This window comes from Dermochelys coriacea, chromosome 6 (genome assembly GCF_009764565.3).
Source record: "Dermochelys coriacea isolate rDerCor1 chromosome 6, rDerCor1.pri.v4, whole genome shotgun sequence".
Classification (NCBI taxonomy): domain Eukaryota; kingdom Metazoa; phylum Chordata; order Testudines; family Dermochelyidae; genus Dermochelys; species Dermochelys coriacea.
The window spans coordinates 12,000,243-12,976,681 of record NC_050073.1 but is presented as its reverse complement, the minus strand read 5'-3'; the positions used below and the strand labels follow the sequence as shown (position 1 = coordinate 12,976,681).

Below are 976,439 nucleotides of genomic sequence, written 5' to 3'. Positions count from 1 at the left end.
CACGTGGATTTAGAAAATGCTTGGAAAAATCATCTGTAAAGTGCAACACAGCCTTAGCTATGGGGCAGCTCTTTTCCCGCCATAATTGAAAAAGGGCCTGTGGGAGAATCCTAAACTACTTTATAAAGGGTGACTATAGGGGAAGATCCATTACATACCCAGTGGGCGCTTGTACAGCATTCTCACACCATACGATCGTGTAAATGGAAATTTGTAAAGTTTTGAAAATAATCCTGAGACATGAGATATTTAAGGGAGAGCCCCAGGACCGCTGGAAAAGTTATTGGCCATGAAATCTGAGCTTCCCATGCTTGTGGAGACAGAATTCAATAGGCCATGTCTGCCACGAGGTGCTTGGTGACTGGTAATGCCTGGCTGAGAGGTAAGTAGCAGTGAGAGTGCAGAGAAGGTGACACCCACTTGTCTCCAAATGCTCCTCATCTCCCCTTGTTCCATGGGGGTTACTGCATATGTTTGTTTTCTGATTTAAAAATATTTCTGTTAGAAGAAATGTGTTTGTTCCCTTTCATACTGAGGGCAGCTGAGCTCCGGAATTGGCTGTTTCAATGTGTGAGTTTATAGCAATTGGAGCAGCCGTGCAGCAGTTTATCCTGCTAACCCTGTGTTGTTTTACGTGGTAATTCCTCTCTTACCAGACTAGGGTGGAGACAATTGGTTGCTGTGACACAAGGGCCAAAATCTGTTCTCAGTTACATCCGTGCAGCTCCACTGAAGCACAGATGTTACATGGACAAGACCTAGGATCCTAGGGCTAGTGCAGATCAGTTCCTGGAGAAGCCAAAGATGCTGCATGGGGTAATTCACGGTGGAATTTGACCCTAACACATTAAGGGGTGATTCTCCCCTGCACGGCCCCATGTCCAGACAGCTGCATCTGAGCAAAGCTGGCATGAAGAGCAAATTAAACTTTACTGGGGAATTTCACCTGCTCTATAGGCCTAATACTGCTGCCATTGGAGTCAACTGCAAAACTCCCTTTGACTTTGTCTAGTCAGGAATAGGCTTTATGAGTCTGCTCCAAAGCCCACTGAAGTCAAAGGGAATCTTCCCCAAGCTTTGGATTCATCTTTATGTGGAAAAGCAACCTCTGGAGTAATCACCATGTCATATCCGCATTGGATCTTTTTTTTTGAATGTGACCGGTCTGATTTAGAGCTTAGGTTGGTGAGAGCTTTTTCCCCTCACTCTAAGCCTATGCCCCCATGGGTGTCACATACTCATGCCCAAGAACCCACATATGCTGTGATGGAAACAAATGTAACACTGTGTGACGTTATTAATATGAGCTGGGGCCATATAGATCATTGTTGCAACCAAGGTTCTGTAGTGGCACCAAATCTTGTATAAAGGGGGTCAAATAAGGTGTCTAAAACAAGGTTATGATTTGCTGGTTATGATTATGCTATCTGTATGCATGTATCATTTTTGTGTTTAAAGTTATAAGTCTTGGCTCTATACTGTCTGTATTTCAAACTTGTGCTATGCTTCTGGGTGACACCCCAGACAATTTGGTGTCAGCACTGCCTAGCCTGCTCGATGACCATTAAGGACCATCAGCTATACAATCGATCCATTAAGAGAAGGCAGATATACCTTGTGATTCAGCAAGGTATGCAGGGACATGTCTATGGACAGAACTCTGAGGTTTTTCCATGCCAGTTGCTGGATAGCTTGTCTTTGGAACAAAGAAAGCAAGAGACTATAAAAGGCTGCTGCATCTCCTCCATTTTGTCTTCAAACCTGCTCCATACCTCTGGAGGGACTTTGCTACAAAATGAAGCTCTGAACAAAGGACTGAATGACCCATCCCAGCTGTGGATGTACTCCAAAGACTTGATTTGAACCTACAGTTTATACTATCACTGCTACAAGCCTGAAACAAGAACTTTGCCTTTACTGTATGTAATTGATTCCATTTAACCAGTTCTAGCTCTCATGTATATCTTCTTCCTTTTATGAATAAACCTTTAGATTTTAGATTCTAAAGGATTGGCAACAGCGTGATTTGTGAGTAAGATCTGATTTGTACATTGACCTGGGTCTGGGGCTTGGTCCTTTGGGATCAGGAGAACCTTTTTTCTTTTACTGAGGTATTAGTTTTCTTAACCATTCATCCCCATAACAAATGGCACTGGTGGTGATACTGGAAAACTGGAGTGTCTAAGGGAATTGCTTGTATGACTTATGGTTAGCCAGTGGGGTAAAACTGAAGTCTTCTCTGTTTGGCTGTTTTGGTTTGCCTTGGTGTGCATAAAAACCCCAGCCTTGGGTGGTAACTGCCCTGCTTTAAGGAATTTGTCCTGAATTGGTACTCTCCGTTAGGTCCCACCAAAGCCAGCATCGTTACACACTGTGTGGATGCATAGTTCTGTGGCCACACTGCCACTGTAAGTACACAGCAGTAGCCCTGCCATTTCAGGGGTGGTCTCTCAGGGTTCTATGTGTCACAGGGAGACACTACAAGAACCGCTTTGCTGTGAGGTATTGGTACTGTCCTCCGCCTTCACACATTTGCCTATGGCAGTGCTTGATCATGTCACTTTCTGATTGTTACTCCCTACAGAACAGGTTAGAAGACATGGAACAATTGGAGGATGAGCTGGTTCATCTCCTGTTCCTTATTGAGGGATAAACGGTTATGCAGTGAAGTGGGTGCTCAGCAAGATGCTGGATGGAATTTGGGCACATTTTCTGACACATGAAAGATGGCTGACCTTGTGGAGCACTGACAAGTCAATTCTGCTCACACTGTATAGATATGTGAATGCCCTTATTGTCATGGTATGCCCTTTTAGTGACTGTCACATCTAGAGAAGGAGAACCAGCACAGTGTGGTAGGAATGAAGTTTTGTGCTGAATGAGACAATAGACCTTCATGGAGCACATTGATGAGGTTTCACTAACTGTCCAGCACCAGAACACTTGATTCAGGGAAGCTGTACCAGTTCAGAAGTGGGTGGCTATTGCCCTGTGGATGCTGGTTACACCAGACAGCTATAGGTCCATTGTAAACCACTTTGGGGTTGACCCATCCACTGTCAGGGTTGTGGTTGTGCAAGTTTGTGAAGCAATGAACACTGATTTACCCACAGGTGGTTGCCATAAGAAAAGTTCCAGCACTACTACTTGGTTTTCAGAGAATGGGGTTTCCGAACTGTCCAGGGCCATCGAGGGCACCCATATCCCAGTACTTTGCCCCTTGCACTGGGCAAGTGAATCAGTGAACTGAAAAGGTCATCATTCTGCAAGGCTTAGTGGATCACAGAAGCAGATTCCTGAATACAAACTGGGAAGGACTGGAAAGGTTCATGGCACCACAGTGCTGAGGAGATCAGGATTGTACTTGGAGGGGGGAAAAGGATCTTTATTCTCCATAAAAAACTATGGTTCTGTATGGTGTGTCTTGGACAGCTATTATTTGAGGGGACCCCACAGGCATGAGCCCCTGACTTGGCTCATTGAACCTTGGGTCCAACACTGATGACCCTGGAACATTCAATTATTACATGCAAAGTAGCTGCAAAATCGACATGGAGAGCTCATTTGGTGGACTGAAACATTGGTGTTGCCTATGCAGTCAATTGCCATTGTGGCAAACATCATTCATATAATTGTCACCTGCAGCACACGACATAACTGTTGTGAGGAAGAAGGGGACGCTTCCAACCAGAGTGGGCTCAGTGCACATCTGGTTTACAAACACCTGCATGTGCACAGTCATCCTGGCTCCCAGCGGGCGGGGAATCAGGGCTGCTGTATGTGCACACATCCTGGCGCAGCAGGGAGGCAGAGGCTGATATCTGCCTGTGCTGAGGGACACCTTCCCACCCTGTAAAGCTGCTGGAAATGCACATAAGGGAACATTAGTACATACTTATGGGGTTACGCAGCTTTGGGAGGGTTTTGTTCCCTTGTAGCAGAAGGACATTAGCTGTTCGTTCAGGAGACACTTCTCATAATAAAGACAATTATAACAGGGCACCTCCCTTGGATTATCACACTGGGGTTGGGTTTGTGCTGTTGAGGGTGCCAGCTGAGTTGTTATGCAGTCATTGTTCAGTGTTTTTGTCTTCACTATTCACACTTTTTTAGAACACTCTTGTAGTGGGAGCACTTCAACTTTTTTAATGAGCTGATGATGGGATACTTTGGGTGGGGAGTACTGCAGCCATTGTGGGTTTTTTTTTTACTTTATTGTCAACAGTGCAAAGTGCAATTAACAGCTGTTAACACTAAACCTGATATAGCTGATATTGCTAAAGGTTTTGGGTGGGGGAACAGAGCGGGTACTGATCGATGCTGTTATTGCCAGTATGTTCTTTCTGTCTTTGTTATTGTTCTTGGGGGTTGATTTTCAACATGTGTAATAAAGCCCTTAAGACACTGATCAACCCCTTTTGTGTGTTTTAGACATCTGCTTTGTAGAGAAATAATAATGCTTTTTAAAGCACAATGCCATACACTGTGCCTTCCCCATCCCACCTGTGTATCTGTGAGACTTAAGCTGTTTCTGAACCACCTGAGGAATACTGAAAATATTTACACTATGATGCACCAGATTTTTACACACTATTCCATTATGTGCAGTAGGAAGCTTGAGACCCCTTCAAAAATGAAAAACCATATTCAGTTCATCATTAGGATGGAGGACCAAAACATAGTTAAAGCATAACATTTATTAAAAAATATTTGGTAGAAGGTTTAATGGAAAGATTGTGAAATCTTGAGAACTGGGGATGGCCTGTGCAAAAGGTTTCAGGGGATAGAACATGGTGGTGTTCCAGGTTTCCTGCAGGCTCGGTGTTCTTCTCTTGATCAGTCGTGGCGGGTGTCACTGTAACAGGATCCTCTGGATTGGCAGCACCCGGATCGGCAACTGGAGAAGGAGGTGGATCATGGAGTAGTTCTGGGGTCTTGACAGCAGATGAACGCCACACGCTTTTGATCAATATTGAATGAGCCTCTCCTCTAGAGAACACTCCCATTCCCTATGGCATGTCTCTGTGTCCATGAAATGGTTTATAAGGCACTTTGCCTGCTGAAGTGCCCACTCCTGCTGTGCCCTAAGGAACTCAAGTTGGTCCAGGTCTCTCCTCTCCATCCCTACAAGCAGCTCCTCCATGGTCCATCTCTGTCTATCTCTGCTGTCTCTGGGGTGCTGCTCCTGCCCTCCTGGTGGCATGGTTTCACTCTTGGGCCCCGAAGGTTCTGCCAATTGAAAGAGAAGGAGAGCATGATACTTTTGGTCTTTGAAACATGCTGAGAAATCCCCCCACATTATATGACTTTGCTGTAGAGGCCAAAATTTTGATACTTTTCAGCATTCCAGGAATGTCATTCTCTCACAATCCTGGGTTCTCAGAAACCTTTTGCAGCCCATGAGGAAGGAGCAGAGGCTAGTTATGGTAAGAAAACTCTACTAGGCTTTTTAACAATTTAAAATGTTCATGGTGTTTCAACAGAGGTGGGAGGAGGTGGAGGTCATTTCTTCCTGGGGCTAAATCACCAGTTTACAATTTATTCCCTTAAGGCTGGCCAACATTTGGAGAACATAGCAGTTTTCAAAGTACAAAATGGAGAAGAGAGGTGGCTTTCCAGTTCTGTGGAAGAGATCTGGCAATCTATGCCAGAGATGCTTCTGCTAATAGTTAACCCTTCTGCATACTACTGAATGGAGCGATTTGATCATCTATGAAGGTGGACCAAGCAGATTTGCACTGCCGATGAACCTGAAGGACGAGCTGGAGTTTTTGCTGCAACAGAAATTGGCTGAAATATGCTTACAGGGAGGAAAAGTCAGCGCACAATACTTTAAGTGTCCTTGATCTTAAAACTGAGAATTCAGCACCAGAGCAAGAGGGGATATTAGTAAGGAGAGTGAGGGGGCATCGTAACTTAGAAGCCTCAGGTTCTGATTCCTGACACAGCTCAGGGTCTTCCTCAGTTTGTCGTGGCGGGGGGAGTGGGAGGGGCTTCTTCAACCTTCTCTTGCAGGTACAGGTGTAGAATCACATGCTCCTTGTCCTCCAAGTCTTCTGGGATGTCCTTCACAGTCCCTGCTGCCTCCTCTCCCTGGCCCTCAGCAGTGTCCTCTTGGAGAATAAAGCCAGCGTGGTTGAGCAGGGGATCGTGAGCCCTGGACAGCCCTCCTGGGGGAATTGCTCCATCCTCCGTGAAATTTCCCGATACAGGGAAATGTTCTTGCTGCTCTGGGCAAATTCATGGAGCGCAGTGTACTGCACCCATGCATTGATCAGCACCCGGGTATTCTTGGTGGACCAAGCTGCTGCTTTCAGAGCGGGATCCATTTTCACCAATAAGGCATGCAGTGGAAAGTCATTCTGCTTTCTGTGGCCAGTCGGTGCCACATGCTACCACCAGTGCTCAGGGGGCAGGGACCTAGACTGGGAACGGTCAGGAAGAAAAGGATCATTGTGGGAATGGGGGTGGAGGACTAATGAATCTCAAGAGCTGGTACATTCCCCCTGTTCAGACTGAAAAGTGGCCCATGGGTCTGGCCCCATGCCACAGTTAAGGCATGTGCTTACCCACGCCCTTCAGGCTTGCTAGCTCCCTCACCCTCTGCTTGCCTTGAGACAGATGTTGCTGGAGTATAAGTGTGGACAGTAGGGGGTTATAGCACAAGCCTGAGCATATACATATGTGGAGTCACTAGTGTAGCTGTACCCTAAAGCAGAAGTCAGGGTGAGTTGGGGGGGGGGTGACAGTCTCATTCTCTGGCTGTGTTAGAACATCCCCATCACCAGGATGTCCCGTGTTCTATGCAGTCTGGCAGGGTGAAGGCACCTCTTCCAAACTGCAGCCAAACACTATCTGGTGACACCAGAGGATAGGAGATCCAACTTGCATTTTGCAAAGGGTAGAGAGTATGCCCTGCTCCATGGCTGTCCTTCTCCCTCTGCCCCTGCTGAGACCTGTGTCCCTTTCCATGCTCCCCTCCCTCCCTGCTTTTTCTGTATATGATTATTGCCTGGCACATAGTCCATGGCAATGCCAATCTCTTTGCTTTGTGCAATATAGAGGATCATCCCCACAGACCATGTTTGATTGCAGGCAATATGTGACAACCAATGAGGACTGGTGCAGAAAGGAGATGGGGGAGAGAGCAAAAAGTGGCAAAGCATCTGAGCAGTTGATCAGCTGCTAAACTGAGGCCCCCTCAGATCACAGCCAGTGCTTGTCAGAAAGGAGGGGGTGAGGTCTTTGCATGCTAAAATGTGGGTTCTGTGCTGGTGCAGATCCAGGGGAGTAGCATGTTCCATGCACCGGTTCAATTTGCACCCACTCATTCAGTTCACATATAACCCCTACATGTCATACCCTGTCGTTCTGTGCACATATCCCAGCACCTCAAACAGTAGCCTCCACTGAGCCAGCCCGCAAGCTACACAAGGAAGGGAAAGCACAGTCGCAGGCCTGATCCTTCATAGGTAGAGACCAGGGCAATGACAGGGCTTCCGTGTGTTCAGGGAAGTCCTGTCCTTCCCAACAAGCACCCTAGGCCTCTGGCTCCCTGCCCCTAGCCCTGTCTCCCATTTCCCTGGGAAAGAAACTGCCCCAGCCTTAGTCCCCCAGGGCCCTGGCTTTCCCCAGTATCTGGTTTCGCAGTTTGCAGACTTAAGGCAGAAAGGGCTGTTGTGATAATCTAGTCTTACCTCATGCAGAAGGCAACACAACGTCCCTGAATTAATTCCTGCTTTGAGTCCAATAGTGGCGCTTGATCTAGAGCAAGTCCTTTAGAAAAATAACCACTCCTGATTTTAAAAGTGCCAGTTATGAAGAATCCAGCACAACCCTTGGTCAATTATTCCAATGGTTAATTCCTGCCCCCTCTCCCCCCATTAAAACTATGTGCCTTACTTCCAGTGTGAATTTATCTAGTCTCAACTTCCCACCATTGGATCCTCTTACACTTTTGTCTGCTAGATTGAAGACACCTCTGTTATCAAACTTCTGTTCCCCATGTAGGTACCTATAAACTGATCAAGCCACCCCTAAACCTTCTGTTTGACGATATGTTTTCCACTCCATTCATTCTCGTGGCTCTTCTCTGAACCCTCTCCAAATTTTTCAATATCCTTTTTGAATTGTGGACACCAGAACTGGACACAGTTTTCCAATACCACATACATAACCCTCTGCCTGGATTAGCTCTGCTCTGCGCACTGCTGCTCTGTACAACGTCATTAAAGGGTTTCTTGCAGACTGACTGGTTAAACATGAGCACCTATGACTCTGTCAGTAAAATGTCCAATCACCAATGATTTGGGAGTTTTCAGTATAAACAATGAATTTCTTTGTAACCTGGTGGTGGGAAGATGCCTTCAAAGGATAAACGAATCACTAGAGCTGTGAGCTTGTGGTTTCTGCTAAAATCATTGGTTGATATTTTCAGAGCAGTCTTGGGACATCAGAGCTGTGTCTAAGGGCCCATCTCCATTAAGACATTCACTCTGAGGTCATCTACTTTAGTGACACCAGGATGAGTCCCCAGAGCACACGCTGCCCCAGTGCAAAGTGAGGGTCACACAGGGGCAGCACAATCCATAACTCCTGGGGGAGAAAGGAAGTTTAGACTCCTGGGAATCTGACGGGAGAGAGGAGAACTGTGGGTGGTAGAGTTTGTAGGGGTTACTTAGAGAAGGGGGTGGGGAATCTTTGTGGGGACCTGCAGGAAGGAGGATGAGGGACTGTCAACCTGCGATGACAAAGGAGGAAGTGCTGCAGCAAATTGATAAATTGAAGAGCAGCAAGTCCCCAAGACCAGGTGATACACCTGAGAGTGTGAACGGGAGATGAGGAGCAGAGCTGCTAACAGAATACATGTGTAAGCAGGATCTGAATGAATGCTTCCCTGACAGCTAGCTGGGAGGGGGGAGAGATCCTGGGTGTGTTTATGTAAATACAGTTTGCTCCTGCTTTGCTTAGATTTGCTAGATATTCAGCTGATGGAGCAGTATTTTGCTCATTGTAATTAACTTGGCCGGTATTGGGTCACAAATTATGTTAGTACTGAATGCGGAGGTAGTGAAATGTTTGTAATTATTGTGGGAAAACAGAAAAGAAAGACTGTGCTTAACCTGTCCAAAGAAGGGAGTCAAAATATTTTGGATCTGGGGCTTTGTTCCTGAAAGCTCAAAAATTTCCAAGGGGGTAGGTGGGAATTTTGACCAGCTCTACATAAAAGGCCTCTGTCATAAATATAAAGGGAAGGGTAAACACCTTTAAAATCCCTCCTGGCCAGAGGAAAAACCCTTGCACCTGTAAAGGGTTAAGAAGCTAGGATAACCTCACTGGCACCTGACCAAAATGATCAATGAGGAGGCAAGATACTTTCAAAGCTGGAGCGGGGCAGAAACAAAGGTTCTCTCTGTCTGTGTGTTGCTTTTGCCGTGAAGAGTTGGACTTGAAGAGGGGCATCCTCAGAGACAGTTGGTAGTTCCAACTAAGTACCGGGTCAAGCTCTTGAACTTAGCCCACGATCATCCTAGTGGCCATGCTGGGGTGAACAGGACCAAAGACCGCTTGGGGAGGTCATTCCACTTGGAGGGAAGGGGCAAGGATGTTTCTACCTATCTCCAGGCTTGTGAGGTATGCCAAAGAGTGGGAAAACCCCAAGACCAGGTCAAAGCCCCTCCCCATAATTGAAGTTCCATTTCAGCGAGTAGCTGTGGATATTCTGGGTCCTTTTCCGTAAAAGACACCCAGAGGAAAGCAATACATACTGACTTTCATGGATTTTGCCACCCGATGGCCGGAAGCAGTGGCTCTAAGCAACACCAGGGCTAAAAGTGTGTGCCAGGCACTAGCAGACATTTTTGCCAGGATAGGTTGGCCCTCCGACATCCTCACAGATGCAGGAACTAATTTTCTGGCAGGAACTATGGAAAGTCTTTGGGAAGCTCATGGGGTAAGCTCAAGGGAAGCTTGGTTGCCACTCCTTACCACCACCAAACAAATGGCATGGTGGAGAAGTTTAATGGAACTTTGCGGGCCATGATTCTTAAATTCATAAATAAGCACTCCAGTGATTGGGACCTAGTGTTGCAGCAGTTTCTCTTTGCCTACAGAGCTGTACCACATCCCAGTTTGGGGTTTTAACCATTTGAACTTGCATATGGCCGCCAGGTTAAGGGGCCATTAGAGTTGGTGAAGCAGCAATGGGAGGGGTTTACACCTTCTCCAGGAACTAACATTCTGGACTTTGTAAACAACCTACAAAACACCCTCCGCACCTCTCTAGCCCTTGCTAAAGAAAACCTACGGGATGCTCAAAAAGAGCAAAAAGCCTGGTATGATAAACATGCCAGACAGCATTCCTTCAAAGTAGGGGACCATGTCATGGTCTTAAAGGCGCTCCAGGCCCATAAAATGAAAGCGTTGTGGGAAGGGCCATTCACGGTCCAGGAGCGCCTGGGAGCTGTTAATTATCAGTGAGGAGACAAGATACTTTCAAAGCTGGAGCGGGGAGAAACAAAGGTTCTCTCTGTCTGTGTGTTGCTTTGCCAGGAACAGAACAGGAATGGAGTCTTAGAACTTAGTAAGTAATCTAGCTAGATATGCGTTAGATTCTGTTCTGTTTAAATGGCTGATAAAATAAGCTGTGCTGATTGGAATGGATATTTCTGTTTTTGTGTCTTTTTGTAACTTAAGGTTTTGCCTAGAGGGATTCTCTCTGTTTTGAATCTGATTATCCTGTAAGGTATTTACATCCTGATTTTACAGAGGTGATTCTTTTACTTTTTCATCAATTAAAATTCTTCTTTTAAGAACCTGATTGCTTTTTCATTGTTCTTAAGATTGAAGGATTTGGGTCTGTATTCACCGATGCAAATTGGTGAGGATTTTTATCAAGCCTTCCCCAGGAAAGGGGGTGTAGGGTTTGGTAAGGATTTTGGGGGGAAAGACATTTCCAAGTGGGCTCTTTCCCTGTTATATATTTGTTAGACACTTGGTGGTGGCAGCAGTAAAGTCCAAGGGCAAAAGGTAAAATAGTTTGTACCTTGGGGAAGTTTTAACATAAGCTGGTAAAAATAAGCTTAGGGGGTTTTCATGCAGGTCCCCACATCTGTACCCTAGAGTTCAGAGTGGGGAAGGAACCTTGAGAGCCTCTATTAACAGTGAGGATAATTAACCCTTGGAATGATTTGCCAAGGGTTGTGGTGGATACTTAGTTCATGGATAACTTTAAATTCAAGATTGGATGATTTTTTTTAAAATATATGCTCTAGTTTACAATTAAAAATATTGGAAATAATTATGGCCTATGTTATACAAGCAATTGGACTAGATCAAGGGGGTTGAATTTGTTGTCTGTGAATACCTTGGGGTTCACAGGCTATATCTAAGGGGTCCTCAAAGGTTGTTGTTACCATAGAACACTGGTTTTCAACCAGTGGTCCGTGGATTCCTAGTGGTCCACAGATTATGTCTAAGATTTCCACCTCCATTCAAAATTTTTGATTGGTCTGCAAATGAAGGGGAAAATAAACAACCCACCAACACTGGTCAGAAAATCAAAATGTTTCCCTTGGGCTGTGGAATCGATGACTAAATTAAATTTCTGTTGTTTAGGCATCTCTTGAGAGAACACGAGTCTCCACTGTACCTCAAATTAATTTTTGTGGTACTCATTGCTTCTATCCCCTCCTCCGCCTCTTCTTTCTCACAGAGCACAGTGACAGGAGAAATGGCTCCAGGGAACTGCACCACTGTGACTGGCTTCATTTTCTGGAGAATAACAGACAGTCCAAAGCTTCAGAACATCCTCTTTGTGTTTCTCTTTGCCATTTAGTTCTGCACCCTGGTTGGGAATGGCAGGATGATTGTGCTGATTAGGGTTGACTCCCAACTCCACAGCTCCATGTACATTTTCCTCAGCAATTTGTCCCCCTACACATACCCCACCACTCAGGGCAAGGGGCTGGCCTGGGCTGGGCTGGACTGGGAGCACCCCCATGACCCCAGTTCCCTGCCCTGACTCCTGCACCCCCCCCCACACACATACCAAGCCCCGCCACACCCCATGCCCTGACTTCTGCACTTCACCATCCCCGCCTTGAGCATCAAACTGGAGCTCCTGCACCCTCCCCCCACATTCCCACCTGCACCCCTTGCACCAAATGGGAGCTGCCCCAGGTAAGCACTCCACACCCCAACCTCCTTCCCCAGCCCTGAGCCCCCTCCTGCATCTTAACTCCTGGCCAGACCCTGCACCCCCCAGCCCTGACTCCTGCATCCCTCACACCTCCTGGGAGCCATAAGCAGTTATGGAAGATGGGGTCAAACACCCATAACTCACCAGGCAGTGTGGCCATTTCCATAACCTACTCCCAGAGTATCACCCCAGCTGGACAAAGAGGGTTCACTCTCTGCTCAGAGCAAAGCAGGAGCAAAGTGTGACAGCACCAAAAACCAGGAAATGAACCTGTCTGTCCAGGGCATGGCCCCTACACAGCACCCACTTTGGGATACAAGGGTGTCTTGTATCACCCAGCCCTTCGTCAGCCGGCACAGGCTGTCAGTAGAACAGGCTGAGAGACAGAAACTCACCTCTCCACCTGGTTCCACCGGAGCTAACCCCTTCTAGGCCCAGAGAAGGGGAAAACCCCAAGAAAAGCAAACAGCCCGTCCCAGATGTGCCGTAGCCTTCCCCTCCTTAACCCCGCCCCAGAGGGGGAGAGGACTAGATGACCTCGTGAGGTCCCTTCAGCTCTCCAAAGACCTCAGTGGCAGAACAGGCAGATGAAGCAGGATCACCCCTCAACAGCTAGGTCGGTGATCTTGGACTTCCTTGCCACCGGACACAGGTGCCTCTTCCGCCAAGACCTGTGTGGCTGCCGGTGTGCAACGGCTGCCCCCACATTAAACTGCTCACGCGCAGGCTTCTTGCACAGGACCAAGGCTTTTTTATAAAACTCGTGGAAAGGTCATCCTTGACCTTGAGGGATCGACAATGATGACAACAACACTATGTCTGAGAGTCCTTCAGGGAGCCTCTGGCCAGCCACAGCCCCGCTCAGTGTCCTCTGGGCACCCCCAGAAAGTTTCCTGAGGTGACTGTTTCTAGCCCAACTCACCTTCCCCTCAGGGTGCCTGGACCATCTGCAGCCATGGGAGCAGGCTCTGTCCTCAGCCAGGCCTCGCCCCTGGATCTGGGGACTAGAGGTTTGTGCTCCTCCCAGAGCCACCTCCTGCAGGGCCGGGCTTCTCCCCTTTGAGCCTCCCTCCAGTCCTGACATGCCTGGCAGGTGCGGCAGTGCAGGGCTACTCGAATCCATGACAGATCCCTAACCCCTTCATGTCTGGTGCGGGATCTGGACACCCATCTTCACACCAGCCTTGCTCAGACACAGCTGTCTGGACATGGGACTGTGCAGGGGAGAATCACCCAGAGTGTGTTAGGGTCAAATTCCACCTTGTTACCCCCTGTGCAGCCCCTTTGGCTTCTGCAGAAACAACCCTGCACTGGCAGGAAGATCCTGGGTCTTGTCCATGTGTAACTTCTATGGGTCAGTGTAACTGAGGGCAGAATTTGGTCCTTGTGACCCAGCAACATATTGTCTCCATCCCAGTCCTGTAACAGAGGAATTACCATATCAAGCAATCCAGGTTTAACAGGATAAACTGCTGCAGGGCCTGCTCTAATTGCTATAAAATTCACATACTGCAAAATCCAGTTGATGGCTTTTGAGCTAAGTTGCTTTTGGTATGGAGGGAAACAAATACACACATCTTCAGAGAGCAGAAACATGTTAAAAGCAGAAATAAGATGCTCTATACATTCCCCAAAGAGCAAGGAGAGATGAAGAGCATTTGAAAACAGGTGGACGACACCTTCTCTGCACTCTCATTGCTAGTCACACCTCAGCCAGGCACTACTGTCACTCCAAGCACCTGGAGGTAGACAGAGCCTAGGAAAATCCACCTCCACATGCACTGAAGGCTCAGATTTTATGTCCAATAACTTCACCAGTAGTCCTGGGACTCTCCCTAAAATATCTCACCCTTCTGCATTGTTTTCAACTCTTTTGATAAGACTGTACGGTATGAGAAAGCTGCAGAGGTGCCACTCAAAGTGTAATGGATTTTCATCCACACTCACAGTGTGTGAACTAGCTTAGGACTCTCCCTGAGGCCACTTTTCAATTACCGGAGGGGGCGGTTCTGTTGCAGTTGTCATGAACAGCTGAGTTTTGAAAGTGCTTTAAAATCCACTTGTGTAATTATCTAAGCCTGGAAATTGCTAGGCCAGTAGAAGGTCCAGGGTAGAGTTTCTGGTACAAATTTGGACTCATTTGGTCAAGAGGTTTCCACGGTACATCATTCCCCGTCCACCACATGAACTTACTTTCAAAATGCAATAGTCTTCTAACACTGCTTAGCACAGAGCTAAGGTAAGTCCAGTTCTCCTCCTGCCTGGTCAAACCCACAAACAAATACCCCCAAACACACAGAGTGTGCATCTTAATTGTTGTGTAATAGGGTCTGTATGTGTGTTGTATCCATATGAGCAAGGGAGTAGTTGTGAGGTGAGTGTGTTCACTTGTGCTTCCTTGGTCATGCACCAGAGCATCAGCATCTGTCTGGGTGCATGGGGTGCCTGTTAGGGCTTTTGAAAATACTAGGTGATCGGCCACCTTGTCCTTTACCATCTCTCTGCCCTGCTCATTTGTTCTCCCCTCTCAACTGGATATTCTGGGTCCTTTGTTGTTACTCTCACCACTTTTCAGAAAAAGTCAGGAGCACCCAGAAAATGGGGGAAAAATAACCCCCTCCCCCTTTTCCCAGCCAAACCGTCATTTTGCCAGCTTCTGAAAGTGTTGACTGGAATGGATAAGAAACTGGGACCATGACAAAATCTCTGTGAAACATCCCTGAGGACTCCCTCCCCCACCAGCTCTGCAGAGTATGGGAACATTTTTATGCATTAACAGAAATTCTAAAAGTGCAGCATTATTTCTTGATACATGATCTTTATTGGACTCCAGCAAAACTGACAGAAACATATATCTAGGATAAAACGCTGTTGGAGATGGATAGAGAAAATTTCCACTTAATAGCTGTGGAGTTGTGTAAAATTAGAAGCCCCTTGTAAATAAACACATAATAGTATGAACCATTGTAGCAGGACAGTTCCCCTTCAGATCCAAGGATGGGTCTTGAGTCTCCCCCATGCACTGACAGACTGAAAAGGGGAAGTTACCAGAACTCTCCATCTCATAATCCCACATCTCTCCCTCTCCTAGGTCTGATCCCTTTTCTCCCTTCTGTTCCCCGCCCTCCCCCCCAAAAAACAGCTACCCCATTGCACAGTGAGAATAGAGCAAACCCACCTCCTACTCCTAAGTCTTTTGCCTTCATGCAAGAGGGTTGCCCCGACAATCTCTACCCAGCCCGTGCCACAGATGTTGATATGTCCTGCTAGAGTCCCTGGGGATGGCACAGTTTAATTTTAATAGGGGCAGGTGTTCTCCCACTCCCCCAGCTGCTCCTTTAGCTAGTGGCAGAGCAGCCAGGTCAGAGCTGCATTGCTGCAGTGGCTCCCGCTCACCAGCTCTACAGTATCTATATGACCAGGTCAGGTTTTCTGTCTTTCACAGCATCCAGCTCTGCCCGCATTTCTTCAGTTATACTCAGATATTTCAAGGTGCGGGGAAAACAGGGAAGGAAAAAGACATGTTAACTCTCTGCAGCCATACCACCTGAACCCACAGCCCCTCGGAAACACCATGAGCTGCACCCACAGGATCTGTGTCAATGTCACTCCCCTGCCTGCTGAGTTCACGGCCAGCCGGTGCCTCTCACTTGGGGGAGGGGAGAAGCGCTGGTGCAGTCTGTAGCCTGGTCTGCTCCCCCACACACACACCCCACTGACACATTGAGCTCTGGGCAGTGACAGCTGCAGATAAAGGGCTGGATTATGCAGCCCTTGCTCATGGTGGTGAGCACTTACTGACACGGACATTCCCGTTGATCGCTGTTGGGCTACTCAGTGCTCACAGGGAGCAGGGCCTGCAAAATCCAGCTCACAGAATCTCCCTATAGAAGCAGCCTGATCTCAGCTCTCATTGCTGCAGGGGCTCCTCACACCCCCCTCCCCTCAGTAACACAGCTCTTGAAGAGGGTGAGTTTTTAGCAGCTGTTGTCATGTAGGCTTGGCCTACTGCTGCTAAAATGCAGGTTGGAGCTCAAACTCCAGCCTGGTTGCAGGAAGACAGAAACATTTCACTTACTCTTGTATTTACTTTTACAGTCAGTTCAGGAGAATGGGGTTTGTCTGTATGCAACGAGTTTGGTAGAGCAGGAGCCAGTGCTCAGTTCAGAGCATGGTGCTTGTGATGCTGATAAACCAAGGGCCAGCTCTGGCCAAGGCCATAGGCATCAGCTAAGAACTGACAAACTCACAGCTGGAAGCCAGACCAGCTGACTCGTATTTTAGTATTGTTCAAAGGAAATGTTAAATGTATAAGAATGTGTTTAGCATTTAAACTTCATGAAAATCTGGTGGGATGTAGCATGCATTGTTTTCACTTATCTGTACCCTGTTCTAATGGAATAACAAGCATTTACATTGAATATGCCTCTGTAAGGAAGTAACTCATCAAACGAGAAAGAAGCTGTGTAATGCCAATTAAGAACTCTAACAGACAGAGCCGGATTTACACCTTACACGCCCCTAGGCACAGCATCTTCAGCACCCCCCCATCCAGATACCCCCTCCACAGCCCCCCACCACAACTGCACAGCACCCTGCACACACACCCCCACTGTCCAGTGCCCACCCCCCCCACAGCCCCCCCACCACAATTGTCCAGCGCCTCCTACAGATTCCCAACTGCCCAGCGACTCAACACACACAGATCTCCAGCACCTCCCACAATCCCTGCCAGTGCCCAGCACCTCCCACAAGCCTCCCACTGCTCAGCACCCCAAACTCCGTCAATGCCCAGGCCCCACCCCACACGCTCCCTCAGAGACCCACTCTCCTGTGCCCTTTCCCCCAGCCTCACTCACCAGCCTCACTGGGAAGTGACTGTATCTGCCGGGCTGAGCTGGCAGTGCAGCCAGGACCGGGTGGGGATCGCTCTGGCCCCTCGGGAACAGCGATCAGCCAGGCTGGAGCAGGAACAGGAGTGGGGCTTACCCAGGCCGGGTTCCCTCAGGACCCACTTGCCTGGCACGGCCCCCTGTGTTGGTCTGCTGAGCTCTTCCCCTGCCACAGGGGGCTGCTTTGCCTTCCCTGCTGGCAGGAGCGCTTCAGCCGGGCTGCATGAGGCCATCCCCCCTCCCCAGCTTCCCCTGCCAGGGCCCGGGAGTGGCAAATGTTGAATTCTGAGGCACTACTAGAATGACAGCGCCCAAGGCACGTGCCTACTGTGCCTAATTGGAAGCCCGGCTAACAGAAAGGTGTTAATTTCTGCACATGGAAAGCAAATGGCCATTGTTATAGAGTTATAGAGGGATCTCACAAAACTGAGTTTCAGAGTAGCAGCCGTGTTAGTCTGTATTCGCAAAAAGAAAAGGAGTACTTGTGGCACCTTAGAGACTAACAAATTTATTAGAGCATAAGCTTTCGTGAGCTACAGCTCACTTCATCAATGCATCCGATGAAGTGAGCTGTAGCTCACGAAAGCTTATGCTCTAATAAATTTGTTAGTCTCTAAGGTGCCACAAGTACTCCTTTTCTTTTTACAAAACTGAGTGACTGGGCAACAAAATGGCAGATGAAATTCAACACTGAGAAGTTCAAAATAATGCACATAGGAAAAATAATCCTGACTATACATATACAATGATGGGTTCTAAATTAGCTGTTACCACCCAAGAAAGATCTTGAAGCTACTGTAGATAGCTCTCTGAAAACTTCCACTCAGCGTGCATTGGCAGTCATAAGAACATCAATGGCTATTAGCCGGGATGGTGTGCCTAGCCTCTGTTTGTCAGTAGCTGGGAATGGGCAATAAGGGATGGATCACTTGATGATTACCTGTTCTGTTGATTCCTTCTGGGGTACCTAGCATTGGTCACTGTTGGAAGACAGGATGCTGGACTAGATGGATCTTTGCTCTGACCTAGTATAGCCGTTCTTATGTACCACTTCCTTGCTGGCCAGGCCTCTTCAGCTCCTCCTCATTCCTATCCTGCTGTATCAGTTCCTCTGCCTTCTAGAGCCCATTCCCTGCCCATGTGCACTGACTCCCTGGCACCACCTCTTTCTGGGTCAGTATCTATATCCACACATCTGCATGTGCTGCTTGAAACATTTCCCCTTCCCTTCTCAGTACTCACTCCATCCCCCTCCCCCACTTCCACTTACAGCTGCCACTGATTTCCCTTCTCTCTGTGACATTGTTCAGGAAGGAGTAAATTCAAGTCTCTTGTGCAGCAAGGCTGTGAGCAGTGGCTGATTCCTACTGCCAGCCCCTAACTCGCAGCAGGTGGGGACTCCAGCATTAAGGTTTAATCACATGCTCTTTGTGAGGTAATGGGCCCTGCATGAGAACCCTGTGCACAGAAAAGGGTAAGAACTTATCAGGCAGGGTAAGAACTCTCTCCTGGTACTGAGCAATGCTGATCTTTCCAGGAAAAGCCCACCCCTTCTCTTCACTCCTTGGGTTTATTATAAACAGCTTAGATGGTGGAATTTGATCCTTGTTTGCAAGAGGTGGAACAGAGAGACGCTGCCCTTTCTCCTGGTCTCCATGGGACACAACTCTTGTTCCCTAGCCTATTTACAGAGAAGAGAGCCCTCCCAGCCTCTATTCTCTAAACCCATCACGCCCCTCCACTGCTAGAGACCTCAGACCCTCTGGTCTGGCCAAGCTGCACTTGGTGCAGGGACAGAGTTTAGGGGAGAGGGTGGAAGGCTCACACATGCCTGTCAGCTACCTGTGTGTTCCCCTCACGCTGGGGCCTGGCGTGACTTTGAGAACCTGCAGTGTTCCTGGATAGGCACCTTAATGAGATGTGGAGAAACTCTTCCTTGTCCCACACCTCCTGAAATATGCAGAAAGGAGACAGCTACTGTGCATCTCCTCAGGTTCCCAGGGCTCAGCACTGTTCTGCTGGCCCTCTTCCAGCCCTGATGGGCTCAGCCTCCTCTCTCTGTTCCCAGTCCAAGAGCCCCCTCCTTCTAGCCGCTAATCCTATATCATCTTCCCCAACAGCCCCTCCTCCATCCTTTGTCTTCGGTCCCAGGTAAACAGGCCACCTGGACCTCTTCTCCTCTCTTCCATCCTTTGTTCCCCCACCAGCTAGAACCAGCTGGTCAGGTCTCCGGGGTCTTCTCTCCTCAGCCCATTGTCCTCCCACTGGCCAGAACCAGCTGACTTCCAAGCTGGGGGGGCCTCCCAGGCACCAGGTCACCAGTTGCTAGGGTACCCAATCTCCAAGCTGTTGTCTGAGGTCCTGACTTCTACACAAGGTCACCCCAGTCCTCTGCAACAACAAACACCCTCTCCCACCACCTTGTTAAACACACAGCATACATGAGAAACTGAGACACACTCACACACAGTGTTCATTCAAGACACTAAGAAAATTCCCCACTTCTGCCAGAACAAAATGGTGTACTAGTCAGCTGGAACACAGCATAGGAAGTCCTTGGTTAGCACAAGAAATGAAGGTTAAAGCATTGTCCATTCTGGGTAGCCAGCATCCAGCCCAGCTGTAGTGAACCCCCACAGGTCAAGCTCTGTCTCCCAGTCTCTGACCAAGGAGGTCAGACTCCCGGGTGTGCAGCTGACTCATTCCAGCAGCCAAGTCATAACTTCTCCACTTCACTCCCCCTCCGTTCTTTGTTCACCAGCTGGGCCAACACTGCTTGGCTTTCCGCAGAGAGGTGGTCATTGGTTGCTAGGTACCAAAGTCTTGCTGATTGAGGTTGCCATTGTCCTCAAAGATTCCCCATTGATATGGGGTCTACTTCAGCTAGTCCTCTTCCAATGACTTATTCAAGTTTCAGACAGGTAGGTGGCATTCACACCTATGTCTCTTAGCCCACCCTGAGAGCAAACTGTCCTTTTTCACCCATTGGTAAGAGTTCAACACACCAGGGAAATTAAGACACACATAAGGGTCATACAAATATTACAGAAAATCCCACTTTGTCACAGTTGGTTAATATGTTCCCAGCTGATGAGTGATTCTTCCTTGCAGACTCTGTCATAATGAGCACTGGTCTCTCTTTCTTGTCACTGTGACCTGAATAAATGCAATGTTTCCTCTCTTGCTGGAAGTGCTTCTTTATCTGCATCTGGCAGTCTCCTCTCACTGATGCCCAGAATTTCAAGTCTATAGTTATCTGTTTCCCTCCAGATCTGCGAGATTCTCATGTTCCAGTAACCAAATGTGAAGTGTTTCCTTACTGCCAGCGTCAAATGTCCCAGGGTCCTGGCTTCCAGAGACTGGCTTTTATCGGGAGCCTTCATGCAGCACGAGGGGTCAGCAGTGCTGTCTGCTCAGCAGCCATTTTTAGTGGATTGGTAGCCGGGTTCCATTTCTATAACCAGTAGGGTTTTTACAAGGGTGAGTGGCTACCCTTGAGCTCAACCCTCCCCATTTTATCCAGGCTTTGGACCAATAGCTAAATCAAGGTGCAGCACACGGGGTTAAGGGTGAACAATCAGACAACAGACTGGTGCAACATGGATGGTCCATACATCTGAAGAAGTGGATCATAGCCCACAAAAGCGTATGCTCTAATAAATTTGTTAGTGTTTAAGGTGCCACAAGACTCCTTGTTTTTATAGATGCTTATGTGAAACAAGGCTGCATTATAGCTCCACTGTTGTTTGGCATTTTCTTAGACTGGATAATTAGCAAAACAAACACTGGTATAGTAAGGGTAGATGGCAAATGCATAGATGTTCTCTTGGCGACCCCAGCTACACAGCCGTGCATGCACGTCCAGGATGCATCTATCTCTACCCTACCCTTTGCCAGAAGGACTAAAGAGCGTATCACCTGTGTTGCCAACTCCTTCACTTACTCCCAGAGCCTGGTAGCCACTTCTGATGGGCTCAAGGTCATACCTCGCAGTATCATTAGTGCCCACATGGATGAGTAGCATAGGAAATTAGTCAGAGGGCCAGATGATCCTCAACAATTCCTTCATAACAGCTCAGATACAGGGCCTGGCAGACCTCACACCTCCAGAGATGCCACGTCAGACTGTCAGATGGGTGGCTCCATCCCTCTCTGAAGGAAGTCGCCGACCACCACTACCTTATGTTTCCTCTTGGGAGTGGCGGCCGTGATCCTCCCAACCTTGGGGGTACAGATCTTCTCCTCTTCCACCTTTGGGGTTGATTCCTCATCCCTCATTGCCAGAGCAGCATAACGGTTCTTCATCACTATGGTCAGTGGGTTGGGAGCAGGGGTGGAGCACTGCCTGCTGCCAAAAGTAACTAGCAGCCAGTGTCCTCCCTCTGAGAGACTTGTATCCTCCTCCTCCAGTGGTGTGACATCAATCCTTTCTAGGTGGATAGCTTCCTCAGCCTTGGAGGTCTCCTTAGGAATACCTTTCATGTGCATGGATGTTCCTCAGCCTCACTACTTCCTCCTGTAGCTTTGTCACCTGCTTCCTGAGAGATTTCACCAGCAGCCACATTTCATACTGGATGGGCTCCCCAGCTTGGCTTTCTATGAAAGGAAAATGTTTCACTCTAGTCAGTCTGGTGTTGATGTGTCTTCCTTGATGGGCAGGGCACAACCCCTTCTGTTAGAGACCAACCTCCATCTGGCAAGCGGACCTGTAGACATATTGGGAGATGATTTACTGCTCATGCATTGGACTCTTCTTCCATGACTGTCAAGCATTATTGACTGACTGACTTCTCCATATTTCCTTTCATCTGTTAAGATATTGGATGACCATAAGAGGTTTACAATGCAAACATTCAAATATTAACTTACAATATAGGATACAGATGTTATAAGTGAGAGTATGTGAGTTGCTGCATGCACTGACATCTAAACACATGGTTATAATTCTAACAGCTTTCACAATACCAACAGAGAGATGAGCTAGACAAATATATCTATATATACATGCCTAATAGAGCTTATTTAGGTCTATCTTTGAATAGTGGGAAAGAACAGGTTAAACCAGACCAGGGACCCTTAGATAAAGTCCACACCTCCCGACAGGAACACTTTGTCACCCCACAACCCCCCTAGGTGGCTGGTATTTGAGCCCGTGGCTTAACGAGATCCTTTTTGAGCTGAGGATGACCTCCTTGTCTGGGACAGGTTAAGCACAGTTCTGCTCCCCTTTACTCATACAATAAAGACAACAACACTGGTAACAACATATCACTTCCCCTGCATTCAGTACTAAAGTGATTTCTAACCCAACACCAGCCAAAGTTGATCACTTGGAGCTACACAGCTCCTGCCTGCTTGGTACCTATGCAGAGTAGGTGTGTTCATGTAAATGGAGTTTGCTTCTGAAGTCTCTACCCCTCCCTAACTGTCAGGGGAGAGTTCATTCAGACCCTGCTTACAATAATTCAAATTGAATGAACTCTCTTCAGTGCTGCCTGGTGAACGAAACATGAAATGCCGTACTTGGCTAATAGCAGGTCAGATCAGGGATTTTGCTTGTTAAAGGACAGTCATGTCTCTGGTTAGGAGCGAAGGACTTGGGGGAGCTGCAGCTCTCCAGTTTAGCCATTCTCGGGCTATGGGGTGGGACTTCCAAGAAAGGTGCAGGAATGTGTCACGGGAGGTGTGAACTGCATTTGTGTGTGGGGGTATTTTTTCTATTTTTATTTTTTAAAAGCTCTGTAAGCCCTGGGTGGCGGAGGCTCGTGCAGAGGGTCTGTGCACACCCGAAAGGTGGGGATAAAAGGAACAGCCTGAACACCCGGGTTTGGTCTCTCCTTCCCATCTGTCCTCCATCCTCAGTCCCTCACCAAGGGGCAGCCCGGGCTCAGGCTCTCCTTCCCCTACCTCTCCCACCTCATTTCCTCACTGGGAGGCAGGTGGGCTCAGGCTGTCCTCCCCGCACCAACTCCTCACCTGTAGGCAGCGGGGCTCTGGCTGTCAGCCCTGGGATGGCAGCAGCAGTCCAGAAGTAAGGGTGACAATGGGGTGCTGAGTGTGTTGTGAAAAGTGATATTCACATTGCCTCCTTTACTTCTGTGCAGCTGCTGGTGTGGCACGGCCTTCAGAGCTGGGTGGTGGTATAGGTACTTGTGGGAGGGAGAAGGTACGTGACTACAGACACAATGGAGGGGAGCCTGATCCAATAAGTTTGAGACCCCATGGCTCTAGTGAGTTCTCCACTGTCTCCTGAAGGGGAGCAGATCTGAGCCCAGGACTGTATCTGCTGTAGTCTGTATCTACACACACAGATATCTAACCCAGAAAGGAGAGGAATGTTCTACCCTTTGCTCTAGTTCAAAGATGTCTCAGCAGCTCTGGGTGTGAGTGAAGGGAAGGAGGAAGAGCGAGTTTGAGCCTACAGGGAGGAACATTGAGTGCAGGTTGAGCCCATGGTATGGGGGGTTGTATCCTGAGAGCCGTGATTCTGAAATTGATTTTGGAGTCATAGAGAACAACTCACCATGAACCCCAATGTGATGCTGTGGCAAAAAGGGCTAAAGCAGGGTCTCAAACTCCTGGCCCTCAGGCCATTTGCGGCCCGTGAGCCTCCCCAATGTGGCCCACGGGGCTCCAGCAGTTTTGGGGCCGGGTCTCTCCCTTGGCCCCACCTGCCGCCCCTGGGCGCTCCCCCCAGGGGCCTGGGCAGCGCAGCGGAGCTGAGCGGTGTCTGCTTGCTCACTCCAGTGGCTGCCGACTCCTCCCTGCAGTCCTGGGGTGGGGAGGGGCTGTGCCTCCGTGCGCTTCCCCCGCCCCAAGCGCCCCTGCGACCAATGGGAAGCTGCGGGGGTGTAAGGTGACCAGACAGCAAATGTGAAAAATTGGTACAGGGTGTGGGGGGTAATAGGAGTCTATATAAGAAAAAGTCCCCAAAATCGGAACTCTGCCTATAAAATTGGGACATCTGGTCACCCTATGGGGGCGGTGCCTGGGGGCAGCAGTGCACCAAGGCCCCCCGGCCCGCCCCGCCTTGGAGCCATAGGTAAGCACCGCACCCCCGACCCCCTCCCAGAGCCTGCACCTCCCCCCATACCACCTCCCACCCCCAAACTCCCTCCCAGATTCTTTACCCCCTCCCCCTTCTCACACACCCTCTCCCGCCCCCAAACTCCCTCCCAGAGCCTGTAGCCCTCCCAGACCCTGCAACCCCACCCTCTCCTCCTGTACCCCCACTCCCTGGCCCTACCCAGAGCCTGCACCCAGCACCCAAATTCCATCCCAGAGCCTGCACCCAGCACCCAAATTCCATCCCAGAGCCTGCACCCCAGACTTCCTCCTCCACCCAAAGTCCCCCCCCAGAGCCTGCACCCCAATCCCCTACCCCAGACCTCCTCCCCCACCCAAACTCCCTCCCACAGTCTTAGGCAGGTGGGGGGCAGAGTTTTGGGGGGCGGGTTCTGGGCAGCATGAGTGACATTATTGGCCCGCTGGGAGGATTTGAGGACTGGCACGGGCCCTAAGGTCAATTGAATCTGAGACTCCTGGGCGAAAGGAATCCTTCTGAAGTGTGAGGAGGCGATAGTGAGTAGGGGTAGGGAGATGATTTTATCTCTGTGTACGCAGGTATTGGCTTCTCATTTTCCCTGGGGTGCTCAACCCCCGCTCAGACACAGGTCTCCACACTCACTCCACCCCTTCCCCCAAGACCCCACCTCTTCCCACCCCACCCCTGGCCCTGCACTCACCCCACCTCTTCCCTTAAGTTCCCATCCCAGTCCCACCTCTTCCCCATCTCTTTCCACCTTCTCCACCAAGTGTGCCCCATCCCTGCTCTTCCCCTTCCCTCCCCATGCCTCCTGCACGCTGCTGAACAGCTGTTCCATGGCGCTCAGGAGGCGCTGGGAGGGAGGGGGAGGAGTTGATCTGCAGGGCTGGAGGTGGGCGGGAGTAGGGGTTGGGTGGGAAGCTTGGGGGAGGGGTGGAGTGAGTGAGTAGTTTTTCCCCCTGGGTGCTCCAGCCCTGGAGCTCCTACCATGGAGTCAGCCCCTATGTCTGTGTATATGGTATTGGTCAGTGGTGAGACCAATACTGGAATACTGAGTCCAGTTCTAGTGTCCACATCTTAACAGTGACACTTAAAAATTGGAGAGCCACAGTTCTGTGTGAGGGTTGGAGAAAAATGCCTTACAGTGAAATTTAAAGAGCTCAGGGATTACCAGTCCCCCCTGCTATTACAGAGACTGGGAATGAGCAGAGGATGGGGGCGGGCGGTGGCTACAGGGCCCAGATGTTTGGCTTCTCCTGTTCCCCACAGGAGCTTCTGTTTCTCCATTTCTTGTCTGAAACCTGCTGGAGAATCATGATGGTGCGATTTAAGGGGTTATATCCATGGGAAAGTTGCACAAGTTTAACTTAAATGAGTTTTTGCAAAGGAAGGATGGTGCAAGGTCAGCGCGCTGGCCTGGGCATTAGGCACCGGTTTCACTTCTCTTCTCTGCAAGAGACTCCCTGTATGACCTTGGGCAAGTTACTTAGTTGCTCTGTACCTCGGTTTCCCCATCTGTAAAAAAGGGATAACAGCACTGCCCTACCTCAAAGGGGGTTTGAGAGGAGAAATACGTTAAAAATATTGAGTTGCTCAGATACTATGTTGACCTGCCAACATTTGCAAACAAAAATAGATATTTACATATATTTGCACAAATCTGAGATGGCCACCTGTGCTGGTTTTACAGTGCCCATGAAAATGATGGATTCACCATCTCTTACAGTCTTCAAGACTGTGTACCATTCTGGAAGATCTACTTTAATCAAATGTAAGCTTCGGTCTCAGTACAGGGGAAATTATGTGAAATTCAGTGGCCTCTGTTATACAGGAGGTCAGACAAGATGAAGTAATGGTCCTTTTTGAACTGAAAATCTCCAAATCTGTGTGAGGTTCAGTTTTCTCACCACTTTTCTTAGTTGTTACTGTCCCTATTGTATCATCTCCTTCTTTCTCATGTTGATCCTGGTTTCTTTGTATTGGGGGTTGAAATGGGGATTGGCTTGTAGCTCTGTCCAGAATGCTATTTAAGGACATAAATGCCTGAGCTGCCTCTGGCTGCTCGGGGCCGCACTATTGTAACTTCCCCAAGGTGCAAACTATTTTCCTTTTTCCCTTGGACTTTATTGCTGCCACCACCAAGTGTCTAACAGATATATAACCGGGAAAGAGCCCGCTTAGAAACATCTTTCCCCCCAAAACCCTCCCCAAACCCTACACCCCCTTTGCTGGGGAAGTCTTGATAAAAATCCTCACCAATTTGCATAGGTGACCACAGACCCAAACCCTTGGATCTTAAGAACAATGAAAAAAACATTCAGTTTCTTAAAAGAAGAATTTTAATAGAAGAAAAAGTAAAAGAATCACCTCTGTAAAATCAGGATGGTAAATACCTTACAGGGTAATTAGATTCAAAACATAGAGAATCGCTCTAGGCAAAACCTTAAGTTACAAAAAGACACAGAAACAGGAATCTACATTCCATTCAGCACAGTTTATTTTCTCAGCCATTTAAAGAAATCATAATCTAACGCATATCTAGCTAGATTACTTACTAAATTCTAAGACTCCATTCCTGTTCTGTCCCCGGCAAAAGCATCACCCAGACAGACAGAGAGAACCCTTGTTTCTCCCCCCCCTCCAGCTTTGAAAGTATCTTGTCTCCTCATTGGTCATTTTGGTCAGGGGCCAGCGAGGTTATCCTAGCTTCTTGACCCTTTACAGGTGAAAAGGGTTTTTCCTCTGGCCAAAAGGGATTTTGAAGGTGTTTACCCTTCCCTTTATATTTATGACAATACCTCTCAAGGCATGCTTAGTACAAAATAGCATAACCATATGCAAGTGGTGAATATGGGGGTTACAGAGTGTTATTTTGAGGTACACTGTGTCACAACTATAGAGGGGTGATAAAGGGTGGGTGAGGTAATATCTTTTTATTGGACGGATTTCTGGTGGTGAGAGACAAAGAGCAACCAGAGACCAGGAGTCTGGACCAGGTTGTATGTAAACTCTCCTTAAATTCAGCTGTTATAGTGGAGGCTTAGAGAATAGTAAATGTTGTACCCTCCTTTAAAGAACAGTGCTAGGGGTATCCCTCAGGATTACAGACTAGAAAACCTCAAAGCTCTACCTTGTAAACTGGTTGAAACTATAATTAAGAATAGAATTCTCAAACATCTAGATGATAGGAAAAAACCAGGACAGCTTGTATAAAGGAAAATTATGTCTCACTAGTTTATTAGATTTTTTGGTGATGTCAGTAAAATAGCAAGCAGAAAAAAAATTTAAACATAGAAAAGCAAGTTGAAATAGTTTATATAGACTTACGAAAAGCCTTTGACAAAGTCCCTCACACGAGATTGTAGAAGAAACTCTCATCAAGTGAGAGACAAAATATTGTCATAGGTCAAAACTGATTATGAAACAAAACAAAAACAAACAAAAACAGGGTAGGAATAAGTGGCCAATTTTCATGATGGTAAATAGGTATCAGCAGGTGCCACATCTGTGTCAGGAGCACTGTTTAAAGTATTTATAAATGACCAAAAGGACGGTGGGAATATTGAGGTGACATTTGCAGAAGAGAAAAAATTTATTTGTGTTAGTCAAGAGTAGGGAAGACCATGAGGAACAGCAGAGGGGCCCAACTATGCCAGGCAGATGGAATTCAGTATTGACAAGCACATAGGAGGGGATAATTGGAACCACTTGTACACGTTGCTGGGCTCTAGATTAACTACAGAGCAGGTCAAAACTGGGAATTACTACCGGAGAAAATATTTGAAGGAAACAAAACAGTTTGTTTGTTTGAAAATTTTAATGCAATTTTTCAATTTTTGTTTACCTGGAAAAGGTAGGAGAGGAAGAGATGGGCGGAGGCTCCCCAAATATTCATCTCTTTTTGAACTGAAGTACATTTTTAATTTGAGAGAAAAACTGGGCTATTTTGAATGATACAAAAGTTAGAAAATTTTCATGTTGTTCAATGATCCAATTTTCCATTGAGAGACTTTGGTGAGAAGATTTCAACAGCTCAGAAAAAAGACCTCAGACACATTATGGACAATTGAGTCTCTTAATGTCTAGCCCTCTAACCCCATCCCACACAGAACCCTTGTGAAGCCCCCTGAAGGAATTGTTGCCAACTCTCATGATTTTGTCATGAGTCTCATGGTAATTATTGTTTTCCTTAAAGCCTCTGGAGTCAAGTGGATATGTGATAATTTCTGCCTTCATTCTTAAAGAAAAAGTAAGTTTCTAGCCCTCATGGCTGTGAAGAAAGCTTCAAAATGTGACCCCAGTGCACCTTAAAGGTTCAAAAAGTAGAAGGAAAATACAAAGAACACAAAATCTATGATTTTTGCATAATCTCCTGATTTTAAAGCCAATCTCATGATTTTTGGTGAGCCCAGTTCACAATTTTTGAACATTTAGGGTTGGCAATACTGGAATCGTGGACGTGGAGGGCAGGAAGTGATCTCAAGCTGTTGTCTAGTCCCTCCTCCACACTGGGCCAGGATTAAGGATGGGAAGGCCTGCGGCTTGTTTGTGAACAGCTGTTTGTCCTTCCTTTGGTTTTTTTTTCCTCCTCTGAGTTCTGGAAGGGGATAGCTCCAATGGAATCAGCCGGAGGGGTGAGTTTCCATCCATGGGCCTGTACTGCTGACTGCCCTGGGCCAGCCAACAAGGGGCTGGGTGAGTACATGACCCTGTTACACCCCAAAGGGGACACAGTGGAGGGGCTGGGCCCTTGACAGGTTTCTGTTCCTCGGTTCTCATGCTGTCCCACTGCTACCAGCTTTCCAGTTTCACTCTGAGCACAGCAGAGAGTCCTGTTTGTCCAGCTTGGGTTACAGGTTTGAGCCTTAGAAAGAAACTTCTCCTGTGGGAAAGTTACTCAAAAACTGTCCCCTGTGTGGTTTCTTGCATCTTCCTGTGGAGCACCTGGCACTGGCCACTCTCAGTGAGAGGTCACTGGACTGCTATGGCAATTTCTCTGTTTCCTGTTGCATTTGTTTGTGTGTGTGTTGTCTATTCATTTGGCGATGGAATGAAGAGTGACAATGTGGGAAACCAAAAAGAAAAGGAGTACTTGTGGCACCTTAGAGACTAACAAATTTATTAGAGCATAAGCTTTCGTGAGCTACAGCTCACTTCATCGCATCCGATGAAGTGAGCTGTAGCTCACGAAAGCTTATGCTCTAATAAATTTGTTAGTCTCTAAGGTACTGTAAGGAGAGTGATCACTTAAGATAAGCCATCACCAGCAGCAGGGGGGGGAAAGGAGGAAAACCTTTCATGGTGACAAGCAAGGTAGGCTAATTCCAGCAGTTAACAAGAATATCTGAGGAACAGTGGGGGTGGGGTGGGGGGGAGAAATAACATGGGGAAATAGTTTTATTTTGTGCAATGACTCATCCATTCCCAGTCTCTATTCAAGCCTAAGTTAATTGTATCCAGTTTGCAAATTAATTCCAATTCAGCAGTCTCTCGTTGGAGTCTGTTTTTGAAGCTTTTTTGTTGAAGGATAGCCACTCTTAGGTCGGTAATCGAGTGACCAGAGAGATTGAAGTGTTCTCCAACTGGTTTTTGAATGTTCTAATTCTTGATGTCTGATTTGTGTCCATTCATTCTTTTACGTAGAGACTGTCCAGTTTGGCCAATGTACATGGCAGAGGGGCATTGCTGGCACATGATGGCATATATCACGTTGGTAGATGTGCAGGTGAATGAGCCTCTGATAGTGTGGCTGATGTGATTAGGTCCTATGATGGTATCCCCTGAATAGATATGTGGACAGAGTTGGCAACGGGCTTTGTTGCAAGGATAGGTTCCTGGGTTAGTGGTTCTGTTGTGTGGTGTGTGGTTGCTGGTGAGTATTTGCTTCAGATTGGGGGGCTGTCTGTAAGCAAGGACTGGCCTGTCTCCCAAGATCTGTGAGATTGATGGGTCGTCCTTCAGGATAGGTTGTAGATCCTTGATGATGCATTGGAGAGGTTTTAGTTGGGGGCTGAAGGTGATAGCTAGTGGCCTTCTGTTCTTTTCTTTGTTGGGCCTGTCCTGTAGTAGGTGACTTCTGGGTACTCTTCTGGCTCTGTCAATCTGTTTCTTCACTTCAGCAGGTGGGTATTGTAGTTGTAGGAATGCATGATAGGGATCTTGTAGGTGTTTGTCTCTGTCTGAGGGATTGGAGCAAATGCGGTTATATCGTAGCGCTTGGCTGTAGACAATGGATCGAGTGGTATGATCTGGATGAAAGCTAGAGGCATGTAGGTAGGAATAGCGGTCAGTAGGTTTCCGATATAGGGTGGTGTTTATGTGACCATTGCTTATTAGCACCGTAGTGTCCAGGAAGTGGATCTCTTGTGTGGACTGGTCCAGGCTGAGGTTGATGGTGGGATGGAAATTGTTGAAATCATGGTGGAATTCCTCAAGGGCTGCTTTTCCATGGGTCCAGATGATGACAGATATTCTTGTTAACTGCTGGAATTAGCCTACCTTGCTTGTTACCATGAAAGGTTTTCCTCCTTTCTCCCCCCCCCCCCCTTTGCTGGTGATGGCTTATCTTAAGTGATCATTCTCCTTACAGTGTGTATGATAAACCCATTGTTTCATGTTCTCTGTGTGTGTATATAAATCTCCCCTCTGTTTTTTTCACCAAATGCATCCGATGAAGTGAGCTGTAGCTCACGAAAGCTTATGCTCTAATAAATTTGTTAGTCTCTAAGGTGCCACAAGTACTCCTTTTTCTTTTTGCGAATACAGACTAACGGCTGTACTCTGAAATGTGGGGAACTGTATCTTTGGGATTCCTGCATGGTTGCTTAAATTTTCAGCGTAAAGTTTACAGTATATTTTTTTTTTTTTTTTTGCAGAGAGCTATAAATGCTGTCTTGTCTGTGAGTTTATATTGAGGGTGTGCCACTGCGCCCTGATAGGTGGGTGAGGTTTAAACAGGGGCTGCTCTCCTTCACAGGTAATTTAAACTAGTCACCATCATGAAACATCCCTCGATGTAGATTCTGCCCAGCTGGGGGCCCACTCAGCCACCCTGTACTGGGGCAGATTTATAGATTTCAAGGCCATTCTGATCATCTGGTCTGACCTCCTTTGTAACACAGGCCTAGAACCTCCTCACAATAATTCCTATAGAAGATCTAGAAAAACATCCAATCCTTGAGGTGGCGACGTGGGTTGGATCACGGGGGCTGCAGCGTGGGAAGCAGGATAATGGGCTCTATGTTGCAACACAATCACTAAATGTTTTTTGCTGCAGCTTTTGTGAGTGAGGTAGGAACACAGTTGTGGGGCCAATCTCTGCTCTCCATTGCGCCTGTATAAAGCTGGAGTGACTGAAATCACGGGAGTTGAGCTAGTGTAAATTGGGAGTAACTGAATGCAAAATGTGAACTATTGATCAGGCTGCAGGAGTCTGGCAGGGGGTCATTGCCATAGCCATGCACATCAGAAGGGAATCTGTTGTCTATTGTATCTGTCTAACCTGCATAGTCACATAGCAATCTCAGCATTATGGCATGTGAGCAGCGACAGAAGAAGTGAAAAATCCCTTAACCAAAAATGTTTTCCCTGTTTTGTGGGAATTTTGAGAGTGGAATTTTTATCTTTTGTTAGTAATTTATTAATAAGCATTTTGAACATCATAATGGTTATTGAACAAAAGCCAAGATGAAGACATAGATTTTATCTACAGTAGTGAGGGAACACAATAGCAGAGTCCTTTAGCTATGGGCCATGGGATATATGCTCTATGGTAGCTCTATAGCAATGGAGGGGCAGGGGCTGGGGGCAGTGGTCATGATACATCTGGTGCCAGATGTATCAGACCTATGATATGAATGTCAGCTGTTCTTTAATGATGTTGCTGATATTTGAATAAATATGCTGGCACACAGCTTTTCCAATAGCATGGACACCACTGAGAACCCATCTAAGGGGCATACAGCAGACCAGTGATATAAAATGCTATTCATGGAGCCTTTATTAGTCATTATCTGTGAACATTCAGCCATGGGCCAGATTAGTGATTTTGTTTTTTTCCCTCCTGAAGAATCTGGAAACTTCACAAATGTCTGGACAGATAATTATTCACGTGAACATCTGTGTGGAAGCTCATTATTCACTGTGTGAGCTCTCTACTGTTTAGAAATGTCAAATATCCATTCATGGAGCAGAAACAATGCTGTGCCATCTCGGTGCCAATGTCGCTGAAAATAACATTGCAAACCATTTGTGAATAACTCAGAGTCTGAGAATTGTTTGTCCAAACTCTTTGGTGAATAGTTAGAAAAACAGAATCTGGGAAGAATTAGAATTATTTCTTGGGCCAAACAGGGCCTGCAATGGCTTGGAGCATTCTGTGTTCTGAATCATTCTGTCCTGCTCTGACTTTCATTAACTGGGGCGTGGTCAGTAAAGATGTAGGGCCACATGCTGCTGGCTTCACTCTTACAGGTGGTACCATTGGCTTCAACAATGTTTCTCAAATAAAGCTACCAGGATTTGGTCCGTGATCTGTAGTTCAGTGCTTGGGGAGGAAGCCAGCCTAGCTCTTTTATATAGACCCTTGCTGGTAGAAAGGGCAGTTCTCTTGCGCTGATGATGCTTCAGAGGAGCTTGCTGCCATTGCTACTGACACAAACTCCCTGTAGTTGTTTTGATCAGGAAGGTCTCCACTTCTGTCTAATGGGAGTTCGTCTTTCTGGCATATCTCAGGGAAGCACCTGGATTTAGGATTAGCTTTCTAGGGCTCCTGGTATCTGTCATGTTGAAGCATTTCATTTAAAATCTTGTGTTCAAGAATATTGTCTAAAACTCCAGCTGGGCCAGTAGCTTTTTGAGATTTAATTCCTGTTTGAAGGGCCTCTTTGATTTCCTTGTTGTTAAAAGGGGATTTGAGCCTTAGGTTATGTCTACACTGCAGTCACAGGGTGTGATTGCAGCTCAAGTAGACATAACGGAGCTAGCGCTGATCTAGCTAGCTCAGGGACCGGAGCAGTAAAGCTGCTGCAGCATGGTAGTGATGAGTAGGTGTTGGGAGGTGATTTGACCACTGTATAGGGGATTGGTGAGAAGAATACTGCAATACTGAGTCCAGTTCTGGTGTCAGTATTTTAAAAATGTCGAAAAATTAGATGGTGCAGAGAAGAGCCACAAAACTGTTTGAGGGCTGGAGAAAATGTCTTACAGTGAGACTTAAGAAGCTCAACCTGTTTAATTTATCAAAAAGATCGAGGTGACTTGATCATTGTGTAAAATACCTTCATGGTGGAGAAAATACCAGTTACTAAATGTCTCTTTAATTTAGTAGTGAAAGGCATGACAAGAACCAGTGGCTGAAAGTTAAAGCCAGACAAATTCAAATTTTACCTAAAGCACAAATTGGTAACAGTGACAATGATTAGCCACTGGAGCAAACTACCCAGGGAAGTGATGGATTCTTCATCTCCTACAGTCTTCAAGACTGCTGCCATTCTGGAAGATCTACTTTAATCAAGTGCAACTTATTGGGCTCAATAGAGTGGAAACTGGGTGAAAGTCAGTGGCCTGTGTTATACAGAAGGTCAGACAAGATGATGTAATGGTCCCTTCTGGATTTAAAATCTGTGTGTGGCTGGATTTTCTCACCAGTTTTCTTAACTGTGTTACTGTCCCTATTGCACCATTTCCTTCTTTCTCATTTGAATCCTGGCTTCTTTGTACTGGGGGTGAGATGTGGATTGGTTTGTCGCTCTGTGCAGAATCCTATTTAAGGGCAAAAATGCCTAAGCTGCCTCTACCTGGTCTGGTTGCTGTGAGATTGCAGCCCCTGTAAGCCGGGCGTTCTCAGGGCCGTATAACCAGAGGGAGTGTGTGACTCCGAGGAAGCAAGGCCTGCTGGGAATGTGGAAGCGGGGTATAAAACAGCTCTGTGGGTGCAGGGGGGAAACCAGGTGAAGCAGTGGCAAGGTGGGCTAGAGGAAGCTGGAACTGTAGCTAATGAGGGGCTGTGATTGGCTGATGCTGTCTGAGGAGGCCTAGCAGGAGGCCAGTGGGAGAAGTTTGAAGCAGCCCTGGGTCCCGTAAAGCAGAACAGTTTGAACTTTGAGGGTTGGCAGTTGCTCCATAACACATGGTCCCATGGAGCCTGGAGCAGAGGGAGGGCTTAGGTACCAATTAGAGGTGCAACCAAGGGATGAAGAACTTTGTTCTTTATGTCAGCACTCAAGGGACCCCTGTAACCAAGGTGTGGAGGACTTTGGGAACTCCCTGCCTTGAAAGAGACTGCAAGAACCTCTGTGCCCCCTGGAATCTAGGAGGGGAAGGATTAGTGGAACCCCTGACAGAAAGTGTTAAGGTTTGTGTGGAAGTTGTGTATTGAAGGATTGCACACACCCTCCCAGAAGTGGGCTGTGGAAGACTGAGTGTTTATGGGAACCCATGGAGGGCTTGAGCCTGGAGGGCCTAGTGCCTGGAGCACAGATAGCACGGGCCTGGAGCGTGTGTGTTATGAGAGGAGATGCAGCACTTGTAAAGCAGAAAAAGGAGGAAGCCACATCATGGAGAAGTGGCTGCTGTGGGCATCCATGGGAAGAAGAAGGGGCCTTGGAGCAGTGATGAGAGGGGGAAACGGGAGGTTTGTGGTATTATTTTGTAGGCCTGTTTCTTAGCCTGAGAGAGAATTTAGGGTTTGACCTTTTGATACTCTTATATCCTTTACTAATATGTGTGAACAAAGACACTGTGTGTTAAGTCTGCCCACAAGAGATGGGGTGATAAGAGATGGAGTTAAGTGTTACATGGTGTGGTGGGAGTATAAAAGATGAGCATACACTGGAAGGCTGTCTGGCTCTCTCTCAAGCCAAGGTCAAGCAACCAGTTAGGAGGGGCTGAGGGAATGGGGGGCAGGCATAAGAAACACCAAAAGCCAAAGAAAAGTCTAGCCTTGGCCAGAACATGACCTCACTCCTTACCCCTCCCATGGGATACAGAAGAGGTGGGATGAAGATCCCAGACTCACGACCCTCCGAAAGGGAACATGACCATAAGTTGTAAGAGGTGGGACTAGAGGCATGTACTGCAAGTATGTCTGGGCCTGTTAAGAAAGAGGAGCTGGGAATGGGGACACAGGCAAGGCCCTGCGGCATCAGATCTGGGAAGGGGGACACGGACAAATGCCATGCGGTGTCAGAGCTGGGAACAGAACACTGGGAAGCAGGCTTTGCCAGTGGATAGAACTATGGATATTCTTGCTTGGAACTAACCCCAATAAACATTGCATTGCCTACACTTCGGACTTCTGGTCTTCTGCTTTCTCTCTGCGTGACAAGAACCAGGGGAGATGGTGAAGGGAAAGCCCTCTAACATCTTGGTGCCCTGACTTGGAAGCATCATGCTGGACAGATAAGTAGCAGCCAGGTAAGTCCCCCTCCCCAACAGTCCACGCAGTTGCTTGGAGGGGGTATGGCAAGTCTCATAATGGTAGTCGCAATTCCTGGTCAGTCTTTTTGGATAAGTGGATATGGAAGAATCAGGGCCCATTCCAGGTATGGGGGTCAACCTGGGATGAGATTAAAAAGGAAATGGGGGTGGTGTTAGAGGACCCAGAGGGATGGGAGCTGGCTGAGGAGCCCACCCTCCTTGATAAATGGGTAGTGGAAGGAGGTCTGAGTCCAGGGGACAAAATGCCTTCCAGGGAAAGGAGGCACTCTAAGTCCACTTGTAAGAGGTTTGAAGTAAAGGCAGCATTATAGGAGGCTGCCAGTAATCTTTCAAGTTTGATGCTTCTCCAGCAAAGGCCACTGGAAGATTGTAAATTAGAGTTAAGGGTGGTTAAAGATAGTTTGGCACTATAGGGTTTGGAGTCAGAAGCAGAATTAACAGACCACCTTAAAAGACAGACGCTGCCACTTGGTTGTAGGGGCTAGTGGCCTATTATTGAGTATACTAATCCTGCAATGTACATTGCAGTGGTTAAAGGGGGCCACAGACCCACAAAGCACAACCACTGATTGTCACATATAAGTAATGTACTAGGCCCTCCACAGAAGTGTAACAGATAACCCGGACCTAACCTTCTTGGGCCCATCACTATGCGAAGTCTGACACACAAATTGGAATATCCATTCAGTATGTGCATATGAGGGAAGGTGCAGGACACTATACTGCACAAGGGGCAGAGGGGCAAATGGAGCACTGACCCATTCCATCTTGATACATGGCCCTATCAGGAAATGTGATGCCATATGTCCCATGCTTCTCCCGGGATACCTGAACAGGCAGATCCCAGAAGAAAAACAGAAGGGGATGGAATGTTGATATATAGGCCTGTTTGTTAGCCTGAGATAGAATTTTAGGTTCGATCTTTTGAGACTCTCATATCTTATACTAATACAGGGGTAGGCAACCTATGGCACGTGTGCCGATTTTCACACACTGCCCGGGTCCTGGCCACCGGTCCAGGGGGCTCTGCATTTTAATTTAATTTTAAATGAAGCTTCTAAAACATTTTAAAAACCTTATTTACTTTACATACAACAATAGTTTAGTTATATATTATAGACTTATAGAAAGAGACCTTCTCAAAACGTTAAAATGTATTACTGGCACGCAAAACCTTAAATTAGAGTGAATAAATGAAGACACGGCACACCACGTCTGAAAGGTTGCGACCCCTGTACTAATATGTGTGAACAAAGAACAAAGACGTGTGTTACATCTGCCCTCAAGCAGATGGGGTGAAAAGTGTTACAGGTTATGGTGGGAGTGTAATATATGAGCATACACTGGAAGGCTGTCAGGCTCTCTCTCAAGCCAAGGTCAAGCAACCAATTAGGAGGGGCAAGAGGGAATGGGGGGCAGGCATAAGAAACACTAAAAGCCAAAGAAAAGCCTGGCCTTGCCCAGAACATGACCTCACTCCTTATACCTTCCATGGGATACAAAAGAGATGGGACGAAGACCCCAGACTCATGATCCTCCAAAAGGGAACATGACTATAAATTTTAATGGGTGGGATTAGGAACGTGTACTTCAGGTATATTTGAGCCTGTTAAGAAAGAGGAGGTGGGAATGGGGATACAGGCACAGGCTCTGCGGGATCAGAGCTGGGAAATGGGGACATAGGTAAAGTCTCTGTGGCATCAGAGCTGGGAACAGAATGCTGGGAAACAGACTCTGCCAGCGTGTAGAGGTATTGCTTGCTAAGGAACTAACCCCAGTAAACATTGCGTTGCCTGCACTTTAGACTTCTGGTCTTCTGATTTCACTTTTAAAAATAAGACCAACAAGAACAGAAGGTTGTGTGCACACCGGGGGTGGTATGTGGATACTTGCAAACCCACCAGTTATTCTGGACACCAACTGTCACTGCATAATTAAAACCTTAGCTTCAATTTAAGAGTGTTTTTTCCCTACCGGGGACAGGGCTAGTTCTGCTTTCGAAGTGACTGCTTTCGAAGAGACAGGAAACGCAGGGGCCACATACAAAAGTGAAACTAAGCTCTGATCATAGCAGATTGCAGAGAACCGATATCCTTTATTTTTGGTTGAAAAAAATCTCAAATTGTGTCTAAAGAAGCTCTCTCCAATGCCTGAAGGTGAGTCCCCAGTGCATGATATTTTTATTGAGCTAAGATCATATTACAGTCAGTTAAATTCTATGGAGAAAGCCAGAATCTTCAGTGCAAATAGATAAAGGAATATATGGGTGTGGCAAGCTCTCTGCTCCCTTCTGGAAATGGAGAGCATATGTTTGCAAGTTTATATATTTGTATAGTTTGTTTATATATTTGTATTAAAGCCAGAATGGAGAATACCATATGCCATTTGCTTGGGTTCCAAAATGTCTTGAAAGATCTCTGGATCTGTGTTAGAAGAAGGTAACTGGGGTGGGGCAGCTGGGGTAGGAGCTGTAACAGTATGAAGGGTGAAATGTTCCTCTCTGCTTCCCCAAGTGAAGGGACAAGTGAACCAGCCATTCATGCCCTAAGAGTGAAGAAGGGAGGAGTGCCTGAAAGTCCCTGAAAGCCCTTTTGTGCAGGTCTGGCTCCAATGAGCTGGAGTAGGAGCAGTCATGAGCGATGAGAGAAATAGCTGGTCTCTCTGATATTCTCCAAACTTATCAGGCAACTGGTAACTCCTCCCTTTTGAAAGAATGTTTGCAGGAACTGGGGGTAGCAATGGAATGTACATATAAATTTTGCCTTAGTAAGGACTGCAGGATTGGGTCCCTACTCTGTTCTTCTACCTTTGTGTTTTGTAGATGAAGTAGTTTGTTTAGGTGGCCTGATTTGCAAGATTATATCCACAGGTTTCTCTTAACATATATGATAGAGCAATCGGCTCCACATTCCACTGAATTAAACATTGTGCATTTGAAAATTGGTAGAGTTAGTAAAATGGCCCCTATAATGCTTACAAGATGGCCACTGTAATGTCAAAAAATAAACCCTGTCAGATTTTGCTTCAGTATAGTGAGGGTGGGAAAGCAAACATTCTTCCTACAACTTAATCTTCCTCATCAAGAAATGTTACCAAAAGGAAAAGAAGTAGAATGTGTATATTTTATTTTTACTAGAAGCAGAAAATTCAGAAAGCTCCCACAAAAGTCCTTTCCTTCATTTTCTTCACCAGTGCAGTAGGTAGTATACCAAATACCAATGAGTGTCTCTAATGTAAGATTATTCTACCCGTACCCTCCTTTTGTACAGTTAAACTGCAAATTCTCCCAGGGAATATTTTAAGGCATTTGTATAATAAGAAAAATAAAAACAAATCACGAATATCCACAAATTACTACAAATGTGTGGAAATTCATATTGCCGTGTAAGTGGGGACACTGATTTACTGTGAATGAATGAGCCCCGTTCTATTTTCAACATTTATCTGTGTTCATTGAATCCTAAAACCACATTTCTTTGGAGACTTTTCCACAGTATAATATGGTAGGTCTCACATTGAGGAGGGTTTCCCTGGGCTCAGTCCAGTCTAAATTTTCCTTCTTAATTTCAGCCCATTACTCCTGGTTGTATTGTGCTGGACCAACGTAAAGGACCCCTTTCCTTTGGAGTGTGCCTTTCTGATACAGTGTTTCTGGAGAGTGATCATGTTCTCATTTAGTTCAGGTTTAGTCATGCTCTACAGCTGAGCCCCATTCTTGTGTCCAGCCCAGCTCCAATTGTCACAGTACTCAAGGGGGTGTCCAAGACAGCTGTAGCCATGTTATGTTTCACTGCTAGCCAGGGATTATCGGAACACAACAATGCTCCAGCTGTGCCCTCTTTTCTTGGCCATATGACCTAAATCAGGGGCTGGGGTGATGGTGGTATAGATCCCCCACTGGGGAACCCACTTGGATGGGGCAATCCTGACATGGCCATCTACTATGGCTTCACAGTGCCTTTGCTTTGTCCACAGTGTTGCAAAGGTTCCCCAAGGACAGGGTGTCTTCTCTTTCCCTCCCCCTCCAGCAATAAAATTTCCTACTGAATGGTGAGTGCTGAGATGGGGTGTGAGGATCAGGAGCTCCAGGGAACCAGCAGTGCAGTCACTGGGCTGGGTGCAGTCAATGGGGAAAGGAAAGAGTCTGGGAGCACGTATTTGCTGGGGCCAGGGAGGGGGAGAGCAGGCAGTTACTGAAAGAGGGAGGAAGGTGAGCTCAGGCATCTGCTCCAGTCACAAGAAGGCAGGAGCTCTTTAGGATATTGTGAGAGCTCCTTCAGCAGGGAGTTACATCATGCAGCCTTAACCATACTTTATCCCTGTTACTGCTCACATTGACTGGAATGTATGTAAAGAATGTAAGACAAGGTAAAAAAAATAGATTTCAAACATTTTGAGACAGAGACAGTGTTTTCATATATGTTTTTGGGGTATCAAGCATGTTTGGGGAGTGACATAACACAATTCTGGATTATATTTCAGATAAATCCCATATCAAGAGAAATTACTTTATTTAATTAGGTTAGTTAGGAAAAGTTGTTACGAATCCTACAAAAAATGGAAACATGGACAAATTGCTAAGGATCAGAGAGGCTAAAGCACAAAATGAGTTACATCTAGCAAAGGACATAAAAGGCAATAAGAAGAGATTAATTTAATACATTAGGATCAAGAGAAAGATGAAGGAAAGTGTAGGTCCTCTACTTAATGCAGAAAGAGAGCTAAAATTTGATGATATCAAAAAGGCTGAGATGTTCAATTCCGGTTTTGCTTCAGTCTTCACTAAAAAGGTTTATGGTGACCAGATATTCCACACAATTAGTATCAACAACAAGAGGGAAGGGATGAAAACCAAAACAGGGAAAGAACAGGTTAAAGAATATGTAGATAGATTAAATGTATTCTAGTTGGTGGGACTTGATGAAATTCATCATAGAATCATAGAATCATAGAATATCAGGGTTGGAAGGGACCCCAGAAGGTCATCTAGTCCAACCCCCTGCTCAAAGCAGGACCAAGTCCCAGTTAAATCATCCCAGCCAGGGCTTTGTCAAGCCTGACCTTAAAAACCTCTAAGGAAGGAGATTCTACCACCTCCCTAGGTAACGCATTCCAGTGTTTCACCACCCTCTTAGTGAAAAAGTTTTTCCTAATATCCAATCTAAACCTCCCCCATTGCAACTTGAGACCATTACTCCTCGTTCTGTCATCTGCTACCATTGAGAACAGTCTAGAGCCATCCTCTTTGAAACCCCCTTTCAGGTAGTTGAAAGCAGCTATCAAATCCCCCCTCATTCTTCTCTTCTGCAGACTAAACAATCCCAGCTCCCTCAGCCTCTCCTCATAAGTCATGTGCTCTAGACCCCTAATCATTTTCGTTGCCCTTCGTTGTACTCTTTCCAATTTATCCACATCCTTCCTGTAGTGTGGGGCCCAAAACTGGACACAGTACTCCAGATGAGGCCTCACCAGTGTCGAATAGAGGGGAACGATCACGTCCCTCGATCTGCTCGCTATGCCCCTACTTATACATCCCAAAATGCCATTGGCCTTCTTGGCAACAAGGGCACACTGCTGACTCATATCCAGCTTCTCGTCCACTGTCACCCCTAGGTCCTTTTCCGCAGAACTGCTGCCGAGCCATTCGGTCCCTAGTCTGTAGCGGTGCATTGGATTCTTCCATCCTAAGTGCAGGACCCTGCACTTATCCTTATTGAACCTCATTAGATTTCTTTTGGCCCAATCCTCCAATTTGTCTAGGTCCTTCTGTATCCTATCCCTCCCCTCCAGCGTATCTACCACTCCTCCCAGTTTAGTATCATCCGCAAATTTGCTGAGAGTGCAATCCACACCATCCTCCAGATCATTTATGAAGATATTGAACAAAACGGGCCCCAGGACCGACCCCTGGGGCACTCCACTTGACACCGGCTGCCAACTAGACATGGAGCCATTGATCACTACCCGTTGAGCCCGACAATCTAGCCAGCTTTCTACCCACCTTATAGTGCATTCATCCAGCCCATACTTCCTTAACTTGCTGACAAGAATGCTGTGGGAGACCGTGTCAAAAGCTTTGCTAAAGTCAAGAAACAATACATCCACTGCTTTCCCTTCATCCACAGAACCAGTAATCTCATCATAAAAGGCGATTAGATTAGTCAGGCATGACCTTCCCTTGGTGAATCCATGCTGACTGTTCCTGATCACTTTCCTCTCCTCTAAGTGCTTCAGGATTGATTCTTTGAGGACCTGCTCCATGATTTTTCCAGGGACTGAGGTGAGGCTGACCGGCCTGTAGTTCCCAGGATCCTCCTTCTTCCCTTTTTTAAAGATGGGCACTACATTAGCCTTTTTCCAGTCATCCGGGACTTCCCCCGTTCGCCACGAGTTTTCAAAGATAATGGCCAAGGGCTCTGCAATCACAGCCGCCAATTCCTTCAGCACTCTCGGATGCAATTCGTCCGGCCCCATGGACTTGTGCACGTCCAGCTTTTCTAAATAGTCCCTAACCACCTCTATCTCTACAGAGGGCTGGCCATCTCTTCCCCATTTTGTGTTGCCCAGCACAGCAGTCTGGGAGCTGACCTTGTTAGTGAAAACAGAAGCAAAAAAAGCATTGAGTACATTAGCTTTTTCCACATCCTCTGTCACTAGCTTGCCTCCCTCATTCAGTAAGGGGCCCACACTTTCCTTGGCTTTCTTCTTGTTGCCAACATACCTGAAGAAACCCTTCTTGTTACTCTTGACATCTCTTGCTAGCTGCAGCTCCAGGTGCGATTTGGCCCTCCTGATATCTTTCCTACATGCCCGAGCAATATTTTTATACTCTTCCCTGGTCATATGTCCAACCTTCCACTTCTTGTAAGCTTCTTTTTTATGTTTAAGATCCGCTAGGATTTCACCATTAAGCCAAGCTGGTCGCCTGCCATATTTACTATTCTTTCGACTCATCGGGATGGTTTGTCCCTGTAACCTCAACAGGGATTCCTTGAAATACATCCTTAAGGAACTCGCTAAAACAATCTCAGAATCGTTAGCAATTATCTGTGAGAACTCCTGGAGGACAGGTGAGGTCCCAGAAGACAGGAGAAGGGTACCTATCTTTAAAAAGGGGAGCAAAGAGGACCTTGGCAATTATAGACCAGACATCCTAACTTCAATATCTGGAAAGATACTGGAACAAATGATTAATGAATCAATTTATAAGCACCTAGAGAATAATGTGGTCATAATGAACAGTCAGCATGGATTTGTCACAAACAAGCCAGCCTAATTTCCTTCTTTGACAGGGTTACTGGTCTAATGGATAGGGGGAGGCAGTATATCCCACATGACATTCTCATATGCAGACCAGGGAAATGTGGTCTAGATGAAATTACTATCAGGTGAGTGCATAACTGGTTGAAAGTCCCTACTCAAAGAGTAGTTATCAATGGTATGCTTCAGACTAGGAGGGCATATATAGTGGGGTCTTGCAGGGGTCAGTCCTGGGTTCGGTACTGTTCAACAGTTTAATTAATAACTTGGATAGTGGAGTAGAGAATATGCTTATAAAATGTGTGGATAGTACCAAGTTGAGAGGGGTTGCAAGTACTTCAGAAGACAAAAATGGAATTCAAGATGATCTTGCCAATTTGGAGAATTGGTCTGAAATCAACAAGATGAAATTCAATAAAGACAAGTGCAAAGTCCTTTACTTAGGAAGCAAGAATCAAACACCCAACTACAAAATGGAAAATAACTGGCGAGGCGGTAGTACTGCTGAAAAGGATCTGGGGTTATAGTGGATCACAAATTGAATGAGTCAACAATATGATGCAATTGTGAAAAAGGCTACTGTCATTCTGGCTTTCAGAGTAGCAGCCGTGTTAGTCTGTATTCACAAAAAGAAAAGGAGTGCTTGTGGCACCTTAGAGACTAACGTATTTATTTGAGCATAAGCTGTAGCTCACGAAAGCTTATGCTCAAATAAATTTGTTAGTCTCTAAGGTGCCACAAGTATTCCTTTTCTTTTATCATTCTGGGGTGTATTAACAGGAGTTTTGTATGAAATACCTGCAAAGTAATGTTCCTGCTCTACTTAGCACTGATGAGGCCTCACCTAGAGAACTGTGACCAGTTCTGGGTTCTACACTTCAAGAAAGATGTGGATGCATTGAAGAGAATCCAGAGGAGAGCAACAAAAATTATAAAAGGTTTAGAAAACCTGACCTATGAGGAAAAGTTTTAAAAAGCTGGACATGTTTAATCTTGAGAAAAGAAGACTTAGGGGGGAACCTGAGAAGAGACTTTAGATATATTAAGGGCTGTGTGATGGGGTGTTCACCCCACACCAGAAAGGAAGTGGTTAAAAGCATCTTAGGGGAGCTGCACAGGGAGAAGCCAATAGGAGAGAGGCTACAAGGAGCAGCCAATCAGAGCCCAGGAGGCTCTCGTAAAAGGAGCTGCAGGGCATAGCAGTGTCAGTGGCTTCAGGGAGCTCAAGGAAAGAGGACTGTCTTCCTAATGGGCTGCAGGAAGGAAGCACCTTGAACAGAGCTATATGTGGCAGACACTGGGGGAGCAAGAGGTATCTCCTAACTTGCTGTGGGGACTTGTGGGCTGGAAGCTCTGAGAACATAAGAATGGCCATACTGGGTCAGACTAAAGGTCCATCCAGTCCAGTATCCTGTCTACCGACAGTGGCCAATGCCAGGTGCCCCAGAGGGAGTGAACCTAACAGATAATGATCAAGTGATCTCTCTCTCCTGCCATCCATCTCCACCCTCTGACAAACAGAGGCTAGAGACACCATTCCTTACCCATCCTGGCTAATAGCCATTAATGGACTTAGCCTCTATGAATTTATCCAATTCTCTTTTAAACCTTGTTATAGTCCTAGCCTTCACAACCTCCTCAGGCAAGGAGTTCCACAGGTTGATTGTGCGCTATGTGAAGAAGAACTTCCTTTTGTTTGTTTTCAACCTGCTACCCATTCATTTAATTTAGTGGTCTCTAGTTCTTATATTATGGGAACAAGTAAATAACTTTTCCTTATTCACTTTCTCCACATCATTCGTGATTGTATATACCTCTATCATATCCCTTAGTCTCCTCTTTTCCAAGCTGAAAAGTCCTAGCCTCTTTAATCTCTCCTCATATGAGCCCCGTTCCAAACCCCTAATCATTTTAGTTGCCCTTCTCTGAACCTTTTCTAATGCCAGAATATCCTTTTTGAGATGAGGGGACCACATCTGTACTCAGTATTCAAGATGTGGGCATACCATGGATTTATATAAAGGCAATAAGATATTCTCTGTCTTATTCTGTATCCCTTTTTAAATGATTCCTAACATCCCGTTTGCTTTTTTGACTGCCGCTGCACACAGCGTGGACATCTTCAGAAAACTATCCACAATGACTCCATGATATTTCTCCTGATTAGTTGTAGCTAAATTAGCCCCCATCATATTGTATATATAGTTGGGGTTATTTTTTCCAATGTGGATTACTTTACATTTATCCATATTAAATTTCATTTTCCATTTTGTTGCCCAATCACTTAGTTTTTTGAGATCTTTTTAAAGTTATTCATACTCTGCTTTGGTCTTATCTATCTTGAGCAGTTTAGTATCATCTGCAAACTTTGCCACCTCACTGTTTACCCCTTTCTCCAAATCATTTATGAATAAGTTGAATAGGATTGGTCCTAGGACTGACTCTTGGGAAACACCACTAGTTACCCCTCTCCATTCTGAAAGTTTACCATTTATTCCTACCCTTTGTTCCTTGTCTTTTAACCAGTTCTCAATCAATTAAAGGATCTTCTCTCTTATCCCATGGCAACTTAATTTACATAAGAACCTTTGGTGAGGGACCTTTCAAAGGCTTTCTGGAAATCTAAGTACATTATGTCTACTGGATTCCCCCTTGTCCACATGTTTGTTGACCCCTTCAAAGAACTCTAATAGATTAATAAGACATGATTTCCCTTTACAGAAACCATGTTGACTTTTGCCCAACAATTTATGTTCTTCTATGTTTCTAACAATTTTATTCTTTACTATTGTTTTAACTAATTTGCCCGGTACTGACGTTAGACTTACTGGCCTGTAATTGCCAGGATCACCTCTAGAGCCCTTTTTAAATATTGGTGTTACATTAGCTATCTTCCAGTCATTGGGTACAGAAGCTGATTTAAAAGACAGGTTACAAACCATAGTTCCGCAATTTCACATTTGATTTCTTTCAGAACTCTTGTGTGAATGCCATCTGGTCCCGGTGACTTGTTACTGTTAAGTTTCTCAGTTAATTCCACAACCTCCTCTAGTGACACTTCAATCTGTGTCAATTCCTCAGATTTGTCACCTATAAAAGGTTTGGGAATCGCCCTAACATCCTCAGCCGTGAAGACTGAAGCAAAGATTTCATTTAATTTCTCCACAATGACTTTATCGTCTTTAAGTGCTCCTTTTGTATCTTGATTGTCCAGGGGCCCCACTGGTTGTTTAGCAGGCTTCCTGCTTCTGATGTACTTAAAAAAACATTTTGTTATTACCTTTAGAGTTTTTGGCTAGCTGTTCTTCAAACTCCTTTTTGGCTTTTCTTATTACATTTTTACACTTAATTTGGCAGTTTATGCTCCTTTCTATTTACCTCACTAGGATTTGACTTCCACTTTTTAGAAGATACCTTTTTATCTCTCACTGTTTCTTCTACATGGTTATTAAGCCACGGTGGCTCTTTTTTAGTTCTTTTACTGTGGGTTTTTTTAATTTGCGATATACATTTAAGTTGAGCCTCTATTATGGTGTCTTTGAAAAGTGTCCGTGCATCTTGCAGGGATGAAGAAGAGGGTGAAGAAGATGCTGGGGCTGCAGGGAAGTGGCTCAGGGAATAGAAGCAGCATGGAGTGGAGTTAAAGAGACGCAGCAGGAAGCTGCTGCCTACAAGATCCCCGGGTCAGAACCCGGAGTAGTGGGCAGGCCTGGGTCACCCCGACTTGCCACTGGGGAAGTGGATGGACTATAGAACTGGGAGATTCCTAACCCACCCACACCCTCCCCACCCCCAGAACGGGGAAAATGGATGGTGGCACAGTTGGAGGCCCGAGTGATGAAAAGGACGCTGCGGTTCCTGGGTTGAGATGGGTCTGTAGGCAGAGAAGGTGGCCTGACAGACACCACCAGGAGAAGTTGCGCCAGTTGAAAGAGCAATTCCCCAAGAGGACCAGCAGGAAGCGCTGCGCTGGTGAGTGAACCGCACCAGAGGCTGTTATAAAGAGGATGGTGGTCAATTCTGCTCTATATCTGTAGGCAGTAGGAGACAAAGTAATGGGCTTAATCTGCATCAAAGGTGATTTAGGTTAGATATTAAGAAAGTCTTTTGAACAGTAACAATAGTTAAGCTCTGGAACAGGCTTCCAAGGGAGGCTGTGGAGTTCCAGTCATTGGAGGCTTTTAAGAACAGGTCGAATGAACACCTGTCAGGGATGGGCTCACTTTACTTGGTCCTTCCTTCATGAATGGGGCAGGACTTGACATCCTCAAGGTCCCTTCCCGCCCTACATTTCTATGATTGAGTGACTGAGCTTCATTGAGCTTGTTATACAATACAAGGGCTTACAAACAAACTAGAGACACAGGGCCCGACCCTTCTATCTGATGTCTGGAGTGTGCATGAAAGGGAACAAGAAACACACACGCCTCTAAAACAGAAAGTGAGTTACAGCAAAGTGAATTCAGCCCTCTCTTCTCCTCATGAGCGAGGAGCTGGAGACAATACAGAGTACGGGAATTATTCATGTCTCTGATGCTCTGTAGAAAGAGGTGTGGGACTGATTACTCTGGCGCTGCTGTGTGTGCACAGTAATCAGTCAATGGAAACTGAGTTGCGACAGTGAAACAGCAAGAGGGTTGAGAGTTTGAGTTCCAAAAAACTAGGCATGGCCAGAGTCAAGTCCCCGTACTCATTATGTTGGAATCCAGAGGCACTGGGATGTACAGTTAATATTCAGTTTAGATCTCTGATGGGACATGGGGTGGGGGTGATGTCCATGGCAGAGCTGGTTCCACTCCTCTCATATGAATATGATCTGTTTCTTTAATGGTATTCCTGGTCTTTCATTACATTTGCCTGCACCTGGCATTTCCTTTACCATGGACATCAGTGAGAACACAGCTGAGGGCCATATACAGATACAACAGACTAGTGATTTAAAATGCTATTTAAGGAGTCTTTATTAGTTGTTATCTGTGAACATTCAGATAAGTTCCATATTATTCAGGAAAATAATTCAATAATCAGAAATTCAATAATCTGAAATGACAGATGTCTGACAAATAATTAATCAGGGTTGTCAAGCAATTAAAAAATTAATCACTAATCGCACCGTGCTTCAACCACCATTCCAGATGACATGTGTCCATGATGATGATGATGGATTCTGCTCGATAACAATCCAAAGCAGTGAGGACCGATGCATGTTCATTTTCATCCTCTGAGTCAGATGCCACCAGCAGAAGGTTGATTTTCTTTTTTGGTGGTTTGGGTTCTGTAGTTTCCACATCAAAGTGTTGATCTTTTAAGACTTCTGAAAGCATGCTCCACACCCCGTCCCTCTCAGATTTTGGAAGGCTTCAGATTCTTAAACCTTAAGTCGAGTGCTGTAGCTATCTTTATAAATCTCACATTGGTACCTTCTTTGAATTTTGTCAAATCTGCAGTGAAAGTGTTCTTAAAATGAACATGTGCGGAGTCATCATCTGAGACTGCTATAACATGAAATATATGGCAGAATGCAGGTAAAACAGACATACAATTCTCCCCCAAGGAGTTCAGTCACAAATTTAATTAACACATTATTTTTTTAACTATTTTTTTTAAATGAGCATTATCAGCATGGAAGAATGTCCTCTGGAATGTGTGGTCAAAGCATGAAGGGGCATACGAATATTTAGCGTATCTGGCATGTAAATAACTTACAATGCCAGTTACAAAGGTCCCATACGAACAACCGTTCTCACTTTCTTGTGATGTTGTAAATAAGAAGGCAGCATTATCTCCTGTAAATATAAACAAATTTGTTATCTTAGTGATTGCTGTGCAAGAAGTAGGACTGAGTGGACTTACAGGCGTTGAAGTTTTACATTGTTTTGTTTTTGAGTGCCGTTATGTAACAAGAAAAAAAATCTACATTTGTAAGTTTCACTTTCATGACAGAGATTGCACTACAGTACTTGTATGAGGTGAATTGAAATATACTATTTCTTTTGTTTATAATTTTTACAGTGCAAATATTAATAATAAAAATATAAACTTTGATTTAAATTACAACACAAATACAATATACATGAAAATGTATAAAGAACATCCAAAATATGTAATAAATTTCAACTGATATTCTATTGTTTAACAATATGATTAAAATTGCAATTAATTGGGATTAATTTTATTGAGTTAATCTCATGAGTTAACTGTGATTAATTGACAGCCCTAATAATTATTCACTTGAACATCTGTGTGAAAGCTCCTTAGTCATTATGTGATCTGTCTCCTGTTTAAAAAAATTAAAATATCCTTTCATGGAGCAGGAACAGTGCTGCACAATATAGGTGACAAATAACACTGTAAATAATGATTCTGAACATTTGTGAATATCCCAGTATCTGAAAATTGTTTGTTTAAACTCTTTGGTGAATAGTTACAAAAACTGAATCTGTTTACACAAATCAGCGAAGAGTTAACATTGTTTGCTACCCCAAACAGGGGCTGGAATGGTACAGAATGTTCTCTGTTCTGATTCATTTTGACCTCCTCTGAATTCATTAATCAGTAGATGAACATTAAAGATATGGAGTCAGATGTTGCTCGCTTTCCTCTCACAGCTAGTACCATTGGCTTCAACAGAATTACTCTCATTAAAATAGCAAAGAGGATTTGATCCCTGAGCTGTAATTCAGTGATTGTGGAGAGAGCCACTTTGACTCTTATATAGGCCCTGGCTGCTGGTTAGAAAGGACAGTCCTCCTGCGCTGATGATACCGTAGAATAACTTGCCGCCATTGCTGCCTACACAGAAACCTTTTGTATTTGCTTTGATCAAGAACATCTGCACTTTTGTCAGTGGATGTTTGTCCTTCAGACCCATCTGAACAAAGCACCTGGAGTTTAGAAGACTTGCGTCTTATGCCCACCAACAATCTCTGGGCATAAAAAGACTGACAGCAGGTTTCTTCCATGTGTTCTGAGACATTCTCATTCAGGACCTCATCCATGTCTGGACTGAATCTCTGGGGAATGGAGTGCTCTCGCTTTCAGGCAGTGCTTGCGCTGGCGCCCAAGAAGCGGGATCTCCACGACCTGAGGAATTGTCACCTGGTATCACTCCTCTATATGGACTAAAAGGTTGTAGTGAAGGCCATCTTGCTTCAATGGCAGTTCGTGCTGGTGCTATTGATCCACCCTGACCAGACTTGTGCCTCCAGATTAGACCGTATTCAGCAGTTAGTTTCTAGACAGCAACTTCATCTGTCATGCACTTCATTGACCCTCAACCTGTAAAAGGCATTGGACAGGGTGGATCACAAGCATATCCCGGCAAATCTGTTTGCGTTCAGCGTTGTTCGTGCTCTGTGTGGTCCTTCTGGGTACTGTGCACCTCTGTGCAATGCTTGGTCAAGCTCAATTGGGCCCTGACTGAACCCATCGCCTTCAGATGAGGTGGTGTGTGTGTATAAGGGAGGCCTTCTGTCCAGCCAGCTCTAATCTGTGGACATTGAGCCCTCCTCCGATGGCGTTGGTGCTCAGAGACAGCTGTGGGCAGAGCTTTGCCTGTGCTGGTGTTTCAGAGAGTACCACCAGGTGTCTTGTTTCCAGTCTGATCTTGGGTCACAGGGCTGCCAAGTATTGAACGTCTCTCAGGCAGCCTTGTCCATAGGTGCCCATCCTCAGTAACTCCAGCACTCATCCACCCCACATCTCCAGCTACCCCAACGTGCCCCAGCACCTACCCAGCAACTCAGAGAGCCACCAGCTTCCCCCAAGCACAGCTGCCAAATTTTGTATAGCAGTGTGATACCCCTGCCACTGTTTGGGCCAGGATGTGATCCCCACAAGCTGAAGCTTGTTATATTGAACTTATAAATGTACAAATTATCTCAGTAAGTAACTTGGATAAAATGGGACACATGGAATTGCACAAAATGTGGTAGCTGTGGGTACATGGAAAGGTGTTTTTGTGCAGTCACTGGGTACTTAATTGTTGGGATCACAACTTTATGATGTCCAGAGTTTAGCGTTTAATCCTCTAATGTTCTTGTTCCCATTTCAGATAGTTCTTAATATCCTCATGATGAGCAGAAAGAGACGGACTGACGTCCTCCTGCAGGGATTGGAGGACCTTGCGGAGCAAGACTTTAAAAAATTTAGACACAAATTATCTGAGTTTGCCTTTGACGACAAACCCTCAGTCCCCTTCAGTGTAAACTGGAGAAGGCTGACAGGATAGATGCTGCGAGACTCCTGAAAGAACACTATGGTCAGGAGAGTGCTGTGGACGTAGCTATCAACATCTTCTCTACCCTCAATCTCAACAACTCTGCCAAGAAACTCAAACAGGAAAAAGCGACAGGTAAAAAAAATTCAAAGTGACTCTGACTCCTGTGAGTCATTTCTCCATGAATATCCCCTACAGCACCAGTAGCAGGAGCAGCAGCAAACTAATGACACCTAAGAGATTTTACAACCTGAGGGGGAGTCAGAGTGAATCAGGGGAAACTGCAGAGCAGGTGAGGCCTGACCTCCCAGATTACACATGCATTTTTAGGAACATAGGAGCTAGCATGCTACCACTAGTCCATCCAGTCCAGTATTCTGTCTCTGACAGTGGCCCCTGCCAGATACTTCAGAGGAAGGTGCTAGAAACCCTACAGTAAGCAGTTATGGGATAACCTGCCCATTGAGTGAGTTTCCTTGTGACCCCAATAGTAAGGCAGGTGTGGAGGGAGTTGGGAAAGGGATTAGATCTTATGCCCTGAAGCACAAGTTTATATCCTTTCCAAAACTCTTGTTCGTTTTTTAAATGTTTACTATTATAACTAGATAGGCCTATTATTCCTATGAATAATAATTCTTTGTTTAATTCTGCTAAACTTTCAGCCTCAATACACTGTGGCAATAAGTTCCACAAGCTAATTAAGTGTGTGGAAAATTTATTTTTATCAGTTTTTAATTTGCCATCTTTCAAGTTCATTAAATGTCCTCTTGATATTGTATCAGACTGGGAACTTCTGTTCCCCCTGTCTTCTATCTTCTCTATACTAGACATTGTTTTATCATGACTGTTTTCTCATTTGTCTTCTCTCTGTTCGGTCTATTCATTTGAGTTTTTCCACGCCCCGAATCTTTCTTGCTGACTTCTCTGAACTCCCTTTGATTCTGCTATGTACTTTTGGAGTTGGGATGAACAGTATTCCTGGTTAGGGCCCACCACTGATTTTGGTAATGCCATGTATTTTGTGTATTTTTTCCCACCCTATTTCTTATGTAATCTAACATTTTGTCTGATTTTTGTACCATTGCTACTCATTGAGCAGAGGTTGTTTCTGAGCAATCAGCAGTTGCCATTGAGCTGTCCATAGTGAAGCCCAGGTCTTTTTCCTGAGTTGAAGGGGCAACTTGGATTTTCCAGGGCTTAATTTGGCTTTTGTGAACCAACGTGAAGATGGGGCTTTGCCTTCCCTTCAGCACTTTGATTTCATATGCTACAAGGGAGATTTTGCCTGTGGTGAGGTAACTCCCTTTCCAACTAGGTTGGAACTTTTTGACCCTTCTCTTCTTTTTGATATAGTCAAAATAAAATACCCTGTCCCAGTATGATGTTCCCTCAGAAGCGTTTGTATCATTACAAGGCTTTTGTTCCTGGGCACTCTCCTCTGGCTTCTGTCAAGCAAATGAAAATATGGTTTGCAAGAGATGCTTTAATTCTACTAAGAATTGTTGGATGACAGTCGTAATTCTTGTGTCTGGAGTCTGGAATAGCAGATTCATGGGGAGGACTCTAGTCATACCTGTCAGAAGCTTGAAAGGGGTGACATTTGTGGATTATTTGGAATTGATTCCATGGCCAATTAATGCTAGTGGCAATTTCCGGTCCCAGCCAGTGGTGCACATTTTCTGAGGCCAATATCTTCATGATAAATATCCTTGTCCGGTTCATGTATGTATGAATTTGACCTATCAGGAGGATTGAGGGTGATGTAAAATATGGAGCTTCTGTTTTAGTCCTGGTGTCTTGCACAGCATATGTATCTCCTCTGAGATAAAGTGAGATTCTCTGTCTGAGTTTCTGCCAAGGGGCAGACGCTATCTACTGAAAACATGATTTAGTAGTAGTGTGGCTGTTGTATGAGCTATATCATTGGCAGGTAAACCTTCCTCCCACTCTGAGAACTGGCAGGTTATTGTGAGCATATACGGATTTCATTGGGAGAAATGGGTCTCTGGGTCCACCCAGTCGGTTTGAATGTCTGAATGGGGAAGGAGATTCCCTAGCCCCGTGGGGTGCACAGTGTTTAGGTTGTGCAGGCTGGAACTTAATGCAGCTGAGGCTTCCCTGGACACAGCTAGCTACTTTCTTACTCAGATCAGAAGGAGACTGTTTCAGATGATCATACATGGTCTGGAGGCAGGGATGTCCTCAGCATGTCTCACTATATGCATGGAGTAGCATAATTCCACAGTAAGACATGGATACCACATGCTGGGGAATGTGGTTTCATTCATGGCTGTAGGTCAGGATTAGTCTGCATAAAAAATCCTCTCTTAGATTGAACATGATCTCTGGGTGTTCATCCTTTTGCCAGTTTCTCAGGTGTGATAGGATGGGTCACAGGGTCCTCTATGTATTGATAAAGCTTGGGCACCATTAGGTCCTTTTTAGATGTGCCTCTGCAAAATCTTCATAGGCAAAGACCAGGGTGCTTTGAGAGGATCCTGTCTTCAGGAGTGACTACCATGGTTTCTGGTTCCCAGTGCTTAGCTTGCTCTTGGGTAACTATGGTTACTGTAGCTTTAGGAAGAGCTTGGAAATCCAGGGAGTGCAAGTCAGGACTCTCACCCAGGTTAGCTGATTAAGCATGTCATTCCCTGTTTGTCAGAGCCTTTCTTCTTCCAGTAGATTCCCAGGTCATTATCCTGAAATGATTGATCCACTGTGGAGATTAGTTTGGTGCGAGCATGATCTTTTCCTTTCTGGTTTTTGTATTCTCCCCCTCCCCATCATAGAGAATACAGGGGAGAATCAGAACAGCTCACAAGCTCCTGAATGAGATCATCCAGGGCTGACTGAATAGTTATCTCTATATCGGCTGTTTTGCACACTGACTGGATTTAGGACCTAATTTAAATTTCTGGGGTGATCCACAGAATGAAGTCTTACTCCTGCATGCACATCCCCTTCTAGGCAGAAGCCTTGGTCATGTGAGAGCTCACCTCTTGGTAAGGGAGGTGTCACAATTCCTGCAGGGTGGGAGTCTCAATGGGTGCAGGATCTGAGGGTCTGATCCAGTAACTCTACGTTGGTGTAGATGAGCTAAACTTGGAGCTTTCCTGATTCTCTTGTTCGGGTTATATCAAGCCTCCAGGTTGTATCCTTCCAGCATCATGCAGTGTGGTCCTGGCACTGGTGATTCTCCCTTCCTTGATTTTCTGCCTTAGTAGTTATTTAAAAGAGTGGTGAGTCTCCATGATCATTTTCCCTCCACTGATGATAGGGGTGGCTCCAGGGCCCCCACATTGTTGTCAGAAAGACTTTCTCACCCTCTGCTGAGTGAGCCAGTTCTCTTGATCATGGACCTGTCAGAGTCTCTGCCCATACTGTACTCTGTTTCCAGGATAAACCCCTTGTCTTTCAGAGGGTAGATCCAACAAGGGGCTTCCATTTGCCTTTTTTGGCTTTCTTGCTGAGCCCTTTCTAGTTCAGGTTCCCAATCCCATGTTTGTTCGTGTCTCAGCAGTGTGCTGAGCGACTGAAAAATTTCCACTTAATCTTCAGTGAGCCACCAGGAATATTCTCACATGCCCATTAAGAGGAGAAATTTATATGTTGGAGTTAGATATTTCTTCAGTGTAATCCTGTCTATTTACAAAGAAAGTACAAAGTCCTGTTTTCCTGAATGCAGGAGGGCACTGTCTTTGCTCACAGTTCTAAGCCCCTTTCCAGCCAGCACTTAGCCCTAAAGCTTTCTCTAGGCTTTTTCTCAGGGACACATTCCCAGTGATTCTGTGACTGTCCCTTGGGCTTTCTGCTACTTGTCTCCCCTCTTCTCTATTTTTTCTTGCTGCTTCTGTCACACAGCTGCACCAATCAATGACCTAGCTTCCGCATTTGTTGTATTAGTCCCAGGGAAAACCTGCTTGGACCACATGGTTCAGCTTCTGCTCAAGGCTTGCCGTACACTTGTGTTTTGGATGGCGCTCCTATTATTTCAGCCATCTGGTTCCATAAAGGAACACAGTTGCTTTTTACACTTATCCTGAATGAAAGGCGGCCATTAAACTCACTAGCTTTAATGGAGTTTAGTCCAACACATAACAATATTATAAGTCATTATGTAAATCAATGTTATGCTGCCATTTTGAATACTGTCTGCAGTGCTGGTCAACCCACCTCAAAAAGAGTATTGTGTAGTAGAGGGTTCAGAAACAGGTGAAGAGAATGATTAGGGAGATGGCAAAACTCTGATATGAAGAGAGGTTGAAAAGATTGGGATAGTTTATCTTAGGGCTTGTCTACATGGTGCATTTAACTCACTGTGAAGACCAGCCCTTAGAAAGGAGAGGATTGAGGGAACGTGGTAAAGTCTATAAGATAGTGAATGGAGCAGGGAAAGTAGATTGGGAGCTTCTGTTCTCCCTGTCTCATAACACAAGATCAAGCGGGCATTTAATGAAACTGAAAGGTGGTAAATTCAAAACTAATAAAAGGAAATACATTTTCCTTGACTGTGTAATTAGACTAATAAATTTGTTAGTCTCTAAGGTGCCACAAGTACTCCTTTTCTTTTTGCGAATACAGACTAACACGGCTGCTACTCTGAAACCTGTAATTAGACTGTGGAACGTATTGCCAAGAATTTTGTAAGATTCACAGAAAGATGGGATGTTTATATGGATAACAGGAATATCCAGAGTTGTAGTTAATGTTAGAAAATGAGTTTTGGAAGGGATATAAAGGCTCATACTTCCTGGTTTAAATCAATCTCTACTAAGGACCAGGAGGAGTCCTTCATGAAGGGCAGAGGAGCCCACATCTGCTCACTTCATGATTATTGTACACTCCTCTGAAACATCTGGAGCTGGCTTCCTTTGGAGACAGGAAACTGGACTACATGGGCCTTGGTTCTGATCCACTATGTGCATTCCTGGGTCCTTATGCTTCACTAGGGCGGGTTTCCATTTTCAGAAGGGTATCTGTTTGAGAAAGATTATTGGAGTCAACTTGCTGTTTAGCCATATTGGTTCATTTCTTGCCTTCCTGTTTCCTTTTATTTATGGCCATTCATGCTTTTTTGACTCTCATGGTGTGAGGGAGCACAGCAGAGAAATTGCCATCTGGCACAGTGGGGGTTAAAGAAAATCTTTGGGTTCAGCTAGCCCCACCCACTATACCTGTGGCCAATGCCAGGCCTAGAGAGGGGGAGAAAAGAAGGGAGCCTGTCTCAGTTGGAGGCTCACTGGCGAGGAGCTCTCTGTCTGCCTGCCCAAAGGGATGGATCAGTGACCTGCCAGGCAGCACAGCCACTTGAGGCAAGTAAGGGCTCCCCTGCTAAGGGGAGGCTGCAAACAAGTCCCAGCACTCAGGGCAATTGGACTAGTGGGGCCATACCCCACACTGAAGAGACTTGTAGGAAGTAGCCCAGGGAAGACCCATCTCCCCTGTTTAGAGGGTTGATCTACACAAGGCCCTGGGCTGCGACCCAGTAGAGAGGAGGGTCCAGGTCCCCCTACATCCACCCTCTTAGCTGGTCTTTCAATCTGTAAGGCCAGAGATCTAGCCACTAGGCCACCTGGCCACAGAAGATCCTATCAGAGAGGCTGAAACCATCACTGCTCAAAGATGGTCCAAATGAAATCAGACTCTGTGTCACAATTGTTATGACTTGGCAGGCATTCAGCCCCCTGAAAATATTAATATTTACTCAACTAGACCTAAGGCAATTTCCATAACATGCTTTCTTACTGTATTCATTAGAGAGTTTACAAGGTTGCTATCTGAAAATCTGTACATACCTGAGGCAGTTTTTTCCCTTCAACTGAAATCTGATTTGGAAGAGCAGGGTTGCAATTGTTACTAATAATCTTAATCTGAGACCCAGAGCTGCTGTATGCAATGTAGTTGTAGCCTCATCCAGAGCTGCTGCACATTCTTCACCTGGAACTCCTCAGCCCTGCTTCCTGGGGTTGTACTGCTTGCTAAATGCACACAGGTGGAAATGGGTAGAGGCACCCTGAAGAAGAAGTTACCTATCAATAACTAGTTCCCTCTGCGAATTCACACTCCCCACCCACCTCACTTCTTTAGAGCCTTAGGTTAAATATTCCTGAATTAGTGGAAGAGCAGTGGGGGAAACTCCCCACTTTATGCCCTAGGAACCCTACATGAGGGAGGGAGAGAGAGGAGTGGCCCCAGTGAATATTGCTCTTTAGAGGATTATGGAAGCTCACAGCACAGTTCCTTTGCAGGAATCAAGTCTGAATACGCAGGGGCAACACTCTTGAACAACCCCCAGTTACTGTTCAATAACTTCTCTTTAAACACCTGAAAACAGGGCTAAGGATGAAAATTCTATTGCATCCAGAAATAATAGTATTATGTTAGCCACACAACATTCCAGGATGATGTGGTGTTAGGAGCACACTAATGGGCCCGATTCTAACTGCTTTATATTTTGTGTAGCCATTAATCTCTGTGTAAAATGAGCACTCAGTGGAGGTCCAACACTACATTAAGTATAAGCTGAGGGGAGATTTCTGATTTGGTAGCTATTTGTAACCCCTTTGCACTCACTGGGCTCAGTCCTCAGATGTGCTAGAGCAGCACCTGGCGCAGCTGGTGGCGGGAAGACAAAGGTGGTTTTACAATAGCCTATTCTGGCAGCAGAGCCATAAGGATCCATTCAGGCAGCTGGCAAGGCACACGCTCTTTCCCCAGCCATGCCCCCAACACAGCTCCTATACTGATGTGCAGTTGGGGTACTTCTGGTTACATTGGCCTTCCCTGTCCCTCTCCCTAAGGATTCCCCCCCACATTGGAAATCCCCAGGAGGCTGCTTATGATGGCTATATGGCCGTCGGTATCCTCAAAGAGGCACAAATGAGCCATATCAAGGCTGATGATGTGGTGCGCTTTGCACAGGTATAAATGGCTACACAAGGTGCAGGACAGTGGTGAATCAGGCTCCCTGTTTTCAGGTATTAAAAAGTTCCATAAAATATTATTTGGGGATTAAATTCCTCATGCTGTGTGACAGCCCAAAAATAAATTTTAGGAAGTATCATAATAAATTTACCCTCTTGAGCTGTTTCAGAGTAGCAGCCATGTTAGTCTGTATTCACAAAAAGAAAAGGAGTACTTGTGGCACCTTAGAGACTAACAAATTTATTAGAGCATAAGCTTTCGTGAGCTACAGTTCACTTCATCGGATGAATTTGGTGGAAAATACAGAGGCGAGATTGATATTTTCCACCAAATGCATCCGATGAAGTGAACTGTAGCTCACGAAAGCTTATGCTCTAATAAATTTGTTAGTCTCTAAGGTGCCACAAGTACTCCTTTCCTCTTGAGCTGCTTATCTGTGGGGGAAAATGGTCTATTAAAAAAACTTCTGTCCTGCGTATTATATATAAAGAAGGCTTGAGTGTTTAAAGTGTTTTTTGTTCAACACAAGCTTCTGATATATATATATATATGAGAAAAGATATCTTCAAAACATCTGCCCCTTTAACTATAGGGCTGAGAAAGCTTCTGCTGAGCTCGCAGTGAGACCCCCGCCACAACGGGGGATGACTAAATGCAGCAGTACTGAAATTTCTGGTTTTTTTTTTTTAAGAGAACTCCCACTTTGTTAACATTTTTCATTTTGTTCTTTGGTGGTTTGCTTCCAACCCTTTCAGCTTGTTTGTTTTTTATAATTATACCCAGCTCTAATACAGTGCTTTTCATTAGCAGATCTCAGTGCTCATCTATCATAAAGAAAGACACTGTGAGTATGTCTACCTAGAAATGTAAGCCTAAGGTTAGAGGGACTTGAGTCAGCTGACCCATATCAGGGAACCCTGGGTTTGAGCATCTACACTTCATTTTAACCTTAAGTTAAGGATTCTCTGATCTGTGCTTGAACCTAGGGTTCTAGCCTCTACACTGCAGTGCACAGACCTGAGTCAAAGTAACCCTAACCCAGAGTGCCTGGTGCCCCCCCATCCCAGTGTCAACACTCTAGCCCTACAAATACATTGCATTGTGGGAAAAATCTAATGCCCACCCTGTTTCTTAACTGTAATGGTGCTGTTGATGGGATTCAGGTGTCCATAAGGACACATGAGTACATCAACTGCATAAATAGCACCATTGGGGCTGTCTCAGTAGAATGACTGCAGTTTGTGAAGGCTTGATACTGAAGTACCATCTAACTACCATCTGTGCCTCTAGGCTGAGTCACAGTGGAAGGAAAATTCCCATGTGCTCCTGTTCTGTGGATAATAAGGACGTCAGTCTCCAGGACTGTCAAACTATTAAATGAAACTTTGCAATTCTTATTTTTTTTAAAAAATGGGATGTTCTATTAAGCTGTTTTTATTTATTTTTGTCTGTTTTGAAGTTTGACATAAAATGACAGTATAAGAGGGAAAACACACTTACATCCCAGGCTGGCTGCTGCCCGCTATGGAGCGTTGCAGTATTTCCCCAGCAGTTGGGGTGCAGTGTGCTCCATCACCCCCCAAGGATCCCTTATCCTTGCCCCCACCGCACCTTGGGAGGCAGAGATAAAGGATCCTTGGAGTCTATGGGGATGTTTTGGCGCTGGCTCCTACTCATTGCCCTCACAGTGCACGCTGCTCAGGCATCTCTACACACGCAGCCCCAGGGAGGGCAGTAAGGGCCCGGGAGCAAGGGACAGCGAGTAGAGTGGACCAAATCGCTGCCCTGCAGGGAGGGGGAACAGCAGAGTTCCCGTCTCAGCATGGCCAGAGCAGGGATGACTCTGAACATCCTGGCAGCTGGGAGCCGTCTCCCACCTCTCAGTATTTCTCCCTGCTCTGGGCAAGCTCTGCACAGCAGCAGCAAGGAGGAGCTGGAGCCAAAGCCACCACCATAGGAGTGTGATTGGGTGGACTAGGCCCAGAGGCCCCCTGCTGGAGGCCTCAGTGTCCTGCCACTCTTGTCCCAGAAAAGGAGAAGTAGAGGAGTCCTCTAAGCAGCCTAGAGTGGCTGCAGGGGAAGTAGCCAATCAGGGCCCAGGAAGACTATATAAAAAGAAGCTGCAAACCCAGAGACAGGCAGTTCCTGGCTGGAGCCAGATGAATGTAGGTGGTGCTCCTGGCTGACCAAAGGGAACTGCAGCAGCAGCAGCAGCAGCAGCAGCAGCTCAGTGCCAGCAGGGCCTGGGGGAGCAGAAGAGGTCCTGGCTGGCTGCTGAGCCTGAACATAGAAGAGCCCTGAGCTAAGGGTGAAGCACTGGTGAAGGCTGGGGCTGTGGGGAAGTGACATAAGGAACTGAAAGCAGCTTAGTTAAAGGGACACAGTGGCGTGTGGCTGCTATTCTTAGGGTCCCTGGGCTGGGACTTGGAGTAGTGGGTGAGGCTAGGTTCCCCGCCATAGGCCACTGGCAAAGTGGCCTACAATTTGGACAGCTGTAACTCTCTAGCCGGGCCACTGGTTCAGATCCCCTTCTTAAGAGCTGGGGCCAGAAGGGCCCAGAGAGGACATATCTATTGCTGCCAGGAAGAAGCCCTGGGGCTACAGCCTGATACCAGGACTGGAGCTATTTAAAGACTGAAGATGCACCTGACCAGAAGAAGCTCTTTTGAGAGGTGGGTGCCAAGCCATTCCAAGGAGGCTGCGGGGAAGGTTTGTGGCTGGTTCTCACTTGCCACCCTGACAGTGCATGCAGTCTGGGCACTCCTGCACATGGGGCTCCAGGGGGCCTGAGAACAAAGGCCAGAGAGCACAGCAGGAACAAGCAACTGCCATGCAGCAAGGAGGAACTGGAGCTGCCACCAGTGAAGGAGGCTGTGGGGGAATTTTGGGGACTCACTCCCTTGACAGTGCATGCAGCCCAGGCACCTCTGCACATGAAGCCCCAGAGGGGCTGGGGTCAAGGGCCAGAGAGCAGAGTAGGGACCAAGTGGCTGCCCTGCAGGGAGGGGGAGCAGCAGGGCTCCCGGCTCAGCATGGCCAGGAGAGGGATGACTCCCAAACTCCCAGTGGCTGTGAGCTGCCTCCAGTCTGGCAGCTTTGCTCCTTGTTTTGGGGAAGCTCTGTGCAGCAGTGAGGAGGAGCCAGAGCAGGAGCTGCTGTCCCTACGAGAGGAGTAGGAATAGGGATCGTGTTTGGCCAGGCAGTAATGGTGCTTCCAGCTGCTGGTCTGGCTGCCTGCAGGGCTGCTCCTCTGCCACCAGGATCTCTGGGATACACCCAGAGGGCCTCCAGGACCCAGCTTAATGTGGGCTCAGACCCTCCAGCCCTGCAAGGTCCTGGGACCCTAGATCTGACCTCTAGGTTAGCAGAATTGGTGTGTGGACCTAAGGGGGATTAGACTTGAGCTCAGGCTTGCCTTGTTGTGTAGATATAGCGTAAGTGGCTACTCTTAAAAACAACCCACTGAAGAGTATTGCTTCTGATGGCCATTTTGGACCGATTGCTGAACTAGTGTCAGCAAAGAAATTCTCTTTGCCTGCCTCAGACATGGGTTTTCTAGGAAGATTATTACTGCAGAGAATCCTGAATGAATTACTTGTCCCAATGTCCTGAACTGCATGACACACTGTGATTTTTTTTTTTTTTTTTTTTTTTTTTTTTTTGTTGGACTAACATTCATGTGAAATTTCTCTTTCAGCTTTGGGTCCTCAGCAAACACCTGAAACATCAGCAAATGGTATGTGACATTCCCATAAAGAATTGCATTGCATGATTACCAGTTATTACCAGCATTAGGCTAAATCAGCCAGACATTGGGTTTGCTAGTAGAAATAATAAGTAACCCCTCAGAGTGCAGACTCATCAGATCACACAGGTTATGCAGGGTTGGATGAGGAAATGAATGGGGAGATCTCCAGGAAAGAATCGGGTGCTGCAGAACATGGTGCTGGTGAGTAGGTGGAGCTCTTGTGTCAGAGGCAGAACTGACCCAGTGCAGCAGCATGATGCTGGAAGCATGATGCTGCTAGGGATGCCATTTTTAAATGAGGCAAAATAAGTAGAGGTCAGCATTTGTGGTCACTGAAGGTGCTATGGCACTTTTTTAAACCTCTGGTCCATGGACAAATTTTAGGTTATACTTTAGTTATATTCTTTGTACCTAAATTCCCATTACTGTTTCAGTTATACCTGTCATTCTCCATCCCTTCATGCCCTAATTTGTTACGGAGTGCCATTGTGCACTATTAATATCTGACAGGTTTCACCCTAGAGGTGGCTACATTTCAGTAACTGATGAAGTGATACTTGTGTATATATGCACAGAAGGGCTGAGCCTACACTTTTCTCCCACATCACTGATTTCAATGGGACCACTGATGTGAGTAATGACTAGGACGATAGTTAATTTATGTGGGGACACTTTATGATGAAAGGTGCAATATAGACTTAGAATACCAGTATTATTGTTTAAATAGTTTGATTGTACCATTACAATACTATCTAATGCTGCTTGTCACTAACTCAGCTTACAGAGAGACATACAGAGAACATATTAAAAACAAATACAGCACAATAAAAGACATGAACGATCTTCTTGGTGAGAATGTGAAGCTAAACAGGAGATACACAAAGCTGATAATTGTAAATAAACATCATCACAAAAAGCAGAGAGAACATGAAATAATGGCCTTGGGACCGAGATATGCAGAAATCATGGCTAAGCACGCTAGTCCTATCACCATGGGTGATTTATTTGAATCTGATGGAAATGGACAATCACCACCCCCCAATTGTCGTGCTGCAGGGAGCTGCAGGGATTGGAAAAACACTGAAGCAAAAAAGATCATGTTGGACTAGGCAAATAAAGAACTGTATAAGTAACCCCTCAGAGTGCAGACTCATCAGATCACACAGATTATGCAGGGTTGGATGAGGAAATGAATGGGGAGATTCAGGTTTGATTATGTTTTCTACATAAATTGTAGGAAAATTAACTTTGTCAGAGGGCAGAAAAGTGTTGAAGATTTGATTTTTAGAAAATTGTCCTGATCAAATTGGACCAACTAAAGAGATTCTGATGAATCCAGAAAAACTCCTGTTCATAATTGATGATTTTGATGAACTGAGATTTTCCTTTGATCAACCAACAAGTAATCCATGCTCTGATCCCTGTGAGAAACAGCCAGTGGAAATCATACTGAGCAGTTTATTTAGGAAAAAAGTGCTTCACAAATCCTCCTTAATAATTACTACGAGACCAGTCGCCCTGGAGAAACTTGGGCAGTGTTTGGAAGATGAACATTGTGCGTATGCGGAGATCCTAGGATTTTCTGAGAATAAGAGAGAAGAATATTTCTACAACTTCTTTGGGAATGAAGAACAAGCAACAAAAGCCTTTAGCTTTGTAAAAGAGAATGAAATGCTCTTCACTATGTGCTTTGTTCCCCTTGTGTGTTGGATCGTCTGCATGGTACTGAAACAACAGATGGAAGCAGGTGAAGATCTTGCACAAACTTCCAATACAATCACTGGAGTGTACATGAACTATTTCTTCAGTTTAATAGAGGGTCACATCAGCAATTCAAAGCAAAAGGTACAAGGTAACTTGAAGGGACTTTGCTCCTTGGCTGTAGATGGACTCTGGAGGAAGAATATACTGTTTGAGGAAGAAGTTGTCAAGAAACATGGCTTAGATAAACCTGATTCCCTCTTTCTCAATGAGAACATGTTTCAGAAAGGCATTGTCTGTGAACTTGTTTACAGCTTCATTCACTTGAGTTTTCAAGAGTTTTTTGCAGCTTTGTTTTATGTATTGGAAAAAAGAAATAGTGGAAATTTCAGAAACTGCTATACAACCCATGGAAAAATTGTTTGAAAAGTGTGAAGAACCTAGGAATTATTTAATGTTAACAGTGTGATTCCTGTTTGGTCTCTTAAATAAAAAGAGAATGGAGGAGATGGAGAAAAATAAAAATAATTTACTAACATGGGTTAAAGAAAAACTCTCTCTGGCATTGTTCAACTATGATAAGTTTTCTTATGACAGAACAATTTTCTATTTTGAGTATTTTCACTGTTTCTATGAAATTCAAGAAACAGAATTTGTGCAGAGTGCAATGAATCATTTCACTGATCTAAAATTAAGTAGTTATACCTTTACCAAAATGGATCAAATTGTTCTTCAATTCTGTATAAAGAATTGCTCTAAACTGGAGTCAGTTGATCTAGATGTGTGTCTGTCTCTAACTGAAGACCTGAATGAAGATTCCCCAGGACCAAGCAAGCGGCCACATTGAGTGTTATCTGAGCTCTAAAAATGCCTGCATAATTTTTATTTTTTACTTTTTTTTTAAACATTGATTTTTTCCCCCCCTGGGGTTTCATAGCTCACAAATGGCCAAATGACTCACCATAAAAGTGACTCTGTTTAGGGACAGACATTTAAGACTGGGAAAGACCATGCCCCATCCTCCCCCAAACCTTAAAAGCATGGAAATAAGTTAAGGGGAAAGACTTGTGCACTCCTTTCTACTTTCATGTTGCGTAAACCTTGTCAGTAAGGCTGCAGTGCTCCATTTGCCTTTCACCTCCATCTCCAGTAGCTACCAAACACAATATATACCCCAACTTCATCACACTTACAGTCCAGTGCAAAACCCTATGGAGTGCTAGAGTGTGGAGCTGGGAGGAATGAGATATGAAAAGGTTGTGGGTGGCTGAAAACTTTTTAGAGATGTAGTGGGTGTTCCGGAGGCAGCTATAGAAGGGGAGGGAGGGAAAGGACAGGGGTGGGCATGAGGTTAGGAAGGATGGCTGCAGAGGGGCCAAGGTTGGTGCGGGGGAGGGAGGGAGGCAGAGAGGGTGAGGATCGAGGGAGGGCCCTGGTTAGGGCAGATATCAGAGGTCAGGAGGCAGCTATGGATATGGGACCTACATCTATCTGGGCTGGTGGGAGGAGAGGGAAGATTGGATGGAGTCGGTAGAACAGGTGGGAACTGTAGAAGGGCGAGGGAACACAAGGAAGGGGAATTGAGCCCACTGAAGGGAGAGGAGGACAGCTGCTGTGAAGGAATGGGGGGTGATTGATTGACACGATTACAAACAGCAGCAACAACAAAATCTCAGAAGAAATTTAGCTACAAAGCTCTAACAAGTCTCTACAAAGCTTGTGCAAATGGAGATTTTTTTCAGAGGCTTATAACTTGACTATATTTGGGTGGATTTTCATGGGAACAGCAAAAGGCACGGCCCTGACACAAAGACCACCCCCCACCCTTGCCAAATTTGAAGTCCCTGCTCCAAAACATGGGGAAGCTAGAACTTCTGAGGGAAAAGGTTGGAAAAAATTTTTTAACACTGATAAAACAACCTAATTCTCAGAAATGGCTGAACCATTTTTGCAGAAACTTTCAGACTATTTAGCCTGATGGAAATACCCGGCATGGAAAATTTGCCAAATTTTAACCATTTGGGCTGAAAGTTATAAGCACCGGAAAACAGGGACATGTCCAGCAATCCTAATAACAGGAGTTGCTATCAGATCTGTGTATAATAATTTTTATATAAGCACTGTCTGTTTATAATGTATAGATATGGTGCCTTGCACACTAGGACCCTAATCCTGGCTGGGGCCTCCAGGGGCTATGGTACGACAAATAATCAGTGATAATAACTTTGGTTCTGTGCACTTTGGTTCTGATCCTAGCTAGGGGAATCCACTGAACTGTTTTTACTTCTTTCTTCTTTTTGTTGTTTGACTGGAAAGTGGCAAAACAAATACTCTTTGACCTAGGTTGAAGATCTCTATTTTACTGTCCTAATCCAGGAACCTCTTGTCCAATTCACTTCAAATTTGATAGGTTTGTGGTGAGGGTTGAATTTTTCTAACTGGACTAGTCAGCTAGTGTTTGGCCTTCCACTTCCCCTTTGGGGAAGGAATATTTAAGTTGTTGGATCTCCAACGTTGCTTGAGCCCTGGCAACATGCCAGAGACAGTAATTTGCACATATGCAATTGGTCTGGGCTCTTTGCAAACCAGAGTGTTTGCAGGCAGCCTGATGTGTAGCTCAATTTTGTATTTCCTAGTTTTCAGATTGTGCTGGGGCATACAGGCCCCATGCTGACAAGGAGGAGATTAATGAGGGCCTGTGGACCCAGTTAGCTCCACCCTACGACAGCTGCAGCAGACGTCAAGTGTGGAGCAGGCAATTAAAAGGAGACAACCTAGCTCTGTTGAGTTCTGTCCAAGAAGGAGAATAATGCCCTGCTTCTCCCTCTGTGAGGGAAGCCTGGTTACGTCCAGGAGGAGGAGGCAGTGGCAGCTTCCCAGTTGGATGAGCTTCCCATGGATGGGATGACCGAGCACTGGGGGACTGACCAAAGGACTAGCTATAAACGGGCAGGGTCCTGCCGAACACTTGTGGGATGACCCTATTAAGAGTTTGGGGTTTTTGCTTCTTTTGGGACTTGGAAGACAGGAACTGAAAAGTGGCTTAGCCAGAGGGCTAACGCACCACGGCACTGGACCTCACAAGAGGCAGTGACTGATCATTGGAGGCCTGGAGGCAGGGTGCATAGTGCTCTGGCAGGCCATGAGGTTGCTGTGGAGAAACCCCTGTCGCACAGAGGATTAAGTGTAACCACTCTCCACATTCTGCAAGGGTACAAGGCAGAGCTGGGCAACCTTAACTCTCTGCATTAACAAAGTTTTTTTTTCAGCAGCTCATACCAGTTATACATAGGTACTGTTTTGTCTGTGGAGCATTTTATACCATTTTAATCATAACAGTAAATCTGTGCACCAAGACAAAAGTGCCAATGTATCTGCCACTGCCCAGATGCCAATACTCAGTTTGAAGGATTTTCTCACCAAGTGCCACTATAGCATGGGGCAAACTTCCTAAGCCTGGAAAACAGGATCCCAGGAGTTCAAACCTCACTCTTCTAAGTTCTGCTTATAGTATATTCTCAGGCAATTCATTACCCTTTTCATTGACCAAAGCCATGACCCCCAATCTTAGAAGGCAGTTCCCAAAGACCTGCTGAACACACTCCATTGTTTGAAGAAACTGGCAGAGAGATTATGCAGGGTTACTGCCAGGACAGACCCCAGCTCTCTAACATAATAAACCCCAATTTCATCCACTGAAGCATACTGCCTCTCATGTTCGCTACACCAGTTTTGCTTATCCTATCTCTAACCACTAGAAACCACATTTCTCACCCTGAGTGAGGGATAGAATCCAGGATTCCTGATCAACAAAATTCTACTGCTGATTAGTAAATACTTGAGTAACCCTCTGTGAAATTTTGTCAAGACCTCCAGTGGCCGGTCTACAAGATGGCTAGCTCCTCTAGCTCCCTTCTCCACTGATTCTGGTGATCTGCTATGTGGTGGCCATGGTCTGAACACTGCTTGGGAACCACAGGCTAGGGTTTGGGAACCATGACCTCTCAGATCACCCATGTCCCTAGTGTGCCCCACCCCAAGCAGTAGTGGTCTGAGTTTTCCAGTGTGGTTTCTGTGGAAGTTGTTTACCAGGTCAGTTGTGTGAACACCCTGCACCAGTTGCCAGAAGTATATGGAAAACCAGGTGTATTTGGAGGAAACGGGTTAAGTCGACTTGAAAGATGACTGTGTTTATTTGCCAGGGAACTGGGTGGGGCCAAGGAACTGGTAGTCCAATTAGGAGATGGCCTGTCCATGTGTGGGTATTTTGTTGAGAACCATACCCTCTGGCCTATCAAAAGGAGGGGCTCCTCCAGTCATTGATGGTCAGCATAATGTTTGTAGCTCTCCTTGGCATTCTCCAGGTGAACTAGGTCATCTTGGGTTTGGCGTAGCTGTTGTATCCAGTCAAGGGCTGCTGGGTTGTGGAAAGCTGTGAATAGCTCAGGTAGATCCCAGGATAGAACCCATAGTCCAAGAAAAAAGGGGCTTTGCCTTATAGAGGTATGTTCTGCATAATTGTAAGTGAACTCTGCCTGAGGCAGCAGCAAGGGTCAGTCGTTTTGGTGGCATTTTATGTAGCATTAAAGATACTGTTACAGGATCTAGTTGGTTCTTTGCATTTGATCTTTTGTCTGGTAGTGGTAAGTGAAGGAGAGACAGCAGCAGATGCCCAGAATCCAGAGAGCTCCTCATCGGAAGTGGAAGATAAATTACACACTGTGGTCATGGATGATGTGCTCCAGGAGGACATGGAGGTGGATGATTTGCTCCACCCAAAGCCAGGCAATTTCCTGGGAGGAGATTGGGCCAGTGCAGGTGATGAAGAGTGCCCCCTTTGTGAGGTGATCCACTACTGTCAGAATGGTCATGAATCCACTGGACTCAGGTAATTCTACTCCAAAATCCAGGACAACAACTGTCCAGAGGCCGGATGAAGTCTCAAGGGGCTGCAGGAGTCTGAAGTGTTTATTGTGCAGTACCTTGGAGTGGGCCCATGCATTTCAAGAGACCCATAGGCCTGTGCTCTGGCCCACATGCAAGGCTACCAGAAGAGACAAGAGACTGGGCACAAAATGTCCTGCCAGTGGGGAGTCCTGACATACTTGTAGATTTGTAGTTCTTGGGGGGGGGGGGGGGAGGGCAGGGGAGATATGTATATGCCCTTTCATGTAGGTGTCCTGTTTTGGACATCATGGAGTTCATGATGAACAGCCAATAGAAGTTTGCAAACCCTGGGAAATGTAGTTCATGGCAGCACCATGGAATGCTTCACTTGAGGCCTCTCTTTAGCTTGTGCAGGTCCATTTCGATACCAGTGGGATGTAGGATGAACCTTAAGAATTCTATGGAGGATTGATCCAAGGCACATTTTTCTAGCTTAGTGTAGAAGCCATGTTAACATAGCCTCTTCTGGATGGAACAGACGTGCCATCCACTGTAATTCACTGTATTTGGATGGAAGTTGAGGACCAGTTCAGTGGGTGGCTTTGCCAGGCCAGATATCCTGGTTTGTGACCACCAGAAAACTACTGTCCACTGCCAGCTTCCTGCCACTAAATTTGCTACTGGCAGAATACTGAGTGAAGTTGACTTTTAGTGCACACCAACAGAGAAGGAGGTTGTGGAGGGCCAGCTACGAGATTACCAGGATCAGAGCGAAGTGTGGGGAATGAATAGCATTTCATTGTAGGGTGTCTGAATGTCCTTGGATAGTATAACCTCAAGAGCAACATTTGCTGCAGTCACTGGCTCAGAGGATAAGTGGGACCAATTGATTGCCTACTAGGTCCAGAATGGGCTTGGGCCACAGGGGACTCTGTAGTATGCATGCTGGTTCTGTGGTGATACAATTGTCTGCTGTGCCCAAGTCAATGAACAGGGATGCCATTTCAGACTTTGGTGGGATGGGGACAACTTTAACCATGATTCCAGGGGCTACTTAAGCACCTGAAAACCCAAGTTTTTTTTGCAGATGACAACTTAGAAATTAGCTGACAGGAGCACGGTATCTAATTCCTATATAAAGAAACAAATATACAAAACAATTAAATCCATATTTTAAATTTATATTTAAATTTAGAAAATACAGCAAGATATTCCCAATCCCAAACTTTGAACTATGAGTTATGAAGTTTTGACACTGATATCAGAAGTACACGTTAGTGTACAAAATATCTATCTTTAGTAAAGATTAAAAAATAAATTCTGCTGACTTTATCTGACAGACACATTCTGTCTTACTGCCATTATCTACTCTATTTTAGTCAATTGTTTTTCACTCCACTAAGAATGTATTTATTTAATTTTAACATACATGATTAAGTTTTTTTTTCTCTTTTTTTTATTAAGAATGGGAATTTTTCTAATTATTTTGGCGTTTGTTTACCAATCACGATCATGTACATGACTCACTAACATTTGATTCCATTTCTATTAGTATCAGATTTGGAACTCTGTTTATTTTCATACAGATTTTAAGTTGTTTTACAGATCTAACTAAAAATACAATTTGAAAATAATCAACCTTCATCTGCACAGTGTCTAAAGTTAAGTGGGCAGCTATTTTTTTTAAAAGGGGCATGGCTAAGGTGAGCCAATCTGCCAGTGCTTAATTTGTGCCAAGGCTGAGCTCTGGCAGCTCTTTCAATACAAATTAAACACTGGGGGAGGCAGTGGGGCCCAGAGATGATGGGGGTGGTTGGGGAGCCTGTGGGGGCCAGGAGTGATGGGGGGAGGGTCCCAAAATACAAGTTTGTCCAGGGCACATTTTCCCTAAGGTCAACCCTGCTTTTCTCAGGTACAACTTGGATCTGGGGTACCACTGAACCCTCTGTCTCACCAGCCTGGTCTCCCTTTCAAACTGCTGCTATAACAAACTGCAGCTCCCTCCAGGTCCTGCACTCACACAGCCTTACACAAATAGGGATACACCCAGCTGCAGTTACACAAATGCTTCTCCTAGCCATTCATGAACTAACAAGATAGAGGTTCTAGCCAGCTCTCCAGCCTAGGACCCCAAAGCTGAACCATCCAAACCTGGTCAGAAGCCTGACCAGTGTAAGTTATTACCCAGTCTGCCCCTCTCTCCTTGTGGAGAGGACAATGCACCAGCCGCTCTTCCTGAGCAGATTCCCCTTTGTTTTAACACACTTTAGGTAAAAATATAAAACAGATTTATTATCTACAGAACAATAGTTTAAGCGATTATAAGTAATGTTATACAGATCATGTAAATTGCCACATGAAATAAAACAAAAACACAATCTAAGCTTTATAAACAGGATAGGATTTGTATCAAGCAGTGTCTCACCCTGTTAGCTAGTACAAGCAGGTTACAGCTTTTGCATACACACCGGATGAAATTCTCCACCTGGGACCCCCTTCTCCCCATTCAGTCTTTATTCCTTAGGTGTTTTGAAGTGTTGTGTTGAAGTGGGAGTGAGATCCAGTGCTGATGTCACTTCCACCTTCTATAGGCTCTTCCATGTGGAGGGAACTTGATTGTCTAAAACAAAGTTAGTGGAAAAATACAGGCACAAAGTGGAGTCCAATATCACATGGTTCAGTCACATGCCCTTGCATGCTTTGAGTCATGGCAGCCATTATTTATACACTGGCTGAAGTGTCCACAGGAAAGCTTATCAGGGGATGCTAAGCTTTTCCTGTGGCCCATTAGCCTGGGTAGCCCTTTTACAATGTGCTGGTTAGACTGGATGTAAACTAACTTATGGGAGTTACCCAGGAGCAAGTACATTTGGAATACAGATGCATAGTCAATATTTATAATTCCAGATACAAAAATGATACCTGCATATAAGTAGGATAATCATATTCAGCAAACCATAACTTTTTCATTGACACCTCATATGACATATTTTGTACAAGATGCATCATAATTAGATCCTAATCCTATCGTTGTATCACTGTGGTGAATATGGGATGCAGAGTGTCACAACTGGGTATGCAGGCAGGGGGAGGGGGACACCCTGACATCAGTCTCCGCCAGGTTCTGTGCAATAGATCAGGAGGCAAGCTCCCAGTTCAGAGCAGTTTGGTCAGTGGTGGCTCCATGATGAGGCAGGGGGTGGGGATGGACAGGGGCAGTGCTGTGGCTGCAGATGGCAGTTTAGCAGGGAAGCACGGGAGGAGGGAGAAGGGGCAATATCTTCCCTCCTGCTGCAAACTTCACCCAAATGTACAAAACTCAGGGTGGGGGAAGGTTCACCCCTACCCTCCTTAAATGGTGCCCCTGTCAATGAAAGCCCATTGTGGGGGAGTGGTTGGGGATGCCCTGGGATCCGTAATTCAACTGGCACTTGTAAGTATGGTGCCAGTCAAAGAGACCTGGCATGCATTCCAGTCAGGACTTCAGTTCAGGGATCAAGAGGATGCTTTGTCAAGATGCCCAGGCTAGCCCCTTCTTTGAACCTGGGCTGGCTTGTTTCCCAGATTCCTTTGGGATGGGAGCCTCATGGGACAACTGGAGATAATGTAGCCCAGCTCGCAGCAGACCAGGTCTACCTGCATTGGCTTAATGGACAGAGCAGAATTTGTTAGTGGGGTCACTGTTGTGATGCCCCTCTTCTTTCCTCCTCCCCCCCCATCATTCACTTAGACTATTGTCAATTCAAATAGCAAGATCTATGAAGGTGTCCAGACCTTCTGAGGTCTCAACTCAGACCAGTTCATCCTTGACCTTGTAATGCAAGCCCCATCAAAACTGAAACAACTGGGCTGCCTCATTCCATTCTGTGTGCAATATTAGAATGTGGAAGGGAGCCACATAGGATCCTTGTAGGAGTTTCTGCGGGACTGCCTTAGTGGAGTGGGCATGGTTGATAATACCCACTGGAAGGCATCCCAGTTGGATAGCACCTGCTTTCAGGGTTCCAACAGGAGAGAGGCCCGTCTAACGCCTGCCCAGTCAGCAGGCTGACTACCAGGCCTACCTTGGCCTGGTCAGAAGAGTTTGTCTGTGGTAGAAGCAAGAACAAGAGGCAGCACTGATTCATGAAGGCTCAGAACTTGGGGCTGCTCCCATCAAAGTATTTGGGCAGTGGGATAGCAGGTCCAAGCTCAGGTGACAGTGCAGCTGGACAAGCCCAGAGCACAGCATTCTCTGCGTGAAGTTGATAGGCTTACTCCAGCAACACCTGATTCTCAGTAGCTTTGGCTGCACCTTTTGTGTCTGCAATACTCAGTTGTCTGCATAGATATGGATCATCTGATTGTGCAGTGCTGATGCCCTGTCCTAGGCTGGGCCCACCCAGAGGAGTTGGAGTGGTGTGAGCAAGCTTTAAGGACCAGGACATGGGAGGTCATGCCTAATGGTTGGAGTCAGGAGCCAGGGGTTGGAGATGGAGTCAGGAGTCAAGCCAAGAGTCAAACCTGGAGTCAGAATCACAAGTCAAGCCAAGGGTTGAAGCTGGAATCAGAGTTAGGGGATGAGCCAGGGGTCAAATTGGAATCAGAATCAGGCATCAAGCCAAGGGTCGAAGCCAGAGTCAGGTCCTTGTTGGGCCTGTCCTGTAGTAGGTGACTTTTGGGTACCTGTCTCGCTCTGTCAATCTGTTTTGTCACTTCCTCAGGTGGGTATTCTAGTTTTAAGAATGCTTGATAAAGTTCTTGTAGGTATTTCGTCTCTGTTTGAGGGATTGGAGCAAATTTGGTTGTATCTTAGGGCTTAGACAATGGATCTCTGATTTGTCCTGGAAGGAAGCTGGAGGCATGTAGGTAACTATAGCAGTCAGTACGTATCCGGTATAGGGTGGTGTTTATGTGACCAGCACTTATTTGCACTGTAGTGTCCTGGAAGTGGATCTCTTGTGTGGACTGGTCCAGGTTGAAGTTGATGGTGGGGTGGAAATTGTTGAAATCATGGTGGAATTCTTCAAGAGCCTCCTTCCTGTGGGTCCATATGATGAAGATGTCATCAGTGTAGTGGAAGTAGAGTAGGGATGTTAGGGGACGAGAGATGAGGAAGTGTTGTTCTAAGTCAGCCATAAAAATATTGGCATACTGTGGGGCCATGCGGATACCTATAGCAGTGCCGCTGACTTGAAGGTATAAATTGTCCCCAAATCTGAAATGGTTGTGGATGAGGACAAAGTCATAAAGTTCAGCCCCCAGGTGTGCTGTGGCCTCATCAGGGATACTGTTCCTGAAAGCTTGTAGTCCATCTTTGTGTGGAATATTGGTGTAAAGAGCTTCTACATACATGGTGGCCAGGATGGTGTTTCCTGAAAACAAGATCACCAATGCATTATAGTTTCCTCAGAAAGTCGGTGGTGTCTAGAAGATAGCTGGGGTGCTGGTAGCATAGGGTCTGAGGAGAGAGTCCAAATAGGCAGAGAACCCTGCTGTAAGAGTGGCAATGCCTGAGATGATGGGGCGTCCAGGATTTCCAGGTTTATGGATCATGAGAAGATATTGGATCTTCTAGGGGTGTGACCGTGTACATTTGTTCCCGTGCTATAGCAGGGAGTTTCTTGAGCAGATAGTGTAGTTTCTTTTGATACTCCTCAGTGGGATTGGAGGAAAGTGGCCTGTAGAATGTGGTGTTAGAGAGTTGTCTGGCAGCCTCCTGTTCATAATCCGACCTGTTCATTATGACTATAGCAACTCCTTTGTCAGCCCCTTTGATTATAACAGGGGTAGGCAACCTATAGCATGTGTACCAAAGGCAGCACACGAGCTGATTTTCAGTGGCACTCACAGTGCCCGGGTCCTGGCTATCAGTCTGGGGGGCTCTGCATTTTAATTTAATTTTAAATGAAGCTTTTTGAACATTTTAAAAACCTTATTTACTTTACATACAACAATAGTTTAGTTATATATTATAGACATAGAAAGAGACCTTCTAAAAACATTAAACTGTATTACTGGCACACAACCTTAAATTAGAGTGAATAAATGATGACTCGGCACACCGCTTCTGCAAGGTTGCTGACCTTGATTATAATGTTAGAGTTGTTTCTGAGGCTGTGGATGGCGTTGCGTTCTGTATGGCTGAGGTTATGGGGCAACTGATGCTGTTTGTTCACAATTTCAGCCTGTGCACATCTGCGGAAGCACTCTGCATAGAAGTCTGGACTAGCATTTGTTCTCCTGTTGTAATTGATTGCCAATTGCTTGTTAAGTGACTGTAAATGCTAATATAGATTCATAGATACTAAGGTCAGAAGGGACCATTCTGATCATCTAGTCCGACCTCCTGCACAGCACAGGCCAAAGAATCTCACCCACCCACTCCTATGAAAAACCTCACCCATGTCTGAGCTATTGAAGTCTTTAAATCATGGTTCAAAGACTTCAAGGAGCAGAGAAGCCTCCCTCAAGTCAACCATGCCCCATGCTACAGAGGAAGGCGAAAAACCTCCAGGGCCTCTCCAATCTGCCCTGGAGGAAAATTCCTTCCCAACCCCAAATATGGCGATTAGCTAAACCCTGAGCATATGGGCAAGATTCACCAGCCAGATACCCAGGAAAGAATTTTCTATAGTAACTCAGATCCCATCCATCTAATATCCCATCTCAGGGGATTTGGCCTATTTACCCTGAATATTTAAAGATCAATTACTTACCAAAATCCCATTATCCCATCATACCATCTCCTCCATAAACTTATCGAGTAGAATCTTAAAACCAGATAGATCTTTTGCCCCCACTGCTTCCCTTGGAAGGCTATTCCAAAACTTTACTCCTCTGATGGTTAGAAATCTTCGTCTGATTTCAAGTCTAAACTTCCTGGTGGCCAGTTTATACCCATTTGTTCTTGTGTCCACATTGGTGCTGAGCTGAAATAATTCCTCTCCCTCTCCTATATTTATCCCTCTGATATATTTATAGAGAGCAATCATATCTCCCCTCAACCTTCTTTTAGTTAGGCTAAACAAGCCAAGCTCCTTAAGTCTCCTTTCATAAGACCAGTTTTCCATTCCTCGGATCATCCTAGTAGCCCTTCTCTGTACCTGCTCCAGTTTGAATTCATCCTTTTTAAACATGGGAGACCAGAACTGCACACAGTATTCTAGGTGAGGTCTCACCAGTGCCTTGTATAACGGTACTAAAACCTCCTTATCCCTACTGGAAATGCCTCTCCTGATGCATCCCAAAACCGCATTAGCTTTTTTCACAGCCATATCACATTGGCAGCTCATAGTCATCCTATGATCAACCAATACTCCAAGGTCCTTCTCCTCTTCCGTTACTTCTAATTGATGCGTCCCCAACTTATAGCTAAAATTCTTGTTATTAATCCCTAAATGCGTAACCTTACACTTCTCACTATTAAATTTCATCCTATTACTATTACTCCAGTTTACAAGGTCATCCAGATCCTCCTGTATAATATCCCGATCCTTCTCCGAATTGGCAATACCTCCCAGCTTTGTATCATCTGCAAACTTTATTAGCACACTCCCACTTTTTGTGCCAAGGTCAGTAATAAAAAGATTAAATAAGATTGGTCCCAAAACCGATCCCTGAGGAACTCCACTGGTAACCTCCCTCCAACCTGACAGTTCGCCTTTCAGTAGGATCCGTTGCAGTCTCCCCTTTAACCAATTCCTTATCCACCTTTTGATGTTCATATTGATCCCCATCTTCTCCAATTTAACTAATAATTCCCCATGTGGCACGGTATCAAATGCCTTACTGAAATCTAGGTAAATTAGATCCACTGCATTTCCTTTATCTAAAAAATCTGTTACCTTTTCAAAAAAGGAGATTAGGTTGGTTTGGCACGATCTACCTTTTGTAAAACCATGTTGTATTTTGTCCCATTTACCATTGACTTCAATGTCCTTAACTAATTTCTCCTTCAAAATTTTTTCCAGGACCTTGCATACTACAGATGTCAAACTAACTGGCCTGTAGTTACCCGGATCACTTTTTTTTCCTTTCTTAAAAATAGGAACTATATTAGCAATTCTCCAATCATTCGGTACTATTCCTGAGTTTACAGATTCATTAAAAATTCTTGCTAATGGGCTTGCAATTTCAGGTGCCAATTCCTTTAATATTCTTGGATGAAGATTATCTGGGCCCCCCGATTTAGTCCCATTAAGCTGTTTCAGTTTCGCTTCTACCTCTGATATGGTAATATCTACCTCTATATCCTCTTTCCCATTTGTCATGCTACCATTATCCCCAAGATCCTCTTTAGCCTTATTAAAGACTGAGGCAAAGTATTTGTTTAGATATTGGGCCATGCCTAGATTATCTTTAACCTCCACTCCATCCTCAGTGTTAAGCGGCCCCACTTCTTCCTTCTTAGTTTTCTTCTTATTTATATGGCTATAGAACCTTTTACTGTTGGTTTTAATTCCCTTTGCAAGGTCCAACTCTACTCGACTTTTAGCCTGTCTCACTTGATCCCTACATGTTCTGACCTCAATTAGGTAGCTTTCCTTGCTGATCCCTCCCATCTTCCACTCCCTGTATGCTTTCTGCTTCTTCTTAATCACCTCTCTAAGATGCTTGCTCATCCAGCTTGGTCTACAAACATTTGAAAAGTATCAGGACATGGTAGCTCAGCCTCAGGCCTGGTCTAAACTGGGGGGGTATAGATCTAAGTTGCGCAACTTCAGCTATGTGAATAACATAGCTGCAGTCTACGTACTTAGATCTGCTCACTGTGGTGTCTTCACTGCGGTGAGTCAACTGCTGATGCTCCCCCATCGACTCTGCCTGCACCTCTCACGCTAGTGGAGTACCAGAGTCAACAGGAGAGTGCTTGGCAGTCGATTTATCACGTCTAGATTAGACGCAATAAATTGACTCCTGCTGGATCGATCGCTGCGCATCGATCCAGCAGGTATTGTAGACAAGCCCTCAGGCATAACAGAATAGGTTAGGGTAAAAGAAAGCTGATTGAAAAAGGAAGTCATCAAAAAAATCTTGTCTTGAAAATAGTCATAAGGCTGGTTTAGTAGTCAAGATTTTTGAAGTTGTTTAAGTGAGATACAGTCCCACTAAAATCATCATGTAACATCCAAATTTTACACATTTTATAACTTTTTTTTACCACATACTTGGGGCTCAAACTATGGCTCTGATCCTGATATTACTCTCTCGGGATCAATCGTTGATAATTTCCACTACCCACTTCCCTTTTGGGGAAGCAACTATTAAAAAGCTATTCAGGGACTGGGGTAGAATTTATGGTCAAATTTAGACCATTTGATCAAGAGGTTCCCAATATACTTCCTCTCCCTGCATTATGAGCTTCTTTTAATTTTCAAAATACTCTAAAATTCACATGCACAATGAGATTGTCTAGGATATTGGTATCCCTGAAGTAGATACCAAGTCTGGGGCTCCCTGCTATTCCTCTTGCTGCTTCCAGCTGGTCGATGTGCTCTTCACAGCCCATCAGTTTCCATCCTTCTTTCTTCCCCTGGCCCTTCCAGCCCTGCCGGAGGCATGGTGGGGCCAAGAGGAGGGCAAAGCTGGTAGCTGAGGTGACAGAACATTTCCTTCCCACAAGTGCCCTCCAATCAAGCCCCCTATCTAACACCTCTTCCTCAAGAAACAAGGGAAATTCACTGCCCAAAAACATGATTAATGCAGGTCTTGTTTACACTACAGCGCCTTTTCCAGTGTAGAATCATAGAATATCAGGGTTGGAAGGGACCTCAGGAGGTCACCTAGTCCAACCCCCTGCTCAAAGCATGACCAATCCCCAATTTTTGCCCAGATCCCTAAATGGCCCCCTCAAGGATTGAGCTCACAACCCTGGGTTTAGCAGGCCGATGCTCAAACCCCTGAGCTATCCCTCCCCCCGTATAGCTCTGCCAGCTAGACTCACCCCTGCTTAGTACCCTCTTCCATTCAAGAAATGTATTTCAGATTCCTGCTGGCACTGTCAGTCTGCAGTGCCTTCTCTGGCTTGTCAGATTAGGGTTATATCTGCTGGTCAGCCACAGAGCCACTCATTAGACTACTTCCCAGCCTGGTGAGCCACCTGTGATTCATTAATTTTATACCAGTGTAACTCCACTGGTTTAATTGGATTGCTCCTGATTTACACTGCTACAAGTGAGGAGAGAATTAAGCATAAGCACTGACTCCGTGGGTACTCCAGGGATCAAGCACCCATAGAAAATAATAGTGGGGGTTGACCACCCCCACTAGCCACAACTGTTGAGCTTGGCTGCCTTCAGCTGTTTGGCAGCTTGCAAGGGGCCTTGATGGAGAGATTGAAATGGGGGCAGGAAGAGGCAGAGGGCGGGACCTCGGGGGGGGGGGAAGCAGGGACAGGAAGAGGTGGAGTGAGGGCGGGGCCTCAAGGGAGGGTGTGGAGTGGGAGTGGAGCACCCACCAGAAAAAATAAAAAAGTCAATGCCTATGATATAGCCCCAAATAGAGCACATTTCAGTAATCCAGTTCTGAGGTGAGAAAGGCATGGATTGTGGTTGTGAGGACCACATCTGACTGAAATGGTCACAATCTCTTTGCACTTGCAGCTGGTAAAAAGCATTCTTGGACACTACTGCCATATGATCTTTCAGTGGCAGCTGAAGATCCAATACATCCTCAGATTGCAAACATGAAACGTTCAATCAAAGGGGGAGATATCAACCTCGTCATATCATCCTGTTGCTTCTCCCAGTCTGAGAATCACCTCAGTCTTATCCAGACTGAGCTTCAGACAAATTGCTTTCATCCAGGCCAGGGCTCTCTTCCCGCGTTCGCCACCTTCCTGCTGGGTGACTTTGACCTATTACTTCACCTCTCTGTGCCAAAGTTTCTCCATCTGTACAAGGAGAATAATGGTGTTTCCCTCCTGGAGATCTATTGATGAAAAGTGCTATGTAAGAGCTAGACATTTGTTACCTGTGCACAGGAACATCTGTACTGCACATCTAAAAGATAATTAAGCTACTTAAATGACCATTAACAACATTTCTTTTCTGTTCAAAAACTAGAAAATTAAATGGCAAAAAGCATTGTTAACCCAGAGTTAAGGTTGCCCGGTCCCCTTCCAGAACATCAGGTTCAGCAAATCTCAAACTTGTGAAAACCAGGAAATACAGTTAAGGTACATGCCCATGCAAACGGATGTGTATCCTCTGTGAGCAGTGCCCCAGTAAATCCATAACATATGCTCACACTCTGCCTTTGCTTGGCACTGAACAGGAGCTACCTACACCTTCCCTCTTGTACACTTAGCCCACTTCACAAAAACAATTACTAACTTTTACACCTTCAAGCCTGTTTTACAACATCACCTTTATGTACTCAACACCATCAAACATGGTAGGTTCACTTACCTTTCATTAAACCCACAGAACGCATTCATCTGCTACCTAACTGGTGACTATCCCCATGACAAGAAGACCCCTGTGCCCTGCTAGTGGAACAGCCTACACAACACAACCCTAAAATGGGACATACTGGATCTCCCAAGGTTCACATTCACCTGTTTCCTTTGGTTACTCACACAGGGGTCAGGAAGAAAGGCTCACCCCGCACCCACCTAGAAGGCCAGAGCCTCACAGATCACCTCATATCACAGTCACAGCTCTTCCAACCTGCACTAACTAACCCCACCATAATTCAATAGAGCAACACCTAACACAGTGAATGCAGCTGGAGTGCATGCAGATAATTCCTAGTGGCTATTGCCAGCCTCAGAGAAGGTAGAGTTATGATTGTGTGGACGTTTACATTCACGGTGTATTTTCTGGTTTACACACGTTTGAGACTTGCTGAATTCAATGTTATAGAAAAGCATGAGCTATCACTGAGAGGTGATAACACATCAAGGCAAGATGGCCGGGTCCCCCACAACATAGGCACAAGCATGAAGTCCAGCATCAGTGCTACTCCAAGTCAGAGAAGTGCAAGCAAAGCTAGTGGTCTTGCATGAGCCCTGTTGCTGGGGAAGACCTGTGTGCCTGGGGAGTCAGAGGCCTGATGGGTGACGGCTTCTGGAAAAACTGAGGTACATTCACAACACTGCTCTGTGAGGTGATCATCAGTTGTAATGCACAATTCAATCAGACTGTGCAAACTGGATGGAGGCTCCACGTGGTAAAGCTCATCCTTAATCTCCTTGTTTAACCCAGGAGCAAATGGTGGCGCTGGGTCACCTCATTCCACGCAGTGTCAGAAGCAAAAAGACAAAATTCAGTAGTGTACTTGGCTGTGGGCTGATCCCCTGCTGTAAGGCTTGAAGGGCTGCCTCGGCGGTCTGCATTCAATTGGGGTCACCAAAGATGACGGACACAGCTTGAATTAATACCTCTAATTGCTGCAAGAGGGGACTGGGTTCCAGATGTGGGGAAGCCCTGGCCAAGGCTTCCCCAGTCAACAAACAAGATGAGCTTCACCTGGGTCTGATCCGTGGGGAATGTTTGGGGGTGTAGGAGGAACAGGAGCTGACATTGGTTTAGGAATCCCCAAAAGTTGTCCCAACCTCCATCAGATATGTCTTTGGCTCCAGGAAGGGCACACTAGGAGGACCCAGCTGAGCAATCTGTGCCTGCAGAGCTGCATTCTGCAATTGCAGGTGTGATGGGTTGGATCACAGAAACCCCCCTGGGGGCTGCCAACTGATGTGCCAAGACTAATTCTGCTTTTGCTTTCCTGCCCTGGCAGCTTGGGACTTCGGTACCCTGCCTGGTTTGAACCAGACCTGCTAGCCTGCTGCAAACCCAGAGCCAGGTTTGAACCACATCCCCTAACAGCTGTAGGCTTAATTGAAAGCAGCTTAAGAAGTGTTCCTGTCTTTAATACTCAGATGCCCAACTCCCAATGGGGTCCAAACCCCAAATAAATCCGTTTTACCCTATATAAAGCTTATACAGGGTAAACTCATAAATTGTTTGCCTCTATAACACTGATGCACAGCTGTTCACCCACCCAGGTATTAATACATACTCTGGGTTAATTAATAAGTAAAAAGTGATTTTACATACAGAAAGTAAGATTTAAGTGGTTCCAAGTAGTGACAGATAGAAGAAAGTGTGGATTAAGTTTAGAAGTGTGTGCAACAAGAGTGATGTCATGGTGGGAGTCTGCTATAGACCACCGGACCAGGGGGATGAGGTGGATGAGGCTTTCTTCCGGCAACTCACGGAAGCTACTAGATCGCATGCCCTGATTCTCATGGGTGACTTTAATTTTCCTGATATCTGCTGGGAGAGCAATACAGCGGTGCATAGACAATCCAGGAAGTTTTTGGAAAGCGTAGGGGACAATTTCCTGGTGCAAGTGCTAGGGGAGCCAACTAGGGGGAGCGCTTTTCTTGACCTGCTGCTCACAAACCGGGTAGAATTAGTGGGGGAAGCAAAAGTGGATGGGAATCTGGGAGGCAGTGACCATGAGTTGGTTGAGTTCAGGATCCTGACGCAGGGAAGAAAGGTAAGCAGCAGGATACGGACCCTGGACTTCAGGAAAGCAGACTTTGACTCCCTCAGGGAACAGATGGCCAGGATCCCCTGGGGGACTAACATGAAAGGGAAGGGAGTCCAGGAGAGCTGGCTGTATTTCAAGGAATCCCTGTTGAGGTTACAGGGACAAACCATCCCGATGAGTCGAAAGAATAGTAAATATGGCAGGCGACCAGCTTGGCTTAATGGTGAAATCCTAGCGGATCTTAAACATAAAAAAGAAGCTTACAAGAAGTGGAAGGTTGGACATATGACCAGGGAAGAGTATAAAAATATTGCTCGGGCATGTAGGAAAGATATCAGGAGGGCCAAATCGCACCTGGAGCTGCAGCTAGCAAGAGATGTCAAGAGTAACAAGAAGGGTTTCTTCAGGTATGTTGGCAACAAGAAGAAAGCCAAGGAAAGTGTGGGCCCCTTACTGAATGAGGGAGGCAAGCTAGTGACAGAGGATGTGGAAAAAGCTAATGTACTCAATGCTTTTTTTGCCTCTGTTTTCACTAACAAGGTCAGCTCCCAGACTGCTGTGCTGGGCAACACAAAATGGGGAAGAGATGGCCAGCCCTCTGTAGAGATAGAGGTGGTTAGGGACTATTTAGAAAAGCTGGACGTGCACAAGTCCATGGGGCCGGACGAATTGCATCCGAGAGTGCTGAAGGAATTGGCGGCTGTGATTGCAGAGCCCTTGGCCATTATCTTTGAAAACTCGTGGCGAACGGGGGAAGTCCCGGATGACTGGAAAAAGGCTAATGTAGTGCCCATCTTTAAAAAAGGGAAGAAGGAGGATCCTGGGAACTACAGGCCGGTCAGCCTCACCTCAGTCCCTGGAAAAATCATGGAGCAGGTCCTCAAAGAATCAATCCTGAAGCACTTAGAGGAGAGGAAAGTGATCAGGAACAGTCAGCATGGATTCACCAAGGGAAGGTCATGCCTGACTAATCTAATCGCCTTTTATGATGAGATTACTGGTTCTGTGGATGAAGGGAAAGCAGTGGATGTATTGTTTCTTGACTTTAGCAAAGCTTTTGACACGGTCTCCCACTGCATTCTTGTCAGCAAGTTAAGGAAGTATGGGCTGGATGAATGCACTATAAGGTGGGTAGAAAGCTGGCTAGATTGTCGGGCTCAACGGGTAGTGATCAATGGCTCCATGTCTAGTTGGCAGCCGGTGTCAAGTGGAGTGCCCCAGGGGTCGGTCCTGGGGCCCGTTTTGTTCAATATCTTCATAAATGATCTGGAAGATGGTGTGGATTGCACTCTCAGCAAATTTGCGGATGATACTAAACTGGGAGGAGTGGTAGATACGCTGGAGGGGAGGGATAGGATACAGAAGGACCTAGACAAATTGGAGGATTGGGCCAAAAGAAATCTAATGAGGTTCAATAAGGATAAGTGCAGGGTCCTGCACTTAGGATGGAAGAATCCAATGCACCGCTACAGACTAGGGACCGAATGGCTCGGCAGCAGTTCTGCGGAAAAGGACCTAGGGGTGACAGTGGACGAGAAGCTGGATATGAGTCAGCAGTGTGCCCTTGTTGCCAAGAAGGCCAATGGCATTTTGGGATGTATAAGTAGGGGCATAGCGAGCAGATCGAGGGACGTGATCGTTCCCCTCTATTCGACACTGGTGAGGCCTCATCTGGAGTACTGTGTCCAGTTTTGGGCCCCACACTACAGGAAGGATGTGGATAAATTGGAAAGAGTACAACGAAGGGCAACGAAAATGATTAGGGGTCTAGAGCACATGACTTATGAGGAGAGGCTGAGGGAGCTGGGATTGTTTAGTCTGCAGAAGAGAAGAATGAGGGGGGATTTGATAGCTGCTTTCAACTACCTGAAAGGGGGTTTCAAAGAGGATGGCTCTAGACTGTTCTCAATGGTAGCAGATGACAGAACGAGGAGTAATGGTCTCAAGTTGCAATGGGGGAGGTTTAGATTGGATATTAGGAAAAACTTTTTCACTAAGAGGGTGGTGAAACACTGGAATGCGTTACCTAGGGAGGTGGTAGAATCTCCTTCCTTAGAGGTTTTTAAGGTCAGGCTTGACAAAGCCCTGGCTGGGATGATTTAACTGGGACTTGGTCCTGCTTTGAGCAGGGGGTTGGACTAGATGACCTTCTGGGGTCCCTTCCAACCCTGATATTCTATGATTCTATGAAAGTGAATTACCTAGGAAAAACAAAACGCGCAAGTCTAAGCCTAGTACAATAATAAAACTGAATACAGATAAAAACTCACCATCAGAGATGTTTCTTTCACAGACTGGACACCTTTCTAGTCTGGGCACAATCCTTTCCCCTGGTGCAGCCCTTGTTCCAGCTCAGGTGGTAGCTAGGGGATTTCTCATGATTGCAGCCCCCTTTGTTCTGTTCCACCCACTTGTATATCTTTTGCATAAAGTGGGAATTCAGAGGTGGGAACCCAGAGGGACAAAGTTTCTCATTTGTTAGTCTTTAAGGTGCCACAAGGACTCCTTGTTGTTTTTATTGTAACTTTAAGGTACTACTAGTAAACACCAAATTGAGTAGGCATTAGTGGTCTTAAGCCTGATGAAACTGAAGAAAGTATTTATTTCATGTACCTAAAATACACCATATAAGAAATTATTTATTTATTTTAGGTACATGAAATAAATACTTTCTTCAGTTTCATCAGGCTTAAGACCACTAATGCCTACTCAATTTGGTGTTTAACTAGTAGTACCTTAAGTTACAATAAAAGCAACAAGGAGTCCTTGTGGCACCTTAAAGACTAACAAATTTATTTGAGCATAAGCTTTCATGGGCTAAAACCCACTTCATCAGATGCATGGAGTGGAAAATACAGTAGACAGGTACACAGCACATGAAAAGATGGGAGTTGCCTTACCAAGTGGGGGGGAGGGGGTCAGTGCTAACAAGCCAGTTCAATTAGGGTGGAAGTGGCCTATTCACAACAGTTGACAAGAAGGGGTGAATACCAAGGGAGGAAAAATCACTTTGTAGTGCTAATGAGGCTAATGTAGTCAAGATGACCCATTTCAAAGAATTGACAAGAAGGTGTGAGCATCAGCCGGGGGGCAGGGGGGAATTAGTTTTTGTAGTGACCCATTCACTCCCAGTATTTATTCAGGCCTAATTTGATGGTGTCCAGTTTGCAAAGTAATTCCAGTTCTACAGTTTCTCATTGGAGTCTCTAAAAGAAAAGGAGTACTTGTGGCACCTTAGAGACTAACAAATTTATTAGAGCATAAGTCTCTAAGGTGCCACAAGTACTCCTTTTCTTTTTGCGAATACAGACTAACACGGCTGCTACTCTGAAACCTGTCATTGGAGTCTGTTTTTGAAGTTTTTTTGTTGAAGAATTGCCACTTTTAAGTCTGTTATTGCGTGTGCAGGGAGATTGAAGTGTTCTCCTACTGGGTTTTGAATGTTACAATTATTGATACACATCTGATTTGTGTCCATTTATTCGTTTGTGTAGAGACTGTCCAGTTTGGCCAATGTCCATGGCAGAGGGGCATTGCTGGCACATGATGGCATATATCACATTGGTAGATGTGCACGTGAATGAGCCCCTGATGGTGTGGCTGATGTTGTTAGGTCCTATGATGGTGTCCCTAGATATGCAGACAGAGTTGGCAATGGGTTTTGTTGCAGGGATTGGTTCCTGGGTTAGTGTTTTTGTTGTTGGTTGTGTAGTTGCTGATGAGTATTTGCTTCAGGTTGGGGGGCTGTCTGTAAGCGAGGACTGGCCTTTCTCCCAAGGTCTCTGAGAGTGAGGGATCCTGCTTCAGGATAGGTTGTAGATCCTTCATGATGCACTGGAGAGGTATGAGTTGGGGGCTGTAGGTGACAGCTAGTGGCATTCTGTTACTTTCTTTGTTGGGTCTGTCCTGTAATAGGTGATTTCTGGATACCCTTCTAGCTCTGTCAGTCTGTTTCCTCACTTCACCAGGTGGGTATTGTAGTTTTAAGAACGCTTGATAGAGATCCTGTAGATGTTTGTCTCTGTCTGAGGGATTGGATCAAATGCAGTTGTATCTTAGGGCTTGGCTGTAGACAATGTATCCTGTGACTTGGTCTGGATTAAAGCTGGAGGCATGTAGGTAAGTAGAGTGTCCAGTAGGTTTCCGGTATAGGGTGGTGTTTATGTGACCATTGCTTATTTGCACTGTAGTGTCTAGGAAGTGGATCTCTTGTGTGGACTGGTCCAGACTGAGGTTGTTGGTGGGGTGGATTTTGTTGAAATCCTGGTGGAATTCCTCAAGGGCCTCCTTTCCATGGGTCCAGATGATGAAGATGTCATCAATGTAGCACAAGTAGAGTTGGAGTATTAGGGAACGAGAGCTGAGGAAGTGTTGTTCTAAGTCAGCCATAAAAATGTTGGCATACTGTGGGGCCATGTGGGTATCCATATAGCAGTCCCGCTGACTTAAAGGTATAAATTGTCCCCAAATCTGAAATAGTTGTGGGTGAGCACAAAGTCACAAATTCAGCCACCCAGTTTGCCTTGACATTATCGGGGATACTGTTCCTGGCTGCTTGTAGTCCATCTTTGTGTGGAATGCTGGTGTAGAGGGCTTCCACATCCATAGTGGCTAGGTTGGCGTTTTCTGGAAGATCACCGATGGATTGTAGTTTCCTCAGGAAGTCAGTGGTGTCTCGAAGATAGCTGGGAGTGCTGGTAGCATAAGGCCTGAGGAGAGAGTCTACATAGCCAGACAATCCTGCTGTCAGGGTGCCAATGCCTGCGATGATGGGGCGTCCAGGATTCCCAGCTTTATGGATCTTGGGTAGCAGATAGAATACCCCTGGTCGAGGCTGTATGCGTGTGTCTGTGTAGATTTGTTCCGGAGCTTCTTCAGGGAGTTTCTTAAGCAAATGGTGCAGTTTCTTTTGGTAACCCCCAGTGGGATCAGAGGGTAATGGCTCGTAGAATGTGGTGTCAGAGAGCTGCCTAGCAGTCTTTTGTTCATATTCCAACCTATTCATGTTACAATGTCATTTTAATATCCCATTAAAATTATTTTAGGAATAGTTTTATTTAATCCTTTGGCAATGCTTTGCCAAAAAAACCGATTTATGCTTGAAGCTCATGACATTCATTCATAGACTGGGGTTGGTTTGCTTGGTTTTGCTAATTTCTTTGCTGTTGCTACTTGCCTGTGGATGCATTAGCTCAAAGGTGAGAGCTGCTGTGAATGCTGAAGTAAAGAGATGGGAGCTAAGACAGATAGTGGGTGAAACCCTGGCTTCAATGACAATTGCTCCCATTGACTTCAGTGGGTCCAGAATTTCAACCAGCGTCTCCTTTCTGCACAGGGAGGGGACCCAGCTGGCAAACTCTGGAAGAAATCTTGGTTGGGGGGGGATATGTAACCCACGTGCCCCTCCCCCACGAGTCACCTCTGAAGTTATAGATATTAAGGCCAGAAGGGATCAATAGCTCATCTAGTCTGACCTCATATATAACATAAGCTGTAGATTTTCACTTACCCCTATGTTGAGTCTAATAGGTTGTATTTGACTAAAGCATTTCTTCCAGAAAGGCATCCAGTCTGGATTTGAAACCATCAAGAAATAGAAAATCCATCACTTCCCTTGATAGTTTGTTCCAATGGTTAACCGCCCCCACTGTTTGTTTTTTTAAAGTGTGCCTTATGTCTAATTTGACTTTGTCTGGCATTAACTTCAAGCCATTGGGTCTCGTTATGCCTTTCTCCACTAGATTAAAGAGCCCGTTAGTACCTACTATTTCTTCCCCGTTAAGGTACTTAGACACCATAATGAAGTCATATCTTGATCTTACTTTTGCTAAACTAAAAAAAAAATTGACCTCCTTCAGTCAGTCACTGGCATTTTCTCCAGCCCTCAAAAAAATTGAGGCTCCTTTCCAGTGTTTCAACAGCCTTTTAAAAATGCTGACATCAGAACTGGACACAGCATTCCAGTATCAGTCTCACCAATTTACATTTATAAAATCACTGCTGAGGAAGGCTGAAGAGTGGTGGATTGACATTTTGTCTTTGTCGGTTGCTCCATATTAAGTGGCAGGACAAACTCAGCAATGGTTTGGTTTCAGCAGCTTTCTTGGTGTCGACACATTAGGATGGAAGATTCATGAATTGGAAAACATGTTTACCAAGGAAAGCTACTAGATGGTTGATGGTCACATGGGTGCCAAAAGCTTTGTTGGCTCAATAAGACTGCCAATTGTGTACATAAATGGAGAATCCAGCCAGACCATCCTAAGGTCCCAGGTAGAGATTGATCTGGGTGCTGCTCGATCTGCAAGGAGGCTATGTCAGTTTAGGATTTGCCATGATGATGATAATCCAGCACTATTTGTTATACAGATGCTGCCTTAAAATTAACTTGCCCTGTTACGCTCTTGGTGTCAGGATCTAATAAGCCACCATTTCTGTTTAGTTATGGGGATGTACTTTCAGAAAATGTAACAGCAATTACACATCGCTGAGTGATAGTCATCATACTTTAAATTATAAGCAAATACTCATCTTTTTGGTTCTTACTTTAGTGGGTAAATTAAAGTCAACTCTCTCGGTCAGAGAAACACAATCATTCCTATTGTATCTCCAGAACTGATTTGAAAAACACAAAAGCATAAAACCACTGGAGACATTCCCATTGGTGTGAGTTCTTAGAACTACATGTGAATGCTCAGAGTACCACAAGTTCAAAAAATGAATAGGTTACACTTAGGAGAACCTATTCTATTTGACTCTGTATTTAAATACATCTTAATGTACTGGATATATTTTTGGTTTGGAGGATTTAGTATGAATGTAATGCATTGAAATGGCAGAATCTCACTCAATGTATGATCACACATATAAAAGCCTATTTTACTATTCAGGAAATAGATTTAAAATGTGTGTCCAGAGAACAACATAGGAAATGTCTATTCTCTTTTCAGGGCAGAACATCAGCATGAGCTGCATCCTTCGCCTATTTACCCGCTCTGTGAAGCACTGGCGGATCCAAACTGTAAAATAAAGACACTACGGTAAGAAATTGTTCCTTTCTTTTTTAAAATCCCCTTTTTACTGCTGTTATCTCAGAAATTCTACAGCTGTGCAGCTCTTCACCATGGCTGCTCAGGAATTTGTTTAACTGTCCAGTCAATGGGGCAGATACTCAGCTGATGTAAAAAGAAAAAGAGTACTTGTGGCACCTTAGAGACTAACAAATTTATTTGAGCATAAGCTTTTGTGAGCTACAGCTCACTTCATCGGAGTGAGCTGTAGTTCACGAAAGCTTATGCTCAAATAAATTTGTTAGTCTCTAAGGTACCAAAAGTACTCCTTTTCTTTTTGCGAATACAGACTAACACGGCTGCTACTCTGAAACCTATCAGCTGATGTAAACTGTCATAGCTCCATTGACATCAAGTTTCACCATCTGAGCATTTGCTGGAATATATGTGGATTTGGCTTATATAGCAGCCTAGCGGTTCAAGGACATTTACCCCAGTTCCCATAGCAACAGGTGAGCAGGAGAGACAGAGCTAAGCAGTGTGACTGGGAGTGGTTTAAGGTCAGGAAAGACTCAAGAGGTTGGAGGAAAATTTTAGGTATTTTAATCTTGGGTATTTCTAAGATGCCTGTCACCGTGGTGTCTAAACCCTGTGCACATCTATTTGTTTACCATTCATGTGTCCTCGTTTGATCTCATTTCTCCCTGATTCAAAGGTGGAGTTTGGGGGGAGAAGAGGGTGGTTTTGTTTCTCTCTCTCTCTCTCCCGCTATGATGGTTCTCAGGGCACCCAGGACTGAATGTCACTTCATTACCCCCTGAGTCACTGAAGTACTCAAATAATGTTTTAAAGACTTCAAGTTACAGAGAATCCACCATTTATACTAGTTTAAACCTACAAGTGAAAAGATAAATTTATTAGACAAAGGAAATGCAGTAGATCTAATCTACCTGGATTTCAGTTAAGGCATTTGATACAGTTCCACTTGGGAAATTATTGAATTGGAGAAGATGGGGATTAATATGAGAACTGAAAGGTGGATAAGGAAGTGGTTAAAGGGGCAGCCACAACAGGTCATACTGAAAGGTGAACTGTCAGGCTGGGGTGAAGTTCCTAATGGAGTTCCTCAAGGATCAGTTTTGGGACCAATCTTATTTAACATTTTTATTACTGACCTTAGCACAAAAAGTGAGAGTGTGCTAATAAAATTTACAGTGAAACAAAGTTGTGAGGTTTTGCCAATATGGAGGAGGACCATAATATCCTACAAGAAGGTATGGATGACCTTGTAAACTGGAATAGTAGAAATGGGATGAAATTTAATATTGCAAAATGCAAGGTTGGGCATTTAGGGATTAACAACAAGAATTTTTGCAACAAGCTGGGGATTTATCAATTGGAAGTGACAGAGGAGGAGAAAGACCTGGGTGTATTGGTTGATCACAGGATGACTATGAGCCATCAATGAGATGTGACTGTGAAAAAGGCTAATGCAGTCCTAGGATCTGGACTGGTGAGGCATTTCCAGTCGAGATAGGGAAGTGTTAATACCATTATACAAGGCTCTGGTGAAGCCTCATCTGGAATACAGTGTGTAATTCTGGTCTCCCATGTTTAATAAAGATTAATTCAAACTGGAACAGATGCAGAAAAGGGCTACTAGGATGATTTGAGGAATGGAAAACCGACCTCATGAGAGGAGTCGTGGGAAGCTTGGCTTGTCTGGATTAACCAAAAGAAGGCTTAGGAAGATACGATTGCTCTCTATGGATACATCAGATGGATGAAAACCAGGGAGGAAGCGGAGTTATTTAGATTAAGCACAAGTGTGGACACAAGAACAAGTGGTTATAAACTGGCCATCAACAAGTTTAGGCTTGAAATTAGGCGAAGGTTTCTAACCATCAGAGGAGTGAAGTTGTGGAACAGCCTTCGAAGGGGAGAAGTGGGGGCAAAAAACCTACTAACTTCAAGACTGAGCTGGATAAGTTTATGGAGGTGGTGGTATGATGGGACTGCCTCCAATGGCATGTGGCCCATCAGCGACTGCTAGTAGCAAAAATCCCCAACTGCTAGACACGAGACAATAGGTTGGGAGGGCTCCAAGTCACTACAGCCTATATGTCAGAAAAAATACTCATTAATGTGAAATAAAGGCCCAGAATGGAGCTTCTTAAAGCAGCTGTACTTGCAAGGGTATCTATGAATAGTGAAATCAAGGAGCTGCAAGAGGAGAAGTTTGTTTTTGAAACGGGTAGTATTGGAGCCAAAATTTGACAAGCTCAGTCAAGAAACAAAAAATGGCCAACCTTACAACAACATGAAAAAATAATTCCAAATGGCTGGTCAGGGGAAAAATCCCAGGTGTCCCCACCGTAGAACCATATTGGTACAAAATATATTGTAACAGCAGGGGGATTGGAAGGAATGAGGCGAGACATTATACACAATCCAAAATGTCATGAGAGCCCTAACACAGCAGCGACTGCTTCCCCTGGAGCCGGCAACGGGCAGTACCACCAGCCATAAGAACACTTTGTTTCAATTTCCCATTCCCTCAGCCTCTCTTGCCACAACCCCCTGCAGTCCAGCCACTGGGGGAGAGGAAGCCCATTACAATTTAATTAATAATAATAATAATAGAGATGAAATTGCTGCACATGGTGGGATTGTATACAAGGGAAACTGTCCTAATGCCACACAATATGAAATGCCAAGCATAACTCTCAGCTGTAAATAAAAATGTGGGGCTATTTTATGAATTTGCCAAGGGCCCAATTAGATTTTAAAACTGAAATCTAACAAATTATATTAGCCAATTTGATAAGTGTTGTAGCCAATGAATTTAATTAGGAGAACCTCTTTTGTTGAGTCCAGGGAGTGTTAGACTAATTTTATTGCTAGGTTCTTTTCAGGTCAGCTTTTACACTGGAGTGTATTTCTCAGATGAGGATACTTGGGGCTCTTAACTGACCAACAGTTTATTAATTCCCCCAGAACCACATACGTATATATGCATCAGTTCATCAGTCATGTGTTCATACAACAAATGTTCTAGGCATACAAGTACATATTCAGTCTTGCCAAGTGAGTAACAGACCAGTGTTGGGGTTCAGCCACTACACCAAGGAATAACACAAATCTCCAAAAAATTCTTATTACATCTATTTATAATAATTAGTTATCAATTCTTTAGTATCGCTCACAAATTTGTCCCACATTAAGCAACTGTAATAATTCTCCAAGGAATAACCATACAGTTTTCTTAAGGCACTTTTACAAATATTACTCCTGAGGGAATTCTGTGTGACAGTGCGCCCACAGAAAACAGCCTCCCCCCTGCAGAATGCCTGGGCTTCCCTGCAGAACATGGCAGGGAAGCCACGGGAAACCGCATGGGAGTGGGGGAATGACCATGAGCACAGTTTGGGGGGGACTGCACTGCCAAACCGCAGCAAGCCGGGGGGGGGCACACAGGGTTACCTGCCACTGCCGCCCCCTCCTCCTCTCATTTCTGCCAGTGCAAAGCTGCCCAGGAGGCAGTGTCTCAGTTCTGTTGACTCTGCAGCTGAACATCACCTCCTGGGTCCAAGTGCCAGTTAGCTCCCCTTCTGTGTGCTGGGAACCTTCCTGTTGTCTGTGCAGCAGTGAGGGCTCACAGTGGGGCTGGGTAATGGGAGGTGGGGGAAATGAGGGAAGTGGGTGAAGGGTTGGGGAAGAGGCAGTGGGAAGAGAAGGGGTCGAATAGGACAGGGGAATGTGGGAGTGAGAGGAGGGAGAACGGGGCAGTGGGGGAGGGAGGTGAGATGGGGAAGAAAAAGGGATAGGGGAATCGCGGGGAGAAGTAGGAGCTCGGCAGCAGCTGGGGCTCCCCGATTAAGCAGGCCCATCGAACCATCACCAGCCATACCACGCTACACCTGGATCCCTCCGACGAGCCACACGCACCCAGACTCCCACTTCACTCATCCCCAACCAGCTGCACTTGGACCCCTACCCCATCAAGCCCTACTCCCCAGCACTCAGACCCCCCCACCCCTAGACCCCCCTCACCGAGCCCCATCTCCCCACACCCAGACCCCCCCATGCTGAGCCCCAGCCATCTTCACCTGGATCACTTGCAGAATCCCATTTCCCTGAACCTGGAACCCCCACAACAAGCCACTGTGCATACAGGTCTCCCACAGAGCCGCCCGCACCCAGATTGCCCCACACAGAAACCTCTCACCCCACACCTGGATCCTGTCCACACTTGGATCCTGCAGAGCTGAGCCTGCCTACCCACACCTGGTGCACACGGTGCTCAGGGGCAAGGCCTGGGGTATTTCTGGGGCAGGCCTGGCCCCTGCTCTTTGTCAGGGTCAGGTGTAGCCTCACTGCGGAGTCCCTGACCCAAGGTAGGTGGCAGCTTCAGGGTGATCTCCCACCTCAGTGCAGCCAGTGCCTGTGCTCCTCACTGCCATGCTAGAGCCACATTTATTTACTGAAAGAGAAAATGTGTAGAATTTTAAAATATTGTGTGCATAATTTTTAATTTTTTGGCGCAGAATTCTGTCAGGAGTAGAATATGGTGCCTGCTATTGGAAGTGTTTGGTATGAAAGAGACAAGTTTAAAATATCAAAAGCAATTGCTTAAAGCTGTATTTTTGAGGTTATCTTTGGCCAATATACTGAGGCTTAAAAAGGAGAAACGCAGATAGCGTTATTTAGTAAAAATCCATAACATGGTTACTTGAGATCTCATTAACAAGAGTGTACATGGAACAAGATAAAGTTTAGTTTCATATATATAAACACATAAAGAACACAAAGAGAAATACAATCTCTGAAAATAATTCTCACTGCTTCTTCTCAGTCCTGGTAACCCTAGGACGGAAAGAGTTGGTTTGTGTGGTTGGTCAAGTGCGTGGTAGTGCTTCTTAGTCCTGCAGCTTCTTAAATGGGTTCAGCAAATCTGGAGTCCCACACAATGACCTCAGCCTTATATACCCTGATTACAGGGCTCATTGGCCAGGGCTACTCTCTGATACTCTATTGGACATTTGACCCGTCAGTGCTCAGAGATAATGGCAAGTGTGGATCTCCAATAGGTGGTGTTGATGTACAACTAATCTCTCAGAAGCTTTTCTTAGTCAGAGGGATCTTATATTTCATTCATTTCACAGATTGTATTTCATTATTAGCCCAGACTCTCAATTGAAATTTCTCCCCTTAAGGGATTTCTCGTTAGGTGCTTATCTCTTTTAATGTTCCTTTCTCCTTCATTTCTATGACTTGTGTGGTACAATTATAGTTTAGAAAGAAAACAACATTCTGTGGTTATATCTAGTTCCTTTCATTTCACGTCTTTCAGGACATATAGTAGAACATGAGGCATGACATGGGGGGAACAAGACAGATTATTCAGAGATGGACGTATCTGATTCCTAGGATACATGAATGTTGAGCTTATAATTCAGGGTGAAAGAAATATTGAAGGAACAAAACAAATTATCTATGGTATGTTTGATTTATATGGGAGATAAATGTGCAGCTTTGTGATGAAGATATGTGAACTGGACTTCTTTGGGAAAACAACAGGTTTGACCCACATATACATTCTTCTGTGTTTTTCATAGATTCATAGATACTAAGGTCAGAAGGGACCATTCTGATCATCTAGTCTGACCTCCTGCACAACGCAGGCCACAGAATCTCACCCACCCACTCCTTCGAAAAAACCTCACCTATGTCTGAGCTATTGAAGTCCTCAAATCGTGGTTTAAAGACTTCAAGGAGCAGAGAATCCTCCCTCAAGTGACCCGTGCCCCATGCTAGGAAGGCGAAAAACCTCCAGGGCCTCTCCAATCTGCCCTGCAGGAAATTCCTTCCCGACCCCAAATATGGCGATATGCTTGCCCATATACTTAGGGTTTAGCTGATGTGTTCTGGGTTCAAAGCAAGTTATTTCTAGTTAATTTAACCCCAATAGATTCTTGACCATCTCTTGATCTTGATTCACTCGCAGTCTATAATGGACCACTTTCCATTATAGGAAAGCAGGGTGTTACTCTGTTTGGCAGCATTTGGGGGGTTCTTTTTAGCTATGTTGCGAGGGGGAGAGCAGTTTTATCCATATGTAAATCATGCAAGAGTTTTGCCTAGGTGCTTGTAGTAAGTAGCCGGCCCCTTACATGGAATAGGGTTGAGTTCTCCTGTTCCAATCCAGGTGTGCCCTAGTTTTATGTAATGAGGAGGAGGAGACTACCCCTGGAAGTTATCAATGAGTTCAGAATCCTGAGAGGGAGGAGTCCAGATCCCAGAGAGGGAGCCCAGAAACAGAACTGGCCTGAGAGTTTCAGGGCGGGGGTCCCCTGGATGGGGGGAATGTGGAGCATTCCCTGGTTCAGCAGTGGAGCCAGGGCAGGCTGATGAAAGCTGAAGGCAGAAAGATAGTTGGGGGGCCACCTGTAAACTTCCCCAGGCCAGAGAGCCATGGCTGGAGTGGGCTGAAGGTGTACAGCAGCAGAGGGAGAGGTGTTGACTAAACATGGTCAGTCATGTTTCAAATCTGTAAAATACAGGAGTGGTTTGAACTTTGGATTCCTGGCCTTTAGGCAGAGAGATGCAGTTTGTGCTCTATTTTTTTACTTGCTGCCCATGGCCCAAAGGGGCTCTTTCAGAAGCTGGTGAGTGCCAGAGTTTGGGGGTGCTCCAGCTACACCTCATTCCCCATACACCCATACCTGTGGTGGGATGCAGGAGTGGGGGCATAGTGCAGGAAGCGCTATTGGACAGAGCTGCCATCATGTGCCTCTCTACAGAGAGAATCCTTCTCTGACCATGGCAGCTCACTTTAGGATTGCTTTGCATTGCTGGGCCATCAAGTAGTATTTTCTTTTGTCTACTCAGTTTTGATCTTCTAAGAAAACCTTCCTGACAAGGGGAAGTGTAATCACTTCCATACAAAAAGACATAAGATGATTTAAAGTCATAAATGCCTCTCAATGAGTTTGGAAGACTACTAGAACACTGGCAGTATGTAGTTATGCTGGAAGGTGTTAATGGCTGCCCTCAGTCACAGGACAGGTTAAAGCTGATGGATCTGCCAACCAGCCTTCATTCAGGCTAAAGAGGAAGACCAGTTAAATGGCCTTTTGTATAGTGATAGCAGAAACAATAGGAACCCCTGCCTGAAATAATGGGCCATATGGAAGGGCAGATGGGAAGCTTAGCCATGGAGCCTGAGTGGTTTTTCTCAACTCTGGTTGAAATGCAGGGGGTAGGAGACTTGGTTGGTGGCAGCTGAGTCTGTGTGTTAGAGCCAGTAAACTACATAAGACAAGAGAAAGTGATCAGAAGATGAGAGAAGCAGTGTGGCACTGGACCCTGAGAAGGAGCCCCGAGAGACAGAGCTCCTTGAGCACTACAGTGTCTGGGAAGGCAGGCTTGGGGATTTCTGAATCCAGAAATCTTTTTAAAATGTGTTAAAATATTTATTTCCTTTATGGCTGGAAGATAAATCATCAGGCTGTCAACATTTCAATCTCCACTGAGCCCACTGTTATTCATAACCCAGCTGTTGTGCCCTTTAAGAAAATAATGTGTTCTTCCTCTTCCTTCATTTGGTCTTTAATCTGAAAGGGCATGTGTTCAGCGACTATTACAGCCCCTCTTTTTGTTTGTTCTGCTTTAAAAAAACAAAAAAAAAGCTCTCTGCAGAAACTAATTACTTCTCATGCCCATAATTTCACCCCCCCCCAATAATCAGTTTCTTGAAGTAGGTGGTTTTGGGAGTGGGGGCTTTTTTCTTTTGTTTTTTCTTTGATTTCTGCTAGTTCATTTGACATTCAAGATGTTGTTTTAAAGGGCAGAACTATTAATAAAATGGTTTAGTTTTTTGAAGATTTTATAAAGTGTGTATGTGTGTTTGAGTGTTTGACATATCATTGTACAATCCAGACTAATGACAAGCTGTGTACACCTGAGCTGCAACTAGGGTGACCAGACAGCAAGTGTGAAAAATTGGGACAGAGGGTGGGGGCGTAATAGGAGCCTATATAAGAAAAGTCCCAAAAATTGGGACTGTCCTTATAAAATCAGGACATCTGGTCCCCCTAGCTGCAACTTTCAGTGCCTTATGATGCCTTGCTGAAATAGCTCCCACCTGGGCTGATCACAATCCGCTTTCCACCATTCAAGCCACGTAAGTGTCTGTGTGTAACTGCAGCCTGCCAGACACACCTAGATTACTCTCTGGCTCTCACTAGTTTTGGTTATATTTCAGGGTGACCCCAAAATACCCCCATTCCCAGATCTTCTCCCCAAAAATGCATCTTCTGTACTGCCCAGCCCTTTCCTGGACAGTACAAATTATATAAAGTGCATCATTTCCTTAATAGAAGTCGTATGCCAGTTTACTATTTCAACTAGTCCTTCAAACACTTCACTATAAACATACTGGATTAGATACAACAGTAAAACAAGTTTATGAACCTCAAAGAGAGATTTTAAGTGAGTAGAAGTAATGAGGTATAAAAGTCAAAAATGGTTACTAGAAAAATAAAGATAAAACATTTACTAATGGCTAACTTAACAAGCTACATTAGACTGAAAGCAAATGCTTCCCACCATATGCTTCAACAGATGACTGACCAAACTCTTAGGTCAGAAACCCACCCCAAGTCCAAGTGCTTCCTTTGTCTTTCAGGTGCCATGAATGCAGTGGGCAGGGGCAGGAGACATATCCCAGGGTGTCTTCCCCTTCTTTTTATAGTCCAGTCCCCCCTTTGAGAAGCAGTTCCAGCTGGGATTCAGGAGACAAAGTCTACGGGGATCGATGTGCCCTGCTGCTATTCCCTCACCTGTTTTACCCTCTTATCTCCCCTTCCTACCTCATGTCTGTTTCTTGCTTGAATGCAAATTGAGCAGAGCACACATTCCTGTGTTTGAGGCTGACCTGTCTGCCAACCTCAGTTTGGAACATGTATTAATAACACCATACAGTGGAATCTCATAATTTTGCACACAATGGTGTGACACATTTTCCCAGGACATTGCAGGTCATGCATGCCACGTCTCCTTTTGGGACCTTTTGGGCGCGGGTTATTATAGGCCCACAGGCAAGTCTGTACAACTCCTCTGCGATGTGGAGTAATGTGTCCTTATAGCCAAAGTCAATCTGCCTGCCTTCCCTATAAGGGCTGGGCAGACTCATGGCCAGAGTCCGTAGAGCGGCCCTCACAAGCAGGGCTGGGCAGCCTCACAGCCAGGGTCTGTAGGGTTGGTGCAGCCAGCTGCTACCCTAGAGCAGGTGGTGGCCTGGATAGTAGGTTCTGGGCCCTCCCTCCACCAGGTCCCAACCAAGGGCCCTGTTGGCAGTGGGGTTGCCCGCTACCAGATCTGCCGGAATCCATCTGAAACATGCCGAGACAATCTCCAGGTCTCCAACCAGCTCCCTGCAAAACCTCCCTGGGTTACTTCCTACCCACCTCTCTGCAGCCTGTGATCTCATGGTTCCCCGGTCTCTCCACCCTCTGAGGCATCTGAAGCCTGGGGGTCAGAGTTGGGAGCTGGTAGGCTGGGGGCAGAGACATGAGAGAGTTGCTCCCTGCAGGGCAGCAGCAGAGCTAGTGCCGAGGCATAGAGGAGCAGGATCTCCCCTCCTCTGAGCCTGGCGAGGGTTCTCCCCCTACAGCCTCCCTGTAGCAATGGGCCTGCTCTGATTGGGTTGCACCATTCCAGGGTTGATCAGTGCCAGGTCCAATCTGATTGGCTGAGAGCTGGGTAGGTGGGACTTAGGGTGGCCAGATGGCTGCCCCTTAAATTCTGGTTGGTCAGTGGAAAGGGTGAGGGGCGGTGCTTAGTGATAAAGTCTTACCCCAAACCGTAATCCTCATTGGTCAATGGCAGAGGTTTAAGGATGGGGTGTCTGGGCCATTCACAGTGATCATTGGTCAAGAGTGGAGTGCAAGGGGTGGAGCTTAAGCAGGAATTTCCCCCCCCAACACCAGTTCCTTATTGGACAAAGGGTGGGGCTTGGGAAAGAGGGGTCCTGGCTCACTCTGGGTGCTGATTGGTCAGGGAGAGGGGCTAGGGAAGCCTGTCACAACTGCTGTGACAAGCCCTATTCACACCGTGATCCCTCTTGTCTGTGTTTCTCTCCTCTGTAGCTTGAGCCACTGTGATCTCACATACACTGCCTGTGGGAATCTCACCACTGTTCTCAGAACCAACCAGAGCCTGACAGAGCTGGAAACGAGTGGTGGAGATGTGGACGATAGCATAGTGCAACTACTGTGCAAGGGACTGACGCACCCAAACTCCAAACTTCAGAGACTGCGGTAAGTAACATTTGGCCATCTCTGTGTATTCACAGGCATCCTCTATGTAAAGCGCTTGACAGGTTGAGAGATGATGGAAGGGACAAAAGTGTTTTTCTCTCTCTCTGCCCCACTCTGATGGTTCTCAGGGACTGAGAGTCACCTCGTTATCCCCTGCCTACAGCCAGAGGGGGTCTTACTTGTAGTAGCTGGGCACCAGTTGCTTAACACCACCAGCCCTTCACTCACTCAAGCACTCTCCTCTGGGCTTATGCCAGCCCCAGCTTTGCCTTACAGGCTAACAAGGGGGCACCCTAATCACTGAGTCCCTTTGAATCATTCTCTTGTGATACCCAGCCCCTGACTCGTCACATAAATACCATATACTCTGCACCAAAATGTGCCCTGTACCCCAGTTTACCAGATTTACCTTAAATCACTGCTCTGGTACACCACTCAGCACTTGTGAACTCTTGTAATAAAACAAAAGTAGGTTTATTTAAGACAGAATAAAGATTTATCTAGAAATGGAGAAAGTGATGTAACCAGTTGTTTCCAACAGAAAACAAAATCTTAAATCCGTGAACCTGGGTCTACACCAGTAAGTAGTTACCTTTCCTAGCTAATAAAGTAGGTTTTCCCCAGAAAGTTTAGTCTGTTGCAGAATTAGCTGGTTTCATAAGAACCAGGATCCAAACATTCAGGACAGCCCCCACAACTCTTCAAGCGGTTTCCTTAGTGAATAAATACAGAGCGCCTTTCCCTACACTCTGTTCTACTGAGAACCATCATCTGCTGTATTCGTAGCCTGGTGGAAGGTTCTTTTTCGTGTCCAAGCTTTGATCATTTAGCATTGTCTTTGATAGTTTTCCATTGGCTGTTCTGGGATGTGGAAAGGGTAGATAACATAGCTTTCTGTAGATGTGTTACATGTTATGGATAAATATCCTATAAGATGTGTTTGGTATATTCCATTTGTCAGGTCTAAGGTGAGACCTGTTTGCAAAGAACAAGGGACCCTTTGCCACACGCTCTGTGTCACACCTGCCCCGTTTTCTTTTCTCTTATTCTTTCTTTCCTCTTATTACATCAACTCCATCTCATGCTGACCCTGTTGTTCCTGGCAAAGGCTTTAGCAAAGAGGTGATCTTGCATTTTGCTTTGAAGACGGCCAGGTCAGGATGCAGTCTGATCCCCTCTAAGAACAAGTTCTACACCTGTTGAGTTCTAGCTGTTGAGAACCCTCTGTACCAATGCTCAAAAGTCTGATTCTGGGCTTCTCCAGGGGGATTGTCCCTGTGGAGCACAGTTGTGCTGCAGGGTGCTGGATGAATAAATCAATCCCTGAGACTGTCTGCTACAGGCCTTTGGCTTGGGCAGCAACAGCACAGCTTCCTCCCCCGACCTGTACCACCACACAAACTTGCGTACAGCAGTGCACCAGGAATCCCATCACCTTTGGTGTTTAACCTGCTCAGAGGAAATACAATCACATTTTCCACCACCACATCCTTCTGTACTGTTTCAGCACAAGCACTGGCAAAGCAGCTAGTCATACAATGTGTCTTCTCCCAGTAAAGTTCCACATTGGCCCTGCCCATCCTCCCATGAGCCCTTTGATAACTCAGAATCACTGGGTTCAACAAAGGGGTACTTTAATGTAAATGTAACAGCCTGTGAGTTGCAGGAGGGCAGACTAGATGAACTAATGGTCTCTTCTGGCCTTAAACTCTATGAAGTTGATTCTGTCACCTGTCAAGCTGCTCACTAGAGTTAGTTGGAAAATGTCACACTTGATGAAAAAAAATGGATGAAGTATTAAGCAAAATATTCGAAAGGGAATTGTTTCCATTTTTCAGTGAGCTCTGCCACTCGTATCCCTGCTGCATGCCAGCCCCAGAGCAGTTGACGGGAGAATGGCTGGTCTCTGCTCGGCCCAACCCGCAACCCCCCCCCCCCAGAATAACAAAGACAATGAACGAGAACAACATCAGAACTTCAAAACACATGTCAACGTCAAAAAAATTTGGTCCACTGGAAATTCTTGTGCAAAAACAAAATAATTAAATCAGGGGTTAGTGAGCATGGCCATGGTGCATGTGCATGGACACAGACCACCCCCCCCCCCAATGCACAATGGCTCTGACAGGCTCAGCAGGCTCCTGAGATTGGCTAAAGAGAGCACAGAACAGGGTAATACTTCACAAATTAACATTCACAGGACCCCTACCCTCTGCACTCCCACACCTCAACTAAATCCTCTTACTTTTCCATGGTTCTCCATCATCCTCTGATTGCACCCATCCTGCCAACCCTAAGGGATTCCACTATGGCAGGTGGGGAAAATTTCAGTGAGCATGGGGTGCCTGAAGGACCATGAAGGATGTTCTTCCTGTGGGTCCAGAGCACTGTCATCTCCTAAAGGAAAACATAGGATAGAGAGAAACTGAGTTCAGCTACTAAACAAACCATGAAACAGTAAAACTATTGAAAAATTACAAAAATTTAAACAAATATTATTGAAGAAATTAATTAAGAGAAAAAAATCCTACTCCTCACCTCCATGAGCACCAGCACCCAAAGCTGCTGGTGCTCTTCATGATCCACTCTGGGCTGCCAGGCCCAGAAACTGTATGTGGGTAGAAGTGGCAGTAGGAGGTGCTGAACCTCTGTCATAGCATCTACAAGTGTCAGGTTGTTGCTGCCGACAACCCAGGATACAACCATTTAAATCAGGCAATGCTGCAAACCAAAAATACTGACTAAGTGCACACATATGCTATAATCTGTAGACTCTAGGCACCTGCTCCAGGAAGCAGCGCTAGGAAATGTAGGGTAGATGCAACAATCCACAGGCCCTGCAACATTTGCAGAATGTTCTTTGAGGATGTAGTGCATTGTGTGCATCCGAGAGGGAATGGCTAGTGTGACTACACTGTGTCATTGCAGCTTCCAGTTCAGTCACACTGATGCAAGTTGCAATGTGGAGTTCTGTAGTGTACACGTCAGATCATAACCTATTTAGGGTCTTGCAAATTAGTACAAGGACTTTGAATCAGTTTGGAAGGGAATGGGAAACGAACTGAGTCTGTGGAGCATCAGAGAAAGGGGCTTGCATCAGCCACCATTGCTTTAAAATGGAGCTGCTGCCTTCTGAAAGTGGTACTTGTATCTCCCCCAGGTACAGTGAATTGTCAGTCTAACAGTATGCTTGGCAATATTAAAAATACTTGAGACCAAACAAACAAGCTTAGCCAAATTTATTAATAAAAGACAAGGCAGTACAATATGAAAAGGAGGCATACATACCACTCCTTCCGGGAAGCAATGAATGTCACAGCATGTTCCCCTTACACAGAAGTTATGCTTCAAAAATATGCACCCAAGTTAGCACAGTATGGTTATTTCCAATTAGAAGGCACTGAATATGTCACCCAGGACTAGACTTCACTAGTCAGCTTTTTACCTTTTCTTCTGGTATCCTGGTGTACATTTCTCTTTCTTTGAATACTACATTACAAGAGCTATGAAGGGCTCTACCCAACCTGTACTAGGATTTTACAATGGCTGTATCATGCCTATGATAGGTTTTATATTTGCTAATATCAAAAGGTATACTTTGCTTTGTAGAGTACATATCTTTTAAGTGAAGCTGGAAGTGCTACCTGCTGTTATTGTAGCCGGGCACTTCCATCAGTAGTTTTCTGTTGCTTATAACTTTGCTAACTTTAACCATTTTGAAGTGAGATGTAGCTCACGAAAGCTTATGCTCTAATAAATTTGTTAGTCTCCAAGGTGCCACAAGTACTCCTTTTCTTTTTGCGAATACAGACTAACACGGCTGCTACTCTGAAACCTGTCATTTTGTCTTAAATTTTCCATGCTGGGTGTCTGCTTCAAGCTAGATATTTTTGTGAAATTTCAACCTAAATGGTTCATCCATAGGCTAGGGAAACACACTGCTTCCCCCAAGTTTCATAGATAGATAGATACTAAGGTCAGAAGGGACCATTCTGATCATCTAGTCTGACCTCCTGCACAGCGCAGGCCACAGAATCTCACCCACCCACTCCTATGAAAAACCTCACCCATGTCTGAGCTATTGAAGTCCTTAAATCATGGTTCAAAGACTTCAAGGAGCAGAGAAGCCTCCCTCAAGTCAACCATGCTACAGAGGAAGGCGAAAAACCTCCAGGGCCTCTCCAATCTGCCCTGGAGGAAAATTCCTTCCCGACCCCAAATATGGCAATCAGCTAAACCCTGAGCATATGGGCAAGATTCACCAGCCAGATACCCAGGAAAGAATTTTCTATAGTAACTCAGATCCCATCCATCTAATATCCCATCTCAGGGGATTTGGCCTATTTACCCTGAATATTTAAAGATCAATTACTTACCAAAATCCCATTATCCCATCATACCATCTCCTCCATAAGCTTATCGAGTAGAATCTTAAAACCAGATAGATCTTTTGCCCCCACTGCTTCCCTTGGAAGGCTATTCCAAAACTTCACTCCTCTGATGGTTAAAAACCTTCATCTGATTTCAAGTCTAAGCTTCCTGGTGGCCAGTTTATACCCATTTGTTCTTGTGTCCACATTGGTGCTGAGCTGAAATAATTCCTCTCCCTCTCCTGTATTTATCCCTCCGATATATTTATAGAGAGCAATCATATCTCCCCTCAACCTTCTTTTAGTTAGGCTAAACAAGCCAAGCTCCTTAAGTCTCCTTTCATAAGACAAGTTTTCCATTCCTCGGATCATTCTAGTAGTCCTTCTCTGTACCTGCTCCAGTTTGAATTCATCCTTTTTAAACATGGGAGACCAGAACTGCACACAGTATTCTAGATGAGGTCTCACCAGTGCCTTGTATAACGGTACTAAAACCTCCTTATCCCTACTGGAAATGCCTCTCCTGATGCATCCCAAAACCGCATTAGCTTTTTTCACAGCCATATCACATTGGCAGCTCATAGTCATCCTATGATCAACCAATACTCCAAGGTCCTTCTCCTCTTCCGTTACTTCTAATTGATGCGTCCCCAACTTATAGCTAAAATTCTTGTTATTAATCCCTAAATGCATAACCTTACACTTCTCACTATTAAATTTCATCCTATTACTATTACTCCAGTTTACAAGGTAATCCAGATCCTCCTGTATAATATCCCGATCCTTCTCCGAATTGGCAATACCTCCCAGCTTTGTATCATCTGCAAACTTTATTAGCACACTCCCACTTTTTGTGCCAAGGTCAGTAATAAAAAGATTAAATAAGATTGGTCCCAAAACATTTCAAAGTGGGAGCAAGTTCTCCCACTTTTACAGACTTTGGGAACAGGGTGAAGTGAGAGATTGAAGAGGTTCCCTCCATCAAACACAAGGGTCAAGAGTCTCTATTCTGAGTGGCTGCTCTGGTGTTTAGTAAGATATGATGAGCGAGCTGAAAGTAATTCTGGTGAACTTTTCTTTGAGAAGCTTTATCACCCCCATGCTTTGGAGCAGGAACTAGAAATTTGGCAGGGGGGAGCATTTGTGCCAGGGATGTGCCTATTTCTGTTCCTATGGAAGTCTGCTCCAGTTTTCCGAGATTATAAACCTTTGAAAAAAAAAATCGCAGTGCTGAAGCTCAGTAGAGACTTATTTCAGCTTTGCAGATACAACCTCCAGAGGTCCCTTCTTCACTCAGCATGCTCCAACCTGGGGCTCCAGAGGGCTGAGCAGGCCCTGCCTGAGACCGGTGGGAAAATCAGGATTGGATTGGGGGATCCTGAGTTCAGTCTTGAGGGGTGGGTTATATGGTTGGACAGAGATTCCCAGCCTAGTCAGGAAGGAGTTAAAGAACTCCTCCAGGCACAGTCAGCCCCAACCTGGCACACCTGTGAGGTCTATTGCACCTGCAGAAGGGTGGTTGCTTAAAAGGGAGGATCCAAGCCCAGTGCAGGGTAGCATTAGAGGGAAGCGGAACTAGCGTTCCCTAGCCCCACAGGGCAGGGACTGCTCACCAGGGAAGCTGCAGAAGAGATTCTTCTGCCTGGACCCTCTTGAGAGGCAGAGGAAACATCTTTACTCTGCTTTGCTTTTCATTAGCGCCCCAGGGGCTCATCCTGGATCACTCAGGGTGTTAGGAACCCAGCCCCCTTCTCAGAGACTATTTACTTCTTACCTTGAGAGGAACAGTGGGGTGAGCCCAGACTGTTTCCTGGGCTGCAGGATTATTTTCTTTACCTTTTTCTGTCTTGGACTGTGGCCACGCCTTAAAGGAGGGGAGGCCACCTCCCAAAGACTGACAGCCAGGAGACTACACCCTGCACTCCAAACCAGCGCTATAGTGACATCTCCAGCCAGAAAGGGACATTGGGGTGAGAGAGATGCCCACCCTCACCTCACAGGGATGCCCTAGAGGTATGACCTGTGACAAAGTTTGAATAGGAATTGCTAGTTTGCTGAGCAACTTCACACATTCTGTACAGACGAGGACTTAACCATATAGTTTCAGTTTACTTCTCTTCTCCAGACAGGATCACTGTGCCTAACACTGAATCTAACAGTGCATATGTTCCAGACAATAGAAAGAGCCTGTCCACCTCTTCCATGGTTTATGCCACTGTGACCACATCAGGTCTGTGCTCCAGTCCCTCCATTGACTCCCAGTCAGCTTCTGCTGCCAGTTTAATGCCATGGTCTTAATCCTCCATGAAACTCCAAAACCAAGCCCAGGACCAGAGATGAATCCTAGTCAATAGGAGCAGACAGAAGCAGCCTCAGCAGGGATTGTTGGACGCTGATGTTATCAGACTGCCTGCTACCAGTTGTCACCCTTGATGTTCTTTTCCTTGTGCTGATTGGCTGTTTGTTGCAACCCTGTCTTTTTCCCTCCCTCACAGTCTGTATCTTAAAAAGAAAAGGAGTACTTGTGGCACCTTAGAGACTAACAAATTTATTAAGGTGCCACAAGTACTCCTTTTCTTTTTGCGAATACAGACTAACACGGCTGCTACTCTGAAGTCTGTATCTTAGTCTCTTTCCACGCTCCCCTCATTTCTTCCTTCCTTCCCTTTCTCCCCTCTCCTTTCATCTTTCTTTCATTTTCCCACCTAACAGCTCCCACACACAGAATTAATCAAAACCCAAATGCAAAGACTCACCCACCTTCCCCCCTCCCTAAACAAAGTGACACTACTGTGCTATTCATTCTGCTTGTGTGTTCTGTCCCTGTCCACTCCCTTTAGTCTGTCTTGGCTAAATAGTCCCTCCCCTGAGAAGTTTACAGTCTATCTACTACTCTGTACAGCTCCTAGCACAATGGGGCCCTGTTCTTGGTTGAGCCCCAGGCACTGATGGAGTTACTACATTGTATTCTTCAATGTTGGCACATGGCGTAAACCACTCTCTTCCATTCCTCTGTCATTTGCTGCTGCTTGCATTTGCTCTAAGGCAGTGTTCTTCACTGCATGGCCTGCAAGCCAGTGGCGGCTCCCATGGACCTTAAGTGCAGCTCCCTGTCGATTGCACTCTCCGGCGGCAGTGGGGCTGCAGCTAAGGCAGGCTCCCTGCCTTCCCCGGCCCCATGCCACTCCTGGAAGCCGCCAGCACACCCCTGCAGCCCTGGAGAGAGTAAGGGAGGGAGCAGAAGTCTCCGTGCACTGCTCCTGCCTGCAAGTACCACCCCCACTTGCTCCCATTGACCAATAATGGGGAACTGTGGCCAATGGGAGTTGCAGGAGCGGTGCCTGCAGAGAGGGACAGGGCACAGAGCCACGTGTCCCACCCCCCAGGGGTGGTAGGGGCTTGTTGGCCTCTTCCAGGAGCAGTGTGGGGCCGGGGCTGCCCAAAGTAAGTGCGGTTCCCTTCAATCAGCAGGTTCTGAATAGCTCTTCCACCACCCACTTGCAGCCTCCCAGAGGCTGCACCCCATACCCCCTCCTGCACCCAAACACTCTGCCCCAGGCTGGAGTCCCCTCCTGCACCCAAACTCCCTCCCAGAACTTGCACCCCTCACCCCCTCCTGCATCCCAAGCCCCTGCCCCAACCCTGAGCCCCCTCCCAGAGCCAGCCCCCCATACCCTCTCCTGCCCCCCAAGCAATATTACTAATAACGGTAATGTTACCATATCAACTAACAAAGAATTCCGACTGTTCAAACATCTGTGTCGGGTTGATGTGGCTCTCACATTGGAGATTTTTTTGCCAAAGTGGCCCCCACTTCAAAAATAGTGGGGAGCACTGCTCTAAGGTGTTGAGATTTACTATTTTGCCCCTCCCTGCCAAGACTTCTTCTCAGGCACCCTTGTTTTCTCACAGCAGTTGTTTTGCCCTTGATGACGTCATGTGGGAGTCTGTGCTGGCATCTGCAGTATATGCCCCAAATATGTCCAGTGCTCCCCTCAGATTGTGTTGGAAATGAGCTGCTGGTTGGAGATTTCTCAAATCCTTTTGTTGGTCTTTTCAACCAGTGCCGAGATTCCTTTGTAGGCACTTATTCTGGAAGGCATATAGTTTTCTGTCTAAACTTTTGATAGTGCTCCAGCTCTAGCAGCCTTATGTTACCATTGAGATTACGTTTGTATTAAAGATTCTGGGTTTTGTGTTGGTGCTGTATAGCTTTCATTTCCATACATTGCGGAGTTTTGTAAATGCTGTGAATGAGTTTCCTATATTTGATGTCACTTGCTTCTTGAGGTATCTGTTGGTCAATATGGTGCTGCCCAGGTAGACAAGTTGTTCTACTTTCTTGATATTTTTGCATTCTCATGAGATGTTACTGTTTGACCTCTGGGTTTCAAGGATGTTTGTTTTAGCCTAATTAATTCTGAGCCCTACTTTGCATGCTATTTTCCCCAAGTTCTCTGACTTTGTAACTTCAGGGCTGTCACTCAGTAACACAATATCATTAGCTAAGTCTCAGTCTTCTTGGCATTGCTGTCTACCTATGCTAGACTGGTGTTTGTGTTGTTAATACACTTCTGCAATGCTGCATCTTTTGCCTGTGTCTGCCAGTCCCAAGCCCAGATAAAATGGGGAGGGTTGAGTGCAGGGCTAAACACGTAGTCTTGTAAAAACACCTCACCAGTTATAGAAACAGAACTAGGCTACCATTCCGGTGAAAATGAACACTGCTGCCCCTTTGTGCTTCAGGAAGGCTCCTGGTGATAGCCAGTCTTTGGAAACCAAGGCCCTGAAAAGTTTGATGCTGACAGCAAGAAAGTACTTCAGCGCTGGTTACTGCTTTACTGGAATGTGAGAACAATGTTTCACACATCAAAGATCTTGCAGATCATGAGGGTTATGGACAAGTATAGACTTGAAATCCTGGGCATCGGTGGGAGAAGATGGATACGTGTGGATAAGTAGTACTTCAGGCAAGAGAACAAATATCTGATTTACTCAGGGTGTAGCAAGCAGCACTCAGAGGGAGTAGCTCTAATTATAACAGACTCTGCAGAGAAATCAACTGGGAGCCTACTAACTAGTGCCTCATCTGTGCCAGACTCCAAGCCAGATTCCTAAAGATGTCAGTCATACAGTGCTGTGCTCCAACAGAGGAACACAGCGATGAGGATAAAGATGAGTTCTACCACTGTCATACAAATAATAAAAATACAGATATAACCCTAGTAACATGAAAGACCAAGTTTTGATCTGTGAACAAATTTTGATCTATGATCTGAGCCCAGCTGACATTGCTGGGCTCCTCTGGGATACTGTGGCTCACAAAGCCCAGGACCAAGTATATGAGAGCAGGGAACAAAGCACTCTCAGCCTCAGCAGTGCCAGCTCTGCTCTGTGTCCAGCTGGATATTGCAATGGATGGGTGAAGCTAGATGCAGTTATTCAGTAGTTTCCTAATCAGGTTGCTCAGAAATGGAGACCAGAGGATGTTTCGGTGCTGCTCCTATGCCGTTGTTGGAGCTCTGGTGTTGACTTCACCAGTGTAGCCTGTAGCATCCTGATTCAGCAGATCTCAGTGTTAATCAAAGAAAGACCACAGGCTCGGTTCACTGGTGAAGGTTCAGCCAGGTTTATTGTCGACAAGGTGCAGTGGTTACAGGTACACTGACCTTGCCACAAGCATACATGTGTATCAGCTCAATCAACATAATGTTGTCCCCTAGGCCAATACAAAGCTGCCCCGTTACGACTTTTTATACATTGATACAAACATCTTACATGTTTCAGAGTAGCAGCCGTGTTAGTCTGTATTCGCAAAAAGAAAAGGAGTACTTGTGGCACCTTAGAGACTAACAAATTTATTTGAGCATAAGCTTTCGTGAGCTACAGCTCACTTCATCGGATGCATTTGGTGAAAAAAGCAGAGGAGAGATTTACACACACACACACACACACACACACACACACACACACACACAGAGAGAGAGAACATGAAACAATGGGTTTATCATCACTCTCCTTACAGTGTGTATGATAAACCCATTGTTTCATGTTCTCTCTCTGTGTGTGTGTGTGTGTGTGTGTGTGTGTGTGTGTGTGTGTGTGTGTGTGTGTGTGTGTGTGTGTGTAAATCTCTCCTCTGCTTTTTCCACCAAATGCATCCGATGAAGTGAGCTGTAGCTCACGAAAGCTTATGCTCTAATAAATTTGTTAGTCTCTAAGGTGCCACGGGTACTCCTTTTCTTTTTGGAAACATCTTACATATTACACTCCAGATGTTATTTACCATCCTTGTATCTGACAGAATAATGCATGAGTGTTTTTGTTGCAACTGTCATTCTCTCCTTATCTCACAAGGAGTCTCTGGGTTCCTGTACCATCCTCGCAGGTCAGGAATGGGCTTACTTGTTTTTTTGACATGGTCTACTTTGCTCCACAACCTTACTGTGGGTCACACTTTTAGCCATGCATAGGCCTCCAGATGATACCGGGTGGCGAGCCAGTTGGAACTGGCTGTTATGTTGTGCAGATGCTCATGTTAAGCAAAGCAGATCAGTTAGCACTCTTACACTGAATGTATCAGAGCTCTGTCAGGCTGCCTGGCTCTCCATGATCATGGAACAGCACAGGAGATGGCTTGTAAGTCAGTCTGCATCAATCAATGAATTCTTAAGTACTAGCCAGAGAACTGCATGCTCAGGCATGGTGGTGGGGGATAGATTTCCCCCCTAAAAGGCGGCGGTGACAGTACTGGTTAGTAGGGGCCCTAGATGCTCTGACTGTCTTTCACAAGCCAAGAACATCACGGATCAGAATTGTAGGTAGAGGATCAGATTTCCTGTAGTGATTCCTGTTCTGAGAATAGTCAGAATTCTGAGGAGGTGGCTGTCATTTTATCCCTGATGGTCACTGCAGCCATCCTGGAGGTGGAAGAGCTTCTTGATAAAGTGGGTGCCCAGTTCCTTGCAGTGAGTGGTGCTGGCCTCGAGAGAAGAGCGGAGACAGCTAGGTTGACAAAGTGATTAACAGTGAGGTGTGATTCAGTGGTTGCTATAGCAAAGAAAGAGGATCTCTTGGCCTCTTTATGGCCAAGGAGCTGGCATGCAAAAATTCTTTGTACGGATGTTTATTTCTTCTTGGGTTTCCCCGACAGCACTTGGGTTTTCATCTCCTGCTTCATCTGTCACGTCTAAAAGAAAACACAGACCTCTGTGAAGGCCAAAGAGGGGAGGAAGTACTTAGGACCCAGTGCTGATGGCGGTGGGCAGTCAGTGATTTTCATGTCTCACTGGTTCTTCTCATCCTTGTCTGCTGGGCTGGGGTACCAGTGATTTGTAAACTGTAACTCACTCCTTGAGTTCTGAGGCAGACCATGAAGGTAAGACTAGACCTGGTTGAAAGTCAGAGTTTCCATTCTGAGGCAATTTCTGAAAAAAAGTTCCATTTTCAGAATGAAAAGTAGCAATTTTGAAGTTTCCCCTGGAATGGAAACAATGAAAGAACTGTTTTTTTAAATAAAAACATTTTGTTTCAAAAATATATAAAAGAAATTAAGACTGGGAGACCAAGAGCCAAGTCACCCAGCTCAGCCATGGCACTCAAAGTTTCAAGACTCTCCACTCCCCATCAGTCTGCTACAAGCCCTGGAGGCAATGACTAAACTGGGAACTTTGGAACTCAGAAGCCATGTCTCCCTGGGCTTTAAGGCTCCCAGCTCTGTGGCAGGGATCCAGGAGCTGAAGCACTCTTCAGCACCAAATACAGTGTTCATTTGGTCAACAGAACCTCCATGTGCTTGTTCCTTGGTTGTGGTTTGTGGCCCACCAGTTTGATAATCCAAGTGATGCTCATCAGCCACTGTCATGTATGTGGGAGGAGCTGTCTTCTTTAGGTTCCAGTGTCTCAACCAAAAATGTTTCCAATGAGCTTTTCTTGTCACCAGGAAGGGTGGGAAGGGATAGCTCAGTGGTTTGAGCATTGGTCTGCTAAACCCAGGGTTGTGAGTTCAGTTCTTGAGGGGGGCCACTTAGGTATCTGGAGCAAAAATTGGGGATTGGTCCCCCTTTGAGCAGGGGGTTGGACTAGATGACCTTCTGAAGTCCCTTCCAACCCTGATATTCTATGAACTTGTTGTCACTTTATTCTTTCCTTTGCAGACTCTGGACCTCAGGTGGTAGGAGAATAAATTCCATATTTTGTTTAGGATAGTTGTATTTTTTAATTACAATCAAGTGACAGTTCTGCTATAGTTAAGGTTCTGACCAGCTTCCCATTGAAAGCTAAACCCCCGAGAGGTGTAAAATTTACATGGTTACTCAGATTGCCTTGAATTTGGTGTTCCTCATGGATGCATGATGTTCTGTTAATCACCCAACTTTTGGATTATTTGACCAAGGAAATCCTGAGATACAAACCCCACCTCCCCCCAACCCCGCTGCCCCCCAGCTTTTCTTAAAGTTGACAGATTCTGGCAACTTATTTATGTTCATAGATAAAGATCAAGCTGGGGTCAGCTCATCAGACCAGAGTCTCAAATGCTCGAGGATCCCCAACAGAGAGCCTGGCACCCACTAGCCCTTTGGGGGAATCAAATTAAAACATTTCAGAAAGAGTTTGCGTCTCCAGTTAGGCACTTGAGAAGGCTTTCACACCTATTCATTTGTGTCAAGGTTCCTTCCCCACTCTGAACTCTAGGGTACAGATGTGGGGACCGACATGAAAACCTCCTAAGCTTACTTTTACCAGCTTAGGTTAAAACTTCCCCAAGGTACAAACTATTTTACCTTTTGCCCTTGGACTTCCACTGCCACCAAACGTCTAACTGGTATATTATTAGGAAAGAGTCCATCTGGAAGTGTCTTTCCCCTGAAAAATCCTACCAAAAGCTACCCCCCCTTCCTGGGGAAGGTTTGATAAAAATCCTCACCAATTTGCATAGGTGACCACAGACCCAAACCCTTGGATCTTAACAATGAAAAAGCATTTAGACTCTTAAAAGAAAAATTTTAATAGAAGTAAAAAGAATCACCTCTGTAAAATCAGGATGGTAAATACCTTACAGGGTAATTAGATTCAACACAGAGAATCCCTCTAGGCAAAACCTTAAGTTACAAAAAGACACAAAAACAGGAATATCCATTCCATTCAGCACACCTTATTTTCTCAGCCATTTAAAGAAAATAAAATCTAATGCATATCTAGCTAGCTTACTTACTAAGTTCTAAGACTCCATTCCTGTTCTGTCCCCAGCAAAAGCATCACATAGACAGAGAGAGAGGCTTTGTTTCTCCCTTCCCCCAGCTTTTGGTCAGGTGCCAGTGAGGTTATCCTAGCTTCTTAACCCTTTACAGGAGAAAGGGTTTTTCCTCTGGCCAGGAGGGATTTTAAAAGGTGTTTACCCTTCCCTTTATATTTATGACAATGTGCCTAATGGATTAAACTGAGCATGTGCAGAGAGAGAGGCTACTATCTGTAAAACCACCTAACACAGGACCTGGTCAGCTCTGTGGATGTATTATCGCAATTGCTTTTGAGTACCACCCCTGGCACTGTGAGTCCAATCCAACCTGGGGCAGAAATCTGAAGTAAAAGAAGCAGGCATATTGCTCAAATCTGCCTCTTTTACAGGGGGATTTTAATTTGGGGGAATTAGAATCCGAGTATTGCAGAATATGCAGAAGGTACTGAAACTACAATTTGAAAAGAAAATAACTACACAAGCAAATGCTTCCAGGAGGGGAGGGTGATTGGGGTGAAAGAGCAGGTGGGAAGAGGGGTTGAGGCTTAGGTAATGGGGCTCTAGGGGGAGTGGGAAGGAGAGGGATGGGAGCTGGGAAGGGGAACATGAGGGTGAGAGACGGGAATAGGTAGAGAATAGTTTGTGTGTGTCACAATCTGGGTTTTCCCAGACCCTCTACAGGGGTTGAGCTCCCCCTTCCCTGCTCCCCTCATATGAGCCATTTGACAGAGGGCTTGCTTGTTGTGGGTGTCTGAGCCCATTTCCCCACCCCCCAAGTGAGCCAGGATTTCTTCGGAAGCCCTGCCCTGTAGTTTAGAACAGGCATGCTGAGAGCATACACCAAGAACACAGTGCTGAGACTAGGGTGAGGAGCCAAAAACGGATACACTTGGCGCCTATCAGAAATTCTGCAGCACTGTGGCGGGGGAAGGGAACAATCATGGAAATCAATGGAGCAGTTCACATGTCTCAGAGCTATTTTTTCAGGCTATCCTCATCTCCATGTTATATTCTCTTTCAGCTGAGAACATCTCATTGAGATGAATGGGCCATGTACTATCCATCTGAGCCTGCAACTTTGAGGTGTAAAAATCACCCTGGGTAGAAATTCTCTAAGGAATAAGCATGCAATTTTCTTAAGATCCTTCTATGAATATGGTGCCTGCTATTTGAAGCATTTGGTATGAGAGGGACAAGTTTAAAATATCAAGAACAATAGCATAAAGCTGTATTTTGAGATTCTCTTTGGCCAATATACTTGGGCTTAAAAAGGAGAAACATGCAGATAACATTTAATACAAATCCAAAAATTGGTTACTTGAGGCCTTATTAAAAAGAGTGTACATGCAGCAACATAATATTCATATAAAGAACACAAAGAAATACAGTCTATGAAATTAAATCTCACCACTTCATCTCATTCCTGGTAACCATAGGATGGGGAGAGTTAGTCTGTGGGGCTGGTCAAATGCCCAGCAGTACTTTTCAGTCCTACATCTTCTTCAATGTGTTCAGCAACTCTGGGGTCTCATACAGTGACCTCAGTTTTATATACCCTGATTTCAGGGCTCATTGGCCAGAGCTACTCTCTGATTTTCTATTGGACTCTTGACCTGTCAGGGCTCAGAGAGAATGGTAAGCGTGGATCTCCAGGAGGTGGTGTTGATGTACAACTAATCTCTCAAACTTTTCTTAGTCAGAGTGATTTTATATTTAGTTCATTTCACAGATTGTATTTCATTATTATTATTATTATTCCAGACTTTCAAATGAAGTTTCCCCCTCTTTAAAAGAAATTTATTTTAATATTCTAAGTGTGGCAGAGCTCTAACCTTGTCACCGTGGGTCCCGCAAATTCAAGGTGGTTTATACTAGCTTCAGAGGCTCACTCCAACCCTCTATGTAGCCCTTCTCTCTCTCTCAGGCCAGGGATACAGTCTACTGAGCCCTTTTCATCATAAGCCAGCAAGGAGGTTGGTGAGAGAACTCCCACAGTCTCTCTTGCTCCTACAGCCTCATTCCAAAACAGTTTAGTCTCCTGTCCTGACAAGGGCCTGTTTTCACCTCCCAGGAGGTGTTTCTGTAGTGGTGGGTTGAGGGGAACCCAGGCCTGCCCTTAACTCTGGGTTCTGGCCCAGGGACCCTAATGGTAGCAGCTGTTGGTAGCTAACCTTTCACTGCCAGATTTACTACATTTTCCTGGGCCACTTCCCCACAGCTCTCCTGCTTCTCCTTTCTTCACCCTTACCTTAGGGCTCCTTTACCAATGACTTGAGGACATCTTCATTAAGCAGCCCTTCAGCCATATTTGCTCTCCTCAGCCTGACTGAAGTGAGCCCTTCTTTACTACCAGAGGGGCCTTAAATTAGAGACAGGTGGTCACAGTAGCTTAATGTCCTCACCTGACTCTTTGCAGGTTAATTGGAGTCAGGTGTTCTCATTAGCCTGGAGCAGCCCCTGCTCTGGTCAGTAAGGGAACAGAAAACTGTTAATCCAGTGACCAGTATATCTGCTACTCTGCTGTACCCAACTGGCCTGGAGGGAGACTACCACTCCTGGGCTCTTGTTACTCTAGCTGCTCCCCTATCTGGGCCAGACACCACCCACCTCTGCTACCTGGTTGCTGGCTAGCTACCGCCCTCTCTCCCACCCTTGGTTGCTGTTGCTCCAGCCCCTTGCAGGGGACCTGCTGGCCCACTCCCCAGAGAAGGGGAGTGAGGGACCCCAGGCCTGGCCGTTGCTGATGTGGACACCACCACCACCACCTGTGAGGTGTCCTTTCTGCCTGCCTGGTCACTGGCCTGCCTGCTGGAGCTGCTGCTGCCTTTGCTGCCTGGGAGCTGCTGGAACCCAAAGGAGGAGAAGACGAGGACCATCTGCTGCTGGGGGAGCGCACAGGGACTCTGCAGACCACTGTGGAGGGGGCCTTAAGACTGAGTAACTTTTGAACTGTGCTCTTGTGGTGGGGGTTATTTGACTGTGTTTGTGGGGACACAGAGGGTATGGTGTGGAGCCTGCCCCTTAGTTCATTGTGTGTCCCCCTTTTCCTCCACCACCACCATTGCTGGCCCATCCACCACCCCCAGTGGATGCTTACCATCGGCCTTCAGCTCCTGCCTCTGGGACTCTGCTGCTTACCTGGCTTGCCCCACCCTTTCATCACCATTTGGGCCAGAAGCAGCAGCCAGCCCAAATTACCTTTTTGTGCAAGTGCATGTGGGTTGCACATGCCCCCCCCCTTGGAATGATTGTCCTCCCACAGCTTTGCCCCTTGCTACCTGCCCCATTTGCCCCTTGCAGCCTTTTGCCCCGGCCCCCCTTGCTGGCTTCAGTTTGTTTGCCTGCCCTGCCCTTTTCCCTCTGGCTGCAGAAGACGTGGCAGCACTGGAGGGCAGTCCCGCTCCTCCATTGGAGTCCCTTCCCTCCGAGGCCCCTGATGGAGCCCCTCCTGCTCCATTACCATCTGAAGACCCTGTGAGCCCTGAGGCGACCGTCACTTCGGGTGCAAGTGGGGAGAACCCTGGGGTGGTGGAAGGCGATCTCGCCTCCATTTATGAGGAGATCAAGGCCCTGGGTCTGACCCCGGTCACCCATGGGGAGGACGACCCTCTGCGAGTGGGCCTCGATCTGAGCAACCTCACCCCGGCCCCCCTTTCCTCATGCTCCCTCCCCCTGACTGCTGCTTCTGCTCCTACCTCCGAGGATCCCCTGGGCTCCTCCATCTGCCCAGCCACAGGTGGCACCCCGCTGAAGGCCACTGAGCTTACTGAGGCGACAGCTGGTGCCACATGCCTGGGACCTGAGTCCCATGGGATATCCCTCGTAGGTGTAGGGCAATGGACCTCCTTCACGGGCGGGGACCCCACTGCAGACCGTCCACCTCCCAATGCCGTGGCTTCCACACCAGCCAAGGAGCCAGAGCCTGGCATCATTGGGGGTCCCTTTCCCACCCCCCAAATCCCTGAGCCTGACTGAGGGGGGCCTCCTCCCAGTGGCCCAGCTTCTGGGGTCCAGGATCCTGCCTCTGTCCCTCTCCCCAACTTTGTTCCTGACCCCTGCCCTGCCCCTACTCTTGATCCCTGCCCTGCCCCTGATGCCAACCCCGTCCTTATCCCTCCACCTCCCGTGATGCCATTGATGCCTCTGGGGCCATCACTTCCTCGTTCCCAGAGGATAGCCCCCAGGGAGTGGCCTTTGTATTTCCCTGTCCCGACCCACCAGGAGCTGCTATCTTCCCTCCGCCGCCCCCAATTGAGCCAGAGTTTGAGGTGGGCTGCGTGGCACTGGCCCATCGGGCGCCACATCGGGGGTCCACCCCTTGCCTGCCCGTCTTGGTAGCTGGGCTGTGTCAGAGGCCCCTCCAGAGGATAGCCGGGGGAAAGTGACCCCGGCCCCCCATACACTGCGAGAAGAGCTGCTGGAGTTCCTTGAAGATGTCCATGGCTCCCGTAATAAGGTGCAGCTCGCAGCGATGGGGGGACTTTCATCAAATCCTCTGGGCTGCGAGGGCCCTCATGGGGAGGGTAAAAGGACCAGGAAGCAGGCCATTGTGGCCTACCAGCAGGTCTGCCTCTTCCGTGACTCCTTACTCGCCTACGGGGTAGGTCACAGTTTGTTGCGCAGCCCAACGGGGGCCGCAAGGGACCCTGCAGGCGAAGATCCCCCCCCTCCAGCCCTCCTCATGGCACCTATCATCTTCACAACATTGAACACCCGGGGCTGTAGACTGGGTCTCCGCAGGTGCCAGGTGCTCCCCTTCCTTCGGGAGGTGATACTCTGTGGTTTTCCTGCAGGAGACCCATACAGTTCTGGTTGCTGAAGACAGCTGGTGGCTAGGGGGAACAGGGACCACTTTAGCCATCTCACAGTTCGTATGGCTGGAGTGGTGACCCTGTTTTCCCTCGACCTATGGCCCAAGGTGCTGGTAGTTACCGAGGCTGTGCCGGGTCACCTGCTGCACCTCCAGGTCCGTATGGAGGGGTTTGTGATCAATCTCGTCAATGTCTATGCCCTGACATTGGGCCCAAAGCGGCTGCCTTTTTATCAGCAGGTGTCTGCCTTCCTCGGCACCTTGGATCCTCATGAATGCCTGGTCCTGGGCGGGGACTTTAATACCACCCTCGAGGAGATAGTCGAACATCACTCCCTGGTGCATGTCTGGCACGACCAGCACCCAGACAACATCTTGACGTCCACCTTTGTCTGGGTGGAGGCCCATCGGTCGTGTCACTCCCGGTTGGATTGTATCTATTTATCACATTTTCATCTCTCACGGGCCCACTCCTCCATTATCCTGCCGGCCCTGTTCTCTGATCATCATTTAGCCACCGTAATGGCCCCTCTCTGTGTGGAGAGGCTGGGGCCGGTCTATTGGCATTTCAACAACAGCTTGCTGGAGGATGTGGGCTTTGTGACATCCTTCCGGGAGTTCTGGTTGGCCTGGCAAGGGCAGCAGCGTGCCTTTCCCTTGGCGCGGTGGTGGTGGGACCTGGAAGAGGTGCGCGCCCAGCTCTTCTGCCACGACTACGGCCGGGGCGCCACCCAACAGAGGGATGTGGTGATAGAGCAGTTAGAACGGGAGGTCTTAGAGCTGGAGAGGCGTCTGGCCACCAGCCCCAAGGATCCATCCCTCTGCGGAGTGTGCCGGTAGAAGCAGGAGGAGCTCCTCTCGGGCCAGCTGTATACTCTGGCAATCGACCCCTTCCTCTGTCTCCTCCGTAGGAGGCTGATGGGGTTGGAGCTGAGAGAGCCGGAGTTGTAGCTGGTCCTGTCGGCATACACCGACGATGTGCTCCTCGTGGGCCAGGACCCGGGCGACTTGACGTGGGTGGAGGCTTGTCAGGCTATCTATTCGGCAGCCTCCTCTGCCCGGGTCAATTGGGTCAAGAGCTCTGGCTTGGTGGTTGGGGACAGCTGGCAGATGAGCTCCCTCCCACCCACACTTCAGACCATCCGGTGGAGCGCGGGTCTGCTGTTCTATCTCAGCGTTTACCTTTCTGCCACGCATCCCTCTATGCTGGAGAACTGGCACAGTTTAGAGAGTAGGGTGATAGAGTGGCTCCGGAAATGGACAGGACTACTCTGGTGCCTCTCCCTTCAAGGGAGAGCGCTGGTGCTTAATCAACTAGTCCTGTCCATGCTCTGGTACCGGCTCAACACCCTGTTCCCAGTACCAGGTCTCCTGGCCCACCTCTGGACATCGATGTCTGGAGTTCTTCCGGTCAGGACTGCACTGGGTCTCTGCAGGGGTTCTCCATCTACCCTGGAGGAAGGAGGGCAGGGCCTAAAGTGTCTAAACACTCAGGTCCCTGTCTTCCACCTCCAGGCCCTGCAGAGGCTTCTTTATGGTGCATGTAGTCCGGCATGGAGCGTACTGGTGCACGCCTTGCTGCGCCGCTTCTGAGGGCTCCAATATGACTGGCAGTTCCTTTACCTCCATCTGAGGGGTCTTCTGTGAGACCACTCCGGGCTGCCGGTCTTCTACCAGGACCTCCTCTGGACCTGGAAACTGTTCTCAGTGACCAGGTCCTTGGGGACAGATCTCCTCATGGAGCCCCTGCTAAACAACCCCCAGCTCCATCTGCAGGTGATGGAGTCCCCCTCAGTGCGCCAGAGGTTGGTCCTGGCAGAAGTCACCAGAGTCGGAGACCTCCTGCACTACGACCAGAGAGACTGGATCCCCTGATGCTCGCTTAGCGCATGGGGCTTTCCAGGCCTCATACTCCCTGGTGCGTACTTCAGGAGGTGAGGTCCACTTTGCCACCCGCTGCTTAGTTTTACCTCGACCGGGTCCTAAGAGAGAGTGTGCCCTGCCCACCCTCCACCCCAGGCCCTCGAGACCTTTTAATCGGGCCCCTACCCCGTGGACCTGACCGACTGCTCTGCCCCTTCACCATGAGCCGGCTGCACGACTTGCAGCCGGTTCGTTTCCAGACTGCGCCAAGGAAACATCTATACACGCTTGTGCTTCGCGTCCTGCCACCTTTAGAGGATGAGGAGCCCCGGTGGGCCAGCCTATACTCCACCCTGGTTCCGAGGCCCGCCAGGGACATTAGTTGGTGGCTCCTTCATGGGGCCGTGAGTACGGCCGTGTACTTGGTGTGGTTCACCCCTATCCCAGACACCTGCCCCTTTTATGGCCTGAGGGAGACCCTGGCGCACGTTTACCTGGAGTGCGCCAGGTTGCAGCCCCTATTCCGGCTCCTCACGGATATTTTGTTACGTTTTTGGTTGCACTTTTCCCCTCACCTCTTTATCAATGCACTCCCTATCCATGGCCCCACAAAGTCACGGGACCTCCTGGTCAACCTCCTCCGGGCCCTGGCTAAAGTGGTCATCTATAAAACCAGGGTGAGGAGGTTGGCCGATGGAGTCTCCTGTGACTGTGGGGCCTATTTCCGATCCTCCATCCATTCACGTATCCGGGCAGAGTTCCTCTGGGCGGCATCCACTGACTCCCTTGATGCCTTTGAGGAGCAGTGGGCGCTGTCCAGGGTTCTCTGCTCAATGTCCCCATCTTGTTCCCTTCATTTGACCCTTTGACTGCACTCCTGTCTCTGTTATTTCATTAGTTGTCCCCCATAATTGTTTGGTTTCCAGGTCCTGTGGACCCCCCTCTTAGGCTGCAGGGGGATCCTTTAGCACTTCCTGGATCCCAATAGGGCTACTCTGCTATACGCAACTGGCCTGGGTCTATCACATAAGGTTATACCCTGACTAGGTGCTTATCTCTTTCAATATTCCTTTCTCCTTCATTCATACCACTTCTATAATGCAACAACATTCTTTGGTTATATCTAATATCTTTCATTTCACATCTTTAGGGTTTATAGTGGAACGTGAGGCATGACATGGGAGGAAGAAGACAGATTATTTATGTATAGAGAGATCTATGTGTTATTTCTAGGATAGACAAATATAGAACTTCTAAGGGTGAAAGACATATTGAAGGAACAAAACAAGTTATTTATGATAAATGTGATTCATATGTGAGACAAATGTCCATCTTATAATTTGGGATGAAAATATGTGAATTGAGGCATCTTTGGGGAATCAAGAAATTTGACCCTTGTATACATCCTTCTGTTTTCTGGGTTATTTCTAGTTAGTTAAACTCCTATATTTTCTCCACCCATCTCTTGATCTTGATTCACTCACAGTCTATAATGGACCACTTTACATGATGAGAAAGAAGGGTGTTACTGTGCTTGGCAGCATTTGGGGGTTCTTTTTAGCTAGGCTGGGAGGGGGAGAGAAGTTTTATCCATATGTAAATGATGCAAGATTCTTGCCTAGGTGCTTGTAGGAGGTAACTGGCCCCTTTCATGGAATAAGGCTGAGCTCTCCTATTCCAATCTAGGTGTGCCCTACTTTAGTGTAATGAGGAGGGCAGAACTGCTCCTGGATGTTATCACTAAGAGTCCAGAACCAAGAGAGGGAGCCCAGAAGCAGAGCAGAAATGGGCTGTGAGCTTCAGGAAGGAGATAACTCCCCATTCCCTCCATTGGGGTCTCTGGTTCAGCAGAAGAGCCAGAACAGGCTGTCGAGTGTGTAACATGGTCTATGAAATGCACAGGAGTAGTGGACACTAGCTCAAATATAAGAATTATTGGACCAAACAGGTTAACGATGCTGGGGAACAGGACAGTGGCTCTCAACCTGCAGTACACAGCTGCGGCCCTTGTGACATCCCCAGGGCCATATAGATAGGCCATATAGTATTGGATGTCTACAATGGCAGTCTACAATGGCAAATAGGTTGAGAACCAATCAAATAGGGGATCTAAAATTGAACTGCCTAATTAGTCTCAAATGGAGAGAGTGCCTGGGGATCAAACAGTTATCCAAATTGAGGAAAACTAGCTTTGAAAATTGGACCTTCCACAATAGCTGGATAGTCTGTATAGCTGAGATAGTGGATGAGCTAATAATTTGCTTGGATTTTGTTATGGCTAATAACTGTGTAATGAGTTCTGTCACAGAGACCCCCTTGGGACAGTCACATGATGTGCTGAAACTATCTCTGAGCCAGCTTGAGACTCCAGAACCTTGTCTTGTTGAGCCAAATCCATGAGCCTGCTGCAACAGAGACCCACGGTCTGAACCACACCCCCAAAGCCGCAGTCTTAACTGAGAACAGCTCAGCAAGTACTCCTGTCTCCAGAACCCAGACACCCAGCTCCCAATGGAATCCATATCCCAAATAAATCCGTTTCACTCTGTATAAAGCTTATACAGGGTAAACTCATAAGTTGTCCACCCTCTATAACACTGCAAGAGAGATATGCACAGCTGTTAGCTCCCCTAGGTATTATCCACTTACTCTGGGTTAATTAATAAACAAAAGTGATTTTATTAAGTACAAAAAGTAGGATTTAAATGGTTTAGGTTCATAGATACTAAGGTCAGAAGGGACCATTCTGATCATCTAGTCCGACCTCCTGCACAGCGCAGGCCACAGAATCTCACCCACTCACTATTACGAAAAACCTCACCTATGTCTGAGCTATTGAAGTCCTCAAATCGTGGTTTAAAGACTTCAAGGAGCAGAGAAGCCTCCCTCAAGTCAACCATGCCCCATGCTACAGAGGAAGGCGAAAAACCTCCAGGGCCTCTTCCAATCTGCCCTGGAGGAAAATTCCTTCCCGACCCCAAATATGGTGATCAGCTAAACCCTGAGCATATGGGCAAGATTCATCATCCAGATACTACAGAAAATTCTTTCCTGGGTAACTCAGGTCCCATCCATCTAATATCCCATCTCAGGGGATTAGTCCTATTTACCCTGAATATTTAAAGATCAATTACTTACCAAAATCACATTATCCCATCATACCATCAAGTAATAACAAGTTCCAAGTAATAACAAACAGAAGAAAGTAAGTTACCAAGCAAAATAAAACAAAACATGCCAGTCTAAGCCTAATACACTAAGAAACTGAATACAGGTAAACCTCACCCTTAGAGATGTTCTGGTAAGTTTCTTTCACAGACTAGACTCTTTCCTAGTCTGGGCACAATCCTTTCCCCTGGTGCAGTCCTTGTTAGTTCCAGCTCAGGTGGTAACTAGGGGATTTCTCATAACTGGCAAAAAGAAAAGGAGTACTTGTGGCACCTTAGAGACTTAGTCTCTAAGGTGCCACAAGTACTCCTTTTCTTTTTGCGAATACAGACTAACACGGCTGCTACTCTGAAACTCATAACTGGCAGACTCCTTTGTTCTCCCTTCTCCCCCCCTCCCCCCCATAGCTTTGTCTTTCTGGGTCTCCACCCCTCCTTCTAAATGGAAAAGCACCAGGTTTAAGATGGATTCTAGTATTAAATGACATGGTCCCATGTCCTGTGAGACCCCAGCCTCCATTCTTCCCAGCCTGACTCGCAGGAAGGCTTATAAGTTAACAGCCATTTTCAACCAATTGTCCTAGTTAATGGGAGCCATCAAGATTCTAAACCACCATTAATGGCCCACACTTTGCATAATTACAACAGGATTTCAGAGTTATACTTCATATTTCTAGTTTAGATTCAAGAATGATACATTCATACAAATAGGATGAACACACTCAGTAGATTATAAGCTTTGTAATGATACCTTACAAGAGACCTTTTGCATGAAGCATTTTCCCGTTACATTATATTCACACTCATTAGCATATTTCCATAAAACATATGGAGTGCAACGTCAGAAACTGTATAATAAATGTCAGGAAAAGTGTCTTATAAATTCAGTCTGTGGAAATTCACTTCCCCAGGTGAAACAAATGATTCATAGGCAACTGGTTTGTTGTCCTGCCTCTAGGAGCAAAAAGCATAACAACAGCTACATGCTGTGATAGCTTTTCAGCAAGGGAAATATGGAGAGTGGTTGAGACTTGCTTTGAGCCCCAGGATCCTAGCAGGATTTTAGCTGCTAAAATGCATGTGGCTCTGAAGTAGGAATGGATTTCTGTTCTTTGCTGAACATTTCTGACAATGAGCAAATAGTAAAAGGGAAACCACAGTTGGAAAATGTGAATCAGAGAATCTAGTACATGTAGAAGGAAGCCATTGCATAGGTTGGGATAGAAAGGGAAACCATCTCTGTGATCAACAGAGTGTGATTTAGCATTTTCCAAGTTGAAAAATGCTCTTGTGACTGTTTGTGCTTGACCTGCCTATGTTTCAAAAATCCTTTCATACTGGGCACAGATGCTACCACTTACAGCTTGGGGGCAGTATGGACATAAGGACCATCTGAGAAGGTATCATGGGGACAGAATTTCATCTTGGCTGCCCCCAGAAACCGAGGATGTCTTAGTTGAAGCTGAATCTGGAAGAGTTGTGACAGTCATGAATTCCCCATTAGAACAGAGTGGGCAAAGTCTGACCCAACCAGAAGATTCCACAGAAACAAGAGACATGCTTCAGGAGCCTATTGAAAGAAACCCTTCCCAATTGGTTGAAAGGAAATCGGGCAGGGAGAGGAAAGCTCCAAGGAGATTTGGACAGGAATAAAATTGGTTTGGTTGGTAATGTGAAAATGCCCTGACAGAAGATCACCATTATACAAGGCACTGGTGAAAACTCACCTGGAATACTGTGTGCAGTTCTGGTCTCCCATGTTTAAAAAGGATGAATTCAAACTGGAGCAGGTATAGAGAAGGGCTACTAGGATGATCCAAGGAATGGAAAACTTGTCTTATGAAAGGAGACTTAAGGAGCTTGGCTTGTTTAGCCTAACTAAAAGAAGGTTGAGGGGAGATATGATTGCTCTCTATAAATATATCAGAGGGATAAATACAGGAGAGGGCGAGGAATTATTTAAGCTCAGCACCAATGTGGACACAAGAACAAATGGGTATAAACTGGCCACCAGGAAGTTTAGACGTGAAATTAGACGAAGATTTCTAACCATCAGAGGAGTGAAGTTTTGGAATAGCCTTCCAAGGGAAGTAGTGGGGGCAAAAGATCTATCTGGCTTTAAGATTCTACTCGATAAGTTTATGGAGGAGATGGTATGATGGGATAATGTGATTTTGGTAATTAATTGATCTTTAAATATTCAGGGTAAATAGGACTAATCCCCTGAGATGGGATATTAGATGGATGGGATCTGAGTTACCCAGGAAAGAATTTTCTGTAGTATCTGGATGGTAAATCTTGCCCATATGCTCAGGGTTTAGCTAATCGCCATATTTGGGGTCGGGAAGGAATTTTCCTCCAGGGCAGATTGGAAGAGGCCCTGGAGGTTTTTCGCCTTCCTCTGTAGCATGGGGCATGGTTGACTTGAGGGAGGCTTCTCTGCTCCTTGAAGTCTTTAAACCACGATTTGAGGACTTCAATAGCTCAGACATAGGTGAGGTTTTTCGTAGGAGTGGGTGGGTGAGATTCTGTGGCCTGTGTTGTGCAGGAGGTCGGACTAGATGATCAGAATGGTCCCTTCTGACCTTAGTATCTATGAATAGTTATACTTCTGTGTGTCAAGATTTTAAACTCCACTGGGAGCATCTACTGAGCCTACTGTTGTTCATAACCCAGCAATTGTGCCCTTTAAGAAAATAAAGTGTTCTTCCTCTTCCTTCAATTGAGCTTTAATCTAAAGAGCATATGTTTAGGAACTATTATGTCACCTCCTCTTCTTGCTTCTTCAGTTAAAGAAAAAAAATCTGCCCATAATTTGCCCCTCCCGAAAATCATCTCTTGGAGTAGAATTTTCTGGAAGTGGGTTTTTTATTTTTATTTAGTTTTTTCTTTGAGTTCTGACAATTCTGACATTATTCCTTTGATATTCAAAGATGTTATATTAAACTAGAACTAGTGATAATAATAATTTAGTTTTCTGAAGATTTTAAAAAATAAGTGTGTGTGCACGCGCGCGGGTGTGGGGTGGGGTGGTTTTTGTTTCGTTTTTGTCCCTTTTTTTTCACAAAAATACCAATCCAGCTGGCCTTTTCCTCTTCTTTATGCCCAAGCATTGTTTGCAGAGAGGCTGTCTGATGAATTGAACCCTTCTGTGACAAATGACTGTCTCACTTTTGATTATATTGTATTACAATTCTGTGCCTGGATATGGCTTGATTTCTGTTTGCAAACTTCCAAGCTATCTTCTCTGATAATTTCCATCCCTGCTCTTGCATTTCCCTTAATTTAAATCCAAAAATAAATACCAAAATAGCATATAAAACAATCTCCAAACAACATTGCTTTCCTGAACCCAAGACCCTATACTTTCCCCATGGACACTTGGAATGAAAAAGAAACAATCCAAGGGAAGTACATTATCCAAAGATGGGACCTCAACCTCTGGGATAAATTACCATCTCATTTGAGTTACATGGCAGGATTTACACAGAACCCCACAGAGCCCTTCTTATTTCCTCGAATCTCATCCATCTCTGACCCCGCTTTTATGCACCCCTCCATAATATCCTTTATTTTATCTATATTTTAATACAGAACACAACTACCACACAGTTATGCAAAGTACCCACTCCAATTAAACCAAACTTCAGACTGTTTGATTACAGTGATGAGATAAAAAGAAAAGGAGTACTTGTGACACCTTAGAGACTAACAAATTTATTAGAGCATAAGCTTTCGTGAGCTACAGCTCACTTCATCGGATGCATTTGGTGGAAAAAACAGAGGGGAGATTTATATACACACACAGAGAACATGAAACAATGGGTTTATCATACACACTGTAAGGAGAGTGATCACTTAAGATAAGCCATCACCAGCAGCAAGGGGGGGAAAGGAGGAAAACCTTTCATGGTGACAAGCAAGGTAGGCTAATTCCAGCAGTTAACAAGAATATCAGAGGAACAGTGGGGGGTGGGGTGGGAGGGAGAAATACCATGGGGAAATAGTTTTACTTTGTGTAATGACTCATCCATTCCCAGTCTCTATTCAAGCCTAAGTTAATTGTGTCCAGTTTGCAAATTAATTCCAATTCAGCAGTCTCTCCTTGGAGTCTGTTTTTGAAGCTTTTTTGTTGAAGTATAGCCACTCTTAGGTCGGTGATCGAGTGACCAGAGAGATTGAAGTGTTCTCCAACTGGTTTTTGAATGTTATAATTCTTGACGTCTGATTTGTGTCCATTCATTCTTTTACGTAGAGACTGTCCAGTTTGGCCAATGTACATGGCAGAGGGGCATTGCTGGCACATGATGGCATATATCACATTGGTAGATGCGCAGGTGTACGAGCCTCTGATAGTGTGGCTGATGTGATTAGGCCCTATGATGGTATCCCCTGAATAGATATGTGGACAGAGTTGGCAACGGGCTTTGTTGTAAGGATAGGTTCCTGGGTTAGTGGCTCTGTTGTGTGGTTGCTGGTGAGTATTTGCTTCAGATTGGGGGGCTGTCTGTAAGCAAGGACTGGTCTGTCTCCCAAGATCTGTGAGAGTGATGGGTCGTCCTTCAGGATAGGTTGTAGATCCTTGATGATGTGTTGGAGAGGTTTTAGTTGGGGGCTGAAGGTGATGGCTAGGGGCATTCTGTTGTTTTCTTTGTTGGGCCTGTCCTGTAGTAGGTGACTTCTGGGTACTCTTCTGGCTCTGTCAATCTGTTTCTTCACTTCAGCAGGTGGGTATTGTAGTTGTAGGAATGCATGATAGAGATCTTGTAGGTGTTTGTCTCTGTCTGAGGGGTTGGAGCAAATGCGGTTATATCGTAGCGCTTGGCTGTAGACAATGGATCGAGTGGTATGATCTGGATGAAAGCTAGAGGCATATAGGTAGGAATAGCGGTCAGTAGGTTTCCGATATAGGGTGGTGTTTATGTCACCATCGCTTATTAGCACCGTAGTGTCCAGGAAGTGGATCTCTTGTGTGGACTGGTCCAGCCTGAGGTTGATGGTGGGATGGAAATTGTTGAAATCATGGTGGAATTCCTCAAGAGCTTCTTTTCCATGGGTCCAGTTGATGAAGATGTCATCAATGTAGCGCAAATAGAGTAGGGGCATTAGGGGATGAGAGCTGAGGAAGCGTTGTTCTAAGTCAGCCATAAAAATGTTGGCATACTGTGGGGCCATGCGGGTACCCATCGCAGTGCCGCTGATTTGAAGGTATACATTGTCACCAAATGTGAAATAGTTATGGGTCAGGACAAAGTCACAAAGTTCAGCCACCAGGTTAGCTGTGACAGTATCGGGGATACTGTTCCTGACGGCTTGTAGCCCATCTTTGTGTGGAATGTTGGTGTAGAGGGCTTCTACATCCATAGTGGCTAGGATGGTGTTTTTAGGAAGATCACCAATGGACTGTAGTTTCCTCAGGAAGTCAGTGGTGTCTCGAAGATAGCTGGGAGTGCTGGTAACGAAGGGCCTGAGGAGGGAGTCTACATAGCCAGACAATCCTGCTGTCAGCGTGCCAATGCCTGAGATGATGGGGTGTCCAGGATCATACCACTCGATCCATTGTCTACAGCCAAGCGCTACGATATAACCGCATTTGCTCCAACCCCTCAGACAGAGACAAACACCTACAAGATCTCTATCATGCATTCCTACAACTACAATACCCACCTGCTGAAGTGAAGAAACAGATTGACAGAGCCAGAAGAGTACCCAGAAGTCACCTACTACAGGACAGGCCCATCAAAGAAAACAACAGAACGCCCCTAGCCATCACCTTCAGCCCCCAACTAAAACCTCTCCAACACATCATCAAGGATCTACAACCTATCCTGAAGGACGACCCATCACTCTCACAGATCTTGGGAGACAGACCAGTCCTTGCTTACAGACAGCCCCCCAATCTGAAGCAAATACTCACCAGCAACCACACACCGCACAACAGAACCACTAACCCAGGAACCTATCCTTGCAACAAAGCCCGTTGCCAACTCTGTCCACATATCTATTCAGGGGATACCATCAGAGGGCCTAATCACATCAGCCACACTATCAGAGGCTCGTTCACCTGCGCATCTACCAATGTGATATATGCCATCATGTGCCAGCAATGCCCCTTTGCCATGTACATTGGCCAAACTGGACAGTCTCTACGTAAAAGAATGAATGGACACAAATCAGACGTCAAGAATTATAACATTCAAAAACCAGTTGGAGAACACTTCAATCTCTCTGGTCACTCGATCACCGACCTAAGAGTGGCTATACTTCAACAAAAAAGCTTCAAAAACAGACTCCAACGAGAGACTGCTGAATTGGAATTAATTTGCAAACTGGACACAATTAACTTAGGCTTGAATAGAGACTGGGAATGGATGAGTCATTACACAAAGTAAAAAGAAAAGGAGTACTTGTGGCACCTTAGAGACTAACAAATTTATTAGAGCATAAGCTTTCGTGAGCTACAGCTCACTTCACTTCACTACACAAAGTAAAACTATTTCCCCATGGTATTTCTCCCTCCCACCCCACCCCCCACTGTTCCTCTGATATTCTTGTTAACTGCTGGAATTAGCCTACCTTGCTTGTCACCATGATAGGTTTTCCTCCTTTCCCCCCCCCCCCGCCCGCTGCTGGTGATGGCTTATCTTAAGTGATCACTCTCCTTACAGCGTGTATGATAAACCCATTGTTTCATGTTCTCTGTGTGTGTATATAAATCTCCCCTCTGTTTTTTCCACCAAATGCATCCGATGAAGTGAGCTGTAGCTCACGAAAGCTTATGCTCTAATAAATTTGTTAGTCTCTAAGGTGCCAGAAGTACTCCTTTTCTTTTTGCGAATACAGACTAACATGGCTACTACTCTGAAACCAGTGATGAGATAGTTACTGTTCATCTGATTGTTTTGGATGACTCCCAGTAAATCCCTTCTGGTTAATCTTTAGATTACTCCTCAGGTGTCTGAGTTCCCATATTCTGCTTCACTTCTGTCATTACCAGTACATTCTTTAGTGTCCTGCATCTCTTCTTGCCTTATTCTCCATTTCTTAGGTTTCATCATTTGCTAGGATTTTTTTCCAGGAGTTTATTATTAGTTAATTATTTCTACCTCTGTAGTGTCTTCGTTTGTGACAGAGATTCGGCTCAAACTATCCCAAGCAACTGGAGTGTCATTTTTCCTTGTTTAAAGTCTCTCATTGTATAATTCTGATTTTAACACTAATTAATAGCTTAGTTAGGAGTTGCCAGTGTAACCCTTCTGCCAGGTGCAGCCAGCAGCAACCAGCGCCGGGTTCCATAGCCAGGGGATCCTTTCCATCAGTACAACGCAAACCTGCTTGAGCTCTCACCCAGTAACCTGGGAAAATTACACACCACCTCTGGGCGCCTCTGAGAGGCAATACTTCCCCATTTGCAAGCACAGAGTCTGAGTGTAGAAAAGAAAGTTTTAATAAAAGGATGGAAGTAACTCAGAGATAATTTGGGAAAACACCACAAACAGTGTTCATAAACCATGAGTAAAAAACCCACCCCAAATAGGTTGGGCAGTACCCTTTCCCCTGAGGTTCTTAAGTCCAACAACTCAAAAATCCCTCTCACATGCCCAGCCCTTCTCTGCACCCCACTCACAGTCACTGCCCTTTGTCTGCGCAGTCCCAGAGTTTAGGGGTGCATCTGCGTGGTTCACCTCCTGCCCTTGGGGGGTGGTGTGAAGAGGCATCTTATTCGCTCCACTGGCCGATCACTGGTCACCCGCTCACCGTCCCCGCTGCACCTCTCTGCCACCACCCTGCTGGCTGCTCATCACACCTCTCCACTACCTGTTGCCTACTCCCCACTGCAACCTTTTCCAGACATGCTCTCAGTGACTTTTAGCTCTGGATAGAAAAACAGTCTGACCACAAGTGATTTCAACTCTTATTGTGCAATTAAAATAATAACAAAGAGGCTCCTAATGGTGGCTGTTTAGTTCTATTCTTTGAACGGTGGGGAGGACCCCAGGGAAGGGGGCTGACATCTTCTGACCCGGGGCACTCCTGTCCCCACCCCTCTTACTCTCCCAGGCCTCTGACAGTCGAGCCCCTGCTTAACGTGATCCTTTCTGCTGAGAGTGAGTGATTCCCCTTCCTTTGGAACAGATTAAGCACAGTCCTGCTTCCCTGTATTCCTACAATAATTACACATCATTAACAGCATTTCACTACCTCTGCATTCATTCAGCACTAACATGATTTGTGACCCAACACCAGTCAAGTTGATTACAATGAGCAAAATACTGCTTCAAATGTTGACTAGCTAAGCAAAGCAGGAGCAAACTGTATTTATATAACCACATTCAAAGTTTCTCCACCTCCCAGCTAGCTGTCAAGAAAGAATTCATTCAGACCCTGCTTACACCTGTTTACTCAGAAACTTCACACATTCTGCCCAGACAAGGACCTAGCCATATTGTTCAGTCCACTTCTCCTCTCCAGACTGGTTTCAGAGTAGCAGCCGTGTTAGTCTGTATTCGCAAAAAGAAAAGGAGTACTTGTGGCACCTTAGAGACTAACAAATTTATTTGAGCATAAGCTTTCGTGAGCTACAGCTCACTTCATCGGATGTTCCAGATAGTACAAGAGGGACTGTCCACCTCTTCCATGGTTTATGCCACTATGGCCACATCAAGTCAATGCTCCAGTCCCCCCACTGGCTCCCAGTCAGTTTCTACTGCCAGTTTAATGCTATGGTCTTAATGATCCATTAAATTCCCAGTAGAAGCCAGACCTGGCCATAGAGATGAACAGGTAATATTGAAAGCATTTTATAATTAGGTGATAGGGGTCTTATTATCTGCACATCTTCATAAAAACAGCGGACAGTCGGGCTCCAGCTCCTGTTGAGCGGATCAGCCCATCCTGGGATGTGCCTGCTCCCCCGGACATTGGCACGCGTGTCCGGTACTTGGCAGTACCGTCGATCCCAGAAGCCCTGCAGACTGTGCAGGACATCATGTCCCTCCCGATGGCACCCACACCGATGACAGCAGCACCTACGTCTAAGAGTAAACATGCCTTGGGACCTTTTCAATGGTCCCTGTGACAGGTTTGATCACAGAGACCCCCTTGGGACTGTCACCTGATGTGCTGAGACTACCTCTGAGCCCATTTTTCCTGACAGCTTGGGACTTCAGAACCCTGCCTTGTTGAGCCCGATATGTTAGCCTGCTGCAAACACAGACCCAGGTCTCAACCACGTCCCCCAAAGCTGCAGGCTTTAACTGAAAACCACTTAGCACTCCTGTCTCCAGCACCCAGATACCCAGTTCCCAATGGGATCCAAACCCCAAATAAATCTGTTTTACTCTGTATTAAGCTTATACAGGGTAAACTCATAAGTTGTCCACCCTCTATAACACTGATAGATATGCACAGCTGGTGCTCCCCCAGGTATTAATTACTTACTCTGGGTTAGTTAATAAAAAAAGTGATTTTATTAAGTATATCAAGTAGGATTTAAGTGGTTTCAAGTAATAACAGACAGAACAAAGTAAGTTACCAAGCAAAATAAAACATAACATGCAAGTCTAAGCCTAATACATTAAGAAACTGATTACAGATGAAATCTCACCAACAGAGATGTTCCAATAAGCTTCTTTCACAGACTGGACTCCTTCCTAGACTGGGTCCAGCAATCACTCACACCTCCGTAGTTACTGTCCGTTGTTCCAGTTTCTTTCAGGCATCTCTTTGGGGGGTAGAGGCTATCTCTTGAGCCAGCTGAAGACAGAATGGAGAGGCTTCCAGGGCCTTTTATATTCTCTGTCTTGTGGCGGAAATCCCTTTGTTCTTCTGTGCAAAGTCACAACAACAAGATGGCATTTGTAGTAACCTGGGCAAGTCACATGTCTATGAATGATTCAGCTTTTTTGCAGGCCGACACCATTGTTTACATGTTAGTTTGAACATTCCCAGGAAAGCTCAGATGTGGACTGGCATCTCCCAAAGTCTGTTGTCACTTAAGTGTTTCTTGATTGGACACTTACTGAGAATAGTCCTTTTTCAAGAAGGATCACACTGTAAGGAGAGTGATCACTTAAGATAAGCCATCACCAGCAGCGGGGGGGAGGGGGGAGGAGGAAAACCTTTCATGGTGACAAGCAAGATAGGCTATTTCCAGCAGTAAACAAGAATATCTGAGGTTTCAGAGTAGCAGCCGTGTTAGTCTGTATTCGCAAAAAGAAAAGGAGTACTTGTGGCACCTTAGAGACTAACAAATTTATTAGAGCATAAGCTTTCGTGAGCTACAGCTCACTTCATCGGATTCCGATGAATCACTTCATCACTTCCGATGAAGTGAGCTGTAGCTCACGAAAGCTTATGCTCTAAGAATATCTGAGGAACAGTGGGGGGTGGGGTGGGGGGAGAAATAACATGGGGAAATAGTTTTACTTTGTGTAATGACTCATCCGTTCCCAGTCTCTATTCAAGCCTAAGTTAATTGTATCCAGTTTGCAAATTAATTCCAATTCAGCAGTCTCTCGTTGGAGTCTGTTTTTGAAGTTTTTTTGTTGAAGGATAGCCACCCTCAGGTCTGTAATCGAGTGACCAGAGAGATTGAAGTGTTCTCCAACTAGTTTTTGAATGTTATAATTCTTGACGTCTGATTTGTGTCCATTCATTCTTTTACGTAGAGACTGTCCAGTTTGGCCAATGTACATGGCAGAGGGGCATTGCTGGCACATGATGGCATATATCACATTGGTAGATGCGCAGGTGAACGAGCCTCTGATAGTGTGGCTGATGTGTTTAGGCCCTATGATGGTGTCCCCTGAATAGATATGTGGACAGAGTTGGCAACGGGCTTTGTTGCAAGGATAGGTTCCTGGGTTAGTGGTTCTGTTGTGTGGTGTGTGGTTGCTGGTGAAACTGGGGGGCTGTCTGTAAGCAAGGACTGGCCTGTCTCCCAAGATCTGTGAGAGTGATGGGTCGTCCATCACAACCAAGGATAGGTTGTAGATCCTTGATGATGCGTTGGAGAGGTTTTAGTTGGATGAGTCATTACACAAAGTAAAACTATCTTAAGTGATCACTCTCCTTACAGTGTGTGGGGTGAAATCCATTGTTTCATGTTCGCTGTGTGTGTATATCAATCTCCCCTCTGTGTTTTCCACTAAATGCATCCGATGAAGTGAGCTGTAGCTCACGAAAGCTTATGCTCAAATAAATTTGTTAGTCTCTAAGGTTTCACAAGTACTCCTTTTCTTTTTGCGAATACAGACTAACACGGCTGCTACTCTGAAACCTGTCATACAGTGAAAAAGGTCCACAGTAATTATCTTCAATACACAGCTGTTTATTGAGAAGGAATTACACAAGCAGGAAAGGGTTATATCAAGCACATAACTTCTATGTTATGCATTAAGAGCTATACATTCCCCTTAACGAGTCTCTGTTTCACAAACATACACATACAGGCCCTGCGCTGGCCACACGCAGTTCCTGCTTGGCAAACAGAGAAGGTGGTTACCAATTTTATAGATGGAGTCTTCTGTCCTCATCTGTTCTTCTCAGCCCTCTGGTATGTCTTGGAGTCCCTCGAGGCAAGGCCTTGATTGCCCTGAGAACCCTCCAGTTCACAGTCCTACTCGAGCCCATGGAACAGAGTTTTGACTACTCTGTCTAGCAGAGTTGCAAGCTTCTTCAAGTGTCAATTAAGAAATCCCAACAGTAATTTAACTTGCTTGATTTTTATACTCTTTTTCCTCGAAGGAGTCACATGTCTTAAAAGCAAGCCCAATGGGCACGTGTTTACTAATTTTTACCTAAGTAGTATTTTTCAGAAGGAGCTGGAGGGATGTTACCAAACGAAGATCACCCCACGTTTACTCACTCATCAATCATTCACTCTGGCTCTCCGTGTGACATTCCTGATATAAGGTCACTATAACGAGGTCGACTTGTACTCCATGCTGGAACTTTATACATGTGATATTTACTTTTGCATGGCCCCATATTTCCCGACTAATAAGTTCAATATCGATCGTACATGCAGACTTTACCAGTTCTTTATCACATTTGCTTCTGCTTAAAGGGAATATGCTCCCAGGAGCCTCTGCAGCCATTCAGCCATATTTAAGTCATGTCAAGTTATGTTCTCACCATTCATTCACTAGGGCCACACCAATTTGACACCATCCCAACACATGGTCAGCCTCGGTACTGTCAAGGTCCACCAGACCTGGACCATCCTCCTCGGGGTTGGAGATGGACCAGAAGTCCCTACCAGTGGAACAAGGTCCTCCTTCAGAGGCTCTGGTCCTCTCCACGGTACCGCCAGGAGTGTCATGGTCTCAGAGCCAGCGTCCCACTCCATGGCACCCATGGAACCCCTAGGGGTTCCCACACCCATCTCAGGGGCACAAGTCAGTCTCAGGCGTCTCTGACAAATCGTCGGCCACGGTCTCCTGCCCGCCCTTGGAGGCGGAGGTGACTCTGCAAAGGACTGCCCAGATTGGGCCAGCCACTACAGAGGGTCCTATGGAACAGATTTCAGGGGTGACGGAACCACCTGTACCTGCCTCTTCCTCCTCATTGCCAGATGAGGCCATCATTGGGCTCCTTCCCGTGGTGCCACAAGACTTTTCTATCCTATCACTCTTCACCTTGTGTCTGTCTGTTTGTTAAAAAGCAGGATAAGTAAAGTATACATGAGGACTGATAATAAAATTACTCCTTTCCTTTTCACCAAAGAAAAGTTGTTCTGAAAATAAGAGACTCTGATATTTTGCCTCCAAAAAAAGAAAGACTTTGAAGATTTTGATTAAGTTTGGTTTGCATAATCACTCAGTGACATTTTCAATATAAATGAGTGTTTTGATTTCTTGTTCTTTCTTGTGGTTAATCAATAAACTTTTAATTGGAATGAATGCTTTTGGCTGTTTGCCAAATAACAGAGTAAAACCAAGGCTTCTGTTTAAAGTAACCCCAACCCTACCTATCACTGTTTAATGTTGGGCAGAGAAAGAGTTTATAAACACCTTTAACTCTTTGGGCTTTTGAGATCAATAACAGAGGAATAACAGAGACTTGGTGGGATAACTCACATGACTGGAGTACAGTCATGGATGGTTATAAACTGTTCAGGAAGGACAGGCAGGGCAGAAAAGGTGGGGGAGTAGCACTGTATGTAAGGGAGCAGTATGACTGCTCAGAGCTCCGGTACGAAACTGTGGAAAAACCTGAGTGTCTCTGGATTAAGTTTAGAAGTGTGTGCAACAAGAGTGATGTCATGGTGGGAGTCTGCTATAGACCACCGGACCAGGGGGATGAGGTGGATGAGGCTTTCTTCCGGCAACTCACGGAAGCTACTAGATCGCATGCCCTGATTCTCATGGGTGACTTTAATTTTCCTGATATCTGCTGGGAGAGCAATACAGCGGTGCATAGACAATCCAGGAAGTTTTTGGAAAGCGTAGGGGACAATTTCCTGGTGCAAGTGCTAGGGGAGCCAACTAGGGGGAGCGCTTTTCTCGACCTGCTGCTCACAAACCGGGTAGAATTAGTGGGGGAAGCAAAAGTGGATGGGAATCTGGGAGGCAGTGACCATGAGTTGGTTGAGTTCAGGATCCTGACGCAGGGAAGAAAGGTAAGCAGCAGGATACGGACCCTGGACTTCAGGAAAGCAGACTTTGACTCCCTCAGGGAACAGATGGCCAGGATCCCCTGGGGGACTAACATGAAAGGGAAGGGAGTCCGGGAGAGCTGGCTGTATTTCAAGGAATCCCTGTTGAGGTTACAGGGACAAACCATCCCGATGAGTCGAAAGAATAGTAAATATGGCAGGCGACCAGCTTGGCTTAATGGTGAAATCCTAGCGGATCTTAAACATAAAAAAGAAGCTTACAAGAAGTGGAAGGTTGGACATATGACCAGGGAAGAGTATAAAAATATTGCTCGGGCATGTAGGAAAGATATCAGGAGGGCCAAATCGCACCTGGAGCTGCAGCTAGCAAGAGATGTCAAGAGTAACAAGAAGGGTTTCTTCAGGTATGTTGGCAACAAGAAGAAAGCCAAGGAAAGTGTGGGCCCCTTACTGAATGAGGGAGGCAAGCTAGTGACAGAGGATGTGGAAAAAGCTAATGTACTCAATGCTTTTTTTGCCTCTGTTTTCACTAACAAGGTCAGCTCCCAGACTGCTGTGCTGGGCAACACAAAATGGGGAAGAGATGGCCAGCCCTCTGTAGAGATAGAGGTGGTTAGGAACTATTTAGAAAAGCTGGACGTGCACAAGTCCATGGGGCCGGACGAATTGCATCCGAGAGTGCTGAAGGAATTGGCGGCTGTGATTGCAGAGCCCTTGGCCATTATCTTTGAAAACTCGTGGCGAACGGGGGAAGTCCCGGATGACTGGAAAAAGGCTAATGTAGTGCCCATCTTTAAAAAGGGAAGAAGGAGGATCCTGGGAACTACAGGCCGGTCAGCCTCACCTCAGTCCCTGGAAAAATCATGGAGCAGGTCCTCAAAGAATCAATCCTGAAGCACTTAGAGGAGAGGAAAGTGATCAGGAACAGTCAGCATGGATTCACCAAGGGAAGGTCATGCCTGACTAATCTAATCGCCTTTTATGATGAGATTACTGGTTCTGTGGATGAAGGGAAAGCAGTGGATGTATTGTTTCTTGACTTTAGCAAAGCTTTTGACACGGTCTCCCACAGCATTCTTGTCAGCAAGTTAAGGAAGTATGGGCTGGATGAATGCACTATAAGGTGGGTAGAAAGCTGGCTAGATTGTCGGGCTCAACGGGTAGTGATCAATGGCTCCATGTCTAGTTGGCAGCCGGTGTCAAGTGGAGTGCCCCAGGGGTCGGTCCTGGGGCCCGTTTTGTTCAATATCTTCATAAATGATCTGGAGGATGGTGTGGATTGCACTCTCAGCAAATTTGCGGATGATACTAAACTGGGAGGAGTGGTAGATATGCTGGAGGGGAGGGATAGGATACAGAAGGACCTAGACAAATTGGAGGATTGGGCCAAAAGAAATCTAATGAGGTTCAATAAGGATAAGTGCAGGGTCCTGCACTTAGGATGGAAGAATCCAATGCACCGCTACAGACTAGGGACCGAATGGCTCGGCAGCAGTTCTGCGGAAAAGGACCTAGGGGTGACAGTGGACGAGAAGCTGGATATGAGTCAGCAGTGTGCCCTTGTTGCCAAGAAGGCCAATGGCATTTTGGGATGTATAAGTAGGGGCATAGCGAGCAGATCGAGGGACGTGATCGTTCCCCTCTATTCGACACTGGTGAGGCCTCATCTGGAGTACTGTGTCCAGTTTTGGGCCCCACACTACAGGAAGGATGTGGATAAATTGGAAAGAGTGCAACGAAGGGCAACGAAAATGATTAGGGGTCTAGAGCACATGACTTATGAGGAGAGGCTGAGGGAGCTGGGATTGTTTAGTCTGCAGAAGAGAAGAATGAGGGGGGATTTGATAGCTGCTTTCAACTACCTGAAAGGGGGTTTCAAAGAGGATGGCTCTAGACTGTTCTCAATGGTAGCAGATGACAGAACGAGGAGTAATGGTCTCAAGTTGCAATGGGGGAGGTTTAGATTGGATATTAGGAAAAACTTTTTCACTAAGAGGGTGGTGAAACACTGGAATGCGTTACCTAGGGAGGTGGTAGAATCTCCTTCCTTAGAGGTTTTTAAGGTCAGGCTTGACAAAGCCCTGGCTGGGATGATTTAACTGGGACTTGGTCCTGCTTTGAGCAGGGGGTTGGACTAGATGACCTTCTGGGGTCCCTTCCAACCCTGATATTCTATGATTCTATGATTCTATGATCAATATCCATACATGTGGGCTGGTGGGAGAGACAGAGACAGTAGAACGTGAGAATGACCATACTGGGTCAGACCAATGAGGGTCAGGCGGTGCCTCTGAAAAGCAGGCCTACTGGTTGAAGTGAAGGCTGCAGCTAGGGTTGGGTTTGGGCCCAAGGTGGCACTGGAAATGAAATCCAGGGACAGGCCGGAATCAAAACTGAGATCAAAGTCTGTAGATAAACCAGACTGAGAACTGTATCCACAATCCAGGGGTAGGCAAGAGGTTGAGGGTGGATGGTCAGAGTCCAGGGACAAGCAGAGTCAATATTGGATAGGTCGTTGTTGCATGCCTGAGGACTGATCAGTGCAGGCACTGTTGGTAGGGCAGTTGAGTGAACAGCCTGGTTTGGCTGAGAGTTTGGCTCACAAATGGTCCATCTAGCCCAACATCTTGACTTTCAACAGTAGCCAATGCCAGATGCTTCAGAGGGTTGTGTTTTGCAGAACTAGTGCTGGGGGCATGGAGGAACTGGATCTCCCCTGCTCTGAGCCTGACCCAGCTGCCTGGGGAGGGGACACCCCTACAGCCTCCCTGTAGCGATGGGCCTGCTCTGATCGGGCCATACCATCCTGGGGCTAATCTGTGCTTGGTTGAGAGCTGAATGGGCAGGACTTAAGGGACCTAGTTCCCATCCTGAATTCTGGTTAGTCAGTAGAAAGGGCTGGGGAGGGCTGCATGGGGAGGAACCTTAAAGCAAATCTTATTCCTCATTGGTCAGTGGCAAAGTTTTGGGGATTTACATATCTGGGCCATTCTCAGTGCTGATTGGTTATTTCTGAAGGGGAAGCAGTGGGGCTTAAGCAGGAAGATCCATCCAACATTGGTTACTCAATGGCTAAGGGGTAGAACTTGAGACAGGACCTAGGGCAGAATTTCTGGCCCATTCTCAATGCTGATTGGTCAGGGAGAGGGGCTGGTGGGCGGGGCTGCCTGTCAGAACAGCTCTGATGAGCCCTGTTCACACCGTGATTCCCCTTCTCTGCGTTTCTCTCTCCTGCAGGTTGTGGGCCTGTGAATTCACAGAGGCTTGCTGTGGGGATCTCGCCGCTTTTCTCAGAACCAACCAGAGCCTGACAAAGCTGGATCTGAGTGATAATAATATGTAGCCCCTCCTCCCTTTTCTCTCCCAGGAACTTGCTATCACCAATATTTGGGGTATTTTCTTTCCACTCCTTGCACGGGTCAAGTTCTGGGTTCTTTTTCTTTTTTGGCTCCTGGTATCTCCACTCAAAGAGACTCTGAACTGTGCCCAATGCACAGGGTGGCTGTCCTTTGATAAATCCATGCTAATACCTCAAACTGGAAAGAAGTGTAAAGCCCAGTATACAGGGGAGAAAAGAGTAAATAAAATAAACTTCAGCAAATGAGTGACATACCAAAAATAACTCTATAACAGAAATGTGAACCGTACTGGTCACAGGAAAATAGGATCGGGGCAGGAAGGGATTAAGATTATCTAATAAGATCTAATAAGAAACTTTATTAACACAATTTCCTGCCTCCTAATGCTCACAAACTCCTCTAACCCCAGCTCCTACCCTGGCATCTTCCCAAGGTGGATAGTGTCCTGAGATGGAGTGTTGCAGGCTATGGTGGTGGCTGACTAAAACAAAAGTCACCTTTTAATTCATGCCTTGATAGGGCAGACTCCTCTCCTGACTCCATCCAGGTTCATTAGAATCTCTTGGGATCTCAGCTAGCTCTTGGTATCCTGTGCTGGGTAAGAACTTCTCTTTCTGGATTCTCGTCATTTCAGTGCTGGAGACGCCATATCCCTGAAGCCACAATCTAAGAGTAATACAAACTCCTTTTGCGGGGAGCAGGAATTTAGCAGGGGCTCCCTGATCTGCGCTGTCTCTCTCCCAGCTTCCAACTTTAAGCCCTCTCTCTTTGTCAGGCTGCCCTTTTCCCTGCTAACTTGCTGATGGGGATGTACAGCCCTGGCTTGTCATTGGACTGGTGGATGGTTTGTCCATATCATCCCGTGCAAAAGCCTCTCAACCTAGGCCCAGCAATGGCTCCTTGTTTCTTCTGTTCTTAGTCCTGACTCCAAGAATGCCGAGCAGAACATTCAATGGGCAGGGAGAGAGGCTCAGATCCCTGCAAAGGGGTAGGGCTGCCAGAGATCCCAGCACACACATGGAAAGGGAGAATTCAGGGCTTACAGGCCTCCTGCCCGTAAACCCTCAATATTGTTCCACTACCACTCATGTTCTCCAACCCTTCCCACTTCTCCACTCCCACTTCCTCTAATCCCTACCCCTCCCTCTTACCTGAGCCCACCAAAGCCTCTTCCCTCCCCTACCACCCGTTCCCATGTCTCCCTCCCCATAATACCCCCATCCTTTGCTGCAAACCCAACCCTCTCTTCTCATATTACTACCTGCTCGTGCAGCCTTAATCACCTTTCCCACGCCATGAGCAGTCACATGTCATTTGTTTTCTTTTCAACCATAGTGTCAGCGCCTTCTGAATATTCTGCTCTGCTCAGGTGACATTTCTCCAAAATAACCAATAAAATCTCAACAGAGGCAGATTTTTCCCAAATGTTGGAAGTTCATTCTGAGATTTCTGCCTAGGATGGGTTTCAAACTTCAGCCTTACAGACTCAGAGAAGTGTTAAGCGCCACATTAATCTCAATGAAATGTTCTCTCCATGGAGCTGAACACAGCCTGAAACAATAGCTCTGAGATGTGTGAATTGCTCCATTCGTATCAGTGGATGTCCCTTCCTCCCTCCCCAGTGCTGGACAATTTCTGAAATGGGTCAAGCTCAGTACTGGTTTTATAATGGTGCCAGGCACACACTGGGAAGGGGCCCATTATGGACCCATCTAACCCATCCATATGTCTGGGTCTGGCCCCTCACCCTGGGGCAGTCCAGAGCCCAGGCCTTGCTGAGTGAGGGGCTCCCAGCCAGCAGGTCCCGCTCACATGCCCAGCAGCCAGGCTCCACAACGTGGGCTGGGCAGGGCTGCTGGCCACGGGGCCAGTGGGTGCAGCAGGGCAGGACAGGATTTTGTGTGTCATGTCCCAGGGGTCTGTCCTGCTCCCCACTGTGGCTCTGGCTCCGAACTCTGCTGACCAGCACTTGTGGGACCCTGCCTGCCTCCCCAGGGACAAGCCACCTGGGACCAGTGCAGAGGCTGGACCGGTCTCAGCCAGTATTTGTGGGGGAGACATGGGGGCTTGGTTGGGCCCCACCAGGGAAGTGGGTCCTGAGGGAGCCTGGCCTGGTCAGGCCCCGCTCCCGCTCTGGCCTGGCTGATCACACCACTCCCGAGGGGCCAGAGCGTTGCCTGGGATAGGCTCCGCCCATGCTGCCATCTCAGCCTGGTGGACATGCTCATCTCCTGTGGGGCTGGTGAGTGTAGCCAGGGCGGGGCAGAGTGTGGGGGAGTGGGTCTCTGAGGGATTGGGGGAGTTTATGGGCAGTGGGATTGGGGGAGGCTTGTTTGTTTTGGGGAGCTGGGCATAGGGGGGTCTTGGGGAGTGCTGGGCAGTGGGGGGATCTGTGTGGGACCCTCTGCAGTTGTGGTGGGGAGAAGTAAGGGGGTCTGTGGATGAGATAGTGGTTTGCAGGGAACTGTGCTGTTGTGGTGGGGGAGTCTCTGAGCGGGGGTGGAGCTGGGCATAAGTGTTTGTGGGGGTGGGGGTGTCTCTGGGCAGTGCAGGGCCAGGCAGGCCAGTGTACGTGGCTGCCGGTTTGTAAACAGTGCCCTCATGCTGGGCTGGGTGGAGTGGGGCTGCCACGTTGTGCCCCGTTGCCTCCATCGAGGCCCATAAATATGTTTGGTGCCAGGCCCAGAAAAGGTTAATTCGGCCCTCGTCAAGTGTACCCATGCCCAGCTTCTCCAAACCCTGGCTCACATGAGGGGGATAGGAAGGGGGTCAGATACCCTAGATCCTGGCACATGAAAAGAAGGGAAGAATGTGAGGCTGACAAGCACCCTTCCCCCTATTCTCTCTGAGCATCCTGCCACTTACCCCGTGTCCTTCCCCCTCACCTGAGTCCTCCAGCCCCCTTATCTGTCTTACCATGCATCCCCATTTATCACCCTCCCCTCACTGCAGCCCCAATTCCCTCTCACCTTATTCCCCCATTCTCCACCTAAAAATGTTCTTTCCTGCCAGCAAGCATTCATGTAACTTTTTTTTACAAAAAAATACTTTGATTACATTTCCCCAAAATAATGCTCCCCAGACTCAGGTTTTATCAATCTGCTCTCCTACCTTTTCCAAATTTCTCCCCTAGTAGGGGTTCAAACAGACTTGGGATCAGGATCAAAGGACTACTGACTAGGCCCTTGAGCTATCCAGCTGCTATAGAATATGAAAGGCTAACAATCCTGTTACTCCTCTGTCCACACATGATCCATTTAATCCATTTGGGAGGGGAGACTTCTGATACTTTAATGTAGAGAAACAAAATCTGTTTCAAAGAAAGTTTTAATTTGATTTTCTCCATATGGTGGGTGGGTGCCAGACTCTCTGTTGGAGGAATCCTCAAGCACTGGACACCCTGGTGCAATGATCTGAGCTCTGGTTTAATCACTCTCTAGGGGTATGTCCACACTGTAATTAAAAACTTGTGGCTGGCTGGTGTCAGCTGACTTGGGCTTGTAAGGGCTGTTTAATTGCAGTGTAGATTTCCAGGTCTGGCTGCAGGCCGGGCTCTAGGACTTTCGAGGTCGGAGGATCCCAGAGATCAGGTTGGCAGCCAAAGCCCAGAAGCCTACACTACAATTAAACAGCCTCCCTGGAGCCCAAATTAGCTGGCACAGGCCAACCTGCAGTGTAGACATACCCTGTGAGCACAAAAAGGCTGCTGAAATCTGCCACGTTTAAGAAAAGCTGTTATTTCCCTTGAGATTGCATCTTGGGACTAACTGGTCAAACATCTAAAAGTTTGGAACACGTATAGAATCCCTGGCACTCATGGGGCACACCAACTTTCAAGACAATCTGAGTAACCCTGTAGATTTTAAAACAGAAGAGTTGAATTTTAAACAGAAACCTGGTCTAAACCTTAATTATAGCATCACCCTGCTATAAGAGACTAGAAAGACAAAGGATGGGGGAAGGAAATATAATTATTCCTATTTTTCAGAAGGAAAATTGAGACCCATATAGATAGAGTGACTTGCCCAAAGTCACATGGGGGAGTCTGTGATAGAGCCAGGGTGTTAATTACAACAGCTGCCTTTCTCCTGCAGAGACCTGTGCTCATTCGCTTGTGTTTTTTGGACTCAGAAATGTGCTTTTTGGATTGGACACGGGCCTCTCTTTTATATGGTTATGGCTTTTAAACAACAAAAAACTTAACAATCAGCATTTAAAAATTAGGGCCAGTACTACTGATGAATTATTTGACCACGATACACACTGTGATTGTAGAAGTGTGTCAGAAAAATTCAAAAAGTTCTGACCAGACCAGACCCAAACAAACATCTGAAAGCTATGCAGTGGCAAAACAAAATCCAGGTGGGGTTGCCTGGAGGTGGAGGGTGAAGGGTGGCCATCTCCCAAACTTTTTTGAAATGTCAGGTGCTATTTCCAGTATATTTGAAGGCCTTCAGACATTTCAAAGGTAAAATTCTATGCAATTAGAATAATAAGAGCATTCCTGGTATTCATCTGGAGTTCTGCACTAGGAAAGCTTTCTAGTGTCTCAAAATACATATTGTTAATATAGAAGTGCATCAAAACCATGAGACCCTGAATAGATACAATTATTTGCCAACAGATGCATACACAACTATATTCTAAAACCCAGCAACAACTTGAGTTGATGGGAGAATGTAGGGAAGGACATGAGCAGTGCCAGGATTAAGTTTGCATTCAGATTTATACTTAAATCAGCACTGAAAACCCTTTATTTTACACCTCATTTTGTTAGGAAGAAAAATCAGGTTATTCTTGCCTCTGATCTCAGTAACGATGGACTCTCATCCCCTCTACCAATCTCAGCCAGGCCTCTGAGTCCCCTGTTACACCAGAGAATCACGTTGTAATACATGACAATGTTGCCATCTTGCGGTTTTATCACAAATCTCTTGATATTTGGTGTATTTCTGAAAGTCCTAGCTCCCAGAATCATGTGACTAAGTAAGACTCTCCAATTAAAAAAAAAATGAAAGCTTAGTTTCTACTCTTGTGGTTGCAGAGACAGCCTGAGAGCATGAACCCTAAAGTCTGAAAAATCAGAAGCCAAATAAAAGGAATTCAGTGTATTATTTTTTTTTAAATCTCATGAGTTTTAAGACAGTCACATGATTATGCTCAGTTTAAGACTCTTTGCAGCCTGACTCATGATTTTTGAACATTTGGGAACATACAGTGAGTGTATATCTTAGTGCAATGTTTTGGCATCAAACTTACTATAAAATATCTCAAAAAATCTAAGTGCCACTCTGCCTCCCCTTTTAAATTTTTTTTTATTTGTTCTGTTGTTTCTCTCTTTGCTCAGATATTTTCTTCTCTCTTCATCTCTCTTTTTTCCCTTCAGGCTTTTGAGTGTCTATGTTTACCCTCAAATTTAGCCATTTTCTTTTTCCTGCCATTCTCCCCACTCCATCTTCTCCGTTTTCCTTCTGCTGCTCCCTAGAGACTCCCTCCATGCTTCATTAATTCTTTCTGTCTTGCTCCTTGTATCCTTATTAATTCTCCTCTGTCCCCCATATTACTTTCTAGGGGATTCTCCTACTTCCTTTACAGTTTTTCACCATTTCAGTACTCTAGATGGAGGTCTGTTTTCCTCTGCACCATGGTGGGTATTTCCTTACACTGCCTTAGCCTTATCTCTTCCATCAAAGATATCAGGATGCGGAAGTGTATGGGGGTGTCTTTCCTTACTCCCTTCACTATTCCCTTCACTACCCTTCACAGGTTGCACTTTGGGGGTCCCTTCACACCTCCCCTATTGGGCAGAGTAACAATACTTTTAAGGCAAAGGTGGTCTCCTTTTAATCCCAAGTGAGGTCCATTCCCCTCACATGTTCTCCCCACACTTTGGGGTGTCTTTTCACCTTCTCAGGTGTCTTCTGTCTCTCTCTCTCTTTTAGCCTTTAAATCTCGTGGTGTGCTTCTCTTCTGCTTCAGCTTGGATGCCCTCTTCTCTTCTCCCCTCCCCAAATTAGGGTTTATCCCCTCAGATTCCCACATACACCTTTGGGTTTTTTCTCCCCCTCTTCAATCCAATCTTAGACTCTCTCCTTCCATTGCAGGCTCCTCTTTTCATACCTCCAAAATACCTTGGGGGTTCTACAAACACTTACAGACTCTGGGGACTCCCAGAGGCTCATAGACTCATAGATATTAAGGTCAGAAGGGACCATTATGATCATCTAGTCTGACCTCCTGCACAATGCAGGCCACAGAATCTCACCCACCCACTCCTGCAATAAACCTCTAACCTATGTCTGAGCTATTGAAGTCCTCAAATCATGGTTTAAAGACTTCAAGGTGCAGACTTGCACTTCAGCAAGTGACCTGTGCCCCATGCTACAGAGGAAGACATGGGGGCTTCTCTCCCTTGTACAAATTCAGGGGCTCTTTCCTCTCCCAAATGTTGGAGTTCCCCTCCTGTGACACTCTGCACCCTGGGGGAGCGCCCTGTAACCCCCATATACATCATGTGTATATAATTGTGATATTACATATAAAGCAGGCCATGTAAGGAATCTTGGGAAAGGTTATGATTTCCTGAAACCCACTGTTCCATCTAACTTTGTATATCATTAATGCATATGAAGTTATGAAAATTGTGTTGTATGGTTGTCATTAAAATATGCTTTGGGTTTGGGAAGCGCCCAAATACTAGCTCCCCAGAGACAATAACCATTAACAGACCTTATCCAGGAAGGGAGTTACAATTCAATGACTCACTTGCACAAAGCCACACCAGGGGAATTGCTCAACTTTGCCTGGGGACTCAGCAACGTCCACCAGACATGTCTGGACTTATGTTTTCCAAGCATATGGAGTAAGGGTATAAAACAGAACATTGTGGCCCCATGCTTCGCCTTTTCTCCTCCCCCCACCTACGGTGCAAGCAACAACGACGCTCAAAAGACTGAAGACTCCAACAGAGGAGACTGACCCAGGTTTCAAGGATAAAACCTGTGTATTATGAACTATTAACATCTGGTGGGGTGAGAAAACTGCTTGCTCTAAATACTGCCTAGTGTTTTAAGGTTTCAGATACAGATTGTGCTACTAACTCTGACTTTTTGCCTATCACTTATAGTCACTTAAAATCTATCGTTTGTAATCAATAAACTTAGTTTAATGTTTATCCTTACCAGTGAGCTTGACTGAAGTGCTTGGTAAATCTGCTTAGGATATGAAGGCTGGTAGATGTCCACTTTCCATTGATGAAGTGGTGAACCAATTAATTAACTTGCATTTCTCAAGAAAGGGTCTTGAGCAGTGCAAGACATTGTATACTAGGGATTTAAAAGGTTAAACGGTTAAGAGGTAAGAATGCTCCGACCCCGACCGGACCCTAGCCCTGACCCCGGCCAGACCCCAGCACTGGCCACACCCCAGCCCTGGCCATGTTGGCTCCTGGCCAGACCCCAGCCCCAGCGCCAGCCGCATTAGACCCCGCCACACTCCAGCCATGTCAGCCGGATCTCAGCCCCAGCCTCTGCTATGGCTGGCCAGCCAGAACGACTCCTGCCCCTCTCCATTTAAACAGTTAACTATTTAAATGCTATAATTTTTATCGTTTAAATGGTTAACATTTTAATCAGTATTTACATCCCTAGTATATTCCTATATACGAGTCTGGGAGCTGGGGGGATTTGGCTGGTGCCTTTCTCTGTGTGATTCATGAGTGGCTCTGGGAGCATTCATGCAATCTAGCTGGGTGGGGGGCTCCCCCTGCGGTTGTACTGAGTGGTAACAGCACTTGGAGGGGGTTGCTGCTTGCCACCAATAAGGCATTGTGAGAGACAACCCAGAATAGTCATTAAAGGGGACACAGTGGTCCCACAGTCACAGGTTGCACCCTCGGTCACACCTCTCCATTGGGCAGAGTAACAATATTTTAAGGCAAATGAGGTGATGAAGGAGGCCATGCAGGTGACAGTTCTGGTGGAACAGCGGTCTCGACATATGTGCAAGATTTAGCAGCTGTTAGGGCTGAGGAGGGCTCATGTTTGGGTGTGCAGGGGGCTCACTGTGAGGCCTTGGAGGACAAAGACAGCCATACTTGTGGGTGGTCCTTGAAGTACACATGGTCATAACCATGATTACGCATTCAGCTGGCTAGCAGCTCCATCAGCTCTTCAGGGAGGGTTACATAAACCAGCAGCACTTCTGCTTTAATAACCTCATCAGAGACTCTGGAACAGGCCCTGCCAACAGGGTGACACAGTCACCCCCTTTTCAGGGGCTTTTCCCTCTCCAAACCATGGGGAAGCCCCTGCCAGGGGGCCCGTCTTCTCTTTTTCTCCCCCTCACTTTGATCCCTGTTCTCAGTGGAAGGTGGGTCTGATGCTGCCAGTACTGGGCCTGCCAGCTGCCTCCCCTCCCCAGGCCTGACAGTCAGAGTTGGGAGCTGGTGGGCCTAGGGCAGAGACTGGGATAGGAGATGGCTGCATCCTGCAGAGAAATAGCTGAGCCACCTCCTGCTCTCAGCCTAGCCCAGCTGCCTGGGGAGGGGGCTCCCCCAACAGCCTCCCTGTAGCAATGGACTTGCCCCGATTGGTTCGCACCATCCCGGGGCTCATCAGTGCCAAGTCCAGCCTGATTGGTCAGGACCTGAGTGGGCAGGAATTAAAGGGAAACTTTTTACCCTTTCTGAATTGTGGTTGGTCAATGGAAAGGATGGAAAAGGGGGCAGTGCTTAGTGATGAAGTCTTACCACAAACCTTATTCCTCATTGGTCAGTGGCAGAGGTTTTAGGTGTCTAGGCCATTCTCCCTGTTGATTGGTGAAGGGCAAAGGGCAAGGGGTGGAGTTTAGACAGGAAGTCCCACCCACTGCTTGTTTCTCACTGGACAAGGGGTGGGACTTGAGTCACAATTTGTAGCAGGACTTCTGACTCATTCTGCATGCTGATTGGTCAGGCAGAGGGGCCAGTGGGTGGGGCCACCTGTCAGAACAGCTTTGACGAGCCCGATTCACACCATGATCCCCCTTCTCTGCCTTTCTCTCTCCTGCAGCTTGCGGTTGTGTGGTGCCACAGTCGCTATCTGTGGGGATCTTGCCGCTTTTCTCAAAACCAGCCAAAGCCTGACAAAGCTGAAGCTGACTGATAATAATCTGGGAGATTCTGGCTCTTCCTTTTTCTCTTTCAGTGCATTTCTGTGTGTTTCTTCTTCTCTCAAGGCAGAAGGCCCACCCATGCTTGTGTGAACCTGGGAAACTCTAGGGACTTGAGGTCAGATTTTCAGAGCTCAACACTCAGCAGCCCCCACTATAACACTTCTGCCCAAATTTTCAAAACACCTGTACCCTGGAAGCTGAGTTCTCTTGAAAATCTGCCCCCAAAGCACCAGCAGAATGAACAGCAAAATCAACTTTCTTTTGCAGCAGTTGTTCGTCACTGGGGTTAATGACACTAACTTCTAATGTCCACATACCCCCATTCTCTCCCAAGAACATCAGATTTGCTGCCTGGAGGACTGAGGTACTTCTGCTATCATCTATCCCCACCCAAACAAGGCTTCAAAGCTCCACCTGGCAGCATGTAGATGGATACGACTCATCTCCAGGCTAGTTGTTTTCTTCTTTTATTCCCACCATCGGTGATGTTTGGCCTCTTCCTTCTCTCTTGGTGATGAGCAGGTGCAACTCTCCATTATGCACCCTCCAGAGGAGAGAAGTCACCAGCTGCTATCAAAGACCCCCTGGGTCAATAATTTCACTGACCAGGCAAGTTGATGGTTATGAGGAGCAGGTGATATACTGCCCAAGGGTTAATTTTAGATTGGATTTGTCAGACATAGTTGTGTATGGAATGGGGGGAGGGGGAACTTGATGTACTTTCAGAAAGGTCTGCATCTCTTAGCAAGACTATGGGTGGGAGAAGAGAATGAGAGGAAGGAAAGAGGGATGGAGAAATGAGGGTGTAGTGTGAGGGACGAGCAAGAGCTCACACACAGATCAGAGACCAGAATGGGGCATTGACAGCTGGGGCAGCTTTGCCCAGCGAGGAGCGAGAAGACAGAACTTCTTACAGATGTGACATAGATCTAGTGTATTGTTTGTAACCCAAAGATGTTTAGCTTGGTGAGCTGGGAATTTGCAAAGTTCTAGGCCCAGCCAAGCGATAAAAGATAAGATGAATTTGGAGCAGCTGAGTTAACACCATATTCCTGAGCTGTCAGAGCATTTGGGATTAATGCAGCTCCCTTCACTGGGCTAGTGAGATCTACTATCCCAACTCCTACCTGATCCTGCTTCCTTACACCATAGAGGAAAGTCAAGAGGGCCTTGTGCGTACCTGAGTTACAGAATAAATTACAGAAGGAAAAGGATCCCCTGAGGACCGGGACTGCAACAGCCAATCTCGATGGCATTTTTTTGGCATTTTTGAGGGGGTCCAGATTTTGGGGTCTTATCCTGGGACAATGGGACCAGCACAGTGAATCTCTCCACAGAACTGGTTTGGAGAATAACAGGACATGTAGGAACCAGCTGCTTATTCTTCTGCTGCTGGAAGGTTTCCATCTTGAGTTATTCTTACAGAAGCACTTGTGACTCCTGTGCACTGTGCATTTGGGGCCTGTCTCCTTGTGCACTATCCAGGAAATAGGTCTCAACCCTTTGCACACTATCCTGTCCAAGGGGAAAGAATAAAACAAAACTGGTCTCATTGCTTTATCATTCTCTTCCCCCAAGGAAGGAGGCACCCATGGCTTGGACAATTATCCAAATGCTCGTTTTACACATCAGAATAGCCTGGTGTGCAGAGCTGCCCAAAACACTGATCCTGGCTTCTTCCCTTTCCCCAAATGGGTACTTTTCTGTGAAGCTGTAAAAACACATTTACATCTTCTTCTACTTACTAGCAGGGGCATCATTTGCTATGGGGCAGTTGACTCTGCTCCCTGCCAGACTTTCCATAGGTCTATCGGCTCCATTATGTCTTCTACTCCCTGCCTCTGTAGGATATAATATAACCACATATAATGTTCTATAAGCTGATACAACTTTGACCCCCACTCCCTGAATTTTTCTGAGATGAGGCCCCTGCTGACTAGCCCTGCTCTGTAAGTTCCCACAAGGTCTGCCTCAAACTTTTCACAACACACTAAGGGTTTGGTTATCCTGTTTGATAAAGGGTGGCCTGTGTTTTCAGGGTATGCCTTGATGACAGACTGTTGCATGAACTGGAAGAGCAAAGCTGTAAGAATGGCTTTGTTTGATTATGTCCTCCAGGCTAATAACCTCTGGACAATTTAAGAATCTCATTTAAGGTCTAATCTGTGAACCACTCCATAGATTCTGCTCTATGTGCAGTGGAGTAGGGTAGTTTGATTTTAGCTGCAAGAAGTGAATCCACATCCAAACTAGTAATATGCTCATATAGACTACCATGTGGAACTTCATACTAGCAGTATAAGCTTAACTACACCAATATGTCCTGTTTTCTACTTCTCAACAACACTGGCATAAGTGCCACTAGAATGACAACCTAGCAGTGAGCAACTGTTATCAACCAAGTGTTCTCTGCACCTCTCCCAAGAAAGGTTCACCTGTGGCTTGGGGAATAGCTAAGGCTGCATAGAAGATGAGCATCTAGATTCTACTCTGACTGATATCTCAGTGCAGTACTTAGGTAAAGCTCATCAAGCACACAATGTTTCCTGCTTGCTTTATCCCAGGACAGCCTGAATAATGTATCTGCCCCCCAGGAGACAGCCCTGACTCAAATGCATGTTTGCATTGGTGTGCTCCTGAAAGCAAATCCCCCCTCTGCTCTGGAGCCCTGCTTGTCATCAAGAGGCACTCTCTGCATTTAGGCCCCAGTAGTTTTAGAAGAGGTCTCTGGGACTAAACCCAATCTCTGCCCGTAGTGGGATTGAAAACATTTTGTCACTCCAGACTGTAGACAGAGCCTTGGCTTCCTTCTCAAATGCAGTCCTGATTTGTGTCTATGAGTCACACTTTAAGGACATAGGATTTTAGGGTTTAATTTGAATACACCCAACTTCCCTCCTTCCCCTGTCTCTCCCACCCAACACATACTCTAATTTTAAGTAACAAATAATTACAACATACTGCAAATATGTCTTCTCCATAATCCACTAGTTTGGAAACTGATGGATTGGAAGTATCAGGCAGACTATCAAAAAAAAAAAAGCGGGGAGAGGGAAAGCAGAATGAAATGAGGAGACAGATCAAGGAAGAACAGCAGACTGAAAGGTCTGGAGACTAAAGGCAGCATCTGGTGAACATGTATCTACTTGTAGTGTCTGGTCATAAAATGCAGAGATTGTCAGGCACTCACTCTATAGACCTCTTCTATCTGCTGAGTTTTATAGACAGATCTTATTGAAAATGCTCTGAGGTTTGACAGCAGTGTCTCTCGAGCCTTCCTGTAGGCTTCTAGATTAGCAAATCTGACCCATTTGGAGATGATTTCCTTAGAAGTTTTTTGAGACCTTTGTTCTTTCAAACACAGGAGAGGAACAAGGCATCAGATTTTGTCCTGCACAGGGAGAATCTGATGCCCCTGTAGGCATGCAGACATATGCAGACAAAGCCAGCTGAACCCTTTAGAAAGGTTGGTTTAAGAGAGAGGTATTTTGATGGAAATGACAAGGAGAACTCCATTAAGCAGGAATTCTGGAATAGTTCTGAGTGCCACTTTGTCTGGTAAAAGCTGAGAAAAAGGGGATTTATTAGATAACACAGTTAACTCAGTGACCCTTCTGGTGCAGTTGATTGGAATTGTCTCAGTTCAGGGAACTGCACCATTATTTCCCCTCAGTGGTCCATCAAGGACATCCCCTCTTAGGCTTCCAACTCCCCTAGCCACTGCCTTTCCTGGGAGGAGACCCACGTCCCTCTCCTTTCTGATTGGGATATTTTCAGGCGGCACAGTTCCCTGCCATCATTGTATTATTCCCAGCAAACAACAGTCTGCCTAAGCAGGACTGCTCCTCTCCTCTCCTCAGTGTAATGGCCGCAGTTATAAGTTACCATGCAGTTCTTTCTAAGCAAGCATATTTTATTCTGAAGATAAAAGCAGTACAGAGAAAACATACTACAACTATTTAAAGAACCTACATGCATGCTATTAAGTGTAACAGAGATCACCTTCTCCCATATGAGCTCGGCAGGAGCAGTCCTTCAAAACCCCATCCAGGGGTTTTCCTGTGCTTTCAAGTTTACCACACCCTTTGCTCAGAACAAGAACTCAGTCTTATGGGGCCTCACTAGGCCAAGTCTTTCCAACCTTCCCTAAGGATTGAGACCCTCCATGGACCAGAGGTCCTATCCGTTTGGTGGATCAGAAAGAAGGCCTTGAATCAGTTTAAACACAAGTTATTTATCACCAAGTCCCTTCTTTTTCTATGGATTCCTGGAGAATCCAGTTTGAACTAGTAAATGCAAACTCTGAAGAGGGTGGCTTCAAACAGCTGCTGACCAGAGGAATTACATTAGCATACCACCACCCCCCAGCAAAGTTATATGCAATCTTCACAGTAACACAAACAATTACACTATAATACAATGGACCCCAAAGGTATTAAATTTAATTCAGTAAAGTTTATCTTCATTCAGTAAGGTTTGTCCATGGTATTACAGGACTGTCACTACTTTAAAAAGCAACACATCTTGAATGGAAGTATAGGGATGAGGTAGCCACTGATACAAAGAGCTATTCCATTAGATGTTGCAGAACCAAGTTGTGACAAGTTGGATCACAGAAACCCCCTTGGGAGCTGCCAACTGATGTGCCAAGACTACTCCTGTCCCTGCTTGCCTGCCCTTTCTAGCTTAGGATGCCAGAACCCTGCTTGGTTTGAGCCAGACTCGCTAGCCCACTGCAAACCCAGACCAGGTCGTACCACATCCCCTAACAGCTGTACGCTTGCCTGGAACCAGGTTAGGAAGTGTTCCTGTCTTTAGCAGTCAGATGCTTAACTCCCAATGGGGTCCAAACCCTAAATAAATCTGTTTTACCCTGTATAAAGCTTATACAGGGTAAACTCATAGATATGCACAGCTGTTCCCACCCCCACCCCAAGGTACTAATAGGTACTCTAGGTTAATTAATAAGTAAAAAGTGATTTTATTAAATACAGACAGTAGGATTTAAGTGGTTCCAAGTAGTAACAGACAAAACAAAGTGAATTACCAAATAAAATAAAATAAAACGTGCAAGTCTATGTCTAAGAAACTGAATACAAATAAAATCTCACCAGTTCCAGTAAGTTTCCTTTTACAGACTAGTCTCTTTCTAGTCTGGGTCCAGCAATTGCCCATGCCCCGTGTATTAATGTCCTCTGTTCCAGTTGCTTTCAAGTATCCTTGGGGTGGAGAGGCTATCTCTTTAGCCAACTGAATGGAGGGGTTTCCCAGGGGTTTAAATAGATTTTCCCTTGTGGGTAGAGACCCCCTCCTCTCTCCTGTGTAGAAGCCAGTTGCAAAATGGAGTTTTGGAGCCACATGGACAAGTCACATGTCTGCAAGACTGAGTTCCTTACCAGTCAAGCCACATTCCTGGGAAAGCTCAGATGTGGATTGGCATCTCCAAAGTTCATTGTTGGCTTGATTGGTTCTTGATTGGGCATTTACTGAAAATAGTTCCTTCTCAGAAAGCTGCCCAGCTGCTTCACTGAGGCTATTTAAAATTAACCAAGTACATAGCCAATATTTATAACTTTGAGTACAAAAATGACACATGCATACAAATAGGATGAACATAACCAGGAGACCATTACTTTTACATAGATATGTTACATGGCACATGTAGCAAAAGCATATTCCAGTTCTATCATATATACATTTGTTAGTATCTCCCCATAAAACCTTATGGGGTGCACCATCACACAAGTTAAGTGTCCAGCTGCTGATAGGAGCTTCCAACTGGATGAGAATGTTTAGCCACAGACTTTTGAAATCTGGCAATATGAAGGCGAGATACCAAACTATCTTTACTGGGAGAAACCCTTCAAACTCTCAAGGAGCTACTTGTACTCAAAAGGTGCAGTAGTAGACTCTGCAGGAGAAGTCTTTTCTGGTGTGAGGATGAAAATTCACCTACTGATAAAAGAAGTCAAACTGCTGCTGGTTCACCCTCTCTACCTGCAAACTGACTAGCAAACCGAAGCCTCTGTGGCAAGCCTGGTACCTTATCCTATTAGTAGCAGCCTGCCAGGAAACAACAAGAGATAGCAGGGGATCAGAATCAGGAAAGTGCTTCAATTCCTTAAATGCTTATTCCTTTTCAAGGGAAATCTTCTAGTCCTGGGCACCTCTGCAGATTGTCCCCTGAAAGCCCAAACTTCCTGTTTAATTTAAAGATGAGGGAGTAAACATCTAAGCCGTAATCACTAGACCCAGTGAAAGAAAAAAGACCCATGAGAGGAATCAGAGGAGAAGGAGAACAGTCCCTCATCCTTGGGGGATAAGGAATCGGAAAAGTTTAGTCTCACCTGTGAACATGTACAGTAACACAACAAACATCATGTGCTTCACAATCACTGTAATGCAATTTTTTTACTGTGATCTCAGGAATGTATGTCTGCTAGACATCCATGTGCAGGTGAACTGCATGCTGTGCTATTTACCCCACGGGGAAATAGGAGGTCAGAGTTAAGGGTTGCATTACAGTGTGACTATGAGGAATACAATGTGAGTGTATTGTGTTATTTATAGTGGTATGAATGACTATTCATTAATGACAGTGAATAGTCATTGGGCCAAGGGAAGACAGGGAGAATGACTTTATTGCCTAAGGGTTGGTTGGGGCACTCAGCTAGGATGTAGAGTATCAGGGGTAGCCGTGTTAGTCTGTATCCACAAAAACAACAAGGAGTCCGGTGGCACCTTAGAGACTAACAGATTTATTTGAGCATAAGCTTTCGTGGGTAAAGACTCCACTCTTCAGATGCAACACATTGTCTCCCAGCAGCTGGGAGAAGTCTTGAGGGAGACTTCTTGGATGGATATAAAAGGGCTTCCAGTCATATTGGAGCCCTCTGAGGTGGCAGAGGAATGCATGCACCTGCACACTTCATGCCGGACTTCGAGCACCATAAAGGAGTCTCTGCAGAGCCTGAAGGTGAAACATGTGGGCCTGCCTATAGATGAAAACAAGGCCCTGCCTGTCCTCTCCCAGTGGGAAGCTCAGACACCCCTGGCCAGAAGAACTCCAGGACCGCTGGAAGCCGGCCAGGACTGTAGGGACAGGCTCAGGTGTTGAACCAGTGCCAGGACATGGATAGAACTAATTGGATGGTCAGCTGTGTCCTCTCCTGAAGCGAAAGGCTCTGGAGCAGCCCCACCATCTCCACAGCTGGTCAGACATCCTGGCCTCCAGATCAATCCAATTCTCCAGTGCAGAGCGATCGGTGTGTCATGCGGGGGATTCCCAGAGTTGTGAGGGGGGTTCCAGGTCCCAGCCATGTGCCTCTGCACAAACACCAGCCTTCCCTCCTAGGAGGTCAGAGTCAGCCCCTAGATCAAGCACCACACTTAAGAATGAAACACCTCTATTATCTTAGTCAGGAAAAGCCAGGAATACACCCTGGTCTGGTTCTGTAGCAGGAGTTACACAGGCTCCCTTGCATTTGGCACAGCATACAGCCAGCAATTGTCCTTCATGCCTCGCTAGACACACACAGACTCTCTGTCCTGTGCTAATGCAACACTCTCCCTCCTCCCCGGTTGGATCAATCCACCTGTCCGTGCACTCTGATGCTGGCGTGCGCTCTGAGTTCAGAATGGTGGGTCTTGCTGTGTGGGCTCAGCTGTCCTGTTGGCTCCAAGCTGTGTGTCTGTAAGAGTCCCCTTTGGCAAACACCAGGAAAGCATCTGGCTCACTCAAAGCAGTTTTTGGTTCAGATTCTGTATCTCCCCAGCTCAGAGCTGCTGCTTCTGCTGCTGCTCAGGTATTTCTTTGTTCTCTCTTCAAATCTTCCCAGGCTTGCTCCCCATCCTACCCCCTGTGTGTTCATTGGCTCAAGTCCTCCCAGGTGGTCTGTAGTTAATTCTGTGTTCTTGTTTTGGAGTGGCACCCGGTCTCCAGCCAATCACGTTTGCACAGCATATCAGGGAGTGGCCGGGGGAAGGGGGGTGAAGGGACTCTCTACCCAGTCCCACAAGTGGCAGAGAGGTAAACACAGAGATAGAGCAGCAGAACTTCTCCCCACTGGATGGCATGGAGCCACCTGCCACATCTCCCTATCAGGTCACAGGAGTTGACCTGAGCAGAGGACGCCTCTGAATACATGGCTTTGCAAGCTTCCACCTGCACCAGGTCTCCCAGCTGCTTGCCACAAGGAGTATGTCATCAGCATCCCCCAACAGAACCATCTGTGGGCTCAGCTTGTGGAGGTGGAGAACGTCCTGGAGCAGCTAGAGGTTGCTGATGATGGTCTGTCCCTGCACAATGTAGGTCTGATCGGGATGGCTAACGTTCACCAGCTGGAATATCAGCTGCAGCGAGGTGGCCTTTGCTATGACTTTATATTCTGTGCTGAGCAGGAAAACTGGTCACCAATTCCTCAGATCGTGGAGGTCTCCATTCTTCTGCAATAGAGGAAGCAGGGCCTCCTGCATGACATGGGGAGCACCTTGCTCCCCAGGGACTTGGCCCAGACAATGGCAAGGTCCAGGCCAAGGTTGTCTCAGAACATTCAGTAGAACTCCAAGGTCAGCCTGTCGATGGTTGGAGTTTGGTTGGTCGGCATCAGAAGAAGCGTTTATGAGCACTTGGCCAGAGTAAGAGAAAGCTCCAGCTGATCCCAGTTACCCACGCTGACCAGAGGGAGTTCATCCAACAGGACCCTACATATGTGAGCGTTGGTTGGATCCAGGGAGAAGAGGTCGGTGTAGAAAGCCCTTGTCTTTTCCTGCATCTCCACCAGATCCATAAGAGGGGTGTTGTCCTCCTCCAGGAGACAGATGACTTGCTTTATGGCATCCCTGTTCTCCAGGCATAGATGAAGCAGGGGCTGCAATCCATCTCCCAGAGGAGCTAGAAACATGACCAAACAAAAGTGCTTTGGGCCTGATGGATGTCGACGGTCTGGAGCTTGACATGACACTCCCTCCAGAGGGATGGATCCCTGGGGCAAACAGCCATGCTCCGATCCAGCTCCAAAACCTTCCACTCCGACTGCTCTGTTATCAGATCTCTCCTTCAACAGGCCATGGGTGTAGACATGGTTGAAGAGCCCAATATGCACCTTCTCTATGTCCCACCACCGCAGCGCTGAGGGAAAGGTATGTCCCTGAGCCGCCAACCAGAACTCCCAGAAGGATGCTACAAAGCCCACTCCTCCAGCAGGCTCTTATTAAAATGCCAGTAGGCAGGTCCTGGCCACTCAGGTGTTAAAATGACCATCACAGCCACCATGTGATGATCTGAGAAGGGGACTGTCCATATGCTGGTGGAGTGGGCCTGCAAGATGGTAAAACAGGAGATGTAGATGTGTTCCAAGCAGGAGTGCCATGACTGAGACTCCTCCACGCAGACATAGGTGATGGTGGTGGAATCATCCAGGTGGTGATTGTGCCAGACTTCTACTAGGGAGTGATAGTCAATGATCTGCCTGAGGATGTCAATGAAGGCCTCGCTAATTTGTTTCCTGGCACAGCCTCACAATTGGAAAGCGTAGGGGACAATTTCCTGGTGCAAGTGCTAGGGGAGCCAACTAGGGGGAGCGCTTTTCTTGACCTGCTGCTCACAAACCGGGTAGAATTAGTGGGGGAAGCAAAAGTGGATGGGAATCTGGGAGGCAGTGACCATGAGTTGGTTGAGTTCAGGATCCTGACGCAGGGAAGAAAGGTAAGCAGCAGGATACGGACCCTGGACTTCAGGAAAGCAGACTTTGACTCCCTCAGGGAACAGATGGCCAGGATCCCCTGGGGGACTAACATGAAAGGGAAGGGAGTCCAGGAGAGCTGGCTGTATTTCAAGGAATCCCTGTTGAGGTTACAGGGACAAACCATCCCGATGAGTCGAAAGAATAGTAAATATGGCAGGCGACCAGCTTGGCTTAATGGTGAAATCCTAGCGGATCTTAAACATAAAAAAGAAGCTTACAAGAAGTGGAAGGTTGGACATATGACCAGGGAAGAGTATAAAAATATTGCTCGGGCATGTAGGAAAGATATCAGGAGGGCCAAATCGCACCTGGAGCTGCAGCTAGCAAGAGATGTCAAGAGTAACAAGAAGGGTTTCTTCAGGTATGTTGGCAACAAGAAGAAAGCCAAGGAAAGTGTGGGCCCCTTACTGAATGAGGGAGGCAAGCTAGTGACAGAGGATGTGGAAAAAGCTAATGTACTCAATGCTTTTTTTGCCTCTGTTTTCACTAACAAGGTCAGCTCCCAGACTGCTGTGCTGGGCAACACAAAATGGGGAAGAGATGGCCAGCCCTCTGTAGAGATAGAGGTGGTTAGGGACTATTTAGAAAAGCTGGACGTGCACAAGTCCATGGGGCCGGACGAATTGCATCCGAGAGTGCTGAAGGAATTGGCGGCTGTGATTGCAGAGCCCTTGGCCATTATCTTTGAAAACTCGTGGCGAACGGGGGAAGTCCCGGATGACTGGAAAAAGGCTAATGTAGTGCCCATCTTTAAAAAAGGGAAGAAGGAGGATCCTGGGAACTACAGGCCGGTCAGCCTCACCTCAGTCCCTGGAAAAATCATGGAGCAGGTCCTCAAAGAATCAATCCTGAAGCACTTAGAGGAGAGGAAAGTGATCAGGAACAGTCAGCATGGATTCACCAAGGGAAGGTCATGCCTGACTAATCTAATCGCCTTTTATGATGAGATTACTGGTTCTGTGGATGAAGGGAAAGCAGTGGATGTATTGTTTCTTGACTTTAGCAAAGCTTTTGACACGGTCTCCCACTGCATTCTTGTCAGCAAGTTAAGGAAGTATGGGCTGGATGAATGCACTATAAGGTGGGTAGAAAGCTGGCTAGATTGTCGGGCTCAACGGGTAGTGATCAATGGCTCCATGTCTAGTTGGCAGCCGGTGTCAAGTGGAGTGCCCCAGGGGTCGTCCTGGGGCCCGTTTTGTTCAATATCTTCATAAATGATCTGGAAGATGGTGTGGATTGCACTCTCAGCAAATTTGCGGATGATACTAAACTGGGAGGAGTGGTAGATACGCTGGAGGGGAGGGATAGGATACAGAAGGACCTAGACAAATTGGAGGATTGGGCCAAAAGAAATCTAATGAGGTTCAATAAGGATAAGTGCAGGGTCCTGCACTTAGGATGGAAGAATCCAATGCACCGCTACAGACTAGGGACCGAATGGCTCGGCAGCAGTTCCGCGGAAAAGGACCTAGGGGTGACAGTGGACGAGAAGCTGGATATGAGTCAGCAGTGTGCCCTTGTTGCCAAGAAGGCCAATGGCATTTTGGGATGTATAAGTAGGGGCATAGCGAGCAGATCGAGGGACGTGATCGTTCCCCTCTATTCGACACTGGTGAGGCCTCATCTGGAGTACTGTGTCCAGTTTTGGGCCCCACACTACAGGAAGGATGTGGATAAATTGGAAAGAGTACAACGAAGGGCAACGAAAATGATTAGGGGTCTAGAGCACATGACTTATGAGGAGAGGCTGAGGGAGCTGGGATTGTTTAGTCTGCAGAAGAGAAGAATGAGGGGGGATTTGATAGCTGCTTTCAACTACCTGAAAGGGGGTTTCAAAGAGGATGGCTCTAGACTGTTCTCAATGGTAGCAGATGACAGAACGAGGAGTAATGGTCTCAAGTTGCAATGGGGGAGGTTTAGATTGGATATTAGGAAAAACTTTTTCACTAAGAGGGTGGTGAAACACTGGAATGCGTTACCTAGGGAGGTGGTAGAATCTCCTTCCTTAGAGGTTTTTAAGGTCAGGCTTGACAAAGCCCTGGCTGGGATGATTTAACTGGGACTTGGTCCTGCTTTGAGCAGGGGGTTGGACTAGATGACCTTCTGGGGTCCCTTCCAACCCTGATATTCTATGATTCTATGATTCTATGAATTCCATGCCAGTGTTAAAATCCCTACCCGGGATCAGGCACTTGCAAGGATCCAAGGTGCCGAGGAAGGTGGATGCCTGCTGATAGAATCACACCCACTCTGCACCCAGTATCAGGACATAGATAACTATGAGACTGAGGATCAGCTGCTCCACCCGGATCCAATGATCCAGCAGGTGACCTGGCAAGACTGCGGTGAACCTCGGTTCGTCCAGGGAGAGCAGGGTCACCACCCCACCCAAAGACTCAGTGACATGGTTACAGTACACCCTGTCCCTCACTACAGCTACCAGCTGGCTTTAGTGGTGAGTTCAGATTAAGACTCTTGCAGAAGGATCACAAACACCCTGTGTGAAGGTAGGACAGTACCTGGCATCTGTGGAGACTCACTCTGTTGCTCCTGATGTTGAGAGGTGTGATGGTGTAGGTCTCATTGCGGGAGTTGAGGATCCTCGCAGCTGGTGGTGCTGCCTGTACCCACAGAACCACACAGCAACCTGTGCTCGATGGCAAATGTGACTAGGGAGTCGTGGAAGTTGCAGACCCACTGGTAGGCTGCAGAGCCCTGCCCTTTGCTCCCTTTATCCTCCCCAGTCAGGCCATCACACTCTGGAGGATAAGATCAAAATCTCCCCACTGCTGGAGAGCGAACGGCACCTTCCTCCTGGAGCCTTGTGAGTCTTCCAGGAACAAATACAGCTTGTCCCACAGCACGGTGGGAGCTGAGAAGTCTGCAGACTCACCAAGCCCACGGACACCCCTTTGCCCTCCAGCGGCCTTGGGGAAGGGATGGCAGGGGAGAGGGAGCTGCAACTGATAGCAGGGCCACAGCAACTGCAGCCAACACTGCTGTGGCAGGAGCCTTCTGGGCAGGGCTCTTGCTCTTTTTTCTGCCATGGACCTTCTTACTGACTGAGGGGCTCCCTTGGTGGTCATGGGTTTGGCAGCGGAGTCCCTGCCTCTGCCTTTTGCTGCTATTCCAGAGGGGACGATGATGGTACCAGCAGAGATGTCGGTGGTAGCCGTGGGGGCAGATGGAGGAGAAAGCCGAGGGGGTGTCAGCGATGGCCAGGGGTCCCCCCCAATTCAGTCTCCCCAGCTTCTGCCCCCCCCCAATGGACGAAGCCGCTAAAGCAGAAGCCTCGCCTGAGGCTGGGTCAGAGTCTGCCATGGAGGATAGGAACAGCCACTGCAGGGGGATATATGAGAAAGGACACAGAGGGATGCTAACGTCTTCTCCCCACTAGACTGCAGTGTGGTGAGGAGGGAGCAAATGTCAGATGGGGGATTAATCAGATAAACAGTATGGGTGTATGTGAAATCTGCTTCTCCAGCCGCACTGGGAGTGAAGGGGAGTGTGTGTGGGGAGGGTGAAGGTGAGTAGGACTCAAACAAAATGTGGAGAAACACCTACACAGGCACACATGGATGCACAGGACAAGTGGGGCTGGGTGGAGCAAAAGACAACAAGTAGTGAGGGGTCTGGTTGGGAAGGGCAGGGGAAACAGTCAACACATCATGGGGGAAAGTGGATCACCAGGGGAACCACGTGAGATGGGGGCAGCAAGGGGGGCATTATGTGGGGTGGGGGTAGAAGGGACTGCTGGACAGCCAGAGGAAGACAAGGAGGCCCACCAATCCACTAATGCAAATTGAGGGGAGAAAGGGGAGGGAAGTCTGAGGGGCAGTATGTGTACCCCAATGCACTTGCAAAGAAGAAAGGCAACAATTCTACAGCATCTCCAGGGGGAGGTAGGCCAGAAGGTGGATGGACAGCAGGAGCGGTAAGGGAAAAGGGAGAACTCCACACCACTTATCCCTACCCCACCCCAGCACTAGCAGCAACAAGAATTCCCTGCCCAGACTATATCAAAATGTACACGCAGAAAGGAGCTAAATTAAGGTTGCCTAGGCAGCCTAAAGCTTGACGGTTCCTAATGTTTGGGTGCTTGATCTTGCAGCCCTAATATTCTCTTAACATAGGGGGTTTTATATAATTAATTATATCATAAGGGTCTACAGCTTTCAATAGGCATCTTTTTTGGTTATTTCAATCAAAATAAATAGATAACATTATTCCTAGACACTGTCTTGAATTAAGAATCCCTGCGGAGATACACACGGGTATCAGTGAGGGGAAATGCAGAGAATGGGTCATACACAAGTCATTTTACTTTGTATGTATCTGTCTCCTGCAGGCTGTGCGATTGTGGTCTCAGTGCTGCATGTTGTGGGGATCTCTCCTCTGTTCTCATCACCAGCGAGACCCTGACATACCTAGATCTAGCGTTGAACAGTCTGAAGGATTCAGGAGTGCAGCGGCTGTATGAGGGGCTGAAACATCCAAAGTGCAAACTACACAAACTAAAGTAAGTAACAGCTGGCCAGGCTCCCTTTCATCAGTTCCTGGAAACACTGTGATGTTGTGAGTTAAACTCAGTGTACCAGGATCACAATGTCCTACAGTGCATGGAACCCAGCCATTGACCAGCCCCACTCTGCTCCCCAGGCAAAGAGCAGAGACCCACTGATGTATTCACTGCTTGTATTTTACTAGTTAAACAATTGAACAACGTAATGGGCTTAGGCCTCAGCTTCTGTTGAGCAGCTGGAAAGCAGCTGGGCAACTGCTCTAAAGGGGCAGCCAAGGTTTCCCCTGACTCAGGGTAATCCTCGGGTGGTAGAAAGCAGGTATAACGACTCTGTACCACCCATGGCCTGCATCCCACTACCCCCATGTACAGGGTATGGAGGAGCATGGAGGTGTATATCCGGGGCAGAGTGCATGGTGCTCCACCTCTCCTAGGCCAGCACAGCATCTGGAGTAACTTAAGGCAGCCCTCAGGTTCCTCTGTGTTAGATCAGAGGCCATTTTGTCCCCCACCTGGCCCAGGATCAGTGGAGTACAGAGGTGGCTTATAACCAGTTTCTTCAGTCTCCTCATAAGCACTGAGTGTGAACTTGGTGCAGTTGACATAGGCACCAACTCCGTGAGTGCTCTGGGGCTGGAGCATCCATGGGGAAAAATTGGTGGGTGCAGAGCACCCACCGGCAGCTCACCTCCACCTTTGCTCTGCTTCCGCCTCCTCCCCTGAGCAGGCCACCGCCTCCTGCTTCTCCCCCTCCCTCCCAGCGCTTGCGCCGCGAAACAGGTGTTTCGCGCAGCTAGCCTGGGAGGGAGGGGGCAGAACGCAGTGGGCTTGGGGAAGAGGCAGGGCCAGGGTGGGGATTTGGGGAGGGATCCAATAGCTGTAGGGAGGGGTGGAGTTGGGGTGTGGCCAGGGCCAGGGCTGGGTGGGGGGGCGCGAGCAGCCACCGGCGCCAACAAAAGTTCGCACCTGTGGCAATTGAGAATAGTGTCCAGTGGTTTTTAGCAAATTCCAGATGCAGCATGTTTTGATGTTACAAACACTATTATTTTAAGGCAATAAAAACTACAGCCCAGTATTGCCAACATCAAAAGAGCAAAAATCATGAGTTAGACCCCTGAAAATCATGAGATTACAAAAAAATCAAATTGTGGAGTTTTTTTTAGTGTCTTGATTTTTAAGTCCCTTCTACTTCTTTGTCAATTGTAGTCAGATGTTTGTCTGCATGTGTGTTCCCTCTCTGTGCTGTCTCAGCTCTGTGCAGATATTTGGCACAGCAGACCTCAATGGTACCACCCAATGAGACCCTACAAGACCCATTTCAGTTTTAAAGGCACCCAGCCAGGTTTATTGCCAACAAAGCCTGATCCTAGCTCCCCAGATCAATGTCTACAGTTACACTAGCACAAATATCCCTGTGATAATTTATGTAGCTCAGTGAATGGCAGGACTTTCCATTCTTCTCTTGGTGGGCCAAAGACACTCCCTCTGAGACTTCATTTTATACACCGATACAAACAACTTATGTATTGCCCTCTGACATGGCCAGGTGCCACCCATCTTGTACATGTTGGTTTGAGCCAAGCATCTCTGTTCATCATGCTGTCATCCTAATCCTATTTTTAAGATGGGTTAACATGTTCCTGTTATCTTTGGGGTCTGTGTTAGTATCGACGTGTTCTGGTATCACCCTTCTGGAATGTGGGTGTGTTCGGTGCCTAGCACTTCTTAGGAATGTGTATTTCTGCAACATCAGCCCTGTTCTTGCCAGATTCTGTGAGCAGGGTCTGCCTCCAGTTCACAGCCTGACTCTGTTTTATATTAGCAAAGCTTTGACCACTACTTTAGCCCAAGCCTCCGGCCTCTGATGCAAGGCTTATGTCTCAAGCTCTCTTCCTACTACACCAAGGAGAGTGAAATAACAGGTTGAAAAATCAACATTCAATGTACACAAAAATGCATGTCTCTCCCTGGTTGCTCATACGGAGCCTGCATTTAATCTCTCCTCACCCATAATGTAGAGGAATCTCTATCCTTTTCCTATCACTGTCTTGACTTTCTCCCCTCCACATTTATTTCCTCAGATAAAAGAAGGGCTGGACTGTGAATAGTTTGAGAACCACTGACCTAATTAATGATTCATGATTCACACTCGCACATGGAACTTATACTACTTTTTAGGATTGATGAGTTACAGATATGCGTATTAAAGAACTTGAAATGTATTCAAATAAGGGTAAAAGCAACAAAGTCCCAGTAAACATACCATGGGATTGGGTTAGCCTTTTCTAAGAAGCAGCACTACCCTGATCGCCCAACCACCACATCTCTGCCAGAGACTAGACAGCACCCCCCAAATACTTCTCCTCTTCCTCCAGATGCCCCCTGTAATCTGCTCCCTCCTGTCCCCCACATCGTCCTGCAACCCATTTTCCTGTACCCCCTAAATCTGCCTCCTTCTCTCCCCATTTCCCTGCTCCCCATCACTTGCTCCATCTACTTTTAGCCTTGTCCTTGGAGCACCTCACGGTCCTTATGTCCTGTCTAGCCCCCGGAACAGAGTGGCAGCCATTTTGCCTGTGGGCCTGGCTTCCATCTCATTGAAAACAGTGGGAGGTGGGCGCCAACTTTATCAAGGGCAGCCTCACTTCCATGTGCAGATGGACTGTAGGGAAATGGCAGCCATATTGCTGGCTTCAGCCTCATTGGCAGTAATAGGAGATGGTGGCCATTTTTAATAAGGGAAGAAGCACCACAGGGTCCACCCAGTCTCTCTGACCAGAGTGAACGAGGTTTCCAGTTCTGATGACATCAGCCCAGACCATCCTCTGGTGCATCAAGGGAGACTCCACTACCGAAGGTCTTCCCCCTTGGTGATTGCTATGTACCAGGTTGCTGAAAATAACTCTCAGGTCCTGCTTGGACCAGCAGCTAGGAGAAGTCTTGAGGGAGACTTCTTGGATGGATATAAAAGAGCTTCCAGTCATACCAGAGCCCCTCAGAGGCAGCGGAGGAACGCGTGCACCAGCACACTTCATGCCGGACTAGGAGCACTAAAAAGGAGTCTCTGCAGAGCCTAAAGGTGAAACATGTGGGCCTGCCAGTGGATGAAAACAAGGCCCTGCCTGTCCTCTCCCAATGGGAAGCTCAGACACCTACAGATTTCCTGGCCAGAAGAACTCCAGGATGTTGGAAGCTGGCCAGGGCTCTAGGGAAAGGCTCAGGTGTTGAACCAGTGCCAGAACAGGGATAGAAATAATTGCTTGCTCAGCAGTGACCTCTCCTGAAGTGAAAGGCTCTGGAGCAGTCCGACCCATCTCCACAGCTGGTCAGACATCCTGGCCTCCAGATTAATCCAGTTCTCCAGTGCAGAGTGATCTGTGTGTCAGGCGGGGGATTCCCAGAGTTGTGAAGGGGCTCCCAGCCATGTGCCTCTGCACAAACACCAGCCTTCCCTCCTAGGGGGTCAGAGTCAGCCCCTAGATCAAGCACCACACTTAAGAATGAAACACCTCTATTATCTTAGTCAGGAAAAGCCAGGAATACACCCTGGTCTGGTTCTGTAGCAGGAGTTACACAGGCTCCCTTGCCTTTGGCACAGCATACAGCACACAATTGTCCTTCATGCCTCGCTAGACACACACAGACTCTCTGTCCTGTGCTAATGCAACACTCTCCCTCCTCCCCGGTTGGATCAATCCACCTGTCCGTGCACTCTGATGCTGGCGTGCGCTCTGAGTTCAGAATGGTGGGTCTTGCTGTGTGGGCTCAGCTGTCCTGTTGGCTCCAAGCTGTGTGTCTGTAAGAGTCCCCTTTGGCAAACACCAGGAAAGCATCTGGCTCACTCAAAGCAGTTTTTGGTTCAGATTCTGTATCTCCCCAGCTCAGAGCTGCTGCTTCTGCTGCTGCTCAGGTATTTCTTTGTTCTCTCTTCAAATCTTCCCAGGCTTGCTCCCCATCCTACCCCCTGTGTGTTCATTGGCTCAAGTCCTCCCAGGTGGTCTGTAGTTAATTCTGTGTTCTTGTTTTGGAGTGGCACCCGGTCTCCAGCCAATCACGTTTGCACAGCATATCAGGGAGTGGCCGGGGGAAGGGGGGTGAAGGGACTCTCTACCCAGTCCCACAAGTGGCAGAGAGGTAAACACAGAGATAGAGCAGCAGAACTTCTCCCCACTGGATGGCATGGAGCCACCTGCCACATCTCCCTATCAGGTCACAGGAGTTGACCTGAGCAGAGGATGCCTCTGAATACATGGCTTTGCAAGCTTCCACCTGCACCAGGTCTCCCAGCTGCTGGCCACAAGGAGTATGTCATCAGCATCCCCCAACAGAACCATCTGTGGGCTCAGCTTGTGGAGGTGGAGAACGTCCTGGAGCAGCTAGAGGTTGCTGATGATGGTCTGTCACTGCACAATGTAGGTCTGATCGGGATGGCTAATGTTCACCAGCTGGAACTTCAGCTGCAACGAGGTGGCCTTTGCTATGACTTTATATTCTGTGCTGAGCAGGAAAACTGGTCACCAATTCCTCAGATCATGGAGGTCCCCATTCTTCTGCAATAGAGGAAGCAGGGCCTCCTGCATGACATGGGGAGCACCTTGCTCCCCAGGGACTTGGCCCAGACAATGGCAAGGTCCAGGCCAAGGATGTCTCAGAACATTCAGTAGAACTCCAAGGTCAACCTGTCGATGGCTGGAGATTGGTTGTTCGGCATCAGAGGGATGGTTTTTTGAAGCTCCAGCTGATCCCGGTTGCCCACCCTGACCACTTCAGGGCTGGTTACTGTCAGCGGACAAGAGTTACATTCAAGGAGTTTAATAGCAGCATTTCATATTTTGTCAGTCTGGAGTTGGTAAAGTGCTGAGTTTTACTTTTAAGGAGTAAGGCAGTCACAGCATGTAGGACAGCGATGCAGAGGGTGGAATCCAAGACGAGGGTAGCTGAAGTTTCTACAAAAGCAGCAGCTGCAGCCACCACACGGAGACAAAGAGGAAGTCCCTCTGCCACAGGGTCCAAAGGTGTACTGTACTATGCAATGTGTCGTTGCCTGTAGCCATGGGTCTGAGTAAGAATGCCCAAAGCCACACCCTCCTTCTCGTGGCAATACAGAGTGAAAGGCTTCTGATAATCTGGTAGGCCTAAAGCGGGAGCTTTGGTGAGGGCTTGTTTAATCTGAACAAAGGCTTCCTCAGCCTCAGTGGACCATGGAAGGGGCTCCCGCACCCTATCATGGGTAAGTTCTTGCAGGGGCTTGACAATGGCTGCACACCCGAAAATCCATTGTCGGCAATACCCAGCCACGCCTAGGAAGCCTCGCATTTGGTTTTTCGAAGTGGGCTTAGGGACCTGGAGAAGGGCCTGCACTCACAAAGAGGATAAGTGCCATTCTCCAGCTGAAATATTATGTCCCAAGTAATGGACCTTAGGCAGGCAGAGTTGCAGTTTAGACTTGGAGGCTTTGTGGCCCTTTTGGGCTAAAGCTTGCAATAAAACAAGGGAATCAGTCATAGAGGCCTCAAGTGAAGAGGATGCCAAAAGCAGGTCGTCGACATACTGGACCAGAGTAGACCCCACTGGGAATGTGACATCATCCAGATCCTTTTTGAGAATCTGGGAGAACAGGGTAGGTGACTCAGTATAACCCTGGGGAAGCCTAGTCCAAGTATATTGGAGGCCTTGATAGTTAAAGGCAAACAGATACTGGCTATCTCTATGAATGGGGATAGAGAAAAAAGCCGAACAAAGGTCTACAACAGTGAAATAAGTTGCAGAAGAGGGAATGTGGGAAAGGATCATGGGTTAGGGACAACAGGGAAGGTAGGAAGAACAGCAGCATTAATGGTGCGGAGATCCTGGACAAAATGCCAAGTTTGTTTCCCAGGTTTCTTTACAGGTAAAATGTGGGTCTTACATTCACTAACTGTCGGTACAATAACCCCCAGATCCCTGGTCTGATTCCTTTCTCAGCCTATTTTGAGAGAGGGTACTGATGTATTCTGGGAAGGGGTTTTGCTGGGTTCAGGTGAATTTTAACTGGTTGGGCAGTCCCAATGCGCCCAACCTTGTTGGCATGCGTAGACCATAAGGCTGGAGGGACCTTAGCCAGCAGTTCCCTCTGCAGGAGGGAAGGGCTGGGGTCAGGGTCCTCCGCTGGAACATCTGTCTGTAAAACTTCCAGGACCTCATTGTGGCTGAGATTGGGGATGTCGAAATGCACACCATCCAGGGTGCAATAGATTATACATTTCAATTTACACAGCAAGTCCTTTCCCAAAAGGTTAACCAGGGAACAGGGACTGAGGAGGAAAGCATGCTAGTCAGACAGAGAACTGATAGAAATGGTCAGAGGCGAAGAAATGGGATGGGAAAAAAGAGTATTGCCCACCCCTACTGCATTTACTATTTCAGAAGTCACAGGGACAGAAGGGAATCACTGGACCACTGGAGAGTGGATCGCGAAGCACCAGTATCCAATACGCAGGAGGTGGGATGCCATTAATGATACAGGTTACATAAGGGCCAGCTTGGTCCAAGGGAATAAGTGGGGCAATGATGTTACTAATCTCCTGGCTATCCTAGTGGCTTTGAGAAAGGAAAGGATCTGGGGGGGAGGAAGAGTTCGTGGACTGGGGTGTGGGCTGAAAGGCAGTACAAGCGGGTTGGATAGGACGGTAAGGACACTCACTTTTCCAGTGGCCCAGTTGTTTGCCATAGTGACAAGCACCCTCGTTTGGGCCCTGGGAAGGTGAATTCTGGAGCCCTTGGTTTGGCCTTCCCCCGCCTTCCACGGAATAGGCAGTTCTTGCGGGGTTCTTGAAAGTTCCGAATCTGGAGGGCCATCAATTTAGTTTCAGCATCGTCCTTTCTCTTCTCTAGCTGGCGATGGTAATGTTGAGCGGCTGCTAGAACCTCATTTAGATTTTTTGTTTCCCATCCCACGATGCCAAGTTTTAATTGATCCCCTACCTTTGGATGGAGTCCCTGAACAAAAGCAGCTACTATGGCTTGGGTAGCGCCTGCCTCCACATCGTCTATGCTGGAATGTCTTTCAAAAATTTGCTTGAGACGCTGCAGATAATCAGCAGGGTCCTCTCCTTTGTTTTGTTTACAAGTGTTAATTGTGAGAATGGCATTCAACAGCTTATTTCTATAGTTATTTAACCTCTCCATGTTCTCGTGGCCCAGGTTGTTGGTGGGTCACTGGGCCGCCAGACAAATACGTGTCAGTGTTTCCCTGGACAGGATGCCTCTGAGGAGCTGGTTTAAGTCTGTCCAAGTGGAGTTGTAACAGCTTATAACAGTCATAATTCCTCCTGAAATTTAACAGGGTCTTCCCTAATTTTCGGAAACTTTCTGATCAAGCTGTACAAATCTGATGGAGACCAGGGTACGTGTACAGTCATTAAAGATCCCCCTTCGGCCCCTATGCCTGGGAGTTGACGCAAAGGAGCAATTAACGGCTTAGGGGTGGATGACCCTAAGGGCTCCTTGAGCCAGGTATGTAGGAATGGTCCAGATTGATTTGCAAGGTCTTCTGTTTTTCCCACAAATTTATCTAGACGTTTAAGTGAAGTCCCCATGGATTCGTTTGGGCTTGCAGAATCTAAAAGTGAGGAATCAGAACCCTGTGGTGGAGTTTGTTCCCCAGGTGAGAGATCTCGGGTGGAGTCAGGCTCCTGGACATGGGCGTAGATTTGGTCTGACCTGAAAAATCCTTGGGCACCATCACCTAGCGCTAGCTCTGGACTAGGCTGGGCCCCAGCTTGGTCCTCACGCTCAGCATTTGCTGGCTGAAGTGGGGAAGGGGCAGCTAATTGTCTGTATTCCAAATAGAAGTCTATGAGGTCCTCGGATGGAGCCGATGGGGCAGTTGGAAGGGCTCTCGAGGGGTAGAGAGCTACTTTTTGGCCAGGAGGGGTATAATAAGGTGGGGAGAGGGTCAATTTTTCTCTAGCCTCTTTCACTTGTGTTTTAAGTTTCTCTTGGGAGTCCTTAAGATTCCTCAACTGAGATTCATGATGCTGTTTTTCCATTTCCTCATACCAATCAAAATATGCCTCAAACTGGCCTTGTCCGACCTTATTGGCCAAAAGTGCGTCTCTGAGGTGCACAGTCCTGTCAAAGTCAAAGCTTCCCTCTGAGGGAAACTGCAAATTTGGGTCATCCCTGGCATACCAATTCTATTTTTCCAGATACTTGCAGGACTTGTTAGGACTGTAATTTTTGTACATATAGTACGCAGGTGTGCCTTTTGGCGGGACGGGGATTGATTTGGAACCACCGCCCCCCATTTTTGCTTTTTATTCACTCACACAGGAAGGGTTTGTCAAGGATGTTTATGACCCTCCTACAACCCCCATCAGCAAAGAGCGTCAGCTAGTCTCAGAGAGAACGATGCTGCGTACTCTAATTGCTTCAGGCGAGATGTTTAGACTGGTCAGTGGCTCATGAACCGCCTCTTAGCGGGGAAGGGAGAAGGAAGAAGGTTACAGGGCCGTCGGAGGACGGAGAAAGGGTGGGATCACACATTCCTAGACCCAGGCAGGCCCCTCGCTGGTCATGCCATGCAGAGTCAGCCTGCCTCGGTCAGGGCCTTTTACCGGCCCCACTAAGGTTTTGTTTACAGGGCTTGCATTAGAGACACTTCTGGTCACGAGCTGGTGTGCTTTGCAGAGGGCTCTGGGCATCTTCCTGTGACCCCCACTCACACAGGCACACACAAGCAGGCAGAGTCCTACCCAGCCACACTTGTGGTTCTTCCCGAGGCAACCAGAAGGGCGTCAGGTCTGTCTGGTAGAAAAAGGCCGAATCCAGCACGTAACTGACCCAAATCCAGAGCCTACAGGCAGTCCTCCACCAGTAACCAAATAGAGATTTAAAAGGTCTCTTACCATTCAGATGGGCCCTAGGTCCGTGGGAGACGATCTGGTCAAGGCGGTACGTCGAGGATCCAAGTCACACAGCACCAGAATTGTCATGGAAAAGAACCACTTATGTGCTGTGTTTTAAATCAGATCAGCCTGAGTCCCTTTATTGTGAAACAAGCATATACAAGGAGAGTCAGCCGCATGCGTGATACTGCTCTGCCTTTCACAATTTCACACAAGCCTTATATAGGATTTTGTTAGCATTCAAACCAATATACTTCCTTGTTAGTAATTTTCCAAAAAAACCCAAGCTTCAGCAGTTATACCTTATAAGGAATATAGAAAAACAGATTTCTGCAATAATGACATTTTCTATTTACAGCCAGTTCTGTGGTCAACAGTAGTCTAAAGGTCGGGCATTGCAATATTGCAGTTAGGGGCTTTTTTGTTTTGCAAGGCCGGCTGGCACAGGTCATCTCTTGACCTAACCACTGTCCTCTTCCTTTGCTGACACATACACTTAGTCTGGTCAAAGGTATAGGCCTACTTAGTTTGCTTCTACACCATCTTTGTACCTGATAACTCAAACCAAACATTCTCATCCATTCTCCTGTCATTCTCTCCTTATTTCACAAGGGGTCTCTGGGTTCCTGTACCATCCTCGCAGGTCAGGAATCAGCTTACTTGGTTATCTGATACCTAGTGTTACTATTTTGACATGGCTTATTTTGGTCCACAATCTTGCTTTGGTCCATACTTTCAGCCATTTCTAGGCCTCCAGCATGGCTTTCAGATGATACCAGGCGGTGAGCCAATTGGAACTGGCTGTTATGTTGTGCAGAGGCTCATGTTAAGCAATACAGATCAGTTAGAATTCAGACACTGAATGAAGCAGACCTTTGTCAGACTGCCTGGCTCTGTGTGATCATTGAGCAGCACAGGAGGTTGCTTGTAAGGTGAGTTGCATCAATCAGTGGATTCTTAAGAATAGCCAGATAGATTTCCCTCCTCAGAAGCAGGTGTTGAGAGTACTAGTTAGTAGGGGTCCTAGATGCTCTTACTGTCTTTCACCACCCAAGAAGATCAAGAATCATAATAATTGGTCAAGGATCAGATATCTGATTCCTGTTTTGTGAATAGTCAGAATTGTGAGAAGGAGGCTGTCATTTTATCCTTGACGGCCACAGCAGCCATCTCGGAAGTGGGTACCCAATTCCTTTCAGTAAGAGGTGTTGCGCTCTGAAGATGAGAGGACACAGCTAGATTGATACAGTTATTGACAGTGAGGTGTAACTTAATGGTTGCTATGGCAGAGAAGAAGGAAGGATCTCTTGGCCTCTTCATGGCCAAGGAGAGAGCATGCAAAATTTATTTGTACATATGTTTATTTCTTCTTGGTTTTCCCAACACTGACACTTGGGTTTAATTGCTTCTGCTTCATCTGGCACGTGTGGGAGAAACCAAAGAGCTCTGTGAAGGCTAAAGAGGGGAGGAGGTACTTAGACCCCAGTGTTGAGGGCTGTGGTCAATCAGTGATTGTCATGCCTCACTGGCTCGTCTAGTCCTTTTCTGCTGGGCTAGGGTACCAGTTTTTTGTAACTGCAACTCGCTCCTTGACCACTCTGAGGCAGACCATGAAAGTAAGGCGTAGACTAGGTTGAAAGTCAGAGTTTCCATTTTGCAGCACATTCTGAAAAAAAATCCATTTTCAGACTGAAAAGTAGGAATTCTGAAGTTTCCATCTGGAATGGAAAAAAATGAAAGAACCATTTTTTAAATAATGAAAACCTTTTGTTTCAACAACTTGTAAACGAAATTAAGACTCGGGGACCAAGCGCCGTGTCTCCCAGCTCAGCCAGGGCTCCCAGAGCTTCTAGGCTCCCAGCTCCCCATCAGTCCGCTCGAAGCCCTGGAGGCTCTGTGGCAGGGAGTCAGGAGCTGAAGCCCTGCTCAAACTGAATTTTTTAGGGCTCGCAAGGCTCCCTACAGCAGAGCCTGAAGCCAAGCCCCAGCTAGAGCCAGCATTCCCAGGGCTTGCTGATGCTTAGCCAGTGACTTACACCAATTCAGTGGTTTCACTTTCTGTTAAAATGTCAGCAGCAAACACATACTGCTTGGATCTTGTCTTTTAATTTCATGTAAATGACGTATGTAGATTATAGTAAATTTAGGCCTTAACATAAGATGTCTTAATTTCAAATTTAATTTTAAATGCATTTTTCTTTTTAAATATAAACATATAATTTATATACCACTCTGATTTGAATGAAATCTGACTAAAGGAATATTATTTTATAAACTACTTTTTTTTCTACACCCTACTTACTTGCAGTATCAAGTTTGAGGCAAAAGCAGAACATGACAATAGGTTATTTCACCCATGAGCCCTTTGGGGGAAATCAAATTAAAACATTATTTCAGAAAGAGTTTACATTACCGCTTTGAAGTCAAGACTAAAAACATTTAAGTTTGTGGAAAGGGGGATTTTTTTTAGCTAACATTATAAAATATTTGCTTGAGTGGATCTTGTTTCATCAACTCTGACTGGAAGCCAAACACTCTGGCTACTGAGCTACCAAATTTGGCCCTTTTACAGAAACTCTTCCGCAATTTTAGGCTCACTTTACCTGTTATTGGCTCCCTGCATCTCACGGTTCACCACCAGATACAGCATTGATTTGTTCAGCAGGACTTCCATTTGTTTGTCCTTTAATCATGGTTTGTGGCCCAACAGTTCAATGTGTGGTGGAGAGCTGTCTTCTTTGGGTTCCAGTATTTCAACCAAAAGTGTCTCCAATGAGCTTCTCTTGTCACCAAGTGAATTATCACCAATTTATTCTTTCCTGTGCAGACACTGGACCTCAGGTTGTAGTCAAATAAATTCCACATTTTGTTTAGGATAGTTGTATTTTATATTACAGTAAAGCGACAGCTCTGCTATAGTTAAGGTTCACACCCGCCTCCTGTTTAAAGCTAGACGCCTGAGAGGTCTAAAATCTACACGGACAGTCAGAGTGCCTTGAATTTGGCATACCTCACGAGTGCAAGGATTCCGTTAGTGACCCAACTTCGGGGTCATTTGACCAAGGGGTTCCTGCTATAAAGCCACCCCCCTCCCCCAACAAAAAACCCAGCTTTTTTTCAAGTTGACAAATTCCAGCAACCTATTTATGCTCATAGATAAAGATCAATCTAGGGCTCAACTCATCACAACAGGGTCTCAAATGCTTGAGGGTTCCCCAACAAGCCCTTTAGGGGAAATCAAATTAAAATATTTTTTCAGAAAGAGTTTGCATCTCCAGTTAGGCACTTCAGAAGTCTTGCACACCTATTTAGGTGCCTAATGGATTAAACTGAGCATGTGCAGAGAGAGAGGCTACTATCTGGAAAACCACCTATCACAGGATCTGGGTGGCTCTGTGGATGTGTTATGATAATTGCATCTGAGTACCACCCTAGCACTGTGAGTTCAAGTCCAATACAGAGCAGAAATCTGAAGTAAAAGAAGCGGGCATATTGCTCCAATCTGCCTCTATTACAGGCGGATTTTAATTTGGGGGAAATAGAATCTGAGTATGGCAGAATATGCAGAAGGTGCTGAAACTATTGTTTGAAAAAAACCTACACAAGCCAATACTCTCTGGGAGGGGAGGGTGATTGGGGTGAAAGAGTCGGTGGGAAGAAGGGTTAAGGCTGAGGTATTGGGGGTCTAGGGGCATGGGGAGAATGGCTTGTGTGTGCCAAAATCTGGGTTTCTCCCAATCCATCTACAGGGGCATGACCTCCTGCTTCGCTGTGCCCCTCATGTGAGCCAGGTTCTGGTGGGTGCTTGCCTTTCTGCTGTCTGAGCCCTTCTCCCTAACCCCTCCATGTAATCTGGAAGTCACTGCCACTTTGGGGGTGTCTGAGCCCCGCTACATCCCCCACCTCCCTGTGTGTACTTGGTTCTGGGAGCACTTGCCCATCCTTTGGAGTCTGACCCCATCCCTTCCCCCGCATCATGTGGTGACGCTCCTCAAACTAATCCCTAGATCTCCTCGTATCACAATAACAGCTCTTCCAAGCTGCCTCAACTTATTCCTCCACCATTCAATACAGTTACACCTAACACAGTGAATGCATCTGTAGGGCATGCACTTAATTCCAAGTGGCTATTGGCAGATCCAGGGGCCAGAGTTAAAGTTCTTTGGGTGTTTACCTTCACTCTGTATTTCCTGGTTTTCTGAAGTGTGAGAAGGGCATAAGCTATCACCAGGCAACCTTAACTCTGAATTAAACAAGAATTTTGTCATTTAATTATTAGTGTATGTCATAAATATAAAGGGAAGTGTAACCACCATTCTGTATACAGTGCAATAAAATTCCTCCTGGCCAGAGGCAAAATCCTTTCACCTGTAAAGGGTTAAGAAGTTAAGGTAACCTTGCTGGCACCTGACCCAAAATGACCAATGAGGGGACAAGATACTTTCAAATCTGGAGCGGGGGGACAAAGGGTTTTGTCTGTCTGTGTGATACCTTTGCTGGGAACAGATCAAGGATGCAAGCCTTCCAACTCCTGTAAAGTTAGTAAGTAATCTAGCTAGAAAATGCATTAGATTTTCTTTTGTTTTTTGGCTTGTGAAATTCGCTGTGCTGAATAGAATGTATATTCCTGTTTTTGTGGGTTTTTTGTAACTTAAGGTTTTGCCTAGAAGGATTCTCTAAGTTGTGAATCTGGTTACCCTGTAAGGTATTTACCATCCTGATTTTACAGAGGTGATTCTTTTACTTTTTCTTTAAATAAAATTCTTCTTTTAAGAGCCTGATTGATTTTTCATTGTTCTTAAGATCCAAGGGTTTGGGTCTGTGTTCACCTGTGCAAATTGGGGAGGATATTATTATCAAGCCTTCCCCAGGAAAGGGGATGTAGGGTTTGGGGGGATATTTTGAGGGAAGATGTCTCCAAGTGGGCTCTTTCCCTGGTCTTTGTTTACATGCTTGGTGGTGGCAGTGTACCAGGTTTTTAACCTAAGCTGGTTCCCAAGGCAAGAAAGAAATCTGTGCCTTGGGGAAGTTTTTAACCTAAGCTGGTAAAAATAAGCTTAGGGGTTTTTTCATGCAGGTCCCCACCTCTGTACCCTAGAGTTCAGAGTGGGGAAGGAACCTTGACAGTGTATTACAGTTTTGCTTAAGTGCCCCAGCTGCGTTCAGGGCCTCAGTGTGTTCGGCACTGGACATGTTGTAATGGCAGGTGTCACCAGGTGGTTCTGTTATAGTCTTCCAAGTTCTTTTTTAGCATGTAAGCAAGATTTTAGTCTTGGGACAACATGTGCTGTGTTAGTTTTACTGCGTTTTGCAAGATTTGATGGAGATGCAGTTTTGGGAAGGAGGGAGCTGTGCAAGCAGCCAGAGAGTTTGCTGTCTGCCTTGTGCTATGACTACAGTCTCTTCTGGGCATGTTTCTGCTTGGGAGTTTGGTGTTAGGCTGAGATCCCTGAAAGATGAGACAGCTCTTTATGCTGTGTGACTGTCTCATTGCAGGACAGACAAAGGGGAGGGGAAGGAAATATTACAATTCCCATTTTTCAGATGAAAAAGTCGCACAGGTGGTGTATGGTAGAGCCAGGAACTGAACACAGATCTCCAGAGTTCTGATCCAGGGCTTTAACTGCACAACCAAGCTCTCTCGTACAGAGAGCTGTGCTCATTCTTGTGTTTCTCAGTTTCAGAAATGTGCTTTTTTAAAATGGATATTGTCTCTCTTTCATATGGTTAAGGTTTTAAGGCAGAGCTACTTAGTAATCAGAGTGTCTCTTGGGCTTTGCTTTGGACTACCGCCGCCAGAAGCCCTCATTCAGGGAAGAAACCAAGGGTAGTCTACACTATGAAATTAGCTCGAATTTGTAGCGGTCGATTTTTTAGAAATCGATTTTATATAGTCGATTGTGTGTGTCTCCCCTTAAAACCATTACGTCTGCAGAGTGCGTCCGCAGTACTGAGGCTAGCGTCGACTTCCAGAGTGTTGCGCTATGGGTAGCTATTCCACAATTCCCGCAGTGTCTGTCACCCATTGGAATTCTGGGTTGAGATCCCAATGCCTGATGGGGCAAAAAACATTGTCGTGGGTGGTTCTGGGTACATGTCATCAGGCCCCTCCACCCCTCCGTGAAAGCAACGGCAGACAATCGTCTCGCGCCTTTTTTTCCTGTGTTACCTGTGCAGACGCCATACCATGGCAAGCATGGAGCCCGCTCAGCTCACCGTCACCGTACATCTCCTGGGTGCTGGCAGACGTGGGACTGCATTGCTACACAGCAGCAGCTTATTGCCTTGTGGCAGCAGATGGTGCATTACGACTGGTAGCCGTCCTCATCGTCTCCTGGGTGCTCTTGGCCAGCCTCGGTGAGGTCGGTCGGGGTGCCTGGGCAGACATGGGTGCTCCTGGCAGACCTCGGTGAGGTCTGTCAGGGGCGCCTGGACATAAATGGGAGTGACTCAAGTCATTCGCTTCTTTAAGTTTTGTCTAATGGAGATTCAGTCCTGCCTAGAATATTGGCAGAGGGATAGCTCAGTGGTTTGAGCATTGACCTGCTAGACCCAAGATTGTAAGTTCAACCCTTGAGGGAGCTATTCTGCCTCAGGCTCCTCTCCCAGCCAGCAGCACCACGAGCACCCAAGAGACAATGAGAGTAGCAGTCGTACTGCACCGTCTGCTGCCAGCCTATCACTTGCTCCCCACTCTCTCCCTCTGTGAAAGCAACGGCCAACAATCATTTTGCACCTTTTTCCATGTGGGCACCATATTGCTGTCAGCATCGTCATCCACCCACCGCTTCCGCTGCCACTCTGCTCTCCTGCTCCCCTGCAAACGCCATACCACAGCAAGCATGGAGCCCACTCAGCTCATCGCGGCAGTTATGATCGTTCTAAACACCACGCGCATTATCCAGCTGTATATGAAGAACCAGAACCTGCAAAAGCAGGCGAGTAGGCGACGGCAGCGCGGTGATGAGGACACGGACACAGACTTCTCTCAAAGCACAGGCCCTGGCAATTTTTCAGCCGGAGCCTCGCGAACCAGCTGAGCGGCAGCGAACCAGCGGAGCAGCGGGGACAGCAGAGCAGCTCACAGCAGGAGTTTGCCTGGGACTGGTAAGTATCCGAGTGTGTGTGTTTGCTTGCTGAGGAAGTATCCGAGCGTGTGTTTGCTGGGAGGGAGCCTGAGTGAGTGTCTGATTGGCTGCTAGCCTGCAGGGGGCGGGCATTAGGGTGTCTGTGTGTTTGCGTCAGGGAAGCCTGGCTGTTTAAAAATAGCCGGAGCCTCGCGAACCAGCTGAGCGGCAGCGAACCAGCGGAGCAGCGGGGACAGCAGAGCAGCTCACAGCAGGAGTTTGCCTGGGAGTTCGCCTGGAGTGAGCCCAGTGAGGCTTACATCTTGCCAACGTCTCTGAGGAAGCTCCGTAGTAGGTAGGTGATATGGAAGGGGGGAATTCAGCTGTTGTGACCTGCACTGGATGTGCCATGTTTGTCTTTCTTCCACAGGACAGAAGCGACTTTGTCTGTACGAAGTGCAAGCTGGTCTCCATATTGGAAGAGAAGATTGAAGGTCTGGAGCAACAGGTAACGACCCTGCGTTGTATACGAGAGACTGAGGATTTTCTGGACCAAACTCAGGATAGCCTTCTAGGGGCACAAAGCTCTAAAGATGTAGAGCAGGTTGCACAGAGGAGCCAAGAGGCCAGTGAAGAAGCTTGGCAACATGTGACCTCCAGAAGAGGTAAGCGGAATGTCCGGGTTCCAGTAACACAGACACAGGTAACTAACCGCTTTCATGTTCTCTCCACAGGTACCAATGCGGAGAGTGGACCAGATGATATGTCTGGGGGGAGAAAGCGGAAGGAGACTCCGCTGGTTGGGAGGCATGAGATGCGATGTCCTGAGGTTGGGGGTTCCACGACCACCACTCCCAAGAGGAGAAGGCGGGTGGTGGTGGTCGGGGACTCTCTCCTCCGGGGGACTGAGTCATCTATCTGCCGCCCTGACCGGGAAAACCGAGAAGTCTGCTGCTTGCCAGGGGCTAAGATTCGTGATGTGACGGAGAGACTGCCGAGACTCATCAAGCCCTCGGATCGCTACCCCTTCCTGCTTCTCCACGTGGGCACCAATGATACTGCCAAGAATGACCTTGAGCGGATCACTGCGGACTACGTGGCTCTGGGAAGAAGGATAAAGGAGTTGGAGGCGCAAGTGGTGTTCTCGTCCATCCTCCCCGTGGAAGGAAAAGGCCTGGGTAGGGACCGTCGAATCGTGGAGGTCAACGAATGGCTACGCAGGTGGTGTCGGAGAGAAGGCTTTGGATTCTTTGACCATGGGATGGTGTTCCATGAAGGAGGAGTGCTGGGCAGAGACGGGCTCCATCTTACGAAGAGAGGGAAGAACATCTTTGCCAGCAGGCTGGCTAACCTAGTGAGGAGGGCTTTAAACTAGGTTCACCGGGGGAAGGAGACCAAAGCCCTGAGGTAAGTGGGAAAGCGGGATACCGGGAGGAAGCACAGGCAGGAAGGTCTGTGAGGGGAGGGCTCCTGCCTCATACTGGGAATGAGGGGCGATCAACAGGTTATCTCAAGTGCTTATATACAAATGCACAAAGCCTTGGAAACAAGCAGGGAGAACTGGAGGTCCTGGTGATGTCAAGGAATTATGACGTGATTGGAATAACAGAGACTTGGTGGGATAACTCACATGACTGGAGTACAGTCATGGATGGTTATAAACTGTTCAGGAAGGACAGGCAGGGCAGAAAAGGTGGGGGAGTAGCACTGTATGTAAGGGAGCAGTATGACTGCTCAGAGCTCCGGTACGAAACTGTGGAAAAACCTGAGTGTCTCTGGATTAAGTTTAGAAGTGTGTGCAACAAGAGTGATGTCATGGTGGGAGTCTGCTATAGACCACCGGACCAGGGGGATGAGGTGGATGAGGCTTTCTTCCGGCAACTCACGGAAGCTACTAGATCGCATGCCCTGATTCTCATGGGTGACTTTAATTTTCCTGATATCTGCTGGGAGAGCAATACAGCGGTGCATAGACAATCCAGGAAGTTTTTGGAAAGCGTAGGGGACAATTTCCTGGTGCAAGTGCTAGGGGAGCCAACTAGGGGGAGCGCTTTTCTTGACCTGCTGCTCACAAACCGGGTAGAATTAGTGGGGGAAGCAAAAGTGGATGGGAATCTGGGAGGCAGTGACCATGAGTTGGTTGAGTTCAGGATCCTGACGCAGGGAAGAAAGGTAAGCAGCAGGATACGGACCCTGGACTTCAGGAAAGCAGACTTTGACTCCCTCAGGGAACAGATGGCCAGGATCCCCTGGGGGACTAACATGAAAGGGAAGGGAGTCCAGGAGAGCTGGCTGTATTTCAAGGAATCCCTGTTGAGGTTACAGGGACAAACCATCCCGATGACTCGAAAGAATAGTAAATATGGCAGGCGACCAGCTTGGCTTAATGGTGAAATCCTAGCGGATCTTAAACATAAAAAAGAAGCTTACAAGAAGTGGAAGCTTGGACATATGACCAGGGAAGAGTATAAAAATATTGCTCGGGCATGTAGGAAAGATATCAGGAGGGCCAAATCGCACCTGGAGCTGCAGCTAGCAAGAGATGTCAAGAGTAACAAGAAGGGTTTCTTCAGGTATGTTGGCAACAAGAAGAAAGCCAAGGAAAGTGTGGGCCCCTTACTGAATGAGGGAGGCAAGCTAGTGACAGAGGATGTGGAAAAAGCTAATGTACTCAATGCTTTTTTTTGCCTCTGTTTTCACTAACAAGGTCAGCTCCCAGACTGCTGTGCTGGGCAACACAAAATGGGGAAGAGATGGCCAGCCCTCTGTAGAGATAGAGGTGGTTAGGGACTATTTAGAAAAGCTGGACGTGCACAAGTCCATGGGGCCGGACGAATTGCATCCGAGAGTGCTGAAGGAATTGGCGGCTGTGATTGCAGAGCCCTTGGCCATTATCTTTGAAAACTCGTGGCGAACGGGGGAAGTCCCGGATGACTGGAAAAAGGCTAATGTAGTGCCCATCTTTAAAAAAGGGAAGAAGGAGGATCCTGGGAACTACAGGCCGGTCAGCCTAACCTCAGTCCCTGGAAAAATCATGGAGCAGGTCCTCAAAGAATCAATCCTGAAGCACTTAGAGGAGAGGAAAGTGATCAGGAACAGTCAGCATGGATTCACCAAGGGAAGGTCATGCCTGACTAATCTAATCGCCTTTTATGATGAGATTACTGGTTCTGTGGATGAAGGGAAAGCAGTGGATGTATTGTTTCTTGACTTTAGCAAAGCTTTTGACACGGTCTCCCACAGCATTCTTGTCAGCAAGTTAAGGAAGTATGGGCTGGATGAATGCACTATAAGGTGGGTAGAAAGCTGGCTAGATTGTCGGGCTCAACGGGTAGTGATCAATGGCTCCATGTCTAGTTGGCAGCCGGTGTCAAGTGGAGTGCCCCAGGGGTCGGTCCTGGGGCCCGTTTTGTTCAATATCTTCATAAATGATCTGGAGGATGGTGTGGATTGCACTCTCAGCAAATTTGCGGATGATACCAAACTGGGAGGAGTGGTAGATACGCTGGAGGGGAGGGATAGGATACAGAAGGACCTAGACAAATTGGAGGATTGGGCCAAAAGAAATCTAATGAGGTTCAATAAGGATAAATGCAGGGTCCTGCACTTAGGATGGAAGAATCCAATGCACCGCTACAGACTAGGGACCGAATGGCTCGGCAGCAGTTCTGCGGAAAAGGACCTAGGGGTGACAGTGGACGAGAAGCTGGATATGAGTCAGCAGTGTGCCCTTGTTGCCAAGAAGGCCAATGGCATTTTGGGTTGTATAAGTAGGGGCATAGCGAGCAGATCGAGGGACGTGATCGTTCCCCTCTATTCGACACTGGTGAGGCCTCATCTGGAGTACTGTGTCCAGTTTTGGGCCCCACACTACAGGAAGGATGTGGATAAATTGGAAAGAGTACAACGAAGGGCAACGAAAATGATTAGGGGTCTAGAGCACATGACTTATGAGGAGAGGCTGAGGGAGCTGGGATTGTTTAGTCTGCAGAAGAGAAGAATGAGGGGGGATTTGATAGCTGCTTTCAACTACCTGAAAGGGGGTTTCAAAGAGGATGGCTCTAGACTGTTCTCAATGGTAGCAGATGACAGAACGAGGAGTAATGGTCTCAAGTTGCAATGGGGAAGGTTTAGATTGGATATTAGGAAAAACTTTTTCACTAAGAGGGTGGTGAAACACTGGAATGCGTTACCTAGGGAGGTGGTAGAATCTCCTTCCTTAGAGGTTTTTAAGGTCAGGCTTGACAAAGCCCTAGCTGGGATGATTTAACTGGGACTTGGTCCTGCTTTGAGCAGGGGGTTGGACTAGATGACCTTCTGGGGTCCCTTCCAACCCTGATATTCTATGATTCTATGATTCTATGATTCTATGAATTTGGCCATCCTGGTGGCAATGGGGCAGGTTCATGCCTTGGAACACTGATTCAGGACCCAGGAAACAAGCACAGACTGGTGGGACCGCATAGTGTTGCAGGTCTGGGACAATTCCCAATGGTTGCGAAACTTTCGCATGCGTAAGGGCACTTTCATGGAACTTTGTGACTTGCTTTCCCCTGCCCTGAAGCGCCAGAATACCAAGATGAGAGCAGCCCTCATAGTTCACAAGTGAGTGGTGATAGCCATGTGGAAGCTTGCAACGCCAGACAGCTACCGGTCAATCGGGAATCAATTTGGAGTGGGCAAACCTACTGTGGGGGCTGCTGTGATGCAAGTAGCCAACGCAATCACTGAGCTGCTGCTACCAAGGGTAGTAACTCTGGGAAATGTGCAGGTCATAGTGGATGGCTTTGCTGCAATGGGATTCCCTAACTGTAGTGGGGCGATAGACAGAACCCATATCCCTATCTTGGCACCCGAGCACCAAGGCAGCGAGTACATAAACCGAAAGGTGTACTATTCAGTGGTGCTGTAAGCACTGGTGGATCACAAGGGATGTTTCACCAATATCAATGTGGGATGGCTGGGAAAGGTACATGACGCTCGCATTTTCAGGAACTCTGGACAGTTTCAACAGCTGCAGCAAGGGACTTTCTTCCCAGACCAGAAAATAACCGTTGGGGATGTTGAAATGCCTATAGTTGTCCTTGGGGATCCATCCTATCCCTTAATGGCATGGCTCATGAAGCCATACACAGGCAGCCTGGACAGTAGTCAGGAGCTGTTCAACTACAAGCTGAGCAAGTGCAGAATGGTGGTAGAATGTGCCTTTGGACGTTTAAAAGCACACTGGCACAGTTTACTGACTTGGTTAAACCTCAGCGAAACCAATATTCCCATTGTTAATATTGCTTGCTGTATGCTCAACAATATCTGTGAGAGTAAGGGGGAGACATTTATGGCGGGGTGGGAGGTTGAGGTAAATTGTCTGGCCGCTGATTATGCGCAGCCAGACACCAGGGTGGTTAGAAAAGTACGGGAGGGTGTGGTGCACATCAGAGAAGCTTTGAAAACCAGTTTCATGACTGGCCAGGCTATGGTGTGAAAGTTCTGTTTGTGTCTCCTTGATGAAACCCCCCGCCCCTTGGTTCACTCTACTTCCCTATAAGCTAACCACCCTCCCGTCCCCCCTTCGATCACCTCTTGCAGGGGCAATAAAGTCATTGTTGCTTCAAATTCATGCATTCTTTATTAATTCATCAAATGGGGGATAACTGCCAAGGTAGCCCAGGAGGGGTGAGGGAGGAGAGAAGCACTGGGTAGGGTGGGGGAAGAGGGAAGGACAAGGCCACACTGCACTTTAAAACTTATTGAATGCCAGCTTTCTGTTGCTTGGGCAGTCCTCTGGGATGGAGTGGTTGGGTGCCCAGAGGCCCCCCCACTGCGTTTTGGGCATCTGGGTGAGGAGGCTATGGAACTTGGCGAGGAGGGCAGTTGGTTACACAGGGGCTGTATCAGCGGTCTGTGCCTTTCATGCACCTCAACCATACGCCGGAGCATATCAGTTTGATCCTCCAGTAGCCTCAGCATTGCCTCCTGCCTTCTGTCAGCAAGCTGACGCCACCTATCATCTTCAACCCCACCACTTATTATCTTCAACCCGCCACCTGTCCTCGCATTCATATTGTGCTTTCCTGGACTCTAACATTGTGTGCCTCCACACATTCTCCTTGGCTTCTTCAGTGTGGGAGGACTGCATGAGCTCAGAGAACATTTAATCGCGAGTGCGTTTTTTTCACCTTCTAATCTTCGCTAGTCTCTGGGAAGGAGATGATAGTGTGAGTGTTGAAACATTTGCAGCTGTGAGAGGGAAAAAAGGGAAAGTAGTAGTTAAAAAGACACATTTTAGAGAACAATGGGTAGACTCTTTCACAGTGAACCTTGCTGTTAACATTACATAGCACATGTGCATTCGGTACAAGGTCGCATTTTGCCTCTTATATTGAGGGCCTGCTCGTTTGGTGTGAGAGATCACACACGCAGGGCCGGTGGGCAACAGAATTCGGCTTGTAGGCAGCCATGGTAAGCCACAGTCTTTTGGCTTCTTTAACCTTCATAACATGTGGGAATGGTTTCAAACAGCAGCGCCCTCATTTCCCATACCAAACAGCCGTAGGGTTGGCCATTTAAAATGGGTTGGCCATTTAAAAGGACGGGCTGCCATTTTTGGGTTAATGTGCAGCACAAACCCAACTAAGCCACCCCCACACATCCAATTTTCTGGGATGATCGCTTCACCCCTCCCCCTAATGCGTGGCTAACAGCGGGGAAGATTTTTGTTCAGCCACAAGCAAACAGCCCAGCAGGAACAGCCACCTCTGAATGTCCCCATAATAAAATTCCCCTATTTCATCCAGGTGACCATGAATGATATCAGTCTCCTGAGGATAACACAGAGAGATAAAGAACGGATGTTGCTTGAATGCCAGCAAACACCTGGACCATACGCTTTCCTGCTTTTTTATGCAATGACTCCAGACTACGTGCTACTGGCCTGGCATGGTAAAGTGTCCTACCATGGAGGACGGAATAAGGCTGCCCTCCCCAGAAACCTTTTGCAAAGGCTTTGGGAGTACCTCCAGGAGAGCTTTATGCAGATGTCCCTGGAGGATTTCTGCTCCATCCCCAGACACGTTAACAGACTTTTCCAGTAGCTATACTGGCTGCAAATTAATCATTAAACACGCTTGCTTTTAAACTATGGATTATATTTACAAAGGTACACTCACCAGAGGTCCCTTCTCTGCCTTCAAGGTCCAGAAGCACATCTTGGATGGGTTTGGGGGGTATTGGCTCCACGGTTTAAAATAGTTCCAGGCTGTCGGGGAAAACGGTTTCTCCGCTTGCTTGCTATGCACTATCTTCAACCTCCTCCTCCTCCTCATAATCTTCCTTGTCCCCAAAATGTGCATCCCTGTTTCATGATAATCCATTGATGGAGTCAAAGCACAGGGGTGGGGTAGTGGTGGCTGCACCCCCTAGAATGGCATCATGGAAGCGGCCTGTCTGGGACTCTGACCCGGAGCGGCCGTTTGCTTCTCTGGTTTTTTGGTAGGATTGCCTGAGCTCCTTAAGTTTCACATGGCACTGCTGCAGGTCCCTGTTTTAGCCTCTGTCGTTCATGCCCTTGGAAATTTTTTCAAATGTTTGGGCATTTTGTCTTTTGGAATAGAGTTCTGATAGCATGGATTCGTCTCCTCATATAGCGATCAGATCCCACACCTCCAGTTCGGTCCATGCTGGAGTTCTTTTGTGATTCTGGGACTCCATCATGGTCACCTCTGCTGATGAGATCTGCACTCACCTGCAGCTTGCCACGCTGGCCAAACAGGAAATGAGATTCAAAAGTTCGCGGGCTTTTTCCTGTCTACCTGGCCAGTGCATCTGAGTTGAGAGCACTGTCCAGAGTGGTCAAAATGGAGCACTCTGGGATAGCTCCTGGAGGCCAATAGCGTCAAATTGCGACCACACGACCCCAAATTCAACCCGGCAAGGTTGATTTCAGCGCTAATCCCCTCGTCGGGGGAGGAGGACAGAAATCGATTTTAAGAGCCCTTTACATCGAAGTAAATGGCTTCGTTGTGTGGACGGGTGCAGGGTTAAATCAATATAATGCTGCTAAATTCGACCTAAACTCATAGTGTAGACCAGGGCCAAGACCACAGAGCTGGACCTGGCAGCTCCTCTGAAGGGACAGTGCCCTCTGTGACAGCATGTTAACATGTCTCAGGAAATCCACCCTTAACTTGTCACAACTGGGTGTTCTACGAAGAATGCTGTTTGAGGGTACTAGAAGATCTCACTGGGATGACAGACAAGAGAAAAGATTTAGGGAATTTTAAAAAATGTTGTCATGGGGCATTGGTACTGAATTGCTTTGAGATTAAGAAAGAGCCTAAAATTGCAGTTGCTTGGTTGTGGATGGGGGTTCTCCTCATGAACATTTGCTTCAAAACGACTGAGTAAAACACGACACAACTCTGCCCATTGAGAGACAAATTTTGGCTCTTCTGTCTGGTGGTGTATTCTAGCTCTATTCATTTTTGACCATAACATGTTCATGAAATTTAAGAGCTGTAAGCCATATTACTGAATCCACTGTGCAAAGAACCACCTAGCATTGCTAATTCTTGCCATTTTAATGCTAGGTTTACAATACTTGATGGGATTTTTATTCAGCCTCAGTTCCAGGAGTCATGTGACTATTTGAGAATTCAGCTTAAATTTTTATTTATAATTATGTTTCTAGACCCTTGTGATTGTGGAGAAAAGATTAAAAAGGTGACCCATGTGCAACCTACACACTCAGGAACTAGAAGGCTAAGAAAATGAAGCACAAAAGCATAATCTTTAATCATGATTTTGGGGACATTTTGAACATCTGGAATTGGCAATACTGCCTATATGTCAGAAAATAACTATGACTTTGCAAAGGTTTTTATTAATGTCAGAGAAAGGCCCAGAAAGGAGCTTCTTAAAGCAGCCATGCTTTGAAGAGCATCTATAATTAGTGAAATCAGGGAACTGCACGAGGAAGAGTTTGACTCCAATACTATGCATTTCCAAAACAAACTTTAACAAGGTCAAACAAGAAACAAAAAATGACCAACCTTACAGGAACATGACAAAATAATTGTACACGGTCGGCCAAAGGAAAAATCCCTGGTGTCCCCACTATAGAACCATATTGGTACAACATATATCGTAACATCAGGCATATCGGAAAGAATGAGGTGAGATCACATTATCTATAATCTAAAAAACTGTAATATCATGAGAGGCCTAACACAGCACTGCTTGCTTCCCTTGGAGCGGGTGATGGGCAGTATCACTCACCATGAGCATTTGTTTCAATTTCCCATTCCCTCAGGCTCTGTCTCTCGCCACAACCCCCTGGAGCCCAGGCACTGTGGGATAGGAAGCCCATTAAAATTTAATTGATAATAATAGAGATGAAATTGCTGCATGTGGTGGGATTCTATACAAAGGACACTGGCCTAATATCACACACTATGAGGTCAGAAATGCCAAGCATAACCCACAGCTGGAAGTGTAAATATGGGGCTATTTTATGAATTTACCAGGAGACTAATTAGATTTTAAAGCTGAAATCTAACAAATAGATTAGCTAATTTGATAAGTGTTGTAGCCAATGTTGGAATGGAATTTAAACAGAAGAACCTCTTTTTTATTTTTAGTCTAAGATGTGTTAGCACACTAATTTTAATGCTAGATGCTTTTCAGGTCAGTTTTTACCTTGGACAGTTTTTCTCAGATCAGGACATATGGGGCTCTTATCTGACCAACAGTTTATTAATTCTCCCTGAACTACTTATGTATATACTCAACTCTTCATCAGTCAGGTATAGATACACAAATACTCTAGGCATGTACTGAAAACAAAATACACATGCAGCCTTGCAAGTGGTTAACGCAGACCAGCATTGGGGTCCAGCAACTATACCAAGGAACAAAACAAATCTCTAACATTTCTTATTACATCTACTTATAACGATTAGTTATCAATTCTTTATTCCCACTAACACATTTATCCCACTTTAAGTAATTCCAGTAATTCTCAAAGGAATAAACATTCAGTTGTCTTAAGGGACTTTTACTAATATGGTGCCTGCTAGTGCTATTTAAAGTGTATTTAAAGTATGATAGGGAAATGTTTAAAATTTCAAAATCAGTTGCTTAAAGCTATATTTTGATGTTCTCTTTGGCCAGTATACCTGGGCTTTAAAAGGAGAAACATGCAGATAACATTACTTAGTAAAAATCGATAAATTGGTCACTTGAGGTCTTACTAAAAAGAGTGTACATGCAGCACGATAACATTCAGTTTATATATATATATATATAAAAAATCTCAGGCATTGGCACCCTGGCAGCAGGATTGTCTGGCTATGTAGACTCCCTCCTCAGGCCCTACGCTACCAGCACTCTCAGCTATCTTCGAGACACCACTGACTTCCTGAGGAAACTACAATCCATTGGTGATCTTCCTGAAAACAGCATTCTAGCCACTATGGATGTAGAAGTCCTCTAAACCAACATTCCACACAAAGATGGATTACAAGCCATCAGGAACAATATCCCCGATAACGTCATGGCAAACCTGGTGGCTGAACTTTGTGACTTTGTCCTCACCCACAACTATTTCACATTTGGGGATGATTTATACCTTCAAGTCAGCGGCACTGCTATGGGTACCCGCATGGCGCCACAGTATGCCAACATTTCTATGGCTGACTTAGAACAACGCTTCCTCAGCTCTCATCCCCTAATACCTGTACTCTACTTGCGCTCCACTGATGACATCTTCATCATCTGGACCCATGGAAAAGAAGCCCTTGAGGAATTCCTCCATGATTTCAACAATTTCCATCCCACCATCAACCTCAGCCTTGACCAATCCACACTAGAGATCCACTTCCTGGACACTTCGGTGCTAATAAGCGATGGTCACATAAACACTACCCTATACCGGAAACCTACTGACCGCTATGCCTACCTAAATGCCTCCAGCTTTCATCCAGACCACACCACACGATCCATTGTCTACAGCCAAGCTCTAAGATACAACCGCATTTGCTCCAACCCCTCAGACAGAGACAAACACCTACAAGATTTCTATCAAGCGTTCTTACAACTACAGTACCCACCTGCTGAAGTGAAGAAACAGATTGACAGAACCAGAAGAGTACCCAGAAGTTATCTACGACAGGACATGCCCAACAAAGAAAGTAACAGAACGCCACTAGCCATCACCTTCAGCCCCCAACTAAAGCCTCTCCAACGCATCATCAAGGATCTACAACCTATCCTAAAGGATGACCCATCACTTTCACAGATCTTGGGAGACAGGCCAGTCCTTGCTTACAGACAGCCCCCCAAACTGAAGCAAATACTCACCAGCAACCACATACCACACAACAAAACCATTAACCCCGGAACCTATCCTTGCAACAAAGCCCGTTGTGTCCACATATCTATTCAGGGGACACCATCATAGGGCCTAATCACATCAGCCACACTATCAAAGGCTCGTTCACCTGCACAGCTACCAATGTGATATATGCCATCATGTGCCAGCAGTGCCACTCTGACATGTATCTTCTTTTCACTGAAGATAAAGTATCCAAGCAAGGAATCTGCAATAAATACTGTGAACAAAAGGAAAAATAAAGAAAGAACTTTGTTTAGAAAAATCACTGAGACCACCACAGGCAGGAGGAGCTAGAAAAAGGAAGAAACATCAATAGCTTCTGAAATAAAAATATAGATCATTGTTTTAATCATAAGTTAATTTGAGCATAAGTTTTTGTGAGCTACAGCTCACTTCATCGGATGCATCCAATGAAGTGAGCTGTAGCTCACAAAAGCTTATGCTCAAATAAATTTGTTAGTCTCTAAGGTGCCACAAGTACTCCTTTTCTTTTTGCGAATACAGTCTAACACGGCTACTACTCTGAAACCTGTGATAATCATGTGAGGCTTTTTGGTTTTGTTCACTACATAAGCTTTTCGATTAGTAAATTTTTTTTGAGTGGAGACAAAACTAAGATAAATTCCTTACCCAGTTGCAGAGGTAGGTGGGAGCTGGGCTGTAATGTAACTACACACTTTTTTAAAAAATGGCTCTTACATGGATTCTAAGACTTTAACTGCAGGTGCTGGCACTTGAAGGAACTCTCCTGTGAGAAACCAAGATCTTCAAAGTTACATAAAGCTGCTGACCTCTGGTGCAGGACTGGGTTTATTTAGAATACAAGGTACCTTTGGTGTTGACCAAACATGTCAGTCATGTTTCATGTCTATAAAATACTGGTGTGGGTTGACCTTTGGATTCCTGGCCTTTAGGCAGAGAGGCGCAGTTTGTGCTCTATTGTTCACTGGCTGCCTCTGGCCCAGAGGGGCTCCTCCAAATGCTGGTGAGTGCCAGAGTTTAAGGATTCCCGAGCTACAGCCCATCCCTCTGGCCACTGTCCCTGTGCTGGCATGTGGGAATGGGGACATGGTGCAGGAACCACTATTGGGTAGAGCTGCCATCAGAGGCTTCTGTACAGAGAGAATCCTGTGGCCATAGAAGCATAGTTTAGGATTGCTGTGCACTGATGATCAATCAGATATTATTTTCTTTCATCTACTCACTTTTGACCTTCTAAGAAAACCTTTCATACCATAGGAAGTGTAATAACTTCCCTACAAAAAGGCATCATTAGATTTAAAGTCATAAATGCCTCTCTATGAACTTGAAAATGCTATTAGAACACCAGCAGTATGTTGTTATACTGGAAGGTGTTAATGGTGCCAGCACTTGCAGGATGGGTTAAAGATGATTGGTCTGCCAACCAGCCTTCATTCAGGCTAAATAGGAGGATCAATTAAATATCCTTTTGTATAGCGATAGCAGAAACAATAGGAACCACCTCTTGAAACAATAGGCCACATGGAAAGGCGGATGAGAAGCTTAGCCATGCAGCCTGAGCAGTTTTTCTGAAGTCTGGTTGCAAATACAGGGGTAGGAGATTTGCTTGGTGGCAGCTCTGTCTGTGCGCTATAGCCAGTAGGGGACGTAAGCCATGAGAAAGTGATCAGAAGATGAGAGAAGCAGTGGGGAACTTTGACCCTGAGAAGGAGCCCTGAGAGACAGAGATCCTTGAGCACTGCAGTTGCTGGAAAGGCAGAATTAGGGATTTCTGAGTCCAGACATTTATAAAAAAGGAGTTAAATTTTTTCTTTCCTTTATGTCTGGCAGATAAATCATCAGACTGTCAACATTTAAATCTCCATTGAGCCCACTATTCATATTATTTCATTATTATTCATAACCCAGTTGTTGTGCCCTTTGAAAAAATAAACTCTTCCTCCTTTTCCATCAATTGATCTTTAATTTGAAAGGGCATGTGTTCAGCGAATATTACGGCCCCCTCCTCTTTTTGTTTCTTTGGCTAAAGAAAAACAAATCTGCAGAAACAAATTACTTCTAATGCCCATAATACCTCCTCCCCCTGAAAATCAGTCTCTTGAAGTAGAATGTTCTGGAAGTGGGGACTTTTTTTTTCTTTTCTTTGATTTCTGCCCATTCCTTTGACATCCAAGATGTTGTTTTAAAGAGAAGAACTATTGATAATAATAATTTAGTTTTCTGAAGATTTTAAAAAGTGTGTGTGTGTGTGACACCACTGTATCATCCAGACTCATGAGCAGCTGTATCACCCCTGCCCTGCATCCTTTGGTGCCTTACAATGCCTTGCTGAAGTAGCTCTCACCTAGACCATTCACAATCCACCTTTTGGCATGCAAGCCACACCCTGAGTGTCTTTGTGTAACTGCAGCCTGCCAGCCACACTTGGGTCACCCTCTTCTTCTCACCAGTCTGGGTTATATTTCAGGGTGGACCCCAACACACACCCAGTCCCAGATTTCCTCCCCCCGCAAAACGTATGTTCTGTACTTCACAGCCCTCTCCTGTATAGTACATATTATTAATACAGAGTCCATCATTTCTTTAATAGAAATAATATGTCAGTTTACTATTTCAAAACCTAAAATTTAAACACAATGAATTAGATAAAACTGTAAAACAAGTTTATTAACTACAAAGAGATAGATTTTAAGTAAGTACAAGTAATGAGGCATAAAGGTAAAAAATGGTTACAAGAAAAATACAGATAAAATATTTACTAATGCCAATTTAACAAGCTACATTAGATTGAAAGGAATGATTCCCACCACAGGCTTCAGCTGATTACCCACCAAATTCATGGGTCAGAACCCCTCCACCAGTCCAGTGCTGCTTCCTTTGTCTTCTAGGTGCCATGAATTCAGTGGACAGAGAGAGAGAGAGAGGTGTATCCCTGAAGTGTCTGCCACTTCTTTTATAGTCCTGTCCCCCTTTGAGAAACATTTACAGTTGGGATTCAGGAGACAAAACGTCTATGCAAAAGTAATTTATTATTAGTTTCTACCTCTGCAGTGTCTTCTTTTGTGTCTGAGATTAGGATTGTATTATCCCAAGCTATTGGAGTGTCATTTTTTCCTTGTTTAAAGTCTCTCATTGTATAATTCTGATTTTAAAAGTAAATGTGGACTTTCCAATTTGCTCACAAACTTCACACATTCTGCCCAGACAACCACCTACCCATATTGTTCAATCCACTTTTCCTCTCCAGACTGGATGACACTATTTCACTGCAACTAAATGTGAATGTAAAAACAATGCCTACATTCCAGATAGTACAAGAAGAACTGTCCACCCCTTCCATGGTTTATGTCACTATGAAAATATCAAGCCAATGCTCCAGTCCCCCTAACTGGCTCCGCACAAGCTCTACTACCACTTTAATTCCATGGTCTTAATCCTCCATGAAATTCCAAGGAGGAGCTAGGCCAGGGCCCAGAGAGACTCCCAGCCACTAGGAGCAGACACAGAAGCAGCCTCAGCATGGACCAATGGACACTGATGTTATCAGATTGCATGCTGCATAGGGTTGCCAACTCTCTGCTCGCTCAAACCCGAAAACACTTGCACTGCCCCTGCCCTGCCCCTCCTCTGAGGCCCCACCCCCGATCACTCCATCCCCCCTCCCTCTGTTGCTCGATCTCCCCACTCCCACTGGCTCATTTTCATCTGACTGGCTAAGGGGGCTGGGATGTGGGAGGGGGTGAGGGCTCTGGCAGGGGTGTGGGCTCTGCTGTGGGGCAGGGGATGAGGGGGTTGGGGTGCAGGAGGGTTATCTGGGCTGGGACTGAGGGGTTAGAGGGTGGGAGGGGGATCAGGGCTGGGGCAGGGGTTATGGGCGCAGGAGGGGTTCAGGAGTGCAGGCTCCAGGTTGCATTTACCTCAAGCAGTTCCCAGACACAGCAGCATGTTCCCCCTCTGGCTCCTATGCAGAGGCATGACCAGGCTGCCCCATCTGCAAACACTGGCCTCGCAGTTCCCATTGGCTGCGGTTCCTGGCCAATGGGAACTGCAAAGCCAGTACTTGGGGCAGAAGCAGCATGTGGAGCCCCATGGCTGCCCCTACACCTAGGAGCTGGAAGGGGGACATGCCTCTACTTCTGGGAGCCATGCGGAGTCACAACAGGCAGGGAGCCTGCCATAGCTCCGCTGCGCTGCCGACTGGACTTTTAACGGTCCGTTCATTGGTGCTGACTGGAACTGCCAGTGTCCCCTTTTGAAAACCAGACACCTGGAAACCCTACTGCTGCACAGTGTTACTCTTGACATTCTCCCCCTGTGCCAATTGGTTGTTTGTTGCAATCCCCTCCCTCCCTCTGCCTCACAGTCTCTTCACCTTGGTTTTCCTCCACATGCCCTGCATTCTTCCCTCTTTCCTTCCCTCCCTCCCTTCCTTGTCCCCTTGCCCTTCCTCTTTCTATTAAGCCAATCCCCACCTAAGAAACCCCACCTAGAATTAAAAAAAAAGAAATGTCCCCCCACAGCAAAATAATAAACAAAGTGACACTTACAAACAATTGTGCTGTTCATTCTGCTTGTGTGTTCCATCTCTGTCTCCTGCATTTGTCTGTCTTGCCTAATTACACTGTAAACTCCTCAGGGGAGGGACTAGCTACTACTCTGTACAGCTCCTAGCACAATGGGGCCCTGTTCTTGGTTGCTCCGCAGGCACCACTGGAATCCAGAGAATAAAAACTTAGTGGCTCTTGCCCCAGTGATGAAAGAGATCACATTTCGATCAGTGAACTGCTGAGGTGCTGCTCTGCGACAAAGCAGATCACAAAGCCTAGGATGAAACATGTGAGAGCTGGAAGCGAAGCACTCTCAGCCTCAGCAAGCCATTTCTATTCTGTGTCCAGGCCTGAAACCCATTTGGATATGGCCAACGGACGGGTGACACTGGATGCAGTTATTCAGTAGCTTCTTTATTAAGTTGCTCAGAAGTGGGAGGCTAGATGATACCAGGTGGTGAGCCGGTTGGAACTGGTGGTTATGTTGTGCAGAGGCTCACGTTAAGCAATGCAGATCAGTTAGACAGTGAATGTAGCAGAGCTCTGTCAGACTCCCTGGCTCTGCATGATCACTGAACAGCACAGGAGGTAGCTTGTAAGTCTGGCTGCATCAAGCAATTAAGTACTGGCCAGAGTGCTGCATGCTCAAAAGTTTGGCAGGTTACATTTCCCTTCTCAATAGCTAGGGTGGCCAACTTTTTACTTGCAGAAAACCAAACACCCTTGTCCCTCTCCCCTACCCCACCCGTCCTCTGAGGCCTGCCCATGCCCCACCCTTTCTCTGAGGCCACACCCCCGGTCACTCCATCCCACCCATCACTTCCTCTCCCCACCCCCACTCACTTGCTCATTTTCACCAGGCTGGCTCAGGGGGCTGGGTTGCGGTAGGGGCTCAGGGCTCCAGCTGGGGTGCAGGCTCTGGGGTGGGGCTGGGGATGAGGGGTTCAGAGTGCTGGAGGGGGTCCAGACTGAGGCAGTGGGTTTGGATGTGGGAGGCAGTGAAGGCTCAGGCTGGGGATGTGGGCACTGGGGTGCAAGAGGAGGCTCTGTACTGGGGCTGAGGGGTTCAGAGTGCGGGAGGCGACTCCGAGCTGGGGTAATGGGTTCGGTTGTGGGGAACTGAGGGCTCTGGCTGGGAGTGCAGACTCTGGGATGGGTTTGTGGATGAGGTGTTTGGGTACAGGAGGAGTATGGGATGCAGGAGGGTGCACTGGGCTGGGATCGAGTGTTTGGAGGGTGGAAGGAAGATCAGGGCTGGTGCAGGGGGTTGGGGCCCAGGAGGGAGGCTGGGTGCAGGCTCCCAGTGGTGCTTACCTCAAGCAGCTCAGGAAGGAGCGGCATGTCCCCCTCCTACATGTAGAAGCCAGAGTGGGAACATGCCAATTGCTTCCTGGGAGCCACACAGTGTGGAGGCTAGCCCTGCTGCATGGTGGCACCAACTGGACAGTCAATGGCCCGCTCAGTGGTGCTGACCGGAGCTGCCAGGCAAGTTGCTCATAATGAAAGCAAGGCTGCTGTCAGTGGATTTGTTTTTCATGTTTCAAACACAACTAGAGAGTCTCATGAACTGTGAAAACAGATCTAAACAAGAAGCTAACACTATGGGCCTCCGAACCAGACTCACTGCTTCTCCTTAGCACTCTCCGGTAGCTTCATTTTTATTTGATATATTGCAATATTTCCAGCCTCTAGGAAATTTTAAGAGTATGAGATCCAGCTCCCAGTGCTCTTTACTGTTTCTAAATCACAGAAGGGGAAGTTAAAAAAGGTGAGAAGAGATGGAGCAGAGAAATTGCATAGAGCAGCTTGCAGTCATGGGGATATCTTTCCATCTGCCCGTGGATACAAATGGCACATCCTACATTGCCTTTTACCCTAGTTCTGATTTTAAACACCACTAAGGAGCTTTAACAGTGGCCCTGAATTAATTTGCCAATAGCTTTGTATTAATTTGCCAATGGCCCTGTATTAATTTGTCAGTGTCAAAGACGATCCCTGTATCTGGTCAAGAGTGTGGGGTTTTAATTTTTCCCCATATGCTCATGTCAAGAAGCTACCAACCTTTCCTTTCAGATGCAGAACTAACCACAATTCTGGAGCTCTTTATCCCCTTGAGATTGACTTACTGCAGTGTGCTCTGTTTGGCATCATACAAGACAATTCAGAAACTTCAGCTAGGGTAGACTGTAGATGCCTATTTATAAAGTGGTACATTGACACATTTGTGCTGTATTATCTGCACTGGCTTCCTACTGATTTTATGCAAAATGTTAGAGGTCCCATTTTCATCTATAAAACCTTAGACGGAATGGGTGATGGCTGCCTGAGAAACCACATCTCGTCTGATGCAATATGGCAGCAGATGCCATCAGTTAGCTGAACTAACTCAGTCGTCTGCCCAGCCCACATCCCAAATACCTCATCCCCACCCCACCGCACCCCAGAGCCCTCACCCCAGCCAGAGCCATCATCCCCCCATACCCCAATCCTCTGCCCTCCCCGAAACACTCCGAACCCGTCGGCCCCACCCCATTAATTTTGTTCTGTGCACCAATATGGAGATGATTTGTCACACATCTCTATATTGGCACACATACCAAAATTCTTCCCAAGAGTGGGAAAAATTAGAGGGAACACTGGTGGTGACAGTCGTTGTTTGTAGGTGTTCTATGTGCTCTTACTCTCCTTCATCAGCTTGCAAGATTAAGGATGTAAGTGGAGGCTTAGATTTCCTCTAGTATTTCTAGGATTCCTCTTTTGCGAAGGGGCAGAATTCTGAGGAGGAGGGGGTCATGTTATCCCTCATGGCCACAGAGCTGAAGAGGTAATAATGAAAACATTTTATAAATAGGTGGTAGGACTCTTCTTGTTTACATGACTTCATAAAAACTGCAGACAGAAAAACTGTTCTCAAGTCAGTCCCATCTATAAATGATGACATTTATTTTTTGCATTTCATGGTACAAGCTTACATTGTTCTATGATTACAGACTTTTGTATTTCATGGTACAAGATCACATGGTTGTATGAAAACAGATTTTTGCTTTAACCAAAGGGGGAAAAAAGGTATGGGAAAATGCACATAATATATTACCTGGGTCTAAGTATTTCCCACTCTTTCAAAAACAGAACTATTTTGAGTACATAGTTGTATTATCAATCATATTTAGAAGATTTCTGCCACTTGTGGTGAAAATTAAACATTGTTTCTAATGAGTTGTCACTATTTTTGTGATTTTCTAGTTTTTTTCAGATGGGATAACCAATAATGTTTAATCATTAGAGAAAAAACACATCACTTCCCACTTCTCTGTGTTCCTCTCTCCTGCAGCTTGCGGTGTTGTAATCTCACAGCCGCTGGCTGCGAGGATCTCGCCGCTGTTCTCAGCACCAACCAGAGCCTGACAGAGCTGAATCTGAGCGCTAATAAACTGGGAGATGCCGGAGTGTGGCTGCTGTGTGAGGGACTGAAACACCCGAACTGCAAACTGCCGACACTGAAGTAAGTAACATTTGGCCTCCTCTGTGTATTTGCAGGTGTCCTCTCTGTAAAGTGCTTGACACAGTGAGAGACGTTGGAGGGGAAGAGAAGAATTTTTTCTCTCTGTTCCACTCTGATGTTTCTTGGGGACTGAAAGTCATCTCATTATGCCCTGTCTGCAGCCAGAGGGGTCTTACTAGTGGTAGCTGGGTTCAGTTTCCTAACATCACCAGCCTTTCACTCATTCAAGCACTTTCCTCTGGGTTTATTCAGCCCCGGCTTTTCCTTGCAGGCTGACAAGAGCGGCACCCCAATCACTGAAACCCTGATTCATTTTCCTGTGATACCCAGCCCCTGACTCTGGCTACTCACAGAAGTACCAGAATCTCTGCACCCACACATGTAGTGTACCCCAGTTAATCAAAGTTACCTTAACTACTGCTCCTGTAAGCCACACAGAGGCTTTATCAAAGAGGTGATCTTGCATTTTGCTCTAACCATGACCAGGCCAGAGCTCAAGTCTGATCCCCTCTCAAGTCTGATCCCCTCTCAGAAGGAGTTCTACAGCTGAGTTCTAGCTGTTGAGGACACTTGGTTCCAAAGCCCAAGAGTCTGAACTTGGGCATCTCCAGTGGGATTGTCCCTGTGGAGCACAGTTGAGACTGTCTGCAACAGGCCGTTGGCCTTGGCAGCAACAACACAACTCTGCACCATACCTGTCACACTGCACAGCCTCACACAAACATGCGCACAGCAGTGCACAAGGGATCCCATCACCTCTGGTGTTTAACCTGCTCAGAGGAAATACAATCACGTTTTCCACCACCGCATCCCTATGCACAAGCACTGGCAAAGCAGCTGCAGTCATGCAATGAGTATTCTCCTAGTGGAATTCCACATTGCCCCTGCCCATCCTTCCACGAGCCCTTTGATATCTCAGAATCACTGCGATCAACACAGGGGACTTTAGGGGAAATGTAATGGCCTGTGATGTGCAGGAGGGCAGACTAGATGAGGTAATGGTCTCTTGTGGCCTTAAACTCTATGAAGCTGATTCTGTTACCTGACAAGCCATTCACTGGAATTAGTTGGAAAAATTAATAATTTTGGTTCAAAATGGATGAAGTATTAAGCAAACTATTCCAAAGAGAATTGTTTCCATTATTCAGCAAGTGGTGCCACTTGTATCCCTGCTGCATGCTAGCCCCAGAGCAGGTGAGGGGAGACTCACTGGTATCTGCTCGGCCTGGCCCCAGACACCCACCCCGCAGATTAGCAAAAGCACAATGATGAAAAATACAATGTTATAGCATTCAAACTTCAAACACATGTCAACATAAAAAAATTGTTTGGTTAATTGGGAATTCTTGTGCAGAAATATAAAATGCTACACCATGGACATGCTGACTAACCCCTGATTTATGTGCATGAACACAGACACCCCACAATGCACAGCAGCTGCTTGTTGACAGCATCCGCAACAATTTCCACACCCCTGAGATGTGCTAAAGAGAACACAGAGCACGGGAATCAGTTAAAAAATCAACATTTGGATGAACCCTACCCTCTGCACTCCCCCGCTCCAACTAAATCCTCTTTTCCATGGTTCTCCATCAGCCACTGATTGTTCCCATCCTTCCAGCCCCACGGGACTCCACTATAGCAGCTGAGGAAGAACTTTGGGGAGCATTCTCAGGGCTGCATGGAGGACCACTTCAGTTCAGAGCACTTTCCTCTCTAGCTCCTAAAGAAAAACACAGGGTAGAGGGGAACTGAGTTCAGCTAATACACACAAAAAAAACTGAAAAATTAACAAATTTAAACAAACAAGCAAACTCTGTCTAAAAAACTAACAAAAATGATTGAATACATGAATTAAAAGACAAATAATCCAGCTCCTCACTGCCATGAGCATCAACATCCAAAGCTGCTGGTGTTCTTCATGATCCACTCTGGGCCTCCAGGCCCAGAACCTGTATTGGGGTGGGGGGAGTGGCAGTAGGAGCTCTTGATTCTCTGTCATGGTGTCTACAAGTGTCATGTTGTTGCTCACAACACATGCGCAGATCTTTGTGCAGCACACAACCATTTAAAGCAGGTAATGCAGCAAACCAAAAAGCGTCATTAAGTGCACAGAAACACAATAATAAGCCGTACACTTTATGCACCTGCTCCAGGAAGCAGCATGAGGAAACATAGGGTAGGTGCAACAACCCACAGGCCCTGCAACATTTACAGAGTTCACTCATAGTGAATGTAGTATATTGTGTGCATCCAAGATAAAATGGCTTGTGTGGATGCACTGCATCATTGCAGCTTCCAGTTAGTCGCACTGATGCAAGTTGCAATGTGGAGTTCTCTAGTGTACACGTCAGCTCATACCCTATTTAGGACCTTGATAGTTAGTACAAGGACTTTGAATTCAGTCTGAAAGGGAAGGGGTTACCAGTTGAGTTTGTGGAGCATCAGAGAGAGGGGATCACATCAGCCATTGCCGCTTAAAAAAGGAGCTACTGCTATCCGAATGTGATACTTATTTCCCCCACAAGCAGAGTGATTTGTCAGTCTAACACCATTCACTGAGGTACAGCCAATTGCTTGGCAACACTTGTGGTTCAATATTAAAAGTATTTAAGAGACCAAATACTCCATCTTATCTTAGTTTATTAATAAGGGACAAAGCAGTACAATATGAAAAGGAGGTGTACATACCACTTCTTCTGGGAAGCAATTAATGTCACAACACGTTCACCTAATACAGAAGTTGTTGTGCTTTAAACGTATGAACCTAAGATAGCACAGCATGGTTATTTAACAAGTTAGAAAGCACTGAATATATTCTATATTGGAATGATGCCAACTGGAACCTCATGGTTCACATGATCCTCTTTCTTTTGAGAATACACACAGAGGAGACTCAGACCCAGATTCCCTCATATCACAGTCACAGCTCTATGATGATGCTCCTCAGTCTAATCCCTAGATCTGCTCCTATCACAACCACAGCTCTTCTGAGCTGCTTCAACATATTCCTCCTCCATTTAGTACAGTTACACCTAACACACTGAATGTATCCGGAGGGCATGCACTTAATTCCAAGTGGCTATTACCAGCTCCAGGGGTCAGAGTTAAAGTTGTTTGGGTGTTTACCTTCACTCTGTATTTCCTGGTTTTCTGAAGTGTGAGAAGGTCATAAGCTACCACCTATTAAGCATAAGCTATTCACCTTAACTGTGAATTAAACAAGGTTATTGTCATTTAATTATTAGTGTATTATAGTATTGCTGAAGTGCCCCAGCTGTGATCAGGATCTCAGTGTGTTAGGCACTGGACATGTTGTAATAGCAGGTGCCACCAGGCAGTTCTGTTATAGTCTTGCAAGTTCTTTTTTAGCACGTAAGCAAGGTTTTAGTCTTAGGGTGACGTGTTATTTTTATTGGGTTTTGCAAGATTTGGTGGAGATGCAGTTTTGGGAAGGAGGGAGCTGTGCAAGCAGCCAGAGAGTTTGCTGTCTGCCTTGCGCTCTCATTACAATCTATTCTGCAGGTCGGTTTCTGTTTGGGAGTTAGGGGCTGGGCTGAGATCCCTGAAAGAGGAGAAAGCTCTTTATAATGCATGACCATCTAATTCCAGGACAGACAAAGGGAAGGGGATGGAAATATTACAATTCCCATTTTTCAGATGAAAAAGGTCGCACAGGTAGTGTATGGTAGAGCCAGTAATTGAACTCAGATCTCCCAAGTTCTGATCCAGGGCTTTAACCGCACAACCAGGCTGTCTCATGCAGAGAGCTGTGCTCATTCTTGTGTTTCTTGGTTTCAGAAATGTGCTTTTTTAAAATGGATATTGTCTCTCTTTCATATAGTTAAAGTTTTTAAAGCATGGCTACTTAATAATCAGAGTGCCTCTTGGGCTTTGCATTGGACCACAGCCGCCACAAGCTCTCATTCACGGAAGAAACCAAGACCACAGAGCTGGACGTGGCAGCTCCTCTGAAGGGACATTGCCCCTGTGACAGCATGTTAACATATCTCAGCAAATTCACCCTTAACTTGTTACAACTGAGCGTCCTACTCAGATTGTTACTTGAGGGCACTAGAGGATGTCACGGGGATGACAGACAAGAGAAAAGCTTTAGGGAATTTTAAAAAATGTTGTCTGGGGCATTGGTACTGAAGTTCTTTGAGATTAAGAAAGAGCCTAAAATTGCAGTTGCTTGGTTATGGGTGGGGGTTCTCCTCATGGACATTTGCTTCGAAAGGACTGAGTAAAACATGACACAACTCTGCCCACTGAGAGACAAATTTTGGCTCTTGTGTCTGGTGGTGTATTCTAGCTCTACTCATTTCTGACCAAAACATGTTCATGAAATTTAAGAGCTGTAAGCCATATTACTGAATCCACTGTGCAAAGAACCACCTAGCATTGCTAATTGTTCCCATTTTATTGCAAGGTTTATAATACTTGGTGTTTTTTTCAGCCTCAGCTCCTGGAGTATGTAAATATTTGAGAATTTCAGTTTAAATTTTTATTTATAATTATTTTATAATTATATAAGATTAAAAAGGTGACCCATGTGTAACCTACGCACTAAGGAACAAGAAGGCTAAGAAAATGTAGCACAAAAGCATTCATTTTAATCATGGTTTTGCGGACTTTTTGAACATCTGGAATTGGCAATACTGCCTATATGTCAGAAAATAACTATAACTTGCAAAAGTTTTTATTAATGTGAAAGAAAGGCCCAGAAAGGAGCTTCTTAAAGCAGCCATGCTTTGAAGAGCAATTATAATTAGAGAAATCAGGGAACTGCACGAGGAGGAGTTTGGCGCCAATACTATGTATTTCCAAAACAAATTTTAACAAGATCAGACAAGAAACAAAATGACCAACCTTACTGCAGCGTGACAAAGTAATTGTAGACAGCCGGCCAAAGGAAAAATCCCTGGTGTCCCCACTATAGAACCGTATTGATGCAACATATATTGTAAAATCAGGGGTATTGGAAAGAATGTGGTGAGGCCACGTTATCTAAAATCTAAAAACCTGTAATATCATGAGAGGCCTAATACCTGCTTCCCCTAGAGCGGGTTATGGGCAGCACCACCAACCATGAGCACACTTTGTTTCAATTTCCCATTCCCTCGGGCTCTGTGTCTCGCCACAACCCCCTGTAGACCAGGCACTGGGGGAGAAGAAACCCATTACAATTTAATTAATAATAATAGGGATGAAATTGCTGCACGTGATGGGATGCTGTACAAAGGACACTGGCCTAATACCACACATTATGTCATCAGAAATGCCAAGCATAACCCACAGCTGTACATGTAAATGTGGGGCTATTTTATGAATTTGCCAGGAGTCCGATTAGATTTTAAAGTTGAAATCTAACAAATAGATTAGCCAATTTGATAAGTGGTGTAGCCAATGTTGGAATGGAATTTAAACAGGAGAGGCTCTTCCTTTTAAGTCTAGGGAATGTTAGCACACTAATTTTAATGGTAGATTCTTTTCAGGTCAGCTTTTACCTTGGACAGTATTTCTCAGATCGGGATATTGGGGCTCTTAACTGACAAACAGTTTATTAATTCTGTCTGAACCACTTATGTATCTATGCAATACTTCATCGGTCAGGTAAAGATACACAAATACTCTAGGCATGTACTGAACACAAAGAACACATGCAGTCTTGCAAGTGGTTAACATAGACCAGCACTGGGGTCCAGAAACTATACCAAAGAACAAAACAAATCACCAACATTTCTTATTACATCTACTTGTAATCATTAGCTATCAGTTCTTTATTGCCAGTCACACATTTATCCCACATTAAGTAATTCTAGTAATTCTCCAAGGAATAAGCATTCAATTGTCTTAAGACATATATCTATATCTATATCTATATCTATATCTATATATCTATAAAGACCACAGTGTAATAGAATCTATGAAATTAAAGCTCACAGGTTCTTCTCAGTTCTGGTAACCTTATTAGGGGGAGAGTTGGTCTATGGGGCTGGTCAGATGCCCGTAGTTCTTTTCAGTCCTGCAACTTCTTAGTCCTACAGCTTCTTCAGTGAATTCAGCAACTCTGGGGTCCCACACAGTGACCTCAGTCTTAATACCCTGATTGCAGGGCTTGTTGGCCAGGGCTACTCTCTGATTTTCTATTGGACACTTGACCCATCTATGCAAAGAGATAATGGCAAGTGTGGATCTCCACTTGGTGGTGTCAAAGTACAACAAATCTCTCAGAAGCTTTTTTTTCATTCATTTCAAAGAAGCCTTGTGAAATGCTAATTTCAAAGCAAGTGGCCATTGTATATAATGACCGGTAGTCAGAGACTCTAAAGGCATTCCTCATTTACTGTCATCAGCGTAAAAGCCCATGTGGGCAGAAGCTATCAGCCTCTTTACTGACTGATTTCAGAGTAGCAGCCGTGTTAGTCTGTATTCGCAAAAAGAAAAGGAGTACTTGTGGCACCTTAGAGACTAACAAATTTATTAGAGCATAAGCTTTCGTGAGCTACAGCTCACTTCATCGGATGCATTTGGTGGAAAAAACAGAGGGGAGATTTATATACACACACAGAGAACATTGAAACAATGGGTTTATCATACACACTGTAAGGAGAGTGATCACTTAAGATAAGCCATCACCAGCAGCAGGGGGGGGAAAGGAGGAAAACCTTTCATGGTGACAAGCAAGGTAGGCTAATTCCAGCAGTTAACAAGAATATCTGAGGAACAGTGGGGGGTGGGGTGGGGGGAGAAATAACATGGGGAAATAGTTTTGCTTTGTGTAATGACTCATCCATTCCCAGTCTCTATTCAAGCCTAAGTTAATTGTATCCAGTTTGCAAATTAATTCCAATTCAGCAGTCTCTCGTTGGAGTCTGTTTTTGAAACTTTTTTGTTGAAGGATAGCTACTCTTAGGTCTGCAATCGAGTGACCAGAGAGATTGAAGTGTTCTCCAACTGGTTTTTGAATGTTATAATTCTTGACGTCTAATTTGTGTCCATTCATTCTTTTACGTAGAGACTGTCCAGTTTGGCCAATGTACATGGCAGAGGGGCATTGCTGGCACATGATGGCATATATCACATTGGTAGATGCGCAGGTGAACGAGCCTCTGGTAGTGTGGCTGATGTGATTAGGCCCTATGATGGTATCCCCTGAATAGATATGTGGACAGAGTTGGCAACGGGCTTTGTTGTAAGGATAGGTTCCTGGGTTAGTGGCTCTGTTGTGTGGTTGCTGGTGAGTATTTGCTTCAGATTGGGGGGCTGTCTGTAAGCAAGGACTGGTCTGTCTCCCAAGATCTGTGAGAGTGATGGATAGGTTGTAGATCCTTGATGATGTGTTGGAGAGGTTTTAGTTGGGGGCTGAAGGTGATGGCTAGGGGCGTTCTGTTGTTTTCTTTGTTGGGCCTGTCCTGTAGTAGGTGACTTCTGGGTACTCTTCTGGCTCTGTCAATCTGTTTCTTCACTTCAGCAGGTGGGTATTGTAGTTGTAGGAATGCATGATAGAGATCTTGTAGGTGTTTGTCTCTGTCTGAGGGGTTGGAGCAAATGCGGTTATATCGTAGCGCTTGGCTGTAGACAATGGATCGAGTGGTATGATCTGGATGAAAGCTAGAGGCATATAGGTAGGAATAGCGGTCAGTAGGTTTCCGATATAGGGTGGTGTTTATGTGACCATCGCTTATTAGCACCGAAGTGTCCAGGAAGTGGATCTCTTGTGTGGACTGGTCCAGGATGAGGTTGATGGTGGGATGGAAATTGTTGAAATCATTGTGGAATTCCTCAAGGGCTTCTTTTCCATGGGTCCAGATGATGAAGATGTCATCAATGTAGCTCAAGTAGAGTAGGGGCATTAGGGGACGAGAGCTGAGGAAGCGTTGTTCTAAGTCAGCCATAAAAATGTTGGCATACTGTGGCGCCATGCGGGTACCCATCGCAGTGCCGCTGATTTGAAGGTATACATTGTCCCCAAATGTGAAATAGTTATGGATGAGGTCAAAGTCACAAAGTTCAGCCACGAGGTTAGCCGTGACAGTATCGGGGATACTGTTCCTGACGGCTTGTACCTGCTGAAGTGAAGAAACAGACTGACAGAGCCAGAAGAGTACCCAGAAGTCACCTACTACAGGACAGGCCCAACAAAGAAAATAACAGAACGCCACTAGCCATCACCTTCCGCCCCCAACTAAAACCTCTCCAACGCATCATCAAGGATCTACAACCTATCCTGAAGGACGACCCATCACTCTCACAGATCTTGGGAGACAGGCCAGTCCTTGCTTACAGACAGCCCCCCAATCTGAAGCAAATACTCACCAGCAACCACACACCACACAACAGAACCACTAAGCCAGGAACCTATCCTTGCAACAAAGCCCGTTGCCAACTCTGTCCACATATCTATTCAGGGGATACCATCATAGGGCCTAATCACATCAGCCACACTATCAGAGGCTCGTTCACCTGCGATCTACCAATGTGATATATGCCATCATGTGCCAGCAATGCCCCTCTGCCATGTACATTGGCCAAACTGGACAGTCTCTACGTAAAAGAATGAATGGACACAAATCAGACGTCAAGAATTATAACATTCAAAAACCAGTTGGAGAACACTTCAATCTCTCTGGTCACTTGATTGCAGACCTAAGAGTAGCTATCCTTCAATAAAAAAGCTTCAAAAACAGACTCCAACGAGAGACTGCTGAATTGGAATTAATTTGCAAATTGGATACAATTAACTTGGGCTTGAATAGAGACTGGGAATGGATGAGTCATTACACAAAGTAAAACTATTTCCCCATGTTATTTCTCCCCCCACCCCACCCCCCACTGTTCCTCTGATATTCTTGTTAACTGCTGGAATTAGCCTACCTTGTTTGTCACCATGAAAGGTTTTCCTCCTTTCCCCCCCCTGCTGCTGGTGATGGCTTATCTTAAGTGATCACTCTCCTTACAGTGTGTATGATAAACCCATTGTTTCATATTCTCTGTGTGTGTATATAAATCTCCCCTCTGTTTTTTCCACCAAATGCATCCGATGAAGTGAGCTGTAGCTCACGAAAGCTTATGCTCTAATAAATTTGTTAATCTCTAAGGTGCCACAAGTTCTCCTTTTCTTTTTACTGACTGAAGAATCTATAAATGTGGATTTAGGGAATGATCCTTCATCTCTGACTGTTTGGACTCTTACAGGGACGTATACCAGATGAAAAGCCGAGATCCCCAGAGACAACTTGGGGATTCTGAAAAGACTTTTAGGAAACTGGCAGTTTATTAAATCATGGCCACAATCTGGAGATGGGAAATCACTAAAAACTGGGACTCACCTGTTAATATATTCTGCTTTAACCTCTCAATTGCTCTCCTTTCCTTTTCTTAGCCAATAAACTAACACCTAATGCAGGTTCCCCTTTTCTCTCCCAGGAACATCAAATCCATGGCCTGGAGGGCTGAGGTGCTTCTGTCACCATCTACCCCACCAAGCCTCTATCAAGGTATCAGAGCTCCCCCTGTCAGTTTGTATGTGGAGAAGACTCATCTCAGCACTGCTTGTTTTATCCTCTTATTCCCACCATACATGTTGTTTAGCCTCTTCCGTCTCTTTCCTCTTGATGATCAGGAGGTGCCACTCTCCATTACCCGCCCCCACTGGTATTGAAAAATTAATCAATCTGTCAGTGATTTCCCATCTCAGAGTATTTACCACTACATCCATTTTCCTTCTCTCCCACTGGCTGTTGGAGTCACTACTCAGCTACAGATCCCCCCCCAGTCAGTGCATCTGCAATGTCCTGTTCCCTCCTGAGGAGCGAGACCCACAGGTCTGTAGCAGCAACTGAATTTGTTACTTACTCATATATTTTATGCTCCAATACTTAAGCGAGAAGAATTTGCTCTGGCAGCAAATGGCATGTGCAGAGACTGTTGGCTAGAGATGGTCAAGAACTTACCACTGGAATGATTTCCTGAAGGAAAATGCAGTTTCCATAAAATAGAAACTTTTTGTGAGAATATTTTGATTTTGCATAAATATTTTGATTTTTCATCAGAAAAATCAAAATTATATATTTTTTGTTTTGGGTTGGTTCAACCCAAATCGGAATTTTTTTTGTTGAACTGACCCAAAATATTTCATTAAACTTTATGTCCCTATTAGAATATTGCCTTATGGAAGTTGTACCTTTGGTCGTCATTCACCTATGAGCCAGACTCCGTGGAGGTCTACATCTCCCAAAGTGCAATGTGGGCTCTCCTCTGACCAACATGTATGATGCATCATGGGTGGATGGAAGCTGCATCATGGGAGACATAGTCCATGCAGGAACCCTGGGCACAGGGGAGAATGGATGCCTCAGGTTCCAATACTACAATTACAGGAGGTAATGCACAATAATTGGAAAATGTTTCTTAATGCAAAATATTTCATTTGAGTTGAGAGAGCTGGGACAAAAAAGTTTCTTCGTTTCTAAATTGATTTTTTTTTAAATTTCTGTTCCATAAAAATTGATACCTCATCTTTTTGTCATGCATTGGGATGAAAACAAATGTTGAAATATCAGAATTTCCTTGCTGGATGGAAAATCTGACTTTTGCTCAGCTCTGTTGTTGAATGAGTTTGATCATTGAGTTCATTGCTTTCAAAATATTTTGGACCTAACTCTTAAATGAGGACTCAGTCCCTGTGAGTCACTTTCAAAAACATAGAAACCAGCATGAAAGGCCTTTTCTTCTTTTACTTCAGGCTGTGACTAAAGTGACTTTTACTTTACATGATCACCGAAGATTCCACTTTGATCCCTGAAAAACTGAACAAAACAACTTTTAGCTACATTATTTTTCTTTTAACTTTCCTTCAGGTTTTCTTTTAAACATGTCTCTGAGTTTTAAAACTTGTTTTTATTATTATAATAGTATCTCCTCCTCCCTTTCCTCTCCCAGGAGCTTGCTATCACCAATATTTGGGGTATTTTCTCTCCACTCCTCGCACGGGTCAGGTTCTGGATTCTTTTTCTTTTTTGGCTCCTGGTGTCTCCACTCAAAGAGACTCTGCACTTTGCCCAGTGCACAGGGCGGCTGTCCTTTGATAAATCCATGATAATACTTCACTCGAAAGAAGCATAAAGCCCAATACACAGGAGACAATAAAATAGAGTAAATAAAATAAACTTCAGCAAATGAATGACACACCAAAAATAACACTATAATAGAAAGAAGAACTGTATTGGTCACAGGAAAATAGGATCGGGGCGGAAGGGTTAAGATGATCTAATAATTAAGAAACATTATTAACCCAATTTCCTGCATCCTCATGCTCACAAACTCCTCTAACCCCACCTCCCACCCACCTTCCCAAGGTGGATGGTACTGCTGAGGTCGCCTGTCCTGAGATGGAGTGTTACAGCGCTATGGTGGTGGCTGACTAAAACAAAAGTCACCTTTTAATTCATGCCTCGGTAGGGCAGGCTCCTGTCCTGATTCCATCCAGGTTCACTAGAATCCCTTGGGATCTCGGCTGGCTCCTGGTAACCTGTGCTGGGTAAGAGCTCTCTCTCTCTCTCTTTGGATTCTGGTAACTTTACTGCTAGAGCTCCCATATCCCTGAAGCCACAGTCTCAGAGTAATACTCCTTCTGGCGGGAGTGGGAATTTAGCAGGGACTGCCTGATCTGCACAGTCTCTCTTCCAGCTTCCAACTTTAAGCCCTCTCTCTTTGTCAGGCTGCCCTTTTCCCTGTAAACTTACTGTTGGGGGCTGTGCACCAGGACTGGTGGATAGCCTGTCCAGATCACCCCATGAAGAAGCCTCTCAAACTAGGCCCAGCCAGAGCTCCGTGTTTCTTTTGTTTTTAGTACTGACTCCAAGCATGCTGAGCATTGGGTCCAAGGGCACTGGTAACCATTTTAGCTGTAGTGCTTTTTGGTAGGGCCCCTTTGAGGTTGAGATTGGAGTTTCAGGAGCTGGGAAACCCCACATGAGTATTACAAGTATATTGACCAATAGTTTCAAATAAATTTAAGGGAGGAGATTTGTGATCATGACAGGGAGTAACCAGGCCAAACCTGAGCAGTGCTGCAGGAATCAGACATCCATGGAGATTTCTCTCTCTCTCTCTCTTTCTCTCTCACACACACAAACGGGGTGGGTGGAGGTGCATCAAGATCCCTCACACACGCACACACAGAGCGGGGAATACAGGAGGATCTCTCTCGCTGAGGATTGTGAGATTATTTGGGGTGGAGGTTGAGAGTGAGTGTGCTTTTCAGTTCTCTGTGTTTTGGGGGGATCTTTTTTGTGTGTTTATTAATTTTTTGGTAGTTGTATGTTTATTTTAGGATTTCTTCTGTCTTAGCAGGCTTTTGTGTGTTCTCTGGACTGGGATGGCCAGCCCAAGGCCCAGGGGACAAAGACTACAGTTTGTTGCAGAGTCTGAGGGTTTAACGTGTGGCTATGGGGTTTGGATTTTGCCTCCAGACTCTGCCTCTGTGGAAGAGCATGTTCTAACTGTGGGGAAGGTCACTCAGTTTAAGAATGTGAGATATTGCCTCCTGCATAAGCAAGGCTGTGGTGTTTGTTGCTTCACGTAGCCTCCTTGAGCAGGTGGCTGTGGAGGGGATTAGGGTGTTTTTTTCTCTGTTGTGCCCCTCTCAACACCTGCTGTTAAAATTGCTGTTTCTAATGTCCCTTCATTTTTAGGAAATGAGCAGCTGGCCAAAGGCCTGGCAAGTTATGGTAAGATCACTTGCCCTATTCGGAGGATTCCTTTAGACCGTAAAGCCCAGGAGTTCAGCATGTCTTGTCCTTTCATAGGCAGCTCTATATGATATTAAACTGTGATTCCAAAGTATTTAAAGTGTCCCTGAAGTATAGCATCGGGGAGTGTGACATCATGTTTGTTGCCACTGAGGACGTGGCCTGTTTTTGTTGTGGGAGTCTGACACTTTGAGTCAATCAGTGCCCTAAGAAGAGGCAGGCAGCCCCTGGTGACCCTCTGCCTGGCAATATGGGTGGTTCCAAGAGTAAAGCACAGGGTGGGGTGGCTGCGGCAGGGACTGAGAGCCAGCAGGCTCCAGATATCTCTGGGAATGTTGGTTCTGGAGGGGAGAGGGTTAGTTGGCCCTTTACACCCCAGGGGAGATGATATTACTGGTCCTGTGGCTCCTGATTCAGTGGACTCTCAGCCTGTCGCTGTGGTTTCCACGGCTTTGGTTGTGGATTCTAACTTGTTGGCAAAACTCCAGATCAAAAACCAGCCATTGAAGGCCCCAGTGGATTAGTTTGGTCAGTGCAGTCGGGGAGCACATGGCTGCGGGTGCTGCTGAGGGTCATTCTTTGGTTGGAGGCATGGGGAATTTTTGGGTATAAGTTTTGTCCCCTTGGTCCCGGCAGGCCCCTCCCTTTGGTCTCTCTGAGGTTCCCCACCCCCCCGAGATCACTAGTGACTCTGAGTCTGAGAGATTTCTTTGGGACCTGAACTCCCTGTGGTGGGGACACCCCGAACACTACTGGTAGGTTTCTGGATGAGACTAAGGGGAAATGTGGTATAGAAATGGCAGGTTGGTTTCCTGATCTTAATCTGTTTTTGTTGTCTGCTCAGTGTACTATGAGATGTGTCTCTGTGTCTGAGGTTGACCAACAGAAGCGGCATAAACTGAATAAAGTGATGACCAAAGCATGTGTCTATTTGACCAATGGAAATGTTGGGCATTAATGGATAGAAGAACACTTGGTGGCTTTGTTTGAGGTTTGGCTGTTGTTGTTTTTTCTGTTTCTGTCTTTTTCTTATTTCTTCTGATGAGTCTGAAGGATAATTTTGTATGTGGCTCTCTGAATGTGAATGGGCGCAGGAATGTGAAAAAACGTAGGGCTCTTTTTGAGTTCCTGTCCCAGAAAAGGGTAGATCTTTCGTTTTTGCAAGAGATGCACACAGATGCAGGCAACCAGACTGATCAGCTAGCTGATTGCAGAGGGGAGGTTTTCTGAGTTGGATTCCACTGCAAGCACAGGGTTTGCCATTCTTTTTGCGGACAGGGTGAAGCCTGATTCAGTGATCTCTCTCTGACACACATGGAAAGGGGAAGTGCAGGGGGACCTCTCTCTCATTCACCACCTCCTATAGTACTGATTATCAGTTACTTTCTAAACCGTTGTCCCTGAAGACTTGATTTTGCTCCTTCCTTAAAACAGTCAAAGTTTTACCACTGGTTTGGCCCAACTGCCTTTCTGTCATGACAGGGAACTCACTCAAATTTGAGCGGTGGCACTGTGACCCCACACACCAGGTTGCAACACCCAGATCAGAGAGCTAGCCAGCCCTGCAGGACTGAAGGTGCAGGAGCCACTGTTGCGGGATGAGTGCATGGTGGCTCTACACCCCCCCCAGCGCTTCTGACCCCTGCCTCCCCTCCCCTCCCCCGGGCCAGGACATGATCCCCCACCCCCCCAGGTTAGGGCTTCCCATGCGACCCTTTGACACATTCTGACAGGTTGCAATGCTCAGAACGTAGGATTTATACAACAAATACTTAAGTGCTGTATTTAGTACTTATTATATTAATGTGGCTATTCTATATCATGGGTTAGAAATATTTCATAAGCCAGACATTTTTGCACTAAAGCTATTTACTGGGTTGCGACAGGCCATCAAGGTTTACAAATGGGTCCTGAGATCAAAAAGGTTGAAAACTACTCTTTTAGCTCAGCCATGGCTCCCATGGCTTCTAGACTCCTGGCTCCCCATCAGCCCTAGTGGATTGATGACAAGCCAGAAATCTAGAAGCCTTGAGAACTTAGAAGCCCTGGGAACAGTGACTGAGCCAGGAGCCTAAGAGGTAGAGAGCTGCAGCTTCCAGAGTTTCCCGCTCTGCAGCAGGGAGCCAGAAGCCGATCCCTATCTCGAGCCAGTGTTCTCAGGGCTTCCAGGTGCTCAGCCAGTGACTTCCATCAGTTTATCAGCAAACACATACTTCTTGCATATCATTTTTATTTAATTTAAATTATTTATATACAGATTATAGTAAATTTATGCTTTAACACGATATAATTTCTAATTTAATTTTAAATGTTTATTTTTAAAAGCAAAACATATTTAATTTAAATAAAAATCCAATTTAAATTAGTCTGACTTAATTAAAAAAAAATCAGACAATGTCTGTGATTCTTTTATTAAAAGAAACGTCAATTTTTCTCCACCCTGCTTATTTTCAATATCAAGTTTGAGACATCAGCCAAAGCAGAACATGACCATAGGCGTATTTCTGTAGAAATTGCTTGTTTATGTGACCACTTTCAAGTAAAGACTAAAAACAAGGATTTAAGTTTGTGTGACAGTGATTTTCTTAATTACAATAGAAAAAAATGTGCATGAGGAGGTCTTTCATCAAATCTTCGATTGGAAGCCAAACACTCTGGCCATTGAGCTACCAACTTTCGCCCTTTTACAGAACCTCTTTCACAATTTACCCATGAACAGGCTCTGCGCATCTCACTGTTGAGCACTAAATACAGTATTGATTTGGTAAACAGATGTTCCAGGTGTTTGTTCCTTAGTCATGGTTCATGACCCACGAGTTTGATTGTCCAGGTGATGCTCATTAGCCATCATTATGCTTGGGAGGGTCTCCTGTTTGGGTTCCAATATCTCAATGAAAAGTTGCTCCAATGAGCTCCTATGTTCAGCCAGTCAACCACCGACAACTCAGGTGGTGGCAGAATAAATTCCACATTTTATTTACAGTGGTTGCTGTATTATTTATTAGTGAATTGCAGTAGTGGAAAAATGCCTTGGCTGAGATCAGGACCTGTGCTAGGCACTGAACATGTTATGGCAGGTGCCCCCAGGTGGCACTGTTACAGGTGTCCAAGGTCATTTTGTTTAAGATATAAACAAGCTTTCATGTAATTTATTCCTTTTACAAAAATACTTTGATTACATTTCTCCAAAATAACACTCTCCCCAGACACACCTTTTAGCAATCTGCTATCCTGCCTTTGCCAAGTGTCTGTCCAAGTGGGGGTCAAACTGATTTGGGGTCAGGATCAAAGGACAACTGACTATTCCTTTTAGCTATCCAGCTGCTAACAATTCTGTTAACTCTTCTGTCCACACACAATCAGTTTAATTAATTTAAAGTGTCATTTGGAAGCGGAGGCTTCTGATACTGTAACATAGAGAAGCAAAATACGTTTCAAATAAAGTTTTAATTTGATTTTCTCCAAAGGGCTGGTAGGTCCCAGACTCTGTTGGAGGAACCCTCGAGCGCTGGACACCCTGGTGCAATGTTCTTAGCCCTGGTTTGATCACTCTATTTGGGTGTGTCCACACTGCAATTAAAAGCTCATGGCTGGCCTGTGCCAGCTGTGCCAGCTGACTTGGGCTGCGGGACTGTTTAATTGCAGTGTAGATTTCTGGGATTGGGCTGGAACCTGATCTCTAGGACTTTTGAGGGTAGAGGATCCCAGAGCTCGGATCGGGAGCCAGAGCCTGGAAGTCTACACTACAGTTAAACAGCCTCAGAAACTGATCCCCGGAGCCCAAATCAGCTGGCACAGGCCAATCATGGGTGTCTAACTGCAGTGTAGACATACCTTGTGAGCACAAATAGGCTGCTTAAATCTGTCACCTTTAAGAAAAGCTATTTTCCCCCCCCCCCCGAGACTATACCTTGGGAACAACTTGGTCAAACATCTAAAAGTTTGGAACACGTATAGAATCCCAAGCACCCATGAGGCTCACCAACTTTCAAGGCAATCTGAGTAACCATGTGGATTTTAGAACAAATAGTAGAGTTGGATTTTAAACAGAAACCTGGTCTAAATCTTAATTATAGCATCACCCTGCTATAAGACAACTGGAAAGACAAAGGATGGGGGAAGGAAATATAATTATTCCCATTTTTAGGATGGAAAATTGAGGCTCATAAAGATAGAATGACTTGCCCGAAGTCACATGGGGGCATGGATGGTAGAGCCAGGCACTGAGCCACAGGTCTCTGAGTTCTAATCCAGGGCTTTAACTACAAGAGCGTCCTTTCTCTTGCAGAAAGCTCTGCTCATTCGCTTGTGGTTTTGGGTCTCAGAAATGTGCTTTTTGGATTGGACACAACCTCTCTTTTATAGGGTTGTAATTTTTAAAGTGGGGCTACTTAACAATCAGTATGTAAAAATTAGGGCCAGTTCTCCTGCTCTGAGCCTGGCTCAGCTGCCTGGGGTGGAGGCTCCCCCTACAGCCTCCCTGTAGCGATGGGGCTGCTTTGATTGGGTCGCACCATCCTGGGTCTGATCAGTGTGGAGTGGGCAGGACTTAAAGGGAAACTTTTTACCCTTTCTGAATTGTAGTTGGTTAATGGAAAGGGTGAGGGGCGGTACTTAGGAAGGAAGTCTTGCCCCAAACCTTGTTCCTTATTGGTCAGCGGCAGACATTTGAAGTGTCTAGGCCAGTCTCACTTTTGACTGCTGAAGAGCAAAGGGCAAGGGGTGGAGTTTAGACAGGAAGTCCCACCCACTGCTGGTTTCTCATTGGACAAGAGGTGGGACTTGGGACAGAATCTGTAGCAGGACTTCTGGCTCATTCTTGATGCTGATTGGTCAGGCAGAGGGGCTCGTGGGTGGGGCCACCTGTCAAACCAGCTGTGATGAACCCCATTCATGCATTGATCCCCTCCTGTGCCTTTCTCTCTCCTGCAGCTTGGGGACCTCTGCTATGTGGGAGTGCGATGTCACAGCCGTTGGCTGCAGGGATCTCGCTGCTGTTCTCAGAACCAGCCAGAGCCTGACAGAGCTGAACCTGTATGGTGATCATCTGGGCAATGCCGGAGTGTGGCTGCTGTGTGAGGAACTGATACACCTGAACTGCAAACTGAAGAGACTGATGTAAGTAACAGCCGGCTCCCTTTAGTCTGTGCCTGGTAACACTGATGCTGTGAGTTAAACTCAGGGTACCAGTAAGGATCACAACACCCTACAGTGCACGTAGTGGGCTCAGGCTTCAGCCCCTGTTGAGCAGGGAAAGCAGCTGGGCAACTACCCTAAAGGGGCAGCTAAGGATCCCCCTGACTCATAGTAATCCGCTGGTGGTAGAAAGCAGGTACAGCCCACTATGTACCACCCACTCCCTGCATCGCCATGCCTCTGTGTAGCATGGAGGTGTATTTCCGGGGCAGAGTGCATGGTGCTCCACCTCTCCTAGGCCGGCACAGCATCTGGGGTAACTTAGGGCAGCCCTGAGGTTCCTCTGTGTTAGACCAGAGGCGATTTTGTCCCCTACCTGGCCCAGGATCAGGGAAGTGCAGAGGTGGCTTATAACCAGTTTCTTTAGTCTCCTCATCAGCGCTGAGTGTGAAGTTGGTGCAGTTGAGGAGAGAGTCCAGTGGTTTTTAGCAAATCCCAGATGCAGCATGTTTTGCTGTTACAGACACAATTATTTTAAGACCAAAAAAACCCAACAACCCAGTACTGCCAACATTAAGACATCAAAAATCATGAGTTAGACTCCTGAAAATAATGAGACCTAAAAAAAAAATCTAATTGTGGTGGGTTTTTTAGTCTACCTTTTGAGTTTTAAACTCCCCTCTACTCCTTTGCCAATGTGTGCGAGATGATTTCAGGTTGAAAAATCAAACTTTAATGTACGTAAAAATTCATGCCTCTCTCTAGTTGCTCAGATGGAGACTGCATTTAATTTATCCTCATCCATCATGTAGAGGAATTTCTATCCCTTTCCAATCACCATCTTGACTTTCTCCCCTCCAAATTTATTTCCTTGGATAAAAGAAAGGCTGGATTGTAAATAGTTCAAGGACCACTGACCTCACACTTGCACATACAACTTACACTATTTGTTAGGGTTGATGAGTTACAGAAATATGTATTAAAGAACTTGAAACTTATTCATATAAATATGTAAGCCAGGGGTGCGGAACCTATGGGTTGCGGACCAGATCTGGCCTCTTGCTCATTTTCATTTGGCCCTCGGGCCACACATGTTCAACTTACCCGCTGCGGGGGTCACTGAGTTTTGGGGCTCCCCCCCCCCCACAGCGGGGCAAGCCAGCGTTCACAGCTCCAGCCCTGCGGGGGGCACCAAAACTCAGGGCTTCCTGCCTGCAGGACTGGAGCTGCAAGCGCTGGCTCATCCCACTGCAGGTGGGAAGCCCCAAGCCTCGGCACCTCCCACCCCCGTGGGGCTGGAGCCGCGAGCGCTAGCTTGTCCCACCGTGTGTCAGGGGAGAAGCCCTGAATCTCAGCACCCCTCAAGGGGCTGGAGCTGCCAGCACTGGCTCATCCCACTGTGTGGGGAAGCCCGGAACCTCTGTGCCCCCTCAGGCAGGTAAGTTGAATGTGTGTGGCCCACCATTAATTTTTTCAATGGGTCAATGGCCCCTGATAGAAAAATGGTTCCCCGACCCTGGAATAAATGAGAAAGTCACAGTCAACATACTATGGGATTGTTTTAACCTTTTCCAAGAAGCAGCATTTCCCTGATTTCCCCCAACCACCACATCTCTGCCAGAGACTAGACGGTGTTCCACCCCGCAAATACTCCTCCTCTTCCTCCAGACCCCCCTTCAATATGCTCCCTTCTGTCCCCCACATCGCTCTGCAGCCCATTTTCCTGCACCCCTAAATCTGCCTCCTTCTCCCCCGTTACCAGATTTGCCCATTACTTTGGGGTATGCTCATTTATTAGGGTTACTCTTCTGGGGGTGGGGTTCTGTAATTCTATCAATGTACTACTTGTGTCCTTGTGTTTTCATATGGAGCTCTAGTTCTCCCTTCTGCAAGTCCCTTCCCAATGGAGCTATCCTGCAAGACCTAGGTCCCCAGGGCTGGGTTCCTCCAGCCCCAGAATCAGATGAACACACACACACACACACACACACACACACACACAAATTAACAGAGCAAGTATTAGTGGACCGGTTAAATCAGCACTCCCAAGCTGAGCCCTTATATGTTCCTGGACTCAGAAGTCTGGGTTGAGCAGCACTTCCAAACTACCACCCTTGTATGTCACAGATTCAGCACGTCCCTATCCCCACTTTCATGTTACAATTGTTCTGGTAGGAACCCAATTGATGAGCAAACCCCACAGTATTTTTGGGTGCTACACGGATCTTTAGCTTAGGTAAGAAGAGCATTGCTGCAGAGTAAATAGGGAAGCCAAAAACACAAAAGAGTAAAGTTCAGAGAGAGAGGGAGGGAAGCAACCAGCTTAACCATAAAAGTTATTTATTGAATAATAGTGATAACCACACAAGGAGAGCCTAAACAGACATAACAGTTACATTATTAAAGATTATAAAAACTGATCAAACAAGTCACGGTTAAAAAGTTATACCTGAAGTAGAAAAGAAAACAGAGAGAGAGAGAGAGAGAGAGAGAGAGATGGAGTCTCACCACTCCATGAAGCTTGAACTAGTCGGGGTTCCCAGGTGATGGTGGTAGCTCAGGGTCCTAAGTGCTGGAGATAGGTAGAGCCCCCAGCACGGTCAGGAGAAGATGGAGTCCCAGTGGAACTGATGCGGAGTTTGGATCCAGGCATCAGAACACTTACTTGAGCGAGGGTAGGGTTTTTTGTAGAGAAACAACAGTGGTTCAAGGGAAAACACTATATTTGTTTATGGGTAAACTGATGACTATGGTGTTTTCTTTAGGCTAGACAATAGGAACTGGTCATTCCTTGCTATGGGTGGTGTTCCTTCAAGGGAGCTCACAATGCAATTAGTCAGTTTCAGTATTTTGGATATCAGTCAAGGATTTATTACTAGAATTGGTCTGATAACTGCTGAGCTGGCTGTGTGCAGGCATAGGTTCATTAACATCTGGAGCAGAGGTCCCCCAGGATGCAGTGCTTCCCTGGTCCCAGAGTTCAGTGCAGTTCTTGCCTTGGAATCTCTGTTCTCCATTCTATATGCTAATGGAGATGCCTCCCTGTCCCATCTTTGATGCAGATGAGGCTAGGGGAGTTGCCTTAATCCTATCACCCTTGTCAGGAGGGGTTTAGGTGTGTCTCCCACCGCCTTTTCATTGCTTTCTGTAAGTCCTTCTTCTGATCGGTTATGGTTCAAACAGAGGCTGGGGCGGGGGGTCCTTCATGAGTCAGACAGGCTGGATACTGCGCCCTGGTTCCCCAAGAACACAGAGCTGACTGGTATCACCCCCCATTGCCCTGATCCCCCTCACTCTCTCCATCTACTTTTAGCACTGTCCTTGGAGCACCTCACAGTCCCCTGTGCCCTGTATAGCCCCCAAACCAGAATGGCAGCCATTTTGCCTGTGGGCATGGCTTCCATCTCATTGAAAACAGTGGGAGGTGGCAGCCAACTTTATCAAGGGCAGCCTCACTTCCACGAGCAGATGGATTATAAGGAAATGGCAGCCATATTGCTGGCTTCAAGCACATTGGCAGTAATAGGAGATGGCAGCCATTTTGAATAAGGGAAAATTTGCAAGTTTTTGCCTTTCATCATGTTTTCAGGTCAGGATGGGGAATTGCCAGTATTGCAAACTAGTGATTTTAGCACAACTGTTTTATGTGGTCCAGCCACTAGAGGGGGACAGAGCCATGCTGGGTAAGGTGGGTTACACTAGTACATCCCTTTCCGTAGAACCGGACTGTCAAGCTGTCTGAGGCGGGACTTAGGAGCATGGACACTCACCAAGGGCGATTTGCATCCTAGATCTCACACCAAAGACACTGGCATCCAATCCTATAGTAGCTATTGAGAGATTAATTACTAAGGGTATATCTACACAGGAATATAAGCCTATGCTCAAGCCTAACTGCCCTTGTGTCCACACATCAATTGTGTTAATCTAGGACTCAAACCTAGGGTCCAGGACCCTGCAGGACTGGAGCGTCCGAGCCTGTGTTAAGCTGAGACCTAGGGTCCAAGCCCAATTTCTTTCCTCTGTTCACATGGCCCAAACTTGACTCTGGTCCCTCCAGATGTATCCCAGAGTTCCTTGGGGCAACTTCCTTAGTCCTGTCTATGCGGACAATTGGTGGTGCAGTCTCTTCTACTCTATTGGAAACAGAAGCCATATCATCCTTTGCAAACTGCAGCAGCTCAGATAAGCATTAACCCATTTTCTGCTGAACAGTGGTCTGCCAGCACACTGTCAGCAAGCCTGCAGGGTTTTCAGTGGAGACTGATCAGAAAAAGCTTTTTGCAAAGAGAGCTGCTTCCTGGTCCCAAGAACACAGCCAGATTTTGGTGCACACTGACCAGGTGCCCCTGCACACACAGCCGCAGGGACGGCAGAGCTCCCGGCTCAGCATGGCTGGGGGAGGATGACCCCTGACACCCTGGCTGTTCCCCCTCTCTACAGATCACCCACTTGGTTCCCTCTCCTCTCTCTGCCACCCCCTTCCCTCCCTTGGGCTCTATATGCAGGGTGCCTGGGCATCATTCATTGTCAGGGCAGCGAGTGGGAGCCAGCCCCAAAACCTCCCTGTAGTCTCCTACGGTGGAAGCTCTGTCTATGGCTCCTCCTCGCTGCTCTGCAGAACTTGTCTGAAACACAGAGCAATGCTGACAGGTGGGAGGCAGCTCCCAGCTGCCAGCATAGGCATTGGCTCCATGGGTGCTCCGTGGCTCAAGCACCCACAGAAAAAAAAATAGTAGGTGCTCAGCACCCACCAGCCATAGTGATTCCGTGCCCTGGTGGCTTGCCAGGGTGGGCCCCATTGCAGGTGGGGTGGAGCATCCACTGGGAGAAATAAAGTCAGTGCCTGTGGCTGCCAGCATGTTGGGGGTCATCCCTCCCCCAGCCATGCTGAGCTGAGAGCCCTGCTGCTTCTTCCCCCTTTCAAAGGCAGCCTCACGGTCCGCTCTCTGTCCCTTTCTCATGGGCTCCCCCTGCCCTCCCTGGGCTGTGTGTGCAGAGTTGTCCAGGCAGTGTGTACTGTGAGGGCGGTGAGTGGGAGCCAGCCTCTAAACTTCCCCACAGACTCCCGGGGATCCCTTATCCCTGCCTTCAGGGCTGTGGCGGGATGGTGGAGCACACTGCACACCAAGCCCTGGGGATGCACTTCACCACTCTATAGCCAACAGCAGCCAGGCTAGGGTCAGGGGGTGTTTTTCCTCTGAAACTTACATTTTATGTCAACCTTCAGAACAAAAACATATAAAAAGCCAACCAGACAAAATCACCTTCATTGAACAGCCCACTTTAAAAATTGAAAATTGCAAAGTTTCATTTGAATAGTTTGACAGCCCTGAAGACTGACGTCCTAATTGTCCTCAGAACAGGGACACATGGACATTTTCCTGCCAGTGTGACTCAGGCTAGAGTGCAGAGCCCAACTCTCAGATTAGCTGGCAGTTCAAGATCTTCACAAGCTGCCGTCATTCTACTGAGACAGCCGCCAAAGGAGCTAATTATGCCATTTCTGTACTCGTGTGTCCTTATGGGCACCTGAATCCCATCAACAGCACCGTCACCGTTAGGAAATAGGGTGGGCAGTAAGTAGAGTGTAACACATTCCTCGCATGGGAGTGCTGACACTTGAGGGGGCATGGGCGCTAGGCACTCTGGGATAGGGTTACTTTGACTGGGGTCTGTGCACTGCAGTGTGGGTGCCAGAGTCCTAGGTTCAAGCACAGGTCAGAAAATTCTTAACCAAGGGTTAAAATGCAGAATCAATGCTCAAGCTCCGGGTTTCCAGACACAGGTCAGGTGACTCCAGTCCCACTAACCCTAGGCTTCCATTCCTGTGTAGACATACCCCCAGAAAAAGAAATGAGAGTTATTGAGAGGTTAAAGCAGGTAAAAATGTATGTACAGGTGAGTTACAGTCTATAATTTCAAAAGGTAGCAGAGGTGGGGGTGATCAAATCACAGAACAGGGAACCATTTGGATCACGTTACAATTCAGCACAAATGGAGCAAAACTTCAGAAGATATACAGAGCAGGAAGGAGGCATATGTGGGAGTGGACCACTTACGAGTGGTAACTAAAATGAGGAAAAAAAATAAGAATTCAAACAGTCAAAAGAAGAAGAATGTTTACTTGTGTCCATATTTATAGCTTCTTCTCACAAAAACCAAGTGGTCAGGATGGCCGTACATGGGTTCTTTCTTCATGGCGGGAAAAGAGGGATGCACTTAGACACTCTGGCAGTCTACTTTTGACTTAACTAGCTTGAATAATTTTGTATTATCTGGAAACTTTGTCGCTTTACTGTTCATCTCCTTTTCCAGATTATTAATTAATATGCTGAACAGCACAATTCTTAGTACAGATCCTTGAGAGACCTTGCTGTTTGCCTCTCTCCATTGTGAAAACTGATCATTTATTTCTACCCTTTGTTTCCTATCTTTCAACCAGTTACTGATTTATGAAAGCACCTTCACTCTTAGCCCAGGACTATTTAGTTTCCTTAAGAGCATGTGGTGAGGGACCTTGTCAAAGGGTTTCTGAAAATCCAAATACATTATATCGACTGGATCCCCCTTATCCACATGCTTGTTGACTCCCTCAGAGAATTTTAATACATTGGTTAGGCCTGACTTCCATTTACAAAAGCCACGCTGACTCTTCCTGTTTATCTATATGTCTGATAATTCTGTTCTTTACTATTGTTTCTACTTAATTTGCCTATGATTGCCTCTAAAGCCCTTTTAAAAAATTAGCTTTACATTAGCTACCTGACACAGAGTAGTCCTCAGGAGGTAGAAAGCAAGTATAGCCAACACTGTACCACCTATCACCTGCATCTCCCTGCCTCCATGTAGGAGGAGCATGGAGGTGTATGTCAGTGCATGGTGCTCCACCTCTCCTAGGCCAGCACAGCATCTGGGGTATCTTAGGGCAGCCCTGAGGTTCCTCTGTGTTAGACCACAGGCCATTTTGTCCCGCACCTGGCCCAGGATCAGGGCAGTGCGGAGGTGGCTTATAACCAGTTTCTTCAGTCTCCTCATCAGCGCGGAGTGTGAACTTGGTGCAGCTGAGGATGGAGTCTGGTAGCTTTTACCAAATCCCAGGCCAGATGCTGCATGTTTTGATGTTACAGACACAATTACTTTCAGACAATTAAAAAAACCAGTATTGCTAACATCAAGAGATCAATAATCATGACTTAGACACCTCACAAATTACGAGAATTTAAAAAAAATATAATTGTGGAATTTTCTTAGTTTGTCTTCTGAGTTTTTAACTCCCCTCTACTCCTTTGCCAATATGTGTGAGATGTTATCAGGTTGAAAAGTCGATCTTTAATTAACACAAAAATGCATGTGTACACCCTGGCTGCTCACAAGGAGACTCCACTTACTCTCTCCCACCCGTAATATAGAGGTGCTTCTTTCCTATTACTGTCTTGACTCTCACGTATTACTGTCTTTTCTTTCTCTCTTTTATCATTTGATAAAAGAAGGGCTGGATTGTAAATAGTTTGAGAACCGCTGACCTAATTAATCTATCGTGATTCACATGCACACATAGAACTTATACTTGGTTTCAGGATGGATGAGTTACAGATATACGTATTAAATGCTAAACACATTCTTATACATTTAACATCTCTTTTGAACTATACTAAAATATCAGCTGATCTGGCTCCTAGCTATGAGTTTGTCAGTTCTTAGCTGATGCCTATGGCTTTGGCCAGAGCTGGCCCTTGATTTACCAGTGTCAAAAGTACCATGCTCTGAACTGGAGTACTGGCTCCTATTCTCCCAAACTCGCTGCAGAGAGACAAACCCCATTTTTCTGAACTGGCTGTACTAGTAAATACAAGAGTAAGTGAAATAGTCCTGTCTTCCTGCAGCTGGGATGGAGTTTGAGCACCCACCTGCACTGCAGCAGAGTCAGGCCAAGGCTGCAGCCCCACAACAGCTGCTAAAAACTCACCCCCTTCAAGAGCTGTGTTACTAAAGCCCTGTGGGGAGGGGGCGTAAGGAGCCCCTGCAGCACTGAGAGCTGAGATCACGCTGCTTCCATGGAGAGAGTCTCTGAGCTGGATTTTGCAGCCCCTGCTCCCTGTGAGCGCTGAGTATCCCCACAGTGATCAATGGGACTGTCCGTGTCAGTAAGTGCTCCCCGCCCTGAGCAAGGGCTGCACAATCCAGCCCTTTATGTACAGAAAGGACATTGCTGTCCCTGCCCAGAGCTCACAGGGTGAGTGGGGTGTGGTGGTGCAGACCAGGCTACAGACTGCACCAGCGCTTTTCCTCCCCTTCCCCAAGGGAAAGGCACCTGCTGGCAGTGAGATCAGCAGGCAGAGCCGTGACAGTGACATGGATCCTGTGGGCTCTGACAGCAGCTGGGAAAGACCTCAGTGGTGGGCAGCCCAGTGACAGGGACTGTGGGCTCAGGCATCATGTCTGCAGAGAGAATTAGCACGTCCTTTTCTCTCATTTCCCCCACAGGTTGGGCGATGGCCACTTAACTCCAGAAATGCAGGCAGAGCTGGATGCTGTGGAAAAGATAAAACCTGATTTGAACAAAAAGATATGGCCTGAGGACTGAGTGGGAACCCCTGCACCAACATGGCTCTGGCCTGGCTGCCCTGCCACTAGCTACATCAGCAGCCAGGAACAGCTGAGGACCTGGCTCACTTAAGAGGGATTCCACCATCCCCAGGGACTCCAGCAGCATATTTCAGCATCTGTGACAGGGTGCTGGATAGATATTGTCAGGCCCAACCCTCCTGCCTGAGGCAAAATACTCAGGAGTAGGAGCTGGTTTTGCTCCATGCTTGGTCTGATCTTGTAGGGGGTAGTTGGTTTGGCGGAAGGAAGGTGGAGCAGAAGGGAGGAAGAGCTTAGTTTCCAAGGAAGGGAGAGATGTGGGATTGTGAGATGGAAGGGTCTGGTAACCCCCCGTTTCAGGCTCTCAGTGCAGGGTAGATCCAAGAACCATGCTTGGATCCAGTGGGGAATTTTCATTCAGTCCCAATAGCTCAGTCACTCTTCATTGTATGTTTCTTCCCCCTTCCTGCCTCCAGTTTTACACAATTCCACAGCTATTAAGGCAACATTCTGTGTCCATCTCCAACATTTGTTCATGCCAGGTGTATGTTTCTGTGTCAGTTTTGCTAGAGTCCAATAAAGATCATGAATCAAGAACTAATGTTGCACTTCAGAGTTTGTATTTCTTGCCATGGTTTGTGCTGCTTTTGTGCACAAGAATTCTCCCATTCTCCAAGGCAACTTTATCTTCAGTAATATTTTTTAATTAAAGACAAATTCAGTGAAATATAGTCAAATAGCCTGCAAACCTGGAGAGCTGCAGTTCCAAAGGCCCCAGCTTGCCTTTCAGTGTCTCATAGGAGCGTAAAAGCCAGTGCCAATGGGGATCTACTCTTTCGTGCTGTGGTTCTCAACTAGGGGTTCAGGGCCTCCTGGGGGGCTGTGAGCAGGTTTCAGGGGGGCTGCCAAGCAGGGCTGGCATTAGACTTGCTGGGGGGCCAGGACAGAATCCATTCACGGCCTCCTGGTGCCACTCCCTCAGTGGCTGGCAGGGGAACCCGAGCCAGACCTCTACTGCAAGTTCCAGCTCAGAGAGCCTCTAGCCAGCAGTAAAGTTCTGTTCCCTTCTAGACCTTACTGCCTTCCCCTGAGCTATGTATGTCTGTCCGTCCGTCCGTCCGTCCGTCCGTCCTTTCTATCCACCTGGCTGGCTCTTCCCCCCAGGTTTGCCAGCCCACCCACATCTCCTTCCTCCCAGAGAGTGACTGAAGACTTCCCTAGCAACTCCCCCTTCTGCTTCCAATTTCCTCTCTTTATAGTCCCAGCACAGCTACTTCCTCTCCAGCTGGGCTCCCTCACTCAGTCAGGGGATTACTTGGCCACTGATTCCTCTCAGCTGTGACTTGTTGGGTTAATTGGCCCTGTTCTCACTGCACTAACCCTTTCAGCGCAGGTGTGGGGTGAACACCCCCTCACAGTCAGACAAATAGAACGTCCTTTACTATATTTCACAAACTGCACTGAGTAAAATGACTGCTGGTAGCCGTGCTTTCCTCAGTGATTACATTTAGCGTGAGATGCAATGGTATCATTCTGTCCTTGGGTATGTCTATATAGAATATGAATGCACTTGTATTGAATGCACAAAACATTCCTACTGTGTTATTTACAAGTACTTTCCCTTTCAAATTGGCGTCCAAATAAAAAACCATCAGAGTTGTCAGCTAAAGGTATGTGATACCTGCGTGGGAAGTTACCCCAGTATGGTGGCCTTCTGCTTATTCAGTTGGATGCTTTCCTGGAACTGTCCCTGTGAAACACAGAAACCGACCTGTCTTAACACAGCCTTTACAAACGCCTTTCCAGATATACCACACTAATGTTACCGGTTCCCAAAAGCAACATTGTGAAGTTTGTAATGGTGACAATGGCAATAGCACTCCAGCCAAAGAGAATGCCCTAGTTTGTAGTGGGCAGCAGCTGGCATCAGTCCCCAGGAAATGCCCTTATGGTGGTGCTGCTGTTATTGCTGATCTCCAGACTTGTTTCCACTCAGACCAAGGGAGAGAAAAGCAGAGCAAAGAGAAAATGCAATCTCTCTCTCTGGTGCTGACTTTCCCTGGCAGACTCTCTGCTGGGGATCACAGGTCCAGCACATGGTCTGATTACCCACTCTGAGACCCAGAAAACTCTTACCAGTGTCTGGCTGTTTAAGACATTGTGTTTAGCTTCTTCTGTGGTCTCAGAGAGTGTGTCTATACTGGCACATATCAGCTGACTCGGGCTTGTGGGTCTCAGGGTGCAGGACTAAAAATTGCAGTGTAGGAGTTCGGGCTTGGGCTGGACCCGGGCTCTGAAATCCTGTGGGGGGAGGGGTCTCAGAGCCCTGCTTCCAGCCCTGGAACATCTACCCTGCTATTTTTAGCCAGTAGCCTAAGCCCGCATCTGAGAGTCAGTGCCACTGTTTTTTTATGCATTGTAGACATAGCCAGACTCACAGCAGTGTTGTGAAAGAGGGAGTTGTCTTGGCTGACTAACTAAGACTCTGATTAGATGAAAAGAAAAGGAGTACTTGTGGCACCTTAGAGACTAACAAATTTATGTGAGCATAAGCTCAAACTTATGCTCACATAAATTTGTTAGTCTCTAAGGTGCCACAAGTACTCCTTTTCTTTTTGCAGATACAGACTAACATGGCTGCTACTCTGAAATCTGATTAGATAGAAAGCAGAAAGCAAAAGACAGAAATAAGAAGAAGGAGCAAAATGTTGGGTAGTAGGAAACTGACACATGAAGGAGAGCTGGCAGCAGGAATCTCAGTTTACATCCCAGGTGAAGTTCATGAATTGGCGAAAGCTGGTGGAGATGGTGATGTCATTTGGGTACCTCTCTAGGACTCGTTCTGGTCAGAACGTCTTTCAGGATCAGGATGATGAAGGCCCAGCAGTGTCATGGTGGATCCCAGGTGATGGTGGGGATGGCGGCCATGATGGTAAAGCTCACTACTTACAATCTACACGTCCCACTGTCCTGTTGAGTGACCCCTACCACACAATTTGTGTCCAAACAGACCGGCTACCTCATTCCATCAGCATTAACCGATCGAAACACATTTTGGTGTTTTTGACTATAAACATTTCCTCCCATTTTTAGAATCTCTCAGCCCATTGTCACGCCAACCCATGACTTTACCATGAGCCTTGTAGACCCCTTGTACCAGTCACTCTGTTTTACATCTTGGTGACTTTTATAAACAATTTTATATAATGGGCCGAGTAGGACTTTTTTTTACCTTGGGCAACTTTTAACACATGTGTGTGCACATCTCTCTGGGTCAGTCCTGAGCCAATGCACCAGCACAGTGCTGGAGGACACTGCTACTAGGAGCATTATTTCAGCTCAGAATTAAATAGGAAGATAATTAGAAATACTCAACTGTGATCATTAAGAATCCTATGACAGTTTCTCTTTCCAACTTAAATCCCCTAGGCACATTCTAGTTTGTGAAGTTATATTCTTTCCACCTAAATTCTCAGAATTGTTTCAGTTGCATATGACTTCCACTTTCTGCCATAACTTGTATAGTGTTGCTGGGAACTGATTAATGGTTGCCAGGTTTCCCCCAAGAGGTGGCTGCATTTTTGTGAGTGGTGAAGTGATGCCTACAGTCTATGCACATGAATAATTTTAGCGGGATGAATTATTTGAGTAAGTGAGGGGTGGGGAACCTAAGGTCTACAAGCCAGATCCAGGCCACTGGTTCATTTCATCTGGCCCATGGCAAGTCTCCACATCATGGGCCAGAAGCCACCAGGTTGTCAGAAGTCTGGTCAGCTTCACGCAGCTCCCGGCAGTGACCGGCATGTTCCTGCGGCCCCATTGTGATCAGGGAAGCTCTGTGCGCTGCCCCCACCCCGAGTGCCAGCTCCGCAACTCCCATTGACTGAGAACTGCGGCCAATGGGAGCTGCAGGGGTGGCACCTGTGGGCATGGACAGCAAGCACTGCACAGAGTCCCCAGCCCCTCTGCCTAAGGGCCGGACATGGTGGCCACTTCTGGGAGCAGCGCAGAGCCCTGGCCGGCAGGGAGCCTGCCTTAGCCCCGCTGCCCCACCAATTGGGAGCCACCTGAGGTAAAAGCCCAGAGTCCAAACCCCCTGCCCTAGGTCAGAACCCCCTCCCACACCCTAACTCCCTCTCAGACCCCGCATCCCCACCCGTACTCCAACCCCCTGCTCCATATCAGAAACCCCCCCACACCTAACTCCCTCCAGACTTTGCACCCCCATCCACATCCCAACCCCCTGCCCAAGGTCAGAAGCTCCTCCCACACCCTAACCAGACCCTGCATCCCAACCCCTTGCCACAGCCCTGACCCCTCTCCTGCACCCAAACTCATTCCTGGAGCCCACATCTCAAACCTCCTCCCAAACCCCTGCCCCAGTCCTGACCCCCGTCATGCACTCCAAACCCCTCATCCCCAGCCCCACATCAGAGCCCTCAGCCGGAGGCCTCACCTCCTCCCACACCCCAACCCTCTGCCCCAGCCCAGAGCCCTCTCCCATACCCTGAACCCCTCATTTCTGGCCCCACCCCAGAGCCTAGGGGAAGCCCCAAGCCTTCATGCCCCCTCCCTCCCGCTGCAGGGCTGTGGGTTGCCTGTGGCTGATTCTTTCTGTGGATCACTGTCCCCTGATGAAAAAAAGGTTCCCCACCCCTGGAGTAAGGGTTCAGGGTTAGGCACATAGTCAAGTGATTTCAGAATCCAGTCTATAGGTAAAGGTGCAACATCAGTGTCGGGTACCTTTACTATTGTAGTAATTTTATTGTTACAGATTAATAAACCTTTTTTCTGAACTTTCAGTTCAACATTTCTAATGTCCCATGTCACTAATTCAGGTTATTGGAAGAAGTATAAAGAAGATGTTTTTAAGAAGTACAGAGTAATAAAAGACATGAACAGTCGTCTTGGTGAGAGTGTGATTCTAAACACAAGATACACAAAGCTGACTATTCTAATCAAACCTCGTCATGAAAATGAGAAGGAACATGAAATAATGGCCATGGGGCGGATTCATGCAAAAATCATGACTAAACAAGCTAGTTCTGTAATTACTATAGATATCCTATTTAAACCTGATGAAGATGGACCAATGCCACATGTTGTTGTGCTGCTGGGAGCTGCAGAGATTGGAAAAACACTGACAGAAAGAAAGATCATGTGCGATTGGGCAGCTGGAGAAAAGGAAAAGTTTCCTTTTCTATAAGGAAAAGTTTGACTTTGTTTTCTACATAAATTGTCAGGAAATGAACCTACTTACTGAGCAGGGAAGTGTGGCTGACCTGATTTTTAAAAATTGTTCTAAGACAAATGCACCGGTTAGAAAGATTTTGGTGAAGCCAGAGAAACTCCTGTTCTTAATTGATGGTTTTGATGAACTGAGATTTCTCTTTGACCAGCCAGGAAATAACCTTTGCTCTGACCCCTGGGAGAAGAAGCCAGTGGAAATCATACTGAGCAGTTTATTTAGGAAAATAGTTCTTCCTGAAAGTTATTTGATAATCACCACAAGGCCCTGGAGAAACTGGGGCAGTGTTTGGAGTGGTCACTGTATGCAGAGATCCTGGGATTTTCTGAAGCTGAAAGGAGAGAATATTTCCACAAGTTCTTTATAAATGAAAACCAAGCAAGAGAAGCTTTATGATTTCTGAGAGGAAATGAAATTTTCTTCACCATGTGCTTTGTCCCCATCGTGTGTTGGATCATCTGCACTGTTGTGAAACAACAGCTTGAAAAAGGTGAGGATCTTGCACAAACTTCAAAAACAACTACTGGAGTGTATATGCTCTACCTTTCCAGTTTAGTAAAGCCTCTAAAAAGCAATACGAAGCAACAGATGCAAGTTAATCTGAGGGGACTTTGCTTCTTGGCTGCCAATGGAATCTGGAAACAAGATACTGTTTGAGGAAGAAGAAATCAAGAAATATGGCTTAGATCAGAGAGACTCTCTTCCCCTCTTTTTGAATGAGAACATATTTCAAAAAGACATTGATTGTGTGAGTGTCTACAGCTTCATTCACTTCAGTTTTCAGGAGTTTTTTGCAGCTTTATTTTATGTCTTGGAGAAAGATGAAGAAACAAGAAATGATTCAGGGACTCCCAAGAAAGATGTGAAAATATTATTAGAAAACTATGGAAACTCGGGAAATTATTTAATATTAACAGTGTGATTCCTGTTTGGGCTTGTAAATGAAGAAAGAATGAAGGACATGGAGAAAATAATTGGCTGTAAAATTTCACCTAAAATTAAACCAGATTTACTGAAGTGGGTTCAAGCAAAACAACAAATAGATTTATTCCTTTTTAGTCCCGCTGAGTATGATGTGGAGATGTATGAGCATGAGGTGTTTTACTGTTTGTATGAGACCCGAGAACAAAAGTTTGTGAAAAGTGCACTGGATTTCACTGAAGTAAAGTTAAATCGAAATAAATTTACCCAAATGGATCAAATGGTTCTTTTATTTTGTATAAAGAATTGTCATAGGCTGGAGTCACTTTATGTGAATTACTGTAAATTTATGTTTGAAGACCATGAGGAAGATCTTCCAACACCAACAAATGGATTATATCCATAAGTATTATCAGAGCTCAATTTTTTTCAATTTCTTTCTTTAATAGAATAAATGTTATTTTCCCATACATCTTGATAACTAATATATGCTTGAATCATCCACCATAAAGCAATTCTAATATTTCAGCAAGCTAATGAAATAATTATAGAGCTTTCTCGGGTTCAAACTACCAAAAGGTAATCTCTTATAATAATTATAATGATTGCTTGGTCTTCTCTGTCCTCTCAGTTACTGGAATGTTTTCGGTCATTTTATTGTATGAGACAGGAACAGGGATGCAGCTGAGAATAAAGAATTGAGGGAAGTGCTTTGTGTCAGCAATTGAAAAAGGAAGTTAGAGAGTTCCTCACTGAGACCTTGCTTGACTGTTCAAAGCCCTTCATCAGGGAGCCAGCAAATCACAAGGAAACAGAACCTGCTTTCACATCCTCAATGTAAAAACTTCTCAATAAAGCAAGCAAAAATAACTCATGGGCTTTTTCACGTTCTCTTTAGCCTAACTCAAACTATCTTCTCATTCTTAATTTCACTGAACTCACTGAATGTAAAAGATAGTAAGTGCCACCTATACTCAGTGAATGTAAGAGCTGTATGCCTCTCGTGGAGGCGGTTTTCTTTTTGAAGTGAAATTTCTGAGTTTCACTGCAAAAAGTCATTGGCAAGCGTAGACACTCCCACAGTTTTTGCACAATAAAGGGATTTTTTCCACTTTAAATGGCAAGTGTAGACATGCCCTGAGACTGTGTCTCTGGATTTCAGTAGCCCTGTTTTTTACCATGGCTCCTTTAGCAGGTCCAAATGGGCTTAGGCTCCCTGCCTCCAGAGACTTACCCTCTTGGGAGCTTTGTTAACCAGAAGGTGAATACAGTGACATGGGGTAGCCTTTTAAAACCACATTAATATTTACTAGTCATCAGGAATACAGTATGCAGAGAAACTGGATTAAAATAACAAAGCAGGCCTATATGCGTGATTCTTAGCTAACCTTTTCACTTCCACTTGCTTGGTTAAGTGAGCCCCTGCTTAGCACAGGTGAGTTTCAGTCTTGGGTTGGGAGACAGCCTGAATGCCTCAGTATAACTGCTGTGGATACAGCATCAAAGGCATTATAACTGGCATGAAGGGTAATAAGTAATGCCCTTTTGGCCACTTCATTTCACTGGGAGCTTATGTTCAACTGATTATTCAACATGATGCCAAAGTCCTTCTCAGTGTCACTGCTTCCCAGGATAGAGCCCCCCCTTGCCTCTTAGCCTTGGAAAGAGGACTTACCACATCCTTCCATCCCAATGATGAGTCATCTGACAGGCAGGCAGCTGTTCTATTAATTTAGATGAAATATATGGACCAAAAGTATTAACACAACCCTGTCATTGTCCAACACTAAACAGAGTTGAACGAAGTCTGGGATTTGGTATATGGGCACCTCAACCTGCGTAGTACCATGGCAACCCACCATTAAATTAGAGATAAAGAAAAAGAGGAAAAATAGCTAAAACATTTGAAATGTAAAGTATTAAATCAGGCTTTTATTTTAGCAACATCCCTTTTTCCCTTTCCCTTTAATTGGAGAGTTTTTAGAAGGAAAAGAACCCTTGTTCGACAGTCTCTTAGGTGATATCAAAGATGGTAATAACTCTCTGGGGAAAAGAGAAGAAGTTAGTTGAGATGGGCTGGAACTGTTGTTAAAGTCCGATCCCATTTTATTACAAGTGGTATCTGGCATTTAGCTGGAGCTGGTCTGGCTGGTGATGTCATTGGGATCCCTCTGTCTGGCCCAGGCTGATCAGAATATCCCTTGGGATTAGGACAAAGAAGGTCCAGAGTTCCAGGAGATGGTGGTCATGTCAGCCACGATGGTGAAACTCACTCCTGTAGCCTCCATCTGTTCTTCTATTCATTACTTTTCCCCCAAAGTCTCTTTCTTTAAGGACCCAAAAAGTGAGTGATGAGTGGAATAGCCCATTCCCTCTTTATTTTGTCCACCATTTATGCCTAATACCTGACACACCAATTTTGATGCACTAATTTCTGGTTCCAAATCTTCTGTCTTTACCAAGCATGATGTGGCTCATTAAGGTAGAACTTCAAGACCCTACTCTGGAGGAATCTCAGAGTAGCATGTATTGTCACCATAGCTTTGCAATTCGTCGTAAGGTGAGTCAGTCACTACAGCCTGAAGCTAATGCAGGGAGCTACTTAATGGGAGGGTTCAAAAGTGTCAAACCCCATGTTAGCTGGATGATAAGAGGCTCTGGATACACTTTGATCAGGTCATCACAGGCAGAAATAGTTGCTGAATTATCCTGGATGGAGTTAGTCTTTAGGATAGACTCAGGTGAAGAAAGTAGTCAGGCTGTTTTTGTGGGGGACAAATAAAGTGTCCATGTGAACCTGTTTGCACATACTCCAGAAACCCTTTCCACTGGACATTACAGGTATTTCTGATCTGTCATTCCCTGGTCACAGACCACTCGTGAGGATTTATCAAGTATTGACTTGCTCAGTCTATGATTGTGTTCTCCTTCCCTGCCATGTATGTAATGGCTAACAATGCCTAGTGGGGCAGAGCCTGCTTTCACTCCTTCAGGGCTTCCCAGTGCATGACTCACTGTCAGGTGCCTCCTGCTTGTTTGTCCATTGGAATCAGGACCCCCTTTGGGAATACTAAGGGATTAAACCCAGGATTCACTGAAGTCAATGAAAGTTTTGCCACTGACTTCAATGGGGCCAGGATTTCAGCCCAGGTCTTTGAAGGTCCTTAGTGTTTAGAGGACTGTCTGCATCTTGAGAACATCTATGAGCAGTTGTTCTTGGACAAACCAAGTTTCCTGGGTTTGGAGTCCTTCTATATGGGCTCCCTGTCTCAGACTGGATGTTTCTCTGGTCACTATGATTTGGAACAGGAGGGTTTTGGAAATCCATTCCCAATTGTGGATTGTCCCCTTTGTCCCTAGATAGGCACCAAGCTAGAGAAGCCCAGAGTTTGTCTGTTTCCTGGATGTGATGAGAGAGTGCCTGAATCACTTGCTTGCACAAGGATTTGAAGAGCTAGTGAGGTTATCTCATGTGGAGATATGCCATGGGTACTATAGTTTCCATTGCAGGCATCAGACCCAACACTTCTAGCATGTCATCTGTTGGCTTTTTTTCATCCTCTCTTCCAGACGGGTGGTGTCTTGGATATTCGCATGTAACAGGAGGGCTTTGAGTTGAGCCATGTCTTGCAAAGTTCCTACCTACTCTAATTGTCTTCTGGGGACAAGTGGAGATTTGGGGCAATTTAGTATGAACCCAAGTGATTTTGACACCCTCCACAACTATGTCCTTGACCAGCCAAGTGTCCAAGTAAGTTGACATGTGCAGATAGTCCATAATTATCACCAATCGTTTTGTGAAAATGAACTATATTGGCCTAGATAGCAAGACACAAAATAGATAGTGCTGTTCCCCTTCAAATAATCAGAAGTACTTCCAGTCTTTTGGAATTGTTCCTGTATACATTTAAGCATTGGCAAGGTCCTGATTGCTTGGTAGAATTCTGTCCTGTCCAAGACGGTTTAAGTTGTTTTTTTTTAAATTCCTCTCTCCTAATTCCTTTTTAAATTCATTTTTGCAAAAGACTTCTGAAACTTTTGGGAATTCTTTTTAATCCAAAACAGATGTTTACTTTGGGAGTAAAATACAGCATATGTGTATGCCAGGACTGGTGGGACAGGATAGGGCTTCAGGCCCAGGGTGACCAGCAGTGGCTTCAGAACTTCAGGATTCAGAAGACCACTTTGCAGTAAGTCTGTGCAGACTGGAGCTGCAGCATCAGAGACAATATGACTGTCCTCTCTAGTGTGGAGAAGCACGTGAAAATCACCATCTGGAAGCCTACCACCTCCAATTGCTACCAGTGTGTGGCTAACCAATGTGATGCTGGGAAATGCACAGCTGGAGCTGTTATAATTGATGTGTACATGGCTATTGGAACGGTTTTTGCTGCCTGGGTCATAAAGTTGGTCTACGTGCAGGAAGTAACTGATAGATTTGAACACTTAGGCTTCCCAAATTGTACTGGGGCCATGGATAGAATTTAGGTGTCTATTTAATTTGCTCCCCATCACCGAATTTTTGAGTTTATCTTCACAATCCTGCACGGCCTGGTGGTCCAGTGTAGCTGGTTCACTAACATTAATATGGGATGTCGGGGCAAGGTCCATGATGCTCAGATCTTTAGAAACTCACCCCTTTTTCATGTAATGAGAAATACTTGTTGAGCTTTTCACATTTGAGAACCTTGCTGCTGGGTGGGAGGCAGAGTAGACAGACTTTCAGCTTGTTTTGAACAACCAGAGAAGATGCTTCTGGCAAGACTCTCTGTCATCCAAGGACCCAGGATCAAGAAGGTCTTGTGCTCATATTTTGGAAGCAGAGTGTAAGGCAAATAATTGTGCCATATTAACTCTTACAGGCGTGTTTGCAGTGTCCCTGTGCCAGGGTATGAAGTGTAAGCCTTTTTTATGTGCTGTTTATAAAATGCGTTCCTTTTCCTTGGGGAAATGTATGGGCTTTTTGACATTTGAGGGTTGCCTGTCCAGTTCCAGATGGGGCAGAGGAACCTTAGCTGAGTAGTTCCTGGTTTTCTGAATTGAGTATGAGCTTGTGCCCCTCCAAATGCTCAAAGGCTACATAGTGTGCAACAATCAGAGCCACCTGAACGCAGGTTATTGTTAGAGATCAGAAAGGTTGGTCTGGCATATAGATCCGATCCTATGATCTTATATAGATCCTTCCTAGGATTCGATATCCGACCCAGAATGAGGAGAGTGGAAAGGTGACTCAGAGCCAGTTTCTTCACCTACAAATCTATTCAGTTGTGTTGGGGGTGAACTGGGTGCAGCTGAGAACGCAGTCCCATGGTTTTTAGCAAACCCTAAATGCAGCATATTTTGATATTAGAAACCCAATAACAACACTCCCCCTCCCCCAGCCTGGAGCCACCACTCCAGCTTTCCCAAAAGGGCTGGAAAGAGAAGAAAATTAAACACTTATCTGTTCTCCCAAACTAGCTGTAAACAATGCGTAGGAATAAATAACATCAGTATTCATGAGTTACCACAAAGAGGCTGGGATTCCTCCTGCTTATGACCCGTCATTTCACGCCACAACTGCAGTGTCACCCCAGCTACTGATAATGCAGCTCAGCCAGCAGGTGTGTCACTGAGAGCCAGCTGTGGGCTGGCCCCGGTGCCCTTCCGGCCCATCCTTCTCATGGCAGATAATTAAGGGCTGGTCTGTGGCCCCACTGGCCAGAGCTCAGTCCTGTCATCTCTGATCTCCTCGGGTCCCTCTGCATTGTCCTCCTGTGTCACACAGCTTTAGCAATTTCCTCTTGTCCCCTGCTTGCAGGCTGCTCCTCATGTGTCCTGCTGATGCTCCCAGTCCCTGCCAGCCACAGCCTGCTTCCCTGATCAGCTCTCACCTTCCCACCTGCCTCCTTGCCCTGGCTCTCAGGATGCTGCTACCTGGCCTTCTCCCCTTGCTGCCTGCAACTTGCTGCTCACCCTCACACACACACTGGCCAGCTCTATCTCTGATCCGCTCTGTGCCCAGGATGTCACTTCTCTTCCCTTGTCATTCTGGTTAACACAGCACCCCCTACTGGGGTGATGCTGATCTGGGTCCCTGCCTCTCCCAGGTTAACCTGGGGCCCAGTCATAGAATAATAGAATATCAGGGTTGGAAGGGACCTCAGGAGGTCAACTAGTCCAACCCCCTGCTCAAAGCAGGACCAACCCCAAAGCAATCCTTTCCTTTCACCCCATTCTGGGTGCTGGAGTGCCCAGAACAGAACCAGCAGTTTGTTATAAGATATTGTTAGGACTCCCCAAATGATTAGAAATGGCCCTTCAGTATACTTTTCCCTTCAGCTGTGCAGCTGATTCCTTTGTGAAGTGCACACTATACTCCTGGGTGAGTTCTGCACCAAAAAAATAAAAATTCTGCATATCCAATCTGGCAACATAACACCATATAATCATGCCAGTTATAATTATTTTGGTAATTTATTTCAAAATATCTGTCGGCAAGTATATTTTGCACTATTAAATTTCATCCTGTTTCTATTATTCCAGTTTACAAGGTCATCCAGACTTGTACGATATTCCGGTCCTTCTCCATATTGGCTATACCTCCCAACTTCGTGTCATCTGCAAATTTTATTAGCACACTCTCACTTTTTGTGCCAAGGTCAGTAATAAAAATGTTAAATAAGATTCGTCCCAAGACTGATCCCTGAGGAACACAGACAAGGTCAGCTCCCAGACTGCTGCCCTGGGCAGCACAGTATGGGGAGGTGGTGAGCAGCCCTCAGTGGTGAAATAACAGGTAGGGGACTATTTAGAAAAGCTGGACATGCACAAGTCCATGTGGCCAAATGCAATGCATCCGAGGGTGCTGAGGGAATTAGCTGATGTGATTGCAGAGCCATTGGCCATTATCTTTGAAAACTCATAGTTATCGGTAGAGGTCCCAGATGTTTTGAAAAAGGCAAAAAATAGTGCCCCTCTTTAAAAAAGGGAAAAAGAGAAACTGAGGAACTACAGACTGGTCAGCCTCATCTCAGTCCCTGGAAAAATCATGGAGCAGGTCCTCAAGGAATCGATTTTCAAGCACTTGAAGGAGCGGAAGGTGATCAGGAACAGTCCATATGGATTCACCAAGGGCAAATCATGCCTGACCAATCTGATTACCTTTTATGATAAGATAACTGGTTCTGTGGAAATGAGAAAAGCAGTGTACCAATATATCTGGACTTTAGCAAAGCTTTTGATACGGTCTCCCACAGTATTTTACCAGCAAGTTAGAAAAGTATGGCTTGGATGAATGGACTATAAGGTGGATAGAAAGCTGGCTAGATCATTGGTATCAATCAGTAGTGATCAACTGCTCAATGTCTAGCTGGCAGCCAATATCAAGCGGAGTGCCCCAGGGGTTGGTCCTGGGTCTGGTTTAGTTCAACATCTTCATTAATGATCTGGATGATGGGATGGATTGCATCCTCAGCAAGTTCGCAGATGACACTAAGTTGGGGGGAGAGGTAGATACGCTGGAGGGTAGGGATAGGGTCCAGAGTGACCTAGACAAATTGGAGGATTGGGCCAAAAGAAATCTGATGAGGTTCAACAAAGACAAGTGCAGAGTCCTGTATTTAGGATGGAAGAATCCCAGGCACCGGTACAGGCTTGGGACCAACTGGTTTAGTGGCAGTTCTGCAGAAAAGGACCTGGGGATTACGGGTGGGGAAGAAGCTGGACATGATTCAACAGTGTGCCCTTGTTACCAAGAATGCTAACAGCATATTGGGCTGTATTTGTAGTAGCATTGCCAGCAGATCGAAGGAAGTGATTATTCCCCTCTATTCGGCATTGGTGAGGCCACATCTGGAGTATTGTGTCCAGTTTTGGGCCCCCCTCTACAGAAAGGATTTGGACAAATTGGAGAGAGTCCAGAGGAGGGCAACACAAATGATTAGGATGCTGGGGCACATGACTTTGCGGAGAGGCTGAGGAAACTGGGCTTATTTAGTCTGCAGAACAGAAGAGTGAGGGGGGGATTTGATAGCAGCCTTCAACTGCCTGAAGGGGAGTTCCAAAAAGGATGGAGCTAGGCTGTTCTCAGTAGTGGAAGATGACAGAACAAGGAGCAATGGTCTCAAGTTGCAGTGGTGGAGGTCTAGCTTTGATATTAGGAAAACTATTTCACTAGGAAGGTGATGAAGCACTGGAATGGGTTACCTAGGGAGGTGGTGGAATCTCCAGACTTAGAGGTTTTTATGGCCCGGCTTGACAAAGTCCTGGTTGGGATGATTTAGTCCTTGGGGTGATTTGGTCCTGCTTTGAGCAGGGGGTTGGACTAGATGACCTCCTGAGGTCTCTTCCAATCCCAATCTTCTATGATTCTATGAACTCCACTAGTAATCTCCCTCCAGCCTGACAGTTCACCTTTCAGTGTGTCCCGTAATGGTCATCCCTTTAACTAGTTCCTTATCCATATTTAAATTCTCATATTAATCTCCATCTTCTCCAATTTAACTAATAATTTCCTATGTAGAACTGTATCAAATGCCCTACTGAAATCCAGTAGATTAGATCTTACTGCATTTCCTTTGTCTAAAAAATCAGTTATCTTCTCAAAGAAGGAGATCAGGTTGGTCTGGAGGGGATGGCATGATGGGACTGCTTATAATAGCATGTGGCCCATCGGCGACTGCCAGTAGCAAAAATCCCCAACTGCTGGACACGAGACACTAGACGGAGAAGGCTCTGAGTTACGACAGATCATTTTTTCCCAGGTATCTGCCAGGAAGGTCTTGCCCACATGCTCAGGGTCTAACTGATTGCCATATTTGGAGTTTGGAAGGAATTTTTCCCTGTGTCAGACTGGCCGAGACCTTGGGTTTTTTTGCCTTCCTCTGCAGCATGGAGCACAGTCACTTGTAGGTTTAAACTAGTGTAAATGGTGAATTCTCTGTACCTTGAAGTCTTTAAACAATGATTTGTGGACTTCAGTGACTCAAGTGGTAACGAGATGACTCTCAGTCCTTGGTTCCCCAAGAACCATGACAGTGGTACAGAGAGAGAAAGAAAAACCACCCCTGCTCCCCCCCCCAAAAAACCACACCTTTGAATCAGGGAGAAATGAGATCAAACGAGGATACATGAATGGTAAACAAAGAAACTGGTACAGGGATTAGACACCATGGTGATAGGCACCTTACAAATACCTGAAATTTTCTTGCGAATCTCCTGAATCTTTCCTCACCTTAAACCACCCCCAGCCACACTGCTTAGCTCTGTCTCTCCTGCTAACCTGTTGCTATGGGAATTGGGGTAAATGTTGTTGAACCGCTAAGCTGCCATATAAGCCAAACCCACCTATATTCCAGCAAATACTCAGCGGGTGAAACTTGACTTCAATGGAGCTATGGCAGTTTACACCAGCTGAGAATCTGCCCCATTGACTGGACAGTTAAACAAATTCCTGAGCAGCCATGGTGAAGAGCTGTCCGGCTGCATCATTTCTGGGATAACAGCAGTAAAAAGGGGATTTTTTTAAAAGAAGGAACAATTTCTTACCTTAGTTTCTTTAAATTACAGTTTGAAGCCTTCAATGCTTTCCAGAGCAGGTAAATAGGCAAATGATGTGGCTCATCCTGATGTTGTGCCCTGAAAAGAGAGAATAGAAATTTTCTATGTTGTTCAAGTTTTAATTCTATTTCCTGAGTACTAAAATAGCTCTTATCTAATGTGGTCACACAATGTGTAGCAGTTATTCTGCCGTTTCAATGCGTTACATTCATACCTATATCCTCCAAACCAAAAATATATCAAATACATTAAGATGTACTTTAAATACACAGAGTCAAGTAAAATAGGTTCTGCTAAGTGTAACCTATACATTTTTTGAACCTGTGGTTCTCTGAGCATTCACATGCAGTTCTAAAAACTCACACCAATGAGAATGTCTCATGGTTTTATGCTTCTCATAGAATCATAGAAGATAAGAGTTGGAAGGGACCTCAGGAGATCATCTAGTCCAACCCGCTGCTTAAAGCAGGACCAAATCATCCCAAGGACTAAATCATCCCAGCCAGGGTTTTGTCAAGCCAGGTCTTAAAAACCCTTAAGGCTGAAGATTCCACCACCTCCCTAGGTAACGCATTCCAGTGCTTCACCTTCCTAGTGAAATAGGGTTTCCTAATATCCAACCTAGATCTCCCCACCGCAAATTGAGACCATTGCTCCTTGTTCCGTCATCTGCCACAACTGAGAACAGCCAAGTTCTATCCTCTTTGGAACCCCCCTTCAGGTAGTTGAAGGCTGCTATCAAATCCCTCCTCACTCTTCTCTTCTGCAGACTAAATAAGCCCAGTTCCCTCAGCCTCTCCTCGTAAGTCATGTGCCCCAGGCCCCTAATCATTTTTGTGGCCCTCCACTGGACTCTCTCCAATTTATCCACATTCTTTCTGTAGAGGGGGGCCCAAAACTGGACACAATACCCCAGATGTGGCCTCACCAGTGCAGAATAGAGGGGAATAATCACTTCCCTTGATCACTGGCAATGCTCCTACTAATGCAGCCCAACATGCTGTTAGCCTTCTTTGACAACAAGGGAACGCTGCTGACTCATATCCAGCTTCTTGCCCACTGTAACCCCAGGTCCTTTTCTGCAGAACTGTCGCTTAGCCAGTCAGTCCCCAGCCTGTACCGGTGCCTGGGATTCTTCCATCCTAAATGCAGGACTCTGCACTTGTCTTTGTTGAACCTCATCAGATTTCTTTTGGCCCAATCCTCTAATTTGTCTAGGTCACTGTGGACCCTATCTCGACTCTCCAGCATATCTACCTCTCCCCCACAACTTAGTGTCATCTGCGAACTTGCTGAGGGTGCAGTTCGTCCCATCATCCAGATCATTAATGATGATGTTGAACAAAACCAGCCCCAGGACCAACCTCTAAGGCACTCCGCTTGATACCGTCTGCCAACTAGACATTGAGCTGTTGATCACTACCCATTGAGCTCGACAATCAAGTCTGCTTTCTATCCATCTTAAAGTACATTCATCCAATCCCTTTTTAACTTGCTGGCAAGATCACCGTTGATCACTACACGTTGAGCCCAAAGATTTAGCCCGCTTTCTATCCACCTTATAGTCCATTCATCAAATCCATACTTTTTTTACTAACTGGAAAGAATATCTTTGTGTTGGTCACTTGTTTTTTAAAGCAGTTCAGGAAATACAATAGGAATTATAATGTTTATCTAACCAAGAGAGTTGACTTTAATTTACCCACTAAAGTAAAATACAAAAAGATGAATAGTTGCTTACAATTTTAAGTATCACTATCATTTAGCAATGTGTGATTGGTGTTATATTTTGTGAAGTGACAACCCCATAACTAAGCAGAAATGGTGGCTTATTAGATCCTGACACCAAAGAGCATAAGAGGGCAAGTTAATTTTAAGGCAGCATATGTATAAAAGTGCTGGATTATCATCATGATGGTAAATCCCAAAAGGACATAGCCTCCTTGCAGATCAAGCACCACCCAACCCCTACCTGGGACCTTACGATGGTCTGGCTGGATTCTCAATCTACGTACATTTTTCTCATTCTTACTGCACCACCGAAGTTTTTGGCCCCCATATGACCACTGACCATGTAGCAGCAATCCTGGGTAAACATATTTGTAATTCATGAATCTTCCATCCTAATAATGTGTCGATGCCAAGAAAGCAGCCAAAACCAAACCAGTGCTGATGGAAGCGGTTGCTGGGTTCAGCTATGTACATCATCATTGCTCAACTTGTCCTGCCACTTAATATGGAGCAACCGACAAAGACAGCAAGAATAAAAAGTGTCAGTCCACCCCTCTTCAGCCTTCCTCAGTGGGGATTTTACCTGTGTTAATTGGTGAGACTGTTACTGGAATGCTGTGTCCAGTTCTGATGGTCACATTTTTAAAACACTGGAAAGTTGCCGCAAAAATGATTTGAGGGCTGGAGAAAATGCCAGTGAGTGATTGAAGGAGCTCAATTTTTTTTTTTACCATAGCAAAAGATCAAGATGTGACTTCATTACGGTGTACAAGTACATCCATAGGGAGGAAACAGCAGGTACTAATGGGCTCTTTAATCTAGTGAAGAAAGGTATAATAAGAACCAATGGCTTGAAGTTAAGGCCAGACAAATTCAAATTAGAAATAAGGCACACTTTAAAAAAAAAAAACAGCAAGGGTGATTAACCACTGGAACAAACTACCGAGGGAAGTGGGGGATTCTCCATTTCTTGATGTCTTCAAATCCAGACTGGAGGCCTTTCTGGAAGAAATATTTTAGCCAAATACAACTCATTGGACTCAATACAGGGGTAAGTGGGTGAAATTCTACAGCTTATGTTATATATAAGGTCAGAATAGCTGAGCTAATGGTGCCTTCTGGCCTACAGAGGCAACTTGTGGGGAGGGGCATGCGGGGTCATGCGGGGGCACTCCCCCGCCCAATTTATGCCAGGGTTTGCCAGTGGGACCCCCTCCCTGTGCAGAAGCTCCTGGAGCTGGCGAGCTGCAAACTGTGTCTGTGGGGAGAGGCAGCAGCAAACAGCTGGGAGCTACAGGGAGGAGCCACTAAGGGTAAGAGGGGAGGGCATACCTGGGAGGGGCATGACTCAGGCTGTTGTGGAGATGAATCTTTAAATGTGTATTTGATCCTTTGACCAGCCTGATCTTCAGACAAAGACAATGAAGGCCCATTTTTACATATCAAGTGAACAAAGCTATCAAGCATCTATACTCTGCAGGAGACAGAAGCTGGTGGCTCAAAGAGACCCCCATGCACAAACCTGCTGGATTCTCCTCCTATCAAACTGGGATGGTGGGAGCTCAGGGCTTTTGCCCTGCAGTGGAGTGGTGGGACAAGGGGTTTCTGCCCGGCAGGGAGGTGGGGCTAAGAGATTTATCCCCATGGGGGGCATCAGGGCAGAAGCCCCGCGCACCAGCAGGTGCCACCCCACGAGGCAGGTTGTGCATGTCTTGTGGCTCTTGAACTTCAGAAGCTTATTGTATGCAGCTCGGAGGGTCAGTAAGTTTCACCACTCCTGATGTATAGCGTGAGGTCTTTTCTGAAAGCTAATGACACATTGGTGATTAATATCATTGTAAAATGTGCACATTAACACTACATAAGGAGTTATGGACAACCATTGATATTGGGCTTTACAGTCTGCCCGGACAGGCGGCAATGTCACAGCTCTCTACCTGGCTCCTATGTAAATTAAGCACGATAGCATCAGAAACAATGGAAGTCCTATTTGCATAGAAATTAGCAAGGAGATGGGAAGCCCCCAGGAAGGCAAAAACAGCAGGAAGTCATTTTGCCTCTTGTAACAAGGGAGTTTAGGAGATACAAGCAGAAGCTGAAAGCCATTTTTGACATCCGTTACTGGACAGATGCAGGAGGGGAGAGTTCTTATAGGCTGAGTGTCAGGAATCAGGGCCTGCAGCAGAGCTAGTCTCTGGGCAGCCTTATCAGCACAGCTGGCCTGCAGCAGGCTGCTGGATTAGCCACGCAACCTGACTGGCTGCTGAGGCCAGCAGGCTGGCACTTAAGCCAGCAGCACCAGCAGCTCACTAGCTTCTCAATGCTCATGCCCACCACTGTGCCTGCTCCTGCCTTGCACCCAGCCTTGCCTGATACCCTGCCCACTCCAATTCCTGACCTTGGGTTTTGTCCCTTGACTCTGGTACCCAGCTTCTGCCTTCCAAGTTTGACTCTTGGCTTTGGCACCCAACAACTGACAATGGCTCTGACCCCAGCCACTAGACCTGCTGCCTGCTCTAGGCACTAGGCTAGACTGCCCTGCTCCCAGCTGGATGATGATGACAGATTGAGAAAGCAATAAAATTGGGGGTAGCAGCTCTCAGCACTAGCATGGACTCTACTAAGGCCCCAGTGGAACTGGCAGACGCCATTCAGAACCTGTAGGTGGTGGTAACCACCCTGCAATCACAGAATGTGGCCCTGCAGGCACAGATTGCTCAGCTGGATCCTCCTACTGTGGCCCCCGGGGCCGAAGACCTATCTGATCATGGTTGGGACAAGTTTCGGGGATTCTTGAACCAATGTCAGCTCCTGTTCCTCCTCCGCCCCCAATCATTCCCCACGGACGAGGCCCGGGTGAAGCTCATCTTAAGTTTGTTGACAGGCGAAGCCTTGGCTTTGGCTTCACCACTCCTGAAACAGTCCAGCTCCCTCTTGCAGCAATTGGAGGAATTCATTCACACAGTGACCCCAATAGAGTGCAGACCGCCAAGGCAGCCCTTCAGGCCTTACAGCAGGGGATCAGCCCATAGCTAAGTACACTGCTGAATTTTGTCATTTGGCTTCTGACACTGGGTGGAATGAGACAGCACAGTGCCACCATTTCCTCCTGGGGTTAAATGAGGAGATTAAGGACAAGCCTGCCCGGGTGGAATCTCTATCCAGTTTGGACAGCCTGATTGAACTGTGCATCACAATTTATGATCACCTCGCAGGGTGATGTTGTGAGCGTCCCTCAATTTTTCTAGAAGCTACCACCCATCAGGCCTCTGACACCCAGGCACACAGGTCTTCCCCAGCAACAGAGCTCATGCAAGACCATCAGGTTTGCTTGCACTTCTCTGACTTGGAGTAGCACTGATGCTGGGTTTCAGGCTTGTGCCTATGTTGTGGGGGACCCGGCCATCTTGCCTTGATGTGTTCGGCAAAGATTTGGGTTGAACCGGGGCTGGGAAATACCACATCCCCAGCCCTTGGGGCGGTGCCCAGACTAAGCTGTTTTTCTTCCCTCTCCAGCAGTTCCCAGCACCCACGGGCAACAGTCAGCACAGCGCAGAGACCCCAAGTCAGTTTCTAACGTAGCTTCGGACACCTCTATTAATTTGACTACTGGTAAACAATGAAAGACCCCCTAGAGGCCGTAGTTGAGGCCTCTAGGTAACTTCATGGATGTAAACTTTGCTAAGACCCATGCAGTCCACACACTATGGAAGGATCCTCCAGATCTGGTTGAGACTATTGATGGGTCTCTCCTCTCCTCAGGACCTGTAACCTGCCACGTCGTGCCAGTAACAGTTATCACCGTCTGGGGGTATTAGGAAACCCTACAATTTGGATTAATGCAGGCCCCTCATGCTCCGGTTATCCTAGGTATGCCCTGGCTTACCACCCATGACCCTCACATTCACTGGTGGAAGAGGACCCTATATTTTAATTCCAGGCATTGCTGGCTATCCTGCCTCCCAAGATCCTAGAAACACACGGTTGCAGTCTGTGATTCATGTCATCCACTGGAAGATCCTGACCTTCAGGCAGGAGGACCACCAGGACCCTCAGTGCCCTGTGTGGCCCCACCTGCTGTGGCCAAGATCCTGCACAGATACCGTGACTTGGCTAATATTTTTGACAAGGGCAAGGCAGATGTCCTGCCCTCACATCAGACTCACAATTGCCCAATTGATCTCCAGCCAGAAGCCAAGACCCTATTTGGTTGGATGTCTGCCCTCTCTGAACCCAAACTTTGGGCTCTCCACCTGTATTTGTGGGAGAACCTTCAGAAGGATTTCATCTGCCCATCCACATCCACAGCAGATGCTGCAATCTTTCTTCGTCAAGAAGAAAGATGGCTGCTTGTGGCCATGTATTGACTATTGGGCCCTAGACAAGGTGACTGTACAAAACCACTACCTGCTCCCCCTCCTCCACCTATAACAATTCAGGGCCAAGAAGAAAACATGGTTTAGCAGATTCTAGATTCTTATTGGGCCCAGGGAAAACTACACTATCTAGTTGACTGGGATGGGCATTGCCCAGATAAGTGTTCATGGAATCCCACAGACCCCATCCATGCTCCAATCGTTCTGCATGTCTCCCACAACACTTGCCCTGAGAAGCCAGGTCCTGAGGCCCCTAGACAGCACCCTCAAAGGGGCGTAGTGTCAGGAATCAGGGCCTGCAGAAGAGCTAGTCTCTGGGCAGCCTCATCACCACAGCTGGCCTGCAGAAGGCTGCCTGATTAACCACGCAACCTGATTGGCTGCAGAGGCCAGCAGGCTAGCTCTTAAGCCAGCAGCGATAGCAGCAGCTAGCTGGCTTCTCAATGCTCATGCTCACCATTGTGCCTGCTCCTGCCTTGCCTCCCAATTTGCCTCTGTTCTGCCCTTTGCCTTGAACCTATTCTTGCCTGATACCCTGCCTGCTCCAGTTCCTGACCTCTGGTTTTGACCTTTGGCTTTTGCTCCTCTCTATGGACTCTAGCTTGACCTGGGTTCTTGTACCCAGTTCTGCCTCTGAGTTTTACCATTGGCTTTAACTTCTGACCACTGACTCTCATCCCAGTTGGCTGACACTGAAAAAGATGGTCCTTCAACCCAGAGGGGGTTGATGTCTCTGGGAACTGAATATAGGTGAGAAAGCTGCTTAGGCAAAAATTGTACCTTGCTAAATTAAATTTTAGACTTCTATTTTGTTTTCTTTTACTTCTCCTTTTCTAACTTTATTCCTTATACTTGAACTCACTTGAAATCCTATCTGTGTTTGTTTATAAACTTGTTTTACTATTAATCTAAACCAGCAGTGCTGTGAGTGTACTAAAATGAATGTAATCTCCAGTTAATGTGGCAAGTTGGTGTGTTTTGTCTCCTTAATGGAACATATGAACCTTATTATTTCTCTGAACTGTCCAGGAGAGAGATGGCCATTATAGGCACACGGTTTTGGGGAAATTCAGGACTTGGAGTATATTGGAGTCATCTTGCTGGTTGTAACTAAGGCTCATGGAAGCCAGAGTGTGACTGATGTGTTGCTGTCAGGCTGCTGGGGTCAGGGTCTGCTGGACCAAGGCTGCCGCTATACACAGACACTCAGCGTGTGATGTGCATGCTTATGTCAGCTGGCTGTGAGCAGCCCAGGTTGGGAGCAAGGCATTGTGCAGTGACACAACCCCTCAATGGTCTGGACTGCACTCCCTAAACTGTGAATCCTGAAACACTGTGATTACAAGAGCTTTAGGTCATAATCATTTGGTTATTGCATGGTGTCACTACAGGGCAGAGCTGAGGTTGCCTCATTTCTATTTCTAAAAAAATAAATCTGAATGTGTTATGTTTAACCTTAACTCTGAAGTTCCTGAGTTTGATAAAGTTTGGTTGGGGATAATTTCAACATTCCTGCTACATAGTTTACCATAAATTACAGCTATATATTTTCAACTTTTTTTTCTGGAAATATACAGGACACTGGGACAAAATTCACTATTAATTTGGGGAAATAATCTACTTTGTTTTAACTTATCTAAAAAAGTGTGCCTCCACCCCCACAAGTGGACTCACTGTTAAAGGTGTAATTTCTGTTCAAAGATGGAACAATTGCAACTGAAATTACCTATTGTTCTTTGCTTGCTTATGATGTTTTTCTCCATTATTAATAAATTATTCATAATTAATAAGTTAAGAACTTTTGCTAGCCTTTAATCATGGGCTCATTTAAAGTGCATGTGACTAGACCTACCTGAATCTAAAATAATGGGAGTCATATCCCTGAATTGGAAGATAAAGACACAATTATTATTTGCACTACTATTGACTGTTTCCATTGACTATGGTTTTCAAAAAATCACTCAAAATTCAATACTTCAAAAAATCCCATTTTCACCCGCAACCCCTTGACAATGGAACTTGGGTACTTTCAGTACTTCCAGGGGAACAAATGAGTTGGGGGGTATGCGAGCAGCCATACCTGTGGACGCTGAGGTAATCAAAGTGTCTCACAGTCCTCCAGGGGCTTACCCTGAACAAGTCACGGCCCAATGTTGAGAACCCCTGGTATAGTGCTCAGCTCCCCAGAAAGCACATATTTGCCAAGTATGTCCTCCTCCTATTCAAGCTCTTGGTCTTCGGCAAAAATCTTGCTCGGATCCTCAAAGTATGGACATGTACTTGGCACATCACCAGAGCCCTTGTTCTTCTTGGTACTTTTTTTACTTCTGCTGCCGCTCTTTGGCTTTGTCATATTCACGTCTCTGGAACTCAACCCAGCAGTATCCTTCTCTCCCATTTGCTGCACTAGCTGCTGGTAACTTTTGCCATCCTAGTGACTACTACAGAGATGAGATTGGACATGCTCCTCTGCCCCGAGAGAGGGGAAGTCCAAGACCTCAGCCTGGGAACATGCACAGGACATGGCTGTGGCAATGGCCTCTGGATCCATGTACTTTCATGAGCTCTAATTGCAAATGAATGCTGTTAATATTTCCACATATAACTGTCCTGTGCTCTGCTTTCAAAACATGTGCACAAGGCAAAGCATCCCTAATTCTGGGTCCCCTGGTGATGGAGACATTGGTGAGAGGAAGCTCTCTTACTGTTCATAACAAACCAAAAATCCCTCCACGCTCCCTCCAACCCATCTGAGAGTCTTTTGGTCTTGCTCTCACATATATTGTGAAAAGCTCAACAAGCACTAACAACATGACTCAGACGTCTCCCAGAAGCATCAAGCCCTGTCATGAGACACCTACATCTTCCTTTCAGGCTTGTAGGTGCACAGTCAGGTTACATCTACACTTTGAGCCAGGGGTCTGATTCCCAGCTCACACTGACATACTCACACTAGCACAATGAGAGCTACGTGAGCTGGGAATCACACCCTTAGTTCCAAGTGTAGATGCAGCCTTTGTGCCAAGGACATTAATAAAAATATTAAATAAGATCAGTCCCAAGACTGATCCCCAAGGAACTCCAATAGTAACATCCCTCCAGCCCACTAGTTCACTTTTCAGCACAACCCACTGTCATCTCCTCTTTAGCCAGTTCCTTACCTACCTTACAATTTTTATATTAATCCCCATCTTTTCTAATGTAATTAATCATTTCTCATATTTCTCATTTCTCATGTCAAATGCTAAATTGGAGTCCAAATATATTAGATCTACTGCATTTCCCTTATTTAAAAAATAGTTATTCCCCCCGCCCCACGAAAAATCACTGTAGTCTGGCATGATCTACCTTTGATAAACCCATGTTGTATAATAGCCCCTTTCCCATTCACCTCCATGAGTGTAAGTGTTCTTTCCTTCAACACTTGTTCTAAAACCTGGAACACTATTGAGGTCAGACTAACGGAGCTGTAGTTACCCGGATCACTATTCTCCTGCCCTTACAACATTGGCTATTCTCCAGTGATACGGCACCACTCCACAATCACAGATCTGACAGAATGGCTTAATGAGGGTGCATTTAGTATCTCCAGTTACCCCTTTGCTAACTTTGGAGGCTATCACCCTCAGGTATATTCCCAAAAGGCAGAGATAGACTCTATTCCGGGGGGCTAAGAGCCAGCCAAGCTCATACCCTGAACTGGTATTTATCCAGATGAATCATAGAATCATAGAATCATAGAATATCAGGGTTGGAAGGGACCCCAGAAGGTCATCTAGTCCAACCCCCTGCTCAAAGCAGGACCAAGTCCCAGTTAAATCATCCTAGCCAGGGCTTTGTCAAGCCTGACCTTAAAAACCTCTAAGGAAGGAGATTCTACCACCTCCCTAGGTAACGCATTCCAGTGTTTCACCACCCTCTTAGTGAAAAAGTTTTTCCTAATATCCAATCTAAACCTCCCCCATTGCAACTTGAGACCATTACTCCTCGTTCTGTCATCTGCTACCATTGAGAACAGTCTAGAGCCATCCTCTTTGAAACCCCCTTTCAGGTAGTTGAAAGCAGCTATCAAATCCCCCCTCATTCTTCTCTTCTGCAGACTAAACAATCCCAGCTCCCTCAGCCTCTCCTCATAAGTCATGTGCTCTAGACCCCTAATCATTTTTGTTGCCCTTCGCTGTACTCTTTCCAATTTATCCACATCCTTCTTGTAGTGTGGGGCCCAAAACTGGACACAGTACTCCAGATGAGGCCTCACCAGTGTCGAATAGAGGGGAACGATCACGTCCCTCGATCTGCTCGCTATGCCCCTACTTATACATCCCAAAATGCCATTGGCCTTCTTGGCAACAAGGGCACACTGCTGACTCATATCCAGCTTCTCGTCCACTGTCACCCCTAGGTCCTTTTCCGCAGAACTGCTGCCGAGCCATTCGGTCCCTAGTCTGTAGCGGTGCATTGGATTCTTCCATCCTAAGTGCAGGACCCTGCACTTATCCTTATTGAACCTCATTAGATTTCTTTTGGCCCAATCTTCCAATTTGTCTAGGTCCTTCTGTATCCTATCCCTCCCCTCCAGCGTATCTACCACTCCTCCCAGATGGACCCCCTTAGAGATGGTGCTTGAATGGAGAGAAATGATCATTTATAAGGGCTGCCCTGGAAAGTAGAGCTGCTCAGAAATTTTCCGATGAAACTTAGTTTAATTCAAGAATGCTGATTTTCTGGACTGAAACATTTCCCTGAATGTATGACAGATTCTACTAAACTTCTGCCAGTGTTCCAGGATTCACAGCTCCTCAGTATGGTGCCTGCCAGCCCTGTTGTGCTCACTCGCATTGGGTCTCAAGGGACTTGTAGGGTCGCTGATCCATGGCTTTGGGTCACACCTGCCATGCAGACTGCCCCAAGGTCAGTGGCCCTGGTGCTGTAGTCTTGAGGCTGCCCCAGGAGTCAAAGCCCTGGTGTCTCTGACCCTGCGACAGTCTAAATGGCAGGATTGCATCAAACTCCCAGACTCTGGGAGCTCCAGGAGCTAAGTGAAATTGAATGTCAAAAATGGTCGAGTACCGTGGGCCCATGTTCCTCTACCACCCGCCCTTGCCAGTAGGCAACACTACCCTGAACTATAGCCACTAGGCAGAGCAGCCTTTGGACTCTCATCAGTGGGTGACACTACTCTGAGCTATAGCTGCTAGGCAAGGTGGCCTATGGACTCTTGCCAGTGGGTGACACTACCTCAAACTGTAGCTACCAAGGAAATTGACCCTTGGACTCTCAGTTAGGCATTACATTGTGGAGTATCGCAATTAGGTAGCACTGCTGGCCTTGATCACAAAGCAAACCCCCAACACATGGTGGATATCCTATACCTTGGGAGAGCACCCTGTAACCCCCATATTCCTCATTTACATATAATTGTGATCTTACATATAAAGCATTCCTTGTAAGGTATCATGTGAAAGGTTATGATCTAAGTTCCCTCTAAGCTGCAAGGCCGTATGGCCGCACAGCAAACTATTAAGCATCACGCAGAGGCTCAGGGCTGCAGCGGGTAGAGATGCTTCTCCCTCAGCCCTGGATCTGTCACGGCAGGGAGAGGCGCCTCTCCCTGCCAGCTCCAACCCAGCTCTGGCCCAGACCTGCCATGGAATATGAAGTTATGAGATTGTGTTGTATGGTTGTGATGATGTAAATTGGGGAATTGGCCAGATATTAGTTCCACAGAGACAACAGCAAGGAAAGTAACCAACGGCCGGGTGGGTGTCAAACAACCATCAACAGCCATTCTCCAGCAAGGGAGTTACAATTCAATGACTCACCTGCATAAGGCCACACAGGAGGAATTGTTCAACCTTACCTGGTGACTCAGCAATGCCCACCAGACATGCCTGGACTTGTGTTCTCCAAGCACATGGATTAAGGGCATACAACAGAACACAGAGTCCCACTGCTTGGCCTTTTCTCCTTCCCCACCTATGCTGCAAGCAACAAGGACTCTCAGAAGACTGAAGACTCCAACAGAGGAGACTGGCCAGGTTTCTAGGGTGAAACCTGTGTACTATGAACTGCAATACCCAGTGGGATGAGAAAAACCACTTAATCTAGATGTTGCTCAGCCTAATAGGGTTGAGAGTTTAGATTGCATGCTTATGTTTTTATATTTTCAGGTGGTAACTAACTCTGACTTTTTGCCTATCACTTATAATCACTTAAAATCTATCTTCTGTAGTCAAAATGTTACTGTTTATCTTTACCAGTAAGTTTGCCTGAAGTGTTGATAAATCTGCTCAGGTTTGCAAATACTGGTGCATGTCCACTTTCCATTGATGAAGTGGTGAACCAATTAATAAATTTTCTCTGCTTCTCTTGAGCAGTACAAGATGGTATATTCCTGAGGTACAGTGCTGGGAGCTGGGGAGATTCAGCTGGCAGCTTTCTCTGTGTGATTCATGGGTGGTTCTGGGAGCTTTCATGCAATCTAGCTGGGTGTGGGGCTCTACATGTGGTTGTTCTGAGTGATCACAGCGCCTGGAGGGGTTTGCTGCTTGTCACTAGCAAAGCATTGTGCAATACACCCCAGGCTGGAGAGTTAAGGGGGCATAGCGGTCCCACAGTCCTGGGCTGCACCCCCAGGATCCCGTCACAGTGGAGAATGCGGACATAAACCGCCAAGTGAGACTGTTAAGGGGACTAAGTGGCAAGGAAACCATGGACACAGAAAAGCAGTTGAAGTAGTTATTGGAGAGCCAGCAGCAGCAGGTGGCTCAACAGCATCGGGGCAGCTGCTACAACACATTGCATCCCAATAGCAACAACAGATGGCCCATCAACAAAAACAGCAACAACAGCTGATGCACGAATTAGCGGCCTAGCAGCAGCTGCAGCAGCAAGAGTGTCTGATCCAACAGATGTCAATACTACTACATCTGCAAGGGGAAACCAAAGCCACCATGCCTGGGCTGGTGGGAGACAACCCCTCTGCCAGGTTGCCCATATCAGCACATGAAGATGGGCCCTGAGGCCTTCCTGATTACGTTCACATGGGTGGCCACCACCACATGCTGGCCACCAGAACACTGGGCTACCTTGGTAGCCCCCTACTTAACCAGCCCTGCACAAGCCAAATATCAGAACCTAGACCCTACAGAGGTGCTGGACTATGCCAAGGTGAAGCTGGCCATACTCGACCACCTGGGAATCAGTCCAGAAACATTCTGACAGAGTTTCATCAGGAGAAATCCACCCTGAAATCTGACCCTGTGTGGTGGCCCAATGTCTATGGGACCACTGCTGGTGCTGGCTAAACCCAGAGAGACAGACTGGGGTGCAGATAGTGGAGAGGATTGTGATAGAGCAATCCACCCAGATTCTCCCAGCTGGAGGAAGGGACTGGGTGAAGCACCATAGGCTGTCGACCCTCCCTGAGGTGGTGATGCTCATTGAGGATTACATGGCTGCCAAGGACCTAGCCCTTGTGGCTCTGAGACCAGAAAGCCATGGGAGTACCACTACCAAATTTCAGCAGAGACCGGATGAGATGAGAAGAACAGGGACCACTGACCAGACAAACCCTGCAAGAGGTACCCTCTGCCAGAGGGAAGAATCTGAATATTGAGGTGCTACACAAAGGAGACCAAAAATCCCAGAAAGAAGGAGACACACCATCCTAGAAAGGAGCACGCTGGCAGGGGCCCCAAGGGCCAGTGCTTTGAAAGTCGACAGGAGGGTCATTTCAGGTGGGAGTGCCCCTTCATGGATCATAGCTCTGTCAAGGCATGGGCCACAGGCCCTCAAGCTCAGAAGAGGGCCCACCCCATCTACTGCTCCCAATGTGGGTCAACAGCACCCAGATAATGGGCCTAGTGGACTCCAGGTGCAGCCAGACTATTGTCCAGACCAGTCTGGTGGAATCCCCTGAAATGGCTCGGGCCCCCATCTACCTCCAGTGCATTCATGGGAAGTGCGGAAGCAGGGAAAGAGAGGATTTAAGTCCAGCCATTTAAGTGTCAGAGACAAAGCAACTGTTATCTTAAGTCTTAACCTAATATCACTAGACCTGTAGAAGCCGAGCTCACGTCACAAGCGGGTGGGACAACAGCAGCACAGAGTCAGTGTGACCTAGCCTTGAGATAACGATGTTTTGAGAAGTGAAAGTGAGAAAATACAGACAAGACATAATATAAATAAAATGTAGATGTTTTTAATTTAATGCATGCCAAAAAGAGTATAAATGCTTGTGTGATATTGCTTGTATTTCGGAGAAACTGAGGCAGAGATGCTCTCTGCCAGCAGTATTCTTTCCTTGCAATTGCTCGAATAAAGCTGTCTCTGATTTTGTTGCTTCCAACCTGAGAGTGGAGTTCGATTTTTTCCACAGGATGTACAGCCCTACTCGTTGACCAAGGTACAGCTTTAAGTAAAAGACCATGAGGAAATCTGCAGGGTCAGCCTAGTGACTATTTTTGCCTATCCTGTAATCCTGATATGTGACCAGAGGTGGTTTCCTGAAGCAATGGAATAGCAACCATCCCACAGAAACAAACCCACACCCAAAAGTAAGCGGGTTCATGGACCGAAAGGAGATGGAGGACTCAGGTGAGAGTCCCTCAGGGCAGGCAGAGCCACTAGTGTTGTGCCCCGCAGAAGTGGAGGCATTAGATGAGACAGGCCAAGAATGCTTGATGAACAATAGGGACTTTGTGTGGGAGCAGAGAGAAGACCAGAACCTAAGTCATGCCTGGGACCAGAGAATTACCTCTAATGGGAAGGGGAATGAGGATCTTGGACATCACAGAGACCCCAATTTGAAATCCACAACAAGAGACTGTACCAAGTAACACAAAGCCCCCAAACCCTGAAGACGCTGCAGCAGCGGTTAGTTGCCAAGATATTTTGGCAGGGGCTATTACACCTGGTCCACTCAGTGTCGTGTGTCAGACACTTAGGGAGAGAGAAGACACTGAAAAGGGTAGCCCTCAGGAATTTTTGGCCAGGCATCCACAAGGTTTTTGTGCAATTTCTGTACCTTAAGCCCTTGGTGCCAGCTAACAGGGCCCAACAGGATGCCCAAGGCACCCTGATCCCAATTCCCATAATGGGAATATGGTTTGGGTGGGTAGGAATGGGCCTGGTGGGACCCCTGAAGAAGAGTGGGTCTGGGTTCCGGTATATACTGGTGATTCTAGACCATGCCACCCGGTATCTGGAGGCAATTCCATTGTGCATGACAAAGGCACTTGTTAGAATACAGGCTTGTTTGTCAGCCTAAAATAGAATTTTGGGTTTGACTTTTTGATACTCTTATATCTTATACTAATATGTGTGAAGAACAATGAAGAAGGACACTGTGTTGCATTTTCCACCACCAGATGGGACTTTTAATACAATGGAAAGAGATAAGGGATAGAGCAGATAAAGTATTACAGGACATGGTGGGAGTGCAATCCATAAGCATACACTGTAAGGCTGCCTAGCTTAGGACAAGCAATCAGTTAGGAGGGGCAAAGGGGGATGGGGTGGGGAAGGCATAAGAAACACTAAAAGCTAAAGAAAAGCCTGCCTTGGCCAGAACACAACCTCACTCCTTCATCCCACCTCTTTTGTATCCCATGGGAGGGGTAAGACCCCTAACTCATGACCGTCCAAAATGGAACATGACCATAAGTTGTAAGGGGTGTGATTAGGGGCGTGCATTGCAGGTATATTTGGACCTGCTAAGAAGGAGGTAGAAAAAATGGGAAATGGGGAACAGGGACACAGGCAAGGCTCTGCGGCTTGGAGCTGGGAAGGGGGACACAGGATAAAGGCTGTGCAGTGTCAGAGCTGGGAACAGAACACTGGGGAAACACAGACTCTGTGGGCATGTAGAGCTACTGATATATTTGCTTGGAACTAACCCCAAAAAACATCTTATTGCCGGCACTTCGGACATCTGGTCTTCTGCTTTCTGTCTGCGTGACAAGAACCGGGGTGGGAGGGGAAGCCCTCTGACAGTGCCTGCCGTAGTGTGCAAGCTAATGAAGGTCTTCATCAGAGTCAGAATCCCAAAGGAAATCCTGATGGATGGTGGGGTCCAACTTCATGTCTCAGCTGATGAAAGAGTTGTGTGAATTACTAAAAATCCAGGTCCTCAAGACATCAGTGTACCATCCACAGACTGACAGGCTGGTGGAACAATTCAGTGTCAGCCTGAAATCCATGCTAAGGAAATTAATTGATACCGACCCATGACCCTGGGATAGGCTACTACCAGCATTGTTTTTCGCCGTAGGTGAGGTACCCCAAGCCTCTATGGGTTTTCCCCCTTTTGAGCTCCTGAATGGGTGGCAGCCCAGCGTGATTCTGGACCTCCTATAGAAAACTTGGGAGGAGCAAGAGGGGAGAAGTTTTCACCAGGGAGAAGCTACTGAGAGCCCAAAGAACCGAAGAATGCCTATATAATCTGGGACTCGACTGCAGATGTTTGAGCCAGGTGACCAGATATTACTGTTTCTCCCATCCTTGGAATCTAAGCTTCTAGCGTGGTGGCAAGAGCCGTTTGAGGTGGTCAGGGTAGAGCTCATGAACTATGAAATTCACCTGCCAAAGCAACGGAAGGAGACAAATACTTAACACAACAACCTCCTGAAAATCTAGAAAGCCTGGGAAAGTTTGATACCTCTGTACCCCCAGAACTGAGGACGTCAGGCATTGACCTCTGTTCCAGAGGGGCCGGAACAACAATCCCAACTGAGTCAACTGTCCTGAGTCTTCCCTGATAGTCTCAACTTCTAAGTTCCCTCTAAGCTGCACAGCCACGCAGCAAGCTATCAAAGGTGCTCTCCCTCAGCCCCAGTCTCCTGCGGAGAGAGAGGACTGGGGGGAATCCTCTCTCTCCCCGTTGCAGCCTCAAGGCAGCCTGAAACCCAAACCCCTCATCCCCAGCCTACCCTAGAGCCCACACCCCCATCTGGAGCCCTCATCCCCCATACCCAACCCTCTGCCCCAGCCCTGAGTCCCCTCCCACACCCCAAACTCCCCATTCCTGGTCCCACCCCAGAGCCCGCACCCCCAGCTGGAGCCCTCACCCCCGCACCCCAACCTTCTGCCCCAGCCCTGAGCCCCCTCCCACACTCCAAACCCCCTGGCCCCACCCCTGCCACACATCACCCCCATATTGGTGCATATAACAAAATTCATTCCGCATATGGTTTTAAAAAATTAGAGGGAACAATGCTCAACATGACCAGGGAGGATGAGCCAGACTCACTGTCACATCGTCACCACTCCGGGAAAGAAGGTACAGGACCACCATTGCCCCTTGACAAAGAAAATGTGGAGAGTAGTCCATGAGGAACTTGAGGCAATGCTAGCCCTGGGGGTTGTCGAAGAATCCCAGAATGAGTGGAGGAGCCCCTCATCCTAGTACCAAAACCAGATGGTTTGATGAGGTTTTGCATCAAATTCAGGAAAGTTAATGCTATATCTCACTTCAATACCTACCATTAGGCAATGCTGCCAGCCGGATCACACAAACAGACCTCATCCCATCTCCTGATCTTCCTCACTCCCACTCTCATCCCCTCCCTCTCATTCTTAACCTCTCAGTCTCCTTTGGTTCTTGGCCCTCATAGTATAAGAATGCTTTAGTTGCTCCCTTCTTACAAATCCCACCCTCGCTCTACTTGCCTCTCCAACTACTGCCCTTTCTCCATTCTCTCTCTCTCTCTCTCTCTCTCTCTCTCTCTCTCAACTCACTGAATTTGTTGTCTACCATTCCTGTCTGGAAATACTCTCCCCAATTCCATCTTAATCCCTCTTCAATCGAACTTCCATCCCTTGCACTTCCCAGAAAACACTTTTGTTAAAGTTTCTAATGACCTCTTCCTGGCCAAAGCTGAGAACCAGAACTCCATCCTCATCCTCCTGGACCTGTTGGCCACCTTTCACACCATCAGCCATGCTCTTCTTGAAACACTGCCCTCCACTGGCTTTCATGATTCAGTTCTCTCCTGTTTCTACCCCTGCCTCTCTAATTGTTCCTTCAGTGCTTTGTTTGGAAGAGCCTCCTCATCCCCCTCTAGCTTTTTGAGTGTGTTCCACAGGGACTCATCCTTGCTTCCTCCTCTTCTCCATCCACACCTTGTCCTAGTTGCAAGCACAATTTCAACTACCCTCTTTATACTGTTGACTCGCAGACCTACCTCTCTGCTATGGACCTTTCTTCTATTGTCCAAACTAAAATCTCAGACTGTCTCTGACCTTCCCTTTTGACGTCTAGTGGTCAGTTTAAACTCAACGCAGCCAGAACAGATCACTGAATATTTCCCACCAAGCCCTCTTCCTCCCTTCTTTCTTGCTGTGAACAGCACCATTGTCCTCTTTGTCACACAGGCCCATACCCTCGGTGGTCATCTTTGACTCAAACTTCTCTCTAGATCCTCACATCCAGGCTGCATCTGACTTCTGCCAATTCTTCCTGAATAGCAGCTCTAAGATTACATGGTAAAAAAGTTGTTAACACAGAGTTAACGTTGCTCAGCAATTGCTTGTGCTCTTCTAGAACACTGAATTCAGCAAAACTCAAACTTGTGTATAGCTGAAAATACACAGTTAAGGTACATGTCATGGAATCATAGGACTGGAAGGGACCTTGAGAGGTCATCTAGTCCAGGCCCCTGCACTAATGGCAGGGCTAAGTATTGTCTAGACCATACCTGCCAGGTGTTTGTCTAACCTGCTCTTGAAAATCTCCAATAATGGAGATTCCACAACCTCCCTCGGCAATTTATTCAAGTGGTTAACCACCCTGACAGGAAGTTTTTCCTAACGTCTAACCTAAATCTCCCTTGCTGCCATTTAAGCCCATTGCTTCTCCATCCTCCTCGTAACAACATTTTATATACTTGAAAACTGTTATGTCCCCTCTCAGTCTTCTCTTTTCCAGTCTAAACAAACCTAATTTTTTTTCAATCTTGCCTCATAGGTCATGTTTTCTAGACCTTTAATCATTTTTGTTGCTCTTCTCTGGACTTTCTCCAATTTGTCCACGTCTTTCCTGAAATGTGGCACCCAGACCTGGACACAATACTCCAGTTCAGGCCTAATCAGTGCAGAGTAGAACAGAAGAATTACGTCTCGTGTCTTGCTTACAACACTCCTGTTAATACATCCCAGAATGTTGTTTGCTTTTTTTTGCAACAGTGTTACACTGTTTGCAAAAAGAAAAGGAGTACTTGTGGCACCTTAGAGACTAACAAATTTATTAGAGCATAAGCTTTCGTGAGCTACAGCTCACTTCATCGGATGCAAGCTTATGCTCTAATAAATTTGTTAGTCTCTAAGGTGCCACAAGTATTCCTTTTCTTTTTGTGAATACAGACTAACACGGCTGCTACTCTGAAACCTGTTACACTGTTGACTCATATTTAGCTTGTGGTTCACTATGACCCCCAGATCCCTTTCTGCAGTACTCTTTCCTATGCAGTCATTTCCCATTTTCTTTGTGTGCAACTGATTGTTCCTTCCTAAGTGGAGTACTTTGCATTTGTCCTCATTGAATTTCATCCTATTTACTTCAGACCATTTCTCCAGTTTGTCCAGATCATTTTGAATTTTAATCCTAGCCTCCAAAGCACTTGGAACCCCTCCCTGCTTGGTATCCTCCAAAAACTTTATAAGTGTATGTCCACACAACCATAACTCTACCTTCTCTGAGCCACTAGGAATGCACTCCAGCTGCATTCACTGTGTTAGGTGTAGCTGTATTGAATTATTGTGGGATTAGTTAGTGCAGGTTGGAAGAGCTGTGATTGTTATATGACGTGATCTGTGGGGCTCTGGATTCTAGGTGTGTGGGGTGAGCCCCTCTTTCTGACATCTGCGTGAGTGACCAAAGGAAACAGGTGAATATGAACCTTGGGAGATCCAGTATGCCTCATTTCAGTGTTGTGTTGTTGTGTAGGCAGTTTCACTAGCAGGGCACAGGGGTCTTCTTGCCATAGGGATAGTCACCAGTTAGGTAGCAGATGAGTGTGTTCTGTACGTTTAATGAAAAGTAAGTGAAAAGTGCCATGTTTTATGGTATTGTGTACATAAGGGTGATGTTGTAAAACAGGTTTGAAGGTGTAAAAGTTAGTAATTGTGGTGTTTCTGTGAAGCAGGCTAAGGTATAAGAGGGACTGGGTTCATGACCATTCTGACAGTAGTTGACCACCTCACAAAGATGGCCATCTTCATCACCTGTACTGGCCCAACCTCCTCCCAGGAAACTGCCTGACTCTGATTGGATCAAATTGTCCACCTCCATGTCCTCCTGGAGCACATCAACCCTGACCACAATGTGTAATTTATCTCCCACTTCCAGAGAAATGCTGTCTGGATTTTGGGCATCTGCTTCTGTCTCTCCTTAATCTACCACTACCAGACAAAAGATCAAAGGGAAAGAACTAATTAGATTCTGGAACAGTATCTTCAATGCTACATAAAATTCCACCAGAACAAATGGTCCTTGCTGCTACCTCAGGCAGAGTTCACGTACAATTATGCAGAACATACCTTTATATGGCAAAGCCCCTTTTTCCCCTCAGACTTTGGGTTCCACCCTGGGTTCTACCTGAGCTATCCACAGCGTGCCACAACCAAGCAGCCCTTGATTGGCTACAACAGCTACGCCAAACCCAAGATGATCTAAAGTTCACCTGGAGAATGCCAAGAAGAACTAAAAACATTATGCTGACCATCAATGATTGGAGGAGCCCCTCCTTTCAGTAGGCCAGAGGGTATAGCTCTCAACAAAATACCCACACATGGACAGGCCCTCTCGTAACTGGACTTCCAGTTCCTTGGCCCCAACAAGTTCCCTGGCAAACATACCCAGTCAATCTTTCAAGTCAGCTTAACCTGTTCCCTCCGAATACACCTGGTTTTCCATACACTTCTGGGAACTACTGCAGGATGTTCACACCACTGACCTGGTAAACACCTTCCACAAAAACCACCTGGAAAACCCAGTCCACTACTACCTAGGGTGAGGTACGCTAGGGGAGTGGATGATCAGAGGGATCATGGTTCCCAAACCCTAACCTGTGGTTCCTGAGCAGTGTTCAGACCATGTCCTCCACCCAGAAGATCACAGAATCAGTGGAGAAGGGAGCTAGAGGAGCTCTACCTTACTAAGGATTCTGCCCATGAACCTCTTGTATGGGGGAGAGATCCAGCCCCACCGATTGGCTCAGATGCACTACTCAAGCCAGGAGGCACAGAAAGTTGTCTGAGCAACTAGGGTGGATCCCTGGCTGGCTACCGCTTTGGACCATGCCCACTTTGGACCATGACTCATTAGCTCTGTCGTCATGCCTGTTCCTGCCCTCTTTATCCCAGATGCTCCTCCAACCCCTGCTCCTGCTTTCCTGCTTCACTCCAAGTCCCTGCTGTGATGGGTTGGATCACAGAAACCCCCTGGGAGCTGCCACCTGATGTGCCAAGACTATTTCTGCCCCTGATTTCCCTGCCAGCTTAGGACACCAGCATGCTGTCTTACTGAACCAGACATGCCAGTCTGCTCCAACACAGTCCCAGGGTCTGAACCACATACTCCAAAGCTGCAGACTTAACTGAAAGCAAGTTAAGAAGTGTTCCTGTCTTTAATACTCAGATGCCCAACTCCCAATTGGGTCCAAACCCTAAATAAATCTGTTTTACCCTGTATAAAGCTTACACAGGGTAAACTCATAAATTCTTCACCCTCTATAACACTGATAGAGAGATATGCACAGCTGTTTGCCTCCCCCGCCAAGTATTAATACATACTCTGGATTAATTAATAAGTAGAAAGTGATTTTATTAAATACAGAAAGTAGGATGTAAGTGGTTCCAGGTAGTAACAGCCAGAATAAAGTGAATTACCAAGCAAAATAAAATAGAACACACAAGTCTATGTCTAATCAAACTGAATACAGATAAAACCTCACAAGTTCCAGTATGCTTTCTTTTACAGACTAGTCTCCTTCTAGTCTGGCTCCAGCAATCACTCACACCCCCTGTAGTTACTGTCCTTTGTTCCAGTTTCTTTCAGGTATCCTTGGGGGTGGAGAGGCTCTCTCTTTAGCCAGCTGAAGACAAAATGGAGGGGTCTCCCAGGGGTTTAAATAGACTTTCTCTTGTGGGTGGAGACCCCCTCCTCTCTTCTATGCAAAGTCCAGCTACAAAATGGAGTTTTGGAGTCATGTGGGCAAGTCACATGTCCATGCATGACTGAGTTCCTTACCAGCCAAGCCTGGAAAAGCCCAGACATCTCCAAGTTCATTGTTGGCTTAAGGGCTTCTTGATTGGGCACTTACTGAGAATAGTCTTTTCTCAGGAAGCTTACCAACTGCTTCACTAAAATCTACGCAGAATCAAACAAGTGTGCACCCAATATTCATAACTTCGAATATCAAAATGAGAGATGTATACAGATAGGATTCATAGATTCAGTAGATCATAACCTTTACAGAGATATGTTACATGGCACATGTAGCTTAAAACATATTCCAGTTATGTCATATTCCCGTAAAGCATTATGGGGTACAACGTCACACCTGCTACTCCACCCTATCCTTGATTCTGGCTCTGGCTTTGAGCCTTGGTTTGTCCCTTGACTCCAACTCTGAGACCTAGCTCCTAGTTCCTGGCTCCTAACTCCAACCACTGGGCCTGACCGCTCACACCTTGGTCCTTACACGGGGTAACCGCCAGCCCTCTTGTAGACCAGCCACCGGAGGAGGTCTTGATAAACACTTTCACAGAGGGTTACTCAAGTATTTACTGATCAGCAATAGAATATTATCGATCTAGAATCCTGGATTCTATCCCTTGCTTTGGGTGAGGAATATGATTTGTAGTGGTTAGAGATAGGATAAGCAAAACTGGCGTAGTGAACATGAGAGGCAGTATGCTTCAGTGGATGAAATTGGGGTTTGTTATGTTAGAGAGCTGTGTTATCTCCCAGTAGTGACCTGCATAATCTCTCTGCCAGTGTCTTCAAACAATGGGGTGTATTCAGCAGGTCTTTGGGAACTGCCTTCTAAGATTGGGACTCATGGCCTTGGTCAGTGAAAAGGGTAATGAATTACATAAGAATATACTATAAGCAGCACTTAGAAGAGGTGAGGTTTGAACTCCTAAAAAGAAAAGGAGTACTTGTGGCACCTTAGAGACTAACAAATTTATCAGAGCATAAGCTTTCGTGAGCTACAGCTCACTTCATCGAATGCATCCGATGAAGTGAGCTGTAGCTCACGAAAGCTTATGCTCTAATAAATTTGTTAGTCTCTAAGGTGCCACAAGTACTCCTTTTCTTTTTGCGAATACAGACTAACACGGCTGCTACTCTGAAACGTTTGAACTCCTGGAAGCCTGTTTCCCAGACTTAGGAAGTTTGCCCCATACTATAGTGGCATTGGGTGAGAAAAATCCCTCAGACTGAGCGGTAGCATTTGGGCAGTGGCAGATACATTGGCACATTTGGTTTGGTGCACAGATTTACTGTTTAATTAAAATGTTATAAAAAGTTCCACAGACAAACAGTACCTATGTATAACTGATATTAGCTCTCCAAAAAGTTTGTATTAATGCAGAGTTAAGGTTGCCCAGCTCTGCCTTGCACCCTTGCAGAATGTGGAGAGTGGCTTAACTTAATCCGCTGTGTGACAGGGTTTGCTCCACAGCAGCCTCATGGCCTGTCAGAGCACTCTGCACCCTGCCTCAGGGTCTTCAGTGATCAGCCATTGCCTCTTGTGATGTCCAGTGCAGTGGTGCTTTAGCCCTCTGGCTAAGCCACTCTTCAGTCCCCGCCTTCCAAGGTATTAAAGTCCCAAATGAAGAGAAAACCAAAACCTCTTACTAAGGATCATCCCACAAGTCTTTGGCAGGACCCTGCCCATTTACATAGGGCCTGTCTCCAATAGCTAGTCCTTTGGTCAGTCCCCCAGGGCCTGGTTGTCCCATCCACTGGGAGGCTTCTCCAATTGGAAAGCTGATTCTGACTCTGTGTATAACCAGGCTTCCCTCACATAGAGGCAGAAGCAGGACTCTCCTCTCCTTTCTGGACAGCACTCAAATGCACTAGGTTGTCTCCTTTTAACTCCCTACCTGTCATCTGCTGCAGCTGTCATAGAGTGGAGCTGACAGGGTCTGCAGGCCATCATTAATCTCCTCCTTGTCAGCATGGGACGTATATGTCCTGTCACAATCTGAAAACTATGAAATACAAAATTGAGCTACACATCAGGCTGCCTGCAAACACTCTGGTTTAGAAAGAGCCCCAAACCAATTGCATATGTGCAAATTACTGTTTCTACATTTACCATGAACAACTTAAATATTCCTTCCCCAAAGGGGAAGTGGATGCCAAACACTAGCTGAGTAGTCTGGTTAGGTTTGTGGTGGAGACTGAATTTTTCTATCAAATTTGAAGTGAATTGGACAAGAGGTTCCTGGATTAGAGCACTAAAAATAGAGATCTTCACCTTAGGTCAAAAAGTAATTTTTTTTGCTACTCTCCAGTCAAACAACAAAAAGAAGAAAGAAGTAAAAACAGTTCAGTGGATTCCCCTAGCTGGGATCTAGTGCACAGAACCAAAGTTATTATCATTGATTATTTGTAGTATCATAGTCCCTGGAGGCTCCAGCCAGAATTAGGGTCCCAGTGTGCAAGGCACCATATCTACACATTATAACAGACAATGTGTATACAAAGATTATTATACGCAGAGCTGGTAGCGACTCCTATTATTAAGATTGCTGGACATGTCCCTGTTTTCAGTTGCTTATAACTTTGCCAAAATTTAATCATTTGGGCAGAAATTTTCCATGCCTGGTGTTTCCATCAGGCTAAATATTGTGAAAGTTTCTTCTAAAATGGTTCAGCCATTTCTGAGAATTAGATTTTTTTTAACGTGGGTAAAACAAAAATATATCTTGCAACCTTTTCCCTCAGAAGTTCTCGCTCCTCCACGTTTTGGAGTAGGGACTTGAAATTTAGCAAGGGTGGGGAGAGGTCTTTGTAGCAGGACCATGCCTTTTGCTGTTCCCATGAAACTATACCCAAGTGTGGCCAAGTTATAAGCCTTTGAAAAAACTCCATTTGCACAAGCTCTGTAGAGGCTTGTTACAGATTTGTAGCTAAATTTCTTCTGAGTTTTTGTTGTTGCTGCTGTTTGTAATCTTGTCAATCACCCATGGTTCTCATAACACCCCATTTCTTCATCACAGCAGCTGTCCTCCTCCCTCCAGTGGCCTCATTTCCCTTCCTTGTGTTCCCTCACCCCTCTACGGTTCCCACCTGTTCTAGCTACTCCAGCCCAAATAGATACAAGTCCCATGACCATAGCTGCCTCCTGATGATATCTGCCCTAACCTGGGCTCAATTCTCACCCTCTCGGCATCCCTCACTCACTCCCCCCTACACCTTGGCCCCTCTGCTGCCATCCTTCCTAACCTCATGCCCACCCCTCTTCTTTCCCACCCCACACTTCTCTTGCTGTCTCTGGAACACCCACTCCATCTCTAAAAAGATCTCAGCCATCCACAACATTTTCATATCTCATTCCTCCCAGCTCCACACTCTAGCACTCCATAGTGTTTTGCACTGGAATGTAAGTGTGATGAAGTTGGGGTACATATTGCTTTTGGTAGCTACTGGAGATTGAGGTGAAAGCCAAGTGGAGCACTGCAGCATTAATGACAATGTTTAGACAACATGAAGGTAGAAGTGAGTGCACATGTCTTTCCTTACTCTTATTTCCATGTTTTTAAGGTTTGGGGTGGATCGGGCATGGTCCTTCGCAGTCTTAAATGTCTGTCACTAAATTAATGACAGGTTTCAGAGTAGCAGCCATGTTAGTCTGTATTCGCAAAAAGAAAAGGAGTACTTGTGGCACCTTAGAGACTAACTAATGCTCAAATAAATTTGTTAGTCTCTAAGGTGCCAAAAGTACTCCTTTTCTTGTCACTAAATTGAGTCACTTTTATGGTGAGTCATTTGTGAGCTATGAAAACCTATGTGGGGGAGGGGGGAATCAATGTTTAAAAAAAAGTTTTAAAAAATAATAAGTTATGTGGGTATTTTTAGAGCTCAGATAAAACTCACCGATGTGGCCACTTGCATGGTCCTGGGGAATCTTCATTCAGGTCTTCAGTTAGAAACGCGCAGTACTCTAGACAAACTGACTCCAGTTTACAGTAATTCTTTATACAGAATTGAAGAACAATTTGATCCATTTTGGTAAAGGTATGATGTGTTAATTTTAGCTGAGTGAAATGATTCATTGCACTCTGTACAAATTCTATTTCTTGAATTTCATACAAACAGTAAAAGTAATCAAGATAGAAAATTGTCGTCTCCTTATCAGAAGACAATTTATCACAGTTGAACAACGACGAAAAGGGTTTTTCTTTAACCCACATTAGTAAATTATTTTTAATTTTGGGTGAAAATTTGCAGCTAAGATTTTTCTCCATCTCCTCCATTCTCTTTTTATTTAAGAGACCAAACAGGAACCGCACTGTTAACATTAAATAATTCTTAGATTTTCCACACTTTTCAAACAGTTTTTCCACAGGTTGTGTAGCAGTTTCTGAATTTGTCACTGTTTCTTCTTTCTCCAACACATAAAACAAAGCTGCAAAAAACTCTTGAAAACTCAAGTGAATGAAGCTGTAAACAAGTTCACAGACAATGCCTTTCTGAAACATGTTCTCATTGAGAAAGAGGGAATCAGGTTTATCTAAGCCATGTTTCTTGACAACTTCTTCCTCAAACAGTATATTCTTCCTCCAGAGTCCATCTACAGCCAAGGAGCAAAGTCCCTTCAAGTTACCTTGTACCCGCTGCTTTGAATTGCTGCTGTGACCCTCTATTAAACTGAAGAGATAGAGCATGTACACTCCAGTGATTGTATTGGAAGCTCGTGCAAGATCTTCACCTGCTTCCATCTGTTGTTTCAGAACCGTGCAGATGATCCAACACATAATGGGGACAAAGCACATAGTGAACAGCATTTCATTGTCTTTTACAAAGTTAAAGGCTTTTCTTGCTTGTTCTTCATTCCCAAAGAACTTGTAGAAATATTCTTTTCTCTCATTTTCAGAAAATCCCAGGATCTCTGCATAACGTTCATCTTTCAAAAACTGCCCGAGTTTCTGGAGGGCAATTGGTCTTGTAGTAATGATTAAGTAGGATTTGTGAAGCACTTTTTTCCTAAATAAACTGCTCAGTATGATTTCCACTGGCTGCTTCTCACAGGGATCAGAGCATGGATTACTTGTTGGTTCATTAAAGGAAAATCTCAGTTCATCAAAACCATCAATTATGAACAGGAGTTTTTTTGGATTCATCAGAATCTCTTTAGTTGGTGCATTATGATCAGGACAATTTTTTAAAATCAAATCTTCAACACTTCTCTGCTTTCTGTTAAAGCTAATTTCCCTACAATTTTGTAGAAAACATAATCAAACCTGCTCTGATACAGTTCTTCATTTGCCCAGTCCAACATGATCTTTTTTGCTGTCAGTGTTTTTCCAATCCCTGCAGCTCCCTGTAGCACGACAATTGGTGGTGATTTTCCATTTCCATCAGATTCAAATAAGTCACGTATGGTGATAGGACTAGCGTGCTTAGCCATGATTTCTGCATGTCTCCGTCCCAAGGCCATTATTTCATGTTCTCTCTGCTTTTTGTGACAATGTTCATTTACAATTATCAGCTTTGTGTATCTCTTGTTTAGCTTCACATTCTCACCAAGACAAGTGTTCCTGTCTTTTATTGTGCTGTATTCGTTTTTAATATGTTCTCTATACTTCACTCTGTAAGCAGAGTTAGTGACAAGAAGCATTAGATATTATTGTAATGATACAATAAAGCTATTTAAATAATAATACTGGTATTGTAAGTTTATAGTGCCCCTTTCATCATAAAGTATCCCCACATAAATGAACTATGGGCCCAGTCCTTACTCACATCAGTGAGCCCATTGAAATCAGTGATGTGAGAGAAAAATGTAGGCTCAGACCTTCTATGCATATTATATATATATATATAAAGAATCACTTCATCAGTTACTGAAATGCAGCCACCTCTAGGGTGAAACCTGTCAGGTATTAACAGTGCACAGTAGCACTCTGTAACAAAGTAGGGCATGAAGTGATGGAGAATGACAGGTATAACTGAAACAGTGATGGGAATTTAGGTACAAAGAATATAACTAAATATAACCTAAAATTTGTGCAGGGCCTAGAGGTTTAACAAAGTGCCATAGTACCTTCAGTGACCACAAATGTTGACCTCTAGTTATTCTGCCTCATTTAAAAGATGGCATCCCTAGCAGGAGAGTGTCTTCCAGCATCATTGACCCTGCTGCACTGGGTCAATTCTGCCTCTGACACAAGAGCTCCACCTCCTCACCAGAACCATGTTCTGCAGCACCTGATTCTTTCCTGGAGATCTCCCCATTCATTTCCTCATCCCTCATCAAACCCTGCATAACCTGTGTGATCTGATGAGTCTGCCCTCTGAGGGGTTACTTATTATTTCTGTTAGTAAACCCAATGTCTGGCTGATCTAGCCTAACGCTGGTAATCACTGGTAATCATGCAATGCAATTCTTTATTGGAATGTCACATACCATTTGTTGATATTTCAGGTGTTTGCTGAGGACCCAAAGCTGAAAGAGAAATTTCACATGAATGTTAATGTAACAAAAATCACAGAGTTCAGGACATTGGGACAAGTGATTCATTCAGGGTTCTCTGCAGTAATGAGCTCCCTAGAAAACCCACGGCTGAGGCAGGCAGAGAGAATTTCTTAGGAGACACTAGTTCAATGACCTGTTCAAAATGTCCACCAGAAGCAATACTTTTTTTTTTAAAAAGCAACTTGAGTAGCCACTTACAGTATGTCTACACAACAAGGCAAGCCTGGGCTCAAGTCTAACCCCCACTTTGTGTCCATGCAGCAATTGTGCTAACCTAGAGCTTAAATCTAGGGTCCCAGGACCCTGCAGTGCTGGAGGGTCTGCAAGCCCTATTGCTTTCCTGTGTGCACATAGCCCTGGCTTGATTCAGGTCCTGGAAGTCCTCTGCATGTATCCCAGAAGTCCTTATGGAAGAGGAGCAGCGCTGCAGGCAGCCAGCACAAAAGCCAAAGGCACCATTATTGCCTGGTCGAGCACGTTCCCTGTTGCTGCTCCTCTCACAGCAGCAGCAGCTCCTGCTCTGGCTACGCCTTGCTGCTGCACAGAGCTTCCTTGAACCAAGGGGCAAAGCTGCCAGGCAGGAGGCAGCTCCCAGACACTGAGCTGTTGGGAGTGATCCCTCTCCTGGTTATACCGAGCTGGGAGCCCTGCTGCTCCCCCTCCCTGCAGGGCAGCTGCTTGGTCCCTACTCCTCTCTCTGGCCCTTGACCCCAGCCCCTCTGGGGGTGCATGTGCAGGAGTGCCTGGGCTGTGTGCACTGTCAGGGGACTGAGTGGGAGTCAGCCATAGCCTCCTGCAGTGGAGGGAGCTCCAGCTCCTCCTTGCTGCATGGCAGTTTCTTGTTCCCACTGTGCTCTCTGGCCCTTGCTCTCGAACCCCCTGGGGCTGTGTGTGCAGGGCTGCCCCAGTTGTGGCACTGCCAGGGTGGCAACTGGGAACCAGCCACAAACCTTCCCCGCAGCCTCCTTGTAATGGCATGGCACTGACCTCTCATGAGTGCCCCTTCTGGTCGGGTGCATCTTCAGTCTTTAAATAGCTCCAGTCCTGGTATCAGGCTGTAGCCCCAGGGCCTCCTCCCTGGCGGCAATGGATACTTCCTCTCTGGGCCCTTCTGGCCCCAGCTCTTCTGCTGGGCCACTAAGTAGTTCAGATCCCCTTCTTGGGAGTTATGGCTGTCCAATTATCAGCCACTTTCCCAGTGGCCTATTGGGGGCCGCCCCAAGTCCACCCATTACTACAAGTCCCAGCCTAGGGACCCTAAGAATAGCAGCCACATGCCACTGTGTCCCTTTAACTAAGCTGCTTTCAGTTCCCTAGATCACTTCCCCACCGCCCCAGCCTTCACCAGTGTTTCAACCTTAGCTCAGGGCTCTTCTATGTTCAGGCCCAGCAGCCAGCCAGGACCTCTTTCGCTCCCCCAGTCCCAGCTGGCACTGAGCTGTCCATGGTGCTGCAGTTCCCTTTGGCCAGCCAGGAGCACCAGCTTCACTCTTCTGGCTCCAGCAAGGAACTGCCTGTCTCTGCCTTTGCAGGTCCTTCTTATATGGCTTTCCTGGGCCCTGATTAGCTGTATCCCCTGCAGCCACTCTAGGCTGCTTGGAGGCCTATTCTACTACTCCTTTCCTGGGACAAGAGTGGCAGGATCCTGAGACCCTCTACAGGGGGCCTCTGGGCCTAACCCACTCGTCACACTCATATGGTGGTGGCAACTTTGGCTCCAGCTCTTCCTTGCTGCTATGCAGAGCTTTCCAGGAACAAAGCTGAGAGGTTGGAGATGGCTCCCAGCTGCCAGGATTTTGGCTTTATCCCTCCTCTGGCTGTGCTGAGCTGGGAACTCTGCTGCTCCCCTTCCCTGCAGGGCAGCCACTTGGTTCCTCTCTACTTTCTGACCCTTGCTCCCAGGCCCCTACTGCCCTCCCTGTGGCTGCATGTGTAGAGATGCCTGGGCAGCGTGCACTGTGAGGGCAATGCGTGGGAGGAGCCCCAAAACTTCCCCACAGACTCCAGGCATCCTTTGCCTCTGCCTCTGGGGTGCGGTGGGGGCATGGATAAAGGATCCTTGGGGGGTGCTGGAGCACACTGCACCCCAAGCCCTTGGGAAACATTGCAGCACTCCATAGCTGGCAGCAGCCAGCCTGGGGTGGGGATGTATTTTTCCTCTGAAACCGTCATTTTATGTCAAACTTCAAAACAGACAAAAATACATAAACAGCTTCATTGAACAGCCCATTTTAAAAATTAAGAATTGCAAAGTTTCATTTAATATTTGGACAGCCCTGGAGACTGATGTCCTAATTATCCTTAGAACAGGGGCACATGGGCATTTTCCTACGAATGTGACTCAGCCTAGAGGTGGAGAGCCCAACTCTCAGATAAGATGGTAGCTCAGTATAAAACCTTCACATACTGCAATCAAACAGACAGCCACCAAAGGTGCTAATTTTGCAGTTTACGTACTCGTGTCGCCTTATGGGCAGCTGAATTCTTGACTTTAGCAAAGCTTTTGATACAGTCTCCCACAGTATTCTTGTCAGCAAGTTAAAGTAGTATTGGCTGGATGAATGGACCATAAGATGGATAGAAAGCTGGCTAGATCATCGGGCTCAACGGGTAGTGATAAATGGCTCCATGTCTATTTGGCAGCCGGTATCAAGTGGAGTGCCCCAAGGGTCGGTCCTGGGGCAGGTTTTGTTCAATATCTTCATTAATGATCTGGAAGATGGCATGGACTGCACCCTCAGCAAGTTTGCAGATGACACTAAACTGGGAGGAGTGATAGATACGCTGGAGGGTAGGGATAGGATACAGAGGGACCTAGACAAACTGGAGGATTGGGCCAAAAGAAATCTGATGAGGACAGGTGCAGAGTCCTGCACACAGGATGGAAGAATCCCATGCACTGCTACAGACTAAGGACCGAGCGGCTCGGCAGCAGTTCTGCAGAAAAGGACCTAGGGGTTACAGTGGACGAGAAGCTGGATATGAGTCAACAGTGTGCCGTTGTTGCCAAGAAGGAAAACGGCATTTTGGGCTGTATAAGTAGGAGCACTGCCAGCAGATCGATGGACATGATCGTTCCCCTTTATTCGGCATTGGTGAGGCCTCATCTGGAGTACTGTGTCCAGCTTTGGGCCCCACACTACAAGAAGGAAGTGGAAAAATTGGAAAGAGTTCAGCAGAGGGCAACAAAAATGTTTAGGGAGCTTGAGCACATGATTTATGAGGAGAGGCTGAGGGAACTGGGATTATTTAGTCTGCAGAAGAGAACAATGAGGGGGGATTTGATAGCTGCTTTCAACTACCTGAAAGGGGGTTCCAAAGAGGATGGATCTAGACTGTTCTCAATGGTAGCAGATGACAGAACAAGGAGTAATGGTCTCAAGTTGCAGTGGGGGAGTTTTAGGTTGGATATTAGGAAAAATGTTTTCACTAGGAGGTGGTGAAGCACTGGAATGGGTTCCTTAGGGAGGTGGTGGAATCTCCTTCCTTTGAGGTTTTTAAGGTTGGGCTTGACAAAGCCCTGGCTGGGATGATTTAGTTGGGGTTGGTCCTGCTTTGAGCAGGGGGTTGGACTAAATGACCTCCTGAGATCCCTTCCAACCCTGATATTCTATGATTCTTTGAATCCCATCAACAGCACTGTCACAGTTAAGAAACAGGGTGGGCATTAGATTTTTCCTACAGTGCAACGTATTCATAGAGCTAGAGTTTTGACACGGGGATGGGGGATATTAGGCACTCTGGGATAGGGTTACTTTGACTCAGGTCTGTGCACTGCAATGTGGACGCTAGAGCCCTAGGTTCAAGCACAGGTCAGAAAATCCTTAACTTAGGGTTAAAATGAAGTGTAGATGCTCACACCCAGGGTTCCTTGACATGGGTCAGCTGACTCAAGTCCCACTAACCCTAGACTTGCATTTCTGTGTAGACATAGCCATAGTGTCTTTCTTAATGAGCACCGAGATCTGCTAATGAAAAGTCCTATATTAGAGCTGGGTATTATTATAAAAAACAAACAAGCTGAAAGGGTTGGAAGCAAACCACCAAAGAACAAAACAAAAAAATGTTAACAAAGTGTTCTTTAAAAAAAAAAACTTTGAAATGTCAGTACTGCTGCATTTAGTCATCCCCGGTTGTGGCAGGGGGTCTCACTGTGAATCCAGATAAGTGGTGTGGAAGCTTTCTTAGCCGTATAATTAAAGGGGCAGATGTTTTGAAGATATCTTTTCTCGCAACTGTGTATTGGAAGCTTGAGTTGAACAAAAAACACTTTAAAACACTCAAGCCTTCTTTATATATAATAAAGCAGGACAGAATTTTTTTTAAAGAAACCTTCCCTCCTCCCCCCACGCACAGATAAAGCAGCTCAAGAGGGCAAATGTATTATGATACTTCCCAAAACTTATTTTTGGGCTGTCACACAGCATGAGGAATTTAATCCCCAAATAATATTTTTATAGAACTTTTAAATAACTGAAAACAGGGAGCCCAATTCTCCACTGCCCTGCACCTTGTGTAGCCATTTATACCTGTGCAAAGCGCACCACATCCTCAGCCTTGATATGGCTCATTTGTACCTCTTTGATGGAAGCAGAAGGGCCATAGAGCCATTGTAAGCAGCCTCCTGGGGATATCCACTGTGAGGGGGAATCCTTCGGGAGAGGGACAGGGAAGGCCTATGTAACCAGCCGTACCCACTGCACCTTGTAGACATCAGCGTAGGAGCTTTGTTGGAGGCATAGCTGGGGAAAGAGCATGTGCCTTGTCAGCTGCCTGAATGGACCCTGATGGCTCCACTGCCAGAATGGGCTATTGTAAAACTATCTTCATCTTATCACCATCAGCTGCACTGGATGCTGCTCTTGCACAGCTGAGGATTGAGCCCAGTGAGTGCAAAGGGACTTGCAAAAAGCTCCCAGTTTGGAAATCTCCACTCAGCTTGTATTGAATGTTGCATTGGATTTCCACGGACTGCTCATTTTACAGAGAGATTAATGACAACACAAAGTATAAAGCAGTTTAGAATCAGGCCCATTAGAGTGCTCCCAACAACACATCATCCTGGAATGTTGTGTGGCTAACACAATGCTATTATTGCTGGATGCAGACTGGGGCCGTAGGTATTGCAGCTCTCCAGGTTTGCTGACTACTTAACTCAGTTAGAGAAATAAAATACCCTCTCCCCCAATCTCAAAAATAAAAAGACAAAAAAAAATTATTGGTTGTTTGTATTGCACTGAATATGTGTCTTTAATTTAAAATAGCCCGTAAGATAAACTTCCTGCCTGGAACCCCAGAAAAGTTTCATGGGGTCAGTCAGCTGTTTGGGGATAACATACTGAGCCAGCCTCTCTGCTCTGATCAGCTTTTAGTTATAGAACCTTGATTCTCTGTCCCAGCCCTAGCACAGGGTAGAGCAGCCTGGGGTTGTTCTAACTTGTGCCAGCTGCCACTGGTCCCCAAAGAATGGTGCTGCAGCTGGGGATGCACTCCAGTCACTCCTCATCCCCATCGCTCTATGTCCATGGCACTCTGCACAGATCTGTTGGCTCTACAACCATAGGGGACTCCTCCACATTGGGGTTTTCCTCAGATGGAGAGTTACAGGCTGCCTCTCTTCCCCTTCTTCCAACTGAGTAGTGAAAAGGGAGTGGAGCAGGCAAGAGAATCTAGGCCCTTCTGGGCATTGCTGCTCGGAGTCCCCCTGGTTCCCTGCTGGGATTCGGAACTTGTCATTCCTGCCATCACCCTGTTTCTCCTTCTGCTCCTGCTGCTGCTGCCCTGGAGCAGATTCTTGGAGCAGATTTCCAGGTTTTACAGTAACTTTAGGTCTCTTACCTTTCTCTCTTTCTTCTCCGAGTTTAGCAGCAGAATCTCTGAGATTGATCTGAGTGAAAATGTCTATGGTTACATCTACTGCAGCATCTTCACCATAGAATTCCATCAGGAGGTTCTTAGTATGTATTCTGTTGTCATTCTGCAGCCAACCTTGGGGGATGTTATCTTTCCCCTCAAAGTCAGAGTGTGCAAGTTTGTCTTTAAACCTTTCAAAGTTTTCCCGAGGAAGGTTGTCGAGGGCATTTAAAAGCAGGTCACTGATTCTCGGTTTTTGGTTTTCCGTCTTTGAAAACTCATGGCGATCCGGGGAGGTCCCAGACGATTGGAAAAAGGCAAATATAGTGCCCATATTTAAAATGGGGAAGAAGGAGAACCCAGGGAACTACAGACCGGTCAGTGTCCCTTCAGTACCCAGCAAAATCATGCAGCAGGTCCTCAAGGAATCCATTTTTGAAGCACTTGGAGGAGAGGAAGGTAATCAGGAACAGTCAACATGGATTCACCAAGGGCAAGTCATGCCTGACCAACCCTGATTGCCTTCTATGATGAGAAAACGGCTCTGTGGATTTGGGGAAAGCAGTGGATATGATAAGATCTTGTCTTTAGCAAAGCTTTTGATACAGTCTCCCATGGTATTCTTACCAGCAAGTTAAAGAGGTATGGATTGGATGAATGGACTATAAGGTGGATAGAAAGCTGGCTAGATCTTTGGGATCAATGGGTAGTGATCAATGGCTCGATGTCTAGTTGGCAGCTGATATCAAGCGGAGTGCCCCAGGGATCGGGCCTGGGGTTGGTTTTTTTCATCATCTTTATTAATGATCTGGATGATGGGATGGATTGCCCCCTCAACAAGTTCGCAGATGACACTAAGCTGGGAGGAGAGGTAGATACACTGGAGGGTAGGGATAGGGTCCAGAGTGACCTAGACAAATTGGAGGATTGGGCCAAAAGACATCTGATGAGGTTCAACAAGGACAAGTGCAGAGTTCTGCACGCAGGATGGAAGAATCCCATCTACTTCTACAGTCAGGGGACCAACTGGCTAAGCAGCAGTTCTGCAGAAAAGGACCTGGGGATTACAGTGGGCAAGAAGCTGGATATGAATCAGCAGTGTGCCCTTGTTGCCAAGAAGGCATATTGGGCTGCATTAGTCGGAGCATTGCCAGCAAATCGAGGGAAGTGATTATTCCCCTCTATTCAGCACTGGTGAGGCCACATCTGGGATGCCACAAGTACTCCTTTTCTTTTTGCGAATACAGACACACGAATACAGAACACGGCTGCTACTCTGAAATCTGGAATACTGCATACAGTTTGGGGCCCCCCACTACAGAAGTGATGTGGACAAATTGGAGAGAGTCCAGCAGAGGGCACCAAAAATGATTAGGGGGCTTAGGCACCTGATTTATGAGGAGAGGCTGAGGGGACTGGACTTTTTTAGTCTTCAGAAGAGAAGAGTGAGGGAGGATTTGATAGCAGCCTTCAACTACCTGATGGGCGGTTCCAAAGACGATGGAGCTCAGCTGTTCTTAATGGTGGCAGATGACAGAACAAGGAGCAGTGGTCTCAAGTTGCAGTGAGGGAGGTCTAGTTTGGATATTAGGAAACACTATTTCACTAGGAGGGTGGTGAAGCACTGGACTGGGTTACCTAGGGAGGTGGTGGAATTTCCATCCTTAGAGGTTTTTAAAGCCCGACTTGACAGAGCCCTGGCTGGAGTGATTTAGTTGGTGTTGGCCCTGGTTTGAGCAGGGGATTGGACTAGATGACCTCCTGAGGTCTCTTCCAACCCTAATATTCTATGATTCTATCACCAAGTATCAGGAAACAAAACTTAAAATACAAAGTAAATTGGTGTTAGTAATAATTAATATGGAATAATTGCAATATTTCCCAGATAGAGGAAAGAAATATAACCTTGGGGTTCATAACTCGTTGGGATTTTGCTTCACAAAGGACTCACTGGACTTTGTCTCTCTGTGCCTCAGTTTCCCCATTTGTAAAGTAGGGATAATCATAGTGCTCTAGCACACAGGGGCGTTATGCGGGTTAGTTAATGTCTGTGAAGCCTGTTGAGGGTCTAGGATGAAAAGTGGTATAATAATACTTATCATCCAAATGGATTTGACAACACAGAGATGGGACCCCCTTAATTTAAAATATTTCAGAAAACAACCAAATAAAATCTGGAATTTGTATATTACAGTCCTGGAGTATGAGGATCTGTGTTCTGAGACCTGCTGCTAGCTTTGCATGGCTTCAGGAAGGTTTTGATATCAGAGCAGCAAGGTGAAGGGTAGCAATGGTAACTTCTGATATACTGACTAGCCCATTCTGACAGGTCCCGCAACCTGAATGTATAAACTGCAACATGTTCAGATTAGAAGTAGCCTATCCTCAGAGAATATGTATCTACCGTTAGCTTGACAGCTATTAGAAACAACAGCTGGTAACCCTTAGTTGATTTGTTCGCTCAGTCTTCTCAATGCTCAAACACAGGCGCCCAGAGAATCTAGAAAGAGGTACAGGAAACAATTGGCTCAAAGTTTATTTCTGCAGTAAAGAAAACATAAAACATCTCCAGTTAAAGCTGAATTTAGAGCTTCAGAGCTCTCTGAATTTCTATAGCAGCTCTCATCTTTTTTTCAGCCTTCCTAGTACTAATTACACCCACACATACAAATCTTTTCATCTGTTTTTTATTTTTCCTGGAATCTTGCCTTTTGGACACACCCCTTGGGCTCAGCAGTTTGCACAACTGTTTTCTGCAACTAGTGATGTAACAAACTCCAGCAGAGCAATAAGAAGAATGGTCATAAGGAATCCACTGCATGGTCCCAGAATGGGGGAGCTTCTGCCTGGCGTGACAGCAGGATTCTGATCCTCCCCTGGGGTACGTCAGCACAGCTCTACTGACATCAATGGAGCCACCCACATTTACACCAGCTGAGGATCTGGCCAAGGGACTGTTTGTGTGCTGAAAAGGATGGAGGGGTTAGGAAGAACTCCAGGAGGTCGCCTGTACATGGGTCCCTACATGAGGGGTTTCCAAGGGGCCCTGGATTCGCTTGTATCAAATTTCCTCCTAGAGTGACTAAGATAACTACTGCTGCAGAGACCTCATCTGTTGAGATTGGTGAGGTGGGTGCGATGGCTTCTCTCTCTGCTTGGTCTCCTATTGTGTCCATTAGCCTGTGCTCACAACTCCAGCCCAGACAGACTCCTCAGGACACCTTCTTCAGGAACGGCTCCTATACACGTATACTCCCGTTTATCCAAAATCCTGTTATCTGAACCACCAGATAGCTGAACATCCCTTCTTTGTCCCCCAACCTGAGATACATGCCCTCTGCAGCATGTATCTTGTGCATTTCAAGCTGGGGGAAAAGGAAGCGATTCGGATAACGGGAGGTTCAGGTAACAGAGCAGACACCTTGTGCCTGCAGGAATCAGGGGTCACTGGCTCTGTGGCTGTGCAGGGAGCAGTCTGCAGTCCCGCTGTCCCGAGAGTGAGAGAGAGGGGCCATGCCCCTGCCTCTCAGTTACCAGAACTCCTGATTATCTGAATAATATCTGTGTCCCCCATGCTATTTAAATAATTGGGAGTAAACTGTCATTCATCAAACAAATAGACCCTATGTAAAAAGACAATTATGTTACAAAGTCAAGCAGTCAAAAGTTAGGAAATACCAAAATTAAAGCTGCCCAGGACACCTGAGTTCTGCCCCCTTGAGTGTATGCACCATGATACAGTCTTTCATCACAAACCATTTTTCCACAAGACCCTCCTCATTCTCTGAATGGACAGTGAGTCAATATTTCTTTTCATCCTCCTGATTCAATGTGTGGCCCCAGGTGTTATTCCACACACAACAAGCAACCTCTGCACTGAACGCAAAATTATTATTTTCTCCTTGGGCTTTTCTAGGGTGCTGTCACCTTACTAAGTAATTAAAAATCACGGATGAATTTATCTACACAACATCTCTGTGAGGGGTTATTGTTACCCCCATTTTACAGTGGAAAAACTGAGGCACAGAAATTAAGGTGAAATTTTCAAAAGCATCCACTCATTTTGGGAGCTCAACTTGGGTTACCTGGGCCCTGATCTTCTAGAGTATTTACCATGGTAAAGCACATTATATGTTCAAACCATGGCTCCAATTGACTTCAGTTGCTGTCATGGATGCTCAGCACTTCTGCAAATCCTGCCCCAGGTGTCTCTCATGTCAGCCACCCAGAAAATGAGAAACACACAATTAGTGGCCAGTTGTGAACACTTTGGTTTAAGTGACTTGTCCAGCATCACCTGGACATTCTGTGGCAGAGGCAGGGATAGAATCCAGTTCTCTGGAGCACCATCCACCTACTTTTACTATGACACCATCAGGGGGAGGGATAGCTCATTGGTTTGAGCATTGGCCTGCTAAACCCAGGGTTGTGAGCTCAATCCTTGAGGGGGCCATTTAGGAATCTAGGGCAAAAATTGGGGATTGGTCCTGCTTTGAGCAGGGGGTTGGACTAGATGACCTCCTGAGGTCCCTTCCAACCCTGATATTCTATGATTCTTTTCTCTTCCTGAAGTCCCCTGCCTCATCCACTACACACCATTCGACTTCTGTAACAAATGAGATAGGGGTTCTACAGGCAACAGCTTCTTTCACGACACAGACCTGATTTGTTCCCAGAGCAAGTCTATGCTATGCACTGAATGAGGCATGGTCTTGTGAAAAAAACAAACAGTGTGTAATCATATAACTTAAGGCAGTATAATAATAATAATAATAATAATGCATATGCACAAGGGGCTGAATTAAGATTGCACAGACAACCTTCATTTTGGCATTTCTTAACTTTTGAGTGCTTGATTTTACAACCTTAATGTTCTTTTAAAATAGGGTTGAGTTTTTAAAAAATATTTATAAGTTCAGTTCAAATGGCAGGCAAATAAACCACCAGAAAAGAGAATCTACATTTCCAGAATGAAAGAGTAATAATCAACTATTTAGGCAGCATATCTTAGATTTGGACATGATGCATGAGCACTAAGATCTCTGTCAGATGTGTGTGACTCCAACCAAATTGTTGTAAACATTCAGGGCCATGTTCTGCCATTTCTACTCATGTTGATTTCAGTGGGACTACTTGTGGATAAGGTGACTCCAGGTGACTAAGGAGTCGGGGGAGAGGAGGGGCGCGAATCCAGCCCTAACAAATTAAACCAAGTTTTGGTGAACAATAATTCATGAACAAACCTCGAAAAACTTCCACTACATTTAGAGACAAACAAAAGTAAATAAAGTTGGACAGATCACTGAAAAGCCTCTCACAGAAAATGTGACAAATGCTCAGCTAAATAAAAATTATCCCCATGCACCTAATTACACCCATCTACCAGCTACAGACTTGGGGGCACAGGATCAGAAACACAATCAATTTTTTTTACCTGTAACCAGCTGTAGGTGCAATTTTGTGGGGGCAAATCATTGTAGCCACAATAGGTGTCAGGCCTTGAGCCTGCAAAGGGACAGATGGGCCCACACTTACTCACACCCAAAGTCCTTCATGTCTTGGTTGCAGGGTTCCTTGAGCCCTGACATAAGGAGAAAAGTTCTCAGCCCCTGGGTGCACCCTAGTTGGTGCCTAAGCCCTCCTTCTGCTCCAGGTTCCAGCTCTGAGATTATGTTATGGAGCAGCGGCTCCTCCTCAAACTCCAAATTGTTCTGCTTTACGGGGCCCAGGCTATTTCAAACTTCTCTCACAGTGCTACAGTCTCACATCACACTTTGAGAATACAGTCATCTAGATATGGGAAAATGGTGATACCTTGTTTGTGGAGGAAGGCCGTGACCACTGCAAGTACCTTGGAAAAAACTCCCGGAGATGTGGATAGCACGAAGGGTAGTACTTTGTACTGGTACTGACTGTGGCCAACAATGAATGGTAGGAAACATCTGTGAGCAGGGTGTACTGCAATATGAAAGTATACATCCTGTAGGTTGAGGTCCAAGAACAAATCCCCCTGTTCCAGTACTGGGATGGTGGTGGATAGGGTGACCATCTTGAACCATTGTAGTTTGACAAACTTGTTGAGATTGTAAAGGTCTAGGATGTGGCGTCAAGCACCAGACTACTTTTGTATCAGGAACTATTGGGAGTAGAAACTACGTCCTCTGTGCTGTGGAGAGACCAGTTCTATGGCTCCCAGTTGTAGAAGATGTCTCATCTCCCATTCCAGGATGGCCTAGTGAGGGGGTCCCTGAAGAGGGATGTGGAAGGGGTTTGGCAGGATGGTATAGCTAGGAAGGGGATGGAGTAACCTTCCTTTCCTATTTCCAGGACCCATCTGTCCGAGGTAATGAGCATCCAAGATGATAAAAATGGAGTGAGGCGGTTGCCAAACTGTTGGTGTGTAGATGGCGTTACAGATGGTTGGGGCAACTGGAGCAGGCAGAAGGTTCTCCAGACCTCAACCAAACCTTCAAAATTGCTGCTTATTAGAGGGTGTTTGAGACAGTGCCCCTCATGCAGGTGATTGTCTGCGCCTTTTAGGAGGCCAGTGACGACGGCATTGGTTGTCAAACTGCCACTGTGGATAGTATGGCTCAGGGTGAGATTGTGGAAGGAGCTGGTATTTTCCCAATCTCCGTTTTGGCAGGGGTGTGTAAATGCCAAGGGACTTTAGAGTGACTGGGGAGTCTTTCATTGAGTGTAAGGAGTTGTCTGCTCGCTCAGAAAAGAGATTTTTGTCCCTTGAACAGCAGATCCTCGATCGTATTTTGCACCTCCTTAGTTAATCCTGAAAGGTTCAACCGTGGTAGCAATGGATCGGGCAGCTGTGTCAGTTGAGTCCAGGGAGGCTGCAGGGCAGTGTGAGCTATTAAGTGACCTTCCAAAATGAGGGACAGGAATTGTTCCATTTTTGCCTCTGGCAGATCCTGGCAAAGTCCCTCTAGCTTAGAATAATTTCTATAATTGTATTTGGCCGTAAGGGCCTCATAGTTGGAAGTTTGAAATTGGAGGGTAGAAGACTAATTGGATTTTCTGCCCAGGAGATCTAAACATTTCCAATCTCAGTCAGGATGGCTGGTTCGGGATTGATATTGACGGCCCTTCACCTGCACTGCATTCACTACGAGAGAATTCAGGGCAGGATGTGAAAATAAAAACTCCCCATTTTTTGCAGGTACATAATATTTCCTATCCACCTGTTTGAATGTAGCAGGGGATACAGGCTGGAGTCTGCCAAAGAAGGTCTGCAGGTTCAGGTAGCACACTGTTAATAGGTAGGGCAATTTTTGTTCTTGAGGAGGTATGAAGAATGTCAATCAATTTGTGTTGTTCTTTGACCTCAAGTTGTATGTTTAGGGAATCAGCCACTCTACGAAATAACTCCTGAAAGTGACGAAAATCATCAGCCGCTGTGGGAGGTGGTGGCAAGATGGCTTCATCAGGTGAAGATGAAGAAAAATGGAGGACCAGAGGTACCTCCTCATCCTGCTCTCCTTCCACTTCCTCCTCCAGTGCTGGTATTTGCACTGTCTGTGGCTCTTGAGGTCGAGAGATTATCGAGGAGGGGATGGATGGAGGTCGGTGTGTTTGCAGCGGTGGGAAATAACCAAATTGTGCCCTATACGTGGCCCAGCGTCCCAATATGACCAATTAGGGGGAAAGGGAATATATGGTTTCATCCATGGGGGCCCCTGAAAAGGCTGGATACCCTGAACTGCAGCAGGGAAAGGCTGTAAGTCGATGTCAATTGCCCTGATGTCGACATCACGAGGGAAAGGAGGTGCCAACCCTGTGGGAGAGTGTGAAGAGTGTCTTGATCGTGAAGTGGGTCAGACTTGGGATAGCTCCTGGCTGAAGAGTGGAGAATCCAGAGTGTCAGGTATAGTGATGTCAGACGGATGTGTGAATTCCTGTGGGTAAGATCTCGTCAATACAGGTGTGAAATACAGTGCTGAGGTGTGATATGGAAAAGAGTCAGCAGATGGCGCCAGAGAGCTTTTTGGAGCCAGATTTAGTTGGCGTTTGAAAGGGTGCAATGGCTTTTTCAGTGCCGTGGTTTTGTGTGAATAGGGCTTTGGTGCACCGGTCAGCGTTGGGGCCGAGGGCTTCACTAGAGCCAGCTGTTTTGCCGGTGCCGGTGTCAGTGCCAATGACTTTCTTGGTGCCAGAAACGGTCCTGGAGCGGCAAAGAAGTAGAGGACCTGTTTTGGTCGCCAACAACAGAAGTGATGCCGATGGCTGTTTCTCCCTATTTCCTTCCTTAGACTGACTCTGAGGAACAGAGGGAGTCAGTCTGGAGCAGATCTGTGCCCCTTGTCAGAAGCTGTTGAAGCCACAGCCAAGTCGGGGATGGCATTCTTGTTGTTTGTGCCTTAGAAACCGAGGAAGGGGCCAGTCCCTTCTTACCCTCAGCCCTATCAGAGGATGTTTCTCTCCTGCTGGGGCAAGGGGAGTGAGGGTCAGTAGACAACATCGCCAAGCGTGAGGATCCGTCTGGTGAGGAAAAGATGCTGGGGCTGGCCCCTAAGGCCCCCCGCCATGCTCCATTCTGGCTGGGGCTGGGGCTTGGGCTGACCTCCCAAGCCCTGCCGCCTGACACCTCGCATCACCATTGCCCACACACGTTCCTCCACGCCCCACTAGGGGGGTGCACCGGACTTTTTTGGTAAACTGGGCATTTGTTCGTTTGCTCTTGCCAACTGACCAGTTGGCAAGAGCAAATGGGATAAATGCCCGTTTTTGTCAAAAAAGTCAGGATGGCTAAAAAGGAAACTGTCCCAGCCAAACTATGCCAGCTCAGCCTGGCAGACACCATCATCTTCCAGCAGGGCCGGTGAGTGTGGCCAGGGGGCAGGGTGTGAGTAAGTGGGTCACTGGAGGTGGCGGGGTGGGCTGCTGGCTAGTGGGGAGTCTCTTGGGAAGCAGTGGGGGAGGTCTGTGTGTTGGGATGCTGAGCAGTGGGGGGGTCTGATGGGGTGATGTGTAGTTGTGGTGGTGGGCTGTGGGGAAGTGCACTGGGCAGTAGTGGTGTGGCTGTGGGGGGGGGGGGTGCTGGGCAGAGGTGGTGGTGTGCAGGCTGCTGTGCATTTGTGGTAGAGGGTCTGTGTAGGTGGCTGCTGGGCATAGCAGATCCACGGGACACTGGGCATAGGGAGTCGGGGGCTGTGTGGCAAGGGGAAGGGGTGTGCTGGCAGCATAGGGCTGGATGGGCCAGTGTGCATCTGGCAACTGCCGCTTTGTATACAGTGCCCTTGCACTGGGCTGGGTGGAGCGGGCCGGTCCCACCATGCCATGCCCCATTGCCCCTGGCTGGCCCCTTGCTTCAGGGACCAACCTCCCCACGCCATGCTCCTTTGCCCCCATGGGGGCCCACAAACATGTTTGGCGCTGGGCCCACACAAGGTTAATCTGGCCCTGCGTAGACCTCACACCAAAGACAACACTGGCAGCCAATTCTATAGTAAACTAACTACAGATTTATTAACTCAGAAAAGAAATGACAGAGTTATATACAGGTTATTTACAAGCAAGCAGGCATATATACACAGATGAGCTACCAGTCAACCACCAGATTAACAAAATTGTAGAGATTTGTTAATTCAAAATGTCCTTCAGGACAAACCCAGAGATCTACGGGTCTCTGTTTCAGTCTTAATATCTCTGGCCCTGTCAGAGTCCAAAAAGCAAAGAAAGAGGTTGGTTTTAATTTGTGAGGCATTTTTATACCTTCATGTCTCAGAAATCAAGCTGATAGCAACAGTTCACAGGCAAGTCTCCTCTTCCTGGTGGGGGAGGGGAAGGAGGAATGCACTTTAAAGTCTTTGATCTTTGATCTCACACAATGGTCTGTTATTTGCAGTACATAAGGCCTTTCCCTTGTTTGATGAGTTACATAGTTCTAGCCCATGAAAGCTTATGCCCAAATAAATTTGTAAGTCTATAATGTGCCACAAGGACTCCTTATAGTCACAGAGGTTTCCAAAGCAAAAGTTTGCTAAGACTTTAGGACATGGGGTATAGTTGAGTGAGAACTATCCATGCAACATCCTACTAGCTTTTCAGGTAGTGTAAACGCTGAACACGTTCATATAATCTTCAGATCTACTTTTACAATACTAACACGCATGAGAGCTAGCCTGGTTTCCAGCTATGAATTTGTCAATGCTCAGGTGACGCTTTCAACCTTAGGGCGAGCTGGCATTTGGTCTACCAACATCACACCACAATCTTAGACAAACAGAGAGCTGGTGTTTCTTTATGCAATTTTGGAATTAAAAAGGAAAGAAAGTAGAGATATTCCAGCCACAGATTAAGAGTCCTCTAAATTCCTTGAAAAGGAAAGCATACCAAGCCACATTGCTGCTGTATGAGACTCACGGCAATACTAATGACTGTTTCAACTAATTGTAGTATATAGGAATAGAGTAATACCCCTTTAAGTAGTTTGAGCTGTCTAGGGGTGATCACTGCTCTTTTTTAGTAGCCATCAGAAACTAGTCAGAGGAGCAGTGTGTATTAAACTAGGCCTTGCATGTCTTTATATAGTTAATAAACATGGTTCTCTGGGGGCCAACTAAGCCATAGAGTTTCTTCATATTCTGTTTGTTGTGTAATGAACAAAAGACACAATACTAATCGACAAATATTTTTATATTCATAATAAACAAGTTTTGATAAATTTAGCCATTTTCCTGTTTTTAGTTTGTCTAAAAACAAACCAGGGTTCTTACAAACTTCATAATTTGCAACGGTCCATATAGTTTCTGTGAAAACATTACAGCTGTATTTGCAACAGATTGGTAGAATACTGCTTTTGTTTGATTTTACATCCAAATTGTATGTTTAACTAACAAAGAAAACCCAAAATAGAAACGGGGTAAAATATTTGGCAGAGCTCAGCCTTAAAATGAAATGTCAGCTCTGGGAGTGACAGAGTTTCACGCCTTCATAATGGCACAGCAGATGCAGGGATATGTCACTTGGGGTGATCTGAGAAAAATAGCCAGAGCCTCGCGAACCAGCTGAGCGGCAGCGGAGCAGCGGGGACAGCAGAGCAGCTCACAGCAGGAGTTTGCCTGGGACTGGTAAGTATCCGAGTGTGTGTGTTTGCTTGCTGAGGAAGTATCCGAGCGTGTGTTTGCTGGGAGGGCAGGGAGAGAGCCTGAGTGAGTGTCTGATTGGCTGCTAGCCTGCAGGGGGCGGGCATTAGGGTGTCTGTGTGTTTGCGTCAGGGAAGCCTGGCTGTTTAGAAATAGCCAGAGCCTCGCGAACCAGCTGAGCGGCAGCGGAGCAGCGGGGACAGCAGAGCAGCTCACAGCAGGAGTTTGCCTGGGAGTTCGCCTGGAGTGAGCCCAGTGAGGCTTACATCTTGCCAACGTCTCTGAGGAAGCTCATAGTAGGTAGGTGATATGGAAGGGGGGGTTCAGCTGTTGTGACCTGCACTGGATGTGCCATGTTTGTCTTTCTTCCACAGGACAGAAGCGACTTTGTCTGTACAAAGTGCAAGCTGGTCTCCATATTGGAAGAGAAGATTGAAGGTCTGGAGCAACAGGTAACGACCCTGCGTTGTATACGAGAGACTGAGGATTTTCTGGACCAAACTCAGGATAGCCTTCTAGGGGCACAAAGCTCTAAAGATATAGAGCAGGTTGCACAGAGGAGCCAAGAGGCCAGTGAAGAAGCTTGGCAACATGTGACCTCCAGAAGAGGTAAGCGGAATGTCCGGGTTCCAGTAACACAGACACAGGTAACTAACCGCTTTCATGTTCTCTCCACAGGTACCAATGCGGAGAGTGGACCAGATGATATGTCTGGGGGGAGAAAGCAGAAGGAGACCCCGCTGGTTGGGAGGCATGAGATGCGATGTCCTGAGGTTGGGGGTTCCACGACCACCACTCCCAAGAGGAGAAGGCGGGTGGTGGTGGTCGGGGACTCTCTCCTCCGGGGGACTGAGTCATCTATCTGCCGCCCTGACCGGGAAAACCGAGAAGTCTGCTGCTTGCCAGGGGCTAAGATTCATGATGTGACGGAGAGACTGCCGAGACTCATCAAGCCCTCGGATCGCTACCCCTTCCTGCTTCTCCACGTGGGCACCAATGATACTGCCAAGAATGACCTTGAGCGGATCACTGCGGACTACGTGGCTCTGGGAAGAAGGATAAAGGAGTTGGAGGCGCAAGTGGTGTTCTCGTCCATCCTCCCCGTGGAAGGAAAAGGCCTGGGTAGGGACCGTCGAATCGTGGAGGTCAACGAATGGCTACGCAGGTGGTGTCGGAGAGAAGGCTTTGGATTCTTTGACCATGGGATGGTGTTCCATGAAGGAGGAGTGCTGGGCAGAGACGGGCTCCATCTTACGAAGAGAGGGAAGAACATCTTTGCCAGCAGGCTGGCTAACCTAGTGAGGAGGGTTTTAAACTAGGTTCACCGGGGGAAGGAGACCAAAGCCCTGAGGTAAGTGGGAAAGCGGGATACCGGGAGGAAGCACAGGCAGGAATGTCTGTGAGGGGAGGGCTCCTGCCTCATACTGGGAATGAGGGGCGATCAACAGGTTATCTCAAGTGCTTATATACAAATGCACAAAGCCTTGGAAACAAGCAGGGAGAACTGGAGGTCCTGGTGATGTCAAGGAATTATGACGTGATTGGAATAACAGAGACTTGGTGGGATAACTCACATGACTGGAGTACAGTCATGGATGGTTATAAACTGTTCAGGAAGGACAGGCAGGGCAGAAAAGGTGGGGGAGTAGCACTGTATGTAAGGGAGCAGTATGACTGCTCAGAGCTCCGGTACGAAACTGTGGAAAAACCTGAGTGTCTCTGGCTTAATTTTAGAAGTGTGTGCAACAAGAGTGATGTCATGGTGGGAGTCTGCTATAGACCACCGGACCAGGGGGATGAGGTGGATGAGGCTTTCTTCCGGCAACTCACGGAAGCTACTAGATCGCATGCCCTGATTCTCATGGGTGACTTTAATTTTCCTGATATCTGCTGGGAGAGCAATACAGCGGTGCATAGACAATCCAGGAAGTTTTTGGAAAGCGTAGGGGACAATTTCCTGGTGCAAGTGCTAGGGGAGCCAACTAGGGGGAGCGCTTTTCTTGACCTGCTGCTCACAAACCGGGTAGAATTAGTGGGGGAAGCAAAAGTGGATGGGAATCTGGGAGGCAGTGACCATGAGTTGGTTGAGTTCAGGATCCTGACGCAGGGAAGAAAGGTAAGCAGCAGGATACGGACCCTGGACTTCAGGAAAGCAGACTATGACTCCCTCAGGGAACAGATGGCCAGGATCCCCTGGGGGACTAACATGAAAGGGAAGGGAGTCCAGGAGAGCTGGCTGTATTTCAAGGAATCCCTGTTGAGGTTACAGGGACAAACCATCCCGATGAGTCGAAAGAATAGTAAATATGGCAGGCGACCAGCTTGGCTTAATGGTGAAATCCTAGCGGATCTTAAACATAAAAAAGAAGCTTACAAGAAGTGGAAGGTTGGACATATGACCAGGGAAAAGTATAAAAATATTGCTCGGGCATGTAGGAAAGATATCAGGAGGGCCAAATCGCACCTGGAGCTGCAGCTAGCAAGAGATGTCAAGAGTAACAAGAAGGGTTTCTTCAGGTATGTTGGCAACAAGAAGAAAGCCAAGGAAAGTGTGGGCCCCTTACTGAATGAGGGAGGCAAGCTAGTGACAGAGGATGTGGAAAAAGCTAATGTACTCAATGCTTTTTTTGCCTCTGTTTTCACTAACAAGGTCAGCTCCCAGACTGCTGTGCTGGGCATCACAAAATGGGGAAGAGATGGCCAGCCCTCTGTAGAGATAGAGGTGGTTAGGGACTATTTAGAAAAGCTGGACGTGCACGAGTCCATGGGGCCGGACGAATTGCATCCGAGAGTGCTGAGGGAATTGGCGGCTGTGATTGCAGAGCCCTTGGCCATTATCTTTGAAAACTCGTGGCGAACGGGGGAAGTCCCGGATGACTGGAAAAAGGCTAATGTAGTGCCCATCTTTAAAAAGGGAAGAAGGAGGATCCTGGGAACTACAGGCCGGTCAGCCTCACCTCAGTCCCTGGAAAAATCATGGAGCAGGTCCTCAAAGAATCAATCCTGAAGCACTTAGAGGAGAGGAAAGTGATCAGGAACAGTCAGCATGGATTCACCAAGGGAAGGTCATGCCTGACTAATCTAATCGCCTTTTATGATGAGATTACTGGTTCTGTGGATGAAGGGAAAGCAGTGGATGTATTGTTTCTTGACTTTAGCAAAGCTTTTGACACGGTCTCCCACAGCATTCTTGTCAGCAAGTTAAGGAAGTATGGGCTGGATGAATGCACTATAAGGTGGGTAGAAAGCTGGCTAGATTGTCGGGCTCAACGGGTAGTGATCAATGGCTCCATGTCTAGTTGGCAGCCGGTGTCAAGTGGAGTGCCCCAGGGGTCGGTCCTGGGGCCCGTTTTGTTCAATATCTTCATAAATGATCTGGAGGATGGTGTGGATTGCACTCTCAGCAAATTTGCGGATGATACTAACTGGGAGGAGTGGTAGATACGCTGGAGGGGAGGGATAGGATACAGAAGGACCTAGACAAATTGGAAGATTGGGCCAAAAGAAATCTAATGAGGTTCAATAAGGATAAGTGCAGGGTCCTGCACTTAGGATGGAAGAATCCAATGCACCGCTACAGACTAGGGACCGAATGGCTCGGCAGCAGTTCTGCGGAAAAGGACCTAGGGGTGACAGTGGACGAGAAGCTGGATATGAGTCAGCAGTGTGCCCTTGTTGCCAAGAAGGCCAATGGCATTTTGGGATGTATAAGTAGGGGCATAGCGAGCAGATCGAGGGACGTGATCGTTCCCCTCTATTCGACACTGGTGAGGCCTCATCTGGAGTACTGTGTCCAGTTTTGGGCCCCACACTACAAGAAGGATGTGGATAAATTGGAAAGAGTACAGCGAAGGGCAACAAAAATGATTAGGGGTCTAGAGCACATGACTTATGAGGAGAGGCTGAGGGAGCTGGGATTGTTTAGTCTGCAGAAGAGAAGAATGAGGGGGGATTTGATAGCTGCTTTCAACTACCTGAAAGGGGGTTTCAAAGAGGATGGCTCTAGACTGTTCTCAATGGTAGCAGATGACAGAACGAGGAGTAATGGTCTCAAGTTGCAATGGGGGAGGTTTAGATTGGATATTAGGAAAAACTTTTTCACTAAGAGGGTGGTGAAACACTGGAATGCGTTACCTAGGGAGGTGGTAGAATCTCCTTCCTTAGAGGTTTTTAAGGTCAGGCTTGACAAAGCCCTGGCTAGGATGATTTAACTGGGACTTGGTCCTGCTTTGAGCAGGGGGTTGGACTAGATGACCTTCTGGGGTCCCTTCCAACCCTGATATTCTATGATTCTATGATTCTATAAGTGTTTCGTCACTTAGGGGCAGTCAAAACCCAGTTCCTTATTCAAGCACCATTTACAAAATGAAAGGTTGTGGGGGGGATGACATATGTAGGGCTTCTGATTTCAGGTTTTAAAGGATAAAAATGGACAAAAACACACCTGTTACAAAAATGAAACTGGTGTTTATCTAATAAACACCAGACAAAACAATGGTATTTAGGGGCTTGTGTACACAGAGCAGTAATACAGACTACAGGTGTGCAATTTCTAAAGTGCACCAAGCTGTTGTGTATCAGCAGGGTCTATATAGGTCCTGCTGGTGGAAGCTAAAGGTATGAAACAGTACTGAGTTAAATTGCACTAGGAAACATTACAAAGTGATTACTCATTACAGTAAATCTGACTGTATAATACTATATAATATACATTACTCATTACCGGTTTCAGAGTAGCAGCCATGTTAGTCTGTATTCGCAAAAAGAAAAGGAGTACTTGTGGCACCTTAGAGACTAACAAATTTATTAGAGCATAAGCTTATGGTCGCTAAGGTGCCACAAGTACTCCTTTTCTTATTACTCATTACCATATATACTAAAAAAACCCTGGAACTCCCTGATTTTTTGACATCTACATAAGACTCAAAAATTGCTAAAATATACCGCCCCCCCCCAACGAAACTAATAAACCCTGACAAAAAGAAACCCTAGACGTAGGTCAGCATACTGGTCAGGAATAAAGCTTCAGGCTGGGAAATGACGTATCCCAGCTATTTCAGAGCAGTCTAATGGATGTAGAGACAAGTTACTTGGGGTGACCTGAGAAATATTTGTCATAATCAGTCAAAACCCAGTTGTTTATTTAAATTATTAATTTATTAATCACTAATATCAATTATTATAAGATTAATTCACATCTATTATGATGAAATCTCTGAAAATTTAATTTTACATTGAATATTTAGGAAATTTTGGTCTTTGAATAAGTGAGACACAAATAAGGAACAGGGAATAAAGAAACAACTTTAGCCTTGTCAAAGACAATGATAGTGTGATGAGATTGAAAGGCAGAGACTGGGATCAAAAGGGGGAAAAGGAGCAAAAGAAATCCCACAGGGATAAATTAGGGGATGGTGATTTTGTGACTAATGCAAAGGCCTGTGAACCCAGACTCCGGGGTACTATTCTTGGCTCTGTCATTGGCTCACTGTGAAATGGAGACAATAATACTGATCTGCTTCACAGCAAGGGCGAAATCATGAAAGAACCTTAAAACAGTGGGATGGGAATTTTAACATTAGTCCTAAATGGTTTAGGAGCTTCCTATCTATGAGACACTTCCACCCCCATCTCTCCTCATACCATAGTACCTCAGCTGAGATCAGCAGAGATGCTAAAGCCCTGCTGGTATAAACAAGGGGTTGCTAGCAGGGCATTCTCTGTGAGGGCCTCACAACTTTGTAATTTTCTCCCCATCCCTTGGTTCAAAATAACCCAAATTTGATGTTCTTCAAGGTACATAGCAAAGCTTAGCTTTTCCCTGGGGCATCTGAATAGGGGAACTGCAAGAATAGGAAATTACTGGGTGGGAGTTGAGTTTATAATTTGCCTGTCTTGCTAGTAGTGAATTACATTGCATTGTACTCCTGCACAGTGTATGTTGCGTTATATCATTAAGTTATGTCAAGGCCTGAAAGAACAAGGGAACCACTAAGGAGGTTTTGTTTGGAAGGTACATGGCCGTGGATGGGAAGAGAAGACCCTGTGGAGTCAGGCAATGGGAGGACCTAGAATGGATTACGTCTGGTCTGTGGGTGAGACGAAGGGAGCCTATTGGAAGATGAGAGAAGAGAAACCCTTAATAGAGGCCATAGGCCCGCTATCTTCTAAGGGCACCAGAAGACAGTGGGTAGCAGGCAACTTCTCTTGCCCCAAAAATCCCACCCGGCAATAGGGATAAGCAGGATGTCATGGAGATGGTTACAGGGCAGGTGGGAGCCTCTGTAGGTTGGGTTAAGTGTCCAGATTCTTAGATGCTAAACCTTTTAAGGTTTCCAAGTTACACATTTTATATGTAGCTTGGAAAGTGGAGACTGGTTTATGGCCTGCTATTATATGAATTTACTATGTGATTCATGCTATATAGGGTATTGTAGGCTGTGTGCTTCTATACAAGTTGCTGCAATATTGATTATGGTATTTTGTGCATTTTATTTCCCTTTTAGTATTAGAAGCAAGGCAATAATTTTTTGAAGGAGGAAAAGAAAATATTATGTTTAGAATTACAGGGAGCAGGGGATATTTGGTACATTGAAAGCCCTCCCATCCATATTCCTACTGGCCATAAACCCTAAGTTCTTTTGCAAAATTTATAAATTAGAGTTGTGCATAAGCACCACATGGTACCATTTGTTTAACCAGAAATCAATGATGGTGCTGTGTAATTAGTTCTACTTCCCCACTTTCTAGGCTAAATTAGAACCAAGAGAAATGGTGAAGGAGGGGATGTTACAGATTTTATTCTCCACTAACTGTTCTTTGCACATGGATTTCTACCTCAGGGGATGATTTTGCACCAGATCGTTCTTGCTATGGAGTCATCAAGGATCTGTGTCAGGTGACACTTCCATTGCTGTTAGTAAAACAGTGATGATAATGTATGGTCCCACTCAAAATTAATTTTTCAGATGGATCTGAATATACTGAATGTTTTATTTTTCTTTGAAGGATCATTAGTGCTGGGCTCTCTGCAATTACTAATTACACCTGCCTGCCTAGAATCATCCATCTTGAGTGAAACACACATTTTCCTTCCATCTCATGCTCTGCCATATGCAGCAGAATATCACACATTAACTTATTTGCAGGACAGCTACCACCAACCTCCCCCTCCCCCGCAACGCTGCTCCGAGACCCCTGCAGTACTTCCTCCTATGGCTGCCTGCAGCATCCCCTTCCCCAGCACGTTGCTTCCTCCTCTTCCTGATTTACAAGTACTCCATCTCCTCTCATAACACACACGCTCCAGGCCAGTCCTGTCAGTACTCCAGGGACTAGGCCCTCAAGGCTCAAGCCCTCCATGGGTTCCCATAAACACTCAGGTTTCCCCACACCCCTTACAAGAGGGGCAATCCTTCAACACACAACTTCCACAAACCTTAACACTTTCTGTCAGGGGTTCCTCAAGTCCTACACACTTTGATCACAGGGGTACCTTGAGCCCTGGCACAAGGGCAAAGTTCTTCAGCCCTCAGTTGCACCTCTAGTTGGTGCCTAAGCCCTTCTTCTGCTTCAGGCTCCAGCTGTGGGACCACATGTTATGGAGCAGCTGCCCAGCCTCAAACTCCGACCTGTTCTGCTTTACAGGACCCAGGGCTACTTCAAACTTCTCCCACAGACTTCTCCCGCTAGGCCTCCTCAGACAGCTTCAGTCAATCACAATCCCAGCTTCTCCCTTAGAACAGGGTGTCACCGTGCCTCAGTGGGTCACAACTGAGACTACCAAATTTAGGACAAACTGCTGAGAAATAAGACAGATTAACCACCAGTTTTGGGGTATTTCTTCCATAAGATATACCAAACCAGCAACAAAAGTAAACTTCTGTTTCACCACACTGGCTAACAAGAAGTCAGAAAAGCAGCCTCCTTAGGGATTCCAGTCCTTGTATCGCCGCCAAAATCACTAAAGTTAATGGTGAGTAGTTATTTAAAACCAACTTAATCAAACAAAAGGGTTCTTCTGATTTCAAAGGACCAGCCACATACCTAGGTCAATATACATACAATAATTACAACGTTTCAGAGTAGCAGCCGTGTTAGTCTGTATTTGCAAAAAGAAAAGGAGTACTTGTGGCACCTTAGAGACTAACAAATTTATTTGAGCATAAGCTTTCGTGAGCTACAGAAAATGTACAGAAAATGCATCCGATGAAGTGAGCTGTAGCTCACGAAAGCTTATGCTCAAATAATTTTTTTAGTCTCTAAGGTGCCACAAGTACTCCTTTTCTTTTTGCGAATAATTGCAATGTTCTTGGATCAGGCTTGTAGCAGTGATGGAATAAACTTCTGGCTTAAATCAAGTCTCTGGTTGCTTCCAAATCATTGGAAGGTCCTTAATCCCTTGGTTAGAATGATCCCATTAGTATAAATTCATAGTCCAGAAGTTTGAGCAGGAAAGAGGCAAAATGGAGATGTTTCCAGAAGCTTTTATAGTTCTTGCCAAGTAAAGGGAATCCCATCATTCTCACTGTGGAAAATTACAGGGAACAAGATGCTGTTTGGGGTCACATGGGCAAGTCACATGTCCTTGCATGATTTCGCTTAGTCACAGCAGAAGCCATTACCCATACTCTAGTTGTTCTCATGAAATTCCATTAAGTGTAGATAGGCATCTCCCATGGTCCATTGTGAGTTAAGTGTTCCTTAATAAGCCATTTAACTTGAATTGTCTCTTCAAGATGTTCAGGCTAAATTGCTTCTGGGTAGCACCCACAAGTTAACACATTAAAAATCACAGGTACAGAGCCAATACTCAAAACTTCAGATGCAAAAATGATACATGCATACCAATAGCATAATCATATTCAGCAAATGATAACCTTCCCAATGACACCTTACCTGACACATGTTGTATCAGCTTTTTTGCAATTATGTAACAGTGGTAGCAACAATGATCTACATGGTCATATTTTAATCAGATAACATCACACAGGGCCAAACAGGCCCCCGTTGCTGGTTTTCTGGCTTTGCCTGGCTTCCTCCTGCACCCACAGAGCGGTTTTACATCATGCTTCCCCAGAATCACAAACTCCCTCTGGGTACACGGCCCTGAGAATGCCCAGCCATACAGGGGCTGAGAGAACACAACAATAGCACTGGCCAGACCTGGCAGAGCCAGCGTAGGCATTTTTTCCCTTAAATAGAATTCTGCACAGAACTACAAAACAATCCATATTTCAACCACCAGTACAAAGAAGCCAGGATCAAACTGAGAAAGAAGGAAATGGTACAATAGGGACAGTAACCGTTAAGAAAAGTGGTGAGAAGACCGAACCACGCATGGATTCAGAGATTTTCAGTCCAGAAAGGATCATTACTTTATCTTCTCTGACCTCCAGTATAGCCCCAGCTATTGAATTCCACCCATTTTCCCCTGTATTGAGACCAATGTTTGCATTAGATTAAAGTAGATCTTCCAGAATGGCACACAGTCTTGAAGACTCTAAGAGATGGAGAATCCATCACTTCCCTGGGCACTGTAAAGCCAGTGTAGGTGGCCATCTCAGAATTGCCCTGGCCAGGTGGGTTTCCCAGGATAGGGCTCTATACCACTACTACCCCAGTCCCGATAAAGGACACATGGCCAGGAAAAGAAGGCACATCTGGAGTGGTGTTGTGCTCCGATAATCCCTGGTTAGAAGTGGGAGATAAACACGGCAAACATTTGTCTTTGACACCCCTTTAAGTACTGTGATAACTGGAACTCAGCTGGACACAAGAATATGGCTCAGCTGTAGAGCATGACTAAACCTGAACTAAACGAGAACATGATCACTCTCTGGAAACACTGCAACAGAAAGGAACACTCCAAAAGAGAGGGTTTGTTTAGGCTGGTCCAAAAGAATACAACTAGGAGTAATGGGCTGAAATTGAGTATAGGCTGAACCCCAGGAAAAGCTTCCTGAATGGGAGAACTACCATATTGTGGAAAAGTCTTCGGAGAGAAGTGGTTTTAGCATTTAATGAACAGAGATAAATGTTGGAAATGGAATGGAGCTCATTCATCCACAGTAAACTGATGGCCCACTTATGGGGCAATATGAATTTCCACAAATTTTAGTTTCTTCCAAAGTCTTAGATTTGTAATAATTTGTGCATGTGAGTGGTTTTTATTTTTCTTAAATATTATACAAATGCCTTAAAATATGTCCTGGGAAAATAGGCAGTTTAACTGTACAAAACAAAGAAAATGGTAAAAACAGAATAATCTGACATTATAGACATTCATTAGTGTTTGGCATAGTACCTGCTGCACTCGCAAAGAACATGCAGGAATGACTTGTTATGGAAACTTTCAGAATTTTCTGCTTCTAGTAGAAATAAAATAGTCACATTCTACTTCTTTTCCTTTTGTAATATTTCTTGATGAAGCAGCTTAAATTGCAGGAGGAATGTTTGCTTTTTTTCTCTCAATATACTGAAGCAAAATCTGACTGGGTTTATTTTGTGACATTACAGCGGCCATCAAGTAAGCATTATAGGGGCCATTTTACTAACCCTACCAGTTCTCAAATGCACAGTTTAACACAGTGGAATGTGGAGATGACTGGTCTATCACAGATGTTAAGAGAAAACTGTAGAGATAATCTTGCAAATCAGGCCACTCTAAACATAAACTACTTCATCTACAAAACTCAAAGCTAGAAGAACAAACTAGGGACGCAGTCCTGCAGTCCTTACTAAGGCCAAATTTATATGTACATTCCATTGCTGCCCTCAGTCACCCCAAACATTCCTTCAACAGGGAGAAGTTACAGGCTGCCTGGTAGGTTTGGAGAATATCAGAGAGATGGGTTATTTCTCTTGTCAATCATGACTGCTCCCATTCCAGCTCATTGGAGCCAGACCTGCATGGAAGGGCTTTCAGTGGGCGTGGAGGGAAGGAAGAGGAAGATGGAATATGCAAACACTCCTCCTTTCTTCACTCCTCGGGCTGGGGTGTCTGGTTCAGTTGCCCCTTCACTTGGGGAAGCAGAGAGGAATATTTCACCCTTCATGCTCTTACAGCTCCTACGCCCACTGCCCAGTTACTTTCTTTTACTTCTTCTAACACAGCTCCAGAGATTGCTTAAGAAATTTTGGAACCAGAGCAAATGGAATCCGTTATTCTCCATTCTGGCTTTAATACAAATATATCAACAAACTATACAAATATATGAATTTGCAAACATATGCCCTCCATTTCTAGGAGGGAGCAGGGAACCTGCCACATCCATATATTCCTTTGTCTAGCTGCACTGAAGATTCTGGCTTACTCCATAGAATTTGATTGACTGTAATATGATCTTTGCTCACTGAAAGTATCATGCATTGTGGACTCACATTGAGGCTCTAGAGAGAGTTTGTTTAGACTGAGTTTCAGGTGTTTTTCCATCCAGAAATGGAGGACAATTGTTCTCTGCAATCTTCTATGATCAGAGCATAGTTTCACTTTTGCAAACTGCCTCTGCATTTCCTGACATTTTGAAATCAGTTATTATTAGAACTAGCCTTGCCGCAGAGAGGGACTGGTGCACAGGGGTGTGTATAACACAGCTTGAAGGGGGCAGAAGGTGCCGTGATCCACCTACAAATCCAGGATTCCTCCCTGACCTTGCCCTGGGGCAGTGCTGCTCCACACTTCCCCCAGCACGGGGCTGTACAGACACATGGGGAGGGGAGGGAAGGGGGCGGCAAAGACAAGTGAGGTATCACGTGGACACATAGGATGGTAGATGGGTGGACCGAGGGTCAGAGGCGCACCCCACACAGAGGGGGTCAGGGGTTGGGAGTCCCCTGGCAGTCACCTCAGGTGGAGGGGTTTGGGGATCCTAGGGGCCTCATCGGCAAAGTCCAGCCAATGCCAGTGGGGATGGAGCAGGGAGCTAGGAGCTCAGGGAAAGTGGGGATGTGGGTGCTGGGGTTTGGGGGGGAACCAGGCTGAGCGACCCCATGGTTGGGGGATATAGAGGGGCACTGGACTGGGGAATTTTCTGACCAGAGACAGGGGAACCAGGGACTAAACTTGGGAGACCAGATACTGTGGGGGGGAGCAGCATTGGTGGCAATCCCGGCTGGTGGGGCATCCCCTGCCAGTAGCATCAGTGATTGTCCTGAGCCAGCGAGGCCATCCTCTGCCAACAGCAGTGATAGTGGTCCCATGCCGTTGCCCCCTAGCACCAGTGGGCACCCCAGAGGCCCCCTTCCAGAGCAGCAGCCCCCCGGAACACCAACAATTCAGTCAGGAGTATATAGTACATGTCATGGACAGTCGTGGACAGGTCACGGGGCCGTGAAATTTTGTTTATTGCCCGTGATCTGTCCATGACTTTTACTAAAAATACCCATGACTAAATCTTAGCCTTTCCTATGAGGAATGATTGAAAACATTCCATTCCATGGAGACCAGGAGAAAGGGCGGGGGGGTCTCTGTTCCACCTCTTGCAAACAAGGATCAAATTCCACATCCTGAGTTGCTCATAATAAACCCAAGGAGCGAAGAAAAGGGGTGGGGTTTCCTGGAAAGATCAGCTTTGCTCAGTACCAGGAGTGAGGCCTTACCCTGCTGATAAGGAAAAGGCCTTTCCTGTGCACAGGGTTCTCATGCAGGGCCCATTACCTCACAAAGAGCATGTGATTAAACCTCAGTGCTGGAGTCCCTGACATGTTAAGGGCTGGCAGTAGGAATCAGCCACTGCTCACAGCCTTGCCCCACATGGGACTTGAATTTATTCCTTCCTGAATAATGTCACAGAGAGAAGGGAAATCAGTGGCAGCTGGGAGTGGAAGTGGGGGAGGGGGACGGAGTGAGTACTGAGAAGGGAAGGGGAAATGTTTCAAGCAGCACATGCAGGTGTGTGGATATAGATACAGATCCAGGGAGAAGGGATACTAGGGAGCCAGTGCCCGGGGCAGGGAGCAGGGTGTGGGAGGCAGGGGAGCAGAGGCAGGAAGAGAAGCTGATGCAGCAGGATAGGAATGAGGAGAATGGGGAGGAGCTGAAGAGGCCAGATCAGCAACGGAGTGGTAGGGAGACACAAGAGGGAATTGAGCACGTCTGATCAGGCATGGGGCAGACAAGCCCAATGGGGAGTCCTTTCTGGAGTCCAGGAGGATGTATAGCAGCTGTTTGCTGGTTAGGGGGCACCCAGTTGGGCACACAGAGCACTGGTTGACAGGGGCAGGCAGGGAGGGAGGAAATGCTGCTTTGTAACTCCAAAGGGTCTGCAGCACCCAGAAGTGCTGCAGTGACAGTGCCAGGGCAGGGTTTCCACACTAGCTGTCTGACTACAGGGCAGCTTTACCCTGTATCCACACACAGCACTGGGTCTATCTTTGCAGTTTCGATGCCATCTGGGTACTTATACCACAGTTGTTAGCACAGCAATGGATTATGAAAAATCAGACTAGGCATTCTGGGAGCCATAGGCGGTTATGGGAGATGGGGGTCAAACACCCATAACCCACCAGGCAGTGTGACCATTTCCATAACCTACTCCTAGAGTATCACCCCAGCTGGACAAAGAGGGCTCACTCTCTGCTCAGAGTGAAGCAGGAGTGAAGTGTGAGAGCACCAAAAACCAGGAAATGCACCTGTCTGTCCACAGCGCCCCCTTTGGAGTACAAGGGGGCCATGTACTCACCGAGCCCTTCGTCAGCCAGCACCAGGCTGTCAGTAGAACAGGCTGAGGGACAGAAACTCAACTCTCCAGCTGGTTCCACTGGAGCTAACCCCTTCTAGGCCTGAAGAAGGATAAAACCCCAAGAAAAGCCCCAGTGGAAAGACGTCATCACCGGGTAGAAGATCTGTGAAATCACCAACCAGATGCTTGTTTCTACAAGAATCTCAAGATCCCTTCCAGCCCTACAAAGACCTCAGTGACAGAGCAGATGGATGAAGCAGGATCACCTCTCAATGGCTGCATAGGCAGATGAAGGCTGCAATGGAGGAGAAACCCCTGGTGGTCTTGGACTTCCTTGCCACCGGACACAGGTGCCTCTTCCACCAAGACTTGTGTGGCTGCTGGTGCACAACGGCTGCCCCCACATTAAACTACTCACGCGCAGGCTTCTTTCACAGGAACAACTTTTATAAAACCCATGGAAGAGTCATCCTCGACCTTGAGGGATCGACAATGACGACAACAACACTATGTCTGAGAGTCCTTCAGGGAACCTCTGGCCAGCCACAGCCCCGCTCAGTGTCCTCTGGGCACCCCCAGAAATTGTCCTGAGGTGACTGTTTCTAACCCAACTCACCTTCTTCTCAGGGTGCCTGGACCATCCGCAGTCATGGGAGCAGGCTCTGTCCTCAGCCAGGCCTCTCCCCTGGAGCTGGGGACTAGAGGTTTGTGCTCCTCCCAGAGCCACCTCCTGCAGAGTTCAGCTTCTCCCTTTTGAACCCTCCCTCCAGTCCTGACATGCCTGGCAGGTGCGGCAGTGCAGGGCTACTCGAATCCATGGCAGATCCCTAACCCCTTCATGTCTGGTGCGGGATCTGGACACCCATCTTCACACCAGCCTTGCTCAGACGCAGCTGTGTAGACATGGGGCCGTGCAGGGGAGAATCACCCAGAGTGTGTTAGGGTCAAATTCCACCTTGAGTTACCCCCTCTCCCCCAGTGCAGCCCCTTGGGCTATTGTAGGAACAGTCCTGTGCTGGCAGGAAGATCATGGGTCTTGTCCATGTGTAACTTCTATGGGTCAGTGGAGTTGCATGGATGTAACTGAGGGCAGAATTTGGCCCTTGTGACCCAGCAACCTATTGGCTCCATCCCAGTCCTGTAAGAGAGGAATTACCATATAAACCAGTCCAGGTTTAACAGGATAAACTGCTGCAGGGCCTGCTCTAATTGCTATAAAATTCACATATGCAAAATCCAGTTGATGGCTGCTGAGCTCAGTTGCCTTTGGTATGGAGGAAAACAAATACACACTTCTTCAGAGAGCAGAAACATGTTAAAAACAGACATAAAAATGCTCTACACATTCCCCAGAGAACACTGAGAGATGAGGAGCATCTAAAAACAGGTGGGTGACATCTTCTCTACACTCTCATTGCTAGTCACACCTCAGCCAGGCACTACTGTCACTCCAAGCCCCTGGAGGCAGACAGAGCCTATGAAAATCCACCTCCACATGCACTGGAGGCTCCAATTTTATGTCCAATAACTTCTCCAATAGCCCTGGGATTATCCCTAAAAGATGGCAATAATTTCAACTTTTTTATAAGATTGAACTGTATGAGAAAGCTGCAGAGGCGCCACTCAGAGCGTAATGGATCTTCATTCACACTCACAGCGTGTGAACTATCTTAGGACTCTCCCTGAGGCCACTTTTCAATTATGGGGTGGGGTGGGGTTCTGTTGCAGTTGCGGTAAACAGCTACTATTTTAAAGCACTTTAAAAACTAGTTGTGTAATTAACTAAGCCTGGAAATTGCCAGGCCAGTAGAAGGTGCAGGGTAGAGTTTGTGGTTCAAATTTGGACTCATGTGGTCACGGGGTTCCCACGTTGCATCATTCCACATCCACCACATGAACAACCTTCTTTCAAAACGCAGTAGTCTTCTAACACTTTTTAGCACAGAGCTAAGGAAAACCCAGTCCTCCTCCTGCCTGGCCAAACCCACAAACAAATACACAACAAACAAACAAACAAATCTCTCTGTGTTTGGGGGTATCTTAATTGATGTGTAATGGGGCCTGCATGTGTGTTATATCCATATAAGCACGGGAGTGATTGTGAGGAGAGTGTGTTCACTTGTCCCTCCTCAATCATGCACCAGGCTTAATTAGAGCAGCAGCATCTATCTGGGCACATGGGACTCCTGTTAGGGCTTTTAAAAATGCCAAGTGATCAGCTTCTCTCTGTGCTTCTCTCTGTCCTGCTCCTTTGTTCTCCCCGCCCAACAGGATATTCTGGGTCCTTTGTTGTCACCCTCACCACTTTTTGGAAAAAGCACCCAGAGAATGGGGGAAAAACAACCCCCTCCCCCTTTCAGCCAGCCAAATTGTCATTTTGCCAGCACAAGCTTCTGAAAGTGTTGACTGGAATGGATAAGAAACTTGGACCATGACAAAATCTCTGTGAAACATCCCTGAGGACTCCCCTAGCTCTGGAGAATGGGAAAATTTGGGGGCATGAGCACAAATTCCAAAGTGCAGCATTATTTCTTGATACATGATCTTTATTGAACTCCAGCAAAACTGTCACAAACACACATCTGGGATAAACCGCTGTTGGAGATGGATACAGAAAAATGATGACTTAATAGCTGTGGAGTTGTGTAAAATTACAAACCCCTTGTAAATATACATGTAATGGAATGAACCATTGTAAGAGAAGGACTGTAGCCTGATTTACGGTGTATTTATAATATTAATTTTATCCATTGATTTAATTCTTATTTAATTTAATTAATAATATTAACAATTAATTAATTATTAATATTAATAGTATAGGTTTTACTATTCTGTTTGATCAGAAGATAAAAGTTCTTGTCCTGAATCAGGCTCCACAGAATTTATAAAGGACCCTCGGGGGTACGACAAGAAGCTCACACTGAGACAGATATAGCCTTAAAGACTTGTTAAAATCAATGAAATAGTAAGTAAATGGTAAAATAATCAGAGTTACAAAGTTACAATTGCATTACTGCTATTCAAAAGATACATATGGTAATATAGTATTATATGCTGCAAAGTTTTGGTTAATATACTCACACCCTTCCTCGATAATCTGGTGGTAAGAGACACAGGACCAGCCTTGCGGTTCAGGTTTCTCAATTCTTGAGTGAGAGATGCAATGCTTGGAAGAAACTAATACTAAAAGCTATCAAAGCTAATTTAGGGTTTACTTGACTAACAAACTTAAAATCAAAACCTAATAAACTAAGAATAAAAACTTAGGGAAATCAAGCTTAGCCTAGTTCCCTTGAAACTTAGAAAGTTAAGAACAAGTACAGCCTACTAATAGTAGGCAGTAGATAGATAGAATAGAGAGAGTGGAGAAAGTAAGTGAGAATGGAGTACTCTAGTGAGGTGGGTCACCTCTTTTATAGGGCACAAGTGCTGGAAGTCCTTCCTCCTGTAAGCGGGGGAATAGTCCCGCTATTGTGGGGAACTTTCCTGGCTTCTGCACTACCCCGGTGAAGTGGGCTAGCGAAAGGATGAGTCCTCGCTCCCACTTCCTTTACCCAGAGGCCTCCCTGCCCTTGAGGACTCCCCTTCCTCTGGTAGAGTCCTTGTAACCCAAACAAAGCTGGGCCCAGGATTCCTGGGGGGCTCGACCCCCAACCCTGCTGTGGTCACCTAGAACGGGGCTAGGGTGTCCCCAAGCCGGGGTACTCTCTCTGCACTGGGCACTTCTCTGACCCACTGACCATTACATACAATTTAAAACAAATGCAAGTTATTTAATCAACAATTAATTTTAAAAAGAATAAGGAAAAATGGGAAGGTTAAAGGAAACACATCACCCCGCTCTGTGGAAGGGAACCTCACAAACAGTGTCTCTGGAATGTCAGGGCAGTTCACAGTCTGTTCCTTGTAAGCCCCAGGCCGCCTTCTCAGGCCCTGGCTGTGCTGCAGGGATGCTGTGGGTTGGACACTCGCTCTGGTGGTGGCCACATGCTCTCAGACCCTAAGTGGTGGGACCCTTCTTCCCAGCGTTGCCCCCGCCCTGTCGGGTTACGATCCAAGCTTGGCCTGCAGAGCCCCTTGGCTGAGGTGTCTCCCTGTGCTGGGCCTGCTGCCCAGGGTCCCCCCTCGCTCTCCCCAGCTGCTCACTGCACCCAGCTCCGGACTGCTCCAGTCCGAACTCCACCACTTTGTCTCAGCACCAGCTCCACTCTGCCTCAGCACTGCTGCTGCTGCTTTGCCTCCAGCTCCCTGGGCTGCTTCTTTGGCCCCTCTGCCTCTGGTTGCTGAAGCTCTGCTCCCAGGACAGGTCTGCTATGCAGGCTGCTTCTGTGACTCTGCTCCCAGCACTGACCTGCTTCGTGGGCTGCTTTTCTGGACCCTCTGGCTCTGGTTGCTGCAGCTCTCCTCCCAGGGCAAGTCTGCTCTGTCTGGGCGCTGCCTCTGGTTTTGGGGCTGCAGCTCTGTTCCCAGGACAGGGTCTGCTCTCTCTGGGCTGCTTTTCTGGTCCCTCTGGATCTGGCACAGCTCTGCTCCCCAGCTCAGCTCGAGCCCCTGCTTTCTCCTTAGCTCGGCCCTACCCCCCACTCTGTCTGACCCAGGCAATTCCAGCTCACACGGAGTCTCTTGACTCCCTGATTAGCCTGCCCACCCTGTCATTCAGGCTGACCTGGAGCATTGGCCTCTCCCCATTGTTCCTGGGGACTGTCAATCTCAGGGTCCTGATTCCCCATCGACCCTTCCCCTTTGAGTACTGGGAGCTAGCAACTAAAACACCGCCACTGAATGTTAGTAAGGGGGCAACAGTCCCCTTACACTCCTATGCCCAAATTTCATTCCTAACCCATAAAATCTTAGGGTACGCTTACTCCATATGTATGTATGCTAGTATGTATGTGCGTATTGATGACGTGTACATACGCACATAAGTTTCCTTGTGGTGTACCTGTTAAATCTGTGGGTACAAATTGAAAAACCCTCTTTTCCATGCCATTCTTTCATTGTTTATTGGTCTAGATAAAAGGTCCTAGACATATGCATGGATACTTATCTACTTAGGTAACAAGATATAGGTCAACTTTGCTTTCTGGGTAAAAGGTCTTAATATACACTTGCTAATTTTGCCTTAACTTAACATACAGATATGGCCTGTAGGTCTCTTGCATTACAGCCAAACTTACTTTAATATAAATTTATAAACCTATTACAATACATCAAATACTTAAACTATAAGAAAAGATATATATACACACACATATATATATATATACACACACACACACACATATATATATATATATATATATATATGCAAGCAAGCAGGTTAGTGCTATAGGTGCACGACAGTTCCCCTTTGGATCCAAGGATGGCTCTTGAGTCGCCCCACTGCATTGACAGACTGAAAAAGGGAGATTACCAGACCCCTCCATCTCATAAGCCCACATCTCTCCCTCCTCTAGACCCTGATCCCCTTCCTCTCTCCTGCTTCCCCACTCCCCCCCCACAAAAAACAAACTACCCCATTGCACAGTCAGAATAGAGCAAACCCAGCCCCTACTCCTAAGCCTTGACAATCTCTACCCAGCCCCCTGCCACAGATGTGGACATGTGCTGCTGGAGTCCCTGGGGATGGCAGAGTTTCCTCTTAATAGGGGCAGGTGTTCTCCCACTCCCCCAGCTGCTCCTTTAGCAAGTGGCAGGAGAGCCAGGTCAGAGCTGCATTGGTGCAGTGGCTCCTGCTCACCAGCTATACTGTGTCTCTATGACCAGGTCAGGTTTTGTGTCTTTCACAGCATCCAGCTCTGCCCACATTTCTTCACTGAAATACCTTTGGTCCAAGCTGTGGGGAAAACAGGGAAGGAAAAGGAAGTATTAACTCTCTCTGCAGACACAACACCTGTGCCCACAGCTCCTATGAAGCCCAGCGCTGCACCCACAGCATCTGTGTCACTGTCACTGCCCTGCCTGCTCACCTCTCTGCCAGCAGGTGCTTTTCACTGGGGGGAGGGGAGGAGAAGGGCTTGTGCAGTCTGTAGCCTGGCCGGCTCCCCCCACACCCCATTCACCCCTTGAGCTCTGGGCAGGACAGCAATGTCCTTTCTGCACGTAAACGTCTAGATTGTGCAGCCCTTATTCAGGGTGGGGAGCACTTACTGACACGAATAGTCCCATTGATCACTGTGGGGCTACTCAGCGCTCACAGGGAACAGGGGCTGCAAAATCCAGCTCACAGAATCTCTCCATGGAAGCAGCGTGATCTCAGCTCTCATTGCTGCGTGGGCACCTCATGCCCCCCCTCCCCTCAGTAGCAGAGCTCTTGAAGGGAGTGAGTGTTTAGCAGCTGTTGTGGGGCTGCAGACTTGGTCTGATACTGCTGAAATGCTGGTGGGAGCTCAAATTCCACCCCTGCTGCAGGAAGACGCGAACATATCACTTACTCTTGTATTTACTGTTACAGCTAGTTCAGAAGAATGGTGTTTGTCTGTCTGCAGCCAGTTTGGAAGAGCAGGAGCCATTGCTCCAGGTCAGAGCATGCTGCTTGTGATGCTGATAAGGCAAGTGCCAGCTCTGGCCAAAGCCATAGGCATCAGCTAAGAACTGACAAACTCATTGCTGGAAGCCAGACCAGCTGACTGATATTTTAGCATAGTTCAAAGGAGATGTTAAATGTATAAGAATGTGTTTAGTATTTAAACTTCATGAAAATCTGTTGGGATGTAGCATGCATTGTTTTTACTTATCTGTACCCTCTTCTAATAATAGCAAACGTTTGCATTGAATATGCCTCTGTAAGGAAATAAAGAAAGAAGCTGTGTGTAATACAAATTAAGAACCCTTAACAAACAGGGCCAGATTTACACCTTACACGCCCCTAGGCACAGCATCTTCACCGCCCCCCCTACCCAGATACCCTCCTCCACGGCCCCCCCACCACAACTGCCCAGCACCCTACATACCACCCCCCCACGCACTGCTCAGCACCCACCACACAACCCCACCACCTCAATTGCCCAGTGCCTCCTACAGATATCCAACTGCCCAGCGACTCAACATACACAGACCTCCCCCACAACCCCCCCAGCGCCCAGCAACTCCCACAAGCCTCCCACTGCTCAGCACCCCCCAACTGCCTCAATGCCCAGCCCCCTCCCCACAAGCTCCCTCAGAGACCCACTCTCCTGTGCCCTTCCCCCCAGCCACACTCACCAGCCCCACTGGGAGGTGACTGTATCTGTAGGGCTGAGCTGGCAGCACGGCCGGGGCCAGTTGGGGATTGCTCTGGCCCCTCAGAAACAGCGATCAGCCAGGCTGGAGCAGGAACAGGAGAGGGGCCTACCCAGGCCGGGCTCCCTCAGGACCCACTTGCCTGGCATGGCCCCCTGTGTTGGTCTGCTGAGCTCTTCCCCTGCCACAGGGGGCTGCTTTGCCTTCCCTGCTGGCAGGAGCGCTCCTACAGGGAGCTGCCTCCCACCTGTTAGCATTGCTCCATGTTTCAGGCAAGCTCTGCAGAGCAGTGAGGAGGAGCCATAGACAGAGCTCCCACTGCAGAAGACTATGGAGAGTTTTGGGGCTGGCTCCCATTCGCTGCCCTGACAACGAACGATGCCCACGTGCACCTATACACACAGCCCAGGGAGTGCAGGGGTAGCTAGAGAGCAGAGGGGGGACCAAGCGGCTGCCCTGTAGGGAGTGGGAACAGCCAGGGTGTTAGGGGTCATCCTTCCCCGGCCATGCTGAGCTGGGAGCTCTGCCCTCCCTAGGGCTGTTTGTGCAGGGGCACCTGGGCAGTGTGCACCAAAATCTGGCTGTGCTCTTGGGACCAGGAAGCAGCTCTCTTTGCAAAATGTGTCTTCTGATCAGTCTCCATTGAAAACCCTGCAGGCTCGCTGACAGTGTGCTGGAGACTGCTGTTCAGCAGACAGTGGGTTAATGCTGATCTGAGCTGCTGCTGATTGCAAAGGGCAATGTGGCTTCTGTTTGTAATAGAGTGCAACAGACTGCACCACCCATTGTCCGCATAGACAGGACTAAGGAAGTTGCCCCAAGGAACTCTGGGATACATCCGGAGGGACCCGAGTCAAGTAAGGGCCACATGCACAGAGAAAAGAAATAGGGCTCCGACCCTAGGTCCCAGCTTAACACGGGCTCGGACGCTCCAATCCTGCAGGGTCCTGGACCCTAGGTCTAAGTCCTAGATTAACAGAATTGATGTGTGGACACAAGGGCAGTTAGGTTTGAGCCTAGGTTTATATTCCTGTGTAGACACACCCTTAGTAATGAATCTCTCAATGGCTTACTACAGGATTGGATGCCAGTGTCTTTGGTGTCAGATCTAGGATGCAAATCGCCCTTGGTGAGTGACTTGTCTCTTGGAAGGTGTCCACGCTCCTAAGTCCCCCCCAGACAGCTTGACAGTCCTGGTCTAAGGAGAGGGATGTGCTAGCATAACCCACCTTACCTAGAATGACTCTATCCCTCTCTAATGGCTGGACCACATGGAAGAGTTGTGCTAAAATCACTAGAGTTTGCAATACTGACAGTTCCCCACCCCAACCTGAAAACATGATGAAAGGCAAAAACTTGCACATTTTCCCTTATTCAAAATGGCTGCCATCTCCTATTACTGCCAATGAGGCTCAAGCCGGCAATATGGCTGCCATTTCCTTATAGTCCATCTGCTGGTGGAAGTCAGGCTGCCCTTGATAAAGTTGGCTGCCACCTCCTGCTGTTTACAATGAGATCGAAGCCCTGCCCACAGGCAAAATGGCTGCCACTCTGATTTGGGGGCTATACAGGGCACAGGGACTGTGAGGTGCTCCAAGGACAGTGCTAAAAGTAGATGGAGCAAGTGAGGGGGAGCAGGGCAATGGGGGGGAGGAGACAGATTTAGGGGTGCAGGAAAATGGGCTGAAGGGCGAAGTGCGGGACAGAAGAGAGAAGATTGAAGCGGGGTCTGGAGGAAGAGGAGGAGTATTTGCGGGGTGGAGTGCTGTCTAGTCTCTGGCAGAGACGTGGTGGTTGCAGGAAATCAGGAAAATGCTGCTTCTTGGAAAAAGCTAAAACAATCCCATCGTATTTGTACTGTGACTTTATCGCTTATACCAGGGGTGGGGAACCATTTTTGTATCAGGGGCCATTGACCCACTGAAAAAATTAATGGTGGGCCACACATATTGAACTCACTTGCCCGTGGGGGCACGGAGGCTCGGGGCTTCCCACCTGTGGTGGGATGAACCAGCACTTGCAGCTCCAGTCCTGTGGGCAGGAAGCCCTGAGCCTCAGCGTCCCCCGCGAGGGCTGGAGATGTGAACACTGGCTTGCCCCGCTGCGGGGAGAAGCCCCGAACCTTGATGTCCCCCCCCCCGGCGGGCGAGTTGAACATGTGTGAAATGAGCAAGGGGCCGGATCCGGTCCACGAGCCATAAGTTCTGCACCCCTGGCTTCTATCTTTATATGAATAAGTTTCAAGTTCTTTAATATGTATATCTGTAACTCATCAACCCTAACAAGAGTGTAAGTTGTATGTGCAAGTGTGAGGTCAGTGGTCCTTGAACTATTTACAATCCAGCCTTTCTTTTATCCAAGGAAATAAATTTGGAGGGGAGAAAATCAAGACGGTGATTGGAAAGGGATAGCACTTCCTCTACATGATGGATGAGGAGAAATTAAATGCAGTCTCCATCTGAGCAACTAGAGAGAGGCATGAATTTCTGTGTACATTAACGATTGATTTTTCAACCTGATATCATCTCACACACATCAGCAAAGGAGTAGAGGGGAGCTTATAAGTCAAAGAGGTAGACAAAAAAAAACCACACCACAATTAGATTTTTTTTTGAAGTCTCATGATTTTCGGGGGGGGGGGTCTACCTCATGATTTTTCATGTCTTAATGTTGGCAGTACCGGGTTGTTGGGTTTTTTGGGTCTAAAAAATAATTGTGTCTGTAACATCAAAATATGCTGCATCTGGGATTTGCTGAAAACTACTGGGCTCTGTCCTAGGCTGCACCAACTTCACACTCAGCGCTGATGAGGAGACTGAAGAAACTGGTTATAAGCCACCTCTGCACTCCACTGATCCTGGGCCAGATGGGGGACAACACGGCCTCTGGTCTAACACAGAGGAACCTCAGGGCTGGCCTAAGTTACCCCAGATGCTGTGCCGGCCTAGGAGAGGTGGAGCACCGTGCACTCTGCCCTGGACATACACCTCCATGCTCCTGCACACCCCCTACATAGAGGGAGGGCGATGTAGCGAGTGGGTGATACAGAGTTCTCTATACCTGCTCTCTACCACCAGAGGATAATCCGGAGTCAGGGGGATCCTTAGCTGCCCCTTTAGGGCAGCTGCCCAGCTGCTGTCCCTGCTCAAAAGGGGCTGAAGCCTGAGCCCACTACGTGCACTGTAGGTTGTTGTGATCCTTCCCGGTACCCCAAGTTTAATGCACAACATCAGTGTTACCGGGCACAGACTAAAGGGAGCCGGCTGCTACTTACTTTAGTTTCTGTAGTTTGCAGTTTGGATGATTTAGCCCCTCACAGAGCAGCCACACTCCGGTATCGCCCAGTTCGTTATGTTGCAGGTCCAGCTTTGTCAGGCTCTGGCTGGTTCTGAGAACAGCAGCGAGATCCCCGCAGGCAGCAGCTGTGACATCGCAATACTCCAACCTGGAGGAGAGAGAAAGGCAGAGAAGGGGGATCAATGCGTGAATGGGGCTCGTCACGGCTACTCTGACAGGTGGCCCCGCCCACCAGACCCTCTGTCTGACCAATCAGCACCCAGAATGAGTAAGAAGTCCTGTTACAGACTTTGTCCCAAGTCCCACCCCTTGTCCAGTGAGAAACCAGCAGTGGGTGGGACTTCCTGTCTAAACCCCACCCCTTGCCCTTTACCCTTCACCAGTCAAAAGCGAGAATGGTCTAGACCCTTCAAATGTCTGCCACTGACCAATGAGGAATAAGGTTTGGGGTAAGACTCCTTCCTAAGCCCCGCCCCCTCAGCCTTTCCACTGACCAACCAGAATTTAAAAAGTTGCCCTTTAAGTCCTGACAACTCAGGTCTTGACCAATCAGGCTGGACTTGGCCCTGATCAGCCCCGGGATGGTGCAACCCAATCAGAGATGGTGCAACCCATCTCTACAGGGAGGCTGTAGGGGGAGCCCCCTCCCCAGGCACCTGGGCCAAGCTCAGAGCAGGCGGAGCTGGGAGATCCTGACCCCCCGCGACCCCGGCACTGGCTCTGCTGCTCCCCTGCAGGACACAGACGTCTCCTGTCTCTGCCCCCAGCTCTGAGCCTCAGGCCTGGGGAGAGGAGGCAGCTGCGAGGCCCAGCACTGGCAGTGTCACACCCACCTTCCTCTGAGACCAGGGACGGAAGCGGGGGAGACAAAGAGGAGAAGATCCCCATGGCAGGGGGTTTCCTAGGGTGGGGGGAGGGAAGAGCCCCTGAAAAGGGGGCAACTGTGTGACCCTGTTGGCAGAGCCTCTGGTGAGGTTATAAAAGCAGAAGTTCTGCTGGTTTCTGTAACCCCCCTGCAGAGCCTGGGCTCCTGATGGAGCTGCCAGCCAGCTGAGTGGGTAACCATGGCTGCAGGTTAGAACCATGTGCACTTCAAGGACTCCCCGTAACTATGGCTGTCTTTGTCCTCCTTCAAGACTTCATAATGAGCCCCCTGCACACCCAAGCATGATCCCACTCCCATCTGCTAAATCTTGCAGACACGTCGAGAAACCCCTTCCACCAGAGCTGTCACCTGCACGGCCTCCTTCATCTCCTCATTTGCCTTAAAATATTGTTACTCTGCCCAATGGGGTGGTGTGACGGGACCCCCGGGGTGCAACCTGTGACTGTGGGACCGCTGTGTCCCCTTTACTCTCTGTTCTGGGGTATCTGTCTGGTGGCAAACAGCAAACCCCTGCAGGGAAGGGTGAAGAGAAGAGGGCATCCAATTTGAAACAGAATAGAAAAACCCCACAAGATTTAAAGCTGAGAGAAAGAGAAAGAGAGGGAGAGAGAACACACCTGAGAAGGTGAGGAGAAAGAGAGTTTATCATTCCTGAGCTCAGAGGGAAGAATAACCTGATTTTTCTTTCTAACAAAATGTTAAGTGTACTATAAGTTTTCAGTCCAGATTTAACTATAAAACTGAATGCAAACTCAATCCTAGCACTGCTCATGCCCCTCCATACATTCTCCCATCGACTCAAGTTGAGGCTGAGTTTTAAAATATAGTTGTGTGCGCATCTGTTGGCAAGTAATCATATCTATTTAGGGTCTTGTGGTTTTTAATACACTTCTATATTAACAATATGTAATTTGAGACATCAGTAAGTTATTCCAGTGCAGAACTCCAGATGAACACCAGGAATGCTCTTATTATTCTAAGTGGGTAGAATTTAGCCTTTGAAATGTCTGAAGACCTTCAAATATACTGGAAATGACACCTGACATTTCACAAATATTTGGAAGATGGCCACCCTCCTCCTCCAGACAACTCTACCTGGATATTGTTTTGCTTCTTCATAGCTTTCACATGTTTGTTTGAGTCTGGTCTGGTCAGTAGTCAGAGCTTTTTTGAATTTTTCTGACACACTTCAACAAATCACGCGTATCATGATCAGAAAATCTATCAGTAGTACTGGCCCTCATTTTTAAATGCTGATTGTTAAGTAGCTCTACTTTAAAAAACCATAACAATATAAAAGAGAGGTCGTGTTCAATCCAAAAAGCACATTTCTGAGCCCAAAAATCACAGGTGAATGAGCACAGTTCTCTGCAAGAGAAAGCAGGCTCTTGTACTTAAAGCCCTGGATTAGAACTCAGAGATCTGTGGTTCGGCGCTTGGCTCTACCACCCACTCCCTCATGTGACTTTGGGCAAGTCACTCTATCTTTATGGGTCTCAATTTTCCATCTGAAAAATGGGAAAAATCATATTCCTTCCCCCATCCTTTGTCTTTCTGGTTTCTTCTAGCAGGGTGGTGCTATAGTTAAGGTTTAGACCAGGTTTCTGTTTAAAATTCAACTCTTCTAACTGTTTTCAAATCCACATGGCAACTCAGATTGCCTTGAAAGTGCCTGGGATTCTGTAAGTGTTCCAAACTTTTAGATGTTTGACCAAGTTGTTCCCAAGATACAGTCTCAGGGAAAAAAACAGCTGTTGTTAAAGGTGACGCTTTCAGCAGCCTTTTTGTGCTCACAGGGTGTGTCTACACTGCAGTTAGACACCCACGATTGGCCTGTGCCAGCTGATTTGGGCTCCGGGGATCAGGTTCTGAGGCTGTTTAATTGCAGTGTAGACTTCCAGGTTCTGGCTGCCAACCCAAGATCTGGGATCCTCTAACCTCAAAAGTCCTAGAGCTCAGGCTCCAGCCAGTGCCCAGAAACCTACAGTGCAAGCCCTTGCAAGCCCAAGTCAGCTGGATCAAGCAGCCACGTGTTTTCAATTGCAGTGTGGACACGCCCACAGAGCGTGATCAAACCAGGGCTCAGATCATTGCGCCAGGTTGCCCAGCATCCAAGGGTTCCTCCAACATAGAGTCTGGCACCCACCCGCCCTATGGAGAAAATCAAATTTAAACTTTATTTGAAACATATTTTGCTTCTCTCTGTTACAGTATCAGAAGCCTCCCCTTCCAAATGACACTCTAAATGGATTAAACTGATAACGTGTGGACAGAAGAGTTAACAGGATTGTTAGCCTTTACTATTGTACAGCAACTGGATAGCTCAAAGGAATAGTCAGTCATCTTTTGATCCTGACCCCAAGTCAGTTTGACCTTCCACTTGGGGAGACATTTGGAAAAGGCAGGATATCAGATTGCTAAAATGTGTGTGTGGGGAGAGTGTTATTTTGGGGAAAGAGTTACATGAATGCTTGCTGGCAAGGAGGAGCATTTTAGGGGTGCAGAAGTGGGGGGAATAACGGGGAGAGGGATTTGGGGCTGCATTGAGGGAGGGGGATAAATGGGGATGGCTGGCAGAGGAGATGAGGGGGTTGAAGGTCTCAGGGAGGGCGAAGGACACATAAGGTTGAATGGCAGGGTGCTTGGGGGAGATAAGCTTGCCTGTCACCCCCACATTCTACCCTTTGGTATGTGCTAGGATTTGGGGTGTCTGAGACCCATCCCTACCAGGTCATGTGAGCAAGGTTTTGTGCCCTTCCAGAATGCTGAGTTCAGCGAAACTCAAACTTCTCAAACCAGTAATCATAGAGTTAAGGTAAATACACATGCAACCTTAACTCTGCCCTCTGTGAGCGATGGCGAAAAGTGCCACATACTTGCATTCTGCTTTTTCATCGTGATGCAGAGGCTCTACCTGCACTTGCCTGACACTCAAACACTGAGCCTACTGTTCTGACAGAATACCAAACTGGTAAAGTTTAATCTCTTCATACCCTTTTCCAATCCGTTTACACTTGCACAGAGGATACATCCTAACCCTATGTCTTCCCCTACCCATCATTCAATCTACAGACTGCACTCATATTCCCCACCTCACTACTGACAATACCCATGGCAAGAAGATCCTAAGTGCCCTGCTACCTACATGATCTACTCAGTTCTGTACTGGAATGATGCCAGACTGGAACCTCAAGGTACACAAACATCTCTTTCCTTTGATAACACACAAGCAGACGCAGACTCAAATCACCTTATATCACAATCCCAGCTATCCCAAGCTGCTCCGATTTATTCATCCATCATTCAATAGAGTTGCACTTGACACCATAAATGTTTTGCCAGCTCGGGGTGGGGGGAAAGTTAAGGATGTGTGAACATTTACCCTAACTCTGAAATTTGATTTTTGCTGAACTCGACACTCTGGAAGGGCACGGGCTATCACCGGGCAACCTTAACTCTGTGTTAATGAAGTTTTTTGCCATTTAATTTAGACTGTAGGATCTTCCGGGCAGAGATTGTCTATGTGTATTGTTGCTCCTTCTTCTGACACCAGTGTCCAATTCTGACTTCAGTTTTGCCCCTCTGCTGAGTGGTAGTAAGAGTCCAAGGCCTTGAAGATCAGAGGAGAAATCAGTAACAAGCAGTCTGGGTACACTTGAAGTGCACCTGTAACTCTACTGTTGCTCACTCAGCTCCCTCTCTCCCAAAGCTGTGTTTACATAAAACCTTCAATAACTGAAACACTGTATGTCTCTCCAAGACTAAAAAGGTTGCTTACATCTTAAACAAAAAGAATTTGGACACCTGTAACAGTGCCACCTGGGGGCACCTGCCACAACAACATATCCCGTGCCTACCACAGTGAGACCCTGATCTCAGCCAAGGCATTTTACCACTACTGCAATTCACTAATTAATAATACTACAACTACTGTAAATAAAATGTGGAATTTATTCTGCCACCACCAGAGTTGTTCATGGTTGCCTAGATGAAGAGAGGAGCTCACTGGAGCCACTTTTCATTGAGATATTGGAACCCAAAAGAGGAGACTCCCTGTGACGGGTTTGGTCACGGAGATCCCCTTGGAACTGTCACCTGACATGCTGAATTTACCTATGAGCCCGTTTTCTCTGCCAGATTGGGCCTCCAGAACCCTGCCTTGTTGAACCAGACATGCTAGCCTGCTGCAACACAGACTCAGGGTCTGAACCACACCCCCAAAGCTGTAGACTTAACTGAAAACAGCTCAGCAAGTATTCCTTTCTCCAGCATCCAGACACCCAGCTCCCTGTGGGATCCAAACCCCAAATAAATCCTTTTTATTCTGTATAAAGCTTATACAGGGTAAACTAATAAATTGTCTGCCCTCTATGACACTGATACAGAGATTTGCACATCTGTTTGCTCCCCCAGGTATTAATAAACTCACTTTTGTTTATTAATTAACCCAGAGTAAGTGATTAAGTATAAAAAGTAGGATTTAAGTGGTTCCAAGTAATAACAGAACAAAGTAAGTTACCAAGCAAAATAAAACAAAACACGCAAGTCTAAGCCTAATACATTAAAAAACTGAATACAGTTAAATCTCACCCTTACAAATGTTCCAATAAGCTTCTTTCACAGACTAGACTCCTTCCTAGTCTGGGCCAAATCCTTTCCCCTGGTACGGTCCTTGTCAGTTCCAGCTCAGGTGGTAACTAGGGGATTTCTCATGACTGGCCGCCCCCTTTGTTCTGTTCCACCCCCTTTTATAGCTTTGGCACAAGGTGGGAATTTTTTGTCTCTCTGGGTCCCCACCCCTCCTTCTAAATGGAATCTGATACATCCATTCTCCCCTGTGCCCAGGGTTCCTGCATGGACAGGTCTCCCATGATGCAGCCTCCATCCACCCATGATGCATCATACCTGTTGGTCAGAGGAGAGTCCACACTGCACTAGGGGAGATGTAGACCTCCAGGGAATCTGGCTCATAGAAGTATGATGACCCGAAATACAACTCCCATAAGGCAATGTGCTAATAGGGACATACAGTTTAATGAAATGTTTTGGGTCAGTTCAACAAAAAAAAAATAATCTCACACAAAGTTTCTATTTTGTGGAAGCTGCATTTTCCTTCAGGAAATCATTCCAGTGGTAAATTCTTGACCAGCTCTAGACAATAGTCTGCACATGTCATTAGCTGCCAGAGCAAACTCTTCTTGTTTAAGTATTGGAGCATTAAATGTACATGATCAAGTAACAAATTCAGTTACTGCTACAGACCTGTAGGTCTCGATCCTCAGGAGGGAACAGGATGCTGCAGATGCACTGAGTAGGGGGATCTGCTGCAGCGTTGTGGCTCCAGCATCCAAGGGGAAGGGTGGAAAATGGATGTAGTGGTAAATACTCTGAGACGGGAAATCACTGACAGTGGGTGTTTGGTTGGCAGGTGGTCTTTGACAGCAGGTGATAGTTCCTGTCTGCTGCAGGCTGTGTAGTGAAGAGTGGCACCTCCTGATCATCAAGAGGGCAGAGAAGGAAGAGGCTAAACAACTCGGATGGTGGGAATAAAAGGATAAAACAAACAGCGCCGAGATGAGTCCTATCCACCTACAAACTGATAGGGAGAGCTCTGAGACCTTGATAGAAGCCTGGTGGCAGAAGCACCTCATCCCTCCAGGCTCTGAATTTGATGTTCTTCGGACAAAAAAGGGGAACTTCCATTGGAGGTTAGTGGCATTAACCCCAAGACTCCAGTGAGGGACAGCAGCTGGTGCAACAAGAGGCTGATTTTGTGGCTCACTCTGCTGGTGCTTTCCAGAGGGCTCAGCATCCAACGTGCAGATCCTTTGAAAATCTGGTGGGAAGTGTCACAATGGGAGCTGCTGGGTGTTGAGCAACTTTAAAAATCTGGCCTCAAGTCCTCAGAGTTCCCCAGAACCTCAGAGGCCTGGGGTGGGGCTTCTACCTTGAAAGCGAACGAAAAAGAGCAGAAATGTATTGAAAGAGAAAAAGGAAGAGCCAAAGCTTTCCCCAAAGGATTTAGTTTTTTATAATGAGTCCAACGTTGGCACCTGCCCTGTTTGTAACTGTAAACACACAACTCCATCCCCAGCAGGCTGCACTTCAAAGGGTATTTTTTCAAACTGGTGGAGGCTCTCAGATGGGAGCACATTCAGCTCTAGCCCTAGGAACATGAAAGGCAGAAGCCACCATGGCTGGGGCTGAAGCTTAAACCCAAGTTGAGCATTCCAAGTTGAGCATTGGGGAGGTTTAAATCTTCGGAGTCCTGGGGTCTCTTTGTTTTTATTAATTATATATATGAAAATTCAAGGTGGCAAAAATTATTAGAATGATCCAGAGTTCAGGATTGGGCACACTGCCGCGTGGCAGGGGGCTGCCACGTATGGGCTGGGTTCCAATCCTGGAAACAGAGTGGTGAAGTCGCACCTGCACAGTGTGGCTCTGCGTGCCGGAAGATGGTGCTCATGAAGGAATTGTGAGTTGAGAGCTGGATAGAAAGGTCTGCCGTAGTTTGCCCACCCCAGTCTATAGTCTCTGATCTCAGTTTTGACCCCGGCCAGTCCCTGGATCTCATTTACAGTGCCACCCTTGGCCCAAGCCCATCTCTATACCTAGCTGCAGCCTACACCCCGACCACTAGGCCTGCTGTTCAGAGGCACCGCCTGACACCCTTGCTCTGGCCCAGTATGGCCATTCTTATCTTCTACTGTCTCTGTCTCTCCCACCAGCCCAATTGTACAGATATTGATCTCAAAAGCCCAAAGAGTTAAAGGTGTCTATAAACTCTCTGTCCAACATTAAACAGCGATAGGAAGGTTTGGGGTTATTTTAAACAGAAGCCTTTTGTTTTACTCAGTTATTTGGCAAACAGCCAAAAGCATTCATTCCAATTACAAGTTTATGATTAAACACAAGAAAGAACAAGAAATCAAAACAGTCATTTATATTGAAAATGTGGCTGAGTAATTATGCAAAGCAAACTCAGTCAAAACCTTTGAAATCTTTCTTCTTTTGGAGGCAAAATATCAGAGTCTCTTATTTTCAGAACAGCCTTTCCTTGATGAAAAGGAAATGAGTAATTTTACTATCAGTCCTGATGTACAGAAGGCATTTACTTACCTTTTTTTTTTTAAACAGACACAAGGTGGAAGAGAGATAGGATAGAAAAGATGGGTGAAATAACGGTTTTGTGGATATTTTCGGAGCACTATATTGCTGGTTATTTATGTGTGGATGTTTTTTGGCTGGCAAGTCGACCATGACACCTGCTGTTTGGATCCTAGTTTACAATCTGTTTAGAGATGTTATCGGAGCGGATCTTTTCTTCTTAGACAAGGCAGGCTTGGATGATAGTATAGCTGACTTCAGGATTTGATGAAAAGCCAAAAGAGTAAGAGAGAGAACAGAAGGAAAGAACGTGAGGGGCAGAAAATAACACAACAAATAAAGGGAGAACAATGCCAGTTCTTATGTGCTTCTGCAGTGCTGGTAGTTACATACCCCACTGCTGGGCTGAGGATTGGACGTCAGTTCACTTTCACAGGTGAAAACAAAGTTACTCCAACAAGTTTAAGGCCAGCCAGACTTCCTCTCAGGGAGAAAGTTCTTTAGATGAGCCGAGATGAGTTGCAGTCCTGGCAGCTTGGGGGATAAGCTGGGATGCAAGGTGAGATGGGAGATGAGAGGGAGAGTTTATCTGAAATGATCTGAATATCCCCCCCAAGTCTCTTTTTAAGGAACCCCAAAATAGAAAAAGCAGGCATCATAGTTCATCCCCCTTAACATTTTGTCCACTAAGTAGGCCAAATATCCCTCACACCAGTTTCTGGCTCCACATCATGTGTTTTTCACTCGCATAATTTCAACAGTCCTTGGATTATATGAACCCGGCCTTTTGGGTTTAGATTAATCTATTTTCTCCATGTGGTTTTCTTGTACCTCTGACAAGATTGAATGTTCTAAACAGCTTGGCCTATTTTTCGTGGTTATTGTAACATCTTTTGAACTCTCCCATGCTTTTTACATCGCAACTCACAATGGGGGTACAGCTCAGAGGCCTAATAATTGCACCCGCTCCCAGCTGTGACCATCAGGCCTGGGGAGGGAAGGCAGCCGCCACGCCCAGAACTGGCAACATCACAACCACCTTACCACTGAGTCCAGGGATCAAAGTGGGGAAAGACAAAGGAGAAAAGAACCTCAAAGCAAGCACAATTCCTGATATTTGGGGAGAGAAGAGCCCCTGAGAGGGGGGCGACCATGTGAAACCGTTGGCAGGGCCTGTTTCACACTCCCTGTTGAGCTTATAAAAGCAGAAGTTCTGATGGTTTCTGTAATGCTCCAGCAGAGTCTGGGCTCCTGATAAAGCTGCCAACCATCTCAGTGGGTATACATGGGAGCCAGCCGACTATGAGCATGTGCACCTCAGGGACCAACCCCAAGCATGACTGTCTTTGTCCTCCTTCAAGGCCTCACAGGGAGCCCCCTGCACACCCAAGCATGAGCCACCCCCACCCCCAACACTTTCCAAATTCTGTACACACATCCAGACACCACATCCACCAGAACTGGAAACGTAGTGACCCCTCCATCACTACAGTTGCCTTGAAAGTATGGTCATCCTACTGAAGAGGGAGCACAGCCTCCAACATTTGGGAGAGTAAAAGAACCACTGAATTTGTACAAGGGAGAGAAGCCCTCAATCCCTGGCTGAGTCCAGAAGTTCTGTAAGGGAGAAGAGAGCCCCCAAGATATTTTGGAGGCAGGATTAGATGAGCCCCCAGTGGGGTGAGGGACTCTAAGGTTGAGGTGAATATGGGGAGAAAAACGCCATGGGTGTATGTGGGAAATTGGGGAGCTAAGCCCTAATTTGGGGGACAGAGCCTGGGGAGAGAAGAGGGCATTCAAGATAAAATGATGGAGAAAATCCCCATAAAATGTATAGATAAAACAAGAGAGAAGACACCCGAGCAGATGAGGAGAACGAGGCCCCAAAATGGGGAGAAAAAAATTAAGGGGAAAGAAGGACCCCAACTGGATTCCAAAGGAGAAAACCCCATCCCCCCAGCAGTAGTAAAGGGGTCTTGTATTATTTTCTTAAATTTTACCATCTACATTTGTTATTATAGGTGACTGAACCTGTGATGGGTCGGACTCCCTGGGGCATCACGTGGGGCGCTGAGATACCACTGAACCTACCTTTCTGCCAGCATGGGTGCTCCTTAACTCTGTCTTGCTGAGCCAAGGTCTCCAGACCTCCTCCAGCACAGACCCAGAGATAGGGCCACACCCCTCTACAAGTTATGTCATTCATAGTCATCAGCATATTTTCATAAAGCATATGAGTGTCCCATCAGAGAACCATTTCATGAACTTCCATCCACTTTTCCACAGCTGGGATTACAACTAACGTAGGACTACCAGGCCCAAATTATTACTAGAGGGGTAATGAAATAACCCCCTTCCCTTCCACCATGATATGTTCAATGGAAGAGATAAGGTTCAGGTGGGGTAAGTGAAGACGCACCATGAAAAGCAGTGAAACTGGGGAGAGACCCTTAATGGAATAGGAGATCTCATGGGAAGCAATATGGGGAAGGGGGGAGAATTAATTAAGATGGCGGGCATGAAAGAGAGAGAATGAATGAGCTATCGAGGGAATGATGGATGGCCAGAAGGGGTTAAGCATCCTACAGGATAAATGACCCAAATTCAGCCTTTAGGGACATACTGGTAGATAATGTTTGTGTTTTTGTGTGTTTACATATATATATAGTTAGAGGTTAACAATATAACCAAACAGTTCCTGGCTATACTGTATTCATCTCTTTGAATTGTATAGCAAATCATCTGCGAATGATGGGCAATTGTCTTATGCTAATCTGTATAGCTAATTACCTGTGATGCTTGGGGGATAGTTCCATATGGAAGTCTCCAGGATTGCCTATTGTTCACCCAGGACTGAATGATCAAGAGGTGCTAGAAAACTGTATATAAAGACCCTTGGGACCTGATCCTTTTTTATCTCAGATCCGCTTAAGGTTTCATGCAGGGGAAGATTAAGCCATAAGCAGGGCCTCCAAAGGGGAGGGGGAGGAAGGGCAGAGGGGGCAATTGCCTAGGGGCCTGGGTGACTGAAAAGGGCCTGAGGCTCCCAGGGTCACCACCGCTGCCATGGTAGCAGCTCCTGGGAGCTCCCTGACACTTTAAAATTGCAGTGTGGCGCAGTGCGGTGGCAGCGGGGGCGGGCTGCCTGGGGCTCCCTGCTGCTTTTAAATCGTGGCGCTGAAGGGCTGCTGGGGGAGGCTAGCCTCCTAGCCCTGCCCCTTCTGGGGGTCCAGAGCCACATCCCACTTTTCCCAGGGACCCGGCAATTCTGTCTTAGCCCTGGCCATAAGGATTAAGATCCCAGCCCTAAGGTGGAACACCCTGAATATGATGTTGGACATTGGACTGTAACCTATGCACTACATTCTAAAAGAACTCTTTGCAACTACAAGGCTCACCATCTCTACTATTAATCTGATCTCAGAACTGTACTCATGTCTGAATGAATACTGATCTCTTTTAATCAATACTCTCTCTCTTTTCTTTTTTAATAAATATCAGTTTAGTTAATAAGAATTGGCTATAAGCGTATATTTCGGGTAAGATCTGAAATATTCATTAACCTGGGGGAGAATGTGTCTGATCCTTCGGGACTGGTAGAACTTTCTTATATGAATAAGATCTTCAGTGATCGTCATCATATTTGACTTGGGTGTCTGGGTGGAGTTGCTTTAAGGGTACTGTGCTGTAGGCTTCTGGTAACCAGTAAGGTATTATAGAAGCTGTTATGTGCTGGCTTGCTAAATCTAAGTGTTAGAATAACCACCAGCTTTGGGGAGCCCCAAATCAAGTAATCTCAGTTGGCTCCCCTGGGACCCCGGTCACAGAGGGAATATCAAGGGATCATAGGGAAGAAGAAGGACAAAGGGGAAGATGAAGAGAGAGGTTTAGAGGGGGAATGGCAGAAAAAGGGAGTATAATTGGATGGTGAACACAGCCAAGCGAAAGACTGAGGGAAAAGAGAGACAAGCAGATAGAGAAGGAAAACAAGAAAGAGACAAGAAAATACCCGAGCAAAGAGAAATAAGCAAACAGAGTTTAAAAAAGGGGGTGGGGGAGAGGAGAAATAGTGGAACTCAGGGGATTTTTAAGTTTTTTTGGAGAAAGGTTCATAGATTCATAGATACTAAGGTCAGAAGGGACCATTCTGATCATCTAGTCCGACCTCCTGCACAGCGCAGGCCACAGAATGTCACCCACCCACTCCTATGAAAAACCTCACCCATGTCTGAGCTATTGAAGTCCTTAAATCATGGATTTGAAACCAAAAAGTTGCAATAATATACACACACACTGAATGTTGAAAGTGTTCCAAATCAGAAGTCAGGTGTCAAAGAGTCTTAACTGAAAATAGTCACAAATCTGGCTTAAAAATCATGATTTTTTCAATATTATCCTGTATAAGACAGTATGAGTCTCTGTGATAACGGGTTTCAGAGGACTCGTTGGGAATAGTATTGGACATGTGAGTCCATCGTTTTTGAGATCAGAGGCAGGAATAACTTAGAGTTTTGTGTATAACAAAACATTCAGTGTAAATTAAAGAGTTTTTAGTCCTGATTTAACTGTAAATCCTCATGCATACTTAATCATGGAGATGCTACTACCCCTCTGCATATTTCCCTAATCAACCAAAGTTGATGCTGGATTTTAGATTGCAGTGCTATGTACGTCTATTGACAATCATATATATTTGAGGTTATGTGGTTTTGGTGCACATCTCCTATAACAGTGTGTTTTTTAGTGCAGAATTCAAGATGAATGCTCTTCTTATTCTAAGTGAATAGAATATTGCCTTTGAAATGTATGAGATACTTCAAAAATCCTGCATTTGACGAAGTGGGTTATAGGCCATGAAAGCTTATGCCCAAATAAATTTGTTAGTGTTTAAGGTGCCACAGGACTCCTTGTTGTTTTTGCTGATAAAGACTAACATGGCTACCACTCTGAAACCGTCAAAAATCCTGGAAATTCTACTTGACATTTCTAAAATGTCTGATAGATGATTATCCTGCACCTATGGAGAGCCCTGTCTGGATTTAGTTTCATCCCCGCAAAGCTCTTTGTAGCCTTCATAGGTTTGTTTCAGTCTTGTGTGGTCGGTAATCAGAGCTTTCTGAATTTTTCTGACACACTATAGCAAATCACAATGTGTATCATGGTGAGAAAATTCATCAATAGTACTGGATCAGATGAATAAACTCTGATTGATGAGTAGCTTTACTTTAAAAACCTTAACCATATAAAACAGAGGCCTGTGAAAAGAGCACATTCGGAAACTAGGAAGCATAGGAGAATGAGCAGAGCTCTGTAAGAGAAAGGCAAGTCTTGTGGTTAAAGCCCTGGAGAAGCATGAAGGAGATCTGTGTTCTGTTCCTGGCTCTACCACAGACTCCCTGGGTGATTTTGGACAATCATTTCATGGGTCTCAATTTTCCATCTGAAAAATAGGAATAATCATTATTATTTTCCCCCACTCTTTGTGTGTATGGTCAATTTAGACTGCAGGGTCTTCAGGGTAAGGACTGTCTGTATATATTTTTGTTCTTGCTTCTGACACCAATGTCCCATTCTCACACTAGTGTTACCCTGAGCCAATCAGTAGCACGTGTTTGGGGTCTTGCAGGTTGGAGGAGAAATAAGAGACATGAAGTCTGGGTAAATTCTAAGTGTAATTTATTCTGTTTACACATATATACTAGTTCTGGAATGACATGGTCACATGGCACACAAGGCAGGCCCCGCTTTCAGAGATCTCAGCCCAGCACTTCCCAAGGAGAAACTCTGCCTCAAGAATGGACAATAATCAGAGCCAGAGAGCAAAGTCTCCCGCTGCTTGCACAGCTCCCTCTCTCCCAAAGCTACCTACCTTTACACAAAACCTTGCATAACCCAAAAAATTAACACAGCATGTCTCCCCAAGCCTAAAGTCTTGCTTATGTTCTTAATAAAAAGAACTTGGATGACTAGTGGCACCTGCCATAACAGCATATGTAGTGCCTAACACAACACACCACAAGACCCTCAACTCAGTGGGGGAATTTTGGCACTACCGCAATACACTACCGATAAATAATACTACAACTACCCTAAACTATATGTCGAATTTATTCTGCCCGCCACCTGAGGACCAGTGTCTCCAAAGGAAACAATAAGTTGTTGATGGCTGATGTGATGACAAGAGGAGCTCATTGGAGCAACTTTTGTTTGAGACACCGAATGTCAAATAGGAGAGCTGCTCAGGCATGATGGTGGCTGCCGAGCATTATTTGCAGTATCAAAGTGATGGACCATGAACCATGACTGAAGAACAAGCACCCAGAACTTCTGTTGAGCAAATCAATACTGTATTTGGTGCTGAACAGCAAGAGGTACAGAGTCTGTTCACAGGTAAGTTGTGCTTAATAACTGTTGAAGAGTTTCTGTAAAAGGGCCAAATTTGGTAGCTTGATAGCCAGAGTGTTTGGCTTCCCGTCAAAGAGTTGCTGAAACAAGACCCCTTCATGAAAATTGATTTCTACTGTGAACTAAAAAATCCCTTTCACACAAACAGAAATCTTTATATTTAGTCTTTACTGAAAGTGGTCATGTAAACAAGTCAGACCTGTAGAAATAAGCCTGTTGTCATGTTCTGCTTCGGCATATGCCTCAAACCTGATATTGAGAGTAAGCAGGATGGAGAACAAATATTTTTAATACTCCCGCCCATTGTTTGGTTGTTGTTATTTTTTACTTTATTTGATTTAAATTGGAATTTTTATTGAAATCAAATACATTTTTTCTATTTAAAAATAAACAAATTAAAAGGTAAATTTCAAATTCTGTCATCCTGTGCTAAAACCCAAACCTACCATAATCTACTTAAATAACTGAAATTAAATAAAAAGTAATATTCAAGCAGGTTGTCTTTGGGCTGAAGTTTTAAAGAAAGTCAAACCATTGAACTGGTGGAACTTGGAAGTCACTGGCTCAGCAGCTGGAAGCCCTGGGAACCCTGGCTCCAGCTGGGGCTCAGCTTCAGGCAACGGGGAGCCTGGAATGCTGAGAACTGTGGCTTGAGCTGGGGAGCAGCTCCTGGCTCCTTGACACAGAGCTGGGATCCTGGAAGCCCCTACTCCCTACCTCTGAGGTGCCCATCTCAGTCATTACTCCCTGGGCTTCTTCGCTGCCTGCTCCCCATTAAGCTGCTAGGGATAATGGGGAACTGGGAGTCTAGAAGCCCTGGGAGCCATGACTGAACCAGGAAACCCAGAACTTCCAACTCCCAGACTCAATTTCTTTTTCAAATTTTTGCAACAAACTGTTTTGATTATTTTCAGATTTTGCCTCCTGTGGGAAATTTTGAAATTTCTGTTTTTCATTTCAAATGGGAACAATGGTTTTTCAGAAGTTTAGATTTCTGCAAAATGGAAACTCTGACTTTTGACCAGCTGTATTCTTAACTTCATGATGTGCTCAGACAGCTCATAGTCACAAAACATAGGTACCCTAACCAAGCAGCCAAAGACAAGAAGAACCGAATATCATCTGGTTCAAGCCTTCTAGGATCAAGGCTGGCACAACTGATAAAGAGAGCTTTAAACTAGGAATTAGGGGGAGATGGTTGGGAGATGTCCAGGAAATCTCCACGCCAGATTTTAGCATTGAGAAGAAAGAAGACGAAGTAAGAAAGGATACAGCCGTGGGTAGGAGAATGTATATAAGGAGCGAGGGCAGTGTAGATACTAGTCTAATAGGTTATACTGGCTGTAGAATGACTGTGCCTAATAGGGTACAAAATGTGAGCGAGGCCAAACAGCAAAAATTAAGATGTTTATACACCAATGCGAGGAACCTAGGTAACAAAATGGAGGAACTAGAGCTACTGGTGCAGGAAGTGAAACCAGATATTATAGGGAGAACAGAAACATGGTGGAATAGCAGTCATGACTGGACTACAGGTATTGAAGGGTATGTGCTGTTTAGGAAAGACAGAAACAAAGGTAAAGGTGGTGGAGTAGCATTGTATATCAATGATGAGGTAGAATGTAAAGAAATAAGAAGCGATGCAATGGATAAGACAGAGTTCGTCTTGGCAAAAATTACATTGGGGAAGAAAACTAGTACAGCCTCTCCTACAACAGTGCTTGGGGTGTGCTATAGACCTCCAGGATCTAATTTGGATATGGATAGAGCCCTTTTTAATGTCTTTAATCAAGTAAATACTAATGGAAACTGCGTGATCATGGGAGACTTTCACTTCCCAGATATAGACTGGAGGACCATTATAACATTATTATTATTATAACATTGTATTTTTCATTGCTTGTGTTTTTGTTAGTCTGAGGAGTGGGGTGTTTGGGGCCAGGCCAACCACAATGTTTTGTGGCATTCAGGATGCTCCGGGAGGGAGGGGGAGGAGTGGGGACATGGTGCACTCAGGGGATGAGGCAGGGAAGAGGTGAGGGCTTGAGGGAAGGGGTGGTATGGGGCAAGGAAGAGGTGGAGCATGGGCGGGAAGAGGCAGTGTGGGGGCAGGGCTTGGGAGAAGGGATGGAGTGCAGAAGGGAGGACTCGAGCACCCCCTGGCTAGAGGGAAAGTCAGTGACTGCGTGCACAACTCCTTAGAGGGTATCAGACTAAGTTTTGGCTTGCCCCTGTTCAGAGCTAAATGCAAGATCACCCCTTTGCTAAAGCCTTTGCCAGTATTTGTTATAATACTTATATAAAACCACTCACTCACCTGAGGAATAAATGCCCTGTGCTAGGAGGAAGCAGGCAATCAGTAGCTCATGTTAGTTCTGCTGTCAACACAGACCCCCCCTCCCGCCCCCCAGGCAATCAAAACCTATCATACTGGTTTTGTGAGATTAGCCTTTGCAGAACCAGATATGGAGCACGTTATGGTTGTCCAAATTAATGCCAGGGAATACTTGGGGCAGAGGGATACAGGGGCCCAGATCTCTCTGGTTAAGCAGAATATGGTCCCAGAGGCAAGTATATTGCCTGGCCAAATGGCAGAGGTTATGGGGGTGGGCGAAAGCAGATTCCTCATACCACTATCTAAAATCCATGTGGTGTGAGAAGGTTTGGAAAGTGTTTTGACTGTGGGGGTAACGGAACACCTCCTAGTTGACCTGCTTCTTGGTAATGATTTTTTTCTGGTAGCTCAGGTTAAAGTGTTTGCCTGCAGAAGGAGGGAGTTTTATGCTAGGACCTGCAAAGGGAAACAATAGGGTCTCAGGAACTGCTGAGGGAATGGGAGAGAACCTTCTTGATTCCTCTACAGCAGGGGGAAGCCAAGTGCTTCTGGGTATAGAGATGGCTGAGACCAGCTCCTGCACTGCAGCTGGAGGCAACACCACCTCAGGAAGGGAGGGGGTGTAATGCCTGCCAGGGAGAAAATTGTCCAGGTTGTTAGCTGCCAGTAAGTTGCAGATGAACTAGAGACAGACCCCACTCTAGGGAGCATAGAGCAATGTGTCCCAGAGGGGAACCCAGAGAATGGAATCTCAAAAACCACTGGGGTGGGTGAGGATACCTGTGACTCTGTCACTCAGGGAACCAGGGTGCTTCAAAGTATGGGAGGGGTTGAGACTAGCTCCTTTCCAGCAGAAAGCAACATGCCCTCAGGCGCAGGGGTAGGAGAGGTGTTGTCAGTGACTGAGGAAAATGTCCCAGTTGTTAGCTGGCAGGGTTTTGCAGCTGTACAAAGAAGTAATCCCTCCTCAGGGAGCTCAGAGAAATGTGTCTTAGAGGGGGGCCCAGAGGAGGAAATTGGAGAAGGAATAGTGGGAGTACATGAATGTCTCCTCACTGATCACTTGGGAGAGGATGCTCAGGACCGAATGGGTGAGTTGGCATCTGATCAGCCTGTGATCCAGGTTTTAAGAAGGAACTGTGTAATTGACCTCCTGGAGGGGAGCAGTCACACAGCTGACTTCTCAGGGACAGAGGGAGGGGTGGCAGAGTGTACCCCAATCCAGGTCCCAGATTTTCAGGATACTATTTCTGTGAAGTTTTTGGAAAGTACTTGTGTCTCTTAAATCAAGATGCAGCTCCAACGCCTGTGATAACAGAGGAGTTGATACCAGAAAATTGCCAGGTGGTAGTTTGTGAGAATGCAAATGGCCCAACTGACAGAGAGTGGGGTGTCTTTCTCCATGTTGGTGAGACACAGAAAGCAGTTATGGAAAAGCTGCTGGTAAAGATGCATCTGATCAAAGGGTAAACACACCTAGCCCAGAGAGCACAGATCACAGCCCTCTAGGGGGCAAGGAAGGATTCAGTGCTGGAAGGGGGAAACACAGGGTAACCTCAAAAAAGGAACTAGATTTTTTCTTCCATATGTACAGTCCTGGAGTTGGGCGACAGCTTCCCAAAGGGCCAGCTAATGTGCAGGATCCCCCTGAACCCCTATCTTGCCAGACACTGAGGTATCAAAATCCCAGAAACACAATTAAAATAAGAGCCCACACAGAGGGGAACACTGGAGGGAAAGAAAAGCCAGTAACTGATTACATGGGAGAGAGTCAAAGGACACCATGGGTAATGAACAAACCAACCTTTAACTAGACTATCTGAACAGAGAGCATGGGATAATAAAGATAATTGTAAACACACATCTGTGATAAAAATATTGGTATTAATGTGAAGACTTGGGATAAGAATTTTGATACTGATGTTAAACCTTATAATAATGCTACTTCTCAGTTAATACATGTAAACAGACTTAAAGCTTACCACAGCAGAGAAACCATAACAAAATCTGGATTAAGTTTAGAAGTGTGAACAACAAGGGTGATGTTGTGGTGAGGTTTTTCGTAGGAGTGGGTGGGTGAGATTCTGTGGCCAGTGTTGTGCAGGAGGTCGGACTAGATGATCAGAATGGTCCCTTCTGACCTTAGTATCTATGAATCTATGTGGTGGGAGTCTGCTATAGACCACCAGACCAGGGGGATGAGGTGGAGAAGGCTTTTTTCAGGCAACTAATGGAAGTTACTAGATCGCAGGCCCTGGTTCTCATGGGAGACTTCAATCACTCCAATATCTGCTGGGAGAGCAATACAGCAGTGCACAGACAATCCAGGAAGTTTTTGGAAAATGTAGGGGACAATTTCCTGGTGCAAGTGCTGGACGAACCAACTAGGGGCAGAGCTCTTCTTGACCTGCTGCTCACAAACCGGGAAGAATTAGTAGGGGAAGCAAAAGTGGATGGGAACCTGGGAGGCAGTGACCATGAGATGGTCAAGTTCAGGATACTGACACAAGGAAGAAAGGAGAGCAGCAGAATATGGACCCTGGACTTCAGAAAAGCAGACTTTGACTCCCTCAGGGAACTGACGGGCAGGATCCCCTGGGAGAATAACATGAGGGGGAAAAGGAGTCCAGGAGAACTGGCTGTATTTTAAAGAATCCTTATTGAGGTTACAGGAACTAACCATCCCAAGCGACCAGCTTGGCTTAACAGTGAAATCCTTGCTGATCTTAAACACAAAAAAGAAGCTTACAAGAAGTGGAAGACAGAACAAATAACCAGGGAGGAGTATAAAAATATTGCTCAGGCATGCAGGAGTGAAATCAGGAAGGCCAAATCACACTTGGAGTTGAAGCTAGCAAGGGATGTTAAGAGTAACAAGAAGGGTTTCTTCAGGTATGTTAGCAACAAGAAGGTGGTCAAGGAAAGTGTGGGCCTGTAGTGAAGCGGTGTGGTTCTCCCTCACCCCGGAGAGGGATGAGCCCCTCCAGATGCCAAAGTGGGCGGAGCCAGTAGATTCTGCGCCCGCCCCTCAGAGGTCAAGGCGCAGGACAGGAAGTACAAAAGCCCAACCCCTGAGCTCACTAGAGACCCAGCTGCCGGAGAAGCCAGATGCTTGTGGCCTAGCTCCCGGTTGGGAAACTCATGCAATTGGTGACCGACTCGAGGGCTGGCCAGACCAGCCAAGGCCTGATGCTGACCAGACCCCAGAGAAGCTGTTAAGCCTGCCCGTGGCAAGTTACCCAGAGGAGCTGCCAAGCCTACTGCTCGCCGGGTACCCTGAGGAGCCCATGGTGCTGGATTCCTGGGAGGACACCGTCCAGACACAGGTACCTCTAAAGGGGGGGGATAGGAAGTAGCCCGGGGGCAGTCAACCCCAGTCTGGCTGCAGCACACCCAGAGCCTATGTCAGAGTGTTGCGGCCAGCATCCCCACTGACAAAGCAGCAGGCCTTCTGCCGCTGCTAGGGCCCCGGGCTGGGACACAGTGGAATGGGTGGGCCTGCATCCCTGCTGCCACCCATCTCGCAGGTGGCAGTCTCCCCCTCTCCCAGGCTCTTCAGAACCAGGGCCAGGGCCTCCTGAACTTGTTTGCTCAGCCCCTGCCTGAGGGCCTGAGCCACGGACTCTTTGCCGCCTGCCCTAACTCAGGGCCTGGGCTTATTGCTTAAGGGTTTGCTCCATCCCTGTCCAAGGACTAGAGTGTTGGACTCGCTACTGCCCACCAACTGTAACCGTTATTTTCCCTCTACCACTGCTACAACGTGAGACCCTTTGGCCAGACTAGTTCCCCGACGTAACCAGACAGACGTAGCGAGGCAGTGTGCTTCCCGCCACCCCGGAGAGGGACAAGCTCTGCCGAACCCTTCTACAGGGCCCCTTACTGAATGGAGGAGGCAGCCTAGAGACAGAAGATGTGGAAAAAGCTAATGTACTCAATGCTTTTTTTGCCTCTGTCTTCACGAACAAGGTGAGCTCCCAGACTGCTGCACTGAGCAGCACAGTATGGGGAGGAGATGACCAGCCCTCTGTGGAGAAAGAAGTGGTTCAGGACTATTTAGAAAAGCTGGATGAGCACAAGTCCACAGAGCCGGATGCACTACATCCGAGAGTGCTAAAGGAGTTGGCAGATGTGATTGCAGAGCTACTGGCCATTATCTTTGAAAATTCACGGCGATTGGGGGAGGTCCTGGATGACTGGAAAAAGGCTAATGTAGTGCCCATCTTTAAAAAAGGGAAGGAGGAAGATCCGGGGAACTACAGGCCAGTCAGCCTCACCTAAGTCCCTGGAAAAATCATGGAGCTGGTCCTCAAGAAATCAATTATGAAGCATTTAAAAGAGAGGAAAGTGATCAGGAACAGTGAGCAACGGCAAGTCATGCCTGATTAACCTAATTGCCTTCTATGACAAAATAACTGGCTCGGTGGAGAGGGGAAAGCAGTGGAAATGTTATTCCTTGACTTTAGCAAAGCTTTTGATACAGTCTCCCACAGTATTCTTGCCATCAAGTGAAAGAATGATGAATGGACTATAAGGTGGATAGAAAGCTGGCTAGATCTTCGGGCTCAATGTTAGTGATCAATGGCTCCATGTCTAGTTGGCAGCCAGTATCAAGCAGAGTGCCCCAAGGGTCGGTCTTGGGGCCAGTTTTGTTCAATATCTTCATTAATTATCTGGAGGATGGTGTGAATTGCATTCTCAGTAAGTTTGCAGATGACACTAAATTGGGAGGAGTGGTAGAATACAGAGGGACCTTGACAAATTGGAGGATTGGGCCAAAAGAAATCTGATGAGGTTCAACAAGGTCAAGTGAAGAGTCCTGTACTTAGGACGAAAGAATCCCTTGCATCGCTACAGACTAGGAGTGGCTAGGCAGCAATTCTGCAGAAAAGGACCTAGGGGTTACAGTGAACAAGAAGCTGGATATGAGTCAACAGTGTGCTGTTGTTGCCAAGAAGGCCAATGGCATTTTGGGCTGTATAAGTAGGGGCATTGCCAGCAGATTGAGGGATGTGATCGTTCCCCTCTATTCAATATTGGTGAGGCCTCATCTGGAGTACTGTGTCCAGTTTTGGGCCCCACACTACAAGAAGGATGTGGAAAAATTGGAAAGCGTCCAGTGGAGGGCAACAAAAATGATTAGGGGGCTGGAGCACATGACTTATGAGGAGAGGCTGAGGGAACTGGGATTATTTAGTCTGCAGAAGAGAAGAATGAGGGGGGATTTGATAGCTGCTTTCAACTACCTGAAAGGGGGTTCTAAAGAGGAAGGATCTAGACTGTTCTCAGTGGTACCAGATGTCAGAACAAGGAGTAATAGTCTCAAATTGCAGTGGGGGAGGTTTAGGTTGGATATTAAGAAAAACTTTTTCACTAGGAGGGTGGTGAAACACTAGAATGCGTTACCTAGGGAGGTGGTGGAATCTCCTTCCTTAGAAGTTTTTAAGGTCAGGCTTGACAAAGCCCTGGCTGGGATGATTTAGTTGGGGATTGGTCCTGCTTTGAACAGGGGGTTGGACTAGATGACCTCCTGAGGTCCCTTCCAACCCTGATATTCTATGATTCTACGAACCCTTTGTTCCTCCCCCCCCCCCCGAGATTTGAAAGTATCTTGTCTCCTCATTGGTCATTTTGGGTCAGGTGCCAGCTCTTACCACTAATTCCCGAACTAATGGACCATGTAAGCACCACTTGGGTATACACAAAGCTAGACCTCCGGTGTGAGTACAACCTAGTAATTGTTGGAGCTAGGGATGAATGGAAGGCTTGTCTTTTGAACTCATTACAGTCACTACAAGTAGCTCATGATGCCCTTTGGTTTGACAAATGCACCTGCAACTTTCCAGCATTTTATTATTGACATACTTTGGGACACTCTGGACCAATACATCATAGCATACTTGGATAACATTTTTTTTTTTTTGGACAACGCTGAACAACCATGTACTTCGTTCCATCCTGAAGAGGCTACACTAACATGGCCTCTGCACTAAGCTAGAAAAATTCACCTTTGATCAATCCTGCATAGATTTCTTAGGCTTCATCCTATGTCCCACTGGTATTGAAATAGACCCACGCAAGGTAAAGGCAATCCTCAAATGGGCAGTGCCATAGAATATTCATGAACTACACCATTTCCTGGGGTTTGAAAACTTCTATTTGTGGTTCATCCTGATATTTTCAGAGCGGATTGCCCCCTTACTGTCCTGCTCCAAAAAAAGACAGAGATCCTCTGCTCTCCTAAGGCCCAACAGGCCTTTAAGAAAATAAAACCCACGTTTATCACTACTCTCATATTGGTCCACCCTGACACCACGCAAGCCTTCACTATTGAAGTGGATACTTCCAGCTTGGCAATTGGAGTGGTGCTATCCCAAAAGCACGGTCATCAACAATTGCTACATCTATGGACCTTTTACTTCAGAAAATTCACACCACACAGCAAAATTACAGCATTTTAGACAAAGAACTCCTGGCAATTAAGATTGCCTTTGAAGAGTGGCATCACTATCTAAAAGGGGCCTGGTACTGCACCCAGGTGTACACTAGAATATGTGCATAGGGCTAAGGTCTTCAGCCAACAACAACTTGGTTAGGCCTTATTCTTTTTTTGCTCTGATTTTCTAATCTTCTATCATCCAGGAACTGAAAACAGCAAGGCAGATGCTCAGTCCCAGAAGGGAGAATATAAGATGACCTAAAGACTCGAAACCTAAAACCTCCTGCATCCTCAAGCCTCATAACTCTCTGGGGACAGGTCCCTTCCAAAACCTGCTCACCCTCATATGATCGGACCTAGAACACAGTATCTCTCCTGTTGAGCAGAAACCGTAAGTAGGGAACCCCCCAATGTTAAAACAAGGTACCTACATGAAAGGACATCTCTCTCTCTCTCTCTCTCCCCACAAGTCTCCAAGGACCTGACACACCCCTCCTCTGAGGCCCCCACCCCCCTTCCCTCTGTCATTTTCTCTACCCACCCTCACTCACTCGCTCATTTTCGCTCATTTTCACCAGGCTGGGGAAGGGGGTTGGGGTGCGGGGGGATGAGGGCTCCGGCTGGGGGTGTGGGCTTTGGTGTGGGGCCAGGGATGAGGGTTTTGAGGTGCAGGAGGGGGCTCCAGGCTGGGACCAAGGGATTCAGAGGGCAGGAGGGGGATCAGGGCTTGGGCAGGGGGTTGGGGCACAAGGGGGTGAGAGCTCTGGCTAGGGGTGTGGGCTCTGGGCTGGGGATGAGGGGTTTGGGGTGCAGGATGGTGCTCCGGCCTGGGATCGAGGGTTTGGAGGGCAGGAGGGGGATCATGGCTGGGGCAGCAGCTTGGGGTGAGGAAGGGGGTCAGGGATGCAGACTCTGGGCAGTGTTTATCTCAGGCTGCTCCCAGAAGGAGCAGCATGTCCCCACTCTGGCTCCTATGCGGAGGCGTGGTCAGATGGCTCTGCACACCGCCCCGTGTGTTGACACTTACCCTACAGCTCCCATTGGCCGTAGAACAGCAGAGCTGGCGCTTGCAGCATAGGAACTGGAGGGGAGACATGCCACTGCTTCTGGGAGCTGTGCGGAACCATGGCAGTCAGGGATCCTGCCTTAGCCCCGCTGCGCCGCTGATTGGACTTTTAACGGTCCAGTCAGTGGTGCTTACTGGAGCCACCAGGGTCCCTCTTTGACAAGGCGATTCGGTTGAAAACCGGACACCTGGCAACCCTATTCATTGTATGTTTGATGTTTATGATTAACTCATATCATGTTATATATAATCATTGCATGCTAAATAGATTTAAGGATCATAGAAATAAGATTGATAAGTATTTAGAAGTGATCAATATATATTTAGGTATCTAAGTAAAGTAGGGCTGAAATAAAATGTCTGTTTAGCCATATTAGGCCTTAGGCTTAAGAAATGCTTGACATAAGTAAATGACCAAAGAATGACCTGATGCCCCAAGATTCTGAGAAAAGATGAGCCAATGGGTGGTATTGAGAAAAATTAACAGCAATATACAGTAAATTACTACAAGATACCTTGTAGTCACATTTTTCTAACATGTGCCATAACCGCAGGGTACACATTGTGCATAGATACTTATGAGAATAAATGGAACTATAAACAACCTATGAAAAACAGTGTTGCACAATATTCTTGGGGGATACAATATAAGTAAGGGAAAAGAGGGCTGATTCTTTCATGTACATGCAGAGTGTTAGGTGTAGTCAGAATCACAAGATGAAAGAGGGCTCCGAGATTCCCTACTGGAAAACTCCAGCAGGAATCATTCCTCTACTGATGATGAATTGGCAATGCATCCATCAGACCCTACGAATATAAGATAAAAGACTACAACTGGAATCAGTGGAGAAGGGGGCTGGAGGATCTTTAGTTCACAAAGGGTTCTGTCCATGAAGCTCCTGATTGGGGGAGACATCCAGCCCCAACAATTGGCTCGGATGGACTACTTAAGCCAGAAGGATGCACAGCAAGTTGTCCGAGCAACTAGGTGGATCCCTGGCTGGCTACCACTTTGGACCATGCCTACATGCCCGATTCCTTAGCCCTGCCTGTTCCTGCCTCCCAGCCTGTTCCTGCTGTCTTTATCCCAGATCATTCTCCACTCCTGGTTCCTGTTTTTCTGCCTTGCTCCAGATCCCTGCTTCTCTGCCCTATCCCTGACTCTGGCTCTGGATTCGACCCTTGGTTCATCCTCTGACTCCATCTCTGACCCTTAGCTCCAGTTCCTGGCTCTGAAGTCCAACCACTAGGAGTAAGAATACAGGAGTAATTGCTAGCACTCTTGTAAACCAGCCACTGGAGGAGGTCTTGACAAATACTTTCACAGAGGGTTACTCAAGTATTTACTAATCAGCAGTAGAATATTGTTGATCGGGAACCTTGGATTCTGTCCATGGCTTGGGGAGAGGAATGTAGTTTATAGGCATTAGAGAAGCAAAACTTGTGTAGCAAACCTGAAAAGAAGTATGCTTCAGTGGATAGAATTGGGGTTTATTATGTGAAAGAGCTGGGGTCTGTCCCAGCAGAGAACCTGCATAATCTCTCTGCCAGTTTCTTTAAACAACTAGGTGTGTTCAGCAGGTCTTTGGGAACTGCCTTGTAAGGTTGGGGCTCATGGCCTTGGTCAATGAAAAGGGTAGTGAATTGCATAGGAATATAAGCAGCACTTAGAAGAGGTGAGGTTTGAAATCCTGCGTTTCTTTTTCCAACCCTTGGGAAGTTTGCCCCCATACTACAGTGGCATTTGATGAAAAAAATCCCTCAGATTTAGTAGTGGCATTTTGGCAGTGGCAGATATGTTGGCACATTTGGCTGGGTGCACAGATTTATGGTTATGATTAAAGTGTTATAAAATGCTCCACAAACAGTACCTGTGTATAACTGATATTAGCTGTCTAAAAGTTTTTTAATGCACAGTTCAGGTTGCTCAGCTCTGCCTTGTACCCTTGTAAAGTGTGGAGAGTGGCGTCACTTAATCTTCTGTGTGACAAGGTTTACTCCACAGCAGCCTCATGGCCTGCCAGAACACGATGCACCCTGCCTCAGGGCCTCCAATGATCAGCCACTGCCTCTTGTGAGATCCATGGCAGTGGTGCTTTAGCCCTCTGGCTAAGCCACTCTTCAGTTCTCGCCTTCCGAGATATTAAAGTCCCAAAATAAGAAAACCGAAAACTCTTAATAAGGTCGCCCCACAAGTCTTCAGCAGGACCCCGCCCTTTTACTCTGAGCCCGTCTCCAATAGCCAGTCCTTTTGTCAGTCCCCCAGGGCCCATTCGGCAGTCATCCCATCCACTTTGAGGCTCGTCCAACTGGAAAGCTACTCCTGGGTGTAAACAGGCTTCCCTCACAGAGAGGGAAGCAGGGCTCTGCTCTACTTCCTGGACAGCACCCAACAGAGCTAGGCTGTCTCCTTTTAACTCCAAGCTCCACACCTAACATCTGCTGCAGCTGTAATAGGGTAGGGCTAACAGGATCCATAGGCCCTCATTAATCTCCTCCTTGCCAGTGTGGGGCCTATATGACCCGTCACAATCTGAAAACTAGGAAAAACAAAACTGAGCTACACATCAGGCTGCCTGCAAACACTCTGGCTTGGAAAGAGCCCCAGACCCACTGCCTATGTGCAAATTACTGTCTCTGGCACATTACTAGGGCTCAAGCCACATTGGAGATCCAACATTTACCCTGAACAACTTAAATATTCCTTCCTCAAAGGGGAAGTGGGTGCCAAACACCAGCTGAGTAGTCTGGTTAGGTTTGTGGTGGAGGTTGAATTTTTCTATCAAATTTCAAGTAAATTGGACAAGAGGTTCCTGGATTAGGACACTCTAAAAATAGAGATCTTCACCGTAGGTCAAAAAGTAATCTTTTTTTTTGGCCACTCTTCAGTCAGTGAAACAAAAAAAAGAAGAAAGTTAAAACAATTCACTGGATTCCCCTAGGTGGGATCTAGTGCACAGAACCAAAAGTTATTATCATTGATTATTTGCAGTACAGTAGCCCCTGGAGGTCCCAGCCAGGATTAGGATCCCAGTGTGCAAGGCACCATATCTATACCTTATAACAGAGAGTGCTTATAGAAAGATTGGTTTCAGAGTAGCAGCCTGTTAGTCTGTATTCGCAAAAAGAAAAGGAGTACTTGTGGCACCTTAGAGACTAACAAATTTATTAGAGCATAAGCTTTCGTGAGCTACAGCTCACTTCATCGGATGCATCCGATGAAATGCATCCGATGAAGTGAGCTGTAGCTCACGAAAGCTTATGCTCTAATAAATTTGTTAGTCTCTAAGTGCCACAAGTACTCCTTTTCTTTTTATAGAAAGATTATTATAGGCAGAGCTGGTAGCAACTCCTATTATTACGATTGCTGGAAACATCCCTGTTTTCAGTTGCTTATAACTTTGCCAAGTTTTAACCATTTGGACTGAAATTTTCCATGCCTGGTGTTTCCACCAGGCTGAATACTGTGAAAGTTGCCACTAAAATGGTTCAGCCTTTTCTGAGAACTAGGTTGCTCTGCCCATGTTAAAAACAATTCTTGCAACCTTTTCCCTGAGAGGCTCTAGCTCCCCCATGTTTTGGAGCAGGGACTTTAAATTTGGTGGGGGGGTGGTCCTTGTGTCAGGGAGGCATTTTTGCTGTTCCCATGAAAATCCACATAAAATATGGCCAAGTTATAAGACCTTGAAAAAAATCTCAGTTTGCACGAGCTCTGTAGAGACTTGTTAGAACTTTGTAACTTAATGCTTTTTTTTGTTTGAGTTTTTGTTGTTGCTGTTTGTAATCTTGTCAATCACCCATGATTCTCATCACACCCCCACTTCTGCATCAGAGCAGCTGTGGCTCCTCCTCTCCACTCCCTCAACCTTATTTCCCATTTCTTGTTTTCCCTCACCCCTCGACAATTCCCACCTACTCCATCACAATCTCCCCTCTACTCCCACCAGCACAAATAAATATAGGTCCCAACTGTAACCTCCTCCTGACCTCTGACCATATCTATCCTAACCTGGGCCTTCCCTCCATCCTCACCCTATCTACCTCCTACAGTGATCCTCTCCACCACCTTGGCCCCTCTGCTGCCATCCTGTCTAAGCTCATGCCCACTCCTCTCCTTTCTCCTCCCCTTCTCTTGCTGACTCTGAAACACCCACTCCAACTCTAAAAAGATCACAGCCATCCACAACATCTTCATCTCTCCTTCCCTCCAGCTCCACACTCTAGCACTCCATAAGGTTTTGCACTGGAGTGTAAGTGTGATGAAGTTGGGGTACATATTGCTTTTGGTAGCTGCTGGAGATGAAGATGAAAGCCAAATGGAGCACTGTAGAATGTTATTGACAGTGTGTAGGCAACAAGAAGGTGGAAAGGAGTGCACAAGTCTTTCCCCTTAACTTCTTATTTCCATGCTTTAAGATTTTGGGTGAATGGGGTGTGGTCCTGCCACAGTCTTAAATGTCTGTCATTTTTATGGTGGGTCATTCAGCCATTTGTGAGCTATGAAAATCTGGGGAGGGGGAAATCAACGTTTAAAAAAATGTATGTTTACTACTTAAATTATGTAGGTGTTTTTGGAGCTCAGACAACACTCACCGACATGGCTGCTTGCACGGTCTAGGCATATCTTCATCTTCTTCAATTTGAAAGTAACACTCACTTAGATAAAGTGACTCCAGTTTACAGCAATGCTTTAGACAGAATGAAAGAATAATTCCATCCATTTTGGTGAAGTCATCGTAAGTTAATTTTAGCTTAGTGTAACGATTCATTGCACTCTGCACAAATTTTTTTCTTGAATTTCATACAAACAGTGAAACTCCTCAAGATAGGAAGTAGTCTTCTCACCAACATAACCGAACAATGACAAAATAGGTTTTTCTTGAACCCACTTTAGCAAAATTTCTTTAATTAGTGGTGAAATTTTACAGCTAAGCATTTTCTCCCAATCCTCCTTTCTCTCATCATTTAAAAGACCAAACAGGAATCGCACTGTTAATATGGAAGAATTCCCATTGTTTGTATCCCTTTTCAACAACGTCTTGACATTTTTCAAAATAGTTTCTGAATCTTCCACTGTTTCTTTTTTCTGCAACACACAAGATAAAGCTGCAAAAAATTCTTGAAAACTCAAGTGAATGAAGCTGTAGACATATTCATGGCCAATGTCTTTCTTAAACATGTTCTCATTCAGAAAGAGAGAGTCAGCTGTATCTAAGCCATGGTTCTTGATTTCATCTTCCTTAAAGAGTATTTTCTGGCTCCTTACTCCATCGGAAGCCAAGGAACAAAGTCCCTCCAAGTTCAATTGTATCTGTTGCTTTGAATTACTTCTGTCACCTTTCAGACTGGAGAGGTAGAGCATGTAGACATCAGTGACCATTCTTGAATTTTGTGCAAGATCTTCACCTGCTTCCATCTGTTGTTCCAAAACAGTGCAGATGATCCAACACACAATGAGAATAAAGCACATGGTGAAGAGCATTTCACGATCTTCTACAAAGTTATAGGCTTTTCTTGCTTTTTCTTTATTTTTAAAGAACTTGTAAAAATATTCTTTTCTCGCATTTTCAGAAAACCCCAGGATCTCTGCATAACGTTCTGCACAATGTCCACCTTTCAAACACTGCTGGAGTTTCTCCAGAGCTGTTGGCCTTGTAGTAATTATTAAGTAGGATTTGTGAAGCACTTTTTTCCTAAATAAACTGCTCAGTATAATTTCCATTGGCTGCTTCTCACAGGGATCACAGGAGAAATTACTTTGACTGATTAAAGGAAAATCTCAGTTCATCAAAACCATCAATTATGAACAGGAGATTTTCTGGATTCATCAAAATCTCTTTATTTGGTGCATTTTGATCAGGACAGTTCTTGAAGATCAAATCTTCAACACTTCCCTGATCACTGACAAAATTAAATTCCATACAATTTATGTAGAAAACATAATCAAACCTGCTCTGATACAGTTCTCTATTTGCCCAATCGAACATGATCTTTCTTGCTGTCAGTGTTTTTCCAATCCCTGCAGCTCCCAGCAACATGACAATTTGTGGTGATTGTCCATCTTTATCAGAGTCAAATAAATCGGCTATGGTGATAGGACTAGCACGTTCAGCCATGATTTCTGCATGTCTCCGTCCCAAGGCCATTATTTTCATTTTCTCTCTGCTTTTTGTGACGATGTTCATTTACAATGATCAGCTCTGTGTATCTTTCGTTTAGCTTCACTTTCTCACCAAGATAAGCGTTCATGTCTTTTATTGCTCTGTATTTGTTTAGTATATGTTTTCTGTACTTCTCCCTGTAATCTGAGTTAGTGATATGAAGCATTAGATATTACTGTAATGCTACAATAATGCTATTTAAACAATAATACTGTTTCTGTAAGTTTATAGTGCATGTTTCATCATTAGGTATCCTGACATAAATTAACTCTGGGCCCAGTCCTTACTCATATCAGTTACCCCATTGAAATTAGTCATATGAAAAAAAAAGCATAGGCTCAGGCCCTCTATGCATTTATATTTATATATATAAGAATCACTTCATCAGTTACTGAAATGTAGCTATATCTAGGATGAAACCTGTCAGGTGTTTAACAGTGCACAATGGCACTCTGTAACAAAGTGATGGATGACATGTATAACTGAAACAGTAATGGGAATTTAGGTACAAAGAACAGAACTAAATATAACCTAAGATTTGTCCAGGGCTCAGAGGTTTAAAAAAGTCCCATAGCACCTTCAGTGACCAAAAATGTTAACTTCTCTTTATTTCACCTCATTTAAAAGATGGCATTCCTAGCAGGAGAGTGCCTTCCAGCATCATGCTGCTGCACGGGGTCAGTACTTCCTGAGACAAGAGCTCCATCGACTCACCAGCACCATGTTCTGAAGCACCTGATTCTTTCCTGGAGATCTCCCCATTCATTTCTTCATCCCCCATCCATCCCTGCATAACCGGTGTGATCTGATGAGACTGCACTCTGAGGTGTTACTTATTACTTCTACAAGTAAACCCAATGTCTGGGTGATCTAGCCTATTTCTGGTAATCATTGGTAATTATGCAATGCAATTCTTTATGGGAATGTCACATACCATTTGCTGACATTTCAGGTGTTTGCTGAGGACCCAAAGCTGAAAGAGAAATTTCACATGAATGTTAGTGCAACAAAAATCACAGAGTATCATGCAGTTCAGGACATTGGGACAAGTCATTCATTCAGGGTTCTCTGCAGTAATAAGCTCCCTAATAAACCCACGATTGAGGCAGGCAAAGAGAATTTCTTTGGCGACATTAGTTCAATGACTTCTTCAAAATGTCCACCAGAAGCAATACTTTTTTTTTTAAAACCACTGGAGTAGCCACGTATGGTATGTCTACACAGCAATGTAAGCCTGAGCTCAGTCTAACCTCCCCATGCACCAATTGTGCCAACCTAGACCTCATATCTAGGGTCCCAGGACCTTGCAAGCTGGAGGATTTGAGCCCGTGTTAAGCTGGGACCTAGGATCCAAGCCCTATTGCTTTCCTGTGTGCATGTAGCCCTGGCTTGACTTGGGTCTGGGAAGCCCTCTGGGTGCATCCCAGAGATCCAGGTGGCAGAGGAGCAGCGCTGCAGGCAGCCAGCCCAGCAGCCAGAAGCTCCATTACTGCCTGGCAAAACATGATCCCTGTTCCTCTCCCAGTGGCAGCAGCTCCTGCTCTGGCTTCTCCTTGCTGCTGCACAGAGCTTCCCTGAACCAAGGGGCAAAGCTGCCAGGCAGGAGGCAGCTCCCAGACACTGGGATGTTGGGAGTGATCCCTTTCCTGGCCATGCTGAGCCAGGAGCCCTGCTGCTCTCCCTCCCTGCAGGGCACCTGCCTGGTCCCTACTCCACTCTCTGACCCCTTGCCCCTAGTCCAATTATAGGCCACTTTCCCAGTGGCCTGTCAGGGGCACCCAAGTCCGCCCATTACTCCAAGTCCCAGCCTAGCGACCCTAAGAATAGCTGCCACATGCCGCTGTGTCCCTTTAACTAAGCTGCCAGCCAAGACCTCTCTCCCTCCCCCAGTCCCAGCTGGCACTGATCTGTCCATGGTGCTGCAGTTCCCTTTGGCCAGTCCTCTGGCTCCAGCAAGGAACTGCCTGTCTCTGGCTTTGCAGGTCCTTTTTAGATGGCCTTCCTGTGCCTTGATTAAAAAGAAAAGGAGTACTTGTGGCACCTTAGAGACTAACAAATTTATTAGAGCATAAGCTTTCGTGAGCTACAGCTCACTTCATCGGATGCATTTAATAATAAATTTGTTAGTCTCTAAGGTGCCACAAGTACTCCTTTTCTTTTTGCGAATACAGACTAACACGGCTGCTACTCTGAAACCTGTGCCTTGATTGGCTGTGTCCCCCAAAGCCACTCTAGGCTGCTTGGAGGACTCCACTACTACTCCTTTCCTGGGAAAAGAGTGGCAGGATCCTGAGGCCTCCAGCAGGGGGCTTCTGGGCCTAGTGCCCCCCATCACACTCCTATGGTGGTGGGGCAGCTTTGGCTCCAGCTCTTCCTTGCCGCTGTGCAGAGCTTGCCAGGAACAAAGCTGAGAGGTGGGAGACAGCTCCCAGCTGCCAGGATGTTCAGCTTTATCCCTCCTCTGGCTGTGCTGAGCTGGGAACTCTACGGCTCCCCTTCCCTGCAGGGCACCACTTGGTCCCACTCTACTCTCTGACCCTTGCTCCCAGGCCCCTACTGCCCTCCCTGGGGCTGCATGTTTAGAGATGCCTGGGCAGCGTGCACTGTGAGGGCAATGAGTGGAAGCAGTCCAAAAACTTCCCCACAAACTACAGGGACCCTTTATCTCTGCCTCCCGGGGTGCGGTGAGGGCAGGGATAAGGGATCCTTGGGGGGGGGGTGGGGAGGTGGAGCAAACTTCACCCCAAGCCCTGGGGAAACACTGCAGCAGTCCGTAGCTGGCAGCAGCCAGCCTGGGGGAGGGGGTGTTTTTCCTCTGATACCGTCATTTTATGTCAAACTTCAAAACAGACAAAAATAAATTAAAAAAACCCAAACAAAAACAGCTTCATTGAATAGCCCATTTTTAAAAGTTAAGAATTGCAAAGTTTCATTTAATAGTTTGGCAGCCCTGGAGACTGACATCATAATTATCCACAGAACAGGAGCACATGGGAATTTTCCTGACAGTGTGACTCAGCTTAGAGGTGGAGAGCCCAACTCTCAGATTAGATGGTAGTTCAGTATCAAGCCTTCACAAACTGCAGTCATTCTACTGAGACAGCCACCAAAGGCACTAATTATGCAGTTGATGTACTCATGTGTCCTTATGGGTACCTGAATCCCATCAACAGCACCGTTACAGTTAAATAGGGTGGGCATCAGTTTTTCCCCACAATGGAACGTATTCGTAGGGCTAGAGTGCTGACTCTGGGATGGGGCGGGGCACCAGGCACTCTGGGATAGGGTTACTTTGACTCAGGTCTGTGCACTGCAGTGTGGAGGCTAGAACCTTAGGTTCAAGCACAGGTCAGAAAATCCTTAACCTAGGGTTAAAATGCACTGTAGTGCTCAAACCCAGGGTTCCCTGGCATGGGTCAGCTGACTCAAAGCCCACGAACCCTAGGCTTACATGTCTATGTAGACATAGCCATAGTGTCTTTCTTAATGAGCACCGAGATCTGCTAATGAAAAGCCCTATATTAGAGCTGGGTATTATTATAAAAAACAAACAAGCTGAAAGCTACTAATTCTTCCCGGTTTGTGAGCAGCAGGTCAAGAAGAGCTCTGCCCCTAGTTGGTTCCTCCAGCACTTGCACCAGGAAATTGTCCCCTACACTTTCCAAAAACTTCCTGGATTGTCTGTGCACCGCTGTATTGCTCTCCCAGCAGATATTGGAGTGATTGAAGTCTCCCATGAGAACCAGGGCCTGCGATCTAGTAAATTCCATTAGTTGCCAGAAGAAAGCCTCATCCATCTCATCCCCCTGATCTGGTGGTGTATAGCAGACTCCCACCACGACATCAACCTTGTTGCTCACGCTTCTAAATTTAATCCAGAGACACTCAGGTTTTTCTGCAGTTTCATACCAGAGCTCTGAGCAGTCATACTGCTCTCTCACGTACAATGCAACTCCCCCACCTTTTCTGCCCTGCCTGTCCTTCCTGAACAGTTTATATCCATCCATGACAGTACTCCAGTCATGTGAGTTATCTCACCAAGTCTCTGTTAGTCCAATCGCATCATAATTCCTTGACTGTGCCAGGATTTCCAGTTCTCCCTGCTTATTTCCCAGGCTTCTTGCATTTGTGTGTAGGCACTTGAGATAACTTCTGTTTGTCCTGCTTTCTTAGTATGAGGCAGGAGCCCTCCCCTTTTGCGCTCTCCTGCTCGTGCTTCCTCCCGGTGTCCCACATCCGCACTTACCTCAGGGCTTTGTTCTCCTTCCCCTGGTGAACCTAGTTTAAAGCCCTCCTCATTAGGTTAGCCAGCCTGCTTGCGAAGATGCTCTTCCCTCTCTTCCTTAGGTGGAGCCCGTCTCTGCCTAGCACTCCTCCTTCTTGGAACACCATCCCATGGTCAAAGAATCCAAAGCCTTCTCTCCGACACCACCTGCATAGCCATTCGTTGATTTCCACGATTTGACGGTCTCTACCCAGGCTTTTTCTTTCCACGGGGAAGATGGACAAGAACACCACTTGCGCCTCAAACTCCTTTATGCTTCTTCCCAAAGCCACGTAGTCCACAGTGATCCGCTCAAGGTCATTCTTGGCAGTATCATTGGTGCCCACGTGGAGAAGCAGGAAGGGGTAGCGATCCGAGGGTTTGATGAGTCTTGGCAGACTCTCCGTCACTTCGTGAATCCTAGCTCCTGGCAAGCAGCAAACTTCTCGGTTTTCCCGGTCAGGGCGGCAGATAGATGACTCAGTTCCTCTGAGGAGAGAGTCCCCAACTACCACCACCCACATCCTCCTCTTGGGAGCGGTGGTCGTGGAACCCCCGTCCCTAGGACAGTGCATCTCATGCCTTCCAATCGGCGGAGTCTCCTTCTGTTCCCTTCCCTCAGATGTATCATCTAGTCCACTCTCCGCATTAGTACCTGTGGAGAGATCATGAAAACGGTTGCTTACCTGTATCTGCGCTGCTGGTACATGGACGTTCCCCTTTCTTCTTCTGGAGGTCACATGCTGCCAAATTTCTTCACCGTCCTCCTGTCCCCGCTGCGCTGCCTGCTCTGAATCTTCAGAACATTGTGCCCGTAGAAGCATAACCTGACGTCTGTCCAGGAAATCTTCAGTTTCTCTTATGCAATGCGAGGTCGATACTTGTTTCTCCAGACCTTGAACCTTCTCTTCCAATATGGAGACCAGCTTGCACTTTGTACAGACAAAGTCGGTTCTGTCCTGTGGAAGAAAGACAAACATGGAACATCCAGTGCAGGTCACAACAGCTGAACGCTCCCCATCCATATTACCTTCCTTCTACGAGCTTCCTCAAGAGTTGTAGTAACTACTCAGAGAAGCTGGCAAGATGTAAGCCTCAGTGGGCTCTCCCCGGGTGAACTCCCAGGCAAACTTCCTCTGTTAGCCTCTCTGCTGTTCGCCGCTATAAGATGCTTTATACTAGCCTGAAACCAGAGCTTGGGGCCTCAATACTGGAAATGGGCAAGCACTGCAAATTAAAAATGTGCTGGGCTCTCATATGCTGGATTTGTATGAGGAGTAATTTGTACACTAATCACTTGCAATGTAGCAGGAGGAGAAGCCTGTGGTGGGGCTGGATATACCCTGCCAGCTGAGGAAAGTACTGGAGGGTTCCTCTGATGCTGCTTTTGCTTTTCTGAGGGGGAGAGGGGATCCCTGAGCAGCTTCCAAAGGAAAGCAGGGTCCCCTGCTGATACCTCTGCTTGTCATGAGGAGGGAAATTCCAGCCTGCCAAGGAGGACGGGTGACAGCCCCTTCAGCAGATAACTCTAGTATGGATAGCCCTGGGAGGTCAGGGCCACAGGATATGGATGGAGCCATGGTCCAGGGTTGGAACAAGGCAGGAAGAGTAAATGTCATGGTGTGCCTACTTCCCTGGGTTGCCCTGATCTGGCCCTGCCTGCTGCATCTGTCAGGGAAATTACCAGACCTTCAGCAGCCTACCCCATACTCAGTATTGACAGCTCTTGCAATTTTTTTCAGAGTAGCAGCTGTGTTAGTCTGTATTCGCAAAAAGAAAAGGAGGACTTGTGGCACCTTAGAGACTAACAAATTTATTTGAGCATAAGCTTTCGTGAGCTATAGCTCACTTCATCGGATGCAATTTTTTTGTGAGTCACAGGGATTTTGATTGGGGCTGGAGCCCGTCTGGTGATGACAGGAGAAACTCCATCTCTATAATTAATTTGAGTTCTGCCATGGGGAAATCCCCCTGTGATTGGTTGCTCTGCCCAGAAGGCCAGCAAGTGGAGCAGTCAGCCAATCAGACTGCTTGGGAAGAGCTCTCTCCACTCCCAGCCCCCCCTTCAGTAACTGGAAGCCATTCTCATAGGAGCAGGGGGAGCAGAAAGAACGCAGCAGCGTAGGGCTGTTAGGGTGGAAACTCCCATTAGGCCCCAACCTCTTGGTTCCCTTCCACAGCCTTCAGGCTGGTATCGCCGAGGACAGGCGTCTGAGAATGGCGTCTGCCGTGAAATCCTGCAAGATGGGATAATGTTGGGTAAACGTATCAAAGGACACCCATGTGACAGCCCGGCAGTTCCCATCTGTTATGGGAACATTACTGAGGAATGCAATGGCGGTTGAGAGTGCTTTTGTAGAGTGAGTCCTCATAGATGCAGGTGGTTGCTTATTGTGAAGGTCATAAGACAGGCATATGCACTGTGAAATCCACTTAGAGAGGCAATGTTTAGCTATAGCGGAGCCTTTAGAACATTTGGCGACAGATATGAACAGGTGTGGTGATTTTTCTGAATGGTTTGGTTCTATCCAAGTAGAAGGATAATGCGCATCTCAGATCTAAGTATTGTGTGGTTTATATATATAATATAGAACTGTAGTTGGGGGAGGGGAAAAGGAAAACTCTGTTGATGTATAGAGATAAGCCCAACTGGTGTGAAGGGAGTTGGAATATGCTTGCTTGGAACTAACCCCAATAAATATCACATTTCCTGCATCTCGGACTTCTGGTCTTCTGCTTTCTGTCTGCGTAACAAGAACCAGTGGAGAGGGTGAAGGGGAAACCATCTAACACAGGCATATACACACAGATGACCTATCATCTATGTTTTAGGATTAATAAAGTTGTAGAGATATTTGTTAATTCAAAATGTCTTTCACAGCAAACCCAGAAATCAAGAGATCTCTGCTTCAGTCTTAATATCTCTGGTTCTGTCAGAGTCCAAAAAGCAGAGAGACCTTGCTTTTTCTTTGTGTGGCATTTTTATACCTTCACTCCTCAGAAATCAAGCTGATAGCAACAGTTCATAGGCAGGTCTCTTCTTCCTGGTGGGCGAGGGGAAGGAGGAATGAATTTTAAACTCATTGATCCTTCATCTCACACAATGACCCATTATTTGCATTATACAAGGCCTTTTCCTTGTTTGGTGAGTTACATAGTCACAGAAGTTTCTGATGCAAATGTTTTCTAAGGCTTTATGACATGGGGTATAGCTGAGCGAGAACAATCCATGCAACATCCTACTAGCTTTTCAGGTAGTATAAATGCTAAACACATTCATTTAATCTTCAGATCTGTTTTTATAATACTAACACGCATGACAGCTGGACTGGTTTCCAGATATGAATTTGTCAGTGCTCAGCTGATGCTTACAGCCTTAGTGCGAGCTGGCATTTGGTCTACCAGCATCACACCACAATCTTAGACAAACTGAGAGCTGCTGTTTCTTTATGGAATTTTGGAAAGGAAAGAAAGTGGAGATGAAGAGCTCTCTAAATTCCTTGAAAATAAAAGTGTACCAAGCCACACTACTGCTGTATGAGTCTCATGGCAACACTAAAGACAGTTTCAACTAATTGTAGTATATTGTCAGTAATCCCTTGAGGTCAAGGATGATCTTTCACTCGTTTTGTTTTTCATAGGTCCTTAGGTGACTGAGGAGTCCGCTCCTCGAGACACAAGCTCATTGGCAGACATTGCAGGTGGAAGACAGGGTTGGGCCATGATTACTGCATGACAGTTGTCGTTCCTCTTTTCTGGCATTTTGCTTGGGCCAGGGTAAGGTTTTCCTCAAAAGTGAATGTTCTCTCTCTGACAAGTCTTCGCCAGTCATCCCTATCCTGGGTTGCTGTCTCTCAGTGTGAGGTGTCATTGCCGCATCTCTTGATGTTTATCTTGAGGATGTCTTTAAAGCGTTTCTTTTGGCCTCCCCTTTTCCTTTCTCCTTTGGTAAGTTGGCTGTACAGCAGTTGTTTTGGTAAGCATACATCAGGCACGCGCACACAGTGCCTCCTCCACCTCAGCTGGTGCTGGATAATCAGGGCCTCAATGCTGAAGATATTAGCTTCTGTGCGGACACTAGCATTAGTGTAATGATCCTTCCACTTTATATTGAGGATCTTCCAAAGAAAGTGCTGGTGCTGACGTTCCAGGTTTTTCACAGCCATAGAGAAGGGTCGGGATTACCCCCACTTTATAAACTAAAAGTCTAGCATGTGTTCTGATGTCATGGTTGTTGAACACCTGATGAGACAGTCTGCCAAGGCTGGTGCAGCAGATTCTGTGCTGAATCTTGACATCTATGTTTTCCCTCTGTGAGAGATGGCTGCCAAGGTAGGCAAAGCATTCTACACTTTCCAGTTCTTCTTTGTTAATGTAGATCTTCCTTGCTGGTCTGATTGACCAGGGACTGGTGGGTGGAGAACTTTTGTTTTGCTGATGTTCAGAGTTAGTCTTAGGCTTTTGTAAGCTTCAGAGAAGTAATTAAGGGCTGTTTGTAAATCTCCTTTGAGTGAGCGACTACAGCACCATCATCTGCGTACTGGAGTTCGGTTATTGTTGCTGATGTTACTTTGTTCCGGCACGGAGACAAGAAGTTGAAGAGGTTGCTGTCAGTCTGATATTGTATGCCAATGCCCTGTGGTAGACAGACAGTCTTGTATTAGTATTTTCATAGCTGCTAAGAAAATGGAGAAAAGTGTGGGTGTCAGTACACAGCCTTGTTTTATACCAGTTTGGTGACAAAGGGCTCAGAGGTAGAGCCACGGCACAGGGTAGAGGCAGTCATCTGATCATGGAGGAGTCTAATAATGGTGATAAATATGCTTGAGCAGCCAAACTTTGACATGATTTTCCACAGAGACTTACAGTTGACAGAGTTGAAGGCTTTGATCAGATCAATAAAGGCCATACACAGCTCCTGGTGTTGTTCTTGACATTTTTCCTGGATCTGCCTGACTGCGAAAATCATGTCAGTGATGCCTTGCAGTGGTCTGAAGCCATACTGGGACTCTGGAAGTACTTCCTCTGCAAGGGGGAGCAGGCGATTCAGTAAGATTCTAGCAAGAATCTTCCCAGCGATAGAGAGGAGGGCAATAGTTGCCACAATCAACTCAGTCCTGTCTCCCTTTTTGAAAACAGTGATGATGTCAGCAATACGTAAATAAGCTGTGATTTCTTCAGTGCGCCAGATGTTAAGGAGCAGCAAATTAAGCTTCTTAGTCAATATTTCTCCCCCCACATTCAGTACTTCAGAAGATATGCCATCAGGACCTGGTGCTTTATTGTCCTTCATTTGTTTAATTTCTTTGCAGATCTCGTCAGGAGTCAGTGGTTTGGCAAGAATTTCCCAGATTGGGTGCTGCGGAATGGAGTCCATGGTGTCATCAGTCATCAGTCAGTCTTTTCTTGATTGAGAAGCTTTTGGTAGTGTTCTTTCCAGTGCTCTTTGATGGATTCATTATCTTTAAGAAGGCTACTATCATCTTTGGATCTCAGAGGTGTGAGGCCATATGAGCATGGTCCATACAAGGTCTTTGTCTCTCAATAAAAGCTGCACATATCATGTCTGTCAGCAAATGTTTGGATTTATTTTGCTTTGTCCTCCCATCATTTGTTTTTGATTTCTTGGATCCTCCTTTGAACTTCAGCTTTGAGCTGGTGGAAAGAACTCTGCTTCTGACTTGATAGTGGTTGTTTTTTTGCCAGTCACAGAAAACTTTCCTCTTCTGGTTCAAAAGGGCTGTAATCTCAATGTTGTTGTTGTCAAACCAGTCCTGATAGTGGTGGGTAGCAAGGCCAGCGGATTTCATGCAAGCCTTGTGGAGTGTCTGTTTTATGGTTTCCCAGTCTTCTTTGACTTTTGTGTTCTCATTTCCAGGTATGCAAATGGCCAATTTTTCACTGAGGAGTATTTGGAAGTTCTCTTGATGCAATGAGGATTGAAGTCTTTGGCTATTGTATTGCCTTCTGTGTGATTTGGATTGCTTTCAATGTTTCAGTGCAATCCTGATGGGCATGACTGACCTTACCAGGAGGCAGTCACTCCAGCAATCATTGGCTCTTCTCATGACATGGGTGATTTGGACATCTCTTAGCTCCTGTGTTCTGACAATGACATAGTCTAGGAGGTGCCACTGTTTTGAGCGGGGATGTTGCCACGTCATTTTGTACTTGTTTTGTCGGAAGATTGTTTGTGATCACAAGGTAGTATTCTGCACATTTGCTGAGTAGAAGGATGCCATTGGAATTGGTCTTTCCCACTCCTTCCTTCCCAGTGGTGCTACTCCATATATTAGAATCGCAGCCAACTCTTGCATTAAAGTCTCCTAAAAGGACTATCTTATCTGTTTTTGGAATGGATGAAAAATTGCATCAAGGTCAGTGTAGAAGGATTCTTTCTGTTCTTCAGCATCAAGTGTTGGTGCATATGCACTGATGATAGTGGCAAATAACTTATTGACCATTTGGATGCAGAGGGTCATAAGGGGCTCATTGATGCCGACGGGAAGCTCAGTCACGCGGTTGACTAGAAGGTTCTTGATTACAGAGCTAACACTGTGTATTTGCCTAATGCTTGCTGGTTTTCCTTTCCAAAAGAAAATGTAACCACTGCTCTCTTGCCTCAAGTGACCTTCATCTGCATGTCTTGTTTAACTGAGAACAGCAATGTCTATGTTGTACCTTGAGAGTTCTCAGGCATCAATTGCTGTTCTGCATTCTCCAGACGGCATTGCTCTTAGGGTCTTAAATATACATAAGCTTCTCCACCACGTCAAAGTGGCAGCCCAAGGAGAAGAATTGTAGTATACAGGAGTAGAGTAATACCCCTGTGATGGTGTACCCCGTAAGGCTTCATGGGAATTTGCTTATGAATGTATATATGACATAACTAGAATATGTTTTATGCTACATATGCCATGTAACTTATCTCTGTAAAGGTTATGATCTACTGAATCTATTAATTCTATTTGTATGCATGTATTGTTTTTGTATTCGAAGTTATGAATATTGGCTGTGTACTGGCTTGATTTTTAAATAGCTTTTGTAAAGCATTTGGTCAGGTTCTTGAGAAAGGAATGTGCAAATTAAGTGCCCAATCAAGAAGCACTTATGGGACAATTAATCTTGGAAGGCTCCAATCCACATGAGAAGTCTACATGAAGACGTTCAAGGTAGCAGGTAAGCAAAGGCTGCTGCCTGTAAAAACTGAGTCATGCATGGACATGTGACCTGCCCATGTGACTCCAGAACTCCATCTTGCAGCTGGACTTTGCATAGGAGAGAGGAGGGGGTCTCCACCCACAAGATAAAGTCTATTTAAACCTCTAGGAGACCCTGTCATTTTGTCTTCAGCTGGCTAAAGAGATATCTGAAAGAAACTGGAACAAAGGACAATAACTACAGGGGGTGTGAGTGATTGCTGGACCCAGTATAGAAGAAGACTAGTCTGTAAAAGGAAGCTTACTGGGTGAGGTTTTAATCTGTATTCAGTTTTCTTAGACATAGACTTGCGTGTTCTATTTTATTTTGCTTAGTAATTCACTTTGTTCTGTCTGTTACTACTTGGAACCACTTAAATACTACTTTCTGTATTTAATAAAATCACTTTTTACTTACTAATTAACCCAGAGTATGTATTAATACCTCGGGGGGCAAACAGCTGTGCATATCTCTCTATAGTGTTATAGAGGGCAAACAATTTATGAGTTTACCTTGTATAAGCTTTATATGGGGTAAAACGGATTTATTTGAGGTTTGAAACCCGTTGGGAGTTGAACATCTGAGTCTTAAAGACAGGAACACTTCTGTAAGATGCTTTCAGGTAAGTCTGCAGCTTTGGGGCATGTGGTTCAGACCCTAGGTCTGTGTTTGGAGCAGACTGGTATGTGTGGCTCATCAAGACAGGGTGCTGGAGTCCCAAGCTGGCAGGGAAAGCAGGGGCACTAGTAGTCTTGGCGCATCATTTGGCAGTTCCCAAGGAGGTTTCTGTGGTCCAACCCATCTACAACCCCTTTAAGTAGTTTGTGAGCTGTCTAGGTGTGATCACTCTTCTGTTTTAGAAGCCATCAGAAACTAGTCAGAGGAGCAGTGTGTGTTAAACTAGGCCTTCTATATGTGTATATAGTTAATAAACATGCTTATTTGGGAGCTATTGAAATGGATCTTTACAGACCCATGGTTTGGCAAGCCTTTTCACCAGAACCAGTGAAAAATCAAAATCCCTTATCTGCAATACAGAGCAGTTTATTTGAGAGAATTATACAAGCGATATAGAGTTATACAAAACACATTCCTCCTAGTGAGCCTCTCTCCCACAAACATTCACCCTCAGTAACTATGCTGGCCTAATGCAGTATCCTGATCAGCAAACATGGCAGATAGCCACCAGCTTTACAGATTGCATCTCTTCTCTTAGTCACCTGGTTTGTCTCAGATTCCCTCATAGCAAGTCTTTAGCTGCCTTGAGACCTTCTGGTTTCAGGTCCTACTCGAGCCCACGAAGCAGAGTCTCGGCTACTCTGTCTAACAGCATTATGGGCTTCTTCAGATATGAATTAATAGTTCCCCTTCTTCCTTTGTGTAACAAGGTCGCACTCACTGCCGTGGTGCCTCCTGCTGGTCAGGCTGTAAATTAGCTCATTTCCAGCACTGGAGCACCCTCCTCTGGCAGTGTCTCGCCTGCCATTACCTAACCTTTCCGTCTCCACCACACCAAGACCTGCATCCCTCCCAGTCCACGGCGCCCTTCCCCTGGGTATTGCCCCACAGCAGTGCCAATGCTCTGGGCTCCTCCCCTCAGGGGAACCCACTACTCCTGATGCCACCACTCACATCAGTGACCCACTGCAGTCCTTAGTCTGGTCCCTCGCCCCAGGGGCAAACTGCAGTCAGGATTGGCTACTATCATCATTTGGAATGGGGGGTGGACCTGCTACCTATTTCTTTCCCCTGGTTACCCTCTGCAAACCTAGTACCTCCTTGGGTCCCTTAGTCAGGGCCTGAGCCTGGGAGTTAATCAGGCTGGAGCCCTGCTGGCTCTCTGGCCTCTCCCAGCACTGCTCTGTCTGTGGGAGACTGAGCTCCTTCTGCCCAGCAGCCCTTTTTATAGGACCTACCATGGCCCTAATTGGCTGCCTTCAACCTTCTTCTGATTGGCTCTTGGAGAAGCCCTCTCCCAGGGCTGTTTTAACCCCTTTTAGTCCAGTACAGGGCAACCACTCCATCACACTTTGCTTTGCTTAACATTTATACATTTTGCTCTCAAAGGAGTCACATGTTCCAGCAACATGCCCTGTGGGCATTTATTATTATTTTTTACCTAATTAGTGTTTCAGGAGGAGACTACGGGGTGGTGCCAGACAAGGGTCATTCCAAGTTTACCCACTCATTAATCATTCACTTGGATTCCTTACGTGATGTTTCTCCAGCAGGGGGCTACAATGCCCCAGGTCAGGTCATGCCAAACTTGATGTTCTACACGTTATTTGCTCTTTAAGTTGGCATATTTGCTAACCCAAAGATCAATATCGATCATCAACACAGAGTAGCCAGTACTTTTCTAAAATTAACTGCTGCTAAGAGAAATCCTGTCCCATCTGCTTCGGCAGTTCAGTCAGGTCAAGCCAAGACAAGCTATGTTCACAACACTTAGTCAGTACAGCCACACCAATTTTGCCCCATTGCAACAGAAGCCAGCTGTGCCCATGGAGTTTCTTCATATTTTCTTTGTTGTGTAATGAGCAAAAGACACAACACTAATCATAATAAATATTTTTATATTTGTAACAAACAAGTTTTGATAAATTTAGCCATTTTTCCTGTGTTTAATTTGTCTAAGAACAAACCAGAGTTCCTATAGACATAATTTGCAACTGTCCATATAATTTCCATGAAAACATTACAGCTTGATTTGCAACAAATTCACAGAATAATGATTTTGTTTGATTTTACATTAATATTGTATGTATACTAACAAAGAAAACCCAAAAGAGAAATGGGAGTACAATATCTATCAGAGCTGAGCCCTAAAATGAAACTTCAGTTCTGGGAGTGGCATAGCTTCATGCCTTCATGATGGCATAGCAGATGTAGGGAGGTGTCAGTTGCAGTGATCCGAGAAGTATTTAATCACTTAGGGATAGTCAAAACCTAGCTCCTTATTCAAGCACCATTTACAAAATGGTGTGTGACATATGGAGGGCTTATGGTTTTAGGTTTTAATTGATAAACACAGACAAAGACAGCCCCAGGTCAAAAAAAATGAAATTGGTGTTTATCCAATGAACATTAGACAAAACACCGGATATGGTTGCTTGTATTTAGGGGATTGTGTACACAGAGCAGTAATGCGGACTACAGGTGTGCAATTTCTAAAGCGCACCAAGATGTGGTGCATTAATTGGTCTGTGTAGACCCTGATGGTGGACACAAAGTTTGAAACAGTACTATGTTAAAGTGCATGAGGGAACATTACAAAGAGATTACTCATTACAGTAAATCCAACTGTATAATACTGTATAATATATATTACTTATTACTGTATATACTAAAAAATACCTGGAACCCACTAATTTTTGAACATCCATGTAAGACTCAAAAATTGCTAAAAATACCCCCCCAACACTTAAATTAATAAACCCTGAAAAAAGCAGCCCTAGACATAGATGAGCATATTGGTCAGGAATAAAGCTTTGGACGGGGAAATGACACACCCCAGCTACTTCAGAACCGTCTAATGGTTGTAGAGACATGTCACTTAGGATGACTTGAGAAATATTTTGTCATAACCAGTCAAAACCCAGTTGTTTATTTAAATTATTAATTTATTAATCACCAATATCAATTATTATAAGATTCATTCACATCTATTATGGTGAAATCTCTGAAAAATTAATTGTTCATTGAATATTTAGGAAATGTTGGTCTTTGAATAAGGGAACCACAAATTATAAGGTAGCAGGGAATAAGGAACCAATTTCAGCCTTGTCAAAGACAGTGATAGTGTGATGAGACTGAAAGACAGAGACTGGGATCAAGAGAGGGGGAGAAGAGAAAAGAAATCCAGCAGGGATAAATTAGGGGATGGATGATTTTGTGACTAATGCACAGGCCTGTGAACCTGGACTCTGGGGTACTATTCTTGGCTCTGTCATTGGTTCACTGTAAAATGGAGACAGTAATACTGATCTGCCTCAGAGCAAGGGGAAAATCATGAAAAACAAACATAAAACAGTAACATTAGTTAGTCCTAGATGGTTTAGGAACTACCTATCTATGAGATACCCTCACCCCTCTCTCTCCCCATGCCATAGCACCTCAGCTGAGATCAGCAGAGATGCTAAAGCCCCACTGGTATAAACAAGAGGGGCTGCTAGCAGGGCATTCTTTGTGAGGGCCTCACAACTTTGTAATTTGCACCTCTCTTGGTTCAAAATAATCCAAATTTGATGTCCTTCAGGGTACATAGCAAAGCTTAGCTTTTCCTTGGGGCAGCTGAAAAGGGAAACTGCGAGACTAGAGAATTACTGGGTCGGGTTTGAGTTTATAATTTGCCCAGTTTACTAGTGGTGGCTTACATTGAATTGTACTCCTGCACAATATACATTGTGTTATATCATTATGTCAAGTCCTGAAAGAGCAAGGGAACCACTGAGGAGGTTTTGTTTGGAAGGTACATGGCCGTGGATGGGAAGAGAAGACCCTGTGGAGTCAGGCAATGGGAGGACCTAGAGTGGATTATGTCTGGTCTGTGGGTGAAACCAAGGGAGTCTATTGGTAGATGAGAGAAGAGAAACCCTTAATAGAGGCCATAGGCCCGCTATCTTCTAAGGGCACCACAAGACAGTGGGTAGCAAGCAACTTCTCCTGTCCCCAAAATCCCACCACACAATGGGGATAAGCAGGACTTCATGGAGATGGTCACGGGGCCAAGTGAGAGCCTATGTAGGTTTGGTTAAGTGTTCAGATTCTTAGATGCTAAACCTTTTAAGGTTTCTCAGTTACACATTTTATATGTAGTTTTGGAAAGTGGAGACTGGTTTATGGCATGCTATTATATGAATTTACTATATGCATCATGCTATATATAGGGTATTGCAGGCTGTGTGCTTCTATATAAGTTGTTTCAATATTGATTATGGTATTTTGTGCATTTTATTCCCCTTTTAGTATTAGAAGCAGGGCAATAATTTTTTTAAAGGAGGAAAAGAAAATATTATATTTAGAATTACAGGGAGCAGGGAATATCTGATAAGTATAAAACCCTCCATCCATATTCCTACTAGCCATAAATCCTAAATTTTTTTGCAAATTTTATAAATTAGAGTTGTGCGTAAGTACCACATGATACCATCTCTTTAAGCAGAAAACAACGATGGTGCTGTTTAATTGGTTCTACTTTCCCAACTTCTAGGCTAAATTAAAGCCAAGAGAAATGGTGAAGGAGTAGATGTTACAGAATATTTTATTCTTCACTAACTGTTCTTCACACATGGATTTCTACCTGAGGGGATGATTTTGCTCCATATAATTCTTGCTATGGAGTCATCAAGGATCTCTGTCAGGTGACACTTCCATTGTTGCTATTAAAACAGTGATGATCACGTACTGTCCCACTCTGAAATTAGTGTGTGGATGGATCTGAATATACCGAATGCTTTATTTTTCTTTGAAGGATCATTAGTGCTGGGCTCTCTACAGTTGCTAATAACACCTGCCTGCCTAGAATCATCCATCTTGAGTGAAAAGGAGAACTTGTGGCACCTTAGAGACTAACAAATTTATTTGAGCATAAGCTTTCGTGAGCTACAGCTCATTTCATCGGATGCCATCAAGACTTCATCTTGAGTGAGTCGCACATTTTCCTTCCATCTCATGCTCTGCATACACAGCAGAATGTCACACATTAACTCATTTGCAGGACAGCTGCCACCAACCTCCCCTTCCCACCCCCAATGCTGCTCCAAGGCCTCTGTAGTACTTATGGCTGCGTGCAGCAGCCCCTTCCCCATCACGTTGCTTCCTCCTCTTCCTGATTTAAAAGTACTCCATCTCTTCTCATAACACTCATGCTCCAGGCCAGTGTTGTCGGTACTCCAGGCTCTAGGCCCTCCAGGCTCAAGCCCTCCATGGGTTCCCATAAACATTCAGTTTCCACAGCCCCCTTACAAGAGGGGCAATCCTTCAACACACAACTTCCACAAACCTTAACACTTTCTGTACGGAGTTCCCCAAGACCTACACACATTGATTGCAGGAGTACCTTGTGCCTTGGCATGAGGGCAAAGTTCTTCAGCCCTCGGTTGTACCTCTAGTTGGTGCCTAAGCCCTTCCTCTGCTTCAGGCTCCAGCTGTGTTATGCACATGTTATGGAGCAGCTGCCCACCCTCAGACTCCGGACTGTTATGCTTTACGTGGCCCAGGGCTACTTCAAACTTCTCCCACAGACTTCTCCTGCTGGGCCGCCTCAGACAGCTGCAGCCAATCATAGCGCCAGCTTCTCCCTTAGAACAGGGTGTCATTGTGCCTCAGTGGGTCACAACTGAAAATACCAAACTCAGGACAAATTGCTGAGAAATAAGACAGATACACCACAAAACTGGTGGTTATTCTTCCATAAGATATACCAAACCAGCAACAAAAGTAAATTTCTGTTACACCACACTGGCTAACAAGAAGTCAGAAAAGCAGTCTCCTTTGGAATTCCAGTCCTTGTATCATTGCCAAAATCACTAGACTTAATGGTGAGTGGTTATTTAAAGCCAATTTAATCAAACAAAAGGGTTCTTTTCTTCTGATCCCAAAGGACCAGCCACATACCCAGGTTAATATACAACTCAGATCTTACCCAATAATCATGCTGTTGCCAATCATTTAGTATCTAAAATCTAAAGGTTTGTTTATAAAAAGGAAAGAAACATGAGAGTTAAAATTGGTTAAAGGAATCAAATACATACAATAATTGCAAAGTTTTTGGATCAGGCTTGTAGCAGTGATGGAATAAACTGCTGTCTTAAGTCAAGTCTCTGGTTGTTTCCAAATCATTGGAAGGTCATAGAATATCAGGGTTGGAAGGGACCTCAAGAAGTGGTACAACAGGGACCATAACAGTTAAGAAAAGTGGTGAGAAAACCAAACCACACATGGATTTGGAGATTTTCAGTCCAGAAAGGACCATTACTTCATCTTGTCTGATCTCCTGTATCGCCCAGGCCATTAAATTTCACCCAGTTTCCCCTGTATTGAGACCAAAGCTTGCATTTGATTAAAGTAGATCTTCCAGAATGGCACTGTGATAGATGGGGGCGGGGGTAGCACCCTTATGTAACTCCCTAGCCATTCACTTAGCTGTAGAATCCTCCTTAGCAGCTGCACCCTAACTGGAACTACCTAGAAACTACTCATTTGGAACCCTAGATATGTAAGTAGCACAGGAAATGTTAGAAAGATGCAATAAGGAATTTTTTTTCTTTTGTTTTGGTTGGTGGATTCCTCTGTGCTAACCCCAGGTGCTTTTGTTTTGTTTTTGTTTGCTTGTAACCTTTAAGATGGACCCCAAGAAAATTATTTTTTGGTGTTTAATCCCTAACAGCCAGAGTTTTCAGATGTGTTTTCTTTCTTTTGCCAATACAATTTACCTTTTTTAAGAACCTGATTGGATACCTGTGTCTTAAGAGGTTTGTGCATATGTTTTTTAGTTAGCAGGTGGCAACAGCTGATTTCTTTTTTTTTTTTTCCTTTCTCAGCTCTTCCCTGGAGTGGAGGGTGAAAGGGCTTGAGGGTACCCAACAGGAAGGAATTTCCCAAGTGCACCTACCTGGGCTCTCGAAGGGGTTCTACATTTAGGTGGTGGCAGCATTTACCAATACAAGGTCAGAGAAAAGCTGTAACCTTGGAAGTTTAATACAAGCCTGGAGTGGCAAGTATTAATTTTGAAAGTTCTTGTGGGCCCCCACATTCTGCACTCTAAGTGCCAGAGTGGGAAATCAGCCTATGACAGGAACACAGTCTTGAAGACTGTAAGAGATGGAGAATCCATCATTTCCCTGGGCACTGTAAAGCCAACATAGATGGCCATCTCAGGATTGCCCTGGCCAGGTGAGTTTCCCACAGGGCTCTAGACCACCCGCTCCCCAGCCCCAGTATAGGACATGTGGCCAGGAAAAGAAGGCACAGCTGGAGCGTTGTTGTGCTCCGATAATCCCCTGGTTAGAAGTTGGACATACACATGGCATACAGCTGTCTTTCACACCCCTTTGAGTACTGTGACAACTGGAACTCAGATGGACACAAGAATATGGGTCAGCTGTAGAGCATGACTAAACCAAACATAATAACTCTCTAAAAATAATTTAAGAATATAAGAGCGGCCATTCTGGGTCAGACCAAAGGCCCATCTAGCCCAATATCCTGTCTTCCAACAGGTTTCAGAGTAGTAGGTGCCCTGGAGGGAATGAACAGAACAGATCATCTAGTGATCCCCCCCATCACCCATTCCCAGCTTCTGGCAAACAGAAAAGAACACTCCAAAGGAGAGGGTTTGTTTAGGCTGGTCTAGGAGAACACAACTAGGAGTAATGGACTGAAATTAAGTAGAAAAATATAGGCTGCCATAGTTCCCTCTAAAGTGTGTGCATCTGCGTGACTGCGCCCGGGCATAAGGGAATGAAAGGCTGCCAATCTAATTAGTGGAGTCACACAACCGTACCTCCACTAATTAGGTGCCTCCTTGATGCTAGAGAGAGGATGTGGAAGGTGAGGTGGTAAGGGGAATAGGGGGTGGGTGGGGAAACTAAGTTTGGGCTGTCCCAGGACTCACAGCCCAAGTTGGGCTGCATGCGGCAGCTGGGGAGAGATGTGACTTTCTCAAGCAGCCACCTGTCTGCAGCCCTAGATGGGCTGCCGTGGCAGGGAGAGAGAAGGTGAGAGTGATTCTGTGTCTCTCCAAGCTCCAGCTGTGCTTTGGGGGCTGTGAACACCCTTTCCTGCTAGTCCTGGCCTCTGCCCTGCTGAAAGTGGCTGGCAGCTGAGCTCAGTAACTCATGGCTTCTAGATCACTCAGGTGCTCTTCATTAGCCTGAGCAGTACCTGCCATTCAGGCTCCCGTTGGTGCAGCTGGGACGGGGTTGGGAAAGCAAATCCAACTCCTGCAGGCAGAATGTAGCTGTGAGAGGGTGGCTGGGCTCCCTCAGACATCATTCTGTTAGCTAGAAATGGAGCTGTCTCTGCCTACTGAGTACTCCTTGCACAATCATAGAATATCAGGGTCGGACGGGACCTCAGGAGGTCATCTAGTCCAACCGCCTGCTCAAAGCAGGACCAATCCCCAACTAAATCATCCCTGCCAGGGCTTTGTCAAACCTGACCTTAAAAACTTCTAAGGAAGGAGATTCCACCACCTCCCTAGGTAACCCATTCCAGTGCCTCACCACCCTCCTAGTGAAAAAGTTTTTCCTAATATCCAACCTAAACCTCCCCCACTGCCACTTGAGACCATTACTCCTCGTTCTGTCATCTGCCGCTACTGAGAACAGTTTAGATCCATCCTCTTTGGAACCCCCTTTCAGGTAGTTGAATGCTGAGGAATGAGCTGATTTGGGGGAGGAACTGGGGGCAGAAGCCCAGTCATAAGGGCTGGCAGTCACAGGCTGGTTGCAGCCTCTTCCCTGTGCCTGCGGTGTGGGCAGGGCCATCCTTAGGCAAATGCAGCATGCGCAGCTGCATAGAGCAACACCAAATTTGGCGCACCAGCTGGTGGCGGTATCCTATGCTGCATATGCTTAAGGCCACCACCGGCTGCGGGCAGCTCCGGCAGCCCCATTCCCTGGCTCCCCACCTCTTTCTCCACCTCCTGGCCCCGGCATCCCCAATTCCCTGGCCCCCAGCTCCACCTCCCGGCCTGCAGTTCTGACTGGATACGCTGCTCCCCCTTCCGCCTGTTCCTCCTCCCGGCCCACAGCTCCAGCCAGCTGTGCCATTCTCCCTTCTGCCTGCTCCCCCAGCCTCCCTGCCCTCCACAGCTCCTGCCCCTGCACCCCTGAGGGCAGCCCGGGGTTGTGGGTGCGGGTGGTCAGACTATGTAGGGCACCGAAAATCATGAGGACAGCCCTGGGTGTGGGGCTCACTTTGGATCTAAGTGTTTGTACTTTCATTTGTATTTGGAGATGCTGGGCAGGAGGGAAAATAATTAAATGTCCCAGTGTCTGTCTCCCTCTGAGCTGTAATGAGGGGCAGTTCTGGGCACCAAGGTACTGACAGAGGAGAGGGCGCTTGTAGAAGAGTGACAGAAGCCATCCAGGGGCTGCATTATGAGGGAAAAGATAAATCCATATCACTTAGCTGAATGATGCCTAGGGAAAGCGTATGACAGTCCAAGTCACACCACTAAGTAGGATGGCTGTATATACCAAAGCACTGGGGGAGAGTAACTGGATGAATGTAGAAAGGGAGGGGAGCATTTAGGCAGAGCAGGAAAAGCTTTATGAGCATGCAAAAGAGTGAGTGAAAGATTATTCCCCATTGACTGATCTCCTGGTGGGTGGTGGCCTGGGAAAGAGCAGAGTTCGACTCTCTCTCTCCCAGCCCTAGCTGGGCTGTGGGGGTTAGGAGAGACTCTGCTGGAGAAAAACCACAGTTACTGCTTACTGGAGTTAGTTTTTTAAAAAGAATCCAAATAAATCATCTCTTCTCCTCCCCAAATCTGTCATTAAAAATCACATTTAATAACTTTTTATAACCACAAAAATGGCAATGTATTATTTATGCCTAGCTTTTGAATTGGATGGCATTTCAGAATTGCTTAATTGGTACATCGATTAATTAGTTTAGTTCCTAAAATGAAGGCTACCTCCAACAGCTACTTAAAATGTTTGGATTTAGCTTTGTCTGGGAACATGTATTATAGCTTTAAAGTTTGATTTTGAAGGGCCAAAATCCATTAACGTGTATGTAAAAACGTAGCCAGTCTCTTTTCACACAGGCCCAAATTCCACAGCTTGGTCTGAGGCCTGGGGCATAGCTAACAATGAACAATATATGGCTAAGGAAAACAGGAGACATCCTCACTTTGTTTCAACTAGATAAGTAAAGTCAGCAAAACTCCAGATGGGGAGTAGTAATTGGGTGTTATTATCATATAAGCACTAAGAAGAGCCTCAAAGTCTACTCCTGGTGCAGGAAGGAGATAGTGAACACCATCCCCAGATGCCTACTAGGGTTCAGGGAGAGGCCCAACATGTTAGTATGAGATATGACATCCTCCCCCTTCACAGCTGTATCCTCCTTCGCAGATGCCAACTCTAGTTCTCAGAAACACTATGGTGAACCCTAAAACAATTACTATTTGTTATGTACTCTTCACTGTCGTTTTGCTTTAAACCCCCAGGAATGTACCTGTTGGACCACCGGAAGAGCTACCTCATTCCTATGGACACCAAAATCCAGGATTTAACCTACATATTGCAACAGGAATAGTTTGAGGGAAAACACCTGTGTATTAGCAATATGTTAACCTGAGCCATGGGCGGGGCCATTATGTAATCTTTTAGACTATTGGCTTATTGTGCTAATCTTGTCTTGCTGCTAGAACCTATCTAGGGGCTCGGGACCTCCCACCCGATTGCTTCTGTCCACCCATAAGCACCCTATATAATCTGTTGTAATCAATCGTTTAGCAGTGTCTCTTAGCCTAATAAGGAAAGTGACACTCCGCCAGCGCTGTGTGCAATAAACCCTCGTGCTTGACTCTACACGGTGTCCATTTCTGTTCCTTCAGATTTGCAGTATCACTCTTCTATTTTCTAACCTGCTGTATGTCCCAGTCCCAGCTCCAGGGTTGCAGTACCCAGGAGAGATGCTTTTCTTAATGGAAATCACTTGGATTCCAGACGTGATTTCCATTAAGGTTTCAAATTTGATTGGGGAGAGGTATTGAAAAGCATCAAGGCCAGATCTTTGCTATCTGCTATAGTTCTGGCTCTTCAGAATACTCCCATTGACTTATAAATAGTAAGCACTAGGGGTTTGAGGTTAGGTGCTTTGTAGGATGATTTTTTGCAAGCTCTTTGGGGTCTGCCTGCAAAGCAGGAGTCTGTCTGCAAACTCTGACACCATGTGTTAATGTGCTCAGTTTACTTAAGGGGCTTGTAAAAACTTAATGAGCCTGTCATAAATATAAAGGGAAGGGTAAACACCTTTAAAATCCCTCCTGGCCAAAGGAAAAACCCTTTCACCTGTAAAGGGTGAAGAATCTAGGATAACCTCACTGGCACCTGACCAAAATGACCAATGAGGAGACAAGATACTTTCAAAGCTGGGGGGGGGGGAAACAAAGGTTCTCTCTGTCTGCGTGATGCTTTTGCCGGGAACAGAACAGGAATAGAGTCTTAGAACTTAGTAAGTAATCTAGCTAGATATGTGTTAGATTCTGTTTTGTTTAAATTGCTGAGAAAATAAGCTGTGCTGAATGGAATGTAGATTCCTGTTTTTGTGCCTTTTTGTAACTTAAGGTTTAGCCTAGAGGGATTCTCTATGTTTTGAATCTGATTACCCTGTAAGGTATTTACCATCCTGATTTTACAGAGGTGATTCTTTTACTTTTTCTTCTATTAAAATTCTTCTTTAAAGAACCTGATTGTTTTTTCATTGTTCTTAAGATCCAAGGGTTTGGGTCTGTGTTCACCTATGCAAATTGGTGAGGATTTTTATCAAGCCTTCCCCAGGAAAGGGGGTGTAAAGGTAAGGGAGGATTTTGGGGGGGGGGAAGATGTTTCCAAACTGGCTCTTTCACAATAATATACCAGTTAGACGATTGGTGGTGGCAGCGATAAAGTCCAAGGGCAAAAGGTAAAATAGTTTGTTCCTTGGAGAAGTTTTAACCTAAGCTGGTAAAAGTAAGCTTAGAAGGTTTTCATGCAGGTCCCCACATCTGTACCCTAGAGTTTAGAGCGGGGAAGGAACCTTGACACCTTCCTTAGAAGTTTTTAAGGTCAGGCTTAACAAAGCCCTGGCTGGGATGATTTAGTTGGGGATTGGTCCTGCTTTGAGCAGGGGGTTGGATTAGATGACCTCCTGAGGTCCCTTCCAACCCTAATATTCTATGATGCTATGATGGCGTTGGTTGTCAAAATGCCACTGCGGGTAGTATGGCTGAGGCCAAGATCAGGGAGGGAGCTGATATTTTCTGGATCTCCGTTTTGGCTGTGGTATATATATACACCAAGGGATTTTAGAGTGGCTCGGGAGTCTTTCATTGAATATAAGGAGTTGTCTGTGTACTCAGAAAAGAGTTTTTGTCCCTTGAACGGGAGATCATTGACCGTATTTTGCACCTCCTTAGGGAATCCTGAAAGGCTCAACCATCATGCACACCACATTACTACTGTGGTAGCAATGGATCAGGCAGCTATGTCAGCTGAGTCCAGGGAGGCCTGCGGGGCCATGCGGGCTCTTAAGTGATCTTCCAAAATGAGGGGCAGGAATTGTTTCATTTTTGCCTCTGGCAGATAGTGGCAAAGTCCCTCCAGCTTAGAATAATTTCTGTAACTGTATGTGGCCATAAGGACCTCATAGTTGGAAATTCAAAATTGGAGGGTAGCAGACTAATAGGATTTTCTGCCCGGGAGATCTAAACATTTCCAATCTCAGTCACAATGGCAAATCTGGGATTGATATTGACGGCCCTTCACCTGCACTGCATTCACCACGAGAGAATTTGAAAATAAAAACTCTGCATATTTTGCAGGTACATAATATTTCCTATCAGCCCTTTTGCATGTAGGGGGATTAGAGGCTGGAGTCTGTCAAAGAAGGTTTGCCCGTTCAAGGGACAAAAACTCTTTTCTGAACGCACAGACAACTCCTTACACTCAATGAAAGACTCTCGAGCCACTCTAAAATCTCTTGGTATATACACACCACAGCCAAACCAGAGACTGGGAAAATACTGTTAATAGGTAGGGCAATTTTTGTTCTTGAGGAGGTATGAAGAATGTCAATCAGTTTGTGTTGTTGTTCTTTGATCTCATGGAGTGGGATGTTTAGGGAGATAGACACTCTACAAAACAATTCCTGAAAGTGACAAAAATCATCAGCCGCTGTGGGAGGTGGTGACATGATGGCTTCATCAGGTGAAGATGAAGAAAAATGGAAGACCAGAGGTACCTCCTCATCCTGCTCTCCTTCCACTTCCTCCTCCAGTGCTGGTATTTGCACTGTCTGTGGCTCTGGAGGTCGAGAGATTGTCGAGGAGGGGATGGATGGAAGCCAGTGTGTTTGCAGCGGTAGGGAATAACCGAATTGTGCCCTATACGTGGCCCAGGAGTCCCAATATGGCCAATTAGGGGGAAAAGGGAATATATGGTTGCATCCATGGGGGACCCTGAAAAGACTGGGTGCCCTGAACTGCAGCAGGTAAGGCTGTAAGTTGATGTCAATTGCCCTGATGTTGATGGAGGTGCCGTCCCTGTGGGACAGTGTGAAGAGTGTCTTGATTGTTAAGGCAGTAAGACTTAGGAAACCTCCTGTCTAAGGAGTGGAGAATCCAGTGTGCCAGATATAGGGAGGTCTGACAAATGTGTGAATTCATATGGGTAAGCTCTCTTCAGTTCTGATGTGGAGTGTGGTGCTGAGGTGTGATATGGAAAAGGATCAGCAGATGGCACCAAAGAACTTTTTGGAGCTACAGATTTATTCGGTGTTTGCAAAGGTGCGGATGGCTTTTTCTGTGCCAAGGATTTGTGTGAACAGGGCTTCGGTGCTATGCGCAGCATCAGGGCCAAGGGCTTCATTGGAGCCAGCTGTTTTGCCGGTGCCAGTGTCAGTGCCGATGGCTTCCTCAGTGCCAGGAACGGTCCTGGAGCTGTAATGAAGTAGAGGGCCCGCTTCAGGCCCCAACAACACAAGGTGACGCTGATACTGTTTCACCCCATTTCCTTCCTTAGACTGACTCTGAGGAACAGAGGGTGTTAGTCTGGAGCAGATCTGTGCCCCTTGTCAGACTCTGTTGAAGCCACGGACCGAGTCGGGGATGGCATTCTTGTTGTTTGTGCTTCAGAAACTGAGGAAGGGGCCGGTCTCTTCTTACCCTCAGTCCTATCAGAGGATGTTTTCCTCTTGCTGGGGCGAGAGGAGTGAGGGTCAGTAGACAACCTCACCGAGCGTGAGGAATTCTCTGGTGAGAAAAAAGGAACAGGTTGCAGGGACTTATCCATGAGAATTAATTTGATTTTAAGATCCCTGTCCCTTCTGTCTCTCGGCTTTAACCCAAGGCAATGGGAACACTTCTGAGGAATGAGTCCCTCTCCTAGGCAGTGGATACACTTTGAGCTGCTGTCCATTACAGAGAAGGCAGCTCCGTAGGAGACACACTGCTTAAACCTGGGTGAACCAGACATAAGGATGAGGGAGTCGCTTCCCTGAGGGGAAGTAATGAAAAATGGGAGAATGAACTATTTTTTTCTTTTCTTTTCTTTTAGGAGGAAGAAAGAGGAAAAGGGAAATTAACAACCATGAGAGGAAAACAGGAAAGCTACTATCTAAAGAGCAACTTGGGCTCTGCTACGTGTTCCATTCCAGACCGCAGGCAGGAGAGAAGGAACTGAGGCTGGTTGGACTGCACAGCATTATATATATGACCTGCGCACAGGGCGGGGGAGGGGAGGTGCACATGTGAGGTCCGACGGGCACTACTATTGAGATCTCCCACTCAAGAAGCAAAGCCGCTGTCGCACCTACAGTGGAACACCCCTGGGAACATCACTCGAAGAAAAACCTAGGGGAACAGTGAGTAGGCCAAGACCCCCAAACTCATAGTGGAAACAGTGACTATTTTGATGTCCTTATTCTGTAGAAATAGCCTACTGTCAAGGAGTCTCAAGTTTCTAAACATACTGGTTTCATGCACTTTATCCATAACAAGCTTGTAACACTAGGGAATATCCCTTTCTGCCAGTGTACCTGTTTGCATTTCTTTTGGACAGATTATGCTCACATGGGTACCATCTGTGGTTTCTGCACAGTTTGGGAATCCCAGCTGCTGAAACCTCCTAGGATATGTGTGTTCTGTGATTAGATTTCACCAGCCCTGTAACAAATATGAAATTCTGAAGTATTATAGTTGACTTGTCATGAAGTCACAGTCTCCTTGGTCCCATGTCTTGCCAACCTGGTCAGCTCAGCTTGTCATCAATGGTTGCTTTACTCCAAAAATCACAAAATACTCAAGTTGCTCCAGTCCCTAGGGACCAGTCACTTATCTCAGGGCAAGTCATGCCTTAGACCTCACACCAAAGACAACACTGGCAGCCCATTCTATAGTAAACTAACTACAGATTTAATAACTAAGAAAAGAAATGGGGCAAGCAGGCATATACACACAGATGAGCTACCAGCTATATTTTAAGATTAGCAAAGTTGTAGAAATTTGCTAATTCAAAATGTCCTTCAGGGCAAACCCAGAGATAACTCTAGGGGTGTCTACTTCAATCTTAATATCTCTGTCCCTGTCAGAGTCCAAAAAGCAAAGAGACACCTTGATTTTTCTGTTTGAGGCATTTTTATACCTTCGCTCCTCAGAAATCAAGTTTATAGCAACAGTTCACTGGCAGGTCTCGTCTTTCTGGTGGGGGAGGGGAAGGAGGAATGCTCTTTAAAGTCTTTGATCTCACACAATGGCCCATTTGTTGCATTATACAAGGCCTTTTCCTTGTTTGATGATTTACGTAGTCATAGAGGTTTCCGTTGCAAATGTTTGCTAAGGCTTTATGACATGGGTAGGTATAGCTCAGTGAGAACAATCCATGCAACATCCTACTAGCTTTTCAGGTAGTATAAACGCTGAACACATTCATATAAGCTTCAGATCTATTTTTACAATACTAACACGCATCACAGCTGGACTGGTTTCCAGCTATGAATTTGTCAGAACTCAGGTGACGCTTTCAGCCTTAGGATGAACTGGCATTTGGTCTACCAGCATCACACCACAATCTTAGCTAAACTGAGAGCTGGTGTTTCTTTATGGAATTTTGGAATTAAAAAGGAAAGAAAGTGGAGATATTCCAGCCACAGATGAAGAGCTCTCTCAATTCCTTGAAAAGGAAAGCATACCAAGCCACATTGCTGCTGTAGGAGACTCACGGCAACACTAAAGACTGTTTCAACCAATCGTAGTATATAGGAATAGAGTAATACCCCTTTAAGTAGCTTGTGAGCTGTCTAGTGGTGATCATTGTTCTGTTTTAGAAGCCATCAGAAACTAATCAGAGGAGCAGTGTGTATTAAACTAGGCCTTGTATGTCTGTATATAGTTAATAAACATGGTTCTTTGGGAGCCAGCTGAGCCCATGGAGTTTCTTCATATTCTGTTTTTTTGTGTAATGAGCAAAAGACACAATACTAATCGTAACACATTTGTAACAAACAAGTTTTGATAAATTTAGCCATTTTTCCTGTTTTTAATTTGTCTAAGACCAAACCAGGGTTCTTACAGACTTCATAATTTGCAACTGTCCATATAATTTCTGTGAAAACATTACAGCAGGATTTGCAAGGAATTTGTAGAATACTGCTTTTGTTTGATTTTAAATACAAATTCTATGTTTACTAACAAAGAAAACCCAAAATAGAAATGGGGGTAAAATATTTGGCAGAGCTCAGCCTTAAAATGAAACGTCAGCTCTGAGAGTGGCATAGCTTCATGCCTTCATAATGGCACAGCAGATGCAGGGATGTGTCACTTGGGGTGATCCGAGAAGTGTTTTGTCACTTAGGGGCAGTCAAAACCCAGTTTCTTACTCAAGCACCATTTACAAAATGGAAGGTTGTGCGGGGGTGACAAATGTAGGGCTTCTGATTTTAGGTTTTTACTGATTAACATGGACAAAAACACCCCTGATAAAAAAATGAAACTGGTGTTTATCCAATAAACACCAGACAAAACAACAGAAATGTTTGCTTGTATTTAGGGGCTTGTTGTACACGAAGCAGTAATATGGACTACGGGCGTGCAATTTTTAAGCACACCAAGATGTTGTGCATCAGCAGGGTCTGTGTAGGTCCTGCTGGTAGACGCTAAAGGTTTGAAACAGTGCTATGTTAAATTGCACTAGGGAACATTATAAGGAGATTACTCACTACAGTATATCTGACTGTATAATACTATATAATTTACATGACTCATTACCGTATGTACTAAAAAAAACCCTGGAACCCTATGATTTTTTGACATCTACATAAGACTCAAAAATAGCTAAAAAGTAACACCCCCACCCCCAAATGAAACTAATAAACCCTGAAAAAAAGAAGTCGTACACATAGGTCAGCTTATTGGTCAGGAATAAAGCTTCAGGCTGGGAATTGACGAATCCCAGCTACTTCAGAGCAGTCTAATGGATGTAGAGACATGTCACTTGCGGTGACCTGAGAAATACTTTGCCATAAAAAACTGGTTTTTGACTGGTTATTTAAATTATTAATCACCATTATCAACTATTATAACATTCATTCACATCTATTATGGTGAAGTCTCTGAAAATTAAATTTTACATTGAATATTTAGGAAATTTTGGTCTTTGAATAAGGGAACCACAAATAAGGAACAGGGAATAAGGAACCAACTTCAGCCTTGTCAAAGACAATGAGAGTGTGATGAGATTGAAAGAAAGAGACTGGGATCAAGAGAGGGAAAAAGAAGCAAAAGAAATCCAGCAGGGATAAATGAGGGGATGGATGATTTTGTGACTAATGTATAGGTCTGTGAACCTGGACTCCAGGGTTCTATTCTTGGCTCTGTCACTGGCTCACTGTGAAATGGAGACAATAATACTGATCTGCCTCACAGCAAGGGGAAATCATGAAAGAATCTTAAAACAGTGGAATGGGAATTTTAACATTAGTTATTTCTAGATGGTTTAGTAGCTACCTGTCTATGAGATACTCCCACCTCTCTCTCTCCTCATGCCGTAGCACCTCAGCTGAGATCAGCAGAGATGATGAAGCCCTGCTGGTATAAACAAGGGGCTGCTAGCAGGGCATTCTCTGTGAGGGCCTCACAACTTTGTAATTTTCTCCCCTTCCCTTGGTTCAAAATAACCCAAATTTGATGTTCTTCGGGGTACATAGCAAAGCTTAGCTTTTCCCTGGGGCCTCTGAAAAGGGGAACTGGAAGAGTAGGAAATTACTCGTTGGGGTTTGAGTTTATAATTTGCCTGTCTTGCTAGTGGTGGGTTACATTAAAATGTACTCCTGCACAATATATTTTGTGTTATGTTGTTAAGTTATGTCAAGGCCTGAAAGAGCAAGAGAACCACTGAGGAGGTTTTGTTTGGAAGGTACATGGCTGTGGATGGGAAAAGTAGACCCTGTGGGGTAGGGCAATGGAAGGACCTAGAGTGGATTACGTCTGGTCTGTGGGTGAGAGCAAGGAAGCCTATTGGTAGATGAGAGAAGAGATGCCCTTAATAGAGGCCATAAACCCACAATTTTCTAAGGGCACCAGAAGACAGTGGGTAGCAGGCAACGTCTCCTGTCCCCAAAATCCCGCCAGGAAATGTGGATAAGCAGGACATCATGGAGATGGTCACGGGGTCAGGTGGGAGCCTCTGTAGGTTGTGTTAATTGTCCAGATTCTTAAGACTCTAAACCTTTTAAGGTTTCCCAGTTACACATTTTATATGTATATTTGGAAAGCGGAGACTGGTTTATGGCATGCTATTATATGAATTTACTATATGCTTCATGCTATATAGGCTATTGCAGGCTGTGTGCTTCTATATAAGTTGCTGTAATATTGATTAAGGTATTTTGTGCATTTTATTCCCCTTTTAGTATTAGAAGCAGGGCAATAATTATTTTAAATTAAAAAAAATATTTAAATTTACAGGGAGTAGGGGATATTTGGTAAGTTTAAAGCCCTCCATCCATATTCGTACTAGCCGAAAATCCTAAATTCTTTTGCAAAATTTTAAAAATAAGAGTTGTGCGTAAGTACCATATGGTACCATCTGTTTAGCCAGAAAACAATGATGGTGCTGTGAAATTAGTTCTACTTTCCAAACTTCTAGGCTAAATTAGAGCCAGGAGAAATGGTGAAGGAGTGGAGGTTACAGAAAATTTTATTTTCCACTAACTGTTCTTCACACATGGATTTCTACCTCAGGGGATGATTTTGCACCATATTGAGTCAGCAGAGATCTGTGTCAAGTATCATTTCCATTGCTATTAGTAAAACAGTGATGATCAGGTATGGTCCCACTCTGAAATTAGTGGGACCTGAATATACTAAATGCTTTATTTTTCTTTGAAGGATCATTAGTGCTCAGCTCTGTGCAGTTGCTAATAACACCTGCCTGCCTAGAATCATACATCTTAAGTGAATCACACATTTTCCTTCCATCTCATACTCTGCCATATGCATCAGAATGTCGAACATTAACTCATTTGCAGGAAAGCTGCCACTAACCTCCCCTTCTCTCTCCTCAACGCTGCTCCGAGGCCCCTGTAGTACTTCCTCCTATGGCTGCCCACAGCAGCCACTTCCCCAATATGTTGCTTTCTCCTCTTCCTGATTTACAAGTGCTCCATCTCCTCTCATAACACACACGCTCCAGGCCAGTGCTGTCAGTGCTCCAGGCACTAGGCCCTCCAGGCTCAAGCCCTCCATGGGTTCCCATAAACACTCAGGCTTCCACAGCCCCCTTATGAGAGGGGCAATCCTTCAACACACAACTTCCACAAACCTTAACGCTTTCTGTCAGGGGTTCCTCAAGTCCTACACACTTTGATCGCAGGGGTACCTTGAGTCCTGGCACAAGGGCAAAGTTCTTCAGCCCTCAGTTGCACCTCTAGTTGGTGCCTAAGCCTCCCTCTGCTTCAGGCTCCAGCTATGGGATGACATGTTATGGAGCAGCTGCCCACCCTCTGACTCCGACCTGTTCTGCTTTACAGGACCCAGGGCTACTTCAAACTTCTCCCACAGACTTCTCCCGCTAAGCCTCCTCAGACAGCTTCAGTCAATCACAGCCCTGCATAAGCTGCAGTCCCAGCTTCTCCCTTAGAACAGGGTGTCACCGTGTCTCCGTGGGTCATAAGTGAGAATACCAAATTCAGAACAAACTGCTGAGAAATAGGGCAGATACACATCAAAACTGGTGGTTATTCTTCCATAAGATATACCAAACCAGCAACAAAAGTAAACTTCTGTTTCATCAAGAAGTTTAACTGGCTAAGAAGAAGTCAGAAAAGCAGTCTTCTTAGGGATTCCAGTCCTTGCATCACTGCCAACATCACTAGACTTAATGAGTAGTTATTTAAAAACAATTTAATCAAACAAAAAGGTTCTTCTGACCCCAAAAGACAAGCCACATACCCAAGTTAAAATACAACTCAGATCTCACCCAATAATCACGCTGTTGCCAATCATTTAATATCTAAAATCTAAAGATTTATTTATAGAAATGAAAAACATGAGAGTTAAAATTGGTTAAAAGAATCAAATGCATACAATAATTACAAAGTTCTTGGATCAAGCTTGTAGCAGTGATGAAATAAACTGCATCGTTCTCACTGTGGAAAATTACAGGGAACAAGATGGTGTTTGGGATCACATGGGCAAGTCACAAGTCCATGCATGATTTCGCTTAGTCACAGCAGAAGCCTTTACCCATACTCTAGTTGTTCTCATGAAATTCCATTAAGTGTAGATAGGCATCTCCCATGGTCCATTGTCAGTTAAGTGTTCCTTAATAAGCCATTTAACTTGAATGGTCCCTTTAAGATGTGCAGGCTAAATAACTTGTGGTGCTACCCAGAAGCAAACACATTAGAAATACAGGTGCAGAGCCAATACTCATAACTTCAGATACAAAAATGATACATGCATATGAATAGCTTAATCATATTCAGCAAATCATAACCTTCCCAATGACACCTTACCTGACACACGTCAGATAAGATTTGTTGCAATTATATATCAGTGGTAGCAACAATGATCTACATGGTCATAGTTTAATCAGATAACATCAGACAGGGCGAAACCAGCTCCCCTCCCCCCCATGGCTTTGCCTGGCTTCCTCCTGCACCCACCGAGCTGTTTTACACCCTGCTTCCCCCGAGCCACGAACTCCCACCAGGTACACAGCCCTGAGAATGCCCAGCCCTACAGGGGATGAGACTTCACAACAATAGCACTACCCAGACCAGGCAGAGCCAGTGTAGGCATATTTGCCCTTAAACAGAATTCTGCACAGAACTACAAACCAACCTACATTTCAACCACCAGTACAAAGAAGCCAGGATCAAAATGAAAAGGAAAGAAATGGTACAATGGGGCAGTAACAATTAAGAAAAGTGGTGAGAAAACCAAACCAAACAAAGATTCAGACATTTGCAGTCCAGAAAGGATCATTACTTCATCTTGTCTGACCTCTGTATAGCCCAGGCCATTGAATTTCACCCAGTTTCCCCTGTATTGAGCCCAGTACCTTGCATTTCATTAACGGCATGCAGTCTTGACTGTAAGAGATAGAGAATCCATCTTTTCCCTGGGCACCATAAAGCCAGCGCAGGTGGCCATTTCAGGATTGCCCTGGCCTGGTGGGTTTCCCAGGACAGGGCTCTATACCACTCCCACCCCAGATGGCCAGGAAAAGGGGGCACATCTGCAGCATTGTTCTGCTCTGACAATTCCTGGTTAGAAGTGGGACAGAAACACGGCAAATATCTGTCTTTGACACCCCTTTGAGTACTATGACAACTGGACACAAGAATATGACTCAGCTGTAGAATATGACTAAACCAGAACATGATCAAGCTCTAGAAACACTGTATCAGAAAGGAATACTCCAAAAGAGAGGGTTTGTTTAGGCTGGTACAGAAGAATACAACTAGGAGTAATGGGCGGAAATTGAGTAGGAAAATATAGGATGAACCCAGAAAAAGCTTCCTGAATGTGAGAATTACCACATTATATTGTGGAAAAGTCTTCAGAGAGAAGTGGCTTTAGCATCTAATGAACACAGATAAATGTTGGAAATGCAATGGAGCTCATTCATCCACAGTAAACTGGATGGCCCACTTTCAGGGCAATATGAATTTTCACACATTTTAGTTTCTTCCAAAGTCTCAGATTTGTAGTAATTTGTGCATGTGAGTGGTTTTTATTTTTCTTACGTATTATACAAATGCCTTAAAAATATTCCCTGGGAAAATTGGCAGTTTAACTGTAAAAAACAAGGGAAGTGGTAAGGACAGAGCCATCTAATGTTATTAACACTCGTCAGTGTTTGACATAGTTCCTGCTGCACTAGCACAAGAAAATGCAGGAACGACCTGTTATGGGACCTTTCAGAATTTTGTGCTTCTAGTAAAAATAAAACAGACGCATTCTATTTCTTTTTCTATTGGTAACATTTCTTGATGAGGAAGCTTAAATTGCAGGAAGAATGTTTCCTTTTTTCTCTCACTGTACTGAAGCAAAATCTGACAGGGTTTATTTGGTGAAATTACAGCAGCCATCTTTCAAAGTAGCAGCCATGTTAGTCTGTATTTGCAAAAAGAAAAGGAGTACTTGTGGCACCTTAGAGACTAACAAATTTATTAGAGCATAAGCTTTCGTGAGCTACAACTCACGAAATGCATCCGATGAAGTGAGCTGTAGCTCACGAAAGCTTATGCTCTAATAAATTTGTTAGTCTCTAAGGTGCCACAAGCAGCCATCTTGTAAGCAATATGGAGCCATTTTACTAACCCTACCAATTCTCAAATGCACAATGTTTAACACAGTGGAATGTGGACTGGTCTATCATAGATGCTATGAGAAAGCTGTAGAGATAATCTTGCAAATCAGGCCACACTAAACATAAACTACTTCATCTACAAAACACAAAGCTACAAGAACAAACTAGGAACCCAATCCTGCAGTCCTTACTGAGGCAAAACGCGTGTGTACATTCCCTTGCCGAACATTCCTTCAACAAGGAGGAAATACAAGCTGCCTGGTAAGTCTGGAGAATATCAGAGAGATGGACTATTTTCCTCATGAGTGCTCCCGCTCCAGATTGTTGGAGTCAGACCTGCACAGAAGGGCTTTTAGGGGGTAGAGGGAAGGAAGAGAGAGATGGAATATGCAAGCATTCCTCTCTTCTTCACTCCTAAAGCTTGAATGGCTGGTTCAGTCGTCCCTTTACTTGGGGAAGCAGAGAGAAACATTTCACCCTTCATACTGTTACAGCTCCTATCCCAGCTGCCCCATCCCAGTTACTTTCTTTTACTATTTCCAACACAGCTCCAGAGATCTTTCAAGACATTTTGGAACCAGAGCAAATGGAATATGTTATTCTCTCTTCCGCAAACATATGCCCTCCATTTCCATGGGGGAGCAGAGAGCTTACCACACCCATTATTCCTTTTCAGAGTAGCAGCCGTGTTAGTCTGTATTCGCAAAAAAGAAAAGGAGTACTTGTGGCACCTTAGAGACTAACAAATTTATTTGAGCATAAGCTTTCGTGAGCTACAGCTCACTTCATCAGATGTATTAAGTGAGCTGTAGCTCATGAAAGCTTATGCTCAAATAAATTTGTTAGTCTCTAAGGTGCCACAAGTATTCCTTTTCTTTTTTGCATTATTCCTTTGTCTTTCTCCATAGAATTCAATTGACTGTAATATGATATTAGCTCACTAAAATATCATGCATTAGTGTGGACTCACTTGAGGCACTGGAGAGAGCTTGTTTAGACTGAGTTTGATGGTTTTTTTCTGACAGAAATGGAGGACAATTGTTCTCCAAGGGGACAATCTTGGCTCAAGTGATCATGAGCTAATTCAGTTCAAACTAAATGGAAGGATTAACAAAAATAAATCTGCAACTAGGGTTTTTGATTTCAAAAGGGCTGACTTTCAAAAATTAAGGAAATTAGTTAGGGAAGTGTATTGGACTGAAGAATTTATGGATCTAAAGGTAGAGGAGGCCTGGGATTACTTTAAATCAAAGCTGCAGAAGCTATCGGAAGCCTGTATCCCAAGAAAGGGGAAAAAATTCATAGGAAGGAGTTGTAGACCAAGCTGGATGAGCAAGCATCTTAGAGAGGTGATTAAGAAGAAGCAGAAAGCATACAGGGAGTGGAAGATGGGAGGGATCAGCAAGGAAAGCTACCTAATTGAGGTCAGAACATGTAGGGATAAAGTGAGACGGGCTAAAAGTCGAGTAGAGTTGGACCTTGCAAAGGGAATTAAAACCAATAGTAAAAGGTTCTATAGCCATATAAATAAGAAGAAAACTAAGAAAGAAGAAGTGGGGCCGCTCAACACTGAGGATGGAGTGGAGGTTAAAGATAATCTAGGCATTGCCCAATATCTAAACAAATACTTTGCCTCAGTCTTTAATAAGGCTAAAGAGGATCTTAGGGATAATGGTAGCATGACAAATGGGAATGAGGATATGGAGGTAGATATTACCATATCTCAGGTAGAAGCGAAACTGAAACAGCTTAATGGGACTAAATCGGGGGCCCAGATAATCTTCATCCAAGAATATTAAAGGAATTGGCACCTGAAATTGCAAGCCCATTAGCAAGAATTTTTAATGAATCTGTAACCTCAGGAGTAGTACCGAATGATTGGAGAATTGCTAATATAGTTCCTATTTTTAAGAAAGGGGGAAAAAAAGTGATCCGGGTAACTACAGGCCAGTTAGTTTGACATCTGTAGTATGCAAGGTCCTGGAAAAAATTTTGAAGGAGAAATTAGTTAAGGACATTGAAGTCAATGGTAAATGGGAAAAAATACAACATGGTTTTACAAAAGGTAGATCGTGCCAAACCAACCTAATCTCCTTTTCTGAAAAGGTAACAGATTTTTTAGATAAAGGAAATGCAGTGGATCTAAAATACCTAGATTTCAGTAAGGCATTTGATACCGCGCCACATGGGGAATTATTAGTTAAATTGGAGAAGATGGGGATCAATATGAACATCAAAAGGTGGATAAGAAATTGGTTAAAGGGGAGACTGCAACGGGTCCTACTGAAAGGCAAACTGTCAGGTTGGAGGGAGGTTACCAGTGGAGTTCCTCAGGGATCGGTTTTGGGACCAATCTTATTTAATCTTTTTATTACTGACCTTGGCACAAAAAGTGGGAGTATGCTAATAAAGTTTGCAGACGATACAAAGCTGGGAGGTATTGCCAATTCGGAGAAGGATCGGGATATTATACAGGAGGATCTGGATGACCTTGTAAACTGGAGTAATAGTAATAGGATGAAATTTAATAGTGAGAAGTGTAAGGTTATGCATTTAGGGATTAACAACAAGAATTTTAGTTATAAATTGGGGACGCATCAATTAGAAGTAACGGAAGAGGAGAAGGACCTTGGAGTATTGGTTGATCATAGGATGACTGTGAGCTGCCAATGTGATATGGCTATGAAAAAAGCTAATACGGTTTTGGGATGCATCAGGAGAGGCATTTCCAGTAGGGATAAGGAGGTTTTAGTACCGTTGTACAAGGCACTGGTGAGACCTCACCTAGAATACTGTGTGCAGTTCTGGTCTCCCATGTTTAAAACGGATGAATTCAAGCTGGAGCAGGTTTAGAGAAGGGCTACTAGGATGATCCGAGGAATGGAAAACTTGTCTTATGAAAGGAGACTTAAGGAGCTTGGCTTGTTTAGCCTAACTAAAAGAAGGTTGAGGGGAGATATGATTGCTCTCTATAAATATATCAGAGGGATAAATACAGGAGAGGGAGAGGAATTATTTCAGCTCAGCACCAATGTGGACACAAGAACAAATGGGTATAAACTGGCCACCAGGAAGTTTAGACTTGAAATCAGACGAAGGTTTTTAACCATCAGAGGAGTGAAGTTTTGGAATAGCCTTCCAAGGGAAGCAGTGGGGGCAAAAGGTCTATCTGGTTTTAAGATTCTACTTGATAAGTTTATGGAGGAGATGGTATGATGGGATAATGGGATTTTGCTAAGTAATTGATCTTTAAATATTCAGGGTAAATAGGCCAAATCCCCTGAGATGGGATATTAGATGGATGGGATCTGAGTTACCCAGGAAATAATTTTCTGTAGTATCTGGCTGGTGAATCTTGCCCATATGCTCAGGGTTTAGCTGATTGCCATATTTGGGGTCGGGAAGGAATTTTCCTCCAGGGCAGATTGGAGAGGCCCTGGAGGTTTTTCGCCTTCCTCTGTAGCATGGGGCATGGTTGACTTGAGGGAGGCTTCTCTGCTCCTTGAAGTCTTTAAACCATGATTTAAGGACTTCAATAGCTCAGACATGGGTGAGGTTTTTCGTAGGAGTGGGTGGGTGAGATTCTGTGGCCTGCATTGTGCAGGAGGTCAGACTAGATGATCAGAATGGTCCCTTCTGACCTTAGTATCTATGAATCTATGATCTGCTATGATCAGAGCAGTTTCACTTTTGCATGTGGCCCCTGCTTCCTGTCTTTTTAAAAGTAGTTTTAGAACTAGCCCCATCCCTGTCTCAGAAGTGGAAAAACACTCTTAAATTGAAGCTAAGGTTAATTATGCAGTGTCAGCAGGTGTCCAGAATAACTGGTGGGCATACAGGTAGCCAGGTACCATCCCTGGTGCGCACACAGCCTTCTGTTCTCATTCATCTTATTTTTAAAAGTGAAAACCTGAGAGGCCATTTGTCAGGGGTGTCACAGGGAAGACTTTTGTCGGGGAAGTGGTAAGAAAAACAGGCACTCTCTCCCCACCATGGCCTCTTTCAGACTGAAAAACTAGCACTTTACAGGAAAGGGCTGGAAGGGAGAAAACAACTAGAGTTGCTGATTCATTAATTTATTGTGAGTAGTGTGATTTTGGTCCCAGCTTTAGTCCATTATTGTGATGTGAAAAGCTGCAGCCTTCCCACAGTTTGGGGAAGCAAAATGAGAGACACTTTTCCCATTCAATGACCTGTAGCCTCATGGAACGTACACTGAACTGCAAAACCAAAAACCATGACTTCCACTCCCAGCTCTTTCACTTACTGCTAATATGTCTGCACCTGTTATACAGAGGTTGCTTAAGACACTGCCACCCTAGCAAAACTTCAGGGTGCTGCCCCCTTCCTGCACCCTAGAACAAAGGATCTCAACCAGGCAAGGGGACATGGTGACCCTTCTGATGGCTCAGTGGTTATAGTAGAAGGCAGGGAGGGGGGCAAACACCAGGTTGCAGCACCACTCCCTCAGGTGTGGCCATGATGGAGGGTGGCCGGGCCACATCTGAATGAACCACATTGTGACCTGCAGCACAAGGTTATAGAGCCACTCAGGTTTGGCCCGGCCACCCCAGGCAGAATCTGCCACCATAGACAGCTGCCTCCTTTATCTACAGCTAGAGTGGCCCCTGCCTTTATAACCTTTATTATAAGCCAAGCTCTCATACCTTGTAGGTCACTATCACTTGTCAGTTTCAGAGTAGCAGCCCTGTTAGTCTGTATTCGCAAAAAAGAAAAGGAGTACTTTTGGCACCTTAGAGACTAACAAATTAATTTGAGCATAAGCTTTCGTGAGCTACAGCTCACTTCATCGGATGCATTCGGTGGAAAATACAGTGGGGAGATTTATATACATACACATTTGTCAGTTAGGAAATGTCTGCGCTGCACAGTTAACCCAGGCTCTTACCCAGGTTTGAGCCTTAACATCCCCCACCCCACCCCACCATCCACCCAGTAAAACCTTTGACCTTGGTTTGGCAGTGCTCTAAGGCCAGGCGAGCTCACCCAGCTTGGGGGATGACACCCAGGCTCTGCTTTAAGTCAGGCTGGAACCCACCCACTTTCTCATGAGGATGCTGGCAAAAATCACTGGAGTGCAGGGGTGAAAGTAGATGCCGGAACTTACTGGTACTCCCTGCACCGGGGCCTGGCATCTTTACCAAGGGGGTGGTGGCTCTGTCCCCCTGAGAAGGGATGGGGTCTCGGGGGGGGGGGCTTCCCCATCTCGCCTCTTTCCCCCTGCTCCGCCCCCTGCCTGCCCCATTCCACCCTTTCCCCCAAGCCTCCTCCCCCAAGGCTGGAGCACCCAAGGAGAAATTTGCTGGATGCAGAGCACCCACCAGCAGCTCCCTACCCTGCGCCCTGCCCCAGCTCACATCCACTCCGCTTCCACCTCCTCCCCTGCCCTCCTCCACGCTCTGCTTCTCCACGCCCCCCCCCCCCAGCTTCCCGTGAATCAGCTGTTCGGCAGGAAACCGGGGAGGACTGAGAAGCAAGCGGTGGCTTCCTGCTCAGGCCGAGGGTGGCGGAGGTGAGCTGGGGGGGAGGGGTTCCCCTGCGCGCTCCCCCCCGGGTTACCTGCTGCGGTGTGGGCGGCCCTCCTGGAGCCCCCCCGCCCCAGCTCACCTCCATCTCCACCTCCCTGGGCCTGAGCGGGAAGCCGCCACTTGCTTCTCAGCCTGCCCCGGCTTCCTGCGCCAACAGCTGATTCACGGGAAGCCTGCGGGGGCGGAGAAGCAGAGCGGGGCGGCGCATTCAGGGAAGGAGGCAGAGGCGGAGCGGAGGTGCGCTGGGGTGGGGAGCTGCCGGTGGGTGCTCTGTACCCACCAAATTTTCCCCTTGGGTGCTCCAGGGCTGGAGCACCCGTGGAGTCAGCGCCTAAGGCGCCACTTTTGGCCGGTTAAATTTAGATGCCCTGTTAGAACCAGTTCTCCCTTGCGGAACAAGCGGTTCTAAAAGGGCTTCTAAATTGAACAACCGGTTCTAGCGACCTGGTGCGAACTGGCTCCAGCTCACCACTGGGTTTGGGGTTTTTTTGTTTGCTGTGTAGACATACTGTAACTCACTGCCAGCTGCCACATCACAGAGCAGCAGGGCTACTCTAGGCAGAGGGGGCACAGCAGCACCCATAGCTCCCTAGTCTCTGTCACATGCAGAGATGTCAGGGAAGCAGAAAGATGCCGGATGCTACAGAATTCAGATAAAAGATTCCTCTTTACTGCAGCCAGACATTTGTGATGAGAAAGGCCAGGCAGGACGAGCTAGTTCCCCTCTGCTCTGACCCATACAAAGCTGTCCTGAGTTGAGACACAGGAAGGCAGAGCGTGATGCACTTACTGTGAGAGAGGGGGAGTCCAGACAGAACTTGGTATCCAGCTGCCTTCCTTTGCCTCCGTTTTCTCACTATTTAGACCCACAAATAGAGACAAGAACCCAGGACCCGGAACGAGCAGCGCTGGCTCCCACTCACCCCCACCCTGCAGAGTCTGCACTGAGTGAGGAAACTCACTGTGAAAGAGAAACTCAGAGCAATGCATTTACCGTGTTAACCCTTCACTCACCTCAGTGCTGCCCTGTCCTCATCATCGGTTGAGCCTGGCTGTTACACAGAGCACAGAGGGGGAGGGGCACTTCCCCTGCAACTTGCCCAACCTGTTGCTTGTTTGGGGGCTTTAGGGGAAGAGGGGGGGCGGCTTCTGCTTTTTTATTTTTAAATTTTCCATGGGAGAGCATGATTGGCTCAGAGGCTTTTAGTTGCACAACCCTCTTCTCTGTGCAAGAGCACAGAGATTTAAAAAAAGCTTAAAAGGCTGCTTCCTTTCTGTGTTGATTTTTCCTTTCATCTTTCGGGTGGCTGGACTCAGCGGCGTGTGCGCTTGGTGCTTGCTGGCTCCCTGCCTTACTTTCAGTTCAGCCAGCCCCGCCATGTGGCACTGGGTACGTGGGGTTGGGTTATGGAGGAGGACTGGTGGGCAATACCGCTCTCAGCAGCAGCCCGCGATTTGCCTGCCTTCAGCTGTGTAAGGGCCAGGCACAGTGCAGAGATTGCTCCCTCCAGGTCACCCCATGGAGGGGAGAAGGCAGGAGCCGTGGGGCCGTGATGGCAGCCCGCAGAGAGAGCCTGGCACACACGTGTGTGCGTGGGTATATATATAACACACCTAGAGGGGACAGCAGTTGCTGTGCTCCTTCTGCAAACCCAGGATTCCTCCCTGACCTTGCCCTTGACCTTCCCCAGCACGGGGCTGTGCAGACACATGGGGAGGGGAGGAAGCAGCAAGGGTACATGAAGCATCACAGGTACAGGAGACAGTGGGTCCGAGCCACAGGGGATGGCAGATGGGAGGACGGAAGCGTCAGAGGCCACGGGTAGGGGGGTTGAGAACTGTTGGGGCCTCACTGGCAAAAGTCCAGGTCCCACCAGCGGGGGTGGAGCTAGGAGCTCAGGGAAAGTGAGGATGTGCGTCCTGGGGTTTTGGGGGGAACCAGGCTGAATGACCTTTTCATTGGGGGATATAAAGGGGTGCTGGGCCTTTGGGGAGATTTTCTGGCCAGAGACGGGGAACCAGGCACTGAACTTGGGAGACCAGATATGGGATGGGAGGGGCCCATGGGCTGCATGGGGGACTAGGACCGTGGCAGTTTCTTGCCCAGGGAATTGGGAGAGAGGGTAGAGGTGGGAGCCAGGGGCTGGGGTGTTCACAGGGAAGGATAAGACTTGCACTGAACACATGGAAACCCCTCCTTCCCCAGGGATCTGCCTAGAAAAGGCCAGACCTCTGGCTGTGCTCTCCTGTTCTTGTGTAGCTTGGGGGTTGGAGCCATGGAGGCAACTGCTGAGCTGCACTTGGAGGTGATGGGATGTGCATACAGAATGAATGGGTGTGATGTGTGTGATGGGTTCGGTCTGCACCCATTCTGGCAGGAGCCTTGTTCTACCTGGTACCCCAGCACTTCAAGTGACAGTCTCAAGGGGGGTCTCTGTGACTGAACCCCTCACAATGTGTATCAGGTGACGTGTGCATGAAACGAGTGGGGCGATGTGTGCACTGAATGGAGCGTGAATGGGTGTGTGCAGGGGGCACAGATGGCTATAGAATGAGGAGGGTGGGTGTGCACAGTGAGTGGCTCTGTCTGCATCCAGGGTGTGCACTCAGGGTGGAATGAATGGGGGTGGGTGGTGCAGTAAGTGGTGTCTGGAGAGTTTGTGTGTAATGAGCGTGTGGGTGGAAGAACTAGACGGAATTAAAGTGGGTGTGCAATGAGTGCTCAGTGAGACGGATGGAAAGAATGCACCAAGTGGGTATGAGTAGGGCAAACAGGCAATACGTCAATCTATGCAGATTTATGCAAATATACGTAAATATCTATTTTTGTTTGCAAATGTTGGCAGGTCAACACAGTATCTGAGAAGTTCAATATTTTAACCTGTTTCTCCTCTCAACCCCCCTTTGAGGTAGGGCAGTGCTGTTATCCCTATTTTACACTTGGGGAAACTGAGGTACAGAGCAACTAAGTGACTTGCCCAAGGTCATACAGGGAGTCTCTCTCAGAGAAGAGAATTGAAACCAGGTGCCCAATGTCCAGGCCAGTGCGCTGACCCTGCACCATCCTTCCTTTCTAAAAGCTCATTTAAGTTAAATTTGTGCAACTTCCCCATGGAGACAACCCCTTAACTTGCACCATCATAATTCTCCAGCAGGTTTCAGACAAGAAATGCAGAAGTGCAAACAGAAGCTCCTTTGGGGAACAGGAGGAGCCAAAGATCTGGGCCCTGTAGCCACCTGCCACCGCCCCACCCCCCTCTGTTCATTCCCAGTCTCTGCAGTAGCAGTGGGCACTTGTAATCCCTGAGCTCTTTAAATCTCACTGTGAGGCATTTTTCTCCAGCCCACAAACAGAACTGTGGCTCTTTGCAATCTCTCTTATTTTTCACCATCATTTTTAAGATGTGGACACTAGAACTGGATTCTCTATTCCAGTAGCGGTCTCACCAATACCATGTACGTAAACATAGGCGCTGACTACATGGGGCGGGGTGGCTACAGGGCTGGAGCACCCATGGAGAAAAATTAGCAGGTGCTTAGTACGCACCGGCAGCCAAGCTCCCCTCCTATCCACTGCCGGCCCTGCTGATCAATTCCTCCCCTTCCCTCCCAGTGCCTCCTGCACATCAAGAAACAGCTGTTCAGTGGCATGCAGGAGACACTGGGGAGGAGGAGCGAGGACAGGGCGTGCTCAACAGAGTGGGTGGGAAGAAGTGGGATGGAGGTGGGGACTTGGGGGAGGGGTGGAGTGAGTGCAGGGCCTGTGTCTGAGCGGGGGTTAAGCACCTTCGGGGAAAATGCACCTGTGTACACAGAGATAAAATCAACAAGGAGTCAGGTGGTACCTTAAAGACTAACAGATTTATTTGGACATAAACTTTCGTGGGTAAAAATCCCACTTCTTCAGATGCCCCATTGGCACCCTTACTTCTGCACTGCTGTTGCCATTCCAGGGCTGACAGCAAGAGCCCCTCCGCCTACAGGTGAGCCCAACTGCTTCCCAGTGAGGAAATGAATGGGAGAGGTGAGGGAAGGAGAGCCCGAGCCAAGGCTGCCTCCTGGTGAGGGATTGCGGGGGCAGGTGAGAGATGGGAAGGAGAATCCAAGCCCAGGAGGCAGGGGTGACTCATAAAAACAGGGGTGTGGGGACAAAGCTCCCACCCCGGCCCCAGGAGGGGGCACTGGGAAAAAGCAGAGGGGCTGGTGTGGGACCCAGAAATAAAGTCGGGGTCTCTGTGACCCAGTTTGCACCTCCCACCCGACACATCTGCCAGGAGGCAAGGCTCTGGCTGTCCCCTTTATCCCCAGTTCCCAGGTGTGCCCAGCCCTTCTTCATGAGCCTCAGCCACCAGGGCTGACAGCCGAGCTTTTAAAAAAATAAAAAAACAAAAATTCCCCCCCGCAGAACTCAGGCATCCCTTGACACAATCCTGCACCTTCCTTGGAAGTCCCGCCCCAGAGCTTGAGAACGGCTGCACTAGAGAGCTGCACCTCCCCACAAGTCCTTCGCTCCTAACATGACTGTCCTTTGAAAAGGAAAATCCCTGATCTGACCTGCCATTAGCCAAGTACAGTATTTCATGTTTCCCTCACCAGGCAGCACTGAAGAGAGTTCATTCAATTTGAATTCTTGTAAGCAGGGTTTGAATGAATTCTCCCCGACAGCTAGTTGGGGAGGGGGAGAGACTTCAGGAGCAAACTCTATTTACGTAAACAGACTTATTCAGCATACCTATCCAGCAGGCAGGAGCTGTGTAGCTCCAAGTGATCAACTTCGACTGGTGTTGGTTTACAAATCACAATCCGATGGTCCAGGGACATCTACATCGAACACATCACTGGTCACCGACAATACCAGGAGGTGTGAGCCAGTACTACAACATCGTGCATCAACCATGGGAAAGGGACTGAGAGACTTTTTTTTTTCCATTGGACCATATGAACTGGAACCATAAACTCACTGAACATTAAATCCCACCAAATGAGGGTAGATCCATCCTCATCATCATATCCGCTCATTATACTCCACACCTGAACATAGCCATTATATGGACGACATACCCCCATATCTCAATGTCTGTACTTTGACCCGTTAAACTTTTACCCCAATCAGGGAGATTGCAGATTATGTATTCTTTACGCCACCCGCTCCTAAACTGAACTTCGCACTCCTTGATAATCTGTACCTTATTCCCTGATAACCAGAAACTTCTATGCCTAAACTCTGTACGGTTTTTTTTTACTTCAACATTATCTTAATAAAATTATTAAATCTGAATGCAGGGGTAGTGAAATTTTATCAGTGTTGTTGTCTTGACTGTATGAGTAAACGAGAGCAGAACTGTGCTTAACCTGTCCCAAATGAGGAGGTCATCCTCAGCTGAAAGGACCTCATTAAGCTAGGTGCTTAAATAGCAGACACCTGTGGAAACTAAGAGAGGGTGGGGACAGGTGTTCCTGCTAGGAGGTGTGAATGCTACCTAAGGGTCCCTAGTCTGGTTTAACCTGTTCCTCCCCACTGCTCAAATATAGAGCTAAATAAGCTCCATTAGGAGTCTTTTGATATTTTAAGTGCTCAATTAAGAGCTGAAATCACTTGTGGTGGGATAGTGTTTATGCCCAGCCTGCTAAGAGTCAAAAATCACTAAGAGCTGACAATCACTAAGGGATGGATCTGCAGTGGGTCATAGCAGAGAGACAGGTGGCAGCAGAAGGTAACCGATGGGTGGCCAACAGAGCAGCTGGCAGAAGTGGTGAGCTGGTGGCTGGATGGTAGAGCAAGCAAAGTGGCTTTTACACACTCACACACACTCCTATTCCTACAATAGTGGGAAGAGAATTCAACATGGATTCACCAAGGGCAAGTCATGCCTGACCAACCTGATTGCCTTCTATGATGAGATAACTAGTTCAGTGGATATGAGGAAAGCGGTGGCTGTGATATATCTTGATTTAGCAAAGCTTTTGATAAGGTCACCCATAGTATTCTTGCCAGCAAGTTAAAGAAGTATGGATTGGATGAATGGTCTATAAGGTGGATAGAAAGCTGGCTAGATTGTCGGGATCAACGGGTAGTGATCAACGGTTCAATGTCTAGTTGACAGCCGGTATCAAGCGGAGTGCCCCAGGGGTCGGTCCTGAGGCTGGTTTTGTTCAACATCTTTATTAATGATATGGATGTTGGGATGGATTGCACCCTCAGCAAGTTTGCAGAAGACACTAAGCTGGGGGAGAGGTAGATATCCTGGAGGGTAGGGATAGGGAACAGAGTGGCCTAGACAAATTGGAGGATTGGGCCAAAGGAAATCTGATGAGGTTCAAAAAGGAGAAATGCAGAGTCCTACACGTAGGATGGAAGAATCTCATGCACTGCTACAGGCTAGGAACCAACTGGCTAATCAGTTCTTCAGAAAAGGACCTGGGGATTATAGTGGATGAGAAGCTGGATGTGAGTCAGCAGTGTGCCCTTGTTGCCCAGAAGGCCAACAGCATATTGGGCTGTGTTAGTTGGAGCATTGCCAGCAGATCGTGATTATTCCCCTCTATTTGGCACTGATGAGGCCACATCTAGAGTATTCCGTCCAGTTTTGGTCCCCCTACTACAGAAGGGATGTGGACAAATTGGAGAGAGTCCAGCGGAGGGCAACAACAATGATTAGGGGGCTGGGGCCCATGACTTATGAGGAAAGGCTGGTGGAACTGGGCTTATTTAGTCTGCAGAAGAGAAGAGTGAGGGGGGGATTTGATAGCAGCCTTCAACTACTTGAAGCGGGATTCCAAAGAGGATGGAGCTACGCTGATCTCAGTGGTGGCAGATGACAGAACAAGGAGCAATGGTCTCAATTTGCAGTGGGGGAGGTCTAGGTTGGATATTATGAAACACTATTTCACTAGGAGGATGTATTCGCAAAAAGAAAAGGAGTACTTGTGGCACTTTAGAGACTAACAAATTTATTAAAGCATAAGCTTTCGTGAGCTACAGCTCACTTCATCGGCTCACGAAAGCTTATGCTCTAATAAATTTGTTAGTCTCTAAGGTGCCACAAGTACTCCTTTTCTTTTTGCGAATACAGACTAACACGGCTGCTACTCTGAAACTAGGAGGATGGTGAAGCACTGGAATGGGTTACCTTGGGAGGTGGTGGAATCTCCATCCTTAGAAGTTTTTAAGGCCCGACTTGACAAAGTCCTGGCTGGGACAATTTAGTTGGTGTTGGTCCTGCTTTGAGCAAGGGATTGGACTAGATGACCTCCTGAGGGCTCTTCCAATCCTAATCTTCTATGGTTCTATGAGCTCTGGGTCTGCACTGACCAGGGACAACAACTGTGAGTGGGGTGTTGTGGGGGAGGGGGCAAACTACAGGAACTTTGGTTTTGGATTCAAGAACCTGAAGCAAAAGACACTGCCCAGCGTACTCTGGGGAGGGTGTTTTGATCATCCTTTTATGTTTATGAATCCTGCTTGTGCTGTTTCCCCAGATTAATACTAGGTTATTTTTTATTAAAGAAAAACTCTTTCTATCTCAGACTCTATACTTGCAAGGGAGGAGATTTGCTCTTAGAGGTGCCCAGAGGTAGTGCGTAGGTTTTCGAGGTTACTGGGTCAGGGCTTGAGCCGGCTCTGTGTTATATTGTTGAAAAGGAACCCCTAGATACTGAACCCGGCCCTTCTTGCTGCTGCTTCCTTCTGCCTGTTGGTTACATTTTGATACATTTCTCTTCATCTGAGACTGAGTGAACAATTTGCACAACATGGCGAAATTCAAGGAGTTTCACTTTTTAAAAGTAATTCAGGCTCACTTCCTGTCTGGCTCTCAGCACCGAATTCACCTCGCTTCCTCTCCCTTTTCTGGGTAAAGAAAATACAGTCTTCCCACCCCACGCCTCACACAAATACAGTGCAAGAAACAGAGCAGCCGTAAAACAAACTTAAGAAAAGAAATGCCTAGTAAATGGCCAGGAACACAAAGCTTCAGGAGCTATATTGATGAACACATTTTACAGAGATCAACAAGTTCTGTAGTGAGTTATAAAATACTCTGATCTAGTTTAGTCATATATTTACCATCCTCACGTACTTCGACCCAAATGTTCGAACTTGGATGCTAATAAGTTAGGGTTTGTCTAGGTGACCAGTTAGTATGTGGCAGGCTGGGATGCAAATCTGCCCTGTGTTAGCCTGCCATGCACTAACTGTCCATGTGGACCCTGCCACTGCATGCTAAAAGTTCCCTAGTGCACTTTGATCTACTCCTGTTTCAAAGAGGAGAAGATCAAAGTGTCCAAGGAACTTTTAGTGCCCTGAAGCCGGATCCACACCGACACTCAGTATGTGGCACATTAATGTACTGTAGATTTACACACACACACACACCTTGCTGTGCACTACCTGGATGTCCAGAAAAGCCCAAATAAAACCTGGCCTCACTTGCAGAGTTGCTAAGCACTTACAAATCACTTTGAAGCCAGTGGAATTAGCGCTGCCAACTCTAACAATTTTACAGCAAGTCTCAGAATATTTGTTGCTTTACTTATAGTTCCCGCTCCTGGAGTCCTGCAGTTACAAGAGAATCTCAGTTTCCATTTATAAAAAAAAAAAAGGGACCCCAGTGAAGCCTAAAGGCTCTGCAAACAGAAAGCAAATAAAAAGTTTCCCAAATGTTTTTCTCCCCTCTTAAAAGTCTCATAATTTTAAGCCAATCTCATGATTTTGGGGGAGCCTGGCTCAAGATTTCTGAATATCTGGAGCTGGCAATGCTGGGGAACCACTTTCAAAAATCAGCTCACTTTTACCTGGATGCCTAAATATGGATTAAAGATCCTAACATCTTTCTCTCCAGTTTGGGGTTAATTGGGGTGAATCTCTACAACAGCCTGGAGTATTTGAGGGCTCAGACACATGGCCATAGTGCTTTGCCCAAATACTTCAAAGAAAAGGAAACAGCTTCTTCCTCCTGGGGAACCAGATGGCTCTGCTATCGAACTCCCTCACGACTGTGGGTAAAACCTGTGTCTTCATCTTGGCTTTTGCATATTAAGATGTTTAGTAGGATTAATACACTGACAAAGTAAAATAAAAATCCACTTATCAGACCTCCCGCCAAAGAGGGAAGAGAACTTTTTAAAGGAATCAGGGTCCTGTCCGCCGGCCCGCTCAACCCACTGTTGAACCCAGGCCAGACCCTGGCAGGCCACAGCGTGCCATTAAAAATCCTGCCCACCCCAGCCCGCTCTTCTCCGTCTCTCCCTGTGGGCGCAGGATGAAGAAGCTTAGTTCTTCTGGCTGCTGCTGCAGGGCAGCCTAGCTCCCCCCTCCCCTGCTTCTTCCCCCAGCATGCTGGGTTCCTGCCCCTCCTCCTCTTCCTCCCTGCCGCCGATCAGCTGATGGCCCTTGCGAGGGAGGGGGAGAAGCGGAGCCGCAGCATGCTCGCTACTCCGGGGCGGAGGCAGAGAAGAGGTGGGGACAGGGCCTTGGGTAAGGGGGGTGAAATCAGGGCATATCCCCTCCAGCCCCCTGCCGTGAGCCGCTCTGGACAGGGGGCTGGGAGCAACCCATGACCTAGTCCACACCCCCAGCCCTCTGCCCTGATGCCTGCACCTCCTTACACACACCCAGACCTCTGCCCTGACCCCCTCTCACACACACCCAGCCTCTGCCCTGACCCCTGAACCCCCCAAACACACCCAGACCTCTGCCCTGACCCCTGCACCCCCGACACACTCCCAGCCCTCTGCCCTGACCCCTGCACCCCCGACGCACTCCCAGCCCTCTGCCCTGACCCATGCACCCCCTCACACACTCCCAGCCCTCTGCCCTGACCCCTGAACCCCCTCACACACACCCAGCCCTCTGCCCTGACCCCTGCACCCCCTCACACACTCCCAGCCTCCTGCCCTGACCCCTGAACCCCCTCACACACTCCCAGCCCTCTGCCCTGACCCCTGCAAGCCCCCACACACCCAGCCTCCTGCCCTGACCCCTGAACTCCCCCACAACCCCAGCCCTGACTCCAGTACCTCCCACACATACCCAGCCCCCCCATGCCTTGACTCCTGCACTCCCCTCACATGCCCCCAACCCTCTGCCCTGACTCTTGCGCCTCCCACACATACCCAGCCCCCCCACACCCCATGACCTGACTCTTGCACCCCCCACATTCCCACTCCCACCCTGAGCACCGAACAGGAGCTCCTGCACCCCCCTCCCCCACATTCCCACCTGCACCCCTTGCACCAAATGGGAGCTGCCCAGGTAAGCATTCAACACCCAAACTTCCTGCCCCAACCCTGAGCCCCCTCCCTCATTCTAGCTCCTGGCCAGACCCTACAGCCCAATTCCCAGCCTGCTCCTTTGCCCCCAGCCCTGTGTTCAGTGCACTCCCATCCTCAGCTCAGTGCAGAGAGGAAGAGCTAGAACCAGGGAGAAGGTAGCTACCCACTCTATGTGGGCAGGGCCAGGATCCCAGATGGCAGCGGGCTGAGCGGGGCCCTAGCTGGCAGGAGCCAGTGGCCAGAACCCCAGACCAGCAGCGGGCTGAGTGGCAGTGGGCCGAGCCACTCAGCCCACTGCTGATCTGGGGTCCCAGCCGCCGGCTCTGCTCAGCCCGCTTCCGGTCTGGGGTTCTGGCTGTCGGCCCCTTGCCAGCCAGGGTCCCGGCTGCAGGCCCTACTCAGCCTGCTGTCGGCTTAGGTGAAAGGAACCCCTGGCTGGCAGTGGGCTGAGTGGGCCGGCGGCGTAAGATCAGCATTTTAATTTAATTTTAAATGAAGCTTCTTAAACATTTTGAAAACCTTGTTTACTTTACATACAATAATAGTTTAGTTCTATAATATACAGACTTATAGAGAGAGACCTTCTAAAAAACATTAAAATGTATTACTGGCATGTGAAACTTTAAATTAAAGTGAATAAATGAAGACTTGGCACACCACTTCTGAAAGGTTGCCGACCCCTGGGTTAGACAGACACAACAGGACAGATTCCTTTCTGCTAAATGTGCCTTTGGCAACAACCTCCCTGAAGTCTGGTCAATGGGGTCACATTTTGCTCCCAGTTACTCCCGATTTACACTAATTTAACTCCACTGAGTTCAGTGCCTCCAGAGTTAGGTGGGTGCAATGGAGAGCAAAATTTGACCCCACAACTGTGTTCACTCCTCACTAATAAAATTTGCACAAACATGTAACAATTGTGTTGCAACACAGAGCAAAATATCCTGCTTCTGCCACTGCAGCTCCCACGATCAACCCCTTTGTAACTATTGCAGTATAGATGGATGGGTGGGGTCCCCAGCTGGGCAGCATCTATACAGAGGGCTGATTCATGATGGTGACTGTTTGAAATTACCTGTGAAGGAGAGTGGCCAGTGTTCAAACATCAGCCACTAATTGGTGTGCTGTAGCTAATCCCCTCCAACAATATAAACTGTTGTGACAATTGGTTAATAACTTTCTCCTGCTTGGAAATTAACCATGAAAAAAGGTCAAGTTATTTTCAATAAAGTATGTTGCAAACAGGTGCAAGAAAACCAGAAAGACTAAATTAGTCCAGCTATAAAGGCCTCCTAATATGGCTATGTTGAGGTTGAACTTAATAAATAGGACAAAAGGTGGTAACAAGGTTACCTATGCCAAGTTTGGCCTTACAGAAATGGATTTAATTGAATGAAATAATGAGGGGATGAACTATGCTGCCCATTTCTCCCCCGGCGCCTTTTGGGTCCTTAAAAGGAGACTTTGAAAAGTCCTCATGGCTTCTCAGCTTGACTTGTCTCACCCCAGCTCATTTCTCAAATTCCAAGACAGAAGAAGCCATCCAGACTGACAGATTTTCTTCCCAAGAGGAAGGTCTTCAGGCCTTGATCTTGTTTACAGGAACTTTCAGATGAAAAACAGAATCCTAAAAGTCCTCATGACATCCACTCCTCGGCCCATCAGCGGGGATACCTAATTGTCAGTGTGACACTGCCAATCCAGGAGCTAGCTCATGCCCAAGTCCCCGTGCTTGAAACAAATACTGACAAATACACAGGTGTATTTGTCTAGCTCACCTCTGTGTTAGTATTGTTAAAACTGTTATAACTATGTGTTTAGTGTTTAGATGTCAATGCATGGAGCAACTCACATAATTTCACTTATAACATCTTTAGCCTATATTGTAAGATAATATTTGAGTGTTTGCATTGTAAATCTCTTATGGCCATCCACTATCTTAACAGATGAAAGGAAATATGGAGAGGTCAGTCAGTCAATGGTGCTTGACACTAGTGTGGAAGAAGAGCCCAATGCGCGAGTGGCAAACCTTCCCCCAGTGGCTACAGGTCCACTCGCCAGATGGAGGTTGATCTCCAACAGAAGGTGTTATGCCCTGCCCATCAAGGAAGACCCATCGATACCAGACTGACAAGAGTGAAATATTTCCTTTTCATAAAAAAGCCAAGCTGCGGAGACCATCCAGTATGAAATGTGGTTTGATGGGGGCAGAAGTGCTGAATGACTTTTTTGTTTCAGTTTTCACCAAAAAGGGTAGTAGTGATTGGACATCTAACATAGTGAATGCCAGTGAAACTGAGGTAGAATCTGAGGTGAAAATAGGGCAAAAAGAAGTTAAAAATTACTTAGATAAGATAGATGTTTTCAAGTCAGCAAGTCCTGATGAAATACATCCTAGAATAATCAAGCAGCTGACTGAGGAGATATCTGAGCCATTAGCGATTATCTTCAAAAACTCCTGGAATCTCTCCTGTCTTCCATAGGACTGGAAGAGGGCAAATATAATGCTAATCTATAAAAAGGGGAATAAGGACAAACTGGGGAATTACAGACCAGTCAGTTTAATTTTAGTACCCAGAAAGATAATGGGGCAAATAACCAAGCAATCAATTTGCAAACACTTAGAGGACAATAAGGTGACACATAACAGTCAACATGGATTTGTCAAGAACAAATCTGGTCAAACCAACCTAATACCTTTCTTTGACAGGTTAACAAGCCTTGTAGATGGGGGGGAATCAGCAGATGTGTTATATCTTGCAGAACAAATTCCATGTCTGGTATGAAACTGATTCAAAGAAGGCTTCATTGACTTTGCAATAAATCAAACCCAGGTTGATGTTGAGTGGGGTCTGAGACAAGATAATTATTTGTCACTTTCTCTGTGGACCATGAAGCTCATCACCCATCCGCTACCATAAATCCCTTATCCATAATGGGCGACATGAGGGCAGATGACCATGTGGTGGATTAAACAAGTCTTCAGGTAATGGTAGATGTGATATATAATGGAATTTCATCACAAGTTTTGTTACACTTTCCTCTTTGCAAACACTGGGCAGAGCAATATTGCAGAGAACCGATAACCATGGTAGAGGAGTAGATTTAAGTGTGCCTGATATAATACACATGCTGGAATTAAGTTGTATGGTGGGGGACAATGGATTGGAATTTGTCTAGGTTCCTTCCCTCTAAACTCTAGGGTACAGATGTGGGGCCCTGCATGAAAACCTCCTAAGCTTACTTTTACCAGCTTAAGTTAAAACTTCCCCAAGGTACAAACTATTTTACCCTTTGCCCTTGGACTTCTACTGCCACCACCAAACGTTTGACAGGGTTTACTGGGAAAATGTTGTTTGGGAACATCTTTCCCCCCAAAATCCTCACCAAAACCTTGCACCCCCCTGCCTGGGGAAGGCTTGATAAAAATCCTCATCAATTTGCATAGGTGACCACAGACCCAAACCCCTGGATCTTAAGAACAATGAAAAAAACCATTCAATTTCTTACAAGAAGAATTTTAATATAAGAAAAGGTAAAAAGGTGTTTACAGTTCCCTTTATATTTACGACACGCACCCCAAATCACAGCTAGGGTGAAACACCGGCTGGGATTTCTTCTTGGAGCTCTAGGAAAAAACAGAGTTAATAAGACACATGCACCTCTAAATATACTACTAAGTATATAAAGACTAACAATATTTTCCACATCTCAAGGACGATTTTAACCAGTTGATTCTGGGAAACTTTCACAGGAGAGTGCATCAGCCACTTTGTTAGAAGCTCCTGAGATGTGTTGGATGTTGAAATCAAAATCTTGGAGAGCTAAACTCCACCGAATAAGTTTTTTGTTATTTCCCGTGGCAGTATGAAGCCACCGTAGCACAGCATGGTCAGTTTGCAGGTGGAAACATTGTCCCCAAACATATGGGCGTAGCTTTTCCAGAGCGTAGACAGTGGTGTAACATTCTTTTTCACTGACTAACCTGTTGCTTTCCCTCTCAGACAGTTTTTTTCTGAGAAACACTACAGGGTGGAATTCTTGATCCGGTCCTTCCTGCATTAAAACTGCTCCCACACCATGCTCGGATGCATCTGTGGTTACTAGGAACGGTTTGTCAAAGTCTGGGGCCCTTAGTACAGAGTCAGACACGAGTGTCGCTTTAAGTTGATTAAAGGCCTTCTGACACTCTTCGGTCCACTGAATGGTATTTGGCTGTTTCTTTTTGGATAGGTCTGTCAGTGGGGTGGCGATTTGGCTGTATTGCGGTACAAATCGTCTGTAATAACCATCCAAGCCTAAGAAGGATTGAACCTGTTTCTTTGACTTTGAGACAGGCCACTTTTGGTAGCATCCACTTTGGCTTGTAGGGGGTTGATAGTTCCTTGACCCACCTGGTGTCCGAGGTAAGTCACTCTGTTTAGGCCTATTTGACACTTCTTAGCCTTAACAGTTAGTCCTGCCTCCCATATGCGCTCAAAGACTTTTTGTAGATGTTTCAGGTGTTCTGCCCATGGTATACCTTAGGCTTTCGGTTGGAGGTGAGGAATGCTATGAGGTAATTAACAGCTCCCAGGTGCTCCTGGACCATGAATGGCCATTCCCACGATGCTTCCAGTTTATGGGCCTGGAGCACCTTTAAGACCATAACCTGGTCTCCTACTTTGAAGGAACGCTTTCTGGCATGTTTATCATACCAGGCTTTTTGCTCTTTTTGAGCATCCTGTAGGTTTTCTTTAGCAAGAGCTAGAGAGGTTTGGAGGGTGTTTTGTAGGTTGGTTACAAAGTCCAGAATGTTAGTTCCTGGAGAAGCTGTAAATCCCTCCCATTGCTGCTTCACCAACTGTAATGGCTCCTTAACATCACGGCCATATGCAAGTTCAAATGGTGAAAACCCTAAACTGGGATGTGGTACAGCTCTGTAGGCAAAGAGCAACTCCTGCAACACTAGGTCCCAATCATTGGAGTGCTCATTTACGAATTTACCTATCATGACCCCCAAAGTTCCATTAAACTTCTCCACCATGCCATTTGTTTGGTGGTGGTAAGGAGTGACAACCAAGCTTCCCTTGAGCTTACCCCATGAGCTTCCCAAAGGCTATCCATAGTTCCTGCCAGAAAATTAGTTCCTGCACCTGTGAGAATGTTGGAGGGCCAACCTATCCTGGCAAAAATGTCTGCTAGTGCCTGGCACACACTTTTAGCCCTGGTGTTGCTTAGAGATACTGCTTCCGGCCATTGGGTGGCAAAATCCATGAAAGTCAGTATGTACTGCTTTCCTCTGGGTGTCCTTTTTTAGAAAAGGACCCAGAATATCCACAGCTACTCGCTGAAATGGAACTTCAATAATGGGGAGTGGCTGGAGAGGGGCTTTGACCTGGTCTTGGGGTTTTCCCACTTTTTGGTATACCTCACAAGACCAGACATAGGTAGAAACATCCTTGCTCCCATTGGAATGACCTCCCCAAACGGTCTTTGGTCCTGTTCACCCCAGCATGGCCACTAGGATGATTCTGGGCTAAGCTCAAGAGCTTGACCCGGTACTTAGTTGGAACTACCAACTGTCTCTGAGGATGCCAATCTTCCTGGTGTCCATCAGAAAGAGATTCCTTGTATAAGAGTCCTCTTTCTACAACAAACCTGGATTGATTAGAAGAGCTGAGAAGCGGTGGGTTGCTCTATGCCACCGTCCAAGCTCTCTGGAGGCTTTCATCTACTTCCTGTTCAGCCTGGAACTGTTCCCTTGATGCTGGAGACATCAGTTCCTCATTGGATTGTGGACTGAGGCTTGGTCCCAGTGGAAGTGATGTAGGGGATGGGGCTGTTTCCGTTCATTGTGAAACGCTCTTTGCTGGTGCACTATGTTGGGGTTCAGGCTCCGGCTGAGCCTCTGGTGTAGGGTTATCGGCTGCTGCCAGTTCAGGTTTGGTGGGGCCCTCTGGTGTTGGGGTTGCAAATACTGGATTCAGTGCTGGCAATGGGTCTGGTGCTGGTTGTTCCGCCGGTTCCGGTTCTGGGACTGGCTCTGTCTGGGTCTCTGGGACTGGATCCACTACTGCTGTTGCAGACATTGGCCTGGGGTCTGGGTACATCACCTCTGACAGGGTCCTGGTAGAAGTTTCCAGAACAGCGCTAGGAGTGATGGCTGGTTTAGTCTGGCTGCGGGTGACCATTCCCACCCTCTTGGCTGACTTCACATGATTGACCAAGTCTTCCCCCAACAGCATGGGGATGGGATAATCATCATAGACTGCAAAAGTCCACGTTCATGACCAGCCCTTTTACTAGACAGGCAACTGGGCTGTAGGCAAATTGAAAGAGTTGGACTTGAAGGGTTGAATCATCACTTGGATTTCTGGGTTGATTAAATTGGGGTCCATTAAGGAAGCATGGATAGCCGACACCTGTGCTCCGGTGTCCCTCCATGCGGTGACCTTTTTCCTGCCCACACTTACAGTTTCCCTCCGCTCCAAGGGTATCTGGGAGGTATCTGGGCCTGAGGATCTCTGGTGTGATTCTGGTGCAATGAACTGTAATCTGTTGGGATTCTTGGGGCAGTTTGCCTTCACATGCCCCGGCTCGTTACATTTAAAACATCATCCAGCTGACAGGTCACTGGGGTGAGGTGGGTTGCTGGAGAACGGTGTAGCGGGACGATAAGGTGGCTGGAGGATTCCTAGGGCGGTAGGTGGGGCCTTGGGTGGCCCCCGGTAATAGGGTGTGGTCTGAGGTTGTCCTTTCTGGTATCCGCTCCAACTGCGACCAGTTTTTTTCTTCTCTGCCACCTCCACCTATTTGGCTCCAATCTCCCCCACCTCGATTACAGTTTTGGGCTTCCCATCTAGGATGTATCTTTCTATTTCCTCAGGAACACTCTCTAAGAATTGCTCCATTTGCATTAGGAAGTGCAAATCTTCTGGAGATTTAACACTTGCTCCTGATGTTTCACAATGTGGTAGGCATGTCGGGTAAATGACACGTCTGGTTTCCACCTTAGGGCTCTGAACCGCCGACGGGAATGCTCGGGGGTTAGCCCCATTCTGACTCTCGCCTTGGTTTTAAACAGTTCATACTGGTTCATGTGTTCCTTAGGCATTTCAACCGCCACCTCAGCTAAGGGTCCACTGAGCTGTGGCCTCAGCTCTACCATGTATTGGTCTGTAAAGATGCTGTACCCAAGGCAGGCCCTTTCGAAGTTTTCTAAGAAGGGCTCAGTATCATCACCTGCCTTGTAGGTGGGGAACTTTCTGGGATGGGAAGTGGTACCTGGAGAAGGATTGCTAGGGTTTGTTGGTATATTCTGCTGAGTCTTTGCTTTCTCCATCTCCAGTGCATGCTTCCTCTCTTTTTCCTTCTCCTCCAGTTCTTTGGCCCTTGCCTCCATTTCTTTGTCGTTGGCCTCCATTGCTCTCCTGTGGGCAGCCGCTTGGTGTTGTTCTGCCTCTTTTGCTGCCTCCCTGTCTTTGTCCTTTGCCTCCATTTCTCTCTGCATGAGTTCTATTTGTCTTTCATGTTCCTTTTGTTTTTCCTCAGCCTCAAATCTGGCTAATTCCAGCTTTTGTTGAACCGTGGAGTCTGTCATCCTAACCTCTCTGTTTTTAACTAACTTTACACGCAAGAGTTAGACAGAAAACCAAAACAAACAAAAAAAACTTGGCTTGTAAAATTTTGCTGAGCTGAATATGATACCTATATTCTCTCATAGTGATTGTTAACCTACAGAGAAATCCTAATAAAAAAACCCCTAAAACCTTTGGCTTTCCAGCAGCCCAAAGGAAAAAAAAATTCCTTTTAAAATCTGTTCTCTTTGTTCAAAAGATCAAAATCCTAAAAAAAATAAAAGCCCAAAAACTAACATCTTTGTCTCCAGGCAAATAGGCAGAAAACCCCGCTAGTTGCTCTTAGGTAAAAAAAAAAAACTTCAGGTCTGTGAAGACTTATGAATTTCCCTGCAGGAGGTTAACTATCCTGCCTTTAGGTAGAGAAAACTCCAGCTCACAAAAGGCAATTCCCTTTTGTCTCTGCTCTGGCCCCAAAGCAGAGAAAAAAAATCTCTAACTGTTTTCAGTGTAACATGCTTTCCAGCAGCCCAAAGGGAAAAAAAATATTTCCTTTTCAAATCTGTGCTTCTGGTTCAAAAAAATCTCAAAATGATTTCAAGTTGATCCCACCACTCTGCCACCATGTCAAGGTTCCTTCCCCACTCTGAACTCTAGGGTACAGATGTGGGGACCTGCATGAAAACCTCCTAAGCTTACTCTTACCAGTTTAGGTTAAAACTTCCCCAAGGTACAAACTATTTTACCCTTTGCCCTTGGACTTCCACTGCCACCACCAAACGTTTGACTGGGTTTACTGGAAAAACGTTGTTTGGGAACATCTTTCCCCCCAAAATCCTCACCAAAACCTTGCACCCCGCTGCCTGGGGAAGGCTTGAGAAAAATCCTCACCAATTTGCATAGGTGGCCACAGACCCAAACCCTTGGATCTTAAGAACAATGAAAAAAACATTCAATTTCTTACAAGAAGAATTTTAATATAAGAAAAGGTAAAAGAATCACCTCTGTAAAATCAGGATGGTAAATACCTTACAGGGTAATTAGATTCAAAACATAGAGAATCCTTCTAAGCAAAACCTTAAGTTACAAGAAAGACAGAAAGACAAGAATATTCATTCTATTCAGCACAGTTTAATTCCTCAGCTATTTAAAGAAATCATAATCTAACACATATCTAGCTAGATTACTTACTAAGTTCTAAGACTCCATTCCTGTTCTGTCCCTGGCAAAAGCATCACACAGACAGACAGAACCTTTGTTTTTCCCTCCCTCCAGCTTTGAAAGTATCTTGCCTCCTCATTGGTCATTGTGGTCAGGTGCCAGCGAGGTTATCCTAGCTTCTTAACCCTTTACAGGTGAAAGGATTTTTCCTCTGGCCAGGAGGGATTTTAAAGGTGTTTACCCTTCCCTTTATATTTATGACAGCATTCATGACACATCCCTCTTAAGTACCTGGCTGCAGCTTGTCTGTTGTCTGGAGAAACGGATGATCCAACTAGCAGATCAAATTGAAGGATTACCACAAATTTCGGTCAGCCACTCAAACAGATTCCAGATGACGATTTTCAAGTCATAGATCTGACACTTAAGGTCCTCCAGCTGCATGTTGACAGGTTGTTTGCTACCACGTGGGAACTTATTGGTGTTCTGGTCTGAAGTAAATAGCATGAAATTCAATAAGGACAAAGCCAAAGAACTTCAGTTAGGAAGGAACAATCAAGTCCACACACAAAAAAGCAAAAACAGCATTCTGGGATGAATTAGCAGGAGTAATGTAAGCAAGACATGAGAAATAATTCTTCTGCACTACTCCATGATGATAAAGCCTCAATTGGAGTCTTGTGTCCAGGTTTGGGTACCAGATTTCAGGAAAGATATGGATATTGGAGAAAGTCCAGAGGAGAGCAACAAAAATGATTAAAGATTCAGAAACCACAATCAATAATTAAGGCTGTGAGTCTGCCATGGAGGTCATGGAAGTCACGGAGCTCTGGGACTTCTGCAGCCAGCAGGTGCAACTGACCCAAGCTGCAGCATCCTGTCCCCGTCTGCCCCCGCAACAGCACCGATGATTCCCAGCCACCAGCAGTAGCGGCGACAGTCCCAGGCCGCCCCATGCCAGCAGCATTGGTGGCGGTCCTGGGCCAGTGCCATGCTACTCCCCCAGCACCAGCAGGTGTCCCGGAGGCCCCCTTCCAGAGAAGCAGCTGCGCCCTCGAAGCCCCCCAGAACACCAACAATTTATTCAGGGGTCTATAGTACAAGTCATGGACAGGTCACCATGAATCACGGTCATGGAGCATTGAATTTTTGTTTATTGCCTATGACCTGTCCATGACTTTTACTAAAAATGCCCATGACTAATTCTTAGCCTTACCTATGAGGAATGCTTGAAAACATCGGGTTTGTTTAGTCTGGAGAAGAGAAAACTGAAAGGGGACATAACGGTTTTCAAGTACATAAAAGTTTGTTACAAGGAGAAGGGAGAAAAATTGTTCTCCTTAACCTCCTGAGAATAGGACAAGAAGCAATGCGCTTAAATGGCAGCAAGGGAAGTTTAGGTTGGACATTAGGAAAAACTTCTTAACTATCAGGTTAGTTAAGCACTGGAACAAACTGTGTAGAGAGGTTGTGAAGTCAGTGGAGGTTTTTAAGGACAGGTTAGACAAACACCTGTCAGGAATGGTCTAGTTATTACTTAGTCCTGTCTTGAGAGTAGGGCATTGGAGTAGATGACCTTCCAGTCATACACTCGAGGTCCCTCGCACTCTTACACTTCTATGATTCTATGACTAAAGAGGACAAAAGACTTTGTTGTTTTATTCTCCTTCCTCCCCATGAAGATGACTCTTGGAAGTGATTCCTTCCATCAGCTGAGGTGGGAGGGTGGGAATAAAAATCCTTCATAAGAAGGAACTTTATTGCTATACTGCTTAGACTCTGGGGATGAGGTTTCTAGGAATTAGTAAGAGATCCCCATCTTATTAGCCTGGGTTAGCCCTGAAGGACATATAGAGTTTTCATATTAAAGAAGCTTCTATTACTTTTCAAAACGTAAGACTGTACTCATTTGTGTATGTACGATTACCTCTTTAACCTTGTAAATCACTCTCTTTTCCTTTTTCTATTTAATAAATCTTTGGATAGTTTATTATAAAACTGGTTACAAGTTTTGTCTTTGGTGTGAGATCTAAGGTGCAACTGACCTGGAGTAAGTGACTGGTCTTTTGGGACTGGAAGTAACCTGCATATTGCTGGGATTCTTGATGTAAGGGACCATCTATCACAAACGTGTACCTGCCTGAGTGGCAAAATAGCTTGGAGTACCCAAAGGGCCTGTCTGTGATTCTGTGTTAATAAGGCTGTTGTAGCACCTGACGGGTTTACACTTGATGATTGGTTGGTGAAATCTAAGTATAGAACTCACAGTCAATTTGGTGTCTGTGCCCCGCTTCCTGACAGTCTGCCCTGAGGTTGGGACTCATGCTCTTGAGACTTTGCAGACAGTGTGACAGTCAGCAACACAGAGGTATATAAGACCCTGTCCTGTCTATCTTCCCTTAATAAGCAGCACAGAAAAAATAAAAAAGGCCAGTCCAGTCTTCCTGGAGTTCCTCACAGGCTCCCTAGCCCTGTCTCTCCTAAGGCAACGTCTACACTACGGACCTTACAGCAGCAGTTGTGCCACTGTAAGGTCTCCCGTGTAGCTGCTCTATGCCAGCAGGAGAGAGCTCTCCCACCAGCATAATTAAACCACCCCCACTGAGTCTGGTGTGTTGATGGTTTGGGTCAGGACTAGTGAATTAATGAGGAGATCATCCATGCTTCTTTGAAGGCCTCTGTGCATTCCGACTTGTGAGATTCAGCTCCTCGGGCATCAAGCTGCGGAGTTGCCTGGAAAAGCCATGTCCGCTGTGGGGTGAATGAGCATGTTTGCATGAGGATGAAGTAATTATCTTAGCTTATATAAGGGAGGGCACCTCCTGACTTGCCTCAGGGCTTGTCTGCATTGTGACTCCGTGCGTGGAAAGCCAGGGTGTGAACGTACAGTGCCCTAGGAAAGAGTTTAGTTCTCTAGCAAGAGACATTCCAAATGTCAAATTGATTATTCTATGTGTGTGTGCAGAAACAGAGCCCAAGAGCCATTTTAGGGAAGCACTACTCACAGGGCCTGAGTAGCTTAAACACATATATTATGGCCATTGCACTGGAGAAACACTCAGGTGCTAAAAGTTCAAATTCGCCCTTGGACAGAAATGGAGGAGGTGGGGAAGTAGGAAATAGCTTGAATCTTTATCTGTCAAAGATTTTGGTTTTTTTTTAAATGTTGATGAAATGTAATCTGGGTACAGCAGAAAATTCCAAATGTGCTCAAACTATTTTGAAAGAAAAAAATTACAACTGCAAATGCTTGTTGGTGTGAAGGAGTAGGAGGAATAGGGAGAGGGAGAAAGGGGAAGGATTATGGGGTGGCAGATAAATGTTGATGGGTGGTAGGGGAGTGTAAAAGGGTTGGGAGCTCAGGTCAGGGGAAGGGATTAGACTGGGAGTGAGACGGGAGAGGTGGAATGGGACACTGGGAGGTGTGACATGTCAAGGAAAGTGGGAAGGGTTAGGAGAGTGGCACATCTGTCAGCCCCACATCCTTCTCTCCCATATATGCTGGGATGGGATCTGGAGGGGCCCAACCCTTCTGAGGGTGTCTGAGACCCTCTCTCTGCCCACCTATAAGCACAGGCAATGGGGCATTAAGAAATAGTCATTTTCCTCTCTCTATATATGTGTCTCCATCAGGTTGTCGGATTGTGATCTCACAGCTACTCATTGTGGGGATCTCTCCTCTGCTCTTAGGGTATGTCTATACTACGAAATTAGGTTGAATTTATAGAAGTTGATTTTTTAGTAAGCGATTTTATACAGTCGATTGTGTGTGTCCCCACTTTAAACTGTTAAGACCGTTAAGCCGGTGGAGTGCGTCCACATTACCGAGGCTAGCGTCGACTTCCGGAGCATTGCCCTGTGGGTAGCTATCCCACAGTTCCTGCAGTCTCCGCTGCCCATTGGAATTCTGGGTTGAGATCCCAATGCCTGATGGGGCAAAAAACTTTGTTGCGGGTGGTTCTGGGTAAATGTTGTCAGGCCCCCCCCGAAAGCAACGGCAGACAATCGTTTCACACCTTTTTTTCTGGGTTACACATGCAGATGTCATACCATGGCAAGCATGGAGCCCACTCAGATCACCGTCACCGTACATCTCCTGGGTGCTGGCAGATGTGGGACTGCATTGCTACACAGCAGCAGCTGATTGCCTTGTGGCAGCAGATATTGCAGTACGACTAGTAGCCATGCTCATCGTCTCCTGGGTGTTCTTGGCCAGCCTCGGTGAGGTCGTTCGGGGCACCTGGGAAGACATGGGTGCTCCTGGCAGATCTCGGTAAGGTGTGTCAGGGGTGCCTGCACATAAATGGGAGTGACTCAGGTCATTCTCTTCTTTAAGTTTTTTATCTAATGGAGATCCAGTCCTGCCTGGAATATTGGCAGAGGGATAGCTCAGTGGTTTGAGTATTGGCCTGCTAAACCCAGGGTTGTGAGTTCAATCCTTGAGGGGGCCATTCTGCCTCAGGCTGCTCTCCCAGCCAGTAGCACTGTCTGCTGCTAGCCTACCCCTTGCTCCTCCCTTCATGAAAGCAATGGCTGACAATTGTTTTGTGCCTTTTTCCGTGCGGGCGCCATATTGCAGTCACCCGCCACTGCCACTCTGCTCTCCTGCTCACACCATACCACGGCAAGCATGGAGCCCGCTCAGATCACCGCCGTAGTTGTGACCACTCTAAACACCATGCACATTATCCAGCAGTATATGCAGAACCAGAACCTGCAAAAGCAGGTGAGTAGGCAACAGCAGCGTGGTGAGGAGAGGACATGGACACAGACTTCTCTCAAAGCACGGGCCCTGGCAATTTGGCCATCCTGGTGGCAATGGGGCAGGCTCATGCCGTGGAACGCCAATTCTGAGCCCGGGAAACAAGTACAGACTGGTGGGACCGCGTAGTGTTGCAGGTCTGGGACGATTCCCAATGGCTACAAAACTTTCATATGCATAGGGGCCACTTTCATGGAACTTTGTGACTTGCTTTCCCCTGCCCTGAAGCGCCAGAATATCAAGATGAGAGCAGCCCTCACAGTTCACAAGTGAGTGGCGATAGCCCTATGGAAGCTTGCAACGCCAGACAGCTACCGGTCTCTCAGGAATCAATTTGGAGTGGGCAAATCTATTGTGGGGGCTGCTGTGATGCAAGCAGCCAACGCAATCACTGAGCTGCTGCTATCAAGGGTAGTGACTCTGGGAAATGTGCAGGTCATAGTGGATGGCTTTGCTGCGATGGGATTCCCTAACTGTGGTGGGGCGACAGACAGAACGCATATCCCTATCTTGGGACTGGACCACCAAGACAGCCAGTACATAAACCACAAGGGGTACTTTTCAGTGGTGCTACAAGCACTGGTGGATCACAAGGGACGTTTCACCAACATCAATGTGGGATGGCCGGGAAAGGTATATGACGCTTGCATCTTTACAAACTCTGGTCTGTGGGATCGGCTGCAGCAAGGGACTTACTTTCCAGACCAGAAAATAACCGTTGCGGATGTTGAAATGCCTATAGTTATCCTTGGGGACCCAGCCTACCCCTTAATGCCATGGCTTATGAAGCCATACACAGGCAGCCTGGACAGTAGTCAGGAGCTGTTCAACTATAGGCTGAGCAAGTGCAGAATGGTGGTAGAATGTACATTTGGATGTTTAAAAGCGCGCTGGCGCAGTTTACTGACTTGGTTAGACCTCAGCGAAACCAATATTCTCATTGTTATTACTGCTTGCTGAGTGCTCCACAATATCTGTGAGAGTAAGGAGGAGACATTTATGGCAGGGTGGGAGGTTGAGGTAAATTGCCTGGCCACTGATTACTTGCAGCCAGACACCAGGGCGGTTGGAAGAGCACAGCAAGGCATGCTTCACATCAGAGAAGCTTTGAAAACCAGTTTCATGACTGGCCAGGCTATGGTGTGAAAGTTCTGTTTGCTTCTTGATGAAAACCTGCCCCCTTGGTTCACTCTCCTTCCCTGTAAGCCAACCGCCTTCCCCTACCCCCTTTGATCACCACTTGCAGAGGCAATAAAGTCACTGTCGTTTCAAATTCATGCATTCTTTATTAATTCATCACACAAATGGGGGGAGAACTGTCAAGGTAGCCCGTGAGGGGTGGGGGAGGAGGGAAGCATCGGGTGGGGTGGTGGAGGGGGGAGGAGAGAAGGACAAGGCCACACTGCACTCTAAAACTTATTGAATGCCAGCTTTCTGTTGCTTGGGCAGTCCTCTGGGGTGGAGTGGTTGGGTGCCCGGAGGTCCCCCCACTGCATTCTTGGGTGTCTGGGTGAGGAGGCTATGGAACTAGGGGAAGAGGGCAGTTGGTTACACGGGCTGCAGTGGCAGTCTGTGCTCCTGCTGCCTTTCCTGCAGCTCCACCAGATGTCGGAGCATATCACTTTGACCCTCCAGTAGCCTCAGCACTGCATCCTGCCTCCTCTCATCATGCTGGCACCACCTCTTCTCTTGCTCATCCCTCCTGTTCTCTCTCTCACATCCCTCCTGTCCTCTCACTTGTCCCTCCTGTCCTCATGTTCATTTTGTGCTTTCCTGGACTCTGACATTGTCTCCCTTCATGCATTGTGCTGGGCTCCTTCAGCGTAGGAGGACTGCATGAGTTCAGAGAACATTTCATCGTGAGTACGTTTTTTTTTCGGCTTCTAATTTTTAATAGCCTCTGGGACGGAGATGATACGTGGAGCGATGAAACATTTGCAGCTGCAGGAGGGAAAAAAGGGAGATTAGTCTTTAAAAAGAGACATTTTAGAGAACAATGGGTAGACTCTTTCACGGTGAACCAAGCTGTTAACATTACATAGCATGTGTGCTTTCTTTACAAGGTAGCATTTTGCCTCTTATATCGAGGGCCTGCCGGTATGGTGTGAGAGATTACACACGCAGGGCCAGCGGACAACAGAATTCGGCTTGCAGGCAGACATGGTAAGCCACAGTCTTTTGGATTCTTTAACCTTCCTAACATGTGGGAATGGTTTCAAATAGCAGCGCCCTCATTTCACATACCAAGCACCCAATGGGTTGGCCATTTAAAAGGAGGGGCTGCGGTTTTCGGGTTAACATGCAGCACAAACCCAACTAACTACCACCCAACCCACACACACACACAATTCTCTGGGATGATGGCTTCACCCTTCCCCCCACTATGTGGCTAACAGCGGGGATGATTTCTGTTCAGCCACAGGCAAACAGCCCAGCAGGAACGGCCACCTCTGAATGTCCCCTTAAGAAAATTCCCCTATTTCAACCAGGTGACCATGAATGATATCACTCTCCTGAGGATAACACAGAGAGATAAAGAACAGATATTGCTTGAATGCCAGCAAACACTGGGACCATACGCTGCCATGCTTTGTTATGCAATGATTCCAGTCTATATGCTGCTGGCCTGCCGTGGTAAAGTGTCCCACCATGGAGGACGGAATAAGGCTGCTCTCCCCAGAAACCTTTTGCAAAGGCTTTGGGAGTACATCCAGGAGAGCTTCATTGAGATGTCCCTGGAGGATTTCTGCTCCATCCCCATTCACGTTAACAGACTTTTTCAGTAGCTGTACTGGCCGCGAATACATCCCAAGTCTTCAGGGCAAATTAATCTTTAAACATGCTTGCTTTTAAACCATGTATTATATTTATAAAGGTACACTCACCCTTCTCCGCCTTCTAGGTCCGGGAGCCCACCTTCAGTGCGTTGGGAGGGTACTAGATCCAGGGTGAAAAACAATTCCTGGCTGTCAGGGAAAACGGTTTCTCCGCTTGCTTGCTGTGCTTCATCCTCCTCCTCATCCTCATCTTCCTCGTCCCCAAAATCTGCATCCCTGTTGCGTGATGATCCATTGATGGAGTCACAGCACAGGGGTGGGGTAGTGGTGGCTGCACCATCTAGAATGGCATGCAGCTCATCATAGAAGTGGCATGTCTGGGGCTCTGACCCGGAGCAGCCATTTGCCTCTCTGGTTCTTTGGTAGGCTTGCCTGAGCTCCTTAAGTTTCACACGGCACTGCTGTGGGTCCTTTTTATAGCCTCTGTCCTTCATGCCCTTGGAGATTTTTTAAAAATATTTTGGCATTTAGTCTTTTTGAATGGAGTTCTGATAGCACAGATTTGTCTCCCCATACAGCGATCAGATCCAGTACCTCCCGTTCGCTCCATGCTGGAGCTCTTTAGCGATTCTGAGACTGCATGGTCACCTGTGCTGATCAGCTCACCATGCTGAGCAAACAGGAAATGAAATTCAAAAATTTGCGGGGCTTTTCCTGTCTACCTGGCCAGTGCATCTGAGTTGAGAGTGCTGTCCAGAGCGGTCACAATGGAGCACTCTGGGATAGCTACCGGAGGCCAATACTGTCGAATTGCGTCCACACTACCGCAAATTGGACCCAGCAAGGTCGATTTCAGTGCTCATCCACTCATCGGGGAGGAGTACAGAAATCTGTTTTAAGAGCCCTTAAAGTCGGAAAAAATGGCTTCTTAATGTGGACAGGTGCAGGGCTAAACCGATCTAACGTTGCTAAATCCGACCTAAACTCGTAGTGTAGACCAGGGCTTAGAATCAGCCAAACTCTGACCGAGCTGTACCTGGGAGAAAACAAACTGGAAGATTCTGGAGTGCAGCTGTTGTGTGAGCGACTGAAACATCCAGACTGAAAACTGCAGAAACTAGGGTAAGTAACAGCTGGTTTCCTTTAGTCTGTGCCTGTTAACATTGTACTATTGTGATTTCTGCTCTCTCCTTGGATTCACTGCTGTGAATGCACCCACAATCTTTGAAAAGCACCTACACCTGTCAGGGGTGGTCTAAATAATAGTCCTGCCTTGAGGGCAGGGGACTGGACTAGCTGACCCATTGAGGTCTCTTCCAGTCCTGTGATTCGATATCTGATCCAGGATCAGGAGAGTGGAAAGGTGACTGAGAGCCAGTTTCTTCATCTACAAGTCTAGTCAGTTGTGTTGAGGGTGAACTGGGTGCAGCTGAGGACATAGTCAAGTGGCTTTTAGCAAACCCTAAATGGAGCATATTTTGATGTTAGAAACCCAATAACAACACTCCCCCTCCCCCAGCCTGGAGCGACCACTCCAGCTTTCCCAAAAGGGCTGGAAAGAGAAGAAAATTAAACACTTATCTGTTCTCCCACACTAGCTGTAAACAACGCGTAGGAATAAATAACATCAGTATTCATGTGTTACCACAAAGGGGCTGGGATTCCTCCTGCTTATCACTCATCATTTCATGCCACACCTGCAGTGTCACCCCAGCTACCGATAACGCAGCTCAGCCAGCAGGTGTGTCACTGAGAGCCGGCTGTGGGCTGGCCCCGGTGCTCTTCCGGCCCATCCTTCTCATGGCAGATAATTAAGGGCTGGTCTGTGGCCCCACTGGCCACAGCTCAGTCCTGTCATCTCTGATCTCCTCGGGTCCCTCTGCATTGTCCTCCTGTGTCACACAGCTTTAGCAATTGCCTCTTGTCCTCTGCTTGCAGGCTGTTCCTCATGTGTCCTGCTGCTTCTCCCAGTCCCTGCCAGCCACAGCCTGCTTCTCTGATCAGCTCTCACCTTCCCACCTGCCTCCTTGCCCTGGCTCTCAGGATGCTGCTACCTGGCCTTCTCCCCTTGCTGCCTGCAGCCTGCTGCTCACCCTCACACACACACTGGCCAGCTCTATCTCTGATCCGCTCTGTGCCCAGGATGTCACTTCTCTTCCTTGTCATTCTGATTAACACAGCACCCCCTACTCGGGCGAAGCTGATCTGGGTCCCTCCCTCTCCCAGGTTAACCTGGGGCCCAGCCATAGAATCATAGAATCTCAGGGTTGGAAGAAACCTCAGGAGGTCATCTAGTCCAACCCCCTGCTCAAAGCAGGACCAACCCCAAAGTAATCCTTTCCTTTCACCCCATTCTAGGTTCTGGAGTGCCCAGAACAGAACCAGCAGTTTGTTATAGGATATTGTTAGGACTCCCCAAATGATTAGAAATGGCCCTTCAGTATACTTTTCCCTTCAACTGTGCTGGTCATTCCTTTGTGAAATACACACTATACTCCTGGGGAAGTTCTGCACCAAAAACTTAAAAATTCTGCAAAATTCTGCATATCCTATCTGTCAAAATAACACCATATAATCATGCCAGTTACAATTATTTTGGTAATTTATTTCAAAATATCTGTCAGCAAGTATGTCTGTAACAAACAGACCCCCCCCCCCGCACCTCCCTCCAAAAAACAGTTCTGGCAATTTTTTTCACAAATAGATTCCTTACCAGGCATATTAATACAGAACTTCGTGTAATTCATTTAAATGACAATACAGACCTGTATTTACTGCAATGGTCAGAAGCAGTGCAAAGGCTTGGGAGAGCCAGGGGTAATGGAGGAGCTGAGGGAGAGGGAAGGAACCTGGGAGTGAACCTGGCAGGTGCTGGGTGTGGATGGGAGGTTTTTCTTTGGGGGTGGTGGTTGGGAGAATTGTTTGGGTGTTGGGAAGCCTCCCCCGTGTAGACCCTGGCTGACCCCAAGCCTTTCCCATTCAGTCAGGCACATCTGCCCCTGTCCCCGTACCCTTCATCCCCATAGGTCTCTGCAGCCCCCCTCCACTGTCTCCAGACTCAGCGCTGTCACCCCACTAGATCAGGGACCTGTGGTGCCAATGGGATCTATCTGTGCATGTCCAGAGTGAAGAATCTCCTTTTAGACACCACTGACAGCAGTGTTTGGGGCTAAAATATGTATGGTTTCCTCTTTGAATCTCTGGCTTCTGCAGGTTGGGGGATTGCGATTTTACAGCTGCTGGTTGCAGGGAGCTCGCCTCTGCTCTCAGCACCGACTGGACCCTGAGAAAGCTGAACCTGCAGGAGCAAAACATGGGACATTTTGGCATGAAGCTGCTTTGTGAGGGACTGAAACATCCCACCTGCAAACTGCAGAAATTGTGTAAGTTACAGCTGGATTCCTTTTAATTATATTGTGAGGAAGCTGTTTTCATTGGAATCACAGAGTTACTGTCCATGCCCCCAACCCATGAACCAGCTCTCATTCTTCTCCCACTGCTGGGCTGATAGGTTTCATGTTACAAGTTGGATAATGTAGTGCAGTAGTTCTGGAACCAGGGATCCGGGGCCCCCTAGGGGGCCTTGAGCAGGTTTCAGGAGGGCCTCCAAGCAGAGCCAGCATTAGACTTGCTGAGGCCCCGGGCAGAAAGCCAAACCCCACTGCATGGGGCTGAAGCCCAGGTCCCTGAGCCCCACCACCTGGCGCAGAAGCCTGAGCAATGTAGCTTCGTGGGGGCCCTGTGGCCTGGGGCCCCAGGCTATTGCCCTGCTTGCTACGCCCGAACGCCAGCCCTGGCTTTTATATGCAGAAAACCAGTTATTGTGGCACAGGTGGGCTGTGGAGTTTTTTATAGCATGTTGGGGGGGCTCAGAAAGAAAAAGGTTGAGAACCTCTGATGTAGGGGCTTTTAATGCCCTCTGAAGGCAGCATACTTTTAGATCAGCACCTCATGTTATTTTATTCAGTAAACAAGAATGAGAGCACAAGTTTAGGATCCTTCCACAATTTAATTAAAAGGACCCTTCTTCATTCACATAATTTACCACCCTTGCCATAGGTAATCCTGGGACAAAGACTACAGACACATAGAGAAAAAGAAAGGAAGAGTGAAAGGGCGCAAAGAAGAGCATTAGGTTAAGTACCATTCATGATCCACACAACCACCCAGCCAAGTTTTTTAAATCTGTAGCTTGAAGTGAAGGTGGTAAAATCACTAGGCCATAAGCCTGAGAGAGAAAAGGAAAACCGTTGAAAAAAATCATAGAGACTGAGAAGAACAAAAGAGAAAAGAAGACTAGGGAAGATGAAAGTCAGATGGGAGAAAATGGAAGCGAGTTCTGTGGAGCTTTGGGATTGCAAATGTGTTTAATAAGTGCCCAGTTCAATACACAGTCCTAGATATCCCCCAGACAGAGCTTTGGTTCTGGGATGTTATTGTTGCTGGCACAAAATGCCCGAGGCAGGCAACAGCTGGATTCGTTGCCTGGTGTGCGTCGCCCAATAATCACAACGGGGTGGAGAAGTAGAAAAGTTTATTTGAAGCTTCAAGCGGTACAGGGAGACAACAATCTCAAATCCTGCACACCAGTGCAAGCAGTTACACATATTTTATACATTCATTCTTTAGCATACTTATCCAATAGCAAGCTGCCCTGAGTATCCATATAGCCAATCCGGTATACCAGCCAGTTCCCCTTCTTCCTCTTATCTATTCCCCCATATATGGAGTTGTTTGTTCAGCATTATCTAACATTCCTGTCCTGCTTGACCTAATCTTGCTCCACCCAATCTGCGCCTGCAATGCACTGTTGCAAACTTCTCATCGTGACTGCTGTGAGTGTCTCTGGGCAGAAAAGGGAAGGGGAGGCCATCTGGGCCTAGAGTGAGAGGGCTTCATCGACACTCATGGTCTTCCATCCCCTTGAGTTACCTAGTGGCCATGCCCGGTGTCCCAAACAACTCCCTCCTTTGAGAATACTCAACAGCCTTTTCTCTGAGTTTTCTCACTTGGGCTCTTATCTTTTTATAAGGGGACTTTGCATAAGCACTTTGTGGTAGCCCTGAAGGGAATGCATTACCATGTTTTTTACAAGGGCTCTGACAGATGATATTGCACAACATAACATCATCAGTATGATTAAGACAGGAAGAAAACTTTTCAATGACAGACTAAATAAACCACCAAGCCAAAATGACAAACCCCAGCCTGAAAAAGGTTTGCAACCAATCACTCTCGGGGGCAGCGTAGGCAGCCTGTGCTCCGGCTCGGGCATGGGCCTCAGCCTGTACTACCTTATCATAAATCTCATAACTGCTGTCATTTACATATACACAACATCGGGACCCGACAAGGGCACAAACACCCCCTTGGGATGCCAAAAGGTAGTCCAAGGCCAGCCTGTTTTGGAGGGAATACGTTCTGAGCTGCTGTACTTCCTTATTTAATGTTACTACTGCTGACCCTAGGTCACAAATCGAGTCCTCTAATTCTAAGGCTACTTTTTCAAGCACCATTTGAAGCCTTACAATATAGCGGCCTATGCATGCTAGGGCTGGCCCAGTAATCAGTGGCACAATTTTCAGTATGGAGCACCCTGTAAGCTTTTCAGTTGTCGGGATTCTTAGCCGCATCCAAGGCCGCATTGAGTCGCCGCAGGGTCTCTTCTCCTGACTCAACAGAGGTATCTCGGGTATTCCTAATCTTTCCTTTGGGCAGTGTGGTGGTTATTGAAAGATGAGGAACTCCATAAGTTATATAACAGCCACCTGTCCAATTGGCTGCCAATACCTTGTAAGCCTTTTGGCCACATACAAAATAGTGACCCTGGCCCAGTAAGGACTGTTTCTTAGACGGATTCCTGGGATATTTAAGGCCGCTTTTCCAAACAATTCATATGCCCCCAGGGGGGCTTCCCATCCATCCGAGTGGGTACTGGGGGGGTATTCCTAATTGTGCCGTTCAAATTGCATTCACCATAAGGACCGCTGCAAACCCACCATTGGCCTGCTATAGTGGAAATATTAACCGAATGGCAATTTATATTTCCTGACCCTCCTTTTGTGGAAGGATCATTTGTAAGAGTTTTCCCAAAAGGGGAGGAACCATTATATCCACACTGTTGACCTCCCCTTTCGTTTTTTATCCAATATCCATCGGCCCACTGTGTAATAACACAGGAGCTCCTTCCCACAGGATGCCTATAGTGATTAGATTGGTTTCGGATAAAACAAAACACTCCCTCAGTGAGCACTGCAACTGAATACTCCTGATCCTGGTAGGTAGCTTGCTGCAAAGAGATCTTATCCCAGAACGGTGAGTCGGTTCGATTTCTACTTTCCTGCTCTTTGGTGGTGGCTAATTCTGCTAGGGTTAAGGGCAGCATTACAAGGGGCACTCCTGTTCTGGGGGAAAGTGGAGTTGGAGCACACACGCAGCAATCAGTTTGGTTTGTTAAAGTAGCAACATGGTGCACAAGTAAAACAAAGGAATTATGTTCCTGATATGCACAGTTTAGAAATAACAGCATAGAAAATGACAGGGTTACCCGATTAATTATTACCGGGGTGCAGAACACTGACAGCCAGCAGGACACCTCCCATCAAACATGGCAATCAGCCAAACCCTGAGCACATGGGCAAGATTCACCAGACAGATACCCAGGAAAGAATTTTCTATAGTAAATCAGATCCCATCCATCTAATATCCCATCTCAGGGGATTTGGCCTATTTACCCTGAATATTTAAAGATCAATTACTTACCAAAATCCCATTATCCCATCATACCATCTCCTCCATAAACTTATCGAGTAGAATCTTAAAACCAGATAGATCTTTTGCCCCCACTGCTTCCCTTGGAAGGTTATTCCAAAACTTCACTCCTCTGATGGTTAAAAACCTTCGTCTGATTTCAAGTCTAAACTTCCTGGTGGCCAGTTTATATCCGTTTGTTCTTGTGTCCACATTGGTGCTGAGCTGAAATAATTCCTCTCCCTCTCCTATATTTATCCCTCTGATATATTTATAGAGAGCAATCATATCTCCCCTCAACCTTCTTTTAGTTAGGCTAAACAAGCCAAGCTCCTTAAGTCTCCTTTCATAAGACAAGTTTTCCATTCCTCGGATCATCCTAGTAGCCCTTCTCTGTACCTGCTCCAGTTTGAATTCATCCTTTTTAAACATGGGAGACCAGAACTGCACACAGTATTCTAGGTGAGGTCTCACCAGTGCCTTGTATAACAGTACTAAAACCTCCTTATCCCTACTGGAAATGCCTCTCCTGATGCATCCCAAAACCGCATTAGCTTTTTTCACAGCCATATCACATTGGCAGCTCATAGTCATCCTATGATCAACCAATACTCCAAGGTCCTTCTCCTCTTCCGTTACTTCTAATTGATGCGTCCCCAACTTATAACTAAAATTCTTGTTATTAATCCCTAAATGCATAACCTTACACTTCTCACTATTAAATTTCATCCTATTACTATTACTCCAGTTTACAAGGTCATCCAGATCCTCCTGTATAATATCCCGATCCTTCTCTGAATTGGCAATACCTCCCAGCTTTGTATCATCTGCAAACTTTATTAGCACACTCCCACTTTTTGTGCCAAGGTCAGTAACAAAAAGATTAAATAAGATTGGTCTCAAAACCGATCCCTGGGGAACTCCACTGGTAACCTCCCTCCAACCTGACAGTTCGCCTTTCAGTAGGACCCGTTGCAGTCTCCCCTTTAACCAATTCCTTATCCACCTTCTGATGTTCATATTAATCCCCATCTTCTCCAATTTAACTAATAATTCCCCATGTGGCACGGTATCAAATGCCTTACTGAAATCTAGGTAAATTAGATCCACTGCATTTCCTTTATCTAAAAAATCTGTTACTTTTTCAAAAAAGGAGATTAGATTGGTTTGGCACGATCTACCTTTTGTAAAACCATGTTGTATTTTGTCCCATTTACCATTGACTTCAATGTCCTTAACTAATTTCTCCTTCAAAATTTTTTCCAGGACCTTGCATACTACAGATGTCAAACTAACTGGCCTGTAGTTAACCGGATCACTTTTTTTTCCTTTCTTAAAAATAGGAACTATATTAGCAATTCTCCAATCATTCGGTACTATTCCTGAGTTTACAGATTCATTAAAAATTCTTGCTAATGGGCTTGCAATTTCAGGTGCAAATTCCTTTAATATTCTTGGATGAAGATTATCTGGGCCCCCCGATTTAGTCCCATTAAGCTGTTTCAGTTTCGCTTCTACCTCTGATATGGTAATATCTACCTCTATATCCTCCTTCCCATTTGTCATGCTACCATTATCCCCAAGATCCTCTTTAGCCTTATTAAAGACTGAGGCAAAGTATTTGTTTAGATATTGGGCCATGCCTAGATTATCTTTAACCTCCGCTCCATCCTCAGTGTTAAGCGGCCCCACTTCTTCCTTCATAGTTTTCTTCTTATTTATATGGCTATAGAACCTTTTACTATTGGTTTTAATTCCCTTTGCAAGGTCCAACTCTACTTGACTTTTAGCCTCTCTCACTTTATCCCTACATCTTCTGACCTCAATTAGGTAGCTTTCCTTGCTGATCCCTCCCATCTTCCACTCCCTGTATGCTTTCTGCTTCTTCATAATCACCTCTCTAAGATGCTTGCTCATCCAGCTTGGTCTACAACTCCTTCCTATGAATTTTTTCCCCTTTCTTGGGATACAGGCTTCCGATAGCTTCTGCAGCTTTGATTTAAAGTAATCCCAGGCCTCCTCTACCTTTAGATCCATAAGTTCTTCAGTCCAATCCACTTCCCTAACTAATTTCCTTAATTTTTGAAAGTCAGCCCTTTTGAAATCAAAAACCCTAGTTGCAGATTTATTTTTGTTAATCCTTCCATTTAGTTTGAACTGAATTAGCTCATGATCACTTGAGCCAAGATTGTCCCCTACAACCATTTCTTCTATGAGGTCCTCGCTACTCACCAAAATTAAATCTAAAATGGCATCCCCTCTAGTCGGTTCAGCAACTACTTGATGAAGGAATCTATCAGCTATCGCATCTAGGAAAATCTGAGCCCTATTATTATTACTAGCACTGGTCCTCCAGTCTATATCTGGGAAGTTAAAGTCTCCCATGATCACGCAGTTTCCATTAGTATTTACTTGATTAAAGACATTAAAAAGGGCTCTATCCATATCCAAATTAGATCCCGGAGGTCTATAGCACACCCCAAGCACTATCGTAGGAGAGGCTTTACTAGTTTTCTTCCCCAATGTAATTTTTGCCCAGACGGACTCTGTCTTATCCATTGCATCGCTTCTTATTTCTTTACATTATTTCTTATTTAGCTTGACAAAGCCCTAGCTGGGATGATTTAACTGGGACTTGGTCCTGCTTTGAGCAGGGGGTTGGACTAGATGACCTTCTGGGGTCCCTTCCAACCCTGATATTCTATGATTCTACATTCTAACTCATCATTGATATACAATGCTACTCCACCCCCTTTACCTTTATTTCTGTCTTTCCTAAACAGCACATACCCTTCAATACCTGTAGTCCAGTCATGACTACTATTCCACCATGTTTCTGTTATCCCTATAATATCTGGTTTCACTTCCTGCACCAGTAGCTCTAGTTCCTCCATTTTGTTACCTAGACTCCTCGCATTGGTGTACAAACATCTTAATTTTTTCTGTTTGGACTCGCTCACATTTTGTACCCTATTAGGCACAGTCATTCTACAGCCAGTATAACCTATTAGACTAGTATCCACACCGCCCTCGCTCCTTATATACATTCTCCTACCCATGGCTGTATCTTTTCTTACTTCATCTTCTTCCCTCTCAATGCTAAAATCTGGCGTGGAGATTTTCTGGACATCTCCCATCCATCTCCCCCCAATTCCTAGTTTAAAGCTCTCTTTATCAGTTGTGCCAGCCTCGATCCTAGAAGTCTATTTCCTTCCCTACTCAGATGAAGTCCATCCCGAGAGAACTGACCTCTGTCCGTGAATGCCTCCCAGTGGCCATACATCCCAAAGCCCTCCTTATAGCACCACTGCCTAAGCCATCTGTTGACAGTCATAATCTTGTCACACCTTTGTTGCCCTTCTCTAGGAACAGGAAGGATCCCGCTAAAGATCACCTGAGCCTCAATTTCCTTAAGTGTCTTCCCCAGCCTAGCATAGTCTCCCTTGATACTTTCCAGCGAGAATCTGGCTGTATCATTTGTTCCCACATGAAGGATAATTAGGGGATTCTTTCCCGCTCCCTTTAGGATCCTTTTCAACCTCAGGTCTACATCCCGTATCTTAGCACCCGGAAGACAGCACACCCTTCTATTCTCTGGATCAGCTCTAGTTACAGGCCTGTCTATTCTTCTCAATAAAGAGTCCCCGATCACATAGACCTGCCTTTTCCTGGTGACAGTGCTATTCTCCAGTCTCTCCCCTGTTCCCTCTGGCTGCAAGTTCTTTCCATTCCTATTTTCCCTTACTATCCTCTTCAACCCATCCTGTATCCTCCTGGGGCTCATATTTGTTGTAGTCTCTCCTAGAAGCCGTACAACTCCCCTCGGAAGTGGCGGTAGTACACTCAAAGCCCATCAAAGGGAAGATCAAGATGTGGCCAGCGGTAACGCCCGGGCAGATAGAGAGGCTAAGCATGCTGCCACCCTGATATCCCCTCAGACTGAGAATGCCCATATGCATGCCCTTATCTCATCCGTGGGGGAGCTTCCGACCCCCCAGTACTCTGGAGAGGAGAGACAGCTAACCGACAAACTCGGTCTCCAGGAAAAGGAGGGATGGCTCCATTCCCTGGAAGGGAAGGTCTTTCTACCAAAGGACCTGATCCAGCCAGTGTTAAAGAAATTACATCAAACCACTCATGCTGGCAGGGAAGCACTTATCCAAACTGATGGAAAAATATAACTTCTGGACTCCGACCCCTGCCTACCCAGGTACAGGCGGACTGCTTAGTCTGTCAAAAGAATAACCCCCAACCAGGACATCCAGGGCCACCCGCTGTTCTGGAACCCACTCCGGGCCCCGGGCGGGTCTGGCAAATAGATTTTACTGAGTTTCCTCGGACCCAAGGGTACAAATATCTCCTTGTCTTAGTGGATCGATTCAGCGGATGGCCAGAAGCCTTCTCATGCCGCAATTGCACTGCCAGGACGGTGGCCCTTAAGTTTGTTAAGGAGGTCATTCCTCGCTTCGGACTTCCACAGTGGATGGAATCTGACAACGGGACACACTTCACATCAAAAATCGTCCAAAGCATCTCAAATGCCTTGCAGATCCCTTGGAAACTCCATATGCCCTGGACACCACAAGCCAGTGGCGTAGTAGAGCGTACCAATCAGACCCTTAAACGACATCTTTCAAAAGTGTGCCAAGAAGCTTCCCTGCGATGGCCTGATGCCTTACCCCTCATCCTGCTCCATATCCGCGCTCTCCCAAAGGGTAGATTAGGGCTTAGTCCCTTTGAAATTATGTTTGGGAGGGTATGGCCTATGAATGGCATACCGGTTCTGTCAGGGAGTGGGAGCTGGGTAATGGTTTTTTGTCTCAGTATATGTGTTCCCTGTCTGCTGTTCTCTTGTCTCTTCACAGGTATACTAAAGACTCCCAGCCTCTTCCCTTGGACTCTCCCGTCCACTCCTTACAACCCGGCGACTCTGTGCTTGTTCGCACCTGGAAAAGACGAGCTTCTCCAGGAAAAGTGGAAAGGACCCTACATCGTCCTGCTGATCTCCCATACGGCAGCAAAGGTCGAGGGACACAAGAACTGGATCCATCACTCGTGTCTGAAGGCAGAACCCACCCCTTCATCAGCAGAGCAGTGGACCGTCCACCCTGTTGACTCCTCATCTAGTGACTTTCCTGTCCTGCTTGACCTAATCTTGCTCCAGCCAGTCTGCGCCTGCAATACACTGTTGCAAACTTCTCATTGTGACCGCTGTGAGTGTCTCTGGGCAGAAAAGGGAAGGGGGGCCATCTGGGCCTAGAGCGAGGGGGCTTCATTGACACTCGTGGTCTTCCATCCCCTTGAGTTACCTAGTGGCCATGCCAGGTGTCCCCAACATTATAAACAGTCTCCTTCAGAGACACAGAAAGGCAGCCTTCTGAATGATTTAGATTTTGAAGCTAACTTTTTAAACGACTACACAGAAATAAGTTGTTTTCCAAATACCTGTTCATTCTGACTGGATATAAATTTAACAAGGCTAGTGTAATGTTTCCCCGCTTGGGAGGGTCATAGGAAATGGGGATAGAACCTCTGAATCTAAAAGTACAAATTTGTATTGCATGAATATAAGGTTGTAGCTTACGCAAACCTCTGTGGTCTAGCTACTAGAGGGGGCAAAGAGTCACACGGGGTAAGGGTGAGTTACACTAACACAGAGGTTCCCAAACTTTAACAACCTGTGAACCCCTTTCACTAAAATGTCAAGTCTCGTGAACCCCCTCCTAAAAATAAATATTTCCAGGGATTTTCTCCTTTACCTGAGTATAAATTATAAAAGCAGTGTTCTTGGAAATAAAAAATTTGTTTTTATGACATGCTTATTATACACTCTTTACTGTTAATTATTATTTATCATTACAGTATTTTTATTACATTATGAAAACAGCAACAAGATCTTCCAAGATCTCACTTTCATAGCTTGTATCACTTTGAATAAGCCTGTTATAAAACAAGCCTCCTCGGTTTCATCAAGGAGTATCAGATGTGAAACAACATGAAGGTATTTAAGAAGCCAACTCAAAGAGTTCCTCCTGCACAAGCATTCAGGTCTTGAGCAGTCCAGGTAAACAACTTGTTCTTCATAATAATTTTTAAAACAACACTAGCTGACTATTTAATTTTAAAACCAGCAAAAAATATCCACCTCCCTTTCCATGTTTTATAAGGAGTCTTGAGGGTTAAATCTCCTCAGGGTGATAGATATGCCTGCTTTGATCTGCTTAGCTCTTGGAAGTCCAGGGACTCCGGGCTGCTGGCCCTGTGCTGTCTGGGGTCCCTAGGGGCAGCTCTGTCCGCCATTAGGGAATTTTTTCCCAAGAACCCCGTAACATTTTGTGAACTCCCAGGGGTTCACGAACCCCAGTTTGGGAACCCCTGCACTAGCACATCCCTTTCCTTAGACCAGCATCATGCTCTGAGCTGGAGCAATAGCTCCTGCTCTCTCACATTTGCTGTAAACACACAAGCCCCATTCTCCTGACCTGGCTGTAAAAATAAAGACAAAGTCAGTGACAGCAATATCTTCTGGTCAGGGTGGATTTTTGAGATCTCACCAGCATTTCAGTACTTTCAGGCTATGTCTGCAGCCCCACAACAGCTGCTGAAAACTCTCCCCCTTCAAGGACTCTGTTACTGAAGCCTGTGGGGAGCGGGGCGTGAGGGGCCCGTGCAGCAATGGGAGCTGAGATCTTGCTGCTTCCATGGGGAGATTCTGTGAGCTGGATTTTTCAGCCCCTGCTCCCTGTGGGTGCTCAGTACCTCCAGGGGCACCTACAGAAATGTTTCCATGGTATGCACTCGGGGAGGGGGGGTTGGTGCTGCCCCAAGGGGTGGTGGCCCTGGGGAGCGTTGGGTGCTGCCCTACGGGAGTTGCAGAGCCAACCCTGCACTTACCCTGCAGTGGTGGCTCCAGCAGCTCTGGTCCCATGGAGCTGGCTGGGGTTGGCTCCTTTCTCCTGGTGTTGCAACCTCTGGGGTCGCAGCCCCATTCAGGCTTGGCCCAGCCACTCCTCCATGGTGATGATGGGCTCGGCCAGGCCAAATTTGTGTGAGTGACGGTGTGACCTGGAGAGTGGGGTTGCAGCACCACTGACACAAATTTCACCTGGCTGCTGCCTCCCCCACCCCTGGTCAGGGAGCAGGGCCAAACCTGAGCAGCGCTGAAGACCACTGAGGTCACAACGCCTGGACCGGGGAACCGAGCCCAGCCAGCCCCACAGGACCAGAGCCGCAGGAGCTGTTGCTGTGGTGCACCATGGGTGTGGCTGCGGGCTCCACTGAGTAACCCCACAGCAATGAATGGGACTGTCCATGTCAGTAAGCGCTCCCTGCCCTGAGCAAGGGCTGCACAATCCAGCCCTTTACATGTAGAAAGGACATTGCTGTCCCTGCCCAGAGCTCACAGGGTGAGTGGGGTGTGGGGGGAGCAGGCCAGGCTCCAGACTGCACCAGCGCTTCTCCTTCCCTCCCCGAAGTGAGAGGCACCCGCTGACAGTGAACTCAGCAGGCAGGGAGGTGACGGTGACACAGATCCGGGGGCTCTGGCAGGCAGCTGGATCTGGGAGCTTTTCGGGGCTGGGACAATCTTTGTGTTCTGTTTATGCAGTGCCCAGCACAATGGGGTCCTGGCCCATGACGAGGGCTCCTAGATAACACCACAATACAAGAAGTAATAATACTAAAGCCCGTGGTGGGCAGTGCGCTGGGCCTCAGAGGGACTGTGGAATCAGACTTTGGGCCTGCATAGAATTAACACGTCCCCCTCTTCCCTTGTTTCCCCTGCAGCTTGTCCCAGCACAGCATTAATGAAGAAACAAGGCCAGAGCTGTATGCTGTGAAAGTGATAAAACCTGATCTGGTCACAGAGATCCGGTAGGGTTTGTGAGTGGAAGCCCATGCAACTCTGGCCTGGCTGCCCTGCCACTAGCTGGGACAGCAGCCAGTCAGTGGGGGGACCTGCCCCTTTTAGAGGGACCCCTGCAACCTCCAGAGTCTCCAGCAGCATATTTTAGCATCTATGGTAGGGGGGTGGGTAAAGATTGTCTGGGCCAACCCTCCTGCCTGGGGGCAAGAGACTCAGGAGTAGGAGCTGGGTTTGATCTGTGCTTGGACTGACCTTGGAAGGGGTAATGGGTTGGGGTGGGAGGGAAGAAGGGGGTCAGGGCCTAGGGACAGATATGTGATCATGAATCTGGTAGCCATCCTCTTTAAGTGTCTGTCAGTGCAGGGGAGAGACTCAAGAACCATCCTTGGATCCAGAGGGGAATTTTCATTCTGTTCCAACAGTTAATTCATTTGGATATTTACAAGGGTTTTGTAGTTTTACAAAATGCCATAGTTATTACATTGAATCTTTTGTATCTGTCTCCAACACTTGTTTTTCCTGGATGTACATTTCTGTGTCAGTTTTGATCAGTTCAATAAATATCATGAACCAAGAAATAATGTTGCACTTTAGAGTTTGTTTCTTGTTATAGTTCGTGCTAATGCCCAAGAATTCTCCCATGCTTCAGGGCCAGAGAGTTCTCTGAGATTGTTCCCAGACATCTTTTCACGGTCCCAGTTTCTTATCCATTATGGTCAACACTTGCAGAAGCTAGTGCAGTAAAAATGACAGCATTTTACACTTTTCTGGGAGCTCATGGCTTTTTCAGGAAGGTGGTGTGGGTGAGACCAACAGGCCCTGAATGTGCAGGTGTAAGTGACAAACAAAGGAGCAGGACAGAGAAATTGTTAATGACATGGCCTATCACCCAGCATTTTCAAAGGCTCTAACAGGAGTCCCATGTGCCCAGACAGATCTGCTTCTCTGGTTAAAGCTGTTGCATGACTAACTGAGGAGGCTGGAGAAAACTCACTCTGCTCAGGGCCACTGACTTGCTTACACAGATACAACACACCTGCAGGCCCCATTACACAACAATTAAAATACCCCAAAACACACACAGCCCCCAAAACTCCCCTACAGCCCTTGGGTCGTCACACTTCAGGAATGCATGTGAGGTACTAGGAGACCTTGAGATGGGAGGTGTCCTGCTGGCTGTCAGTGTTCTGCACCCCCGGCTGCTAGCCTGAGTTTATCCATCCCCTGGCAATAAAACATCATCTTGTTTTCACAGCCGCTTTCGATCTCCTGGTTTCTACACCCTGCCCGGCTAGCAGGGCATTGTGCAGCACCCTTTCCAGCCCACCTGGGTGCGGGAGATCGAGGAGGAGGGTAAGGGACCGACTATCAGTGAGCATCTGCCATCCAGCTCCATCCCATCTAGAGCAAGTGAGTGGCATGTGAGCACTTCCTCAACGGCTTCCTTTTTCTGCTTGGGGAGGGGCAGAAATGGGGGGAATCTCCTCTTAATGAGACTAGACTTCCTAACACAGACCCCTGCAGCCCTTCGCTCAGTCTGGGCAGCTTGTTTCTTGCAGGGAGTTCTCCAGAGCCCTCCCCAGTGTGGTGGGAATGGCCCAGCAATAGGGCTCCCAGCCCTTCCCTTGTTGGAGATTGTTCCCCAGGTCGAGAGTCTTTGGGGAGGGCAGAACCTGCCAGCTGTTGAACACCCACACCCCCAGTCAGTGAATTCAATGGGAACTGAGGGCGACTCATGCCTCCTAGGACTGGCACCCTGTAAACTTTCGCTGGGGACTATGCGGGTTCTGCTCTTTCTCTGGCCTGGGAGGGAGCGTGGCCTACTGGCGTGGAGGGAGCTGCTTGTCCAAACTAACTGAGAGCCCCATTGCTCTGAAAGGATGAGACTCCCCTGGTGTCACAGGGCCCCAGAGGTGAGGGGGAACGTTGGGAGCAGCCTGTGCTGTGAGCTGCTGCCAGTGGGTGTGGATGGCAGCCCCCGTGCCCTGGGGTGGAGTGTGCAGTGTGGGGGAGTTGCCTCAGTGGAGGGGAGGTGGCAGGGGCTCAGGCAGGCCCGTTAATGAGAGGCTGCCTTGAGCCCAGACTCATGGCTGCTCCCCACTCAGTCCCAGGATGGAGAGGCTGAAACAGGTGCTGAGGAGGAAGGCTGGGCAGGTGACTCCGGAGCTAGTGGGAAGCAGCGGCCGGCTTGCCCAGGAGGAGAGTGGACTCTCTGTCCCCGCGGGCAGGGAAGAGGCTCGTGGCCAGGCAAAGGGATAGCTCAGTGGTGGGGGAGGGAGAGCTAGTGGAAGAGGCTTGTGGCCAGGGGGAGGGATATCTCAGTGGTTTGAGTATTGGCAGGCTAAACCCAGGGTTGTGAGTTCAATCCTTAAGGGGGCCATTTAGGGATCTGGGGCAAAAATTGGCGATTGGTCCTGTTTTGAGCAGGGGGTTGGACTAGATGACCTCCTGAGGTCCCTTCCCACCCTGATATTCTATGAAAGAGGAGGAGCTGCCTTGCTTCTGGAGGAGGAGGAGGAAGATAGCAGGCCCTGAGGCACCTTCTGGGCCCCAATGGAGGTGGCCCAGGGTGCAGCTATGCAGGAGGGACCCAGGAGAGGGCAAGAGTTGGGCAAGGTGGTTCTGGGGCTTCCTTTACAGGAAGCGGAGAAACCAGGAGCCCAGCCCCAGGGCCTAGCAGGAGCCACCACCCACCAGCCAGCACAGAGCAGGAGATGGGCGACTCTGGCACTAGCATCAGCAGCTCCGCCTACTCCCGAGGGGCCAGCAGCCCCTCCATGGACTCTGACAGCCCTGAGGCTGAAGGCTCCCTCTGTGCAGGTGAGGGGAGACCCAAGGGAAAGGGAGGAGGACTGGGGCGGTGGGGGACTAGTAACTAGTTTGCAAAGGTGCCAGGACTGAGCCACGTGAGCCCCACTGACACCAGTGGTAGTGGCACAGCCACGCCCTGTGACAGGGGATGCTGGGTGGAGTCAGGGGATCTCCAGCCTCCTGTGATGATGTTGCGGGGGCGCTGACTGCCATGGGGCCCTGAGGCTGTTGGGGCTGATGGGGCTGATGGCATCTCTGGGAGGGTGGGGCTCTCTCTGCCATTGGGTTCCCTGCAGAGGAGGGGGGAACACTGAGCCTTCTCTCTCCACTGCATCCCCCCAGCAGCAGCAGCAGCAATTATCCTTTCTCCTTCTCTGCCTGGGGCAGAGACCCCCAGTGCCCAGCTGGAGGAGGTGGAGGTGGAGGAGAAGGATGTGTCCCCAGAACAAGCCACCATCAGGGTCATCCAGCAGCACCTCCAGAGGTACAAAAATCCCCCATCTGCACTGCCACCGAGTCGGTCCTGCCCCTTGTTCCATCCCCACCTATACAGGGGGGTCTTGTCCCAGAGAAACCATCACCCCTAATGGGGGGCACTTCTCCTCTGTTATCTGAGACTCCAAAGTAGGGGTGTTTGTCCCACATAGGCCAAGGTGTCCTCTCCCCACAGACACTGTCCCAGTTACAACCCCTGTCTGTACAGGTCGACACTGTGGTTTTGGGAAGCGGGGGTGCTTTCCTGGTCCAACCCCATGGAGGTTCTGAATCCTGAAGCTGCTTTGGGTGGGGCGGGAAGGTCCCTACCTAACAGGCTCCCTCTCTCTCTTCCCCCAATCCCACTCATAGTGGGTGCAGGACAGGGCCAAAGAGCTCCGCTTTCTCCATGCTGTCCCGAGTCTGTGCTTCTCGGCACAGAGGCAGGGGCAGGACACCCTGGAACGCCACTTCTCGAAAGTGGCCCTTGTGGAGAGCATTGTGGTTAGTGGGACCCCGTGCCTGGCCCCTGGGGCGAGAGAGCCAGACATAAGAGGAAGAGTTAGTGGGGCTGGAGGTGGAAGCAGAGGACAGGTGTTCCTGGGGAGCAGGGAAGGGGGAGCTTCTGACACAGATCAGGAGCTGGCAGTGGGGGAACTGTAAGGCCAGAGGGGCAGCTGAGGCTGAGGGGAGGGAGGAATTGGGTGGGAGAGGGGGAAGGAAGGAGTAAGTTTGATGGGTGGGAGGCAGAGGGGGGCCCAGCTACTTGGGGGTTGGGGTGATACTGGCTGTTTCTGCAAAGCAGTTTGGCCTCCTCCCTGGGAAGCGTCTGTGGGGCCTGAAACTCACATGCAGTTTTGTCTCCTTGGGGTCTCCCAGGAGCTTATTGAAGATCTCCCCCTGGAGTCCGAGCCAAGCTCCACCCTGTCCAGCTCCATGGCTGCGGTTTGCAACCTCGGGTACCAGGACTCTCCCGTCCAGCTGCCCTAACCCTGGTGCTGATCAGGCCCAGAGCCTGGAGTCACAGATCCTCCCCCACCTAGGTTACCCCAGTTGTGGCTGTTCACATCCCCCAGCAGAGGAGGTGGGAAGGTCCTCTATTTCCTGGCTGAATGGTTGATTTCACTCCAGTAACGTTACAGTGGCCTTATGGAGGGGATCACTGCAGGGGAGGGGGGTCATGTCCATGGTACTGCCAGCGCCACTCCCGTGCTGCAAAGTGTAAGACAGACTCCTCTCCCCTGCCAGCAAACTGAAGCTGTTGCTTGCATTGGAGCTGGAATCACGCCTCCTGCGGGCTGTTCTTTACACCATTTTCACAATGGGCATTGGAAGGACATCACCCACTTCTGGGTAGGTCATATCCCACTTCTCTGTCCCAGGAGCGGCCTCTGGTCCCTGCTCCCTCAGTTTGATGGAGCTGCTGAGAATATGGGAGAGGTGAGCAGAGGTGGGAACAGGCCCAGGGGGCTGGTGTGGGGGCGGACACAAACTGGCAGGGAGGCCCCTTCCCTCCAGAGGGGATTGCGTTACCCCTCTGTGGCTGATCCCAGCCTTTCCTTCTCTCCTCATTCAGTGCTCTGCTGCCTGGACTCTCCCGGGGATCCTGCCTCCCACCCATTGCAGTTTGGCTGTTCAATGCTCTGCTGGGTCCCAGCCCCTGTGCAGAGAACTGCTAAGGGCAAGGATTGAAGAGCCAGCAGGCATCCGGCCATGAGCTCTTGCGAAGTGTCTCTGGAGTGATGTGAATGGGAGAAGCCAGGATGTGTCTTTTGGGTCTTGCCAGGGGTCCCCAGAGAACCCCCCTAATTGTCCCCTGAGTGGTATAGCCCCAGATACGACTGATGGGTGCGCCCTCTTCTGCACAAGATCTGTTCACAGAGCCTGGATACCATGCTCAGGAGCCTGCTGACAGAGACCCCACCAAGGACAAGCTGCAGCACCTCTTGGAGGTGAGCAGATTGGGAGGCCCTTAACCCCGTGGGAGGGCTTCAAAGGAGAGATTAGAAGAGCCATGTTTCCATTGTGTCCTCCCAGCTTGGACCCAGCCGGCCACACTTTCCCAGGGCAGAGCAGTGCAATGTTGGGGCCCTTCCGCCTCCCGGGATGGGTGGGGGGGAGAGGCAGAGGGAAGGAACTGGGACTATAAGCCAGAGCTCTGTATAGTTCCATTAAGCACTCACACTGAGCACAGACCTGGCTGCAGACTGAGAGACTGAAACCCCTGTGAGATCCAGGACACAGACCTCAGAGAAAAGTCACTGGCTCCTTTCTAGGGAGACCCTGAGACACAGGAGGACCCTCAGGAAATCAGCTCTTCTGTCCTACGCACACTGCAATTCCCAGAGGGATTGTCCTCATGGCCACTCCATCCATCCCACCAAGGCCTTTGCAGCTGTTCCTGGATCAAGGGTTCAGAGCAAATAGACCAGCCCCAAGGCCGAACATTGTCTGAGCCTGGAGAGAAAATGACAGCTTGTGCCCAGCAAGATGTGGGCAGTGTCATGAACCCCCTTTTTTAAGCTCTGCGACCAGGGGTCAGCTATTCTACCCTGAGCACAATGTCTCATTCCCTCTGCCCTGCTCCAATTCAACACCTCCCTCCCTGGATTTCATGTACATGACTTTTGACCCCAGCATCCTGCATAGTCCCTGGAAAAATCATGGAGCAGGTCCTCAAAGAATCAATCCTGAAGCACTTAGAGGAGAGGAAAGTGATCAGGAACAGTCAGCATGGATTCACCAAGGGAAGGTCATGCCTGACTAATCTAATCGCCTTTTATGATGAGATTACTGGTTCTGTGGATGAAGGGAAAGCAGTGGATGTATTGTTTCTTGACTTTAGCAAAGCTTTTGACACGGTCTCCCACAGCATTCTTGTCAGCAAGTTAAGGAAGTATGGGCTGGATGAATGCACTATAAGGTGGGTAGAAAGCTGGCTAGATTGTCGGGCTCAACGGGTAGTGATCAATGGCTCCATGTCTAGTTGGCAGCCGGTGTCAAGTGGAGTGCCCCAGGGGTCGGTCCTGGGGCCCGTTTTGTTCAATATCTTCATAAATGATCTGGAGGATGGTGTGGATTGCACTCTCAGCAAATTTGCGGATGATACTAAACTGGGAGGAGTGGTAGATACGCTGGAGGGGAGGGATAGGATACAGAAGGACCTAGACAAATTGGAGGATTGGGCCAAAAGAAATCTAATGAGGTTCAATAAGGATAAATGCAGGGTCCTGCACTTAGGATGGAAGAATCCAATGCACCGCTACAGACTAGGGACCGAATGGCTCGGCAGCAGTTCTGCGGAAAAGGACCTAGGGGTGACAGTGGACGAGAAGCTGGATATGAGTCAGCAGTGTGCCCTTGTTGCCAAGAAGGCCAATGGCATTTTGGGTTGTATAAGTAGGGGCATAGCGAGCAGATCGAGGGACGTGATCGTTCCCCTCTATTCGACACTGGTGAGGCCTCATCTGGAGTACTGTGTCCAGTTTTGGGCCCCACACTACAGGAAGGATGTGGATAAATTGGAAAGAGTACAACGAAGGGCAACAAAAATGATTAGGGGTCTAGAGCACATGACTTATGAGGAGAGGCTGAGGGAGCTGGGATTGTTTAGTCTGCAGAAGAGAAGAATGAGGGGGGATTTGATAGCTGCTTTCAACTACCTGAAAGGGGGTTTCAAAGAGGATGGCTCTAGACTGTTCTCAATGGTAGCAGATGACAGAACGAGGAGTAATGGTCTCAAGTTGCAATGGGGGAGGTTTAGATTGGATATTAGGAAAAACTTTTTCACTAAGAGGGTGGTGAAACACTGGAATGCGTTACCTAGGGAGGTGGTAGAATCTCCTTCCTTAGAGGTTTTTAAGGTCAGGCTTGACAAAGCCCTGGCTGGGATGATTTAACTGGGACTTGGTCCTGCTTTGAGCAGGGGGTTGGACTAGATGACCTTCTGGGGTCCCTTCCAACCCTGATATTCTATGATTCTATGATTCATAGGCAGGGCTGGCTCTGACAGGCTGTGGGATGAGCTGCTGCAGGGGTTGTAAATAGAGAGGGCCCGCGTGGGGAGGCAGAGTCAGAACTGAGCCTCAACTATGCTTGAGTCAAGTTCCTTTTCCCCTGGCTAAGTGGTTCCCCCGGGTCCGTAAGGGACTGCTGCGTTCCATTGGCCACTGGCGGGCAGGGTTGTGCCTGGCCTCAGGGCCCTTGTTATTCTGGAGCATCTAGGCATTGAGTGCTCATAGAGGCCCCTTGCCCTGGTCCCTTTGCTCCAAGCTCCCTTGGAGGCAGAGAGAATGAGGGCTCTAGCGTCGCTCCCCCAGCGCCTCCTACAGATGGAGTGGGAGACGGAAATAAAAAGAGAGTGCCAGGAAGCTGATTTATCTCAGAGCCCAGCTCCATTCCCCAGCCCAGAGAAATCAGCCCACGGTGCTGCCAGCTCATGAGGGGACAGGACTGGCACTATTGAGATAAGTGGAGGGAAAGAGCCCATCAAGAGGGCAGGGGCAGGAGTGGAGACCACAGGGGAAGGACACAAAGCTTGTAGGATGTCACTAGTTGGGTAGCTAGGGCCAGATCCTGACTTCAGTGGGCATGGAGGGTTCTCAGTATTAGATGCCACCATTAACAGGCGCCCACTCCCAGAGCACAAAGACCATAAGGTTCACATGATTACTGTAATGAATGAGACAAATCCCCCTTCAGGTACTAAACCGCCTGGAGGGGACCCTGCGATTCCATTCGGCCATGGTTGCCACAAGGATCCCGGCCAGTGTGCACCCAGCAAAGGAAACAGGCACTGAAACCGGAATGCCAAACCTCACCAATGGGTGTGTCTTTCTCCCCCAGGCCTGAACATCAGAGAAGCAAGCGAGCTGTGGTGTCGGGACGGGCTCCAGGACACTGAGCGCCTGGGCTATAGGAACATGGCCAGGGTGGGGGAGGTAAGGACTCCCTGCCGGTGCATTGCAGCAACTTGGGTGTGGAGCTGTCTCCCCCTGCAGTGAGTGTGTCATGGATATGGGGCAAGAGCCTGCTACATATTTCTGGCTGACAGTGTTCGGCTGTGAGAGGCTGAGGATCCTGGGTTGGAGCCTTGCTAACGGCCCTGGTTTGCACGTGTGTCACAAATATAAAGGGAAGGGTAAACATCTTTAAATCTCTCCTGGCCAGAGGAAAAACCCTTTCACCTGTAAAGGGTTAAGAAGCTAAGACAACCTCGCTGGCACCTGACCAAAATGACCAATGAGGTGACAAGATACTTTCAAAGCTGGGGGGGGGGAGGGGGACAAAGGGTTCTCTTGGCCTGTGTGTTGTTTTTGCTGGGACCAGAGCAGGAATGCAGGTCAGAACTCCTGTAAAAAGTCAGTAAGCAATCTAGCTAGATATGCGTTAGATTCTGTTTTGTTAAAATGGCTGGTAAAATAAGTTGTGCTGAATGGAATGTGTATTCCTGTTTTTGTGTCTTTTTGTAACTTAAGGTTTAGCCTAGAGGGATTCTCTATGTTTTGAATCTAATTACCCTGTAAGGTATTTACCATCCTGATTTTACAGAGGTGATTCTTTTACTTTTTCTTCTATTAAAATTCTTCTTGTAAGAAATTGAATGTTTTTTTCATTGTTCTTAAGATCCAAGGCTTTGGGTCTGTGTTCACCTATGCAAATTGGTGAGGATTTTTATCAAGCCTTACCCAGGAAAGGGGGTGTAGGGCTTGGGGGGATTTTGGGGGGAAAAGACGTTTCCAAGTGGGCTCTTTCCCTGTTATATTTGTTAGACACTTGGTGGTGGCAGCAATAAAGTCCAGGGACAAAAGGTAAAATAGTTTGTACCTTGGGGAAGTTTTAACCTAAGCTGGTAAAAATAAGCTTAGGGGGTTTTTCATGCAGGTCCCCACATCTGTACCCTAAAGTTCAGAGTGGGGAAGGAACCTTGACTGTGTTCCATAGATCCATGGATCCCCTGGGGATTTGAGTTAATGGAGGATTGTACCTCGGGGGATCAGGCTCTGCTCACTCTCTCCCTGGCTAACACCCTAGTGTCTGAGAGGGGAGCCACTGAATCAGTGAGTTGGGAAGCTCACATCAGCTACTGCCAGACCAGATCCTCGTTGGATTCCCTGCACCCTGTGGAAGCACAGGCAGGGTGTGGGGTTTGTCCAGCACCATTGCGAGTCAGGAAGCAGAACCTGCCCCTGTGCTGGGCGTTGGGTTAGGGACACTGAGCTATTGCCCTCGGCTGAATTACTGTGCCAAGTGTGAGGCTTGTGGAATGTCAGTGGGGTGGGGAGTGGGAATGGAAGCAGATCTAAAAGGCCCCTACCTGTAGCGAGTGAGCTGCAGGAGATATCGCTGCTGGGAGCAGTAGGAGGTCCTTTGTTGTCTTTGTGAGTTGCATTCCAGAGTGCGCCAAGCTCATGCACAGACGCATTCCCAGCATGTCGTGGCACCTGCGGTGAATCCTGCTCCAGAAAGAGCTATTCGAGTCCTCAGTGCCTGCAACCTCTTCCTGAAGGGGGTTTCTTGGTCCATGGGACTCCAAAGGTTGGCTGCAGCAGGACTCTTATCCTCCTTGTGAGCCACTAGAGAGATTTGGAGCCTGGTTCTGGGCAATTGCCAAGGACTCAGGTGCTGTTGGTTTCAGGTCTTTGGAAAGATCTTCATGGAAGGCCAAAGAAGAACCTTCCTCCAGGCGGCAGGTATACACGACCCCCAGCTCCATGTCAGCCAGGCTGGGCTGGTGCTGACTTATTCCATCCTGGAGGAAGCCAGCCAGCTGATAGGGGACGAGGTAACCAAAGAAGGATCAACTGGGGAGGGACCCCCAGGGCCTTTCACCTCCAGGCCGTTGAAAATCACTCCCATCCCATCCCCATTTGCTGACCAGGGAGCAAGGAGAGGATGAACCTAGGCAGGTGCCTTTGGTAGGTGCCAGCTTGTCCCCTGTGCAGCTCAAAGCAGAGCAGACCCAGCTCTCCAGCAAGGCTATTTCCTAACAGGCATCACATCAACACAACACGCTGCCATTGCTCATGCTAGGGGCCGCAAACTTCCCTAGTGACCTCTGTGAGCCTTTCATACCCCTCAGGGTCTCAGGCTGGTTCCTAGGGCCCTAGTATCATGTTATCCCAGCCACCACCTGCTCTGGGGGAACTGGAGAAGTCAGTCAGCAGAGGCTGTTCAAGTGCCCCATTCACCAGAGCTACTGTCCATTGTGTCAGCTTAAGGACTGGGGAGGGAGGGGATGTCCCTTGGGGAAAGATGTCCATTTGCTTTCACCCCACTGTACTACTTCCCAAAGCCTCTCAGCCGGAGGGGGGAGAGGGTGGCTGAGGGGATTCTGGGGAGCTGAGCTGAATCCCCAGCTGGGTTGGGAGGTAGAACAGCTCTCATGGGGGGGACTGAGAGGAATGGGGGCAGGAGTTCATTCCACAATAGTGGGAGTGGGGTTGGAAGTCACTGGAGAGGAGACAAGATTTCACCTCGGGAGATGGGTGGGGGAATCCGTTGCTCAGATGTGGGGAGGGGTTGGGTGGAAATTTTGCTGGCTCCCGGTGCCGTTAATGCCCTTCGTTATCAGGAGTGTCCGATTCTCTAATTGATTCTTGTTTCCTTGCAGCAGGAGGATGTTACAGCTCAGGTCATGGCCAACCTCTTCTACCTCAGGTGCTTGCACCAGGTGCCCAAAGCATTGCAGGAGCTGTGCTCCGTGGGACACCCTTGAAGGGCCCCCCCTTCGCATGCCCAGAAGCTCCCACTCCCTGCGGCAGGTACTGCTCTTTCTCACTGGGCCTGGGGGGAGAAGGGCTGGGGGGAGCGGCCATAGAGCCCATAGCACTGAGAGAAACCCAGGCCGAGCACCTCACTCTCACCACCATGCCCCACCCTGACCCCTTGGAACTGGGGCCAGGCCAGATACTGTCCCTGCTTCCATGCTCAGAGGCCAGTTTTGGAAGCATCAAGCTGTAAGGGCTATGGCCCAGTGATGCCCCTACTGGAATTGTGCAATGGAAATGACCAAAAATGTAGGGGTTTCTTTAACCAGCCTCCGCCCCTGAACCTAGTCCACCATTCTTGACTTGGACACCCGGCATTCCTGATCCATACCAGGATTACACAGATACCTTTGAAAGAAATGTGGACTCTGCACCGGTACTATGGCTGCCCTATTGACCTACAACCTTGGTCGAGAGTTGCCTTCTGCTGTATTTACATGTTGGCAGAAGAAGAATTTGTGGCTCTTCCTGCATACAGTGATGAAGAACTGTTACGCTTCTCTGGCAATGAGGGATGAGGAATCTGCTCTAAAAGGCAGAAGAGGAGAAGATCTGTACCCCCAAGGCTGGGAGGATTATGTGCCCTTCTGCCTAAATGAATCCAGAGCCCCGGGTTGGGCAGCCAGGCTCTCTATACAATGCATGGGGAGAGGCAGGAGCCATAGAACGGGATCTACAAAAGCCATCAAAAAGGGATGTGCTTAAGCTAGCCAATATGAAAAGAGGTGAGGGATGTGACGTAAACCCCAGGACTCAAGGGGTCATAGGCAGTGGTGATCCTCTGAAAACCTTTAACCCAGTGGGCCGAGCACTTAACCATGATAGACTAGATCCAGGCTCAAATCTCTCCCTCAAACCTGCTGTGGAGCAGGGATTTGAACCCACATTTCTGGAGAGTGCCCTAATCACTATGCTATGGGATGTTTTCTTGTGGATCTCTCTCCCCCCTACCCCCGATTTGAAGCCATCCCACTATGTACAAATAACTAAATATTCATCAGGCCAGAAAAAGCATGAGAGTGACTCATAGCCAATGGTTCGAGCACTCATCTGGGAGATAGGAGACTCAAGTCCCTGAGCCAATGACTATTTAAATACAGGAGCCAATCCGCATCTTGTAGCTCCTCTGCCTCCACTCAGCCCTTGTTGGCTTTTCTAAAAGGACCAGTGCTCTTCACCAGGCTTTAAAAGCCTCACTGGGAGGCAGCTAAACAGTCACAGGTGGGGCTGGGCCCATCTCCCCTTAAAAGGGCCAGTCACCCTGTGACAGCTGAACTCAGTACTTGAGACATTACATCCTTACTGTGCCAGTGTTGGCAAACGGGGTGGAAACTAGCTTCTTACATGGAAGAGGGAGAAATATTGCTCTCCTTAACTTCTGAGGATGGGACAAGAAGCAAGGTGCTTACATGGCAGCAAGGGCGGTTTAGGCTGAACATTAGGAAAAACTTCCTGTCAGGGTGGTTAAGCCCTGGAATAAATTGCCAAGGGAGGTTGTGGAATCTCCCTCATTGGAGATTTTTAAGAGCAGGTTAGACAAACACTTGTCTGAGATGGTCTAGATCAGGGGCGGGCAAACTTTTTGGCCTGAGGGCCACATTGTGTTTCGGAAATTGTATGGAGGGTCGGTTAGGGGAGGCTGTGCCTCCCCAAACAGCCAGGTGTGGCACGGTCCCTGCCCCCTAACTGACCCCCCCACTTCTCGTCCCCTGATGCCCCCCGGGACTCCTGCCCCATCCAAACCCCCTGCTCTCTGTCCCCGACCGCCCCCTGGAACCCCCAGCCCCAAACTGCTCCCCCACCACCCCATCCAAACCCCCCTCTCCTTCCTGATGGCCCCCCCAGGACTCCTGCCCCATCCACCCCTTTTCTCCCTGTCTCCTGACAGCCCCAACGCCCATCCACACCCCCACCCCCGATCACCCCCTTGAACTCCCCTGCCCTCTATCCAACCACCCCCCTGCTCCCTGCCCCCTTACCGGGCTGCCTGGAACACCGGTGGCTGGCGGCGCGGCTGCACCAGGACAGGCAGCCGCGCTACCCGGCTGGAGCCAGCCATGCACCACGCAGCACAGAGCACCGGGTCAGGCCGGGCTCTGCAGCTACTCTGCCCCAGGAGCTCCCAGCCCCACTGCCCAGAGCATTGCGCCGGCGGCACAGTGAGCTGAGGCTGCGGGGGAGGGGGAACAGCAGGGGAGGGGCTGGGGGCTAGTCTCCTGGGGCAGGAGCTCAGGGGCCAGGCAGGAGGGTCCCACAGGCCGGATGTGGCCCACGGGCCATAGTTTGCCCACCTCTGGTCTAGATAATACTTACTCCTTCCTTAAGTGCAGGGGACTGGACTAGTTGACCTCTCAAGGTCAGTGGTACGGGAACACTTTTAATAGTGGGGGTGCTGAAAGCCAGTCCCCTTACCTCTGCCCCTCCCCCGCAAATGAGGGGTGAACACTGGGCCCGCAGCCGGGATTGTGGGGGGCAGCAGTTGGGACCCAGGTGCAGAGCTGGCAGCTGAGACCCCCGGGGGGTGCAGCAGCTGAGACCTGGGCCCGGGGCTGGCAGTGGAGCCCAGATAGAAGCTGGGGGTGCTGCAGCACCCCCACACCTCTAGTTCCCATGCCAATGCTCAAGGTTCCCTCCAGTCCTACCATTCTATGATTCTTCTCTGTCATTTGCATGCAGATGTGGTCTCCTCATCTCAAAAAAGATATATTGGAATTGGAAAAGGTTGAGAAAAGGGCAACAGAAATGATTAGGGGTATGGAACGGCTGCTATATGAGGAGAGATTAATTAGACTGGGACTTTTCAGCTTGGAAAAGAGACAGCTAAGGGGAGATATCATTGAGATCTATAAACTCATGAGTGGTGTAGAGAAAGTAGATAAGGAAGTGTTTACTACTTCTCATAACACAAGAAATAGGGGTCACCAAATGAAATTAATACACAGCAGGTTTAAAACAAACAAAAGGAAGTATTTCTTCACATAATGCACAGTCAACCTATGGAACTCCTTGCCAGAGGCTGTGATGAAGGCCAAGATTTTTTAACAGGGTTAAAAAAAGAAAAACCCTAGATAAGTTCATGGAGGACAGGTCCATCAATGGCTATGAGCCAGGATGGGCAGGGATGGTGTCCCTAGCTTCTGATGGCTAGAAGCTGGGAATGGGCGACAGATCACTTGATTATCACCTGTTCTCTTCATGCCCTCTGAGGCACCTGGCTTGCGCCATGGTCAGAAGATGGCACTGGGCTAGATAGACCTTTGGTCTGACCCAGTATGGCCGATCCTATGTTCTTATGCTGCTTCCGTCTACTCTAAGGTGTTGAGATTGACTGTTCTGTCCTCCCTGCTAAGGCTTCTTCTTGAGGTTTCTCCTGGGTGTCCTCCTTTCCTCACATCAGTTGTTTTCCACTGGACAGCTTCACTGGGGAGTCTGCGTGTTGGCATCTTGCCCAAGTATGTCCAGCACTTTCTTCTGATGCTAGTAAAAACAAGCAGCTGGTTGGTGATTTCACAGCTCTTTTACCTGGTGATGACGTCTTTCCAACCAGTACCCAGAATCTTTCATAGACATTTATTTTTGAAAGCATCTAGTTTCTCTCTCTAGCATGTTAGTAAATCTCCAGCTTTCACAGCCGCATGCTAGCACTGAGATTACGCTTGCATTGAAGTCTGTTTTGTTCTGGTGCTGTATAGCTTTGATTTCCAGAAGTTGTTGAGCTTAGTAAATGCCGTGGGTCTCTTTCCTGTCCTCGATGTCACTTCCTTCTTCAGGTCTCCATTGGCCAATATTGCACTGCCCAGGTAGATGGGCTGTTCTACTTTCTAATGTGATATTACTGGTTGATGTCTGAATTTCAAGGATGTTTGATTTGTCGTGATTAATTTGGAGTCCTCATTGCCCTGCTGTTTTTGCCAGGGTGCTTGTCTTTGTTTGTGACTTTTCGGCGGTGTCACTCAGTGCAATAGCAGCAGCAGCAGAGCCTAGATCGTCTAGGCATGTGCCACCTACCCTTGCTATGCCAGTGTTTGTGTTGCTAATACACTTCTTAATTATCCAGTCTATGGCAATGCCAAACAACAGTGGAGATACAATGCAGCCTTGCTTCACACCAGCATCCATGTTGCACCAGTCTGTTGTCGATTGTTCACCCTTAACCCCGTCTGCTGCACGTCGATGTGGCTACTGGTCCAAAGCCTCGATAAAGTGGGGAGGGTTGAGCTCAAGGGTACCCACTCACCCTGTAAAAACCCTACTGGTTATAGCAATGGAACCAGGCTACCACTCCAGTGAAAATGGCTGCTCAGCGAGAGCACTGTAGACCCCTCATGCTGCATGAAGGTTCCTGGTAAAAGCAAGTCTCTGAAAGCCAGGACCTTGGGACGTTTGATGCTGGCAGTAAGGAAACACTTCACATTTGGTTACTGGAGCATGAGAACAATGTCCCAAACATCAAAGATCTCGCAGATCGTGAGCGAGATGGACAACTATAGACTTGAAATTCTCTGGGCATCAGTGAGAGGAGACTGCCAGGTGCAGATAAAGAAGCACTTCCAGCAAGAGAAGAGACATTGCATTTATTCAGGTCATAGTGACAAGAAAGAGAGAGCAGTGCTCATTATGACAGAGTCTGTGAGGAAATATCACTCATCAGCCGGGAACTTATCAACCAACTACGACAAAGTGGGATTCTCTGTAATACTTTTATGACCCTTATGTGTGCCTTAGTTTCCCCGGTGTGTTGCATTCTTACCAGTGGGTGAAAAAGGACAGACAGGCTGCTCTCAGGGCAGGCTAAGAAACATAGGTGTGAATGCCGCTTACCTGTCTGAAACTGGAATGAGTCATTGGAGGAGGACTGGCTTAAGTAGACCCCCTAACAATGGGGATTCTGTGAGGACAATGGCAACCCCAGTTAGGGAGACCTTGGTACCTAGCAACCAATGACCACCTCTCTGCAGGAAGCCAAGCAGTGTTTTCCCAGCTGGCCAACAAAGAACTGCTGGGGAGTGTGGTGGAGGAGTAGACTGGGCTGCTGGAATGCGTCAGGGGCACACCTGGGAGTCTGACCTCGGAGACTGCGTTGTTTTCAACTATTTTATAAGACTGTGCTGTATAAGAAAGCTGCAGAGGTGCCACTCAGCGTGTAATGGATCTTCATTCGCTCACAGTGTGTGAACTAGCTTAGGACTCTCCCTGAGGCCACTTTTCAATTATAGGGGGGGTTCTGTTGCAGATGTCATGAACAGCTGAGTTTTCAAAGTGCTTTAAAATCCACTTATGTAATTAGCTAAGCCTGGAAATTGCTAGGACAGTAGAAGGTCCAGGGTAGAGTTTGTGGTTCAAATTTGGACTCATTGGGTCAAGGGGTTCCCACGTTACATCATTCCCCATCCACCACCTGAAAAACTTGCTTTCAAAACGCAATAGTCTAACCCTTCTTAGCACAGAGCTAAGAAAAGTCCAGTCCTCCTCCTGCCTGGTCAAACCCACAAACAAATACACGCTCTCTGTGTGTTTGGGGTGTGTGTGTGTATCTTAACTGTTGTATGGGGCCAGCCTGTATGTTGTATCCATATGATCAAGGGAGTGGTTGTGAGGTGTGTTCATTTGTCCCTCCTCAATCATGCACCAGGCTTAACTAAAACAGCAGCATCAGTCTGGGCACATGGGACTCCTGTTAGGGCTTTTGAAAATTCCAGGTGATCGGCCATGTCCTTCTCTCTGTCCTGCTCCTTTGTTCTTCCCTCCCAACTGGATAGTCCAGGTCCTTTGTCACCCTCACCACGTTTCGGAAAAAGCCAGGAGCACCCAGAGAATGGGGGGAAAAACAACCTCCTCCCCCTTTTCCCAGCCAAACTGTCATTTTGCCAGCACAAGCTTCTGAAAGTGTTGACTGGAATGGATAAGAAACTGGGACCATGACAAAATCTCTGTGAAACATCCCTGAGGACTCCCTCCCCCCCTGCCCCCACTCTGGAGAATGGGAAAATTCTTATGCATTAGCAGAAATTCTAAAAGTACAGCACTGTTTCTTGATACATGATCTTTATTAGACTCCAGCAAAACTGACACAAACACTCATCCAGGATAAACTGCTGTTGCAGATGGATACAGAAAAATGCTGACTTAATAGCTGTGGAGTTGTGTAAAATTACAAGCCCCTTGTAAATAAACACATAATAGTATGAACCATTGTAGCAGGACAGTTCCAGGGATGGTTCTTGAGTCTCCCCCCTGCACTGACTGACTGAAAAAGGGAGGTTACCAGACCCCTCCATCTCATAATCCCACATCTCTCCCTCCCTTAGGCCCTGATCCCCTTTCTCCCTCCTGCCCCTCCCCACTCCTCCCCCCAAACAACTACCCCATTGCACAGTGAGAACAGAGCAAACCCACCTCCTACTCTTAAGCCTCCTGCCTTCACGCAGGAGGGTTGGCCCTGACAATCTCTACCCAGCCCGTGCCAGAGATGTGGACATGTGCTGCTGGAGTCCCTGGGGATGGCAGAGTTTAATTTTAATAGGGGCAGGTGTTCTCCCACTCCCCAGCTGCTCCTTTAGCACGTGGCAGAGCAGCCAGGTCAGAGCTGCATTGGTACAGTGGCTCCCGCTCACCAGCTCTACCATGTCTCTTGTGACATTGCACTCTATATGATTTCATGAAAATATGCTAATGAGTGTGAATATAATGTAACTGGAATATGCTTCATGCAAAAGGTCTCTTTTAAGGTATCATTACAAAGCTTATAATCTACTGAGTGTGGCCATCCTATTTGTATAAATGTATCATTCTTGTATCTGAAACTAGAAATATGAAACATAATTCTGAGGTCCTATTGTAATTATGCAAAGTGTGGAGGCATTAATGGTGGTTTGGAATCTTGATGGATCCCATCAACTAGGACAATTAGCTGTAGATGGCTCTGTTTACTTGTAAGTCTTCCTGTATACATGTGTGCTGGCAAGTGGGTAATGAAGTCTTACAGTGATATGTGATCATGTCACCTGAATTGGAATCCATCTTTAACCTGGTGCTTTTCCATTTAGAAGAAGGGGTGGGAACCCAGAGAGGAACAAAGGATTCCCACCTTGTGCAAAATATATATAAGGGGGTGGAACAGAACAAAGGGGGTAGTAGTCATGAGAAATCCCCTAGCTACCATCTGAGATGGAACAAGGACTGTATCGGGGAAAGGACTGGGCCCAGACTAGGAAGGTGTCCAGTCTCTGAAAAAAGCCTATTGAAACATCCCTGAGGCTGAGATTTTATCTGTATTCAGTTTTCTTACTGTATTAGGCTTAGACTTGCATTTTTATTTTATTTTGCTTGGTAATTCACTTTGTTCTGTCTGTTATTACTTGGAACTAGTTAAATCCTACCTTTGGTATTTAATAAAATTGCTTTTTACTTATTAATTAACCCAGAGTATACATTAATACCTTGGGGGGCAGCAAACAATCTCTCTCTATCAGTGTTATAGAGGGCGAACAATTTATGAGTTTACCCTGTATGCTTTATACAGGGTAAAATGGATTTATTTGGAGTTTGGACCCCATTGGTAGTTGGGCATCTGAGTGCTGGAGACAGGAACATTTCTTAAGCTGTTTTCAGTTAAGCCTGCAGCTTGTGGGGGACAAGGTTAAGATTTGGATCTGTATTTGCAGCAGGCAAGCATGTCTAGTTCAAACCAGGCAAGGGACTGAAGTCCCAAGCTGGCAGAGAAAACAGGCTGAGAAGTAGTCTAGGCACACTGGGTGGCGGTTCCCAAGGGGGTTTCTGTGATCCAACCCGTCACATCTGTTTGACCAGGTCAGGTTTTGTGTCTTTCACAGCATCCAGCTCTGCCTGAATTTCTTCAGTTAAATACTTTTTCTCCAAGCTGTGGGGAAAACAGGGAAGGAAAAGGACATGTTAATTCTCTGCAGACACAACATCTGAGCCCACAGCCCCTGAAGCCCAGCGTGGCACCCACAGGATCTGTGTCACTGTCACTGCCCTGCCTCCTGAGCTCACTGCCAGCAGGTGCCTTTCCCTTGGGGGCGGGGAGGAGAAGCGCTGGTGCGGTCTGTAGCCTGGCTGGTTCCCCCCACACCCCATTGACACTGTGAGCTCTGGGCAGGGACAGCAATGTCCTTTCTTCACGTAAAGGGCTGGATTGCGCAGCCCTTGCTTGGGGGGTGAGCACTTACTGACACGGACAGTCCCATTGATCACTGTGGGGCTACTCAGCGCTCACAGGGAGCGGGGGCTGCAAAATCCAGCTCACAGAATCTCTCCATGGAAGAAGCATGATCTCAGCTCTCATGTGCTCCTCACACCCCCTCCTCACAGGCTTCAGTAACACACTCTTGAAGGGGGAAGAGTTTTTAGCAGCTGTTGTGGGGCTGCAAACTTGGCCTGACACTGCTGAAATGCAGGCGGGAGCTCAAACTCCACTCCAGCTGCAGGAAGACAGGACCATTTCACTTTACTTTTACAGCCAGTTCAGGAGAATGGGGTTTGTCTGTATGCAGCGAGTTTGGGAGAGCAGGAGCCAGGGCTCCAGTTCATAACATGGTGCTGATAAACCAAGGGCCAGCTCTGGCCAAGGCCGTAGGCATCAGCTAAGAACTGACAAACTCATAGCTGGAAGCCAGGCCAGCTGACTGGTATTTTAGTATCATTCAAAGGAAATGTTAAATGTATAAGAATTTGTTTAGTATTTGAACTTCATGAAAATCTGGTGGGATGTAGCATGCATTGTTTTCACTTATCTGTACCCTGTTCTAATGGAATAACAAGCATTTGCATTGAATATGCCTCTGTAAGGAAATAACTCATCAAACAAGAAAGAAGCTGTGTGTAATGCAAATTAAGAACTCTGACAGACAGGGCCGGATTTACACCTAATGCGCCCCTAGGCACAGCATCTTCAGCACCCCCCCACCCACTCAGAGACACCTCCACAGACTCCCCCACCACCACAACTGCACAGCACCCTGCACACCACCACCACCCACTGCCCAGCATCCCCCCCCCACAACCCCATCACCACAATTGCCCAGTGCCTCCTGCAGATTCCCAACTGCCCAGTGACTTAAACACAGACCTCCCTCACCTCCCACAACACCCCCAGTGCCCAGCACCCCCCACAAGCCACCCATTGCTCAGCACCCCCACCTCCCTCAATCCCCAGCACCCTCCCGCACCCCGACAAGTCCCCTCAGAGACCCACTCGCCTGTGGCCTTCCCCCCAGCCACACTCACCAGCCCCGCTGGGAGGTGACTGTATCTGCCTGGCTGAGCCGGCAGCCAGGGCCGGTCGGGGATCGCTCTGGCCCCTCGGGAACAGCGATGAGCCAGGCTGGAGCGGGAACAGGAGAGGTGGCCTACCCAGGCCGGGTTCCCTCAGGACCCACTTGCCTGGCATGGCCCCTTGTGTTGGTCTGCCGAGCTCTTCCCCTGCCATAGGGGGCTGCTTTGCTTTCCTGCTGGCAGGAGTGGCAGCAGGGCTGTGTGGGGCCATCTCCTGCTCAGCTCCCCTGCTGGGGCCTGGGAGTGGCAAACTTTGAATTTTTAGGTGTCCCTAGAATGACAGCGCCACGAGGCACGTGCTTAATTGAAAATCCGACCCAGCTAACAGAAAGGTGCTAATTCCTGCTCATTGATCTGTGTGTGAGATCAAAGATCAGTCTCTAAGTGCATTCCTCTTTTCCTATTAATAACTCATTTCTTTTTCTTGGGGTATGTCTACACAGGAATGTAAGCCTAGGGTTAGTGGGACTTGAGCCACCCGAGCTGTGTCTGGAAACCCTGAGCATCTACTCTGCAGTTTAACCCTAGGTTAAGAATTTTCTGACCTGTGCTTGAACCTAGGACTCTGGCACCCACATTGCAGTACACAGACCCCCGTCAGAGTAACCTTGTCCCAGAGTGCCTAGTGCCTGCTCCCCCTCCAGTGTCAACACTCCAACCCTATGAATGTGCTGTGCTCTACTTACTGCCCACCCTATTTCCTAACGGTGACGGTGCTGTTGATGGGATTCGGGTGCCCATAAGGACACACGAGTACAGAAACAGCATAATTAGCTCCCTTGGTGGCTGTCCCAGTAGAATGATGGCAGTTTGTCAAGATACTGACCTGCCATCTAATCTGAGAACTGGGCTCTCAACCTCTAGGCTGAGTCACACTGGCAGGAAAATGCCCATGTGCTCCTGTTCTGAGGATAATTAGGACGTCAGTTTCCAGGGCTGCCAAACTATTCACATGAAACTTTGCAATTCTTAATTTTTAAAGTGGGTCGTTCAATGAAGGTGTTTTTGTGTGGTTGTTTTTTTTATTTATCATACACATCGGCAAAAGAGTAGAGCGGAGTTTAAAAGTCAAAAGCTAGAGTAAAAAAAAAAAAATCTAGTTGTGGTGGGTTTTTTTAAGTCTCATGATTTTCGGGAGTCTAACTCATGATTTTTGATGTCTTAGATTCATAGATACTAAGGTCAGAAGGGACCATTCTGATCATCAGGAGGTCGGCCTCCTGCACAGCGCAGGCCACAGAATCTCACCCACCCACTCCTATGAAAAACCTCACCCATGCCTGAGCTATTGAAGTCCTTAAATCATGGTTCAAAGACTTCAAGGAGCAGAGAAGCCTCCCTGAAGTCAACCATGCCCCATGCTACAGAGGAAGGCGAAAAACCTCCAGGGCCTCTCCAATCTTCCCTGGAGAAAAATTCCTTCCCGACCCCAAATATGGCAATCAGCTAAACCCTGAGCAAGATTCACCAGCCAGATACTACAGAAAATTCTTTCCTGGGTAACTCAGATCCCATCCATCTAATATCCCATCTCAGGGGATTTGGCCTATTTACCCTGAATATTTAAAGATCAATTACTTACCAAAATCCCATTATCCCATCATACCATTTCCTCCATAAACTTATCGAGTAGAATCTTAAAACCAGATAGATCTTTTTCCCCCACTGCTTCCCTTGGAAGGCTATTCCAAAACTTCACTCCTCTGATGGTTAAAAACCTTCGTCTGATTTCAAGTCTAAACTTCCTGGTGGCCAGTTTATACCCATTTGTTCTTGTGTCCACATTGGTGCTGAGCTGAAATAATTCCTCTCCCTTTCCTGTATTTATCCCTCTGATATATTTATAGAGAGCAATCATATCTCCCCTCAACCTTCTTTTAGTTAGGCTAAACAAGCCAAGCTCTTTAAGTCTCCTTTCATAAGACAAGTTTTCCATTCCTCGGATCATCCTAGTAGCCCTTCTCTGAACCTGCTCCAGTTTGATTTCATCCTTTTTAAACATGGGAGAACAGAACTGCACACAGTATTCTAGGTGAGGTCTCACCAGTGCCTTGTATAACGGTACTAAAACCTCCTTATCCCTACTGGAAATGCCTCTCCTGATGCATCCCAAAACCGCATTAGCTTTTTTCACAGCCTTATCACATTGGCGGCTCATAGTCATCCTATGATCAACCAATACTCCAAGGTCCTTCTCCTCTTCCGTTACTTCTAATTGATGCGTCCCCAGCTTATAACTAGAATTCTTGTTATTAATCCCTAAATGCATAACCTTACACTTCTCACTATTAAATTTCATCCTATTACTATTACTCCAGTTTACAAGGTCATCCAGATCCTCCTGTATAATATCCCGATCCTTCTCCGAATTGGCAATACCTCCCAGCTTTGTATCATCTGCAAACTTTATTAGCACACTCCCACTTTTTGTGCCAAGGTCAGTAATAAAAAGATTAAATAAGATTGGTCCCAAAACCGATCCCTGAGGAACTCCACTGGTAACCTCCCTCCAATCTGACAGTTCGCCTTTCAGGAGAACCCGTTGCAGTCTCCCCTTTAACTAATTCCTTATCCACCTTTTGATGTTCATATTGATCCCCATCTTCTCCAATTTAACTAATAATTCCCCATGTAGCACGTATCAAATGCCTTACTGAAATCTAGGTAAATTAGATCCACTGCATTTCCTTTATCCAAAAAATCTGTTACCTTTTCAAAAAAAGAGATTAGGTTGGTTTGGCACGATCTACCTTTTGTAAAACCATGTTGTATTTTTTCCCATTTACCATTGACTTCATGTCCTTAACTAATTTCTCCTTCAAAATGTTTTCCAGGACCTTGCATACTACAGATGTCAAACTAATAGGCCTGTAGTTACCCAGATCACTTTTTTTTCCTTTCTTAAAAATAGGAACTATATTAGCAATTCTCCAATCATTCGGTACTACTCCTGAGTTTACAGATTCATTAAAAATTCTTGCTAATGGGCTTGCAATTTCAGGTGCCAATTCCTTTAATATTCTTGGATGAAGATTATCTGGGCCCCCCGATTTAGTCCCATTAAGCTGTTTCAGTTTTGCTTCTACCTCAGATATGGTAATATCTACCTCTATATTCTCCTTCCCATTTGTCATGCTACCATAATCCCCAAGATCCTCTTTAGCCTTATTAAAGACTGAGGCAAAGTATTTGTTTAGATATTGGGCCATGCCTAGATTATCTTTAACCTCCACTCCATCCTCAGTATTTAGCGGCCCCACTTCTTCTTTCTTAGTTTTCCTCTTATTTATATGGCTATAGAACCTTTTACTATTGGTTTTAATTCCCTTTGCAAGGTCCAACTCTACTCGACTTTTAGCCCGTCTCACTTTATCCCTACATGTTCTGACCTCAATTAGGTAGCTTTCCTTGCTGGTCCCTCCCATCTTCCACTCCCTGTATGCTTTCTGCTTCTTCTTAATCACCTCTCTAAGATGCTTGCTCATCCAGCTTGGTCTACAACTCCTGCCTATGAATTTTTTCCCCTTTTTTGGGATACAGGCTTCCGATAGCTTCTGCAGCTTTGATTTAAAGTAATCCCAGGCCTCCTCTACCTTTAGATCCATAAGTTGTTCAGTCCAATCCACTTCCCTAACTAATTTCCTTAATTTTTGAAAGTCAGCCCTTTTGAAATCAAAAAACCTAGTTGCAGATTTATTTTTGTTAATCCTTCCATTTAGTTTGAACTGAATTAGCTCATGATCACTTGAGCCAAGATTGTCCCCTACAACCATTTCTTCTATGAGGTCCTCACTACTTACTAAAGCAAATCTAAAATGGCATCCCCTCTAGTCGGTTCAGCAACTACTTGATGAAGCAATCCCTTAGCTATCGCATCTAGGAAAATCTGAGCCCTATTATTATTACTAGCACTGGTCCTCCAGTCTATATCTGGGAAGTTAAAGTCTCCCATGATCATGCAGTTTCCATTAGTATTTACTTTATTAAAGACATTAAAAAGGGCTCTATCCATATCCAAATTAGATCCCGGAGGTCTATAGCACACCCCAAGCACTATCGTAGGAGAGGCTTTACTAGTTTTCTTCCCCAATGTAATTTTGCCAGGACAGACTCTGTCTTATCCATTGCATCGCTTCTTATTTCTTTACATTCTACCTCATCATTGATATACAATGCTACTCCACCCCCTTTACCTTTGTTTCTGTCTTTCCTAAAGAGCACATACCCTTCAATACCTGTAGTCCAGTCATGACTACTATTCCACCATGTTTCTGTTATCCCTATAATATCTGGTTTCACTTCCTGCACCAGTAGCTCTAGTTCCTCCATTTTGTTACCTAGACTCCTCGCATTGGTGTACAAACATCTTAATTTTTGCTGTTTGGCCTCGCTCACATTTTGTACTCTATTAGGCACAGTCATTCTACAGCCAGTATAACCTATTAGACTAGTATCCACACCGCCCTTGCTCCTTATATACATTCTCCTACCCACGGCAGTATCCTTTCTTCATCTTCTTCCCTCTCAATGCTAAAATCTGGCGTGGAGATTTTCTGGACATCTCCCATCCATCTCCCCCTAATTCCTAGTTTAAAGCTCTCTTTATCAGTTGTGCCAGCCTCGATCCTAGAAGTCTATTTCCTTCCCTACTCAGATGAAGTCCATCCCGAGAGAACTGTCCTCTGTCCGTGAATGCCTCCCAGTGGCCATACATCCCAAAGCCCTCCTTATAGCACCACTGCCTAAGCCATCTGTTGACAGTCATAATCTTGTCACACCTTTGTTGCCCTTCTCTAGGAACAGGAAGGATCCCGCTAAAGATCACCTGAGCCTCAATTTCCTTAAGCGTCTTCCCCAGCCTAGCATAGTCTCCCTTAATACTTTCCAGCGAGAATCTAGCCGTATCATTTGTTCCCACATGAAGGATAATTAGGGGATTCTTTCCCGCTCCCTTTAGGATCCTTTTCAACCTCAGGTCTACATCCCGTGTCTTAGCACCCGGAAGACAGCACACCCTTCTATTCTCTGGATCAGCTCTAGTTACAGGCCTGTCTATTCTTCTCAATAAAGAGTCCCCGATCACATAGACCTGCCTTTTCCTGGTGACGGTGCTATTCTCCAGTCTCTTCCCTGTTCCCTCTGGCTGCAAGTTCTTTCCATTCCTGTTTTCCCTTATAATGTTCTTCAACCCATCCTGTATCCTCCTGGGGCTCATATTTGGTGTAGTCTCCCTTGACTCTTCCCCTTTTCCTATAGGACTAGCCTCTCTTCTCTTCTTCCTTACCCTTCCACCTTCAACAATACCTGCTGAGCCCCTTCGTCATTTTCCAACTCTGCAAACCTGTTCCTAAGCTCTATTTCTCCTTCACTAGCCCGTCTTTTCCTCTGCCTGGTTTTTTGAGTCACATGTTTCCACTGACCACTTTCCTCACCCAGTCTCTCCTCAAAATTCCCCAGCCCTGCTTCCATCCGTGAGTCTGAGCTTTTCCCTTCAGATACCTCATATCTTTGCTCCATCATCTGCTCAAACCCCTTCCTAAACTCAACCAGACTTTCCACCTGCATCTCCAAACCTCGGATCTTTTCCTCCATCAGCTCTATCAGACGACATTTCATGCAGAAAAAACTCTTACCGGTTCCCCCCTCCAGGATCATGTACATACCACAGCTTCCACATCCAGTCATCCTCAATGTGTCTTTCACTACAGGAGTCACTCCCACAGCTGCCTCTGTATCTGTCATCTCCTTCCCACCTAAATCCTGTTAATCTGGGAAACACAAGCCACACCAAAAAGACCACCCCCCCAGCAAAAGCAAACCCCAAACAAGCACCACAATCCAAACTCCCCTTACAAACTCCCACTCAAACTCCCCTGTTTAGAGCTCTGTTTGCTAGCTCCTGTGCCGCTGCAGCTGTTTTAATGTTGGTAGTAAAGGGTTGTTGGGGTTTTTTGGTCTTAAAATAATTGTGTCTGTAACATCAAAATATGCTGCATCTGGGATTTGCTAAAAACTACTGGGCTCTGTCCTCGGCTGCACCAACTTCACACTCAGCGCTGATGAGGAGACTGAAGAAACTGGTTATAAGCCACCTCTGCACTGCCCTGATCCTGGGCCAGGTGGGGAAGAAAACGGCCTCCTGTCCAACACAGAGGAACCTCAGCGCTGCCCTAAGTTGCCCCAGATGCTGTGCTGGCCTAGGAGAGGTGGAGCACTCTGCCCCGGACATACACCTCCATGCTCCTCCACACCCCATATATGGGGGAAGGGGGATGTAGGCAATAGGTGATAATGAGCTCGCTATACCTGCTTTCTACCACCAGAAGCTTACCCGGAATCAGGGGGATCCTTAGCTGCCCCTTTAGGGCACCTGCCAGGCTGCTTTCCCTGCTCAACAGGGGCTGAAGCCTGAGCCCACTACGTGCACTGTAGGATGTTGTGATCCTTCCCGGTACCCTGAGTTTAACTCACAACATCAGTGTTACCAGGCACAGACTAAAGGGAGCCAGTTGCTACTTACCCCAATCTCTGTAGTTTGCAGTTTGGATGTTTTAGCCCCTCACACAGCAGCCGCACTCCAGCATCTCCCAGAGAATAATTACCATGCAGGTCCAGCTCTGTCAGGCTCTGGCTGGTTCTGAGAACAGCAGCGAGATCCCCACTGCCAGAAGCTGTAACACCGCACTTCCACAAGCTGCAGGAGAGAGAAAGACAGAGAAGGGGTATTAACGTGTGAATGGGATTCATCACAGCTGGTTTGACAGGTGGCCCCACCCACGAGCCCCTCTGCCTGACCAATCAGCATCAAGAATGAGCCAGAAGTCCTGCTACAGACTCTGTCCCAAGTCCCACCTTTGTGCAATGAGAAACCAGCAGTGGGTGGGACTTCCTGTCTGAACTTCACCCCTTGCCCTTCACCAATCAAAAGTAGGAGTGGACTAGACACTTCAAACCTCTGCCACTAACCAATGAGGAATAAGGTTTGGGGTAAGACTCCTTCCTAAGCCCCACCCCTGTGCCCGTGCCCTTTACCTTGACCAACCAGAATTCAGAAAGTGTAAAAAGTTGCCCTTTAAGTCCTGCCCAGTCCACACTGATCAGTCCCGGAATGGTGCGACCCAATCAGAGCAGCCCCATCACTATAGGGGGGCTCTAGGGGAAGCCCCCTCCACAGGCAGCTGGGCCAGACTCAGAGCAGGAGCTGGGAGATCCTGCTCCTTCACGACTCCGACACTAGCTCTGCTGCTCCCCTGCAGGACACAGATGTCTCCTTTCTCTGCTCCCAGCTCTGACTCTCAGGCGTGGGGAGGGGAGGCAGCTGCAAGGCTCAGCACTGGCAGCACCGCACCCACCTTTGACTGAGACCAGGGATCAAAGCGGGGGAGACAAAGATAAGAAGATTCCCCTCGCAGGGAGTTCCCCAAGGCTTGGGGAGAGAAGAATCACTGAAAGGACGGTGACTGTGTGACTCTCTTGACAGGGCTTGTTCCAGAGTTTCTGGAGAGGTTATCAAAGCAGAAGTTCTGATGGTTTCTGTAACCCCCCTGCAGAGTCTGGGCTCCTGATGGAGCTGCCAGCCAGCTGAGTGGGTAACCATGGCAGCAGGCTGGTTCTGACCATGTGCAATTCAAGGACCACCTGCAATTATGGCTGTCTTTGTCCTCCTTCAAGGCCTGAGAATGAGCCCCCTGCACACCCAAGCATGGTCCCACCTCCACCTGCTAAATCTTGCACACACTTCAAGAAACCCCTTCCACCAGAGTTGTCACCTGCATGGCCTCCTTCATCACCTCATTTACCTTAAAATATTGTTACTCTGCCCAATGGAGAGTTGTGACGGGACCCCTGGGGTGCAACCTGTGACTGTGGGACTCCTGAGACCCTTTACTCACATTCTAGGTTGTCTCTCACAATGCCTTACTCGTGGCAATCAGCAAATTCCTGCAGATGCATACATGCATAATACATACATACATGCTGTCATAACCATACAGCTAAGGGTAGCCTAGAATTTCTCTTTACCTACAAAGGGTTAAGAAGCTCAGATATCCTGGCTGGCACCTGACCAGAAGGACCAATGGGAAAAGAAGGTACTTTCAAATCGGGGGGTGGGGAGGAAGGCTTTGGTTTTTGCTCTGTGGATGTTCTCTCGGAAGACAAAAGAAAGAGACCAAGCAAGTAATCCAGCTCCTACTGAAATGATATATACAATATTACAGAAATAGTAAGTAATAGCAAGAAATGCGTTAGATTAGCTTTTGTTTTAGATTGTGAATTTTCCCTATGCTTAGAGGGAGGTTTATCCCTGTTTTTTTATAACTTTAAAGTTTTGCCTAGAGGGGAATCCTCTGTGTTTTGAATCTGATTACCCTATAAAAGTTACCCTCCATCCTGATTTTACAGAGGTGCTTCTTTTACTTTTTTTTTTCTTAATAATAAAGTTCTGTTTTTTTAAGAATCTGGTTTACCTATTTGGTTGGTAGATTATTCTCAAGCCTCCCCAGGAAAGGGGGTGAAGTGGCTTGGGGGGATATTTTAGGGAAACAGGAACTCCAAGTGGTCCGTTTCCTGAATCTTTGTCTAACTCACTTGGTGGTGGCAGCAGTACCCATGCAAGGACAAGGAAGGATTTGTGCCTTGGGGAAGTTTTTAACTTAAACTGGTAGAAATAATCTTAGGGGGTCTTTCATGCGGTCCCCACATTTGTACCCTAGAGTTCAGAGTGGGGAGGGAACCCTGACACACGCATACATACATAATACAGCATGGCAAGAAAATCCTCCAAATATGAATGATTAACCTGTTGAATTGGAGATCGTTCACCTCCCAATGACTTCAAAAATATCTGTGTCAATTACCTTTGGTAAATGAAATATCAAACAATCATTCGTTTTCTGATATAGCTGTAAAACTAATCTGAAAAGTTTTCAAAAGAAATCACTTTAAAAATGTATAGTGTAGACTTTCTAAAAGTGAAACTTACATCTATCTCTGAGTTCTGAAGAATATGTATTAAGATTATAACAACCAACAGGAATGCACTTTTACATAGAAAACCATGATTAAATCAAGTCTTCCTTACTATTGATTTAAATCATAATTTAAAATCAAATCCACCCTGGAAAGTGGTCACATAAACAAGCAATTCCTGCAGAAATACACCTACGGTCATGCTCTGCTTTGCTCATGCCTCAAACCTGATATTGAGAGTAAGCAGGGTGGAGAAAAAATGATGTTTCTCTTAATAAAAGAATCACAGATGTTGTCTGATTTTTTAACTTAAATCAGATTAATTTAAATTAGATTTTTTATTTAAATTAAATATATTTTGCTTTTAAAATAAACATTTAAAATTAAATTAGAAATTATAACATCCTGCGTTAAAGCATAAATTTACTGTAATCTGTATATAAATAATTGAAATTAAATAAAAATGATATGCAAGAAGTATGTGTTTGCTGATAAGCTGGTGGAAGTCACCAGCTGAGCACCTGGAAGCCCTGAGAACACCGGCTCGAGATAGGGATCAGTTTCTGGCTCCTGCTGCAGAGCTGGAAACTCTGGAAGCCCCAGCTCCCTACCTCCAAGGTTACTGGTTCAGTCACTGTTCTCAGGGCTTCTAGGTTCCCATGGCTTCTAGATTCTTGGCTCACCATCAATCCACTAGAGCTGACAGGGAGCCAGGTGTCTAGAAACCATGGGAGCTATGGCTGAGCTAAGAGTGGTTTTCAACCTTTTTGGTCTCAGAACCCATTTGTAAACCTTGATGGCCTGTCACAACCCAATAAATAGCTTTAGTGCAAAAATGTCCTCTTAGGATACATTTCTAATCCATGATATAGAATATACACATTAATATAATAAGTACTAAATGCAGCAATATTAAAATACAGCACTTAAGTATTTGTTGTATAAATCCTACATTCCGAGCATTGCAACCTGTCAGAATGTGTCAAAGGGTCGCATGGGAGGCCCTGACGTGGGGAGGAGGGGAATCACGTCCTAGTCCTGGGGGGGGCGGGGGTGAGATGCCGTGTGGGGTGTAGAGCCCACCATGCACTCATCCCGCAGCAGTGGCTCCTGCAGCTTCAGTCCTGCAGAGCTGGCTAGCTCCCAGATCTGGGTGTTGCGACATGGTGCCTGGGGTCACAGTGCCACCAATCAAATTTGAGTGAGCTCCCTGTGATGACAGAAAGGCAGCTGGGCCAAACCAGTGGTAAAACTTTGACTGTTTTAAGGAGAGAGCAAAATCAAGTCTCCAGGGACAACTGTTTAGAGAGTAACTGATAATCAGTATTATAGGAGGTGGTGTATGAGAGAGGTCCCTCTGCACCTCCCCTTCCCGTGTGTGGGTCAGAGAGAGATCACTGAATCAGGCTTCGCCCTGTCCACAAAGAGAATGGCAACCCCTGTGCTTACAGTGGAATAACAACCCAGAAAACCTCCCCTCTGCAATCAGCAAGCCGATCAGTCTCGTTGCCTGCATCTGGGTGCGTCTCTAGCAAAAACTAAATGTCTATCTTTTTCTGGGACAGGAACTCAAAAAGAGCCCTACGTTTTTTCACGTTCCTGTGCACATTCACATTCAGAGAGACACATACAAAAGTATCCCTCAGACCAGTACTCATCAGAAAAAATAAGAAAAAAAGTCAGAAACAGAAAAAAATACCCCAACCAAACCTCAAACAAAATCACCACGCGTTTCCATATTCATTAATCCCAATGTTTCCACTGGTCAAAGACGCACGTGATTTGGTGACCATTTTATTTATTCTATACCACTTTTGTCTGAAAAACTCAGACACTAGAGGCACATCTCATAGTATATTGATCAGGCAATAAAAACAAACAGATTAAGATCAGGAAACCAACTTGCTACTTTTACACCACGTTTCCCTTTAGTCTCATCCAGAAACCTACCAGTAGCGTCCGGGCTGCATTCCCCCCGCCACCAGTCATGGAGTTCAGAACCCAAAGGATCCATGAGTTTGTCATCCTACACACTCAGACTCAGACTCACTACTGACCATGGAGTGGAGGTGGGGGACCTCAGAGAGACCGGACGGAGGGGGCTGCTGGGACTGAGGGGCAAAACTAATACCTGAGAACTCCCCATGGCTCCAATCAAAGACCCACCCTCAGCAGCACCCACAGCCACCATCTGCTCCCCGACTGCACTGACTAAGCTAATCCACTGGGGCCTTCACTGGCTGGTTTTTATTCTGGAGTTTTGCCAGCAAGCCCAAATCCACAGCCAAAGCTGTGGAAATCACAGTGAGGCTCAGCCTACAATTCTCAGACAGGTTCAGGCTGAGTCCACTGAATCAGAAGCCACAGAACCAGTAATAAAATCTCCCCCCAGGTGTAAAGGGGCCACTAACCCCCTCCCCTCCAGAACCAACATCCCCAGAGATATCTGGAGCCTGCTGGCCCTCAGTTCCTCCTGCAGCTGCCCCACCCTGCGCTTTACTCTTGGAACCCCCCACATTGCCAAGCACAGGGTCACCAGGGGCAGCCTGCCTCTTCTTAGGGCACTGATTGACTCAATGTGTCAGACTCCCACAACGAAAACAGGCCATCTCTTCAGGGGCAACAAACACAGCGTTGCCACACTTCCCAAACCTATACTTCAGAGACACTTTAAATACTTTATCAGGTATCAGAGGGGTAGCCGTGTTAGTCTGGATCTGAAAAAGCGGCAGAGTCCTGTGGCACCTTATAGACTAACAGATGTATTTGGAGCATAAGCTTTCGTGGGCAAATACCCACTTCGTTGGATGCATGTAGTGGCCACTCCAATACGTCTGTTAGTCTATAAGGTGCCACAGGACTCTGACGCTTTTAAGTACTTTGGAAGCACTGTTTAATATCATATAGATCTGCCTACAAAAGGACAAGGCAGACTGAACCTCTGGGCTTTACAGCCCAAAGAAATCCTCCTAATAGGGCTAGAGATCTTACCATAACTCACCAGGGCTTTGCCTAGCTGATCATTCCAAAAAATGAAGGGACATTAGAAACAGCGACTTCAACAGCCAGTTTTGAAAGGGGCACAACAGGGACAAAAACACCCTGTACAGCAATCCTCTCCACAACCATCTGCTCAGGGAGGCTAAGGGTGGCAACAAACACAACAGCCTTGCTCATGTGTAGAATCATAGAATATCAGGGTTGGAAGAGACCTCAGGAGATCATCTAGTCCAACCCCCTGCTCAAAGCAGGACCAATCCACGTTCTTAAACCCAGTGACCTTCCCCATAGCTAGAACATGCTCCTCCACAGCGGCAGAGTCTGGAGGCAAAATCCAAACCCCATAGCCACATGTTAAACTTCAGAATCTGCCACAAACTGCAGTGTTTGTCCTCTAGGCCCTGGGCTGGCAATCGCAGCCCAGAGAGTACTCAAAAGGCTGCTAAGACAAAAGAAATCCTAAAATAAACCCACAACTACCAAAAAATTAAACAAAAAAAATCTTTTCCCCAAAACACGGAGAACAGCAAAGCACACTCACTCTCAACCTGATCACAAATCTCCTCCCTTAATTTGAAACTATTGGTCAATATTTCAGAGTAGCAGCCGTGTTAGTCTGTATTCGCAAAAAGAAAAGGAGTACTTGTGGCACCTTAGAGACTAACAAATTTATTAGAGCATAAGCTTTCGTGAGCTACAGCTCACTTCATCGTAATGCATCCGATGAAGTGAGCTGTAGCTCACGAAAACTTATGCTCTAATAAATTTGTTAGTCTCTAAGGTGCCACAAGTACTCCTTTTCTTATTGGTCAATATGTTTTTAACCCTTATGTGAGATTTTCCAGCTCCTGAAACTCTGATCTGAACCTCTAGGGGGCCCTACCAAAAAGGATTACAGTGCCCCTGGACCCCATGCTCAGCATGCTTGGAGTCAGGACTAAGAACAGAACAAACAAGGAGCCCCGTCTGGGCCTAGTTTGAGAAGCTTCTGCATGGGATGATCAGACAAGCCGTCCACCAGTCCAGTGACAAGCCAGAGCTACATAGACCCCAACAGCAAGTTAGCAGGGAAAAGGGCAGCCTGACAAATAAAGAGGGTTTAAAGTTGGAAGCTAGAAGAGAGACTGTGCAGATCACGGAGACCCTGCTAAATTCCCACTCCCCCCAGAAGGAGTTTGTATTACTCTGAGGCTGTGACTTCAGGGATATGGCAGCTTCAGCAGCGCATTGACCAGCATCCAGAGAGAGAGAAGTTCTTACCCAGCACAGGTTACCAAGAGCCAGCTGAGATCCCAAGGGATTCCAATGAACCTGGATGGAGTCAGGAGAGGAGCCTGCCCTACCGAGGCATGAATTAAAAGGTGACTTTTGTTTTAGTCAGCCACCACCATAGCCCTGCAACTCTCCATCTCAGGACTCACGACCTCAGCACCACCATCCACCTTAAGAAGGTGCCAGGGAGGGAGGTGGGGTTACAGGAGTTTGTGAGCATTAGGCTGCAGGAAATTGGGTTAATGATGTTTCTTAATTATTAGATCATCTTAACCTTCCTGCCCCGATCCTATTTTCCTGTGACCAATACAGTTCACTTTTCTGTTATAGTGTTATTCTTGGTTATTTTTCTTTGCTAAGGTTTATTTTATTTACTCTATTGTCCCGTGTACTGGGCTTTATGCTTCTTTCCAGTTTGAAGTATTACCATGGATTTATCAAAGGACAGCCACCCTGTGCATTGGGCACAGTGAAGAGTCTGAGTGGAGGCACCAGGACCCAAAAAAGAAAAAGAACTCAGAACCTGACCCATGCAAGGGGTGGAGAAAAAATACCCCAAATACTGGTGATAGCAAGTGCCTGGGAGAGAAAAGCGACGAAGGGCTACATTATACATTATAATAAAAACAAGCTTTAAAACCCAGAGACGTGTTTAAAAGAAAACCTGAAGGAAAATTAAAAAAAAAATAAATGTAGCTAAAAGTTGTTTTGTTAAGTTTGTCAGGGATCAAAGTGTTGTCCTCAGTTAGCATTTAAAATAAAAATCTCTTTAGTCCCAGCCTGAAGAAAAGGAAGAAAAGGCCTTTCATGCTGGTTTCTTTGTTTTTGAAAGTGACTCACAGGGACTGAGTCCTCATTTCAGAGTTAGGTTCAAAGTATTTTGAAAGTAATGAACTCAATGATCAAACTCATCCAACAGTGGAGCTGAGCAAAAGTCAGATTTTCCATCCAGCAAAGAAATTCTGATATTTCAACATTTGTTTTCATCCCAAAGCATGACAAAAAGATGAGGTGTCAATTTTTATGGAACAGAAATTAAAAATATATCAATTTAGAAATGAAGAAACTTTTTGTTTCAGCCCTTTCAACCCAGATGAAATATTTTGCATTAAGCTACATTTTCCTATAGTTGTGCATTGCCTCCTGTAATTGTAGTATTGGAACCTGATGCATCCATTCTCCCCTGTACCTAGGGCTCCTGCATGGACTAGGTCTCCCATGATGCATCATACTTGTTGGTCAGAGGAGAGCCCACATTGCACTAGGGGAGATGTAGACCTCCAGGGAGCCTGGCTCATAGAAATAAGATGACCTGAGATACAACTCCCGTAAGGCAATGTGCTAATAGGGACATACAGTTTAATGAAATGTTTTGGGCCAGTTTAACAAAAAAACATTCTCACACAAAGTTTCTATTTTGTGGAAGCTGCATTTTCCTTCAAGAAATCATTCCAGTGGTAAATTCTTGATCAGCTCTAGACAATAGTCTGCACATCCCAATAGCTGCCAGAGCAAATTCTTCTAGTTTAAGTATTGGAGCATAAAACGTACATGGTCAAGTAACAAATTCAGTTACTGCTACAGACCTGTAGGTCTCACTCCTCAGGATGGAACAGGATGCTGCAGATCCACTGAGCAGAGGGATCTGCTGCAGTGTTGTGACTCCAGCAGCTAAGAGGAGGAGTGGAAAATAGATGTAGTGGTAAATACTCTGAGATGGAAAATCACTGACAGTGGGTGGGTGGTCTTTGATAGCAGGTGATAGTTCCTGTCTGTTGCAGGCTCTGTAGTGGAGACTGGCACCTCCTGATCATCAAGAGGGAAGAGAAGGAAGAGGCTAAACAAGACTGATGGTGGGAGTAAAAGGATAAAACGAACAGTGCTGAGATGAGTCCTATCCACCTACAAACTGATAGGGAGAGCTCTGAGACCTTGAGAGAGGCCTGGTGGCAGAAGCACCTCAGCCCTACAGGCTGTGGATCTGATGTTCTTGGGACAAAATAGGGAAACCTGCATTGGGGGTTAGTGGCATTAACCCCAAACCTCCAGTGAGGGACAGCGGCTGGTGCAACAGGAGGCTGATTTTGTGGCTCACTCTGCTGGTGCTTTTCCAGAGGTCTCAGCATCCAACGTGCAGATCCTTTGAAAATCTGGTGGGAAGTAACACAATGGGAGCTGCTGGGTGCTGAGCAACTTTGAAAATCTGGCCTCAAGTCCTCAGAGTTCCCCAGAACCTCAGAGGCCTGGGATGGGGCTTCTACCTTGAAAGCAGACAAAAAAGAGCGGAAACGTATTGAAAGAGAAAAAGGCCACAGCTTTCCCCAAAGGATTTAGTTTTTATAATGAATCCAACACTGGCACCTGCTCTCACCAGCCCTGTTTAGAACTGTAAACACACATCCCCATCCCCAGCAGACTGCACTTCAAAGGGTGTTTCTTCAAACTGGTGGTGGCTCTCAGCTGGGAGCACATTCAGCCCCAGCCCTAGGAACATCAAAGGCAGAAGCCACCATAGCTTGGGCTGAAGCTTAAATGCAAGCTGAGCATTTCTGCTCAGATGGGAAGGTTTAGAATCTTCAGAGTCCTGGGGTCTCTTTGTTTTTATTAGTTATATATATGAAAATTCAAGGTGTCAAAAATTATTAGAATGATCTATAAAATGGGCTGTTAGCTGAAGGGTAAGAATGAGCTCTTTTTAACGCATTTTTATTAAAAGTGTCTGTCTGTCTGTCTGTGTGTTCCCTAAAACACCAGGGGGCTGAGGAGCTAATTGTCGGGTGTGGGCTCAGCTTTACTTAGTTTCCATCTTCCAGACATGCTGGTGCATATTGTGAGCAATTGACACGGGTGCTGGAGACACTGAACTCTCAGCTTCTCCCTGTAGCTACCAGGAGCAGTCTCCAGCCATGCATCCTGTCAAGTTGTTTACATAAAGGACTTCTGTAAACACGCACAGGAACCCAAATATTACTTACGACAGACTCTGTAATTTGCAGTTTTGTTTCAGTCCCTCACACAGCTGCCGCACTCCTGCATCTCCGAGTTTATTACCACCCAGGTTGAGCACTGTCAGGCTCTGGTTGGTTCTGAGAACAGCGGCAAGATCCCCACAGCCAGCATCTGTGAGACGACAACTCCACAAGCTGCAGGAGAGAGAAACAGAGAGAAGATTGATCATGGTGTGAACAGGACTCGTCACATCTGATCTAACAGGTGGCTCCTCCTACCAGCTGCTCTCCCTGACCAATCAGCATTGAGAATGAGCCAGAAATTCTACCCTAGGCCCTGTTCCAGGCCCCAACCCTTAGCCAATGAGTAATCAGTGTTGGATGGATCTTCCTGCTTAAGCCCCACTGCTTCCCCTTCAGAAATAACCAATCAGCATTGAGAATGGTCCAAACATGTCAATCCCTAAAACTCTGCCATTGACCAATGAGGAATAAGATTTGCAGTAAGGTTTCCTCTCTATTCAGGTCCCCCAACCCCTTTCTACTGACCAACCAGAATTCAGGATTGGTACAAGGTCCCTTAAGTCCTGCCCAATCAGTTCTCAACCAGTGAGGCTGGACTTTGCACAGATCAGCCCTGGGATGGTACGACCCAATCAGAGAACGACCATCACTACAGGGAGGCTGTAGAGAAAGCCCTCTCCCCAGACAGCTGGGCCAGGCTCAGAGCAGGAGCTGGGAAATCCTGCCCCTCAATGCCCCTGGCACTATAGTGGGGGCAGGCAAACTTTTTGACTTGAGGGCCAAATTTGGGTATGGAAATTGTATGCTGGGCTGAGGTGGGGAAGGGGGACTTTGCATTTTTTGCAGTTTGGCCCTAATCGAGTAACCTCAGTTGGTTTCCCTGGGACCCCGGCCACAGAGGGAGTAACAAGGGATGAGAGGGAAGAAGAAGGAAAAAGGGGAAGATGAAGAGAGATGTTTAGAGGGGGAATGGCAGAAAAAAAAGGAGTTAAATTGGAGGGTAAACAGAGACAAGCAAAAGACTGAGGGAAAAAACAGACAAGCAGAGAGAGAAGGAAAATAAGAAAGAGACAAGAAAGTACCCGTGCAAAGAGAAATAAGCAAACAGAGTTTAAAAAAAAGGGGTGGGGGTGGGGGAGAGAAGAAATAGTGGAACTCAGGGTTTTTTAAAGTTTTTTTTGTAGAAAGGTTGCAACCAAAAGGTTGCAATAATATACACACTCCCTAAATGTTGAAAGTGTTCCAAATCATGAGTTGGATGTCAAAGAGTCTTAACTGAAAATAGTTACAAATCTGGCTTAAAAATCATGAATTTTTCAACATTATCCTGTATAAGACATCATGAGTCTCTGTGATAACAGGGGTTTCAGAGAACTCATTGAGAATGGCAGAGGACATGTGAGTCCATTGTTTCTGAGATCAGAGGCAGGAATAACTTTGATTTTTGTATATAACAAAACAGTCAGTATAAACTAAAGAGTTTTCAGTCCTGATTTAACTGTAAATCTTAATGCATACTTAACCATGGAGATGCTACTACCCCTCTATACATTTCCCTAATCAACCAAAGTTGATGCTGGGTTTTAGAGTATAGTGGCGTGTACATCTATCGGCAAACAATCATATATATTTGAGGTCATGTGGTTTTGGTGCACATCTCCCATAACAATATGTGTTGTGATACACTAGTGCAGAATTCCAGATGAATACTCTTCTTATTCTAAGTGAATAGAATTTTGCCTTTGAAATGTATGAGAAACTTCAAAAATCCTGCATCTGACGAAGTGGCTTATAGCCCACGAAAGCTTATGCCCAAATAAATTTGTTAGTCTTTAAGGTACACGGGACTCCTTGTTATTTTTGCTGATACAGACTAACATGGCTACCACTCTGAAACCTTAAAAAATCCTGGAAATTCTACATGACATTTCTAAAATGTCTGGGACATGATTACCCTCCACCTCCGAACAGCCCTGTCTGGCTCAGATGAATAAACTCTGATTGATAAGTAGCTCTACTTTAAAAACCTTAAACATAGAAAACAGAGGCCATCCCTGTGAAAAGAGCACATTCGGAAACTAGGAAGCACAGGAGAATGAGCAGAGCTCTGCGTAAGAGAAAGGCAGGTCTTGTGGTTAAAGCCCTGGAGTAGCATGCAGGAGATCTGTGTTCTGTTCTGGCTCTACCACAGACTCCCTGGGTGACTTTGGACAAGTCATTTTATGCTCATTTTTCCATCTGAAAAATAGGAATAATCATTATTCTTTCCTCTCACCCATTTGTGTGTCAGGTCTATTTAGACTGTAGGGCCTTCAGGGTAAGGACTGTCTGTGTGTATTTTTGTTCTTGCTTCTGATACCCATGTCCCAGTCTCACACTGATGTTACCCTGAGCCAATCAGTAGCAGGAGTTTGGGGCCTTGCAGGTTGAAGGAGAAATCAGAGACATGAAGTCTGGGTAAATTCTAAGTGTAACTTGTTTTATTTACATATATACACCAGTTCTGGAATGACATGGTCACATGGCACACAAGGCAGGCCCCTCTTTCAGAGATCTCAGCCCAGCACTTCCCCAGGAAAAACTCTGCCTCAAGAATGGACTATAATCAGAGCCAGAGCCAGAGAGCAAAGTCTCCCGCTGCTTGCACAGCTCCCTCTCTCCCAAAGCTACCTCTACACTAAACATTGCATAACCCAAAAAATTAACACAGCATGTTTCCCCAAGCCTAAAAACCTGCTTTTGTTCTGTCAGGGTTCCTTCCCCACTCCGAACTCTAGGGTATAGATGTGGGCACCTGCATGAAAGACCCCCTAAGCTTATTCTTACCAGCTTAGGTTAAAAACTTCCCCAAGGTACAAACTTTGCCTTCTCCTTGAACAGTATGCTGCCACCACCAAGCATTTTAAACAAAGAACAGGGAGAGAGACCACTTGGAGACATCTTCCCACCAAAATATCCCCCCCCCAAGTCCTATACACCCCCTTTCCTGGGGAGGCTTGAGAATAATATCCTAACCAGTTGGTTATAAAATCAACAAAGACCCAGACCCCTGGATCTTGGAACAATGGAAAAAATCAGTCAGGCTCTTAAAAGAAGGATTTTATTTAAAAAAAAAAAAAAAAGGTAAAAATCATCCCCGTAAAATCAGGATGGAAAATACTTTACAGGGTATTCAGATTCAAAACACAGAAGCTCCCCCTCTGGGCAAAACCTTCAAGTTACAGAAAACAGGAATAAACCTCCCTCTTAACACAGGGAAAATTCACATAAAACAAAAGATATAATCCGCCTTGCCTGATTTACCTATACTGGTTGCAATATTGGAGACTTGGATTAGGATGGGTTGGAGAAGATGGATTTCTGTCTGGCTTCTCTCAGTCCCAAGAGAGATCAACCACGTAAACTAAGAGCACAAAACAAAAGCCTTCCCCCCCGCCCCACCCCCACAAGATTTGAAAGTATCTTGTCCCCTTACTGGTCATTTGGGTCAGGTGCCAGCCAGGTTAGCTGAGCTTCTTAACTCTTTACAGGTGACAGGATGTTTCCTCTGGCCAGGAGGGATTTTATAGCACTGTATACAGAAAGATAGTTACCCTTCCCTTTATATTTATTACATGTTCTTAATAAAAAGAACTTGGACGACTAGTGGCACCTGCCATAACAGCACATCTAGTGCTTAACACAACACACCATGAGACCCTGAACTCGATGGGGGAATTTTGGCACTACTATAATACACTACTAATAAATAATACTACAGCTACCCTAAACTATATGTGAATTTACTCTGCCCACCACCTGAGGACCAGTGTCTCCAAAGGAAACAATAAGTTGTTGATGGCTGATTTGATGACAAAAGGAGCTAATTGGAGCAACTTTTGATTGAGACACCGAATGTCAAATAGGAGAGCTGCTCAGACATGATGGTGGCTGCCGAGCATTACTTGCAGTATCAAAGTGATGGGCCATGAACCATGACCGAAGAACAAGCACCCAGAACTTCTGTTGACCAAATCAATACTGTATTTGGTGCTGAACAGCAAGAGGCACAGAATCTGTTCACGGATAAGTTGTGCTTAAAAATTGTTGAAGAGTTTCTGTAAAGGGGCCAAATTTGATATCTTGATAGCCAGAGCGTTTGGCTTCCAGTCAAAGACTTGCTGAAACAGGACCCCTTCATGAAAATTTCTTTACTGTGAATTAAAAAATCCCTTTCACACAAACATGAATCTTTATATTTAGTCTTTATTGAACGTGGTAATGTAAACAAGTCAGAACTGCAGAAATAAGTCTGTTGTCATGTTCTGCTTATGCCTCAAACCTGTTATTGAGAGTAAGCAGGATAGAGAAAAAATATTTTTAAACACCTCCCCCCGCATTGTTTGGTGGTGGTTGTTTTTCACTTTATTGGATTTAAATTGGAATTTTTATTGAAATCAAATATATTTTTCTTTTTAAAAATAAAAAAAATTAAAAGTAAATTTCAAATTCTGACATCCTATGTTAAAATTGAAACCTGCCATAATCTACTGAAATAATTTCAATTAAATTAAAAGTAATATTCAAGCCGTAGGTCTTTGTACTGAAGTTTTAAAGAAAGTCAAATCATTGAACTGGTGGAACTTGGAAGTCACTGGCTCAGCAACTGGAAGCCCTGGGAACCCTGGCTCCAGCTGGGGCTCAGCTTCAGGCAACGGGGAGCCTGGAATGCTGAGAACCGTAGCTTGAGCCGGGGAGCAGCTCCTGGCTCCCTGACACAGAGCTGAGAGCCTGGAAGCCCCTACTCCCTATCTCTGAAGTCCCCATCTCAGTCATTGATCCCTGGGCTTCTTGGCTGCCTGCTCCCCATTAATCTGCTAAAGCTAATGGGGAACCTGGAGTCTAGAAGCCCTGGGAGCCATGGCTGAGCCAGGAAACCCAGAACTTCAACTCCCAGATGCAATTTCTTATTGAATTTTTTGCAACAAAGTGTTTTGATCATTTCAAAATGAATTGTTTTCAGATTTTCCCTTCTGTGGGAAATTTTGAAATTTCTGTTTTTCATTCCAAAAGAGAAGAATCTTTTTTCAGAAGTTTATAATTGCTGCAGAATAGAAACTCTGACTTTTGACCAGCTTTAGTCTTAACTTCATGATGTGTTCAGACAGCTCATAGTCACAAAACACAGGTACCCTAACCAAGCAGCCAGGGACAAGAAGAATCAATGAGACACCACAGTCACTGACTGACCACTGCAAAACAATGCAAACTCCTCCCCTGTACTGCCTTTGCAGAGTTCTGTGGTTTCTCCTACCTGTGACAGATGAAGCAGGAGACAAGAAAATCCAAGTGCCAATATTGAGAAAACCCAAGAAATAAACAAACATCTGCACAAAGAATTCTTCCATACCTGCTCCTTGGCCGTGAAGAGGCCATGAGATCCTCCTTCTTCTCTGCCATAGTAACCAGTAAGTCACACCCCACTGAACTTTTCTGGACTGTCAATCATTTTGTCAACCTAGAATGTCTCCTCATCTCCACAGCCCAGTGCCACTCACTTCAAGGGACTGGTACTCATTTTACAGAGATGATCTTCCACGTCCACAATGGCCTCTGTGACCATGAGGGATAACACAACATCCTTCTTCTCAGAATTCTGCCCATTCACAAAACCAGAATCTCAGAAACACTAGAGGAAATCTGAGTCTCCATCTGTGACCCTGATCTTTGATCTTCTTGGCTGTTTAAGAGCAGTAAGAGCACCTAGGACCCCTACTAAAATATATTGTCATCAACTGTTTGGAGGAGAGAAATTTTCCCTCCCATTCTTGACCGTGCAGCTACCTGGCCAGACTACTTACAAATCCATTGCTTGTTGCAACCAATCTTACAATCTATCAATATATCATCTGGTTTCCCATTTCTGGGCAACCTAATCAAGAAGCTACTGAACACCCTCAATCAACTTCACAAGTCCATTGGTGATATCCAGCTGGCTTTCCGGACACAGAACAGGAAGAAGAGAAGAGAGGCTAATCCTATAGGAAAAGCAGAAGAGTCAAGGGAGACTACACCAAATATGAGCCCCAGGAGGATACAGGATGGGTTGAAGAGGATTATAAGGGAAAATAGGAATGGAAAGAACTTGCAGCCAGAGGGAACAGGGGAGAGACTGGAGAATAGCACTGTCACCAGGAAAAGGCAGGTCTATGTGACTGGGGACTCTTTATTATGAAGAATAGACAGGCCTGTAACTAGAGCTGATCCAGAGAATAGAAGGGTGTGCTGTCTTCCGGGTGCTAAGATACGGGATGTAGACCTGAGGTTGAAAAGGATCCTAAAGGGAGCGGGAAAGAATCCCCTAATTATCCTTCATGTGGGAACAAATGATACAGCTAGATTCTTGCTGGAAAGTATTAAGGGAGACTATGCTAGGCCGGGGAAGACACTTAAGGAAATTGAGGCTCAGGTGATCTTTAGTGGGATCCTTCCTGTTCCTACAGAAGGGCAACAAAGGTGTGACAAGATTATGACTGTCAACAGATGGCTTAGGCAGTGGTGCTATAAGGAGGGCTTTGGGATGAATGACCACTGGGAGGCATTCACGGATAGAGGACAGTTCTCTCAGGATGGACTTCATCTGAGTAGGGAAGGAAACAGACTTCTAGGATCAAGGCTGGCAAAACTGATAAAGAGAGCTTTAAACTAGGAATTTGGGGGAGATGGTTGGGAGATGTCCAGGTAATCTCCACGCCAGATTTTAGCATTGAGAGGGAAGAAGACGAAGTAAGAAAGGATACAGCCGTGGGTAGGAGAATGTATATAAGGAGCGAGGGCAGTGAGGATACTAGTCTAATAGGTTATACTGGCTGTAGAATGACTGTGCCTAATAGGGTACAAAATGTGAGCGAGGCCAAACAGCAAAAATTAAGATGTTTGTACACCAATGCGAGGAGCCTAGGTAACAAAATGGAGGAACTAGAGCTACTGGTGCAGGAAGTGAAACCAGATATTATAGGGATAACAGAAACATGGTGGAATAGTAGTCATGACTGGACTACAGGTATTGAAGGGTATGTGCTGTTTAGGAAAAACAGAAACAAAGGTAAAGGTGGTGGAGTAGCATTGTATATCAATGATGAGGTAGAATGTAAAGAAATAAGAAGCGATGCAATGGATAAGACAGAGTCTGTCCTGGCAAAATTACATTGGGGAAGAAAACTAGTAAAGCCTCTCCTACGATAGTGCTTGGGGTGTGCTATAGACCTCCAGGATCTAATTTGGATATGGATAAAGCCCTTTTTAATGTTTTTAATAAAGTAAATACTAATGGAAACTGCGTGATCATGGGAGACTTTAACTTCCCAGATATAGACTTGAGGACCAGTGCTAGTAATAATAATAGGGCTGAGATCTTCCGAGATGTGATAGCTGATGGATTCCCTCATCAAGTAGTTGCTGAACTCACCGTTTTGGTGAGTAGCAAGGACCTCATAGAAGAAATGGTTGTAGGGGATAATCTTGGCTCAAGTGATCATGAGCTAATTCAGTTCAAACTAAACGGAAGGATTAACAAAAATAAATCTGCAACTAGGGTTTTTGATTTCAAAAGGGCTGACTTTCAAAAATTAAGGAAATTAGTTAGGGAAGTGGATTGGACTGAAGAACTTATGGATCTAAAGGTAGAGGAGGCCTGGGATTACTTTAAATCAAAGCTGCAGAAGCTATCGGAAGCCTGTATCCCAAAAAAGGGGAAAAAATTCATAGGCAGGAGTTGTAGACCAAGCTGGATGAGCAAGCATCTTAGAGAGGTGATTAAGAAGAAGCAGAAAGCATACAGGGAGTGGAAGATGGGAGGGATCAGCAAGGAAAGCTACCTAATTGAGGTCAGAACATGTAGGGATAAAGTGAGACAAGTCGAGTAGAGTTTGACCTTGCAAAGGGAATTAAAACCAATAGTAAGAGGTTCTATAGCCATATAAATAAGAAGAAAACTAAGAAAGAAGAAGTGGGGCCGCTAAACACCGAGGATGGAGTGGATATTAAAGATAATCTAGGCATGGCCCAATATCTAAACAACTACTTTGCCTCAGTCTTTAATAAGGCTAAAGAGGATCTTAGGGATAATGGTAGCATGACAAATGGGAATGAGGATATGGAGGTAGATATTACCATATCTGAGGTAGAAGCAAAACTGAAACAGCTTAATGGGACTAAATTTGGGGGCCCAGATAATCTTCATCCAAGAATATTAAAGGAATTGGCACCTGAAATTGCAAGCCCATTAGCAAGAATTTTTAATGAATCTGTAAACTCAGGAGTAGTACCGAATGATTGGAGAATTGCTACTATAGTTCCTATTTTTAAGAAAGGAAAAAAAAGTGATCCGGGTAACTACAGGCCTATTAGTTTGACATCTGTAGTATGCAAGGTCCTGGAAAAAATTTTGAAGGAGAAATTAGTTAAGGACATTGAAGTCAATGGTAAATGGGACAAAATACAACATGGTTTTACAAAAGGTAGATCGTGCCAAACCAACCTAATCTCCCTTTTTGAAAAAGTAACAGATTTTTTAAATAAAGGAAATGCAATGGATCTAATTTACCTAGATTTCAGTAAGGCATTTGATACCGTGCCACATGGGGAATTATTAGTTAAATTGGAGAAGATGGGGATCAATATGAACATCAAAAGGTGGATAAGGAATTGGTTAAAGGGGAGACTGCAACGGGTCCTACTGAAAGGCGAACTGTCAGGTTGGAGGGAGGTTACCAGTGGAGTTCCTCAGGGATCGGTTTTGGGACCAATCTTATTTAATCTTTGTATTACTGACCTTGGCACAAAAAGTGGGAGTGTGCTAATAAAGTTTGCAGATGATACAAAGCTGGGAGGTATTGCCAATTCAGAGAAGGATCGGGATATTATACAGGAGGATCTAGATGACTTTGTAAACTGGAGTAATAGTAATAGGATGAAATTTAATAGTGAGAAGTGTATGGTTATGCATTTAGGGATTAATAATAAGAATTTTAGTTATAAGTTGGGGACGCATAAATTAGAAGTAACAGAAGAGTAGAAGGACCTTGGAATATTGGTTGATCATAGGATGACTATGAGCTGCCAATGTGATATGGCTGTGAAAAAAGCTAATGCGGTTTTGGGATGCATCAGGAGAGGCATTTCCAGTAGGGATAAGGAGGTTTTAGTACCATTATACAAGGCACTGGTGAGACCTCACCTAGAATACTGTGTGCAGTTTTGGTCTCCCATATTTAAAAAGGATGAATTCAAACTGGAGCAGGTACAGAGAAGGGCTACTAGGATGATCCGAGGAATGGAAAACTTGTCTTATGAAAGGAGACTTAAGGAGCTTGGCTTGTTTAGCCTAACTAAAAGAAGGTTGAGGGGAGATATGATTGCTCTCTATAAATATATCAGAGGGATAAATACAGGAGAGGGAGAGGAATTATTTCAGCTCAGCACCAATGTAGACACAAGAACAAATGGATATAAACTGGTCATTGGGAAGTTTAGACTTGAAATTAGACGAAGGTTTCTAACCATCAGAGGAGTGAAGTTTTGGAATAGCCTTCCAAGGGAAGCAGTGGGGGCAAAAGATCTATCTGGTTTTAAGATTCTACTTGATAAGTTTATGGAGGAGATGGTATGATGGGATAATGGGATTTTGGTAAGTAATTGATCTTTAAATATTCAGGGTAAATAGAACTAATCCCCTGAGATGGGATATTAGATGGATGGGATCTGAGTTACCCAGGAAAGAATTTTCTGTAGTATCTGGCTGGTGAATCTTGCCCATATGCCCAGGGTTTAGCTGATCGCCATATTTGGCGTTGGGAAGGAATTTTCCTCCAGGGCAGATTGGAGAGGCCCTGGAGGTTTTTCGCCTTCCTCTGTAGCATGGGGCACGGATCACTTGAGGCAGGCTTCTCTGCTCCTTGAAGTCTTTAAACCATGATTTGAGGACTTCAATAGCTCAGACATAGGCGAGGTTTTTCGTAGGAGTGCGTGGGTGAGAATCTGTGGCCTGCGTTGTGCAGGAGGTCAGACTAGATGATCAGAATGGTCCCTTCTGACCTTAGTATCTATGAATAAACAGAGATGGCACTGCTGAGATTGATGCATGACCTCCCCCAGTCCATGAAGGAGGGGACTTTTATTGTCAGGGTTTGCAGAACGGGGACTGATCCTTTTGTTCTTGCAGTCAATAGTACAACTTTGACTGATTTCAAGACAGAATAAAGATCAGGTCTTCAGGGATCACTGTGTAAAAGAGTTACTGATTATCAGTACTGTAGGAGGCTACTAGTGATGGTTTATTATTATTTCTTGTAATCCTCACATGGGGTTTCTCAGTTCCTGGAATTCTAGTCTTGGCCTCTCAGGGCCCTGTAACACTGCCTGCAGGGACACAAGGGTGTGAGTATCAATCTGAGGGCAGACTGTTAGGAAGAAGGGCACAAATCTCAAATTGGTTGTGAGTTCTATACTTAGATTTCACCAACCAATCATCAAATGTAAACTCCTCAGGCACTGTAACAGCCCTAACATGGAGTTACAAACAGTCTCCTAGGGTACTCCAATCTGTCTTGTGTACCTTGGTTATAGATGGTCCCTTATACCAAAAATTTCAGGTTACTCCCAGTCCCAAAGGACTAGTCCCTTACGCCAGGTCAATGGGCCTTTAGGTCTCACACCAAAGACGACGCTTGTAGCCAATCCTATATAAGCTTCTATAATCAACAAGCACTAAATGTCTGTTAAGGCTAACCCAGTCTAAGCAGCTGGGGATCTCTATCTTATGCTTAGAAATATCTGCCCCTCGCCTCCGCAGTGTCCAAACAGCATAATAAGTTCCTTTTTGTTAGGGGGTTTTATTCTATTCTTCCACATGATTTGCAAAGCTCTGCTGATGGGAGGAGTGTTCACAAGGAGGAAGCAGGACAATAAAAAAAGTCTTGTGTTCTCTTCTTGAAAGTATTTAGGGAAATTCTAGTTGCAACATCCCCAATAGTTTGTCTGGTACTGATGGACCTTCCATTTGGGGAACACTTTCTGTTGAAGATTAGCCTTTGGCATGAATTTATATTTCTCTCCTGTCTGGTGATTTACACAGTCACAGAGGTCCATAATACAGCTGCTCAAATATTACCTTATAATATGGTATACAGCTGTTGTAAGTGAGATTAATGCCTACAGCAACTCAGAAGCATTCAACAAAATCTATACTCTAAACACATTCTTATAATTCTAATACCTCTGTTTTAACAGTACTAACACACAGGTGAGCCAGACTGAGTCCAGCTATATATTTGTCAGTGTTCAGTTGAGACATAGGGAGGGACATTGTTGTGAACTGGCACCTGATCTGCCAGCGTCACAAAAGGACTTGAGCTAAAATGGTTACCAAAGACCTCTGAGGCCATTACCTGCATGGATGGAGTCAGGACTGGGAACAGAAGAAACTAAGAACCCTTGCTGGGGCCAGTTCAGGAAGTTTCTGCACTGGGTGATTTATACAAGCAAGTCACCAGTTCACTGACAAGCCAGAGCTGCACATCCCCCCAGCAAGTTAACAGGGGAAGGAACAGCCTGACAATGAAATGGGGTTTAAAGCTAGAAGGTGGGAAAGAGACAGCACAACTGAGGTAGTCCCTGCTAAATTCCCATGCCCCCCAAATGGAGCGTGTATTACTTTGAGACTCTGGCTTTAGGGATCTGGCAGCTTCAGCACTGCAGTGACCAGCACCAAGAAAGAGAGAAAGATCTGACCCTGCAGTGGCTCCCAGGAGCCAGCTAAGACCTTCAGTGGATTCCAGTGAGCCCGGCTGGAGGCAGGAGAGGAACCTGTCCCACTCAGGCATGAATTAAAAACAGGATGACTTTAGTTTAAGCCAGCCACCACCACAGTGCTGCAACACTCCACCTCAGGACACACAGCTCAGGCAGTACCATCCACCTTGGGAAGATGCCAGGGAAGGAGGTGGGAGTCGGGAGTTTGAGAGTGTTAGCATGCAGGGGATTGGATTAATTATTAATGTTTATTAATTATTAGATAACCACAGCCCCTTCCTTGCCCAGATCCTATTTTCCTGTGAGCAATACAGTTGCCCTCTCTGTAAGTGTCCTTCATTTGCCGAGGTTTATTTTATTTACTTTATTGTCCCCATCGTCCCCTGGGCTTTGCACTTCTTTCCTGTTTGTAGTATTATTACGGATTTCTCAAGGAATAGCCACCTGTGCATTGGGCACAGTGAGAGTCTCTTTGAGTGGCGGCACCAGGAGTCCCCTCTCTCTCCCTGCAAAAAACAAACCCAAAACCCAGAACTTCACCTGTGAGAGGAGTGGGGGAAATCCTCCACGTATTGGTGATAACAAGTGCCTGGGAGAGAAAAGTTAAGCCACACCTTGGTGGAAGGGCTATATACTATTATAACAAAAACAAGTTTTAATAACCAGACATGTCACCAGGGCCATTGTTTCTCCCCAGCTCCAAAGCATGTGCTGCCACACCCAGTTTCAGTCAAGGAGGTTTATTTTCATAACAGATGTTAAACAGAACACAGTCTTAACTCAATCCTTGGTGACAGGCTTCAGGGCCACCCGTCCCAGGGGTCCTGTGCACTCCTGATCCCAGCCTCATATGTCTCTGCTCCCCTCCTGGAACAGCAGCTACAGAGCTGCTTCTTTGAACCCCTGGATCCCTGGAGCAGGGTCCAAGGGCACCACAGATGCTAGCTCCACTCCAGTGTGGCTTTCCCTCCCAGGGGCTCCACTTGACTCAGTCCTTCCTCCACAGCTGCCTACTAGCAGCCCTTTATAAGCCCAGGTGTAGCCCAGCCCTCTTTAATTAACTAGAATGGGCTTACCTACTCGGTCTAGGGGAGCTGGGCTCAGTCCATCAACCCTGTGACATACCCCCCACTCTTTCCAGGAGGAAAAAAAAATATGTATTTTTTTTCTTTTTGTGAGGTGCCCCCCAGGGCTACTCTCACCCCTTACAGTGCAAAAATACCTTTTCACCTTGACATTCTGCAACATCAGTTATTACAACTTTTCAGGGCCCAAAATTTTTTTAAACTTAACCAAAATTATTCCCCTCAATGGTGTAACATAATACCATTTCCCCTGTCCCTCCCCATAATGGAGTGTTCTCTGAGTCCCAGAAACCATAGCCAGCTTCCCTCAAGGACAAACTGTGGGTCCCAATCACCCTAAGTTTTATGCAGTAAGGCCAGGGTCACATGCCCAGGACCACTGGGTACAATCTCTAGGTGATCTTATCTCTGTCGCCTGGACTTCAGGGTCACTGCTTTTCCATCTCTGCATGAAGAATCTCCACTTTAGTCTCAAGTTCACAAACCATGCAGAGTAAACAGTTTCTCTCCTCCTCAGAGAACTGGAAATCTGTGGCCCAAAGTACTTTCTGGAACTTTAGATCTTGTAAATTCACTTTCCTCCAACTCCACTCGCTCTGTAAGCTCGTTGGCCCTTGGGGGGGGGGGGTCATAAAACAGGGAAGTGCTATTTCTTTCCCTGCACTGGAGTCGTGTTTCCAGCCCTGGTCCCCTATTTGGGCATCTACTTATGGAGTGGTCCTGTCTGATTCCCCATGCTAGCTCCTCGTTCAATGGCCACCAAGGCTGGGGCTGAGGCTGATGCTGAAACCAAAGTTGAATATTTCAGCTCAGATGGGGACATTTACAATTCCTTGGTATCCTGGGGCCTCTTTTATTTTATAAGTTTATATAAACAGGTCAAGGTGTCAAAAGTCATTAAAATGATCTAAAACAGTCTGGTAACTGAAGGGTAGGAGTGAGCACTTTTTAAATAAATGTTGTTTTATTAAGAGAGAGTTTTTAAAATGTATCTTTATCCCCCAAACACCAGGGGACCGGGGAGCCTGCTGTCTTTTGTGGGCCAAGCTTTACTTAAAATTACCATTTTCTAAACAGGGCAGGCTGGGTGCATGTTGTGAGCCACCGATGGAGGTGTTTGAGAGACACTTAATGCTCGGCTCCTCCATGTAGCTGCAGGGAGCAGACATCAGACACCAGCCACCCACCCTGTCAAGTGCTTTATATAGAAGACACCTGTGAATACACAGAGGAGGCCAAATGTTACTTACCGCAGACTCTGCAGTTTGCAGTTTGGGTGTGTCAGTCCCTTACACAGAAGCTGCACTCCGGCATCTTCCAGATTATTACCAGCCACATCCAACTCTGTCAGGCTTTCATTGGCTGTGAGAACAGAGGCGAGATCCTCACAGCAAGCGCCTGGGAGACGACCACCAAAGAAGCTGCAGAAGAGAGAAATTCAGACATGAGCGATCACCCACCAGCCCCTCTCCCTGACCAATCAGCATTGAGAATGAGCCAGAAGCCCTGCCCCAGCCCTGCTCCAAGCCCACCTGCATCCAATGAGGAACAAGTTTTAGGGAGACTTCCTGCCTAAGACCCAACCCTTGCATCTCACCCTAGACCTATCAGCATTGAGAATGCTCCAGACCCCACAATCCTTAGACTTCTGCCATTGACCACTGAAAAATAAGGTTCTGGATAAGGTTCTACCCCGGTTCAGTAAGGGTTGGTAGAGCCCCTGAGATATTTTGGAGGCAGGAAGAGAGGCGCCCCCAATGGGGTGAGACACATTAAGTGTGGGTTGAACAGGAGGAGAAAAAACCCATGGGTGTACATGGGAAACCAGGGAGATAAGCCCTAACTGGGGCAACTGGGGTGGGGCGGGAAGAGGGTGTCCATGATGAAGCAATGGAGAAGAGCTCCACAAGATTTAAAGGTAAGAAAGGAGGGCAGACAAGTGAGAAGTTGAGGAGAAAGAGACCCCAATATGGGGGAGAGGACACATGAAGGGAAAGAAGGACCCCAGCTGGGATAAAAAAGGAGAGACACTCCCCAACCGAGGAGTGGTGTTGGGGATAAGTTTTGGGAAGGAGGTAGCTGAGCCAGCAGTAGGAGAGTTTATTCTTTGCCCTGGGCTCTGACTAGAGTCCATTTTCCAGGCAGAGTTTCTCCTTGGGAATTTGGTGCTGGGCTCAGATCTCTGGAAGAGGAGCCCTCCATGTGTGCTGTGTGACCATCTCATTCCAAAATGGGCGAATAAGTGTAAATATGACAAGATTCACTTAGAGTTTACCCAAACTCCCTGTCACCAATTTCTCCTCTGATCTGCAAGATGCAGGACACCTGCCACCACTTGGCTGAGGGTAACACAGGTGTCAGAACAGGACACTGGTGTTGTAAGAAAAAGAAGCAACATAGACACAGACAGTCCCTACCCTGAGGATGCTACAATCTAAACAGACCAGAGAGATAAAATGTGAGGGAAAGGAAATAGTATTATCTCCATTTTTCAAATGGAGAATTGAGACCCATAAGAGACTGAATGACTTGCCCAAGACCACTGAGAGTCTGAGTTTTGATCCAGCGATTTAATTACACAACCAGCCTCTTTCTTCCCTTGTGTTTCTCAGTTTCAGAAGTGCTTTTTTAATAGTTGAGGCTCTTAAGGAAGAGCTACTTAACAATCAGGAGTTGAACATTAGGGCCTGAGCCACTGATCTCACGGTCTCACACGGTCTCCCACAGCATTCTTGTCAGCAAGTTAAGGAAGTATGGGCTGGATGAATGCACTATAAGGTGGGTAGAAAGCTGGCTAGATTGTCGGGCTCAACGGGTAGTGATCAATGGCTCCATGTCTAGTTGGCAGCCGGTGTCAAGTGGAGTGCCCCAGGGGTCGGTCCTGGGGCCCGTTTTGTTCAATATCTTCATAAATGATCTGGAGGATGGTGTGGATTGCACTCTCAGCAAATTTGCGGATGATACCAAACTGGGAGGAGTGGTAGATACGCTGGAGGGGAGGGATAGGATACAGAAGGACCTAGACAAATTGGAGGATTGGGCCAAAAGAAATCTAATGAGGTTCAATAAGGATAAATGCAGGGTCCTGCACTTAGGATGGAAGAATCCAATGCACCGCTACAGACTAGGGACCGAATGGCTCGGCAGCAGTTCTGCGGAAAAGGACCTAGGGGTGACAGTGGACGAGAAGCTGGATATGAGTCAGCAGTGTGCCCTTGTTGCCAAGAAGGCCAATGGCATTTTGGGTTGTATAAGTAGGGGCATAGCGAGCAGATCGAGGGACGTGATCGTTCCCCTCTATTCGACACTGGTGAGGCCTCATCTGGAGTACTGTGTCCAGTTTTGGGCCCCACACTACAGGAAGGATGTGGATAAATTGGAAAGAGTACAACGAAGGGCAACGAAAATGATTAGGGGTCTAGAGCACATGACTTATGAGGAGAGGCTGAGGGAGCTGGGATTGTTTAGTCTGCAGAAGAGAAGAATGAGGGGGGATTTGATAGCTGCTTTCAACTACCTGAAAGGGGGTTTCAAAGAGGATGGCTCTAGACTGTTCTCAATGGTAGCAGATGACAGAACGAGGAGTAATGGTCTCAAGTTGCAATGGGGGAGGTTTAGATTGGATATTAGGAAAAACTTTTTCACTAAGAGGGTGGTGAAACACTGGAATGCGTTACCTAGGGAGGTGGTAGAATCTCCTTCCTTAGAGGTTTTTAAGGTCAGGCTTGACAAAGCCCTAGCTGGGATGATTTAACTGGGACTTGGTCCTGCTTTGAGCAGGGGGTTGGACTAGATGACCTTCTGGGGTCCCTTCCAACCCTGATATTCTATGATTCTATGATTCTATGATTCTATGATGAAGCTTCTTACCATATTGATACCCATTGTGATTTGCTAAAGTGTGTTAGAAGAACTCAAAAGCTCTCTCTACTGACCAGACCGGACCAGACCCAAGCAAACACCTGAAGACTCTAAAGAGCTGTAGGAAGGAAAAACAACAATTCATATAAGGTTGCCCAGAGGTGAGCAAAGAGTGGGGCAGGAAGTGGCCTGTCCCCCCACTTTTTAAATGTTGGATGCTATTTCCAGTATTTTAGAAATCTGCCATATCTTTCAAGGGCAACATTCTATTCAATCAAAATTACAAGAGCAATCATGGTTTTCATCTGGAATTCTGCACTGGGATAACTTGCTAGAATGTCATATTATGATGTGCTGTTAAGAGAATTGCATACATCAAAACCACATGACCCCAAATATAGTTGGTTATTTCCCAGCAGATGCATACACAAACATTTTAAAAGCGAGCATCAACTCAGTGGGATACAGGAACGCATGCAGGGGTAGTAGCAGTTCCATGCTTAAGTTTCCATGCAGGACTGAAAACCCTTTATTCTCACTAGCTTACAGCCTGGACTCATTTTGGGCACTACAGGGTAACCCACCACCTAGAAAATTTCATTTTTACTACATTAGGCACCTGACTGGTAGTCATTACCAGGGTGGAAGTAGATGCTGGAAGTGGTGCAGTTTTTCTATACCATGTAATGTTTAAAAGTTATTGGGCTCCTGATCTGAAAAACAATCAGAAAATCACAATTTTGATCAAAACTGGCAGAAATCTTCTAAATATGATTGATAAAATAATACTGTTTTGGAAGGTTTGGGAAGTATTTAGCTCCAAGTGATATATTTTATATATTTTCATCTACTTTTTTGCTCTTGGTTAAAACAAAAGTTTGTAATCATACAACAGTATGAGCTTATTTGTACGACGTAATATAGAAAATATGTCATTATTTGAAGACTGGACTGATTTGAGAACTGTTTCTGTCAGCAATTTTTATGAAGATATGCAGATAAGGAGACACCTAATCTGCTATTTATACATTGCTTTTGATATTACCTGTTCAACTCTGTGGCCATGAGGGACAACATGACACCCTCCTTTCTCAGAATTCTGCCCATTCACAAAAGAGGAATCTTAGATTCCAGAGAAAAATCCAGGCCTCATCCTACGATTCTGATCCTTGATCTTGTTGGCTCGTGAAGGAGAGTAAGAGCAGGTAGAACACCTACTATCAAATTACTGCTGTCTTCTGCTCTTAAGGAGGGAAAATCTATCCCCCACACCGAGCATGCAGTACTCTGGCCAGTACTTAAGAACCCATTGCTTGATGCAGCCTGACGTACAAGCTACCTCCTGTGCTGTTCAGTGATCCCGCAGAGCCAGGGAGTCTGACAGAGCTCTGCTATATTCACTGTCCGAATTATAACTTATCTGCATTGCTTAACAGGAGCCTTTGTACAACATAACAACCAGTTCCAACTGGTTCATCATCCGGTATCATTTAGTCTCCCATTTCCGAGCAACCTAATTAAGAAGCTACTGAATAACTGCATCCAGCGTCACCCGTCCATTGGCAATACCCAGCTGGGTTTCAGGCCTGGACATAGAATAGAAATGGCACTGCTGAAGCTGAGTGCGCTTTGCTTCCAGCTCTCACGTTTCATCCTAGGCTTTTCGATCTGCTTTGTCCCGGAGCACAGCTATCTTAGCAGCTCATTGATTGAAATTTCATCTCTTACAGTTACTTGGGCTAGAACGACTAGGGTTTTTTCCTCTGGATTACAGTAGCGCCTGCAGAGCAACCACGAACAGTGTGCCATTGTGGTAGGCACTGTACACAGTAGTAGATAGTCCCTCCTATGAGGAGGGACTTACAATGTAATTAGGCAAGACAGACAAATACAGGGGGCAGAAACAGAACACACAAGCAGAATGAATGGCAAGATTGTTTGCCATTTTGTTTATTATTTTGCTTGGTGGCACTTTTTATTCATTTTTTAAAATTCTTTGAGTGGGGTTTGTTATGTGGGGATTAGCTTAAATGAAAAAAAGAGGAAGGGAAAGGGGATGAGGGAGGGAAGGAATGAGGGGAGAATGGAGGGCAGGTGGAAGTGAAGACACTGAGGAGAATGTCAAGAGTAACACCATGCAGCAGACAGCCTGATGACATCAGTGTTCATTGGTCCATGCTGAGGCTGATTCTGTGTCTGCTCCTACTGGCTGGAAGTCTCTCTGGGCCCAGGCCTGGCTCCTTCTAGGAATTTCATGGAGGATTAAGACTTAAACTAGCAGCAGAAACTGACTGGGAGCCAGTGGGGGGACTTGATGTAGTCATAGCGGCATAAACAATGGAAGAATTACTATCTGGAACGTAGGCATTGTTTTTACATTCAGCTTTAGCCTTAGTGAAATAAGAGTAATTCAGTCTGGAGAGGAAATGTGGATTGAACAATATGGCTAGGTTCTCATCTGGGCAGAATGTGTGAAGTTTCTGAGCACACTGGCAATTCCTAATTAAACTATGATTTACTTTTAAAATCAGAATTACATAAGAGACTTTAAACCAGGTAAATTGACACTCCAGTCGCTTGGGACTGTATGATCTTAATCTCATGCAGAAAAGAAGACACTACAGTGGTAGAAATTAATAATAAGCTACTGAAAAAAAATTCTAGCAAATGGTGAAACCGAAGAAAAGGACAATAAGAAGAGAAGAGATAAAAGGCACTAGAAATGAAAGGCACAGAGGACATACTGGGAATGGCGGAAGTGAAACAGAACAGGGGAACCCAGAAACCTCAGGAATAATCTAAATATTAACCAGAAGGGAATTACTGGAAGTCATCCAGAACAATCAGATGAACAGTAAATATTTCAACACTGTAAACCAAATAGTCTGAAATTGGTTTAAACAGAAATGGGCAAAACTCTGTGGTAGCTGTGTTCTGGATTAAAAAACAGAGAAAATAAAAGATATGAAGGAGGAGCACATAGAGGGGATCTCAGAGATGGAGGAGACTGGAGAAAAGAGAGGGAATCAGAGGGGCCCTCTGTGGTTCCATGTAAATCCTCCCTATTTAACTAAAATTATCAGATGGTAATTTATCCCTGAGGGCTATTGGGAAAACACAGTAATTTGGGGATAGATGTATATAATATTTTGGTATTTTATTTTTGGATTGAAATGAAGGGGAGAGCAGGAACAGAGAGGGAAATTAATAAAGGGGACAGCTGTGGAAGTTTACAAACAGAAATCAAGATGTATCCAGACACACAATTTTAATACAATATAATTAGAAATGGGAGAGACATTTGCCACACCAACAGTCTCTGTGCAGAAAATCCTTGGTCATAAAACAGAAGAAAAGACTAGCTGAATTGATATCTTTAGATTTTTCCCTTTCTTTTCACTAAACAAAAACAACCCTCCTCTCTGTCCCCTTTGTGACAGGATTATCTGTGTCCACAGTTTACACACTATTATAATAATCTTTGTCTAAATTGTGTCTTGTGAAGTATCATTTGAGAACTCATGAAATGCTGGTCATTACTGTCCTGGTAAAATGTGTGTGACAACATTGTATGTGAAGTTATAAGATTCCACTATATGGTTTTACTAACACATGTTCCAAACTGAGGGTGGCTAACAGGTGAGCCTCAAACAAAGGAATGTGTGTTCTGCTCAGTTTGCATTCAGGCAGGAAACAGTCATCAAGCAGGAAGGGGAGATAAAGGAGAGTCAAACAGGAGGGAAGAGCAGCAGGAAACGTCCTTCCACATAGACCTTTTGTGTCTTGAATCCCCTCCAGAAATGCTTCTCAAAGTGGGGACAGGACTGTAAAAAGAAGGGGCAGAAACCCGAGGATATCCCTCCCACTCTCTCTGCCCTTTGCACCTAACAGACAAAGGAAGCAGTGTTGGACTGGGGGAGAGGTCTTGACCTAAGAGTTTGGTCATGTGCATGAAGCATGTGGTAAGAAAACTTTGCTTTGAATCTAATGTAGTTTCTTAGGTTGGCATTGGTAAACATTTTATCTTTATTTTTCTCGTAACCATTGTTGATCTTTATGTCTCAGTTCTTGTACTCACTTAACATCTCTCTCTCTCTTTGAGGTTCATAAACATGTTTTACTGTTTTATTTAATCTAGTGTATTTAAATTTAAATTAAAAAGTGTCTGAAGGACTGTTTGAAATAGTAAAATGGCATATTATTTCTATTAAGGAAATGATGGACTTGTACTGTCCAGGAGAGGGCTGTGCAGTACAGAACATGCATTTTGGGGGGGAAATCTGGGACTCGGGGTGTGTTGGGGTCACCCTGAAATATAACCTAGGCTGGTGAGAGCCAGAGGATAACCTAAGTGTGGCTGGCACGTTGCAGTTACACACAGGGACTCAGGGTGTGGCTTGCATGCTGGAATGCTGATTGAGAGTGGTCCAGGTGGGAGCTACTTCAGCAAGGCATGGTAAGACAGCCAGTGTTGAAGGGCAGAGTTGACACAACTGCTCATTAGTCTGGATTGTACAATGGTATGTCACACGCACAGACACACACACAGTTTTTTTAAATCTTCAAAAAACTATATTATTATCAGTGGTTTTGCCCTTTAAAACAACATCTTGAATGTCAAAGGAATAATGTCAGAACCGGCAAAAATCAAAGGAAAAATAACGGAAAAAATCCACTTCCAGAACATTTTACTTTAAGAGACAGATTTTCAGGAGGGGCAAATTAGGGGCATGAAAGGTAATTAGTTTCTGCAGATTTCTTCTCTTTAGCTGAAGAAACAAAAAGAGGAGGGGACATAATATTCGCTAAACATTTGGCCCTTTCAGATTAAAGGCCAACTGAAGGAAGAGGAGGAACCATTTATTTTATTAAAGGGCACAATGGCAGGGTGCTGAATAACAGTGGGCTGAGTGTATGCTCCCAGTAGAGTTTAAGATGTTGACAGCCTGATGACTTCTCTGCCTGACACAAAGAAAAGAAATAATTTCACTCATTTTTAAAAATATGTACAAGTTTAGCTATTAACTTTGTCAGGACGTTTTCACATTACCAACCAAACCAATTTACTCCTATCTATATTTTCTTGGAGTTTTCTTCTTCCTGCACAATTTCCTTTCAACCAGTTGGAAGGGGTCTCTTTCTGTGGGCTCCTGAAGGTTGTCTGTTGTTTCTGTCGAGTCTGCTGGCTGGGTCAGACTTTGCTCACTCCGTTCTAATAGCGAATTCATGACCGTCACAACTCTTCCAGCGTCAGCTTCAGTAAATACATCCTCAGTTTTGGGCAGCAGCCAAGCTGAAATGCTATTCCCCGATACATTATTATATGGTCATTATGTCAATAGTGCCCCCAGTCTATATGTAGTAGCATCTGTGTCCAATGTGAAAGGGGTTTTGAAACATGGTAGGCCAAGACAGGAGCAGTCACAAGAGGCTTTTCCAACTCTAAAAATGCTAAATCACACTCCGATGATCAACAAGATGGTTTCCCTTTCTCACCCAACCTATGCAATGGCTTCTTTCTCAACCAGAATGTACTAGATCCACTGACTCACATTTTGCAACTGTAGTTTCCTCTTTTACTATTTGCTGATTGTCAGAACCATTCAGCAAAGAACAGAAATCCTTTCCTGCTTCAGATCCACTTGAATTTTAGCAACTAAAATTCCCATTGCCCCAGAACCCTGGGGTCTCAAAGCAAGTCTCAGCCATGCTCCATCTTTCCCTTGCTGAAAAGCTAGGGCAGCATGTAGCTGTTATTTTTGCACCTAGAGGCAGGACAAATTGCTCACTGCAAACCAATTGCCTACAAATCATTCATTTCAGCTGGGCCACAACTTTAAAAGGAATTTCCACAGACTGTGTCACACTGTCCAGAATGGCTTACAATTGTGAGTGCCTACCTCAGGGCAAACTGTAGAAAAATGGCAGAAAATCCAAACCGGTGGTATGTTCTATAACTAGATTTCAACAAGCCAGTAACAAATGTGAACTTGTTAATCTATCCAGCTATACTCTTAGCCCGGCAGAAGAGTCTCTCCTATCTTGGGGCCTCTCTTTCTGCCCCGCCACCCCCAAGAACATGATACAGTTCTGCGGTGACCTGGAATCCTACTTTCGACATCTGACTCAAGGAAGATTTCCAACACACCTCTGAACAGCACACTAATCCACAGAAACCTTCCTACCAACACTACAAAAAGAAAGATTCTGCGTAGACTCCTCCTGAAGGTCTAAACAACAGACTGAACTTCTACATCGAGTGCTTCCACCAATGTGCGTGGGTGAAATTGTGGAAAGCAGCATTACTTGCCCGATAACCTCAGCCGTGCAGAACACAACACCATCCACAGCCTCAGTAACAACTCTGACATTATAATTAAAAAGGCTGACAAAAGAGGTGCTGTCATCATGAATAGGTCAGAATATGAACCAGAGGCTGCTAGGCATCTCTCTAACACCACGTTCTATAGGCCATTACCCTCTGATCCCACTGAGGGTTACCAAAAGAAACTACATCATTTGCTCAAGAAACTCCCTGAAAAAGCACAGGAACAAATCTGCACAGACACACCCCTAGAACCCCGACCAGGGGTATTCTGTCTGCTACCCAAGATCCATAAACCTGGAAATCATGGACACCCCATCATCTCAGGCATTGGCATGCTGACAGCAGGATTGTCTGGCTATGTGGACTCTCTCCTCAGGCCCTACACTACCAACACTCCTAACTGTCTTCAAGACACCACTGACTTCCTGAGGAAACTACAATCAATTGGTGATCTTCCAGAAAACACCATCCTGGCCACTATTGATACAGAAGCCCCTTACACCAACATTCCACACAAAGATGGACTACAAGCCATCAGGAACAATATCCCCGATAATGTCACGGCAAACCTGGTGGCTGAACTTTGTGACTTTGTCCTCACCCACAACCAATTCAGATTTGGGGACAACTTATACCTTCAAGTCAGTGGCACTGCTATGGGAACGCGCATGACCCCACAGTATGCCAACATTTTTATGGCTGACTTAGAACAATGCTTCCTCAGCTCTTGTCTCCCAGCGCCCCTCCTCTACTTGTGCTACATTGATGACGTCTTCATCATGTGGACTCATGGAAAAGAAGCTCTTGAGGAATTCCGCCAGGATTTCAACAATTTCCATCCCACCATCAACCTCAGCCTGGACCAGTCCACACAAGAGATCCACTTCCTGGACACTATAATGCTAAGAAGCAATTGTTACATAAACACCACCCTATACCAGAAACCTACCGACTGCTATACTTACCTACATGCCTCCAGCTTTCATCCAGACCACATCCATTGTCTACAGCCAAGTCCCAAGATAAAACCGCATTTGCTCCAATCCCTCAGACAGAGACAAACACCTACAGGATCTCTATCAAGCGTTCTAAAACTACAATACCCACCTGCTGAAGTGAAGAAACAGACTGACAGAGCCGGAAGAATACCCAGAAGTCACCTACTCCAGGATGGGCCCAACAAAGAAAGCAACAGAACGCCACTAGCTGTCACCCTCAGCCCCCAACTGAAACCTCTCCAGCGCATCATCAAGGATCTACAACCTATCCTGAAGGACAATCCCTCACTCTCACAGATCTTGGAAGACAGGCCAGTCCTCACTTACAGACAGCCCCCCAACCTGAAGCAAATATCACCAGCAACCACACACCACACAACAAAAACACTAAGCCAGGAACCTATCCTTGCAACAAAGCCCATTGCCAACTCTGTCCACGTATCTATTCGAGGGGCACCATCATAGCACCTAAAAAATCACATCAGCCACACCATCAGAGGCTCATTCACCTGCACATCTACCAATGTGATATATGGCATCATGTGCCTGCAATGCCCCTCTGCCATGTACATTGGCCAAACCAGACAGTCTCTACACAAAAGAATAAATGGACACAAATCAGATGTCAAGAGTTATAACATTCAAAAACCAGTTGGAGAACACTTCAACCTCCCCGGTCACTCAATTTCAGACCTAAAAGTCGCAGTTCTCCAACAAAAAAAACTTCAGAAACAGACTCCAATGAGAAACTGCAGAATTGAAATTAATTTGCAAACTGGACACCATTAAATTAGGCTTGAACAAAGACTGGGAGTGGATGGGTCATTATACAAAGTAAAAACTGTTTCCCCATGCTAATTTTTTCTCCTACTGTTATTCACACCTTCTTGTAAACTGTTTGAAATGGGCCATCTTGATTATCACTACAAAAGTTTTTTTTTCTCCTGCTGATAATAGCCCACTTTAATTGATTAGTCTTGTTACAGTTGGTATGGCAACACACATTTTTTCATGTTCTCTGTGTATATATATCTTCCTACTGTATTTTCCACAGCATGCATCCGATGAAGTGAGTTTTAGCTTATGCCCAAATAAATTTGTTAGTCTCTAAGGTGCCACAAGTACTCCTCATTTTTTTTTTGACTGGAGAGTATATCTTGCCACCCAGACAAACTGAACTTTGTGACAAAAGGTCACTTACACCAAAAATCATACCACACCAGGTTGCTTCTGCTTCAGTCACTTACCCCAGATCAACTGGTACTCTAGACTTTACACAAATACAAAACTGGCAGCCAATTTTATAGTAAACTAACTCAAGGTTTATTGGCTAAGAAAAGGAAATGAGAATAATTGAGAGGTTAAAGCGGGTAAAATATATTAACAAGTGAATCACAGTTTGTAATTCCAGATTGTGCTGGTAATGTAATAAACTGCCAGTTTCCTAAAAATCTTTTCAGGGTACCCTGATTTTCTCTGGAGATCTCGGCTTTGCATCGGGTATACTTCCCTGTAAGAGTCCAAACAGTCAGAGATAAAGGATCATTCCCTGAATCCACATTTATAGATTCTTCTGTCAGAAAACAGGCTGATAGCTTCTACCCACATGGGCTTTTCCTCTGATGACAGGAAGTGAAGAATGCCTTTAGAGTCTTGACCTCTGGTCATTATATACAATGGGCTGCTTGCTTTGAAACTAGCATTTTAGGTGGCTTTTTTTAAATGAATGAAATATAAAATCCCTCTGACTAAGACAAGCTTCTGAGAGATTTGTTGTACATCACCACCACCAATTGGAGATTCCCACTTGCCATTCTCTCTGTGCACTGATGGGCCAAGTGTCCAATACAAAAATCAGAAAGCAGCCCTGGCAAACAAGCCCTACAATCAGGGTATTAAGACTGAAGTCACTGTATGGGACCCCAGAGTTGCTGAATTAATTGAAGAAGCTGCAGGACCGAGAAGCACCAGACACTTGACCAGGCCCACAGACCAACTCTCCCCCTCCTAGGATTACCACAAAGTAGGATAAATGTGTTAGTGGTACTAAAAAATTCATAACTAATGATTACAAGTAGATGTAATAAGAAATGTTGGTGATTTATGTTGTTCCTGGGTATAGCGGCTGGACCCCAGTGCTGGTCTATGTTAACCACTTGCAAGACTGTATGTGTTCTTTGTGTTCAGTACATGCCTAGAGTATTTGTATATCAATACCTGATTGATTAGGTGTTGTGTATATACATATGAGATTCTGGGGGAATTAATAAACTGTTGGTCAGTTAAGAGATGCACATGTCCTGATCTGAGAAATACTGTCCAAGGGAAAAGCTGACTTGAATAGAACCTAGCATTAAGGTTATTCTGCTAATGCTCCCTGGACTCAGCATAAAAGGTTCTCCTATTTAAATTAATATTGGCTACAACACATTTCAAATTGGCTAATCTAGTTTGTTAGATTTCAGCTTTAAAATATAATTGGCCCCTTGGCAAATTCATAAAATAGCCCCACTTACAGCTGTGGGTTATGCTTGGCATTTCTGACCACATAATGTGTGGTATTGGGCCAATGTCCTTTGCATAGAATCTCACCACATGTAGCAATTTCATCTCTATTATTATTATGAATTAAATTGTAATGGCCTTCCTAGCTGGGATGATTTAACTGGGACTTGGTCCTGCTTTGAGCAGGGGGTTGGACTAGATGACCTTCTGGGGTCCCTTCCAACCCTGATATTCTATGATTCTATGATTCTATGATTCTTTTCCCCCAGTGGCTGGGCTGCAGCGGGTTGTTGTGGGGGGGGGGGGGGGCTGAGGGAATGGGAAATTGAAACCAAGTGTTCTTATGGTTGGTGGTGCTGCCTGTAGCTGCTCCAGGAGAAGCAGGCACTGCTGTGTTAGAGTTTTTTGAATTTTAAATAACGTGGTCTAGCCTCATTCCTTCCAGTGCCAGATGTCAAAATATATATTGTACCAACATGGTTCTATGGTGGGGGCAGCAGGGATTATTCCTTTGGCCGGCCATCTACAATTACTTTGTCATGCTGTTGTAAGGTTGGTCATTTTTTGTTTCTTGTCTAAGCCTGTGAAAGGTTGTTTTGGAAATGTGTAGCATTGGAGACAAACTCCTCTTCTTGCATCTCCCTAAGTTTACTATTTATAGATGGCCTTGAAAGCACAGCTACTTTAAGAAGCTCCTTTCTGGGCCTTTCCTTCACATTAATAAGTATTTTTGCAAAAATCATAATTATTTTCTGACATATAGGCAGTATTGCCAATTCCATAAGTTCAAAAGTCATGAGTCAGCCTTCATGATCCCAAAATCATGATTAAAATGAATGCTTTTGTGTTTCTTTTTCTTAGCCTTCTAGTTCCTGAGTGTGTAGGTTACAAAAGGGTCACATTTTTAATCTTTTCTACACCATCATGAGGGCCTAGAGAAACATAATTATAAATAAAATTTAAGCTGAAATTCTAATTTATTCACATGACTGCAGGAGCTGAGGCTGAAAAAACCCAAGTATTATAACCATCACAATAAAATGGCAGGTGGTGCTTTGCACAGTGGATTCTGTAATATGGCTTCCAATACTTACGTTTCATGAACATATATGGTCATGAATCAGTAGAGCTAGAATACACCACCAGACACAACAGCCAGCATTTGTCTCTCAATGGGCAGAGTTGTGTTGTGTTTTAGTCAGTGCTTTGGAAGCATATGCCACAGTACAGTCATTGTCCATGAAGACAACCCCCACCCATGACCAATCAACTGCAATTCAGGGCTCTTTGTTAATCTCAAAGTAGTCCAGTAGCAATGCCCCATGACAACATTTTTTAAAATTCCCTAAAGCTTTTCTCGTTTGTCATCCCAGCGACATCCTCTAGCGCCCTCAGGCAGCATTCCGAGTAGAACACTCCGCTGTGACAAGTTAAGGCTGAATTTGCTGAGACATTTTAACATGCTGACATAGGATGCACTGTCCCTTTAAGGGAGCTGTCAGGTCCAGCTCTGTGGTCTTGGTTTCTACCCCGAATGGAGGTTTCTGGTGGCAGTAATACAGAGGGACGCCCAAGTGGTACTCTGATTAAATAGTTCTGCCCTAATAACTTTAATCATATAAAAGAGAGATGATATCCATTAAAAAAAAAAGCACATTTCTGAAACTGAGAAACACCAGACAGTGAGCACAGTTCTCTGCATGAGACAGCCTGGTTGTGTAGTTAAAGCCCTGAATGAGAACTAGGGAGATCCATGTTCAGTTCCTGGCTCTACCATACACTACCTGTGTGACCTTGGGCAAGTCATTCAATCTTTCTGGGTCTCATTTTTTCATCTGAAAAATGGGAATAATATTTCCTTCCACTTCCCTTTGTCCTGCAATGAGATGGTCACACAGCATAAAGAGCTGTCTCCTCTTTCAGGGATCTCAGTCCAACACCGAATTCCCAAGAAGAAACCTGTCTCCAGAATGGACTGTGATCGAAGCCCCAGACAGAAAACGAACTCTAGCTTCTTGCACAGCTCCCTCCTCCCCAAAATGGTGTCTACACCAAATCTTGCATAGCCCCAAAAAACACAACATGTCACCTCAAAACTAAAACCTTGCTTTCATAAAAAAAAAAAAAAACCAACTTGGAAGAGTATAACAGAACTACCAGGTGACGCCTTCCATTATAACATGTTCAGTGCCTACCAAAGTGAGACCCTGATCACAGCTGGAGCACTTAAGCAATACTGTAATAAACAAGATTTGTCATTTAATTAGTGTAATTCAGAGTTAATGTTGCCTGGTGATAGCTTATGCCCTTCTCACCCTTCAGAAAACCAGGAAATACAGAGTGAAGGTAAACACCCATGCAACCTTAACTCTGCCCCTGGACCTGGCAATAGTCACTAGGAATTAAGTGCATGTACTCCTGATGCATTCACTGTGTTAGGTGTGACTGTATTGAATGGTGGAGAAATAAGCTGAAGCAGCTTGGATGTGATATGAGGAGATCTGGGTCTGAGTTTCCTCTGTGTGTATTCTCAAAAGAAAGAGGTTCATGTGAAACTTGAGGTTCCAGTCGGCATCATTCCAGTATAGAATTGTGGAGGCGGTGTCAGTAGCAGGTACTGGGTGATGGCAATTGTTAGTAGTGAGGTGGGATATGAGAGCAGTTTATGGATTTAATGATGGGTGGGGGAGAGTATAGGTTGAGGTGGTAACCTGTGTGCAAGTCTGAAGGGATTGTAAAAGGATATGAAGCAGTTGTTAAATTTTACAACTGTGGTATTCTCTCAGGGGAGTAGGCTCAGTGTTTGAGTGCAGGGCAAGGGCAGGAAGCACAAGTCCATCACAATAAAAAGGCAGAGTGCATGTGTGTGTGTTTTGGGCATTCTGAGACATCTCTCAGAGAGAGTAGAGTTAGGGTTGTGTGGGCATTTACCTTAATTTTATTTTTCCCAAATGTTTACAGTTCATTCTTAGATTTCTGCCCTGTGCGGATTTCAGACTTCAAAATTTCAAGCTCAGACGGGTGTTAAATGGCCCATTCATCTCAATAAGATGTTCTCAGCTGAAAGAAAATACCCCATGGAGATGAAGACAGCCTGAAAAAAATAGCTCAGATATGTGAACTGCTCCATTCATTTCAGTGATTGTTCTCTTCCCCCTCCTCAGTGCTGCAGAGTTTGATATGTGCCAAGTGTATCACTTCTTAGCTCCACGCCACAGTCTCAGCACTGTGTTCTTCATGCGTGCTCTGAGCATGCCTGTTCCAAGCTAGTGGGCAGGGCTTCCCCAGATCCTGGCTTACATGTGGGGTAGGGAAACAGGCTCAAACACCCTCAACAAGCAATCCCCGTCACATGGCTCAGGGAAGGGGGAGATCACACCACTGTAAAGAAGCTGGGGAAACCCAGATTGCGGCACACAAAAACAATTCTCCTCCTGTGCCCATGGCTCACCTCATGTCCCCCTTCACATCTCCCATCCCTCTCCTTCCCACTCCCCCTAAACCCCCATTTCCTGAGCCTCAACCCCTCTTCCCACCTACTCTTTTACCCCAGTCACCCTCCCCTCTAGCAAGCATTTGCTTGTGGAGGGGTTTTTTTCAAACAATAGTTTCAGCACCTTCTGCATATTCTACCATACTCAGATTCTATTTCCCCCAAATTAAAGTCCGCCTGTAATAGAGGCAGATTGGAGCAATATGCCTGCTTCTTTTACTTCAGATTTCTGCCCTGGATTTAAACTCTCACTGCCAGAGGTGGTACTCAGATGCAATTATCCTAACATCCCCAGAGCTACCCAGGTCCAGTGATGGGCAGTTTTCCATAAGTAGCCTCTCTCTCTGCACATCCTCAGTTTAATCCAGGAGGCATATTAATAAGCACGCACGACTTCTCACATGCCTAACTGGAGACGCAAACTTTTTTTGAAATAAAATTTATATTTCATTTTCCCCAAAGGGCTCGTGGGTGCCAGGCCCTCTGCTGGGATAATTTTTTTCAGAATATGTTGCAGAACAGAAAATCTGACTTTCAATCAGATCTTCTCTTACTTTCATGATCTACCTCAGAGGGCTCAAGGAGCGAGCTACTGTTACAAAGCACTGGTACCCTAGTACAGTAGACAAGGACTAGAAGAACCAGTCATTGCCTCCAGGGCTTCTAGCAGACTGCTGGGGAGCTGGGAGCCTAGAAGTTCTGGGAGCCCTGGCTGAGCTGGGAGACACGGCGCTTGGTCCCCCCGGCTTAATTTCTTTTACATATTTTTGAAACAAAATGTTATATTTTTTAAAAATGGTTATTTTGTTTTTTTCCATTCCAGGGGAAAACTTAAATTCCTACTTTTCATTCTGAACATGCGGTTGTTGTTTTTTCAGAATGTGCTGCAGAATGGAAATTCTGACTTTCAACCAGGTCTTCTCTTACTTTCATGGTCTGCCTCAGAGAGCTCAAGGAGTGAGTTACTGTAATAAAACACCGGTACCCTAGCCCAGCAGAAAAAGTACTAGACGAGCCAGAGAGACATGACAATCACTGACTGACTGCTGCCCTCAACACTGGGTTCTAAGTACCTCCTCCCCTCTTTGGCCCTCACAAAGCACTGTGATTTCTTCTACATATGATAGATGAAGCAGGAGATGAAAACCCAAGTGCCATTGTTGGGAAACCCCTCCCCACAAATGTCTGTACAAAGAATTTTTGCATGGCTATTTCTTGACCATGAAAAGGCCAAGAGATCCTTCTTCTCTGTGATAGCAATCATTAAGATTGTCAAGGTTCCTTTCCCACTCTGAACTCTAGGGTACAGATGTGGGGACCTGCATGAAAACCTCCTAAGCTTACTTTTTCAGCTTAGGTTAAAACTTCCCCAAGGTACAAATTATTTTACCCTTTGCCCTTGGACCTCCACTGCCACCACCAAACGTTTGACTGGGTTTACTGGGAAAACGTTGTTTGGGAACGTCTTTCCCCCCAAAATCCTCACCAAAACCTTGCACCCCCCCTGCCTGGGGAAGGCTTGAGAAAAATCCTCACTAATTTGCATAGGTGACCACAGACCCAAACCCTTGGATCTTAAGAACAATGAAAAAAGCATTCAATTTCTTACAAGAAGAATTTTAATATAAGAAAAGGTAAAAAGAATCACCTCTGTAAAATCAGGATGGTAAATACCTTATAGGGTAATTAGCTAGAGAATCCCTCTAGGCAAAACCTTAAGTTACAAGAAAGACACAAAGACAAGAATATTCATTCTCTTCAGCACAGTCTAATTTCTCAGCCATTTAAAGAAATCATAATCTAACGCATATCTAGCTAGATTATTTACTAAATTCTAAGACTCCATTCCTGTTCTGTCCCCGGCAAAAGCATCACACAGACAGACCGAACCTTTGTTTTTCCCTCCCTCCAGCTTTGAAAATATCTTGTCTCCTCATTGGTCATTGTGGTCAGGTGCCAGCGAGGTTATCCTAGCTTCTTAACCCTTTACAGGTGAAAGGATTTTTCCTCTGGCCAGGAGGGATTTTAAAGGTGTTTACCTTCCCTTTATTTTTATGACAAAGGTATACCTCATTGTTAATAACTTTATCAATCTAGCCATCTCCTCTCATCTCCAGAGCCCAGCGCCTCTCACTGCAAGGAACATACTAACTAGTACTCTCACCACCTGCTTCTGAGGAGGGAAATCTATCCCCCAATTTTGAGCATTCACTATCCTGGCTGGTACTTAAGAATCCACTGATTGAGGCAACTCACCTTATAAGCTATCAGATAGAGCCAGTGAGTCTGAGAAAGGTCTGCTTCATTCAGTGTCTGAATTCTAATTGATCGCTGTTGCTTAACATGAGCCTCTGCACAACATAACAGCCTGTTCCAACTGGCTCACCACCCGGTAACATCGGGAGGCCTGGCTGGAGGCCTAGGCATAGTCAGGCCTGCTGACGGCAATTCTGGGCCCCAAGGTAGAACAGTCAATGGGCCTCTGCTGGTGCCCTGTGAACTGCCAGGTGCATTGCTGGGCACACTCTTCTGGCATAGCCAGGGCTTCCACGTGCCCGCCCAGCTGCCTTCACTGCCGCCGGTACCACCCTGCACGCACTTAGGAGCCCTGTGGCCCATCCGGGTGCATGGGTGGTGGGTATAACAGGTTGCTGCTGCAGCACCCCCCATTGCCGGGTTTCTCTGCACATTTTTTTCCTTTATTACACGCCACGGAGGTTCCAGGGCAGCTGAGGAGACAGTATGCTTTATTCAGCTTCCTGGATTCCTGAGTAGCAAATACCACCTCCTCAGCCACCCTGTATGGGGCATATCAAAAGTATCTTTTTAGAGATGCTTTTCCCCGGAGCAGCTTGTGTCTGGGGAGGGGATTATTCCCTCTAATATTTTCCATCCATGTGCAGAATGAATTCTGTTATGTGCAGCACCAATATCGAGGCAATGTGCGGATGTGCACCACCACTACAAACAAAAAAAACTAGATATTATATATGTGTGATGTTATTGACATGAACTGTGACCGTATAGATCATTGTTGTAACCAGGGTCCTACGGTTACAGAGGAGGTCAAGTGGGGTGTCTATGGAAAGGGTGTAGCTTGCTGGTCATGATTATGCTGTCTGTTTGTGTGGATCATTTTTGTATTTGAAGTTATGAATATTGGCTATGTACTTGTATCTCTATGTGTTTGATTCCAAGTAGCTTCGGTGAAGCATTTGGTCAGCTTCTTGAGAAAGGACTATTCTCAGTAAGTGCCCAATCACGAAACACTTAACTGACATTGGACTTTGGGAGATGCCAATCCACATCTGAGCTTTCCTGGGAATGTTCAAACTAACATGTAAACAATGGCATCGGCCTGCAAAAAGCTGAATCATTCATAGACATGTGATTTGCCTGGTGGCTACAAATGCTGTCTTGTTGCTGTGACTTTGCACAGAAGAACAAAGAGGTTTCCGCCCACAAGGGAGAGAATATAAAAGGCCCTGGAAGCCTCTCCATTTTGTCTTCAGCTGGCTCAAGAGATGGCCTCTCCACCCCAAAGAGATGCCTGAAAGAAACTGGGACAAAGGACTGGGGGTGTGAGTGATTGCTGGATCCAGACTAGGAAGGAGTCCAGTCTATAAAAGAAGCTTATTAGAACATCTGAGGGGGTGAGATTTCATCTGTAATCAGTTTCTTAATGTATTAGGCTTAGACTTGTGTGTTTTGCTTTATTTTACTTGGTGACTTTGTTCTGTCTGTTATTACTTGGAGCCACTTAAATCCTATTTTTTATATTTAATAAAATCACTTTTGCTTATTATTGAACCCAGAGTAAGAAATTAATTAATCCCTGGGGGAGCAAACAGCTGTACATCTCTCTCTATCAGTGTTATAGAGGGCGGACAATTTATGAGTTTACCCAGTATAAGCTTTATACAGAGTAAAATGGATTTATTTGGGGTTTAGGCTCCCAGAAAGACTGAATACTGGGTGCTGGGAAAGTCTCTGTTAACTAAGAAGCCCTGAGCCATGTGGATCTCGGGTTTCAGAGTAGCAGCCGTGTTAGTCTGTATTCGCAAAAAGAAAAGGAGTACTTGTGGCACCTTAGAGACTAACAAATTTATTAGAGCATAAGCTTTCGTGAGCTACAGCTCACTTCATCGGATGCATTTGGTGGAAAAAACAGAGGAGAGATTTATATACACACACACAGAGAACATGAAACAATGGGTTTATCATACACACTGTAAGGAGAGTGATCACTTAAGATAAGCCATCACCAACAGCAGGGGGGGGAAGGAGGAAAACCTTTCATGGTGACAAGCAGGTAGGCTAATTCCAGCAGTTAACAAGAATATCAGAGGAACAGTGGGGGGTGGGGTGGGAGGGAGAAATACCATGGGGAAATAGTTTTACTTTGTGTAATGACTCATCCATTCCCAGTCTCTATTCAAGCCTAAGTTAATTGTATCCAGTTTGCAAATTAATTCCAATTCAGCAGTCTCTCGTTGGAGTCTGTTTTTGAAGCTTTTTTGTTGAAGTATAGCCACTCTTAGGTCTGTGATTGAGTGACCAGAGAGATTGAAGTGTTCTCCAACTGGTTTTTGAATGTTATAATTCTTGACGTCTGATTTGTGTCCATTCATTCTTTTACGTAGAGACTGTCCAGTTTGGCCAATGTACATGGCAGAGGGGCATTGCTGGCACATGATGGCATATATCACATTGGTAGATGCGCAGGTGAACGAGCCTCTGATAGTGTGGCTGATGTGATTAGGCCCTATGATGGTATCCCCTGAATAGATATGTGGACAGAGTTGGCAACGGGCTTTGTTGCAAGGATAGGTTCCTGGGTTAGTGGTTCTGTTGTGTGGTGTGTGGTTGCTGGTGAGTATTTGCTTCAGATTGGGGGGCTGTCTGTAAGCAAGGACTGGTCTGTCTCCCAAGATCTGAGAGAGCGATGGCTCGTCCTTCAGGATAGGTTGTAGATCCTTGATGATGTGTTGGAGGGGTTTTAGTTGGGGGCTGAAGGTGACCACACACCACACAACAGAACCACTAACCCAGGAACCTATCCTTGCAACAAAGCCCGTTGCCAACTCTGTCCACATATCTATTCAGGGGATACCATCATAGGGCCTAATCACATCAGCCACACTATCAGAGGCTCGTTCACCTGCGCATCTACCAATGTGATATATGCCATCATGTGCCAGCAATGCCCCTCTGCCATGTACATTGGCCAAACTGGACAGTCTCTACGTAAAAGAATGAATGGACACAAATCAGACGTCAAGAATTATAACATTCAAAAACCAGTTGGAGAACACTTCAATCTCTCTGGTCACTCAATCACAGACCTAAGAGTGGCTATACTTCAACAAAAAAGCTTCAAAAACAGACTCCAACGAGAGACTGCTGAATTGGAATTAATTTGCAAACTGGATACAATTAACTTAGGCTTGAATAGAGACTGGGAATGGATGAGTCATTACACAAAGTAAAACTATTTCCCCATGGTATTTCTCCCTCCCACCCCACCCCCCACTGTTCCTCTGATATTCTTGTTAACTGCTGGAATTAGCCTACCTGCTTGTCACCATGAAAGGTTTTCCTCCTTCCCCCCCCCCCCCCCCCCCCGCTGTTGGTGATGGCTTATCTTAAGTGATCACTCTCCTTACAGTGTGTATGATAAACCCATTGTTTCATGTTCTCTGTGTGTGTGTATATAAATCTCTCCTCTGTTTTTTCCACCAAATGCATCCGATGAAGTGAGCTGTAGCTCACGAAAGCTTATGCTCTAATAAATTTGTTAGTCTCTAAGGTGCCACAAGTACTCCTTTTCTTTATGTGGATCTCGGTTTCAGTGAACTGCAGGGGGGCATGACCCAACCTCTTGGTCTGTGCTGTAATTGACTGGAGTGTCTTACTCAGCAAGACAGGAGTGGGCGGAAGCCTTCTCTGGCAGTGGGGTTTGTTCTTGAGGGAGTTTCTGTAACCAGACTCATCACAATATGTTTTGAAACAATTCACAGGTATTGAAGAAAGAATATTAAATCAAGGGATAATTAACAAGGTGCACTGCTTAAGATGTTTATTTAATATGAAATCAAATAAGAAGAAAATTAACACTGCCCTTGGAGTACATGTATTTTATCATCCTTTCTAACAACTCAAGCTAGTAAACACACCAAAATGTGGCGTGTTGAAAACAGCTATATAAACAAAACGAAGTCATGGCCATTAAGTAAAAGCATAAAAAATATGCACCAGCGGCCCAATTTAATAATCTACTCCTACCATAGACAACTAAATCTTCAGGGAAAGCTGCTCTGAAAAAATATAGTATCTGCCAAAACACTGGCATGCTACGGACTTTTGCAGTTCACAAAACTATCCTTCTTGCATGCATATTATCTGCACACATAGCTCAGCTTTAAGATATTAAACCAATCTATGAGTCAACTAGAAATAGTCATGCTCTCATTGCAAATATCAATATTTTCTGATACTGGAAAGGAGAGTAAAAGGCATTCACTCAGGCGGACACAATTTCTCTGGGATGTCAACTCTTAATTTGATTAATATTGCACACACAGAACAGTAAAAAGAAGTCAAAGCGACACAGACTGCAAACAAACACACAAACAAACAAGTAACAACACTGAAAATATGAAGGGAAGTAAAACATCAAGTGGTTGGTGATGGTATTTTAAACGAATGTTTAGGACCCACTCTGTACAAGTGCAACAGAGCCCTGTAGAAACAGAAAGTTCTCCACATTGTGTGTATGACCAACTCAAAAACTCAGAGTAGAAGCCCTGGAGTACTTTAACACATGGCTTTGGAGTTTGCAGACAGATCCCTACTTCAAAGAGCTTGCAAATAAGGTCTTCATCCTCCAAAACACATAAGCATCACAACTAGTGCTTGCTACTTATCAGTCAATGGGAGTACTCTGAAGAGCTAGAACTATACTAGATAGCAAAGATCTGGTCTTAATGGTTTCCAATACCTCTTCCCAAATTCTAAAACTTAATGGACATCACTTGTCTGGAATCCAACTCTAATTGAAAGGCCAAACAAACAGCATCCATGGTAAAGTTCTTCCAGTTTTAACAATTTACCATGTATTCATTATGGCACAGGATTTAAAAAAAAATTAAGATCAGTTTTCAGATATCTACAACACTGCAAATTAATGTTGTTAAAATAATCTTTCTTTCTTACCTTAAGCCATTAACACCTCCTATGTAAACTTTGTTTGAAATAAGAAAAGGAGTACTTGTGGCACCTTAGAGACTAACAAATTTATTAGAGCATAAGCTTTTGTGAACTACAGCTCACTTCATCGGATGCATTTGCCAAATGCATCCGATGAAGTGAGCTGTAGCTCACGAAAGCTTATGCTCTAATAAATTTGTTAGTCTCTAAGGTGCCACAAGTACTCCTTTTCTTTTTGCGAATACAGACCAACACGGCTGCTACTCTGAAACCTTTGTTTGAAATGTAACCATGTAAATGTTATGAGCTAGTCCTATCCACATACTTTTGCTCCAGTATTCATTCACTAAAGCCCCACATCCTGCAAATGCCTATGCATGGGAGCCCTCCACATGCATAACTGTTTGCAGAATCAGTATCTAAAACGGAGTAAATAGCATGAAAGCAGCTTCTTAAAGTGACACCAATCAAAATAAAATCACAGATCTATTTCTTTTAACCTTGGATCACTGTACTTTATCCATAAGATCAATTCTATGCAGCCACATCCCCCCCATGCCCCAAAATGTTAGCAACTCTCCAGAAATCTTGACACCCCCCAGAGCAGCCTGCTCTCCCCAGCCCAACTTGGGGCTGGGAGAGAGTACTGTCTCTCCCGGGCACCAACAGCCGAGTCCAACTCTCCTCTCCCTGGCACGGCAGGCAGCCCAGTTGGGGCTTGGACGCCTCAAACTCCCCACCCCCACCTACCCCCTATTTCTCCCATCACCTCATCTGACTTCTTCCACCTCCTCTGCAAGGTCCAGGAGGCACCTAATTAGTGGAGCCAGCCTGCAGGGCTCCACTAATTAGGTGAGAGGAAAGGAAGGGGTTGCCAATCAGCACAAGGAAGAGAATGTCGAGTGACAATTTGTAGCAGGCAGTCTGATGAGATCGGTGTCCATCAGTCTCTGCTGAGGCTGCTTCTCTGTCTGCTCCTACTGGCTAGGAGTCATCTCTGGTCCTGGGCTTGGTTCTGGAGTTTCATGGAGGATTAAGACCATGGCATTAAACTGGCAGCAGAAGCTGACTGGCAGCGAATTGAGGGATTGGAGCACTGAGCTGATGTGGTCACAGCAGCATAAAATCACAGAAAAGGTGGATTTCAGAGTAGCAGCCGTGTTAGTCTGTATTCGCAAAAAGAAAAGGAGTACTTGTGGCACCTTGTAGACTAAAATTTATTTGAGCATAAGCTTTCGTGAGCTACAGCTCACTTCATCCGATGAAGTGAGCTGTAGCTCACGAAAGCTTATGCTCAAGCAAATTTGTTAGTCTCCAAGGTGCCACAAGTACTCCTCTTTTTAGAAGAGGTGGAGACTCCTCTTCTATTGGATGGAACATATGCAGTGTTAGATTGAGTGTTAGGTGCAGTAAATTACAGTGATCCAGGCTGCAGATGAGAAGTAGATTGAACTATGTGGCTAAATCCGTGTCTGGGCAGAATGTGTGAAGTTTTAGCAAACTGGTGATTTCTGTTCAAACTTCTGTCACAGATTGTCAGAGTTCCCTCCCCACTCTGAGGTACAGATGCGGGGACCTGCATGAAAGACCTCCTAAGCTTATTTTTACCAGCTTAGGTTAAAACTTCCCCAAGGTACAAATCCTTTCCTTGTCCTTGGACGCTATTTCTGCCACCAAGTGATTTTGACAAAAATCCAGGAAAAAGGGCCACTTGGGGGAATATTTTGGGGAAACGGACTCCAAGCCCTTTCACCTCCTTTCCTGCGGAGGCTTAAGAATAATATATTAACCAATTGGTTACAAAGTGAGCACAGACCAGACCTCTGGGTTTTTAGGACACTAAAAATCAATTAGGTTCTTAAAAAGGAGAATTTTATTTAAAAAAAAAGTAAAAAAATCACACCTGCAAAAATCAGGATGGAAGGTAACTTTACAGGGTAAATAAAAATATTTACAACACAGAGGATTTCCATCTACGCTTAGCTTCAAAGTTACAAAAAACAGGAATAAAACTCCCTCTTAGCATAGGGAAAATTCACATGCTAAAAAACAGAAGAAAATCTAAGGCATTTCCTTGCCTTTACTTACAATTTCTGTAATTTTAGATACATCATTCCATGCATCTTTTCAAGAGATGGTTTACCTGCTTGATCTCTCTCTCTCTCTCTCTCTCTCTCTCTCTCTCTCTCTCTCTCTCTGCCCAGAGAGGGAACGAAACAAAAAGAGCACAAACAAAACCTCTCCCCGCCCCCCCGCCCCAGATTTGAAAGTATCTTCTTTCCTTATTGATCCTTTTGGACAGGTGCCAACCAGGTTATTTGAGCTTCTTAACCCCTTACACGTAAAGTGATTCTGTACCTCCGGCCAGTAGGGATTTTATGTTACTGCATACATAAAGGTTGTTATCCTTCCCTTTATATTTATGACAAAAGTCATACCTCTATGGCACCCCTGTGGGGTGAGGGTAAGTTCCATTCTTATCCCCAATGTCTCTTTCTGGCTAGAGGTGACGCTATCACACTGGTTTGGAGTGCAGGGCGCCGTCTCCTGGTGGTCAGTCTTTGGGAGGTGGCTTCTCCCTCTTTAAGGCATGGCCACAGTCCAAGACAGGAAAAAAGCAAAGAAAATAATCCTGCAACCCACAAAATAGTCTGGGCTCACCCCGCTGTTCCTCACACAGTATCAGGTAAATAGTCTCTGAGAAGGGGGCTGGGACCCCGAGTGTCTGAGAGATCCAGACTGAGCATCTGAGCTCAGACAGTTCCTCTACCTCTCCAGAGGGCTCAGGCAGCAGAATCTCTTTTGAAGCTTCCCTGTGGAGTAGGGAGTACTAGTTCTGCTTCCCTGTGAAAGCCAACCTGCATTGGGCTTCGATCCTCCCTTTTAAGGAGCCACCCCTCTCCAGGTGCAATTGGTCTCACAGATGTGCCAGGCTGGTGTACCTGAATGTGCCCAGGAGTTCTTTAACCCTTTCCTGACTGGAGTGGGAATCTCTCCCACCACATACCTCACCCCTCAAGATGGAAGTGAGGATTCCCTGATCCAATCCTGATTTCCCCACCAGCCCCAGTCAGGCGCACTCTGGAGCACCAGGGTGGAGCATGCTCAGTGGAGAAGGGACCTTTAGAGATTGTAGCTGCAAAGCCGAAACAAGCCTCTATTGAACATCAACACTCAAGATTTTTCAAAGGCTTATAACTTTGAAAATTGGGGCAGATTTTCATAGGAACTAAAATAGGCACATCCCTGACACAAATGCTCCCCCCTGCCAAATTTCATGTTCCTGCTCCAAAGCGGGGGGGGGAGAGGGAAGGGTAGAGCTTCTCACTGAAAAGCTCATGAGAAATACTTGGAGAAAACAGTGTGTTTCCCTAGCCTATGGATGAAAATGGATGAACCATTGATGCTGAAATTTCACAAAAATATCCAGCTTGAAGCAGATACCCGCCATGGAAAATTTAAGTCAAAATGGTTAAGGTTAGCAAAGATACAAGCAACAGAAAACAGGGTCTACTGATGTAAGTGTCAGGCTCCAATAACAGCAGGTAGCACTTCCAGCTTCACTTAAAATATATGTTTTCTACAAAGCAAATCATAGCTTTTGGGATTAGCAAATATAAAACCTTTCAAAAGGTATGATGCATCCATTGTCCATCCTAGTACAGGTTGGGTAGAGCCTTTGTAGCTCTTGTAATGTAGTATTCAAAAGAAAGAGAAAGATACACCATAATATAAGAAAATGTAAAAAGCTGACTGGCAAATTCTAGTCCTGGGTGACATATTCAGTGCTTTCTAACTTGTCAATAACCATGCTGCGGTATCTTCAGTGCATATTTTTGAAGCACAACTTCTATATAAGGTGAACATAGAATCATAGAATATCAGGGTTGGAAGGGACCTCAGGAGATCATCTAGTCCAACCCCCTGCTCAAAGCAGGACCAATCCCCCATTTTTGCCCCAGATCCCTAAACGGCCCCCTCAAGGATTGAACTCACAACCCTGAGTTTAGCAGGCCAATACTCAAACCACTAAGCTATCCCTCCCCCCAAAGGAAGCCCCAGAACCACCTTGCCCAACTCTTGCCCTCTCCTGGGTCCCTCCTGCATAGCTGCACCCTGGGCCACCTCCATTGGGGCCCAGAAGGTGCCTCAGGGCCTGCTATCTTCCTCCTCCTCCTCCAGAAGCAAGGCAGCTCCTCCTCTTTCATAGAATATCAGGGTGGGAAGGGACCTCAGGAGGTCATCTAGTCCAACCCCCTGCTCAAAACAGGACCAATCGCCAATTTTTGCCCCAGATCCCTAAATGGCCCCCTTAAGGATTGAACTCACAACCCTGGGTTTAGCCTGCCAATACTCAAACCACTGAGATATCCCTCCCCCTACTGCGACATTAATTGCTTCCCAGAAGGAGTGTATGTATGCCTAATTTTAATATTGTACTGCTTTATCTCTTACTAATAAACTAAGCTAAGTTGGGTCATTCGGTCTCTTAAATACTTTTAACATTGAACCACAAGTGTTGCCAAGAAATTGGCTAGACCTCAGTGAATATTGTTAGACTGAGTGGATCATCAAGAGCACCAGCAGCTTTGGATGTTGGTGCTCACAGAGGTGAGGAGATGGATTTTTTTTTCTTTTAATTAATTTCTTCAATCATGTTTGTTAGTTTCTTAACAAAATTTTAACAAACAAGGAAATTCTGTTTATTTTTTCAGCTGTTTTGTTTGTTTAGTAGCTAAACTCAGTTTCTTTCTATCCTGTAAAAAGAAAAGGAGTACTTGTGGCACCTTAGAGACTAACAAATTTATTAGAGCATAAGCTTTCGTGAGCTACAGCTCACTTCATTGGAAGTGAGCTGAAGCTTATGCTCTAATAAATTTGTTAGTCTCTAAGGTGCCACAAGTACTCCTTTTCTTTTTGCGAATACAGACTAACACGGCTGCTACTCTAAAACCTTTCTATCCTGTGTTTTCCTTTGGGAGCTAGAGAGGAGAGTGTTCTGGGCCCAAAGGAAGAATGTCCTTGAGGGTCCTTCATGCTGGCCAGAGAATGCTCAGCAAAGTTCTTCCCCAGCTGCTATAGTGGAGTGTCTTCCAGCTGGAAGGATGCGAGCATTCAGTGAGTGATGGAGAACCATGGAATAGAGGATTTAGTTGGGGGAAGGGAGTGCTGAGGGTAGGTTTCATCCAGATGTTAATTTGTTAACTGATTACCATGCCCTGTGTTCTCTTTAGCACATCTCAGGAGTGTGGAAATTGCTATGGATGCTGTCAACAGGCAGCCATTATGCATTGTGGGGTGTCTGTGTTCATGCATATAAATCAGGGGTTACTCAGCACAGCCATGTTGTAGAATTTTATGTTTTTGCACAAGAATCCCAATGCACCAAACAATTTTTTAAGTTGACACGTGTTTGAAGTTCTAATGCTATAACATTGTATTTTTCATTCATTGTGTCTTTGTAAATCTGAGGGTTGGGTTGTAGGGGCCAGGCCGAGCAGAGACCAATGGGTCTCCCCTCAGCTGCTCTGAGGCTGGCATGCAGCAGGGATACGAATGGCACAGCTTGCTGAAAAATGGAAAGAATTCTCTGGAATATTGTGCTTAATACTTCATCCAATTTTGAATCAAAATTATGAATTTTTCCAACTAACTCAAGTGAGTGGCTTGGCAGATGACAAAATTAGCTTCATAGGCCTCAAGAGACCATTAGATCATCTAGTCTTCCCTCCTGCACATCACAGGCCATTATGTTTCTCCTAAAGTCCCCTGTGTTGAATCCAGTGATTCTGAGTTATCAAAGCATTCGTGGAAGGATGGGCAGGGGCAATATGGAACTGCACTGGGAGGAGACTCATTGAACGACTGCAGCTGCTTTGCCAGTGCTTGTGCTAAAATCGTGCAGAGGGATGTAGTGGTGGAAAATATGTGATTGCATTTCCTCTGAGCAGGTTAAACACCAAAGATGATGGGATCCATTCTGCACTGCTGTACGCACGTTTGTGTGTAGCTGTACAGTGTTACAGGTATGGTGTGGAGTTGTGCTGTTCCTGCCAAGGCCAATGGCCTGTAGCAGACAGTCTCAACTGTGCTCCACAGGGAGAATCCCACTGGAGATGCCCAGGTTCAGACTCTAGGGCATTGGAGCAGAGTGTTTTCAATAGCTAGAACTCAGCTGTAGAACACCTTCTGAGAGGGGATCAGACTGAGCCCTGGCGTGGCCATGGTCAGAAGAAAATGCAAGATCACCTCTTTGCTAAAGCCTTTTCCAGGAACACCACCAGGGTCAGCATGAGATGTAGTTGGTGTAATAAGAGAAAAGGAAATTGGGTGGATGTGACACAGAGCGCTTGGAAAAGAGTCCCCTGTTCTTTGCAAACAGTCCTCACTTCAAACCTGACAAATTCAAATACACCAAAAACATCCTATAGAATATTTATTTATCAAGTATAACATGTAATGTATGGGCAGAGAGCTGTGTTGTCTACCTTTGCCAAATCCCAGAACAGTCAATGGAAAAAGCATCAAAGACCATGGCAAATGATCAAAACCACGTGGAGGTGAAAAGGAACATCACAGCAGGCAGGGGATCGCCCTGACTGTGAATATAGCTAATGATGCTTTTCAGCATATCAGATTGTAGGCAAAGGCACTCTGTATTTACTGAGAAAAGCCTTTGAGGAGTTCAGGGACTTGTCCTGAATATTTGGATCCTGGTTCTTATGAAACCAGCTAGTTCTGCAACAGACTGAACTTTTGGGGAAAACCTATACCAGTCCACACAGGAGATCCACTTCCTGGACACTACCTTGCTAATAAGCCATGGTCACATAAACACCACCCTATACCGGAAACCAACTGACCACTATACTTACCTACATGCCTCCAGCTTTCATCCAGACCACACCACACAATCCATTATCTACAGCCAAGCTCTATGATACAATCGCATTTGCTATAACTCCCCAGACAGAGAGAAACACCTACAAGATCTCTATCAAGCATTCTTACATTACCACCTGCTGAAGTGAAGAAACAGATTGACAGAGCCAGAACACCCCTAAGTCACCTACTACAGGATAGGCCCAACAAAGAAAGCAACAGAACGCCATTAGCCATCACCTGCAGCCCCCAACTAAAACCTCTCCAGTGCATCATCAAGGATCTACAACCTATCCTTAAGGACAATCCCTCACTCTCACAGATCTTTGAAGACAGGCCAGTCCTCGCTGACAGACAGCCCCCCAACCTGAAGCAAATACTCACCAGCAACCACAAAACACACAACAAAAACACTGAGCCAGGAACCTATCCTTGCAACAAAGCCCGTTGCCAACTGTGTCCACATATCTTTTCGGGGACACCATCATAGGGCCTAATCGAATCAGCCACACTATCAGAGGCTCATTCACCTGCACATCTACCAATGTGATATATGGCATCATGTGCCAGCAATGCCCCTCTGCCATGTACACTGGCAAACCAGACAGTCTCTACGTAAAAGAATAAATGGACACAAATCAAACGTGAAGAATTATAACATTCAAAAACCAGTCGGAATACACTTCAATATCTCTGGTCACTCGATTACAGACCTAAAAGTCGCAATCCTTCAACAAAAAAGCTTCAAAAACAGACTCCAATGAGAGACTGCTGAATTGGAATTAATTTGCAAACTGGACATCATTAAATTAGGCTTGAATAAAGACTGGGAGCGGATGTGTCATTACATAAAGTAAAACTATTTCCCCATTTTTTCCCCCTACTGTTCCTCACATGCTCTTGTCAACTGCTGGAAATAGCCCACCTTGATTATCACTACAAAAGGTTTTTTTTCTCTCCTGCTGGTATTAGCTCACCTTACCTGATCACTCTTGTTACAGTGTGTATGGTAACACCCATTGTTTCATGTTCTCTGTGTATATAAAATCTCCCCACTGTATTTTCCACTGTATGCATCCGATGAAGTGAGCTGTAGCTCACGAAAGCTTATGCTCAAATAAATATATTAGTCTCTAAGGTGCCACAAGTACTCCTTTTCTAGTCACAAATGTAGACCCTGGTTCACACTTTAGGATTTTCTTCTGCGTTTTAACCAGTTCTTTCCATTGCCTTCTCTCTTTCCTGGATAAATCTTTATTCTTTCTTAAATAAACCTATTTCTGTTTTCTTATAAGTGTTCACAAGTGCTGTGTGGCATACAGGAGCAGTGCCTGAAGGCAACTCTGGTAAAATGGGGTACACTACATCTCTGGATGCAGAGATTCTGGTACTTCTTAGAGTAGCCAGAGTCAGGGGTAGGATATCATAGGAGAATGAATCGGGGATTCAGTGATTAGGATGACAGGTTTCAGAGTAGCAGCCGTGTTAGTCTGTATTCGCAAAAAGAAAAGGAGTACTTGTGGCACCTTAGAGACTAACAAATTTATTAGAGCATAAGCTTTCGTGAGCTACAGCTCACTTCATCGGATGCATTTGGTGGAAAAAACAGAGGAGAGATTTATATACACACACACAGAGAACATGAAACAATGGGTTTATCATACACACTGTAAGGAGAGTGATCACTTAAGATAAGCCATCACCAGCAGCAGGGGGGGGGAAGGAGGAAAACCTTTCATGGTGACAAGCAAGGTAGGCTAATTCCAGCAGTAAACAAGAATATCTGAGGAACAGTGGGGGGTGGGGTGGGAGGGAGAAATACCATGGGGAAATAGTTTTACTTTGTGTAATGACTCATCCATTCCCAGTCTCTATTCAAGCCTAAGTTAATTGTATCCAGTTTGCAAATTAATTCCAATTCAGCAGTCTCTCGTTGGAGTCTGTTTTTGAAGCTTTTTTGTTGAAGTATAGCCACTCTTAGGTCTGTGATCGAGTGACCAGAGAGATTGAAGTGTTCTCCAACTGGTTTTTGAATGTTATAATTCTTGACGTCTGATTTGTGTCCATTCATTCTTTTACGTAGAGACTGTCCAGTTTGGCCAATGTACATGGCAGAGGGGCATTGCTGGCACATGATGGCATATATCACATTGGTAGATGCGCAGGTGAACGAGCCTCTGATAGTGTGGCTGATGTGATTAGGCCCTATGATGGTGTCCCCTGAATAGATATGTGGACAGAGTTGGCAACGGGCTTTGTTGCAAGGATAGGTTCCTGGGTTAGTGGTTCTGTTGTGTGGTGTGTGGTTGCTGGTGAGTATTTGCTTCAGATTGGGGGGCTGTCTGTAAGCAAGGACTGGTCTGTCTCCCAAGATCTGTGAGAGTGATGGCTCGTCCTTCAGGATAGGTTGTAGATCCTTGATGATGCGTTGGAGAGGTTTTAGTTGGGGGCGGAAGGTGATGGCTAGTGGCGTTCTGTTATTTTCTTTGTTGGGCCTGTCCTGTAGTAGGTGACTTCTGGGTACTCTTCTGGCTTCTTCTGAAAGATTAAGAATGAGCTCTCAAAACTGGATATTCTCATAAAGAACCAACCTTCCACACAAACTTCCTCGTGGCTGGACTTTACAAAAACTAGACAAGCCATTTACAAAACACACTTTGCTTCTCTACAAAAGAAAAAGGACACTAAGCTATCTAAACTACTATATGCCACAAGGGGCCACAACAATGGTTCCCGTAACCCACCCAGCAATATTGTTAATCTATCCAACTATACTCTTAGCCCAGCAGAAGAATCTGTCCTATCTCGGGGCCTCTCCTTTTGCCCCTCCATCCCCACGAATATGATACAGTTCTGTGGTGACCTAGAATCCTATTTTCGACGTCTCAGACTCAAGGAATATTTCCAACACACCTCTGACCAACATATTAACCCACAGAGACCTTCCTGCCAACACTACAAAAAGAAGGATTCTGGGTGGACTCCTCCTGAAGGTCGAAACAGCAGCCTGGATTTCTACATAGACTGCTTCCGCCGACGTGCACGAGCTGAAATTGTGAAAAAGCAGCATCGCTTACCCCATAACCTCAGCCATGCAGAACACAGTGCCATCCACAGCCTCAGAAACAACTCTGACATCATAATCAAAAAGGATGACAAAGGAGGTGCTGTCGTCATCATGAATAGGTCGGAGTATGAACAAGAGGCTACTAGGCAGCTCTCCAACACCACTTTCTACAAGCCATTACCCTCTGATCCCACTGAGAGTTACCAAAAGAAACTACAGCATTTGCTCAAGAAACTCCCTGAAAAAGCACAAGAACAAATCCGCACAGACACACCCCTGGAGCCCCGACCTGGGGTATTCTATCTGCTACCCAAGATCCATAAACCTGGAAATCCTGGACGCCCCATCATCTCAGGCATTGGCACCCTGACAGCAGGATTGTCTGGCTATGTAGACTCCCTCCTCAGGCCCTTCGTTACCAGCACTCCCAGCTATCTTCGAGATACCACTGACTTCCTGAGGAAACTACAGTCCATTGGTGATCTTCCTAAAAACACCATCCGAGCCACTATGGATGTAGAAGCCCTCTACACCAACATTCCACACAAAGATGGGCTACAAGCCGTCAAGAACAGTATCCCTGAGAATGTCACGGCTAACCTGGTCGCTGAACTTTGTGACTTTGTCCTGACCCATAACTATTTCACATTTGGTGACAATGTATACCTTCAAATCAGCGGCACTGCGATGGGTACCCGCATGGCCCCACAGTATGCCAACATTTTTATGGCTGACTTAGAACAACGCTTCCTCAGCTCTCGTCCCCTAATGCCCCTACTCTACTTGCGCTACATTGATGACATCTTCATCATCTGGACCCATGGAAAAGAAGCTCTTGAGGAATTCCACCATGATTTCAACAATTTCCATCCCACCATCAACCTCAGCCTGGATCAGTCCACACAAGAGATCCACTTCCTGGACACTACGGTGCTAATAAACGATGGTCACATAAACACCACCCTATATCGGAAACCTACTGACCGCTATTCCTACCTACATGCCTCTAGCTTTCATCCAGATCATACCACTCGATCCATTGTCTACAGCCAAGCGCTACGATATAACCGCATTTGCTCCAACCCCTCAGACAGAGACAAACACCTACAAGATCTCTATCATGCATTCCTACAACTACAATACCCGCTTGCTGAAGTGAACAAACAGATTGACAGAGCCAGAAGAGTACCCAGAAGTCACCTACTACAGGACAGGCCCAACAAAGAAAACAACAGAACGCCATTAGCCATCACCTTCAGCCCCCAACTAAAACCTCTCCAACGCATCATCAAGGATCTACAACCTATCCTGAAGGACGAGCCATCTCTCTCACAGATCTTGGGAGACAGACCAGTCCTTGCTTACAGACAGCCCCCCAATCTGAAGCAAATACTCACCAGCAACCACACACCACACAACAGAACCACTAACCCAGGAACCTATCCTTGCAACAAAGCCCGTTGCCAACTCTGTCCACATATCTATTCAGGGGATACCATCATAGGGCCTAATCACATCAGCCACACTATCAGAGGCTCGTTCACCTGCGCATCTACCAATGTGATATATGCCATCATGTGCCAGCAATGCCCCTCTGCCATGTACATTGGCCAAACTGGACAGTCTCTACGTAAAAGAATGAATGGACACAAATCAGACGTCAAGAATTATAACATTCAAAAACCAGTTGGAGAACACTTCAATCTCTCTGGTCACTCGATCACAGACCTAAGAGTGGCTATACTTCAACAAAAAAGCTTCTAAAACAGACTCCAACGAGAGACTGCTGAATTGGAATTAATTTGCAAACTGGATACAATTAACTTAGGCTTGAATAGAGACTGGGAATGGATGAGTCATTACACAAAGTAAAACTATTTCCCCATGGTATTTCTCCCTCCCACCCCACCCCCCACTGTTCCTCAGATATTCTTGTTAACTGCTGGAATTAGCCTACCTTGCTTGTCACCATGAAAGGTTTTCCTCCTTCCCCCCCCTGCTGCTGGTGATGGCTTATCTTAAGTGATCACTCTCCTTACAGTGTGTATGATAAACCCATTGTTTCATGTTCTCTGTGTGTGTGTATATAAATCTCTCCTCTGTTTTTTCCACCAAATGCATCCGATGAAGTGAGCTGTAGCTGACGAAAGCTTATGCTCTAATAAATTTGTTAGTCTCTAAGGTGCCACAAGTACTGCTTTTCTTTTAGTGATTAGGATGCCCCTCTTGTCAGCCTGCAAGGCAAAACTGGGATTGACATAAGCACAGAGGAGAGTGCTTGAGTGAGTGAAGGGCTGGTGGGGCCAGGGAGCTGACATCCAGCTATTACTAGTAAGACTTCATCTGGCTGTAAGCAGGGGGTAAAGAGGTGACTCACAGTCCCCGAGAAACATCAGAGTGGGGCAGAGAGAAAAAAAAATCTTTTCCTCCGCTCCACCTTCTCTCATTGTGTCAAGCACTTTACACAGAGGACACCTGTGAATACACAGAGGAGGCCAAATGTTACTTACCGCAGAATCTGCAGTTTGCAGTTCGGGTGTTTCAGTCCCTCACACAGCAGCCGCACTCCGGAAACTCCCAGTCTATTAGCGCCCAGCTCCAGCTCCCTCAGGCTCTGGCTGGTGCTGAGAACAGCGGCGAGATCCCCGCAGCCAGCGTCTGTGAGACGACACATGTACAAGCTGCAGGAGAGAGAAACACAGAGAAGGGGGATCACAGTGTGAAGGGGGCTCGTCACAGCTGTTCTGACAGGCAGCCCCGCCCACCAGCCCCTCGCCCTGACCAATCCACGTGAAGAATGAAGTAGAAGCCCTGCTCCACCGCCTGTCCCAACCCCCACCCTATTGTAATGAGGAACCAGTGTGGGGTGGAATTTCCTGGGTAAGCCCCATCCCTTGCACTTGAGTCTTGACCAGTCAGCACTGTGAGTGGCCCAGACACGCCAATCCTTAAACCTCTGCCATTGACCAATAAGATTTAAGGTTCTGGGTAAGGTGTCCTCACTAAGCACCGCCCCTCACTCTTTCTACTGACCAACCAGAATTTCAGGGGCAGCTGCCTGGGCAACCTAAGTCCCACCTACCCAGCTCTCAGCCAATCAGATTGGACTTCAGACTGATTAGCACTGGAATGGTGCGACCCAATCAGAGCAGGCCTATTGCGACAGGGAGGCTGTAGGGGGAGCCCCCTCCCCAGGCAGCTGGGCCAAGCTCAGAGCAGGCGGAGCTGGGAGATCCTGACCCCCCGCGACCCCGGCACTGGCTCTGCTGCTCCCCTGCAGGATACACACGTCTCCTGTCTCTGCCCCAGCTCTGAGCCTCAGGCCTGGGGAGGGGAGGCAGCTGTGACCAAGGCCCAGCACTGGCAGTGTCACACCCACCTTCCTCTGAGACCAGGGATAAGAGGCTGGAGGGATTGGAAGACAGCCAGGAGAACAGCCCCCCAACCAGGGGACCCCAAAGTTTGGGGAAGAAGAGCCCCTGAGAGGGGGGTGACCATGTGACCCTGTTGGCAAGGCCTGTTCCAGAAACACGGGTGGGGTTATTGCAACAGAAATTTTCCACTGGTTTCTGGACCCGCCTACTGCAGACTCTAGGTGCCTGATCATGGGTGGTGGGTGTCGTAGGCAGTGGAAGGTGTTGCCTTCCCAGACTGCCTCACTGGGCCCTGCCCATACTCCACTGGAGTCCAGGCCCCCTCCTGCCTACTCTTCCCATGCCAGAGGCTTGGGCAGGCAGGCTGGGAGCCGTGCTACACCGTGCTGCCTGGTCTCCTGGCACTGGGGCTACTCTGGCTGCCCAGCACTAGGGCCAGTCCGGCTGCACTGCCTGCCTAGCGCTGGGGCTGGCGACTTGGCTACGGAGGAAGGGCTTCATGGTTGGGGTTCAAGCCTGCAGGCATGGCCCGGGGATGCTGGGGCCGTGCTGCCCAGCTTTCTGGAACTCTGGAACTGGGGGAGGATGTGGCTGCACTGCCTGGCTCTCCAGAGCTTTGGGCCTTGGGGAGGCTGTGTCAGTGCTATCCGGAGCTGGGGGCAATACTCTGGGGACGGGGGCAGGGGCCAGTGGCCACATTGGGCAGGGGAGGGCTGGGCAAAGGCCAGCAGCATCCACAGTGGGAGGAGGTTGGGCTCTAGTGGGCATGGAAGGGGCAGGGCCTCAGGCAGAAGGGGAGGGGCCAGGAGGGCTAGCCTCCACAAGCCATGGGTTCACCAACTGCCCATGCTCCTGAGGGAGCTGCCAGCTACGCGAGTGTGGAACTATGGCACCAGCCTGGCTATGACCATGTGCATCTCAGTGACCAGCCCCCAGCACGGCTGTCACATACTGCCACTCCTCCCTCCCATCAGGGCTCATAGGAAACCCTCTTCAGCCCCCAACTGCTGCCAAATCTTGCACACATGTAGAGAAAACCCACCCACCAGAACTGTCACCTGCATGGCTTCTTCCATCACTACAGTTGCCCTGATAATGTGGGCACTCCACTGAATTGGGAGGGGAGTTCCAATGTTCCAGAGAGAAAAAGAGCCCTGAATTTGTACGAGAGAGGGAAGCCCCCACTCCCTGGCGGGGCCCCCAGGTTCAGTCAGGGTTGGTAGAGCCCCTGAGATATTTTGGAGGCAGGAAGACAGGTGCTGCCAATGGAATGAGAGACTCTAAATTTGAGTTGAACAGGGAAAGAAAACACTCATGGGTGGATGTGGGAAACTACAGAGAGAAGCCCTAGCCAGTGGAGGTGGGGAGAGGGTGTTTTTGATGAAGCAACAGAGAAGAGCTCCACAAGATTTAAAGGTAAGAAAGGAGGGAAACAAATGAGGAGTTGAGGAGAAAAAGATACTGAAGTGGGGAGAGGACACATGAAGGAAAAGAAAGACCCCAACTGGGATAAAAAAGGAGACACCCCCCCCAATGAGGAATGGTGTTGGGAAGCTTTGGGAAGGAGGCAGCTGTGCCAACAGCAGTAAAGTTTATTCTTTACTGATTAGAATCCATTCTGGAGGCAGAGTTTCTCTTTTGGAATTTGGTGTTGGGCTCAGATCTCTGGAAGAGGAGCCTCTGCTGTTTGACCATCTCATTCCAAAACAGGTGAATAAATGTAAATATGACAAGTTTCACTTAGAGTTTACCCAAACTCCCTGTCACTTATTTCTCCTCTGATCTGCAATGTGCTGGACACCTGCCACTACTTGGCTGAGGTAACACTAGTGTCAGAACAAGGCACTGGTGCTAGAAGGAGCAATACTAAACACAGAGTCCCTGCCCTGAGGATCCTACAATATAAACAGGCCAGACAGGCAAGAAGTAGGGGAAGGAAACATTATTATCCCCATTTTTCAAATGGAGAACTGAGACCATAAGAGATTGAATGACTTGCCCAAGGTCACCGACAGTCTGAGTTTTGATCCAGTAATTTAATTACACAACCAGCCTCTCTTCCCTTGTGTTTCTCAGTTTCAGAAGTGCTTTTTTTTAATAGTTGAGGCTCCTAAGGAAGAGCTACTTAACAATCAGGTGTTGAACGTTAGGGCCTGAGCTACTGATGAGGTTTCTTGCCATATTGATACCCACTATGATTTGCTAAAGTGTGTAAGAAGAACTCAAAAGCTCTCTCTACTGACCAGACCAGACCCAAGCAAACACCTGAAAACTATAAAGAGCTGTAGGAAGGGAAAACAACAATTCATATAAGGTTTCTCAGAGTTGAGCAAAGAGTGGGGCAGGGAGTGGCCTGTCCCAGACATTTTTTAAATGTCAGGTGCCATTTCCTGTATTTTAGAAATCTGTCATATCTTTTGTCAGGAAAGAGTTAAAATGTAGCTAACAGCTAAGACAAAAAAACGCAGAACAAGCAGGAATGTTTCAATAAGCATTCAGTAGCAAGGACACTGACAACTGTAAACAATTGATAAGCTTATGCCCATCCAGTAATTTAGTTTTTAGGATAGAATAAACCCTCCCTTCACAACTCACCAGATATCTGTAAACACTCATCCCTAGCCCCCCCCCACCTCCTTCCCCCGCAAGGTAGCCATAGACATTTGATGCAATTAGGATGACCTCTATATGTAAGTTTTGTTATTATTTTTTATCTTTGTTTAGGGTTCTTTCTTGATTTGTAATAATGTCCATCTCTGTATGTATGGATAAATGCAAACAAATTGATAAGAGAATGTATATATCTGGCCACTATGGCACCATATCTTTGAAGCTCCTTTTCAGTCTTCCTGGTACCGTGAATAAACCCCCTTCAGTATTGTCTGTGCTTGCCTGATTCTTGGGGAAAAGAATCTTTTTGCCTAACACTTTCAAAGGCAAAATTCTATTCAATCAAAAATACAAGAGCATTGATGCTTTTCATCTGGAATTCTGCACTGGGATAACTTGCTAGAATGTCATATTATGATGTGCTGTTAAGAGAATTGCATACATCAAAACCACATGACCCCAAATATAGTTGGTTATTTCCCAGCAGATGCATACACAAACATTTTAAAAGCGAGCATCAACTCAGTGGGTGACAGGAATGCATGCAGGGGTAGTAGCAGCTCCATGCTTAAGTTTCCATGCAGATTTATAGTTGAGGCAGGACTGAAAACCCTTTTTTCTAACTAGCCTACCAGCCTGGACTCATTTTGGGCACTATGGGGTAACCCACCACTAGAAAATTTCATTTTTACTACATTAGGCACATGACTGATAGTTATTACCAGGGTGGAAGTAGATGCTGGAAATGGTGCAGTTTTTCTGTATCATGTAATGTTTAAAAGTTATTGGGCTCCCGGTCTGAAAAACAATCAGAAAATCACAATTTTGATTAAAACTGGCAGAAATCTTCTAAATATGATTGATAATGCAACTATATACTCAAAATAGCACTGTTTGGAAAGTTTGGGAAATATTTAGCCCCAAGCAATATATTTTATGTATTTTCGTCTACTTTTTTGCCCTTGGTTAAAACAAAAGTCTGTAATCATATTGTGACGTTATGGGTATAATGTAGTATCTCATTGAAAGGTGGTACATGGCAAGAAAGGGTTAACTCATAGACATGACCCATGATCGAACTTTAAAGACTTGTTATATGTAAATGATAGTTGGGCTATTGCATTAGGTTAGAATAGTACTTTGAAATGCAAACCTGCATTGTCAGAGCAATAGAATCGCAGGTGTTTGCTCAAGTCTTATGATGTAAACAAACAATTCGTGTCTGTTACTATAGCTTTGATTCAAGGACTATTAGCCTTTATGATGACACTCAATTGAAATATTATTCTCTATAAAAACTGAGGAATACTTGTGACATCTTAGAGACTAACAAATTTATTTGGGCATAAGCTTTCGTGGGCTAAAACCCACTTCATCGGATGCATGCAGTGGAAGGGGCTGAGCAGGTAGTCGCTGAAGGTGGAATGGCAAGGAAGAAGAAAAGAGTGGCCAGTCCTATAGGAAAAGGGGAAGAGTCAATGGAGACTACACCAAATATGAGCCCCAGGAGGATACAGGATGGGTTGAAGAGGCTTATAAGGGAGAACAGGAATGGAAAGAACTTGCAGCAGAGGGAACAGGGGGGAGACTGGAGAATAGCACCGTCACCAGGAAAAGGCAGGTCTGTGTGATCGGGGTCTTTTTATTGAGAAGAATAGAGAGGCCTGTAACCAGAGCTGATCCAGAGAATAGAAGGGTGTGCTGTCCAGGTTCTAAGATACAGGATGTAGCCCTGAGGTTGAAAAGGATCCTAAAGGGAGCAGGAAAGAATCCCCTAATTATCCTTCATGTGGGAACAAATGATACGGCTAGTTTCTCGCTGGAAAGTATTAAGGGAGACTATGCTAGGCTGGGGAAGATGCTTAAGGAAATCGAGGCTCAGGTGATGGAGGCTCAGGTGATCAGTGGGATTCTGCCTGTTCCTAGAGAAGGGCAACAAAGGTGTGACAAGATTATGACTATAAACAGATGGCTTAGGCAGTGGTACTATAAGGAGGGCTTTGGGATGTATGGCCATTGGGAGGCATTCATGGACAGAGGACAGTTCTCTCGGGATGGACTTCATCTGAGTAGGGAAGGAAATAGACTTCTAGGATGGAGGCTGGCACAACTGATAAAGAGAGCTTTAAACTAGGAATTTGGGGGAGATGGTTGGGAGATGTCCAGGTAATCTCCACGCCGGATTTTAGCATTGAGAGGAGAGAAGACGAAGTAAGAAAGGATACAGCCGTGGGTAGGAGAATGTATATAAGGAGGAAGGACAGTGTGGATACCAGTCTAATAGGTTATACTAGCTGTAGAATGACTGTGCCTAATAGGGCACAAAATGTGAGCGAGGCCAAACAGCAAAAATTAAGAAGTTTGTACATCAATGCGATGAGCCTAGGTAACAAAATGGAGGAACTAGAGCTACTGGTGCAGGAAGTGAAACCAGATATTATAGGGATAACAGAAGCATGGTGGAATAGGAGTCATAACTGGACTACAGGTATTGAAGGGTATATGCTGTTTAGGAAAGACAGAAATAAAGGTAAAGGTGGTGGAGTAACATTGTATATCAATGATGAGGTAGAATGTAAAGAAATAAGAAGCGATGCAATGGATAAGTCAGAGTCCATCTGGGCAAAAATTACATTGGGGAAGAAAACTAGTAGAGCCTCCCCTACGATAGTGCTTGGGGTGTGCTATAGACCACCGGGATCTAATTTGGATATGGATAGAGCCCTTTTTAATGTTTTTAATAAAGTAAATACTAATGGAAATTGCGTGATCATGGGAGACTTTAACTTCCCAGATATAGACTGGAGGACCAGTGCTAGTAATAATAATAGGGCTCAGATTTTCCTAGATGCAATAGCTGATGGATTCCTTCATCAAGTAGTTGCTGAACCGACTAGAGGGGATGCCATTTTAGATTTGTTTTTGGTGAGTAGTGAGGACCTCATAGAAGAAATGGTTATAGGGGATAATCTTGGCTCAAGTGATCATGAGCTAATTCAGTTCAAACTGAACAGAAGGATTAACAAAAATAAATATGCAACTAGGGTTTTTGATTTCAAAAGAGCTGATTTTCAAAAATTAAGGAAATTAGTTAGGGAAGTGGATTGGACTGAAGAACTTATGGATCTAAAGGTAGAGGAGGCCTGGGATTACTTTAAATCAAAGCTGCAGAAGCTATCGGAAGCCTGTATCCCAAAAAAGGGGAAAAAATTCAGAGGCAGGAGTTGTAGACCAAGCTGGATGAGCAAGCATCTTAGAGAGGTGATTAAGAAGAAGCAGAAAGCATACAGGGAGTGGAAGCTGGGAGGGATCAGCAAGGAAAGCTACCTTATTGAGGTCAGAACATGCAGGGATAAAGTAAGACAGGCTAAAAGTCAAGTAGAGTTGGACATTGCAAAGGGAATTAAAACCAATAGTAAAAGGTTCTATAGCCATATAAATAAGAAGAAAACTAAGAAAGAAGAAGTGGGGCCGCTAAACACTGAGGATGGAGTGGAGGTTAAGGATAATTTAGGCATGGCCCAATATCTAAACAAATACTTTGCCTCAGTCTGTAATAAGGCTAAAGAGGATCTTAGGGATAATGGTAGCATGACAAATGGGAATGAGGATATGGAGGTAGATATTACCATATCTGAGGTAGAAGTGAAACTCAAACAGCTTAATGGGACTAAATCAGGGGGCCCAGATAATCTTCATCCAAGAATATTAAAGGAATTGGAACCTGACATTGCAAGCCCATTAGCAAGAATGTTTAATGAATCTGTAAACTTAGGAGTTGTACCGTATGATTGGAGAATTGCTAATATAGTTCCTATTTTTAAGAAAGGGGGGAAAAAAATGATCCGGGTAACTACAGGCCTGTTAGTTTGACATCTGTAGTATGTAAGGTCCTGGAAAAAATTTTGAAGGAGAAAATAGTTAAAGGACATTGAAGTCAATGGTAAATGGGACAAAATACAACATGGTTTTACAAAAGGTAGATTGTGCCAAACCAACCTGATCTCCTTTTTTGAGAAAGTAACAGATTTTTTAGACAAAGGAAACGCAGTGGATCTAATTTACCTAGATTGCAGTAAGGCATTTGATACCGTGCCACATGGAGAATTATTAGTTAAATTGGAAAAGATGGGGATCAATATGAACATTAAAAGGTGGATAAGGAATTGGTTAAAGGGGAGACTACAACGGGTCCTACTGAAAGGCAAACTGTCAGGCTGGAGGGAGGTTACCAGTGGAGTTCCTCAGGGATCGGTTTTGGGACCAATCTTATTTAATCTTTTTATTACTGACCTCGGCACAAAAAGTGGGAGTGTGCTAATAAAGTTTGCATATGATACAAAGCTGGGAGGTATTGCCAATTCAGAGAAGGATCAGGATATTATACAGGAGGATCTGGATGACCTTGTAAACTGGAGTAATAGTAATTGGATGAAATTTAATAGTGAGAAGTGTAAGGTTATGCATTTAGGGATTAATAAGAATTTTAGTTATAAGCTGGGGACGCATCAATTAGCAGTAACGGAAGAGGAGAGGGACCTTGGAGTATTAGTTGATCATTGGATGACTATGAGCTGCCAATCTGATATGGCTGTGAAAAAAGCTAATGTGGTTTTGGGATGCATCAGGAGAGGTATTTCCAGTAGGGATAAGGAGGTTTTAGTACCGTTATACAAGGCACTAGTGAGACCTCACCTAGAATACTGTGTGCAGTTCTGGTCTCCCATGTTTAAAAAGGATGAATTCAAAGTGGAACAGGTACAGAGAAGGGCTACTAGGATGATCCGAAGAAGGAAAGGAGACTTAAGGAGCTTGGCTTGTTTAGCCTAACTAAAAGAAGGTTGAGGGGAGATATGATTGCTCTCTATAAATATATCAGAGGGATAAATACAGGAGAGGGAGAGGAATTATTTAAGCTCAGCACCAATGTGGACACAAGAACAAATGGGTATAAACTGGCCAGCAGGAAGTTTAGACTTGAAATTAGACGAAGGTTTCTAACCATCAGAGGATTTAAATTTTGGAATAGCCTTCCAAGGGAAGGAGTGGGGGCAAAAGACCTATCTTGTTTTAAGATCCTACTCGATAAGTTTATGGAGGAGATGGTATGATGGGATAATGTGATTTTGGTAATTAATGGATCTTTAAATATTCAGGGTAAATAGGACTAATCCCCTGAGATGGGATATTAGATGGATGGGATATGAGTTACCCAGGAAAGAATTTTCTGTAGTATCTGGCTGGCGAATCTTGCCCCTATGCTCAGGGTTCAGCTGATCGCCATATTTGGGGGTGGGAAGGAATTTTCCTCCAGGGCAGATTGGAAGAGGCCCTGGAGGTTTTTCGCCTTCCTCTGTAGCATGGGGCACTGGTCACTTGAGGGAGGATTCTCTTCTCCTTGAAGTCTTTAAACCACAAGTTGAAGACTTCAATAGCTCAGACATAGGTGAGGTTTTTCGTAGGAGTGGGTGGGTGAGATTCTGTGGCCTGCACTGTGCAGGAGGTCAGACTAGATGATCAGAATGGTCCCTTCTGACCTTAGTATCTATGAATCTATTTCCTACTAAAGATAATAGCACCAGGGTAGTGGCCAAAAAGTTGTTTAATAAGGTAGTATGTAGATATGGCACCCCAGAAATGATAGATTCTGATAATGGGGGAGCCTTTATAGGAGAAATTTTTACAACGATATAAGCCTTAGGAATTAAACAAAAGCTCCATATACCATACCGGCCTCAGTCCTCAGGCCACGTAGAGCACGTGAATCACACTTTTAAGGAAGTGCTCTGGAAGGTAGTAAATAACACAGGAAAAGACTGGCTGGATAAACTACCTCTGATTTTGGCTGCCAGCTGCAGCAGTAATAGACTAAGAGCAAAAATTCAACCCTTCCAAATTCTGTCTGAACACCCAATGCGCCCAAGAATTGATCCTAGTTACCTGGTACAGGGTCAAGAAGAGAGCTCTAATATAACCCAGCATGATTATTTTCAGTGGCTTAAACAGTTAAAAGAAGATAAAATCACCCTCCAGTATAGCGTCAATCAGGCCATCAAACACATGAACAACAAAATTCAGAAACAAAGGCCCACAAAGGAAGCCCTGTGGGAAACAGGGGACCAAATCATGTACCTTAAAATGGGAAAAAGGGGTCACTCACTGGAATCAAAATGGATAGGCCCTAACTCTATAGTGGACCGCCTTAGCCCATTGGTATACCGCATTGAAAAAGATAGAAAACTGAAGCAGAAAACTCCATGTTTCACAAATTAGATTGTTTACATAAATAATAATGTTTGAATTCTTTGCAGAAAAGGACATCCCGAAACCTGAGCATGAGGTGCTGCTTGACCACCCCAATTTTAATCCACAGAAAAGGAGACTCCAGTGTCAGGTCTGGCTGTACCTGCTTCTGGGAACTTTTAGCGCCCAGACAATTCAAGCGATCATGGGAGAAGATGCAGCCCTCCTCATAAGCTAATATTTAAGGAATAATTCATTCCCTGCCAACCAATCATGGATTCCTACCCGTGATCCAGCGATACTCATGGAATGGTATGATAAAAACACTAGCCAAATCCTAAAACCCTTAGGAAATACCAGTGTGTATGCCTGGGAAGGGGAAGTGGGACTTAAGGTTCACCTTATAAACACCACAGGAATACCAAACGACTGGGAAATAGGGGTTAAAATAGAGGGTCCCTATGGGGATACCACCTGGAGTTCCAGTTACCCATGATTACCATATCAGTGGGATGAGCCTGTTAAGACAGGACAATACTAAGAGTTATTGTGGGATACTTTCCAGTACCCTGAAGTGACTTGAACCTCTGATTCCTGGATACATGCACCAGAACCTGGACCAGAGAATATGCATTCAAAAAAGGTACCCCAATTAAGATAAAGAAACCAAAATTGTTTGCGACTCAAAGTGATCCAGTAAAAGTCTTGTTAAATTCACTATTAGTAAAAATAAAAATTGGTATGTATTGGACTCAGCTGAACCTATCTAAATTGGAACCCAAATGTTCACCCTACTCCCTTCTTATTACAACAACCTGGATAAAAACACATCAACACTCCAATAGCCGAGCAAAACGAGATGTCGCAGGCATCATATTAGGAGGAGTTGGATTTGGAGTAGGAATTATGAATACTATAGACTTGAAGGTAATTAAGAATAAGTTGAGCTTCTTGTCACAACTGCAAGATAGTCTCATTCACAAGTAGGCAGATACTACTGTGGATTTGGTACAAATAGGTCTGGGAAACCTAAAAGCAACATGGAATATGTGGCAGTGGCTAAACACCACCTCCTAGCTGCTGTATAAACAACAAATAGAGTTAGGGAATAAAATTGCCTTGGCCATGGGATGTACTGAGATGCAAATTCTTAGTTTAGCATCACTTGAACTTTTGGGTAATATCTGGGAATGTTTGGGTATTAACACATCTTTTAAGACAACAGAAAAGATCCTTGTTTGACACCTACGAATATGAATGGATGCAATATGTTTCCAGCATGAGTTAAACCTGATTTGTTATTAGATGAAATTATTGTTAAAATTGCTCACCAACAGTCTGTGGAGACAGAAATATGGAAAGTGAGCCCACTCCCAAAAATGACCATGGAATCCTTTTGGCTACCCCGGGTTATGGGTCAGTGGGCTGGGAAAGAGAATTACTGGATACCCGAGGGCATACAGAATGGAGCCCTCAGAAATGGGTATGCTTATCCATACCTGTCACCACAAAACCATGCAGCAAAGACATATCATTGGGAACATGTGTATGGGATGAACTAGAAAATGCGACGTGTTTTGTACAATGGAAAATGTGTATGTGTTACATCCTGAGAAAAAGTATTTTGGGAGGATGCAAGTATTAGCCAACCCCCAGTGGATGAATGTAGATGTAATGCACATGTATTATATATTAGCAATCACACGTACTATTTACCAAAGACAGAAGAAGCTCAGAGCACTATAACCACCATCCCGGTTAATTTCTCTGTTACCCTTGGGCTGGATTGGCACGATCTAACTGATCACTTGTTGTCAGAAACAAAGGTGCAACAGTTCTTACAACAGACACAGAGGGATATAGGGACCCGTATCATCCAAATATTACATGCAAATAGAGACATGCTAAAAATTGCTAAGTCTGAAAAAGAACTGACAGCCTATCATTGGTATGATGTTTTTACAGGCTGGTCCCTGACCTCTAAGGGCATATTGCCTATTATGTTTCACCCATTACTATCTGTGTTAATATTGTCCTGTGTTTGCTTGCTAGGAATGTGTTGTATGTGCCGCTGGACAAAAAGAATGTTTGTTAAATTACAACCACAAGCTCAAATTGCCTCTCAGTATGTTGCTATGAAACAATTGTATAAAATATGATGCACTCAAGAATTGTTCTTGAATGGTCAAAAGGGGGACATGTAGTAGTAGGATTTTATGTTTGTATTTTATACAATTTAGAATGAAGGATAAAGAATAATAATATAGTATGTATTAAATGTATTGGTGTATGATTTGATCATATTCTGCCAGCCACCCTTTTTGAATGGCAGAAAGGAATGGCCTAATGGGCCATCAGTTAGAATCTGTGTCTGGACTGATTTCAAGGCAGTAACAGATCCTTTGAGGGTCACCAATTTGTTGTAGGTTTAGCATTTTAAAATAAGTAAAGGAATGCCATGATCATTTCTTTTCTTTCTTTCTTTCTTTTTTTTTGCATTGCAATTTGATGTTCCTGTACAAAATGTTCTGTGTAATTTAATTCAGTTTTGTGTATGAATGAGGAATGTGTGTGTTAAGAAATACATGTGAAGGCCATTGCTGAACCAGATGGTCTAGGGAGGAGCTGGAGACAAACGCAAGGGCACCAAGAGGCTGCAACATGCCCCTACTGAAGCATGGGAGGGCAGATTGACGACTCTAAAGATGAGACAGGCACTTATCAACGGGACAAGATAGCGGTGATTAAAACCACCATGGAATAACTTGCTGAGGAACTTGATGTAAAGAATGAGGACAATTTAAGAAAACAAGCACTCATCAAACAACAATTCATTACAGCATGACAGTGCAAAACTCATTGGTCCCAATGAAGGAAAATCACTATATATACTGGGTGCCTTGCCATGAAACTTTGGATTCGTCCTGCCAAAACTTCCCCAGAGCATTGTGTCGTGACCGACGGAACCCGGCTCCTCCCCACTCGTGATCAACCTAGCTCACCACTAGATTGATCTGGACTCTGGACTGGTATCTATAACATCAACTGGTGGGACAGTGTGTGGTGTGATTGAATGAATATGCTAATTGTTGTATCTTCAATAAACGCGGCGTATTGCCTTTCCCCCTGAAAAAGATCTGGTGTGCTTCTTATCAGCATAACACCAGCTCTGATGCCGCTCCCACCCTCCAAAACCCCCAATCCCAGCCCAGCACACCCTCCTGCACCCCAAACCCCTCATCCCCAGCCCTACCCCAAGGCCCGCACCAGCAGCAGAGCCCTCACCCACCCACACGCCCCAACCCACTGCCCCAGCCACCATCCCCCCGCCCTGATTCCCCTCCCACCTTCTGAACCCATCAGTCCCCAAAACCCTCATCCCCAGACCCATCCCAGAGTCAGCACCTCTGCCAGAGCCCTCACCCCCCTGCACTCCAAATCTTTGCCCCACCCTGCAGCCCCAGGAACAAATCTATGTTGTTCCTCTCATGTCATGCCTTGTGTTCTATTATAAGCCCTGAAAGATGTGAAATGAAAGGTATTAGATGTAACCAAAGAAGGTACAGACTAGGAACTAGAAGGGATTTTTGTTTCCTTTCTAAATGATTGTTGCACTATAGAAGTGGTATGAACTAAGGACAAAGGAAAATTGAAAGTGATAAGCATCTAATCAGGGTTTAACTTTGGAACATGAAAAGAAATTCCTTAAAGAGGAATTTCAGTTGAGAGTCTGAGATAATAATAAAAGGAGTACTTGTGGCACCTTAGAGACTAACAAATTTATTTGAGCATAAGCTTTCGTGAGCTACAGCTCACTTCATCGGATGCATTCAGTGGAAAATACAGTAGGGAGATGATTTATATACACAGAACACGAAACAATGGGTGTTATCATACACACTGTAAGGAGAGTGATCACTTAAGATGAGCTATTACCAGTAGGAGGTGAGCGGGGAGGAAGAAAACCTTTTGTAGTGATAATCAAGGTGGGCCATTTCCAGCAGTTGACAAGAACGTCTGAGGAACAGTGCGGGGGGGGGAATAACATGGGGAAATAGTTTTACTTTGTGTAATGACCCATCCACTCCCAGTCTCTATTCAAGCCTAAATTAATTGTATCCAGTTTGCAAATTAATTCCAATTCAGCAGTCTCTTGTTGGAGTCTGTTTTTGAAGTTTTTTTGTTGAAGAATAGCCACCCTTAGGTCTGTAAATCAAGTGACCAGAGAGATTGAAGTGTTCTCCAACTGGTTTTTGAATGTTATAATTCTTGACATCTGATTTGTGTCCATTTATTCTTTTACGTAGAAACTGTCCAGTTTGACCAATGTACATGGCAGAGGGGCATTGCTGGCACATATCACATTGGTAGATGCGCAGGTGAACGAGCCTCTGATAGTGTGGCTGATGTGATTAGGCCCTATGATGGTGTCCCCTGAATAGATATGTGGACACAGTTGGCAACAGGCTTTGTTGCAAGGATAGGTTCCTGGGTTAGTGGTTCTGTTGTGTGGTTGCTGGTGAGTATTTGCTTCAGGTTGGGGGGCAGTCTGTAAGCAAGGACTGGCCTGTCTCCCAAGATCTGTGAGAGTGATGGGTTATCCTTCAGGATAGGTTGTAGATCCTTGATGATGCGTTGGAGAGGTTTTAGTTGGGGGCTGAAGGTGATGGCTAGTGGCGTTCTGTTATTTTCTTTGTTGGGGCTGTCCTGTAGTAGGTGACTTCTGGGTACTCTTCTGGCTCTGTCAATCTGTTTCTCCCCACTGTATTTTCCATTGAATGCATCCGATGAAGTGAGCTGTAGCTCACGAAAGCTTATGCTCTAATAAATTTGTTAGTCTAAGGTGCCACAAGTACTCCTTTTCTTTTTGCGAATACAGACTAACACGGCTGCTACTCTTAAACCTGAGATAATAATGAAATAGAATATTGGAAATGAGTGAAATATAAAATCCATCTGACTAAGAAAAGCTTCTGAGAGATCTGTTGTACATCGACACCAACCTACTGGAGATCCACACATGTCATTCTCTGTGCACAGACAGGTCAAGTGTCCAATAGAAAATCAGAGGATAGCTCTAGCCAATGAGTCCTGCAATCAGGGTATACATGACTGAGGTCACTGTGTGGTACCCCAGGGTTGCTAATCTATTGAAGAAGCTGCAGGACTAAGAAGAACTACTGGGCACTTGACCAGCCCCACAGACCAACTCTCACCATCCTACCAGGTTACCAGAACTGAGAAGAAGAAGGGGTGAGATTTTATATATGTTATCCTACTGCATGTGTACTCTTTTTAGTAAGATCTCAAGTAACCATATTGTGTATCTATACCTGACTGATGAAGTGTTGTATAGATACATAAGTGGTTCAGGGAGAATTAATAAACTGTTGGTCATCTAAGAGCCTCATGTGTCCTGATCTGAGAATTACTGTCCAAGGTAAAAGCAGACCTGAAAAGAATCTAACATTAAAATTAGTCTGCTAATGCCCCCTGTACTCAAGAAGATAGGTTCTCCTATTTAAATTCCATTCCAACACTGGCTACAACACTTATCACATTGGCTAATCTATTTGTTAGATTTCAGCTCTAAAGTCTAATTGGCCCCCTTGGGAAATTTGTAAAATAGCTCCACATTGTCACTTAGAGCTGTGGGTTTGTTTGGCATTTTTAATGTCATAGTGCAGGGTATTAGGCCAGTGCCCTTTGTATAGAATCCCACCGTGTGCAGCAATTTCATCTCTATTATTTGTGGCAAAATACCTTTTTCGCCTCAACAGGCTCAGTCCTTTTTAGCCTGGGAGACTCCAGTTTGGGGCAAGGCGAATCCTTATAGGTGGCCCAGGGTCCTGCTACTCCTCTCCTCAGTCAGTCCCTTGTGCTTGTTTTCCTTCCCTTCTGGGGAGCAAGTGCAGCCTCCTTACTGGAAAGGTCTGGTGTCTTGCTGCAAACAGCCTACTGGTAGCTTCCCTGCTCCCCTCACTCCCTCACTCTTCCCCTCCTACCATCCACAGGAGGGTTTTAAAAAATCCCAAGTAGCTGGAGTCAACTGAACCTAATTGGTTCTCTAGCAACCCCTTTTCCAGCTGAACCTTATTGCCCGGTGGTTCTCTCTCCTCAGTGGATAGGGAGGGGCCTTTTAATCCCCTGGGACTAATTACTACCCCCCTTTTGTAGCTGTTTGTCCTGGGTTTACCACATATTATTGTTATGTAAATTTTAATGGGCTTCTTCTCCCCCAATGCCTGGGCTGCAGGTGGTTGTGGCAAGAGACAGAGCCTGAGGGAATGGGAAATAGAACAATGTGTGCTTACGGTTCATGGTACTGCCCATCACCTTCTCCAGGGGAAGCGGGCACTGCTGTGTTATGGGTCTTATAATATTATAGTGTTTTTTAGATAATGTGGTCTCACCTCATTCTTTCCAATACCCCTGATGTTACAATATATGTTATACTAATATGGTTCTATAGTGGGGACACCAGGAATTTTTCCTTTGGCCGGCCATCTACAATTACTTTCTAATGCTGCTGAAAGGTTGGTCATTTCTTGTTTCTTGTCTGACCGTGTCAAACAAAGTTTGTTTTGGAAATGCGTCATATTGGAACCAAACTCCTCCTCGTGCAGTTCCCTGATTTCACTATTTATAGATGACCTTAAAAGCACAGCTTTAAGAAACTCCTTTCTGGGCCTTTATTTCACATGAATAAGTACTTTCGCAAAGTCATAATAATTTTCTGACATATAGGCTGTATTGCCCATTCCAGACATTCAAAAGTCATGAGTCAGGCCCTCAAAATCATGATGAAAATTAATGTTTTTGTGTTTATTTTTCTTAGCCTTCTAGTTCCTGAGTGTGTAAGTTACGCATGGGTCACATTTTTCATTTTTTTCCACAATCACGAGGGCCTAGAAACATAATTATCAATAAAATTTAAGCAGAAATTCTCAAATATTGACATGACTCCAGAAGCTGAGGCTGAATAATAACCCCACCCAGTATTGTAAACCTCACAATAAAATGGAAAGAATTAGCAATGTTAGATAGTTCTTTGCACAGTGGATTCTGTAATATGGCTTACAGCTCTTAAATGTCATGAATATGTTATGATCAGAAATCAGTAGAGCTAGAATACACCACCAGACACAACAGCCAGTATTTGTCTCTCAATGGGCAGAGTTGTGTTGTGTTTTACTCAGTTCTTCCAAAGCAAATGTCTATGAGGAGAACCCCCAACCATAAGCAAGCAACTGCAATTTTAGGCTCTTTGTTAATCTCAAAGCACTTCAGTACCAATGCCCTATGACAACATTTTTTAAACATTTATCATTTAACATTTATCAAACCCATTGTTTCATGTTCTCTGTGTGTGTATATAAATCTCTCCTCTGTTTTTTCCACCAAATGCATCCGATGAAGTGAGCTGTAGCTCACGAAAGCTAATGCTCTAATAAATTTGTTAGTCTCTAAGGTGCCACAAGTACTCCTTTTCTTTTTGCATCTCCTATGTGTGTGTTCTCCAAAGAGGAGCATGTGAACCATGAGGTTCCTGTCTGCATCATTCCAGTGTAGGTTGTGTCAGTAGCAGGGCAATGGGGTTCTATGGCAACTGTCAGTAGTGAGTCAGGATATGAGAGCAGTCAGTGGATTTAATGATGGGTAGAGAAAGGTATAGGTTGAGGTGGGAACCTGTGCGCAAGTCTGAAGGGATTGTAAAAGGGTATGCAGTGGCTGTTAAATTTTACAAGTGTGGCATTCTCTCAGGGGACTAGGCTCAGTGTTTGAGTGGAGGGCAAGGGCAGGTAGCACCTGTCCATCACAATGAAAAGGCAGAGTGCAAATATATGTGTGTTTTGGGCATTCTGAGACATTCCTCAGAGAGGGCAAAGTTAAGGTTGTGTGTGCACTTACCTTAACTTAGTATTTTCCCAGACATTTACAGTTAATTCTCAGATTTCTACCCAGGGTAGGTTTCACACCTCCAAGTTGAAGGCTCAGAGGGGTGATAAGTGGCCCATTCATCTCAATGAGATATTCTCAGCTGAAAGAGAATACCCCCTGGAGATGAAGACAGCCTGAAAAAAATAGCTCTGAGACATGTGAACTGCTCCATTCATTTTTGTGGGTGTTCCCTTCCCCCCTCAGTGCTGGAGAGTTTCTGATGAGTGTCAAGCATACCTGCCTCAGGAGTGTGTTCTTGGTGCTCTGAGCATGCCTGTTCTCAGCTAGAGGGCAGGGCTTCCAGAGATCCTGGCTCACATGCGGGGTAGGGAAATGGGCTCAGACACCACCAATAGGCACCCGGCTCACTTGATGGGGGAAAGGGATGAGGGTCAGAAGCCCATTGATTGGCAGCTGCTCCTAGAACAAAGCACACATGGGGAGGCGGGGGACAGGGAGTGGGGCTCAGACACCACCAAAGGGGCAGTGACTTCCAGATTACATGGAGGGGTTACGGAGAGGATCTCAGACACCCCAGAAAGGCAAGACCCCCCAGAACCTGGCTCAGATAAGGGGGCACTGATGGAGGTCACACCCCCATAGATGATCGGGGAGCTCTTAGATCCTCACACTCACACAGGAGCATGGAGAAGAGTTCAGACACCACCAGGGGGACAAGGGACCCCCAGTCACATAAGGAGTAGGGAGAGGCTCAGACCCCCCTGGAAAAGCAAGCTCCCCAGAACCTGGCTCACATGAGGAGAACAGGGAAGGGGGAGATCATGCCCCCTTAGATGGATTGAGGAAACCCAGATTGTGGCACATGCAAACCATTCTCCCCCTGTGCTCCTAGACCCCCATTACCTGAGCCTTAAACCCGCTTCCCACCTAATCTTTCACCCCAATCACCCTCCCTTCCAGCGAGCATTTGCTTGTGTCATTTTTTTTCCAAACAATAGTTTCAGTAGCTTCTGTATATTCTGCTATACTCAGAGTCTATTTTCCCCAAGTTAAAACCACCCTGTATTAGAGGCAGATTAGAGCAATATGCCAGCTTCTTTTACTTCAGATTTCTGCCCTGGATTGGATTTGGACTCTCAGTGCCAGGGTGGTACTCAGATGCTATTACCATAGCACATCCACAGAGCCACCCAGAACCTGTGATAGGTGGTTTTCCAGATAGTAGTCTCTGTCTCTGTACATGCTCAGTTTAATCCATTAGGCACATAAATAGGTGCACAAGACTTCTGAAGTGCCTAACTGGAGACGTAAACTCTTTCTGAAATAATGTGTTAATTTGATTTCCCCCAAAGGGCTTGTGGATGCCATGTCCTCTGCTGGGGAACCCTTGAGCATTTGAGACCCTGCTGTGATGAACTGAGCCCTAGATTGAGCTTTATCTATGAGCATAAATAGGTTGCCAGAATCTGTCAACTTTAAGAAAAGCTGGCTGGGGGGCTGTATCGCAGGAACCCCTTGGTCAAATTACCCCAAGTGGGTCATTAACAGAACCCCTTGCACCCAATGAGGCATGCCAAATTCAAGGCAACCTGAGTAACCGTGTAGATTTTAGACCTCTCAGACATCTAGCTTTATGCAAGAAGCTGGTCTGAAGCTTAATTATAGCAGAGCTGTTGCTTTACTGTAATAAAAAATACAACTACCCTAAACAAAATGTGGAATTTATTCAACTAGTGCTTGAGGTACAGTGTCTTCACAGGGAAGAATAAATTGGTGATCGTTCACTTGGTGACAAGAGAAGTTCATTGGAGACACTTTTGGTTGAAACACTGGAACCCAAACTAGACAGCTCCCCCCAAACACAGCAAAGGCTGATGGGTATCATTTGGACCATCGAACTGCTGGGCCACAAACCATGATAAAAGGACAAACACATGGAGGTTCTGTTGACCAAATCAATGCTGTATCTGGTAGTGAACAGTGAGATGCAGGGAGTCCATTCACTGGTAAAGTGGGCCTAAAATTGTGGAAGAGTTTCTGTAAAATGGCCAAATTTAATAGCTCAAGAGCCAGAGTGTTGGGCTTCCAATCAGAGTTGATGAAACAAGATCCCCTCATGCAAATATTTTATAATGTAAGCTAAAAAATCATCCTTCGCATAAACTTCAATCTTTGTTTTTAGTCTTGACTTCCAAGTGGTAACGTCAACAAGCTAACCCTGCAGAAATAAGCCTATGGTCACATTCTGCTTTTGCCTCAAACTTGACATTGAAAGTAAGTAGGGTGGAGAAAAAAAAAAGTAGTTTACAAAAAAAAAATTTCCTTAAGTCAGATTTCCTTAAATCAGAGTAGTATATACATTATATAGGTTTATATTTAAAAAGAAAATGTATTTAAAATTAAATTTGAAATTAAGACATCCCATGCTAAGGCCTAAAATTACTATTGTCTATATAGATATCATTTACATTGAATTAAAAAACAAGATCGAAGCAGTCCGTGTTTGCTGCTGACGTTTTAACAGAACATGAAACCACTGAATTCGTGTAAAGTCACTGGCTAAGCATCTGGAAGCCCTGGGAATGCTGAGCTGAGAGACCCGGCGCTTGGTCTCCCAGGCTTGATTTCTTTTACATATTTTTGAAACAAAATGTTTTGAGTATTTAAAAAAATAGTTCTTTCATTTTTTTTCCATTCCAGGGGAAAACTTCAAAATTCCTACTTTTCATTCTGAAAATGGATTTTTTTTTTCAGAATGTGCTACAGAATGGAAACTCTGACTTTCAATCAGGTCTAGTCTTAGCCTATGTTTATATTACCCCTGGGATTAACGCTCCAGTGATCGATGCACCAGAGTCAATTTAGTGGGTCTAATGAAGACCCACCAAATTGACCACAGATTGCTCTTCAATCGACCATGAAAAAGAAGAGTAAGGTAAGTCATCGGGAGAGTGTCTCCCATTGACCCAGCGTGGTGTGGACCGTGCGGTACGTCGACTCCAGTTACATTATTCATGTAGCTGGAGTTGCGTAGCTTAGGTCGACTTACCCTGGTAGTGTAAATTATTTTAAAAATGGTTCTTTCATTCCAGGGGAAGACTTCAAAATTCCTACTTTTCAATCTGAAAATGGGTTGTTGTTTTTTCAGAATGTGCTGCAGAATGGAAACTCTGACTTTCAACCAGGTCTAGGCTTATTTTTGTGGTCTGCCTCAGAGAACTCAAGGAGCAATTTATGATTACAAACACTGGTACCCTAGCCCAGCAGAAAAGGACTAACAAGCCAGTGAGACACGATAATCACTCTCTGACCAAAGCCCTCAACACTGGGTTCTAAGTACCTCCTCCCCTCTTTGGCCTTCACAGAGCTCTGTGGTTTCTCCCACAGGTGATAGATGAAGCAGGAGGGATGAAAACCCAAGTATCAGTGTTGGAAAGCCCAAGGAGAAATAAATGTCTGTAGAAAGCATTTTTGCATGCCCGCTCCTTGGCCAGGAAGAGGCCAAGAGATCCTCCTTCTCCTCTGCCATAGCAACCACTAAGTCACACCTCAAAGATAATCATTTTGTCAATCTAGTCTACACTCATCTCCAGAGCCCAGTACCTCTCACTGCAAGGAACTGGGCACCCACTTCATAAAGATGCTCTTCCACATACAGGATGGCCACTGTGGCCATCAGGGATAAAATGACAGCCTCCTTTTCAGAATTCTGACTATTCACACAACAGGAATCACTAGACAAAATCTGATCCTTCTGATCCTTAATCTTCTTGGCTGGTGAAAGACAGTAAGAGCATCTAGGACTCCTACTAGCTCGTACTGTCAACACCTGCTTCTGAGGAGGGAAATCTATCCCCTCAACCTTGACCATGCAGTACTCTGGCTACACTTAAGAATTAACCGATTGATGCAACTCACCTTACAAGCAATCTCCTCTGTGTTCAATGATCAGATAGAGCCAGGGAGTCTGACAGCTTCAATCAATGTCTGAATTCTAACTGCATTGCTTAACATGAGCCTCTGCACAATGTAACAGCCAGTTCCAACTGACTTACCACCCGGTATCATCTGTAAGCCTTGCTGGAGGCCTAGGCAAGGCTAAAAGTATGAACCAAAGTAAGACTGTGGACCAAAGTATCCGATGAAGTGAGCTGTAGCTCACGAAAGCTTATGCTCAAATAAATTTGTTAGTCGCTAAGGTGCCACAAGTACTCCTTTTCTTTTCATGTCAAAATAGTAACACTATGTCAAAATAGTAACACTTTGGTATCACATAACCAAGTAAGCCCATTCCTGACTTGCGAGGATGGTACAGGAACCCAGAGGCCCCTTGTGAGATAAGGAGAGAATGACAGGAGAATGGATGAGAATGTTTTCTTCTAGCTATCAGGTACAAGGATGGTAACTAACAACATCTGGAGAGTAATATGTAACTTGTTTGTATCAATGTATAAAAGGAGAAGTATAAGAGGGGACGCTTTGTATTGGCCTAGGGGAAAACATTATGTTGACTGAGCTGGTCCCTTGTCATGGGCATACACGTGTCAGTGTACCTGTAACCACTGAGCCTGGACTCTGATACCACGCCTTGTCAAGAATGAACCTGACTGAGCCTTCGCCGGAGAACCGAGCCTGTGGTCTTTCTTTAGGACTAACACTGAGGTTTGCTGAATCAGGAAGCTACAAGCTACACCGGTGCAGTTAACACTGGTGCTCCACAAACAGACTAGGAGCAGCACAGACCCACAGCAGCACAGAACATCATCCTCTGGTCTCCCATTTCTTAGCAGCCTAATTAGGAAACTACTGAATAACTGCATCCAGCTTCATCTGTCCATTGCAATATCTAGCTGGACACAGAAGAGAGACGGCCCTGATGAGGCTGATAGTGCTTCATTCCCAGGTCTCACATACTTGCTCCTGGGCTTTGTGAACTGCAGTGTCCCAGAGGAGCCCAGCAATCTCAGCAGTTCATTGACCAAAATTTGGTCCTTCATGTTACTGGGGTTACATCCTTTTTTATTATTATTTTAATTAGAGTAGTAGAACTCATCTTTATCCTCATTACTATGTTCCTCTGTTGGAGCACAGCACTGTATAATTGATGTCTTTAGGAATCTGGCCTGGAGTCTGGCGTAGATGGTCCATTGATTAGTAGGTTCCTAGTTCATGAGTGATTTTTCTGCAGAATCTGTCATAATGAGAACTACTCCCTCTGAGTGCTTGTTGTCACTATGCCCTGAGTAAATCAAATGTTTCTTCTCTTGCCTGAAGCACTTCTTATCCACATCTCTCAATCTGCTCTCAATGATGTGCAGGATTTCAGGTCTAGAGTTGTCCATAACTCTCATGATGAGCAAGATCTCTCATGTGTGAAATATTGTTCTCATATTCTAGTAACAAACCCTAAAGTGTTTTCTAGCTGTCAACATCCAGGTGTTTGGGCCCTTGGCTTCCAGAGACTGGCTTTCACCAGGAGCCTTCCTGCAGCACAAGGAGTCAGCAGTGTTCATTATCACCGGAATGGTAGCCTAGTTCTGTTTCTATAACTGGTGAGGTGTTCTTATGAGACTACCTGTTTAGCCCTGCACTCAACCCTCCTCACTTTATCCGGGCTTGGGACTGGCAGACACAGGCACAAGATGCAGCAGTGCAGAAGTGTATTAGTAACACAAACACCAGTCTAGGATAGGTAGACAGCAAATGCCAAGAAGACCAAGACTTAGCTAATGATATTGCACTACTGAGCAACAGCCCCGAAAAGTAACAAAGTCAGACAACTTGTGAAAAATAGCAGGCCAAGCAGGGGTCAGAGTTAAAATTATGCTAAAACAAACATCCTTGAAACATCCAGAGGTCAAGCAGTAACATCACATTAGAATGCAAAAATATCAGACAAATTATTCTACTTCCTTATCTCGGCAGCACCATACTGACTAACAGATTCCTCAAGAAGGAAATGACATCAAGTATAAGAAAGGCATTTACTAAACTCAGCAATGTATGAACAACGGGGAGTCCTTGTGACACCTTGCAGACTGACAAATTTATTTGGGCATAAGCTTTCATGGGCTAAAACCCACTTCATCAGATGCATGGAGTGGAAAATACAGAGGCAGGTATAAATACACAGCTGGCCGCATGGCCCCACAGTATGCCAACATTTTTATGGCTGACTTAGAACAACGCTTCCTCAGCTCTCGTCCCCTAACACCCCTAACTCTACTTACGCTACATAGATGACATCTTCATCATCTGGACCCATGGAAAGAGGCCCTTGAGGGATTCCACCAGGATTTCAACAATTTCCACCCCACCATCAACTTCAGCCAGGACCAGTCCACACAAGAGATCCACTTCCTGGACACTATAGTGCAAATAAGCAATGGTCACATAAACAAAACCCTATACCATAAACCTACTGAACGCTATACTTACCTACATGCCTCCAGCTTTCATCCAAACCACATCACATGATCCATTGTCTACAGCCAAGCTCTAAGATACAACCGCATTTGCTCCAATCTTTCAGACAGAGACAAACACCTACAGGATCTCTGTCAAGCATTCTTAAAACTACAATACCCACCTGCTGAAGTGAAGAAACAGATTGACAGAGCCAAAAGAACACCCAGAAGTCACCTACTGCAAGATAGGCCCAACAAAGAAAGCAACAGAATGCCATTAGCCGTCACCCGCAGCCCCCAACTAAAACCTCTCCAGCGCATCATCAAGGATCTACAACCTATCCTGAAGGACAATCCCTCACTCTCACAGATCTTGGGAGACAGGCCAGTCCTCGCTTATAGACAACCCCCCAACCTGAAGCAAATACTCACCAGCAACTACACACCACACAACAAAAACACTAACCCAGGAACCAATCCCTGCAACAGACCCCTTTACCAACTCTGTCTGCATATCTATTCAAGGGACGCCCTCGTAGTGCCTAATCACATCAGCCACACTATCAGAGGCTCATTCACCTGCACATCTACCAATGTGATATATGACATCATGTGCCAGCAATGCCCTCTGCCATGTACATTGGCCAAACCGGACAGTCTCTACGCAAAAGAATAAATGGACACAAATCTGACATCAAGAATTATAACATTCAAAAACCAGTGGGAGAACACTTCACTCTCCCTGGACACTCAATAACAGACTTAAAAGTGGCAATTCGTCAACAAAAAGACTTCCAAAATAGACTCCAACGGGAAACTGCAGAACTGGTATTAATTTGCAAACTGGACACAATCACATTAGGCCTGAATAAAGACTGGGAGTGGATGGGTCACTACAAAAACTAATTTCCCCCTGCTGACAGTCACACCTTCTTGTCAACTGTTTGAAATGGGCCACCCTGATTACATTGGTCTCATTAGCACTACAAAAGTGATTTTTTCCTCCCTTAGTATTCACCCCTTCTTGTCTACTGTTGAGAATAGCCCACTTCCACCTTAATTGAATTGGTTCATTAGTACTGACTCCCCACTTGGGTAAGGCAACTCCCATCTTTTCGTATGCTGTGTATTTATACCTGCCTCTGTATTTTCCACTCCATGCATCTGATGAAGTGGGTTTTAGCCCACGAAAGCTTATGCCCACATAAATTTGTTAATCTCTAAGGTGCCACAGGGACTCCTCATTGTTTTTGCGGATACAGACTAACACAGCTACCACTCTGAAACCTGTCAGCAATGTATGGAAAACAAAGATATTCAGCACCAGAAGAAAACTGAGAATCTTCAATTCAAACATAATCGTGGTGTTAACATAAGGCTGCTAGAGCTGAAGAGCTACAACGCTTTACTCAGAAAATTAGATGCCTTAAAAAATAAGTGCCTGCAAAAGATTTTTGGAAAGAAGTCGTTATCAACAAAAAGATCTGAGAAATCACCAACCAGCAGCTCATTTCCCACACAATCTGAGGGCACACTGACATATTTGGAGCATGTACTGCAGATGCCAACACAGACTCCCATATGAAGTCATCAAGTGGAAATCAAATTCTGTGAGCAAACAAGGGTGCCCAAGAGAAACCTTGAGCAGAAGCCTAAGCAGGGAGGGCAGAATAGTCCATCTCAACACCTTAGAGCAAATCAAAGCAGCAGCAAATGACAGAGGGGAATGGAAGAGACTGGTTTACACCCTGTGGGACAACATTGGCACTGGAAGAATGTAATAACATAATGTAGAAACTCCAGCAGTGCCTGGGGCTCACCCAAGAATAGGGCCCCATTCTGCTAGGAGCTGTACAGAGTAATAGCTAGTCCCTCCCCTGAAGAGTTTATGATGTAATTAGACAAGACAGACAAAAGGGAGTGGACAGGGACAGAACACACAAGTAGAATGAACAGTGCAATAGTGACCCTTGGTTTGTTATTTTGCTGTGCAGGGTGGGGAGGAAGGTGGGTAAGCCTTTGCATTTAGGTTTTGATTAATTCTTTGGGTGGGAATTGGTAGCTGGGGATTAGCTAAATGGGAGGAAATAGGAAGGGAGCGGAACAAAGAAGGGAGGAGTGAAGGAATGAATGAGGGGAGCATGGAAAGTGGCTGAGATGCACCTATTGTGAGGGAAGGGGAAAGGACAGGGTTGCAACAAACAGCCAATCAGCACAAGGAAGAGAATGTCGAGAGTGACAACTTGTAGCAGGCAGTCTGATGACATCAGTGTCCATCGGTCTCTGCTGAGGCTACTTCTCAGGTTGGGAGTCATCTCTGGTCCTGGGCTTGATTCTGGAGTTTCATGGAGGATTGAGACCATGGCATTAAACTGGCAGCAGTCAATGGAGGGATTGGAGCACTGACCTGATGTGGTCACAGTGGCATACACCACAGAAGAGGTGGAGAGCTCTCTTCTATTGGCTAGAACATATGCAGTGTTAGATTCAGCATCAGGAACAGTGAATCACAGTGATCCAGGCTGGAGATGAGCAGTAGATTGAACTATTTGGCTAGGTCTTTGTCTGGGTAGAATGTGTCAAGTTTCTGAGCAAACTGACAAGGGGTAGCCGTGTTAGTCTGTATCCACAAAAACAATGATGACTCCGGTGGCACCGTAAAGACTAACAGATTTATTTGGGTATAAGCTTTCATGGGTAAAAAACCCACTTCTTCAGATGCATGGAGTGAAAATTACAGATACAGACATAAATATACTGGCACATCAAGAGAGGGGAGTTACCTTACAAGTGGAGAACCAGTGTTGACCTGAGCAAACTGGTGATTCCTATTCAAACTCTGTCATTGGTCATATCTCTAGGGCAGCCCTGTGGGGTGAGGGTGGGTGCCTCTCTCATCCCTAAGGTCCCTTTCTGGCTGGAGGTGTCGCTATAGCGCAGGTTTGGAGTATAGGCTGCGGTCTCCTGGCGGTCAGTCTTTGGGAGGTGGCTTCTCCTACTTTAAGGCATGGCCAAAGCCAAGACAGAAAAAAAGGAAAGAAAATAATCCTGCAACCCACAAAACAGTCTGGGCTCACCCCACTGTTCCTCACAGGGTAACAGGTAAATAGTCTCTGACAAGGGGGCTGGGTTCCTAACACCCTGAGTGTCTGAGAGATCCAGGATGAGCGCCTGGGCTCATATGAAAAGCAAAGCAGAGTAATGATGGTTCCCCTGCCTCTCCAGAGGGTTCAGGCAGCAGAATCTCTTCTGCAGCTTCCCTGTAGAGCAGTCCCTGCTCTGTGGAGCAGGGGAGCACTAGTTCTGCTTCTCGCTGAATGTCAAGCTACACTTGGCTTGGATCCTCCCTTTTAAGGAGCCACCCCTCTCTAGGTGCAATAGGTCTCACCAGTGTGCCAGGTTGGGGCCGAATGTACCTGGAGGAGATCGTTAACCCCTTCCTGTCTGGGGTGGGAATCTCTCCCACCACATATCCCACCCCTCAAGATGGAAATCAGGATCCCCTAATCCAATCCTGATTTCCCCACGAGTTCCAGTCAGGGCCTGCTCAGCCCTCTGGAGCCCAGGATGGAGCATGCTCAGTGAAGAAGGGACCTTTGGAGATTGTAGCTGCAAAGCTGAAATAAGTCTCTATTGAGCATCCGCACTGAGACTTTCCAAAGGCTTATAACTTTAAAAATTGGGGCAGATTTTCATAGGAACAGAAATAGGCACATCCCTAGCACAAAAGCTCCCCCTGCCAAATTTCAAGTTCCTGCTCCAAAGCATAGAGCTTGTCACTGAAAAGTTCACCAGAATTACTTGGGAGAAACAGTGTCTTTCCGTAGCCTATGGATGAAAATGGATGAGTCATTTAGGCTGAAATTTCACAAAAATATCCAGCTTGAAGCAGACACCCAGCATGGAAAATTTAAGTCAAAATGGTTCAGGTTAGTAAAGTTATAAGCAACAGAAAACAGGGTCTAATGCTGGAAGTGTCAGGCTACAATAACAGCAGATAGCACTTCCAGCTTCACTTAAAATATATGTACTGCAAAAAGCAAAACATAGCTTTTTGCATTAGCAAATATAAAACCTATCAAAGGCACGATACATCCATTGTACATCCTAGTGCAGGTTGGGTAGAGCCTTTGTAGCTCTTGTTCTGTAGTATTCAAAAGAAAGAGAAAGGCACCCCATGATACAAAAGGAAAAGGTAAAAAGCTGACTGGTGAATTCTAGTCCTGAGTGACATATTCAGTGCTTTCTAACTTGTCAATAACCATGCTGTGCGATTTTGGGTGCATATTTTTGAAGCTGTATAAAGTGAACATGCTGCAACATTAATAGCTTCCCAGAAGATGTTTATGTATGCCTCCTTTTCGCATTGTACTGCTTTGTCCCTTATTAATAAGCTAAGTTAAACTTGGTTATTTGCTCTCTTAAATACTTTTAATATTGAACCACAAGTGTTGCCAAGCAAGTGGCTAGACCTCAGTGACTGCTGCCAGACTGACACAAGTCACTCTCCTTGGGGGGGAGATAAGTACCACATTCAGATGGCAGCAGCTCCTTTTTTAAGCAACAATAGCTGATGCGAGCCCCTCTCTCTGATGCCCCACAAACTCAGTTGGTTTCCCATTCCCTTCCAGGCTGAATTCAAAGTCCTCCTACTAATTGTCAAAGCCCTAAATTGGCATGATCTAACTCGGTCCGTGGAGCTGCCTGGCAGGGCCGGATTAACTTTTTGTCGGCCCAGCGCCAAAAATGTTTGTGGGCTCCCTGGGGCAAGGTGCAGAGGGGTGGGCTGGGGGCAATGAGGCATGACACGGCAGGAGCAGCCCCGCTCCGCACAGCCCAGCAGGAGGGCACTGTTTACAAACCTGCAGCTGCCAGATGCACACTGGCCTGCCTAGCCCTGCGCTGCCAGCATGCCCCTTCCCCTTGAGGGTTGGCCCGCACCACATTGTCCCCTTGCCCAGTGCCCCACCCTTATGCTCCCTCAGCCGGGAGCATCTCCTTGCCCAGAGACCTTCACCACAGATCTCTATGCCCAGCCCCCACCGCTCCCAGAGACCTCCTCCGCTGGCCTCCCACCATAATTGCACAGAACTGCATGCACACCACACCGCTCGCCTAGTGCCCCCCACCCAGAGACCTCCCCACTGCCCACCACCTTTCTCACAGTCCCACCATCACAGCTGCACAGCACCCCATATTACTGAGGGGATTCTGCAGCAAAAAATTAAAAATTCTGCGCACAATATTTTAAAATTCTGCAAATTTTGTCTATAAATAAATGTGGAGGCTCTAACATGGCAGGGGGAAGCACAGGCCACTAGTTTCATGGAGGTGGGAGATCACCCTGCAGCCTCCGCCCACCCTACCCTGGGGCAGGGATTCGGCAGTGAGGCTGCACCTGACCCTGACACAGTGCAAGGGCCAGGCCTGCCCCAGAAATACCCTGGGGTCCTGCACCCCTGTGCCAGACACACCAGGTGTGGGTGAGCAGGCTCAGCCTGGCAGCAGGATCCAAGTGCAGAGGGACTTAGTGAGGGGGAATCCAGGTGGGGGTAAGAGAGTTCTCTGTGGGGCAATCTAGGTGCGGGTGGCTCAGTAGGAGATCTGGATGCACAGAAGCTCATTGGGGGGTTCCAGGTGCAGGGGCAATGGGGCTCTGCAGGGGATCCAGGTGAAAGTGTTTGGGGCTCAGCAGGAGGGGTCTAGGTGCAGGAGATGTGGGGTTCATTTGGGTTGGGGGTCCAGGTGAAGTTTGTTGGGGCTCAGTGGGGAGGGTGTCTGGGGGACTCAGCAGGGTGGTACAGGTGCAGGGAAGGTGGGGCTTGTCAGGATGATGGTTCAATGGGCCTGCTTAACAGGGGAGCCCCAGCTTCTGCCAAGGGGATGCTGCATGCTGGGCTCCAGCTACCCACCTGCCCCTGCTTCCCCCATCCCCTTCTCTTCCTCATCCCATGCCCCTTCCCCACCACTCCATCTCCTCCCAACCCCACCTCCTTCCTTCCCCACTGCCTCTTTCCCCCAGCCCCCGCTTCCCCCCGCCATGCCTTCTCCTTCCCACCCCATCCCCTTCGTTCCCACTGCCTCTTCCCCCCTGCCCCAGCTTCCCCATCTCATGCCCCTTCCCCATCCCCATCCCATGTCCCTTCCCCACCATTCCATCTCCTCCCAACCCCACCTCCTTCCTTCCCCATTGCCTCTTTCCCCCAGCCCCCGCTTCCCCCGTCACGCCTTCTCCTTCCCACCCCACCCCCTTTGTTCCCACTGCCTCTTCCCCAATGCCCCACCTTCCCCATCTCATGCCCCTTCCCCATCCCATGCCCCTTCCCCACAGCCCCATCTCCTCCCCATCCCACCCTCTTCCTTCCCCCTGCCTCTTCCCCTCTGCCCCCGCTTCCCCCATCCTCTTCTCTTCCCCATCCCATGCCCCTTCCCCACTGCTCCATCTCCTTCCTACCCCACCCACTTCGTCCCCACTGCCTCTTTTCCCCACCCCCACTTCCCCTTTTGACGAGAAGAGCCATTCTCCTCCCCAGCTGCTCCTCGCTCTTCCTCTGTCCCTTGCACGTGTTCCCTGCTCTCCCCAAGTATTTCCATCTCTTGCTGCATGGCTGAAAGCCCCTGCTGCTGGAGCAGGCTGACAGCTGTGAGGGATGCTACAGAAACAGTGGCATGAACTCTGCTCTGAATATTAGCAACTCCTCAGTGTGAAACACTACAGTTGGCTCTCCGGGTGGAGGAGAGTCAGCTGAGCACCTTTGTACAGATCTCTCTCGATAGCCACTCCAGCCCCAGTCTGCCAGGTCCCAAAACTCCAGTTTTGTCAAAATTGAAATGTTTTGCAGCAGCATGTAGATTTGGATGACATTTTTATCATTTCGGTTCCTGTTGCCAACATGGTACTGCGTCATATTTCATAAAAGGTGACCAGCAAACCAAAATAAACCTCCAGGATCAAAATGAAACAATAGGAGGGGTCTGAACTGAAGCTTTTTCAGCATTCTTGTTCCAAGGGACACTTTGAAATTTCAGCTTTTTTGTTCCCTTTTGAAATTTTTTTTTATTATTTCAAAATTGCCAATATACAACCAGCTCTAGTTAGGAAGTGTTCCTATTCTAAAGTCATGGGGTGTGAGAGACACGCAGGTGGGAAACTGAGGCACTGACTGACAAGCAGGGAATTCACAGCTGAGGCAGGAACTGACTGCCGCTCACCAGAGCCCCAGTCAAGTGCTTTACCCACAAGCCCACCCTTCCCATTCTGTCTTGCACTTTAAATCTCCATCTGATGCAGAACCGCTTTCAGAAGTGCAGGCGCTGCCTCTCCTGGAGCCAGCCGAGGGGGGTGGGGTGTGTGGTTTCTGTGTCCAAGCTAGGGGAAATTGTCAACATAATTCCAAACAAATGAGAGATCCTCACGCCATGTCTAGATGATTTGCGGGCATTGGTCTCGTCTCACTTCCCTCTTTTAGATCATTTGCAGCTGCACTTTTCAAAGTCCAATCCCAGACATTCTCAAGTTGATTCTGGCTAGTGTAATAGGTAGATTAGCTTGTATTGTCTCTAATTATTGCTACACCCTTTCAGCCTAAAATGGCAGCAGAGCCTCCTTGAAAGACTAAAATCTCCTTCTGGTTCTCCCCTCTGAATCCCAAAGCTGTGTTAAAAATAGTGACCAGAATTGATCACTGGCTGGGTTTTTTTAGGGTTTCTTCTGCAGCAAAGGCAGACTTTGAAATGCACAAACTAGAAATGCTCCCGGCTGAAATGTTGGTTAAACAGCCACTGCCAAGCAACTAGTGCAACCCAAATCATGACATTAATGCTCATATGCCTCTTCCCCTGTATTCCAGTCTCACTCCACTAGTTGCTTGCCTGGATACGGTGGCAGAAACATAATTACAAAGAAAACAAACTCAAGTGCCTTTATATTTTAAAGTAATTAGTCACTGGAACAATGTACCCAGGGTTCTAGTGGATTTTCCCTCGCTGCTCATTGTTAAATTAAGACAGGATGTTTTTCTAAAAGCTCTGCGGTAGGAATTATTTGTGGGCAGGTCTCTAGACTGGTCTAGAAGAGGGCAGATGAGATTATATCTCTATGATCCCTTCAACAAGGACAAATGCAGAGTCCTGCATTTAGGATGGAAGAATCCTATGCACGGCTACAGATGAGGGACCGAATGGCTAGGCAGCAGTTCTGCAGAAAAGGACCTAGGGGTTACAGTGGACGAGAAGCTGGATATGAGTCAGCTGTGTGCCCTTGTTGCCAAGAAGGCCAATGGCATTTTGGGATGTATAAGTAGGGGCATTGCCAGCAGATTGAGGGACGTGATCGTTCCCCTCTATTCAACATTGGTGAGGCCTCATCTGGAGTACTGTGTCCAGTTTTGGGTCCTACACTACAAGAAGGACGTGGAAAAATTGGAAAGCGTCCAGCGGAGGGCAACAAAAGTGATTAGGGGACTGGAACACATGACTTACGAGAAGAGGCATAGGGAACTTGGATTGTTTAGTCTGTGGAAGAGAAGAATGAGGGGGGATTTGATAGCTGCGTTCAACTACCTGAAAGGGGGTTCCAAAGAGGATGGATGTTTTTGCTGTGGGGGGTGGTCTTTTGGTGTGGCTTGTGTTTCCCAGATTAACAGGATTTAGGTGATAGGGCTATGACAGATACAGAAGCAGCTGTGGGAGTGACTCGTGTAGTGGAAGACACAATGAGGATGACTGGATGTGGAAGCTGTGGTATGTACATGATCCTGGAGGGGGAACCTGGTAAGAGTTTTTTCTGCATGAAATGCCGTCTGATAGAGCTGATGGAGGAAAAGATCCGAGGTTTGGAGATGCAGGGGGAAAGTCTGGTTGAGTTTAAGAAGGGGTTTGAGCAGATGATGGAGCAAAGACATGAGGTATCTGAAGGGAAAAGCTCAGACTTGCAGATGGAAGCAGGGCTGGGGAATTCTGAGGGGAGACTGGGTGAGGAAAGTGGTCAGTGGAAGCATGTGACAAAAAGAACCAGGCAGAGGAAAAGACGGGGTAGTGAAGGAGAAACAGAGCTCAGGAACATGTCTCCAGAGTTGGAACATGAAGAAGGGGCTCAACAGGTAGTCGCTGAAGGTGGAAGGGCAAGGAGGAAGAGAAGAGCGGCTAGTCCTATAGGAAAAGGGGAAGAGTCAATGGAGACTACACCAAATATGAGCCCCAGGAGGATACAGGATGGGTTGAAGAGGCTTATAAGGGAGAATAGGAATAGAAAGAACTTGCAGCAGAGGGAACAGGGGAGAGACTGAAGAATGGCACCGTTACCAGAAAAAGGCAGGTCTGTGTGATCGGGGACTCTTTATTGAGAAGAATACAGAGGCCTGTAACCAGAGCTGATCCAGAGAATAGAAGGGTGTGCTGTCCAGGTTCTAAGATACAGGATGTAGCCCTGAGGTTGAAAAGGATCCTAAAGGGAGCAGGAAAGAATCCCCTAATTATCCTTCATGTGGGAACAAATGATACGGCTAGATTCTCGCTGGAAAGTATTAAGGGAGACTATGCTAGGCTGGGGAAGATGCTTAAGGAAATCGAGGCTCAGGTGATGGAGGCTCAGGTGATCAGGGGGATTCTGCCTGTTCCTAGAGAAGGGCAACAAAGGTGTGACAAGATTATGGCTATAAACAGATGGCTTAGGCAGTGGTACTATAAGGAGGGCTTTGGGATGTATGGCCACTGGGAGGCATTCATGGACAGAGGACAGTTCTCTCGGGATGGACTTCATCTGAGTAGGGAAGGAAATAGACTTCTAGGATGGAGGCTGGCACAACTGATTAAGAGAGATTTAAGCTAGAAATTTGGGGGAGATGGTTGGGAGATGTCCAGGTAAACTCCACGCCGGATTTTAGCATTGAAAGGGAAGAAGACGAAGTAAGAAAAGATACAGCCATGGGTAGGAGAATGTATATAAGAAGGAAGGGCAGTGTGGATACCAGTCTAATAGGTTATACTGGCTGTAGAATGACTGTGCCTAATAGGGTACAAAATGTGAGCGAGGCCAAACAGCAAAAATTAAGATGTTTGTACACCAATGCGAGGAGCCTAGGTAACAAAATGGAGGAACTAGAGCTACTGGTGCAGGAAGTGAAACCAGATATTATAGGGATAACAGAAGCATGGTGGAATAGGAGTCATAACTGGACTACAGGTATTGAAGGGTATGTGCTGTTTAGGAAAGACAGAAACAAAGGTAAAGGTGGTGGAGTAGCATTGTATATCAATGATGAGGTAGAATGTAAAGAAATAAGAAGCGATGCAATAGATAAGACGGAGTCCGTCTGGGCAAAAATTACATTGGGGAAGAAAACTAGTAGAGCCTCCCCTACGATAGTGCTTGGGGTGTGCTATAGACCACCGGGATCTAATTTGGATATGGATAGAGCCCTTTTTAATGTTTTTAATAAAGTAAATACTAATGGAAACTGCGTGATCATGGGAGACTTTAACTTCCCAGATATAGACTGGAGGACCAGTGCTAGTAATAATAATAGGGCTCAGATTTTCCTAGATGCGATAGCTGATGGATTCCTTCATCAAGTAGTAGCTGAACCGACTAGAGGGGATGCCATTTTAGATTTGGTTTTAGTAGGTAGTGAGGACCTCATAGAAGAAATGGTTGTAGGGCATAATCTTGGCTTAAGTGATCATGAGCTAATTCAGTTCAAACTGAACGGAAGGATTAACAAAAATAAATCTGCAACTAGGGTTTTTGATTTCAAAAGGGCTGACTTTCAAAAATTAAGGAAATTAGTTAGGGAAGTGTATTGGACTGAAGAACTTATGGATCTAAAGGTAGAGGAGGCCTGGGATTACTTTAAATCAGAGCTGCAGAAGCTATCGGAAGCCTGTATCCCAAGAAAGGGGAAAAAATTCATAGGCATTGTAGACCAAACTGGATGAGGAAGCATCTTAGAAAGGTGATTAAGAAGAAGCAGAAAGCATACAGGGAGTGGAAGATGGGAGGGATCAGCAAGGAAAGCTACCTTATTGAGGTCAGAACATGTAGGGATAAAGTGAGACAGGCTAAAAGTCAAGTAGAGTTGGACCTTGCAAAGGGAATTAAAACCAATAGTAAAAGGTTCTATAGCCATATAAATAAGAAGAAAACTAAGAAAGAAGAAGTGGGGGCGCTAAACACGGAGGATGGAGTGGAGGTTAAGGATAATTTAGGCATGGCCCAACATCTAAACAACTACTTTGCCTCAGTCTTTAATAAGGCTAAAGAGGATCTTAGGGATAATGGTAGCATGACAAATGGGAATAAGGATATGGAGGTAGATATTACCATATCTGAGGTAGAAGTGAAACTTAAACAGCTTAATGGGACTAAATCGGGGGGCCCAGATAATCTTCATCCAAGAATATTGAAGGAAATGGCACCTGAAACTGCAAGCCCATTAGCAAGAATTTTTAATGAATCTGTAAACACAGGAGTTGTACCGTATGATTGGAGAATTGCTAATATAGTTCCTATTTTTAAGAAAGGAAAAAAAAGTGATCCGGGTAACTACAGGCCTGTTAGTTTGACATCTGTAGTATGCAAGGTCCAGGAAAAAATTTTGAAGGAGAAAATAGTTAAGGACATTGAAGGACAAAATACAAACATGGTTTTACAAAAGGTAGATCGTGCCAAACCAACCTGATCTCCTTTTTTGAGAAAGTAACAGATTTTTTAGACAAAGGAAACGCAGTGGATCTAATTTACCTAGATTGCAGTAAGGCGTTTGATACCGTGCCACATGGGGAATTATTAGTTAAATTGGAAAAGATAGGGATCAATATGAACATCGAAAGGTGGATAAGGAATTGGTTAAAGGGGAGACTACAACAGGTCTTATTGAAAGGTGAACGGTCACGCTGGAGGGAGGTTACTAGTGGAGTTCCTCAGGGATCAGTTTTGGGACCAATCTTATTTAATCTTTTTATTACTGACCTCAGCACAAAAAGTGGGAGTGTGCTAATAAAGTTTGCAGATGATACAAAGCTGGGAGGTATTGTCAATTCAGAGAAGGATCGGGATATCATACAGGAGGATCTGGATGACCTTGTAAACTGGAGTAATAGTAATTGGATAAAATTTAATAGTGAGAAGTGTAAGGTTATGCATTTAGGGATTAATAACAAGAATTCTAGTTATAAGCTGGGGACGCATCAATTAGAAGTAACGGAGGAGGAGAAGGACCTTGGAGTATTGGTTGATCATAGGATGACTATGAACTGCCAATGTGATATGGCTGTGAAAAAAGCTAATGCAGTTTTGAGATGCATCAGGAGAGGTATTTCCAGTAGGGATAAGGAGGTTTTAGTACCGTTATACAAGGCACTGGTGCGACCTCACCTGGAATACTGTGTGCAGTTCTGGTCTCCCATGTTTAAAAAGGATGAATTCAAACTGGAACAGGTACAGAGAAGGGCTACTAGGATGATCTGAGGAATGGAAAACTTGTCTTATGAAAGGAGACTCAAGGAGCTTGGCTTATTTAGCCTAACTAAAAGTAGGTTGAGGGGAGATATGATTGCTCTCTATAAAGATATCAGAGGGATAAATACTGGAGAGGGAGAGGACTTATTTAAGCTCAGTACCAATGTGGACACAAGAACAAATGGGTATAAATTGGCCAGCAGGAAGTTTAGACTTGAAATTAGATGAAGGTTTCTAACCATCAGAAGAGTGAAGTTTTGGAATAGCCTTCCAAGGGAAGCAGTGGGGGCAATAGATCTATCTGGCTTTAAGATTAAACTCGATAAGTTTATGGAGGAGATGGTATGATGGGATAATGTGATTTTGGTAATTAATGGATCTTTAAATATTCATGGTAAATAGGCCTAATCCCCTGAGATGGGATATTAGATGCGTGGGATCTGAGTTACCCAGGAAAGAATTTTCTGTAGTATCTGGCTGGTGAATCTTGCCCCTATGCTCAGGGTTCAGCTGATCGCCATATTTGGGGTTGGGAAGGAATTTTCCTCCAGGGCAGATTGGAAGAGGCCCTGGAGGTTTTTCGCCTTCCTCTGTAGCATGGGGCATGGGTCACTTGAGGGAGGATTCTCTGCTTCTTGAAGTCTTTAAACCATGATTTGAGGACTTCAATAGCTCAGACATAGGTGAGGTTTTTTGTAGGAGTGGGTGGGTGAGATTCTGTGGCCTGCGTTGAGCAGGAGGTCAGACTAGATGATCAGAATGGTCCCTTCTGACCTTAGTATCTATGAATATATGAATCTATGACCTCCTGAGGTTCCTTCCAACCCTGATATTCTATGATTCTATGATTCTGGCCTTGGAATCTGTGCATTATTCTGATTTCTCCGCTTTCTGGACACCTGGAGTGGGTCTGCTCTCCCTGGGGGAAAGAAAGAATTACACTGATGCCCAGTGTGCAGTCAGAGCTGGGGCTGTGGACTAAAAGTGATCATGTGGCTTGACATCGCAGCTTGCTCTGCCTTCCCTGGCACCTGTGGAATGCAACAGATGCTGAGCTCCAGGTCCCCTTTCAACACAGAGCCATCACATATGTCAATCAAGTTTTACATCTATAGTGAAGGAGTGATCGCAGTGGTGCAGGGGGATACCAGAAAGGGATTTCTGTGAGGCCAATGGATGTGAAATTAGCTGTGCACTAACGCTGTCAGCTCTCCCCCCGAAGGACCCCTGCCAGTCTGTGCTGGTATCCACAGGAGAGAGCGGGGGCGGAGAAGAGCAGGCCAGGCCGGGTCCCCTTTGGAACCTGGGCCTGGCGCCATGGCAAATCTGGTACTGCTGCCTGGCTAAGGCAGGCTAGTCCCTACCTGTCCGCGGAAGCAGCCAGCAGGTCTGGCTCCTAGGCAGAGGGGCCACAGGGCTTTGTACGCTGCCTCCTCCCCGAGCACAGGCCAACAGGAGCTGTGGGGGAGGTGCTGGCGGGCGAGAGCAGCGCACAGACACCTGTGTGCCTCCACTTAGGAGCCAGACTTGCTGGCCACTTCTGGGTCACAGCACGGTTCGCAGTGCCAGGAGAAGCAGGAAGCCTGCCTTAGCACCCCCGCTGTGCCGATGACTGGGAGCCACTTGAGGTAAGCCCATGCCCCAATCCCCTGCCCTGAGCCCCCACTCCAAATCCAAAGCCTCCTCCTGCCAGAGCCCTCATCCACCTCCTATACCCCAACCCCCGGTCCAGTCCAGAGCTCCCTCCCACACCCTGAACCCCTCATCCCTGGTCCCAGCCCAGAGCCTGCACCCCCAGCCCAGAGCCTGTACCCCCTCCCACACCCCAACCCTCTTCCTCAACCCACAGCCCCCTCCCACATTCCGAATCCCTCAGCCCCACCCCCCAGCCGGAGCCCTCCTGCACACCAACGCCAGCCCAGTGAAAGTGAGTGAGGGTGGAGGAGACCGAACCACAGAGGGAGGGGGATGTAGTGAGTGGGAGCCAGGGCCGTGGGGAAGAGGTGGAGCCTCAGGAAATGGTGGGGCTAGGGTGTTCGTTTTTGTGCAATTAGGAAGTTGGTAATCCTAAATCTAACGTACACTAGAGAACTCCACATTGTAACTTGCATCAGTGTGACTGCACTGGAAACTTCAATGATGCAGTGCATCCACACTAGACATTCTATCTTGAGTGCAGACAATGCACTACATTCACTAAGAGGGCACTCTGTAAATGCTGCAGGGCCTGCGGGTTGTTGCACCTACCCTACACTTCTTCACACTACTCCCTTGACCAGATGCATAAAGTTTACAGCTTATAGTGTTTGTGCATTTAGTCACTATATTTGGTTTGCTGCATTGCCTGCTTTACATGGTTGTGTCCTGCACAAGGATCTGCACATGTGCTGTGAGCTGTGACACCCTCACACTTGTAGGCGCCATGACAGAGGGTCAGCAGCTCCTACTGCCAATTCCCCTACTCCCATACAGTTTCTAGGCCTGAAGGCCCAGAGTGTATCGCAAAGAACACCAGCAGCTTCGGGTGTCGGTGTTCATGGAGGTGAAGAGTTGGATTTCTTGGTCTTTTAATTCATTTCTTCAATCATGTTTGTTAGTTTCCTGGACAGAGTTTGCTTCTTTTTTATTTTTTTTTCAGTTCTTTTGTTTGTATAGTAGTAAACCCAGTTTCTCTCTGTCCTGTGTTTTCCTACAGGCGCTAGAGAGGAGAGTGTTCTGGGCCGAAAGGAAGAATATCTTTGTGGGTCCTCCAAGCAGCCCAGAAAATATTCACCGAAGTTCTTCCCCATCTGTTATAGTGGAGTCCCTTGGGGCTGGAAGGATGGGAGCAATCAGAGGGTGATGGAGAACCATGGAAAAGAGGATTTAGTTGGGGTGAGGGAGTGCAGAGGGTAGGGTTCGTCCGGGTGTTAATTTGCTAATTACCCTGCTCTGTGTTCTCTTTAGCACATCTCAGGAGTGTGGAAATTGCTGCAGATGCTGTTAACAGGCAGGCATTGTGCAACATGGGATGTCTGTGTTCATGCACGTAAATCAGGGGTTACTCAGCACGGCCATGGTGTAGCATTTTATGGTTTTGCACAAGAATCCCAATGCACCAAACATTTTTTTAAGTTGACACGTTTGATGTTCGAATGCTATAACATTGTATTTCTCGTTCATTGTGTCTTTGTAAATCTCAGGGGTGGGTTGTTTGGGGCCAGGCCGAGCAGAGACTAATGAGTCTCCCCTCAGCTACTCTGGGCCTGGCATGCAGCAGGGATACGAGTGGCAGATATTGCTGAAAAACGGAAACAGTTCTCTTTGGAATATTTTTTTTAATACTTCATTCAATTTTTAACCAAAACTAAGAATTTTTCCAACTAACTCCAGTGAGTGGCTTGTCCAGTGACAGAATCAGCTTCATAGAGTTTAAGGCCAGAAGAGATCATTGGCTGATCTAGTCTGCCCTCCTGCACAACACAGGCTGTTGGATTTCCCCTAAAGTCCCCTGTGTTGAGCCCAGTGATTCTGAGTTATCAAAGCGCTTGTAGAAGGATGGGCAGGGGCATTGTGGAACTACAGTGGGAGAAGACTCATTGTATGATTGCAGCTGCTTTGCCAGTGATTGTGCTAAACCAGAGGGGACGTGGCAGTGGAAAATATGTGATGTATTTCCTCTGAGCAGGTTAAACACTAAAGGTGATGGGGTTCTTTCTGCACTGCTGTATGCAAGTTTGTGTGTGGCTGTGCAGTGTTACAGATATGGTACTGAGTTGTGCTGTTGCTGCCAAGGCCAACTGCCTGTAGCAGACAGTCTCAATCCCACTGGAGATGCCCAGGTTCAGACTCTTGGGCATTGGAGCAGAGTGATCTCAACAGCTAGAACTCAGCTGTAGAATGCTTCTGAGAGGGGATCAGACTTGAGCCCTGGCCTGGCCATGGTCAGAGCAAAATGCAAGATCATAGAATCATAGAATCATAGAATATCAGGGTTGGAAGGGACCCCAGAAGGTCATCTAGTCCAACCCCCTGCTCAAAGCAGGACCAAGTCCCAGTTAAATCATCCCAGCCAGGGCTTTGTCAAGCCTGACCTTAAAAACCTCTAAGGAAGGAGATTCTACCACCTCCCTAGGTAACGCATTCCAGTGTTTCACCACCCTCTTAGTGAAAAAGTTTTTCCTAATATCCAATCTAAACCTCCCCCATTGCAACTTGAGACCATTACTCCTCGTTCTGTCATCTGCTACCATTGAGAACAGTCTAGAGCCATCCTCTTTGAAACCCCCTTTCAGGTAGTTGAAAGCAGCTATCAAATCCCCCCTCATTCTTCTCTTCTGCAGACTAAACAATCCCAGCTCCCTCAGCCTCTCCTCATAAGTCATGTGCTCTAGACCCCTAATCATTTTTGTTGCCCTTCGCTGTACTCTTTCCAATTTATCCACATCCTTCTTGTAGTGTGGGGCCCAAAACTGGACACAGTACTCCAGATGAGGCCTCACCAGTGTCGAATAGAGGGGAACGATCACGTCCCTCGATCTGCTCGCTATGCCCCTACTTATACATCCCAAAATGCCATTGGCCTTCTTGGCAACAAGGGCACACTGCTGACTCATATCCAGCTTCTCGTCCACTGTCACCCCTAGGTCCTTTTCCGCAGAACTGCTGCCGAGCCATTCGGTCCCTAGTCTGTAGCGGTGCATTGGATTCTTCCATCCTAAGTGCAGGACCCTGCACTTATCCTTATTGAACCTCATTAGATTTCTTTTGGCCCAATCCTCCAATTTGTCTAGGTCCTTCTGTATCCTATCCCTCCCCTCCAGCGTATCTACCACTCCTCCCAGTTTAGTATCATCCGCAAATTTGCTGAGAGTGCAATCCACACCATCCTCCAGATCATTTATGAAGATATTGAACAAAACCTCTTTCCTAAAGCCTTTTCCAGGAACAACACCAGGGTCAGCATGAGGTGTACTTGGTGTAATAAGAGAAAATGAAATTGGGTGGATGTGACACAGAGAGCCCTTGGCAAAGGGTCCCCTGATCTTTGCAAACAGCTCTCACCTCAAACCTGACAAATTCAATACACCAAACATCTTATAGGATATTTATTCATCAAGTATAACGTAACATATCTACAGAAAGCTGTGTTGTTTTGTTTTGCCACATACCAGAATAGTCAATGGAAAATCATAAAAGACCATGGGAAATTATCAAAACTACTTGGAGGTGAAGAGGAACGTCACACCCGGCAGGGGATCGCTCTGGCTATGAATATAGTAAATGATGGTTTTCAGTATAACAGAGTGTAGACAAAGGCATTCTGTATTTACTGAGAAAAGCCTTTGAGGAGTTCAGGGAGCTGTCCTGAATATTTGGATCCTGGTTCTTATGAAACCAGCTAGTTCTGCAACTGACTGAACTTTGTGGGGAAAACCTAGTTCATTAGATAGGACACGTAACTATTGACAAGTGTAGACCCAGGTTTACACTTTAGGATTTTGTTTTGCGTTACAATCAGTTGTTCTCATCACCTTCTCTCTTTCCTGGATAAATCTTTATTCTTTCTTAAATAAACCTACTTTTGTTTTCTTATACGTGTTCACAAATGCTGTGTGGCTTACAGGAGCAGTGATTGAAGATAACTCTGGTTGCTGGCATAAGCCCAGAGGAGAGTGCTTGAGTGAGTAAAAGGCTGGTGGTATCAGGGAGCTGACACCCAGCTACTACTAGTAAGACCAGTTCTGGCTGTAGGCAGAGGGTAACGAGGTGACTCTCAGTCCCCGAGAAACATCAGAGTGGGGCAGAGAGAAATAAAATCTTCTCCTCCCCTCCACCATCTGTCACTGAGTCAAGCACTTTACACAGAGGACATCTGTAAATACACAGAGGAGGCCAAATGTTACTTACCGCAGTCTCTGCAGTTTGCAGTTCGGGTGTTTCAGTCCCTCACACAGCAGCTGCACTCTGGAATCTCCCAGTTTATTACCACTCAGCTTCAGCTCTGTCAGGCTCTGGTTGGTGCTGAGAACAGCAGCGAGATACCCGCAGTCAGCGGCTGTGAGATCACACCACTCCAAGCTGCAGGAGAGAGAAACACAGAGAAGGGGGATCACAGTGTGAAGGGGGCTCGTCACAGCTGTTCTGACAGGCAGCCCCGCCCACCAGCCCCTCGCCCTGACCAATCCACATAAAGAATGAAGTAGAAGCCCTGCTCCACCGCCTGTCCCAACACCCACCCTATTGTAATGAGGAACCAGTGTGGGGTGGAATTTCCTGGGTAAGCCCCATCCCTTGCACTTGAGTCTTGACCAGTCAACACTGTGAGTGGCCCAGACACCCCAATCTTTAATCTTCTGCCATTGACCAATGAGAATTAAGGTTCTGGGTAAGATGTCCTCACTAAGCACCACCCCTCACCCTTTCCACTGACCAACCAGAATTTACGGGGCAGCCGCTTGGCCAACCCAAGTCCCACCAACCCATCTCTCAGCCAATCAGGCTGGACTTGGCTCTGATCAGCCCCGGGATGGTGCAACCCAATCAGAGTAGGCCCTTCGCTACAGGGAGGCTGTAGTGGGAGCCCCCTCCCCAGGCAGCTGGGCCAGGCTCAGAGCAGGAGGAGCTGGGAGATCCTGACCCCCCGCGCCCCCGGCACTAGCTCTGCTGCTCCCCTGCAGGACACAGACGTCTCCTGTCTCTGCCCCAGCTCTGACCCTCAGGTCTGGGGAGGGGAGGTAGCTGTGACCAAGGTCCAGCACTGGCAGCATCACACCCACCTTCCTCTAAGACCAGGGATCAAAGACTGGGGGGATCCCCAAAGTTTGAAGAAGAGCCCCTGAGAGGAGGGCGACCATGTGACCTCTTGGCAGGGCCTGTTCCAAAAACACTGGTGGGTTATTACAACAGAAATTTTCTACTGGATTCTGTGTCCCTCCCTGCAGAGTCTGGGCTCCTGGGGGAGCTGCCAGCCACCGGAGTGTGGAACTATGGCAGCAGCCTGGTTATGACCATGTACATCTCAGTGACCAGCCCCCAGCACGGCTGATACATACTGCCACTCATCCCTCCCACCAGGGCTCATGGGGAACCCTCTTCATCCCTGACAGCTGCCAAATCTTGCACACGTGTAGAGACACCACACCCACCAGAACTGTCACCTGCACGGCCTCCTCCATTGCTACAGTTGCCTTGAAAATATGATCGCTACGCCGAATGGGGGGGGAGTCCCAATGTTTGGGAGAGAAAAAGACTCCTGAATTTGCATGAGGAAAAGAAGCCCCCACTCCCTGGAAGGCCCCCAGGTTCAGTCACGGTTGGTAGAGCCCCTGAATTATTTTGGAGGCAGGAAGACAGGTGCCCCCAATGGAATGAGAGACTCTAAGTTTGAGTTAATCAAGGAAAAGAAAAAACTCATGGGTGTATGTGGGAAACTATGGAGATAAGCCCTAGCCAGGGGAGGTGGGGAGAGGGAGCTCCACAAGATTTAAAGGTAAGAGAAGAGAGAAGACAAATGAGAATTTGAGGAGAAAAAGACACCAAAGTGGGGAGAGGACACATGAAGGGAAAGAGGGACCCAACTGGGATAAAAAAGGAGTGACACCCCGCAAAATAAGGAATAGTGACAGAAGTAAGCTTTGGGAAGGAGGCAACTATGCCAACAGTAGAAGAGTTTATTCTTTGCCCTCGGTGCTGATTAGAGTCCATTCTGGAGGCAGAGTTTCTTTTTGGAAATTTGGTGCTGGGCTTACATCTCTGGAAGAAAAGCCTCTGCTGTTTGACCATCTCATTCCAAAACAGGTGAATAAATGTAAATATGACAGGTTTCACTTAGAGTTTACCCAGACTCCCTGTCACTGATTTCTCCTCTGATCTGAAAGGTGCTGAACACCTGCCACCACTTGGCTGAGGGTAACGCTGCTGTCAGAGCAAGACACTGGTGCTAGAAGAAGGAGCAACAATAATCACAGACAGTCCCTGCCCTGAGGATCCTACAATCTAAATTGACCAGACAAGCAAAAGGTAGGGAAAGGAAATATTATTATTGTAATTTTTCAAATGGAGAATTGAGACCCATAAGAGATTGAATGACTTGCCCAAGGTCACACAGAGAATCTGAGTTTTGATCCAGTGATTTAATGACACAACCAACCTTGCATAGAACTGTGCTTAGTCCATCGTGTTTCTCAGTTTCAGAAGTGCCCCCATATTTTTTAACCAATATGACCTTTTTTTAAATTTTTTTCCTCATAGTTGAGGCTCTTAAGCAAGAGCTACCTGCCAGTCAAGTATTGAACATTAGGGCCTGAGCTACTGATGAGGCTTCTCACCATGATACCTATTGTGATTTGCCAAAGTGTGTTGGAAGAATTCAAAAAGATCTAACAACTGACCAGACCAGACCCAAGCAAACATTTGAAGAGCTCTTAGAAGGGAAAACAAAAATTCAAAATGGATTCCCTAGAAGTGAGGGAACTGTAGTGTGTGTGAGTTTGGGGACAGGGTCAGGGGGGAAGGTTGGACTGACTCAGATGTTTTTGAAATGTCAGGTGCCATTACCAGTATTTTAGAAATTTGCCATACATTTCAAGGGCAAAATTGTGTTCTATCAAATTACAAGATCATTCGTTGTTTTCATCTGGAATTCTGTACTAGGATGGCTTGCTAATATGTCATATTGTGATATACTGTTAAGAGATGTGGATACATCAAAACCACGTTACCCCAAAATAGATTTGATTATTTCCCAGCAGATGCATACACAGTCCATAAGCAACATCAACTCAGTGGGAGACCGGAATGTAGGCAAGACATTAGCAGCTCCATGATTAAGTTTACATGCAGATTTACACTTGAAGCAGGACTGAAAGCCCTTTATTTTCACTAGATTACCAGCCCAGACCCATTTTGGGCTTTAAGGGGTAACCCATTTGCTAGAAAAATTTCATTGCTACCATGTTAGGCACATATCTGGCAGTCATCACCAAGGTGGACATAGATGTGGAAAGTGGTGTGTTTTTTCTCTCATGATTAAACATTATTGGTTATCCCATCTGAAAAAAAAATAGAAAATCACAAAAATGTCCACAACTCATAAAAAACAATGTTTATTTTTCACCAAAAGTGGCAGAAATCTTCTAAATATGATTGATAATGCAAGTCTATACTGAAAATAGCACTGTTTTTAAAGTTTGGAAAATACTTAGACCCAGGTGATAGATTGTATGTATTTTCCCCTACTTTTTTCCTTTGGTTAAAGCAGAAGTCTGTAATCATAGAACAATGTGAGTTTGTACCATGAAATACAAAAAATGGTCATCATTTGTAGACAGGACTGATTTGAGAACAGTTTTTCTGTCTGCAATTTTTATGAAGATATGCAGAGAAGAAGACTCCTACGCCCTATATATTAAATGTTTTTGTTATTACCTCTTCAGCTCTGTGGCCATCAGGGATAACATGACCCCCTCCTTCTCAGAATTCTGCCCATTCACAAAAGAGGACTCCTAGAAACACTAGAGGAAATCTAAGCCTCCACTTATGACTCTGATCCTTCATCTTCTAGGCTGATGAAGGAGAGTAAGAGCACTTAGAACACCTACAAACAACTAATGTCACCACCAGTGTTCCCTCTATTTTCCCCCCTCATGTGTGGAATGAATCTTATTATGTGCACCAATATGGAGGTGATGTGTGACAAATCACCTCCATATTGGTGCACGGAACAAACTTAATGGGGTGGGGCCGAGGGTTTTGGAGTGTGGGAGGGGGCTCATGGTAGGGCAGAGGGTTGGGGTGGTGGGGGATGAGGGCTCTGGGGTTGGGAGGGGGCTCAGGGCTGGGCAGATGGTTGGGTTAGGTCAGCTCTTCAGCTGATTACATCTCTTGCCATATTGCATCAGAAGAGATGTGGTTTCTCAGGTAGCCATCACCCATTCCATTTAAGGTTTTATAGATGAAAATGGGACCTCTACATTTTGCGTAAAATGAATAGGAAGCCAGTGCAGACAATACAGCACAAATGTGTCAATATACCACTTTATAAATAGGCATCTACTGTCTACCCTAGCTGAAGTTTCTGAATTGTCTTGTATGATCCAAAAACAGAGCACACTGCAGTAAATCAATCTCAAGGGCAGAAAGACCTTCAGAATTGTAGTTAGGTCTGCATCTGAAAGGAAACACTGGAAGCTACTTGACATGTGCAGATGGGGCACGGGGGTAGCCCCGCACTCTTGTCCACTGCCAGATACAGGGATCATTTTTGACACTGACAGATTAATACAGGGCCATGGGCAAATTAATATAAAGCTACTGGCAAATTAATTCAGGGCCACTGTTAAAGCTCCTTAGTGGTATTTAAAATTAGAACTAGGGTAAAAGGCAATGTAGGATGTGCTATTCTTATCCACTGGCAGATGGAAAGATATCCCCATGATTGCAAGCTGCACTGCCCAATTTCTCTGCTCCATCTCTTCTCACCATTTTTAACTTCCCGTTCTGTGAGTTAGAAACAATAAAGAGCACTGGGAGGTGGATCTCATACTTTTAAGATTTCCTAGAGACTGGAAATATTGCAATATATCAAAGAAGTTAAAATTAAGCTAAGGATGAATGCTAAGGGGAAGCAGTCAGTCTGGTTCAGAGGCCCATAGTGTTAGCTTCTTGTTTAGATCTGTTTTCAGAGCTCATGAGACTCTCTAGATGTGTTTCAGAGTAGCAGCCGTGTTAGTCTGTATTCGCAAAAAGAAAAGGAGTACTTGTGGCACCTTAGAGACTAACAAATTTATTAGAGCATAAGCTTTTGTAGCGCACGAAAGCTTATGCTCTAATAAATTTGTTAGTCTCTAAGGTGCCACAAGTACTCCTTTTCTTTTTTCTAGATGTGTTTGAAACATGAAAAATAAATCTACTGCCAGCAGCCTTGCTTTCATTATGAGCAACTTGCCACAACAAACCACTGTCCATCAGGGGGGCTGCCATGGGTCTGGGTCTACAGGTCTCCCCCCAGTCCTCTCCTCACCAGCAGCATGGAGCTCCAGGGGAGGTGACACAAACAGCTCCCTGGCAGAGTTTCCTATTTCAGGAACTGAGCCGGCTCAGTAACTTTGCTGCTGGTTTTGCCGTTACACTGAGAGCACGTAGCTCTGAGGCCAGGCTCACGGCATCCCTGTACACCCCAAATTGCTCCCCTCCCCAGTTCCTGGGCACCCCTACCTCTCTCCTCTCCAGGCCCCTGCTGCGTGGCCCTTTGGAGCTGTTGTGCAGCCATTTATAGTTTGCGGCCATGCAGCTTAGAATGAACTTACGTCACTACCTGCTATTGATAGAGTGACCAGGTGTCCGGGTTTTGACTGGAACGCCCAGTCCAAAAGGGATACTGGTGGCTCTGGTCAACACTGCTGACTGGGCCGTTGACTGCCCGGTTGGCGGTGTCACACAGTGGGGCTGGCAGGCTCCCTGCTAGCCTCCATGCTGCGTGGCTCCTGGGAGGCAGCTGGCATGTTCCCACTCTGGCTCCTACATGTAGGGGCTGCTAGGGAGCTCCGCACGTATGGGAACCATGGCGAATAGGAGCAGCGGGGGCGGCGCCTGCGGATGGCACAGTGTATTGGCACCTAGGCAAATTCATAAAGTAGCCCCATATTGACAATTACAGCTGTGGGTTATGCTTGGCATTTCTGGCATTTCATATTGTATGGTATTAGGACAAAAAAGAAAAGGAGTACTTGTGGCACCTTAGAGAGGCACTTCTGAGCTGTAGCTCATGAAAGCTTATGCTCAAATAAATTTGTTAGTCTCTAAGGTGCCACAAGTACTCCTTTTCTTTTTTGCGAATACAGACTAACACGGCTGCTACTCTGAAACCTGGTATTAGGACAGAGTCCCTAATACAGAATCGCGCATGTGCAGCAATTTCATCTCTATTATTATTATTAAATTGTAAGGAGCTTCCTCTCCCCCAGTGGCTGGCCTGCAGGAGGTCATGGCAACAGAGAGGTTGAGGGAATGGGAAATTGAAACAAAGCATTCTTATGGTACTGGTGCAGCCTGTCACCAGCTCCAGGGGAAACAGGCATGGCTGTGTTAGGGCTCTCACATTTTTGATTGTATATAACATGGTCTTGCCTCATTCCTTCCAATATCGGTAATGTTACAATATATTTTGCACCAATATGGTTTTATGTTAGGGGCACCTGGGATTTTTTCCTGATTGATCCTCTAGAATTACTTTGTCATGCTGTTGTCAGGTTGGTCACTTTTTGTTTTTTGTCTGAGCTTGTCAAACTTTGTTTTTGGAATGTGTATTATTGGAGCCAAACTCTTTCTCTTTCAGCTCCCCTGATTTCACTATTTATACATGCCCTTGCAAGCACAGCTGCTTTAAGAAGCTCCTTTCTGGGCCTTTATGTCATATTAATGAGTACTTTTGCAAAGTCATAATCATTTTCTGATATATAGGCTGTAGTAACTCAGAAACCTCCCGATCTAGTGTCTCGTATCTAGCAGTTGAGGATTTTTGCTACAGACAGTCACCGATGAGCCACATGCCACTGTAGGCAGTCCCATCATACCTCCCCCACCATAAACTTATCCAGCTCAGTTTTGAAGTCAGTTAGGGGATTTGCCCCCCATGCTCTGCTTCGAAGGCTATTCCAGAACTTCACTCCTCAGATAGCTGGAAACCTTCTCCTAATTTCAAGCCTAATCTTGTTGATGGCCAGTTTATATCTATTTCTTCTTGGGTCAGCATTAGCACTTAACTTAAATAATTCCTTATCCTCCCTGGTATTTATCCCTCTGATGTATTTATGGAGAGCAATCATATCTCCCCTCAGCCTTATTTTGGTTAGGCTATACAAGCCAAGCTCCCTGAGTCTCCTCTCATAAGGTAGGTTTTCCATTCCAAGGATTATCTGAGTAGCCCTTCTCTGCACCTGTTCCAGTTTGAATTTGAATGCATCCGATGAAGTGAGCTGTAGCTCACGAAAGCTTATGCTCTAATAAATTTGTTAGTGTCTAAGGTGCCACAAGTACTCCTTTTCTTTTTGCGAATACAGACTAACACGGCTGCTAGTCTGAAACCTGTCAGTTTGAATTCATCTTTCTTAAACATGGGAGACCAGAATCGCACAGTATTCCAGATGAAGTTTCACCAGAGCCTTGTATAATGGTACTAACACTTCTCTGGCTCTACTGGAGATACCTCGCCTGATGCACCCTAGGACTGCATTAGCCTTTTTCATGGTTACACCACATTGTCAGCTCACAGTCATCCTGTAATCAACCAATACACCCAGGTCTTTCTCCTCCTCTGTCACTTTCAACTGATAAACCCCCAGCTTATAGCAAAAATTCTTGTTCTTAGTCCCTAAATGCCTGCCCTTGCATTTTGCACTATTAAATTTCATCCTGTTTCTATTATTCCAGTTTACAAGGTCATCCAGACTTGTACGATATTCTGGTCCTTCTCCATATTGGCTATACCTCCCAACTTTGTGTCATCCGCAAATTTTATTAGCACACTCTCACTTTTTGTGCCAAGGTCAGTAATAAAAATGTTAAATAAGATGGTCCCAAAACTGATCCCTGAGGAACACAGACAAGGTTAGCTCCCAGACTGCTGCCCTGGGCAGCACAGTATGGGGAGGAGGTGAGCAGCCCCCAGTGGTGAAATAACAGGTAGGGGATTATTTAGAAAAGCTGGACATGCACAAGTCCATGTGGCCAAATGCAATGCATCCGAGGGTGCTGAGGGAATTAGCTGATGTGATTGCAGAGCCATTGGCCATTATCTTTGAAAACTTATAGTTATCGGTAGAGGTCCCAGATGTTTTGAAAAAGGCAAAAAATAGTGCCCATCTTTAAAAAAGGGAAAAAGGAGAAACTGAGGAACTACAGACTGGTCAGCCTCATCTCAGTCCCTGGAAAAATCATGGAGCAGGTCCTCAAGGCATCGATTTTCAAGCACTTGAGGGAGCGGAAGGTGATCAGGAACAGTCCATATGGATTCACCAAGGGCAAATCATGCCTGACCAATCTGATTACCTTTTATGATGAGATAACTGGTTCTGTGGACATGGGAAAAGCAGTGTATATCTTGACTTTAGCAAAGCTTTTGATACGGTCTCCCACAGTATTTTACCAGCAAGTTAGAAAAGTATGGCTTGGATGAATGGACTATAAGGTGGATAGAAAGCTGGCTAGATCATTGGTATCAATCAGTAGTGATCAACTGCTCGATGTCTAGCTGGCAGCCGATATCAAGTGGAGTGCCCCAGGGGTTGGTCCTGGGTCTGGTTTTGTTCAACATCTTCATTAACGATCTGGATGATGGGATGTATTGCATCCTCAGCAAGTTCACAGATGACACTAAGTTGGGGGGAGAGGTAGATACACTGGAGGGTAGGGATAGGGTCCAGAGTGACCTAGATAAATTGGAGGATTGGGCCAAAAGAAATCTGATGAGGTTCAACAAAGACAAGTGCAGAGTCCTGCATTTAGGACTGAAGAATCCCAGGCACCGATACAGGCTGGGGACCAACTGGCTTAGTGGCAGTTCTGCAGAAAAAGACTTGGGGATTACGGTGGGAAAGAAGCTGGATATGATTCAACAGTGTGCCCTTGTTACCAAGAACGCTAACGGCATATTGGGCTGTATTTGCAGTAGCATTGCCAGCAGATCGAAGGAAGTGATTATTCCCCTCTATTCGGCATTGGTGAGGCCACATCTGGAGTATTGTGTCCAGTTTTGGGCCCCCCTCTATAGAAAGGATTTGGACAAATTGGATAGAGTCCAGAGGAGGGCAACACAAATGATTAGGATGCTGGGGCACATGACTTTGAGGAGAGGCTGAGGGAACTGGGCTTATTTAGTCTGCAGAACAGAAGAGTGAGGGGGGGATTTGATAGCAGCCTTCAACTGCCTGAAGGGGAGTTCCAAAGAGGATGGAACTAGGCTGTTCTCAGTAGTGGAAGATGACAGAACAAGGAGCAATGGTCTCAAGTTGCAGTGGTGGAGGTCTAGGTTGGATATTAGGAAAACTATTTCACTAGGAAGGTGGTGAAGCACTGGAATGGGTTACCTAGGGAGGTGGTGGAATCTCCAAACTTAAGAGGCTTTTAAGGCCCGGCTTGACAAAGTCCTGGCTGGGATGATTTAGTCCTTGGGGTGATTTGGTCCTGCTTTGAGCAGGGGGTTGGACTAGATGACCTCCTGAGGTCTCTTCCAACCCCAATCTTCTATGATTCTATGAATTCCACTAGTAATCTCCCTCCAGCCTGACAGTTCACCTTTCAGTGTGTCCCATAATGGTCATCCCTTTAACTAGTTCCTTATCCATATTTAAATTCTCGTATTAATCTCCATCTTCTCCAATTTAACTAATAATTTCCTGTGTAGAACTGTATCAAATGCCCTACTGAAATCCAGGTAGGTTTTCTAGGTAGATTAGATCTTACTGCATTTTCTTTGTCTAAAAAATCAGTTATCTTCTCAAAGAAGGAGATCAGGTTGGTCTGGAGGGGATGGCATGATGGGACTGCTTATAATAGCATGTGGCCCATCGGCGACTGCCAGTAGCAAAAATCCCCAACTGCTGGACACGAGACACTAGACGGAAAAGGCTCTGAGTTACGACAGATAATTTTTTCCCAGGTATCTGCCAGGCAGGGTTGCCCACATGCTCAGGCTCTAACTGATTGCCATATTTGGAGTTTGGAAGGAATTTTTCCCTGTGTCAGACTGGCTGAGACCTTGGGGTTTTTGCCTTCCTCTGCAGCATGGAGCACGGTCACTTGTAGGTTTAAACTAGTGTAAATGGTGAATTCTCTGTAACTTGAAGTCTTTAAACAATGATTTGTGGACTTCAGTGACTCAAGTGGTAACGAGGTGACTCTCAGTCCTGGGTTCCCCAAGAACCATGACAGTGATATAGAGAGAGAAAGAAAAACCACCCCTGCTCACCCCCCAAAACCACACCTTTGAATCAGGGAGAAATGAGATCAAACGAGGATACATGAATGGTAAACAAAGAGACTGGTACAGGGATTAGACACCATGGTGATAGGCACCTTACAAATACCTGAAATTTTCTTGCCAATCTCCTGAATCTTTCCTTACCTTAAACCACCCCCAGCTACACTGCTTAGCTCTGTCTCTCCTGCTAACCTGTTGCTATGGGAATTGGGGTAAATGTTGTTGAACCGCTAAGCTGCCATATAAGCCAAACCCACCTATATTCCAGCAAATATTCAGCTGGTGAAACTTGACTTCAATAGAGCTATGGCAGTTTACACCAGCTGAGAATCTGCCCCATTGACTGGACAGTTAAACAAATTCCTGAGCAGCCATGGTGAAGAGCTGTCCGGCTGCAACATTTCTGGGATAACAGCAGTAAAAAGGGGATTATTTTAAAAGAAGGAACAATTTCTTACCTTAGTTTCTTTAAATTACAGTTTGAAGCCTTCAGTGCTTGCCAGAGCAGGTAAATAGGCAAATGATGTGGCTCATCCTGATGTTGTGCCCTGAAAAGAGAGAATAGACATTTTCTATGTTGTTCATGTTTTAATTCTATTTCCTGAGTACTAAAATAGGCTCTTATCTAATGTGGTCATGCACTGTGTAGCAGTTATTCTGCCGTTTCAATGCGTTACATTCATACCTATATCCTCCAAACCAAAAATATATCAAATACATTAAGATGTACTTTAAATACACAGAGTCAAGTAAAATAGGTTCTGCTAAGTGTAACCTATTCATTTTTTGAACCTGTGGTTCTCTGAGCATTCACATGTAGTTCTAAAAACTCACACCAATGAGAATGTCTCGTGGTTTTATGCTTCTCATAGAATCATAGAAGATAAGAGTTGGAAGGGACCTCAGGAGGTCATCTAGTCCAACCCCCTGCTTAAAGCAGGACCAAATCATCCCAAGGACTAAATCATCCCAGCCAGGGTTTTGTCAAGCCAGTCCTTAAAAACCTCTAAGGTTGAAGATTCCACCACCTCCCTAGGTAACGCATTCCAGTGCTTCACCTTCCTAGTGAAATAGGGTTTCCTAATATCCAACCTAGATCTCCCCACTGCAAATTGAGACCATTGCTCCTTGTTCTGTCATCTGCCACCACTGAGAACAGCCAAGTTCTATCCTCTTTGGAACCCCCCTTTCAGGTAGTTGAAGGCTGCTATCAAATCTCCCCTCACTCTTCTCTTCTGCAGACTAAATAAGCCCAGTTCCCTCAGCCTCTCCTCATAAGTCATGTGCCCCAGGCCCCTAATCATTTTTGTGGCCCTCCACTGGACTCTCTCCAATTTATCCACATCCTTTCTGTAGAGGGGGGCCCAAAACTGGACACAATACCCCAGATGTGGCCTCACCAGTACAGAATAGAGGGGAATAATCACTTCCCTTGATCACTGGCAATGCTCCTATTAATGCAGCCCAACATGCTGTTAGCCTTCTTGACAACAAAGGAACGCTGCTGACTCATATCCAGCTTCTTGCCCACTGTAACCCCAGGTCCTTTTCTGCAGAACTGTCACTTACCCAGTCGGCCCCAGCCTGTACCGGTGCCTGGGATTCTTCCATCCTAAATGCAGGACTCTGCACTTGTCTTTGTTGAACCTCATCAGATTTCTTTTGGCCCAATCCTCTAGTTTGTCTAGGTCACTGTGGACCCTATCTCGACTCTCCAGCATATCTACCTCTCCCCCACAACTTAGTGTCATCTGCGAACTTGCTGAGGGTGCAATCCGTCCCATCATCCAGATCATTAATGATGATGTTGAACAAAACCAGCCCCAGGACCAACCTCTAAGGCACTCCGCTTGATACCGTCTGCCAACTAGACATTGAGCTGTTGATCACTACCCATTGAGCTCGACAATCAAGTCTGCTTTCTATCCATCTTAAAGTACATTCATCCAATCCCTTTTTAACTTGCTGGCAAGATCACCGTTGATCACTACACGTTGAGCCCAAAGATTTAGCCCGCTTTCTATCCACCTTATAGTCCATTCATCAAATCCATACTTTTTTTACTAACTGGAAAGAATATCTTTGTGTTGGTCACTTGTTTTTTAAAGCAGTTCAGGAAATACAATAGGAATTATAATGTTTATCTAACCAAGAGAGTTGACTTTAATTTACCCACTAAAGTAAAATACAAAAAGATGAATAGTTGCTTACAATTTTAAGTATCACTATCATTTAGCAATGTGTGATTGGTGTTACATTTTGTGAAGTGACATCCCCATAACTAAGCAGAAATGGTGGCTTATTAGATACTGACACCAAAGAGTATAAAAGGGCAAGTTAATTTTAAGGCAGCATCTGTATAATAGTGCTGGATTATCATCATGATAGTAAATCCCAAAAGGACATAGCCTCCTTGCAGATCAAGCGCCACCCAACCCCTACCTGGGTCCTTACGATGATCTGGCTGGATTCTCAATCTATGTACATTTTTCTCATTCTTACTGCACCACCGAACTTTTTGGCACCCATATGACCACTGACCATGTAGCAGCAATCCTGGGTAAACATATTTATAATTCATGAATCTCCCATCCTAATAATGTGTCGATGCCAAGAAAGCAGCCAAAACCAAACCAGTGCTGATGGAAGCGGTGGCTGGGTTCAGCTATGTATATCATCATTGCTCAACTTGTCCTGCCACTTAATATGGAGCAACCGACAAAGACAGCAAGAATAAAAAATGTCAGTCCACCCCTCTTCAGCCTTCCTCAGTGGGGTTTTTACCTGTGTTAATTAGTGAGACTGATACCGGAATGCTGTGTCCAGTTCTGATATTCACATTTTTAAAACACTGGAAAGGAGCCGCAAAAATGATTTGAGGGCTGGAGAAAATGCCAGTGAGTGATTGAAGGAGCTCAATTTTTTTTTTACCATAGCAAAAGTAAAATCAAGATGTGACTTCATTACGGTGTACAAGTACATCCATAGAGAGGAAACAGCAGGTACTAATGGGCTCTTTAATCTAGTGAAGAAAGGTATAATAAGAACCAATGGCTTGAAGTTAAGGCCAGACAAATTCAAATTAGAAATAAGGCACACTTTAAAAAAAAAACAGCAAGGGTGATTAACCACTGGAACAAACTACCGAGGGAAGTGGGCGATTCTCCATTTCTTGATGTCTTCAAATCCAGACTGGAGGCCTTTCTGGAAGAAATATTTTAGCCAAATACAACTCATTGGACTCAATACAGGGGTAAGTGGGTGAAATTCTACAGCTTATGTTATATATAAGGTCAGAACAGCTGAGCTAATGGTACCTTCTGGCCTACAGAGGCAACTCGTGGGGAGGGGCATGCGGGGTCATGTGCACCCTCCCTGCCCAATTTATGCCAGGGTTTGCCAGTGGGGCCCCCTCCCTGTGCAGAAGCTCCTGGAGCTGGCGAGCTGCAAACTGTGTCTGTGGGGAGAGGCAGCAGCAAACAGCTGGTAGCTACAGGGAGGAGCCACTAAGGGTAAGAGGGGAGGGCATGCCTGGGAGGGGCATGACTCAGGCTGTTGGGGAGATGAATCTTTAAATGTGTATTTGATCCTTTGACCAGCCCGACCTTCAGGCAAAGACAATGAAGGCCCATTTTTACATATCAAGTGAACAAAGCTATCAAGCATCTATACTCCGCAGGAGACAGAAGCTGGTGGCTCAAAGAGACCCCCATGCACACACCTGCTGGATTCTCCTCCTATCAAACTGGGATGGTGGGAGCTCAGGGCTTTTGCCCTGCAGTGGGGTGGTGGGACAAGGGGTTTCTGCCCTGCAGGGAGGTGGGGCTAAGAGATTTATCCCCATGGGGGGCATCAGGGCAGAAGCCCCGCGCACCAGCAGGTGCCACCCCACGAGGCAGGTTGTGCATGTCTTGTGGCTCTTGAACTTCAGAAGCTTATTGTATGCAGCTCGGAGGGTCAGTAAGTTTCACCACTCCTGGTGTATAACGTGAGGTATTTTCTGAAAGCTAATGACACACTGGTGATTAATATCATTGTAAAATGTGCGCATTAACACTACATAAAGAGTTATGGACACTCATTGATATTGGGCTTTACAGTCTGCCCAAACAGGCGGCAATGTCACAGCTCTCTACCTGGCTCCTATGTAAATTAAGCACGATAGCATCAGAAACAATGGAAGTCCTATTTGCATAGAAATTAGCAAGGGGATGGGAAGCCCCCAGGAAGGCAAGAACAGCAGGAAGTCATTTTGCCTCTTGTAACAAGGAAGTTTAGGAGATACAAGCAGAAGCTGAAAGCCATTTTTGACATCCGTTACTGGACAGATGCAGGACGGGAGAGTTCTTATAGGCTGAGTGTCAGGAATCAGGGCCTGCAGCAGAGCTAGTCTCTGGGCAGCCTCATCAGCACAGCTGACTTGCAGCAGGCTGCTGGATTAGCCACGCAACTTGACTAGCTGCTGAGGCCAGCAGGCGGGCTCTTAAGCCAGCAGCACCAGCAGCTCACTAGCTTCTCAATGCTCATGCCCACCACTGTGCCTGCTCCTGCCTTGCACCCAACCTTGCCTGATACCCTGCCCACTCCAATTCCTGACCTTGGATTTTGTCCCTTGACTCTGGTACCCAGCTTCTGCCTTCCAAGTTTGACCCTTGACTTTGGCACCCGACAACTGACAATGGCTCTGACTCCAGCCACTAGACCTGCTGCCTGCTCTAGGCCCTAGGCTAGACTGCCCTGCTCCCAGCTGGATGACAGATTGAGAAAGCAATACAATTGGGGGTAGCAGCTCTCAGCACTAGCATGGACTCTACTAAGGCCCCAGTGGAACTGGCAGACGCCATTCAGAACCTGCAGGTGGTGGTAACTACCCTGCAATCACAGAATGCGGCCCTGCAGGCACAGATTGCTCAGCTGGATCCTCCTACTGTGGCCCCCGGGGCCGAAGACCTATCTGATCATGGTTGGGACAAGTTTCAGGGATTCTTGAACCAATGTCAGCTCCTGTTCGTCCTCCGCCCCCGATCATTCCCCGCGGACGAGGCCCGGGTGAAGCTCATCTTAAGTTTGTTGACAGGCGAAGCCTTGGCTTTGGCTTCACCACTCCTGGAATAGTCCAGCCCCCTCTTGCAGCAATTGGAGGAATTCATTCACACAGTGACCCCAATAGAGTGCAGACCGCCGAGGCAGCCCTTCAGCCCTTACAGCAGAGGATCAGCCCATAGCTAAGTACACTGATGAATTTTGTCATTTGGCTTCTGACACTGGGTGGAATGAGACAGCACAGTGCCACCATTTCCTCCTGGGGTTAAATGAGGAGATTAAGGACAAGCCTGCCTGGGAGGAATCTCTATCCAGTTTGGACAGCCTGATTGAACTGTGCATCACAATTTATGATCACCTCGCAGGGTGATGTTGTGAGCGTCCCTCAATTTTTCTAGAAGCCACCACCCATCAGGCCTCTGACACCCCAGGCACACAGGTCTTCCCCAGCAACAGAGCTCATGCAAGACCACCAGGTTTGCTTGCACTTCTCTGATTTGGAGTAGCACTGATGCCGGGTTTCAGGCTTGTGCCTATGTTGTGGGGGACCCGGCCATCTTGCCTTGATGTGTTCGGCAAAGATTTGGGTGGAACCGGGGCTGGGAAATGCCACATCCCCAGCCCTTGGGGCGGTGCCCAGACTGAGCTGTTCTTCTTCCCTCTCCAGCAGTTCCCAGCACCCACGGGCAACAGTCAGCACAGTGCAGAGACCCCAAGTCAGCTTCCAACGTAGCTCCGGACACCTCTATTAATTTGACTACTGGTAAACAATGAAAGACCCCCTAGAGGCCGTAGTTGAGGCCTCTAGGTAATTTCATGGATGTAAACTTTGCTAAGACCCATGCAGTCCACACACTATGGAAGGATCCTCCAGATCTGGTTGAGACTATTGATGGGTCTCTCCTCTCCTCAGTACCTGTAACCTGCCATGTCGTGCCAGTAACGGTTATCACCCTCTGGGGGTATTAGGAAACTTTACAATTTGGATTAATGCAGGCCCCTCATGCTCCGGTTATCCTAGGTATGCCCTGGCTTACCACCCATGACCCTCACATTCACTGGTGGAAGAGAACCCTATATTTTAATTCCAGGCATTGCTGGCTATCCTGCCTCCCAAGATCCTAGAAACACACAGTTGCAGTCTGTGATTCATGTCATCCACTGGAAGATCCTGACCTGCAGGCAGGAGGACCACCAGGACCCTCAGTGCCCTGCGTGGCCCCACCTGCTGTGGCCAAGATCCTCCACAGATACCGTGATTTGGCTAATATTTTTGACAAGGGCAAGGCAGATGTCCTGCCCTCACATCAGACTCACAATTGCCCAATTGATCTCCAGCCAGAAGCCAAGATCCTATTTGGTTGGATGTCTGCCCTCTCTGAACCCAAACTTTGGGCTTTCCACCTTTATTTGTGGGAGAACCTTCAGAAGGATTTCATCTGCCCATCCACATCCACAGTAGATGCTCCAATCTTTCTTTGTCAAAAAGAAAGATGGCTGCTTGTGGCCATGTATTGACTATTGGGCCCTAGACAAAGTGACTGTACAAAACCACTACCTGCTCCCCCTCCTCCACCTATAACAATTCAGGGCCAAGAAGAAAACATGGTTTAGCAGATTCTAGATTCTTATTGGGCCCAGGGAAAACTACACTATCTAGTTGACTGGGATGGGCATTGCCCAGATGAATGTTCATGGGATCCCACAGACCCCATCCATGCTCCAATCATTCTGCATGTCTCCCACAACACTTACCCTGAGAAGCCAGGTCCTGAAGCCCCTCGACAGCACCCTCAAAGGGGCGGTAGTGTCAGGAATCAGGGCCTGCAGCAGAACTAGTCTCTGGGCAGCCTCATCACCACAGCTGGCCTGCAGCAGGCTGCCTGATTAACCACGCAACCTGATTGGCTGCAGAGGCCAGCAGGCTAGCTCTTAAGACAGTAGCGATAGCAGCAGCTTGCTGGCTTCTCAGTGCTCATGCCTACTAGTGTGCCTGCTCCTGCCTTGCCTCCCAATTTGCCTCTGTTCTGCCCTTTGCCTTGAACCCATTCTTGCCTGATACCCTGCCTGCTCCAGTTCCTGACCTCTGGTTTTGACCTTTGGCTTTTGCTCCTCTCTATGGACTCCAGCTTGACCCTGGTTCTTGTACCCAGTTTCTGCCTCTGAGTTTTACCATTGGCTTTAGCTTCTGACCACTGACTCTCATCCCAGTTTGCTGACACTGAAAAAGATGGTCCTTCAACCCAGAGGGAGTTGATGTCTCTGGGAACTGAATATAGGTGAGAGAGCTCCTTAGGCAAAAATTGTACCTTCCTAGATTAAGTTTTAGACTTCTATTTTGTTTTCTTTTACTTCTACTTTTCTAACTTTATTCCTTATACTTGAACTCACTTGAAATTCTATCTGTGTTTGTTAATAAACTTGTTTTACTATTAATTTAAACCAGCAGTGCTGTGAGTGTACTAAAATGAATGTCCTCTCCAGTTAATGTGGTAAGTTGGTGTGTTTTGTCTCCTTAATAGAACATATGAACCTTATTATTTCTCTGAACTGTCCAGGAGAGGGATGGCCATTATAGGCACATGGTTTTGGGGAAATTCAGGACTTGGAGTATATTGGAGTCATCTTACTGGTTGTAACTAAGGCTCATAGAAGCCAGAGTGTGACTGGTGTGTTGCTGGCAGGCTGCTGGGGTCAGGGTCTGCTGGACCAAGGCTGCTGCTATACACAGACACTCAGCGTGTGACGTGCATGCTCATGTCAGCTGGCTGTGAGCAGCCCAGGTTGGGAGCAAGGCATTGTGCGGTGACACAACCCCTCACTGGTTTGGACTGCACTCCCTAAACTGTGAATCCTGAAACACTGTGATTACAAGAGCTTTAGGTCATAATCATTTGGTTATTGCATGGTGTCACTACAGGGCAGAGCTGAGGTTGCCTGATTTCTATGTCTAAAAAAATAAATCTGAACGTGTTATGTTTACCAAACTCAGGAACTTCAGAGTTAAGGTTAAAGTTTGGTTTGGGGATAATTTCAACATTCCTGTTACGTAGTTTACCATAAATTATAGATATGTATGGTCAACTTTTTTTCTGGAAATATATAGGACACTGGAACAAAATTCACTATTAATTTGGGGAAATAATCTACTTTGTTTTAACTTATCTAAAAAAGTGTGCCTCCACCCCCACAAGTGGACTTACTGTTAAAGGTGTAATTTCTGTTCAAAGATGGAACAATTGCAACTGAAATTACCTATTGTTCTTTGCTTGCTTATGATGTTTTTCTCCTTTATTAATAACTTATTAATTATGAATAATTTATTAATAAAGAACTTTTGCTAGCCTTTAATCATGGGCTCATTTAAAGTGCATGTGACTAGACCTACCTGAATCTAAAATAATGGGAGTCATATCCCTGAATTGGAAGATAAAGACACAATTATTATTATTTGCACTACTATTGACTGTTTCCATTGACTATGGTTTTCAAAAAATCACTCAGCATTCAATACTTCAAAAAATCCCATTTTCACTCACAACCCCTTGACAATGGAACTTGGGTACTTTCAGTACTTCCAGGGGAACAAATGAGTTGGGGGGCATGCGAGCAGCCATACCTGCGGACGCTGAAGTAATCAAAGTGTCTCACAGTCCTCCAGGGGCTTACCCTGAACAAGTCACGGCCCAATGTTGAGAACCCCTGGTGTAGTGCTCAGCTCCCCAGAAAGCACATATCTGCCAAGTATGTCCTCCTCCTATTCAGGCTCTTGGTCTTCGGCAAAAATCTTGCTCGGATCCTCAAAGTATGGACATGTACTTGGCACATCACCAGAGCCCTTGTTCTTCTTGGTACTTTTTTTACTTCTGCTGCCGCTCTTTGGCTTTGTCATATTCATGTCTCTAGAACTCAACCCAGCAGTATCCTTCTCTCCCATTTGCTGCACTAGCTGCTGGTAACTTTTGCCATCCTAGTGACTACTACAGAGATGAGATTGGACATGCTCCTCTGCCCAGAGAGAGGGGAAGTCCAAGATCTCAGTCTGGGAACATGCACAGGACATGGCTGTGGCAATGGCCTCTGGATCCATGTACTTTCACTGAGCTCTAATAGCAAATGCATGCTGTTAATAGTTCCCCATATAACTGTCCTGTGCTCTGCTTTCAAAACATGTGCACAAGGCAAAGCATCCCTAATTCTGGGTCCCCTGGTGATGGAGACATTGGTGAGAGGAAGCTCTCTTACTGTTCATAACAAACCAAAAATCCCTCCACTCTCCCTCCAATCCATCTGAGAGTCTTTTGGTCCTGCTCTCACATATATTGTGAAAAACTCAACAAGCACTAACAACATGACTCAGCCGTCTCCCAGAAGCATAAAGCCCTGTCATGAGACACCTACATCTTCCTTTCAGGCTTGTAGGTGCACAGTCAGGTTAAATCTACACTTGGAGCCAGGGGTCTGATTCCCAGCTCACACTGACATACTCACACTAGCTCAATGAGAGCTACGTGAGCTGGGAATCGCACCCTTAGTTCCAAGTGTAGATGCAGCCTTTGTGCCAAGGACATTAATAAAAATATTAAATAAGATCAGTCCCAAGACTGATCCCCAAGGAACTCCAATAGTAACATCCCTCCAGCCCACTAGTTCACTTTTCAGCACAACCCACTGTCATCTCCTCTTTAGCCAGTTCCTTACCTACCTTACAATTTTTATACCAATCCCCATCTTTTCTAATGTAATTAATCATTTCTCATATTTCTCATTTCTCATGTCAAATGCTAAATTGGAGTCCAAATATATTAGATCTACTGCATTTCCCTTATTTAAAAAATAATTATTCCCCTCCACACACAAAAATCACTGTAGTCTGGCATGATCTACCTTTGATAAACCCATGTTGTATAATAGCCCCTTTCCCATTCACCTCCATGAGTGTAAGTGTTCTTTCCTTCAACACTTGTTCTAAAACCTGGAACACTATTGAGGTCAGACTAACGGAGCTGTAGTTACCCGGATCACTATTCTCCTGCCCTTACAACATTGGCTATTCTCCAGTGATACGGCACCACTCCACAATCACAGATCTGACAGAATGGCTTAACGAGGGTGCATTTAGTATCTCCCGTTACCCCTTTGCTAGCTTTGGAGGCTATCACCCTCAGGTATATTCCCAAAAGGCAGAGATAGACTCTATTCCGGGGGGCTAAGAGCCAGCCAAGCTCATACCCTGAACTGGTATTTATCCAGATGGACCCCCTTAGACAGCTGCAGCAGCACAGGAGCTAGCAAACAGAGCTGTAAACAGGGGAGTTTGAGTGGGAGTTCTGTTGGAGGAGAAGGTAGTTGTACTTGGTTTTGTATTTTTAGTATTTGTATATTTGTGTGTGTGTGTGTGTGTGTAGGGGCTTTGTGCTGGGAGAGCAGCTGAGCCCTGCTTAGGGGGTGGGGCTTCTGACTAGAGGTCCTATAAAGGTAGCCAGCCAGTCAGGCAGCAGCACAGGAGTCAGCAAACAGAGCTGTAAACAGGGGAGTTTGAGTGGGAGTTTGAAAGGGGAGTTTGGGGTTTGCTTTTGCTGGGGAGGGGTCTTTTTGGTGTGACTTGTTTCCCAGATTAACAGAATTTAGGTGGGAAGGCGATGACAGATACAGAGGCAGCTGTGGGAGTGACTCCTGTAGTGAAAGACAGATTGAGGATGACTGGATGTGGAAGCTGTGATATGTACATGATCCTGGAGGGGGGATCTGGTAAGTTTTTTCTGCATGAAATGCCGTCTGATAGAGCTGATGGAGGAAAAGATCCGAGGTTTGGAGATGCAGGGGGAAAGTCTGGTTGAGTTTAGGAAGGGGGTTGAGCAGATGATGGAGCAAAGATATGAGGCATCTGAAGGGAAAAGCTCAGACTCACAGATGGAAGCAGGGCTGGGGAATTCTGAGGGGAGACTGGGTGAGGAAAGTGGTCAGTGGAAGCATGTGACTAAAAGAACCAGGCAGAGGAAAAGATGGTATAGTGAAGGAGAAATAGAGCTTAGGAACAGGTTTGCAGAGTTGGAAAATGAAGAAGGGGCTCAGCAGGTACTTGTTGAAGGTGGAAGGGTAAGGAAGAAGAGAAGAGAGGCTAGTCCTATAGGAAAAGGGGAAGAGTCAAGGGAGACTAAACCAAATATGAGCCCCAGGAGGATACAGGATGGGTTGAAGAGGATTATAAGGGAAAATAGGAATGGAAAGAACTTGCAGCCAGAGGGAACAGGGGAGAGACTGGAGAATAGCACTGTCACCGGGAAAAGGCAGGCCTATGTGATAGGGGACTCTTTATTGAGAAGAATAGACAGGCCTGTAACTAGAGCTGATCCAGAGAATAGAAGGGTGTGCTGTCTTCCGGGTGCTAAGATACGGGATGTAGACCTGAGGTTGAAAAGGATCCTAAAGGGAGCGGGAAAGAATCCCCTAATTATCCTTCATGTGGGAACAAATGATACGGCTAGATTCTCGCTGGAAAGTATTAAGGGAGACTATGCTAGGCTGGGAAGATGCTTAAGGAAATCGAGGCTCAGGTGATCTTTAGTGGGATCCTTCCTGTTCCTACAGAAGGGCAACAAAGGTGTGACAAGATTATGACTGTCAACAGATGGCTTAGGCAGTGGTGCTATAAGGAGGGCTTTGGGATGTATGGCCACTGGGAGGCATTCACGGACAGAGGACAGTTCTCTCTGGATGGACTTCATCTGAGCAGGGGAAGGAAACAGACTTCTAGGATCGAGGCTGGCACAACTGATAGAGAGCTTTAAACTAGGAATTTGGAGGAGATGCTTGGGAGATGTCCAGGTAATCTCCACGCCAGATTTTAGCATTGAAAGGGAAGAAGATGAAGTAAGAAAGGATACAGCTGTGGGTAGGAGAATGTGTATATAAGGAGGAAGGACAGTGTGGATACCAGTCTAATAGGTTATACTAGCTGTAGAATGACTGTGCCTAATAGGGTACAAAATGTGAGCGAGGCCAAACAGCAAAAATTAAGATGTTTGTACACCAATGCAAGGAGCCTAGGTAACAAAATGGAGGAACTAGAGTTACTGGTGCAGGAAGTGAAACCAGATATTATAGGGATAACAGAAGCATGGTGGAATAGGAATCATAACTGGACTACAGGTATTGAAGGGTATGTGCTGTTTAGGAAAGACAGAAACAAAGGTAAAGGTGGTGGAGTAGCATTGTATATCAATGATGAGGTAGAATGTAAAGAAATAAGAAGCGATGCAATAGATAAGACAGAGTCCATCTGGGCAAAAATTACACTGGGGAAGAAAACTAGTAGAGCCTCCCCTACGATAGTGCTTGGGGTGTGCTATAGACCACCGGGATCTAATTTGGATATGGATAGAGCCCTTTTTAATGTTTTTAATAAAGTAAATACTAATGGAAACTGTGATCATGGGAGACTTTAACTTCCCAGATATAGACTGGAGGACCAGTGCTAGTAATAATAATGATAGGGCTCAGATTTTCCTAGATGCGATAGCTGATGGATTCCTTCATCAAGTAGTTGCTGAACCGACTAGAGGGGATGCCATTTTAGATTTAATTTTGGTGAGTAGCGAGGACCTCATAGAAGAAATAGTTGTAGGGGACAATCTTGGCTCAAGTGATCATGAGCTAATTCAGTTCAAACTAAATGGAAGGATTAACAAAAATAAATCTGCAACTAGGGTTTTTGATAGGCTTGAATAGAGACTGGGAATGGATGAGTCATTACACAAAGTAAAACTATTTTCCCATGGTATTTCTCCCTCCCACCCCACCCCCCACTGTTCCTCTGATATTCTTGTTAACTGCTGGAATTAGCCTACCTGCTTGTCACCATGAAAGGTTTTCCTCCTTCCCCCCCCTGCTGTTGGTGATGGCTTATCTTAAGTGATCACTCTCCTTACAGTGTGTATGATAAACCCATTGTTTCATGTTCTCTGTGTGTGTGTATATAAATCTCTCCTCTGTTTTTTCCACCAAATACATCCGATGAAGTGAGCTGTAGCTCACGAAAGCTTATGCTCTAATAAATTTGTTAGTCTCTAAGGTGCCACAAGTACTCCTTTTCTTTTTGCGAATACAGACTAACACGGCTGCTACTCTGAAACATAGGAAGGAGTTGTAGACCAAGCTGGATGAGCAGCATCTTAGAGAGGTGATTAAGAAGAAGCAGAAAGCATACAGGGAGTGGAAGATGGGAGGGATCAGCAAGGAAAGCTACCTAATTGAGGTCAGAACATGTAGGGATAAAGTGAGACAGGCTAAAAGTCAAGTAGAGTTGGACCTTGCAAAGGGAATTAAAACCAATAGTAAAAGGTTCTATAGCCATATAAATAAGAAGAAAACTAAGAAAGAAGAAGTGGGGCCGCTAAACACCGAGGATGGAGTGGACGTTAAAGATAATTTAGGCATGGCCCAATATCTAAACAACTACTTTGCCTCAGTCTTTAATAAGGCTAAAGAGGATCTTAGGGATAATGGTAGCATGACAAATGGGAATGAGGATATGGAGGTAGATATTACCATATTTGAGGTAGAAGCGAAACTCAAACAGCTTAAAGGGACTAAATCGGGGGGCCCAGATAATCTTCATCCAAGAATATTAAAGGAATTGGCACCTGAAATTGCAAGCCCATTAGCAAGAATTTTTAATGAATCTGTAAACTCAGGAGTAGTACCGAATGATTGGAGAATTGCTAATATAGTTCCTATTTTTAAGAAAGGGGGAAAAAAAAGTGATCCGGGTAACTACAGGCCAGTTAGTTTGACATCTGTAGTATGCAAGGTCCTGGAAAAAATTTTGAAGGAGAAATTAGTTAAGGACATTGAAGTCAATGGTAAATGGGACAAAATACAACATGGTTTTACAAAAGGTAGATTGTGCCAAACCAACCTAATCTCCCTTTTTGAAAAAGTAACAGATTTTTTAGATAAAGGAAATGCAGTGGATCTAATTTACCTAGATTGCAGTAAGGCATTTGATACCATGCCACATGGGGAATTATTAGTTAAATTGGAGAAGATGGGGATCAATATGAACATCAAAAGGTGGATAAGGAATTGGTTAAAGGGGAGACTGCAACGGGTCCTACTGAAAGGAGAACTGTCAGGCTGGAGGGAGGTTACCAGTGGAGTTCCTCAGGGATCGGTTTTGGGACCAATCTTATTTAATCTTTTTATTACTGACCTTGGCACAAAAAGTGGGAGTGTGCTAATAAAGTTTGCAGATGATACAAAGCTGGGAGGTATTGCCAATTCAGAGAAGGATCGGGATATTATACAGGAGGATTTGGATGACCTTGTAAACTGGAGTAATAGTAATAGGATGAAATTTAATAGTGAGAAGTGTAAGGTTATGCATTTAGGGATTAAAAACAAGAATTCTAGTTATAAATTGGGGACGCATCAATTAGAAGTAATGGAAGAGAAGGACCTTGGAGTATTGGTTGATCATAGGATGACTATGAGCTGCCAATGTGATACGGCTGTGAAAAAAGCTAATGCGGTTTTGGGATGCATCAGGAGAGGCATTTCCAGTAGGGATAGGGAGGTTTTAGTACCATTATACAAGGCACTGGTGAGACCTCACCTAGAATACTTTGTGCAGTGCTGGTCTCCCATGTTTAAAAAGGATGAATTCAAACTGGAGAAGGGCTACTAGGATGATCCAAGGAATGGAAAACTTGTCTTATGAAAGGAGACTTAAGGAGCTTGGCTTGTTTAGCCTAACTAAAAGGTTGAGGGGAGATATGATTGCTCTCTATAAATATATCAGAGGGATAAATACAGGAGAAGGAGAGGAATTATTTCAGCTCAGCACCAATGTGGACACAAGAACATATGGTTATAAACTGGCCACCAGGAAGTTTAGACGTGAAATCAGACGAAGGTTTCTAACCATCAGAGGAGTGAAGTTTTGGAATAGCCTTCCAAAGGAAGCAGTGGGGCCAAAAGATCTATCTGGTTTTAAGATTCTATTCAATAAGTTTATGGAGGAGATGGTATGATGGGATAATGGGATTTTGGTAAGTAATGGATCTTTAAATATTCAGGGTAAATAGGCCTAATCCCCTGCGATGGGATATTAGATGGATGGGATCTGAGTTACTACAGAAAATCCTTTCCTGGGTATCTGGCTGGTGAATCTTGCCCATATGCTCAGGGTTTAGCTGATCGCCATATTTGGTGTCGGGAAGGAATTTTCCTCCAGGGCAGATTGGAGAGGCCCTGGAGGTTTTTCGCCTTCCTCTGTAGCATGGGGCATGGGTCACTTGAGGGAGGCTTCTCTGCTCCTTGAAGTCTTTAAACCATGATTTTAGGACTTCAATAGCTCAGTCATAGGTGAGGTTTTATTTAGGAGTGGATGGGTGAGATTCTGTGGCCTGCGCTGTGCAGGAGGTCGGACTAGATGATCAGAATGGTCCCTTCTGACCTTAGTATCTATGAATCTTAGAGATGGTGCTTGAATGGAGAGAAATGACCATTTATAAGGGCTGCCCTGGAAAGTAGAGCTGCTCAGAAATTTTCTGATGAAACTTAGTTTAATTCAAGAATGTTGATTTGCTGGACTGAAACATTTCCCTGAATGTATGACTGATTCTACTAAACTTCTGCCAGTGTTCCAGGATCCACAGCTCCTCAGTATGGTGCCTGCCATCCCTGGTGTGCTGACTAGCATTGGGTCTCAAGGGACTTGTAAGGTCACTGATCCATGGCTTTGGGTCACACCTGCCATGCAGACTGCCCCAAGGTCAGTGGCCCTGGTGCTGTAGTCTTGAGGCTGCCCCAGGACTCAAAGCCTGGTGTCTCTGACCCTGGGACAGTCTAAATGGCAGGATTGCATCAAACTCCCAGACTCTGGGAGCTCCAGCAGCTAAGTGAAATTGAATGTCAAAAATGGTCGAGTACAGTGTGCCCATGTTCCCCTATCACCCGCCCCTTGCCGGTAGGCAACACTACCCTAAACTATAGCCACTAGGCAGAGCAGCCTTTGGACCCTCATCAGTGGGTGACACTACCCTGAGCTATACCTGCTAGGCAAGGTGGCCTATGGACTCTTGCCAGTGCGTGACACTACCTCAAACTGTAGCATCTCTAAGATAGCATACCATTAGGTAGCACTGCTGGCCTTGATCACAAAGCCAAACCCCCAACACATGGTGGATATCCTATATCTTGGGAGAGCACCCTGTAACCCCCATATTCCTCATTTACATATAATTATGATCTTGCATATAAAGCATTCCTTGTAAGATATCATGTGAAAGGTTATGATCTAAGTTCCCTCTAAGCTGCAAGGCTGCATGGCCGCACAGCAGATTATTAAGCATCATGCAGATGCTCAGGGCTGCAGCGGGTAGAGATGCTTTTCCCTCAGCCCTGGACAGGCCTCTCCCTCCCAGCTCCAACCCAACTCTGGCCCAGACCTGCTGTGGCATATAAAGTTATGAGATTGTGTTGTATGGTTGTGGTGATGTAAGTTGGGGAATTGGCCAGATATTAGTTCCACAGAGACAACAGCAAGGAAAGTAACCAACACCCGGGCGGGTGTCAAACAACCATCAACAGCCATTCTCCAGCAAGGGAGTTACAATTCAATGACTCACCTGCATAAGGCCACACAGGAGGAATTGTTCAACCTTGCCTGGTGACTCAACAATGCCCACCAGATATGCCTGGACTTGTGTTCTCCAAGCATATGGATTAAGGGCATACAACTGAACACAGAGTCCCACTGCTTGGCCTTTTCTCCTTCCCCCGCCTACGCTGCAAGCAACAAGGACACTCAGAAGACTGAAGACTCCAACAGAGGAGACTGGCCAGATTTCTAGGGTGAAACCTGTGTACTATGAACTGCAATACCCAGTGGGATGAGAAAAAACACTTAATCTAGATGTTGCTCAGCCTAATAGGGTTGAGAGTTTAGATTGCGTGCTTATGTTTTTATATTTTCAGGTGGTAACTAACTCTGACTTTTTGCCTATCACTTAAAATCTATCTTCTGTAGTCAAAATATTACTTTTTATCTTTACCAGTAAGATTGCCTGAAATGTTGATAAATCTGCTCAGGTTTGCAAATACTGGTGCATGTCCACTTTCCATTGATGAAGTGGTGAACCAATTAATACATTTTCTCTGCTTGTCTTGAGCAGTGCAAGACGGTATATTCCTGAGGTACAGTGCTGGGAGCTGGGGAGATTCAGCGGGCAGCTTTCTCTGTGTGATTCATGAATGGTTCTGGGAGCATTCATGCAATCTAGCTGGGTGTGGGGCTCTACATGTGGTTGTTCTGAGTGATCATAGCGCCTGGAGGGGTTTGCTGCTTGTCACTAGCAAAGCATTGTACAATACACCCCAGGCTGGAGAGTTAAGGGGGCATAGCGGTCCCACAATCCCAAGTTGCACCACCGGGATCCCGTCACAGTGGAGAATGCGGTCATAAACCAGGTCCTGTCAGGCCAAGTGAGTGTTAAGGGGACTAAGTGGCAAGGAAATCATGGACACAGAAAAGCAGTTGAAGTGGTTATTGGAGAGCCAGCAGCAGCAGGTGGCCCAACAGCATCGGGCCCAATTGCGGGCCAATAGCACCAACAGATGGCCCATCAACAAAAACAGCAACAACAGCTGATGCACAAATTAGCGGCCTAGCAGCAGCTGCAGCAGCAAAAGTGTCTGATCCAACAGATGTCAGTACTACTACATCTGCAAGGGGAAGCCAAAGCCGCCATGCCTGGGCTGGTGGGAGACAACCCCTCTGCCAACCTGCCCATATCAGCACATGAAGATGGGCCCTGAGGCCTTCCTGATTACCTTCAAATGGTTTGCCACCACCGCATGCTGGCCACCAGAACACTGGGCTACCTTGGTAGCCCCCTACTTAACCAGCCCTGCACAAGCCACATATCAGAACCTAGACCCTACAGAGGTGCTGGACTATGCCAAGATGAAGTTGGCCATACTCGACCACCTGGGAATCAGTCCAGAAATATTCTGACAGAGGTTTCACCAGGAGAAATCCACCCTGAAATCTGACCCTGTGTGGTGGCCCAATGTCTATGGGACCACTGCTGGTGCTGGCTAAACCCAGAGAGACAGACTGGGGTGCAGATAGTGGAGAGGATTGTGATAGAGCAATTCACCCAGATTCTCCCAACTGGAGGAAGGGACTGGGTGAAGCACCATAGGCTGTCAACGCTCCCCAAAGTGGTGATGCTCATTGAGGATTACATGGCTGCCAAGGACCTGGCCCTTGCGGCTCCAAGAGCAGGAAGCCATGGGAGTAAGGACCCAAATTTCAGCAGAGACCGGATGAGATGAGAAGAACAGGGACCACTGACCAGACAAACCCTGCAAGAGGTACCCTCTGCCAGAGGGAAGAATCTGAATATTGAGGCGCTACACAAAGGAGACCAAAAATCCCAGAGAGAAGGAGACACACCATCCTAGAAAGGAGCATGCTGGCAGGGGCCCCAAGGGCCAGTGCTTTGAAAGTCGACAGGAAGGTCATTTCAGGTGGGAGTGCCCCTTTATGGATCATAGCTCTGTCAAGGCATGAGCCACAGGCCCTCAAGCTCAGAAGAAGGCCCACCCCATCTACGGCTCCCAATGTGGGTCAACAGCACCCAGGTAATGGGCCTAGTGGACTCCAGGTGCAGCCAGACTATTGTCCAGACCAGTCTGGTGGAATCGCCTGAAATGGCTCGGGCCCCCATCTACCTCCAGTGCATTCATGGGGAGTGCGGAAGCAGGGAAAGAGAGGATTTAAGTCCAGCCATTTAAGTGTCAGAGACAAAGCAACTGTTATGTTAAGTCTTAGCCTAATATCACAAGACCTGTAGAAGCCGAGCTCACGTCACAAGCGGGTGGGACAACAGCAGCACAGAGTCAGTGTGACCTAGCCTTGAGATAACGATGTTTTGAGAAGTGAAAGTGAGAAAATACAGACAAGACATAATATAAATAAAATGTAGATGTTTTTAATTTAATGCATGCCAAAAAGAGTATAAATGCTTATGTGATATTGCTTGTATTTCAGAGAAACTGAGGCAGAGATGCTCTCTGCCAGCAGTATTCTTCCCTTGCAATTGCTTGAATAAAGCTGTCTCTGATTTTGTTGCTTCCAACTTGAGAGTGGAGTTCGTTTTCTTCCACAGGATGTACAGCCCTACTCAGTGACAAAGGTACAGCTTTAAGTAAAAGACCATGAGGAAACCTGCAGGGTCAGCCTAGTGACTATTTTTGCCTATCCTGTAATCCTGGGATGTGACCAGAGCTGGTTTCCTGAAGCAATGGAATAGCAATCACCCCACAGAAACAAACCCACACTCAAAAGTGAGCAGGTTCATGGACTGAAAGGAGATGGAGGACCCAGGTGAGAGTCCCTCAGGGCAGGCAGAGCCACTAGTGTTGTGCCCCGCAGAAGTGGAGGCATTAGATGAGACAGGCCAAGAATGCTTGATGAACAATAGGGACTTTGTGTGGGAGCAGAGAGAAGACCAGAACCTAAGTCATGCCTGGAACCAGAGAATTACCTCTAATGGGAAGGGGAATGAGGATCTTGGACATCACAGGGACCCCAATTTGAAATCCACAACAAGAGACTGTACCAAGTAACACAAGGCCCCCAACCCAGAGGATGCTGCAGCAGCGGTTAGTTGCCAAGATATTTTGGCAGGGGCTATTACACCTGGTCCACTCAGTGCCATGTGTCAGACACTTAGGGAGAGAGAAGACACTGAAAAGGGTAGCCCTCAGGAATTTTTGGCCAGGCATCCACAAGATTTTTGTGCAATTTCTGTGCCTTAAGCCCTTGGTGCCAGCTGACAGGGCCCAACAGGATGCCCAAGGCATCCCTGATCCCAATTCCCATAATGGGAATATGGTTTGAGTGGGTAGGAATGGGCCTGGTGGGACCCCTGAAGACCCCTGAAGAAGAGTGGGTCTGGGTTCCGGTATATACTGGTGATTGTAGACCATGCCACCCGGTATCTGGAGGCAATTCCATTGTGCACGACAAAGGCACTCGTTAGAATACAGGCTTGTTTGTCAGCCTGAAATAGAATTTTGGGTTTGACTTTTTGATACTCTTATATCTTATACTAATATGTGTGAAGAACAATGAAGGACACTGTGTTGCATTTTCCACAACCAGATGGCACTTTTAATAGAATGGGAAGAGATAAGGAATAGAGCAGATAAAGTATTACAGGACATGGTGGGAGTGCAATCCATAAGCATACACTGTAAGGCTGCCTCGCTTAGGACAAGCAATCAGTTAGGAGGGGCAAAGGGGGATGGGGTGGGGGAGGCATAAGAAACACTAAAAGCCAAAGAAAAGCCTGCCTTGGCCAGAACACAACCTCACTCCTTCATCCCACCTCTTTTGTATCCCATGGGAGGGGTAAGACCCCTAACTCATGACCGTCCAAAATGGAACATGTGATTAGGGGCATGCATTGCAGGTATATTTGGGCCTGCTAAGAAGGAGGTGGAAAAAATGGGGAACAGGGACCACAGGCAAGGCTCTGCAGCTTGAGAGCTGGGAAGGGGGACACAGGGTAAAGGCTCTACGGTGTCAGAGCTGGGAACAGAACACTGGGGAAACAGACTCTGTGGGCGTGTAGAGCTATCGATATGTTTGCTTGGAACTAACCCCAATAAACATCTTATTGCCGGCACTTCGGACATCTGGCCTTCTGCTTTCTGTCTGCGTGACAAGAACCGGGGTGGGAGGGGAAGCCCTCTGACAGTGCCTGCTGTAGTGTGCAAGCTAATGAAGGTCTTCATCAGGGTCAGAATCCCAAAGGAAATCCTGATGGATGGTAGGGTCCAACTTCATGTCTCAGCTGATGAAGAGTTGTGTGAATTACTAAAAATCCAGGTCCTCAAGAGGTCAGTGTACCATCCACAGACCGACAGGCTGGTGGAACAATTCAGTGTCAGCCTGAAATTCATGCTAAGGAAATTCATTGATACCAACCCATGACCCTGGGACAGGCTACTACCAGCATTGTTTTTCGCCGTAGGTGAGGTACCCCAAGCCTCTAATGGTTTTTCCCCTTTTGAGCTCCTGAATGGGTGGCAGCCCAGGGTGATTCTGGACCTCCTAAAGAAAACTTGGGCGGAGCAAGAGGTCTGGGTCATAGGCTTGGTACCTTATATACTGAAACAACTCAAGCCACTGGGGGGGTGGGGGAGAAGTTTTCACCAGGGAGAAGCTACTGAGAGCCCAAAGAACTGAAGAATGCCTATACAATCTGGGATTCAACTGCAGATGTTTGAGCCAGGTGACCAGATATTACTGCTACTCCCATCCTTGGAATCTAAGCTTCGAGCCTGGTGGCAAGATCCGTTTGAGGTGGTCCAGGGTAGAGCTCATGAACTATGAAATTCACCTGTCAAAGCAACGGAAGGAGACAAAGACTTAACACAACAACCTCCTGAAGACCTAGAAAGCCTGGGAAAGTTTGATACTTCTGTACCCCCAGAACCAGAACCGGGGACGTCAGGCATTGATCCTACCTCTGTGCCAGAGGGGCCGGAACAACAATCCCAACTGAGTCAACTGTTCTGTGCCTTCCCTGATAGTCTCAACATCTACGTTCCCTCTAAGCTGCACAGCAGGCTATCAAAGGCCATGCAGGCAAGGAGAGGTGCTCTCCCTCAGCCACAGTCTGCTGCGCACAGAGAGAGGACTGGGGGGAATCCTCTCTCTCCCCATTGCAGCCTCAAGGCAGCCTGCAACCCAAACCCCTCACACCCCACACCCCAGCCCTCAGCCCCACCCCCGCCACACATCACCCTCATATTGGTGCATATAACAAAACTCATTCCGCATATGGTTTTAAAAAATTAGAGGGAACATTGCTCAACATGACCAGGGAGGATGACCCAGACTCACTGTCACATCGTCACCACTCCAGAAAAGAAGGTACAGGACCACCATTGCCCCTTGACAAAGAAAATGTGGAGAGTAGTCCATGAGGAACTTGAGGCAATGCTAGCCCTGGGGGTTGTCGAAGAATCCCAGAATGAGTGGAGGAGCCCCTCATCCTAGTACCAAAACCAGATGGCTTGATGAGGTTTTGCATCAAATTCATAGAATCATAGAATCATAGAATATCAGGGTTGGAAGGGACCCCAGAAGGTCATCTAGTCCAACCCCCTGCTCAAAGCAGGACCAAGTCCCAGTTAAATCATCCCAGCTAGGGCTTTGTCAAGCCTGACCTTAAAAACCTCTAAGGAAGGAGATTCTACCACCTCCCTAGGTAACGCATTCCAGTGTTTCACCACCCTCTTAGTGAAAAAGTTTTTCCTAATATCCAATCTAAACCTCCCCCATTGCAACTTGAGACCATTACTCCTCGTTCTGTCATCTGCTACCATTGAGAACAGTCTAGAGCCATCCTCTTTGAAACCCCCTTTCAGGTAGTTGAAAGCAGCTATCAAATCCCCCCTCATTCTTCTCTTCTGCAGACTAAACAATCCCAGCAAATTCAGGAAAGTTAATGCTATATCTCACTTCAATACCTACCATTAGGCAGTGCTGCCAGCCAGATCACACATACAGACCCCATCTCATCTCCTGATCTTCCTCACTCCCACTCTCATCCCCTCCGTCTCATTCTTAACCTCTCAGTCTCCTTTGGTTCTTGGCCCTCATAGTATAAGAATGCTTTAGTTGCTCCCTTCTTACAAATCCCACCCTCACCCTACTTGCCTCTCCAACTACTGCCCCTTCTCCATTCTCTCTCTCTCTCTCTCTCTCTCTCTCTCTCTCTCTCAACTCACTGAATTTGTTGTCTACCATTCCTGTCTGGAAATACTCTCCCCAATTCCATCCTAATCCCTCTTCAATCCAGCTTCCATCCCTTGCACTTCCCAGAAAACACTTTTGTTAAAGTTTCTAATGACCTCTTCCTGGCCAAAGCTGAGAACCAGAACTCCATCCTCATCCTCCTGGACCTGTTGGCCACCTTTCACACCATCAGCCATGCTCTTCTTGAAACACTGCCCTCCACTGGCTTTCATGATTCAGTTCTCTCCTGTTTCTACCCCTGCCTCTCTAATCGTTCCTTCAGTGCTTTGCTTGGAAGAGCCTCCTCATCCCCCTCTAGCTTTCTGACAGTGTTCCACAGGGACTCATCCTTGCTTCCTCCTCTTCTCCATCCACACCTTGTCTTAGTTGCAAGCACAATTTCAACTACCCTCTTTATACTTTGACTCACAGACCTACCTCTCTGCTATGGACCTTTCTTCTATTGTCCAAACTAAAATCTCAGACTGTCTCTGACCTTCCCTTTTGACGTCTAGTGGTCAGTTTAAACTCAACATAGCCAGAACAGATCACTGAATATTTCCCACCAAGCCCTCTTCCTCCCTTCTTTCTCACTGTGAACAGCACCATTGTCCTCTGTCACACAGGCCCATACCCTCGGTGGTCATCTTTGACTCAAACTTCTCTCTAGATCCTCACATCCAGGCTGCATCTGACTTCTACCAATTCTTCCTGAATAGCAGCTCTAAGATTACATGGTAAAAAAATTGTTAACCCAGAGTTAACGTTGCTCAGCGATTGCTTGTGCTCTTCTAGAACACTGAATTCAGCAAAACTCAAACTTGTGTATAGCTGAAAATACACAGTTAAGGTATATGTCATAGAATCATAGGACTGGAAGGGACCTTGAGAGGTCATCTAGTCCAGGCCCCTGCACTAATGGCAGGACTAAGTATTATCTAGACCATACCTGCCAGGTGTTTGTCTAACCTGCTCTTAAAAATCTCCAATAATGGAGATTCCACAACCTCCCTCGGCAATTTATTCAAGTGGTTAACCACCCTGACAGGAAGTTTTTCCTAACGTCTAACCTAAATCTCCCTTGCTGCCATTTAAGCCCATTGCTTCTCCCTCCTCCTCGTAACAACATTTTATATACTTGAAAACTGTTATGCCCCCTCTCAGTCTTCTCTTTTTCAGTCTAAACAAATCTAATTTTTTTCAATCTTGCCTCATAGATCATGTTTTCTAGACCTTTAATCATTTTTGTTGCTCTTCTCTGGACTTTCTCCAATTTCTCCACATCTTTCCTGAAATGTGGCACCCAGAACTGGACACAATACTCCAGTTCAGGTCTAATCAGTGCAGAGTAGAACAGAAGAATTACGTCTCGTGTCTTGCTTACAACACTCCTGTTAATACATCCCAGAATGTTGTTTGCTTTTTTTGCAACTGTGTTACACTATTGACTCATATTTAGCTTGTGGTCTACAGATCCCTTTCCGCAGTACTCCTTCCTATGCAGTCATTTCCCATTTTCTATGTGTGCAACTGATTGCAAAGTACTCCACTTAGGAAGGAACATTTGTCCTCATTGAATTTCATCCTATTTACTTCAGACCATTTCTCCAGTTTGTCCAGATCATTTTGAATTTTAATCCTAGCCTCCAAAGCACTTGGAACCCCTCCCTGCTTGGTATCCTCCGAAAACTTTATAAGTGTATGTCCACACAACCATAACTCTATCTTCTCTGAGCCACTAGGAATTATCTGCATGCACTTCAGCTGCATTCACTGTGTTAGGTGTAGCTGTATTGAATTATTGTGGGATTAGTTAGTGCAGGTTGGAAGAGCTGTGATTGTTATATGAGGGGATCTGTAGGGCTCTGGATTTTAGGTGTGTGGGGTGAGCCCCTCTTTCTGACATCTGCGTGAGTGACCAAAGGAAATAGGTGAATATGAACCTTGGGAGATCCAGTATGCCTCATTTCAGTGTTGTGTTGTTGTGTAGGCGGTTTCACTAGCAGGGCACAGGGGTCTTCTTGCCATAGGGATAGTCACCAGTTAGGTAGCAGATGAGTGTGTTCTGTACGTTTAATGAAAAGTAAATGAAAAGTGCCATGTTTTATGGTATTGTGTACATAAGGGTGATGTTGTAAAACAGGTTTGAAGGTGTAAAAGTTACTAATTGTGGTGTTTCTGTGAAGCAGGCTAAGCTATAAGAGGGACTGGGTTCATGACCATTCTGACAGTAGTTGACCACCTCACAAACATGGCCATCTTCATCACCTGTACTGGCCCAGCCTCCTCCCAGGAAACTGCCTGACTCTGATTGGATCAAATTGTCCACCTCCATGTCCTCCTGGAGCACATCAACCCTGACCACAATGTGTAATTTATCTCCCACTTCCAGAGAAATGCTGTCTGGATTTTGGGCATCTGCTTCTGTCTCTCCTTAATCTACCACTACCAGACAAAAGATCAAAGGGAAAGAACTAATAAGATTCTGGAACAGTATCTTCAATGCTACATAAAATTCCACCAGAACAAATGGTCCTTGCTGCTACCTCAAGCAGAGTTCACGTACAATTATGCAGAACATACCTTTATATGGCAAAGCCCCTTTTTCCCCTCAGACTTTGGGTTCCACCCTGGGTTCTACCTGAGCTATCCACAGCGTGCCACAACCAAGCAGCCCTTGATTGGCTACAACGGCTACGCCAAACCCAAGATGATCTAAAGTTCACCTGGAGAATGCCAAGAAGAACTAAAAACATTATGCTGACCATCAATGATTGGAGGAGGCCCTCCTTTCAGTAGGCCAGAGGGTATGGCTCTCAACAAAATACCCACACATGGACAGGCCCTATCGTAACTGGACTACCAGTTCCTTGGCCCCAACAAGTTCCCTGGCAAACATACCCAGTCAATCTTTCAAGTCAGCTTAACCTGTTCTCTCTGAATACACCTGGTTTTCCATACACTTCTGGGAACTAGTGCAGGATGTTCACACCACTGACCTGGTAAACACCACTGACCTGGTAAACACCTTCCACAAAAACCACCCTGGAAAACCCAGACCACTACTGCCTAGGGTGAGACACGCTAGGGGAGTGGATGATCGGAGGGATCATGGTTCCCAAACCCTAACCTGCGGTTCCCGAGCAGTGTTCAGACCATGTCCTCCACCCAGCAAATCACAAAATCAGTGGAGAAGGGAGCTAGAGGAGCTCTACCTTACTAAGGATTCTTCCCATGAACCTCTTGTATGGGGGAGAGATCCAGCCCCACCGATTGGCTCAGATGCACTACTCAAGCCAGGAGGCACAGAAAGTTGTCTGAGCAACTAGGGTGGATCCCTGGCTGGCTACCACTTTGGACCATGCCCACTTTGGACCATGACTCATTAGCTCTGTCGTCATGCCTGTTCCTGCCTCCCAGCCTGTTCCTTGTTCCTGCCCTCTTTATCCCAGATGCTCCTCCAACCCCTGCTCCTGCTTCACTCCAAGTCCCTGCTGTGACAGGTTGGATCACAGAAACCCCCTGGAAGCTGCCACCTGATGTGCCAAGACTATTTCTGCCCCTGATTTCCCTGCCAGCTTAGGACACCAGCACACTGTCTTGCTGAGCCAGATATGCCAGTCTGCTCCAACACAGACCCAGGGTCTGAACCACGTACCCCAAAGCTGCAGACTTAACTGAAAGCAAGTTAAGTGTTCCTGTCTTTAACACTCAGATGCCCAACTCCCAGTTGGGTCCAAACCCTAAATAAATCTGTTTTACAAGCTTTACTTGTATAAAGCTTACACAGGGTAAACTCATAAATTCTTCACCCTCTATAACACTGATAGAGAGATATGCACAGCTGTTTGCATCCCCCCCTAAGTATTAATACATACTCTGGGTTAATTAATAAGTAGAAAGTGATTTTATTAAATACAGAAAGTAGGATTTAAGTGGTTCCAGGTAGTAACAGCCAGAATAAAGTGAATTACCAAGCAAAATAAAATAGAACACACAAGTCTGTCTAATCAAACTGAATACAGATAAAACCTCACAAGTTCCAGTATGCTTTCTTTTACAGACTAGTCTCCTAGTCTGGCTCCAGCAATCACTCACACCCCCTGTAGTTACTGTCCTTTGTTCCAGTTTCTTTCAGGTATCCTTGGGGGTGGAGAGGCACTCTCTTTAGCCAGCTGAAGACAAAATGGAGGGGTCTCCCGGGGGTTTAAATAGACTTTCTCTTGTGCGTGGAGACCCCCTCCTCTCTCCTACGCAAAGTCCAGCTACAAAATGGAGTTTTGGAGTCATGTGGGTAAGTCACATGTCCATGCATGACTGAGTTCCTTACCAGCCAAGCCACATTCCTGGGAAAGCCCAGATGTGGATTGACATCTCCAAGTTCATTGTTGGCTTAAGGGCTTCTTGATTGGGCACTTACTGAGAATAGTCTTTTCTCAGGAAGCTGACCAACTGCTTCACTAAAACCTACGCAGAATCAAACAAGTATGCAGCCAATATTCATAACTTCGAATACCAAAATGATACATGTATACAAATAGGATTCATAGATTCAGTAGATCATAACCTTTACAGAGAGATGTTACATGGCACATGTAGCTTAAAACATATTCCAGTTATGTCATATTCCCGTAAAGCATTATGGGGTACAACGTCACACCTGCTACTCCGCCCTATCCTTGATTCTGGCTCTGGCTTTGAGCCTTGGTTTGTCCCCTGACTCCAACTCTGAGACCTAGCTCCAGTTCCTGGCTCCTAACTCCAACCACTGGGCCTGACCGCTCACACCTTGGTCCTTACACGGGGTAACCGCCAGCCCTCTTGTAGACCAGCCACCGGAGGAGGTCTTGATAAACACTTTCATAGAGGGTTACTCAAGTATTTACTGATCAGCAATAGAATATTATTGATCTAGAATCCTGGATTCTATCCCTTGCTTGGGGTGAGGAATGAGATTTGTAGTGGTTAGAGATAGGATAAGCAAAACTGGTGTAGTGAACATGAGAGGCAGTATGCTTCAGTGGATGAAATTGGGGTTTGTTATGTTAGAGAGCTGTGGTCTCTCCCGGCAGTGACATGCATAATCTCTCTGCCAGTGTCTTCAAACAATGGGGTGTGTTCAGCAGGTCTTTGGGAACTGCCTTCTAAGGTTGGGACTCATGGCCTTGGTCAATGAAAAGGGTAATGAATTACATAAGAATATACTATAAGCAGCACTTAGAAGAGGTGAGGTTTGAACTCCTGGAATCCTGTTTTCCAGACTTAGGAAGTTTGCCCCATACTATAGTGGCATTGGGTGAGAAAAATCCCTCAGACTGAGTGGTAGCATTTGGGTAGTGGCAGATACATTGGCACATTTGGTTTGGTGCACAGATTTACTGTTTAATTAAAATGTTATAAAAAGTTCCACAGACAAACAGTACCTATGTATAACTGATATTAGCTCCCCAAAAAGTTTGTATTAATGCAGAGTTAAGGTTGCCCAGCTCTACCTTGCACCCTTGCAGAATGTGGAGAGTGGCTTAACTTAATCCGCTGTGTGACAGGGTTTGCTCCACAGCAGCCTCATGGCCTGTCAGAGCACTCTGCACCCTGCCTCAGGGTCTTCAGTGATCAGCCATTGCCTCTTGTGATGTCCAGTGCAGTGGTGCTTTAGCCCTCTGGCTAAGCCACTCTTCAGTCCCCGCCTTCCAAGGTATTAAAGTCCCAAATGAAGAGAAAACCAAAACCTCTTACTAAGGATCATCCCACAAGTCTTTGGCAGGACCCTGCCCATTTACATAGGGCCTGTCTCCAAGAGCTAGTCCTTTGGTCAGTCCCCCAGGGCCTGGTTGTCCCATCCACTGGGAGGTTTCTCCAATTGGAAAGCTGATTCAGACTCTGGGTATAACCAGGCTTCCCTCATAGAGAGGCAGAAGCAGGACTCTCCTCTCCTTTCTGGACAGCACTCAACTGTGCTAGGTTGCCTCCTTTTTAACTCCCTACCTGTCATCTGCTGCAGCTGTCATAGAGTGGAGCTAACAGGGCCTGCAGACCCTCATTAATCTCCTCCTTGTCAGCATGGGGCATATATGTCCTGTCACAATCTGAAAACTATGAAATACAAAATTGAGCTACACATCAGGCTGCCTGCAAACACTCTGGTTTAGAAAGAGCCCCAAACCAATTGCATATGTGCAAATTACTGTTTCTACATTTACCATGAACAACTTAAATATTCCTTCCCCCAAGGGGAAGTGGATGCCAAACACTAGCTGAGTAGTCTGGTTAGGTTTGTGGTGGAGACTGAATTTTTCTATCAAATTTGAAGTGAATTGGACAAGAGGTTCCTGGATTAGAGCACTAAAAATAGAGATCTTCACCTTAGGTCAAAATTTTTTTCTACTCTCCAGTCAAACAACAAAAAGAAGAAAGAAGTAAAAACAGTTCAGTGGATTCCCCTAGCTGGGATCTAGTGCACAGAACCAAAGTTATTATCATTGATTATTTGTAGTATCATAGCCCCTGGAGGCTCCAGCCAGAATTAGGGTCCCATTGTGCAAGGCACCATATCTACACATTATAACAGACAATGTGTATACAAAGATTATTATACGCAGAGCTGGTAGCGACTCCTATTATTAAGATTGCTGGACATGTCCCTGTTTTCAGTTGCTTATAACTTTGCCAAAATTTAATCATTTGGGCAGAAATTTTCCATGCCTGGTGTTTCCATCAGGCTAAATATTGTGAAAGTTTCTTCTAAAATGGTTCAGCCATTTCTGAGAATTAGATTTTTTTTTGTTAACATGGGTAAAACAAAATATATCTTGCAACCTTTTCCCTCATAAGTTCTAGCTCCTCCATGTTTTGGAGCAGGGACTAGAAATTTGGCAAGGGTGGGGAGAGGTCTTTGTGGCAGGACCATGCCTTTTGCTGTTCCCATGAAAATACACCCAAGTGTGGCCAAGTTATAAGCCTTTGAAAAAAAACTCCATTTGCACAAGCTCTGTAGAGATTTGTTACAGATTTGTAGCTAAATTTCTTCTGAGTTTTTGTTGTTGCTGCTGTTTGTAATCTTGTCAATCACCCATGGTTCTCATAACACCCCATTTCTTCATCACAGCAGCTGTCCTCCTCCCTCCAGTGGCCTCATTTCCCTTCCTTGTGTTCCCTCACCCCTCTACAGTTCCCACCTGTTCTAGCTACTCCAGCCCAATCTCCCCTCTCCTCCCATCACCCAAATAGATATAAGTCCCATAACCATAGCTGCCTCCTGACGATACCTGCCCTAACCTGGGCTCTCCCTCAATCCTTACCCTCTCCGCATCCCTCACTCACTCCCCCCTACACCTTGGCCCCTCTGCTGCCATCCTTCCTAACCTCATGCCCACCCCTCTCCTTTCCCACCCCACACTTCTCTTGCTGTCTCTGGAACACCCACTCCATCTCTAAAAAGATCTCAGCCATCCACAACATTTTCATATCTCATTCCTCCCAGCTCCACACTCTAGCACTCCATAGTGTTTTGCACTGGAGTGTAAGTGTGATGAAGTTGGGGTACATATTGCTTTTGGTAGCTACTGGAGATTGAGGTGAAAGCCAAGTGGAGCACTGCAGCATTACTGACAATGTTCAGACAACATGAAGGTAGAAATGAGTGCACAAGTCTTTCCCGTTAACTTCTTATTTCCATGCTTTTAAGGTTTGGGGTGGATCAGGCATGGTCCTTCCCAGTCTTAAATGTCTGTCACTAAACTGAGTCACTTTTATGGTGAGTCATTTGTGAGCTATGAAAACCTATGTGGGGGAGAGGGGAATCAATGTTTAAAAAAAAGTTTTAAAAAATAATTTACGTGGTATTTTTAGAGCTCAGACAAAACTCACCGATGTGGCCACTCACATGGTCCTGGGGAATCTTCATTCAGGTTTTCAGTTAGAAATGTGCAGTACTCTAGACAAACTGACTCCAGTTTACAGCAATTCTTTATACAGAATTGAAGAACAATTTGATCCATTTTGGTAAAGGTATGATGTGTTAATTTTAGCTGAGTGAAATGATTCATTGCACTCTGTACAAATTCTATTTCTTGAATTTCATACAAACAGTAAAAGTAATCAAGATAGAAAATCGTCGTCTCCTTATCAGAAGACAATTTATCACAGTTGAACAACGACGAAAAGGGTTTTTCTTTAACCCACATTAGTAAATTATTTTTAATTTTGGGTGAAAATTTGCAGCTAAGATTTTTCTCCATCTCCTCCATTCTCTTTTTATTTAAGAGACCAAACAGGAACCGCACTGTTAACATTAAATAATTCTTAGATTTTCCACACTTTTCAAACAGTTTTTCCACAGGTTGTGTAGCAGTTTCTGAATTTGTCACTGTTTCTTCTTTCTCCAACACATAAAACAAAGCTGCAAAAAACTCTTGAAAACTCAAGTGAATGAAGCTGTAAACAAGTTCACAGACAATGCCTTTCTGAAACATGTTCTCATTGAGAAAGAGGGAATCAGGTTTATCTAAGCCATGTTTCTTGACAACTTCTTCCTCAAACAGTATATTCTTCCTCCAGAGTCCATCTGCAGCCAAGGAGCAAAGTCCCTTCAAGTTACCTTGTACCTGCTGCTTTGAATTGCTGCTGTGACCCTCTATTAAACTGAAGAGATAGAGCATGTACACTCCAGTGATTGTATTGGAAGTTCGTGCAAGATCTTCACCTGCTTCCATCTGTTGTTTCAGAACCGTGCAGATGATCCAACACACAATGGGGACAAAGCACATAGTGAACAGCATTTCATTGTCTTTTACAAAGTTAAAGGCTTTTCTTGCTTGTTCTTCATTCCTAAAGAACTTATAGAAATATTCTTTTCTCTCGTTTTCAGAAAATCCCAGGATCTCTGCATAACGTTCATCTTTCAAAAACTGCCCGAGTTTCTGGAGGGCAATTGGTCTTGTAGTAATGATTAAGTAGGATTTGTGAAGCACTTTTTTCCTAAATAAACTGCTCAGTATGATTTCCACTGGCTGCTTCTCACAGGGGTCAGAGCATGGATTACTTGTTGGTTCATTAAAGGAAAATCTCAGTTCATCAAAACCATCAATTATGAACAGGAGTTTTTCTGGATTCATCAGAATCTCTTTAGTTGGTGCATTGTTATCAGGACAATTTTTTAAAATCAAATCTTCAATACTTCTCTGCTTTCTGTTAAAGCTAATTTCCCTACAATTTATGTAGAAAACATAATCAAACCTGCTCTGATACAGTTCTTCATTTGCCCAGTCCAACATGATCTTTTTTGCTGTCAGTGTTTTCCCAATTCCTGCAGCTCCCTGCAGCACGACAATTGGTGGTGATTGTCCATTTCCATCAGATTCAAATAAATCACGTATGGTGATAGGACTAGCGTGCTTAGCCATGATTTCTGCATGTCTCCGTCCCAAGGCCATTATTTCATGTTCTCTCTGCATTTCGTGACGATGTTCATTTATAATGATCAGCTTTGTGTATCTGCTGTTTAACTTCACATTCTCACCAAGACGAGCGTTCATGTCTTTTATTGTGCTGTATTTGTTTTTTATATGTTCTCTATACTTCACTCTGTAAGCTGAGTTAGTGACAAGAAGCATTAGATATTATTGTAATGATACAATAAAGCTATTTAAATAATAATACTGGTATTGTAAGTTTATAGTGCCCCTTTCATCATAAAGTATCCCCACATAAATGAACTATGGGCCCAGTCCTTACTCACATCAGTGGTCCCATTGAAATCAGTGATGTGAGAGAAAAATGTAGGCTCAGACCTTCTATGAATATTATATATATGTAAAGAATAACTTCATCAGTTACTGAAATGCAGCCACCTGTCAGGTATTAACAGTGCACAGTGGCACTCTGTAACAAAGTAGGGCATGAAGTGATGGAGAATGACAGGTATAACTGAAACAGTGATGGGAATTTAGGTACAAAGAATATAACTAAATATAACCTAAAATTTGTGCAGGGCCTAGAGGTTTAAAAAAGTGCCATAGCACCTTCAGTGACCAGATATGTTGACCTCTAGTTATTCTGCCTCATTTAAAAGATGGCGTCCCTAACAGGAGAGTATCTTCCAGCATCATGCTGCTGCACTGGGTCAATTCTGCCTCTGACACAAGAGCTCCACCTCCTCACCAGCACCATGTTCTGCAGCATCTGATTCTTTCCTGGCGATCTCCCCATTCATTTCCTCATCTCTCATCAAACCCTGCGTAACCTGTGTGATCTGATGAGTCTGCACTCTGAGGGGTTACTTATTATTTCTGTTAGTAAACCCAATGTCTGGCTGATCTAGCCTAACGCTGGTAATCACTGGTAAACATGCAATGCAATTCTTTATTGGAATGTCACATACCATTTGTTGATCTTTCAGGTGTTTGAGAACCCAAAGCTGAAAGAGAAATTTCACATGCATGTTAATGTAACAAAAATCACAGAGTTCAGGACATTGGGACAAGTGATTCATTCATGGTTCTCTGCAGTAATGAGCTCCCTAGAAAACCCACGGCTGAGGCAGGCAGAGAGAATTTCTTAGGAAACACTAGTTCAATGACCTGTTCAAAATGTCCACCAGAAGCAATACTTTTTTTTTTAAAAGCAACTTGAGTAGCCACTTACAGTATGTCTACACAACAAGGCAAGCCTGGGCTCAAGTCTAACCCCCACTTTGTGTCCATGCACCAATTGTGCTAACCTAGAGCTTAAATCTAGGGTCCCAGGACCCTGCAGTGCTGGAGGGTCTGCAAGCCCTATTGCTTTCCTGTGTGCACATAGCCCTGGCTTGATTCAGGTCCTGGAAGTCCTCTGCATGTATCCCAGAAGTCCTTGTGGAAGAGAAGCAGCGCTGCAGGCAGCCAGCACAATAGCCAAAGGCACCATTATTGCCTGGTCGAGCACATTCCCTGTTGCTGCTCCTCTCGCAGCAGCAGCAGCTCCTGCTCTGGCTACGCCTTCCTGCTGCACAGAGCTTCCCTGAACCAAGGGGCAAAGCTGCCAGGCAGGAGGCAGCTCCCAGACACTGAGCTGTTGGGAGTGATCCCTCTCCTGGCTATGCCGAGCTGGGAGCCCTGCTGCTCCCCCTCCCTGCAGGGCAGCTGCTTGGTCCCTACTCCCCTCTCTGGCCCTTGACCCCAGCCCCTCTGGGGCTGCATGTGCAGGGGTGCCTGGGCTGCATGCACTGTCAGGGGACTGAGTGGGAGTCAGCCCCCAAAATTCCCCCATTTTGCCTCCTGCAGTGGAGGGAGCTCCAGCTCCTCCTTGCTGCATGACAGTTTCTTGTTCCCACTGTGCTCTCTGGCCCTTGCTCTCAAACCCCTTGGGGCTGTGTGTGCAGGGATGCCCCAGTTGTGGCACTGTCATAGAATCATAGAATATCAGGGTTGGAAGGGACCCCAGAAGGTCATCTAGTCCAACCCCCTGCTCAAAGCAGGACCAAGTCCCAGTTAAATCATCCCAGCCAGGGCTTTGTCAAGCCTGACCTTAAAAACCTCTAAGGAAGGAGATTCTACCACCTCCCTAGGTAACGCATTCCAGTGTTTCACCACCCTCTTAGTGAAAAAGTTTTTCCTAATATCCAATCTAAACCTCCCCCATTGCAACTTGAGACCATTACTCCTCGTTCTGTCATCTGCTACCATTGAGAACAGTCTAGAGCCATCCTCTTTGAAACCCCCTTTCAGGTAGTTGAAAGCAGCTATCAAATCCCCCCTCATTCTTCTCTTCTGCAGACTAAACAATCCCAGCTCCCTCAGCCTCTCCTCATAAGTCATGTGCTCTAGACCCCTAATCATTTTTGTTGCCCTTCGCTGTACTCTTTCCAATTTATCCACATCCTTCTTGTAGTGTGGGGCCCAAAACTGGACACAGTACTCCAGATGAGGCCTCACCAGTGTCGAATAGAGGGGAACGATCACGTCCCTCGATCTGCTCGCTATGCCCCTACTTATACATCCCAAAATGCCATTGGCCTTCTTGGCAACAAGGGCACACTGCTGACTCATATCCAGCTTCTCGTCCACTGTCACCCCTAGGTCCTTTTCCGCAGAACTGCTGCCGAGCCATTCGGTCCCTAGTCTGTAGCGGTGCATTGGATTCTTCCATCCTAAGTGCAGGACCCTGCACTTATCCTTATTGAACCTCATTAGATTTCTTTTGGCCCAATCCTCCAATTTGTCTAGGTCCTTCTGTATCCTATCCCTCCCCTCCAGTTGTCAGGGTGGCAACTGGGAACCAGCCACAAACCTTCCCCGCAACCTCCTTGTAATGGCATGGCACTGACCTCTCATGAGTGCCCCTTCTGGTCAGGTGCATCTTCCGTCTTTAAATAGCTCCAGTCCTGGTATCAGGCTGTAGCCCCAGAGCTTCCTCCCTGGCAGCAATGGATACTTCCTCTCTGGGCCCTTCTGGCCCCAGCTCTTTTGCTGGGCCACTAAGTAGTTCAGATCCCCTTCTTGGGAGTTATGGCTGTCCAATTATCAGCCACTTTCCCAGTGGCCTATTGGGGGCCGCCCCAAGTCCACCCATTACTCCAAGTCCCAGCCTAGGGACCCTAAGAATAGCAGCCACATGCCACTGTGTCCCTTTAACTAAGTTGCTTTCAGTTCCCTAGGTCACTTCCCCACCGCCCCAGCCTTCACCAGTGTTTCATCCTTAGCTCAGGGCTCTTCTATGTTCAGGCCCAGCAGCCAGCCAGGACCTCTTTCGCTCCCCCAGTCCCAGCTGGCACTGAGCTGTCCATGGTGCTGCAGTTCCCTTTGGCCAGCCAGGAGCACCAGCTGCACTCTTCTGGCTCCAGCAAGGAACTGCCTGTCTTTGCCTTTGCAGGTCCTTCTTATATGGCTTTCCTGGGCCCTGATTAGCTGTATCCCCTGCAGCCACTCTAGGCTGCTTGGAGGCCTACTCTACTACTCCTTTCCTGGGACAAGAGTGGCAGGATCCTGAGGCCCCCATCAGGGGACCTCTGGGCCTAACCCACTCGTCACACTCATATGGTGGTGGCAACTTTGGCTCCAGCTCTTCCTTGCTGCTATGCAGAGCTTTCCAGGAACAAAGCTGAGAGGTTGGAGATGGCTCCCAGCTGCCAGGATTTTGGCTTTATCCCTCCTCTGGCTGTGCTGAGCTGGGAACTCTGCTGCTCCCCTTCCCTGCAGGGCAACCACTTGGTTCCTCTCTACTTTCTGACCCTTGCTCCCAGGCCCCTACTGCCCTCCCTGGGGCTGCATCTGTAGAGATGCCCGGGCAGTGTGCACTGTGAGGGCAATGCGTGGGAGGAGCCCCAAAACTTCCCCACAGACTCCAGGGATCCTTTGTCTCTGCCTCTGGGGTGCAGTGGGGGCAGGGATAAGGGATCCTTGGGGGGTGCTGGAGCACACTGCACCCCAAGCCCTTGGGAAACATTGCTGCACTCCATAGCTGGCAGCAGCCAACCTGGGGTGGGGATGTATTTTTCCTCTGAAACCATCATTTTATGTCCAACTTCAAAACAGACAAAAATACATAAACAGCTTCATTGAACAGCCCATTTTAAAAATTAAGAATTGCAAAGTTGCATTTAATATTTTGACAGCCCTGGAGACTGACGTCCTAATTATCCTCAGAACAGGGGCACATGGGCATTTTCCTACAAATGTGACTCAGCCTAGAGGTGAAGAGCCCAACTCTCAGATAAGATGGTAGCTCAATATAAAACCTTCACATACTGCAGTCATTCTACTGAGACAGCCACCAGAGGCGCTAATTTTGCAGTTTACGTATTCGTGTCGCCTTATGGGCAGCTGAATCCTTGACTTTAGCAAGCTTTTGATACGGTCTCCCACAGTATTCTTGTCAGCAAGTTAAAGTAGCATTGGCTGGATGAATGGACTATAAGATGGATAGAAAGCTGGCTAGATCATCGGGCTCAATGGGTAGTGATAAATGGCTCCATGTCTACTTGGCAGCCGGTATCAAGTGGAGTGACCCAAGGGTCGGTCCTGGGGCCAGTTTTGTTCAATATCTTCATTAATGATCTGGAAGATGTCGTGGACTGCACCCTCAGCAAGTTTGCAGATGACACTAAACTGGGAGGAGTGATAGATATGCTGGAGGGTAGAGATAGGATACAGAGGGACCTAGACAAATTGGAGGATTGGGCCAAAAGAAATCTGATGAGGACAGGTGCAGAGTCCTGCAAACAGGATGGAAGAATCCCATGCACTGCTACAGACTAGGGACCGAGCGGCTAGGCAGCAGTTCTGCAGAAAAGGACCTAGGGGTTACAGTGGACGAGAAGCTGGATATGAGTCAACAGTGTGCCGTTGTTGCCAAGAAGGAAAACGGCATTTTGGGCTGTATAAGTAGAAGCACTGCCAGCAGATCGATGGACATGATCGTTCCCCTTTATTCGGCATTGGTGAGGCCTCATCTGGAGTACTGTGTCCAGCTTTGGGCCCCACACTACAAGAAGGAAGTGGAAAAATTGGAAAGAGTCCAGTGGAGGGCAACAAAAATGTTTAGGGAGCTTTGAGCATATGATTTATGAGGAGAGGCTGAGGGAACTGGGATTATTTAGTCTGCAGAAGAGAACAATGAATGGGGATTTGATAGCTGCTTTCAACTACATGAAAGGGGGTTCCAAAGAGGATGGATATAGACTGTTCTCAATGGTAGCAGATGACAGAACAAGGAGTAATGGTCTCAAGTTGCAGTGGGGGAGTTTTAGGTTGGATGTTAGGAAAAATGTTTTCACTAGGAGGTGGTGAAGCACTGGAATGGGTTCCCTAGGGAGGTGGTGGAATCTCCTTCCTTTGAGGTTTTTAAAGTTGGACTTGACAAAGCCCTGGCTGGGATGATTTAGTTGGGGTGGTCCTGCTTTGAGCAGGGGCTTGGACTAGATGACCTCCTGAAATCCCTTCCAACCCTGATATTCTATGATTCTTTGAATCCCATCAACAGCACTGTCACAGTTAAGAAACAGGGTGGGCATTAGATTTTTCCTACAGTGCAACGTATTCATAGAGCTAGAGTTTTGACACTGGGATGGGGGATATTAGGCACTCTGGGATAGGGTTACTTTGACTCAGGTCTGTGCACTGCAACGTGGACGCTAGAGCCCTAGGTTCAAGCACAGGTCAGAAAATCCTTAACCTAGGGTTAAAATGAAGTGTAGATGCTCACACCCAGGGTTCCTTGACATGGGTCAGCTGACTCAAGTCCCACTAACCCTAGACTTGCATTTCTGTGTAGACATAGCCATAGTGTCTTTCTTAATGAGCACTGAGATCTGCTAATGAAAAGCCCTATATTAGAGCTGGTTATTTTTATAAAAAACAAACAAGCTGAAAGGGTTGGAAGAAACCACCAAAGAACAAAACAAAAAAATGTTAACAACATGTTCTTTTAAAAAAAAAAACTTTGAAATGTCAGTATTGCTGCATTTAGTCATCCCTGGTTGTGGCAGGGGGTCTCACTGTGAGTCCAGATAAGTGGTGTGGAAGCTTTCTTAGCCGTATAATTAAAGGGGCAGATGTTTTGAAGATATCTTTTCTCGCAACTGTATATCGGAAGCTTGAGTTGAACAAAAAACACTTTAAAACACTCAAGCCTTCTTTATATATAATAAAGCAGGACAGAATTTTTTTTTAAACAAACCTCCCCTCCCCCCACGCACAGATAAAGCAGCTCAAGAGGGCAAACGTATTATGATACTTCCCAAAACTTATTTTTGGGCTGTCACACAGCATGAGGAATTTAATCCCCAAATAATATTTTTATAGAACTTTTAAATAACTGAAAACAGGGAGCCCAATTCTCCACTGCCCTGCACCTTGTGTAGCCATTTATACCTGTGCAAAGCGCACCACATCCTCAGCCTTGATATGGCTCATTTGTACCTCTTTGATGGAAGCAGAAGGGCCATAGAGCCATTGTAAGCAGCCTCCTGGGGATATCCACTGTGAGGGGGAATCCTTCGGGAGAGGGACAGGGAAGGCCTATGTAACCAGCCGTACCCACTGCACCTTGTAGACATCAGCGTAGGAGCTGTGTTGGAGGCATAGCCGGGGAAAGAGCATGTGCCTTGTCAGCTGCTGAATGGACCCTGATGGCTCCACTGCCAAAATGGGCTATTGTAAAACTACCTTCATCTTATCACCATCAGCTGCACTGGATGCTGCTCTTGCACAGCTGAGGATTGAGCCCAGTGAGTGCAAAGGGTCTTGCAAAAAGCTCCCAATTTGGAAATCTCCACTCAGCTTGTATTGAATGTGGCATTGGATTTCCACGGATTGCTCATTTTACACAGAGATTAATGACAACACAAAGTATAAAGCAGTTTAGAATCAGGCCCATTAGTGTGCTCCCAACAACACATCATCCTGGAATGTTGTGTGGCTAACACAATGCTATTATTGCTGGATGCAGCCTGGGGCCTTAGGAACTGCAGCTCTCCAGGTTTGCTGACTACTTAACTCAGTTAGAGAAATAAAATACCCTCTCCTCCATATCAAAAATCAAAAGACAAAAAGAAATTGTTGGTTGTTTGTATTGCACTGAATATGTGTCTTTTATTTAAAATAGCCTTTAAGATAAACTTCCTGCCTGGAACCCCAGAAAAGTTTCATGGGGTCAATCAACTGTTTGGGGATAACATACTGAGCCAGCCTCTCTGCTCTGATCAGCTTTTAGTTATAGAACCTTGATTCTCTGTCCCAGCCCTAGCACAGGGTAGAGCAGCCTGGGGGTTGTTCTAACTTGTGCCAGCTGCCGCTGGTCCCCAAAGAATGGTGCTGCAGCTGGGGATGCACTCCAGTCACTCCTCCTCCCCACCTCTCTCTGTCCATGGCACTCTGCACAGCTCTGTTAGCTCTACAACCCTAGGGGACTCCCCCACACTGGGGTTTTCCTCAGATGGAGAGTTACAGGTTGCCTCTCTTCCCCTTCTTCCAACTGAGTAGTGAAAAGGGAGTGGAGCAGGCGAGAGAATCTAGGCCCTTCTGGGCATCACTGCTCTGTGTCCCCCTGGTTCCCTGCTGGGATTCAGAACTTGTCATTCCTGCCATCACCCTGTTTCTCCTTCTGCTCCTGCTGCTGCTGCCCTGGAGCAGATTTCCATGTTTTACAGTAACTTTAGGTCTCTTACCTTTCTCTCTTTCTTCTCCGAGTTTAGCAGCAGAATCTCTGAGATTGATCTGAGTGAAAACGTCTATGGTTACATCTACTGCAGCATCTTCACCATAGAATTCCATCAGGAGGTTCTTAGTATGTATTCTGTTGGCATTCTGCAGCCAACCTCGGGGGATGTTATCTTTCCCCTCAAAGTCAGAGTGTGCTAGTTTGTCTTTAAACCTTTCGAAGTTTTCCTGAGGAAGGTTGTCGAGGGCATTTAAAAGCAGGTCACTGATTCTCGGTTTTTGGTTTTCCATCTTTGAAAACTCGTGGCGATCCGGGGAGATCCCAGACGATTGGAAAAAGGCAAATATAGTGCCCATATTTAAAACGGGGAAGAAGGAGAACCCAGGGAACTACAGACCGTTCAGCGTCACTTCAGTACCCAGCAAAATCATGCAGCAGGTCCTCAAGGAATCCATTTTTGAAGCACTTGGAGGAGAGGAAGGTGATCAGGAACAGACAACATGGATTCACCAAGGGCAAGTCATGCCTGACCAACCTGATTGCCTTCTATGATGAGATAACTGGCTCTGTGGATTTGGGGAAAGCAGTGGACATGATAGATCTTGACTTTAGCAAAGCTTTTGATACAGTCTCCCATGGTATTCTGACCAGCAAGTTAAAGAAGTATGGATTGGATGAATGGACTATAAGGTGGATAGAAAGCTGGCTAGATCTTTGGGATCAATGGGTAGTGATCAATGGCTAGATGTCTAGTTGGCAGCTGATATCAAGTGGAGTGCCCCAGGAATCAGGCCTGGGGTTGGTTTTTTTCAACATCTTTATTAATGATCTGGATGATGGGATGGATTGCCCCCTCAACAAGTTCGCAGATGACACTAAGCTGGGAGGAGAGGTAGATACACTGGATGGTAGGGATAGGGTCCAGAGTGACCTAGACAAATTGGAGGATTGGGCCAAAAGACATCTGATGAGGTTCAACAAGGACAAGTACAGAGTCCTGCACGCAGGATGGAAGAATCCCATCCACTTCTACAGTCAGGGGACCAACTGGCTAAGCAGCAGTTCTGCAGAAAAGGACCTGGGAATTACAGTGGGCAAGAAGCTGGATATGAATCAGCAGTGTGCCCTTGTTGCCAAGAAGGCATATTGGGCTGCATTAGTAGGAGCATTACCAGCAGATCGAGGGAAGTGATTATTCCCCTCTATTCAGCACTGGTGAGGCCACATCTGGGATGCCACAAGTACTCCTTTTCTTTTTGCGAATACAGACACACGAATACAGAACACGGCTGCTACTCTGAAATCTGGAATACTGCATACAGTTTGGGGCCCCCCACTACAGAAGTGATGTGGACAAATTGGAGAGAGTCCAGCAGAGGGCACCAAAAATGATTAGGGGGCTTAGGCACCTGATTTATGAGGAGAGGCTGAGGGGACTGGACTTTTTTAGTCTTCAGAAGAGAAGAGTGAGGGAGGATTTGATAGCAGCCTTCAACTACCTGATGGGCGGTTCCAAAGACGATGGAGCTCAGCTGTTCTTAATGGTGGCAGATGACAGAACAAGGAGCAGTGGTCTCAAGTTGCAGTGAGGGAGGTCTAGTTTGGATATTAGGAAACACTATTTCACTAGGAGGGTGGTGAAGCATTGGACTGGGTTACCTAGGGAGGTGGTGGAATTTCCATCCTTAGAGGTTTTTAAAGCCCGACTTGACAGAGCCCTGGCTGGAGTGATTTAGTTGGTGTTGGCCCTGGTTTGAGCAGGGGATTGGACTAGATGACCTCCTGAGGTCTCTTCCAACCCTAATATTCTATGATTCTATCACCAAGTATCAGGAAACAAAACTTAAAATACAAAGTAAATTGGTGTTAGTAATAATTAATATGGAATAATTGCAATATTTCCCAGATAGAGGAAAGAAATATAACCTTGGGGTTCATAACTCGTTGGGATTTTGCTTCACAAAGGACTCACTGGACTTTGTCTCTCTGTGCCTCAGTTTCCCCATTTGTAAAGTAGGGATAATCATAGTGCTCTAGCACACAGGGGCGTTATGCGGGTTAGTTAATGTCTGTGAAGCCTGTTGAGGGTCTAGGATGAAAAGTGGTATAATAATACTTATCATCCAAATGGATTTGACAACACAGAGATGGGACCCCCTTAATTTAAAATATTTCAGAAAACAACCAAATAAAATCTGGAATTTGTATATTACAGTCCTGGAGTATGAGGATCTGTGTTCTGAGATCTGCTGCTAGCTTTGCATGGCTTCAGGAAGGTTTTGATATCAGAGCAGCAAGGTGAAGGGTAGCAATGGTAACTTCTGATATACTGACTAGCCCATTCTGACAGGACCCACAACCTGAATGTATAAACTGCAACATGTTCAGATTAGAAGTAGCCTATCCTCAGAGAATATGTATTTACCGTTAGCTGGTCAGCTATTAGAAACAACAGCTGATAACCCTTAGTTGATTTGTTTGCTCAGTCTTCTCAATGCTCAAACACAGGCGCCCAGAGAATCTAGAAAGAGGAACAGGAAACAATTGGCTCAAAGTTTATTTCTGCAGTAAAGAAAACATAAAACATCTCCAGTTAAAGCATCTGTTTTTTATTTTTCCTGGAATCTTGCCTTTTGGATACACCCCTTGGGCTCAGCAGTTTGCACAACTGTTTTCTGCAACTAGTGATGAGCAGAGCAGAGCAATGAGAAGAATGGTCATAAGGAATCCACTGCATGGTCCCAGAATGGGGGAGCTTCTGCCTGGCGTGACAGCAGGATTCTGATCCTCCCCTGGGGTAAGTCAGCACAGCTCTACTGACATCAATGGAGCCACCCACATTTACACCAGCTGAGGATCTGGCCAAGGGACTGTTTTTGTGCTGAAAAGGACGGAGGGGTTGGGAAGAACGCCAGGAGGTTGCCTGTACATGGGTCCCTACATGAGGGGCTTCCAAGGGGCCCTGGATTTGCTTGTATCAAATCTCCTCCTAGAGTGACTACGATAACTACTGCTGCAGAGACCTCATCTGTTGAGATTGGTGAGGTGGGTGCGATGGCTTCTCTCTCTGTTTGGTCTCCTATTGCGTCCATTAGCCTGTGCTCACAACTCCAGCCCAGACAGACTCCCCAGGACACCTCCTTCAGGAACGGCTCCTATACACGTATACTCCTGTTATCTGAATCACCGGATAGCTGAACATCCCTTCTTTGTCCCCCAGCCTGAGATACGTGCCCTCTGCAGCATGTGTGCATTTCAAGCTGGGGGAAAAGGAAGCGATTCGGATAATGGGAGGTTCAGGTAACAAAGCAGACACCTTGTCTGCAGGAATCAAGGGTCACTGGCTCTGTGGCTGTGCAGGGAGCAGTCTGCAGTCCTGCTGTCCCGAGAGTGAGAGAGAGGGGCCATGCCCCTGCCTCTCAGTTACCAGAACTCCTGATTACCTGAATAATATCTGTGTCCCCCATGCTATTTAGATAATTGGGAGTACACTGTCATTCATCAAACAAATAGACCCTATGTAAAAAGACAATTATGTTATAAAGTCAAGCAGTCAAAAGTTAGGAAATACCATAATTAAAGCTGCCCCAGACACCTGAGTTGTGCCCCCTTAAGTGTTTGCACCATGATACAGTCTTTCATCACAAACCATTTTCTCACAGAACCCTGCCTCATTCACTGAATGGACATCGAGTCAATATTTCTTTTCATCCTCCTGATTCAATGTATGGCCCCAGGTTTTATTCCACACACAACATACAACCTCTGCATTGAACACAGAATTATTAATTTCTCCTTGGGCCTTTCTAGGGTGCTGTCACCTTACTGAGTAATTAACAGTCACGGATGAATTTATCTTCACAATATGTCTGTGAGGGGTTATTGTTACTCTCATTTTACAGCAGAGGAACTGAGGCACGGAAATTAAGGCTGAAATTTTCAAAAGCTTTTCAAATTTTGGTAGCTCAACTTGGGTTACCTGGGCCTTGATCTTCTAGAGTATTTACCATGGTAAAACACATTATATGTTCAAACTATGGTTCCAATTGACTTCAGTTGCTGTCATGAGTGCTCAGCACTTCTTCAAATCTGGCCCCAGGTGTCTCTAATGTTGGACACCCAGAAAATGAGGAACACACAATTAGTGGCCAGTTGTGAACACTTTGGTTTAAGTGACTTGTCCAGCATCACCTGGACATTCTGTGGCAGAGGCAGGGATAGAATCCAGTTCTCTGGGGCACCTTTCACCTGCTTTTACTATGAAACCATCCTTTTCTCTTCCTGCAGTCCCCTGCCTCATCCACTACACACCTCTCAACTTCTGCAACAAATGAGGCGGTGGTCCTACAGGCAACAGCCTCTTTCATGACACAGACCTGATTTGTTCCCAGAGCAAGTCTATGCTATGCACTGAATGAGGTATGGTTTTATGAAACAAACAAACAGTGTGTAATCTTATAACTAAAGGCAGTATAATAATGCATATGCACCGGGGCTGAATTAAGATTGCACAGACAACCTTCATTTTGGCATTTCTTAACTTTTGAGTGCTTGATTTTACAACCTTAATGTTCTTTTAAAATAGGGTTGAGTTTTTAAAAAATATTTATAAGTTCAGTTCAAATGGCAGGCAATTAAACCACCAGAAAAAAGTGTGTCTACATTTCCAGAATGAAAGAGTAATAAGCAACTATTTAGGCAGCATATCTTATATTTGGACATCATGATGTATGAGCAGTAAGATCTCTGTCAGATGTGTGTGACTCCAACCAAATTGTTGTACACATTCAGGGCCATGTTTTGCCATTTTTACTCATGTTGATTTCAGTGGGACTACTTGTGGATACGGTGACTCCAGGTGAGTCAGGAGTCGGGGGAGGGGAGGGGCTGGAATCCAGCCCTAACAAATTAAACCAAGTTTTCGTGAACAATGAGTCATCCACAAACCTCTAAAAACTTCCACTACATTTAGAGAGAAATGAAAGTAAATAAAGTCAGACAGATCCCTGAAAAGCCTCTCACAGAAAATGTGACAAATGCTCAGCTAAATAAAAATTATCCTCATGCACCTAATTACATCCATCTACCAGCTACAGACTTAGGGCAAAGGGTCAAAAACAGAATCCATTTTTCTACCTGTAACTAGCAGCAGGTGCAATGTTGGAGGAAATCATTGTAGGCCCAACAGGTGTCAGGCCCTGAGCCTGCAAAGGGACAGCTGGGCCCACACTTACTCACACTCAAAGTCCTTCATGTCTTGGTTGCAGGGTTCCTTGAGCCCTGACATAAGGACCAAAGTTCTTCAGCCCCTGGTTGCACCCTAGTTGATGCCTAAGCCCTCCTTCTGCTCCAGGTTCCAGCTCTGGGACCATGTGTTATGGAGCAGCGGCCCACCCTCAAACTCCAAACTGTTCTAATTAACGGGGCCCAGGATACTTCTCTCACAGTGCTACAGTCTCAGATCACACTTTTAGAAGACAGTCGTCTAGATATGGGAAAATGGTGATGCCTTGTTTGTGGAGGAAGGCCGCGACCACTGCGAGTACCTTGGAAAAAACTCCCGGAGCTGTGGATAGCATGAAAGGTAATGCTTTGTACTGGTAGTGACCATGGCCAACGATGAATGGAAATGTCTGTGAGCAGGGTGTACTGTAGTATGAAAGTATACATCCTGTAGGTCAAAAGCCAAGAACCAATCCCCCTGTTCCAGTGCCAGGATGATGGTAGATAGGGTGACCATCTTGAATCATTGTAGTTTGACAAACTTGTTGAGACTGCAAAGGTCTAGGATGTGGTGCCAACAGCCAGACTTCTTTTGTACCAAGAAGTAGTGGGAGTAGAAACTGTGTCCTCTGTGCTGTGGAGGGACCAGTTCTATGGCTCCCAGTTGTAGAAGAGGTCTCACCTCCCCTTCCAGGATGGGCTAGTGAGAGGGGTCCCTGAAGAGAGAGGGGGTTGGCGGGGTGGTACAGCTAGGAAGGGGATGGAGTAACCTTCCTTTACTATTTCCAGGACCCATCTGTCCGAGGTAATGAGCATCCAAGATGAGAAAAATGGAGCAAGGCGTTTGCCAAACTGTCGGCGTGTAGATGGCGTTACGGATGGTCGGGGCAACTGGAGCAGGCAGAAGGTTCTCTGGACCTCAACCAAACCTTCAAATTTGCTGCTTATTAGAGGGTGTTTGGGACGGTGCCCCTCATGCAGGCGATTGTCTGCGCCTCTTGGGAGGTCAGCGATGATGGCGTTGGTTGTACTGCTGCTGTGGGCAGTGTGGCTGAGGGCGAGATCATGGAGGGAGCTGATATTTTTCCCAATCTTCATTTTGGCTGTGGTGTGTAAATACCGAGGGATTTTAGAATGGCTCAGGAGTCTTTCAGTGAGTGTAAGGAATTGTCTGTGTGCTCAGAAAAGAGATTTTGTCCCTCAAACGGGAGATCCTCGACCGTATTTTGCACCTCCTTGGTGAATCCTGAAAGGTTCAACCATCGTGCACATCACATTACTACCACGGTAGCAATGGATCGGGCAGCTGTGTCAGCTGAGTCCAGGGAGGCCTGCAGAGCCATGCGGGCTATTAAGTGACCTTTCAAAATGAGGGCCAGGAATTGTTCCATTTTTGCCTCTGGCAGATCCTAGCAAAGTTCCTCCAACTTAGAATAATTTCTATAATTGTATTTGGCCATAAGGACCTGATAGTTGGAAATTCAAAATTGAAGGGTAGCAGACTAATAGGATTTTCTGCCTGGGAGATCTAAACATTTCCAATCTCGGTCACAATGGCAAGTTCGGGATTGATATTGATGGCCCTTCACCTCCACTGCATTCACCACGAGAGAATTGGGGGCAGGATGTGAAAATAAAAACTCTGCATTTTTTTGCAGGTACATAATATTTCCTATTGGACCTTTTGCATGTAGTGGGGATAGAGGCTGGAGTCTGCCCAAGAAGCTTTGCAGGCTCAAGTAGTGCACTGTTAATAGGTTGGCCAATTTTTGTTGTTGAGAAGGCATGAAGAATGTCAGTCAGTTAGTGTTGTTCTTTCTTGACCTCCTCAACATCTAGGGAGTCAGCACCAGCCACTCTATGAAACAACTCCTGAAAGTGACGAAAATCATCAGCAGCTGTGGGAGGTGGTGGTATGATGGGCTTCATCAGGTGAAGATGAAGGAAAATGGAGAACCTGAGGTACCTTCTCATCCTGATCTCCTTTCACTTCCTCCTCCAGTGCTGGTATTTGAACAGGCTGTGGTTCTGGAGGTTGAGAGATTGTCAAAGAGGGGATGGATGGAGGCCGGTGTGTTTGCAGCAGTGGGGAATAACCAAATTGTGCCCTATACATGGCCCTATGGTAAGGCAGTAAGTTGATGTCAATTGCCCTGATGTTGATGGGGCAAGAGATTCTTGATATTTATCCTTATCATCCTCAACATCACTGAGGAAAGGAGGTTCTGTCTCTCTAGGAGAGTGTGAAGAGTTTCTTGATTGTGGAGTGAATGAGACTTGGGACATCTGTCTGAGGAGTGGAGAATCTGGAGTGTCAGATATAGTGAGATCTGACAGATGTGTAAATTCCTGTGGGTAAGCTCTCATCAATACAGGTATGGAGTATGATGCCGAGGTGTGAAATGGAAAAGAGACAGCTGATGGTGACAGAGAGCTTTTCTGAGCCATAGATTTAGCTGGAGTTTGCAAGAGTGCCAGTGGCTTTTTCTATGCCAAAGATTTGTGTGAATAGGGCTTCGGTGCTGTGGGCAGAGTCAGGCCCGAGGGCTTCACTACAGCAGGCTGTTTTGCCGGTGCCAGTTGCAGCACCAATGGTTAACATACCACACAGACTATGGTGAGAAATGGTCCTGGAGCTGCAATGAAGTAGGGGGCCCGCTTCAGTCACCAACAACAGAAGGTGATGCCGATACTGTTTCGCCCTACTTCCTTCCTTAGACTGACTCTGAGAACAGAGGGAGTCAGGCTGGAGCAGATTTGTGCCCCTTGTCAGATGCCGTTGAGGCCACAGACCAAGTTGAGGATGGCGCTGTTGTTGTTTGTGCCTCAGAAGCTGAGGAAGGGGCTGGTCTCTTCTTACCCTCAGTCTTATCAGAGGATGTTTGTCTCTTGCTGGGGCGAAGGCAATGAGGGTCAGTAGATGACCTTGCCGAGTGTGAGGATCTCTCCAGTGAGGAAAAGGAACCGGGGTCCGACGCAGGTCGCAGGGACTTTGCCACGAGAATTAATTTGCGTTTCAGGTCCCTGTCCCTTTTGGGGAACACTTCTGAGGAATGAGTCCCTCTCTTTAGCAGAGGACACACTTTGAGTGGCCGTTCATTATAGAGAAGGCAGCTCCGCAGGAGACACAGCACTTAAACCTGGGTGAACCGAACATAAGAGTGAGAGAGTTGGTTCCATGAGGGGAAGTAGGGAAAAACGAGAGAACGAACTTTTTTTTTTTTGGTTTGTTTTAGGAGGAAGAAAGAGAAAAGGGAAACTAACGACTATGAGAGGAAAACAGGTAAGCTACTATCTAAAGTACAACTTGGGCTCTGCTAAGTGTTCCATTCCAGACCCCAGGCAGGAGAGAAGGAACTGAGGCTGGTAGGACCGCTCAGTGCTATATATACAACCTGGGAGGGGAGGTGCGCATGTGCAGTCCGATGGGCACTGCTGTTGAGATCTCCAACTCCAGATGCGAAAGCGCTGCCACACCTACAGTGGAGCACCCATGGGAACATCACTCCAAGAAGAACCTAGGGGAACAGTGGGTAGGCCAAGACCCCCAAAATCATAGTGCCCACTGTCAAACAAACAGTCAAGTTTCTAAACAACCTGGTTTCATGCACTTTATCTATACTTATATTAATGAATCTCCCTTGATGGTCCTCCAAAGCTTGCAACACTAGAGAATATCCCTTTCTGCCTATGTACCTATCTACACTTTTTTTGGACAGATTATGCTCACATGGGTACCATCGAAGGTTTCTGCACAGTTTTGAAACCTCCTAGGGTATATGTGCTATTATAAATATACAGCTACGGGTAACATAAAATCCCTCCTTTACCTGTAAGGGGTTAAGAAGCTCAAATAACCTGGTTGGCACCTGACCAAAAGGACCAATAAGAAAAGAAGATACTTTCAAATCTGGGATGAGAGGTTTTGTTTGTGCTCTCTTAGTTTGTTCTCTCTCTGGATGAGAGAGGCACAAGGCAGGAAAAAACATCTCCTAAAAACCTACCTGAAATGAGCATCTAGGATTACAAAAATTGTAAGCAAAGGCAAGGAAATGCAATGGATTATCTTTTGTTTTAGCTTGTGAATTTTCCCTATGCTAAAAGGTAATTTCATTCCTGTTTTGTAACTGGAAAACAGAGTCAGAAGGGAATCCTCTGTGTTTTAAATCTTTTTATTTACCCTGTAAAGTTACCTTCCATCCTGATTTTGCAGGTGTGATTCTTTTACTTTTTTTTTTTTTTAAATAAAATTCTTTTTGGAAGAACCTGATTTTCAGTGTCCTAAAAACCCAGGGGTTTGGTCTGTGCTCACTTTGTAACTAATTGGTTAGTACTGTCTATTATTCTCAAGTCTCCCCAGGAAAGGGGGTGAAGGGGCTTGGGGGAATATTTTGGGGAAACAGGGACTCCAAGTGGCCCCTTTTCCTGGATTTTTATCTACATCACTTGGTGGCAGCAATACCATTCAAGGACAAGGAAAGGATTTGAGGCCTTGGGGAAGTTTTAAGCTAAGCTGGTAGAAATAAGCTTATGGGGTCTTTCATGCAGATCCCCACATCTGTACCCCAGAGTTCAGAGTGGGGAGGGAACCCTGACATGTGCTCTGTGATTAGATTTCACCAACCCTGTAACAAATGTGAATTTCTGGGGGCTACAACAATGGTACCCTTAATTCACCCAACAATATTGTTAATCTATCCAACCACACACTTAGCTCGGAGGAAGAGTCTGTCCTATCTCGGGGACTCTCTTTCTGCCCCACCACCCCCAGGAACATGATACAGTTCTGCATTGATTTGGAATCCTATTTCGCCATCTCCAACTCAAGGAATATTTTCAACACACCACTGAACAGTGCACTGACCCACAGAAACCCTCTTACCAACACTACAAGAAGAAGAATTCTGAATAAATTCCTCCTGATGGTCGAAATGACAGATTGGACTTCTACATAGAGTCCTTCCGCAGACGTGCACAGGCTGAAATTGTGAACAAACAGCATCACTTGTCCCATAACCTAAGCTGTACAGAACGCAACCATCCACAGCCTCAGAAACAACTCTGACATTATAATCAAAGGGGCTGACAAAGGAGGTGCTGTAGTCATAATGAACAGGTTAGATTATGAACAGGAGCCTGTCAGGAAACTCTCCAACACCACATTTTACAGTCCACTATCCTCCAATCCCACTTAGGAGTATCTAAAGAAAATACACCATCTGCTCAGGAGGGCTTCCTGCTGTAGCACAGGAACAAATCTACACAGACACACCCCTAGTGCCCCGACCAGGGGTATTCTATCTGCTACCCAAGATCCATAAACCTGAAAACCCTGTACGCCCCATCATCTCAGGCATTGGCACTCTTACAGCAGGATTATCTGGCTATTTGGACTCTCTCCTCAGACCCCATCCTACCAGCACTCCCAGCTATCTTCGAGACACCACCGACTTTCTGAGAAAACTACAATGCATTGGTGATCTTTCTGAAAACATCATCCTGGCCACCATGGAGGTAGAAGCTCTTTACACCAATATTCCATAAGAGGATGGACTACAAACTGTCAAGAACAGTATCCCTGATGAGGCCATGGCACACTTGGTGGCTGAGCTTTGTGATTTTGTCCTCACCCACAACCAATTCAGATTTGGGGACAACTTATATCTTCAAGTCAGCGGCACTGCTATGGGTACCCGCATGACCCCACAGTATGCCAACATTTTTATGGCTGACTTAGAACAATACTTCCTCAGCTCTTGTTCCCTAGCACCCCTGTCATAAATATAAAGGGAAGGTTAATACCTTTAAAATCCCCCTGGCCAGAGGGCAATCCTTTTCACCTGTAAAGGGTTAAGAAGCTAGGATAACTTCGCTGGTACCTGACCAAAATGACCAATGAGGAGACAAGATACTTTCAAAAGCTGAGGGGAGGGAGAAATAAAGCCTCTCTCTCTCTGTCTGTGTGATGCTTTTGCCAGGGACAGAACACGAATGGAGTCTTAGAACTTAGTAAAAAGAAAAGGAGTACTTGTGGCACCTTAGAGACTAACACAGTTATTTGAGCATAAGCTTTCGTGAGCTACAGCTCACTTCATCAGATGCATTCAGTGGAAAATACAGTGGGGAGATTTATATACGCACACAGATAACATGAAACAATGGGTTTTATCATACACACTGTACGGAGAGTGATCACTTAAGACGAGCTATTACCAGCGGGGGGAGGGGAAGAAAACCTTTTGTGGTGATAATCAAGGTGGGCCATTTCCAGCTGTTGACAAGAATCTCTGAGGAACAGTGGGGGGTGGGGGAAAATAACATGGGGAAATAGTTTTACTTTGTGTATTGACCCATCCACTCCCAGTCTCTATTCAAGCCTAAATTAATTGTATCCAGTTTGCAAAGTAATTCCAATTCAGCAGTCTCTCGTTGGAGTCTGTTTTTGAAGTTTTTTTGGTGAAGAATAGCCACTCTTAGGTTTGTAATCGAGTGACCAGAGAGATTGGTTTTTGAATGTTATAATTCTTGATGTCTGATTTGTGTCCATTTATTCTTTGTGTCCAGTTTGACCAATGTACATGGCAGAGGAGCACTGCTGGCACATGATGGCATATATCACATTGGTAGATGTGCAGGTGAATGAGCCTCTGATCGTGTGGCTGATGTGATTAGGCTCTATGATGGTGTCCCCTGAATAGATATGTGGACAGAGCTGGCAACGGGCTTTGTTGCAAGGATTGATTCCTGAATTAGTGATTCTGTTGTGTGGTGTGTGATTATCACCACAAAAGGTTTTCTTCCTTCCCCCCACCCTCCTGCTGGTAATAGCTCATCTTAAGTGATCACTCTCCTTACAGTGTGTATGATAAAACCCATTGTTTCATGTTCTCTGTGTGTGTATATAAATCTCCCCACTGTATTTTCTACTGAATGCATCCAATGAAGTGAGTTGTAGCTCACTAAAGCTTATGCTCAAATAAATGTGTTAGTCTCTAAGGTGGCACAAGTACTCCTTTTCTTTTTGCGAATACAGACTAACACGGCTGCTACTCTGAAACCTCAGAACTTAGTAAGTAATCTAGCTAGATATGCGTTAGATTCTGATTTCTTTAAATGGCTGAGAAAATAAGCTGTGCTGAATGGAATGGATATTCCTGTTTTTGTGTCTTTTTGTAACTTAAGGTTTTGCCTAGAGGGATTCTCTATGTTTTGAATCTAATTGCCCTGTAAGGTATTTACCATTCTGATTTCACAGAGGTGATTCTTTTACTTTTTCTTCTATTAAAATTCTTCTTTTAAGAAACTGAATGTGTTTTTTTATTGTTTTTAAGATCCAAGGGTTTGGGTCTGTGTTCACCTATGCAAATAAGCGATGGTCACATAAACACCACCCTATACTGGAAACCTACTGACCGCTATACTTACCTACATGCCTCCAGTTTCCATCCAGGACACATCACACGATCCATTGTCTACAGTCAAGCCCTAAGATACAACCGAATTTGCTCCAGTCCCTCAGACAGAGACAAACACCTACAAGATCTTTATCAAGCATTCTTAAAACTACAATACCCACCTGGGAAAGTGAGGAAACAGATTGACAGAGAGAGATGGGTACCCAGAAGTCACCTACTACAGGACAGGCCCAACAACGAAAATAACAGAACAGCACTGGACATCACATACAGCCCCCAGCTAAAACCTCTCTAGCACATCATCAGCGATCTACAACCTATCCTGGAAAACAATCGCTCACTCTCATAGACCTTGGGAGGCAGCCCAGTCCTCGCTTACAGGCAGCCCCCCAAACTGAAGCAAATACTCACCAGGAACTACACACCACACCACAGAAACACTAACCCAGGAACCAATCCCTGTAACAAACCTCGTTTCCTACTCCGTCCCCATATCTACTCTAGTGACCTCATCAGAGGACCCAAACACATGAGCCACACCATCAGGGACTCATTCACCTGCACATCTACTAATGTGATATATGTTATCATGTGCCACCAATGCACCTCTGCTATGTACATTGGCCAAACCAGACAGTCTCTACATAAAAGAATAAATGTACACAAATCAGACATCAGGAATGGTAATATACAAAAGCCAGTAAGAGAACACTTCAATCTCCCTGGATATTCTATAACAGATTTAAAAGTAGCCATACTTGAACAAAAAAACTTCTAAAACAGACTTCAAAGAGAAACTGCAGAACTAAAATTCATTTGCAAATTTAACACCATTAATTTGGGCTTGATTAGGGACTGGGAGTGACTGGTTCACTACAAAAGCAATTTTCCCTCTCTTGGTATTGACACCTCCTCATTAATTATTGGGAGTGGATCATATCCACCCTGATTGAATTGGCCCTGTCAACGCTGGTTCTCCACCTGTAAGGTAACTCCCTTCTCTTCACGTGTCAGTATAATAATGCCTGCATCTGTAATTTTCACTCCGTGCATCTGAAGAAGTGGGTTTTTTACTCACAAAAGCTTATGCCCAAATAAATCTGTTAGTCTTTAAGGTGCCACTGGGCTCCTTGTTGTTTTTGTGGATACAGACTAACACCGCTTACCCCCGATATATAATATACATTACTTATTACCTATGTGACAGGGTCAGGCCAGATGGCTACAGGAGAGTGATCCTGTTGGGATCCTGGAAGTGGGTGGGCTTCTGTGAAAGGACCTTCCCCAGCCTAAACGGAGGATCCACAAGGTTTGGGATTCCATGTAATTACAGGGGACAACTAAAGATATAACAGGGATGGGTGTGAGGTCACAGGGCTAAACGAAGGGAACCTGACAGGGACACTGAGCAGAGAACCCCAGACAGCACCCACTGCTGCTCAAAGGTGCCAAGGGAGCCAGCGGACGCCGCCCAGAGGAACTCCGCCCAGATGGGTGAATGGATGAAGGATTGGAAATAGACCCCACAGTCGCAGGAAACCCCGTCAGTCAACCTCCTCTCTCTGGTCTTGTAGATGGTTGCCTTGGCCAGTGCTAGGAAGGTGGTTGACAAGGAGGTCCTGTGACTTTGTGGGGCCATGGATAGGGAGTGCGGAGATGCGAAGGGAAGGGGAAAAGTGCAACCAAAAACACAGCAGGATGTCTAAGAGGAGCCGGAACAGAGGCTGCAACCTAGCGCACTCCAGATACACATGAGCCAGGGTCTCCCTCACACTGCAGAAGGGCCAGGTGTCCAGGATGGGGGTGAACTGCACGAAGAATACTCCCATGCTCATGGCTCCATGAAGGAGCCGCCAACCTTGGCCACCACGAACCTGGTTGCTAAGACCAGTTTCCAAGTCCGGAGGAGGTCCTAGTAGAAGACTGGCAGCCTGGAAAGGTCTCATGGAAGACCTCTGAGATGGAGATAAAGGAGCTGCCAGTCGTATCGGAGTCCTCGGAAGTGGAGCAGGAAGGCGTATGCCAGACTACCTTGTGTGCTCCATGCCAGACTATCTGCACCATAAAGGAGACTCTGCAGGGCCTGGAGGCGGAAGACATGGACCTGAGTGTGCAGGCACATCAGGCCCTGTCCTCCCTCCTCCAGAGGCAGGTGGAGGACCCCTGCAGAGACCCAGTGCAGCCCTAGCCAAAAGGACTCCAGAACCAGCGTCTGGAGGTTGGCCAGGAAACTCAGGTGCCAGAGCATGGACAGGACTAACTGATTGAGCACCAGTGCCCTCGCTCAGAGAGAGAGACACCGGAGTAGTCTCATCCACTACCGCAGCCACTCTGACACCCTGCCCCCTAAACCTTGCCAGTTCTCTGGCAGAGACGGATGCATGGCAGAAAGGTAAATGCCAAGATAGAGCAGCGGACCCGCACTCCACCGGATGGCCTGAAGCGTGGGTGGGAGGGAGCTCTCCTGCCACCCGTCCCCGACCACCAGGCCAGAGCTCTTGACCCAGCTGACCCGGGCAGAGGAGGCTGCCAAGTAGATGGACTGACAAGCCTACACCCGCACCAGGTCACCTGGGTCCTGGACCGCGAGGAGCACATCGTCAGCGTATGCTGACAGGACCAGCCACAACTCTGGCTCTCGCAGCACCAACACCGTCAACCTCTGACGGAGGAGACAAAGGAAGGGCTCGATCGCCAGAGCGTACAGATGGCCTGACAATGGACACCCCTGGTGCACCCCTAGCCCAAAACTGACCAACTTGATCAGGGTCCTGTTGAACCTGGGGCCCGAAACCGAATGCTTGTAGAGTGCCCAGGAGATACCTGTGGTCCATCCGGTTGAACGCCTTCTCCTAATCCGGACCCAGGAAGTCCCAGAACACGCGGTCGAACTCCACGGTTAGCCCGTCCATGACCGGGGACTTATTTGTGAGCATGCGGAGGAGGGCTTCTGAGAGCTCGGCCAGAGTGAGAGGCAGCTCTAGCTGGTCCCGGTCGCCCGCACTGACTATCGGGAGTCTGTCCCAGAGAACTCTGCAAGCGTCAGGATAGGTCAGATCCGGGGAGAAAAGGTTCACGTAGAAGGCCAAGGCCCTGGCCCTCCCACGCATCTCCTCCAGATCCTGAGGGTGGTGCCATCCTCTCCCTGAAGGCAGGTGACATGCTTCTTAGCCCCTCTCTTTTTCTCCAGGGCATAAAAGAAGCAGGAGCCACGATCCATCTCCCGAAGAAGGGGGATGTGGGATCGACCACAGGCACCCTGGGCCCGATGGTCCTCAAGGGCCCGGAGCTCCTCCCACTTCTCCTGGCACATTCCACAGATAGATGGATCCTCGAGGCTGGCGGCCAGATGCCTCTCCAGTTCTAAGACCTCCCGTTCCAACTGCTCTATCGCTGCATCCCTCCGCCAACTGGCACCCCGGGTGTACTCATGGCAGAAGAGCCAGGCGCACACCTTCCCCACATCCCCCACCGCCATGCCGAGGGAAACGTACACCTCTGCCCTCGCCAGGCCAGCCAGACCTCCCAGAAGGATGCTACAAAGCCCACATCCTCCAGCAGGCTGTTATTGAAGTGCTAATAGGTCGGCCCCGGCCTCTCCGCGCAGAGAGAGGCCGTCACAGTCGCCAGATGGTGATCAGAGAATGGGGCCGGCTGGATGCCCGAGGAGTGGGCCTGTGAAAGGTGACAGTGTTATAAGTAAATGCAGTCCAACTGGGAGTGGTGCGACTGATGGGCCTCCACCCGGACAAAGGTGAACATTGACACGTCGTCCGGGTGGTGGTCACACCAGATAGCCACCACGGAGTGATGGTCAACAATCTGCCAGAGGACGTCCACGGCAGCCGGGCACTGCTTGGTTCCCAAGCGGTCCTGCTCATAGAGGGTGATGTTAAAGTCCCTGCCCAGGGCTAGGAACTCGCAAGGATCCAAGGAGCTGAGGACGGTGGACGCCTGTTGAATAAAGCGCAGCCGCTCCGGGCCCGATGTTGGGGCATAAACGTTGACGAGATTGCCCACCAGCTCCTCCATGCAGACCCGGAGGTGCAGCAGGCCGCCCGGCACAGCCTCGGCAACCCCCAGAACCTCGGGCCGTAGGTTGGGGGAGAACAGGGTGGCCACCCCAGCCGAACTGGTGGTAAGGTGATTAAAATAGAGCCTGTCCCTCCACTCCAACCACCAGCTAGCTTTGGTGGCTGGATCTGTATGGGTGTCCTGCAGGAAAACCACAGAGTACCTCCCATCCTGAAGGAAGCAGAGCACCTGGCACATGCAGAGACCCATTCTACAGCCCCGGGTGTTTAGTGTAGTGAAGGTGATGGATGCCAGCACATCGGGCGCAACGCTGGGTGTCCACTTACTGCCTGACCATCTTGGTAAGCCATGGGGAGCGACAGGATGGGGGGCGGGGGATCCTCACCAGCAGGGAAGCTCACGGCAGGGACACTCACGGCCTCCATTGGGCCACACAGCAAACTGTGACCGACCCCGTAGGTGAGCAGAAAGTCAGGGAAACTGCAGGCCTGCTGGTAGGCCGAAGCAGCCTGCCTCCTCGTCCCTTTACCCTCCCCCAGATTGGCCCTTACGGCCCGGAGGATTTTGATAAAAGTCTCCCCAGAGCTGGAGAGCAAGCTGCACCTTGCTCCGGGACCCATGGGCATCCTGGAGAAATTCTTGCAGCTCCTCTCGCAGCCTATTGGGGGGGCGGGGTCACTGGCTCCTGGCTGTTATCCGGTGGGACCCCTGTCGCAGCCCCATGGCTTACCAAGATGGTCAGGCAGTAAGTGGACACCCAGCGTCGCACCCGATGTGATGGCACCATGCAGCCCGTCTCAGATCCTGGCTCAGTAGGGGGCGGCGGAGGGAAACTAGCAGCCCCTAGGGGGAACATAATGAAGGCCGCTGCCTGGGGGTCATCCACCGGCAAGGGGAATGAGACAACCCTAGGGGTGGCAGCAGTGCAGGAGGTGGAGGGGGGGAGACAGGATTAGCACAGGGTCAGGGAGAGGGGTGGAATCAGGATCGTGGGCCCTGGCAGCCAAGCTACCAGGAGGTGACACCTCTCAGCTGGGCTCAGGTATCAGGGGAATGGGAAGGGGGCCCTCAGTGATGCCAGGCTCTTGTTCCAAGGCGGGTGCTGCAGCCCCGGCATCGATGGATGGAGACTCAGGTGCGGGGCCCCCACCCAGAAAGGTCGGCTGCCCCACATCAGCGAGGGGTGACTCAGAGCCCGGCCACGTGGCACTGGCTATCACCTCAATGGGCTTGGTGGTCTTCAGCGAGGTGTCGTCTGTGGCTGGGCAGACGGAAGAGTCCAGGGGCTCCCCAGAAATGAGAGCAGGAGTGGCGGTCATGGAAGGGTAGGGAGGGGAGGAGGAGTGGTGTAAAGTTGCCCAGACCGAGGCCCACTAGCAGAGGGTCGTCCTCCCACAGGGTGATGGGAGATTGAGGTCCCAGGGCCTCAATCTCCTAAACTGAGTGGAGTGTTAGATATGCTGTAGGATAGAGATAGGATACAGAGGGACCTAGACAAATTAGAGGACTGGGCCAAAAGAAATCTGATGAGGTTCAACAAGGATAAGTGCAGAGTCCTGCTCTTAGGATGGAAGAATCCCATGGACTGCTACAGACTAGGGACTGAGTGTCTAGGCAGCAGTTCTGTAGAAAAGGACCTAAGGGGTTACAGTGGACGAGAAGCTGGATCTGAGTCAACAGTGTGCCCTTGTTGTCAAGAAGGCTAACAGCATTTTGGGCTGTATAAGTAGGAGCATTGCCCTCTATTCAGCATTGGTGAGGCCTCATCTGGAGTACTGTGTCCAGTTTTGGGGCCCACACTACAAGAAGGATGTGGAAAAATTGGAAAGCGACCAGCGGAGGGCAACAAAAATGATTAGGGGGCTGGAGCACATGATTTATGAGGGGAGGCTGAAGGAACTGGGATTGCTTAGTCTGCAGAAGAGAAGAATGGGGCGGGATTTGATAGCTGCTTTCAACTACCTGAAGGGGGGTTCCAAAGAGGATGGATCTAGACTGTTCTCAGTGATAGCAGATGACAGAACAAGGAGTAATGGTCTCAAATTGCAGTGGGGGAGGTTTAGGTTGGATATTAGGAAAAACTTTTTCACTAGGAGGGTGGTGAGGCACTGGAATGGGTTATCTAGGGAGGTGGTGGAATCTCCATCCTTAGAGGTTTTTAAGGTCAGGCTTGGCAAAGCCCTGGCTGAGATGATTTAGTTGGTGTTGGTCCTGCTTTGAGCAGAGGGTTGGACTAGATGACCTCCTGAGGTCCCTTCCAACCCTGATATTCTATGATTCTATGAAAATGGAGGAAAGTCACTCCCCACCACGCTGGGGACCTCCCCGCCGGCACCCAAAGCGATGCTCACCTTGGAGCTTGCAGGGGGCTTAGGTGGCAAGGGGGTGGGAGGGGCTCCATCAGAGGCCCCCTCAAGGAGGTACTCCAAGGGAGGGGCAGCACTGCGCCCCATTGCTGCCACGTCTTCCCCAGCTGGCTCTGGTGGATGGAACTCACTTGGGGGCAAGGCAGAAGACTCGGCATCTATAGCCCCTTCCTGGTCTTATGGGGGGCCTCTGCATCCTCCAAATTAGAGGGGAGGAGTTGAGCCCGAGCATTTTGCTAGTCCCGCTTTCCCTGTACAAGGACCCAGCCCTCCATGGTGTCATCTGCAGGCTGGCTAGCAGGGGTCGGGCCGGGGGGCAAGGGCAATGGCTTGGGCACTTGGGGAGATAGCTGTGGGGTGGCACGAGGGAGGGAAAACTCCTCATGGGGCGGGCCCTCTCCCACCCCCAGCAGCACCCTCCTACCCTCCTTCACAGGCCCCGCCAGACTGCACGCAGTGGAAGCGGGGCTCTCCCGCTCATCTGGGCGTACTTGGGAAGGTGCCCCTAGGGCCTGAGCAAGAGCAGTGGTGGGTTGGGGAGGAGGAGGTGCGGCTCCGGGACCAGGCAGCCAGGGGGGCCAGCGATGATGAGGCCGGTGCCCTACCAGGGTTCCGGGGTCCAGGATGCTCCTCCATGCCAGGCCAAGGGGCAGTCCCTCTGGACGTGCCCTATTACCCGGCAGAGGTAGCACCGGGCCTCCCCTGTAGAATAATACACCTGGTAGCGGGCCCCTAGAAAGGACCCCTTGAGCGCCACCCCATCATGTGCCACCGTTGGTAGTTGAAGCCGCACCTGCTGGTGGATTGAGAGGACATGATGGAGGGCGGGGTCTTTGCAGCCCAGTGGGAGAGGGCTGACTATGGAGAGGGGTTTCCTCAGGGTGGAGAGGCAAGGGCGGCATTAGGGAGAAATGGAGGGATGGAAATCAGGACCACTTGGACCCCCAGATCTTCCAGCAGCCCCCCACCACCAGGCCCTTCTCCACGGCCTCTGTTGCCAGGAAGATGACGACCTTGCCATACATTTTGGAGGCCGCCACTATGGACATGGGCCCCATCACCCTCGCCAGTGCCCACATATAGGTCTCCACGTGGGGCAAGGCAGGCAGCTAGAGGCAAAGGATGCCGTGCTTCCTCGTCAAGGTGGGGAAGGGGCCTTGTCCTCCAGAGATGGTAGTGGAGGTGGTGGCTGGGGCAGATGACATAGCGGTGGGCTGGGGAGCCGCCATCACCTGGGAGTACACCCTGGGGGCCAGTAGAGGGACACCTGCAGCTCTGGTGGAGGGAGCACCAGGGAGGGACCCTGTGGCCGGTGGCGAGGCTGTGGCAGAGGGGGCAGCCTCTACCATGGAGGACTTAGCCTTTATGATGAGGCCCTTGCCCTTCTTTTTCCCCTGGCCCTTCCCGCTGGCTGGGGGGGGACCCAGAATCGGAGGGAGCGAGGGTCATGGCAGCAGTGGAGTCCACCCCTTTGCCCGCCATGGCCGGCGCCCCAGCGGGTGGGCGGGGTTAACGGGTGGTTTGGCAGCAGCAGTTGAGACAGGATCCATAAGGGACGACAGGGGACAGGTGGAGGAGAGGCAGCGGGGGCTGCCCGAGGGGTCCCACCCACCTTGTCCCCCACCATAACAAGCGGGGATGGATGACAACCACAGGAGGGGGGTAGGGAAAGGGGGACAGGTCGACCACTCCTCCCCACTAGGCTGCAGGCAGAGGAGGAGGGTTCCAGAACAGGAGGGGCAGACAGGGGAGCCTATAGAGGCAAGGACGGGGTGGGGGTCAGTCACCAACACAAGATGGGATTCCAGCACCTCTAGCTGCACTAGGGCAGAGTGGCTAGAATAGTGGGGGGGTGCAGTTATACAGGGGTTCAACTGAAACGGGAGGGGCACAAGCACATGGGAGGGGGGCATGGGCACATGGAGCGAGGGGCTAATCAGGGCAGGGGTACCGCTGTGGGTGGGGGGGACAAACAGGCTGAAGGTAGGACAGGGCAACCAAGGGGCTAGCTCCAGGGGCTATGGCAGAGCAGATGAGCAAACTAAACTGCAAAGGGAAAAGGGTGGGGCAGGAAAACAAACTGAACCTGCTGAGGGGCTGGGGCAAAGGGGGGAGAAAAAGGCTGCAAGGGGTGTGTGGGGCAGGTAGTAAGGGGAAATGTGGGGGACTCCTGCAGGGGTGGGGCATTAGTCCGGGGGGGCACATGCGCCTACATGCACTTGCAAAAAGTCAATATTTGCTGGCTGCTGCTTCAGGCCTGAGCCGTGGCAAAAGGTTGTGGCAAGCAAGGCAAGCAGCTGAGTCCTAGAGGCAGGAGCTGAGGCAGATAGTTAAGTGGCCAGTTGGGGTGGCGGAGGGGGCAGCGGTGGGGGGGAGGGACACACAGATGGACCAGAAGGCAGGCTCCACGCCACACCCCCTATGTCTCCACAGACACAGTCAAGACCCTCACTACAAGAGCACAGTTTGAAAGTTACTCAGTCCTTAGAAGGCCCCCTCCACAGTGGTCTGCAAAGTCCCTGCATGCTCCCTGAGCAGCAGATGTTCCTCTTCTTCCTCCTCGAGGCTCCAGCAGCTCCCAGGCAGCAAACACAGCAGCAGCGGCTCCAGCAGGCAGTTCAGTGGCCAGGCAGGAGGGACCCCTCTCAGGTGGTAGTGGTGCCCATAGCAGCAATGGCTGAGGCTAGAAGAGGGGTCCCTCACTCCTCTCCTCGAGGGAGTAGGCCAGCAACCCCCTTCCCACAAGGGGCTGCAGCAGGAGCAGCAGCAACCAGGGGGTCCACCAGCCAGCCAGCAACCAGGTAGCAGAGAAGCAGGAGGAGGTCTGCTTCAGACAAGGGAGTAGCTGGAGCAGCAGCAATGAGAGCCCAGGGCCTAGCAGCAGTAGCAGCCCCCTCCCTCCCTCTCTCCAGGCCAGAGGGCTGCAGGAGAGTGATCAAGGCTGACACAGTAGCCCCAGATTAAGCAAGTCCACTTTCCCTAGGTAACCTAACAGGGGCTATTCCAGAACAATCAGAAACTTACTAGATCAAATTAAGGCAGGCAGGCTAATCAGGACACCTGGTTTAAAAAGGAGCCCCCTTCAGTTAGTGAGGGGCATGCAAGAAGCTGGGAGTGACAGGACGTGCTGCTTGAGAACTGAGTAATACAAACACCATCAGGCATCAGGAAGAAGGTCCTGCAGTGAGGATAAAGAAGGTGCTGGGGGAGGCCATGGGGAAGTGGCCCCGGGAGTTGTAGGTGCCACGCAGCTAGTACAGGAGATGTTGTAGACAGCTGCTATCCACAGGGCCCTGGGCTGGAACCCAGAGTAGAGGGTGGGCCTTGGTTCCCCCATCCCCTCCAACTCCCTATTTGACACAACAAGAGTTGACCTGGACTGTGAGACACACCAGAGGGGAAGGTCTCTGGCCTGTTCCCTGACCCACTAGGTGGGAAAACAGAGAGAGTGGGGATTTTTCTCCTCCCTTTCCCCCATGCTGGCCAATGATGAGGTTAGCTGAGTGAACGGCAGGTCTGAGCCACGAGCAAAAGTGGCCAAACTAAGGGCTGCCGTGAACCTCTGAGGCGAGCAAATCAGCCAGAAAGCGCAGGACCCACCAAGGATAGGAGGAACTTTGTCACACTGTATATACTAAAAAAAAACCTTGGAACCCCCTGATTTTTTTACATCTATGCAAGACTCAAAAATTACTAAAAAAATAGCCCCCCAAAATTAAATTAATAAACCGTGAAAAAAGCAGCCCTAGACATATGTCAGCATATTGGTCAGGAATAAAGCTTTGGACTAGGAAATGACATATCCCAGCTACTTCAGAACAGTCTAATGGTTGTAGAGACATGTCATGGGGGGGGAAGGGGTTTGGCACCTGAGAAATATTTTGTTATTACTAGTCAAAACCCAGTTTTTTATTTAAATTAATCACCAATATCAATTTATTATAAGATTAATTCACATTTATTATGGTGAAATCTCTGAAAATTTAATTTTACATTGAATATTTAGGAAATTTTGGTCTTTGAATAAGGGAGCCACAAATAAGGAACAGGGAATAAGGAACCAACTTCAGCCTTGTCAAAGACAGCGATAGTGTGATGAGATTGAAAGACAGAGACTGGGATCAAGAAAGCGAAAAGGGGGAAAAGAAATCCAGCCGGGCTAAATTAGGGGATGGATGATTTTATGACTAATGCACAGGCCTGTGAACCTGGACTTTGGGGTTCTATTCTTAGTTCTGTCACTGACTCACTGTAAAATGGAGACAGTAATACTGATCTGCCTCACAGCAAGGGGAAATCATGGAAAAAAACCCATAAAACAGTGGGATGGGAATTTTAACATTAGTTAGTTGTAGATGGTTTAGGAGCTACCTATCTCCTACCCCCACCTCTCTCTCTCTCTCTCTCTCTCTCTCCTCATGCCATAGCACCTCAGCTGAGGTCAACAGAGATGCTGAAGCCCTGCTGGTATAAACAAGAAGGGGCTGCTACGAAGGGCCTCACAGCTTTGTAATTTTCTCCCCCTCCCTTGGTTCAAAATAACCCAAAATTTGATGTTCTTCGGGGTACATAGCAAAACCTAGCTTTTCCCTGGGGCCTCTGAAGAGGGGAACTGCAAGAATAGGGAATTAATGGGGTGCGAGGGAAGAGTTGAGTTTGCCAGACTTGCTAGTGGTGTGTTAAATTGAACTGTACTCCTGCAAGATATACGTTGTGTTATATTGTTAAGTTATGTCAAGGCCTGAAAGAGCAAGAGAACCAGTGAGGAGGCTTTGTTTGGAAGGTATATGGCTGTGGATGGGAAGAGAAGACCCTGTGGAGTCAGGCAATGGGAGGACCTAGAGTGGATTATGTCTAGTCTGTGGGTGAGACCAAGGGAGCCTATTGGTAGATGTGAGAAGAGAAACCCTTAATAGAGGCCACAGGCCACTATCTTCTAAGGGCACCAGAAGACAATGGGTAGCAGGCAACTTCTCCTGCCCCCAAAATCCCACCAGGTGGGGTGGGATAATGGGGATAGGCAGGACATCACGGAGATGGTCACTGGACCAGGTGGGAGCCTCTGTCGGCTGGGTTAAGTGTCCAGATTCTTAGACTCTAAGCCTTTTAAGGTTTCTCAGTTACACATGTTATATACAGTTTTGGAAACTAGAGACTGGTTTATGGCCTGCTACTGTATGAATTTACTATGTGCTTCATGCTATATAGGGTATTGCAGGCTGTGTGCTTCTATATATGTTGCTGCAATATTGATTATGGTATTTTGTGCATTTTATTCACGTTTTAGTATTAAAAGCAGGGCAATATTTTTTTGAAGGAGGAAAAGAAAATAATACATTTAGCATTACAGGGACCAGGGGATATTTGGTAAGTTTAAAACCCCTCCATCCATATTCCTACTGGCCATAAACCCTAAGTTCTTCTGCAAAATTTATAAATTAGAGGTGTGTGTAAGTACCACATGGTACCATCCATTTAATCAGAAAACAATGATGGGTGCTGTGTAATTAGTTCTATTTTCCAAACTTCTAGGCTAAATTAGAGCCAAGAGAAATGGTGAAGAAGGGGATGTTACAGAAGATTTTATTCTCCACTAACTGTTCTATACACATGGATTTCTACCTCCAGGGATGATTTTGCATCATATGCAGTAATCAAGGAGATGTGTCAGGTGACACTTCCATTGCTGTTAGTAAAACAGTGATGATCACGTACTGTCCCACTCTGAAATTAGTGTTTGGATGGATCTGAATATACTGAATGCTTTATTTTTCTTTGAAGGATCATTAGTGCTGGGCTCTCTATAGTTGCTAATAATACCTGCCTGCCTAGAATCATCCATCTTGAGTGAGACACACATTTTCCTTCCATCTCATACTCTGCCATACGCATCAGAATGTAGCACATTAACTCGTTTGCAGGACAGTTGCCACCAACCTCCCCTTCTCTCTCCTCAATGCTGCTCTGAGGCCCCTGTAGTACTTCCTCCTATGGCTGCCCACAGAAGCCCTTTCCCCAGCACATTGCTTCCTCCTCTTCCTGATTTACAATTGCTCCATCATCTCCTCTCATAAAAAAACATGCTCTAGGACAGTGCTGTCGGTGCTCCAGGCACTAGGCCAGCGGTGGGCAAACTTTTTGGGCTGAGGGTCACAGCTGGGTGGGGAAATTGTATGCAGGGCCGAGGCAGGGGTGTGGGGTGTGGGAGGGGGTGTGGTGTGCAGGAACGGGCTCAGGGCAAGGGATTGGGGCAGAGGAGGAGTGTGGGGTGTATGAGGGGGCTCATGGAAAGGGGTGCAGGAGGGGTGTGGAGTGCAGGAGGGGGCTCAGGGCAGGGGTACAGGAGGGGTGCAGACTGTGGGAGGGAGTTCAGGGCAGGAAGTTGGGGTGCAGGAGGGGTGCGGCAGGGGTTGGGGTGCATGCAGGGGGCTCAGGGCAGGGAGTTGGGGGGTGGGGTGCAGGAGGGGTTTGAGATCCAGCTTACCTAAAGTAGCTCCGAGGTAGCAGCAGCGCACACCAGGGCCAGGGCAGGCTCCCTGCCTGCCTGCCCTGGCCCCATGCCACGCCACTCCGGGAAGCGGCCGGAAACATGTCCCTGTGCAGGCCCCTGGGGTGGGGGTGGAGGGGTGGCGCACACAGGGCTCGGTGCACTGCCATTGCCGTGCCTCCAGGTACCTCCCCTGAAGCTCCCATTGGCTGTGGTTCCCCATTCCTGGCCAATGGGAACTGTGGGAGGCGGTGCCTGGAGGCAAAGGCAACGCACGGAGCCCTCTGCGGCACCATGGGGGGCAATCCCGTGGGCCAGATCCAAAGCCTTGGGGGGCCAGATCCAGCCCGTGGGCCATAGTTTGCCCACCCCTGCACACGGTGCACCAGGCACAAGCCCTCCATGTGTTCCCATGAACACTCAGGCTGCCACAGGCCCCTTATGAGAGGGGCAATCCTTCAACACACAACTTCCACAAACCTTAACTCTTTCTGTCCTGGGTTTCCCAAGTCCCACATACATTATTTGCTGGGGTCTCTTGAGCCCTGGCATAAGGGCAAAGTTCTTCAGCCCTCAGTTGCACCTGTAATTGTGCTTAAGCCCTCCCTCTGCTTCAGGCCACAGCTGTGGGACCACACATTATGGAGCAGCTTCCCACCCTCAAACCCTAAACTGTTCTGCTTCCGGGGCCCAGGGTTACTTAAGATTCTCCCACAGGCCTCCTGCTAGGCCTCCTCAGACAGCATCAGCCAATCACAGCTCCTCATAAACTGCAGTCCCAACTTCTCCCTTAGAACAGGGTGTCACCGTGCCTCAGTGGGTCACAGCTGAGAATACCAAACTCAGGACAAGCTGCTGAGAAATAGGACAGACGCCACAGTGGATAAAAATCAATGATGATAAATAAATAAAGAACGAAATCAGATTTTTTTTATTTAAATCTGATTTTTTTGATAAAAAGGTTTTTTCCTCAAAAAGCAATCTAAAGATAGTTTTAATTAAGATTCATTATAGCTCAAAGATATCTCATCATGGAATAGGAATGATACATTCTAATTCTATAGTATGAGACAATATATTCATGCAATGTTTAAGAAAAGTTTTGTAAATGAGTTCCAATGGTTCATGGATTAAGGACTCAATCTTATGGGGTTCCAGAGGCTTCTGTATAGATTATTTAGGTTAATCTTTCTACTGACACAATGGGACTCAGTGCTTAGTCTAGAAGATACCATCAGAGATGTTTAGTTTTGCAGTTCCACTGCAAACTGTGGATTTGTGTCTCCCGAGATAACATGCTTGTTAACAGCAAAAATGTTTTAAAATAAATAAATAATATAGAGAGGTGAGAAATAAGAGACCTCAACCCTGTTGTCCCTCTGCAAATTTGTGTACACAGAGTCAATCCGTTCTCTCTAAAAGTGAAAAGTTTCAAAAAGTTCAATGAATAGAAGATTGTTGGGGGCAGAATAGATCTGGACAAGGAGAAGAAGTCTGGAGATAAATGTGAAAAGGGCGGGACAGGCAGTAGAAACAAAAGTGAAACCGTTTGAGCAGCATATTCCAGCAGTCTTGAGGTCTTTCTGAGTGTAGCCTTCATTGATTTGAGATCTACCATACCATTCTCTCACTAGAAGGGAAAACCTATAATGGCAGCAGGCCATAAAAGAGACCCAGTTTGGGAATATTTTAATGAAGTTCCTCTACCTGTGGGTAAGACAGGCATGCGAGCAAAATGCAAACAGTGCAACAAAGAAATGCAAGGCCTGGTTGCCCGAATGAAACAACATCATGAGAAGTGTTCCTTCTCAGGAGGAAGCTGCGTTGAAGATGATGAAAGGAACATATCTGAACATGCAGGATCTTCAGTTTGGTAAACTTTTTTATTTCATACTTCTTTCTTAAGGACTGCCTGTCTTCCTTCTGGACTATCTCGAATTCTCATGTTTGAGCAAAAAATATAGTTGTTACTCTATGGTACTATCATTTTTGATGGAGTTGTAATAAAAAATAAATAACTGAAATAGACAGATCTTCCTTTTACAATTTCACCTTTAAAGTAGTACTGAGTGTCAGTAAATGCAGTGAATAATACTAAATGAGCAGTATGGTAATAATAAGTAAGCAACTGCGCTGACTTACTTTGTTTAGGAGAATCCAACCTCAACATACAGCATTCTGAAGACTTTCCACCTTCAACAGTTATCTGCCAATTATACTGTTTCAGTTACATCATGTATATCACATAGCCACAGTATATCACCTGTAGCAAAAACGAAAAAAAAATCTCCATCATCCAGAAACAACCATAGATAAATACAAGCAGATTACAAAAAGAGATGTAATTGCTGAAAAAATTCCCCTGTTTGTTTATGCAACAAACTCTCTTTTCCGTATGATCGAGAACCCACACTTCATTAACATGGTTCAATCATTAAGACCAGGATACAGTCCACCCAACGGAGCAGATGTTGCAGGCAAATTGCTGGATAAAGTGTATGAAAGAGAAATTGAGCAGTGTGCAAAAAGTCTAGAGGGTAAAATTGTTAACCTGAGTCTTGATGGGTGGAGCAATGTCCACAATGATCCTGTTGTATGTGCTTGTGTGACAACAGAAGAAGGGATTGTCTTCCTTACAAAAAAAATTGATACATCAGGAAATGCACACACAGCAGAGTACTTACAAGAAGTAGCAGTAAACGCTATAACAAACTGAAAAAAAAATCAAATGTCTAGTATGCAGCTTGGTCACAGACAATGCTGCAAATGTATCCAAGATGAGAAGAAATTCAGAAGAGGGTGACGAGAGTACCAAGCTAATAACAAACGGTTGCAGTACTCATTTGATGCACCTCCTAGCCAAAGACTTCAGTGTTCCAGAAATAAAGGCTAATGTTGTTGAAACTGTAAAATACTTCCGTAACAACCACTTTGTAGCAGTTGCTCTGAAAAAAAGTGGGAGGAACCAAGCTAACTCTCCCACAAGACATGAGATGGAACTCAGTAGTGGACTGTTTTGACCAAGACTTACAGGGGCTGGGTGCAGAGGGTCATGGCTCTTTATTATTGAGATAATTTCCCCTTTGTGTTCTCACCATTGGGTCAGAGGAAGCAAGGTGACATAAGGGCTAGTGTCAGGCTCTGTGCCTGATCTGAGGCTGGGAGGAATCTCTGTCCATGTTCCGGCTTACTGTCCCCTCTGGGAGCAGAGGGGGCTGTGCCAGTGACTGGCTCCCCCACCCCTGCCGAGCGCGCTAAGCAAGTGCAGGCTTCCCCTTCTTGCCACTGCCTTGGCAGACAAATTACACAGGGCGGCTCCCCTGCTGCCGGCAGCCCCGCTCCCTCTTGGGGCTGAGGCGTGGAGTTTGCAGCGTGGGTCTGCAGGTGGGTGGGAGCAGGAGCCTGGAGAATGGGGTGCAAGTGAGGGTGGAGCCAACCCCATAGACATCCCCAGTCAGTGGAAGGCTCAGGGTCACCCTGTATGACAAAACCCGAGACAGAACTCTGAGGTGGGTCTCATGGGATAGCCCAGAGCAGAGCTGATGTTTGGCTGGACCTCAGGAGCCAGCTCCTAAGAGTGGCATGCGTATGGCTCCCTGAATTATTAATAGACTATTATTACAGCAATTACTTAATTACTCATTAGTATTGATTATGATTTAGATAGCACCTGAAGTGTTTGCTCAAGAACTGGCCTAAGCTGATGAGTTTGTGAAAGAAATCGTGAAAAAATAGATGACCCTGTCACAGCCAAGGTTCTCAGCATTGGGCTGGAGAGACATGCTGAACACGTGCCGAGTGCCCTGAAGCCTATTGCTGTAGCCATGAACACAATGCAGGGGAAGGGCTGTTTTATTGCTGACGCTTTTGAACTTTGGAAGGAACTGAGTGAGATCTTAAAAAGAGAAATATGCAATGACAAAGTTAAATTACAAGCATTAAAAAAACCTGAATGGGACAAGCACTATCTCCAGCTCATTTTCTTGCAAATATTTTTAATACTCGATACCAGGGTCAAACCTTAACTGCTGAAGAAGAGGAGCTGGCTATGACATGGGCATCCAGCAATCATCCCTCCATAATGCCAACTATAATAAACTTCAGAGCTAAGGGTGAACCATTCAAGAAATATATGTTTTCTGATGATGTTTTAAAGAAAGTCACACCAATGAACTGGTGGAAGCCACTTAAGCACTTGGATTCAGAGACTGCTGAAGTGATAATCTCACTTTTAACAGGAATAGCTTCTTCTGCTGGTGTAGAGAGAATATTTTCTTCCTTTGGACTAATTCATTCCAAAATGAGAAATCATTTGGGACCTGAAAAAGCAGGAAAGCTTGTTTTTCTTTCCCAGGTTATGAACAAACAGGAAAATGAAGGTGAAGATGACTGAGTTAGCTGCAGAAGCCAATATTGTAAGTTTCTCATGTTGACCTGGCTGACAGAGTCAATTTTTTTAAATATTTCATTTAACTATTTTAGTTAAATAATTTTAACAAAAACAAACCTGATTTTAAAAAAAAACGTGAATGTTTAACTAAATTCAAAAATTAAAATGCTTGTATTTTACGAGGAGCATGAGCATGCTGAAAAAAACTCATGAAGCTGCAGAACCAGAGGGGCGGTCACATCTTTTTTCAGGACATCAAGAAACCAGATCGTTGTGATTGGGAGAATGGGTTGACAGCAATGGAGTGTGCCTTGCACATGGAAAAGAATGTGATCCTTGATCTACGCAAGTTGACAACTGACAAGAATGACCCTCATTTGTGTGACTTCATTGAAACTCATTATTTTGTTAAAATATGATATGTTTGCTGCCGAAGAAAAAAATCCAGAATACACAACATTGTTGTTTTAGTTAAATAAAATAATTTAAATGTCTGTCTGGTGATGTTTTCCTCCTAATACAGCATGGCAAGAAAATCCTCCAAATATGAATGATTAACCTGTTGAATTGGAGATCGTTCACTTCCCAATGATTTCATAAATATCTGCTTCAATTACCTTTGGTAAATGAAATAATCAAGCGATCATTCAGTTTCTGATATAGCTGTAAAACTAATCTGAAAAGTTTTCAAAATAAATCACTTTAAAAATGTATAGTGTGTACCTTCTAAAAATGAAACCCACATCTATCTCTGAGTTGTGAAGAATATGCATTAAGGTTATAACAACTAAGAAGAATGCACTTTTATGTAGAAATCCATGATTAAATCGAGTCTTCCTGACTAGTGATTTAAATCAAATCCACCCTGACAGATGCACCCCAAAACTGGTGGCTATTCTTCCATAAGATACAGCAAACCAGCAACAAAAGTAAACTTCTGTTGCATCACATTAGCTAACAAGAAGTCAGAAAAGCAGTCTCCTTAGGGATTCCTGTCCTTGTATCACCGCCAAAATCACTAGACTTAATGGTAAGTGGTTATTTAAAATGAATTTCATCAAACAAAAGGGTTCTTCTGATCCCAAAGGACCAGCCACATACCCGGGTCAATATAAAACTCAGATCTTACCCAATAATCACACTGTTGCCAATCCTTTACTATCTAAAATATAAAGGTTTGTTTATAAAAAGGAAAGAAACATAAGAGTTAAAATTGATTAAAGGAATCAAATACATATAATAATTGCAAAGTTCTTGGTTCAAGCTTGTAGCAGTGATGGGATAAACTGCTGGCTTAAGTCAAGTGTCTGGTTGCTTCCAAATCATTGGAAGGACCTCAGTCCCTTGGTTAGAATGCTCCCATTAGTGTAAGTTCATAGACCAGAGGTTTGAGCAGGAAAGAGGCAAAATGGAGATGTTTCCAGCACCAAGTGACGGGAATCCAACTGTTCTCACTGTGGAAAATTACAGAGAACAAGATGCTATTTGGGGTCACATGGGCAAGTCACATGTCCATGCATGATTTCGCTTAGTCACACTAGAAGCCATTACCCATACTCTAGTTGTTCTCATGAAATTCCATTAAGTGTAGATAGGCCTTTCCCATGGTCCATTGTGAGTTAAGTGTTCCTTAATAAGCCATTTAACTTGAATAGTCCCTTCGAGATGTGCAGGCTAAATAACTTGTGGGTGCTACCCAGAAGCAATCACATTAGAAATAGAGGTACAGAGCCAATACTCATAACTTCAGATACAAATGTGATACATGCATACAAATAGCATAATCATATTCAGCAAATTATAACCTTCCCATAGACACCTTACCTGACACACATCCTATAAGATTTGTTGCAATTATATAACAGTGGTAGCAACAATGATCTATATGGTGATATTTTAATCAGATAACATCACACAGGGCCAAACCAGCCTCCCTTGCTGGTTTTCTGGCTTTGCCTGGCTTCCCCCTGCACCCACAGAGCTGTTTTACATCATGCTTCCCCCGAGTCACGAACTTCCACTGGGTACGCGGCCCTGAGAATGCCCGGCCATACTGGGGCTGAGAGAACACAACAATAGCATTGGCGAGACTTGGCAGAGCCAGCGTAGGCATATTTGTCCTTAAATAGAATTCTGCACAGAGCTACAAACCAATCTCCATTTCAACCACCTACAAAGAAGCCAGGATCAAAATGAAAAGGAAAGAAATGGTACAATGGGGCAGTAACAGTTAAGAAAAGTGGTGAGAAAACCGAACCAAACAAAGATTCAGACATTTGCAGTCCAGAAAGGACCATTACTTCATCTTGTCTAACCTCTGTATAGCCCAGGCCATTGAATTTCACCCAGTTTCCCCTATATTGAGCCCAGTAACTTGCATTTGATTAAAGTAGATCTTCCAGAATGGCACACTTGAAGACTGTAAGAAATAGAGAATCTATCTTTTCCCTGGGCACTGTAAAGCCAGAATAGGTGGTGGCCATCTCAGGATTGCCCTGGCCAGGTAGGTTTCCCAGGATGGGGCTCTATACCACTCCCACCCCAGATGGCCAGGAAAAGGGAGCACATCTGCAGCATTGTTGTGCTCCGACAATTCCTGGTTAGAAGTGGGACATAAACACGGCAAACATCTGTCTTTGACACCCCTTTGAGTACTATAACAACTGGAACTCAGCTGGACACAAGAATATGGCTCAGCTGTAGAGCATGACTAAACCTGAACTAAACGAGAACATGATCACTCTCTGGAAACACTGTAACAGAAAAGAATACTCCAAAAGAGAGGGTTTGTTTAGGCTGGTCCAGAAGAATACAACTAGCAGTAATGGGCTGAAATTGAGTAGGAAAATAAGGCTGAACCCCAGGAAAAACTTCCTGAATGGGAGAACTACCATATTATATTGTGGAAAAGTCTTCCTAGAGAAGTTGTTTTACCATTTAATGAACACAGATAAATGTTGGAAATGGAATAGGGCTCATTCATCCACAGTAAACTGATGGCCTGCTTTCGGGGCAATATGAATTTCCACAAATTTTAGTTTCTTCCAAAGTCTTAGATTTGTAGTAATTTGTGCATAAGAGTGGTTTTTATTTTTCTTACTTATTATACAAATGCCTTAAAAATATTCCCTGAGAAAACTGGCAGTGTAACAGTAAAAAACAAGGGAAGTGGTAAGGACAGAGCAATCTGACGTTACAAACACTCATCAGTGTTTGGCATAGTTCCTGCTGCACTAGCACAAGAAAATGCAGGATGACCTGTTATGGGACCTTTCAGAATTTTGTGCTTCTAGTAAAAATAAAATAGACACATTCTACTTCTTTTCATTTTTGAAACATTTCTTGATGAGGAAGCTTCAATTGTAAGAAGAATGTTTCTTTTCTCTCTCTCAATATATGGAGGCAAAATCCGACAGGGTTTATTTTGTGACATTTTGTAAGCATTATAGGGGCCATTTTACTAACCCTACCAATTCCCAAATGCACAATGTTTAATGCAGTGGAATGTGGAGCTGACTGCTCTATCATAGATGCTAAGAGAAAACTGTAGAGATAATCAGGCCACTCTAAACATAAACTACTTCATCTACAAAATACAAAGCTAAAAGAGCAAACTAGAGACCCAATCTTGCAGTCCTTACTAAGGCCAATTTTATGTGTATGTTCCATTGCCGCCCCCAGTTCCTGCAAACATTCCTTCAAAAGCGAGGAGTTTCAAGCTGCCTGGAAGGTTTGGAGAATATCAGAGAAATGGGCTATTTCTCTCATCACTCATGACTGCTCCCACTCCAGTTCATTGGAGCCTAGGGTTGCCAACTCAGTCAGACCGGATGCCATTGCCACAAATAGCATCCAGTCTGACTGAGTTGGCAACTCTATGGGAGCCAGACCTGCACAGAAGGGCTTTCAGGGGAGTGGAGGGAAGGAAGAGGAAGATGGAATATGCAAGCGCTCCGCCCTTCTTTATTCCTAGGGCTGGGGTGTCTGGTTCAGTTGTCCCTTCACTTGGGGAAGCAGCGAGGAACATTTCACCTTTCACACTATTACAGCTCTTATCCCCACTGCCCCACCCCATTTACTTTCTTTTACTTCTAACACAACTCCAAAGATCTTTCAAGACATGTTGGAACCAGAGCAAATGGAATCCGTTATTCTCCCTTCTGGCTTTAATACAAATATATAAACAAACTATACAAATATATGAACCTGCAAACATACACCCTCCATTTCCAGGAGGGAGCAGAGAACTTGCCACCACCAAATATTCCTTTGTCTATCTGCACTGAAGATTCTGTCTTTCTCCATAGAATTTGATTGATTGTAATATGATCTTAGCTCACTAAAAATATTATGCACTGTGGATTCACATTGAGGCACCAGAGAGAACTTGTTTAGACTGAATTCCAAATGTTTTTTCCATCCAGAAATGGAGCACAGCTGTTCTCTGCAATCTGCTGTGATTGGAGCATAGTTTTACTTTTACATGTGGCCCCTGCATTTCCTGTCTCTTCAAAAGCAGTGTTAGATCTAGCCCTACCCTTTTCCCAGATGGGAAAAAACATTCTTAAATTGAAGCTAAGGTTAATTATGCAGTGTCAGCAGGTGTCCAGAATAACTGGTGGGCCTGCAGGTAGCCAGGTACCACCTGCAGTGTGCACACAGCCTTCTATTCTCACTGTTGTTTTTTTTTTTACAAGTGAAAACCTGGGAAGCCATTTGTCAGGGGTGTCACAGGGAAGACTGTTGCTGGGGAAGTGGTAAGAAAAACAGGAACCCTCTCCCCACCATGGCCTCTTTCAGAATAAAAAACTAGCACTTTATAGGAAAGGGCTGGAAGAGAGAAAACCACTAGAGTTGCTAACTCATTAGTTTATTTTGAGTAGTGTGATTTTGGCCCCAGTTTTAGTCCATATTGTGATGTTGTGAAAAGCTGCAGCCTTCTCACAGTTTTGGGAAGCAAAATGAGAGACCTTTTTTTCCCATCCAATGTTCTGTAGCCTCATGGAACGTACATTGAGCTGCAAAACCAAAAACCATGACTTCCAATCCCAGCTCTTTCATTTACTGCTAATATTTTTGCATCCTTTATAAGAGGTCGCTTGGACACTCTGCCACCCTAGCAAAACTTCAGGGTGCTGCCCCCATCCTACACCCTAGAACAGAGGTTCTCAACCAGGCAAAGGGGGGGTGGGGTGGGGAGCCTTCAGATGGCTCAGTGGTTATGTTAGAAGGTGGGGAGCAGGGCAAACACAAGGTCGCAGCACCACTTGCTCAGCTGTAGCCATGACAGAGGGTAGCCTGGCTGCATCTGAGTGAACAGCCCTGCGACCTGCTGCGCAGGGTTGCAGAGTCACTCAGGTTTGACCCGGCCACCCAGGCAGAATCTGCCACCGTAGGCACCTGCCTCGTTTATCTACAACTAGAGTGGGTCCCTGCCTTTATAACCCTTATTCTAAGACAAGCTCTCATACCTTGGAGTTCACCATCATTTGTCAGTTAGGGAATGTCTTCACCCCACAGTTATCCCATGCTCTTACCCAGGTTTGAGCCTTAACATCCCTCACCCCACATCCACCCAGTAAAATCTTTGACCTCAGTTTGGAGGTGCTCTAAGGTCAGGCGAGCTCACCCGGCTCGGGGGATGAAACCTGTTTTAAATCAAGCTGGAACCCACTCACTTTCTTGTGAGGATGCTGGCAAAAAAGTCCTCCAACGCCCTTCCGACAAATCCCGTGGAGGACAAATAAGTTCTCCCATGATTGACTAGGAAAGAATCTTAGTGTATCTCTGCACAGAGAGCCCTGGGATATCCCCCCAGTAGGGTTACCAACTCTCCCGAACTGGACACCATTTTGCAGTGATGGCGTCCTCATTTGTGTCAATGGCATCCAGTCCGGTCTGGGAGAGTTGGCAACCTTACCCCCCAGCCACACACAGATGAGTGCAGAAACAGTGAGAGCACAGTAACACAGGTAGGGCTTTACTGTGGGAATGCTCACACCCAGGCTAGGCTAACCCAAATACTCAGACGCAGGTGCCAATCACCTGGGTTAATAGAGTTTCAGGCTGAGGCTGCAGCCAAAGCTCTGGGACCTCCCACCTTGCAGGGTCCTACACGCAGGCTCCAGCCTGAACATCTAATATAGCAGTTTTTCAGCCCTGGAGCCCAAGTCCCACGAGCCAGAATCAGCTGACCGGGGCCAGACTGTTTTTTTGTTTGTTTGTTTTTTCCTTTTTCTGTGTAGACATACTGTAACTCACTTCCAGCTGCCACCTCAGAGCAGTGCTCAGAGCAGGGCTAATCCAGGCAGAGGGGTCACAGCAGTGCCTATGGCTCCCTAGTCTGTCACATGCAGAGATGTCAGGGAAGCAGGAAGATGCCGGATGCTACAGAATTCAGATAAAAGATTCTTCTTTACTTCTTTACTGCAGCCAGACATTTGTGATGACAAAGGCCAGGCAGCATGAGCTAATTCCCCTCTTACCCGTACAAAGCTGTCCTGAGTTGAGTTCCAGGAACACAGAGCATGATGCACTTACTGTGACACAAGGAGAGGCCAGACAGAACTCGGTATCCAGCTTCCTTTCTCTGCTTCCGTTTCCTCACTATTTAGATCCACCAAAGAGAGAGACTCAAGAAGAGCCCAGGACCTAGAAAGAGCCGCGCTGGCTCCCTCTCGCCCCACCGTGCAGAGTCTGCACTGAGTGGGGAAAACTCCACCTGTGAAAGTGAAGCTTGGAGCAACCCACTCAGACAGTTAACCCTTCACTCACCTCAGAGCTGCCCTGTCCTTCTGGGGCTCAGTTGAGCCTGGCTGTTACATGGGAGCACAGAGGGGGAGGGGCACAAGATACTTCCCCTGCAACTTGCACAACCTGGTGTGTTTGCGGCCTTTCTTTTTGAGTGGGGGAGGTGGCTTCTGCTTTGTTGTTGTTGTTGTTGGGCGGCTTTTTTTAACCCACCCCGCCCCCGAGAGCGTGATTGGCTTTTAGTTGCACAATCCTCTCGTCAGCACTTGAGCGCAGAGCGAAGAAAAGCTTGGTCCTGATTTTTCCTTTCTCCTTTCAGGTGGCTGGACTCAGCTGAGTGTGCGCCTGGTGCTTGCTGGCTCCCAGCCTTGCTTTCAGTTCACCCAACCCCCCACGTGGCACTAGGCCCAGGGGGTTGTGGTTTGGGTTATAGGGGCAGATGAGGACTGACAGACACCACTGCTCTCAGCACCAGCCTGTGATTTGCCTGAGCTGTGTAAGGCCAGGCACAATTGCAGTCCCTGTGCTCAGGGCAGTGCAGAGATTGCTCCCTGACCTCATGGGAGCAGGAAGCAGGAGAAGTGGGGCTGAGGCACCAGCCCACAGAGAGGGACTGGCGCACATAGGGGTGTGTAACGCACCTTGAAGGGGGCAGCAGGTTCCATGGTCTATCTACAAACCCAGGAGTCCTCCCTGCCCTGGCCCTGGGGCAGCGCTGCTCCATAGCTCCCCAGCACAGGGCTGTGCAGATACATGGGGCAGGGAGGGGGCATTAGAGGCACATGAGGTGTCACGGGTACATGAGAGCCGTGGGTCAGAGCCACATGGGGATGGCAGATGGGAGGACTGAGGTCAGAAGTGCACCCCACACAGAGGGGGTCAGGGGTTGGGAGTCCCCTGGCAGTCACCTCAGGTGGGAGGGGGTTGGGAATCCTGGGGCCTCACTGGCAAAGTCCAGCCCACACCAGTGGGGGTGGAGTAGGGATCTAGGAGCTCAGGGAAAGTGGGGATGTGGGTGCTGGGAGGTTGGGGGAAGCCAGGCTAAGCGATCCCTTGGTTGGGGGATATAGAGGGGCACTGGAGCGGGGGATTTTCTGGCCAGAGACAGGGGAACCAGGCATTAAACCTGGGAGACCAGATACTTGGGTGAGGTAAGCCTGTGGGCTGCATGGGGGACTAGGCCTCTGGCAGTTTCTTGCCCAGGGAATTGGGAGACAGGGCTAGAGGCAGGAGCCATGGGCTGGGGTGCTCACAGGGAAGTATAAGACTTGCACTGAACACATGGAAACCCCTCCTTCTCCGGGGATTTGCCTATAAAGGACCAGGCCTCTGGCTGTGCTCTCCTGCTCTTGTGCAGCTTGGGGGTTGGGTTGGTGGAGCCGTGGAGGCACCTGGAGGTGATGGGACATGTGCACAGGATGAATGGGGGTGATGTGTATTGGGTGACGTGTGCATGAAACAAGTGGGGTGATGTGCGCTCTGAATGGAGCGTGAATGGGTGTGTGCAGGGGGCACAGATGGCTATAGAACGGGTGGGGTGGGTATGCACAGTGAGTGGCTCTGTCTGTGTCCAGGGTGTGTGTGCATTCAGTGTGGAATGAATGGGGGTGGGTGGTGCAATAAGTGGTGTCTGGAGAGTTTGTGTGTAATGAGCATGTGGTTGGAAGAACAGGACGGAATGAAAGTGGATGTGCAATGAATGCTCAGTGAGATGGATGGAAGCAATGCACCACGTGGGTGTGAATAGGACAAACAGGCATAAGTCAATCTATGCAGATTTATGCAAATATATGTAGATATCTGTTTTTGTTTGTAAATGTTGGCAAGTCAACATCGTAATTGAGCAACTCAATATTTTTAACGTATTGCTCCTCTCAACCCCTCCTTGCAGATAGGGTAGTGCTGTTATCCCCATTTTACAGATGGGGATACTGAGGTACACAGCAACTAAGTGACTTGCCCAAGGTCATACAGGGAGTCTCTCACAGAGAAGATAATTGAAACCAGGTGCCCAATGTCGGGGCCAGCACGCTGACCCTGCACCATCCTTCCTTTCTAAAAGCTAATTTAAGTTAAATTTGTGCAACTTCCCAATGGGGACGACCCCTTAAATTGCACCATCATGATTCTCCATCAGGTTTCAGAGTAGAAATGCGTAAGTGCAAACAGCAGCTCCTTTAGGGAACAGGAGGAGCCAAAGATCTGGGCCCTGCAGCCACCCCCCCACACCCCTCTGTTCATTCCCAGTCTTTTCAGTAGTAGTGGGGACTAGTAATCACTCAACTGATGGCCCTGTTACTACTACCTGGTGAATGTGAAAAGTAGCACAAAGGGGTGAGAGGATCTGTTTGCTGCATGTGAGATTGTCCAAAGAAGTTCCCAACACAAACACTGAATAAATCTGCAGAGGAAATGTGTCTCTCCACAAAAGTTTTTCACTCCCTGTCCACAGCCACGGGAAAATCCCCTGGATCTGCACCACTGCAGCATTCACAGTTTAGCCTGCAAAGATCTTGCCCGCTTTTTACAAGCACTGTCTGGAATTTAATGGGCTTCACTTTACCACCTGATTCAGAGTAGCAGCCGTGTTAGTCTGTATTCGCAAAAAGAAAAGGAGACTTGTGGCACCTTAGAGACTAACAAATTTATTAGAGCATAAGCTTTCGTGAGCTACAGCTCACTTCATCGGAAATGCATCCGATGACGTGAGCTGTAGCTCACGAAAGCTTATGCTCTAATAAATTTGTTAGTCTCTAAGGTGCCACAAGTACTCCTTTTCTTTTTACCACCTGAGAACCTGTTCAGCTGCTTTGTGACTCTTTGCTCTCTCCCCACCTTCTGTCTGTGCATTAGTGATTGTCACATGCTGCCTCCAATCAAACATGGTCTCAGAGATGACCCTTCACATTGCACAAAAGCAAAGATTTCCATGGCCATGGACTAGGTACAAAAAAGGCCGTCAGGGATGAGAACATGAAAAGGGAAACAGAACTCACTGGGGGACATCTGGAGAGGGACAACCATGGAGCAGGGCATACTCGCTACCCTTTAAAAATTCAGCTGGGGTCTCCCATCTTCTGGCAGTGCCCTTCGGCTTCAATTTGGAAGAGCCCTCACTTCACCCATCCTGATTCCATAGAACACGGGGCACTCTGGGGATGGAGATGTTCTAACACAGCCAGAGAATAAAACCATCACACCCTGACTCACCTATCTTCTGTTCAGAGTATGATGAAAAAGTCATCTCCAAACTAAAGCACCAAGCCAGCCCAGTCACATCCCAAGAAAAGAATGATGCTGGTAGAATTTGGAGGTTTCTCTGCAGGTTTTACATAAGCTTTGGATCAGGTACATAAAGCCCATTTCTGCCCCACTGCAGTCAATAGGAGTTGTGCAGTTGACTCCAATGGCAGCAGTATTGGGTCTACAGAGTGGGTAAAATTTCCAATTAAGATTTAATATGCTCTTCATGCCAGCTTTGCTCAGATGCAGCCATCGGAACATGGGAGAATCACCCAGAGTGTTATAGTCAAATTGTACCTTGAGTTACCCTCTGTGGGTAACCCTTTGGCTTCTGCAGGAACAATCCTGTGCTGCCAGGAAAATCATGGGTCTTGTCCATGTGTAACTTCTATGGTTCAGTGAAGATGCACAGATCTAACTGTGGCCCAGCAATCTATTAGCTCTATCCTAGTTCTTGAAGAGAGGAATTATCATATAAACCAACCAAAGTTTAGCAGGACAAACTACTGCACAGCCTGCTCCTATTGCTATAAACACACACAGTGAAAAATCCAATTCATGGCTTCTCAAGGTTCCTTCCCCACTCTGAACTCTAGGGTACAGATGTGGGGACCTGCATGAAAACCTCCTAAGCTTACTTTTACCAGCTTATGTTAAAACTTCCACAAGGTACAAACTATTTTACCTTTTGCCCTCGGACTTATCGCTGCCACCACCAAACGTCTAACAGGGATATAATTTGGAAAGAGTCCGTTTGGAAATGTCTTTCCCCCCAAAATCCTCCCAAATCTAACACCCCCCTTCCTGGGGAAGGTTTGATAAAAATCCTCACCAATTTGCATAGGTGAACCACAGACCCAAACCCTTGGATCTTAAGAACAATGAAAAAGCATTCAGTTTCTTAAAAGAAGAATTTTAATTAAAGAAAAGGTAAAAGAATCATCTCTGTAAAATCAGAATGGTAAATATCTTACAGGGTAATTAGATTCAACACATAGAGAATCCCTCTAGGCAAAACCTTAAGTTACAAAAAAGACACAAAAACAGGAATATCCATTCCATTCAGCACAGCTTATTTTCTCAGCCATTTAAAGAAATCAGAATCTAACGCATATCTAGCTAGATTACTTACCAAGTTCTAAGACTCCATTCCTGTTCTGTTCCTGGCAAAAGCATCACACAGACAGAGAGAGAGGCTTTGTTTCTCCATCCCTCCAGTATCTTGTCTCCTCATTGGTCAGTTTGGTCAGGTGCCAGTGAGGTTATCCTAGCTTCTTAACCCTTTACAGGTGAAAAGGTTTTTCTTCTGGCCAGGAGGGATTTTAAAGGTGTTTAACCTTCCCTTTGTATTTATGACATGCCCCCCAAATCACAGATAGGGGGGAACACTGGCTGCGATTTCTTCCTGAAGCTCTAGGGAAAAAAACAGAGTTAATAAGACATATGCACTTCTAAATATACTACCAAGGATATAAAGACTAACAATATTTTCCACGTCTCAAGGACGATTTTAACCAGTTGATTCTGGGAAACTTTCACAGGAGAGTGCACCAGCCACTTTGTTAGAAGCTCCTGAGATGTATTGAATGTCGAAATCAAAATCTTGGAGCGCTAACTCCACCGAATAAGTTTTTAGTTATTTCCCGTGGCAGCATGAAGCCACTGTAGCACAGCATGGTCGGTTTGCAGGTGGAAACGGCGTTCCCAAACATATGGGCGTAGCATTGTAGACAATGGCATAACATTTTTTTCACTGATTGACCAGTTGCTTTCCCTCTCAGACAGCTTCTTGCTGAAAAACACTACACGGTGGAATTCTTGATCCGGTCTTTCCTGCGTTAAAACTGCTCCCACACCATGCTCGGACGCATCTGTGGTTACTAGGAACGGTTTGTCAGAGTCTGGGGCCCTTACTACAGAGTCAGACATGAGTGTCGCTTTAAGCTGGTTAAAGGTCTTCTGACACTCTTCGGTTCACTAAATGGCATTTGGCTTTTTCTTTTTGGTTAGGTCTGTCAGTGGGGTGGCGATTTGGCTGTATTGCGGTACAAATCATCTGTAATAACCGGCCAAGTCTAAGAAGGATTGAACCTGTTTCTTTGAGTTTGGGACAGGCCACTTTTGGATAGCATCCACTTTGGCCTGTAGGGGGTTGATAGTTCCTTGACCCACCTGGTGTCCAAGGTAAGTCACTCTGTTTAGGCCTATTTGACACTTCTTAGCCTTATCAGTTAGTCCTGCCTCCCTTATGCACTCGAAGACTTTTTGTAGAAGTTCCAGGTGTTCTGCCCAGGAATCCGAAAATATGGCCACATCGTCAAGGTAGGCCACTTCATATTCTTCTAATCCCGCTAGGAGACAATCTCCAAGTCTTTGGAAGGTGGCAGGTGCATTCCGCAGCCCGAAAGGGAGTACAATAAATTCATACAGCCTGACAAGGGTGATGAAGGCTGACCTTTCCTTGGCGGATTCATCAAGCGGTACCTGCCAGTACCCCTTGGTTAAGTCCAAGGTAGAGATGAACTGGGCCCATCCCATTTTCTCTAATAGTTCATCTGTGCGTGGTATTGGATAGGTGTCTGGGCGAGTTACAGCATTTAGCTTACGGTAGTCCACGCAAAAACGTATCTCCCCATCTGATTTGGGAACTAGAACCACTGGAGATGCCCATGCACTGCCAGAGGGGCGGATTACACCCATCTGTAACATATCCAGGATCTCCCATTCTATAGCAGTTTTAGCTTGAGGAGACACCCGGTAAGGTTGGAATTTAATTGGGTGAGCATTACCTGTGTCAATAGAGTGGTATGCCCATTCAGTCAGTCCTGGGGTGTCTGAGAATGTCGGCGCGTAGCTAGTGCACAACTCCTTGATCTGCTGTTGCTGCATACGCCCAAAGGTCATGGTCATGGAGAGGTTCACCTCTTCCACGTCATCAGCACTTTTCCCTTCGTAGTAGACACCTTCAGACCACTCAGCATCATCTCCTCCCTGGGCTGTAAACTGACAAACCTTTAATTCTCTGGAATAAAAAGGCTTTAGAGAATTAATGTGGTATATCTTAGGCTTTCAGTTGGAGGTGGGGAATGCTATGAGATAATTAACAGCTCCCAGGCGCTCCTGGACCGTGAAGGGCCCTTCCCACGACGCTTCCATTTTATGGGCCCGGAGTGCCTTTAAGACCATGACCTGGTCTCCTACTTTGAAGAAACGCTCTCTGGCATGTTTATCATACCAGGCTTTTTGCTCTTTTTGAGCATCCTGTAAGTTTTCTTTAGCAAGGGCTAGAGAGGTATGGAGGGTGTTTTGTAGGTTGGTTACAAAGTCCAGAATGTTAGTTCCTGGAGAAGCTGTAAATCCCTCCCATTGTTGCTTCACCAACTGTAATGGCCCCTTAACCTCACAGCCATATACAAAGTTCAAATGGTGAAAACCCTAAACTGGGATGTGGTACAGCTCTGTAGGCAAAGAGCAACTGCTGTAACATTAGGTCCCAATCATTCAAGTGCTCATTTATGAATTTATGTATCATGGGCCCCAAAGTCTCATTAAATTTCTCCACCAAGCCATTTGTTTGATGATGATAAGGGTTGGCAACCAAGTGATTCACCCCATGAGCTTCCCAAAGACTTTCCATAGTTCCTGCCAGGAAATTAGTTCCTGCATCTGTGAGGATGTTGGAGGGCCAACCTACCCTGGCAAAAATGTCTGCTAGTGCCTGGCACACACTTTTAGCCCTGGTGCTGCTTAGAGATACTGCTTCCGGCCATCAGGTGGCAAAATCCATGAAAGTCAGTATGTACTGCTTTCCTCTGGGTGTCTTTTTCAGAAAAGGACCCAGAATATCCACAGCTACTCGTTGAAATGGAACTTCAATGATGGGGAGTGGCTGGAGCTTTGAGCTGGGGCTTTGACCTGGTCTTGGGGTTTTCCCACTTTCTGGTACACTTCACAAGACCGGTCATAGGTAGAAACATCCTTGCCTATTCCCTCCCAGTGGAACGACCTCCCCAAACGGTCTTTGGTCTTGTTCACCCCAGCATGGCCACTAGGATGATTGTGGGCTAAGCTCAAGAGCTTGACCCGGTACTTAATTGGAACTACCAACTGTCCCTGAGGATGCCAGTCTTCCTGGTGTCCACCAGAAAGAGTTTCCTTGTATAAAAGTCCTCTTTCCACAACAAACTTGGATCAATTAGAAGAGCTGAGAGGCTGTGGGTTGCTCCGTGCCACTGTCCAAGCTCTCTGGAGGCTTTCATCTGCTTCCTGTTCGGTCTGGAACTGTTCCCTTGATGCTGGAGACATTAGTTCCTCATTGGATTGTGGACCTAGGCTTGGTCCCTCTGGAAGCAATGCAGGTGATGGGGCTGTTTCTGTTGATTGTGAACCGCTCTCTGCTGATGCACTATGTTGGGGTTCAGGCTCTAGCTGAGCCTCTTATGTAGGGTTATCTGTTGCTGCCGGTGCAGGTTCGGTGGGCCCCTCTGGTGTTGGGGTTGCAAGCACTGGATTCTGTGCTGACACTGGTTCTGGTGTTGGTTGTTCCGCCAGTTCCGGTTCTGGGACTGGCTCTGTCTGGGTCTCTGGGACTGGATCCACTACGGCTGTTGCAGACATTGGCCTGGGGTCCAGTTCCATCACCTCTGACTGGGTCCTGGTAGAAGTTTCTGGAATAGAGCTAGGTGCGATAGCTTGCTTAGCGTGGCTGTGGGTGACCATTCCCACCCTCTTGACTAGCTTCACATGATTGACCAAGTCTTCCCGCAGCAGCATGGGAATGGGATAATCATCGTAGACTGCAAAAGTCAACGTTCCTGACCAGCCCTTGTACTGGACCAGCAACTTGCCTGTAGGCAAGTCAAAAAAGAGTTGGACTTGAAGGGTTGAATCAACACTTGGACCTCTGAGTCGATTAAATTGGGGTCCACTAAGGAAGCATGGATAGCTGACACTTGTGCCCTGGTGTCCATCCATGCTGTGACCTTCTTCCAGCCCACACTCACAGTTTCCCTCCGCTCTGAGGGTATCTGGGAGGTATCTGGGCCTGAGAACCTCTGGTGTGATTCCGGTGCAATGAACTGTAATCTGTTGGGGTTCTTGGGGCAGTTGGCCTTTACATGCCCCAGCTTGTTACATTTAAAACATCGTCCAGCTGATGGATCAATGGGGCGAGGTGGGTTGCTGGAGAATGGTGTGGTGGGACGATAAGGTGTCTGGAGTGTTCCTTGGGGTGTAGTTGGGGCCTTAGGCTGCCCCCGGTAGTAGGGTGTGGTCTGAGGTTGTCCCTTCTGGTATCCGCTCCAACTGCGACCAGGGTTGTTCCTCTCTCCACCCATTTTGTTCCGGTTTGCCCCGCCTCTCTGGCAGTCTGGGACTGCTTGTATTGATCAGCATAAGAAGAAAGACTTTCTGCTGAGTCCATTTTCTTATCCCATAAACACTGTTTTATATCCTCCTTGGACATATTCAGGAATTGCTCCAGAGTCATCAAATCACACATTTCTTCAAAGCTAGTTACACCCCTCCCTTTGACCCATTTATCTAACAGATCATTCAACTGGTTTATATAAGCCATATTATTTAGTCCAGGTCCTCTCTTAAGGGCTCTAAATTTTACTCTAAGTTTCAGGTGTGACTTGAAATTGTTTTAAAACCAAATCCTTGAATTTATTATAGTCAGAAGCTTCATCAATAGGCTTCTTATTGAATATGTCCAGAGCTCTTCCAGTCAATTTGGTGACTAATGTGGTCATCTTGTGAGCTTCAGGAATTTTATGGAGTGTGCACAGTCTCTCAAAGGTGAGAAAATATTCAGCAGTATCACTGGATTCATCATACTATGGACATAGTCGCTCCCATTTGTGGATTGTTAGGATTATCCGGTATATTTTGCTGAGCCTTTGCCTTCTCCATCTCCAGTGCATGTTTCCTCTACTTTTCCTTCTCCTCCAGTTCTTTTCCCTTGCCTCCATAGCTCTCCTGTGGGCAGGCTCTTGGGCTTTTTCTGCCTCTTTCACTGCCTCCAGTCTGGTTAACTCCAGTTTGTGTTGTGCCTTGGTTTCTGTCATCCTAGCCTCTCTGTTTTTAACTAACTTTACACCCAAGAGTTAGAAAGAAAACAACAAAACAAAAAAGAAAAAAAACTTGGCTTGTAAAATTCTGCTGTGCTGTAATGTGATACCTATGTTCTCTGATTTTCTCAGCCTACAGAAAAATCCTTAAAAAAAAAAACCCTAACACCTCTGTCTCCAGGCAAATAGACAGAAACCCCTATAGCTGGTTTTAGCTAAAAAAAAAAAAAAACAACCTCTTCAGGTCTGTGAAAAACTTGTGAATTTCCCTGCAGGAGGTTAACTACCCTGCCTTTAGGTAGAGAAAACTTCAGCTCAAAAAAGAAGAATCCCTTTGTAAAAAACTAACACCTCTGTCTCCAGGCAAAGGCACAGAATCTACAGCTGCAATCCTCTTTTACAAAACCTTTTCAAATCCTACTGTGCTTCTGGTTCAAAATGATCCCAAAAAAATCTCAAGATGATCCCACTGCTCTGCCACCATGTCAAGGTTCCTTCCCCACTCTGAACTCTAGGGTACAGATGTGGGGACCTGCATGAAAGACCCCCTAAGCTTATTCTTACCAGCTTAGGTTAAAAACTTCCCCAAGGTACAAACTTTGCCTTGTCCTTGAACCGTATGCTGCCACCACCAAGCATGTTAACAAAGAACAGGGAAAGAGCCCACTTGGAGAAGTCTTCCCCCAAAACACGCCCCCAAGCCCTACACCCCCCTTTCCTGGGGAAGGCTTGATAAAAATCCTCACCAATTCATACAGGTGAACACAGACCCAACCCCTTGGATTTTAAGAATAATGAAAAATCAATCAGGTTCTTAAAAGAAGAATTTTAATTAAAGAAAAGGTAAAAGAATCATCTCTGTAAAATCAGGATGGTAAATACCTTACAGGGTAATCAGATTCAAAACACAGAGAATCCCTCTAGGCAAAACCTTAAGTTACAAAAAGACACAAAAACAGGAATATACATTCCATTCAGCACAGCATATTTTACCAGCCATTAAACAAAAGGAAATCTAATGCATGTCTAGCTAGATTACTTACTAACTAACAGTTGTAAGGCTGCATTCCTGATCTGTTCCCGGCAAAAGCATCACACAGACATAAAGACCCTTTGTTCCCTCCCCCACTTCCAGCTTTGAAAGTATCTTGCCTCCTCATTGGTCATTTTGGTCAGGTGCCAGCGAGGTTATTTTAGCTTCTTAACCATTTACAGGTGAAAGGGTTCTGCCTCTAGCCAGGAGGGATTTTATAGCACTGTATACAGAAAGGTGGTTACCCTTCCCTTTATTTTTATGACAGGCTCCTTGTGGCATGTGTTCAGGCTGCTTCAGCATTTGCCCTATGGTACCATGATTTAGTCACTCAGGACTTTCTAAAACTTACCTTTGAGTGAAACATTCCAGTTCTGCTCACTATTGCCCAAGTGTGAATGTCTTCCGGAAGTTTGGGATAAAACAAACAGTCCCACTATTTTTTGCAAATGAGGCAAGTTGGGGGGAGGGGGGGCAGGAGGTGGGAACACACTTTCCTTCATTATAAAAATAAAGTTAAAAATGTAAAAGAAAACCAAAAACTCCTGCTCCAGTGCTTGTGACTATGCGTGCACTATTTCTTTACATTTGTAGAAGGAAGCCAGGCATGAGGGATGAGGGAAGGCTCCAGACAGAAGCTTGAGAGTGAAAAGGGAGAGAATAACTTTAGGGATAATGGTCTTATTCTAACAAGGTTCATTGTCAGAGGAAAGCAACTCTTTCTTTGACTATTGTCACACAAGAGCACAGAAGTGCCTGCGGAGATAAAGTTAACACTTGTGGGAGAAATGGCCCTTAGGCTGGGGAAGTGCTGTACTGTTTCGTGCAGAAAATGGATTTTCTCTTAGCTGTTATGAACGTTTGTGTACAATCATGAGACTGAATGTACAAAACCCACATTTACCTCCCGAAATGTCTGCGCACACAATTTAGTAATGGTATATACAGTTGTTCCTGCAAATGCAGGTGATTTCATAAGTAAAAATCAGACCTCAAAATATTCTCAGTGCAAAATTAGAGAGCACTTTTGAAAAGGCTGGTCTAACAAGGAAAGTACAGTAACTGTGCACTTAGTCATCCTGGTTAACTTTGTTTCATTGTTATGTTGCTGATCAATTAGGGAACATGCTTGTTGAAAGTTGTGGAATGCTCCCTTACAACGTTGTTTGGCAGCCTCCTGCTTTGTCTATTGATTGCAGGAAGAGCAGCCATTGGAGCTAGCTGGTGGAGGCTTGGAACCAGGGTGGACCGGCAGCCCCCCTATCAACTCCCCGCTTCCCTAAGTTCCCTGTGCAACAGCCGCCTAGCAGGCTGCCAATTGCCGGCAGTTCAGCTGTCCCTCCCCCCACTGCCGAGTGCTGCTCCTGCCCTCTACCTTGGAGCTGCTTTTGGGAGCCTCCTGCTTGCTGTGCGGTGTGGGGGGGAAGGGGAGACTAATATCAGGGTGGTCCCCCTCTCCCTGCTCCTGCACCCCGCTTACCCCTTCTCCATAGAGCGGGGGCGGGGGGACATGACAGAGCTCAGGACAGGCACAACTGCTGTCTCAACTTCCTGATCTAAAACGGCAATGTACTTAGAGTGGGGTCAGCGTACTTAAAGGGGCAATGCGCATCTCTCTCTCTCACACACAGGTTGTGTGTCTCTGTCTCTGTCTGCCATGCTCTCTCCCCTCCCTCTATTCCTGCTTCTTGTAGAGTATGAGGCTACATTAACAACAATGTGTTAACCCTTGAGCGCTCATATACATATATATATAATATAGTCTTTTGTCTGGTGAAAAAAATTTCCCTGTAACCTAACCCCCCTATTTACATTAATTCTTATGGGGAAACTGGATTAGCTTAACATAGTTTCACTTAAAGTCACATTTTTCAGGAACATAACTACAACATTAAGTGAGGAGTTACTGTATCAAGGAACCCAGCAATGACTTACACTAATTTCTGCAGTTTACATCTGGGATGTTTCAGGCCTTTGCAAAGAAATTTAATTCCTGAATCTCCCAGTTTATTCCCACTCAGCTCCAGCTCAGTCAGGGACTGGTTTGTACTGGCGGCAGCAGAGAGATCCCCACAGCAAGCAGCTGTGAGACTGCACTGTTGCAACCTGCAAAGGGAACAGAGAGAAGAAGTGAGCTGTAGCTCACGAAAGCTTATGCTCAAATAAATTTGTTAGTCTCTAGGGTGCCACAAGTACTCCTTTTCTTTTTTTTTTTTTTGTAGTATCAGTGTCTATAAAGCCTGTATATGTCACCCAATGCATTTTAATTATTAAAATTCAGCATGTGATGAATTGCTGATTCAGATTGTATTTGTACACAGTGCAAGAATATTTTCAGAATATTTCACATAGCGTTCCACAAAAATACAGAAATTGGATAATCTGATATGATATGCATATTCCGTGCACATATTCCCACCTGCCACACCCTGTGCTTAACAAACTAAGTTCTTATAGAGGATGAGGGCTTTGGTCATCTCATTAGACTAGTGTAGTGCACTACCAGTTCCCCTGCAGGTTTCTTGCATACACCATGATCCCTGATTCACTCTCATATCTTTAAATGAAAATATTTTCAATTTTTTTTTAAATTGACAAGCACAATGCCATTGCATTTCGGAAACTAACCAAGTTTAAATGATTCAGAAATTTTCACAATGTTTCTTTCAGGTTTTTCAACCAGTTCCACTGCCAGCTCTGCACCCGCAGCCTGGGTCAAAGAGGGAAGTGGGCTCTACCCTGCTTAGTAGCATCATTAGCAACCCTGAACCAGTTGAGGGCTATGACAAGGACAAGTAAGATATAAGTGTAGACCTCAGCTGTAAAACACCTCAGCTGAGTCAGAGTTACGAGAGATGATGAGTATGCAAAAGAGAATAGAGAATAAAGACCCGTCTGTCCTCCTCTTTCTACACTAACAAATCTCATTGTCATGTAGAATCCCTCATACAACAGGGCCAGAAATTAGCACCATTTTCACTCCATATAAAATTGGATGTGAATTTTTAGTAAAGCTTTTCCCCAAATATTATCTCCCTCTGAGACATTCTATACCTTGGGGGAGCGTACTGTAACCCCCATATTCCTCGTTTTCATATAATCGTGATCTTACATATAAAGCATGCCTTGTAAGGTATCAGGAAAAGGTTATGATCTGCTGAAAGTCATTTCTCTATCCAGAGATGTGTATCATTAATGTATAGGAAGTTATGAGAATTGTGTGGTATGGTGGTCACCAAAACATGCTGTAAGTTGGAGAATCAGCCAAATAGTAGTTCCCCAGAGACAACAGCAAGGAAAGTAACCAATGCCCGGGTGGGGTGTTAAACAACCCATCAACAGCCATTGTCCAGTGAGGGAGCTACAATGCAATGACTCACCTGCATGAGGCCACACCAGGGGAATTGCTCAATCTTGCTTAGAGAGACTCAGCAATGCCCCACAGACAAGCCTGGACTTGTGCTCCCCAAGCACATTGACTGAGGGTATAAAACAGACAGAGTGGACACATACTGGGCCCTTCTCCTGCCCCCCCCCCCCCCCCACGCTACAAGCAACCAAGACACTGAGAAGAAGACAAGACTCCAACACAGGAGATTGGCCCAGGTTTAAGGAACAAACCTGTATATTAAGGACTGCAATATCCAGTGGGGTGAGAAAAACTGCTTAATCTACTTGTTGCCCAGTCTATTAGGGTTGAGAGTTTAGACTGTGTGCTTATATTTTATTTTATTTTGGTAACCACTCTTTTTGCCTATTACTTATAATCACTTAAAATCTAACTTTCATAGTTAATAAATGTGTTTGTTTATTCTACCTGAAGCAGTGTGTTTGGTTTGAAGAGCGTCAGAGACTCCCCTTGGGATAACAAGCCTGGTATATCTCAATTTCTTTGTTAAATTGACAAACTCGTATAAGCTTGCAGTGTCTAGCAGGCATAACTGGATACTGCAAGACGGAGATTCCTAGGGTTGTGTCTGGAACCCGGAGATATTGGCTAGTGTCGTTCGGTTGCACAATCCAAGGAGCAATTTACATGCCAGAGGCTGTGTGTGAACAGCCCAGGAGTGGGGGTTCTCACAGCAGAGCAGGGTAAGGCTGGCTCCCAGAGTCAAGGATTGGAGTCACCTAGCAGATCACCGGTCCGGATAACACCAGAGGGGAACGACACACCATCTCAACCAGAATTAGCTGGGACAAGGAGCAGCTAAGTAGGGAGTAACTTTGTTCACAAGCATGGGCTTATTTAGGATAGAGGAGCGGGAGCACAATGGTTTTGGGAGGGAAAGAAACCTGATGGCGGGAGAGAGGTAGGTTAGGAAATGGGGTAGATCAAAGGGATGGGGGAGAGCACCAGGCAGGAGATCTTAGGCTTGGTCTATATTCAGATTTTCTACATGGGTTTACAGCTGAGGCACCCTGACCCCCAGAGGTTTCTTTTGATGCACCCACCCCAAACCTATCAGAGAGCAGGAGCCCGCTCCCACTTCTAGGGAGCCTAAAATTTAATTTTGGGGAACTGCAAACTATGGATAAGACTTCACAGTACAGTTACACTAAGGAGACAGGACAGCTTAACGACACTTCAGGAAATAGGGACCTGCTAACTAAGGGCCTGATTCTGCAATCCTGCCTCACACAAATAGTGCTTACTACTAAATAATTAATTAATAAGTGAAGCAGTGTCCCCTGGACTTCCCAGAGACTAATCACATGGATAAGGTTTTACAGGATCAGGCTCTAGTAGCATTCTCACACCAAAATACATAAATGAATAATCTTGATGATTTACAGTTTTTTGCCTAGAAAACAATATACCCTTCTGACAAAATATATAACGTCTCCCTTCCCTTCAGAAACATGAAAAACATGGAAATGATTCATTTAGATAATTGTGATTGTAATTTCTGCTTGTCCTCTGCCAAACCCCTGCCCACCCCAGATTAGTTTGTTATGCCCAGTTGAAGTGCCTGGTATTCGCCTAGGCTGGATGTGTGGAGATGCTGTGCAGAGGGTGGGTCTCTCTCTCTCACACCATTAGTATTAGGCTGGATTAGTCTCTGTGAAGAAACTCCACAGCCGCTCCGTGCCTGGGTTAGGAGGATTCCTCCACCTTGTGCATCAGTCCAGCACCTGGCCTACTTACTGGGTGGGGGCAGAGAAGAGGGTTTGCCACATGGTTAGTTTAGTGGTTTCATGTCAAAAGGAGTTTGATTCTTAAGGTGTTTATTATGATTTGCAGCTCAGAGATACATTTCAAATGGAATACAGAGTAATACCAGACAATGGGCAGAAATGCATTGCTGCTGAACTCCTGGCATAGCAGCAGTAACAAAAGAGCTAAAGAAAGGAGTTTGCTTACACTGTTGTTTTTAGTTTACAGTTTGGATCCTTCAGTCCTTGACACAATGAGTATAGAGTTGAAGTTCTCAGATCTTTAATCCCTGGGTTCCTAGAAGAGAGAACAGAAGTTTAAAATATTTCCTAAAGGTAGATTTCCCATTTCCTTTCCTGAAGATGGTGGGATAGGTTTTATTCTACAGTAGACATTTATTATCCTCTTTAAAAATAAAACAAAGAGAAGCATCTGAAGACGCCGCAGTCCATCGTTCTGATGTCACGTTAGCTATTCATTCCTAAGAGCGGTGTAACCTACACTAACCCTGTGCAGCATTTGTCCACCTCTAGTGGCTGGGCCATGTAAAAGAGGATTATGGGTGAGCTGCTGCTTTCAGTGACAATCCTGCTTTGCCTTTTCAATTTGGTATAGGAGAAGAAATATATCTCAGAAGAATGGAAAAGAGGGTACTTAATCAAAATACCTTAAAAATATGATTTGAGTGATTGTAACAACTGGCATAAGATTATTCTGCTTTCAGTCCCAGGGAAAGTTTTCTGTGCAATCGTCCTAAATCAGAATTAACTAAAGTATGAATTTGAAGTGGATTAGTTAAACTGCATTAAATCCCTGTGTGGACGCCATTATTCAGAATTAAAATGGCCTTTGAAAGTGAATTAAACTAAACCTAATTAAGACCACTTTAATTCTGAATAACAGCATCCACACAGGGATTTAATGTAATTTAACAAATCTACTTCAAATTTATACATTTAGTTAATTCAGGTTAACTTTCCTGCATGTCCCCATGTAGACAAGCCTATAAAGACCATAGATAGCAGACTTAGACAACAGGCTGTTTTTTGGCCAGGTAGAACTTGTGTAGACCACAGAACAAAGTAATGAATGGCAGCTGCCAGTAGTCTTGAATTTTGTGGGTTTCCAAAAGACATTGTAGATAGGAAATGATGGTGCCAGAGAAAAATCATTCAGATTATTGTAAAGTTGTATCAGAAAGCTCTGTGCGCCATAAGAATAAACCAAGAGTTAGCAGACTGGTTTAATGTTAATGCTGGTATCAGGCAAGGTTGTATCTTTTCCCTCTCAATATTTGGATTTGCTACTGATTTCAACAGACTGTCAGTATGGAGATGGGCATTGTGTGGATAGATGGGGAGGTTGGAGATGTAGACTTTGCAGATGACATTTGTCTTATAAATAAATGAGCTAAAGATATGCAGCAAATGACAGATGGTCTTGCAAATACAGCCAAGGAAGTAGATCTTATTATTAATTAATTAAAGACAGAAGTTATCAAAATTAATATATGTAGCAATACTTTTATCTATTTGAGAGATGAAGTCTGGAAAAAATCTTAATAACTTACCTGGGCAGCCCCATTCATGATACTGGTGATTGCATTTGATATAAAGCCCAGAATAGGTGAAGTGAGTGCTGTATTTCAAAAACTCAGTACAATATAGAAGTCAAATGTGATTAGCAAAATCATCAAAATTTAGGATCTATATGGAGCAGAGTCCTGGAAAAAAATAAATCAATTTAATGCAAATTGAACAGAGTTCATTGCGGGTGTCTCCATAGACCAGGGGTTCTCAACCTTTGGCCTGTGAGCCGCTTGTGACCTAATCAGCACAGAGCTGTGGCCCATGTGACTCAGGGTCATACAAGTAGTATTGGATGCAACCCAAAATGGTAAATAGGTTTGAGAACCACTGGCATAGACTATTCAAAGTAGAATGGGTGGACATTTACTTGGTGTTGGTCCTTCTTTGAGCAGGGGATTGGACTAGATAACCTTCTGAGGTCTCTTCCGACCCTAATATTCTATGATTCTATGACAGAATAAGTAGTGAAGAGGTGTTAGAATGAGCACAACTATCTACTACAATACAAGTGGTATGGAAGAGGAGATGGACATACTTCAGACATCTTTTAAGAATGTTCATAAAAGGCAACGCAAACAGGCCTCTTTGTCTATTCCAGGGCAAGAGTCAGAAAGACTGACCTAAAGGCACATTCTGTAGCTCCATAATGGCTGAAGTGGCATTATTATAGCTGAATATAAAAGACCTGGAATACATGCCCAGCACAGGAATGACTGGCACTGTTTAATATCTGCCTTCTGCCCAGTTAGCGTGGGACGAATGATGAAGATGATGCTGATGCCTTCAGTCTAATGGACCTGATTCTTTAATTTGGATTCAAGGGGGCTAATCTCTAGGGGCATAGAGATTTTACAATCCCCTTACACACACACACACACACACACACACACACACACACACACACACACACACACACACACACACACTACCAGTAGTATTACTACTCAGAAGAGAAGAAATTAAGCATACTGCCCAGCAGAACCTACACACAGATCAATCTCTCTCCTCTCCAGGAGGGAGAATGCAGTAGCACTGCCTCCATCAGCAGCCAGGTGGAGCTGTATTGTAGATGTTGACTAATGGCTGGGGAACACCCGTGACATGACCGGGTAGTGCAGGAAACAGCATGGCTTGGATAGTAGCCTTTGGGAAGATGCTAAGGCTAGTGGAGAGGGAACAAGAGGTGATTGCTTGATGGCTTTAGGCAGCTGGCTGGGTGCCAGCGCAGATTCCAGGAGCAGCAGGAGCTGAGCTACAATCGGCTTCCATTTGAGAGTCTTCTGAATTGTCTGTGGCTAATCCTGCTGTGAGGGACTGGGGCATAGGTGGTCTGACCTAGTGGTCACAACTGGGCTGAGATCTGCTCAGTAGGGATGGGAGTTGCCAGGCCGGAGTTGGAGGAATTTCAAGAGCCACTTTCCTTAGGCCAGGGTCAGGGTCAGGCTGGAATCAGAGGCCAGAGATCAGAAGTGGTACCAAATTAGACTCAAGAGACAGGAATCAGAATCAGGAGTAGAATCAAACTGGAATCACAGACCAAGACATCAAGTAAAGTCTGGCACTGCAGCTGGCCAAAGTCTGTGTGGTTCCACAGACAACTTCCTGGGGCAACCCCTGAGGTTAAAGACTCACTTTGAGTCTCTTGGGCAGTACTTCCTGCAGCACCTATTCTCCATAGAGCTCCCTGTCTGAGCCTCTGCATGGCCTCCTGATGGCACTCTGGAAATATCAGCTGACCCAGGTGTTACAGACCGAGCGTCTCATCCCCAGGTCCTTATACCTGTTCCTTTTGATGTTCATCTGCTGGTGGAGCTGGGCAGGTCTACCCCCTTTGGTACTGTGATGAGGCTGTAGAAGATGACAGGTCACTTGTACAGAGCACTCTGGATCTCTTGATAAATTGGTCCACACGAACAACATGCCTTTTGATAGGATCAACTGCAAGAAGCAAGGAATGTTGGCCATACCTATAATATGGAACTGTATTTTGGAAAGCAGCAACTCTGAAAAGGACTTGGAGTTATGACAGAGAACCAACTGACCAGGATCTCCTAGTGCAATGTTAAGGAGTACTTGTGGCACCTTAGAGATTAACAAATTTATTAGAGCATAAGCTTTCGTGAGCTACAGCTCACTTCAATTCAACAGTGCAATGTTGTTGCTGAAAGGGCCAATGGGATCCTTGGATGTATGAACGAGAGTGTATTGAATAGGAACAGGGAGGTTACATTTGTCCTCCATACAGTACTGTGAAGCTGGTGAAGCTAAAATGTTTGCTCCAGTTCTGGTGTCCAGCTTCAGAAAGGATGTTGAAAAATTGAAAGGATTCAGAGAAGAACGGCACCCATTATTTGAGATCTGGAAAACCCGTGTTACAGTGAAAGTGTTAAAGGGGCTCTGTCACACTTATCAAAGAGAAGGCTGAGAGGTGATTTGAGCATGATCTATAAACACCAACCTGGGGAGAAGATAGATGATAACAGAGGGGTCTAATCTAGCCAACAAAGGCCGCACAAATCAATGGGTGCAAGTTGAAGCTTGATATATTTAAACTGGAGCTAAGGTCACATTCTCCATTCATTAGCTATTGGAATAGCCTTCCGAGGGACATAGGGGATCCTCCATCACTTAAAATCTTTAAATTAAGTCTAGGTGTGTCTTTCTAGAAGATATGCTCAAGCTCATTGGGTGAAAAATCTATGGCCTGTGTTCTGTAGGAGGTCAAATGGGATGATCACAACGGTCCTTTCTGGCCTCAAAATCTATTAATATGAACCAGTTTTTACTGGAGTGGGGATGGAGAAGGGAGTTGCTGTCGCGATGTTAGTGTTCACACTGTTCTATTTTATTTTATTTAATTCTCACTGTTCAGTGTGAGGCTTCCTGTCTCAATCACTGTAGGTGAATTTTGAAATGATAAATGTCACTAAATTGTTAAACAATGTAGCACTAGAAACTCAGAGTTCAAGTGGTGCAACCTGAGTTTCAGTTCTGGGATGTGTGCACTTAGAACTGTGGTATTGTTTAATTGAACAAACATATGATTATATCATTGTGTGGTCCTTTGCTGGGCTGAGATGTACCAAATGTGTCCAAGAGCCTATTGCTTTCAGGATCAAGCAATGAGTTTCTGGTTACTTCTCCCTTTAGGACAAAGAGATGAGAGCTCTCAAATAGACTTTTACATTCAACAAAGCAAACTAACAATGGTCTTAGAAATCTCTCTACAAAAGCAAGCTGATTTTTTTCAATTGAGACAGTACTTAGCTATGCTAAGTTGCCAACTCTGTCCACATATCTATTCAGGGGATACCATCATAGGGCCTAATCACATCAGCCACACTATCAGAGGCTCGTTCACCTGCGCATCTACCAATGTGATATATGCCATCATGTGCCAGCAATGCCCCTCTGCCATGTACATTGGCCAAACTGGACAGTCTCTACGTAAAAGAATGAATGGACACAAATCAGACGTCAAGAATTATAACATTCAAAAACCAGTTGGAGAACACTTCAATCTCTCTGGTCACTCAATCACAGACCTAAGAGTGGCTATACTTCAACAAAAAAGCTTCAAAAACAGACTCCAAGGAGAGACTGCTGAATTGGAATTAATTTGGAAACTGGATACAATTAATTTAGGCTTGAATAGAGACTGGGAATGGATGAGTCATTACACAAAGTAAAACTATTTCCCCATGGTATTTCTCCCCCCCACCCCACCCCCCACTGTTCCTCTGATATTCTTGTTAACTGCTGGAATTAGCCTACCTTGCTTGTCACCATGAAAGGTTTTCCTCCTTTCCCCCCCTGCTGCTGGTGATGGCTTATCTTAAGTGATCACTCTCCTTACAGTGTGTATGATTAACCCATTGTTTCATGTTCTCTGTGTGTGTATATAAATCTCTCCTCTGTTTTTTCCACCAAATGCATCTGATGAAGTGAGCTGTAGCTCACGAAAGCTTATGCTCTAATAAATTTGTTAGTCTCTAAGGTGCCACAAGTACTCCTTTTCTTCTTCAAACAGTATTTTCTGTTCTAAAATTCCATCTGCAGCCAATGAGCAAAGCTACCGCAGGGTAGTTTGAGACCGTTGCATTGAGTCAGCAAAATGATCAGTTAGCAGAATGGACAGAAAGAGCAAATATACCGATGTGGTTGTTTTTGAAGTTTGTGCAAGATCTTCCCCTCTTTCCATCTGTTGCTTCATAACCGTGCAGATGATCCAACACACAATGGGGACAAAGCACATGGTGAAGAGCATTTCATTTTCTTTGACAAAATTAAAGGCTTGTGTTGCTTTCTTTTCATCACAAAAGAATTTATGAAAATATTCTTTCCTCTCTTCTCCAGAAAATCCCATGATCTCTGCATAACATGGAAATTTCAAATTCTGCTGTAGTTTCTCCAGAGCAGCTGGTCTTGTAGTGATCAGTAAGAAGGATTTTTGAAGAACTTTCTTTCTCAGTAAACTGCACAGTACAGTTTTCACTGGCTTCTTTTCAAATGGGTCAGTGCACAGACCAACTTCATCAATATCTAGCAAGGAAGTCAATTCATCAAAACCATCTATTATGAACAGGAGTTTTTCTGGTTTCTCAAAAAATTCTTTAAATTGGTCCTTTTCTGTTAGGGCAATTGTCTAAAACCAAATCAGCAACACTTTTCAGTTCAGTAACAAGATTTATTTTTCTGCAATTTATATCAAAAACATAATCAAACTTTTTCTGATAGAGTTTCCAGCTGCCCAGTCCAACATGATCTTTCTTGCTGTCATTGTTTTTCCAATTCCAGCAGCTCCCTGCAACACCACAGTTCTTGGGCTTTGTTGATTTCTACCAGGGTCAAATAAAACACTAATCTTAGTGACAGGTTTCAGAGTAGCAGCCGTGTTAGTCTGTATTCGCAAAAAGAAAAGGAGTACTTGTGGCACCTTAGAGACTAACAAATTTATTAGAGCATAAGCTTTCGTGAGCTACAGCTCACTTCATCGGATGCATTTGGTGGAAAAAACAGAGGAGAGATTTATATACACACACACAGAGAACATGAAACAATGGGTTTATCATACACACTGTAAGGAGAGTGATCACTTAAGATAAGCCATCACCCACAGCAGGGGGGGGAAAGGAGGAAAACCTTCCATGGTGACAAGCAGGTAGGCTAATTCCAGCAGTTAACAAGAATATCAGAGGAACAGTGGGGGGGGGGGTGGGGGGGAGAAATACCATGGGGAAATAGGTTTCAGAGTAGCAGCCGTGTTAGTCTGTATTCGCAAAAAGAAAAGGAGTACTTGTGGCACCTTAGAGACTAACAAATTTATTAGAGCATAAGCTTTCGTGAGCTACAGCTCACTTCATCGGATGCATCCGATGAAGTGAGCTGTAGCTCACGAAAGCTTATGCTCTAATAAATTTGTTAGTCTCTAAGGTGCCACAAGTACTCCTTTTCTTCATGGGGAAATAGTTTTACTTTGTGTAATGACTCATCCATTCCCAGTCTCTATTCAAGCCTAAGTTAATTGTATCCAGTTTGGAATTAATTTGCAAACTGGATACAATTAACTTAGGCTTGAATAGAGACTGGGAATGGATGAGTCATTACACAAAGTAAAACTATTTCCCCATGGTATTTCTCCCCCCCACCCCACCCCCCACTGTTCCTCTGATATTCTTGTTAACTGCTGGAATTAGCCTACCTGCTTGTCACCATGGAAGGTTTTCCTCCTTTCCCCCCCCTGCTGTGGGTGATGGCTTATCTTAAGTGATCACTCTCCTTACAGTGTGTATGATAAACCCATTGTTTCATGTTCTCTGTGTGTGTGTATATAAATCTCTCCTCTGTTTTTTCCACCAAATGCATCCGATGAAGTGAGCTGTAGCTCACGAAAGCTTATGCTCTAATAAATTTGTTAGTCTCTAAGGTGCCACAAGTACTCCTTTTCTTTTTACTAATCTTAGTGAGACTGGTCTGGTGAGCCATCAACTCTGTGTGTCTCCTTCCTCTGGTGATTATTTCATGTTCTTTCTCCTCCCGCCGCCGATGTTCCTTTACAATAAGCAGTTCTGTGTATCTTGTCTAGACTCACATATTCACCCAGGCGAGCATTTCTGTCTTCTATTACTTGGTATTCTTCTTGTATATGATCTCTATATTTTTTCTGGTAATCTAACTCAATTAAAATGGCATGAAACATTAGACATACTGAGTACAGTTGTTCAAACAAAGGTCATTTGAACTGTCATTCATCGGTTATATCCAAAAGTTGGACATAAGATATTGGTGGCATTCTATTCTTTCTGGTCTCCCCCCCGCATTTCGCCCAACATTCCCACCATCATGTGACTCTATATCTTGCAACAATTTTACATATTAAAATTAGTCTTTTGTCTATTTAATTATTTCGTACGTGATCATCTCTCACTTTGGTTCTGAATCAGCAATGCCCTTAAGCATAGACTGAAGTCCCCTTACAATAAATGAGAGTTGAGCATGTGCTTAAAGTTAAGAATTTGCTCAAGTGCTTTTCTGAATAAGGATAATTTGCCTCATTCCTTTTTTCTTTCTTCTGATTTTTTCTTCTAGTTTCTGTCTTATATCTTTATTCCCCCCTTCCCCCGCTGACCCAGGTACCATGAGTTTTTTGTCATTTTTAACTACTTCTCTTCTTGCTCCCTGGTTTTGTTTTCTCTCCTCTCCTGTTGCTAGCTCTTTTAATCCCTTTCTGTTTTTCTCACCTCTAGATGCTCGTCTCTGCTTCACCCTCCATCGCCATTCTCTGCTACTGCCACTCCAACCACTGGAGGATAGGATTGGACACCGATGATTAGTCTGGGCCCATCTCTAGTCCTGTGCAGTGCAGTGTGGGAGGTGGAGTACCACTGTTTCAGTGGACAGCTTACTTGCTTATGAAGGCCCTGTCTACACTATGTTAGATGTGTTAGAAAGACAGCCTTTAAAATGTTTCAAACCATGGGCACCACTAAACCAGTCTACAGACTGTGTGCATAGGGCCAAACCATATGAGCACATTTTAAAAACAACAAAAACCATGTTCTAGCCTTAATAGGAGTGCACAGACCAACCAAAATGCATTACGTCATTTAGCAGTATTCACATGTGAACCATTTCTACAAATGGTCATCAGACATAATTCCTAATACAGTGTAAATTGACCCAATAAGTGCACAGCAAATGGCTTCATCATAGGAAGCAAGCCCTGCCTGTGTCAGTGTGGAATTTGTTCCTTTATAATATTTTGGCCATAACAGTTTCATGTATTTGTTCTCTCTTCGTAGGTCAATAGTGCAGTCCTTTAATTATTTATTGTTGTTCTCTGAGATCCCCTCATTTGAGATGCATCTTTTTGGCATAACTGGACTAAGAAGTGGATGTGATATTCTAAGTGCAGTCTTACCAGAGCCTTTCAGAGAGGGATGATCATCTCCCTGCTCCTTGGTATGATGTATCTCTGCACATGGTCCCAGACCACATGGTCTGTTGTTCCCTCTTGTTTCTTCAACTTTTGCTTTTTTCTCCTTTTCCTTTGAAAAAACTAACAAGGGAGATTAATTGCAATACCACCATAGCGTTTAAGGCCTAGAGGAGACTAGATTATTATGTGCCACAGGCAGAGAATAGGAGGAATCGAGGTGCACCAGTGTCTGAAGCTCATGCAATGGCAGAGAATTGATTAAGTGAGATACACCCAGATAATCCTGGCAAGTTAACCGCACCCACACACTGCACAGGGAGCTGGAAAAAAAACCAAAATCACTGCCAATCTGACCTGCTGTTTTACATGCACAAGTTAGAAAATTCTACCTAGGGGTTTATCATGAAATGCCACCTCATCCCTAACTATAGTGTCACTTATGCTATTGCTATAATAAGGCTAGATTGTACCTGGTGTTTATACAGACGTGGAGGGAGAAGGTATGGTCCTAATTCCCTCACAAAACCCAGGGATAATGGCAGTACTTGCTTCCAGGGGAGCAGAGGAACTATATCCTTGGGAGAACCAGCACCCCAAAGGTCAATGAAAACCAGAGAGGAGGTAGAGCCCTGACCCAGTTCCCCTCCACATCTGATTGCTGAGCAGGAGCAGTACATGGGAGAATATTAGAGCTGGTTAGAAATTCTTCCCCCCCCCCCCCCACTATGGAACATTTTAAGTTTTTGGTAAAAGCAAAACAAAAAACAAAAACCCCTTGAAAGCCAAAAAGTTTTGGCTGAAAACCAAGATTTTAAGTCAAAAATGCTTCTGTGATGCCTTATGGGAATTGTAGTTTGGCTGCCTTATGCTCCCATTCTCCTTTATGGGTCAAGCTTCCTAGTTTGACTTCATCTTCCATGATGCACCACAGTTTTCTCGCTTGCTGAACCACCATGGTGCTTCATGGGAGATGTAGTCCAGAGAGGGAGCCTGGTCCAAACAGAAGAAAGAGATCACGAGGTACCTGAGTTATGACTCCTATACTGCACTCCAGCAGCATTTCAGAATCAAAATGTTTCTGTTTTCATGAGAAAAATTTTTGGTTTTTTCCCATGGAAAGCCGTCAATTTTTTTAAAAAAAAATTGTTTTGACAAAAACCCTATTTTCTGTTGACAATATGCTGTACCATGTTGCTCACACTTTCCATGCATGCCAGGGAGCTCAGGGAGATTGTCGTTGCTGAAATCAGGGAGCGAATGTCTCTTTGATCCTTACTGGCCATGAGCAAGGCTTACAAAAGTTTCCTGATCCTGAAAGCATTTGCACTGGTCTTTCCAAAGCATTTCTCTGATCCAAGAATTCACAAAACATTGGAACTTGAAATGCAGGTGTCACCTAATTTATTTATTATGTTTTTTCGATATTTTGTTGTGAAAATTATGTAAAATGTCAAAATTTCACAAATGTAAAAATAATTAATATTTGTCCCTTAGGCATTTCCCTCTTCCAGCAAAATCAGAGTTCCCTGCTGCTGCTGTCACCGCAAGGAATTCCTGTATCTCCATTCAAGAGGAGTCACACGAGCCCAGGGAGGCTCGATAACGATGATGTTGCAAAAATCTCTGAGACGTGCAGCCATGCCCTGTGCCCTCCAACCCTGTCCTGCTCCCCCATTCCCTGGCAGCGCAGCTTCAATGGAGCCACATTGTCCCAGGGATCCACCTGCATGGATGGATCTCTGGTAAACAGCCTATACAGCCCTATGTCAGTTAGAGACGTGTCCAGTGGGACTTGGGAGAGAATGTGTTTTCCCCCAGCCTCCCACCCTGGCCTTGCTCTGGCCTTAGTCCTAGTCCTCAGCTTTCTGCCCTACCTCACCTCCCCCTCTCTATGGATCCCATGCCCACCATGATTACACCAGCATGCACAGAGCTGACAACTGGGCTCTGAGAAGGGTTAACCCTTAGATCTATATGAGATATACCTATGTAATTTTGTCTGTAAAGTGCCTTGGATGTATTTTTAGGTCCCTTCAGCTGCCTGCTATAGAAGTGCAGACAGCTGCTTGATCCTTTCAATTCCAGTGATCGGTTTCAGGTTTAAAGGCAGTCCTCACAGGAAGAAGGTTTAGAGACTTCAACTAACAAAACCAAGAAGACCCAAGATCTCTCTTTAGGGACCAGATGCTCTGCTGTGCACCATATCTGCAGCCACAGCAGGGTTTGGTTTTCTCCCTTCCCTTCCCACCAAGATTGCAGTTCCCTGATTCTGGGGCTGGGGCCAGTTCTAAAATGATCCGAGCTTGAGGATTGTTCTCAATTACCCCAGCCATCTGTGATCCCAAGAGGCCAGTGCACCTACAGGAATCGCTGGAGCACAATAGTGCTCATTCCACGCCTGCTGTGCTAGGACTGCCCGAGATGGTGGCACAGGAGCAGCCTGGTGCCAGCTCTCTGCTAGCTGTGGATTCCCCATACACAGGGACACCTCAGCTGAGGTGGCTTTCTGCTACATTCCTTGTGCCATCAGACCAGGGCAAAGGAGTAGGATGCAGAGGAGTCTGGGCTTCTACCGCCAGCTCCCTCAAATCACTTGCTCTAGGCCCCATTTCTCACCCTGAGTTTCTTCACTAAGATCCAATCTGAAAAGGGAACAGGAATGCCATGCCATTTATCACAGCTTTCTTCTGATGTTGCTTGCCTGTACAGTATCAGTATAGCAACTTGTGTGTTCCCTCTCATGCCAGACTGTCCAATTTCACATGCGCACGAGGAAAATCCTGCATCCCTGCTTTGAATCACTCCAGCTCCCACTGGCTTTCCCTTGGGTCTTGGAACCTACTCGATATTATTAACCGATTACAGCTGTTCCTGCTTCTGCTGTGTCTTTTTAGGGGGTTGGTGGGAGGGGGAATATTGAAGAAGAGTTGCCCAGGAGTTGCAGCAGCTTTAGACTGTTTACCCATCTTTGTTTCCTCCATGACCTTAGCAGCAGAATGTCTCAGGTCGATCGGATTGAGGATTTCGGGGGTTGCATCCACCACATGTTCCCCACAGCATTCTAACAGGTGAGGCACAACAGCTAACACATTGGCTTTCTCTAGCTCACCACGAGGGATGTTGTTTTCCATCATCACATAGTTTGTATTTAAATCTTTTCAACTCACAATCTGAGAGATTGCCCAGTGGCTGCACAAGGACATGCCTTCTTAACAGAGCTCACAGTCTACACCAAGTAACTGCTCCCTGCATTGCATTCTGGAGGCTGCCAAACTCTCCCCCTGGGAGACTGTCCAGTGGATTGAATGCCAAAAGCCTCTAGGGAGAGCCCCACTGCCAGCACTGGAGTGTTCCGTCCCAGGAACCCCGGGCAGAACCAGCCAACTGTCATCATGGATGAGAGGAACGGGCATGACTGTAACAGGGTTGAGTTTAGCTCCATCACAGAGCACATAGAATCTAACACTGCTCTATTACAGAGTGGATCCCTGTTGGCACTGGCTCTTACACTCTTTTGGGATATTGTAAAGCAGCCAGGGGCCTTTGGAAATGCAGCTCTCCAGGTTTGCTGGCTATCTGGCTGTTTGTATTTCACTGAATTTGTTTTGTTTGTTTCTGTTTGTTTGTTTGTTTGTTTGTAATGAAAAATAGCCTTGAAGATAAAGTTCCTGCCTGGAACCCCAGAAAAGTCTCATGGAGCCAGTCAGCTGTCTGGTGATAATTAAGGCTAAGATTGTGTCATGGTTATGTAAGCAGAGTCAGAATGAGCTCTATCCTGACATCTGGTGGTGAACTGTGGAAAAGGACTTCCGGGGCTGATCTCGTTTGCATGGGCACACTCACCCTGCCTAGCATGATGGGACTGCTTGCCCAAATGGTCACTTTGGCTGCTGTGGGATCCCCAGTCTCTTTGTTATTGGGGCAGGAGTAATAAAGTGTCGCTTCTCCTCCCAGTGCTTGTGGCCACAAAACAGCTGTTTCGCGGTGTAACAAGCTCCAGGAGGGAGGGGAGAGGAGCGGGAATGTGGTGTGTTCAGGGGAGGAGGTGGAAAAGAGGTCGGGCAAGGGCAGGGATTTGGGGAAGGAGTCCAATAGGGGCGTGGAGAGGGAGGAGTTGGGGCGGGGACTTTGGGGAAGGGGTTCAAATGGGGGCAGGGCAGGGGCGGGAGGGGGCAGGAAAGGGGTGGAGTAGGGGCGGGGCCTGGGGTGGGGAGTGGAGGTCGAGCACCCACCGGTGCCAGGAGAAGTTGGTGCCTATGCTCGAGCCGGTTTTGCATTGTATTGTTGAAAGGGAACCCTTATGTACTGAAGGGTTACAGTTATTTTTAGTAAAAAAGGTCATGGACAGTTCATGGCCAATAAACAAAAATTCATGGAAGCCGTGACCTATCTGTGACTTTTGCTGCTGAGGCTCCATGGTTTCCCAGATGTGGTGGCTGGGAGTTGTGGGGCTCCCCCCCCCCCGCATCTGTGGCAGCTGGAAGCTCCAGGGTGACCATATTTCCCAAAGAGAAAAATGGGACACCCCCCAGCTGCTCGCCTGAGGCATCCTCCTCCCACACCCCACGTATGTTGCCCATTGCTGGAACCCTGAGGAGGGCCCTCTCAGGAGTCTGTCACCTGTCACTGGAACCTGGCAGGGCCCTGGAGCCCCTTGAGCTGAAGCAGAGAATGTTACTGAGGTCTCTGGAAATCATGAATTCCATGACTTCCATTACCTCTGTGACATAAATGTAGCCTTGGTGATAATATATTGGGCCAGACTCTCTGCTGTGATTAGTTTCCAATTACAGATCCTCAGTTCTATGTCCCAGCTGCAGCACAGGTTACAAGGCTGTTCTAACTTGCACCAGCTACCAAGGTCCCCAAGGAACAGTCCCCCAGCTGGAGATGCACTGAATTTACTCCTTCTCCCCATCTCTCTCTGTCTGCGACACTCCCTCTGCATCGTTATGTTGGCCCTACACCCACTGGGGACTCCCCCGTACTGGGGATTTACTCAGATGGAGAATTACAGGCCGTTTCTGCTCCCCTTGTGCCAGATGAATTATGAAAAGGGAGTGGAGCAGGTGAGAGAATCTGGTCTGCTGTAGGCATCTCTGCTTTGAGTCTCCCTGGCTTCCTGCTGGGATTTAGAATTTGTCATTCCTGCCATCAGCCTGTTTCTCCTTCTGCTCCTGTTGCTGCTGCCCTGGGGCAGACTCCCGGTTTTACAGTAACTTTAGATTTCTTACCTTTCTCTCTGTCTTCTCTGAGGTTAGCAGCAGCTTCTCTGACATTGATCTGAGTGAAAATTTCTATGGTTACATCTACTGCAGCAGCTCCACAGTAGAATGCCATCAGGATGTTCTTAGTATCTATCCTGTTGGCATTCTCCAGCTGACCTCGGGGGATGGTACCTTTTCCTTTAAAGCCAGAATGTGATAGTTTGTCTTTAAATCTTTTGAAGTCTTCCTGAGAAAGGTTGTCAAGGGCATACACCAGCAGGTCACTGATTCTGCTTCAGTTTTCCATCACCAGGTATCAGAAAGCAAAATTAAAATACAATATAAAGTCCCATTACTAATAGTTATATGGTATAACAACTCCTATTCCTACATAGAGGGAAGAAGTGTAGCCTTGTGGTGACAGCAGGTCACTGGGGCTTATAAGATCCTCAGTGCATTTCTTCACAAACTTGACAGTTCATTTTTTGAATTTAGAAAATATCCCAGAACAGTCTGGAATCTGTGCATCAGAATCCTGGAGTATCAGGACCTGTGTCCTGAGAACCAGTGTTAGCTTGGAAAGCCTCAGGAATATTCTGAACGTCAGTGTAGCAAGTGATGGGTAATTTGTGAAATAGTGATCAGCCCCCCATAAATCAAATGGATAAACCGTAACAATTTAAGATTAAAATTATCCCATCCCAAGGCAAAATGCAGAGAGTGATGAACTTACCATTAGCCAGAAAGGTACAAGCCAGATCTGGTGGCCTTCTTTGATTTGTTTCTCTCAGTTTTCTCAGTGCTCAAATACAGATGCACACAAAAAACTAGAAAGAGGAACAGAAAAACTTTGAGCAAATGGCTATTTCCTCAATAAAGAAACTGAATCATCTCCAATTAAAACTGATCTTCAACGCTTTCTTGAGTTTTATAACAGCCCTCCTATAGCAACATGTTGCCCAGTCACTGCTCGAGGACGTCAGTCAGTGACTTCCCTCCGCTCACCGTGGGATATTATGAAGGATCTCAAATGGAAACTTCATGCATCCGATGAAGTGAGCTGTAGCTCATGAAAGCTTATGCTCAAATAAATTTGTTAGTCTCTAAGGTGCCACAAGTACCACTGTTCTTTCTGCGGATACAGACTAACACGGCTGCTACTCTGAAACCTGTCTTTATTGTTAAAGTGCAACTTACATATGTAGATTTTTTTTAACATACTTGCACTCAAAAATAAAACAATGTCAAACTTTAGAGCCTACAAAACTTCTCAGTCCTACTTCTTGTTCAGCCAATCAGAAGTACCCAGTCACCGCTGAGCTGGGGTCGGGGACCAGGGGGAGACTGTCTGCTGCTGCTGCTGCCGGCTCAGGAGTGAGTGCTGCCGACAGCAGCTACTGCTTAAAGAGACAGTGCTCCCCCAAAACATACACACACACTTCCCCCCAACACACAAACACTCTCTCACACCAAACCAAAATCTGAAATGGCACCCCTGGTGAGCCACAAGTGGCCAGAGGGCGGCGGGATAGCCATGGGTTCCAGCAAGATGCAGCCCCCGTGCAACACACTGCCTTGAGCTGCAGGCTGAATGCCAGGCACCACGAGCTGCAGTGGCAGCACAAAAGTAAGGGGGGCAACACACAATATACCATGCCACCTTTACTTCTGATTGGCTGAACAAGAAGTAGGACTGAGTGGTCTTGTAGGCTCTAAAGTCTGTTTTATTTTTGAGTGCAGACATGTAAAAAAAAAATCTACATTTGTAAATTGCACTTTCACGATAAAGAGATTGCGCTACAGTACTTGTGGGAGGTGAACTGAAAAATACTATTTCTGGTGTTTCCCTTTGTTACAGTGCAAATATTTGTTAAAAAATCATATAAAGTGAGCACTGTATACTTTGCATTCTGTGTTGTAATTGAAATCAATATATTTGAAAAATGTAGAAAAAGATCCAAAATACTTATAATGAATTTAAATTGGTTTTCTATTATTATTTAACAGTGCAATTAAAGCTGTGATTAATCACAACTATTTTTTTAATCTACTTAATTTGTTTTGCATTAAGATAGTTAATAGTTGCTTGAGTTAACTGCAATTAAATGACAGCCCTATTATTTTTCTTTGTTGAAAAATTAATGACGTGCGTAGCCCTGTAGGGCATAGATAGGAATACATAGCCACGGCCCCATGCAGCTACTGGTATCATAAAGGTACAGGAACAGCTATAAGGAAACATCCAGCAATTATAAAAACAAAAAATATTTTCATGTAACCGGTTAAGTGGTTCTGTTCAGAAGATTTCATGATCTCAGGACTGTAGGCTGCAAAGAGGAAGGAGCTGTGGGGAGGTGTAAAGGGGCTCATCTGGGGCTCGACCCTCTCGGGGGCAGCGGGGAGCCACACCAGCTCGCTACACACAGTTGACTTTGGGGAATTTGTGGGGTCACCAGAGTCTCCATCGTCGACCCTTGCGATAACTGGAACAAGCACCATAGGCCCGGGCCCTGAGTCAGGGCGGGACACCAAATAGTCAGTAGCTCAGGCCCTCAGGCAGGGATAGAGCAAACAGTTCAAGATTAGGCAGGCCCAGGCCCTGGGTCAGGGTGGGGCAACAAACAGTCAGTAGCTCAGGCCCTCAGGCAGGGGCTGAGCAACACAGCATATGTGAATTAGCCCAGGCCTCCAAGGACCTGGGAGAGGGGGAGACTGCCACCCACAAGTTGGGTGGCAGGGGGGATGCAGGGCCACCCACTCCACTGCATCCTAGCCCAGGGCCCTAGCAGCGGCGAACGACCCGCTGCTGGGTCAGTGGGGATCCTGGCTGCGACACACTGACATGGGTTCTTGCAGAATTACAGCCAGACTAGGGTCGGCTGCCCCAGGCTACTTCCTATCTCCCCTCCTTCTGGTACCTGGGACACGGCAGTGTTCTCCGGGGGGGGTCCAGCACCATGGGTTCCTCAGGGTAGTGGGCAAGTGGCAGGTCCGGCAACTCCCCAGGAGGACGGGGCGGGGCAGTCTTGGCGTGCACCTAGGGCCGCGGGGTTTTCCCAGTCACAGGCTAGGCTGGCTGCATCTGGCCTCCCTGGCAGCTGGTCCTTCAGTGAGCTCTGAGGGCCCGCCTTTCTACTTCCGGATCGCACCTTTATACTTTCGGGTCGCCACCTGTCCCTCTGAGGGGCGGGCTCAGAGGTCCCTGGCTCCGCCCACTCTGGTGTCTGGAGGGGCTCGACACTCTCTGGGATGGCGGGGAGCCACACTGCCTCGCTACAGGAGGCTACAAACTTGTGACTGGAGGTGAGGTTTTCAGGGGGTCTCTCCCAGGAAAATTTGAAATACCACTTGCAAGAGTCTGCATTTTAGGTGATTTTAAAGCAAGGCCGATTGCTTTAATCTGGATGTATCTGCCCCACTCGTGCTCTCTCTCGGTCTCTCCATCTATCAGGTGCGTTGTGGAGAGGTTTCGTCTCCTCTTGCAAACCCGACATGCCGCTCAGGATCTCACCCCCACAGAAAAGAAAAGAAAAACAAACAGAGTGCTTATAGATTACAAGGAAACTGTCCCAGTCAGTGGAGGTGGAGCAATAGACAAAAGATAGGGGGCACAGGGAAAATGGGGAGGGTACGGTGCCTGCCTAGGGCTTAAAACAGGGAAAAGGGACTGGCCGAGTGTCCTGAGAGCAGAGCTGGCAGAGAGCAGAGCCAAGGAAACCCAAGGGCTGGTGAAAATCATCTCAGCTCTGTATAAATCTTTACATTCCTGGTAGAGAAAGCATTAACTGATACTCCGGCTTTCTGGGCTGACACTCAAAGCTTTTTAAACAAGCTTTTCATGTGAAACACCAGAGAGAGGCAGGTTCAGGTTTTGTCCTTCACACTTTACCCAGCAATCATAATACGAAGCAGCCACATGGGCACAGTCAGGTTCCAAATAATGGTGCTGACCCAGGGGCTAACTTGAAAAAACAACAACAAAATATTACCCTTGGAGGAGTGCATGAATGAGGATTATTTTGGTCACTGGAAGGTATCCGTGTCAAAAATCAGGGAAGCCCCGGCCATTACTGCCTCAGAAGCACCCAGAGAACATGCTCACAGTTGCCACTATGAGCGCTGGTGCAGCAGAGTTCCTCGGTTGAGTTGGCACAAATCCCTGTATCCCAGAAGGGCTGCTGCTGAGAGTTTATTCACCAGACTTTGCTGGAACATAAATTTTCAATTATGATCAACAATGGGAAATCACTTTAAAATTCCTTTTATTAAAAATTTGAAAATGGTTCTTGTATGAGAGATTCCTGTCAATGTGTGTGAAAAAGTTGGGAATTTGTGGCACCTGCAATTCTTTAGCCAGAGAGGTAAAACAAAAGTGAGGCCGTTGGGTCAAAACTTCCAGAAGGAGCTTTTTACAATGTTTCCCCTGAACATACACATTGCTGAATAGTTTAGGGGTGAAAATTATAGAAAATTCCAATTGCTTAGGGAGAGACATTGAGTTTTGAAGAGGGAATTCAGACAACAAAGTGCACAGCAAAGGGACTGAAATGCTGGTTTAAGTGTTTTTCTGAATCCCAACTTCCTCCACACGTTTCCATAAGGACTACAATGTTATCTTTCCCATATGTGGATCTGCAAAGATGTTTGCAAACTAGAACAATATTCACAACACTTTTCTTCCTTAAGGTTTAAATACAAGACATGTACCTGGAGATTAAATAAAGACACAATTATGAGATTACAGCCACTCGATTTCTAGGAGAAAACAAACAGCTCAGACCTCCTCTTCTCTCCTAATAAGAGATTTAGAATCTCTTCATACAGCTGTATCTAATATGATTTAGTTCAATTGAAATATAACTCAATCTGTGCTTACCATGCATCGCTGTAGAGAACTGGTTTAGGTTGAATTAGTCTTAAAATTCACCTCCAAAAGGAAGTTTGTGGCTCAGAATCATCACAACAGAAAAAATGTTCACATTTAATAGCAGCCCTTGTTTCCTGTCTGTCCACTCATCCTGAAATAAACTCACCTCGATTTTATCAATAATCTGTGAAAGGAGAAACTATCTTACAATGTTCTGTTCCTCTTCTATGTTTTCTATATGGTGCTCCTTCTGCAGTGCAATAGGATGAATTTCACGGTCAAGATCCTTTTGGACTATGCAAGTGCAGGGAAAATAAGAGAAGATGGGGTAATTAGTTTTTGATACAGGATGGGTCTACACTGCAGCTGGAAACTAGCTAACATGCTAAAAATAGCCATGTGGCCATGATGGAACGGGCAGCAGCTTAGGCTAGCCACCCAAATATGTACCTGGGGTGTTGGGCAGGATTGTACTCAGGTACTAGCTAAAGCAGGGCTAGTGCATATCTGACTACCTGCGTTGGGAATTACACCTCTCAGCTGTAGTATAGGCTTGCCCAAAGTGTGTTTTATTTCAGCTAGCTGTACATCTTTGATCACTAATGCAAGCTTTTGTGCTTTCAGTTCAGTGACGCGGTGCAGTCAGACTGTGTCAGCTGCTGTGCAAGTGAAAAAATATCAGAGAGAGTGAAAAAAGAGAAGTACAAAACTGCCACCATTGACCCTGACTTGGCCAGGATATGGTCTTAAATGTGCCAAATGTCTTCAAACACAAACAGGAAGTGGGCCAAGCACCTGCCTGCATCATCTCTCAGACTCATAGACTTTAAGGCCAGAAGGGACCATCATAATCATCTAGTCTGACCTGCACATCGCAGGCCACAGAACCTCACCCACCCACTCCTGTCATAGACCCCTAGCCTCTGGCTGAGTTACTGAAGTCCTCAAATCATGATTTAAAGACTTCAAGTTAAAGAGAACCCACCATTTACACTAGTTTAAACCTGTAAGTGACCTGAAGCTGGGATGAGTGTTACAAAGCCATCAGTGTGATGTGCACACAATGTTTGTGTGGGGAATGCGGGGAGTAGAAACAGGTTTGAAAAATTATAGAACACGGCAGCTTGTCGTCGTTTGCCAGAGACACACAGCAGTGACAAGCCGCACTAGAGAGCCAGCGTTCCAGATGGAGACGCACCACGGTCCTTGTTCTGCAAAGTCTTACTTATATTTTAAATATAAGCATCAGGTGGAAGCTGAGAGCAGAGCTCATTTAGACACCAATCCTGCAAAGGTTTATGTACATGCTTAACTTTATGCTGTGTAAGTAGTGCCATCAATGGGACCACTGTCGGAATAATTTTTATTTATGCAGGATATTACCATGACACTAATTTAACCATAAATTCCTTTATTAAATACAAGGGTTGAATGGTATTGATACAATTATCTCATCATGCCTCAAAAGCCTAAGTAATAAGTAAACAAAACATTTATAGGCATTTGATCAAGATACTTACAAATGGGCTAAACCCAGAGTGTTTAACCCATATTGGTCGGCTCCAACTTGGTTAGACAGGTATTAACAATGAACCCTTCAAGAGTTTACATTTTTATACCCTTTAACCAGTGATGTCATCGCTTTAACTAAGGCCAGATGAAGGAATTTCTTATCTAGCCACTTATTTACTGCACCTGTTAATCATGTTTTATTTCTATTACTTCATCTCAAATTATAAATAAAGAAAACACTGGTATTTCAAAAAGTCACTACAAGTTTAACACAACAACTCTTCTTTCTCATAATCCCATTCCTTTTGGTCATATGCTTTGGGCCTATGGCTATGCTAATATCTCATCTTAATTTAAAACCATAGTTCACCCTAATCTAATGCTGGCCTATATTCCTACATCTACTTACAGTGCCACAAGTTAAAGCTTGCATGTAAGTCTTTGCAGGACTGGGCCTAAGAGAGCTCTGCTTTCAGTTTCCACCAGATAATTGTATTTAAGATTATTTTTTGTTCTAATGGAAATGTCACTCCACCATATATACCCCTTGTATAATATAATAAATACTGTACAGTATCATCAGTTTAAAAGTTGCTTGGTTATAGAAATGGAACTAGGTTACCATTCCGGCGGACATGGCTACTCAGTGGAGCACTCTGCTGACCCCTTGTGCTGCATGAAGGTTCTAGGTGGAAGACAGGATCCGAAAAAGTTTGATGTTGGCAGCAAGAAAACACTTCACAGTGTGTTACTGGAACATAACCAATAAACATAAAGATCTTGCAGATCATGAAGGAGATGGACTGTTATGGATTTGACATCCTGGGCATCAGTGAGAGCAGACTGACTGGTTTTGATGAGAAGCACTTCCAGCAAGAGAAGAAACATCTATTCAGGTCATAGTGACAATGTACACTCAGAGGGAGTAGCACTCATTATGACAGATTCTGCGGAAAAAGCACCTACCAACTTATCAACCAATGTATCATATATGTCAGATTCCAAACCAAATTCCCAAAGATGTCTATCATACAGTGCAATGCTCTGACAGAGGAACCTAATGACAAAAATAAAGATAAGTTCTACAACTGCCTCCTAAGTTTTTCTTCCAAATCAGGAAGACTAGGTGGATGAGGCATTTCTACAATAAATAATAAATAAAAGAAGTATCCAAAAGAAAAGGCCTGATAGAAATGGGAAACTTAAATTACCCAGACATCTGTAATATGTAAAACACAAAATTTCCAGTAATTTCTTCGAATGTACTGGGGGCAAGTTTTTGTTTCAGAGAGTGGAGAAAGTAACCAGGGGGGCAGCCATTTGAGACTTGGTTCTGACCAACAGGATGGAACTGTTAGCGAATTTAAAGGTAGAAAGGGCAATTTTGGTGAAATGACAGACAAAGAAAAGGAAAGAGCAACAGCAGCAGAATAAAGAGAATAGACTTAAAAAAAGTAGACTTTAAGCAACTCAGAGAACTGGTAGTTAAGGTCTTATGGGGAGACAGTCTAAGGAAAAAATTTTCCAGGAGAGCTGTCAATTTCTGAAAGACACATTATCAAAGGCACAAATACATGTTATCCCACTGTAAAGAAAGATAGGTAGAATAGTAGGAGCCCAATATGGCTCCATCAGGAGCTCATTAATGACCTGAAAATCAAAAAAACCCTACAAAAAGTGGAAAGATGTACAAATTGCTAAGGAGGAGTACAGAAGAATAGCACAAGCACATAGGGACAAAATCTAAGGCTAAAGGATAAAATGAGTGACACCTAGCAAAGACATAGAAGACAGGAAGAAGTAATTCTATAAATACATTAGTATCAAGAGAAAGACAAAGGAAAGTGCAGGTCCTCTACTTAGCAGGGAAGGACAGCTAATAACTGATGATGTGAAGAAGACTAAGATGTTTAATGCCTATTTTGCTTCAGTCTTCACTAAAAAGGTTAACGGTGACCAGATACTCAACACAATTAATATTAACAACCAGGAGGAAGGAACATAAACCAAAATAGGGAAAGAAGAGGTAAAAGGATGTTCAGACCTGTTAGATGTATTCAAGTCAGCTGGGCCTGATGAAATTCATCATAATGTACTTAAACTAGCTAATCCAATCTTGAAACGGTTAGCAATTATCTTCAAGAACTCATGGAGGACAGTTGAGGTCCTAGATGACAGGAGAAGGGAAACATAGTACGTATCTTTAAAAAAGGGGAACAAAGATGACCCAGGGAATTATAGACCATTCTGCCTAACTTCTATACCTGAAAAGATATTGGAACAAATTATTAAAGAATCAATATGTAAGCACCTGAGAGATAATAGGGTTATAAGTAATAGCCAGCATGGATTTGTCAACCACAAATCATGCCAAACCAACCTAATTTCCTTCTTTGACAGGTTACTGGTCATGGGGATAGGGGAGAAGCAATAGACATGATATATCTTGATTTCTACATTAAATTACTTACAGGTGGGCGCATAACTGATTGAAAGGATGTATTTAAAGACTAGTTATCAATGGTTGGCTATCAAATGTGAAGGGCATTCTAGTGGGGTTCCACAAAAATAAATCCTGGGTCCGGGATTGGAGTGGAGAATATGCTTATAAAATGTGTAGATGACACTAAGTTGAGTGGGGGTATAAGCACACTGGAGGACAGGATTAGAATTCAAAATGATCTTGACAAATTGGAGAATTGGTCTGAATTCATCAAGATGAAATTCAATAAAAATAAATCCAAACTACTTCATTTTAGAAGGAAAAAAAATCAAATGCACAACTACAAAATGAGGAATAATTGGCTAAGTAGCAGTACTACTGAAAAGGATCTGGGGGTTATAGTGGATCACAAATTGAAAAGTACTGAAAGGAACTCTGAACGCTAAGAACAAGGAAATAGTGGACACAGAAAAATAGAACACGAATGCAGATAAAGCAGCGAAAAGCATTGCAAGGAAAGATTAATGGAGATGTGCTGCAGACCGGACAGTTGAAGCTGCAGCTTCTGCTCTTTTAGGAAACCAAAGAGTCAGTAAAGTCAGTAAAATAGTGTGTGGAAACCTCAAAACAGGAAATGGGCCAATAAAAATCCAAGATTGAGAAATGCTTTCAACTGAGGTAGGAAAAAAGAAACAGATTGGCATAGCATTTGAAAGACAGACCTACATACAGATCTGATCAACTTGATATTAACATTGGTCCAATAGAGATGTCTGAAGCACAAGCTGCAATCAAGAAGCTGAAAGACAACAAAGTGGTGGGAGATAATCATACCACAGCAGAAATGCTAAAAGTACCATTCTAATGAAATTGACATGATTCAGTGAAGCGTGGGGAAAAGAGACCTCTCCTGACAGTGGAAATATGGAACTATTGTCAAAATACCTAAAAAGGGTGATCTGACTGCAACACCTGGAGAGGAGTTACACTACTCTCTATTGTAGAGAAAGTTTTCTGTAGTATGATACCAGACAGGATGAAAGAGGCAGTGGATGCGAAGCATAAGGAAGAAAAGACTGGATTCAGGACTAAAAGATCCTGTGTAGATCAGATATTTACATTAAGGATGACCGTAGAAGCATGTATAGAATGGCAGGCTCAACTTATTATCCATTTAACTGATTTTCAAAAAGCATTTGACAGTTTGCAAAGACATCCACTGTGGAATATTCTTCAGTCCTAAAGAGTTCAGCATCATCAGGCCTACATACAAAGATGCAAAGTGCGTGGTACTTGTGAACAACCAGACAACAGAGTGGTTCAATGTGGACCTTGTGTGAAACAGGGCTTCATTCTATCTCTGCCGCTGTTTGGCATTGCCATGAACTGGATAATGAAGACATGTATTAGCTATACCAACACTGGCATAGCATGGGTCGATGGTAAACGCCAAGAAGACCTAGACTTTGCTAATGATATTGTGCTACTCAGTGACACCACTGAAAAGCTACAAACAAAGACAGACATTCTGGCAAAAACAGCAGGTCAAACGGCCCAAAATTAGTTATGCCAAAACAAACATTCTTGAAACCCAGACATCAAGCAGTTATACCATATTAGAAGCAAAAACTCCAAGAAAGTAGAACAGTTCATCTGCCTGGGCAGCACCATACTGGCTAACAGAGACCTCAAGAAAGAAGTGACAACGTATGGGCATCAAAGCTATACAGCACTAGAACAAAACCGAGGATTTATAATTAAAATGTGATTTCAGTGTTAACAAACGGCCACAAAAGTTGGAGACCGACTGAAACATGAGACAGAAAACTAGATGGCTTTTAAGATAAGTGCCTATGAAAGATTGTGGGCATTGGATGGAGAGACTTGATCACCAAAGAAGAGAACAGAGAAATCACCAACCAGCAGCTCGTCTCCACTAGAATGAAAAGGAAGCACTGGGCGTATTTGGGGCACGTGTTCCAGATGCCAACACACAGACTATCGCATGAAGCTGTCAAATGGAAACCAGCTGGTGTGAGGAAATGAGGGAGCTCAAGAGAAACCTTAAGAAGAACACTTAGCAGGGAGGGCAGAACACTGTATCTCACCACCACAGAGCAGATGGAAGCCGGAGCAAATGACAGAGGGAGATAAAAGCATTTGGTTTCCAGCCTGTGCCCCAACACTGGTGAGAAAAAGAGATAATAATAATAAACTATCTTCAGAAAAATTAATATTTACCCACCATACCCCTAAGAATATAATGACTCCACATTTATATCTTGATTTGTAATTTATCTAAGAAGGTGCCTATGCCAAGTTCTAGCCATACATTAAAAATTAAAAATTGCCATAAATTAAAAATACAATTGCACAATGAAACAAACCCCATAACTGTTCCTCACCCCAACCAGAAACAAATCAATCAATGAGTGTCAGTAATGAAGATATGGGTGGTTATGCCCAGTGGTTAGAGCAGGGGTGAGGCCTAGTGGTTAGAGCAGAAGTCGGTAGTCAGGAACCAGAGCCAGAGGTGACACGCCAAAGCCTGAAATCAGGGACAGAATCAGTTTAGCTGGAAAGAAAAGGAGTACTTGTGGCACCTTAGAGACTAACAAATTTATTAGAGCATAAGCTTTCGTGAGCTACAGCTCACTTCATCGGATGTAGCTCACGAAAGCTTATGCTCTAATAAATGTTAGTCTCTAAGGTGCCACAAGTACTCCTTTTCTTTTTGCGAATACAGACTAACACGGCTGCTACTCTGAAACCTGTGAGTTTAGCTGGAGTGAGGCAAGGCTGGGGCCAATGCAGGGAACAAGCAGGTTCAGAACTATCACTGGAATGGGTGAATGCTTTCAGCAGCTGCTGCTACTAGGCTGAGGAGCCAATTCTGCTGACTTTACCAACCAATCAGGCAGTGTAGCCAATCAGGCAGCCCCTACAGCCCAATTGTGCTCGTTAGGTGGTCTGGAGACTGGAGAACAGTCCCAAACAATAACCCATCTCATCCTCAGAAGGCAGCCTGTATCAGCAGAAGAGATTACTTACAGTAGAGATACAGTAACTTAAATTCTTCGAGATGTGTCCCAATATGGGTGGTCCACTTCAGATGTGCATGTGCCCCATGTGCCTTCTAGCAGAAGTTCTTTCCAGAAGTATCCATGAGGTCAGCACATGTGCCCTAGATATCCTCATGCCCTGTACTGAGGGTATGTAGGGCAGAGCCAGATGAACCATCACTTCAGTTCTTTCTGTACTGAGGAATCCCCACCTGGGTAGGGGATTCCAAAGCAGAGAGGGGAAGGAGGGTGGGTAATGAAACACCCATAGGGACATGCATCATGAAGAACTCAAGTTACTATTCAAGGTAGGTAACGTCTCTTTCTAGTGTTATTCCCTGTGGGTGCTCCATGCCAGGTGATTTCCAAGCCATAACTCTACTGAGGAAAGAAGGGCTAAATAGACTCCTTTAAACTAGATTGTAGAACAGCTAATCCCACAGGAATGAATCGGTGCATAAGTAGACAGGTTTCAGAGTAGCAGCCGTGTTAGTCTGTATTCGCAAAAAGAAAAGGAGTACCCGTGGCACTTTAGGAAATGCATCCGATGAAGTGAGCTGTAACTCACGAAAGCTTATGCTCTAATAAATTTGTTAGTCTCTAAGGTGCCACGGGTACTCCTTTTCTTCTTGGTGCATAAGTAGCTGCCTTACTAATGTCCACAATGGGCATTTTAGACAGCCTACGCTCTGTTGAATGAATTCTAATATTAACAGCTAGATCTACTTCCAGAAGTTCATACAATGCCTTTTGCAACCTATAATCCAATTAGACAATCTCCGAGATTAGGCTGGAGTCTTTCATTCTCTAAATTATCACCATAAAAATCTTGGGGAACTTCCTAAAAGGTTTGGTCTTCTGAAGATAAAAAGCTAAAACTCTCCTAAAATTTAGTGTGTGTAGGGCAGCCCCTTTTACATTAGCATGAGATTTGGAGAAAAATATTGGAAGGTGGATTTCTTGATTGATATGAAATCCTGTGACATCTTGGGGAATAAAATTCGGATGCAGATGAACTGAAACCTTATCTTGATAGTGTGTCAGACTGGGGAAAGGGGGTGGTTGATCATACATCACCCTAGTTCTTCTTCAAGTCATGTCCCTATGGGTGCTCCGCATCATGATATGCCCACCCCTGTATACTCTTGATCAGAGATTTTAGTCAGCAGTGTCACTGGGTCCATGCCTGCATCCTAGATTCATTCATGCCTTGATACAAGGGTAGATACAGAGGGGCAGATCCACCATCGCTCCACTTCCTTCTCAGCCAGCTGGGGCTTGAGACTGAGCATCTCAGTATCATTTTTGGTAGCATGTGGCTTGCTACATCTCTCCTTATATTTTATTTCTTCTCAGTATTTTCTTTATTTCAGTGAATTTAGCACAGTCTGTACTTGGGGGCGGGGGAGGGCTTGTACCCTGTTCTCCCCCATCTATTTTTTTGCTCACTTGGGCCTTCTTGTTTTTTCTGGGGCCTTGATCCCTGGTCTCAAGTTCAGGTTATGCCCACCACTCCGGACTTCAAACCCTGCTAGATCTGCCTCAGGGAAACCCACATTCCCTCAAAATGTAAGATCTGCTCAGGATTTAAGAGCACTGAAGCAACTGAAGAAAGACAGATAAATTCCTGTTCATGGAGCAATCTTTGAGACCCGTGGGGAAGTCACTCCCCTGTACATCAGAGCAGCAATCTGCCTCCGCCTCTTTGATAACCAAAGACTGTGGGGTCTAAGGTACCTCCTATGCCTTTGAAGAAGAAAAGACTCTGCTCCACAGAGCAGGATAAGAGAGGGGGAATATCACTCCTATGGTCTGGATCTCAGGGGAACTCCCATCCCAGTAAGGGTACTGCTGAGGCTCCAATTCCTTCCAGTACCGACACTGTGGCACTGTCCAAGACACCGCGGCACTGTCCAAGACACCGCATACTGAGAAGTCGTCTAGAACAGGGGTTCTCAATCTTTTTCTTTCTGAGCCCCCCCCATCACCCAACATGCTATAAAAAGTCCATGGCCCACTTTTGCCACAACAGCTGCTTTTCTGCATATAGAAGCCAGGGCCGATGTTAGGGGGTAGCAAGCAGGACAATTGCCTGGGACCCCACGCCGCAGGGGTCCCCGTGAAGCTAAGTTGCTCAGGCTTCGGCTTCAACCCCAGGTAGCAGGGCTCAGGGCCCCAGGCTTCAGCCCCGCATAGAGAGGCTTTGGCTTTTTTCCCTGGGCCCCAGCAAGACTAACACTGGCACTGCTTGGCAGACCCCCTGAAACCTGCTCACTGCCCCACAGGGGGCCCCGGACCCCTGGCTGAGAACCACTGGTCTAGAGCAGTATTGTCTTCGGCACTGGACTCAATGCTTTCCAAACCAACGTAGACTGCCAATGCATACAGACAGAACTTCGGTACCATCCTTGGTACCACTTGCCATATTGACTCCTGAGGGCCTGTCCCTTGGGCAGAAGGGGTGGGTCTGGGGGTCAGCCTCCCCCAGACAGCCCATCTGCGTTGCCTGGCCCCCACCACCTGGGGCTCCGGTGGCAATTTAAAAGGGTCTGGGGCACCGGCTGCTGCCACGGTAGCAGCGGCAGAGGCTGGGAGCCCCAGGCCTTTTTAAATGAAACACTCCAGTCTAGTCTCAGAGATTGTCTAATTAGATTATAGGATGCAAAAGGTTTTGTATGAACTTCTGGAAGTAGAATCACCTGTTAATATTAGAATTCATTCGACAAGAGCATAGGCTGTCTAAAATGTCCATTGTGGATATTAGTAAGGCAGCTACTTATGCACCAATTCATTCAGGACAGGATTAGAATTCAAAACTTGACAAATTGGAGAATTGGTCTGAATTCATCAAGATGAAATTCAATAAAAATAAATCCAAACTACTTCATTTCAGAAGGAAAAAAAATCAAATGCACAACTACAAAATGAGGAATAATTGGCTAAGTAGCAGTACTACTGAAAAGGATCTGGTGGTTATAGTGGATCACAAATTGAAAAGCACTGAAAGGAACTCTGAACGCTAAGACCAAGGAAATAGTGGACACAGAAAAATAGAACACGAATGCAGACAAAGCAGCGAAAAGCAATGCAAGGAAAGATTAATGGGGATGTGCTGCAGACTGGGCAGCTGAAGCTGAAGCTGCAGCTTCTGCTCTTCTAGGAAACCAAAGAGTCAGTAAAATAGTGTGTGGAAACCTCAAAACAGGAAATGGGCCAATAAAAATCCAAGATTGAGAAATGCTTACAACTGAGGTAGGAAGAAAGAAAGAAACAGATTGGCATAGCATTTGAAAGATAGACCAACATACAGATCTGATCGACTTGATATTAACATTGGTCCAATAGTGATGTCAGAAGCACAAGCTGCAATCAAGAAGCTGAAAGACAACAAAGTGGTGAGAGATAATCAAACCACAGCAGAAATGCCCTGGGCCACATCTCCTGGCTACAGTACTCCAACCCCCCCCACACACACACACACGAGGAGATACAAAATACTGTTGAGGACCTTCCTTTTGAGGGACCCAAGTTGTTTAGTTCTCTCAAAGACACTAGAACCTCTGGGCAGTTATACACCTGAAGCAAAAGGAAAATACAGAAGGTTATAGATGGCTCAATGATCTCTTCTGGTCCACTACTAGCTGTGCCACCAGGAGAAAACCCAGAAGACCCATCTCTTCAGGAACCTCACAACCACCAACAGCCTCAAAATGTCAATTTTCAGCCCCTGGTCAAGGATCACAAACTACCAGCTCCAGATCTTATGTTGTACTAGCTCCCTGCTTTCCCTGGTATGAGGATCATCTTTCCCATTTTTTACCTTCCTGGGAGCTCATCACCTCAGACAGATGGTTCCTGAAGCTGGTTTTCACAGGCTATTCCATCCAATTCAGCTCTTACCACCCCCTCCACCTTCTCCCTGTCCTTCTTCAGGGACCCTTCTCACAAAGATCTCTTGAAGCAGGAGGTACAATCCTTCCTAATGCTGGGGGTGATTGAACCTGTTCTACCGGACTTCATCCAAAAAAGTGCTATTCTTGTTATTTCCTAGTCCCTAAGAAAAATGGGGGGAGAGAAAGAGGGGGAGACCAATTCTGGACCCCAGGACTTTAAACATCTTTGTCTGCTCTCAACAGTTCAGAATGGTAACCCTAGCAACAATAATTCCCTCTCAGATCCGAGAAATTGGTTTATTTCCCTCGACCTTCAGGATGTTTATTTTCATGTTGCCAATCATCCCTCACACAACTACTTTCTATATGTTGTGTCAGGCAGGGACCGCTACCAATATCTTGTCCTACCCTTTGGCCTGTCCACTGCCCCAAGGGTGAAGTTCTCTTTACCAAAGTTCTGTTGGCCACAGCAACCTATCTTTACCAGACGGACATAATTATCTTCCCCTGCCTGGATAATCGGCTCCTCAAAGTCTGCTCACTTCTCAAAGTGTAGACAGCAACCAGCAAGGCACTGCTCTGTTTCATTCTCTAGGTCTCCACCTCAGTGTGGGAAAGTCTACCCTAAAACTCACACAATGTATAGACTTTATCAGGGCCACGCTAGATTCCTCTTCCATCAGAGTGCACTTACCAGGGACAGATTTACCACATTGTCAAACCTTCTTTCAACAATTCAGCAGAGCCCACAAACCAGTGCAAAGGCTTGTCTACAACTTCTGGGCCATTTGGTAGCCTGTATGTTCATGACTTCTTTGCTAGACTTCGCTTAGATATGTTCATGGAGGATAGGTCCATCAATGGCTATTAACCAGGATGGCCAGGGATGGTGACCCTAGCCTCTGTTTGCCAAGAGCTGGGAATGGATGACAGGGGATGGATCACTTGATTATTACCTGCTCTGTTCATTCCCTCTGAAGCACCTGGCATTGGCCACTGTCAGAAGACAGGATACTAAGCTAGATGGACCTTTGGTCTGACCCAGTATGGTCATTCTTATGCTCTTGGTGTCTCCAAGCATAGTTGATCCCCCAACAGACACAGTTTATCCAAGAGGTTGTCCATATCCAAGATGGTCCTCAATTCTATGAACTGGTCGAAGGACCCAAAAGAGGTGTGTGTGAATTCTGTTTGTACAGCCTCCTCCCATGAGGATTGTCACTATGAGCTCTCTTATCCCACTGTACCGGGGTGGGGGATTGACAGGCCAGGCTCTGGTGAAGAGTTCACGGATTTCTCCATGAGAAACCTGTGTAGCTCTCTCTCTCTCTCTCTCTCTCTCATTTTGGGCATCTTCCTCTTGAAGGATCTATAAATGCTGCACTTAGAAGGGATATATGATTCCTCTAAGCAGTAAAGGCAGGTCATATGACTATCACTTAAGCAGACACCTCCCCTACAAATGTCATACACCTTGCAGCTAGGAAATCTATACATTTCTTCCCTAAAAATATAAAGACTTCTTACCCTTCCAAGCAGCACAATACCGCTATTTTTCTCCCTGCTAGCAAGGCTGGTAAACAAAGAGGCTCTCTCCCTCTCAGGAAGGAGGGGTAAGGGAAGTACTAGAATAAAATAAGAAACTTCCCCATAAATGAAATATATTCAGATAGAACCCTAAAACATTCTCATTAACTGACACACAATCTAACAGTAAAAAACCCACCCAACGACAAAACACTGGACCCCTGGAACCAGGGTGGGATTGTACTTGGCCCGCCAGCCTCAGCAACTGTCCATGCCACTATGACCACACTGCTATTTTTAGTGCACTAACTTGAGCAGAGCTAATGCGCATCTACCAACCTGCACTGGGAAAGGTCCTTCCAGTTTTTTGTGTAGCTACCTTAAAGAACTAGCTGCACTGACTGCCCAGCACTCCACCTCGGGCAAAAGGCACCTGAGATGGAAACAATGAGGCGCTTGGTCCAGTACTGCCCTGTATACACTCAGTACAGGACATGAAGACAGTTAGGAAGCATGCATGGACCGCATGGACCACATGGACACGGCTCACAAGAAAGCTCTGATCAAAGGCACATTGGGTGCATGCGCACCTAAAGTGGCTCACCCATAGGGACTGTCAGTAGAAAAAGAATCCTCAGTTATTGGCTGATCAAATGCAAAAATATTTCCCTCAGGAGACACTTTCCTGGGGCTAGGGGGAAAAGAAAATCATTCTCTCTTTCCCTTAAATCAAACTAATCCCATTAGCCAGGAAGAAAATAACTACTAATGTAATTTAGAAAGTCACTTCTCTGAAATTCCTGTAGAACTCTCCTCTATTGTGTTTTTTTTCTCAGCTGTCTCCATTTCTTGCTGGGCAACAACTTGCTCACTTACCTGATGTTTGAATATTATCCAGGTCATCCAGGGTGTTCAGAAACTTATTTGACTCTTCTGGGATATTAAAGAATATATGTTTCCTCTATGTATGGTCTGCAATTTGGATGGATGAGTGTGTGCAAGTTTGATATCTGTCTCCTTTCTGGCATCAGAAAAGAATGTATCTTATCATAGAGTCATAGGACTGGAAGGGACCTTGAGAGGTCATCTAATCAAGTCCTCTGCACTCATGGCAGGACTAAATATTATATAGACCATTCCTGACAGGTGTTTGTCTAACCTGCTCTTAAAAATCTCCAATGATGGAGATTTTACAACTTCCCCAGGCAATTTATTCTAGTGCTTAACCACCCTGACAGTTAGGAAGTTTTTCCTAATGTCCAACCTAAACCTCCCTTCCTGCAATTAAAGCCCATCGCTTCTTCTCCGATCCTCAGAAGTTAAGAAGAACTATTCTTCTCCCTCCTCCTTGTAGGTACTTGGAAACTATTATCATGTCTCCTCTCGGTCTTCTCTTTTCCAGACTAAACAAACCCAATTTTTTCAAATCTTTCTTCATAAGTCATGTTTTAATTTTTGTTGCTCTTCTCTGGACTTTCTCCAATTTGTCCACATCCTTCCTGAAATGTGGTGCCCAGAACTGGACACAATACTCCAGTTGAGGACCAATCAGCATGGAGTAGAGCAGAAGAATTACTTCTTGTTTCTTGCTTACAACACTCTTATTAATACATCCCAGAATGATGTTCACTTTTTTGCAACAGTGTTACACCATTGACTCATATTTAGCTTGTGGTACACTATGACCCCAGATCCTTTTCTGCAGTACTCCTTCCTACGCAGTCATTTCCCATTTTCTATGTGTGCAACTAATTGTTCCTTCCTCAGTGGAGTACTTTGCATTCGTCCTTATTGAATTTCATCCTATTTACTTCAGACCATTTCTCCAGTTTGTCCAGATCATTTTGAATTATTATCCTATCCTTCAAAGCACTTGCAACCCCTCCCAGCTTGATATTGTCCATATCTTTATACATTATGGAGTTCAATACTCTAGGAAAGCTCCATAACTTCTTCTCTATCTCAGAGGTGTATACAATTAGGACTAGATTGTTCCTAGCCCTTACATAGCCATTAAAGTGAACAGGAATTCCCCCACATTGGGCAGCCGCATCAGGTGTATCATGTATCCCCACTGCAGTTCTTGGGAGAACACAGGGGTTATACTGGAGATACTCTTCCCCAGAAGCAAGTGTGTGGGGCAGTAGGAAGAGCTGTGGTTGCATCTCCTATATATCACTCAGCAAAGACCATCTCCAGGAGAGAGAGACCTGTTGCGTTGAGGAGGGAGATGTCCCAAAAGGAAAAACAGGCTGCAACAAGGCCATTGCTAATAGAGAAATGAGAAGTCTCAGTTCCTTTTCTAAATAAGATAAGAAGGGTAAAATATCTCCCTACAGGTACCATGCAGTCTATAACTTTCCAAGGGAAGAACAGTAAAAATATTGCAACAGATCAAAACTTCTACTAGAGAAAAGTCTGGGCAACCCACATATAAACAAACATGTTTTGGAGAGAGGAGATTTGGGCCTCAATTGCTTCGAATACAGGTTCTGGGGTGTGGAGAGTCTAAGACAGAAATCCCTTGTGGAGGCCAAATCCAAGCAGTTATACTTAGCAGATGTGTGGAGAGAGGATCTTGTCACTGCTTTGTAAAATGTCTGCAATGAAGAAATCTCTGCAACAGACTGAGTGAGTCTATACATGACCTTCCAGCTTTAGTCATAACAAAAAGAGATGAATTCAGGACGTGGTCCTCTTTGTAACAGCATTGCTCAGAGAGCTGTTGTCAATTAAACAAAAAGCTAGATGGTGTGTATGATGTTGCACCACCTAATGCTTTATGGAAATATGCTTATGAAAGTAAATATGATATAACTGGAATATGTTTTATGCTACATATGCCATGTGACATATCTCTGTAAAGATTATGATCTACTGAATATATTCATCCTATTTGTATGCATGTATCATTTTTGTATTCAAAGTTATGAATATGGCTATGTACTTGTTTAATTTTAAGTAGCCTCACTGAAGCAGTTGGTCAGCTTCTTGAGAAAAGACTATTCTCAGTAAGTGCCCAATCAAGAAACACTTAAGATAACAAGGAACTTGGAGACACCAATCCACATCTGAGCTTTCTTGGGAATGTGGCCTGGCTGGTAAGGAACTCAGTCATGTATGGACAGACATGTGACTTGCCTGTATGACTCCAAAACTCTATCTTGGAGCTGGATTCTGGATAGGAGAGAGGAGGGGGTCTCAACCCACAAAAGAGTCTATTTAAGCCCCTGGGAGACCCCTCCATTTGGTCTAGAGCTGGCTCAAGAGATAGCCACTCCACCCCCAAGGAGACCTGAAAGAAAATGGAACAAAGGACAGTAACCACAGGGGTGTGAGTGATTGCTGGACCCAGACTAGAAGGAGGCTAGTCTGTAAGAGAAACTTATTGGAACATCTCTGAGGGTGAGATTTAGTTTGTAGTCACTTTCTTACTGTATTAGGTTTAGACTTGCGTGTTTTATTTTATTTGTTTGGTAATTTACTTTGTTCTGTCTGTTATTACTTGGAACCACTTAAATCCTACTTTTTGTATTTAATAAAATCACTTTTTACTTATCAATTAACCCAGAGTATGTATTAATACCTGGAGGGGGGCAAACAGCTGTGCATATCTCTCTATCAGTGTTATAGAGGCAAACAATTTATGAGTTTATCCTGTATAAGCTTTATACAGGGTAAAACAGATTTGGGTTTTGGACCCCATTGAGAACTGGGTACCTGGGTGTTGGAGACAGGAACACTTCTTAAGCTATTTTTAGTTAAGCCTGCAGCTTTTAGGGGATGTGGTTCAGACCTGGGTCTGTGTTTGCAGCAGGCAAACATGTCTGGCTCAAACAAAGCAAGGTTCTGGAGTCCCAAGCTGGCAGGGAAAATGGGCTTGGGGGTAGTCTCAGCATGTCAATTGGCAGTCCCAAGGGAGTTTCTGTGATCCAACCCATCAAGCGTGACAAAGCATCACTCTTAATATGAGACATACATGGACCAGATTATAAAAAACAATATTCTGTGGTTAATATTTTCAATTCTTCACCCACAAAATGTAAAAAGTACAATCTCTTCTTCAAATTTAAGGTTAGAAGGGATACTTGAGGCTGGTTATCCTAGAGGGAAAGAATCAACATTGCCTGGGTCAGCCTGTGCTTTCCCATTATTTCTATTGGATGCTTTGAATTTTCATGTTGTCAAAAATTTGTCAGGGGGAGTGGCTTTTTTGAAAGAAGAAGTTGCTGGTACATTTTCAGACTCTTAAATACGTCTTACTGATGTCTCTTTCCTTGCAATAAGAAGAAATTTTATATGAGATGTACACCAAATATTTTTCTAAATGTTTATTACATATTTGCCAGTATTACAGTACATTTCACCAAGTTGCAGGACAAAACATAAGATCTCGTCAGACTTTTTGTCTCCAGGAACTCAGCTGGAAATATTTTCCAAGAGAGAGACTGATATTATAAAAAGTGCGAGGACACAAAACACCCAAGGCAACTCCACCACCTCTCCCTGCCCACACATTCACCACACCCTGAAAGCGACAAGCCAAAGGAGCATTTGTTGGATTCGTTGGGAGAAGGGGTCCTAGACCTAAGCAGTGTTTGGTCAGTGACTGCTTGAAGCATGTGGTGAGAGAATGACTTTGAAATCTAATGTAGCTTCTTAAGTAAGGCATAAGTAAACATTTTATCTCTATTTTTCTTGTAACCATTTCTGACTTTTATGCTTCATTACTCGTACTTATTTAAAATCTTATTTTATTGTTCTATCTAATCCAGTGTGTTTAAATTGAAGTGTTTGGGAAATTCTACTTGGAGTGGCAAGTTATAAGCATATTATTAATTATTAAGTATTTATTAATTATTATTCTGCATTAATATTTCTGTGGGAACTTTAGAATTAATTCAACAGCTAAAGTGAATTTTAAGCTACTCCATGAATAGGGAGATTTCCTAATATGTATGCAGCTGAAAGAAATCTGAGCTAGCTATATTACTGCCATAATACAATGAACTTGTACAGTGAGGTGACTGCTTTGAGATTCAGAAATGTGCAGATCTGCAGCCTGCCCAAGTGCCTGAAGGATTCATTTCTGTCTTTCAAAAGGAGCAGAGACCTGAAAAGAGAAACGTGTCACAACTGTCACTTTTAAGAATAAAGAGTTTCAAATTTGGTGTTCAATTGCCACTGGTCAACAATAACTTGCTAATAGTGCAAAACCTAGGTGAAAAATCATTGTGCTGTGCTGGTTACACTCCCAATGCCAGTATGGCACAGCACCAAGAGTGTGCATGGTTCCATGATATTAGCACTTGTGCAACAAACAGACCCAGGAATTGAAGAGGAATTAGGTAACTCTTTATTTCGGTGTATAAGGAATGTCATAGTTTCAGAGACAACTGCACCTTTGATCCCCCTCCTGGTCTTCCTCGAGGGCGCCCACTTAAGTTTCAGGCTCCCAGCCCTCACCTCCCTCAGTTTTATGGGGTCCTAGTAAGCCCAAGTCTTTCCAACCCTTCTGCAAGGGTTGGTGCCCCCTCGGGCAGAAAGCCCTGTCCATTTGCTGGATCAAAAGAAGGCTGGATCAGTTCAGACTCAGCCTTTTGATGCCAAAAGCCCTTTCCTCGACCATTGGTCTCTGGAAAACCCTGTTGGTACCAGTAGATTCAGACCTTCCCAGGGGTTGGGACCTCTCTGGATGTTTTTACAGCTTGAGTGATTCACCTAAATGACCAACCCCCCCCCCCCACTGATTGTAGTTCCTGGAGCAGCTGAGATGACCCCTCCCCTTGGAGTTGCATACAATCCTTGGCCCACAATGATACAGAAAGCATTCACAACCTTAATACAATATGGTCCCCAAAGATGCTGCATCCGGTTGCAACCTCTGTCATGGTGACAACTGATACTAATAAATGATTTTTTCCCAACCCTACAAACATTTAGGATTAAGGCCTTAATCCATCTGCAATGTCTTTGTACTCTTGAATCATTCCCGTTACTCCCTGAAAGTCCAGGGGCTCACTAATTCCAGCAAAGGCTTCCTGCTTTCCATGTACTGAAGGAGCGTTTCTCTTTGGCTAACTGCTCTTTAAAGTCTCTCGAAACCCTCCAAATGCTCATTGTTACATTCACCTGCCATATTTTATGTTCCTGCCCACTGGCTTCACTGGAGTTGGAAATTGGCTTGTTTAGTTTGAATAACCTCTTGAATCTTGCCATTTAACCCTTCCTGCTTCCTTTCTGGTTTAGCTTTGTGCACCGCCTTCTGCAGCTCTGTGATATAGGTGAGTAAACTCCATGCTGAAGCTAAGGATTGTAATTCCCTCACTTTTGGTTGTAGGGTCTTTACTGTGAGCTTCCCCATTTTTAACAACCTCAGTCCCTCCAAATTTCAGTGTCATCCAGATAGTTCTGGCAGAATCTCTGCCCGAAAGATGTTACACGCAGTATTGTGGTCACTGTCACTAGCTGAACCAACTTCTTTCAGTCAGCCAGGAGTAAATTGAGAACAGCCTCTCCACTGGAACTGGTTATAGAAAATGTCTGGTCCCTTTGTGTTGTTTTTATGATTATATTACAATAGCACCTAGAGGCCTCAACCAGGCTGAAGCCTCACCATTCTCTCTGGGACTCTGAGCAAGGGACTTGCCACATAAGCTTTGTAGCTGTCTGGCCATTTTAAGTTTAGCTAGGCAAAGAAGAAGCTTTCAGCAAGAGTTGCTTGAACTGAAAAAATGGAGTCCTCAATGTACAGAGTAGAGATTCTGTTTCGGCATAGACCCCTGCTGGCTCGGGGGAATTAACCCTTCGTCTCTCATTAACACCTATGATTTGTTAATCCTCTATATGGCCTTTTATCAACCAGTGAAGCCAATATGTAGCAATGCTTAATAGCAGAACAAGTCCAACTTCCCGACAGTGCATCACAAAATTATTCCACATCATTTCTGAACTCCGAGACGTTAGTCTACAGATGAATGTATGACACTTAGATAGAAGACATTCCATCCTCCTTGTACCTGGGTTCTGATGCCTGGATGCTGCATTATGCACAATCGACAAACCAGGTTTTATCTTCTGCAAAACTTCCAATTCTTTGGTTGTTTTTTCATCTATGTGGATTTCTGACAAACTGTGAAAACAAAAAGGAACCATGACAAACAACTATCAACCTAAGGTCAAGCTTGTAAATATTTATCAACTTCTTAATGGAAATGAAGCTTAATAGAACATTGCAATTTTAACCACAGATTAAGTCAGTGTTAAAGTTATAATAAGACTAGACATCTTTAGAAAGTATAGAAATGCAGAATTAAGGTCCTCCAACAACACTAACTCTGCCCTCCTAACACCTGCCATCTTGTGCACCCTCCATGTCAGGTAGATGTGTGTCTAACAGCATCACAGAGTAACGTGTTAAATCTGAGACAGCGTGGCAGTTCAACCAGGAATATCTCAAACCCCACGTTACTGTGGAATTTTGTCTGCAGGCATCTTAAACCCCGTCCAACACACGTCATGCAGCTGAATGTACCTAACTGACTGGCAAGGGCAGAGGAGATGTAAGACGTTCACTGCAGTAGGGAGCTGAATCACTGTGGAGACTGAATGGTCGAAATGGTTGTCAAATATCCAGGGGCCGACCGGAGGAATTTCTATCAGGGAGTGGAGGGTCTTGGAGGGACCTTTGGTGCTTATAGGAAAAAAATCAAACCATTGCTTCGCTTTTCTATTTACCATCTAGACTTACTGTACAAACATGAATGAATTTAGCCCCCAGCACACCTGTGAGATAACCCCATTTAACAGATGAGGTAACTGAAGCACTAAGAGATGACATTTTCCAAAGCCTGTGCAGCCAAACCTGGCAGGCTGGGCAGCTACAAGGGTTTCCTTTTTGCTCCTCTGGAAGCTCATAGTGTTATTTAAAAGAAGGGAGGGTGTTAGTCATACATCAGGGGTCTGGTGGGAGTATGGAACAAAAAGAGAGAACAGTGTGTGGTTAAGGGCAAAGCGGCTCATTTTGAATTGTCAAAGGCCTAGCACGGCTCCCATGGTCCCAGACACATGCTGTTTTCATCACTACAGACCTGGAACTAACTCACAAGGTACAAGTTCACACCCTCACCTCCTGGCCAGGCATTAATTAGACAAGATGCTCCACACCTGGAGACCTCCACTGTGCACTGATTATCAAGGCCCAAAACAGATGCACAAGGAGTCAAGACACTATGGAGAATGACACAGATAGAGCAACTGTGGATTCATGGAAGAGAATTGGGGAGAATGAGAGGGAGGAGAGCCAGAAAGGAGCCCATCAGCAAGCAGAGGAATATTGGGAGGTGCTGACTAAGGCCTTCCAGGAATGGTCTGTGGGCCAGCACCAATTTCAGGACCATTCCCCATAATCAGTATTAAATGTAGAAATGTAATTTTATGTACCACACAGACAGCCAGGGGCACAAGCCAAAGCCTTCAAATGGCAGCTGGGAACCACCACGCAGTCATGTGTTTCTACACAAAATCATTAAGGATATCTGGGAAGCTGAGGAAATTCCTCAGGACTTCAAAGGTGTCATAATTACACTATGCAAAAATGAAGGGAACAAATCTGACTGTGGTAATTATCAGGGTATCTCCCTGCTACCTGTAGGTGGCAAAATCCTAGTCCACATTTTGCTCAATTGGCTTGTCAAAATAGTATCAGAGAAGTTTCTACCAGAGACCCAATGTGAATTTAGATCAGGTCAGAGCACCACAGACATGATTTACTTTTGTGAGACAAATTCCAGAAAAATGCATTCAGCAAAACATGGAACTATATGCTGTCATCATTGATCTTTAAAAACTGTGATCAGAAATGGCCTCTGGAAAATTCTAGAAAAGTTTGGCTGCCCCACCAAATTCATTAATATCATATGTCAATTCCATGAAGACATGACTGGTCAAGTACTCTCTGATGGTGGCTTCTCTAAACCATTTCCCATATCTAATGGGGTGAAACAAGGCTGAACGCTGGCACCAGCCCTTTTTGGTCTCTTATTTGCAACCATTCTGAATTACACAACTGACAACCTTCAAAAGGGCATCTACCCCAGGTACAGATTAAATGGAAAACTCTTCAATCTCCAAAGGCTTGCTGCAAACACAAAAGTTCTTGAGAAACTCATACATGTAGCTCTTTTTCCAGATGAATGTGCTCTATTTAATCAGAGTTAAGCTGTAGGTCATGGTTATCCCTGATAGGTTCTCAGAGGCAACTGTAATAGTCAGAGCGAGCCTGGTGCAAGATCTGAGGCCTGAGCCAGAGGCTGTGAACCAGTGTCAGGCCATGTAGTAAAGCGATGCTTACGAGTTCACTTTCTGGTACATGAACTTGGCAAAGTTGCTGCTAGCATTGCCAAAACATAGGCCCTCCTAAGTGCTAGGCCCTAGATATTTACAAAATACATTCCAGAAGGCCACTACAAATATACCTAGCATAAGATAAGATGTTTTGACAGAATAATGAATAGGGATGTTTTGTCTGAGATATCAGGAATAAGGTACAAGGGGAGGTAACCAGAATGTGGTACGTAAGTTTTGTATCCCAGTTGTTTGTCTCAGTCTATAAATGTTCGGGTACCTCACCTTAATCCTTTATGTGGCCAAGGGGACAGCGGAGACTCCCACTGCTGACTCAGCTGCTCCTTGCCACAGGGCACTCATGTCTTAATGTACTTGTGCAAGTTGTTAGGACTGTGTCTTGAAGGCAATAAACCTGGCCAAGTGCCTTTGTCACTCAACCATGCCTGTGGTCCTTCTCTCTGAGTAACACTGAGGTCTGTTGATATAGCAGGCTGCACTCTCTGCCAGTGCTGATAACATCGGGGCTCCAAGGACAGAAGCACTGAGCAGCTGAAACAACTTAGCAGCCTTGACAGCATCGCAGCAACAACATTCCACCCTTCAGCACTTAATTACAAGAAACATCAGCTAGAATACAAAAGGCAACCCAGGCCTTCAGAAGACTTCACCATTGGATAATCAACCAGCACATCATCAAACAGTCAACAGAACTGATTATATACAATTAAGGGTATGATTCTGTTACAGAGGCCATGGATCCTGCAACTTTCCCAGACCTCTGTGACTTCTGCAGTGGCACAGATGAAGCAGCCATCATCCCTGGGGCCTGCTGGAGCAGCAGACTCAGGACTGAAGTGGTGGGGGAGGGGGGTTGGGTCATCGGGGTTGGAGCAGCTGTCACAGCCAGTCCCCAGGGCCACCGGAGCAGTGACCGGTCCCAGGTCCCTCACAGCAGCAGGCTGGCATGCAGTCCCCTGGAGCAGCTGGCCATCGGCCAGCCCTGGGGCCCCCAGAAAAGCTGGCCGATGGCTGGCCCTGGAGCCGCCAGAGCAGCAGCCCCCAATCGCTCCTCCTGCAGCACTCCCACTGTTAGTCCCCCCCACCCCAGGGTATTTTTAGTAAAATTTGAGGGACAGGTTGCAGGCTTCTGTGAATTTTTGTTTATTGCCCGTGACCTCTCCCTCACTTTTACTAAAAATACTCAAAATAGAATCTAAACCTTATATATAATGCAGCAGTGATAGCGTCCCTTTCATATGGATGTGAAACATGGACAGCTTACCACAGACTTATTAAGCAACTTTAAAAATTCCACATGTGCTCTCTCCACTCCATTCAGAAGGTCAATGGCAAGACAAAGTCTCAATCATTAACATCCTTGAAAAAGCAAAAACCACCACTGAGGCAATGATCTTCCAAGCTCAGCTTAGATGGACAGGTCATGTTATCATAACCAGTAATGACAGACTTTTAAAGAAAGTTCCCTATGGTGAAATGAAACTCAGAAAGCTCCGGAGGGAGAGTCAAAGAAAATGTTTCAAAGACACCCTTGAGCAGAATCTGACCTTATGTGGCATAAATATTGATAACTTTGAAGACACAGCCAAGGGCAGACATGAATGGAGAGCTTCTGTCAATAACAATTGTGAACAGTTTGAGGAAGACAGACAAGAAAAACTGACTGAAAAAAAGAGCCAAGCATCACGCAGTCTTCCATGAGAGCCTGCGTGTTTGTGTGTGACATGTTTGCAGTCTTGTTCCTCATAGGTCAGGCTATACAGCCACAAGAGAACACATGTAATGCTGTGACATCATCAGATATGACAGACAGCCATACATGAGTTCCTCATAGATTTAGCAACGATTGACTGGTTCAGTGTTAGGACGGAAATAGCATTGCTAATGTGTGCAGTACTCATTGGAGGGGTTGGGGGAAGGGTAACCCAATTGCGCTCTTGTATTATTTGGTGAATAGTTTAGAACTCCAGATAAACAGGGGTTTTTTTAATTGTTTTGTAAAGGGTTCACTAGTCAAATATTGACCAAAATTCTACAAATTGGCAGAGAACATTTCAACTAGAGCTGGTTAGAAAATGTTTCCATCCCCTCATCCTCCAAATGTTCACTTGTTAAGTTGGGGGGCGGAGAAAGCCTGAAAAAAACAAAAAAAAACAAAAATATTTTGGTTTTCAGCTGAAAGTTTGTGTGTTTTCAGTGTTCTGTTTCCTGAAGAAAGACTGAGAATTTGAGAGGAAAGCAGATATTGTATGTGAAAATTTCCATTTAGTTCTAAACTAAATTTTCTGTCAAATGAATTTTTGACAAAAAAATTTCAACCAGCCTGTGGCAAACTGCCGGCACTACTATGATGGGTCTCATGCTTTCTCTTCTAAAGGAGGGGAGTGGAGAGGGAGGGACCCGGGCCTGCCCTCTACTCCGGGTCCCAGCCCAGGGGCCCTAGGGATAGCAGTAAACCACTTGAACTAGCGATTCCTTCCCCTGGGCTACTTCCTTTTCCTGCCCTTCAGCTTTGGGGCTTCCTGCCCTCCTTCTGCACAAACCAGGTGTCCCTTTATCTACGGTCTTGGTCTTCTTAGCCCACTGCAGTACTTCTCCAAACTCTCCTCTGCTTCCCTCCAAACTGCTCTCTGCTCCAACACCAATCCACTCTGCTATAAATTAATTAAAGCACCTGAAGCCAGTTACCTGATAAAAAAACCCCTACTTCAATCAGACAAGGGGAGGAGTTGAAGCAAACTTTCTTCCCTCTACAGGGAATAAGGCTCCCTTCTAACACTCTCCTGCTGCCCTGTGGCCATGCTCTATCACAAGCCCTAATTTCAACCAGTTCTGCTGCTGACTTCTACCTGTTAAGCAGGGAACTTGCCCACTGGAGCTGCTGCTACGTCTCTTGGAACACCTCCTGCCTCCCTTCACCCCACTGGCGTGAGCACCATAACCTGACTGTCTCCCATGATGCACCACAGTCTCTTCCTGTGACTGAGTTCTGCAGTACAGGCCCATCATGGGGGACATATGCTGGAAGGGGAATGCAGTCTGTCAAGGTTCCCTCCCCACTCTGAACTCTAGGGTACAGATGTGGGGGCCCGCATGAAAGACCCCCTACGCTTATTTCTACCAGCTTAGCTTAAAAACTTCCCCAAGGCACAAATCCTTCCTTGTCTTGGATGGGTACTGCTGCCACCACCAAGTGAGATAGACAAAGATTCAGGAAAAGGACCACTTGGAGTTCCTGTTCCCTAAAATATCCCCCCAAGACCCTTCACCCCCCTTTTCTGTGGAGGCTTGAGAATAATATACCAACTAAATAGGTAAACCAGATTCTTAAAAAACAGAACTTTATTATAAAGGGAAAAATAGTAAAAGAAGCACCTCTGTAAAATCAGGATGGAAGGTAACTTTACAAGGTAATCAGATTCAAAAACACAGAGCATTCCCCTCTAGGCAAAACTTTAAAGTTACAAAAAACAGGGATAAACCTCCCTCTAAGCATAGGGAAAATTCATAAGATAAATCAAAAGATAATCTAACTCACCGTGCCTTATTTACTTACTCTTTTTGCAATATTGTGACTCATTTTAGGAGAAGGAGTTTTCTGACCTGATGCTTCTCTGCTTCCCCAGAGAACACACACCAAAGAACACACACAAAGCCTTCCCCCACCCCAGATTTGAAAGTATCTTCTTTCCCCATTGTTCCTTTTGGTCAGGTGCCAACCAGGTTTTCTAAGCTTCTTAACCCCTTATAGGTAAGGAGGAATTCTAGGCTACCCTTAGCTATATGTTTATGACACAGCCAATAAGTGAGAATGAGCGGGATGAGAGACCCAAACTACAATTCCCATGGCACACTGCAGCAATTCAGGCAGACACAATGATTAACGTCGACCTGACCTAAAATGAAATGTTTTCATTTGATTTTCCTAACACACACACACACACACACACACACAGTTTTCCCATGGAAAATTTCAATTCTGAAGAAACCAACATTTTCTATCAGTGGGAACTTCCAGACCAGCTCTACTAACTGCTGTACAAACACTTGGGGAGACACTGTCCCTGCCCGGAAAATCACACATACACGGGGGAGAATTCTCCCTCCTTCTACAGTACCTGCACACTGCTGGAGCAGCATACAGGGCAGCAACTGCCCCTTAGCAGGTGGGGGGGGGCAATTCCCCCACTGCTAGCATTGTGCCCGACAGTCACAGGTTGCTTTGTGCAAGCCCCGGTGTTGGAGGCGGCAGGTTACCTAAGTTACACTGTCGGCTGTTTCAAGCCCTGACCAGCCTGGAGTCAGAGTGGCATAAAGGAGGCTTAAAGCCACTTTGGTCCCCCCTCCTAGGTTGCACTTATGTGCGCAGTGCTTTCTGGAGGCACAAAACACACTCCCATCCTCGGCCCGTACAGATCATCCCAGTTCACCTGATTAGTCCATGTAGTCGATACACAGCTAGGTGACCGGAAGACCCGTGCACACTGCAACGGATTCTTTTGATACAGTAAACCTGAAAAAAGAAAAGGAGTACCCGTGGCACCTTAGAGACTAACAAATTTATTAGAGCATAAGCTTTCGTGAGCTACAGCTCACTTCATCGGATGCATTTGGTGGAAAAACCTGGAGTCACTTACTCGAGCTTCTCTAACTTGCAGTTTGGATGTTTCAGTCCTTCACACAGAAGCTTCAGTCCTGAATAACTCAGGTTATTACCACCACTCAGGTTCAACTCTCTCAGGGACCGGTTAGTGCTGAACAGAGAAGAGAGATCTCCACAGCAAGCATCAGTCAGATGGCAATGCCAAACCCTGCAGAGATGGAGATGTGCACAGCGAACAGACAGTAGGGTGACCAGATTTCCTGATTTTATAGGGACAGTCCCAATCTGAGGCTTGGACATGGATTTTCATGTGGCTGTTACGAACGTTTGTGTACAACCATAAGATGTAATGTACAAAACCCACATTTACCTGCCCAAATGTCTGTGCTCACTATTAAGTAATTGTATATCCAGTTGCTCCTGCAAATGCAGGTGATTTCATAAGTGAAAATAGGACCTCAAAATATTATCAGTGCAAAATTAAACAGGACTTTTGCAAAGGCTGGTCTAACAAGGAAAGTATCAAGGAACTCAGCAAGGACTTACACTAATTTCTGCAGTTTACAGTTGGGATGTTTCAGTCCTTGACACAGAAGTTTAATTCCTGAATCTCCCAGTTCATTCCCACTCAGCTCCAGCTTAGTCAGGGACTGGTTTGTATTGAGGGCAGCAGAGAGATCCCCACAGGAAGCAGCTGTGAGATGGCACTGCCACAACCTGCAACGGGAACAGAGAGAGAAATAACCATCTCCTTCCAGGAAGGGGTCAGTATTTGCTTTACTTAATGCAGTGACACTTCCTTCTTTCTGGTAACTGGGTAGTTTCAGTGTCTATAAGGTCTGTATACATGTCACCCATTGCATTTTACTTATTAAAATTAATTACATGATGAATCCCTGACTCAGATTTTATTTGTGCACAATGCAAGAAGATTTTCAGAATATTCCAGACAGAGTGTGGGTCATCATCCGAGATTGCTATAACACAAAATATATGGCAGAATGTGGGTAAAACACAGAGCTGGGGACATACAAATTTAATTAACACATTATTTTTAATAAGCGTCGTCAGCATGGAAGCATGACCTATATAATGGTGGCCAAAACATGAAGGTGCATACGAATGTTTAGCATATCTGGTATGTAAATACCTTGCAATGCCAGCTACAAAAATGCCATGCAAACATTTGTTCTCACTTTCAGTTGACATTGTAAATAAAAAGTGGGCAGCATTATCTCCCGTAAATGTAAACAAACTTGTTTCTCTGAGCAATTGGCTGAACAAGAAGTAGGACTGAGGAGACTTGTAGGCTCTAAAGTTTTACATTGTTACAATCTACATTTGTAATTTGTGCTTTCACAATAAAGAGATTGCACTATGGTACCTGTATGAGGTGAATTGAAAACTAATATGTTTGGTTTATCATTTTTACAGTGCAAATATTTGTAATAGTAATAATATAGAGTGAGTACTGTACACTTTGTATTCTGTATTGTAATTGAAATCAACATACTTGAAAATGTAGGAAAGCATCCAAAATATTTAATAAATGTCAATTGGTATTCTATTGTTTAACAGTTTGATTAAAACAGTGATTAATTTTTTTAAGCATGATTAATTTTTGAGTTAATCATGTGAGTTAACTGTGATTACTCGACAGCCCTAGTATCAAGCACATTTACACCTGTATGACTGCGTCTACCCTTGCAGGATGAATCAGTCTTGGTAAAGTGGAGAGCAAGCTGGGGACTAGGAGGGAGAGGGAGGAGGCAGGTCACACTGGATTTTAAGGAAGGGTTACAAGGCGCCTGAGTTTGTGGTTATGGAATTCAATAAGAATGGAAAAGTCGAGCTGCTTGGCTAAGATGGTAGCAGAACTGAAGGAAGTCAGCACAGTGGCTGTACTCCCACCACTGATGCTCACTGAAGGATCCATCAGCACCACTTCCTGTCCTACATGTGTTGTCACATCCTTCTCCTGCTGAGTTTGCAAGACATGGTATTTATTACTGATTAATAAATATTTGCATTGCAGTAACATGTAGAGACTTCAACCAGGTCTAGGCCCCAGTGTCCCAGGTGCTGTACAAAAATATGACACTCTCTGCCTCAAACAGCTATTAGGCTAAAAGCTAGGACAAAGCAGGTGGGTGAAACAACACAGAGATGAGTGAAAAAGTCACATACTAACAAAATATAGCACTGGGTTACTTACAGCAATATCTGCAGTTTACAATGTGGATGTTTCAGTCCCTCACACAGATGTTTCAGTCCTAAGTCTCCCAGTGTATTGGCACTCAGATCCAGCTTTTCCAGGGGCCAGTTTCTAAAGAGGATCTTAGGAGAGAGGTCCTCAGGGAAAACAGATGAGAGTTTGCAGCTGGACAAGCTGAAGGGAAGAAATGAACAGATCAAAGTTACCTCTGCACTGTATGAAACAGTTACTAACCGTGCGTGGTTGGTGAACTCTCCATTCAAAGAGGCTAGCCCCATGCAGCACATGAGGCCCGCCGCTACCCCACCCCACCAGAGCCAGAGTAGCCCCGAGCCCTCCATTGTGGCTTGAGCCCCCCCAAATCCCACATTTCAGCCTTAGCCCCGCCTGCTCGGGTTCCAAGCCACTGGCCAGCCCGGGCATTAAGCTCCGGGCCACTGGCCTGAGCCAAGCCCACACCAGCTTCAGGGGAGAGGCGGAGCGAGAGCGGGGCCTCAGGGCACAGGGTGGGTGGGGCCATGGCCTGGGTTTGGGGAGGCTTAGCCTCCCCTGGTCTATTATATCTGTGGTCCATGTTACTAACAGTTCTGTAACTGTTGTTCTTCAAGATGTATTGCACATATCCTTTCCACTTTAGAAACATCTGCAAGTCCAGTGCACTGTTGTCAGAGATTTTTCCATCAGCAGGGGCGGCATATGGGTCCTCCACTGGCACGCGCTGCCGTGTGATGGTATAAAGGCTGGAGCTGCCCCTGACCCTCCTCAGTTCCTTCTAACCAAAAAGACTAGCTATAGAGGGATAGGAGGGTGGGATGTGGAATGGACACATGTAACACATCTTGCAGAACAACAGTTACAGAACAGGTTAGTAATTGTTCTTCTTCGAAACAAAGTGGAAACCTAAAGTGGACCACACATGTGCTGTCACTCAAAGAGCCACCGCTTAGTGATAGATTCCATCTGGGGACTTCCATAGTTTCATAGAGTTTAAGGCCAGAGGGGACCACCAGATCATGTTGTCTGACCTCCTATAGATCACAGGCCACGACACAGCACCAGGACACCCCTATATTAATCCCAAAGACTTTAGTTAGCCCAAAACATTTCAGTCCTCAGGAAACTAAACTGTTGTGCACCAGTGGCAGAGAACAAGAGAGACTGAGGTGCCACCATGGCTAAGGCCCTCGCAAAGGCAGGGATGAGATTTCACGAGATATACCCAGACGCTATCAGCAGGTGATCCACGCCCCACACTGCAGGATATGACAACCCCTTTCCCCCCACCCCTGCCAAAGTCCCTGCCAATCTGCCTGGGAGAAATTCCTTCCTGACCCCAAGTCTGAAGATCAGTATATGACTGAGCATGTGAGCAAGACACCCCAGCCAGGCATCTTAGACAGATGGTTTTGTAGCATCTCAGAGCACTGGTCCACTCTATCCAGTGTCCCATCTCCAGCTGGGCCTAATCTCTGATGCTACAGAAGAAGGCAGAAAAAACCCAGACTACACCAAGCCAGTTGTATATTGAAAAAAATTCGTTCCTGACCCCTGCAGCATGAGATTTCATTTGATTATCGTCATCATCTGAATGCAGAGCTGCCAGCAGCTTTATGAGCATGTTGAGGCAATGCAGGCACAGTATGAGTGAGGCATGTGGTCTCGTCTGGAGGAGCTCTGACCATCTGGTCAATCCAGAGGTTTACAGCTGGGACAGCCTGACCCCCAGAGATTTTTTTCAATGCACCCACCCCAAGCCTATCAGGGAGCAGGAGCCTGCTTCCATCTCTAGGGAGCCTAAAATTTAATTCTGGGGGACTGAAAATCATGCATCCGATGAAGTGAGCTGTAGCTCACAAAAGCTTATGCTCAAATAAATTTGTTAGTCTCTAAGGTGCCACAAGTACTCCTTTTCTTTTTGTGAATACAGACCAACACGGCTGCTACTCTGAATTCTGGGGGACTGAAAACTATGGCTAAAACTTCCCAGTACAGTTACACTAGGGAGACAGGACAGCTTAATGACACTTCAGGAAACATGGGCCTGATAACTAGGGACTTGATCCTGCAATCCTGCCTCACACAAACAGTCCTTACTACTAAATAATTAATTACTAAGTGAAGCAGTGTCTCCTGGACTTCCCAAAGACTAATCACATGGAGACGATATTACAGGATCAGATTCTAGCAGCATTCTCACACCAGAATACATAAATGGATAATCTTGATGATTTACACGTTTTTGCCTAGAAAACAATATACCCTTCTGACAAAATACTCATCTACCTTACCTTCAGAAACATGAAAAACATGGACATGATTGATTAATAATTGTGACTGTAATTTATCCTTGTCCTCTCTCTCCCGCCCCCTCCCCTTTCTGCTCCCCTACCCGCAATCTGTGTGTTATGCTGACTTGTAATGCTTGGTTTTCACCTAGATTGCTGTTCCCTTGAACCATGGTAGCATGTTCAGGGGAGTGGGGTGGGTGGTGGTCAGATGGCTGAGAAGTATGCACAGGTGGGCAGGTGCTGAGAGTGGGACAGAACAGACAGAGGTGGGGATGAAATGAAAAGCAGAAACAGAGCAAGTATGATTAACTTTTGTTCAGTAAAGGACAAAACACGTTTCACATTAGAAAGACAGATTAAAATAAATAACATGACTATCTCGAGTGGGAGGGTCAAAGTGTGCTAAGGAACTTTAGTGCGTGGCAGCAGGCCCCACACAGTCAGTTGGTGCACGGCTCCCCCGCTTGCTGCACATTAACCCTAAGAAAGAACAGTGGCATTTGTAGTACCTGCACAGAGCCATAGTTTAGCCAGGCCACCAGGGGGCCATACGTGAGAAGAATACAAGTTTTCAGCCAGCAGGAAATGAAGATCACTTGGTGACTTACCCTAGTGTCCCAAGTCTCTGTGCATTCAACAATCACCTCACTGTCCCCAGGAGACAATTTAAGGAAGAGAACAGAGGACATTTGTTCTCTTAGGGGCAAATCCAGTACCTTTCCCAGTGGCCACAGAGCAACCTTGTATTCATCTGTGCAGGGGTATGCTGGGTATGTGAGATGCAGTGCAGAGGGTGGGTCTCTCTCACTATTAGTATTAGGCTGGATTAGTTTCTGTGAAGAAACTCCACAGCCGCTCTGTGCCCTGGGTGAGGAGGATTCCTCCACCTTGTGCATCAGCCCAGCAGCTGGCCTACTTACAGGGCAGGGGCAGAGACAAGGGTTTGCCACACAGTTAGTTTAGTGGTTTCATGGAGTTTGATCCCAAACTCAGGATAGCCTTCTAGGGGCACAAAGCTCTAAAGATGTAGAGCAGGTTGCACAGAGGAGCCAAGAGGCCAGTGAAGAAGCTTGGCAACATGTGACCTCCAGAAGAGGTAAGCGGAATGTCCGGGTTCCAGTAACACAGACACAGGTAACTAACCGCTTTCATGTTCTCTCCACAGGTACCAATGCGGAGAGTGGACCAGATGATATGTCTGGGGGGAGAAAGCAGAAGGAGACTCCGCTGGTTGGGAGGCATGAGATGCGATGTCCTGAGGTTGGAGGTTCCACGACCACCACTCCCAAGAGGAGAAGGCGGGTGGTGGTGGTCGGGGACTCTCTCCTCCGGGGACTGAGTCATCTATCTGCCGCCCTGACCGGGAAAACCGAGAAGTCTGCTGCTTGCCAGGGGCTAAGATTCGTGATGTGACGGAGAGACTGCCGAGACTCATCAAGCCCTCGGATCGCTACCCCTTCCTGCTTCTCCACGTGGGCACCAATGATACTGCCAAGAATGACCTTGAGCGGATCACTGCGGACTATGTGGCTCTGGGAAGAAGGATAAAGGAGTTGGAGGCGCAAGTGGTGTTCTCGTCCATCCTCCCCGTGGAAGGAAAAGGCCTGGGTAGGGACCGTCGAATCGTGGAGGTCAACGAATGGCTACGCAGGTGGTGTCGGAGAGAAGGCTTTGGATTCTTTGACCATGGGATGGTGTTCCATGAAGGAGGAGTGCTGGGCAGAGACGGGCTCCATCTTACAAAGAGAGGGAAGAACATCTTTGCCAGCAGGCTGGCTAACCTAGTGAGGAGGGCTTTAAACTAGGTTCACCGGGGAAGGAGACCAAAGCCCTGAGGTAAGTGGGAAAGCGGGATACCGGGAGGAAGCACAGGCAGGAAGGTCTGTGAGGGGAGGGCTCCTGCCTCATACTGGGAATGAGGGGCGATCAACAGGTTATCTCAAGTGCTTATATACAAATGCACAAAGCCTTGGAAACAAGCAGGGAGAACTGGAGGTCCTGGTGATGTCAAGGAATTATGACGTGATTGGAATAACAGAGACTTGGTGGGATAACTCACATGACTGGAGTACAGTCATGGATGGTTATAAACTGTTCAGGAAGGACAGGCAGGGCAGAAAAGGTGGGGGAGTAGCACTGTATGTAAGGGAGCAGTATGACTGCTCAGAGCTCCGGTACGAAACTGTGGAAAAACCTGAGTGTCTCTGGATTAAGTTTAGAAGTGTGTGCAACAAGAGTGATGTCATGGTGGGAGTCTGCTATAGACCACCGGACCAGGGGGATGAGGTGGATGAGGCTTTCTTCCGGCAACTCACGGAAGCTACTAGATCGCATGCCCTGATTCTCATGGGTGACTTTAATTTTCCTGATATCTGCTGGGAGAGCAATACAGCGGTGCATAGACAATCCAGGAAGTTTTTGGAAAGCGTAGGGGACAATTTCCTGGTGCAAGTGCTAGGGGAGCCAACTAGGGGGAGCGCTTTTCTTGACCTGCTGCTCACAAACCGGGTAGAATTAGTGGGGGAAGCAAAAGTGGATGGGAATCTGGGAGGCAGTGACCATGAGTTGGTTGAGTTCAGGATCCTGATGCAGGGAAGAAAGGTAAGCAGCAGGATACGGACCCTGGACTTCAGGAAAGCAGACTTTGACTCCCTCAGGGAACAGATGGCCAGGATCCCCTGGGGGACTAACATGAAAGGGAAGGGAGTCCAGGAGAGCTGGCTGTATTTCAAGGAATCCCTGTTGAGGTTACAGGGACAAACCATCCCGATGAGTCGAAAGAATAGTAAATATGGCAGGCGACCAGCTTGGCTTAATGGTGAAATCCTAGCGGATCTTAAACATAAAAAAGAAGCTTACAAGAAGTGGAAGCTTGGACATATGACCAGGGAAGAGTATAAAAATATTGCTCGGGCATGTAGGAAAGATATCAGGAGGGCCAAATCGCACCTGGAGCTGCAGCTAGCAAGAGATGTCAAGAGTAACAAGAAGGGTTTCTTCAGGTATGTTGGCAACAAGAAGAAAGCCAAGGAAAGTGTGGGCCCCTTACTGAATGAGGGAGGCAAGCTAGTGACAGAGGATGTGGAAAAAGCTAATGTACTCAATGCTTTTTTTGCCTCTGTTTTCACTAACAAGGTCAGCTCCCAGACTGCTGTGCTGGGCAACACAAAATGGGGAAGAGATGGCCAGCCCTCTGTAGAGATAGAGGTGGTTAGGGACTATTTAGAAAAGCTGGACGTGCACAAGTCCATGGGGCCGGACGAATTGCATCCGAGAGTGCTGAAGGAATTGGCGGCTGTGATTGCAGAGCCCTTAGCCATTATCTTTGAAAACTCGTGGCGAACGGGGGAAGTCCCGGATGACTGGAAAAAGGCTAATGTAGTGCCCATCTTTAAAAAAGGGAAGAAGGAGGATCCTGGGAACTACAGGCCGGTCAGCCTCACCTCAGTCCCTGGAAAAATCATGGAGCAGGTCCTCAAAGAATCAATCCTGAAGCACTTAGAGGAGAGGAAAGTGATCAGGAACAGTCAGCATGGATTCACCAAGGGAAGGTCATGCCTGACTAATCTAATCGCCTTTTATGATGAGATTACTGGTTCTGTGGATGAAGGGAAAGCAGTGGATGTATTGTTTCTTGACTTTAGCAAAGCTTTTGACACGGTCTCCCACAGCATTCTTGTCAGCAAGTTAAGGAAGTATGGGCTGGATGAATGCACTATAAGGTGGGTAGAAAGCTGGCTAGATTGTCGGGCTCAACGGGTAGTGATCAATGGCTCCATGTCTAGTTGGCAGCCGGTGTCAAGTGGAGTGCCCCAGGGGTCGGTCCTGGGGCCCGTTTTGTTCAATATCTTCATAAATGATCTGGAGGATGGTGTGGATTGCACTCTCAGCAAATTTGCGGATGATACTAAACTGGGAGGAGTGGTAGATACGCTGGAGGGGAGGGATAGGATACAGAAGGACCTAGACAAATTGGAGGATTGGGCCAAAAGAAATCTAATGAGGTTCAATAAGGATAAATGCAGGGTCCTGCACTTAGGATGGAAGAATCCAATGCACCGCTACAGACTAGGGACCGAATGGCTCGGCAGCAGTTCTGCGGAAAAGGACCTAGGGGTGACAGTGGACGAGAAGCTGGATATGAGTCAGCAGTGTGCCCTTGTTGCCAAGAAGGCCAATGGCATTTTGGGTTGTATAAGTAGGGGCATAGCGAGCAGATCGAGGGACGTGATCGTTCCCCTCTATTCGACACTCGTGAGGCCTCATCTGGAGTACTGTGTCCAGTTTTGGGCCCCACACTACAGGAAGGATGTGGATAAATTGGAAAGAGTACAACGAAGGGCAACGAAAATGATTAGGGGTCTAGAGCACATGACTTATGAGGAGAGGCTGAGGGAGCTGGGATTGTTTAGTCTGGAGAAGAGAAGAATGAGGGGGGATTTGATAGCTGCTTTCAACTACCTGAAAGGGGTTTCAAAGAGGATGGCTCTAGACTGTTCTCAATGGTAGCAGATGACAGAACGAGGAGTAATGGTCTCAAGTTGCAATGGGGGAGGTTTAGATTGGATATTAGGAAAAACTTTTTCACTAAGAGGGTGGTGAAACACTGGAATGCGTTACCTAGGGAGGTGGTAGAATCTCCTTCCTTAGAGGTTTTTAAGGTCAGGCTTGACAAAGCCCTAGCTGGGATGATTTAACTGGGACTTGGTCCTGCTTTGAGCAGGGGGTTGGACTAGATGACCTTCTGGGGTCCCTTCCAACCCTGATATTCTATGATTCTATGATTCTATGATTCTTTAGATATTTACTGTGATTTGCAGCTCAGAGTTACATTTCAAATGGAATACAGAGTAATACCAGACAATGGGCAGAAATGCATTGCTGCTGAACTCCTGGCATAGCAGCAGTAACAAAAGGGCTGTAAGAGAGGTGTTTGCTTACGATATTGTCTTTAGTTTACAGTTTGGATGATTGAGTTCTTGCAACAATGCGTAGGCAGTTGAAGTTCTCGGATCTTTCATCAGTGGGTTCCTAGAAGAGAGAACGCAAGTTTTAAATATCATTTCCTAAAGGCAGATTTCCCATCTCTTTTCCTGAAGATGATGGTGTAGGTTTTATTCCACAGCAGACATTTATTAGCCTCTTTAAAAAGAAAAGAAAGAAGCATATGAAGACCTCACAGTCCATTGTTCTGATATCATGTTAGCTATTCATTCCTAAAAGCAGCATAACCCCCACTTATCCTGTGTAGCATTTGCCCCATCTAGTGGCTTAGCCATATAAAACAGGGTTATGGGTGAGCTGCTTCTTTCAGTGAAAATCCTGCTGTGCCTTTCAGTTTGGCATGGGAGAAGGAACATATCTCAGAAGAATGGAAAAAAGGGTTCTTAATCAAACTCCCTTACAAAGAAGATTTGAGTGACTGTGACAAATGGCAGAAGAAGACACTGCTTTCAGGCCCAGGGAAAGTTTTCTGTGCAATCATCCTAAATCAGAATTAACTAAGGGCATGGCTACACTTGCGAGTTAGAGCGCATTAAAGCAGCCCTGTGCGCTCTAACTCATGATGCATCCACACTGGCAAGGCACGTAGAGTGCCCGGACTCCGCGACTGGAGCGCTCCTGGTAATCGACCTCCGCGAGAGGCATAACGCTTGGTGCACCCTGGCTGGAGTGCCGCGGCGCCAGTGTAGATGCCCTGGCCTCTTAATGTGCTCTGATCGGCCTCCAGAAGTGTCCCACAATGCCTCTTCTAGCCACTCTGGTCATCACTTTGAACTTTACTGCCTGCCCTCAGGTGACCAACCGTCAGACTTGCCCTTTAAATTCTCTGGGAATTTTGAAAATCCCCTTCCTGTTTGCTCGGCAAGGTGTGGAGTGCTCTCAGCGAAACTTTCCACGTGACCATGCCTCCACGCGCCAGGCGATCCCCAGTATGGAGCAATGGCAAGGTGCTAGACCTCAATGTTTGGGGGGGAAGAAGCTGTCCAGTCCCAGCTGTGCTTGAGCCATAGGAATTACGATACCTTCGGGCAGATATCAAGGGACATGCTGGAAAGTGGCCATGACCGGGATGCACTGCAGTGCAGGGTTAAAGTGAAGGATCTGCGGAATGCCTACTACAAAGCCCATGAGGCAAACTTCTGCTCTGGTGCTGCCCCCACAACCTGCCGTTTCTACAAAGAGCTGGACGTGATACTTGGGGGTGACCCACCTCCACTCCAAAGATCACCATAGACACTTCAGAGCCTTGTTCAAAAAGGTAGGAGGAGGAGAAGGAAAGCGGGAGTAAAGGTGCTGAGGTGGGGGAAGAAGCCCCAGCATCCCTAGATACATGCAGCCAGTAGCTGTTTTCAAGCCAGGAGGAAGGTAGCCAGTCGCAGCGGCCGGTGCTTGGGGAAGGACAAACACCAGAGGATGTGCCTGGTAAGCGGCTTTTATTTTGGGAAGGAAGTTATTAGGTGTGGGCTCTTGGGGTGAGGAGGGTTAGGGCTACATGCATGCCTAGATGCGGAATAGGGCGTTGATGTGCTCTCTCACATCGCGGTAATCGGCCTCAGTGATCTCTTCAAAGGTCTCATGCAGAAGCTGGGCAATGCGCTTACACAGGTTCCTTGGGAGAGCTACTGTGCTCCTTGTCCCAGTCAGGCTAACATGTCTACAGCACTGTGCCGTGGGGGGCGGGGTGACCATTGCTGCACACAGGCAAGCTGCATATGGGCCAGGGCAGAAGCCGCATTGTAGTAGAAGAACTTCCCTTGCTTCCCAGGTCACCCTCAGCAGCGAGATAGCTTCCAGGATGAACTCCTGTGGAAAATGTGGGGACAGTGTTCAGTATAGGGGCCCCCTGCAACTGTTGGCTCTCCCCAGGGCACAGAACCACAGAGGACAGTTCGGCTGTGAAACAATCATTCCCCCTTGACCCTGTGCTTACTCACCATTTTGAGGCTCCTTTGGGTTATGTGCGCTTGCTTTGGGATGGGCAAATTCTGCTATCGTTAGACTGTGCTTGTCTTTAAATATGGGTGAATCATTGCTCTGTCTGGTGTGCACTATGCTGCCTCTGTTAAATGTTGCATTTTGCCTTTACAGATGCAACCTTGAGATCTCAGCCATCCGTGTTATCACAGGCTGAAAGACTCCAAAGAATTAGGAAGAGGCCACATAAAAGCAAAGAAGGCATGCTGCATGAAATCATGCAGCAGTCCCTTAATGAAAATCAAAAAGCGCAGGGGTGGAGGGAGAGTGAAAGGAGGATCCGCCAGCAGATTGCAGAGCACTGGAACCAAAGCGCGGTGCACCGGCAATAAAGCACAGAGAGGCTGATAAGCATTATGGAGCTCCAAGCAGACTCAATCCAGGTGCTCGTAGCCATGCAGGCAGAGCACTACCGCTCCTGCCCCCACCCTGCAGCCCTTGTCCCAAAACTCTTTCCCTTGTGCCCCCATGTCACCTCCAACCTACCTGTAGCTTTACCACCCAGGCTTGCAAACTCCCCCCTAGAGCTAGGTGAGAAGTGAGGATGCATTGCGGGTCCTCTGCCTTTCTCTGCCCCAGAGCTAGGGGATGGCAGAACAACCCTGCATGCTTCCAAGGCGGCCCTCTGGGAAAGCTTTTGTCAATTTCACTAACAGAAAATGAAACTCACAAGAGCCTTTCAGGCAGGTAGCTACATTCTATTTCCTCATAATAAAATCTAATTTTTTTGGCAAAACTGAAATCCTCATGGAAAGTTTCAGTTTTACAAACAGAGCATTTTTCATCAAAAAAAAAAAAAAAAAAAACAAAAACCACAACAACAACAACTTTTCTTCCAGATCTAGTTACCGGGATCTAGTGGGTGGGACACAGATTCCCATATGCTACACTGATCCCTGTCTGCAGTTTTGGCCTCTTGGGTCCATTAGCAGCTGGAGTGAGTTAATGCGCTATATGGTGGATCTTTGGATCCTCAGATCTCAGAGCAGCACTGGAAGGGACCCTAAAGCTTTGCTGTCATAAATATAAAGGGAAGGGTAAACACCTTTAAAATCCCACCTGGTCAGAGGAAAAACCCTTTCACCTGTAAAGGGTTAAGAAGCTAGGATAACCTCGCTGGCACCTGACCAAAATGACCAATAAGGAGTCAAGATACTTTCAAAAGCTGGAGGGAGGAAGAAACAAAGTCTCTCTCTGTCCGTGTGATGCTTTTGCCAGGGACAGAACAGGAATGGAGTCTTAGAACTTAGTAAGTAATCTAGCTAGATATGCGTTAGATTCTGTTCTCTTTAAATGGCTGAGAAAATAAGCTGTGCTGAATGGAATGTAGATTCCTGGTTTTGTGTCTTTTTGTAACTTAAGGTTTTGCCTAGAGGGATTCTCTATGTTTTGAATCTGATTACCCTGTAAGGTATTTACCATCCTGATTTTACAGAGGTGATTCTTTTACTTTTTTTTTCTAATTAAAATTTATCTTTAAGAACCCGATTGCTTTTTCATTGTTCTTAAGATCCAGGGGTTTGGGTCTGTGTTCACCTATGCAAATTGGTGAGGATTTTTATCAAGCCTTCTCCAGAAAAGGTGGTGTAGGGTTTGGGAGGAAAAGATTTTTCCAAGCGGGCTCTTTCCCGGTTATATATCTGTTAGATGTTTGGTGGTGGCAGTGATAAAGTACAAGGGTAAAAGGTAAAATAGCTTGTACCTTGGGGAAGTTTTTACCTAAGCTGGTAAAAATAAGCTTAGGGGGTTTACATGCAGGTACCCACATCTGTACCCTAGAGTTCAGCGTGGGGAAGGAACCTTGACATTTGCAGTAGTGACAGCAGCCTGTGAATTGCTCATTGTGCCAGCACCTGGCCCTGACTCAGGAGCAGGATCTATGCAGGAGGAGACTATTCCAAATGCCCTTTTCACATTGTCCCATAACTAAGCTGAGGGAAGGGGGTGGGCAGGAGACATCTCGCAGTTGGGCGCTGCACACATTACAGAGAAGGAATTAAGGATACTGCCCAGCAGAGCCAAAACAGATCAACTTCTCACCAGGTGAAAGACTGCAGTAGCACTACTACCATCAGCAGCAAGGTGGAGCTGTATTGTAAGATATTGGACTAATGGCTGGGGAACACCTGTGACATGGCCAGGGACTGGGCAGTGCAGGAAACAGCAAGGCTTTGAAGATGCTAAGGCTAGTGGAGCGGGAACAAGAAGTGATTGCTTGATTGCTTCAGGCAACTGGCTGGGTGCCAACACAGAGTCCAGGAGCAGCAGGAGCTGAGCTGCAGTCAGCTGCCATTTGAGAGTCTTCTGAATTGTTTGTGGCTAAGCCTGCTGTAAAGGACTGGGGCATAGATGGTCTGGCCTAGTGGTTACAGGTGGGCTGAGCTTTGCTCTCTAGGGACAATAGTTGCTAGGCTGGAGTTGGAGGAATCACAAGAGCCAGGTTCTGTAGGCAAGGGTCAGCGTCAGAATCAGGCTAGAGTCAGAGGCTGGAGGTCAGGAGACCAAGCAAAGTCTGGCATTGCAACAGGCCAAAGTCTGTGTGGCAGCCCAGACAACTTCCTGTGGCAACCCCTAGCGTTAAATAGGGCACTTGGACAATCAAAGGGCCACAGGGTGCCTCACTCTGGATCTCTTGGGCAGTATGTCCTGCAGCACCTATTCTCCATAAAGCTCCCTGGCTTAACTCACAGCAGGAGTTTGCCTGGGACTGGTAAGTATCCGAGTGTGTGTGTTTGCTTGCTGAGGAAGTATCCGAGCGTGTGTTTGCTGGGAGGGCAGGGAGAGAGCCTGAGTGAGTGTCTGATTGGCTGCTAGCCTGCAGGGGGCGGGCATTAGGGTGTCTGTGTGTTTGCGTCAGGGAAGCCTGGCTGTTTAGAAATAGCCAGAGCCTCGCGAACCAGCTGAGCGGCAGCGGAGCAGCGGGGACAGCAGAGCAGCTCACAGCAGGAGTTTGCCTGGGAGTTCGCCTGGAGTGAGCCCAGTGAGGCTTACATCTTGCCAACGTCTCTGAGGAAGCTCATAGTAGGTAGGTGATATGGAAGGGGGGGGTTCAGCTGTTGTGACCTGCACTGGATGTGCCATGTTTGTCTTTCTTCCACAGGACAGAAGCGACTTTGTCTGTACAAAGTGCAAGCTGGTCTCCATATTGGAAGAGAAGATTGAAGGTCTGGAGCAACAGGTAACGACCCTGCGTTGTATACGAGAGACTGAGGATTTTCTGGACCAAACTCAGGATAGCCTTCTAGGGGCACAAAGCTCTAAAGATATAGAGCAGGTTGCACAGAGGAGCCAAGAGGCCAGTGAAGAAGCTTGGCAACATGTGACCTCCAGAAGAGGTAAGCGGAATGTCCGGGTTCCAGTAACACAGACACAGGTAACTAACCGCTTTCATGTTCTCTCCACAAGTACCATTGCGGAGAGTGGACCAGATGATATGTCTGGGGGGAGAAAGCAGAAGGAGACTCCGCTGGTTGGGAGGCATGAGATGCGATGTCCTGAGGTTGGGGGTTCCACGACCACCACTCCCAAGAGGAGAAGGAAGGTGGGTGGTGGTGGTCGGGGACTCTCTCCTCCGGGGGACTGAGTCATCTATCTGCCGCCCTGACCGGGAAAACCGAGAAGTCTGCTGCTTGCCAGGGGCTAAGATTCGTGATGTGACGGAGAGACTGCCGAGACTCATCAAGCCCTCGGATCGCTACCCCTTCCTGCTTCTCCACGTGGGCACCAATGATACTGCCAAGAATGACCTTGAGCGGATCACTGCGGACTACGTGGCTCTGGGAAGAAGGATAAAGGAGTTGGAGGCGCAAGTGGTGTTCTCGTCCATCCTCCCCGTGGAAGGAAAAGGCCTGGGTAGGGACCGTCGAATCGTGGAGGTCAACGAATGGCTACGCAGGTGGTGTCGGAGAGAAGGCTTTGGATTCTTTGACCATGGGATGGTGTTCCATGAAGGAGGAGTGCTGGGCAGAGACGGGCTCCATCTTACGAAGAGAGGGAAGAACATCTTTGCCAGCAGGCTGGCTAACCTAGTGAGGAGGGCTTTAAACTAGGTTCACCGGGGGAAGGAGACCAAAGCCCTGAGGTAAGTGGGAAAGCGGGATACCGGGAGGAAGCACAGGCAGGAAGGTCTGTGAGGGGAGGGCTCCTGCCTCATACTGGGAATGAGGGGCGATCAACAGGTTATCTCAAGTGCTTATATACAAATGCACAAAGCCTTGGAAACAAGCAGGGAGAACTGGAGGTCCTGGTGATGTCAAGGAATTATGACGTGATTGGAATAACAGAGACTTGGTGGGATAACTCACATGACTGGAGTACAGTCATGGATGGTTATAAACTGTTCAGGAAGGACAGGCAGGGCAGAAAAGGTGGGGGAGTAGCACTGTATGTAAGGGAGCAGTATGACTGCTCAGAGCTCCGGTACGAAACTGTGGAAAAACCTGAGTGTCTCTGGATTAAGTTTAGAAGTGTGTGCAACAAGAGTGATGTCATGGTGGGAGTCTGCTATAGACCACCGGACCAGGGGGATGGAGGTGGATGAGGCTTTCTTCCGGCAACTCACGGAAGCTACTAGATCGCATGCCCTGATTCTCATGGGTGACTTTAATTTTCCTGATATCTGCTGGGAGAGCAATACAGCGGTGCATAGACAATCCAGGAAGTTTTTGGAAAGCGTAGGGGACAATTTCCTGGTGCAAGTGCTAGGGGAGCCAACTAGGGGGAGCGCTTTTCTTGACCTGCTGCTCACAAACCGGGTAGAATTAGTGGGGAAGCAAAAGTGGATGGGAATCTGGGAGGCAGTGACCATGAGTTGGTTGAGTTCAGGATCCTGACGCAGGGAAGAAAGGTAAGCAGCAGGATACGGACCCTGGACTTCAGGAAAGCAGACTGACTCCCTCAGGGAACAGATGGCCAGGATCCCCTGGGGGACTAACATGAAAGGGAAGGGAGTCCAGGAGAGCTGGCTGTATTTCAAGGAATCCCTGTTGAGGTTACAGGGACAAACCATCCCGATGAGTCGAAAGAATAGTAAATATGGCAGGCGACCAGCTTGGCTTAATGGTGAAATCCTAGCGGATCTTAAACATAAAAAGAAGCTTACAAGAAGTGGAAGGTTGGACATATGACCAGGGAAGAGTATAAAATATTGCTCGGGCATGTAGGAAAGATATCAGGAGGGCCAAATCGCACCTGGAGCTGCAGCTAGCAAGAGATGTCAAGAGTAACAAGAAGGGTTTCTTCAGGTATGTTGGCAACAAGAAGAAAGCCAAGGAAAGTGTGGGCCCCTTACTGAATGAGGGAGGCAAGCTAGTGACAGAGGATGTGGAAAAAGCTAATGTACTCAATGCTTTTTTTGCCTCTGTTTTCACTAACAAGGTCAGCTCCCAGACTGCTGTGCTGGGCAACACAAAACGGGGAAGAGATGGCCAGCCCTCTGTAGAGATAGAGGTGGTTAGGGACTATTTAGAAAAGCTGGACGTGCACAAGTCCATGGGGCCGGACGAATTGCATCCGAGAGTGCTGAAGGAATTGGCGGCTGTGATTGCAGAGCCCTTGGCCATTATCTTTGAAAACTCGTGGCGAACGGGGGAAGTCCCGGATGACTGGAAAAAGGCTAATGTAGTGCCCATCTTTAAAAAAGGGAAGAAGGAGGATCCTGGGAACTACAGGCCGGTCAGCCTCACCTCAGTCCCTGGAAAAATCATGGAGCAGGTCCTCAAAGAATCAATCCTGAAGCACTTAGAGGAGAGGAAAGTGATCAGGAACAGTCAGCATGGATTCACCAAGGGAAGGTCATGCCTGACTAATCTAATCGCCTTTTATGATGAGATTACTGGTTCTGTGGATGAAGGGAAAGCAGTGGATGTATTGTTTCTTGACTTTAGCAAAGCTTTTGACACGGTCTCCCACAGCATTCTTGTCAGCAAGTTAAGGAAGTATGGGCTGGATGAATGCACTATAAGGTGGGTAGAAAGCTGGCTAGATTGTCGGGCTCAACGGGTAGTGATCAATGGCTCCATGTCTAGTTGGCAGCCGGTGTCAAGTGGAGTGCCCCAGGGGTCGGTCCTGGGGCCCATTTTGTTCAATATCTTCATAAATGATCTGGAGGATGGTGTGGATTGCACTCTCAGCAAATTTGCGGATGATACTAAACTGGGAGGAGTGGTAGATACGCTGGAGGGGAGGGATAGGATACAGAAGGACCTAGACAAATTGGAAGATTGAACCTCATTAGATTTCTTTTGGCCCAATAAGGATAAGTGCAGGGTCCTGCACTTAGGATGGAAGAATCCAATGCACCGCTACAGACTAGGGACCGAATGGCTCGGCAGCAGTTCTGCGGAAAAGGACCTAGGGGTGACAGTGGACGAGAAGCTGGATATGAGTCAGCAGTGTGCCCTTGTTGCCAAGAAGGCCAATGGCATTTTGGGATGTATAAGTAGGGGCATAGCGAGCAGATCGAGGGACGTGATCGTTCCCCTCTATTCGACACTGGTGAGGCCTCATCTGGAGTACTGTGTCCAGTTTTGGGCCCCACACTACAAGAAGGATGTGGATAAATTGGAAAGAGTACAGCGAAGGGCAACAAAAATGATTAGGGGTCTAGAGCACATGACTTATGAGGAGAGGCTGAGGGAGCTGGGATTGTTTAGTCTGCAGAAGAGAAGAATGAGGGGGGATTTGATAGCTGCTTTCAACTACCTGAAAGGGGGTTTCAAAGAGGATGAGGGGGTTCTCAATGGTAGCAGATGACAGAACGAGGAGTAATGGTCTCAAGTTGCAATGGGGGAGGTTTAGATTGGATATTAGGAAAAACTTTTTCACTAAGAGGGTGGTGAAACACTGGAATGCGTTACCTAGGGAGGTGGTAGAATCTCCTTCCTTAGAGGTTTTTAAGGTCAGGCTTGACAAAGCCCTGGCTAGGATGATTTAACTGGGACTTGGTCCTGCTTTGAGCAGGGGGTTGGACTAGATGACCTTCTGGGGTCCCTTCCAACCCTGATATTCTATGATTCTATGAACTGCAGGGCTGCCTGGTGGCACTGTGGGAATATCAGCTGTCCCAGGCTCTACAGACCCAGGTTCTACTCCTTATTCCCTTTCCTTTTGCTATTCAGGTGCTCAAGGACCTGGACAGGTCTAACTCATTTGCTACTGTGACTAGGCTATAGGACAGGGCAGGTCACTTATACAGAGCTCGCTGGATCTCTAGGTAAACTGATCCACACAAACAACATGCCTTTCGACAAGTCAGATGGAAGAAGCAATGAATATGGGCATGCTTATAATATGGAACAGTAATTTGGAAAGCAGTGACTCTGAAAAGGACTTGGAGTTATGACGGAGAACCAATTGACCATGATCGCCCAATGCAATGCTGTGGCTGAAAGGGCTAATGGGATGTATAAACAGGAGTGTATATATAGTAGGAACTAGGAGGTTACATTTCTCTTCTCTTCAGCATTGGTGAAACTGGCAAAGCTAAAGTGTTTACTCCAGTTCTGGTGTCCAGTTTCTTCAATGCAGACAGGTACTTAGCTAACCACTCCAGCCCATAGCATCTTAACTTCCTCTCCTTCTATCTGATCCAGTCTAGTTTCCCAGGAAACTAATTGGTCCCAGCTGTTTCCAGGTCCTTCTGCTTAACCCTCACTTCCTTATTCCTAAAAAAGAAAAGGAGTACTTGTGGCACCTTAGAGACTAACAAATTTATTAGAGCATAAGCTTTCGTGAGCTACAGCTGAAGTGAGCTGTAGCTCACGAAAGCTTATGCTCTAATAAATTTGTTAGTCTCTAAGGTGCCACAAGTACTCCTTTTCTTTTTGCGAATACAGACTAACACGGCTGCTACTCTGAAACCTTCCTTATTCCTGCCTACCCTGCAATCATAAGGTTTTCTGACCCAGCTACCTTGACCCAACCAGACCCAGAGGGACAGCGTAACTTCATTTTACAAGAAAAGACAAATCTGCAAATATCTTATAATCCACTGAAAAAAGGGGCATTATAATGGTGATATGATGAGATGTCACTCTAAGGATTTACTGATTAATATTAAATAAATGGATACTTACAGAGGAAATAACCATTTCCGTTGCTTTGCTATCCATCCTTCTTCTTGTTCTCCAATCCCAAGTGTACAATTACATAGGTAAAGTGACTGCTTACTACAACAATGCTTTACACAGAATGAAAGAGCAATTTCATCCATTGTTGTAAGCCTGATGTGTTCCAGTCTAATTTCTTGGAAATTATCCATTGTGCTTTTTGCAAACTCTTCTTCCTGACTCTCATACAAACAGTGAAACAACTCAAGCTGGTCACGCAGTTCCTCATAGGTCTTATAGGGCATAGAGGAGATTTTTTTAGCCTCTGCTTCAAACCACTTCAATAAATCTAGCTTTATTGCAGATGATGTTTTACAATGTAATTTTTTCTCCATGTCATTTAGTCTCTTTATTTAAGAGACCAAACAAGAAATGTACTGTTGCCATCAAATAATTATTTTTAGATGGTCCATAAATTTTTAGCAAATTGTTCGCATCTTTCTTAGAAGAGAGATTTTGTTTTCTCTTCATTTTCTTCCAGCATATAAAACAGAGCTGCAAAAAAAACTTGGAAACTCAAGTGAATGAAGCTGTAGACACTTTCACATTCTGTATCTTTTTGAAAAATATTTTTTATTCAGAAAGAGAGACTGAATCTTACTCAAGGATAAATTGTGTTTCTTCAGGTCACCTTCTTCAAACAGTATTTTCTGTTCTAAAATTCCATCTGCAGCCAATGAGCAAAGCTACCGCAGGGTAGTTTGAGACCGTTGCATTGAGTCAGCAAAATGATCAGTTAGCAGAATGGACAGAAAGAGCAAATATACCGATGTGGTTGTTTTTGAAGTTTGTGCAAGATCTTCCCCTCTTTCCATCTGTTGCTTCATAACCGTGCAGATGATCCAACACACAATGGGGACAAAGCACATGGTGAAGAGCATTTCATTTTCTTTGACAAAATTAAAGGCTTGTGTTGCTTTCTTTTCATCACAAAAGAATTTATGAAAATATTCTTTCCTCTCTTCTCCAGAAAATCCCATGATCTCTGCATAACATGGAAATTTCAAATTCTGCTGTAGTTTCTCCAGAGCAGCTGGTCTTGTAGTGATCAGTAAGAAGGATTTTTGAAGAACTTTCTTTCTCAGTAAACTGCACAGTACAGTTTTCACTGGCTTCTTTTCAAATGGGTCAGTGCACAGACCAACTTCATCAATATCTAGCAAGGAAGTCAATTCATCAAAACCATCTATTATGAACAGGAGTCTTTCTGGTTTCTCAAAAAATTCTTTAAATTGGTCCTTTTCTGTTAGGACAATTGTCTAAAACCAAATCAGCAACACTTTTCAGTTCAGTAACAAGATTTATTTTTCTGCAATTTATATCAAAAACATAATCAAACTTTTTCTGATAGAGTTTCCAGCTGCCCAGTCCAACATGATCTTTCTTGCTGTCATTGTTTTTCCAATTCCAGCAGCTCCCTGCAACACCACAGTTCTTGGGCTTTGTTGATTTCTACCAGGGTCAAATAAAACACTAATCTTAGTGAGACTGGTCTGGTGAGCCATCAACTCTGTGTGTCTCCTTCCTCTGGTGATTATTTCATGTTCTTTCTCCTCCCGCCGCCGATGTTCCTTTACAATAAGCAGTTCTGTGTATCTTGTCTAGACTCACATATTCACCCAGGCGAGCATTTCTGTCTTCTATTACTTGGTATTCTTCTTGTATATGATCTCTATATTTTTCTGGTAATCTAACTCAATTAAAATGGCATGAAACATTAGACATACTGAGTACAGTTGTTCAAACAAAGGTCATTTGAACTGTCATTCATCGGTTATATCCAAAAGTTGGACATAAGATATTGGTGGCATTCTATTCTTTCTGGTCTCCCCCCCGCATTTCGCCCAACATTCCCACCATCATGTGACTCTATATCTTGCAACAATTTTACATATTAAAATTAGTCTTTTGTCTATTTAATTATTTCGTACGTGATCATCTCTCACTTTGGTTCTGAATCAGCAATGCCCTTAAGCATAGACTGAAGTCCCCTTACAATAAATGAGAGTTGAGCATGTGCTTAAAGTTAAGAATTTGCTCAAGTGCTTTTCTGAATAAGGATAATTTAGCTCATTCCTTTTTGTTGTTTCTTCTGACTTTTAGTTTTCATCTTAGTCTTATTTTTTCTATTCTCCTCCCTTTCCCCCCCCCCCGTACCCTTTGTCTTCTTTTATTTCTAACTACTTCTCTTCTTGCTCTCTGGTTATATTTTCTCTCCTCTCCTGTTTGCTAGCTTTTCTAATCCCTTTCTGCTTTTCTCATGTCTAGATACCCTTCTCTGCTTCACTCTCTACCCCTATTCCTTGCTACTGCGACTCCAAACACTGGAGGATAGGATTGGACACCGGTATTTAGTTGGGACCCATCTCTAATCCCGATTGCAGTATGGGAAATGGAATGCCAGTGTTTCAGTGGACAGTTGACTTGCTTATGAAGGCCCTGTCTCTGCAATGGGCCAAGACCCCTAGCTTGACTTCATCTTCCATGATGCACCATGGTTTTCTCTCTTGCTGAGCTACATGGTGCACTGTGGGAGATGGACAGGTTCCCTTTCTGGAGTACAACAGAGAAGAATGGGGTCATGAGGCACATGAACTGTGGCTCACATACAGCACTCCAGCAGCATTTCAGAATGCTATTTTAAGAGTGTTAACACATCCTTTAAAACACGGGTTCTCAACCTTGGGCCACAGCTTGTTCGGGGTTAGCCCCTGGTGGGCCGCAAGATGCTTTGTTTACCTGAGCGTCCGCAGGTATGGCCACTTGCAGCTCCCACAGCACCTGCATATCAAACCCAACAACCAAAATGAGAACAGGATATTACAGCCCACTAGACTTATGTGCCACGGGCAGAGGATAGGAGGGACTGAGGTGCACCAGTGTCTGAGGCCTCTGCAACAGCAGAGAATTGATTAAGTGAGATGCACCCAGATAATCCTGGCAAGCAACCCATACCCACACACTGCACAGGGAGGTGGAACCCCCATAGTCACAGCCAATCTGACGTGCATGTAAAACAGAAGTTAGAAAATCCTGTCCAGGATTTTATCATGGCATTGCCACCTCACCTATAGCTACAGTGTCACTGATGCTATTGCTGGAACAGGGCTAGATTGGACCTGGCATTTATGCAGATCTGGAGAGAGAAGGCAGGGTCCTAATTGCACACCCTTGTAATTCCCACACAAGAACAAGGGAACTGTATCCTTGGGGAAACCCTCCATCCCAAAGGGGCAGTGAGAAGCAGAGAGGAGGTAGAGCCCTGATCCTGTTCCCCTCCACATCAGACTGCTGCGTGGGACCACCACACAGGGGAGAATATTAGAGCTGGTTAGAATTTCTCCCCATCTCCCCGCATGGAAAATTTTGACATTTTGGTAGAAAACAAAACAACCTTGAAAGCCAAAAAGTTTTGGTTGAAAACCAAAATTTTGATTAAAAAAAAATGCTGCTGCAATGTGTTATGGGAATTGTAGTTTGCCTCATGCTCCCATTTTCCTCTAGAGGCCAAGATCCCTAGCCTGACTACATCTTCCATGATGCACCACGGTTTTCACTCTTACTGAGTAACCATGGAGTATTGTGGGAGATGTAGTCCAGAGAGGGAGTCTGGCCCATATTGGAGAAAGGGGTCATGAGTCACCTGAACTATGACTCCCATACAGCACTTCAGCAGCATTTCAGAATCAAATTTTTTCTGTTTTCAGAAGAAAAGTTTGTTTTTCCCATGGAAAGCTGACTACTTTCAGACAAAAGAATTGTTTTGACAAAAACACAATTTTCTGTTGACAGTTTGCTGCACCCTGTTAGTCATACTTCCTATGCATGCCAGGTAGCTCAAGAAGTGTTTGGTTGCTGGGAATAAGGGAGTGAATGTCTCTGATCATTGCTGGTCAGGAGCAAGCCTTACAAAAATTTCCTGAGCCTAAAAGCATTTGCACCAGTCTTCCCAAAGCATTTCTTTGATCCAAGAATTCACAAAACATTGGATAGTGAAATGCCGATGTCACCTAATTTATCTATTATGTTTTTTCAATATTTTTGTTGTTAAAATGTAAAAGGTTAGTTTCACAAATGTAAATATAGTTAATATTTGTCCATTAGCCGTTTCCCTCTTCCAGAAAAAAAAAAAAATCAGAGTTCCCTTCTGCTGCTGTCACCACAGGGAATTCCTGTATCTCCATTCAAGAGGAGTCGTGCTCTCCCAAGGAGGCTCAATGATGATGATGTTGCAAAAATCTCTGAGACGTGCAGACATGCCCTGTGCCCTCCAACCCTGTCCTGCTCCCCCTATTCCCTGGCAGTGCAGCTCCAATGGAGCCACAGTGTCCCAGGGTTCCACCCGCATGGATGGATCTCTGGTAAACAGCCCATGCAGCCCCAGGCCACTTAATGATGTGTCCAGAGGGACTTGTGGGGGGGACGACACATTCCCTTCCACCTCCCACTCTGGCCTTACTCTTACTCCTCAGCTTTCTTCCCTCGCTCATCTTCCCCTCTGTATGAATCCCATGCCCACCACAATTGCAGCAGTATGCATGGAGCTGACCTCTGGGAAGGGTTAGCCCGTCGGTACATCTCAAACAGATCCAAGTAATTCTGTTAAAGCTCACTGGGTGTATTAAGGTCCCTTCAGCCTCCTGCTAAAGAAATGCTGACAGCTGCTTCATCCTTTCAGCCCTCATGATGGTTTGAGGTTTAAAGGCAGTTCTCACAGGAAAAAGGTTTAGAAACTACAACAAGAACAGAAAAACATGAGATCTCCCTTTAGGGGCAGATGCTCTGCTGTGCGCTATATGTGCGGCCACAGCAGTGTCTGGTTGTTCTCCCATCCTCCACCCTGATTGCAGCTCCCTCATCCTGAGGCTGAAGCTAGTTCTTAGATGGTCTGAGCTTGAGGGTTGTTCTCAATTACCCCAGCCAGCTGTGATCCCAAGGGGCCAGTATAGCTGCAGGAATCGCTGGAGCACAATAGTGCTCGTTCCACACCTGCTGTGCTAGGGACTGCCTGAGATGGTGGCACAGGAGCAGCCTCTGTGCTAGCTGGGGATTCCCCTTCCACTTTCTGCTACACTTCTACTCCTTTGGCTGGTGCAATGGCCCAAGAACTCAGGGGAGTCTGGTCCTGTACTGCCAGTTCCCCCAAATCACTTGCTCTCACCCTCATTTCTCATTTTCAGTTTCTCCACTAAGTACCAGTCTAAAAACTGACCAGGAACACAATGCCATTGTTCACATCTCTTTCTTCTGATGTCACTTGCTTGTACAGTATCCATATAGCAACTTGTGTGTTTCCAGAACATCTAATTTCATATGCATACTAGGAAAAACCTGCGTCCCTGCTTTGAATCACTCTGGCTCCCACTGGCTTTCCCTTGTGCCTTGGAATCTACTCGGTATTATTAACCAACTGCAGCTGTTCCTGCTTCTGCTATATCTTTGTGGGGGGGTTGGTGGAAGGGGGAAAATATTGAAGGAGAGCTTCCCAGGAGTCATGGCAACTTTAGATTCTTTATCCGTCTTTGTTTTCTCCATGACCTTAGCAGCTGACTGTCTCAGGTTGATCTGATTGAGGATTTCTGGAGTTACATCCATCACATGTTCCCCACAGCATTCTAACAGGCTTGAGGCACATCTAACACATTGGCTTTCTCTGGCTCACCATGAGGAATGTTATGTTTTCCATCATTATCAGATTGTGAGATTAAAAGACTTAAATACAAACAGATTGCCCAGTCGCTTCACAAGGACGTGCCTTCTTAACAGAACTCACAGTCAACAACAAATAAATGCTTCCTGCATTGTGCTCTGGGGGATATTAAACTCACACCCTGGGGGACTGTCCAGGGCAGTGAATGCCAAAGGCCTCTAGGGAGAGCCCCACTGCCAGCCCTGGAGCATTCCATCCCAGGGACCCTGGGCAAACCAACCCAGCTGAGCTCCACTGTCACTGGGGGTGAGAGGACCAGGAATGACTATAACAGGATTGAGTTTAACTCATAACAGAGCACATGGAGTCTAACTAAAGAGTGGATCCCCATTGGCACTGGCTTTTACACTCATGTGGGACTCTGAAAAGCAGCAGAGGGACTTTGGAACTGCAGCTCTCCAGATTTGCTGGTCCTTGGCTGTTTGTATTGCACTGGATTTGTTTTGTTTGTTTTCAGTGAAAAATAGTCTCCAAGATAAAATTCCTGCTTGGAATTCCAGAAGGGTCTCATGGGGCCAGTCAGCTGTTTGGTGAGACTCTGTTGGACCAGACTCTCTGCTGTGATCAGTTTCCAACTACACATCCTTTATTCTATGTCCCAGGTGCAGCACAGATTACAGCAGCCTGGGAGCTGTTCTAACTTGCCAGCTCCCAATGGTCCCCAAAGAACAGTCCCCCAGCTGGGGATGCACTCTAGTTACTCCTCCTCCCCACCTGTCTGTGGCACTCTCTATGCATGGCTTTGTTGGCTCTACACCCACTGGGGACGCCTCCCCCCCACCCAGGGATTTCCTCAGATGGAGAGTTACAGGCTGCCTCTGCTCCCCTTGTGCCGGCTGACTGGTAAAAAGGAAGTGGAACAGGTCAGAGAATCTGCTGTAGGCATCTCTGCTCTAAGTCCCCCTCATTTCCAGCTGGGGTTCACAATTTGTCATTCCTGCCATCAGCCTGTTTCTCCTTCTGCTACTGCTCTGGGGGAGATTCCCAGGTTTTAGAGTAACTTTAGGTTTCTTACCTTTCTCTCTTTCTTCTCCGAGTTTTGCAGCAGCCTCTCTGAGGCTGATCTGAGTGAAAACATCTACGGTTACATCCACTGCAGCCTCTGCACCATAGAATTCCATCAGGCGGTTCTTAGTATCTATCCTGTCAGCATTCTCCAGCCGACCCCAGGGGATGTTACCTTTCCCCTTAAAGTCAGAGTGTGATAGTTTGTCTTTAAATCGTTTGAAGTCTTCTGAAGGTCGTCAAGAGCACTTTGAAGCAGGTCACTGATTCTGCTTTGGTTTTCCATCACCAGTATCAGGGGGAAAAACTAATACAAATGTAAAGTCTCATTATTAATAGTTAATATGGAGCAACAACTCTTATTCTTATCTAGAGGGAAGAAGGGCAGCTGTCATAAATATAAAGGGCGGGGTAACCACCTTTCTGTATACAGTGCTATAAAATCCCTCCTGGCCAGAGGCAGAGCCCTTTCACCTGTAAAGGGTTAAGAAGCTCAGGTAACCTGGCTGGCACCTGACCCAAAATGACCAATGAGAGGACAAGATACTTTCAAATCTGGAAGGAGGGGAAAAAGGCTTTTGTCTGTCTGTGTGATACCTTTGCCGGGAACAGATCAAGGATGCAAGCCCTCCAACTCCTGTAAAGTTCATAAGTTATCTAGCTAGAAAATGCATTAGGTTTTCTGTGTTTTGGCTTGTGAAATTCGCTGAGCTGGAGGAAATGTGTATTCCTCTGTGTCTTTTTGTAGCTTAAGGTTTTGCCTAGAGGGATTCTCTATGTTTTAAATCTGATCACCTGTAAGATTATCTTCCATTCTGATTTTACAGAGTTGTTCTCTTATCTTTTTTTGTTCTTCTAATAAAGTTCTGTTTTGTAAGAATCTGATTGGGTTTTTTGGGGTCTTAAAAATCCAAGGCTGGTTTGTGCTCATCTTGTTTATTCTCAAGCCTCCCAGGAAAGGGGTGTAAGGGCTTGGGGGGATATTTTGGGGAAATAGGAACTCCAAGTGATCTTTTCCCTGTTCTTTGTCTAAATCACTTGGTGGTAGCAGGATACCGTTCAAGGACAAGGCGAAACTTGTGCCTTGGGAAAGTTTTTAACCTAAGCTGGTAAAAATAAGCTTAGGGGGTCTTTCATGTGGTTCCCCACATCTGTACCCTAGAGTTCAGAGTTGGGAGGGAACCCTGACAGTAGCCTAGTGGTGAGAGCAGGGCACTGAAGCTTATAACTCCTCAGTTTATTTCCTCACAAGTGACTCACTGGATAGCTCATTTTGTCTTCCTGTGTCTCAGTTTCCCTATCTGTAAAATGGGGACAATTGTACTCCTCTAACTCACGGGGTGTCATGCAGCTTGGTTACTGTTTGTAAAGCCAGCTGATGTTTTTAGGATGAAAGGTGCTAGATCATCATCTGAATGGATTTCCAAACCCTGGGGTGGGGATACCTAATTCAGAAAATATCCTAGCACAATCTGGAATCTGTGCATTAGAGTCCTGGAGTAAATGTGTCCTGAGAACCAGTGCTAGCGTGGAAAGCCTCAGGTATTTTGAACATTTGTGACATACTGATCAGCCCCCATAAATCGAATGGATTAACTATATTGACATCAGATTGAAATTAGCCCATTTTAAGGCAAAATGCACAAAATGCAGGGAGTGATGAATTTACCATTAGCCAGAAAGCTAAAGTAGATCTGGAGGTCCTTGTTTGATCGGTGCTCAAACACAGATGCACAAAACAAAAATCTAAGAAGAAGAACAGAAAAGCTTTGAGCAAATGGCTATTTCTTCAACAAAGAAAATAAATCATCGCCAATTAAAACTGATCTTCAATGCTTCCTTGATTTTTATAACAGCCCTCATACGACAGAATATTGCCCAGTCACTGCACAAGGATGACAGTCAACGATTTCCCTCTGCTCATCATGGGAAGATCTGAAATGGCAAATTAGAGAATTTAAGCCAAGATGTGCATCATTTATTTTTTTTATTCTTTGTTGAAAAATTAATTGCATGCATAGTCCTGTAGAGTACAGACAGCAATACACTCCACAGCCCCATGCACCTACTGGTATAATAAAGTTGCAGGAACAGCTATAAGTAAACATCCAGCAATTACACAAACAAATAATATTCTCATGTAACCAGTTAAATGGGTTCTGTTCAGAAGATTTCACAATCTCAGGACCGTAGCCACAAAGAAGAAGGAGCTGTGGGAACTCTACAAACATGTAATTGGAGGTGAGGTTTTCAGGAGTCCTCTCCCATAAAAGTTTGAAATACCATGTGCAAAAGCCTGCATTTTAGGTGACTTAAAGGCAACGCTGATTCTCACTTCACCTCTGGACATGTCTGCCCTACTCTCTCTTTCTCTCCCTCCATCTCTCAGGTGCATTGTGGAGAGATTGTCCCCTCTTGCAACCCTGACATGCTGTTCAGACTCTCACCCCACAAAAAAGGAAAGAAAACATAAGCACTCCATTTGTTTAGCTTACAAGGAAACCGGCCTAGTCAGTGGAGGCAGAGCAATAGACAAAGGATGGGGTCAGGGGGGGGGGGGGGGGGGGGGAAATGGGGAGGGGACAGTGCCTGCTTAAGGCTTAAAATGGGGGAAGGGACTGGCTGAGTGACCTGAGAGCAGAACTGGCAGAGAGCAGAGCTAAGGAAACCCTGGGGCTGGTGAAAATCATCTCAGTGCTGTGTAAATCTTTACACTCTGGGGGAGAAAGTGTTAACTGATGCCCGGGCTTTCTGGGCAGACACTCAAAGCTTTTAGAGGCAGGTTCAGGTTGTGTCCTTTGCACTTAACCCAGCAGTGATAATACAAAGCAGCCACATGGGCATAGTCGGTTTCAAATAACAGGCACTAACTTGAAACAGAACAACAAAATGTAACCCTTGGAGGGGTGTGTGACTGACAGCATTTTGGTCACTGGCAGGTAGCCTTGTCAAAAATCAGGTAAGCCCTGGCCAAAACCACCCAGGGAATGTGCAGCTCACAGTTGCCATTATGAGCACTGGTGCAGTGGAGTTCCTCGGTTGAGTTGGAACAAACCCCTGTATCCCAGAGGGTTGCTGCTGCTCAGAGTTTATTCAACCACCTTTGCTGGAACATAAATTTTCAATTATAATCAACAATGGGAAATCACTAAAATTCCTTTTCTTTTTTTTTGTATTTGAAATTGGCCCATGACTGAGAGATTTCAGTAATTGTGTCTGAGAGTTGGGCATTTGTGGCATCTGCTATTCGTTAGCCAGAGAGGTAAAACAAAAGTTGGATCAAAACTTCTAAAAGGAGTTTTTAAAAATGCTTTCCCTAAACACTTTACTAAAGCATTAGGGGTTGTTGTGTTTTTTTTGGGGAGGGGGGAATTATAGAACATTTCAATTGCTTAGAGAAAAGCCACCGAGTTTTGTTTGGAGTGGGAATTCAAACAATAAAGTGCACAGCAGAGGGACTGAAGTCCTTCTTTAAGTGATTTTCTCAGTGCCAACTTCCTCCATGTTTACGTTAGAACTACAATGTTCTCTTTGTTCTTTCCCATGCAAATATGTTTGCAAAATAGAACAAAATTTAGAACACTTTTCTTCTGTAAGGTTTAAATACAAGACATGTACCTATAGATTGAATAAAGATACAATTATGAAATTACAGCCACTGTATTTCTAGAAGGAAACAAATAATTCAGACCTCCACTTCTCTCCTAATAAGAGATTTAGGATCTCTTCGTAAAGCTGTATCTAGTATGATTTAGTTCAACTGCAATATAATGCAGTCTGTACTTAACCTGCATCACTGAAGAAAGCTGGTTTGGGGTGAATTAGGCTTTTAAAATTCACCCCCAAAAGGAAGCTCACAATTGTTGCAACAGAAAACATGTTCACATTTACAAGCAGCCCCTGTTTTCTGTCTGCTTGCTCAGCTTGAAATAAACTCTCCTCATTTTTATTGATAAGCTGTGAAAGAAGAAACTATCTTACAGCGTTCTGTTCTTCTTCTCTGCACATGGAGGGAACATAAGGGAGGACAGGAGTAAGTAGTTTGTAATACAGGACTGTCAAGGTTCCTTCCCCACTCTGAACTCTAGGGTACAGATGTGGGGACCTGCATGAAAACCCCCTAAGCTTATTTTTACCAGCTTAGGTTAAAACTTCCCCAAGGTAAAAACTATTTTCCTTTTTCCCTTGGACTTTATCACTGCCACCACCAAATGTCTAACAGATATATAACCGGGAAAGAGCCTGCTTGGAAACATCTTCCCCCCCCCCCCCCAAAATCCTCCCCAAAATGCTATACCCCCTTTCCTGGGGAAGGCTTGATAAAATCCTCACCAATTTACATAGGTGAGCACAGACCCAAACCCTTGGATCTTAAGAACAATGAAAAAAGCAATTAGTTTCTTAAAAGAAGAATTTTAATAGAAGAAAAAGTAAAGAATCACCTCTATAAAATCAAGATGGTAAATACCTTACAGGGTAATTAGATTCAAAACATAGAGAATCCCTCTAGGCAAAACCTTAAGTTACAAAAAGACACAAAACCAGGAATCTACATTCCATTCAGCACAGCTTATTTTCTCAGCCATTTAAAGAGAACAGAATCTAACACATATCTAGCTAGATTACTTACTAAGTTCTAAGACTCCATTCCTGTTCTGTCCCTGGCAAAAGCATCACCCAGACAGAGAGAGACTTTGTTTCTCCCTCCAGCTTTTGAAAGTATCTTGACTTCTCATTGGTCATTTTGGTCAGGTGCCAGCAAGGTTATCCTAGCTTCTTAACCCTTTACAGGTGAAAGGGTTTTTCCTCTGGCCAGGAGGGATTTTAAAGGTGTTTACCCTTCCCTTTATATTTATGACAAGGGCATGTCTACACTGTAGCTGGGAACATGATTTCCTGTACAGGTAGACAGACAAGCTCTGCTCATGCTAGTGTGCTAAAAATAGTAGCGTGGCCATGACGACCCTGGGCAGTAGCTTGGGCTAGCCACCTGAATATGTATATGAATATGTACCCAGGGTGTTGGGCAGGATTATACTGGGGTAATAGCTCAAGCAGAGCTGGCGCATGTCTGAATACCTTTACTGGGAATTACACCTCCCAGCTGCTGTGCAGACATGCCCACAGTGAGTTCGTTTGGAGTAGTTGTACATGTTTTGTCACCAACGTAAGTTTTTGTGCTTTCAGTTCAGTGAAGCGGCGCACTCAGACTGCGTCAGCTGTTGTGCATGTGAAAAAGGACCTGAGAGGGTGAAAAAAGAAAGGAGCAAAACTGCCATGGTTGACTCTGACTTGGCCAGGCTATGGTCTTAAATGAGCCAAATGCCTTCAACCACAAACAGGAAGTCTGCCAAGCCTGTGCCTGAATCATCTTTAAGGCCAGAAGGGACCATCATGATCATCCAGTCTGACCTTCTGCACATCACAGGCCACAGAATCTCATCCATCCTCTCCTGTCAAAGACCCCTAACCTCTGCCTGAGTTACTGACAGTCTCAGATCATGATTTCAAGTGACAGAGAACCCACCATTTTCACCAGTTTAAACCTGCAAGTGCCTTGAAGCTGGGATGAGTGTTACAAAGCAGCCATCAGTGCGAGGTGCACACAATGTTTGTGAGGAGGACTAGAAATGGGTTTGAAAAATTATAGAACACAACAACTTGTCATCATTTACCAGAGACACACAGCAGTGACAAACAGCACTAGAGAGCCAGCATTCCCAATGGAGACACACTATGGCCCTTGTTCTGCAAAGTCTTACTTATATTTTAAATATAAGCATCAGGTGGAAGCTGAAAGTAGAACTCATTTAGACCCCAATCCTGCAAATGTTTTTATGTACCTGCTTAACTATATGTACTGTAAGTAGTGCCATCAATGGGGCTACTGCTGGAATTATTATTATTTATGCAGGGTATGACCACAACACTAATTTAACCATAAATGCCTTTACTAAATCCAAAGGCTGAATAGTATTTACACAATTACTCTCATCATGTCTCAAAAGCATAAAAAATAAGCAATTTGCTACATCCAAACAGTAAACAAAACATTTATAAGCATTTGATCAAGATACTTACAAACAGGCTAAACCCAGAGTGCTTAACCCATATTGGTCAGCTTCAGCTTGGTTAGGCAAGTATTAATAATGAACCCTTTAAGAGTTTACTTTTTTATACCTTTTAACCAGTGATGTCATTGCTAATTATCAGACCTGAGCTAAGCCCAGATGAAGGAGTTTCTTATCTAGCCAATTATTTACTACACCTGGTTCCCAGTTTAACCATGTTTTATTTCTATTACTTCAGCCCAAACCATAAATAAAGATAACACTGATATTTCAAAAGGTCACTGCAAGTTTAACACAACAGCCCTGCTCTCTCATGATCTTATTCTTTTTGGTCGCATGCTTTGGGCCTATGTCTCATGCTAATATCCCAGCTCAATTTAAATCCATAGGTCACCCAAATGTAATGTGGGCCTATATTTCTACAGCTATTTACAGTGCCTAAAGTTAAAGCCTGCATGTAAGTCTTTGCAGTACTGGGCCTAAGAGCTGTTTTCAGCTTCCACCAGATAATTGTATTATAAATTATTTTTCATTTTAATGAAAATATCGCTCCGCGGCTCTAGGTGCTTTTCCAAATGTAAAATATACCATGTGAAATGATTTACCCTATACATACCTTGTATAATGTAATAAATATTGAATAATGTCATAATACATTGTATTCTTTAAAAGTTGCTTGGTTATAGAAATGGAACCTGGCTACCATTCCGGCAGACATGGCTGCTCAGTAGAGAACTCTGCTGACCCCTTGTGCTGCATGAAGGTTCTAGGTGAAGGCCAGTCTCTGGAAGACAGGACCTGAAAAAGCTTGATGTTGGCAGCAAAAAAACACTTCAGGGTCTGTTACTGGAACATAAGTGATAAACATAAAGGATCTCGCAGCTGAGGAGGGAGATGGACAGGTATGGACTTGAAATCCTGGGCATCGATGAGAGCAGACTGACTGGTGCAGAATTGCGGCTAAGAACAGGTCTGCTGAACAGGGGGGAGGAGGGGCAAAGGAGGCAATTGCCCAGGGGACGGGGAGATTTCAAAGGGACAAGGGCCTCCGGCCACCACTCTTGCCATGATAGTGGTGGCAGTGGCTGGGAGCCCTGGGCCCTTTGAAATCACCCAAGCAGGCTGCAGGGCTCCTAGGCGCACACCCTGGTTGTGTGCAGTGGCGGATTAGGGGGAAAGAGAAACCCTGGATGCCGACAGGAGCTGCACTGGGTGGGGTCAGGAGGAAGGAAAAGCTCTGGACCCTGACAGGAGCTGTACTGGGCTGTGGGGGAGCCTCGGACCTTGGTAGGAGCCGCACTGGGTGGGGTATGGGGAAAAAGCCCTGGACCCCAACAGAAGCTGTTCTGGGCACAGCAGGGGGGTGAAGGAGAAGTCCCAGACCCTAGAAGAAGCCGCCCTGGGTGCGGGGGGGGGGGGCAAGAAGAAGCCCTGGACCCCAGCAGGAGCCATACTGGGCAGGAGGAGCCCCAGATCCCAGAAGAAGATGTGGGGCTGAAGCCCCCAGCTCAGGACCCCAGCTGCCCTAGTGGCAGAAGCTGCAGGGCTGAAGCCAGGACCCCACTCTGTGCAGAGCTGGCCTGAGCCCTTCTGTCTCCCATGCCCTCTGCGTGGAGCTGGCTCTCACTCTCAGGCTGTGGAGAAATTCAGCCCAAATCTACCCACCTTGGTAGCTCCATTTCCCCCATCATCACACAGCCATGAATGGATTTAGCCTAGGAGGCAGGGTCAGACAGCCCCATTTGGTAGGTGGGATCTAGGGCACCCAGGACAGAAGTGACTTTTCCAAGGCTAAGCAGGGAGTCTGTAGCAGAGCAGTCACTCAAACCCAGCACATCTGAGCCCCAGACCTGTGCCTTAACCACTAGGCCACCCTTCCTACCTGAGGAGGGGGAACCTCCTGTGCTGCTTTGGGTGTGGGGTGGTAGCAGGCACTAGACAGAGCCACCAGGAAGTGGGGAGCAGAGAGAGATGGGAAAAGGGACATGGGTGGGAAACAACAAGAGGGAAACATCAGGAAGGGGAGCAAGACTTAGAGAAGAAACAAGAGAGAGAGAAAGGGGCAGGGAGAGCAATAAGAAGAGAGAGGAGAAAAGCAGAAGGGAGAGGGGAAAGACTCCCTACTGCTTGTCCCTCCCATCCACCTTGTTCCCACGCCATCAGTGGCCATCAGCTCCCAAACAGGCCCTAAGCAGGGGTGAAGCAAGGGCTGTCCCTAGAGGAGCGTGGGGCCTGGGACATAGGTGCAGAGTTTCTAATCTGCTGGGGGATGCTCCCCCCGACTCCACCCAGGCCTTGCCCCCCCCCCCCCCCCCCCAAAGACCCACCCCTACCCCATCTCTTCCCAGCCCAGTTCTGCCCCCTCTCCCGAGCATGCTGCAGCATCGCTCCTCTCCTCTCCCCCCACAGTGCCTCCTGACACTGAAAAACAGCTGATCTGCGGTAGGCACTGGGAGGGAGAGAGAGGAACTGATTGGCAGGCCCGCTGGCAGGTAGGAGGCACTGGGGGGGAGGGAGCGGTTCTGGTAGGGAGGCTGCTGGTGGGTGCTCGAGTCCCGGAGCACAGGGCCCAGGACGGTCACCCTTATTTGCCATCCCCAAGGGACAGCTCTGGGTGAAGCACAGGGTGAGCACGTCTTTAAACTGGGATGTTAGTGAAGACAGCTTGTAACTGAGCGTTATGATTTTAATATACTGTAATTCATGATAATGTAATGATGTAGTTCATTACTATTTTAATAATGATTATATTGTTATGATACCAATGATAGAGACACATTCAATAACTAGAATATGAACAAGGTGTATAAATATGCTGAACATTGTCCGTTTTGGGGGGAGGCTGAGCCATAAGGCAGGATGGTGCAGAAAGGAGTGAGCAGTGGGAAGGAGGCACTCAGGGGAGGGGTCCTAGGGGGAAGAAGAAGAGCAGGGGCAGGAAGTGGTGGAATGGGAGCAAAATGGGGGCTTGGCCTTGGGGAAGGGGGCGGAGCCGGGATGGGGCACCCACCGGCAAAACCAAAAGTCAACACCTATGGCGGGTGGGGGGGTACTAGTGGCAGCAAAGGCAGCCGGGCGGACATGTGGATCCCTGGCCATGCTGAAAGAGCGTAGCCAGCAGCGTAGCCAGCAGTTCACTGGGCACCAACCAGCACAGGTGCAGCACCGCCCAAATGTCAGGCGGACCGCGTCCGCATGGGTGCGGCTTGTGCGTGCATGCACCAGCAGGGGCCCATTGACTGTTCTGCCCTGGGGCCCGGAATTGCTCTTGGCGGGCCTGGATAAGAAGCAATTCCAGCAAGAGAAGAAACATGTAATCTATTCAGGTCATAGTGACAATGTACACTCAGAGGGAGTGCTGCCCATTATGATAAATTCTGCAGAAAAAGCACTTATCAGCTGGGAACCTATCAACCAATGTATCATATATGCCAGATTCCAAACTAAATTCCCAAAGATGTCAAACATACAGTGAAATGCTCTGACAGCGGAACATAGCGACAAGGATAAAGATAAGTTCTACAATTGCCTCCAAAGTTTTTCTTCCAAATCAGGAAGAACAGGTGGATAAAGCATTTCAAAACAAATAACAGAATTATCCAAGAGAAAAGGCCTGGTAGTAATAGGAGACTAACTACCCAGGCACCTCTTGGAAAAGTAATATGGCAAAACACAAAATTTCCAGTTAATTTCTTGGAATGTATTGGGGACAACTTGTTGTTTCAGAAAGTGGAGAAAGTGACCATGGGGAGAGCTATTTTAGACTTGGTTCTGACCAACAGGGAGGAATTGGTAGCGAATCTGAAGGTGGAAGGCAATTTTGGTGAAAGTGAGCATGAAATAATACAATTTGTGTTTCTAAGGAAAGGAAGGAAGGACAGCAGCAAAATAAGGAGAATAGACTTCAAAAAGCAGACTTTAACCACCGCAGAGAACTTGTAGCTAAGGTCTTATGGGGAGACAATCTAAGGGGAAACATTTTTTCCAGGAGAGCTGTCAGTTTCTCAAAGAGACAATATTAAAGGCACAACCTCATGTTATCCCAACGTTAAGGAAAGATAGGAAGAACAGTAACAGGCCAATATGGCTCCATCAGCAGCTCTTTAATGACCTGAAAAATCAAAAGGGAACCCTACGAACAGTGGAAAGAGGGACAAATTGTAACGGAGGAGTACAGACGTACAGCACAAGCATATAGGGACAAAATCAGAAAGCCTAAGGCATAAAATGAGTGATACCTAGTAAGGGACATAAAAGGCAATAAGAAGTGATTCTATAAAAATATTAGGAGCAAAAGAAAGATGAAGGAAAGGACAAGTCCTCTACTTAGTGGGGAAGGAGAGCTAATAACCAGTGACATTAAGAAGGCTTAGGTGTTTAATACCTATTTTGCTTCAGTCTTCACTAAAAAGGTTATCGGGGACCAGGTACTCAACTCAATTAATATTAACAACCAGGAGGAAGGAACATAAGCCAAATAGGGAAAGATCAAGTTAAAGAATGTTTAGACTTGTTAGATGTATTCAAGTGGGCAGGGATTGATGAAATCCATCATAGGGTACCTGAACTACCTGACCCAATCTCGAAACAGTTTAGCAATTCTCTTCAAGAACTCATGGAGGACAGGTGAAGTCCCAGAGGACAGGAGAAATGAAACACAGTACCTGTCTTTAAAAAGGGGAACAAAGATAACCCATGGAATTATAGACCATTCAGTACTTACTTACTTCAGTACCTCAAAAAATACTGGAACAAATTATTAAATAATCAGTAGGTAAGCACCTGAGAGATAATAGGTTAATAACTGATAGCAAGCATGGATTTGTCAAGCAAAAATCATGCCAAACCAATCTAATTTCCTTCTTTGACTGGCCTAGGGGACAGGGAGAAGCAGTGGACATGATAGATCTTGATTTTAGTAAGGCTTTTGACTCAGTCCCACATGATATCCTCATAAGCAAACTACAGAAATATGGTCTAGATGAAATCACTAAAAGGTGGGTGCATAACTGGTTTAAAGACTGCATTCAAAGAGTAGTTATCAATTGTTCACTGTCAAATGGGAAGGGCATTCTAATGGGGTCCCATAGGCATAAGTCCTGGATCCAGTAGTATTCAATATTTTCAGTATGACTTTATAATGGAGTGGAGAATATGTTTATAAAATGTGCAGATGACACCAAGCTGGGTGAGGCTGCCAGGACACTGGAAGACAAGATTAGAATTCAAAACCACCTTGACAAATTGAAGAACTGGTCTGAATTCATCAAGATGAAATTCAGTACAGAGAAGTCCAAAGTACTTCACTTAGGAAGGAAAAAAAGTCAAATGCACAGCTACAAAATGGGAAATAACTGGCTAGGTGGCAGTAGGGTTCTGGTGGTTCTAGTGGACCACAAATTGAATAGGTCAACAATGGGATGGAGTTGCGGAAAAGGTTAATCTCATTCTGGGGTGCATTAACAGGAATGTCATATGTAAGACACAGGAGGTGATTGTCCCACTCTAGTCAGCACTGGTGAGGCATCAGCTGGAGTATTGTGTCCAGACGTGAACAAATTGGAGAGAGAGTCCAGAGGAGAGCAACAAACATTTTAAGAGGTTTAAAAAAACTGACTTATGAAGAAAGGTTTAAAAATAGGATGTTTAGTCTTGAGAAAAGAAGACTCCAAACTCTGCTCCCTCCCACATCTTGGCCCCTCCTCTCTTTTCCATGCAGTAGAAATGCCCCTTTCCCATGCCCTCCAAGGAAAGGGAACCCGGCAGCAACATTTGCCTGACCCCTCACCTGTTCCCAGGACACCATCCTATGGCATAACCTGGGAAATGAGGAGGGTTCACAGGTTATCTCCAACCTAGGGGCACAGATGCCTAGGCTCTCCACAAACCTGACGAAACAATAGCTCTGTTCTCTAGCTACTCCTCCCCAATGCCTCCTGGGCCAACCTGGAATTTTGGAGGGGAAAGGGAGTGAAAACCCCCCTAGTTTGTGGGGGAAAGGAATCTAGCTCAGGGTTTGACCCACCTCAAATCAGCCTCATGTGGAGCCTGTTTCCTACCCTGGATGACTATTAAACCCCACATAAAAACAGTCACCCAAAACATAACCAGAGACATGGTGGACCATGTCTCCTGGGCTGTTCTAGCAAAGATGGGCAATCTGCCTACATAGCAAGGATCAGGGTTGATGCTCGTTAAAAGGAGGAAGAGAAAGAGAAAGGTGTCATACCTGCAATGCAAAGGGCCTCTGAAATCCTTCAAAGAAGGGTTTTGAGACACAGGGACAGCCATAAATGAAAGACCAAGAGGAAGCCTGAAAGATTATCTTTTAATCACCATGGCTTTTGTCCATGCAGGTCTGAAGACTGCACCAAATCCAAGCTGGACTTGTTCCAAATAGCCCCTATGCACACCAACATTGAGAAAAGCATCTACATCAGGGTACTGCCTCTATTGACTATTACAGAGGCTGCTCCCATTGACTTTTTTATAGCAGGGAATGGCATAGATTATATGGATGAAAACAACATGCTGCCAGGACCGCCCAGAGGATTCAGGGGGCCTGGGACAAAGCAATTTCAGGGACACCGCTTGTACTCAGTGGGTGGCGCTCCAGCGGCATGTCCTTCATTTGCTCCTGGTCTTCGGCACTGTAGGACCCGCTGCCGAATTGCCGCCGAAGTTCCGGAGCAAGTGAAGGACTCGCTGCCGAAGTGCCACCAAAGACCCGGAGCGGTGCCGGGTGAGTAAAAATTAAAAAGGTGCCACTTGTGCTCAGTGGGAGAGCGGCCGCTGCCCCGCGCCAGGAAAGGGAGTCTCGGCCAGGGCTTGCTAGGGCCCGGGGCAAATTGCCTCACTTGTCCCCCCCCGCCCCACCCCAGGGCGGCCCTGCACGCTGCTATACCTGTGTTGGAAGATTGTAAAAGACAACAGAACCTCACTCAACAGAGAGTTGAAGGTGGGCCTCGTGAGTTACCCCGTGGTGTCTATTTTCAGTCACTCCGTGTCACTCCGTGAGTCTGCCTCATAATCCAAAGCCACAACTGTTACTCTTACAAGGCTTTGATAGAATTGGTACTCAAGTACAGCGACCTGCCCTCACCACACAATTTGCTACTGGCCTATTTTACAGACACTCCCAGACAACACGAAGCAACGGAGCTGTATGGCAAGAATCAAGGGTTTGTGAGGTGGGCAAACCTGACGATCCAGAGCAGGACAATAGGGTTGTTGGGTCACCTACACAGGGACCTGTTTTTTCAAGAGAAACTTTTGTTGTGAAAATTAAGCTGACATACAGTAACAACACTTTCTGCTTAATGGGTGATGTGAATGAAGGCTTTAAACTGTGGATTATCTCAGTCCATTTTTGTGAAGCAGGTATTATAGACCCTACAGGCTAAGGTAAATGCTTTCCAAAATTGGCCTGTCCCTAAGTCAAAGAAGCAAGTCCAATACTTCTTGGGCTTGACCGGGTATTACCGACAATTTGTACCACACTACAGCCAACTTGCCACCCCACTGACAGACCTAACCAGAATAAAAAGCCAAATGCAGTTCAGTGGACTGAGAAGTGTCAGAAAGCCTTGAACCATCTTGAAGCGGCCCTTACATCTGATCCTGTACTAAGGGCCCCAACCTTTTGTTGTAACCACAGATGCATCTGAGCGTGGTTTAGGAGCAGTTTTAACGCAGGAAGGATCAGATTAACAATTCCATCCTGTCGTGTTTCACAGCAAAAAAACGTTTTGAGAGCGAAAGCCACTGGGTATCCGATGAAGTGAGCTGTAGCTCACGAAAGCTTATGCTCTAATAAATTTGTTAGTCTCTAAGGTGCCACAAGTACTCCTTTTCTTTTTAAAAATTTATGGACCATCTAAAAATAATTATTTGATGGTAACAGTACGTTTCTTGTTTGGTCTCTTAAATAAAGAGAGACTAAATGACATGGAGAAAAAATTACATTGTAAAACATCATCTGCAATAAAGCTATATTTATTGAAGTGGTTTGAAGCAGAGGCTAAAAAAATCTCCTCTATGCCCTATAAGACCTATGAGGAACTGCGTGACCAGCTTGAGTTGTTTCACTGTTTGTATGAGAGTCAGGAAGAAGAGTTTGCAAAAAGCACAATGGATAATTTCCAAGAAATTAGACTGGAACACATCAGGCTTACAACAATGGATGAAATTGCTCTTTCATTCTGTGTAAAGCATTGTTGTAGTAAGCAGTCACTTTACCTATGTAATTGTACACTTGGGATTGGAGAACAAGAAGAAGGATGGATAGCAAAGCAACGGAAATGGTTATTTCCTCTGTAAGTATCCATTTATTTAATATTAATCAGTAAATCCTTAGAGTGACATCTCATCATATCACCATTATAATGCCCCTTTTTTCAGTGGATTATAAGATATTTGCAGATTTGTCTTGGTCTTTCCCCGTAAAATGAGGTTACACTGTCTCTCTGGGCCTGGTAGAGTCGAGGTAGCTGCATCAGAAAACTTTATGATTGTAGGGTAGGCAGGAATGGGGAAGTGAGGGTTAAGCAGAAGGACCCAGAAACAGCTGGGACTAATTAGCTTCCTGAAAAACTATATTGGATCAGATAGAAGGATGAGGAAGCAAGTTGCTTTGAACTGAGAGAGGTTCCATAGATAAGTACCTGTCTGCACTGAAGAAAATTTGTTGAAGAGAGATTTCTAAGACTGTTGTTAATTTGCTTTGTTAAATTTTAAAAGTCTGTTTGAGAGCTTTGATCTCTCTGCCCTAAAAGGAGAAGTAACCAGAGACTCTTTGCTTGATCCTGAATGCATAGACTCTTGGACACATTTGGTATATCTCAGCCCAGCAAAGGATGACTTGCCACACAATGATAATCATATGTTGTTCAATTAAACAATACTGTTGTTCTAAGTGCACACATCCCAGAACTGAAACTCAGCTAGCACCACCTGAACTCTGAGTTTCTGGTGCTATATTTCAGAGTAGCAGCCATGTTAGTCTGTATCCGCAAAAAGAAAAGGAGTATTTGTGGCACCTTAGAGACTAACAAATTTATTTGAGCATAAGCTTTTGTGAGCTACAGCTCACTTCATCGGATGCATGCTGTCATAAATATAAAAAAAAGGGTAACCACCTTTCTGTATACAGTGCTATAAAATCCCTCCTGGCCAGAGGCAAAACCCTTTTGCCTATAAAGAGTTAAGAAGCTAAGGTAACCTCGCTGGCACCTGACCCAAAGTGACCAATAAGGGGACAAAAAACTTTCAAACCTGAGGCAGGGGACGGGAAACAAAGGGGTCTGTCTGTGTAATGCTTTTGCTGGGAACAAATCAGAAATGCAGCCTTACAACTCCTGTAAAGTTAGTAAGTAATCTAGTTAAAACATGTGTTAAATTTTCTTTTGTTTAATGGCTGGTAAAATAAGCTGTGCCTTTTTGTAACTTAAGGTTTTGCCTAAAAAAATTTCTGTGTTTTAAATTTGATTACCCTGTAAGGTATTTACCATCCTAATTTTACAAAGGTAATTCTTTTACCTTTTCTTTAATTAAAATTCCTCTTTTAAAAACCTAATTAATTTTTCATTGTTCTTAAAATCCAAGGGTTTGGGTCTGTATTCACCTGTAAAAATTGGTGAGGATTCTTATCAAGCCTTCCCCAGGAAAGGGGATGTAGGGCTTGGGGAGATATTTTGGGGGAAAACATCTCCAAGGGCTCTTTCCCTGTTCTTTGTTTAAAATGGTTGGTGGTAGCAGCATACGGTTCAAAAACAAGGCAAAGTTTTTACCTTGGGAAAGTTTTTAACCTAAGCAGGTAAAAATAAGCTTAGGGGGTCTTTCATGCAAGTCCCCATATCTGTACCCTAAAGTTCAGAGTGGGGAAAAAACCTTAACACATGCTGTGGAAAATACAGTAGGGAGATTTTCAACGTCCTATACAGCAAACAGGGAAAGATTAAGAATGAGCTCTCAAAACTGGATACTCTCATAAAAAAAACAACCTTCCATATAAACTTCCTCATGGCTGGACTTCACAAAAACTAGACAAGCCATTTACAACACACACTTTGCTTCTCTACAAAAGAAAAAGGACACTAAACTATCTAAACTACTACATGCCACAAGGGGTGACAACAGTGATTCCCTTAACCCACCCAGCAATATTGTTAATCTATCCAGTTAGCCCAGCAGAAAAATCTGTCCTATCTCAGGCCTCTCCTTCTGCCCCTCCACCCCCACGAACATGATCATACTGGATATGAGTCAGCAGTGTGCCCTTGTTGCCAAGAAGGCCAATGGCATTTTGGGATGTATAAGTAGGGGCATAGCGAGCAGATCGAGGGACGTGATCGTTCCCCTCTATTCGACACTGGTGAGGCCTCATCTGGAGTACTGTGTCCAGTTTTGGGCCCCACACTACAGGAAGGATGTGGATAATTTGGAAAGAGTACAACGAAGGGCAACGAAAATGATTAGGGGTCTAGAGCACATGACTTATGAGGAGAGGCTGAGGGAGCTGGGATTGTTTAGTCTGCAGAAGAGAAGACTGGGGGGATTTGATAGCTGCTTTCAACTACCTGAAAGGGGGTTTCAAAGAGGATGGCTCTAGACTGTTCTCAATGGTAGCAGATGACAGAACGAGGAGTAATGGTCTCAAGTTGCAGTGGGGGAGGTTTAGATTGGATATTAGGAAAAACTTTTTCACTAAGAGGGTGGTGAAACACTGGAATGCGTTACCTAGGGAGGTGGTAGAATCTCCTTCCTTAGAGGTTTTTAAGGTCAGGCTTGACAAAGCCCTGGCTGGGATGATTTAACTGGGACTTGGTCCTGCTTTGAGCAGGGGGTTGGACTAGATGACCTTCTGGGGTCCCTTCCAACCCTGATATTCTATGATTCTATGATACAGTTCTGTGGTGACCTAGAATCCTATTTTCAATGTCTCCGACTCAAGGAATATTTCCAACACACCTCTGAACAGCACACTAACCCACAGAAACCTTCCTACCAACACAACAAAAAGGATTCTGCGTGGACTCCTCCTGAAGGTTGAAACAACAGACTGGACTTCTACATAGGGTGCTTCCGCCGATGTGCATGGGCTGAAATTGTGGAAAAGCAGCATTACTTGCCCTATAACCTCAGCCGTGCAGAACACAACACCATCCACAGCCTCAGAAACTACTCTGACATCATAATCAAAAAGGCTGACAAAGGAGGTGCTGTTGTCATCATGAATAGGTCGGAATATGAACAAGAGGCTGCTAGGCAGCTCTCCAACACCACATTCTACAAGCCATTACCCTCTGATCCCACTGAGAGTTACCAAAACAAACTACACCATCTGCTCAGGAAACTCCCTGAAAAAGCACAAGAGCAAATCCACACAAACACACCCCTAGAACCCCGACCAGGGGTATTCTATTAGCTACCCAAGATCCATAAACCTGGATCCTGGACACCCCATCGTCTCAGGCATTGGAACCCTGACAACAGGATTGTCTGGCTATCCAGACTCCCTCCTCAGGCCTACGCTATCAGCACTCCTAGGTATCTTTGAGACACCACTGACTTCCTGAGGAAACTACAATCCATCGGTGATCTTCCTGAAAACACCATCCTGGCCACTATGGATGTAGAAGCCCTCTACGCCAACCTTCCATACAAAGATGGACTACAGACCATCAGGAACAGTATCCCTGATAATGTCACGGCAATCCTGGTGGCTGAACTTTGTGACTTTGTCCTCACCCATAACTATTTCACATTTGGGAACAATGTATACCTTCAAATCAGCGGCACTGCGATGGGTACCCGCATGGCCCCACAGTATGCCAACATTTTTATGAAAAGAAAAGGAGTACTTGTGGCACCTTAGAGACTAACAAATTTATTAGAGCATATGCTTTCGTGAGCTACAGCTCACTTCATCGGATGCATTTGGTGGAAAAAACAGAGGAGAGATTTATATACACACACACAGAGAACATGAAACAATGGGTTTATCATACACACTGTAAGGAGAGTGATCACTTAAGATAAGCCATCACCAACAGCAGGGGGGGGAAGGAGGAAAACCTTTCATGATGACAAGCAGGTAGGCTAATTCCAGCAGTTAACAAGAATATCAGAGGAACAGTGGGGGGTGGGGTGGGAGGGAGAAATACCATGGGGAAATAGTTTTACTTTGTGTAATGACTCATCCATTCCCAGTCTCTATTCAAGCCTAAGTTAATTGTATCCAGTTTGCAAATTAATTCCAATTCAGCAGTCTCTCGTTGGAGTCTGTTTTTGAAGCTTTTTTGTTGAAGTATAGCCACTCTTAGGTCTGTGATCGAGTGACCAGAGAGATTGAAGTGTTCTCCAACTGGTTTTTGAATGTTATAATTCTTGACGTCTGATTTGTGTCCATTCATTCTTTTACGTAGAGCAGTCTCTACGTAAAAGAATGAATGGACACAAATCAGACGTCAAGAATTATAACATTCAAAAACCAGTTGGAGAACACTTCAATCTCTCTGGTCACTCGATCACAGACCTAAGAGTGACTATACTTCAAAAAAAGCTTCAAAAACAGACTCCAACGAGAGACTGCTGAATTGGAATTAATTTGCAAACTGGATACAATTAACTTAGGCTTGAATAGAGACTGGGAATGGATGAGTCATTACACAAAGTAAAACTATTTCCCCATGGTATTTCTCCCTCCCACCCCACCCCCCACTGTTCCTCTGATATTCTTGTTAACTGCTGGAATTAGCCTACCTGCTTGTCATCATGAAAGGTTTTCCTCCTTCCCCCCCTGCTGTTGGTGATGGCTTATCTTAAGTGATCACTCTCCTTACAGTGTGTATGATAAACCCATTGTTTCATGTTCTCTGTGTGTGTGTATATATATCTCTCCTCTGTTTTTTCCACCAAATGCATCCGATGAAGTGAGCTGTAGCTCACGAAAGCTTATGCTCTAATAAATTTGTTAGTCTCTAAGGTGCCACAAGTACTCCTTTTCTTTTTGCGAATACAGACTAACACGGCTGCTACTCTGAAACAGTTTTATGGCTGACTTAGAACAACGCTTCCCTCAGCTCTCGTCCCCTAATGCCCCTTGAGCCTACATTGATGATATCTTCATCATCTGGACCCATGGAAACGAAGCCCTTGAGGAATTCCACCATGATTTTCAACAATTTCCATCGCACAATCAACCTCGGCCTGGATCAGTTTCACCCAAGAGATCCACTTCTTGGGACACTACAGTGTTAATAAGCGATGGTCACATAAACACCACCCTATACTGGAAACCTACTGATTGCTATACTTACCTACATGCCTCCAGCTTTCATCCAGACCACACCAAACGATCCCATTGTCTACAGCCAAGCTCTATAAGACAACCACATTTGCTCCACCCCTCAGACAGAAGACAAAACACCTACAAGATTCTCTATCAAGCTTTCTTTAGAACTACAACACCCACCTGCTGAAGTGAAGAAACAGGACTGAAGAGTACCCAGAAGTCACCTATTCCAGGATAGGCCCAACAAAGAAAGGAACAGAATGCCACTAGGCCGTCACCCTCAGCCCCAACTAAAACCTCTCCAGTGCATCATCAAGGATCTACAACCTATCCTGAAGGACGATCCCTCATTCTCACAGATCTTGGGAGACAAGCCAGTCCTTGCTTACAGACAGCCCCCCAACCTGAAGCAAATACTCACCAGCAACCACACAACAAAACACTAACCCAGGAACCTATCCTTGAAAACCAAAGCCCGTTGCCAACTGTGTCCACATATCTATTCAGAGACACCGTCACAGGGCCTAATCACATCAGCCACACTATCAGAGGCTTGTTCACCTGCACATCTACCAGTGTGATATACACCATCATGTGCCAGCAATGCCCCTCTGCCATGTACATTGGCCAAACCGGACAGTCTCTACGTAAAAGAATAAATGGACACAAATCAGACGTCAAGCATTATACATTCAAAACCAGTCGGAGAACACTTCAATCTCTCTGGTCACTCGATTACAGACCTAAAAGTCGCAATATTACAACAAAAAAACTTCAAAAACAGACTCGAACGAGAGACTGCTGAATTGGAATTAATTTGCAAATAGGACACCATTAAATTAGGCTTGAATCAAGAATGGGAGTGGATGTGTCATTACATAAAGTAAACACTATTTCCCCATGTTTATTCCCCCCACTACTGTTTCTCACACATTCTTGTCAACTGCTGGAAATGGCCCATCTTGATTATCACTACAAAAGGTGTTTTTTCTCTCCTGCTGGTAATAGCTCACCTTACCTGATCACTCTGGTTACAGTGTGTATGGTAACACCCATTGTTTCATGTTCTCTGTGTATATAAAATCTCCCTACTGTATTTTCCACTGCATGCATCCGATGAAGTGAGCTGTAGCTCAGAAAGCTTATGCTCAATTTGTTAGTCTCTAAGGTGCCACAAGTTACTCCTTTCTTTTTGGGGCTATATTGTTTAACATTTAGTGACCTCATTTCAAAATCAGCTACAGTGAATTTTCAGTGAAGTGAATGAGTTGGTAAGCCTCACACTGACAGAATGAATGAGGCAAACTGTTTTATTTTTTTATTTATTTTATTCCCAAACATCATGGCAGCAGTTCCCTCTCTATCCACACCTAGTAATAACTGATTCATATTTATAGATTTTGAGGCCAGAAAAGACAATTGGGATCATCCTGTTTTGACCTCCTGCATAACACATGCCGTAGAATTTACCCAATGAGTTTAACCGCCCCCCCGAGATCCATGCGCCAATCCAACCCCCCGGCTCCCTGACCATGCCACCCAGAGCACCGCGGCTGGGGTGCTGATAGCTGTGCCACCTGGAGCTGCAGACCTTTGCTCCATATAGATCTAAGTTTTGGTGATTTTGGCATTGAATTTCCATATTGTGTGAATTTTTGATATACAGCCACTCACTTCACCTATTCTGGGCTTTATATGAAATGCAATTACTAATATCATGATAGAGGCTGCCCAGAGAAGCTAATTTGTTAAGATTTCAAGGATTATTTCTCAAATAGATAAAAGTATGGTACTAATTAATTTTGATAACTTCTCTCTTTAACTGATTAATAAGATGACTACTTGCTTGGCAGGAATTGCCAGGCCATCTGTCATTTGCTGCATATCTTCAGCTCAGATATTTATAACTAGGGCTCTGTATCTGCCACAGAGGTCATAGAAGTCATGGATTCTGTGGCTTCTGCAGTAGCCAGGAACAGCTGCTCAGGTGACCCCAGGGACAGCTACACTGCCCCCAAGAGCAGCGGCCCCCCAGCTAAGATTTAGTCAGGGTATTTATAGTAGAAGTGATGGCTGGGTCAGAAGCTGTGAATTGTTGTTTATTGCCCGTGACCTGTCCATGACTTTTACTAAAAAATACCCATGCCTAAATTTTATAATCTTATTTATAAGACAAATGTCATCGGTAAAGTGGTAGATCTCCAAGCTCCTCATCCACACACTGCCCATTTTGATGACTGACTGTTAAAGTCAATAGTAACTCCAAACAAGACAAGACACAAGACACAACCTTGTCTGAACACCAGCATTAACATTAACCATCTGCTAACTCTTGTTTATCCTTATGCACACAGAGCATTCTGGTACAATTTATAATAATTTGAATAATTTTCTATCTCTATGAGTCCCTATCTACACTGTCAAATGCCTTTTGAAACCCACAAAATTTGAGAATACTGGCAGGTGCTATTTATTACTTTTGTTCTATGTTCTACACAAGTTCTACCTGGCCAAATACAGCTTGTTGTTGTCAAGTCTGCTATCCATGGCTTTAAAGGTTTGTCTACATGGGGACATCCAGTAAAGTTAATCTGAATTAAGTAAAGATATAAATTGAGTGGATAGTTAAACTACATTAAAATCCTTGTGTGGATGCTGTTATGCAGAATTAAAGTGGCCTTAATTAGGTTTTAATTTAATTCACTTCCAAAGGCCATTTTAATTCTGAATAACAGCATCCACACAGGGATTTAATGTGGTTTAACTCATCCACTTCAAATTCACACTTTTTGTTAATTCTGATTTAGGGATAAATTGCACAAAAAACTTTCCCTGGGACTGAAACCAGTGTAATCTTGTGCCAGTTGTACAATCACTCAAATCTTCTTTTAAGGGAGTTTGATTAAGAGCCCTCTTTTCCATCTTCTGTGATTTATTCCTTCTTCCATACCAAACTGAAAAGGTGAAGCAGGATTTTTGCTGAAAGCAGCAGCTACCCATAAACCCTCTTTTACATGGCCTAGCCACTAGAGGGTGACAAATGCTCACAGGGTTAATGTGGGTTCACTGATGTTAGTAATGTATAGTTAACGTGGCATCAGAACAATGGACTGTGGTGTCTTCAGACGCTTCTCTTTGTTTTCTTTTTAAAGAGGAGAATAAATGTTTGCTGTGGAATAAAACCTATCCCCAACGTCTCAGCAAAGAAGATGAAATACCTGCTTCTGGGAAATGATATTAAGAACTTCCATTCTCTCTTCTAGGAACCCACTGATGAAAGATCCAAGAACTTCAACTGCATACTCATTGTGTCAAGGACTGAAGGATCCCAACTGTAAATTAAAGACAATATCGTAAGCAAACTTCTCTCTTTCAACCCTTTTGGTGACTGCTGCTATGCCAGGAGTTGGGCAGCAATGCATTTCCACTCATGTCTGGTATTTATCTCTGAGCTGCAAATCATAGTAAATATCTAAAGAATCAAACACCATTTGACATGGAAACCATACACTAACGTGTGGCAAACCCTCTTCCATGCCCCTGCCCGAGAAGTAGGCCAGGTGCTGGGTTGATGCACAAGGTGCCCAGAATCCTCCTCAACCCATGGCACGGAGTAGCTGTGGAGTTTCTTCGTGGAGATTAATCCAGCCTAATGCTAATGGTGTGAGAGAGACCCACCCTCTGCACAGCATCTCTACACACGCAGCCTACCCCTGGACAGGTGGAATAAAGGATCACTCTGTGGCCACTGAGAAAGGTGTTGGATTTTGCCCCTCAGTGAACAAGGTCCTCTGTTCTCTTCCTTAAATTGTCTCATGAGGACAGTGGGCTGATTATTGAATGCACAGAGACTTGGGACACTAGGGTAAGTGACCAAGTTACTTCTTCCATTTCCTGCTAGCTGATCAGCTTTTATGCTTCTCATGTATGGCCCTGGTGGCCTGTCTGAACTATTTTCAGAGCAGCAAGCCGTGTTAGTCTGTATTCGCAAAAAGAAAAGCAGTACTTGTGGCACCTTAGAGACTAACAAATTTATTAGAGCATAAGCTTTCGTGAGCTACAGCTCACTTCATCGGATGCATTTGGTGGAAAAAACAGAGGAGAGATTTATATACACACACAGAGAACATGAAACAATGGGTTTATCATACACACTGTAAGGAGAGGTGATCACTTAAGATAAGCCATCACCAGCAGCAGTGGGGGGGAAAGAGGAAAACCTTTCATGGTGACAGCAAGGTAGGCTAATTCCAGCAGTTAACAAGAATATCAGAGGGAACAGTGGGGGGGTGGGGTGGGGGGGAGAAATAAACATGGGAAATAGTTTTACTTTGTGTAATTGACTCCATCCATTCCCAGTCTCTATTCAAGCCTAAGTTAATTGTATCCAGTTTGCAAATTAATTCCAATTCAGCAGTCTCTCGTTGGAGTCTGTTTTTGAAGCTTTTTTGTTTGAAGTATAGCCACTCTTAGGTCTGTAATCGAGTGACCAGAGAGATGAAGTGTTCTCCAACTGGTTTTTGAATGTTATAATTCTTGACGTCTGATTTGTGTCCCATTCATTCTTTTACGTAGAGACTGTCCAGTTTGGCCAATGTACATGGCAGAGGGGCATTGCTGGCACATGATGGCATATATCACATTGGTAGATGCGCAGGTGAACGAGCCTCTGATAGTGTGGCTGATGTGATTAGGCCCTATGATGGTATCCCCTGAATAGATATGTGGACAGAGGTGGCAACGGGCTTTGTTGCAAGGATAGGTTCCTGGGTTAGTGGTTCTGTTGTGTGGTGTGTGGCTGCTGGTGAGTATTTGCTTCAGATTGGGGGGCTGTCTGTAAGCAAGGACTGGCCTGTCTCCCAAGATCTGTGAGAGTGATGGGTCGTCCTTCAGGATAGGTTGTAGATCCTTCTGTTAGCCACTTGGGCCTTTTAAACAATCTTTGTTTTTTACAAGTACATTTCTAAAAGTGGTGATGCTACTTTTGGCCTTGGCAGGCTCTAGATCTGTTTTTAGACATTCTAAAAACTCTTTATTGGCAACATCCTACAATGGACGTAGGCACATTCAGCTCTGCCAAAGTTTTCATAAAAACATCCCACCCTTTAGGAGACCTCTTGTTAGAGAAAGAATAAGAACTAGTAACCCTCTTGACTAAATTCAACATGTGAGACCACACAACTGCTACTCCTCGATACACAAAGCTTCCTTTATTGTCCCAAGAAGAATTAACAAATTTCAGCATTTTTCTTATAGCGAGCATTATTGCTTCCAACACCTCCTAAGTGACAAAAATCCAATGAACCTCCCTTGACTTCAGGAGGTCAAATTTCTCGGTGCTCTTGCTCAGGGAGAAAGAGACTATTTTAGTCTTTTCTGCTTCATCCTGTTTGGCAAACACCGGTACCTTTGCAGGATCCTCTTGTAAAATTTAGCCTAGTCAGATAAACTGGATCTTTGAAAAATATCTTTTGTCTCTGAATCCAATTGGCGAGGAGTGTAGTTCAGATATTTTCTTTTGACCTGGAGGTGTGTTTCATTTGTTCTAGCTGATGGCTAGGAATGAGGTACAATTTTTCAGGGTGTTTCATTATCGGTTATTTAAAAGACCTGACAGTAGATGGAGTGCCAAGTTCAACAAAGCACCAATAACCCCTCTGGCCTGTTTTAACAATCATCTTCTTCTTTTGAGGGACAGCTTTATCAGTCATTTTTTTAATAATCTGCCATTTTCTTTTTAGGATGCTTACTTGTTGAGGTTTCAGGGGAACGTTTCATTTTAAAGAATTGAGTGCTATTTCTGAGATGGCTGCTATCAGGTTGTCAAAGGCCAAGCAAAGAATAGCCTTCCTTGCTGTGGTCTGGCTTTGATGAGGAGTCTTACAAGAGTCAGGTTCTCTGCACACAGCTAGACATGCTTGTCAGAGGATGCTTTTTAAAAAAAAAAATGGTGGGGGTTGGTAAAAATTACTATTTTTTTAATATTTTTTTTTCGAGGTGTATACACAGGGGCCAGTCTTGGAACGGGAAGAGGGCGAGGAGGTCTGTTCTTAACCTGTAGGCTTTGGGCACTGAAGCATTTAAATCCACCATGAGTACCTGTAGGGTTTTTTGTAGTGTCCTCAAAAGCCTCCAAAAAGAAATGTTTTACCAGGGTGCTTTTGACGCGCCAGGCTGGTAATTTGCAGTTTATCTCAGAGGTTTTTAAAGAGAACCATATACTTAGTACTTAAATTAATTGTTCTACTCCCCCCTCCCATGACAAAACATCTTTTGCAGAATGTACATAATACTCAGGTTTCTGTAGCATACGTATTTGTAAAGGCTTTCTCTGTTTCAATCACTTTCAGAAGAAGACTCTATAATTTAGGCAATAAACTCGTATACAACAGTTGCCAACAGCTATAACACCACACAATACTTTCAAAAAAAGAAAAGGAGTACTTGTGGCACCTTAGAGACTAACAAATTTATTAGAGCATAAGCTTTTGTGAGCTACAGCTCACTTCATCGGATGCATCCGATGAGTGGAATCTGTAGCTCACGAAAGCTTATGCTCAAATAAATTTGTTAGTCTCTAGGTGCCACAAGTACTCCTTTTCTTTTTGCGAATACAGACTACACGGCTGCTACTCTGAAACAATACTTTCAGGTATACATGATAACAGCCTAGTACGTTTCTAACATTGCCTTTATTAAAAAAGATTTTCCAATATTTGAAGAGTTACAAAGCAAACAGGAAAAGGGGTGAACAAACTGACTGGTGGCGGTAAAACAGGGAAATAGGAGGCCTCTCAGGGGTAAACTTTAACTTTGGTGATGCCAAAGTACTGTCTGATATCCCCAAAATCCTCAGACATGATAATGCGGTGCCCCACCTGGTGTTTAGTCTTGTTAACAAAAGGGTAGAAGCTAATGAAATTGTAATAATGAATGTGATTCCTGGGTTGCAGTTTGCAATACAAACATAAATATATAAGTTAAAAAACATGCATTAATGTTAACATACAACCCATTCTAAGTTCCCTCTAAGCTGTGCAGCCATCATAGCTGTGCAGGCTAACAAGGACCACACAGGTGCGCAGCAGGGAGAGACGCCTCTCCCCTGGCTCCAGGCTGTTGCGGTGAGAGAGACCTGGGGGAGTCCTCTCTCCCTGCTGCAGCCCCGGGGCAGCCTGCACCCCAAACCCCTCATCCCTGGCTCTACCTCAGAGCCCTCCGCCCTCTCCCTCCACACCCCAACCCTCTGTCCTAGCCCTGAGCCCCCTCCCACACTCTGAACCCCTTTGCCCCACCCCCACCATTGGTGCACATAACAAAATTCATTCTGCACATGGATATAAAAAATTAGAGGGAACACTGAATCCATCTTCCTTTTACTAACATCATTTTAAGTAAGGCAAACACCAAAGTGTAAAAAAAGAGATGGGAAGGAGAAATTTTCTCTTATCACTACAGAAAGCAGCACATCCTTTATAGCATAGTCATGACAAGTGTTTAACCCCCTGCATATATATTTCAAAAACCGTTACACATGTAAATGCATAACCCATTAGTATTATAGGAGGGAAAATATATTGTTTTAATTTGTACACTGCTTTGACCTGATTCCAATAAACACAGTTATTTCAAACACGTATTAAAAAAAGACCAACCATACCATCTTCTATATTGTCAGGAAAAACTATCCTTTGCTGAATTTGACTTCCATATTGGTCTAAATTAAAAAATAAAAACTTTAAACTTTCTTTCAAGAACAAACCATAATTCTGTAAAATATTAAACATCTACCAAAATTTGTTAACCCTTTTGATATTTGAAGGGAAAAGGCACTGTCCTATTTAAAATTAAAAAGCTATTATTTTTTGCCTAACGCCCAACATGCATAAACACCATGATGGCATACACAAAATAGTATTTTCTCTTACCATTTTGTTGCTCCCATGATGGCAGAAGTCTTATGCCAGCAATATTTCTTTGAATGCTATGTCCAGATTTCTCTATTTATAGGCCTAAACCTGTTTTTTAAAACAGGGGGAGGGGGGTCCCTGAAAATTAATTTTTTTAAAAAGTAATTTCTTCAAATAACAAGGTGAGGGGGCAATTTGTATTTACCTCTTTCACACAGTTTTCTTCTAGGAAAAAAAGGAGAGGTCTTGTTGCTACATAATTTCTCTCCTTTAAACTTTTATTTTAAAGAGTTTTATATATTTTATTTTATATATTTATTAAGTCAATTTAAAAAATTTAAAAGAACCTGTTAATACATTTATTTTTACTTTAAATGGTAATATTGCTATTTCTTACAATTTACATTCCTGTAAACAGGGGTTTTCTTACTAGGCTTGTCCTTTAGACTAAAATCTTTGTGTCACAAAGATGATAATATTTAGTTATGGAAACTGAATAAACCTTAGCATTTCCTTAGGCTTACATTATTTAATTTTGAACCTATTTTTTTTTCTGCAAAAAATTAACAGCTTTTTAAAAAGCCCAGTGCTTCAAAAAGGCCTCATTGCATACAAACATCCCTAAAGAGGCCTTGTTATGTTCATCTCATTTAAAAATGACCAATGCTGTTTTTTCATGTTAAACTTTTTAAACTATTTTTTTTAAGAACTTTATTTGATATGATTAAACAATGCATGTTTAGCAAAAGAACCGATAGTGTTCCATTGGGGTGGGGAGCTGTTTCTTCAGACAACCGTGTCAGAGGCTGTCTCTGAACTTCATGCAATCACAAAGCCATGGCTTTTGTCTTTTAACATTTTTATAAAAGCATGCTAATATAGGTTTATTCCTAATAAAAATGATTTTGTTGCAGTAGTTAACAGCTTCAAATAATAAGGTGGGGGATATTTATCTTACTCCTTTATGGAGTTACTCATTCCCACAGGGCTTTTGTCTTTTTAAACTTTTATTGTAAATGATAAGGATATGACACTCACCTTTATAAAGCTTAAATTAAAAGGACTCCTTACAGATAAAGTCAATTTCAGTAAAATTTTAAGAAAATGGAATAAAGAAGTTTGATATAATTTCTAGTACGAAACTAAACCTGGTTTTTACAACTTTCCTTGGTTTAAGTTTTAAAAAATAGCTTCTTTTACTTAAGCTGTTTTTCATTTTAATTTAGCCAGTGTGTGTTTTGCATAATTTCTTTACAGAAGTTTTCCTTTAGGCAAAACTTTAAAAAGAAAGCCGATGTATTATTATTATTATTTTTTTTTTGCGAGAGAGAGTTTTCATATTATACTTTGGGCAAAACTTTAAAAAGCAAGCTGGTGTATTTTTTTTGAGATTTCTGTATTATACTCTGGCAATCTTTACAGTAGAACATCTTTTGTTAAAACGTGCATCTTTATTTCCCTACAAAACTCAGTCACAGTGTTGTCTTTTACGTTAGCAAAAGAATCAAGCAAAGGGTTTGTTTCTTCAGATAACTATCGGTCAGTGTTTATCTTACATTTTCACACAGTTGGGTGGAGGAGGGGGCTCTTGTAAAATCTTGGTATGATATGATTGGTTCAGGAAAGTGCTTTCTATAATGTAGCTATAGAACAGTTTCTGACTGGTCCGACCGAGAGGCGTGGTTTGCTTCCAAGGCTCACCATCCAAAATGTTATCATTTCTCTACAGACAGGGCGGGGGTAAGGTGCTTCGTTCTCCTCTTCTCTCTCTGCCATGTGCCCTGTGACACAGGCTTTAAACTCTCGCTCTTTGCCATATGCTCACTGACACTGTCTTTTCTCCTCTTCTCTTTCCTTTAAAATCTCTTTGTCATGTGTGCACTAACAAAAAGGATCTCTCTCTACCATGTGCTCACTAAACTTTCTCTCAACGTAACAAATAAATCTTTATTTTCTTTAAAACTCTTTATTTTCCCCTTTTCTTTCATACAATCTTTGAAACAACCTCATCTCTATTCTTTAATTTCTTTAAAACCCATTTTCTTTAATTTTCCTCTTTCTTTAACAATCTACCTTTATTTTTTCCTCTTTTCTTTAATTTCTCTCACAGCCTAACAAAAGATTCTTTAATTTTCCTCTTTCATGAAACTTTGAAACAACCCTATCTTTATTTTCTTTAAAATCCTCTTTTCTTTAATTTCTCTCTCCTTTATTTTCTTTCTCTTTATTTTTGCACTCTTTCTTTCTTTCTTCCTCTCATCTCTATTCTTTAGTTTAAAATAACCCTTATTTTTTCCTAAAAACTTTCTTTTTTCTCTAAAGCACTTTTAAAACCCCTCTTTACTCCTCTCTCTGCCATGTGCTCAACGAGACAGGCTCTCTTGCTTTTCTCATCTGTATTCATTTAAAAATAACCCCTTTTCTCTTTTTTCTTTAATTTTTCTCTCAAAACCCAACCAAACATAACATGCACACAAGCACCCCCAACATTCCCCAATACAAAAATAAAAAATGGAAAAAAAATCCAAAATGTCAGATGGTGCCAAACATGTACATGGCCAGAAACAGGACCAGAGGGTGGGAAGTAAACCATAAAATGGTGTGGAAACCTGTCAAAATTACATGGTGATGAGTGCTATCAAGTGGTTTACTACCGTCAATATATGCAGGGCAGGAAATCCTAAGCTTCTGCTGGAATTGGTGTTGATGGATCCTTCACTGAGCATCAGTGGTGGGAGTCCTGCCACTGTGCTGACTTCCTTCAGTTCTTCCACCATCTTAGCCAAGCAGCTCTACTTCTCCATTCTCATTGAATTCCATAACCACAAACTCACATACCGTTAGGGCTTCCTCTCACCCTCCCATCACGCAGACAAAAAGCAAAAGACCAGAGTCTGAAGTGCAGGCAATGCGATATTTATTGGGGTTACCAAGCAAGCATAATCCAAAGCTCTGTGCACCTGTAGAGTTTTCCCCTTTTCCCTCCTCTTTCTGAGCAGGCATAATTAAACCTGTAGTGCATGGCCCTGGGACCGCCCTTTACAACTTATGGTCATGTTCCATTTTGGAGGGTCATGAATCTGGGAGTGAGGTCGTGTTCTGGCCAAGGCCAGGCTTTTCATTGGCTTTTAGGGTTTCTTATGCCCCCCATCCCTCTTGCCCCTCCTAACTGGTTGCTTGACCTTGCCTTGAGATAGGATTCGAGGCAGTCTTCAAGTGTGCACCCCCTTCTTTCTTTGACCCAAACTGTGAATGCAGGATGGGCAGTGGAACTGTTTGAAAAACCTAAAGGAAACACAGTGAACATTTCAGAATCATTTAAACTTTGTTAGTTTCCAAAATGCCAATGGCTTTTTGTTGGTCATTTTTTAAAAAAATGATTGAAAATGTTTTCATTTAAAAATAAGATGAATCAGAGATCATAGTGTAAGCAAGAAATCTGCAGGGAAACTGGTAGTGCACTCCACTAGTCTAATGAGATGACCAAAGCTCTCATCCTCTACAAGAGCTTTGCTTGTTAACCATGGCCACTGTTCAGTGCAATATAAATCGTCCCTTTCTGTGGCCTTTGCTGTGGACTGTGTAACCTTATAGACAGATGTTTAGAATTAGATTACAAGTTGAAATACCTGATGCTCCCAGTTAATTCTTTGCAGGGTATCATGCTAAGCATCAAGGTGCCTATTTTCCATATCTTTTCTTGTGGCAGAGGTTGAATAGCTTGAAATTGCCTTTCCACACGAGATTTTGTCTTTCTCATAGACTCATAGACTTTAAGGTCAGAAGAAACCATTTTGATCATCTAGTCTGACCTCCTGCACAATGCAGGCCACAGAATCTCACCCACCCCGTCCTGCAATAAACCTCTCACCTATGTCGGAGCTATTGAAGTCCTCAAATCCATAGTTTAAAGACTTCAAGGTGCAGAGAATTCTCCAGCAAGTGACCCCTGCCCCATGCTGCAGAGGAAGGCGAAAACCCCTCAGGGCCTCTTCCAATCTGCCCTGGAGGAAAATTCCTTCCCGACTCCAAATATGGTGATCAGCTGAACCCTGAGCATGTGGGCAGGATTCACCAGCCAGATACCCAGAAAAGAATTCTCTGTAGTAACTCAGATCCCATCCCATCTAACATCCTATCACAGGCCATTGGGCCTATTTATCATGAATAGTCAAAGATCAATTAATTGCCAAAATCATGTTATCCCATCATACCATCTCCTCCATAAACTTATCGAGCTTAATCTTGAAGCCAGATAGGTCTTTTGCCCCCACTGCTTCCCTTGGAAGGTTGTTCCAGAACTTCACTCCTCTGATGGTTAGAAATCTTTGTCTAATTTCAAGTCTAAACTTCCTGATGGCCAGTTTATATCCATTTGTTCTTGTGTCCACATTGGTACTGAGCTTAAATAATTCCTCTCCCTCCATGGTATTTATCCCTCTGATATATTTATGGAGAGCAATCATATCTCCCCTCAGCCTTCTTTTGGTTAAATTAGACAAGCCAAGCTCCTTGAGTCTCCTTTCATAAGACAGGTTTTCCATTCCTTGGATTATCCTAGTAGCCCAGTTTGATTTCATCCTTCTTAAACATGGGAGACCAGAACTGCACACAGTATTCCCCATGAGGACTCACCAGTGCCTTGTATAACAGTACTAACACCTCCTTATCTCTACTAGAAATACCTCGCCTGATGAGTCCCAAGACAAATTTAGCTTTTTTTCACGGCCATATCACATTGGTGGCTCATAGTTATCCTGTGATCAACCAATAGTCCAAGGTCCTTCTCCTCCTCCGTTACTTCCAATTGATGTATCCCTAGCTTATAACTAAAATTCTTGTTATTAATTCATAAATGCATGACCTTACACTTCTCACTATTAAATTTCATCCTGTTACTATTACTCCAATTTACAAGGTCATCCAGATCTTCCTGTATGATATTCTGGTCCTTCTCTGAATTGGCAATACCTCCTAGCTTCGTATCATCTGCAAACTTTATTAGCACACTCCCACTTTTTGTGCCAAGGTCAGTAATAAAAAGATTAAATAAGATTGGTCCCAAAACTGATCCCTGAGGAACTCCATTGGTAACCTTCCTACAGCCTGACAGTTCACCTTTCAGTATGACCTGCTGTAGTCTCCCCTTTAACCAATTCCTTATCCAACTTTCAATTTTTATATTAATCCCCATCTTTTCCAGTTTAACTAATAATTCCCCATGTGGCACCATATCAAATGCCTTACTGAAATCTAGGTAAATTAGATTCACTGTGTTTCCTTTGTCTAAAAAATCTGTTACTTTCTCAAAGAAGGAGATCAGGTTGGTTTGGCACGATCTACCTTTTGTAAAACCAAGTTGTATTTGTCCCATTTACCATTGACCTCAATGTCCTTAACTACTTTCTCCTTCAAAAATTTTTTCAGGACCTTGCATACTACAGATGTCAAACTAACAGGCCTGTAGTTACCCGGATCACGTTTTTTCCCTTTCTTAAAAATAGGAACTGTGTTAGCAATTCTACAGTCATACGGTACAGCCCCTGAGTTTACAGATTCATTAAAAATTCTTGCTAATGGGCTTGCAAGTTCATATGCCAGTTTGAGTTTCGCTTCTACCTCGGATATGGTAATATCTACCTCCATCTCTTCATTCCCGTTTGTCATGCTAACATTATCCCTAAGATCCTCGCATAATGACAGGTTTCAGAGTAAATCTCTCCTCTGTTTTTTCCACCAAATGCATCCGATGAAGTGAGCTGTAGCTCACGAAAGCTTATGCTCTAATAAATTTGTTAGTCTCTAAGGTGCCACAAGTACTCCTTTTCTTTTAGGTTTCAGAGTAGCAGCCATGTTAGTCTGTATTCGCAAAAAGAAAAGGAGTACTTGTGGCACCTTTATTATTTGTTAAATTTGTTAGTCTCTAAGGTGCCACAAGTACTCCTTTTCTTTTTCCTAAGATCCTCATTAGCCTCATTAAAGACTGAAGCAAAGTATTTGTTTAAATATTGGGCCATGCCTAGATAATCCTTAATCTCCACTCCATCCTCAGTATTCAGCAGTCCCACTTCTTCTTTCTTTGTTTTCTTCTTATTTATATGGCTATAGAACCTTTTACTATTGGTTTTAATTCCCTTTGCAAGGTTCAACTCTACTTGACTTTTAGCCTTTCTCACTTTATCCCTACATGTTCTGACCTCAATAAGGTAGCTTTCCTTGCTGATCCCTCCCATCTTCCACTCCCTGTATGCTTTCTGCTTCTTCTTAATCACCTCTCTGAAATGCTTGCTCATCCAGCTTGGTCTACAACTCCTGCCTATGAATTTTTTTCCCTTTCTTGGGATGCAGGCTTCCGATAGCTTCTGCAGCTTTGATTTAAAGTAATCCCAGGCCTCCTCTGCCTTTAGATCCATAAATTATTCAGTTCAATCCACTTCCCTAACTAATTTCCTTAGTTTTTGAAAGTTAGCCCTTTTGAAATCAAAAACCCTAGTCGCAGATTTATTTTTGTTTATCCTTCCATTCAGTTTGAACTGAATTAGCTCATGATCACTTGAACCAAGGTTGTCCCCTACAACCATTTCTTCTATGAGGTCCTCACTACTCACCAAAACCAAATCTAAAATGGCATTCCCTATTGTTGGTTCAGCAACTACTTGATGAAGGAATCCATCAGCTATCGCATCTAGGAAAATCTGAGCCCTGTTATTATTACTAGCATTTGTCCTCCAGTCTATATCTGAGAAGTTAGTCTCCCATGATCACACAGTTCCCATTATTATTTACTTTATTAAAAACATTAAAAAGGGCTCTATCCATATCCGAATTAGATCCCGGTGGTCTATAGCACACCCCAAGCACTATCACAGGGGAGGCTCCAGTAGTTTTCTTTCCCAATGTGATTTTTGCCCAGACTGACTCTGTCTTATCCATTCAATCGCTTCTTATTTCTTTACATTCTACCTCATCATTGATATACAATGCTACTCCACCACCTTTACCTTTATTTCTGTCTTTCCTAAACAGCAAATATCCTTCAATACCCATAGTCCAGTCATGACTACTATTCCACCATGTTTCTGTTATCCCTATAATATCTGGTTTCACTTCCTGCACCAGTAGCTCTAGTTCCTCCATTTTGTTACCTAGGCTCCTTGCATTGGTGTACAAGCATCTGAATTTTTGCTGTTTGGCCTCACTCACATTCTTTACCTGATTAGGCGCGGTCATTCTACAGCCAGTATCACCTATTAGACTGGTATCCACACTGCCCTTCCTCCTTATGTCCATTCTCCTACCCACGGCTGTATCCTTTCTTACTTCGTTGTCTTCCCTCTCAATGTTAAAATCCGGCGTGGAGATTACCTGGACATCTCCCAACCATCTCCCCCAAACTCCTAGTTTAAAGCTCTCTTAATCAGTTGTGCCAGCCTCCATTCTAGAAGTCTATTTCCTTCCCTACTCAGATGAAGTCCATCCCGAGAGAACAGTCCTCTGTCCATCAATGCCTCCCAGTGGCCATACATCCCAAAGCCCTCCTTATAGCACCACTGCCTGAGCCATCTGTTGATAGTCATAATCCTTGCCCTTCTTTAGGAACAGGCAGAATCCCACTGAAGATCACCTGAGCCTCGATTTCCTTAAGTGTCTTCCCCAGCCTGCCATAGTCTCCCTTGATACGTTCCAGCAAGAATCTATCGGTATCATTTGTTCCCACATGAAGGATGATCAGTGGATTCTTTCCTGCTCCCTTTAGGATCCTCTTCAACCTCAGGTCCACATCCTGTATCTCAGCACCCGGTAGACAGCACACCCTTCTATTCTCTGGATCAGCTCTGGTTACAGGCCTCTCTATTCTTCTCAGTAAGGAGTCCCCGATCACATAGACCTGCCTTTTCCTGGTGACAGTGCGATTCTCTGGTCTATCCCCTGTTCCCTCTGGCTGCAAGTCCTTTCCATTCCTATTCTCCCTTGTAATCCTCTGCAACCCATCCTATATCCTCCTGGGGCTCATATTTGGTATTGTCTCCATTGACTCTTCCCCTTTTCCTACAGGACTAGCTGTTCTTCTCTTCTTCCTTGCCCTTCCACCTTCAGTGACTACCTGCTGTACCCCTTTTTATTTTCCAACTCTGCAAACCTGTTCTTGAGCTCTATTTCTCCTTCACTAGCCTGTCTTTTCCTCTGCTTGGTTCTCTTAGTCACATGCTTCCACTGTCCATTTTCTTCACCCAGCAGTCTCCTCTCAGAGTTCTTTGGTCCTGCTTCCATCTGCAAATCTGAGCTTTTCCCTTCAGCTGCCTCATGTCTTTGCTCCATAATCAGCTCAAACCCCCTTCTAAACTCAGCCAGACTTTCCACCTGCATCTCCAATCCTCGGATCTTTTCTTCCATCAGCTCTGTCAGATGGCACTTCATGCTGATGAAAATCTTTCCAGGTGGCCCCTCCAGGATCATGTACATACCGCAGCTTCCACATCCCGTCATCCTCATTGTGTCCTCCACTGCTTGGGTCACTCCCACTGCTGCCTCTGTATCTGTCATAGCCTTCCCACCTAAATCCTGTTAGTCTAGGAAACACAAACCACACCAAATCACCACCCCCCACAGCAAAACCAAACCCCCAACGAGCACCACAACGCAAACGCCCCTTTCAAACTCCCCCTCAGACTCTCCTGTTTACAGCTCTGTGTGCTGGCTTCTGTGCCGCTGCAGCTGTCTGTGCCCCTCAACTTTCTACTCAACTTCACCCTCTTCTGTCCTGTGCAAGGTCAAAAGGGAGACCTCGCCACAAGACACACCTAATTGGACATGCAGTGTCCAAAGCTGCCAATCATGCACAGAATGTGAAGTCATATTATTGGATGATCATCCAATTTCTGTATTTTTGTGGGACTCTATGTGAAATATTCTGAAAATCTTCTTGCACTGTGTACAAATACAATTTGAGTCAGGAACTCATCACATACATTATTTTAATAATTAAAATGCATTGGGTGACATACAGACACGCTTTATAGATAGTGAAACTACCAAGTTACCAGAAAGAAGGACGTGTCACTGCACTAAGTGAAGTGAATATTGACTCCTTTATGGAAGGAGATGGTTATTGTTCTTTCTGTTCCCTTTGCAGGTTGTGGCAGTGCCATCTCACAGCTGCTTGCTGTGAGGATCTCTCTACTGCTCTCAGTTCAAACCAGTCCCGGACTGAGCTGGAGCTGAGTGGGAATAAACTGGGAGATTCAGGAATTTAAAATTCTGTGTAAAGGACTGAAACATCCCAGCTGTAAACTGCAGAAATTAGTGTAAGTCATTGCTGGGTTCCTTGATAGTTTCCTTGTTAGACCAGCCTTTGCAAAAGTCCTGTCTAATTTTGCACTGATAATATTTTGAGGTCCTATTTTCACTTATGAAAATTTGCAGGAGCAATTGGATATGCATTTTCAGGAGCAACTGGATATACAATTACTAAATTGTGTGCACAGTTATTTGGGCAGGTAAATGTGGGTTTTGTACATTTAATCTTATGGTGTACACAAACATTCATAACAGCCATGAGAAAATCTATTTTCTGCACGACACTGTACAGCACTTTCCCAGTGTAAGGGCCATTTCTCCCAGAAGTGTTAACTTTACATCTACATGCATTTTTGTGCTCTCATATGAAAAAGGTCAAGGGTCATAGAAAGAGTTGATTTCTTCTGATAATGAACAAGGAACCTTATTAGAATAAGGAAAACACTGTTATCCCAAAAGTTATTCTCTCCCCTTCATTCTCGAGCTTCTGCCTGGAGCCTGCCCTCACTCCTCAGACCTGGCTTCATTCCTCAAATTTAAAGAAACAATGCACTCGCACAAGCACTGGAGTGGGAGTTTTGGGCTTCCTTTTAAGTTTTGAATTTAGTTTTTGACAACAAAGGAAAGTGTATTCCCACTATCCCTCCCTCAGACTTGCCTCATTCTCAAAAATAGCATTTGTTTGTTTTATCTCAAACTTCAAGAAGACATTCACACTTAGGCAATAGTGAGCAGAACTGGAATATTTCAGCCAAAGGTAAGTTTGAGAAAGTCCTGAGGGACTGAATCATGGCACCAGAGGGGAAATGCTGAAGCAGCCTGAACTGTAGATGTCGCCAGTGCTTCAGTACACTGGTGAATGAATTAAATGGAGTGAAATGGTCAGTTCCTCTCTGTTCACTCTGCCTGTCTCCATCTCTGCAGGGTTTGGGATTGCCATCTGACTGATGATTGCTGTGAAGATCTCTCCTCTCTGCTCAGCACAAACTGGTCCCTGAGAGAGTTGAACCTGAGTGGTAATAAGCTGAGTTATTCAGGAGTGAAGCTTCTGTGTGAAGGACTGAAACACCCAAACTGCAAGTTAGAGAAGCTCGAGTAAGTGACTTCTGCTTTCTGTATCAAAAGAATCCGTCACAGTGTGTGCTGGGCTTCCAGTCACCTAGCTGTGTATGGACTGCATGGACCAATGAGGGGAATTGGGCTGATCTGTATGGGCTGAGGGTGGAAGTGTGTTCTGTGCCTCCAGGAGGCGCTGCACACACAAGTGCAACCCAGGGAAGGGGGTCTAAAGTGGCTTTAAGTGGCTTTTGTGCCATTTTGACTCCAGGCTGGTCAAGGCAGTGTAACTTAGGCAATCTGCCTCCTCCCACCTCCTACCTCCTACCTCCTCTGGGGCTTGACAAAGCAGCCAGAGACTGTCCAGCACAATGCTAGTACTGGGGGAATTCCCCACTCCCTGCTAGCTAAGGGGTTGTAACTGCCCTGCCCTGTATGCTGCTGCAGCAGTGTGCAGGAGCTGTAGAAGGAGGGAGAATTCTCCCCAGTGTGTGTTTCTCACGAGATGTAAGATTTTTCAGGGCATGGAGAGTATCTCCCCAAGTGTTTGTACAGCAGCTTGTAGAGCTGGTTTGGAATTTCCCACTGATATATTTTTTGATAGAAAATGTGGTTTTCTCCTAAGTGAAATTTTGTATGGGAAAATGTTGATTTTTGTGAAGCTCTTTCAGCTTTTTTTTTTGTTACGAAAATCAATTTGAAACATTTCATTTCAGGTCAGGTGTCTGCCTGAACTGCAGCAGTGCCCCATGGGAATTGTAGTTTGGGTCCCTCATTCCCCATCCCCCACATTCTCACTTATGGGCTGCATTCTCCTTCCAGCATTCATCTCCCAGGATGGGCCTGCACTACAGAGCTCAGGCACAGGAAGAGACTGTGGTGCATCACGGGAGACAGTCTGGCCAGGGAGTGAGGTGAATGGAGGCAGCAGGGATCCCGAGAGACACAGTAGCAGCTCTGGCAGGCACATTCAGCAATGTCAGCCTGAGCTGATACAGAATGTTTTGATGTAGTGATGTTGATATATTTCATACAGATGGAAAATGGACCAAAACTTCTAAACATTCCCAAATCAATTTTTTTCTGAATATTTTGTTTGTGAAAAGATTTAATATTTCAACCTCTTCAATTTAGGATCTGAAAAAAAAGTCAAAATAGTGGAATTTCCCAAAAGATGGAAATGCCATGTTTGATAAGCTGCAGTGACTGGCATTCCTTGATCACAAAGTAAGATTTGAGGAGTTTTTTATTATTTTAGTCAAGCACCTGTGGAAAGCCCAGTGGGCAAGTTCACAGCTTGACAAGTAGACAGCAGCAGAACTGTTGAAATTTTTTTTGTCAAAAGTTCATTTGACAGAAAATTGAGGTTAGAACTAAATGAAAAATTGCACATGAAATATCTGCTTTCCTCTCAAATTTTCAGTCCTTTTCAGAAAACGGAACACTCAATATTCAAAAATTTTCAGCTGAAAACTAAAACATTTTTGTTTTTTCAGGATTGCCCCCCAACTAAAAGTTGAACATTTTGGGGGTGAGGGGGATGGAGGGAGGGAAACATTTTCTAACCAGTTCTAGTTGAAATGTTCTCAGCCAAAATATAGAATTTTGGTCAATTTTTGGCTAGTGAACCCTTTACAAAACAATTACCCCCCTCCCCATCTGGATTTCTAAAATATTCACCAAATAATACAAAGACGCAATTGGATTATCCTCCCCTGGTCCACCATTGTGAACTGCACATAGTAGCAATGTTATTTCCTTCCTAACACCAGACCAATCAGTCATTGCTAAATCTATTACGAACACATGCATGGCTATCCATCATATCTGATGATGATGTCACAGCATTGCACGTATACTCATGTGGCTGTATAGTCTGACCTATGAGGAGCAAGACCACAAACATGTCACACATAAACATGCAGGCTCCCATGGAAGACTTTGCATGATGCCTGGCCCTTTTTTTCAATCAGTTTTTCTTGTCTGTCTCTTCCTCAAACTGGTCACAACTGTTATTGACAGTAGCTCTCCATTCATGTGGGTCCTTGGCTACGTCTTCAAAGTTATTACTGTTTATGCCACATAAGGTAGATTCTGCTTACGGGTGTCTTTGAAACATTTTCTTTGACTTTCCCTCCTGAGCTTTCTGATTTTTCAGCTCACCATGGAAAACTTTCTTTGGGAGTCTGTTGTTGCCCATTCTGATAACACAACTTGTCCATCTAAGCTGAGTTTGGATGATCACTGCCTCAGTGCTGCTTTTTGCTTTTTCAGGGATGTTAATGTTTGAGACTTTGTCTTGCCAGTTGATTTTCTGAATAGAGTGTAGAGAGCACATGTGGAATTTTTTAAGTTGCATACTGTGTCTGTTGTAAGCTGCCCAGGTTTCACTCCCATATGAATATTGTGACCAGGGTCGGGCCAGATGGCTACAGGAGAGTAATAGAAGGCAGATATATTAGCCCCAGGTTAAGTAGGTCCCTTTCCCTGGGTAAGGTAACAGGGAAGGTTCCAGAACAATCAGGAACCTTCTGGAGACAATTAAGACAGACAGGCTGATTAGAACACTTGCAGCCAATCAAGAAGCTGCTAGAATCAATTAAGGCAGGCTAATCAGGGCACCTGGGTTTAAAAAGGAGCTCACTTCAGTTTGTGGTGCGCATGTAAGGAGCTGGGAGCAAGAGGCTCTAGGAGCTGAGAGTGAGAACGCATACTGTTGGAGGACTGAGGAGTACAAGCATTATCAGACACCAGGAGGAAGATCCTATGGGGAGGATAAAGAAGATGCTGGGAGGAGGCCATGGGAAGTTGTAGCTGTCGCACAGCTGTTCCAGGAGGCATTCTAGATAGCTGCATTCCACAGGGCCCTGGACTGGAACCCAGAGTAGAGGGCGGGCCCAGGTTCCCCCCAAACCTCCCAACTCCTTGTTAGACACAGGAGGAGTTGACCTGGACTGTGGGTTCATGAAAACGGCCAAACTGAGGGCTGCTGTGAATGTCCGAGGAGAGGAAATCCGCCAATAAGCACAAGACCTACCAAGGTAGAGGAGGAACTTTGTCACTATATATATATACATATATATATATATATATATATATATATATATATATATATATATATATATATATATATATATATATATATATATATGGAACTAATTATATATGTAAAATCAGTTGTATTGACTGTTTGATGGTGTGCTGGTTGAGCATCCAATGGCAAAGTCTAAAAGCCTGACTTGCCTTCCATATTCTATCTCATATTTCTTAATCCAGGGAACCATCGTTTGAGATGGTGCTACCCAAGCATGTACAGTGATCGATGCTTGTTAGTTCTGTACCATCAATTGTGATGTTTGGCTCAGGAGTAGTAGTAGTAGTTGATGGAGCTGATTGAAAGAGGACTTCAATTTTTTCCAGGATGATGGTGAGTCCAAACTGTTTAGTTTCTGAAGATTGAACTGTTGTTGCTCTGACGCTGTCAAGGCTGCTAAGCTGTTACAGCTGCTCAGTGTGTCTGTGCTTTGAGGTCCAGTGTGATCAGCACTAGCAGAGAGTGCAGCCTGCTGATTCAGCAGACCTCAATGTTACTCAGAGAGAAGGCATGGTTGGGTGACAAAGGCACTTGGCCAGGTTTATTGCCCTCAAGACACAATCCTAACAACTTGCACAACGAGTGTCCCATGGCAAGGAGCGGCTCAGACAGCAGTGGGAGTCTCTGCTGTCCCCTAGGTCACACAAAGGGTTAAGGTGAGGTACCCTGACATTTATAGACTGAGACATTTATAGACTGGAATAGAAAACTTATGTACCACCTTACGTGTTTCATGACATGTTTGTTCCCTCTTGTGCCTTATTCTGGATATCTCGGACAAAACGTCCCTATTCATTATTCAGTTAAACCATCTTATCTTGTGCTAGATTGGGGTGTATTTGTACTAGCCTTCTGGAATATATTTACATAAATATCTAGTGTCTAATGCTTCTTAGAAGTATCTATATTTTAGCAATGCTAGCAGCAACTTGAACAATTTCATGTACTGGACGGTGAACTCGTAAGCATCTGCTTTCTTACATGGCCTGATGTTGGTTCACAGCCTCTGGTTCAGACCTCAGATCTTGCACCCAGGCTCTCTTTTTTTCTCTCTGCTACAGTTGCCTCTGAGAATCTATCAAGGATAATCTGTAGGTCACATTTAACTATGACTAAATAGAGCACAATCATCTGCAAAAAGGGCTTCATGTTTGAGTTTCTCAAGAACTTTCTCTTTGCAGTAAGCCTTTGGATATTGGAAAGTTTTCCATCAATTCTGTATTTTGTGTAGATGCCCTTTTGAAGGTTATCGGTTGCATAACTCAGAATGGCTGGAAAGAAGAGACCAAAAGGGGCTGGTGCCAGCTTGCAGTCTTTTTTTCATCCCATTAGATATGGGAAATGGTTTAGAGAAGCCACCATCTGAGAACACTTGACCAGTCATATCTTAGTGGAATTGACATATGAGGATAATGAATTTGGTGGGGCAGCCAAAATTTTCTAGAATTTTCCAGAGGCTATTTCTCATCAGTTTCAAACTTTTTTAAAAGATCAGTGATGACAGCATACAATTCCATGTTTTGTTGAATGCATTTTTCTGGAATCTGTCTCACAAAAGTAAATCATGTCTGTGGTGCTCCAACCTGATCTAAATTCACATTGGGTCTCTGGTAGCAACTTCTCTGATACTATTTTGACAAACCAATTGAGCAAAATGTGGACTAGGATTTTACCATCTACTGATAGCAGGGAGATACCTTCATAATTACCACAGTCAGATTTGTTCCCTTCGTTTTTGCATACTGTAACTATGACATATTTGAAGTCCTGAGGAATTTCCTTGGCTTCCCAGAGATCCTTAATGATTTTGTGTAGAAACACAGGAGTATGTGGTGTTTCCCGGATACCATTTGAAGGCTTTGGCTTGTGCCCCTGGCTGTCTGCGTGGTACATAAAATTACATTTCTACATTTAATACTGATTATGGGGAATGGTTCTGGGCCCATTGCTGGAAGACCTTGGTCAGCACCTCCTGATCTGCCTCTACTGATTGCTGATGGGCTTCCAGGACCTCCTGATAGACATGCACCATATCATGCTTCACTCGCTTCAGGCTTAAAGGGCTTAAAACTGCCCAGGAGAGGGCTGTGGCTGGGAGCAAGCAGTTCCCAGGCTGATTGGGGAACAGGCTCTGCTGTGGCCACGCCCCAATCAGGGCTCAGATGGCCCTTATAAGAGGGCAGTGGGTCAGAAGCAGAGAGAGTCTCCTCTAGGTGTTGAGAGAGATGGGCCTGGCTGCTGGGGAACATAGCAGAATATCTGAGGTGAAGCTGGGCTGGGGAAGGCCAGAGGAGCTGGGAGGCTCCAGACTGGAAAAGCCCCAAGCTGCAGGCCTGGCAGACGGCCTAAAAAAGGGTACTGGGGTTGCAGGGGGCAGCCCATGGGTAGGCAGAGGCAGCAGGTCCAAACTCCCCTTGCCTGTGATGATTGGCTTATACACTGCAGTCCACCCTAGTGTGTAGGGGCTCAATGGTGACTGGCAGTAGCCAAAGACTGAGCCGAGGTGGGGATAGTGGGTGGGGGTTCCCCAGGGAGGGAGACCCAGAGACTGTGGGTGTACTGCCAGGGGGCAACACCCTGGGTAAAAGGGGCACTGGGGTCTGGGAGGGACCCGGGGGGCCAGCGGCAAGCAGGACACCAGCCTGCAGAGGGCGCTCCAGAGGTTGGAAGAGCTAATTCCCTGAGAGACCAGCAGGCGGCACAGCAGGGGTGAGTCCCGCCCCATGACAAGCCCTCATCTCCATCTCCTTGTTAAAGCCATGGGGGCTGCTATATGAGTTACTTCACTGCAGTGTTGCTTGTCCCTCCAGCAGCCCCCTGGGGAAGAGACTTTCCTCACAGGCCCCTCCCCGCTCTCTCTGTCTCTCCCCTTGCATCCCTTCAACCTCAGGGATATGTGCCACTCCTCTCTGGGCCCTCTCCCCCTTATTCTCCCCAGTTCTCCCCCATGAATCCACAGTTGCTCTATCTGTGTTGTTCTTCATAGTTCCATGACTCCTTGTGCTGCTGTGCTTGTCCAGTGTGTTTTGGGCCTTGGTAATCAGTGTGCAGTGGGGTCTCGGGGTATGGTGGCTCTTGTCTGAACTAATGCCTGGCCAGGAGGTGAGGGTGTGAATTTGAACCTTCTGAGATAGTTGCATGTCTCTTGTGATGAGAACAGCGCCTGTCTGGGAACATGGGACCCCTGCTAGGGCTTTAAAAATTCAGAATGAGCAGCTGAGCCCTTAACCACACCCTGTTCTCTCCTTTTGTTCCATACTCCCACCAGACCCCGATGTATGACTAATGTCCCCCACTTCTTTTAAATAACACTCTGAGCTTCCAGAGCAGCAAAAAGGAAACCCTTGTAGCTGCCCAGCCTGCCAGATTTGGCTGAACAGGCTTTTGAAAATTTAATCTCTTAGTGCTTCCGTTACCGCATCTGTCAAATGGGGTTACCTTTGAGCTACCTCACAGGTGTGATCTGAGGCTAAATTCATTAATGTTTGTACAGTAAATCCAGAGCCTTAAATGGAAAATCAAAGCAGTGGTTTGATTCTTCCCAAACACACCAAAGGTCTTTCCAAGACCTTCCCACTCCAGGATAGACATTCCTCCTGTCAGCCCCTGCATATTCACTCTCCACAGTGGTCCAGCTCCCTGCTTCAGTGAACAACTTACATCTCCTCTTCCTTTCCAGTTTGGTTAAATATAATCAGCTACATGACGTGTGTTGGATGGGATTTAAGATGTCTGCAGACAAAACTCCACAGTAATGTGTGGTTTGAGATATTCCTGGCTGAACTGCCCAGTTGTCTGAGATATAACATGTTACTCTCTGATGCTGTTAGACACACATCGACCTGATATGGAGGGTGCATGGGATGGGAGGGGTTAGGAGGGCAGAATTAGTATTGTTGGAGGACCTTATTTTTGCAATTCTATACTTTCCAAAACTGTATTTTCTTATTGTAACTTTAACACTGACTTTCCTGACATCTGTGCTTTTAAAATTTCAATGCTCCATTAAGATTCATTTCCATTAAATTCTTGATAAATATTTACTAATTTGACTTTAGGTTTATAGTTTTTTGCCATTGTTCATTTTTGTTTTCACAGCTTGTCTGAAAGCCATATAGATGAAAAGACAAGCAAAGAGTTGCAAGTTTTTCAGAAGATAAAACCTGGTGTCATGCTTGTAGTTTAGGCAGCATCCAGCCATCAGAGTCCGGGTACAACGCAAGCAGGATGTCTTTTCTTCTGTAGACTAAAGACTCGGAGTACAGAAATGGTGTGAAATATTTTTGTGATTCACTGGCTGCAGGTTGGACTTATTCTGCTGTTAAGAATTGCTACATATTGTCTTCTCTGGCTGATGAATATTTAAGTATCTGAAATGCAAGGCCGCATAGAGAATTAACAAGTCTTCAGACAGTTTTTGACTCCTGTGATGCTGAGCCAGAAAGGGTTAAGCAATTAGCAGGGTAAATGATCCATATTCTACCTTTGAAGACATATATTAGGGAAATATGTAAATGGTAATTAGGGCTATTCCTTACAAGTAGCTAGCAAAGCAATGTTAGATAGACTAGAGCTTTGAAATGTAAACTTGTATTGTTAAAGAACTGGATGAAGATAGCAATTGTAGTAGTCTGTTTACCTATATCTTGTTAGAGGTTAACAATGTAACCAAACTGTTCCTGTCTAGGGCTGTATTCTGTTAATTTAGGGATCAAAAGGAAATATTCATATTTAGATAAAACTTGGGTGAAATAATGTCATTGTCTACAAGTCTCTTTAACATTTGTGATAAACTGCTTGATGGATAATTACCTTATGTTAATCCATGTAGTTAGGAGTTTCCACAGTGCTGATATTGGAAGTGATCATGACCTTGTGATGCTAAACTTCCAGCTGCAGCTAAAGAAAATTGTCAAGCCAAAGTTCACAAAAATCAAGTTGGGCTTAGAAAGACTCAGAGACTGAAGCATTGAAGAGTCATTCCAAGCAATGATCAGCAGAAAATTTGCCCCGCTGCTTGCTCTAGAAGAAGACGTAGAGACAATGACCAACTATTTTAACATGGTAATTAATGAGGCAGCAATGGACATCCTTGGGAAATGCCATAAGAAGACAAAACCTTGGGACACAAATGAAATAATGCAAATGTGTTATATTAGAAGAGAACTCAAAGAGACAAGAACAGCACTGAGGGATTTGATAAATACAGAGCGATTGGCAGAAAGATCAAGAAAGGAATGAAGGTGGCCAGGGAGATATGGATCGAAAAGCAATGCACTAAAATTGAAGAGTGTATCAATAATAAAAATAGTAAATGAGCCTTCCAGATTGTAAAAGATCTGATGAAGGAAAGATGGACCAAAGCTAATGCAATTCAAGACAAAGAAGGGAACAGTCTTACAGAAGAAAGCGACATCATCAATAGGTGGACAAACGACTGCTCTGATCTATACAACTACCAGACAAATGGAGATCCTAGTGTCCTAGACAGCCCAGATTCTACAGAGGAGGATGTCTTTCCAATAATGCATGAAGAAGTGGAGACAGCTGTGAAATCGCTCAAGAACGGAAAGGCTACAGGTATTGACAACATCCTAGTTGAACTGATAAAATTCGGAGGAGAAATAGTAATAGATATGCTCATCAAGATCTGGCTGACTGGTGAGTGGCCCTCCACATGGACACTGTCACTAATCATCACTCTGCCAAAGAAAGGCAACCTGCAATTGTGTCAAAATTACTAGACCGTAAGCTTAATTAGCCATCCCAGTAAAGTGATGTTGAAAGTCAGATCAAACAGATTGAAGCCACAAGCAGAGAATATCATCGCTGAAGAACACGCTGGCTTTTGTGCTGGAAGAAGTACCACAGAATAGATTTTTCAACCTTCGTGTTTTATGTGAGAAGTATGTACAACACTAGCAGGACGCCTGCCACGTCTTTGTTGATTTCAAGAAGGCGTTTGACAGAGTATGGCACGAAGCTCTCTGGGCAACCATGAAGAAGTACAATGTTAGTCGAAAGCTGATTACCATTAAACAACTGTATGCCAAGGCCAGCAGTGCAATTCTCGTCAATGGCACAATAGGAGAGTAGTTTCACACCACCGTTGGAGTCCGGCAAGGCTGCCTTCTTTTGCCTACACTGTTCAACATCTACTTGGAGCGCATAATGACTGATGCCCTAAAAGATCACATATGCACAGTCAGCACTGGGGGGTGAACCATCTCAAATCTTTGGTTCGCTGATGACATTGATGGCCTGGCAGGTAGCAAAGATGAACTTGCCAGCCTTGTGAAACAATTGGATGAAACCTCCGCAAAATGTGGCATGGAAATCAGTGCAGAGAAAACCAAGACAATGACAAACAAATGTGATGGGATCAGCTCATATATCACTGTCCGTGGACAAGAGCTGGAGACAGTGAAGTGGCTCAAGTGTTTGGGGGCAATCATCACTGATTAAGGATCAAAGGCAGAAATTCTGGCAAGAACTGCTCAAACAACAGCAGCAGTGGCAAAGCTAAAGCCAACTTGGAAGAACAAGAACATCTCCCTGGAATCCAAACTGAAACTGCTGCATGCACTGGCCATCTCCATTTTTCTGAATGTGTGCGAGATGTGGACCTTTATGGCAGAACTTTAATGGAAAATACAGGCAGTAGAGATGAGATACTTCTGTAAAATCCTGGGCATTTCCTACTTTGCCCATGTCACTAATGAACAGGTCCGCAACATCATCACTCAATGTGCTGGGTCATTTGAAGATCTCCTGACAACTGTGAAGAAGCGCAAGCTGAAATGGTATGGCAATGTAACAAAACCATTTGGTCTATCCAAGGTCATCCTCCAAGGGACATTACAGGTGAAGAAAAGAAGTAGATAGAAAGAGATGAACTGACAACATAAAGAATAGACAGGAATGGACTTCACAGAGACTCAAGCACTGACACAATTGTCAGGAGTGGAGACAATTGGTTGATTGCTCATCTGTGATGGTGCCCCAATGACCAATGTGGTTATGGGAGTGATGATGATGAATCCATGCAGTTAATTACTGGTGATATTTAGGAAAGAGAAGATTACTTCAAAAGCCTATTATTCACCTGAGGACTCCATGCTGTGAAGTGAAGGTCTAAAACTGTATAAAGGATTCTTGGGTCCTGATTATCTCAGATCTGCTTGAGCTTTATTCAGGGAAAACTTGACTCATAAGACTGAAATCTCCAATCCCATCAGTATCACCCTGGATATGAACACTGGACTATAACCTATGGACTAATTCTGAAAGAACTATATGCAACTCCAAAGTTCACCATCTCTACTATTAAACTGATCTCAGAACTGTACTCATGTCTGTATTGTGATAAAGTTCCTCCTCTATCTTGGTGGATCCTGCGTTTATTGGCAGATTTTGCTTGCCTCAGAGATTCACAGTAGCCCTCAGTTTGGCCACTTTCATGGCTCAAATCTGCCATTCACTCAGATAACCTCATCACTGGCCAGCATGGGGGAAAAAAGAATAAGAACAATCCCCACAGTTTCTGCTGATCCACCATTGGGTTGGGGAACAGCTCAGAGAACTTCCCCTCTGGTGGAAGCTCCTGTGTTGGGTCAGGAGTTGGGAGGTTTGTGGGGGAACCCGGGCCCGCCCTCTACCTCAGGTTCCTGCCCAGGGCCCTGTGGACTGCAGCTGTATAGAGTGCCTTCTGGCACAGCTGCGCGACAGCTACAATTCCCTGGGCTATTTCCCCATGGCCTCCTCCCAACACTTTCTTTGTCCTCACCACAGGACCTTCCTCATGATGTCTGTTAATGCTTGTACTCCTCAGTCCTCCAGCAGCACGTCCTCTCACTCCCAGCTCCTTACGCGCATACCTCACTAACTGGAGTGACAGCCTTTTTAAACCAGGTGTCCTGATTAGCCTTAATTAATTCTAGCAGTTTACCAATTGGCTACAGGTGTCCTAATTAACCTGCCTGCCTTAATTAGTTCTAGAAAGTTCCTGAGTGTTCTGGAATAGTCCCTGTTATCTTACCTAGGGAAAAGGGACCTGCTTAACCTGGAACTAATGTATCTACCTTCGACCACTCTCTTGTACTCCCCGGATTCGACCGATCCTAACGCTTGCAGAGTGCTCTGGGAGGAGCTCCCTATGGTCAACGCAGGCGACCGAGACTGGCTAGAGTTGCCTCTCACTCTGGCCGAGTTCTTGGAAGCCCTCCGTCGCATGCCCACCAATAAATCTCCAGGCATGGAGGGGCTGACCGTGGAGTTTTACCGCGTGTTCTGGGACATCCTAGTCACCATCTGGGCCGAGTCTTTGCAGAGCGGTGTCCTCCCTCTTTCATGCAGGCGATCTGTGCTCACCTTATTGCTGAAGAAGATTTATGAAATTGGCGTCCCGTCTCACTCCTCAGCACGGACTACAAAGTCGTGGCAAAAGTAATCTCGCTGCGGCTAGGGTCCGTGCTGGTGGATGTGGTCCACCCAGAACAGACCTACACCATCCTAGGCCGCAGCATCTTTGACAACCTATATCTGATCCGGGACCTTTTGGAACTAGGGTGTAGAGATGGTCTGTCATTCGTCCTCCTGTCCTTGGATCAGGAGAAGGCATTCGACAGGGTGGATCACGGGTATCTCCTGAGCACTTTGCAAGCATTTGGCTTTGGACTCTAGTTTGTGGGTTTTCTCTGGGTGCTGTACGCGTCTGCAGAGTGTCTGGTCAGGCTCAACTGGACCCTGACCGAATCGGTCAGCTTCGGGCGAGGAGTATGGCATGGGTGCCCCCTCTCGGGCCAGCTATACGCTCTGGCGATCAAGCCCTTCCTCTGTCTCTTCCACAGGAGGCTGACAGGGTTAGTGCTGCGGGAGCTGGAGCTGAGGCTGGTTCTGTTGGCATATGCCACCAATGTGCTCCTCGTGGTCCAGGACCCGGGTGACATGGTGGAGGCTTGCCAGGCCATCTATTTGGCAGCCTCCTCCGCGTGGGTCAACTGGGTCAAGAGCTCTGGACTGGTGGTCAGGGATGGCTGGCAGGCGAGCTCCCTCCCACACGTGCTTCAGGCCATCCGGTGAAGCGCGGGTCCGCTGCTCTATCTCAGCATTTACCTTTCTGCCACGCATCCCTCTCCACCGGAGAACTGGCACAATTTAGAGGGCGAGATGATAGAGCAGTTCCAGAAATGGATAGGACTACTCCGGTGCCTCTCCCTTCGAGGGAGAGCACAGGTGCTTAATCAACTAGTCCTGTCCATGCTCTGGTACCGGCTGAACACCTTGGTCTTGGCCCTGGGTTTCCTGGCCAACATCCGGACGTCGATTCTGGAGTTCTTTTGGTCAGGACTGCACTGGGTCCCTGCAGGGGTTCTCCATCTACCCCTGGAGGAGGGAGGGCAAAGCCTGAAGTGTCTGCACACTCAGGTCCATGTCTTCCGCTTCCAGGCCCTGTAGAGGCTCCTTTATGGTGCAGGTAGTCTGGCGTGGAGCACACTGGCGCACGCCTTCCTGCACTGCTTCCGAGGGCTCCGATACGACCGGCAGCTCCTTTATCTCCATCCAAGAGGTCTTCCACGAGACCTCTCTGGGCTGCCAGTCTTCTACCAAGACCTCCTCCAGACCTGGAAACTGCTTTCAATGACCAGGTCCGTGGCGGCCAACGAAGGGGCAGATCTCCTCGCGGAGCCCCTGCTACACAACCCCCAGCTTCGCGTGCAGGTGGCGGAGTCCCCCTTGGTGCACCAGAGGTTGGTCCTGGCAGAAGTCACAAGAGTCAGAGACCTCCTGGACTACGACCGGGGAGACTGGCGGGATCCCCTGATGCTCGCTCAGCGCATGGGGTTCTCCAGACTTCGTACTCCCCGGCGCGTACTTCAGGAGGTGAGAGCCGCTTTGCCGCCCACTGCTCAGGTTTACCTGCATAAAGGCATGCCCCGCCCCCCTCCACTCCAGGCCCACCAGACCTTTTCTTCAGGCCCCTGCCCCGTGGACCCAACCGACCCCCCTCCCGACCCCTTCACCGTGAGCTGGCTGCACGAGCTGCAGCCGATCTGTTTCCAGACCATGCCAAGGAAACATCTATACACACTTTTGTGCTCCATACCTTTTACATCCTCACCCTCGCGTCCCGCCCCGATACAAAATGGTGGGACCTCCTGCCACCTCTGAAGGGTGAGGAGCCCCGGTGGGCCAGCCTATACTCCACCTTGGTCCTGAGGCCTGCCAGGGATATCAGTTGGCGGCTCCTTCATGGAGCCATGAGCATGGGCATGTACTTGGTGTGGTTCACCCCTATCCCAGACACCTGCCTCTTTTGCGGCATGAGGGAAACCCTGGCACACGCATATTTGGTGTGTGCCAGGCTGCAGCCCCTTTTCCGGCTCCTCACCAATATTTTGTTATGTTTTTGGATGCACTTTTCCCCTCACCTTATTTATGCACTCCCTATCCATGGCCCCACAAAGTCACAGGATCTCCTGGTCAACCTCCTCCAGGCCCTGGCAAAAATGGCCCTCTATAAAACCAGAGTGAGGAGGTTGGCCGATGGAATCTCCTATGACTGTGGGGCCTATTTCCGATCCTCCGTCCATTCACGTATCCGGGCAGAGTTCCTCTGGGTGGCGTCCACTGACTCTCTTGATGCCTTTGAGGAGCAGTGGGCACTGTCCGGGGTTCTCTGCTCGGTGACCCCATCAGGTTCCCTTCGTTTGACCCTTTGACCACACTCCTGTCCCTGTTGTTTATTAGTTGTCCCCCATATTTATTTGGTGTCCAGGTCCTACGGATCCCCCTCTTAGGTGGGGGGGATCCTTTAGCAGTGGCCTGCCCACTTCCTGGATCCCAATAGGACCACTCTCTTGTAGCCATCTGGCCTGACCCTGTCACAGTATGTATAATGATCTTTTAACCAATACTCTCTCTTTTCTTTTTAAATAAATTTTAGTTTAATTAATAAAAATTGGTTGTAAGCGTGTGTTTGGGTAAGATCTGAAATATTCATTAACCTGAGAGGTAATGTGTTTGATCCTTTGAGGATTGGTAGAACGTTCATATTTGACTTAGCTGTGTGGGAGGAAGCCCTAAGGCTGGGTTGCTTTTAAAGGAACTTTTTTTTTGGGTTCTATGTAAACCAGTAAGGTATTGTGGAAGCTGTTTTGTGGATCTTGGTGGATCTAAGTATTGGAATAACCACCAGCTTTGGGGATTGTCTGCCCCATTCATTTTCCCTAATTGAGTATTCCTTTAACATGGCCCCCCTGGGACCCTGGTCACAACTCCCTTAATGGAATATTTATGGTGCAAGAGATTTGAAGTGGGAATTGATTTCTCTTTAAAGTTCGGTTGTCAAATGTTTGCCCTACGTGATGTATTTTTGTTGCTGAATAACATACACAAATTCTAGAGAATCTAAGCTTTTCTTTATTTACTTTGTAATAGTGACTTTCTTGGCCACATTTGTGAACAAAATTATCTATATGTGAAATGAGTTTTGCTCATGAGTGTTGCCTTGCTGAGTCTGCAGATGGTCTGAAGACTCTGGGAGGTATGATCTCTAATGCTAAATCCTGAATCTCCGTAATCTCCCTGAGGTATTAGTTCTAAATCCAGTGGTGACACGACAAAGTCAACATGAACTAATTCACTGCTGACTGTTTTAGGGGATGGAATGGGGAAGATGGTGGGAAGCAGGTCCATATGGGTGGGAGGATGGGAGTTAACAGGGAAGGAAATATAGAAGGAAAACCAGAAGAGACACACAGACAGCAAAGGGGGGAGATAAAGGGCAAAAATTATAACTAGTCCTAAAGGAGAGGAGATTTACCCATTAAGTGATACTGATTGTGGCATTAAGATACTGAACAAATAATAAACAGAACTTTTCATTTGTTGATGGTATTTCTACTTAAAGGCCACGTTTTACCCTTGAGCTCTGTGCCAACCTCCCATTGCCATCAGTGGGAGCTCTGCTGTGAATCAAAAGGCGTGTGGAGTCTGACATTTATTTCTTGATCCAAGGACCATAATTTAACAATGGAATTCAGCCCCTTCTAAAGAGTGAGTTTGATACACTCCATTGGTGTCAATGAGAGACAGAGTATGAAGGGTTAATTCCCCAGAGCCATAGGGAGTCTATGCTGATGTAAATCTATTAATACTGAAACTGAATCTCCGCTCTGTATAATGAGGACTCAATTTTTCAGGTAAAGCATCCCTTGCTGAAAGCCTTTCCTTTGGGAGAAATTCTAGCAAAAATTACCACAATGTCACTAAAATTCAGAGATGGGGATTTTTTTAAAAATGGGGAAGCTCACTGTTATGACCCTGAAGTCAAATATATGGATATTAAAATCCTTAAATTCATCATAGAAACTACTTAACCATATATAAGCAGGGTCTGCATGAGCTTTCCCCTGACATCTAGTGATGAGCTGGGGAAGAAGACTTCATGAACCAACCTTGTTTGCATAGACATGCCCACTCTGCCTAGGCACACAGCATGATGGGAATGCTTTGCCCAGATGAGGACTTTTATCTGTTGTTGGATCACAAGTCACTTTGTTATTGGGACAGGAGTTGTCAAGGTTCCTTCCCCAATCTGAACTCTAGGGTACAGATGTGGGGATCTGCATGAAAACCTCCTAAGCTTACTTTTAGGTTAGGTTAAAAGCTTAGGTTAAAACTTCCCCAAGGTACAAACTATTTTACCTTTTTCCCTTGGACTTCCACTGCCACCATCAAACGTCTCACTGGGTTTATTTTTGACAAAGCATTGTTTGGAACCGTCTTTCCCCCCAAAATCCTCAACAAAACCTTGCACCCCTCTGCCTGGAGAAGGCTTGATAAAAATCCTCACCAATTTGCATAGGTGACCACAGACCCAAACCCTTGGATCTTAAGAACAATGAAAAAAGCATTAAATTTCTTACAAGAAGAATTTTAATATAAGAAAAGGTAAAAAGAATCACCTCTGTAAAATCAGGATGGTAAATACCTTACAGGATAATTAGATTCAAAACATAGAGAATCCCTCTAGGCAAAACCTTAAGCTACAAAAAGACACAAAGACAGGAATATCCATTCTATTCAGCACAGCTTAATTTTCTCAGCCATTTAAAGAAATCATAATCTAACTCATATCTAGCTAGATTATTTACTAAATTCTAAGACTCCATTCCTGTTCTGTCCCCGGCAAAAGCATATCACAGACAGACCCAGACCCTTTGTTTCTCCCTCCCTCCAGCTTTGAAAGTATCTTGTCTCCTCATTGGTCATTGTGGTCAGGTGCCAGCGAGGTTATCCTAGCTTCTTAACCCTTTACAAGTGAAAGGGTTTTTCCTCTGGCCAGGAGGGATTTTAAAAGTGTTTACCCTTCCCTTTATTTTTATGACAGGAGTAATAAAGGGTTTTGAATCCCTGTTGTGGGAATCAAGGGTAACAGACCTGTGCTTGACATTCATTGATTGAGGGACTTACCCTCAACTAAACTGCACTTGCTAAGCAGGGGACATGGGTGCCAAGCCCAGTGGAATTGAGAGAGGGTGGGGACAGGAACTTGAACTTGGTGGTGTGGTCTGTGCCTAAGGGTCCCAGACACATTTGACCCTTCTCTCCACTGTGTAATTATGGAGGTGATTTAGATTCAACTGAGAGTCTTGTTGCAGACCAACAGAGCTGAAATCACTGATTACTGGGTCTTAGCATTAGATCTACCTTGGCTCAGTGCCTCTGATGCAAGAAACTGTCTAGTCTGTGCTAGCAGTGAAACTCCCCAACTAACAGCTGAAATCACTGAGAGCTTTGTTAACTGGTGGGACCTCAAGACATTGCTGCGTGGCTGGCAGAGCAGAAGGGAGTGTCAGGTGGCTGGCAGAGTGGCCGGTGGAGTGGCTGGCAGAGTGCAGCAGCGAGCAGTCAGTGAAGTGCAGCAGTGAGCTGCCGGCATGGCAGCCATTGGAGCGGCAGATGCCAGAACAAGCGGCCGGGCAGCAGAGCTATCAAGGTGCCTTTCTCCCCCTTTCGTCAGGGTGGGAGGTGAACACTGCAGATGTACCTCTGAAATCTGGGTCTTCACTGATCAAGGACAACAACTGTGAGTGGGGTGTGGTGAAGGGAGGGGCACATGAAAGAAACTTTTGGTTGCTGGACTTAAGAACCTGAGGCAAAAGGACACTACTCAACATACTCGGGGGGTGAGTGGGTTGCTCATGGTTTTATGTTATGAATCCTGCTTGCAGCATTTTTCCAAGTTAATACTGGGTTATTTCCCCTCTTTTTATTAAAGTTTCTTTTCTACACTCAGATGCTGTGCTTGTGAGAGGGGATGTATTGCCCCTAGAAGTGCTCAAGGGGTGGTGTGTAGTTGTCCCAGGTTATGGGGGAGGGAGAGGGGGAGGGGCTCAAGCTGGTTTTGTGTTGTATTGTTGGAAAAGAACCTCTAGATATTGAACCCAGCCCTTGTTACTGCAGACTCCAGCTGGCAGAAGAGGTACATATACTTCAATTGAGTCTTAGAAGGTGTGCATTCCCCTAAAAAAAAGAGGAAGTAGGAAGGGTTAAATAGAAAGATTCAATAGGTTATGTGGCAGGGTGGATGAGGTCCAGAAGCCCCCTGCTGGAGGCCTCATAGCCCTGCATCACCCTGCCCCAGAAAAGAGCATCAAGAAGTCCTCCAAGCAGGCTAGAGTGGCTGCTGAGGAGCGGCCAATCAAAGAGGCTGATGAAGCAGCCAATCTGGAGCCAGAAGGGCCCTATATAAGACAAGAAGTTCAGGCTGCTGAAGACTGGGTGCCTGGCTGGTAGGAAGAATAGCAAGACCAGCAGGCAGGCTGAAGCTCAGAGGGACTGAGAACAGAACTTGGCCAGGTCAGCGAGGGTACTGAGAGGGGCCCCATTGTTCTGGTTGAAGACTGAGCCCAGAGAGGCCTGCTGAAACACTACCAGCTGTGGATAGTGAGATGGGCGGTGGAAGAAGGCAGTGCCTCTGAGAAGAAACCTAAGAGCTAAGGCCCCATAGCAGGGACTGTATACCCTGGAAGGGGGGAATAGTGTATGCGGCTCTGGCTGAGTTGCTGAAGACCTGCCGAGAGAACCATAAACCAGGGGGCGCTCGCAAGAGGCGAGTGCCACCCTGATATAAAAACTAAAACCAAAAGCAGGCTTTCACTCAACCAACCAAGGGAGGCTGCCCATGAGAGGTGGATGCCACCTTGCTGAAAAGACTGTGATTACAGGTACATGGGCCAGAGAAAAGGGGGTGCTCACAAAGGGTGGGTGCCACCCTGTTACAGGTTATTTAAGCCAAATGGATCAACTTCCAACTCAACAGAATGCAATAGAAAGAGCATAAAATATGGCAGTTAAATGTAAAAATGGAAATTTGGAGGGTTTGGCAAGACTTTGAATGGTGATTAGCCAAAGACACACACTCTTTCTATATATCTAAGCAAGAAGCCTGTGCTAGAATTGGTGATCCCTCTGGCCTTGTAGGGAGTAATTAAAAGAGTATGGAGACACTGCAGAGGGATTAAGGCCCCAAGCCTAAATGTTTGCAGGATTCGGACACAAATAATTTATTTGTATCAATCGCCACCAGAGAGGATGCTGGGGTGATACCTATGCTTTTTCAGGTAACAAAGATGAGCCAAAGACTGATGTGTCAAAAATAGGATTGCTGGAATAAACCAGTAAAACAAAATAGCAACCACTCACCTGGACCAGATAGTTAAACTGAAGAATGCTGGAGGAATTTAATAACGAAGTAAAGCTGCTAACCACTGAAATCAGCTACTGTAGCTGAGACCTGGGATATCGTAAACACTGAATCTATAGCTAACTGTTGGGGTGATCCCAGGAGCTACAGACTGGTGAGTCTTGTGACAGACGAACACAGGCATGTCTCTGAGACATTATTTTATCTGCATGTTTGTGAGCTAGACCTTGGAAGCAGGAAAACTTCAAAGACTGTTGTACTGAGATGGGCCTGTAGAATATTCATAGGCTTTTGTATCTATATGTATAATATGTATTTGTGGGTTCCAGGCTCACTGGCTAGATTTCCTGGGGAATCAGGAGTCACTAGGGGGGGTGAATAAAGCAAAATCCCAAGGCTAGTTATGCAGGTGCCCAGCCTTAGAAGCTTTGCCCCCTGCGAAATGAAAGCCCTAAAATCATATACAAATGTGAGGCTGAACTGACAGGGCCTCATTCGATTCAATAACCTGCATGAACTTTGAACGAATAGACGTGACCCTGCTGAAAGGGTTGAAGGACTGGAACCTGCGAGGGTCTCCACATGAAAGACGAGGGACTTGCTAAGCTTCAGGATGCAGTTAGACCTTTTATTTGTCTTTATATGTTTCCTCTGTAAATAAAGGGCCCTGTACTCTCTGAAAGCTGGATGGTCACTGAGATGCAATGTCATGACCCTTGAGAGAGAAAGAGAACTGCAGGGGGTGGTCTCAGGTCAGACCTGCTGGGATAGTCTCAGTGAAATGTGGGTGGACTGTCTCCTAAACCCCCACATTCAGGAGGGAGAGGGACGCAGGTCCCTGCCCAGAAAGAGGTGATGGCTAGAGGCCTGAGACCTAAGGGTGCATCCTTTGAGCAGACCCCAGAGGGGATCAGAGGTGCAGTTTTCCTGAAGCTGTGAAAAGTCTTTCTTTATTTCCGGTGAATTGGTTCAAACTCTCATAATGTTCTTTTAATGAAATACCAGGGTGAAAATGATATGATGGGGAAGCCAACACAACTTGTGTAAAGGTAAGTGAAGCCTTGCAGTCTGTTAGAATCGTTTGTGCACCTAGAGAACAGTAGACAAATGTGATTAGTAGCTATGATTTATATGGACTTTCTCAAAGCCTTTCTCAAAACCTCTCCTTGGAGGTTGTTTAGGAAGGTAAGTAGCTCTGGCATGAGAAGTACGTTTGTGCCAAGGATTAGAAATTGGCTGAGACAGAAAATAAAATTATAGCGATAAATGATGAATTTTCAACATGGCAAACAGTTAAAAGTGGGGTGTCTCAGGGTTCTGTACTCAGATCAGCTGTCATAGGTGACTGGCCCCTTTAAGATGAGTCCAGCCCCACATATGATTGTTTAGCTACATCCGAGCTGAGGTTGTAGGTCCTGATGAAGAGCACAGGGTCCCTATGAAGACCAGCAAGGCCTCAGCTGAGAGGCATATTAGAGGGCAGGTTGGTTCATGTAGTAGGCCCTGGACTACTGGAAAATGAACTGAGATATTAGGCAACTCCCAGGCAGGCAGGCTGAAGAGTGAGAACTGCAGAGGGACCAGGGGACTCAGGGACCTGTAGCCCATGTTGGACAGAAGAACTTTTTTTTTTTTTTTTGGTGGGTTTGCCCAAGTTTTTGTGTGCACTGTGCCTGACGTAAGGGCCTGAGCTGGACTTCGGTGTGCCATCAACGTTTCCTGGGCTGGGGAGTCAGGCCCCCAGCCACATGAGTGTTGTCTGATATGATCATGAATAGATTGGAGAGGAGTGTGGTCAGTGGGAAAATATGAGAGTCAGGGCTTGACAAGACTTTCTGCACTAAGTGAATAAGAAGCAGGATGGCACATGGAACTCAGTGCAGACAAATGTAAGATGTTGTATATACCTTGAATATATTGTTAACAGCCATAAGCTCCTTTCTCTGCCTCTGTAATCGGGAGACTCACTCTGTTCCCTTAACAAGGATATAAAACAGCATTACCAGATGCATCTTGTTCACCCTACCTCTGTTAAGAGTAAAAAAACCCCAAAATCCTAACAAGCCACATGATCAGGATACAGGCCAATGGAAGTTGGGAGCCTAAATACCTTTGTGGATCTGGGCCACATTGTTTAAAGAATCTTTATTACTCAGGAATAGCAAATGCAATGTTTTAAATGAAATCTAACAACTGTTAGTCACTATGCAAGTATTTCTGCTAATGACCTATGGACTAAGAAGAAAAGGAGTACTTGTGGCACCTTAGAGACTAACAAATTTATTTGAGCATAAGCTTTCGTGATGAAAGTGAGCTTCATCGGATGAAGTGAGCTGTAGCTCACGAAAGCTTATGCTCAAATAAATTTGTTAGTCTCTAAGGTGCCACAAGTACTCCTTTTCTTTTTGTGAATACAGACTAACACGGCTGCTACTCTGAGACCTATGGACTCAACTTCTTTCTCTCCTTCTGTCTAACTACAAAAAACCTAACAAAGGTTGATTAATAAGAGTAGCATCCTGTTTGCCTTTGCACGTGGCTTATTGTGTTCTGGGAATTAATCACGTTTTAGAGAGGAGTGTTTAAAAAACAAATAGAAAAAATAGGTTTAAACCCATTAAGAATAATTTGCCATAATCCCAACTCTACATACAAAATGATGAGGTCTAAATTAGCTGTTACCATTCAAGAAAGAGATCTTGGTGTCATTGTGGATAATTCTCTGAAAACCTCTGCTCCCTATGAAGTGGCAGTCAAAAAATAGAAATGTTAGAATGTTAGATACCATTAGGAAAGGGATAGATGATAAAACAAAAAATATCATCATCATGCAACTATATAAATCCATGGTATGCCCACACCTTGAACACCTTGACAGTTCTGGCTGTCCCATCTCAAAAAAGATGTATTATAACTGGAAATGGTACAGAGAAGGGCAACAAAAATAATTTGGGGTATGGAACAGCTTCCATATGATGAGAGATTAAAAAGACAGGGACTGGTCAGTTTACAAAAGAGACAACTAAGGGGGAATATGATAGCAATGTATACAGTCATGAATGATATGGGGAAATATTATTGACCCCTTTACATAAAACAAGAAATAAGCATCACCTGAGGAAATTAATAGGCAGTAAACAAACAAACAAAAAAAGAGAGATGAACAACCACTAATCAGAAAATTCAAATTATTCCATAACACAGCTTCTTGCATCTTTCTCTGAAGCAGCCAATCTCCAGGTATGTCTACACTGCACACTCTTTATGGTGTAGAGTACAAACACTACAAGCCCCCTTAGCAGTGGGGCCTGGGGGAGGGTTAGCAGTGGGGCATGGCACTGGCAGCAGTGAGCGACCCAGCCCCAGCCTGCCCTGCTCCACCTCTTCCCTCCTCTGCTCCGCCCCCACTCCATGCCTTCCCTCAAGCCCCCACCCCAACCCTGCCCTTTCCCTGCCCTGCCTTGTCCCCACCCTACCCCCATTCACCCTTACCTCAAACCCCCAACCCTGCTCTACCCCCACCTTGCCTCTTCCTGACCCTGCTCTGTCCCTTCCCCGTCCTCATTCCACCCCCTCCCCTAAAGTTTCCATCTCCACCCCGCCTCTTTCCGGCTTCCGCCCCCTCCCCGAGCGACGCCCGGAGCCAGCAGGGTAGGGCAGAGTGAGACGGGCTGAGGCTGGGTCGCTTGCTGCTGCCGGCACCAGGCTCCCTGCCAGTGGTGCAAGTAGAAATCATTTCTTGCCGGTACTGCGCTCATGGGAGGGACACAAGGAAGGGCACATGACCTCTCCCCATGACCCTCCATGTGACTTCTCCCTGTCCCCTCGATATCCCCCTTATCTGTCTAAAATTTTACAATTGTCTAAAATAATGCTTTGGGCCCCTGGTGCCACCTGTACTTCCAGGTGTCATTGAGGATCCAGCAGAACCCCAAATTGAAAACTTCTTAAATGAAAGAAGGATAGGAAGGACAATCACTCCACTTGCCCTTAACACACTATCGGTGCCTCCCTTATGTCCAAACTAAGCTTCTGCCAGCTTGCCTTTATCTAAGTATTGCACTCCACCAGGCACTAGGAAAGCAAAGATGCTACACCATCTGGGTTTGATGGAAAAGAGGCATAGAAGTGTGTGTGCCATGTACATCTTGATAGAACTACAGCCCAAATTGTTTTATTATTTTCCTCAGCATGACATACAGGAGGGGCAAACAAAATCAGCCTGGCAGAACATGCATAAGAACTGTCTCTGGACAGATAAGCAATTCATAGGTCAGAAGGAACCATTATGATCATCTAGTCCGACCTCCTGCACAACGCAGGCCACAGAATCTCACTCACCCACTCCTGCGAAAAACCTCTCACCTATGTCTGAGCTATTGAAATCCTCAAATCATGGGCAAGTTATATTCCATCACACCCACCCATATTCTAGTTAGAACATCCACAAAAAGTCCATTAAGTGTAGACAGGCATTTTCCAGGGTCCATTGTGAGCTAAGTGTTCCTTAATGGGCCATTCAACTTGACTTGTCCCTTCATGTGCTGGCTAAATAACTTGTGGGCATTACCACAGGAGCAAACAGGTAGTAAACATAGCTAATAATCATAACTTCAGATACCAAGATGAATATACATGCATAGAAATAGCATAATCATAAGTACTAGCTATTTCACCTTGTCATAAATATAAAGGGAAGGGGTAAACACCTTTAAAATCCCTCCTGGCCAGAGGAAAAACCCTTTCACCTGTAAAGGGTTAAGAAGCTAGGATAACCTCGCTGGCACCTGACCAAAATGACCAATGAGGAGACAAGATACTTTCAAAAACTAAAGAGCTGAAATCACTGAGTGTTGTGTTAAGTAGTGCGGGGGCTCAAGATCTATTGCAGATCAGTTCATGGGATGGCTAGCAGAGTGGAGCAGCTGGCGGAGCGGAGCGGCTCACGGGGAGGCTGGTGAAGCAGAGCGATTTGTGAGACAGCTGGTGGAGCAAAGCGGAGTGGAGCCCCACGGAGAGGTGGGGAGGTCGGCTTCAGACCACGTAAGGTGCCCCTTAACCCCTGCCCATTTCCATCCAGGTTGGGAGGTAAAACTATGCAGATAAATTTTCAAATTCTGGGGCTGCACTGACCAGGGACAGAGACTTTTGGGTTGTTGGACTTTTGGGACTTTGGGGGACTTTTGGGTTGCTGGACTCAAGAACCAAAGGGAAAGGACGCTGCCCAATTTGCTTGGGGTGGGTTTTTGCTCATGGGTTGTGTTATGAATCCTGTTGGTGGTGTTTCCCCAACATAATGCCACATTGTTTCTCTCTGTTATTAAAAGGATTTTGCTACACTCCGACTCTGTGTTTGTGAGAGGGGAAGTATTGCCTCTTAGAGGCGCCCAGTGGGGGTGGTATATATTTGTCCCAGGTCACTGGGTGGGGGCTCAAGCCAGTTTTGCATTGTGTTATTGGAATGGAACCCCTAGATACTGAACCCGGCCCTTGTTGCTGCCAACTCTGACGGGCAGAAGGGTTACATTAGCATATGCATTGTATGGTTAAAGCCGTTAAGAATGAATGCCCTCCCTAGCCCTGTTCTGCTCCTTTAAGAAGCAGAGCGAAGCCCCCCCACCATCCCCCCATGGAGGGTGGGCTAGCCCCAAAACTTTCCAGTACCCCATACCCCCTAAAAATCTCTCTCCAGTACGCAGTACCAGCAAGTACCACCCTACTTGCACTACTGCTCTCCGCTAAGCCCCCAGGCCACCCTGGACCCCACATCTCCCTGAAGCACCTGGTCCCCTAAAGCATGGGGTACAAGGCAATTGCCCTGGTCCAACCTATGGATGGGACGGCTCTGCTTGGACCCATTCTGAGCACCGCCAAAAATTATACAAACCTGGTGCCCATGGGCACATCTTTAGAAACAGGATGCTAGATTGGAATAACAATTTCTGGTTTTATTGTGCTGTTTGTTATGTGTTGAATGTTCATTCAGTAACATGATGAGGAGTGGCAGTTAGTGACAATGTAGGGAACCTTCTCTTTGGAATTCCTGGATGATAACTTAAATTTTCAGCCTGAAGTTTATAAGGTTTTTTGTTTGCTTTTTTTAAGGGAGCTGTTTGTTACTTTATACTGAAGGAGTGGATTGGCTGGTATGCATAGAGTGGTGGGTGATATTTGGACTGTGGCCACTCTCTTTCTCCGGCAAATTAAAGCTGTCAGCATCAGGACAGCCCTAAGGATACACCCTGCCCAGCTGGTGATCTCACCCTACCAGGCTGTACTGCCTTAGTTACAGAGGGTTTGATCACAGGGGCTGCAGTGTGGCAAACAGGATTATTTGCTGTTGCTACAGATCCGCTAAAGAGGGAATTACAACTCCCATCAGCTCCCTCTCCCTAACCTGTGGACTTTTTCCTGACTGAGCTGAGAGTAGAATTCCCATCAGCCCACTCCCCTCTGCAATTCCCTTTTCAATGCCCAAGACATCACAGCTGGGTGCAGTATGCAGGCCTCTATGGAGCTTATTATTGAGGGAGCAGCAATAGCTGGGCAGGGAGCCGGTGCAGAAGGATCCCAATGAGAGACACTAACTGGACCTGGTTGGTAACCTATAAGTTCCTATTTGTTTAAATAGAGACAGGACTGGAGAGGGCACCGCAGGCACTAGGTCAGAGGAGCCCTGACTCTTAAGTGGACTGCCTCAGGGCCCCAACAAGAACTGGTGTTATACAGTTTGAACTAAAAAGAAAAGGAGTACTTGTGGCACCTTAGAGACTAACAAATTTATTAGAGCATAAGCTTTTGTGAGCTACAGCTCACTTCATCGGATGCATTTGGTGGAAAAAACAGAGGGGAATTGTTCAAGCTTCTGTACCAAGGGTATTTGCAACCTTTCCCTTAGCCATATGTCTGAATGGCCACTGGGGCCCGCCAGGGCTAGCGGCTGAAGGCCTAGCTGGTGATGCACCTGTAGTGCTTGCTTCCGAGTTGTGGTACATGTGACATGCTAGGGGTTTGGTGTACTCCAGAACGGAACAATCTCAGTCATTACACTTTGTATCACAACAGAATTAAGTGAAGAGGCAATATTGTGGGGCTGAACTCTGCTCTTCATGTACCTGTGTAAATCCGGAGTGACTGAAATCAGTGGAGTTAAACTAGTATTGTAAATGGGAAGCAGCGGGGAGCAAAATGTGACCCATTGACCGGAGTGCAGGAGACTACAGGATTTTTATCATTTTATTTGTTAATGTATTAATATTATCATTTTGAACAGCTTATTTATTGTAAAAAATCCAAGGTGAAGCCATCAGTTTTTCCTACAACAGTGAGAGCCTGTATAAGAGGGAGATTGGGGAGACAGGGAGCTGTTTGAACAGGAGGAGAGTTTAATCCGTTGCCTTGGGTCCTGATCATAGTCCATTATGGAGGCAGAGTTGTTCCCTGAGAACTGGGCATTGGTGCTGAGATTCCTGGAAGAAGGGTTTGCTGTTCCTGCTGTGTGATCATCTCTTTCCAGAACTGGTGTGTATGTGAAAATACAACCAGTTACACATAGAATGTCCCCAGCCTCTTGAATACAGGGGCCTGGTTAAAGTCCTTGCTCAATATGTTCACTTCAAAAGTAGAGTAAGACGTGAGCAAAATCAGCCCCTATAAGACGGGTTTAAATCTGTCTGTTCCCTTCTGTACATGATCATACAGCAATTACTGTTGATGGGGAGCCATTGCCTCAAGCAGATGCAGGGATATGTTCTTGTGGGACACCATATGTATCTACTGGAAGCCACAGGCACTGGGCCATGTGCTGTTTGGTGTTTAGCTTTATATCACTGGAAGGGCAAAAGGTGGGAAGGGGCAGTATCTGTGCTAAATCGAGTTGCAAATGTATCAGACCTCTGATATGAATATAATGTGTTCCCTTAATGGTGTTGCTGATACTTGATTAAATACACCTGCACACTGCATTTCCAATAGCATGGACATCAGTGAGAGCACAGCTGAGGGGCATGTACAAATACAACAGACTAGTGATATAAAATGCTATTCCTGGCACCTCTTAGCCTTTATCTGTGAACATGGAGACAAGGGCCAGATTACTCAGAAAAAATGATTAATTAGAAAAGCTTATCTGGTCAAATAATTATTCATCTGAACATCTGTATAAAAGCTCATTATTCATCATGGGCTCTGTCTGTCTACTGTTTAAAAATGACAGATCTCCATCCATGGAGCAGAAACAGTGCTGTGCAACCTCGGTGACAAAAGCATCTGACTGGGTGGATCATGAGGGTTCTGGGAACTCTGTGTGCAGCTGTAGGTTGCACCTTGTGGGGTTCTTCCAGGGGCTGTATGCCTCTGCTTTGTGTTTGGTCAAGCTGAACTGGGCCATAACTGAATCCATCACCCTCACTTGGGTTGGGGGGTCCAGGAAAGCCGTCTATCAAGCCAGCTCTGTGGATATTGAACTGTTGCTTTGTTTCTTCTGTAGGAGACTGATGGTGTTGGCACTCGGATATCAGGACTTGTGGATGGTGCTGTTGTAATGTGTGTCAATGCGCGACTTGTGGACCAGGACCCGGAAGACCTGGCTTAACTGCAGCCTGCGCATTCGTTTGTTTGGTAGCCCCCTTCACCAGAGTTATCTGGGTGAAGAGCTCTGAAACCATAGTCTGGCAGTGGCAGGTGTGTTCTCTGTGCTCTGCTGCTCTGTCTCAGCATCTGTCTGTCTCTGATCTGTCTCTGCCCAACCAACCTGCAGTGCAGATTATAACATCTGCTGAACACAGGTGGTTATAGGCAGGGCAGAGAAACTGTCAGTACACAGTCATGCAGTATACTGGCACCTCTCTGAGACTTCCGCCATCTTACAACATCTGCTTCCCTGCACTTTGCAAGCAGCCACCAGCAGGGGGGACACTGACAGATCCAGAGGAGTCTTGGAGCTATGGCTGCAGCTGCTGCCCCAAGGAAACAGCAACAGACAAGTCCTTTCCGGGCTCTGGGGAGGAGGGAAGGATAAGGAAGACCGGCGGGGGGTGGGGTAGGGGGGAAAATTCCTTGAAGGGGAGAGTGGGAAGTCAAGAAGGTGGAGAGGAGGCTGTGGATAGGACCAAGAAGGGAATTTCACAGAAAGGTGGGATGTGCAGAGGGGGTGACTGTTCATAGGAGGGGGATTCCCAAGGGAGTGAATGAATGGATAGAGGTAGGGATTGCAGGATCAGTGTGTGAATGATGGATAGAGGAAGGGAGACTTTAGATATGCATTTACTTAAGAAAAAGGTCTTCAGTTGTCTCTCAGTGTGATGCTGAACTTCGCTAGCTAAAGAGGTGCATTCTGCACCCAGAGAAGAATGCACAATTTGCATCTTACCAGTGAACTTTTTAGTTCTGACTCTCAGGTGCTGGCTTTGGCTGAGAGTGGAGCCACAACTCTGAGGTGCTTGAGGTAGATCCCCCTCATTATAAAAGAGAGGGGGTGGCTGGCAGGGCATTTTTTGTGAGGGTTCTGGAGTTCCTCACCTTGTTTGACATAGTTCAAATTCTAGACCGTTGTATACGTATACTTCTAATTATTATTGGAAACAGATAAAATGGTTTCTCTACTGTCCCAGAACTAAGAGTCAGTTACTTTAGAGATTGCACACTGATACCAAAGAGAGGAAATGCAGAGAATGGGACATAATCTAGTAGTTCTTTCTCCCTCTCTTTCTTTCTCCCTCTCTTTCTTTCTTTAATACATATACATATACATAATATGCAGGCTGCTCCTCATGTGCCCTTCTCCTACTTCCTGACACATCCTGCTTCCCTGTTCAGCTCTCACTTTCCCACCTGCTTGCCTTGACTCTCAGGATGCTGCTTCCCGGCCTTCCCTTTCTGCTGCCTGCTCCTCATCTTCACACATGCTGGCCATCTCTATCTTTGCCTGATATCCCCTGTCCCCACGACTCTTCCCTGGTTCTTCTGGTTTTCACAGAGCCTTCTACTGGCTAGATATTGATCTGGATGCCTGCCTCTCCCATAGTTACCTGGGGCCCAATCCTTACTTTCCAGCTTGTTCTAGGTGGGTGGGGTACCCAGTAGGGAATCAGTTCATTCATAGATTAATTGATTCTAAGGCCAGAAGGGACCATTGTGATCATGTACTTTGACCTCCAATGTATCACAGGCCATAGAACTTCCCAAAAATAATTCCTAGAGCAGCTCTCTTAGAAAAAACATCCAATCTTGAGTTGAAAATTGCCTGTGATGGAGAATGCATCCTGACCCTTGGTAAATTGTTCCAATGGTTAATTACTTCCACCATTAAAAAAGTTACACCTTATCTCCAGTCTGAATTTGTCTAGCTTCATCTTCCAGCAATTGGACCATGTTATATCTTTCTCTGCTAGATGGGACATCCCATTATGTCATATTGTTAGGACTCCCCCACTCATTAGAAATGGCCCCTCAACCTACCTTTCCCTTCAACTCAGCCAGGCATTCATTTATGGAATACACTGTAACTGACTGTCATATTCTAGGGTGCAATTCAGACTAGTGAGGGGTTGTTACCTCTGCCCTGAAACCTTGGGTGCCTCACAATGCCTTGCTGTTGTAACTCCCAACCTGGCTGCTCACAAACAGCCAAACAGCATGCAAGTCACACCCTGAGTGTCTGTGTACAGCTGCAGCCCTGGGTCCAGCAGCTCTGGCCCCCAGCAGCCTGTCAGCAACACTCCAGCCACACTCTGGCTTCCACCAGCCTGGGTTATGACTTGCAGGGTAACACACTCCTAGTCCCGGATTTCCCCCAAAATGTGTGTTCTGCTCTGTCCAGCCCTCTCCTGGACAGCTCAGATATTAGTCAGATATAGACAGTCCGTTGCCTGTGTAAAGGGTCAGTATTCAACAGTTTGCTACTTTAACTGGAGTTACCAAACAGTTCAATTTAAACATAGCACATAGGATTAGTTTATATTAAAAATAAAACAAGTTCATTTCACTACAAAGAGAGAGGTTTTAAGTGAGTACAAATATAAGGTATTAAAGTCAAAAATGGTTACTAAAGAAATAAAGATAAAATGCTTTCTATTAGCTAAAACTTAACACAAGTAAAATCCTTACCACACGTTCCCAGCAACATGGCTTACCAAATTCTCAGGTCAGGATCTCCCCTGCGAAGTCAAAGGACTGGTTCCTTTCTCATCTTAGGTGAAAGAGAGGGAGAGATGCCTTGGGGTATTTTTGCCCCTCACTTTTATAGTCCAGTCATCCTTTGAAGTGAATTATTCTGAGCATTACCCCTCAGTGCAAAGTTTATTCAAACAGTAAAGAAGGCGACATGGAATCTGGTAGTGAAGGTGGTTTCATGCGCTTTCTTCTCCCCTGTGTATGCTGAAATGCAGATTTGCCTTGTCTCCTGCCATTTCCCCCTCTTGCTTTCTCAAGGCCCCTGCTTACTACTTGTATGTAAATGGAGGTATTACACAGTGCTTTGTTTAGGACAGGCCTGTTAATAACTCTTGCCTAGTCAGGACTGTGTGGGTTTGAACATTTGCTAACATCATCGTACAGGTTGAATTCATAACTTTACCTGTAATGTTGCTACACACAGTTCACCATGGTATTATTGACCAGCAAGTTATTAATTCTTAAATGATACCTCACATGGCATATGTTGTACAAAGATCATTACAATAGTGTGTAGGGTGTGAATACAGGGGGGCTTTCAGTCACACCGGCACACATGGAAAGGAAATCCGTCAGGGGCCTGTCATGCCAATGGAGCATTGTGATTTAACCGTGCATGTCCTGAGTAAAGAATCTCCTAATAGACACCTCTGACATCCATGAATGAGGCAACAATAAACAGTTATTTCTTCTTTCTCTCTAGTGCCTGCAGAGTAAGTATTGCTGTCTCACAGCTGCTTGTTGCAGGGAGCTCTCCTCTGCTCTCAGAACCAGCCAGATCCGGACAGAACTGAACCTGCTGATGGAAAAGCTGAAATATTCAGGAGCGCAGTTGCTGTGTGGGGACTGAAACACCCAAACTGCAAACTTCAGAAACTGGGGTGACAGCTGAGTCCCTCTAATTTGTGTCTGTTAACTTAGGGCTTGTCTACAGAGGACTATGTCAAAGCGCACTATGGAACCTTTAGTGCACTGTAGCAGTGTCCACCTGAGATGTTACTGCATGGAAGCTCTTGCGCTTAAAATTCATACTCTTGCTTGCCACACACTAAAGTCCTGTGAAGACAAGTCCTCCATGTCATGATTAGCACTTTTTATTGGAATCACAGTGTTACTGTCCGTGTCCCAACCCCAAAACTGGCTCTCAGTCTTCTCCCACTGCTGTGTTGATGTCAACTTCTATTTTACTAATTACAAAGTTGGATAATGTTGTGGCTTTTAGTGCACCCTAAAGACAGCATATTTTCATGTCAGAACCTCACGTTATGTTATTCAGTAAGCAAGTTTGAGAACACACGTCTGGAATCCTTTCACAGATTAATTAAAGGGACCCTCCTTCTCGCAGGAAATTTGCCACAATTAATCCTGGGACAAAGATTAACAGACAAACAGAGGAGAAAAAGAAAGGAAGAGTGAAAGGACACTGCAGTCCATGGAGCTAGCTCAGCCTTTTATTTTACTCAGCAGTAACATAAGGAACCTACAGGCCTGTATCCTGTCAGACATTGGCTTAAGCAAGTTAGCATAAGTAAAGTAGGCCTATAGATAAAATAGCTCGACAGTTACCTTAGATTTTGGAGAACTGGGAATAGCTTGCTCAAGAGAGGGATTTGATACATAATGATACCAGGCACTGAACTGATACTGGGCTTGGATATTTTAGAATAGAATCATTGGCAGATGTCTAACCACAGACTTGCTTTAGCAATAGGTGATATAGATGATAATGGGCTAAAAGGCATTAATATGTTACCCTACAGGATAAGTGCATCACAATATTAGGAGGGTGAGGATGTTAATTTGGATATGGAAGGCTGGACGTCAGAATGAAGATTCATGAAAGTGCTCAGGCTCTATAAGAGGCCAAGTCACCATGTAGCAGGGGCTCATTTTCTATCACTAACCCTTTTGTTCTTCATTGCTATCTACCACCTTTGGGCATTGGAGTTCTGGACCCCTGGACTTATTCAGCATGCCAGGGACAGAGCAGGTCCTTTGTGTCTTGCTACCTGGTCCCCAGGGAAGGGTGTGAGTATGTAAGTATCTGAGTATATGCAGGGAATGATACCAAAGATATCCCTAATACTGTATTACTGCTACCTGTTTATCTGGTTTGGAGCTTTCCTGTCTCTACTGATTGTTTTAATAAAAGTAACTAAGGCTTTGCTTTGCTCTCAGAGGGGGTGTATTTGCCATACACCCCGTGGGTCCCTACAGGACATCAAACTTGTCAGTTTTAGTTCTGTGGAGCTTGATTCTGGGACAAGAACCCTATTACCTCCAGCTCATTCAATTCATATCGATTGACCATCAATGCAATTATTAACCATTGAAAAGGATCAGGCTACAACACAAAGAAGAGCATTAGCTTAAGTCCCATTTATGACCCACACAAACACCCAGACAAATGTTTGAAACCTAGAGTCAGAAGTGAATGTTGTAAGGTGTCTAGGCCATGAGCCTAAAGGGGTAAAGGAAAACTGTTGAAAAAAAGTCATAATGAGAAGGACAAGAGAGAAAACAAGACTAAGGAAGATGAAAGCCTCATGGGAGGGAGTAGAAGCAAGTTCTGTGGACCTTTGAGATAGCAAATACAGTTAATACATATCCAGTTGTTTTCTTTCCCTTGATATCAGAAACTCACGGCTTTAGTTCTGGGATGTTTTATAAATGATCCCCCACAAAGACACATCAAAGCAACTTTCAGAATGATTTTGATTGTAAAATTTTAGCTCTTTAAATAACAGCTAGGGAATAAGTGATTTCCCAAAAGTCTGTTTGTTCTGGCTTGATATAAATGTAATAGGGCTAGTTAAAAGTGACACCACTGGGGATGTGTGTGTGAGGGTAGAAATGGGAATAGAATTTGGGAACTCTGAATCCAAGAGCAGAAGCAAAGAACTCTGATCTGTTAGCTGACAGGTGCAGCTGACTCATAAACTCCCACATGGTCTAGCCACTAGAGGGCAACAGGGACACACTGGGTAAGGGTGGGTTACCCTGGCATGTCCCTTTTCTTAAAACAGCACCACGCTCTGAACTGGAGCCCAGGTTCCTGATCGCCTACTTTTACTGTAAACAAGCTTGGCAGAATTTGATTTTTATAATTCTGACAGATAATATTGATTATTTAAAACCTTTTTTAAAATTTTTATCATTCCCCCTCCTAAAGTTATGGGAAATTATGGGGTGGAGGTCACACAATAATCATTTAATGGCAGTAAGTCTTGAGTTTCAAAAACTTAAAGTTTTGTGAATGCTGTATAATTATGTGCAGCTCCCCCTCCGCTAATGCTGGAGTCAGCTGTTCTAGCCGAGCTATAAATACATACTTCATGCAGCATTCATTAAAACATATTTTTATGCTTGTTAAGTGGGACCCTAAGTCTTCAAGCAGCACTTTCCTTACTTTGCCTTACAGCATTCACAAAGCTTTACTTTTTTGAAACTCAACTCTTGTCTGTTACCCTAGCTTTGATTCAAGCTCAACAAGGAATATTAACATTTGTGATGACACTTGATTGAAATAGTTTTATTGTCTATACATCTCTTTAAAGTTTGTGGTGAACTGTATATGAACTGTTCAATGAATAAATTACCCAATGCTAATTGCCATGATGTTTGGGAGACTGAAGGTTAAGCCAATTGTTCTCTCAGGCTGCTGGAAATGTATAAAAACCCTGAGACATGATCCTTCTTTATCTCAGATCGGCTTAGGGTTTCAAGAAGGGGAAACCTTAAGCCATAAGAATTAAGATCCCCAGTCTTTGGCTGGAGTCACCCTGAATATGCACATTGGACTATAACCTATGGACTATTTCTAAAAGAACTTTTGGCAACTACAAGCTCACCATCTCTGCTATGTATCTGGACTTCAAGAATTGAACTCAAGTCGGTATGTATATTGATCTTTTAACCAACACCTTCTCTTTTCTTTTTTAATAAATTTTAGTTTAGTTAATAAGAATTGGCTATAAGCATGTATTCTGGGTGTCACTACTTCCTCCCCCCCCCACACACTTTCTTCTTGCTGCTAGCCTGCAGGGGGCGGGCATTAGGGTGTCTGTGTGTTTGCGTCAGGGAAGCCTGGCTGTTTAAAAATAGCCAGAGCCTCGCGAACCAGCTGAGCGGCAGCGGAGCAGCGGGGACAGCAGAGCAGCTCACAGCAGGAGTTTGCCTGGGAGTTCGCCTGGAGTGAGCCCAGTGAGGCTTACATCTTGCCAACGTCTCTGAGGAAGCTCATAGTAGGTAGGTGATATGGAAGGGGGGGGTTCAGCTGCTGTGACCTGCACTGGATGTGCCATGTTTGTCTTTCTTCCACAGGACAGAAGCGACTTTGTCTGTACAAAGTGCAAGCTGGTCTCCATATTGGAAGAGAAGATTGAAGGTCTGGAGCAACAGGTAACGACCCTGCGTTGTATACGAGAGACTGAGGATTTTCTGGACCAAACTCAGGATAGCCTTCTAGGGGCACAAAGCTCTAAAGATGTAGAGCAGGTTGCACAGAGGAGCCAAGAGGCCAGTGAAGAAGCTTGGCAACATGTGACCTCCAGAAGAGGTAAGCGGAATGTCCGGGTTCCAGTAACACAGACACAGGTAACTAACCGCTTTCATGTTCTCTCCACAGGTACCAATGCGGAGAGTGGACCAGATGATATGTCTGGGGGGAGAAAGCGGAAGGAGACTCCGCTGGTTGGGAGGCATGAGATGCGATGTCCTGAGGTTGGGGGTTCCACGACCACCACTCCCAAGAGGAGAAGGCGGGTGGTGGTGGTCGGGGACTCTCTCCTCCGGGGGACTGAGTCATCTATCTGCCGCCCTGACCGGGAAAACCGAGAAGTCTGCTGCTTGCCAGGGGCTAAGATTCGTGATGTGACGGAGAGACTGCCGAGACTCATCAAGCCCTCGGATCGCTACCCCTTCCTGCTTCTCCACGTGGGCACCAATGATACTGCCAAGAATGACCTTGAGCGGATCACTGCGGACTACGTGGCTCTGGGAAGAAGGATAAAGGAGTTGGAGGCGCAAGTGGTGTTCTCGTCCATCCTCCCCGTGGAAGGAAAAGGCCTGGGTAGGGACCGTCGAATCGTGGAGGTCAACGAATGGCTACGCAGGTGGTGTCGGAGAGAAGGCTTTGGATTCTTTGACCATGGGATGGTGTTCCATGAAGGAGGAGTGCTGGGCAGAGACGGGCTCCATCTTACGAAGAGAGGGAAGAACATCTTTGCCAGCAGGCTGGCTAACCTAGTGAGGAGGGCTTTAAACTAGGTTCACCGGGGGAAGGAGACCAAAGCCCTGAGGTAAGTGGGAAAGCGGGATACCGGGAGGAAGCACAGGCAGGAAGGTCTGTGAGGGGAGGGCTCCTGCCTCATACTGGGAATGAGGGGCGATCAACAGGTTATCTCAAGTGCTTATATACAAATGCACAAAGCCTTGGAAACAAGCAGGGAGAACTGGAGGTCCTGGTGATGTCAAGGAATTATGACGTGATTGGAATAACAGAGACTTGGTGGGATAACTCACATGACTGGAGTACAGTCATGGATAGTTATAAACTGTTCAGGAAGGACAGGCAGGGCAGAAAAGGTGGGGGAGTAGCACTGTATGTAAGGGAGCAGTATGACTGCTCAGAGCTCCGGTACGAAACTGTGGAAAAACCTGAGTGTCTCTGGATTAAGTTTAGAAGTGTGTGCAACAAGAGTGATGTCATGGTGGGAGTCTGCTATAGACCACCGGACCAGGGGGATGAGGTGGATGAGGCTTTCTTCCGGCAACTCACGGAAGCTACTAGATCGCATGCCCTGATTCTCATGGGTGACTTTAATTTTCCTGATATCTGCTGGGAGAGCAATACAGCGGTGCATAGACAATCCAGGAAGTTTTTGGAAAGCGTAGGGGACAATTTCCTGGTGCAAGTGCTAGGGGAGCCAACTAGGGGGAGCGCTTTTCTTGACCTGCTGCTCACAAACCGGGTAGAATTAGTGGGGGAAGCAAAAGTGGATGGGAATCTGGGAGGCAGTGACCATGAGTTGGTTGAGTTCAGGATCCTGACGCAGGGAAGAAAGGTAAGCAGCAGGATACGGACCCTGGACTTCAGGAAAGCAGACTTTGACTCCCTCAGGGAACAGATGGCCAGGATCCCCTGGGGGACTAACATGAAAGGGAAGGGAGTCCAGGAGAGCTGGCTGTATTTCAAGGAATCCCTGTTGAGGTTACAGGGACAAACCATCCCGATGAGTCGAAAGAATAGTAAATATGGCAGGCGACCAGCTTGGCTTAATGGTGAAATCCTAGCGGATCTTAAACATAAAAAAGAAGCTTACAAGAAGTGGAAGCTTGGACATATGACCAGGGAAGAGTATAAAAATATTGCTCGGGCATGTAGGAAAGATATCAGGAGGGCCAAATCGCACCTGGAGCTGCAGCTAGCAAGAGATGTCAAGAGTAACAAGAAGGGTTTCTTCAGGTATGTTGGCAACAAGAAGAAAGCCAAGGAAAGTGTGGGCCCCTTACTGAATGAGGGAGGCAAGCTAGTGACAGAGGATGTGGAAAAAGCTAATGTACTCAATGCTTTTTTTGCCTCTGTTTTCACTAACAAGGTCAGCTCCCAGACTGCTGTGCTGGGCAACACAAAACGGGGAAGAGATGGCCAGCCCTCTGTAGAGATAGAGGTGGTTAGGGACTATTTAGAAAAGCTGGACGTGCACAAGTCCATGGGGCCGGACGAATTGCATCCGAGAGTGCTGAAGGAATTGGCGGCTGTGATTGCAGAGCCCTTGGCCATTATCTTTGAAAACTCGTGGCGAACGGGGGAAGTCCCGGATGACTGGAAAAAGGCTAATGTAGTGCCCATCTTTAAAAAAGGGAAGAAGGAGGATCCTGGGAACTACAGGCCGGTCAGCCTCACCTCAGTCCCTGGAAAAATCATGGAGCAGGTCCTCAAAGAATCAATCCTGAAGCACTTAGAGGAGAGGAAAGTGATCAGGAACAGTCAGCATGGATTCACCAAGGGAAGGTCATGCCTGACTAATCTAATCGCCTTTTATGATGAGATTACTGGTTCTGTGGATGAAGGGAAAGCAGTGGATGTATTGTTTCTTGACTTTAGCAAAGCTTTTGACACGGTCTCCCACAGCATTCTTGTCAGCAAGTTAAGGAAGTATGGGCTGGATGAATGCACTATAAGGTGGGTAGAAAGCTGGCTAGATTGTCGGGCTCAACGGGTAGTGATCAATGGCTCCATGTCTAGTTGGCAGCCGGTGTCAAGTGGAGTGCCCCAGGGGTCGGTCCTGGGGCCCGTTTTGTTCAATATCTTCATAAATGATCTGGAGGATGGTGTGGATTGCACTCTCAGCAAATTTGCGGATGATACTAAACTGGGAGGAGTGGTAGATACGCTGGAGGGGAGGGATAGGATACAGAAGGACCTAGACAAATTGGAGGATTGGGCCAAAAGAAATCTAATGAGGTTCAATAAGGATAAGTGCAGGGTCCTGCACTTAGGATGGAAGAATCCAATGCACCGCTACAGACTAGGGACCGAATGGCTCGGCAGCAGTTCTGCGGAAAAGGACCTAGGGGTGACAGTGGACGAGAAGCTGGATATGAGTCAGCAGTGTGCCCTTGTTGCCAAGAAGGCCAATGGCATTTTGGGATGTATAAGTAGGGGCATAGCGAGCAGATCGAGGGACGTGATCGTTCCCCTCTATTCGACACTGGTGAGGCCTCATCTGGAGTACTGTGTCCAGTTTTGGGCCCCACACTACAAGAAGGATGTGGATAAATTGGAAAGAGTACAGCGAAGGGCAACAAAAATGATTAGGGGTCTAGAGCACATGACTTATGAGGAGAGGCTGAGGGAGCTGGGATTGTTTAGTCTGCAGAAGAGAAGAATGAGGGGGGATTTGATAGCTGCTTTCAACTACCTGAAAGGGGGTTTCAAAGAGGATGGCTCTAGACTGTTCTCAATGGTAGCAGATGACAGAACGAGGAGTAATGGTCTCAAGTTGCAATGGGGGAGGTTTAGATTGGATATTAGGAAAAACTTTTTCACTAAGAGGGTGGTGAAACACTGGAATGCGTTACCTAGGGAGGTGGTAGAATCTCCTTCCTTAGAGGTTTTTAAGGTCAGGCTTGACAAAGCCCTGGCTGGGATGATTTAACTGGGACTTGGTCCTGCTTTGAGCAGGGGGTTGGACTAGATGACCTTCTGGGGTCCCTTCCAACCCTGATATTCTATGATTCTATGATTCTATGATTCTGTGGAGAAGAAGTAGGGAGAAATCTAGGTGCTCCCCCACTCATCTCCTTTGCAAGTTTGTGGAGCTCCGTGCACCCCTGCACTGGTCACGGCACCCCCCTGATAATGATGTCCTGGGCAGGTGCCCAAGATAAAGACATAAGCTTTTACCTACAATAGAAAGGGAATTCAATAGCAGAACCATTTGGTTCCATATATAGATATGAGAAAGAAGCTGTTTCCTTTTCTTTGAAGTATTAGGACAAAGCACTATGGCCATGTCTCTCAGCCCTTAAATACCCCAGGCTGGTTGTGGAGATTAACCCCAAATTCTAAACTTGAGAGAACGACATTAGTTAAAAGTGAGCTGATTTTTGAAAGTGGTTCTCCAGTATTGCCTGTTCCAGATGTGCACAAATCATGAGCCAGGCTCCCCCAAAATCATGATTGGCTTAAAAATTATGAAAATTTTAAGGGGGGGGAACATTTGTGATGTTTTTTATTTGCTTTCTGATTTCTGAGCCTTTAGGCTTCACTGGGGTCATTTTTTTAATCAAGCTTTTCTCCACCTCCATGAGGGATAGAATTCGCTTGAAACTTCAGGACTCTAGGAGCTGAGACTATAAGAAAAGCACCAAATATTCTGAGACTCACTATAAAATTGTTCGAATTGGCAAACTGCTGGCTTCAAAGTGATTTGTAAGTGCTCAGCAGCTCTCCAAATCAGGCCACGTTTATTAGGGCTTGTCTGAACATCCAGTTAGTGTGCAGCAAGCTAAATCTACAGTGCACTAACATGCCATGTACTGAGTGTCAGTGTGGATCCTGCTACTGGGTCCTAAAAATTCCCTAGTGCAGTGGTTCGTGAGCTCCATTCAGGTGGTCCGTGGATAGTTCCCTCTAAGGTGCGTGCCTGGGTGGCTGCACATGAGATAATGAAGGGCCTCCCACCTACTTAGTGGAGCCTTGCCTGCTCCCTAATTTAGAGAGACTAAATTAGTGGGCATGGCTCCACTAATTAGGTGCCTGGACCCTGGAGAAGATGCACATGTAAGGTGAGGTACAAACAACATTTGGAAAGATCATTAAGTTGTCTACCGAGACCCTCAGCAATTTTCAAGTGGTTCTCAGAAAAAAAAAATTTGAGAACCACTGCCCCAGTGCACTTTGATCTACTCCACTTTAAAATAGGGGTAGATCAAAGTGCACTAGGGAACTTTTAGTATGCAGTGGCAGGGTCCACGTGGACAGTTAGTGCATGGCAGGCTAGCACAGGGCAGATTTGCACCCCAGCTTGCCACACACTAATTGGTCACCTAGACAAAGCCTAACTTTTTAGCATCCAAGTTTGAACATTTGGGTCAAAGTATGTGAGGATGGTAAATATGTAACTAAACTAGATCAGAGTATTTTATAGCTCACCACAGAACTTGTTGAAGTGTATTCATCAATATTGCTCCTGAAGCTGTGTGTTCCTGGCCATTTACTAGGCATTTCTTTTCTTAACTTTGTTTTACAGCTGCTCTGTTTCTTTTTGCACTGTGTGGGGGGGGGGAGGGAGGGGAAGACCGTATTTTCTTTACCCAGAAAAGGGGAGGGGAAATGAGGTGAATTCAGTGCTGAGAGCCAGACAGGAAATGAGCTTGAATCACTTTTAGAAAGAGAAGCTCCTTGAATTTTTGCCAGATTGTGGAAATTGTTCACCCAGTCTGAGATGAAGAGAAATTTATCATAATTCAAATTTAACAAACTCTCTTCAGTGCTGCATGGTGAGTGAAACATGAAATATACTGTACTTGGCTAATGGCGGGTCAGCTCAGGGGTTTCACTTTTTAAAGGACAGTCATGTCTCCGGTTAGGAGTGAAGAACATGGGGAAGGTGCAACTCTTTAGTGCAGCCATTCTTGAACTATGGGGCGGGCCTTCCAAGGGAGGCGCAGGAATGTGTCAAGGGAGGCGCGAGCTTTGTGTGGATTTTTTTTGGTGGTGTTTTTTTAAGAACTCTGGCTGTCAGCCTTGGGTGGCTGGGGCTCATGCAGAAGGGCTGGGCACACCCAGGAAGTGGGGCTAAAGGGAACAGCTAGAGCCCCACCGTCCGGGCTCAGACTCTCCTTTCCCATCTCCCCACCTCAATCCCTCACCAGGAGGCAGCCTGGGCTCAGGCTCTCCTTTGCTCCTCCCCAATCCCTCACCTGGAGTGGCGGGGCTCTGGCTGTCAGCCCTGGAATGGGAGCAGCAGCACAGAAGTAAGGGTGGCATTGGGGTGCTAAGTCTGCTGTGAAAAGTTATATTCACATCGCCTCCCTTATTTCCGTGCTGCTGCTTGCACAGCGCTGCCTTGAGAGCTGGCCAGTCAGCCAGCAGCCACTGCTTTCTGCTCTGCTTTCAGAACTGGGTGGCGGTATATGTTCTTGTGGGAGGGAGGGATAAACGACTACAGACACAATGGAGGGGAACCTGATCAAATAAGTTTGAGACCCACGGCTCTAGTGAGTTCTCCACTGTCTCCTGAAATGGAACAGATCTGAGCCCAGGATTGTATCTACTGTAGTCTGTATCTTCACACACAAATACCTAACCTGAAAAGGAGAAGAATGTTCTACCCTTTTCTCTAGTTCCCAGATGACCTAGCAGCTCTGGGTGTGAGTGAGGGAGGGAGGAACAGCGAGCACGAGCCTTCATGTAGGAACATTGAGTGCAGGTTGAGCCCCCGGTATGGGGGGTTGTATCTGGTGATTCTGAAACAGGTTTTGGAGTCATAGAGGAAGAGCAACTCAGCATGAACCCCAACATGATGCTGTGGTAAAAAGGGCTAAAGGAATCCTTCTGAAGTGTGAACAAGGGATAGTGAGTAGGGGTATGGAGATATTATCTCTGTATATGGTACTGGTGAGATCGATACTGGAATATTGAGTCCAGTTCTGGTGTCCATATCTTAAAAATGATGGTGAAAAATTGGAGCGATTGCAGAGAAGAGCCACAATTCTGTTTGAGGGATGGAGAAAAATGCCTCACAGTGAGATTTAAAGAGCTCAGTCTGTTCAGTTGATCAAGTCACTTCTTGATCCTTTTCACTTCTACTCCATGATCAAAAGGTCCTTTTGACCATGGAGTGAGAAGTACCTTCCTGGGGAAGCAATACCAGCTCCTAAATAGCAGAGATGGGCATAACAAGATTCAACGGCTGAAAGTTAAAATCAGACAAGTAAGGCACAAATTTCTAAAAATGAGGGTGATTAACGGGCGGGAACAAACTACCATGTGACTTGATGGTTTTCCATCTCTTACAGTCTTCAAGACTGCGTGCCATTCTGGAAAATCGGCTTTAATCAAACACAAATTACTGGGCTCAATACAGGGCTAACTGGGTGAAATTCTATGTCCTGTGTTACACAAGAGGTCAGTCTAGATGCTCTGATGGTCCCTTCTGGCCTTCAAATCTCTGAATCTGTGTTTGGTGGGGTTTTCTCACCTCTCTTAAGTGTTTTACTGTCCCTGTTGCATCATCTTCCTTTTTCTCATTTTGATCTTGGATTCTTTGCACTGGGGATGGAGATGTGGGTTGGTTTCTCGCTCTGTGCAGAATTCTAATTAACGGCAAAAATGCCTACGCTGTCTCAACCTAGTCTAGCCAGCGCTGTTGCTGTGAGGTTGCAGCCCCTGAACAGCCGGGTGTTCTCAGGACTGTGTACCCAGAGGGAACGTGTGACTCAGAGGAAGCAAGGCCTGCTGGGAAGGGGGAAGTGGGGTATAAAACAGCTCTGTGAATGCAGGAAGGAAGCCAGGCGAAGCAGTGGCAAGAGGGGTTGGTTTGCCCCTGTTCTAAGGGGGAATCTGGGACTGCGGCTTTTGAGGGGCTGTGATTGGCTGACGCTGTCTGAGGAGGCCTAGCAGGAGGCCTGTGGGAGAAGTTTGAAGTAGCCCTGGACACCGTAAAGCAGAATAGTTTAGGGTTTGAGGGTGGGCAGCTGCTCGATAACACGTGGTCCCACAGCTGGAGCCTGGAGTACAGGGAAGGCTTAGGCACCAACTAGAGATGCAGCCAGGGGGCTAAATAACTTTGTCCCTTATGTGAGGGCTCAAGGGACCCCTGCACTCAAGATGTGTAGGACTTTGGGAACCCCTGCCTTTAGGGGTAAAGGGGCTGCCAGAACCTCTGTGCCCTGTGGAATCTAAGAGAAGGACCTGGGGAAACCCTGACACAAATAGTTAAGGTTTGTGGAACATCTGCCTTGAAGGTCTATGTGCACAAATTCTAGTGGGGGGCTGTGGAAGTCTGAGGACAAGATGCGGGTGGGTGGGGGGTTTCCTGAGCAAGGGCAGGGGTATCGTTTGTGTGTTAATAAACCAGACCCAGGAGGGGAGATCTTAGTTTGGGATTCTAATTGGGTGATGTGACTGGGCCAGAGGCCCAGAAGGGAGGGAACCTGGAGCAGGGCCAGGCACCTGACAGTCAGGGGGTAAGCCAAGTCCCACACTCTCCTAATGAACTGGGGACTCAGTTTTGGGGTTTAGGCCTGGGTTGACATATGTAACTTGCCTCATTTCTTAGTGGGTGTAACTGGGAAGGTGAATGGAAGGTTAAATTGTAAATAGGGGCTTGACAAACGGTATGCTGGAGTCAGGATGTCTGTGTGAAAGCTAAGATAAGTAGCAACCCATCGATGCTAGGGACTATGGACAAGATACACCTGGAAAGTAAAGATCAGGTTCCACATGAACAGCGCATGGACAGAGAATGAATCATAGAATATCAGGGTTGGAAGGAACCTCAGGAGGTCATCTAGTCCAACCCTCTGTTCAAAGCAGGACCAATCCCCAACTAAATCATCCCAGCCAGGGCTTTGTCAATCCTGACCTTAGGATTCCACCACCTCCCTAGGTAACCCATTCCAGTGGTTCACCACCCTCCTAGTGAAAAAGTTTTTCCTAATATCCAACCTAAACCTCCCCCACTTCAACTTGAGACCATTTACTCCTTCATCTGGTACCACTTAGAACAGTCTAGATCCATCCTCTTTGGAACTCCCCTTCAGGTAGTTGAAAGCAGCTATCAAATCCTCCCTCATTCTTCTCTTCTGCAGACTAAAGTGTTCACAACTGGCCACAAGTTGTGGTTCCTCATTTTCTGGGTGCCCAATGTGTGAGACACCTTGGGCTCGATTTACAGAAGTGCTGAGCACTCATGACAGCAACTGAAGTCAATTGGAGCCATCGTTTGAACATATAATGTGCTCTAAAATGGTAAATACTTTGGAAAATCAGGCCCTAGGTAACCCAAGTTGAGCTCCCAAAGTGAGTGGATGCTTTTGAAAATTGCAGCCTTAATTTTTGTGCCTCAGTTCTTCCTCTGTAAAATGAGGGTAACAACAACCCCACACAGAGATGTTGTGAAGATGAATTCATCAAAGATTGTTAATTACTCAGTAAGGTGACAGCACCCTAGAAAGACCCAAGGAGAAATTAATAATTCTGTGTTCAATGCAGGGGTTGCATGTTGTGTGTGGAATAACACCTGGGGCCACGCATTGAATCAGAAGGATGAAAAGAAATATTGATTCACTGTCCAGTGAATGTGGCAGGGTCCTGTGGGAAAATGTTTTGTGACCAAAGACTGTATCATAGTGCATACCCACAAGGTGGCAGAACTCAGGTGTCCTGGACAGCTTTAATTTTGGTATTTCCTAACTTTTGGCTGGTTGACTTTGTAACATAACTGTCTTTTTACATAGGGTCTATTTGTTTGATGTATTACAGTGTAATCCCGGTTATCTGAATAGCATGGGGGACACAGATATTATTTGGATAATCAGGAATTCAGATAACTAAGCCCTGGTCTACACTGGGACTGGGGATCAATCTAAGATACGCAACTTCAGCTACGAGAGTAGCGTAGCTGAAGTTGTTGTACCTAGATCAACAGTGTACCTAGATGTACCTAGATCTTCACGGCAGTGAGTCGACTGCTGCTGCTCCCCCGTCAACTCCGCTTGCACCTCTCGCGGCTGTGGAGTTCCGGAGTCGATGGGAGAGTGTGGGGATCGATTTATTGTGTCTAGACTAGACGAGATAAATCGACCCCCAATAGATCGATTGCTACCCGCCAGTCTGGAGACTGCAGACTGCTCCCTACGCTGCCACAGCGCCAGTGACCCCTGATTCCTGCAGACGCAAGGTGTCTGCTCTATTACCCGAGCCTCCCATTATTTGAATCCCTTCTTTGTCCCCCAGCCTGAGATACACAAGACACATGCTGCAGAGAGCACTGAAGGAGGTGTCCTGGGGAGTGTGTCTGGGCTGGAGTTGTGAGCACAGGCTAATGGATGCAGTAGGAGACCAAGCAGAGAGAGGAGCCATCGCACCCACATCACCAATCTCAACAGATGAGGTCTCTGCAGTAGTAGTCACTCTATGTGGAGGTTTGATACAAGCAAATCCAGGCCTCCTCTGAAACCCCTCATGTAGGGACCCACGTACAGGCGACCTCCTGGCGTTCTTCCTAGCCCCTCCGGTCCTTTTCAGCAGGGACTCCATCTTTGGCCAGATCCTCACCAGGTGTAAATGAGGGTGGCTTCACTGATGTCAGCAGAGCTGTGCTGACTTACTCCAGGGGATGATTGGACCCCGGCTGTCAACCAGGCAGAAGCACCCCATTCTCTGAACATCCAGTAAATTCCCTATGATTTTTCTTCTTATTGCTCTGCTGAAACAAATGGCGAACGTCCCGTTTCCACTTCTCAGGGGGGACAGGAGTTTCTGGGAGCTGCAAATGAAAACAACAAACATAGTAAATTCATATTGTAAGTGAAATCAAAATGAGAACCTTTGGCTAAGTCTACACTGAAATCTGTCTGTCATGCCTAAGTGGCCTCTGGACCTCCATGGAAAATTACCCCCTCCTGCTATTTAAATCTGCAGTGGTGCCCCTGCTGGTTACTAGAGGTCTGTGATTTGTGGTTGAGAGTAAATTGTGGGAGGGTGGACAGGGATTACAAGGGACAGGGTTAAGGTTGGAGGGTTTCCTAAAGCGGAGCTCAGCTTTCAAAAGCTTGGGAAACATTGGTCTTTGCTAATACTATTTCTATTATACTGCCCCCACCTCAATCTATATAATAAGATTCTGGGATTGTCATGTTGTATGTGTATAGAAATTGCACAGAATCCAGGGACCCTGCTACAGAATGTAGGCCTAGCTTGCCATAGAGTGTGATGGGCCTTGACAATACTTTAGGGATTCCCTGCTATTAGTCTCCTTTTCTCACCCACAGGGATTTTCTGCCATTTACAAAAGCAAGTCCCATGCAACTGTGCTATATCTGTCTATTACAGTACAGCCCTGACTATAGTAACTCCCTAGTCCTGTGGCTGCAGTGTTTTGCATTCTCTGTGTGACTATACACAGCACCATGGAATGAAAATCCAAGCTAGACACAGCAAGCTGAAGGCAAGTATTCATCATTCCCCAAAGCACGACATTGCCATCTACTGAGGGTGATTCAGTAACTCATGGACAATGCGCAGCCATCCCTCAGAATCAATTCTTGTGATTCTACATGGCAGCAAAGACTCTGTTCAGGTGTCATTAGGCACATAGGTAGTATCTTTCTATGCACAACCCTGATATGCCCAGGTTCTGAAATTAGATGACTTACTGTCAAGAGGAAAGGTTACCATGGTGACAACACAGCTGTCTTAGTATCTGAGACATGTATGCATGAAACAAATCATAAACTCAATAACTACATGCCAAGATGGTGAAAGAGTAGACTGAGATCCCACTGGAGCCAGCGTTAAGGTTATCTGGGGGCATGGGTTAAAAAGTTTTCACTGTGATTTTTTTTTTAAATATTTTTGTTTCTTTTTGTAACTCTACCATTCTTTTAAGAATCATGTTGCGTAGCCAGTGAAATGTGGCAGCAATCTATAGTGAATAGATAGACCAGCACACTAGAACCTGGGGGTGGTGATAGAGAACAATCTGGGATGCGGGGTAGGAGATTTTGAGGACAGGAGTCAGACAGTGGTCAAAGCTTCAAGGCTGTCAGTTCATTCTCTTATGGTGTGTCCTCCTCAGGGGAACATTTTGTGAACCGGCACCGAGCAGACCTGATCCAACGTGTCTGCATGGTGAACAGCATCATAGACATGCTGTATAACACTGTGTTAGATGAAGAGCAATACCAGAGCATCGAAGCCGAGAAAACCAATCCAGACAAGATGCGGAAGCTGTATGAGTTCATGCCGAGCTGGAACTGGTACTGCAAAGAGCAGCTTTACCAGGCGTTGAAGGCCAAGAACAAATTCCTCATTGAAGAGCTGAAGAGCAAATAAATACAACCAATACAATGAGCTCCCCCTTGTTTCTATGGGGCTTCACCCCAAGTCTTTTCTCAGGGACACAGGTTGTGACGCTGGCAGACCAGATGCCAGGTCATGCCAGAGCTGATGGCCAATTCACATGTGTATTAATATAGATCAAAATGGTTGTTAAATGTATAAGAGTGTATTTGGTGTTTAAACTTTATGAAAACTAGTGGAATGTTACTTGCATTGTTTTCACTTACCCTGTATCCCCTTATAATGGAGTAGTGACCATTTACATTCATGACTGGATTAAGGTTATGAGGGGTCTAAGGCTAATGGGAGGGAAGGGCCAAAGTATGAATTGCATATTGCAAAAAATTATGAAGTCATCAAACATTTATCTATCTATATATATATTTACATATTATTTATGTAAAATTAACAAGTTTATTCTATTCTCACTACACTCAATTCTTCAAACAAACAATTCCCCCCTCCCTCAGCTTTAGCTGCGGCAAAGTCATGAATGATGGATGATACATTGTTCTCTTAAGCCTCCTTCCTCCTAAGTGGTGGAGTTCTCATCTGTGAGGATGAACATTGCAACGTTCCCCATCCTGCTCACCTCTTTCAACCTTGTGCTTCTACCCTTAGCTCTCAACAGGGCCTACAGTGCAAAGCCAAGCCCTGCAGTTGTTTCCCCCAGGCTATGGATTCTACACCACATACCCTATCTCACTTCGACTGCAGTCTGGGAGGCAGACAAGCTTTTATAATGTAAAAGAAAACCACTCTGGTGTAAAATCCACTGAAGTAGTACTGGGAAAATTACATTGGGTGGCATTATATTTTAGGCTGTCTTGCGCTGAAAGCTGCCTCCCTCTGTGGCACTGGCTGAGGACAATGAATTACTGTTTTCACATTGAACCCAAGTAGTATTTGACGGATGATATCCAGTTTGTATATGTGATGCACTGAAGTAGAAGGGGTTAAAAACAGCCCTGGCAGAGGGCTGTGCCAGCAACCGATTGGAGGGAAGCTGGGAGCAGCCAAAAAGCTTCAAGGCTGAGAGGGAGCTTAGTTTCTCTCCAGCTTTAGAGAGAGAAGGACTGGCTGCTTAGACAGGGAAAGGTACCTTGGACAGACCAATGCTGGGGAATGTCAGGGGGAGCCAGGGGAGCTCTGGCCTGACCAACTCCCAGGCTGAGGGCCTGATACAGGGCCTTGAGGAGGTACGAGGGCTGCAGACGGGTAGCCAAGGGAGGAATAGGCAGCAGGTCCACCCCCCTTGCCGATGATGAGTGGCCAGTTCAGACTGCAATTTGTCCCTGAGGGAAGGGGTGGGATTAGGGGTTCCCTGGAGGGGAGGCACCCAGAGAGTGGGACACCACCAGGGCAGAGGGGAAGGGCACCGTGGTCTGGGAGGGACACGGGGCCTAGGACTTGGAAAGGGCAGGTAATGGCAGGTGGGCCACTGCCAGAGGAAGGTTCTCCAATTCTGGATTAGAGCTAATTCCCAGAGTTACCAGCAGGTGGCGCTACTGGTGGTGAGTCCCAGCCTTCTACATATGGTGGAGAATGTGGGCATACACAGTCACCCCTGATACAAGGGGAAGGAAAAGACTGAAACTATAGCCTGGTCTGAGAGAGACAGAGACATTAGAGGAGGGACAATGGATCCTGGATATATGGAGGCCTTCTTCGCAGAAGGTGCCCATGCTGTCCCTGGATGGACGGTGTCGTCAGTGCCCCGCAGGCAGGGACCTCACAAACAGCAAGGAAGATGGAAGTCCCTGCTGCGAAGGATCTGGGAGACCCAGGAGAGGCACTGAGAGGTGCAGTGGATGCTGCAGGAGCAGACGGGGCAGCTGGTCAAGGAACAGCTGGCCCTTGTAATACTCCTGTGGAAAGAGTTCAGGAGCAGCCGCTGGGGGGCATGGGGAGAAGTCCAGGGCTAGGAGGCTGGTAGCGGAGGGGAGGGCTTGTTATGCTTGCAGGCGGCAAGGACATGGGTGGAGGGCTTGTCCCTACTGGGATGGGGACAGGAAGCCTCACCCAGAGTGGAGAGAGGGACAAGACCCTCGGAGAGTCTGACTGGTGAAGGAAATCAGGGGGTGATGGATATGTTGGACCTGTGGGTGGAAAGGACACCAGCAGCGGGAGTGCCCAGGCCCAAGGGGGGGAAGGTTCAGGTTAGCCCAGGGGATGTGTCTGAACCTGGAAAGGACCATGAGAGGCTCAAGGCAGTGAAGAGGCAGGGATCCTGCTTCGGCTGCCATGAGTGGGGCCATATAAAGAGGCACTGTCCCCTTGGAGGGTGGCAGCCCAAGGTCTGGGTGCCTGAGGACCAAAATGTGTTACCAGATTTGCCTGTTTCTTTGGGGTATGCTCATTTATTAGGGTTACTCTTCTGGTGGGGGGTGTTCTGTAATTCTATCAATGTACTGCTTGTGTCACTTGTGTTTTCATATGGAGCTCTACTTCTCTCCTTCTGCAAGTTCCCTTTCAATGGAGCTATCCTGCAGGACCTAGGTTCCTCAGGGCTGGGTTCCTCCAGCCCCAGAATCAGATGAACACACACACCCCAAGTCTGAGAGGACCAGATCAATCAGCACTCTCAACTCAAGCTGACCCCTTATATGCCCCTGGGCTCAATAGGCTGGGGCAAGCAGCACTTCCAAGCTGCCACCCTTATATGCCACAGGTACCGCACTGGAATAGAGTAAGCCTGAGCAGGCTGTGTTGAACAGTACTTCTAGGCTGCCATCCTTATATGCCTCTGGACTCAATAGTCTGGGTCAAACAGCACTTACAAGCTGCCACCCTCATATGTCACAGGTTCAGCACGTCCCTGTCCCCACTTTCACGTTACAATTGTTCTGGTAGTAACCCACTTGATGAGAAAACCCCACAGTATTTTTGGCTGCTACAGGGATCTTTAGCATAGGTAAGAGGAGCATTGCTGCAGAGTAAATAGGAAAGCCAAAAACACAAAAGAGTAAAGTTCAGAGAGAGAGGGAGGGGAGCAACCAGCTAACCATAAAGTTATTTATTGAAGGTTACAAAAGTCATATATGGAAAACTATACCTGATCAAACAAGTCAGGATTAGAAAGTTATACCTGAAGTAGAAAAGAAAACAGAGAGAGAGCTGGGGTCTCACCACTTCATGAAACTTGAACTGGTCTGGGTTCCCAGGTGATGGTGCTAGCTAAGGGTCCTGAGTGCTGAAGACAGGCAGAGCCCCCAGCACAATCAGTCAGGAGAAGATGAAATCCCAGTGGAACTGATGCAGAGTTTGGATCCAGGCATCAGAGCACTTACTTGAGCATGGGTATGGGGTTTTTGTAGGGAAACAACAATGGTTCAAGGGAGAACACTAGACTTGTTTATGGATAAACTGATGACTCAAGGGTTTTCTTTAGGCTAGACAATAGGAGCTGATCACTCCTGGCTATGGGTGGTGTTCCTTCCAGGGAGCTCACAATGCAGTTAGGCAGCTTCAGTATTTTGGATATCAATCAAGGATTCATTATTAGAATTGGTCTGATAACTGCTGAGCTGGGTGTGTGCAGGTGTAGGTTCATTAACATCTGGAGCAGAGATCCCCCTTGATGCACTGCTTCCCTGCTTTTCTGGTCCCAGAGTTCAGTGCGGTTCTTGCCTTGGAATCTCTGCTCTCCATTCTGTATGCTAATGGAGATGCCTCCCTGTACCATCTTTGATGCAGATGAGGCTAGGGGAGTTGCCTTAATCATGTCACCCTTTCCAGGAGGGGTTTAGGTATGTCTCCCCACCTTTTATTGCTTTCTGTAAGTCTTTTCTCTGATTGGTTTGTTTCAAGCAGAGGCTGGGGTGGGGGGTGTCCTTCATGAGTCAGACAGGCTGGATACTGCGCCCTGGTTCCCTGAGAACACAGAGCTGACTGGTACCAAAAGGGTCAAAACCGGGCAAGGTGGACACTGCAGTGGTGGCAGTAGATCTGCCAGGGAGTCATCTCCTACAGGAGGTGGCAGACAAAGGGACTGGGACAGAGGAGGCCCAGCAAGAGGTCGGGACTAATGCCATGGTGGAGCAGGTTATGGTAGGGACCCAGACCCTGCGTGAAAGGGGTCTGGGAGAGTTCAACACGCAAGCCCAATTAGTGGCCATGGAGCAAGCCCGCCTGTGGGCAGAGGGAGACCTGATGCAGGTGAGGGAAGAAATAGAGAAGGTCATTGAGGAGAAGGAAAGTCTGCATGCTTAGTTAGCAGAGACCAAAGAAAGGCAGGTGAGGCTCAAGGGGCAACTTCGGGTTGCCCAGGCTAGGAGACCCTCTTGCCCCGAGGGATGGTGAGCTTGAGGGGGCATGTGTGATGGGGTGGTTGCCCCGCACTGGAGTAGATGCGATTGAAAACAACCCTGGGAGAGAGCTGTGCTAGAAACCAATTGAAGAGAAGCTGAGGGCAGCCAATCAGGGCCAGGCTGGGCCCCTATAAGAAGCTGCAGGACTGAGAGGGAGCTTAGTCTCTCTTCAGCTTTGGAGAAAAGGACTGTCTGCCTAGACAGGGAAAGATACCTTGGACAGAGCAATGCTGGGGAAGGTCCAAGGAAGCCAGTGGAGTTCTGGCCTGACCAACTCCCAGGCTGAGGGCCTGATACAGGGCCTTGAGGAGGTCTAGGGCTGCAGAGGGGCAGCCAAGGGAAGAATAGGCATCAGGTCCACCCCCGTTGCCGATGATGAGTGGCCAGTTCAGACTGCTGTTTGCCCCTGAGGGAAGGGGCTAGATGAAGAATGCCAGTGGGTCACTGAAGTGAATGGTGGGATTAGGGGTAGCCAGTTCCCTGGAGGGGAGGCACCCAGAGAGTGGGGCACTGCCAGAGGACAGTACCCCGGGGAAGGCCATGGTCTGGGAGAGACATGGGGCCTAACATGGCGAAGACTTGGAAAGGGCAGGTAATGGCAGGTGAGCCCTGCCAGAGGAGGGTTCTCCAGTTCTGGATTAGAGCTAATTCTTGGAGTGACCAGCAGGAGGCACCACCAATGGTGAGCCCCAACCTGCTAACAGTATTATTAATTATTATTATTATTAGTAGTAGTATTATTATAAACAGTATTAACAGTATAGTTAATCTCCAGTGATTCACCACATCTGGCCATTCTGTCACCAAACTCTTCCACAATTAGAATCATAGAATTGAATCATAGGACTCTAGTCCAGTCCCCTGCACTCATGACAGGACTATGTATCCTAGACTGTGTGATCAGCAGCTCTGACATGACATGAGGTTTAACCATGAGTTCTCTGTGCAGTGCACCAGCTACAGTTTGCATTTGTTTGTTTTAAGCTTTCTGTAAGAAAAAGGTAACAGCTAGATGTGACACAGATCTTTAGATGGTTGCCCAGATCATAATATTAGGTTTTTTGTACTATGTTAGCTCTTCAAAATCAGTGTACAAACATTAAACAAACAATCTGAAGGCTTTCAGCTTTTGAATGACTAGGAGTTGACAAAACAGAGCTATTCCCTGTTGTGTTCTCTGCCCCCCTGAACAAAAAGACTTAATTGAAAATCACCATCTTTCAAAAGAACAGTGCAACCAAGGCTACGGTAGTGACACCCATCGGGTCTGGTGTTTGTTTACTAGGCTGGTGTAGAATGAAGGATCAAGCAGACTGCAGACCTTGCTTACTTTCCCCCCCCCTTAAAGTGCTCAGTTTAGGGGAGGAAAGTGAATGAGATTCTGCTTATTCAGGTGTGAAAAAGCAGAAGGGACCAAAATCTATTCTTGTGCAAAGACCTGTTCTCCCAGACCCTGGTCTGAAGTCAATAAGGCTACAAAGGTGCAACTGTCAACAGGAATTGGCCTGTGTTCTCACTCCCTTCTCAAATCACACTCATTCCATGCTTACCCACCATTGTCCACTTGTGAAAGAAGTTAGTTTGAATTGGGGCAGAAAAATGAGGACTAACTTCAGGTTTATTTAGCTTTAAGTTTTTGGAATGAAACAAAAGAAATTAAATGTGAGGTACTTTTATGATGGATTGAACTTCTAGCGACCCAGCCAAATGGACAGAACCCTGTCTTAGCCTATTCAGCCAGTCTTTCTATCATAGCTTGAAGGAGAGCCTGGGGAGGGAGAAACCTACAACATTGTGTGTTGAGCTTCCTCCAGTGCTTTTTCAACCCCTTAAAAGTACAAAGATGCGTTGGCTGTGAAACTAGGCTGAATATAAGGAAAGAACTTGGTTCCCTGTGCATCCTGGTACAGAGAAATACATCCAAAAAGACTGGATTTCTTTGATTTGTAGTACAGTTCAGTACAGTATTGAACACAGTGCATCATAAATCTAAAGGTCCGCTGTCATCGGCTGATTCCACGCTCTGGCACTCCGAGTGCAGAATGTGGGGTCCCACAAGGACTTTCAAAATTAATACTGGCTACTCCAGGCTTGTATTACAGTCCCAAGGTACAGCTTTTCTCTGACCTTGGATTGGTAGACACTGCCACCACCCAAGTGCAGAACTCCCTTTGAGAGCCCAGGAAGGCGCACTTGGGAATTCCTTCCCATGGGGTATCCTCAAGCCTTTTCACACCCACCTCTCCAGGGAAGAGTTGAGAAGGAAAAGAAAAAAAATCAGCTGTTGCCATCAGCTAACTAAAAAACATGTGCACAAACCTCCTAAGACACAGAAATCCCATCAGATTCTTAAAAAAGGTAAATTTTATTGGAAAAAGAAAGAAAACATCTGATAACTCAGGCTGTGAGGGATTAAACACCAAAAATAACTTTCTTGGGGTTCATCTTAAAGATTACAAGCAAAACAAAAGCACCTGGGGTTAGCACAGAGGAATCCACAAACCAAAACAACAAAAACAACAAAAATCCCTGATCGCGTCTTCCTAACATTTCCTAATTTACTGACATATCTGGGGTTTCAGATGAGTAGTTTCTAGGTATGATATAGTTGATTTCTCATACCCGGCTTGAACTTTACTGCATACCTTGTGGTCTTATCCCTCTGTGTCTGAGGGAACAAAGACCCCCACACCCAGAAGTTTTTCCCAATTTGAAAGGGTCCAGCTTCCGATTGGTTTCCCTGGTCTGATGCCAACTCATTTTAAACTTACCTCTTAACCCTTTACAGGCAAGGCAGTTAGGGTGCAGCTGCTAAGGAGGATTCTACAGCTAACTGAATGGTGGGGAGTTGCACAATGGAGCTACCCCCCTCATTTATCACATGCCCCCCAAATCACAGCCAGTGCTGGCCAGCTTGGTTTAGGTCGGGTCCATATCGGCTGGGATTTCTTCCTGGAGGTTTAGGAAAACAGAGTTAATAAGAGACATGCACCTCTAATTTTACTACTAATTACATGAAGAACTAAACGGTATTTTCCACATCTTAAGGACTAAAATGACTTAGGATACAGGGACATTTTCATCCAGCTGATTCTGGGAAACCTTCCTGGGAGAGTGCATCAGCCACTTTGTTAGAGCTCCTGATATGTGTTGATCTCAAAGTCAAAGTCTTGAAGAGCTAAACTCCACTGAAGAAGTTTTTTGTTCATCTCTTTGACTGTGTGAAGCCACTTAAGTGAGGCACGAAAGGTCTGCAGATGGAAACACCATCCCCAAATGTATGGGTGTAGCTTCTCCAGAGCATAAACAATGGCGTAACACTTTTTTTCTCAAAAAGAAAAGGAGTACTTGTGGCACCTTAGAGACTAACAAATTTATTAGAGCATAAGCTTTCGTGAGCTACAGCTCACTTCATCGGATGCATTTGGTGGAAAAAACAGAGGAGAGATTTATATACACACACACAGAGAACATGAAACAATGGGTTTATCATACACACTGTAAGGAGAGTGATCACTTAAGATAAGCCATCACCCACAGCAGGGGGGGGAAAGGAGGAAAACCTTCCATGGTGACAAGCAGGTAGGCTAATTCCAGCAGTTAACAAGAATATCAGAGGAACAGTGGGGGGTGGGGTGGGGGGGAGAAATACCATGGGGAAATAGTTTTACTTTGTGTAATGACTCATCCATTCCCAGTCTCTATTCAAGCCTAAGTTAATTGTATCCAGTTTGCAAATTAATTCCAATTCAGCAGTCTCTCGTTGGAGTCTGTTTTTGAAGCTTTTTTGTTGAAGTATAGCCACTCTTAGGTCTGTGATCGAGTGACCAGAGAGATTGAAGTGTTCTCCAACTGGTTTTTGAATGTTATAATTCTTGACGTCTGATTTGTGTCCATTCATTCTTTTACGTAGAGACTGTCCAGTTTGGCCAATGTACATGGCAGAGGGGCATTGCTGGCACATGATGGCATATATCACATTGGTAGATGCGCAGGTGAACGAGCCTCTGATAGTGTGGCTGATGTGATTAGGCCCTATGATGGTATCCCCTGAATAGATATGTGGACAGAGTTGGCAACGGGCTTTGTTGCAAGGATAGGTTCCTGGGTTAGTGGTTCTGTTGTGTGGTGTGTGGTTGCTGGTGAGTATTTGCTTCAGATTGGGGGGCTGTCTGTAAGCAAGGACTGGTCTATCTCCCAAGATCTGAGAGAGTGATGGCTCGTCCTTCAGGATAGGTTGTAGATCCTTGATGATGCGTTGGAGAGGTTTTAGTTGGGGGCTGAAGGTGATGGCTAGTGGCGTTCTGTTGTTTTCTTTGTTGGGCCTGTCCTGTAGTAGGTGACTTCTGGGTACTCTTCTGGCTCTGTCAATCTGTTTCTTCACTTCAGCAGGTGGGTATTGTAGTTGTAGGAATGCATGATAGAGATCTTGTAGGTGTTTGTCTCTGTCTGAGGGGTTGGAGCAAATGCGGTTATATCTTAGCGCTTGGCTGTAGACAATGGATCGAGTGGTATGATCTGGATGAAAGCTAGAGGCATGTAGGTAGGAATAGCGGTCAGTAGGTTTCCGATATAGGGTGGTGTTTATGTGACCATCGCTTATTAGCACCGTAGTGTCCAGGAAGTGGATCTCTTGTGTGGACTGGTCCAGGCTGAGGTTGATGGTGGGATGGAAATTGTTGAAATCATGGTGGAATTCCTCAAGAGCTTCTTTTCCATGGGTCCAGATGATGAAGATGTCATCAATGTAGCGCAAGTAGAGTAGGGGCATTAGGGGACGAGAGCTGAGGAAGCGTTGTTCTAAGTCAGCCATAAAAATGTTGGCATACTGTGGGGCCATGCGGGTACCCATCGCAGTGCCGCCGATTTGAAGGTATACATTGTCACCAAATGTGAAATAGTTATGGGTCAGGACAAAGTCACAAAGTTCTGCCACCAGGTTAGCCGTGACAGTATCGGGGATACTGTTCCTGACGGCTTGTAGTCCATCTTTGTGTGGAATGTTGGTGTAGAGGGCTTCTACATCCATAGTGGCTAGGATGGTGTTTTTAGGAAGATCACCAATGGACTGTAGTTTCCTCAGGAAATCGGTGGTGTCTCGAAGATAGCTGGGAGTGCTGGTAACGAAGGGCCTGAGGAGGGAGTCTACATAGCCAGACAATCCTGCTGTCAGGGTGCCAATGCCTGAGATGATGGGGCGTCCAGGATTTCCAGGTTTATGGATCTTGGGTAGCAGATAGAATACCCCAGGTCGGGGCTCCAGGGGTGTGTCTGTGCGGATTTGTTCTTGTGCTTTTTCAGGGAGTTTCTTGAGCAAATGCTGTAGTTTCTTTTGGTAACTCTCAGTGGGATCAGAGGGTAATGGCTTGTAGAAAGTGGTGTTGGAGAGCTGCCTAGTAGCCTCTTGTTCATACTCCGACCTATTCATGATGACGACAGCACCTCCTTTGTCAGCCTTTTTGATTATGATGTCAGAGTTGTTTCTGAGGCTGTGGATGGCACTGTGTTCTGCATGGCTGAGGTTATGGGGTAAGCGATGCTGCTTTTCCACAATTTCAGCTCGTGCACGTCGGCGGAAGCAGTCTATGTAGAAATCCAGGCTGCTGTTTCGACCTTCAGGAGGAGTCCACCCAGAATCCTTCTTTTTGTAGTGTTGGCAGGAAGGTCTCTGTGGGTTAATATGTTGGTCAGAGGTGTGTTGGAAATATTCCTTGAGTCTGAGACGTCGAAAATAGGATTCTAGGTCACCACAGAACTGTATCATGTTCGTGGGGGTGGAGGGGCAAAAGGAGAGGCCCCGAGATAGGACAGATTCTTCCGCTGGGCTAAGAGTATAGTTGGATAGATTAACAATATTGCTCGGTGGGTTACGGGAACCATTGTTGTGGCCCCTTGTGGCATATAGTAGTTTAGATAGCTTAGTGTCCTTTTTCTTTTGTAGAGAATCAAAGTGTGTTTTGTAAATGGCTTGTCTAGTTTTTGTAAAGTCCAGCCACGAGGAAGTTTGTGTGGAAGGTTGGTTCTTTATGAGAGTATCCAGTTTTGAGAGCTCATTCTTAATCTTTCCCTGTTTGCTGTAGAGGATGTTAATCAGGTGGTTCCGCAGTTTCCTTGAGAGTGTGTGGCACAAGCTGTCAGCATAGTCTGTGTGGTATGTAGATTGTAATGGATTTTTTACCTTCAGTCCTTTCGGTATGATGTCCATCTGTTTGCATTTGGAGAGGAAGATGATGTCTGTCTGTATCTGTGCGAGTTTTTTCATGAAGTTGACAGATTTCCACTCTATACGGCTAAATTCAGTGCCTTGCATAATGACAGGTTTCAGAGTAGCAGCCGTGTTAGTCTGTATTCGCAAAAAGAAAAGGAGTACTTGTGGCACCTTAGAGACTAACAAATTTATTAGAGCATAAGCTTTCGTGAGCTACAGCTCACTTCATCGGATGCATCCGATGAAGTGAGCTGTAGCTCACGAAAGCTTATGCTCTAATAAATTTGTTAGTCCCTAAGGTGCCACAAGTACTCCTTTTCTTTTTGCGAATACAGACTAACACGGCTGCTACTGTGAAACCTGTCATAAATTTTTAGCAAATTGTTCACATCTTTCTTAGAAGACAATGATATTTTCATTGTCTCTTCATCTTCCTCTAGCACATAGAACATAGCTGCAAAAAATTCTTGGAAACTCAAGTGAATGAAGCTGTAGACACTTTCACATTCTATATCTTTTTGAAAAATACTTTTATTCAGAAAGAGAGACTGAGCATTAGACAAAGATAAATTGTGTTTCTTCAGGTCACCTTCTTCAAACAGTATTTTCTGTTCTAAAATTCCATCTGCGGCCAGTGAGCAAAGCTTCCACAGGATAGTTTTAGACTGTTGCATTGAGTCAGTGAAGTGATCAGTTAATAAACTGGTCAGAAAGAGCAAATATACTGAGGTGGTCGTTTTTGAAGTTTGTGAAAGATCTTTCCCTCTTCCCATCTGTTGCTTCATAACCGTGCAGATGATCCAACACACAATGGGGACAAAGCACATGGTGAAGAGGATTTCATTTTCTTTGACAAAATTAAAGGCTTGTGTTGCTTTCTTTTCATCACAAAAGAATTTATGAAAATATTCTTTCCTCTCTTCTCCAGAAAATCCCATGATCTCTGCATAACATGGAATCCTCAAATTCTGCTGTAGTTTCTCCAGAGCAGTTGGTCTTGTAGTGATCAGTAAGAAGGATTTTTGAAGAACTTTCTTTCTCAGTAAACTGCACAGTACGATTTTCACTGGCTTCTTCTCAAATAGGTCAGTGCACAGACCTACTTCATCAATATCTAGCAAGGAAGTCAATTCATCAAAACCATCTATTACGAACAGGAGTTTTTCTGGCTTCTTGAAGATTTCTTTAATTGGTCCTTCTCCATCAGGAAAATTGTTTAAAACCAAATTAGCAACACTTTGCTGTGCAGTAACATGATTTATTTTTCTGCAATTTATATAGAAAACATAATCAAACTTTTTCTGATAGAGTTTTCCAGCTGCCCAGTCCAACATGATCTTTCTTGCTGTCGTTGTTTTCCCAATTCCAGCAGCTCCCTGCAGCACCACAGTTCTTGGGCTTTGTCGACTTCTATCAGGATCAAATAAAGCACTAATCTTAGTGCGACTGGTTTGTTGAGCCATCATCTCTGCGTGTCTCCTTCCTCTGGTGATTATTTCATGTTCTTTCTCCTCCCGCCCCCGATGTTCCTTTACAATAAGCAGTTCTGTGTATCTTTTGTCTAGAATCACACGTTCACCCAGGCGGGCATTCCTGTCTTCTATTACATGATATTCTTCTCGTATATGTTCTCTGTACTTCTTCTGGTAATCTAATTCAATGACAGTGGCATGAAGCATTAGACATACTGAGTACAGTTGATCAAACAAAGGTCATGTGAACTGCCATTCATTGGTTATATCCAGAAGTTGGACAGGACAAAATATTGCTGACATTCTATCTTTCCCTTCTCCCCCACCCCCCTTCAGCCTGCATTCCCACCATCATGTGACTCAACATTTTGCTAGAATTTTACATGTTAAAAATAGTCTCATCTTTTATAGTTTAATTTTAACCTTGGTCCTCTATCATCTTTGTTCTGATTCATCAATGCAATTAAGCACAGATATAAGTCCCATTACAATAAATGAGATTTGAGCATGTGCTTAAAGTTAAGCATTTGCGTAAGTGTTTTTCTGAATAATGATAATTTGGCTTATTCGTTTTTTTTTTGTTCGTTCTGATCTTTTCTTTTAGCTTCTGTCTTAATTCTTTATTCTCCTCCCCCTCCCCCTTTTGTCTTTTTTTGTCTTTTTAAACTACTTCTCTTCTTGCCCCTTGGTTATGTTTTCTCTAATCTCCTGTTTGCTAGCTCTTTCAATCCTTTTGTTTTTCTCACCTCTACATACTCTTCTCTGCCTCATCCTGCACCCCTTGCTACTGCCATGCCAAACACTGGAGGGCAGGACTGGACTGGACTGGACCCATCTTTAATCCTAAATAGTGCAGGGTGGGAGGTAGAGTGCCACTGTTTCAGTGGACAGCTGACTTGCTTATGAAGGTCTTGTCTTCTCTATGGGCCAAAATCCCTAGCTTCACTACATCTTCCATGATGCACCATGGTTTTCTCCCTTGCTGAGCCACATGATGCATCATGGGAAATGTAGTCCAGAGAGGGAGCCTGGCCCATAAAGAAGAAAGGGGTCATATAGCACATGAACTATGACTCCCATACAGCACTCCAGCAGCAGTTCAGTTGCATTAGAAAGACATGCTTTAAAATGTTTTAAACCACGGGCACCATTAAAACAGTCTACAGGCTGTGTGCATTGGGCCAAACCATATGAGCACACTTTAAGGAAATAAAATGTGTTTTAGCTTGAGTAGGAGCACACAGACCAACCACAATGCATTAATTGATTTAACAGTATTCACATGTGAACCATTTCTAGAAATGGTCATCACACAATTCCTAATACAGTGTAAATTGAACCAAGAAGTGCACAGCAAATGGCTTCTTCCTAGGAAACACCCCTGCATGTGCCAGTGTGGGATTTGTCCCTCTATAATATTTTGACCATAACAATTTAGTTTATTTGTTCTTTTTTCATAGATCAATTGTGCAGTACTTTAATTACATTTATTGTTCTTCTCTGAGTTCCCCCTGTTTGGGATAAATCTACCTGGCATAAGTGGACTAAGAAGTGGATGTGGTATTCTAAGCACAGTCTTACCAGAGCCTTTCCAAGAGTGATGATCTTCCTGCTCCTTGGTGTGGTGCATCTCTGCATGTGGTCCCAGATCCCCTCGTCTATTGTTCCCTCTTCCTTCTTCTTCAACTTTTGCTGTTTTCTCCTTTTCCTTTGAAAAATCTAATTGCAATAATACCATAGCTTTTAAGGCCAGAAAGTCATGTAGTCTGATGTCCAGTATATCACAGGCAAACAACAACTCCTAGCCCCTTCACATGAAACCCAACAACCAAAATGAGATCAAAGTATTACAGCCTCAGGATACTAGACTATTATGTGCCACAGGCAAAGGATAGGAGAGACCGAGGTGCACCAGTGTCTGAGGCACCCCCCCCAATGGCAGGGAAATGATTAAGTGATATCTAACCCAATAATCCTGCCTAGCGTCCTGGACACACACACTGCAGAGCAGAGCCGTCCCATCCATAGGATGGACCAGGCCAACTGCCCTGGGCCCCACGCTTTGGGGGGCCCCACACTTCAGGAGGATGCAGGGTCCAGGGAGGCCCAGGGGATTAGTGGAGGGCCTGGTGCCAGCAGCAGGCGTAAGGCCCATCCCCACACTCACCAGACATAGCAATCCGGCTCCAACCCACCCCGCTCTGCTATGCTCTGCCCCACCCTGCCAGCTCCAGACATCACTTGGGGGAGGGGAAGGGAGCTTGGCAGAAGGGGTGGAGTGAGGGTGGGGAGGGGATGAAGCTGGGGCGGAGGCTTGGGGGAAGGGCTGGCCTGGGGGCAGAGCCTGGGACAAAGGGGGGTGTTGTCCCAGGCCCTGTACTTCCCTATGGACGGCCCTGCTACAGAGGAAAGGAGAAAAAAGAACTAAAGTCATGGCCAATCTGCCCTGTGGTTTTACGTGCACAAGTTAGAAAATCCTATGCAGGGTTTTATCATGGTATTGCTATCTCACCATAACCAGTGTCACTGATGCTATTGTTACAATAGAGCTAGATTGGACCTGGCATTTACACAGGTGTGGAGGGAGAAGGCAGGGTCCTAATCACACATCCTGTAATTCCCACACAAGAACCAGAGATAATTGCAGTACCTGCTCTTAGGGGAGCACGGGAATTGTATCCTTGGGGGAAACCCAGCATCCTGAAGAGTCAGTGAGAAGCAGAGAGGAGGTACAGCCCTGACCCTGTTCCCCTCCACAGCAGACTGCTGAGCAGGAACAGCACATGGGAGAATATTGGAACTGGTTAGAATTTATTTTTTATTCCCCCACCATAGAAAATTTTGAGGTTTTGGTAGGAAAAAAAACCCAAAACAAACAAAAAACCTTGAAAACCAACACGTTTTGGCTGAAAACCAAAATGTCAATAAAAAAATGCTGCTGCAATGTGTTATGGGAATTGTAGTTTGTTTTCTTCATGCTCCCATTCTCCTCTATGGGCCAAGATCCCTAGCCTGACTACATCTTCCATGATGCACCACAGTTTTCTTTCTTGCTGAGCCACCATGGAGCATTATGGGAGATGTAGTCGAGAGAGGGAGCCTGCCCCATAGAGAAGAAAGGGGTCATGAGGCACCTGAACCATGACTCCCATACAGCACTTCAGCAGCATTTCAGAATCAATTTTTTTCTGTTTTCATAAGAAAAGTTTGTTTTCCCCATGGAAAGCTGACAGTTTTCACCCAAAAGAATTGTTTTGACAAAAACACAATTTTCTGTAGACAATTTGCTGTACCCTGTTAGTCACACTTCCCATAGATACCAGGCAGCTCAAGAAGATTGTGGTTGCTGGGAATAAGGGACTGAATGTCTCTGATCATTGCTGGCCAAGAGCAAGGCTTACAAAAAAAAGTTTCCTGAGCCTAAAAGCATTTGCACCAGTCTTTTCAAAGCATTTCTTTGAGCCAAGAATTCACAAAACATTGGTTATTAAAACATGGGTGTCACCTAATTTATCTATTATGTTTTTAAATATTTTTGTTTGTTAAAAAGATGTAAAATGTCAAGGTTTCACAAATGTAAACAATAGTTAATATTTGTCCCTTAGCAGTTACCCGTTTCCAGCAAAATCGGAGTTCTCTGCTGCTGCTGTCACCACAAGAGGCACCGTGCTGGCCCAAGGAGGCTCAGTGATGATGCATCCGATGAAGTGAGCTGTAGCTCACGAAAGCTTATCCTCAAATAAATTTGTTAGTCTCTAAAGTGCCACAAATACTCCTTTTTTTTTTCAATGATGATGATGATGCAAAAATCTCTCTGAGACCTGCAGATGTGCCCTGCACCCTCCGACCCTGTCCTACTCCCCCCATTTCCTGGCAGCACAGCTCCCATGGAGCCACATTGTCCTAGGGATCCGCCTGCATGGACAGAGCTCTGTTAAACAGCCCATACAGCCCCTGGCTACTTAGTGACGTGTCCAGTGGGACTTGGGAGAGAATGTGTTTCCCCCGCACCTCCCTCCCTGGCCTTAGTCCTTCTCCTCAGCTTTCTGCCCTAACTCACCTCCCCATCGGTATGAATCCCATGCCAACCATGAATGCAGCAGCATGCACAGAGCTGACCTCCAGGCTCTGGGAAGGGTTAGCCCGTCGGTACATCTCAAACAGATCTATGTAATTCTGTTGTTAAATTGCACTGGGTGTATTTAAGTCCCTGTAGCCTCCTGCTACAGAAATGCAGTCAGCTGCTTCATCCTTTCACCCCTTGTGATGGGTTTGAGGTTTAAAGGCTGTTCTCACAGGAAAAAGGTTTAGAAATTACAACTAACAAGAATAAAAAAGACCCAAGATGTCCCCTAGGGGGGCACTGAATGCATCCAATGAAGTGAGCTGTAGCTCACGAAAGCTTATGCTCAAATAAATTTGTTAGTCTCTAAGGTGCCACAAGTCCTCCTTTTCTTTTTTGTGAATACAGACTAACATGGCTGCTACTCTGAAACCTTAGGGGGGAGATGCTCTGCTGTGTGCTATATGTGCTGCCACAGCAGTGTTTGGTTGTTCTCCCCCCACCCAATTGCAGATCCCTGATCCTGTGATTGGGGCTAGTTCTCAGGTGGTCTGAGCTTGAGGGTTGTTCTCAATTACCCCAGCCGGCTGTGATCCCAAAAAGCCAGTAGAGCTGCAGGAATCGCTGGAGCACAATAGTGCTTGTTCCACGCCTGTTGTGCTAGGGACTGCCCGAGATGGAGGCACAGGAGCAGCCTGGGCCAGCTGTCTGCTAGCTGAGGATTCCCCTTGTGCTTTCTGCTACACTTCTTGTGCCATCAGACCAGGCACTGTTTATATGTCTCTTAAATTTTGTGGTAAACTGTATATGAACTGTTTAATGGACAAATTACCTTGTATTAATCTGCATAGTTAATTGCCAGTGCTGTTTGGGAAACAAGGAGTATTGTTCACCTAGGACTGAATGGTCAAGAGACTTCTGGAAATGTATAAAAGCCCTGGGACCTGGTCCTTTTTTATCTCAGATCTGCTTCCGGTTTCATGCAGGAGAAACCTAAGCCATAAGGATTTGGATCCCAGTCATTGACTGGAATCACACTGAACATGGACATTGGACTATAACCTGTGGACTATTTCTAAAAGAACTCTTTGCAACGACAAGGTCACCATCTCTATTATGTATCTGAATCTCAAGAATTGAACTCATGTCTGTATGTATATTGATATTTTAACCAACACTCTCTCTCTTTTCTTTTTAAATTTTTTTTTTAGTCTAGTTAATAAGAATTGGCTATAAGCGTGTATTTTGGGTAAGATCTAAGTTATTATTTGACCTGGGTGTGTGGCTGGTCTTTTGGCATCAGGAGAACCTTTTCTTTTATATGATGGAACAAGATTTTCAGAAATCTTCAACATATTTTGATGTGGGTACCTGGATGGAGGCCTGAGGCTGGATACTTTAAGGGAACTGCATTTTTTGGATTTCTGAGTAACCGGTAAGGTAGTACAGAAGCTGTTTTGGGCTAATTTGGTAAATCAGAATATTGGAATATCTGCCATCTTTTGGGGTTTGTCCGCCCCATTCTGTTTGCTGTTCATCCCAATTGAATGGCCTCAGCTGGCTCCCACTGTCACAGGGCCAGTCAGCTGTTTGGTGAGAATCTACTGGGCCAGACTCTCTGCTGTGATCAGTTTCCAGTTACAGATCCTCAGTTCTCTGTCCCAGCCCCAGCACAGGTTACAGCAGCTGGAGGCTGTTCTAACTTGCACCAGCTACCAAGGTCCCCAAGGAACAGTCCCCCGGCTGGGGATGCATTCTAGCTACTCCTCTTCCCCACCTCTCTGTCCAGGACACTCTCTCTGCACCGCTTTGTTGGCTCTACACCCACTGGGGACACCCCCACACTGGGGATTTCCTTAGATGGAGAGTTACAGGCTGCCTCTGCTCCCCTTGTGCTGGCTGACTGGTAAAAAGGCAGTGGAGCAGGTCAGAGAATCTGCTGTAGGCATCTCTGCTCTGAGTCCCCCTCATTTCCAGCTGCGGTTCAGAATTTGTCATTCCTGCCATCAGCCTGTTTCTCCTTCTGCTGCAGCCCTGGGGGAGACTCCCAGGTTTTAGAGTAACTTTAGGTTTCTTACCTTTCTCTCTTTCTTCTCTGAGTTTTGCAGCAGCGTCTCTGAGGCTGATCTGAGTGAAAACATCTACGGTTACATCCACTGCAGCCTCTGCACCATAGAATTCCATCAGGCGGTTCTTAGTATCTATCCTGTCGGCATTCTCCAGCCAACCCCAGGGGATGTTACCTTTCCCCTTAAAGTCAGAGTGTGATAGTTTGTCTTTAAATCTTTTGAAGTCTTCCTGAGGAAGGTCCTCAAGGGCATGTACAAGGAGGTCACTGATGCTGCTTTGGTTTTCCATCACCAGTATCAGGGGGAAAAAAACCTAAAATACAATGTAAAGTCCCATTATTAATAGTAAATATGGAATAACAATTCTTATTCCTATGTAGAGGGAAGAAATGTAGCCTAGTGGTGAGAGCAGGTCACTGAGGCTTATAACTCCTCAGTGCTTTTCTTCATAAGTGACTCACTGGATAGCTCATTTTGTCTTCCTGTGCTTCAGTTTCCCTATCTGTAAAATGGGACCTATTGTACTCATCTAAGTCACTGCGCTGTCATGCAGCTTAGTTACTGTTTGTAAAGCCAGCTAAAGTTTTAGGATGAAAGATGCTAGAATAGTATTTATCATCTGAACGGATTTCCAAACCCTGGGGTGGGGATACCTAATTCAGAAAATATCCTAGCACAATCTTGAATCTGTGCATAAGAGTCCTGGAGTATCAGGACCTGTATACTGAGAACCAGTCCTAGCTTGGAAAGCCTCAGGGGTATTTTGAACGTCAGTGCAGCAAGAGAAGGGTAATTTCTGAAATTAGCCCAACCCAAGGCAAAATGCATGGAGTGATGAACTTACCATTAGCCAGAAAGCTACAAACTAGATCTAGTGGCCTCGTTTGATTTGTTTCTCTCAGTTTTCTCGGTGCTCAAACACAGATGCGCACACAAAAAATCTAGGAGGAAGAACAGAAAAGCTTTGAACAAATGACTATTTCCTCATCAAAGAAACTAAAACATCTCCAATTAAAGCTGATCTTCAATGCTTTCTTGATTTTTATAACAGCCCTCATACAACAGCATATTGCCCAGTCGCTGCACAAGGACATCAGTCAGCAACTTCCCTCCGCTCATCATGGGATATTAGGAAGGATCTCAAATGGCAAATTAGAGGATTTAAACTAAGATGTGCATCACTTATTTTATTTTTTCTTTGCTGAAAAATTAATGGCATGTGTAGCCCTGTAGAGCATAGAGAGGAATACACAGCCACAGCCCCATGCACCTACTGTGTCAGGGTTCCCTCCCCACTCTGAACTCTGCGGTACTGATGTGGGGACCCGCATGAAAGCCCCCCTAAGCTTATTTCTACCAGCTTAGGTTAAAAACTTCCCCAAGGCACAAATCCTTTGTCCTTGGACGGTATGCTGCCACCACCAAGTGATTTAGACAAAGAATCAGGGAAAGGACCACTTGGAGTTCCTATTCCACCAAAATATCCCCCCAAGCCCTTACACCCCCTTTTCTGGGGAGGCTTGAGAATAGTATCCTAACCAATTGGTTGCAAAGTGAGCACAGATCAATCCCCCTGGGTCTTAGGGCACTGAAAATCAATTAGGTTCTTAAAAGAAGAATTTTATTTAAAAAAAAAAGTAAAAGAATCACCTCTGTAAAATCAAGATGGAAGATAACTTTATAGGGTAACAAAAGATTCAAAAACATAGCAGAACTTCCTTTAGGCTTAGTTTCAAAGTTACAAAATACAGGAATTAACCTCCCTCTAGCAAAGGGAAAATTCACAAGCTAAAACAAAAGATAATCTAATGCGCTTTGCCTTATTTACGTACTCTTTTTGCAATATTGAGGCTCATTTTAGGATGGTTTATTGGAGAAGGAGTTTTCTGCCCTGATGCTTCTCTGCTTCCCAAGAGAACACACAAACAAAGCCTCCCCTCCCCACCCAGATTTGATTTATTTCCCCATTGGCCCTTTTGGTCAGGTGCCAACTAGGTTATCTGAGCTTCTTAACCCCTTACAGGTAAGAAGAAATTCTAGACTACCCATAGCTGTATGGTTATGACATACTGGTATCATAAAGTTGCAGGAACAGCTATAAAGATGTAATTATAAAAACAAAAAAATATTTTCATGTAACCAGTTAAATGGATTCTATTCAGAAGGTTTCATGATCTCAGGCCTGTAGGCAGCAAAGAAGAAGGATCTGTGGGGAGGCTACAAACATGTGACTGGAGGTGAGGTTTTGGAGAGATTCTGACCCCTGTGGCAATCTCGACATGCTTCTCAGACTCTCACCCCCACAAAGAAAGAAAGAAAGTGCTTACAGTTTACAGGGAAAGTGGACCAGTCAGTGGAGGTGGAGCAATAGACAAGGGATAGGGGGCACGGGGGGAAATGGGGAAGGGAAATGCCTAGGACTTAAAACAGGGGAAAGGGACTGGCTGAGTGTCCTGAGAGCAGAGCTGGCAGAGAGCAGAGCTAAGGAAACCCCGGGGATGGTGAAAATCATCTCATTGCTGTGTAAATCTTTACACTCTTGGGGGAGAAAGTGTTAACTGATGCCCCGGCTTTCTTAGTTGACACTCAAAGCTTTTAGAGGAAGGTGGAGGCTGTGTCCTTTGCACTTTACCCGGCAGTGATAACACAAAGCAGCCACATGGGCACCATTGGGTTCCAAATAATGGTGCTGACTCAGCAGCTAACTTGAAAAAAAATGTTATTTTTGGAGAAGTGTGTGAATGAGAGCAGTTTAGTCGCTGGCAGGTATCCCTGTCAATAATCAGGGAAGCCCCGTCATTACTGCTTCTGAGGCACCCCGGGAACGTGCTCACAGTCGCCATTATGAGCACTGGTGCAGCAGAGTTCCTCAGTTCAGTTGGCATAAACCCTTGTGTACCAGAAGGGCTGCTGCAGCTTTTGTTGGAACATAAATTTTCAGTTATCAAAAATGGGAAATCACTTTAAAATTCCTTTTTTAAAAAATTTGAAAGTGGCCCATGTCTGAGAGGTTCCTGTCAATGTGTGTGAAAAAGTTGGGAGTTTGTGGCACCTGTAATTCTTTAGCCAGAGAGGTAAAACAAAAGCGAGGCCATTGGGTCAAAACTTCCAGAAGGAGCTTTTTACAATGTTTCCCCTGAACACACACATTGCTGAATAGTTTAGGGGTGAAAATTATAGAAAATTCCAATTGCTTAGGGAGAGACACTGAGTTTTGAAGAGGGAATTCAGACAACAAAGTGCACAGCAAAGGGACTGAAATGCTGGTTTAAGTGTTTTTTTGAATCCCAACTTCCTCCACACATTTCCATGAGGACTGCAATGTTCTCTTTCCCATATGTGGATCTGCAAAGATGTTTGCAAACTAGAACAATACTCACAACACTTTTCTTCCTTAAGGTTTAAATACAAGACATGCACCTGGAGATTAAATAAAGACACAATTATGAGATTACAGCCACTCGATTTCTAGGAGAAAACAAACAGCTCAGACCTCCTCTTCTCTCCTAATAAGAGATTTAGAATCTCTTCATACAGCTGTATCTAATATGATTTAGTTCAATTGAAATATAACTCAGTCTGTGCTTACCATGCATCGCTGAAGAGAACTGGTTTGGGGTGAAATAGATTTCTAAAATTCACCCCCAGAAGGAAGTTTGTGGCTCACAACTGTCGCAACAGAAAATATGTTCACATTTACAAGCAGCCCCTGTTTCCTGTCTACTCACTCAGCTTGAAATAATTTCACCTTGATTTTATCGATAAGCTATGGAAGTTCTGTTCCTCTTCTGTGTTTTCTTCATGGTGCTCCTTCTGCAGTGCAATAGGATGAATTTCCAAAGGCTGGTTGGTATTCATACAAGTACTCTAATCACACCCCAAAAGCTTACAAAATAAGCAGTTTGCTACATCCAAACAACAACAAAATATTTATATGCAATTGATCAAGAACGGGATGCATAACCCATATTGGGAGTCTCCAACTTGGTGAGGCAGATATTAGCAATGAACCCTTTCAGAGATTACTTTTTTATACCCTTTAACCAGTGATGTCATTGCTAATTATCAGACCTTAGCTAAGGCCAGATGAAGAAGTCTTTTATGCAGACAATTATTTATTACACCTGGTTCCCAGTTAACCGTGTTTTATTTCTGTTACTTCACCAAACCAAAAATAAGATAAACTTGTACTTATCTTTGGAAATACCAGTGTTAACACAACAACTCTTCTTTCTCATGATCCCATTCTTTTTGGTCACATCCTTTGGACCTATTTCTCATGTTAATATCTCATCTCAATTTAAAACCATAGTTCACCCAAAACGAATGTGGGCCTATATTCTCACAGCTACTTACAATGCAAAAAATTAAAGCACATTTGTAAGTCTTCACAGTACTGAGCCGAAGAGAGCTGTTTTCAGCTTCCACCAGATAATTGTATTTAAAATTATTTTTCATTCTAATGGAAATGTCACTCCACAGCTCTAGGTGTTTTTCAAAATGTCAAATGTGCCATATAAAAAAGTCATGATATATGCACCTTGTATAATATAATAAATATTGTATTGTGTGGTAACAGAATATATTCATTATGACTTGGATAATGGAGTGGAGAGTATGCTTACAAAATGCACAGATGACACCAAGCTCGGTGGGGCTGCCAGCAGATTGGAGGACAGGATTAGAATTAAAAACCATCTTCACAAATTGGAGAATTCGTCTAAATTCAATAAAGGTAAGAACAAAGTACTTCACTTAGGAAGGAAAAAAAATCAAAATGCACAACTACAAAATGGGGACTAACTGGCTAGGTGGCAGTACTGCAGAAAAGGATCTGGTGGTTCTAGTGAATCACAAATTGAATATGAGTCAACAATGTAATGCAGTTGTGAAAAAGGTTAATATCGTTCTGGGATGTATTAACAGGAATGTCATATGTAAGATACAGGAGGAAATTGTTCCACTCAGCACTGGTGAAGCCTCAGTTGGAATATTGTGTTCAATTCTGGGCACCGTGCTTTAGGAAAGATGTGAACAAATTGGAGAGAGTCCAGAGGAGAGCAACGAAAATGACTTGAGCTATGAGGAAATTTTTTAAAAATGGCATCTTTAATCTTAAGAAAAGACGACTAAAGGGGGACCTGATAACAGTCTTCAAATATGTTAAGGGCTGTTTTAAAGAGGACTGGGCTTAATCTGCAGCAACAGAGATTTAGATTAGATATTAAGAAAAACTTTTTAACTAGAATGGTAGTTAAACACTGGAATAGGCTTCCAAGGGAGATTGCCGAATCCCCATCATTGGAGGTTTTTAAGAACACGTTGGCCAACACATGTTGATGGTACAGGTTTACTTGGTCCTGCCTTTGTATAGGGGGATGGACTTGATGACCTCTTGAGATCCCTTCTAACCATACATTTCTATGATTCTATGATTGAGAGAATACTAAAACATGACTTACTCCTTGTGATGTGTGACTTTAATGCTAAATTAGGATGTGATAACCAAGGAAGGGAAAGAGCAGTGGGGAAGTATAGGTTGAGAATCATCAACCAAAATGGCAAAAGAGTCATTAAATTGTGCTTGGTGTCTGAGCTAGTTATTGCAAGTAGCCTGGTCTTCCATAAAGATGTACACAAAGAAACATGGAATTCGCCATATGGCAAAACAAAAACAAAAAAACAGAGTGGTCACATCTGCATCAGCTTGAGATACAGGTTATCTGTCCAAGACGCAAGGGCATATCAAGCAGTGTATGGCAGAGGTAACTAGAATTTTTGCATTGCTAAACTGAAATTAAAACTGAGAAAGATCAGCTTTAAACAGAAAGTGGCAAAGAAATTCAACAGTACAGAACTGAAGACAAGAGAGTACTGTGAGAAATTCCAGCTTGAACTAACCACAGATTTGTGACATTTCCAGAGGCACAGGAAGATAAGACGCTGATTAGATCTGAAGAGAAACAGGCAGTTTTCAAAGACAATATGATTCAAGCTGCTGCAGTCTCAGTTGCCTATCAACATACAGCAAGAATTGGATAAAGCCAAGAAACGTGGTGTCTCTTTGAGGAAAGAAAAGCACTGAAAGGAAATCTCCTGAATGCTAAGACCCAGGAAATCGTGGCAAAAAGAAAAATAGAACAAGAATGCAGACAAAGCAGTGAAAAGCAATGCAAGGAAAGATTAATGGAGATGTGCTGCAGACCAGGCAGCTGAAGCTGAAGCTATGCCAGGAAACCACAGTGTAATTTAGCAAGTCACTAAAACATGGTGTGGAAACTTCAAAACAGGAAATGGGTCAATAAAAAGCAAAGATGGAGAAATGTTTACAGCTCAGGTAGAACAAAAAACAGCTTAGCAGAGCATTTTGAAGAAGTCCTCAACAGATACAGCCCTACTTTAACCCCAGAGTTCAATAAAATTTGAAAATCTGATCAACTTGATATTAATATGGGTCCAATAGAAATGTCAGAAGCACAAGCTTCAACCAAGAAGTTGAAAAACAACAAAGTGGTGGGAGATGATCAAACCACAGCAGAAATGCTAAAAGTGCCACCCTTCTAATGAAATTAGCATAGTTATTCAATGAAGCCTTGGGAAAAGAGACCTCTCCTGACCAGTGAAAATATTGTCAGAATACCTAAAAAGGGTGAACTGACTACAACAACTGGAGAGGAGTTACACTACTCTCTGTTTGTCAAGTTTCAGAGTAGCAGCCGTGTTAGTCTGTATTCGCAAAAAGAAAAGGAGTACTTGTGGCACCTTAGAGACTAACAAATTTATTAGAGCATAAGCTTTCGTGAGCTACAGCTCACTTCATCGGATGCATTCGATGCATCCGATGAAGTGAGCTGTAGCTCACGAAAGCTTATGCTCTAATAAATTTGTTAGTCTCTAAGGTGCCACAAGTACTCCTTTTCTGTTTGTCAAGGTTCCTTCCCCATTCTGAACTCTAGGATACAGATGTGGGGACCTGCATGAAAACCTCCTAAGCTTACTTTTACCAGCTTAGGCTAAAACTTCCCCAAGGTACAAACTATTTTACTTTTTGCCCTTGGACTTATCACTGCCACCACCAAACGTCTAAAAGGGATATGATTTGGAAAGAGCCCGTTTGGAAAAGTCTTTCCCCCCAAAATCCTCCCAAATCTTACACCCCCCTTCCTGGGGAAGGTTTGATAAAAATCCTCACCAATCTGCGTAGGTGAACACAGACCCAAACCCTTGGATCTTAAGAACAATGAAAAAGCATTCAGTTTCTTAAAAGAAGAATTTTAATAGAAGAAAAAGTAAAACGAATCACCTCTGTAAAATCAGGATGGCAAATACCTTACAGGGTAATTAGATTCAAAACATAGAGAATCCCTCTAGGCAAAACCTTAAGTTACAAAAAGACACAAAAACAGGAATCTACATTCCATTCAGCACAGCTTATTTTCTCAGCCATTTAAAGAAATCAGAATCTAACACATATCTAGCTAGATTACTTACTAAGTTCTAAGACTCCATTCCTGTTCTGTCCCCGGCAAAAGCATCACACAGACAGAGAGAGAGGCTTTGTTTCTCCCTCCCCCCAGCTTTTGAAAGTATCTTGACTCCTCTTTGGTCATTTTGGTCAGATGCCAGCAAGGTTATCCTAGCTTCTTAACCCTTTACGGGTGAAAGGGTTTTTCCTCTGTCCAGGAGGGATTTTAAAGGTGTTTACGCTTCCCTGTATATTTATGACACTGTTGTAGAGAAAGTTTTCTGTAGTGTGATATAGGGACAGGATGAAAGAGGCAGTTGATGCCAAATTTAAGAAAGAACAGGCTGGATTCAGGACCAAGAGATTTTTTATAGTTAAGATACTTATACTAAGGACCATCAGAGAAGCATTTATAGAATGGCAGGCTCCCCATATTATCAAGTTAATTGATTTTCAGAAAGTATTTGACAACTTGTATAGACATCCATTGCAGAATATTCTTCAGTCCTATGGAATCCTGGCTGAAGTCTGACTATGAGCCGCAAATGTGATATGGCCGGGAAAAAAGCTAATGCGGTCTTGGGATGCATCAGGAGAGGTATTTCCAGTAGAGATAAGGAGGTTTTAGTACCATTATACAAGGCACTGGTGAGACCTCACCTGGAATACTGTGTTTGGTTCTGGTCTCCCATGTTTAAGAAGGATGAATTCAAACTGGAACAGGTACAGAGAAGGGCTACTAGGATGATCCGAGGAATGGAAAACTTGTCTTATGAAAGTAGACTCAAGGAACTTGGCTTGTTTAGCCTAACTAAACAAAGGTTGAGGGGAGATATGATTGCTCTCTATAAATATATCAGAGGGATAAATACTGGAGAGGGAGAGGAATTATTTAAGCTCAGTACCAATGTGGACACAAGAACAAATGGATATAAACTGGTCATTGGGAAGTTTAGACTTGAAATTAGATGAAGGTTTCTAACCATCAGAAGAGTGAAGTTTTGGAATAGCCTTCCAAGGGAAGCAGTGGGGGCAAAAGATCTATCTGGCTTTAAGATGAAACTTGATAAGTTTATGGAGGAGATGGTATGATGGGGAAGGGAGTCCAGGAGAGCTGGCTGTATTTCAAGGAATCCCTGTTGAGGTTACAGGGACAAACCATCCCGATGAGTCGAAAGAATAGTAAATATGGCAGGCGACCAGCTTGGCTTAATGGTGAAATCCTAGCGGATCTTAAACATAAAAAAGAAGCTTACAAGAAGTGGAAGCTTGGACATATGACCAGGGAAGAGTATAAAAATATTGCTCGGGCATGTAGGAAAGATATCAGGAGGGCCAAATCGCACCTGGAGCTGCAGCTAGCAAGAGATGTCAAGAGTAACAAGAAGGGTTTCTTCAGGTATGTTGGCAACAAGAAGAAAGCCAAGGAAAGTGTGGGCCCCTTACTGAATGAGGGAGGCAAGCTAGTGACAGAGGATGTGGAAAAAGCTAATGTACTCAATGCTTTTTTTGCCTCTGTTTTCACTAACAAGGTCAGCTCCCAGACTGCTGTGCTGGGCAACACAAAATGGGGAAGAGATGGCCAGCCCTCTGTAGAGATAGAGGTGGTTAGGGACTATTTAGAAAAGCTGGACGTGCACAAGTCCATGGGGCCGGACGAATTGCATCCGAGAGTGCTGAAGGAATTGGCGGCTGTGATTGCAGAGCCCTTGGCCATTATCTTTGAAAACTCGTGGCGAACGGGGGAAGTCCCGGATGACTGGAAAAAGGCTAATGTAGTGCCCATCTTTAAAAAAGGGAAGAAGGAGGATCCTGGGAACTACAGGCCGGTCAGCCTCACCTCAGTCCCTGGAAAAATCATGGAGCAGGTCCTCAAAGAATCAATCCTGAAGCACTTAGAGGAGAGGAAAGTGATCAGGAACAGTCAGCATGGATTCACCAAGGGAAGGTCATGCCTGACTAATCTAATCGCCTTTTATGATGAGATTACTGGTTCTGTGGATGAAGGGAAAGCAGTGGATGTATTGTTTCTTGACTTTAGCAAAGCTTTTGACACGGTCTCCCACAGCATTCTTGTCAGCAAGTTAAGGAAGTATGGGCTGGATGAATGCACTATAAGGTGGGTAGAAAGCTGGCTAGATTGTCGGGCTCAACGGGTAGTGATCAATGGCTCCATGTCTAGTTGGCAGCCGGTGTCAAGTGGAGTGCCCCAGGGGTCGGTCCTGGGGCCCGTTTTGTTCAATATCTTCATAAATGATCTGGAGGATGGTGTGGATTGCACTCTCAGCAAATTTGCGGATGATACTAAACTGGGAGGAGTGGTAGATACGCTGGAGGGGAGGGATAGGATACAGAAGGACCTAGACAAATTGGAGGATTGGGCCAAAAGAAATCTAATGAGGTTCAATAAGGATAAATGCAGGGTCCTGCACTTAGGATGGAAGAATCCAATGCACCGCTACAGACTAGGGACCGAATGGCTCGGCAGCAGTTCTGCGGAAAAGGACCTAGGGGTGACAGTGGACGAGAAGCTGGATATGAGTCAGCAGTGTGCCCTTGTTGCCAAGAAGGCCAATGGCATTTTGGGTTGTATAAGTAGGGGCATAGCGAGCAGATCGAGGGACGTGATCGTTCCCCTCTATTCGACACTGGTGAGGCCTCATCTGGAGTACTGTGTCCAGTTTTGGGCCCCACACTACAGGAAGGATGTGGATAAATTGGAAAGAGTACAACGAAGGGCAACGAAAATGATTAGGGGTCTAGAGCACATGACTTATGAGGAGAGGCTGAGGGAGCTGGGATTGTTTAGTCTGCAGAAGAGAAGAATGAGGGGGGATTTGATAGCTGCTTTCAACTACCTGAAAGGGGGTTTCAAAGAGGATGGCTCTAGACTGTTCTCAATGGTAGCAGATGACAGAACGAGGAGTAATGGTCTCAAGTTGCAATGGGGGAGGTTTAGATTGGATATTAGGAAAAACTTTTTCACTAAGAGGGTGGTGAAACACTGGAATGCGTTACCTAGGGAGGTGGTAGAATCTCCTTCCTTAGAGGTTTTTAAGGTCAGGCTTGACAAAGCCCTAGCTGGGATGATTTAACTGGGACTTGGTCCTGCTTTGAGCAGGGGGTTGGACTAGATGACCGTCTGGGGTCCCTTCCAACCCTGATATTCTATGATTCTATGATTCTATGGGATAACATGATTTCGATAATTAATTGATCTTTAAATATTCACGGTAAATAGGCCTAATGGCCTGTGATGGGATGTTAGATGGGATCTGAGTTACCCAGGAAAGAATTTTCTGTAGTATCTGGCTGGTGAATCTTGCCCCTATGCTCAGGGTTTAGCTGATCACTATATTTGGGGACGGGAAGGAATTTTCCTCCAGGGCAGATTGGAAGAGACCCTGGAGGTTTTTCGCCTTCCTCTGTAGCATGGGACACGGGTCACTTGAGGGAGGATTCTCTGCTCCTTGAAGTCTTTAAACGACGATTTGAGGACTTCAATAGCTCAGACATAGGTGAGAGGTTTTTCGCAGGAGTGGGTGGGTGAGGTTCTGTGGCCTGCGTTGTGCAGGAGGTTGGACTAGATGATCAGAATGGTCCCTTCTGACCTTAGTATCTATGTACAAAGATGCAAAGTTTGTGATAAGGGCAAAAAACAGAGTGGTTCAGTGTAAGTCTGTTCCAGGAAAAACAACGAGGAGTTGGTACTTTAAAGACGAACAAATTTATTTGGGCATAAGCTTTCATGGGCTGGAACCCACTTCATCAGATGCATGAAGTGATGGTGATGTGAGTGGTCATGCCCAGTGGCCAGAGCAGGAGTCAGGCCTACTCATTAGAGCAGGAGTCAGTAGTCAGGAATAAGAACCAGAGCCAGAGATGACATGCCAATGCCTGAAATCAGGGATAAAACTAGTTTACCTGGAGTGAGGCAAGACAGGAGCAAGGCCGGGGCCAAGGCAGGGAACAAGCAGGTTCAGATGAATGCTCTGAGCAGCTGCTGAACAGCTGCTGCTACTGAGCTTAAGAGCCAATTCTGATGACTCTACCAACCAATCAGGCAGTGTAGCCAATAAGGCAGCCCACTATAGGGCAACTGTGCTCATTAGGTGGCTTGGAGATTGGCTCCACAGTAAGGCCTGATTCCTGACAATGAGCAGAGTCCCAAACGATAATCCACCTCATCCTCAAAAGGCACCCTTTATCAGAAGGAGAGATTACTTACAGTGTAGATACAAATAACTTGAATTCTTTGAGATGTGTATCTCTGCGGATGCTCCACTTCAGATGTGCATGTGCCCCATGTGCCTTCCATCAAAGAGTTCTTTCCAGCAATGTCCATGTGGTCTGCATATGTGCTCTGGCTATCCTCATGCCTCGTTCTTCAGTTCTTTCTGTACCATGGAATCCCCACCTGGGTAGGGGACTCCAAAGCAGAGAGGGGAAGGAGGATGGATAATGAAGCACCCATAGGAACATGCATCTCGAGGAACTCCAGTTACTATTTAAGGTAAGTAACTGTGACACCCTGTACTCCATGTTCACCATTTTATAAGGTTATAATACATTTTGTACAAAGTAGGCCTTGTGAGGTATCATTTGAAAACTCAATCTGCTGAACATCATTGTCCTGATAAAATATGTGAATCAACATTGTATGTAAAGTTGTAAGATTCTACTGTATGACGTTGCTGTAACATGTGCCAAGCTTTGAAAAGCAGGCACAAACCACTTCCTCAGGAAAAAAGAAACACCGACATCCAAGCCAGGTGTCAACAAAATCAAGTGGACTGTCCCCTAGTTAAGCGGCAAGATTTTGGCAGGAAGAAGGATGTAAGCAAGTGTGCCCACAAGGGCGGGGGGGAGATACCAGTGAAAGGAGGACACTCAGGCCTAAGAATAGTAAACTACGCTTTATTGAAGGAAGGAAGGAAGGAAGGAAGGAAGGAACTTATGCTCCAATCTGCGCGGGGAGCCCCTAGGATGCGCAGAGGGGCTGCAGGGGACTCTGGCCCTCCGGGACAGCTGACCAGGTAGGACTCCACCGGGGGGAGTCCTCTGCAGTGCTATATTCTCCGCGCTTATCTTGGGGTTACTTGGGGTCAATATCTGGTTACATTCTTATATGAATGATTTATGCTTATTACATAAACTAACTTGTTTACAGGCAAAAAATATGCTGAACTATGCTAAGCTATCCTTTGATAGGGTCTGTCGGACAAAGTTCATTGAAACTGCCTGCATCCTCTGCTTACATCCAGTCACGTACTCAGTCCACCACTTAGCTCCTCACCAATCTTCCGCAACCTTGCCCCTACACTCCACCCCTTGGCAGACTGAGGTGTATTAATTACTGCCACCAGCACACGGCGAGCGTGCACACTGGTTTGGGGGTTGCTAGTCAGGCCAGGAGGGCGGAAGAGAAATTCATGCAGCATTGAAGAATGACAAACACACATACAAAGCCCAGTAGTCCAATCAATAGCAGGAGCCCGATGCTTCTCCCCCAGGCGCCAAGATCCCGAAGCCAGGAGGTTAGCCACTGCTAAGGGTCATCCCATACAGAAGTCTCAGAGCCCACATCATGTAACACCTTCAAGTAGTCCATCATATTATAAACATCGATCTCGATGCCCTTATCCTGATTTGAGTAAAAACAACTTTCATTAATCAAGGCAAAATTGCCACCTTGAGCAGCTAATAAATAGTCCAACACCATATGATTTTGTAATACAACTTTTGACAAAGAAGCTACTTCTAATTGCAGGGCTTGAATTGCATCTATGGTATTATTCTCTATAACCTCTACCGTGGCTGAAATATTTACAATAGCCCGCTCCAGTTTGGCCACCCCAAGCCAGGGGAGGAAAGCACGGAGAAACTGATGGAAGCCCGTGGGTCTCTGCACAATGGGGTTTGGGCTCTGTCATGGACGCGCCACCAATATGTAATTATGCACTGCATGAGCGTGCATGGTTCGCATTCCATATGTATAGGGGAGGAGCTGTCCCAATGTGCACCGTCCACACCATTGGTTGGGTAGGGTTTTATACGCCCAACGGCCACATAGCCAGTACAGCCCCAGCAATCCTGCCGTGGGGAGCCATGTGCTAGCTGAGGCGTTGCGACACCAACTATTAGAGCTTTGGTTACATTGATACCAGTAATGTGCACGCGGGGTTTGCCCACACCTAATTGTGCTGAGGGGCGTTCTCCATACAGGGGCACTGGCACTGTAGGAATATAGAAAACCCCAGGTATGTAGTCCCCACTCGCCCCAATGCCACTACTGATGGCAAAGGGTGGTGCCATTGGTATAAGTCAAATTGATTTCAGCAGAACCGGATCAATTGTCACTCGAGTCCCATGTCTCTCCAGCCATCCATTCACTGCAGTTCCGGTGGGCCAGCAGTAACGTTAAATTGTCCCGTGTCTGGCGGGTACTCCGCTATCACTATGCACGAGGAAAGGGGAAGTTCTCCGATGGGACGAGTGGCGTCTGTCGCCAAAGGCCGCTGAACACACCAATATGCGTCCCCCAGTATCACTATCGGTGTCCCTTGGCGCCGGTAAAGGGGGGCGTTTCATTATACTTAGTGAGAAAGGTGGTGTCGTTAAGAGCCCAGGATTCATTCTAGGGCACTGCAGCCCATGGAAAGCTGGCACTTGCCAATTGGGGGGCGTGTGCACAGTACCAACAGTTCGACTTGTTACCTGCTAGCACCACTGATTGCATCCACTGGATGGCTGAGTTTTGGTGCCATGTGGCTTGGGCACCTATTGCAGCTAAAGTTAGTTCAAGGATCATGCCATAGAGAACATGCCGTAGGGCCATCGTAGGTGTCGGCCTTCAGGTGGCGCAACCAGGACACTCCACGGACCTGCCTGAACTGCAATGCGGTGATTATGGTTGCCTGGAAGAAAGATTCTTAGAGGGCACATAAATTGGGGCATCTTCCCCTTTTAGCAGTACGAGGTGAGTGTCCCAGGGACCATCAGCTAGGATTTCCCCTTCGAGTGGGTTATGTTTGGTGGGGTCGTGGACCCAAACTGCGCATCCAGTCGAGTCGAACCCTCCTGCTCAAGTGGTGGGTGCAAGCACATCCACCTCCTGCACATCAGGCAACCCAATGCACTCGCAAATCAACTGAGCAATGTGTTCGCCTTGGGGGAGGGTTACTGCCTGCAGGCCATTGTGATCCAAAAGCACCTTAACCTCCCCAATATAGTCAGCGTCAATTACTCCTGCCGCAACATCTATGCCCTTAAGGGCCAGACTGCTGCGTGTGGCAATGCGCCCATAATAGTTTTGTGGGAGTCCTATGGCTAAGCCAGTACTTACAGGCTTCTGGCTATTGGGCTGTAGAGTGAGGTCCTCTTGAGGGACCAGCAGATCAAGACCAGCACTTCCTGGAGTGGCCCAAATGGGGAGGTGGGCTTGCGGGTGCAGGCCCTGCACTCGCAACACACAGAGCCGCTCGATGATCTCCCCCTTGAATCTAGCGTATTGGGTGGAGCCATACAGAGGGCGGTCATTGAGCACAGCCGTGGCTTGGCGAAGATTACGGCTCCACCCAGCCAGGGACTCAGTGGGAGATAGTTTGCGTAACTGTTCTTTAAGCAAGCCGTTCATGCGTTCAGTGAGCCCAGCGCCCTGCGGGTGGTATGCGATGTGGAACACCCACGCAATCCCCCATCCCCTAGCCCATTCTCTTACTTCCATTCCTGTAAAATGGGTTCCTTGGTCACTTTGCACCTCAAGGGGGGATCCGTAGTAGCAGATGAGTTCTTCCAACCCTTTTATAGTCTGCTCCTGTGTGGTGCTTGCGCATGGGTATACAAAGAGCAGACCTGAATACGTGTCTACTGCAGTTAGCGCGTATTTATGTCGCTGACTTTCAGGCAGCGGACCGATGTAGTCCACCTGTTATACTTCCCCAGGTTTCCGGCCTCGCTTCAGGTACCCCTTCTCTGCTCTTAAGCACTGGGGGGAGAGCCTGGTACACTGTGGACAGTGCTGACAGGCATCCCGCTTCGCACCGATCGTGGTCTGCAAGCCACAATCAGTGGCCCATTGCATTGCTTTTTCCCCTCCCAGATGACCACTCTTTTGATGTATCCACTCAGCCAGGCTGAGGGCAGCTACTACAAATACTATGACTATGTTGTATACCTCTCTGTTGAACCAGGCCTCCTCTGATTCCCCCGTCAGGTGGGCGTCTACATGATGAACAGCAACGGGCCTCTGGCTACAGGCATCCCAAATGGCAGGCCACATGTCATAACTCCAAAGGCCATCCATTGTGTCATGCCTTCGTAGACTGCCCAGCTATCCGTATACAGATAAAGGGGCCCTGGGTTCTCTGTGATGGTCATGAACGCTGCCCGTAGCTCAGCCCACTGGCTAGACAGGCCAGGGCCGGTTTCGAACAGTATTTCCTCAAGGCAGGGATTATATGCGGCTGCTCGTCACCATCGTTCTGCCCCCCTGTACGAGGTCGATCCATCAGTGAACCACGCAGCCTCTCATTGTTGTTCGGTTAAGGAGGCATAGGGAGGGGGAGCATAAGTGTGCTGGCCTCTTGAGGGCAGTTCCTTGAAGGTGACAGTAGCCAGAAGCCGCGCGTGTGCATCGGTAATGCTTGCCTGGGTTATTTGCATATGCAGCTGCAGGTAGTGTTTCCATTTCCATAGGGTCTGGGTATGGGCTACACCAGTCCATGTGAGCGGGCTTTTGTCCCGGATCCAACCCATAATTGGAAGCGGGGTATGCACCTTTACAGGCTTTGCGCCCGTTATGGGCTCAGTTTGCTGCAGGACCATACTACTGCAGCAGCTGCTGTTCAAGGGGTGTATAACGCTCAGCTGAGCCTCGCAGGGATCGTGACCAATATCCTTTGGGCTCCTTTTGAGATGAAGCTTTCTGCCACAGCCCCCACAAGGCCACGTGGTCAACCACCGTTACCTCGAGTTCGAAGGGGGTGCCTCGTTTGCCTGGGCTCAGCACTGCATGCTGGCTGAGCACCTCTTTAGCCTGTTGGAATGCGGCCTGCTGCCTGGCCCCCCAACTAAACCTGGCTTTCTTCTGGACTACTGCTTGTATGGGCTGCAAGATGTACCCTAAATGGGGAATAAATGTGTGCCAATATCCAAGGAGGCCCAGGAAAGTTTGGGCTTGGCTTACGCTAGTGGGATCTGGGAAGTGGGTAATTGTTTTGATGGCCTTTTGTGAGATCTTACGTTGAGACCCCGACCAAAGTATACCCAAGAAGATCACTTTCTGGCTGGGCCCCAGGATTTTACTAGGGTTGACAGCCCATCCCCTGGCCACCAGAGCCTGCAAAACACTGTTCTTGGCCTCAGAGAGTGTCCCTCATGGGCCTGCTCAGCAGGACATCATCAATATAGTGCTCTAGAACCACTCCCTCTGGAAGAGTCATCTGCTCCAGGTCTTGACTGACCAACTGGTGGCAAATGGTAAGGCTATGCTTATAGCCCTGAGGCAGCACATTGAATGTGTACTGCCGATCCTCCCACGTAAAGACAAATTGATCCTGGTTTCTGTGGGGCAATGGCGATGGAGAAAAAGGCATTTGCCAAATCCACCACTACATGCCACTGCCCTACTCATGTCGCACAGCGCTCCATGATGGAGACCATGTCGGGAACTGCTGCTGTCAGGGTTGGGGTGACCCTGTTCAGGTTGCGGTAGTCTACTGTCATAGGCCAGATTCCGTCCTCTTTACGGACTGGCCAAATTGGACTGCTGAATGCGCTTATGGCGGGGCGAATGATGTCCACCTGGAGCAGACCTTTAACGGTAGCGGTTATTTCCTCGTGCCCACCAGGTATCTGATACTGTTTCAAGTTGACTAGGGTGGTGAGGGTTGGAAGCACCACGGGGTCTCACCGCGGATGCCCCTGCAGCATGGTTACAACCGCTCGGACGTACAGTGGGCACCCAAAGGAAAAGGGTCCCCACTGGGTGTCTATGGTCTGCCCTCGGAGGAGGTCTATACCCAATATGTATTCATGAATGGGGGCGATTAAAACGGTGACTTGCATGGGCGGGGGCCTTCCCGATGGCCAGCCATAACTGCACTGGTGCGGCCCGAACATCTGCTCCTCCAGGGCCGCTCACCATTACAGACCGGTCCCTGATGGGGCGGGGTGCCATGCAATATAGTCACCTCCGCTCCTGTGACCACAAGAGCCATTACTCATTGTCACCCCCAGGTAGGCCAGTAGATCTCCACTGGGACATAAGGGCGGTGGTCCCACACTACATAGTGCCTTGCCTCCAGGGCAGGGGAAGAGGGGGACCCACTACCCCTTCAATACTGGGCGGGCACTTCCATTCAATATAGTCTGCCGGCGGGGCAGATGGTTGGAGCTGCTGGGGGGTGCCATCTACCTTGTTTTGGGGCTCCCCTTTCATTGTGGCCCCCACCCTCTCCTTGGTACGCTATTCCGGCTTGAGCTGTAACCAGCATTTTAACAGCTCAGCATTGGTTTTCCCATCCACTTCCCCTAGGGGAATCCCTGCTCTCAGTAGGTCTTTAAACATAGTATTGTGGCTAACCCTCTCCTTTTGCTTCACATTCACCTGCGGTGGCTTTGTGGGTCTCATCATACCATCAATTTCCGTTAATTGCATCATGAGCTGTGCCGCATCTCCCACCAACCCCACGGCCCCCCAATCATCGGCAGGATCATCACCTTGAGGTGTGGGGGAGGGCATTCCACAGAAGCCGGGTGTGGATGGTACAGGTCAGCTCTATGAGGACAGGCCCTTTAAAATGCTTGGCAAATATGCCGGTGAGCCTGCCCAGCTGTCGGAGCTGGCTAACCCCCTCTGGGATGGAGGCCCACTGTTCCAACCCGTCATCCATGTCTGCAGGTGAGCTCCAGATGGTTTTGACAGCCATGGTCAACCATGCCATGAGGGAGGGATATGGATAATTCACCTCCAAGTTGGCCTCTATCTTGAGACTTCTACTAAGGAGGGGGTCTGTGGTGAGCAAGCCCATCCTGCCTAGCTCAGCGGGGATAAGGGTAATCGCATCTGCTCCATCGTCCCACAACCGTAGCAGCCAGGCCAGCAGCGGTTCCTTGGAATGCTGCTTGAAACACTACACGAAATCCTGTATCTCGGAGGATTTATATTCCCGGATAAAATCCCTTCCTACCATTTTATCATTCTCCCCATGTGGTCCCTCATGTTGTGTCTCGACAATGGGCCACAGTTGTAGGTACAGCCCCACCTTCCCACCGTCCCCCTCCCTGGGGGACTCGTCCTCGCTTGTCTCCCAAATGTCCCCATCCCAGGTCTCTGGATCTCAGTCGCTTTTGTGCACCAGTGCACGTACGGCAAGGAAACGTATATCTCACCTTCCTCCCTTTCGCTGTTGGTGGTTCGCAATGCGAGCCACCGTAACCATGCATCGATGCTCTAACCACTCAGCCCATTCAGCCGTACCAGTGATGACTGCTTGGGTTAGTGAATGGGCCTCATTTTCTTGCTGCAAATCAACCTCTAATCTCCCTATCCTCTGGTGCTGAACCAGCAGTGCCTTGTCCACTGTGCGGAGTGTGGTCAGGAAGACCCATCCCAGGTCCCCCACTGCTTTTCGCTCCACGGGTCCTACTTTGTCCAGCCGGAGCTTGGATATCCGTTCCTCCAACCTAACTGGGGTAAACCCCAGCTCCTGCTCTAGCTCCGGCCATGTGGTGGGGGCAACCAACCCTGCCAGCTTGCAAGCCACTGGTGCCCACCGTCCCGTGGAGGGCCATCCGGGAATGCAGCTCTCTTCCTCTCCCTTATCCTTCCTTTCCCAAAAAGGCATCCCTCCACTGGTAATCCTGTTCATGATGCCAATTGTGCCCGCAAGGGTGGGGGGGAGATACTAGCAAAAGGAGGACACTAAGAATAGTAAACTATGCTTTATTGAAGGAAGGAAGGAAGGAAGGAAGGAAGGAAGAACTTATGCTCCAATCTGTGCGGGGAGCCCCTAGCATGCGTGGAGGGGCTGCAGGGGACTCTGGCCATCCGGGACAGCTGACCAGGCAGGACTTTGCCGGGGGAGTCCTCTGCGGCGCTATATTCTCCATGCTTATCTCGGGGTTACATGGGGTCAACAGCTGGTTACATTCTTATATGTATGATTTATGCTTATTACATAAACTAACTTGCTTACAGGCAAAAAATATGCTGAACTATGCTAAGCTATCCTTTGGCAGGGTCTGTCGGACAAAGTTAATTGAAACTGCCTGCATCCTCTGCTTAATTCCAGTCACATACTCAGTCCATCACTTAGCTCCTTGCCAATCTTCCGCAACCTTGCCCCTACAGCAAGAAATTTACATACAGTAACTCCTCACTTAACGTTGTAGTTATGTTCCTGAAAAATGCGACTTTATACGAAACGATGTTAAGTGAATCCAATTTCCCCATAAGACTTAATGTAATGTGGGGGGAGTAGGTTCCAGGGAATTTTTTTTCGCCAGACAAAAGACATTATATATGTGTACAGTATAAGTTTTAAACAATTTTGAATAAACAGTTTAATACTGTACAGCAATGAATGATTGTGAAGCTTGGGTGAGGTGGTGGAGTAAGAGGTTGGGATATTTCCCAGGGAATGCCTTGCTGCTAAATGATGAACTCGCACTTGGCTGAGCCCTCAAGGGTTAACACTCTGTTGTTATTGTAGCCTCATACTCTACAAGGCAGCATGGACTGAGGCAGGAGGGAGGAAACACAATAGATGCAGGGCAATGGCTGCAAACACTTCCGTGCAAAAACTGAAGATGATGAACCCCTGCTATCCAGTTGGAGTGCACCACTCTCTCCTCCTGGTGGCACATGCACAGCTGCTAACTTTCCAAAGTGCTGGGGGGGGGCATGCATGAGTGAGAGAGAAAGAGACATGTGTTGCCTCTTTACATTTGCTGACCTCACTTCAAGTATGCTGCCCTTTTAAGCAGATCAGCAAGTTCAGACAGGAAGCAGCTACTTCCAGCAAGCTCCCTCCGTTCTGTCCCGCAGCCCTGTCCCCATCCTCTGCTTTGTGGAGAGGAGGTATGGAGGGGCGGGCAGAGCAGGGGGAAGGAGACATCCTAATATCAGCACCCCTCTCCCCACTCCCCAACAACAGGAGGCTCCTGGGAGCAGCTCCAAGGCAGAGGTCAGGAGCAGCATGGCAGTAGGGGGAAGGCCACCTGAACTGCTGTAGGCAGCTGCCAAATCACATGCCTTACATGGAATTTAGGGGAGCTGATGTTGGGGGCTGCCAGCTCCCCCTGGTTCTAATCCCCACAAGAAGGGGCTGCTCTTCCAGAGAATCCTGCAAGCAGTGGACAAAGCAGGCAGCCAAATGACGTTATAAGGGAGCATTGTGCAATGTTAAATGAGCCTGTTCTCTAATAGATCAGCAATGTAACAATGAAACAACATTAACCAGGACAACATTAAGTGAGGAGTTATTGGACCTGGTGGAGCTGATAAAATATTATAAAATGATAAAACAAACAGTTGGGGTATCCCATCCCATACACCTCATGTCATCTGGACCCCAGCTGGAAATAATCCTCAAAGTGGGGAGTATAATAAAAGAATGGAGAAAAACAACACAGATCACCTCATGCCTCCATTCCTCTCCTTTCACGGCAGCAACAATGCCTGAAGAAACACTAAGTGAGGGCAGGGTCTGGTTTGGAGGCTTCTAGCCAGTTCCAAAGCGCATGCGGTGAGAGAAACCTTGGCTTTAAATCCATTTAGCTTGCTAAATTAGGTATTAGTTTGCATTTTATCTTTTATTTTCTTTTAAACCAATTCTGACTTTTATGCCTAATTACTTGTAATCACTTAAAATCTATCTTCTGTTGTTAATAAATGTTATGGTTTTATCTAAACTAGTGTTTGGATGAAAGTGTTTAGGAACCTCCACTTGAGATAACAGGGTTTGTGCATATCATATTCCACTGGTGAAATGACAGACTTTCTATGAGCTTGTAACAGGAGGAGAGAGCTGGGTAGTACAAGACACATATTTCTGGGGACAAATCTCGGACTGGAAGTTTATTGGTCTCACCCTGTATGTAATTCAGGAGTGGCTGGCCACAACATTCATATAATTCATCTGGGAGTGATTTTGCATGCTAGATGCTGTGTGTGAACTGGCCAAGAGTGGTTGTTCTCACAGCAAAGCAGTATAAAAGGCACTCCAGATTGGAGAATTGAGGGGAGACAGCTGCTCACAGTCCGGATTGTACCCTGGGTTAATGTAACAGTGAGGATACGTCAAACTGAGTGGGGAAAAAGGAAACAGGCCAAAGCAAACATCAACTCTTCAAAATCCCTCCAGAAAAAGCAGCAGCAAAAAGCAAAATGGTATAAAAGAGCAGGCCGCTTTGTACCTTTACAGTATAAAGTGGTACAAGAGGAGAGAAGAGGAAATGCAGGGATAACATCGCCAAAGAAGCTGAAGTGGCTATTGAAAGAGATGATGGAAAAACATTTTATCAGCTCCGCCAGGTCCTTTACACCAACTGGGGGGCCTGTCAAGGATAAACAAGGAAAGATTTTCACTGAAAAGGAACAAAACAGAGCAAGAGATAGAAGCACTTTCAAAAGATGCTGACAAAGAAATTAAATACACACTCAATCTCTCCTGCTGAAGCTGGCCCACTTGTTATAAAATACTTAAATAGTTCATGGGGCTAGTGCGAGAAAGAGAGAAACTGAGAACGACAGCAAGCCCATTGGCTTCGGCACTCACCTGGAGGGGGCGACTTGGGATTCCAGGCCCTGCACCAGTAACTAATTATTTATACGAAGTGGAACAGCTTCAGCGAGATAGAGAGAGCACCCCACCCCCAGAATAGCCAGTTGTTTCTGTGAGAGGAGGGAGACCTATGTTCAAATTCCTACCCCAAATCAGGGGCGTTTGAACCCAGGTCTCCCATGTGTCAGGTGAGTGCTCTAAAGTTAAACCACTGTGCTTCTCCATTATCTTGTGAGAAACGGCTGACTTGGCTTAGGTGCGTAACTCAAGGAGAGGGTTCACAACTGTGAATCCTGAGTGTGAGAGGCCCCATTCCCCAGCCCATAGTTAGCCACCTAAATTCCTGTGGCTTAGATCACACACCGCTCCTCAGCATTTCCTATTGGCTAGTTTATTTGGCTTCCCCCTCAGCTTGCTAGCTTCGGTGCACCCCGTTTTTAGGCACCTAACTCTCTCATGCATTCAGTACTTAATTTGCAATGAAAGATGTGTCACAGCTCAAGCAATTAGGTGCCACGGCTCAAGCATTTACTTTCATAACTGACATAGCAAGACCAGAGGTGCCGGCCCTGTCACAAATTAAGCACTGCATGCATTGACTGGAGAGCCTGGGCACCTAACTCAGTGCTGTGTTGTTGTTAAACTGACCTAATTTTCTAGTGTAGACCAGACCTAAAGAATTTTAGGTGTTGCAATACTAAGCCTAAGTCCCCTTTGTGGATCTACCCATCAATATATATTCTGTTCATTTATGACATGAAGAACTTAGCTATAATATCTGTAGTGTGTGTGATACTCTTCACCCTATATTCACCATCATAGGTGCTGATACTGTAGGTGCTCCAGGACTGGAGCAGGGGTGGGAAGAGGTGGAGAGTGGGTTGAGCACCCCCTAGAAACTGGGGAAGTTGGCACCTCTGTTCACCATAGGGGTATGATTATGACAATTTTGATGCACCTTGTACAAAATTTGTCATTTGAGGTGTCAATGAAAAAGTTGCGATTTGCTGAACATGGTTGTCCTATTTATATGAATGTATCATTTTGGCATCTGAAGTTATGAATATTTACTGTGCATCTGTATTTCAAATGTACTTGCTCCTGGCTAACACCCACAACTTTAAAGAAGCTAGACAGTGCTAATGGCAAAATCAATGGGCCATGAAAATGGCGAAAACAATGGGCCATGAAAAGGGCTTGTCCTCACCTGGGGAAAGCTTCAGACAACCTATGGATAATGGCTGCCATGACTTACCAAGTATGCAGGGGTATGTGACTAGACCACTTGATACTGAACTCCATTTTGGCACCTGTATTTTCCCCCACAAACTGGGCTGGGAACTTGGCTTGAAACAAAGGAGTTCCCACCCGATGGAAGAAACTACAGAAGGGGGAAGTGACATCACCAAGGGGCCTCACTTCCCACACAACAGAACACCTGGAAACATCTTAGAAACAAAGACTGAAGTGGAAAAGGCCAGTCCCAAGCAGAGAAGAAGGGGGTATTTTAGCTGGAACCTCTCGATCATTGGTTCGTGCAAGGGCTGGCCAGAGCATTCATGAACACAGCTGGGTGTGGCCCCTGCTTGTGAATGTTTGTGGAAGGGTAAGCTTGGACGGCTTTGCAATTTATCACATCACAGATGCTTTCACAACAGCAGTTAATGGATTCACTGACAATGCATATGACATCATATAGAGATCAAATGTTTGAACTTTATGTGTTAGCTTACCACCTAAAAAGTGAAAACATAAGTTCCCTCTAAGCTGTGCAGCCATGCAACAGCCTAACAAGGGCCATGCAGGTGCTCAGGGCTGTAGTGGGGACACACAAAGGCACCTCTCCCGCAGCCTTAGCCCCACACCTGCTGTAGCCGGGGAAAGGCAGGAAAAGACATACTCTCCCAGCCCCGGAGCTGCCGCAGCAGGCAGAGGTGAGGAAGAGCTGCTATTCCCCAGCTCCAGAGCTGCTGCAGCCAAGAAGTTCCTTCCTTCTCTTCCCCCAAGTCCAGGTGCTGCTGCTGTGAGAGAGGTCAGAGGGAGTCCTCTCTCCCCGCCACAGCTCTGGAGTAGCCTGCATCCCAAACCCTTCATTCTCAGCCCCAGGCCAGAGCCCACACCCCCAGGTGAAGCCCTCACCCCATGCCCTCCTGCCCTCTGCCCCAGCCTTCCCATACTCTGACCCCCTCAATTCCACCCCCACCACACATCATCTCCATATTGATGCACATAACAAAATTCATTTCGCACCTGTTTACAAACATTCACTGTCTTATGTGAAGTCCTTCAGTGTAATTTCCAAAAGCCCTGCATAATGTAGGCTCGCAATCTTTTTAAGAAAAAAGAAAAGGAGTACCCATGGCACCTTAGAGACTAACAAATTTATTAGAGCATAAGCTTTCGTGAGCTACAGCTCACTTCATCGGTTGCATCCGATGAAGTGAGCTGTAGCTCACGAAAGCTTATGCTCTAATAAATTTGTTAGTCTCTAAGGTGCCACGGGTACTCCTTTTCTTTTTGCGAATACAGACTAACACGGCTGCTACTCTGAAACGAATCTTTTTAAGGAGTCTTTTCCAAGGCCCATTCTCCTACAGTCTTGGATGTAGCCAAATTTTGAAAATACTCTCTCCATATCAGCTGAGCCAGGTAAGACATTGAGGATGCCACATCCTTCCGGGTAAGTGCATATTCATTTAAAGTTTTACTGACACAAGCTGCAACTATTTGACTGTTTGCTGACTTTACAAACTCCAAATCTGCCAAAATGAGTACAGGCTTCTCCATAACAAAATAAAAAAAAGAAAACAAAAATCACCAAGGCAGAGCTGTCAAGAATAACAGTGATTTGTCAAAAATTAAAGAACTAACTATATTTCCCACTTTCTTCTCTTTAATTTTGTTGGTCAAAGCAACATCATTCTCCTCCAAATATTTCTTGGTCAGACTGATTGAATTTGACAAGGATATTGCAGCTGCACATAAATTTCATATAAAGTTCACCTAAGTGTAAGCGGGGGAATAGTCCCGCTATTGTGGGGAACTTTCCTGGCTTCTGCACTACCCCAGTGAAGTGGGCTAGTGAAAGGATCTGAGTCTTCACTCCCTCTTCCTTTACCCAGAGGCCTCCCTGCCCTTGAGGACTCCCCTTCCACTCTCCTGTCTGGCAGAGTCCTCGTAACCCCAACAAGGCTGGGCCCAGGATTCCTGGGGGGCTCGACCCCCAACCCTGCTGTGGTCAACTAGGACAGGGGCTAGGGTGTCCCCACTTTGGGGTACTCTCTCTGCACTGGGCACTTCTCTGACCCACTGACCATTACATACAAGTTAAAGCAAATGCAAGTTATTTAATCAACAGTTAATTTTAAAAAGAATAAGGAAAAATGGGAAGGTTAAAGGAAACACATCACCCCGCTCTGTGGCAGGGAACATCACAAACAGTGTCTCTGGAATGTCAGGGCAGTTCACAGTCTGTTCCTTGTAAGTCCCAGGTCTTCTCAGGCCCTGGCTGTGCTACAGGAACGCTGTGGGTTGGACACTTGCTCTGGCAGTGGCCACACGCTCTCAGGCTCTAGGTGGCAGGACCCTTCTTCCTAGCATTGCCCCCGCCCTATCGGGGTTACCAATCCCCCTCCGAGTCTGGCCTGCAGAGCCCCCTGGCTGAGGCATCTCCCTGTGCAGGGCCCACTGCCCAGGGTCCCCCTCGCTCTTCCCAGCTGGTCACGACACCCGGCTCCAGACTGCTCCAGCCCCAGCTCCAGCTCCACTCTGCCTCAGCACGGCTGCTGCTCTGCCTCCTCTCCCTGGGCTGCTTCTCTGGCCCCTCTGCCTCTGGTTGCTGCAGCTCTGCTCGCTGCTTCTGTGACTCTGCTCCCAGCACTGACCTGCTTCGTGGGCTGCTTTTCTGGACCCTCTGGCTCTGGTTGCTGCAGCTCTGCTCCCAGGGCAAGTCTGCTCTCTCTGGGCTGTGCCTCTGGATTTGGGGCTGCAGCTCTGCTCCCAGCACAGGGTCTGCTCTCTCTGGGCTGCTTTTCTAGTCCCTCTGGATCTGGCACAGCTCTGCTCCCCAGCTCAGCTTGGGCCCCAGCTTTCTCCTTAGCTCGGCCCCACTCTGTCTGACCCAGGCAATTCCGGCTCACAGGGAGGACGGGACCTCCGTGGACTCCTGACTCCCTGATTCGCCTGCCCGCCATGTTATTCAGGTTGACCTGGAGCATTGGCCTCTCCCCATTGTTCCTGGGGACTGTCAGTCTCAGGGTCCTGATTTCCCATCGACCCTTCCCACTTTTAGTACTGGGAGCTAGCAACTAAAACACCCCCACTGAATGTTAATAAAGGGGCAACAATCCCCTTACAAAAGGACCAACAGCAAGGCCCAGTGGCTGCCCTGAAAAGCAGAGGGCACATACAAATTCACTTAGTACATCATGTTGATCTTGCTCTTTCTGCTGTGACCTGATGAACTCTGATTCCAATGTTTGCTTGTTTCTATTTTTGCCTTCTTGTTTTAGAATTCTGTTGTTTGCTCTCTAAATGTTCTTTAATCTGGTCGGCCTGAGTGTCTACTTCAATGCCACACCATTTGCGGTGCATTCATTCAACTTCAGCCTTTTCTCTTGTTTGTTTTTTTAAAAACTTTCAAATACTTCTTCATGTTCTGATACAGATTTTCATTTTCTTCCCATTTTAATGGGTCAAATCTTTAAATCATTATCTGGTAACTGCTTGAAATGTGTACATGGTGAGCATGAGATTCATCAGTAAGTTCAGATGCGCATACTTTTCAGTGCTTGCGTGTGTGCCTGTTTGTTGGTGTATTGTATGTATCTTCTAGACCAGCGGTGTCTAATATAAATTCGATGCTAGTCACACTGCTAGCCACACTTGTAGTTTTGAATTTTTCTTATTCGCCACATTATAAAAAAGCCCCATGCATTAGCCACAATTCAATAGCCTATTTGCCACATGTGGCTAGTGGCGAACGTATTGGACTCCGCTGTTAGACAATGCATAGCCTTACTTGACTAACGTATTATTATAATACATATATCTCATTCAATGTAGTGTATTATCCTAACAAAAAATGAATTTTTATAAATTGAATGATACAAAAGTAGGGTGAAAATTGGAAAAAAAATGAATAATATGTTTCGTAAAGCCCAGGATTTTGGGTGGGGGCGGTTAAAAATCAGTTTAAACTGAAAATGAAGGGACTTAGGCATTAGTAAACATTTACCTTTATTTTTCTTGAAACCATTTCTGACTTATGTTTCATTACTTGTAGTCATTTAAAATCTCTCTTTGTAGTTGATAAACTTGTTTTAATCTAAACCACTGAGTGGATTGAAATGTTTAGGAAACTCCATTTGGGATGGCAAGTTATGAACATACTATTATTATTATGCTGTATTAATGTTGCTGTGGGAACTTTAGAATTAGTTCAACAGTTAAAGTGAATTTTAAGCTACTCCATCAATATGGAGATTTCCTAGTATGGATGCAGCTGAAAGAAATCTCTAAGCAAGTTAAAAAAGGAGTACGTGTGGTACCTTAGAGACTAACAAATTTATCTGAGCATAAGCTTTCGTGAGCTACAGCTCACTTCATCGGTCACGAAAGCTTATGCTCAAATAAATTTGTTAGTCTCTAAGGTGCCACAAGTACTCCTTTTCTTTTTTTGCGAATACAAACTAACACGGCTGCTACTCTGAAACCTGCTATTATTTCTAAGCAAGTTATATTCCTAGAACAGAAGAATGGCCATACTGGGTCAGACCAAAGATCCATCTAGCCCAGTATCCTGTCTTCCGACAGTGGACAGTGCCACTTGTCCCAAAGGGAATGAACAGAACAGGTAATCATCAAGTGATCCATCCTCTGTCGCTCATTCCCAGCTTCTGGCAAACAGAGGCTAGGAACACCATCCCTGCCCATCCTGGCTAATAGCTATTGATGGACCTATCTTCCATGAATTTATCTAGTTCTTTTTTTAACCCTATTATGGTCTTGGCCTTCACAACATCCTCTGGCAAGGGGTTCCATAGGTTGACTGTGTGTTGTATGAAGAAATACTTCCTTTTATTTGTTTTAAACCTGCTACCTATTAATTTCATTTGGTGACCCCTAGTTCTTGTGTTATGAGAAGTAGTAACCAACACTTCCTCATCTACTTTCTCTACACCAGTCATGATTTTATAGACCTCAATCATATCTCCCCTTAGCCGTCTCTTTTCCAAGCTGAAAAGTCCTAGTCTTATTAATATCTCCTCATACAGAAGCTGTTCCATACCCCTAATCATTGTTGCCCTTTTCTGAATCTTGTCCAATTCCAATATATCTTTTTTAAGATGGGGCGACCACCTCTGCACACAGATTCCTGCCATAACAGAATGAACCTGTACAGTTAGGTACAAGTGTTGAGATTCAGAAATGTGCAGCTCTGCAGCCTGCCCAGGTGCCTGACGGATTCATTCCTGCCTTTCAAAAGGAGCAGAGACCTGAAAAAAGAAACGTGTCACAATTGTCACTTTTATGAATAAAGAGTTTCAAATTTGGTGTTTGATTGCCACTGGTCAACAACTTGCTAATATTGCAAAACCTGCATGAACATCATTGTACTGTGCTGGTTACACTCCCAATGCCAGTATGGTGCAGCATCAAGAGTGTGCATGGCCCCATGATATTGGCACTTGTGCAACAAACAGACCCAGGAACTGAAGATGAATTAGGTAACTTCATTTCTGTGAATAAGGTATGTCCCAAGTTCAGAGATAACTGCAGCTTTGATCCCACTCCTGGTCCTCCTTGAGAGCTCCTACTTAAGGTTCAAGCTCCCAGCTGCCACCTTCCTCAGCAGAGACCTGTCTCTCTCTCTCATCAAATAGAGGTTAAGGCTTGCTGTTAAGGCTGCACTTCACTGTGATTTCCCCAGCAGGTCTGCCTGGAATCCAGCACTTATGGTTAATCTTTCTCAAGAAGCTACAACAACATATCCAAAACATTACAGAGGAAACATATACAGAACAATCCTAGTTCCTATACATATGCTAAAAGCTTACCAGAAGTCACCCTCAATCTTATGGGGTCCTAGTAAGCCCAAGGGTTGGGGCTCCCTTGGGCAGAAGGCTCGGTCTGTTTGCTGGCTCAAAAGAAGGCCCTGCCTTACTTCAGGCTCAGTCTTGTGATGCCAAAAGCCCTTTCCTTGTCTGTTGATCTCTGGAAAACTCAGTTAGTACCAGTACATTAAAACCTCCCTTGGTAGTGGGACCTCTCTGGTTGTACATTCTGCAGCAATATGCTCACATTACCCAGGCAAGGTGTTTTGACATTCTGGCTTTAAAGGGAAGTCAGACATATTTCAATTCCCACTTCAAACATCTTGCATGATAAAGGTTCCTTTCAGGGAGGAACATGAGGATCAATTAACCTTGCACAAGACCTTGGATTTCAGATACTTATATATTCATCAACCAGAGAAAACAATATACAACAATGCTTAACAGCAGAAAAAGTCCAGAAACCAGCCAGTGACTCTCAAAAATATTCCACATCATTGCTGCACTACAAGACAATTTACAAATGAATGTATGGTGCTGACATAGAGGAAACACAGGCTTGCTTGTCTGTGTATTTAGAGTCCAATGGTTGATTTCTGCATTATGCACAATCAACAGATCAGGTTTTATCTTCTGCAAAACTTTCAACTCCTTTGTTGTATTTTCATTTACGAGATTGCCAGACAAGCTGTGAAAAGAAAAATGAACCATCAGTTTTCATGTATAGAGTTGCTCAAATGCCTGAGATTACAAACTTTCTGAAAGAAAAGACACGGCACACCTATATTCAATAAGAAATGCTCCAGGACAGCCTCCTGAAACACGTAAGTGCACTGCTGCAGAGCAATATATTCTAACTGTATACTTAAAAAATACAATTGCCAACAATCTTTATCAAGCTAGAGTCAAGTTTGTAGATATGTTCCAGTATCTTAATAAAAACAAATCTTAATAGAGCACTGCAATTTTAAAACCACACATGCCAGAAAATCAGCGTTAAAGTTACAGTAAGAAAAGACAACTTTGGAAAGTGTAGAAATGCAGAATCTAGGGCCTGCAATAACCTTCATTTTGCCCTCCTACCCTTGCCATCCTGTACATCCTCCATGTCAGGCCAATGTGTGTCTACAACAAGCATCACAGAGTGTGTCACTGCACCTGTATTCTGCCTCTGTGATCCAGCAAGGGCACCCATCCTCAGGCTTCCAGCTCCCCAGCCATCACCTCCCATGGGTGGAGTCTAGGGTTGCCAATTTACTAATCAGACAAACCCAAACACCCTTGCCCCGCTCCAGCCCTTCCGAGGCCCTGCTCCTTCCTCGAGACCCCATCCCACCTCACTCAATCCCCTCTCCCTCTGTCACTCGCTCTCCCCAACCCTCACTCATTTTCACTGGGCTGGGGCAGGGGGTTGGAGTGCAGGAATGGGTGTGGGGTGCAGGCTCTGGGCAGGAGTTTGGGTGCTGGAGGGGGCTCTGGGATGGGCCATGGGTTGGAGTGTGTGGGGGGGTGCTGGCTCTGGGAGGGGTCTCAGGGCTGGGGCAGGGAGTTGGGGTGCAGGATGAGGTGTGGGGTGCAAGCTCTTGGAGGGAGTTTAGGTGCTGGAGGGTTCTCAGGGCTGGGGCAGGGAATTGGGGTGCAGGAGGGGGTGGGGGAGGAATTGTGGGATTCCAGGAGGAGGCTCAGGGCTGGGGCAGGGGGTGAGGGTTGCAGGCTCTGGTCAAGCAGTGCTTACCTCGGGTGGCTCCCAGTCATCAGTGCAGTGAGGCTAAAGCAGGCTTCCTGCCGGCCCTGGTCCCACACTGCTCCCCAAAACGGCCGGCACATCCCCACAGCCTCTGGGGGGGCACCAGGGACTCTGTGTGTGCTTCCCTCACCTGCAGGCACTGCCCCCACAGCTCCCATTGGCCACAGTCCCCAGCCAATGGGAGCTGTGGAGTCAGAACTAGGGGTGGGTGGGAGCAGCACATGGAGACCCCCTGGCTGCCCCCTGGGGCTGCAGAGACATGCCAGCTGCTTCCAGAAGCAGCATGGGACAGGGCAGGCAGGGAGCCTGCCTTAGCCCCGCTGCGCCACCAGACTTTTGGCAGCCTAAAATCTCCCAGATTGGCTTCAGTAGCTTCCGAAAGATAGAACCCAATTCAGGGAGACTCCTGGCAAAAATGGGACGGTTGGCAACCTTAGTGGAGACAGGGGTCTATCCCTCCTGGGTGTTTCTAGACTGCACTGCTCCCTGCCTATAATGTGATATCCCCAGCAAAGCCAGGCTGCCTAAGCAGACCTGTTTCGCTTTTCTCCTCAGAGATGGTAAATGGTATAATTGCCATGGTTAAATTACCATGCAGCTCTTTCTAAGCAAGCACATTTATTTTTAGGTAAAAGGATTACAGAGAAAACATATTAAAAACAGTAAGAGAACCTACACACATGCTATTAAGCTTAGCAGGTATCACTCCCTTACTTCATCGAGGACTTTGTTGGCGATTAGTCCTTCAGACCCCACACAGTGCTTTTTCCTGTGGCATGGTAAATGAGGGGGAGAGGGGAGCTCCCTTTTATGGACACCCAGCCAGTCAATTAGCTATAAAAGTCCTTCTCAGTAGCTGTTCTCTACTTGCCTTACCTGTAAAGGGTTAAGAAGTCTCACTGAAATTCTTGGGTAAGAGGAAATGAGTGGGCACCTGGCCAAAAGAGCCAATGGGAAGGCTAGAAACTTTTAAAATTGAGAAAAAACTTCCCCTTTGTCTGTGTTGTTGCTGTTCTCTCAGCTGGAGAGACAGGGCAGCAGGGTATGCTGTAAGGTTTGGGCCAGGTCTGAAAAATCATCAGCATCATACCTAGAAACTACTCATTTGGAACCACAGCTATGCAAGTAGATCAGGAAATGTTTAGTTAAAGACGTGATCAGGTTTATCTCTTTATTTTTGGCTTGTGGATTCCTCTGTGCTAACACTGGTGCTTTTGTTTTGTTTTTGTAACCTTAAAGCTGGATCCCAAGAAAGCCATTCTTGGTGTTTAATCCTTTCAGTTGCTCTTTTAATATCTAGCAACAAGCTGATTTTCCAGATGTATTTTCTTTCCCCGTTTTTTTTAAAATAAATTTGCCTTTTTTAAGAACATGACTGGAGTCCTGTCTCTTAGGAGGTAAGAGGTCTGGGCACATGTTTTTCAGATAGCTGGTGGAAACAGATGATTTATTTTTCTTCCCTTTTCTCGGCTCTTCCCCGGAGGAGGGGTGAAAGAGTTGGGGGTACCCCACAGGAAGGCATTCCCAAGTGCACCTGCCTGGGCTCTCAAAGGGGTTCTGCACTTTGGTGGTGGCAGCATTTACCAACCAAGGCCAGGGGGATCCGTAATCTTGGGAGTTTAATACAAGCCTGGAGTGGCAAGTATTAATTTTTAGAATCCTTGCAGGCCCCCACCTTCTGCACTTGAAGTGCCAGAGTGGGGAATCAGCCTTGACATGTGGTCACAAGTTCATCATCGCTTCAGCTCAGAACAAGTACATTCGTGAATATATTAGTTACACCTTTACAGAGAGTTTGTCTTTGACTTGTCCTCATACAATAGGTGATCAGCAGACAATAAGTCCCCCACTTAGGGTCATGCGTCAAAGACTTAGTCCATAGGTGGAGCTTTACAATATCCTCCTCCCATGTACTTCCTAGGATTTCAACTTCACATATATTGTCCCAAAAGATCATTTGTGTCCGCTACCTTTGTCAACATAGTCTTTTGGAGCTCACAGTACTTCTCAGAGTTTGCATTAATCCTATCTTCCTCCTGAAGAAGTTCCATACAATCCCACAATACATAAACATTTGCATTTAATATAACTAACTACTAAAATACTTAAACTTAATTTAATAAGGTTTGTCCAGGATATTGCAGAAAATTGCCATAACTATCAGAGTGTACCTAGGTGGCTTGATCAAACTCAGATAACTTAGCAGCTCAGTCATGAACATCTCAAACCCCATGTGACTTTGGTGTTTTATCTGCAGACTTCTCCAACACATTTGATTTCACACAGTTGCATGTACATAACTGAGTAGCAAGGGGTGACAAAGTATGAGATATTCACTACAGTAGGGAGCTGAAACATAAGAGTGAATGGTCAAAATGATTGTCAGTAATCCAGGGCCTGACATGAGGGACATTTACTAGACAGAGGGAGGGAACTTGGAGGCGTTTGGTGCATAGGAAGTGTCACACCGCTGCTTTGCATTTCCATCTTAGGATCTCATCGTACTTTGCAACCATGCATCAATTTATCCCTTTGAAAGTGACAGAAACTAGATCAGAAAAGGACACTCTTCTTCTGAAATGGGAGTGTCCACACAGGTCTTTAGCTATGCATGTAGACAAGCCCACAGAGAGCACCTTTCAGAGGTTTTCAAAATGCTCTTCATCATTAGGCCCCATGAACAATCTATCATCCTAGTAACTCCAAGTGCCAGCAGTACTCTGTTACATGGTCCATGGCTCACTGCTAAATAGCAGGTGTGAATGCTATTCCAAACACTAGTCTGTTATATTGAAATATGTTAATTGTGAGGTGGTACTTGTCACTGTCTTCTGTCTCTATTTCTGGGTAGGCTTGGGAGAGGTTGATTGAGGAGAAATGCTTACCACTGGCAAATATTTCATCTATTCTAGGTAATGGATACTTATCCATATGCAATAATGGATTAATAGTAACCTTGATATCACCACAGATCCAGCTAGCCTTTCATCCATAACTTTTCATCACTATAGGAGTGCTCCATTCACACCAGTTAACCTTGAAATAATTCCAGAGTCCTATCAATACTGAAATTCTGCTTCTACCTTTGGCTCTATCACAAAATGTACAGGATGAGCTTTGCAAAATTGTAGGAATTTCTCCCTCTGCAAGAACACTTGTGCTTTGGTAGGTTTTAAGGTCCTGATACCATCCTGAAAGACATCAACTGCCTTGACCAGAAGTTCACTAAGTTTTGATTTGGGCTGGAGTTCACAATTTCTTTTTAACAAAACCTACAGGCATTTTATGCTTTGCCAGCCCACCTGAATCTCTCTGACATTCTCTACCAAAAAATGCACAACCAGCTCCCATCACAAAATAGAGGTTACCATAACTGTAAACAGCATGTGCTAATCTTCACTGTAGTAAACATACAGAGGGAGATTTCCCCTTGTGATGGGATGTGCCAACCCCAACCAGGGAGAGAAAGGGTTAATGAGAGCCTGTGGCACAATTAGCCTCACCCCACTACCTCTGCAGTAGGTGCCATGCTTGGACAAGGGAGTTAAAAGGGCTGAACCTGGCTCAGATGGGCTGGCGAGGAAGAACAGCAGAATGCTGGTTCTCACTCGGCGAGAGATGCCTGGCTGGAGCCAAGGAGCTGGGGTGCATTGTTGGCAGGCAGGCCTGCAAGAGGGAGCCCAAGGCCATTGGGAAGGAAAGCAGGAGGAAGTGAGTCCACCCAGGATTCTCTGTGCTGGTGGAGGGCCCTGCAGGGAGCAGGAAGACTCCTACTGAGTCAGAGCCTGCCCTGCCAGGAAGCAGAGAGAATTGGCCTGCAATGGAAGTAGCTGGGCAATACGCTCAGAGTCTGGGAAGAGGCTGAGGCAGGAACATAGGTGCCTAGGGAACTTTCACCTGGAAAACAGGCAGTGAGTGACTACAGGGTTTGGCAGGAGTTTTGTGGGTCACAGTGGAGCCAAAATTGGGACTTGGGTTCCTAAACATGGGGTTAAGGTGCTTAAGTAGCTTTGTGGATCCTACCCTAAGTATTTACCAATACAAAGACTAAAGTCATTTTTTTAAATGTTGTTTGTTTAGTAATTAAGCCAATAAATAATGAAGCAGCAGGAGAGAGAAAAACAATGATGGAGGATGATGTTATCACATGTGCAAAGAAACTTGGAGCAAACACCCTCTTTAAAACTCATAAATACTACAATTTGCCTTTAAATCTCTACCTTGGATTCCAGCATGCATTACTTCACCGAATTTAAGCATTAGAGAGTGACTAATAGGAGCAGGAGCATGTTTCTACACACAAGAAATAATTAGTGACTACATTAATTTGAAACCTTCAAGAGTCTCTTGTTTTAAGGAAAGCAAGAGTTACAGTTATTTACTAACTGTAAGGGAGAATTTGAGCTTCCATAGTACAATGATAGATGCTTTTGCAGTAACTAAAGTGATGTGAATAAATGTAAGTTTATTTATTCAGTCAGTCCATGGAACATACAGAGCAAATGAGAATTGGCTTCGCACATGGGATGTCAGCCTGTGCTCTCAATAAATGTCTAATCACGTCCCACTGTAAGAGGTGGGAGATGGACAGGCCCCGATGTTGTCGTGATCCTGATTTCAATAGGAGCTGTAAGTGCTCAGTATCAGGCCCCAAGTAAACACAGGAACTCATGCAATTTACCCCTTTGATCATTCCCATTGGTTCGATTTTTCAGCAGATAGAGTACAGCAGGGGTAAAAGTAAATGCTTGCCTAGTATTGACTGAGATTTATAACAAGAGCACAGACATCTGACTGATACTTTATAGCACACAAGTGACACAGAACACAGGTCCCTCCCCTGAACAGTTTATAATCTAAGGTCCCAATCTCGCAGTCGAATTTGCCCAGCTGGATCCTTTACCGGAACAGAGCTCCACTGACTTCAATAGGACTCCACACAGATGTAAAAATCTGCTTACCTCGATCCCCTGTTGGAGCCTAAATGATGGACGTAACAAACAAGTAAGGTTATTACACTAGGGAAGGGTGAGGAAGGACTTGGGTTATAAAGCAAGCTCGATTACTCCATGTAGGTACATGCACAGACATGACTTTGGTTTGATTTGGGGGTTTCATTTTTTTTTTTTTTTTTAAGAGATTACAGTGCAGAGACACTGTTTTATAGCAGATGCTGAAAAGTGAGTTTTCATGAGAGATTCAAATGAGGTGAAGGAGGGGACTTGACAGACAGATTTTAGAAGGGATGTCAGGGTTTCTTCCCCACTCTGAACTCTGGGGTACAGATGTGGGGACCCGCATGAAAGACCCCCTAAGCTTATTCTTACCAGCTTAGGTTAAAACTTCCCCAAGGCACAGATTCCTTTCTTGACTTGGGATCACTGCCACCACCAAGTGATTTAACAAACAATCAGGGAAAGGACCACTTGGAGTCCTATTCCCCCAAGCCTATACCCCCTTTCCTGGGGGAAGGCTTGAACATATATCCTCACCAATTGGTTACAAAGGGACTACAGACCCAAACCCCTGGGTTTTAGAACAATAGAAAAAATCAGTCAGGTTCTTAAAAAGAAGGATTTTATTTAAAAAAAAAAAGGTAAAAGAATCACCTCTGTAAACTTAGACTGGTAGTTAACCTTACAGAGTAGCAGAAAATTCAAAGAGCACAGAGGAACCCCCTCTAGCCTTAGTTTCAAAGTTACAACAAAACAGGGATAAACGTCCCTCTAGCAAAGGGAAAATTCACAAGTTGAGAAAACAAAGATAAACTAATATGCCTTGCCTGGCTGTTACTTACAAGTTTGAAATATGAGAGACTTGTTTAGAAAGATTTGGAGAACATGGATTGATGTCTGGTCCCTCTTAGTCCCAAGAGCGAATAGCCACAGAAAACAAAGAACCCAAAACCAAACCTCTCCTCCACCCCAGATTTGAAAGTATCTTTTGTCCTTATTGGTTCCTTTGGTCAGGTGCCAATCAGGTTACTTGAGCTTCTTAACCTCTTACAGGTAAGGACGAATTTAGTCTACCCCTATGGTTATGACAAGGGGGCTCCAAGAACAAGGGACAGCCTGAAAAGGAAGCATCTCCTTATGGTGGGGCTCCCACTCCGTATGAAATGCTACTGCTCATGTTTCACTCCTGTTCAGTTAGGTATAAGCAGCAGCGCAACAGGCCACATCCTTGCCCCCCATCAATAGCTGCTTTGTGCTTTGCACTAAGATGACATCAGGAGCTAGAGTCCTATAACACAAGGCCAAGAAGAGGGAGAGAGAGAGATGCAGCAGGAGGAACCAGTTGAGGGCAGTTTGAGAGGGAGGCAAGGGGAAAACCATGAAGGACAGTTGGATAAAACCCAGATTGTATCCAAAATATGCCCCGATGGTGTGCAATGAATGCTAGTTTAGATGGATGGAATGAATTCACACAGTGGGTCTGAGTAGGACAAACAGGCATTACGTCTGTGAATTAATGTTAATATAATCTATGGATTGTTTTATAAATAGTGGCAGGTCTGCGTAGTACCAAAACAACTCAATCTTTTTCAGTGTATTTCTCTTCCTGATGCTTCTGTGAGGCACGGCAGAGCTACTGTAGCTCACGAAAGCTTATGCTCAAATAAATTTGTTAGTCTCTAAGGTGTCACAAGTACTCCTTTTCTTTTTGCGAATACAGACTAACATGACTGCTACTCTGAAACCTATCCCCATTTACACATCTAAGGCACAGAGAGATTAAGTGACTTGCCCAAGGTCACACAGGGGGTCTGGCAGAGGAGGGACTGGAACCCAGGTGTCCCAAGCTACTGCCCTAATCCCTAGACCAGCCTTCCTCTCTAAAAGCTAATTAAGTGTGTACAACAACTTTCTTGTGGAAACAACCCCCTCACTCTCACTATCCTGAATCTCCAGGAGATTTACACCAGAAATGCACAAGTGCAGACAAAAGCTCCTTTCGATAATAGGAGGAGCCAAAAATGCAGGCCCGATAACCACCCCACATAATGCCCTCTGTTCATTCCTTGCCTCTGCAGCAGTGGGAAGGGATATTGCGATTCCTGAATCAATGGCCCTGCTACTGCTATGTGGGGAACATGAGGAGTAGCACAAGGGTGAGAGGAATCTGCTGGCTGCAGGTCAATATTGGCCCAAGCAGGCAAATGCTGAATAAATCTGCAGAGGGAATATTCATAGATTCTAAGGCCAGATGGGACCACTATGATCATCTAATCTGATCTCCTGTATACCATAGGCCAAAGGACTTCCCTGCATTAAGTCTCTGAAAGGGACTGTTTAGAACATCCCAGAACCACAGACTGTGTGTGTGGGGGGGGGGGATATTTAGGACTGTGTGAAGAGCTGGACATTTAAAAAACATGGTTACCATTCCAACGTTCCACAGAACTTGCTTCCATTCTTTCCTATCTGCCTTTCATCTTCTCTAGTCTTGTTTTCTCTCATCCCTCTCATTCTCAATGACTTGTTTAAGCATTTTTCTTTCTCCCCTTCAGTTTTGTGGCCTAGATACTTAAAAACATTCACTTGTAGCTGTAGATTTAAAACACGTGGCTGAGTGTTTATGTGAGCTGCAAATAACACGTAAGCTAATGCTCTCCTCTGTGTCTTTTCACTCTACCTCTCTTTTTCTGTTTCTGTTTGTCTTTGTCCCAGGATTATTTGTGTTAATGGCGGTAAATTATTTGAATGAATGAAGGTTCTTTTAATTAAATTGTGAAAGGATCTCAGACTTATGTTCTCATTCCTGCTTATTAAGTGAAAGAACTGGAGGTTTTAATATGACAATATGTAGCTTCCGAGTGTACTAAGAGACACTATATCATCCAAGTTTTTCACTAGTAAATTGCAGCCTATCAGCATAACAGTAAGAGAAAAACAAGAGACAGTTCTTGGGTTACGGGTATGGACAGTAACCCCATGATTCTAGTAAAGAAACCTTAATCCTGATACTGTGTTAATAACCACAGATAACCAGGGTCACAGGTTCAAATCCCAGCTGTAACTTACTACAATTTCTGCAGTTTGCAGTTTTGATGTTTCAGTCCTTCACACAGCTGCTTCACCCCTGAATCTTCCATTTTTTTCTCACATATGTCCAGTTCTCTCAGGGCCTGGTTTGTACCAAGAGCAGAGAAGAGCTCCCCACAACAAGCAACTGTGAAATCACAACGACTCAATCTGCAGGCACCAAAGATATAAAGAGGAATTTGTTTATTTTTGCCCCATTCACTGCTGTCAGTGGTGTCTAGGAGGAGATTTTCTGCTCTAAACATGCAGAGATGAATCACAATACTCCTACTGGCATGACAGCCTCCTGAGGAAATTCATTTCCATGTGCACCTGTTGTCAGTTCCTGTGTATTCCACAAGGGAATGTTCATCCGAGTCCAAAGGAAAGGGAGATTGAGAGTCCATTTCTAAAGGGCTGGAGAGTCCTAACTACATTCTGTAATGAGCTGCTGGTCCATAAGTGGATCACTAATGAGTTGGAGGACTGGGCTCCAGGATATTCTGGGACTGGCAGGGACTCAGATCAGCACCTAGCCAGTAGGGGTGCTGTGATAACCAGAGTAATAAGGAACGCAAAGTGACATCCTGGGGACAGTGAATCTGGCTGACATAGAGATGGCCAATGTGTGTGAGGGTGAGCAGCAAGCTGCAGGCAGTAGGGAGAGAAGGCTGGGCAGCAACATCCCAAGAGCCAGGGCAAGTAGGTGGGGGCCAGCCCACAACCCGCTCTCAGTGACACTTGCTGGCTGAGCTGTGTTATCAGTATGTCTATGACCCAAACATCTCTTGGGGCCAACTGGCTGAGGGCATAAGAGGTGCACAGTGGTTTGCAAGGGATCCCTTGGGTCTGATGTCTACATAATTGTGCACCAAAGGGGCAGCATGTAAGGACTCTACCAACAGCCAGTAACACATTGGTTGTCCTAATCGTGGTGAGATGTATGTACAAATGATGTTTAAGGAGTTATGTATCTATAGTGAGAACTATGTTCTAAAGCTATGTAAATTAAGACAGGTCCCCTGAAGGTGATAAACAGGTTTTACCCAGCAGTGGGTAGGAGATGCTTATCTCTGCCTGGCTGTCCATTGTGTATTGTGCGTCTTACAATGTAAGTCTATCTGCATACAGAGCTACCAGCTAATCAAGAGTGTGAAGTTGACAAGAGATCACAAAATCTCCAAGAAGGAGTACATAGCAGGAGAGTGTCCTGTTTGTAATGAAGATCAAAGAATTAGGGCTGGTCTACACTACACAGTTAGGTCAACATCATGCATTTTATGTCAACTTAACTCTGTAATCATCTACACTAAAATGTAGCTCCCACCGATGCAACTCGCCCACTACACCGACTTAACTCCACCTTCACAAGAGGTGTAGCACTTAAGGCAATGTAGTTTGGTTAATGCAGTGTCAGTGTAGACACTGTTGCCTACATTAGCTGTAGCTGCCTTTCAGAAACCATCCCCCAATGGCAGTTAAATTGGTGCAAGTGCTCCTAGTGAGGGGACACACCAACGACACAAGGAGCATGGTTTGGACATGTAAAACAGATTCAATTACTGCAGTGGCTGTGCATTGGCATAACCTAGGTCAATTTAATTAGTCTGCTTTATCAGGGGAATGCAGAGACACACCCGGTATCTTTTACCTAGCTGCCAGCTGCCTTGTTTTATGAATGGAGGGTTATAACCAGCCTGCTTGTTGGCATCACAGAGACCTGATGGGACAATACACACAGTTGGAATATTGGTATAGAAGGGTACAGCTTGTTGAGGAAGGACAGGCAGGGGAAAAAGGGAGGAGGTGTTGCCTTATATATTAAGAATGTATACACTTGGACTGAGGTTGAGATAGAAATAGGAGAAGACTTGTTGAAAGTCTCTGTGTAAGAATAAAAGGGTAAAAAATAAAGGTGATGTAATAGTAGGAGTCTACTATAGACCACCTAACCAGGAAGAAGAGATGATGAGTTTTTCAAACAACTAAAAAAAACATCCAAAGCACAGGACTTGGTGGTAATGGGGGATTTCAACTACCCGGACATGTGTTGGGAAAATAACACCGCAGGGCACAGATTATCCAATATGTTCTTGGAATGTATTGGAGACAATTTTTTGTTCCACAAGGTGGAGAAATCTACTAGGGGAGAGGCTGTTCTAGACTTGATTTTGACAAATAAGGAGGAACTGGTAGAGAATTTGGAATCGGAAGGCAGCTTGGGCGAAAGCGATCATGAAATGAAGAGTTCATGATTCTAAGGAATGGTAGTAGGGAAAACAGCAAAATAAAGACAACGGATTTCAAGAAGGCAGACTTTAGCAAACTCAGGGAGTTAGTAGGTAAGATCTCATGGGAAGCAAGTCTAAGGGGAAAAAAAAAAGACAGCTGGCAGTTTTTCAGAATGACATTATTAAGGGCACAGGAGCAAACTATCCCACTGTGTAAAAAAAGACAGGAAGTATGGCAAGAGACCACTCTGGCTTAACCAGGAGATCTTGGATGATCTAAAAATCAAGAGAGTCCTACAAAAAGTGGAAACAAGGTCAACTTACAAAGGAGGAATATAAACAAATAACACATGTATGTAGGGGCAAAATTAGAAAGGCCAAAGCACAAAACGAGATCAAACTAGCTAGAGACATAAAGGGTAACAAGAAAACATTCTACAAATACATTAGAAGCAAGAGGAAGACCAAGGACAGGGTAGGCCTGTTATTCAGTGAAGAGGGGAAAAATAACAGAAAATATGGAAATGGCAGAAGTGCTTAATGACTTCTTTGTTTCGGTTTTCACCAAGAAGGTTGCCATAGAGAATGCCAGTGAAAATGGGGTAGGTTCAGATGCTAAAATAGGGAAAGAACAAGTTAAAATTTATGAAAAAAGAAAAGGAGTACTTGTGGCACCTTAGAGACTAACAAATTTATTAGAGCATAAGCTTTCGTGAGCTACAGCTCACTTCATCGAAAGCTTATGCTCTAATAAATTTGTTAGTCTCTAAGGTGCCACAAGTACTCCTTTTCTTTTTGCTAATACAGACTAACACGGCTGCTACTCTGAAACTTAAAATTTATGGTAAGATGAGGCCCGGATACATAAACCCTTGTATCAGAGGCCCGGTATGAGGCCTGGACTAAAGTAATGGTCAAGACTTTGCTAACATAAAGCACTGACTGAGCTGGTCCATTGTCAGGGAGCACATATGTACTAGCAGAATTGAAGATATCTAATCTGGGGAGCTAGAGACTGTGTTTCATTTGTCAATAAACCTGGCCAGGTGCCTTTGTACTTTATCGGGGTCTGTGGTCATTTGGGGTTCTCTCAGTGTCTTCTGTGCCAGCGATCTGCAGAGCCAGGGCAGCACACAGAGGGAACACATGCATGCAGCCGACTGATATCAACATTGAACAGAGCAGAGCACCACACCGGTGGCATCTGACAACAAAAGTTACTTGGAAAAGTTAGATGTCTTCAAGTCACCAGGGCCTGATGAAATGCATCCTAGAATACTTAAGAAACTGACTGAGGAGATATCTGAGCCATTTATCTTTGAAAAGTCATGGAAGACAGGGGAGATTCCAGAAGACTGGAAAAGAGCACATATAGTGCCTATCTATAAAAAGGGAAACAAGGGCAACCCAGCCAATTACAGACCAGTCATCTTAACTTCTGTACCAAGATAGATAATGGAGCAAATAATTAAGGAATCAATTTGCAAATATCTAGAAGATAATAAGGTGATAATCAGCGTGGATTTGTCAAGAACAAATCATGTCAAACCAACCTGATAGCTTTCTTTGACAGGGTAACAAGCCCTGTGGATATGGGGGATGCGGTAGATGTGGTATATCTAGACTTTAGTAAGACTTTTGATATAGTCTCACATGACCTTCTCATTAAGAAACTAGGGAAATACAAGCTAGATAGAGCTACTATAAGGTGGGTGCAAAACTGGTTGGAAAACCACTCCCAGAGAATAGTTATCAATGGTTCACAGTCATGCTGGAAGGGTATAATGAGTGGGGTTCTGTAGGGATCAGTTCTGGGTCCGGTTCTGTTCAATATATTCATCAAATGATTTAGATAATGGCATAGAGAGTACACGTATAAAGTTTGCAGATGATACCAGTGCTTTAGAGGATAGGATTATAATTCAAAACTATCTGGACAAACTGGAGAAATGGTCTGAGGTAAATAGGATGAAATTCAATAAGGACAAATGCAAAGTACTCCACTTAGGAAGAAACAATCAGTTGCACATATACAAAATGGGAAATGACTGCCTAAGAAGGAGTACTGCGGAAAGGGATCTGGGGGTCATAGTGGACCACAAGCTAAATATGAGTCAACAGTGTAACATTGTTGCAGAAAAAAGCAAACATCATTCTGGGATGTATTAGTAGGAGTGTTGCAAGCAAGACACGAGAAGTAATTCTTCTGCTCTACTCCACACTGATTAGGCCTCAACTCGAGTATTGTGTCCAGTTCTGGGCACCACATTTCAGGAAAGATGTGGAAAAACTGGAGAAAGTCCAGAGAAGAGCAACAAGGATGATTAGGGGGTCTGAAAAATATGACCTATGAGGGAAGATTGAAAGAATTGGGTTTGTTTAGTCTGGAAAAGAGAAAACTGAGAGGGGACATGATAACAGTTTTCAAGTACCTAAAAGGCTGTTACAAGGAGGAGGAAGAAAAATTATTCTCCTTAACCTCTGAGGATAGGACAAGAAGCAATGGGCATAAATTGCAGCAACGGAGGTTTAGGTTGGACATTCGGAAAAATTTCCTAACTGTCAGGGTGGTTAAGCCCTGGAATAAATTGCCTAGAGAGGTTGTGGAATCTCCATCATTGGAGATTTTTAAAAGCAGGTTAGACAAACACCTGTCAGGAATGGTCTAGGTAGTGCTTGGTCCTACCACGCATGCAGGAACTGGAGTTAATGACCTCTCAAGGTTCCTTCCAGTCCTATGATTCTTTTCAGTATAAGCAAATCTAAGTGTAGTGATTTGAGCAGAGCAGTGATCATGTGGTGAAACTGTTGGTGAAACCTGAGGTATACTGTTCTTTTGGAAATAGCATACCTGTAAATACATGAGTATCCAGTGGGCGGGGGGCTGGATGCTCCAGGGGACATTAGAGGGGTCGGGGGGGGTGTCTATCACTAATCTGCAGAAGGACTTGAGGCCTAAGGGGGAGGGCTTATGTTGCCAGTGACTGGCGGAGTTGGGGAACCTCACGCTACCAGCAGATAGTAGCGAAGTGCCTCCCAGCTTTGAGTACCCCGGGAAACATTACAGTGACACTTTGGCCAGAAATAACCTGTTTCCCAGCCCCTTTGGGGAAAACACATTAATGTTGGTGTTATTTGTTCACATTCGTTGTTTAAAGCCAGTTGGGAAGAACAAAGTGTTTAATTTTCTTTAGTCTCCAGACCTTTTAAGAGAGCAGAAGTGACAGCTCCCATTCAGAAGTGGCGTGTCTGTCATTATTATTGCTTGACTGAATAAAATAATTATGTTTCTAGCAGGGACATATGCTGTGCACTAGACTCTCTTCTCAGCTGCATCAAGTTCACACTTGGTACCAATGAGAACAAGGAGGAGACCTGGAGGTGAAGCAATCGGCTCTGAACCCTCTTTCTATCCTCCTGTTCCAGGGCCAACCAATGGCCCAAGCAGTCTCTGGTATAACTTAGAAGAACCTCAAAGTGCTCTAAGTTACCCCAGCTGCTTTGCCAGCCTAACTTCTGGTTGAGCTCCATGCACTCTGCCCCACCCCCTCCTGCCCCTGACATACACCTTCCATGCCTCTGCACACCCCACAGTTGGGATGGGGAGATGGGAAACACAGAACTGGCTATGCCTGTTTTACATACCCAGGATTACCCTGTGTCAGCAGGATCATTGGCTGCACCTTTAGGGCAGCTGCCTTGCCCTCAACAGGAGCCGAGGGTAGAGCTCACAACATTGTTCAGTTATTTAACTAGTAAAATGTGACCAATGAACACATCAGTGGGTCTCTGTTCTTTGCCTTGGGAGCATAGTTGGGAGGGTCCAAGGCTGAGTTCCATGCACTGTAGGATACTGTGTTCTGGATTAAAAGAACGTAACTCACAACACTACAACATTAACAGGCACAGACTAAAGAACCAGCTATTACTTATCTTAGATTCTGAAGTTTGCAGTTTGGATGTTTCAGTCCCACACACAGCAGCCTCATTCCTGAATCTTCCAGTTTGTTGTTCCTCAGGTCCAGTTCTGTCAGGGTCTGTCTGGTGCTAAGAACAGAGGAGAGATCCCCACAACAAGCAGCTGTGAGATCACAATTCGCCAACCTACAGGAGACAAAAACAGACAGCAAAATGACTACCTGTTTATACTCCAGTCTCTGCATTTCTGTTCACTGAAACCAGTGTACATTTCTAAAGAGATTCTTAATTCAGAGACAATAGAAATAATTTTATTATTTCAATTTGAATAATAATAAAAAGACACCTTGTGATGAAAGTGGAATTTTCTGCAATACTTGTAAGAACAGTATGCATCTCAATTGACCCATCTGACTTCGTATTTATCACCCACTGGACACAGAGGGGTTAAAAATGCTCCTCCTGGAACAGAAGGAAGGCATGAGGAGTTTGGGTCAGGACATATAGATGTCTGGGTTGGTATCAATGTACCATTAAAAGCTGGAATGGAATCAATGCATCTGAATGGAAGATCCTAAAGAGACAATGGAAACGCCAAAGACCAAAAAATTAACACCTAGCAAGAGAGGCAACTGAACATGAGAAGACAACATGGTTGAGTCTGGAAAACAGACAAGGGGGGGGTGGTCAGGAAGGGCCTATATCAAAATCTGGGCTCAGACACACTGAGGCTTTCACTTCAGACTTAAGCATAGAGAAGGTATGCAGAAAGGAAAGATGGAGCTCAGATGGCCTATCCATCTGTGGAAAAAGTATGACCACTTGGGTATCTGACACATTAAGGGTGCATTTACACTGCGTGCTTCTTTAAGCAGTTTGTAATGTACATATTCATGTAGCCCCTCTAGCATGTATATAATAGCAGTTTCATCAGTGAGTAAAGATGCACCTAAAGGGTGGGGGTATGTACCGAGTACTTACCCTACACTGCTCTCTACTCACCCTACTGCCTGTCCAGTCTACGCTGCTGTTTATACATACACATGTTAGTGACAGGTTCTGGCAGCTCCCCATTGCTTTTCACTGCAGCAAGTAGCTACACATACACTACATGCTGCCAACACTGGTGCGTAGCACAGGTAGGGCCAGCCCCAGGCAAACTGACTTTGGTGCCTCCCCCTCACACACATTCAATATAGAGAAAAATGAAGTCTAGAATGAGCTTTTACCTTTATTTACTTGGCATTTGAAATGAACAATGTAAAAATAAAAATAGATTTTTTATTGATTTTTTTTTTTACTTTTCATTAATCCTAACACAATTATACTGTATAAAAAATTCACTTCCACCATCTAATTTGGCACCCTAGGAGACCGTCTAGTTTGCCTATATGGTTGGGCCAGCCCTGAGCATAGGTGTAGCCTACAGGTTACTTCCAGGAGCCTGTGTAAAAGCCAGGGCACGGCACCGATCCCAGGAATCGATGACATACCTCTACAAAGGTCTAGGCCCCTAACCTAAAACTGATGCTACAAAGTCCCAGCAACAATAATAATTCAAACAGGAACTCATCTATCTACAAAAAGCTTCTTCCCACCCTTTCATCGACCTAGGAAGCATCCCTCAGCCCTCTCCAAAACCCCAGTCAAACAGGTGTCTTTAAAAACATGCCCAGAAGGTCACCAAATTCAGGCCATTTTGGACAAAGAGGAAAACAAGTTCCATAGTCCCAGTACCCTTCTAGAGAATGCTCTGCCAGCCATCCACTCTCTTTAATAACAAGAGGGATCCAGCTTGGGTGCCCCTGATGACTGCAGCTGTGGCAGTCTGGTATGGGGGAGAGAGGTGATCCCTAGGTAGTCTGGTTCCAGCCCATTTAGAGCTTTATCCCTTGTAAGCAACACCTTATACTTCACCTGGAGACCAAGGGGCAGCAGTGCAGATCATAGAGCACTGGGGTTATGTGCTCCCAGGGAGATGCCCCACTCAGTAAGCGAACCGTTGCATGTGCATAGCTTCAGTCTCCAGATGGTTTAAGGGGTACAGCGACCCATAATACTTTGGCAGTGAGTGGTGGAACTGTAGGCATTGAAAGCCTTTGGATTCCTTTCCACGTGCCCCTGTTATAGCAGTTACCCTGTATTCCACAAAGGGGTGGTCAGCCAAGGTGAGTTGAACAGAACAGAACAGGGTGAGTAGGTTGTAGGTGCATTTCTAGTGGGATGGGGAATTCCTCAATACACAGAAGGAAACGCCTGGGAAATACTTCACAAGCTCGTTCATTGCTACCATTCTGGTTCCCTTGAGTTTAAGTAAGTGAAAACCATTACCGCTGGCACACTGCTCTGGCTTTCTCAGAAAGTAACCCAGGGCCTTAGATTCTGAACCCCACAGGGAGAGAGTTGGGACTCTCACATTGCAGAGATATACTAACCCATTGTTCTAACAGTCACACACCTAGCTACTTCTGACAGGTTTCAGAGTAGCAGCCGTGTTAGTCTGTATTCGCAAAAAGAAAAGGAGTACTTGTGGCACCTTAGAGACTAACAAATTAGAGACCACCCCCCACTGTTCCTCTGATATTCTTGTTAACTGCTGGAATTAGCCTACCTTGCTTGTCACCATGAAAGGTTTTCCTCCTTTCCCCCCCCTGCTGCTGGTGATGGCTTATCTTAAGTGATCACTCTCCTTACAGTGTGTATGATAAACCCATTGTTTCATGTTCTCTGTGTGTGTATATAAATCTCTCCTCTGTTTTTTCCACCAAATGCATCCGATGAAGTGAGCTGTAGCTCATGAAAGCTTATGCTCTAATAAATTTGTTAGTCTCTAAGGTGCCACAAGTACTCCTTTTCTTCTAGCTACTTCTATTGCTGATGACAGAATCTGACTCCACCAACACCACAAAGAGGAGTCAAAGTGAGATTGAAAGAGTCAAGACTTCCCCCATCCTCCTTTCCCCTCAGCATGTCAGCCCAACCAGCTTACACCTCACACCCACTTACCAAGATGTAATCCACATCCCCTCCAATTCACTTCTGAATGTGGCTCAGTGAATCCCACTGAGACAGAGAGACTCCTGCTGAATCTAATGGGGTACAACCAAGGGCCCAGACAAAACAAGCTGAGCAAGAAAAGCAACAGACAGTTATAGAAAGGTACACTAGCCCTCCCTTACCTGACCTTATGCATACTTACACCTTCTCTTAACGCCTTGGCTTTAAAAGATCAGCTCAGACTCCCTTACACAATTGCGGACAAGCTAGAGATAAGTCTAGAGGAGTTTAGATTAGTCAAAGGGATCCTGAGTGTGAGGGACTCTGATGGGGGGCAGCAGAGCCACACAGGCCCTGGGGCTTCCCCTAGATGAACTATTTCAATATCTTGTTTATGTTTCTGCCACCACCCGCTATCTTTTTCATTTTCACTCCGCTGATCATGCTTGGAGAAAATGCTTCCTACTTGAAAGTATTAAAGGGTGGGGGTGGAAGTAGGAGGATAAGCCCTTTCCTGGCCCCTCCAATCACCAGTTTGAACCCAAGTTATTGATTAGACATTTCCTGATTTTATGTGAAGAATATCTCCATGGCAGTATTAGATCTCTCAGTGCTTGGATCAATGTTCTTCCCCACAGGCTTCCTATGCTGCCTCCCCAGAAGCCACTCAACAACAGACTCCTTGAAGGGCTGACTGCCTCAGCTGCAGGTTTGTCCTGACGCTACCTCTGACAGCAGGTGAGGAGGTCAACTCCTCCTTATTAATATTTATTTGCTTTTATTTATTTATTTATTTATTTTTACAGCTGGCTCTGGTGACCCATGTTTAATTTTCTTTTTTCTTCCCAGCTTGTTTGGGAGAGTAGGAGCCAGTGCTCCAGTTTTGGGACTGCTGCAGTTCTAAGGGAAGGGCCCCCTCTCAGCCATGTTACGTACAGCCATGTTGCATTGACACAAAAGAAGAGGCTTTGGGAAATAACTCGTTCCTGAATTGTTATTAATCTACAATATTAAGATTTTAAATTCTAAGCAATTATGAAGGCTGCCTTTGAAGTGTCTATGAAGGGAACCCATTATTGTCACACAAAACCCAAATCTGGGTAAAGTACCTGTGAAGCTGGTAGACCAGGTGCCAGCTCTTGCCAAGGCTATGTGTATCAGATGGAACTGACAAACTTATAGCTGGAAACCAGACCTGCTCACCTGTGGGGTTAGTATTAGTCAAGGTACATATAGACTTACAAGAACGTATTTAGTGTCTAGATTCTACGAAATGGTTGTAAATTGCTGCATGTATTAATCCCACTTGCAATGTCTGTATCCAATGCTGTAAGATATGTGAGTTTTGCTTTATAACTTTAAAAATGTTTGCTGTGAACCCAGTCGAGGGGGTGGGGGATCATTTCCTACCTATTAAGAAGGTCCATCAAAATTAAAAGGGGCCACTAAGAAACATCACATACAAAGGCTTGGTGAATGGCCCTATCACACCTTGGATATGCCATGTGCAAGACAGCTGATCCCATCAGCTTGAAGTCTGGATGAAGAACATAAAATAGAGGCACAAGAAAATTTCTCATTTCTTTTGCTGTTTGGATTCTAATAGGGCCAGAACAACTGAATCAGAAGCAGAGATCCCTGGGGTTACCCTGGTCAGCCCTGAAAGACATTTGGGAGCTGGCAGATTACTACAACTCTGTCACCTTCTGAAACCATAGTAGACTATAACTCATTTGTGCATATATATTTTTGTCTGCTTTAACCTTGCATTAACTCATTTCTTTTTCTTAGCTGATAAATCCTTAGTTAGTTTACTATAGAATCGGCTACAAGTGTTATCTTTGGTATGAAATCTAAGATGCAAATTGACCTGGGTAAGTGACTGGTCTCCTGGGACTGGAAGTAACCTGGATGTCTTGTGATTTTTGGAGTAAAGCAAACAGCTATCACATAATTTAGTTTGCCTGGGTGGCTAACTGGACTGGAGGACCATAGAGGGCTGTCTGTGATTTCTTGGCCTGGCAGCTATAGTGCCTAAGGGGCTTTTCACTTGTTGCTTAGTTGGTAAAATCTGAGTACAGTGCACACTGTTTGGGGTTTTGTGCCCTACTTCTGGGCTCCTAAGTCCCTCCAGGCAACACAACAGTACCTCAGACATACCACTAGCCCAAATGCCACAGAGCTCACTTCCATTTACTCAGATTCATTTCTCCTCTTCCTTCCTCTCACTTTGTTCCTCTTCCTTCCCATTGTCTGTTGATAAAGAAGCCAGGTTTGCAGCCTAGAGACTTTTCAACATTCTCCTGAAGTTGTAGATTTTAAACACTGGGCATCTGCACTGGACTAAAATGGCTCTTAACCTAATACTCTGGGATATTAATCAATAAAAGAGCTTCACAGTCACTTATAGCAGCCTGGGATTGTTACTGAACAACAAACTAGACCTATGGAGCTAATTGGAACTGCCAGCACTGCCCACATCTGTGAGAGCTGCTGCCTAGAGCAGTGCTTCTCAACCAGGGGTACACAGAGGTCTTCCAGGGGGGTACATCAACTCATCTAGATATTTGCCTAGTTTTACCACAGGTTTCATAAAAAGCACTAGCAAAGTCAGTACAAACTAACATTTCATACAGACAATGTCTCGTTTATACTGCTCTATATAATAGACACTGAAATGTAAGTACAATATTTATATTCCAATTGATTTATTTTATAATTATATGGTAAAAATGAGAAAGTAAGCAATTTTTCAGTAATAGTGTGCTGTGACACTTTTGTATTTATGTCTGATTTTGCAAGCAAGTAGTTTTTAAGGGAAGCTTGGGGGTATGCAAGGGAAATCAGACTCCTGAAGGGGGTGCCGTAATCTGGAAAGGTTGAGAGCCACTGACCTAGAGAGATTGGCAGGCTCAGGAAAAGAGGAGTTAAGGACAAAGTACCTGGGGTGCCCTGTAGATAGTTCCCAGCTAATGACTGTATCTGCTTCATTTCTTTTCCTCTTCTTCCCCCCCCCCCACCCCACCCCTTCTCTATTTCTTTGTCTATTTTTTAGGCTTTGCCTCATGATTACTTCTTGTAATGGTGGTAAAGGATTTGAATGAAGGAAGTTTATTCTAATCAAATTGTGGAAGTCTCCTATAATTGTGTTCTCATTCACCCTTAGTGAATAAAATAACCTGAGTACCTACAATAGAATACACCGCATTTAGAATTGCTGTGTGATCCATCTACCTATCCAGTAAAACATGATAAATGTGCAAAACAAGGGGCGTCTATCCCACTCCTTGGGAAGACGGTGCTTTGCACAGGTTGTTGGTGCAGTTATAGAGGTGCTGTGCATTCAGAGTTGAATAACTGAAGTAATAATTACAACAACAGGCATAGACTAAAGGAACCAACTGTTACTTACTTTAGTTTCTGCAGTTTGCAGTGTGGGTGTTTCAGTCCCTTACACAGCAGCTGCACTCCTGAATCCTCCAGTTTATTATGTTTCAGGTTCAGCTCTGACAGGGTCTGGCTGGTGCTAAGAACAGAGGAGAGGTCCCCACAACAAGCAGCTGTGAGATGGCAATCCCACAACCTGCAGATAGAATCATACAGAGGGAAACGATCACTTGTTTGCACCCTACTTGCTGCAACTGTCTTGCTGATGTCAGTGTCCACCTGGAAAAGGATGGTTCATTCAGAAGAGATCAGTCACAGGGCTCTAGTAGGAGGTTGTGGGTGTGCCAGCTGAGTATGTGAGGGAGATTCCCAAACCTGAGCCATTCTTTTTAGGTGACAGATCTGAGGAACTGTCCCAGATTGAGGTATCATTAGAGGAGATTTTAGAACAAATTGATAAATTAAACAGCAATAATTCACCCAAGAGTTCTGAAGGAACTCAAATGTGAAATTGCAGAACTACTAACTGTAGTCTGTAACCTATCATTTAAATCAGCTTCTGTACCAGAGGACAGGAGGATAACTAATGTGACACCAATTTTTAAAAAGGGCTCCAGAGGTGATCCCAGCAATTACAGGCCTGTAAACCTGACTTCAGTACTGGGCAAACTGGTTGAAACTATAATAAAGAATAATATTGTCAGACATATAGATGAACATAATTTGTTGGGGAAGAGTCAACATGGTTTTGGTAAAGGGAAATCATGCCTCACCAATCTACTAGAATTCTTGGAGGGGATCAACAAACATGTGGACAAAGGGGATCCAGTAGATATAGTATACTTAGATTTTCAGAAAGCCTTTGACAAGGTCCTTCACCAAAGGCTCTTAAGCAAAGTAAGCTACCATTGGATAAGAGGGATTGGTAACTGGTTAAAAGATAAGAAACAAAGGGTAGCTATAAATGGTCAGTTTTCAGAATGGAGAGAGGTAAATAATCCAGCTAATGTCTCAGGTCAATACACCAACATATACAAAATGCCCAACATTCAAATTTGAGACTAGGGGTCATAGTCCTCTTCACTGAAAGCAATGGGAATTTCTCCTTAGACAATTCAAAATGTATACAAATGTCTCCAGACCACATTTGCAATGAATATACAATATGCCAAATATTCTTGTAATGACTCCTATCTTAATCCTTGCTGGTGGATGTATTAATGCTATTTTTTGTTTTACTAACATCAAATATTTGACACACATCAGTACTGCTAACATGACAAAGGTAATTCTGCAATCTCTATCTAAAAGTAATGGGAAATATGAAATGAGGATTACTGAATATTATATCAACAAAAAATTGATTTGTGATGTCTTAAATCCCCTTTTTAAAGTGTTGTAAGGAGGCTTGGGAATAGTTTTCAAATATTTTGCTGAAATCTGTACATTTAGGCTAATTACAGGTGGGATTTTCAAGATCACTCAGTGTTGGCCTAATTCTTACCATTAATTTAGAACAACGGAAGTGACTTCAACAGGAGAAGAGCTAGGTCAGCACCGAACACCTATAAAAATCCCATTCTAAAGTGACTGTATTGTTTTGGGTTTAGTGACAGATGAAGACAGACATTGGTGCAATAGGGAAGAGGTAAATTTGAAGGCTGTCAAAAACTATAACGTAAGTTAACTAGGCTGGCCATACTTTAGGTTTAACTTGTGCTGTGGCAGAAAAGAATAGGATAAACTTGCTCATGGGAGCAATTTGTTTCTTTCTTTAAAAAGGAAGAAAGATCTCCACCCCATTTGATTGATCTTCACTGCTTTCTTGTGAGTGTCCAGGGCTCTTTTTTAACCATGGGATTCAGACAGGAGAATGCTACACTGGAGAAAGAGGCATAAATGAAGTCCTTTGCCTGGCTTTCTTGCTAAGCTTTGAGGAAATGATTACTTGGGGCATGCTCATATAATCCTAATGGAAGCAAAACAGCCACTGAAGTCAATGGAAGTACTGCTTGCATTAAGACTGCAGGAGATGTGCTTTGTATACCATGCAAATTGGGAAAGAACAATGTTCTAAGGGTCAAACTGCCAATATCTAGTCACAAAAGGATCTGGTTAGAAATGGCCTAGGGTGGATGAAACCCTCTTGTACCTATTTATTGTATTTTACATCTTAGCTGATTATATAAATAGATGTTTTTGCTCAGTAATCCTCATCCAACATTTATGGTAAAATGCTAGGAACACCCAGAACATGAGGGTACATCCCTGACTATCCGTGTCCTGCCTGGAGTTCCCAGGGAGCCTCTGGTCACCTGGCCCTTGTGTGGAAGTTCCACCTGCCTTTGGATGCCCCACCCCCACCCCCGTCCCAGTTCCCCAGAAGTTCTCTTGGCTGTGTTCCAAGAAGTGCTTGGGGATGCAGAGGAGCAGGAGAATAAAAAAGAAGAATTTATAATTGCTGAGGGCTGCTTCCTCAGTTGGAGAATTCTCCTTTTATAAGGGAGGGAGCCCTTGGAGACCCACCTGCCCTCCCCTCCTACTGCACACTGACGGGACTTGGCTGTGGCAGGCAGATCCCATGCACACAGCTACTGAGGGAGGAGGGACTCTGGCCAGCTTTGGAGCGCAGAGACCCGTATACAGTGGGGGTGGGGCAATGACCCGGCACACACATCTCAGTCTCTACCTGTGGCTGGCCCGACTAACCCCTGCTACTCCCCATTTTCTCCAGGTTTTGCGCCCTGGGCCGCTGCCCGCTTGCCCTGCCCTGGCTGGGCCAGAGTACGGCAGGTGCAGTGCGGGAACTCTTCCTGTTGGATTTACAGTGCGACCGTACTAACCAGCACAGACTAAAGGGGACCGGCTGGTACTCACTTTATTTTCTGCAGTTTGCAGTGTGGATGTTTCAGTGCCTCACACAGCAGCTGCACACCTGAATCTTCCAGTCTGTTATCCCGGAGGTTCAGCTCTGCCAGAGTCTGGCTGGTGATAAGAGCAGAGGAGAGATCCCCACAACAAGCAGCTGTGAGAGAGCACAACCCCAACCTGCATGAAATTATGACAGAGTTTAAAAAAAAAAAAAAGCTACTTTCCTCCCTCTGTTTCCCTCACAGATGTCTGTGTGCATCTAGCAAGATTCTATATTCTGGGAAATCAGGGAGAGCTCACAGCACTCTGACAACAGGCAGTGGGATTATAAAGGTGAAAGGCCCCTTGTGTGGATTTCTTCCATGCACACCTGCTGGGGAGGGCTCAGCTCTCATTTACACTAGTGCAGTGTTCTTCATTGCATGGCCTGTGACGGTTCCCATTGAGCCCAAGTGCAGCTCCCTGTCGATCGCGATCTCCAGTGGTGTAGCAGGGCTGCCGCTAAGGCAAGCTCCCTGCCTACCCCCGGCCCCATGCCACTCCCGGAAGCGGCCAGCATGCCCCTATGGCCCCCTGAGGAGGGGTAGCAGAGATCTCTGCGTGCTGCTCTGGCCTGCAAGCACCACCCCCACAGCTCCCATTGGCCAGGAACAGGGAACTGTGGCCAATGGGAGTTGTGAGGGTGGTGCCTGCAGAGAGGGGTAGCGCGCAGGGGCACATTGGCCCCTTCCGGGAGCAGCATGGGGCCGGGGCCGCCCGAAGTAAGTGATGCCTCCTTCAATGGGCAGGTTCTGAATAGCTCTGCAGCATTAAGACCAGGAGTAGAATGAGTACAGCAGGCCCAGTTATGCTGGACCAGCATTTCTCTTCCACCACCCAACCTGCAGCCTCCTGGAGCCAGCCCCCCATACCTCCTTCTGCACCACAAGCCCCTGCCCCAGACCTCAGCCCCCTACCAGAGCCAGCATCCCATACCCCCTCCTGGACCCTGTACCACCTCCTACACCCCATGCCCCCTGCATCAGCCCTGACCCCCGTCCCAGAGCCAGCACCCCATGCCCCCTCCTGTACCCCAACCCTCTGCCCCAGGCTCAGCCCAGAGTCCCCTCCCACACTGCGGACACCTCGGCCCCAGCCCAGAGCCCTCCCCCCAAACAGGCACACTTTTGCTCTTCCAGTTTTTAAAGTAAGTTTTGCATTATTCTGCTCTTAAAAAGTTTACTCGCTTAGGTGCCTTTTTAATTCATATATTTTCCTGGTTATTTTATAAAAGAAGAATAGTTTTATTGTACAAGTAGACTTTGTTTTAGTTACATGAGTGGCTCTGTAACATTACTTCATTAAGGAGTAGTAAGCAATGTGTTTATGTAGTAGTTAATGTGGCTCTCACACTGAAGGTTTTTTGCCAAAGTTGCCCCCCTTTAAAAAATAATAAAGAGCACTGCTTTAGTAAAAAGAAAAGGAGTACTTGTGGCACCTTAAAGACTAACAAATTTATTAGAGCATAAGCTTTCGTGAGCTACAGCTCACTTCATCGGATGCATTTGGTGGAAAAAAACCATCCGATGAAGTGAGCTGTAGCTCACGAAAGCTTATGCTCTAATAAATTTGTTAGTCTCTAAGGTGCCACAAGTACTCCTTTTCTTTTTGCGAATACAGACTAACACGGCTGCTACTCTGAAACACTGCTTTAGTGTAACTCTGGAATAAATCCACTGCCCTCAAGAGAGACATACTTACAAATATAGAGTAACTGAGAGCAGTCTGACCCCTTACATCAGTTACCCTGTCTTCCACAAGTGAATGTTCAGTTGGACTGAAGGGAGAGGTTTGTTTGTGTTTAGAGAATATTACAATAGACAGAAGGACGAGGCTCACATCTGAGTCAGTGGTCTCTGTGCCACAATCACCTTCCCTCAGCAGCTCTGCATGACCCTTTGGTTTTGGCAGCAGTTTTCCTTCCTTCTCTTGCTTCTCTCTCCTCTTTCCCCACAGCCAGTCAATCTGGACCCAGGTCCCTGACACAACTGTGCAGCTAGTGGTGTCACCGACTCCTGTGCCTTGGGCCTAGATTGGGTCACAACCCAAATGGCAGGGAATGGATCCCCCCCCCCCCCGCTCAGAGGTCCTAGGTGCTCAGGGAGGGTCTCTCAGTCTCTCCAAGCAGACAGGCTAAAGCTGATTTCCCAGTGTGAGCTGCCACCATTGTTGAGATGAGTGACTAGACCGGTCCCAAGAGAACTGAGCTGTGTCTGGCCTGAATGTGGCCATGAACAAAGGTAGGACCGGTATGGCATACCAGGTTTGTGGGCTACTGAATTGCTTCCTTCTGCTCTCATTCCAAATCCAGATTCACCCCACTCAACACTGACAACCTCCAGGCCTTTGATGTCCTCCCCTCAAACAGCGTTTGTCTGCTAGCATGTTCCTGAATGAGATGCTGGGCATACAGCCACATCACAGCACCTGGGGTGCTCCTTATAACTACTGTGGGGGTCATGCCTGGATGGAGCCTCCTGCCCAGCTTCTTCCTCCAACCACACCAGAGGTCCCTAGGAATAAGCCACAGAGCTGAACATGAGCGGTCAACAGGTTTGGACCCATCAGGATCTTTTAAAAGGTCCAACAATCTTCAACACCTCCAAACACCTCCAACACTTCCAATTCCAAAGTCTTCTGCATCATCACTTTTGATTAAGGGGTTAAGGCATTTTCCTGTTACGAAGTCCCTGATATCTGTTGGTGTTTCCTGGCAGGCTGCTGCTTATGGGATGAGATACCAAGCTTTCCAGAGGAACTTCTACTTGTTTGTCAGTTTGCAAACAGAGAGGCGGAACCTCCTGCAGTTTTAATTCCAATATCAACTAGAGGATTTTCATCTTCATATCAGACAAGACTCAACCTGCAGAATCAACTACAGCATTTGGAAAATCTTCTTATTCTGAGGAGTCCAACACCATTAGAATCCCCACTCTGCCCTCCAAAAAAAAGGGCAGGGGATGCTCCACCAGAGGTTTTAGCCTCAACAACTGCGAAATCCAAGTTTGAAGGGTATGTCCTAGTAAAGACAGGTTTCAGAGTAGCAGCCATGTTAGTCTGTATTCGCAAAAAGAAAAGGAGTACTTGTGGCACCTTAGAGACTAACAAATTTATTTGAGCATAAGCTTTCGTGAGCTACAGCTCTCTTCATCGGATGCAAATGCATCTGATGAAGTGAGCTGTAGCTCATGAAAGCTTATGCTCAAATAAATTTGTTAGTCTCCAGGGTGCCACAAGTACTCCTTTTCTTTCTAGTAAAGACAGTTTAGCTGTGGCTAACATTTGTTCTCCTGTTGGAAACTCTTATCACCAATTGGAAGTGTAACCTGGTTCTGGAACATCTACTAAAGGAGGTCTTTGTATCTATGGCTGGCTACTTATCCCTGTACTTCCTTTCATGCCATGTTACTTTTCTAGTTGCAATCACCTTCAGAAGAAGGATAATTGAGTTAACTGCCTCATCTAGCAAAAAAACCCCTTTTCTCCACAACCTTTTCTAGAAAAAGTGGTACTCAGAATTATTCTAGAATTCCAGCCTATTGTAGTTTTTCCTTGCCATGTCAATCAAAACTCCTCTCCTAAACTAGCATTCCAAGAGATTAGGTGGCTCTGTCTGGTTGTCTACAGGGCCATCATTCTGCCTGCAGAGAATGCCTTGTTCATTTCCTGTGTTGGCTGGTTCTTTGGCTTCAGACTTCAGTGCTGGAGTTGAGGCACTAGTGAAGCCTGGAGAGGGGCATTTTCTTTTGGGAGTGCTGCTGTGGGGGGGGGGGGGCGGGAAATGAGGGGGAAGGTAGATGGGACTTGAATCAGGCTTTAAAATTTTAAAAAGCTTTACAAATGATTTAAGGTATTACATACAGCCAAATCACTTAAAATATCACATGGTAACACTATCTTTGAGTCTCTTCTTTACAGTTCTTTTTTTAAAAAACAAGAAAATTCCAAGACAAACTATGTTAAAATGCGGGTAAAGATTGAGTACCTCAGTGACTAAAGGGTAAAAAACATTACAGGGATATTGTTTGATTTTGTGATAATGACATCACAAAACTCAGGAAATCATGAGTTAAGGTGCCATTTAAAAGAGATAGAGATGCACTGTTAAGGCACCATGGTGGGGGGGTTACCATTTTTAAAAGTCAGATTAATCAAATCTAGGACCTTGATCATGACCTATTGCCTTGATAATGTGGTTACTGCATGGCATCCCTGCAAGGTTAGTTAGCGTATTTCTGTACCTTAACATGTTTGGATTTCTCAAGCATAACCTTACCTCTGAATAATACGAGATAGACTCAAAATCAAGGTCTGCATCCAGACCTGAACTCATAGTAGGGTTTGGAACTGGGCTTCTGGCTCAGGCTCATGTCTAACAAACAATAGCCAGATCTTCCCCCATGACACAACCCCTCTACTCAGCTTCAGCAGCACCAAGGCATCCGCCAGCTTTCCTAACCAGACAGTTGAGGAATCCCCTGGGTGCCACAGAGCCGGCATTACATCAATCCCCAGAACCTCTTTGGCATGGGGGGGTGGCATTTCAGTGGGCGTACGTGGGGAGGTGCAGGCAGAGCACTGCTGTGCTTCAGCAATCGCCAGCTGCCATATTGATCTCTTGCAGGCTGTTACCAGCTGGCTTAAGTTTGAGCAGCCTCAGGTGATGGCGGGAGGGCAATGCTGAAGTAGGGTCGTGTTTGTCTTCACACTTAGGCCCAGTACTAAGCACAGCCTAGACCCAAGGATTGACTCCCCAGTCCTAATTACAGGGATTATTAATTAAGAAATCTATTTACAACCCGAAATGTAGAAGCCACCAGCTGCTGTCACTCCTCTGCAGGAGAGTGGCACCTTCTCTTCCGCAGGAGAAGAGAAGAGCCAAACATCACTGATGGGGAGTGTAAAACGAACAGATAGACAGCACTAACCTGCATCCTATCCATCTACACACTGGCAAGCAGAGCTTTAAGACCTTGCTTTATGTAACCCCTAGGCCAGGTGAAGTCGGCAGCAACAAGGGCCAGATTCAATATCAAGGGGTCCCTCTTAACAATAAAATACAGAAGCTTCTCGAGACCACACCCAGTAATCTGGGAAAATTAAACACTTCCCCTCTCACAAGCACTGAGTCTGTATAGCAGAGCAAAACTTTTCATAGAAAGGGGAAAGGAACCTGACATTAATTTGGGAAAACCACCCACAACCATGATTCAAACACACAAACCCATGAGCCAAACTCCCGCCCCAGAGTACATTGGGCAGCAACCTTTGCCTCCATTCTCACCTGGCTGTGTGAAAGTCCAACAAACAAATGTCCCTCCCTTTAACACATTACTCCCCTCTCCCTCCACCGCACCCCACTCCTAGCCACTGTCCTTAGTCAGTGGAGACACAGAGTCCAGAGATGCATTCACATGAGTTCACCTCCCATCGGGGGGAGGAGAGGAGGAAGGGAATGCAAAAGAAAAGTCAAGCAATGCCTTCACTGCTGCCACTGCAACTGGTCATAGCTGCCGCCCTTCATACTGTGTCACAGCCTGCTGCTGCACTGTCATTCACTCCACCACACTGTCATCTGCACAGTCACCTTCTGCTGCCCCGGCCTCTCCTCTGTGAGTTGGTCTCTTGAGGTTTCATCCAAGTCCTAGTGACTTCAGCTCTCAGTGGGGGAACCTCAGGCTGGGCAGTCTTTCACAGAAATGCTGCCCCACTGCCTAGCACTTACACCCAATATGTCAGCTCTAGCAATCACTTAGCAAAACAAGAGACTCTCAATAGAGACTAATTAACTATCTTTAAACAGGGGAGAAGGGCAGGTCAAATGTTGCCTTATAACCCTTCAGCAGAGCCCCAGCCCAGCCTCTCACTCTCCACTGGAATTTGGCACCCAAGCCCCCTGCTTAGCGAGTTCAGTTCAGTTGAGGGTGATCCCCTCATTCAATCACGCCAAGTACAGTTCTGCAGCCCTTCACTCATACAATAAGGATAACAACATTTCATTGCCCCAGCATTCAATATGAAAGTGATTTGTAACCCAACACCAGCCAAAGCTGATCACTTGGGAAACACAGCTCTGGCTGCTGGATACCGCAGCAGAATAGGAGTGTTCATGTAAATACATTCTGGTCCTAAAGCCTCCCAGTTGTTTCATCATTTGCTGTCAGGGTATAGCCCATTCAAACCTTGCTTACATTTAGGACTAGCAGAGAAAGATGGGGAGAGAAGTCACTCAGCCTTCCAAGCACAGGATCTAATTATCTTGGCTGAGAATGGGGGTCCCTGCATTATGGGTAGGTGGCTTTAAACCCAAACTTCCAATGATGGATAGCAACTGCATCAGAAGGAGGCTGATTTTGTAATTCACTCTGCGGATGTTTTTGGAACTCAATTTTCAAGAGAGCTTAGCATTCATCCTACAGGCCTCTGACGCACTGGGCAGAAGGATCACAATAGAGCTGAGCTCATTTGAAAATCTGACCCCAAGTCTACAGAGTCCCCCAGAATCTCACAGGCGTTGGGTGAGGCTTCTGCCTTGGAAACAGAAGAAATTAGCAGAAATGTATTGAAACAGAAAAGGGAAGAGCCAGGGCTTTCCCCAAAGGGTTTAGGGTTTTTTTTTTTTTTATAATGAATCCCAACATTTGCATCTGCCCTGTTTGTAACTAACCACCCATTCCCAATTGAGTGTATCAGCTCAGAAAGCAAGATTCAGAATCCCCAGGGTCCTGAGGCCTCCTTGGCTTTTATTGGTTTTATACAAAAAGGTCAAGGTGTCAAAAGTCATTAAAACAATCTATAAAATAGATTAGAATAGTAAGAGTAAGAGCTTTTTAATGAACGCATTTTATTACAAGTTGGAGTTTTTTTGAGAGACTAGTGGGCACCATGCAGCTATCTTGCAATCCGGAGCCAATGATATTTTTAAACAAACTCTTAATAAAATGCTGTATGTATTTATTGCCCAAGGGACAGTGGAGCCAAGTGTCTGGCGTGGGCCCACCTTGACTTCAAGTTTCCGTTTTCCAAAGAGGGCTGACTGGGTGCATGCTGTGAGCTATTGATGGGGACTCTAGAGAAACTGAGTTCAGTGTCTCTCCATGAAGCTGCAGGGAGTAAACATCAGAGATCAGCCATACATCATGTCCCACATTTTATAGAAAGGATATCTGTAAATACTAAAGAGGCCAAACATTGCTTACCCCAGTCTCTGCAGTCTGCAGTTTGGATGTTTCAGCGCCTCACACAGAAGCTGTACTCCGGATTCTTGCAGTTCATTAGTGCCCACGTCCAGCTCTATCAGCCTCTGGCTGGTTTTGAGAACAGCAGCAAGATCCTCACAGCTAACATGTGTGATATTGCAATAATTTAACCTGCAGGACGTAAATGTATAGAAGTGAGATAAGTGCCTGAAAGGAACAGTGTGATGAGCCCAACAGGCAACCCCAACCACCAGCCCTTCTGTGTGACCAATCAGTATTGAGGATGGCCCAGACATTTCAAGCCCCAAATCTCTGCCATTGACTAATGAGAAATAAAAAGTGGGCACCTGACTTCCTCACAAACCACCACCTCAGCCCTTTCCACTGACCAACTAGAACTCAGGATGGGAACAGGGTCCCTTAAGTCCTGCTCACTCAGCTCTTGACCAATCTGGCTGGACTTGGCACTGATCAGCCTCGGCATGGTGCGACCCAAATCAGAGCAGGCCCATCACTACAGGGAAGTTGTAAGGGGAGCCCCCTCCCCAGACAACTGGGTCCAGCTGAGCAGAAGTTGGGAGATTCTGCTCCTTCATGCTCCTGGCACTAGCTCTGCATCTCCCCTGCAGGTACAAAATTGTCTGAACGCTATGGGTATGTACTTGGGGCAGCTAGCCTGCATCACCCTTCACGGCTGCCTGTGCTACCACAGCTACACTACAGTGCCTGTGCCAGTATAGCTCTGCCAGCTAGATTCACCCCTGCTTAGTACCCGCTTCCATTCAAGAAGTGTGTTTCAGATTCCTGTTGGCACTGCCAGGCTGTAGTGCCTTCTCCGGCTTGTCAGACTGGGTTTATATCTGCTGGTGAACCACAGCACCACTCCTTAGACTGCTTCCCAGCCTGGTGAAATGCCTGTGATTCATTAATTTTATACCAGTGATTTCATTGGGGTTACTCCTGATTTACACTGCTACAAGTCAGGCACAGGCACTGACTCCATGGGTGCTCCAGGGCTCAAGCACCCATAGAAAAAAAGTAGTGGGGGTGGTCAGCATGTTGTTTGCTCTCTCTACTGGGAGTCACCTAGCAGCTGTTGGGGGTGTACTCAGCCAGGAGACAGAGGAGGGTGGAGACTTCATTCTTTCTTCCCTGCTAGTACGCTGCCTCTCCAAAGCATTCTTTGGTGGCAAGGTGGGCACCAGCGGTCTATCTGTCCCTTCCAATTTGGGGAGAAGAAAGTTACTTTTGAGGGGCAAGATAAATGAGACACACAAGCCCCTAGCAAGGTGGGAGTGGGGAAATAGGGGGACATGCAGAACCCCTAACATGGGAAAAGGGCAGAATGAAGGGCACATAGAATCCCTGGCATGGTAGGGAGAATGGGGAACCCTAGAATAGGAGATGGGGGGAAAGGAAGGGAACATATGGAGTCCCCTGGTATGGGGGAGGGGGATATGGAGAACAGTGCTTTGGTGAGAGGGAGAATGAGGCACTCTGAAATCAGGAGGGGGGACAGAGGGCATACGCAGACACCTTGGCAAGAGGGAGGGTGTAGGGTGGGGTTGCAGGAGTTCCTAAAATAGATGGGGATGGGAGGGTGGCACCTGGGAGGCCAGGAAATGGAGGGATGCAAGGAGCCCCTGGGTGTCTGCAAGCAGCTCAGCTACAGAAGGTATGTAGTGTGTGACACTCTAGTTATTAATATAACAAACCACAAGTTTTAAACAGATAGGTTTGAATTGAAAATCTGAAGGTAAAATTAGCGGGGGAGGACCCAATGTAGTCTAAAAATTGTTTGTGTTACACCTGTCAGCAATAAAAATAGGGTCTTGGATGAGCATGTAAAATAAAATACATTTCAACCGCTGCTTACATTAAAAAGTTTCCCAAGCTGGTAACTGTAGTTTATCAGCCCTGGTCCCACAAAGCATGATTCTCCATTTAAGAATGAGACCCAAAGTATTTTGGATGTATAGAGCAAGTTGCAGGATCAAACTCAATCAACAAGGTGTGCATGCCATTAGCTATTCAAAACAAATTATTCTGTGTTTAATCAGTGAATCACAGGATCTACTTGATCAACTATCAAATCCAGTTACTACTACAGATCTGTTGGTCTTGCTCCTCAAGAAGGGACAGGAAGTTGCAGCTCAGAGATGATTCCTCCTAAAGCAAGGGGGAGGGAAGGAATTTGGAAAGTGGCTGTGATGGTGACTGCTCTGAGAAGGGAAATCATTGACAGCTGTCTTCTTTCACTACATACATTATTACACACATACACACACACCTTTGCAGACTAGACAAGCCACCAGGAGCTGTGTGTGTAATGCAGAGTGGTACCTTCTTGTCTTCAACAGGTAAGAGGCTAAAAATCACTGACAGACAGTGAGAATAAAAGGAGAATAAAACAGCCATGAGATGAGTCCTAGCCATCTAACTGACTGGCAAAGCTTTGAGGTAGATGGGGACAGAAGCACCTCAGCCATCCTGATGTTCTTGGGAGAGTACAGGGGACACTATATTAGGGGTGGCTTTAACCCCAAACCTCCAATGATAGGCGGCCACTGTTGCAAAAGGAGGCTGATTTTGCAGTTCACTCTGCTGGTGCTTTAGGGACAGATTTTCAAGAGATTTCCACATCCAACCTGCAGATCTTTTAAAACATGAGGCAGATTCGTCACAGTGGGAGCTTGTGGATCTTTTGAAAACCTGGCCCCAAATCCCCCGAGTTTCCCAGGATCTCACAGGTCAGGGTGGAATCTTGCACTTATTGAAAGAAAACGAGGAGAGCAATGTATTGAAATAGAAAAAAGAAAGATCCATAGCTTTCCCCAAAGGGTTGGGGGGTTTTTTTGGTTTTTTTTTTTTTGGTTTTTTTACAAGTCCAGCATTGGCACCTGCTTTTCCCTGCCCAGTGTGTAACTGTAAACACACAGCCCCATTCCTAGCAAACTGCAGTTCAAAGGGTGTTTCTCCAAACTGCTGATGTGTCTCAGCTGAAAGCAACCCTTGGAAACGCAAAGGCAGGAGTCAGTATGGCTGAGGCTGAAGATGAAACCCAGACTGAGTATTTCAGCTCAGGTGGGGAAGGTTTAGATCCAGGTCCTGGGACCTCTTTTGCTTTCATTAGTTTTAAAATTGAAAATTAAGATATCAAAAGTCATTAAAGTGATTTATAATATAGGCTGTTAGAGCTCATTCTTACCTATCAGCTATTAAAAAAACATTTGTTTCAAAAATTAAATATTTATTAGCTCCACAGCCTGTGGCCTTTGAGGAAAGGGCAAGGCTGAGCTCTTTTTAATAAAACGCATCTTATTAAGAGTTGGTTTAAAACTCGTGTGTGCATGTGCGCACACAAATGCATGTATTCCACTGGTCTTCAAGGAGCCGGATGTGGAGCCAGTTCTCTGGTGTGGGCCCAGGGAGACTGGGTGCGTGTTGTGAGCCATCAATGCTAGTGCTGGAGAGGCACTGAAATCTCAGCTTTTCCATATAGCTGCAGGGAGCAGCCACAGACCGCGTCAGGCACTTTACATAAAGGACATGTATAAATACACAGAGGAAGTCAAATGTTACTTACTTCAGACTCTGTAATTTGCAGGTTGGATGCATCAGTCCCTCACACAGCAACTGCACTCCAGGATCTCTCAGATAATGATTAGAACTCAGATCCAGCTCTGTCAGGCTCTGGCTTGTTCTGAGAGCAGTAGCAAGATCTGTACAGCCATCATCTGAGACTTTGCAGCTCTTCAGTCTACAGCAGAGAGAAATGCAGAGACGAGTGACCCAGCATGAACAGGGCTTATAACAGATGTTCTGACAGGTGACTCTCTTCATGAAGAGGGACTGATGGGCAAACAGATATCCTGCCTTAGGCCCCAAATCTCTACCCCTTGATCAGTGAGAAACCTGTGTTGGATGGGACTTCCTTCTTAAGCCCTGTCACTTGCACTTCACCTTTGACAAATTAGCACTGAGAATGACTCAAACATCTGCCACTGATCAATGGTGAGGAATAAAGTTTGGGGTAAGACTTCTGCCCATGGCAAAGCCCCTAGCCCTTTCCATTGAGCCACCAGAGTTCAGGTTGGCCAGAAAGTTGTCCACCTAGAGAGTGTTACCTTGATTTGGGGGGGGTTGCTTGAATGTCTCCATGCCCCACAGAGCTAAGACAGAGAGAGTTTCATTCTCCTAATAAGAGTCACCCAAGCCAGGCTGACAGATAGAGACAAGACAAAAAAGCAGTTTCCTGGTCCTCCAAATTAATCAGGAGATTGACAACCTAACCCCATAAAACACTTTTGTTACAGAAACAGAACAAATAAGACACAAACTACAGATCCCTGGATCAGTGGTTAACCCTCCAATGGACAGCATGATGGATATCAACCAAACCCTGCTAGTAAGATATTGTTGCAATGAAAAAGTCACTACTCTGGGTTCATTTGTAATTTGGAATGTGTGAATTATTCTACAGATCAGAAAGTCAGCCCAAGTCAAAGAAGTGAAAAAAATTACAGTACAGCCATCTTTGGTATTAGTGTATGCAGGTGGCCAGGCATAGATATCAGCAAAACAGACACAAAAAGCACTTTGATTTATTCAGGGACCCCAGATGGAGGAAGAGAAGGAACTGCATAGATCTTGAACGATGCACCACAAGATGATTACACATGCAAGATTTCAAACTCATTATATGAAAATGGGCATCATTCAATGCTATGCCCCAACCTGTGAATGCGATTAAGATTAAGATCTTTTATAACATTCTAAAGGACTGCATCAGGAAAGTCCCACAGCACGGGTGTGGAAAGAGCCGAAGTCTAGAACCCAGGTCTGTAGGGTTCCAGGTGGCCAGCGTATCCATGCCACTACCCAACAGTCATGACAGCATTATGACCCATGAACTATATGCCCTGCAACAGAGGAAGTGCCTGTAGCCAACTGGTCCACAGGCAGTCAGGCCTAGTGGAGAAAGCAAGAATTCAGCCTACTGATTAGAGCTGGGTCCAGGGTGGGCAAAGCCAGTAAACAAGATGCAGGTCAATACCAGAGGAATAGAAGCCAAATGCCCAAACCAGAATCGTGAGCCAGAGGAGAAGCCAGGAATCAGTCTCAGAAAGATAGAAGCCAAATGCCAGAACTGGAGGATCAACCAGAGTCATAAGCCAGGAAGTGGAGCCAAAAGTCTGAAGCCAGAGGGGAGTAGAGGCTAGAGCAGAGCAGGAGTAGGAGCTAGAAAAAGGGCAAGTACAGCTGCAGGCATGGTACACATTCAGCAGCCACTAAGCTGCTGTGTGGGCTAGGCTTATAAGCAGGGCTGCTAAATCAGCAGCCAGTAAGGGGCTGTGGCCACCCTGTCAGTTTCAAGGCAGTACAGCTGGGCTCATTCCTTATCTAGCAGGCCAGCAGCTGGTCCCCAGGGCTGTGTTTAGTTCTCTGTCCTGGGGAGGGAACAGTGCATGCACTGAGGAGAGGAAGCTGCAGCTCATTAACCCCCTGAACAGCAGGGGAGCAGGATGAAAAGTGAATGCACGAGTGGCTGCACAAAAGGAGGAGAAATAGCTAATATATGGATCAGAGATTTCTTGGGCTGTAGGTAATATTTTTTTCCTCACTGCAAGGGTCCTGTTGGGGAGCAGCTCTTCTTTGCTCTCACATGATTGAGCCACCAGAGTTCAGGTTGACCAGAAAGTATCACTGACAGAGACTCAACTCTTAGCCTTACCATGTACCTGCAGGCAGCTCAGCATACCCTTTCCACACCCCCTGTCAAGTTCTTCACATACAGGAAATCTGTCAGTACTTACCTCAGTCTCTGCAGTTTGCAGTTTTGATGTTTCAGTCCCTCACACAGGAGCTGCACTCCCGTATCTCTCATTTCATTACCAGTCAGGTCCAGGTCTGTCAGGAACTGGTTAGTGCTGAGAACAGAGGAGAGGTCCCCACAACAATCTGCTGTGAGTTTGCAAGCCCTCAGGCTACAGGAGATAGATGCACAGATTAGAAAGTGAGCAGTTCTGTCTGTCCAGTCCTTCCCTTGCTGTCAGGGGGGTTGTAGAAACACTACTTTATCAAGATATGAAATCCTAGTGCTGGGGCAATGGGTGCTGAGAATGTAAACACAAGTCAGGCCAGATTCTCAGAATCACTTAGCACATTGTGTATGCGCTGAATGCTGAGCTGTTATAAAAACTTCACCCTTAGGACTGTGGGTGGCGTCTGATCCACCTGCAGCTCTCATTTATTCTGTATTCAGCATGTACTGTTCAGGTTAACGCATGTCCTGATGCAGTTGCAATCCCCTAAGCAAAGAAACAGTTCAACCTCCCCTAAAGAGAAAGTTTACAACAAACAAGGAGTAAGAGGAGAAGGTAGATAAGGGGAGCGGGGGAAAGAAAGGGAGATTACTGGGAAATAATGAAAATGGTGCTCCATGGGGGAGATATATTTTACTCACATGGACGGGGCAGCCTGTTTTCTGACTTGCTACATCATGTCTATTTAGGACTCAAAACTGAAATGCAATGGAGTTGGACAGCAAAGCAGCAACTGGGAGTAGACAGTGGTCTGGAATAAGAGGACAGGAACCAGGAGCAAGCGGGGTTCAGGGGTCCAGAGTATCAGCCAGCCAGGGATTCCTCTAGTTGCTCAGATAACTTCCTGTGTTATTTCCTGGCTTATACATAGCCCCTCAGCCAGTTGGGGATGCGGATGTTTTCTCCAATTGGGGGGTGCCGGGATGGGGGCCCCTGCAAGCCAGCACTTCACTCGTTCCCTTTTCTAATTACTCAGGTGAGCTACTGGGTGGCAGTTGTGTCCTAAGTATGACCTGTGGACCTGGGTTCAAGGCCTGCAGTCCCTCACCAAAAACAAGGAACCTGCTATGGAATATGAGGGGTGCACCCTGATTTTGACACATCTCAATTTTTTAAAATATCCCAGTTCTACTCTACCTTCCCCCTGCATTTTTCCTGGGCATCTCTATACAGCACATTGAAGGGCTATAACAGAGGTATACTATGTGGTTAACATACATCTCATATTATAATGATAAATTGGTGCAATGCTATAATCTTGTATAGGTATCAATTCCTCTAGAGTCTCAATCATTATTCTATAATCTTGTATAGGTATCAATTCCTCTAGAGTCTCAATTATTAGCATCTGTAACAAACAGGAAAAAGAAGGAGGAGGTGAAACAGAGGGTAAGTACCTTCCTTTGCTTGCCTTGCAGCTCAGAAGGTTTCATGGCTGAGAAAAGGCTGATTGTCTGTCCTCTTTTTTATGCAATTTGTTTCTTACGCCCACAAAAAATAGAAGGAGAGGTATCGGCTTGAGCTCTGTAAGCTAATCACCAGAGAGGGAACAGCACACTGACTGGTACCTCAGAGTTCACCTACGGTTTTCTTGGCCTTATAGAATGGAGGTCTTTGGGGTCACTTCCTACCCACCGTTAGAAGATCTTATATATGTTTACAGAGGAAGCTGACCTAAAAAACCATTTGAAAGATGGACATACACGGATGCAGACAATTCTGGCATGTTGACTGGCAGCCAGGCACTACTCAGTTGTGGTCAGTGTTGTCTGTCTGCCAAGTGCTAACTCTCAAGAACTGAGGATAGTAGCCCAGGTCTATTTCAGTTCATCTTCCTTTAAAAGCAAGAAAATTAAATGACCTAAACTTTTGATAATGCAGAGTCAAGGTTGCCCAGTGTGACCTCTTGCCCTTCCAGCATATGGAGAGCACACAAAAACAAACCAACAAACTTCTGAAAACTGGGAAACACAAAGTTAAAGTATGTTCCACCCCACAACACAACCTTAACTCTGCCCACTTTGAGCAATGCCTCAACATGCCAATAACCCATATATTAGCACTCTAGTTTTACAGATTATACAGAACTCTGGGAACAGAGCATATGAGCACAATGGGACAAAGTCTAACACTTTCTCTTTACTAAGGTAAAACTTAGGTTAGGTTAGATGTAGCAAGCAGGAGCTACCTACACCTGACCTACACTCAACCACTGATGGCTAAATCCACAAAGGGATGTAGATGCCTAATTGCCACTTTAGGCACTTAAGCCTAAAATATAGTTCTTAAAACCCCTATTCAGCTACTATCTAACCCTGTAAGTGCCTTAATTCCATAGGCACTTAAGTTTTGCTGGTAAAGTCCCCTAGGCACCTAAACTTCTGCTAGTGGGCAGGCACACAGCCACCTAAGTGGCCATTGAGCTGCAGGAGTCTCAAACTCAGCATTGTCCCATGTATCTCACCTGTGGGACCAAATCTAGTAGGCATGCTCTGAGCACACCAAATCAGGTCCCATACAAAGGATGGCCAATGAAGTAACGGTGCTGCAATGACTATTTAAATATTTTATACAAAGTGGAATAGCTCCCACAGGAGGAACTGAGAGAGTTCCACCATAGTTCCACATCCCAGGAACTTCCATGAGATGCAGGAGACTTAGGTTCAAGTCCTTGCTCCACATCTGGCAGAGAGGGATTAGAATTAGGGTCTTCTAGGTCCTGGGTGAAAGTGCTAACCACTGCACAATAGGCATAAGGAGGAAAGGACATCAGCACTTCCCTCCTATGAAACCCCTAGTGGAGCTAGGTGCTTCCCTCTGCCTAGCCTCAGCTTTTCCTACTGTCTAGCTCAGGCAGTTCAGTGTATTGGCTTCTGTGAATCCCATTCTTAGGCACCTAACTCTTCCTCACCCCCCGCCCAAGCTGGGGCTCACTTGGGGCTGCAGATACTACTACCTGTAGTGTACACTGGTATCTCCTGCACTCTGACATTGTCTGCCTCCATGCAGGTTTTCTGGTAGGCTTGCCTCAGCTCCTTAAGTTTCACTTGGCACTGCTTCGGGTCCCTGTTATGGCCTCTGTCCTTCATGCCCTGGGAGATTTTCACAAATGTTTTGGCATTTTGAAAACTGGAACGTAGTTCTGATAGCACGGATTCCTCTCCCCATACAGCGATCAGATCCCGTACCTTCCGTTTGGTCCATGCTGGAGCTCTTTTGCGATTTTGGGACTCCATCATAGTCACCTCTGCTGATGAGCTCTGCATGGTCACCTCTGCTGATGAGCTCTGCATGGTCACTGCAGCTTGCCACACTGGCCAAACAGGAAATTGAAATTCAAAATTGAAATTCAAAAGTTCGCGGGTCTTTTCCTGTCTGCCTGGTCAGTGCATCTGAGTTGAGAGTGTTGTCCAGAGTGGTCACAATGGAGCACTCTGGGATAGCTCCCGGAGGCCAATACCATCTAATTGCGTCCACTGTACCCCAAATTCGACCCAGCAAAACCAATTTCAGCACTAATCCCCTTGTTGTGGATGGAGTAAGGAAATCGATTTTAAGAGCCCTTTAAGTCGAAAAAAAGGGCTTCGTCATGTGGACGGGTGCAGGATTACATCGATTTAACGCTGCTAAATTCAACCTCAATGCCTAGTGTAGAACAGGGTCTAAAGTCTGGATATGTGAAAATGTGTGAAAAAAAGGAAACAGGCCAAAGCAATCAACAACTCTTCAAAATCCCTCCAGAAAAAAAAATATATCTGTATAAATAAGAAGGCTAATGCAGTATAAAGCAGTAGGAGAAGAGGAAGTGCATGGATAACATCGCTAACGAAGCTGAAGTGGTTGCTGAAAGAGGTGATGGAAAAACATTTTATCAGCTCACCAGGTCCTAACTGGCCAGTTCACACCAGCTGGGAAGCCTGTCAAGGATAAACAAGGAAAGACTTTTACTAAGAAAGAATACTCCAGAGCAAGAGGTGGGAGCACTTTCATGAGATGCTAAACAGACCAACACCTCAAGATGCTGACAAAGAAATTAAACACCCATTCAGCCTCTCCTGCTGAAGCTGGCCGACTTTTTATAAAATACTTAAATAGTTCATTGGGCTAAGGAGAGAGAGAGAAACTGAGAATGACACCACAGCCTGTTGGCTTCAGCATTCACCTGGAGGGGGTATCTTGGGGTTCCAGGCCCTGCACCTGTGTCTAATTATTTATACAAAGTGGAACAGCTTCAGCAAGAAGAAAAGGAGTACTTGTGGCACCTTAGAGACTAACAAATTTATTAGAGCATAAGCTTTCGTGAGCTACAGCTCAATGCATCCGATGAAGTGAGCTGTAGCTCACGAAAGCTTATGCTCTAATAAATTTGTTAGTCTCTAAGGTGCCACAAGTACTCCTTTTCTTTTTGCGAATACAGACTAACACGGCTGCTACTCTGAAACCTGAGCTTCAGCAAGAGAGACTGAGAGCTCCCCCACCCCAGAACAGCCAGTAGTCTCTGTGGGAGGAGGGAGACCCAGGTTCAAATTCCTACTCCAAATCAGGCAGAGTGGGGTTTGAACCCAGGTCTCCCACACCCCAGGTGGGTGCTCTAAACTACTGTGCTTCCCCATTATCTTGTAAGAAAGGGCTGACCTGACTTGGGCACCTAACTCTGGGAGAGGGTTCATGACTGAATCCTGAGTGGAGAGACTCACCACTCCCTAATCTAGAGTTAGCCACCTAAATGCCTTTCAGGGGCATGGCTTAGACCACACCCCTCTCTGCAGCATTTCCTATTGGCTAGTTTATTTGGCTTCCACTCAGCTTGATAGCTTCCATGGACCCCATTTTTAGGCACCTAACTCTCCCATGCATTCAGTGCTTAATTTGTAATGAAAGAAGTGCCGGGGATCAAGCAATTTTTTTACGTTCATAACTGACATGGCAAGCCTAGAGGTGCCAGGGCTCAAATTAAGCAATGCATGCATTGTAGTGGGGAGCCTTGACACCTAGCTCAGGGCTGTAGTTGTTAAACTGACCTAATGACCGATGAAGTGAGCTGTAGCTCACGAAAGCTTATGCTCAAATAAATTTGTTAGTCTCTAAGGTGCCACCAAGTACTCCTTTTCTTTTTGCGAATACAGACTAACACGGCGGCTACTCTGAAACCTAATTTTTTAGTGTAGACCAGGCCCAAAGAAGCATTAGGTGGTGCAATACTGAGACTAAGTCCCCTTTGTGGATCTACCTGTAAATGTGTATTCTGTTCATTTATGACATGATGAACTTTGCTGAAATAATTGTAGTGTGCTTCTGCCATAGCGTAACTATTTTGAATGGAGTAACGGTCTCAATAATAGTGCTGCTTCACAGATACTTTCACAATAGAAGTTAATAGATTTGCTGACAATGCATATGACATCATACAGAGGTCAAATGTTTGAACTCAATATGTTATATTTTCACTTCTTATGTGGTAAGAGTTTACATCAGTCTTCTGAGTCAGACATGCACAACTGTACAAACAGCATTAAATCCAACTTACTCACCAGCAGGAGTAAAGTACTAGACAAGCATACCCTGAAACAGATGCGATCTTGACTAGAAAATGGAGACAAAATTAGGTAAGCTACACTAATCACATTGGTTCAAGAAATAAATAGTTTCTCTTGCTAACCAGTAATATATCAGTGCCCAGTCTCCACAAACTAAGAGCCAATATCTGGCATGTGATACTTAATCATAAAACATACAAGAAAAATGGATCTAGAATTTTCTTTTAATCATCATCTTGAAAGTTTGCAAAGGGAACTAGTAAATAAACCTCAATAGCAGTAGGGGGTTAATATTTCTTTGAAAACTCATGGCGATCAGGGGAGGTCCCGGATGACTGGAAAAAGGCTAATGTAGTGTCCATCTTTAAAAAAGGGAAGAAGGAGGAACCTGGGAACTACAGGCCAGTCAGCCTCACCTCTGTCCCTGGAAAAATCATGGAGCAGGTCCTCAAGGAATCAATTCTGAAGCACTTAGAGGAGAGGAAAGTGATCAGGAACCGTCAGCATGGATTCACCAAGGGCAAGTCATGCCTGACTAATCTAATTGCCTTCTATGACGAGATAACTGGCTCTGTGGATGAGGGGAAAGCAGTGGACGTGTTGTTCCTTGACTTTAGCAAAGCTTTTGACATTGTCTCCCACAGTATTCTTGCCAGCAAGTTAAAGAAGTATGGGCTGGTTGAATGGACTATAAGGTGGCTAGAAAACTGGCTAGATTGTCGGGCTCAATGGGTCGTGATCAATAGCTCCATGTCTAGTTGGCAGCCGGTATCAAGTGGAGTGCCCCAAGGGTTGGTCCTGGGGCTGGTTTTGTTCAATATCTTCATTAATGATCTGGAGGATGGTGTGGATTGCACCCGCAGCAAGTTTGCAGATGACACTAAACTGGGAAAAATAAAAGGAGTACTTGTGGCACCTTAGAGACTAACACATTTATTTGAGCATAAGCTTTCGTGAGCTACAACTCACTTCATTGGATGCATTCCAATGAAGTGAGCTGTACCTCACGAAAGCTTATGCTCAAATAAATGTGTTAGTCTCTAAGGTGCCACAAGTATTCCTTTTCTTTTTGCAAATACAGACTAACATGGCTGCTACTCTGAAACCTGTCACTAAACTGGGAGGAGAGGTAGATACACTGGAGGGTAGGGATAGGATACAGAGGGCCCTAGACAAATTAGAGGATTGGGCCAAAAGAAATCTGATGGGGTTCAACAAGGACAAGTGCAGAGTCCTGCACTTCGGACGGAAGAATCCCATGGACTGCTAGAGACTAGGGACAGAATGGTTAGGCAGCAGTTCTGCAGAAAAGGACCTAGGGGTTACGGTGGATGAGAAGCTGGATATGAGTCAACAGTGTGCCGTTGTTGCCAAGAAGGCCAATGGTATTTTGGGATGTATAAGTAGGGGAATTGCCAGCAGATCAAAGGACCGTGATCATTCCCCTCTATTTGACATTGGTGAGGCCTCATCTGGAGTACTGTGTCCAGTTTTGGGCCCCACACTGCAAGAAGGATGTGGAAAAATTGGAAAATGTCCAGCAGAGGGCAACAAAAATGATTAGGGGATTGGAACACATGACTTATGAGGAGAGGTTGAGGAAACTGGGATTGTTTAGTCCGTGTAAGAGAAGAATGAGGAGGGATTTGATAGCTGGGTTCCAAAGGGTTCCAAAGAGGATGGATCTAGACTGTTCTCAGTGGTAGCAGATGACAGAACGAGGATTAATGGTCTCAAGTGGCAGTGGGGGAGGTCTAGGTTGGATATTAGGAAAAACTTTTTCACTAGGAGGGTGGTGAAACACTGGAATGCATTACCTAGGGACGTGGTGGAATCTCCTTCCTTAGAAGTTTTTAAGGTCAGGCTTGACAAAGCCCTGGCTGGGATGATTTAGTTGGGGATTGGTCCTGCTTTGAGCAGGGGGTTGGACTGGATGACCTCCTGATGTCCCTTCCAACCCTGATATTCTATGATTCTATGATTTCACCATTAACTGGAGAAGAGACAGCTCTATTAGTAACAGCAATAACTTTTTTCAGAGTAGCAGCCATGTTAGTCTGTATTCGCAAAAAGAAAAGGAGTACTCGTGGCACCTTAGAGACTAACAAATTTATTAGAGCATAAGCTTTTGTGAGTTACAGCTCACTTCATCGGATGCATTTGGTGGAAAATACAGAGGGGAGATTGATATACACACACACAGAACATGAAACAATGGGTTTTATCATACACACTGTAAGGAGAGTGATCACTTAAGATAAGCCATCACCAGCAGCGGGGTAGGAAGGAGGAAAACCTTTCATGGTGACAAGCGAGGTAGGCTAATTTCCAGCAGTTAACAAGAATATCTGAGGAACAGTGTGGGGTGTGGTGGGGGGGAAAAATAACATGGGGGAATAGTTTATATTTACCCATATATTTAATAGAACCTAAGTTAATTGTATCCAGTTTGCAAACTAATTCCAATTCAGCAGTCTCTCGTTGGAGTCTGTTTTTGAAGCTTTTTTGTTGAAGGGTCTTAGACTCTTAGGTCTGTAATCGAGTGACCAGAGAGATTGAAGTGTTCTCCAACTGGTTTTTGAATGTTATAATTCTTGACGTCTGATTTGTGTCCATTCTTTCTTTTACATAGAGACTGTCCAGTTTGACCAATGTACATGGCAGAGGGGCATTGCTGGCACATGATGGCATATATCACATTGGTAGATGCGCAGGTGAACGAGCTTCTGATAGTGTGGCTGATGTGATTAGGCCCTATGATGGTGTCCCCTGAAAAGATATGTGGACAGAGTTGGCAATGGGCTTTGTTGCAAGGATAGGTTCCTGGGTTAGTGGTTCTGTTGTGTGGTGTGTGGTTGCTGGTGAGTATTTGCTTCAGATTGGGGGGCTGTCTGTAAGCAAGGACTGGCCTGTCTCCCAAGATCTGTGAGAGTGATGGCTCGTCCTTCAGGATAGGTTGTAGATCCTTGATGATGCGTTGGAGAGGTTTTAGTTGGGGGCTGAAGGTGATGGCTAGTGGCGTTCTGTTGTTTTCTTTGTTGGGCCTGTCCTGTAGTAGGTGACTTCTGGGTACTCTTCTGGCTCTGTCAATCTGTTTCTTCACTTCAGCAGGTGGGTATTGTAGTTGTAAGAATGCATGATAGAGATCTTGTAGGTGTTTGTCTCTGTCGGAGGGGTTGGAGCAAATGCGGTTATATCGTAGCGCTTGGCTGTAGACAATGGATCGAGTGGTATGATCTGGATGAAAGCTAGAGGCATGTAGGTAGGAATAGCGGTCAGTAGGTTTCCGATATAGGGTGGTGTTTATGTGACCATCGCTTATTAGCACCGTAGTGTCCAGGAAGTGGATCTCTTGTGTGGACTGGTCCAGGCTGAGGTTGATGGTGGGATGGAAATTGTTGAAATCATGGTGGAATTCCTCAAGAGCTTCTTTTCCATGGGTCCAGATGATGAAGAGGTCATCAATGTAGCGCAAATAGAGTAGGGGCATTAGGGGACGAGAGCTGAGGAAGCGTTGTTCTAAGTCAGCCATAAAAATGTTGGCATACTGTGGGGCCATGCGGGTACCCATCGCAGTGCCGCTGATTTGAAGGTATACATTGTCACCAAATGTGAAATAGTTATGGGTCAGGACAAAGTCACAAAGTTCAGCCACCAGGTTAGCCGTGACAGTATCGGGGATACTGTTCCTGACGGCTTGTAGTCCATCTTTGTGTGGAATGTTGGTGTAGAGGGCTTCTACATCCATAGTGGCTAGGATGGTGTTTTTAGGAAGATCACCAATGGACTGTAGTTTCCTCAGGAAGTCAGTGGTGTCTCAAAGATAGCTGGGAGTGCTGGTAACGAAGGGCCTGAGGAGGGAGTCTACATAGCCAGACAATCCTGCTGTCAGGGTGCCAATGCCTGAGATGATGGGGCGTCCAGGATTTCCAGGTTTATGGATCTTGGGTAGCAGATAGAATACCCCAGGTCGGGGCTCCAGGGGTGTGTCTGTGCGGATTTGTTCTTGTGCTTTTTCAGGGAGTTTCTTGAGCAAATGCTGTAGTTTCTTTTGGTAACTCTCAGTGGGATCAGAGGGTAATGGCTTGTAGAAAGTGGTGTTGGAGAGCTGCCTAGTAGCCTCTTGTTCATACTCTGACCTATTCATGATGACGACAGCACCTCCTTTGTCAGCCTTTTTGATTATGATGTCAGAGTTGTTTCTGAGGCTGTGGATGGCACTGTGTTCTGCATGGCTGAGGTTATGGGGTAAGCGATGCTGCTTTTCCACAATTTCAGCTCGTGCATGTCGGCGGAAGCAGTCTATGTAGAAATCCAGGCTGCTGTTTCGACCTTCAGGAGGAGTCCACCCAGAATCCTTCTTTTTGTAGTGTTGGCAGGAAGGTCTCTGTGGGTTAATATGTTGGTCAGAGGTGTGTTGGAAATATTCCTTGAGTCTGAGACGTCGAAAATAGGATTCTAGGTCACCACAGAACTGTATCATGTTCGTGGGGGCGGAGGGGCAAAAGGAGAGGCCCCGAGATAGGACAGATTCTTCTGCTGGGCTAAGAGTATAGTTGGATAGATTAACAATATTGCTGGGTGGGTTACGGGAACCATTGTTGCAGGAACATTATCCCCGATACTATCACGGCTAACCTGGTGGCTGAACTTTGTGACTTTGTCCTGACCCACAACTATTTCACATTTGGTGACAATGTATACCTTCAAATCAGCGGCACTGCGATGGGTACCCGCATGGCCCCACAGTATGCCAACATTTTTATGGCTGACTTAGAACAACGCTTCCTCAGCTCTCGTCCCCTAATGCCCCTACTCTACTTGCGCTACATTGATGACATCTTCATCATCTGGACCCATGGAAAAGAAGCTCTTGAGGAATTCCACCATGATTTCAACAATTTCCATCCCACCATCAACCTCAGCCTGGACCAGTCCACACAAGAGATCCACTTCCTGGACACTACGGTGCTAATAAGCGATGGTCACATAAACACCACCCTATATCGGAAATCTACTGACCGCTATTCCTACCTACATGCCTCTAGCTTTCATCCAGATCATACCACTCGATCCATTGTCTACAGCCAAGCGCTACGATATAACCGCATTTGCTCCAACCCCTCAGACAGTACTCCAAATAAATATGTTAGTCTCTATGATGCCACAAGAACTCCTCATTGTTTTCACCTGTAGAGGGAACCAAAGAGCTCTCGTTCCAACAACATTGCTAGCTCAAGGACAATACACTCATCTGTTAGCACTGGTTTAAAAAAAAATCCTATTTTATTGCAGTGAAAATTTTGAAACAAAACAATTTTGTTAATAAAATCGTCCAGACAATTTTGATTTTTCAACAAAAAAATTAAATTAAAATTTTCATCTCATTTCAAATTGAAATTTTTTGTTGTTGTTTTGTTTTTCAAAAAATTAATTGAAATGAAAAGTTACATGAAAAACTAAATTACAGATTTTGTTTAGTTTCGGTTTGAGTATTTTTCACTGAAATACTGAAAATATAGTTGAAATCGAACTGTTTTTACCAAACATTTCAATGAAACTGCATTCTTCAATGCAAAATCATTTTAACCAGCTCTCTATTCTAATCTATCTGTGCATACTATTTATAGGGTGTCAAGATGAGCCTTCCAGTGACACTCTATGAAAGCAGCAGCTCTTCCTCTCCCTCCAAAGACAATGTACAAATACGTCCCACAAACTGCAGAGACAGAAATACCATGAAATCATAACTGGACTCCTAGCAGCTATTAGTGGAGGAGCTGTGCAGAGCAAAGGGTAAGGGAAGATAACTGAAAACACACTGCATTCTTGAGCCTAGAGGGGAGAGCTCTGTGGATTGTCAGCATCTAACAGACAGGGCTGTTTTTTACCTTGACATGTTTTAACACCTGGCTGCATGGGAGTGGGAAGGAGAAGACTGGATTGTCTAATAATAATTAATAATCATATGCACTTCTGGCCTTTGAACATTACAGGGGCACTGTTCTCCTTTCTCAGAGATAATCTTTGAGTTTATAGCTTCCTTTCTTAATCCTAAAATTGTGCAGGGGCTAGGCTAGAGCCTGGGGAATTCACCTCCCCTTGCAGTGACTTCTGCAGGTAGGTTGGGGGCCAGTACGGGATCGACCCTGACATCACTAGCACAGCCTGGCTCAATGTGATTAACAAAGCAGTGCTTTTCCAGATCAGTAACCTGAGTTCCATTCCAGTCCGAGCTCCCATTAGACAGGAGTTTGATGAGGAGGGTGACAGCGGGGAAGGGGATAGCACGGACAGTGAGCAATGCCACATACACACAGGGAGCCGTCACTGAATCTGGGCAGAGAACATCACTTAGTTTCAAGCCTGAATGTTTCACTAGTGTGAAACGCAAACCCAACACACATAAGGGTAGGAACCCGAAACATGGAATGGTGACCATCATTATGGCTTTGGGGATCCTGTCCCTGCTCAGAGGAAATTCAGGGAAAGAGGGGTCTGAAAGAGAGGAAAACCTCTAGGTCACTAATGACCAGTAGCGGTAACCAGCCAGTGGTTGGGTTTTGGCCAATAGGAATGAGTTCATGGGCTCAGTTTTTCTTAATGGAGCACTGTTCATGTTGCTCCATAATACCCAGCATGGCTGGCACTCGCACGCAATGATACAACCGGCCTGGAAACTGAACGACTCTCTCAGCCCACCAAGTAGTTCTGCAGCTCAGCACGGTAGCGGAGCAGTGAGGGGAGAAGCTCAGATTGCCACTGCCTCTCAGCTGTGCCCTTTCTATGAGCACAGGATTTCTCAAGTCCAACACAAAACCCACTTTTTAACCACGAAACATGGAAAAGGAGAAGAAATTCAGGGTAAGCCAGAGGGAGTGACAGCAGCATCCTGGACGCAGGCTTTCCTGTGAGTAAAGGATCAGCCTTGGACTTTGGATTTCCGACTAGTCCTTGTTTACCCAGCTCCAGTTCTGAAAGTGCCTGTTCATCGTACAAACATTGAGAGTACAGGCAAGGCCGAGGGGAAGCAAAGTTCAGCTGCAGGCAATGCGAGAGGAAGGGCGGTATTGCAGCTCCCTTGGCAGCAGCTCAGGTTGTTAAAGCAAACGGTTCTGATCTGCAGCAGGGTGGGAAGGAAAATGATGGGGGACTCCATCTCCCAAAACCTGGGTCGCTATGTGCTCCTGGCCATAAAACTGGGGATGGGCAGAAATCCAAGTCCTCCCACCAGCCACGTTAAAAGCTGCTGACTGACCTCCAACAGTGCACATTCACTACAGCACATCCAGGGTTGCAGGACCATCGGGGAGATTATTGTGTCACCAGGTCATACTACAACCGTCTTCCCACAGCGCCACACGAGAAGAGGCTCAGCAATGGCCTTGCTGAAGGCTCCAAAGCCCCTGCACTCTGGGGCCTAGCCCAGCAGCACAGGCTGAAGGAGGATGGATTCAGGTTCAGCGTGCTCTGTGGTCAACAGTGAAGCACTCATTTCCCTGGATCCACTCACCCCTCCTAAAAGCAGTACCTGCAGTGTGTGCTCAGTTAACTCCCTCCTGTGACTCATTTACAGAAGTCAGGTTTCAGACACAACCCAGTACGATGTGCTCCTAACAGTGGGGTTTGTTTCAGAGAGCTCCACGGTGTTGTGGACCATCTTTGGGTTTGGCACACAAGCAATGTATTTAATCCGTAGATCAGGCCAGTTTTCTATTGCTTTTTCCCATCTGAACCATGCTAACTCTGGTGCTGTTCCTCTGAGGAGCTCCAAGCACCTTACAAACTTTGGTAAAACATCACACCACCCCTGTAAGGCAGGTAGGATTATCCCCATTTTACAAAGGGGAAAACTGAGGCTCAGTTACCCAGAGTCACACAACACACCAATGGCAAAGCCAGGACGAGAACTTTCCTGACTCCTCGTCTCCCCACTTTAATCACTAGACTACACTCTCTTTCTTCAGAAACATTAATTCCGTTTTCTGATGCTAATTTAAAAGGGCTTTATTCTATTGCTGTAGATTAAATGCTTTTCTTAAACAGATCTCTCCCTCAGAGAGCTGCTCTTCAAAGGTCCGCTCCGATGCACTTGAATGTTTCCATCATGCAGCCTTTATTGTCCCCCTTTCAGCTGTGAAATAGCACTAATCTCACACAAGCAAACTCATATATGAAGCAAGTTCAGACACTGTCATCCAGAAGTCCCCTGTACTAAATTTAGGAAACCATAAGTGGCTGCCTGTTCTTATCGGAGGGTGTGACCAAGCAACTCCCCAGCCAATCAGAACCAAATTAATTCTGCAGGCATGAAGCAACTGAACTTGTTTATCACTTTGACATCTGGCACCAGAGCAAAAACTTGCAAATCTTAAACTGCCTTCACACAAGGAACTTGTGACACAGACAGCTGCAGCCTCACAGCCCACAGGCTGGGACTACCTACTCTCCCTACAAAGGGTACAGAGCCTGGATTGGAAGAGAACACAGTAGAAGGGCCATGTTGGGTTTTCAACGTGCATTCAGGTTGCTTAATGCAACAGTGAGGAATCAGATTGTTCCCAGAGCAAATATTGTTTCTGGAGCACCAGAGGAGATTGTCACTCCAGCTGTGAGTAACCTTTTGTTTAGGGGAATAGTGATAATCTATTATAGTAAATGTAGCAATTTCTTGTGTTCTGGGCACTCAAAACTGATTAAAAATATAGCTGATATCATTGGGATCTCCTAAAATGACAAATATCTCCCATGTGTGACAGTAGAAAGGGGCTCTGATGGAAAAGAAAATATAAATAATGCAGGGAGAAAGTTAAATACTGACACTTTTTTTTAAGAAAAGGAGAAACTTAAGTGAGTTTTCCTTGGGATGAGGATAGGAGAAGCTGCGACTCATGTTTTTCCATTTGTTGAATTTCATTTGGATGTGAAAGTAAAAGTATAAAGAAAGAGGGAAATGATGAGTTTCACTCAGGAATAAAACCAACCCTTTTCTCACAAATTGCCAATCAAGTCACATGATGGATCAAATTCTCCTCTCAGTGACTGCTCCGAAGTCAATGGGGCTGCATAGCTGTAACTGAGGTTGACTCACTTTGATTCCCAGGGGTTATTTTTCTTTATACTCTACTTTCTTCTCCCATCAGTCAAATAAAAGAAAAGGCCTCTTTTCATCTTGTGCTTACACCAGTGGGCAGGGCAGAGACATTCAGCTTTGGGTGTGAATGCCCGGCAGGCCTGAGCCTATAACAGGCCAAACCACAATCCCACTTCTAATCGCAGGGAGAGTGGAGTCCAGACCTGCACTGTGTGGCTTGGGCCCATCTCTGCTCCACTCAGGGCCATCACAGAAGCTAGTGCTGCTCCTGATTTTGATAGGAAATGTTCTTGCCCTGCAGAGGCAATTCCCTGCTTTGTGAACTGCTTTGCATAGTTGGTAAGGTGAAGGCCCCAAACAAAGGCCTCTGATCCTGCAGAGATCTCCATGTGTGATACTGGAATCAATGGAACATTGCACAGATGCAGGGATCTGCCTACATGGAGCTCACTGAGGGATCAGGGACAAACTGTGTGAACGGACACAAAAATCTCTCTCTACTTTTTACTCAACTTGAACCTGTCCGGCATCTACCGGGTTAAAAAAAGAACCCGCTTTGGAGGCTGTGACAGCGGTAAAGTCAGAATCCATTGTTGGTCAGATCGGTTACACGTACCAGGAAACAGTGGGGATCAGTCACCTGGGTGTCACTTTATACAAACAGTGGCAGAAACTAAACTCTGTTCCTTCCATTAAAATAATCCAGCTCCCTGGTTTGCAGAGCCTGCCAGGAGTGCCATGTTCAGAGGTGAACATGGGCGCCTCTTTCTGGACGGGCCAATAATAAAAAGAAAGTTTTTTTAAAAAAAAGGCGTATGGAAAGAAGACGCTGTCTCATTCTGGCTATAAAAAACATTCCCCTTGTTGGGGGCGGGGCAAGGGGGGGCATACTGCAACCGCCTACTGAGATCTAGCAACAGGGCATCTGGGTGTCTCATAAGAGGTTGTGTCGCAGTTTGCTTCACTCTACTCGTTTTGTTTGTATTTCTATAGATACCGTCTAACCCCTCCCTCTCTCTGTCAGATCGCCTCTCCTCGTCTCCAAACCAACCCCCATTGTAGTCAAGCCTTTAAAATGGGAATTTCCCCAGTTGAAATTGAATCTGCTACCGTCAACGTGTAGCTGTGTAGAATCCCGTTATTTTCCTTTCTTCTCCTTTTCCAAGAGATTATGTGAGAGCAGAGGGCACTGGCCTATACTAAACTCAAGAGAGTCTAATCCTGAGGCGCTGACTTGCTACTCAGTTCCCCATTCCTTACTCAAGAGCCTCTGAGAAGCTTTGCCAGAGTAAGGTCTAAATAAAAATCAAGTAAGAGCCTCAGACTTTGATCCAAAGTTTTAGTTTATTAATATGCTTTGCTCTCAGGAACAGAGCACAAAGGGTTAATGTATTACAGCTGTATGTACAGTTAACTTAAGACTGTTTGCAGCCAGCGCAGATAACTTGTTACTAGGTGAAACTTTGTCCAGGCCATTGCTACTGTTCTGGGCACCTCAAAGTGATTTGAAAGTCAGATTGGTTGTCACTGTGCCCTTCGGGAATGCATTATGCGCAGACCGTGACCTTCTTGCTGAATCTGAGGAGCTGGCGGGCTGATGGCACTGATCAGCAACCTTGGAAGGCCGAGAGCGAGCAGTTATTGCTGGGTTGTTTTGAATACGTCCTACACCTGGAACCTAGCTGAGATGTTAGACCGAGCCCTGCCTGCATGGGATGAATTTTATGGCCTGGGATTTCTTGAACTATGGGAACTAACAAAACCAGAAGAGGGAAGCTATGCCAGGAGGGGGAGCTTGGAGGAGTCCTATTTTTCAAATCAGGTGCTTAGGAGCCACGTTGTCCCAAACCAGGTCCCACCTAATGGCAGGATATGGACTAGGGAGCTGGATTACTTTGATTACCATGCCCAAACTGAGATGCAGAAATACAAAAACATGCAGTGACAGAAATAAATTGACATACCAAACCACATTTAGTCTAGAGCTAGTAGGAATGAGTGCATTTACCCATAGCTCCTCCTCATCTCTCTAGTAGGCCAAGGCTGCAAACCTGTTCCCATGTTCCCTGCACACCCAAACTTCTGACTGAAGTCAGTAGGAGTTTGGGGTGCACACAGAATGTAGACCCACTGGAACCAGCTACACAGGCTCGTTACAGTTTGAACCCCTAAATCCCAATAAGATGATATCCCATCTCTATACTGATCCATGACACATGGGAGGCTGCAGAAGACCCTATATGACCTCTGGTTTATCTCCCATTGGCAGGATCAAGCCATTGCACTGACTGTGATGTTTGCAACCTTCCTGATCCCATCGGGCTGGATTCTGGCTCATATGGAGGACTACAAGCACAAGCCTAGCGAGTGAGAAACAGGAGGAAGCTGCATCCAGCCTAGTTTAGAAGAATGGGAAGAGGAGACAATTGAACAAACCCCTTCATGGCAATCTGACCTTTAAGGATTTTATAATTAAAACACCATGAAAAAACACAACGGGCTGAGCAGGTCTTTGTTTGGGTAGAAGAATTGGATTGTATATGCTGGTTGGGGTAGACCCTAATCTGTATTACACCCAGCACAACAGGACCCAGTCCTGATGGGGGCCCAGAGGTGCTATTGCAATACAAACTTTGTCCTCTTACAGCAAGCTCTGACTAGGGAGCTTTTGATTTTCCTCTTAAACCAGACATTTCATGCAACCCGACTCACCAACTTTAAAGCGTAGCCTTAAGTCAAGTCCATGAGGAACAAGGTTAGGAAGCAACTTACTACGCTCAAGTGCACTCAAGGTGCAGGCCCAGTCACCGAAGTGCAATAGAGCAGAGATACTGGCAAGAATATGCTACATAGCCACTCATGGTTCAGGGGGACTAGAAAGCTGTTAAGCAGGGGCTGCTTCTCAGGGGTGCTGCAGATCCATAGTTCAGACTTTAGCTGTTGTAGATGCTCTGCATGCCTGAAAAATCAGGCCCATTGGCTCAGATCCACAACGTTATGTAGGATCCTAACTTGCACTGAAATCAGTGGCAGTTAGGAGCCTAAATACTTTTGTGGATATAGGCCACATGTCGTTTCTTCCCCCCCCCCCCCCCCACCTCCCAAAATAGCTAACAGGGAACTGGGAGAATTAGTGCCAAGCAAACACAGCCAAGGCTGTTCCAGGGAAGCCGATTGCAAGGGTAATTCAAAAAGGGGGCAGTAACACTTCTATCATTACAACCTGATCACATTCAAACAGGGATTAGTTTCTTTAGCAAATATCATGTCTATGGAGCCTACCAGTTATTTGAAAAGAGTAATACAATAAAAGCCCATGGCTCACTAGGATAGGGGAAACTCCCTAATCCACTTCTGTGGTTTCCCCCGCATCCCCATCTCACACCAAACCTAGCCTTCTCTCCACACTACTGAAAGGGCTGTAATGAGGTCTCCTGAGCTCAATAGGTTCCTAATTCTCTCTTGAAGCAAATGGAAGTATTGCAATTAAACCTAAACTGCCAAATGATACATTAACTCTGCTTTATGATGGTTGCTCCATTACTCTCTACTTTGCAGTGGCTCTTTGTCAGCATCAACTAGTGAGGTTCTACCTTATTTTTAAAAGCCCTCTACTTAGCTCCAACCCTGAAATATGACAGAAAATATATTCCTAAGCATGGTTATTTGCTCCTTACCTATGCATCAGACTAAATCATGAGAAGTGGCAGTACATAGCACGGGTGTCTTAGGAATGAGGTTTGGGAGCAGTCTTAGGTACATTAATGACTTGGAGCATAAATAGGGAAATTCTTAAATTGCACAAGGTTGGGAGGAGGAAATGGACTGTGATACTTGCAAACATTACAGAATTATTTCAGTTGCTAAAACGGGAGGATTCAGAGACTCTCCAAATAAGAGTTTGACAGAATGGGGTGTCTAGGGAACATGATGGTAGATGTGAAAACAAGGGGCCACATGCTGAAATTAAATAGTTTAGAACCTATAACGAAGGAAATGCTATTTATGCAGGAATTCCCTGCCAGGCAAGGTCATTGAACTAAACACAGAGGTCAGAGTAAAAAGGATTAAGTCATTTTATGACCAAACTACAAACTCCACGGTGAAAATGGTGTAGGTTGACATCTAATCAAGTCTCATACCTTTAGATCTTCTCTACCTCTGTTCACCATTGTTGCACTGACATGCACCCTATATTGTGGTGCGCTTGTCATGAGTGTGAGGACAGACTTGAAGAGCATATGCAGAGCTACAACCGTGGGAAATCCTACTGTGTTGGCTAAAGCCTTTGCCTGGTGAAGAAATCCAACGTATATACTTTGATGAAATACAGGCGCAAGCTCTGGTGAATAGCATGCCAGCTTTCAGAATAAGCCAGTCCTAGGATACTGTCCCAAGCACATGGTGCAAGAATATAAGCATTGGATCTTACTGTTTAAAGCTAACTTTATAAAGCTTTCTGGAAGTTTGTCACTACAATTTATTTTTCATTTGACACTATCTATTCAACTGATGGGCAGAAAAGGGGCTCAGTTGCTCTCTACAGCGGCAACCACTGATGTCAGTGCCGCACCCAAAAAGAGCACCAGCCACGTAGCGGAGATTAAAGACCTGCTTGGGTATCATCCTGACTAGTGTTTATGCTCATGCCACATTTCCTTTGACACTTGTACTATCATAGCCACAGGCAGCAGGCAACCATCTCCTTGATGTGGAACCTGTACCCCACCCCCACAATTGCTCTGTTCATTCCCCCAGCTGAAGTAGCTGACTCTTGGTCTTCTCCGACTCCTCCCAAGAAAGGTGGGTTTTTTGTTTTTTTTTTCCAAACAGACTGGTCATAGGCCCCTTTACCAGCTCTCTCTCCTGGCTGTATGAAAAATCCACCACCCTCATGAAAGACCCAAGCCTGCCATACTACTAGTAATACTATGGAAAAGTGACTATTTACCTAAACACTGGCATAATTGCCATGGACAGTGCCAGAATACACAGGCAGACTAAACCAAAGCAATGAAGCTTAAAGCTGTATTAGAAAAACGTGCATTACCTGCAGCCTGGTTCTATCACCTTTCCTCACAGAAAGTTACTACTCCACATGAGTACGGGTGACAGAGTCAGAGATGTTGAGAAACGTGTCAGAAACACAGCTCCTAACAAGACAGGACCTTGGATGCTGCTCTTGGCAGTCACCAATGTTTCAATTCATTGTTAAGATGTATTGATCTGTAATGAAGATTACACCTGGCATCCTGTGTAAGATCTTACATTAATCCATTAGATTGTAAAGTTCCCCCTTAAACAGGACACAACCCAAGAGTTAGCACAAGAGCATGTGAACAGAACTGTAGAAGAGGGAAGGCAGAGAAGTTTATTCCAGCAATACTGCTGCACCACACTTCACAATAAAGTGTTCATGAAAGACAAGAATAAACCCAAAAAGGATATAAAACCAAATGCACTAAATTAATGATTTTATTCCTGGCAAACCCATTGATGGGGTGAGCAGCTCCCTTTACTGCCAACTGTGGGGGTGGGGTGTCTTGGTAATGCTGCCTTTGGGCTGCTGGGAGGAGGGGCTACTGGTGAGAAAGTCATGCTCCCCCAAGTCCAATCACCACATCAGCAATGCCTGATAGTGGGAATATGGCATCTCTCTCTCTAGCACAATTTAGGACAGAAGCACCCATCTACTGGGCTAATGATTCTACCATGTAGCTACCACCAGCACCCTCCAGTGCAATAGTTTGACACCAAGACTGATTCAACCACCATTATGGAGCCCTTATCCCCCTTGGTGACAGTAGGACAGGAGCTCCTGTGGTCAGTGCCAGCAGACCATTGGCGCACAGGGAATTCCTGACTTAAGCACCAAAGGGTTACACAGTAAAGGCCACTTACTCCTCTGTACAAGCGTCAAAAAGTAGTTCTTCCCAACCTCCCCTAGCCCCCCGTTTAATATAATTCTGTACAGAGTCAGTGGTCTGAGCACCACCAGTTTCAGCAGCAGCAAGAGTTATTCGCTCAGGCAGTGCAAAGTCTTCTATGTTAGGATATCGTGGGCTTGGTGCTCCACCAGCATTTCCATGCTCCTCACATCTGTGCACCAGAACTCCAGACGGTCCTTCATCCCTTTGATCTGGAAAGCAAATCCACAACAGCTTTAGGAGCCTGGACATAGAAGGGGAAAAATAATTGCATCTCCCCAGGAATGGGCACTAGAGTGAGACCAGACATGTTGCACACTGAATTCAACTAATCTGGAGCAGAAGATTTCTCACCACATCCACTGCATTTAAAGATGGAACATGAAAGCCAAGGGGGCTGATTACAGGCAGGGCCCCAGGAAAAGCATTATCAAGAGTGAAACCAATTCAACAAAATTACCAATTCAACAAAATGGACTGTGAATTTGGTAGGACCCTAAACATGGGACATTAAGATCCCAAACGACTTCAAGATATGGTGTGACAGGACCCCAAGATTCTAAGTATGTGGGTTTCTGAGAAAGCTTTTAGAAAATGAAGGGAGGAAATTTTAAGGGAGAATAATTTTAAGTTTTGTAAAATGAAACAGTCCATCAGCTGTGATAGTATGTCATTAGGACAGCAGTGTGAATTTCAGTTTCACTCAAAGCAAAGTCCAACATTATTTCCCTCTCCCCAACCAAGTGTTTTTCATGGTTTAAAGGTTTTTAACATTTGGGAGAAGCTATTCAAAGAGTTCTTAACACCTTCTTGTTACATATTTGTTATGGGAAAAACTAATTAATCATGGAAGTGAGGAATGGTATAGACATAAGGTCTTCTCGCCCATCCCCCTCTTCAGGCAGGATTGTCATCCATAGCATTTACTAATAGGTCACAGGCCCCAAATGATGAGGTACCAATCCTGGGAGACTATTTAGCTCTTTACCTTTCTTCCAAAGTCATTCCCTGTTAGATGCAAGGTCTCAGGTATAGAGGATGTGCAACAATGGTATAGTTATTAATCTAAAACCTTAAATTTAAATTTAATGAAGCAAAAACTTGTTACATTAACCCAAGTTTTTGTCAGTTCATATACACAAGTGTGCACGTGTGATGCGCCTATTGTTTGCATGGCCCTACTTTCAGAATCTCACAGACACTTATTCCATCCATCATGTTCCCAAGGAAGGCTTGCGAGTACAACTGCAAAGCTTAGTTATAGATATCTGGGTTGAAATCAAGGTCTTGTTATTTTGTGAAGGTTAAGCACTACAGGAGAACTTTTCAAATAGTGTTTTCCTCTGGAGGGGGAACCTTTGCTAATTCTCTTCTCCAAACCACTGCAAGAAATGGGCAGAGTCAAGGTCTCAGAACTACAATCTTATTAACAGCTCTCATGTAAGTATTCAGGCCAATGACAGATCGAAAGGAAGGTGAGTTACCATCGGTTAAGTATTTCAGCTGACATTACCTGCTGTAAATCCAGCACACGCGGTTGGACCCAGGTCATGTGCACTTTCTTATCCACTTCATCAATACTGCCTTTTACTAACCCTACTGAGAGGGCCTTCATCACCAGCAGTTCCACCTGAAAAGAAGAAAAAGGGATTAAGAACCAGTCACTTTTCCCACAGACTCCCAATTCTTTTAAATTGAATTATCTTATAAACACAAAAAGAAAAGGAGTACTTGTGGCACCTTAGAGACTAACACATTTATTTGAGCATAAGCTTTCATGAGCTACCGCTCACTTCATCGGATGCATCCAATGAAGTGAGCTGTAGCTCACGAAAGCTTATGCTCAAATAAATGTTAGTCTAAGGTGCCACAAGTACTCCTTTTCTTTTTGCGAATACAGACTAACACGGCTGCTACTCTGAAACCTTATAAACACAGTCATTAGACTACTGTTTGCCACATCACAAATCTAAACTGAAGAGTAGCACAAGGCAACTATCTCCGCAACAGATCACTCTGACCAAGCTGGGCAGCATTCTATACAAACATCTGGAACCACAGGAATTAAAACTGTGCAAGCTTGTTCTACTAAGGAACAAGAGAGCCACCTATATCTGAGACAGAGGGAAGGAGATGGCAATTCATTCTTCCTCTACAGCCAGAGGATTCTTCGCAGTTAACTTGGAACATTAATGCGGTGAATTTCTTTTCCCCACTATTTTACAACATATAGAAATGAACCTGTTCAGCGGATACTGTTAGGAACTTCACATGCAAGTTACTTATTGTCATCATTAGCATTAACACAACTCACCTCATTCACGGTGACTTTGGCACTTTTAGCAATCTCTTCAAAAGTGAGCTGTCTGTGATTGGCTGGTCGGGTGAAAGTCATCTAAAGACAAGCAGAAAATCAGCACTCTTCAGATTTCTTCTCCGAAGATGTATGGAGTCTCCCTAGTACTGTCCTCCAGAAGCCACAGGGTATGCCAACACAGCAAACAAACACCCATGGCTGGCCCAGGTCAGCTGACTTTAGCTCCGGGGACTCAGGTTGCAGAGGTGTAAAATTGCTGTGCAGATGTTCAGGCTCGGGTCCGAGCTCTGGGACCCTGCAAGCGGGGAGGGTCCTAGAGCCCAGACTCCATCCCAAACCTAAACATCTACACAGCTATTTTTAGCCTCAAAGCCCAAGCTAGCTGATCTGGGCTGGTCGCCATCATACTGCAGGTCTTTTATTCCAGCATAGACGTACTTGCAGACTCAAACCTCATCTCTACCTGTGAAAATCAGAGGCTCTGATAACAAAGGGCCAACAGCAGCTAGCTCTCCCTCTATTTTTAGAAAAAGACTGCTTTATTAAAGACACTAAAGTAAGTAGCAGTCAGTTTCCTGCATCTACCTCTCCAAACAGTAGGCTCCCTAGGAAACAATTGCTCAAAAAGACAAAGATTCTAATCCTGAAGACGGAAATTCTCCATCCACATTATGTTATTGGCACAACTGCAAGTGCTTAAGGACCGCTAGACCAGTGGTTTTCAAACGCTTTTTCTGGGGACCCAGTTGAAGAAAATTGTTGATGCCCATGACCCAATGGAGCTGGGGATGAGGGGTTTGCAGTATGGGAGGGGCGTCAGGGCTCTGGGCTGGGGACACAGGCTCTGGTGTGGGACTGGGGGATGAAGGGTTTGGGGGGCGCTCAAGGCTGGGGCAGGGGATTGGGGTGCAGACTTACCTCCAGTGGCTCCCAGTCAGTGGCACAGCCGGGGTGCAGAGGCAGGCTTCCCGCCTGTCCTGGCACCGCAGACCGCGCTGTGCCCTAGAAGTGGCCAGCAGTAGGTCTGGCTCCGCGGGACTCTTGCCTGCAGGCACCCCCCCCACCAGTTCCCATTGGCTGGGAGTGCGGAGCCGATGCTCAGGGAAGGAGCAGTGCATGGAGCCCCATGGCTAGACGCCAGACCAGCTGCTGGCTGCTTCCAGTGCACAGTGTGGTGTCGGAACAGGTACGGACTAGCCTGCCTTAGCTGGGCAGCACCGCTGACGGGACTTTTAACTGCCCGGTTGGCGGTGCTGAGCAGAGCAAGGCGACCAGTGCCTTGCACGTCACGACCCACGGTTTGAAAAACACTCACTAGACTCTCTCATAATGAAGCACTCCATGTGTAAAACAATTAACTAAGCTCCATCTGTCTGAAGTATAAGTCTGCCTATCAAAACTGCAGCTTTTGAGAGCGAGTCAGTGATTGTTAGTGTCATAAGATTCTGCATACCCATTGGTGACAATGAAACCAGGCCTTGTACATGGACGGAATGCCAGGACAAGAATTTCTGTTTCTTAGATGTTAAAGGATTTCCTTGCATGGAGCGGGTTTTCAATTCTTATCCATTTCAGGCGAGAATTGGGGCTGTTCTTTAAGCAGCTCTAAAGTTATGTTGGGACATACTTTAAGAACCATCCCTTCAGATGTCTTTGGAAACAATCTTTTTTGCTCTCTTACTAGTATTCACTGGCACTGTCTTCCAGCAGCACTTGTCTTTGAGCACCACCAATAGGCAAAAGCATGTAATGCCACCATTAGTGATTTACATCTAAAGAGCAACTATATAAAAGAGCAGCAGACTGAAAGTACCATGCACACAGCTCTCAACTCACAAACGGAATCTATTTGGACACTACAGAGAAGTTAATCATGGGGCTGCCTTCCAGACCCATCCAACTGACAAGTGGGGTGCCCTATCAGGGTCTCAGCTTGCAGCTTACCTCCATGAGGCACAGCAGCTGGATCTTCTTCAGGAGAAGTGCTTCATTTGCAGCCAGGTCTGGCTGTGAGATAAAAACATTAAGCAGCTGTCTCTGAATAAAGTTAATTTTTCTTTTTTTTTTTTTTTTAAGTTACATCCTGTGCACTAGAAACGAGTCACACAGAAGATAAATAGCCTCTCCTCTGTCTTGATTCTGTGCTAAAAAGCCCTGGATTCAAACCCAGTACTGGCTGACCACTCCATATAGTGGTAACAAGGAGATGGTGCACTGTTAAATGCTATCCGCTGCATGATATGCAAAATCATGGTCCTTAACTAAGGGCTGTCTAGATGGACAATAAAGATCTCTGGGAGCTATTGCCATATTGATAGATTCCTGCATAATCACTGAAATATTAGTATTGACAATCATTATTTTGCAGGTGTTCCGAGAGGCACTCTTTAGTGTCTTCCATAGTACCTTCATAATGATATATAAATGTCCCAGGGTAAGTTAGATTGGCACAGCAAGAGCCCCAGGATACCCCATGAAATCATCTGCTCTCGTTTCCTTGGTTACAGAAGACACTTCTTTCTTCCATCCTTTATATTTACCTTCATATATTTATTCTAATCAATCTAGTTATGGTGGGAAGGTGCTGTTAGAAACGTTATGGTGGAGATTTTACATGGACTGAAGTCAGGAAAACTAGAGTTATGGGTTGTATATTATCCTTAACTCTGTCCCTTTGTACTCCCACATTATTTTATTATTCTAGCAGATGTCTATGCATTTATCAGGGCACTATGAAGTTGTGTTGTTTCCCACCTCACTGACTCACCTGCTGGCCCCAGGCTGTCTTCTGAGCCTGGAATTTCTCTACATTACCACTATTGAAGGCATAAAGTGTGTCAATCAGCCACTGTCTGTCAGTGTTTCTCAAGGACTCCAGTACAGGGTGCATGAGCTGTGATAAATAAGGCAAGACAGCATTATTGACAAACTATAACCAATTTCCACCATTCAACAGCTGAGACAACCCAGAGTCTACTTACCAGCTCCCCAAAGTTATAAACTCCTTCTCCTAGGAGTCCTGCCAGCCCCAAGGTAAAGGCTCTCTCCTGCTGCTCTGACACTGCACGGAAAAATAGCGTGTGTAAAGCGACAGCTTCAACCCTATTGCTCCTTCCTCTTTCAGTATGTGTATATGATGTCTTTCAGATTTTTTAGTCATCATCAACTCCACATTTACTCAAGACTGCAAATATGATCAAATCTAATCTTAATCCATGTTAAATGCAGTTCCATGCCAATACTGGAGGCTGCAAGAACCAGTGTGCAACAGAAATCCACTCCGGTGCAGCCTGAGGGTCTGAACTACTTGAGGTCACTGACCACCTCAGTGATCTACTTGCAGCAGGGGCCCCCCAGGTTGGAAATTCAGAGGAATACCATCACTTACCATATCAGCTACGCAAAGGAGATCAGAAGAGTTGGGAAACGGTCATTTACTCTCCCCTACCTTATTGACAGTCTCCCCACCCCCATACATCTTGGGTACAGTAGCCCTGAGATGAATGACCAAGCAGAATTCATCTCTCTGGGTGGACTCTAGTAGGTTAATGGTGAAGTTATATAATACAGTGATGTTGAGGAAAGCTGGACTTCCCTGCGTGCCTACAGCTGGACTACACTGGTGGAATAGGCCAGGACTGAATGAACATGGAAACTACAGTTCCCTATATATGGCACAAGGAGGCAGACTTACCTGGCAGATCCTTGACATCAATACAGCCCAGGAACCGCAGTGCATCCTTATAGTAAGAGGCATGATTCCCAATTGTCTGGTAGTATTTGCTGGAAAGGTCGTAGAAACGGCTGTGAACAGATGTCACCCCAGGGAGATTGTTCAGCATCTCCTCAACATCCTCTATGGTCTCCTAAAGAAAGGAGAAAATCCAACTCTTGACACACAGACATTTTATACACACCTGTATCTTTCACCTCCACCACTCACTATTTTAGTTAGTCTTGAAATTTACAGCTTATCACAAATTATATTCACACATTTTGTACAGAAATCCCATCCAGAGTGAATAAGATGAGAGTGCAGCTGAGAACATTAGTAACAGCATTTGGAACAAAGCAAACAACTCCCTTTCTCCCAAAAAGTCTCATTCATATTTACAAACACTGGTCAGTGAGTGCACTTCCTGACCCTTGAAACTTCATATTTCTGTTGATACTAAAGCATGAACAACTGAGGGATCCCCATTCAGCTCAAGTTGGTGAAAATAATGTATCATAACTTTGCCTAATAATCAGAGAAATGTAGGGCTGGAAGGGTCCTCGAGAAGTCATCAAGTCCAGCCCTCCACGCTGACAGGATCAAGTAAACTTAGACCATCCCTGACAGCGTCCGTGCAACCTGTTCTTAAATACCTCCAATGATGGGGATTCCACAACTTCCCTTGGAAAAAAACGTCAAAGTGGGTTCCCTCTTACCCAAATACTCCAATCCCCACTTATAATAAGGTCAGTAAGCCCACCAAAAAAGTTCAACCAAGAAGCTAAACAGAGATATACAATACTTCTTAACTATTTGCCAAATCACATTCATGATGCTAAATTCGTAGAACCAGCCCTAAGTTGCACTCGGAGACACAGAAGGGTTAACTCAAGGGTTTTTCTAGTCCTTCGCAGAGGCAGAGGATCTGGCTCCATATGGGTCATTAGTGGTGATAGTCATACACTAGAAGTATATGCCACTAGCATCTCAGCTACAGGAATAACACTGGCTATTACTTCTAGTGTTATCAGAACTACACAAACACTTTCCAGTCTTCCAAATAGAGCTGGATTTCCAGGAGACCTGCCCATGCTGCCTAAGAGAGGTTACAGAAACTTAAATTCACAAAATTCAACAACAGACACAGAAAGAGAGGGGCTGCCTTCAAAGGCTAAGCAAACGCTGAAATAATGGGCATCCAGAGGAACTGAGTACACTCAAACTGACAGAACCTAAATGCCAACATAATCTCACCTTTGTGACCTGCAGGTCGCCAATGTTTAACTTCAGAGCCCCGATGGCTGTTTTACATAAAATCACAGCCTCATCACTGCTTTTCACCTGCAACCACAACACAAAAACATAACTTTTCCAGCCACACAGGCAACTATGGAAAGTTAAAGCATAACAAGTGCTAATTTAGTTAGGTTCGCAAAAAGAAAAGGAGTACTTGTGGCACCTTAGAGACTTGCTGTGTTCCCAAATCCATGTTGGCTTGGTCACAGAGAATTGTATGAATATGCCTTCTCCAATATATACACAGATGTAAACATATCTACCAGCACAGACCTACATATACATGCAAAATGCAGCAGCTATTTTACTTAACTGTGCCAAATAGGAAAAAACTTGGATTTCACAAATACCTTTTCTCGAGTCTTTTCCAGGAAAGTAAGGGCCACATTAGGATCTAACATGGACGAAGGAAAAAAACATATTAAGAATCCAAACAGCAGAATATTTTAACCTACCACAAGAAAGTACCTTGACTGGCTGCACAGAACTCAGAGCCAGATTCTCAGCCGGTAAAAGCCATCATACCTCCACAGAAGTAAACTAACTATGCTGATTCACAGCACCTGAGGATCTGGCTCCATATGCATCAGCCTTCTCTCCAGCAAGGTCCCTTCTGCAGCAGTCATTTCACCATTAGTTGTAAAATTCTACGAGTTTATGCTTTTTACTTTCAATATTGTGCAAACCAGTTGCCTCATTTTCACATTGAAGTCTTGGCTGTTGCCATCAGCCAGTTAAATTGTAGGCCTAATAACCCTAAAAAGTCACCATAAATACTAGAAAAGTTACTCACCTGTCATCTGTCTAACTACATGAAGAATGATCTCTACCAAGGACAAAGGATTCACCCTGAAATGAACAACACGGCATCAGAACAGTTACAATTAAGAGTGCACACGCTACAAACATATGTACAAGTAGTCAATCTCACCTGTGTTCAAACTCACTGATGAAGTTCTCATAAAGCTGTCGGTGGTAAAAAAAAAAATTGTGATAGCCAGTTAGTGACAGAATATTTCATTCTAGTAAAATAGGCAACTTGCCCATTATTGCATATAAACTCCTTCCTCAAAGTAGTTTTGTATCCATAGGTGGAGAAATTTAAAATGTACCGACACTAGATTACAGAAGCCAAAAATTGCTCATTTTATGAAGAGCAGTCTCCAGGATCTCCTCCCAACTGTGGAGAGTGATCCACCAGTTAATAGATTCACGAGACAAGACTAGTCTCTACCAAGAGGGGGTAACTTAGGTCTGTTTACCCCTCTTTGTTGTGAAGGGTCGCTATCCACTAAGTATCTGCACTGACACTTGCTTAAGAATCAACCTATTCACCTTGATGAGTCCATCTCCTTTAGCAAAGCAGGGGTCCTGCACAAAGTCCAACACCTGCAGAGTCAGCTGGTGCCAGAGTCTGAAAATACAAAAACAAAGAGGGCCCGGCATCAGCAAACATCAGTACAATAAGCAAAACTATCAGACCGACACCTACTGAAATACAGAGGCAGACATTATAAAACTAATTTCAATTAATCCATAAGGACCAATATAAAGGATCATTTATGACTCAATTAAGCACGAGTTCTGAAAAAGTTAAAGACCTCAACTGGCCAGAACCAGCAGCCTGGTGCTAATAACTATTCTAGACTAGACTTCAGTTAAAAAAAAAAAAAATGTGTGTTCAACCCTTTCCTCATGTATAGTTCAGAGGGATAGTAAAAACTGAGTGCAGCTTTCTTCAAAAACTCTCATAGCACATAAGAAATATAGATCAACCCTCAAAACATCCTTCAAGGGAAAATATTACTTTCCTCATCTTACACATGAAGAAATAGGCATCAATAAGTCACAGGGAAACACCATTCTCTTGCCTATTTCAAAACCTTGTCAATTACTTTTAAAAAGTTCAAGTATGGTTTCATATTCTACATGCATTTCTCAATCTGTGACAATTTTTGTAATTTCAACAATCATATTTTCCTATATTTTAAAATTGGTTTCTCTGTTGTTGCTGTGAGCAAGGCCCACAAACAGAGAAACAAATCACTAACAGAAAAACAATGAAACTGACTATGCATAAAGTGTGGTCAAACAAAATAAAATTGAAAAAGCATCTCAAATTGGCTATAATTAGCCTAGGTGTTTTTTGTTACTACTATAGGTTAAAAGGTATCAGATAAGTGTGGTTTTTAAGTTAAAGGTGTCTCTTCAATAGGACATTAACTAAAGAGTACTGGATGGCATTACCCCGAGATGGACTGTATTTCTTGAGTACCACCGTTTCTTGTAACCCACCGGTTCTCAAACTTCATTGCACCGTGACCCCCTTTGGACAATAAAAATTATTACACGACTCCAGGAGGGGGGACTGGGGCCCGAGTCCTCAGCAAGTTTAACACCAGCCCTAGCGACCCCATTAAAATGGGGTCACGACCCACTTTGGGGTCCCAATCCACAGTCTGAGAACCCCCGCAGCGTAACCCATTTACAGTGGAGATGTTGGAGCAAAGGTGCACTTCTGATGCTGCACTCAACCCCCCAAGTAAGTGCACAGGGGTGCGGGGAGGGTCTGCACAGAGATGCAGGATTTGCTCCCCCAGGAGGGGGCGTCTCCTGGCGGAGGAGGTCAGACCCCCCCCCCCACACACACACACACACCAGCTCATGGAAGCAGCCCTCAAGCAAAGCGCTCGAGCCTCCCAGCACCGGGGAAGAGCGTGATCCCTGCACCCAGCGGCCGCCAGGCCCCAGGTCGCCCGGGGGGGGGGGAGGGGGAGGAACCACCCCCGCCCCATCCCACAGCAGGCGACCACCCTACACCAAAGAGCAGCCCCCGCAGCCCTCCCTCCCTCCCCAGTGCCGGGGCCCCCCGGCCCGCTCACTTCTTGGTGTAGAGCTCCTCCAGGCGGTGCCACACGGCGGCCTGGCCCGGCCCGGAGCTCTGGCTCTGCTGCAGGAAGCCCGGCACGTCCTTCATGATGGCGGCGGCGGGCGGGAAAGGGGTGAGACCGGGGCGGGGGGGGGAAGCGAGACGAAAGGACCCCAAGGAGCAGGAATCCAGGCCACCCCGCTGCTACCGCCGGAAATGCACACTCACTTCCGGTAACGAACGCCCGTCGCGTGCGCGCGCGCGGCATGATGGGTACCGTATGGCCTCGCGTAGTGCAGCCCCGAAACCCCGCCCTCCAGGGGGAGGAGCCGCTGCACGGCCTGGGTCCGATGGCCTGATGCGAGCGCGGGGGTGCGGGGTGGTAGCCATGGCAACAGGCGCGGCCTAGGCCTCGGCCCTGCAGCGCGGAGCCGTGATGGAGCAGCTTGGAGCGGCTCTGACCCCCCCCCAGGGAAAGTGTCACGGACCGCCCAATCCAACGGGGTGTGTGTTTCCATCCCCCCAGCCCACCTCCCCTCCCAGCACCATCACAGTCAGCAGCTGCTCCACGTGCTGCCATGGCCGGGCCTTGCGCCAACTGCCCTTGGCCAACACTAACTCGTGGCCTGTCCGTCCAGCGCGGTGCATTGAGGCGCCATGGCATGGGGATGCCGTGTGTGTGCCAGTGCCACGACCTTTCAGAGATCTCCAGACCAGCCGGGACCATCTCACTACACGGCTTTGGGGCTCTCGGAAATGTATCGGTTTGGAGCCACCATTGATTCTGTTTAGGGTAGCAATGTTTCTCAAAAGCCCCTGAAGGATGGTGCACCCACTAGTGCATACAGACGAGGGGTCACAGAGCTGCCCCCCTAAAAAAAATAAAGCTGAGCTGCTGAGGGCGGCCCTTTACATGCGGCCTTACCAAAGCTGCTGCTTCCAGATAATGATAGAGCTCTACTTTTTTCAGACTACTTTAAGCACGTCACTAAAGGACCACATTCTCATCTTCTGTCCGTGCCCAATAGGTACCCTGCTATGAAGGCCAACCATTACCATGAAGATAATTGAAAGTCATACTAAAATAAACAAATTATACTGTTTTTACTTGAAATTCCAATTTCCCCCAACTTTTGGGGAGGTGACCACACAGAGACAGTTAGTTGATTTGTCCTCCATCCCTTCCTTTGCTAAAAAGGAGGAAATCCTAGTGCATTTATTAACAACTCAATGGATGAAGGGGAGAATACACTAATGACAGCAGTGGACAAATACAAAGATGCTTGAAAGGGCAGCAAATACTGTTGTATGACAGAATTAAAATAGAGTAAGAGCTAAATAAATTTTAAAAATGGCATAAAATCAGTAAAATGTGCAGCAATTTCACATAGGAATAATCAAATACACAGGTTTACAGTGGGAAAATGATGGCTCAGCAGTAGAATTGCAGGTGGGGATCTCTGATTTCAGTAGATGATAAAATAGATAGGAACCAATGCAAGGGGAAGTATTGGGGCACTGATAAATGGATCAATAGGCTGGCTAATTTCAGGCCTAAATTAGGAATGGTAACACTGATATCTGAATGATAGGAACAGTGCCCAATTGTTGGAGCTGTCACCTTTTAGATTAGATAACATCAAGGTTCAGCGCAAGCAACATCATGAAAGATCCATGGCACATTTTGAAAGATTTGGTGTGAATTACAATGTCCTGGACACTTTCCCATCCAGGATATCGCCTCTTGCTGGACCTATATTCGGTATTGCCAACTGTACATGTTCGAAAATCATAAGCTGGGCCCCCAAAATCGTGAGATTGAAAACACACCATTTTGGTTTCTTTTTAGTTGCCTTCTGCTTTTGGGGCCTTTAGGGTGCTCTCAGGTCAGATTTTCAAGCCTTTCTCCACTACCATGAGGTCTAGAAATGTGTTTGTTTGAGTGATTGATTGATTTTAAAGCTGAATTTTCACCTCATCACTTGTCTCCAGCAGCTGGGACTGTTGTATAGTGTAGCTAGAGATGAAGCTTGCTGTGCTCTACTCCATTTCAGTGGATGATCCCTCTATACACAGTTTGTACAAGTGACAACTAAGTGACAGCAACTATAAAAATACAAGCTATGGTTATTCTCCTGTGAGCTGCTGTGTGCTCTTCTATTACGGACATTGTGGTAAAGCCTTTCAGCTGTTTTGCCTGGCTCAGGATCACCTTAAGCAAACAGGCTGGTGCTTTGCCCTGTGCCCTAGATCCCCCTTCTCCAGCCTCCAGGTCACCAGTGCAGCGAGTCCCGGGGCGATACAGGAGATAGTGACCGCCCCGTGCCCTGCGCCCTGCAACTAGACTGTCACTGAGTCGTCGGGGTCTGTAAAGGGAAAAGCAGGGAAGCAGCCACAGCAACCTCCCTCGTTCTCATCCACATCGCACAAGTCTCCACTTTCTGCTACAGGGCACGGGCAGGGGCATGAGCCTGGGGACGGGGTTACGGTTCAGAGTCGCGGCTCTTAGAAATGTGTTTCCTGCAGCGAGTCTTCAGGGATTCACTAGTAAGCAGCATATTCGGGGGGGGGGGGGTTTGAAAATGATCAGAGGAAGGGGGCAGGCGGATTTGGGAAGATTTCAGAGGAGAGGGAGGGGAAGGGCAGGGTAAGTTGGCTGGCAAAGTTCAGAGGTGACTGGGGGAGAGCGGAGTGGATTGGGCAGCCGAGTTCAGAGGGAATTGGGGAGAGCCAAGTGCAGTAAATGTGGAGCGTGTGGGGCGGGGAGCTTGCTGGCAGTCTGGGGGAGATCAGTGTCAGTGACATACTGTGTATGGCAGAGTGTATGTTAAATCTGTAGGCTGGTCTCAGGCTTTCAACCCAAGGCTCAGGCTTTTCAGGGGGTTCTCAGTGATAGAGCCAGGCGCTGAGTTTGCATGGCATGCCAAGCTACCGGCTTTGCTTGTACCAAGTATGGTGTGAGGAGTGGCCTTGGAGGTGCCCTCTTTTAGATGAGATGTAAGAGTGATAAAGAGACAAGGTGGGGGAGGTAATATCTTTTACTGGACCAACTTCTGTTGGCGAAAGAGACAAGCTTTTGAGCCACATTGAGCTCCTCTTCAGGTCTCTCTCACCAACAGAAGTTAGTATCACCTTACCCACCATCTCTCTCTAATATCCTGAAACCAACATGGCGACAGCTATACTGCATGTAAGAGGTATGTCACTCATAATGCCATAATTGCTGGTAAATGCACAGAGCTGACTGTTCTTTCTATAACTCTGGATAGATTTCTTTAAATCGGTCACCCCTGGCTCTGCCTTTCTAAGGGACCATTGTCAGCTGGTCCAGGTTGTTATCTTTTGTTTCAGCCTGGAGGAATCTCTGGATATGCAGTCAGAGAAATCATGCCAGGAGGCCCGTTGGCTCCATGGGGGGCAGAAATCTTCCCTTAGCTTCCTTGGGATCTGGCTTTATCCCCACAAGTGGAACTTCCCTGCAAAGGGAGCCTCTGGAATGCCATGGAGAGATGGCAATTGCCTGTGGAGCGAGGTACGGCTGTTTTCTCATTTCATGCTGTTCCCTGTTACTCTCGATCACAATCCTGATAATTCTCCACAAACCAAGGCTCTGTTATCTTATGGACTCATCAAACTCTCTCACTGTCTCAGAAATACCCACTCCCAGGAAGGAGGAGATGAGGCTGTTATAATTAAATTCACCAGATACTGTAGAGAATGCTGAGAGCTTGTAGATGAGAACAGTGTTTACCATCTAAATGCACAGGCTCTCTGTCTCTGCGAGCCATGCTGGTGTAGTGTCTGCTGCCCTGGGAACTCTTTGTGAGTGGATCAAACATCAGAGAGGCTTTGAAGAGAAATATTGGCCAGTGCTAGAGATGGGACATGTAGTCTTGTGCTGCAAAGCCCATGCTCTTGTGAAGATAGTGTCCAACCCATGGAGGCCACATTCAGAGATTCTGTGACCTAATAATTGCCACCATTTGGAGTCATCAAGAACTTCTGGGCTCTGGTCTCATGTCTAGATTTTGCCCTGATCAGAGTCAGTGCCCTGAGTGACAGATTAAGTCACAGAGATCCTCGTGGGACTGCCACCTGATGTGCTGAGACTATCTCTGAGCCGTTTTCCCTGCCAGCTTGGGACTATAGAACCCTGTCTTGGTGAGCCAGACATGCCAGCCTGCTGCAAACCCAGAGCCAGACCTGAACCACTCCCCCAAAAGCTGCCGACTTAACTGAAAACAGCTTAAGAAGCGCTCCTGTCTCTAGCACCCAGACACCCAGCTCCCAATGGGATCCAAACCCCAAATAAATCCGGTTTACTCTGTTTAAAGCGTATACAGGGTAAACTCATAATTGTCTGCTCTCTATAACACTGATAGAGAGATATGCACAGCTGTTTGCTCCCCCAGATATTAGTCACTACTCTGGGTTCAATAATAAGCAAACGTTATTGTATTAAGTATAAAAAGTAAGATTTAAGTGGTTCCAAGTAATAACAGACAGAACAAAGTAAGTTATCAAGCAAAATAAAGCAAAACACGCAAGGCTAAGCTTAATACATTTAAGAAACTGGTTACAGATGAAATCTCTACCTTACAAGAGACCTTTTGCTGAAGCATATTCAAGTCGCATTATATTTACACTCATTATCGTATTTTCATAAAATCATGTGGACTGCAGCGTCACACCCTGGATGAGCAAACATCGCTTAGGTTGTTTGGGATAATAGTCTTCTCGTGTGATGGATTGTAGATTCTCATTCCCTCTTCTGCACTTAAGGCTGAGCAGTGATTCAATTAGGTGTCTGCCATCCACACATGGACTCTACTAAGGGGGGGATTCTGGATGAGATTCAGGGAGGGCCGAGGTTTCTTCAGTCCTTAAAGTGGGCAGCCCTGTCAGAACAGCATGAAAACACAATCCTAAGTGCTTTCTGGTTGCCAACCAGGATGCAAAAGGGGCTCCCGTGTGCATTAGCCAAGGGGAATTGTGTACTAATTTGGAGATTCAAAGATCCTTTAACCCCAGTGCCTTGTCTATAATCCACCCAAATACACCATGGTGGTGCTGTGATGCTTAATGTCTTATTTAGGTTGAAAACATCTTTGGGGTAGAGACTGATGTTTTGTTCTGCATTTGTACAGCACCTAGCACAATGGGGTCCTGGTCCAGGACTAGGTGCTAGCACAATAGAACAATAGATAATAAATGTCTGTTAAATGCCTTGATATCCTCGTATGAAAGGGGCTGTAAGTGCAAAGGAATATATTGTGTTCCTGGGGGTTCATATTAACTGGTACTATGTTTTCTCCCCTCAATTACCAAACAATAGCACATGAACCTGCAATTGAAAGATCAGCTCCTGGATTCCTAGGAAACACTTGGGATTTTTTCTCCATCTGAGCAGCTTGAGTCCTTTTGTTACCTGCTGCATTTCCTTTCTGCTCCTAGAAGGATCCAGGGGGCCAGACCAGTCTCCTTATCCACTGCTGCCACAGGCTTTTTTGGGATCGGCAGAGGAGGAGACGGCAGTGGGAACCGGAAGCTCACTCTGCAGGATGTGGCAGAATTAATTCAGAAGAAGGCATGTCACCGGATGGTAGTGATGGCTGGAGCTGGGATCAGTACCCCCAGCGGCATCCCAGATTTTAGGTAACACCTCACCCCTCTCACAGATGCTTATTGGAGCCATGCCAGAACTGGAATTGATGATATTCCACATCTAGGTAACACCAGGGGTCTGCCACTCACCGTTCCTCTCCCTCTCACTAGTACTGCGGGTACTGATCCCAGCTCCAGCCATCACCACCACCCTCTCATTAGTGCTAGTTTGTGGCATGCCAGCAGCATTTCAGACTTCATTCAAAAATCACCATGTCTGCTGCTTCTCCTTCCCTGGCCTGCTTGGACAATGCCACAGTTAAGATTAGTGCTCCCTTCAGCAGCTCCGATTCCATATGACACCTTGATCCAGATCCTCAGGCCCAGCTGAGCTGTGCTTATTGCTTGGTTTCGCCTCTGCACTTCCCCAGTTCTGGAGCTGTCCAGGAGCCAGTCTGGCCATGGCGTAAGCTAGAGTTGAAACGGGCCACTCCAGCAGCCCAGGATCACTGGAGCACAGTGCACTTGCTGTGGCCCTTCCCATCCTCAGCAGATCCTGAACATGCCTCATACATCAGGGGGTCTGGAGTTGGGTGGTGTAGAGCCAGCGATGCCAGTTTGACATCACCTGAGGGGCTCTTCTTACATGCAAGGGAAATAATCAGCTGCCCACTTAAGGCTCCTTTGCCCTGCCTCAGCTTCAGAAAGCAACCAGCTAGGGCTCAAGAATCTGGTCATTCTCTCTCTGAGAGGTGTCATATGTCACGCTCTAGGGGTAGGTGTCTTTAGAAACATCTGTGCTGGGTTTGTTTTCTGTGGCATTCTGACTGATAGGCCCCCTTTGTCCCCTCTGCAGGTCTCCTGGGAGTGGCCTGTACAGTAACCTTCAGCAGTACAACATTCCCTATCCAGAAGCCATCTTTGAAATTGCCTACTTCTTCCACAATCCTAAGCCCTTTTTCACATTGGCCAAGGAGTTGTACCCTGGCAATTACAGGCCCAACTACTCCCATTACTTCTTGCGACTCCTGCATGACAAGGGGCTCCTTCTGCGTCTGTATACCCAGAACATTGACGGGCTGGAAAGAGGTGAGTGTCCTCTTCTTGGCTCTCCTTGACGGACTGCAGGGAAAAGACAAAGGGGGGTGGAATACGAGAATGGGGCTGTTGAAACATGAGATGAATTTGGGGCCAGTAGGTTCAATTTCCTTGTACTGAGTTGATCTTCTCTCCATCTTGTGTTCAAGTTGCTGGGATCCCTCTTGATAAGTTGGTGGAAGCTCATGGCACCTTCGCCACTGCAACATGTACTGTCTGTCGGAGATCCTATCCGGGTGAGGACTTCAGGGTGAGTAGCAATTAGGGGGGCATCAACACAGAGACAACAGAAGCAAATTCAAAGGGCGCTTGCAGGCCAGTTACCTTGTCCTCATGGCCAAGAGACAAGGTTCCTGTTCCAGAGCAAATTTTGTTTTGTTACAATGTGATATGATGGCAAACCCATGTGTGCTTGTGGGATGGATGGAAGATGTGATGGTGGAGTTGCCGTGTTGCCTAGTAAAGCATGTGGCTGCTGATGGGTTTTCTTCTTTCAGGGAGATGTGATGGCAGACAAAATCCCCCACTGCCCAGTCTGCACTGGACTCATCAAACCTGACATTGTGTTCTTTGGAGAGGAGCTCCCACACCGGTTCTTCCTGCATGTGACAGATTTCCCCATGGCAGATGTGCTCTTTATCATTGGAACCTCCCTCGAGGTTTGTGACATAGATCATGAGAGGGCTACAGGGATACAGCACTTCGGGACTCGGGGAAATAGTGCAAAATTGAACAGGGCGTTGGGGGGAATGGAGGGGGGGATGATTCAGGCATCAGGAAAATGAAGAGAGGAATTTGAGGACATAGGGTGAGAAGCAGAGTGCTCAGACTCTGAGTGTAGGTATATGGAAACAGAAGGCAGCTAGACAAGGTCCATGGAGCTCAAGGTAAGGATGTGGGGATGGACCTCTCTGGGTGGAAGAGATGAGTTTTGTGGATACTTGAAGAGATAACAGTAATAACTGGGGTGGACTCTGCTGGAGAGATGCCCTCTGCCAATTCAGTGATGTGCCAGCAGGGGGTACAGTAGATAATAGCTTTTGTCTGGGATATTCCTCTCAGTCAGCTTGTCCAGGTTATGAGATGCAGTGTAAACTTTGTTATTAAATGGAGGTCTGTGTAGTACGGAAGAGTCAGGCTGCGAGGTTTTGGGCCCCCTGGTATGGTAGAGCCTTCTGAGACCCTGCATTTTGAGTCCCTGAGGTTCAGTTTGTGGAGTGCAGTGAATTCATTTTGTGTGGGGTTTGGACTCTGCCTGCTGCCTCCACTCCTGGGATGAAGCTCTCTGTTTCTTTGCTCCTTGGGGGGGGGATTTTTTAGGTGCAGCCCTTTGCCAGTCTGGCAGATGCAGTCCGCAGCTCTATTCCTCGTGTGCTGATCAATCGAGACCTGGTGGGACCATTTGCATACCAGCCGCAGTACAATGATGTGGCCCTGCTGGGAGATGTGATCAGTGGGGTGGAGACGTTTGTGGAGCTGATGGGCTGGAAGGAGGAGATGCAGGAGCTAATCCGGAGGGAAACAGAAAAGGTATGAATGGCGCATGGAGTCCTCCCTCAACCTCGTCATGTTTTGTGGCACTGGAATATTTTTTTGACAACAGGTACTAGGAATTGGTGGTGACCAGAAAGTTACATAGAAGCCATCTTCATGTCTACAGTCTGTACCCGGGAGGGAGGGAGGGAGAACACATTCCAAAGGATAAAAGAAACCACTAGGACATTTAGCAACAAACGCAGAGGGTTTATATCGGGAGATAAGGAAGTAGCCGGGGTTGTTAAATACATTTTCAGCCAATGTCAGACTTGTCTCAACCAAGCAAAGAGAAGACCAAGACTGTGGAGTATAGTTCCCTAATGATGGAATGGTTTAATGGTATTTAACTGAATATCTGGGTCATCCTGATCTAGAATTATGTTGATATTTAAAAAGTACAAGCTGTTTTTAGGGAAGCCTGTTCTGCTTATTTACTGATGCATATCCAAATAGACTTTTCAACCCCTAAAGAACTGAACAGGGTGATGGAGACTTGCCTAAGCCAGAAATCAGTTTACCAGAGACAACAGCTGTACAGCTAGGAAGCGTACAAAAACCAGAAAGGGTTAGGGTTAGATGCATTTAAAAGTCAAATCATCACAAGCCTGATCCAAAGCCTAGTGAAATCAATGGGAAGTCAACAGACTTTTGATCAGATGCCAAGTCCAGGATAACATGCACTCCGGGGCACAGATTGCAAAAGTTCCATAGAGATTCTGAAGGACTGGAAAATTACCAGTATCACTCCCCATGCCAAAAGAAATATCCCTGGCGTGTGCCAAACTAATTTGCGCACATTATAAACACACAGAAGTGGTGGCTTTTTTCCTCCTCTCAGTTTTCAGAGCAGAGGCTGTTGTGAAGTCTCACAGTATTAAACTTCATTCATTTTACAGAATATTCACTGTGGGTCAGATCCTCAGCTGGTGTGAATTGACATCGCTCTCTTGGTTTCAATGGAGATTCAGTAGAGCTAAGCTGCTTTGTGCCAGCAGAGGATCTGGCTCTGTAATTGTATTGATTCCTTCTGAATTGTTACCATAAATAAAATTAACCTATAATTGCCAAAATAAATAACGTATTCTCTTCGCTTTTTCGTGGATTTGTTCTCTTATTTGCAGCTTTACAGAATCAGTTCATTCGCAATGGCTCTCCCAGTCATCCCTATTACTAACAGGAGTAAAAGCATTCATCTAGTCTGGTAGTAACAAAATGTTTTAAGTACTTAATCCTGCAAACCCTTACTCCTCTGAGAAGTCCTATTGACACCAGGTGATCCTTTGAGACCTTCAGAAGAGAGATTATAAAAGAACAAGCTATTAAATATTTTATTTTACACTAACATTAATTAGGGACCATTAGGAGTAGTAGTTTATTTTAGTCTTGTGGAGTATTTAACTCCATGGATCAAACTCTGCTGGTATAAATGGGTGCAGCTTCATTGGTGTCAGTATAGCTTTGCCCATTTGCACCAGCAGAGAATTTGGCCCTGTATTTTTAAACAAAGTGCAGTGAGAGGGCATGATGTAGTGTGGAGATCCCAGACCCAATTTTAACATTGCTGTTTCATTTTTCATTATCAGATTATGGGTTGTCTACAGAAAGGATGATTAGTCATTTGTCAGGATTTTTTTCATGGTAAGCCATTTGAGGGTAACATGAGAGCACATAGTCACAGCTGCTGTAACTCAGTGAATCAAATCCAGTTAATTGTGGCATGCACGTTCTTTCTCTTCACCCTGGGCTTTTGGCCTGAGTGTCACCAGCTGAGCTGATGAATGCTGGAACACATGAATTATGTGGATGAGCCATGAACGTTCTTTCTATTTTTAGCTGGATGCAAAAGACAACTAGGACAACTGTCCTCCTGCTGCTGGAAAATGATGTTCACCTTGAAAAGGGGTAAGTGTCATCCCCAGCGAGCTGTGGAAAGGTTACAGAAGAGAGCTGGGGAAAATGCTCTCCAGTTTGCAGTAGCTACTGAGGATCCTTTTGGCTGTATCAGAGTGCCCTGCTGCAATACAGGAAAGACCATCACACAAGACTCTTAGCAAGTGAAGACTGAATGACAGGCTGTGGGCTGGCTATTGCAGGAGACTTTCCCAATCTGACACCTCAGCCTGGCACATGTGCCTACTGAACGCTGTGACCTCTACCTTTTCCTGTCTTCCATTCTCCCAGATCACACATTTGGAGAGACTTTGCCTCTCGTTTTCTGTCACGTAGATCCTTTAACAGCTGTATAAACTATTATCCAACTTTGTGATGTTCACTATTAGACTGGGCCATAGTCTCATTTCCCTCCCCCCAGGCATTCTGGACTCTCCCCAGAAATTCAGGATCAAATTTTCATACGTGTCTTTTGAGTCTGGGTGTCCTAAATTTTTCGGTGCCCCACCTGAAATACCCTGGAACGGCCTGACTGTCAGAGGGTGAGCGCTCAGAATGTCCTGAAAATCAGGCCCATTTATAGTATTTCAAGTTGGGCACCCAAAAGTCACTAGTCCACTTTTGAAAATGCTAGTTGATCTGTCTAATTCTAATGCTGGTGGGACAAGTACCCAGCTTCATCAGACAGGTTCATAGAAATTGTCTGGCTCCCTGAACCAGCTCTTCAAAAGAGCAGGTTTTTGATGCAAGCAGGCTTTTTTCAATTATTTATTTGTTGCCAATTTGTAGCGTTTATTATATGGGTGAAATCACTGCTAATCAGGAGGTGAAAGGTGTCAATGTGTCTAGAGATGATGCCTGGAAACCCCACTCCTGTTGAGCAAACAACCCTATGGGCCAGTTTAAGCTGCTGTTTGAATGGAACGTGGATTGATATCTGCACAGCAATAATAATTATTAATACTAATACGTGTTAATGCCTTTGTGGATGTCTACACATGGTATATCAATGTCTGTTTCACACATTTCCCAGGGTCAATGCTTTGATTACACTTCCCCCAATTTGGTTCATATGCCCTTTGTTATCCTTCATTTCTCTTAATTATTCACTTAGCAGCTATTCACCCTTTAAATGCTGGCTCAGTTCTTTGCACAGATTTACAGCTCACCATATCCTCCAGTCATGTGGAGCAGTAAAGGGTTTACTGTTTATTCACTGAGCCTTCTAGGGAGGGAATGTTGGCCTGGACACCAGGGTTATTTCCTCCTCTTTTCAAAAAGTGCCATGGGATATTTAATTTGCACATCTCAGATGGACAGAAGGGATCCATGTTTAAATGTCTCATCAGACAGCACTACTAACAGTGAGAGGCCCCTTCCCCTCTCACACTAGAGAGCTATCATTGCAGCTGAGCCCAAGGCCCAGTGCAGGATTTGAAATCACTACCCTTCTGGCCTAGAGGCGAATGCAGCAATAATTAGCTAGTCTATTACAATTATTTTTCTGGATGTGACCTTTGACCAATACTATGTCTAAAGAAGCACAATAAAGAGGAGATGCAAAACACCTTGCATCAGTGTGGTTCTGGTTAATATTTTGAAATGCACAAAAGTCAAGGAATTTGAATGTTAAGGCTTCCATAGCTACTGTAACTCTGAGTCTTTGTACATTTGTATTCCTGTATATTGTGTTAACTTTTTTGCCTTAATCTGTATGTGCAATGTGGCTAACTTAGTTGCGGTATGAAACCTAGCTTTGGATTATGTGTCTTCTATGCCTTTAGAAACTTCAAGCCAAATCCTCAGATGGTGTAACTCAACAGCACTGCATTAATTTCGATGGATGTATGCTGATTTACACTAGCTGAGGCCCTGTCATTCCTACCATTGCAGTAACAGTTTTTTGCCCTTGGACTTCTTCTAAATGAGGTCTGTGATTGAGCTCACATTCAGATGAACAGACTTGTTTATCTGAATGTGTGATTCAAATATACTTACATGGCTGTAGGATCAGCCATTGAAATAAATGTCATTTGAATGTATAGCCTAAATAAAAGCAGAAGTGTTTCTTTCACTTTGCAGCACACCAGACACATAGCCCAGCTGGAGTTCTGCCCATTTGTACAGAGTTAACATTTTACTACAAAACAGCGTATGTTGCTTCTCAACCATATTTCGTTATACACGTCAAAGGTGCTTGTCCTGACTTGAGCCTCAATTCTGCAAACCCTTATGCACAAGATTTACACATATAGGCAGCCCTATTAAAGTCAGTGGGACCATTCATATTTTTAATGTTAAGCACATGTGTGGAGCTTTTGTCAGATCAGTGCCTCAGCCCATTGCAAGCCTGAGTTTTAAACATGGCCTATTTCTGAGGAACTTGACCACAAGGAAATGGGCGAGGGGTGAGTAAAATACACCATGTTTTTCTTTAATTTCTTGAGCGGGCGAGGTTTCTGCCAGATCTAACACTTCGAAAAAGATCAGAGGTTTGCACTGAAAGTTTACTATTATTTTTTGCCAACTTCTATCTTAGAAAAATAAAATAAAATGGCTTGACACAGAATCTCCACACTTGATTTCTCCTGTTCTCCTCAGGGAGCCTGCTGTCTGTTTGTGAAGTTTAGTGGGTTAATTTTTGAGTTATTCATTTTTCCCCCTCTTTTAAACTCCTTGGAGTTTAAAAACGTCCACAAAGTTCTTCACTAAGTGAAGAACTAAACTTGTATTTTTAAAGAAATAAATCTCTAGCCTTTTTCTCTTGCAGAGACAGCCTTTAAAATGTAAACCAATTGCAAAGTATATTTAGAATTTTTCCCTTTAAAAATTCACAGTGGGAGACATTTTTAGGAACAATCCCCGATTCTCCAATCCCCCCAACCGCCCTCCACAACTGCACTTCTGGCCACCAGGACTCCCACCACACCTTGATTTCCTGGACCACAACCGTTCAGTGATAAGGCCACAAGGCCCAACCCTTCCTGTCCATCCTCTCCGTACAAAAGAGAAACACTGCTATGCTTAACCTACTCTTTCGTTCAACATGGGTCAGAAACCGCACTATCTACATATAAGCAGGTAAATATTTAGCCCAGATCCACTCTACAAACACTAGCTGAAAACTTCATTCTGCAATTCTGGATATGCCCGTAGATATTCTACACGAAGCAGAAAAGAGAACTAACATGCTTGGACTGTATTACTTATTTTTAATAATTACAACCCGTTAAAAAGTAATTGGAATACTTATGCTCCTTTAGCTACAGTACATGTGGCGAGGTACAGGGGGCAGAGTTAAGGGTGTTAGTGGAATCTTAACTTAGAATTTCCTGAATCTCAGGTGCTTAGATATTTCAAATTAAAACATTCAGTGATATGTTAGGTTTTTTTGGTTAAGGTCTAGAGAGATTTTCAGCCTTAACTGTTTCTTAATATAGCCTATTATTTGGGAGTAAAACTAATGTTTGGAATGATCGTGGCTATATGACAGATCCCCAGAAACACTGGCCGTTTTCTAATTTGCTTAGAGTTGTGACACCACTCAGACGAATCATTGACACACAATCATCTGTCAGAAGGTTTCCTTTATTCTAGTGTAATTCTTTCTATTTGTACTAATATGTTCTGAAACTCTTGGTACAGGAGACAAATTGGAAGATAGTTTCTCTTCTTTAAACAGAAAAGTCTACGCCAGAGTGCAGGAGGGGATTTGATACCAGCCTGGGAGTGCAAAGAGGAGCTGAAGCAGATGATTCAGCAAGAAACTACGCTAGGGGTCCCTGCCTTTCGTTCAGAAAGCAGAATGGGAGAAGTTAGTCCAGAAAACTGAACGTAGTGGAAACAGGAACACTGCACAGTTCTAGAGACTACAAATCAGAGCATTGCTGGCAAACGGTCACCTGCAAATGTCAATCCTGCAGTCAGTGTGAGTGCTGAAAGAGCTATACTCCCCTACCTCCACATGTGTTCCCCACACAGAATGAGCACACGTATCCTAACATGGGTCCCGACAGGCACATGTGCTTAAACATTACACTCACCTCCCCACCTATACGCTCCACAGCCATTCATGTATACACTCCTTACATGCCCACAAACATCTATATGTGTATCTAAATATTACACGTTGACATGTGCCCATCTGTTCATATACAATTGCATACATCCCTTATATCCAGGCTCACCCATACAAGCACGTACCATCGGTATGCAGACATTTAACGCCCACACTCTTCTAATCCCTACACATATGTCCAAGGCATGTACTCCACTTGTACATACCCATTCATGCACATCTCATGTTCCCAAATTCCCACATATGTTCTCTGACATAGGCACACCCTCGTGTGCCTTTACAAATGCATGCACGCTGCACAAGTGCCTCACATACCATGAACACATCCACCCCATAAAAACACCCAGATGCGCACACAGTCATGTGCCCACACAGCAGTCAGCACACACAATGCTCCACGTGCTACTGGACCCCGTTCATGTAAAAAGATATTCCCTCGTCCCCCTTCCCAATCTTCCCTTATAAAAATCCTACTGGACAATACTGGGTTTGGGATGGAGTGTGAGGTCCTCAGGGACACTGAGGGAAAGAGACCAAGATGAAACCAAGCTGTGGCGAGCTCTTTGGGAAAGGAGAGGTGGTTATGGGACCGGAGAGGAGGTGGTTTTTATCCGTCTGGTCAGTGGACTCCAGCCCTGATTCAGATCGCACTGGGCGAGTCCTCACCCAGTACTATCCTCTGGATGCAGCACCAGTTCTGGAGGGAGAGTGGAGAGCCCACTGTCCTTGGGGGTGGGGGGTGGAGAGGTGTGAATCAGTCCAACCCCAAGTCAGAGTCAGATGATGACCTCTCCTCCGCCAGCTCATGCACAGCGTTCTCCAGAGAGGTGAGATTGCCCCCTGGAGTCATCCCCATCGGCTGGATGACTTGCTGTCTGCAATACAGAGTGAAAGAGCAGAGTTAGTTTGGCAAAGCGAGTTCCCAGGAGAAAGCACATAATGTCACTGGAGGGGCTACAAAACTGGGAGACTGGGGAACGCTCAGATCGCTGAGCACTCGTGTTCATCCCCTGAGGGACCTGTGGGCACCTCCAGATGGCAGCCATGGAGAATGCTTTGCGGAATACCAGCACATTAGAGGCCCCACAGTTAAAGCAACAGGCCTGGTTCCAGCAACAACATTCCCATGCACCTAAGGAAGGAATAAACCCGTGAAAAGAACGAGGGGCTGATTTTCAGAAGTTCTGGGCATTCACAACTCACACTGAACTCCCCACCTCTGAATATTGCACTTCCACTTGCAAAGCTCCAAAAGGCAGCAGAGAGAATCCCCCAGCCCACAAATCAAGTCCAAGGAATGGATTGATGCCTCTTCTCAAGCAACCCAAAGAGTGCAGCCCCTGCGGCAGGGTGGGCTAGGGGCCCAGAACCCCAGTCATGTTGGAATTAGCGTTGGAGGTTCCAAGAGCCGCCACTCTAAGCTCCTGCTACATTGGTTGGATACTAGAATCTCCTGGGCATTCCTGGCACAGTCCAGAGTAGCACTGGTCAGAGGCAGGGAGTGCTAGCTGAACCACTGTAGTGTAACTTTAGGACTGGCACCAGGATGAGTTTCTCTAACTCTGACACACATGGGCTAACAGCATTAAATGTGCTGCCCTGCTGCCCTTTTCCTTCCCTTCCCATCTCAGTGCCTTCTGAACTCTCTAGGTAGATCCCAGACCCCTGTCTGCAGTGCTCCTGAATGATGGATGAGTGCCTACTGGAGAAGGCTCTCCTGTGGGGAAGGAGAATTGGTGCCATTGGCTGCCATCTGTGTCTGAAATGCTACTTCCTACCAGCAGGGGCAATGCCACCATCTGCTAGAGAACTCCCAGGCTGAACTCTGGTGAGGTGACAACTCCCGATGCACTGGGAGGTGGAAAACACATCTATTTGGTAGCCTGCTGCGGTCTCAACAAGGCTTGGCTAAGGCCCCTGAACTCCTTTTGCTAGGGTAACAGAATCCAGCTCTGTTAATTTATTCCTATGTTAAATCTTCCTAGCAATCACCCCGAGTCCATCCCCTATGATCTTCCAGGGCCCTGAACTGCTACCAAACACTCACTGCACTGAGCTGGGATTCCCCTCCTCCTCAAGGCGTATACATAGTTGTGTGCCCATTAAGACTCTCCTACAGCACTGACCTGCCATAGTCATGATTCTGTGACAAACCTGGGTCCCCAACTCTCAGTGTCTGACCTATATTAGCCAGGACTTTTTCTCCTAGTGCATTCCCACTACATCCCCAAACCACAACTGCGCATCCTTTGTTCTCTCTTCTGATACCTGGATAGCTTGTCAAACATGTTAACCAGCTTCATGGCTTCATACTCCTTCTGCTCCTCAGTCATCCCTTCCATGGGGTTGGGGAGCTTCTCCTCCACACGACCTGTCACTGGGTTAATGCTGAATGCAATGATGGAAACAGAAGGTAGAAAGAGAAAAAGAGGGAGATAGAAGAGAGAAACAGGTTCATTAAAAAGCAGGCTGTATCTCTGAGTCTACAATAGCACAAGAGCAGAGCTGGCCACAGAGCACATGCTCTCTCCTCTCCTTGGGATACTGGCACTGGTGGTATCACAGGGGACAGCTAGGTGCTCCTGGCATTTGCCCATGCTCCACTACATCACCCCTCACTCTCCTTAGGTAGGAGAGTCCTGTCAAGCCCTCCCCTCCTTCTCTGGCCACCGGAGTGGGAATAAACCCTCTCCTCGTCACTTCCTTCCAGTAGCCTCCATCTGTAGAGACTTCACCTCCCTCCTCTTCCATATACATGTGGTCCATGTGATTCCAGAATTGATGGACTAACGGCCTGATTTGACCTGGCAATCCTACATTCAATCAGAGCTCGGTAGGACTGGAGAGTCCCCTTTGTCCACCCCATCACAGGGTCACAGCTAAGCACTGCCGAGGAGAGAGAGGAACATGTTCACTTTGGCTGCAGACAGGGACCCAGCAGCTGGAGGTAGATATGACCCAACCCTCATCACACTCGCTGCCCCATCTCCACGCCTCTCTGGAGAGGCTCAATAAGGGAATCTGTTCCACTGTAGATGATGTGCCCTACTGCCAGTGAGTGGATACAGGCACACTAGCAGCTGTCACACAAGGGGAGCCATTCCCCCGGTGGGGATGGGTGGGGCACTGGAGTAGGAAGTAGGTAATTTTTGGATGAAATGCCATCAAATGAAATGAGTAGTGAGGAGGAGAAAGTGGACGAAGCCCTGGGCAGGGGGATGCAGAGAGAGGATGGGGAAGAGCAGAAAGGAATAGGGTGAGAAAAGTGGGTAATGGGGTAGGTGAGGGCACAGGGACAGGATGGGGAAGGGAGCTCGTGAGCACAGGCCGGGCATGGAGAAAGGGATTTGTGAGTATGTAGGGACAGAGGGACTGTGGCGGGAAGTGGTGGAGGGAAAGGGGTCCTTACTTGGGCTTAGCTTCCTTGTATTCCTCTGTGTCCGTGTCTTCATCCTCAGAATACTCTCCCTCTGCCCGTCCTCCTGCCATGAGGCCTCGTGCTGCCAGGAGCCCCGCTGCATTGCCATACCCTGTGTACTTCACAAATCGCGACACTGATGGGGAGAGAGACACAAGAGTCAGCACATCCCCGTGCTGCCCACTGGCCCTCCTGGGGACAGGCTGGGCTGACTGAGAGAAAGTGACCAGTTTTAAACAAGAGGCACCAGCCAGCATGGACATCCACTGGATAAATCCTCATGTGGAAGAGGCAGATGGGAAATGCAGACTGTGGCACTGATAGTCAATACACCGCTCCTGAGTGCTCAAGCAGCAAGTTCAGCTCCGGGTCCTCCTTCTTCAGACAAAATCCCCAAGAACCAATTCTTCCCCTGGACTTTGTGACAGCAGAGCGAAAGGTAAAGCAAACAATACCAGATTTATCATCTGACTCCCCACACTGCAGGGTCTGGACAACGGATCAGTGGAGCTGCATCAGCTGACAGCAGGTCTGAATGTTGCCCAGTGTGTCTGTGAGGTAGGAAGGAGCTGTCTCCTTGCAGAGTGTTTCACTGACCACTGGCACAGCTCATCTATATGGTGTGTCTGTGAGGTGGGAAAGCAACTCTGCCTTCCCACAGTGCACTCCTGTACTACCTGCCCCAAGCACTGAATGCCTGGACAGCGTGTCTGAGGGGTGGCAAGTTGTGTCCTCTAGCCTCAGAAGGTCTGCTGTGGCGTAAGCTCTAATTGGCTTTGACCAGAAATTGGATTCCATGCCCTGCCTCCCTGGCACTAAGATCCCAGAGGATCTCATCCATCCTGTGACGTTTTCGTTACTCACCGCTCTCCTTGCAGAGCACAAAGAGGAACTCGGCCGCGCAGTGCTTCACGTCGGTATCAATGTGAGTCATCAGACGCACAAGCTTGTTCCGCAGCAAGTTCCCCACCTCGGGGCGATTCTTCACGTCCCGCAGCGGAGGCAGCACCTGCAAAGCCACAGCAAGAGAGACGAGGCTGGAATAGCACTGGGATTTCCAGAAAACCTTTGTGCCATGATGCAATTTACAGATCAATTAAATGAATAAACTACTGGGAGTGCGGCAAACGTGGCAGGTATTGTGGGGCTCAGAGTCATGGATAGCAGAATCGGTATACGGAGGGAGAGGAGTATCTGTTTGGAGGCTGGTGGTATCCATAAAGTTTGTGTTATTCTTCTCCCACCTCAGAGGAATCAGGAATGAGCGTTGGATTCTCCCTACACCAACATGGTACCTTAGCTTTGAGGAACTTCCTCGTCTGGCGGTGGACACGGGCACTCTCCGTCAGCAGGTTCAGCACAGGGGTCAGGGTCTCCTTCAGTTTGTGACCCTGTGAAAGAGCCCAGAAGAAACAACAACAGGTCATCACAAGTTCACGTAGTTCTCATTGTCCAGTTCCTAGCATAAACAGATCCCGAGAGCACAGGCCAGAGATGAGGACGGAAGATTCCAGTTCTGTACCACGGCAGCTTTCCCACTGTGTCAGTGCTCAGAGCTGGCAGCCTCTGTGCATTCGCTGTATGGCACAGGGCTGCCAGAAACACACTGGAACACAGGAGTGACAGCAGAGAGTGCTGGGAAGTCATGCAGCCATGCTCAGAAAAGTTCTCAGAGTATTTCTAGAGACTGAAGACCACACCCAATGGTGTGCTCCTGAGTTGGTGACATTTTTAACAGGTTTGCTTCATATAACACCTTTCTGTCAAAAATGAACTGAGAACTTAAAAACAATTTTATTTTTGGCTTCAGGGAAAACTCAGTTTAAGTTGCTGGAGTAGTAAATCCAGGAATTTGAGGGGTGGGGGTGGGTGTTAATCCCCATGATCTGCCTTAATGAAGCCCACAAAAACTCCACCGACCCTTCACCTCAAAGTGGGATTGGTGACAATCAGTCCTCAGACCTCCTGAGTTAGTAACAGGAAAGAAACAGCTAACCAATCAATCAACTGGCTACTGTACAGCAAGTTACACTGTCATATCCAAACAGCTGACCAACACACCCGGTAACTAACCAGTTCCAGGATTTCCGATTCAATCAGCTGTTCAGCACCCTGATAAGTCAGTCAGTCAACCAACTCCCATCCAACAAATCTTGCCATGCAAACAGCCAATAAATATATTACTTTTTAATCACTCTACTGTCCAGTCAACCAGTGAACCTACTCAAACACCAACCATAATTTTTTGGAATTGTCTGGAAAATATTCACTTCTATTAAAGGTTTAGCTACAAACTACTCTGGTGAATTCCAAACCAGCAATCACTTGCTGACATTCCTGTGGTCTCCTCGTGAGGTGATTTTGGGTTTTTTTAATGGAGAGAGTAGCACTGCTGGGCAGGGATGGAGGGCCAAATCTGCCCTACAGTGAGAAGGGAAGGTACTGTATGGAAAGATGGCACAATGAAAAACTGCACAGCATCTCCTCTACCTACCCTGTCAAGTCGTCGCTCTAAGAAATCCAGCAGGACACTGACTGCATCCATGTTGACACCCATGTACTCAAGAGAGCCTGGCCGCACCTTCGGGGTCAACAGGACATCCAGACACATGAGAGGCAGGTTGCCCAAGAGGTTAACTGTGTGGCTGAACATACAGGGAGAGGAGGAACAAAGAGACATCCAAGGCTCTGTGTTAATGTAGATTCTTTTACTCTTCAAGGAGCAAGTTAATTTCTAAATTCTAGCAATATGAGGAGCCAGAGGTTAAGATCAAAAACCATCGTTTGCTGGGACCTGCAAGTGGACTCTTCTACAACCAAACTAATCAAAGGATGTGCACACAAAGGTCAAACATGACCTGATTTTGGGAGGTCTCAGCTCTCTCTCGAATGACAATTGTCAATGTTAATTGCACAACATATGGCAACTGCTCAGTATGACTCAGGATATGTTTAGATATTTAAGGCCAGATTGTGAAGACCTTTTTCAAATTGGTGAGCGATTCTTGCTCTGGCAAGTAGTCCCATTCCCTTCAGCAGGGCTGCTTATAGAGAAAGGTACCATTCAGCATGAATCAGGGTATCAGAATCTGATCCTTAGTGTCAGGATGGCTTATATAGTAGCACCTTCTCCTCTGGGTAAGAAGATTATGTGTGTTCAAGTCTTATGCCAGGACAATGATCTTCACCTATGAAATTCTTCTGTCCGGTCCTCTCCATCAGCTGAAATCATCAGGCAGTGACGCAGGAGAGCGCCCAGACGTCGGTACAGAGCAGCATCTTCCTGGCCCCAAAACAGAAAACAAAAAACCTGATTATGAAAGGGAAGCACATCTCTGCAGTCCCTGAAATCCCAGAGTCTGTTTGCCTTCTGCCTCTCTACTGCTGTTCTGGAAACAGAACACTTCTGTACACGGATACCAACAACCAAATCTTGATAAAGTGGAGTAAGAGGAGTAACATACAAATCATGGCAATGTCCCCAGAACACTCTTTCTGCTTTCTGCCCCACCCACACACTTGCTCGTCCTTTATCTTGCTCCATATCCCTCCCGAGTCCTCCATCACACCACATGGTTAATCCAGGGACCAGCAAAGGCCACAGACATTCCCAAGAGTTAGCCATCTGCAATCTCCATCACTAATATAGAAGGTGGAAAAGGGCTATGCCTTGGCCATTTCAATGGTGAGTTACATGAGCGTTTTGCCCTCGTCTGGCACAAAGAAATTATTTTTAAAGTCATAAGAAAGTTTACAAAACGCTACAATTTGTTAAGTGTTAACAGCGTATAGGGCAGAGACAGCAGAGTTGTCATCAAACTATTCTAGAAGTGAAGTCCCCATGGGTTGCTTCTGTTCCTACATGTGTGTATGTAACCGTGAGTCCACAGACTGGAGGATGCATCAACATCACATGCAACAGGGAGGAATTGCTCAGCGGAGGTGAAAAACCACAATCGGATCAAGGCATGGGCAGTGACTTCTGGGAAACTTACCTCATCCACCTCCCTCTTGCTGGAGTCAAATGTGATGTTGAAGAGCACCTTAAGGATCTCCATGGCACGCTCTGTCTCCTGGCGTGGCAGGGGTAGGGGAGGGCTCCCCTCAGTGGCTACCTCATGGGGGTCCAGCCATTTCACCCCTAGCGTCAGCTCCAGGGTGTCTGTCATCAGGCTGATGCCCCTGAGCTCCTGGGCCAGCTGCTGCCGGATGTCCACCCTCAGTGCTGTCAGCAGGAACAGAAGACGCAGGTCAAAAAACTTGACCTCATGGGGGAGATTCTTCTCATTGTAGAGTTTGATGCGCTCGGTAAGACCCACCACGAGCCGGGCCTCAGCCGTCAGCTCTTGTGCCCGGGGACTGCTGAAGACAATGTTGCAGAGGCATTTGAGGGCCTCCAGGATCACATCTAGGTCTGGGACTTCCCGAATAAGCTCCTCTGAGTAATCAATGCCAGCGTGTCTGGCCAAGGTCTGCAGGCCTTCCCTGGTGGCAAAGGGGTCAAGGCAGCTTTTGTCCCGGGACAGGATGCGGATGCTTTCCAAACATGTGACTTGGCAGGAGGGCTGGAGCTCTCTCTCCAGGAACTTGATCAGCAGCTGGGCCATTTTCTGGAGAATTAGATAGGAAAAATGAAGACACGGCAAACAATGCCTTAGCTCGGACATTTCAACAGCTGTTCTCACGCGTGGGCACTGTGTAATGCACCGCGCTGAGACAGATAAGCAGTATCTAGAGATGGGCCTACCATAAAGTTCAGATCAAGACATGAACTTTCCAAAGCTCAAGGGCATTTGTCTCCAGAGTGTGGGTTTTGACTCACATCTAGCAATAATGCATGAAAAGGAGTATCATAGAATCATAGCATCTCAGGGTTGGAAGGGACCTCAGGAGATCATCTAGTCCAACCCCCTGCTCAAAGCAGGACCAATCCCCAACTAAATCAAATACAGAGTACAGAATTGGGGCGGGGAGGGGATGTAATGGGAGTCTCAAGGTCAGACAGCAGGTGATACTGGGGATGGGGGAGCAGGCTGAAGGAACTGAGGGGAGGTTAAGACAAGGTTAAGGGAAGGATGAAGGATCTAGCTGGGTTGAGAACAGGGTGGGAAGAAGGGAAACAATCTCAGAAGGTTTAGATATAGTAGAATGTCATTAATTCTCACTAATAAATAGGAGACTCATTGGCCTAGACTCACTGCTGGGGTAAATTGGGATAGCTCCATGAATACTGATTTACACCAGCTGAGGATCTGTCCCATTGTGAACTGCTAATATCTTGCAGATCAGCGAATAAGAAAACAAAACAGCAATAAGAGCAAAGGTAATGCATCTCACAACCCTGCGCAGTTTTGTTTCAATGTATAACACTTCATATGACACTAGTAAATGTTCTGCATATGTTGCATAAGTAATGATGCCAAAGCAAGAGAAGACCTTACTACAGCTCGCATTGAGGAATAACGTGCCTGGCCTTGGGGAGCAAGGAGAACGACAGCAGACGTGGCATCATGCCATGTAGAACCTGCCCCTGGATCAGGTATGGATATGCTGACAAACCAACGCAGGGGACCACTGTTCTAACCCAATGCTCCTCCATCGGTGACCCAGTCCCGGTGAGAGAGCACTAGCTTCTCTCTGGGATTTGCCATCTCTCACCAAGCTTTTTGGTATTCACTACTCTGCATTCAGGTACCTCTGCATGGCCATAGTAAGAAACAAAGGACATACCTTCCTCTCCTCCCGCTCTTCATCTTCAAAGGTGAAACACTGAGACTTCTGTGAAAACAAACCAGAAATTATCAGCCTCAAGAGGCAAAAAACAAACAGAGAAAATAAACTTGCTCTACAGTATACAATAAATGGTTCAGGGACAGCCATTGGGCTGCTTCTACCCAGCAAGCCACATAATGAGAGAGCTATGAGCCAGTCATTGAACTGAAAGGCAGCAATGAAAAAGGAAATAATTCTTCTTGCAGAATAGAGCCAATCTATGGAACTCACTGCTGCAGGAAATCAGTATGGCAATGTTTATCAGAGGATATTAAAGGGTTTTAAGATATTTACATAAAACAAGTAGAACCTAAGTAGCTGAAGTCACTAAGAAACCAGGCAAAAAGTTAACAGAGAAATCAGGATTGCTTGCAAAGTTCAGAAATCTATTTCCCCCCATTGTATAGCACAGTTGACTAGACTCATTATGGAGAGTTTCATCTTCCTCTGAAGTATCATGTAGGAGCCACTGAAAGAGGCAAGATACTGACCTAGATGGGTCAATGGTCTGATCCAGTATGGTGGATCCCTTGTTCTTATATGCCTAGGAAACAATTCTACTAGCACTCTGTTGCAAAACAGTTACCCAGCATTATATAGGTTCAAGGAGCCAACCCGCAGGCACTCCACAAGGCATGTTTCCACCCAAATTAAAAACCAACGGAGAAGGAGCAGGAGTCACATGAACTGGATATACCATTTCAAGTCCTTTATACGTGGTTGCAATTAGGGCTGATCCAAAATCTGCTGAGGTAAATGGAAAGACTCCCACTGACTTCAGTGCACTTTGGATCAGGCTCCTACTTCCTGGAGTTTGCATTACATTTTAAATGACCCCTTACACACCCAGACTATTCTCCAGGCTCTCCTCTGCTCCTCGTCATCTGTCCTCCTTCTGCTTCCTGCCATGCGTCCTGTTAAGCCTCCTCCCACTCCATGTTCCCGCCATTCCTTCAACGGTTTTGTGTGACTTCCTTCTTCTTCTTAAATCTAAGCCTCATTATATCACATTTCTCTCCATTGCCCTGTGCCCTGATCTCACTCCTTGTCTGTCCAAGCCATTTGGAGATTTATTAACAGGCATCTTTGTACTCATCAGCCCCCGATCTCCTACAGTTCATTAACAAGTTTCATCCCTTCACTGCATGTTCCTTCTTTTAGGTCACTGCGATGGAAATACCTTTTTAGGATGATATCTCAAAAATGGATTTTTCTTTTGTTCTCTGGAGTTTTAAGATCCCTTAGCAATTTATATATGCAGGTGGTTCCTATGTCATGTCTGCTTTACAAGGCACTGGGCTTGATCCTCTGTGGAACCCACAGCTCCCCATTTAGCTTGCTAACCTACAGCACGGGATTCTTAGGTTAAAGGCCATGGGTTTCTGACTTGTACTGGGTACAAATATTTCCACACATTGCTAAATTTGATGTAGGAATCACTGTGTGAAATTTTGTGGTCTGTGTTACACAGGAGATCAGGCAGATGATCACAATGACCCCTTCTGGCCTTAAAATGTAGGACTCTATAAAACAATATGAACAGTTATGGAAAGAACATATGAGTAGGGATGAGAGCTGTCATGTAGGAGAAGCTTGTGTCCAGCTTTGCCCATAAATCCATTCTTTTCTAAAGTCTATTGTGATACCTATATGTCTCCCACTGCTGTATGGTTGTTTATGAGCACCTCCCAAGCACTTAAATATAGAAACAACAATAAACTCTCTCTCTCTCTCCTTTTCTTCTTTCCAGGCCTCGGTGAAACACAGCTTGATTCCCTGATTGATTGTTTTTTATTTGCTTGTGTGAGTGGGTGTGTTGAGTGTCTAGTGCCTTGATTAAAGTAGAGAAATGTTATTTCTTGAGAGAATAAGCTGCTTCGGGCTCTTTATTCTGTGGTCTATGAGGCCATCCTGGATGTGAGTGATTGTCTTGGTGAACTAAGAGCATAATTCCTTGCAGTGAGAGCTGCTGTGTTCTGGGGTTGAGTGATGACCATCTGAGTTTGCAGTCTAGAAAAAATTCTGCAGGGCATTGCTTTGCTACCTCCATAGCCAGGGAGAGGCAGGCTCTCTATCTCCCTCATAGCAGTGGCAGAAGTTGGTACTGGAAGCTGGCTGTTTCAGAACAAATTTTCCACCACTTGCCTGAATTTCTTCTTGCTTCTTCCATCCTAGGCTGTCCGAGAACCATAGTGATCCAGGGTGGATCATGGTGTGTCAGTGCTAATATCTATAGTCATAATCAGGAAGTGCTTAGCACTAGTGCTAGTTCTTCTCCTCCTTGGCCTCTCAGTTGGTTCGGGTTTAATAAGCAAGTTTAGGAATTTGCCAGTGTCCAAGAGATTCTCAGGATTGACCATATGCTCCAGTTTCTTAGTCTAACAGCAAAGCTTCTGCTACTCTGAAGCCCAGTTCCCTCCATCCCACAGGGCATCAGCTGAGAAGGACTGCTCCATGCTTTCAATACCCAAGCAAGCAACTAGCCCAGGACTTTGATAAGTCACCTTCTTATTTGCAACCCTGATCAAAGACCACACCCCGACTTTACAGCACCTTCCCTCTTCACGAGGCCGCTTCACACTGGATCAGAAATGTCTGAGATCTGTCTAAAAGGGTATTTTTAAAATTGCAAGTGACATGAGCATTTAGACAGTGGCTGCACTAGAAGTGCTTTACCAGTATAGGAATGTCAGCACACTACACTGGCAAAGTGCTGCTAGCGTGGACGTAATTTATACTGGCAAAGCTGCACTTTGTACCAATACAGTAAAAACACTCCCCACGAGAAAAACACCAGTAAAAGTGCAGTTTTGTTGGCATAGCTGAGTCTACATGAGGAGCTTCTGCTATGTCAGTCAGGGATCAAACCTCTTCATGTGCCTGACCAATGTAGCTATGCCAGCTGAAGACTGTAGTGTAGACATAACCTTATTCTGCTCTCTTTATCCTGCTCTGTAGGCCCCATTGATGCACGTGGACTGGCTGTAAAACATGCCAGGAGGTGAGCAGGCTCTGATTTTGCACATCTTTCTTTGAAGAGACCTCTCCCAAGAAAGATCCTATTTCTACAATTTTTAAAAAGATGTAAGATGTGAAGGATCATCTCCCCAAACTGGGAAGGTAGGAGATACATCTCTCACCTAATACAGAAGACTTCTTGGCAGCGAGGTGAAGGCTTTTGGTCTTAAGGCACCAAAGGTGGACACCAGTCACTTAGGAATGTACACACCCTCTTGCATCTTAAATACTCTAGGTATTGGTCTTACTCCCTCTCCTTGGTAACTATTTCTATTATCTTCTCCACAGCCATGTCCTATAGTTTCCTCAATCTGCTCTGGATTTCTTAATATAGCTGTTACACTAGCCTCTCTCTAGCCCCTCTATTTTCAAAAGGTTTAAAATATAGAAGCATAAATTGCCCTGTCTCATTTCCTTCGTTATCCTCATATTGATCCTGTCCGCACCCTTTGGATGGCTCAGCTTTCAGATCTTCTAATTTCTGATTAGCTATTCTGGACATGATCTTGATTTTCAATATAATTTTATATGTATCCTTCATCCCAAAGTCTTAACAAAATATGCAACATCACAGCAGGGTAAAAAGAATGCCAGGCAAACAATCAGCACACCGCACGAAAGTGGGAGGAGCCTGGGTGATGTCTAAGGACTTCAAAATGGATTACTTAGATCACTGAGCCATTCCTTCAGCATGTCATCTTCTTCCCGTGGATCCCAGGCAATTCAGATATGATGAATAAAGCGTATAGGTCTGTGTCTTGCTCTTGGTTCTCAATGCTATGATTTAGGGAACTCCCCATTCTTCTGGAACACAAAGAGCCATCCCTGAGGCCCCCCAGTCTCCTTCATCTGCCTCTCATCCTTCACTCAGAAAACATTTGTGATTTAGCTTGCCTCTGCTTTTCATCCCTCTGGTTTCAGTTTTCATGGCAATTTTAATGTACAATTAACCCCTTCACTGTTGAACTCTGGTGCCACTTCTGTATGGCAGCTGAATGCAGCAGCATTATTTTAAGTGCTAACCTGGCAATGGAACATCAGAATTTCAGTGATGGCACACCTGCTACAGCATCTGCAGCATCACTGGAGGTGCATTTTAACCAGGTTCGTTAGACAGCATTGAAGCAGCTGATTTCATTCTACAACCTTTCCATTCCTCTCCTAACCCTGATATTTTATATCTCAAAAGTGCCTCCTTCTTCTTACCCCGATGAGTCTGTTTTTATCTGAACAGTCAAACTGGACTTTTTTTTTTTTACACTTTTGAGTGGCAGGCACACAGAATTTGTCCATTTTATTCTCCATCAGGATCCTTTGTGTCACATTCAAGTTGTGTCTTGCTCCTCCATTGCTTCAACCTTATCAATTAACCCCAATTTTACACTCCCTTCCACATCTGGCTCTGTGAAATTCATTGTCCCTACAATCCTTCACAATCAGATTAACTTCATTTACACACCTAACTAGAATTACTGGCACTGTTGCTTTGATGTTTCCCCACCTCTATGGCTCCAGTCAAGTCCTCTACGCTACTCAAAACTAAGTCAAGACATTCCTTTCTTCTCAGCTCACTTTTATACAGCATGCAAGGAAGCCGTGTATTTACATTTCATCTCTTTGAAGCTGGGGCACAGGGCCAGATCCTTAGGTGTTATGAAATGGGGTGATGACACAAGTGGCTTTCCACCTCTACCTCTACTCCTGGAGGCAGAAGGGGACTGTTTTGATCTCCAGGGCAAATTAGAACAGCTCCAGAGCAGCTCTAAAGCCATTTCAGTCAGTCCAAAATTGCCATGCCTCCTCCCCCCGGCACACCCACTGCATCCGGAAGGTGGTACCAGGAACACGTGATGCGGTAGAGCTGCCAACGCTGACTTTATGCCACCCAAGGATTCCCTTATGCAAAGGGACTCCTCAGCTACCCTGTTAGCACAACTCTGTGTTCCCTTTGCACTCCAGGAGGTACAGAGGAGATGAAGCAGGGGCTGAGAATCAGGCCTTCTTCTAATTGTCCGTAAAGGACAACGTAAAGGTATGGTGCTGCATGATAATAAGGAATAATAATAATGTCCATAAAATTCTGATTTATTCTTTTTGCTTGTTATCTACATATGTATATAGACTTGATTTTCAAACTATGGGTAAGTCATTTTAGCCTAGTACTGTGTATAACACACACCTAACTGCCTGTCTGAGCAGCTTACTTATTTTAGAAGACTACAGTGCAGTAGCAGAGAAGTTGATATTTGTGATCCAGGTATACTGTATGTCTGTGCATATCAGTACTCCATTACTCCCCAAATCATGCATATATCGTTCATACATTTTTTCTTCTTGATATGTAGTGCTCACTAGTGCACTGTTTCATCTATTCATTTTCTCTAGTCTATCTATCTAGGTATTATGAGGTCCTCGTTATCATAGCATCTGAGCTTGTCAGTTATTTACCACGTGTTCTTTAAACACAGTTGATTAGCATATATAAATCACACCCTTTCTATAGCTTATTGCAGTCTGTATTTGCTACCGTTGAGTCACTTTGTAATAGAGATCATTTTAAATTACGTAACAACTATCTGCAAGTAGATCATGTCAACTTTATGATATACTGCAGACTTTCGGGGTGCATTGTCTAGAAAATGTTTTCATCTAGTCTTTGGTACCTTTCATGTAGTCTCAATAATACAGGACCAAATCTAAGGGTCTTATTCAGATTTTACTCAGTCATTTTCCAGCAAAGTTCTGCTGAAATCAAAAGGAGTGTTAAGCGAGTAAGGAAGGAATAACAGTGAGGAAGGATCAGAGGGTTTGCTCACCATGGCAGACGGATTAGTGGAATCCCTCTCTAACATCCAAAGCATGGCATTTCAAATCCAATCTTTTAAAGAAATAAACAATTTTCATACCTCGACATGATGCGTCTTTCAAAGGTTTGAGCCAGATATCAATCTATGTAACTCCAAGGTCTCAAAACATATTATCCTATTAAAATAAGGCAGAGGTTGCTAAAGCAGCTAAAGGAAAACCCAACTGTGGCTGCACCCTGTGCAAATGGGCAAGAGGTGGAGGGTGCGAGTAGCCTTTTCTCGTTCCCCACCACCTTTGCCATACTGGATCAGACCAGCACTCTGGAAGCTCCTGCTTCCATCAGTGGCCAATGCCAGATGTTTCAGAAAAAGAGGTAAAATGGACAATTATAAACTAACATTTCCATGGGGGAAGTTATGATTTACGCCCCAACAGAAGAGGGTTTAAAGACCTTTATAAATGTTTTATCCTATCTAATGTAACTGCAGATATCCTTGTTAGGTATGTAAATGTCCAGTCCTTGTACCCTCTTCAGCTACTTGTCTGAATTATACCTTGTGGCAGTGAGTTCCACCGGTTAATTATGCAGAGAGAGAGTGTGTGTGTGTGTGTAAAAAGCATTTCCTTTTTCCAGTTTTAAAGGTATTACCTTTTAATTTCACTGGATCATAGAGTCATAGATTTTAAGGCCAGAAGGGACTATTATGATCATCCAGTCTGACTTGCATAAAACAGGCCAGAGAACTTCAACCTTTGTGCCTTTATGACAAGAAAAGGTAAGGATGTGCTCCTGACTGATCTTTCCTATATCACTCATTATTTTATATACAGGACCACTCTCCCACCCCCTTTCCAAACTAAATAGTCCTATCCTCCTTCATATGGAACCACTTCCATGCTCCTAATCACTTTTGTCATCCTTCTCTGGACCTTTGTCATTTCTGTTATATCCTCTGGCGATGCAGTAACCAGCACAGATTATAATGGGCCCTGAATTCTCTGCCGGGGTTATAATAGGCCCTGAATTCTCTGCCAGGGTTATAATAGGCCCTGAATTCTCTGCACAGCTCCATTGCAATTAATGGAACTATCCCAATTTACACCAACAGAGAATTTGATCCACTGCTTAAGGCAAGGATGTCTCATCAGTTTACATAACAGTATTATCATATTTTTGTTATTAATCTCCACCACATTGTTAATACTCCCTAATATCTTTTTTGACCAACATTGTATATTGCCCAGATGGTTTTATTGTGCTGCCGGCAAATGGGGTCTAGGATTTTTTCCAGTGTGATTATACTTAAATTTAGACCCTATCAACATGTATGAATAGTTCAAATTGTTCCTTCCAACGTGCCTCCCTTTGCACCAATCCACAGTGAATTTTTATTGCCCTTGTATTGCCTATTGGCATCTGATCCAGCACCCACTGAAGTCCATGATAGTCTTGCCATTTACTTCAATGGGCTTTGGGGATCCGGTCTGTTGTAGGGTCCCTCAGGAATTCCTTACATTCTTTTGCAGTCTTGAGAAATTTACACAATTTTTTGTCAACTGCAAATTTGGCCTCCTCTCCTGTTCGCAACATCTTCCAGATCCTTTATAAAAATATTAAACAGCCTGACATGAATTCTTCAGGCACCCTAATGTTAACTTCCTTTCATGCTCATTGTTGAAAAGAATATATCTGGGGCAGGAATCTCCCATCATCTTCTGTGGCGAAGACGGACACAAAGACATTGCCTTAGCTTCTCTTCAATGTCTTATCCTCCTTTATTTCTCCCTTTACTCCCTGACAGTTTAGCTGACTTGTTAACTCTCTCCCAGGCTTCCTGTGTCTGATATACTATCAAAAAATGTCTTGGTGTTTGTTCTGCTATAATGACAGGTTTCAGAGTAGCAGCCATGTTAGTCTGTATTCGCAAAAAGAAAAAGGAGTACTTGTGGCACCTTAGAGACTAACACATTTATTTGAGCATAAGCTTTCGTGAGCTACAGCTCAAGTGAGCTGTAGCTCACGAAAGCTTATGCTCAAATAAATTTGTTAGTCTCTAAGGTGCCACAAGTACTCCTTTTCTTTCTGTTCTGCTATGTTTAGCTATTTGCTCTTCAAATTTCCTCTTAGCATCTTAATTCGTCTTATATTTCATCTGCCACGGTTTGTGTTATTTCTGCTGTACATCGCTTTTATGGGGTTCTACTGTTTCTTAGTTGAGACTTTCACTGGATTAAAATTGCCCGGTTGGAACAGATGTAGCATGCACAATTTTTCCCTGGAAAATGACACTTGTGCAACAGTATTTGCAGCTTTCTCTGCTTGCTTTCCACCTACTTCAGTGTGATGCAGAATGAGTCATGTAGGATCTGATGGGCCACATTCATTCCTAAGGTGACTCCTTTGAAGTGAATTTCACCTGCACTTGCATATTGGTTCCTGAGTTGAAAACGTCATGCGTGCCTATTCTGAAGGGGGCAACCCCTTCATGTAATGTTTTGAAACAATTCCAAGCTGGTAGCGGCAATTGCTCATTCCTACCAGTTCGTTCTTTTCATGTGCTATTTTTGATTTCTCTTATCAACTTTCAGATGAAGCATGGGCAAATCCCTACTGTTAATGTGCTTCCTTAATTATCTTTAATTGTGAACCATAATAATTCTACTCCATCCACAGCTTCCTCCTTAGTCCTCATATGTTACCTCCAAACCTTCCTTTGCCATAAAGGGCTCCTCCTTTCTATCTCACTATTTAGCCCCCACATGGGCATTCATTTCGCTGCCATGTTTCCCTTGCACCCTTGATGCTAAAAATCCAGCCTGAGTGCTTTACTTCCAGTACATAAGGGAAGCAGGAAGGGGAAATGTTTACTAGATGCTCAGGAACAGTCACTGTCAAAACATACATGCAGGAACCACTGATGTTACAAACAAAAGATTGACCAGCTAAGCAGGTTAATGGCAGTTTTATTGAAGTGACGCACAGGCAGATGTAGGTAGAGGAGACAAACGGGGACAGCTGGGTGGCACAGAAATCCCACAGCACGGCTTCTCCAGCCAACCTGCTCCCAGACATGTAAACAGGGAAAGCCGAGGACTGGCACAGGTCAAGCACAAACACAACACTCACCTCTTGATTGTAGATCTGCAGCACCTTGAGGATAGCGTCTTGTTCCCCGCTTTCCACAGTCTCCACCACATTCTTGAGCTCCATTGCCCCAGGAGCTTGGATATGGATTGGAACGCTATGGGGTGGGGTGGGCGGCCTTGCAGCGTTGCCGGATAAATACCCGGATAATTACAGATGCACAGGGACCTTGATACACAGACAACTGGGAGGGAGCAGGGAGGATCAGAGAGAGAAAAGCAAGTGAAATGGCTCACTCTGTTACATCCAAAGGGCAGAGCAGATGGATGACCCCCATAAAACCAGGCACTAACTCCCTCTTTCTCTCGCCCTTTAATCCTCTTCCTCCTCTCTCTGCTTTCCAATGTTTAATAAATGCCCTCCCACCAACGCACTTAGGAAACCTCCCTCCCTTTCCCAGCCGGAAGATTAACACAGAACAGATAACTGTAGCTCCCTGCAGCCCTCCTCCTCCACCCACTGTCCTGATTTCTGTTACCACATAGCAAACTCCCAGAAATGACCCTGTGGAGTAAAAGAGATGCACAATAGACAGACAAGCACCATCCAGGCTGGGTTAAGGTGGCGCTGTCCTTTAAGGTGGCATGAAGAAGTTTCTCAATTTAAAGCACTGGGATTTTGCTTTGTTGGTTCAACAAAGAATCTAGAATACTGAGGTGCCTGCGTAGCTCTGTAATTGGGGAAGATGGGAGGATATACCGAACGCACTATAAAAACGCCGGTCTTGAAGATGGATAAAAGGCCTCTATAGGCCAAAGCGACAGTATCATCCAGGAAACCAATGTGTTTTACAAGTATATTAAATAATTAGATGTGTATTTATATGCAAATAATACTCAGATTCTTTGGGGCTAGGCCAGTGTTTAAGGTTGTTTGTAAAGCACTGTGTTGATTTATAGCACTGAGAGAAACAGTTAATAAATAATGAATGTAATAAATTACTGAGTATGATTCCATATGTTTATGGATGTTTATATTTTCTATATCTAGATGTCAATTCTGCACTAAATATTGGTAGTGTAAAATGACACAGTAAGGCCATGATCCTACGATGAGTCCCCTGCAAACCCCTGGCCCCTGGCCCCCCACCCCCGACTTCAGTGGGGCTCCATCCAGAGCTCGTTGCAAACGTGTGCACCAATTCTATGGCATTACCACAATAAAGTTGAAGGGTGCCTGCTGACTGCCCACCATGATGTGCACCCTGAAGTTTGAGAGCTACTAATAGGGCCATTTAGGAAGACAGAGAGGAACACAGCTCTCAAGATGCACCAACCACCCAAAAAAATTAAAAGAAATTCCATACAGTTGGAGACATTAAAACTGGAAAAGGCAGCTCATCTAATCCACCCCCTTTGGGCCAGTACAGAATTGTTCCCTACAGTGTATTCTCCAGCTTTTTGTCCAGGCTAGTGTGATGGAGCTTCCACCACTTCTCATTTAGACCTCACTATTTGAAATTTTCATCTTGTTTTTCATCTTGCATTTTTCTGTTTAACTCATGAGGAACTCATCCCATTAGTCTTAATTCCACACCCAGGACCATTCTCTCTTTGATGCCCACACCCACCAAATATGTATAGAAGCTGGTCTTTGTGCTCCTCCCCCTGGTTCTGGTTCTGCAAACATTTACACATGTGCTTAACTTTGGTTCTGTGAGCAGTCCCTTGAAATCAGTGAAACTACTCCTGGTAGTGAAGTTCAGCATGTGTATAAGGTCTTTGCAGAATCTTAGTCTTTGTTTAGCCAAACTACACATGTACATATCTTTTAATCTTTCATAATAAATCAATCTTTTCAGAAATCCTGATCACTTTGGAGGAACAGAATGGGACCAATGGTAACTATTTTACTAAAAGTAAGGACTGGGGCTCCTCAGTAGAGACAGAGGGCATAGAAGCAAAATGTCTGCAACAATAATAACCATTATAATAATTATTGGATAAGCTTTATTTTAAAAGATAAAATGTTGCTAAATCAGTTAAAACAACTCCACCTTCCAGATCAATGAAAAAGAGTATAAACAAACATTAGGAGCTACTATATGTTAAATAATATACATATAAAGCACATTACCTTTACTTTTGCTTTCCTTGCTCAGGTTTCCTGCCTTATTTCCTGAACACAGCAGCTGTCGCTCCAATGCAGCGTTTAGTGAGGGCACCTACTTTGTTTTAAAGAAAAACTTGTTTTTTCAAGCTCGAACTCCGGCGGCAGGGTGGAATGTGGTGTCATCTGCCCGGCTGGGTTGCTGTTCCTAGGGCAGGGTAGCGGGAAAGAGAAGATCTTTCTCTCTTCCCCCTCCCCGCTGTCCAAGGCGAGTAGGAAAGGGAGGGTTTGTGTGTGTGTGACTCATACGGAAGTTGCGACCTGTGCTGTTAACGCAGCATCCGATAACCGATTCGGAAGTGGTAGGTGGCAGCAGCTCGGGTAGGGAAGAAGAAACAGACAAAAGAAAGGTTTCAGAGTAGCAGCCGTGTTAGTCTGTATTCGCAAAAAGAAAAGGAGTACTTGTGGCACCTTAGAGACTAACAAATTTATTAGAGCATAAGCTTTCGTGAGCTACAGCTCACTTCATCGGAAAGAAAAGCTGCATTAGTGGAAATCTGGGATCGGGGGAGGGGCAGAGTTAACTTCCCGGGATCCGCCATAAGAATGTTAAACAATGGATGCAATCTGGAAAGACTGTAGGTGCTGAACACCTTTTTCTGGTAGGATTAATGACAAACAATGAAAAATCCTCTCTTCCATTGTGTTTGAGACTGAGAGTCAGATGGGAAAAAACAAACAAACCCTAAAGTAAAATTATCAAGGAGGGCTGGGCAAACCTGTTCTTTCTCTATGTTTTTCAAAAATATGTATTATGCAATATTTAAAGCTATGGAATATAAAATAGCAAACATTATGAAACTAACAAGGCATGTGCTAAATATCACTGCTCAATCGCTGTTTTTCTGTTCCATCCCATCTCCTTATCTGTTCGTTCTCGGTGTCCCAATGGTGTAAATGCTTACTGCCAGGCGGAGCGGCTTCCTCCCTGCGTGGTCCCGCTGCTGGAGCTCTCTAAAGCCTAGGTCCTACCAGCTGTTCCCCGTCGCTGGAATCCTGCACCTCTCGGAGGCTCTGTGCAGGCGCACGCGTCTGCTCACATGGATCAAATTGCAGGCTCGGGGATTAAATAAATAACATTTTGTCAGTGTGAGAAGGAGACACGGGAAGTTTAGGCCAGGATGTTAGGCTTTCTTAATTAAAATAAACTATAGAAATGTTTTCCACGCCGCTCAAAGCTTATTTTTGTAAATGTAAATATTCCTACGTATCCCATGTTACAACAAGCCCAAACAAAACAGCATTGCGGTACGAGCACTGAGGCCTACCACCAGGAGTGGCGCTGTCTAATCTCCAAACTCTAAACAAAGGGGAGCAGCCAATCGGGATGTCGGAATCCCTCCAGGATTGTCCTGGAGTCTCCAGGATTTAAAGATTAATCTTAAATTAAAGCCTATCATGTCATGGGATGGAACCTCCAGGAACCCCTGGTACCAAAACTGGCAACCCTAAGCTTGACTGACCCAAAGGGGTGAGAGACTGGAGTGGGTTATAGCCCTACAGACCCACACATCACCAGGTGTATTACTGCGGTAGACCAGCACCCAGTCCGGCGTGGGGCCCCACTGCAGTGGGTCTAACACAACTAGTATTCAGCCATCAGACGGAAGGGGCGCATCTAGGGTGACCAGAGGGCAAATGTGAAAAATCGGGACATGGGGTGGGGGAGATAATCGGTGCCTATATAAGAAAAAGCCCCAAATATCAGCACTTTCCCTATAATAACGGGACATCTGGTCACCTTAGGCTAATCCACCTTCTTGCCCGTGGGTCCCCAGCCGGTGGGGCACGGCCCCTTCCCTGCCTAGCATGGGCAAGCCTGGCCACCCTGCCCGGCCAGCCGAGGCGCAGCAGCCAGGGGCTGGATCGGAACCAAGTGTTCACGGCCGGCTGGGAGCGGGACTGTCCGGGCAGAGGGGCAATGGACGGGGGGAAGGGCCCAGTTGTCCGGTCGGGGGGGCAGGCTGCTGGGCGGGGCGCTCCCGGGCCGGCGTCTCCCCCCCAGCAGCAGCCGGCGCTCGGTGGCAGGGGAGGCCCCGCCCCGCGAGGCGGAGTCACTGCGGCTCCCCGCCCCCGCCAACCGGAGCCGCCCGCCTGCCGCCGAAGCCGGATACGGAGGCACCGAGGCCGGAGGCGGCCATGGCGGACTGGGGCCGAGGTGAGCCCGGGCCGGGCTTCGCGCGCTGCCGCCTCCTCTCCTGGGGCGACCGGCAGCCCTGGGCCCAACTCGGGGCCGTCGCCGCCGCTGCTCTTTGTCCGGGCCCGGGCGCCCGCCTGGGGAGAGGGAACGGCGGGGCCTGGCACTAAGAGATGGGAGAAGGGAGTTGCTGTGGTTTGGGGGAGGCTGAGGGGACAAGGAGGCCCATGGCACGGTGGCTGTAAGGTATGGGGTGGAGGGTGGGCTTGGTTTGGGGTGGTTCTGGGGTGTGGGGAGGTGCCTGTCAGTAAGATATTGGGATGGGAGGACAATGGGGCCCATGTTGGTAAGATATGGGTGGGTAGTTGGTTAGGTGTGGGTCTGTGGGGCAGCGAGGGGCATGTCGGTACCAAATAGGTGTGGATGGGGTTGGCTTGGTTTGCTGGTAGTTTTGAATTTACGATCAGGCAGTCACTTTGGTTTGTTGTTTAAGCATCTTGTGAATGTGGGGTTTTCTAAATAGTAATTTCTTAAAACAAATTTAAAGTTTTGAGCTTGAATTAATATGCAAACTAGATACCATTAACTTGGGTTTGAATAGAGACTGGGAGTAGCTGGGTCCTTACACATATTGAATCTATTTCCTTAAGCTAAGTATCCTCACACCTTCTTGGCAACTGTCTAAATGGGCCATCTTGATTAGCACTACAGAGTTTTTTTTCTCTTGCTGATGATAGCTCATCTTAACTAATTAGCCTCTCACAGTTTGTATGGTTTCAGAGTAGCAGCCGAGTTAGTCTGTATTCGCAAAAAGAAAAGGAGGACTTGTGGCACCTTAGAGACTAACAAATTTATTTGAGCATAAGCTTTCGTGAGCTACAGCTCACTTCATCGGATGACAGCTCACTTCATCAGATGCTTGTATGGTAACTTACACACACAGATAAGTTGGATGTGTATATGTATATGTATGTATATATATATAATACACACACGCACAATCTTACTATATGTTCCATTCTATGCATCCAATGAAGTGAGCTGTAGCTCACGAAAGCTTATGCTCTAATAAATTTGTTGGTCTCTAAGGTGCCACAAGTACTCTTGTTCTTTTTAAATTGAAAGTTAACGTTCTGGAAGGTGGGTTACTCCTCCACCTCCCTCCCTCCTGCAACCACTGCCATGGAGGTTTCTCCAATGGGGCTGTCTCTTCTAGATCAATAGGGGCTGTGAGCAGGTTTCAGGGGGTCCCCCAAACATGGCCAGCGTTAGACTTGTTAGGGCCCAGGGCAGAAAGCCAAAGCCTTATCATGCTGGACTGCGGCCCGGGACCCTGAGCCCCAACACTCTGGGGATGAAGTTGAAGCCTGAGCAACATAGCTTTGCTGGGTTCCCTGTGGCATCGGGCCCCAGGCAGCTGCCCTGCTTGCTACCCCTTAATGCTGGCCCTGGCTTTCATATGGAGAAAACCAGTTGTTGTGGCACAGCTGGGCCATGGAGTTTTTATAGCATGTTGGGGGGCGGAGAGGAGCTCAGAAACAACGAAGTTGAGAACCCCTGTTCTAGATTCCTCTTCTAAATTTGTTAGTCTCTAAGATGCCACAAGTACTCCTTTTCTTTTTGCTCTTCTCCCTAGTCATTGCCCTCGTATGAGGACACACAATGCTCCCTCTGTCTCATGTGACTGCAGGTGTCTGTTAGTCACTCTGCTTGCCTCCATCTGGGCAGTAGGGGTTCAGAGTATTTAATGCTAAACAGATGCTGCCTGCATCCCCATAGTTTGAAGTGTAGCTGTGTGATGGACTGAGGATTGGTGGGGGATGTTTTGGACTCATGTGCATGCTCATTATGAACTACAGGCTCCCCTGCTGCCCCAAGAGTTCAGCAGTGGGTCCTCCATTTAAGTAATAACTCCTTTTAAGGCATGGTTTAGTTGGCACCAATATCTGCAGTGGCTCAGAAGCTATTTGTGCAGGTATCTTGTTAGGTAAGCTAGTGTACAGTTTCTTATATACAGGTTGTGAGGCGCAAATCATCAAAGTTCTCAGACATCCTCAGATGGAAGTTGTTACAGAAGAACAAACCACTATTATTTATTATTGCATACACATACACACGCAAACTCTTAAACCCAAGCTTTTCCAAAATATGCACCTCTGCAGCTAAGGACAGAATTAGGCATTTTTTAAGAGCAGGGACTCAGATGTAGAAAGTGTCTTTGTTTGTCTGTCAAATGCCTGGTGAATTTGCTATTTACTTCAGACCAATGATACCTGGCACAGTAGTTCAGGTCTGAGAGAAACAGTTTCCTGAAATATTATTGCTCATAGTTGCATAACCTTCCATTTAGCATTTGTCTGAATAGCAGCCTTAAAAAGAAGGCATTTTCTCAAAAGCTTTGGTGTTGTTTTCCTTAGTTCCTTGTAAATGACTCTTGCAAGCTCCGTAAGGTTTTAGTAGTAACGTTTTGCAATTCTGTAGTACCTTTTCATCATAGGATCTCAAAGTTCTTCATGGGCATTGATCTTTACAATACCCACACAAAGCAGGTAAGCATTATTATCCCCATTTTACAATTGTGTAAATGGAGACATAGAAAAGTTAAGTGACTTGCCCAAGTGTCACAGCAAGTCTGTGGTAGAACTGAAAATAGAAATCGGAAATCCATTCCTCCATTTTAACCAGTAAATACACTGCCACTTGTTGTATCATAACAGATAGGATTTTTTCAGGTCAGAGTCCAAGTGCTGTGGATGACATGCTAGATGTGGAGAACAAGCGCATGGCAGACAATCTAGCCACCAAGGTCACCAGGCTCAAATCGGTTAGTTGCTAACTTCACATACATTTTCTTTACTGTCTTGCGTCGTGAATGTTGAGAGCACATAGTAGGTTACATGGGGCTGTCTTATTTATGAAGCTTTTAAGTATATCACTGTCTATGACCAGTCAGGTAGCTAACTTTTGCTATTGGAATGTCCTGGGGAATTTTATTGAAATCCTCATCCCTTATTTGGGATTTAACTATGTTCCAGGGTACAAAATTGCCTGGTTTTAGTGGCATCCAGAGAAGGAATTAGGTTTGGTAAGTGATTGGGGGTGGGGGCAACATATACAAAGATGTATTGTTAAGGATGCCTTCTTTGGAAGGTCTCAATAAAGCCATAATAAAAATATTCATGAAAAAGATGTGTGTGTGCAGTGTTCCCTCAGGATAATAATTCTGAGACTAAATCAGTTCTATTGGCTTGAAAAACCTTGATTTATGTACACTTCTTAATGCAGAGACCACAGTGTTAGCAGAATACTGGAGTCTGTTTTCCATTTTCACTTTCCCAGTATTTGCATGGTGACTTTATATACAAAAGTTTCTGTCTGTGGTTGGTTGTGGAGCTGAATTTCTGATTCTGGAGATCTCAGGAATTTCTACTGCAACTATTGGTGTGTACATTGGACTCAACAAACACATTGTGTGTATGTATGGGAGGTGGTAGGAGTGATGGGCCACTTTTGTTTGTGTGCTAGGAATTTCACCAGCTTCTAGTATGTTAGGAGTTGATTGTTTCACTTGGAGATGCTGACACTTGCTTTCTTCTGTCTTGAGTAGCTGGCACTGGATATCGACAAAGATGCTGAGGATCAAAACCGCTATCTGGATGGCACGGTAAGAAACTGATAGAAATCCATAAGGGGTGAAAACCTCTGTGCTGAATTTCAAGAGTTGTCTTAATTGTTTGTTTCATAGAACCCCCATAAACGGCACCAAATTAAATTCTAGCAATTGGAATTGGCAGTGTCTCAAATGCTGGGTAATAAATGTGAAGCTATTTTGTATGGGATTTTTGGTACATAGTCCAACAGATACCTACCAGCTGCTAATATCAGTCAGCAGTGTGCCCTTGTTGCCAAGAAGGCCAATGGCATTTTGGGTTGTATAAGTAGGGGCATAGCGAGCAGATCGAGGGACGTGATCGTTCCCCTCTATTCGACACTGGTGAGGCCTCATCTGGAGTACTGTGTCCAGTTTTGGGCCCCACACTACAGGAAGGATGTGGATAAATTGGAAAGAGTACAACGAAGGGCAACGAAAATGATTAGGGGTCTAGAGCACATGACTTATGAGGAGAGGCTGAGGGAGCTGGGATTGTTTAGTCTGCAGAAGAGAAGAATGAGGGGGGATTTGATAGCTGCTTTCAACTACCTGAAAGGGGGTTTCAAAGAGGATGGCTCTAGACTGTTCTCAATGGTAGCAGATGACAGAACGAGGAGTAATGGTCTCAAGTTGCAATGGGGGAGGTTTAGATTGGATATTAGGAAAAACTTTTTCACTAAGAGGGTGGTGAAACACTGGAATGCGTTACCTAGGGAGGTGGTAGAATCTCCTTCCTTAGAGGTTTTTAAGGTCAGGCTTGACAAAGCCCTAGCTGGGATGATTTAACTGGGACTTGGTCCTGCTTTGAGCAGGGGGTTGGACTAGATGACCTTCTGGGGTCCCTTCCAACCCTGATATTCTATGATTCTATGATTCTATGATTCTATCACTGTGTCTGATCAGACTAGCACAGCTAGCAACTAGTAACAGGAACCATTGGAATAGGACAATGTATTTTAGAAATACAGATGGAGATTATCTACTTATTGGGATTAAAACCTCTGCCTCAGGCTAATATTCAGATACAGGCCTTTCTTGGTCATTTTGTTTGTAACTTTGGAAGTGTTTATAAATATGTCAGGATTACTTCCCATTATCTCTGGAACCCACAGATTTAATCAGGGCTTTGTATTCGCTACTCTCTTTGGAAATGCTGAGGCTGGGACTCTCTGCAAATGGGTATCTGCTCATGTTACCAAGTATCTTATTCCTTCCACTTACCACCTTAACGTCTACAGGTATTATGAAAAACAAATGTAATTTATAAAACAAAAATAAAATCTGGTTATGTATTCTAAACCAAAGAACCAGGCAGAGGAGAAGACGGGCTAGTGAAGGAGAAATAGAGCTTAGGAACAGGTTTGCAGAGTTGGAAAATGAAGAAGGGGCTCAGCAGGTACTTGTTGAAGGTGGAAGGGTAAGGAAGAAGAGAAGAGAGGCTAGTCCTATAGGAAAAGCGGAAGAGTCAAGGGAGACTAGACCAAATATGAGCCCCAGGAGGATACAGGATGGGTTGAAGAAGATTATAAGGGAAAATAGGAATGGAAAGAACTTGCAGCCAGAGGGAACAGGGGAGAGACTGGAGAATAGCACAGTCACCAGGAAAAGGCAGGTCTATGTGATCGGGGACTCTTTATTGAGAAGAATAGACAGGCCTGTAACTAGAGCTGATCCAGAGAATAGAAGGGTGTGCTGTCTTCCGGGTGCTAAGATACGGGATGTAGACCTGAGGTTGAAAAGGATCCTAAAGGGAGCGGGAAAGAATCCCCTAATTATCCTTCATGTGGGAACAAATGATACGGCTAGATTCTCGCTGGAAAGTATTAAGGGAGACTATGCTAGGCTGGGGAAGATGCTTAAGGAAATTGAGGCTCAGGTGATCTTTAGTGGGATCATTCCTGTTCCTAGAGAAGGGCAACAAAGGTGTGACAAGATTATGACTGTCAACAGATGGCTTAGGCAGTGGTGCTATAAGGAGGGCTTTGGGATGTATGGCCACTGGGAGGCATTCACGGACAGAGGACAGTTCTCTCGGGATGGACTTCATCTGAGTAGGGAAGGAAATAGAGTTCTAGGATCAAGGCTGGCACAACTGATAGAGAGCTTTAAACTAGGAATTAGGGGGAGATGGATGGGAGATGTCCAGGAAATCTCCACGCCAGATTTTAGCATTGAGAGGGAAGAAGACGAAGTAAGAAAGGATACAGCTGTGGGTAGGAGAATGTATATAAGGAGCGAGGACGGTGTGGATACTAGTCTAATAGGTTATACTGGCTGTAGAATGACTGTGCCTAATAGGATACAAAATGTGAGTGAGGCCAAACAGTAAAAATTAAGATGTTTGTACACCAATGCGAGGAGCCTAGGTAACAAAATGGAGGAACTAGAGCTACTGGTGCAGGAAGTGAAACCAGATACTATAGGGATAACAGAAACGTGGAATAGTAGTCATGACTGGACTACAGGTATTGAAGGGTATGTGCTGTTTAGGAAAGACAGAAACAAAGGTAAAGGGGGTGGAGTAGCATTGTATATCAATGATGAGGTAGAATGTAAAGAAATAAGAAGCGATGCAATGGATAAGACAGAGTCTGTCCTGGCAAAATTACATTGGGGAAGAAAACTAGTAAAGCCTCTCCTACGATAGTGCTTGGGGTGTGCTATAGACCTCCAGGATCTAATTTGGATATGGATAGAGCCCTTTTTAATGTCTTTAATAAAGTAAATACTAATGGAAACTGCGTGATCATGGGAGACTTTAACTTCCAAGATATATACTGGAGGACCAGTACTAGTAATAATAATAGGGCTCAGATTTTCCTAGATGCGATAGCTGGTGGATTCCTTCATCAAGTAGTTGCTGAACCGAATAGAGGGGATGCCATTTTAGATTTAATTTTGGTGAGTAGCGAGGACCTCCATAGAAGAAATGGTTGTAGGGGACAATCTTGGCTCAAGTGATCATGAGCTAATTCAGTTCAAACTAAATGGAAGGATTAACAAAAATAAATCTGCAACTAGGGTTTTTGATTTCAAAGGGCTGACTTTCAAAAATTAAGGAAATTAGTTAGGGAAAGTGGATTGGACTGAAGAATTTATGGATCTAAAGGTAGAGGAGGCCTGGGATTACTTTAAATCAAAACTGCAGAAGCTATCGGAAGCCTGTATCCCAAGAAAGGGGAAAAAATTCATAGGCAGGAGTTGTAGACCGAGCTGGATGAGCAAGCATCTTAGAGAGGTGATTAAGAAGAAGCAGAAAGCATACAGGGAGTGGAAGATGGGAGGGATCAGCAAGGAAAGCTACCTAATTGGGGTCAGAACATGTAGGGATAAAGTGAGAGAGGCTAAAAGTCGAGTAGAGTTGGACCTTGCAAAGGGAATTAAAACCAATAGTAAAAGGTTCTATAGCCATATAAATAAGAAAACTAAGAAAGAAGAAGTGGGGCCGCTTAACACTGAGAATGGAGTGGAGGTTAAAGATAATCTAGGCATGGCCCAATATCTAAACAAATACTTTGCCTCAGTCTTTAATAAGGCTAAAGAGGATCTTAGGGATAATGGTAGCATGACAAATGGGAATGAGGATATAGAGGTAGATATTACCATATCTGAGGTAGAAGCAAAACTGAAACAGCTTAATGGGACTAAATTGGGGGGCCCAGATAATCTTCATCCAAGAATATTAAAGGAATTGGCACCTGAAATTGCAAGCCCATTAGCAAGAATTTTTAATGAATCTGTAAACTCAGGAGTAGTACCGAATGATTGGAGAATTGCTAATATAGTTCCTATTTTTAAGAAAGGAAAAAAAAGTGATCCGGGTAACTACAGGCTAGTTAGTTTGACATCTGTAATATGCAAGGTCCTGGAAAAAATTTTGAAGGAGAAATTAGTTAAGGACATTGAAGTCAATGGTAAATGGGACAAAATACAACATGGTTTTACAAAAGGTAGATCATGCCAAATCAACCTAATCTCCTTTTTTGAAAAGGTAACAGATTTTTTAGATAAAGGAAATGCAGTGGATCTAATTTACCTAGATTTCAGTAAGGCATTTGATACCGTGCCACATGGGGAATTATTAGTTAAATTGGAGAAGATGGGGTTCAATATGAACATCAAAAGGTGGATAAGGAATTGGTTAAAGGGGAGACTGCAACGGGTCCTACTGAAAGGCGAGCTGTCCAGTTGGAGGGAGGTTACCAGTGGAGTTCCTCAGGGATCAGTTTTGGGACCAATCTTATTTAAACTTTTTATTACTGACCTTGGCACAAAAAGTGGGAGTGTGCTAATAAAGTTTGCAGATGATACAAAGCTGGGAGGTATTGCCAATTCGGAGAAGGATCGGGATATTATACAGGAGGATCTGGATGACCTTGTAAACTGGAGTAATAGTAATAGGATGAAATGTAATAGTGAGAAGTGTAAGGTTATGCATTTAGGGATTAATATCAAGAATTTTAGTTATAAATTGGGGACGCATCAATTAGAAGTAACGGAAGAGGAGAAGGACCTTGGAGTATTGGTTGATCATAGGATGACTATGAGCTGCCAATGTGATATGGCTGTGAAAAAAGCTAATGCGGTCTTGGGATGCATCAGGAGAGGCATTTCCAGTAGGGATAAGGAGGTTTTAGTACCGTTATACAAGGCACTGGTGAGACCTCACCTAGAATACTGTGTGCAGTTCTGGTCTCCCATGTTTAAAAAGGATGAATTCAAACTGGAGCAGGTACAGAGAAGGGCTACTAGGATGATCCGAGGAATGGAAAACTTGTCTTATGAAAGGAGACTTAAGGAGCTTGGCTTGTTTAGCCTAACTAAAAGAAGGTTGAGGGGAGATATGATTGCTCTCTATAAATATATCAGAGGGATAAATACAGGAGAGGGAGAGGAATTATTTCAGCTCAGCACCAATGTGGACACAAGAACAAATGGGTATAAACTGGCCAGCAGGAAGTTTAGACTTGAAATCAGACGAAGGTTTTTAACCATCAGAGGAGTGAAGTTTTGGAATAGCCTTCCAAGGGAAGCAGTGGGGGCAAAAGATCTATCTGGTTTTAAGATTCTACTCGATAAATTTATGGAGGAGATGGTGTGATGGGATAATGGGATTTTGGTAAATAATTGATCTTTAAATATTCAGGGTAAATAGGCCAAATCCCCTGAGATGGGATATTAGATGGATGGGATCTGAGTTACCCAGGAAAGAATTTTCTGTAGTATCTGGCTGGTGAATCTTGCCCATATGCTCAGGGTTTAGCTGATTGCCATATTTGGGGTCGGGAAGGAATTTTCCTCCAGGGCAGATTGGAGAGGCCCTGGAGGTTTTTCGCCTTCCTCTGTAGCATGGGGCATGGTTGACTTGAGGGAGGCTTCTCTGCTCCTTGAAGTCTTTTTAAACCATGATTTAAGGACTTCAATAGCTCAGACATGGGTGAGGTTTTTCATAGGAGTGGGTGGATGAGATTCTGTGGCCTGCACTGTGCAGGAGGTCAGACTAGATGATCAGAATGGTCCCTTCTGACCTTAGTATCTATGAATCTATAAACACTGGCTGCTGATGGAAGATCCAGGAACTTCAGGAAAGGCTGAAATTGCTGTACACTGTGCGGGCTAGCAGATGCCCTAATTTAGCATTCTAGGGAAAAAGACCTTACTTTTTAATCTCCATATGTTTAATGTCCAATTTATTTCCCCTTAATTTCACCCCTCACTGCAGTCTTAAATTGATATACGAATTGTATAGTAGCAACAGAGAGAGAAGATCTGTAACATAGATCTTACCCACTGAGGTTTTTGGAAGAATTCTGAAAGGAAGGGAATCCAATGCAGATGTTTGAGGATGAGACTAAGGTGGTCATGCTGTTACTTGATGAGCAAGATCAGGCAGTTGCTTTTCTGTACATGTTGGAGTCTGGAGAAGCTGCAACATGGAGGCCATAGAGAAGGTAACTGCAGGATTGAAAGGAAGATGGGATGAAGAGATATATGAAGTCTTCAAGAGGGATGGGATCCATACAGTCACATACAAAGTCAGAATTGGGAAGGAGAGGAGAATGGAGGTTGATGGTGAAGGTTAGCAAGATTATGGACAAAAGGCCTTCATCTGACTCTTAAATCAACAAGGTATGTTCAGGAGATTAGTTTGTGTTTTTTATCTAAGAGAAGCATTTCAAATAAATGTCTTGGAGGAAACTTGAGCGGAAGCCATAAATTACATATAATTAAGGAAGACTCAAGGGAAGGATGCAGCATTAAAGTTATTGGATAACATGTTCACTTGAGTGTGGCTGAAAAACTATAGCAGAGGATAAAAATGGGAGCGATAAGATCATAATGGAGTGGTAGAAAGTAGATGTAAGAAAGCATATGGCCAATAACTGAGCCCTGGTAAGTTCTATATAGGAGGGTTCTTGATGCAGAAGAGAAACCACTACTACAGATGAACAGCAGTTGGGTAAACAAGGGAACTGGAGATGCCTATGCATCTATGGAGGTAGGGTAGCAGGAAAGAACGGTCCAAAATCTGCACTGAAGTCAAAGGTGAAGAGGAAAAAAGAAGTAGCTATCATGAGAAGGGAGACTGTCATTGAACTAATCAAGGGAAAGTACATTCTGTGCTATATCCAGAGTTGCACTTTAGACTGCCGGACTTCAAGAATATGGTTCTCTGAGAGGTGACTGAGAAAATCGCCTTCTCTCCAAGCACTTTGAGAAAGGGAAGGTTGGAGGTTAGGAGAAGCTTTAATTAGAAGAGTGAACAGCAGTAGATTTTAGAGTTTTGAGTAAGGAAAAGGAACTGCTGACAATGGTAATTATGTGAGAAGACCGAAACAAAAGATAAGAGGAGAAAAGGGGGTCTTGAGAGGAGAAAATTTGCATTACAGTATGGTCTGATGACACAGCACTGAGCAATATGGTGTTCTAGTCTGCAAATAACATTATAATCTAATGGGAAGAAACTGCACCTTTTTCTAAACCTTTGGGCTTGTCTATGCATGGAGTTATCCCCAATTAACTGCATGTATGGGATTAATGCATTAATCCAGAGTAAGAGTTTCCACACCTGGAATCAGAAATAACTCCATGTATAGACAAGCCCTTAAAGATAGACAAGTAGCATTCTGTATTACTAGCTATACTGTATGTGGTGTGTTGTGTGACGTAATTGAGGATCCTGTCATAATGCATACGTAGAATAGGTCAAAACTAAGGTTGCTCTGAGGACCTTTAATTCTGCATTTTCTGGTTTGTGTGCAATTAAGATACCTAAAATTGCATTGACATTGGTTGGTGTTATATTTTGGGCGTGTGCATTGCATTTCATAGAACTTTATTTGCCCTTCAAATATCTAACTGCATTGAATGAACTGAAGGCAATATTCTGTCCCTGGAGCCTGAGTGTGAGAGTACCGGACACTGATTTCTTAAAGACGGATTGCTGCTTGTATTTTGCTTTTCCTTTTTTTGATTCTAGACTTAGGAGTTAGTCAGTTCCACAGGCAGCTAGAAACTGAAATGGTTCTGCTTAAAAAAAGTAGCATTCTCTAGCGAGAGCCCCATTTGTTTTATAATTTCTCCATTTCACCATTCTGTCTCCCTCAGGACTCAGATTTCATGAGTGTGACAGGCCTGCTGACAGGAAGTGTGAAGCGTTTCTCCACCATGACACGCTCGGGAAGGGATAATCGAAAACTGCTTTGTTACGTTTCTGCTGGATTGGTGGTTGTCTTTTTCATCCTCTATTATCTCGTGTCAAAAGCACGGACTTGAGTGGGGTCCTCATCCTGGAATTTTTATGGAAAGAAAAACTGTGGCCATGATTGACAGAGACTTGCTCAAAGCTATCCTCAGTCTACCCTGTCAAGGATTGTTGGGATATTCCTGGAGGACCAGATAACGTCTCTGGACTTCAAGTTACTGTCATTTTTCTAATCGGTCTTGGACATATTCATCAGATTTTTCATGAAATGAATATAGTTCGTTCTGATCTTTTTAAATGTATGTATACCTCAACTTGATCTCCTTGTTGACACTTAGCCTTCATTTATTGCTTTGTCCGTGATCTTTAGCCTACCTGGTTCATAACCATGTCATGCCCACCTTAGGGACGTGCAGTGTTAATGTGAAAGTGTCTGACTCAACCCGTAGTAGCAATGTGCCTGTACTCCATTCATAAATGAGCAGAGCTGGGGAGTCTGCATGGTTTAGAAGTCTGAATGTGAACCTGGGAGGCAGGAGCTGTTGAGTTCTAATCCAGCTCTGTCAGTGGCTTGCTTTGTGCTCTTGGGAAGTCAGTTAATCTCATTTTATGTTTTGAAATACATTAATACCAACAGCTTCTCACTAGGCTAGATTCGTTGTACAATGCTCTGAAGAACTAAATCATGTGTGCTAGGTACTGAGTTGAGTAGTTACTACTTGTTACCATGAATGGTTGATGGAGTTTTGTATCAGAGCAGGATTTTACACCATGATAGCTTGGTTCTACTGACCTGCTTGTCTCATAGCCGAGGATGGGGAAAGGCAAGAGATGGCTGGTGGCAGTAATTTTTCTGTAGCACAAATATCATGGCTCTTGTGACAAGTACATACGTGCTCAGTTGCAACCACAGAAGACATGAGAAAGTTGAAAAACCGAAGAGGAGAAAAAACATTACTTTACAAAAGACTTGGAAACTATTGTTTAAATAATCTAGAAGGGGAAGTTGTTCGTATAGTTGGTACTAGCATTCCCATAATACGACACTTTGGTATTGTTGGAAAGATATTTCCACTCCATAGGTAAAGATGGAGTTTAGATCTGTTGTATTAAGTGGGCTGATCAGAGGGATGATTTAAAATAGGAGGTAACTTTAGAATTCCCAATTCTTTGTCCCCTCCACAGTACATCACCTGGTAGGTACGCTGCATGTCACTGTGTGACTGTCTGGAATACATACCTGAGCAAGTATTGTCTATTGTTTGTGAAGCCATTACTCCAGAGCTTGCAGCACTTTGAGATACAGTATGTACCCTGTTCTGTGATGATTCTGCATAATTCTGTGCATTAGAATGCTGTGTGGATGAAGGATGTTTATGATCTTTCAGCACTACGTCTTTATTCTGTACTGTACCCTGGTTAAGAATGCTCATCCCAAATCACCCTTCTCTTCCTTTCATTGATCTTGTCGCTTCCCCTCTCATTCCAGCCCATGTATGTTCTCCCATCTGAATTATTTGTATCTGCCTCCAGTTATAATAAACCATTCTAAAAATACTACTATTGTTTAAAAAAACCACCCAAAACGCTACACATTATTTTAAAAGCTTTTATGGTACAAAACAACTCTACCATAATTGTTTTGTAGTGTGTGTGTGTATATATTTGTTCCAAGGACTCCTCTGGATTTTCTTGTAAGAATTCCTTGCTTGATGATTGGCTACCTCTTATTCCTCTCGATATAACCATCTCTCTAGGATCAAAGAATATATCCTCTATACGGTTTATTTTTCTCCCCAAACAAACCCATATCCCCTAATCCCTGTGTATATTGCCTCACCCTGACAAATGACACTGTGTGACAGTGAAGAATTTCCCTCTTACAAGCCACAGAACATTGATCCTTCTGCAGATTTAGATCCAGTTTTATTAATCTGCTTCTTACCTTGAATATTGATCTTTTCATGTATTAGTTGATATTCTGTAACTTGTGTCTTTATCCTGTTCCAAAGGTAGAATGTGCAATAGGGATGGAGGGAGAAGGATGCAGTGATGATCTACTCTGGCTCTTGGCTCAGTTGACTCAGTCCTGTTTGATTCTTGTCTTTGGTAAGACGTGGCTGTTCTGAGCTCATTTTACATGCCTAAAAAATGTGGGTGGCTCACTTGAGTGTTCTGTCTGCTTCCCTCAAGCAAATCTTTTCTGACCAAAGAACTCCAAAGCACTCTAATTCTTGCCAGAGCAATGATCTCTTTATTTTGCTTTTTATGGTGTGAATAAAGTTGTACTGTCTTAAGATGCTGCACCAGTAATTATATATGTATGTTCTTATCATGGTCCAAAGCTGTATTATACTAGCCAGTTTCCAGACATGTACATGGTTTACTTTTTATAGGACCTATTGCCTTGGAACCTGCATTGATGCACAACATTAAATACATCAATAATACCATACTCACTACAGTGGAGATTACATCCAAGATCTAAGATGCATTAGAGCAGAAGGTGTGACAAGATAGCACCCTATGGGATCTGCATAAAGAAGAAGAG

The 976,439-nt window shown here is 45.8% G+C and overlaps 9 protein-coding genes, 6 long non-coding RNA genes and 6 pseudogenes across 20 annotated transcripts; 10 read left to right on the top strand and 11 right to left on the bottom strand.

The window, feature by feature from the left end:
* Positions 1 to 24,043: 24,043 nt before the first annotated feature.
* Positions 24,044 to 225,422, top strand: LOC119856963 (annotated as a pseudogene).
* LOC119857540 lies at positions 99,603 to 115,054 on the bottom strand. Its single transcript, XR_005293628.2, has 3 exons — positions 114,981 to 115,054; positions 101,370 to 101,521; positions 99,603 to 100,573 (listed from the first exon to the last, which is right to left on the bottom strand). It is a non-coding gene; the product is annotated as an uncharacterized LOC119857540 (long non-coding RNA).
* On the bottom strand, positions 178,662 to 186,107 carry LOC122460669. Its single transcript, XR_006282124.1, has 4 exons — positions 186,095 to 186,107; positions 184,966 to 185,165; positions 183,206 to 183,211; positions 178,662 to 178,673 (listed from the first exon to the last, which is right to left on the bottom strand). It is a non-coding gene; the product is annotated as an uncharacterized LOC122460669 (long non-coding RNA).
* Positions 225,423 to 230,326: 4,904 nt separating the features above from the next.
* LOC119856962 lies at positions 230,327 to 411,301 on the top strand (annotated as a pseudogene).
* LOC119856959 lies at positions 240,525 to 275,602 on the bottom strand (annotated as a pseudogene).
* On the bottom strand, positions 305,268 to 601,880 carry LOC119857533 (NACHT, LRR and PYD domains-containing protein 3-like). 3 transcript variants are annotated; one of them, XM_043516755.1, is made up of 11 exons: positions 601,341 to 601,879; positions 594,579 to 594,614; positions 592,067 to 593,789; positions 561,792 to 561,881; positions 551,265 to 551,435; positions 508,893 to 509,063; positions 473,290 to 473,460; positions 459,168 to 459,335; positions 449,471 to 449,644; positions 310,492 to 310,662; positions 305,268 to 305,832 (listed from the first exon to the last, which is right to left on the bottom strand). In XM_043516755.1, the coding sequence occupies exons 1-11, from the start codon at positions 601,687 to 601,689 to the stop codon at positions 305,733 to 305,735; spliced, it is 3,324 nt and encodes a 1,107-aa protein (XP_043372690.1). In that variant the 5' UTR covers positions 601,690 to 601,879; the 3' UTR covers positions 305,268 to 305,732. The 3 variants fall into 3 exon arrangements, with proteins under 3 accessions (XP_043372690.1, XP_043372691.1, XP_038262541.1); XM_043516756.1 differs by lacking the exon at positions 594,579 to 594,614; XM_038406613.2 differs by lacking the exons at positions 305,268 to 305,832; positions 310,492 to 310,662 and adding an exon at positions 439,685 to 441,535 and having other exon boundaries at positions 601,341 to 601,880.
* LOC119857535 lies at positions 339,388 to 342,147 on the bottom strand (annotated as a pseudogene).
* Positions 422,523 to 426,415, top strand: LOC122460674. The gene is made up of 3 exons (XR_006282129.1): positions 422,523 to 422,610; positions 423,858 to 424,012; positions 425,759 to 426,415. It is a non-coding gene; the product is annotated as an uncharacterized LOC122460674 (long non-coding RNA).
* Positions 601,881 to 607,136: 5,256 nt separating the features above from the next.
* Positions 607,137 to 621,455, top strand: LOC122460574. Its single transcript, XM_043516333.1, has 5 exons — positions 607,137 to 607,561; positions 608,559 to 608,681; positions 609,793 to 609,839; positions 619,102 to 619,331; positions 621,374 to 621,455. The coding sequence occupies exons 1-5, from the start codon at positions 607,423 to 607,425 to the stop codon at positions 621,453 to 621,455; spliced, it is 621 nt and encodes a 206-aa protein (XP_043372268.1). The 5' UTR covers positions 607,137 to 607,422.
* A 28,822-nt stretch (positions 621,456 to 650,277) lies between these two features.
* Positions 650,278 to 668,042, bottom strand: LOC119857537 (annotated as a pseudogene).
* An 18,153-nt stretch (positions 668,043 to 686,195) lies between these two features.
* On the top strand, positions 686,196 to 711,005 carry LOC122460672. The gene is made up of 4 exons (XR_006282127.1): positions 686,196 to 686,393; positions 704,248 to 704,254; positions 707,784 to 707,789; positions 710,995 to 711,005. It is a non-coding gene; the product is annotated as an uncharacterized LOC122460672 (long non-coding RNA).
* Positions 689,356 to 823,182, bottom strand: LOC119857534 (NACHT, LRR and PYD domains-containing protein 3-like). Its single transcript, XM_043516757.1, has 8 exons — positions 823,066 to 823,182; positions 718,565 to 720,287; positions 708,453 to 708,542; positions 701,224 to 701,397; positions 699,555 to 699,725; positions 699,043 to 699,216; positions 692,059 to 692,171; positions 689,356 to 690,152 (listed from the first exon to the last, which is right to left on the bottom strand). Exons 2-8 carry the CDS (start codon positions 718,930 to 718,932, stop codon positions 690,136 to 690,138), a joined length of 1,107 nt encoding a protein of 368 aa, XP_043372692.1. The 5' UTR covers positions 718,933 to 720,287; positions 823,066 to 823,182; the 3' UTR covers positions 689,356 to 690,135.
* LOC122460666 lies at positions 761,740 to 772,393 on the top strand. The gene is made up of 3 exons (XR_006282120.1): positions 761,740 to 761,892; positions 762,809 to 762,979; positions 770,133 to 772,393. It is a non-coding gene; the product is annotated as an uncharacterized LOC122460666 (long non-coding RNA).
* On the top strand, positions 780,465 to 790,422 carry LOC119857541. The gene is made up of 3 exons (XR_005293630.2): positions 780,465 to 781,900; positions 782,752 to 782,795; positions 790,235 to 790,422. It is a non-coding gene; the product is annotated as an uncharacterized LOC119857541 (long non-coding RNA).
* On the top strand, positions 808,569 to 809,488 carry LOC122460573 (apoptosis-associated speck-like protein containing a CARD). Its single transcript, XM_043516332.1, has 2 exons — positions 808,569 to 808,601; positions 809,168 to 809,488. Exons 1-2 carry the CDS (start codon positions 808,569 to 808,571, stop codon positions 809,486 to 809,488), a joined length of 354 nt encoding a protein of 117 aa, XP_043372267.1.
* Positions 823,183 to 844,443: 21,261 nt separating the features above from the next.
* On the bottom strand, positions 844,444 to 846,954 carry LOC119856950 (annotated as a pseudogene).
* Positions 846,955 to 857,309: 10,355 nt separating this feature from the next.
* Positions 857,310 to 896,596, bottom strand: LOC119857051 (ribonuclease inhibitor-like). Its single transcript, XM_043516331.1, has 9 exons — positions 896,561 to 896,596; positions 895,155 to 895,387; positions 892,925 to 893,098; positions 889,339 to 889,509; positions 882,107 to 882,277; positions 879,255 to 879,425; positions 872,861 to 873,031; positions 866,697 to 866,867; positions 857,310 to 857,613 (listed from the first exon to the last, which is right to left on the bottom strand). Exons 1-9 carry the CDS (start codon positions 896,594 to 896,596, stop codon positions 857,325 to 857,327), a joined length of 1,587 nt encoding a protein of 528 aa, XP_043372266.1. The 3' UTR covers positions 857,310 to 857,324.
* An 18,544-nt stretch (positions 896,597 to 915,140) lies between these two features.
* Positions 915,141 to 926,261, bottom strand: PSMD13 (proteasome 26S subunit, non-ATPase 13). The gene is made up of 13 exons (XM_038405364.2): positions 925,932 to 926,261; positions 924,385 to 924,463; positions 923,981 to 924,015; positions 923,843 to 923,898; positions 923,400 to 923,443; positions 923,008 to 923,094; positions 921,733 to 921,904; positions 921,020 to 921,099; positions 920,806 to 920,931; positions 919,983 to 920,045; positions 918,036 to 918,116; positions 917,235 to 917,351; positions 915,141 to 915,933 (listed from the first exon to the last, which is right to left on the bottom strand). Exons 1-13 carry the CDS (start codon positions 926,024 to 926,026, stop codon positions 915,838 to 915,840), a joined length of 1,131 nt encoding a protein of 376 aa, XP_038261292.1. The 5' UTR covers positions 926,027 to 926,261; the 3' UTR covers positions 915,141 to 915,837.
* Positions 926,262 to 928,080: 1,819 nt separating this feature from the next.
* SIRT3 (sirtuin 3) lies at positions 928,081 to 938,097 on the top strand. 3 transcript variants are annotated; one of them, XM_038407978.2, is made up of 8 exons: positions 928,081 to 928,465; positions 929,270 to 929,450; positions 931,373 to 931,573; positions 932,379 to 932,611; positions 932,770 to 932,870; positions 933,118 to 933,279; positions 933,941 to 934,150; positions 935,990 to 938,097. In XM_038407978.2, exons 1-8 carry the CDS (start codon positions 928,384 to 928,386, stop codon positions 936,008 to 936,010), a joined length of 1,191 nt encoding a protein of 396 aa, XP_038263906.1. In that variant the 5' UTR covers positions 928,081 to 928,383; the 3' UTR covers positions 936,011 to 938,097. The 3 variants fall into 3 exon arrangements, with proteins under 3 accessions (XP_038263906.1, XP_043371667.1, XP_043371668.1); XM_043515732.1 differs by having other exon boundaries at positions 928,092 to 928,462; positions 929,267 to 929,450; XM_043515733.1 differs by lacking the exons at positions 928,081 to 928,465; positions 929,270 to 929,450 and adding an exon at positions 929,457 to 930,079.
* Positions 938,098 to 939,616: 1,519 nt separating this feature from the next.
* Positions 939,617 to 961,646, bottom strand: RIC8A (RIC8 guanine nucleotide exchange factor A). Of its 2 annotated transcripts, none has more exons than XM_038405140.2 (12): positions 961,300 to 961,646; positions 960,362 to 960,710; positions 958,268 to 958,469; positions 949,273 to 949,320; positions 947,538 to 948,152; positions 946,731 to 946,831; positions 946,037 to 946,187; positions 944,838 to 944,933; positions 944,407 to 944,551; positions 943,534 to 943,678; positions 942,393 to 942,512; positions 939,617 to 940,999 (listed from the first exon to the last, which is right to left on the bottom strand). In XM_038405140.2, the coding sequence occupies exons 3-12, from the start codon at positions 958,349 to 958,351 to the stop codon at positions 940,879 to 940,881; spliced, it is 1,626 nt and encodes a 541-aa protein (XP_038261068.1). In that variant the 5' UTR covers positions 958,352 to 958,469; positions 960,362 to 960,710; positions 961,300 to 961,646; the 3' UTR covers positions 939,617 to 940,878. The 2 variants fall into 2 exon arrangements, with proteins under 2 accessions (XP_038261068.1, XP_038261072.1); XM_038405144.2 differs by having other exon boundaries at positions 946,731 to 946,825; positions 961,300 to 961,637.
* Positions 961,647 to 962,369: 723 nt separating this feature from the next.
* Positions 962,370 to 976,185, top strand: BET1L (Bet1 golgi vesicular membrane trafficking protein like). The gene is made up of 4 exons (XM_038405145.2): positions 962,370 to 962,552; positions 965,264 to 965,355; positions 966,139 to 966,195; positions 973,792 to 976,185. Exons 1-4 carry the CDS (start codon positions 962,534 to 962,536, stop codon positions 973,957 to 973,959), a joined length of 336 nt encoding a protein of 111 aa, XP_038261073.1. The 5' UTR covers positions 962,370 to 962,533; the 3' UTR covers positions 973,960 to 976,185.
* Positions 976,186 to 976,439: the final 254 nt, after the last annotated feature.

What these genes read in the sequence shown, in the direction of transcription:
- LOC119857051 (XM_043516331.1), bottom strand. Translation starts at nt 896,596, where the DNA reads ATGAAACCTTCTGAGCTGCAAGGCAAGCAAAGGAAG. An exon ending in TGCAAATTACAGAGTCTGAA is followed by an intron (nt 889,510 to 892,924) that starts GTAAGTAACATT and finishes TACGTCCTGCAG; the next exon opens with GTTAAATTATTGCAATATCA. An exon ending in TGCAAACTGCAGAAAATAAA is followed by an intron (nt 879,426 to 882,106) that starts GTGAGTACCAGC and finishes TTCTATCTGCAG; the next exon opens with GTTGTGGGATTGCCATCTCA.
- PSMD13 (XM_038405364.2), bottom strand. Translation starts at nt 926,026, where the DNA reads ATGAAGGACGTGCCGGGCTTCCTGCAGCAGAGCCAGAGCTCCGGGCCG. An exon ending in TGTAGTTAGACAGATGACAG is followed by an intron (nt 923,444 to 923,842) that starts GTGAGTAACTTT and finishes CGTCCATGTTAG; the next exon opens with ATCCTAATGTGGCCCTTACT. An exon ending in GTGTGCTGGATTTACAGCAG is followed by an intron (nt 915,934 to 917,234) that starts GTAATGTCAGCT and finishes TTTGCTTTCCAG; the next exon opens with ATCAAAGGGATGAAGGACCG.
- LOC119857533 (XM_043516755.1), bottom strand. Translation starts at nt 601,689, where the DNA reads ATGGGCACTATATTTGCCTTTTTCCAATCGTCTGGGATCTCCCCGGAT. An exon ending in TGCAAACTGCAGAGTCTGCG is followed by an intron (nt 459,336 to 473,289) that starts GTAAGTAACATT and finishes TCTCTCCTGCAG; the next exon opens with CTTGTGGAGTTGTCGTCTCA. An exon ending in TGCAAATTACAGAGTCTGTC is followed by an intron (nt 449,645 to 459,167) that starts GTAAGTAATATT and finishes TCTCTCCTGCAG; the next exon opens with CTTGTGGAAGTGCGGTGTTA.
- SIRT3 (XM_038407978.2), top strand. Translation starts at nt 928,384, where the DNA reads ATGAGCCTGGGGACGGGGTTACGGTTCAGAGTCGCGGCTCTTAGAAAT. An exon ending in CATTGACGGGCTGGAAAGAG is followed by an intron (nt 932,612 to 932,769) that starts GTGAGTGTCCTC and finishes CTTGTGTTCAAG; the next exon opens with TTGCTGGGATCCCTCTTGAT. An exon ending in TCCGGAGGGAAACAGAAAAG is followed by an intron (nt 934,151 to 935,989) that starts GTATGAATGGCG and finishes TTCTATTTTTAG; the next exon opens with CTGGATGCAAAAGACAACTA.
- LOC122460574 (XM_043516333.1), top strand. Translation starts at nt 607,423, where the DNA reads ATGGCGTTACGGATGGTCGGGGCAACTGGAGCAGGCAGAAGGTTCTCT. An exon ending in CGACTATGAGAGGAAAACAG is followed by an intron (nt 609,840 to 619,101) that starts GTAAGCTACTAT and finishes TCTTGTTCCAAG; the next exon opens with GCGGGTGCTGCAGCCCCGGC. An exon ending in GGAGTGGCGGTCATGGAAGG is followed by an intron (nt 619,332 to 621,373) that starts GTAGGGAGGGGA and finishes CTCTGTTGCCAG; the next exon opens with GAAGATGACGACCTTGCCAT.
- LOC122460573 (XM_043516332.1), top strand. Translation starts at nt 808,569, where the DNA reads ATGAAAATCCAAGCTAGACACAGCAAGCTGAAG. An exon ending in CTAGACACAGCAAGCTGAAG is followed by an intron (nt 808,602 to 809,167) that starts GCAAGTATTCAT and finishes TTTTGAGGACAG; the next exon opens with GAGTCAGACAGTGGTCAAAG.
- BET1L (XM_038405145.2), top strand. An exon ending in AGGTCACCAGGCTCAAATCG is followed by an intron (nt 965,356 to 966,138) that starts GTTAGTTGCTAA and finishes TGTCTTGAGTAG; the next exon opens with CTGGCACTGGATATCGACAA. An exon ending in ACCGCTATCTGGATGGCACG is followed by an intron (nt 966,196 to 973,791) that starts GTAAGAAACTGA and finishes TGTCTCCCTCAG; the next exon opens with GACTCAGATTTCATGAGTGT.
- LOC119857534 (XM_043516757.1), bottom strand. Translation starts at nt 718,932, where the DNA reads ATGGAGAAAAAATTACATTGTAAAACATCATCTGCAATAAAGCTAGAT. An exon ending in TGTAAACTAAAGACAATATC is followed by an intron (nt 701,398 to 708,452) that starts GTAAGCAAACAC and finishes TCTTCCCTTCAG; the next exon opens with CTTGTCCAGCTGCAAACTCT. An exon ending in TGCAAGTTAGAGAAGCTCGA is followed by an intron (nt 692,172 to 699,042) that starts GTAAGTGACTCC and finishes TTGTTTTCACAG; the next exon opens with TTTGTCAGAAATCCACATAG.
- RIC8A (XM_038405140.2), bottom strand. Translation starts at nt 958,351, where the DNA reads ATGGAGCTCAAGAATGTGGTGGAGACTGTGGAAAGCGGGGAACAAGAC. An exon ending in GGAAGTTCCTCAAAGCTAAG is followed by an intron (nt 944,552 to 944,837) that starts GTACCATGTTGG and finishes GTGGCTTTGCAG; the next exon opens with GTGCTGCCTCCGCTGCGGGA. An exon ending in TGTGCTCTGCAAGGAGAGCG is followed by an intron (nt 943,679 to 944,406) that starts GTGAGTAACGAA and finishes TCTCCCCATCAG; the next exon opens with TGTCGCGATTTGTGAAGTAC.